At 36.5% G+C, this 1,068,368-nt stretch overlaps 2 protein-coding genes, 1 non-coding gene and 3 pseudogenes across 5 annotated transcripts; 1 reads left to right on the forward strand and 5 right to left on the reverse strand.

The window, feature by feature from the left end:
* Positions 1 to 7,344: 7,344 nt before the first annotated feature.
* Positions 7,345 to 7,956, reverse strand: LOC143665299 (protein lin-28 homolog A pseudogene; annotated as a pseudogene).
* A 661-nt stretch (positions 7,957 to 8,617) lies between these two features.
* Positions 8,618 to 9,951, reverse strand: LOC143665300 (cytochrome b-c1 complex subunit 2, mitochondrial pseudogene; annotated as a pseudogene).
* Positions 9,952 to 217,924: 207,973 nt separating this feature from the next.
* Positions 217,925 to 289,772, forward strand: PJA2 (praja ring finger ubiquitin ligase 2). Of its 3 annotated transcripts, none has more exons than XM_077139010.1 (11): positions 217,925 to 218,057; positions 220,188 to 220,250; positions 247,819 to 247,936; positions 249,167 to 249,367; positions 253,562 to 254,612; positions 263,390 to 263,575; positions 274,311 to 274,496; positions 278,008 to 278,119; positions 280,691 to 280,805; positions 282,063 to 282,184; positions 286,699 to 289,772. In XM_077139010.1, the coding sequence occupies exons 3-11, from the start codon at positions 247,906 to 247,908 to the stop codon at positions 286,822 to 286,824; spliced, it is 2,130 nt and encodes a 709-aa protein (XP_076995125.1). In that variant the 5' UTR covers positions 217,925 to 218,057; positions 220,188 to 220,250; positions 247,819 to 247,905; the 3' UTR covers positions 286,825 to 289,772. The 3 variants fall into 3 exon arrangements, with proteins under 3 accessions (XP_076995125.1, XP_076995126.1, XP_076995124.1); XM_077139011.1 differs by lacking the exon at positions 220,188 to 220,250 and adding an exon at positions 229,039 to 229,269; XM_077139009.1 differs by lacking the exon at positions 220,188 to 220,250.
* On the reverse strand, positions 269,763 to 269,868 carry LOC143665880 (U6 spliceosomal RNA). Its single transcript, XR_013167275.1, has one exon. It is a non-coding gene; the product is annotated as a U6 spliceosomal RNA (small nuclear RNA).
* On the reverse strand, positions 270,723 to 271,966 carry LOC143665516 (pre-mRNA-splicing factor RBM22 pseudogene; annotated as a pseudogene).
* A 144,315-nt stretch (positions 289,773 to 434,087) lies between the features above and the next one.
* Positions 434,088 to 965,777, reverse strand: FER (FER tyrosine kinase). Its single transcript, XM_077138656.1, has 20 exons — positions 965,649 to 965,777; positions 933,778 to 934,046; positions 881,565 to 881,738; positions 878,129 to 878,206; positions 870,869 to 870,938; positions 860,397 to 860,580; positions 850,661 to 850,798; positions 849,964 to 850,083; positions 839,180 to 839,302; positions 822,252 to 822,441; positions 743,254 to 743,346; positions 728,358 to 728,561; positions 713,227 to 713,349; positions 634,660 to 634,716; positions 627,044 to 627,159; positions 621,065 to 621,159; positions 554,914 to 555,037; positions 452,405 to 452,559; positions 444,045 to 444,167; positions 434,088 to 443,236 (listed from the first exon to the last, which is right to left on the reverse strand). Exons 2-20 carry the CDS (start codon positions 933,982 to 933,984, stop codon positions 443,094 to 443,096), a joined length of 2,517 nt encoding a protein of 838 aa, XP_076994771.1. The 5' UTR covers positions 933,985 to 934,046; positions 965,649 to 965,777; the 3' UTR covers positions 434,088 to 443,093.
* Between the last annotated feature and the right edge of the window lie 102,591 nt (positions 965,778 to 1,068,368).

The following is a 1,068,368-nucleotide window of genomic DNA, read 5'->3' on the forward strand; positions in this document are numbered from 1 at the left end:
TGTGAGTATCCCATTATTGCAGCACTGTTTGCTGATTTTTTTTTTAAGTGCATGGGCCAGGAATTGAATCTGAGTCTCCCTCATGGCAAGTAAGAATTCTACTATTGAACTACCCTTGAATCCCTGAGACTTGTTTTATGTTGGAGTATACACTTTACATATTCTGTGTGCATTTGCAAAGGTTTACTCTGCTACTGTTGGGTAGAGTATTCTATAACAATCAGTTATGTCAAGTTGGTTGATACAGTCTTTCAAATTTTGTGTCTACTTAATGAATCTTGTTATTTTGTTCTAACAATTATTGAGAGAAGGGTACTTAACTTGCCAAATATAAATGTGGATTTTTCTATTTTGGCTAAAGTTCTACCAGTTTTTGCATCATTTATTTTGAACTTGTGTTACTAAGGGCATTAATGTTTAGGATTGGTATGTCATCTCAGTAAACTGATAACTCTGTCATTTTGAAATGATGTTCTCTGTCCTTGGTAATACATATGTATATATCTTGCTATGAAATCTGTTTCACTTAATAGTTGTATTATCACTCCATTTTTCTTTAAATTGTTTTATCTTGCTATGTCTTTTACCATTCTTTTAAATTTAGTCCATGTGTATCTTTGTATTTAAAATGAGTTTTATTTAGATGGCATTTATTTGAAGCTGATAATTTCTTTTAATTGATAGCTTATATTATTTGCTTTTAATGTGATTATTGGTATGGTTAGGTTTACATCAATCATTTTGCTTTTTGTTTTCTATTTTCTCAACTCTTATTTGTTCACTTTTTTCTTCTTCTTACCTTATTGTAGATTGATTAAGCTTTTTTATGTCTTGAGTTTATCACCTTAGTTAGAATATTAGCTCGCTCTCTCTCTTTTTATTTTAGTGGCTGCTTTAGGGATAATAGCCTGCAACTTTAACTTATCACAGACTACCTTCCGTTGGCATTATACCACTTCACATATAGTATGAGAACCTTACAGCAGCATATTCCCATTTCTCCCCTTGTTGCCTTTGTTTTATAGTTATCACACATTTTACTTCTCATACTATGAGCTACACACTACAGTGTTACTATTTTTGTTTAAACAGTTGATTATCTTTTAACAGTTTTTAAATAATAACGGAAATTTTTCTCTATTTATCCATGCAATTACCATTTCTGGTGTTCTTCATTCTTTTTTGTACATTTTTATTTCCATCTGGTATCATTTTCTTCCTGTCTTAAGACTTCTTCAATGTTTCATGTAGTGCAGATCTACTGATTAATTCTTTTAGCTCTCGTACGGCTGAAAATAATTTTATTATTCTTTTGTTTTTGTTTTCTTTAGTTTTTTCCCCCTCCATTAGAGAAGTTGTGAGTTTACAGAACAATCAAGCACAAAATATAGGATTCCCATATACCACCCCAACATCAACACCTTGCATTGGTATGGAACATTTGGTACAACTGATGAGAGTACATTTTTATAATTGTACTATTAAAATCCATGTTTTAACTTAGGTTTCACTGTATAGTGTAGTCCCATGGTTTATTACTATTATTATTATTATTATTTGCATGGGCAGGATCCAGGAATTGAACCCGGGTCTCTGGCATGGCAGGTAAGAATTCTGCCACTGAGCCACCATTGCACTGCCCCCATGGATTCTTTAAAAATATTTTTTCTGTTACCATATATACAATTTAACAATTTCCCTTTTGATCACATTCAGATACATATTTCAGTGTTGTTAACTGCGTTCACAATTTTGTACTACCATCACCATCACCCATTACAAAAACATTTCCATCATTCTAAATATGAACCATGTACATTTTAAGCCTTAGGTCACCACTCCCTATCTACTGACCCTCTTATCCCCAGTAACCTATATTCTAGATTCTAACTCTGCAAGTTTACTTATTATAATTGTTCCAAATCAGTGCGAGTATATAATATTTGTCTTTTTGTGTCTATCTTATTTCACTCAGTATGATGTCTACAAGGTTCATCCATGGTTCCTCATGTATCCGGACTTCATTCTCCCTTACAGCTAAATAATATTCCATCCTGTATATATACTACATTTTATTTATCCATTTATCAGTTAATGGACACCTGTGTTGCTTCCATCTTTTGGCAATTGTGAATAATGCTGCTAGGAACATTGGTGTGTAAATATCTGTTAGAGTCCCTGCTTTCAACTTTTTGGGGTATAAATATACTAGTGCAATTGCTGAGTCATATGGTAGTTCTATACTTAGATTTCTGAGGAACTGCCAAGCACTCTTTCACAGTGACTGTACCATTTTACATTCCTATTGGCAATAAATGATAGTTCCTATTTCTTCAGATCCTCTCCAACATTTTTAACTTTCTATTTTCTTAGTAGTGCCCATTTTAATGGGTGTGAAATAGTATCTCATTGTGGTTTTGTTTCCATTTCCCTGATGATTAATGATGTTGAGCAACTTTTCATGTGTTCTCTGTCATTTGTATGTCTTCTTTGGTGAGATGTCTGTTCAAGTCTTGAAGTCTTGGGCCCATTTTTTAATTGGATTTTCTTTTTGTTGTTAAGTTGAAATATTTCTTTATAAATACTAGATATTAATCCTTTATTGGATATGCTGTTTCCAAATATTTTCCCCCATTGTGTAGATTGTCTTTTTATTTTCATGATAAAGTCCTTTGAGAACCAAAATCTTTTAATTCTGATAAGGTCCCATTCATCTATTTTTGTTGTTGTTGCTTGTAAGAAACCATTGCCTAATACAAAGTCCTGAAAATGCTTCCTTAGATTTTCTTCTAGGAGTTTGATAGTTTTGATGGTTCTAACTCTTATATTTAGGCCTTTGATCCTTTTTTTTTTTTTTTTTTTTTTTAACATGGGCAAGCAATGGGAATCGAACCCAGGTCCTCTGGCATGGCAGGCAAGCATTTTGCCTGCTGAGGTGCTGTGACCCACCCCTTTGATCCATTTCAAGTTTATTTTTGAATATGTTTTGTGACAGGGGTATTCTTTTTTTTTTTTTTCTTTTGCAAATGGAAATCCAGTTTTCCCAGTACTATTTGCTGAAGAGACTATTCTTTTCCTTGTCAAAATCATTTGGCCATAAATGTGAAGGTTCATTTCTGAGCTCTCGATTTGATTCCACTATGTATGTCTGTCCTTGTGCCAATACCATGTTGTTTCAATTACTGTGGTTATATGATACTTTTTTAGATTGGGAAGTAGGAGTCCTTCAACTTCATTCTTCTTTTTCAAGGTGAATTTAAGTATCAGGGGTCCCTTACCCTTCCATATAAATTTGATGATTGGTTTTTCCATTTCTGCAGAGGTTGTTGAAATTTTGAGTGGAATTGCATTGAACCTATAACAACTTTGGGTATGGTTGATATCTTAATTATGTTTAGTCTTCCAATTCATGAACATGGAATATCTTTCCATTTATTTAGTTCTTTCATTCCTTTTAGCAGTGTTTTGTAAATTTCTGTGTACAGGTACTTTATATCCATGGTTAGATTTATCCTAGATTCTTTAAGTTGCTCTTGTGAATGGATTTTTTTCTGATTTTTCATTGCTTTTGTATGGAAACACTACTGAGTTTTTGGGTGTTGATCTTGTATCTTGCCTTTGTTTTTAAAAGATATTTCAACTGAGTATAAAGTTGAGAGTATTTTTTGTTTTGTTACTTTAAAAATGCTTTTCTACTGCCTTCTCATTTGCACTGCATCCAGTGAAAACTCTGCCATCCTTACCTCCTGTTCCACTTTATATAACTTTTTTGTCTGGTTGTTTTTTTTAACATTTTCCTTTTTACCACTGGTTTTAAGGAATTCAATCATGGTGTGTCTTGACGTAGTTTTCTTCATATTTCTTGAGGTTGAAATTTATTTAGCCTCTTAGACCATATGTTTATAGTTTTCATCAAATTTAGGAAAATTTCAGCTGTATTTCACCACTTTTTTCCCTATGCCTACCTTCAGAGACTCCAATTAGATGTATTTGTTGCCTTCAAATTGTTCCACTGACAATCCACTGATGAGTTAGGTTCACTGATGCTTTAGTTTCTTAAGATTATCTTTTCTTACTGTATTTCATTTTGGTAGATACTATTTTTATGTCTTCAGTTTCACTTATCTTTTCTTCTGCAATGCTAATCTTCCAATAACCCTATCCAGTGCATTTGTCATCTCATACATTGTGGTTTTAATCTTTAGAAATTGGATTTGGGTCTTTTTTTATATATTCTATCTCTACTTAACTCTTTGAACATATGGAATACTATTATACCTGTTTTAATGTCCTTGTCTGCTAATTCTAACATTTGTGTCAGTTCAGGTTGATTGCTTTTCCTCCTCATTGTAGGTCATGTTTTCCTATTTCTTTTATGCCTGATAATTTTTAATTAGATGCCAGACATTATAAATGTAACTTTGGGGGCACTGGATATTTTTGTATGTATATACATAATATGTTTTTTCTGTTTTGTTCTGGAATGCAGTTAAGTTAGTTGAATTGGTTTGGTTCCTTTAGATCTCACATTTCAGATTTGGTTAGGTAGAACCAGAGCAGTGCTCTGTCTAGGGCTATTCTTGTTATTCTGCTATTCTCCACTATGAGAACTCTTCTGTTCATTCTATTCTGTTACCTATGAATCTTGAGGTTTTCCATTCTGGCTGATAAGAAAAGCCACTAGTCCCAGCCCTGTGTGAGTGCCAGGTACCGCAACCTCTAATCCCTTTAGATATTTCTTTCCCTTGTCTCAGATAGTTTTCTTATACTGTTTTTTTTTCAGTTACAATAAGTCTTTTTTTATTCATTGGATTATCCCAGGGAAAAGTGGGGAAGGGGAAAGGGTCAGCATGTTACAAAATGATAGCAGAAGGAAAAGTATCCAGTACAAAATCAACCGTCAAAAAACACATGCCAGTGATGGGGTCACCAAAGCCCAAGGGGGCTCAGTTTCTTGCAGTTCAGGAATGAAGGGGAGGAATTTAGGGAAAGGACAGGTATATGCTTTCCTACCCTCTATTCCTCCCCATAAATTCAAGATTCCACACAAAGCTTTGGTTTCTAGCAGTAAACATGGAATTACATTCTTCCGTCTCCTATTAAACAATCTAGTGGCCATGTTGACCTAAGTTTCTTGAACTTGCATTAAAGTTCTTGAGTGATTTGGATATACATTCATCTTCTCTTTCTTGATTTCTCACCTCAACTTTCTATGTTGGAAACACCCCTGCCCCATTTTTTCTCTCTATCCTAGGATTGATGATTAAGTAGCTTGGGTCAATCCAAGTACAGCAGTGTAAATCTTTTGGCATGCATCACATAGAGGAATGGTCTTAACTCAAAAGGTTGAGAATAAGGAAAGGAGTGTTCTTAGGTTCTTCAGGTTTTTTGCAAAAGTCATTGAAGAGTTATGGAGGTACCCTACAAGTTAAATGTGTACAGGGGTTTGGGGATGGGGACCTGGAGAGGGGCAATGGAGTAAGTTTTTAGGACAGAACATCTAGTCCAAAACAGGAAATAGGGGAACATGAAAGGAAGGATGGTTCAAGATCCCCACTTCAAAGAGAGGCCCCCAAGCATGTTTCAGATCCTTTTGCCTGGTGCAGAATGTCTGTCAAAGATAATTTGGCTCTTATTCTTCCAACACAATAAAAGAAGTTTATAAACAATAAAACCCCAAAAGAACATGGAGAAAGACCAACGCATTTTGTTGACACAAACTAGGCCACCTAACAGTCACCAAATCAATGACTCTTGAAGTTCTACAAAGCATAGACAAATACATTAACTTAAGGGGGGCAGCACTTGGGGGAGACAAGAACCCAAAATCAGTATACATCACTCAATGCTTTCTATCACATTTGCCCCCTTTCAACACAATGAGATAGGTTTGCAGTGATCCTGTGGCATGTAAATGAAACCCCCTTTCTCTTTTAACTACTATGACACTACAACCACAACCGCAGCAGGCTAGGACATTGGCTCTGGCTGCCACGAAGAGCCCTTCACTTATGATTCCTCTAGAAGCCAAGCAGGAAAAATCTGGAATTTTGAAAGGTTAAGGATTTTAGTCTTTGCTTCATACATCCATCCTTGGACACACACATGCACATTGACAAATACACACCCATTATTCATGGCAGACCTAGCCCAATCCAGTGAAGGTGAATTTGATGTACCAAGCAAGTCCTGTACCCTAGGATTAAGAGGCTGGGAACAGGAATCCCTTATTACATATATAGATAACTCTCACCTAACCTGGCTTCTTCTCTTGACCTGTAAACTGGCCCAGCCTCTCCTTACTTCTCTGCACCATCTTCCCATTTAAACTAATTTCTAATTTTCCAGCAGGAGATCAAGTCATTGGGCAACTCAATTAAAACCTAGTCCCCCATGAAAGGGAGAGATTTCAAGCAGACACTATAACAGAAAAGCCAGCTGTAATTGACAAAAATGAGGTAATTCAAATTGTTGTTCTTTGCAATGATCAAGCAACAACAATAAAAAAGTATTCCTGCTGTGCAGACCTGGAGCTGCTGCTGGACTTATCCCTGAGATTGCTCATGTACCTGAGAACACAGTGCAGGAATGAGGGCTTAGATTAAAATATACAAAATTACAAAACCAGCATATTTATATTAAGAAAAAACATGCACAAGAGATGTCATTCATACCCAGCTAGTGCAGTTGGCATCCTGGAGAAAGTAGGACCCAAGGTACAGTGATTCAAGATGGCAAATAAATAAACTCATACTGGCACAGAATGGGGTGGAAGTGAGCTTAGGAACAGTAGGTCTGCAGCTGTCCCATCAACCACCCCTTTTGTTTATCATCACAATCCAGTGTTTGGAACAGTCCCCAGCACTCTGTCCCAAGCATGGGTTATGAGAAGAAAAGACATGGAAAAACCCTGCTCTACCCCTGAAAGATTCCCTCCTACAGAATGTAGTGGCTCATGGGTTAAGTTCATCAATCTGTTCTCATAGTTAATCTTTTCACTCTGGCATAAGAAATTTTTATAAATCCTGTTTCAAAGAAAAACAACTTCCGTATCCAGGCCAATGTAAAAAAACTGGAAATTCTAGGGGTGTTTCATGGATGCTCTAGGGATGTTTCTCTTGAAAGCTCTCACTTATGCTTGGATAGAACATGGTTCGAGTTCCTTTGCCTCACTCCATTCTTCCACCAAGATGGAAGAGGGGGTGATGCTGTGGACACCAGCCTAAGATACATGGCAGTGCCAGCAGCTCCCTACCACCCTATCCCACTGTTACCACTCTGTGGATTGATGTCTGTTCCTTGGACCTTCCTGGTTGTAAAAGGATTGCCCCCACTCACTGTGGCTCAATTCTGGGCCTCTGGGAGCTGGGCAGGTCTGTGGAGCTCTTCTTCCTCCCAAAGGTGGGAGGGCTTTCCCTGTGAGCTGGGGCCTGCTGAGCTTTCAGTGGACATAAGGCCACCATATTGCTGGTGCTCTGGGAACAGTGACATATCTTGGGCTGGGGTGCAGCTTGCATTCCTGAGTATGATGGTCTAGACCTTCACAGTTGTAGCACCTGTCTCCTTTTGATCTGTGCTTCTGCATATTCTTCCCCTTTGGCTGCTTTTCACTCCCAATACAGAACATCCCAGCAGGTCCAGTGACACGGATAGATTCCAGGCCCTTGGAAGACTTCTTAAAGGTGAATTCCACTGCCTCACCCTCCTTCAGACTCCGGAAGGCCCCCATGTGCAGTTTACTCTGATGCACTAAGATGTCCACTGGGGTTCGCTCCCCATCCTGGCATGGTCAGTCATAGACAGGAAACAGAACCCCGTCCGCACATTGAACCACTTACAGATGCCAGCACCGTGCAGCAGCTGCGGCTCCTCTGCCTCCCTGGCTGCGTTCTCCAGCGCCTCCTCTGCCGCCTTGGTGCAGCCACCTGCAAACTATTGGTTGGATACAAAACCCATGGTCATCCCCTGAGCCCGCAGCCCTGGGCTCCTGATCTGGCAGCTGCTGGCCCCAGAGCAGTCTGGAGGCCTCTGCTCAGTTCTCAACTGGGGCAAACCCTCTATGGATGTCTGATGTTTTCATTCTGGGCAGTTCTCCCCTCTCTGGTACTCTATCCTGTAAACATTAACACCTGGATGTCCCTGGACTCCTATTTCTGTCTCTTCAACTCTGGAAAATGACTGGGCTCTAACTGTGTTCCCTCTTCCTACAAGACACTTTGAAAATACATATAAGGGAGTAAGCTGGGGCAATAAGCCTAACCTCATTTGTTTCCTCTAAAAGAAAGATCACTGTCCTTCAGCACCCTATGTCCAGTGTCTTACAAACTGTTACTTCATATATTTTGTTCTTTTCGTTGTTTCATGTGAGAGCATAAACCTGGTTCCTCATTCTCCAGCTTGGGTAAAAGTGGAAGTCCCCACCATTTCTTTTTTTTTTTTTTTAAACAGAAGATTTTATTAACTTTAGGTCAGCTTGGAGTAATTACCTGTATTTATATCTTTTATCTCACCTCATTGAGAAAAAAGATAAACGTTTTATTAGAGATTTTTGACTTTCAAGTGTTTGCAGCTCTGGATTGAGAAGGTATTTGCTCCCCTGTAATAATGTACTTCAGTATTATAACTCATCAACAAAAGGTGCATGCCCCAAATTTCCACTTGCTGCCATTGACATCTTGCCAGGAACAAACTTCTTTGCAGTATTTATGATATCGGCGGCAGCCACTGAGTCAGTCTACTGAAGACTGTGGTTACTGCCGCATATGAACTGGCAACTAGAGCCTGGGACCCAATTTTATACAGGAAACCTTCAGAAGACTCTACTGACATTAGATATCCAGCTTTCAGCTAGTTCTTGGCAACTTGGACGTCTGTATTGGAAAGGTCTCCCTGGGCCATTGTTTTACCTGGTTATAGGCAGTCTTGATAACATCTTTAACAGCTGCAGCCTGTGAGATAGTGCAATCCTGAAGAGTCCAGAATCCAAGTGACTGGCATTGAAAGCAGAAATGTCGAATGGCTTTGGCAATAGTCTGGTATAGAGAGCTGGTGGAGTTGCTGCTCCTCTTGACATGTGGTCCAGGACTGAGGACATACTGGAGAACACTAAATGCCTTGACTTCTGCACTTCCTGTGACAGAACTTTCTGCTACAAGAACAGTATGAACAGAACTGTCTCCATTCTGTTCTCGAATTTCACCTCCATGGTATCTGGCCTTTGCACCAATTAAACCAAGCCCACCCCTCATGTTGAGAAACTGTTCAGCAACTTGCTTTGGAACTGGGTGACTCAATCCAAGTCCAATCAAAGCCATTCTTGCACTTGTAAAAGAGTACGGAACATAGTAATTCAACTCTTCTGATCCTATAATTAGGACAATATGAGGAATTAGCCAAGGCATTCTGGTAAGCTGCAGGATGTAAATTTTCAATGATATAAGCTTGTGGATTCTGAAAAGCTACAGATTTGTTAGTCTTCAGCTAAAGCTGAAGGGTCAAAGACTTCCCAACAACAAAATTCTGCTGCTGTGGTGGCATTGAGCAGAAGCTCCATAAGAATCTCCATGTCATTCTGCTGGCATTCTATAGGGTAAGCCAGGTTTTCCCTTGTTGCAGTCATACTTAATTTACCACCAACTGCTTCAATTCCACAGGTTAGCTTGAAAGATGAAGTTCCTTTTGTAGTCAAATTGGATGCAAGACGCAGCAAATGAGATGTTCCCAAATTGTTGGTATCCTCATATCTACTGCCTGCTTATATAAACAAACCAGTTTTTGTTGTAGGAGTATAATTTTCCAGAGAAGCAATCACTAAGCTATTTGGTAATTTGGTGAACTCAAGATCTTGAGAAAGTGCAGGAGCTGCTGGAGGGGGAGCTGTGGCTTAACTGTGGGAGCAACTTTGATGGAATAAAACCTTGAAAAAGAGCCAGCTCTGGTTAGCAGCTTCATGGTTCAAGATTGCTCTAACCTACGATCACTGCCAGCATAAAGAAAAGCAAGATGGCGGCAGAGGATGGGCGTTTCCCAGCTCTCCCCCACCACTTCTTTTTAAATGTGCTCTAAACACTTCCGCTTAGTTAACAAATTATCTAACCTCTTGCCATTGGCTCTAGTGTGTTGAATGCCTGGGATATGGTCATTTGCATTTAGCTTTTATAAGACTAGGAGTGACTTTAGAAATTAATTGGATTGGGATTGTGTTTTATTTCTCTAAGATTTTTATTTCCTTCCTTCACGACTTAGATGATATTCTCCTCTAATGAGTTCTTCACTTAATAAGTGTTACATATGTGCAAACTAGGCTAGTTGTTCAAGCACTGGAGCTTTTAAGTTGTTAAAATCTTAAGTTTTAAGTTCATCATTTAAATCAGAAATATGTGTATGAAACCATTTATTTGATTATGTATATAATAACTGATCACTTTATCTGTTGAACAAAGACATCTGATGGGTTTAGGAGGCAAAATTTCTGAATCATGTTAACATGACAATAAACATGATAAAAATAACTGTTCTAGTTTGCTAGCTGCTGGAATGCAATATACCAGAAACAGAATGACTTTTAAAAAGAAGAACTTAATAAGTTACTAGTTTACAGTTCTAAGGCAGAGAAAATGTCCCATTTAAAACAAGTCTATTGAAATGTCCAATCAAACGCATCTAGGGAAAGATACCTTGGTTTGAGAAGGCCAGTGAAGTTCAGGGTTTCTCTCTGAAGTAGAAGGGCACATGGCAAACACAGTCAGAGTTTCTCTCTCATCTGGAATGGCACACAGTAAACACAGTGTCATCTGCTAGCTTCCTCTCCTGGCTTCCTGTTTCATGAAGCTCCCCAGGAGACATCTTCCTTCTTCATCTCCAAAGGTTGATGGCTGGTGGACTCTGCTTCTCATGGCTATGTCGTTCTGCTCTGCTCTCTCTGAATCTCTCTCCAAAATGTTTCCTCTTTCATAAGATTCTAGTAAACTAATCAAAACCCACCCAAATGGATGGAGACACTCCTCCACCTAATCCAGTTTAACAACCACTCTTGATTAAATCACATCTCTAGGGAGATGAGCTAATTACAGTTTTAAACATACAATACTGAATAGGGATTAGAAGAAACAGCTGCCTTTACAAAATAGGATTAGGATTAAAACATGGCTTTTCTAGGGTACATATATAATTTCAGACCAGCACAATAGCCAAAATTAATATTTACTGAGGACCTCTTTTTCCCCACATTACCTTAATTAATTGTCACCTTATAAGATGGATATTTTCTCTCATTGTTTCTAGTTAAGGAAACTGGTTTAGGAAGTTTAAGTAATTGTTAAAATTCATTCCTATGACTCGGCAATACCAGTACTCAGGATATACCTAGAAGAGCTGCAAGCAGTGACACAAACAGACGTTTGCACACCGATGTCATTGCAACGTTATTCACAATCACTACAAGATGCAAACAATCCAAGTGCCCATCAACATATGAGTGGATTAACAAAATGTAGTGTATACATATGAAATATTATACAGCAGTAAGACAAAATGACTTCCTGGACCACATGACAAGATGGATGAGCCTTGAGGACATAATGCTGAGTGAAATAAGCCAAACACAAAAGGACAGATAGTGTATGACTATACTTTTTTGACTACGGTAAAGGTAAAATCAGAGGCTCATAATACAGAATATAGGGGACCTGGAGATACACAGAAGCTTGACATGGGTGAACAGTTTGCTAATGAAGTTGAATGTAACTGTAAGGGAATAACAAAAGTGAAGGTGGTTCGCTAGTGGGTCTATAAGTAATATTACTATATTGAAGGTGAACATGATTGAAAGGGGTTGTATAAACCCATGTGTCCCACCAAATAATGCTAAAAATATAAATAAGTTCTTGCATGAACTACTGCAAAGGTATAAATCTTATACAAAGAATGTATAATTTCAGGTTATAGGGGGAAACTGCTATTGCATGCTATGGACTATGTTTAACAGGAAAACAGTGTTGATGGACTGTTGACTTTGGACATTTTACATGAGGCCCAGTAGATAGAGGTGGCTGAGAGATGCACTGACTAAGAAGTAGATTGGTGAATGATGGTGTAAACATGTTATTGAACAGTGTGCCACTACAAAAAGGAACAAAGCTATGAGGCATGCAACAATGTGAATGAACCTGTGGGACATTTGATGAGGCAAGACAAGCCAGAAACAAGAAAGCAAATATTGTATGATCACATCTAGAAAATACTTATAAGAAAATTGGGGCCTAGACTGTAGGCTCTTATACCAGTCACATTTAGTCTGGAGTGGTAATAGTTATTTCTGGATTTTGAGGGGCTTGTTTCACATGTGTATAACCTGGTATTTAGAAATAAGAATGAAGCCAGTTGGGTTGAGATTAAGGTAATTCAGAATACAGTGGTAAGGAAGACATTAACTGTATTTTAGAACTTCATCTACTCTTTTAAGACCAAAGGAAGAAAGTTTTATTATGTCCAGAACTTAAATTTTCTGTAACACATAATCTAACGCAACCTTTTTAGATAGATCATTTAAATAATCCAAACACAGGGAGCCCAGAATAAGAATGAGAGCTTTTAATCCTGTATATCTTAACGTAATGTCTGAATACATCAGAGTATATTAAGAGATAATCAAAAGTATTGGCAAAGTCCCTTGAGGGATAGGAGAAAGAATATGTAACTATTAAACTTTACCACCAGGGAAACCCTTGATACTGTGCCAAACATTAGGGACACCCAAAACAATAGGCCAAGCCCTTGATCTTGAGGCTTGCTCTTGTGAAGCTTTTGTGTGTAGCAGAGAAACTTAGCCTAGCTATAGGTTTGCCTAAGGATCAACTCCAGAGGACCTCTTTTGTTGCTCAGGTGTGGCCTCGCTCTCTAACCCCAACTCTGCAAGTGAAACCATTGCCCTCCCCACTGCATGGGACATGACGTCCAGGGATGAAAGTCTCCCTGGTGATGTGGGAGTTGACCATCAGATATGAGCCTGGCCCTGGCACTGTGAGATCAACAATGCCATCCTGACAAAAAGGGGGAAAAGAAGTGTAACAAATAAGGTATCAGTGGCTGTGGGAGTTCAAATAGAGTCAAGAGGCTACACGGAACGGCACTCTTATGCATGCTTCAGTTAGACATTTCTACCTATCATAACTTGCCAACCCCCAACCAAAATCATTCCTGCCAATCTTAAAGAACACCTTGGGCATTATATAAGGTTCTCCAAAGGTTCCATGCACTAGGGTAACTTCCCAAAACCTACAACCTCCAAAAGGGTTATTGGACCAGATAAGTCCTGAAATTTAGAACAGCCAACTTCTCCAGAATATCACCTAGTTCCATCTCCCTATCCCCTATAATCAACAACCCCTTTTAACATGAAAAAGTTAGAATGGGCATAGCCCCCAAACCCCTAAAGAATGGGAGAAAGATCAAAGGTGATGGAGTTACACAGAGAAGGTCAGGTTTAACAAATGAGTATAAGTGCTGAATCATTACTGATATTTCTTTTGGCCTCCAATACCTTAGGGCAGCTAGAAATAAAAACCTAAAATTGTGGCATTGTAACCCATGCCAAACTCTGAAATCTGTTTTTCAACTAATTGTTGCAATGTACTTTGAAAATAATTGCTTTTGTGTATATACATTATTTAAAGAGAAGGAGGAGTATGACAGAGAAGATAGGATTTAACAAATGAGCATGACTGCTGAATCATTATATTGATATTTCTGTTGGTCTCCAGTGTCTTGGAGCAGCTAGAGGAAAAAACAAAAAATCATGGAACTGTAACTGATACCATCCTTTAAAATTTTTTCTAAAATTTTACATTTAACTATTTGTTAAACTGTACTTGGAAATTTATTGCTTGTTTTTATATATATGTGTTTTATTTCACAATTAAAAAAGTTAAAAAAATAAAAAGTAATTCAACAGGTAAGTAGTAGAGCCAGGATTTCAACTCAGGTTGTTTGATTCAAAACTCTAAATCTTTGTCTTCTAATGTATTGACCCAAGAAGAAATCAACCTGTTACTGATGGTAAGTTCTTTCTACATGTGTTCACCATGTGTCCAAATGTAAAAGATATGTAAATATTTTTCAAAAGCGATTGGAACATCAAAATCTTTTGAAATAGACTTTGTATCAATGCCTTAACTTTCCGCATTGCTCTCTCAACATGAAATCCTTTAAGTAGCAAAGAACCTAATAATTATAAGTAATAAAGGCAATGAAATGAGATAGATCTGGTTTCTACTTTGAAAAGGGATTGTTTGGCTTATCTAAAGTTAGTTAACCCAAAAATTAATGTAGTATTTATTAAATATTGAAATTTTCAAAATAAAGTAAATAAGTATTGCATTGAAATATTATGTAATATCTTTGTAGCCTGGTCCTGGAGGTTGCCTTTCTAAGCAAGAAACAAACGTCAGAAGATGTGTTTGACAGATATAATGATGTTTTTAAACATCTCTACCTAAAAAAAAAAAATTAAAATTTCAACTTCAGAATTGGAAGGAAATGTTTGTGGCACTTGTAACAAAGGTTTAGCATCCTTAATTGAGTATACTTAGTATCACTTTCTTCTGGATTTCAAAATTTATTTCAAACTAAACCACTTCTAGTTAAGCTTCTGGGTCCATCCTTACCTTGAGTACCTAGTTTTACTCAAAAAAGAGTAAGTTCTGGCCCTGTTGTTTACAAGCTGTATGTCATTGGACAAGTTACTTAGCCTCTCTGAATCTTATTTTGCTTAACTTTGCAGTGAAGATAGCAGTAGTACTTCTCGCACATGGTTTTTGTGAGACTCACTTAGCTTTGTCCTTGGTTCATAGTAAATGCTCAATAAATGGTAGCCCTTGCTCACTGTTACATCTTCAGTGCAAGAGCAACATCTGGTACATATAAATACTCAGTAAATATTTGTTGAATAAATAAAAATATTCTATAATCAATGAGAAAAAGACAGCTAGTAGAAAAAATAAGCAAAGAACATGGTGGGAAATACACAGAAAAAATGCAAACATTTATGAACACTTTTAAAGAGGCCCAATAATAGAAATGCAAATTAAACAACAGCGATTGTCTTCTTTTTTAATCTTTCCAGATTAGAAAAAGTTTAAATAGCTGTGATTACATCCTGTGCAGGCAAGTTTGTGGGGAGAATCTTCCTATACATGATTGATGGAGTATAAATTAATAGTTCTAGAAAAATATTCAGCAATAGTTTTGCAAATTATATATACATATTTAACAATGTCACTTTAGGAACTCTGTTTATAAAAATACGTAAGTATGACAAAATACATCTTCAAGGCTGTTCATTGCATTTTGTTTAAAAATGGCAAAAAATTACAAATAAACTCAATGCTAAACAATGGGGGCTACTTAGAAAAGAGAGTGATTCATCCATATAACCAAATAGAATAGATTTATATATCATAATCTAGAAAAATGCCTATGATATATAATTCAAGGATCTATATTTAAAGAGAGCAAATTTCAGAGCAATGTAATAGTAATGGCTAATATTTATTGAACACGTTAGGCAGTGGAATAAGCGATTTGTATGAATTAGGCTACTTAATCTTATATATGTAGGATGATGCAAATTTATGTAAAAAAAGAATTTATATGTAGTCATATCTTCATATGTATATACACATAAATACATATAAAGAATATACTTACATGTTTTTAATATGTATTATATATATTTTAATACATACATATCCACAAATGGAAAAAATACATTTATATTTAAGATTGGGAAATAAAACTACCAAATTATATCAGTGGTTGTCCTAGTGAGTAGGACTGGAGAAACAGAGAACAGGGGAAACTTTCACATTTTACTTTATATAATAATAAAAGTTATATGACTAGATTATTGGCCTTATAATATTCTGTGACTTAAAAATGTTAACCTAAGAAATATGAACCGTTTTGAAGACATTTCACAAGGGATTGAGAACTGAATCCAGGGAATGCCCCAAACAATTTTATCAGACACCTCTCATGCATTACTCTGTTCCATTCAGACTCCTCTGTCTCATCCTTTGACCATTTCTTAGTGTCCAGTTCTACCTGGACCCTGGCCAACTTTAAACAGGAGCAACCTGTGCTATGTATTTCTTGCCTCCTACTTTTTGTCTCTCACTTCAGGACCTTCTTTGATAACACCATGGCCTGGGAAACCTAGAGGAACCCATGAAGGTAAAACTCTGATGAATGGGGTATGGTCCCAAGATATATCTCATGTGGTTTTTCAACTGAAAATGGAGCAACCAATTGCTTGCATCGTAGCCAACCTCCTATTATATCCTTGCATTGACAACTCCTCCTTCATTATTTTTCTCTCCTGTCCCTCACTTCTGGTCTCAAATAAAGCAAGCCTTTGTCAGGGTCTGCTCTGTAGGTAAATCAGGCTAAGGCACAGTTCTCTCCAGGAACTCTAATGTTTCTATATATTAGTGCAAGGGTTGATCAGTTTCTGCACATAAGACTCACTATTTGCATGTGCCAGATAGGAAGACAAGATACCTTGGCTTTGAGCTAATTATCAATATAATCTTGAACTGGTGAATTTTTCTCTATGGACTTTAGTTTCTTCATCTGCGAAAAAAGAGGATAAGACTATATGGGCTCTAAAATCCCTCTAACCTTATTTCTAAAATGCTGCTGTATACTAAGCTACTTTTTAGAAAGTCATTAGCCCTGGAAAGAGCTTAAAATGATAGAAATAGAAGTTGGATAATCAAATCGATGCCCATTCATTTGGTTTCTGACATGAAAACTTTGTGGTGCATGTCTCTGCCTCCTGGAAAACATTACAAACTTATTCTCAAATGTTAAATTAAATGAGACCATGGTTAATTGTAAAGAGTTATTTTCTTTTCATTTTTTTGTAACATTTTTTATTATGAAATATATATACACAATGATAAATTTCAAACAACATTTTAACAAGTAGTTTTAAAACAAATTTCGAAGTATGGTATGGGTTACAGTTCTACCATTTCAGGTATTTCCTTCTAGCTGCTCTAAGATGCTGGAGACTAAAAAGAAGTATCAATATAATGATTCAGTAGTCATATTCATTTGTTAAACCCTATCTTCTCTGATACAACTCCTCCTTCTCCTTTGATCCTTCTCCCAATCTTTAGAAATATTTGGGAAATGGCCATTCTAATGTCTTCATGTTGAAAAGGGGTGTCAACATTATGGGGTAGGGGATTGGAACTGGTTGATTCTCTTGGAGAGACTGGTAGCTCTGGGTTTCAGTACTTATCTGGCCTAAGAACCATCTGGAGGTTGAAGGTTTCTGAAAAATGAACTTAGTGAGTGGAACTTTCATAGACTCTCAGAGAGAGCTGTGGGTATTCTTTAGGGTTTACAGGAATACTGTTGGTTGGGGCTTCACATGCATGACAATTAGCAGTATCTAGCTGAAGCTTACATAAGAGTAACCTCCAGAATAGCTTCTCAGTTTTATTTGAAATCGCTTAGCCACTGACCTGATTTTGTAATATTTCTTTTTCTTCTTTTGTTCAGGTAGGAGATGATACTCCCATGGTGCCAGAGCAGGCTCATCCCTGGAAATCATGCCCCACATTGCCAGGGAGACTCACACCCCTGGACATCATATCCCACATGGGGGGAAAGGGTAATGATTCTCCTTGCAGAGTTAAACTTAGAGAGAGAGGCCTCATCTCAGCAACAAAAGAGGTTTCCTGGAAACAACTCGTAGGCTTAATTATCAGTAGGCTTAGCTTCTCTGTTACAGATAGAAGTTTCATAAGAACAAGTCTCAAAATCAAGGGCTTGGCCTATTAGCTTGGGAGTCCCTGATGTTTAAGAGAATATTAGGGATTTCCCAGGTGGGAAAGTTTAATAGTTTCATATTTTTTCTCCATTCCCTCAAAGGACGTGGCCAAGACTTTTTAATTATCTGCCCAAAATACTCTGGAATGTACCTGGGTGTTACATTAAGCTATACAGGATTGCAAGACCTCATTCCCAATTTTAGGCTCCATGTGTTCAGGTTGTTTAACTTAGCAGACAGGTTAAGTTGGATTATGTGCCACAGAGAATTTAGGTTTTGGAAAAAATAAATCTCTCATCCTTTGGTCTCATATAGTAGGTGAAGTTCTAAAATACAGACAATACCATCCTTTATCCTGTATTCCGATTTACCTTAGTCCCAACCATATCGGCTTCATTCTTATCACTAATTGAAGCCTGATCTCTTTTCTGGCTTCTTTAATAATTATTGCATGTAGCAGTGCTAACTTTCAGAGCTGCAGACCTCCAACTCTGATTCTTAGGTGTCTCATAGGTACCCAAAGTTCCAGGAAAAATCTAGGTTATACACATATAGTACAGCATCTAAAATTTAGAAATAACACTTAAAGCTCAGGAATAAATGTGACTGTTATAATAGTTTATTAATCTAGGCCCCAATTTTCTTGTAAGTGTTTTCTTAAAGAGACCATACAATATTTGTCCTTTTGTTTCTGTTTTATTTTGCTCAACATAATGTCCTTATGGTTGATAAACCTCATTGCATGCCTCATGACTTCACTCCTTTCTGTAGCCACACAATATTCCGTCTTATGTATACACCACAGTTCACCCTTCTGTTCCTCACTCAATGTACCCTCTGGCCACCTCCATCTATTGGGTATCAAAGCAGTGTTACCATAAACATCAGTGTACAAATGTCTATTCGAATCCCTGCTTTCAGTTCTTTCAAGTCTTTTCTCAGTAACACAGGATTGCCTAATTGTATGGTGACCCTGTATTTAGCCTCCTGTGATTCACACATTATCCTCCAGAGGGGCTGTCCCATTTTGCTACCGTGCAAACAGTGAATAGTTATACCTCTCTTGCCACATTTTCTCTAGCACTTGACTCTCTCTGTTTTTTAATTTATTTTAAATCTGCAGATTTTATTGAGATATATTAATATAACATATATTCTATCCAAAATAAACTATCAACGTTTCACAGTATCCTCACTTAGTTGTACAATAATCACTCTCAATTTTAGACAATTTTCATTGCTCCAAAAAGAAAAAGAACAGGCAGACACACCCACACCAAAGATAAATTCAAAACTCCCCTTAGCTGTTATCCTCCCCATTGTTTACCCATAATGCTGTGATATAATGATATACTCCTGCTAAATATAGACCATAGAATGCAATAGGTAGTTTTTAACGTATACCCTTCTATTATTAACTCCTTGTACAAGTGTCATATTTTTGAAGTAGTTCATGCAAGAACTTATTTATATTTGTAGTGCTAATTGGTAAAGCACATGGCTCTAGATAAGCCCTTTCATTCGTGTTCACCTTCAATATGGCATATTACTCATAAATCCCCAATGAACTACCACCACCTCTATCCATTCCCATATGTTTAAGTTCAATCTCGTTGACTAGTTGTATATATTTATTAGCCATTCCCCTTTCTCTAGCTCCTGTCTATCTCTAGGTTCCCTATTTTCCACATTTTAAGTATGAGTTCACATTTTAGAGGGGATTCATATTAGTAAAATCATATAGTATCTATCCTTTTGTGTCTGGCTTGTTTTGCTTAGCATTATATCCTTAAGTTTCATCCATGTTGTCATATGCTTCAGGATCTCAGTTCTTCTTACAGCTGCAAAATATTCCACCGTATGTATATATCACATTTCATTTATCCACTCATCTGTTGATGGACGCTTGGGTTGTTTCCATCTTTTGACAATTGTGAATAATGCTGCTATGGATATTGGTGTGCAAATGTCTGTTCATGAAACTGCTTTCAGCTCTTCTGAGTATATACCAAGCAGTAATATTGCTGGGTTGTAGGGCAACTTGATAGTTAATTTTCTAAGGAACTGCCAAACTGTTTTCCACAGTGGCTGTACCATCATACATTCCTATCAGCATGCATAAGTGTTTCAGTTTCTCCACATCCTCTCCAACATTTGTGGTTTCCTGTTTGTTTAATGGTAGCTGTTCTTATAGCTGTGACATCATCTCATCTATATGAGATAATGTTACATTGTGATTTTTTGATTTGCATTTCCCTTATAGTTAAAGAAGATGAACTTCTTTTTCATGTGCTTTTTTAGGTATTTGCATTTCCTCTTCAGAAAAATGTCTATTCATATCTTTTGCCCTTTTTTCTAATTGATTTGGTTGTTCTTTTGTTTTTAAGTTGTATCATTTCTTTATATATACTGGATATCAAACCCTTGTCGGGTATATGATCTCCAAATATTTTCTCATATTCAGTTGGCTGCTTGTTCACCTTTTTGACAAAGTCCTTTGATGCACAGAAGCATTTGATTTTGAGGCATTCTCTTTTATCTATTTTTTCTTTCATTGCTTGTACTTTGGGTATAAGGTCTAAGAAACTACCTCTTATTATTAGGTCTTGAAGATGTTTCCCTATATTTTGTTCTAGAAGTTTGTAGTACTAGCTGTTATATTTAGGTCTTTGATCCACTTTGAGTTAATTTTTTATGGAGTATGAAGTAGAGGTCATCTTTCATTCCTTTTGTTATGTGCTGCAAATTCTCCCAGCCCCATTTATTGAAAAGACTGTTCTGTTCCAGTTCAGTGAACTTGAGGACCTAGTCAAGGATCAAATGACCATAGAACTAGAGGTTTATTTCCAAGCTTTCAATGCAATTCCATTGATCAATGTTTCTATCTTTGTGCCAATACCATGCTGTTTTGATCAACATGGGTTTTTAATAAACTTTAAAATCAGAAAGTGTAAGTCCTCCCACTTCATTCTTCTTTTTTAGTATGTTTTTTACTGTATCCCTTCCAAATAAATTTGATAACTAGCTTTTTCATGTCTTCAAGGTAGGTTTTTGGAATTTTGATTGGTATTGCATCGAATCTGTGGATCAATTCGGGTAGAATTGACATCTTTTAATATTTAGCCTTCCTATCCATGAACATGAATGTCTTTCCACCTATTTAGATCTTCTTTGCTTTCTATGTACAGATCCTTTACATCCCTGGTTAAGTTTATTCCTAGAGTCTTGATTCTTTTAGTTACTATTGTAAATGGATTTTTTTTTCTTAATTTTCTCTTTAGGCCATTTCTTGTGTATAGAAATATTACTGATTTTTGCACATGAATCTTGTATCCTACCACTTTGCTGAATTTACTTGCTCAAGAAGCTTTCTCATAGATTTCTCAGGATTTTCCAAGTATAGGATCATGCTATCTGTGAATAATGAAAGTTTTTCTACTTTCTAATTTGGATGCCTTTTATTTCTTTTTCTTATCTGATTGCCTTAGCTAGAACTTCTAGCACAATGTTGAATAATAGTGGTGACAGTGGACATCCTTGTCTTTTTTCTGATCTCAAGGGAAAGGCTTTCAGTCTTTCACTGTTGAGTTTGATGTGGCTGTGGATTTTTCATATATGCCCGTTATCATATTGAGAAAATTTCCTTTGATTCTTATGTTTTGAAGTATTTTTTTTATCAGAAAAGGAGGCTGAATTTTCTCAAATGCTTTTTCAGCATTAATTGAGATAATCATTTGATTTTTCCCTTTTTTGATTTGTTAATATGTTGCATCATGTTGATTGATTTTCTTGTGTCAAACTGCCCTTGCATGCCTGGAATAAACCCCACTTGGTCATGGCGTATAATTCGTTTAATGTGCCATTGGATTCAATTTGCAAGAATTTTTGCATCTGTACTTATTAGGGAGATTAACCTGTAGTTTTTCTCTCTTGTGTTATCTTTATCCAGCTTTGGTATAAGAGTTATGTTAGCGTCATAAATGGTGTTAGGTAGTGTTCTTTTTTCTTCAGTTTTTTGGGGGAACATTTGAGAAGGAATAGTATTGGTCTTTTCTGGAAGACCAATGGTCTTCACAGATGGCTTTTCTGTGAAGCCATCTGGCCCTTGGTTTTTCTTTGTAAGAAGATTTCTGATGACTGATTGAATTTCTTTACTTGTAATATTTTGTGAGGTCTTCTCTTTCTTCTTGAATAAGTGTAGGTTATTCATGTGTTTCTAGGAATTTGTCCATTTCATCTAAGTTGTCTAGTTTGCTGGCATATAGTTGTTCTTAGTATCCTCTTATGACTTTTAAAATTTATTCAGGGTCCAAGGTAATGACCCCCCTCTCATTTCTGATTTTATTTGTATTCCTTCTCTGTTTTTCTTTGGCAGTCTAGCTAACAGTCCATTGATTTTGTTGATTTTCTCAAAAAACTAACTTTTGGTTTTATTGATTCTTTCCATTGTTTTTTGTTCTTTAATTATTTCTGCTTTAATCTTTGTTTTTTTTCTTCTTTGGTTCTCTTTGGGGTTAGTTAGCTGTTCCTTCTCTAGTTCCTCCAGGTGAACAGTTTAGTCCTCAACTTTTCAACTTTCTTTACTTTTAATATAGTCATTTAGGACAAAAAATTTCCCTCTCAGCACTTTGCTACATCCCATAAGTTCTGATATGTTGCAGTCTCATTTTTATTCATCTCTACATATTTACCAATTTCTCTTTCAATTTTTTCTTTGACCCACTGATTACTTAAGAATGTGTTATTTAATTTCCATGTATTTGTGATAGTTCTAATTCTTCGGTGGTTATTGATTTCCAACTTCATTCCATTATGGTCAGAGAAAGTCCTTTGAATAATTTCAATCTTTTTAAATTTGTTAAGACCTGTTTTATGCCTCAGCATATGATCTATCCTGGAGAATGTTCCATAAACACTAGTGAAGAATGTGTATCCTGGTATTTTGGGGGTATAACTATAATCAAGAAATCAGGATTTAAGGGATGATTTTGATTACTGAATCATATGAAGGTATTCCTGTTAGCTTTCTGGTATGTTGGAGTAGACAGAGGGAAATTCCTGAAGTCTCTAAATTGTCATCTAGCTGCTTTGATCTCTAATAATGATTGCATATTCCATATCTTCTGCCCCTGTGATTGTAAAAACCTTGTAACTAACCATTATTTTTCAACTTCAGTGTCTTGTAATCACTAAAGACAACTCTTAATGTTTATTAATGAAAGGTCTTGGGTCAGTGCAGAACTAACCCACTCCACATCCAAAGTTATCTTGGTAACTGAGACTGGCTCTAACCAAAGCAGACTTTCATGACATGCACATTGGCTTGGGCAAGTCACTTATACTTCATTCCAACAGTTTCCTACATATGTTCTGTGACTAAGCATGTAATCAATTTGCGGCTGCTAATAATTAGATCCCATCTAATTATATCCTCTGGAGCCACTGTGCTTATTATCCCATACCCTGTCCATCTTTTTCACTAATAAAAGTATCAGAATTCCTGCAGGTCTGGAAACAAATTTTGGGCCACTGGGCCATCTACTCTCCTACTATGCACCTAGTAATAAACCCTTTTTCCCTTTGAAACCTTGATGTCTCAGGAACTGGTTATTGAGGGCATCCAGCAAGGGAATCCATGGCCTTTGCCTGGTAGCACACCAATCCATATGTGTCTATTAGGTCTCATTCATTTATCACATAAGTTCTCTATTTCCTATTGATCCTCTGTCTAGTTGTTCTATCTATAGATGAGAGTGATGTATTGAAGTTCCCCAGTTCTAATGAAACATATGCTGTTCCCTTCAGTTTTGGCAACGTTTGCCTCATATATTTTGGAACTCCTTGATTGGATTCAAGAACATTTATTATTGTTATTTCTTCTTGGTGAATTATCCCTTTTAGTAATATGTAGTGTCCTTCCTTGTCTCTTATGATATCTTCGTATTTAAAGTCTATTTTGTCTGATATTAGTATAGCTTCTCCGGCTTTCTTTTGGTTACAGATTGAATAGAATATAGTTTTCCATCCTTTCACTTTCAATCTATTTATATCCTTGGGTATAAGATGAGTCTCTTGTAAACAGACTATAGAGGGGTAATTTTTATTTATTTTTATTTTATTTTATTTATTAAACATACCAACATACAAACACAAGCATTCTTACCATATGATCATTCCATTCTTGTTATATAATCAACAGTTCACAATATCATCACATAGTTGTATATTCATCATCATGATCATTTCTTAGAACATTTGCATCAATTCAGAAAAAGAAATAAAAGAAAACAGAAAAAAATTCGTGCCCCTTACCCCTCCCTTTCATTGATCACTAGCATTTCAATTTACTAAATTTAACATTTGTTCCCCCTATTGTTTATGTATTTTTAATCCATATGTTTTACTCATCTGTTGATAAGGTAGATAAAAGGAGCATCAGACACAAGGTTTTCACATTCACACAGTCACACTGTGAAAGCTATATCATTATACAGTCATCTTCAAGAAACATGGCTACTGGAACACAGCTCTACATTTTCAGGCAGTTCTCTCCAGCCTCTTTTTTGTACCTTAACTAAAAAGGTGATATCTATATTATGCATAAGAATAACCTCTAGGATAATCTCTCAACTCAGTTTGGAGTCTCTCAGTTATTGACACTTTATTTTGTCTGATTTTGCTCTTCCCGCTTTTGGTCAAGAAGGGTTTCTCAATTCCTTGATGCTCATTCTAGGATTTCTGTCCCACATCGACAGGAAGGTCCACACCCCTGGGAGTCATGTCCCATGTAGAGAGGGGGAGGGCAGTGAGTTTGCTTGTTGTGTTGGCTGGAGAGAGAGGCCACATCTGAGCAACAAAAGAGGTTCTCTTGGAAGTGATCCTTAGGCCTAATTTGAGTAGGCTTAGCTTATCCTTTGTGGGGTTAAGTTTCATATGAACTAATTCCAAGATTGAGGGCTCAGCCTATTGCCTTGGTTGTCCCCACTGCTTGTGAGAATATCGGAATTCTCCACATGGGGAAGTTGAATTTTTCCCCTTTCTCACCATTCCCTCAAGGGGACTTTGCAAATACTTTTTTATTTACTGCTCAAATCACTCTGGGATTTATCAGGGCATCACTCTGGACAAAGCTACAAAATCTCATGCCCTACTCAAGATTCCATGTACTATGGTGTTCAATTAAGCTGTCCACGTAAATTGTATTAGGAAATGCACTAGTCAAAATATAAATTTTGTACCAAATAAACATTTTTTGATTTAGCCTCACACATAAGTTAAAATTTTAAAATATTAATTACTACCTATTTTCAACACCCTGCAGTATTGACATTCCTTTGTTTTCCCTCATGCAAAAATATTTTTAAATTTGTAGAGAGTCATTTTTAAAATCCATTCTGCCAATTTGTATCTTTTAATTGGTGAGTTTAGCCCATTAACATTCAAGGTTATTACTGTAAAGGCAGTTCCTGAACCTTATCCTTTGGTTTTTATTTGTTGAGATTTATGTTTTTTTGTTCTCCTTCTTTCATCTTTTAAGTCACTCTTACTAATATTGTTCAATTCTGTGCTCTCCTCCAGACCTCTCTCTCCTTTTTTATTTACTGCTCAAATCACTGATTTGAGTGATTTGAGCAGTAAATAAAAATTTGAGTGATTTACTACTCAAATCAAATCTCCAGCCTTTTTTTTTTGAAAGCCACCAGAACTTTTTAAAGTATTTCTTGCAGGGATGGTCTCTTAACAAATTCTCTCATCATTTGTTTGTCTGTGAAAATTTTAATCTCTCCCTCACTTTTGTAGAACAACTTTGTTGCATAAAGAATTATTAGCTAGAAATTTTTATCTTCCAGAATCTTAAATATATCATATCACTACCTCTCACCTTCATGGTGCCTGTTGAGTAGTATTTAATCATTTTTTATATATATCTTTATTGAAGAATCTTCAGACACATGTGTCCAACCAAATTATATAATCAGTGGCTCACAATATCATCACATAATTGTCTATTCATCACCATGATCATTTTTAGAACATTTGCATCACTCCAGAAAAAGAAATAAAAAGAAAAAAACTCATGCATTCCATATCTCTAACCCCTCCTTCTCATTGACCACTAGTATTTTAATGTTTCTAATTTTTTTACACTTTATTTCACACCCCCATTATTTATAAAGTTTTTTATCCTTATTTTTTTTTACTTATCTGTCCACACCCTGGATAAAAGGAGCACCAGACACAAGGTTTTCATAATCATGCAGTCACATTATAAAAGCTATATGGTTATACAACGCTTCTTCAAGAATCAAGGCTACTGGAACACAGCTCAACAGTTTTAGTTATTTCCCTCCAACCACTCCAGTACACCAAAACTAAAAAGGGATATATCTTTATAATACATAAGAATAACCTCCAGGGTAACCTCTCAACTGTTTGAAATCTCTCAGCTACTGACACTTCATTTTGTCTCATTTCTCTCTTCCCCCTTTTGGTCAAGAATGCTTTCAATTCCATGATACCAAGTGCTGCCTCATCCCTGGGAGTCAGGTCCCACATTGCCAGGGAAATTTACACCCCGGGGAGTCATGTCCTACGTAGGGGGTAGGGCATTGAGTTCACCTGCCAAGTTGGCTTAGAAAGACAGGCCACATCTGAGCAACATAAGAGGTTCTCTGGGGTTGCTCTTAGGCATAATTATAAGTGGACTTAGCTTCTCCTCTGCAAGAATAAGTTTCACAGGGGTGAGCCCCAAGATTGAATTGGTTGTTCCCACTGCTTGCAAGAATATCAGGAATTTCCCAGATGTCGAAGTTTAATACTTCCTCCTTTCTCCCCAGTCCCCCAAGGGAACTTTGCAAATACTTATATATTCTCTGCCCAAATTACTCTGGGATGTATTTAGGAATCACACTAACCTGTACAAACCAACAAGATTCCATGTAATTATGTTATTCAAGTAAACTGACCATACAAATTAAATTAGATGACATGGTACCCAAAATATTAATTTTGCACCAAATAAACCTCTTTCCATTTGGTCTTGCACAGAAGTTGAAGTTTGAAAATATGGACCATATCATCCTCTACCTAGTAAATCAGTAAAATACTTTGCCCAAATTCTGATTTCCTTAGTCCTATCCAGATTAGCTTCATTCATATCTCTAGTGAAAGCTGATCACATCTTCAGCTTTTTTAACAGTTGCTGAATGGGGTAATGCTGACTTCCATAGCTTCAGTGTTCTAATTCTGAGTCTGAAGTGTCACATCAATACTCGAAGTTTCAGGGAATGACAAGGTTATACACAAATAGCTCAATATCTCAGAATTTAGAAATAACAGTTACAATTCCTAAATACATGTGACTCCTGCAAGAGCTTACAATCTAGGAACCTTTACAATAGGCCCCAACCTGATAACCCATGCTCTCAACTTCAGTTATCCAAGTTTTTATATTATAGTTAGTCTGTATGAGTGAGGCATGATATTTGTCTTTTTGTTTCTGACATTTCATTCAACATACTGTCCTCAAGGTAAACTTAATTTTAAGTGGCTTCCCTTTGTATGTGGAAAGAGAGCTTTTCTCTTGATGCTTTCACAGCTTTCTGCTTCTCTTCAGCATTTGACATTCTGATGAGTGTGTGACTAGAAGTATGTCTCTTTGGATTTATTCTGTTTGGAATTTGTTGGGCTTCTTTGATTTGAATATTTATGTCTTTTATAAGGGTTGGGAAATTTTCCCCAACTATGTCCTTAAATAATCTTCCTAGCCCTTTACCCTGCTCTTCTCCCTCTGGTACACTAATGATTCTTGTATGTTCACACTTCGTTTTGTCCATCATTTCCTTGAGGTCCGATTTGAATTTTTCCATCTTTTTCACCATTTGTTCTTTTGCACATTTAAATTCAGTTGCTCCATCCTTTAGTTCATTTATTATTTCTTACCTCCTCAAATCTGCTGTTGTGTGTCTCTGGTATATTTTTAATTTGATCTACAATATTTTTCATTTCTGTAAGATCTTCTATTTATTTTTTTCAAATTCTTCTTTTTGGTCTTCTAGTGTCTTCTCGATATACTTTATGTCTTTTGCCAACCTATTAAACTTTTATTTAGGAGATTTGCTATGAACATCTTTCATTAGTCATTCCAAAGTCTGTGTCTCCCCTAGTGTTTTAATTTGGTTATTGGCTGGGTCATATTTTCTTGCATCTTCATGTGCTTTGTGAATTTCTGTTGCCTTCAAGGCATTTGATTATCTTGGTAAGGTTATTTTGAAAGATGATTTCGTTTGATTGTCTAAGATTTTGTAGGTGCTTGGGTTTGCTTTGAAGTTCTCCTTTTGCCCTTGATTTGTCAGTAATTCCCCACCATACCAAGGCTGGAAAGTATGACTCTAATTGGAGATTCATTAAAAGTTAGACAGATAGGGAGTTTCCACGTCTTCCCAACAGATGCGCTCTTAGACCACCTCTTCCCCTCAGGACCACCCCTCTCCAGTAAAGTTAGCCATCTGGGCTGGGACCCAACAAGGTGCAAAGCCAGACAAAGCTGCAGGTCTTAGTGCATGCTGAAAGCTACAACCTTGGACCTGGGGTTTAGGCAGTTGCTCCTCAGCAGGGAATCTACTTATGGGTACGATAGGTCTGGTGGTTCCTAGGCTCCCGTATGGAATAATCTTAGGCTATGGGACTGAGTTTTTCAACTACCAACTTTGCCCACAGCCTGCCTGGGAGGGCCTGGCAGTGTGGCATTGTTCACTCCTGAATCCCTGCCTCTTTGCCTGTGCACACCATGAGTGCTCCAGGCCTCCATGGTGAAAGGATAGAAGAAGTGGGAACCAGGGAGTCTCTTTTCCTGGACAGTTGTAGGCTCAGCTCAGTTCTAAGTCTCTTTCTCCTCCTAAGGGGAGGACACCTAGCCTCAACCAAAACTAGTCACCCATGGCAGCCTGCCTCAGGGATGGGGAGTAGGTAAGTGCTCTGCAAGGTCCCTGTGCAAAGGTAAACCTAGTCTGCTGGCTTCCAGGCTCCCCATGGGATCTCCTGGCTGCGGAGCTGAGAGGGAAGGTCTCTAGTTGATATGGCTGTGGGAGTATGGGAACATGGCACTCCCTCGGCTCTTGTGCATCGCAGCCTGCCCCAGGTACAGGAAAACTCACCCCATCCTCTCAATTACGATTTCTCCACTTTTCCACCCAGGTCGTCCCTACATAATGTAGAAGTCCCTCTCTGGTCACTCATACCCTGGATCCACTGTGTTGGTGGTTTTTTGATCACTTCTCTAGTTGTTCCACTGAAGACAGATGAACTCAGCCTGTCCTATTCCCCCATCTTCCTAGAAGTCCAAAGAGTGATTTTCATACATTAGGTTGAACTAGCTCCTTCTAAAACAAAGTGAGCTCAGGTCTCCCAAATGTGCAGAAGATACCAACTGCATGCTCTCCTAAATGTCTAACTAACAGGAAATAAGTCTCTTTCTCTGCATGCACAGAGGCTCTCCTTCTAGATCTCTTAGTACTGCTATGTTGGAAGGTGTCAGAATTCCCTGGTATTTTGGCAGTGGAGGATGAAAGAGAAGCATGGCCAGTTGAGAGGCAATTGCATGTCCCTAGCAGATCTTTACTTTTAGTACACTCACTAAAGATTATTGAAGAGCCAAAGTTCTGCCCTGCAGAGAAAGGGGAAATTTGAGTTGTGAAAATGTATGGGATAGGGTGGTAATGTAGGAAAGTAAGCAGTGAGCTGAAAGATTTTGACTACTCAAATTTCTAGAAAAATTTTGTAATTATTTTTTGTGCAAATACAGCAAAAAACAATATACTCCTATGACTTCCTTAATTTTGAGCTTTTTTGGGGGGTGGTGTAGGGTGTAGGGTGGGCAGGAGCACAACAGAGATGAATGTATTTCTTGAATCAATATCTGACAATAACAATGGATTTGTCAGTAGGTACAAACTCAAAGTACCAAATAGGCTTTGATTTTCAACTAGTTTGATAAACACTCCTTGTCAAATAAAAACATTTATTGAATCATCACATCCCAGACACTGTCTCTCCTGTTGTACAATCTGCTGTCATTTGTTTTGATTATGTAAGTGGTACTAAAATAGGGATGCAGGACAATAGAGCACAAGTCTGTTTTACTCCACTGGAAAATTGTAACTCTTTTATATACAGTTCATTTCTACCAACTCCAATACTCACAGTAATGTTATATGATTATTAATAATCAGGTGTCTCCATTATGCTTAAAAGTGGGACACGCAGGTGGTTCAGTGGTAGAATGCTCGCCTTCCATGTGGGAGACCCAGGTTCAATTCCTGGACCATGCATCCAAAAAATAAATAAATAAATAAAAGTGATTTCTGTCCTCTGAGCAAAAGGCCGAATTAAGGCTCATTAGACAGTATTCCTAGGAGGTTTCTTCCCAGGGTAATAGCATATAACAGAAATCTATAAGGACTAGCCATGCCTGGAGCCCACCTATTCCTCATGTAAGATATTGGTTTGAGAATTGCAATGTGCTGATTAAAATGTCCAATTTGCTACATCTCAGCTGCCAATAGACTGAAAATCTGGTAATGTAAGTAAACATGTAATCTAAAATGAGACAGAGGCTCTGTGGGCCTCCTCTACCTATGACACTGGTCCCGTGGCTCTTTTGGCCATTACAAAAATGTAGATTACTGCCACTTGAATGCAAAGCTTTCCTCTGTTTCATATTGCATCATCCTTCAAATATCTGCTTCACCGAAGGAGATCAAATACCTTGTGCACAGTATTTGTGTGCCTCTGTTTCATAGGCCAGAGTCAGGGCTGCCTTGTGCTCTCTGGGACTTTCTTTTCCTGGAGTTTAGGCACAAATCCCAAGGATGGAAAGGGATGAGGACAGGGATTGGAAAGGCCAGGGGACAAACTAGCTGGCACACATGCACTGTTGTAAGTGAAGGTTCTCTTTAGAGCAAATGTGTATGCCTCAACTCTGACTCCCATCGTATGAATTACTTCTCCCGGAGCTTCTCTATTCTTTCTGGAAAGCCTTCCCATCTCCTGGACGTTTCTTAATGCCCAACATATACCTGTCATATGCTTTGTTAATAGGATCTTGGACATACAGTAAATAAGAAAGAACCATTCCCTGTGTTTGAATTTCAAAGAGGAGAATAATTGAGGGAGATTTTGGCTACTCATTTCTTTTCAAAAAGACTTGAAAAATTACAGTCCCTATTAGCCAACTTGACTAATTGTGCTAGATCTACTAAAGAACAATTGCACTTTCTCTTATTTCTCCAGATGGAAGAATACAGATCAGTTCCTATTTTTTCTCTTCCATTTCAAACATAGTCTATCTTCCAAGGGTACCCAGTAAGCCTGACCAGTTAAATTCCTCCACACCATCAGCTGTGGCTCCATTTTAATATGAAGAGGAAGACACAGTCATTATTATGTGCCAGAAAGAGACTCGGGGGAAATAAGAAAATAACCTCCAATGTCTGTTTTCTGAACATAAGCTTTTATTTATTTCTGTCATATCACCAAATGATTTCAGTTTGGGATAGTATGTTAATACAGAAAAAAATTTAAACTCTAGCATACTTGACATTTGAAATTTTGCTGATTGGCTGGCACATTTTAGAACATCAAATAAGACAGGCATCAAGCAAAGACAGTCAAAATCTGACAAATTTTTACAGAAAATATATGGTAGGAAACAAGCGAAAGAAAAAAAGGTCGACAATTTCTTTATAAAATTTAAGACAAATGTACAGAGTTGCAGCAGGTGTATTAACTCCATGTCGAATTTTAAATGACTTTTGTGGTTTGTAATCCTTTTAAGATTCAATCTGGAAAATTGCTTTGTAACAATGAAAACATGAAATCAAATCATAAAGCAGACTAACAGATAAAGGCTGTAATACAAATGGACATATTTTATCCTGGCTGTTCAAAGAGAGAGCACATTTCCATTCCTTTTATAAGAACAAAGAAGGGTCTACATTAATTTGCCTTACAATAGTCACCATTTCTTTTGCAAAATTTTAAGTTATTATTTAGACGCTATTTGATTGTGGGTTTTTTTTTTTTTTTCAGTATTGCTTACTGATTCAATTCTTATACACATACCATAAAAAGAATCAAAATCACACTGGTACTGATGGGCATAAAGTCATGGATGTGATAAATAGCTGTTGCAAGGAATGGCATGAAGGGTTTTTAGGGCTGGACTTTATGCCAGTCCTGGCAACAGCTATTTATAACACCCCTGACTTTGAAATTACCTTCTTTGGGTTTGTCTTCTGCTTAAAATCAGTATCTACTGATTAGTGCAAGATCAGAAGCCATATCTCAGTGGGTTTTGTTCCTATACCATTTCTATAAAACTTTCAGAGCACATTGAAATTCTCTACTGTAGTCTTCATGTGACTAGGTTTTAATGTATGGCAGCATGTCCCAAGGGCAGAGAAAATTATGCTACCTGAACCCTTTATCTGTAAGCAGCAATACAACAGAGCGATGTAAAATAGAAGACAGATTTATTTAGACATAAACAATGTAAAAAATATTATTCGATACAAGAAGCATAAAATCCAATATCCCAATAAATCTAGCTGGCAAGCCTTACCTTATTGCTAAATGATTGCACAAAAGAACAAACTTTCTTTAATGTTTCCAGGTTGACAAATGCAATATGTTCTGTCTACAGCCTCCTAACTTTGTCAGGGGCTATAAAGTCCTTCTCTCTTGGGTGCCAGTGTTTCCGAAGAGGCTTATAGGATTTGAGAATCTGTCCTATTGCAGCTTACTGAGGCTCTGCCCTTGTTTTACATCCAGTCATATTTATGAAAACAGCTGGCACCACTGGAGTGAAATATTACATAGCTGCTTATATTTTGCCTTAAAATTATTAATCAGTTATAAAAATGAAGATGCTCTGGTCCAGTGTATCTCAGAAACATTCACATGCATACAAATCACCTGAGAATCTTGTTAAAAAGCAGATTCGGACAGTTATTTTGGATGAGGACTGAGTTTCTTCATTTTGAGCAAGTTTCCAGATACAGGCAACACTATGGGTCTGTGGGCTACACTACACTCTGTATGGCAAGCATCTATACAACTTCATTTTCAGAAGAGAAAAATCTGACCCAAACTGAATTTAGGTACTCAAAGCTCCACAGACGTTTATAGCCTGGGACAGGAAATAAGAATACACAGATGAGAATGTCATAGCCCCATCAGCATGGAGCTTAGAGGGTAGAGAGAGCTGGGGCAGGCACTTATGCAGGGCTCATAGTCAGCTTCAATATTTACATTTGCTGAATCCCAGCCCACAGTCCTGTGTAGGCTTTCAGCCTCCTGCCTTCTTTATAGCTGTTTCACTTCTACCTTCTCCCACTATCCCAGTCCTCCCATTTTCAGAACCTCCTCTAAGCTATATGATAAACTCCTCCACTGAAGAAGCCCAGTCAAGAATGATGAATCTTTCCCTGATAAGAGCTGTGAATATTATCCTATAAGTAATGGGAGTCCTTGAAGGGTTTTTGCAGGAAAATGGTAGTTCCACGAGGAACTAGAGTTTTCCCTGGTTTGTGAGCTTTGATATCAGCAGCACCTAGGACACTGTCTGACCCTAAGAACTAGTAAGTATTTGTTGGATGGCTCGATGAGTGAATGGTTTACATTTTGGATAGGCTATTCCTCAAAGTGAGGCAATTGATTGGGTGAGAACAATTCTCCTCTGTGGGAGCTGGGGAGAATGGACTGACCACCTGTTCTATGCCTACACCATATGTCAAGTCCAAGTCGTTTAATCTCATGAAATCCTTCCAATCCTGCCAATAATCCAAGAGAGCAGTAACTACAAACTGAAACTGCCTGGGCTTGAACTCAAGGTTCCCTAACCCCTCAACCTTTGTTTTTCGCCAGTTTACTACTCCAAATGCATGTTACAATAATACTTACACAGTGCAAAACAAATGCATGTAGGGTGAAAATATAAAATTGCACCACAAAGTATGGCAAAATGATTGAGCATTTAGTTTAGAAATCAAACAGATCAAGACTAGAACTTGGGGCATGAGGCACAGAAAGAAACTTTATTTTTAATTTTATTAATCATGTGGCCCGTTCAGCACCAACTTCTGCCACCTAATAGTGAGCTTGGGCAGTTACTTTACCCTTCATAACTGTTATGAGTAGAAAAAGTGCTATAATGTATGAAATGAGTTTAGCAGAGTACTTAGCATATACCTAATATTCAATACATGGAAATTTAATTTATTGTTATTATTATCAGTAAGTGTACTTAAATTTTACTTGGAAAGATAGAGACTGGACAATAAAGGAAATTTCCCCATTCAATTAGGAAGTTGAAAATAAAATTATTCATGATGGCTTAATTATGATTGTGTTTGAAACATTCTCTGAAAATGCTTTCTAGCCCCATAATCCTTTGTTTTCTCAGCTAAATAAAGAGGGCAATATAATACTGACCTTCATAAATTTAGGAAGCATGCCAAACTCAAGAGCCTAAATAGTTTGAAAGATGCAAACTATTATGTTCTAACTGATAATTATCTTTTCCTCTGCTGTCCAATCCAGTACTTCTCTGGAAAACCACCAAATGAACACAGCCTGTCCCCTCAGCCACTGTATCAGTCGCTCCCCCAAAAGTGTCAAAATGCATTATGGGGAATTACCATGGCAACCTATAGACCAGGTGAGGATGCTTTAAGCCTGCCGTACTCAATTTTGTTACAGTCAGGATTATCAATTACAGTATTAGACCAGTTTGAAGTGTAATTCAAAGCAATTTCCATTTTTATTGACTAGATCATTCTTTAATAACTTTTCCTCATAGTAGATCTTTTACCTTTATGTGAAAACACAAATAACATGTTCTGTCTGGCAACTATTATTCCACCATTTATATCTAACCATATCTCATAGATAAATACTTACCTTTTGAGCATCTCTTTTCCTTGAAAATATTTCCTTGAAGATACCTATCAGACTAAAATCTTGGAATACTTAAATTTCTCTGTGTATTTTTATGCAAGACAAAATGAAAACCTTACTTACCATTACAAGTTTTGCAGGACATGATGGCTGAGCATTTGAGGAGAGCTGTATAATATTATATTTGAACTTGATTTTCAGTAACCTGCTTGATAACTTCTATTCCGACATCTGGTTGTATATAGAGAAAACCAGGGCAATAAAATGTTTAACATATTAACAAAGCACTTTCCTAGCTAAGAAAAAGATACAATTAAGTTATTCAGATTTATCACACAATGAAAAGGAAGACCATATAGCAGAATGAATGCCATCAGTCTTAGTCTTAACAAATAAAAAGGAACAATTAGTTTAAAGCTGCTAACTTCCAGAAAAATCTTTCCATCATTCAGTGAATTACACCTTTAGAATCCATTTCAGCTCACGTGGACAAATAATAAAACTTTGCAGGCAGCTTTAACTATATTTGCCTTACAGTTTGTGTACCAACTTTAGATTCTGTCCCCTCTGCCCCCTGGAAAGCCCATTAATGATAATTGATGGAACTTTTCTCCTCCTTTCACCTTTCTTACAAAAAGATCTACTAGATTTGAGAACTGTGTGCATTTTCCTAATAGTTATATAACAATGTGAAAAAATTTTCATTTGACATAATTCTAGAGCAATTATTTGTTCCAAGGCAGTTGAAGCTAGAAAGTAGACAACGTTTCTATATCATTCATGGTCCTTTGGTTGCACCTCTAACTGATTTAGTAGAAAAGGAATGTATTGTAAGGAAATGGTGTGGCTTAGAGAACTGAAGGAAAGTCTTTAGAGAGGAATGGAACAAGGGCACCTAAGAGTTACTTAAGGTGCAAGTGTCTGAACAAATCACCTCCAACTCATTGAAGTGTTGGGGGAAAATATCTGAGTGGTCCAGTGTAGGTCATAAGTCCTTCTGCCAGGACCTCCAGGGCATCTTGATTGACAGTTTTCTTAAAATGGCATGCAATGGGTGTGAGAAGATAAATTAGGACACTGCTAACAAAAAGAAGGGGTGTGAATGCCAAGATGGCAAAACAGGCCAGAAGGATCCACAACTTTCCAGGATCCTGATGTAGAGGCAGGGAGTACCACAAAGCAGGAACTTGGCCTCAGGGAAGGCCGCAGATGATGACTGGAGGAGAAGCTGAGAAAGAACAGGCAAACACAGGGGCCAGTAGGATGACACCAAGATGCTGTGAGGTATACTATATGCCTTTCTTTTGATCCCACACATTTTTGGGAAATTTCCAAAAATCATGATATGATTACTATAATTGAATTTCTTATGGAAATCATAAATATGCAGTTCAAGGAATTTTTGTTGCCAGGAGCACAGTGTATATATCCAATGAGTGTAAACATCAGAAGGGAAACCCAAAGGATGCCTGGAGAAATACAGTTGGTACTGTTCTGAGACTGTGATTAAAATGGCAGATGACAGGATTTGAATGGATGTTATGTGCACAAACTCTGATCTCCATGAGTTTTTAAGTTGACAGGGACCCCTCTACCTGCCCCTGTCCAACCATCACCATCATAAACCCTCACCCTTAATTATAAGGATGTGGCAATTCTATGAAAATGAGCCATAAAGATGAGTCATTCTACCCAAAACAATATTCATATAGAATATGCTGACTTTCCCACATATAGTACCTGGGAACTGAAATAAAAGGTCTACAACAGGGATTCTTTTTCCACCCAGTATGCATGGAAAAAAACACAGGAGTGGATTGCTGAAAGAAATTCATGGCTTTCCATTGCTGGAAAATATAAGCAGACAACTTTCTGTTCTGCCTGATATCAGACACTAAGACCCAACATTTTAGACTTTAGATACCTTCCCTATTTATTTTACTATATTCCAACTATCCCTCTAAGAGTATGTTAAGGCACATCATTTTAAAGTTAATTAATTTTGAGTATTTCAAAAGCCACCTTGTGATTCCCTGAATTAAATGTAGGATGTTAATAAAATAAATGAAAATTCCTTTTCTATGGGGCATTCAGCTAATAGAAAACAGTGGCTGGTCTAAACAAATTATTCAAGACTTTATGACTTCTATCATTCCATGAAATCTGAACTTCAGTATTCATCTTCTATTTGATCAGAGGTGTGTTCGTCATGGAATTTTGAAGACAAAGGTTGAATATTTATATTGGTTATGTGGAATGAAGAGAAAAAACTTTATGACTGGACATTAAGATAATGACAAATTCTTTTGAAACTCTGAAACATTATTATAAATACCCTGATGCTTTTGTTCTTATCCAGGCATGAATCATCTACATGTACGTTTTCCCAGTGCTTAAGAGCCATTGAATGGGATTGATGATAAAAAATCGTTCTCTCTGTTTAACAACTTTATCTCCTGAAAGCATGCTAATTATATCTTCATATAATACACACACACATATAAATATACATGTATATTCATTCTTTCTTTCTCAAAAATGCTTAAATTTTTGGATACCCTGTCCAACATTTAACACCTGAACCACCTCCATATTGGAACTGTGATCTATCCAGGAATCTATTCAACTTAGAGTTACCTACAACTTGATTTTCAGTCTGGCTAGGAAGAAAAGAATCTTGGTTATTTATCTTATAATAAAAACCTCTATAAAAACAAACAGGGGACACGGGTGGTTTAGTGGTAGAATGCTCACCTTTCATGTGGGAGACTCAGGTTTGATTGCCAGACCATGCACCCCCCCCCCCCAAAAAAAAACCAGACCAAGAAAAATTTCTACTGTAAGTGTCAAAAGGGCTAGATTAAATCATATATGGCAGCAAACATTATTAATTTGGCACCAATACAAGTTCATATTTTTTAAATATCTCTAATATTTATTTATATGCGGGGGAGGGGAAAAGTTGGAAAGGAGGAGCTGGGGACAACCTCAGCCTCCTTAATTTCCCTAAGCAGTTCAACTCTAGCCCAAACTTGCAAATACCCCTAAGCAAAAGAAAACCACCTTGCCTAAAAGTCAATTTCTTACATCTTTGTTTTTCAGGCATATTCTTTATGATAGTCTTGATGTTAAAAAAGTGGAACCCAATAAGATACAGTGACAAAACATGTTATTCTTTTTCTCACTGTCTCTTAAATGCTTTCTGTGGGCACATTTCTTCCCTGCCAATGGATGAAATCTCTGCTTTACTGGTTACTCATAGATAATGTTTTTTTTTTTAATATTGTGTGTGTGTGTTTGTGTGCGAGTGTGTGTGTGTGTGTGTGTGTGTTTTGTATGCTGTTTGGCAGGGTCACATTTCATAATTTTTCCATGTGAGTATCCCGTTATTGCAGCACCATTTGTTGCATTTTTGTTTGTTTGTTTGTTTGTTTTTTGAGGAAGTGCATGGACCAGGAATCAAACCCAGCTCTCCCTCATGGCAAACAGGAAATAGGTAATGTTTTAAAAGTCAAAACACAATATCAGTAATTACAATATCCATTCCAAAATAATAGTCAAAACTCAAACTTCAATGATTTTTAAAACTTATCTCTTCCTCCACATTGGGTTACTTCCAGATGAAGCCCATACACAGTGGCCTCTTTTTTCCCTTGACTTGCACTTGTTTTACAGCATTCCATTTCCCTTAGTCAGTCTCTGATTTCTCCTGCTTGGGGCAGTGGTTAAACAAAAGAACTAGGCATCAGGAGAACCCTCCAGGCTGTCTTTTCAGGCAAAATCTAAAGTTTCCCCTTACCAATGCAGCTTCTCTTGTCTGCCTTATTAAGGAACAGATATTTGGGGACAACTCCCCCCATAGCGCCCGATGACCTTGTACATCTCTACACAAGTCATATAGGTAAGACTTGACCATCAAGTATAATGCCTTATACTGTTGTGATAAGGCATTAGAGCTCTCTTTGCATGGCTCAAGTTCAGCGTGGACTTTTTCCCTGTTGGGTGCTTCTGAAGGTTTTTCTGAGATTTTCCAACCAGAAATCTCCAGCTGCACTTTCTATAATTTGGGAATATATCTCCTTTCTCTTGTAACTCATGATTCTTCCCCTAGCACTTGGACACTTGGAAGTAATTGGTCCCCTCAACCCTCCAGGCTGTCTTTTCAGGCAAAATCTAAAGTTTCCCCTTACCAATGCAGCTTCTCTTGTCTGCCTTATCAAGGAACAGATATTTGGGGACAACTCCCCCCATAGCGCCCGATGACCTTGTACATCTCTACACAAGTCATATAGGTAAAACTTGACCATCATCTAACTGAGTCTTGGCCAAATGCTCTGATTTTTCCCAGTACAAAGGGGAGATAAGCACCCTTGTGAGGCGGCGCACAAAGCACTTTCTCATCCATCTCCCTATCTTGTGGGACTCTGCCACAAGACCACTTCTCATTCATCTCCCTAATTCCAATGGAGCATAGAGCTTTCTGTCCTCTCCTCCCTCTCTTATGTTATAGCTGCAAACTTCTGTGCAAGTCCATAAAACCTGGCTATAGTGCAGAGCTGGCTCCTCAGCAGCAGAGTAGCCCATCATATACACCACCCTTATTGGTGTTTGTGATCTTCTTGTTCACTGTTATCCAACGGGACAAGGGAAAGTGATGCCATAATGATCGTGTTTTTGCTGTGTAGTAAGAACCTTTCTAAATTCATTTGGCTCATTGTCTCCATAGAAGCTGAACCTAGGCTAGTGTGCCAAGCCAACCGAGCAGCTGCAGTAGTGATCCTTATGGCATCTTCCCACCATACCACTGCCCAGAGAACGCTTAACCTCTTGAGTGAAACAAGTCAGCCACAGTTTCTCATCTTTATATATATATATTTTTAATTTTATAGTTGTTTCATACCCCCCCGCCCCCCCCAGTCCATAATCATCTTTATATTTTTATTGTCAGTGTACTCTACAAGTCTAGAAATGGAAGTCAAGCTTTCCAAGTAGTTTTCCTTGACTTGAGAGGAGCACACCCTACCACTCCAACATGGTCAAAAATGGGATAACCAAAGTATTCCAACAATTTTTGCCAAAAACATTTTCTCCCCTCCCAACAGCATAAACCTAAACCCTTTTATACCCTTGGAGTGGGTGTTGACCTAAGCCTGCAAAATTGGTCACCCTTCTTTGTTTGATGTTTTAGCACTTGCTTTTGATATGTAAGCATATCTTGATATCTACTGTATTTAATCTCACTTGTTTGAAGTCTCATTTTATACTAAGAAAGTTTCAGCCAGTCTTTCTGGCTGGTTCATCACTATCCTATATAATGTGTTCAAATTCTTACTTCTAATCACATATAAACATCTCTCTGAAAGAAATTCTGATGCTTTATCATCATTGTTATATTATTAGGGATGCTTTATCATCCTTTATAGAGTGCAACTCCTGGCAATGTCCTAACTCTCCACCACTTAATCCAGTGCTGGTGCCAACCACAGAAAGGTTAAATTCCAGGAGTAGTGTCTTGTTCTAAATCACCAAGCAGACAGATTTAATTTAGAGAACTTTCAATGTTTAATTTTCACTCCTCAGTTGCCTGTGAAGACAAGAGTTAACCTCTAAGCACATTAATCTCAATCACAAAGTTGTTGAATTTATAAACCTTTTGCTTGCCTTGATTAAATAGCTGTAAACCCCAGAAATTGCACTAAGCTTTTTAAAAGCTTGAAGCCTTGGGATTTTTCATATATTTTGTTTTAAGCTAAATGTGGCTGCACTCTAAGTGTGGCTAGCCTTGGGAAAAAAAAAAAACAACTGTGAAATAGCTGCTTTGATATTAGCACCTCTAGTTCTCTCTTTTGCGGCCTGTCTCCTCTCAGGAGTACTTAGTGCTGTAATGTTTTCATGAATATCTATACTGTCAGGGCTGAGCCCTGGGTTTGAAACACCCTCTCTACCTTGCCCACTAAACCGCACCTATTATGCCTCTCACTTGTTCCTGCTCTGAGCTTGTAAGGAGAAGTCTCTTTTCCTTGCTTAATATCTTCTCCTACCCATCTGGGAGATTCTTGCCTCTCCAGATAGATTCTTTTGGATTTCTGCAATGAGAATACAGTGTCAGAAGGAGGCATGGGGCAGGAGATATACTAATAAATTTACCCTAGGATAGTAATAGTCCGTAATAACAATTTGCTATTCACTTGTAGGTTATGCACCGAATCTAAATCCTAATGGTAAAATTTCAGACATTGCAGCAGAGTGGAAGCAGTGAAACCTGAGGTTATGAATCTTTGTATTAAACCTAAAAGTATGGAGTTGCTGCAAAGCACTCAGAAGGTTTTTCTTGTATATCTTTTAACTTATTTTACAAAACATACCCTGGTTTATTATATTATAAACTAGATATTTAACACATTAGTTATAGCAGACAAAGTTGACGTCACAATATATTCCACACCTTTTTAAATAATAATGAATTTTTGGTCAAGCACATGGCTTTCTACCCTAACTACCCTATCTTACAATTTGTTGGCCATGTGATTAGGTTATTTCAAAAAGAAAGTGGACAGAAGTGATGTGCAACTTCTGTATGTCCTGAATACATAAAAATTAGGATGCAGATGTGCTGGTGAAATAGCTTGGCCATGCATGTAGAACAACTCAGGGAATGGAAAAGCAATGCAATGAAAAATACTGGGTCCCATAATTGTCTTTGTGGAGCAGAAATATCTTGTCACTCTGAGCCAACCGGACCCTTCTGAGAAAGAGAAATGAATGATCTTATTTGAATTACTGTTATTTTTGGTCTCATTTTTATAGCAACTTAGCCTATATTCTAACTAATATATTTTCTAAAGATATTCTCCTTCCAAATCCTGTGAGCTATTATAGGAGATAATATCGTAAAATATTATCTTAATTTTACGATAAGGAAATGAAAATAAATAGAGAGTAAATAAAAGTATATTTAAATATAAGTATAAAAGTAAAATATAACATAGGCAGTGACTGAGCTAGGATTCAAATTCATATTTGGTGCCAAAGTTCAGATGCTTTCCCACACTGTGACACTGTTTATATATGTCTACGTTAATTTGCATGTATAACATGAGACAGTCTTTTTTTTAAAGAAAAAATAAACTTTAATATATCCTAGATTTTTATACCAGAAGATGTGTGCAACACACATTACTATAAGGAAAGAACTCATACACAAATTTATCTCAATATTTTATGTAACACATAGAATGTTGTCATCCACATGCCCCAGTCCTGGAGTGGTGTTGCTGTGAACCAATAATTATCAAAATGTTTAGTCTCAGGACTCCTTTACACTAAAAACTTATTAAGGATTCCAAAAGTTTTTAATTTATGTAGGTTGTATCTACTATTATTTATTGTGTTAGAAAAGAAAAGTGAGACATTTAAAAATAATTATTTATTTATTTTAAATACCAACAAAACCACAACTTCCTACCATTAATAACATATTTTAATGAAAAGAAACTTAATTTCCCAAAATAAAGCTAAACTTAGTGAGGGTAATGGCATTGTTTTACATTTTAGTAAATCTCTTAAATGTCTGGTTAAATGGAAGACATCTAGAGTCTCATATCTGCATCTGCATCTCCTCTATTGCTTTGGGTAAGGTATATGAAGAAAATCTCACCTTATACAGATAACTGGTTGAAAAAGAAAGCAATACTTTAATAGGTTTTCAGATGCTTGTGGATATTCTTCTTTGATACCACACCATAGCTCAACAGAGAGGAGTTGCAATGTAGATTCTGAAACAATATCAATGAATTTCTGGACCTCTGTTACAATAAAATCCATTGGCCTGTCTTTCACTTTTGTGGGATATTTAACCTATGCACGATTTTGTAACATCATGCAATGATACGTTGGAAAATGCTGGTTCACTGAATTAAAACATCTTCCAAATGTTAACCCATTTCATTATACAAGATAAAAACATCACATATTCTAATATCACCACTAATCTTATCAGAAACTTCTTTAGGTATTGGGAATCTGTCAAACTCATGGCTTTAAAGAAAAGTTTTCCAAAGTGTTAATTTTCACTTGAAAGTGTGAATTTTATCATTGGCAGTGCGTACTGTAAATTATTTTCCTTTAAGTTACAAGCTCATTTAGTTCATTTTGGAGAACAAGTCTGCCAAATATCAAGACTGAATAGTGATAGTTAATCTGTCGTTCTTTCAAGTAAAAATGGTGTTCTGTGAAAAACTCAATACAGTCATGCTTTTCTTTGAGACAGCCATCATTTTTTAGTATGCAACAGAAGTGCATTTTTTGTACTTCCCATTTTGTTACAGAGAATATTAAAATATTTTGCATTCAAGGATAATTTTATTATTTAATAAAATAATAATTTTTACTACTTCATCAAGAACAGTATTAGGTGAAACTGGCATTTTAATTTTATTTTTATAATACAGATGCGTGATGGGGAAGAACTGTCTTAGACTACAGCTTGATGCCTGTACTTTGATTCTTGCTAAATTGCCAGCAGTTTTATCCATCACTGCTTTTGCACATCAGTAGAAATTTCAACATGGTGAAAAAGGCAACCAATGTCTTAGTATTATTACAAAAATAATTTTGACCTCATAGAACCTATGAGAGGGTATCTAGGCCTCCCAGGGATCTGTGGACCACACTTGAAGAACTTCTGCTATGAACATACAATCAAAATGTAGTAACAAAAGGGAATTTCAAAATGACTGAAATCCTTTATTTGTGTTTCCCAAACTCCATGAAATAAACATAATTCACAAGAATGCTTTTCAAAATCATATTTTTCCCTTTTAAGAGGGATAGATTTCATATTGCAGTTCTTCTTTGCCTTTCTCCTCAATCCCCCTAAAAATTCCTTCTTAGTCACTGCCCAATCCTTCAATCCTTCTTTATCTACCTCTTACCCAGTTTAGTCTCATCTTAAAATAACTGGTTTCAGTCATGGGAGGATAAAGAAGAAACAGATCATGGGAAAATTGGAACTCCCTATTTTATTGGAAAGTCAATTGGAAAAAGTTGAGTGTTGATACATTAATTTGTTGCCACATTTTAAATGGTTTTGAGAAGCTGATGGTTATTTTCAGTCAGACATCTGCCTGTTGCTACTCAACACCATCACCACCCTTCCAAAGTCTTCCATCTATTGTAGGATGTGGAAGCTTGGAAAATGCATTGCTTAAACTTTATCGTGCCTGGTTTAGATTCTACCATAAAACATATCTTGCAGTGTATTTGTAAGGCGGAAGAGAAGAGAGCCATTATTCTTCCCTAGCTGTGCTAGGAGATGCCTGGGTTGAAAGCAAACAGGGCGTTTGCAGCTGCTTCTGGGAAAGCTCTTGTGAATCACCCACTTGAGTGCCTCAAGCAGCTTAATCACCAGTTGCCTACTGTGATTCCTGGATTTCCAAATTTCCTCAAAGCTAGCAGTAGGTCTCCCTGAACCTCAGTTCCCCAAGTCTCCTTACAGTTTTACAAGTTTGTAATTCTTTGCGTTTTAATCCCATCCTGATATAAAATGTAGAGAGATAAGTGCTCTCCTGGCAAAAACTCTGACAGATAACAATATTTGGTTCCAGAAGTGGTTCCATGATATAAAAACCCAAAGACAGGAGTCTGCAGTTACTTATCTGACCTTGTAAGATTGGAAAGCAGTTAACACCTCATTGGCCATGAAAAATGGGATATCAGTAGTCCATGGAAAGCAATGGCAAATTAATTTCCTATAGTTTTATGGAATGAAATGCTTATTATAAGCAAGCTTTTGATAGACTCCCAGCTATTATAATAGGATTTTGAGAGGGAATAAGGACTATAGTATAGATTCAGTGCTTCTGGCTGCAACGGAATGTTCATAGGGAGAAAATGAAAAGGTTAGGACTTCAAATTCTCAGCTCACAGCACAGAGAACCAGAAAGGTTCCAGGGCTGCCCTAAAAAACAGCCATTTGGCTAATTTCAAAAAGCCACACAAAAATTTTGTACTATAGGTTGCATAGTTATAACCAATTCACACTCTTGCCAGTTTACTTATATAAAAATTAAAGCATTGATTGAAAAAAAGAAAGAACAGGAATGAGGACATATGGGTGCATTCCAAAGACTCTAAGAACCATGAACTTTCAAATCCCACTTCTTTCTTGCTGACAAAAACTGCTGCTTTTCCCTGTTAGAAGAGATTATCCACACTTTGTTTAAAGGTTGTGAAACAGTTACCTTGCACAGGTATACGCATTTTCTTTATGATCCATCCTTACCACTTTTCATTGTCTCCAACCTCATAACTAGAGTGAGAGTCTAATAGACCCCAGGGGGATAAGTACAAGGTCTGACCATAGAATATAATGCACACACTTAAGAATTGCAAGATTTTGTATTATTGGACATTTAAAAAACACATGGGAATGGAATATAATGGTTTTAGACCAAGAGGAAGAAACAATTTTTGGTAGGGCTGGCTTTATCAATAGGGGTGCACTTACCAAAAATTCTAGATTCAATATTTAGTTTGAGTGGCTGCACTGAGGATAACTCTACAAAGAGTTATCTTCATTACTTGATTAAGACTAGGACCCAGTCATGTTCCTCATTAAATGAAATTGTTATAAGAAGGAATTCAAAGGATTAGGAAGATAAAAGCATTGGGGTGAATTATTCATGTATGATCTGCTCAAGGAGAGAGTGATGGGGCACTCCCAACACTAAAGCATTGAAAAATATATTGGTGATGGAAGTACCAACATCCTTGAATATCCCATGATATCTGTCCCTTTGTAGGTTAGGGATAATGATGTAAGATAACCCTGTTCATACGGGTTACCAGAAATTGCTGGGGTCATTTACCATCACGCAGGGCCATAATAAAGAGTCATGGACCCTCACCCACGTCTCAGACCTGAGCCCATTAACGAAGCCCCTTGAGAGAAGGTGAGGGTACGACCTCTTGAAGAAGGATCTAATCAGGTTGCAGTAAGAAGTTACTATTGAATTTTCTCCTTTTCCCCCCAAAGAAAATGAAACCATTTATCCAGGTAAATATGTTCTGCGGAAAGAAAATATGCTTTCCTCTCAATACCAATTCATAAGCACCACTTCTTGCAAATGGAAGATGTTGTGTGAAGCCTCTGACAAACCTAGGTAACAATCACAGTGATTCTTGGGTCATAGAGCAAAATCATGCTCTCTTTCACAGAGAACTATTTCTTCCTTAAAGAAATAACTCCTGGAGTATTACTGAACATGGATAAAAACTGAATGAATGATGATGGTCCATCAAGCAACTATATAGCCTGAGCTGCTCCTCATGAACTGGAAGTTATCTAATTAATTAAGCCACAGACTTGGGCATGTGCAGCAGCACTTCATAATAAATTAAAAATAATATAAATGAGATCATGCCAAAGCAGGGCTTGAAAACATAGACAAGCAGCATGAACAGTTGCTCAGGTTTGCAGGAAATCTGCTCCTGCTACTGTGTCACCGCTTCTTTGACCTACACCTACAGTCTTGGAGACATTCTCTATGATCAGTTGGCTAAAAAGGAAACATGTTGGACTGGACTTAGAGATTATTCTGCATGATATACTGAAAAGACTTCAAAATGCACTGGTGCTACATTTCAGCCTTCTTTAAGGTGGTTCTTCTCTATGATGACCAAAGGAAGGAACTACCAACAGGATGGGAAAGAGAAAGGACTGGTCTCCTGGATGCCTGTATACAACATCATATTTTATGTCTCAGGAGCTTAAGATTCCAGTATTATCCTTATTCATCCCTGACTATGGCATTCCACTCCAGCTACCACTCTTTCATTAGTTTTCACTGAATGCTTTTCCACCTTCAAAATCTGGGTCAAGAAGTTGCTTCTCTCTGAGTGCCCCTTCTCATCTTATCTATAAAGCCACCAGATGCTTGTAGCCTTTCTGGATTTCCCAATGATTTCGCTCTCTTCCTTTCCTGTTTCTCTTCCCCCTATCTTAAGCACTTAAAACCTATATCTCCTAAACCAGGGGTCCCAAAGACCTAGTTTCCTTGAAGATAAGGAATGAGTCTTATCCACTTGTATATAACCAGAGCTTAGGATGACTGGCACATAATACTTTCTCATTAAGTATTGTTACATTTACTTCAGTTAAAAAGAATCAAGTAAAATTGCATATTGTCTAATTCTATAACTGTAGACCCTTGAAGAGAGGAACTTTGTCTTAATTATTTTGTATATACCAAAGAGTCCAGGATATCAGTTGCACACAGTAGATGCTCAAAAACATTTTGGATTGTTGAAGGGAAATACATCACTGCTCATTAACAGCTTATTTGGTTTTGTGTGTTAGATGAATAATAGGACATCTCTTGAGGTTTAAAGTTGTAGAACACAAGACAGACGATTTTGATAAGGTGAGTTAGGTCATGAAAAATGCAGCATATCAAATGCTGCCCTCAGCAGGTATAATGGAGCATCTCAGTGATTTCTGAGCAAGAACAAGGAAGTGTGAGAACACTGGCCCCTTTGGAGATTTGGTGACACAATAAGCCCTGCGTCCTTGGCATCTGTGGCCCTGGGTCACAGTAAGGCACGTGGCTCTGCCTCTGTAATACCAAGCAGTTCCTTGCGGTCACTGTTGGAAATAACTTATCAGGAAGGCTGCTGATTTATGATGGTCACTTTAAACATAGCTTTAAATATGCACGCTGAGCAGAATCATGATATATGAAAAAAGTCTTGAAGAAGAAAGCTGGAAAAATGGACTAGCTTTTTGAATTGTGCAAGCTGAAAGATTTGTCCAGAGTCCCAAATGTTTTCAAAGACTAGTAACTCAAAAATGCTTGTGTTTAAGACAAAATTAGCAAGCCATGCATTTACAAGAGAAACCAAATAAATAATAACTTCATATCTATTCATGTACACTACAGCTATAATGCAACTTTAAAAAATGAAGACAAGAGCTATTTTTATTAAAATGGACTGATCCTCTGCTGAGTAAATATTGTGTTGCATTCAATTTATTAAAAAAAGATCAATTACAAATACTTCCTGTTAAATTATCATGCATCAAGTGATGTATTTGTCTTGTCTAATAAATAATGAAAATGTTTTTGGCAAATGTTTGCCATATGTTAAATAATGCATTTTAAACTCACAATAATGACAATATTTTATTATGTATAAATAAAACTCATGAATTTATCAAAGTTGAAGAGCACTTAAAATATGGAAATTTAGCAAGCAAAACTTTAGTTCCAAAATGCCATATTACGTAGGATTTTAGATTTCATTTCTTTAAGACGTACCACTCCAAAAACTCCCTAATTCTCACCCTTAATTTTGTACTGGATAAAAAAGAACATATTCAAGTGTGTCCAGAAATAAGTGATAAGTGATAGTTCCTAGTGTATGAACCTAGGTCAAAACATTTAACATTCCACAATTGTAATTTTATCTTACAAGGCTGACCACAAATGTTATTCACTCAATAAAATTTACAACATGTTAGACATTATATCAGCGAACAAGACAGACAAATAAAAGTCAGCCCATATGGGACTTAAACTCTAAACCATTACCATGCTAATATCCACATCTTGCCCTTTTCTGCATGTTAGGTATTCTGAAATAGTCACAGTTTTTAACATTTGTAAAAATAGAGTCTAACTTTCAAAGAACTTTACATATGTTCTCAGTTAATTTTCAGGCCTCTCTGGCCTTGAAGCATGTAAATACTCGTGTTTGGTTCTTCTCCTTCCTGACACATGTACAATTGCACTCCCCCAGCTCTTTGACCTCAGGTTTGGCTACCTGAATTTCTTTAGCCAGTAAAAGATGGACAGAAACCTTTAAAGGCCAATGCACTGTTCACCATGTCCTCTTGTGCCTGTTGCAGTAACTGTGGAATTCATGCTTAAGTGGAGCCTCTATCACCCTGGGCTCTGAATGACTAAGATGAGGAGAGCTCCCTTCAACCCATTCTGGACTTGCAGCATTAGCCAGAAAATTGTGTTGCACTGCACTGCATTGCATTGTAATGCACTGTAATGCAATACAGTACAATGCATTGTAATATATTGTAGTACATTGTATTTATTATCACTTATATTTATCATATTTGTTTATATTTACATATAATAAATATTTTATTTATTACATGTACCTGTATTGTGTATCTATATTATAACTTGTATAATTTATTATAATGAATTGACTTATAAGAAAGAAACTTGTATTGTGTCAAGCCTTTAATATTTGGGATTTGTTTTGTTTTCTTTCATTTTGCTTCATTAACTTTGTTACTGTATATAACCTAGTCTACTCTGTTGAGAGAAATCATGGATTTATACTGATACTAGTTTGTCTGGTGGTGTGATTTCTTTTTCTGCAACTGTGCTCGGTTGCTCCAGTATGGGCCCGAGAGTAGACAGTGGATTCATCTGAGGTTGGGATTTTGTCAGGTGGTTGCAACAAAAAGATGCTGAGGACTTTGGCAAGGGGGTGATTGAAAATATGGAGCCTGGAATCTAAGCTTGATTGGGAGGCAGGTGAAGCAGAATACCAATGAAAAAAGAGAAAGTAGGTTGGTCAAGAACTGGTTATTTTGATAAAGCAGCAATCAATTATTGAGAAAGCAAATGAGTTAGCCAAGCTTAAAAAAATAAAGAATTGTGATTGAAGAGTGGGATGGTTTAATTAGAGATTTCTGAGGTGGCAAAATTTCAGGTCATGACGTGGTACTAGCTGTGAAAATGGCCCATCGCAACTCAGCTGAAGAGACGTTTGAGAAACGGAAGGGATGGAACCAAGAGGCCATGTACTAGGCAGGCCAAAAATTTGCTCATCTGAATTCCCTAGAATAATGGCAGGAATTGACATAAAGATGTAGACAATGAGTTTAATTGTCAAAGTCATCAGTTGGGTGAGGAGAAGGTGTAGACGGGACCTGTTGTCAGGAGCTTCACAGTGACAGGAGATCTCCTTTACAAGAGGCTGCTACAGATGGTTGTACGTGGACTGCAGCCTCTACCTCCCGATCTTGAGCTGCACACGGTGTGGGAGAGAAAAAACAACCTCGTCTAAAGAAGGCAGCAGGACAAAGGATATTATATGAAGATAGATTTCTGGGGAATTGAAAAGATTGAAAGAGCATTGCCTGAAGGAGTTGACATTTCAGCGTATGATTTGGGGCCATGGAAGAGCAGTTCTCAGAGCTCAAAGAAAGTTTGTCGAGGGAGGGAAGGAACAGGAGGTTGGGCCAGGAAGAAGTAAAAAGCATTATTAGAATGTAAGCATCAGTAGAAGGGTGCACTTGGGTTGTGACTGCGGGAAATAGGGAAGTAGGTGACTCTCAGGGCCATGAGAAGTTGGAGTGATTAGGACAGTGTATTCTCAATGCCTCCCAACTCAACTATCAGCTGGTAGGAAGGTCTAGCATCTCTGCTCTGGAGCTCCACATTCCTTTCTGCAGGCATGGACCACACATAAGTTTGAAGTCTGTGGCCGCCAAGACTGCTCCCAGGAAACTGGTCTTTGCTTCATTCAATCCCTGGGAAAATACCCAGAAAAGTGTTGAGAATATTTTGCACTGGTTGCCAGTAGCCAGAGTTTCCAGAAGAATCAGGTGGGAGATGATTATATCCAAACCCCTCATCTTTTAGATGAGAAAACTGAGGTCCTAAAATCAGCCCAGCTTAGAGAGGTCAAGTAACTTTAACCAAGATCACATAGCTGCAAAGTGGCAGATCTGGGATTTGAACTTGGATCCTCCTACTCCAGAGGCTTTCCTCTTAGCAATGTAAGATGCTTCATCATGCACCATCACATGTGTTATGGCTTGCAACATTTTCCTTTTCTTCTTTAACAGAATCAGGTAGAAAAGTGGTGCTTCCCCTACCCCACCCCACCCTCCACTAAATATAAGTCTATATGTCAGCACCTGCTCTGCCCAGACATCTACCTGCCTTGCCTGTGCAAACCCGTTTTTGGCCTTTTGCATTTATTTATCTGAGGGACTGGCCTTTCCTGACCATGCTTGGCTCTCATTTTCTGGAGCTATCCACCTCTGGGGAATGAGACAAGAAAGGAGAAGAGTAAAGATACAAGTGTGAAGCATAGAGTTTGTTTGCTTTTTTAAAATAGTTTTATTAAACAAATCTTTACACACATATATTCCATACATGGTATTCAATCAATGGCTCATGATATCATCATGTAGTTGTGTCTTCCTCACCATAATCATTTTTTAGAACATTTGCATCACTCCATGTACTGAAATTCTTTACATTGAAAGAATGTATGTCCCCTAGAAAAGCCATGCTGTAATCTAAATCCCATTTCATTAAGGCAGAATAATCCCTATTCAATACTGTATGTTTGAAACTGTGATCAGATCATCCCCCTGGAGATCAGGAGTGGTTGTTAGACTGGATTAGGTGATGACATGTCTCCACTCATTTGGGCGGATCTTGATAAGTTTCTGGAGTTCTATAAAAGAGGAAACATTTTGGAGAATGAAAGAGATTCGGAGAGAGCAGAGAAAGCTGCAGCACCATGAAGCAGAGAGCCTATGAGCCAGAGACCTTTGGAGATGAAGAAGGAAAACACCTCCCGGGGAGCTTCATAAAACTGGAAGCCAGGAGAGAAAGCTAGCAGATGATGCCATATTCACCATGTGCCCTTCCAGATGAGAGAAGAGCCCTGACCATATTCATCATGTACTTTTCCAGATGAGTGAGAAACACTGACTGTGCTCGCCATGTGCCCTTCCACTTGAGAGAGAAACCCTGAACTTCATCAGCCTTCTTGAACCAAGGTATCTTTCCCTGGATGCCTTAGATTGGACATTTCTATAGATTTGTTTTAATTGGGACATTTTCTCGGCCTTAGAACTGCAAACTAGCATCTAATTAAATTCCCCTTTTTAAAAGCCATTCCATTTCTGGTATATTGCATTCTGGCAGTTTGCAAACTAGAACACTCCAGAGAAAGAAATAAACAGAAAAAAGAAAAATATCCTCTGCCCCTTAACCCTCCCTCTCTTTGACCACTAGTATTTATATCTACCCAATTTATTTTACCTCTATCCCCCTAATATTTATTTATTTTTTATCCATATTTTTTTACTCATCTGTCTATACCCTAGACAAAAGGAGCATCAGACACAAAGTTTTCACAATCACGCAGTCACATTGTAAAAGCTCCATTTTTACACAATCATCTTCAAGAATCAAGGCTACTGAAACATAGATCAACAGTTTCAGGTACTTCCTTCCAGCCACTCCAGTACATCATAAACTAAAAGGCTCTATCTATATAATGCGAAAGGATAACCCCCAGGATAACTTCTCGGCTGTTTGAAATCTCTCAGCCACTGAAATGTTATTTTGTCTCATTTCTCTCTTCCCCCATTTGGTCAAGAAGGCTTTCTCAATCCCTGATGCCAGATACCGGCTCAACCTGGGAGCTCTGTCCCACATTGCCAGGGAGATTTACACCTCTGGGAGTCATGTCCCATGTAGGGGGAAGGGGAGTGAGTTCACCTGATGAGTTAGAGGCACAAGGTTTTAAAAATTCATTTTGATTTCTAAAATTGCTGATATTATGAGAGGATGATATCTACATCCTTATGTATTTGAAGAAGGCAGCAGAGTAGCTTTAGAGCTGCTTGCATTTGTGGAATTCTTAGGTAGCGACCCCAATTTGCTATAGTTTAGGGGGAACAGTACCTAAAGTTTGTATCAAAGTCAACTTTGGAATGAAACTTGGAGATAGTGGGACAGACGGGTATACATACAATATGACTTTTTTTCAAAGGTCTCATCAGAGATGAAGAACTTCTGATTAGCAGGAAAGGAATCCTCTCAGTTGCAGATTTGGCCTGCTCCTTGGAACAAGGTGGCATTCACTCCACGAACATTTAGTGAAATCCTCCTCTGTTCCAGACATGAGCTAGATGCCCTGACACAAACTGGCTATCCTGTGTAGTAATTGCTACCCATGAGCACATGCAGGGTGCTGTGGAAACCCAGCGGAGGGCTTGGGCACCTCCAAAAGCCTTCTTCCAAGACATGTCATTGAAATATAATGAAACTGAAACGACCATTTTCCATGAGAGAAGCAGAATAACTGTACCGTTGAAGGATTTGTTGGATTTTATTCTTTAGAATAGGCAGGGTCACATTTTGATTTCAAATAGATGTTGTTATGCAGTGCGGGGTACCTATAGAGCACATTAAAAGAAAATTGGCAAGACATGGTTCTAAATCCATTGTCCCGACCTTGTCACAATTAATAAAGTTAGCCATTTTTGTCTCCCTGCCATTCTAAAGCAGTACGGAATTGCCTATCAATTGTTTTAATGATGTGCTATTTTGTTTCTTTGAATACTCCATACTTTAGGTGCCAATTTATTCTTTCCTCTCATAGAGAAGAGTCAGGAAAAAGAACAAGAGGTATGGCTGAACAATTGAAAAGCCAGCATATTGAAAAGGTCATGGTATCACAGTGTACCATTTTAATCTCTAAAAGTTTTAGGCATTGTAAGTCCTTTTTGACATTCCGTTCTACTGACAAGTACTAAAAAGGGGGTGGGAAAGTGCACAAATTATTTCATCCACTTGTAAAACATGATGATAAGAGCAGAAAATGGTTCCCAATTGATCCATCCTTTTTGTAGCATTTTCATTTGGAAGTCTGTTTTGGACAAGCCTTTAATGTGAAAAAAGGGTAACAGTTATGACCTACTGATGTTTACCACAATGGTGCAGGAGAAATTAGGCATCCCTAGTTTTAACTGTTCCCCTCTTCCCCCTCTTCCTCCTCCTATATTTTACTACAACTCATCCAGCATGTGTTCAGTGACTGGTTTGCTTTCAGGAAATTTTCAGCTAGAAGACTAGTAATTAACATTTACCCAGAGTTGTCACAGAACTGCTCGCGGCAGACACTGTTGATTAACTTACCCAGCCTCCCTTTCTCCCTTGCTGAAAAGCCACGCATTGATCCAAGCACCCTTGCAGATGGCATAGCCATAGCAGTCAGTCTCTGACTATAAAATGAAAGTGAAAGTTTGTTGGGAGAGTTCTGAGAAGAGAGGAACAGAGAAAGCTGGTGCATACATTTCCTTTCTTCCTGCCTGGAACTTGGGGTTGATCTCTGGAGTTATCATGTGGCCCTGCAGCAATTAGCCAACTGGCTAATGAAACTGGACTGGGAAGATACAAGGATCCTGAGACATTGACAATGTGCAGGGCTGCTACACTTGCCTCCTGACTTGCAGATGTCTTGTTATGTGAGGAAAAAAAAGACTTCTTATTTAAGGTTGGATTTTGATTTTCTGTTGCTTACAGCTGAAGGCATTCCTACCTGATAAAGTGCTTTTTTGAAAATGGTATCTAATTTGAGCCTCATGACAGATCTGTGTGATAGATTTTTGTTATTCCTATTTACTAATGGATAAAGGAAAATTAAAGGAGTTGCAGGTAAGAGCACACACGTAGAAATAGGTAAACCAGTGCTTATTGTCCTGGGAAGCCCAAATGCTCTATGATTTTTCCACGTTTCTCCTGTCCCTGTCTGGAATAAGAATTTGAACTTACATGGAAAAGGAAGACAAATCATTCATTAAGGATTTATTTAGTTTATATATTGAGCAACTACAGGCTCTCCTTGCCCTCTTAAATTACTAATGTATTTATCAGTACACCAAGCCTGTGTTTCATCTATTTAGGTGTCATATTTGCATAAGAATTTTCCTGCAAAGTTGAAGAATCTGGGCTTAAATAAAAATTTGAAATGTCAAAAATGTCTCTCAATGCTGGAAACACCCATGAACCTTTCTCATGTCCAAGAAATGGACAACATTGTGAATACACTTTTTGGAATTGAAGGTGGTTTCTTTGTTTTGTTTTGCTTGTACCATTTTTAGCTAAAAGGGTAACAGTCACAAAAATGGAAAGTTTATCCTCCTATAATGGATACTTTTTTGTAGACCACTCAAGATCTTCCCCCTTTCCCTTGCTGCCAGGGCCCTGATTTTGTTAAAGTGTCCATCCTACTTCCACCTGACTGAAGAGAGGGATTCTACCCAGAGTTCCAGGAGTAAGTCATGATCTGTCAAAGCCAATCATTACGGTTCCATTCCCCTTTCCAGTGATGAGCCTAGCAGTGAGCATGCAACCTAGCTTTGACTAATAAGACCTATGAGGTCTTACAGAAAAGATGGCTTCCTAGTCCTATGGATATTTTCATGTTAGGGCTGTAATTCCTATCTTGGGACCAACGGAAGCTGTTCTCCAAAACCTTATAGACGGCAGAGTGAAACAAATGGAAAGAACCTAGGTCCTTGATAATGCTGTGTCACTGAACTTATTCACGAGGCTCCCTACCTTTGAACTTCTTGGCCCGATAATAGGTTCCTTATTGCTTAAGCAAAATTGAGACAGCTGAAGGCATTATAACTGACCAGACAGTTTCTGATCTCAGTAGCGATTTGGCTCATTTTGGAAGCACAGCAGGAGGATCACCCTAAACTACAACCTATTTGGATGCCTCGTACAACTGGGGAGGCACTTTCCAGGCAAGGCCTGAAAGTTCCCTGATATTGGTTCTTCCAGTTGGTCTGAACGTTCATTATTGATCTACATCCAGTAACCATGGCAAAACTCCAGGCTAGAGAAATCCAGCAAAGACAAATGGAAAAACCATATCAATTAATGTGAATTAAAATTTCTTAGAATTGTTAATGCTGTTAAATGAATTGAGTGAGTTAATGGGACATGCTTCATGTTGTGCACCAGCATTTAAATGATTTATCTTTTTAAGAATTACTGGTGCTTTGGTATTCTACTTTTCAGATAACAATATAGTGTGGAACTAGGTTCTGCGTTCTGAGTGCAGGTTGCTGAGATACAAATCCCATCACTGTTATTAGCCAGATGCATATCATTGAGCAAGTTACAGTACATCTCTGCGCCTCAGTTTCCCCATCTGTTAAACAGGAATAAATAAGGGTTGTCTTGAAAACATAATCATTTTTGTCATGATTCTATTTCCTATAACCTATGCTACTAATAAGAAAATTAACAACAGCAATAATTTAGTCACATATTAACTTATTTAGAGTTCAAGAGGATGGCATAGATAATGTTATTTAAATAAAATGCAAATGTTTGAATTAAATCACTAGCTTCTACAAGAAGCACTTTTTTCCAAAGCATTAAAAGAAAAAAAAAAAAAGCTATGCTCTGTTATATTTAAGGGTTCCAAAGAAAAAGCAGGGACAAATTTAAGAATGATTCCAAAAGAAATCCAAATTGGGAAGATCCAGTGTATTTTTAACATTTACAAAGTGGAAATTCCATTCATGATAAAATAAAATTAAGAAGATGCAATAACATGAAAATCATGCAAGAGACATATTTTTAAGACAGGGGAAACAGTGTCATGAATGTTGCAAACACATATATACATATATGCATATGTATTAATTGGAGAGAGAAAAAAATGGCAATTTGTTCCATATAACAGAGGGGAAAAGGATGAGAGGGCTAGGAAGCTTCAGTAGATAACAAATAACAGGAGATTGTCATTGAGAGATTTGGAACATTAGTTAAAAGTCATCATCCTGACATCAGGACAAACTGGCTATAGGCACAGCTTTAACCCTAGAGTTCTGAAAGGAGGGCAGCCCCAAGGCATCAGATCCTAAAGAAAGGGAGAGAGAATAGGATGCCAGTAATGCTGAATAATAGCTAGCTCACAGGGCACCTGTTATATGGCAGATACTGTGCTCAGTGCTTACCTGTCATTCCATTTAATCCTCTGAATGATCCAAGGAGACCATTATTACTAATATTTTACCATTGAAAAAGCCAAGGGAAAGAGAGGGGTTGAGACTTTGCAAGGTTACTAATGAATCACAACCTGTGATTTGGAGCCTATCTCACTTGGGATACCCCCTGTTCTAGTTTGCTAGCTGCTGGAATGCAAAATACCAGAAACAGAATGGCTTTTAAAAGGGAGAATTTATTGAGTTGCAATTTTACAGTTGTAAGGCTGAGAAAATGACCCAAATTAAAGCAAGCCTATAAAAATGTTCAAATTAAGCCACCAACAAGAGGTTACCTTCACTCAAGAAAGGCCGATGAAGTTCAGGGTTTCTCTCTCAACTGGAAAGGCACATGGAGAATATGGCAACATCTGCTAGCTTCCTCTCCAGGCTTCCCATTCCATGAAGCTCTTCTGGGGGCATTTTCCTTCTTTATTTCCAAAGGTCTCTGACTGCTTGTGCCCTCTGCTTTGTGGTGATCTTGTCATTCTAAAAAGGGACTCTCTCCAAAATGCTTCTTCTTTTAAAGGATTCCAGTAAACTAATCAAGACCCATATGGAATGGGTGGAGTCTCATCTCCCTCCATTCAAAAGTTAATACCCCAGCTAGAAGTAAAAACCTAAAATTGTGAAATTGTAACCCATATCAAAGTCTGAAACATGTTCTACAGCTAATTGTGGTGCTTTGCTTTGAAATTCACAGCTTTTTAAAATATATGTTATTGTTCACAAAAAAAAGAAGGAAAAAAAGTTGATTGTGATGATAGAAAAGTATTTAGTCCTCTGGCCTCCTATATTCTGGAGCAGCTAGAAGGAAAAATATGAGAGGATTGTATGGTAGCCCATGATAAACTCTGAGATCTGTCCTGTAACCACTTTTTGAAGAGTGCTTTGAAAACTATTGCTCTTTTATTTCTTTGCTTTGAATATATGTTATACTATACGATAAAAAAAGTTAAAAGAAAAAAGTTAATACCCACAATTGGGCGAGGTGTATCTCCATGGAGATAATCTAATCAAGTTTCCAACATCCAGTACTGAATAGGGATTTAAATAAACAGTTGCTCTCACAAGCATGATTAGGATTAAAACATGGCTTTTCTAGGGTAGTTAAATCCTTTCAAACCAGCATTCCCCTTTCAATGTCTCCCTTAGAGCTTTTCCATTCCTTCTTTTCACTTCACTTATAAAGCTGGAACCTGAGGGATGCCAGCCCATCAACATAGCTAGATTCATTAAGGGAGCATGTAGGGCATACCACAGAACTCTCTGACTGTAGAAGTTAATCTCTGAGTGTACAATAAGCAGATAGATCTTTCTGGCTGTAGAAGTTTATCTCTGCCTGTACAATAAGCAAACAGACTCTGAACTCCTCTTGAAGTAATATTCATGCAAAATAACTGCACCTTCCAGAGAGAACCTGTATTATTCAGAAGCTGAACACACAATTTGTGGATTGAGTGTTGATGATAAAAACTTGTCAACAATATTACATTGAATTCACAGAGAATTTTTCATCTGAATACTTTATTTGCAAAGTACTTACAATAAGTCTAACTTTCCATCCTGTGTCTCTCAACTATAAAAAAGGTTAAAACCTTTAAAGTGCTATAAGTCATTCTTCTAGTTGATAGTTTGGCAATATGGTTTTGCACGGTTTAAGTTTCTTTAAATAGATAAAAATAATAGCTACCATGATTGTATAGCACTTTTTATTTAACAGTTCTTCTTCCCACCCATATAAGCATATTATTTTATTTTTCAGATGAAGAACTTAGGGTGAAAGTGTTAAGAGACAGACCCAGGTTCACCCAGCTGATAATAGTCAAACCTGGTTCTTTCAATCAATTGCATAGCATAAGGTCTTCTCTTGCCCCATACTGCCCTCAGTTCCAAAGTGTATGATATATTCCTTAGATTGTCAGTTGGAATATATCATACACTTTGGAACTGAGAGCACTATGAGAACTTGAGTATTTGGAACTCAAGTCAGGGATGTTACCTGGTGTTCTAGTTTGCTACCTATTGGAATGCAATATACCAAAAAAAGAATGGTTTTTAAAAAGGGGAATTTATTAAGTTGAAAGTTTACAGCTCTAAAGCCATGAAAATGTCCAAATTAAAGTAAGGCTATAGAATGTCCAATCTAAGGCATCTAAGGAAAGACACCTTGGTTCAAGAAGGCTGATGATGTTCAGGGTTTCTCTCTCATCTGGACAGGTACATGGTGAACATGTGCCCTCTGCTAGCTTTCTCTCCAGGCATCTTATTTCCTGAAGCTCCCCCGGGGACAAATTCCTCCTTTATCTCCAAAGGTCTCTGGCTCTGTGGGCTCTGTGGTTCTCGTGGCTCTGTAGCTTTTTCCAAAATGTTTCCTGTTTTAAAAGATTCCAGTAAACTAATCAAGACCCAGCTGGCATGGGTAGTCACATCTCCCTCTAATCAAAGGTTAACACCCACAATTGGGCATGTCACATCTCCATGGAGATAATCTAATCAAGTTTCCAATTTATAGTGCTGAATAGAGATTAAAAGAAACAGCTGTCTTCACAAAAGGGGTTGGGATTAAAACATGGCTTTCCTAGGGTACATAATCTTTTCAAACTGGCACATCTGGTAATAGGTACTCAAAAATGTTTGCTGAATGGCTAAAGTGAATGAATAGGAAAATATTTTTATTTAAACTGTTTCCATTAAGCTCTTTTCCATATTTCATAGCGAAAGCACCTTCCTGTCATAAGTAGCGGCCTACCTGATAGAAAATGAGGTCCAGAGAGGTTAATTAAGTGCCTAGAGTCCTGTGTGTGATTTAGTAGCAGAAAGAGAAATGCTGAGCTCCACTTCTATCTCATCTGCGTAGATCTTTGCCTTTCTCTGTGTAAAATGTCATTCTGCTTCCTGCCTGCCTGCTCTGTCTTTTAGTGAATGTATTCTCCTGGTCATAGGTAGCCAGGAGATGTTTTCTTTCTAGTGTGCCTATCACATTTAATGAAGCAGCATGACACATGATATATAAAAAGCATAGTGCTTATTGTTGAGTGTTTCCCATTTGGATCTCAACAGTGTTCTCTTTTCTGAATCTTACAGGATGTCAATAATAAAGGACTGTTAATGATCAAGTTTCATGAAAACAATTTATTGTCTACCATTTTAAACATTGTTCACATGCAGAAAAATTAAATGTAGGAAAAAAGAATCAAGTAGAGATTTTAAAAATAGAGCTAAATTATTTCACATGCTTGTATATAGATAGTGGCAACATCTGTTTAAATGTTAAACATGTTCTAGCAAAATAAGGGGAAAGGTAACAGATATCCCTGATTTTAAAAATATCTCTAGCTCTAAGAGATATCGAATCACACCTCAGTAATATAGGGCAAAAATTAATCTTTTTCACAATTTAGACACAAAAATTTCATTTTAACAGAAAAAAACAGCAACTGAGATAACCTAGATTATTTTCTAGAAAAAGAGAGGTTGGAAATTATCCTATAACTTTTGTTAAAAATAACGCTTTGCTGAAATAATGACAAAATATAATAAATTTAGTGTTCCTCCATTTTTCCTTTTATTAATGAGTTAGAATTTACAAACAGAATAAACATAAGTGCTCATTCATGGCTCATTCATGGCTTTTGTGCCAGTCAGGCACTTTCATTTTCATTTAAATAATACCTTTGTTACAAATGATATTCTGTAAAAATGGAATTTTGCTTCTTAATCAAAGGAAGGCCATCTCATTTTCCACCTCAGAGAGGGTCCATTGCAAAATAGAGCCAGCATAATTACATACGTACTTTTATAACTTCAATACAACGGTATTTTGATTTTGCTTTACATCACACACTTTCCCAGCTGGTGGACAGCTTCTGCTTTAGCTTTGTGGATTCTATTAGTAACAGGGGAAAGAGATATCCTACACATGGTGAAACTAATGAGACACACATTCCCGTGTCATCTGAGGATACAATAATACATCTGTTTGATAGTCTTTGACCAGTTTTGTTATATCTCCTTGTGCTCCAGGCACAGTGGCACTTATAATTATTTATAGCATTCTGGGGTTTAGGCAGCAGCAGCAGAATATAAGTGCAAGGTGGGTAGCTAGGAGAGGAGAAAGACTTTGGAAGGACTGATGACAAAGGTGGAGAGCAAGAGATAAATCAAACCAGATGAAATGGGCAGGGCCCACACGATTGGGACGAGTTAGGGGAGGAAATGATAGAAAACTGGGATGGGAACAACTGAGACACTAGAACCAGAGCCCTAGCTTCAGGGTCAAAAAGGTTTAAATGGTAAAGCAGTTTCCTACTGCAGGGAGAGGAACCCTCTGATGAATTACAAACCAGCTCCCCAACCCTGTGCTTCTGAAACAATGTGCATACAAATCCCTGGGAGCTTGTCAAACTGCAGATTCAGATATGGAGCCTAAGACTCTATGCTTCTGACACATCCTTAGGTGACATGCATGCTGCTGGTATAGGCACCCTATATCCTACAGCAAAACCTTAGACTAGCCCAGAATTGGGCAAAGCAGGTAAGTAGAAAGATCGGATTAGAGTGAAGAGCTTGGGGTTGGGGAGCAGGTGTGGTTTCTAACCAAAGCAGAATCTGCAAATTTAATGTATTTTCAGATGACACAGCAAACTGGTTGAGGGCTGTTGGATAATAAAAATATTACCCTACCACATTTTTAAACAGATAACAAAGAAGAAAACTCAGACGTAGAAGTACTTGGCTAATTGTCCAAGGTATACAACTACTTAAAAGAAAGAAGGCATGGAAACCAGCTCTGCTAGTTGGCAGTCAGGGCCTTTTCACTTCATTTCACTGCCATGCTTCCCAAGAACACAGAGAAATGGACTGGGCAATAAAACAGCACTTCCAAACCACTTCTGCTGAATCTTATTCAGGAGTTTGTTCATAGGTGTGGCAAAGGGTTCAAGATGAATGGATACCCATTAGCCTAATAAAAGATTGAGGAAAGCCTAAAAGTACCAAACCATTGAAAAAAAATTACAAAATTTATTAAATGTGTTAGCTAGCAGTTTCCTAATTTTTACAGCATAGAACTTTTTTTTCCCCCACTATACTCCTTTTTGCACCCTGCAGAAAATTTCTTTGGGAAACACTGGATGAGAGGGTAAAATTCATTGCAGTTGACAAAATCCATACCAACAAAGCAGCTATTTTTAAAAGTTGTATTTAATTGTATTTTACGTTAAATTATCCAGAGACTATCTAGATTGTTCTTGCTGTTGTTTCATCAAGGCAAGAAAGATGGTGCCCACTAGAATGAAAATGTGAATTTAAAGGTCTATCATAAAAGTGAAGCAAGAGATCAGTCAGAGTGACAGGGGTAAAATGCAATGGTATTGAAACAAACAAACAAACACGGTTTGAGGGAAAAAAGTGAGAAAAGCAAATCAAATATTTAAGGCCTATCTGGTTATTGTCTGTCTTCAGAAAAATCCCAATGAGCATATAGAGAGATTTTTGGCATTTACTGTACTTTCTATCACAGGTGAAGGAAGGCCACTGCATGCATTTTTCCAGTGTCCATCTGGTATACCTCACAGGGCTGCCAATTGCAATAGGTGCAATTCACATAGTAGATGCTATAGATTTGTGTAATGATTAGGAAAAACTTGGTAATAAAATCCCAACAAAATCAGTAGTATGTTACCACAATTAGCAAACAGGTGGAAGTAGGGCATCTTGAGGAGGTAGTGCCCTTTTTTTTTAAGCCACCAATGGCACTGTGTGAGTTAGCAGTAGCCCCGGGATCCTTTTTCAGAATGCATTAAAGTGCAGCACCCCATTTCACCTAGGAAAATGTCTGATAACACCATCTGACACTAGGATGACAAAAGAATACCATAAGAAAATTAATTTTGTTCCATCCAAAGCTTTTGTTTTTTGTGGATGCCTGTATGGTAAGCTTTCCTCTCCTACTACGGGGAGGAAAGAAGAATCCAACAAACATGAAGAGTAAGTCTCCCATAATGGGACATTCATGAAGTCCTTAAAAAAAAAGTTTATTCTCATCTATTAATGGGAAATGCTATGCTAGGATATATAAATAGTTCATACATGGCTTGACTTTTAAATGCCATTTTCATATACACTGCATTTTAAAATGTCAAAGGGAAGATTATAAACATATAAACCATATTATTTATTCTAAAAGGAAATGCTAAAATTAAATCAGTACATACCAGACAAGTTGTTATAGCTTCTGGAGCTATAGCAGGAAGAAAATATGCACAACCATGCCTCCATGCAGCTTACAATCTAGTGGGAAAGATAGACTTTATTAAATAAATTGTCACAAAGATAATGACATTACAATTGTAAAAACTTTAAAAAATAAAATTACAAAGTCTTCTAAGAGTTCATGAAAGAGGGTCTAAATCTGGGGTGGGGGTGGGGAGAACATGGAAACCTTTCCTGAAGAAGGCAAGTGAAGCCTGAGATGTGAAGAATGAATGGAGAAGTTATGAAAGTCAAGGGGAATGAGAGTCTCAGACCCTGGAGGCACAGGTGTAAATGCCCCGAGGCAGGAATGAGTTTGGGCAGTTCCTAAAACAGAACAAGCCAGAGTAGCCACAATATCACAAGGGAAAAGAAAGGGTTTAAAGGGAAGCATGTGCGAATCAGATTATGCAGGTCCTTCTAGATTATGGTTAAAGATTTTGAATTCATGAGAGCAAAAAGGAGCCATTGAAGCTTTTCAGAGAGGGGAAAGATATTAGATTTTCTAGGGCCAACTAAGACTGCTGTGTGAGGAAAGATTGAAAGGAGCAAGAATATAAACAGAGAGACCAGTTAGAGGACTATTTTGTCCAGGTGGGAGATGATAATTTAGTCTCGAATGGCATCAGTAGAGATGGAAAAATGGACAGGTTAGAGAAATATATTGGCCATAGAATCCATAAGAAATATATATGACATAAATTAGTTGTGCTAGTAAAAGGGCATGAGTGAAAACAGAGGATAATATATAAGAACGTGTGTATTTACACAATATTATGACGATACTTCGTGTTTCTATAGGTACATGTAATTCACTAAGTATTTTCTCCAAGATTAAAAGTATTTGAGCACCCACTAGTATTTATTGACACCTAGTAGGAGCCAGACACTGTTCTAGATGCAGAAAATACAAATGCACACAACATTGAAGTCCATAACCTCATAAAGCTTGACTTCTAATGGTAGAAACAATCAGGAGAAATAAACAAATGTATGCTATCATGGGGCAACAGGAGTACTGCTAAAGTAAAGCAGGGTAAGGAAATGGGGAGGGCAGCTCTCTTCTGGCTATTTTATACATCAGGGAAGACCTCTTTAAGGAGGAACTTTTGGACAGAGATATGACTACAGTGAGGGAATGTAGGCAGGCAAAGATGGAAAAGAACGATAGTAAATGAGGTTGGAGAGCAAAGTTGGACCAAATCCTGAAGGACTGTATTAGCCAGGTAGGAATAAATGTCAAATGTTGATGACCTATTGAGTAAGATGAATACTGAGAAATTATTCTCGAATTTAATGAGGTTCAAGGCAATATTTGAAATATTTAACGTCCAGTGTGACATGAACACTAACCAATTAGAGTGAACACCTGCTGATGCTCCATAATGATGTGTACCAGTGAAAAATTGTCCTGAAAAAATGCAGTATTACTATGACCTTTACAAGAGCTGTTGTGTGGAATGGTGACAAAGAAAACCTGATCCTCCTAAGCAAACAGTTCAATGAATTGGGTCAGTTGACAAGTAGAAAGCACAATTTCCTTTGAGTGAAATTGAAATTAATTTCCCAGACTTTCAGTGTACCACAACTGGAGTCCAAATAAGCTCCTCTGGTTCAGGAACAAAGGTTCAAACTTCTTTCCTATTGACCACAAGACCAAAGACAGTGCTGATAATGTGGCAGGTGATTGTTCTGGGTATCATCCATTTGTCTTCTTATCAGATCCTCTCTCCATCTCCTCTTTGCCCTGGAAGGGTGAACAACATGGATTACACTAACAAGTTCCTATGTTCTCTGGTTTCCATTTGGGTTTGCCCATGAGGAGCCTCAGCAGGGTTCGAAAAGGGGGACAAGAGTAAGATCAGGGATTGTTCCCTATGTCCCTTCCTGTCAAGTCTTTATGGAGTGGCTGAGTGTCCCTCCACCAAAGGTCATTTCTTTCAAGGGGTCTGTTTCCAGGTCTAAGGATGGAGGCAGCAGGGCCCATGGCAGCTCTGGGGTCCCCTGCGATCCCTAGTGGTTCTCTTATACTCCACCCACATCTTTGTAGTTAATCTTTTGTAAATAAACCCTCCTCAAATTGTCTTCATATGTGTGCATTCTCCTTTCCTGTTGGAACTCCAGCTAATACAGTGATAAATAAATGTTTAAGTAGGAAATGGTACAGCATCGTGGTCCAAATAGGCATTTGGAATTTTTTTTATGGGTAAAATCCACAAAGTGCATTTCAGAGATTGATTCGAAGTGTTTAATTTTTTTCTATCAATTTTAAAGTAAACTTATTTATGGTAACTCTAGACTTTGCAATAGGAACTCTACAAATTTTGCTTCAGTTCCCAATTTGGAACATTGAATACCAAGTCGTTTTCATTTCTACTCTTATATTTTAGGCTCATCATCGAGTCATATTCCAAAGATGAGCAATTTATCTGATATAAGGTGGTAATTCACTAATGAAAAATTGTTCAACCAAACCAGCAATCAAAGAAATGCATACATCCACATAAAATTGGCCAAAATGATTAAAAATGATAGTATTTGCTATTATTTTGTGATGGTGCAGGGAAAACAAGGAAATCTCACATTATGCTGATGCTAATATACTTAAACAAAACATTTCTGAAAGATAATTTTGGCAATCAAAAACCTTCAGTGAAATTGAATCAGCAATTTTACTTCTAGGAATTTAATCACAGGAAATAATCAGAGATGGATCTATACGATGGATATTTGTCACAGGGTTTTTTATAACAATCTACTCTCCCAAAAGGAAACCACACAAATTCCCTGTAACAGTAGGAACAAGTTAAATAATTTATGACATATGCATATGATAGAATTGTAGGCATTAATCAAAAAACATTAAATTGCTGTCAGAAAAGCAGTCTCAAGTTTGGGTGTGCATTGAGATTAGAAGTGAAACTTTGTAAAAATACCTGATGTCTTCAAAGAGAGTCAAATCAGTAGGTCTCAAGTAAGATCTGGGCTCCTGTATTTTTAAAAATGCACACATGATTCTATGAAGAATTGAAAACCATTAAATACAGAACAATATATAAAGACATGAAAACATGTTTAGGGCATAATAATAAGGGTGGAAAACAGGCCTAGAAAATAAACTCTAAGAATAGGCCCAAAGTGGTAAGTTTTTATCTCTGGGTGATTTTTATTGTCTTGTATTATGTATAATAAAAGTGTGTTCTAAAATTTTCAAAAAAAATGATAAAAAGGGAAAGCATCTCTTCTTAGTTAATTTTGTCTTTTATGCTTCCTCCAGACCTTTCACTATCTTTATGCCTACATGTAACCAGTTCTGGTTATCTATTTTTAACTAGTTACCCCAGCACTCCTACCAATTTTAGGGGCATTTAGAGCCTATTTCCAAAATTTGACAATGCAACGTTCTGTTTTGTAGCAAAGCAAACACCTTTTTCTAATGGGACAGATAACTGTTTACCTGTTCCTCTTCAGTAACAGCACAAATGTGACTGAATCAGAAATACTTGGGCTTTTTTTTTCTCATTTAATTTTTAGAACATCGTGTTCAGCAAGGAAGTAGCTATTTCCTTTAATACGCATTTATTAGACACGTTAGAGAACAAAGGAAATGCAATCACTGGAAATGTTATAAAGTATTTTCCTATGGCGTGATACTAACTCACAACCTACCTTTCCTGTGAGAGAAATAAAAGATTGTCTCTTTGCATGATTGTCTCTTTGCAATTAATTTTGTCTAGGCAAAATTAATTGTCTAGACAATTGTAAAATGGATATAGTCAAGCTCTGCTATCCTTCTAATCGAAAGTACTCCTACTTATGTCTCTCCATTAGTTTCATTATAAATATATTTTACATAAGTTATGTTATATGATTTTATATAAATTATAAAGCAATATTTATTGAAGTAAAATACATATGTAAACATATACAAATTACATTACAAATGTACAGATTGATGAATTCTTATAATATGAACACACTGTTGTTATTACCATACAGATCAAGAAACAGAATCTTAACAGTACAATAGAAAAGAATCCTTATGCTCCTTACCAGATACCACCCCTTTCATTTCCCCAAAGATAAGCACCATTCAGTGCCAATGCAATATATTACTTCTGTTTCTGAATGTATATAGATGTAATTATACAGTAGGCACTCTTTTTGTCTGTTTTTTTTTACCCTGAATATTATGTTTGTAAGATTAATCAATGTTCCATATGGAAATCATTTGTTCTTTTTCACTGCCACATAGTATTTCATTATATAAATATACTACAATATATTTATCCATTCTACTGTTGTTGAGATTTCTGTTATCACCATGTTTAGGCTATTGTGAATAATGTTGCTGTTAACATTTTTTAATGTTTTTTTAATTGTGAAATATATATACAAAACCCACAAATTTCCAAGTACATTTTAACAAGCAGTTACAGAACAGACTTTAAAGTTTGGTATGGGTTACAGTTCCACGACTTTTTGTTTTTTCTTCTAGCTGCTCTCAGACATTGGAGACCAATAGAAATGTCAATATAATATTCAGCAGTCATACCCATTTGTTAAATCTTATCTTCTCTGTTATGCTCCTACTTCTCTCTAAATAACATATATACATAAAAGCAATAAATTTCAAAGTACATCACAACAATTAGTTGTAGAAAAGATTTCAGAGTTTGGTATGGGTTACAATTCCACAATTATAGGTTTTTATTTCTACCTGCTCTAAGGTACTGGTAGCTAAAAGAAATATCAGTATAATGATTCAGCACTTATTTGTTCAACCCAAACTTCTCTGTATAACTCCACCATCATCTTTGATCTTTCTCCCACCCTTTAGGGGTATTTGGCTATGCACATTATAACTTTTTTATGTTGGAAGGGGCTGTCAGTAGGACAGGATAGGGGGATGGAACTAGTTGACGTTCTGGAATGGCTGGCCGCTCTGCATTTCAGGACTTATCTGGTCCAGGGACCCATCTGGAGGTTATAGGTTTTGGAGAGTCACCCTAGTGCATGGAACCTCTGTAGACGCTTATATATTGCCCTAGGTGTTCTTTGAGATTGGCAGGAAAGGTTTTGGTCGGGGGTTGGTAAGTTATGATAGGTAACAAGGTCTAACTGAAGCTTTCATAAGCACAACCTCCAGAATAACCTCTCGACTCTATTTGAACTCTCTCTACCACTGATACTTTATTAGTTACACTTCTTTTCCCGCTTTTGGTCAGGATGGAATTGTTGATCCCATGGTGCCAGTGTCTAAATTCATCCCTGGGAGTCATCTCCCACACCCCCAGGGAGACTTTCCTCCCTGGATGTCATGTCCCAGGTAGGGGAGAGGGCAATGGTTTCACTTGCAGAGTTGACCTTAGAGAGAGAAAGGCCACATCTAACTTTTTATGTCCATGTTTGTAGTATACATAATTACGTGTTTCCATTAGGCAAATACCTAGAAGTTGAATTTCTGGGTCACAGGATAGGGAATAGCACAGTTTTAGTGTAGGTTGCAAAACAGTTTTCTAAAGAGGTCACCAGAAGGATATGAAAGTTCCAGTTGTTTCATATCCCTGCCAACTTATCATACTGCCAGTCATTAAAATGAGCAAATTTGATGGCTATGTAGTGCTATTTCATTGTTGTTTCAATTTGCATTTCTTAATGATGTTGATTACTTTCACACATTTGGATTCTGTTTAGATATCCTCTTTTATTAATTCCCTAATCTAGATTTTGTCCATTTTTCTATTAATTTCTCATATTTTTTTATTTATAAGACTCCTTTATATATCTTCTTACAAATTCTTTTTTGGCTATATGTATTGTAAATATATTTTCTCACCAGATGAGCTCATGTCATTCTCTTAATGGTCTATTTTTTATTGTATGCTGTACTGTGGGGTCACATTTCACTCTTTTTCTAAGTGGATGTCTTATTATTGCAGTACCATTTGTTGAATTTTTTTTTGGTGGGGGGGGCGGGCGAAGTTCACAGGTCAGGAATCGAACCCAGGTCTCCCACATAGCAGGCAAGAATTCTACCACTGAATTACCCTTGCATCCCCTATTAATGATCTATTTTGATGAACAGAAATTCATAATATTGTAACATGGTTTAATTTATCAATCTCTTACCTTAAGACTAGTCCTTTTTCTGTACTGTTTTTAAGTTCTTTCCTCCTGCTGAATCACAAAGACAGTCTTCTGTATTATCATACTGAAACTTCCATATTTATTTTTCTCATTTAGACATGCAATTCATCTTGAATTTGTTATTTGTAAGGTGCAAGGTAAGGACAAAGTCTTGTTTTTTTCCCCAAAAGTTACTCAATCGACCCACCACAGTTTATTGAAAACTATATTTCCTATACTGTTCTGCAATGACAATTTTGCAATAAATCAGGTAGCTATTTATATAGGGTAATTTCTGAACTTTATTCTGTTCCATTTACCTATTTGTCAATCCCTGAACTGATATCACACTGTCCTCATTACTGTCTTGACATCTGCTCATCTAAGTCTTCCAATTTTGTCCTTTTTCAAAATTGTCTTATTAATTTAGGGTCTTTATATTTCCACCTACATCTCAGAATCTGCTTATCAATTTTCACGAAAATGATTGGTAAAAAATTAGCGCTTGGTTGGATTTGCATTAAATCTGTAGATTAAGTGGGAAAAAATGTACATCTTTACCATATTGTATCTCCCATAACCTAAATGTGATACATATTTCATTTATTTGTCTTATTTATTTATTTATTTATTTTTGTATACTGTATGGCAGGGTCACATTTCATCATTTTTCCATGGGCGTGTCCCATTATTGCTGCACCATTTGTTGAATTTTTTTGATTGTTTGCTTTTTGTTTGCTTTCACTTGTTTATTTGGGTTTTGGGAAGTGCATGGACCGGTAATTGAACCTGGGTCTCCTATATGGCAGGTGAGAATTCTACCACTGAACTACCCTTGCACCCCCTGTCATATTTATTTTATTTAAATAATGTTTTATAGTGTGTGTGCTAGAGGTGTGGAGAGACAATTGAGGACTTGGACACCTTTCATTAGATTTATTCTGGAGTATTTGAATTTTATGTGTCTGTAAATGATATTATTTAATTTTTTATTTTCTAATTGTTTACTGCCTATATATGGAAGCCGAATTGTTTTTAAACTGCTTTAGTATTCAGATACTGATATAGACATTGTTGTTCATTCTGATAGTGTATCTGCAGATTCTTTTGGATTTTCATTGTATACAATCATATTGTCTATGAATAATGACAGTTGCTTTCCAAATCCTGACAACTTTTACTTATTTTTCTTGGCATGCCGCATAAGCTAGGACCTAAGACAATATTGAATAAAAGCATTAGTAGCAGATCTCCCTGTCTACTTCCTAATCTCAGGGGGAATGCTTTCATTCTTTCACTACTTAGTGTGATTGTACCTGTAGGCTTGCTTTGCTATTTATACATTGTTATCTTAAGGAAGTTCTCTTCTACTCCTATTTTGCTAATTTTGTATTATGAATGGGTATTCAATTTTATCAAACACTTTTAATGCATCTATTGATATATCATATGATTTCTATCCTTTGTTAATGCAGGGAATAAAATGAGTAATTATGGTATAACTAAACGAAACCTTCATTCTTAGCCATAGTGTATGGCTCCTTTATAATATCACTGTATTTAGTTTGCTAACATTTTGTTTAGGATTTTTTATATCTATGTTCACTAAAGAGATTGTAATTTTTCTTTCATGTAATATTCTTGTAGAATTTTGCTCTACTAGCCTCAAAAAATAAGCTCTCGGTTGCATGGGTGGTTCAGGGGTAGAATGCTTGGCTTTCATGCAGGAGATCTGGGTTTGATTCCCAGACCATGCACCCAAAAATAAATAAATAAATAAACTGTTAATTTCTGTTCTTTGGAAGAGTTATGTAAGATTAATATTATTTTGTATTGAATGTTTAGAATTCACTGGTGAAGCCATCTGGACCTAGTCTTTTCTTGTGGGATGATTTTTTAAATAGAAATCTCATTACTTAAGTTATATGTAAGATCATTCAGATATTCTATTTCTTCTTACATCGGTTTTTGAGGCGTGTCTTTCTATCAATTTGCCTATTTAATTTAACCTTTCCAATTTATTGGCAAAAACTTATACCGTTTGTGTTGGTAACAAATGCAGAATCTGTAATGATATCTCTCTTTCTACAACTAATATTAGAATTTTTCCCTTCCTGGCTCCCTCCTTCCCTCTTTTTCAGCTAGGGAAATCTGTCTTGCTGAAATCTGTCAAGCTAATCTGTCTTGCTAGGGGTGTATCAATCTTATTAACCTCATTTAAAGAATTAACTTTTACATTTGTTCATTTTCACCATTTTTCATTGGATACTATTTCATCTTTTTTTTTTTTTTTGCACTTTCATGTATCATTTCCTTCCTTTGGTTTTCTATAGGAAAACCTATATCATTTAGTTATACCATAACTAAATATTCCAAGTTCTGTTTCTTTACTTTTTGAGGTAGATTCTTACATAATTGATTTCCAACCTTTCTATCTTTTAAATATGGGAATTAAAAGCTACGTAGTTTCCTTTAAACATGGCTTTAGTTGCATCCACAAGTTTTATTTTCTATTTTCATTATATTTTAGTTCAACACATTTTCTAATTTTTATTGTGATCTCCTCTTTCACCAGTGGATTATATATGGGTGAACTCTTAAAATTCTAGACATTCAGTGATTTTTCTATTTTCAGACAGATTTTTTTAGCTCAATATCACTGTGGTTAGAGACAACGCTTATTATTTCAGTCCTTTAAATTTGTAGAGGCATTTGTATGGTCCAATGTAGTTAAATTTGTAAATAATTTGAAGCATTTAAAAATAATGTGTGTTCTGTGATTTGATGGTAAAGTTTTCTAGTGTGGTAGTTTGAAGCTGTTATGTACCCCAGAAAAAGGCCATGTTCTTTTAATCTATACCTGTGAGTGCAGACATATCATAGGTGGAAAACTTTTGATTAGATTATTAAATGGAGATGTGACCTGCCTCATTCAGAGTGGGTCTTGATCCTCTTACTGGAGTCCTTTATAAGAGAAGAAACACCCAGAAAAGTTTTGAGAGAAAGTCCCAGATGGAGAAGCCAGAAACTGAAGCAATGAAAGTAGGGACAGGAGGATAAACAAGTGTTACTATGTGCTTTGCTATCTGCAAGAGGAACCCAAGCCTGCCAGTAACTGGTTTTCTGCGAAGGTATCATCCTGTTGATGCCTTAATTGGGACATCTTCACAGCCTTGGAACTTTAAATTTGTAAGGTAATAAATCCCCATTGTAAAAGCCAACTCTTTTCTGGTAACTGCATTTCAGCAGCTTTAGCAAACCCAAACACGTAGCTATACCAATTAGCTTGATTTTGTAAACCATGTGCTCACATGTCTTTATCCTTGCTAATTTTTATTTGCTTCTTTCATCTGTAACTGGGAGAGGTATTATAAAATCTCCCTCTATGATTTTTAGGTTTGTTGATTTCTCCTTTTATTCTTTTTTAGTTTTGCTTTATAAATTTTAAAGCTATGATAATGAATTCTTATAAATTAATCATTGTAGTATGAGAGATGTGGAAATCATCAACTATAATTGTTGACTTTTCTCCTTTTTCATTCATTCTGTCAGGTTTTGCTTCATATTCCAGACCTCTATTGTTAAGTGCATAAACATTTATAATTGTCATATCTCCCTAAAATATTAATATTTTATCATTATGAAATGTCATTCTTTGTCTCTATAGTAGTTCTTGTCTTAAGGACTTTTTGCCTAAGAATATAGTTACTTTGGCTTTTTTATCTTTTTTTTTTTTTGCATGGATCTGTTAGGTCTATCTTTTGATGATGTCATTCCATTGGTGTGTTGTGTTTTTGTTTCCATTTGATTCAAGATATTTCCTAATTTTCCTTGGTATTTCTTCTTTAACCCTGTGCTGGTTTGAAGCTATTATGTACCCCAGAAAAGTCATGTCCTTCAACCCTTATTCAGTGTTGCTGAGTGTGATCATTTTTTATTGTTTCTATGGAGATGTGACCCACCCAATTGTGGGTGGTAACTTTTGATTAGATGGTTTCCATGGAGATGTGTCTCCACCCATTCAAGGTGGGTTTGCTTACTGGGGCTCTTTAAGAGGAAATCATTTTGAAAAAACTCAGAAGCAACAGAGCCAACAGAACCAAGAGAATCCACAGAGCAAACAGAGCCCTCAGAGAACTCACATAGTCAGAGGCCTTTGGAGATGCATAAAGAAAATACCCCCCAGGAAGCTATTGACAAAGCCTGGAGAGAAAGCTAGCAGATGTCACCATGTGCCTTTCCAGCTGAGAGAGAAACCCTGAAAATCATTGGCTTTCTTGAGCCAAGTATCTTTTCCTGGATGCCATATTCTGGGCATTTTTATAGACTTGCCTTAATGTGGATATTTTCACAGCCTTAGAACGGTAAACTTGCAATAAATTAATAAATTCCCTTTTGTAAAAGCCATTCCATTTCTGGTATGTTGCATTCTGGCAGCTTTTACAAACTAAAATAAACCCATTGGCTGTTTGAGTGGTTTTAAAATTTCTACATATGTGTGAATTTTCCAGTTCTCCCCCGTTATTAATTTCTAACTTCATTCCATTGTGGTCAGAGAAGCTACAATGTATGATCTCAACATTTTTTAATTTACTGAGATTTTTTGACCTAAGACATGGTCTCTCCTGGAGAATGACCCATGCACACTGGAGAAGATTATATTCTGGTGCTGTTAGGTGAAATGTTCTATATATGTCTGTTAGTATAATTGGTTTATAGAATTTTTCAAGTCTTCTATTTCTGCATTGATCTCCTATCTAGACATTCTATCCATTATTGAAATTGATATATTGAAGTGTCCTATTATGAATTAGAACTGTCTACTTCTTCTTTCAAATATGTCAATATCTACCTAATTTATTTTGGGACTCCACTGTTAGGTGCATATAAATTTATAATCATTATATCTTCATGGATAATTGAATGTTTTGTCCATATGTAATGTCTTTCCATTTCCTTTGTTACAGTTTTTGGCTTGAAGTCTGTTTTATCTGATATTAATGTCACTATTCAGCTCTCTTTTGGTTACTAAATGCATGGAATATTTTTTCTATCCTTTCTACCTGTGCCTTTGGATTTAAAGTGAGTCTCCTGTACAAAACATATCTTGCTGTAAGCAGCATTTTCCAGCCTTTTGACTGGAGAGTTTAATCTGTTATATTTAAAGTAACTACTAATAATGCAGGGATTTCTTCTGCCATATTTTACTATTTGGTCTTTGTAAGTCTTGTACCTATTATGTCTCTCAGCTCTTCTGTTAATGCCTACTTTCACTATTACTTTATTTTATTCAGGTACTATTTTAAGTCCCATTTCATGTTCTGTGTACATTTTTCAGTTATTTTCTTTGTAGTTATGATGGGGTTAAAATTTAACATCTGAAATCTATGGCAATCATGTTTGATTTGATATCAACTTAATTTTGATAGCATACACCTACACTGTTCCCCTATCCTTTCATCCCACCCCCCATCTTTTTTGTACTTGCTACAAATTATATCTTTATATATAGTGGATCCAAAACAGTAGATTTATCATTATTTTTCATACATTTGCATTTTAGTACCTGTACGAAATAAAAAAGTGGAGTTGAATGCAAGAAATACAATACAATAGTACAGGCATTTATATTTACTCATATGCTTAGCTTCACTGGAAATCTTTATTTCTTTATGCCCTTTCAATTCACTGTCTACTGTTCTTTCCATTCAGTCTGGAGGACTCCATTTAGCATTTCTTGTAGGGTAGGTCAAGGAGTGATAAACTCCCTCAGCCTTGTTTATTTGGGAATATTTTAATCGTTCCCTAAAAGTTGAAAGACGGTCTCACTGTACCTAAAATTGTTACCTGGCAATTGGTTTCTGAAAGCACTTAAATATTTCAGCCCACAGTCTTCTTGCCTCCATGATTTCTGATGAGAAATTTTCACTTACTCTTATTGAGGCTTTCTTGTACATAGCATGTTGCTTTTTTCTTGCAGCTCTCAGAACTCTCTCCTTGCCCTTGGTATTGACAGTTTGACCACTATGTGTCTAAGTATATATATTTGCATATAGTTCTCTTTGAATTTGTCCAGCTTGTGCTTTTTGGGCTCCTTGAATGTTTATATTCATGTCTTTCATTTAATTTGGGAAATTTTCTGCCATTTTTTTTTGGATATTTCTTCTGCCCCTTTCTCCCTTCTCCTTAGGGATTCCCATAATGCATATGTTGGTATACTTGATGGTGTCCCACAGGTCTCTTAGGCTCTGTTCACTTTTGCTCATTATTTTTTCTTTCTGCTCCTCAGCCTGAGTCATTTCAATTGTTTTATCTCTGAGTTCACTGATTCTTTGATTTAATTGTTTTCTTGCACTGTTTTAGCTGTCCTCCATCAGCTTCTGCCTGCAGAGCAAGTTCTGAGACGGCGAACCATAAATGAGTGTCCTGGTTCAATCTTTGAGTTTGCCACCTGATAGATGGGCACTAACAAGGAGACACCCCAGTATGCACATGAAGGTTACTCTGCCCTCTCTGGAACAGGGCCAGGGACCCTCAATGGGAGTGCAGGGTGGAGCTGTCTCCACACTGTTCTGGGGAGAAGGTGGAGGAGGGGCCAGTAAGGGCCCCACAAGCTTTTATTGTTTTTGTTTTGTTGTTGTTGTGTTTTATTGATTTGGCACTTACCCAGTTACTGCAACTCTTTTACTATTTCCTGGAGTTTGCTAGTCTTGCTAGTTGTTCAAAGATTCTGTGAAGGATATAATCCTGGAACATCTTACACTACCATCTTGGCTGACTCTTGTGGTCATTCTCTTTTCAATTATTCCTTTTGCTTCATTCTCTCTATCTTCCCCTTCAGGAACTTCAAATACATGTATATTAGAACATTTCATCATGCCTCTATATCAATTATAATCTTTTTCATTCCTTTTTCCTTGTCACGCCTCAGTTTGGAATTCTCTACTCTCCTTCAGTTCTCTAATCCTATCTTCAGATCTAATTGGTTCTTAAATGCAACTGAATTCTTAATATCTATTATGTGTTGCATTAATTAAGTTGTATAATCTCTATTTTACTTTTTAAGATACATTCCAATTATATGATGAAATTCTCCATTTGTCATCTGAGTATATTAATCACAGTTATTTTACAATTATTTTCTGACAACTCCAACATTGGGATTTCCTGTGGATCTGCTTTTCCTCCCAATTTCCAATGATTATGATGTCTGATATTCCTGATTTTCTTTTCTTTTTATTAGGATATTATTATTTAGAGTTAAATTCACCCTTTTAGTGTAAAATTCTGAGAATTCTCTTAAATTAATATTGTTATTTTGGGATAACTGTAGATTCACATACAGTTTTAAGGAATGATACAGAGATCCTTTGTTCGCCATACCTGGTTTCCCCCAATGGTACCAATTTGCAATATTATAATACAACTTCCCAACAAGAATGCTGATATTGATACAATCTTTACAGAAGAATCTAATACCACAAGGATCTGTCCTGTTGCCCTTCTATAGAAACACCCACTTCCCTCCCACCTTCATTCCTTCCTTAACCCCTGGCAACCACTATTCTCCATTTCTATAATTTTGCATTTCAAGAATGTTGTATAAATGGAATCATATAGTATGCAGCCTTTTAGAATTGGCTTTTTTTTTTGCTCAGCATAATTTCTGTGAGGTTCACCCATGGTTTTGAATGCATCAATAGTTTGTTCCTTATTGTTGAGTAGTATTCCATGGTATGGATGTGCCATGCAATTTATTTAACCATGCATACCCCAAAGGACATCTAGATATTTCCAGTTTTTGGTTATTATGCATAAAGTTGTATTTATTATGCATAAATATTCCATGCAGGTTTTGTGTGAGCATAGATTTTTCAATTCCCTGAGATAAATACCCAGAAATGCAGTTGTTAAGTTGTGTGGTAGTTACATGATTAGTTTTTAGGAAACTACCAAACTATTTTCCAGATTGACAGAATCATTTTACATTCCAACAAGCAAAGTATGAGTTGTCCAGTTTCTCTGCCTCTTCACACACATTTATATGTTGCCACTATTTTTTTTTTTTGCTTTAGCCATCCTAATAGTATGTATCCGTATCTCACTGTGGTTTTAATTTGCAACTCCCTGAAGGCTAATGATGTCGAACATCTCTTTATGTGTTATGTTCCATCTGTATATTCTCCTCAGTGAATGTCTCTTCATGCTTTTGCTCATATTCTAATCGGATTATTTGAATTTTACTGTTGAGTTTGAGAGCTCTTTATGTATGCTCAATACTAGTCCTTTGTTAGATATACTTGGTTTACAAATATTTTCTTCCAGTCTGTAGCTTGTCTGTACATCTTCTTAACTTAAGAGGCTCTTTTTTGAGCAAAAGTTTTAAATTTTAATGTACTTCATTTCATCAGATTTTCTTTTTATGGATTGTGCTTATGGTGTCAAGTCTAAGAACTCTTTGTCAAGCCCAACATCTTGAAGATTTTCTCCTTTGTTTTTCTAAAAGTTTATCAACCAGTGATGGATAAAGTGTGGTATATATGTACAACAGGATATTATTCAGCTGTGAAAAGGAATGAAGTCCTGATATATGTGACAACATGGATGAACCTTGAAGACATCTTGTTACACTGTTAACTATAGTCCATAGTTTACAATAGGTTTTCCTGTTTGGGTTGTACAATTCTACAGTTTTTTAAAAAGTTTATTCTATTTAAAACCAAAAATTCCCTTTTTAACGACTTTTAAATATACAATTAAGAGTTGCTACTTACATTCTCAGTATTGTGGTACCTTTACCACCATCCATCTTACCAAACTTTTCCCCCATTATCCCAAAAAGAACCTGTACAATTTAAACATTACTCCTCATTCCCTACAGCCACCCCAGCCCCTGGTAACCTTTAACCTAGTTTCTGACTGTGAATTTTAATTATTTCATATCCATGAGATCACACACTATTTTTCCTTTTGTGTCTTCCCTGTTTGGGTTGTACAAATTCTGCAACCCAACATTAAGTTGACTCACTCAACATAAAGTCTTCAAGAGTCATTATGTGGTTGCATGTATCCAGGACGTCATTTCTTTATATGGCTGAGAAATATTCCATTGAATGTATATACCACATTTGTTCATCAATTCACCCCACTTCTAGGAACATATCCAGAAGAATTGAAAGGAGGGATGTGAACAGATATCTGTACACAAATATTCATAGTGGTATTACTCACAGTTGCCAAAAGATGGAAGCAACCCTAGTGTCCATATAAATTTTAAATAGTCTTGTCTATATGTACAAAAAAATCATGCAGGGCTTTTTATAGGCATTAGGTTAAATGTGTCTATCAATTTGGAGAGAATTGACATCTTTATTATATTGAACCTTCCAGTCGATAAACATGGGATGTCTTTCTGTTTATTGAGTTCTTTGATTTCTTCAGATGGCGTTTTGTATTTTTGCACATAAAAGTCCAGTACATGTTTTGTTAGACTTACATCCAAGGTTGTCATTTTTTGAGCAATTGTAAGTAGTATTGCATTTTTTATTTTGATGCTTGTTTTATTTTTCTAGGCTGCTTAAGCAATAAAATCATTCCACTAAAACAATAAGAATTTGTTCACTCACACTCTTGAGGCTAAGAAAATGTCCAATCAAATCAACAAGGTGATGTTTTCTCCCCAAGATTGGACATTGTAGGGATGGTTGCCAGCAATCCTTGGTCCTTAGCTTGTCTCATGGCAAGGCACATGGTGGTGTCTCCTGAACTCTTCCTTCTCTTCTGGGTTTCATTTCAGCTTCCTGCTTCCTATGGCTTTTCTTTCACATCTGAATTCATTCTGTTTATAAAGGATTCCAATAATAGGATTAGGACTCATTCTGATTGAGGTGGGACATACCTTGTGTGAAGCAACCTCATTTTAGAGTGGTTTACAACTCAGAGGAATGGATTAGGTTTAACAGCATGTTTTATCTGGAATACATACAGCTTCAAACCACCACAATACCCATCTATTCATTGCTAGATTATGGAAATACAAGTATTGTTTATGTTTATTTTATATCCTATGGCCTCACTGAAATCAACTGTTAATTCTAGGAGTTTTTTTTCTTTTCAGATTCCTTGGAATTTTCTACATAATCATGTCATCTGCAAAGAGGGACTTTTAATTTTTTCCTTTCTGATCTGTATGCCTTTTATTTTATTTTCTTGCCTTATTTAATAGCTAGTATTTTCAGCACTATGTTAAATAAAAGTGGTGGAAGCAGACATCCTACCCTTGTTCCTGATCTTAGGGGAGGAAATTCAATCCTTTACCATAAGGTTTAATGTTAGCTGTAGGTTTTTTTAGATGCTCATCTAGTTAAGAAATTTCCCTATATTCCTATTTTCCTGAGTATTTTTCTCATAAATGAGCATTGACTTCTGCCAAATGCTTTGCCTGCATTGATTGTTATGATTATGTGGTTTTTCTTCTTCAGTATGTTAACATGGTCAATTATATTGGCTATTTTCAAATATTGAAATGGCTTGCATCCCTGAAATGCTGATTAATCAACCCCATTTTTTAATTTCATTTTCATGGTGTATAATTATTTTTTAACATTACCAAATTCCACTTGGTAATATTTTGTTAAAGATTCTTACATCTATTTTCATGAGGGATATTGGTCTGCATTTTCTTTTTTTGTACTATCTTTGTATGGTTTTGCCTGGGGTAATATTAACTTCATGTAATGAATTTGGAAGTATTTACTCCCCTATTTTCTAGAAGAGACTGTGTGGAACTTTTGTTAATTCTTCTTTAAACATTTATTAGAATTCTCCACTGAAACCATCTGGGCATGGAGATTTCTTTTGTGGGAGTTTTTAATTACAAATTCAATTTCCGTAATAGATACAGGGCTATTGAAATTATCTATTTCACATTGGGTGAGTTGTAGAAGTTTGAGTCTCTCAAAGAATTGGCTCATTTCATCTGATTTGTCAAATTTTATGCAAGTAATGTTGTTCCAATATTCCCTTATTTGGGACTCTGATGACACTAATGGGAGATCATTTGTTATAGCCCCCACATGTCATTGAGACTCGGATTTTTTTTCATTCCATTGTCTCTTTGTAGTTCAGACTGAGTAATTTCTATTGTTCTCTTTAAATTCAGGGATTTTTTTTCCTTCGTTTCCTCAATTGTGTTGTTGAGCCCATCCATTGAGTTTTATTTTGATTATTGCATTTCTCAGTTTTAAAATAGCCATTTTATTCTTCTTTATATCTTTTGCTTCTTTGCAACATTCTTTCATTCATTTAGGTATATTTGTAATTGCTGTTTGAAGCATTTTTATGATGGCTGCTTTAAAATCTTTGTCAGATAATTCTAACATCTGTCATCTTAGTGTTGCATCAATTAATTTTTTAAAATTCGTCTTAAGATGTTACTGACTCATGTATGATGAGTAATTTTCAATTGAAACCTGGAAATCTGAGTTATTATGCTGTGAGAGTCTGGGCCTTATTTAAACTGTGTTATCAGGCTTTCGCTGACACTGCTCTAGCAGGGAAAGGTAATGTGCTGTCTCATTATTGCAGTTGAGATAGAAATCAGATTGCCCACTCAGGCTCCATCAACAGCTGCTCCACATTACTGCTGGGCAGAGATGTGAATTCTGAGTGCTCACTGGGCCTCCACTGCTACCTCCCTGGTTGGGAGAGGTATGAGTGCCTTGTTACTTCCAGGTGATTGTGGAAGCCGAGGCTTTCCATGTGTTTTCCAATGACACCATTTGTCTGTGGGTGATGGGCTTCTCATTACCACCCAGTGGAAACCAAAATCCCAGTTCCGTGCTCAGCCTTTCTGACACCATCCCCACAGAGGAGTTAAGGTGCCCCATGAAAGCCTGACAAGAGTGGAAGTCTAGCCTCCTGTGGTAGATTCAGTTGTCAACTTGGCCCGGTGAAGGCACCTAGTTCTGTTGCTGTGGACATGAGCCAATGGTGCGTGAACCTCATCTGTTGCTGATTTACATCTGCAGTGGGCTAGGAGGCATGCCTGCTGCAATGAATGACATTTGATTTAATTGGCTGGTGCTTAAATGAGAGAGCACAACGTAGCACAGCCCAAGCAGCTCAGCATACCTCATCTTAGTACTCACAGCTCAGCCCAGGCCTTTGGAGATACAGAAAGGAATCACTCTGGGGAAAGTTGTTGGAACCCAGAGGCCTGGAGAGAAGGCCAGCAGAGACCATCCTGTGCCTTCCCACGTAAGAAAGAACCTCAGTTGAAAGTTAGCTGCCTTTCCTCAGAAGAACTAACGAAATAAATCCCTTTTTATTAAAAGCCAATCCGTCTCTGGTGTGTTGCGTTCTGGCAGCTAGCAAACTAGAACATCTCCCCACTTAGTCTTTGCCGGTGGGGTTGGACATATTTTTTTTTCTGTTGTGTTTGGCTGGAGTAGAACTGTTTATGTCTAAAAGTTTTCTGTCTTGCTAGGTTTCTCCTTTCCTTTTCCCTTGGCTTGAGAGAGGAAACTTCTGTTGGGACTAGTTTTACCTGCACTGATTACTGTTTCCATATTGTTGGTTTCTTCAGCTCCATATCTGGGATATATGAGGCAAAAAGAAAATTCAGGAAATTCATAAGTCTTTCATTTCTTGGGTCCCAAGTTCACTTGCTGGTCTGTCATCTTTTCTCTACCATTCACAGTCCTCTTTTGTTTGTTTTAGTTATAATCTCCGAAGTTTTATCATTGTACTTTGTGAAAAGTATGTCTGTTCCATTTCCCCAATAATCTAATTTCAGTTCAAGAGTTTTCACAAACACATGCAGTCATGTAACCGGCCACATAAAGGTCTAGCGCAATTCTATCATTCCTTTCTTCGTCGGCTCCTCCTTTACCCCCACTGATCTGTCTTCTGTCATTATAGTTTTGCCTTTTCCAGAATATCATGGCAATATCACACAATATGTACCTTTGGAAATTGACTTCTTTCAGTTAGCTCAGAACATTTGAGAGTCATCCATGTTATTGTGTATATCAGCATTGCTTTTCCTAATGCTGAATATATTATATTCCATTAAAAGGATGAACTGCAGTTTATTTATCCATTCCCCAGTTGAAGGGCATTTGGGTGTGTTTTAGTTTGCTAAGGCTGCCAGAACGCAATACACCAGAAATGGATGCCTTTTATAGAGGGGATTTATTTGAATACAAATGTACAGTTCCTCCAAGGAAAGGCAGCTAATTTTTAACTTTCATCTGGGTTTCTCTGTCACATGGGAAGGCACACACAAACATCTGCTGGGCTTCTCTCTCACTTCTGTGTTCAAATGGCTCTCCCCAGGGCAGTTCCTTTCTGCATCCCCAAATATCTAGGTCTAGGGTCCGAGTGCTCAGCTGAGGTGTGCTGAGCTGTTGAACTGTTCTCTCTCTTCTGACTTCTCCTTTTAATCCTCACTCGTTGAAGTAGGCAAGCCGCTTAGCCAGCTGCAGATGTAACCAGCCATAGATGAAGTCCACATGCGATTATTTTAGTCCACAGCAACAGAACAACTGGGCACCATCACCTGGCCAAGTCGACACCCAAACCTAATTACTACAGGGTGTGCCCAGTTTGGGGTGATTATAAATAAAGCCCGTATAAACATTTGAAACCAGGTTTTTGTGGATGCATATGTTTTTGATTTTGGAAAATACATGAGTATGATTGCTAGGTCATATTATAAGCATATGTACAACTTTATAAGAAATGGCAAGCCTATTTTCTTCAAAGTGGCTATAACATTTTGCATTCTCACCAGCTATATATGAGAGTTCCAGCTGGTCTATATTCTTGCAAACAGTTGGTTTGGGCTTTTTTTTTTTTTGCCATGCTAACTAGTATTATAGTGGTATCTCATGATTTTAATTTGCATTTCCTTGATGACAAATGGTGCTGACCATCTTTTCATGTACTTGTCATTGTATAATGTCTTTGTTAAAGTGTTCTTCCAAATCTTTTGCCCCTTTGTTTATTGGATTGTTGTCTTTTTATTGAGTTTTGAGGGTTCCTTATATATTCTGTATAACAGTCCTTTGTTAGAGATGTGATTTGCAAATATTTTCTCTCAGTCTGTAGCTTTTACTTTCATTCTCTTAATGGTGTCTTCCAAAGAGCAAAAAGTCTCAGTTTTGATCAAGCCCAACATATCAATTTGTTCTTTGATGGACTGTGCTTTTGTATCATAGCTAAGAAATCTTTGCCTATTGCAAGCTCACGAAGATTTTTCTCCTATGTTTTTCCCCCTGATAATTTTTTATTAAAGGCCAGACATGGTTTTTGAGAGCTCATAGAGATAATTTGCGGCTTCACCTTCCTCCTAGAGAGAAAATACTTCAGCTTCTGTCAAACAATTAGGTTAGAGGCAGATTCCCCTTTACTCTAATTGGGAATTGAGAAGATTCAAATCTTGGTTTGAGTCTTTGTGAGGGCTGGTCTATTTCTTGTTTGGCCTAAGGGTTAAACCTTCACATTCCCATGGTGGGGTGGGAGGTAGGGAGAGGGAGACGGGGAGTACATTGGAAGCCTGAAGTTTTACCAGCCTTTCTTGTTGGTAGTCCTTAGACTCCAGTTTTTGTCTCATGGGCCCTCTGAGCCTGCCAGAAGCTCTGCTTAGCTTCCCTTCTTTTCAGTCACTGCTTATAAATTGGCAAATAGCTCTGGAGAAATGTTGAGTTGCAGTCAGGCGCCACACATTGTGCTTCTCTTCTGTTCATAGCTTCTCAAGGACAAAGAGGAAGCTCTTGGGTGTCTTCAAACAATTTTTAATCCAGCTTTTGTAGTTTTATTCAGTGGGAGGGTTGATCTGATACCAGCTAATCCAACATAGCCAGTAGCAGAGCTCCTCCCCATCAATTTTCACACTGACTATTCTGGAGGTGTATTATTACCTCGGAGTCACAGAGATTAATTTTTCTTTAGAGCAATTAGCCTATATCAGGAGCTGAGACATTATAAGCACATAGGTTCACAGAGATGTGGGAAATGACTTTGCTTCCCTGTGGAGGCTGAGGTGAAAAGTAATGTATTTCTGTCTTTCCTATATATCTGGGAGAATGTGTTTTAACAGCTCAGAATGAGAGAATCTGATCCCTAGCCACCTGTACCAGCTTAATGTGACAACTTTCTTTACCTAAGTAGCCCCCCAAATTTAATTACTTTCTCGTTCAGTCATTTTATCTCCTATCCCCTCAAAAGGGTTACTGCAAGCAAACAAATCTGTCAGGTAATTTCTAGCATTGCATCTAGGGCTTAATAGTGATTCCCTAGGACCATCTAGGATGAAGGAATTTGTCTTCAAAGTGTCAGACGAGAGAGATAAAGTTTCCACAGTAAATATTAAATCTCTGATAACAGCTCAAAAATAATTGAAATAAGGAATACCAGATATGAATGCACATGCACCAGCTTTCAAAGCTGTGAAAGCAAAATCCTTCTATGAGAGGCCTGAATGGAGATGCTGTAGAACTTGTCAGGGCGGCACTGCAAGTTGGGCCAAGTCCAGTGAAAGTAGAAAATAAAAGTAAAGTGGGTGAAGGTGAGTTTTATACAAGATGCAGAAGCAGAAAAAAATGAGAAGGTAGAAGGGGTGGCTATTAGTGGTAAAAAAAAATGTTTATATTATAAGGAGAAATGAAAGAGTTAAAGAAGTAGCAGCTTGACTTATGAGACAGCTTAAAGCAAGGACTTATCAAGCATTGGACAGTATGAGCTTTCTAAACTGAATATCTTTAAAAGATGAGTAGCAGATATAATCAGGGTCCACTTATTCTGTGCACAGAGTGCAAAGTCTTTGGGAGACAGCATGGGATCCATTGTCCAAAGGAGAAGGCTAGAATTCTGGCTTTTGCTGTTAATTCATAGAGTGACCTTGGGAAGGTCACTCATTTTCTATGGGCCTCTTCAAAAAGGCGGATTTGTAATGAATGATCTCTTGGGACTCTTAAAAGTCTGAGTGAGTATAACACAATTTTAAATATTTATATAAGGAAGTTTTGGGACCTACAATATATTTTCATTGACATTTTCAATAAAATTTACTGTGGTGGGATTTAGGATGTTTTTAAGTTGTATCTTATTTTATCATAGGAACATGGCTCATATGACCTATTCTTTTCTCTCAGTCTTTCCATATACACAAATTGAACTGTAAATACAAATATGTACAATTTGCTTCTTAGGGAATAAGCCTAATTGCCCATGAAAATCATTGCTTCATATTCATACTGAGCTAAGTTTTGTGGATAATTTCATCCCCTGTGTAGTCATTTTTGGTTGAGAGGTGTATTTACCTCTCTCAGGAAGAGAAGAGATTTTGCTACCAAATATATATGGAGAAACTAAAATTGCATATCAGCAGTTTTAAAAACTCTATGTTGACTCCAGGCTTTTACTGATGCTGTCTTAACTCCTTTTTTTTTTCATTATTATATTCTAGCTTTGAAATAAACATCTAAACACTGAGATCATAATAAATCTAAAGCACTTTACAACAATGGATTCCGGAAATTCCACGTTTCTATCAGCAATGGCATGATGGTTTACCTTATTTGTAAAGCCCTAATCCCTCACTTAAAAGCCAGCTGACCCATATATACCTGCCTGCAATTATCTTAAAATTTCACAAACATTACTTAGTGATACTTAGAGGAGGGAGAGATCTTCGAAGACAACATGCAGTGACCCTAACATCAAACAGGCAAGGAATCTGAAACACAATAAAGTCACTTATACAAGGTACAGAGACCTGTTACCAACAGAATCCTACTCTCCTCTCACCCTGTTAACTGCTCTGTGGGTTTAGCAAAAATATCACATTTCTAGTTAAGTATAAATCATTTTGTCAGGTGCTTAAAGACAGTTTCAAAGCAAACATTTCCTATTCTTAAAATTGAAAACTCCTCATAGCAACTCATGCCTATTGTGATAGTTTGAAGCTACACATACCCCAGAAAAGATCATGTTCTTTAAGTTAATCCTTTCCTGTAGACCTCCTGTGAGTGGGAATTTGAGATTAGGTTGTTTCAGTTGAGGCATGCCAAAGGTGGGTCCTAATTCTCTTACTGGAGTCCTATATAATGGAATGAATATGGAGAACAGTACAGAGAAGCTGAGAGAAAAGCCAGAGAAAGAAGGTCATACAGAAGCAGAGGGAAACCACAGAAACTGAGAGGGAGCCACTTAAGCTGGAAGCTGGAGGCAAGGAAAGCTGGGAGAGAAAGGAGAGACTGGCAGATATTGCCATGTGCCTGAATACCTGGTAGCTGGTCTTCAGGGAGAAAGCATTGCCTGTTGATGCCTTAATTTGGACATTTTCATAGTCTCAGAACTGTTCTCAAAGCCAATCCATTTCTGGTATTTTGTATTTCATCAGCTTTAGCAAACGAAAATCTTATTTGTCTGTCTAGTCAGCACCTGGCTTAGTGCCTAGCACATGGTAAATGCACCATCAGTATATTAAGTGACATCATTAAAGGTACTTAGAAAGGGAAGGTAAACTAAAAGGAGTAGACCTTCCTGTTGCAAAGATCAGAGAAAGCAGAATGGCAGAAGAAATCTGAGTGGAGGGCATTGAGGAATTGTTATGATTGACAGAACATGTCCTTCAAGGGAGAAGGGAGAAGCCATCACAAGACTAAGCATTTATAACCTTTATAATTAAAATCCATCCAAATTGCCCACGAGTATATAGTATTTTTAACTGTGTTTTCTTTTTGAGAACACTTACACAGCATTTACTATGTCCCAGTTATGTTTCTAAGAAACTCATAAACTTAACTCAGTGATTCCTCATAACCACCCTACGAGGTAGACACCACTCCCATGTTATAGAAGAGGAAACTGAGAAATAGGGACATTAAATAACTGCAAGTCACCAGCTAGTAAGTAGCAGAATAAGGACTTGAACCTACGTGGTCCAGCCCCAGAATTCCCAGTGACCTTCAATACAGTGTTTTGCTTGCTCCCTGTTCTGAGAAATAGTTTGGGGGTCTGTGAGAAATAAAGCTGACCTTTTTCACCGCAAAACACCCTCAATGGGTTCACCATATATAGCCAAATGCTGTAAGTGCAACTAAGTCAGGCATCCCATTCATTTGTTGAACAATAATAAAATGCAAACTCTGAGTATCAGGTCTCTCTTAAAAATGGAAAGAACTCATGGACCAGACTGACTGATGTTACACAGCCCCAACTTGATTTGTTACCAATTGTTTCTCATTGTGTTTTGCAGTTCCTTACGTGGCTTGTGGCATTGTACAAGGGCACACCTTTATGGTAAGCTGAGCCCTTCTCCGGATTTCACAAATCTAAACTGAATTTGTGAGGTTCTGAGGCTTATATAAGGATTTATTTCATTGCCTATTTAATAAGCCAGAGACGTTGATTTGATTTTTTTTTTTTTTTTTTTTGCACGGGCAGGCACCGGGAATTGAACCCGGTCTCCAGCATGGCAGGTGAGAATTCTGCCTGCTGAGCCACCCTCCCACTGCTCGAGACATTGATTTTTAAAAAGAGTTCTCAAAAAAACAATTGCCCAAGGCCAAGTTATTTAAGACAAGCTACTACATTGGAGACTGCTTCCTTCATACTATGAAGTCCTTTAAAGGTGCAATTCTTCAGGGAATGATAGCAAACACAACTCCAGCAGCTCTTACACCGTCTTCATAACTTCACAAGAAAATCCATCAACCAGTTGCATCACTTCCCACCCTGAATACAACTGGGTTTTGACTTGCTCCTAAAAGAGTATTAGAAATTGAGCCACACTAACAAATATATGCCATTCATTCTGGAAGATTAATGCTTGACTGAATACTGTTTGGAGCCACATTCTCTTTAATTTTAGTCTTAAATAGTTTAGTTCTCAGATTCTCTTACTAGACATGGAACATGATAAATATAATCGGGAAGGGGATTATGCTCCTAGAGGTTGTAGCAACTATTACATTAATAAATACATTTTGTTTCCATTAATATCTTATAAAAACGTATTCAAGAACATCTCCTAGCAAGTTATTGGAAAACTAAATATTATAAAAATTTGTGAGGCTTTTTAGACCTAATGCAAATCCATGATGTGGTGATTCATTAAACCTTTACAAATATAACCTGTGGTCAGTATTGCCAAAGGTTGTTCTAAATTTTTCAACAAATTAAAAACAGAAAAATGAGACACACACAGGCAATATGTTTTTCTCAATTTGACAGTATAAGAAAATAACTATTATAAGAGCACTTATAAAATTCCCCCAAGATTTCATGGTTTGTTATTAAACCCTGGGCCAGCAATTTCAGTTATTTTCTCTTTTATATGAATTTCTATGAAAAGAAATAAATTCAAGGCATATGCTTACATGCACTGCTAATCCAGGATGCAAGAAAGTCTGCCAGACTAAAATAAAAAAGAAAGGATTATTGCAAACAAATAAATGTAGCTTTTTCTTGGGACAACTTAATAAATGGGATTAGCGATATCAGAGATCCAAAAACGGACATGAAATTTGTTGCCTACCAAACAAGTTGTTATTGGGGGAAATCCCTAGGAGTGATTAACCTAAGACAATTAGGCATTTTTCATCCCTAAAGTTGAAGCTATGCCTATCTTTAAGTTGCTTTTTCATTTATCAGCATACATGTATCTCAACCCTAGGCCAAGCACGAGTAACCCCGTGGTAAACAAGCTAGTTTAGCCCTTACCTCAGGGACCTCACGGGTTAGGGACCCACTAACTCAAAATCAACTTTTCCAGCCCCATACCAGTAGAACTGCCAGTTCACTGCTTGGACCTGAATCCCACAACAGCTCTGGGTAGACTCAACAGGAATAGTTACAACCATTTTTATAGACAAGAGAAGCAGACACTTTTCCAAATTTTTTTGGCCTAGATGGGACCATGTCTCCATCTCCTCACTTCCGGACTGTCAAGTTACTCCCATGAGATCCAACACAATGGAAGGAAGACTGGAAACAACTCCGTGGTTTTGAGTCTGGGGATCTAGACTCAAGAATGGAGGCCCCCTCCCCCTTACCTGGCATCATGGGAGTGAAAAAGGCTTCTTGACCAAAGGGAAGAAAAATGAGACTAAATAAACTTTCAGTGACTGAGAGATTTCAAACACAGCAGAGAGTTTATCCTGGGGGTTATCATTTCGCATTAAATAGATATCCCCTTTTAGTTTGTGGTGTACTGGAGTGGCTGGAGGTAAGTACCTGAAGGTGTTGAACTGTGTTCTTAGTAGCCTTTATTCTTTTTTAACTTTTTTTATTGTGTAGTATAACATATATACAAAGCAAAGAAATAAAAATGCAATGGTGTTCAAAGCACTCTTCAACAAGTGGCTACAGGACAGATCCAAGAGTTTTTCATGGGCTACCATACGATCCTCTCATATTTTTCCTTCTAGAAATATAGGAGGCTAGAGGGCTTAAATATTTTCTTACCATCACAAGCGACATGTTTTTGTAAAAAATAACATATATACAAAAAAGCTATACAGGGCGGGCCGCGGTGGCTCAGCGGGCAAGAGTGCTTGCCTGCCATGCCGGAGGACCCCGGTTCGATTCCCGGCCCCAGCCCATGTAAAAAAAAACAAACAAACAAAAAATAATAAAAAAAAAAAAAAAGCTATACATTTCAAAGCACAGCACCACAATTAGTTGTAGAACATATTTCAGAGCTTGACATGGGTTACAATTTCACAATTTTAGGTTTTTATTTCTAGCTGCTCTAAAATACTGGAAACTTAAAAAGAGATATCAGTTTAATGATTCAGCATTCACATTCATTTGTTAAATCCTGTCTTCTAGTATAACTCCACCATCATCTTTGATCTTTCCATTCCTCTCTTTAGGGGTGTTTGGGCTCTGGCAATTCTAAATTTTTGATATTGGAAGGGTCTGTCACAAATATGGGGTAGGGAGATGGAACTATCTGATGTTCTGGAGAGACTGGGCTAGGTTTCAGGACTTATCTGGACCAGGAACACATCTAGAGGTTGTAGGTTTCTGGAAAGGTACTCTAGTGCATGGAACCCTTGTGGAATCTTATATATTGCCCTAGGTGTTCTTTAGGATTGGCTGGAATGGTCTTGGTTAGGGTTGGCAGGTTATGATAGGTAGCAAGGTTTAACTGAAGCTTGCGTAAGAGCAACCTCCACAGTAGCCTCTCGACTCTATTTGAACTCTCTCTGCCACTATTATTAATCACACTACTTTCCCCCCATTTGACTGGGATGGAACTGTTGATTCCATGGTGCCAGGGCTGGATTCATCCCTGGGAGTCATATCCCACATCACCAGGGAGACTTTCACCCCTGGATGTCTTATCCCACATAGAGGGGGAGGGCAATAATTTCACTTGCAGAGTTGGGCTTAGAGAAATTGAGGCCACATATGAGCAACAAAAAAGATCCTCTAGAAGTAACTCTTAGGCATGCCTATAGGTGCTCTAAGCTTCTCTGCTACCTACATAAGCTTCACAAGTGTAAGCCTCATGATTGAGGGCATGGCCTATTGATTTGGGTGTCCCTGAAGTTTGCCACAGTATCAGGGGATTCCCTGATGATAAGGTTTAATAGTTCCATATTCTTTCTCCTTTCCCTCAGGGGACTTTGCCAATACTTTTTGATTATCTGCTAAATATACTCTAGGATGTTTCCAGGCATTATAATAATCTCTGTAGGATTAAAGGAACTCTTTCTTATTCTGTGCTTCCCGTGCTTCAATTGTTCAAATGAACATACAGATAGGTTGAATTTGATTATGCACTACAGAAAATCTCAGTTCCAGATCAAATGAATCTTTCTTCCATTGGTCTCAAAAAGTATGTGTGGTTCTAAAATACAGTCACTGTCTTCTTTAACCATATGTTCTGAATTACTTTAACCCCAACCTGTTCGGCTTCATTCTTATCTCTAAATATCAGGTTATATATAAAAAACAACCTCTCAAAATCCAGAAATAATAATCACCACTCTGGACTTAATGTTTCTGCTCTAAAAGCTTACTGTCTAGGCCCCTGTTTTCTTACAAGCATTTTCTAAAGGTGATCATACCATTGTTGTTCTTTTGTTTCTGGCTTATTTTGTCCCATCAAATGTCCCACATGTTCATTCACATCATTGCATGCCTCACAACTTTTTTCCTTTTTGTAGCAGCACAACCTTCAGTTCATAAGCACACACCATCGTTCACCCATCTACTTCTCCATCAGTGTATTCTTCAGCCACCTGACTTCATCAGGCATCATGTCCAGGGCCCAAAGTCCACAATCCATCATTTGCAATTTTAGATAATTTCATTGTTCCCAAGAGAAACAAAACCAATAAACACACCCTTGCCAAATAGGAAATCTGAAACTCCTTTTAACTCTTGTCCCTCCCCTCATTATTTATCTCTGCTGTTGCTGTGGTGGTGCTGATGGTTTCTTTTTTTTTTTTTTTTAGTTACATGGTCCAGGCTCGGGTCTCCCACATGGAAGGCAAGTACTCTGCCACTGAACCACCTATGCACCCAGATGGTTTCCTTTTGAACATAGCTCATAGAATGCAATAGCAGTTTTCCCCCTGTACCCTGGACTTAAACAGTCTTTGTACATGAATCATATCTTTGAAGTAATTCTTGCAAGAACTAATTCATATTTCTAGTGTGAATCAGTGGCGTATGCAGATCTATGCAACCCCATTCAATCTTGTTCATCTTCAATATGGTAATATTACTTATAGACCCACTAGAGAATCTCTTTCCCTCCTATCTATTCCCTTACATTAGAATTCAACCTCATTTGCTAATGGTTCCCCATCTCTAGCTTCTATGCGTTTTAGTTTGCTAGCTGCCTGAATGCAATATACCAGAAACGGAATGACTTTTTAAAAGGGGAATTTAATAAGTTGCAAGTTTAAAGTTCTAAGTCCAAGAAAATGTCCCAATTAAAGCAAATCCATAGAAATGTCCAATCTAAGGCATCCAGGGAGAGATATCTCAGTTCAAGAAGGCTGATGACATTCAGAGTTTCTCTCTCAAGTGAGAAGACACATGGCGAACATGGTCAGAGCTTCTCTCGCAACTGGAAGGGCACATGGCGAGCACAGCATCATCTGCTTGCTTTCTTTCCTAGCTTCCTGTTTCATGAAGCTCCCCAGGAGGCATTTTCCTTCTTCATCTCTAAAGCGCTGACAGGTGAACTCTCTGCTTCATGGTGCTGCAGCATTCTCTGCTGTCTCTGAATTTCTCAGACTCTCCAAAATGTTTCCTCTTTAATAAGATTCCAGTAAACTAATTAAGACCCACCCAAATGGGTGGAGACATGTCATCACCTAATCCAGCTTAACAACCACTCTTGATTGAGTCACTTCTCCAGGGAGATGATCTAATTACAGTTTCAAATATACAGTACTGAATAGGGATTATAAGAAACAGCTGCCTTTTCAAAATGGGATTAGGATTAAAACATGACTTTTCTAGGGTACATACATTCTTTCAAACCAGCACATTCCACCCTCTGAATTCTAAAAAAGGCATGTTTTTCCCATATACAAAATACACTCATTCCATCACAATATCAGAAATCTTTAAACCATTTCAGTAGAAATACAAATGAAATACAAAGTTAGAAACAGTACAAACTCCTATCAAAATTAGTTACAGGCATGGTCTGTTCTAAGGTAAAGTTTTTCTCTGGCTCTGGACCAATAAAAACTCAAAACAAGTTATTTGCTGCCAACATACAAAGGAGGAACATTCACAGGATACATATGCCCATTTCCATAGGGAGGAAGGAGCACAAGGGTCACTGGACCCATACAGTTTCAAAAATCCACAGGGCAAAGTCCATAAGATTTCAAAGTCTGAGAGTCATTTATCTTTGGGGCTTCTGAAAGCTGCAGTCCCACCCTTTCCAAAGGCCTACACAGAGGCCTGCCTCTCCCCAAACACAAACTTGGGGGACATTGGGGAGACCATCATTTTCTTGGCTCCACCCTCTCCAAGCATTGGGGCCATACCCAAGTTCTCTGCCTTCTCTGGGGCACACGTTCAACCCCTCCATGTGGTGGCAGCCAGGCTCTCCCTAATCTCCAAGGAATAATGTAGGTTATAAAATAGGGGTCCTCTTTCATTCTCTGGGCTATTGATAGTTCTTCCATGCCCAATTATTGAAAAGACTATTTTATCCCAGTTCAGAGGATTTGGGGTGTTATCAAAAATCAGTTGACCATAGATTTGGTGGTCTATTTCTGCACTCTTGATTTAAATTCCATTGACCAATGCTTCTATCTTTGTGACAGTACCATGCTGTTTTGACCACTGTGGCTTTATAATAGGTTTTAAAGTCAGGGAGAGTGCTAACCCTCCCACTTTGTTCTCCTTTTTTAGGATGCCTTTAGCTATTCAGGGTCTCTTTCCCTACCAGATGAATTTGGTAGTTCATTTTTCCAAATCTTCAAAGTGGGTTGTTGGAAATTTGATTGGTACTGCATTGAATATGTAGATCAATTTGGGGTGAATTGGCATCTTAACTATATTTTGCCTTCCTATCCATGAGTAAGGAATGTCTTTCCACCTATTTAGATCTCCTTTGATTTCTTTTAGCAATGTTATGTAGTTTTCTGGGTACAGGTCCTTTACATCCCTAGTTAAGTTCATTCCCAAGTATTTGATTCTTTTAGTTGCTATTTTGAATGGAATTTTTTCCTTAACTGACTCGTCAACTAACTCATTGCTTGTATATAGAAATATTATTGATTTCTGCACATTAAGTTCATATCCTGCTAACTTGCTGAATTTGTTTATTAGCTCAAGTAACTTTGCTGTAGATTTCTCAGGATCTTCCAAGTATAGTATCATATCATCTGCAAATAATGAAAATTTTACTTCTTCCTTTCCAATTTGAATGCCTTTTATTTCTTTGTCCTGCCTGATTGCTCTAGCTAGAATGTATAGTACAATGTTGAATAATAGTGGTGACAGTGGGCATCTTTGCCTTGTACCTGATCTTAAAGGGAAAGCTTTCAGTCCCTCTCCATTGAATACGATGCTGGCTATCGGTTTTTCATATATTCCCTTTATCATATTGAGGTAGTTACCTTTGATTCCTATCTTTTGGAGTGTTTTTATCAGAAAAGGATGCTGAATTTTGTCAAATCCTTTTTCAGCATCAATCGAGATGATCATGTGATTTTTTTCCTTTTGATTTGTTAATGAGTTGTATTACATTAATTGATTTTCTTGTGTTGAACCTTCCTTGTATTCCTGGTATAAACCCCACTTGGTCATGTTGTATAATTCTTTTAATGTGTTGTTGGATTCAATTTGCTAATATTTTATTGAGAATTTATGCATCTATATTCATTAGAAAGATTGGCCTGTAGGTTTCCTTTCTTATAGCACCTTTACCCAGTTTTGGTATTAAAATGATATTAGCTTCATAAAATGAGTTAGGTAGACTTCCTTTTTCCTCAATTATTTTGGAAAATTTTTAACAGGATTGGTGTTAGTTCTTTATGGAATGTTTGATAAAATTACCCTGTGAAGCCATCTGGCCCTGGGCTTTTCTTTTTAAGAAGATTTTTGGTGACTGATTGAATTTCTTTACTTGTAATTGGTTTGTTGAGATCTTCTATTTCTTCCTGAGTCAGTGTAGCTTGTTTGTGTGTTTCTAGGAATTTGTCCATTTCATCTAAGTTGTCTAGTTTATTGGTATATAGTGGTTCATAGTATCCTCTTATGATTTCTTCTATTTCTTCAGGGTCTGTGATAAGCACCTCTCCTCATTTCTGATTTTGTTTATTTACATCCTTTCTCTTTTTTTCTTTGCCAGTCTTGCTAGTGGCCCATGTATTTTATTGATTTTTCTCAAAGAACCAACTTTTACTTTTAGTGATTCTTTCTATTGTTCATTTGTTCTCCCATTCATTTATCTCTGCTTTAATCTTTGCTATTTCTCTTCTCCTATCTGCTTTGGGGTTAGTTTGCTGTTCTTTCTTAAGTTCCTCTATGTGTGCTGTTAAGTCCTTGATTTTTGCTCTTTCTTGTTTAACATAGGCATTTAGGGCACTAAATGCCTCTCAGCACAGCCATTGTCACATCCTATAAGTTCTAATAAGTTGTATTCTCATTTTCATTCATCTCCAGATAGCTACTGATTTCTCTAACTATTTCGTCTTTGACCCACTGGTTGTTTAAGAGTATGTTATTTAATCTCCATATATTTGTGAATGTTCTCATTCTTTGGTTGTTATTGAGATTCTGCTTCATCCCATTGTGATCAGAGAAGGTGCTTTGAATAATTTCAGTGTTTTTAAATTTATAAAGACCTGTTTTGTGCCCCAGCATATGATCTATCCTGGAGAATGTTCCATGAGCACTAGAAAGAATCTATAACCTTTCTCTTTGGGGTGCAATGACCTATATATATATCTGTTAGGTCTAATTCATTTATCAAGTTATTTAACTTCTCATTTCCTTGTTGATCTTCTATCTGGTTGTTCTATCTATAGAGGAGAGTGATGTAAATGAAGTCTCCTGCTATTATTGTTGAATCATCTATTGCTCCCTTCAGTTTTGCCAATGTCTGTCTCATGTACTTTGGAGCTCCTTGATTCAGAGCATAAACATTTATGATTATTATATCTTTTTGGTGAATTGACCCTTTAATTAGCATGTAGTATCTTTCTTTGTCTCCTATGTCTTTACATTTAAAGTCTACTTTGTCCAATATTAGTATAGCTACTTCTGCTTTCTTTTGGTTACAACTTGCATGGAAAATCTTTCTCCATCCTTTCAATCTTTCTGTATCCTTGTGTCTAAGATGAGTCTCTTGTAAGCAGCATATAGCTGAATTATGTTTCTTAATCCATTCTGCCATCTGTATCTTTTAATTTGTAAGTTTAGTCTGTTAACATTCAAAGTTATTACTAAAAGGGCATTTCTTGATTCCACCATCTTATCTTTTTTTTATTTGTCAGATCTATATATTTTTTTCCCTCTTTCTCTTTGTATTCATTAAATTACCCTCAGTGGTACTCTTCAATTCTGTGCTCTCCTCCAGACCTCCCTCTCCTGTCTTTTTTTTTTTTTCAGCTGGCAGAATTCCTTTTAATATTTCCTGCAGGGCTGGTCTCTTATTGACAAATTCTTTCAGCAATTCTTTGTCTGTGAAAACTTTAATCTCTCCCTCAAATTTGAAGGACAGTTTGGCTGGGTGTATAATTCTTGTCTGGAAATCTTCCTCTTTCAGGATCTTGAATGCATCATACCACTGCCTTCTCACCTCCAGGGTACTAGTTGAGTAGTCTGAAGTCAGTCTTATTTGATTTCCTTTGAATGTGGTAGATTGTTTTTCTCTTGCCACTTTCAAGATTTTCTGCTTCTCTTCAACATTTGACAGACTGCCATATGTCAACATTTGACAGACTGCTAATATGTACCTTGGGGAAGGCCTGTTTGGATTTATTCTGTTTGGAGTATGTTCAGCTTCTTTGACTTGTATATTTATGTCCTTTATAAGGTTGGGAAGTTTTCCCCCATTATATCCTCGACTACTCTTCCTAGCCCTTTACACCTCTCTTCTCCTTTTGGGACACCAATGATTCTTACATCTGTATGCTTTGTTTTGTCTATCATTTCCCTGAGTTCCTATTCAATTTTTTCCATCTTTTTTTGCCACTTGCTGTTCTGAGTCTTAGAAGTCAGTTATCCTGTCCTCTATATCACTTATTCTTTCTTCTGTCTCTTCAAATCTGGTGTTGTGTGCTTCTAGTATGGTTTTTATTTGGTCTACAGAGTCTTTAATCTTGTGATATCTGCTATTTTTCTACTCATTCTTTCAAGTTCCTCTTTATGCTCTTCTCCTATCTTCTTGATCTCCTTTATGTCATTTGCTATCCCACTTATTTTATTAAGTAGAGTTGTATGAACATCTTTGATTAGTTGTTCCAACTTCTGTGTCTCCTCTGGTGTTTTAATTTGTCATTAGGCAGGGCTATATCTGTCTGCATTGTGATATGCTTAGTGATCATCTGCTGTCTTCATGGCATGTAAATATCTTGATTGACTTACTCTGGGAGTTGACTTATTTCAATAGTCTAAGACCTTCTTTTGTGAGATGGTTGTACAGCAGGAAGCAGGGCACAGGGTGGGGCACTTAATGTGGTGATTCGCTTCAGGGCAGGTATAGACACAGGTTGAGGATATTACAGTGATGCCCGAGAATGTGAGCACTGAGCAGCCAGGGAGGATGTAGCTGTGTGGGTGCACCAGTCTGGGGGGTATAACCCTGGTATGCACTGGTCTAAGGCACAGGGCCTTTTGTGCACATGCGTAGAGCTTTACAGCAGGTCGGCATTATGCCTTCATCGATTGTGGACAGATGCAACCCAGTTGTGCAGGTCAGCACTTTCTCAGAGTTGGAAAGTGTGGCTGAGGGCTGTGCATATGCACGGGACTGGAAGTGCTGTAAACAGATGCACAGAGCTCAGGCGGGGTGGAGTGAAGCTGTGTGACACAATGGGTGGGGAGGTGGGGAGGGGTAGCCTAAATATGAAGGTCAGTGCCTGCAACCTTCATGTGCTGGCAGTAGCCTGCAGGGAACAGGGAGGGGGAGGTAGTGCTCAGGAGGGTTGCAGGAGAGGTGGGTTGGGCTGCACTTGGGGTGGGAGTGTGGCACAGGTATGTGCAATAGGGACAGATCAGGTGGAGGTGCCTGGAATATGGGGAATAGGAATGGGTGACAGGGTTTAGGTGCGTGAGGTGTGGGGTAAGTTGCATGTCACGAGGCTGCTCTGGTGAGAGTAGCGTGCCCAATGAATGTGGCCTGGCTTACTTCCTGGTCCCAGGCTCCCGTCCATGCACTCCCATGACCTCTGTGGCTCTGAGCCTCTGAGCCAGGCTCCAGCTTTCTGCCTCTCAGTTCCTTGGCCTCTGCAACCAGGGCTGCCCCATGTAGTGCAGAAAGCTCTCCCAGGTCAGCTGCACTCCAATTGCCACCTCAGTCACCCTCCTATCCCTTCTCTAACTTTTCCATGGAGCAGGGCTAATCTTTAGCCACTCTATTTGGCCATCTTCCTGGAAACTAGCCTTGATTTTTTTTTTAAATTTATTTATTAATTAAAAAAAATTTTAAAAACAAATAAAACATTAACATATGTAATCACATATATAAGTCATATATATAAAAAGACAATAGAAAAAGAAATAAAATGAAAACAGAAGAGAAAAAAAAAGATTATACCTACCATACCCCTTACCCCTTGCTTTCATTGATCACTAGCATTTCAAACTAAATTTATTTTAGCATTTGTTCCCCCTATTATTTATTTTTATTCCATATGTTCTCCTCATTTGTTACCAAGGTAGATAAAAGGAGCATCAGACACAAGGTTCTAGCCTTGATTCTTGAAGATGATTGTATAACTATAACTTTTACAATGTGACTGTATGATTGTGAAAACCTTATGCCCGATGCTCCTTTTATCATCCAGGGTATGGACAGGTGGGTGAAAAAATAAGGGTGAAAATAAATAAATAATTGAGGGGATGAAGGGTTAAAAATTGGGTAGATTGAAATATTGATGGTCAGTGAGAGGGAAGGGTAAGGGGTATAGGATATAACAGTTTTTTTTTTCTTTTTTCTTTGTATTTTTTTCTTTTTTTTTTTCTGGAGTGATGAAAATGTTCTAAAAGTGATCGTCATGATGAATACACAACTGTGTGATGGCATTGTGAGTCGCTGATTGTACACGATGTATAGACTGTATGTGTGTGACGATTTCTCAATAAAAATATTAAAAAAAAAAATACCTACCAGGATAAATAAACAAATGAAAGAATGGAGGCACCACTGTCAGAAACACAGTATTTAGGAAAAGACACTGGAAATCAGGTTAGATGGAGATGCAGATCTAAGAGCTGAGAAATGGTCTTGAAAGATTTGCGTATAAAGAGCAGATGCTAACAGGATGACCCAATGCTACCTGACAAGAAGAGAAATGGCATTTCCAAATGCCTAGCACCATTGTAAGCGTTTTGAAGACATTAATTCCTTAAGCACACACATACGCACAACCTATGATATCACTTTAATTCCTACCCCTACCTTATAGATGAGGAAAGCAAGGTACAGAAAAGTTTAGTATGTTGCCCAGGATCACACCACTTATAAATAACTATGGTGGGATTTGGAACCTTGCAGTTTGACCCGCCAAGACAATGACCTTCACCGTCATGCTGTACTACTTCTGCTAAGAAAAAGTCAAAAGCCCTAGAAAGATATTTGTTCAATGTTCTTTTTCTCTTCCAGAGAGAATACTGTACTACATGACAATAAATGTCACTTTTTCTTTATTTCACAGTACTGCTGTGGGTCTTAGCGGGTGAATACCATTTTTTCCTTCCTTCTCTAGGGAAGGTTCATTGCTCTTTCCTGGGGGAAAAAGGTTGTTCCTACATTCCATTCACCAAGTACTACCTCTTCTGTACCTGCATATGTCTTGGTATTCCTTTCCAAGCATTAGCCTTTGTGACCTTCAAAATCAATAGTGCTTTATCCTAAGGGGAGTTTAGAAAATCAAACACGTATACAACATGGGACTGTCATTGTCTACGAAAAATGCCATGACCCTACAAAAATGGAATTTGCCAGTGTAGAAAGTAAAGGACTTTAAAAAGACAGCTAGAATTCTTTTGGTTATTTGAAATTGAAATTAATAAAATCATATAACCAATAAGTCCAAGGGTAGAATAGCTTCAAGTAAAGCTATATTATGAGGTGTAAATTAGGTCATCAGAATCATTATATTTAAATTTGTTAATTAGCCAGGGGTGGGTCCTAAGCGCCATGCACCTAAATCTCACGGCTGAGAGTAATGGAAGAGTGGTTCCCCACAGGAAAATCAAAGTACTGTTTTTTAAAAATCTGATCAAATAAGAATGGGTGTGGGACAAATACAAACCAACAGCAAGCATTCAATGTGGGAGCCCAGTCTCCACCTAACACAAACTTTCCTAAGATTATGCAAGGTTGTAGATACAGGCAAATGATTTTACCTGAGTAAACTAGATAATGCCCAGGAGGAAATAGAAATAATATTTTTAAAGACACTAGTGCTATGAGCACAGTGCTGAGTGGGGGATCATTCACTTACTCAGAAATGCTTCGGATTGATTTTACCACAATTTTCTTTGAAAGTTATTGCATGAGACTGCTTTGTCATTCAACCTGAATTACCGTATTGACATTTAGAGTGCCTTAATTGTGTTCAGGAAAAGTCAACAACTAATTGGATTTAAAAGTGAATATTTTATCAATTTAACAATGAATGTGGAAATGGGAAAGTAATTATATTTTGAATTTCATAATTCTCCTGCTGACAAGACACAGCGATTATATCTGGTTGGAAATTAAGTCAATGTCATGAGATTTTATGACTCATAATTCCCATTTTAAAAAAATGTCCTCACAAGACTATGTAAACAACTGTGGTTTTGCCATTTCAGCTGTTCTGAGCCTAACATTTTTAGTATCAAAATCCAAATGATAGCATTGGTAAGGGTCTTGAAGATTTACAGGTGAAGAGACTAGAGGCTCTACAAACTAGATCTAGAATTCAGATCAATTCCTATCAGAGGGAAAAATTAGTGTAAACAAACTAATCTGAGCATATAACTGTTGTCTAGGATTAAGTCTACCACAATAGTCACCTGTAAGACAGTCTTTCTCTTACTTAGTTTTTTAACCCCTTTCCTTTGGAAAGGTAGGTTCCTCATTGTGCCAGTTTGAAAGGATTATGTGTCCTAGAAAAGCCATGTTTGAATCCTGATCCATCCTGTGGAGGTAACTGTTTCTTTAATCCTTATTCAGCACTGTAGGTTGCAAACTTGATTAGATTATCTCCACAGAGATGTGACATACCCAATTATGGGTATTAACCTTTGATTAGAGGGAGATATGATGCCACCCATTCCAGGTGGTCTTGATTAGTTTACTGGAATCCTTTAAAAAGAGAGACATTTTTGGAAAAAAAGCTTGAGAGCAGCAGAGTCACAGGAGAGCCACGAGAAGCGTGGGAACCCGTGCTGCCAGAGACCTTTGGAGATGAATCAGGAAAGTGCCCCCAGGGGAGCTTCATGAAATAAGAAGCCTGGAGAGAAAGCTAGCAGACATCTCCACGTTTGCCATGTACCATTCCAGTTGCGAGAGAAACCCTGAACTTCATCAGCCTTTCTTGAGTGACAGTAACCTCTTGCTGGTGCCTTTATTTGGTCATTTTTATAGACTTGCTTTAATTGGGACATTTTCATGGCCTTAGAACTTATTAAATTTCATGGCAACTTAATAAATTCCCCCCTTTAAAAGCCGTTCTGTTTCTGGTAGCTAGCAAACTAGAGCACTCAGCAAACTGTAAGCTTTTGTTGACTCAGACCTTATACTCAGTGGTGAAATGATGTACCCTGCCCACCCCATCTACACATACAGAGCAATAAGAGTCCCTGGGTGAAGAATAATAAGAGTCCCTGGCCGAAGAACGTACTCCCAAGCCTATGGCCCATCCTAATGACCTCTGCAGACTGTCCTCTCTGCAGAAGGCCTGAGTGTGGTGCATATTCCTCCCGTTTGAATCTACTTGCCTGCTGGGCCAACCCACACAGGCTAACCTTACACAGATGGACCATTCTTGCAAAGCTTTCAGTATAATTTTAACACAGTAACAAATGTTTGTGGCATCTGGGAAGTCAGTGCTGTGCATGCCCAAAGTCACTTTTGAGTTATACCCAGCTCTTACTGAAGAGTGTGATAGAGCAATCATGCAACTCTGCTTCTTCACTCTGTTATATTCCTTTTGCTGACATTATTCTTTATCTTGCCATTGGTCTTGAAATAAGAAGAGAAACAAGGACTTCTATAGAGGAAAGAACCTTCAAAGCCACATTCCCACATTTTTGCTGTTTTGACTGATGACATAGCTGCTAATAAGATTAGTGCCTTTCCTTCTGCTCATTTTCAAGCAGAATTAGTTGCTGCTTTTATACCCTGTGCTGCTAATTTTGCCTGCAGATCTCCGGAGAATTCTAGCCTAATTTTCTGCTACTAGAAGCAGAACTGCTATTCTAGTAGGTCACCTAACATTATTTAATTCCTTCAAGCGATTTTGAAGAATAAGACCGATAGTGATTCATACAAAAACACCAAATACAAATTGAGGACCAATTTTTCAGACAAGGGAATCTATTGCTTCAAATCAGATAATCCCTATTCCCCATAATCCTTATGCCATAAGGTTGTAAGAATTAAATAATGTATTTTGCATATTAATAATGATATTGTATATAATTTATTTTATTATATATTCAATATAACCTAATACTGTGCCTGACACATTGAAACCCAATAAATGTTAAAGTGTTTCAAAGCATACAGGAACAACTTAGGCTCATAAATATGCATCTAAATGTTCCTTTGTTTAGTAGGGGCTTGAAACATTTAGCTTAAGGATTATTCAAGCAACTTTCAGTTTCTTCTCTCCTGTTGATTCCCTTTTCTTCATTTCTTATGCTTTGGAAACACTGTCAAAAGGAAGACGGGAAAATATAGAGGTGATGCATTTCAAATTCCTCCAGACCAGCACTATTAATGGAATGAGAGATGTCTTAGCATGCATCTCTCTTGCCAGATATAATGAAAACTGGGCGTGGGGAGGGTCCAGGCACAGCATAGATTGGTAGTGGGGATTCTCCACTTGGCATCCATTTCTTCCACCACCCAGTGCAGTGATGTGGGTAGTAGGAGGACTGATAAGAGGGCTCAGAATGAGGTACCAATGGCCATTCCAGGGAAAAGGATAAATTTAAACATTAGCAGAGAAAATCAGTCAGAAGTGAGAGGAAACTGACCCAGATTGAAGAGAGGTGCACTCATGGGACTGCTACACTAAATTTAGACAAATATCTTTGTCTGGAGATGAGGTCCAATGGCACAGACAGTAGATTTTGCTGCAGGGACCAATCAGTCTCTGATAATTCCCTGGACTAGATCACGGCGTAAGAAATTTTTGGGATATTAACAAAGCAATAATTTTTTCCTGAAAAGAAACACATATACATACCACATACAACACACATGCACACACACACACACACATCTTACTCCATTGGTAAAGCATGGAGTCACAGGGAGTTTGTATTGAATGATTAGGGATTATAGTAGCAGGGTCATTAACAGAATAAAAGTTTCAATAAGGTGATAGCACAACTAGCGAATCAGCACTACCGGATGCCACAGAATGATTTTTAATTGACATAATAGTTTAGAATTGAAAGCACTGTATATTAACTAGCTCATGGTCTTCATCATTTGGAAAACATTGTAATTGTGGAGAGCAGCAATGAATGTTAGCTATTACAAATTTGTTTTTAAATTTATAATTGTTTAGAATTGATTGCAGATTATATAGAAAGGTACTGGAAACTTAAGTGGACACGACAGCTAAATACTGTTAGTAATAGCATAGCCTGCTTAATAGAGGTAAGAAAGGAAGGGAGATACAGCAAAACAGCAGGGTGATAGCAGCTATTAATGTTGTTTTTAAAGCAACCTCCTAATCTGTACATTTTGCACAGGATACGTTTCTGTTACTGTTTGACCTAAATCCACATGGTTCATGTATCTGCTCATGACTCATGGTATATCAAAACCAACTGCAGTCTAAGATATTTGTTATTAGTAATAAATACATATCAAACATTACTAATGATTTATCTTTTCCATTAATAAATTGGAGAGGATTCAAGATTATCCTTAGACTATGCCATTACCTCACAGGAATATTACACATAATTTTTGAAGGGAGAGAAGAAAGAGGAGTTGCCTGATGAATGAGAAGTTTTAAGTAAAGTGCAGGGGAAAAAAATAGGGAGGGGAGTGTATTGGTCAGGGTTGTCTAGAGAAACAGAAACAACAGGAGCTATCTACAAATATGAAATTTATAAAGGTGTCTCATACAACTGTGGGAATGGAAGAGTCCACAATCCACGGGGCAGGCCATGAAGGTGGCAGGTCTGATGCAGTCTCTGGATGAACTCCACAGGACAGGCTCACTGGCAGAAGCAGCAGTGAAAGAGTCTCTCTTCTTCTTAAAGGGCCTGCAACTGATTGGATTATCTCATTGGTAAGAGGCACGCCTTATTGATTGCAAATGTAATCAGCAACAGATGCAATCAACTGATGATTTAATACATCAGCTCTTGAATCATTCTATTGATATTTCTTTTAATCTCCAGTGCCTTAGAGCAGTTAGAAGTAAGAACCTAAAATTGTGGAATTGTAACCCATACCAAACTCTGAAATCTGTTCCACAACTAATTGTTGTGGTGTTCTTCAGAATATATTGTTTTCTTGTTTATATGTTTATTTTTCACAAAAAAGAAAAAATAAGTCAATTGCCAATACACCAGCCTTCTGGTTTATCAACCAGCCATAAATATCCTTGCAGCAATGGTCAGGCCAGTTCTTGCCTGGCCAGACAACTGGGCATCATAACTTGGCCAAGATGATACCAGAACCTCACCATCACAGGGGGTTGGGGATCAGAGGAAGAAAGAAGGGAAAGAATATTTCCCCAATGTACCTGATCACAGAACATAATCTCCTTTTCTGATGCAATGTTTACTAATAACTCATGAAACTCTGTAATGGGCATTTGTCATTTTTCACAACTGACCAGAGTTGACACTTTTCCTATATTTGGGAACCCCCACCTCATAAAGCAGGGTTCAACTCCTCCTAGAGAAGCTGAGAACAACTCAGAGACATAATTTCCAGCCTCCCTTGTAGCTGGAGCAATAGACACAAGATATAGCTTGGGCCATCTGATGAGTCTGTTCCAGACGTTGGTTGAGAAGCTGGTGACATGAAGAACCAGGGACTGCCAAGGGCCCAGTTGTGGTGAGAATGCCATTGGCCATATCCGTAGACCATAGGCTCAGTGATCCGGCAGCAGCATCCTGGCTCCACCATCAGAGGAGCCAGTAAGTTGTCCTAGTTGTTGCGTGTGCCTCCTGCAACCACAGAGATGTGACTCCAGATAAGAAAATTTGGGGTCTTCGTTTAGACCATATTTTTATTATTATGTGGCCCCCAAGCTTGGTTCTTAAGCTTTCCTGGAGATTTGGTGATCAACCCAATATCTGTGAATTAAATAATTTTCTGCTTGAATAATCCAAATTTAGATTCTTTTGCTTGACAATCACAAATTCCGACTGAAACAAACTCACTTTTGGAAGTAAGTTTCTGTGTGTTATTTTTTTATTAGTATAGAAGAGTTCTTGTTGACTATAGAAGGAAGATTAAATAAAAAGAAGTTGTGGAAGACAGAAGTTTACTAAACGATACTAGATAACTGGCACTATGACTTTATTACATATGATCAATGTGATATACAGGTAATATTATTTTATAATAATAACAATAATTATAAAATATTATTATTATTATTATGCCATTACTTTATAAACAGTAAAACCAGGACTCAGAGGGGTTGTGCCTGAGGTCAGTAAGCTCAAGAGTCAGAATTCAAATTCATATCTAGTTCTTTTGCCTATGCCAAAGAAGGAAGGCTAAGTAGCATTTGCAATTTAAATTGAAATGTACAAATTTAAATGAAAGAGTTATTCCTGGATAATCAGGACATCTGGCCTATAGCAATCACATGCCCTTACATCAAATACGGCAAAATTCAAGCCATGGCAGGTGGAAAGAGAAAACTCCCAAACAGGTTCAGTGACTGCTTCAGTAACTATGCCTGCCCATGCAAGAAATGAACCAAAGGGCATGGGAGTTTCCGTCTTCCCCTTATATGTCTGTGATCTCACAAACTGAAGGTAATTAAGGGCAATTGATTCTCAGAGAGACAAAGAAATTTGTTAAGGAGGTAATTAATCCCTATTCAAAGCTGACTAGCTGAGAATTAACTAGTTGGATTGTCCAGAGCTGTGAAAAGTGCCTGGGGCACCCGTGGGTGACAAAAGGGACTGGTTATTAGCTTGTAATTGATAGATAAGAAATAAAATTTCTCATTTGGTATTTAAAAATTGATTTTGATGTTACTTCTTGCTCTAAACGGGGTTTTAGACTTGTAAGTTAGAAAGATCCAGACAAAGAACTATGTGCTGTTTTTATAACTGAGGAAATATGGTTTGTATAAAAAGCACAAAAGTAAAACAATGAGTATCATATGCCAGATGGCCTCCTATGTCCAAACCTGAAAAAAACCTGACTACTGGCCTCATGTTATAGTAAACCAGACATTGCAAGTGGCAGTTCATGAGTTCTAAGAGTCAGAGCTAAACATTTAGTTATACTCAGGAGTGTTGCTCCTTTCTCATCCTTACCACGTCCTTTCCACTTCTCCATTCTTTCTATCCCTTTTCTACCCTCTTCCCCACTGGTATCAAATACCATCAATTTTAGGATTATCCTTCTTTCTTTCTCTTTTGCACAAGTTAACACATGCATATATATCCTCTATATGTCCTTTTCCTTACATGAAGGATAGCATACAATATATATTTTTTTCATTTAGTTCTTTTCACTTAAACACTCTATTTCAGTTCATATCGATCTTTCTCTTTCTGTTTTACAGTTGCATAGCTCTCCATTTAGAGAGCTATCCAAACACTCTTTTATGCATGGGCATTTGGGTTGTTTCCAATGTTTTGTAATTACAAACAATGCCTGTGCCAGTTTGAATCTGTTGTGTACCACCAGAAAAGCCACGTCCTTTAATCCTCATTCAGTACTGCTGGGAGGGATCTTTTTTATTATTTCCATGGAGATGTGTCTCCACCCATTCAAGATGGGGTTGCTTACTGGAGCCTTTGAAGAGGGAACCATTTTGGAAAAAGCTTAAGAGCCACCAGGAGAGAAAGCTAGTAATGTCATCATGTGCCTTTCCAGCTAAGAGAGAAACCCTGTAATATCATCAGCCATCTTGAATGAAGATTTCTTTTCTTGGATGCCTTAATTTGGGCATTTTTATAGGCTTGCCTTAATTTGAATATTTTCAGGGCCTTAGAACTGTAAACTTAATAAATTCCCCTTTTTAAAACCATTGCATTTCTGGTATATTGCATTCCAGCAGCTTACAAACTAGAACAGTGCCAATGAATAATCCTGAGTGATATGTTTCATAATTTTGAAGGTATATCTTTAGGGTAGAATCCTAGAAGTGGGATTACTGGGTCAAAAGGTATGTGCATATGTATTTTTGTCAGGCTATTGACAAACACTTCTCAAAAGAATTGTACCAGTTTGCATTTCCACCAGTAATAAGAGAATGCCTTTTCCCATAGCTTTCCCAATAGAAGTTCATCATACAGTCTCTTATTTTTCAGTCTAACAGGTGACAAATGGTATCCCATTTGTGTTTTAATTTTCAATCTTCTGCTTTTTAGCAAGTTCGGATTTTTTTCCTGTTTGAGGGACATTTTTAGTTCTTTCTGGTTTCATGAATTGTCTGTTTTAGTATTTTCCTAATTTTTCTATTGGGTTTCTGATCCTTTGTTCCTCAATTTTGTTAAATGCAATTTTATTGGGCAGGCTGTGGTGGCTCAGCAGACAAAGTTCTTTCCCTGCCATGCTGAAGACCCAGCTTTGATTCCTGGTGCCTGCCCATGCAAAAAAGAAAAAAAAGGCAATTTTATTGAGATATATTATATATTCACGTACTACGTAATCATCCAAATTATATAACCAGTGGTTCACTAGTATTATATATAGCTGTACATCATCATAACAATAGTTTTTTTAACATTTTCATTACTCCAAAAAAATAAACATTAGAATAAAAGTAAAAACAAAGATGAAAAAGAACACCCAAAACATCTCATACCCCTCCCCTCTATTATTTACTTATTTTTTGTCTTTTTTTTTCCTTACTCATTTGTCCATGCATTGGATAAAGGTAATGTCAGTCACAAGGTTTTCACAATCACATGATAACATCTTAAAATTTCTATAGTTATTCAGTTTTAAAATACAGTCACATCATTCTTTACCTTTTAGTGTGATTTCCCTTAGTCCTATCAAGATCAGCTTCATGCATATCTGTAATTGAAGTCTGATCACTTTTTAAGTGTTTTAAATAGTTGCTGTATGGGATAGTGCTGACTTTCATAGCTGCAGAACTCTAGCTCTGGGTCTCAGGTGTCACAATATACATGAAGTTTCATGGAATGACCAGGTTATACACAAAGAGGTCAGCATCTCAGAATTTAGAAATAACAGTTACAACTCTGGAATAGATAATGACTGCTATAAGAGCTTACAATCTAGAAAACTTTACAACAGGCCTTCCTCTGAAAATCTGTGCTCTCAAATTCAGTTCTCAGAGTTTGCATATTATAGTTTGTCCATATTAGTGAGACACTGTGATGGTTAGGTTATGGTGTCCACTTGGCCAAATGCTTATGCCCAGTTGTCTGGTCAGACAAAGCACTGGCCTGACCATTGCTGCAAGCATATTTGATGGCTGGTTGATTAAATCATCAGTCAGTTGATGGCACCTGTGGCTAATTACATCTGTGATTAACTAAGCCACATCTTCTACAATGAGATAATGCAATAGTTGAAGGCTTTAAGGAAGAAGAAAGGTTCTTTCTGTGCTTCTTCAGCCAGCCAGCCTCTTCCGTATCCTTTGTCCAGAAACTTCATCAGAGCCGCCAGCTTCACAGCCTGCCCTACAGATTTTGGACTCGTCCCATGATTGTGTGATGACTCCTTTATAAATCTCATATTTACAGATCTCTCCTGTTGGTTCTGTTTCTCTAGAGAACCCTGACTAACACAGACACTAACATTAGTCTTTTAGTTTCTGGCCTATTTCTCTCAATATACTGTCCGCAGATTTCATTCACGTAGTTGCCTGCCTTACAACTTCATTCCTTCTTGTAGCTGCTCAATAGTCCATTGAATGCATACACCAGAGTTCCCACTTCCATTCTTCACTTGCTGTACCCTTAGCTCACCACTATCCATTGCAAATCATGAACACTGCTGCCATAAACACCAATGTGCAAATGTCCATTCCCATCCCACTCTCAGTTCCTCTAAGTATACACCTAACTACGGGGTTGCAGGATCACATGGCAACTCCACCCCTAGACTCCTGTGAAGTTACCACACTGCCCTCCAGAGGAGCTGCACCACTGCACTTCCCTGCCAACAGTGAAAAGGTGTATCTCTCTACATTTTCTCCAGCACTTGTATCTCTCTGTTCATTTTTTTTTTTGCATGGACAGGCACTGGGAATTGAACCCAGGTTTCCAGCATTGCAGGCAAGAACTCTGACACTGAGCCAATGTTGCCTGCCCGCTGTTCATTTTTAAACAATTTTATTCACATATCATACACTCCAACTTAAGTAAAAAATCAATGGTTCCCAGTATAATCACATAGCCATGCCTTTACCACCACAGTCTATATGAGGACATTTCCATTTTCTTCCATGAAGAATCTCCAAACCCTTCCCTCATATTCCCCCTTATTAACATTTAGCTTTGGAATACTGCTTTTGTTACAGTCAGTGGAAACATTTACGATGTTACAGTTAGTTATAAACCCTAGTATGGGTGGGTTATATATTTTCCCATACACCATTCTGTTTTCAACATCTTGCAATGTTGACATTCATTTGTTCTTCCTCATGCGAAAACATTCTTATATTTGTACATTTAATCAGCACCATTGTCTACTCTAGGCATTCCTGAGTTAGACCATCTAAGTCTTTATCCTCTTTTCCTTCTGATGTCATACATGCCTCCAACTTTCCTCCCTCAACCATACTCACACTCAGCTTCATTCAGTGTACTTACAATATTGTGCTACCATCAGATAGTATTGTGCTATCCATTTCTGGATTTATGCACTCAGTCCTGTTGAACATTCTATATTCCTTCAGTATCAAATACCTAATTTCTATATGCTTTCTATCTCCTGATAACCAGTGTTCTCAACTTTAATTCTCAAAGTTCACTCGTATTAGTTCAATTAGTAAACCCATAGAGCATTTGTCTTTTTGTTTCTGGCTAATTTCACTCAGCATAATGTCTTCAAGTTTCATCCATGTTGTTACATGCTTCATGACTTTATTCTGTCTTACACCTATATAATAATTCATCCACTCTCATCATTTTGATTTGTGTTTCCCTAACAACCACTGACATAAATGTTTTTGAGCCATTTGTATTTACTATTCAGAAAAATGTCTCTCCATGTCTTTTCCCCATTTTTAATTGGGTTGTTCGCCTTTTTTTTTTTTTTTGAGTCGTAAGATCTTTTTATATATTTTGTATATTAAACCCTTATCTGATACATGGTTTCCAAATATCGATTCTCATTGTGAAAGCTGCCTTTTTACTCTCCTGACAAAGTTCTTTGAGGCATAAAAGTGTTCAATTTTGAAAGATCACATTTATCTAGTTTTTCTTTCATGGTTTGAGCTTAGAGTGTGTAGTCTAGGAAACCATCGCCTATCACAAGATCCTTAAGATATTTTCCTACAGTTTCTTCTAAATATTTTATGGTTTTAGCTCTAATGTTTAGGACTTTGATCCATTTTTAGTTAGTTTTTGTGTAAATGTGAGATAGGGGTCCTCTTTCATTCTTTTGGACATGATATCTAGTTCTCCTGTGCCTATTTATTGAAAAGACTATTTTGTCCTAGTTCAGTAGATTTGGTGGTCTATTTCTGTGCTCTTGATTTAACTCCATTGGTCAATACTTCTATCTTTGTGTCAGTACCATGTTGTTTTGACCATTGTGGTGTTATAATAACTTTTTAAATCAAAGTGTAAATCCTGTGTTCTAGTTTGCTAGCTGCCAGAATGTAATATACCAGAAATGGAATGGCTTTTAAAAGGGGGAATTTAATGAGTTGCTAGTTTATAGTTCTAAGGCCGAGAAAATGTCCCAATTAAAACAAAGCTATAGAAATGTCCAATCTAAGGCATCCATCCACGGAAAGATACCTTGGTTCAAGAAGACTGATGAATTTCAGGGTTTTTCTCTCAAGTGAGAATGTACATGATGAACACAGTCAGGGCTTCTCTCTCAGCTGGAAGGGCACATGGCGAACACGGTGTCATCTGCTAGTTTTCTCTCCTGGCTTCCAGTTTCATGAAGCTCCCTGGGAGGTGTTTTCCTTCTTCATCTCCAAAGGTCGCTGGCTGGTGGACTCTCTGCTTCGTGGTGCTGCAGCATTCTCTGTTCTCGATGAATCATTCTCCAAAATGTTTCCTCTTTTATAGAACTCCAATAAACCAATCAAGACCCACCCTAATGGGTGGAGACATGTCATCACCTAATCCAGTTTAACAACCACTCTTGACTAAATCACATCATCCAGGGAGATGATCTGATTACAGTTTCAAACATACAGTATTGAATACGGATTATTCTACCTTTATGAAATGGGATTTTGATTAAAACATGGCCTTTCTAGGGGGTATACATCCTTTTAAACCAGCACATCCTCCCACTTTTTTCTTCTTTTCTAGGATGCTTTTAGCTATTTGGGGTCTCTTTTCCTTCCAGATGAATTTGGTAACTAGATTTTCCAAGTCTTCAAAATAAGTTGTTGAAATTTTGATTGGCATTGCATTGAATCTATAGATCAATTTGCGTAGAGTTGACATCTTAACTACATTTAACCTTCCTATCCATAAGCAGGTATTGTCTTTCCACCTATTTATATCCTCTTTGATATCTCTTAGCAAAGTTATACAGTTTTCTGTGTCCAGGTCCTTTAAGTCCCTAGTTAAGTTCATTCCTAGACACTTGATTCTTTTAGCTGCTATTTTGAATGGATTTTTTTTTTCCTTAATTGACTCCTCAGTTAGCTCATTGCTTGTGTATACAAACATTACTGATTTTTGAACATTAATTTTATACCCTGCCACCTTGCTAAATTTATTAGCTCAAGTAACTTTGTTGTAGATTTCTCAGGATTTTCCAAGATAATATCATATCATCTACAAACAATGAAAGTTTTACTTCTTCCTTTCCAATTTGGATGGTTTTTATGACTTTTTCCTGCCTGATTGCTGGAGCAAGAACCTCTAGTACAATGTTGAATAATAGTGGTAACAGAGGACATCCTTGTCTCATTCCCAATCTTAGGGTAAAATATTTCAGTTTCTCACCATTGAGTTCGATGCTTGCTATGGGTTTTTCATATATGCCCTTTATCATATTGAGGAAATTAGCTTTGATTGTTACCTTTTGAAGTGTTTTTATCAGAAAAAGATGTTGAATTTTGTCGAATGCTTTTTCAGCATCAGTAGAGATGATCATGTGAGTTTTCATTCTTTTGGATATGGATATCCAGTTCTCCATGTACCATTTGTTGAAGAGTCTGCTCTGTCCCAGTTGAGCTGCCTTAACTGCCTTATCAAAGATCAATTGGCCTTAAATATGAGGGTCCACCTCTGAACACTCAATTCTATTCCACTGGTCAATATATCCATCTTTATGCCAATACCATGCTGCTTTGACCACTGTGGCTCTGCAATATGCCTTAAAGGCAACTACTGCAAGACATCCCACTTCATTTTTCTTTCTTAAGATATTCTTAGCTATTGATAGCATCCTAGTCTTCCAAATTAATCTGATTATTTGTTTTTCTATTTCGGTAAAGGAGGTTTAATTGATATTGCATCAAATCTATAAATCAATTTGGACAGAATTGACATGTTAACTATATTTAGTCTTCCAATCCTTGAACACCGTATGTTCTTCCATTTATTTAGGTCTTTCTTGATTTCTTATAGAAAAGTTTTCTAGTTTTCTGTGAATAAGTCTTTTATGTCTTTAGTTAAACTTATTCCTATATATTTGATTATTTGACTGCTATTATTTGGCTTGTAAATGGAAGGTTTTTCTTGATTTCTTCCTCAGATTGCTCATTGCTGGTATATAGAAACACAACTGATTTTTGTGTGTTGATCTTGTAGCCTGCCACTTTGCTGTACTAATTTATTAGCTCTGGTAGCTTTATTGTAAATTTTTCTGGATTTTCTGCATACAGGATCATGTCATTTGCAAACAGTGAAAGTTTTACTTCTACCTTTCCAATTTGGATGCCTTTTATTTCTTTTGCTTGCCTAATTGCACTGTCTAGAACTTCCAGCACAGTGTTGAATAAGAATGGTGACAATGGGCATCCTTGTCTTGTTCCTTATCTCAGAAGGTAAGCTTTCAGTCTTTCTTCATTGAATATGGTGTTAGCTGGAGGTTTTTCATATGTTCCCTTTATCATGCTAAGGAAGTTGTCTTCTATTCCTATCCTTTGAAGTGTTTTCATCAAGAAATAAGACTGAATTTTGTCAAATGCCTTCTCTGTATCAATTGAGATGATCACGTGGCTTTTCCTCTTTAATTTATTGATGTAGTGTATTACATTAATTAATTTTCTTCTATTGAACCACCCTTGCATACCTGGGATAATACTCATTTGGTCATGGTATATAATTCTTTTAATGTGCTGCTGGATTCAATCTGTAAGTATTTTGTTGAGGATTTTTGCATCTGCATTCCTAAGAGAATAAGGTCAGTAATTTTCTTTTCTTGTAGTAACTTTATCTGGCTTTGGTATCAGGGTGATGTTGGCAACACAGAATGAGTTAGATAGTGTTCTCATCTCTTCAATTTTTAAGAACAGTTTGAGCAAGATTGGTATCAATTCTTCTTGGAATGATTGGTAGAATTCACTGGTGAAGCCATCTGGGTTTTTCTTTTGGGGGGAGATTTTTGATGACTGATTCAATCTCTTTACTTATAATTGGTGTCTTGAAGTATTCTATTTCTTCTAGAGTCTGTGTAGGTTGTTTTTGTGTCTCTATGCATTTGTTCATTTCATCAAGATAGTCTAATTTGTTGGCAAACTGTTGTTCATAGCATTGTCTTATGATCATTTTTATCTCTGTAAGATCTGTAGTAATGCCCCCCACCATTTCTGATTCTATTTATTTGCATCTTTTCTCCTTTTTTCTTTATCAGTCTAGCTAAGGAGTTTGTCAGTTTCATTGATTTTCACAAAGAGGAAACCTCTGGTTTTATTAATTCTATTTTTTTAATTCTCAATTTCCCTTATTTCTCCTCTGATCTTTGTTATTTCTCTTCTCCTACTTGATTTCAAGTTAGTTTTCTGTTCTTTTTATAGTTCTTCCAAGGATGCATTTAGGTCTTTGATTTTAGCCCTTTGTTTTTTTATAATATAAGAATTTATGGCTATAAATTTTCCTCTCAGCACAGCCTTTGCTGCATCCCATAAGTTCTGATATGTTGTGTTCTTGTTTTTGTTCATCTCAAGATATTTACTGATTTTCCTTGCAATTTCTTCTTTGACTTAGCAATTGTTTCAGAATGTGTTATTTAACTTTCATGTACTTGTGGATTTTCCAGTTCCCTGCCTGTTATTGAGTACCAGTTTCACTCCATTATGATCAGAGAAGACTATTCGTATAATTTCAATATTTTTAAATTTATTGATTCCTGTTTTGTGACTCAATATGTGATCTTGCCTGGAGAATGATCAATGTGCACTCAAGAAGGATGTCTGCCCTGCTGTTTGACAGTGCAACATTTTGTATATATTGTTATGTCTCATGTATTTCTCATATTATTCAAGTTTTCTGTTTCTTTATTGATCTTCTGTCTAGATGTTTTATCTACTGATGAGAGTGGTATATTAAAGTCTCCGAATATTATTGTAGCGGTGTCTATTTCTCCCTACATTTTTGCCAATGTTTGGCTCATGGATTTTTGGACAAAATGGTTAGGTGCATAAATATTTATGACTGTTATTTCTTCTTGATGGATTGCCCCTTTTATTAATATGCAGTGTCTGTCTTTGTCTCTTATAACCGAACTTTTGACTTAAAGTCTATTTTGTCTGATATTAGGATAGCTACCTCAGCTCTTTTTTATTACAATTTGCATAGAATATCTTTTTCTACCCCCCCTTTTTTTTCTAATTTTGTCTTTGAGTCTAAGGTAAGTTTCTTGTAAAAACATATAGTTGCTCATGCCCACTCAGGGATGAAAAATAAAAAAATAAAAAACATATAGTTGGGTTGTGCTTTTTCCATCCTTTCTATCAACCTGTGTCTTTTGACTGGGGAGTTTAATCCATGACTATTCAGTGTCATTACTGTAAAGATAGCATTTACTTCAGCCATTTTGTCCTTTGCTTTTTATATGTCACATTTTTCTTTTTTTTTTTTTTTTTTGTTTCTCTTTTCCCTTTTTGCAACTTCCTTTTCTGTATAGTTAGTTTATCTTTTGTGATGTTTTTTTACTGGCACCTCTCACATTTCTGTTTCCATATATACTTTAAATACTGTCTTTATGGTTAGCCTGGGGTTTCTATTACGCAACCAACGTTTATAACCTACTAATTTGAAATTAGCTTCGATAGCACATATATTCTCTGACTCTTACTTTCTTCACACTGCTCCAAGCCACTTCCCTCTCTCTTTTCCTTTCCAACTACAGAACTCTCTTCAGTAATTCTTGTAAGGCAGGCCTTTTGTTGATGAACTCTCTCAGTTTCTCTTTATCTGAAAGTGTTTTAAACTATTCCTCATTTTTGAAGAACAGTTTTGCCAGATAAATAATTTTTGGTTAGCAATTTGTCTCTTTCACCACCCAAAATATATTATACCACGGTCTTCTTGCGTCCATGTTTTCTGATGAGAAATTGGTACTTAGTCTTATTGAGTATCCCTTGTATGTGATGAATCACTTTTCTCTTGCTGCTATCAAAACTTTCTTTTTCTTTGGCATTTAACATTCTGATTAGTATGTGTCTCAGAGCAGTTCTATTTGGATCTATTCAGTTTGAAATACATTGCACTCCTTGGACAAGTGCAAAAACTGTTATATCTTTCATAAGAATTGGGAGATTTTTAGCCAATGTCTCTTCAAATATTCTTTATGTCCCTTTTCCCTTCTCTTCTCCTTCTGGATACCCATGTTGTGTATATGTGTGTGCTTCAAGCTATCACTCAAGTCCCTGATACACTGCTCAATTTTTTTGTTCTTTCCTCTATCTGTTCCTCTGACCATATAATTTCTATTGACCTGTTTTCTAGTTCACTAATTATTTCTTCTGATTGTTCAGAAGAAAATTCTACTTTGGTGGACAAGATTTAATTTTATTTATGCCTCTAGTGTATTTTTAATCTCTACTATTGTGCCTTTCATCCCCAAATTTCTGTTTTGTTTCTTTTTATACTTTCACATTTTTCTTTATGCTCAGATATTGTCTCCTTAATGTCCATTAGTTTTATTCCATATTTTCCTTTATCTCCTTGAATTGATTTAGATTTGTTTGAACATCTTTGATTAGTTGTTTCAAATTCTGTGTCTTCTCTGAACTTTTAATTTGTTCTCTTGACTGAGCCATATCTTCCTGTTTCTTATTGGGTTTTGTTTTTTTTTTGTTTTTGTTTTTTTCTGATGTCTAGGCATTGGATTGCCTTGATGAATTAATGTTGAAGGTCCGTTTTCCCCCTGACCTAAGGTTTTATTGTTGATTGGTTTTGTATTAAGGCTCTTTGATGCTTGGTCCAACTTTTTCTGGACCTTTAGAATAGCCCAAGTTTAACTGATTACATTTTCTCAGCTCTTCTTCATCTGATTCCTGCCCTGGGTATGCAACATAATTTTTAAAATTGTACTTTTTCTGTAATTGTTTCACCTCAGGGAGAATGCTTCCTTTTCTCTGTTCCTTTTTCAGAAATCTTGTCTGTACTAGTTTTTTCATGTGTGTATAGAATTTCTTCCTCAGTTTCTATGATTTATTTAAATTCTCTCCCTCATTCAGCGCCCCAGTTTCTTTCCACTTTTCAGTTCCGTGTCCCTCCGGTCTTACAGCAGTTCAGTTTAACTACCCACCTTGCTTTTTCTCTGTGAAGCTTTTCTGCATTTGGTTTATATTTTGCTAGGGTACCCCACCTCAGGGAGCCAGATAGGGTCAATGCAGTAAGGTGGGTCACTACAGAAAAGTCTGTCTTGCATTTAGGTAGTTAAGCCAAATAACTGGAAAGATTGAGTGTGCCACTTGTCAGCCACCATTCTACTCAGCTTTTTATCTCTCTCTCTTTTAACCCTGGGTTTCCTTTGATATGAAGTACACCTTAGAGGCTTGTGTTCCACCCTGAGTCTCTGTGGACTTGGTTCCCTGTACTTGAATATGAATCAGTTTCTAACTAGCTGTTGTGAGTTCCTCCATAGTCTGTGTCCCTGCTGGGTAAGGACCCAGGCTGCTGCCTCTGGAGAACTCCCAAATGATGCATGACTGAATGAGACAGAGAGAAAAGGACTTGTCAGTCTGGGATGGAAATTTCCTACCTGGTATTTTTCTCTTTCTAAAATTCTACATTTGTGGAGTCCTTCTCCAGTCTCTATCATCCTCCAGAGTTCTGGGCAAGTGGGATTTTCCCTTTTATTCACTGAATCTCTTGGGAGATTTTTTCAGGCCATGTCTGACATTGCTGTGTTGATGACATAACCCCAAAATTTTAAATTTTGTTCAAGTGCAACTTATCTCTTTTTCTTTTTTATTTGTGTTTTGATGTTATATCTAAGAACAGTTTTTCCAGGATGTGGATATCCAGTTTCCCAACACCATTTGTTGAGGAGACTATTCTTTTCCCTTTCAATCATCTTGGCACCTTTGTTGAAATAAATTGGTCAGAGAAGTATGGTCAGCATCAGATCACCTCAGAATGTTTTTTCCTGTCTGGAATTTTACTCAGTCTTCATTGCTTTCAAATCACACTGATGCTTTTGAAAATATGGTTTTTGCAATATTTTGTTTGTTCAAGTGAGGGTTTTGGTCTCTATATCTTGCTGAGAAGAAAAAGTCTTCTAGAAAAAGTCTAGTCTTTATGGCTCTGGCCTTCCAAAAGGATCTAACAGAACTAGGTATGTGTGTTGGAATTAACAAATAAATAGAAAAGGGATGTCACATTTGCTTGCTACATGATCTTAACTGGGCCACCTCTGCCACTCTATTGAGTAAGGCAAAGTAGAGAGTGTTATTTTGGTCATGCCACAAAAGTGCCATGGCCAAGATTCAAGGATATGTGGCATAGGGATATCTTTGAAGCATGAACCAATCAGATGTAGGTAATATAAATTTCTGGACTTCTAGCCTTTATGTATACCTGGTTTTCCTCCTCAGCTTCCTCTCTGCCACCCCAAGATGGGAAGCAATGGATGAAACCTTTCTTTACTGGCTTATGATCTGTTTTTCCAACTTGACTCCACCAGGGCAGTGACTGTGTCTGTCTTGCATTCCATTTTATCCTCTCACAAAGTGCTTGACCCATGGTCGATTCTCAAATAATTTACATGAATAAATGAGTGAATGAATATCACTAACACACAATCAGACTTCTCAAAACTTGAAAGAAGCACTTTAGTAATAACTTTGATCAAAGAGAAACAAAAGTTCAAGGATTCCTTCTATTTTACCATTCAATATAGTTACCTAAGAGATTAAAGTGTCCTAAAATCACTTAAATAAAATTAAATATTGTCCACCAAAGTAAAAATTTTGCAGAAAATAAACTGTAAGCAAAACTTCAAAATATAGATAATATTGGAGATATTTTCAACTTCCAGTGCTAGCCATGGTTATTGGCCACTTGGAACTTGAAATAGGAACTCCATCAGTAGTTGTAACTACACACACTGAGGCTAATTAGATCATACAAACTGAACCAAGAGCAAAAGTTATTTTCAAAAAACTAGAATTAGCCTTGTATATTGTTTATTACTTGATTTTTTTCTCCCACTGGAAACAAAATATTCTTCCGCAAGATCTTTATGTAAAAGCAGCATAATTTTCTTAAAAATTGCAAGGCTATATGAAATGATTGATTCTTACTAAAAATCTGGAGAGAACACAAATCAATGTTAGAAACGCTATAGGTGAAATAATAATGAAAAATATTATAATGTGTGAACATATACATTTTATTTATACGTTGTAGAAAATGTTCAACAGCAGGATAATTGGCCATAGGGGATGATTAATGCTAAATAATTAAAAAGTCTATTCCTGTATAATGTAGTTTTCTAAATCAATCATAAATGAAGCAACCATGAGAGGAGCCATAGAACCTGGAGTAAAGGATATGCACTTTGGCATAAAACAGCTCTGAATTCAAATCTCTGTCCTCAGTTACTAGTAATGTAACTTATCTCTGAACTGGATTTTCCATATCTGTTAAAATAGAAATAATTGAGAAAGATCAGAGAAGTTTTCTATGGATAAGGAGAGAGGATAACTAGGGTTAACTGTTAGAAAGAGCAGGAATTGATCTAGGTAAGGAGGGGAACTATGTTCCTTAGTCAGAACACAGAGAAAGGAAAAGAAAGTAAGGATTGAAAGCAGGCAGAACTGTGGTATGATTTTCCTTCTTTTAAGCATAAAGTGGGAGAACTCCTAGGAGAAAAGTAGGACTCCAGCCAAGTAGAAATCAAAGTCAGGGTCAAAATTGTCCTGTTATACTCTGTATCAATTTGCTCTGACAACAGGTTCCTTTTTTTAATATAATAATATTACATTGGAAAAATTCCTTGTAACCGAATTAGTGTTGCCTTAGGAATTGTCTGCGAGGGATTTTGGAAGGGGGTTAGGTTATAGATAACAGATTATGTCATAGAGACTATGATTTATTCAGGAAAGGGTTATCCTTTGTTTGAGCCTTGGGAAAGCATCTGAGTACTGCTGACTTGCTGTTTCTTGAGGCAGCCTTTGGTGGAAGTCAGAGTAAAATAATAAGTTAAGCCATTGCACATCTATATTTTGCCACCTAGTCTACCAGACCGCTGCCTGTAAGGCAAGCTCCAGAACTCAGAAACCCCAGACTAAGGGGGAAAAGCAGGTGCTCATCCTCCTGGCACATTGTTGTAGAGGTTAGGAAATCCAGAACTCCTGAGAGAGCTCTCCCTGCTCTCATAAGCATCTTGGAGTTCAGAACCTACTGGAGTGAAAGAGCAGAATGGGTCAACTAGGATAATAATGCCAACTCCACATTAATTAATTAATTAATTAATTGAGATTATATATAAAAGAATTTACATTAGTGCATAGCCAGTGTTGGTTTCCTTACCACCTCTTTTATAGCATTTACCAGGGATTACAGGTTTATTTCCCCTTAAAGTAGTAATGGTACTTTATGTTTTATTTTAAACCTTAGCCTACACATCAAGACAATAATAGATAGATGTGATTATGTGTTACCAAAATTATACGAATGAACACATTTGCCTTACAAACTAGTTCCAAGTTTAAACTCCTTGCCCAAAACTCAGTGTGCTGGTTTGAAAGGATTATGTGCCCTAGAGAAACCACATTTTAATCCTGATCCATCTTGGCATTTCCTTTAATCCCTATCCAGCATTGTAGGTTGGAAACTTGATTAGATTATCTCCATGGAGATGTGACTCCTCCAGCTGTGGAATTAACCTTTGAGTAGAGGGAGATGTGACTCCACCCGTTACAGGTGGGTCTTGATTACTTTACTAGAATCCTTTAAAAAGAGAAACATTTTTGGAAAAAAGCTTGAGAGCAGCAGAGCCATGAGAAACCTGAGAGCCCACGCTGCAAGAGACCTTTAGAGATGAAGAAGGAAAACGCCCCTGGGGAGCTTCGTGACACAAGAAGTCTGGAGAGAAAGCTAGAAGATGTCACCACATTCACCATGTGCCTTTCCAATTGAAAGAGAAACCCTGAGTTTCATGAGCCTTTCTTGAGTGAAGGTTACCTCTTGTTGGTGCCTTAATTTGGACATTTTTATAGACTTGCTTTAATTTGGATGTTTCCATGGCCTTAGAACTGTAAACTTGCAACTTAATAAATTCCCCCCTTTTTAAATTTTTTTTATTTTTTATTTTTTTTATTAATTAACGGAAAAAAGAAATTAACCCAACATTTAGAAATCATACCATTCTACATATGCATTCAGTAATTCTTAACATCATCACACAGATGCATGATCATCGTTTCTTAGTACATTTGCATCGGTTTAGAAGACTAGCAACACAACAGAAAAAGATATACAATGTTAATATAGAGAAAAAAAATAAAAGTAATAATAATAGTAAAACAAAACAAAACAAAACAAAAACCTATAGCTCAGATTCAGCTTCATTCAGTGTTTTAACATGATTACTTTACAATTAGGTATTATTGTGCTGTCCATTTTTGAGTTTTTGTATCTAAACTTGCAACTTAATAAATTCCCCTTAATAAAATTAAAATTATTTAATTTTAATAAATTAAAAGTCGTTCTGTTTCTGGTGTATCGCATTCTGGCAGCTAACAAACTAGAACACTCAGTCTTTTAGTTAGGTGTGTGTGAGAATTTTCAAATGAAAAATGTCATTGAGTTTTTAGAGTAAAGAATAGGAAACACTCTAATACTCGATTTTCTTGCTTCTTTCTGCCACTAGGCAGTCTGAATGTATCTTGCTAAGCTATGGATTCCAACTCTGTGATTCCTCAAAAGTTTTGTCATTGTTGCATGAATGAAGAGAAAAATAAAAGCCAACTGATAAACTATTTCTAGTTCATAGATTTCAGATGTTGGTCCCTAGAGATCTTTACTTTCTGAACCATTCCACCCTTTACAGTTCTAAAAAATTATGCAAACCATATAAAACAAGTTACTCGTGGAAATTGACTGAAACCTAAGGGTTTTTTTCAAGAGAAACTAGCAGAATTAAATAGATTATGAAGAAGAGAGTAGAATGTTGTGATTAAATCAGTGTACCATATTTATTGGATGCTTTTAAATGTGTGTGATCTTTAAAATGAAAAATTATATTTTATGACAACTGAAAATGCCATTGACTTTGCAAGTATTTAATTGCTTCTGGTCTCAGGATTTCATAATAGATTTTGCTTTACATTAAGGTATAAAATGTTCATTTATTTCAGCATATGTTTTCCAAAAAACATCAAGAAAAGGAGTAAGGCTAAATCTTGTGGATAGTGCAGCTAAGGATTTATGGGGCTAAACAATCACTATCCCTAATCATTTGTAATTTTTGGACAGATATAAAAAAAATCACTGGAAAGAAGGGCTGGTTGCTGCTTTCCTGAACCACAATCCTTAGTGGCAAGTAACAGAAGTGCACATCAAACTGGTTTAAGGATCTAAACTGAGAGAACCAAACATAGAGTTTATTTGATGCAGATATCCTAGTAGTACAGGTGAAGCCCTCATCTCAAGCATGTCCAAGTTTAGGGATTCAAATGATGATTTTAGGACTCAGTTCTCCTCCATTTCTTGATTTATTATTTTCTTTGAATTGGCTTAACTCTCAGCCAAGCTCTTTGTCTGTTGCAGCCCTGATAAGCTCCAGGCTTGCATCCTCTGGTTTCAAATCAGGCATAAGGTAGATTTACGGTTCCAATTAAAATCCCCAGATTGAGTCCCATTGCTATAGTTGGGGACGTTTGTTCAGTGGCATCCAGGGTTTCTTTTTGGCCAGTTCTAAGTCACATCATACATCACCCAAGAGGCCAGAGGTTTGTGGGAGGGAGATGCCCTTCACAAACTTGATGTCATTTGGTACAATTATTGTAACCATTTGTATGTTTCTTCCAATCCAGCCCTGGCCTCTCCACCATTCTTGTTTAAATTCTGCTTTAGGTAAATCTTTCCTAAGTCATCAGTCAGCTTGCATTGTTAAGTTGTGATACATACCTAGGTTTATCTCTTTCTCCAGCTTATCATAACTTGGCTTGCTGTATATTAAAATGTGGCTCTGCATGGGATGCCGTGATCATTTGGGTCGTTGCAGGAAAGAAAAATATATGTAGAGATAATATCAATGGGAACTTGTGGGTTAGTTTGCTTTGAGGCATGAGTCTGATTCAACCATGCATGGGCTTAATTGGATTTTAAAATTTACCGCTGTTAAAGCACAGCTATGGAAAACTTTGGGGCACAGTATAGGCTCGTCTTTCTGTTACTGACAGATAAAGGGAATAAAATGATATTTTTCTATTTACTAAATTTGTCTGTTTTATGAACACGCTTCATGGCTTATGACACAGATGTCAAGGGTGAGGAAAGCTGTCAGATCAGCAACACTGTCTCCAGAAGGTTCTCAAGGAAAAACATTGGTACCATGTAGCAGGGCAATGAGAAAAATACTGGCATGGAATTTTAAGACTAGAGTTGTGTCCATTTGCTAATATTTGTTACTACTTGCAAGACTCTGGACAATTTACTTAACTATCATGTCAGCCTCCAGTTCTTCACCTACAGAGTAAAAACAACAGTATCTGTCCTACCTAACTTACAGAGCCAGTAGGAAGTTCAAGCAGAATGAATTACTCATATTGTCTTTATTCTTCCCCCATCTCTTGTGTAAGTGAAATGCCTGACAGGCTCTGTTTTGTTCATCTTTGTGAATTTCAGTGCCTAACCCTGTTTCTTGGCAGTCAAAGTCCTTCCAACAAATGTTTGTTGGGTGAACAGATAAATGCAGTCATCCTTCATTTTATTGTGCTTCAAAGATACTGCATGTTTACAAATTGAAGATTTGTGACAACCGTGTTTGAGCAAGTCTATTGGTGTCATTTTCCCAACAGCATGTGCTCACTTCGTGTCTCTGTGTCACATTTAAATTAAGGTATGCACATTGTTTTTTTTTTTTTTTTTTTTAAAGGAAAGACAGAGAGAGAAGGAAGGAAGGATAGAAGGAAGGAAAGGAGGAAGAAAGGGAAACATCTTTTAAACATTTTCTTGTTTTATTGTATTTTGTTTCTCCGTTTTTGTTACATGGGCTGGGGCCGGGAATCGAACCGAGGTCCTCCGGCATAGCAGGCAAGCACTTTTGCCCGCTGAGCCACCGCGGCCCGCCCCACATTGTTTTTTTAGACATAATGCTATTGCACACTTACCAGACTGTACTAGAGGGTAAACATAGCTTTTATATGCACTGGGACACCAAAAAATTTGTGGGACCTTTTTTATTGCAATATGCCCTTTATTGCAATGGTGTAGAATCGAAACCTGCGATATCTCTGAGGTATGCCTATAAATGAATAAATAATCAAACAGGTGAAAATGAATGAATGAATGATAGGGCATAGTGGGAAATAATGAATATTGTTCATCACAGGTTCAAGGAAGTACTAAGGCTCTTGAACAATATTTCAGAATTTATATTTGACTCTGCACACTTTCTCCTGGGTGTCTCTTAGTAGAAAATAAGCTAAAGTTGACAATATGGAAAGAATAGCAAATCTGTTAGCAAAGAAGCAGCCAAGAAAATTACTGATCTCTTGTTCAAAGTGAAGCATTAATTAAAGGTAAGGCATGGGAAAGAATTAAAATGGAGAACTTGTAAGTGAATTGTATTATAATTAACACTTAATAATTCCTCTATATTTTAGAACATGAATGTCTTGTGGCAGAGGTCCTTGAATTATTTAAAGTACATCTGAAGGAAGCCCTTGAAATCCCTGGAGATGACTTTTTACCTTTTTTATAAAGGTTTTTTTCTACCCCCATCCAGATACTCTGTAGTAGTTCATATGACAGCGCATAGATGATCTGTAGTCTAGGAAATTGGGAATGGAGTTACGTACCCTGCTTATTAAAATTCAGCAGTCTCCACCATGGAAAAATACTCCAATGTATGACTCTGTGATGCCCAGAATTATGTGCTCGGAGCTTGTTTCTACATGAAGCTTTCCCAGTGAGGGAAATGTCTCTCCTGATTATTGTTTTCCTATCATGGAAAATACAGATTCCAAAATCATGTGTGTGTGATTATATAGGAGAGAAATTATTGGGGGCAGTGAGGCAGAGGGATTTTGATACAAGTACTATAATAAAATATACTAATTCTTGGTTCTAATTAAACATATTTGTGTTCTATTGCTTATGGCTATGACTACAGGCAATGCATAATAGAAACATTCTCATATGTTCCTTCAGCCATAAGTAGAAGCATGAAACAAATTCCCATCAAGAACCTCTACGGTTTGTGTCAAGGGAGAGCGATACATGGAACTAGGAAGAGGTCTCCAAAACAATCATGTTTAGATTACTCCTGAATGCCTTGTAGGAGGCTATTTCAAAATTTGGAATCCCTGTATTTGACTCTGCACACTTGCATACCCACTGTGAAAGCAGAGCTGTTTCCTCACATCAAAAATCAAGGAATGTTCTGAGCCATTTCCCAGCCCCAGGCCCATCTTCCATGCTCTACTCCGTGCTTCCGGGCTGGGAATCCCCACACTCATCTCCCATAACCCCTTGCTACTGGCTTCCTATGACCAATGGGAGTTGTTCAGAAAAATACTGGAAATCAGAAGTAGGGGAAAAGGGGCTTTTAAATTTTGTCTAATTCCTATCGGGAAGCTCCGGTAGCAGCCCACGGTTGTCTGCAGCTTTCACCTTCTTTCAGCGCTCTCAAGCTTCATTCCGACCAAACTGCCTAGAAGCAGCCAGGCTGAGTCCCTTGACTGCCCTGGTATCGACCACACTTCATCTCATTACCCACTGGGCTATTCCCTCTAAGTTGGTGGAGAGCCCTGTGGGCCACACCTCTGCTCAGAGTTTCAAGAACCAGCTGTAAGGATCTTCCACCACAGACTCAAGCATTAGCTCCATAGGGCCCTTCCTCCTAGTTAATAGCTCTGGTTGGTTACAAGGCTTCTTTCTTAATATTCTCCAGATTTGGGGGCGGCACTTGCTTTCTGCTGTCATTAATCTCTGGGTTACCTCAGCATCCCCCTTTTGGCTCTTTTAACCTTCCAACACCTTTATAACCAATTTCTTATGATGATAACTAGTATAGCTTCTATTTCCCTTTCTAATGCAGGACTTGCTCTGAGACCTTTTTTCCTCTTGGTTTACATTCTTTCCCTGGGTGAACTACATGTAGTCCTATTTATATACGCAGGTCTTCTATTCAACTTCCTATTTCCTATTTATATCTTAAAGTCTATTAGACACCTCAGGTTATTCTTGTCAGTAAATGAACTCCTGATGCATCAATTTATTCCTCCTCCAGAAGTTCTCATCTCAGGAAATAGCACCTCTATCCATTCATTTTTTTCCATCCAAAATCCTAGAAGTCATCCTTGCTTTCCTATCCTTCCCTGATGATTCATAGCCATTGCATCAGAATGTCATGTTGGTTCCATCTTCAAAACTGCATGTCCTTCTATTTCTCTCCATCTCTTCTCTCATCACTCTAGTCCAGGTCATCACTATCTATCACTTTGACTATACAGCCACCTTCTGTCGTCTCTGTCTAGCAACTCTTGCCCTCCTAGAGTTGTTGTTGTTTTACATAATAGCCATAGTAATACTTAAAAATGTAAATCAGAATGAAAATTAAACCAGTCTCTGTACATTGGTCCCACAGGACCTGGTCCCTGCCTACACTTCCAACCTCAGCTGCTACTACAGCACCAACTGTGCACGAGACACAAAGTCTTCTTTTCTGCCCCATAACACATTAAGCTCTTTGCAGGCTCAGGTTTTTTAAATTCCTTGCCTCTTCTGCCTGGAATCTTTTTCTATGGGCTGTTCACATGGTCTCAGAACTTCAGGGAGGCTTTTCTGAACACACAGTCTAAAATAGCATTCCTCCTCTAACTCCTCTCTGCTGCAGAGTCTGATTTAGAGCCTTCTTTCCCCTATCTTGTTTACTTTTCTTTTCCTTTGTTTGTTGTCCAATTCTATCGGGTAGGGACCCTGCTGTTTGCTATTGTATCCCTAGCATTTTCAGTACCTGGAAGTCTTTTTCCCTAAAAAGTGTTCAGTAAATATTTGTTGAATGAATTAATACAGTAATGCTTTTAGTGTCCTCTTGTTTGGGTTTAAAGTATCCCAGCACTCAAGCCCTGATAGTGTGCAAGATTTTCCTCTACATCAGAATGGATAGCTACAGAATTAGATGTCTCCTATCTACTACTCTGATTTCCTGTCACTTCCTAGGACATTTCTCGAGAAAAAGGAGCTCGCAGGATCAAGACATGATGACATGGCTGATATTTTCTTTAGATAATACATGAATATAAATCAAAGACGAAGACATCAGAATCTACAGCATTTTCTCAACAGCAAAATTCATGGCCTTTAAAAATATGTAGAACGAGATGAAACAAATGTTTTTAGTAGATGTTCAGGTGCTCTTTTCTAAAAATAACATACGTAACCACAAATCAATGTTTAAAGCCAGATGGTTAATGAAGACCAGCCAGGAAGCTCCTATAATTCACAGTAATGAGTATGGTAATGAGCTCCCATTATAAACCAAACAGCAGCATGACACATACTGTACCTATTTCAAATAGCAGTCATTTGATTGTTTCATATTTTTCAAAGCTCTAGAGTTTAATTTACAGGGAAAAATGTTCGAAAGTCTGATTGATGGAGTTAATCATGCCCAGTTAATCAATGGAAAATGACCTAAATTTTATTAACAAGACTCGTTTCCAACATCAGATGATATTGGAAAGAAAATAATACTCAGACCCAAATAGAGGCTAAGATCTTTTCAAAACATGAAAGGAGTCTCACTGCTATGATTGAAAAGAAGTATTTTTCCCTCAATTGTTTGATATGTTTACTTTCCAAATAGGACCCTAGGAAAGGTTATTATGTTCTATTGAATAGAATGCTTTAGGGACTCTGCCACCATAGAAAAATGCCAGGGGTTGAATTTTATTTTTAGTATCACCAACAAATATTTATTTTTACACTTAAAGTTCAGCTGATCTCAGAGAGATAGTCTGAAAGGCATTCCCAGTTACCTAAAATGAGACAGGCAGGAGCACATTATGGGTGCAGGCCTTTGAGTTTGGTCACATCCAGCCACTCTGCTCTTGGAAGACATGTCAAATTGGACTACCTTCTTGAAAAGGGATAGGATGCTCGACTCAGGGGCTGAGTGTGAGAAAACAAGAGCTTCAGTACCCATCACCTTTTCCATCTAGCATTAATTAGGCTGCTCCTACATTGTAGGCTTGGAATACTAGTCATTACAGTTGATTTGCATTTGTGATGTTCCATATTTCTATGTTATTTTTTATCAAACAATTACTTGACCTAGGAATTTCCCCCAGATGTGACAGGATTACATACAGCATGCTTCTGAGCTTCTACAAGATTTCTGATTAGGCCTCAGTTATAGTCAGTGAGGACTGGAGGTTGACCTCCTGAAGTAAGACAGAAGAGCTCTAGGCTGGGAGGAAAAAGACAGCATTGATGTTATAGGGACTTTACTGAAAACTGGAAGTTTAGATGAATTTAGTCAACTTCCCCCACTCAGATCCTTATACTTTGCTATCCGGGCCTTCGTTGTCCAGGCCAGAGATTAAAGGTCTCTGGAGAATATTATCAACCCAAGAGTAAAGTTCTAAAGATGCTGATAGCAAAATGTTCCCAAGTAAATATACCAACCTTATCCCTCCACAATGAAATTCACAATCTGTAAGGACCATTCATGTACTAAAAGCATTCAATGAACTTTTATTACATACTTTAAAATATGAGAAGACAAACAAGTTTATCAGATATTGATAGCAAGCATATAATTTAAATGACAGAGACCAAAACTAATAGATTTAAAGCGACTTGGAGAAAATAGAAGACTACACAGGAAAATGAAAACCTAAACATAAAAGCAAAATATCAACATCTATGAAAATATAAAAGAAGATCATGCAACCAAAAACAAGAACAGGATACTATAATAAAGAAACATTTAGTTAATAAAGAGCTTTTACAAATCAAAAATACTACAGATGAAATTAAAACTCAGTAGTCTTCAGGAAGACTCTGGAGAGAAGATTTAGATAGTTGTCGAAGGTAACATATCAAATAGTGATTAAACACATAAAAAATGAATCAAATGAAAAAAAATTGTATCCAAGGAAAACAAAATGTTGTCAAAAAAGGAACAGTGCTAATAGTTTACTACATGCCCCAGCTATAACTAGAACTAATACAGCCATAATAGTGAATTAATATATTAATTTAACCAAGAATATAACTCTTTTGAGAGGAAATAGAGTGGGAAAACTATGCATAGGTGGAAAGGGCAGGGGGAAGGAGAGAAAAGAACAATATAGTTTCATCTTCCAGAGTGAGAAATCAGTTGACAATGCCCGACACTGAAATATTAGGAAGCAGCCATGAAGAATGCTACTTACAGTCATGAAGTAAAATGACAAAATAATCAGGGAAAAGGTATTGCTTCTGAGGAGGGCAAAAAGTTAGGGTGGGGTAGGGCAATGCTGCATTTTATAGCAAACCTCATAAAAACACTGGAGTATTTTGATGTTGCATATTGTTAACCTGGATAAAATTAAAAGCTCAAAGAAAAAAGAAGAGAAGGAAGTGGCAAGGATGGATGCAGCGACAGACCTCACTGAACATGGCATAGAGTGGGGAAAGGGATGTGGGTTGGTCAATATAGCTACACATGTTTCCAGGACTGGCATGACACATGGAAATCAAGAAGGTTGATTTCCAAGTAAGGAGAGGCACAAGGCATAGTACAGGAGACATAGAAGAGATTTAAGGATATTTCGACTCCAGACCTGGCTTATTCATTAATTCCTGAGTCTGCCACTAAATAGATGGGTAACTTTGGATGAGTCACCTACTCTCTGCACACCTGATAGACTGCTTCTTATTCATCCTGTATTCTTCCTAGCTTTTCGCAGAGAGATTTGTAGAGATGAAGCACCCATGTGCTTACTTTATAGATCATTTGACTAGCTGTTGTGGATGAGAAAATGTTTCTTAAATTTAAATGAATATGTAAAATACATGTTTGTCAAATAACTTGTTTGGAGACAGAGAAGACATGTGGATAGCCTCAAGTAATCATCATGTGAAGCTTTTGACATGATGATCCCAAACTAGCTGAAACACTTTCCGAAATTCCTCTGTAATAGTCAACTTCAAAAGCCAAATCACTTAAACAAATATCTGTGTCTCTTTTTATACATGCTTATTGCTGAAAACTTTGGAAAATACAGAAACACATACTGAATTAATGTTAATCCCACCCCCCCCAAAAATAATCCTGAAATAGTTTGGTGTATGTACTCCAATAATGTTTTTGTTTGCCTATGTATGCACATGTACTTTTTACAAACTGGAGATAGACTGCACATGTTTTGCAACCTTATTTTTCACTTAATACATTGTGAATATTTCCCTTTATTATTAAGCAGTCTTCCCTCCACTACGTCATGGCTTCCTAGTGTTCAACAGATGTGCAATAATTCATTGTAGGGTGATCTAATGTTTTCCGTGGTTTACTTTTGTAAATTACACTGTGATGAAAAACCTTGAACATGAATTTTTGCATACATCTGTTTATTTCCGTGGAGGAAAATTCTACAGGTAGAAATTATGGGGAAAAAAGAGGAAATATATATTTTTAAGTTCCTGATACCACCAAACTCCAATTGACATTCCCACAGCAGCACATATTTCAGTACACATTTCATACTTTTGAATACCCTCAAAAAGTCGACAAATCTCGACTTTTGGAAACAGTTAAATCTTTTGCTAGATACTCTACTTCTACCCCTAGATTATACACTCTTTACAATCAGGAGCCACTTCTTAAAAAGTTATCAGTTGTATATTCCGAAAACATCAAGAACATGTACTTTTGTATTAGCACCTGGTGAGTGAGGCCAGTAACCAAACTAGGCGATGCTGTTTGAGTCAAAATAGTATGACTATAATGTTATAATACTGATTGTGGGCATTGTAAATCATCTTTGAGGCATGGATATATCCTCACTTGTAAGCATGAAAAACAACTATGATGGAAGATATGCAAGGTCTTCTTGTTTCTTCTGGTGACATCTTCAAATCGGTGGTTACAATTTCATATTAATCAGAGGTGACACTCACTAAAAGGAATCTGAAAGATAGGATGCAGGTGATATGGTAATGGGCACGGTTGAAGCTGTATGTACCTCAGAAAAACACATTCTTAAATCTATTCCATTCCTGTGAGTGTGAAGCCATTTGAAGTAGGCTCTTTTGATGAGGCCACTTCAGTTTAGATGTGGGTATCCCAGCCCAACCAGATGGGTCTTAATCCTGTTACTGGAGTCCTTTATAAGTTGAATGAATTCAGAGAGAGAGAGAAAACCACAGGAAGCAAGAAGCTAAAATGGAACCCCCAAGAGAAGGAAAAGATCAGGAGATGCCACCATGTGCCTTGCCATGTGACAAGCTAAGGACTCCAAGCTCACCAGCAGCCAGCCCCAGAATGCCAGTGTGCTGAGAGAAAGCATCACTTTGATGATGCCTTGATTTGGACATTTTCCTGGCCTCAAAACCATGAACAATATATTCCCATTGTTTAACCTGGCCCATTTCATGGTATTTGCTTAAGTAGCCTAGGAAACTAAACTAGATGATACCAGAAATGTTTCCAGTTAGCAACATTTTATATAAGACAAAATTGAAGTTACTGTGAAACATAGATGAATAAAGAATACTTCAATGAAAAAGTGTCAGGATAAAATAAGAATTGCTTTTTTTTTCTTTTAATTGTCCGTTAACCGAAGGAGTGAACAATTGGATTCTAAAAGTAGCTTGCAAGAAAACCTCTCTTCATTTGCTGTCTTAAGAGTACAACTTAGAGCTTCTTCTCAGCACTGACATGGGTATTCCTGGTATTCCAACGAGGAAGCAGGACAAACAGGAGCCTGAGCTACACCTTTCCAAGTCCGGGAAAGATAGTTAGAAGTCAGGCATAGCTGTTACAGATGAGCAAAATCAGGTCCATGACTCACCCTGGCTCTCTCTGTAAAAGGTGAATTATCTTCCTTGGACATGCTGGAAATAGGACTCTGCTTCCTATAAATCTGTTCCACATCTGTAAAGCCCTAGAGTTTCACCTAACAGAACCTGCCTGGGTTCTCCTACTGGTGTCATCTTTAGTGATTCACCTAGAGCTCATCCCTCAGAGCCATGTGGCAATGCCACTTTTTTCTAACATCTTTTATCCAACTGGTCTACCTCCTAGGTCAAGACAGCCTAGGGTGCTATTGGAAGAAACTGCTCTCATGCCTTGGTGAAAAGGAGAGAACAGTTGGGGTTTTGCTTGTTTGTTTGCCTTCTGCACTTGCAGAACAATAGCTGGCTTCACAACAAGAGTTTAGTCTCCAACGTGTGAACTTGTAAAGAGGTTGGGTTGAAGGATCTCTCCCATGGTGCATTTAAACATCTGCACATAGTGCTGAGGTCTCTAAATTTGGTCCTATTGGTAAAGTTGTGAAGGAGAAAAAATTTGCTTTCAGTTAAAAAATAATTTAGGGATCCTGCAACTCTCACTCCAGTTCAGGTACCACACTAAATGTTTTCACATATCTCAGCTCCTTTAAATCTGACAGTATTATACAGAGATGAGATAACTATTCCAACTTTAATAAATGATAAAAGTGAGTTTAAGGAGGCGAAGTGGTGTATCAAGCAGTGAATAAATGGAAAAGCACAATTTTAACCATGGGTCTTATTAATTCTAAAGTCCTTTTTAATGTGCCCCTTTTCCACTTGCTTCTAGGTGCCCCTGTTTTCTGAGCCTTTCCAACTCAGACCGACTTTCAGCAAGTCATTGTGTTAAAAGAGATTAAATCATATAATTTACAATATATTATCTTGTTGTTTTGGTTGCGTTGATTAGGAAGTAACCTTGAAGTGCAATTCTGATGGTTAAATTTCACAGATATTGATGTGAGTTTAGGACAGTATTTTAAGATATAGGCTCCAAAGAGGAGACTAAGGTTTCTAGTGGGACACCTACCAGTCTCGATCCTAGAAGATTCTAAAGACAGAGGCTACGTGTCATCGTTTGTCTCTGTCAGTTATAGTTACATGGATAGGCAATGCTTGAAAAATACCTTCTGAGGAAAATGATAAAAAATTGTGTCAGTTTCAAGGGAAAAATATGTCAGATTGAGGAGATGGTGGCACAATGAGAATTCCTTTGTACAGACATCAATATAATTTACATCTTTTTTTCCAGGCGCTCAGAAAGATCACAATAAACATCAAACTTCACCTATTTCTTTCAAACCTTAATTCATTAACATCAACACTCGATATAATTGAGTGTGGGGGGAGAAACATTTTTCTTATCACTAGATAAAGAAAATGTGTTATGCAGTCTACTCTAAGAGTATGTTCTAATAATGCTGAAGGAAATTGTGCATTAGAAGTAAAGGAGAAATCATTTTTCTCCTGAATTTACACAGAAAAATTTCAGCTCAGGTATTATATATATATATATTTTTAAGACATTATATTAAAAAGGCAATTTAAAAAATATATAGAACAGATTTTCAGCACCCAGAGGAAAAATGCATAAGATCTAAACCCATCAGAGAGCACTTGGTTGCCATTCTAAATAAGCAAACCTAACTTTCATTGAGTGTCTATAATGTGCAAAACTCTGAGCTAGAGAGTGGGAAAATAAAATATAGAGGTTATTAAAATGTAGTTTGAGAGATTGACTACATCTACCTGCCCATCTACACCATAAAAGAGAACAAAACAAAGTTGTTGCCATTTTGTTGAATTTCTTCTGAAAGTGACCTCATTTTATCCCATGTTTCCATCATGTTATATAATTATTCTTGCTTATAAAAAGTTATGAGCATGCACAAAATCTGGGCTCGATTCCCAGCCCATGCACTTCCCCAACCAACCAACCAAAGAAAGAAAGAAAAAACAAACAAAAATTCAACAAATGGTGCTGCAATAACTCACATGGAAAAAGAATGAAGTGTGACCCCAGGCATACAGCATACAAAAAAAAAAGTTATCTGTTGTATTCTTTTAGTTTTTCACTTTATTTCCTAGCATGGAAAATAAAACCAGAGTTTTATCACAATGATTAATAAATAACTCACTTTTCTCCTTAACTTTCTATTTTGAGATAATTTTAGGCTTGTTGAAGAATTGAAAAATAGTAAGAGAGTTTTCATATGCCCTTGTTCCACTTCTTCTGATTTAAACATCTGACATAACCACAGTACATTATCAAAAGAAATAACAAAAAAAATAACGTTGTACAATGGCATTAAACAATAGACTTTACTCAAATTACACCAGTTTTCCCATTAATTTCCTTCTTATGTTCCAGGGTCTAATCCAGGGATCCACCTTACAGCTGGTTTGTCATGTATTCTTGGTATCTGCCAAGCTATTAGCAGTCCCTCAGTTTTTACTTGTCTGTCAGTTATTGGGCAATTATTTTGTAGAATGATCCTCAGTTTGGGTTTCTCTGATGTTTTCTCATTCTTAGACTAGATTATGCATTATTGGAAAGAATACCACAGAAGTGATGTGTCCATCATCACCATATCATATTAGGAGTGTATGATGCGAATAATGTCTTATTACTGGTGACATTAATCTTAGCTAAGGTTATATCTGCAAGTATAAAATATTCTCCAGTATAAATCTACTATCTTTCCCTTTGCAGTTAGTAAGTATTTATTTGGAAGGAGGAGCAATACTTTGAGATTATACAAATATCCTGTTTCCTTTCAACTTCCACCCACTAAACAACTGACTTCTGAAGAAAATGCAAATATTATCTATACACAGGAGAACTGTACCAGTGCCACCAGAAGCTAGAATTGATTGGTGGCTCTTATGATAATTTCACAGCAAAGAATCTTAGATTACTGAGAGTATGTGGAACCAGAGGAAGCCTCAAGAGGGCATAAAGTGTCATAGAGTTTGCCATTAGTACCAAAAGCCTTACCCTTTACAGTAATTCAAGGGCAGAGCTAAAATAAAGGGATAAGATACAAAGAGAAACAGAAGGAATTCCAGATGGATTTCATAGTTATCAGAGCTACATTATCATTTGTATTTCTTAACTCATTTTCCATCAGTAATGGTTCACAGATGGCTTAAAAATCATATTTTCAGTGTTCCTCAGATCAAGTGCATAAAGAACCATAGACTTTAGGGTTTCTGAGTCATTAAATTTTGGCAGACAATTGCATGTCACTTGTTGTATGACTAGTTTATTAATTTTTCCCTCAACACTGAATTATAATATTGCAAAATCTATAAATTATGTCTCCATAGTTATTTCTAAACCAACTGTCTTGGCCATAAGTGGAAAAAAAAATCATGAACCCATCTTTGCAGGGCTGGCTTCTGCTTCCAAAAGTTCCCACTGAACTAATTGGAGTATATACCAGAGAATGTCACTTTTAGTTTGTTCATCACAGGAAGAAACAACAACAATTTAAACTTATTTCCAAAACGTATATTAGTGAACCAATTATGTATTGGTTCTATCTCAGACAGTAATAACATCAATAGCCAACTACATATTTAGTACTTTCTAATGTCAGCCACTAAGTTCTTTACATAGATTATCTCATTTAATTTTCATAACTATATATATCAGGGATTGTAAAACAGAGTCTGAGATTTTACTCAACAATTTAGCCTACTACAGTTTCAGGATGCTGGCAGAGGACATGACACTCTTGGGTCAGACACAAAGACTTTATTACCCACAGAAATAACAGAAACCAGAGTCTCAGCATTTTCTTGCACTGTTCCCTGAGCCATAGTCCCACAGGGCAAAGCAAAGAGGGTCAGGGGACACCTGCCCACGCAGTGGGTTGCATTACAAGAGAGGAACCCTGAGCTCAGAGAGTCTGCAGCTTTTAAAATCGTCAGTAAGCATGCAGTTCTTTGATCGAGAAGGAGATAATATTACTTTCTACCACAGCTCCTCACTCAAAAGACGTCCTTGGACAGACGTCCAGAACAAAGGCAGCCAAATGTGAGAAATTCATAGAGAACTATCTTCCAACATGAAATACATACTATAATTATTCCTCTTACAAATGAGGACATGTAAACTTTGAAAGACTAGCATGGATTTAAGGAAACGTTGAGTAAAGACATAGTGTATTTTCTTTTCATCAGAGTGTTTTAATATTTAAAAGTTCAATTAATTTGTTAGATAAAACATTCTTCCCCAAAAGAGTTGAGAATTGTACTTAGGTATGTTTATGGCTGTGAAGTGGTAGAGTTGGGAATAAAGATATATCAAAGAAAAGCTTTGGGTTAGATGTTTTGAAAAATGAATTGTATTTTCCTCTCTGTGACATGACTTTTAAAATGTAATTATTAATTTCCATACATAATTTCATGCCTACTATGTTTGAGGAGGAAGTATGCTTCAGTGGGAAAAACATGAACCCTGAAATCAGACAGGGTCAAGATGGTACTCCAGCTCTCCACTTACTAACAGCTCTAAGGCTCATATTGCTTATCTGTGAAACAGGAACCCTTTGTAGGGTTATGGTAGAAATTAAATGAGATCATGAACATGAAGATTGCAACACAGTATTCTGGCACATAGTAAGCACTCAACAATGGATGTGTTCATCAATTATGAGGATTTGTAAGATGATTGTTTGCAGTCTCTAGTTTTCGTTGCTCTCAAAATTTGAAAAACTCAAGAATGAAATCAGAAAAGTCTTAAGCCCCATTTTTCCATTATAAGGCTTTTTTTCAGGCATTGAGAATGTGCATATTGAAATAACATTTTTCATTGGGAAATTAATTTTAAACATGGAGTGAAAACTATACAAGTTATTGAAATATATGTTTTTAGTGATGGAAAGGATGTTGCTCTTTTAAAAGATCTCAATATTATTTTTAATGACTTGGAACAGTAAAGCTTGCCATTTTTCCTATCACAATGTGAATAAAAAATACATGTTCAGTGGGGGTTGGGGGTTGGGAGGAGCTCTCTAATCTACATTTGCCATAATACATGTTCTCATGATCAATACAAAAGGTCCCATAACTTTAGGTAGGGAATTGTGTTGATTAGACAGCTCTTGATTTTTTGTCTTTTCACATGGGGAGATGTTGGAAGATTGCTTACGTTCACTTAAAAGTTACACCATGGCTAGTAATAAAAGCAAGAATAATTGCCTACTCATTGGGCAGGCTGTTACAAAGAAAGAAACACACTCATCAAACAGTTGTGTTTTTCAGCTTTGGCAGATGGAACATCACATTCTTTGGTGAGTTCCTCTGCCATGTAAAATTTAATGATTTGCCCTCCCCACAGACTGCTGAACAAATTATTGTCCACGATAGCTTAATGTTAATTTGTTTTTGAAAACCTCTCAACTTTAACTAATAGTTGCAATCCAAATTAACAATAACTAAGGAAGTATGGAAATTATGGGTGCATTCTGGTAATTCACTCCAAACTAAGCTTGTTATCTGCATGAAATACAACCATGGTTCCATGAATAATTCTCAAAAATGTTGAATTTAAAATGAGCATTGGGTAGGATAAACAGTAGTTGAAAAATACTTAAACTCCACCATCTGGTATTCTAGTATTTTAATGTGAACTCAATTTCTTTTATTAGTTGTTTATTTGAGATTCTTTTAGTATGGATTCTTTCCTTATGCAGAGTGAACTCCATAAATTGGAGAGGAATAAAAGTTATGGTTCAAGTCAGTTTTTCTTTCACAGTAATTCTCTTAAAGGAAAGCACAAGTGTCAAAATAAACCATTTTCCCAAAGGGACAACTGAAGAATTCTGAGAGAGTTTCCCTTAATTCAAAGCACTCATTTTGTAAGACTCCATAAAAATCGGTGAGTGTAGATGTAGGAAAGAGCCACTCAGGCAGAAGGAAAAAAAGTATATGGTAAAGATTAATGAAAGAAAACCAAAAAAATGATTAATAGTAGGAGGCATGGCAGGTCCAAAAAATAACAACAAATTTGGGGAGAAAAATAAGGGAATAAGATTAAAAAAATTTTTTGAAAAAGTGAAATAGGTATTATGAAAGGAAGATTTAATGGACTCATCATGCTTGGAAAAAAATAGCAATCACATGTATTTCTCAAAAAATTGTATACCAAGCTTTTCCTGTGACTTAACGTGAAATTCTCACGAGAATTTTTTTTCTTCTTCCTGATCTTACCCAGTCTACATATCAGGAACTAGCTCAGCTGACGAGTCTCAGTACCTTGAGGTCAATTTTATTTTTCCGAACTCTCAATATCCAAAATGGCAAGGATATTCTGGATACATTCCAAGCGCAACTATGATTGCTTGAAATATACCTTCCTGATAATACCAAATTCAATTCTCATTTAATTACATCACACCTCCAGAAGAAATATGGCTTCTAGAATCATCTCTGCCACCAACTGTAAAATATACCCTGAAGGCATCCCTTAACTTCTCTGGGCATCAGTTTCCTGGACTAACATTGATGGCGCAGTTAAAATTTTGCAAAGTGCTTTTGTATATAACATCTTAGTTAATGTTCACAACAACTGTGTAAGATAAATATATCTATTTTTTAATAGTGTAAACATAAACTTAGAGTTGTTCAATGGCTTGCCAAAGATCAAGTTGACAATAAATGTTAGATTCCGATCTCTGTTCAATCTCTATTACTAACTTACTGTGAAATCTGAGATTTGGTTAGATGCTTTTTAGTATCTCTTCCAGTTCTATCTCCCATGATTTCAAAGACTGACTGGGAAAAGCTATTATTATTTAAATACCAGTAGTACTTTACTAGTAAATTATATCATGCTTGGAACAAAAAGTAAAATAAAATATTTTACCATTTATTCATTAAAGTACTTCCTGACCTTTCCTTTTCACAAATATAGTAGAAAGAACAGAAGATGAACCAAAGCCTATTTCTACCCTCAAGGAATGCATGCCCTAGGTTGGGGGCATAATACCTAATATCCATTGCTAGAAAAGCACCATAAAATGTCCTGGGAGTCCAAGTAGGGAGGTGCCCTTAATCCCGAAACCGTAGGATGAGTCTAGACATTCAGAGAATGAAACCAGGGAGCAGAAGAATGCTAATCCAGAAAAATCTGTGTGCTGTCTAACTCTCCCCAAAAGACATTAGGATGTGTTTTCTTATACATGACAAAAACAATAAAAATACCAACATTATTGCCATCTCTGTCAACTATCAATGTGTCCCCCATAGCTAAGTAAAAAGTTAGGCAACTTTAATTAAGTGCTGGAATGTTGTTGCATGCATATTCAAATCCAGAGAGAATCCCAAATCTTATTTTATTTTTATCAAGACCTGCCCCAAAGTCATTCAATTGACCAGTTCAAAATTTTCTTCCTCCATGCCTATTTCTAAAAGATCAGAATGGCTAAAAGGCAGATAGAGAGAATGGGAAAAGAACAGAAACAAAAGACCAAGACTGTTAGTAGTCTTTGAATAGTTGAGCGCTAACTTTTCCACTTCCGATAATAACTGTGCCTATATATTAAGTTGAGCCCTGTGACCAGAATAACTTGCCCACTTGTATTTAACTTGTAGCAGTGTATGTAGTAAAGATTTTCTCCATGAACAAGTAAGACAGATGTCAGAGCAGGTCTTAGAATATATTGGAAACTGGGAACTTGGTGGATCACTCTGGCAGCAGATTAAATAAGTAATACATGAGCATCAATTCTGAACATACTTTCCATTTAAATTTCAGCACTGCATCAAACATCAGGCAGCTGTGTAAGATGAAGTAGGACCAAAGCAAGAAGGAAATTATAATAATGTAGCTTGCAATACAACTTTATTTCAAATAACATTTTTCATATAAACTGGTGTCCAAAGGGCTTTTTTGAAAAAAAGCATAAGAAAATGGACAGCAGGTGGTATAAATTACAGAGAACAGTGGAGCAAGGATATTATATGTGGAACAAATTAAAGCACTCCATCATAAAGCCAAGATCAAGGGAGAGAATGTGAAGCAAAGTGCACGCTTTTAGATGAGCTGTAAGAACCCTGTACATGGATAAGAACGTTGTTTTTCTCCCCACTTATTTTTTTTAGTAAGTTTTGCCATGATCCTTTAATAGAGAGCTTTATGCTGTAGATTTGTTAAAGCTGAATTTTTAGGTGTTTTAGTTTGTGTATTGCAATTAACAAGAAGGACAAAGGTTTCTATATGAAGAATAAAACAGAAAAAAGGGGGGGAGGGGCTAATTGTCTAGAAGCGTCAAATCTGCAGGTGGCAAAAACTCTCTGACAGGCATTTCTAGCAAAGTGTTCAGCGCATGAGCTTTGGAATCAGACCCCTTGGATCCACGCCTTAACTCTCACATGAACTGTATGATCTTAGACACTGAATAACCTCTCTTTGCCTCAGTTTCCTCATCTCTAAAATGAAGAATATCCATCTAATAAGATTGTTGTAAAGATTAAATGACAGAATTCATACACAATATTTGGCATAGGGTCAGTGGCCCAGCCATTTAAAAGGTCATTTACCATCTGAGTATTAGGTGTGAAGAGGAGGTCCCAGACCCCAGGGGGACCCCAAACCACCAGTTCCTCCTTGAAGACCTCCACATTTGTCAAAGGGATTCTCAGGTAAAGTAGTCAGGATTTGATTCAAGCCACTCACACACAAGGGTGAGCCACTTGCACACCTACCTACCTACCCATGACAGCAAGGTCCAGGCAGTCAATGGTGCAAATCATTGATGTCACAAGACATGGTTTTGTAAGCAAGAATCTGAAGCAATAGGGAACTGACACTCCATAAATTCTAATAGAAGACCTAGAGTGGGTAGAGTAGGTCTTTCAGTAAGAGGAGTGTGGTAGTTAGGTTCAGGTGTCAACTTGGCCAGGTGAAGGTGCCTAGTTGTGCCACACCTAGTTCTATTGCTGTGGACGTGAGCCAATGGCATGTGAACCTCGTCTGTTGCTAATTATATCTTAGTCGGCTAGGAGGCGTGCCTGCTGCAATGAATGATGTTTGACTTAATTGGCTGGTTCTTAAATGAGAGCGCTCAATGTAGCACAGCCCAAACAGCTCAACATACTCCATCTCAGCACTTGCAGCTCAGCTCAGGCCTTTGGAGATGCAGAAAGGAATCACCCAGGGGAAAGTTGTTGGAACCCGGAGGCCTGGAGAGAAGGCCAGCAGAGATCACCCTGTGCCTTCCCATGTAAGAAAGAACCTCAGTTGAAAGTTAGCCGCCTTTCGTCTGAAGAACTATACGTTTTTAACTAAATAAATCCCCTTTTATTAAAAGCCAGTCCATCTCTGGCGTGTTGCATTCTGGCAGCTTTGGTAGATTAGAACAAGGATAGAGAAGGGAAGTTAGAATGTGTGTACGCATCCATTTAACAAATGATATCGAGCTTATAAAATTAGAATTTACCAGCCTCGTTGCTTAGGTCATGCTCTCACTGACTCCCTAGAGTATGATTCCACTATGTGGCTTTACTTCTCCTCTCTGTCTTAGATGACTTCCACGAGTGTATTCCATGCGGAGACCCACGGTGTCCACCATTCCCCCCTGCATTAGTTGCATATTGCAGCGCAACATATTTATATGGCTTTGTTTCACAACAGTGATAAAAGGGTTCATCCCTAGGATCCTAGGATAAAGTGCTTCCTTTCCTGGAACAAATGGGTGTTTGCTTTCCTGCAGGATCTTGACTGTCAGAGAGACAGGTGACCTTTTAAAGCTGTTTGTTCAGTGACCTTACGGACTTTCAATTCAAACTTGGCTTTGGCTGCCTCCAGGTGGGAGCACCGGGGGAAGAACCAAGCTGAGCATTTGCCCTGAGGTCATGGGGGTGAGACCTACCCATTTCCTCAACCTTCAATGCCTTCTCAGGGGCTGAAATCCCCCAGCCTTTATGCTTCTGGTATGGGTTATTCTTATTGCTGTCTTTATTAAAAACAAAACCAAAAACATTGCAACAGCTTTCAGGAACATTTGCAAAAAATATACTGGAAAAAACAAAAACACCTGTCATCACACTACCCAAATGTATAGGGAACAGAGTCTGTGAGTTCTGATCTGGTGTGTTCTACAAAAGGGTTTAGTAAATGAGTTCAAGTTCCCTAGCTTCTTTTGCTTGCCCCATTTAAAAGTTGCCTGCACACACGCATGTGTACACACCAACACAGACACACACTTGCCACACTCACCACACTCACACTACCTTTTTTTTTTTTTTTTTTTTGCTTATAAGGACTGCCCATTTTCTGATTCTCTCAGCTTCTTGGACATAAAAGCAGTTGGCACATGACATGCGCTCCCTTATAAGCATTTTCCCATGTACATATAAAGTTTTCACGTAGTTGAATCATAAGGAGAATACAGTTTTCTACTCTGTTTTGTCACTTAACATAAAATCACAGCACTGTTTCCGTACAGCTTTGGTAATTCATTATAGGGCATTCGGGTGTCTAACAGGCCCGGGGTCAGGTCCCCCTTCTGTCATTTAGTAGCTGTATTCCCTTGGACAGTCAATTAACCTCCCTGGGAATCACTTTGTCTACAAAAGAGGGTTAATAATATCTGCCTCATGCTATCAGGAGTAATAAATGAGTTATGGGATGTAAAGTTTTAATGCTGGTATATACTAAATGTCCAGTAAATTTTAGCTAAAAACAATAATTGTCATTAAATATAAATGCTTATGGTAGCACAGTTTTCCATCAGTGTTAAACATAAGTTATTTTTGGGGTATAACCTCTCTGGCATATTATGAAATGCTTATTATGCACACACAATCTCTTCGGATTCCAATTTCTGTCTGACGCGTAGCTGTCATCACTGACTGCAATGGCCTCTGTGTCTAATTACAGTCCTTTCATGTGGAAATGCTTTTCAGTTGATTCCCCCACCCCCCCCGTGTCTTTTCCTTCCTTCATCCTGGCACACTGCACCCCAGCAGAGCTAATAAAATTATCAGTCTGTTGGCCTTTATGTTTACACTGAGGATATTCACGGGTTGATCTCTGGGTCTTTCACGTGATAGTCAACATTGCATTGAGCATGAAGTGAATTTCAGGATGTTTACGTATCAGGGAAGTGGTTAAACACCCAGTACTTGAATGTCAGGCTTTGCAGAGGTCAAACATGTTAATGAGGAAGTGTTTAACTCCCAAGGTTTTGTTTAAATCTCAGATGATTTGTGAAACCAAGGAAACAGGAAGAATAAAATCTGTTGATCACTACAGAGGGAGAAATGGGGCTATAGACAAAACATTCTCTTTTTTTCATTATGAAAGTTCTGTAAATAAACATATAGTGCTGATTGACATTTTGAATCTTTCTGTGAGTATGTAAAAATATGGTTGGTCTGGTGGTAATTAAACAATGAACAGTGAAATTTTACTAGGGTTGATTTGTGGATTTATTTACCATTCTAGGAGGGAGGGAGTGATGCGATTGGAACGATGTATTGGACACAGTTCTTAATTGCAATCTACAGAATCCACTTATGCAAATTTTAGCAGAAAATGAATTCATGAGAGGGTATTAGGTAGTTCACTGATTCTCTGGTAGGGCCAGAGAATCAGACAATAAGTTTGAGCATCCATGAGTATTGGCCAAGCACTGGCAGCTTGGCACTTAAGGGTGCTCAGGACTGGATTCCAAAAGGATTGCCTTTCTCAGCCCCTTAAAAACTGAATCCCTCCACCTGGCTTGTCAAAAGACCAATATTCCTGGATGCACCTGCCTTCTTATATGGTCCCTCTGAATCTGAACCCCCAAGGATGTCCTGGTTAGAGGAAGCAAGGTCATATGTCTGCACCCTAATGTAGGGACTCCGGGAATGCAAGTTTCTGGCTTCCACTTTAGAAAGTTGAGATACATACTATGGGACAATTACCAAAACGTAGGGAAAGGGTTCAGAGATGTTGGGTAGCTCAAATGGTGAAAGCAATTTTACACTGACTCAGAGTCTGTCATTTTGAATGTTACGTATATGCCAATTGTGGATTTTTGTCCCTGAGAAATTCTCTGCTGCCAAGTACTCCTCGGCTTGCTGGAGAGGAACCCCACATTCTTAGGTCCTAAGATCATTCAAATCCTTTGCTGTCATAAAGAAACCTTCCATTTACAAAATACGTAGCCCTGCTTCTCCCACTACCTAGGCTTAGCATGGGAATATTGAGATGAAATTAAAACTGATAAATGTGTGCAGGTGTGTGTGTGTAGATGTATTAGACACATCTAGACATCAGTTATTGCCATGACTGGCATTAATGATCCTTTCTGACTTATCATTAGATGAAAGTATAATTTTAAAACAGTTAATTGTTTCTTGGAAATTTGATGGCATAGGAAGGGTCTAGGAAGGATGGGTAAGATAATTATAAAGTGTCTCATAACACAAGAAAATAATATATAATTTTGTCAATGTTTTACTTTCCATGGCTTCTCTAGTAGATACCATGAAATGGACCAGGTTAAACAATGAAAAAAATTCCAAATCAAGGCATCATCAAGATGATGCATTCTCCCAGAAGACTCTGGTATTCTGACGCTAGCTGCTGGCAGTCCTTGATCCTTAGCTTGTCACATGGCAAGGCGTATGGCGGTGTTTCTTTTTAATGCTTTCAAATTCCATTGGATTTCAATTTCTGGCTCCTCACTGTGGCTTTCTCTCTATATCTATCTGAGTTTCATTTTGCTTATAAAGGACTCCAGTAATGGAATTAAGACCCATCCTTATTGAGTTAGGTCTTACCTTAACTGAAGTCACCTCATCAAAAGGTTCTACCTACAATGGGTTCACCCCACAGAAATGATTCAGTTTAAGAACATGTTTTTCTGGGGTACATTGCTTCCAGCCACCACAGCCAACCATTATTAAGCATGACATCCTAAAGTAGAATGCTAATTACTCACTCAAATTGGAATATAATGATTTAAATGGTCAATGTTTCCAAATGATAAACTGCAGAGTAGTTAGATGGGATGATATTAAATCCAATCTTCGGTGGTATATATATATATATATATATATATATATATATATATAAACCTTATCAAGCTTTGATATCCATAGCTAAATAAGATTCAGTTTGTTTTGTTACATCTAACTGAAGACCAAATAATGGGTTATGGAGAGAAGCCATGAATATATGTCAAGGTAATCACAAATCAGGTTTGAATAACTGACTTTACTAATGACAAGTTTCTCACTGAATTTTCCGTATACACTGGAGATTTGCTTTAACAGTATTTAGTGTATTTTGAAATATCTCTAAAAATTACAAATGCAACATAATTATTAGAGATTTACAAATAGAGCTAAGCCAAAAAGAAAAAATATGTAAGACCAGAAACCACTCATTACTTCATAATTCAGAATATAGCATTTGTTGAATCAATAATAATAAAAACAAATTTTGTAAAAAAATGAAAATACAGTATTTTGTAACTCACTTTCTGCTTTTCATTTTTAGAATATCTTTTCACTTAATTGCATAATTAAATATTTAGAAAGTATTTTATATGTCTTCAAATATTATTCTGTAACACTAGGGTAACATAGCAGCATAGTATTTTCCTGCTGTAATTAGTCTCCCAATTTGCTTGGGAATGATGGACATTTACCTTTTTCTGATTTTTAAAATATTTTAAATAGTCCTACAAAGAACATTCTTATAACCATTTCTTTGAACATGTCTGTAATTATTCTGAGAGGTGGAATTTCTAGGACAAAGGCTATGCAGATTTTAAGGCTTTTAACAGCATCACCAAATTTCCCATAAGAAAGTTTATCCCAAATAAATTCTCTTCTAGCAATACAAGAATGCCTGTACTTGATATCTTCGCCCTTAACCTACATTAGTATAGGGCATTATCATTTTTAAAATTTTACCAAAGGTATGGCACTGTTATTCTAATTTAATTTTTTTCTTTTCTTTAAAGGTTTTTAATCAACATTTACTCTCAGGAGTTCTATCATTAGAAAGAATTTTCCCACTCAAAAATTAAATAAGCTTTCACATGTATTTTAATATTATTCTTTTAAAGCCTCTTTTGCATGTATTTACATTTCTAATCCATCTTGAGTTTACTTTAGAGTACAACTTATCTTTTTTAAGTGATTAGCAAATTGTCCCAATATTTTTTATATTGAGTAGAATTATGCATATGATTTTGTTATTCCCCAAACAAATAACTCTAATTACTAAAATATAAAATTAGGCCTCATTTTCAATTGGCTCTAACTATAAAGTAACCCACCATGATGTAGATTTGACAATCATGTTATCTTACTAAAAAGGTCATGTGGGTTGACTTTGGCCAGATGTTGGTAAACTTTTTTTTTAATTTTGTAAACACGACCTATGATAACTCCCTGAATAGCAATCTTGAAAATTAAATCCTCACATATGGTTTCAGCCAAGGAAGGTTACACATGGTTTTCTCCATAAATGCATCTTATTGTAATCTTGGAAACGACACTCAAGACTTTGAGCATAATTAATTTCAATGTGTCAAATTAATTCTCATTGCTCCCTAACATTTCCAATGAGGATGTTGCTATCATGATTACCGAAACATAAATAGTTACCCAATAAAGTCTGGAAATGCATTCTTCAGTTCACTTAGAACTTCGGACCACTGCCAGGTGGGGTCATGAAGTCTTTGCCAAACTGGGTCCAATATAATGTAATCTTACCTTAGAGCAAAAGATCTATAACTTTTTAGTCAGCATTCTTATGTAGTTAATTATTTGTTCATTTCGATTCAACCATAAATTTAGCTTAATGAATGAATGTCAGATTTATTTATTTAACAATAACGTATGCTACTAAATGTTGTAAGTTGGCCCTAAAATCTCTATTCACAAGATGAGCATGCAAAATTCAACAGCATACAATATATACTCATAATAATATGATATATAGGATTATCTCATTCACAATAAGTACAAAAAAAATAAAGTACCAAAAAATAACTCTAACAACCACAACAAAAAAAACCAAGGCCTCTATACACAAAATTGAAAAGCATTGTTGAGCAGCATAAAATATACCTAAAATAGGGTGCACGGGTGGTTCAGTGGTAGAATGCTCACCTTGCATGCAGGAGACGCTGGTTCCATTCCTGGACCATGCACCTTAAAAAAAAAAAAAAGACCTAAAACAACGAAGAGCTAAACAATGTTAATGGATGAAAAGACTAAATAATTTAAAGATGTCAGTCTCCAGATTAGCCTAAAAATTAGATATAATTCCAATCAAAATACCAATAAACTTCTTCATGAAAATTAGCAAGCTGATAGTAAATCCACATATAATAAATTCCTTAAAACAGGCAGTGTTACCTGAAAAAGTCAAAGTGAACTTTTGAAAATGTTCAAGTTCAAACTTGCCTTATTTGGCCTGTAAAACAGAAGAGAAATCCAAGAAGCAAATCCATGGTTGCATCCCAAAAAAATCATAGAAAAGGCAGAGAATTCATTATTCATGTGGAAAATATAAATCTTAGTAGAATTCAATGTTGATGTGGCATGATCCAAATATAAATTTTAGATCAATAAGAAACCTAACTATTTTAAACCATAGCTTTAAAACTTTAAGAGGAAAATATAGAAGTTTACTGTATTCATCTCAGGATAAGGAAGAGTTTCTTAAGACACTAAAAGCACAAGACCAAAAAGAAAGAAAAGTGATACAACTTCTCATATTAAAATTTAACGCACTCTGAATCAAAATACACCACAAATAAGGAGCAAAGAAAACCCTGTACTGATATATTTACGACACATCTTCAAATACATATGAACTTCTTACAGATAGAATTTTAATAATAAGCATCCCAGTGTAAAAATGAACAGTTAATTCATAGGAAACTTAAGTGGTCATTGAACATAGGAAAAGATGTTTAAGCGCACTATTATCAAAGAAATGCAATAAAATTATAAAAAGTCATTTAATCTACCTGTGAAATTTAAACATCTGGTAATCTAAATTTCATGGTAATGTATAGAAATACATTGTTGATAGAATGCAAATTGTTCATCGTTCACCAGGACAATTTGATAATATCTAATAAGGTTCAAGATGCTTATGCTTTACGGTCCAGCAATTTAAGGTATATATTATAGAGCAGTATTGTTTGTAACAGAAAAACCAGAAACAACTTAAATATTCTATAGATAGTTGAATGGATAAATGTGACATGTTTATAATGCTTCATTATTTTACAATTTATTGTAAGCTTAAAAACATGACAATATTATAAGTTGTTTATGGATATTTATTTATCAAAATTTAAAGAAATGATTGGGAAGATAGTGGTTATTTCTGGAAGGGTGGATGGGATGCACAGGAAACAACTGTTTCATTTATTTTACAAAAAAAGAATTTTGCAACAAATAGGCAAAATATTGAGATTTAATAAAGCTGAGTAACAAGTAGAGGGGTATAATTCAGAATATGTTTAAAATATGTCCTACCTTTAAAAACTTTTTAGTCCAACATTCAAGTTTCATTTTTAAAGAAATGTGAGCAGCATTCTGACAAGTTAGCTCAACTGTACCTAATAGCCTCACAGTTTGCTTTTTATACACTGACTTTTACAATGCTATTTTATTTTATTTATTTGTTTGTTTATTTTTGCATGGGCAGGCACCGGGAATTGAACCCGAGTGTCTGGCATGGCAGGCGAGAACTCTGTCACTGTGCCAACATCGCCCACCCTATTTTATTTTTCTATCTAGAGATCCCTAGTTGTAGAGAATGCAAAGTGTATTCTGTTCTCTTGGGTTTCTTATAAATTACATCTAGCATTCCCTCAAATAAACTGCTATTGCCATTTCAATTTTTTTCCTTATAAGAAACAGTGGTATTTCTTTCTATCTCTAGCCCTATAAGATCTTTAAAAAAAAATTTCAAAGCTTTAAAAAAACTTTTTTTCTGTTATGCGTTTGCCCATCAGAGTCACTCATTTTATAGCTACCTTAGGTCAGGGGAGAAACAGGAATTTTATTCCATACTTTGTGTGGCAAAGCTACAGCTTTCATGACCAGATTTCCCCGTATCAGGTTTGCATCCACTACCTGCCATATTTATATGATGAACAGGGCCCCAATATACAAGTAGTCATATTAAATTATAGAAAGAACAAGTTAAAAAATATATATATCCTAGCCATTGCTGTTCAGGATCTTAGACCAAATGTCAGAGCTGTTTCTCTCATGCTGTTATCAGATTATACCAATCAAAATTAATTTGCAAGAGCCTTTTTTGCTTTCAGCTTTCCATAAATTATACCCCAGTTACCTGCAGTAATGGGAGGAAAGCTTTAGTGATTCATTTTTATTTCATGAGAAACAAGAATGACATTTGATTACCTCTCTATATACCCTCTCTCTAAATCATTGTCCTCTGTGTTTATACTTCTCAAAATCATGAAATAAAAACTTTTGGTCTGATCCATGAAAAATTTCAATGTATAAATTTCATCTTTGTTCCCCATCTTAGAAATTTTCAAGCAAAGGAGAAATAGAGTCATTACGAGAAAAGGTGCGTGTATGAAAAAAGAAGTATTTTCCTTTCCTTCTAAAAATTGCTTTTAGGGAATATTAACTTGCTGAACAAGTGTATGATGTCAGTTGTTCAATTGCAGCTGAGGTTTATAGGAAATGAGAATGATCCATTTCCAGCTTCTGTTTTGTCTGGTGTACTTAGAGCTAATGATGTGTCAAATTTGCCATTTATATATAATCTAAGTGTTGCTCATGGAATTTTTTTTTTTTAAATCTTTTTCTGATGGAGAAAATATAGAAAATACAGTTTAGTTATGTTTTCAGTTAGCATTGCATTAGAAACACAGCATATTAAATAAAAGTAAATGTTAGGGATTCTTTAAGTTTTCAGATTTGAAAATTGGCCCAAATGGAAATAAAATATTAAACAAAACTCATAAGCATGCTCCAGATAGGTTTTATTGGAGTAGCTGGATATGACAGCCAGTCTAGGAAGTTATTCATTCAATTCAGGCTTGAAAATACTTCTCAGAAACAATTTGCTGAATAAGATTCTATCAAGTTTAAAAGTATTTAATTGGTCTTAATGCAGTCCATCAACCATTTGCTGAGAGCTCACTAGAAGCCAAAGTGTTCTTCCTGTCCCTTCCTATCCTTCTTTTCCCAGGGTTGGGGAAAACAATTAGCCCCCTATAAAATCATAAACAAAGAAAAGTCAGGTAACAACATATCAAATTCAAGTAGTGCCCTTCCTCACGTTCCATTTTAACCGTTATTTGTCTTGGGCCCTGGGAGACTTGGCTTCAGGGTGCATTTCACTGTGTTCACTCAAACGCTGGTTTGTGTTGTTTCCACTTCTTGGAACAGTACAGAGAGTCCTTGTTTGTGTCCACAATGCATTCCTGGAAACCACACCACACAGAGAGCTGTGGTGACACAGGTCACATTCCCTCCTTCCCCTAAGACCAGTGTACCGCTGAGGGTCACGATCCTAAATAAGGGACGAAAAAACCTACAAGAAATTAACTGCAGCTATTTCTAGTCATTAAAAAAAAAAGAGCTTCAACAATGATATACATCCTTAGTAATTTAAAACAGGAAAAATCATACTTTACGTCTTATAAAACGAGCATGAGACTTCTGTCTACATGGATTATACAATGGACAAATATACGTGTAACACGCAAAACGTCAAATTCAGCTCCCATGCATGGACCAAAAATTAGTTTATTAATTCAATCAGCATTAGTCTACCATTCCTTTTTAGAATTTTAAAGTGGCAGATAATTTTGCTTTTTGGCCCACATGTTTTTAAAAAAATGCCCAAGGGATTCAGAATTGTGACTCCTCTTTTTTTTTCTTTATAAATTTCCATATAGAATCATTCAAAATCACTACAGAGTAGAAGGAAGGTTTAATGAATTATTTTATTGATGATTATATGAAAAGAAATGACAATGGCAGAGATTCTTCCATGAAAAGCACCTTTTCCCTTTAACTTCTCCCACTGACTCAATTTATTCAAAGCTGCTTTTGTGGCTGTTCTGAATCAGACCAACCCATGCTGCAAGGATCTTATAACATTTTCATCCCTGATCCTTTGGCACTACCAATGCTGTTTTCTTTGTTTGCTCTGTACAAGATTTGGGTGGATGAACGTATAAGGAAGGGGTTTAAGAAATGTTTTCATGGTAGATTCAGCAAAACTCGAATAAAGACAGGACATGTTGTCTTCCCCTCATCTTGAATCTCTGCTTCCATAGTGACTAGCTTGATCAATGAGGGAAAGGAAGCATTCTCAGACTCTTGAGTTAGATCTTAAGAAGTCTTACAGTGTCCTCCTGGGCCTCTTGGGATATTCCTCTTGTAACTCAGCTTCCATGCTGTGAAGAAGCCCAAGAAACCCTATGAAGGTCCACATGGAGAGGAACAGAGAACCCCAACTGTTGGCCCATCTAATCTCCCAGTCAACAGCCAGAATCATCTCACTAGGTATGATCGAACCATCTTGAGCCACACCAGCTGACACCATGTAGAGCAAAGCAAAGCTGTCCTTGCTGGGGCCTACCCAAATAGCAAATTTGTGAGTAATTAATAAATGATGTTGCTCAAAGCTAGCAAATTTTAGGTTAACTTGTTATGCAGCAGCAGGCAGAGCTGAAAAATAAATGTAATGTTTCAAGCCTGAATAAACAAAGGGATGATACTTTTGCCAGTAGCGAAGGCACAAGAAAGGAGAAGAGAAAACATTTGACTGGGGTAGTCTGAAAAAGCTTGAGTATGTATTGGGTGTAGTGGGTTGAACAGTATCTCTCAAAAATTCATCTCCACCCAGAACCTCAGAATGTAACTTATTTGAAAATACGATTTTTGTAGATTGTAATTAGTTAAAGATCTTCAGATGAAATCATCTCTTATAAAGAGCTCTTGTACGCCTTTGGAAGAGGAAAGAGAGCGAAATATGGACAAACAGAAGGCTATGGGAAGAAGATGGAGGTTGGGGTTATTTTGCCAAAGCCAGGGAATGCCTGGAGCCGTGAGAAGCTGGAAGAGATAAGGAAGGACGCTTCTCTAAGGTATTCAGGGGGAGAAAAACCTTGCCAACACTTTGATTTTGGACTTCTAGCCTCCAGAACTGTGAGAAAATAAATTTCTGTAGCTTTAATCTACCAAGCTTGTAGTACTTTGTTATGACAGCTTTAGAAAAATACAAAGGATATTGCTGGAGACCAGTGAAAATTATCATTTAGATTTAGTCTTTTTATTGTATTAGCCATGTTATCATATCTGCCTTTATAAAAATCTGAAATCCAATTAAATCTAAGGTGTACTTCAAGGTTATTTGAGGGAGTGAAAACTTTTAAAGTGAGAAAATATTAGATCCATTATTAAAGAATTTGGTTGGATAGTATAGTATAATATTATGATTGCCTTCTGTAGGATATGAATTGTATACATAATGAACCAGACCACTATGGGCTTCACTTCTTCCCAGGAAGCAAATTGTCTTACAGTTCATGTAACAGCGGTCTTGACCTTCTCTTTGTCTCTGACAAAGTTTGAGGAGGCTTCCAGAATTTGTACATCTGATTGATGTCCTGCAGAGGTCATCTTTAGAGAATGTGTGACCTCAAAAATGTGCCTTAAGAGAGAATTCTTATATTTCAGGGAAATTGATGTATTCGTCTACAAATGAGTGAAGTGTCTATATAAAAGATATTGGCTGAAATTATGCCTATGTGGAGATTTCTTTTAAAAGTGCCACTTGGTCATACATTTTGAGAATTGCAACCCCCCCCTTTTCTCCAAAATTTGGCAAAATTCCCAAGAAATACTTCACTTTAATCAATAACTTTGGAGAAGACTTACTGCTGGAATAAGACGAGAACGAATAGTTGGTGTTTTCGTTGCCTGGGCTGCTCAAGCAAACACCATGAATGATTTGGCTTAAACAGCGGGACTTCATTTGCTCATGCCTTGGAGGCTAAGACAAAGTCCAAATCAAGACATCATCAAGATAATGTCTTCTTCCCAAAGGCTGGCATTTTGGGGTTGGATGCCGGTGATCCCTGGTCCTGGGCTCCTCTGTCACATGCAATGCATATGGTAGCTTGTCCTGGCCTCTCCCTTTTCTTCTGGGTTCCCTTGAGGTTCAGCTTCTGGCTGTTCCCTCTGTACTTTCTCTCTCTGTATGTGAATTCCACTCTGCTTATAAAGGCCCATCCTGATGGCCCTACTTTAACTGAAGGAATCTCATCAGAAGTGTCCTTCTTTCAATGGGTCCACACCCACAGCAATGGGTTAAGTTTAATAACATGTTTTTCTGGGATACATTCAGCTCCAAACCACTATAGCTGGGTACAACTCAAACTTTAGCACTTACTTATAACTCATACTGCCAAATAATTGCTAATAAATGACTTTTCTCAAGCTATTCAGTATAGAAGGCTTGCATTTTGCTCTCCATTCTCTTTGTTAAGGAGGATTATGACAACTTTTTAAAGTTTTCACTAAATAGGATCTAAAGGTGAAATTGAAATTATTTAACTTCTTTTCAGGTGTCAAAAAGTTTTAAGGACATAACTCACACCATCTCTCTGGTGAGCCAAAAGTCAAATGTATTTTTATAGTACTTAACTTTTCATAGAATGATTTTCACCTTTTCCAGAACAGGTCAGAATAGAAAAAATATTGGAATCCCTTTCATCGTCTACCTCAACAACTGTAAATATTCTTTGTATGCACAGGGCCTGGCCCGTCTGATGAAAGGAGAAATGGAGGGAGGGAAGCAGCAAGGAAAAGAAGGGAGGAGAAGGGACATCTTTAGAAACCCGTATTACATAAGAATCACCTGAGACTTCTCTGCTCAGTGTTGAGCATGCTTTATAGTTCCTTTCCAAATGCCTTGCAAATATACATTTTTACCTGTAGGAATAATATTTCACAGATTGGGAAGCTATAATTCCAACAATATTAAGCATATCTCTTCTCTCAACACCATTAGTGTGTTTGGATGTGTCACACAGGCTTGTAGCATCACCTCTTTTAGCCTCCCTCCCCCAATAACCATGCAGAAAATCTAGATGTTAAGTCCTGCTGCTAAAGATAAGACATGGAAGAACATCCTTTACCATTCTGCTATGGAGCCTAACACTGTGTTAGGTAGAATTTGTGCTTAATTTATACAAATGTAAAGGATTTGTAACTGAGTCTGTTCTTTGTACAATATATCAGAATAGCTGATATCAGGAATGGTTATAATAAGAATCATCATAACTACCACTTAGCAGGTGACCCCAAGTACCAGCTATTTTTCTAAGCTTTTCATATACATTATTATTTCAATGAATTCATTACGGTTGGCTTTCATGGCAGATATTGTTATTCCTATTTTGCAGATAAAGAAATTGAGGTTGGTGGGAGTTAACTGGATTTCAACTCCAGATCTTCAGTCTCCAAAGTTCATTCTCTTCCCACACACCCCCTCCCACTCTCTTCACTGAACGGTTATTGAGTAGCCATCACCATAAAAGGTATTTGATGTAGAGTACGTGTAAGTTCCCAAAATTATTTGAGAGAACTGCCATAAAGGTTTTCCTATGGAAGTTCATACCCTATAACTCATTTTTTCTTTCATTATCATAAAGTCAGTTTGATGGTTTTTTATAACTTATGTAAGGCTGTTCAGGATGCCTGAATTTGTGGTCTCCAAAGATATCAGGATCTGGTGACAGGATTGACTCATTCATTCCACCCTGACCGTGTGTCAAGCGTTAGGTTTGATGTTCAAGATATAATGATAACAACATACTTTCTGACCTTGACAGCTGCACAGATATGCTTTCCTTTCAGCCCAATGATACAAAATGTAATAATGTTATTGGGGTGGGGAGAATATATTAAAGGGAAGATGACACCAATCATTTGGAAGCCCCCAATTGCTAGGCCTGAGCATTTTTGAACTGCTGAATATTTATTAAGCACTAGATTATCTCAGAGCAGGTAGAAAAGAAATTGATCTCTCCCAGGACCAACATTTAGGCTTCTTCCTTCACAAATAAATGTCAAAAAAAAAAAATTTGTTATGAATTGCCATACAGAAATTGATGCTAGCCGACACACCTTGAATTCCATTAAAGAATTAAAAGGGGGAAGAACATAAAAGAAGCTTTGGATGTGGTCAGAATCCTACCCTTAGATGTGGTTAATACATTTTAATTCTGCTTTCAAACACTCTTGATATTATTGAATAACAAGGAGAAATTAAGACGTGCTGTAGTGAAGCATTCATTGCCAGGAAAAGCTGTTCAATCTGTGATCCATAACGTTGATTTCCTTACCTAATATTTCTTTTGGAAACCTTTCTCTGCTGAACCTCAACATAACTGTAAGCATATCATCTTATTTATTCCTCCTGCTCTATGCTTCCGTTCATGTGTCTCCTGCAAGTTAGCGAATAGGCTACCCCTAGAGTACAAATATTTCTGACAACTCCAAAATGAAGACAGTTCTAATGGGAAATACTTTGGCACTATCCCTGGGGCTGCCGACGCGGCTGTTTCTTGCTATCTGTTAGGAACCAGCAGATGTTAAATTGACATATGTTAGGAAATAGCTTTCAGAGACTCATGTTTCAAAACGTATAAAAGAAAAACAGATGATACCACTTGTTTGCGTGTGTGGCTTAAACTGGATAACTAGAAAATCACACCAGATGTGTTAAGATGCTTCTCTCTAAAAATATTTTCTGTTTCCTGAGAAAGGACTAGCAAAAGCAGAAGTGAGAGATGTGGTCCTCAAAGTATACTTTGGGCTTCTTTACATAAATTTAAAATTTCTATTTTGATCAATATATTTGATGAAAATCTATGGGGCAAGAAGCAATGAATCAACCCTTTTTTAATAATAGTTGTAGATATATAACCTAATGAATTTTATAGGCTAATAACCTAAGTAATTCACTGGGTTGTAAAACTCTTCATTACTTTAGAGTTAGTGGAAGCTCTAAATACAATTTTGAGGGAAAGCACAGTCATGCTGAAGTCTAATAAATGTACAACTGAATAAGGTAACTCAAGAATTGAAATATCTGTGTCACCTGCCTGTCTAAACATTTGCGTTTTAAATGATTCATTCTAACATGAGAAGGAATTAACACAAGAAAACATACTTAGGAAGTTGGCATTTTCACTGTACAGATTACAAGTTGACAGGGACATTTGTTGATTTTACATCCCCCTCCTTATTTACTTGAGGCACCGTCTTGCTTCCATATTCCATGTAGCTGCTGTCTGGGGGTGAGCAGATCTGAGATTGGCCAACCAGTGGGTTCTATCTTCATGGCTATAATGATTCAGTATTGAGCATGAGGCCCAAGTTAGGTTAGCAAGAGACTCATTCTTGGAACTTTGGATAGGAAAATTAAAAAAAAAAAAAAGAAGAAGCCTTCTATTCATGCTAAAATTGAAACTTATTGAATATATCATTGAGCTTCCAGAAGACATTTTGCCACCATGAAGGAAAGGCATATTTAATAATTAAACCAACATAGAGATAGAGAGAGAGACTGATGGTATCTTTGTATGCGTGAATTCAGCTTATCTTGAGGTTATCAATTATTTGAACCAATTCCTGTCTTTCTTTAAGCCCAAGTTTGACCTGAGCTTCATTCAGTTGCAATTAAGAGAGCATGACGACTACATGAGAAATCACTTTAGACTGAAGGAAGTAGGGAGGAAGTCTTCATGGAGAAGTAACACTGGGCAAGACCTTGAAGGAAACTTGATTGCAGTAAGCAGTGGGATGGAGAGAGAGGGCATTGCTGATGGTGCAGCTGCATGCTCCAAGATATTGAGTCAGTTTGAGAATGGAACTTGTGAGAGAGTCATCAAAGCTTAGGATGCATGGAGAATCCCCATTTGGGATTCTGGTCCTAGCCACCCCACCTAGGCTTCAGTGAGCCCTATAACTATACAGCATTCCACGGGATGGGATATACTCCAAAGGAGAAAGGATATGAAGAGACACAGCCTGGAGCATGCATATATTCAGACTCTGCATATGCAGTAGTAATGGAAGTAGAAGCAAAAAGAACCAGGCTCCAAAGGATGGAACCCGTAGTACAGTCTGAAAATCCTGGCCCAATCAGGATGGGAACTTCCCTATTAATATCTCGGTTGCTCGGGGAGAACTGTGGAAGTCTGGATTGGCTGAGAAAGGGCACCTCTGTGAATGGTGGCATTGTAATATTTTTTAACACAGTTAGAAAGACATGTCACCTCTTTCTACAGTAGAAACTCATTTTGCATGAACTCAACATGTGAATTCAGGTATATGTGATTTGCGATTGTGAAAATAAAGGCAGAGAGAGAATTAAGATCGTATAAAATTATTTACATGATTAAATTTGTTTACTTATTGTTACTAGAGTGTTTATTTGCTTTATTTATAAAAAAGAATGGGTGATGAGTATGGTTATGTAAAAAATACTTGTTAAATAATGGGGTCCCCTTTTTGTGTGCCCTGTATAGAGCGGGAAGCCTGGTGGTGGCACTGAGTGGAGCAATGTCACCCCCAGCTGGCCCAGGCCAGGTGTCTTCCCAGGCTCCCGCTGGCAATTTATTTCCTTTGGGCAGGGAGCAGAGAGACCATGGGGCGGTATAGGCACCAGCAAGAGAGAGAGAGTTAATTTTTTAAAAATTATTTTTATGATTAATTTTGTTTACTAATTGTTCTAGAGTATTTATTTACCTTATTTCTAAAAAATGTGTGACAGGTATGTTCGCCTAAGAAATTCTTATTAAATAATAGGGTTTGCTGTTATGCTCAGGGTCTTAGAACATATTATTTTGCATAAATGAGGTCTTAACCCCCCAGAGATGAGTCTGGCCCTGGCACCCGGGGATCAACAATTCCATTCTGACCAAAAGGGGGAAAAGAAGTGTAACAAAGGAGGCATCAGTGGCTGAGAGAGTTCAAATAGAGTCAGGGGGCTACTCTGAAGGTCACTCTTACCCAAGCTTCAGTTAAATATTGCTACGTATCATAACTTGCCAAACCGCAACCAAAACCATTTCTGCAATCCTAAAGAACACCTAGGGAAATATTTAAGATTCTATAAAAGTTCCATGCACTAAGGTAACTTTCCAGAAACCTACAACTTCCACATGAGTCCCTGGACCAGAGAAGTCCTGAAATGCAGAGGGGCCAGCCTTTCCAGAACATCAACTAGTTCCATCCCCCTATCCCATATTATTGACAGCCCCTTTCAACATGAAAAAGTTAGAATGGGCATAGCCCCAATACCCCTAAACAGTGAAGGAAAGATCAAAGGTGATGGTGGAATTATACAGAGAAGGTTGGGTTTAACAAATGAGTATGAGTGCTGAATCATTATACTGATATTTCTTTTAATCTCCAGTATCTTAGAGCTAATAAAAGAGCTAATAACAAATAAAAGCCTAAAATTGTGGAATTGTGACCCAAAAAATAAAAAATAAGGTCCTTCTCTACATATAAAAAAATAAAAAATTCACAAAACATACTTATCCTTACTAATTGTTATTCTGAATTTTTTATTCTATTCCATGCTATTTTGTTTTTGAATGCCAGTCACATCTACTAAATTGATTTCATAACCCACTTTCAAATTAGCAACCTGAAAAAGCCTGACCCAAAAGCTGTTTGGAAGCTCCAGCAGATGTCACTGTAAGTGACCGCACCTGTGTAACAGCTGCAGCAGGTGACCATGGCAACGGTGGCTTCCTGCCACGAACCACAACACTGGCCTTAGTGTGGGTTTATATTTATTATTTATATAGGCCTGTAGTTATCAGGTTATACATTTAAAAACTGTAAGGAGACACAGTGAGAACTCTCTTTCCCATTCCTGTCACTTGGTAGTTCGATTCACCTCCTCATAGGCAAATCTAAGTTACTAGTTTCTCTATGTTCTTCCAAAGATATCTCATGCATGCACAAGCTCGCCCTCTCTCTCTCTCTCTCTCTCTTTCCCTTCACATCTTCCTCCTTCTTTCCGTTCTCAGCACCCTTTTTTTACACAAAAAATAGCAGAATTATAACATCCCGTGCCTTTCTTTTCTTCCCTTAACATATCTTAGTGATTGCTTCCTCAATAACATAAAAAGAAAGCTCCTTCCTCCTTTTGTACAGCCATATAGTATTTCATTGCATGCAGAGCTTTTATTTATATAAACAGACACCAGCTTATTAGGCTTTTGGCTTGTTTCTAGTCTTCTGCTCTTACAAACACTACTGCTCTAAATAACCTTTTGCTGGTTTATCAGTTTGCATGTATGAGAATGTTGATCCTAACATCCTTAGAAATAGAATTCCTGAGTCAAAGAGTAGGTACCTTTATCATCTTCATAGATATTACCAAATTGCCTTCCAGAAACTACTGCTTTATTTTGTACCAATATTACAGTTCCATGTTCTTGAAAATAGTGATATTAAGCTTTTGATCTTTGCTAATTGATAGGAGGAAATGATATTTCGGTATGGGTTTCGTTTACATTTCTTTTATTATGAATGAATTTGAGCACTTTTTCATATGTCTAAGGGCCAATGATATATTTCTTTCCTGCTTAAAATCTTTTCACATCCTTTACAACATCCATCTTTGAAAGCCATCATCATTTGTCAACTAAAACAAGCACTCGAACTTGGCTTACTTGTCTAAATATCAAATATTTATGTATTTGTAGAGCAAATTCCTATCCTTGCAGAGCTTTGTGAAAAGTACTAGGGCATAGACAAAGAATGTATCCTTGGAAAAATTAATCTGTGTGCTGCCAACCTCATTATTCCAGCTACTTTCTCAGCCAGAAGAGCCCCAAAGTCCCAATAACCACTGTAATCCAGAATTATTCACGAGGTAAAGAAAGCAGTCTGTTGTGAAAACATTTATAAGTAAGAGGCACCACCCTAGGTGCTGTTGATGCAAAGATGAATATGAATTCTGAGAAATAAATACATGAGCAAAAGCAATAGAACTCAAGGTATTTGTACTGAAAACAGTTTAGGGTATGACAGGGAGTATAGTTAGGAATGGTCAGTTCCCCTGCAGTGGAAATGTTCCGTACAGTTATCACGGTAGATAAGCCCTCTAGGCTATTTATGAGAGGGATTTTTTTTGGCAATGCCACCCCCTTTCCCACTACAACTTGCTTGAATTCTTAAACAGAGTTCGGTTTCCTCAACCACTGAATCTTTTAACTTTGCTCACTTCTTCAAAATATTGGCCACATTTTGCTTTCTAATCGTTTGTTTATTTTCCTTCTAGAGTGTAACCATCCAAAAGCCAAGGACTTGGTCTTTCTCATGCAAATGCATGTATGAGATTCGCATTCCATGAATATTCTTGGATGGATAAGGGGATGGGTGGATGGATGAAGACATACTATACAGCGCCCTCTCTTGTGGCAGTCATCCTACTCAACCAAAGCCATCCTTGCCAGGGCAACACTGTGCTGGTCTGCTCTACGCCTGACGCAGCTTCTGCTCTGTAGCCACTGGGAGACCCATCCCCTAAATGTGAATTATGGACCAGTGTCTGACTATGGCATGTTGTCAGCGCCCTAGAGTATCAAATGGGCACGTGTGGGTTCAGGCAGGTGTTTTTGTTTTTATAATGGAATTTTCTCAAAGGGTTTGGAAAACAGATAGGTAAATCAAAAAAAATTTTTTTTACTGAACTGCCAACTTAGATTTATGGAGATATATCCCTAAACAGACATATATAGAGAGATACTACCTGGATTGTTCATGAAAATAACAAACATGTCCATTGTGGGTATGTCCATTGTGGGTATGATTACCTATTTAGAAGGGTTGCTAAGATTGGGCCCAGGAGAGTACCTTGTCATTGCCAAATCAGGAGTATCCTTGTGTTCCCCTTACATTTGTATGACATAGTACTCTGGACTGGACTTACCTTCTCACATGGTCCTTTCCTATCCAGTGTTTCCTGTTTTCAAGAAAATACTGTTTGATCACTCTTTTTGAGGTGTTTCTCTTTTTTTGCAATAACTGAGAAGTTATATAACTGAATATTTGATTCAGAACTCTTAAGAACAGATAGTTAACTAAGGAGGAAAAAGACAAAAATATAAGTAAATGGTATTCATTATCATTAAACCTTTAGTTTAAGCGATATATGCCCAATTCCCAAGACAAGTGTGTGTGTCTGTATCACACATGCATATATATATATATATATATATATACATACATACACACATAAATACACACACATATATATGTAAACAAGTGACATGTCTTCTACAGGTGGTAGATCTTCAAATGCACTTCAACTTTAGACCACCAGCCAGGAGGTCCATGCCCTCAGCAATTACATTACTTGTTCTTTAAGGCTTAAGTTCTTTGTTTCTGTTTTTTGTTTTTTTGTTTTTCTACATGGGCAGACAGGCACCAGGAAGCAAACCCAGGTTTCCAGCATGGCAGGCAAGAACTCTGCCTTCTGAGCCAGGGAAGCCCGCCCAAGTTATTTGTTTTTGTTTTTGTTTTTTTTTTACAATTAATTCTTAAAATTATTTTTTTGTGAAAAATAGCATACATACAAAAAAGCAATAAATTTCAAAGTACAGTATAACAAGTAGCTGTAGAGCAGATTTCAGAGTTTGGTATGGGCTACAATTCCACAATTTTAGGTTTTTACTTCTAGCTACTCTAAGGTACTGGAAACTAAAGGAAATACCAATATAAAACGATTCAGCATTTATACTCATTTGTTAAACCCGACCTTCTCTGTATAACTCCACCATCACTTTTGTTCTTTCTCCCACTCTTTAGGGGTATTTGGGCTATGCCCATCCTAAATTTTTCATGTCAGAAGGGACTGTCAATAATATGGGGTAAGGGGATGGAACTAGTTGATAAAGAGGCTGGGCCCTCTAGGTTTCAGGACTTATCTGGTCCAGAGACCAATTGGAGGTTGTAGGTTTCTGAAATGTTGCCCTAGCACATGAAACCATTGTAGGATCTTATATAATGCCCTAGGTGTTCTTCAGGATTGGCAGGAATGGTTTTGTTTGGGGTTTGGCAAGTTATAATAGGTTGCAATGTCTAACTGATGCTTGCATAAGAGTGACCTCCAGAGCAGCCTCTTGACTCTATTTGAACTCAGCCACTGATACCTTATTTGTTCCATTTCTTTTTCCCCTTTTGGTCAGGATGGCACTTTTGTCTAAGGCTTAAGTTTAAGGACAATTCCAGACTTCTCCCACATCCTTTTTATCACCCGCCTACCTTGATTCCAATGGCTATGCTGGCCACTGACAGCCTTGGCCCTATCTGGTCCTATGACTGGTATTGAGCACACAACGTCCCATGTCTGGCTGTCCTTTGGCTCCTCTGACCACTTGGTTTAACAATTCCTATAGTTTATGTTTCAGAACACTGGAAAGAGCTGTGTCTTCTGTCCCGTGTTCTGGGACCAGGAAAAACAGTTTATAGAAGAGAGCCACTTTATTTGTGTTGTCTTCTTCTTTCATTCAGTAACTTCCCTAGAGCCTTAGCTCCCTAGCCTAAGCTATGATTTTGCTACTAAAGACTGTTGCAGTAATTAACAACCAAAAATCTTTAACTTTTTGGCTCACCATTTTTGAGTCAATGGGCACTAAGGGCACAAAATGTGTTTTATTCCATTTTTCATATTCACTCTTAAGTAGCTTTTGCCTTATATGTTGTCGCTAGCAGTGTGGGATAAGAAATTTCCACTTTGAACAGTAGAGTTGTTTTTCCACATTTCACCTGTTATTTATTGGAAGTCATAAAGAATCCAGGAGCAGAGTTGGAATTCATAAATATTGTACCAATGTATCACAGATGTCAAATGACAGCCAATGGTCCCTTCCAAATACCCTATGGACCAAGGAAAAGTCTAGCTATGTTAGATATATAGCCAATGATTCTCTTGTGTACCCACAATGTCTTCACAATAATAACACAAACCAACATCAAACATTTCAACCTTCTTTGATTACACTTTAAGATTTGGAAGGGAAACTTTTGTTTAAAAAAATAGTCATTCTGGGGGAGTTCAAAATAGCCTAAAACTATAAAATTGGGGGAAGTTGTTTATTCTTATTTTGAGTTAAAAAATGCTCCCAGAAGAGAAACAATTTTAAATTATGAAAATGTCTCATTTAGCTTTGTGACATTTATAGGGTATTTTCATTAGATAGAATTTAATTTTTGTTAATGTAAGTTCCAGTTCCATCAAACGCTTAGTGCAATAAAGGTTTTATTATCAAAGGCTTGCAAACATTTCTGATGATAATATTTTTAAGCACTAAACTAAAATCACACTGGGATAAATGAACTATTCATCCTAAAATCTTTCTGCCTGGTAATGCTATCAACTGATACACTTTTACTCTCTAGTCCCTCCTCATTTGCAATGTCCAGTCAAAATAAAACAAATCAATGTTAAAACCAAAGGTAATAATAAGCCAGGTATGTTCACAAATTTCATGATTGGGTGGTCAGTTTTATGTGAGTACATGCCTTGTTGAAACCATTTTTCATCATGAACAGAAAGAATTAGACTTCAGTTACAAGTCAAATTTGGTTTCAGTCATAACTGGTTCTCCTTTTCCAAGGATCATTGGTACTAGAAAAAGCATTTCCATAGGGGCTACATTTAAAACTGTGGCAAAGGCAATGCTTATATTCATCTAGTCTTGTTTCATTTTTCCTTCCTATATTTAAGAAGAAAATAGCATTTCACAATTTTCCCTTAAGCTAGGTTGGAGCCATGTGTTAAGTAGAAGTGAAAGGTGCCTTTGCTATAGCAATCAAAGCCATGTTGAGATGGCAGAGCCTTAAGAGGGAAGCTGCCTGGATACCTGACTCGCTGCAGAGCAGACAGAGTCATTCTTGCATCAAAATTTTTATAAAGAGGAAATAAACCTTTGATATGTTAAGTTGCAGGATTTCAAGATTAGTTTTGTTTGCTATAGCATAGCCTCATCTGTCCTTGTACAATCTGGAAACAAATTCTCAAAATAAATAGTGGAAAATATGATTCAAATGGACCTTTATTTTAGAAAGAAAAACAAAATTATAAAAATAAGTTTATCTTATATTTAATAAAATATAGATTATAATTGCAATTGAAATTATGCTTAAAGTAGAGGATGAATCAAATGTTGGGCTTTTGGCATGTTTTCTTTCTAAAGGATTTTTATATGTCTAACAGGCTTTACAAGGCTGCTCTAAAAATGGAGTATGTCTCCTTCTTGCCCTTTGGAACTACTAAATTGAACTATAACACATATCTCTTTAGGATTTCTCTTGAGTAAAAGTACAAAACTTAACCTTTGAATATTCAATAGAAAGTTTAATTTTTTTTAAAAAAAAATTAGAAACAGTTCAAGCACTTAGAAAATCCTTTAGGAAGTTTTGGAAAATTCAGTATATAAGAAAATAGTGATCATTTCTATATTTCTTGAAAAGAATAGCTACTATTGTTTTTTTTAACTAAAATTGAGAGGCTTTCCTAACTTTGGATTTTTATTTAAAAAATAAAAATAAATTGGAAGTTATTTCAGGCTACTCAGTGAAAATCAGTGAAAAATAACTACTTCTTTAGCAAAAATCAGTGAAGAATAATTACTTCTTTAGTTACAAATAAGCCCAGAAAAAGGATCTGACAGTTTGGGTGATACCCTGAGACTATTGTTGACTAAATCAAAGGTAGTCTAATGCAAAAAGAGACAGAGACTGCAACAAATAGGGTAGAAACATTTGGAAAGTTTTATCACAGAGAAATTACTGTTTTTAACCAGTACCTTTAAAAAATATTTCAATAAACAGCACTAAATTCCATATGGATAGAATACATCACATACAAAAGAAGAAAAAAGTCTTAGTCTACCTGAGGAGATATTTTGGAAACTAACACTTTGACAAATATTCCTTGGAAACCAGAATCATTCTATCATTTTTATTACTCCCTTTCCCAAAATGGAAAGTTGTGTTTTTAGCATTCTTAAATTTTCAAATAAACGCCATGATGAACATAAAGAATTGATCCTTCATTAGGTATACGTGAATCTTGTATTTCCTGCATACTTTGGCTTGAAAAAAATAAAAGCACACCATAAGCTCTGTGGCATCAAGAAATTGCTTGATAGGATTTCAGAATATTTGGATGGTTTGACTGGGAGCTGGAAACGATTAACCACTGGAATACAAATAAAATATTTACCAATCTAAATGAATTGAAAAACATACTCTGCTTTATAATACAGTACAATTGCCTAGCACAAAGATAATTTTTACCAAGAATTTACTGCCTGAAATCCTGCAAGTGTTGATTAGATCATTTGAACCATTAAACCCAATTTTCATTTTATATAAAAATTTTGGAAATTGGTGTGTTTTACTGATTTGATCTGAACAGTAATAAGAATGTCATCATTAGTCTAATTTTTAAATTGTTGAATATAGAGTACATTCAAATCGTTCAAAAACAGAAACTATAAAGGGTATGAAAACATAAAGGTCTTCCTTCTATACCCATCACAAATCTGCCCAGGGCCCACTCACCTCTACAAAGAACCACTGTTCTTTGATTCTTATGTATCTTTCCAGAGTTACTCTGTCTACATAAGAGCAGATAGACCAATAAAGATCAATGATGGTTTTCACTTCTTAGTTGACTTGTCTTCTCTGTAGCAGTAAATAGGGCTTGCTACACACTGCATCTGGAAACGCTCATCCCTTGGCTTCTCTCCTGTTTTTCCTCCTACCTCTATAGCCACTCCACCTTGATATTCCTTGCTGACATTGCTTCCTTTGCATGCTCATTACAAATTGAAGTTATCCCCGTTCCATCACCACTGTTTCCGTTTTCACATAACATGTTCTCCCTGAGTGACCTCATCTATTTCTGTTGAGACATAAATGAAGTTATTAACTTCAAAGCAGTTTGTGGGTTAAGAAAATATTTTCAGAAGAGATGAGTTTGTAGGAAAAGGAGTAGTTCATATAAATGAGAGACAGCAGGGGATTTCTAGACAGAGGAAATAGCAGATAGCACAAATATATAACAAGAAGAGCAGGGCTTTGAAAACTGAGTGACCAGCTCAGTGTCTAACATATTTATTGTGAATGTTGAATATTGAATATACTTTACCAGAGTAAAATAATTTTTTGCTAAATCAGTCATGCAAATTATAGAAACTGAATGAAATAAGACTAAACCTAAAACAACTGAATCTGTGAGCAATTCAAAGTGTGAATGCAAGTGAAAAACTACCCCTTGCTCTATTCAAACTGCTGGTCATTGTCAGCAAACTATTCTGCTTCAGGTCACCTCTCTATGTAGGAAGGACATCCAGACAGCTTTGCCGATTGCAATCCATGAACCTGTCTCCAGAATGTAATAAAACATTTTGCAGCAGGACTTTAAAGCACACTTCACCACGGGGGTGTAAGACCTTAATTTTCAGTTTTACTGCTTTTTAAATCTATCAAACATAATAAGGGCATGTCAAACCCCCATCACTTTCTAATGTAACACTCCAATGACACATTAAGTGGATGAAAAGCATTAGTTCGCCTTTTGTATACAATTAAAAAAGCAAACATTTTCATTTTCTTAGACCTCTCATACTCTCACTTGAGAGAATAGTCTCTCAAAGTTACAAGTTCTTGTCCAAAAGCCGGAGTGAAAAGGGGCACTTTCAGCATACTTCAGCAGAAAAGCATCGTTTTCCCTATAAGGGAAGTTTTATGACTATTTAAGCCATGGGATTTTAGCCCCTGATAGAATACTTTCCATTCTCTCGTCTTTATATTGTTTTAAATTGATTGTTTCTGTGACCGCAGTGTTCTAGCCATGTCAACAATGGACTGAAAATCCGAGTTGCTGAGTCCACCTTCAGAACCAGAATTGCGATCTTAGTTTTATCAGTTCATTTCTTCAAACCCAGTATACTCGTCTGTGAACAGAGATGGTTACATCTCTCCTACTAACATCATAGAATAAGTAAGAGAAACATATAGGAAAAATTCATTTTTAAATCCTAGTATGCTATTGTGTATTTATTGTGGGATCCCCGAAACTTCAACTTACCTCCTATTTGGGGCTCATACCGTACTTACACTTGTTTTTATGGCCAATTAGAGGGAAATATTAGGATACTAACAGATAGGGCATTTCACACTTCCTTCATTCCCTATGTAAGCAATGATAAACAACATCTGGATTGCCTCCAATTCACAGCTAAGGTCAGAATCTTAAAACATCTAAACTTTCTTTTTTTAAATTTTTTTTTATTTTTAAATTAAAAAATATATATGACAAGAAAGAAACACATTCTTAACATATGACCATTCTGTTCTCCATATATAATCGGTAATTCACAATATCATCACATAGTTGCATATTCATCATCATGATCATTTCTTAGAACATTTGCATCAATTCAGAAAAAGAAATAAAAAGACAACAGAAAAAGAAATAAAACGAAAACAGAAAAAAAATTATACGTACCATACCCCTTACCCCTCCCTTTCATTGATCACTAGCATTTCAAACTAAATTTATTTTAACATTTGTTCCCCCTATTATTTATTTTATTCCATGTGTTCTACTCATCTGTTGACAAGGTAGATAAAAGGAGCATCAGACACAAGGTTTTCACAATCACACAGTCACATTGTGACAGCTGTATCATTACACAATCATCATCAAGAAACATGGCTACTGGAGCTCAGCTCTACATTTTCAGGCAGTTCCCTGCAGTCTCTCCATTACATCTTGGATAACAAGGTGATATCTACTTAATGCGCAAGAATAACCTCCAGGATAACCTCTTGACTCTGTTTGGAATCTCTCAGTCATCGACACTTTGTCTCATCTCACTCTTTCCCCTTTGGTCAAGAAGTTTTTCTCAATCCCTTGATGCTGAGTCTCAGCTCATTCTAGGATTTCTGTCTCACGTTGCCAGGAAGATCCACACCCTTGGGAGTCATGTCCCACATAGACTGGGGGAGGGTGGTGAGTTTCAAACATCTAAACTTTCTTGAGGCCCCGGACTAAGGTGGCTTGGTTGGCAATTAGAGAGTAAAGGACAGAGAAGTTTTCTCCATCATTTTAAATCCAAGTGTCCTTGGGGGGGCCTGGAAAAAGAAGGGTGTATTCTAATTTCTTTATATTCTTTTCCCCTGTATAGACTGAATTATGTAACCCCTCACAAATCATGCTCTTATTCTTAATCCACATTCTGTAGGTGCAAACCCATTTACAAATAGGGCCTTTCGAAGATATTGTTTTTAGTTAATGTGTGGCCTGAAGAATCAGGTTGGATCTTATTTCATGTGACTGGAGACCATATAAAGAGAAGAAAATGGAAGTAGTCGGAAGTCAGTGGAAACAAGGAGAGCAGACACAGGAGGGAACCTACTGGAGGCAGAGAGACAAGCCAGGCATAGAAGTTTGAAGCTGTTATGTACCCCAGGAAAGGTCATGTTCTTTTAATACATTTCTGTGGGTGTAGATGTGTTGTAGGTGGGACCTTTTGATTAGGTTATTTCAGTTGAAGAGTGCCCCAGAGGGAGTCTTAATCCTCTTACTGGAGTCCTTTATAAGGGGATAAAGCCACAGAGAAGATAAGAGATAAAATCCAGAGAAGTGCTCAGAAAAAGACCTGCAGAAGCTGAGAAACAAGGACATACAGAAACTAAGAAAGGAAGCCACTGAGGCCAGAAACTGGAAGCAATGAAACCCAGGAGGGAAGAACGAGCAGATGTCACCATGTGCCTTGCTGTATGACAGAAGAGTCCAAGCTTGTTGGTAGCCTGCCTTCCAAGGCCAGGTATCATCCTATTTTTTGCCTTTATTTGAACATTTTCATAGCCTAAGAACTGTAAACTTGTAAGTTAATAAATCCCTGTTGTAAAAGCCAACCCATTTCTGGTATATTACATTCTGGTAGCTTTAGAAAACCAAAACACCAAGGAATTCCAAGGTTGCCAATAGCTAATACTAGAATGCTAATCACCCTAGGAGAAGCAAGTCCTGCTGGTATCTTGATTTGGGATGTCTTCTAGCCTCAAAACTGTGAGCCAATAAACTCTTATTGAAGCCAACCGATTGTGTGGTATTTGTCATAGCAACCTGACAAAATCGTGACCTCATTGAGAAACCCAATTACACCACTTCCTTGCAGGAGATTTTCAAATATTATTCAAGTGCCCTTACTGCAGACATACAGCCGCTGTTTCAGGAAAGGGCAAAGTCACCTTGAGATACTTTGCTTGAGAACAATGGCCACGATCTAATAATTCTACATTCCTGTGAGAAGAATCATTACATGGAAATGCCAGAGGTCTCAAGCCGATTTGGAAATTTTCAGGAACATCTTTCATAACAAGAATAGTGTAGTGTGATTGGGAAAGAACTAACAGAAGTGAAGAGACTAGGATTTTAGTCACGTTATCTTATTCGGTACTGTGTGACCTTCACAAGCCATCACCTCTCCCGTGTCTTTCTTACTTTCTTACTTCCTTGAAGTGTATATAATCTTCAAGGTCACTTACAGCTCCAAACCTCTTGATTTTTTACAGTTGTAACTGTCCTTAAATCTATGAATCCTGATATTTATTGGAGAGGACGGGAAAAAATGGAGTTTCAGTGCCATGTTCTGTTTCAGTAACTTAAAAAACTAACATTTTCAATCAGAGGCAAATCTTCAGTGGTGCTAATAAAGGCCCGAAAGTGCTTTTCTCTTTTTCATGCAAATGTGGAAGGATGCTATCTGCATATAGGCTAATTTTGTCCACCACTGAACCAGAACAGATCCAATGAACTACTCTTGAAAGTCTATCTCCGTGACACTGCAAAGGGCATTGATGAGGTTTAAGATAAGTGGAGATGAGGTCTCTGTATCGCATAAATGATCTGTTTGCATCTAAAAACCACTGTGTCCATCCAAATGCCATGTTTTTGAAAGGGGCAAATATTCCTTGACTAGTTTAAATGCTATGAAGCAATTTGAAGTTTCTAGTCAATAGAACAAAAGGATTTAAATACCCCTGAGGATCAGCATGCTGCTAAATACATGCTAAATGCATAACTTTCCAGACATCACTGACTACGTCTTTCAATTTACTCTAACTTTGAAAATTTAATTTAATACTGTGTCAGTCAAAGTTTTGTCAACATATTATTTCAAGGTAGTGAGATAAGGGTTTAAGTATACGAAAAATAATCTCATAGAAAGGTTAAATTTAACAAAAAAAAAAAGCCTTGTTTTTTTTCTCTATAAAAGGCGATTGTAAAATAAGAAATTAAGATCACCTGCAATCCCAGTAATCTGTTAATATTTTGATACATTTTCTTGCATTGTCACACATATAGATGGGTAGCTTTTTTAACCAAAATGGGACAGCAGTGCATGTGGGTTTTCAACCTGATTTTCTTACCAACACTATTTAGTAAGTATCTTCATACATACCTGAATTTTCACCTCTAAGTTGTCAGTTTCAAACCTCACTCTAGGAAGACTTAGGATTTCCATTGCTGCCTGAGGGTTTTTCAGTGTTTGGGGTGACTGGGTAAACAGAAATCCATTCCTTCATCTCCTCTCCACAAACCCCCTTCATCTGTGGGAGCGTTCTGAAAAATATGTTTTACATATCTTTTTTATTAATATTTTTTGTTAGAGAAGTTGCAAGTTTACAGAAATATCATGCATAAAATATATGAAAAAATGGCGTTCCCATAGACTGCCATATTATTGATACCTTGCATTGGTTGGTATATTTGTTATAATTTATGAAAGAATATTTTTATAATTGTACTATTAATCTAGTCCATCGATTACAGTGGGATTCACTGTATTGTACAGTTTAATGATTTTTCTTTTAACTTTTATTTTAGTGACATATATATACATAAAATTTCTCCCTTTTAACCACATTCACATATAAAATTCAGTGTAGTACTGAATGTTGTAGTACTCTTACCACCATCCATTGCCAAAGCTTTTCCATCATCTCAAACAGAAACTCTATACCAATTAAGCATTAACTCCCCATTCCCTCCCCTCCCTTCAGCCCTTGGTAACCTGTATTCCAGTTTCTGATTTTATGAATTTGCTTATTCTAATAGTTCCTATCAGTGAGGCCATAAAATCTTTGTCCTTTTGTGTCTGGTTTATTTCACTCAGCATGACGTCTTCAAGGTTTATCCATGTTGTCGCATGAATCAGAACTTCATTCCTTTTGATGGCTGAATATTTCATTGTAGGTATATAGCCACATTTTGCTTATCCATTAATCAGTTGATGGACACTTGAGTTGCTCCCAACTTTTGGCAATTGTGAATAATGCTGCTATGGATATCAGTGGGCAAATATCTGTTCAAGTCCATGCTTTCAATATTTTGTATATATACGTAGAAGTGGGATTGATGGGTCAGATGTTAAATCTATATATAACTTTCTGAGGATCTGTTAAACTATCTTCCACAAGGTGGGGCTGCACAATTTTACATTCCCACCAACAATGAATGAGGGTTCCTATTTCTCCACGTCCTCTCCAACACTTGTAGTTTTGCTAATTTAATAGTAACCACTCCAATAGGTGTGAAGTAGTAGCTCATTGTGGTTTTGACTTGCATTTCTCAAACCACTACTGAAGTTGAGGTTCTTTTCGTGTGCTTTTTTTTTTACAGCAAGTTTTTATTTTGTTTTTTTAAAAATATTTTTATTGTAAATAAGAAACAAACATATAAACACGCTTGACATACAAACATTCTTGACATGGTTACAATCAGTGGCTCACAATATCATCCCATAGTTGTGCATTCATCACCATGTTCATTGTTTTGAATATTTGCATCTCTCCAGCAAAAGAAAGAAAAAAGAAAAAACTCTTACATGCCATACCTCTTACCCCTCCCTCTCATTGACCACTAGCATTTCAATCTACTCAACTTATTTTAACCTTTGTTCCCCCTATTGTTTGTTTATTTCTTATCCATATTTTTTACTCATCTGTCCATACCATAGATAAAGGAGCATCAGATACAAGGTTTTCACAATCACACAGTCACATTGCAAAAGCTATATCATTATACAATCAACTTCAAGAAACATGGCTACTGGAACACAGCTCTAACAGTTTCAGGTACTTCCCTCCAGCCATTCTAATACACCACAAACAAAAAATGGATATCTATATAATATGCAAGAATAACCTCTAGGATAACCTCCACTCTGTTTGAAATCTCTCAGCCAATGATCCTTTATTTTGTCTCATTTCTCTCTTTCCCCTTTTGGTCAAGAAGGTTTTTCTCAATCCCTTGATGCAAGTCCAAGCTCATCCTAACATTTCTGTCCCACATTGCCAGAAAGGTTTACACCCCAGGAGTCATGTCCCAAATAGAGGGGGAATGGCAATGAGTTTGCTTGTCATGTCGGCTTAGAGAGAGAGAGGCCACATTTGAGCAACAAAAGAGGTTCTCTAGGAATTTTAAGTAGGTTTTCACATGCTTGTTAACCATTTGTATATCACTTTGGAAAAAGATCTATTCAAGTCTTTTACCCATTTTTTAGTTGGGCTGTTTTTCTTTTTACTGTTGAGTTGTAGGACTTCTTTATATATTCTGGGTATTAAGTCTTTATTGGATATTTGGTTTCCAAACATTTTTCTCCTATTGAGAAAGTTTTCTTTTCACTTTTATGGTAAAGTCCCTTGATGTGCAAACATTTTTAATTTTGATGAGGTCCCATTTATCTATTTTTCCTTTTATTGCATGTGCTTTGGGTGTAAAGACTAAAAAACCATCGCCAAATACAAGAACCTGAAGACACTTCCCTATGCTTTCATCTAGGAGTTTTCTAGTGCTGGTTCTTGTACTTAAATCTTTGACCCATTTTGAGTTAATTTTTCTTTATGGTATAAGATAGTGGTCCTCCTTCATTCTTTTGCATATGGAGATCCAGTTCGCCCCTCATATTTGTTGAAGAGGCTATTGTTTCCCAATTGAGTGGACTTGGAAGCCTCATCAAAAAAAAATTGGCCATAGATATGAGGATCTATTTCTGAACTCTAAATTTGATTCCATTGGTCCATATATCTATCCTTGTGCCAGTACCATGCTGTTTGACTACTGTAGCTTTGTAATAAATTTTAAAGTCAGGAAGTATGAGTCCTCCAACTTCATTCTTGTTCAAGATGGCTTTAGCTATTCAGGGGCAATTATCCTTCCAAATAAATGTTATGATTGGCTTTTCCATTTCTGGAAAGTAGTCTATTGGAATTTTGACTGAGATTGCATGGAATCTATAAATCATTAGGGGTAGAATTGACGTCTTAACTATCCATGAGCATTGAGTGTCTTCATTTATTTAGTTCTTCTTTGATTTCTTTAAGTGAAGTTTTATAGTTTTCCATATATGAGTCCTTTACATCCTTGGTTATGTTTATTCCTAGATATTTGATTCTGTTAGTTGCTATTATAAATGGAATGTTTTTCTTGATTTCCTCCTCAGCTTGCTCATTGCTAGGGTGTAGAAACACTATCGATTTCTGCATGTTGATCTTGTAACCCCACTACTTTGCTGAATTTATTTATTAGCTCTAATTGCTTTTTTGTAGATTTTTCAGGACTTTCTAAATACAGGGTCATATCATCTGCGAACAAGGAAAGTTTTACTTCTTCCTTTCCAATTTGAATGGCTCTTTTATATCTTTTTCTTGCCTAACTGTTCTAGAACTTCCAGTACAAGGTTGAAAAACAGTGGTGACAGTAGGCCTCCTTGTCTTATTTCCGATCTTAGAGGAAAATAAGACAAGGCCTTCAGTCTTTCATAATTGAGCATGATGCTAGCAGTGGGTTTTTCATACATACCTTTTATCATGTTGACGAACTTTCCTTCTATTCCTATTTTTCTAAGTGTTTTTATCAAAAAAATATGCTGCATTTTGTCAAATACCTTTTCTGCATCAATTGAGATGATCATGTTTTCTCTATTCATTTTGTTAATGTGGTGTATTACATTAATTGATTTTCTTATGTTGAACTACCCTTGCATACAAGGGATAAATATGCATAATTCTTTTCATATGTTGTTGGATTGTGTGTTTCTAGGTATTTGTCCTTTTCATCTTTGAGTTGTCTAATTTGTAGGCATAGAGTTGTTCATCGTATTCTCTTATGATCCTTTTTAAACCCGTGGAGTCGGTAGTAATATCCCTGTCTCATTTCTGGTTTTATGTGTATCTTCTATCTTTTTATCTATCTGTCTAGATAAGGGTTTGCAGTATTATTGATCTTTTCAAAGAACTAACTTTTTGTTTGGTTGATTCTTTCTATTGCCTTTTTGTTTTCTTCCAATTTATCTCATGTTAATCTTTGTTATTTCCTTCCTTCCGCCTGCTTTAGATTTTGTTTGCTATTCTTTTTTTAGTTCTTCCAGTTTTAAGGTCAGGTCTTTGATTTGAAGTTTTTCTTATTTATTTATTTATTTTTTAACATGGGCAGACACCAGGAATCGAACCCGGATCCTCTGACATCGCAGGCAAGCATTCCTGCCTGCTGAGCCACCGTGGCCCGCCCTTATTTATTTTTTTTTTAAACTTTTTTTCAGACAAATCAGATTTAATCCTAAAATAATTCTAACGTTGTTTTTTAATATAAGCATTTGGAGCTACAAATTTCTCTCTCACCACTGCTTTTGCTACATCCTATAAGTTTTGACATGGTCTATTTTCATTTTCATTTACCTAAAGAATATCCTAATTTTGCTTCTCATTGCTTTTTTAGCCCATTGGCTGTTTAAGAATAATTTGCTTAATTTCTATATATTTGTGAATTTTCCCTTACTCCCTCTGTAATTGATTTCTATCTTCATTCCTTTGTGTTCAGAGAATATACATTTTATGATTTCAATACTTTTTCATTTATTGAGACTTTGTTTTGTGATCCAACATGTGGTCTTTCCATGTCGCTTGAGAAGAAAATGTTATTTTGTTTTTTAATACAATTTTATTGAGATATATTCACATGCCATATAATCATCCAGAGTGTACAGTCAATGGTTCACAGTATCATCATATAGTTGTGCATTCACCACCACAATCAATTTTTAAACATTTTCATTACTCAAAAAAATACATATAAAAATAAAAACAAAAATGAAAAGGAACACCCAAAACATCCCATTCCCTTTTCTCCCCATTATTATTATTATTTTTTTCATTATTTTTACTCCTCTGTCCATACACTAGATAAAGTGCCTGTCACCAACAAGGTTTTCACAATCACACAGTCACACTGTAAAAGCTATACAATTGTCTTCAAGATTTCAGACTACTGGAACACAGTTCAACAGTTTCAGATATTTCCTTTTAGCTGTTCTAATGTATTCTGTTTTGTTGGGTGAAGTGTTCTATATATGTCTGCTAGGTCTAGTTAGCTTAGAGTATCATTCAATTTTTCTATTTCCTGTTGATCTTCTGACTATAGATGTTCTATCCATTATTGAGAGTGTTCTATTAAAATCTTCCACTAATAATATAGAACAGTCAAATTTCCCTTCTCGTTTGTCAGTATTTACCTAATATATTTTGGGACTCTGCTGTTACGTAAATATATATATTTATAATTTTTACATCTTCCCATTGAATTATCCCCTTCATCTGTATATAATAACCATCTTTGTCCCTCATAATAATTTTCGACTAAAATTTATTGTATGTGATATTAGCATAGCCACCTCAGCTCTTTTTTTGTTAATTCTTGCATGGTATATTTGTTTCCATCTTTTCATTCTTTATCTATTTGTATCTTTGAATTTAAGGTGAATCTTTTACAGACAGCATATAATTGGGTCATGCTTTTTTATCCATTTTACTAGTCTCTCCCTTTTCACTGAAGAGTTTAATCCATTTACATTTAAAGTCACTACTGATGATATGGGACTTCCTTCTGCATTTTGATATCTAGCCTTTCTTAGTCTTATACCTTTTTTGTCCCTGGTTTTTGGTAAAGCCTGCATTTCTATTTATTTGCTTTCTTGTGTTGTACCATATATAGTGCCTTCTCATTTCTATCTGGATATGTATTTTTTTCATCTATTTTCCATGGGGTTAAAATTTAATGTCCTAAATATATAACAATCATATTTAGTTATGACACCAAGTTAACTTCACTAAAATGCACATATACTTTTCCTATACCCCTCTGTCCTTCCAGAATTTTTGTACTTATTACCACTTATATCTTGGTACACTTTATGATCAAAAATATAGATTTAGTGTTACTTTTCATGCATTTGCATTTTAGCACCTGTAGGACGAAGTGAAGTTACATACCTAAGAATAAATTACAATAATACTAGCATTTATAATTACCCAAATGGTAACTTTATATAACTATTTATTTCTTTATGCCATTTTGAGGCCACAGGCTAGTGTTCTTTCCTTTTCTTTTTCATGGAGGGGTAGTGCATGGTCCGGGAATCAAACAAGGGACTTGTGCATGAAAGGTGCACATTCTACCACTGAACCACCCATACATCCTATTCTTTCCTTTTAATCTGCAGAAGGCCCTTTGACATTGCTTGTAGGGCAGGCCTGGTGGTGATGAACTCTCTCAGCTTTTGTTTGTCTGGGAATGTCAATCTCTTTCAAATTTTTGAAAGGGAGTCTTGCCATATATATAATTATTGACTGGCAGTTTCTTTCATCATTTTATGTATTTCAACCCACTCTTTTCTCACCTCCGTGGGTTCTGATTTGAAATCAGAAATCTATCTAATTGGGACTCCCTTGTATATAATACATTGCTTTTCTTTCGCAGCTTTCACAACTTTTTCCTTGTCCTTTGCTTTTGATAATCTGATCAATATATGATTGTTCTCTAGGCATCTTGATTGTGCATATTCATGTCTTTTGCTAAGTTTGGAAGGTTCTTTACTGTTATTATTTTAACTATTCTTTAACTCTTTCTTCTCTTTTCTCTCTTTTTCTTCTGACACTCCAGTAATGTGTGTGATGGTTATATTCTGGTGCTGACTTGGCCAAGTGATGATGCCCAATTGCTGCAAGGTTATTCATGGCTAGCTGATAAATCAGAAGGCTGGTATATTAAATCATCAGTTGATTGCATTTGTTGCTGATTATACCTGTGATCAACTAAGGCATGCCTTCCACCAATGAGATAATTCAATCAGTTGAAGGCTTTTGAGGAAGAAGAGAGACTTTTTCTCTGCAGAGTGTGTCCAGACCCTTCATCAGAGTTGCCAGTTTCAAAACCTGCCCTGCAGATTTTGAACTCTTCCATTTCCATGGTTGCATGACCTTTTATAAATCTCATATTTACAGATACCTCCTGTTGGTTCTGTTTCTCTAGAGAACCCTGACTAATACAATGTGTATATTTGTGTGCTTGATGGTGTCCAAGAGGTATCTTTGGCTCTTTTCACATTTAATAATTTTTTTTTTCCTTCTGCTCCTCAGCCTGACTCATTTCAAGTATCTTGTCTTCAAGTTACTGATTCTTCTGTCAGCTCCAATCTGCCCGTGAAACCTTCCAGGGTGTTTTTTCATCTCAATTATTATGGTTTCTAACTCCAGTAGTTCTGTATTTTTTTTTAACATGGGCAGGCACTGGTAATTGAACCCAGGTCTCTCACATGGCAGGCAAGAACTCTGCCAGTGAGCCACCATGGCCCACCCTCTGGCTCCTTTTTAAAATTTCTCTCTTTTCTGTGACACTCATATTGTTCATTCATTGTTTCCTGATGTTCTTTTGCTCTTTCTCTGTACTTTTCTTCATCTCCTAGAGCATTTTAAGATAATTTCTTTAAAAGCTTTGTTCAGTATCTGCACATTCTTGTCTTCTTCCTTGGTGTTTTCTGAATTTTTATCCTCCTCCTTTGGATGCACCATCACTTCCTGTTTCTTTGTTTGTCTTGCTCTCTTTTTGCCCACTGTACATTTTAATATTCTGAATGTTAATGTTGGAATTTACTCCTTGGGATATCTGTTTCTTTGTTTTAAAACTATCTGGTGGTAAGACAGATTTTCTTGAGCTTCAGCTCCCCATCAAGAAGGACTGCCCAAGGTGAATGCAGTGTGCAGAGTTTTCCATCTTTCTGGGCCTCTGTCTTGCCTTGGGCTTTTGCTTATTAGTTGTTTTGGAGTTCCCCTGTTTAAAGGACTTTGGATGTCCACTTTGTTTCCCAAGAGACAGACTACCCTCTACTGTATCAGGGACAGTGCCCCAGACTGTCCACCTCAAAATTTCTTATACTCCTTTCATTGTCTCAAGCTGCTTTTGCCTGAATGGCAAAGTCTGGGAGGAGAGACATGTCAAAGAGGACGTTCCTAAGTCAATCTTTTCCAGCCAAGAAAGTGCCAGCGACCCACAAAGGGGGTGCAGACAAGTTCCAAAGTGCCCTGGGAAGGGGACCAAGAAGCATACCAAGAGTTTCTCCTATGGCTTCCCAAAGCTGAGTTTACCTGGCCTGCCCAGCAAATGGAGCCTATCAATTAATTGTCCCTTGCCTCCCTGAGGAAGTACAGCATCCTTAAGTCTCCACTGTTGCCACCCTGTCCAGGGCAGGTTGAAATAATGGCTGCTGTCACCTTTGTCCAGTACCAATAGAAAAAAATGGCAACCCTCACACCTGGATCCCCAGTGATCTGAAGTTGCTAATCAAAAGCCATTATCCATGATCAACTGTGCCCACACCACCAGTCTTGGAAAGAAGATTTTTATGTTCCTTTCTGTCACCAGCGAGCTAGCCGGAGGCTGGACTCAACAGTGTCCTGCCACAAGAGTGGGGCATGGGCCATAGTAGCCACTGCATGAAAAGAACAGTTTACTGTTCTCTGCCATAACTTGTCTACTTCTACCTCCCTCTCTTCCCTGGATGCTGTACAGTGTTCTTCCTGTCTCTGAAGTTGCAAAATGGTTGCTTCAGACACTTCCTGCCTATTTAATAGCTGTTTTGCTGGAAAGATGGAGTTCTGGAATTCTCTACTACACCATCTTCCCTCAAACCTTTTAAAATGTATTGAGACTTGATTTGTGATCCAACATGTTGTCTAACAGCTTCCCTGGGTCTCTGTACATTCTGTTGGCTCTGTTGGTTCTGGTGGCTCTCCTGGCTCTGTAGCTTCTTCCAAAATGGTTCTCTCTTAAAGAGCTCCACTAAGCAACCCCAACTTGAATGGAAATCATCTAATCAAAAGTTACCACCCACAAATGGGTGGATCACATTTCCATGGACACAATGAAAAAGCTCCCATACAGCAATATTGAATGAGGATTAAAGAACTTGACTTTTCTGGGGTACCCAATAGATTCAAACTGGCTCACTGGTAAAGAATTTTTGGTGAGCAGTTTTTCTCTTTCACTCCTTAAATATATCATACCATACCTTCTCATTTCCATGGTTTCTGAAGTGAAATTTGCACTTTAGTCTTATTGAAGATCCTTTGTCTATGATGAATCGATTTTCTCTTGCTACTTTCAGAATTCTCTTTTTATCTTTGGAATTTGATGTTCTGATTAGTTCATGTCTCAGAGTAGGTCAATTCGTGTTTATTCTGCTTAGAGAATGTTGCACTTGTAGAACATGTATATTTACATCTTTCATAAGAGTTGGGAAACGTTCAACCGTTATTTCCTCAAATATTCTTTCTGTCCCTTTTCCCTACTCTTTTCTTTCTGGAACACCCATGATGCATTTGTTTTGTATGCCTCATACTGTCACTCATGTCCCTGAGATGCTACTCATTTTTTCTCTGTTCTTTTCTCTATCTGCTGCTGCTTTCTTCTGCCTGTTCAAATCTACTGGTGTATGCATCAAGTGTATTGTTTTCTTTATAAAAATATCTTTATTGATTTTTATTGATAAAACTAATACTATGCATATATTCAAATAAACAGAAATAAGGAAATTAAAGGTAAAAACCTTCCTGAGGCTAAATAAAGTTAAGATGTCAATTCCCCCCAAATTGACCTGCAGATTCAATACAGTACCAAACAAAATTCCAACAACCTACTTTGAAGACTTGGTAAAGCTAATTACCAAATTCATCTGGAAGGGAAAGAGACCCCAAACAGTTAAAAGCATCCTAAAACAGAAGAACAAAGTGGGACGATTAACACTCCCTGGCTTTAAAACCTATTATAAAGCCACAGTGGTCAAAACAGCATGGTACTGGCAAAAAGATAGAAGCATCGAACAGTGGAGTCAACTCAAGAGCACAGAAATAGACCACCAAATCTATGGTCAACTGATTTTTGACAAGGCTTCCAAACCCTCTGAACTCAGACAAAATAGTCTTCAGTAATTGGGCATGGAAAAAATGGATATCAATAGCCAAAAGAATGAAAGAGGACCCCTATCTTATACCCTACACAAAAATTAACTCAAAGTGGATCAAACACCTAAATACAAGAACTAGCACCATAAAGCTTCAAGAAGAATATGTAGGGAAACATTTTCAAGACCTAGTAATAAGAGGTAGCATTCTAAACTTTATACCCAAAGCACAAGCAACAAAAGAAAAAAATAGATAAATGGGAACTCCTCAAAATCAAATGCTTCTGCACCTCAAAAGACTTTGTCAAAAAGGTGAAGAGGCAGCCAACTCAATGGGAGAAAATATTTGGAAATCACATATCAGCAAAGGTTTGATTTCCTGCATATACAAAGAAATCATACAACTCAACAGCAAAAGAACAAACAACCCAATTATAAAATGGGCTAAAGATATGAATAGGCATTTTTCTGAAGAGCAAATACAGATGGCTCAAAAGCACATGAAGAGATGCTCATTTTCCCTGGCTATAAGGGGAATGCAGATCAATACTACAATGAGATTCACCTCACACCTATAAGAATGGCTGCTATTAAGCAAAGAGGAAACTATAAATGTTGGAGAGGATCTGAAGAAACTGAGACACTTAGGCACTGCTGGTGGGAATGCATAATGGTGCAGCCACTATGGAAGACACTTTGGTGGTTCCTTAGGAAACTAAATATTGAGCTGCCCTATGACCTAGCAATAGCACTACTTGGTATATACCCAGAAGAGCTGAAAACAATGACACAAACAGAGATTTGCACACCGATGTTCATAGCAGCATTATTCACAATCACCAAAAGATGGAAACAAACCAAATGTCCATCAACAGACGAGTGAATCAGCAAAATGTGCTATATACATATGATAGAATATTATGCAGGAGTAAGACATAATGATGTCCTGAAGCACATGACAAGATGAATGAACCTTGAAGACAATGCTGAGCGAAATAAGCCAGACACAAAAGGATAGACACTGCATGATTCCACTTTTATGATCGGCATAAAGGCATAGTCAGAGGCTTATATTACAGAATATAGGAAACTTAGAGATACATAGGAGATGTGTGAATGGTTAGCTAATGAGGTTGAACTCCAATGAAAGGGAATAGGTAGAAGTGAAGGTGATTCTCAAGTGGGTCTATAAGTAATATTACCATATTGAAGATGAACAAGATTGAAAGGGGTTGTATGAAAAATAAAAATTAAATTTCAAACACTTTGCAGCAATTAGTTGTAGAAAATATTTCAGAGTTTGGTATGGGTTACAATCCCCAAATTTTAGGTTTTTACTTCTGACTGCCCTAAGACACTGGAGACCAAAAGAAATATCAATATAATGATTCAGCAATCATACTTGTTTGTTAAACCCTTCCTTCTCTGTATAAATCCACTATCACCTTTGATCTTTCTCCCACTCTTTAAGGATATTTGGGCTATTCCCATTCTAACTTTTTCATGTTGAATGGGGCTATCAGTAATATGGGATAGGGGGATGGAACTAGTTGATGTTCTGGAGAGGCTGGCCCCTTTGCATTTCAGGACTTATCTGGTCCAGAGACTCATCTGGAGGTTGTAGGTTTTGAAGTTACTCTAGTGCATGGAACCTTTGTAGAATGCCATATAACACCCTAAGAGTTCTTTAGGATGGGCAGGAATGGTTTTGATTGGATTCGGCAACTTATGGTAGGTAGCAAGGTCCAACTGAAGCTTGCAAAAAAGTGGCCTCCAGTGTAGTCTCTCAACTCTATTTGAACTCTCTCAGCCACTGATACCTTATTTGTTACACTTCTTTTCCCCCTTTTGGTCAGGATGGCATTGTTGATCCCATGGTGCCAGGGCCAAGTTTCATCCCTGGAAATCATCACCCATGCTGCCAGGTAGATTTTTACCCCTGGATGTCATGTCCCACATAGTGGGGAGGGCAATGATTTCACTTTCAGAGTTGGGCTTAGAGAGAGGGTGATCACATATAGGCAACAAAAGAGGCCCTCCAGAAGTAACTCTTAGGCAAACCTATAGATAGGCTAAACTTCTCCACTACATATATAAGCTTCACAAGAGCACGCCTCAAGATCAAGGACTTGACCTATTGATTTCAGTGTCCCTAATGTTTGATACAGTTTCAAGGTTTAGCTGGTGGTAGTTTAAAAGTTCCAACATTTTTTTCTCCCATCCCCCTAGGGACTTTGCCAATATTTTTTTATTATTTGCTTAATAGATTCTGGGATTTATCCAGGCATTTCATTAAGCTATACAGGATTAAAGGCCCTCATTCTTATTCTGGGCTCCCTGTGTTTGGATTGTTTAAGTGATCTATGCAGACAGGTTGTTTAGATTATGTGCTACATAAAATTTAGGTTCTGGACAAAATAAACCTGTCTTCATTTGGTCTCAAAAAGTAGATGAGGCTCTAAAATACAGACAATGTCTTCCTTATCCCTGTATTCTGAATTACCTTAATCCTGACCTGATCAGCTTCATTCTTATCTCTAAATACGAGATAATACATATATAAAACAGCCTCTCAAACTCCAGAAACAACAATTACCACGCTGGACTAAATGTGACTGCTATCAAAACTTAAAGTCTAGGCCACTGTTTTCTTATAAATATTTTCTAAATGAGACCATGCAATATTTGCTCTTTTGTTTCTGGCGAATTTTGCCTCACCAGATGTCCCACAGGTTAATTCACGATGTTGCATGCTTCACAACTTCGTTTCTTTTTGTAGCAGCACAGTATTCAATTATATGTATACACCATCATTCACCAATCTACTTTTCAATCAGTGCATCCTTCAGCCACCTGCATTCACTGGGCATATGTATAATGCTCAAAGTTAACAGTCCATCAACACTTTCAATTTTAGATAATTTCATTGTTCCCAAGAGAATGATGACCAGTAATGCACACCCTCACCAAACAGAAAATCCAAAATTTTCCTTAACTCTTGTTCCTCCCCCCATTATTTACCCTTAGTGTTACTGTGGTACTGTTGATGTTTCCCTGTTAAACATAGTCCAGAGAATGCAATAGCAATTTTCCCCCATACCTCGAATTTATACTCTCTTTGTACAAGATTCATACTTTAGCAGAAATTCATTCAAGAACTTATTTATATTTGTAGTGTTAATCAGTGGGATACATGGGTCTATACAACCCCTTTCAATCATATCCACCTTCAATATGGTAGTATTACTTTAGACCCATGAGTGAACAACCTTCACATCTATCTATTCCCTTACATTTAAGTTTAACTTCATTAGCTAACTGTAAACCCATCTCTAGCTTCTATGTATTCCCTATATTCCATAGTATAAGCCTCTCATTTTACCTTTACCATGGTCATGAAAGTGTAATCACTTTTATCTATCCTTTTGTGCCTGGCTTATTTCACTCAGCATTATGTCCACAAGGCTCATCTATCTTGTCATGTGCTTCAGGATGTCCTTTCATCTTACTGCTGCATAATATTCCATATGTGTATACAACCACATTTTGTTAATCCACTCGCCTTTTAATGGGCACTTGGATTGTTTCCAACTTCTGGCAATTGTGAATAATGCTGCTATGAACATCGGTGTGCAAATCTCTGTGTCATTGTGTCATTGCTTTCAGCTCTTCTGGGTATACACCAAGTAGTTCTATTGCGGGGTCATAGGGCAGCTCGATATTTAGTTTCCTAAGGAATTGCCAGAGTGTTCCATAGTGGCTGCACCATTATGCATTTCCACCAGCCGTGCATAAGTGTCCCAATTTTTCCACATCTTCAGCATTTGTATCTCCTATTTGTTTAATAACTATTCTTATATAATCTCATTGTATAATTACACCTAATGAAAATGAGCATCTCTTCATGTGCTTTTTAGCCATCTGTATTTGTTCTTCAGAAAAACATCATTTCATATATTTAGCCCATTTTATAATTGGGTTGTTTGTTCTTTTGTTGGTGAATTGTATGATTTCTTTATGTGCACAGGATATCAAACCTTTATATAACCATTACAGGATGAGTGGTTTCCAAATATTTTCTCCCATTGAGCTGGCTACCTCGTCACCTTTTTGACAGTCTTTTGAGGTACAAAAGCATCTGATTTTATGGTATTATCATTTAGCTATTTTTCCCTTTGTTGCTTTTGCTTTGGATGTAAAGTTTAGAAAGTTACCTCCTATTACTAGGTCTTGAAGATGTTTCCCTACACTTCCTTCTAGGAACTTTATATACTGGTTCTTATATTTAGGTGTTTAATCCACTTTGAGTTAATTTTTGTATAGAGTGTAAGGTAAGGGTCCTCTTTCATCCTTTTGGCTATTGATATCCAGTTCTCCCATGCCTATTTATTGAAAAGACTATTTTGTCCCAGTTCAGTGGATTTGGAGGCCTTGTCAAAAAGCAGTTGACCATAGATCTGGTGGTCTATTTCTACACTCTTGATTCAATTCCATTGGTCAATACTTCTATCTTTGTACCAGTACCTTGCTGTTTTGACTACTGTGGCTTTATAATAACTTCTAAAATCAGAAAGTGTTACTTCCCCCACTTCGTTATTCTTTTTTTAGGTTGCGTTTAGGTATTCAGGGTCTCTTTCCCTTCCAGATGAATTCGGTAACTAGCTTTTCCAAGTCTTCAGAGTAGGATGTTGGAATCTTGATTGGTTCTCCATTGAATTTGCAGATTAATTTGGGTCAAATTGGCATCTTAACTACATTTAACCTTTCTATCAATGAGCAGGGAATGTCTTTCAACCTATTCAGATCTTCTTTGATTTATTTAGCGAAGTTATATACTTTTCTGTTTATAAGTCCTTTACATCCTTAGTTAAGTTCATTTCTAGATACTAGATACTTATTTCTTTTAGTTGCTATTTTGAACGGAATTTTTTACTTAATTGACTCTCCAGTTAGGTCATTGTTTGTGTATGGAAATATTACAGATTTGTACACATTAATATTACATCCTGCTATCTTGCTGAATTTGTTTATTAGCTCAAGGAACTTTGTTGTAGATTTCTTAGGATTTTCCAACTATGGTATCATATCATTCTGCAAATAATCAAAGTTTTACTTCTGCCTTTCCAATTTTAATGACTTTTATTTCTTTGACCTGCCTGATTGCTCTAGGTAGAACTTCTAGTACAGTGTTGAATAATAGTGGTGACAGAAGGCATCATCATCTCATTCCCAATCTTAGGGGAAAGCTTTCAGTTTCTCACCATAGAGTACAATGCTACCCAAGGGTTTCTCATATATGCCTTTTATCATATTGAAGTAGTTAACTTTGATTCCTATGCTTTGAAGGTTTTTATCAGAAAAGGATGCTGAATTTTATCAAATGCTTTTTTCATTTTCAATCAAGATTATTCTGTAATTTTTCCTTTTGATTTGTTAATGTGCTATATTACATTAATTGATTTCTTGTATTGAACCATCCTTGCATTCCTAACATAAGCCCCACTTGGTTGTGGTGTATAATTATTTTACTGTGTCCTTGGATTCATTTTGCTAGCATTTTGTTGAGAATTTTTGCATCTATGTTCATTAGGGAGACTGGCCTGTAGTTTTCCTTTTTTATAGCATCTTTACCTGGTTTTGTATTAAAGCAATGTTAGCTTCATAAAATGAGTTAGGTAGTATTTCTTTTTCTTCAATTTTTTGGAAATGTTTGAACAGAATTGGTATTAGTTCTTTTTGACATGTTTGATAAAATTCCCCTCTGAGGCCATCTAGTCCTGGGCTTTTCTTTGCAGGGGGAATTTTGATGACTGATTGAATCTCTTTACTTGTGATTGGTTTGTTGAGATCTTCTATTTCGTCTTGAATCAGTGTAGCTTGTTCATGTGCCTCCAGGAATTTTTCCATTTAATATAAGTTGTAAGTTCTCATGTTTGTGGTTATTGATTTCCAACTTCATTCCATTGTTATAAAAGTGCTTTGAATAATTTTAATGTTTTTAAATTTATAAATTGCTGTTCTGTGCCCCAGCATATGATCTATCCTGGAGAATGTTCCATGACCACTATAGAAGAATGCGTATCCTGGTGTTTTGGGGTATAACGACCTATATATATATATCTTAAGTTTAATTCATTAATCAAATTGTTTAAGTTCTCTATTTCCTTGTTGCTTCTCAGTCTGATTGTTCTATCTATAGAGGAGACTGGGGTATTGAAATCTCCTACTATTATTGTTGAGACGTCTATTGCTCCCTTCAATTTTGCCAATGTTTGTCTTAGGTACTTTGGTGTTCCTTGATTGGGAGCTTAGATATTTATGATTGTTATTTCTCCTTGGTGAATTGTCCTTTTATTAATATATATTGTCCTTCTTTGTCTCCTATGATGTCTTTAAATTTAAAGTCTATTTTGTCTGATATTAGTATAGCTACTCCTACTTTCTTCTGGTTACAGCTTGCATGGAACATCTTTTTTCCATCCTTTCACTTTCAATCTATTTGTATCCTTTGTGTCTAAGATGGATCTCTTGTAAGAAGCATATATCTGGATTATATTTCTTAATCCATTCTGCCAATGTGTATTTCCATCTTTTTTGCCATTTACTCTTTTGTGTCTTTGAAATCGGTTGTCCTGTCCTCTAGTTTGCTTATTCTTTCTTCTGCCTCTTCAAATCTGCTGTCATATGTCTCCAGTATATTTTTTGTTTGGTCTACAACGTCTTTAATCTCTGTGATATCTTCTATTTTTCTCTTTAGAGGGCAGAGCACAGGTGTGTTCTTGTGCGGGGGAGGGTTCTGGAGGGGCTGGGATGTGGATGCGTGAGTGTGTAGGGGAGAGGCACAGGTCACAGGGGTTCCAGATTGGGTCAGGGGCAGGTGATGTCAGGTGGGCAGGACCCTGGCAAGGGTGTGCAGGTGTAGATGTCTTGGGGCAGAGGTGCATACCTGTGCAGGGCAGGAGCTATATAGCACATATACAAATGTGAGCACCTGCCAGGTGCAGGGCGCTTGTGCTGGGAGGTGGGGCACGTGTGTGTGGCAGAGGGTTGGGGGTGCAGGGGTCAAAAGGTCAGTGTGCGGGTGCCTGGGCACCAGGCATGGAGGATATGGCTGTGTGGGTACAAGAGTCTGGGGTTTGGGGCCCTGGTGTGCATGTGTACACAGCTTGGGGCAGTGGGGCGAGCTGTACCTGCATGGTCTAGGGGTATGTGTGGCCCAGAAGCACAGGTCAGTGCTTGTTCAGAGTTGGGAGCGCATGGCGGGGGGGATGCGTGTGAGTGTGGATCTGGGGGTGGCAGACGCTGATGTGGGCATGTGCAGAGCTCAGGGTGAACGGGGCAGAGCTGTACAACTGCATGGTCTGGGGGGCGGCTATGGCCCAGGTATGAAGGTAAGCCACCGCAGCCCAGATGCACAGGTAACCACCTGCAGGGGGCAGGGAGGGGGAGTGGGGGTCAAGGGGCTGGGCACGAGTGCACAGTTCTCGGGAGGGGCGGGAGGAGACTGTGTGCTTGCACCTGACAGGCTGGGGCAGTTGCACCCATGGGACACGCAAAGTGGGGGACCAGGTCGGGGGCACTTGGAGTGCAGGTGGGGGGTGGCAGGTGATGGGGTTCAGGCGCGTGAGGTATGAGGGAAGTCATGGGGCAGGGGCAGTGCACGTGAGGGTAGCATGTTCAGGAAACACGCTTGACTTACTTCCTGGTCCCGGTCTCCCTGTAGAGCCCTCCTGAGGGCTCTGGGCCTTTGTTTGGAAAGGGGTGTGTTACGCTGTTTGCAGTAGCTGGACTGTCTTGGGTTCTCTGCTTCTCAATTCTTCAGCTCTTGCAACAGGGCCTCCTATATGGTGTAGAAGACCCTCCCAGGTCATTATACCCTGGAATGGCTGAGCTGGGCATTTTTTCTGTCACTTCTCTAGTTTTTTCTTAGAACAGGGGTAAACTCAACCTATCCTATTTCACCATCTTCTCAGAACTACTCTAGGGTATTTTTATTCTTTTCTTTCTCTCTCTCTCTCTCTCTCCTAGTGTATTTTTAATCTCCATTATTGTGCCTTTCATCTCCATAATTTCTTTTGTTTCTTTTTAAACTTTTGAATTCTTCTTTATGCTCACACATTGTTTTCTTAATATCCTTTAGCTCTATATCCACCATTTGTGTATTTCTATCCTCATTTTTCTATATCTCTTTGAATATATTTAGGAGATTTGTTTGAACTTCTTTGATTATTTGTTCCAAATTCTGAATCTCCTCTGAAGTTTTAATTTGTTCCCTTGACTGAGCCATATCTTCCTGTTCCTTAGTATGGCTTTAATTTTTTTGCTGCTGTCTGGGCATCCGATTATACTGTGTTAAATCTGGAGGTCAGTTTCCTGCTCTTGCCTAGGGTTTTATTTTTGATTGGCTTTTTTGTTAAGGCTCTTCTTTGACACTTGATCCAACGTATACAGGACCTTTAAAATAGGCCGTGTTTAACTGTTTAGATTTTTTCAGATCTTCTGCACCTGTTTTTTGCCCAGGACATTCAGTACAATTTTTAAGGTTGTCTTTTTGTGTGCAGTTGTTTCACCATTAGAAAAAAGATCCCCTTCCTCTGTTCTTTTTCCAAGAATCTTGTACTTTCTGTTTGTTTTTATGCGGAATTTTCTCTCCCACTCCTATGTTTTGTTTTAATTCTTTCCCTTACTCAGTGTCCCCTTTTTTTTACACTTTTCAGTTCTGGCACCCATTCTGTCTTACAGCAGTTCAGTTTCTCTCCTCCTTTTTTTCTCCCCCTCTGTGAGGTGTTTTTGCCTCTGGTCTTCCCCATTAGTGTATCCTGCTCTAGGGAGCCAGAAAGGCCCATTTGGCATTCAGGTGGTCCAGAAAACAGAGACTAGATTGAGTGTGTACACCACTTGCCAACAGTTATGTTGCAGTCTCCTTTTTCCCTGGGGGCACTTTTATTCATGGCACTCTTCAGCAGTTTGTGTTCTACCCTGTCTCTGCAGACTTGGGTCCCTGTGCTTGGATATGCACAGGGTTCTAACTCACTGCTCTTAGTGGCTCTATGATCTCCATCCGTGCTAGGAGGGACTCAAGCTGGGCTGCCTCTGTTTGACTCTTAAACTGCATGCGACCAAGTAAGGGAGGGGTATGGACTGGAGGTTCCTACCTGCACTTGTAAATTACTATTCTTTTTCTTTGATTTAGCACTTGTGGAGTCCTTCTCCAGTCTCAATTGTACTCCAGGGTTCCAAGCAAGTGGTGTTTGTCCTTTTATTAGTTAATTCTGAGGGGAGACCTTTCCAGGGAGTATCTTACTCTAGTATGTTGATGATATCACCCCTCTTACATTTATTTTGTTGTTGTTGTTTAAAGGGTTTTCTGTTAAAAAGAAAAATTGAAAATCCCTGCTCTATATAATTTTTAATACATATAGTTTCTGGCAAATTTCTGCATATATATATATATATATATAATAATCTGATTAATGGATCCCCTTTGATGTAGAGGTTAAGATGCATGCTTCCTGTGTTTGAATCCCAAATCTGTTTTGACCAGCTGTGTGACCAGGGTGGTTTTAAAGCACATCCACTTCTCCCATCAAACAGTGAAATACAGTTCCCTTCCCCTTGAATATCAGCCAGCCTTATTAACTCACTGCTTCTGAAGAGAAAGTGGCAAAAGTGATTTGGCATGGCCTTGAAGCCTAGGTCAGAGCAGATTTCATAGCTGAGCAGGATCTTGAGCAAAGCACTTACCTCTGTTTGCTTCACTTTCCCTATCCATAAAATTAGATGAATAACAGTATCAATAGCACAGGATTGTTCTAATGATTTCTGAGTTAATATATGTAAAAACTGAAGAACAGGTAGATGGTAAGACCCTATGTAAATATGACCCACTCTTATTACTAAGTTGCTTTCTGTGTTACAGAAATTTACATATAGTAAACAGTCACATACAGTTAAATTTATGCTGGCAGCCAGGAGTACTTCTTTAGAAATTCATAAACAAAGAATTGCTGGATCAGGGTGTGTGCATTCACTTAAGAAACGTTAATTGTTGAGCTCAGTTCTCAGTGTGTAGTGAGAAATCCTGTTCTATTTAATCATGAAAGGCATTTGGCATCAGTGAGTCCTGACTGCGTGGGTGGACATTTATGTCACTTCTAAATCAACTTTCATATTTTTATGACAAAATAAAAAAGAAATTAAAATAAAAACAAAACATCCTTGAGTTAGCAAGAAATCTTACAAATCTCTATGTCTTTTGGCACTAAGTCTAACAAAACAGAGTTATCTGTTAGTCTGCATAAAGTAGCTAATTACGGGCTGGGAATGGATGGATCTGAGTATGACATGCAAGGAGATTCAGAGGCTATGTTGAGAGAAATATCTTCAACTGTGATGACAGATAATGCAAAGTGACTTTTTTGCAAGGAAAAAAAATAAGAATTTATTGGCTCACATATCTAGTCACATTAGTTTCAGGCAAAGCTGGATCTAGGCGCTTTTCAAATCTCTTTCTCTGGCTCTTGATATCTCAGCCAGGATTTCTGCTGTTCTGACTTCATTTTTAAACAAGCTGTCTTCATATCAGGACCCTTAAGCTTCCCAGATTTGTGACTACCAGCTTTACTACATCGTAGTCAGAGTTCTTAGTGGTAAGCACAGGCTCTGACCTTTAGGATCAAACAGAAAAAGAGCTTATTACAAGATTATTTAGTAGGCTTCCAAATTGTTTGGAAGGTTCGGTATTCATGCCTGAGGCCAAGCTTCCAACAAGAATATCCAAAACCATAGCACAAATCTGTTCTAAAGAAACTACCACCTATATTCTGCTGCCACTGCCAAATATTGAATGCTTTGTTTGCACTGGTGCCAAGAGACTCAAATGCTGTTGGTACCAAGGCCACTCCAGAACCAGCATCTCAACCATTTAACCACTGCCACCTCCAAAAGCCATATAAATCTGTTGCTATCCCTGCCAGCAAAACTGTGTCCCCAGAGCCTCCTTCCTCACAGTCTGACTTCCCAAAGTTTCATGTGACCACATCTGATTAGTGGAAGCATCAAGTTTACATGCCTATTTCCTCACTGCTAAAGAGCTGAAATAGTAAGTTTTCTGGGTTCTACATTGGTGGGGCAGGCTGCATAAATTAGAAATTCCCTGAAATATGTGAATGTCATTCAAAGGTGTTGGGCCAGAAAACATGACAAATGTTCAAAAGACCAGCTCTAGGGGAGACTGAGCCTTTTCATGAGTTCTATAAAAATAGAATTGCGGATCTAATTTTCATGGTCCTGGCTAAGTTCATGTACTCCCCTTACTGCCTTCACTCTTCTGGCTTGTTAACTCACTGATTCGTCACATGCCTGTTTCTAGAGCTTGAAATTGAAGTCAATTTCAATCACATTTAAGCCATGTAAACTGAGAGTGGGGCTGACAATTGAGGAAGATTGGCCATTGAGCAGCCAAATCAACCACTCCCAACCAAAGAGCCCTGTCCCTGTTCTTTACAAGGCTCCACCGAACCCCTGAACGAGTTATCACCACCACACCTCCCTGATGTTTACTGTACCGAGAGTCATGATTAATTCAGGCTCTGAACTCTTGTCCAGATTGTACCCAAGTCCACCCACTCCTGATTCAAGAACAGCATTATGTAAAATCATGCCTGTTATTCCTTCTTGTTTTTGGGAACAAGAAGGCATGGAGGTAGGAAGAGGGAAGAGGAGGATTCCTCTGGAGGAACTGTGTTGGGGGCAAAATGAGAATGGAAGGACAAAGGAAAGGAAGAAAGAAGCATCCAATCAATGGGTTCTGTTTGTTAAAGGCAGAGCAGCTTTTGTATTCTTTCCATAAACAGTAAAAGTTTATGCTATTTGACTTCTTGTTCTACTCTAAATTTTACTAACCTATTTAAGGATCTCAGCAAGAGAGAAAGAAATAAAAGCAGAGAGATGAATTGAGTAGGTAAAAGCATAGAATTTTGATGGCTCTATTCAAAGCCATTTCTAAGAAGAATGTGGTACTAACTCACACTGCCTCTCACATATGTAAAGGAAATCAGGTTAAGACATGCTTTGAAGGGTAAACCTGGAGGGGACCAAGGTCACAAAAAGACTTTAGGAGTGTGCCAAAGGAGGTGGGATGCCTCACTCCTTCTTTGCTTTGTAATGGACCAGAAGTTGAGAAAGCTAGTTTGGGGCTGAATTTAAAATCTTTAGATTTTTGTTGCCTCAATGAACTGGGTCACTCTTTCCCCACAAGGGCCTCCTCCAGAATGACTGCCTAGGACTTGCAGGCTTAACTATGGAGACAATTACCAATTTCGAGAGAATGGCATTTATGCCAGCCTTAGTTCCTTTTCAGAGATAGAAAATTAGTCATTGTGAACAGAAAACAAGCTAGAAGGATGTCTTCCTTTCTAGAATTCTCTCTGTAGACAAGCTATTTCATACAAGAAGCACATTTTAAGCTTTTAAAAAATGCTGTAGAATAATGGCCAGGTGAGAAATAGTTAAGGTGACAAATATTGAAAATATAAAATTGCAAATGAGTTGATAACCATTTCATATTCTTTAAAGTTGGCCTAAATGAAAAATAATTGAGATCTATTAATATCTATTACATGAAAAGTTCGAGAATACAAAAATAATATCTAGAAACCAGTATCTGAACAGTTTTTGGTTGATAATATAATTCTTTTGTTATCGTTAATATTATCTTTAGGCCTTTCATTCAAGTAGATATGATATATCAAATATATCTGATATATATCATATATGAGGTTTTAGAACTTCAGTCACTCATTCTATAGTCAAATGTATCCTCACCTAATATTAATCACTATTATACAGTTAATAACATAAATATGTGACCCAGAAGGATTGCATGGCATCTAGATTAAGAACAAAGTTCTGCTCTGATTATATTATGGACATATCTGTTCTAGTTAATTTAACTTGGGCAACTCAACATTTTTGCACCTATGTATTGCATTTCAAAATATAATAGCAAATTTCAGAAGCTTTCACTCATCAGTTTCTTACAAGTTTTTGTCCATATGGCAACAAATTGAAAAAGCTGTGACTGTCAGAAGCTAGCTATGGTATAGTATATACTTGAGAGCTTTTGATAGAGGTGGCCCTCAAGAGCTTGGAAACGAAGGAAGATTGCTTTATGAGACTTAAACAAAATGAGCACGATTGCTGGGCCTTTGAAGGGCAAATTCTCCTGAAAAAGAGGCAACTTCTTAGGTCTTCAGAACTATAATATAGACATGATATTTACATATTCCTGTCAGAAGGTCAGCCGGGGAAACCCTGCAAAGGAGAATCATAGAAGAGAGTTTGGGATCCATCCCGGGGTAGGGGTAGGGTAGGGGAGCAGCTGTGGAGAAATAATACTAGCAGTATCCATCTCAACAGGTTCTTCTTTTTTTTTTTGGATGGGTAGGCACCAGGAATCAAACCCAGGTCTCCGCCATGGCAGGCGAGAACTCTGCCTGCTGAGCCACCGTGGCCCGCCCTCAACAAGTTCTTGTCAAGCAGGAGTCTCAGACATCATATTGGAATATCCAGGTACCTATGGAAAGACCACGTTCATGAAGATGTGACACATCAGCCATGATAGTGCCAAACATTGATTTGTCTAATGCCTGTTCACCAGATAACTTTCTAATCACATGTGTCTTGATTATAGAAAGAGAATAAGCACTTCACTGTGATTGTAGATCTTCTACTTCCTGAGAAAATTATTTCTCATTTTAAGTTAATAAATTTGTGTTCTGATGTCTCCTGGGCAGTGATTACATCAGTCCTAGACTATAGGACTCCTAGAAATTTTCTATCATTAGTGGACCCTCCCTAAGCCCACTTGTGAATGCTGGTCTGATTGGGGATTTTTATAAGTGGATCTTGAACTAAGTGATCATGGCTACAATACTGAAAACCAGAGAATGAGAAGCCACGGCTTACTAAGAATAAAATAATCAAACCAAGCTGGTTTTCAACATCTGCCACTATGTAGGGGGCCCAGTCATCTGAATTCTTCTGCAGGTACACATGTTTTCAGAACCTGGGACAGAGGCGAGTATGACTCAAGCGGTCGTTGAAGTGATGTATTCTTTCCTGCATTCCCCTTAATTTTTTGGTTAAGGAATAATATGTATGAGGGAGAATCTCTTAATAGGTTTCCTTGCAGGCTGCCCTAGAAATCAAACTAATACCAGCCCAATCATGTCACTGTGGTGGGCAAAATGTTAAATACTGACATGCAAATAAGAAAGAGGAAGCAGTCAGCTGGCTTCCTCATCCAGCTTCATAGCACACGTGCTGAGTCTGACACAGTAGAACGTCCATATGTCCTGATACATGTCATCAATTCCCCCACTGGTATTGCTGCCACCATTATGCCCACTTTCCAATCCCATAGACCAAGAAAAGGACTGTGCTTCAATAGCAGGCATGAATACAAGTTTTCTCAAGTTTTGTGAGTTTTGCCATAAACCAGAAAAGAGTTTAACAGCTCCCAATGGCTGAGTGCTGATTATGTGTCAAGAGGTTATGATTGACCATTTCCACTCGAACCACAGGAATGGAGTTGAGTGGAAGAGTACTTTCTTAACAAAAGGGGATCCTGCCTCCAAATGAAGAAAGATGTTCTGGACAGAGAACATATGAAATATTTTGATTTGCATTTCTCTAAATATGAATGAAATAGAACATCTTTTCATATATTTATGGGCCATTTAAATTTTTTGTGAATTGTCTATTTCTAGATTTTCCCCAATTTCTAATTTAAAGAAATCATTTTCCCTCTATTATTTCATTTTGCCCTTTAAAATAGACTTTATGAGGGAAAAAAATAGACTTTATGTTTTTTAACAGCTTTAGATTTACAAAAAAATTGAGGCGATTGTAGAGAGTCCCCATATACCCTGCAGCCAGTTCCCCCTATATTAATGTCTTACATGAACATGGTATATTTGTCACAATTAGTGAATCAATACTGATATAGAATTATTAACCAAAGTCCATAGTACATTCAGAATTCTTTAGTTTTTGTCTAATGTAGTATTTTATTCTAGGCTACTATGCAAGATACCATACTATAGTTAGTTGTCATTTCTCCTTAGGCTTCTCTCGGCTGGGGCAATTTCTCCAACTTTTCTTGTTTTTGATGATGTAGTTTCAAGGACTAGTAGTCAGGTACTTTGTAAAATAACCTACTATTGGAATTTTCTGATATTTTTCTGATGATAAGACTGGGATTATACCCTGGAACTTTCCCTATGCCCCAGTGAATGGAGAATGCTCTGATGACCTAGAATTGAGCGAAGCTACAACACAGAAATTGACTGGGTGGCTAAATATCTACATGGAGCAAAGCACCACACACAAGGACCTTAATTAGATTTTGATGTAAGCAAGAAATGAAATGTTATTGTCTTAAGTCACTGAAATATCAAAGTTGTTTGTTATAGCAGTAGCCTACATTAGCTAATATATTCATTATTGAGTACATTCAAATGGAGAAATTAAGTTGGACCAAAAGGAGTCTTGTTCGGGCCATGGACAATTGAAAAAAAACTGGAGTTATGAGGTTTTTGAGAAGAAGACTACAGGTGTAAAGTACCATTTTCATCACAGCACATTAAGGGTACAGACTATCAACATGATATCACTATTGATGTTGATGATGATCGCCTGGCTAAGGCAGTGTTTTCAAGTTTCTTCACAGTAAAATTATCCTTTTCCACCCCCTTCCCATACTGTACTCTTTGGAAGTCATTATACACAGCCCACACTTATGGAGTGGGGAGTTATGCTCCCCATCCTCGAGGGCAGAGTATCTCTAGCAATTATTTATAATTCTTCTGAATTGAAGATGTGTCTCTTCTCCCGTATTTATCATTTTATTCAGTTATTTATTTATCATATGTCCTCATGGATATTTATTTTATAGCTTGGGTTCTAATCCAATGCATCTTTGTTTATTTTATTGCTCACCGTTTTCCAGCTTTCACTATTAGAAACTCGTTCAGTTGGTTGCATCGTTCCTCTCATGGAGCCCCATCAGTGTGGTCTTTGGTATGTTTTCCTTTTTTCTCCTAACACTTCCTTACTTTATGGCTCTTCAAAATGCTCCAGGCTCATCTATATTTCTTTCTTTCTTTTTTTTTTGGCTTTTTTTTTTATTAATTAACGGAAAAAAAGAAATTAACCCAACATTTAGAAATCATACCATCTACATATGTAATCAGTAATTCTTAACATCATCACATAGATGCATGATCATCGTTTCTTAGTACATTTGCATCGGCTTAGAAGAACTAGCAACACAAGAGAAAAAGATATAGAATGTTAATATGGAGAAAAAAATAAAAAAAATAATAATAATAGTAAAAAAAAAAAGACAAACAAACAACCAGACAGACAAAAAAAAAACAACAACAAAAAAAACAAAAACCTATAGCTGAGACGCAGCTTCATTCAGTGTTTTAACATGATTACTTTACAATTAGGTATTATTGTGCTGTCCATTTTTGAGTTTTTGTATCTAGTCCTGTTGCAGTCTGTATCCCTTCAGCTCCAATTACCCATTATCTTACCCTGTTTCAAACTCCTGCTGGACTCTGTTACCAATGACATATTCCAAGTTTATTCTCGAATGTCGGTTCACATCAGTGGGATCATACATTCTTTGTCCTTTAGTTTTTGGCTAGACTCACTCGGCATAATGTTCTCTAGGTCCATCCATGTTATTACATGCTTCATAAGTTTATCCTGTCTTAAAGCTGCATAATATTCCATCGTATGTATATACCACAGTTTGTTTAGCCACTCGTCTGTTGATGGACATTTTGGCTGTTTCCATCTCTTTGCAATTGTAAATAACGCTGCTATAAACATTGGTGTGCAAATGTCTGTTTGTGTCTTTGCCCTTAAGTCTTTTGAGTAGATACCCAGCAATGGTATTGCTGGGTCGTATGGCAATTCTATATTCAGCTTTTTGAGGAACCGCCAAACTGCCTTCCACAGTGGTTGCACCATTTGACATTCCCACCAACAGTGGATAAGTGTGCCTCTTTCTCCGCATCCTCTCCAGCACTTGTCACTTTCTGTTTTGTTGATAATGGCCATTCTGGTGGGTGTGAGATGATATCTCATTGTGGTTTTGATTTGCATTGCTCTAATGGCCAGGGACATTGAGCATCTCTTCATGTGCCTTTTGGCCATTTGTATTTCCTCTTCTGATAGGTGTCTGTTCAAGTCTTTTTCCCATTTTGTAATTGGGTTGGCTGTCTTTTTGTTGTTGAGATGAACAATCTCTTTATAAATTCTGGATACTAGACCTTTATCTGATATGTCATTTCCAAATATTGTCTCCCATTGTGTAGGCTGTCTTTCTACTTTCTTGATGAAGTTCTTTGATGCACAAAAGTGTTTAATTTTGAGGAGTTCCCATTTATTTATTTCCTTCTTCAGTGCTCTTGCTTTAGGTTTAAGGTCCATAAAACCGCCTCCAGTTGTAAGTTTCATAAGATATCTCCCAACATTTTCCTCTAACTGTTTTATGGTCTTAGACCTAATGTTTAGATCTTTGATCCATTTTGAGTTAACTTTTGTATAAGGTGTGAGATATGGGTCTTCTTTCATTCTTTTGCATATGGATATCCAGTTCTCTAGGCACCATTTATTGAAGAGACTTTTCTGTCCCAGGTGAGTTGGCTTGACTGCCTTATCAAAGATCAAATGCCCATAGATGAGAGGGTCTATATCTGAGCACTCTATTCGATTCCATTGGTCGATATCTCTATCTTTATGCCAATACCATGCTGTTTTGACCACTGTGGCTTCATAATATGCCTTAAAGACAGGCAGCATGAGACCTCCAGCTTCGTTTTTTTTCCTCAAGATGTTTTTAGCAATTCGGGGCACCCTGCCCTTCCAGATAAATTTGCTTATTGGTTTTTCTATTTCTGAAAAATAAGTTGTTGGGATTTGATTGGTATTGCATTGAATCTGTAAATCAGTTTAGGTAGGATTGACATCTTAACTATATTTAGTCTTCCTATCCATGAACACAGTATGCCCTTCCATTTATTTAGGTCTTCTGTGATTTCTTTTAACAGTTTTTTGTAGTTTTCTTTATATAGTTTTTTTGTCTCTTTAGTTAAATTTATTCCTAGGTATTTTATTCTTTTAGTTGCAATTGTAAATGGGATTCGTTTCTTGATTTTCCCCTCAGCTTGTTCATTGCTAGTGTATAGAAATGCTACAGATTTTTGAATGTTGATCTTGTAACCTGCTACTTTGCTGTACTCATTTATTAGCTCTACTAGTTTTGTTGTGGATTTTTCAAGGTTTTTGATGTATAGTATCATATCGTCTGCAAACAGTGATAGTTTTACTTCTTCCTTTCCAATTTTGATGCCTTGTATTTCTTTTTCTTGTCTAATTGCTCTGGCTAGAACCTCCAACACAATGTTAAATAATAGTGGTGATAGTGGACATCCTTGTCTTGTTCCTGATCTTAGGGGGAAAGTTTTCAATTTTTCCCCATTGAGGAAAATATTAGCTGTGGGTTTTTCATATATTCCCTCTATCATTTTAAGGAGGTTCCCTTGTATTCCTATCCTTTGAAGTGTTTTCAACAGGAAAGGATGTTGAATCTTGTCAAATGCCTTCTCTGCATCAATTGAGATGATCATGTGATTTTTCTGCTTTGATTTGTTGATATGGTGTATTACATTAACTGATTTTCTTATGTTGAACCATCCTTGCATACCTGGGATGAATCCTACTTGGTCATGATGTATAATTCTTTTAATGTGTTGTTGGATACAATTTGCTAGAATTTTATTGAGGAGTTTTGCATCTATATTCATTAGAGAGATTGGTCTGTAGTTTTCTTTTTTTGTAATATCTTTGCCTGGTTTTGGTATGAGGGTGATGTTGGCTTCATAGAATGAATTAGGTAGTTTTCCCTCCACTTTGATTTTTTTGAAGAGTTTGAGGAGAGTTGGTACTAATTCTTTCTGGAATGTTTGATAGAATTCACATGTGAAGCCGTCTAGTCCTGGACTTTTCTTTTTAGGAAGCTTTTGAATGACTAATTCAATTTCTTTACTTGTGATTGGTTTGTTGAGGTCATCTATTTCTTCTTGAGTCAAAGTTGGTTGTTCATGTCTTTCCAGGAACCCGTCCATTTCATCTAAATTGTTGTATTTATTAGCGTAAAGTTGTTCATAGTATCCTGTTATTACCTCCTTTATTTCTGTGAGGTCAGTAGTTATGTCTCCTCGTCCATTTCTGATCTTATTTATTTGCATCCTCTCTCTTCTTCTTTTTGTCAATCTTGCTAAGGGCCCATCAATCTTATTGATTTTCTCATAGAACCAACTTCTGGTCTTATTGATTTTCTCTATTGTTTTCATGTTTTCAATTTCATTTATTTCTGCTCTGATCTTTGTTATTTCTTTCCTTTTGCTTGCTTTGGGATTAGTTTGCTGTTCTTTCTCCAGTTCTTCCAAGTGGACATTTAATTCCTGCATTTTTGCCTTTTCTTCTTTTCTGATATAGGCATTTAGGGCAATAAATTTCCCTCTTAGCACTGCCTTTGCTGCGTCCCATAGGTTTTGATATGTTGTGTTTTCGTTTTCATTCGCCTCGAGATATTTACTAATTTCTCTTGCAATTTCTTCTTTGACCCACTCGTTGTTTAAGAGTGTGTTGTTGAGCCTCCACGTATTTGTGAATTTTCTGGCATTCCGCCTATTATTGATTTCCAACTTCATTCCTTTATGATCTGAGAAAGTGTTGTGTATGATTTCAATCTTTTTAAATTTGTTAAGACTTGCTTTGTGACCCAGCATATGGTCTATCTTTGAGAATGATCCATGAGCACTTGAGATAAAGGTGTATCCTGCTGTTGTGGGATGTAATGTTCCATAAATGTCTGTTAAGTCTAGCTCATTTATAGTAATATTCAGATTCTCTATTTCTTTATTGATCCTCTGTCTAGATGTTCTGTCCATTGATGAGAGTGGTGAATTGAAGTCTCCAACTATTATGGTATTTGTGTCTATTTCCCTTTTTAGTGTTTGTAGTGTATTCCTCACATATTTTGGAGCATTCTGGTTCAGTGCATAAATATTTATGATTGTTATGTCTTCTTGTTTAATTGTTCCTTTTATTAGTAAATGGTGTCCTTCTTTGTCTCTTTTAACTCTTTTACATTTGAAGTTTAATTTGTTGGATATTAGTATAGCCACTCCTGCTCTTTTCTTATTGCTATTTGCATGAAATATCTTTTCCCAACCTTTCACTTTCAACCTATGTTTATCTTTGGGTCTAAGATGTATTTCCTGTAGACAGCATGTAGAAGGATCCTGTTTTTTAATCCATTCTGCCAGTCTATGTCTTTTGATTGGGGAATTCAGTCCATTAACATTTAGTGTTATTACTGTTTGGATAATATTTTCCTCTACCATTTTGCCTTTTGTATTATATATATCATATCTGACTTTCCTTCTTTCTACACTCTTATCCATACCTCTCTCTTCTGTCTTTTCGGTTCTGACTCTAGTGCTCCCTTTAGTATTTCTTGCAGAGCTGGTCTTTTGGTCACAAATTCTCTCAGTGACTTTTTGTCTGAGAATGTTTTAATTTCTCCCTCATTTTTGAAGGACAATTTTGCTGGATATAGGAGTCTTGGTTGGCAGTTTTTCTCTTTTAGTAATTTAAATATATCATCCCACTGTCTTCTAGCCTCCATGGTTTCTGCTGAGAAATCTACACATAGTCTTATTGGGTTTCCCTTGTATGTGATGGATTGTTTTTCTCTTGCTGCTTTCAAGATCCTCTCTTTCTCTTTGACCTCTGACATTCTAACTAGTAAGTGTCTTGGAGAACGCCTATTTGGGTCTATTCTCTTTGGGGTGCGCTGCACTTCTTGGATCTGTAATTTTAGGTCTTTCATAAGAGTTGGGAAATTTTCAGTGATAATTTCTTCCATTAGTTTTTATCCTCCTTTTCCCTTCTCTTCTCCTTCTGGGACACCCACAGCACGTATATTTTTGCGGTTCAAATTGTCCTTCAGTTCCCTGATCCCCTGTTCAAATTTTCCCATTCTTTTCCCTATAGTTTCTGTTTCTTTTTGGAATTCAGATGTTCCATCCTCCAAATCACTAATTCTATCTTCTGTCTCTTTAAATCTATCATTGTAGGTATCCATTGTTTTTTCCATCTTTTCTACTTTATCCTTCACTTCCATAAGTTCTGTGATTTGTTTTTTCAGTTTTTCTATTTCTTCTTTTTGTTCAGCCCATGTCTCCTTCATGTCCTCCCTCAATTTATCGATTTTGTTTTTGAAGAGGTTTCCTTTTCTGTTCGTATATTCAGCATTAGTTGTCTCAGTTCCTGTATCTCATTTGAACTATTGGTTTGTTCTTTTGACTGGGCCATATTTTCAATTTTCTGAGCGTGATCCGTTATCTTCTGCTGGCGTCTGGGCATTTAGTCAGATTTCCCTGGGTGTTGGACCCAACAGGTTGAAAGATTTTGCTGTGAAATCTCTGGGTTCTGTTTTTCTTATCCTGCCCAGTAGATGGCGCTCATGACACACGTTTGTTTGCGGGTCCCACCAGTAAAAGGTGCTGTGGGTCCTTTAACTTTGGAAAACTCTCGCCCTGGGGCAGGTTCGCCAGCCGAAGTGGCTTGGAAGATTGCCAGCTGGCCTGGGGATCCAAACGCGGGGAGGGTTGCCGGCCGCCGCAGCCCGGGAAAGCGCCCGTCCGAATTTCCTAGTCGGCCCGGGGCGCCAAGCGTGTCGGGAGGGCGCCAACTGCCGCGGCCCAGGAGAGTGCACCGTTCCCAGCCGGACCGGGAAGTCATGTGTTTGGAAGGAACCCTGGTCACTGTTCTCCACGGCCTGGGGATCTCCGATCCAATTCTCCTAGTTGGTCCGGGGGGTCACGCGTGGGGTGGGCGCCAGCCGCCACGGCTTGAGGGGACCGCCTGTCTAATTGTCCCAGCTGGCCCAGGAAGGAGGAAGGGAGGAACTCTGGCCGCTTGCCGCCCTGGCCCGGGGAAGCCCGCGCCCCTCGGCAATCTCACCGGAGCGGGTTCTCTCAGCCAGTCAGCTGTTCCAGGATGGGGTATGCTGTCTCTTTGATCTTTGTCGTGGCTCTGGGAGCTGTTCTCTAACGTTTCTACTCCCCTAGTAGCTGTTCTGGAAGAGGAACTAAGATCCGTGCGTCTTACTAAGCCGCCATCTTCTCCGGAAGTCCCAGGTGAAAGCTTTTGCCAAATGTCAAAGAGCATGGGCATGTATCACATGTTGTAGGATAGAGGAATGACACGATGGAACCTGTAGTTTAGAAAGCTTAGTTTAATGGCTTTTGGAAGAAATGGGACAGGAGGTTTATTCAGCAGTACAGTTATGTTACCCAGTTATTTCTACCTTCTCTAGACTTAGAAACCTAAGTTTTCATTGGTGACAGGCTAGTCATCAATGATTTCTTTGGATGGGGAAGAAAGCAAGGTTCAAGATGTTCTATGACTGCATATCTATAACCCCCTACACACTAAGTCAGCATAACCTCACATTTTCACCCTAGCCATATTCTCAACAAGAATATGCCCCACATAAAATTGGTACGTGATTTTCGAGGAGAGTAAATAAAAGTCACACATTTGAAGGCTCATTCTTAGGTTTCACCCAAAGAAATTACTAATGTAAGTTATTTTAAGGTAAAAAATGTTTTCAATTTACATACACAACTAAGATAAAAACAATTCCTCGTCAGGACGACTACTCAGGAGTCTTGTAAGCAATGCAAAACTCAAGCTGTGAATTTGAAAAGGAATGTAAAGTCTTAACAAGTACTATCAATGTACCATCATCACTGCCTAGAAATATTTTCCTGTTGCTTCTGAAACATTATCCATTTCTATCTGGATTATAACAGCTCCTCTTCTGTCTCTCTTGTTTTGCTGGCCAGTGGAAGAGATGAGTCATTTCACCATCTGGACTAGAGGAAAGGGAGATGTATGGCTGAATAAAGCTGAATATTATCTGCATAATGATGGCTCTGCAGTCCAAAATATCTTTTTTTTTTTTTCTGAGTGTCCTCATCTACACTATTCTCTCTCCAAAACAAAATTAGGGGTATTCTACAAAAGCAATTTCTGTCTACTTATTCCCACATCTAAGTCAACATTTCCAAACTTGTGGCAATAGAAAGGCCAGGCAACACTGACTTTTTAAAGATTTGGTAATGGCTTTAAAGGTTGGATTCAATTAATTCAGCAAAATATAGAGTACTATTTTTTTGTGGAGTGCCATTCAAAATTATAAATAACACCACTCTAAAATAGCAAAGTCAACACTTCAGGAGGTAAAGCCAGTGTTTGCTTACAGCAACAATTACAGTTGGTTCATCGAGTCTATTATTTAATTTTTCTTCAGAAAATACTGCAAGTTTTCATTTCATAGTGTTTGTGCATATGTATTCTGTTAAACATCGGGATACAGTGATGGATCTAACAGATTTAGATCTTACCTTTATAAGGTTCATAGACTATTGATATAAAAAATATAGGCTATATGCACAACAACAGTATAGTCTATCAGGGCCAGGAAGGGGATAGGTAATGGGAGTTAAGGCTTAAATTTGGGATGATTTAAAAGTTTTGGCAATGGATGGTTGTGGTGGTAGCACAACATTGTGACTGTAATTAACAGCACTGAGTTCGATATTTGAATGCAGCAAAAAAGGACACATTTGAGGTTATAAATATGTTACTAGAATAAAAATTTTTAAAAATCATAGAACTGTATGACACAAACAATGAACCCTAATGTAAACCATGGACTATGGTTAATAGTATAATTATAAAACTGTTCTTTCATCAAATATAACAAATGTACCACACTTAGAGAAGGTGCTAATAATAGGGGGGTGGTAGGTGGGAACTCCTTATTCTGTACATGATTTTTCTGTAAACCTACAGCTTCTCTAGTAAAAATGTAGACTATATGAAGAATATGAAAATACAAAATTCTAGAAATATCTTATGTATTATGTATATTTATTGGAATATGAGAACTGCATTTAAATGATGTAATACAGATAATCACATCTTGCTTGTCTGAGTTTAGAGGACTTTCTTTTCATAAAGAGCTCATGCAAGTCATGTGGGTCATAATTTTTTATTGTATTTTGCATATATGCAGCTCTATGTCTTATTTAAAAGGTGAAAAAAATGGACAAGCATTTTAGGTATTGGAAGAAACGAGCCTACTATTACAATAATAGCATATTACATCCTAAGAGTGACATGACAAGCATTGCTGAGGAAAGGGGTCAGAGGCTATGATGAGTGTGGTGATCAAGTTATATAAGCTATAGTTGAGAGCTGGTAATGTTCAGTATGAAAAACAGATGACTTAAATATATGTACAGTCTCAGAATTTGAGAAATGAAAGGGATCTTCTGAAGATAATCCATTTAGCAAAAAGTAATAACATTCAAGAAGTTTGGCAGCTACTTTGAGATTATGGAGTTTGTCAGTGGAAATATATGACTACAGCTGAAATCTGATGATAATTTGGTATTGTTTCTTCAGTATCATTGTACATTTCTGTGGCAATTGCCTTTCAATTTTAGAGATGATGTTATCATCAGTATCAATACTATTTATTGAAGTTCACTATGTGCTTGTTATCGATCTAAACAGCACATTATCTTATTATTCCTCACAAGAACTCTTTGGGTAGATGCTTTGTAATCCTCATTTCCCAGATATACAAAACAAGATTTAGGGAAGTCCCCCAGCTTGAAAGAAACAATGCCAGGAATCAAATATAGACTCCAGACAAAATTTTTAACTACTATGCTCTATTCTGAGAAATTAGAGCCACCAGATTCAGCAGCCATGGGTGGATGATATAAAAAAGTAGACTTCGTATTAGATAGGGAGGAACTTTCTAACATTCCACTTCTAAGCACTCAGTTGGAATGAAATCTTATCTCAATGAACTCCCACAATACTGTAAATTTTGAAATGGATCTTGGGGCAGGATTTCTTCATGTTCTAAGAAGTCAGACCAGGTTGGACTTCCTTCTAATTCTTTATATTCTTTATTGTTTCACTAATTATCTGATACAGTGTTATAGATGTTACTGCTTGTTTATCTCTGCATTTTACAATTGCTGTAACTAGAAGAACATATTATTAAAGGTACAGAAACATTCACACTTTTAAAAAGTTATGATGAATAGTGGTTCTAAATATTGGCTATGTGTCCTGTGGTAGACATTTGCCATTTATTTTAGCTTCCTGGAACCTGAGCCCCTCTCTTGCTTGAAGAATTTCCTACCATATGAATCTTAAGGGAAAGCAAAGCTTCCCGTCATAGTAGCTTCAAATGACAGATACCTGCATTCCTACTGGCACATGTCTTAGGCTCTGGTCATCAGAAGCCCCTTCTAGGGACTTGAATTCAGGACTTAGTGACGTAAAGAAGCAGGATCAGTGAAAAATTCGTTTTGACAGCTACATCCAGCTTTGAGCGGGAGAGTGACTAGCAGTACATCCTCGTGTCCGTGTCAACTGTGTTGTCCAGTGCTCAGTGGGGTGGCTGCAGAGTCCTCAACAGCCTAGTTCTGTGGCTGCTGTGCATGATTTTTCTGTAAACCTACAGCTTCTCTAATAAGAATAGAGACTATAGGAAGAATATGATTCTACATGCCAAGGATCCCTTTGTTTCTGCCAGTTTCCCAATCCTGCTTCTCCAGTCTTCTCAACTCTTCTGGGAGCTACCCAATAGGTTTTCAGTAATTTCTTCTTCTTTTTTAATTAACCACAGTTTTGTTTTATTGCAAACCTAACTGATAGAGTTCCCATCATAAAGAAGTACAGTTCATCCCTTTCAGTTTGACCATATAGTCTTTTTCTCTATAAAGGTGTTCAATGAATCCCCACTGTTGGTGGTGCACTGTGCTTCCCAATGCTGAAGACATACATGGGATCCAGAGGGTATCCTCTAGACTTGAGTAATCTATTTTGTCAAAGAGTATGTTCAGGACAGCATGTTATCACCTTTTCCTCTTCATCTTGAATTTAAATTAAAATAATATTAAAGAATAAACCTTAAAGGACAAAGATAATGGGAAAGAACATCAACATAAAAGTAATTTCAGCAAAATTTAGGAAAGATAAATCAAATGGAGGAGTGTAAGTGCTGGCTCTGGGTAAATAAAGCTAAAACCTTAAGGATACACAAAAGGAGTTATAGTTGAGATGGAAAACTTAAAGAGTCCCAGAGATACTCAGGGTTGTGGAATTCTAGGTATTAATGCTATGAAAGGGAGAATTAAAAGACATAAAACTGAAAACAAGGTGGTATTTGAAAACTCTGTCTCAGCACTGAGCAATAGAAATATACTGTGAACCAAATATATAATTTAAAATGTTCCTAACAGCCAAGTTTAAAATGTAAAAAGAAACAGGTGAAATTATTTTTTATTATTATTTTTTTTTTTGCGTGGGCAGGCACCAGGTTTCCAGCATGGCAGGCAAGAATTCTGCCACTGATCCACGGTCGCACTGCCCTTGAAATTAACTTTAATTAACGTATTTTATTTTAACATGCTGATACATTAATATTGACACTTCAGTATGTAATCAATATAAAATTGTGAGATATTTTATATTCTTTTGTTTTTGTACCAAGCCTTTGAAGTCTCATGTGAATGTTTTACATTTTCATGCATCTTTTTTTTTTTTGCTTCACACTAATTTTTTTTAATTGCAATTTTATTGAGATGTATTCACATGCCATATAATCATCCAAAGTATACAATTAATGGTTCAGGGTATATTTATGCATTCATCATATATTTATGCATTCATTACTGCAATCAATTTTTGAACATTTTCATTACTCAAAAAAACAAAAATAAAAACCAACACCCAACACATCCCCTACTCCAAAACTCCCGTATTGTTTATTCATTTTTTGTCTTTATTTCCTGACTCAGTGTCCATACCCTGGAAAAAGGGATGTCAGACACAAATTTTTCACCACCACATGGTCCCACTGTAAAAGCTGTATAGTTATCCAGTCATCTTCAAGAATCAAGGCTACTCAAGAGTTACTTACAGTTTCCAGCGCCTGGGGTTTGAATTCTCTGAATGAGGGTTGCCACTCCCCCTGCCTTTTCTTGGGGAAGATACATCCTTTAGGGAATTATCTCCTTCACTTGATTAGTTACTTTGTCTCTCAGACCTATCTTTTCTTTTTTGATTTTGACAACCTTATTGATCTAATTCACATACAGTACAATTTGCCAATCTAAAATGTTCAGTTCAATGTCTATTAGTATAGTTACAGAGTTGTGCATCCACAACCACCATCAATTTTAGAAAACTTTCATTAACCCAAGAAGAAATCTTGCAGTCCTTTGCCATTACCCCTGTGCTGGTTTGAAATTGTTATTGCTCTAGTTTGCAAGCCGCAGGATGTGATATACCTGAAATGGAATGGCTTTTAAAAAGGGGAATTTTTAAGTTGCAAATTTACAGTTCCAAGGCCATGAAAATGTTCAAATTAAGGCACCAATAAGAGGTTACCTTCACTCAAGAATGGCCGATGAAATTCGAGGTTTCTCTCTCAGCTGGGAGGGCACAAGGTGATGTCAGCTAGATTGTTCTCCAGGCTTCTTCAACGGCTCCTCCAGGGCTCTGTCCAATCCATTGGCTCTGTCAGTTCTGGTGACTCTCATGGCTCTAAAGAGTTTTCTAAAATTGTTCCCTCTTAATGGGCTCCAGTATGCAACCCACCTTGAATCGGTAGAGACGCATATCCATGGAAACCATCTAATCAAAAGTTACCACCCACAATTTGGTGGTCACATTTCCACGGAAATAATTAGAAAGGTTCCACCCAGCAATATTAAATAAGGATTAAAAGACATGGTTTTAATGGGGTACATAACAGCTTCAAACTGACTCAGTTATGTACCCCAGAAAAACCATGTGCTGTCTTTCTTTATTTATTTTAAATATTTTTACTGATAAATCTTCACACACATACTTTCCATACATGGTGTACAATCAATGGCTCACAATATCATCACATATTTGTGTATTCATCACCATGATCATTTTTTAGAGCATGTGAATCACTCCAGAAAAAGAAATGAAAAGAAAAAAGAAAAACTCAAACATATCATACATACCCCTTACCCCTCCCTCTTATGACCACTAGTATTCCATCTACCCAATTTATTTACCCCTTATCCCCTTACAATTTATTTATTTTTATACATTTTTTATTCACATGTCCATACCCTGTATAAAAGGGGTATCAGACAAAACGTTTCCACAATCACACATTTTAAAAGTTATGTCTTTATACAATTGTCTTCAAGAATCAAGGCTACTGGAACAGAGCTCATCAGTTTCAGGTTCTTCCCTCCAACCACTCCAATACACCATCAACTAAAACGGAATATCTGTATAATGCATAGGAATAACCTCCAGGATAACCTCTTGACTCTGTTTGAAATCTCTGAGTCACTAAAACCTTATTTTGTCTCATTTCTTGCTTCCCCCTTTTGGTCAAGAAGACTTTATCAATCCCTTAATGCCACATCCTGGCTCATTCTAGGAATTCTGGGAGTCATGTGCCACATAGTGAGAAGGGCAGTAAGTTCACCTGCTGAGTTGGCTTAGAGAGAGAGGACACATTCTCAGACCTATCTTAACTCAGCACTTTCCTGGGTCAGTGCTGATGACTGAAAATGCCTGAGGCTTTCTCCAATGAGCTAGAGTAGTTTTTAAAAACAAGACATTCCTTTTTAGAACCAATTCCTACCCCACAAGTTTCACCAGTCAAGAGCTGGACTTGCTACTCTGCTCTAAGTGCCCCCTTTCTTGGAGCACATAGGAAAAAAAAAGCCTCCTTTTTTTTCAACCAGCCCTGCCTCTTCTATGCCAGGAGAGTCCTTAGCATTCCTCTCCTGGCTGCTCTGGGTTCAGCTGTGCCCAAAGCTTGTATTCAGCAGTCAAAATTTGTTAATTAAAACTTCAATTGGAGCTTGGTTGAATTCGTATTCCTTGCTCCCAGTAGAGAATGCTTCCTTTTCCCATGTGGAATTGTCTCCAATACAGCCTTCCATGCCAGTGGGGGAAGGGTACCAGCCTCCACAGTTTGGGGACTTTACCTACAGTTCTTCACTGTGATATCGGCCCTTCCACCCATTCCAGATTGCTGTAAAATATGTGTCCAGTCACGAATCTCTCCCAAACTGTTGTTCCAGATAGTTCCTGGGTATTTATTGGCTGCTCTAGAAGACTGACTAAATTCCACACCCCTTGCACCGCCATCTTGCCCACTCCTCCTTGCATGCAATTTAAAAAAGCCTCATATCAAGCACTCAAGAGCTACATGTGGCTAGTACTATATTGGACAACCTAACCCTTCATTAAATTCTCTCATGTAGAAAAATAAAACAACCAAGTGTCTATTTCCCAGATGATGAAGTTAAAGTCCTCCCTGCCCAAGAAACTGAATGGCCATGGAACGAATTTTAACTTTCTAGTATTTATGGTTCTCCCACCCTTATAGCTAGTTCCATTTAAAGTGAAACATCCCAGTCAACAAGCACCATCCATATTCATAGAACTTTCTAATTATTTATTTTCAAATCAGAAAATAATTAAAAGACTCTCACATATGTGAAGAAAGCTTACAATAAGAAAAAGGAATAACAGGTTTTTTTTAACGTGGTATATATGCTTGTTTGAAAATGTCATGCACCCCAGCAAAAGCCATGTCTTTAAATCCTAATTCAATATTGTTGGGAGGGATCTTTTTTATTAAGTTGTTTCCATGGAGATGTGACCCACCCAACTATGGGTGGGACCTGTGATTAGGTGGTTTCCATGGAGATGTGTCTCCACCCATTCAAGATAGGTCACTTACTTAAGAGTCCTTTAAGAGGGAACCATTTTGGAAAAAGCTTCAGAGTCACACAAACAGAAACTTTTGGAGATGCAGAAAGAAAATCCCCTGGGGAAGCTGTTTGAAGGGAAAAACTGGGAGAGAAAGCTAGCAGATGTCACCATGTACATTCCAAGATGACAGAGAAACCCTGAATACCATTGGCTCTTTCTTGAGTCAGGGTATTTTTCTCTGGATGCCTTAGTTTGGATATTTTTATGGCCTTTGAATTGTAAACTTATAACTTAATAAATTCCCTTTATAATAGCCAACCCATTTTTGGCATATTGCATTGGCAGCAGTATTAGCACACCAACACACTGTAAGTAACACTTAAGGGACAGAGATACTTCAAGGAACAGAGGGAAACTTTTTAAAAAGAAAAGAATAGAAATCTCTAATTATAATCCTTGAAGACATTCAGGAAAAGATTATATCCATAAATAACAGCAATATAGCATGAAAAAGAAGAAATCTTAGAAATTAAAACTAGGATGGCTAATAAAGTAATTCAATAGAAGGAATTAAATATATTGCTTAAAAACTCTCCCAGAAAGTTGGGTGAAAAAAGAGATGAAAAAGGCAAGAGAAAAGAATCAATAGATATGTAGCAAGCAAAGGAAAGAGAAAAGAAGGGATTATCAATATTATAATACAGGCCATAGCCTAAATACCCTTAAAAAGAGGGATAGAAAGATCAAAGGTGATGGTGGAGTTATACAGAGACGATAGGATTTAACAAATGAATATGATTATGGAATCATTAAATTGGTATCTCTTTTAGTCTCCAGTATCTTACAGCAGCTAGAATTAAAAACCAAAAATTGTGTAATTATAACCCACGTCAAACTCTGAAATATGTTCTACAACTAATTGTGGTGCTGTGCTTTGAAATTTATTGCTTTTTGGTATATATTTTATTTTTCACAAAAGAAAGAAAGAAAAAAAAGTCGATTGTGGTGACAAAAAAAAACATTTAAGCCTTCTAGCCACCTGTATTCTGGAGCAGCTAGAAAGAAAAATTTGAGAGGATCATATGGTAACCCATAACATACCCTGGGGTCTGTCCTGCAACTACTTGTTGAAGAGTGCTTTGAAAACTGTTGCCTTTGTATTTCTTTGCTTTGTATACATGTCATACTACACAATAAAACAATTTTTTTTTCAATTAAAGGAGGCATGGAGATAGTAAAGCAAAAAATTAATTCAGACTTAAGAATTAAATCTGAAAAAAAAAAACCTTGAATAAGGCTACTGACTCCAAGAACTTCCTTGAAGAATTAAAAATCAGAACTTTAAGTTTTGGAGGGAATTCTAGTGCTAAAGAACTTTGAGTCGGGATTAAAAGTTCATATCCTGGTTCAAACTTTAAAACACACCTCTCATGGACTTCTGGTTGCAAGCATGAGCGATTAACTTCTGTCAGACTAACCTACCCACTAAAAACAACTATACAAACTAGGAAAATACGAGAAACAGATGTTTGAAGGCATTGAAGAGTTATAAATGCAGGTTGATCTTGAGGGCCTACGACCTTTGAGAGAAGGGATGTACATGAAATGAGTTCCATATTCATACCGGCTTTTCCTTATGTTTTGGTTTGCTAAAGCTCACCTGACCCAAGGTGCTTGGCTTCCACCATTCTGCCTTTGAAGTAATTTTTCCTTCAATCTGGCCCTCTTCTGTCCCTTTTAATTTAGGCTGGCAATGGTTCCATTCAAACAGGTCTCACAAAAAGCTCATTAGTTTCACATGCAGCACACAGGGGTCCCAACCATCAGACCAGAGGACTTTCTACAAATCCTTTCTAGATAACTCCATCTCTAAACTGACTCACACTGAAATGGCTGGCAGTTTCCATATTCAGTTAAATCCTTACATGGGACACTATTCTCCAGTGACTCTCTTTCTGGAATCATAGAATTTTCCAAACCATCAATTTCTGTTTTTTTTGTACACAAGAGTTACATTTTCAGCTTATCCCTTTCTTCTCATATTTTACTATAAGCATCAAAGAGAAACCAGGCCGCACTTTACACATGTAATTTGGAAGTCTCTTCAGCTAAATATCCAAGTTCATCACTTTCAAATTTTGTCTTCAATCTGACATCAGGACTGAATTTTGCCATTCTCTGCCACTTTAAAACAAGAGACATCTTTCTTCCAGTTTCCAATGACATGTTCATCATTTCTGTCTGAAGCCTCATTGGAAGTTCCTTTAGCATCCCTATTTCTACCAACAGTCTCTTCAATGCAATCTAGGCCTTTTCCTTTAAGTACTTCAGAAATCTTCCAGAGTATTCCCCTGTTCCATTTATAAAACTGGTCCAGCATTTTTGGGTATTTGCAAATCACAGCATCTCACTCTTCTGGTACCAAAATCTGTTTCGGTTTGCTAAAGTTGCTAGAATGCAATATGCCAGAAATGGGTTAGCTTTTACAATGGGGATTTATTAACTTACAATTTATAGTTCTTAGGCCCTGAAACTGTCCAACTCAGTGCATCAACAGGATGGACTCTGAAGTCAGGCTGTTGGCAACCAGGACACCTCTGTCACATGGGAAGACATATGTGGGTGTCTGCTGGCCCTTCGCTCCCAGGTTTTATTGCTTTCACCTTTGGTTCCAGTGTCTTTCTCTGTGGGTCCTTTATTACCCTCTCTGGGGGCTTTTCTCTAAGCTTTCTGGGCCTTTTCTCTCTTTTATCTTCTCATAAAGGACTCCAGTAAAAGGATTAAGATCCACCTTGAATGGGGTGGGTCACATCTCAATTGAAATAATATAATCAAAAGGTTGCACCCACAGGAATGAATTTAAAAAACACAACAAAAAAAGAAAAAGAAAAAGAAAGAACATGGCCTTTTCTAGGTATATAAAGCCTCAAATCACCACATCTTAACAGAATTTTTTTCAAATTGTGGTGCCAGGGAATAGCATTCAAGCAGAAATTAGCAGTCTTAGTACAGAGAGGAGACAGAGATCAGAGTACAAAGTTGCCAAAATGGTTAAACTCAAGAGTAAAAAAAAAAAAATCCCTGAAAGGAGAACATTGAGAAGGAACCTCAATATCTTCCTACAAGTTCCCCTGAAATTGTTGCCTGACTCACTAATGATGCTCCATGAAATCCCGCAGAAAACAGCAACAGAGAGGCTGAGAACTAAGCGTACCAGCATTCATATGGCCTGAAGAGAAAAAAGTAGATTAAATGTAAGTTCTTCCAAGACAGCATGTCCTTGGTAAATATCCCAAGCTGTCAGTGAGGTTCCAGAAGGTCAATACTCTGAGAATCAGGACCCCACCTTAGGAGTATGGGCATCCTGGTAAAAGGGCAAAAATGAAATAGACTGGACCTAACAAAGCCTGAAACCTAGCCTCTACAGGTTCCAGGTGATCTGCTGGCACAGGCCAAAGGAACATAATCATTAATGACTAGTCCATTTCCTGATTAGCCAATAAAAAACCTCACATATCCTTCATACGCTTTTTCTCCAGGCTCCCTCTATTCTAGGTGGCTAGATGTTGATGCTCAGACTGATACTGAAAGCCGTGTACTGAAGAGGAGAGAATTCAAATCTTTGAATGGGAAGCAGAGCCTCTTACCCATCCTGCTGAATGGACTTTATGTTAATAATAAATAATCTTGCGTTAAGCTTCTGAGATTTGAAGGTTTTATTTATGACAGTGGCTACAGTTCCCTTAGCTAATACAACCTTTCTGCAGTTATCACTCAATTTAAATGCTATGACATAAGTATTCATTTATATCTTGTTTGCAAGATCAGGGAATTAAGGTTCAAGAAAATTAAATGACCGATCCAATGTCATACAGTCCATAAATGACAAGGCTAAGATTGGATTTTCTATTTCTTCTTGAGTCAATGTGGTAGTTTCTGTCTTTTTAGGAATTTGTCCATTTTAGCTAGGTTATCTAACTTGGCATACAAATGTTCATTGTATTCCCTGTAATCATTTATATTTCAGTTCTATAATATGTCCTTTCCTTCATTCATAATTTTTTTAATTTTGAGTCTTCTCCCTTTTTGCTTGTTCCGTCTAGCTAATGATTTGTCAATTTTGTCAATCTTTTTGAAGAATTAACTTTTGGTTTCATTGACAAATGGACATTTTAACTAATATAATCTGGCAAGTCAGAGTTTTCCCCTTCCCAGGATTTTTGATTGTTGCTTTTGTTGTTTGACTCTTCTGCGCTAATTCTCTAAAGTCTGTATTCTTTGTCATGTGTAGCCATTGACATCGATGCTTACTTAGCTTAGTGGTCAACTAATGATGAGACAGAGATTTTCTTAAACGCCTGGAAACAATGTTTCCCAGTCTTTGTTGAGGGTCTCTGTGTGGCATATTAAGGGACGCCTTCAACACCAAGCCAGGCAGTTGACAACTCTCCCTTCACCTTCACTTTCTGATATGCAGAGTTGCAAGGTCAGTCTGAGGTGAGAGCTTAGGGCCTTCTCAAGTCTTTCCTGATCATGCACTGAGCTCTACATGGCTCTGGACATGTGCATGGCTTCTAGACTTCCAAAATTATGTTGGAGCTTTTCAAAGCCTGTATGAATACCTCGTTCTCCAGCTTTTCCTTTTAAGCTTTTTGGTTAATGTATTGTTTTCCCCAACTGTTATTCACCAACTCAGGCAGCTACCAAGTTACTCAATTGCCTCAAATTATTTTTAACAAATGTCTTTGGGGAAATGCTTTTTGCATTGAGTGAGGGCCAAGTCAGGTCAAATAAAGACAGCCTTGCAAGAGGGGTCTCCCAGAAGATCACCAGACAGGTTAAATGACAATTCTATGTGAATTAGGCTTCTAAAGAGCTCTCACTCATTCTGCCCCCTCTGGTAGCTACCAAGGCTGTTCATTTTGTCTGGATTATGGGCTGCTGGTTTTCACTGCTAGGGAAGAGCTGTAGGAGAGGAAATGAGTATAGGTAGGTCAAAATGCTACAAAGCATACACTGTTCTTACCAAGATTCAGTGTTGGTGTTTTTCTTGAATAAACGCTCCCTGGATTGTTGAAAGACTTTCGTTAATTTCCAGAGATCTGAAAATGTAGATTCTTACAATTTTGCCAACGTTCTCATTGCTTTTATGAAGAGAGACTTTTCAGAGGTCCTTACTCCACCATTTTTGCTGATACAACTTTAGGGCACTAGTATAGCTCAGGTCCTCTGACTCCTTGATCAGTCCTCCTTCCAATATATTCATGGTTCCCGAGTTTTGCCATGAATTAGAATCAACTGAAAAGCTTGCTAAAATAAAGATTGCTGGACCCCAACCCTAGAGTTTCTGACTCTGATCTGAGGTTGGATTAGAGGATGCTGCTGCTGCTGGTCTGAGGATTGCACATCAAGAGACACTGCATGGTATGTGAACCCTCTGCCTTAGGAAGAATCCAGGGCTTCCCACATCTGCACTCAACAATATTAAGAGCTAATGTGTATGTAATACTTACTATATGCTAGGCATTTCTTGGATTAAGCTATTTAATTTATACAACCCCATTAGTAGCCATTATTATTTTCCCCATATTTAGATGGAAAATTGATCCACAGATGTTAAGTAGATTGCCCAAAGGAACAGAGCTATAAACGCAGGAGATTGTGTGTGAAAAAGGTCCCTATGATCTTAGAGTACCTGCTTTAAGCATCCAAAGCAGCCTTTCCCAAAGGGTAATGTAGAACACCTATGATGCTTCTGATTGCTTTAGTTGGGATACAGGATTAAAAATGACTCATATGGCGAAAAAGTGATTCCCATTTTGCCTTTATTTTCCTATCCTTCTGATTACATCATGATGAAAATGTCATTTGAATGCTGTGAATTTAATATGTGTCTGATGCTTGGTAAGCTTCCCTTTTAACAGAAAGAGTGGGCCTTAGGCTCAGAGCCTGTAGCAGGCAATAGTTTCCAGCCAGAATTTAAAAACATTGTTTTATATACAACTTTCTTACCTTTACTTTCAACTTAGGATAGGTGGTTCTAGTTTTCCATTTACAGTACTTTTATAAAATTGCCCTCTTAAAGACATTTAAGAAAAATATATTTATTTAAAGAAAATAATAATTATATAATAATGAGGGTAATATTCACAGATATAGTCCACAAAAGGTTGAAATGTAGAAAATCCTGCCTCAACAAACAGTTTAGTGTATCCAATTGGCTCATGACACAACATCCTAATGGAAAATTAGGGAAATGTGAGTGAAGAATGAATATGCCTTTAAAGAGGGAGGGACTTGGATAGGAAAAGAAAGAATTTCTAAAGGAACATGTAAGGGTGTAAGTTTCAAGAGGGAAAGGATCACTTGGTTAGAAATGTACTATAGGGATGGGCTGAGAATTAGACTTACTTTCACAAAATGTCTAGCAAATACTCATAACCTTGCTTTCTATACTAACACTTGGATAATTTCTTTCCAGCAATAGCAAAAAAAAAAAAAGAGAGAGAGAGAGAGACAGAGATTAGTCTCAGTTACTGGCAGGAGATTTTGCAGTTGTCAGGGGACATCTCAAGAAGTGGGGCTCTTAATTCGTATGGGAGAGGACGCGATAAATATATCGCGGGCAGTGGACTTGGGAGGGCGGGGTTGGGGAATGGGAAGGGAGGAGAGCTGGACTGAAATCAGAGAGGCAGACACGTTCAGGATGAAAAAAGAGAACATGTGCAGAACGAAGAAACAATTTCGCATCATTGACATAATTAACTAAACTGTTACTAGGGTTTAAATTAAGCGAGGTGTCCAGGGACTACAGCTGTTATATTTATTTTGGTTGCATGTGATGAAAGCTATCACTTCCCGGCTTGCCAACCGATCAGCTTCAAGATGCAAACTGGGAGGCTCTGGTCAGACCATGGCTGTACAGATGAAAGGCAGGCCTTCCTTATACCCAGTCTGCGCCCTTGTTGAATCAGAAATGACAGAGATCTAACTGCGTAGTGGGAGGGAGGAGGCACAGTGCAGTGTGCAGCCAGGGTGGGCAAGCGTCCCCTTCCTCTGACGACTCTCTTCTCCCACCCACATCGGAGCTGCAACGGATTGAACTTTCCTCAAGCCCGCACAACTTAACCTTGCTAGGTTTCAGTAGAATTAGGATGGATTTTCAGCCTCCATTTTAGTTGTCGCCGCTGTAATTTCTGGCAAATGTGTCTACGCCAGTCTTTCCCTTAGTACTCCACACCCCCTTCTCTTTGCCTGAGGCCCCGCCCTTTTCCCCAGCCCAAACCACAAAAGGCCGAGCAGTTCCAGCCCCAACCCGGTGCCCCGCCCCCTCCCCAAAAGTCGCAGTGCTGCAGGGAAAGGAGGCGGGGCCTCCACGCGAGCGTAGAGTCAGGCTTCGTTCTTTCGCTCTTGGGCCAATCGGTGAAGCCCCCCCAAGGGAGGCGGGGAAGCAGGGCACAGACACAGTCCAATATTTTTCCCTTTTTCTGCCACGTCCCAACCATTGACGTGAGCCCACTCCTCGGGCTCCGATTGGGTATTTGGATAGTTCCCGCAGAGACCCTTTAAGCCTATTGGCCCGCACTGTTTGAGGGCGGGGCTTACTTGCTCTCCGCCTACGCCTCTGCCGCGGCGCAAGGGGCGGGACGCGCCGCCAGCGCCTCTGCTTCCGCCGCCGTCGCCGCCGCGGCTGCCTGCCCCTGCGCGTTCGGCGGGGGAGGAGTCGGAGGCGGAGAAGAAGGCGGTGGTGGCGGGTGTAGGATCGAGCGCTGTTCTCGTTCCGGAGTCGCTTCACATTTCGGTGAGGGCTTTTTTTTTTTTTTCTAAATCCGGCCTGTTCTGATGTAGGGAGTGTGGGGGGTCGGGGAGAGGAAATTGCTGCCTTCAGCTCCTCGATTTCTTGGTTTTTCTCTTCAAGAAGGAGCGGGGCCTGTCGCTGGCCCGCAGCGCCGGCCATGGTGGGTGGGGTTGATGGCTGTAAGAGGCCCTCTTCGCTTCCCGGGCCCTGCCTAGCCCGACCCTGGAGCTGTGCTGGTATCCGAGGCCGCCGAGCCCGCTGCCCCCCGGGCTGAGGGCTTCGATTGGTGTGGGGGAGGGGCTTGTCGGCCGCTCTTTCCTGCTGCCTCTTCTGCTGTCCTTGGTGCCTTGACCGAGGACCCTCACTCGCGACTGTACAGGAGTGGGTCTCCCAGTGACACCCCGTGCCCGCCTCCTGCCCATCTCGTCACCCGGCATAGAACTGATCCGTCCTACGCCACAGGCCTGCAGCCTCCCTCCCCTGAAAAACCTTCCGTTGCTGTCGCTCTAGTGGGTGTATTTGTATTTTTCCCGATTGTCTGCGGGCCTCGGGTACGCAGACTCCCAGTACAAACAGCAGCAATCATTTTTCTCCCAGTATTAGCACCCTACCGTCGATGCTTCTCCCGGTTCTCGATGTCAGGTGAAAGCACGCCTGTGGCGCATACACCTTCAATTTTCGCCTTCCTAAGATTACTGCTTAGTAATCATTTTGCGCACATACAAAATGGTGAGTTTAAACTCGCTCAGACCAAGTTGAAGTAAAGCGGAGGAGGTATATAGTCTTTTTGCAGGGAAGAATAATAATCTGGTTAGGAGACATCCCTCTCCAGGCGTTTAAAAAAATATGTATCCATTAGACTGCTTTGAGTCTGCTGCTACTGTGAAGTTGGCATCTTTTTAAGGTGTCATAATATCTATTATTTTTACGATGATGTTCATTTAAATTTCTTTAAAATGTCAGTCACCTTTGCTGAAGACCACAAGATCATTTGAAGATAACGAAAATAAAGGATTTTTTTCAATTTTCTAATTGTTTTCTGAAACTCATGTCATTTTATATGAAATAACTTTCATTACAGACTTGCAAGCTTGATGTCAAATCCAAACAGTGTAATAAAAGGACTATTAGGTAAAATGTGAAAATCTCTGTTCATACTCCAGTCTCACTCCAGTGTCTAGCGTTAGCAATTTAATGTGCATCTTTCTAAATCCTTTTGCTTATGAATCTTTAAACACATACATATTTGTGGAATATTTTGGGGGAGAAGGTAAGAGTAGGAGGGCTTATACCAAGTACATTGTTCTATCACTTGTTTTTTCACTTAATTACCTATGTTGTACGTCTTGCCTTTACATCTTGTCTTGTTGCATTAGAAGTCACCTAATACTTCTTGAACACTAAGTGGTATTTCATTAGTTTGAATGGGCTATATTTATTTAACCATTCCCTTGGTGATAAACATTTAAATATAGTTTTCACTGTCACAAGTAATGCTTTATATATAAAGTTAACTTTTAAATTTGATTGGTTTTGAACCACAAACTTTATATCATCCTTTATTTTTAAAAATGCAAGCAATATGGAAGACTATAAGGTAAAAAGTGCAAATCCCACTTTCCGTTCTATTCTTACTTTGATTCAAGTGTCAGCCACTGTGCACAATTCAGTAAACTTCCTCTGTTTATGTGTAATTGTTTCTGGAGCATGGTTTCCTAGAAATGGTATTGCTGGGTTAAAGGGTATGCATATTTGAGATTTGCATAATCATTTCCCCATCCTTATTACTCTTTTTTGGAAATACTCTTTACTATTTCTAATGCATTTCTTCTTCCCAAGGAAATTTAGACTCACCTTGTAAAATAAGTTAAAAACCCTTCTTGCTTTTGAATGGGAGTGTATTAAAAATTTTAGTTTTATTTGGAGAGAACTGACATATATGTCAATGAGTTTCTCCCTTCAGGAATGTGGTATGTCTATTTCATTCAGGTCTTCTTTGGAAATTTTTTTTAAAATTTCATATGTATGGCATTCCTTCTCTTAGTATTCCTAGCTATTTCATGGTTTTATTGTTGTGGTGAATGGAAACTTTTCAGTAATATTTTCTATGTCTGGTGTTTTTTCTGGTTATAGGAAAGCTTTTGAGTTTTCTCTATCATGTATCTACTCTGCTGAATTGATGATTATCTGAAAATAGTAAGTTTTGTGGATTCTTTTCAGTTTTTATAACTTATGTGTTGAATGTTAAATAATAGTAGTATTAGCTGGAAACTTGGTGCCATGTCTGATTTTAAGAAGAATGCTTCTGATGTTTCAATATAAATTATGAAGTTTGCTGATAAATAGCCAGCATTAACCTAAAATAACTCCTTTTATTCTTGGCTTTCCAAGAGGATGTTATCTTTTCATTTCTGTTGATGTTTTTTAAAACCATAAATGTATTTTCTTAAGAGAGCACCTTTTTGAAGAAATCAGCTTCATTGAGGGTTGTTTATATACAAAACATACATGCAATAAAATGTACTAGCTATAAATTTTATGTTTTGATCAACATGTATACATCAGTGTATCACCATAACCAAATCAAGGATATAATAGTCTTATTACCACAAACAAATTATAAAATATTTGTCACTCCCTAAAGTTCCCTTCTACCCTTTTACACTCAATCCTACCATTACCCTCTCCCCCAAGAGAACACATCTTTTTCTCACTATAAATTAGCTTCATTTGTTCTAGAAGGAAATGCAGTTGGAATTGTATAATATATACTCTTTTTCACCTGGCTTTTTTTCTCAGAATATTTTTGAGATCGCACATGTTTTTATGTATTTAACTGGTCCATTTCTCTGTTGCTGAGTAGTAGTAGTTTTTGTTCCATTTCTCTGTGGCTGAGTAGTAGTAGTCCATGATGTTAATTTACCATAATCAATTACCAAAATTTGTCAACCATTTATTTTTGGGTGTTTTGATTATTTCTGATTTGGGACTGCTATAACAAAGCATTGGTTTACGAATTTATGTGTGAACATAGGCTTTCATTTCTTGGGGAACTACCTAGAAAGGGAATTGTTGGATTCTATGGAAAGTGTATGTTAATGTTATAAGAAAGTGCCAAACTTTTCCAAGGTGGTTGAACCATTTTTTTTTACATGTACACTAGCAATGCATAACATTTCCAATTGTACATCCTCATCAGCAGTCGGTATTGTCAGACTTTTAAATTTTTGTCCCAATGGGCGGGTAGTGGTATCATGCTGTGATTTTAATCTACATTTACCTGATAATTAATGAAGCTGAGAATTTGTTCATGTGATTTTAGGCCATTTGTATGTTTTCCTTTGTATCATGTCTGTTCAAATCTTTTGCTCAATTTTAAAAATTGAGTTGTTTGTATTGAAATATAAGATTTTTTTTTTTACATGGGCAGGCACTGGGAATCGAACCCAGGTCCTCTGGCATGGAAGGCAAACATTCTTGCCTGCTGAGCCACCGTGGCCTGCCCTATAAGAATTTTTTTAATTTTCTTTATAAACATGTAAACACACAAATATTGCATTATGAAGCTTGACTGTCCATTTTCCTAACTTTAGAGCAGATTTCAATTCTGGTATCATTCATTTTATCAGTTTTTTTAAGGTTTGTGCTTCTGTGTTCTAAGAATTCTTTTTCCAATACAAAGTTGTGCAGATTCCTTCCTGTATTCTTACAGAAGTTTTATATTTTGGCTGTTATGTCAAGATGTATCATTCATTTAAAGTTAGTTTTTATATATGTTGTGGGTGAAGGTCAAGATCCTTTTTCTTTTTTCTCCAAATGGATATGCAGTTGTTATAACACCAGTTGTCTGGGACACTTTCCTTACCCCATTGAATTATCTTGGTCAAAAATCAGTTGACTATTCATGCCAGTCTATTTCTGAACTATTCCCTTCTTCACTGTGTCTGTCCTTTTGCCAATGCCATATTGTGATGATTATTGTTGCTTTATAATAAGTCTTGAAATCAGGTAACATGGGTCCTCCAACTTTATTCTTTTTCAACCTTGTTTTGGCTGTTTGAGTTTGTTTGCTTTTCCAAAAGGTCAGTTTGGGGAAAATTGGCATTTTAATATTGAGTCTTCCATTTCATGCACATGGGATATCGTCTTATTTAGGTCATCTTTCATCAGCAGTTTGCAGTTTAGCATAGAAAGATACATTGTTACCCATATCTTGTTAGATTTATATCTAAATGTTATATTTTGGACCAGTTGTAAATGATGATTTTCTTAAATTTCAATTTTCAGTTTATTTCTAGTATTTAGAAATGCAGTTAGTTTTTGTATATTGACCTTGTATCCTACTACATTACTAAATTCAAGTAGGTTTTTGTTGAAGATTCTTTGGGCTTTTTCCAAATAGATGATTAGTCATTTGCAAATACAGAGCAGTTTTCTTTCTTTTTTTTTTTTCAATTTGCATATACGTTTTTCCCCATGCCTTATTGCACTGACTGTAATTTCCAATATGGTTTTGAATAGGAGTAGTGAGAACGGATACCTTTGCCTTATTTTTGTTCTTAAAAGGAAAGCTTTCAGTCTTTTCGCTAATAATTATGATAGACTTTTTTAAAAAAAATCAAGTTGGGGAACCTCTGTTCTATTCTTAGATGAGAGTATGTTGATGTTTTGATCAAATGTTTTTACTCTTTTTATTGAGATGATCATATGTTTTTTTCTTTTGTAAATATGATGAATTACATTGATTTATTTTCAAATTTTGACTCAACCTTGCTTTTTCTAGATAAATCTCACTTATTCGTGATGTATTATCATTTTTATAAATTGGTATTTTGTTGAGGGATTGTTTGCATCTATGTCTGTGAAGCATACTGGTCTGGTTTATGTAATTTCTTAGTATCAGGTAAGTGTCAGCCTCATTGCATTGGCAAGTGTTTCTTCTGGTATTTTCTGAAAAATTTTGTATAAAATTGGTATTATTTGTTTCATAGATGTTTGTTAGAGTTTGCAAATTAACCCATCTGGGCCTAGCATTTTTTTTTGTTAGAAGGTTTTAAAGGATAAATTCACTTATTTTAATAGATATAAGACCATTAAGATTATCTTCTCGTTCTTGAAAACTTTTAATCTTTAAATGAGTCACTTTTACTCGCTGTTCTAGTTTGCTAGCTGCCAGAATGCAATATACCAGAAATGGAATGGCTTTTTAAAAGGGGAATTTAATAAGTTGCTAGTTTACAATTCTAAGGCCGAGAAAATGTCCCAATTAAAACAAGTCTATAGAAATATCCAATCAAAGGTATCCAGGGAAAGATACCTTGGTTCAAGAAGGCCGATGAAGTTCTGGGTCTTTCTCTCAAGTGAGACAGTCAGGGCTTCTCTCTCGGCTGGAAGGGCATATGGCGAATACGGTGTCATCTGCTAGCTTTGTCTCCTGGCTTCCTGTTTCATGAAGCTCCCTGGGAGGCATTTTCCTTCTTCATCTCCAAAGGTCGCTGGCTGGTGGACTCTCTATTTCGTGGTGCTGCAGCATTCTCTGCTCTCTCTGAATCTCTCTCTGCAAAATGTTTCCTCTTTTATAGAGCTTCAGAAACTAATCAAGACCCACTCAAATGGGTGGAGACTTGTCATCCCCTAATCCAGTTTAACGATTCTTGACTAAATCACATCAACCGGGGAGATGATCTCATTACAGTTTCAAACATACAGTATTGAATAGAGATTATTCTACCTTTATGAAATGGGATTTATATTAAAACATGGCTTTTCTTAGGGGGCATGCTTCCTTTCAAACCAGCACACTCACTTTATGAGCTTTAGTAGTTTGTGTCTTTCAGAAAATTTGTTTCATCTACTTGTTGACATAAAGTTGTTCCTTTATTGTCCTAATGTCTGTGGGTTTTGTAGTTGTATTTTCTTCTTTCATTTCAGATATTGGCAATATGTGTTTTCTCTTTTGTCTTCGTTGTTTTTGTCCTGGGTTTATCAATTTAATCTTTTTAAAGAACCGGTTTTTTTACTTTATTACTTTTCCATTTTTTATGTTTTCAGTATCATTAATTTTGTCTCCTGTCTTTACTCATTCTTTCCTTCTGCTTACGTTGGGTTTAATTTGCTCTATTCTAATATCATAAGGTGTAACTTAACATCACTGATTTCATACCCCTCTTTGTTGCTACTCTTAACACTGCTTTTGACACATCTCACACATTTTGATACATTGTTATTTTCTGAGTTCTCATGTGACTTCTTCTTTGACCTTTGGCTATTTAGAAGTATGTTGTTTAATTTCCAAACATTTGATGAATTTTACCTCTCTTTCTGTTAAGGATTTCCATGTTTCTTTAGATGTATAGCATATTTTGTGTAATTCCTTTTAAATTTTTGAAGTTTGTTTTATGGCCCAAAATGTTGTTAACATAGTGACTATTCTATGTGCACATAAAAAGAATGTGTATTCTGCTATTTTGGGGTGGAAAAGTCTTATGTATGTCAAGGTCAAAGTAATACTTTTTTGTGTTCTGTCTACATGTTCTGTTGATCACTGAGAAAATTGCCAAAGTCTTTTAAGTATAATTGTGGATTTGTCTATTTCTTCTTTTGTTCTGTCAGTTTTTACTTCATGTATATTGGCTTGTATTGTTAGGTGCATACACATTTAGGTTTGCCATGTCTTCTTAGTGAATTGACTTTTTATTGTTATGTGATGCCCCTTGTTTTGTGTGGTCCTATGCCTTGTTCTGAAGTCTACTTTGATATTAATACAGCCACTTTGACTTTCTTTTGATTCATTTTTACATAATATAGTTTTTTCCATCCTTTTGCTTTCAACGCTTGTCTTTATATTTAAAGTGGATTTGCTGTGAACAACATATATTTGAAGCTTGCTTTTTATATCCAGTCTGACAGTTTGCCTTTTAATTGGGGTGTTTAAATCATTTATATTTAATGTAATTATTGATATGATTGAATTCAATTCTACCATTCAGCTAGTTGTTTTCTATTTATCCTCTTGCTCTTTGTCCCTTATTTTGATAAGTCCATTTATCTTCACCTTTGGCACATTACTTTTACTTCTTTTGCCTCTTTTAAATAAAATGCTCCATTGGTTCTAAGATTTTTATGTTGTACATCCTTAGCCACAGTCAGTAGTCAAGCAATATATTTTTATATACTGTCAGAGCTCTGCACTACAAAAGTTATGAATCTGTAATACCTTGCTACTATGTTTGGTTTAGACCTGCACTGTCCAGTATGGTAATCTCTAGCTGTTTTAGTTTTCTAGGCTGCTTAAGCATATAACATGAAATAAAAAATCAAATATATTTGGGCGGGCCATGGTGGCTCAGCAGGCAGAGTTCTTGCCTGCCATGCCGGAGACCCAGGTTCGATCCCTGGTGCCTGCCCAAGAGAATAAAAAAAATATATTTGCTTATGGTTTTGAGGCTAAAAGAAAGTCCAAATAAAGGCATATTCAAAGCTATGCTTTCTCACTGAAAACTGTGGCCATCTGGGGTTGGATGCTGGTGACTTTTGGTTCTTAGTTTGTCACATGGCAGTGCACATGGTGGCCTCTTCCCCCTCTCTGTTCTCTTTCAGGGTTTTGTTGATTTAGCTTCCTACTTCCTATGGCTTTCTCTTTGTGTGAATTTAACTTGGGACTCCAGTAATAGGATTAAGACCCATCCTGGTTGAGGTGGGCCACACCTTCTTCACTGAACTAACTTCATCAAAAGGTCATATTTACAATGAATACAGACCCACAGGAATGAATTTAAATTTAAGAACATGCTTTTCTGGAATGCATACAGCTTCAAACCACCACACTAGCCATAGTGCCTATTTATACTTAAATTTAAACTAGTTAATATTAAATAAAATTAAAAGTCATTTCCTCTATTGTACTAGCCAGTTTTTATATCCTTAGTAGCCAGATGTGGCTTTTAGCTTTCATCAGATTGTGCAAGATAAAGAATATTTCCATCATTGCAGAAAGTTCTGTCAGACAGTCCTGCTTTGGACAGCTGCTTCTCTTTTGAAGTGATTAAAAAAGAGAAAAAGTACCTTATTTTACCTTCGTTTTAACTGTTTTCCAATATATTCATTTCTTTGATTGACTGAATTGTCTGTCATGTCTTGTATCCCTTTTTACAGAAGAACTTCCCTTCACATTTCTTCATGTTAAAGTTGAAACAAAAGTGTTTCACATTGTCTCAGATGGGCTTTATTTCATCTTATCTTTTGAGAGCTATTTTTCTGGGTATAGAATTTTTTGTTGACAGGGTTTTTCTTGCAACACTTCTCTGTTGTCTTCTGGATTGCTTTATTTCTGACAAGTCTGCTGTAGCGTTTTTCATTCCTTTTTCTCTTCTTCAAAGATGTTTTCTTTATCATTGGGCCTTTAGAAGGTTGAATATAACTTGCCTTGATGTGTTTGCTATGTGTTTGTATTTGTATATGTTTTGTATTTATCCTGCTTAGTGGAGAGGCTCCCTGAATTTCTTGGATTTATGATTTGATCTCTCATTTTGTTTCTTTTAATATCTTTTCTTCCCCTTTTACTCGCTTTTCTCCTAGTGGGTTAACATTTACACAAATGATTGTTTATTTGGTATTGTCTCATAACTCTTGGATGCTTTGAGTCACACACACACTTTTTTAAAAACACTTTGTGTCTAGGTTTGGCTGATGTCTAATCACCTGTCTTGAATCTCTTGAATCTCACACTTTCTTTGACTGGTCTATTGATGAATAGGAAGCATTCTTCTTTTCTTTTCCTGTGTGTTTTATTTCTAGCATTTGCATTTCTCTCTTGAAATTTTTCATCTGTTCATTGTTATTTTTAACCTTTTGTGGTAGAAGAGTAATCATAGCTATTTTTCAGTTCCTCACTGATAGTACCAAAGTATGATTCTGTTGCTCGATTTGTCTCTTAAAAATGGGGCTTTTTCCTTTTTTTGGGGGGGGGGAGCTGGAGGTGGGGAATGTGGCTGCAGTTTTTGATTGATTGGTGGACATTGTGTGTAGAACAGTAGAGATTGTAAATCATATTTCTTCCTGGACCTGAGTCCATATTTCTTCTCTTAGGCTTTTAGTATATTGGGGGTGGAGGTTAATTTAATCGAATCAGTAATTCTTCTGGGTTTTGGTTTTATCGTTGCTGTGGTTATTTTCAGTATATTACTGGTTTCAAATTCCTTTAGCATTACCTGGTACTTAGTATGGCAGCAGTAGTGGCTAGTTTTCCACTTCCACACCTAGCTTTCAATTTTCTCTCAGAGGGGGAGTATGTCTCCAAATGCTAGCATTTCCACCAGCAGTAGAGCATTGCTGCTTATTACTTGGTGCTTGTTAGCTTGGTGAAGAGGAAACAGAGGGTTCTCTGTCTTCCTGAACTTTACTTAATCTTACACATGCCCTTTGCCTCTTGATGTTGGTGATATGGCATTCAGTCTACTCTTTTTCTCCATGGCTCTGAAACTCTGCATATTATCTTTGGTGAGTTTTGTGCTGGAGAGATTTTTTTTGCCACTACCCCAGTGTTAGATACTCTGGGGTATCTACTCTAATGGTATTGGTGTAAGAGTCTAGACCATGATTCCTGCCCCTGCTGTAGGCATACAGATCTTTTTTCTTATGTCCATTCCTAGAGAACAGTGTTCACTGCCTTTTTTCCCAATGGTTTAAGGCTCTTTTTTAATAGGGGAAACGATTCAGGTAGGGCTTTGTACTTCCCCTTCATTGGTGGTCAGTCCTTTCTTCCATACCTGTACCACCAAGGGATATTCTCTGAGGGAGAGCACCAGTTAGCACAAAGACAGTTTTCAAAGATTGCGAACGGAGAGTTTTGCATTTTAAAATTTTTGTTAGCTCCTGGCACTCAGTGAAATCAGTTGTCATAATCACTAGCTAGACATAAATTTAAGAACCAACAGATAAGGGCCTAAATCCCAAAGTTAACCCTTTAAGATATTAAAATGTACAGCATGTGATGAAAGATGACAAACAGAAAATGATGGACCATTGAAAGGAGTATGGTGAAAATCCAGAAACTATCAACAAAGAAAACCAAATTTTCTGTGTTTAAATAGGCATTGCCTTTTATGCTTGAAGAGATAAAGGAGGACACAGAGAAAAAACTAAAGCATATTAAAAAAAAACAATTATGAATTAATGATAATGGAATTTCAGTAAGGAGGTAGAAATTTTAAAGAGGAACCAAACAGAAATACTGGTGTTGAAGACCAAAGTAACTAAAATGAAAAATTCCCTAAAGGATTACAACAACATTTTGAAGCTTATAGAAAGAAGAATCACTGAACTTGAAGACAAGACGATTAAAGTGATTCAGGCTGAGTAGGAAAATGAAAAAAGTGAACAGAGTTTGAGACCTGTGGGATTCCATCAGCCATACCAATATGTTCCTTATGAAAGTCCTCAAAGGAGAAGAGAGAAAAGGTTAGAACAATTATTTTTCTTTAAAATGGCAGAAAACTTAACAAATTTAATAAAAGACATGAATGCATACATTCACAAAATCCAGTGAACTCGATGCAGAATATACTTGAAGAGAACCACACCTAGGCACTTAGCATTCAAACCGTTGAAAGCCAAAGAAGGGGAAAGAATTCTGGAAGTTGCAAGAGAAAAACAATGTGTTATATATGAGGGAATATTAACTGCCAAATTCTTATCAGAAACAGTGAGACAAGAAGATAGTGGGCCAAAATAAGTGTTGAAATAAAACAGTTGATACATATCTAGTGAGACTGTCTTTCAAAAATGAAGGATGTAGATTTAACAGATTTTGAAGGATGTAAAAAGACTGATGTTGCTGAGTGTGACCCTGATGGAATTTGAAGCTAACTGGCCTTTCATTATATATAATATACATATTTTTTTCATTCTTGGAAATGTTTTTCAGAGGATATTAAATATTTGCAAATTGTGTTTTTTAATTAAACTTTGGAACAATTAATTTTAGTATTCCAGAGATTGGACTTCTATTAAATAATAAAGCTGAACTTGAGACTCTGAAGAAAAAGATAATGTTCCTCAAAAAAAAAAAAAAAATGAGGGGAGATTGAAAACATCCATAAACAAGAGCTGAGGAATTTATCACCATTTGATCCATCCTACAAGTAGTGCTAAAGGAAGATCTTCAGAGTGAAAGGAAAAGTCATGACAGTGAAGTGGCATAAGACCTGTGGTAAAGGTAAGCATTTGGGTAATTAAAAATACCACTACTATTGTGTTTTTTGGTTTATAACTCCATTTTTTCCTTCTTACGTGTTCTAAAATACAAGTGTATAAAAAGTAATGTCCAATCTATGGTTTTGGACATGCAATGTACACAGATATTATATGCTGTCAACAAGAGGTTCACCTTGAATTCAAAGAAACAAGTAGGCTAAAAGGGAAAGGGTGGGAAAGCATCTACCATACAAGTAGTAACCAAAAGAGAGAAAGAGAGCTGTTTCACTATCAGATAAAATAGACTTTAAGTCAAAAACTGTTATAGTGGACAAAGAAGGTCACATATACTGGTGTAACAATTAAAAGTATATATTCACTTATTAGCAGAGCCCCAAAATATATGAAGCAAATATTGTCCCACTTAAGGAAGAAATAGACAGTTCTATATTAGTAGTAGGAGACTTCAGCAGACCACCTTCAATAACGGGTAGAATATCTTTGGAAGACAGCTTGATAGTTCAAAGATTGGACTTCTATCCAATATGTTAAGTAGAGAATTAACATATTACCCATCAATCCCACTTCTAGGTATATACCCCAAAGAATTGAAAGCAGTGACTTGACCAGATATCTGCACATAAATATTAATAGCGGCATTATTCACAATTACCAAAAGATGGGAGCAACTCAGTGGCCATCCACAGATGAACAGACAGAATGTAGTAAATACATACAGTGGAACATTAATGTAAGAGGAATGAAGTTCTGAAATGTGCAACAACATGGGTAATTTTGAAGAAATAATGTTGAGTGAAATAAGCCAGACACAAAAGGAGAAATATTGTATTATCTCACTGATAGGCAATAATAGGAATAAGCAAACTCAAATTAGAACCTAGGATATAGATTACCAGGGGTTGGGTTGTGGGTAGGGAATGGAAGTTAATGCATAATTGTTACAGAGTTTCTTGGTAGGATATTGAAAATTTTGCTGATGAATCTTGGTCATACTAACAGAACATTGTGGATGTAATTAACACCAATGAAATATTTATTTGTATGCAGCTAAAAGTGTTACTTTTAGGGTGTATATATGTTACTAGAAAAAAAAAATAAAACCACAGAACTGTACAGTACAGTGAACCCTGATATAAACTATGGAGTATATTTTTGGTATAATTGCAATAATTTTGTGGGTACCTAACTTATGCAAAGTTAATAATAGGGAAAACTTTATGTGAATGGAGAGTAGATGGGAAGTCTGTATTTTCTGTAAACCTTCAACTTATTTATTTATTTTTTCAACATCTTTTTTAAAAAAGTAATATATGAGAAAATTGCAAAGCATAAATATATATATAAATATATATATAATTCTTATTATTATAAAAGTAGTGCAAGTGTGTGAAAGAAAATTTGGAAAGCAAAGAATGGAAGGAATAAGAAACACTCATTGACCCCTAACCAAAATACAAATTTAAGACTTGGATATATATATTCTGTGAAGTTTAAAAATTTTTTTTATTGAGCTGTACATATGGAAATATGTATAATTTATAAGTTGCAACTTCAGTAAATTATCACAGGGTAAAAGCAGTGTAGACACCAAATCAATAAATAGAACACTAGCAGTATATCCTCTTATGACCGTCCTTATTGTCTCCTTCGATATTTTCTCCCCTTCCACTCAAAAAATAATTACTCTCTTAATGGCTAACAGCATAAAAGTCTTGCCTGGTCTTTTTCCCTCACTTTTTTTGTTGTTGTTGTTAGAGAAGTTGTGACTTTACTGAATAATACAGGATTCTCATATGCCACCTCACCACCAACACCTTACATTAGTATGGAATATTTGTTACAGTTGGTGACAGCACATTTTTATAATTGTACTATTAATTAAAGTCCATGATTTAACTTAGGATTCACTATGCATTGTAGTTACATGGATTTATTTTTTAAACCTTTTTCCCTGTCCCCTGCCATGTTCCCTGGTATCCTATATTCTAGATTCTGACTCTTCAAGTCTTCTTAATCTAGTTGTTTCAAAACTATGAGATCATGGAATATTTGTCCTTTTATGTCTGACTTATTTTATTATACCTGAGGTCTTCAAGGTTCATTCATGTTGTCACATGCATCAGAACTTCATTTCTTTTTATGGCTGAATAAATGGTATGTGTATACTGTATTTTGTTTATCCATTCCTTGGTTGATGGACAATTGTAAATTTGCTGTATGTTTATCTATTCCTTGGTTTTTGGCAATTCTAAATATGCTTTTTGAAACATCTGTGTGCAAATATCTGTACTGGTCCCTGCTTTAAATTCTTTTGGATATGTACTGAGTAGTGGGATTGCCAGGCCATGTGGTAGTTCTATACTTAGCTTTATGAGGAACTGCCAAACTGTCCTCCACAGTGGCTGTACCATTTTATATTGCCACCAGCAATAATGTTCCTGTTTCTTTACATCCTCTACAACATTTGTCATTTTCTTTTCTTTCTTTTTTTTTTTTTAATAGTAGCCATTCAAGTGGATATGAACTGGTAGCTCGTGTTTTTGATTTGCTGTTCCCAGATTACTAATAAAGTTAAGGCTCTTTTCAAGTGTCTTTTTGCCATTTGTATATCCTCTTTGGATAAATGTTTATTAAAGTCTTTTGACCATTTTTTATTGGGTTTGTCTTTTTTATTGTTGATTTGTAGGATTTCTTTATATATTTTAGATATTAATCCTTTATCAGATATGTGGTTTCCAAATATTTTTCTACTATTATGTAGGAATTTTGGGGTGTTAAATCCCACCACTTTGCTAGATTCGTATATTAGCTCTAGGAACTTTGTTGTGAATTTTTCTGGATTTTCTGTGCATAGGATCATATCATGTACAAATAGGGCAATTTTACTTCTTCCTTTCCAGTTTGGATGTCTTTTATTCTTTTTCTTGCCTAATTGCTCTGGCAAGGACTTTCAGTACCATGTAGAATTACATTGGTGACAGTGGGCATCCATGTCTTATTCCTTATCTCAGAGAGAAATCTTTTAGTCTTTCACCGTTATGTAGGATATGGGCTGTGGGATTTTCATATATGCCCTTTATCATGTTAAGGAAGTTTCCTTTTATTTCTTGTCTTTTAAGTATTATACAGAAAGTTTGTTGTATTTCAGTCAGATGTCTTTTCTGCATTGAGGTGATCGATCGTGTGACTTTTTCCCTTCGTTTTTAAAGTGTGGTATATTACATTATTTGATTTTCTTATGTTTAATCAACTTTGTGTCCCTGTAGATAAATCCCCCTTGATCTTGGTGATCATTTTTTCTTGCTGGTTGTAAAAAATCTTAGCTGACAGTTGTTTTCCATCAGCACTACATATTTTCAATCCACTGCCTTCTTGCTTCTGTGGTTTCTGTTGAGAAATAAGCACTCAGTCTAACTGGGATTTCCTTGTATGTAACATATTGCTTTTCTTTTGGACCTTTCAACATTCTCTCCTTGTCCTTTGCATTTGATAGTGTAATCAGTATTTGACTGTGTGTACTTTTTTTCATATTTATCCAATTTGGTGTTTTCTTAGTGTCTTGGATGTACATATTCATGTCTTTTGCTATGTTTGGGAAGTTCTCTGTCATTATTTCTACGACTATTCCCTCTGCCTCCATTCTCCCTTTTAAAATATTACTTCTGGGAATTACTCCCTGGCCTATCTGTTTCTTAGTTTTGTAATTAGCTTGTGATAAGATAGAGGTTTTCTTGAGTTTCAGCCCTCTTATCAGAAAGGTCTGTCCAAGGCTAATGCAGTGTGCACGTTTTTCCCTTTCTTTCTGGGCCTCTCTGTCTTACCCTAGGCTTTGCTTGTTAGTTTGTTTTTTTTTTTAACAGTATTTTGGTTATCCCCTCTGTTTCCCAGGAGATAGACTTCTCAGATGCCCGTAGGCCTCTATCCCAGACAGCCCATCTTTATGGTTCCTTTATATTCCTTTTGTTGTCTCAGGCTGCTTTTGGCCGAAGGGCAAATTCTGGGAGCAGAGTCACCCTGGAGAGGTCTTTCTCAAGGCAGTCTTTTCCAGCCAAGGAAGTGTCAGGGACCCATTAAGGAGGAGCAGACCAGTTCTGAAGTTCCCTGGCAAGGCGATCAGAAAGGACACCAGAAGTTCCTCTGATGGTTCCACCAAACTGAGTTTTCCTGGCCTGCCCAGCCATTGCCTCCCTTCAGCTGTCTCTCCCCTGCAGCCTTGAAGTGCTGTGTCTTGAAATCTCCACCTTCTCTTCCCTTGTCTGAGGGCTGTTGAAAGGATGGCTCCTAACCCCCTTGGTTATGGGGGGATTTTAACATTGGCTTTTGCCGGCGGGGGGGGGGGGGGGGGGTGGGGGGGGTGGGGGGGGGTGAGGGCAGTTGAAACAATGGCTGCCACTGCCTTTTTCCAGGGTGGGGTTAAAACAATAGCTTCTTCAGAGCTGGGACTGAGTGTTTCAGATTCGTTAGTAAAATGTCATGATCAGTGGTCGGCTGTGCCTGCTGCCCCTGTTCTTGGGTGAGAAGATTTTTGCATCCTTTTCCATCTCCTGCAGCTAGCCAAGGACTGAACTCTGTGGTGTCCTGCTGTGAGAGTAGGGGAAGAGTGCTGGTACCTGCTGCACAGAGAGAATAGTTCATAGTTCTTTACCGAAATGTATCTGTCTCTTTTTCCCATTTTACCCTGGATGCTGTACAATGTTCTCCTCACTTCTGGAGTTTCACAATAGCTGTTTCAGATGTTCCTGCCTCTTTAATAGTTATTTTGGTGGAAGACTGAGTCCTGGAGCTTCCTACTCTGCCATCTTTCCCTGGAAGACTTTATCTTTGGCCTTGTTTTGAAAATTTTAAATAAGGAACTTCCATTCTGAATTTTTTTGCATTTGGCCTTTTTTCATTTCCTTCATGTTTGTGAGATTCATTCATGTTTTTCAAATTCATTTCATATTTGGATTATTGTAGTTCATATTTGGTTTGTGTAGTATTCCATGTATAAAGCTACCATATTATATTCATCCTACTGTTGATTGGCATTTAGGATATTTCCGGTTTGGAGCTATTACAGGCAGTGCTTTACAGAACAATTTTGTTTATCTTAGATATGCCTTTCTAGGGTGGAATTGCTCTAGCAATTCCAGAGCGTTCATTTAGCCTTTGGAGATACTTGCAAAAAGTTCTCTAAGGGGGATGCACTAACTTACATTCTTGCCAGTAGTGTAAAAGTGCTCCAGTTTCTCAGTATCCACACCTATATTTGGTATGGTCATTCTTTTTAATTTTGGAGTTTGGTATGTAGTGGTAAACTGTGATTTTAATTTACATTTTCTGCCATCTCATGACATTAGTCACTTTTCATATATATCTAAGCCATTTTTTGTGTCATGCCTCTTTAAGTTATCCCATTTCTTATGGGTTAGCTTATTCTTCTTGATCTTTATGCTTTACATATAGTGGATGTGACAACTTTGTTTTATATATATGTATATATTATATACAGTGCCAATTTCTTCTCATTTATGGCTTGCTTTTTTAGTCTTTGAATGGCATCATTTTATAAATAGAAGTTCTAGATGAAATTGTGGTATTAATCCTTAACATTTTAGTCATTGCTTTTTGTGCCGTTTTAAAAAAAAATCTGTTTTGGTTTGTTAATGCTGCTGGAATGCAGTATACCAGAAATGGAACGGCTTTTAGAAAGAGAATTTTTTAAGTTACAGGTATACAGTTTTAAGAAAGATATTTGACTCAAAGAAAGCATTGTCTGTCACATGGGAAGCCATGTGGCTAGCATCTATTGGTCCTTATTTCTGGTTCTGTTGCTTCCAGCTTCTGATGCCAGTTTCCTCTCTAAGCATCTGTAGACCTCTCTTAGCTTCTCTGGGACACAACTCTAGGTTTTGACTGCTTAGCATCTTATGGGAAGGCACATGACTACATCTACTGGGCTCTTCATCTCAAATGTCTTTGTCTAGGCATCTGCTCTTTCAGCACTCCAGACGTCTCCAAGTGTCTGCATCTCTGTCAGCTCTGAAGTAACTGTTTTCTTGAAAATGTCTTCCCCTGTAAAGGACCCAGTAAACTAATTAAGACCCACCCTGAATGGGCGGAGTCACATCTCCATCTAATCAAAAGGCCATGCCCACTATTGAATGGGACAATCTCCATGGAAACAATCTAATCAAAGGTTTCTGCCGTACAATATTGAATCAGGATTAAAGGATATGGCTTTTCTGGGGGTACACAACAATTTCAAACTAGCACACTTTCCCTACCTTAGGGAAAGATTATTTCTTCTTATCTTTTACAGGTTTGATTATTTACATAATTGGCATTTGTGATTTGTGGAAAATATAGGTCAATATTTTTTTCTGTATAAATGTCTAGCTGACCCAGTATATTTACTGAAAACTCTAGGGTTTCCCCAGAGCTCTTTAAATTTTAAATAGCCATGTGTGACCAACCAGTGACTATCAAATGGGATGACATAGGTATAGAGTCCAAAAACAGATGCACCCCAAAATGTGAAGTAATTGTAGATTTTCATCCTCATAGGGAATTTTATTGTATGGGGCTGCTTTAGTCTAGTCCATGGTCTGCGCTAGTCTAGTCCATGGTCTATCTGCCTATTCAGTAATGGACCTCAGTATTAATTATTGTGCTGGCAGAGTTAAATTCTTCCTTTTTGTTTATTTTAAGATGTCCTTGCCGGTTTTGAGCCATTTGCTATCTCATTTAAATTTTAGAGTCATCATGTCAGTTTCCACATGCAAAAGAAATGCCTGTTGGACTTATATTAGAATTATGCTGAGTCTGTGTATTACTTTGGAAGAATTGACATTCATAAAAATGAATCTTAGAATCCATGAATGTAACATTTCCCTTCATTTAGTTATGTCTTCTTTAATTTCTCTCAGTAATGCTCTGTATCTTTTATTAGGTTGATTTCTAGGGATTTATTTTTGATTATTTTAAATTGTAACTTTAAAATTTTTTCATATTCTATGTGTTGGAATATAGTAATATGTTTGATTTTTGTGTTGATTTTGTATTCAACTTCCATAAAACTTATTTATTATTCTAATATTTTGTAGGTAGATGGTTTCTTGGAACACACAGCAATGTTTTTTGTATTATGAGTTTTCTTCCTTTGCAATCCTTAAACTTTTTACTCTTTGTTCTAGTTTTATTGCACTGGTCAGCACACTCAGTTGTTAGGTGTTTGGTATATGAATTCAGCTCATATGACAGATGCTTTTTTTTACATCAATATAGAGCCTAGAAATAAGATTATTTTGTAAAAACACATTCTTTTTTGAAGTGAGTTTTCAGCTCCTACTAATACTTCATGAATAAAGCAGTGACTTAAAATTTAATGGTATTTGTTTTAGATTCATGTAGTTATTAAGGTTGTCCTTAATAAAAAGTCCATGACACTTTTAATGAAAGCATTTGGATTCTTAGAGCACAGCTTCCACATGGCAAGTGGAAGTGTAGTGAAGTGTTTGTTATGCTAGGAATTTTAAATCTAAGGAAAATTTAGAAATTCTTTGTAAAGTAGATATGACAATAGATACAGTTCCCATTTTATATATGAAATTATCCTCAGCTCTTAACATAATTTTCCCATTCTTTAAATAATGTCGACAATTATTATTCTGAAGTTATCTGTCTTTTTATCATTTTATATAATGTCCTTTCAGGTGCTTATTCCTAGCAATACTTAGCTGAAAATGTTTATGTCAGAGCCTTACCCAGATTTCATCCCCTGTGGTTAGTGTAAATCTTTAGTGATAGAGGAAGAAGAGATTCTGAAGCTAAACTTGAATTTAGGCTAAACTTAGGCAGCTGCCTGATCCTAAAGGGTAGTATTCATTGGACTCCAGTTCTTCAAGATTCCTTTAATTTTTTTCTTCCACTTAGTCTTTTTAGCTTCTTTAGTCCTGATCTATATAATTAAGTGACTTTTCTAATTATTTTGATTTTCTGCTTTTGTCATTTACCCACTAATTTTTTTCTTACTTTTATTTATGCCCTTTTAGCCATTACATTTTTCACACTCAGTTATTAGGTGTTGTAGCTGATCTGCTGACATTGGTCCTTATATTACAAATTAACATCTGTAAATGCTTATTTTATCTGGAAGATTCACTATCAGCAACAAAAGGGAATCTCCAGTTTACTTATGTGTGGAGAAGGAGTAATTTTTAAATTTCTTTTTCCTACTTTTAATCTATCCTTTGAGTTTACTTTTATCAGCTTTTAAATAGTCATAATTAAGCTTCCCGTCAGCCTTCAAAGAAATGACTTGTAATCATTATCTTTCAGAATGAAGTTGTCATATTTATTGAGTTACTACTAATAATTTTAGAGATCTAAATCCCTGGTTTTGAATATATTTCAAAGGTGTTTTGATAATTGAATGTTTGTTTTACTAAATCAAATTTTATCAGGAAAAACTGTTTTCAGTCCAGAATATATTGGACTGAATCCTGAGGCATTGTAGTCTATTCAGAATAATATCCTGAAAGGAACATTTGCAGTGGACCTTTTACATTGAGTTTTAGATTGTACATGTTTTAAGTGTTGATTAAAAGCCTTCCATTTGTATTTTCTTTTCTTTTCAGTTTTTAAACAGATTTTATTCTATGTATTGGTTTTCCAGGAAGTGACAACCATTTTATGAAATACATTCTTAAAGAAAATGAAGTTTTTTGTTTTCCATTATTGCTCAGGAACCAGTTTTAAGTTACATGATAGGAGTTGGTTGTACATTGTAACATTAAAAGGTAGGAAAAGACCTAAGTTCTTTTCCTGTAGACATTGACTTCCTAGAATGTAAGCTGTTATGAATTAATTTTTATCATGTGTGTGACTAACTGATAAGAATTTTCCTTTATGAAAGGTGTGGAGCCAGGAGCAATGAGGTGATACGAAGGTGAATCTAACGTCTCTTGATACTTTCTACTGTAGCAGTTGAAGATCGTGTTTGTCTTCTGATAACAAATGACTGTCTGATCTTAACTTTAAGAAATAGGAAATTACACTTATATTTTAAAGATTCCAGAGGCAGACAGGCCAGAATGGGACAGCTGCTCAATAATACCATCGAGGATCCAGGTTTCTTCTGTCTCTCTTTACGATCGTCTCTAGCAGATGGCTTTTGTCTTCATGCTGCCAATATTCCCCCTGTACTTCCAGTTGTTGTCTTAGGTTCCGGGCCACAAGAAGAAGGAAGAAGGAAAAGCAAAGGGACAAAGAATTATTTTGATTTTCTGCTCTTTTGTCATTTACCCACTAATTTTTTTCTTACTTTTATTTATGCCCTTTTAGCCATTACATTTTTTAGGTTCCTTTTTAGCAAGCTTTTCTAGAAGCCCCAGTTAGCAATTGCGGCTTACATCTCTATGGCCAGAAGTAGGTCACATGGCTACCACTAGCAGCAAAGAAGACAAGAAAAGTGAACATTTTAATTTTAGACTCAGAATTATAGAGGGGAAAAGCAAGAAAAAAGGAAGCTTTTGAAGATACATGCTAAGTGTTCCCAAGATATTTTTAAAAACATTGGCAGTCAGGATTTATTATGAAATTATTTGCAGCCATTTTGTTTCATATAAGTGCTAGATAGCGTTATATTTGGGACTCAGTAATTTATAATTGCCATACTTTTCCTAGCAAACAAGCCCACATTGCTTCTCATACAAGTACCTTGAGTTTTATCATTATCTTGCTTTAATAAACTATGCCATCTTCACTTCAGCTTTTATCAGTACTTTATCTGGGCAGTGAGGATATATTTAATCAAATTATGTGACAGATGAAAACCCTGATGTTGTTATATTGAAAAACACTTCAGAAAGTGTTATAACAGTTCCTAAGATTCAGGGTCCCTGTGGTTCCAACTGCTTGATGATGCATTCATTCAATAAGTGTTTATTGAAAGCCTTTATTATAGGTATCCTTTTAGGTACTCTCTTAGCTTGCCAAAACTGCAACGACAAATACCTGAACCCTATTTTGGCTTAAACAACAAGGATTTATTTACTCACAGTTTTGGAGGCTAGCAGCCCAAATTAAGATGTCAGCAAGGCCACACTTTTTTCAAATCCCATAGCATTCTGATGATGCCAGTCCTCCATTATGTGTGATCTCCTCTTGGCTTCTCCAACATCTGGCTTCTACTTCCATGTCCAGTTTCCTTTGTTTGTAAGGACTTCAGCCATACTGGATTAAGACCTACCCTTACTCAGTTTAGCCATGCCTTAACTAGTAATAACATTTTCAAAGGTACTGTTTATAAATGGGTTCAAACCCATAGGAACTCAGATTAAGACTAGGGCATGTCTTTTTGAGGGATATGATTCAATCTGCCACAGGTGCTGTGGATATAACTGAATAAAATATATAAAAGAGTCTCATTTGTTAACAGAGCTTTAATTGTAAAGGGGGAGACAATTGACAGAGAAACATGTATAATGTAATGTCAGGTAGTAGTGAATGTTATAAAGAAAAAATAAAGCAGGGCAAGAGTATAGAGAGTGATGTGGGAGGGGTATTTGTTATTATAGATAAGGCCCTTTGAGTTTAAAGCATGCTGCTAGTGGCAGTGGGGAAGATAAGTTGGAGAGAGGAGGATATAGAGGGAATTTTAGATAGAAGGGATTTATCAGATATTTGCTGGTTTGCCTGTATCTATTATTAATGACTCCTTATGTCATCCAGTCATGAGCCCACCACTGTGATTATGTTACTACACCTGGCCTGCCTTGTTGTGGCTCTTTTTCTAACCCTTTGGTATCTGGCAGTGTGGGAGAAAAGGAAATACATGAAATGGAATTCTTAATGTTTGGCCTTCTGCTGATCACATTGCATCCCAACTTGTCGTATCTAGGATTTCTCACAGTTTTCTTATTTCCAGAGTTGCATTCCAGTGAGGCAGCCCACCTATGTTCATTGTTTACTTTAAAAATCAGAAACCTTTCTTTATCTGAGGTGTTTTCAAGAAAAGAAGAAAGTACTTTACCATTGTAAAACCAGTAGGCCCAGAAATACTCATAGGTGAACCTGATGAAAAGTGATATGGAGTGCCTTTAACATGCATAAGATTTTCTTCGGACTAGTCAACAGGCACCAGGGAAGCAAGAAGGCAGTGATATGATATATTTAAGATCCTAAACGAGAAAGGCTTTCAGCCGGGAATTCGTAATCCAGCCAAGTTATCCTTCAAAATTGAGGGAGAGATTAAAATCTTCAAAGATAAAAGAAAAATTGAGAGAACTAGTCAACAAAAGACCAGCCCTACAAGAAATGCTACAGGGAGCCCTTTCAGCTGATAAAAAAACAGGTAGAAGAGGGAGGTCTGGAGGAGGGCACAGAATTGAAGAATATTAGTAAAGGTAATTTAAAGGAAAATAGAGTGAGAAAGAAATAATATACAGATCTGATAATAAAAACTAAAGGACAAGATGATAGAACCAAGAACTACTCTTGAAGTAATTACTTTGAATGCTAATGGACTAAACTCATCGATTAAAAGGTACAGACTGTCAGAATGAATCAAAAAACAATTCATCTATGTGGTGTTTGCAGGAAACACATCTTAAACTCAAGGACACAGTTAGATTGAAAGTGAAAGAATGCAAAAAAGATCGTCTATGTAAGTGGTAACCAAAAGAAGGCAGGAGTAGCTATACTATCAGACAAAATAGACTTTAAATGTAAAGATGTTCTAGTTTGCTAGCTGCTGGAATGCAATATACGAGGAACAGAAAGGCTTTTAAGAAGGGGAATTTAATAAGTTGCTAGTTTATCAGTTCCAAGGCTGAGAAAATGTCCCAATTAAAAAGCATATCTATAGAAATGTCCAATCTAAAGCAACCAGGGAAAGATACCTTGATTCAAGAAGGCCGAAGAAGTTCAGGGTTTCTCTCTCAAGTGGAAAGGCACGTGGTGAACATGGTCAGGGTTTCTCTCTTGGCTAGAAGGGCACATGGCGAACACGCATTATCTGCTAGATTGCTCTCCAGCTCCCTGGGAGGTGTTTTCCTTCTTCATCTCCAAAAGTCACTGGCTGGTGGTCTCTCTGGTGCTGTGGCATTCTCTGCTGTCTTTGAATCTCCTGGCTTTCTCTCTTGTCGTTCTCTAGATTTTTCCAAAGTGCTGTTTCTTTTAAAGGATTTTGGTAAAACCAATCAAGACCCGCCTCGTGCGGGGGGTGGATACATGCCTCTGCCTAATCAGGTTTATTACCCACACTAATTGAGTCGTATCTCCATGGAGATAAGCTAATTAAAGTTTCCAACATAACAGCACTGAATAGAGATTAGAAGAAGCAGCTGCCTTTATAAAATGGGATTAGGATTAAAACATGACTTTTCTAGGGTACATAAATCATTTCAAACCAGCACAAAAGACGTCATAGGAGACAAAGAAGGATACTACATATTAATAAAAGGGATAATTCACCAGGAAGAAGTAACAATCATAAATGTATATACCCCCAATCAAGGAGCGCTAAAGTACACGAGGCACATATTGGAAAAACTGAAGGGAGCTATAGACATATCAACGGTAAGAGTGGAAGACTTCAGTATACCACTCTCTGCTATAGATAAATCACACGGAGGATCAACAAGGAAATAGAAACCTAAACAATAAGATAAATGAATTAGTTCTAATAGACATATGTAGATCTTTACTTCCCAAGACACCAGGATACCCGTTCTTCTCTAGTGCACATGGAGTGTTCTCCAGGATAGATCATATATTGGGACATAAACTGAGTCTCCATAAATTTAGTAAGATTGAAATTATCCAAAGCCCTTTCGTTGATCACACTGGAATAAAGTTGGCAATTAATCATTACCAAAGATCCAGAGCTTGCACAAATATATGGAGATTAAACAACACACTCTTAAATAATCAGTGGGTTAAGGAAGAAATTGCTAGATAAATCAGTAAATATCTGGAGACAAATGATAATGAGAATACAATATATGAAAGCTTATGGGATATGGCAAAGGCAGAGAGGGAAATTAGTGCTCTAAATGCCTATATTAAAAAACAAGAATGAGCAAAACTTGAGGATTTAACTGCTCACCTGGAGAATCTAGAGAACAGCAAACTAACCCCAAAGCAATTAAAAGAAGAGAAATAATAAAGGCTAAAGCAGGAATAAACAAACTGGAGAACAATTGAAAGAATCAACAAAACTGAAAGTTGGTTCTTTGAGAAAATTCATAAAATTGATGGTCCCCTAGCTAGACTAACAAAGAAGAAAAAGCGAGAGGACACAAATAAATAAAATCAGAAGTGAAAGGGTGGTTGTTACCACAAATCATGAAGAAATTTTAAAAATTATAAGAATATTAGAAACAGCTATATGCCAACAAGCTAGATAACTTAGATGAATTGGTCAGATTCATAGAAACACATGAATTACCTGTGCTGACTTGAGAAGAAATAGTAGAGTTCAGCAAACCAATTATAAGTAAAGAGATGCAGTCATCAAAAATCTCCCCCCCCCCAAAAAAGCCTAGGTCCTGGTGGCTTCACAGGAGAATTTTATCAAACTTTTCAAGAAGAGCTAACACCAAACCTGCTCAAACTTCTCCAAAAAAATTGAAGAAAAAGGAACACTACCTAACTCATTTTATGAAGCTAACATTACTCTAATACCAAAATCGGGTAAAGATGATACAGGAAAAGAAAACTACAGACCAATCTTCCTAATGAACATAGATGCGAGATTTCTTAACAAAATACTAGCAAATCGTATCCAGCACCATATACATCATGATCAAGTGGGATTCATACCAGTAATGCAAGGGTGGTTCAACATAAGAAAATCAGGCAGTGTAATACAGTGTATTAAGAAATCAAAAGGGGAGAAATCACATGATCATATTTTGATGCTGAAAAAGCATTTGACAAAATATAGCATCCTTTCCTGATAAAAACATTCCAAAATTTAGGCATCAAAGGAAATCCTTCTCAATATCATAAAGAGTATATATGAAAACCCCATAGCCACCATCATACTTAATGGTGAGAATTTGAAAGCATTCCCTTTGAGATCAGGACAAGACAAGGATGCCCAATGTCACCAGTGTTATTCAACATTGTATTAGAAGTACTAGCTGGAGCAATTAGGAAAATGAAATAAAAGGCACCCAGATAGGAAGGGAACAACTAAAACTTTTAGTTGCAGGTGGCATGGTCCTATATTTAGAAAACCCTGAGTAAACCACAGTGAAACTACTTGAGCTAGTAAACAAATTCAGTAGAGTGGCAGTGTGCTGGTTTGAAAGGATGTATGAACCCTAGAAAAGCCGTGTTTTAATCAAAGTCTCATTTTGTAATGGCAGAATATTCCCTATTCAATACTGTATGTTTGAATCTGTAATTAGATCATCTCCCTGGAGATGTATCCCAATCAAGAGTGATTGTTAAGATGGATTAGGGAAGCTGTGTCTCCACCCATTTGGGTGGGTCTTGATTAGTTTCTGAAGTCCTATAAAAGAGGAAACATTTTGGAGAATGAAAGATGGAGAGAGAGCAGAGAAGAACGACATAGCCACGAGAAGCAGAGTTCACCAGCCAGCAACCTTTGGAGATGAAGAAGGAAAATGCCTCCCGGGGAGCTTCATCAAACAGGAAGCCAGGAGAAGAAGTTAGCAGATGACGCCATGTCTGCCATGTACCCTTCCAGCTGAGAGAGAAGCCCTGAACTGCATCGGCCTTCTTGAACCAAGGTATCTTTCCCAGGATGGATGCCTTAGATTGGACATTTCTATAGACTTGTTTTGATTGGGACATTTTCTCGGCCTTAGAACCGTGAACTAGCAACTCATTAAATTCCCCTTTTTAAAAGCCATTCTGTTTCTGGTATATTGCATTCCTGCAGCTAGCAAACTAGAACAGGCAGGATACAAGATTAATGTACAAAAATCAGTAATGTTTATATACACAAGCAATGACCTATCTGAGGTGACAACTATGGAAAAAATTCCATTCAGAATAGTGACCAGAAGAATTAGGTATCTAGGTATGAGCTTAACCAGGGATGTCAAGGACTTATACACAGAAGATTACAAAAAGTTGCTAAAAGAAATTAAAAAATGGCCTAAGTAAATGGAAAGATACTCCATGTTCATGGATAGGAAGGTTGAATATCGTCGATATCAATTCTACCCAAACTGATCTACAGATTCAATGTAATACCAATGAAAATCCCAACAACTTACTTTGAAGACTTGGAAAAATTGGTTATCAAATGTATCTGGAAGGGAAAGAGACCTCAAATAGTTAAAGATATCCTAATAAAGAAGAGCGAACTGGGAGGTCTGTCACTTCCTGACTTTAAAGCTTACCATAAAGCCACAATGGTCAAAACAGCATGGTACTGGTGCAAAAACAGAAGGACTGACCAGTGGAATAGAATCAAGAGTACACAGATTGACCACCAAATTTATGTACATTTGATCTTTGATAAGACCTCCAAATGTACTGAATTGGGACAGCATAGCCTTTTCAATAAATGGGCATGGAAGAACTAGATTTTAATAGCCAAAAGGATGAAAGATGACCTCTCTACCTTACACCCTATACAAAAATTAATTCAAAATGGATCAAAGACCTAAATATGCGAGCCTATACCATAAAACTTCTTGAAAAGTAGGGAAATATCTTCAAGATCTAGTAACAGGAGGTAGCTTCTTAAGTTTTACACCTAAAGCACAAGCTGTGAAGGAAAAAAATAGACAAATAGGAGCTACTTAAGATCAAGAGCTTCTGTTCCTCAAAGGACTTTGTTAAAAAAGTGAACAGACAGCCAGCTTAATGGTAAAAAATATTTGGAAACCATATATCAGATAAAGGCTTGATATTCTGTGTACGTAAAGAAATTATACAGCTCACCAACAAAAGAATGAACAACCCAATTATAAAATGGGCAGAGGAAATGAATAGGCACTTTTCTGAAGAGCAAATACAGATGGCTAAAAAGCACATGAAAAACTGCTTATTTTCACTGGCTATAAGGGAAATGCAAATTAAGACAATGATCTCACCTCACACCTTTAGGAATGGCTGCTATTAAACAAATAGGAAACTATAAAAATGTTGGACAGGATGGTGGAAGTATGAAATGGTTTAGCCTCTATGGGAATCAGTTTGGTGATTCCTCAGAAAACTAAATATTGTGTTGTCCTATCACCCGACAATACCAGTACTTGGTGTATGCCCAGAAGAGTTGAGGGCAGTGACATGAACAGACATTTGCACACTGATGTTCATAGCAACACTATTCACAATTGCCAAGAAATGGAAACAATCCAGGTGCCCATCAACAGATGAAAGGATAAACAAAATATGGTATACAGATACGATGGAATATTATACAGCATTTAGACAAAACCTTGAGGACATAATGCTGACTGAAATTAGAAACAAAAGGACAAATACTGTATGATTCCATTATTATGACTGATAAAGCTGCAAGTGTTTTGGAACAGCTTGAAGGAAAAATCTGAGTTGAGGGTATGGTAACCCATAACAAACTCTGGGAACTGTTGTGTAGCTGCTTGTAGAAGTGTACTTTGAAAATTATTGCTTTTTTTCCTTCTTTTCTTTGTATTTTCTTTGTGCACACACATATATGCATATATATGCTATATTTTACAACTAAAAAAACAGTTAAAAATAAACTATAGGCAGTTATAGTAATATTAGATAAAATCCTGAAATCAAAATTTTGAAAATATTTAATAACACAGCTCACCACTATAGCAAAGTTGATATTTGTAATAACTTTTACTTGATATGTTGAGAATGCACACAGTTTTGATAGTTAATCAAATGGTATTTAAGATACTGTTTAGTATTTAGAATTCAGGTAGCTCTGATACCTGTATTTATAGATTTTTTCTTTCTTTAATTTTAAATTGTTTATGAAACAATTGTACAAACAGGCTTTACAATGATTACTTAGATTTTTTAAAAATATGCCTATGGATAAGCTGAGTAATCCATTTTAGGTGGTTAGGATTTCCATATGTTAATTGTAAAAATATTTGTATCTTCATATTTTCCTGAAGTCAGGAAAATATTTAGTAACATGGGTCATTTACTGTAGCAATACAGATGTTTGTTAAGAACTTTCTACTTGATACAGTTTTGACAGCTGATCAGATGGTATCTTAAGTTAGTGTTCAATACTTGGAATTCAAGAATTTTGCTATCTGAATATAGATTTTTCCTTGTTGCCTTAAATTAGTTTATGACACATACTGTGCAAACACAGACCTTACAATGATTATATGAATACTTTATTTAAATATGCCTATGGTTAAGCTAACTAAGATACCCATTTTTGGTGGTTCTAAGTGTATTCTTTGTTTTCTTAAATAAAAGAATATGTAAAAAACAAATATGTGAAGAGGTAAACCTGTTCTTCACAAAAGAGGATATCTGAAATTCAATAAGCATAAGAAAAGATGTTTTCCAGAATTATTCATCAGGAAATTGTCACAATGAGGCACCACTGTATCCTTGCCAGAATGATTGAAATTAGAGACTGTCACTATCAGGTGTTGACAAGCATGTGAAACAACTCTTTTACTTGTATATTGCTGGAATGAAAGTAAATTGGTTCATCGCTTTGGAAAACTACCCTTATCTGTTATAGCTAAATATAGCCCTACTCTATGACTGAGCAATTCCAGGTTATATCTACACAAGAGAAATGGGAAAACTGTGCAGGGTTGTTTTTTACTTATAATAGTTAAAAACTGGATAACAGTGAAAAATGGGAGAATGTATAAACAAATTTTGGCATGTTTATATAATGTAACATTATTCAACAACAGTATGAATGAATCTCAGAAACATTGTGTTGAGCAAAAGTAGTCAGGTACAAAAGATTTCATGCTGTATGATTCTACTTGCATGAGATTTAAAACAGAATAGACCAGTGTAAAGTTTATCACATCGAACTCAGGAATATGGTTTCTTCTGGATTGCGAGGAAGGATAGGGAAGGGGCAGAGAGAATCTACTGAAGTGACGGTAATACTCTGTATCTTGATCTTGGTGGTAGTTATTTGTAAGTATACATATGTAAAATTTATTGAAATGTATACTTAAGAGTTCTGTAGTTTATTTTATGTGTAAATAATCTTCAACACAATACCAGGGGTAACTAAGCTATAATGCTTCATGGAGAAGTAAAGATAGCATAATTTAATGGACTCCCAAACAGTTTGGTCATACACCACCAATCAGCTCCTCTCCTATTGTATTTTCTTATTTACTTATAAATTATATGTGTGTTTTTACTATTGGCAGTTTTAGGAATGATATGTATTTAGGGCAAGGTTCATCACTAACAGATGTAGGTCTGAACTCAAATATTCATCTTGATAATTTTGATTGACTTACCAGATCAGATTGTATTTTTCTAAGTTATTATAGAGTCAGCAGTTTGCACTAGGAAAACATTTTGGCATTTTGTTTTGTTTTTATATTGTTAATACTTTGTTCAATTCATGGTTTCTTTGCAGATATCTACTGCCGCTTATCCATTGAGTGAGTAAAAACTAAATCACATCCATAAATCCACTGAACTGGGCACAAGAAAACTGTCATATATGTCACAGTACGCTGAAAAAGAGCCAGCAGGTAAAGATGTCCCTGTCAGTTCCTTACATTGAGAAATTCTTGTTTTTCCTTCCTGATATCTTGAGACCATACATGGCATATGTATACAACATGTGGTCCATTTCTGAAGGCCAGTTTCAATCCATATATTGAATACTCATAAAGCTTTATTACTAATTTTTGGTATGAAAATATAGATACAAGTTCTAGTATTTTTTTTCCACACTCCTGTTGGCTATTGTATCATGTGCTCTGAAGACTATTCCTTTGCACAAGCTGCTAAGAATATTGGCTTTGAGTCGTAGTATGGATTTATTGGCCTTAATTTTTTGATCTTTAAAATAGGATATAATACCCACCTCATAAGGTTGTTGAGGAGATTAAGTAAAATAGTGTAATACTTGATATTGCATAAGTACATGTTTGTTTCTCCTTTATGCTTAGAAGTGTTTATGATTCTTCCTTAATCTATATAATAAACAAAAATATGTACCTGTTGCATTTGTGTTTGTACCATATACTCTGAGAAAATAAATTCTTTAGTTTCTGCATGGTATATATAATGTTGAATTGACTGAGCACACTTATGCTTCATATATAATAATGTCCTACTTAATAAAAGATACTATTTACTACTTTATATCTCTTCATTATCAAAACTTAATATTCATTTTGTTAAAATGTTGATAACTTTTCTTACCATTATATATACCATTGATAGTTTAAAAAGGTAGAGTAGCATTGGTTTGACTTGGCCTATCACTGTTTTCTTTATGGAGATTTATCTGACCCTAATCTTCAGGGCATAGTTTATTGTGTTCTAGTTGGTTCTTTAATGAAAGTACAGATAACCATTTAAAAAGATTATCTGTTATCTTTAACAGGAACTTATTCACTCGTAAAGTAATTGAAACCATCAAATCATGTGCTAGTAATTCAATGAACAAATATTTATTGAATGCTTATGCATAAGGTACTTTACTTACATAGCTTGGAAGATCCTTTTGTAATCTTTATTGTAAAGATTATAAAGAGAGGAGGCCACGTAACTCATTACATAGTATCTCATGTCTACCTTTTAAGTGTTTGAATAAAAATAATGTTTTGTAGTACAAGTAAGGTATACTTGGCATTCACTAGCATATGATTTGGTAAATAATTGCATATGTGTGGAAGCAAATTTTCCCCCACTGGTTACCAGAATAGAGATCATTACTGTACCTCTTTTATTTTTTAACTTTTTTTTTCCAGCAATGGATCAAGAATCCAGCAAGGCTGCCTGGCCCAAACCAGCAGGAGGGTATCAGACAATTACAGGCAGGAGATATGGACGAAGACATGCATATGTCAGTTTTAAACCATGTATGACTAGGCATGAAAGAAGCTTAGGTCGAGCTGGTGATGACTATGAAGTGTTGGAGCTAGATGATGTTCCAAAAGAAAGTTCCTCAGGTATGTAAACATGTAATTATTTAATGGTTTTTAATTATGTAGGAATTGAACTTGTAATATTTGAAATTGTGAGTGGATCTTATGTTGTCTTATGAGTATAGATGCTATGTATTCTTACCAAGAAATTATATTTTGAAATTTTTATTGAATTTAATTACATTTAAACATAGAAGAAGATAGAATATGGCCAGTCATTAAAATACAACAATATTGGCATGGCAGTGATTACATTGTGACAGCCTTCAGCCAGAGGAAATCTTCACCTATCAAATGAAATGATTTTTGTTTTTAAGAGTGAACTGAGAGTATTTTGTCCTGCCTGTTACATTTAAATAGTTTTTTTTTAACTTTATCTCTAAATAAATAGCTAGTTTGATATATTGTTTTATTTTATAACATACAGTTGTCAAATAGTGTTCACTCAGTTAAAAGTTTTTAATTATTTATTGTTTTGTAGAAGTATTTTACAGATACCCAGGTATTGTAATCGTATGTTTTGAATGGTAATGTTGTCTTCCTCTTGTCCTGAACAAACTAAATAATTCTAGATTTTTATTGCCCTTTATATACACGAATCTGAATTTCTAGCTAAGGTCATTCTGCTAAAGAAGAAGCCTTTTTGTAGTATCTTCAACTAATATTTGATAACTTAGTTTTTTTATCAACACATCTCAATATCTTCACTTCTTTTACTTAATAAATTACTGGTGATGAAAGATAGTCATGTGTAAAGTAGTTCATATAACCGGTATGATTTACTTGTCTCAGACTTCTGATAAGCTATGGCAAAGAGAACCAACATATTGACTTTTTTTTAAGGAAAAGTTACAGGTTTAAAGAAAAATTATATAGAAAATATAGAATTCCTATATACCTTACCCATCACCCATACAATTTTATATTAATTATTATTAATATAACCCATTATTAATACTTTGCATTAGAGTGGTACTTTTGTTACAACTGATGAAACAATATTATAATTATGCTATTAACTATAGCCCATAGTTTAAATTAATGGATTTACTTTGTATTGCCCAGTCCTATATGGATTTTAACAATTTTTATTCTAGTAATATATATACAACCTAGAATTTCCCCTTTTAACCACATTCAGATATATATTTCATTGGTATTAATTACGTTCACAGTATTGTGCTACTGTTAACACCATCCATTATGAAAACTTTTCCATAAATCTCAAACAGAAACTCTATACCAATTAAGCATTAATTCCCCATTTCATACTTTCACCTCAGCCCCTGGTAGCCTATATTCTAGTTTCTAATCCTCTGAATTTCCTTATTCTAATTAGCTCCTATCAATGAGGTCATACAACATTTATCCTTTTGTGTCTAGCCTGTTTCACTCAACATGACGTCTGCAAGATTCACCCATGTTTTCATGTCTCTGAACTTCAGTCCTTTCTGCAGCTGAGTAATATTCCATTGTATGTATGTGCCATGTTTTGTTTATCCATTCATTGGTTGATGGACACTTTGATTGCTTCCATCTTTTACAAATGTGAATAATGCTGCTATGAACATTGATGTGCACATATTGGTTTGAGTCCCTGCTTTCAGTTATTTTGGGTATATACCTAGAGGTGGTCATATAGTAACTCTTTATTAAACTTTCTGAAGTATAGCCAAACTGTGGGTACAGCATTTTGCGTTTTCACCAACAATGAATGAGTGTTCAAATTTCTCCGCATCCTTTTCAACACTTTTTATTTTAATAGTAGCCATTCTTTATATAAATGGTATCTCATTGTGGTATTGTTAATTATCCTGAGCATCTTTTCATATGGTTTTTTGCCATTGGTATATTTTCTTTTGCCATTGGAGAAATTTCTTTTCAGGTCTTTTACATTTTTAATTGAGTTATCTTTGTGTTGTGACATGTAACATGAGTTGTAACATGTCTTTGTATATTCTGGATATTAAACCACTGACTATGTGGTATCTGAATATTTTCCTCCATTCTGTAGGTTGTGTTTCTAGTTTCATGATGTATAGTCCTTTGCACAAAAGTTTTCAACTTCTATGACATTCCATTTATCTGATTTTTTTCTTTTATTGCTACTGCTTTTGGTGTAAAGTCTAAGAAACCATGTCTGGCACAAGGTCCAAGGACGCTTCTCTGTATTTTCTTCTAGAAATTTTGTACTTTGGGTTCTTACATTTAGGTCTTTGATCCATTTTGAGTTTATTTTTATATATAATATGATACAGAAACCCACCTTCGTTCTTTTGCATATTTTCCTACTTGGAAAAAGTGCCATATTTGGCACTTTTGTTAAAAATCAGTTGGCCTTAGATGTGTGTGTGGGTTTTTTAACTCTCCATTTGATTCTCTTTCTCTGTGTCTGTACTTGTGCCAGTACCATGCTGTTTTGATTACTGTAATTTTGTAATAACATTTAAAACTGGGAAGCCTGATTTCTCCAACTTGACTCTTCTTTTTGAAAATGGTTTGGTTGTTCAGAGTGCCTTATACTTCCTTATAAATTTGATGATTGGCATTTCCATTTCTGCAGAGTAGTCCATTGGAATTTTGATTGAGATTTCATTGAATCTTTAAATCACTTTGGTAGAATTGACATCTCAACAATATTTGTCTTTCAGACAGTGAACACAAAATGTCCTTCCATTTATTTAGGTCTTCTTTGATTTATTTTAACAATAATTTGTAGTTTCCTATGTAAAGTCCTTTACAACCTTGGTTAATTTTTTCCTAGCTATTTGATTCTTTTGGTTGTTTTTGTAAATGGAGTTTTTTTCTTCACTTTGTTTTTATTCTTTGTTGCTAGTGTATATGTAGATTACTGATTTTTGCATGTTTATCTCACATCCCACCACTTTGTACTGAATTCATTTATTAGTTTTAGAAGCTTTGTTGTGAATATTTCAGAATTTTCTTCATATAGGATTGTATCATTTGCAAAATAGGGAAAGTTTTACTTCTCTCTTTCCAGTTTGTGTCCCTTTTATTTATTTTTCCTCCCTAATTGCTCTCGCTAGATCTTCCAATACAATGTTGAGTAACAAACATTGTAAACAATTACTGATATTTCAGGGAAAGCTTTCAGTCTCTCAGTGTTAATGTGTGATGTTATGTGTGGGTTTTTCATAATGCCCTTTATCATTTTGAGGAAGTTTCCTTTCATTCCTAATTTATAAGTATTTTTGTCAGGAAAGGTGCTGGATTTCATCAAATGCCTTTTCTGCATCAATTGAAATGTGTGTTTTTCCCTTTGTTCTGTTAATATGATATATTACTTTAACTGATTTTCTTATGTTGAACCACCCTTGCATACCTGGGTTAAATCCCATTTGATTAAGCTATATAATTCTTTTAATGTGCTGTTGAATTCAGTTTGCTAGTATTCTTTTGAGGATTTTTGTATCATATTTGTTAGGGATGTTGAACTGTAGTGTTCTTTTTTTCTGTATTTATCTGGCATATTATATTTGTATATTTATTTGGTTTTATGATGATGTTAACCTCATAGACTGCTCTAGGAAGTATTCCCTCCTCTTCAGTTTTTTGGAAGCATTTGCGCTGGATTAGTTGTTTGGAAATATTGGCGTTTTTGTTTTTCTTTTTAGTTACAGCTCTAACATGTAAAATTAATTCATTATTTTAGAAGTATTAATATCCATTTTTGGAAAGAAATCTAATGTTATACATCTAGAGACTCAAATGTAATCTTCTGAGTAGATATTAAAACATAGTAAAGTCTCATTTCTCTTAGATCTGTAACCTGTTGTTATTTCTGAATAGATAATTTTGAAGATTTTGTACTTGTGTGTGATTAGAGTGGTTTGAAGATCATTGAAACACAAATTGGTTACCTTAATGACTCCAATCACGCCTCTTGTTTTTTAGTCTCTCAATAGCTTCTCCTTTACATTTGCAGAGAGTTTTAGGTATTATAATTTACAACAAAAACCTGCAAAAGACATGGGAGAGAAAGGATATTGAGAGGCTACACAGTGACATAAAGGAAGTGATAGGGTAACCAGTCTGCCATACCAGTTAAGTTAGGGAGCTCAGAAGCAATTGCTGGAGAAACTGACTCATTTTCAAGTAGATAATAATTGGTATGATTTCTACTTAAGTGGTTCCTATTAAATAAAATGTTATCTAAATTAAACCCTCCAATTATGTTTTATTTTGTTCTCTGTGAAGGTTCCTGTCCACTGGATCAAGTTCATTCTTCTTTACCCAATGAACCTTTATTTGAACAGAGTGAAACGCTAATTCCCACTTCTGGTACAACATTGAATCAAACCACTGAAAGCAGTCCATCTTTTGCTGCAGAACATCAGAGCAAGGAAGGCAGGGAGACCTTAGGAAGCAGTATGGATCTTCATAATCATTCTGAAGAAGAATATACTCCAGAAGCTTGCAATGCTTTAGGTGTCCAGAATGGTATTGAATTGGCTCATACTGACTCTGATGATCCAGATGGCAAACCTGAAGAGGATAATGACTGTCTTCAGCTTTCTGTAGAAGTTGTAGAAGGTAGTAGGTATCAGGAAACGTTGGGCAATACAGTGCTTGAGTTGGAAAATGGAGAGGTAGAGGCATATGCAGGTCTTTCACCATCAGTTGCTCCACTAAATGGTGAAATAAGAGAAGAGTTTGAAAAGTTAGAATCAGCACCTTTAGTGAAAAGTTCTGATGGCAGTTCTGAGTTTATCCACCCAAACAACCACGAAATTCACAGGTCCTCTTCTGAAGAGGAAGATGTTAGAAAGAAACAACAAAATAATTCTTTCCAGGAAAATCTGAGAGGAAATTTAACCGAAGATACAGCCTGTGCTACAGGGCATATTTGTAGTGAACAAAATACCAGTAAAAGAGACAATAGCCAGGGTCGTTCTCCTGAACAGGTAGTGAGGCCAAAAGTTAGAAAATTGGTAAGTTCAAGCCAGGTGGACCAAGAATCAGGTTTTAATAGACATGAAGCTAAACAAAGAAATGTTCAGAGGTGGAAAGAAGCTTTGGAAGTTGAGGAAAATGGTCCAGATGACCTGTTAATAAAATGTGAGGACTATGACGGAGACCATGACTGCATGTTCTTGGATCCACCTTACTCCAGAGTTACACAAAGGGAAACAGAAAACAACCAAGTGACACCAGAAAGTGGAGCCACAGGAGGAAGGGAAGAAGTTGTGGAGACCACCTTTTGGAATGGCGGTGGAGATTATTACCAACTCTACAACAGAGAAGATAGGTAAGGTTTAATACACTATTTTGTCAGATTGTATAGAGGACAAATGGTTTTTCTTTAATACCTTGATGTTTGATGGATGGCCCATCTGATCTTGTGAGGAAATTAGGTATTATCAAATATTGTTATTTACTGAGTACTAACCATACATGCAAAGTAATGGTTAGAATTTTTCACAGAAACTTTCTTTGAGTCTTGAGGAGTTTATAAAGCACAGTAATTATTATTAATTATTACAGAAGTTTAGAAGTATATAGAAGTATACCAATTCATGGTATTTCAATTAATAAAATGCAAAATAAGCATTTATTTTAGTTTAAAAATTCTTTGTTAAGCCAGTCTGGGTTTAAAAGTGATACAAGGTCACAGAAACTTTTAATTGGTAGTATTACATTAACTTTGCCAATATTTATTAAAATTATCTGTTTTTCTTTTTAATATATTTTTTTCTCTTACTCTTCCTTTTGCTAAATTTATTTCTGTTTAGCATTTAATTCTCATTAACATCTGTATACTAGGTACTATTATTTTTCCCATTTGTGGATGAGGAAAATGAGGCATTCAGAGTTAAATTACTTCCTAGGGTCACAAAGCTGGTAAGTGGTGGAGATGGAATTTGAATATCTGCATGTTGCCTAATTCCAAAGTCTGTTTTCTTTTTCATTATAATTTGCTGTTTTTCAAGAGAACATAAGATTTTTTACAATAAACATTCTGATTCTTTTTTTCCCCCAACCGTAAGACAACAGAAAGAAGAGAGAAATGGAAGATTTCTTTGTCCATCTGCTGAATTTTCGTTGTCCCTTGGTCCAAACTTTCACATATTCTTTTAAGCTGTTGCATTCTTGACAGTGCTTAATTACAGTGCAGTTACAATTGCAAGATTTTATTAACTAGTGGAGATACAATTTGTTCCTTTAATAAAGAAAGAAATTCACCATTTTGAATATGAATGCATTTACATTTTTTGTTTCATATCATAATTTAATAAAAGTATTTTGATTTTCTTGCCATGCGGGAGACCCAGGTTCGATTCCTGGCCCATGGCACTTCCCAAAACAAACAAAAAAACACCAAACACAAAATTCAACAAATGTTGCTGCAATAATGGAATACTCACGTGAAAAAAAGAATGAAATGTTATTCCACCATACAGCATACCAAAAAAAAAGTATTTGATTTTCTTTATACATGAATTGAACAATTATAGTATATGTAATTTATTGTAGAAAATAATTTAAATATAATTTCTGCTATCTTGAAGCTTGTAAGTTCAAGACCTAGCAGGCAATATTTTAAAGTATTTAAATGACATAGTGTTTTTTTTTTTTTTTTTTTTTTTTGGGAGGAAGGGAAGGAAAGACAGAGAGAAGGATAGAAGGAAGGAAGAAAGGGAAACATCTTTAAACATTTTCTTGTTTTATTGTATTTTGTTTGTTTGTTTGTTTTTTACATGGGCTGGGGCCGGGAATCGAACCGAGGTCCTCCGGCATAGCAGGCAAGCACTTTGCCCGCTGAGCCACCGCGGCCCGCCGACATAGTGTTTTTTAAGCTAAGAGTAAAGTTAGCTAAAAACTTTTGCCTGATTTATTTCTATATTTTCAGTCTAGGTCCATAATCTAATTCAAAATCCATAAAGTTCTGAAAATGGAAATTGGCAGTAAAAACTTGCCTGATGTTAACCTACTTGATGGCAAACCTGGATATGAAAAAAGACCATTTTAAGATTTCATGTTTTGCTGCAGAAATATAAATATGTTTGATTAATAGGTGCTTGCCTGGACCCCATTGGGGGTTGTTAAGTATTATTTCTAAATCTAGGGGGGGGGGAATCTAAATTTTAAAATCCATCTAGCCCTAAGATTTTTGGATTGGATTATGAATCTGTATTGCTTACCTCTAAGTTACTATTAAAAGAAAAAACTTAAGAGAGTTTTAGATGACTTATCTTTTTGAAAGAATAATGTTGTAGAATGTTTTTCCCACTTACATTTTTCCTTTTTAAAGAAGATCATTTAATTTGTCTGTGCCTTCTCTAATGTGGACACACTAACCCAAAGTAAAAACTCTTACTTTGTTTTTTTATAATCAGATCTAATATCATGTAATGAAATTGATGAAATCTTTATGTTGTTTGCTAACTAAGAGAAAAGGTAGTTTTGCTTCTGATTCTTCAATTGATATTTAATCAGTGATAGAAGTGTTTTCTTTATTTTAGAATGACTCTGGACTTCTAAAGTGTATTTTCTTACATTTATTTGTATTTTTTTTAAGTGATCTTTCAATATTTTGAACAATGATAGACATACATAGACAAACAGAACACACAGATGGGAAAAACATTTACAGTTAATAGAAACTTCTTTTTCTTCCAACTTGTTAGTAATTGTTGATTTATAGAACCTTTATTTGGGGTGTGCCTAAATGATAGACCCTAATTTTGAAGCATTCCTAAGACACGTTGAAATGCCAGAAACACCTGGGTTTTCTTTTGTTTTTGTTTTTTTTATTTAAAGAATCTCATCACAGAAAAAGTTCTTAATGATAATGATTCTACCTAGGATTCTGCTTTTATCTGGAGGTATAAACCTTGAGATGTATTTTAGGTTCTCATTTCAATAGTCTGTCTAGTTTCAAGGATTAATTCTATTTCTATACTACTGTTTCCCATTCTTCTACTCTAACTGCCTGCAAAGTTTTACAGTTGCCACAGTGCCTTTTAATATAGTCAGATGAAAGTTGAAATGTAAGAGCTGTCATTTTACCACTTGTTCATCTTCCTGATATTTTACTGTAACCTTGCTCAGTTCTGATATTAGCAGAGTGGAAAAATAGTGAATCTACTGTAAGTTACCTTGAGAAGGAAAGTATAAATAGCTTCTGCTTAATTTGAATATATGAGATTTTCTTTTGAGTTGTCTTCTAGGCTTTATAAAATGTAAAGGTGATAAAACTTGAAAAGTTTTCTTGCCAGGTTTGTATTATAATAGCTATAAATGAAAACCTTATCAGGAATATAGCTAAAACTCACCTTGACACTTTTAGATTTAGAAATTTTGACCACTTTAAAAAATATATGTATAGATCTTATATTCTTTGTAAGTAGAGGATGTGTTTTAATTAATGCACAACCCCCTTCTTCCCTGAAAAATTCAAAATGCTCACTTACTCTGAAACATTACACTCAAAGGGAGAAGTATTACAGCTGGTAGCATTGCTGTGAGTTATTTGACAGGAACTGTGTGCCACCTTATTAAGTTAGAACTGTAAGGGGAATTTTAATAGACAGCATATAATTACCACACTTGGAACTAGACCAAAGAGCTAGCGTTAACACTCTGTTCTTTTGAAATATATCCTGAGAACTTTAATAACTATTTGAGGACACGATCTTGAGTTTTGAAGAACCTTCCAGCAATGCCAGCAGATTTGAATCTTTGGCCTAACTGTTCTGAGGAGAGTCATGCCATCTACTGACCATTTCTTACATAACTTACTATTTCTTTAAGAGTTTTTCTTTGCCTAGGACTTAATTTTGCTTAAAAAGTAAACCAAAACACAACCAAAAACCTTACTTAAGATCTTTAGGGACAACTTTTTGTTGTTGTTTATATTGAGACACTAAAAGGAATGTTAGCCATTTAGTTGATTTCAATTTGATACATTCAAAAATAATTTATTTAAGTTCTTTATGTACTAGATTTTGTTCTGGGTACTCAGAAAATGCAAATAATAAGTGTCCCTTTTCCCATAATACTCTTCAGCCTTATGGGGAAGATAAAATATATAGGTGTATTTATTGTGAAGCTGAATCACAGCTTCTTTCCTCTTCACTATAACTTAGCTTATAGTTCATGAAGAACTCCCCTGACCTTCCCTCTACACCCAATATGTAAAACATGTGTAAGCAGCGAAAACAAGTATCTTGAAGAATGTGCTCTCAGATTTTAGCACAGCTTTTTGTTTTGTTGCCAGGTTCATAAAAGTTTAGAGAAGTAAATTAGGGATAAGTAGATTTGTTTCTCAGACATGCTAGGAAGAGTGATTACAATTGCCTTATATTAAGGTAAAAGACCAGAAAGTTGTAAAAGGCAGACACAATTCAAGAAGCACACAGTATGGACCTTAACTAAATACTTTTAAACATCTAAGCAACTTCCTTTGATATCACTGTGTTGTAAGAGTTCAATGTTTATAATGGTAAAATGTCCCAGAAAGCTTAGATCATGTTCAGTAAATGAAAATGCAGTGAATTATATAATATGTTTTAACGTAATATCCATCTGTAGTATTTTCAGTAAAACTCAAAAGTGTTATTCATTCTGGTCAGATAATAAAATTAAAATTTCACTTTCCATCAGGCACCTATAAAGTTGAAGTTTTTATTTGATAAGTGATGAGTGTGAGAAAAGACAAACAAATCCTCTAGGATTTAGAGAATGGGTGATTACTTTTAGTTAATTTTACTTCTGTATCTTACTTACACATAAGATTGTACTTATTTTATTTGTGCATAAATTGCATATAATTTTATTCCATATGTGAAAAAAATGTTTTGTTCACAATTTAATGTGTAGTGGAACATTTGAGTGAGTTATAGTTGTCTGTCTTTGAGTATAGCTCTGAACTCGAACAAGGACACCCTACCATGAGAGGTTATATGAAAACCAACGTGGTAGTCAGTTTAGTTTTTACTTTGAGAAATTAAAAATCTTTAACTCACTTACAAATCAAAAGCAAATGGGTCCACTCCCTATTCTATAATCGTTTATTTCCGTCTTATCTGTTCTGTCACTTACTCTCTTAGAAGAGTTACTTTTAAAAATCTTTTCTTGTTTAGCTTTGAGTTCTTTATACACCCTTTACTCTTAGTACATAACTGTCTCTTGTTTTCCTGAAGATACGAAATAGTTAAATGTGAGCTTTCTTCTTTCTTCTCTATATTAGAATGTTAGTATCTAAGCTTATTTTAAGGTTTTTCTTTAATGAAGAGAATTAGCTTTTCTCATTCTGTGCCTGTAATCAATTTGACATCTTCCTTTATCTAGTATCCATACCTTTAGGTTGCTTTTCCATCTACTTTTCAACCTTTAATTTTTCTAAAGCCTAGGGAGAGCTTTCATTTGATCTTGTTCCCTCTATTAGCTGCTTAGTTGTGTTTTTTCTTCCACTGTTGAATCTTCATAATAAATGTTCCATACTCATTGAATCTATTCCATCCCTATATACTCTTTTTTTTTTCTGCCTCAAAATCCCACTCCCAGTGTTACTTCAGTGTTCTCTAATGTCAGTGACCTCTTCATTTCCACATCCATTTGACTTTTTTCAGTAAACATTTTCCTTGACGTCTGTGCTACTATTGAGGCTGTTTACTTACCCTTCCTTTTCTACTGTTTCTCTTTCATTGATCCATGTTGGTTTCTTCTTGTTCACTCTTCTCTAGAACACGGTCTGCAAATGTAAGAGCCATATATTAGGCTCTGTGAGCCAACAGGCAAAATCAGGGATATTATATAGATACTTATATAACCATTTAAAATGTGCCCTAACATTTAAGAAGAAGCAAAAAAGCATTATATCCCAAGGGCAGTAAAAAAACCAGGTAGATAAACAGTTTTGGCTCTAAGGCCTGGGCTATAATTTCCCAGTTTCTGGCATAAAGGAAGACTATAGTTAATTGGGTAACAAGGAGCTGATAGTGTCATTAAATAAAGAAAAACAGAGGACATAGAGTAGATTTTCTTTGGTAAAGGAAAGGATTAAATAGTGAGGTGATAGTAGGAAATCCATTTGAGAGTATAAACAGGTAGTTTATATTACAAAAGAAGCAACTACTGCCATTATTAAATGCTTACCATTTACCAAAAATTGTGGAAGTATTTTTCTTGTAATATTCACTTAAATGTCAGTGTAGATTTGCATAGTAAACATTAGTACTCTCATAATTGCAGGTGAGGAAAACTGAACTTAGAGAATTGTTTCTGCTTACATAACTAGTAAGTAACTGAGCCAGCCAGAATCCTAACTCAAATCTGTTTTCAGATTGTGCTGTTACCAATTTGGTATGCTTTTTTTTATGGGTGATAAAGAAGGCAGTTGTGGATAGAACTTTCACCTAATGTTAAAATAGTACCTTACTTTTTTCAGTAAAGAAATTGCCTGTTGTAGATTTTTTATTTTGTTTGTTTTTTAATCATTGAAGATCCTAACCGTATTTGCATAGTCCCTTCTGAGTTTGCATAGCCCCTTGACTAGCCTCTGAGCTGTTTGGTGTAAATTGAAGTGATAGTGATTTTCAAACTACATTTTTGAAATGAGTTGAGGGAATAGAATTTAATTTAGCAACATCAGTTAATAATAATTGGCTGAATACTTGAGACAGAAAAGTACTCAAACCGGGTTTCCTTTTTTTTCCTTTTCTTCTTTATTTTTTTGTAAGGAGAAATGGAGAGAAAGGAGAATGTAAGAGCCATTGTACAGAAAAAAAATGGGAAGTAAGAAAGGACTTGAACTGAGGAGTTTGTGAAGAGTCAGAGAAATGGGGTTTCCAGCCTGAGAGCAGTGTAATATCATTAACAGATAAAAATAAAATCCGGAAAGAGACTCATCTCTTCATGATGATGAATTTTCTTATAAAAATTTAAATTTTGGAAAAGAGGGTAAAAAGACACAGAAAGCAGTTTTGTGGGCAGTTAATGATCACAGAAGCTTAGCATGTTGGTCAGGGCTGGGATGTAGATTTGAAAGTTGTCTTAGAATGAGAATTATATAGAATGAGTAATCACAGACCATGAGTCTGCACCTTTTTTTTTTTGCATGGGCAGGCATCGGAAATCGAACCCGGGTCTTCCGCTTGGCAAATGAGAACTCTGCCTGCTGAGTCACCCCGCCCCGCCCTGAAACTTTTTTAAAAGGGCTAAATAGCAAATATTTTAGGCTTTATTGACCACGAGGCAAATAAAAGATATTATTTAGATACTTAAATATTTAAAATGTAACCACTTAAAAAAGGATCCCTTAGTTCACAAGCAATAATTAAACAGTTGGCCAGGCCAGGTTTGACCTTAAGGCTATTTGTCAACACCTAGCAGACACTTCTTAAAATGTATGTTTGATTATAGACATTCCTTTTGGCAAGGCCAGATTTGGTCTAAAGGCCATTTGCCAACACCTAACAGACACTTCTTAAAATGTATGATTATAGACATTCCTTTTGCATTGAAATTTTGAATTATTCCATAAATTATTTAATTAATCCTGAAAAGTGCAAAAGTTTAATCTGTTATCTTTCTAGACAGGATTGTATTCTGAGTGAACTGTTTAAAAAATGAGGTTTTCTTTTAAATGAGTATATTAAAATTGCCACTAATTGAAGAAATCTTATCCTAAATATTAGACTTAAAATTAGTGTTGGTGATTTAGCTTTAATAAGAGAGAAATTTTGTAGACAAGGAAACTTAGCTAAATAGGCTCCTTTAGAACCATCTTCTTCCACGTTGGATTTTGACGCTGATACCTAAAAATTGTTTACTTGGCCTTTGAGTCCTAAAGATTAGTCTTTGGGTCCCAGAAAATTTTGCAGAATACAGGCAACTTTGGCTCATGCCCCAGTAAAATAAACACCTTTTATTAGCTAAGCCCAGGGTTATGTTGCGTTACTTCTCCAGGGTGTTTGTGCCTTGCAGCCTGTTGTTTACTGAAAATGGGAAGTTAATTTTATTTTTTTACTTCATACTTCTCAGAACTCAGATTATGCTGCTATTTATTAATAGCATCTTCATTTCTTGGATTTGTCTGCCAATACAAGGATAAACTCACTAAGAAATCTAGATAATACCATTTTAAAGAGGGTAGAGAATGTAATTGCATACCAGTTATTACTTCTTTTCAGAAACATAAGGTAAAATTTCCTCTCGTTTATTTTCACAAAAGTAATGTGGGTAAAGGGAAATCTTTAAGGGGATTCTTGACCAGAATGCTTGATATAGTTGGAAGGAGCATTTAAGAATAATTTTTAATATTTTAGCTTTTGGAAGGATAAGATGATTAGTTCTTAGAATAGCTACTTGAATGTAACCAAAAATAATTTTCCAGGGTTCTTTATTAACCATATTTATTGTACCTTTTGGTTCCTTATCTAAATATCCTTCTGAACTGAACTTTATTTTGCATTCAGGGGCCTACATAATGACTTCCTTAAAGGTTTGTCAGTGCTGGTATTTCTGAATTAGAATCTCCCTCCTTTTGTAAACATAGACTAATACTTTTATATATGTATTTTTTTCTTCTGTAAAAGGAAGGAAGACAATCAGTTAAGCTTTGTAAAACATGACAGTACTGGAAATTTTTTCAAAGAGAATATATCATCAGTGGTCAGTATGTAATTAAAAGAGATATTGTACTCAGGTCAGATGAATAATAAATCTATTATTTATTCCAATAAAAATTTATGATTACTAAATTGAATTTAAAATTTTATCTAGAAACATATCTAAAATATGAACAGTCTCTATCTAGGCACCATGGAATTACATACTTCTGTGAAAGAAAAAAAAGTGGTATACTCCATAACTTGCCATATGCTCTATTCGTTTGGGAAAGTTACATTAGCTGAATCTATTTGTTGAAGTATTTATTTTAAAAATGTTTTTAAAATTATATTGGCACCTGATGAAGCATGTGTGGCCTCAGCAGTTGACTGCCCTATACCATGGTGCCTGGCGGACGTTCCTAATAATGAAAATAACTCAGCCTGTAATGATTCTTTTCTAAATTTGCAGTTCAGAATGCAGTGATGGGGAATGGTCTGCGTCTTTGCCTCATCGATTTTCTGGTACAGAAAGAGATCAGTCCTCAAGTGATGAAAGCTGGGAGACTCTGCCAGGAAGAGATGAGAATGAACCCGAACTGCAGAGTGATAGCAGTGGTCCTGAAGAAGAAAACCAAGAATTATCTCTTCAGGAAGGGTATGTTTAACATTGAGCTTTATTATATTTATATGTATTTTAGAAAAATAGTATACATATACATCGCATTCAAATGTAACAGAAATAATAATAACAGTGCTATTAATTGGATTTATAAATCCTATCTTGTAGCAAGTCTGTTAATAATACTGGTGATTTTTTTCATTAAGCTTTTGATATTTAAAAAGTAACAGTTAAATTGAAAATTTCATTGAAAGGTATCTTTTATTGAGATACAAGTACATGCTTCCGCTTTGCTTTAGTAAAGAAAACTTGGACATTTAAAGTATTATTTTGACTCAGTTAGATATGAATGAATTAGAACTGCCATTGTGATCCAGTGAAGTTAATGGTTAGGTAGAAGGGCCATCCTCAAGAGGGAATTCAGTGATTGTTTTACAGAAATGGAGGCAGTTTTAAAAGTTGAAGTCTTAATGTTCTTGCCTGATTGCATTAGACAGTATCTCCAAAACAAAGTTTAATGTCAGTGATTGGTGGTAGATATCTTTGTCTTTTCCTCACTTTAATGGGAATGCTCTATTAAGGGTTATTGAATTTGTCTCTGTTGCAGCTACTCAACTCTAGTGTTCTAGAGTAAATACCATATACAGTGTGTAAATGAATGGATGTAAATGTCTCCAATAGAATTTTATTTATAAAAACAGGTGGTGGTGGGTGGGCCACAGTGGCTCAGTAGGCAAGAATGCTCACCTGCCATGCCAGAGGACCTGTGATTCCCGGTGCCTGCCCATGTAAAAAACAAAAAAAAACAAACAAAAAAAACAGGTGGTGAGCTTTAAATATCCTGAGCACCATAGTTTATTGCCCCTTGCTCTAGTATTAAGGAAGTATCCACCTTTTTATTTTTTATGGGTTTCACTTTGTTGATCATAAACTGCATTTGGAAGGAAAAAGGAATATAAAAATTAAAGGCTCAAGAAAAGAATTCTGTTTACAATAGCAGCTAGAAGAACTGAATATATAGGAGTGAATCTAGCCAAGAATGTAAAGGACTTATACACAGAAAACTACAAAACATTGCCAAAAGAAATGAAAGAAAACTTTCACAAATAGAAGGACAGTCTGTGTTTGTTCATTGGACAACTAAATATCATTAAGATGTCAGTTCTACCGGAAGTCAGATTCAATGAAGTAACAACCAGAGTTCCAACTACCTTCTTTGCGGAAATGGAAAAGCCAATCATCAAATTTATATGGAAGGCATAAAGGGCTCTTACTATCCAAATCACTTTGTCGAAGAACAGAGTTGGAAGATTCACATTTCCCAGTCTTAAAACTTGTTGCAATTGGTAATCAAAACAGCATGGTACTGGCAGAAGGACAGACATAGACTAATGGAATTGAATTGAGATTTCAGAAATCAAGCCTTATACCACTCAATGGGGAATGAATAGTCTTTTCAGCAATGGTTTTGGGAAAACTGTATCTCCATCAGCAAAAGAATGAGGGTGGGCCCCTACCTGACATCATTTACTAAAATCAATGAAAATGGATCAAAGACCTAAATATAAGAACCCAAACTATAAAACTTGTAGAAGAAAACATAGGGAAACATCTTTAAGATCTTGTGCTAGGTAATGGCTTCTTAGACTCATACCCAAAGCACAAGCAACAAAAGGAAAAAATAGATAACTGGGACCTTATGAACATTAAAAACTTCTGTTCCTCAAAGGACTTTCTCATGAAAGTAAAGCGCCTTACACAATGAGAGAAAGTATTTGGAAGCTGCATGTCTAAGAAAAGTCTAATATCTAAACTGTATAAAGAAACCCTTTAACTCAACAACAAGAAAGACAAACAGCCCAATTTAAAAATGGGTAAAAGACTTGGGTAGATATTTCTCCAAAGAAGATATAAAGATTGACAAAAAGCACTTGAAAAGATGCTTAACATCATTAGCTAGTAGGGAAATACAAATCACACTCACAGTGAGATGCCATTTCACAACCACTAGACTGGCTTCTGTTTAAATAAGCAGCAGATTACAAGTGTTGAAGAGGATGTGGAGAAATGAACACAGATTCTCTATTTGTGAAAATGTGAAATGGTGCAGCCTCTGTGGAAAACAGTTTGGCATTTTCAAGAAAGTTATGTGTAGAATTACCGTATGATCCAGCAATCCCACTCCTAGTTATATATACCCAAAAGAATTGAAAGCAGGAACTCAAACAGATATTTGCACACCAGTGTTCATAGAGACACTATTCTCAGTTACCAAAGATGGAAGTATCCCAAGTGTCCATCATCTGATGAATGGATAAACAAAATATGGTCTGTGTACACAGTGGAATTATATTTTTCAAACTTAAAAGGGAATGACGTTCTAATGCATGCAACAACATGGATGAAACTCAAACGTCTTGTTGAGTGAAATAAGCCAGACACAAAAGGAAGATACTATATGATCTCACCTGTATGAAATAATTAGAACACGCAGACTCATTGAGTTAAAATCTAGAAAATAGGCAACCAGGGGACAGGGTAGAGGTAGGGGAAAAAAGCATAAAGAGAATGGCTGGTGAAGAAGTTGAGGCAGCCACTGTAATCCAATTCTTTAAAACAGCAAATAGAACACAGATGGATGTAGAGCCTAGGAAAGTATTGTCCTCACCCCCCATAACTCGAAACATGATTATTTGCTTGTAGAATGCCCCAGAAGAGAATAACTGTTATATAGTTATAAGGAAAAGAAAGTGAAATTTTTGAGGAGATGAGAGAATGCTTAATAACTGTTGAATAATTATAGAAAAGGTAAAGTGAAGTTTTTGAGAAGGTAAAAGAAGGATTAGGATCTAATCATTATAGGGGGGCCTTTAGGGACAGAGACTAGAGAAACAAGTGGAAAGGCAGTAGGAGGTAGACAAGTGTAAGTGAGTCTGTAGATTTAGTGGTAGGAGACAGGGATGAGTCTCCTCTGGAGACGTCATAATCTTAATGTTATTAGGTGTTGAGAGTTGGGGGGGAAAGGAAGGTTGTAAAATTTAATGGAAAGAAGAAAGGGTAGGTAATAGGTTTTCAGACAGCTGGGCAACAAACTAGGTAAACACGGAGTAACTGTGTGTAATCACTAAACTGTATTGAAATGTCCATTTGAGATTTGTGGTTGTGAATTTAAAGTTGTCATTCTCATCACATATGTGTTCAACTTTAGATTCCTTCAGTTGTTCTAGTGACTTTATAAACTTTTTAATGTAACAGTTCCTAAAATTATTTTTAATAAAAATGTAATAAATATTCTGCCTTTCCAGTTAACCCTAAATTTAATAGAGTAGAAAAAACAATTCAAATTTAAATGCTGGGATTCCTTCTTTAAGACTACATGACATGGAGCAGGTTTCCTTTGATATTGTAAGCTATAATTCCCTTTTATGCCTTTTTTGGCTCTAACTCAGATTTCAGATTTACTTTCATTTGCACTTTACTGCCGAGTCAAAATAGGATTTGAAAATCTTAAAAATTTGCTGTACAATTAGAATTACTTAAATATGATCTTATACGTAAAGGTAATGCATCAAGTTATGGTCGTTGCATTTATATCCACCAAGCTATGTTGGAAATGCTCAAAAGGACATGTTGGCACATTCTTCTCCCAGTTGAAATATCCCTGAATTTGGTGGTGATGGTTGTGGTAACACAGGCTTTCACATGTCACATCTACTGAATTGTTTTCTTAGGATTACCCATTGGAGACATAATTAGGTAATGTATCTTTCAAAATCTCGTATTATTAGGCATTATGGCATTTTGTTGAGTTCTGAATTACCAAAATGAAGAAAGGTAGTTGAAGGTCTGAATTTGTTAAGAATGAGTTACATATTGTATGTGTGTGTTGTGTGTATGTAAAGAGAGCAAGATTGTTCTATACGTTTTCAAGGTTTTTGAAGCATTTAAATTATTATATTCCTCTGGGGATATTTTTGTTTCACTATAAATGTTTGACCCTATTGTTTACAATCATTTTTTTTTTTTAAGAGCAGAATTCCTTATGCTGTACCCAACTCTGGCTCAGCGTAGTGCCATGCTTGTAGCCTGGTAGATTTTGTGTTAAACAGTAGAAATTTATGTGAACTTTATGTAACGTTGAAAGTATATGCCTTATCCCACTTACTTTCTCTTTCTATACCTGTGTTGGAATCATTAAAGAGAGAATCCAATGTTTAAGCAAAATATGTAGCCAAGAATTACTGTGTAATAAAAAAGTAATATTAGCAATGTCTTATAAATTTTTTAGATTCTGATTTTTTTTAGTTTTGTTCTTTGGAGTTAAAAGAAAATCATAAGTTAATATTTGCGCCTTACCCGTTTTCACCAAAAACGTTTTATGTTAATCTGAAGCACTGAGTAACTGAGTCATTGTGATATCTATATAATAGAAAAAAGAAATAGAAAGTTTCTTTTTCTGTAGGAGGACATTAGAAATAACAAAACTTTCCACGAACTTTTCCAGTTTTCATCTCTAAATTATTTCAGTTTTTCCAGACTTAAGTTTCAAGGATTTGTTATTTTATCTGCAACAAATAGAGACTACCTAATGTGTGCCAAGCACTCTTACAGAGGCTGAGGCTACAAAGATGAGAGACAATACTGTATATTCTTGAGAACTCCCTGTCTAGTGGGGAAACAAGTGGATTACCAGATGAGTCACAGTACAGTGTGGCGAGTGCTCTCATAAAGGTATCAACTACAATTTGTGGCTTAAGAATTTTTAGTTTGATTTTGTATTTTTATGCCATTTTGGGTTTAATTTTTTCATTAGACCTAAATATTACATACAAAATGCAGAAATCTACTGTATTTATGTATTAGACATTAAATAAGCCCATTTTATTATGCTAATTGCTTTGATTTTATTAAACTGGCCATACTAGATATTAAGTCTTATAAGCCTGTTATTCTGTGGTATAGTTTAGGACCTAAAATAATTAGTTAAGGAAAGATTTATGGGTGTGTGCGTGAGTGTGTGTGTGTGTGTGTGTGTGTGTGTGTGTGTGTATATATATATATACATTTAAAGATAAACTACTTATATTTGTTTAAAATGTGTTGATTCTCACGTATGGACATTATCTACACCTCTTTCATAAAAATGTTTGTGCCCCTCAAAATTGAATTTTCACCAGCTGTAAATAAAATTCTAGAGTTTCTTCTTAAAAGTTGAAATATATAAATTGTTCTATACATTATCTCTTAAAGCCTAAACTAAAATTCAACTTTGCTAAAGCTATGCTTTTGATACATTGATAGGCATGTTCTTTTAAATAAAATGAAAAAGAAAACCCAGTGCAATTTTCTTATTTATATACTCATAAGGTACCTTTTATTCAGTTTATTGCAGACTAGAAAGTTGGTAATTGAAGAAGCCCAGTTGGTCTTTTGCAGTATCATTATGCCAAATATATGATTTTACTCATATTTTTCCTCCCTAGATTACTCATAGAACTAACAGTTTTGTTTTTACTGAATGTATGATTACATAAATATTTTCTCTAACCTAGTTTTTATTTTTTAACAATAACTCAGATACTAATAAGGTAGTTTTCTTATTAACAAGATATAGTAGCTCTGCAAGTGTCCTTCCAATTTACTTATTTTGCCAAATTGATTCATTACAATAGATATGCTGAATGTCAAATGCTTAACTCTGAGAATGCTGGTTAAATCTGGCAAGAAAAAATTAATATGTGTATCTGGAATGGAGCTCAGAGAAGAGAAAAAGACAAAAAGAAATAAGCACATTTTTGAAATTCTGAGCTGTCCAAATAATACCATCAGCGCTTTAACCAAATAAATGGAAACAAGAATCTTCACTTAAGTTGAAATTAAAACTCATTTCACTCTTACATTTTGCACTAATTAAAGGGATATTTCTGAAATATTAAGGCTGAATATAGATTACTTTTATTTGTTTGTTTATTTATTTAGGAAAATTGACCCGTTTTTAATCATTTAAAAACAAAACACAACACAACATCACATTTCCTTTACCATCTATAATTCAGTTATATCCAAACATTCTGAGACCAACAGATAACCCCCTACCCATGAGCAAGGAATTAAAATGAGGTACAGAAGACACACTAAAGTGAATGCTGGAGATCAAAGTTCTGGCTATAAGTCACAAGTTCTCCACCCAAACACTCTCTTAACGCTTTTTTTTTCTAATTTTTTTAGTATGGAACACTTCATGAATTTGCATGTCATCCTTGTAGCAGGGGCCATGCTAATCTTCTCTGTATCATTCCAATTTTAGTATATGTGCTGCCAAGGAGCACTCTTAACACTTTGTTTTATTTTGTTAAAATGTTTCACAGGAAGTTCTTTGAAATAATTTCATTCCGAACACCAGGCTTCTATGATGCTATACAGCTCCATGGAATTTGTGTTTCCATCTGATTGACGAAGTTAAAAAGTACTTTTAGTCTTTTTGTTGGCATAGAGAAGCAAAGCTGGCAACCAGATTCCTTTAGTAAGAAATGAGGAAAAGTGAGGGAAAAAAAGATTTGGGCTTTGCTGGGTGGTGGTTTCTGTTTGTCTTTCCAAGGGTGTAACTTCAGAAGAGTTCAATCACACTCATGCCACTACAATGATTAGAATTAGTAATCTTTTTTGGGGGGCATGGGTAGGCTCCGGAAATCGAACCCGGGTCTCCAGCATGGCAGACAAGAATTGTGCCACTGAGCTAATCTTTTTTTTTTTTTTTTAAGATGATAAAAAGGAAAATACCCAATGGCCATAAAAATGGTCAAAAATTTTTTTTAAGCACAGGTCAATTTTTTTTTCCAAAATAAACATACAAAATGAACATATAATTAGGATGGTAACTCTATTGGACATTCCAATTCATTCATTCATTTGTCCCCCATATAGAAAAGGGGAGTAGGCATTAGGTTTTATTAGTAATGTTAAAGTAGTAACCAGATGTGCTAATGGCAGCTTATCTGAGGTCCATCAATCCTTTGAATACATGTAGGAAAACATGGCTACAGTTCTCTGACTGCCCACATCAGAACACATTCAGCTACAATGGAAACTAAAAAGAATGAAAAAATATATTTATTCCAGCATTCATTCACTGAGAAATGCAAGTACCCTTTCTTCCGTAGAGTCCAAGTGTGGTGATAATGTGCTAGGGGCTGCTGTGTTTCCCAGCATGAGCTCCCATGCTCTGAAGGTCCTGAGGAGGATAATGGGTTGGTTCTGGAGCCCTCCTGAAAGGAGATGGTGGTCACATTGGGTGGAAGATGTATGGCCCAAAACCTGAGAATGGGGCGGGGCAATACCAAGAGGTGGTGGCAGGGCAATTTTCACTACTGCTTGAGGACCATTTGGGGGAAGGTTGAAGTAGTTGTCAGCGGCTTCTGATGCTTCTGCAGGAGGAGGAAGACCTACACCTGGCATCCCTGGAACAGGCTCTAGCTTGGTTCCAGGGTCTGTGGTTCTGTCCTTCTCTTTTTCTTTTCTTCTGTCTGCTTGGGATCTTTCCCATTTCTTGTTACGCTTACAGCCATTGATCAACAATTTATTAAGAAATTATTCGGCAGCCAAGTTGCCTTGTGGCAAACTGGATGAAAGCACACTGCTGCCTAAGCACAAAAGCTAATTTTTCGAATCTCTCCAAACTGGTAGAAATGATTTCTTAAATCTGTCTCAGTAATGGTATCTCTAAGACTACCGACATATAGTTTGGCAATGGTCTTATCCTTTGGTGGGTCCAGACAAGGCATTGTTGAATCCACTTTTAAAGCTTATCTGTCACAGGATCATTGATTCCATAATATTGGTCTTTGATATTCTGATCAGCAAGGGAGTTATCTGGAACTGTAGGCTTCTCATGTCTTATGGGTACTCCTCTCTTACGTTCTCTTTTCACCCAGAAGGAGCAAATATGGGGTCGATTCCATTTATAGAAGAGTGTTGTCCAGGCCAGTTTGAGTAGCATTGGTGGATGTAGCTTTCCCTGGCAAACCAATTGGCCATGTTCCATCAGAGTTAGAAACCTCTCTTTCCATATTCTGTGTGTATTTACTCTTTGTTGACATCTGACTTTGGTGTAATATCCTTAAAAGACAATTCCCGTATCACGAACCTGGATAACCAGGCCATATTCTAGGTCCAAGAGGAGATCTGGCAGATATTCTTCAATTTGCTACAGGTTTGGCAGACTTCGGTCTTCTTGAAATGCATTCGAATCCTGGGGCACCAGTGAAACACTGTGAGCGGCCTGGCACAGATTTTACAGTCCTTCCCATACTTTCTTTGGTCATTTGACTATATGGGTTTTCTCCAAGACATATCTGGCAAAGTGTGGGGAATATCTGCATTCTCCCAGTTCTGCATGTTATAGGTGTTGGATCCCAGAGAGGGCTCCATCTTGAAAGCTTTTGGAGGCTGTAATAGCTTTCTAGTTAGGAGAGAGGACCACCACAGTCCCATCAGGCCCCACAGATTACTTTTTAATGATGCAGGTTTTAGTGCTTTGGAAATACTTTATTGAACTCATCGCTAATGATTTATTTCCAAAAGGTGGGTGTAACCAGTTGAGCTTCTCTTACAATAAGATAAAATTATAAACATTTAAAAAATAGAAGTTCATACAAATGGTAAATAATTCAAAAAGTTTGAAACGACCAATTAAAGACCATTATATCCAATTTCCTGTGAGCTTGCAGAGGGAGCGTTCCTCTCCCACTTTTTTATACAATTTTGATAGTACATTATATGTACATACTACTTAGCACCTTGCTTTTTTGTTTGTTTTGTTTTGTTTTTGGGTGTATGCTCCAGAAATACAACCTAGGTCTCCCACATGGAAGGTGAGCATTCTACTATGGAACCACCCATGTACCCGGCTTCTGTTTTTTTGTTTTATTTATACATATGTTTTTTAGATTGTCCCATTTCCATGCATATAGATGTGTCATTCTTTAAAAAAAATTCTATCATATTGTTTACATGGGCATCCTCACAATTTATTTAACCAATTTCCTCTGACAGATATTTAAGTTGTTTCACAATTTATGCATTATAAGCAATGCTGCAAAGAAAACCTTATTATGTATTTTTTTAGGAGAATTATCTAGAAATAGAACCACTAAGTCAGTGAGTAAGCACATAATCTAGTTATTGCCAAGTTTTCTACAAAGAGTGTTTAGAGAAAGATCACTTATCAACACTAAGTGAATTACTTCTTGAAAGATGGACCAACTCCCAGTGTATTATCAGAAATTTTTATCTTTGCCGAAAGTTAAAAAAGAATATTTCATAGTTTTAATTACATTTCTCTTGTTAATGGACGAGGTAGACCCTCTCAAAACCACTGAAATTTTCTATTCTGCTAACTATTCATATCCTTTGCTCCTTTCTATTAATATGTTTTGATCTTTTTTCTGCTGGTTGGCTTTTACATATCAAGCTGTTATTTAATAAGGTAATTAGCCTTTTATCTCATGTGTTATAATTAATTTATTTCGGTTTTACTCTGTACAAATTTTTCTGTTTTGACTTTTCCGTGTATTTTTCTTTAATGCTTATTTTGTGAAATTTATCAATCATATTTGTCTGTGGATTCAAAGTTTTGCATAGTGCTTTTAAGGGCTTGAGATTTTTAAAAAACATTTCTTTCACTATTCTAGTACTTTTTAGTGTTCTCTGTGTTAAAAACATACATTTTTAAAAAAGTGAATCTGGAATTTATTTAGGAGTAAATAATGACATGGAGATTTAACCTTCTTCCTCTAGGAGGATATCTGCTTGTCCTAGTACTGTCTGTTTAATGGTGCTTTTCCTCATTGTTTTGAGAAGATTTCTTTATCTTTTACTCATTTTCTTTATATCACTGATTTATCCCTATTCCTCTGAGCTTATATTCTAGTAGGGGAAAATTGACAATAAACAAATAAGAAATTATTCAGTAAGGGTAAGTATTGTAATGGCAATAAAGCAGAGCAGTGTGATAGCCAGTGCCTGGAAATTTCCTTAAACTGAGTGGTCAGAACAGGTCTTTCTGAGGAAGTGACATTTAATCTGACCTGAATGTCAAGAAGGGAGTAGCTGTACAGAAATCTTGTGGAAGGTATTTCAGGTAGAGAAAGCAGTCCCAGGGTGGAAATGACCTTGAGAAAGAAAAGTACAAGCATAATAGGCAGGGGAAAGTGGTGAGAGAAGAGGTTAGAGAAGTGGGTAGAGGAGAGAGGATTTATTATGTGGGATTCTTTAGACCAGGTTGAGGAATATGGATTTTATTTTAATTATGAAAGGAAACTACTTGGGAAAAGTTTAAAAAATTCAGATTGTTTAGGGTGAATTTTTCTTATTTTTCTCTTGCAAAAAGGATATAGAAGCATAGATAATTCATACATTAGTTAGATTCCTATGTAATTAAGGAACTATTTCTGTTATTATACATATATATGGTACTATGACAAATTTACTTTCCTTTTAAATAATTTTGCAACTAAGGAAAGTGCTTTTTTTTAGAATTGTGAATGTTCCAAGAGATTAGAACTTGAAAAAATACTCAATACTTACACACTAAATAGAATTCTTTGAAGAACAATTATATGATGTGTTTAAAAAAAATTCTTTTCCTGGGCGGGCAATGGTGGCTCAGTGGCAGAGTTCTCTCCTGCCATGCCAGAGACCCGGGTTCAGTTCCTAGTGCCTGCCCATGCAAAAAAAAAAAAAAAATTTTTTTCCTTCGAAATGTTTGTATTAGGGAACAGACATCTTTGGAAGAGGGAGAAATTCCTTGGTTGCAGTACAATGAAGTCAATGAAAGTAGCAGTGATGAAGGAAATGAGCCTGCCAACGAATTTGCACAACCAGAAGCTTTCATGTTGGATGGTAACAATAACCTTGAGGATGACTCCAGTGTGAGTGAAGACTTAGATGTGGACTGGAGGTGAGTCAAGCAGTGTTATTAGCATGCTTACTTGCTGACTGAGTAGAATTTTTTCATGATTCTAAATTATGAAAATTGAATCTCTGACAGCTAAGAATTTCCTATTTCAGAATTTTCTTCAGAGCTTATTTCAGATGTCATTATTACCTGGTCTCTTTTTTACTTCTTCCAGTCAGTGACCTCTTCCTTTTTTGACCATTAGCGCTCTTGAAACTAGGCTTATATCCTCTTTATATACTCATGATTTTGGATTTCTGACTTTTTAATTTAGCTTTATATACCCTGTAACATGTAACATAGTGCTTTTTACAAAAAAAAGGTGGTTTTATGAAAAAGTTCCTTAATGACTACTTCTTGAAGAACTTCAAAATCTGTGAATGAATCAGACAAATCAGAAGAGTATAATTTTCCTTCATTGTCTTTTCTTTTCCTTCTTTTTCTTTAAAATATTGAAGGTATAATTATGTCTTTCCAGAGATGTTAGAAGTATTACATTTATTTTATACTGACAAACAGTAGTGAGCTTCAAATTTAAAAATAGCGTGTAAATGAAGTGGATTATAAAATTGTTACTTATCACAATGTGATGCTCAGAATTTAACTGTTTGGTTTATAAAGGACTTATCTTTCAAGGGAACAGTAGCCCATTAGCAACAGCAAATGTTTGAGATAGAGAAAGGATGTTTGTTCCAACTGATCCTTTTTTTAGTAACTTTCTGGGGAATAAAAAGTGGCTTGTTACTGCCCTTGCTTCCTTCTCTGCACAAATTTATTTTTAAGAATTTCTCTTGACTTTCCAGTTAAAAAGGTGATACTGTTTCTTTATAGAAATTTAGAAAAGTAAAGATAAATACAATTCATATCTTAGATATTTCTGAAGGTTTCTATGATTTATGTTTTCAAGGCTTTCTTTATATTTTTGGTTTTTGTTTCTGTGTGTGGTAGCTACTTTTTTGAGTTTATCATGTTTTTCCGGATATGAGTCTCAGTCTCTCCTTAAGATCCTCCTTACCTCACTCTCCCATCCTCTTCCCAGGGAAAAAAATCATTGAACACAATGGATTTTTATCATTCATTTTGTGGAAGTAGAATTGGGGTTTTGTCATAGCCTCACAACAACTTATAATTTCACTTTAAACATTCCTATTCTCTAAACCAGCTTTCTGGCTCCCTGAGCATTATGGAAAATCAGTGACTTCACTTTGTACGGGCCTTGCTGATCATGATACTTCCTTCTTTTCCTTTCTCCCCTTACCCTTTCACTGCACTCCTTGTTAATTCTGAAGTCTTCTCCATTATGCAAAGTAATTCATCAAAGTGCACAACAGATGAATGAATAATTTATTTAGCATTGTCTGTACATTTTGGGAGGCAATTATGGTTACATATGAGGCAGCTTTACATTGTTTTCAACTTTCCATGTTTTCAAAACTCTGAAAATAATTTTTACAGCTCCATCATATAAATACACCATCCTGTAGATGCATTAAAATTTAACTGATCATTTATCCATTGAAATAATGAAGTGAGCTATTTATACTCCCTCAAAACATGTTCTGTACTTGCGGTTACATCTTTAGGGCAGATTACTAGGTGTGAAATTACTGAACTATGTAGTATTTTTAAGAATCATGATACATATTTCCAATTAATTTTCAAAACACATTCTACATAAAAATGAAGAAATAATGGGAGTCTGTAACAAATATAATTTTAACTTAAATTTGAAAACTTTTACCTTAAGTTCTGTTTTTACCAGTCATCTTCCTGGATATGGCTGTTGGGTTAAGGTTTTAGCAACATTACTGTTTTCCCCATAATTTGGGGTGTTTCAAAATAGTTTTGTTTTATTTTTTTTTTAATGTGGAAAGCATTTTAGCGCTGACTTTTTAACAAAAAAAAATTTTGCAAGTTTGATATGTTAATACCTCATTATTGTTTATGTGGTACTATAGTTGGGTAGCAGTAGCTAGCTAAAAGTTGGTAAGTTAAAAAATATTGTTTGATTTTCATATTAAAATGACATGTTATTTTGACAACTAAAATGAAAAGCCATGACAAATAGTGTCAAATCTTGTCTCTAAAGCCAATGTTTGACATGCCCTTTTTTTTTTGCTACATAGAAAAAAATTAAGGCATTGAATTTGTTTTAAAGATGAAGAGCAGAGTAACAGTGAATTAATTTTTTTCAAGTTGTTTAACTCAGATGTGGAGTTAAATTAAATCCCTATATGACTGACTCTAGGGCTCATCCTCTTTATGTCATATCTCACTGCTAGATGGAGTTCCAGTGGTTGGATTCACCAATTCCTAATATTAATTCCAAATCGAAAATCTGTGATGGTATGAGAAAGTCTGTTCTTTTATAGCATGGTTTTTGTGATGTTTACTCATTTCCTGATACTAAGCTATAATGTATTTTTCATAAGAATCATTCTGTATTTCTTGCCAGTAGGTTTGTAATTTTCATAATAGCTCAGAAGTTGAAATTGAAAGTACTTTTGAGCTAGCTTGTGTAACTGTGGGTATTTCTGCCAATGATAGTCAAACTGATAGGAATATGGAAGTCAGCAAAAGTTTGTCCTTAGAGAAGATAGGCTCAGTTTTGGAGCTCTTAAATTTGAGTTAGTGTTAGTATATCCACGTAAGATGCCCATACACTATTGGAAATGTAGGTCAAGATCTCAAGAGAGAGTTTGGAATTAGGTAGAGATTTTAGAATGATCTGCAAAAAGGATAATTGAAGATAAGAGCTTGAATGTGATTTCCAAGGGAGCAAGATTAAAGAGAAGAGGACTGAGGATATATTTAAAGTTTCCAAATTTGAAATACTTAGTATTTCTAAGACTAGAGGAAAAGGAGGAATCTGTGTATGTCTAGCCATGGAAGAAAAAATTAGGACCCTAGATTAGGCATAATATTTTCCCTTTAGGGGCAAAAATTAAAATGAGCAGTTAGGGCCTAAATGTTTTTCAAGCTGAGCAATTATGGATGGAGGTGGCCTGGTTCAAGGCATTGAGAAAATAAAATATTTTCAAGCCCAAAGCAATTAAGCAATATAAGGTGAGAGAAGGAAAAGGAGTTTGACTATTGATAGAATTAAAATAAATATGGTAACTCTATCATATTGTCATCTATACTGTGACTGAAACCTAAAATAAACAGAAGGAGAAATGTATGGGAAAAAAATTAAGAGGAAGAAAGTACTCCTTTTTTTTCCTATGTTTAATTAATGGTGTTGTCCCTACAGCTAGAATTAGAAATATAAAAAAGAATTTTCCTACAAACTTTGCATATTGAATGTGGCAGCCTGTTGGAAGAGATGATAATATCTTAACTCCTTAAGCTTAGAACTTCAACTTTCCTATTGGATTCCTCCTGCTCCTTTCCCCATGAGGCTTATATTAAAGTAATTGAGGCTTTTGCTTGAAATATGTTTATTGACTTTTTATGCTAATGCAATTATGTGTTGACCATGAAGATTTCCAAAATCATGGATTTTTTTTTTCAGCCTATTTGATGGATTTGCAGATGGACTAGGAGTTGCTGAAGCTATTTCTTATGTGGATCCTCAGTTCCTCACCTACATGGCACTAGAAGAACGCTTAGCCCAGGCTATGGAGGTATTTTAGTAACTCTGGTGCTCATTTGTAAATTGACGGAATGCAAGATGATAAAAAATTTTTAAGGATTTCCTGAAACTATTTTTAAGAAATGGTGAATAGTTCTATGATCAGTTTAGTAGCACTAACTAAATAGTGCCACCAGTGTGTTTATATAAATTACCTGATTAAATTTGAAGTTTGATTTTCAGAAATAAGAGCATTTTGTGGGGGCTGTTATGGACGCTCTTTGGTTTTCATACCAACCTGAGAATTAAGTGAACCTGAGTTTGTCCTTTTCTCTTTATACCTGTACAAGGGCGCTCACAAGACTCCATCTCACTCCACAATTTTTATAGTCATCAGTGCCATAAGATCAAGTGCAACAGCCAACTGGGCTCCCAAGACTTATGCTTTAGTTAGCACTTCAGCACAGTAAGCTGCAGGTGATAGCTTGATTAATTTTGATATTACTGCTTACCATGCATTACTGGCATTTCATTTCTCATTTGTGAGGAGCTTAGCACTGAGCTCAAATACAGAAGCCCAACGAAACCATTCTAGTAGGTCTATGTCCTGGGACCACTTCTGATACCAGTTCTTTATCAGTTTAGGCTTATCGGAGAGAGAAACCACATAATCATTTGAACAGGCAACATTTAATATGAAAAAGTTTGAAGTGCAATAGAAGATTAGAATATTGAGGGATTGGCTAGTAGGATAAAAGGATAACTATAAAATATAGAAATAGCAGAGACAAGGAACAACCTTAGGGTTAAGATACAGTACCCAATCTTCCTACTCCCTAAGGTTGTGATCCAGACCTCACTGGAAAGGACATATCCATGGTAGAGAAATGGTTGGGGTTGGCATACTATACTGGCAGAACTTGCTAGAAATGTATGCTCTGGGGTGTTAGGAAATAATGCTCACAGAGGGGTAACTAACTGGAAGCCCTCTGCTATGAAACTACCCAATGTGGGTGCCAGGGTAAGCTGCTGGCCACCCTATACTAAGTGAAACCAGGTGCTAGAGAAGCCCCCTCCCACCCCCCATCCCCCCTTTGCACAAAAGCCATCTGTATGGCCAGAGCCACACCATGGAGAAGCTTTACACTGCAGGGGCTTGTTGAACAAGCCATCAAAACCAGGAAGTAAAGTCCTGTCTCCTATTGTGTCACCCCAATCCCCTCTACTGAAAGCTTAAAATCGTGCTAGCTTTTCATATTTAAAGGAAAAATATTTAAAAGGCCAAGATCTATTTTCACAGAGCAAGCAAGGGTGATTAAGGCTGAGAAGCAATAAATCAGTTACTAGCATACAGAGCCACATTTAGTGTTCAGTATTACCTGTATTTAACTCTTATGATGAGCCTTTTTGCTTTCTCTTTTTCTAGTCTTGATTTAACTTTGGCCTCTATTATAACTCATCTCAGATTCTTTTTTGGAAAGATATAGTTTGTTCCTGTAATTTAGTGCCAGATCCTGAGGGTTATACAAAAGATTTTATCATCCATGAGAACACAATTTGAACCATCAGAATTCTGCTACTTGGGAGGCCCAGTTTTGATACTTTTAAAATCTATTTCAACTTTTCATCTGAACAAAGTATTAGATTAGGTTATGGTTCTGTGGTCCTATAATGATATAGATAGGGTATAATACTAAGTAATTCTAAGTTGTATAATGCAAATTCTTTTAGCATAATAGCAATTCACAAGGACTATACCAGTATGTTCTGGGACCATTGACATAGGCTTTTATTAAAGAGAGAGGATTTACCCAGGCCCTTAGGAATTGATAGGATTTAGATGGACAGGAAGGACCAGCAGATTAAGCAGCATGTGCATTTAAGAGCATATAATTATACAAGTGGTGATAGGCTAAAAGGTAGATGTGTACTATCTGTAATTCTAATTTAATGAGGCCAAACAGGCTAATCACTCAAGAAAGGATGAGGGTGACACCATAGTAGATGTTCACATGATATAATGGTCTTTCCATCCTTATTAGAACAGTAACTTCGTACAAACATTTGATCCCCTAAATGAAGTTCACAACCCACATAACCTGGTAATAACTGTGATCTGATAATGCCGTGTACTTATATAAACCATTCAGGAATGCATTATGTGCCTCTATCCCTTGAACACCTGGTAACCCTGGCCACATTATGTTGTTGTTCATGAGGTTTACCTGTTCAAAGTGTTTCTATTTTCCTTACTTTCTTTCCTGCTATAGCGTCTACGACACTCATATGTTGGAAGCAGTATATTTTCCTCTGAAAATATAAATAGGATAGTCAAGTAGATGGTTATTGAGACAAGATACAGTTTTGTTGTACTTCTGAAGAGTAGGATTTTAGTTGTTTTTTTTTGTTTGTTTTTCATATGTATATTTTTGATGTCTTGGTATGATCAAGGTGGTGGTGGTTTCTTTGGAAAGAGGCAAGGGACTGAAGCAAAGGAAACCAATAGGAAGAGGGTAGTGCTGGGTATACCTTGGCAAATAACTGAAATTAAAAGAAAATAGTTTTCTGTCATTGTTTTAAGGTGTTGTTTAACCAAGAACTGTAACTTTTTTTTCTTTTTTAGACTGCCCTGGCACATTTAGAGTCTCTTGCTGTGGATGTTGAAGTGGCCAATCCACCAGCCAGTAAGGAAAGCATTGATGGTCTTCCAGAGACCCTTGTTCTTGAAGATCACACTGGTAAGGGCAAAGTTGATCTTAAATGTTCAATGATACATTGTGTGCTTTAATAATGCTATATTATCAGTTGCCCTAGAATATGAAATTACAGAATATTAAAAATGTTCATTAAATTTTTTTATAATGACCAAATTCTGACAAAAGTCTCACCTGGTAGAATATTTTTAATTTATCAAGTGATACACTGGGACAAATGTTGCCCAACCAACTTTTCTACAAAAGCAGTGTGTTCTTATCCACTGTTGGTGGGATTGTCAAATGGTGCAACCACTGTGGAAGGCAGTTTGGCGGTTCCTCAAAAAGCTGAATATAGAATTGCCATACGACCCAGAAATACCATTGCTGGGAATCTACTCAAAGGACTTAAGGGCAAAGACACAAACGGACACTTGCACACCAATGTTTATAGCAGCGTTATTTACAATTGCAAAGAGGTGGAAACAGCCATTAGCAGACGAGTGGTATATACATATGATGGAATATTATGCAGCTTTAAGACAGAATAAACTTATGAAGCATGTAATAACATGGATGGACCTAGAGAACATTATGCTGAGTGAGTCTAGCCAAAAACTAAAGGACAGATACTGTATGGTCCCACTGATGTGAACGGACATTCGAGAATAAACTTGGAATATGTCATTGGTAACAGAGTCCAGCAGGAGTTAGAAACAGGGTAAGATAATGGGTGATTGGAGCTGAAGGGATACAGACTGTGCAACAGGACTAGATACAAAAACTCAAAAATGGACAGCACAATAATACCTAATTGTAAACTAATCATGTTAAAACACTGAATAAAGCTGCATCTGAGCTATAGGTTTTTTTTTTTTTTTGTCTGTCTGTTTGTCTTTTTTTTTGTACTATTATTATTATTTTTATTTTTTTTTCTATATTAACATTCTATATCTTTTTCTGTTGTTTTGCTAGTTCTTCTAAATGGATGCAAATGTACTAAGAAATGATGATCATGCATCTATGTGATGATATTAAGAATTACTGATTGCATATGTAGAATGGAATGATTTCTAAATGTTGGGTTAATTTCTTTTTTTTTCTTTAATTAATAAAAAAAGCAGTGTGTTAATTAAATTGCAGATTGTGATATATTAGACAGAAGCATGCTTGTCAATTAGTTAATCAAAGTAAAATTCTGTTGTCTTTCATAGATAGCATCTTTGAGTTAATATATTGTTTCAATTTTATTAAAATTGAATTTTTTGTGATTGATAGATCTAAATTATTTGTCATTTTCAGCTATTGGTCAGGAACAGTGCTGTCCAATCTGTTGCAGTGAGTATATTAAGGATGATATAGCAACAGAGTTACCCTGTCATCATTTCTTTCACAAACCTTGTGTATCAATTTGGCTACAGAAGGTGAGTTGTAAGATTACTTTTTAAAAGTAAATTTTAATAGTTTCTCTTACAAGTTGATAGCATCGTCTTTTAAGCCTGTTTTATTTAGCTACATATTTTAGTATTATTAAAATTCAGTATTAAACATTTGTTGCCTTTTAATGCTTACAGATATATGATAATATGGAATTGTTTTACTTTACTAACATTGTCTATAAAACAATATAGACAACAAGTTTTTAACATATTCTGGAAAATCATTCTAGAACAAAGACATTCAGATCTTTAATTATAACCATGAAGTTTGATGTTTTCAAAAGCTTCTCAAACATAGTGGCTTTTGGCACTACTGAAAATCTGTAACAGTGAACAAATACCCCACTGATATAGGTCAGTGTCTCTGAAAATGTATATGAAAGTAAGAACATCAGCATTACAAAGGATGTTCTCCATAAAATAATTCTCCATAAATATTTGCTTGGCTTCATTTTGTATTTGCTATCATGATTCCATTAGCTAGGTTAAATTTCTATCCACTGTTTATTTTACATCATTGTTTTAATAATCTATCATGTACCTCCTATTCTAATTTTTATATACTGTCCTTAAATATTTACCCAATAATTTTTAAGTATATTTGAAGTAAGAAATAAAAAGAATGAGTTTGACTTAAATCTTCTCTGTGTACTCTGTTTTTGCATAACGGATATTTACATCCAATTCAGTAGAAATTACCAAATCACTTTTCCAGCTTATTTAGTTATGGAGACAGCTCTCTCTCTTCCCTGCAACCATTCCCTGTTCTTCCTGCACCTTCTCTCCCTCCCCTCTCCCTCTTCTTCTTTTCTATTCCTCTTTGCTGTTCCTCCCTTTCTGCTGCTACTTTATCCTTCTTAAAACTATTCAAAAACTCTGAAGTGCCAATGCAGAAATATTCAGAGTTCCTTTATGAAACTAAATACATTTTAGTTGCTCTGTTAGCCTCTATTTCATGTCTATAGACATATTCAATTTCAGTAATAGTTTTATATTCTATTTATACAAAACATTACTTACATATTTTTCCATTTGCTACTATCTTTTGTTGCCTTACTTCTCAGTTCTCCTTACTTTTCCATCACTACCTCTACCTCCATTCTTATAACCAATATTTATATCCAAGAGTATAAACAGCTACACTTTTTCCCTGTTGATTTAACCCTTTGCTAACAGTTGTGGAATGGGTTTTTAAATTATTTTTGATAGGACTATACTATATTTTTGTATACTAATTATTTCTCTTATTTGCTTCACCCCCCCCAATTTTTTTTTTTGTAATTACATTAAATTTACACATTATTTTTAGAGGATTGCTCTGTTCAGTTGGTGGAATGGAAAAAAAAATGCTCATTTAGCAGCAGCAAAACATGATATTATCCATTATTGCTGATAAGTTCATCAAAATTTCAGTTATGATTTCTTGTTTTTTTAACTTTATTATCATTCATGAATATGATAATATCTAAATCATATAATGTTGTAAGGGCTAAGTGAGATAACTCAATATATGTGGCAGGTAGTAAGCACTCAGTGAATGTTAAACATTTTATCAGATCAAAACTGTTATTAAAAATTAGAGACATTTTTATAATATGTATTAAAAACAAAATCACGACACCTACTTCAGTTATGATACAAGTTACAAAAGACTAGCCAACATGTGCCAACATGATGGCTATTTGGTGAGTATTGCCTGTAATGGCATTCATGTGTGTTTTAAGTCTGATGAGACTTCTGGCATTCTGGATTGAGACATTATCCTTGATTCTGAATTATTTTTTAAATATGACTTTAAACTGTCTATTTGATATTATGTTTATACAGCCTAGAGGCTGTTCCATTCAGTGTTCCATACTGCATAAATGCTGGAATAGATAATTCATACAATGGATTTATCATAGTATAGGATTAGTATCAGTAAATTAGTATTAATTAAAATTAGAATTAAATGGAAAAGAACTTTCAGTACCTGTATGTGGTAGTGATCGTGGTGTGATGGTAATAGTAAAGGTGATAAATGTTGTTAAAATTAATGGGAACTTCTCAACCATCTGACTGGGTGGTGTGACCCGAGAGACCACTCACACCTTTGATGTTCCTGGGCACACCTGATCATCAGGATAGCAAACCAAATGAGTCAGATGAGTTCAAGAAGCAGGAGGTGGGGGGAGTGTGATTAGTGGGAAGGCGCAAAATGCAAAACCATCAAGTTTTATGAATTTTATGTGCACCTATGTCTGTCAGGTATATTTCCTCTTTTCATTTCTACTCCTGTATATCAGGTCTTCAACAGTTTGGTGCTTTAACTAAAGAAGTAATTACCTACCCCATTTTCCTAACCTCTAGTTAGAGATGTTTTCCTCAAAAACTTTCCGGTAGAGAGAAGTAGGGAGAGAGCCAGAGCCAGAGCCAGAGATACTTCTAATTACTATGGAATAGTCTAAAGTTTCTTACTTGGCTTTCAAGGCCTTCTAGGCCCCAACCCATCTCTCTAGATTTTTCCTTCTGTAAATTTGCTCGAGTTTTCTTAGCCTGACATGATCTTCCACCTACATATTATTTGTAATAATAGATTATTTAGGTGGGTCCAGCTTAAATTCTGCCTTTTAATATCTCCTTTTTTAAAAATTGCCACAGCAGTATTAGAGACTTAATATGGAGCCAGCTTTTTGCATACCTTCCTGTATGTCAGGAACTATGCTTGATGCTTCATGCGTATTTTCCCATTTTAATCCTCAAAACAGCTATAGACATATTGATATCATTACATTTTGCAATGATTGTTTCTTTAGGGTAAATAATATATATCTAACATGTATTGATCAAGATTGTGCTTATCTCTCTAGCTCTAAAATATTGCTGTTAGGGCTTGATCGTGCACAGTAAATGTTTACCAAATAAAATTCTTGAATTGTATTATATTTGTAGTTGTATGGCCTTGAATTATAAATAACTTTGGCATAACCCTGGTTAATCTCTTCACAGGAAAGAACTTTGTTAAAGCCCTTCTTTGTTTCCTGTAGGGAAAAGTTCCCCAAAGTATAATTCTTTATCACCTTCAACAACATGATTTGAACTTCCCTTCAGTCAGAGAGAGCTCTTTGGGGATGAAAGACCAGATTTACGAGGGGATACTCTAACTACCATATGACATCATCCATATGATCTTTCATTGGTCCTAAAATATACTTTCAGTACAACTCTTCCTGTCTTCTTGCCTTCCCTTGCAGGTCTATGGTTGATTCGTTTTGCTGTTTAGAAGACATCTAATTCCCCATATCTATTTGAAAGAAATGATGTGGCTTGTAAAGAATGTCTGAGGTCCATCTCCTTTGACATTTCTGTGCTTAACTAAAGTGAGGCTTTAGTATATATAAGTAAGCTTCTAGGGGGAATGATTTGATGAGATAAATATGTGAATTGATTAGGTCTGTGGTTTCTCTAACATATACATGATAGGTTAAATAATAATGATAATTCAATTCAGGTAATTGTTGAGCTGAACTGTGACCTCATTGGAGACATGCACTGTAACTCCTTGCTTCACACTCTGCAGCAGCACCTGGACAGATCGTAGATCATAGGAGGCTCTTAATTAAGAGTCAGCAAGTGATAGATGAGTGACCTAAAGATGCAAACATGAGTAAGAGACACTCTTTACTCTCAAAATTCTTAGAGTCTGATTGAAGTGAAGGGGAAATAATATATAATTTTTCTCTGTTTTATGGGTTTTGTTCTAGTTTGCTAGCTGCTGGAATGCGATATACCAGGAACCAGAATAGCTTTAAAAAGGCAAATTTATTAAGTTGCAAGTTTCAGTTCTAAGGCTTTGAAACTGTCCCAATTAAAGCAAGTCTATAAAAATGTCCAAATGAAGACACCAACAAGAGATTATGTTCACTCAAGAAAGGCCGATGAAGTTCAGTGTTTCACTCTGAAAGAGAGTTGGAAAGGCAAATGGTGAACATGGTGATGTCTGCTAGCTTTCTCTCCAGGTTTCTTGTTTCAGGAAGCTCCCCTGGGGGCATTTTTTTCCATCTCCAAAGGTCTCTGGCTGCATGGGCTTTCTTTTGCCTTTGAAGCTTTTTCCAAAATGCTTCCTCTTTTAAAGGATTCCAGTAAGCTAATCAAGACCCACCTGGAATGGGTGGATTCGCATCTCCCTCTAATCAAAGGTTAATACCTGTAGTTGGCGACTCACATCACCATGGAGATAATCTAATCAAGTTTCCAACCTACAGTGCTGAATTAGGGATTAAAAGAAACAGCTGCCTCCACAAAATGGATCGGGATTAAAACATGACTTTTCTAGGGTACATAATCCTTCCGAACTGGCACAGGTTTGATGTTTGTTTTTAAGTTATTAAAAGGATAAACGACCATTTTTCTTTACTAAGAGGCTTGTCTCTTAAATGATCATTTTTTCTTTATTAAGATGCTTGTCTCTGGCAGTTAAAATTTTCCATTGGCTATTAACTTATTTTTTTTTCCTCCAGTCGGGAACCTGCCCTGTTTGCCGTCGTCATTTCCCACCTGCAGTTATGGAAGCATCTGCAGCTGCTTCTTCTGAACCTGATCATGATTCCCCACCTTCAAATGACAGTACTGCAGAAGCCTCCTAAATCCTAACAGTTGAAATGAGATCAGTCTATCAAAAGTAAATCTGCAAATTCCTTCTAAATCTGATGTGCAAATAATTATATATAATTATATTAAAAATGCTATATATAGTATATACCATAGTTTAGAAAGCGATTATTAACCTTTCTAAACTAAATTTAGGTTTGCAGGCGGTACTAAACATTTTCATGCTTAGTGTTGAAGCAGTGCATCCATTTTCTTTGGTTGAATATGTTAATATTAATTGTAAAGTCAAGCTTATCATTTAACTCTCTCCAGAAGAAATAGTCATCTAAGTGGCATACATTATTGGTTTTGTCTAAACCACTGCTACTAGATGATTATAATTAAGCTTTCCTATTTGCATCAAATGTGAAGACTTTGTGATCACAACAGTAGTACAATTTGTTTTCCTTGGAAATAAAAAGAATTCTAAAGCCTTCTATTCATTTGTCCCTTTGCTTTTGCTACATTAAAACCTCTTGGTTCATGATGTTGACTGTTTTTTTTAAGAAAGTTGTCTACTTTTCCATCTTTGTTTAAAATTAGGACTTTTCAGAATGCCAAACAAAGACTAAAATTCTGGCCAAAACATCACAAAATTTTAAAATCTTAGATCTGCTTCCCCTGAAATGGTTAGGTAAATTATTTAATAAAATGGTGGCTATACCCGAGTTGAGTGGCTGGTACTTTAAGTAAGGTTAGTAAAGCACATGAAGAATATAATATGCTCAGTGCTTGATACAAAGAAGTAGATTGCCTTATGAAATCTTTTCTAAATGCTTATCCAATCTATTTCTACTTGGTTAGAATTATACTTGAAGATCTGGAACACTCATGGCACATTTATTTGATAAGTAGTAGATACAGTTAGTTTAAGGTAATTTTGAGTCCAAATATTTTGGCAGGTCTGAAAAACTTGCATAAAGTATTCAAAAGTCATTCTGTTGTATCCCAAAGGAAAATCTGAAGCTTAAAAAACTAGGAGTTTAATTGCACTAACTTGTATGAAGCATAAAATTGATAGGATAAAGGACAGATTTGGCCACATCTTTTTATAATTTATCTAAATTTTGCTTTGTTATGTAACCCTTAGAGTATTTCTGAACAAGGATTACTCATATAATTGCCTAGTGACTATGTGAACAGAACTGTAACAGTTCCTTTCTTCATTTTCTTTTTTGAAAGAAAAAAAGATTCTGACATCAGATTTATCCTCTAAAAGAGTTCTGTTTACAGACTTGTACAAAAGTGAGGAAATCATCTTTTCTTATTCTTTTTATAGGAAGTTTGACACACAGAATCATCTTTGTGATTATATAACCCCAAACTAAGATTTTTACAGCTTTGTCTTTACGTGATCACACTCGGAAGGCGAGGATGTACAAATATGGGCATAATGCTTAACTTACAGATATGATTTGATTTCAACACTAAAGAATTAGGGGTGTCAGAGAATCACATTTGAGCAGTAAAATAGTAAAGCATTTAGCGAACATCCATTCATCCAAGTGTTACATCAATAATTTAGTTTGGACACATAAAAGGAATATATATATATGACTTCTTAAATGCAGAATTACATTTTATTTGTGTAATTTCTCTGAATATTTATAGGCCATCTCTTTTCCCTATTCTTAAAAATAAATGAATTTTCACTGTTGGCACATTTGAGGCTTAAATGTGAGGAACTTAACACTTGCATTCTAATTTTTGCATATATTGTAAATGTGTCTGCTATTTACAGCAAAATACTGTGTATCCTTCTATGGATAAAACAAAACTGAACATTGCATGCAGGTAATGTGGTGAATTTGTTATTTAGGGATTCTTTGGAGCTTCAGTGATTTTGGAGATGCTTACATTCAGGCCTTAATGTTGCATTAGCTAGCATGTTTTCCTTCTTATGTATATAGCCACTGTTGTATAAACTAATCTTTGCTTGTTTTCTACTCTGTGACCTTTCCATACCATATTTCATTGATGACCAGTTAGTGTCAAAGAGTCAAATCAGATTAAAATTAATTCTCATGTGTAAATTGTGGAAATTCATGGCTGGTGTGATTTTTTGTTTGTTTTCTGTTTTGTTTTTTGGTTTTCTTTTACGTAATATTGTTCAGTTGTGACACTTTAATGGTTAAACTGACATTGCTACAGATTCCTCTGTTTGTAATAAGCCACACATTATATTTAGGCAGTATTAAGGGACCTTGATTTTCTTCTCTGAGATAGCAGCTGTTCCAAAGAAAATATTTCTTCTTTACTTGTTAAGATTTAGTTATTATCTACCAGTTGTTAAAGGTTTTGGTTCCAAACTCAACTGGCAGTGTTGAGAGTTGAACGTAAGATGGCTTTGGTACTTTTTACTTTCCATCTGTTACTGTCCTTCATTCTTGACCCCCTGTTGTCTATAAATAGCTGCTATGAAGGAGGTTGGCTAAAAAATTTAGAAAAAAAAAATTGAGGTTTTAGGATGTTTGTAGTAACAAACGTATAAGCTGAAGCTGACAAGTTAAGACACTAAAATATCATTTGATCACATCTGGGATCCTTTTGAAGAAGTTAAGGATATATGAAGGTAAATTAGAAATAAGTATAGATATTAATAAAAATATTGTTTCATTTCTCTATAATATGTTATGTGACTTGGCCTAATAATTTTATTTTTTTAAGCGTATTCTTATTTCTTGTAATATGAATGTTGATATTTAAAGTTAGATCCATGTGGACTTTCTTTTGTGTTTCTTAATTGTTTATCTGTAAGCTAACTAACTTCTCAAGATTATTTGTGATCTGGATTTATATATAAGCTGTTAAATATGTATGAACTGTTAAAATGGAATGCAAGTTTTCAAGAGCCCAGGTCTAAATGTAATGATTGGTTTATTGTCCTACAACCCCAGCCCATCATTTTCTGTGTAAATTATAAACAATAAACAAGATATACTCAGTGGTCATTTCTAATAATTAATTGGGCAATCACGGCACTTGTATAATGTAACCCCATGAAGGGTTGTGGCAAAGACTGCAGCTGTTAAGAAAGTCTGGAATGAGTTCCTAAACATGTGAATTTATAGCCCTTGAACTTTTAGAGATACACATAGAGCCCAGTCATACAAAAATGGTTGATGGACTTCTTCTGCTGAAGGGAAGGAATAGGGCCTCACCCATGCCTGAGGGATTCACTAGAGCCAGGTTTCCTAGGTGGCTTCAGACTGCAGAAACCCTCAGTGTTTCAGAAAGGGGCACACCTCTCTTCAATACCTTCCATCAGACATGGGGATTTTATCAAATCCATGTGGTGAGAAAAGATTCCTTGTGGTTCCCAAAGGGTTGAAAGACCACGCATTTCAGAAGAGTCCACTGTGTGCTCTGATAGATTATGCCCAGGTTAAATTAGACAGAAAATTAATTACTTTGTTTAGAAGCTTTAGAATGTTTAGGATTTTGATTCTCCCTTAATAGAATAAATGTGTTCTAGAAAAATACAGCAGAGCCAGAAGTAGGAGTGCTGCACTTCATTGTGTTGAGATCCTTTTATAATTGTGTCTTATAATTTTCATCCAGCTGGTGCTTCTCGAGTTGGAGCCATTCAGCATGCCTACAAGGGATGGAATTAATTGTTAGAACTGAGTGTCACACAGATTTCCCTGTCAATAACAGATATTAAACTAGACAAAAAGGTCCTATCTCTTCTGTGTGGTCATCTCTTCATGTCCTTTTTCAGGCTTCACACTTATTTGAACCCTTATATAATAAAAATATTTCAAACCATCTTGTGGTTGACTTTAGTTTGCCTCTTATAATATGTTGCTAAGAAGTAAGTACAATTCTCACTCTGATCTGACAAGAGCAGGGTTCAAGGACATGCCAAGTTCAGAGTGATTCTCATGGTGATTATGGCTGGTATGCTCTGCTATTATTATGAATATTAACTTTATTAGGCAAGCATGTCACTTTGTTGTCTCTTACTGAACTTCATGGACATTGCCAATAAGCCAGCTCCATTCCTAATCTTTACTTACACCAATTATTCTTAACCTAATTGAAGGACTATATTCATCGTTATGTGTAATGTTTAACCCTTGTAAAGGTCAGTGAATTCTGATTCTTCCTCTCAGCTTTGTGTCCATTCCAGTTTTGATGAAGCATTCCTTTAACATTTTATGGCTTTGTCCAAGTTGTTGGTAATTGAATAGAATAGTATAAAATACAGAGCCTCTTCAGCATGCCACTATATACACTAAAGACCAGAAAACTTAGATCCGTTAATCAGAACTTCAGGTACAGTTGTTTAAGTAATTACCAATTCGTTTCATTGTGCTCATGATTCTTTATCTTTCCTAAAAGAACATCAAAACTGTTGATTTGTTTTGCAATTAGATGCATAGTCTATGGAAAGCCTAATCTACTAATATATTAAATCGAGAAAGGAAATGAAGTTAACTGGAAATGACTCATTCTTAGTGAAACCACACTACCACCTTTTCTTACTATTTATACATCATCTACTTAATCTCCCCTAGAATTTGATAAGTGATCAATGCTGTGCTCGTTTTTATTATTTTTGTAATCTTGCTTTTTCCCTCAAAAAATTGAAATAATATGACCTTGACAAAATCATAATCCCTCTGCTTCTGTTTCTCTAGGCTAGCCTATATTAGCTAAATTATAGGTTCGATACTACTGTCTTTGTATGGATAAAGCTTTGGAAAAAATGTTCTTCGTTGATATACGTTTCATAGGGAAATGATTTCAGTCATTGTTTTTGGCCCTACCTTTTAGGGATTGATGTACATTTCAGATAAAAATTTTAAAACATCTTAATCACCTCTAAGGTGTTGAGAGAAAACTTGACAAGGTGACTTTATCTAAATCAAAATAAATAAAATTTAATTTTCTTAATTTTACTAAAAGGCTATACATGCCTGGGAAACACTAATAAAGGTAAGAAATGTGGCAATGTGGCCATTTATTTCACCTCCTATTTTTAGTTTATAATACATAGACAGTGTCTAGTGAAAATTGGACAGGGGGTCTTATCTTTTTACAAACACACCCTCTTAGCCATTCACTCTCTGCAAGAGAAGTTCTGCCAGCCAGTATGATTTCTTTTTGTTATACACAGCATTTCTGTTTTAATAAGATGTACTTAAAGATGCATTTTTACATGTTAAGAACAATATTTATGAACGATTTACTATGTAATAGGCACTTAGATAATCTTCACAGTGAGCCTGTAGGGTAAAGTTCTTCCAACTTTACAAATTGAAAAAAAAAAAAAAAAAAAGAAGAAAGGAATCCCACAGATGCAGAAATCCCACCGATATTGACCTTTGGCTTCAACAAATAATTCCTCTTGACACTGAACAAGGTCCCTGAAGTCTGGTATTGGCAGTATCCTAAATTTGGTATCATCCCATAATGTTTGTTATTTTACTTTATATTCAGATTTAAGGCAGACGGTAGTGATGAGGAGCTTTACAATATGTGGAAAGCAAGCTCTAAGCTAAACGGAATAACAATGAATCTCCTTGGTTACAAGCCACATCTGAATGAGTAAATAGTATCCAAAAGAAAATGCTTGGAATTTTTAAAGTAAAAAGCATCTAGTGAGCTTATGAAAATGATACATTAAGACATGCCAGCCTGGCAATCTCCTTGAATCTGCTAGAAAAAAATGCCTTCACCAAATCCTATGCATTAACTATTTGTGTATCCCAAGCTGCTATCCATTAAATATGTTTGCCAAGTGCCTGCTATGATACAACTGTGAATGAGTTAAAAAAAAAAAAAAAAAAAAAAAATCCCAGCCCTCCTGCAGTATTCATTATAGTGAGGAGGCTGTACAACATGTTTACCCCCAAAGGAGCGGGATTCACTTTATACAGAGGCTTTCATCTTGGCCTAAGGAGTCCTGTGAGTGTGTGTTCACCCCGGCTAGAAACAACCAGAGAGAAAGAATAGCAAGTGCTGAGCTCCCCGAAGTGACATCAGCCACCAGCTATCCTCTAGCCCAAAGTATTTATAGCCATGTTGATAGAATTATAGATTAAAGATCTCCTACCAAGGTAACGTGCTCTTTGGCCCCCAACAGGTCATGATGTTTCATGTCTCAAAAGAATTTATTTTGTAGAGATGGACCAAATAGAATGCAGAGAAGCAAAACTTAAGTGTTTCACCTTATCTGTGTGATATTTTTATTACCTTTCCTTTCTAATCCTTTTGCTTAAAGCATTCACATATAAACTTCCGGATTAATTAGAGCACTACCCAGAAAATGGAACACAGAGCAGCATTATGTGGCCTCTGGTGCAAAATATTATATAATTTTTGGTAGGTGGGCCAGTGGACCAGGACTAGCATAATGTACCCTAAAAAAACTCTTTTACAAAGGGCTTCAGGAGGCATAAGTACTGCTGTCAAATTATTAAATTTGTCACATAGCGACTCTCACAGCAGCTGAATGAATAGATCTTACAGTTAAAGCACATGGGGCATCAAGGGCACTAAATTCTTGGTAAATGCACAATGATATTAGAACACAGCCCTTTCTGACTTGCCAGCACCATGCCAAATCTGGGCATGCCAAGGTCCAATTCTATAGTTCTACAGTTCTTTGGATTCTTCTCCCCTCCCTCTCCCATTGCTCGCTCTATAATGCACTTTCCCACAAAAAATAAGATTCTGGCTAACTTCCAAAGCTTATTTAATTCATAATGTAGGTGAAAGTTTATAGAAGAAGAGCAGAAGGCTGTATTAGATGGGTTCATCACAGTGTCTATCAAGACCATTCTACTGAAATCCCTTCTTGTCAACTGTAAAGGATCTGAGATTTTAACCTGCTTTTAAACAATTTTCATACAGTCTGACAGAATAAAACTCGAGTTATAGACAAAGTACTTTATTTCTCATGCATAGCAAGCAGCATGAACTTCATAATTCCATGAGCTTCATAATTCCATCAGCTCCCTCTGTCCCCTAAGTCCTTCAGAGATGATGCAGAGTTTGGCCCAGTTGGATGCTGCACATACAATGAGTTTGTGTCACAGTTGAGGACATGTGAACTTAGGAAACACCCATCTTGGAAGTGGGCTGCCCAACCTTTGCCCCAGAGCAGAACATTATCTTTATTATCTTGATCAGGAAATATTTTCTATAAAACGTCTTTGAAAAAATAGTCCAGAACAGAGCTGTCAGTCAGTGCCTCTTGTTCAGAAGATGTGCAGAAATGCATGAAATCTATGAAGAATTGTCTCCCAACGACCATAGTCCCCTTTGAAGAGATGGAAGAATGCAGCTTATAAAACGCCTTTTTCCTAGCTGTAGCAACAGCACTGTTGACGGGCATCTGACTCAAGGCCCATCTATTCATAGGTTGGCCAATGACCTGGTTCTAAAGATCAGGCAAGCCAATTAGGTTCTCTTACTAATTAATGTTAGTAAATAGGGAATTCCCAAAAGGAAATGAGGGGAGGGAGGGCTAAAGCAAAAGGGCGCTTGAGGAGGAATATTAAGATTATGAACCATCATGACATGCTGAAGTGATGAATCAGAAACTAAGAGCAGCTAGAAATTTATGAATTGGAGAGAATATTTAAGAGTGAATTGAAGAGGAAGCCAGCTGTGATGGGAGAGGAGGCTGAGACTTGTTTATGGTGGGACACTAGAATAAAGAAGCCCTTCTTCCCTTCCTGAGGCATTTTCTTAGTTTTTGTACCCCATCCGCCACCTACCCCAAACATGGACATCCTTTTGCATATGCCTAGTGTAATGCGCTGATGAATTGGAGCAGCAGCTGAGGTTAGATCAGAAACACTAGCAACAAAGACCTTCACTGATCTTATGTACAAACTTGCTTTGCCCGTAGGTACTCAGTTACTTGCAACTAAGGTGGGAAAATAAGGCCCCAAATAACCAGGCATTTGCTTGTGAGTTCCTGTTTCTCAGCTTCCATTTGGAGCCATTGTTAAGTTAAGAAATGACTGGGAAACAGGGAAAGAGAGACAGAGAAACAGAAGAAAAGAGAGAACAGAGTGGGAGAGCTATAAAGAGATAGAAAATGAAATCAAATACCAGTAGGGTCAAGCTTTCAGCAAGTGAGGATTTCTTGACAGACATTGGGCACACTTGCAGGCCGCCAATGTTAAACTTTTAGAGATTGAAAAACAGAAATATGAGAATTTTAAAAAACATTTTAGTAACATTTCAACCTCATGAAAAAATAAAAGAATAAATAACTATAATACATAACAACCCCATATATACCCATCATCTAGATTTCAAAATTAATATTTTGTCTTATTAAAATATGCATGTAAGTATACATGTGTATGTGTGTGTGTGGTTGTTTCTGTTGTTGATACTGCTATATTGCCCAGTGTTAGAGAGGGAAACAGGAATTCTTATATACAGATGTTAGAATATCTTGGTAATAATACATTTCTGGTAGGTAATTTGGAAATATATACCAAATCCTTTAAAATATGCACACGAGAGAGGGTCAGACAGTGACTTGGGCATATGCTTCTACCTCCTCTCTCACGTCAAATCCCATGAAATGACAAAAAGTTTATTTTAAATAATAAATCCATATCAGAGCTATAAAATAAGATAAAATACTATCAGTGAGAAATCCTGAGGACTCCATCCATGAACGATAGAAGACTGAGGGAATGGAGTTTATGAAGCATGTGAGGGTCTCCATGAAGGTGGAAGTGATTCTGGGGCTATTCCATGCTCAAAGTTAATGGACACAAGATTTGGAAAGACCCTAAGGCCTTCCTCAGGGACTCATTGGCGAACTGCTGCAGACCCACAAGTTGATCCCCACTTGTCTTGAGCAGCAGACAGCAGTTATATTAACCCCAGACTAACGAAAGGCATGCACACCAGGGCAGTCCTCAAACTGGGGAGAGCTCCTGGGAGTCCCTACTTCAGAAGACAACCTCCAGCCAAGCCCCTCCATCTTGCTGCAAAACTGCCCTTTGTTCACTTGATGGAAACTCTGATAATGAGAACTTGCATCCAAAACAAATGAAGAATTACCAAACATGAAGAGAATCAGACAGCCAAGAATCTCCAGCTGTGGGAATACAACACTATGAACAAAGAGCCCACGTTCAACCAAAACCCAACACACACAGCAATTCAGTTAATATACCCAGAGGAATTTCAAATTATTTAAGATTGGAACTCTCCCCACCCCCAGTTTTCATCCCCATTCTTTATTTTTGTCTTCATATAATTTATTACCAAATGACATATTTATGTACATTTTTCATTGTCTATCTCCACCAGGAGAATGTAAGCCCTGTTGAAAGCAAGAATTTTCATTTGCTCATTATTTCATCCCCTATGCCTAGAATAGTGTCTGAAACAATACATGATTGGTGAATGAATGGATGGGAAGTAGTTTTACATCTGTAGACTGATTTGAGAGTATATCAGTAGAAGTTGCTAGAAAAATTCGAAACTTTGGAAATACAGAAAATATCATTGCATGCTAAAAGAAATTTAATCAATGAGTTGGAAGATTAAGTCAAATCTTTAGGAACAGAAAGAAAGATGATAAGTCAAAGAGAAAAGTTCAGAACTTGAAAAATAGATGTTCCAAAATTCATCTATTAGACATTCAGAATGGGAAAACATCAAAAATGTCAGGGCGGTAGTAATAATCAAAGAAATTTTAAAAGACGAATTTCTGGAGGTGAAGAAAAGTACAGGCATATGGGTTGAAAAGGACTGTTGAATGCCAAGCAGGATTAATGAAAAAGACACCCACTCTCGCAGTCACGGTAAAGATTAAGTATATCAAAGACATAGAAGAAAAAGTTGTCTATAGATAGTCATGTTTGCGGTGTATAAAATCAACATTTGGAAATCAGTAGTATTCATTCATACTAAAAATAATGAATTAGAAAAAATAATAGAAAATAAAATATATTTAAACAAACTATAAACTAGGAAATAATCTATCAAACATCTTAATGGAGGAATTTTTTAAATGCTATACAAGGATTTGAAAGAACACCTGGATAAATACAGAGTTACACTAATTCATAAATGAGATATTAAGTTGCCAATTCTCCCCCAGACTATTCTGGGGATTAATCGATTTCAATAAGAATTTCAGCAAGATTTTTTTAAGAATTTGTTATGGTAAGACAACTTATTAATATCATCAAGGGAACTCACTTTGTAGGTAATGACTGCTTCAAGCTAAGTGGTTTATAGGTAAAGTATATATAACTCCAGTGGAAAATTTTTTTTAATGAGAGTTAAAATTACTGTTGATGAATGTTAATAAGGGAGGTGGCAGAATGAGGGGAAGGAAACAAAGTGGAAGCATGCCAGGGCAGAAAACAAGACTATTGAGACAAACAATTTCTCAATCAGGTTATCCTGCCATAAGAGCAAAATGTTTCATGGCCAACAAGGAGGGATGGGGGAGAAAAGCGGTCAGTGTGCAGCCCCTGGAGTAGAGAAACTGCCACACTGTTGGATGGACTGTCCCCTTCAGAGGCAACCGAGATGGGATTGCTGGCTCTGGATAACACTGGTGATGCTTCACCCCCTTACGCATTACCCAAGGTATGCTACCTTCTCCCAGTAAACGAAATTATTGCTCCAACTGCTGTTTGAGTGCCTATGGCATTGTCCCCTACCTCCCTTTCCTTGGGAAATTCAGAATAAGTTTGTAAGAACAAGGACCATACCTGTCTTGAAAACTACTTTATTTCAGGAGCCCTCTATAGTGCCTGGCACTAACAAACATTCAAACATATTTATTGAATGTTGTTAAATGAAAGCATCTGAATATTTTGCACATTACAGCAAATCTGAACACTGGGACCATTTCCCGGTCACTTATAACTGCTTGCACTTCCTCCGTGATAACCTCAGGTCCAAGAACAACTTTTAAGGGCATTCAGAGTTCATAATAATGTTCCCCTTATGAAATAGAAACATTATTTTTGCCACTCTACCTTATCCTCCCCATTCCTTTTCCTCAAAAAAAGGGGCAGTGTCTCCCAGGGAAGTTTTTTTTTAATTGTGAAGAATAACATATATACAAAGAAGCAATAAGTTTCAAAGAGGAAAGTTGCTTTGATTTTGCACTCCCCTCCCCAACAAATTCCCAGAGGTCATCATTGAAACCACATGGGGCCTTCCATAGTTAAGGATGGTAAATAGGTTTTGCCTAATTTGTCAACTCTGATCAGCTGGTAGTGGGATGAATCCAGGCTGAGAAAGAGAATACCACGACTGGTTTATGCCTACCTTAGGTCGGGAGGTGGGGAGAAGTAGGACCTCCACTAGTGCTCTCCATTGCTTATTCCCGCCAGCACCCCTCCATCCACTTCCTTCTCTGCAGTCTTCAAGAGACTGCATTGTGGTAATGCCCTGCTCCAAAATCACTATAAAAGTAAGTAGCACTGCATCCGCAGAAATGCTTATATCTCATGTCTTAAAAGAAGTAATATGTCTTCTCTGGTTGGGCTCTGCTGCAAATTTTACCGTGTAACCTCTGGAAAGTCTATGGAAGTCATGGATGCAATGTTTATTCAGGTCAGGCTTTTGTGATTAGACAAATTTCATCTATTTTACACTGAAGGCTAGCCTTCCTTTGCATTTCTGTGAACTTGCTTTGCAGCAGACCCTTTATTGAAGCAAAAGTAAAGTACAGGAAACTTTGAGCTTTTTAAGGATCACACACTGATTAAAAATCCCTAGGAGCAGGTGATTACCCCATGATCCTGAAGTAGGAGAACTGCTGGGTAAAAAAACAAACAAACAAACAAAAAACAATGAAAGGAACATTTTGTCTTGCAAATTGAGTAACAGTGTGCTTTGATGACCTGTTCATGTCAGAATGATCACTACAAAAGCGAAGATAAGCTTCATTGCACCTATGGAGAATATTTTTTCCTTTTCAAACAAATACAGATTTAGAGTAGCACTGTGTGATTTCTTGAGCCTTGGAAGAAGGAAGCTGAGACTGTATTTACACACCACAAATAAAGGAAGATAACTTAATCTTGCTGTAAATTACTCCAGAGGTAACAGGTGCTAACTAGCCTTTGCTTACTCTGTTCTTTCCCTCCCTCCCCTTCCTCTTTCCTTCGCTCTTTCCTGCCCAGGTTTAAACCCTAGTTCTACTGCCTACTAGCTATGAAATCTCAGACCTTTTACTTAACCTCCACGTGCCTATACCCTCATCTACAAAACAAGGACAGATGGCACCTATCACGTAGAGTGATTATGAGGATTGAATGAGTTAATGCATGTAAAGTGCTTAGAATTGTGGCTGGCAGTAAGTTTTATGTGGAAACTCTTCTCCGCATCCCTGATGTTTTCTCCTCTGTGGAGGCGCTCCATTGCTGAGATAACCCCTAACCTTCTGGAGTGGTTTAATCTGGTTAGCAAATTGGGGAAGACTTAACTGGTAAACTCATCTCAGCTTCTTTTCCTCTGTTAGGAAGGAGTTCTCAGGGAGGCAGATAACCTCTGCTTTGCTCTGGGTCAGCCTGTTCAACTCTGGTGTTCGGAATCTGGAAGAGCAGCACTGCCCTTATACCCGGGGGGCCTGCATTTGGAGCTTCTTCCCCCAAATCTTCTAAATCCCTTTCCTGGCCTGGGACTGGCTAGACTGCCAGTGCTGTCAGGGCAGGGGGCTCCAGGGCCCAGACAAGATGCTGTGTGGGCCCTAGACCCATTTCTGCCTTCAGGGCACTCTCATCCTCTATCCTGCAAATTGGGGGGGAAGGGAGGGAGGGGTTGTCAAGGAAATGCCCCAAGGGATCCAGGATTTCACACCCTTAGGTTATCCTGGAGACTCACGGCCATGCTCAGCCTGTGAGCAAATTTCCTCTGCTGACTGGCCAGGTGTTTCCTTTAAAAGATTTTGCAAGATCTTGCAAGGTGAGGCCACCAGAATGGTGCTGATTTGGAGTGATTCTCATTCATGTAAGACACAAACCAAGTTCAGGGCATGGCTTTAGTTTGTATGCAGGCTGTATGGACCACTATGTCAACTCAAGGGCCATGGAGGTGGCTGCAGGTTTCATTTACCCTGTGGGCGCCCCCATTGCAGGCACCTGGGGCATCATCCCACCCCCAGCAGACTGTCCTCCAGGGAGGTTCTGCCTGTTTCCTTTCAGGGCTCTTGATACCGTCACTCCACAACACTGGCAGGCCTCTGTCCTGCCTCCAATCATCGTGGTGGATTTTTGTTCTCTGCTTCAAGCTGCGCAGATGAGAGCTCAGCATTTGTAGTGCAAAAGGGACTGCTCTTGCTAGTATCATTTGCTTATCCTTCCTGCTGACTGTGGTGTGTAGAAGGCAGAGATACATCCTCCCATAAAAGAGATCATGTACTAGGAATGCAGCGGTTATAGCTTCAAAGAGTTGAAGAGGAAATATGGTTGGGAGATAAGTTCTATGTTTATTCTGTAAAAATCTGAACAGTACATTTAACACAGCTGATAGAGGAATCATCATTCATTTTTCCCTGCATTCTTTGGTTAACACTTACATCTATGATCATCATCAATGCCACCCTTTGAGAAAGTCAGTAGAAGTCAGGATTCATGAGAGGCACTTTGAGTGACATAGCATCAGGAATAATTGTGTAACCAGCATTAAATAAATGGGATTAAAGAACTGCAAATGCAAGAAGACATAGATTGTTTCAATACAAATAGGCTCTGAAAAGTCACAGCATCATGACTAAAATTTGAACCTTTTTCTCATGGTAGGAGATATGAAATTAGTCAGGAATCACACATATAACAATAAAGATGGTGAGTAGATGTCCCTGGACCTGGGCAGGAAGAAATGTTGCCTGGACCATATGAAAAACTTCACATGCACCGATTGGACCAAAAACAAACATGTAAGTACCCTTTCCTTACTCGTTATTTTTTCTAAATCTTTACTGATAAATCACGACACCTCACATGGGCCCATGAGTTTCGTAATATACTTTTTATTTCTGGGTATATATTTTCTTTAATTTTTATTTTTTATTAGAGAAGTTGTAGGTTTACAGAAAAATCATTCATGAAATACTGAGTTCCTAAATACTACCTTACGAACATCTTGTATCATTACGGTACATTTGTGACAATTGATGAAAGCGAATTTTTATAATTGTGCTATTGACTAGAGTTTATGGTTTACTCTAGAGTTTGCTGTGTTGTACAGTCCTATGTATATACTTTTTTTAAATTTGTTTTCTAGTAACATATATACAGCCTAAAATTTCCCCCTCTAGCCACAATCAAATATATATTTTAGTGCTGTCAATTACATTCACAATGTTTGCTACCATCACCACCATCTATTACCAAAATTTTTCCATCATTCTATATACGAACTCGCTACAATTTAAACATTAACTCCCCATTCCCTACCCCAGCCTGGCCCCTGGTAACCTGTATTCTAGTGTCTGATTCTATGAATTTACTTATTATGTCAATGAGATCATACAATATTCTTTTGTATCTGACTTATTTCACACAACATGTAGTTTTCAGGGTTCATCTGTGTTGTCACATGTATCAGAACATCATTCCTTTTTATGGCTAAAAAAGATTTTATTATGTGTATGTGCTACATTTTTTAATTCATCTATCAGTTGATGGACGTTTGGGTTCCTTCCATCTTTTGGCAAGTGTGAATAACGCAACTATGAACATTGGTGTACAAATATCTGTTTGAGTCCCTGCTTTCAGTTCTTTTGAGTATATACTAAGAAGTGGGATTGCAGGCTATATGGTCAGTCAATGTTTAACTTTTTAAGGAACCACCAAACTATCTTTCAGAGCATCTGTACTATTTTACATTGCCACAGCAATGAATGAGTATTCCTATTTTTCCACATCCTCTCCAACAATTGTAATTTCCTATTTTTAAAAGAGTAGACATCCTTAGTTGGTGTGAAGTGGTATCTCACTGTGGTTTTTAATTTGCATTTCTCTAATAGCTAGTGATGCTGAGCATCTTTTCAAGTTTTATGGTCATTTTATGTCTTCTTTACAGAAATGTCTATTCAAGTCTTTTACCCATTTTTAGTTGGGTTGTGTTCTAGTTTGCTAGCTGCCAGAATGCAAAACACCAGAGAGGGATTGGCTTTTAATTAAAGGGGATTTATTTTGTTAGTTCTTCAGAGGAAAGGCAGCTAACTTTCATCTGAGATTCTTTCTTACGTGGGAAGGCACAGGATGGTCTCTGCTGGCCTTCTCTCCAGGCCTCTGAGTTCCAACAACTTTCCCCAAGGCGATTCCTTTCTGCATCTGCAAAGGCCTGGGCCGAGCTGAGCTGCAAGTGCTGAGATGAGGTATGCGGAGCTGCTTTGACTGTGCTACATTGCGCTCTCTCATTTAAGCACCAGCCAATTAAGTCAAACGTCATTCATTGCAGCAGGCATGCCTCCTAGCCGACTAAGATAAAATTAGCAACAGATGAGGTTCATTGTACCATTGGCTCATGTCCGCAGCAACAAAACTAGGTGCCTTCACCTGGCCAAGTTGACAACTGAATCTAACTACCACAGGTTGTTTACTTTTCTGCTGTTGAGTTGAAGGATTTCCTTATATATTCAGGATATTAAAACCTTATTGGATACTTGGGTTCTAAATATTTTCTCCTATTTTGTAGGCTATCATTTTGCTTTCATGATGGAGTCCTTTGATGTTCAAAAGGTTTTAATTTTGATGACAGTCCCATTATCTATTTTTTGCTGCTGTTGCTTGTGCTTTGGATGTGAAGTCTAAGAAATGATTCCCTAACACAAGGTTTTCAGTTTCCAAGAACTTTTATAGTTCTGGTTCTTATATTAGTTAGGTCTTTGATCCATTTGGGGTTGATTTTTGTATATGGTTTGAGAAAAGGGTCCACCTTCATTCTTTTGCATGTGTATATCCAGTTTTCCCAGCACTGATTGTTGAAGAGAGTATTCATTCCCAATTGAGTGAGAAATTGAGTGGACTTGGCAGCCTTGTCAAAAATCAGTTGGCCATAAACATGAGGGTTGATTGCTGAACGCTCAGTTTGATTCCAATGGTCTACATATGTTCGTCCTTATGCCAGTACCATGCTCATTTGATTACCATGGCTTTGTGATAAGTTTTACATCAGGAAGTGTGAATCCTCCTACTTCATTCTTCTTTATTCATGGTGGCTTTTGCTATTCATGGGCCCCTTACCCTTCTATATAAATCTGATGATTGGCCTTTCCACTTCTGCAAAGATGGCTATTTTGACCAAGATTGCACTGAACCTGTAAATCACTGTGACGATTAAGTTCATGTGTCAGCTTGGCCAGGTTATGGTATCCAGTTTTTGGTCTAGCAAGCACTGGCCTGATTGTTACTGTGAGGATATTTTGTGGGCTTAGATCATTAGTAGGTTGATTGCATCTATGGCTAATTACATCTACAATCAATTTAGGAGATTGCCCAATGAGAGCAGTATCATCCAATTAATTGAAGGCATTAAAAGGAAAAGTGTTGATTTCAGCAGTCAGAAGGGAGAAATTCCATCTTTACTGCAGCCAGTCAGCTTCTCCTGGGGAATTCATCAAAAACCTTCATCAGAGTTTCCAGCTTGCACCTTGCCCTCGGAATTTGGACTTGCCAGTCCCCATAGTCATGTGAGCCATTTTCTATTAATATATATACATATATATGCATATTAATATATGTATATATATGTATATAATGGAATATAATTATATATATATATCCTATTTGTACTGTTTCCCTATGGAATCCTGACCATTACAATTACTTTGTGTAGATTGACAGCTTAACAATATTCAGTCTTCCAATCCATGAGCAAGAATGTCCTTCAACTTATCTGATCTTTGATTTCTTTCAGCAATGTTTTATTGTTTTCCTTGTACAAGTTCCTTTACATCCATGGTTAAATTTATTCCTAGAAATTTGATTCTTTTAGTTGCCATTGTAATTGGACATTTTCCTTGATTTCTTCTTTAGACTGTTCATTACTGGTGTAGAACAACACTACTGATTTTCGCGTGTTGATCTTGTAGTCTACCACTTTGCTGAATTCATTTATTCATTCTAGCAGCTTCATTGTGGATTTTTCAGTATTTTCTGTATATAAGATCATATTATCCACAAACAGGGAAAGTTTTACTTCTTCCTTTCCAATTTGGATGCCTTTTATTTCTTTTCTTTTTTCCAGCTGCTCTGGCTAGAACTTCCAGTGTAATGTTGGATAACAGTGATGACACTGCACATCCCTGTCTTGTTCCTAATCAGAGAGGGAAAACTTTCCAATCTCTCACCATGAAGTATTGTGTTAGCTGTAGGTTTTTCGTATATGTCCTTTATCATGTTGAACATGTTTCCTTTTATCCTTAGTTTTCTAAGTGATTTTATCAAGAAGAGATGCCAGATTCTGTCAAGGCCTTTTCTCCATCAGTTGAGATAACAATGTTCATTTTTTCCTTTGTTCTGTTAATATGATATATAACATTAATTGATTTTCTTATGTTACATACTTAGGATAAATCCCACTTGATTATGGTGTAAAATTCTTTTCATGTATTATCGGATTTTGTTTGTGAGTATTCTCTTGAGGATTTTTTTTTACTTCTATATTCATAAGAGATATTAGTCTGTAATTTTCTTTTCTTGCGGTATCTTTATCTGGCTTTGATATATGGGTGATGTTGTCTCCATAAAATGATTAAGGAAGTGTTCCCTCCTCTTCAATTTATTGGAAGAGTTTGTTCATGATTTTTGGTAATTTTTCTCGGAATGTTTGGAAGAATACCGCAGTGGCTATAAGCCGTCTGTTCCTGGGCTTTTGTTTGTTGGGAGGATTTTGATGACTGATTCAAACTCTTAGTTAGCTATTGGTTTATTGATATCTTCTGTTTCTTCTTGAGTCAGGGGAGGTAGTTTGTGTGTTTTAGGAGTTTGAAAATTGCATCCAGATTATCTAATTTGTTGGCATACATTGTTCATAGTATCCTCTTACAGTCCCTTTTTATTTCTGTAAGTTCAGTAATAATATTCCCTCTTTTCATTTCAGATTTTAGTTATTTGTGTCCTCTCTTTTCTTAGTCTAGCTAAAGTTTTGTCAATTTTATTGACTGTTTCAAAGAACCAAATTTTGGTTTTGTTGATTCTTTCTGTTGCTTTTTTAGTCTCTATTTCAGTTAACTCCTTTCTAATCATTTTTTCCTTCCTTCTGCTTGCTTTGGGTTTAGTTGTTCTTGTTTTTATAGATCCTCCAGTTTTGAGGTTTGTGCTCTGATTTGAGATCTTTCTTCTTTTTAAGAAAGAAAGATCTTTCTTAAAGATCTTAGAATTAAGCTCTTAGAATTTAGAGCTATAAATTTCCTTTAAGCACTTCTTTTACTGTGTCCCATAAGTTTTGACATCTTGTATTTTCATTTTCATTTGCCTTAAGATAGTTTCCAATTTCCCTTGTGACTTCTTTGACTTTTATTATTTAATAATACATTGTTTAATTGCCACATATTTGTGAATTTTCCATTTTCCCTCCTGTCATTGACTTTTATTTTCATTCAGTTGTGGTAGGAGAAGGTACATTGTATGATTTCATTATTTCTGAATGTTTAGACTGTGTTTGTGACTTAAGATATGTTCTATCCTGGAGAGTAATCCATGTACATTAGAGAAATATGTGTATTCTGCTGCTATTGAGTGAAGTATTTGATATATGTCTGTATGTCTTGCTGCTTTAGAGCATCACTCAAGTCTTCTATTTCCTTACTGATCTTCTGTCTGTGTTCTACCTATCATTGGGAGTTGTGTGTCAAACTTTTCTATTAATAAAGAACCATCATTTTCTCCCTTCAAATTTGGCTGTATTTGTTTCATATATTTTATGGCTCTGCTGTTAGGTACATATATGTTTATAATTTTTATGCCTTCTTGTTGATTTGACCACTTCATCAGTATATAATGACCTTCTTTGTCCCTCATTTCAGTTTTTGGCATAGAGTTTATTTAACATATTATTAGTATAAATACCCCTAATCTCTTTTGGTTAATACCTGCATGGTATATATTTTCCCATCCCATCATTTTCAACCTGCTTATGTCTTTGATTTTAAGGTGAATCTCTTGTAATCAGCATATAGTTGGTTCATGCTTTTTAAATCATTCTGTCAATTTCTGCCTTTTGGCTGGGGAGTTTAATCCATTTATATTTAAAATAACTACTGACAATGCATGACTCCGTTCTGACATTTTACTGTTTAGATTTTGTGTTATACTTTTTTGTCCCTTGAGTGTGTCATTTCTGCCTACTTTCTACTTATTGATCTTTTGTTGTGAACCATTTTGAGTCCCTTTTCATTTCCTTCTGTGTATATTTTTCAGGTAATTTCTTTATGGTTACCATGGGGCTTAAATTTAACATCCTATACATATGACAATCTTGTTTGGCATAATAGCAACTTGACTTCAATAACATACGCAAACTAGATTTCTCTATGCCTCTAACTCCCACCTTTATGGGTTTTTTTGGTCACAAATTACATCTTTATACACTGAGTTCTCAAAACCATAGAATTATCATTGCTTTTTATGCAACTGCATTATAAATCCTATAACGAGCAAAAAATGGAGTTATAAACCATTGATAATAGTATTGGTGTTTAAAATTACCCATGCAGGTGCCTTTCCCAGAGATCTTTATTTCTTTATGCTGCTTTACTCTACTATCTAGTGTTTTTTCCTTGCAATTTGAGGAGCTCCCTTTAGCATTTCTTGCAGGGTAGGTCTAGTATTGAGGCATTTCCTTAATTTTTGTTTATCTGGAAATATCTAATCAAAGGCATCCAGGGAAAGATACCTTGCTTCAAGAAGGCCGATGAAGTTCAGGGTTTCTCTTTCAAATGGAAGGGGACATGACAAACACAGTCAGAATTTCTCTCTCATCTGGAAAGGCACAATAAACACGGTCAGTGTTCCTCCCTCATCTGAAAAGGCACATGGCGAACACAGCATCATCTGCTAGCTTCTTCTCCTGGCTTCCTGTTCATGAAGCTCCTTGGGAGGCATTTTCTTTCTTCATCTCCAAAGGTCGCTGGCTGGTAGACTCTGCTTCTCATGGCTATGTCGTTCTGCTCTGATCTCTCTGAATCTCTCTCATTCTCCAAAATGTTTCCTCTTTTCTAGGACTCCAGAAACTAATCAAGACCCAACCAAATGGGTGGAGACATGCCTCCACCTAATCAAGCTTAACAACCACTCTTGATTAAATCACATCTCCAGGGAGAAGATCTAATTACAGTTTCAAATGTGCAATCCTGAATAGGGATTGGAAGAAATGGTTGCCTTTACAAAATGGGATTAGGATTAAAACATGGCTTTTCTAGGGTGCATACATCATCTCAAACCAGCACATTCCACCCTCTGGACCCTAAAAAAGGCCTGTTTTTCCCATACATAAAATACATTAATTCCATCACAATATCAGAAAACTTTAAAGCATTTCAGTAAAAATCAAATGCAATACAAGATTAAAACCAGTACAAAGTCTCATCAAAGTTAGGTACAAGTGTGATCTGTGCTCAGGCAAATTCTCCTCTGTCTCTGGACCTTTGAAAAGACATAACAAGTTATTTGCTCCCAATGTACAAAGGAGGAACAGTCATAGGATACATATATGCATTTCCATAGGGAGGAAAGAATGCAGGAGTCCCTGGACACACACAGTTTTGAAAACCCGCAGGGCAAATTCCATTACATTTCAAACTCTGAGAATCGTTTCTCTTCGGGGCTTCTGAAATCAATAGTCCTACCCTTTCCAAGGGCCTACACAGAGGTCTGCCTCTCTCCGAACTCAACCTTGGTGGACATTGGGGAGACCAATTTTTTCTCAGCTCCACCCTCTCCAAGGATTGAGGCTGCACCGGGCTCTCTGCCATCTCTGAGGTACATGCTTGTGCTGGCTGGAAATGATGTATGTACCCTAAAAAAGTCATGTTTTAATCATAATCCCATTTTGTAAAGGCAGCCATTTCTTTTAATCCCTATTCAGTATTGTATGTTTGAAACTGTAATTAGATCATCTCCCTGAAGATGTAACTTAATCAAGCATGGTTGTTAAACTGGATTAAGTAGAGGTGTGTCTCTACCCATTTGAGTGGGTCTTGACTAGTTTCTGAAGTCCTATAAAAGAGGAAACAATTTGGAGAATGAGAGATTCAGAGAGAGCAGAACAGAAAGACATAGCCATGAGAAGCAGAGTCTACCAGCCAGTGACCTTTGGAGATGAAGAAGGAAAATGCCTCCCAGGGAGCTTCATGAAACAAGAAGCCAGGAGAAGAAGCTAGCAGATGATGCCATGTTCAGAATGTGCCCTTCCAGATGAGAGAGGAACCCTGACCGTGTTTATTGTGCCTTTCCAGATAAGAGAGAAACTCTGACTGTGTTTGTCATGTCCCCTTCCATCTGAGAGAGAAACCCTGAACCTCACTAGCCTTCTTGAAGCAAGGTATCTGTCCCTGGATGTCTTTGATTAGACATTTCTATAGACTTGCTTTAACAGGGACATTTTCTCAGCCTTAGAACTAAACTAGCAACTTATTAAGTTCCCCTTTTTAAAAGCCATTCCATTTCTGGTATATTGCATTCTGGCAGCTTTGAGTTAATTTTCATGTGGGGTGTAACATAGGGATCCTCTTTCATTCTTTTGGCTATTGATATCCCGTTCTTCCATGCCTAATTATTGAAAAGCACTATGTTGTCCCAGTTCAGGGATTTGGGGGCCCTGTCAAAAATCAGTTGATCTTAGATTTGGTGGTCTATTTCTGCACTCTTAATTCGATTCCATTAGTCAATGCTTCTATCTTTGTGCCAGTACCATGCTGTTTCATCACTGTGGCTTTATAATAGGTTTTAAAGTCAGGGAGTGTTAATCCTCCCACTTGTTCTTCTTTTTAAGGATGCTTTTAGGTATTTGGGGTCTCTTTCTCTTCCAGATGAATTTGATAATTAGCTTTTCCAAATCTTTAAAGCAGGTGTTGGAATTTTGATTGGTACTGTGTTGAATCTGTAGATCAATTTGGGGAGAATTGACATTTTAACTATATTTTGCCTTCCCATCCATGAGCAGGGAATGTCTTTCCACCTATTTAGATCTCCTTTGATTTCTTTTGGCAGTTATGTAGTTTTCTGTGACAAATCCTTTATGTCCCTAGTTAAATTCATTCCTAAGTACTTAATTCTTTTAGTTGCTATTTTGAATGGAGATTTTCCTTAGTTGACTCCTCAGCTAGGTCATTGCTTGTGTATAGAAATGTTGCTGGTTTTTGCACATTAATTTTATATCCTGCCACCTTGCTGAATTTATTAGCTCAAGTAGCTTTGCTTTAGGTTTCTCAGGATCTTCTAAATATAATATCTTATCATCCACAAATAATGAGAGTTTTACATCTTCCTTTCCAATTTGGATGCCTTTTATTTTCTATCCTGCCTGATTGCTCTGGCTAGAACTTCTAGCACAGTGTTGAATAACAGTGGTGACAGTGGGCATCCTTGTCTTGTTCCTGATCTTAGGAGGAAAGCTTTCAGTCTCTCTCCATTGAATATGATGCTCAGTTTTTCATATATTCCTTTTATTATATTGAAGTAATCATTTTTTATTCTGATCTTTTGGAGTGTTTTTTTCAGAAAAGGATGCTGAATTTTGTCAAATGCTTTTTCAGCATCAATTGAGATGATCATGTAAGTTTTCCTTTTTGATTTGTTAATGTGCTGTATTACATTAATTGATTTTTTTGTGTGAACCATCCTTGCATTCTGGTATAAACCCCACTTGGTCATGGTGAATAATTCTTTTAATGTGCTGCTGGATTCAATTTGCTAATACTTTATTGAGAATTTTTGCATCTATGTTCATCAGAGAGATTGGCCTGTAGTTTTCCTTTCTTAGAGCAACTTTACCCAGTTTGGGTATTGGAATGACATTATCTTCATAAAATGAGTTAGGTAGAGTTCCTTTTTCCTTAAGTTTTTGGAAAAGTTTGAGAAAGATTGGTATTAGTTCTTTTTTGGAATGTTTGATAAAATTCCCCTGTGAAGCCATCTGGCCCTGGGCTTTTCTTTGTAGGAAAGTTTTTGGTGACTGATTGAATCTCTTTACTTGTGATTGGTTTGTTGAGATCTTCTATTTCTTCCTGAGTCAGTGTAGCTTATTTGTGTGTCTCCAGGAATTTGTTCATTTCACCTAAGTTGTCTAGTTTGTTGGCACATAGTTGTTCATAGTATCCTCTTATGATTTCTTCTATTTCTTCAGGGTCTGTGGTACTGCACTCCTTCTCATTTCTGATTTTGCTTATTTGCATCCTCGCTCTTTTTTTCTTTGTCAGTCCTCTTAGTGGCCCATCAATTGTATTGATTTTCTTAAAGAACCAACTTTTAGTTTTATTGATTATTTCTATTGTTCTTTTGTTCTCCATTCATTTATGTCTGCTTTAATCTTTGTTATTTCTCTTCTTCTATTTGGTTTGGGGTTAGTTTGCTGTTCTTTCTCAAGTTCCTCCAGGTATGCTGTTAAGTCTTTGATTTTTGCTCTTTCTTGTTTTTTATTATAGGCATTTAGGGCAATAAATTTCCCTCTCAGCGCAGCCTTTGCTGCATCCTATAGGTTCTGATAAGTTGCATTCTCATTTTCATTCATTTCCAGATAGCTACTGATTTTTCTAGCAGTTTCTTCTTTGACTCACTAGTTGTTTAACAATGTGTTATTTAATCTCCACATATTTGCAAATGTTCTCGTTCTTTGGTGGTTATTGAGATCCAGCTTCATTCCATTGTGATCAAAGAAAGTGCTTTGAATAATTTGAATGTTTTTAAATTTATAAAGATCTGTTTTATGCCCTAGCATATGATCTATCCTGGAGAATATTCTTCGAGTACTAGCAAAGAAAGCATATCCTTGTGCTTTGGGGTGCAGTGACCTATATATGTCTGTTAGGTCTAATTCATTTATCAAATTATGTTACTTCTCTATTTCCTTGTTGATCTTTTGTCTGATTGCTCTATCTATAGAGGAGAATGGTGTATTGAAATCTTCTACTATTATTGTTGAAAAATCTATTGCTCCCTTCAGTTTTGCCAATGTCTGTCTCATGTACTGTAGACCTCCTTGATTGGGAGCATAAATATTTATAGTTATTATACCTTCTTCATGAATTGATCCTTTAATTAGTATATAGTGTCCTTCTTTGTCTCTTATGGTGTCTTTACATTTAAAGTTTATTTTGTCCAATATTAGTATAGCTACTCCTGCTTTCTTCTGGTTACAACTTGCATGAAAAATCTTTTTTTTATCCTTTCACTTTCAATCTATTTGTATCCTTATTTCTAAGATCAGTCTTTTGTAAGCAACATATAGCTGGATTATGTTTCTTAATCTGTTCTGCCAATCTGTATCTTTTAATTGGTAAGTTTAGTCTGTTAAGATTCAAAGTTATTACTGAAAAGACATTTCTTGTATACACCATCTTATCTTTTTTATTTTATTTGTCAGATCTGTACATTATTTTCCCTCTTTCTCTTTGTATTTTTAAATTACCCTTAGTGGTACTTTTCAATTCTGCGACCTCCTCCAGACTTCCCTCTCCTGTTCTTTTTTTCCAGCCAGCAGAACTCCTTTTAGTATATTTTGTAGGGCCAATCTCTTGTTGACATATTCTTTAAGGACTTCTTTGTCTGTGAAAACTTTAATCTCTCCCTCAGTTTTGAAGGACAATTTGGCTCAGTACAGAATTCTTGGCTGGAAGTGTTTCTCTTTCAGGATCTTGAACATAATCATACCACTGCCTTCTCACCTCCTGGGTGCTAGTTGAGTAGTCTGAACTCAATCTTATTTGGTTTCCCTTGTATGTGATAGATTTTTTTTTCTCTTGCTGCTTTCAGGATCTTCTACTTCTCTTCAGCATTTCACAGACTGATTGGTGTGTATCTTGGGGAAGGCCTATTTGGATTTATTCTGTTTGAAGTTCTTTGGGTTTCTTTGACTTGTATATTTATGTCCTTTATGAGGGTTTGGAAGTTTTCCCCCATTATATCCTCAGCTGCTCTTCTTAGCCCTTTATTACTCTCTTCTTCTGGGACACCAGTGATTCTTTTATCTGTGGGTTTTGTTTTATTTATAATTTCTCTGAGATCCAATGCAATTTTTTTTTCATCTTTATTGCCATTTGCCATTTTAAGTCTTCAAAGTCAGTTATTCTGTTCTCTATATCACTTATTCTTTCTTCTGTCTCTTCAAATCTGGTGTTGTGTGCTTCTAGTATGTTTTTATTTGGCCAACAGAGTCTTTAATCTATGTGATATCTGCTATTTTTTTAATTTATTCTTTCAAATTCCTCTTTATTCTCTTCTACTGTCTTCTTGATCTCCTTTATGTCATTTGCTGTCCCACTTACTTTATTAAGTAAAGTATATGAACATCTTTGGTTAGTTGTTCCAATGTCTGTGTCTCCTCAGGTGTCTTAATTTGGTCATTAGGCAGGGCTATATCTGTCTGCATTGTGATATGCTTAGTGATCTTCTGCTGTCTTCATGGCATGTAAATATCTTGATTGGTTTACTTTGGAAGTTGATTTCTTTCAGTAATCTAAGGTCTTGTGTTTGCAGGATGGTCATACATCTGGGAGCAGGGTACGGGGTGCAGCACTCAGTGCAGTGATTTGTTTCAGGGCAGGTATAGGCACAGGTTGGGGATGTTTCACTGATGCTTGTGAACATGGGCGCCCAGTGGCCAGGGAGGATGTAGCTGTGCATGTGCACCACTCAGGGAGGTTTAACCCTGGTGTGTGCTGGTCTAAGCCATGGGGCCCTTTGTGCACATGCGTAGAGCTGTGGCAGCAGGTCAGCATTATGCCTTTGTGGATTTGGGGCAGATGTGACCCGGCTGTGCAAGTCAGCACTTTTTGAGCGCTGGGAAGCGTAGCTGATGGTTGTTTGCGTGTGTGGTTCTAGGGCTGCTATAAACTGAGGTTCCCAGAGCTGAATGATGTGATTGGGGGCCTGTGCACACACATGGTTCCAGGAGTGCCGTAAACTGATGTGCAGAGCTCAGGGTAGGGGTGGGTGGACAGCACGAGGCTGTGTGACACGATGGGCAAGGGGTCAGTCATAGCCTAGGTATGGAGGTTAGTGCCCACAGCCTTTAGGCACTGGCAGCAGCCTGCAGGGAACAGGGGTCGGGGGGAGTTAGTGCTCGGGAGGGGCGCAGGAGAGGTGGATTGGGCTGTACTTGGGGTGGAGGGTGGGGCAGGTACGTGCAATGGGGGCTGGTGGGGTGGGGGCTTCTGGAGCTCTGGGAATGGGAGTGAGTGATGGTGTTTGGGTGCGTGGGGTGTGGGGTGAGTCGCCGGTCAAAGGGTTGCCCTGGTGAGGATAGCGTGCCCAAGGAATGCAGCCTGGCTTACTTCCTAGTACGCTGCTCCTGTCCGTGTACTCCCACAGGCTCTGTGCCTCTATGCCAGGCTCCAGCTTTCTGCCTCTCAGTTCCTCAGCCTCTGCAACCAGGACTACCCCATATGGTGCAGAAGGCTCTCCCAGGTCAGCTGCATTCCTGAATTGCCACCTCAGTCACCCTTCTATCCCTTCTCTAACTTTTCCGTGCAGCAGGGCTAATCTTGAGCCACTTTATTTGACCATCTTCCTGGAAACTAGTCTTGATTCTTAAGATGATTGTATAACTATATAGTTTTACAATGTGACTATGTGATTGTGAAAACCTTATGTCTGATGTTCCTTTTATCATCCAGGGTATGAACAGGTGGGTGATAAAATAAGGGTAAAAATAAATAAATAATTGGGGGGATAAAGGGTTAAAAATTGGGTATATTGAAATACTGGTGGTCAGTGAGAGGGAGGGATAAGGGGTATATATCAATTTTTTCTTTTTCTTTGTTTTTCTTTTTCTGAAGTGATGAAAGTATTCTAAAAATGATCGTTGTGATGAATACACAACTGTGTGATGACATTGTGAGTTGTTGATTGTACACTATATATGGACTGTATGTGCAGGGCTAATCTTGAGCTATTCTATATGGCTATCTTCCCAGAAGTCTCTCAGGTTTGATTTTATTGCCTTTTTTTCCCTTTTCCTTTCATTCCCCAATGCCTAATTTCATTAGCCTTTATAAACTCTTCCTTGAGCCCTGGGAGATTCCTGTTTTGTTTTTTTTTATAATCACTCCAGAGACCTGGACAATCTGCAGGACAGAAAAATCCCCTTCCTTAGCATCCTCCAGTACTTTGAATTAAATGAAAATTCCACTGCTTCTCTACTCAATACTACTTTTGCAGCCAAAAAAGTATCACCTGAGCCTTGACTTTGAAAGAAAGATGGCAAGAGAACAGCTTTCATGCCAAGTCTGAAGGGAAATCTACCTAAATTTATAATCCAGAACGCCAAAAGGTTATAGGAATGAGGGTATTCAACTTAGCAAAATGGTAAGCAAATTAAATGATTAATAATAGGACAATGGTAAATTAAGTAGTTTTGAAACCAACCAATAAAACAATATGCAGCTTCTACAGTTATGTTTAGGAAGAGCAGGTAGAGACACAAAATAAGGTTTATGTGAAATAAAATAAGGAGGATAGGAGGAGACACAGTGTTATACATATATATTCTATGATTACAAGCATATAAAAATATGCACCCATTAAAAGATGTGAATAAAATAATAGTCATCAGTTATCATGTTAGGGTAATTGGATTATAATATTTTTTATAATTGAATCATATAGTATGTTTCTGTTATAACTGTAATATAGTTATATTATGTTTTTAATTTTTTTATTGTGAAAAATAACATGTACAAAAAAGCAATAAATTTCAAAGTACACCACAATAAGTTATAGAACAGATTTCAAAGTACATTAGTTTTAAAATTGTAAAAATTCTTTCTTTTCAAGGGAAAGTTGTCTTTCTACCAGAAAGTTACAGCTCAGAGCTAGGGATCTGGACTCTTCATTACCGTATCACACTAAATAGTGTGGCCTCTTAAGATACCTTTCCTCTTTTCTCCCTAATTTGTTGTTTCTCAAAATATGCTCTTTGTACCATTTGAAGCAGAGCCTCTGGGTATAGGCCTGAGGAATGTGCATGGAAAACAAGATCACTGGGTGATTCTTATAAACACTTACATTCTTATACTTAATTTTCCCACCAAATTACAAGAAAACCACACAGGGATTTCCATGGTCTATATTATTTCTTGAAGCAAAATTAATCCATTGAAATTATGCCACTTATGTGTTTGTGTGTTTTAAGGATGTGGCAAACAGTTTTATTTATGCTCAAAGATTTTTATTTAGAAAATGATCTTATAAGCAGGTCCCCTTTTGCAGGATTCCATTTTCTTTCCTACAGTTTTGAAGGCTGCTGTAATTAGAGCTGCTTCATCTTGCAGCATGGACTTTACTTGGGTTCTCTGATCACAGTGATGCTGAAACCGCAGGAACTTGGGAACCTGAGGTTGGCTAAAGGTTTTCACTTTTCTTTGATCATCCAAGAAATCCTTAGTCATGACCACACTGCTTCCAGCCTGAAACTGAAGCTGAGATCCTTCAGTTGTCCAAGTAGTCCTGGGTCCCAGAACTCGCTAGCTAGCAAAGGGGCTAAAACAGAGAGGGGCGCCTGCTGTGGGAGCACAGCTGAAGGGTGGAATTCTGACTGCTGTTGAATTCACTCAGGACAGAAATGAAGAGCCCAGTGTTTCACCCAGTCACGTTACTTTGCCCTTTTAAGAACTCTAATGGGCAAGCATTTCCCTAATATCTTCTAGAAACATAAAAGCAAGCAAACGTGTTTTCTAAAAATAATTGAGTCTTTTTCTGAGGATTTGCAAGACATGGCCCAAACTCCTTTCTCCTTGCTATTTCTCAGGAGGGGTCCATGGTTCTGGGTGCTCTGCTTAAGAAGCGGAGAGGTGCACTACCTGGAAATCTGTCATTGTCACAGGATCTTGTCAGGAGATCGCAGTGCTCATCTTGCCAAGGTGTCCTAAAATACAACTCTCAATATGCTAATACAAATTTCCATCACCTCCTATGTGTGTAAACAAGACGATGAGTTATATATTAGAAAAAAAAAAAAAAAAGGCCTCATGTTTTCCTTTACAATCATTTGAATTTCCAGTCCAGGACACAAAAGCGATCCAGATTTTCACAGAATTCATGAATAATATTTAGACTCCTCTAATAAATCACTCTTCTAAACAGCAGGGGGTCCCATTTATGTAGTGCATTAAGCACGAGGCCCAAATTTATTTTCAAAGCTTTGAAGATAAATTATGAAGCCTCCCAGGAGATCATCTCTCATGCAGCAAAGGAAAGGTATATTAAGGATATTTGAGAGTCAGATTATTTGGGCAGCAAAGGAGGCCAGGACCAAGGGCCAGAGGTTCTGGCATGCCTCTGAAGTATGGGTGCAACCATCCACCATGGGGGGCAGTTGGTGTTGAGGAATCAAGCTGATGCACCCTCTCTGTTGTGCCTTTTGTCCCCTTTATCCTTAAGGAGATATGTACATTTACCATGCTGGAATCTGCTGCTTTAAAGTTATATGTGACCCCTTAATTCATCTCCCTCAGCAAAGGAAGGTAAGAGAAGACAGGATCACGAAACTGAAAACCCTCAACATTTCCTTCCCTCTTTTTCTTTCATTCTAATCAAAGAACATAATTCATTTTCAGGACCCAAACTACTAACAAAATGCACAAAAAATGTACTCAAAAATCTGAAAGCCTAGCTCTTCCTCTTTCTCTCCTGGACATGCAATACTAAATTCATTAAGTGTGGCAAATAGAGAGGGTAGGCATGAGATGTGGGGGGAACCAGTTAACCAGACTGGGTGTTGGCATGTGAGGAGGCGAGGAGGCACTCTGCAGAGGGACGGCTCAGCCTGGTGTGGAGTGCACCAACACAGAGGAGCAGCCCAGAGAAGGTATTGGATGGAGCCCAGGCAGGTGTGCGGAGTGTCCCTGCAGAGAATGGCCCAGCCTGAGGAGTCCAAGCCCACGTGGGGTGAGGAGGATGTCCGCACAGTGGTAGGAAGGGGCAGGGGAGCCTACAACAGGGTGCCAGAGCCAAGCTAGGTGAGGATGGCAGTTGTGCAGGGGGCAGCCCAGGGTAGAGAGCCCGAGTGTAGGAGAGTACATGGTGGTGGTAGTGATGGGAGCTTGATTATTTCCAGGGGGGCTGATAAAATAAGTGATTATATTAATGATAATGGATAATTCTCACTGTCAGTGAAGAAAGTTATACAAAATTGGAGAGGGAGAAAACTAGAATCAAACCTGTTGTTTTGAATCGAAGTTAGGTATATTGGTGTGAATTCATGGCTTTCAGCAAACATACTGATATAGAAATATAGATGTAAGAGTATATGAGTGGAGGAGGGGCCAAGATGGCGACTTAGTAATGTGCGCATTTTAGTTCATCCTCCAGAACAACTACTAATAACCAGAAACAGTACAGAACAGCTCCCTGAGCCACGATAGTGACCGGACACACAGCGTACCCCAGTCTGGACCAGCTGGACTGGCTGCGAGTCTCCGGAACTGTGAGTTCCCCAAGCTGCGGCGCCCGGCACCCCTGCCCCACAGGCAGCTTCCCGGAGGGAAAGGAAAGAGTCTCTAACAGTAGCAGGGACTGAGTCCAACCAAACACCAATTGTGGCATTAATAAACAAATTCTGACTACTAAAAATAGGCCCCCAGCTCAGGCGAAACTGGTCAAGGTGGAGGTCACTTATTGGGCTAACTGAAAAAGAGGAAAGGGGATGAAACAGGTTTTTGTGGCTGTTTCTACAGAGGCTTGGTTGCCTCTGGATTCAGCGGCGGGGTTACACAGGCTGCAACTGCCCCAGGCATACGCAGAAACAGGCTGCTTTCAGGGCTGTCTCCCGCCTGAGCATTCCCAAGGGGAGGGGTTAAACGCAACTCAGGTGGAATCCCTCTCTCAAGGAATTCAGACCCCAGGGCTTGGCAATTTGAAGCCATTAAAACCAGCCTACAACCTCTCCTCTGTCTCCACCAAGCCCCCAGCAGGAAGAGTCTTCCAAAGTTAAAGGACCCACAACATCTTTTGCTGGTGGGACCCACAGACAGACAAGCACCACATACTGGGCAGGATAAGAAAAGCAGAGCCCAGAGACTTCACAGGAAAGTCTTTCAACCTGCTGGGTCTCACCCTCAGGGAAAACTGATCCAGGTGACTCCTTCCCCCCGAAAGGAGGCCAGTTTAGTCCGGGAAAACCCGGCTGGAGTCTGTAATACCTATGTAGACCCTCCTAAGGGTGGGGAGGGAAAAGGCACCTTACAAGCAGGACAAGAAACAAGAAAACAAAAACTGAAAAATTACCCTCTGTTAAACAAAACTTAAGCTAGAGGCCCAGAAAAAGCTGAACTGAAGGTCAAAGAACAGATAGACAACAAACTCATCTAGCAAGAAAACCCTAGGTAAGATAAGTGAAAGCAATCTCCAGAATAAACTAGTTAAGGTAATTAAATGTCCACACACCAGCAAAAAATAACAAATTACACCAGGATAATTGAAGATATGGCCCAGTCAAAGGAACAAACCAATAGTTCAAATGAGATACAGGAGCTGAAACAACTAATTCTGAATATACAAACAGAAATGGAAAACCTCATCAAAAACCAAATCAATGAATTGAGGGAGGACATGAAGAAGGCAAGGAATGAACAAAAAGAAGAAATGGAAAGTCTGAAAAAACAAATCACAGAACTTATGGGAATGAAAGATACAGTAGAAGAGATTAAAAAAACAAAGGAAACCTACAATGGTAGATTTCAAGAGACAGAGGTTAGAATTAGTGAACTGCAGGGTGGAACATCTGAAATCCAAAAAGAAACAGAAACTATAGGGAAAAGAATGGAAAAATATGAGCAGGGGCTCAGGGAATTGAATGATAATATGAAGCGCACAAATATACGTGTTGTGGGTGTCCCAGAAGGAGAAGAGAAGGGAAAAGGAGGAGAAAAACTAATGGAAGAAATTATCACTGAAAATTTCCCAACTCTTATGAAAGACCTAAAATTACAGATCCAAGAAGTGCAGTGCACCCCAAAGAGAATAGACCCAAATAGGCGTTCTCCAAGACACTTACTAGTTAGAATGTCAGAGGTCAAAGAGAAAGAGAGGATCTTGAAAGCAGCAAGAGAAAAACAATCCATCACATACAAGGGAAACCCAATAAGACTATGTGTAGATTTCTCAGCAGAAACCATGGAAGCTAGAAGACAGTGGGATGATATATTTAAATTACTACAAGAGAAAAACTGCCAACCAAGAATTCTATATCCAGCAAAATTGCCCTTCAAAAATGAGGGTGAAATTAAAACATTTTCAGACAAAAAGTCACTCAGAGAATTTGTGACCAAGAGACCAGCTCTGCAAGATATACTAAAGGGAGCACTAGAGACAGATACGAAAAGACAGAAGAGAGAGGTATGGAGAAGAGTGTAGAAAGAAGGAAAATTAGATATGATATATAAAATACAAAAGGCAAAATGGTTGAGGAAAGTACTACCCAAACAGTAATAACACTAAATGTTAATGGACTGAACTCCCCAATCAAAAGACATAGACTGGCAGAATGGATTAAAAAACAGGATCCTTCTATATGCTGTCTACAGGAAACACATCATAGATCCAAAGATAAACATAGGTTGAAAGTGAAAGGTTGGGAAAAGATGTTTCATGCAAATAACAACCAGAAAAGAGCAGGAGCAGCTATACTAATATCCAACAAATTAGACTTCAAATGTAAAACAGTTAAAAGAGACAAAGAAGGATACTATCTTCTAATAAAAGGAAGAATTCAACAAGACATAACAATCATAAATATTTACGCACCGAACCAGAATGCCCCAAAATACGTGAGGCATACACTGCAAATACTGAAAAGGGAAATAGACACATCTACCATAATAGTTGGAGACTTCAATTCCCCACTCTCATCAATGGACAGAACATCTAGACAGAGGATCAATAAAGAAACAGAGAATTTGAATATTACAATAAATGAGCTAGACGTAACAGACATTGATAGGACATAACACCCCACAACAGCAGGATACACCTTTTTCTCAAGTGCTCATGGATCATTCTCAAAGATAGACCATATGCTAGGTCACAAAGCAAGTCTCAACAAATTTGAAAAGACTGAAATCATACACAACACTTTCTCAGATCATAAAGGAATGAAGTTGGAAATCAATAACAGGCAGAGCACCAGAAAATTCACAAATACGTGGAGGCTCAACAACACACTCTTAAACAACCAGTGGGTGAAAGAAGAAATTACAAGAGAAATTAGTAAATATCTCGAGGCGAATGAAAATGAAAACACAACATAACAAAACTTATGGAACACAGCAAAGGCAGTGCTAAGAGGGAAATTTATTGCCCTAAATGCCTATATCAAAAAAGAAGAAAGGGCAAAAATTTGGGAATTAACTGTCCACTTGGAAGAACTGGAGAAAGAACAGCAAGCTAACCCCAAAGCAAGCAAAAGGAAAGAAATAACAAAGATTAGAGCAGAAATAAATGAAATTGAGAACATGAAAACAATAGAGAAAATCAATAAGACCAGAAGTTGGTTCTATGAGAAAATCAATAAGATTGATGGGCCCTTAGCAAGATTGACAAAAAGAAGAAGAGAGAGAACGCAAATAAATAAGATCAGAAATGGAAGAGGAGACATAATCACTGACCTCACAGAAATAAAGGAGGTAATAACAGGATACTATGAACAACTTTATGCTAATAAATACAACAATGTAGATGAAATGGACAAGTTCCTAGAAAGGCATGAACAACCAACTTTGACTCAAGAAGAAATAGATGACCTCAACAAACCAATCACAAGTAAAGAAATTGAATCAGTCATTCAAAAGCTTCCCAAAAAGAAAAGTCCAGGACCAGACGGCTTCACATGTGAATTCTTCCAAACATTCCAGAAAGAATTAGTACCAAGTCTCCTCAAACTCTTCAAAAAAATTGAAGTGGAGGGAAAGCTACCTAATTCATTCTATGAAGCCAACATCACCCTCATACCAAAACCAGGCAAAGATAGTACAAAAAAAGAAAACTACAGACCAATCTCTCTAATGAATATAGATGCAAAAATCCTCAACAAAATTCTAGCAAATCGAATGCAGCAACACATTAAAAGAATTATACATCATGACCAAGTAGGATTCATCCCAGGTATGCAAGGATGGTTCAACATAAGAAAATCAATTAATGTAATACACCATATCAACAAATCAAAGCAGAAAAATCACATGATCATCTCAATTGATGCAGAGAAAGCATTTGACAAGATTCAACATCCTTTCCTGTTGAAAACACTTCAAAGGATAGGAAAACAAGGGAACCTCCTTAAAATGATAGAGGGAATATATGAAAAACCCACAGTTAATATCATCCTCAATGGGGAAAAATTGAAAACTTTCCCCCTAAGATCAGGAACAAGATAAGGATGTCCATTATCACCACTGTTATTCAACATCGTGTTGGAGGTTCTAGCCAGAGCAATTAGACAAGAAAAAGAAATACAAGGCATCAAAATTGGAAAGGAAGAAGTAAACTATCACTGTTTGCAGATGATATGATACTATATGTCGAAAACCCTGAAAAATCCACAGCAAAACTACTAGAGCTAATAAATGAGTACAGCAAAGTGGCAGGTTACAAGATCAACATTCAAAAATCTGTAGTGTTTCTAACACTAGTAATGAACAAGCTGAGGGGAAATCAAGAAACGAATTCCATTTACAATTGCAACTAAAAGAATAAAATATTTAGGAATAAATTTAACTAAAGAGACAAAAGACCTATACAAAGAAAACTACAAAGAACTGTTAAAACAAATCGCAGAGACCTAAACAGATGGAAGAGCATACCGTGTTATTGGATTGGAAGACTAAATATAGTTAAGATGTCGATTCTACCTAAACTGATTTACAGATTCAATGCAATACCAATCAAAATCCCAACAACTTATTTTTCAGAAATAGAAAAACCAATAAGCAAATTTATCTGGAAGGGCAGGGTGCCCTGAATTGCTAAAAGTATCTTGAGGAAAAAAACGAAGCTGGAGGTCTCATGCTGCCTGACTTTAAGGCATATTATGAAGCCACAGTGGTCAAAACAGCATGGTACTGGTATAAAGATAGATATATTGACCAATGGAATTGAATAGAATGCTCACATATAGACCCTCTCATCTATGGACATTTGATCTTTGATAAGGCAGTCAAGCCAACTCATTTGGGACAGAACAGTCTTTTCAATAAATGGTGCCTAGAGAACTGGATATCTATATGCAAAAGAATGAAAGAGGACCCATATCTCACCCCCTGTACAAAAGTTAACTCAAAATGGATCAAAGATCTAAACATTAGGTCTAAGACCATAAAACAGTTAGAGGAAAATGTAGGGAGATATCTTATGAATCTTATAATTGGAGGCAGTTTTATGGACCTTACACCTAAAGCAAGAGCACTGAAGAAGGAAATAAATAAATGGGAGCTCCTCAAAATTGAACACTTTTGTGCATCAAAGAACTTCATCAAGAAAGTAAAAAGACAGCCTACACAATGGGAGACAATATTTGGAAACGACATATCAGATAAAGGTCTAGTATCCAGAATTTACAAAGAGATTGTTCAACTCAACAAGAAAAATACAGCCAATCCAATCACAAAATGGGAAAAAGACTTGAACAGACACTTCTCAGAAGAGGAAATACTAATGGCCAAAAGGCACACGAAGAGATGCTCAATGTCCCTGGCCATTAGAGAAATGCAAATCAAAACCACAATGAGATATCATCTCACACCCACCAGAATGGCCATTATCAACAAAACAGAAAATGACAAGTGCTGAAGAGGATGTGGAGAAAGAGGCACACTTATTCACTGTTGGTGGGAATGTCAAATGGTGCAGCCACCATGGAAGGCAGTTTGGTGGTTCCTCAAAAAACTGAATATAGAATTGCCATATGACCCAGCAATACCATTGCTAGGTATCTACTCAGCGGACTTAAGGGCAAAGACACAAACGGACATTTGCACACCAATATTTATAGCAGCATTATTTACAATTGCAAGGAGATGGAAACAGCCAAAATGTCCATCAACAGACAAATGGCTAAACAAACTGTGGTATATACATACAATGGAATATTATGCAGCTCTAAGACAGAATAAACTTTTGAAGTATGTAGCATCATGGATGGACCTAGAGAACATTATGCTGAGTGAGACTAGCCAAAAACTAAAGGAAAAATACTGTGTGGTCTCACTGATATGAACCGACATTAGTGAATAAACTTGGAATATGTTGTTGGTAACAGAGACCATCAGGAGATAGAAATAGGGTAAGATAGTGGGTAATTGGAGCTGAAGGGATACAGACTGTGCAACAGAACTGGATACAAAAACTCAGAAATGGACAGCACAATACTACCTAACTGTAATGTAATTATGTTAAAACACTGAATGAAACTGCATGTGAGAATGACAGAGGGAGGAGGGCTGGGGACATAAATGAAATCAGAAAGAAAGATAGATGTTAAAGATTGAGATGGGAGAGATCCAAGATGGCGTCTTAGTAAGGTACATGCGTCTTAGTTCCTCCGACTCCAAATCAACTAATAGGTGAACAGAAACAGTACAGAACAGCTCCCGGGGCTACAGCAGGGAATGGACACACAGCATAACACAATCTGGGCTGGTTAGTCTGACTGCGAAACTCAGCTGCGGTGAGTGAGATCCCTGAGCGGCGGGCGATTTCCCGAGCAGCCGCAGCTGCGGCGGTCCGAGCTAATCCCTCCCTCCTTCCCGGGCTGGCTGAGAGACATGGAGAGACAAGCTTCCCAGCCAAGGCGGCCGGCGCCACACTTTTGCGGGCGGCTTCGAGTCTCGGCTTCGAGTCCGCGACTACGAGTCTCGGATCAGAGGGCTATCCAAAGTCTGGGCTGGCAAGTCTGACTGCGAGACTTGGCTGCGGCGAGACCCCCAAGCAGCTGCAGCTGCGGCGGTCTGAGCTAATCCCTCCCTCCTTCCCGGGCTGGCTGAGAGACTCGGAGAGACAAGCTTCCCAGCCAAGGCGGCTGGCGCCACACTTTCGCGGGCGGCTTCGAGTCTCGGCTTCGAGTCCGCAGCTACGAGTCTCGGATCAGAGGGCTATCCAAAGTCTGGGCTGGCAAGTCTGACTGCGACTCTTGGCTGCGGCGAGACCCCCGAGCAGCGCGCGATTTGCCGAGCAGCCGCAGCTGCGGCTGTCCGAGCTAATCCCTCCCTCCTTCCCGGGCCGGCTGAGAGTATCGGAGAAGCAAGTTTCCCAAGCCGAGGCAGGCAGCGCCCTTCTTTTGCGGGTGGCTTCGAGTCTCGGCTTTGAGTCCGCGGCTACGAATCTCAGATCAGAGGGCTATCCAAAGTCTGGGCTGGCTAGACTGACTGCGAGACTCGGCTGCGGTGAGACCCCCGAGCGGCGCGTGATTTCCCGATCAGCGGCAGCTGCGGTGGTCCGAGCTACTCCCTCCCTCCTTTCCGGGCCGGCTGAGAGTATTGGAGAAGCAAGTTTCCCAAGCCGAGGCAGGCGGCACCCCTCTTTTGCGGGCGGCTTCGAGTCTCTGCTTCGAGTCCGCGGATACGAGTCTCGGATAGGAGGGCTATCCAAGCCGCAGTAGCCCCCCCCAACAGGAGGCTTCCTGGTCTGGTGGGGAATCCCCCAGGCCCGCTGCGGCCCGCAACCAGCCACAGGGTCCCCTCAAGCTGCGGCAGCTGACGCCCCCACCACGCGCGGCCCCTGAACCAATGGAGAGAATTGGATCCGAAATCCCCAGGCCACGGAGATCGGTGACTGGGGGAGACCCATTCCAAACACTTGAGACAAACGTGTGCCACGTGCGCCACCTACTGGGCAAGATAAGAAAAACAGATCCCAGAGATCTCACAGAAAAATCTTACAACCTTGCTGGGTCCAACACCAAGAGAAATCTGAATAAATGCCCAGACGCCAGCAGCAGAAGATAACTGTCGACGCTCAAAAGATTGAGAATATGGCTCAGTCAAAGGAACAAACCAATAGCTCAAATGAGACAGAAGACCTGAGACAACTAAAGCTGAATATACGAACAGAAATGGAAAACCTCTTCAAAAATGAAATCGATAAATTGAGGGAGGACATGAAGAGGACATGGGCTGAATATAAAGAAGAAATAGAAAAACTGAAAAAAACAAATCGCAGAACTTATGGAAGTGAAGGATAAAGTAGCAAACATAGAAAAAATAATGGATAGCTACAATGATAGATTTAAAGAGACAGAAGATAGAATTAGTGATTTGGAGGATGGAACATCTGAATTCCAAAAAGAAACAGAAACTATAGGGAAAAGAATGGAAAAATTTGAACAGGGTATCAGGGAACTCAAGGACAATATGAACCGCACAAATATACGTGTTGTGGGTGTCCCAGAAGGAGAAGAGAAGGGAAAAGGAGGAGAAAAACTAATGGAAGAAATTATCACTGAAAATTTCCCAACTCTTATGAAAGACCTAAAGTTACAGATCCAGGAAGTGCAGCGCACCCCAAAGAGATTAGACCCAAATAGGCGTTCTCCAAGACACTTACTAGTTAGAATGTCAGAGGTCAAAGAGAAAGAGAGGATCTTGAAAGCAGCAAGAGAAAAACAATCCATTACATACAAGGGAAACCCAATAAGACTATGTGTAGATTTCTCAGCAGAAACCATGGAAGCTAGAAGACAGTGGGATGATATATTTAAAATACTACAAGAGAAAAACTGCCAACCAAGAATTCTATATTCAGCAAAATTATCCTTCAAAAATGAGGGAGAAATTAAAACATTCTCAGACAAAAAGTCACTGAAAGAATTTGTGACCAAGAGACCAGCTCTGCAAGAAATACTAAAGGGAGCACTAGAGTCAGATACAAAAAGACAGAAGAGAGAGATATGGAAAAGAGTGTAGAAAGAAGGAAAATCAGATATGATATATATAATACAAAAGGCAAAATGTTAGAGGAAAATATTATCCAAACAGTAATAACACTAAATGTCAATGGACTGAATTCCCCAATCAAAAGACATAGACTGGCAGAGTGGATTAAAAAACAGGATCCTTCTATATGCTGTCTACAGGAAACACATCTTAGACCCAAAGATAAACATAGGTTGAAAGTGAAAGGTTGGGAAAAGATATTTCATGCAAATAACAACCAGAAAAGAGCAGGAGTGGCTATACTAATATCCAACAAATTAGACTTCAAATGTAAAACAGTTAAAAGAGACAAAGAAGGACACTATATACTAATAAAAGGAACAATTAAACAAGAAGACATAACAATCATAAATATTTACGCACCGAACCAGAATGCCCCAAAATACGTGAGGAATACACTGCAAACACTGAAAAGGGAAATAGACTCATATACCATAATATTTGGAGACTTCAACGCACCACTCTCATCAATGGACAGAACATCTAGACAGAGGATCAACAAAGAAATAGAGAATCTGAATATTACTATAAATGAACTAGACTTAATAGACATTTATAGGACATTACTTCCCACAACAGCAGGATACACCTTTTTCTCAAGTGCTCATGGATCATTCTCAAAGATAGACCATATGCTGGGTCACAAAGCAAGTCTTAACAAATTTAAAAAGATTGAAATCTTACACAACACTTTCTCGGACCATAAAGGAATGATGTTGGAAATCAATAATAGGCAGAGTGCCAGAAAATTCACAAATACGTGGAGGCTCAACAACACACTCCTAAACAACGAGTGGGTCAAAGAAGAAATTGCTAGAGAAATTAGCAAATACCTCGAGGTGAATGAAAATGAAAACACAACATATCAAAGCTTATGGGATGCAGCAAAGGCAGTGCTAAGAGGGAAATTTATTGCTCTAAATGCCTATATCAGAAAAGAAGAAAAGGCAAAAATTCAGGAATTAACTATCCATTTGGAAGAACTGGAGAAAGAACAGCAAGCTAACCCCAAAGCAAGCAAAAGGAAAGAAATAACAAAGATTAGAGCACAAATAAATGAAATTGAAAACATGAAAACAATAGAGAAAATCAATAAGACCAGAAGTTGGTTCTATGAGAAAATCAATAAGATTGATGGGCCCTTATCAAGATTGACAAAAAGAAGAAGAGAGAGGATGCAAATAAATAAGATCAGAAATGGAAGAGGAGACATAACTACTGACCTCACAGAAATAAAGGAGGTAATAACAGGATACTATGAACAACTTTACGCTAATAAATACAACAATTTAGAGGAAATGGACGGGTTCCTGGAAAGACATGAACAACCAACTTTGACTCAAGAAGAAATAGATGACCTCAACAAACCAATCACAAGTAAAGAAATTGAAGCAGTCATTCAAAAGCTTCCTAAAAAGAAAAGTCCAGGACCAGATGGCTTCACATGTGAATTCTATCAAACATTCCAGAAAGAATTAGTACCAAGTCTCCTCAAACTCTTCAAAAAAATCGAAGTGGAGGGAAAACTACCTAATTCATTCTATGACGCCAACATTACCCTCATACCAAAACCAGGCAAAGATATTACAAGAAAAGAAAACTACAGGCCGATCTCTCTAATGAATATAGATGCAAAAATCCTCAATAAAATTCTAGCAAATCGTATCCAACAACACATTAAAAGAATTATTCATCATGACCAAGTAGGATTCATCCCAGGTATGCAAGGATGGTTCAACATAAGAAAATCAATTAATGTAATACACCATATCAACAAATCAAAGCAGAAAAATCACATGATCATCTCAATTGATGCAGAGAAGGCATTTGACAAGATTCAACATCCTTTCCTGTTGAAAACACTTCAAAGGATAGGAATACAAGGGAACTTCCTTAAAATGATAGAGGGAATATATGAAAAACCCACAGCTAATATCATCCTTAATGGGGAAAAATTGAAAACGTTCCCCCTAAGATCAGGAACAAGACAAGGATGTCCACTATCACCACTATTATTCAACATTGTGTTGGAGGTTCTAGCCAGAGCAATTAGACAAGAAAAAGAAATACAAGGCATCAAAATTGGAAAGGAAGAAGTAAAACTATCACTGTTTGCAGACGATATGATAATATACGTCGAAAACCCGGAAAAATCCACAACAAAACTACTAGAGCTAATAAATGAGTACAGCAAAGTAGCAGGTTACAAGATCAACATTCAAAAATCTGTAGCATTTCTATACACTAGCAATGAACAAGCAGAGGGGGAAATCAAGAAACGAATCCCATTTACAATTGCAACTAAAAGAATAAAATACCTAGGAATAAATTTAACTAAAGAGACAAAAAACCTATATAAAGAAAACTACAAAAACTGCTAAAAGAAATCACAGAAGACCTAAACAGATGGAAGGGCATACCGTGTTCATGGATTGGAAGACTAAATATAGTTAAGATGTCAATCCTACCTAAATTGATTTACAGATTCAATGCAATACCAATCAAAATCCCAACAACTTATTTTTCAGAAATAGAAAAACCAATAAGCAAATTTATCTGGAAGTGCAGGGTGCGCCAAATTGCTAAAAACATCTTGAGGAAAAAAAACGAAGCTGGAGGTCTTGTGCTGCCTGACTTTAAGGCATATTATGAAGCCACAGTGGTCAAAACAGCATGGTATTGGCATAAAGATAGATATATCGACAAATGGAATCGAATAGAGTGCTCAGATATAGACCCTCTCATCTATGGACATTTGATCTTTGATAAGGCAGTCAAGCCAACTCACCTGGGACAGAACAGTCTCTTCAATAAATGGTGCCTAGAGAACTGGATATCCATATGCAAAAGAATGAAGGAAGACCCATATCTCACCCCCTGTACAAAAGTTAACTCAAAATGGATCAAAGATCTAAACATTAGGTCTAAGACCATAGAACAGTTAGAGGAAAATATAGGGAGATATCTTATGAATCTTACAATTGGAGGCGGTTTTATGGACCTTACACCTAAAGCAAGAGCACTGAAGAAGGAAATAAATAAATGGGAACTCCTCAAAATTAAACACTTTTGTGCATCAAAGAACTTCATCAAGAAAGTAGAAAGACAGCCTACACAATGGGAATCAATATTTGGAAACGACATATCAGATAAAGGTCTAGTATCCAGAATTTATAATGAGATTGTTCAACTCAACAACAAAAAGATAGCCAACCCAATTACAAAATGGGAAAAAGACTTGAATAGACACCTCTCAGAGGAGGAAATACAAATGGCCAAAAGACACATGAAGAGATGCTCAATGTCCCTGGCCATTAGAGAAATGCAAATCAAAACCACAATGAGATATCATCTCACACCCACCAGAATGGCCATTATCAACAAAACAGAAAATGACAAGTGCTGGAGAGGATGCGGTGAAAGAGGCACACTTATCCACTGTTGGTGGAAATGTCAAATGGTGCAACCACTGTGGAAAGCAGTTTGGCGGTTCCTCAAAAAGCTGAATATAGAATTGCCATACGACCCAGCAATACCATTGCTGGGAATCTACTCAAAGGAATTAAGGGCAAAAACTCAAACAGACATTTGCATACCAATGTTTATAGCAGCGTTATTTACAATTGCAAAGAGATGGAAACAGCCAAAATGTCCATCAACAGACGAGTGGCTAAACAAACTGTGGTATATACATACGATGGAATATTATGCAGCTTTAAGGCAGGATAAACTTATGAAGCATGTAATAACATGGATGGACCTAGAGAACATTATGCTGAGTGAGTCTAGCCAAAAACTAAAAGACAAATACTGTATGGTCCCAATGATGTGAATTGACACTCGAGAATAAACTTGGAATATGTATTGGTAACAGAGTTCAGCAGGAGTTAGAAGCAGGGTAAGATAATGGGTAATTGGAGCTGATGGAATACAGACTGTGCAATAGGACTAGATACAAAAACTCAAAAATGGACAGCACAATAATACCTAATTGTAAAGTAATCATGTTAAAATACTGAACGAAGCTGCATCCGAGCTATAGGTTCTTGTTTTGTTTTGTTTTGTTTGTTTTGTTCTTATTATTATTACTTTTATTTTTTTTCTCTATATTAACATTATATATTTTTTTCTGTTATACTGCTAGTTCTTCTAAACCGATGCAAATGTACTAAGAAACGATGATCATGCATCTATGTGATGATGTTAAGAATTACTGATTGCATATGTAGAATGGTATGATGTCTAAAAAAAAAAAAAAAATGGTCAGCACAATACTGCCTAATTGTAATGTAATTATGTTGGAACGCTGAATGAAGCTGCATCTGATCTATAGTTTTTTTTTGTTTTTTTTTTCTTTCTCTTATATGTTTTTGTACTTTTTATTTTTATTTGTGTTTTCTCTGTGTTATCACTTTATTTCTTTTTCTGGTGTCGTGCTATTTCTTTCTCTAAATCGATGTATATGTACTGAGAAATGATGACCATACACCTATGTGATGATATTAAGAATTACTGATTGCATATGTAGAATGGATTGATTTCTAATGTTGTGTTAGTTAATTTTTTTTAATTAATAAAAAAAAAAAGATTGAGATGGTATAATCTAGGAATGCCTAGAGTGTATAATAATAGTGAAATGTACAAATTTTAAAAATGTTTAGGCATGAGGAAGATCAAAGGAATGTCATTATTGCAGGGTGCTGAAAATAGATGATAATTAATACTTGAAAATGTCACCTTATGTGTGAGACTAAAGCAAAAAATGTTTATTTGTTACAAAATTTAGATTTTGACTAGAGCATTTGACTAATATAACTCATGTAGATAGTTTGAGTGAATGTCATAAGTACTTGGAATCTCAGATAGCACGTGATATTTTGTTGGTTTGTCCAGAGTGATCCCCCAATGAATCCCAGAATGATTTGATCAGTGACTGGAAAAGTATTTGCAAGCCCCCTTCAGGGAATGGTGAGAGTGGGGAGAAATTCAACTTCCCCAAGTTGAATTCTTGATATTCTCACAAGTAGTGTGGACAACCAAAGCTATAGGCTGAGCCCCCAGTCTTGGGGTTTGTTCACATGAAACTTAACCCCACAAAGGATAGGTCAAGTCTACTTAAAATTTAGGCCTAAGAGTCACCCCCAAGAGAACCTCTTTTGTTTCTCAGATGTGGCCTCTTTCTCCAGCCAATATGATGAGCATTATCACCACCTTCCCCCTCTCTGTGTGGGACATGACTCCCAGGGGTGTGGACCTTCCTGGCAATGTGGGACAGAGATCCTGGAATGAGCTGAGACTCAGCATCAAAAGACTGAGAAAAACCCTAGAATGAGCTGAGAATTAACATCAAGGGATTGAGAGAACCTTCTCAACCAAAAGGGGGAAGAGTAAAATGAGACAAGGTGTCAATGACTGAGAGATTCCAAACAAAGTCGAGAGGTTATCCTGGAGGTTATTCTTACGCATTAAGTAGATATCACCTTGTTGTTCAAGATGTAGTGGAGAGGCTGGAGGGAATTGCCTGAAAATGTAGTGCTGTGTTCCAGTAGCCATGTTTCTTGATGATGATTGAACAATGATATAGCTTTCACAATGAGACTCTGTGAATGTGAAAACCTTATGTCCAATGCTCCTTTTAGCTACTATATCAACAGAAGAGTAGAACGTATGGAATAAAAATAAATAATAGGGGAAACAAATGTTAAAATAAATTCAGTTTGAAATAGTGGTAGTTGAAAGCGAGGGGTAAGGGGTATGGTACATATAGTTTTTTTTCTCTATTATCATTTTATTTCTTTTTCTAAATCAATGCAAACGTCCTAAGAAATGATGAATATGCAACTATGTGATGATATTAAGAATTACTGATTGTATATGTAGAATGGAATATCTAAATGTTTTGTTTGTTAATTTTTTTAATTAATAAAAAAAAGTTTAAAAAAAAAAGAGTGTATGAGTGTGTGCATAATACATATACTACTTATCTCTGTTCACTGAGATGCCAAGGGTAGTGACAATTCTACTACCCAGATCTTAGTCTCTAAAAATGATCTTCCATTGAAAATAAACAAGACTAATTGAAGAAATGACTGATTCCAGGGCTTGGGCAAGAAAAATATAAGGTAATCCTAAAATATCTTGATCCAGAAAAGGAACTGATTAAGAATCATAGAGACCTGTCACAACAATGGAGAAGCTACCTTGAAGAGGCTCCCACTGGCCAAATGGAGACAATTTGAGCATCAAAATAAATAACTATAATAAAAGATTATAACCCATTGAACCAAATAGTAACACATGAACCTATAAAGATACACATGATTCACTCATTCATTCATTCATACATACATAAATATATAAATGAAATTTTGATAAAAAAACTGGATATTTACATAATTTCAAAGTACTTCCCCACAAAAGTTATTAAATACAAAGGGAAAAAGATTAAGTTTATTTAGTAGAGAAGTCTGGCAAAATCACTTTATTCATGTGAACAAACATCATCAGTAATAAGGCAAATCGAATTCCTATACCACTCATAGGATGCATTTAAAACTTCTGTGATTCTCTTTCTGAGGATGTGTAACCTGAATCTAAGTATAAAGGACCATCAGAAAAATGCAAATTGAGGTACACTCTACAAGGAAACTAGGCCGTAATCTTTGAAAGATTCAAGTTCAGGAAAGTAAAAAGAAAAACTGAGAAACTAGTCTAGACTAAACTGGAACAAAGAGATGTGACGATTAAATGTCCAATCTAAGGCATTCAGGAAAAGATACCTTGGTTCAAGAAGGCTGATGGCATTCAGGGTTTTTCTCTCAAATGGAAAGGCACATGGTAAACATGGTGGCATCTGCTAGCTTTCTCTCCCAGCTACTTGTTTCATGAAGCTCCGCCAGAGGTGTTTTCATTCTTCATCTCCAAAGGTCTGTGGCTGCTGGGGCTCTGTAGCTCTTTCCAAAATGGTCCCCTCTTAAAGGGCCCCAGTAAGCAATCCCACCTTAAATGGGTGGAGACATACCACCATCTAATCAAAAGTTACAAGCCACAATTGGTGGGTCACATCTCCATGGATAATTAAAAAACTCCCACCCAGCAATACTGAATGAGGATTAAAGGACATGGCCCTTCTGGGGTCTACAGATTCAAACCAGCACAGAAGATATGCTTCATCCTCGTATCCCATTCCCACTTTCTCCAATCCCATGTTGAATTAAGTAATCTGGCTAAATTAACTGTACTCAGATATGGCTGACTAATAAATTGATGGTGCTTGCCAAATCCAAGGGAAGTCCAGGTGGTATAATTGTAGGGAATATGGGGTTATATTTTGTGGTAGGGATTGGAAGAAATCAGAAATCCACCAAAAGTTTTGGGAGTCTGCCAGTCAATCCAGTTGAGCTTCCAGGCTCCTTAGAAATTGACATCACAGTGGGGGTGGGAGGAGGTATTGTCACCTTGCTTCCTAGCCATTCTTGAAGAAACCTGAACTTCCAGTGAGTTTTCCCAGTTTAACATTTGTTGGGAATTGAATCATGCCTTCCACAAAAGATACATTTAAGATCTAACCCCCAGTCCTGTGGGAATGAACCCCTTTCTAAATAGGGTCTTTGAATGTGTTATTAAGGTGTGGACAAGCTGAATAAGGATGGACCTTATTCCAATATGGCCAAAGTCCTTATAAGCCAGGAAAATTGGACACAGAAATAGGAGCCAGAGAAGGAGAGAGAGAACACCATATGACAAAAGCAGGGAATCTATAAGCTAAGGGACCCCGATGACTGGTGGCAAGTCAGCACAGAATGCTCCAGACTCCAGGAGAAAGCATTGCCAAATGATACCTTGATGTTGGACTTCTTGATGATGGACTTCTCCCAAATTGTGAGATTATAAATTCATGTTTTTAAGCCAAGCCTTTGTGAGGTATTTGTCATAGCAGCCCTGATAAACAAAGATACCAACTATATGAACTCTCACAAATATGATCCTAGGAAATTATATATTTCTTGTGCTAATATCTGTCCTCACTATCTTTAGTATTTGAAAGACAAAATTATCCATGCTTTTAAAGCAGTGAGTGAATGGTCTAAAATCCATATTTGTACTGTGTACAATAAAACAGTTCTCACAATTTTATAAAACTACACAGTTCTAGGTTACATGCTGGTCATTAGTTAGCTTTGATTAAATAAATGAAAATGGTGATATTTAATTTATTAAAATACTGTTGAGAACTTTGAGATATTTTTCAGGCAGGATATAACTTGATTGTAATTCCAAATCTAGCTCACTGATGGCGGATCTCACATTTACATCAGTGGTTTTAGAAGAAACTTTCTCAGAGCCTTATTTCCCAGAATTATATCCCAGAGAACTGGGGGTTCATACCCCTTTCCCTCAAATCCCAAGTATATTGCATCTTTTTGATGGATAATCTTCTTGAATGGCACCCCTGGAGTTGTACAGCACACAGCACTGGGTAGGATAGTGTTCTAGTTTGCTAGCTGCTGGAATGCAATATACCAGAAACGGAATGGCTTTTAAAAAGGGGGATTTAATAAGTGACTAGATTACAGTTCTAAGGCTGAGAAAATGTCCCAATTAAAACAAGTCTATAGAAATGTCCAATCTAAGGCATCAAGGAAAAGATACCTTGGTTCAAGAAGGCTGATGAAGTTCAGGGTTTCTCTCTCAAGTGAGAAGGCACATGGTAAACAGAGTCAGTGTTTCTCTCTCAGCTGGAAGGGCACATGGTGAACATGGCATCACCTGTTAGCTTTCTTTCCTGTCTTCCTTTCATGAAGCTCCCCGGGAGGTGTTTTCCTTCTTCATTTCCAAAGGTTGCTGGCTGGTGAACTCTGCGTCTCATGGCTGTATCGTTCTGCTCTCTCAGAATCTCCAGCTTTCTCCAAAATGTTTCCTTTTTTATAGGATTCCACTAAACTAATCAAGACCCACCCAAATGGGTGGAGACATGTCTCCACCTAATCCAGCTTAACAACCACTCTTGATTGATTTGCATCTCCAGGGAGATGATCTAATTACAGATTCAAACATACAATACTGAGTAGGGATTAGAATAAATGACTGCCTTTACAAAATGGGATTAGCATTAAAACATGGCTTTTCTAGGGTACATACATCCTTTCAAACCAGCACAGATAGTTATTCTCACATCAGTCAGTCTTTCTTGAAATTAGGCAGACGAAGAGCTCTGTGATACTAAAAGTAACCTAAGATATACTATTCAAAGGCAAGAGTAGAAACATAAAAGCAAAGTATGTTGAAGCAGGATATTTTGTACAAAATAGGTCAACTCAAGTTGGTAATAAACAGGAAATTTAGGGATCATGTAGTTGAAAAATCTGGAATCAGCTAGCATCGGTCATGGCTGTATTCAAGGTTTAAACAGTATCTCCAGGGCTCAGTTTCTCTATAACTTCTGGCTGTCTTCATCCTCAGGCTGCTCAAGACAGTGCCTGGCAACTCCTCATGTTCCTCTCAAGGTAACAAAGTCACTACAGCAGTTATATCCTTACACCTCCCAGGTTTGAGTCTAGGACAGAGTTATTTTGAGTAGCCACCCCAAAAGTCCTGAGGGGTACTATTATTGAATCCACTTTGGTTACACCCATAAGTCCTCCGAGTACTGTGAGCAAAAGGAGGTGATGCTGTGATTGGTCAGGCCAGAGCTGCGTGTTCCACTCCTGGAGCCCTGGGTGGAATCCCACAATGGACTGATGGTGGGGAAGGGGTGGGTCCAATGAAAAAGAGGGGCTACTACAAAAATAAGGTGAAGCAGATTCTTACTGGGGGTGGGGGTGGCAAATAACAAAATGTTCCCCATTACAGAGTCATATAAAGCTATAAGTTTGTTCTGTAACTGTTAATTCACTTTCACCATGGTACAATTTTTTTTTAAATCTGTGATTTTATTAAGCTCATGGCAGTTAAGCAATAGAAAATAATTTTTACTATTGTCAGTTCATATTTATGCCTAATTTGATCCTAATTTCTGGCATATACTTGAATGGGTAAGTTATGCATTTTGTTTTTCCACATAGGTGTCATCATTTTGTACATGTCTTTTCATATCTGTAAGGAACTATGGCTTGATTAAGAGTCCAACAAATTTGGCCTCTCAGAGCCTTTAAAAATTCCAAAAATTTATCTGGCTGAGGAAGCAACTCTGTAAATCATTTTAACAAGTTCCCATGTCCTAGCCTCTGATTACATTTGAATTCATTCATCACCTGCTTCAAGTTTTTCAATCAACTTCTCAAACTCTATAGTGATGGATAGGCTCTATTTGGTTATGAATGCTAAATTAAAAAGTACAAAGTATTTTCCTAAAATCCTGGGCTTTAGTCCATCCACTTTTGTACATTGTCATTTAAGATTTCACAAGTTCAGGTATGTACTAATGCAATAGTATTAAAACTGATTGATCTATCTTGAGTCCTTCCTATTTCTGATGAATAAATGAATAAGTGAGGTACAGATCTTTTTACTCCATCAGAAGGGATTCTGAAGATACTTGAAAGTGGAGCTGATGCCATCAAAGCTACTTTGTTTATATATATACATATACATATACATATTGCTTTTACAAGAATATTCTAATGATGGCTTGTTGGAAATTTCTCAATTTAGCATATAGTATTTAATGTAGCTTTGAAAATGAAAAGTATAGATTAATTGGTAAAGAGGCCAAGTTACTACTGCTTTCAGAAAGCCTTTATGCTCTGCCTAGATCAAATATTAAATGTCATTTTCTGTCTACCTAGCTCCAATTGTTGAAATTACTTTTGTCATAATTAATTACTTATATGTAATAATAGTTACTAGTGATGTTTCAAATCCTTAGGAATAGATTCAGCTCAGTGCCCAGTATTTCTTCAACAATTCACAATTGTAAGTGTATCATTAAATTTGTTATATATATCCTTCTGCCATTTCTGAAACAACAAACTTGAAAAATCTTCAGTTTATCAAAATAGGGTTCAAGGGGTTGTTTGGAGGTAGTTGGCAGTAAGAACAGATGTGTGACTTACCTATAGTTCAACACTGATTAATAAGAGCTTACGGGTTTTTTTTTTCCCTTGCCCAATCCAATCCCTTCCTTTCATTCCCTACAGAGAATTTGACCTATCTAAAACTCAGAAATCAGGAAATTTCCAGCTGGAAGTGACTTTAAAGACCATATTAGGTAATTTGCATATGAGGGTTTGGACTCTTGAGAATTTGAGGAAACATCTGAGTACACTCCCTGAGAACATGCACACTAAAACATACACTGAGAACCCTTTAGAACCCAAAAAACAGTCTGAATTTCTTGGGTTTTGAGGATCATTGAGATAAAGTGACTTGCACAAGACCACAGAACAAGTTGATGGAGTTCAATCGGGTCTTAAGTCTGTTGTTCAAGTTGCCCTCACTTCCCCAGTGCTCATAATCTAAAGCCCTGCTGCTGTGGTATTGACATTGGGGGCTTAATAGGAAACTATTATATAGTGGGCCAGCCATAAAATTATTTCCCATTCAAATATTCTCCTTCATTTAGTATCTTCCCACCAATTGCAGCAACCTCTTTGTTGTTCAGACTCTACTTAAGAATATTGTTTAGAATATCCAACTGTTATACAGTGCAAATTGATTGTAAAGAGAAAATGGAAATCTTATGGAAGCCGTAGGATCTCATGAGGTAAATGGAAGTGATGTTACAGAATTGATCAAAATCACATATGCTAAGACTTTGATACATGGCTTCTGGCAGAGTTAGACTAAGACACAGCTAAGAGGAGAAAAGGACATGGGGGTTGACAAGTTAAGTACCTCAGAAGAGAATATTTGGATATGAAAATGTCTGAGAGAATATCTTGGGGACACTGATGAAGCCCTCACATTCTTGTTTAATAGTCGTCTCTATGGTCATGTTGTAAAAAAAGAAAGCATCAAATGAAATTTATTATATGCGGAGGTACAATTCTTTTTTTGGAAAGTTATACCAAAATCCCTAGAGTTTTTAATTTCACTAAATCCTATCAAACTTTTTTGATTTGTTTTCATCATTCACTATGAAGCTTTGGTCCCTGCTTTAAGTGGATTCACTTTAAATGGCATTTTTTTTCTTTTACCAATTATGCTTAGATAATAAATTCATCCTATATTTCATTCTAACTTCAAGAAGCAGAAATTTCTTTTAAGTGTTGATCTTTAATTAAATCTTTCTGATTCTAAATCGCCAAGTTCCTTGAGGATGTCGTTTTACAAATCTCCCTCCAGGATGCTTTCAGTTAGATGCATAGATATGATGGCAGTGATGACCCCCCCACCCCTAAGGGAATGAAATTGTTGTGCTACAAATTGAGTAAATTTTGATTAACTGGGAAGAACTTTTCTGAAACTCCATGGGCAGTGTAACTCAATATAGTTTTGAAAAATGAGAATGTCATTGAAATCAGAGGGCATGGACATGAAATAGATGAATTCTGGGTTATTTATTGAATGCCTCTCCTAGGAAGAATGTTATAAAGTCTTATGTGGGTTGAGTAATTTGTAACTACGCGTACTTCTGTTCCTAGACATTTTAATCATTAATGATTCTGCAGCATAAAATACTGGGCAAGGCATTTTTAACTCTGGTTGAAATCTAAGGAAAAAATTATAAAATTAACCTTTATAATGAGATTGTTTTAGGCTTATCCAGTAGATTGGAGTTATTGTTAATTTGAACTGTTGATTAATTTCTCATTGGGACTTTACAATGGCAATCAAATTCAGGCTCTCACATTTATCAAATTCAGGGACTTATATTTAGGCACCTCTCATGCTTAGCCATTCAACCTCTCCATAGATTTTGTTCTAACAGCAAAATTTAGTCTAATACCAATGATAATATGGGCCTATTAGTAGGATGACTATATAATTTATTATCCAAACTTAGGCACTTGTGAGAGAGACTTTTTTTTCCTTGCTAATTATTTCTTTTTAATGAGATGAGGATCAAGGCTGAATGGCATTCCAGGGATGAAAATGGAATAAATTCCATCTAAGTGTGGAAGACTGAGAGCTGTATGTGTGTGCGTGTGCGAGAGAGAGAGAATGATGATGATGATGATGATGATGATGATGATGATGATGATGATGAAGATGAAGAAATGAGAAAGTAAAGTGAAATATTGTTCTGCCCTTTCAGTTACCTCTTGTGAACCTTAACTCACCTCTTAGTTTAACCTCTTTGAGTCCTAGTTTCTCCATACATAAAATGCTGGTGATGATAACCTCTACCTAGTGGCATTGTTAGAAGGCCTGAGACTGCTTGTTGTTCCTCATCTAGTCTACCGTCTCCTTTCAGTATTAGGATTTCCCAAGTTTTAATTGGGCACATATTCCCCAAACTAGCCATTACATTAGCCAGCTTCAGTCATAGCTTTGGTGGAGGTGATATGTGTAACTTCCCAATCATGTCCTCAGAAGGAAGCCACAGGTCCTTTCCTCCCCCTCTTTCTGTTTTTACTGGCTAACAAATGAGGCACAAAGCCTGGACCCAGAAGTGAAAGCTACACACTCAAGTCCCTCACATCAGTACTAATAAATCAGAGAAAAATCAGAGTTTATATTATTTATTTAAGACACTGTACTTGGGGGCCTCAAAATCAAGTGCCACCTGAACCATAACTCTTACAACCAGCAGTAGAAGATTTGAAAACCCAAAAGACTTGGAGTCAAAGGTGCAGACTGAAGCGCTGCTCTGCTGCTTGCATGTCTTTGAGCGTCTCCAAACCTCAGTTTTCTAATCTTGAAATAGAAGTAGAAGTAATCCCTGAAAGGTAAGGAACTATGAAATAATAATTATGTCATACTCTTAGGAGGTTTTCCTCCTATACCAGGATTCATCTCCATTCATTCATTCGGCAAACATTTGAACATGCACATTCCTGCACTCTTGCATAGGATTTTCAAAGTTTCCAACCCTCATGTGGACAAAGAGCAAACAAATCAACAAGAAATATCATGTAGTAATGAATGTTATGGTGAATATAAGGCAAGGTGATGTTTTAGAGATTGAGTGGGAAGTCATTTAGGGTGGTGAGAAAAGGGCTTTCTAACATTTCTGTTGAGACTGAAATAACAAATACAGTCAGTCTGTGAAGATCTTTGGGGAGAGGGTCCTAGACAGAGGGAACACCTAGGGCAGAGTCAGCGGTGCCAACAGCTTAGCATGCTCAAAGAACGGAAAAAAAGCCAATGGGGCTGGAGCAGAGAAAGAAAATGACAAGTGGCCAGAGATAAAATCAGAAGTAGGAGGGGGCCAAATCATGTAGTCTGTATAGTTCAAGAAATTTTAGCTCCAAATATGAGAAGTCATTAGAAGGTTTTTGACAGGGAAGAATCAAAGATAGCATCCCTAAAGAGATTCCCCCAGATGCAAATGCTATACCTAAGTGCAGGCAGCTCAGCTGAAAAACAACCTGCTTTATAAGTGAGGCAGTTTCCTAAAATAGGGGGAAAGGTCTGTCTACCAGTCCTCTGAGAACACATTGGGGTGTTACCCAAGAGAATGTTGAAAACCAAGGCAGGCACCACTGGTAAATCCTTTATTGTCCTTATTGCCTAAGGTGTTTAATCGCTTGGGTTTTTTTTATAAACTTTTCTTATTGTATAATATAACATATATACAAAGCAAGGAAAGAAGCAAGTTTTCAAAGCACTCTTTTTTTTCACTGATGCATACAATTTATATATTCAGATTCATATATACAGCACATAGACATGTTTACATGTACAGATAAATTGAAACAGTCTGCATTCACATGTGTGAATGTTGTCACACCACATGCACATTCCCACAGATGTAATAATGACACAATTAGACATGTATAGTCATACATGCAAACATATACATACAGAGTAGTCTTGAAAACCCATCAGAGACCCTAAGGAAACCAGACTGGGGACAGATGGAGTAATACCTAGCTGTCAACTGTCTCTCTCCTTTCTCTACTTCCCACCAAGAACCCAGGCCCACAAAAGCATCCGTGTGAAGTGCAAAACTTGCTGAAGGTATTTTAGTGATGGGGAGGAGAAAGTTGACACCACAGACCCCACAGCAAACAATTTGAAAGCCTACTTAAGCAGTCCTTTTCTTCCAAGCCCCTCTCTCTCCTATGTCACTTCCATGGATCACTTTTTAATCTTATCTCTCCCTTATACACCACCCAGTCAAACAGCTCACATCTCCCTCTTCTGCATTCTACTTCTTCAGTCAATGTATCCTTCAGACATCTCCTTCCATTGGGTATCATGTATAATGTCCACAATCAAGTACATGTCTCACATTATCCTCTCTTAGTTATTCAATCCTCAGCACTCTCAATTTTAGACAATCTTCATTGCCCCAAAGAGAAAAATAACCATTAAGCACACCCTCACCAAACAGAAAATCCAAACCTCCCCTAACTCTTCTCCTTCTCATCCAATTATTTACCCCTGGTATTGCTGCAGTACTGTTGATGTCTTCCTGGTAAATATATACCATAACATGCAATAGTAGTTCCCCCCATACCCCGCTATTATTTATTCCTTGTACAATATTCCTACCTTTGAAGTAGTTCATGTAAGAACTTAGTTATATTTGTAGTGTTGATCAGTGGGTTACAACCCCTTTCAATCATGTTCACCTTCAATATGGCATTCCTTATAGACCTACTAATGAACTGCCTTCACTTCTGTCCATTATCCCACATTTAAGTTCAATCTCATTATCTAACCATTCACCCATCTCTAGCTTCTGTGTATCTCTGGGTTCCCTCTATTCCATATTATAAGCCTCAGAGTTTATCTTTACTAAGGTCATAACAGTGAAATCATACAGTAAGTATCCTTTTGTGTCTGGCTTATTTCACTCAGCCATTATGTCCTCAAGGTTTATATATGTAGTCATAAGCTTCAGGACCTTATTTGATCTTACTGGTGCAATACATTCCATCATGTGTGTATACCGTATTTTGTTTATCCACTTGTCTGTTGATGGACACTTGGATTATTTCCATCTTTTGCAATTGTGAATAATGCTGCTACAAACATTAGTGTACAAATGTCTGTTTGTGTCACTGCTTTCAGCTCTTCTGGGTATATATCAAGTAATGGTATTGCTGGGTCATAAGGCAACTTGATATTTAGTTTTCTGAGGAACCATCAAACTGGCTTACTCAAAGCACTCTTTAACAAGTGGTTACAGGATAGATCCCAGAGTTTGTCATGGGCTACCATAATTAGCTTGGATTTTGACGTCAGAAACACCTGGCTTTGAGTCCAAGCCCTTCTACCACTAGAGGTATGGCCTTAGACAAGACCCTCTACCTCCTGGAGCTTCATTTATCCTCACCCATAATATGTGGAAAATGATACCCATTTCAACAATATTGTCAGAAGGCTTCTGTGAGATGTAACTGCTCAAAAAAGAAAAATGGGAAATAAAAATAAGGTTTTGTACAGTTTTAGAATTCACTGAAAGATGGCAAGGGCAGTCCATCTTTCCACAGGTGTGCAGAGGTGGGCACTCTCACCCATTGACCCTTCCCTAGAAGCCTGTCCAAATCTCACCCCCCCCATTCTTGCCTCTGAGCCCTGCCCTGCTCTAAAAGCCCACTTTCCCTCCACCCTCAAAGCCCACACTGACTGCTACCTCCTCTTAATCCTGTCACACAACACTTTTCAACATGCCCCTGGCTCTCAGCTTAATTTTTTTTTTTTTTTTACATTCCATGTGTTTGCATTGTTTCCCCAGTTCCATTAAGAGCTCCTCAAGATAAGTGACCACTCATTCTTCACCTGTGTTTTCCCAGGTGCTTTCAATTATAGATGGCACTAAACAAATACATGTTTGATGAATAAAAGAATGAACAATAAGATGAATGGGCCTCCAGTCAATCACCCCTATTTCTCTCCCTCCCTCATTTGCTGTATATCTTCTATTTCCCCTGGGATCCATTGTCCATTCTTGTCCACCCTGCTCTGTTCCCCATGAGGCTAAATCAACAGACTCCCTTGCCATATGACTTCTGTCTGGGTTCAGCCTCTGGGGTGCACTGGCAGGAGATTGGATGGTAGTTGGTTAGTGAAGTCTGGACTAAAAAGGTCTCTTTACACAGCTACTCTTTTTTTGGTTCCTATAATTACCCCATCCTCTCTAATGCTAGGATTGGTGATTCCTTGCTGATGGTTAGCCCTGGGAGTTCCCACGCTAGTTCTCCACACTGAACAAATCATGGCAAGCACTCCATTTATTAAATCCTGCCAAATTACTCAAATTTAGATCTGCCATCTTTTCCCCATGGACAGATACATCCCTTATATACCATGTTCAGCCAAATATACTGTGTCAGGTAGCTAAAAATATATCCTTTTCTAGAACAGGACTTGGACTCTTGTTTTGCTGCAGCAGAGTAGATTGTACTACTCTTGGTGAACTCCCACTGTTTCACAACTAAATCAGGTCGCTATAAACTTGCCATGATTTAGGGTGACGCTGTCCATTGTCCTGAATAGCTTAAGCATGTTTTTCACAGGAACTGGAGGACTTAGTAGATATGAACCTTTGCTGACAGCTAAATACTTTTAAGAAGAGTAAAATAAACTGGTGCTTCTTACAAGAAACTAAAAATACCTTTAAACTACATAATGTGCATGCATTTTCTCCTACTCTGGGTTTCCAGGCTGTGGGTGTTGAAAACTCTACAGAAGATTTGGTCTGTCATGTTTAGATGGTAGGTGGCAAAAGAAATTCTAGGTAAAAAAAAATTCAAAACATTCACCCCGTTGTCTATTGTTTAAGTGTGAATTTGAAGAATGTTAGATCCAGAAAAGAATTTGGGCTGGCACACTGTGGAATGGTATGGTAAATTGAATTATGTACCCCAACATAGATACACTTTATCTTAATCTGCATTTTCCTGTGAATGTAAACTCATTGTAAATAGGACCTCTGGAAGATGTTATTTTTATTTAATATGTGGCCTAACTGAATGAGGGTAGGCTTAATCCATATTACTGGAGGCCTTATAAAGAGAAGAAACCAGAAACCAGGAGTAGAGAAGGCCACAGAGGAAGAAGCCAAAAGTCAGGAGAAACCAGAAGAGCTAACATGAAGAGAGAAATATCACTATGTCATGGGAGGCAGAGATGTAAGCTAAGGAGCCTCAAGGATGTGGCAAGCCAGCACCGGAACACCACATATATGGGGAAGAACGCGTTGTCTTGCTGGTGCCTTGGTTTTCGACTTCTAACCTTCCAAACCATGAGCTAATAAATTCTTGTTGTTAAGCCAACCCATTATCTGGTGCTTATCATAGCAGCCTGCTAACTAAGATGGTTTGGTATTCCCCAAACCATCCCCTTCTAGTTAGTACTCAGGCCACCATCCGGAACATTCCTGCAGCTGATTTCCATGAAGTTTGGGGATTAACTGTCAAATTCAGATGGTCAAGTTCTGTCCAACAAATTGTGATTACTATAGGAAAAAGCAGTAAAATAGTTTGCATTTGTAGCACTGACCTGCACAAAGAAGAGGATGTTACCAATAAAGATCAGCAAGAACGGCTTTTGATTGGTTGGCCTGGGAAATTACTTTTCACCTATTCCAGCTCAGTAAATGTCCATCTTCATTTCCCTGATTTCATAACCATGGACCCCCTGGGATGCCCCAGTGGAGCACCTCGTTATTTTGTTTAGTGAGTAGCCCTTTCCCACTTTGTGCTAGCTGTATCACCATTCTCCCCTATCCCCATCCCAGCTTCCTGGCAGGACAGGGCTCACTGGCTTGTGACTCAGTTTGTTGAGGCTGAACCAGATGACTCCTCCACTCACAGATCACAAACTTCCTTTGGTGCTTGTCACTCTGGCAGTGCCCTGGGTAGTGTTTCTATCCCCAGAGGGGAAGGGACCCAGCATTGGACACTTTGATCTGTTGCTGGACTTATTCCATGTGCAGTGTCTCTTCAGAGAATTTACTAAGTACCAATAAGATGCTCCCTGGTCTCCCTTCTGTGCTCAGCCTTCAAACCCAATTGTTTTCCCTGTTTATCCAGTCAACAGAAGTTCTAGGCATTGGGAATAGATCCTTGAACCAATTAATCAATAGTTCTCTCATTCTGGCAAGGGGAGTTGGAAAATAAACAAATGAACAAGCAACAATGGCAGAAAAATCCAATCATCTTCCAGTTACCTGGTTTCAAAGAAAAATGATGAAAAGAAAGTTTCTTTGTGAAGATTAAAGCCAGATCCTAGACCACCACCACTACCACAACCCCAGCCACCAGCACAGATATGCCCTATCCCAGAGACACACCAAAGCCAGGCCTGAGAAAGTGACTTAAATTGAAGGTGCATTTGAGGGCTGAAAGTTAATAAAGAATTTAGGACAGCTCACCTGATCTTTCCACTGACCTGGAGGCAGAATTTTGTCCTCTTGCACACATAGGAACTCAAGTAGTTTTCAGAGATTTCTGGAAGGGAATGTTTTTACCTGCCCTCAGTAACATATTTGAAGTGTATGACCTTTGGTGATAAAGTACTGTCTTTGTTTCTAAATCAAATTAATTTCACCTTATATTATTCTCAAAAGGAATTGAGACCAGCTGTTCACCTTCTGCAGGAAAAATAAACTTTCCGTTAACTGTGGGTTAACAGCTTACACTTCCTTAAAAACATCCTTCATGTTTGTTTCACCTTTCTATACAAACTATGGGAAGTATAAGGTTTTGGTAAATCAGTATTATTTGGAAAGAAGGGCCTGGAGCTGCTAGCTGCCAGTTTATCACCCCTTAGAGAGATCCTGGACCAAAGTAAAGCCAATGACACAGAAAGCAAATCTTAGGCACAGAAACAGACATCTGATGACAGAGGTATTGCTGTTATGGTTATTGGGTGTATCTGGGGTAGCAGTTAGCTTTGGAATGGAATCTTAGAGTTACATGTTACAGGAGGTCCCCATGTTGGTTGCATCTCTGGATCACCTGAAGAATTTATAAAAGAACATATATTTAGGGGCCCACTCTTGGATATTCTGATTAATAAGCCTTACGTGGTAGCCAGGAATCTTCAGTTTAAAGAAATTCTTTAAATGATTCTAAACCATACCCAGCTATAAAGAACTACTGATCTGGGCCAACTTCATCCTCCAATACAGAAGAAAATCTGTCGTTCCCCTTGAGGACATCTATGCCAGGAGTTCACAAGGCCATCCATCCTACTAGTGAGTAACTGTAGGTACAGTTACATCCTATTATTAGAATACTAAAATTGGAGCCTTTGTACTTCTCCATTTTGATCCTAACTCTGTCCCCAGGAAAAACACAGGACCAGTTTTCTTTCTTTCTTTCTTTTAGGAATTTCTTTTTGTAGCTAGACAGTGGGAAGAGAGGGAAGCAAGATTCTTAGATCTTTCCTCTTTCTTTATATGGCAGTTTCTGGACTCTTTTGGACATTATCCAGAATGGTATAGAATGTTTGAAATATGATCTCCTAGAAGCCATATTTGTTGGGTTAGAACTGTAAGTTTCTTTTTTTTTTTTTTTTTTTTTTAATATTTTTAATGACAAATCTTCACACATATCCAGTCTATACTGGTGTACAATCAATGGCTCACAATGTCATCACATGCTTCTGTATTCATCACCATGATCATTTTTAGGACATTTCCATCACTCCAGAAAAAGAAACCAAAAGAAAAAACTAATACATACCATATCCCTTACCCCTCCTTCTCATTGACCATTAGTATTTCCATTTACCAAATTTATTTTACCCCTTATTCTCAATATTATTTATTTATTCTTTATCCATGTATTTTTTGATTCATCTGTCCGTACCCTGGATGAAAGGAGCATCAGACACAAGGTTTTCACAATCACACAGTCACATTGTAGAAGTTGTGTATTTATAAAATCATCTTCAAGAATCAAGGCTACTGAACACAGCTCAACAGTTCAGGTACTTCCCTCCAGCCACTCCAAATACATCATAAACTAAAACAGAATATCTATCTATATAAAGTATTCTAGTTTGCTAGCTGCTGGAATGGAATATACCAGAAATGGAATGGCTTTTAAAAAGGGGAATGTAAGAAGTTGCTAGTTTACAGTTCTAAGTCCAAAAAAATGTCCCAATTAAAGCAAATCTATGGAAATGTTCAATCAAAGGCATCCAGGGAAAGATACCTTGGTTCAAGAAGGCCGATGAAATTCAGGGTTTCTCTCTCAAGTGAGAAGGCACAAAGTGAACATGGTCAGATTTCCTCTCTCATCTGGAAGGACACATGGCAAACATGGTGTCATCTGCTAGCTGCTGCTTCTGGCTTCCTGTTTCACGAAGCTCCCTGGGAGGCATTTTTCTTCTTCATCTCCAAAGGTCACTGACTGGTGAACTCTCTGCTTTTCATGGTTATGTCATACTGCTTTGCTCTCTCTGAATCTCTTATTTTCCAAAATGTTTCCTCTTTTATAGGACTTCAGAAACTAATCAAGACCCATCCAAATGGGTGGAGATATGCCTCTACCTAATTGAGCTTAACAACCACTCTTGATTAAATCACACCTCCAGGGAGATGATCTAATTACAGTTTCAAACTTACGATACTGAATAGGGATTATCAGAAATGACTGCCTTTACAAAATGGGATCAGAATTAAAACATGGCTTTTCTAGGATACATACATCATTTCAAACCAGCATATAATGCGTAAGAATAACCTCCAGAATAACCTCTCAACTCTGTTTGAAATCTCTCAGCTACTGAAACTTTATTTTGTCTCATTTCTCTCTTCCTCCTTTTGGTCAAGAAAGCTTTCTCAATTCATTGTGCTGGGTCTTGGCTCATCCTGGGAGTTCTGTCCCATGGTGCCAGGGAGATTTACACCCCTGGGAGTCATGTCCCGCATAGAGGGGAGGACAATGACTTCACCTACTGAGTTGGCTTAGAGAAAGGGATCATTTCTGAGCAACAAAAGAGATTCTCTGGAGGTAACTTTTAGGCCTAATTTTAAGTAGGCTTAACCTATCCTTTGCAGGAATAAGTTTCATAGGAGCAATCCAAGATCAAGGGCTTGGCCCATTGGTCTGGTTGTCCCCACTGCTTGCAAGAATATCAGAAATTCTCCAAATGGAGAAGTTGAATATTTCCTCTTTTCTCCTCAGTCCCCCAAAGGGACCTTGCAAATATTTCTTTATTCACCACCCAGATTACTCTGGGGTATATTTGGGCATCACACTAACCTGGACAAACCCAAAAAATCTCACACTCTATTGAAGAGTCCATGTACTTAATAACATTGCTTTTTTTTTTTTTTTTTTTTTTTTGCATGGGCAGGCACTGGTAACATTGCATTTTAACTAAATGGAAACTCCCCAAAGATATCTGTGAATGGGATTGAGTGGAGTTACTGAAGTAAACTCATTCCCTGAGACTGGCCTCAGGGTCCTCCCAGTTTGAACACGACTTTCCTATCTGTCTTGATTGAGGTCAAACTCAGGACAGTTTTGCCTCAAGTACTAGCATGGCTCTGTGTAATTTAGTTAAACATCTTGAAGGAAGAATGCAATCACACATCCCAATGTGTGTGTGTTTGTACATGCATGCACTTATGTGCACCCATTTATGCACATTTTATTTTTAACTAAGAATATAGTATTTCTGGATACATGGAAGTTAATCAAAGTAGATAGAAAAAAAAATGTCAACTAAGGCCATTGTCTGATGCTTAGTATAAAAGAGAGAAAAAGTAGTCTGAAGAGGCCAGGTCGGGCGGCTATATCTGTGTTTTAAAAACTCCAAAACCAGGCCCCTCAAGTAACATAAAATGACATGAACTGCTCTTTAGCTTTGGCTATTTACAGACACAATAGTCTTCAGTGATTGTTCAATAGGAGACAATATATTCATGGGATAGCTAAATACAACCTGTTACATTTTTCTAAAAGCAGCAGAAATGCAAGCATCTTGTCACATCGTCTGTTATTAAAATATGATGTACATTGAAGCATGTAGGTACATATGAAGGAACAGGAAAATGTCAGTGCTAAGGCAGGGGAAACAGATGGCATGTTCGTGTAAACATGTTTTCTTGTCAACTTTGGTGGAACAAATGCTCTTGCTATACTTTAATTTGAAAAGTATATAGATGTATTTTTTAAAGTGAGAATGTCTACCACGTAAAGAAAGAAGATCTAATTGCAGTTCAATGTCTCCTAAAAATGATTTCTGTCTCATACAATACTTCCTGAGCCAAATAACCAATTTTATTTGGAAACTGAAAAGTGATAGAGGATTATTTTTAAAGCAATTTCTTCTACTTCGGCCCTGTAACCTCTGAAGAAGTCAGGCCAATGATGACATACCCAAAAAGCAACAAAGATGTCAACATGTATATTTATTTTTTGAAGAGAACTATCTAATCAGACACAAAATAACAGCTTTGTAATCATGATTCTCAAATGGATGTGATTATTCCATCCTACCACTTTTTAGAAATATGATTTACAGCTCCCTTCTGCTTATTTTTTACTCAGATGCCTATTATGTTTCCTTTTAAAGGTTGCATTAAAAGAAAAAAACATTTCACTTAATGTAACACCAGAAAAAGAAATTGGCAAGCTGGTAAGAAGAATTTGAAGTAGAAAATCTATGCAGGGAACGTGAATCTCAGACACACGATCACTTTTTCTCCTGGGCCTGGGTAGACTTTCTTCCCTTCTATGGCCTGTAGTCTCACCTGTTTTCAAGAAGTCCAAAGAGAGGCCTGGGAGCCTCTGGAATTTGGTGTCACTGCCTGGGCTTCTTTTATATTCAGGTTTGCCTTCTGATGTCCAAGGTTTACCATGTTAGCTGGGCCTGAGACTAATTCAGGATTCCTCCTTTCAAATGGTTGCCCTGTAGCCTTTACTTCTCAAGATCGAAGGGAAATCTGCACACTGGAATGTTTACATACCAGCTCAAAACATCCAATGACTTGCCCTCAAAATAAAGCCCATTCCCTGAGACTGGCTGAAGAATCCTCCCAGTCTGAACCACAACTTTTCTTTCTTTTCTCTCCCTCTGTTGCTCTTGAAGTATGTTTTCCCTTGGTCTATCACATATTCCATTCCCAACATCTCTATGTTTTTGCCCATGTGGCTCCCTTTGCCAGGTGTAAACTTCCCATTTCCTACGAAATCCTAACCATTATTTTATTTAAAGTCCACCCTTCTCTGAAAACTTCCCTGATTCTTCCAAATAGAAACAATTTCTCAACTCTCAGATGGATGGCTTTTCATTCCCATCTTTAATGGCAATTGAATTGGTTATCTGCAAGCACACCTATATCCTCCCTAAACTAGAAGCTCCTCGGGGGACATTACCACATCTATTGTTCTCTGATATCTCACATCGCCTAAGAGGGGCCTGGCACAGAGAAGTTATCCCAGAAAGATTGGCTCCATCTGCTGCTCTTTCAAACTCCCATTCCCAGTTTTGGGAGGTTGAGAATGAGAAGTTCTAGCCCAGAGAGTAGAAAGGGAGGGTTCACGTTGAGTGCTGTACTGTGTGCTCACCTCCCAGAGGCGCTACTGTGCCATCAGCCCGCCTGCCTTGATATAATCACAAGCATGTTACTATTAATTTCCTTAAGAAGCTCCATCTTCTGTATTGTCAGCTGTTCCCTGGAACTAGACAACTTACAAGGTCACCTATCCTTTCTCTGGCTCTGTTAGCATGACAAAAGTTCTTCACAACTCAAATTAAATGCAGTAGCAGCAGCAACAACAAACATCCCTGCCTGCAGTCCTTTTAAGCAAGAAACTTCGAGTTCATTTTGAATTGGTCACTCTCCTTTGTTAAGCTATTTAGTAGATCTATCTGCAGCCCTGCTGCTTCCCCCTTCACCATTATCTCCTGCATCTGGGCCCCTCCAACTTATTTTCTCATCTGAAGTACCACCAATTCCTTTTCAAATCCACCCCACCACATGATCCTCTGCCAAAATTATGGTTTCTGGCAATTGAACTTCTTTGATCCCCTCTCTCAGGGGCCAGTTTTCCACTGAGCTGTGAAAAAAGCATGAAGATAATAAGTAGGTCTGGAGACATTTTGTCAAGAAAAGAAATGGCATTGAGTTGACATTTACTTCCAACTAATGCATTTTTGCTTTGTTACATGCTCTTTCCATTCATTCACTCATTCGTGCAATAATGAATAAATTGAGTACGTACCATGTGCCTGGCATTTTCTCAGCACTTGGGATATAACAGTGAAGAGAGAGATCCTGCTCCTGTGGTGAAGAGTTGGGACAACAGATGTGTGCTGATTTGAAAGGATGTATGTCCCCTAGAAAAGCCATGTTTTAATCAAAATCCCATTTTGTAAAGGCAGAATAATCCCTATTCAATACTGTATGTTTGAAACTGTAATCAGATTATCTCCCTGGAGATGTGATTTAATCAAGAGTAGTTTAGGTGACAACATGTCTTCACCCATTTGGGTGGGTCTTGAGAAGTTTCTGGAGTCCTATATAAAAGAGGAAACATTTTGGAGAATGAAGGAGATTCAGAGAGAGCAGAGAATGTTGTAGCACCACGAAGCAGAGTCTACCAGCCAGCAGCCTTGGAGATGAAGAAGGAAAATGTCTCTCGGGGAGCTTCATGAAACAGGAAGCCTGGAGAAGAAGCTAGTAGATGATGCCATGTTCGCCATGTGCCCTTCCAGATGAGAGAGAAACTCTGAACTTCATTGGTCTTCTTGAATCAAGGTATCTTTCCCTGGATGCCTTAGATTGGGACATTTCTATAGACTTGTTTTAATTGGGACATCTTCTCTCAGTCTTAGAACTGTAAACTAGCAATTCATTAAATTCCCCTTTTCCAAAAGTCATTCTGTTTCTGGTATATTGTGTTCCAGCAGCTAGCAAACTGGAACAAGATGATAAGCAGTAAACTTAAAAAGTAAATTATATGATTTGCTATGGACTGAAGAATAAAGAAGAATTAGAAGCATCAGATGATTCTGGGACAGAACAGGCAGATTTGGGGAGCTGAGGTGATTCTTGAGCAGGTTTGATGGAGGGTCTAGTGGGTATCAGGGAAGAAGAGAGGTTCAGGCCAGGGAACAAAAAGAAAAGGTGGAGGTGCACCCAGCATGTGTAAGAAGCAGCACGGAGACCAGCAAGGATGGACAGGAAGGACAGAGGGGAAGAGTGGAAGGTGGTTTGCTTAGAGTGATAAGGGGAATTCTAAGCCATGGTTATGACTTTGGGATTTTTCTTGGAGTTAAAATAAAGTCCCCTTAAAGAGGGAATTCTTTGAGTTGTCTCACCCTAAATGGAGACATAAAATCTGTCTTCGGTCACTGTAAAGAGTGGCATGAAGAACAATCAATGCTGGAGACACACGGTGCCTCCTCAGCATGCGCAGGTGCTGCCCAGAAGGCAGACCTGGGAAGGACAATGAAAATCACCCGTGGCGAGGGCAGGTTTGGGATTGGACCAGCACATTTACTAAGCATTAGGATGTGAGAGAAGCTCTTGTAAGAAAGAGCTGCTGACCGATAGAGGTCTGGACACTGGAAGGACAGTAGTTATCAGGACTGAAAAAGGCCCGATTGTGAAATGGCTACCCAAGTGTTTAGGAGAAAAGGAGAACGCCATTTATGGCCTCATATATCTCAATGCCAAAAGCCCATGTCTGGGAAATAAAACAAAAGCCAAGTGTAAGGAAAGCAAATTCACGAGTGCGATTCTATAGGTACCACAGAAAGCTGGTTGGCTAGAAGCCATGGTTACAGTATCACAGTGGAATCAAATACATTGACAAGGTGAAGGGGTGGTCTATAAATCAAGAAGTAGAAATTCACGAGAGGGGTGATGTGGAAGAAGGACATTAGTGATAAAGGGGGGGGGGGGAAATGCAAATGACAGCTAACCCTGCCTAGTGCCATCAGTTAAATACATGTTTGCTCACAATTTAGCATATTATGTTTGATAAACTTACCAGAAACTCAGAGAGAAGGATAATGCCCTTATTTTTCATGTTGCCTAGAAACTGTTGTATTGTCTTTACTCGATTGGATGAATTTTAAGGAGGAAGAGAAAGAAAGAAAACATGTGCTGCAAAGCCAGTCTCGGTTCTTCTCTCTGCAGCAGGCAGGCAGCACAGGCCCCCCTGACTGTATTTCCAGCATCAACGTGGGCAGAATTGTGAAGGGAGTGATTTGTGTTCTGTGACTCTGAATCCATATATCCTCCTTGTTCCCACATCCTTTGCACAACCGTCCCCACCTCTGGGGACCTCAGCGTGGCAGGGAGCTGCCGTGCTCTAGTTGTCACCTTCTGCCCCACCCTAATGGAATCCCTCCAGGTGGAGAGGGGGAGGCGGTCAACAGGATTCAACATTGCTGGGAGGTGAAGGGAGATTTCAAGTAAAATGTCCATTGGATTCAATGACAAGGAAGTCGCTTGTGATCTGGGTAAGAGCAGTTTTCACTGAGAAGCCAGGCTGTGTTTGCGTTGAGGAATGAAGGAGAGGTAAGGGGTGGAAGCTGGCACGTGTGAGAAATTCCACTGTGAATAGAAGGGGCATATGGGGAGGCCTCTACATTTTAGGATGGGAGAAGCTCCAGCATGTTTAAATGTTAAATGTTAGTAGAAAGGAACCAGTTACAAGGACCAGGTTGATGAAACTGGAGAGAGGGGGAACAATCCATAGCACCAGGTCCTGAACTGCGCTGGGATTTTAATACCAAATGATTAATGTTTGGGGACTGATCCTTTGACCTGTTGCAGAGATCCAGCAATTGAATATAGGGAAATGTCTCAGGCTGCCCTGTCACATACAAGAAGCTTCAGCATCCCCCATAAAGGAGGATCCTGAAAGCTGGAGCCATTAAACAAATCTGCGCGAAATGACAGATCATCTATATTTTTTAAAGTTATATGGTAGGGAAAAGGGTCCCTGCACTCTACTATGTGTGTAACATTTTCTTAATGTCTTCTGAGATCTGTGACTAATATCACGATAAACCACTCTGACCATTTCTACATTAACATTATCCAATTGATTTTCATTATCCTGGGGACTTCATTCTCCTTCTATTACATCTCTTCTGCCTTTAATCGTTTTAAAAACCAGACTCCTCTCAAAGCCAGACATTTGCAGAGGCAAATTCAGGGGTCTGTTTGATTTCAAGGAAGCTCAGCTATGACCAGCAAAGTTCTGTGCCAAAGGGATCCGCTGCTCAGCCTTGCTGTTCAGTTATCGCAATGCAAGTGTTCTAATTTTCAAAAAGAATTCCATAAAAAATACAGTTTGGAAAGAGTCACTTCTGCACAATCCAGAACTGGAACTCCAGTAAGGCCTGGGGTTTCTATTCTGGTGCTGTTTTATGACTTTATGAGCTTTGCATGCTACTCACTCTCTGTTATACTAATGAGGACACCAGTATTCGGTCAGTATTCTATGATTGAGGAACATATTCTCTCAATGAATCCGTTTCCCTGGATTCAATTGCTGGATCTCAGCAATAGATCAAAAGATCAGTCCCCAAACATTTATCATGACTCCCCAATATCCATTTTGAATGCTTTGACCAGGGCCAAGACTAGGATGAGGCAAGGAAGGCACCATAGGGCACAAAATGCAAGCAGGTGCTCCCTCTTGGGTTTGTGCAGATGCCAACTTTGTACCTGCATGGACCTGAACATGGACACTTCCTTCAATTTTGCATCCATGGTGTCTCTCTTGTCTCATGTCAGTCCCAGTGCTGGTTTTGACATTGTCATGTGCTAAAAACGTCATACGTTTGGACTCTAGTTGCAAGCAACTGAAACCCAATTCAAATTGCCGTAGACAAAACAAGTGCTCAAACTAAGCTCTGCTCACCTTCGTTCTGGTGGAGTTCCAGCAAGCACTGCTAACCCATCAGTAAGAAAACCCTGAAGATCCTCTATGTTCTACCAATTTAGTATCGTCAGTGGTGAGAGCACACTCAATAGCAATTGCAAACATTCTCAGATTCACTCTGATTTTCCCATCCTTGGCCATATGCCCTTTGCTCATCCACTCACTGTAACCAGAGGGATGAACTGTGCAGCCAGGACAAGACTGTGCCCCACATCTACCTATAAAACCAGGAGCTGGAGTGAAATCCCATGCCTGACAGCCAGAGAAAGATGGTTTCCCAAAGGAAAATTGGAGCCCTGCTGAGTAGATGATTAAGGAATGGATGCCACTCAGGAAAGAAAGCATATGCTTTGATGTCCCTGCTATCCACATCATGTTGGCCAGGCAGTGAGCACATCACCAGACCCAGAATGCAGCAGCCAGCAGGAATGTTGACCAGCATTTGAAGTCCTCTAGAGCTCAGGCTTCGGTTCCAGGGGAATATACTTATCTGTCAGTCTGGAAGTTAGCTCCTATTAAAAAGTGAGCGTGGATAATAAAAGGAGCCTCCCATGTTGGCAGCATGGGTAGCCGCCAGGGGACACACAGACCCAGAGCCAATCTGCCACACAGTGTGGTCAGATTGTTGTTCCTGGTTGCGAATAACCAAGGGCCAGCAAGCTGTGGGACACAGGAGAGAAAAGCAGAATGCTTTTAGCAAGCAAGTAAAGATTCTCTGATAAAGTGAACTTTGAACAACTGCATAATCAGAAGCTGAAAATGTTCTGCAAATGAGTACAAATTTTGGTAATGAGAAAGTTTACATCAAATGTGACAAGCAGACGAATGCCAGCAGAACTCGAGAAAAAAGGAGAATCTCAGACCAGACCAGAAGAGATGTAAGTGCCTAGTCACAGAGGATCAAGCATGCCCACTAATTCCTTAGTGATAATGTATTAGACTTTAATATTAGGTCCTTGCTGGGTAATGAGTACAGGTGTTGATGTTGACTCTAGAAGGTGTCATATTTGGTTCTCATTGGAGTATGGATCCAGAATTCTCGATGCTTTCTTCTGTTAAGAAAAAGCACAGGCTCTTGTTAGTGATAAAAACAATAGCTGGATTGAACGCATCCAAGATTATTGTTTTAGGCAAGATTCTGTCAATTGTGTAGAATTTTCCTTATTTCTAAGAGTGTTACATGTTGCACTAGTCATTGATTTCCATTTTTCAAGAGAAGACTTTCCTACTAAAGCTCAGTGAGGCATTTATAATTCTTTCCAGAGCACCATGTTTTCATACCTATGAATAATGTCAAAGCTGGGTCATATTGCTTTATAGATTCATACATAATATAGGCCAGTAAAGAAAGAAATTTTACTGTATTATAAGTAGACTGGGGCTCATAAAGTGAATACTTCAGAACCTGTTTCATCTGCTACCAGACTGACCCTTATTGCAGGAATCTTTTCTAATTTTTTTTAAAGCATTCTGCCAGTCTTTTTGATGCAGAGTAAACTTGATCATTTCAATGAACTATTCCTGACTCTTTAGGAAAGTCCTTGAACAAATCTCATGCATGTAAACAATTGCTTTGGTTTGCACCTTGGTGAAGGTCACTGATTATTTTATCCAAATGCAATCTAATATTCCACTGGTGTCAGAGAACTGGAAGCTGACTGGCTTTGTGTGAAGCACATTATACCAGACCCAGTTGATTTTCTTGGGTGCTACCACACTCAGCTCTGAGTTTTAGAAACGAACAGTCCTGGAACTACTGGGAAGTGCATTGAGTGAGAGGCAGCCCAAAGCACTCTGAGTAGGCTACTCATGTGACTCTAGCCAGCCTGACTTTGGCCTCTGGGTCCTGTGCTTCTGCCTCTGTTGGCACTGATGACAGCTCTCTCAGGAAAAGTGCTCAGATTTGGCCTTGTGTTTTAGAGATCTGGGGAGAGATTTCCAAAGGGATGCCAAGCAAGTGGTCTTGATTTGGGCTCCTCCAGAAGAAGACCCTGAGGAAAGGATTTAAATCCAAATCATTAGAGTTTCCTGGGAGTTGACCCCAAGAAACATGGGCTGGGCAGAGAAGTGGGAGAGTGAGATAGGAAGTTCAAGAAGGAAACCAATAAAGGCTGTGTCTCAAGCCTGTTCCCACTGTGGGGAATCAGGGCTCAATCCCTCTTGAGAGCTCTGGAAGACAGTATAGAACACATCCTAGAGTTTTCTTCCTTGGAGGGCATGAAGAGGAAGCAAGAGTATGGATCCACTTCCCATTGGTCATTGGTTGAGGGCTGCTTCCATGAGTATTAATTCTTTGGGACTTCTGACTTGCTCAGAAGAAAATGCTCAAGCAGAATCACAAGATGTTGGCAGTCAGCCTTTTGTGAGCAGAGACAGATGGTATCTGCTTTATGGGTCATCAGATGGATGGTAACAAGGTTTCCAAGTGGGAAGAAAAGACCCTGAGGAGACTGCCTCAATTGGAAAAGGCTAAGGAGATGGTAGATCTGAGGATCGCCTTCCAGAACATGAAGGGCTTGCTTGTGTGCACCCTCTCTCTCTCTCTCTCTCTCAGGTACACACAGCGACAGGTCTGCTTTTCTTCATGGCCACAGCACAAAGGGGAAAAGAACCTTTAAAACAGATAGAGATTTTAATAAAGCAGAAGAAATGCAAACAACTATTGAGCACCTCAATATATATAAGGGGCAGTGGCCTCGCTGAGTTATAAAAATGAACAAGACAGCATTGTCTTCCTTCCCCACTGAAGGAGTTTGCCATTAAACAGTGAGATATGACATAAACTTCTCAAGGTGTCCAAGAAGTAAAAAAAATATCAAAATTTCTCTAAATGTTGGATGTAGTAGTGAATGTTAGAAATAATTTCTACTAACTGAAGGTATCAGAAGGGGAGGTTGGCACATGCCTTTCAGAATGGGGCAGAAGAGACGAGGGAGGACAGGGCGGACCTTACAGAGAAAATGATGATGGAATCTGGGTGAGGGAGAGGGCCATCACTGGAGGAGAATAGTTCAGATGGATGTAAGTAGCATGTTGAGCCTTTCAGAAGATTAAACATTGAAAGGAGACATGCAATGGAAAAATGAAATAGTGGAATCTCTGCTTCCAGACAACTTCCAATGTTATACTGACATCCTTTGCTCTTGTTGATGGGTGTGTGTGGTCCAGTTCAGAACACAGGTCATGGCTGGATAGGATAGGATGAGATGCAAGGATACAGAATCAGAAACAAAAGTTAAAACCCCAAACTAAACTCACTAGCCTATACTTGGTAGGAGGGTAATGGAGGGGCCACCTAAACCTGCCAAGGCCACCAAGGCAGGCTACCCCCAAGATCCAGTGGACAGTAGGATTGCAATTGGAGAAGCATGGCAGCAGGTACAAGAGACCCTGCTCTGAGAACGAGGACTTGAAGAGAACACTCAGTCCTGGGGCTGGGGCCCCAAAGACCAGCAAATGTCAGGATCATCACTGATTTCTTGCTGAGCTGTGACACTGTACTATTGTCTGGCAGGAACCAATGGTTTTGAACTTGGCCTCTTGTCTCCATGGACTTGGAGTCCCTGTTCAAGGTCTGAGCCCCAGGGTTATTCAAAAGAAAACTGTAACAACTCAATGACAAAACAAATAACCCAATAAAAATGTGTATAAGATTTAAATAAACACTTCATTAAAGAAATTATGTGGATACTCACCTTCATTATCAACAGAGATGTAAATCAAAGCCAATAATGACAACTACACACCACAAATATGACTAAAATTTTTAAAAATGAACATACCACATGCTGGAGAGGATTTGAGGCAACCAGAACTCTCATTCATTGCTTAGTGGGAATGCAAAACTGGACAGCCACTTTGGAAACAAATTAACAAGTTCTTATAAAATTATCATACACCTAGCATATACCTTAGCAATCCCAAGAGAAATTAATAGATAGATGTCCAAAAACAGATGCATACATGAACGCTTACAGCATCTTTATTCATAATCTCTGCAAACGGGAAACAACTGAAATGCCCATCATCTGCAAATGGATGAAAACTTTGTGCTACATCTACACAATGGAATACCACTCAGTAATAAAAGGAAAGAGCTGCCAATGCATACAACAACCTGGGCCAATGCATGCAACAACATGGATGGATCTTGAAAGCTATGCTAAGGGAAGAATCCAGTCACAAGAGGCTACTACACACCATATGATTCCATTTACACGACATTCTGGAAAAGGCACAATCATAGAAACAGAAAACAGATCAGTGTTTGCCAGGGACTGGGAGTGGTGTTGAGGTTGATTGAAAAGAGGCAGGAGGGAACATTAAGGGATAATGGAAATACTTTATGTCTTGATAATTGTGGGGATTATGAGACTGTAGACATTTGTCAAAATTTATCAAACTTTTCATCAAAAAGGAGTGGATTTTACTGTATGTAAATTATACCTCGATGAACTTGCCTTAAAAGCTGTGAGAATAGGCGGGGGTGGGCAGGAAGAGAAAAGGTGGACAGCCACAGGCCTTCCTAACTGTGAGGAAAGTTGTCCAGTTCCTTTTCCTCTGGGAACCCAAGAGAGAAGACAGAAGGAAGGCTTCTATTTCCAGAGGTTCTGGAGAACCTGACTGGAATCCTCAAAGACTTTCTGCCTCTCAGGTTTGCAGCCACGTTTCCACCTTACACAGCTTTGCCGAATGTGCCTATTGCTCATGAGATTTCTAAGGCCCTCCATTAGTACATTCACAAAGCCTCTGATGATTAAATTGAACCAGCCCATTAGGGAGTCCCAGAAGCCTATTCCCTGGGTTCTAGCCCAGCTCTGCCTTTACCCCAAGATTGTTTCCTCACTGCAATGTGTTCATCTCTTGCACTAGGTTAAGTTTCCTCAAGTGTGACTCCAAATTAACCAGGGACAAAGTGATGATTCACCTGTTTAAGTTTCTTTGGAGCGATTTCCACATACTCGTGGCCATTCGTGTCACACACTGAAGATGCCAGGATCCTGGGAAAAAATTAAAAATGAATGGTAATGGGGGTCATGAGTCAAGAGTCCAGGAGGGGCACTTTTTTAGTGTCCTGGGGATTCTCAGGTTGCCCTCAGCCTGAAAACTCAAGCTGAAATCTTTGTCTGGAATGGAGGTGTCACCAATTTCCTTCCTGCCTCTATCCTGGACTTGAATTAAGGGAGGAAAAACATAAACTTCTGTGATAGCAATTGTCAATGGGGAAATGCCAAGAGGAGAAAAAAGTCTATGTAAGCAGCAACACAATTTTTTCCTCAGAGAGAAGGTAATTTGGGAGAACTTAATGGAATTCTGAAGGGATGATTGGGTGTAAACGTGCATATGGCTCTGGGCATTGCATCTTATCCACACCTGTGTGCTAGCTCCCAATTACAAGCAAGAATGTGGCTGTAATCTCCAATGAATACACGGTTTTCACATATTATAACCTTCCAGTTAGGTGCTGCATCATATGCCTTCAGCTTAATTCAATTTTGCTGCTTATATTTGTAGGTGGCACACTATTGAAACGCAAAGAGCTTTTCCAAATATATAACCCTAAACAATTGATTCACAGCTTGAGTTAATGTAAACCTGTTTTGCTTTCTATGGGATTTGGGGTTTGCTTTGCTTTCTCTTTTTCTTTCTTTCATGAAAGTGAGGAAGCCAAGAAACTGGAAATGGAGCACACTGAAGATCCAAGATCACCAGTCTAGCAGTAGCTCTGCTCAGTTCACTGTGTTTACACAGTTGATAATTATTTCCTTTTATGTATTAGAAAGTGCATCCTTCTCAGTGAGTGATTATGTGAAGCTTCCATTAGTGAGAGAGGCATGTGGTTGCAGGAGACTGCGTAAGTGTTCTTGCTACAGAGGAAATAGAAAGACGTGAAACTTCTCATATTATAACAAAATATTGCTTTAAAACATGAAGGAGGGAAGAAAAGAGGAAAGGAAAAGAGGGAAAGATAAAATTTTGAGGGAAATGAGACCCAAACACATAATGTATGTCCACAAATAAATAGAGTACAGCTTTTGGTAGCAGCATTCTACCTTTAGGATTTTTCTATGTGTGAGGAGAAATCCATCAAAATCTTCCTCTCTATAGGTACATGTGTGCATGTGTTGATTAAAAAAAACAAAACAAAACACTTTCTTACCTCCTCATGGAAATAGAAAAACAATACATATTAAGATACAGTATTGTGCTAGTCCCCACACAGAGGCACTGACTTCAGAGTTGAAGACCACAAAATCATTTTTGGTTTTAAGAGGTTTAACATTAGTAATAGTTGAGAAACATGGCAGCTGAAGAATTTGTGAAGATGGATGACTTGTCAGAAGTGAAAGGGATAAATAAGAACAAGAAGACACTGTTTGCATTTTTCCCTTTTCATATTGACAATAGAGTGAGTCACACAATGATGACCATCTTCTAAAAAAAAAAAGATATCTCTTCAGTTTGCAACTCGAAATATCTGAGACTGAAAAGAACCCCCACAGAAGATAAAAGAGCTATGCTTCTCCAGAGAAGCCTTCCAATTTCTAAAGCATTGAGGTTGCTAAACTTTATGCAAGCATTACATCTAATGCAAGCACTACATCTTATGTAACTAGGGTATAGAACAGGCATGTATGTCTCTTGAGATGTATTAATTTAAAGAAAAAAACTTAATTTTTATTCCTACTGTCCCTTTCAATTTATTCAATTTTCTAGGGAAGGAATCAGTACTTTATTCTGATTCCTTCCCTAGAAAAAAGTTGAGCAGTCCTGGTCATTCTTATGTAATTAAAATTCTTCATCACTCTAAATTTCAGAACAGATTTCATTCAGAAACTACCAGTCCAGTCTCATGCAATAATCAAAACTCTGAAATGGAGGTATCTCCAGCATGAACTTGGATCTGTTCCAAGTAGAAAGTTACAGAGGAGTGTCATAGTTAGTTCTTTTTTCCTCAAAGTACTCTTCCATTCATCTCTCCACAGCTAATTTCCATTCATACCTTCTCCTGTGTTGGAAATTGTGCCAGTTTGAGAGTATTATGTACCCCAAAAAAGCAAGGTTTTAATCCTGCTCCAATCTTGTCGGAGCAGCTGGTTTCTTTTTAATCCTGATTCAATACTGTAGTTGGAAACTTTTGATTAGATTATCACCATGGAGATGTGACATGCCTAATTATGGGTGTGACCTTAGATGGGGATGCGGATTAGATGGAGATGTGACTTTGCCCATTCAAAGTGGGTCTTAATTAGTTTATTGGAGTCCTTTAAAAGAAGAAACATTTTGAAGACAGCAGAGCTGATAGAGAGTGGACATAGATGCTGACACTTGGAGAACAGAGATATGAATGTTAGGAGATTCTTGGAGCCCAGCACACATCACCATAAGATGTTAAGCAAGCCAGAACCTGGAGAGAGCCAAGGGACGCCAAGAGTGAAAGCCAGCCCTGGAAAAGCAAAGTGAGGAACCCCCACAGGAACAGAGGCTGAAAACAATGGAGCCCAGGAGCAAGAAACCAGCAGGTGCCAGAATGTGACTTCTCAGCTAACGGAGGTGTTCCTGACCCATCAACCTTCCTTGGATTAAGCTATCTTTAACTAGATGCCTTAGTTTGGACATTTTTATAGGCTTAGAGCTGCAAATTTGTAACTTATTAAAGTCCCCTTTTAAAAAGCCATTCCAGTTCTGGTGTATCACATTCCGACAGCTTGCAAACTAAAACAGAGATAAGGAGGAAAAGAGGAGAGAGGCACAAGAAAATTCTTACATGGTGCTGTCACAAGTGTTACCCTCTCTGCCCAGCAGGCATTAGAGCTGACTCTCATGGGGAGTTAGAGACCCTCCCTTGAATGTGGGCAGTGCTGTTTCATGACCTATCTTGAAATTTAGCAGTTTCGCTGTAATTTCTTCATATCTAGGGACCTCAGCATGTCTAGGCAGCCCTTATGAACAGGATTTAAGTCACCTCATGCCAGCTCACTGCCCCAAGACTCACAGCTGCTCTGTAAGAAGCATGGCCCCTTTGTCCTGATCGATGCTGGGAGTTTAGACCATGTTCTTTGTAGCTGCCTACTCTCTTTCCTACCAGTAGAGCAACCTATCAGCCCATCCCTTACTGTGTAAATTTTATAGACCACAGTCAGACACCACATCACTGTGATTCTCCCAAACTGTAGGGGCAAAGCATTAAACTCTCTGATTAAAGTCCACTTCTTTGCCTCCAGGTAGAGGAAGATGCACTCACCATTCCTGCCCCTTTGGGAATGAATTGGTCTCAAAAGTTTTCTTCAACTGAATGTCCTTTCAAAATGCTTCAAATCTTCACCTTTTTATGCCCTCAAAGGAAGAAAGGATTTTAAGAATCATCTAAACTCTTAATGTTCCTATATTTTGAAAAAATATGTTGTAATATCTATGAGGATGAAACAATGGGCAGGCCTCAGAAAATGACAGCCACCTAAATTCACACCATTATTTTCACTTCTTTAGTGCAGGCTAAATTTTTTTTGCTTTTTAAACTTTATTCCTTGAATGTATTGGCTGGTCTTGACTCCTTATTTTCAACTAAAATTGTAAAATTTTAATACCTGTATAAGAAGTGAAATGTTGTTATCTATGTTCATATATGTCTCAATTTAACAAAGGTTTGACACTAGCAAAAATATATAAGAAGCCTAAATTCATGATTGTGTTCCTTCCTGATACAGATAATAGTTCTGTCACTGACATTTAAATATGATGTGAATATTTGGTCAAACTATCAAATTTGTAATAATTATAAGCTTTATGACTAGCAGAGCTGTTCTTTTTTCAAAATAAATTGAAGAAAAGACAACCAGTAGTATTCCTGCTAGTGTTCATTGATTATAGTCTATTATAAATAAAAAATATGAACTCATCAGTGAGTAAAGACAAGCAACTAATGTTTATATCAGGAAAAAAATGAACAAAACAGCTCAAAGTTATTAGTCATTTATTGTTGCTAATATCTAAACAAAGTAAATTTGGGGGGGAAAAATCACTGGGCAAGGAGCAAGAAAATGTATTTATGTGAGTTTGTGACCTGGAGTGGCAGCAGTGGGTAAGACCCAGGATTTGGGATCAGGAGGTTTAGGTTTGAATGCTGACTCTACCACTTAGCTGTGTGACCTTGGACAAATTAATTGCTCTCTCCTCTTTCTCATTTTCTCCATCTGTATAATGGGCATAATAATAAAAGTAACTGCATTAATTTCCTAGGGCTGCCATAAGAACAGACCACCAACTGGGTGGCTGAAAACAATAGAAATTTGTTCTCAGAGTCCTAGAGGCTAGAGATCTGAAATCAAGGTGTTGGCAGGACTGTGCTCCCTCTGAAGGCTCTAGGAAGGTCCTTCCTTGCCTTTTCCAACTTCTTGTGGTTGTAGCAATCATTGGCATTCCTTGGGTTATAGAAGTGCAGTTCTAATCTCTGCTCCCATCTTCACATGACCTTCTTCTTTGTGGGTCTCCTCTTCATAAGAGGACACCAGTTTTTGGATGAGGATCCAGTCATCTTAATTTGATTACATCTGCAAAGATTTTGTTTCCAAGTGCTTCATTTTTTTAAAGCTGCCAGAAATGCAATATACCAGAAATGGAATGTCTATTATAAAGGGAATTTATTAAATTACAAGTTTATAGTTGTATGGCTATAAAAATGTCCAAACTAAAGCATCCATAAAACGATACCCTGACTCAAGAAAGGTCAATGGGTCCAAAACACCTCTGTCAGCTGAGAAGACACATGGCTGGCATCTGCTGATCCTTTGCCTTCTGGTTTCAAGCACCTTCCCTGGGAGCATTTTCTTTTTGTTTCTCCAAACATCTGGGGTTTGTGTTGCCTTGATGGGCTCTGTGGGCTCTGAAGTCTCTCCAAAATGTTTCCCCTTTTAAAGGGCCCCAGAAACAAATCAAGACCCACCCTGAATGGGTGGAGTCACAGCTCCACCTAATCAAACAGCCACACCCACAACTGAGTAGATTATATCTCCATGGAAACAATCTGATCAAAGGGTCCCACTCTACAATACTGTATCAGGATTAGAAGAACAAGGCTTTTCTGGGGTCCATAATAATTTCAAGTAAGGTCACATTCACAGGTTCTAAGCGGACATGAATTTTAATGGACACTATTGAACCCAACACATATTATATCAGGCAGGGTTTAACCAGAAATGTAGAACCAGTAGGATATATAAATATAAGAGATTTATTACATGTAATTGGCTTATGTGATTGTGGGAGCTAGCTAAACAAGTCCCAGATCCACAGAGTACAGACCAAACTGCTGTCCATCGGCCAAGTTTCTTCCTTCCCTCTCTTTCTCTCTGAAGCCTCAGTCTTGCCTTTAAGGACCATTCGGATTTGCAGGATAATCTCCTTTACTTGAAGTCAACTGATTATGAATTTTAATTACATTGATAAAATACCTTTGCAGAAATGCCTAGATGAGTATTTGTTTAAATAACTGACAAGTAGCCTTGCCAAATTAATACATCACAGGTACCTACTTCATAGGTCTTTGTAAGGATTAAGTGATATTTTTAAATCACCTTAACAGTATCTGGCATGTAATAAATATAAGTGTAAATCATCATAAATATTACTTAACAGCTATGTGACTGCCTTAAATACCACACAGTGGATCGGCTTAAACATTGGGGCTTTATTGTCTCTCATTTTCAGAGGCTAGAAGGCTTGCTTCATCCTGGAATTCGTAGCATCGTGGTGCTGGCATGCAGCCTTCCTTGAGGTTTATCTTGGCACATGGCAATGTTCCCTCCTTTTTCTTCTTGCTTCTGCTGATTTCCAGCTTCTCCCTGTGACCTTCTCCAACTCTGACCTCTGGTTTCTTCTCTATAGAAAGGCCTCCATTAAGCCAGATTAAGACCCACCCTTATTCAGCTGGGCCACTAGAAATACCATCTTCAAGATATTATATTTGTAATGGGGTCATCCACAGGAATGCAGACTAAGATTAAGAATATGTCTAATTTTGGATACACATTTAATCTACCGCAGTTACCTTGAGGGAATGTTCAATGTCTTCATCTGTAGAATGAGGGCATTGGTTTAGAAAATTGGTAATATTTCCTACTTCTCTTAAAGCCTACAATTTGGGGCTACATTAAGGTGAAGAGGACAAATAATCCAAAACTGAAAAGAGAGGTAAAATGGAGTCAAGAAGGCATAGAGAAAAGGAAGCAACCCTGGCAAAGGGGGAAGAAGTCAGCAACAATAAAATTCCTAAATCCCAGTGGATGCCTTATAGGTAAAGAGACTCTTCCAGATGTTACTGTGTAGACTACCCTGAGTCTCCAGCCACGCCTGACTCCTAGGCCCCCTGGTCTAGCACTGGGGAATTCTTGTCAAAATTGGCAAGTTCAACTCACATGCAACCTAGCACATTAGACTTATTCAGGCACACTCAGCAAGCACCGACTATCTGCAAGACCTAGGCTGATCCTGCCATGACAATCCCAGGAGAAGTTGGTTCCAATTCCACGTTAGTAGGAAACTCTTCCCTTAGATAAATTCCTTCTTATTCTTTCTCAATATCATCTCCACAAAGTGTTTTTTCCCTGAAAGGATTCCCAGGGTATATGCCAACTTGGGGAGTTGAGAATAATAAAATGGTCTCAACTTGGGGGGTTGAGAATAATTAAATTTGAGAACAGTTCCCAATTCAAACTTGAAGATTTTATCAACCTTGAAAGAAGGTGCTGTTGACAATTTCACAACAAAGACAAATTCTTACATTTCCTCAGTTATGAAAAAAGAAAGGATGCAAGCTATTCTCCCTCAGAAAGCAATAGCTAAAAGAAATTTTAAAAAGGAGATAACCTGTCAATTTGTCCCCTGAGAAAAGCTGAAGCACTGGGCTGCAGTGATCTAAAAATCCTCAGGAAGTCCCCTTGCGGCAGGGAAAGATAGAAGGTGGGAGAAAGCAACCATGGGCAACCTGGAGAAGAGTAGAAAAGGAAGGTCTCTTGGGAACTAATGAGGAGTTAACTGACTGAAAAAACTTTACTCATAAATAGAATGAGAGGAACCAGTCTGTTTTAATTTCTTTAACAAGGAGAATATATTTCTGTATTACATATAGAAGAAAAATGGATCAAAAAATATAATATAAACCACTCTGCATTAGCTAAGTTTCGAACAGAAACTTTTATATAAGACTAATACTTATGACTCTAGGACATGACTCTAAATAGGTTTCCCAGCCCACAGCATCTGAAACATCATATTAACAACAATAAACCACATTCCATAGCTCTTCTTTTTCACATGTGCAGAAGAGTACTGTTTTGGTTTGCTGAAGTCTCCAGAAGACAATATATTAGAAATGGAACAGTTCTTCTAAAGGGAATTCATTGTTACAAGTTTACAGTTCGAAGGCCATAAAAATGTCCAGACTAAGGCATCCAGACAAAGATACCTTGACTCAAGAAAGAACAATGGGTCCAGAGCACCTCTTTCAGCTCAGAAGGTACATGGCCAGCATCTACTGGTCCTTTGGCTTCTGGTTTCAAACACCTTCCCTGGGGGCATTTTCTTTTTGCATCTCCAAATGTCTGCATCTTGTATTGGCTCTGTCACTTCTGAGGTTTCTCCAAAATGTTTCTTTTTCTAAAGGACTCTAGTAAATTAATCAAGACCCACCTTGAATGGGTGGAGTCACATCTCCATCTAATCAAAAGGTCACACCCACAGTTGAGTGTGTCACATCTCCATGGAAACAAGCCAATCAAAGTTTCTACCCCACAATATTGAATCAAAATTAAAAGAAACATGGTTGCCCCACAAGATTGGATCAAGAAAAATGACATGGCTTTTCTGGGGTATATAACTTCAAACTGGCACAAGCATAATCCCCTTTCTCAGTTGTGCTTACATCAAAACCACCAAATGCCTCCTCTGGTTTGCCTTGCTTGTGAATCTTTGTGCTTCTGTCAGGATATCAGGGACCTCCTGCTATCACTGAGTCACTCCCACAGCTCCTCCCAGGGACCCTTTCCGTCCTGAGGTCCAAATAAATGCTTCCTCCCTTTGTACCTCTGGTCTGGGAGTGGCAATAGCTTCCACTCTTGTTCACCCCAGGGCAAAGGTACTCTACCTGTGTGTTTTCTGTGCTCAGTCCACACATTTGTAAATAGCCCCTTATTTAAACACTTCTCCAGTTGTCCCATATAAGTGTGCCATCCTTTTCTGCTGGGACACCATCTAATATCTAGACCGAGTCTAAATCTCACTTTAAGCCTCAGGCTACAGTTTCTATTACATGATGATGTCACTGAAAGTCTTATTATTTGGTGAAATGATTTTTGGTGAAATCATTTGGGGAAAATGATTTAGGAGACTAACAGATGATGCTTAGGACATTTTAAAAGTTGAAACCAAAAGTGGTCTTGTTTGCCTCATGATCTCTAACACTTAATCCAACTGTTTAGTAAGTTGTTAGTGGCACAGTGAGCCAATGATCACATCCCCAAATAAAGTCGGGTGTTCACCAAGAGACACAGGACCCACTATGTCTGAGCATCTTGAGACAGTAGGACTGACAACTGCTACTGAAAGTGTTTTCAAAACCGCAATGACCAGCCTGCCTGGTTCTAGCAGAACCAGTACCAGCAGGTCTCAGTTAACACCATGTCAGGCCACACCACCACCTGCTTCTTCTCAATTCCTGCAAATTCAGAACCATGGCTTCCTCACCCTTCAAATGCACTGAAGAACAGATTGCCTGCATTGAAATTCTGGTCTTACTCTAAGTCTGGAAATAGTATGTGTTTTAAAATCAACTGGATATAGAATTCCAGGTTTCTATATTTTTTTGTTTGTTCTTTCAGCATCTATAGATGTTTTTCCATTTTCCTCTGGCCTGTATGTTTTCTGATAAGAAGTCAGCCATTAATTGGATCATTGTTCCCCTATATATAGCTGATTTTCTCTTTCTTAAGATCTTCTTCTTATCTTTCACTTTGAACAGTTTGACAGTGATGTGCCTCAGTGTAGGCTTCTTGTTTTTTTATTAGAGAATTTGTGGGTTTACGTAACAGTGATGCTTAAAATACAGGATTCCCATATACCACCTTATTATTCACATCTTGCACTGGGGTGGTACATTTGTGACAATTGATGAAAACACATCTTTATTATTATACTATTAATTACAGTTCCTGGTTTAACTTAGTGGTCGGTCTTTGTGTTGTGCAGTTCTATGGATTTAAAAATATACATACTCTAATAACATATATACAACCTAAAACCCCCCCTTTAACTACATTGAAATATATACTTCCATGCTGTTAATTGTGTTCACAATGTTGCACTACCATCACCAACACCATCAACATCCATTACCAAAATTTTTCCATTGTTTCAAAAAGAAATTCTATATGTTTTAAGCCTTAATGGGTTTCTTTGTATTTATTCTACTCGGTGTGATATTAAATCCCAAACTGCTTCTGCTTCCAAGTATGACAGAACAATACTTGACAGACAAAATTCCCTATAGAAAAAGCCTTTTAAACCTGAACATAGATACTAAGAGCAAATACCTGAAGGTAGTTCAGGGTGAACAGAAGCAGACAAATTCTGTTGGAGACAAAGAGTCGGATATCCAGACTATACAAAGAACTCTTAAAATGCAATTATAAGAAGACAACTCAATTTTTTAAAAAGGCCAAAGATTTGAACAAGCACTTAACTAAATAAAATGTAAAATGTCCCATAAGTGCAGGAAAAAGTGCATCACATTTCTAGTCAAAATTAGTAAAGACTTCATAAAAAATATCACTATTAAACAGAAATTAAAAACAAAATAAGGTGGGTTAGCACAACTATCAGAATGGCTAAAGTCAAAAAGACTGACAGTATGAAGTGTTGGTGAGGACATGGAACAATTAGAATTTTCATACCCTGCTGACATGGAAACACAATGACAAGCCATTTGGGAAAACAATATGGCAGTATTTTGTAAAGTTAAGCATACCCTGAACATATAACCTAGCAATTCCACTCCAAGGATCATCTACATGAAATGAAAACGTATATCCACAAAAAGACATGTAAAGGAATGTTCATAAAAGCATTATTCACAACAGTCAAAGGCTGAAAGGATTCCAAATAGCCATCAAATGACAAAGGGACACTTTACGGGACATCTATACTACGGAACGCCACCCAGCACTAAAAAGGTACAAAATATGAACGCAATACATGTAACAATACAATGTCTCTCCAAAACATTATGCTAAGTGAAAGAAGTCAAACATAATAGACTACAAATTTTATGATTTCATTTCTATGGAATTCTAATTAAGGCAAAACTGTAGAGCCTAAAGGAGATTAGTGTTTGCCTGGGGCTGGGCAGGGGAAGGATATCAATTGAAAAGAGCCAGAAGGCAACTTTGAGGGTAAGGGAATGTTCTACATCTTGCTTAAGGTCATAGTTACATGACTGTATACAATGACCAAAATTAATCAAACTGTACACTTGAATGAATAAAAATACCTTTCAAAAATTGTCCATTAAAAAATATATATGGGGCCACGGTGGCTCAGCAGGGAAGAACGCTTGCCTGCCATGCCAGAGGACCCGGGTTCGATTCCTGGTGCCTGCCCATGTAAAAAAATTAATTAATTAATTAATTAATTAAATTAAAAAATATATATATATGTACCAAAAAAAGAAGAGGAAGAAGAAAAAGATCTTGCCAGATTTCCCATGAGAGGCAAAAGAACATCAGCTTGACTCTGGACTCCCTGGGGCTGATTCCCAGCTCAAGCAGTTACTAAATGTGAGGCTAGTTTCCAGGCTTCACTGTGCCTCCATTTTCTCATTTCTCAGATAGAGAAAATAATATTACCAACCTCACTGTGTGGCTGAGAGGATTAAATGAGGTAATAAACATGCATACTGTTTGTCTTAGTTATCACTCCAAATCATTTTCTTAAGGTAAATACATTTGTAGAGCTCCCTTAGGGACACTAGAGTGATATCCAAGGCTTTGGGCAGACTATTCCAACCAGAAATGAACTTCACGCTGTATCCTGTGAAATGATCCTCTGGATCCAGCTTAACCCAGCCAGATGGAGTAGGTTTCTGATATATGGGAATCACCCAGGAAAATGTGGCCCCCAGCAATCTGAAGACTTCCTATTTCTGTTCTTATTCTATGAAACAACAGATATCAATCTTTTGTATTATAACTATTTTGTAAATAACCCTTTAATGGTGTGTCCATATTATCATCATTATTTTTATGTTTCTGTTTTTAGATGGGGAAGCTAAAGGCTCTCATCTTAATCCAAGTCATTATCTTTGAAACAAGCCTATAAAGCATTACTTTGTAGCAACAGGCTTTATTCTCTCCTCTCAGGTACACACACCTCAGAGTGATCGTGGGTTTGGTTCCAGACCACTGCAATAAAGCAAGTCACACAATTTTTTTTTTTTTTGGTTTCTCAGTGCATATAAAAGTTATGTTTACACTATAGTAAAGTCTATTTACATCTAAAAAAGCATTGAACATACCTTACTTAAAAAAATACTTTATTGCTAAAAAATGCTAACCATCACTGAGCCTTCAATGAGTTGTACACATTTTTACTGGTGGAGAGTCTTGCCTCAGTGTTGATGGCTCCCAACTGATCAGAGCAGTGGCTGCTGAAGGTTAGGGTGGCTGAGGCAGTTTCTTAAAAATAAGACAACAATGAAGTTTACCACATGGATAGGCTCTTCTTTTCACAAAAGATTTCTCTGTAGCATGCCATGCTGTTTGATAACAATTTATCCACAGGAGACTGTCTTTCAAAATAGAAGTCAATTCTCTCAAATCCTGTAGCTGCTTTAATAACTAAGTTGGTGAAATATTCTAAATCTTTGTTGTCATTTCAACAATGTTCACAGCATCTTCATCAGGAGTAGACACCACCTCAAGAGACCACTTTCTTTGCTTGTCCATAAGAAGCAACTCCTCCTCTACTCAAGTTTTATCATGAGATTGTAGCAATTCAGTCATATCTTTAGGCTCCACTTTCAATTGTAGCTCTCTTGCCCATTTCCAACATATCTACAGTTACTTCCTCCACTGAAGTATTGAACCCCTCAAAGTCATCTATGAGGTTTGGAATAAACTTCTTCCAAACTCCCGTGAATGATGATATTTTGACCTCCTCCCATGCATCATGAATGTTCTTAATGGCATCATGAATGGTGAATCCATTCCAGAAGGTTTTCAAATTATCTTCTCAGATCCATGAGAGGAATGGATATATCCTAGGGCAGCTATAATCGCCTTATGAAACTTCTTTCTTTCTTTCTTTTTTGTATGTTCTATGGTTGGGACACATTTCATTTTTTTCCCATGTGACTATCCTGTTATTGCAGCACATTTTGTTGATTTTTTTTGGGGGGGGGGTAGGTAGGGGGAGTGCATGTGCCAGGAATTGAACCCAGGTCTCCCATGTGGCAGGTGAGAATTCTACCAGTGAACTACCCTTGCAACCTCTGAAATTTATTTCTTAAATAATAAGGCTTAAAAGTTGAAATGACTCCTTGATCCATGGGCTGCAGAGTGGATGTTGTGTTAGCAGGTCATGAAAACAATATTAATCTTGTTGTCCATCTCCATCAGAACTCTTGGCTGATTGGTTGCATTGTCAATGAACAGTCATATTTGAAAGGGTTTTTTTTCTGAGAAGAAGTTCTCAACAAGGGGCTTAAAATATACAGTCAACCATGATTAAACAGCTGGGCTGTCATCCAGGCTTTGATATTCCATTTAAAGAGCACAGGCAGAGTATATTTAGTATAATTCCTAAGTGCCTCAGGATTTTCAGAATGGTAAAGGAGCATTGGCTTCACCTTAAAGTCACCAGCTGCATTTGCTCCTAACAAGAGAATCAACCTGTCTTTTGAAGCTTTGAATCCAGTCATTGACTTCTTTCTACCTATGAAAGTCCTAAATGACATCTTTTTCCAATATAAATCTTTTTGGTCTACATTGGAAATCTGTTGTAGTGTAGCCTTCATCAATGATTCTAGGTAGATCTTCTCAGATATTGCTGCAACTTCTATATCAGCACTTGCTGCTTCAATTTGCACTTTTAGGTTATAGAGACAGCTTCTTTCCTTAAATTTCATGAACCAAATCCTCTGCTAGTTTCAAACTTTTCTTCTGCAATTTCCTCAGTTCTCAGCCTTCATAGAATTGAATAGAGTTAGGGATTATGTTTAAGGGAATGTGCAATTTGTCTTCTATCCTGACCACCAAAACTTTCTACATATCAGCAATAAGTCTCTTTTGCTTTCTTATCACTCATGGATTCCCTGGAAAAACTCTTTTAATTTCCTTCAGGAGCTTTTCCTTTGCTTTCACAGCTTGGCTGGTGCAAAATGCTTAGCTTTCAGCCTACTTGTCTTTTGACATGCCTTCCTCACTCAGTTTAATGATTTCTAGCTTTTGATTTAAAGGACAAATGTGTGATTCTTCCTTTCACTTGAACATTTAGAAATCATTGTAGGGTTATTAATTGACCTACTTTTAATATTGTTGTTTCTCAGGGAACAGGGAGGCCTGAGGAAAGTTAGAGAAATGGGGAATAGCTGGTCGATAGAACAATCAAAACACACACAACATTTATCTGTTAAATTTGCCATCTTATATGGGCACAGTTTGTGGTGCCTGAAAACAATTACAATAGTAACATTAAAGATCACCGATCACCATAACAGATATAATAATGAAAATAATAATGAAAAAAGTCTGAAGTATAGCAAGAATTGCCAAAATGGGACAGAGACATGAAATGAGCACATGCTATTGGAAAAAACTGACAGAGTTGCTTGACTCAGGGTTGCCACAAACCTTCAATATATAAAAATTGCAATATCTGTAAAGTACAATAAAATGAAGTGCAATAAAACAAGGTATGCCTGTATTTTTTGAGCACAGATTTTGGGTCTGGGCTCCCTCTTGTTTCTTAGGGCTGTGGAAACAGTCTCATAAACTGGGTGGCCTTAAACAATGGGAATTTATTGTCTCGTAGTTCTGGAGGCTAGAAGTCCAAATCAAGGTGCCATCTGAAGTCTGTAGGGTTCTGGTGTTGACTTGCTGACAATCCCTGTTATTCCTTGGCTTGTGCATAACTTAATCTCTGCCTCTATCACATGACTGTCTGCTCTCTCTGACTGTGTACAAATCTCTCCTTATAAGAGTGCAGTCATGCTGGATTAGAGCCCATCCTAGTCCAGTTTGGCCTCATTTTAACTAATAACATCGTCAAAGATCCTATTTCCAAATAAGATCACACTCCCAAGGCCAGGATTTAGGACTTGAACAAATCTTTTGGGGGGATACAATTCAATCCATAACCATCTGTCCTGACTTACACTATATCTCCACAGCAATATCCAGGCTAGTGTTTGACCAAACAACTGGACACCATAACTTAATCGTGACACATTAAAATTAACCAACATATTTTGTACAGCTGCTTGGATGTTCAATCAAGGCACAAATCCCGACAGTAACTTTTACCCCTGGCAGCGTTACTTTGCTCTTTGTTTGCATTACACTTGTCAAGGAGTTTATTGTTCTTCTCTTGATATTATAATGAATTTTTATAAATAACTTATATTTACATCACCCATCACTTAACCAATATAAAATACTGGCTATGTTTTTATTTTCTCTTATAATTTTAGAATTGTTATTGCAAATGAATTAATTGCATTTTCTCCTTTTACAAGGCTAAGTTAAAAACTAATGACATAGATAACAGATTTTTTTTTCTTTGGTAATTAGAAAGCTTTTAGTTTCATTATTTAATCCCAAAGGACAGGGTAAGTGATTACTCTGTATGAATGAGTTGCAGTCTACAGTTCTATTTTAATTAAATTTTTTTCACAATGTGAGAAATTCATTAAATAAATATTAACAACATAAGTGTGATGAGGACATAGGGATTTCTTTAAAGGTTTCTCTAAGATTATTACACTGTCATTCTCAGAAAACTTATCGTTTATTAAATTGATTCACAACATGAACAATATATTTTCCCATAGTTATATTTTGCTGATACATATATATTCTCATCTTTTTTATTCTGTAACAAAAAGAATCATCTGATATGTTAAGGAATGGCCCTTTAAATTCAGGAATTCCACTTCCAGGAAATTATCTCAAAGAGATGAGAACCAGGAATTAAATGTTCATAGGACAAATTTATCCCATTTGAAGTTTCCAAGGTCTGGAGAACAGACATATAACTTAAATTTCCCCTGTACCAGGTTGTGCCACATGTTTTGCTCTGATAACTCCCGAGGGCACAGTGAAAAGTGATAAAATTACATCCAGCATTGGTTTTGGTGAGGCATTTTAATCAAATGCAGCCCAGATTAAATCTATTCTTCAAAAGACTGGGTGTCAATTCAGATGTTACCTGATCAATGAAACAAGCTGAATTTTCAAAGGATGTGGAGGCTGCGATTAAAGAGCAGTTAAACCGGGTAACTGTCTATTAGCAAGACAAGCTAGAAATGTATTGATCAAGAAGGAAAAAAGTCTGACTTGATTAATGAACCTTCTCACTAGCAATAAACTAATGGTTTTAAAATGTAATTTTGCTACGATCTTCAGTAAGGGACAAAAAAAATTAGCCCAGGCAGGGGCAGCGGAGAAAGCAAGAAGGGTTTCTAAATCAGGAGATTTCTGTTGTTGTTTGGGGGAAATCTGGTAAGGAGAAAGCTGCAGAATCTCTCTCAGGCAGAAAGCACCTTGAACATCGTAGAGTAGAATTCAACACGGAGCTCTACACTGAAGGCTGTGTTTTTAGACCTGGGGCTCTGAAATGATTTCTGTTTGAATATATGTGTCAGGAAAGGGAAGTGACCACTGACATGGTCCTGTCTGCCTCCAGGGGCGCTCAGAATGGTCCTCCCATGGGGGCCTGAACCCCCTGACACCTTTTCTCCTATAGGAAGCCTATGGAATTAACATGCTGTCAATTCTCTCCATCAACCTATGGCAAAAGACACCCAGGCCTGTACATCCTCTTCCCGGAAGAGGGGAAGAGAGCAGGTAACATCTGCAAAATCTTTTTAGTGCCTCTTTTAGAAATCACAAGTACCTACTTTTTATACTTCCATTAAAGACAGAGAAAAACCTGCCCCTAGTTTTCCCAAATAAGGTTAGAGAGTTGAGTGGATACCAACCCTGGCCCACAATTTGGGACCTGAGGAAACTAATGAAAGGGGTCTGAGTCCCTCTGTCTCCCCCAAGGCTGGCAGCCCAGGGCAGCCTGCAGGGAGCAGGTGTGGGTAAACCTCTGTGTCTGTCTGTCCCTGTCCACTGCTGAAGAAGCAACACCAGTCCTGGGGTCCAGAACTGTTTAGTGAGTGAAGACTCTCACCCCGGAGCAGGCAATAGACTTTCTGGAAGCAATATACTTTCTTGGTCATTAATTGCATTTGACAGGGAATAAGAGCTTGGAAGCCTCTTTGAGTGTATGTGTTTCTCAGTGTCTTATGCCTTCTATCTGGACACAAATAAAAGCAGAATCAGTTTGACCTGCCCTAGGGAGCAGAGATAGCCCAAGTGTGATAAGAGCAAAAACAGTAACATTTCATTCTAACAGAAGATTTGGAATGAAGGAGAAGATGATTAAGAAAAACAAACAAAAAAATAAATATGATGAAACTTTTATCTGTTTTCTTCATGGGCTTTAATACCAGCCACCACAAAACCTATTGCTAACACTGTATAACACTTGGTTCCACAAAGGACCTCATCTGAACGCAATTAGGATAGAGGCCAGGAGAGAAGGGACCCTACAAAATTTCTAGAACAAAAAGTTGTGGGGTATTAAAGAATGTTGAGTTAGCAGTTAACATTTCCCTTTCCCACACCACTGTTGGTCTAAGTGCTTTTTTGAGCCGGGCTCAGGGAGATTTCCTTGGGCATTTGCCTGTCCACATTTCCGGCCCTGTCCCGAGTGCATGGTTGCACAGCTGTGCTCCTGGGCAGATTTCTCTCTGTACACAAGTGGCATCAGCTGGGGCCCTGCCTCTGCTTACCACAGCCATCACCAAATCCACATCCCAAAAAATCCCGGAGGGGAATTAGAAAAGCTAAGTAGGCACACCACAAGCGGAGTTATCTTCACAACACACTCAAGGCTCCTTTGTCTTCAATAAGTAAAATCCTCATGAGGGTCACATCCCCCACCCACCCCCACTCCTTAACCTTGAGAAACTTGCTTATTAGCCCCCGAGACATGGCTAAGTGTTTATTCGTGTCTCAGAAAGGAACCTCTGCTCTCTGAGGACTTCGGCTTCACAGTACAAGATGACAAGAATATTTAAGGTGCACGTCTCAGAAATGAGTGGAGGTTGCAAAGCAAATGATTTCTTCTCATTTTGGTTGTTGCTGTTTTGCTTTAGACATACTAAGAATTCTAGCAGCAGGGGACATAAAATTTCTTAGGAAGAAGCGGCGCAGAGGCAGGAAGATGCAAATTATGAGTACACATAAGTGTTTTCATTGCTAACTTCCAATTCCGACTTCCATTCCACCCCTAGGTTAAAAATTCAGGGCTTCTCGGTTTAAATAAACATTCCCCACCCATGATAAGAGGGTCGTGTATTTCCTCTGGCTGTTGTCAGGAGGCAATCAGCTGAATTCAGGCCTCTGAGGTGGCCTGGTAGAGACTGATTAACTCCACCATGCAGAAGATATGGCCTGGAGGGAAGTGGATGGCTGATAGTAGCAGAGGGAAGCCACAGGCAGAAACCAGCTCCATCCGCTATGTTTAATGCAGTTAGGGAGGAACCCAACTGAAGAAAGGGGGCTTGCCCTTCAAAGGGAAGAGAAGAAACCCACTGGGCCCATGGGAAGGGTAGGGAAGGGGAGCTCCGGCCTCTTGTCCTCAGCTGGCCATTAGGTCAGGGCTCAGAACCCAAAGTGCTGCATGGAAAGAACTCTCAGGAAGCTGGGTCTAGCCATTAGGAGAGTGGAAACATGTCAGAGAGAATCTAGAGAGGAAGGGAGGCAGCAGTTAGGATCCAGAGAGAGGGGCACTGAAGGGCAGAGGTAGGCTTTGGAGACCATGAAAAAGTTCAGGAGAAGAGGAGCTGGGGAACAAATCACCAGCAAGGAGGTGGCCTGGGGCCTCCGGTATCTGGTGCATACCTGTGCCTCGTGTCTGCATGAACCTGATTCAACGGTCACCCCTTCTCAAATGTTCCACCTGGCTCCCCATTGCTCCCTGCTCCCCTTTCCCAGCAGAACAGAAAGCCAAGTCGAGGCCATTTTTCCCGTGGCTGTGGGCATTCTGCCTCATGGGAATCAGTTCTGGACAATGCTAGAGGCCAGCACTGGCCTAAATTGCAAGAAGACAAGGACTGACAATGACAATGCAGCTTTTCCCAAAAACCTGGGAAAAATTTGTAATTTGCTCTATGAGTCTATATTCCCACTACCTCTTAGCAGGTGGCCTAGGAGAGCCTACAGGCATAGCCAGGTGGTGGGCCTTAGGGCGGGGTCCCTCCTCTGTCCTCTTTGTTCCCTTGGTGAGTGATGGCAGCATTTAACAGCAGTGTCCTTGGAACCCCCCCCCCCCCCATGGGGTTTTATTGGGGTAGGGAATAATTATTTATCCTACCTATAAGAAGGAGATAGTCCATTGAACCGGCCAGTCAAATCATTTGGGGGTGGCAAACTTTGGGTGCTTTCAGATAATTTAAATAAAGCGAGTGAAAGAGCCTCCGCAACCCTATAGAAATAAGTGACTGAGTCTAAGAGCGTTAGACTTGGAGTCAGGACACCTGTGTCTGAGCTCTGGCTGTTACTTGCTGACTTAAGGTCTGTGAATGAGTCACTTAACATCTTTAAGTCTTTGTGCCTCAATTCCTTGCTCTGTAAAGTGGGTACAATCTTTCTCTCAGACAGATTTAATCAAACAATGATGATGATTATGATGATAACAACAACAATAAGCAATTATATAACACTGACCATGTTCTAGACACTTAAGCACCAGGCCTACATTGCACCTATGAATTCATTTAATCTCCATATCAAGCCCAGGAGGTAGGCACCCATACAATTATTATCTTATGGAGGTAAGAATTGAGGTACTGAGAGGTCAAGTGACTTCCTTGCCCAAGGCTGAACAGCTAGCCAGCAAGGACAGAGCTGGAATTCTATCCTGGGGGCTGCTCTCCCCACCTTTCCATGATAATATACATGAAACTGTCCTGGGCATATCCTGCCCCCAGAGAGCAGATGTTCAAGACATGTTTCACAGGGGGAAGATGAAAGATGATATGAGGTACTAAACATGTATGAGGAGGTGCTGTCCTTGTTAGGACTAGAAATCCAGCCATTCTGAGCCCTACAATAAAGGGGCCCCAATTCTGATTTGTGCCCAGTCCACCATCACGGATGCTTGGCCCCTGCCCAGTGTAGGTAGCGATCGGTCTGCAGTCAGGGCTGAAGGGTTGACAGCCCAGTGCTAGGGATGGGCCCGAGTGTCAGGCCTGGAACCCTTCTCCTTAACTGGCCAGGAAGGGGAATCTTTCATTCTATTAGGCCCCAGGTTCTGATTGATGAAGAGAGTAGCTTCCTTTAGGGGAAGCTGACAAAGGCAATTTACAAGGGGGAGAGAAGGAGGAATTGAGCCGTGTGCTGCAGCAAGTCCTTCCACTGACAAAGCAGCCAGGAGCCCGGCACGGTCCCCTGGGCCTGGTGCTGCATTGCAGATACGTGTCTGCACGATGTAAATGCAGCAGCAACTGTTGTTTTACTCCTTGGAGAGGATGGGAATCAATGGCAAGCTGTGCTGAGGCCATCCGTCATGCCCAGGAGCAGGCTCTGAGTGATGAGGCAGAAATCCCGGCAGGCATTCTGCCAACAGCCTTCCTTGCAGAGTCGGTGATGGATGTGTAGACAGGTCATTGCTCCAGACCAGTGGTGCCCCTGGGCAGCGGGAGAGAAATCAGGGTCAAAGCCCAGTCTCCAGACCTTGTTCAAAGTCTAAGACCAGCTGGTGCCTTCTCCAAATGGCAGGAAATGTTGCTAAGGAACCACATTCCCACCTATTAGGAAACCTCTCGAGGGATCATAATGTGTCCCAGCGACCTCCCATCCCCACACCAATATTAAATCTATATGATGCCACCCAAAATTGAGGAGAGATGTCACTAACCCACCTTCTCATCTGGTGGTGGCCCTATCTCAGTCACTGCTGCTGTGTAGCTATGCAGCCGGAATCGGAAGGTTATTCCTGATTCCCCCTTCTCCCTCAGCCAGTACACCTCATAAGTCATCAAATTCAGTAGTTCCAGCTCCTACCTCAGGGGTTTCCAAACTCTTCTTGTGATCCACAGTAAGAAGCACATCTTGTGTTGTGACGCAGGATGTACATAAAACACACACTCGTGAAACATGTTTCCTGAATACTTACTCTTACTACATGCAATACCCTCAGGCAGTTTCTATTTCATTCTATTTCATTAAAAACATCTGGTCCAAGTAATAAAAGAAAGACATGCATAAAAAAATAGGTCAGGAATATGGGGAAAAAAAGACCTCTACGTAAACTATGGGTGATAGTTGTAATACCTCTTTAATAATCTTTCCTCCTTTGTAACAAAGATAACTACTGTTAAAAAGATAGTAGAATTACAGGAAAAGTGTTATTGACAATTGTAACAAATTTTCCAGACCAATGCAAGTGTTGGTGGTGGGGTGGTATATGGAAATCCTGTATTTTATATGTGATTGTTCTGTAAACCTACAAGTCCTCTAATTAAAAAAAAATTTTTTTAAACACATCTGGCCATGACTCACTAAATTAATTTTATGCCCACTAATGAGTTACAACGCAGAGTATGATAAACATCTTCCTAACCATCTCTCGGGTGTATTCCCTTCTCTCCATTTCCACTGCCCTTTCCCCAGTCCAAACCCCCATCGTCCTTGGGCTAGATGACTACCATAGCTTCCAAATTGTTCCCTCATTCTCCTTGCTCTCCTTTAACCCACTCCCATTCTCTGCATACAACCAGAGAGAAATTTTCCGAAGAGAATGTGCTGCTCCCCTGGTGAGAGCCCTTGAATGGCTCTCCATTACTTCTGTATAAGTCCAAATCCTTTTCCATGTCTCAGACCCCACATGGTCTGGCCTCTGCTGACTTCTCCAGCTTCATCTCTGGCCACTCTTCCCTCCCCCCCTCCTCAAGCTGGTCAGACTGAGCCCCATAAAAGTTGCCATGCTCTATGTTAGGTCTGAATCTTCGTACAATCAATGCTTCTTCCTTTTGGGAGACTCTCTCCCTTCCCCTCCATTTAGTGTAGAGGTTTACAGTAAGCAAAGGTGAGATGTCGTAAATCCTTTGCTGTAATTTAGAAGAAGGACTACAAAGACCTAGGGATATAAGAAGGAATGTGTTACTGCCTCTCTTGCCTCTATATTCCACCAAGGGTCCCAGAAGTCGTCTCCTTCATCACAACATTAAGCAGCACATTGGTAAGGGAACATTCACATGGTGGACACATACACTGTTGCTGTCATTCCCATATCTCCTCCATGTGGCTGGACCACCTATTGCCCAGCTGCTCTGAGCACTGGACTCCACCTTCTCCGCTGAATTGCCTTCTACCAGAGAAGAGCCACCTCACCCAGGTTACCCTCCTCAGGCATCCAGAGACCAAAGACAGACTGGCATAGGACATCCACGTCCAGTCCCCTAGCCTCAAGGTGGTACCAGCTCTGTGGGGCAATTCTTGCTTCATGGCTCCCCTGGGGTCCATGCTGAAGCTAGTGTCCAACCACTGAAGGCTACCTCCTCATTTAGCTTTCTTCCCTTGCTCTAACCTGCTTCCCTCATTCCCTTTCTCTCCAAAGCACTCCCCAGTAAATTATTTCACAAATAAACCCTGGTTTGTTTAGGTTTATTATAAATCAATCTTTCTTATAAGTAGAGATTATTTTCACATCTTTGAGAAGTAGAGGTGGCTGTGCTGAAGGTGGGAGATACTGTCATTGAAAGAGCCTCCTTGGTTTCAATATGATATTTAGATCCCTCTGTGGTTGAGGCCAAGAAGCAGTACTTAAATACCAGAGGGTAGGTTGGCATGGTTTCTGTCATGGGCATACGGCCAGGTGATAATAGAAGGGCTTGACCTTCAGGGGTCTTTGTTGGTGGCAGATTTACCACAGTGCCCTATGACTGAGGTGGATGGCAGCTCATAAAGGCACGGCTTGTACTGTGTAGCAGAAAAACTCTACACCTGAAAAAAAGAAGCCTGACTTAAATAATCATGATAGAGGGTCGAGGCCCCTCACCTAATTCCCAGGGATGGTAAAATTCAAAGATTCAGGGTTCCTTGAATAAAGGGATGTGGCATACGTGAGGAAGGCCCTGATGATAAAATCATAAGAATGTCATGTGAATTTCCCTCTTAGATATCTGGCAACGGGTCCACAGCTATTTGCCAGGGTAACAGTGCCCTGGAAAAAGGGAAATGCCCAATCTATAGTATATTATTGGTTTAGGGTTCTTAGAATGGCATTATGGTCTACCAGTCAAAATAGGGGCTTGTGGAGGCCAGCTGAGAAATTTGGTGCTTGTTTACATTTTGGTTCATCTTGCAGAGTGCCTGGTGGATCTAAATTCTTTTTCTTCTTTCCAAAGCTGTTTAAAATGACTCTAAACTTGGGTTTTGGTTCACAAAAAATACAAGTGATGAAAGAACTGATTTAATGATACCATTATGAAATTATCTGACATATGTGCCATTTTCCAGATTCTTAAATGTGTGGTTGGTTAGAAAGATAAAATTAGCATCAAGCAGACTCTCTATATTGGCTCCCCAACCTGGGGAGAAAGGTTTACTTTCCTTAAGTAAACCTTAAGGTTTACTACCTTACCAAAGTAGAAAACAGGAAGGTCCACATTTGTGGGGGATCTCCAAGGCCATCTACCTTTTGTTGAGTGCCTACTTTGTGCCAAGTATTTATATGTTTCATTTTATTTTATGCTTATGACCCTAACACCTGTATATTTAACCCCATTTTATAGACAAGAAACCTGAGGAATAGAGAGGTTAAGCAACATATGTCAGAAAATCTTCCAGCCCTCAATCCAGGCCTCTGCTAGCATGCAATTGCTGTCTGGCCCACTGTGGCCCCATTTTCCCCTTCCCTTAAAAATGTCCAAGGCTCTGAACCTGGGTATGGGGCAGAAACTTTAGAGGGAATGATGGCCACTTCTGCCATATCCTTCCCTGAGACTGGGCAAGGAGCTCCCCGGAACGCTTGCAATAGGACGGAAAGGCATTCAACATCATATTAGTTATAGACTCTCTAGGTACCACTCCAGCTCAAGTAATATCCGAAATTCAAGACATGAGGTTGGCCAAGTGAAAATGACTTGCATTACAAAGGGGTCCTACAGCCCAGCTTGGAGTTGGCCCCCACATGTGCATAGGGTTTGGATGCAGAGACCTGCTGTTTGTCAGCTGTTGGCAGACAATTTATCAGATGCCTTGCTCCTGATTAGATTTCTAACAACAGCATGCTGCTGAAGACTCTTTTTCTCTAATATATATTATTATTATCATGAAGAATTATACTCCACACTTGCCTACTACTTGAAGATTGATTGTGGGGACTGCAAGGTATTGTGAAATAATCTTCACTAATGCATAATTAATGCACACTGATTCAATTAGTCACAGCCCCACCTTTTTTTTTTTGCTAAAAAATTTACATTTATATTAGAATGGCAGAGAATATGAGAAAGGGAATAAAAATCCCTCAGTGCTTTTGAGGCCCTCTTTGCTTCTCTTTGTTCCATCAGACATGTTTTCTTTCTGCTCCTGATGTTTTTGTGGCTGTAAAGCAGGGGAAAGTCCTGTCTGCACTGGCAGCAAGGAGACAGCTTCACCAAATCAGATATCAGACTGTCAACCTAGATACCCTCTGTTCTCACCCCTCCACTCAAGCTGTCCTCATGTCCTGCTTACTCTCCTTCCTAAACATCTCCTAGGTGTGACATTTCTCCTTTGTCCTCCTAGCCATTGTCTTAGTGCAGGACCTCACAGCTTGTATCTGGATTTTACAGGACTTTTTCAACACTCCTTTCTAACTTGCTGTCCCTTTCTCCCATCCACTCTCTACAAAGGATTGTCAGAAGCCATCTTTCTAAAGACCCTTCAGTTCCCCACAGAGGAAATATGTTTTTTGCCTCTCAGCTTCTCTTTGAATAACCAGCCCTTTCCCCAGTTCAAGGGGAACACCTATCATAGGAGACCCCAAAGTTTCAGATGTTGCTTCTCCAAGAACTGAGGACAAAGACCAGCCAAGTTTTTCATTATATTGCAGAAGAGAAGGCTTTGGGAGCAGAACTGGGCCGTGAAACAACTCCAACTCACAATGGCAGCAGGGAGGCATATGTGTGGAGCCCATGTAATCCCATTCTATTCCCTGCCTCCATAGTGAGCATTGCCTATCAGAGGTCCAGGTTGGGCCAACATGGCCAGGACTTTTTGCCCCTGCCTCATTTAGTAACTGGTTGAGAATGGCTCTGGGAGGGTTTAGCCTTGGGAATGTGGATCTCTATAGCTGAGGTAGACCTGAAAATGCTGAGAACCAGAGCTGTCTGCCTATTGCACTCCCCACTGCTGGGCGGCAAGTCCTTCCCTGAAGGGGGATCCGTGTGGCACATCTCTGTGTCAGCCCTACTGATATTTCATTGGTACTCTTTCTGGGTCCCCTAGAAAGAGTGTGCCCATTGGGGGCCAGAATACATAGCCTTGTAGAACCCAAAGTTCCAGAAACAGGAAGCAAAATTGCCTCAGTTGGTCACTGGAAGTGATGGAAAGTGGGACCACTTCCATCTCTTCCCTTTGGTTCCAGGATGTATAATATATTTTTCCTACTGGGGACATTGCACATATGAAATCTTTCACATAATGCACATATCCCATGCTGGAGGACAGTACCTGATCCTTGTACAATATTGCCTTTAAAGTAGCACTTCAGCTGGGCCTTAGCTATTCCAATGCTCTACCAGGCTAGCAGACTCTGAGTGGTACAGTTTGTGGTACAAACAGTAGATTCTGTGGTCATGGGCCTTGTTTTAGTTTTCTATTGCTTTTGTAGTAAATTAACACAAATTTAAAAGAACACAAATTTACTATCTTACAGTTCTGATTGTCAGATGTCTAATATGGGTCTTCATGACTTCATTCCTTCTAGAGGCTCCAGGGTAGAATCCATTTCCTTGTGCTTCCCAGCTTCCAGAGACTGCCTACATCCTTGGGTTCATAGCTTCTCCCTCCATCTTCAAAGCCAAAAGTGTAGCTTCTTCAAGACTATCTTTCTGTCATTCTGCTTCCCTCATCACACCACCTTCAAGGATCCTTGGGACAATATTGGGCCAATCTAGACAATCTAAAACAATCTCCCTATGTGCCAAGATCCTTAAACGCATTGAAAAGTCCTTTTTTGACATATAAGATGGGCATATTCACAGGTTCCAGGGATAAGGACTTGGAGACTCCAGGGGCCCTTATCCAGCCTTTGACAAACCCACTTCTGCCCTTCTTTGCTGTTAAGCAGTGATTCTCATCTGAGGACAATTTTGACTTCCAAGGGTCATCTGATAATATCTAGGGATGTTTTGAATTGTCACAGTGGGGTAAGGGCGTTACTGGCATCCAGTGGGTAGAGGGCAGAGATGCTACTAAACATTGTACAATGTACAGGACAGACCCCCCACAACAAAGAATCATTGGACCCCAAATATCACTACTGCAAGGTTGAGAAACACCGCTATAAAGTGTCTCCTGGACTGCAGCAGTGTTACGTGGGATCTTTCTACCAGGTCAAACCATTCATGAGCTCTCAGATAGTGGTGCTAGCTAAGGTGCTGCAGCCAGGAAAAGCAAACACATACCTCCACTGGGAGTCTGTTTCTGCGAGAATAAACTTCGGGCCTTCCCACAATGGAAGCATCTCAATGTGTCCAACTTGCCACCAAATTACACTCTACAGAACACTTAACAATTTTTAAATTTTATCCACTTACATTTCATATACCATAAAAGTCACCTTTTCATAGTATACAATTTAGTAGTTTTTAGTGTTCATACAGTTGTACAACCATCACGATGATCTAATTCCAGAATATTTTCATCACCTCAAAAAGAAACTTTACTTATTTGCAGTCACTCCTCATTTCCCCCTTCCTCCAGGCCCTGATGACAACTAATTTACCTTCTGCCTTTTCAATTGTGCTTATTTTAAATATTTCATATAAATGAAATCATGCAATAGGTGGTCTTTTGTGACTAGCTTCTTTCACTTAGCATGTTTCAAGCTTCATCCATGTTATAGCATGTATTAGTCCTTCATTCTTTTTATGGCCTAATAATATCCCATTGTTTGGATATACTACATATTGTTTATCTATTCACTGGTTGATGGAGATTTGAGCTGTTTCCACTGTTTGGCTATTACACCGTTAAGAAAACTTATGTACAATTTCAGAATATTTTAAAAGAAAAATAAAGAATAATTGAAGAGATATGGCTATAGGGGAATGAGATCATACATCTATAGAGGGAGTCCATCAAAACCACACATGGTTTGGAGCTATGTACCTCAGAAAAACATGACCCATTCTTGTGGGTGTGAACTCTTATAAATAGGACCTTTTACTTCCATTAAAGTGTGGTCCAACTCAATCAGGATGGGTCTTAATTTTATTACTGGCATCTTTATAAACAAAATGAAATCAAGACAGATAGAACGTCATAGGAATCAAGAACTCAAAAGTCAATGGGACCTGGATGAGAAAGGAGCAGACACCCCCATGTGCATTGCCGCATGTCAGAAAAGTCAAGGACCAAGGATCACTGGAAGCCAGGCCCAAAATGTCAATATTCAGGAAGAAGTATCACCTTACTGATACAACAGTTTTGGACTTCATCTAGCCTCAAACTATGATCCAGTAAATTCCTATGGCTTAGACCAACCCATTGCATGGTATTTGCCTTAGTAATGAGGAAACTAAAACACTATTCATAACTATTTACAGAAATAAAGGACCAGAAAATATTTGAGGAAGGTAAGCATCAGAAAAAAATAAGACTAAGATATGATGGTTCATGGAACAGAGAAAAACTTAAAACAATCCCAATTAATATACTTAAATATATTTTAAAGGATATATTTCATTTATTTTAAAAACCGCTATTAAAATGAGAAATCAAAGAGAAAGAAATAGTGCTTGGAAATTGAAATGTGATTATAAAACAAATCAGTGTTCAAGTTGAACATATAATTAAACTACTAAGGAAAGTCAGGGGAAATCTACCAGTGCAGCAGAAAAGTAAAGAGAAGGAACATGAGAGAGCAAAGTTAAGAAATAAGGAAAAGAGATGGCTCTTATTACCCTTTTTACCTCCTCCAATTTGATGGATACCCAAAAAAGAGAAAAGGGTAACTGTCAGGAGAACATAGATAAAGATAAAACAAATAGAACATAGTCCTGTACGGAAGAAAGACATGAATCTTTAGATTAATACATCTCTCAGAGAGCCAGTCAGGATTACATACATGGGTATGTCAGAACCACTATTAAAGAAAGAAAGAGAGAGAGAGAGAAAGAGAGACTGAATTCTGTACTTCAATATAGGTATTGCATTAGTCTTGATCCACAAGACTGTGGTGTGAACCCATTGTAAATAGGACCTCTGGAAGATGTTATTTTTAGTTAAGGTGTGGCCCAACTGAATGAGGGAGTTCTTAATCCATGTTACTTGAGGACTTAAAAAGAAAAGAAACCCAACCCAGGTATTGGAGAAGGTCGCACAAGAGAAGCCAGAAATTGGTGGAAATCAGAAAAGTAGCAGAAAGGACAAGGCATCACCATGTGAGAGGAGACAGAGATACAAACTAAGGAACGCCAAGGATTGCCAGCAGCCAGCACCAGAACACTAGAGACTTCAGGGGAAACAAGGCTTGCCAATATTTTGATTTTTTACTTTGCTAGTGTCAACACTGTGAACCACTAAATCCTTGTTTAAGCCAACCCATTGCGTAGTATTGGTCATAGCAGCCTGGCAAACTAAAACGAGGTTTTTTAAAAAATCATGGGAGAACAAGACATGCTATCAACAAAGAAAAGAGAGTAAGACTAATGTCACATCAGAGTTTACAGAACCAATACTAGTTGTATCTTTCTAAGACTGTCTTTGGAGTCCTGAGGAAAAATCAATTTGATCCCAGAGATATACACCCAACCAAACCATCAGTAAAGCATGGGGGCCAGGGGTCATTTTTGAACCTTCAAGTATTTATAACATTTACCCCACAACATTCATTTAAACAATTATTTGAAGTGGCATTTCAGAAAAACACAAATAAGGAATCCAGAAGATCAATGGCATTGGAAGCAAGAGACAGGGAGGGTTAGTTATGAGCCAGTGGACGTGAAGAAAGTAAATAAAAATGAATCCAAGAACTTGATGCCTACAGAATCCTCACTCAAGAGCACAATATAAATTCAGGTGTCATCAGCTCATAGAAGTGAATATTTAAAGCCACAGAAATATGGTTTGAAGTTATGATGGAAGGTTACTAGAGGAATAAAATAGAAACAAAGTGGTGGGGGTCTCTGGGCAGTGGGATGGGGAACTAGCTTCCCACTCTAGGAAAGATCGTTTTATGCCCTACTCTATGGTTAACTTTTTCTTTTTTAAAACATGTGAGCATATCACTTACACAATAAAAGCAAACCAGTTTTAAAGTATTTATTTAAAAATAAGATTCTGATTCTGAATATGCAGTGAATCTTTATGAGTTCCCATTGTTAATATTATCTCAGGAAAAGGAAGAGAATCAAGCAGAACCTACAAGTCAACAGTAGAGAACTATTACATGAATTATGATTTATCTACTCCATTATGTAATTATTTAAAATAATAGACTTATTGAAGACTAATATAAGGATATAAAGAATGTTAGGAAGATAATGTCAAATAAAGATGGATGTATATTGTGTAAAATCATGCCCATTTGAAAAAAGGGAGGAAGGAAATTGCCCCAATTATAGCAGTGCTTGTGTTAGAGTAATGGGACTGTAGATAATACCTAATTTTTTCTTTTAACCATTTCTTCCTTTTGTAACATGAGATCTATAATGTTATTTTTATGACTAGAAAGTAGCATCCCTTATTGTGAGCAAAAAGACACACACTGCTTTTATATAGCCCAAACATGTCCTGGCACACAGCGCTTGCAATTCTTGTTGGGAGATTTTTTTCTTTGTTTGCCCTGCCTCTTCTTAAACAGGAGATTGGAAAATTACTACCTTCTGGTTGAAAGAGAAAGCCACAGGGCTTCTATCAACAAACAACATCTATGGTTATAATTTTGTTCTTTCTTTCTAGATGAATGGGAATGTAAGAAATTTGGGAGTCCGTGTGTGTGTTTGTGTGTGTTTAAGAGAGAGAGAGAGAGAGAGAGAGATTAAGAGAGAGAAATTGGAAAATTGTGAGTTATTTGCTGTGTGAGTCAAGGAGTTAAGAATCACGATACTTGAGTTTTCAGTAGAATGGGTTTGAGCACAGAATAAAAATAATTTAATATGATAATGTGAAAATATGTGTTGTGGGAAATGAATAGAAGTTGTATGGCAGACACCACTGGTTCCTCTCATTCCTCCTTCCTTTTATAGCAATGGAATCGCCCATCTTTTAGCTGGGCGTAGTATTCTCCAGAAAAGGATGGCATTCCCCATCCTCTTGCGGCTGGTGGGATTACGTGACAGTGTCTAGCCAATGAGAGGCAAGCACCTTTATAGGAGGTGGGACTGCCCTTCTCCCCGCTGGCCTTCTTTGGTTCTGACTGAGCTGTCAATCAGCTGCCAGAGCCTAGGCAGCGGAGACCGTGAGGGGTCGCGACCCGGAAGTGAAAATGTGAGCGTGGTCTCTACCTTGCGAATGCGGCGAAGAAGCTCTGATCCGCCTCATGCCAGACTGCTGAGTGATAGAGAAGTCAGCTTCTCTCTCGTTTAAGCCTTTGCGTTTGGGGTTTCTGTCACGAGAGGCTGAATCTCATCCTAGTCATGCATTGGAGATGGTGGCAGGCGGCTGTTTAATGGTACTGCCTCAGGGTGGCCATGACCTAGTCTGTGTGAGAAACCCTTTTAGCTCAACTCCTGATCATGAAGGTTACTTTTTAATAACTAACTAGAAAGCAGTGTTCAATCCCTTCCGTGGCCACGGAGGAAACAGAAAGCTGAGACCGGCCGGTAGGGCTTAGTGTCAGCCCCTGGTAGCACTTGGAAGAATCCCCGGCAGTGCTTGGAAGGCTTCAGAGCCTCCCTCGCAGTTCACTTAAAGTGCGTGTTGAGGCACTGCAGTCATGAATATGGGACCAAATGGGAAAATGCATCATCTCAAGGCATTCTGGGTTGGGAAAGAAGCAGCCCAGGACTCATAGAAATCAACCAGCAGAGCCTGGATAGCGAAAAGAAAACAGAAGCCCAGACTGAGCCCTAAAAGAGACTCTGCTCTACTTTTGACTAAGATTCCTACTTTTTCTTTTCTGTATGGAACTTGGTGTTTACATCAGCATATCGCAGGGTGTCATTCGCAAGTTGTGTATATGTGTGTGTAAATGAACCATATGGTAGAACATGTACAGCTCTTATTCCTGAGTGTGGGTTTATGCAATCTCAACCGATACTTTTCCACTTTTCACAAAGTCTCAGGTTTCTCTGTCTGACTATTCCAAGTGCTCAGACTGAGCCAAAATAGGCAAACAACTTTCCTTACAAAATGCTGCCTTAACAAGGAATGCTGCTCATTATAAATGCTCCATAAAGGATCCTACTAAATCAAAGTGATCAGATCTTATTCAGTCCTAAGGGGAAAAATAGTGTCAGAATTAATAATGATTCTAACAGTCATTAGTTAAAAAGCATCAAGTTGTGTATTTGTTTTTTGAAATCTTGAATTATCCAGAGATCGTAGTCACATGGGGGTTACCCCTCAAGCCTGGAATCAGTGGCGAGAAACATTTGAAAGAGCAAATTCAAGTGATGCTTGGAAAAGGCTAATTGGACCTATTAGAAATGCAAATGTTTATGGAAATTGAAGTAAATTGAGTTGAGTAAAATTAAACAGCACTGCACCCCAAGCCCCCTTATTTTCCTTGGAAAGTCAGCATGGACTAACGTGCCTGAGCCTGCAAAGCTGATGAGCAAAACAGTCTGCTAGAGAAGAGGGAGAGGCGTGGACAATATTCTGGACCCATCTTTGGACTTCTAGGTGAATCGTGGTGTGTCAGAGTAACCCAGGAGGTTCAGGACAAGATGGCAAATTGTATTAAGTGGTTAGCAATTTATTACTTAGTACTTATTATTTATTTTAGTAATTTTTGTTTTAGTTGGGTGGGGGAAAGCAACCATTCTATCTCAAAATGACCCTTGTCTCTACTTGACACTCAGAGGCGATCCCAGAGACATCAAACCCACATGTGAGAGAGAAAACCGGAGGTGGGAGGAAACAAATCTCCAGACAGCTGAGCTTACAAATGAACCCTACCAACTAAGAACCACCATATCAACAGCAACACTGCAAGGGGAAGGGAAAAGGGGGAGGAAAAAGCGAAACAAAGGGAATCCAAGCTATGGTGGGACCAACCAAAAGCAAGCCTAGCTGACTGCCTCGCTTTCAAAGTACTGCTTACCCACAGAATCTTCTTGTCATCCTTGGGGGCAAATCTCATTTGATCAGGCTGTACATAAAGACTTTGGGCCAGAATGGAATCAGCGGCCTGCCCTGAGGTCCAGAATTAGGAAGTGTTCAGAGAACACCCAAGGTTTCCTATCCCTCACTTCCTCAAGGTATTCACACACAATTTCACTACCCAACTGGATGGAGCTATTATTTCCAAACATTTTGAGACCCAATCCCTGACTCCTACTCCCCCAGATTAATTTCCAAGACCTAGCATTTGTAGTGTTCTTGCTTTTCATGGCCTCAGTCCTCTCTCTCTTTGTGCATTTCCTGAACTATGTTGTAGCGCTTCCCATGCGGTTTCTTTCTTCTGTGGTAATGAGTTCACTGTCTCAGACCAGATGCCCAAGCACTATGAGAAGCGCATCTCTTGTGACGGATGAGACAGCCCTGGGTCCTTGCAGAACCATTTTTGCCTCCATCCATGTTCTCTGGCAGAGACTGGTGTATCCACCTCCCAGCCTTGGCTCTAACTCTTGTTTCCAGCTCTGCCCACCATCTCCCTTCCCCACTCTTGCTGGTCTCATGATTTTCACACCCCTGTGTAGAAATGCAATTGAGTCTCCCTTTCCTGGCAAAGTAACCTGGTTTTGGAAAAGAAAGGCTATAAATCTTTGACTGCTTGGGTGATGTGGCATTTTGCAGTCACACAAGTACCTTGAAGCCTTTCTGAGCTGAGATTATACTACCATTTCCCAGAGGATTAAGAGAACAATCTTCCATGAATATTGTTGAGATCACCTTGGATAAGAAAACTGGTTTAAGGCAGCTCAACAATTTCAAAAGACTACTCAGCAGCAGCTATCTGCCCAAAACAGTGGGTGAATGCAGGACTGTGTTGAGGGCAGAATCTGACACTGACCTGAGTAAATTGAGGGTGTTCCAAATCCTGCTGACAGAGGAGAAATCTTTTCCTGGAAAGAAATTTAGAACATCTTAAAATAATCTAATTAGCGAGGAGAAATCAAACAATAGTCAAGAAAAATGTTAGTGCCTAATTGGGAGGCAACAGCATCAAACTTAAAGCCAATAAACTGAGAAGGAGAAATAAAAAAAAGCTGGAGTCAGCACTTGATTTTCTGCACCCCTGGAAGCATCTGAAAGGAAGCTGAAAGGTTTTAAAAAGTAAGAGACAAAATGGCCAGATTGAGCTAAGCTGTTTCTTTCCTCTGAGTTAGGAAGACTCCTCTTTAGTTTTTGTTTGAAACTGAATGACCCAGAGTTCCTCCTGAGCACTGCAATTTTGGTGATCTGGGATTACAAAGAGGGCAGTGCTGCTTATTTTCTCCACTATGCCAGGCCTAAAGGAATGGGGCTACCCGGTTATTGACACAACCATGCCTCTGAGCTGCTGGGAGTTTTCAAGTTGTTTTCCCAAATATTCATTTGTAGGTTGGAATAGATAGGGAGTGATTTGGCCCCCCAAAACTGGTAGAGTCAGGGTCAATTTTGTTGGGGACCCAGGCTTGTTTTGGGACTCAGGCTCCAGCCACCATTCTAAAATGTTGCACTGAAAGAGGTGGCCTTGAGGAGATTCTTGTGATAGTTCATGTTTGCTCAGGTATGTTGCTAGGAGACAGAGGAATTTTACAAGAGTGTTCCTGCCTGCCAGCCATGTCTCCCTCTATGGCCTCCGGAGTTTTTGAGCATTTATATTTCAGGTATCCTTATACTCCTGGTACATATTCAGTCAGCTGACAGGTTGGGCATTTTCCAAAACCAGAGCATGAGGATCAGACTGGAATGCACTGATATTGAGTGAGGCTTCCTACAGCTGTTGGAAAGAATCCTGACTCCTTACCCTACTTTTCCACTGCTTACTTACAGTACAGAGCCAATTTGAACTATATTGTGCAACCCAGGAAAAACTCTCCAATGGTTTCCTGAGGGCAGGCAGGTAGGGGAATTCACTCTGGTCTGACCCTCATCCTCATGTTTGGCTGGAAAGGCCTACCTGTCAACGGACTGGCTTCATCTGGAGAACACAGAGGGAAATCAATATTCTCAAAAGATTCCGAGGCCATGAAGGGGTCATTACCCAGCAACCACCAACTTCTCCCCTATGTGGCTTGACTGACAAGGGACAGGTTCATCATTCTTGGCTGATCAAGGTTGGGATCAGAACCCAGGGCTCTCAGCTGCTGCCAGGAACTTGTCAGCGGCAGAGCTAAGAGCAAAACCCAGGCCTCTGACTCTGCTCAGTACTATTTTTAGAATACTGAAAACTTTGTTCTAATGTCAGAGCAAACTGACGAAACAAATGACATGGGCATGTGAAAAAGCCTATTATAAACTGTAAAGTTCTTTATAAACCTCAGGCTTTCATTTCTAACTTATCACAGTGTCTCATGGGGCATCATATCCTTTCATATATGGAGGTAAATGTTGAGGCCTCCTACTTTCACTGCTACTTATTCCCGAGTCTTCCTGGCTAAATGCTGCCTCTTGGGCACTTGCTATTTCATCAACTAGGAAGTCATTTTGAGCTTTAAGGTCAAATTGGAAGAGCTGATAAATATAGAACAATCCTTGAAAAATAATCTTTGAAGAAATTAGTTTGGTCTTTCAACTTGTAAACCCGTGTTATGTATAAGACTCAAGTCTCAGAAGTTCAGTACTGATGGGGGATTCTGAAGACGAAAGATTGAATTCACAGATGGACTGTTTGAGAAGTGGTATTTTAGCCAGAGCAGCCCATGGTTTCCCACTGGGCCAAACTGCAGGGAATGCACAGGATTTTGTTCTCCAGTGAACAACTGGAGTATGACTTGGATCATTTATTCTGAAGGAAACCAAATGACATTACCACGCTGACACACTCAGCAAAGCAATAGGGTTTGGTTCATCTTGAGATTGGCATTTTTTCCTCAGGATTGTGTTCAGATTACTTCAGGGGACTCGCATAAGAATTTCAGCCCAGAATTTAGTAGTAATTGCTCAAAATGTTTGGTTGAGTCAAAGAAAATGATGGCAGCACTGGGGTCCAGTGGAGAGAAGAATTTCCCCACAGATGTGTATTCTTCTGCAAGCCCTGTGCAAAGCCCAGATCTGAGCTCCCAGGCAGGGCAGGAAGGAAGAAGAGGGGAGGGAGGATAACTAGCTGGAAGAGAAGCCTGAGGAATAGTAAACACATAGTCATAGAGAACTAGATGTTCTTACATCTAGAAGGAAACTCAGATGGGAAGGGAACTGGGGAGAAGAAGGAACTCAGAGTCACCATACACCTATTTATGCCAGGCATTGGTCCATGGGGTTAGATACTGTGATGGTTCAAATATCTTTGAAATATTGCTAGATGCTTTTCTCCCTGTATTTCCTATTACTCCTACCTCATCCCAATTACACAGCAGCTGGACCTGTTTGGAGTCTTTTGCCTCAAAGAAGAGTTATTACAACAGAAAATCAGAGAAGAAACCTCTGAACTTCAAACACCTGGGCCCATAAATTAATCAGGAAATAAAAAATTGTGTGGAGAGCAAGGGCAAAGCTTTCACACCTGAACTTGAGTGGGTCTAGTACAGTCACTTGGTAGACAGTCGGACAGTTCCTTACTAAGCCTAAGAGAAGCTTATCATATGATCCAGCAATCACACTCAGAATTTACCTCGTAAGTTGAAAATTGATGTACATGCAAAAAGCCTACACGTAAGTGTTTATAGCAGTTTTATTCATTATTGCCAAAAATTAGAAGATACCAAGATGTCCTTCAGTAGGTGAAAGGGTAAACAAACTGGTATATCCATACAATGGAATATTATTCAGTGATAAAAAGAAATGAGCCATCAAGACACAAAAAAATCCATGGGGGAAGCATAAATACATATTACTAAATGAAAGAGGCCAGTCTGAAAAGACTACATACTGTATGATTCCAATTGTATAACATGCTGGAAAAGAACTAGTAAAAACAGTGGTTCTCAGGGGCTTGGGGAGAGGGAAAGAGGGGTGAATAGTTGGAGCACAGGGTATTTTTAGGGCAATGCAACTATTCTATATAATTCTTTATGGTGGATATGTGACATTATTCATTTAAGAAAATTCACAGGACTGTACAATGTGAAGAGTAAACCCTAATGTAAACTATGGACTTTAGTTAATAATAATGTATCAGTATGGGTTCTCCAGTTGTAACAAGGATACTACAAATGCAAGACATTTTTAACAAGATAAACTCTGTTGCGGGGGTGGAGTAGGGTTTACTCTCAGTAAACCTAAAACTGATCTAAAAGCATAATGTCTATTTCAAAAAAAATGTGTAGATGCTAGTAGGAACCCCACCACTGTATCCCCACTTCTGTAAGATCAATGATGACAGGACCCACAAAACCTAGAGAAATCTGAGAATGTAGGGCCCACCATCCCCACCCCTTGTGGGAGCCCAAGAAGGTGGCAAGAACCCAAGCAGCCAAGTGGCCTTGTGTAGCCCAACAAATGAGCCAGGGTTCCTAGGGGGAGCAGACTGTGAGGGTACAGAAGCTTCTCAGGGTCCAGGTGTTGAGGTCAGGGCTGTAAATGGCTCACATGAGCCAGAGGCTCCAAAAGGAATAAGGAACATTGTATCATATTCCCATGTGGACTGATGAGCAAACACAGCCAGATGATGTATGTTCCAGTTGACACAAGCATGAGCAACTGAGGACCAGATCCTCCCTCTCTACCCACAGTGCTTTTGCACTACTCCATGAATACCCAGCTTCCTAAAATTGGCTGAAATTAAGTTTCTGCCAGTCAGCAAAATGGGGGCTTTAAATAAAAAGTAAGTTGTATGTAAACTAAATTTTGAACTTGCTCCAATATGTTCTCATTTCATCCTAACGCTGTCACTCAGAAGAAGGAATTGTTGTTCCTATGTATAGATAAAGCAAATGAGGCACAGAAAGCATTAGAAATCTTTCAAAAATCCCTGCAGTCATCCAACAAATACCTCTATCTCCAAAATGTAACTCAGATTCAGCTACTCCTGTTTGCTGCTACCATCCGAATCCAAGCCACCACTGGGTTTACCAACAGAAGCTTTCTCAATGAACCACTTGCTTCTTTTCACCACCAGACAATACCTTCTCCACATGTTAGCCTGGAAATATATAAAATAAGTATCCTGTCCCTGTTTAAAGCCCTTCCCTGACTTCCTTCCATACTTAAAATACAACCTGCACTTATTAGATCAATTTGGAATACATTGGCATCTTAACAATATTGAGTTTTTCAAATCATGTGTATTGCATTTCTGCATTTATTTGGGTGGTATTTAGTTTCTTCAGCAATGTTTTCCTTTTATGTTAAGTATATTGAAGTATGATTTACATACAGGAAAATTCTCCCATTTTCGGTTACAGTTTAATGAGGTTTGACGAATATATACAGCTATATAACCACTACCACAATCATGATATAGAGTATTTCTATTTCTTCAGAAAGTTCCTTCATATTCCTTTGGAGTCAGTTCCTTCACCCCCACCTGAAACCCCTGACAATCACAGATTTGATTTCTGTCTCTATAGTTTTGCCTTTTCCAGAATGTCAAACAAATGGAATAATATTGTTCATAGCCTTACTTGGTATTTCACTGAAAAGTTAAGTTGAGGCCATCAGATAATAAGGTAATCAGCTATTCTCCATCATATACAAAGTTCATCAGTGTTAGCATATATGTTGGAAAGCAATCCCTTATAACTTCCTAAAGTTTCTGTACATCTAGGTATTTACAGCCAATTTGCCTTAGACTATTTTTTTTCAAGAATGTTTGTATAAGCAAACATCCTTAGAAAGATAGATAATGACTTTGACATTACAGAGAATTAGAGACTTCTCTCTCCCTAGACCATATTTATTTACATATTTGCATTCTGGGCTAGTAAACAGAGAAATCTCTCTCCCCTCTACAGAGCAGATTTGCTTGCATTCCAGGTTAACAAAGATAATGTCTCTCTCTGGAAAGAAGATGGGCAGATTTTCCAAAAACCCCTGTATAAGATCAGGGATTCCTAATTTATTATTCCTTTCCTGTAATGCACCCCACTGAATGTGCAAGAAGACCCAGCCCTCACTATATCAGCCTGTGGGAGTTATAGCTTGGGGAACTGGCATAAAATGTTACTCTGGTTACTGATATTCCTGTGACTAATACAATGTCTCGTGTCTCTGACTCAAAAGCCTTGTGTTTTCTGACAGTATTTATGAAACTATAACAGCCTAGCTTATTAGCTTGTGGGTAGGGTGAAATCTCAGACACTTCAGGGTTCCTGACTTGACATACACTCCCGTACATTTCTTTCAATCTCGGGAGAACTTCAGTCTCTCCTCCTATATAAAGCTAATCCTTCCCTGGGCCTTTGATGCCATCACTTCCCACCTCTTCAGGAACCAACTCCAACGATCACTCCCTTTCTACTGACTTTTCCCCATCATCATACCAATGTTATCAAATCTGTCCTATTAAAAACAAAAACTCTCTTCCTACCCCATTTCCTCCCTCCAGTTATTGCTCGTCCTCTTTTCTTCCCTGCAGCAGCAAGCTTCTGGAAAGACCAGCTGCTCCTCTAATTGCTCTGTTAGCTCTTCTAAAGGACGTCACCACTTCTGCTAGGCTCTAAACAGGAAACCTTAACATCATCTATCATGCACCCATTTTACTTTTCCACACCTAGTCCTGCAGATTCTACCCTCTTAAAATGTCTTGAATTTGTCTCCTCCTCTTCATTCACATCATCATACTTTAAGAGTTGGTTCCCAAGGTGTAGCGGTGGTTTTGTATAAGTTTTCTTCCAAGGAAACCTTGTCTTGCCCTTCCTGGCTTCACGTTCTTCAAATTTGGGTAAATTTCCCAACCACACATTTTCTATTAGCTTGCAAATTCCCTTGAGGTCTCTCCAGCACTTATCATCCAGCCTCACTGCCTTCCCTTCACAAATGCTTTCGTTCCAGATTGATGGAATCTCTTCACCTACCCAATATCAGGCCTCAGTGCTATTAGACATGATTTTCTATCGATTGTGACAGTTTTTCCATTCTTCCCTCACTACTTCTCACAGAGACTTCAAATCCCAGGTCAGGAGGCCTAGTGTAGGAAGCCTTCCTGGCCCATCTTTCTTGTTTAGTAGGCCCTTGGCTGGAGTCCTGAGTTCTCTGTCTTTTTCCATTCTAATGGTTAGCATACCCAAATCAAATAATCATTGATTTGCCTTCATTGAACTTTCCATATGATGGGGATTAGGCCTCATTTTTTTTCTCTTCAGCACCTGGAACAGTTCTTGGCTTATGTCACGTGATAATCTTTCTTGGTTTAATGAAAAAATAAGTGATGAGTTAAAATAAGTGATGCTATACCCAGAGCCCAGAACCAACCTGATGCACAGCAAGGAAGGTAGGAGGAGGTGGTTCCCTCCTCTGTTAAATCCATCTTCTGTACTGCAGTGGGGTTGGCATTCTCAAATGGACTTGGTCATCTACATCGGCCTCTCTGGGTGAACTGTATTAGTTGGGGTTCCTTTGACTGATAGGCTGAGTGCATCTGAAATCTCTCCATCCTCCGTGAATCCTTTATCGTTTATCTAACTAGAGCCCCCTAGAGTCTAAAGCAGGTTGATCTAAAGCTGATGCCTGAATCATTCAGCTTAGGCTCAAGCTGTACCACTGTCACACACAGATAAGGTAACTGAAGCTTGGAGGGTGCTGTCACTTGCTCCCTGTCTCATAGTTGGGGAAGCTCTTTTTATCATGTCCTTAGCCACGCTCTTCACCTCCTTTGCCCTCCTTCTAACCTCAGTCACCTTCACTGAGTCCTATGAGCAGATACTTCCTTTATAATCAAATGTGCAAAGAGCCCAAGATGGCTGCCCTTGGGCTGACTAGATATTGAAAGGGAAGCAGTTTATATTGAAATATTCCTATATTTCAGCAGCATCACATTTCTGGCTCAGAATTACAATGCCAATATCTTCCCATATAGGAAATATGTTTATTACAATTCCAATGAGCAATAATTTTTTTCTTTCCACCTGGATGCCATTTTGGATGGATTTTCTGGAAATCTATGTCTCTGCATCACCAGTGCATTGTATGCATTCAAAATCAATCCCAAGTCCAACACCATAAAGCTGTAAGTTAATCTAACAAAGAAAAAGTTGCTGAATGAGACACACAGGGAGGCACAGTACAGCAGAGTCCCTGTGTCTTAGAATTGGTGACAATACCATCCGGTTTGTCTAGGACAGTCCTGTTGTCCCAGCATAATCATTTATAGCATCCCATTTCACTGTCAAGAAGGTCCCACCAGCTTTGGTGGTCACCCTCCCTATGGCTCTCCAAATCTCCCCGTAGAATCTGTGAGTCAGTGATCTGAAAGCATTGCTTCACTTTTTGGACAACAAGGTAGGGTGAGTCTTGTAGATCCTGTCAGTTGACACCATATCTCCTAGTATATTCTCAAACAAGGCAGGTTCTTAAGTGTATTCCATGCTAGAATTGTTTCGGGGATAAATGAGGCCAATAAAGAGACAGGTCCTTGAAATTTAATTGCAGCTACACTGACATAATATATTCCAGTGACTGTTATTGTTATGCCTGGCATAAAAGAGCCAGTTGAATAGGCTCAAAAAAGTTTCAACAGTGAAATGACTTAAAGGACAGGCTCCCAAGAAAAAACATTGTCAAGCACTTCTTCCAATTATTCTCCCTCCCCCCTAAACTGTAAACTGTGGAGATGCCTCTTCTCAGCTACTGATCACCCCAGGAAATGTGAAGAACATAGGGGTAGAAGGAACCATTAGCCCAAGAACTGACTCATTTCAGAAGCAAACAGATAATGGAAGCCAGAGCTGCAGGAAACATGGGGTCTGGGGACACTCCAAGAAGATCCTAGAAAAGCAGAGGTAAAGGGACCTTACCCCTGGAGAACAGGGGGAATTTGCAGTATGACATTCACCACTGGATGAGCTAAAGTTGTTCAAAATCTTCCAGAGAACCATGCTAGATGGTTGTCCTGCTATCCATTCCATTTTCATCAAAGGAGGAGCATATTTTGCTCTGGAATAAATAAACAGATGCCACTTGCCACCATTCTATATGTCATTATCAATGCCTCTGCTTTTGTACAAGCTCACCTACAACCACTGCCTTATTTTCCATACTGAGTTTAAGTCTGAGATGACCAGCCTTGAGCATCCCCTTTTCTCCACCCCTTCCCGCCTCATGGAGGCGTGGATAAGCTGAAGTTTTAGCATGGTCCTTCTGGACATGTGAAATTGTATTGTAGTTCCCCTGGCCTTGCTATGAGGTCTTCATTCATTCCTACTCAATCAGAGACCTCCAAGGCCAAAAGAGAGATTTATTCTTTGCCGCATCATCTGGGTTTTTAAAAAGGATTTCCAAACTATTCTAGGTAAGGAGAAAGTATCCCATCCATAAGATATATAAAAATAGCCATTTTCCCCCTTTAAAAAATATGCTCAGAGGAATATAGTGAGTGCAAATAAATCAAGAACTCATGGCATGATTCTCTGTTCAGAGCCTGAGTGCTGTGCCGAGCTGTCGAGATGGGACCCAAGGATGCACACGAACAGACAGACCTCATTTTTCTCCCAGTAATCTCCACTGTCAAGACACCAGGCTTATTTTTCCCTTTTCCATTGTCATCTTCTTGCCAGGAGAAATTCTGGGGAATAATAAGAAAAATACTTTTAAAGCGGGCATTGTACCATGTCACCAGAGGAGGCTCGGGCGTGGTACCAACGTAACACCTGGGCTCGGTTCTCAGTGTGCTTCTGGAGGAAACAGCCCAGTCTCCCATCATCAGTGCAAATGATATCACTATTGTTTCTTTTCAAACCTGAGACAAAATATCCCTGGCCATTGTCTGGTTTTGATGTGCAGTCTGGTACTTGGCAATAAATTATAAGGATAAGAAAGCTAGGGTTCCTGCAAAATAGCTGATCAGCAATTGAAAAAATAGAAATTAGAGGAACCACAACTGGCTAATTACTTTGGCCACTATTAGCCCCATTCTCCTGGTGTGTCTGAGGGCTCTCATCACCAAGGAGATAAAGAGAAAATGATGGGGTGGGCGTGGGGCTGGTATGTGGAATGGCACTTGGCCTGAGAAATGAAGTGCCTTCATACACATCTCAGAATATAGGGATGGAGAGTCCTTTGGGGTTACAAGTGCCAATCATTGGCCCATGACAGCTGATTTGGATAGACACAATATTCCAAAATGTGTAGGGTGATAAAAATGGGTTTTTAGTGGTGGAAGATTTAGTGTTCACTAGTTCAGACCACTCTTCCTTAGTACAGATGTGGAAACTGAGCTCTAGAGAACTCCAAGAAAACACAAAGGGAGAGAGGACTGAAACTCTTGTGCCCGTATTCTTTCTCCAACCACCTACCTTGTCACTTCCTGCTCTTTCTTTCTAGGGCCAGTTGCTCTTGGCCACATCTGTATTAATATGGTTGACCACAGCTCTTCCCAGGGAGCCAGAAATTCCCTGACTTCGCAGAAGGCACAAGGCTTGGAAGTGAGCTATGTTTCCTACTTGAATGGATATAAATGATGTTGGACTCTGTGCCTAGTGTAGGTGAATGGGGAGTTGTGTGTAGGGGCCGTGTGGATTTTCCTTATTTCTTGTCCCCATTCAAGGTAAAATCAGTGTCTGGATCTTAGAAACTGTTCCTTAAAATGCATTAACTGAATAAGTGAAAGGGTGAATCAATTAGTAAATGGAAGTGGAAACTGCCTTCAGTGTGTCAGCTCTAACTCTTCAGGGGACCCATATCCCCTGCACACCAAAGCCAGTGGCCCCCATCGTACTTCTTCCCAAAGCAAATGTTTTTGGCTCCAGAACCATTTGAGTCAGGGATTTTAAACTGACACACAGGCTACAGTTGAATCGCCTGGGTATGTTTAGCCTGGAGAAGAAACTCTTGGGGGGGACATAAGACTTTTTTCAAGGCTGGGGCAGATACAACATAAGGTAACCTCCATTGAGTCACGTTCTTTTCTAATCCTCACCGCCTCGCGTGTGGGTAGAACCTTCTTGCTTCTAATCAACAGAATATGGCAAAGGTGATAGGATGTCATTCCCTTGATTAGCTTATTATATGAGACAAATATCACTCACATGATTATGTTTCATTATGAGACTCTTGCTTTTGCAGACTGGAGAGAGAAACTCTCCTGCTGGCCTTGAAGAAGCGAGCTGCTGGCATGTGAATTGCCATGTGGTAGGGAACTGTGGGTGGCCTCCAGGGAGCTGAGAGTAGCTGCCAGCTGTCAGCCAGCAATAATATGGGGACCTCAGTCCTCCAGTTGCAAGGAAATGAATTCCATCAATAATGTGGGGGAGCTTGGAAACACTTCTTCCTCATTTGAACCTCTGCTGATACTGCAACCCACACTGGCACCTGGATTACAGCCTGGTAAGATCCTGGAGCAAGAGCCCAGGGGGGCTGCATCTCCTGATGAATACTTTGAGATAACAAATGTGTGTTGTTTAAAGTACAAAGCTTGTGAATTAATTTTGCGGCAGAAGAAGACTAATGCAATGCACTTATCTTTGCCTTGCCCTGAGCTAGACACTTAGAAATGGGTACTTTCATTTAATTTTCACTGGTCTGACCTATGAAGTAGACCCCATAATTTTACCAATTTTACAGATGTGGAAAATGATGTGCAGATCGGTTTAATACCTTGCCCAGCTGAAACAAGATGTGAACCCAGACAGATTTCTACTATCTAAATATTGGTGACTAGGCCTGTGGTTCCCAAATTGTGTACTGAGGCACCCCAGGGTGCCACAGAGAACTCACAGGTGCACCCCAGGATATTTTTCAATTTCGAGGGAATTACTGGCTTGTGTCAGTTTCTAGCCTGATGCAGTTGATAGTTTCAATATTAGATCACACTATGTTACACAACATTATATGTTTGTGAAGCTACATTTTCAGTGGTTGCTGCAATAAAAAGCACATACCAAACCGAAATCAATTATGGAACAGGAAATAAGCATTGATAAATCAAATCTGATTCCAAGGTTTGAGAAGCTATGTGAAATCCAATAGGTGCATACATCCCATTAGTTAGCAATTATGGCTATTTAAGAATGAAATAAAAATATTTTTTTTCAGTGTATTTTCTATTACTTCAAATGACCTCTAAGTGGTTAGAGCCTGAACGCTTATTAAGTTGGCTGGGAGTAACTACCTAGTAAATAGAACTAGTAGGCATTTATTTTGGCCTAGAGCTGCAATGAGGAAAGTTACAGAGATCTATGGGCACTGAAAATGGAGAACATTTGGGTCCCTCTCCATTAGGTGATCCAGTACCCCAGTGTGTGAAAGGATGACTAAATAGAGGCCAGGATCAGAAGCAGAGGCTGATCTCAGATCACGACGGGATGGACTATCTGATACTGATTCCGGAAAAGCCGACCACCTGGGGTGGTGAGACTGGGTTGAAGTTGATGTTCAAATAGAAGCTGGACCAGCATTTGTGGGCCACACAGCTGAGTAGATTTCTGTACCTGCCTTGGATGGGAAGTATGAAACCACAGGGCCACTATAGTCTCTCTAAGGGCTCTAGGACCCTGGCCTTCCAACCACATGGTCTCTGAGAATCTTCCACTTCGAGCACAGCACTGGTGCTTCACGGCTCTTCCACACAGCCAGACGTTTCTGGGGCATTTGGGAACCAGAGACGATCTGAGCATGGAGAAGAGAATGGCCATCTTAGCCCGGGGCAGGTTAAGCTGCCATAAAGAAGAGGCCCCTCGAAATACAGTGGCTTAGATAGAAACTTACTTTTCTCTTATTTAACTCGTTGAGTACAGAGGTGGGTGGTGAAGGGTTGGTGGACAGCTCAGCTGTTTTCAACACTTGGTTTCCATGTCTTTGCCAAGGAAGCTGCTCCACTTGTGACCATCTCCCAGTCAGCAAGAAGGGGAAAAGGGAAATGGAGTGCAATGAACTTTCATTTTAAAGGCCTGAACTGGAAATTACCACATGACTTCCCCTCTCATCCACTGACCCAACCTAGGGAAGGAAGGCTAGGAAATGTACTTTCTAGCTGGGCAGTCATATGGTTAGCCCAAACTAAAAGGACTCTTAATAAAACAGAGAAAGGGCACAGTGGTGATTGAAGGACAATTCTCAGCCTTTCACAGAGGCCGAGTCACAAATATAGAGCCTATAGGAGTCACAGAGCAAAAATTCGGGTGAGGAACTGAGAAAGGAAGTGGCCTAAGTTACCTGTGTCTTATGCCTTCAGGTAATTAGAGCAAACAGGTAAAGAACTTAAGAAAAGGAAGAGAGAGCACACCTGAAGTTGTTCATACTCAGAACATTAAGAAATCTAGGTGGAGTACATTCAACTGTGGGTAAGATTCGATCTGAAAGCTACTTTTCATGAACTCTAATTCTGCTAGTATGGGACCCCAGAAAGGATCTGGTGGGGAGTGAATTATAAACACCACAAAAGACATACTGCTCATCTGAATCTGTGTTCCTGTGAGTATGAACCATTTCTAAATAGGAGGTTTTGTAGCTATTATTATTGGCTAAATTGAATCAGGGTGGGCCTTAATTTATATTAATGAAGGCCTTATAAAGAGAGGAAACTCTGCCACAGAGAAGTCAGAAAAGGTAGAAACCAGAAAACAGGGAGAGCCCCAGGAGGAGAGCAGAGACATTGCAGAGTGACGGGAGACTGACCTGGCCAGGGTACTACCTACCCCAGGAGAAAGCATAGCCTTGCCAACACCTTGACATGGGACTTCTGGCCTCCAAAACTGCAAGGTACAAATTCTTGTTATTTAAGCCATACCACCATTGTGTAGTATTCATCATAGTAGCCAGGGAACAAAGACAGGGGCTCGCTGTCCTCATCTAGTGTGATAGCATTTTGAAGGGCTAAAGGGAACTCCTCTGTTATCGAGGCTCTGGCACAACTAACAGTTGAATGCACTGCATTTAAATGAGAATTAAAGTGGAAAGTTCAGGAGAAAGGAACCATTGATAAAGTACTTCTGAGTACTAAGTGCCACAGGTACCTTTGCAAATGTTTCTCCTAATTAACATGCACATTAACAGAGTGGGTCTTATTTTGCAGAATCATAAATGAGGGACTCAAAACTCGGAGGTCATGCCATTTGTGAAATGCTTCATAATGTGTGGTGGATCTAGGATTTGAACCCAAATGAGTTTGCTTCTGAAGCTCATGCACTTTTTACTATACCCCACTGTTTCAATCTCACTGACATGAAAATAACAGAAAACAGAACTTTCCCTGGCGGAACATATCATCCAGGTTGAGAAAGAATCAGAGTGCCAGGCTTCTAAAACTTCAGAGGGTCCAGGGGAGTGACAGGTCGGTAGAGCACAATTTTGCCTGGAGCTGGCCTGCTTGGGAGGTGGAATGGAAGGCTCTGCAGAGCAAGGCTGCTGGGGCTTTTCCAGACTCTCTTTCTTTGGGTGATTTGCTGGTTGTGTCATGAAGGTCCCTGAAGCCACCTCCAAGGACACACAGCTGCCCGTGGCCGCGCTCATCTCCAGGAGTGGATTTTAACCACTCTGGGGTCTAGGAGATTGCTAAACCTCACTGCAGAACTATGTTTACTGCCAAAGGCAAGAACAGGTGTTTCTTCTGTTCAGGTGGAGATGAGAACATTCCTAGCCACCAATATCTCTTGGTGGGAAAGATACTGAGACTTGGCTGTGCCCTTTGAATTTGCTTGAGAACCAAGACCTTTCCTCGGACAGGCAACCTGCCAGGCTGACGGCCAAAGAGGACCCAAATGTGGGGTGCCTCTGGGGTTGGGTGGGGGCCTCTGTGTGTAGTCGTCACCGGGGTGAACAGCTTTGTCCCATACCAGCCCTTCACCTAAGGCAGCTGTGTGCAAAATGATCTCCAGAGCAGCCTTTGTTATTTTTGCTTGCATTTTTAAATTTCCTTCCCCCCGGTGCTTTCTGTTCCCCAAACCCACCTCACATGGGCTCCGACTCTCCCACAGCCAGGGCTCAGCTCCAGGTGAGTGGGAAGCAAATCAGGGATAGCTCCAAAGGGGCTCTTTGATTAATTGTAAACATCTTTGCCTCTCCCAGGCCACTCATCTCTAAATCCAGCCTGCACTTAACATTCTATTTCTGTATTTCCTCCCTGCTTTTCACGGAGATTCAGATTTCATTAGTGATGTGAGCTGATAAAGATGGACAACCCATCCATGACTTTAAATTTATGGCACTAATTTAATATCTCCTTTAATGTTTCTCCTTTAGAGGCAGCATAACCAGTTGAGACTTTTTGGCTGCTGTTCATAGCTCTAATTTTTAGTTATGGGGTCAGTGTTTTTGCCCTGCCCTGGTCTTTCCCTAGATAATCAGTCTTAAGAGCATTCCATTTACCTGGGGGAAAAAAAGATGTTTTTTTCCCTCTTCAAATCATCTCATACATTCCTTAAACCTCTCGTTCATTGATATGCCTCGGGCCTCTGGTAGGGGACCATGAGCCCTGAGTGGAAAGCTACAAGAGCTGTTGCCCTGGTGCTCAGGATTCTCTGGGTGTTGAGTACTCTCTGTGAATTTGGGGACGCTGCTGGGCTAGGCACTTGCTTTTGAAGGGATGGGAAAATAAGTTGCAGGATTCAGGTGAACACAGCAAGTTGCTGTGTTGTAGGAACACTCAAATCCAAGCTGGTGATGCCTTCCCCTTCCCAACATCAGGTTATCACTTCAGCTGAGCTCGTTTCTGAATGCAGCTCCTCTCAGGGAGAATACTTACCTGAGATACTGGATAAGGACTGTAAGGGGTCATTTACCTGAAGATATACACACAGCACAATTGCCATCCTGTGTTCCTGATTGAAAAACCTTGTCAGGAGGAGAGGCGGGGAGGGGACTAGGGGTAAGGAGAAAAGTGGAGGAGGCCAGGAAAACTCTGGAGATGGCTCTTTGGGGTTATTTTTGCACAATCCTAGGTGGGTGGGGAGTGGTGAGTGAGGGTGAATGAGGGACAGGAAGGGAAATAGAGGTATGGATAAGATAGAAATCTCACTAGAAGGCCATTTGAACTAATTAGATTGGAGATACCAAGGGAGCTTTATAATTTTATTGTCAGGTTTCAGACTTTGGAGGCAAACTTCCAGAAGCGCAGCCCTCTGCCTTTTCTTTTTTTCTCCCAAAGACCCTAAAAGGAATGGATTTCTAATGTGGGAGGGCAGAAAAGGGTCAGCAAGATCCCTTGAACCTTTATCCTTTCTTTGGGAAAACTGTCTTTAAAAAATGTAATTGTTTAAAAACTTACATATTAACATGATTCAAAGTGCAAGACAATATCAAGAGATATATACGGAGATGCCCTATCTGTCCCCACTGATTATTTTCCATTGTTTCTCTAGGCAAATGTATACAAATGATGAATATATATTCTCATTCTTTCCTATTTCTTAAATAAAAGATGGCCATACTATATACACAGCTATGCATCTTGCTTTTAAAAAACATTTTATTAATAAAAAATTGTAAGCATATAGAAGGAGTGAGAAGATTTCAGCAGGGAACAAGCACATGCCATGCTTACTGCTGTGAGTATAATGCTTTCGAGGTTCTTCCAAGCTGCAACATATCTAAGCTTCAGTCTTTCCTAAGGCCAAATAATATTCCATTGTGTTCAAGGTTCATCCATGCTGCTGCAAGTATTAGGACTCCATTCCTTTTTAAGGCTGCATAATATCCCATTGCATGTATATTCCACAAATATGCCTGTACCATATGTTGCTTATCCATTCCCTTGCTGATGGACACAAGTAGTTTCCCTGTTTTGGTGACTGAGATTGATGAGGCTTTAAACACTCATGTAAAAGTATCTGTGACTTGGTTTGTACTTTCTTTCCATATATAACTAGAAGTGGGATTTCCAGGTCATATGGAAATTCTATGTTTAACTTTTTGAGGAACTGTCATATTGTTTTCCACTGTGGCTGCACCACTTTACGTTCCTACCAAAAACTAAATGAATGTTCCAATTTCTCCACATCCTCTCCAACATTGGTACTTTTCTCTTTCAGTAGCCATTTCTAGTGGGTGTAAAATGGTATCAATTGTGATTTTTTTTTAATTAGACAAATTGTTGGGGTTTTACAGAACAGCCAAGCATAAAATGCAGGATTCCCATATACCGCCTCACCAGCAACATCTAGCATTGGTGTGGAACACTTTTCACAAATGTGATAGCAGATTTTTATAATTGCACTATTAATTAAAATTCCATATTTTAACATAGGTTTAATTTTTTGTATAGTCTAGTTCCATAGATTTTTCTTTTAATTTTTATTGCTGCCATATATACAACCTAACATTTCCCTTTGTAATCATATTCACATATATATTTCAGTGCTGTTAACTGCATACTCAGTGTTGTCCTGCCATCACCACCATCCATTACCAAAATATTTTCTTCATTCCAAGTAGGAACTCGGTAAGTTTTAAACCTTAACTTCCCATCCCTCACCCCCATCCTACCCCCAGCCCCTGATAGTCTATATCCTAGATTCTGACTCTGAGTTTGCTTCTTCCAGCTGTTTCAGATGAGTGAGATCATACAATAATCATCCTTTTGTTTGCTTCTTCCAGCTGTTTCAGATGAGTGAGATCATACAATAATCATCCTTTTGTGTCTGGCTTATTTCACTTTACATTTCTTTTCAAGGTTCATCCATATTGTTGTATGTATTAGGACTTAATTTCCTTTTTTTTTTTTTTTTTTTTTGCATGGACAGACACCGGGAATCGAACCTGGGTCTCTGGCATGGCAGGCAAGAATTCTGCCACTGAGCCACCCTCGCACTGCCCTTCATTTCTTTTTAAGGCTGAATGATATCCCATTACATGTATATACCACATTTTGTTTATCTATTCATTGGCTCATAGACATTTGGGTTGCTTCCCTCTTTTGGCAGTTGTGAATAATGCCTCTGTGGTGTGCAAATATCTGTTCAAGTCCGTGCTTTCAATTCTTTTGGATATATACCTCATAGCGGGGTTGCAGGGTAACATGGTAGTTCCAGACGGAGCTTTCTGAAGAACCACCAAACTGTCTTCTGCAGCAGCTGCCCCATTTTACATTGCCGCCAGCAATGACAGTGTTCTTGTTTCTCCGTATTCTATCCAACAGCCATTCTAAAGGGTATGAAACGCTGTTATATCGTGGCTTTGATTTGCACTAACCTGAAGGCCTGTGACGTCAAGCATCGTTTCATGTGCTTTCTAGCTTGTGTATTTCTTCTCTAGAGAGATGTCTGTTCAAGTCTTTTGCCTGTTTTTTAAATTGGGTTGTTTGTCTTTTAAGTTGAAGGATTTGTGTATATATTCTGGATATTAAACCTTTATAAGATATGTGGTTTCCAAATATTTTCTCCCATTGCATAGGTTGTTTTACTTTCATGATAAAACCCTTTGAGGAACAAAAGTTTTTAATTTTTATGAGATTCCAATTATCTATTTTTTCCCCCCTTTTCTTGTGCTTTAAATGTAAGGTCTAAGAAACCATTGTCTAATGCGAGGTTGAAGCTAAAGCTGCTTCCCTATGTTTTCTTCCAGAAATTTGATAGTTCTAGCTTTTATATTAAGGTCTTTGATCAATTTTCAGTTGATTTTTATATATGGTATGAAGTAGGGGGTTTGCCTTTTTTTTTTTTTTGCAAATGAAGATTCAGTTTTCCAAGCACCATTTGTTGAAGAGACTGTTCTTTCCCAATTGAGGGGTCTTTGCCCTCTTGTCAAAAATCAGTTGGCCAAACCCCTCATGCATGTATCCATCCCATACCCCCCTCCCCGAAAGTGTGCAGAAACCTGCTCCAGCCCAATCCACCTCTCCTGAAAAAGTGCAGTCTTGCCCCATACCTCCTGAGCCCTACCTGCCAGTCCCTGGACCCTGCAGGCAATTGACAGCACATAAAGGCTGCAGACACTTACCTCCATACCCGGGCTATACCCGCCCCCAGCCCATACAGTCTTAGGTATTCACACACCTTCCCCAGCCCAACCCAATAATAGTAGGAGACATCAATACACTATTCTCCATAGATAGAACAACCAGACAGAAGATCAACAAGGAAATAGAGAAGTTAAACAACTTGATAAATGAATGAGACTGAACAGACCTATACAGGTATAATATACATTATACCCAAAATACTAGAATATGCATTCTTCTCTGGTGCTCATGGACCACTCTCCAGGATAGATCATATGCTGGGGCCAAAAGGGATCTTTATATTTATTTATATATATTTAAAAACATTGAAATTATTCAAGGGCTTTCTCTGATCACAATGGAAGGAAACTATATCAACAACCACCAAAGAGTGAGAACTTTCACAAATATATTGAGATTGACCAACTGGTTGTTTAAGAATGTGTTAAAGAAGAAATTGCTAGAGTAATCAGTAACTATCTGGAGAGGAATGAAAATGAGAGTACAGTATATCAGAACTTAAGGGATGCAGCAAGGGCTGTGCTGACGGGGAAATTTATTGCCCTAATTCAGTTTTGAAGAGATTGCATTTATCTAATATTCTTTTTACTGTTTGCCCTTTGGGTAAGGTCTAGGAAACCGTTGCCTGTCACAAGATCCTTAAGATATTTCCTTTTAAACATTTTATGCTCTTAGCTCTAAAGTTTAGGTCTTTGATCCATTCTGAATTAATTTTCATAAAAGGTATGAGATAAAGCTCTTCTTTCATTCTTTTCAAAAATGAATATCCAGTTCTCCAACCACCATTTGTTGAAGAGGCTGCTCTGTCCAATTGAGTTGAGTTGACAGCCTTATAAAAGATAGATTGGTTATAAATGTGAGGGTCCACCTCTGAGCATTCCACTGGTGAGTACACATACTTTATGCCATTATCATGCAGTTTTGACTAAGGTAGCTTTGTAATTTGCTTTAAAGTTAGGGAGTGTGAGACTTCCCACTTCATTTTTCCTTCTTAAGATATTTTTTAGTTATTCAGGGCGCACTACTTGTCCAAATAAATTTGATTATTGGTTTTTCTATTCTGTAAAGTAAGTTGTTGAGATTTTAATTGGTATTGCATTGCATCTGTAAATCAATTTGGGCAGAATTGACACCTTAATTATATTTTGTCTTCCAATCCATAAGCACAGTTTGACTTTTTATTTGTTTAGGTCTTCCTTAATTGCTTTTAACAAAGTTTTGTAGTTTTCACATATAGGCCTTTTATGTCCTTGGCTAAATTTATTCCTAAATATTTCATTCTTTTCGTTGCTATTGTAAATACAATGCAAAGGATTGTAAAGGAATGTAAAGGAATTTATTTCTTGATCTCCTCCTCAGATTGCTGATTGCTGGTGTATAGAAACACAACTGATTTTGCATGTTGATCTTGTGTCCTGCCACTTTGCTGTAGTTATTTATTGGCTTTAGTAGCTTTACTGTAGATTTTTCATGATTTTCTACATATGAGATCATGCTATCTTCAAACAGTGAAAGTTTTACTTTTCTTTCCAATTTGCATGTCTTTTCTTTTTCTTGCCTAATCGAACATTTCAATTATGCCTTTTGTTTTATTTGCTATTACCAACAAAACTATTTTGAAATAATTGTAAATGTCTCCAGGTATGCCTTGTAATAGTTTCTCTCAGATGTATACCTAAGAAAGGAATTTTTGAGTCATAGAGGACGTCTACCATCGCTGTGTCGGTGTTGCACTTTATTCCGTATCATCATATATGCTTGATCTTATCCAAGTTTTGAAATGTGCCAGCCTTATATGTATAGAATTATATCTTACTGTGGTTTCAGTTTGCATTTCTCTGGTAACTAATGAGATTGAATTTTTCCATGTGTCTGTTGGTTTTTCATACTCTTGTGTGAAATGGATTCCATTTATTATCATTCATCACTTCTTATCTTTAAGTCTTACATGTTACTGACACTAGTTATTTGTAGTAATCAATTTGGATAGAATAGACATCTTAATAATATTTAGTCTTCCAATCTAGGAACATGGGTACTCTTCCATTTGTTTAGGTCTTGTAGTTTTCTGTGTACAAACTCTTTACAACTTTGGTTGGCTAGAGATATTTTTTCTTATTTGATTCTTTTAGTTGCTACTATAAATGTCCCCTTGATATTTTTGTTTCTTCTGATTGTTCATTACTAGTATATAGAAACAAAACTGATTTTGGGGTGTTGATCTTGTACCCCACCAATTTGTTGAATCTATTTATTAGTTCTAGGAGGTTTGTTGATTTTTCAGATTTTATGTATTTAGGATCATGTCATCTGAAAACAGGGAAACTTCTTTCTTTCCAATTTGGATGCCTTTCTTTTTCCTGCCTATTTCTCTGGCAGGATCTTTCAGTACAATATTGAACCACAGAGGTGACAGTTCCTGATCTTAGAGGGAAAGCTTTCAGTCTTTCACTGTTAAATAGGACATTACCAGTAGGCTTTTTATATACGCCCTTTATCATTTTGAGGAAGTTTCCTTTTATTCCTATTTTTCTAAATATTTTTATTAAAATAATTTATGCTGCATTTTGTAAAAGGCCTTTTCTGTATGAATTGAGATCAAGGGATTTTTCTTTCCTTCATTCTGTTCATGTGGTTTAAGGCAATAAATGAGTTTTCTTATTCAAACCACATTTGCAAACATGGGAAAAGTCCTAGTTGATTACGGTATTTGATTCTTTCTGTGTGATGTTGGATTCGGCTCGGTAGCACTTTGTTGAGGATTTCTACATCTATATTCACAAGGGACATTGGTCTGTAGTTTTTTATTCTTGCTGTATCTTTATCTGGCTTTGGTACCAGGGTGATGTTGGCCTTATAGAATGAATTAGGGCTTATCCCTCCTCTTTAATATCTAGAAGAATTTGAACAGGATTGATGTTAATCCTAGGAACGGTTGGGAAAATTCCCCTATGAAGCCATCTAGTCCTGTGTTTTACTTTGTGGGAAGTTTTTGATTACTGAAACAGTGTCTTTAATAGTTATTCATTTGTTCATATCTCGCATATCTTCTTGAGTAACTGTAGGTAGTTTGTGTGTTTTTAGAGACTTTTCCATTTATTCTACAATAATTTGTTGTCATAGTGTTGTTTACAGTATATATTTTTAAATATTCCTTTTATGTCAGTAGGGTTGGAGTAATGTCTTTCTTCCATTTCTGATTTTAGTTATTTGTGTCTCTCCCTATTTTGGTCTGGCTTAAAGGTTTGTCAATTTTATTGATCTTTACTAGGAACCAATTTTAATTGTAATAATTCTCTATAGTGTTTGCTCTAATTCATTTAACCCACTTTGATCTTCATTTCTTTCTTTCTGCTCACTTTGGGTTTAGTTTGCTCTTCTTTTCCTTGTTTCTCTAGTTTTGAGTTTAGTTTTCAGATTTGAAATAGTTGTTCATTTTTTAATGTAAGCATATAGAGCTATAAATTTTCCTCTCAGCACTGCCTTTGCTGCATCACATAAATTCTGGTATGTTGTATTTTCATTTGCCTCAAGATACTTCTAGTTTCCCTTTTGATTTCCTTTTTTATTAAGAATATGCTATTTAATTTCAACATATTTGTGAATTTTTCTTTTCTCCTGTTATTGTCTTCTAGGTTCATTCCACTGTGGTCAGAGAAGATAAATTATATAATTTCAATATTTTTGTTTATTTAGACTTGTTTTGTGACTTATGACATAGTCTATCCTGGAGAGTGATCCATGTGCACGCAAGAAGAATGTGTATTTTGTTTTTGTTGGGGTTAAGTGTTCTGTATATGACTGTTAAGTCTAGTAGATTTAGGATATCACTCAAGTCTTCTTTTTCCTTCTTGATCTTTTAACTAGTTCTATCCATTATGGGAAGAGATTTATTAAAGTCTCCTCCTGTTAATGTAGAACTGTCAATTTCTCTCTTCAAATCTGTCACTATTAACTTTGTGTATTTTGGAGCTCTGCTGTTGGGGAATATATATTTATGATTTGTTATGTGTGCTTGTTGAATTGACCCCTTTATCAGTATATAATCATCTTTGTCCCTTTTAACAATTTTTAACTTAAAGTTTATTTTATTCTGCTGCCCCAATTCTCTTTGGTTACTACTTCCATGGTAAAATTTTATATTCTTTCACTTTAAACCTATTTGTGTCTTTTGAATTACGATGAGTCTCTTGTACACAGCCTATAGTTAGGTTATGCTTTTTATCCATTCTGCCAATCTCCACCTTTTGACTGGGGAGTTTAATCCATTTACATTTAAAGTAACTACTAATGATGTGGGACTTTCTTCTGCCATTTTGCTATTTATTTTTTGTAAGTCTTAAACTTTTTTTGGCCATCAATTTTTCTTTTCCTTCTGCTTTTGTATATATTTGAGTTCTTTGGTATATGTTATACCATATTGAATGCCTTCTCATTTCTTTCTGCCTATTTTTCATCTGTTTTTCTTGTGGTAATCAGGGGGTTAAAATTTAACATCCTAAGTCTATAACAATCATATCTTATTTGATACCAATTTGACTTTAAACAATTATATTTTACTTGATAGCAGCTTGACTAGCATACACATACACTTTTCCTATACCCCTGTCTCCAACTTTTTTGTACTTATTACAAATTATCTTTGTACATTGTATTTCAAAACCATAGATTTATCGTTTTCTGTGCATTTGCATTTTAGTGCCTGTAGAAAGTATGAAGCGGTGTTATATACCAAAAAATACATTATATCAATACTGGCATTTATAATTACCCAAATAGTTAACTTTATGAGCGGTTTGTATTTCTTAATGCTTCTTTGAGTTGTCCTTTCTTTCAGGCTGAAGAACTCTCTTCAGCTTTGCTTATAGGGGAGGTCCAATGTTTATGAACTATCTCAGCTTTTGTTTATCTTGGAATGTCTTCATTGCTCCCTCATTTTTGAAAGAGTCTCTTCAGGTATAAAATTCTTGGTTAGCAATTCTTCTCTCTTAGCACTTTAGTATTTCAGTCTACTGCCTTCTTGACGCCATGGTTTCTGATGAGAAATTGAGTCTAATTGAGTCTACTTTGTACATAATGCATTGCTTTTCTCTTGCAGCTTTCAGAACTTCACTACTCCTTTGTCCCTGACAGTTTGAGCGATATGTGGCAGGGTGTATTTTTCTTCATATTTATTCTGTTTGATGTTCTCTAGGCTTCTTGGATGCGCATAGTCATGTCTTCTGCTAAGTTTGGAAGTCTTCCATCATTATTTCTTTGAATATTCCTTCTGCCCCTTTCTCTCTTTCTTCTCCTTCTGGTATTTCCATAATGTACATAATCGTGTGCTTGATGATGTCCCAGAAGTCTCTTACGCTATTTTCGATTTTTATTACTTTTTTCCTTCTGTCTCTCAACTTGATGTGTCTCAGCTGTTTTTCTTTGAATTCTCTGTTTCTTTCTTCTGCTAGCTCCAATATGCTGTCAAACCCTCTGGGTAATTTTTATTTTACTTTTTGCTGTCTTCAACTCCAGAGCTTTTTTCTTTAAAAAATTTCTCTTTATTGAGATTGTTATGTTGTTCATTCATTGATTTCCTGATACACTTTACTTCTTTCTCTGTATTTTCCTTCATCTCCTTGAGTGTTTTTCGGTTCATTTTTGAAAAGTCTTTCTCTGGTATGTACCCAGTCTATCTTCTCTGTTGGTGTTTTTTGAATTTTTATCATCTCCCTTTGGATGTGCCATTATTTCCTGTTTTTCTTGATCTTGTAATCTTTTGTTGCACAGTGTACACCTTAAATTTTTGTAATGTAAACTTGGGTATGTATTCCCTGAGATGTCTCTTGAATTTTTAACTGGTTGATGATATGACCGAATTGAGCATCAGCCTTCCTATTAGTAAGGTCTGTCCAAGGTGAACACATAGTGCAGGGTCCTCCCTGTTTTAGCTGCGTACTGTGTCTTTTCTTGTGCTTGTGCTTGCTAGTAGCCTTAGGAGTTCCTGTGTTTAACTGGAGTTTGAATGTCTTGTCAATTTCCCAGTTGACAGCTTCCTCTCCTGGGTGCTGTACTACTAGATTTAAAGCAAATAAGCCTTTGCCCCAGGCCATCCACCTCAATTGTTACACTGCTTTCATTGTCTCAGTGGCTTTTGTCTGGTTGGCAAATTCTGGGAGGGGGCATGATGGAGAAGAGTTTCCCAAGTCATTCTTTTCCAGCTGGCCAAGACCAGGGACCTATAAAGGGAGTGTGGGTTGCCAGAAACTGCTCTGGGCAGGAGATAACAGAAGGAGCAGGAAGGGTACCAGAAGTGTCTTCATAGCTTCTCAAGTCTGTGCTTTCTTGCCCCACAAATGCAGCCCTTCAACTATCCTCTTCAGCTCTGAGGTATCCTAGCATCTTTTTGTCTCCTCTGCTGCCTTTTTCCAGGGCAGGTTGGAACAATAGCCATCCTCGGATCTGGGCCATCAGTATTCTGAAATAGCTAATCAAAAGCCATAATCAGTGATCAGCTTGTTCCTACCATGGATTCTGGAGAAGTGGATTTTTATATCCCCTTGTTGCTCTAGCAAGCCATGTCAGTGGCCAGGCCCAATAGCAGCCTGGTGTGAGGGTGAGGGATGGGTTCTGGTAACTGCTATGCAGAGAGAGCAATTTACTGGTAATTACTGTATTTTACTAGCCTCTTCCTGCTCTTTCCTGGGTGCTCTGCAATGTTCTACTGGAGACTAGAGTTCTGAAACAGTTGACTCAGACAGTTCCTGCACGTTTATTAGCTGTTCTGGGGGACAGACCGATTCCTGGAGCTTCCTACTGTGCTGTCTTCCCATAGCCCCATGGTTTTGAGTTGCATTTCTTTAATGATTAACGATGTTCAGCATCTTTTAATATGTATACTGGCCACTTGTCTGTCTTTGGAGAAATATATGTTAAAGTCCTTTGCCCATTTCTTATTGGATTGTTTCTTTTTGTTGTTGCATTGTAACAGTTCTTTATAACATTTTGGATATTAATTCCTTAGCAGATATATGGTTTATAAGCGTTTTCTTCCATTCTGTAGGTTATCTTTTTTATTTTTGATAATTAAAAACTTTTGTGCAAATTTTGATGAGATCAAAATTTATCTGTTCTTTCTTTTATTATTTGTGCCTTTGGTATCATCTCTAAAAATCCATGGTCATGAAGATTTGACCCTTATTGGATCTCCTAAGTCCTAAGTATTTTATAGTTCTAGTGCCTATATTCAGGCTCTTGATCCATTTTGAGTTAGTTTTTGTATGTGGTGTAAGGCAGAGGTCTAACGCGTTCTTCCACATGTGGATACCTAATTTTCCCAAAATCGTTTGTTGAAGAGGTTATTCTTTCTTGTTTGCATGTACTTAGTACCCTTGTCAAATCAATTGGCCACAGATGTGTGGGTCTGGTTCTGGCATTTCATTTCTTTTCCACTGGTCTATTTGCCTGTCTTCATGCCACTACCACATAGTTTTGAATATGGTATCTGTGTAGTACAACTTGGTAGTGGAAAGTGTGAGTTCTCGAACTTTATTCTCCTTTCTGAAAAATTTTTTGACTCTCTGTGGCCCCTTGTAGTTCCATATAAATATGAGATTGTTTTCTCCATTTCTGAAAAAAATTGCTGAAAAATTTTGGTAGGAATTGCACTGAATCTATAGTCAATGTTAATATTGATATCTTTCAATCCATGAACATTTATTTTGGTCTTCTTTAATTTCTTTCAGCAGTGCTTTGTAGTTTTCAGTGTTCAAGTCTTAACTCCTTTGATTAAATTATCACTAGATGTTTTATTTTTTTAGATGCTATTATAAATGAAATTTAATTTCTTAGTTTCTTCTCTGGATTGGTCACTGCTTGTGTATAGGGACACATTTGATTTTTTTGTGCGTTGATCTTGTACCCTATCACTTCATACTCATTTATAAGCTCTAATAATTTTCTGATAATTCCCTTGGATTTCTCTACAGCAACTTTTTGCTGTGTTCTCAATTTTTTTTCTGTTCTCTTTCATTTATTTCTATTCTATTCTTATTTCCTTTCTTCTACTAATTTTTGGTTTATGTTGCCCTTCTTCCATTTCAAGATGTGAAGTTAGGTTATAACTTGATATCTTTCTTTACTACAAACATTCACAGCTATAAATTTTTCTCTAAGCACCGCCTTCACTGCAGCCTGTAAATTTTAATATAGTTTTTGTTTTCATTAGTTTCTAAGTATCTTATTTCCTTTGTAATTATTTCTTTTACCCATCGGTCATTTAGGAGTGTGCTGTCTAATATCTATAAGCTTGCAAACTTTCCAGTTTTCTAGTATATGCTCTTCTTTTTTGTTTTTACATGGGCAGGCAGCAGGAATTGAACCCAGGTCTCTGGCATGGCAGACAAGAACTTTGCCTGCTGAACCACCATTGTACCATCCACTATGGTTATTTTGTAAGTTGGCTTCCTTCACTTATCTGAAGTTTTGTATTTAGTTGGCTTTCTTTGAAGGTTTCCTTTTGCACTTGTTTTGTCAGTTATTCCCTGCCAAATCAAGGTCTGGATGCCCAGTATATCCTCTTTTATATAAGCTTCCTTTGCTTCGTAGAATGTTTTTGCCATTCATGTTATTGTGTTTATTAGTAATTCATTCCTTTTTATGACTGAGTAGTATACCACTGTATGAATATACCACAGTTTATCTATTTTCCTCTTGGTAGATATCAAGTCTCTTTGTAGTTTTTAGGTATAATGTATAATGCTCTATGAACTGTCTGCCTTTTTTGTTGACATATGACATATGTTTTCATTTCTCTTGGATAGATCCCTAGGAATAGAATTGCTGGGTTGTAGGATAGGTACAGATTTACTTTTATTCAAAACTGCTAGTTCTTCTTTAAAGTGATTGCATCATTTTACATTCTTACCAGTCATGCATGAGAGTTGTACTTGTTCCACATCTCCATTAACATTTGGTATGGTCAGCCTATAATTTTAGCCATTCTGGGGAATGTGTTGTGGTATTTAGCTTTAATTTGCATTTCCCTAATGACTAACAATATTGGAAGCCTTTTCAGTGTTGATTCAACATTCACAAATCCTCTTTTCTGAGGTGTTCACAGCTTGTGCCCATTAAAAAAATCAGGTTGTCTTTATTTATTGAGTTGTAGTTTTCTGTTTTTAAATTCTTTACATATTCTGTTTTTCATTAGAGATATTTTGTGAATATTTTCCCTCAGTATTTGCTTTGCCTATTCACAATCATTTGAGGAGCAGAAGTTTTTGTTTTGATGAAATCAATTTGTGAACTTTTTAAAAGTTGCCCTTTTTTTGGACCGAAAAACTTATAACTACCTCCTGAGATATGGAGATCTATTTCTAAATTTTCCTCTAAAACATTTTATGGCTTTAGCTATTACTTTAGTACTCTGAATCATCTCATCTTAATTTTTGAGTAGGTTGTAAAGTAGGGGTCAAGATTCATATTTTCTCCCCATATCCCAGTTATTTTGGCCCCATTTATTAAAAATACTTTCCTTTCCCCATAGTTAATTGGGTTCTTGTGTTAAATTGATTGACGCTAAGTATGGCTCAATTTTAGGACTCCTCTTGTTCTATTTTTCTATTTGTTACTTCTCATGTCAGAACCACATCACCTTTAAGAGTTCTTTTGCTTTCCTTCTTTTGAAGGGTTGCTTTGGATATCCCAGGTCCCTTATAAGTCATGTGTATACTTTAGAATCTGTCTGTGCCTTCCCCCTCTGCCCCAAATTTTGTATTTTACCAATCCAATAGGTAAGAAAGGAGATTTTAATGTAGGCCTTATTTTCCTTTCTCATTATTAAGTGTGAGTTTGAACACTGAACAAACTTTCTAACAGTGGTGGCCTAATACTTCAGGAAAGGGCAAAGGGCAGTGAGCTGGAGCAGACAAACTATGAGAAAGAGGTATTTATGAGAGAACCAGCAATTACCTGGCTTTCCACTCTGTAGACTGCCTGGCTCTGCAGTCATTGCACCATGTCCATCAGTTTCTTTCCTGCCTGTGACCTGACCTAGTCCTTATCTGTGAAGCATTTGTTCTCTTCTAGGAAGTGGAAGGTACTATATAGCAGCTTAGCATAAGGTGGTTGAAGATGGAATATGTCCATACTTTAGGGCAAGGGAGTTGGAAGTGAGGAGGAAGGCCACATGCAAAACACTCCTTGTGAGCTGCCCAAAATTCAGAACTGCATAACTCTCCCCAAGCATCTGTACACCTTCTCCATTGGCTCTTTTAGCTACTTGAATTTGCCTGAACTAAGACAACTTAGTGTTGGAAAAAAGGCCAACAAACTGTTGTGTTCAACACTTTGAACCTAGCTGTTTAAGCAAAATTCCAGCATTGTTGAGAGAAAACTAGGAGATGGAATTATTTTTAAAAACAGGACAGCCTTTCTGAGTGTCGTCTCTGTCTACCATGCCTGCCAGGTAAAGATAATGCTGTTTAATATACACGGAAGAATTTAGATTGTTTCCCAAGAAACACTTTGGAAATAGTCCATGTCCTTTCATAGCCCAACTGTTCCATTTCAATGGAAATTTCTGCAGTCTGCAGATAAAAAACACTTAGAGAAACAACATTTTGCAGGCAGTGGCTCCCTATAGAATATTATTATTAATTTATTTTTATTAATATTTAATATTTATTTTGTATAAGGAACATTGGTAAAATATCTTTGCTTGATTCAGTACAGGAAAATTTGTTCCAATGCCAATTTATAACCCAATTTGTTTCCCTCTTTGATTTCTATTTTTTAATTTTAAATTTCATTTTACTATAAAAAATATTTTACACATACAAAAGTACTACATAAAAAATATAGAATAATAATATGGGCACCAAAGTAGAGACTACCCATCTTAAGAAGTAGAGGATAAGACCATCAGTGATTCTGCGTATCTCTTCCACTCATTTTTCTCACCTCTTCAACTGTGGGAAAACTACTGGAATTTTACATTTATTTCTTTGACTTATGTCATAGTTTTACTGCATACTTATGGACCCCCAAATAATGTGAACTTTATATAAAGCTTTGATATTTATGTAAATTGAATCATTTCTATATTCTCCTATTTCTTTTTACAAATTTTTAAAAGTTGGACTTATTAGGATATAATTTACAAACATAAAATTCACCATATTGAGTATACAAATGAGTTTGACAAAGGGAAACAGCTATATAACTATCCCCTCAATCAAGATGAATAGCATTTCCTTCGTCTCAGTTTTCTCATGCCCTTTGTGGTCAATCCCTTCTCACCTGGCCACTACTGATTGTTTTTGGTTGTTTCTCTCTCTATTTTTTTTTGTCTTTTTAGAGTGCCATGTAAATGGAATCTTACAGTATAAAGGGTTTTTTTTTTATGCCTGTTTTTTGTTTATCACTTACTGTAAGACTTTTACAAACGGGGCTTTGTGTAGTCTTATCATTTCTATTGGATAAATACCTAGAAGTGGATTTGGGGGGTTATATGGTAACTTCATCAGAAACTGTCAAAGTGTCTTTCTAGCTGGCTTTCATTGTGCTTCCCGGTAATGTGTGAAAGTTCAACATCCTTGCCAGGGGTGGAAATGGCATTCTTTCTAAGTTTTACTATTCTGTTGGCTATGAAGTAGGATCCCTTTGAGATTTTAACCTTCATTTCCTTGATGACTATTAACATTGAACATCTTTTCATGTACTTATCTGTTATTTATCATTTATTTTGTTAAAATGTTGATTCAACTTTTTGCTCATTTTAAACACTGTGTTGTCTTATTAGTGAGTTATAAAAATTCTTTGTATACTCTGGATATAAGACCTTTATCACTTGTCTTTTCATTTTATTAAGAGTATCTTTCAAGGAGCAAAAGTTCTTAATTTTGAGGTCAATTTATCATTTTTTGTTTGTGCTTTCTTTAACCTACCTAAGAATTATTTGTCTAACTCAAATCACAAAGATTTTCTCCTATGTCTTCTTTTAGAAGTTTAATTTTACATTTTAAAATGTTGGTGTATTTTCCTTTTAGAGTTAATTTTTTTTTTTTTTTATGGTGAGAGGTAATGGAAAAATGTCATTTCTTGCTTGGAAATATCCAATGGTAGCACCATTTGTCAAAAATCAATTGGTAAGGGTCTGTTTCTGCTCTCTCAATTGGTCTCACTGGTCTATCTGTCTATCTTTATACAAATACCACACAGTTTTGATTACTGTAGCTTTATAGTAAGTCTTGAAATCAACATAATGTATTTTTTGTTATCTTTTAAGTCTATTGCTTTTATATTTAAATTATAAAATCAGCTTGACAATAGCTAAAACAGATCTGCTGAATTTTGATTGGGACTACATTGAATCTAAAAATTACTGGGGAGAACTGATATCTTAAACATTGAGTCTTTTTGTCCAAGAGCACATATCCCTTTCCATTAATTTGTTTCAGCAAGGACTTGTATTTTTAGTGTCGATTTCTTGCATATTTTAAATTTATCCCTAAATAGCCAATGATTTTGATACTATTGTTGCTAGTATGAAAGATAAAATTGATTTTTGTATGTTGGTACTCTATCCTGTGACCTTGCTAAGCTCATTTATTCTAGTAGCTTTTTTGTAATTCCTTAGGATGTCTAACATTGGTGATTTTTACCTCTAGTGCAATGATAAATAGAAATGATGAGAGTGAACATTCTTGCCTCATTCCAATACTTGGGAGAAAACATTTCACTCTATTTTCAACTTTAGGTATGATATTAGCTGTAGGCTGTTCACTGATACTTTATAAAATTAAGGATATTCCCTCATTCATACATAATTTGCTGATAGTTTTGATCATCAGTGAATATTAAACTGTCAAATGTTTTCTCTGCAGCTATTAAGATCATAAAGATTTTCTTTAGTTTGTTATGGTGAAATACATTTTTGACATTTTTATTGTATAATATAACATATATACAAAACAAAGAAAGAAAAAAACAATAATTTTCAAGATACGCTTCAGCAAGTAGTTACTGAAATTATGCCAGAATTTGTCATGGGCTATCACTCTATCATCTCAGATTTCTCCTTCTGGCTGTTCCAAAACACTGGTGCTAGAAGGAATATTAATATAGTGATTCAGCAGCCATACTCATTTGTTAAATTCCAATTTCTCTATTATACCACCCCCTTCTCCTTTAATCCTTCTCCCATTCCATAAGGATCTTTGGGGAATGCCTGTTCTGACTTTTATGTTGAGAAATGGTGTCCACACTGAAGGATAAGGGGATGTATCTAATTGATAATCCAGGAGAGGCTGGTCCCTCTGAGTTTCAGGATTTATCTGACCTAGGAACACTCTGGGAATTATATGTTCCAGGAACCACAATCCTAGTGCATGAAGCCTTTGCAGATGCTTAATTGAAGCCCCAGGTGTTCTTAAGAGTCACCAAGAATATGATGTCGGTTGGGCAAACCATGGCAATAAGCACTATCTTACTGAAGCTTCCATAAGAACAGCCTCTTGACTCCATTTGGTCTCTCTTGGCCACTGATACCTTGTTTTATTACACTTGTTTTCTCCCCTTATGGTAAGGAGGGCATTGTCAATCCTACAGTGCCAGGGCCAGACTCATCCCCAGAATCATACCCTACGTTGTCAGGGAGACTTTCACCTCTGAATGCCTTGTACCATGTAGAGGGGAGGGCAACAATTTTCCTTGCAGAATTGGTTTTAGAGAGAGTGAGCCTACATCTGAGCAACAAAGAGGCTTCCTGGAAGCAACTCTTATGCCTTGCTATGAGTAGTCTTAACTTCTTGCCTATAGAAGTAAGTTTTGTAAGAACAAGCCACAAAATCCAAGGGTTGAAAAAAAAATCCAAGGTTTGGCCTATTTTCTTGGGAGTCTACAATGTTGGGAGGGTACTCGGGGTTTCCCAGATGGGAGACTTCATCCACACTGATGCATGCCTACATGATGTTATTCTGTCTTACAGCTGCATAATGTTCCGACATATGGTGTACCACAATTTGTTTTTCCACTAGCAGTTGTTGGGCATTTGGGCTGTTCCTATTGGCAATCTTGAGTGATGTTGCTATAAACATAAACAGGTATTAGAATAACTGCTATAAACATAAGCGTGCAAATATCTATTCATGTCCGTGATTTCAGTTCTTCTGAGTATATACCTAGTAATGGGATTGTCAGATCATAGGACAGTTTACACTTCTTGAGGAACCACCAACATGCCTTCCAGAGTGGCTGCACCATTCTTCATTCCCATCAACAGTGAATAGGTGTAACTATTTCTCTGCATCCTCTCTAGCACTTGTAGTTTTCTGTTTTGTTGATAATGGCCATTCTAGTAGGTATGAGATGGTATCTCATTGTGGTTTTGATGTGCATTTCCATAATAACTAGTGAAGATGAGCATCATTATGTATGCTTTTTAGCATTGTATTAAAGTGTCTATCCAAGTATTTTGCCCACTTTTTAAACTGGGTTTGTCTTTTGGTTGTTGAGCTATAGGATTTCTTTATATATTCTGGATATTAAACCTTTATTCAAAATGTGGTGTCCAAATATTTTCTCCCACTGAATAGGCTGCTTTTTTACTTTCTTGACAAAGTTCTTTCGAGGCACAGAAGTATTCAATTTTGAGAAGATCCCATTTATCTATTTCCTCTTTCACTGCTGTGCTTTGGGTTTAAAGTTTAAGAAACCACCTCCTACTACAAGATCTTTAAGATATTTCCCTACATTTTCTTCTAGGAGTCTTATGGTCTTGGCTCTATTGCTTGGGTCTTTGATCCATTTTGAGTTAATTTTTGTGTAATGTGTGAGATGGGGGTCCTCTTTCATCCTTTTGGATAAGGATATCCTGGTCCTGTGGCACCATTTGTTGAATAGGCTGTTCTGTCCTAGTTGAGTGGACTTGGCCACCTTGTTAAAAATCAGTTGTCTTTTGATGACGGGTCTATAGATGAAAGCATCTATTTCTGAACTCTCAGTTCAATTCCATTGTTTAGTAAATCTATCTTGATGCCAGTACCATGTTGTTCAGCCACTGTGGCTTCGTAATATGCTTTAAAGTCAGGAGGTGTGAGCCCTCCAACTTCATTATTTTTTTCTCTTGACATTTGTAGCTAATTAAGGTACCCTGCCCTTCTAAATGAATTTGATTATTGGCTTTTCTATTTCTACAAAGTGTGCTGTTGGGATTTTGAATGGTATTGCAGTAAATGTATGTATCAGTTTGGGTAGAAGTGACATCTTAACTAGATTTAGTCTTCCAATTCATGAACGTATTGTATCTTTATATTTATTTAGTTCTTTCTTGGTTTCTTTTAGCAATGTTTTATAGTTTTCTGAGTATAGGTCCTTTATATCTTTGGTTAAATTTATTCCTAGATATTTGATTCTTTTGGTTATTATTGTAAATGGATTTTTTTCCTTGATTTCCTCCTCAGATTGCTCATTACTAGTGTACAGAAAGTCTGATTTTGGCATGTTGAGCTTTTATGCTGCCACTATGCTGAACTCATTTGCTAGCTCTAGTAGCATTGTTGTAGATTTTGGGGGGAATTTCTATATACAGATCATGTCATCTGCAAACAGAGAAATTTTTACTTCTTCCTTTCTAATTTGGATGCCTTTTATTTCTTTTTCTTGCCTAATTAACATTTCAGTTATACCTCTTGCTTTATTTGTTATTACAAGCAAAGCTATTTTGAAATTGCTATAAAATTATCCACATGTACCTTGCAAGAGTTTCTCTCAAACATGTAACCTAGGAAAGGAATTGCTGAGTCACAGAATGCATGCCTAACATCGCTGTGTTGGTGTTATTCTTTATTCCACATCTTCACCTATGCTCGGTCTCATCCAAATTTAAAAATTTTCCAGTCATGTATACATAAAATCATATTTTATTGCGGTTTTGGTTTGCATTTCCCTGATTACTAAAGAAATTGAATTTTTCCATATGTTTATTGGTCATTCATATTTCTTCTAGGAAATGGATATTACTGATACTAATTATCATATGTACTGTCAGTATTGTCTTGGTTTATGATTTATCTTTTCATTTTGTTATGATGTCCTTTGAAGTGTTTTATTTTAATGTAATTGAATTTAGCAATCTTTTCCTTTTGTATCTTGTTTGAGAAGCAATTACCTGCTCCAAGTTTGTAAAGACATCCCTTATACTGTCTTCAAAAGTCTTAATGTTTTGCTTTTAACAATTAAGATTTTAATCCACTTGGTGTTTATTTTTGTTCATGTGAACATATGGTGTGAGATTGGGGTTTAATCTCACTTTTTTTCTCTGTATTGATAATCAAATCTCCCTGCATTATGTACTAAGTGCTCATATATGTTTGGATCTATTTCTGGGCTATTTTGGTCTGCTTTTCTATTTATTATCTCTGTCCAATTCTCCTGTATAGCTTTATAAGTCTTGTCTAGTAGGATAAATCTCTATCTACCATACTCATTGATTTTTCTTTAAGGGTATCTTCCATATAAATTGTGGAATCATCTTGTCAATTTCTGCAAGGATTTCTATTGGACATCAAATAAGAATTGTATTTTATTTGTAGTCAATTTAGAAATTGATAGTTCTACAATATTGAATATTCCTGGCCATAAAAAGATAACGCTGTCCATTTATTTAACGGTATTTAATGTTTTTTGTAAACTTCCTCCATATAAGGCTTACACGTCTCTCATTCATCTATTCCTGGGTATTTTATAGTTTTTGTTATTGCATTGCATTTAAAAATATTATATATTCTTATTCTTTGGTAAATATACAGTTCAATTATTAAAAATGTTCTTATCTAGAAAATTTTAACTCTTATTCACGCTAATAATTTGTTAGAAAATTTATTTGGGTTTGACATGCAAAAATCATCCTTTGCTTTGAATAATTTTATTTCTTTACAATTATTACAACATGTCTTTTCCTTTCCTCTCTGTACTGGCTAGGGATTCCACTACAAGGCTGAATAAAAACCTTGACCTTGAGAGAGGTGTCCTTGTCTCGCTCCTGATCTCAATGCAGATTATTCTGCTTCACCAGGATGTCCAGTATTTCCTGTAGGTTTTAATTGTGGATTCCTGTATTTTAAAGAAGTTAACTTTCCCCTTAGTTTACTGAAAGTGTTTTACTGCCTGGAGAATTTTATCAACTCCTTTTTACTGCATCTATTGGGTTGATTGTTTTTTTCCCCCTCTTGGTTCTGTTAATGTGATAATTTGCATTGAAATATTTCACAAAATTAAACCAGCCTCTCATTCTTGGAATAAATCAAATTCAAAATTGATATTTTATGTTTTATTCATTGTTGGATTAAATCTATTTTGGAGGAGATTCATCTCTTCGTGAGTAAAGTTGGTTATAATTTTCTTTTACTTTCATAGATCTTTTTTTCCCCCCAAGGTTATATTATTTCATCAAATGTATCAGAGACTTTTCTTTTTTCTTTTCTCTAGAAGAATTAATAAGACAAAAATTAGCTTTTTCTTTAAAGCTTGATGGATCACATTTAAACCCTAAACCTCTAGGCTGGTATTTTCTTTTGGGGAAGATTTTAATTTTCTAATGTTTAAAATAAAGTTTTTATAGTGAAATAAACATAGATTATAGGCATTTTCAAGAAATGTACAGGGAAATATTGTGCACCCTTCCTAATAGTTAACATCTTGTACAAGTATAGTATAAAACCAAAACCAAGAAATTGACATTGGTATAATCCATTGAGGTTATTCAGATTTCATCAGTTATGCATGCACTCATTTGTGAGTTTGTATGTAGAGCTATGTGTAACTTGATCATATATGTAGCCTTTGGTAACCATCATTACAATCAAGATACTCAACTATGCCACCACTACAAGACTCCCTTGCATTACTCCCTTCCAGCTATGCCTACTTCCCTTGCCTTCCTCCCTAACTTCTGACAGTCACTAATCTGTTCTCTATAATTATATTATTTCATGAATGTTACAAAAATGAAATCTTTCATATGTACACTTTTGGGAATGACTTTTTCATTCAGCATAATTTTCATCCAGATTGTTGTGTGCATTGTTAATTTGCTCCTTTTTATTGCTGAGTAGCATTCCATGGTATGTATGCACTACAATTTGCTTAACTTAATGTCATTCATTGAAGGACAGTTAGTAGTTTCCAGTTTTTGGCTATTTTGAATAAAGCTACTGTGACTGTGAATAAAGAAGTCTTCATTTCTCTGGAATAAATGCTGTGGGAAAACTTTGAACTGCTGATTCCAATTCTTTAATGGCAGTTGAACTATTTTGGATGTCTGTTTTTTTCCCTTAGTTTTGGTAAGTGATAACTTTTTTCTAAGAATGTGTCTGCTTTGCTTAAGTTTTCAAATTTATTAGCATAAAGTTCATAGCATCCATTTATTACCCTTCAAAACACTGCTGTTTTGACATTTATATATGCTTTTCTATTCCTAATTCTTTTTTCTTGATAAATCTCATCAGAAGGTTATTTTCAAAAACCAACTCTTGGCTGTGTGTTTCTGCATAAACAGTATGTTGAACGTGCCAACTTATGGGATGTAAATAAAAAAAGCATTTTAGTTTTTTTCCTTCTCCTGTTCCTTTAAAATGTTCCTAGTTAATGAAAGTCTTGCAGAACTCCTAGAGGGAAATTCAGACAGGCCCCAGAACTCAAGGCTTCTCAGTCACAGCGCTATTGATGCTTTTGGCCAGATAATTCTTTCTTGGGGAGTTGTCCTGTACATGGTAGAATATTTGGTAGTATCTCTGGCCTCTATGTTCTAGATGTCAGCAACATCTACCAGTTGTGACAACCAAAAATGTCTCCAGACTTTGCCAGATATCCCCTGGGAGACAAAACTGCTCACAGTTGAGAGCCACTGCCATGGCCTTTATGTCCAGCTTAGAAAACAGAAGGTCCTATCATCACTTTCTGTTGCAAATACACTCCAAATTTAGTATTTTGAATAATACAATCTCTGAACCTGAATTAAAATTATTATATTTTCTCCCCTCCTTCACTGACTTGATACAGGTTTCCTGGCCCAAAGGGAAGGAAACATCATCTTTAGTTACCCCATGGAGGGCAGAACCAACCCTCTCCCAAAGAAATAGTTTGGATGTTAAAATTGCCTCCCAACAGCAAGAGGTTATGAAAATATTTATTATACACAATAAGGAATTTCTGGGGACAGCAGTGCAGGAGCAAGCATGTTTTGCTGGCTGTGGCTTTTATTGTGACTCACAGGTAGGGTCAGGCAAGGTTTCCTAGGCAGGTTTGCGTGGCTTGAACATCCTCTAGCAAGGAGGGAGGAAATGTGAGTTTTCATATAGTCTTACCCAGATGGGGGGCAAAAGGGGAAGAAATAGAGATAGGACTTGAAGTGTGCCAATGGTCAAACATTAAAATGGAGTCTTCCTTCTTATAATAGGTGTGGTTGGTTGGTCTCTTCTTTTTCCCTCTCGTCCGTGGTAACTACTATTTCTGACCTCTCCTGGTTGGAGTGGGAAAAGAGGTCAACAGAAAGATAAGGGAAGCAGGACATTTTTCTCTCATGGCACTTTTCACTAGCTGGCCCTCGCAGATGTTTAATGCTGACTCCTTCCTTTCTGGCATACTTTCCTAAGTTCTCTGGAGACCCACGAACACTGTAACTATTTCCCTTATAGATCCCTTTTCTTGGCGGAATACATCTCTGTTACAGAGAGTCCTTCTGCATTCCCTGGAATCTGAGAACACCTTTGGCATCTCTCTTCTGAAGCCTGGAACTGGGGTTACCTTTTAGAATTGTCTTGAATTGAGACAAGGAGGCTGGACCTTTGTACTGTGTCAAGCATTCAGCTGATGTGGCTTCCCAGGTTTGGAGTGATGGTGGGTGAGGAAGTTCCCTTCCATGGAGGAAAATTCCTGGGGAGGGACTTGACTCTAAACTGTCAGCAGAAAACACTGCCAGTAATTAGGGGAATGGATATTTCAGTTCTGAAAAGGGATCTGAGTAGTACATTGCAAAATCCACAGGAGTTTCTGAACTCTGTGATCCTAGAATCTTGGCCAAATCTTCAGTTTTAGATTCTATTATATTTTCCATTTCATTAATATATGATTTTATTTCTACTGCCTCTGTTTTAGTCTCTGTTTTTAAATTTCTCTCTATTTTTGTCTTGTGTTTTTTTTCTAATCTTACCAGTTGAATGTTTTGCTTATTAATTTTCAATCTTTTCCCTTTTTTCTATTTTGGTCAGGAAATTCAGTATAACATTGCAAAATTGTAGTAATTAATGAATTTCAGATGTTTGCTTACTCTTTCTCTGCTCTTTATGATTGGATTTGGTTTTTACTTCCAATTTCTGTGTTTTACCTTATTCTTAATCTTCAAAATGAAGATTCCCAATAGCAGCTGAGGAATATACATATAAAATACACTAATAACTATATTCGTGGAGCATCTGTTTTGGGGGAGGGAACCGTGGGGTGTACTGTCATAGGACTCTTAATTCAGACCATGAGAAAGGGGCACATGAGAAAGGAAATAAGGAAGAAGAGAGCATTCTAAATTTCTTTATGCAGCAGAGCTATGTTGGGGGAGCAGCTGGACTCAATTTGATGCAAAAAGAAATTTAGATGTTAACTTGGTTGGGTCGGACCAGCCCTTACTTGACTGGAATTTAAAGTAATAGACCAGTCATAACAGATAAGATGCTCCCATCTGATTGGTATTCCCTGGAAGACAGAAAGTGTGCTTTTCTGGAGGTGAGAAAAGCCTGGTTTCTGGGTTTTTGATTGGCTATGACAGGGGCCTCACTGTTGCAAGCCCATGAGACTGTGAGACAACGGGACACGTATGAGCAAATCCATCTCCCCACCCCTGTTCATCAAGGCGAGTGCCTCCTAAGTATATCCCCCAGGGCTTTGCTGAGCTGCATAACTGTGTCATCATCATTCTTGGTCATTTGGCAGGGGAACAGGAGGATGTGAGGCAGAGGGAAGGTTTCCAAGGGTTGCTAGGAAAATTAGCTGGGATTAAAACCCAACAGGCTTCAATTATTTCTTGGCTTTCACCCAAGATCAAATGGAAGTGTATATGTGAGTGGGTGGGTGGAGGGGATGGGTGGATGTATGTGGATTTGCAAGAAATGGAAGGACTTCCTGAATATGGGACAAGAACACCCTATTGAATTCTGAGAGGACAATGCCAGGAGAGAGGAGCTTCTAGCACTGTCAATACTTCAGCTACCCATGACATTTATTTTTCTATTAATTTTTGGCATTTACATTGCTGTGATAGATCAATTAGCCTCTCAGAATGCTCTAGTCCATTGACCTTATCATTTAACTATCCAATGGTGCCACTGTCACCACAGGGAGACTGCAAAAGAAACATTTATAATTTTGAATCACCTAGATAGAGAACTGGGGAAACATTAAGGGCTTAGTTTGGATAATCAACAGTCATTTGGATGACTGAACTTTCGGGGAGCTTTCCTTTCTCTCATCACTCTTGAATTTTGACAGCCACACTGTAATAAGCAAAAGAACAGAATCAACTCTGCCTAGTGCTGGTCGTCAGGGGCTACACAATGACCCTGAGAAGACTTGGGAGACACAAAACCTGAAGGCTGGAAAGGGTCCCAGTCACAATCCTGGGTTGAGGACAAGAAAGATGGGCAATGGATAACTTAAGAGAGAATTATCTAGAAGGCTTTGAGGGGAGGCTGGAGAATTCTGTTCACAAGTAGAAAGCAACCAAGAATTTTCTGATAAGCCAGGAGGCCAGAATGACAGCAACATTTTCTGGAGTCTATAAGAGGAATAGACTTTGCTCTAAGTGTCCTCTAGCTGTTGCTTTTGTCCTTCTCTTCCAAGATTCAGTCATGGGAGAAAAGATACAATTGGGTTAATAAAGAAGTTTCCTTTGGCTTCTGTAGTAAAAGGTAAGCACTTGGAATTACCTTTCCATCAGGACCACACTAAATGATGTGTAAGAATTCCTTCCAGAGGAAATCAGGATGCTTTCAGGATGGGGAAATAGGTGATAGGAAGCCCCGCCCCCCCCAAAGTCCATTAGGTAACTAATTCAGTCTCATTTGATAGGTAAGGAAACTGTGGTATAAATAGTGATAGGGCTTGTTCTAGTTTAGGCGTCAGTATCCAACCGGGGCAAGAACCTGGGATTCCTGACTCCCAGCTCAGGGCTTCTTTCAACTCAAGATACTTTGAGATCCAGTGCCTTCCGCCTTACTCTGCTCTAATCAGAAGAACCTGACCTAAGTCAAATGCGGCACCAGTCCACACGTGCCAGATTTGGGGGATTTGAGAAAGCACTGCATTTAGACTCAGTTTAATGGAAGAGGCAAGCTTTACTTTTAAAATAAACTAGTTCTTAGATCCATGTGGGCCCTTTTTTTTTTTTTTCAAGTAATGTCACTACCACCTCCACGAAGAAAGTACCAGCTCTAGGGGCAATATACTATGAAGTTTAGGACCCTACAACCACCAGAACCCCAGAGGATTTGTGGGATGCTGTTCATCCATACTTGGGGATGGAATTTCGGTCAGATGAGCAGTGCTTCCTTGATGAGGGATGCCCCTGGTTCTAATTCATCACACTCAGTAAAAGCAGTTTGTCTAGGAGGCCATGAGCTATAGTGAAAGGAATTCACCAAGAAACACACAGCTCCAGTTAAAGTGGTGCCGAAGTTAAGAAGGTCCGAGAGAGTCTGTGGGTTTGTTTCGCCTTTCAGAAGAAGCTGTGGGCTGTCCCACGCACAGTGATCCGTGTCTTTGAGCACAGTGGATGAGGAGAGGGCTTGACTTAATGCAGGTCAACCATGTGAACAGACAATACCTGGAATGTTGCCCAAAGCCTGAGTAAATACCAGCACACGGTTTAAGAAAGATCACTGATTGGCTGACCAGAGGGGAAATCGAAGTCAAGCATATTGGCTGTGACCAGCTCAGCCCAGTATGGGGTACAGACAGGGATGTGACCCAGAACTGCTCTGGAGCAGCGAGTTTCAGCTTCTTCTGAAAGTCCCTTTCTGCCACCTTTCTCCACTAAATCCTTTCGTGATGTCTAAGCCAATACTGTTATAGAACAAAAACCTGGGCCAACAACCATTATATGTGGAGAAATGGGGCTTGAATTACATTTCAGCTTTGATATCTAAACAGAGGAAGCACTGATTGGGCTGTAAGCAGCCTACCCCCATTATCATCGGAACTCATGAGCTTAATTACAGGGAAACTGAAAGCTAATAATTTTTATACACTGTACCATCCCTAGGAGACCGGTTACCATGGAAATCTCTCCATCCTTTTCTTCTACTTAGAGCATATTTATATGGAGAAGAGAGAGAAATATAAACACGATTGGAAGATTAAGCAAGATAAGGCACTGTTTGCTACAAATATTTTACATTTATTGAAAGAATACAGTAAAAAAAGTTCTGCAGACCCTTGAGTGGCAATTCGTCCTTTGAAAAGAAAAGGCGGCTAGTCAAAAATGGTCTACGTGTACAAAAGGGATGAAATCAGGTTTTTTTTTTAAAAGGAAACAATGAAAACATCCTACAATGTTAGCCAAAGTTCAAAGTGTAGTTCTTCCGAATGTAAAAACTAACAAATAAATAAGTGTTAAATACAGATGAGTTAAAAATGATATAAGACATACATCTGCTTTATATATTTAGCTCTCATTCATTTTCAGCCTTGTTTACAAAGCCAGATAAACCCACCAGAGGCCCTGTCTGTATGTTTTACACTTGTACGTTTCAGAAGAAGCACCCTATTTCCAGTGTTTCTTTTAGCCACTTCACAAATACATTATTTTAAAACAACAAAAAGATCAAAGGTGCTTTAACCTGACATTAAACTGACTATACATTGGCATGAAAAGAAAAATCAGTAAACCACAGGAGTGCTTTGCTCAAGTGATGCCTGCAGATGCAACGGCTGTATCACAGGGCTGAAGGTCCCTCTTCCTCACCCTGCAGCATCCCAAACTCGGCTCTTCTCAAAGAGAAGTTACCCAGATAATTACATGTCCACAGTCACTCCCTGTGACTGTTGGATGGCAGGGTACCGTTTGTACTTTTTTGACTGCTTGGGTTCCTGAAGATGTCAGGGCTGTTCTTCAGACTTTGACAACTTGATTTTATTCCCATCTTTTCGTGGCTTTTCTCAATCCTAAATGGTTATATGGCTATGACTTCAGAGATTGCCATCTTTTAGGATACTCACCAGAAGAAGCCAAATCAAATATATAACATGCCCACAAACAAACCCTGTTATAAGCCAAATTCCCACCGCCAACTTTCACTAGACTCGTTTTGCTTAATTAGGCTATCTAATTTCATATATCTAAGCATAAATCAAACATATAACCTATAGGTGTCTGATTAGGGGAGCTGGTTCAATTAGTAAACCTTGATGCTTGATGACAGAGAATGATGAACAGAAATGACCAGGAAAAAGTCCACTTGAGAATCTGATTCTCTTAGGATGGAATCAGGTAAATAAAGTTTCTTATAAGTCAAGTGAAACGTGTCTTTGGCCACTTTGGTTAGGACTCAAATAACTGAGACCTCCCCCATTAAGTTCCCTTTAGTTTTGCTTTTGATTTGATACTTAGAATTGCTATCTGGTATTAGACTTAGAGTCAGTGGGTCATAAAATACATTTGTTATGAGAAATTGGGTAAACTTTGTGGAACCAGTCTCTCTCTGAGAGTAAAACTCCAAACAGTGAATTCCATAAAAAGATGTATATAGTCTGTGTATGTTACAGGTGTGACTGCAAATAAATCCACTTATGTTGGAATTGGTCTTCTGACTGTTTCTCAAGCAAAGCAATTCAAACTGGCAGGACCTTCTAGCACGGTCTAGTGTAAATTACAGGAACCACTGTACTTGGGGGTTAGGAGAGATTCACAATCATGATAAGCATAGCTCAAGCACTTTGCCCTGTACATGTGGCATTTATTTCCGGTGTTCTGGCATTTCTTAACAGCTGGGCAGGTAAGTTTATTTCTACCAAGTCAAATTATTTATATAAAAACATTCCTACATAAGGTTTTCCATCTCTTACCACTCTCCCTTCTGGGTTTGAAAATAAAAGCATGGACTGGTGAGCTGGTCAAGACATGGCTAGGATGGTCTTTTTTTACCTAGGACCTTAGTAGTAACAGATTTGAAACTCCTTCTCAACTCTAAGGTTTTTTATCCAGGGGCACTTAAATTTGTGTCACTGCTGGGGAAAATCTAGTGTCTTGCTTTATAAAGATTATTTTGGCAACTCAAAAGATCCCAAGGCTGTACTATTTGACAAGAGCTATATCAAGAACATATTAATGAGTGTTTGCACTCATACTCAACTTCATTTTCTCATGCAGATTTTTGCTGTTATAACACAGGAATTGGGATTTCTTTTTATGAATATATTACATGTACACTGTATTGCCTGGCACATTGATATTCACACTGATATTTGTCCTATGCTTTCCAAATTAGGTAAGATAACCTGTTACAGATGAATTGCCTGTTTGTATTTTGTGTAAGGGTGTTAACTGACAACACAGAGGTAAAGTGGTGTTTTTATTGTCTGCTTTGATTACAGTTTATAATCAGGCTTCTTTGCATGTCATTTTGGAATCTTCTTTGCATAGTATTTAGATTGTGCTCATTTTTACACTGAACAAGTTTTTAGAAAATAGAAGAAAGATGTGCCTTTTTAGAAGGAGCACTGCTTTGGAGAACTACAGGTTAGAGCTGATGTTTTCATTGAGTGACAGTTCAAAATGGAGCATTGGGGTCTGTATATCTGGGCAGACTGGCTTATTTTGAACTTAAAGCTTCAAATTTGCTACCATCTTCTCTGACGCTATTGGGAAAACCCTTTAACCCAGTACAACTGAAATACTTTTAGACACAATGAGAGTATGAAAGACATAAGAAAAGATAAATGACACAGAAGAAATGGAGTGGAAGAATTAAACATGTCATTTTAGCATGTCCAGTGGTTAAAGGCAAAGTAATTATTGTTGATTTTATTTTATTTTTTTTTTAGTGGGGGAGCTCATCCAATCAGCTTACTTGACTAAGTCAACATGCTGCTTTCTTGGACGTATCTATTCATGGTGACCTTTCTGCTTTAGGAATATCTCCCAAGAGCCTCTATTGGCTCATCTAACATATCTGCCAGCAAATCTTCAAACAGAGGACTAGCATTAGATCTTCTCTGTATTCTAAGTTGTATCTACCATAGGATCCTCACACGGGGCCTTCAGATGTCTTTGTTATATCAATGCATGCCTGGGAAGTCACAATACGGCAAAGCTTCCTGAATACCTGCGGAGAAACTTTTTTGGTTGAGGTTGATTTTTAACCTCGCCAGGAAAAGCTGATATTAAAGGCTCTTCTATTTTGGTAAAGCAAAAGCCCAAGAAACTCAATATTATAAAAGGAAATACCAACCTGAAATTAAAAACAAATGCCAGAAAAGCTAACACCCAGCATGGGTCCCTGTATATGACATGGCAGACGTTCAATAAATGCTTTCTGAACGAATAAAGCTGAGAGAAAACATCGTAAACTGGGGTCATTACTGTTACCCAGAACATTCCTTTTTTTTTTTTTTTTTTTTTTAAGAACATCTGCATCTGGCTGGCCTCTATAGTAATGTTTGGGGAAAACAGCTTAGGAATTCAAGACTTCAATCACTTCATAGTTAGTCCCAAATACTGCTGTTTGGGGGCTCTTACAAGTTTGCTATCAAGGAGGGAAGCTAAGTCTGTCTTGAAGTAGCAAGTATAGATACAAAACTTTTTCTGTAATAAGATATAAAACCAGGAACTTTCACAGCAATTTTTCTGCAATGTTGGCTACCACAGATAAATACGTGCCATTACACAGCTTCCCGCTGCTTGGAGTGGGCTGCACTACCATCTAGTCTGAAGCCATACGGAAAAACAGAGCAAGGGGAGATTCTTATTCAGCAGTGGCTGCCTCCTGAGATTATAGGGAGCATAAGGAAAATCAAATTGGTATCCAATTTAATGTTCTTTAAAAAATGCTATATAGACTAGAGAGGCATGTAATATTTAATAATATACAGCAGAAAGCTCCTTCACCTACCTCCCTTTTGAGGATCAGCTTTTTCTTATACTGTATTTATTTGTTGCGAAGGTTAGCTTTTGAGTCACTGTGCATTGTTGCCTGTTATTATTCTTCATCCATTCTCAACCTTCCTTTTTACATGTCTTTCCCTGCCTCTGTGTCTAACATTAGCCATGTTGCACGCTGACTGTCCTTAGGATAGTTTCAAGATTCTTCCCCCTCAAATGTTACTATATGAAAACAAACATTGCCACTAAATTGTATTTTTCTGGTTCCCTGCTGAGTCCTGTTTTTCTAGAGTAGAGCTCATCAGGGTATGGTCACTCTGAGGGTGACTCCAGGTAGCCAATTATTCACATTAGTCAAAAGGTGAAATTGGGTTGATCTAAGTGTAGCATATCAGAGGCATAAAAGTATGCAGAATTAGGGATCTTAGTTTAAGAAACATTACTAATGGAAGTGCAATGTATTTCCTCTAAAATGTCTGAACGTGACAAAACCCATTAGTTGGCAGAATATTGAGAATGAATTCTTCCCAGTGTGGCATCATCTGTGAGCTTTGGACATAAAACCACTGCTAATGCAAGGAGGTCATGGTGGTGGTATTTGGTTTACTAAGCCTTTGCTTCTTTGGGCTCCAGTGATCTGTCTCTTTGTTATTATTTTTTCTATAAGGAAGGATCTGGCCTGGTGGCACTGTTCTCAGGCTTTTTAGTGACATTGCCCAAGTCTTGGATGCACTTTTCATTTTCCCACCCTCTCTTTGGGGCTGCATCATCCTGCTTTGAAATAACTGATTCTTCCCTCCTTTGTTTTTGTATCTGCTTGTGTCAGTGCATTATTAACGGATATCCTGAAGCCTGTGCTCATTACTTCTGTGCCGTTCAGTGACTGAGAAAAATCCTGCTGTAGTAAATTCTATTACCCAAGAATCTCAGTCCACATTATATAGCTAAATGATTCTTAACGCCTGTATTTGACAATTCAAAATTTAATCTTTGAGTCAGTATAAAGCAGTAGGATTGTTTACAAGGGGTATTAAATATTTCCTTAAATTTAATTATGGCTAAGATATATAGCTTGTAAACCTTCTGGATTACAGCATTAATTTTTTAAATGAGAATTTTGTGGGACTCCAAGACTGTATCAATGTCTCCTGCAAGAAGGTAATCTTGGCACCTGCAATCCTGACTTGTAATCAGTGTTTTCTTTTGTAGAAATGGTTATGTAGTTCTGGAGGCTCCCAGATGATACAGTATTCAGACTTGGCTCTACAACTTATCAAACAGAGTAAAGCAGATAAAATTAAGATGTTTAATAAAACAATTCTGGCACATATAATCACTTGGCCTTAATAACAAAAGGGGTAACACCTTTGTTTTGATCAACTTTCATGGTAACTCAATAGTATACTGGAACTATAAACTGATTTGTATATATAAAATTTAACTCCATTTAATTAATACGTGAAGATAAATTTTCTCATCTTTCTGCCCCTTTGTTGCTCTTTTTATTTTCTATTATGCTCTATTCTATGTGAGGCCTCTGACCTCCTAAATACAAGTCAGTCTTTCCATGACTAAGAATACTGCCTTAGGGACAATCAATTCTGTTGTTAAAAAGACATCTACAGGGTGGTGCAACAGTGGCTCAGTGGCAGAATTCGTCTCTGTTATGCCAGAGAACTGGGTTCGATTCCTGGTGCCTGCCCATGGAAAAAAAAAAAGATATCTACAACATTAATGGTGTGATAAAGAGAAAATGTGTAAAAAGAAGGCTGAGGCAAACAAGTCCTTGACGGAAATATTACTTAATCTTACTTTAAAGGGCATGTGGCCATAAAACAGTGTACACTCTGAGAGCATTTGAGGACTCACAGAACTAATTTTAAAGGGGTGTGACTGAGAACTCTGAATAATAGGGACAAATGATCCAGACATGTATTGTTGCATTCTAATTTTTATGCTTATTTCACGATGAGGTCTTTTAGGATGAGGCATATAATTTAAATATTTTCTTCTTGACACAGTATAACAACAGTGTTGTGAAACATTATTTTAGTGATATAGCCAAACATTACAGAAAGCTATACGGCAAAACTGAGACATAGACAGGAAAGCCATAATTATGGTTTAAAGGAAACTAAGACTCTTTCAGTGACTAAAGATTTTCTTTTCAAAGTGAATAAAAATAACCCTAAAATGAAAAACAAGTGTGAAATGTATATTGTACAATACCTAACACAATTGGGCTCTTGGTTATACTGGTTTGCCAGTAAGGTATTTCAATAATTTTGTATGTTGAAAAAATGGTGAATTATGGATGGAACTTTATCAGTCATGTTAAATTTGGGAGATAAAAGAGAAACAATTACATGAGACCTTTTATTGGGGACCTAGTGACAGGATGGGCTGAAATAAAACCTTTGTTTTTAAAAATTTAAACAACCTATGAATCCTTTATTTCTCTGGAAGAAGAACTTCTGGCTTTGGGAAGTAACCTTAGATTACACGGAATACAAAATTTTAGGCTTCACATGTTGGCAGTACATGCTAGCTGGTCATTAAAACATTTCTTTTTTTGAAAAATGAACTACAAAATATTTCTCAGTCTTGCTGGTGATTGAGGGTAGATAAATGCAGGTCAGAATCAGGCTGCCTGTGCTGAAACCCCAGTACTCATAAATTTAAAGAATTATTAAAGGAACCATACAGGAGTGATATATGTAACTCTTGGATAATTCATTAAGAATGCAAAGACTTGTGACTTGACTTAATTATATCCAGGCCAATTGAAATTTCAGTTACAATTGTAAGAGTATTTTATGCATCTCTGAAGCTTCCTTTCCCTATATCAACTAGTTAATTAGCAACAGTATTCTTATGTGCACTTTCTGGGTACCAACTACCTTCCTAAAATACATAATTCCAATAATTATCAGTGGCAGAAGGAATGGATAAATTATGCCTCAAACAACAGAATTAACTAAAAAAAAATGGTTTGCATAAGTTTTTTTTATGCATGTGCCTATCTTAAATTCAACATTATAAGCAACTGATATGACACTGAACGACTCCCAATGTTATTAATCCCTGAACTATACCACTTCCTGCTTTGAGACAAAAAGTAACGTAGAATTTAAATGCTGCAGATATTAGGATGTTTTAAAAAGCTTTTTAAACTTAAGCACAGGTTATGATGTAAATTGCAAATTCTAACAGTCTGGATGATAAGATATCAAAGTCAGGTTCATGAATGCAAGGATTAAGCTTCAGGTCTTGTTCACAAAATTAAAGCCCAAATTACCATTCTCTCTCTTTGCTGAGAGTTTAGTAGTATGTTTGCTAAATGATGAGAAGTTGCTTTCCTTAGACAGACAAAGAATATTATAAACAGAGAGAGATGATTGGAAATATTGAGAAAGTGGTAGAATTTGCCCATTTTATTCTTCTTTGAAGGCCAGCAAGTGCTCGAAGGCTGCAGCACTTAACTTTAATTCTGTGCTTTGATTTACCATGGAATGTGCCATGAAAAGAAAGTTCCCTTTATTTACTACATTTGGTAGAATAGAAAACTATGCTGATTAAAACATAGTTTGTACACTATAACATATTTTGGAAGGTAAGCTTATTCTTTCATTTTAGTCTGAATGTAGTAGCCATTAAATGTGTACAAAACTTGCAAGGAGATTGAAATGATGATTCTCCTCAGCGTCATCCTTTAAACTTTTTGAAAGTGATAGTGTGAGTTCTGTGTACTGATATTCATAGGCAGCGAATAGCTAGAGGGGGCAGGAAGAATTTTCTATCCTATAAGCTCCTCCAACGAACGTAAACCAGTATCCCAGAAGGTGCTCTCTACGGGGACATGGGCCTGAGCACTTGTAAAAGTCTCCCATGCCACATTGACCCTTGAGTGTGTCCATCTCACACACATGTTATCCTGGGTGGCAGCTATATAGCCAACGTGGGGTAAGTTTCTTAGATGCACTTTAAGATCCAGCTCAACAGCATCCTAGTTTTCTCTGGAGCTAGGCATACACATCTGGCAGTGAATGACAAGGCTTTCTCGGTAATGGAATAAGGGTAAACAAAGGCGTAAAATGGACAGAAGATGGCTGTCCCCAGGTCTTTCTCCCAATTTCATTTCCCCCCATTACTATTCACTTCTTAACCATCTTCATTCACACCTGGCTCACTCCTTGGCAGTGGGGATGGGGGTGTATGCACATGAGTGTGAGTGAACTAGAATAAATCCTGACAGCTTCAGAATCTTGTACAAGTGAAGGGGACTAAATTTGGGGATGGCTCCTTTGAGGTGAAGATACTTAGTTTACTTCTGCTTGTCCTGTCTGTGGACTTGTGCTTTACACTTTCTCTAAACAAAAATAAAAAACAAACAAAAAAAGGTTGCTACTAGGAGGGCTCCATCCATGAACTCCTGAAACATTTCTTAGAAACTTTTTGGTGAATTTAAAGCATAAGTTTAAAAAGGTTTGTGTGTGTGTGTGTGTATGTGTTTATAAAGGCGTAACTATGGAAAGAACGTTGATTTTTGCTTTTCTACTTTGATCACCACTCTTTTCTCCAGACCACCTTTCTGTTAAAATTTCCTGCTGTCACATCTCTCTATAATATCCTTTAGAAGCCTCAACTCTAAGAGTACACTCTTTGAGGATATTTCACACATCATTTTCTGATGTCTGGACAAAGGAGGAGGGAAAAACAACCTTACTACTAAAGCAGGAAGGCGATGATTCCTAAACAGAGCTTATATCTAGCAAAAAGAGAGAAAAGAAAATCCTAGGGATCCCAAATAATTACCAAAATGTTTACAAATATCTTGTGTCAGCAGAATAGAAGCCAACTTGGACTGGAACGTATATTGCAAGCATGGTGTTAACCAATGCAGTTTTAGCACCAAAACAGTAGGTGTCTGTGGTGTAGGACAGCAGCCCATGAACTGTGCCTCAGGTAGAAAACCTTTGAGGAACATCAAAAGGCTCATGTGTGAAAAAAAGACCTCACATTTAGAGCCTGTGTTTTTCTATTTACAATGGCCTGAAATGGCAGGATGGCTGTGATTGATTAATAAAGCCCTTGGTAGAACTATTTCTTGAATGCATTTGTTTTTGCCCTTTTTTAAACTGGCACATATTTAAAAAAATAAAATAAAAAAATAACCTTAGAAGACTGTTGCAGGTAATGTGGTATAAACTCATTGCTAACGAAAACAATATTATTTGGCTAAAAGACAGAGTCCTGAAGGCTGGGCTTGGCACGGTTTCATTACTATGTGACTTTCCTCTTGATGGCAGCAAGCTCTTTCTGAAGTTCACCAAACTTGGGGCGGTTTTCAGGTTTATAATCCCAACACGTCTGCATTATTTTAAAAATATCCTCTGGGCAGTGCTGAGGGGCTGACATTCGGTATCCTGAAGACCCAAGAGAAGAGGAACAGAGAATTTACAATGGAGATGAGATATAAATGTTCACACAGGGCATTATGCAGTTTTTAAACTTATAAAGCAAGTATAAGTTATATTCTTTTAAGTCTGAGAACAATCTTATTTTCAACTCAAGGCTGTCTGGTGGGGCCACAGCAGCGTGTTGATAGGGGGTATGTCTGGGTGCCTGTTTGCCTCCGGAAGCGCAGTGTCTGTGAGTGGTGGGAGGAAGGAAGCTAGAAAGGCATCCTTCTATACCCAATTTTACAACCCTGCCCTTGGGGGCCTTCCATTTGGCTGGAAGCTAAACACAAGTGCATGCTAGTGTGCTATCTCGTCATTCTCTCTGGTCTGGGAACATCACGGGGTTTCTTCAGAAGTGTTAATGAATTCTCAGACTTCTTCCTGAAGACTAGCTGTATTTCAATTTTCATAGCTACATTTCAATTAGCAACGATACTATGTGTGCTAACTCATATACTGTTATATATTCTAATATTAATGGTGTATATTGGGCTGAACCATTGTCCTTGAAGACACAGAATGGCACAAACTTGCAGAGGTCATCCCCAGCAGGGGAGGGTGGAAGAAAAGCCTGTAGCTGCCTATTTTGAAAGTGCTGGACTCCTCTAAAGTTGGATAAGAGTCACATCAGTTACGGGGCCCATAGGCAGCTTTATCTCACACCTCTGCCTCCACCTGCAGGCCCCCTGGGACAGCTGGCCAGGAGACCCAGCATCAACACGGTGCCTGGAGGGCTGGATGTGAGTACAACGAACCCAAGTCTTTGGCTCACCTCTTTCCACTTGCTCTCGTGCCTGTTGATTTGTCATTCCGGGGTATGGACAGACCCCTAAGCTGAAGGTCTCCCAGAGGAGGATACCAAAGCTCCACACATCACTCTCAGAACTGTATCTTCCTAGGAGGGAAAACAACAACCGTATCCAGGTAAGGCACTGTGGACAAGTGGGTGACCACTTGCTTCTGGTTATGCGTGTCTAAATCCATCACAGTAGCATATTTTAAATGCATCAAAGGAACTCAACTAGTGACCTGTTTCTATTCTCTAAACAATTGTCAACTGCTAGTTTAAACAAGCCAGCTTCCAAATCATTTTTCCTTCCAGTAGGAATAAATATTCAACTGATGTACAACCTTAATTTTTCCACAGTATCTGAATAGTATATGTGGTTTGGATAAAAAGCTATACATTTGCATACTTCAGTGACTAGGAGATAAGTAGATTCCTGCCATTTTGTCTTCTACTTACATCATTTTTCTTTCTACTAAAATTATAAACAAATATAGCAATAAGGAAAGTTTCTGAACTTCATTTTTTTAAACTATCATTGCTTGTAGATATTCTTACATGTTTAAAGGTCTCATTTTCTTATTTTTATTTATAGAAAATACATTTTTCTATCTGTCTTGAAGAGAGTAGAAATTAACATGGCTGGTAAAAACAACTTTAAATTACATGGTGACTTGTTTTGTTGAAATATCTTAGTGCACCTGTTTTACTGAGCCACATGAGCTAAACTCGTAGTTTTTTTTTTTTTTTTTTGATAGTCTTTTAAGAGGATTAAAGAGATAAATCCAACACAAGATGTTTTTGGAATGGATATAAAACCAAGGAGGAAAGGCAAGGAAATTGTTTCCAATTTCCATGGAGCTAAGATTTACAAGATTTCCTCAACATTTGTGTTTTTATTTTAATTTTGCATAGAAAGTATATATTATTATAACACTAAATTCCATTTGCAGGGTGTTAATGGTTTCTTAGATGATTTCAGTTTCTATTCCTCTTGTAGCTTCTTGCCTTTACTTTGCCATCCTAGTATATATAAATCCCCTCCTCCCAAAGTGGCTGTTAGTTTCAAGTAGGATGTTCCTTTCTTTTTCTTGAAAAACAAGTAAAATGAAAATGACAGTATGGCTGTGCTATAGTAACTGTTCTGACGTCAGAGTTTGGAGTGCTTAGTGATTATCATCTCCAGCTGTGTGAATTAGCATCCTTCCTAGAAGACAGTAATTATTGACGATGCTGACACATAGGAAGATTAGGTTCCTTGTCTGCAAATCAACTCTTCAAGTTTGCACCAAAAATTGTAATACTTTTTCATTCAATAACTACAAGTTAAAACTAAAAGCTCTTTAGGAAAGCACAAGTTATACAGTCAAACATCTTTATATATTATGGTAGGATCTTGGCAGAGATCAAGAAAGGCACGCTATATAAAAGCCAAAAATCGCACTCCAGAAGTAAAAAAGCTTATAACCTAACTCTATAACCTTGACCTCTGAAACTGGTTTTGCTGGATTATTTTTTAATACAAGTTTATTGAGATATAGTCACATACCATATAATCATCCACAGTATACAATAATGGCTCACAGTATAATATAGTTAGTTGTGCACTCATCACTATAATCAATTTTAGAACATTTTCAATACTCAAAAAAAAAAATAAATAACACCCAAAACATCTCAACCCCCCCATTATTTATTTTATTTTTGTCTTTAACATCTTACTCATTTGCCCATACACTAGCTAAAGGGAGTATCAGTCACAAGGTTTTCACAATCACATGGTTACACTGTAAAAGCTATATATATATATATATATATACACATATATAGTATACAATGATCATCAGAATCAAGGCTATTGGATTACAGTTCAACAGGTTCAGGTATTTCCTTCTACTTATTCTAATAACTAGAAACTAAAAAGGTATATATATATATAATGCATAAGAATAATTTCTAGAATGACCTCTAGACTCTATTTGAAATCTCTTAGCCACTGAAACCTTATTTTATTTCTTTTCTCTCTTTTGATTAAGTGATTAAGAAGGCTCTCTTAATCCCATGATGCCAGGGCCAGGCTCATCCCTGGAAGTCATGTCCCAGATAGGTGGGAGGGTAATGAGTTTATTTGCAGAGTTGGCTTAGAGAGGCCACATCTGAGCAACAAAAGAGGCTCTCTGGCAGTGACTCTTAGGCATAATTATAAATAGATTTAGCTCCTCATTTGCAGGAGTAAGTTTTATAAGGGCAAGCCCCAAGAACAAGGTCTTGGCTTATTAAATTGGGAGTCCTTAATGCTTGCTAGGAATTTCCCAGGTAGGAAGTTTAATAATTCTACCTTTACCTAGACCCCTTAGGGGATACTGTAAATACTTTTTTATTTTCTGCACAAGTTACTCTGGGATGTATTGGGGTATTACATTAACCAAACATCTCTTCCTCCTGGTCTCACACACAAGTTGAAGTTTTAAAATACAATCAATACCATCATTTACCATGTATTCTGATTTACCTGGGTCCTAAGCAGATCAGCTTCCTTCATATCTCTAATTGAAGTCTGATCTCTTTTTCTTCTTCTTTAGCAGTTGCTGTAGGGGGTAATGCTGATGATTTTCAGAGCTGCAGAACTCTAGATCTGAGTCTTAGGTGTGAGACAGATACCCAACTTTCAGGGAACTACTAGGGTATACACAAGAGCTCAGCATCTCAGAATTCAGAAATAACAGTTACAACTCAGGAACAGATATGACTGCTCTAACAGCTTACATTCTAGGAACTTTATAATAAGCCTTACTGAACATTCTGTACTCCTTAATTTTTGATTGGCCAATCTCTGTCCATGTTCTATCCTCTGAAAACCTATGCTCTTGAACTCAATTTCAGGGTTTGCTCCTATAGTTAGTTCATAGTGGTGAAGTCTTACAATATCTGTTTTTTCATTTATGACTTATTTTCACTCAGCATAATGTCTTTGGGGTTCATTCACTAGTTGCATGCCTCACAGCTTCATTCCTCCTTGCAGGTGCTCAACATTCCATTATATGTATACACCACAGTTGACCCATCTGTTCCTCAGTCGATGTACCCTTAAGGCCTCCTCCACCCATTGCAAATCATGATTTCTGCTGCCATAAACACCAGTATGCAAATGTTCATTTGTGTCCCTGTTTTCAGTTCTTCCAAGTATAAACTTAATAATGGGGTTGCAGGATCATATGGCAGGGCTATGCATGGCCTCCTGTGGAACCACCACACTGCCCTCCAGAGGGGCTGCATGCTCTACTTCCGTGCTGGTGGCGATTAGGTATCTCTCTCTCTCCACGTCTTTTCCAGCACTTGTATATTCTGTTTATTTTTTAAATAGTTTTGTTCATACTCCACACATTCCATTCTAAGTGACCACTGGCTCCTGGTATAATCACATAGTCATGCCTTCACCACCAGAATCTATATGAGAACATTTCCATTTCTTCCACAAAGAAGAAGAAAAATTAAAATTAAAATAAAAAAATATAAAAAATAAAGAAAGAGAAAATAAAAAGAGAAACAGCAACATCAAGAATCCTTTATACCCCCTCTTATTGACATTTAGCTTTGGTATATGTCTTTGTTACAGTTAATGGAAGCATATTATAGAGTTACTGATAACTGTAGACTAGTTTGCATTGACTGTTTGTGGGGATAAATACAATATCATTTTCAAACCTTGCAATGGTGATGTTCATTTGTTCTTACTCAGATAAAAACTTTCTTGTATTTCTACATTTAATCACCATCATTGTCCACTCTAGGTTTTGCCAAGTTATACAGTCCCAGTTTGTATCCTCTATCTTTCCTTTTGGTGTTATATATACTCTTAGCCTTCCTCTTTCAACCGTATTCATACTTAGCTTTGTTCATTATACTTACAGTATTGCGCTACCATCAGGTAGTATCATGCTATCCATTTCTGCATCTTTACAATCAATCCTGTTGAACATTCTATTCTGTAACCCTCTGCATCAAATGCCCTATCTCGACCCTCTTTCTAACCTGTGTTCTTCACTTTAATTCTCAGTTTGCTCGTTATAGTTAATTCCTATCAGTGAGACCATACAGTATTTGTCCTTTTGTTTCTGACTAATTTCACTCAGCATACTGTCCTCAAGGTCTATCCATGTTGTTACATGCATCATGACTTTATTCTGTATTACAGCTGTGTAATATTCTATCATACATATATACCAGAGTTAATCTACCCATCCATTGATGGATATTTGGGCTGTTTCCATTTCTTGGCAATTGTGAATACTGCTGTTACAAATATTGGGGCACAAATGTCCATTGGAGTCCCTGCCTTCAGTTCCTCTGACTATATGCCTAGCAATGGTATTACTGGATCATATGGCAATTCTATACTTAGCTTTCTGAGGAACTGCCAAACTGCCTTACAGAGTGGCTGCCTCATTCTATGTTCCAACCAAAAATGGATAAGTGTGCCTCTTCTCCACATCCTCTCCAGCAATTGTTTTTTTTTTTTTTTTATGATGGCCATTCTAGTAGGTGTGAGGTGGTTTTGATTTGCATTTCCCTGGTAGCTAGTGAAGTTGAGCATCACATCTTTTCATACTTTTTGAGCCACCTGTATTTTCTTTTCTGAAAAGTATCTGTCCATGTCTGTTGTCCATTTTTGCATTGGGTTGTTTGTCTTTTTATTACTGAGTTGTAGGATCTCTTTATATATTCTGGATGTTAACCCCTTATTTGATATGTGGTTTCCAAATAGTTTCCCATTGCGTAGGTCACCTTTTTACTTTCCTGACAAAGTCATTTGATGTACAAAAGTATTCAGTTTTGAGGAGTTCCCATTTATCTATTTCTTCTTTCACTGCTCATGTTTTAGGTGTAAGGTGTAGGAAACTACCTCCTATCACAAGATATATAAGATATTTCCCTACATTTTATTCTAAAAGTTGCATGGTCTTAGCTCTAATGTTTAGGTCTTTGATACATTTTGAGTTAATTTTTGTATAAGGTGTGAGAGAGGGATCATCTTTCATTCATTTGGATATGTATATCCAATTTTCCAAGCACCATTTGTTGAAGAGGCTTCTTTGTCCCAGCTGAATCAACGTGACCACCTTATCAAAAAAAAGAAAGTTGTCTGTAGATGAGAGGGTCTATTTCTTTCTGAACATTCAGCCTGATTCCATTGGTCAGTATACCTCTTTTATGCCAGTACCATGGTTTTGACCACTGTAGCTTTGTAATATTCTTTAAAGTCAGGTAGTGTGAGCCTTCCCACTTCATTCTTCTTTTTCAAGATATTTTCAGCTACTCAGGGCACTTTCTTCTTCCAAATAATTATTGGTTTCTTTATTTCTCCAAAGTAAGTTATTGGGATTTTAATTAGTATTGCAATGAATCTATAAAGCAACTTGGGTAGAACTGAAATTTTAACTATATTAGTCTTCTAATCCATGAATATATGTCCTTCCATTTTGCTGGATTATTTTATAGCCTAAAAGTAATTTACAATTGTATAGTAATTGGCTACTTTTCCATCTCTCATTTGATCTTCACAATACTTTCAGAGTAAAATAAGGCACAGAGAAGTAGATGGCTTACCAAAGTCACAGTAACTGGTTGTGAAACATGGTCCCTGAGGGGTGGTCTAGGACACTTGTTACTACACATCCTGCCTTCCTCCCAGGTCAGAACACTTAGTTACACCACATTAATTAGAGGGTAATCTACCTAAATTCGCTAGTGACAAATGAAAAAAATATATTTTCAATAATTTAACAGATTATTTCTTAGGTGATGCAAAATATTCTGTTTGTTCTTTTTAAGCATAGTACCTTTGGTGGCAGCTGTAAGTGAGAAACGTGGTAATATATGCTGAACTTCATAAAGGATATTACCATTTTGTAAATAAAAATGGGGGCAAATATCTCTGAGAGGAATATATATAAATATTTTTAAAAGAGTATTGCCTCTATGAATGGGAACTGGTTGGCTAGGGACCGGGGTGGGAGAGTGGCTTACATTTAATTACAGGTCCTTTAATATTACTTGAATTTTTTTTAAAAAAAACATCATGTATTAGCTTTTTTTTTTTTTTTACATGAGCAGGCACTGGGAATCAAACCCAGGTCCTGTGGCATGGCAGGCAAGGATTCTTGCCTGCTGAGCCACTGTGGCCCACCCATGTATTAGCTTTTGAAAGTTAAATAACAATGAAATAATGGTGAAAATGTGCCTTAATCTATATCCCTAAGCCACAGTTTCAGAGTTGTTCCTAAGACTGAAGGTTTTTTTCATCCAGTCTAATTCCATATTTTATGGGAGACTTGGGCAATGAAGAAAAGAATCTGGGGGAAAGGAAAAGTACTTGGAATGAGGCAAAATCTTACTACCGATCACAAAACTATATTTGCACACAACTAGAAAAGAAGTATAACAATAAACAGGAATTTTCATTCGTGGTTTAATTATTTATATTTTTTCTGGTTAAAAGTAAAACTAGGATTTAGAGCCATTCTTTAGTAATTTTTGGGTGTGAAAACTAAAACAATTTTCAGGGTATAATTTTGCCATAAGACTTATAGACTGTAAGGAATTCCTTCATTGGACTGAGTAATAAGTACTCCATGCCATAATCTTTTCCTCATAGACTTCTAAATCTTACTCTTTGTTATCCAGCTTCTTCTATATTTTATAAAGCTAATATTAGAGACCGGTAAAAAAAAAAAAAAATCCCACACTGCCAATCAAAGATCTTCATACTGGTCTTTATTACTTAATGCTTAGGTCCAACTGTTGGAAGCATCTACAGCTAGAAATTAGACTTGTAAATACTTTAGTAGACTTGAAATTCACCTAAAACACACTGTGAGTATAGAAAGGCAGATTTTTACTTGGCATAAGGGCTTAACTGTAAGAGGACTTTTAAAAAGTAATATAATGTGAGGATATGGCAGACAGGGTTAAGAATAGAGTCTAGAGAGCTGGATTTTACTGGTGTGCCTTTAAGGCTTCCCAAGCCCAGTCAGGGCTCTCTCATAGGGATACCATAAGAATCAACAAAAAGGTGCTTAAAAACATTTGGGGTCATGAAGAAAGCCTTTTAGGATCATAACACTTAACATTTACTGTATTTTTTCCTGTGATTGTTCCTCTTAATAATACAGGCCTGGAATAATAATGGCAAGTCCAGAGAAGGATTACAGTACTATGGAAAATAGCAGGACTTTGTTTTGCCTTAGATTCTGAAGAACAGTGGAATTGGTTTAAAATCACTAGAAAGCTCACAAAAGCCTCTCTTACTGCCACATGGAAAGGCAAAATAAGGGTGAAGTGTATGTAGAGCGTAAGGTTCAAAAACTTCATTGTTGGAAACTAGAACAGCTTAGTCAATTTCTAATGAGGACAGTGACCTATACTTACATATTCTGTAGTATCATTGGAATACAGAATCCTTACAAAACAGATTCTGTGGTCTGGACTGACATCAAGTAACTTTCAAGACAATTACATTCAAAAGCTTTATCTGTATTTAATTTTGGAAAAGGCTTAAATTCTTTCATTATGAAATTTTAGTTTTAAACCAACAAATAATTTAAATATATTCACACCCATTCACCAACCCATGGCTCATATGATGCCTCCCTTAATGAAAATGTAATTTCTAAATTTCACTTAAAACACAATCTGGTCATCATCATTTTTTTTTGAAATTCTTGAGCTGTTACCCATCTTGATAGGGCCCATTTCATCCCACCCACAGACAATGTGAGCTGTATTTATTTCCAATTATAATAACACATAAAAATTCAAGTGTAAAAAAACCCCTGCTGTTTTAACTCCTATAGCCCTCTTCACAAAGATTTATACAAGTTCCAGAGGCTGATATGCTAAAAAAACCATGCTGATTTTCATAGTGAGAAACTAAAGGATTGATTGACTTAATATTTTAGGAATCTGACATCAGATGAGAGTATTGGACCAATTATAAGACATTCAAAAGAAACGGTCTAGAACCACAGCAATACTTCTATAATAAAACACACTTTTTTAGATAAAAAGTAAACCTCTCAGGTATAGTCATATTTAAAGTGCTTACAAGTATAATCATCTTCTTAATCTAGCACTCTCACATGCAGAAATGTAATCAATAATTACAATGAATTCAGTTTGTAATCTTGCTTAGGTGCCAAGCTATGACAATCTATACCTTGTTTGTGTTGATCCATAAGTTATTCTAAATTGGGTTCTTCTACTCTACCCCTATAATTTTCTTTGGAATGTTTCATGCTGATACAGTCCATTTTTTACCACCTAAAGGAAAAACAGTCTTTCTTTACCATAATTGAGAGCTTCTGGTGCTGTCCATTTAATAGGAATCTGCTTTAAGCCAGAAGATGAATACACTCCACCATCCTCTTGACGAGACATTCCAAAGTCACTGATTTTCAGAACATTATTTTCAGCTACCAGGCAGTTTCTTGCAGCAAGGTCCCTGTGTTAAAATAAGACATAGAAAACGCCTATTAAAACAAATTGAAAGCTGCTTTCACATTTATGACTTCCACACTTGGCATTTTTACATTTGCAATGTATTTACAATGAGTTTATGAATGCTTGTGATTTACAAGTCTTTCCCATCTTTTCTGTCATAGGTAAAAAATCATCCATGAGAACACTTGTGCATGGCAGACATCACATACTAGTTTTCTAGGCATCACATATATTTCCATTTAAATAGTAAGACACTGACTGTAGGATTAAAAGGGAACCACAGAGGAAAGGCCACCCAAATTTGGGATTATTTCCCCTTTCACTGGCTTCCCTGGAGCAGGATTGTCCAATAAACTTTCAGTGATGACAGAATTTTCTCTATCTGCACTGTCCAATGAGGTAGCCATTAGCCACATGTGCCTACTGAACACTTGCAATATTGTTTGACTGAGAAACTTAATTTTTAATTTTATTTGCTTTTAATTTAAACTGCCACATGTGGCTAGTAGTTACTGTTTTCAACAGTGTAGCCTGAGTGCTTCTCAAAGATGGAAAATGGTTGAGGCACCAGATAGGTTGATAACTTTTTTCCCCACTGCATTCGGGACAGGCAAAACCCATGATGATCTACCCTCAGTACCTGTCTCCTATCTGATCATTTTATACTCCCCACATTTATTATAATATACTGGACTCTGCTGCACCCCTCTTCCCCCCTCCCCTGCCACCAAAGGCAACAGCATGCTTCCATTTTAGCACCTTTGCACTAAGTGCTCCCTCTGCCTGGAATGTTCTTCTCGGCTCTTGCCTGGCTGGCTCATCTGCATTCATTCTTAGCTCAAAGGTCCCTTCCTCCGAGTTCTTCACAATGACAGAGAACACAGCAAACAAAAGACCAAGTCTCTACTCTAACTCTAGTGGAGAGGACACTGAATAAGCAAAGTCATGTACATATTTATATGTACACATTCATAGTTTGTCAGGTGGTACTGAGTATTAAGATAAAAGGCAGTATTAGGGGAAAGAGACTTTCAAGACAGAATTCAATTTTTGATAGGGCGATTAGGAAATGCCACTTTGACAATGTGGTATTTGATCAAAGACCTGAAGGAAGTCACGGAGAAAAAATATGGGGATAAATGGGAGAAGAGTATTCCAGGTAGAGGGAACAGCAGATACCTCCAGGACCAAACGCTATAGGCAGGGCCTTTTAGGCCACAGTAAGCTCGTTAGAGTTTGTTTAGCGTGATCTGGGAGGTAACTAGAGAGTTCTGCACACAGAAGCAACTTGATCTGGTTTACATTTTTGAAGGGCCTTTTTCCTACTATGTAGAGAACAGACTGGTGAACCAGAGAAATCAGTTAGGAGACTATTTCAGGAGTCTAGGAAAGGAGATGACACCCTAAACTGAGATGAAAGTGATCCAGTTAGAAGTAGTCAGATTCAGGACATATTGTGAAGGCAGAATCGATAGGATTTGCTGGTAGGTTGTTTGTGGAATGGGAAAGAAAGAAAGTTGAGGATAACACGAAGACTTCTGGTTCAAGCAGCTGAAACAATAGAGTTGAAGTTGATTGAAATGAGAAAACCAAGGGCCAGATTCAGGGAATGAGGCAGAGACAGTTCTTTCACCTAATAATCATTTCTTCCTCTTTAGTAAAAACCATTATTTTTACCTGGGTAGAATGTCATGCAGCAAAAAAAAGCCACAGAGGAGACTGGGAGGTGTAGTTAAGTGTGGCCATAATCAAAGTTCTGGCCACTTAGTGGTAAGCAGATGAGTTGTTTAGAATTTCTAGGGAGTTTCTTTAAAAGAAAGAGGACGTATCATTATACTTCTCTGTCCTGCTAACTGGACTATGGACATGAGGGAGAATGAAAGCAGACATCTTGGAAAACAAGGACACATACTAAAGTTGGAAGAGCAGAAAGAAATAAGGGGCCTGGGTCGCTGATGACTGTGGAGCTGCTATATATGTTCTGAACTGCCTCCCTATGCTTAAACCGTTTTTCTTGTTTTGTTATGTATTTTGTTATGAAGTAAAAACTAATCCATTAAGGGGAGGTTCAAAAATCTAGCTTTGAACATAGTAAGTTTGAAATGCCTGTTAGATAGCCAGGTGGAGATGCTGAATAGGCAGTTGTAAGTATTAGTCTGGAGGTCTGAATTCTCAGCTTTTGGATGGAATTAAAAAGCTCTAGGACTAGAGAATGCTTCATCTAGAGAGTGAGCAGAGAGACACAAAGGATGTTGTCCAAGGACTAAGCCCTAGAGCATTCTGCTATTTAGAGTTTGAGAAGATGAAGAAGATCCAAGAAAGGAGATCGACAAGGAGCAGGAAGTGAGGCAGGAAGGAAACCTGGAGATCTGGTGTCCTGGAAGCCAAGGGAGGAACGCAAGCAATCTTGCCAAATATAACTGAGAAGGCAATGATGATAAGTACTGTGAATTGGCTGTTGGATTTACCAACATGGAATTTAACGATAGCACTGAGAAGAACAATTTCAGTAGGTGCAAAAGCGTGGTGGGTACAAAAGTGTGATTAGAGAGAGTTCACAGAGGATGAAAAAAAGAAGTGGAAGATAGTGAGTTGACATTTCTTTTGAGGAAGCTTTCTGTAAAGAGGTTCAGAGAAATGGGAAAGTAACTAGAGGGAGATTTCAGGTCAAAGAAGTTTTCCCCTCTTAATTTGGAGGCTATTACATGTTATATGTGTGCAGATGGGAATGAAATGGTGGAAAGGATAAAACTAATGCAGGAGAGAAATGTGACAATTTCAGATGTGAATTCCTTGCAAGGCAAGAGGTGATGGTATCCATGTGTTGCTCTTCAGCACTGTATTACCAATGCCTAGAATACAACTTTGTATAGAGGAGGTACTCAATAAATACTTAAATAAGTGAATACTATCTTATCCTAGGGATGGTCCCTGCTGGAGGCAGGTTGTCTATCTATGCTTCTTTTTTTCCATTTTAATTTTTTTCTCCTAACTGAAGAACAGTAAAGATTTGATTTCACTCACAAATGAGATGGTCTTATATACTTATCTTTTAAACACATCTCAAAACATCAAATGTGATGTAGGACTTTCAAAAAATTAAAATATAATTTACTCGATTGTAAGTACTTCTTGCTTTACAATTCCAAACACTAGAAGTGATGGTATTTCCCATGAGCTATTAATGAACCTTGAACTTGCTGAACATAGCTGATGATCAGAGAGGTGACATTTTTATCTACTTGTAGGGAAATTGGGTGGTAGTATCTAAAGATCCTCAGATAGGCAAGTGAAATTTTCTGCCTTACTAATTTATTAAGATTGCCTTTAATTCACTAGATCAAAGCTCACAATGGAGAAACTTAACAGCCCAAAGTTACTATTAAATCTGACTTCCTCTCCAGTCTTGAGATACAGCAGCTCTCCATGAGATTATCATTGAAAGAGGGAGACTCTGGTTTGGGCCTGGACAAAGTAACTAATAGTGAAGGGCTGGTTTGTTTATTTGTTCTAATCAGTAGGAAGGAACTATTATTTGGTCTTAGGGATCCCAAGTCCTATTTATGGTACAGTTGTCTAGAATAAACCCTAGCTCTGACACATCATCTACGTGACCTTGGCATATTAAGCTTTCTTTTATTCATCTAGAAAATATAACCTAGCAGAGTTAAATAAAATGTTTATGAAGTGTTTAGCATAAACCATGTGGCTTAACATAAGTTTCAATTTAACACAATTTTTCAATGAAGTATCATTATTATTCCTTCTGTTTATATTACTATTACTACAAAAGGCCCTGGACCAGCAGGTATAAATCCGTTTTCAAAATAAGTTTCTAAGACTGTGTCATAATCACAAAGGGAAGGGGCTGGAACCTGGAGACCTGTAACAATAATGAGGCAGGTAAACATGATTCCAAAGATGGAGCTAATATTATTTAAATGTGGAGAATTTCATAACTAAAGTTATAAAGAATTAAATGAATGTTGACAGTTTCCATATTATTCTCTTATACTACCAGTAGAATGAAAATCTTAAGGTGTTCTACCCTGTTGAGACTGGGGTCATTTGACTTTGGAGACAATGAATTTCTCTACATGTCAAGCATGTGGCTTTCCAAGTAGATTATATACTTACAACTACTTTGTTTTATTTCATCATTGTGCCCAAAACATAGTGTTTGTGCTTGTTGACTGGCAAATTTCATATTAGGTATGTTATTTCTTTGAGGTAGACTTAGGGATTTCTCTCCCACCACTCTCTAACTGCCTCTCCTATGTTAGGGTTGGGAAAAAAAAAACTCTTTAATATTTTGCCAGAAGAGTTAAACATTAAATCTATTGTTAATGAATTTTTTTTGGGGGGGGCATGGTCTAGGAATCAAACCCAGATCCCCCCTCATGTTAGGTGAGCATTCTACCACTGAACCACCTATATAACCTTTGTTAGTGAATTTTAAAAAGTGATATGTTGGGGGAAATTTTGAGAGATTTTGGATCTAGGGGATCTATCTCAATTTAATTTAATGTTACATAAATTAAAACAATGTTTTTTGAGGAGGACAAGCAATATAGTATGATGGTAAGATTATGGATCCAGGCTCCTAGAGTTCCCATTCTGGTATAGTAGTGTGAGCCCAGTATAATCCATGCCTCCTGATTATTACAAGTAAATGTGAAGAAAAAATACAAAAAATTTGCTATCTATAGATACCCCAAAATAAAGAAAAGCAGGTGAATTCCATAGGGCAGTAAACACTTAATGGTAATTACACAGAAGTATTTCCTCTGTTTTTCTTCACATTTATCTCATCGATTCCCCCTGAATGTCGGCTCCAAGCACCAAAAGAAAGCATGTCTTTCTTCCCACAGGAACCAGGAAACTGGTCTCTGTGAGCCAGGGAAAATCTCAGAGGGAAAAGAGCCAGAGAAGAGAATCATCTGGTTCTGTGTGTGAACCTGTACAAGTCTCAGTCCAACCCTGAGTGAACATATACTGGGTAGACCCAAATCCAGTGAATAAATGCTTAAAGAACTAAGGCAATATTTAAACTACTGCCCAAGTCTCAAATTAACCAACGAATAGCACAAAACATGGGTTTTGAGAACAGAACTGAGATTTATATCTCTTTTCACAATAGGCAAGACAGAACTTGTGGTTTGACCCTAACAGATTGATTACCTGCTAAAACATCAATCCTCTCCAGAGGAATCTAATAGTGACTTGGAGCCTAATCAGCGTAACAGTCATAATATCAAGGGCACAATTAAAAATTGCTTGACATACAAGAATGAGAAAAAATGTCACCAATACTAAAGGGGAAAGCAATCAACAAATGTCAACCCCCTGATAAACAGATATTAGAATGATCAGTAAAAGACTTAACAGCTGTTAAAACTATGCTCTATAAAGTAAAGGAAAACATACTTGAAATGAATGGGAAGAGAAATTAAAACCATAAGAACATTTTAGAATGTAAATGCAATACTTATAGTTCATAGATCTAAATGGAAATGGAAAAACTATAAAATATCTGGAAGACAACACGGGTTTGGTAATGAGTTTTCAGATACAACACCAAAAGCATGATCATTGGAAAAAAAATTAAACCTCTCTGTGAAGGACACTGTCGAGAATGAAAAAAGCCACAGACTGTAAGAAAATGTTTGAAAACCATATCCGATAAAGCACTTGTACCAAAAATTTACAAAGAATGTTCAAAACTTACCAATTAATAACCAAATTAAAAAATAGGGAAAAGATTTGAACAGGCACCTCACCAAAGGTACACTGATGAAAACAAGCATATGGAAAGATGTACAACATTGTATGCCACTAGGGAATTACAAATTAAAACAATAATAAGATACTACTATGCTTTTATTAGAATGGCTAACATCCCAAATGCTGGTAAGGAGGTATGGTAAGAGAAACACTCCTTCAATGCCATTGGAAATGCAAAGTGGCACACCTTCTTTGGAAAACACTTTGACAGTTTCTTACAAAACTAAACATAGTCTTATCCTATGCAACAGTAGTTGCATTCTTCGGTATTTATCCAAATGAGTTGAAAGCTTATGTTCACACAAAAATGTGTATATGATTGTTTATAGCAGCTATGTTCATAATTGACCAAAGAGTAGAGGCAACCAAGATATTCTTCAACAGGTGAAAGGATCAACTACTACATCCATACAATGGAATATCACTCAGCAATAAACGAATGAACTCTAAAACTATGAAAAAAAAAAAAAAGTAAAACCTTAAATGCATGTTACTAAGTGAAAGAAGCCAGTCTGAAGAGACTACACATTATTCCAACTAAATGGCACTGTGCAAAAAGGCAAACTACAGAGACAGTAAAAAGATCACTGGTTGTTGGTATGCCTCTTGTTCTTGCATGTTCTCAGAAACAATACTTGGGGGGAGGGCAAGATGGCAGTGTAGTGAGGTGTGGAATTTAGCTCACACATGTATGGAACAACTGTATGAGGATTAACAGTGACAGGACACACACTGTACATGAGTCTGGAACTGGTGGAATGGCTGAGATCTCACACAGAACTGTAAGTCCCTCAAGTTACAGAGGCTGATGTTCCCCCCCCCCCCCCATAGGCATGGTGGGCTAGTTCCCGGAGGGGAAAGAAAAGAGACTTTACTAGCAGCAGGGAAGTTAGTTCAACCAAACTCCAATTGTGGAATTAATGAACAAATTTGGACTACTGAAAACTAGCTCCAAGCACAGATAACCTGGAATAAGCACCAAAGGAATTGGGAGTTTTCACCAAGGCAGAGACAGGGCAGGGCTGATGGAAAAACCAACAGATGCTTTTTGAGTTGGACAGTACAAAATACTAGAAAGAGGCTAGACCTCAAGAAAGGGTCACATAGAGCTGGAGACACACAGAGCCGTGTGCCAACTCCAGTTCTTGATTGGTCAACCCAGGAAGCTGGGGTCCAGCTTGCAAAAGGTGTTTTTCCTACCCCCTCCTCTTTTTATCATTTCTTAACAACTAATTAGAAGTGCAAGCATTCTCAGGCTTCAGAAATGCCCCAGGCAAGGGCAGAATGAAAGCCTAACAGGCAAAGTAAATAGTCAGGAGAATTGGGACAATTCCCTAAAGGGTGTATCTTCCTTAAGAAAAGCAGGGTGGGGCCTAGCACAAGTTAAGTTCCTCCTTCAGGAATTCAGGCCCCACAGGCTGGAAAACAGAAGCAACCTAAGCCCACCCTCTACCTCAGCCTCTGGCAGGGAGAGGCTGCTGGGAATTAAAGGTACCATATCACCTTACACTGGCCGGGAAGGCATGGGCTGACAGGTACCACATACTCGGCAGTATAGGAAAAGCACAGAGTCTAGAGTCTTTATAGGATAGTCTTGACAACTTGCTGGGTCTCACCCTTAGGGAAACTTGATAGTGGCTACTTTCTCCTCCTGACATGTGAGCCTGTCTGATCTGGGAAAATCTGACTGGGGTTGTTATATCTGAGGAGCCCCTCCTCAAAAAAATTCTATACAGGCAGAGCAAGAAACACAAAACAGAGATGAAACATGCTGATCAGTTAAACAGACGCTGTGCTAGAGGTCTAGAATAAGTTGAACTGAATGCCAAAGAACAGATAAGAACAAAGTTAACCGACAAGAAACCCCTATGTAAAAGAGCGAAAAGGATCTCCAGAATAAACTAATTAAGGAAATCAAATGCCTTGATGCCAGCAAAAAATGAGTCATACTAGGAAAATCAAACATATAGCCCAGTCAGAAGAACACACCAACATTTCAAATGAGATACAGAAGTTGAAACAATTAAAGATGTCTGAACAGACATGCAAAATCCTATAAAAAATCAAATTAATGAATTGAGGGAAGATATGGCAAAAGAGATGCAGGATATAAAGAAGACACTGGGCAAACATAAAGAAGAATTTGAAAGTGAAAAAATGAATTGCAGAACTTATGGGATTGAAAGGTACAACAGAAGAGTTGAAAAAAAGACCACAACAATGGCAACACACAGCAGCTGATTTGAAGAGGCAGAAGAAAGGATTAGTGACCTAGAGGACAGGACAACTGAAATCCAATACACAAGAGAAAAGATAGGGAAAAGAATGGAAAAATATGAGCAGAGTCTCAGGGAACTGAATGACAACATTAAGTGCATGAAATATGCATGTTGTGGGTGTTCCAGAAGGAGAGGAGAAAGGAAAGGACCAGAAAGACTAATGGAAGAAATAATCACTGAAAATTTCCCATCTCTTATGACAGACATAAAATTACAGATCCAAGAACTACAACATATGCCAAACAGAATAGATCCAGATAGACCTATTCCTCCAACACACTTTCTGATCAGACTGTCAAATGTCAAAGAGCATTTTGAAAGCAGCAAGAGAAAAGCAATCCATCACATACAAGGGAGGCTTGATAATACTATGCATGGATTTCTCATCAGAAACCATGGAGATGAGAAGGCAGTGGTATGATATATCTAAGATTGTGAAAGAGAAAAACTGCCAACGAAGAACTCTATACCCAGCAAACCTTCCTTCAAAAATGAGGGGGAATTTAAAATATTTTCAGACAAACAGTCACTGAGAGAGTTTGTGACTGAGAGATTAGCTCTATAAGAAATATTAATGGGAGTACTACAGGCAGATAGGAAAAGGCAGGCAAGAGAGGTCTGGAGAAGAGTGTAGAAATGAAGACTATCAGTAAAGGTAAAAAGAAAAAAAAATAGATATGACATAAAATCCAAAAGACAGATGGTAGAATAAAGTAATACCTTTACAGTAATAACATTAGATGTTAATGGATTAAATTTCCCGATCAAAAGACATAAACTGGCAGAATGGATTAAAAAACAGTATCCATCTGTATGCTGTCCTAGACTTTGGGACAAAAATCTATTGAAAGGTTGGAGAAAGATATTTCATGCAAAAAACCACCAGAAAAGAGCAGGGATAGTTATTCTAATCTGATCAGAAAGGAACAATTCAACAAGAAGACATAATAATCATAAGTATGTAATAAGCCATAATGCTCCAAAATACATGTGGCAAACACTGACAACACTGAAGGGAGAAGTAGACACCTCTACCATGAGAGAGAAACTTCAATTCACCATTCTCATCAATGGATAGAACATCTAGACAGAAGATCAATAAGGGAACAAAGATTTTGAATAATATGATAAATGAACTATACTTACAGAAACATTACACCCCACATCAGTAGGATACGGATTTTCTGCAAGTGCTTATGGATCATTCTCAAGGATAGACCATATGCTTGGTTACAAAGCAAATTTCAATAAATTTAAAAGATTGGAATCATACAAAAAACACTTTTTCAGATCATAATGGAATGAAATTGGAAATCAATAATAGGCAAATGACTGGAAAATTCACAAATATATGGAGACTAAATACACTCTTAATTAACCAGTGGATAAAGGAAGAAATTACAAGAAAAATCAGTAAATATCTCAAGCTAATGGAAATGAAAACACAACATATTAAAATTTATGAGATGCAGCAAAGGCAGTGCTGAAAGGGAAATTTGTTGCCCTAAATGCCTATATTAAAAAAGAGCAAAAATCAAAGAATTAACTGTTCACTTGGAAGAACTAGAGAAAGAACAGCAAATTAACCCCAAAGCAAACAAAATGAAAGAAATAATGTAGATTAGAGCAGAAATAAATGAAATTGAGAATATGAAAGCAAGAGAGAAAAATCCACAAAAACAGACATTGGTTCTCTGAGAAAATCAATAAAATTGATGGACCCTTACCAAGGCTGACAAAAAGAAAAAGCGGGAGGATGCAAATAAATAAAATCATAAGTGCAAGAGGAGACGTAACCACTGACGCTGTAGAAATAAAGGAGGTAGTGAGAGGATACTATGAGCAATTATATGCTGATAAACTGGGCAGTGTAGATGAAATGGACAACTTCCTAAAAAAAGCCTGAACAACCAACATTGACTTGAGGAGAAACAGAAAACCTCAACAAACCAATCACGAAAAAGAGACAGAATCAGTCATCAAGAAGCTCCACAAAAAGAAAAGTTCAGGAGCAGATGGCTTCACATGTGAATTCTACTAAGCATTCAAGAAAGAATTAGTACCAAGCCTGCTCAAACTGTTAAAAAAAAATTGAAGAGGAGGGTAAGCTACCTCATTCAATAAAGCCAATATCACCCTAATACCAAAGCCAGTCAAAGATACTACAAAAAAAAAAAGAGAGAGAAAATCACAGAGCAATCTCTTTAATGAATATAGATACAAAATCCTCAACAAAATATCTGCATATCAAATCCAGCAGCACATTGAAAGAATTATACACCATGACCAAGTGAGGTTGATTCTAGGTATGCAAGGTTGGTATAACACAGAAAATCAATTAATGTAATACACCATATCAATAAGTCAAAGCAGTAAAACCACATGATCAACTCAATTCATGCAGAAAAGGCATGTGACAGAATTCAACATCCTATCTTAATGTAAACACTTCAAAGGATAAGAATAGAAAGTCCTCAATATGATAAAGGGAATGTATGAAAAACCCACAGCTAATATCATACTCAATGGGGAAAAGACTGAAAGCTTTCCCCTTAAGATCAGGAACATGACAAGGATGTCCACTGTCACCACTGTCATTCAACACTGTGCTGGAAGTTCTAGCCAGAGCAATTAGACAAAAAATAAAAAAATAAACAGCATCCAAATTGGAAAGTAAAAAGTAAAACTCTCAGTGTTTGAAGATGACATGATACTGTATGTCTAAAATCCTGGAAAATCTACAGCAAAGCTACTAGAGCTAATAAATGAGTACAGCAAAGTGGCAGGTTACAAGATCAACACCCAAAGATCAGTAGTGTTCTATACACCACTGATGAGCAATCTGAGGACAAAAATCAAGAAAAAAATTCCATTTACAAAAGCAACCAAATGAATAAAATATTTAGGAATAAACTTAACTAAGGACACAAAAGACCCATACACAAAAAACTACAAGAAACTGCTAAAAGAAATCATGGAAGCCCTAAATAAATGGAAGGACATACCAAGTTCATGGACTGGAAGACTAAATATAGTAAAGATGTCAATTCTACCCAAATTAATTTATATATTTAATGCAATACCAATTAAAATCCAACAACTTAATCTGCAGAAATAGAAAAACCAAGAACGAACTTTATTTGCAAGGTCAGCGTGCCCCAAATAACTAAAATTATCTTGAGAAAGAAAAATGAAGTGGGAAGATTCACAGTACCTGACTTTAAGGCATATTACAAAGCTACAGTGGTCAAAACAGGATGGTACTGGCATAAAAATGGATATACCAATGGAATCATATTTAGTGTTCAGAAATACAACCTCTCATCTCTGGAAAACTGATCTTTGATAAGATGGTCAAGCCAACCCAACTGGGAAAGAGCAGCCTCTTTAATAAGTGGTGTTTGGAGAACTGGATACACACATCCAAAAGAATGAAAGGGAAATCCATATCTCACACCCTATACAAATAGTAACTCAAAATGGACTGAAGACCTAGACATTAGCATTAAGACCATAAAACTTTTAAAAGAAAATGTAGAGAAATATAAATCTTGTGATAGATTTTATTCCTAGACCTCACAGCCAAAGCACAAACAGTGAAAAAAGAAATAGATAAATGGAATTTCCTTAAAATTAAACACTTTTGTGCATCAAATAACTTTGTCAGGAAAGTAAAAAAGCAGACTACACTGTGGGAGACAATATTTGGAACCCACATATCATATAAGGGGTCAATATCCAGGATATATGAAGAGATCCTACAATTCAACAACAAAAAGACAAACAATCCAATGAAAAAATGGGCAAAAGACATGGACAGACACTCTCAGAAGAGGAAATACAAATGGCTAAAAGGCATATGAAAAGATGCTCAACTTCACTGGCTATTAGGGAAGTACAAATCAAATTCACAATGAGATATCATCTCCTTCCCACTAGAATGGCCATTATAAAAAAAAAACAACAACAGAAAACAACAAGTGCTAGAAAGGATGTGGAGAAAGACGCACACTTATCCACTGTTGGTGGGAATGTAAAATGGTACAAAAACCCTGGCAGTTTGGTGGTTCCTCAGGAAGCTAAATATAGAATTGCTGTATGATCCAACAATCCCATTACTAGATATATATTCAGAGGAACTGAAGGCAGGGACACAAATGGACTTTGGCACAGTGATGTTTATAGCAGCATTATTTACAACTGCCAAAAGAGAGAAATAGACCGATTTCCATCAACAGACGAGTGGCTAAATAAGCTGTGGTATATACATATGATAGTAGAATATTACACAGTTGTAAGACAGAATAAAGTCACAAAGTTTAACAACATGGATGAAACTTGAGGACTGATTGTAAAAATTCAGAAATGGATAGCATAACACTACCTGATTGTAGCACAATAATGTAAGTACACTGAATGCAGCTGAATGTGAGAATGATACAGGGAGAAGGAAAGCTAGATGATAAAAGACTGAGATGATATAACATAGGAATACCTAGAGTAGACAATGATAGTGATTAAATGCTCAAATAAAATAATGCTTTTGCATGAGGGAGAACAAATGAATGTCAATATTGCAAGGTGTTGTAAATCGGGTGGTATAAGGAAAAAACATAATAATGCAAGCTCAGGTCTACAGTCAACAATAACACTATAATATGCTTCCGCTGAATGTAACGAAGGCAATATGCCAAAACTAAATGTCAATAAACAGGGTATATGGAGGAGGAGCATAGGATTATTTGCAGAAGAAAGGAAATGTCTTCATATAGATTATGGTGGTGAAGGCAATGGTTATGTGATTATACTGGGAACCATTGATTTTTCACTTAGGTTGGATTGTATGATATGCTAGTTTGAAAGGATGTATGTCCCCTAGAAAAGCCATGTTTTAATCAAAATCCCATTTCATAATGGCAGAATAATCCTTATTCAATACTGTATGTTTGAAACTGTAATCAGATCATCTCCCTGGAGATGTGATTTTATCAAAAGTGGTTGTTAAACTGGATTAGGTGGAGGCATGTCTCCACCCATTTGGGTGGGTCTTGATAAATTTCTGGTGTCCTATAAAAGAGGAAACATTTTAGAGAATGAGAGATTTGGAGAGAGCAGAGAATACTGCAGCACCACGAAGCAGAGAGGCCATGAGCCAGTGACCTTTGGAGATGAAGAAGGAAAATGCCTTCTGGGGAGCTTCCTGAGACTGGAAGCCAGGAGAGAAAGCTAGCAGATGATGCTGTGTTTGCCATGTGCCCTTCCAGTTGAGAGAGAAAACTTGAACTTCATCGGCCTTCTTGAACCAAAGTATCTTTCCCTGGATGGATGCCTTTGATTGGACATTTCTATAGACTTGTTTTAATTGGGACATTTTCTTGGTCTTAGAACTGTAAACTAGCAACTCATTAAATTCCCCTTTTTAAAAGCCATTCTGTTTCTAGTATATTGCATTCTGGCAGCTAGCAAACTAGAACATATGATGTGCGAATAAAATGGTTTAAAAATGAACAGAGTGATACAAATGCTGGAGAAAATGTGGAGAAAGAATATACCTAATCACAGTTGGTAGGGAAGTTGAGAGGTGCAGCCCCTCTGGAGGGCAGTGTGATGATTCCACAGGAGACTAGGGGTGGGGCTGCCATATGATCCTGCAACCCTTTTGCTAGCTATACAGCTGGAGGAACTGAAAATGGGACATGAATGGACATTTTCACACTAGTGTTTATAGTGGCAGTGTTTGTAATTCACAATAGATCAAGGTGGCCTAAGAGTACAACTGAGGAGTGGAAGGGGGGACTGTGGTGTAGACATACAATGAGGCTACTGAAATTGCTGCAAGAAGGAATGAAGTTGTGAGGCATGCAACTAGGTGAATGACCCTTGAGGTTTAATTACGTTTAACGAAACATCAGAAGCAAAAAGACAAATATTATCATGCCTCACTCATATGGAATAATTATAATATACAACCTAGGACAATTGAAGTTGAAAGCATGGATTATCAGGTTATGGCCTTTTGTAAAGGTTCCTAGGCCTATAGAAATCACATCTATTCTGGAGTTGTAACTTATTTCTAAATTCTGAGATATAAAGCTATTTGTGTATAACCTGGTCATTCTCTGAAGCTTCAAGTTTTTACGTGACACCTGAGAAAAGGAGTTCTGAAGCTATGAAAGTAGCATTACCCTATACAGTAACTGTTAAAAAGTTGAAAAAGTGATCAGACTTCAATTAATGATATGAATGAAGCTGAGTTGGATAGGACTAAGGTAAATCAGAATACAGGGAAAAGCTTGATAGAGTCTCTATTTTAAAACTTCAAATTTTGTGTGACACAAAAGGAAGACATATTTATTTGGTGCAAAATTATACTTTGGGTAGTGCATTATCTAATTTAACTTGCATGGTCAGTTTATTTGAACAGAATTACATGGAATCTTGAATAGGGCATATGATCTTGTTGGTTTGTACAGGTTAGTGTGGTTGCCAAAATTACTCTGTGCTGTATCAGGCCAAGAATAAAAAAAGTATTTTCAAAGTCCCCTTGGGAGAGTGGGGAGAGAGGAGGAAATATTCAGCTTCCCCATCTGGGGAATTCCTGATATTCTCACAAGCAGCGGGGACAACCAATTCAATAGGCTGAGCCCTTGATCTTGGGGCTTGTGCCTATGAAACTTATTCCTGCAAAGAAGAAGCTAAGCCTACTTATAATTATGCCTAAGAGTCATCCCTGGAAAATGTCTTTGTTGCTCAGATGTGACCTCTCTCTCTAAGCCAGCTCCGCAGGTGAACTCATTGCCCTCTCCCCTATGTGGGACATGACTCCCAGGGGTATAACTCTCCCTGGCATTGTGGGGCAGAACTTCCAGGATTTGCTGAGACCCAGCATCATAAAATTGAGAAAGCCTTCTTGACCAAAAGGGGAAGAGAGAAAGGAGACAAGACAAAGTTTCAGTGGCTGAGAAATTTCAGAGTTGAGAGGTTATCCTGGGAGGTTATTCTTAGGCATTATATAGATATCCTTTTTTAGTTTATGATGTATTAGAGTGGCTGGAAAGAAGTACCTGAAACTGTTGAGCTGTGTTCCTGTAGCACTAACTTTTGAAGATGATTATATAACTATATACACTTTTACAATGTGGCTGTGTGATTGTGAAAACCTTGTGGGTGACGATGCTCCCTTTATTCAGGATATGGACAGAGGAGTGTGGGGAAAAAAAGGACAAAAATAAATAAATAATGGGGGGTAATAAGGGGTAAAAATATTGGGTAGATTGCAATGCTGATGGTCAATGAGAGGGAGGGGTAAGGGGTAGAGCACGTATGGGCTTTTTCTTTTTTTTTGTTATACCTTTCTCTGGAGTGTTACAAATGTTCTAAAAGTGATCATGGTGATGAATACAATAATTGTATACTTTAGATGGATTGTGTGTGAAAATATTTCAAAAATATTAAAAATAGAGGGGGGTACAAGGGGAGACTGTTTTTTGCCTGGTTTTTCTGTAAACATACAGCTTCTCTAGAAAAATTCATTATGTTTGAACAAAACAATCACTGGCTGTGAGGTAGTTGTGGGGTGTGGGGTTGTTTGTAGGAGGAAGGGCTGATTAGATAGAACACATGGGAATTTTAGGGCAATGAAACTATTCCGTATAGTACTGTAATGATATATATATGACATTATGCTTTTGCCAACATCCTTAAAACTGTATGACATAAACAGTGAACTCTAATGGAAACTATGGATTTTAGATAACAATGTATGGATATGTGTTCAACAATTAACAAGTGTACCATCTGAATGCAAACAAACAAACAAACCATTTTTGGCTGAATTTTTCTATAAATTTAAAACTAGACAACGAAATAAAGTTTTCTGAACATAAAAGATAGGATATCTGGAATATAAATTTCACTGAATAAGCTCGAGAAGACTGTAAATGACAGAGTAAAAAGTCACCAAATTTGAAGATAAACTAATAGAAATGATCTAACCTGAAGAACATGGAGAAAAGAAAATAGAAAACATGAGTGGAACGTCACGGATCTGTAGGACAATATCAAAAGTTTTAAATAGTTGTCATTGAAGACTCAGAAGCAGAAGAAAGAGAGACTGGGGCAGAAAAATACTTGAATAAATAATGACCAAGAGTTTCTCAAATTTAGTGAAAGATATAAATTTACACATTCAAGAATCTTAGTGAATTCCAAGTGGGATAAGATGAAAGAAAAAAAAATCACCCAGACACATCATGATCAAAAGCAGGTAGAGAAAATGGACACATTACACATGGAGAACAATGATTTGAAAGAAGGCTGGGTGTGGGTTAAGGAACCTATTACAGTTGCAAGTTGCCTACATTTTAGATGAAGTACATAAGTATTGAAACCTCCAGAGCAACCACTAAAAATAAGTTGCAAAGAAATAGTTTCCAAAAGCAAAAAAGAAACAAGCTGGGACTCGACCAACAGGAGTTTTTATCTTGGAGATCTTTTCATGTTATAAAATCTGCCTTTAAAGAACGATCCCAGTGGAACTTCTGGGGAAGATGGCAGGGTAAGGAGCCCCAGGACTCGCTTCTCCTCCAAAACAGTAGAGTATAGGCAGAAACTGTCTGAATCACTGTTCAGAGGCTCCAGAGGCATGAAGACAGACATACTGACCAATGGAATTGATTTGAGAGTTCAGAAATAGACTCACATGTCTATGGTTAACTGATTTTTGACAAGGCTTTCAAGTCCACTGGGATAGAAGAGTCTCTTCAAATGGTGATGGGAGAACTGGATTTTCATATCCAAAAGAATAGAAGAGGACTCCTTATCTCACACCTCATATAAAAATTAACTCTAAATGGATCAAAGACCTAATTATAAGAGCTGGACCACAAAACTCTAAGAAGAAGATGTAGGGAAATGATGGTTTCTTTGACTTTCCACCCAAAGTACAAGAAAGGAAAGAAAAAAAAAAGATACCTCCTCAAAATTAAAAACTTTTGTGCTTCAAAGGACTTTAAGAAAGTGAAAAGACAAACTACCTGATAAGGATTTAATATCCAGAATATATGAAGAAACCCCACAACTCAACAGTAAAAAGACAACCCAATTAAAAAATGGGCAAAATACCTGAATAGATATTTTTCCAAAGAGGAAATACAAACGGCTAAAAAGCCCATGAGAAGAGGTTCAACATCACTAGCTATTAGGGAAATACAAATCAAATCCACAATGAGAAATTACTTCACACCCACTAGAATGGCCACTATTTTTTTTTTTAAAAAAACAGAGAACTACATATGTTGTTGTTTTGTAAATGTTTGGAAATTGATAGTGGTGATGGTAGTACATTATTGTGAGTGTAACTAACAGCGCTGAATTATGTTGGTGAATGTCACTGAAAAGGAAGTTTAGTGATGTATGTTAGTAGAAGGAGAGTTAGAAGATAAAACTTGGGAGTATATAACACAGTGAACTCTTTGTGGACAATGGACCGTGGTTGATAGTACAAATATAAGAATGTTCTTTCATGAGCTATAACAAATGTATGACAATATTACAAGGTATTAATATGGGAAAAACACAATTATTGCATTAAGAGTAATATTTTAATAACCTTTCATCAATTGTAACAAAGGTACCACACTAATGCAAATTGTGAACAAATAGGGGGTATATGGGGACATAGTATTTTTCACAAGACTTTTCTATATATCTACTAATTAAAAAAAAGAATTATGCTAAGTGAAAGAAATTAGGCATACAGTACTACATATTACTGATTCCACTTATATAAAATGTAAATATAAATACATTTATAGAGGCAGAATTAGATTATTGGTTTTGAAGGGCTGGGGAAGGATGAAGAGGTTGAGAGGTGACTGTTAAGGGGTATGGGATTTTTCTTTTTGGAGTAATGAAAATGGTTTAAAATTGGTTATAGTGATGAATGTACAACTCTGACTATACTAAAAGCCAATGATTGTACACCTGGGATGGATTAGATAGTATGTGAATATATTCCTATAAAATTACTTTTAAAATCCCTAATTTCTCCATTTTTTTCTACCTCATCACTTTTCTTGTTTATGACACCTGGACTATTCTAACAGTCTTTAATAATCCATTTCCATATAGCAGCCAGAGTGACATAAGTGAAACTATATCAGCCCTTGCTGAAAAAAGTGAAATGTTTCCTTTTATGTAATGTCTAGACTCTTGCCTTTAGAATTCGTGTTTTCTGAGGGTGTGAATGTTTACCTGTTTTGTGTACTGATTTTCCCAAGTGCCTAAAATAGTATCTTATACATACTGGATGCTCTATAAATCTTTGTTGAATATAAGAAAATAAAAAAAAGGGAAAAAGATAAAATACAATGGAATGCAAAAATATGTAAATATACTAATAATATCAGATATTTAAAACAGTGATATTGAGAATGATGAGGGTGGTCATTACCACTTATTCTCCAGCTATCAAAAGAATAGCTTTTGATATTCTTGAAGAAAGATGTTATAAAAAACTCTATGCCAAATTCCACAGCGTAGAAGGAATGGACACATTTATTTCAAACACCACTTACCAAAATTGACACAGGTAGGAAAAGAAAATTTGAATAATCCTATATCTATTTACAAAATTGATTTGGTATCAAAACCTTCCCTCAAAACTCCAACCCCAAATGGTTTCATTAGTGAATTCTTTCAAGAAATATTATTGTTCAAAGTTTTTTAAAAATTAGAGGCAAATAACTGCCTAGCTCATTTTATGAAGCCAGTAGAATTCTAATACCAAAACCCGACAAATACATTATTTAAAAATTACAGGTAAATATCCCTCATAAAAGGTAAATGTTAAAGCAGAGTTGCTTTAACATTTCAAAGTTAATCAATGTAATTCAGCAGATTATGCTGGGCAGAGTATAAGGATAAACCCATATGGTTACTTCAATTGATTTGGGAAAGCATTTGACAAAATTCAGTACCCATTCATGATAAAACTCTCACCAAACTGGAAGTATTAAGGAACTTCCTAAACCTGACAAAGAGCATCTATAAGAAATTCAACCACTTACATCATACTTAACGGTTAAAGGCTAAATTATCTTCCCCTGAAATGCAAGCAAAGCTGCCTCCTTTTACCACTTCAGATCAAAACAGTCTAGGGGGTCTTAGATTTTGAAATATGAGAAAAAGAGGAAAAAAAAAAGATAAAGGGCACAACTATCAGAAAGGAAGAAATAAAACCATCCCTGTGACACAAAAAACAAAGCACGGAAGAAAAAAATTGATAAAATGGACTTCATCAAATTTCATAACTCTGCTCTTCAAAGGACATCATTAAAGAAACAAAATCGGAAGCAACAGGGAAAAATATTTGCAACACATATATGAGACAAAGGGTTTTTATCCAGAATATACAAAGAACATTTGCAACTTAATAAGAATGACCCAACAAGGAAATATAACAGTACCAGGTATATGGGAATCCTGTGTGCTATGCATGATTGTTCTCTAAACTCACAAGTTCTCTAATAAAGAAAAACAAATTTAAACAGAAACTTCACCAAGAGAAGATGTATAAATAGACCATAGTATACGAAAAGATGCTCAAGATATTTAGTTATAAGGGAAATTCAAATTGAAACACAATGAGGTAACACGATACTCATTAGAGTGACTAAAATAATCATCATCATCTTTCTCAAAACTGACCAGATACCAAGAGTTGATAAGGATGTGTATCAACTAGAACTCCTGGTTGGAGCTGTAAAATACATTCCTGGTGGAGACATAAAAGCGTACAATCACTTTGGAAAATCGTTGGTCAGTTACTTTAAAAGTTAAATAAACACCTATCATACAATCCAGTCATTCTACTTGTAAGTAGTTTTCTAAGAGAAACAAATATGTATGCCTTTATATGAAAATATTACCGGAAGCTCTATGTTTAGTAACTGAAAACTGGAAACAACCCAAATGTTCATCAACTTGTGAACAGATAAAGCATATTCATACAGTGAAATACCACTTGGGAACAAAATGCAGCAAACTACCATATATGCAATAAGATGGATAAATTTTCACATCATTATGATGAGCTGAAGAATCAGCCCCCTCTCCCCCCCCAAATAATAAATATAAAAATTCTAGAAAATGCAAATTAATCTATGGTGACAGAAATCATATTATGGGTTGCCTGAGGATGAAGATGCAAAAAAGGAAGGATTATAAAAGGACATAAAAAACTTTTGAGGGTACTGGAAATATGTGTTATTTGTAGGGGTGATTTCAGGTTGACCAAACATTTTAAATATGTATGGTTCACAGTATTTTGATTATACTCAAAGCTGTGAAAACAAAATCCAGTTCTGCACATGAGCTATATTACCTTCAGTACATTATTTAACTTAGCATGTCCATTTTACGGACAAAGTAACTGATGCATGGCTATCAGAACCTGCTCATAGACTGACTATAAGGATCGGAAGAGCAAATATATATATATAAGGGCTTAGAACAGTATCGAGCATTAGTAAGAACTGAATAATTGTTATCTTTGTTGTCATTTAAAAAGCATTTGTACACAAATCTTGATTTATACTGAGAAAATAAGGGCACCTTGATTTTGTTTAAAATGGTATTTTTGCAAAGTTAAAAAAAAATGCTATCCTCAATATGTAAACTCAAAGTCAAAAAATTTAAAATATAGCTTACCAAGAGACAGAATGAGGCTAGAGAATGGGTGAGGCTGCCTAATATGTACAGAAGTTTTAACAAGACTGAACTTAAAATTTTTGGAAGTGGATAGAGGTAATGGTAGGCTCGTTATTGGGATTATAAGTAATAGTGCTGAATTATATGCGAACATGGTTGAAAGGTGTTGTTTAGAGTCATAAATGTCACCAGAAGGAAAGCCAGAGGTTAAAATAAGGTTCACTGTGTTAAACATTCCCATGTGGTGGACTGTGTTTATGATTAACACTACAAATATAAATAAGTTCTTTCGCGAACTAGAACAAAGGTACAACACTTGTACAGAGAGTTAATAATAGTGGTATATGGACAAAAAGTACCTATCACAAACTACAGACTATAGTTAACAGTAATATCTTAATATTCTTGCATCAATAGTGACAAATGTACCATACCAATATCAGGGGTCAACAATAGGGAGCTATAAGGGCCATGGGCTGTTTGGGTTTTCTTTTTTATGTCTATTTGTAATTTTTCTTTTTGGAGTAATGAAATGTTCTAAAATTGATTGTGATATGGATTGCACAACTAGGTGATGATACTGTGAGACACTGCTTGTATTTGGATGGATTATATGGTGTGTGAATATATCTCAATAAAATTTGCAGTTAAACAAAGGATATCCTTTCCTTGCATATTTAAATATCTACCTCACAAGGTAAAGTACAACTAAAACTGGGAGGTCCCTGTGTGAATGCTACCCAAGTACTTTTCCTTTAAAAGAGATGGCCAAGGAACTGAGAAGCATACTTTCTACTGGCCAAGATGGCCAAGGAACTAGAAGCATGCTTTCAAGTGAATGAAACAAAATCAGCTGTCTTTTTCTTACCTCCCCAAATCCTGGGCAGAGGAAAAGCTGAGAAATCTCCAGTATATCAAAGATAAGTTTCTGATGCTGCCTTTAGAAAGGAAGAGGGGACTAATAGCTGTGGATTCCTGCTCTGCATGACATAGTTTGCAACAGTACTTAGGTCACTTCTTAACTTTGGAAAGCAAGTACAGTCATCCCCATATTATACATTAGTAAATCAAAGCATAGAGAGGTTTGTTATATACCTCACAAAACTAGTAAGAAGTAGGGGACTCAGGTGCAAAGGGAGGTAGGTGAGTTCTGGTGCTATCCAAGGCTATAAAGAAAGCCTTTCTTGGTGACCTCAGCTCATTTATTTTGCAGATTCTCCATGACTCAATCCGGAGGAGGCTTCATAGTATGTACCTCTCAACCCAACTCGGTAGCCACTGATTCTTTCTTGGGGCCAAATGCTATTACTCTTGGTCATAATGAGCTTTTATTGCCTGCAGCATTTTAGTCATTTACAGGGTTCCACTTTCAGTACTTTCCTCAAAATAATACTTAGGCTTTATAACTAGATACACTTCTGTTGTTATAACTGTCTTCACCAGCCTAGAGGTCTGTCCTCTGAAATGAGGATTACAGTTCTATGAGAGAAGCAATTGAAACTAATTTAGAGATATCATCAATTCAATGTAAATAAAATTTCAACAATATAGAAATCTCCACTGCCTTGGGGTTGCATTAAGTGAACAGAGATGGGATCATATGAATTAAAATAAAACCTCAGACCTTCAGCAATAAGCATTCATTGCATACTCACTGTTTGCCTAATAATCTAATAAGTATTAAAGGAGATAGGAAAGAAGATATGGTGTCTGGGTTGAGAAGCTGACAATCTAATTTGAGAGAGAAAGTTCTTCCTTATTTTCTCCCCATTCCCTTCTTTATAAAGCTTACTATTGCCTAGTGTTGAGTCAGACACTCTAGGAGACACAATGGTGCTCCCTGCCTCTTCAAACATGAAACTGCTAGAGAAGTCAGTGTGAGCCTGTGTGTTATGGACTGCAAATCCTGTAGGAATTCAGAGATGAGAAATCATGTAATAGGCTGGAGTTGTCATTCACAGAAGGCATCAGAGATAGCTATGGCTCATCACATGCAGAGGAATATAACAGCAAATATTGCTGACTGCCAAAAGGACATGGAAATGGTCCAGTTAAGTCTGCCGAGTAATCTTATTTGAAGATTGAATGTCACGCTGCTGACTGTGTACAAGAGGTGTCTGACAAGGCACACCTATGTGAAATAGGCTAATTACGGATAAAATAAGAACAGAGAGCAGTTATAGGAGGTCCAATGTCAGCACGCAACGTGGATGAGCAAATTTTCTTTGCTATCTGGAAAGCACAACAGTGGGCATCTTGCTCTGTGGTGATGTTGACTCTCACAACAAATGTTACAGTGAACCAGGAATATCCACACAGCCCAGCCAATGTTCTCCTTTGCCATCCTGTTTTGCTCTTATCATCATTTACTACTAGGTGCTATGATTCTACAGTTAGGATTTATCCCTCATATAGAAAAAGAGTTAAGGAAATATTTGCCTTTTTTGGGTACAAACCTGTTTTCACTAAGTCTGGTTAACACTTAATCAAAATAATTATCAGCACCTTGGGCGAAAAAACCTCTTTAAGGTCCTGGGGCTTCCTTGTTTGAACTAAAACATGCCATAACACTAACCATCCAGGGGCTGGAAAATGAATGGAGCAGACTACCTTTGCCTTATAAGTTCTGATAAAAAGAGGAGAATCATATTATATTACTGCACAAAACATCTATAGTTTGATATTTCCAAGCATTATTTTTGGACATTATAGAGTAGTGGTTAAAAGCACTTACTAGTATTTATTATGAGCTCTTCAGCCCTTAGAAATTTACTTAATCTTAGCCTATAAAATGGGGATAATAGTACCTACCGCATATAGTGTTGTAAAAATTAAATAATATATGCATAATATTTGGAAAATAAGCACTTGATAAATGTTAGCCACACAGATATAAAACTGTACATTTATCACAGCAGTGAACTTTAGCCTCAGAAACCTGTGCTTGAAAATCACTTTTTCTCCTAACAGTAAAAACTATTTGGCTATTTCTCTTTCTATGAATATAAAAGCCATTCAACTTAGTATTAACAATAACAATTTATGTATTTGCTATGTATCGGGCACTATTCTAAGCACTTTTCATATATTAAGTGAGTTAATTTTCCTAATTACTGTAATTATGAACCCTATTTTTTCAGATGATGAAACTGAGGCCCAGAGAATTACTTGACTTGCCCAAGGTGGTAACACAGCCAGCAAGTGTTTGGAAAGTAGGAATTGAAACCAGCAGCCCAACCCCAGAGTCTGCAGTTTTAGCCACTTGCTTTAATGCCTCTCAATACTTCCTGTAATTTTCTTTCAGAAGATAATCAAACTACGTGCTACTTAATCCATGGCCAAGGGCTGCAATTTAAAAATTTTAAACAACAGAAGAGACAAAAGTGGTTGTCTTTAACCAGAAAAGACAGGATGCTTCCACCTTTCAACAATGCCACCAACAAAAATAGCCCATATAATTATAGCACATGAAAAATGTGTTTTCTGAACAAGTCAAACGTCACCAACTGCTTTAAGACCATATTCCTGAATGTTCTGACACAAGGGGAGTAGGATTACCTGGTTTTCTTTAGAAAGTTTAAGCACAATAGTAGAAATGGAACCATAAACTCTCTCACAGGGCACACTGAGAAACTGAGATTGGGTAAGGTTAGGTTTGGCAATACAGCTGGCACTTTGGCAAGAGAGCTGGCACCTTGGGGATGGCTGTATACCGGCTAACAACAAAGCTACTATTTAGCTACAGGTAATAGGATCAGAGATTGGCCAAAAAGATGACCAGTGAGATTCTCCTGCAAGTCAGACGTTGCTCATTTCCACTTCAGAATCTACCTTAGCTCTCCTTTGGTTAAATATATGTAAATACTAAAATCTCCTTAACATTTCTCATTTTCAATGTGCCCCTGATTTCACACTCAGTTTTCCATTCACCATAATGTTCCTCATCTCTCTTCCTTTGCCAACTTCCTTCACCACATACCTCTCCCTTGGTGAGTTCTGTGCCCATTATTAATAGGGCACATATTTCTAAAAGAACAGGCCCCAAAAGAAGCTCCCACTGCAAAACCATGAAAACTAGTCCTATTATTAAGCTGTGCCTTTCTCTTTCTCTGAAAAGTCGCTCCAGTACCATAGATTTCTGGAAGGAGGGAAACAAAAGTGCTGCCTCAATGAACACAGCAGTAGACTGGATGCAGAGTGAGGTCTGAGAGCATAATTTATGCTTTTTTTTTTCCTCAGGGCTGGTTCATTGCCCAGTGGGTATCAATGGTGAGAGCCAAAGGACTCACTGTTCATGAAAGATCTCTCTTGCTGGCTTCCAGGGCACTTAGAATCCTTATTATTTGAGTCTGTTTATTAAAAACATAAAAAATATGCTTCCTTGAAGGGAAAGGGGCATATATTACCACTTATTCACATTTTGGTATAAATTATTTTAACAGATATTTGAATATTCACTATCTAAAGTCCTAAGGGAATGGTATGGCAGGGCACATTTGTTCAACAGTGGGGAAAAGGAAAATTAGAAAGGACAGGGGTCTGGCTGGGGAGAGCAGACCTGGGTTAGGGTATGAAGTGGGCTCCTGTGGGAAAAGTCAATTTGGGCACTGGGTGAATATTTTAAGGGTGTGATAGGACACTGGGTGGAGACAACAGTGCAGATATAAGTTCAAAATTTTGTCCAGGGTTAGTCCTACTGTATTACTTCTAAATCAGGTCACCACCACCAGAGGCTTGGATACCTCAACCCTGCAGTCTATTCATTATCCTAGATTAATGTTCCATTGGGCTGTATCCTCTGGTGAAATAAAGGCCTTCGGTGACTTCCCTCAATGAGACCGCTGCCTAGTAGCTAGGACATGAAATACCCAAGCCCTTGCCTGACATAGCTGCTTGAATGAGAATCATTTATGCAAGAAACAGCAAGTTGCCCTCCTTAAACTAGACATGTTTAGCACATACAGAAGTCCTTGCTTACTTCTTTTGGCTCTTTTGTCCCTTTTTCCTTAGGTGATTGCTCTACAGGAGAATTCCAGTTGGACATGTACAAGTGAAAATGCCATATTTTTTTATTTAGTTTAGAAATCAAGTTCCTAGGTAGTTAACTAAAGAACGGGAACTCATAATAAACATGGATATTGAAAAAAATCAGAATCAAACACATAGTGATAATACTTGTTTCAGTTCTAAATTTACCTAAAATTACCTGAAAACCAAAGGAGCATTAAATTCTTTTGCATTTAACTAATTTGATAAATCTAGATAGTTTACAATTTTATGATATGGGTACTCTATTTGCACAATCAGATATAAGTCTCTCTCAGTCAGCATTTTATGGTTTCTATTATCTAAGGGCCACAGTGTGAAATGAAACACCTATCTCTACAGACTGTCTTCAGGCACACATTTTAAACAAATATTGATCTAACGTTAACCTCTTAATAAATTAACAGTCCAGTCACAGGAACACAGAGAGACAATTTATAAAACAATGATGGAAAATAAATGTTTAGATCTATTTAGTTCACAGAAATATATCAAATTGCAAAAGGTAATTAAAAAAATAGGTAATTAAACAATTAAAAAAACATGCACAATAAAGGTCAAATTTACCACAGCTACAATAAAACACACTGCAAGGACTTTGCTCCAAAGCTGGACTCAGATGGCAAGAGTTTCAACTCCTACAAGTCTTCTGGAAGAAGGGTTTAAAAAATATCCACTCCCTCCCATTCTGAGTATGAGAAGTGAAAATGGAAGCCACTTGCCTTAGTGACAAATGATATAACTTAAAATGTTACACTTGGATGTAATACGTTACTCTGAGCCAAAAAGCAAAATAAAATGAGAAAACTACCACTTATTAATATGCATCATGATAATAGCTATCACTTACTGAGTGCTTTATATGTACCAGGTACTGTTTTAAATGTTTTTTATATACTATATTTTTCTGTCAATGCTCAGCTTCATGCACACTCATCTACATTAAATACATTTCATAAATTTGTCCAGAAGCAATGATCCAAACATCTCCATTGTACGGAGTGCTGGACTGGGGATGAGGAGACATGAATTCTAGGTCCTGCAGTCTCCATTAACCTCAGAAATAAGAGCATCAGTTCTTGGCTTTTCTGAGCACTCCTATAAAATAAAAACAATTTTATGATTCCTCTGTACACATCCACCCAGATGTGACAGTCACATGCTTTATAATAGCTGATACACCATGATGAAATGCTCCTAAGAATTCAGCAATGTTGTAAAATAAATTCGTATTTTCTTAATTGCAACAGTAAACTAGTACTGCATACAAACATATATACAGGATATTATTCTGTCTCAGATGATGCTTGATGTACATTTGGAACACTGGTGATGACTTGGAGGAACGCATGACCCACTGATTGGTAGTGTATGGTCCTTTCAATTCTGTATGATCTACCTTAAAAGGACTGTCTTCCTGTAACAGGCCAGATGCATCAATTAGGTGCCACATAGTGGTGCTAGATTGTCCTGATAAAGAATTTTCCACATTTCCAGTGCAACAGTGCATGTCAGATGCTAGTGAACACAGGTCAAACCGGAAGGGTGAGTTATAAGAATGCCACTCCATGTGGCCAACTGTCCCACCTGCAGCAGGGTCACGCTATCACAATGCAGGCACCCTTAGGCTTGCTTCTGCTGAATGACTGCAGGCTTCTACCAAACAAACATGCTTCCCACCCACCCCGTAAGAATTAAATCAACCATTCAACTGAGTTCCTATTATGTGGGAAGCATGATAACAAGAACTTTACTTAATCCTAATAATCTCTCTGCAGGGTAGATATCCCTAATACATAGATTAAGAAACAGAGGATCAGATAAATAATTTGCCCACAGTCACATAGCCTGTAAGTGGCTAAGTATAGAAACTGTCTTATCCACGTATGGAATCTATTTTAATCTAAAGCCTAGGTTCTTTCAGTATTCCCCAGTGCTGAGTGCTAATTTTTGTTTCTTTGAAATGCTATTCATTTTATCTTGACAAAAGTTAAGATAACTTTTGCTTCAAAAGCTTCAATGCCTGAACAGATAGATTTCTGCCATTTTGTTCTCGGGACCTGTTCTGGTTCCCATATAAGTTTAATCATATAGAATCTCTGTCTCAGCGCCTTGGCCCGTGGAATATAGAATACATTGAGAGGATTAAAATAGGCACTATTTTTCTATTCTGTAGAAATATTCTAAAGACACATACAAATTCCACCATAACCGTTTATTATGGTTTATGCTTTTATGATGCAATTTATATACTCTCATTGTGACCTAAATTAATACATAAAAGGCAAATAAGGCTCAGAGCAACTGTATAATTTGTGATGTATAAGGTGCTATAATAAGCCTCAGGAACATTTACTTATTCACAGCCTGAAAAATGTCCAGCTACTAATGAACAAACACACTGTAATTAAGGTGGAATGCACCTAGATTTAGATATTGACTTATCGACAGATGATGCAGTGGTTAACTCTCTGCAGGATTACCTTTTCTGTGCCAGGGATGTCACTGACTGCATTTGGAGGAAAGAGTCAATGTTGGGCTTTGGGTCCCAAATGCCCCATCCAGAGCTATGTGACCAACTTGCATTTTTGCCTCTGATTTGATGATGCTTAATAGATTCTTAGGCTATACTCCTGAGTGCCAGGTGGGAAGATGCCTCATACTATCTCAGAAAATGTCCTTCGAACACTGTGGGCCTCTGTGTACACAATAAATATCACATTTATTGTGGCACCAGTATCAGGCTAATGGAAACCATTTTTCAATATTTATAGGAATTCAAGAGGAGCAATGATCTATCTTCATGTATCAACAGTTCTTTCCTTGTTTCCTATTTATATATTTTTTAAATGAAAATTTCATTATCCCCATTTCAATTTTTAGTGTTTTCTATGTTTATGAAGTCATATCCCAGGTGCCTTTATAATAAATTTCCTTTCAGTCCTATGATTACTTTCAGCGCATGAAATCTAAATAGGAAGAACTGAGCTATGAATACAGGGCTATTTTACAATAATTCATTTTTATCTTAAAACAAAGATCTGAAATTCAATTTCTTTTCATTTCTCTATATTTTCTTTCCAAAGTCAGGAAACCTTGCTATACCTTTAGTGAATTTTAATAAATCTGTATTATGTTTGATGAAACTTTATTTTTATGGTTATTACATTAAGATGATTTCATCTTTGTAACAATTTTTCTCTTCCAGTTCTACAAGATGAAGATTTTAAAAAGTGTTTATCTAAAATATTTCCCAAAAGTCCTCCTATGATTAATTAATATTCATTCTGCAATTCTTTGATACAATCTACAAATCTATATTTTGTACTCATGAAAGATTACTTATTTGGGCAAATATTAACACATATACTTTCGGTCTCAATGAAATTTGCTTTTACCAACTTGTAAACCACAGTTACATAAAACAAAACTATCCGAAAGATTCAAAGTGCATTAAAGTAATTTATATTAATGTAAAGCTTAAAGAATTCCAAAGTATTTTGACAAATTTAAAGTGATCTCCAAAAACACCAGGGAAAAAACATGATGGATGTATTCAGCAACAGTGCACAGTAGTGGAAGCAAATGAAGGTGAATATCACAGCATTGGTGAGATTACATGTGGAATAATTCCCATGTGGGAACTTAACTAAGACACAGGATTTAAAAACGTTATGACATATTAAACAGACATTTTAGTGTCATCAACTGAATCTTAGCTGATATGCAGTAATAGCGCCTCTTAGATTATTCTAAGTATTTTTAAACAAAATAATTTTGAGGCGCTACATGTGCAAACAAACTTTTGGCAGAAATGGTCATTAATCTGACATTAAATACATCAAGCAAGACAACATATAACTTAGACTATGAGGCCTAGCACTTTTGATGATGATGATGATAGAGAAAAGAGATGAAATCATTTCTGCTTATTTGATCTGGTAACTGATTAAGGAAATGCTGTTAAGTCTCCATTACTCACATTAGTTTCTATTTTCTAAGAACACTGCTTTCTATGGTTACTGCTTGACATATATAAAAATCCATACTATTTTAAACTGAAAACACATATTTCTGATTATAGAAAGAACTTTGTATTCTGTGCCAGGTATATCTCATTAATCTTACAATTAGAATCTAGCCACTAAAAGTACACAAAACAGGGCATACATACATATGTTATTATATACCAACTAATTAGTCCACCATTGGTTCCACATCCTTTTATGGGGGCCCTGTTAGTGACAGGTCCTCTATATACCATGTGCAGCAGATAAAGATAGCCTAGTCCCTTCCCTCAAGGAGTCCAATTCTACAAGAAGAGATAGCTCCATAAGCACATAAGTTACAATATTAAAAATGACAAGTTAGGAGAAAGTAAGGGGTAAGCTCTCAGAGGTAGGTCGGTACATTGAAACATATGGTCATGATATTTTGTACTTCTCTACCCCTTTTTTCTAAGCTAACCTTTGTGACTTTGACAAGCAAATGATTTGACACAGTGATATTATAAAGTCTTGGAACTTTGGCCTTAAGGCCTGGCGGTTTTCACTTTTGTCCATTTGGGATATTCCTGACACCATGTGAAGAAGCCCAGCCTATAGAGAGCACTAAGTCCCCAGACATGTGAGTGAGCCATATTAGACACTCCAGCTCCAGTCAAGCTACCAGATGACTGAAGCCACACCAATGACCTCAGGGAAGAACAGCAGAAAACCTTCAGCTTTGCCCAGTCCAAACTGCTGATCCCAACAAGTGTTCCCCCCAAACTAATACAGTATATATATATATATCCCCTATTCCAGAGTATATATTAAGCATTGATATATTACAAAACATTACTTTGCAAACTACTATAGGTGAATTCTGCCTCCAATGCCAGGTGGTTAAGGCTGTCATGAGAGGTCATGTTAAGTGTTCACCAGTGAAGGTATCCTCTCCTAGATGCACAGTGGCAGGATGCCAATACAAACTATCCAGAGGCCATCAGGAAATCACTGTCACTATTAAAGAGCTAGAAAAAGTAGGCATTATTATTCCAACTCATTGTCCTTTCAATAGTCCTGTTTGGCCAGTAAAGAAACCTGATGGAACTTGGCAGATGACAATAGACTATAGAGAGCTAAATAAAGTAACTCCTCCTTTGTTTGCAGCTGTGCCAAGTATTGCTGCTCTGTTACAACTGGCAAGTACTCCCTTAGGCCAATTTCATTTTGTATTAAACCTTGCTAATGCCTTCTTCAGTATTTCTTTAGATCCCTCCAGCCAGCCTGCATTTGCATTCAAGTGGGGAGGACAACAATGGACATTTACTGTGCTACCCTAGGGGTATTTCAACAATCCCACTATTTGCCATGGGCTGGTGGCACAAGACCTCAAGGTGTGGAAACTCCATGGAAACCTGTTTCATTACATTGATAATGTAGTGCTAACCAGTAATTCTTTTCCAGAACTAGAAACTGCTTCTAACACAGTGGTAACCCACCTTGAAAGCTGAGGATGGGCAGTAAACTGAGACAAATTATAAGGGGCTGGATACTCTGTCAAATTTTGGGGTGTTGCCTGGCCAAGTAAGATTAAAACTATTCTCTCTGCTGTTGTTGACAAAGTACAAAATTATCCTACCCCCCATACTCCCAAACAACTAATAGCATTCCTGGGTTTGTTAGGATATTGGAGACTGCTCATACCACATTAGCATAAATCCTAAAACCTCTGCATGTATTAGTTCAAGAGGGGAAAGCTTGGGAATGGGATATCTCTCAGCAGGCTGCTTTTGAAAAGTCCAAATGGGCTATAGCACAAGCACAAGCCCTAAGGGGGGTGAATCCAGACCATGCCTTGTGATTTGGACTTGGCCAGTACTGATACTGGCTTTGAATGGTACTTGTGGCAACAGCAACAGGCAAAACACATATGTGTTGGATTCTGTTCTCAACTGTGGAAAGGAGCAGAGCTGATATATAGTCCTTTAGAAAAACAGCTGTGTACAGCCTATAACGTCTTGGTGCAGGTGGAAGGACTAACTCAAAAGTGCCCAAATGACTCTGTGAACCACCATCCCCATACAGGGGTGTGTGCGTGACAGCACCAATAACCAGTTCCGGGAGTGCTCAGCTTAGCACACTGACAAAGTGGAAGGTCTATCTCTTGTAGTGAAGTTTTTTTACAACAGCCCCTTAAGCGCAGAGAAGTGCTACATCTTAGTACTAGTCTCTCATATGGAAGAACAATGCCACCCTCTTCCAGCTGACCCTCCTGAAGTGGCTGTACCCTTGCCCTTGACTGATGGAGTGGGAGCATACCTGGCTCAGCCAACAGGTCAGCACATGGGCAACATGCTACGTGGACAGCTATGGCTGTTTAGTCTGCATAGACAGCATTTGGTGGGAAACTTGAACTATGCAAAGCAGCCAGTGGACTGAACTGAGTGATGTGTAGATGGTCACCATCCATGAACCTGGGGATGCAATGATCATCTGCACAGACAACTGGGCTGTGTAATGAGGCTTAGTGGTGTGGATGGCCACATGGAAACAGGAACAATGGACAGTTATTGGTGATCCCCTATGGGGGAAAGAGATGTGGGAAGACATCTAGACTGCATGCCATTAACAAGGTAACAGTTTTCCATGTTTCCACCCATAATGCTAATTATTATTTTTTTTATTTTATTATTTTTTGTTTGTTTGTTTGTTTGTTTTTTACATGGGCTGGGGCCGGGGATCGAACCGGGGTCCTCCGGCACGGCAGGCAAGCATTCTTGCCCGCTGAGCCACCGCGGCCCGCCCCCATAATGCTAATTAATTACCAGGGAACACTGAGGCAGACACTTCGGCAAAAATCTGCAGCTTAGAGTCTGCAGCACATGAAGCTGCTCAGTGGCTGCACTGGAAAACAGAACATCGCAGGTATCAGACCTCATGGTGAATGGCACAGCAATTTCAGGTGCCTATAACATGAAAGCAGATAAAAGAGGTAGTAGGTGCCTGCCATTTGTGCTTACTAGGACAGTTTAGGATGCTTCTGTATCAACTTGGCCACATTGGCCAGAAGCAGCTCCCAGTCACCTGGTGGCAACTCAACTACACAGGACCTCTTCCTCTGTCTGAAGGGGCAAAGTATGCCTTCATAGCCTAGATACTGCTCAGGGCTGCTGCTGGCCTTCACAGTTGGAAAGCCTGACCAAAAGGCTATGAATCCTAGAGAAAATAAGTGCCTTCTCTGAAGTCCAACCTATGTGGACAATGATAGAGGGACCTGCTTCACTGGACAGTTGACTCAGGCTTGGGCAACAGAACATTATGTTTATGGACTTTCCACTTACCTTACAATCCAACTACAGCAGGATTAGTTGAAAGGATGAATGGCCTCTAAAAGGAATAACTAAAAGATAACAAAATGTCTCTCTCTAGTAGTGGATTTGAAGGCTGTACCCTGCCAAAACAGCAACTCTAGGCCCAAGGCAGCTGCCCTGCTACCCACTGAGATGGTGACAGCTGGACCCATGTAGGCCTTGGGGATACAGGTAAAGGGGCCAGTGGCACTGCAGCCACAGAGAGGTATTGATAACAACTTGCTCTTGCCTGTGCCAGAAGCATTAGAAAATGGGGAAAATAAGGTCAGTTGGCCCTGGTCCTGGCCTATGCAGACATGCTAGTTGGGATTCCTAAGTCCATGGGGTATTGGAATTGTTCAGAATTTAAGCATCAGGCCACAATTCCTTCACAAAATGCCTAAAAGTGTTTATGTTTTTAACCCTGAACACCTCAATACCACAAAGCACCATATGTATGACACCATGGACTCTTATTATGCCCAAGCCTAACTGCGGACACCACTCCTAGGGACCATGCGTCATCTCAGGGTAGAAAATACAGTGTCGAAGCCCACTGCCCCCAATAACACACCTTTTCCAGGAACCCTTTTATCCACTACTGGGAATGTAGCACGTATATTACTAGACCACCAAGACCTGCTCTTATTGTTTCCCACAAACATCTTTCTTTTTGCTGACAGTATTGTGGGAAATACATTTCTGCAGTGGGGTCTACTGTAACCTATGCACACAATGTGTCTCAGTGCTGGGTATGCACAGTTGCTGTGGTCTAGCGCCACCAGCCTCCTGTGGACCATCACTCCTGCCTACCGAACGATGTGGGATGCAGTGCTGACGTGGCAGAATACCAGAGGCAAGTTTGGGAAAACGTCTTTCTCTTTGTCACCAGAAACTCTGCCTTCTAGGGCTGATTCCTATTCTTACATATATTCCTTGGTCTGAGAAAAAGTAAAAAAATCCCAGCCTATACTTGGATATTCAGTGTTTGATGGGTTGAGTGGCTCACTGCTGAGACTGTTACTATGGACAAAGTGGCATCTGGCTGCATGGAGCATACTGAAGGGTAAGAGGACATGGGGTGGCTGCCTACTGAACTTTGTAACTATCCATTTGCAAAATGGCAGCCTCTTCCAACGGCAAGATGTAAGTTATAAGCATGGGGCCTACCCCATGGGGTGGCTCTGGACCTGCAGGTGAGACTGTGGCTCTACTTGCCTTTTAACTGGACTAGATGATGTATGTGGGGCCACACTATGTACCTGTTACATTTTATGAAGCCTTGCCACACACCCAGTAGTTGGGATATGGTAAAACTGATATAGAATCAAGTGACTTGCCTGGTGGCCCTATCCCCTAGCCATATTCATCCCAGGTGGTGCTGTTATAGCAACTGGAAAACATGTAACTGCTCTAGCTAATCACACTGCACACATACTAATGAATCAAAATTAGCTATGTCCTTACTTAATGAAGAAACCCAACAACCTACAAAGGTAGTTTTGCAAGACAGAATGGCACTAGATAGTCTCACCCCAGCACAAGGTAGCACCTGTGCTTTAATAAATATCCAATGTTGTGTATATATATACCTGATACCTCACAAAATATTACATAAGCTTTAAATCATATGCAAAGTCACATACAAACCATCAAATGATCCCCTGTCAAGATGGTTTAATTCTCTAACTTGGTGTTCTAGTTTGCTAGCTGTGGAATGCAATATACCAGAAACAGAATGGCGTTTAAATAGGGGAATTTAATCAGATGCTAATTTACAGTTCCAAGGCCGAGAAATGTCCCAATTAAAATAAGCCTATAGAAATATCCAATCAAAGGCATCCAGGGAAAGATATCTTGGTTCAAGAAGGCTGATGAAGCTCAGGATTTCTCTCTCAAGTGAGAAGACACATGGCAAACAGAGTTTCTCTCTCATCTGGAAGGGCACATGGTGAACACGGCCTCATCTGCTACCTTCTTCTCCTGGCTTCCTGTTTCATGAAGCTCTCCGGGAGGCATTTTCCTTGTTCATCTCCAAAGGTTGCTGGCTGGTGGACTTCTGCTTCTCATAGCTATGTTGTTCTGCTCTGCTCTCTGTGAATGTGTCTCATTTTACAGAACGTTTCCTCTTTTATAAGACTTCAAAAACTAATCAAGACCCACCCAAATGGGTAGAGACATGTCATCACCTAACCCAGCTTAACCACTCTTGATTGGGTTACATCTCCAGGGAGATGATCTAATTAGAGATTCAAACATACAGCATTGAATAGGGATTCCTTTACAAAATGGGATTTTGATTAAAACATGGCTTTTCTAGGGGACATACCTCCTTTCAAGCCAGCACACTTGGTTATGGTGCCACTTGCTAGTAGGACTACTTTCTGAGTGTGCTAGTTTTTTTCTTTGTTGCTTATAATATTGTTGTTATGGATTATAGATGCAATGTCTGTCCTATGGTCAACACAAACTGCTGCATGGGGGTGGATTGTGGGGACCTAGGGGGCAAGCCATTCCCTAAGTCTTTGGAAAACTTGAAAGCATGCAGCTGTCTGCATGATATGGCTCAGTTAGTGTTTAAGCTGACTTCCCCTACAGAAGGAAGAGTATGCAGAGAGTCAATATATGTCAGAGAGCAGACCTTTCTCTGCCTAAGATGTTAATCTATACCCTATCTCCTTCCCGAAGTCCTTGTGATGAAGTCATGTTTACTATTATCTACAAAGCAACCTATAATTCTTCCCCTGTGCACACAAACTATAATCAATCCTACTCTTGTGTCACAAGATGCCCTCTACCACTGTACCCATGTTCTCATACTCAATGGAATGATTTTGCTTCAGGCCCTAGAACAGGCCCTAGAACTGGCCCTATTGATTCCCATCTAAGTGTAGAGTGCTTTCCACCTGAGCTCTGAATCAATGACCTTTGAAGCAGCATGATTCCCTGATTAGCTTCCTCCTTTACTCCTGTAAGTAAATTTCTATAACAAAGTTCATATGTCAGTCCGTATCTAATGCTTTCTTTTGTATTTCGGCTGGAAAGGCCCTTGTGGGCCAGGACACTGTTTTATGCCATGGCATTTTGGGTGGTATTTTATGTGGCAGTGGAAAACTGGCATAGCAGATTCATGAGCAATAACAGGAAAGATAACTGAACAGCAAGGATGGGTAGGATGGGCGGAGGCAGGGGTAAGAGATAAAAGAACAATTATCATTGTTCATGTAGGGGCTGGAGCTATTTTAACTCATACCTGATAGAAAGCTGCAGCAGACCCCCTCTCATTGGTGCAATAATTTCTCCTGGCTTGGCTTCTTACCCTCAGCTTTGAACTTATTTTCTCATCTGACCTCTTATGGTCTACAAATCGGAATTTTCCCTTTCTTTCAAGTTTTTTTCCCCACATTAATGAATGCCAAGTGTGCTGGTTTGAAACTGTTATGTATTCCAGAAATGCCATGTATTATTCCTGATCCAGTCTTGTGGGGAACACTGTTTCTTTTAATCCTGATTCAATACTGCAGGATGAGAACTTTTGATCAGATTATCTCCATGGAAATGTGGTGCACCCAACTCTGTGTGTGAACTTTTGATTAAATGGAAATGTGACTCCACCCATCCAAGGTAGGTCCTGATTAGTTTACCAGAATTCTTTAAAGGGAAAAATTTTGGAGAAATCTCAGATGCAGACACTTGGAGAACAGTTGCTTCAGAGCTGACAGAGACATGGATGTTTGGAGATGCTTGGAATGCTGACAATGAGAGCAGATGCCTAGACAAGGGCAGAGCCCTGCAGATCTTGACATGTAGCTTCCCATGAGATACTAAGCAAGTCAGAACCTGGAGAGAGCCAAGGGAAGTCAAGAGATGAAAGCCAGCCTTGGAGAAGCAAAGTGAGGAACCCCCACAGGAACAAAGGCTGAAAGCAATGTAGCCCAGGAGCAAGGGACCTGCAGAAGGCAGCCACATGAGTACCTACCTGACAGAGATGTCCCAGATGGCATCAGTTTTTCTTAAGTGAAGGTAACCTCTTCTTGCTAGTGCCTTAATTTGGACATTTTCATGGCCTTAGAACTGTGAACTTGCAACTTATTAAATTCCCTTTATAAAAGCTGTTCCATTTCTGGTATATTGTATTCTGGCAGTGTAACAAACTAATACACTAGATTATTTGATTGGTATCTCTTCAAGACATTGCTTCATAGGATACCTTTGCCCCCAGGAAATGATGTCCCCACAGGGCTCTACCAGTCTGAAGCTTCTGCATTACACTTCTTGCCTGATATTAAGAGAAGAAAAATAATCTTTAAATGTCTGAATGTTAAAGCTAGTTGATTTGAGGAAATTCTGATATCAGATTAGAACAAATTAAGTGACATGAAGAATGAGGACTCTGTGTCATCAGTTAAAGGTTAACTAATATAGGGTATAGGGTACACTTGGCTTCAGAATGCAGGAAAATGTGATAGTTGTAATTATTTCCACAAAAAGGTTTAAACTTGGTGGGGAGAAGGACAAGAGATAAAATTAAAGGATTTAGGTCCTTTAATAAATATGTGTGCAGCATTTAACTATTTGCCAGGCCCTGTCCTAGGCAGAGTGATGAACAAAACAGACAAGAATCTGAGTTCTAAAGACGCTGACATTCCTCTGGCAGGAGCTAGTTAAATGGCGCATTACTAAATATTACACACCTAGAAGAATTAATCAAGGATATACTCTATATACTGTAAAAAGGGAATCCATAAAAGGGAAAGAATATGAATAAAGAAATGTCACACAATTATATTTAAATAATCATTGGTACATTCTGCTTTTAAAAAATGGAGGCAAAATCCAAGATGACTTCAACATGCTAATTAGAAGGGAGGAGTGGGGGGGGCGAGTAGGGTAAAGTGAACACATGCTAAAGTTGTCATCCTGTTCACCTTGGAAGAGATTAGAATTAGGATGTAAAGAGAAAAGATGGGAGAAGCAAATGATAAACCAAAGAAGGTGTGGCAACTGCCAACAGAGAGAGTAATTTGAAGAAAAAGCATAAAATAAGAATAAATTTTTTTTATAGTTCTAAAAAGTAGAATTCAACAAGAAGATATATCTGCTAATGACATTAAGTGGTAAATGCAGCAAATATCAGTGAAAATAATAGGGTATCTAGCAAGAACAAAAACACATTTCATACAGATATATAACATTCAGAGGAGGGCAATGTATAAAACATGTCATAGATGGAATGTCAGTATTATCAGCAACAAATATCAGGCAGGGACCAGAGGACTTGCTGTCTAAGCAAACAGCAGCTTAACTGACACTAATAAAGGAAAATGGAGGCCACCTTTGAGTATTTTAATAATGCTATCACTAATGGGAAAGAAGGTCATTCAGATGTGATCCATGTGGAAACTATAATTACAGAATCACACTATACAGTGTGTGATTTGATTATTATATAGCCAATGATGTCATCTTGAGTGGAATCTGTGCCTTATTCACTGCTTGGCTATTTGAAACAAGGGCTGATCAGGGCTTCTTGGAACACCTTATTGGTAGGAAATGCACCTCTGAGAAAGAATGTGCAATTTTCCATTAGAACTTTTCCAGCTGTAATCTCAGAACCAGTTATTTTTAAGTTAACTAGTTTAGGTTTTATGTAGTTTAAGTATTTTGGTGACTAGATCTGTTCTTGCAACAACAGACAAAACAAACAATATTACGCATGTAGGGAACTGGTTTTATTTTTTGAATGTTTCTATAAGCCATTATATTAGTTATAGAATAGAAATGTAAAGCTCAGCAAATTGCCATATGCAAAGCAATGGTGTTATTACCTATAATCATACCAGGCATTCAGTATATTCTATGAAGGCTCTCTTTACATTCTGAATCATACATAGGTCAGATCATCAAAGAATATGCTAAGCAGCAATAATATTTTAAAATTAATGTTCAATATTTTATTTAAAATAAAATTGAATTGCATGCACTAAATACAATTTTTCTAGAGGATGACATGGAAAAGATGCACATGTGACACCTAAGGAAAGATTCTTAGAAATGCTATTAAAAATAAGAGGAAAAGGGAAAATACAGACTATTAGAAAAGAGATTTTTGATCTATTTTGACCTTCGGAAGGAGATGGAATAGGACTAAAACTGGAAATCCCCAGAAAAGACAAAGGAAGATGTTCTGTTCAGAGGGTATGTAAAGCGAAAAACCAGGCAGGTAAATAAGTAAAGAACCAGATGGCAGGAAGAGTTAGAGGCAGGTACTACATAGATCAGAGACCTAAAGGCAAGAACTAAAACTATAAAACTACCAGAAAACAAAACAAGAGAAAGTCTTTATGAACTTGATTACAAAGTGGTCTCTGGGAATGCTGTCAAAATCACAATCCATAAAAGAAAAAATTGATAAATTAGACTTCTTCAAAATTAGAAATCTCTCTCCCTCAAAAGATAGAGTGAAGAAATGAAAAGATAAGCCATAGACTGGGAGAAAATATTTGGAGAATAGCTATCTGATAAAGGATTTCTATTAAAAAAAATAATACATGCTGTGCTGGTTTGAATCTGTTATATACCCCAGTAAAGTCAAGTTCTTTAATCCTCATTCAATATTGCTGGGTAGGATCTTTTTGATTGTTTTCCTGGAGATGTGACCCACCCAATTATGGGTGGTAACTTTTGATTTGATGGTTTTGATGGAGATGTGTCTCCACCCATTCAAGGTGTGGTTGCTTACTGGAACCCTTTAAGAGGAAGCCATTTTGGAAAAAGCTTTAGAGCCACCAGAACTGACAGAGCCAACAGAATGGACAGAGCCCTGGGGAAGCCATCGAAGAAGCTAGCAAATGTCACCACATGCCTTTTCAACTAAGAGAGAAACCCCAAACGTCATCAGCCTTTTTGAACAAAGGTATGTTTTTCTGGATGCCTTAGTTTGGACATTTTTATAGCCTTGCCTTAATTTGGATATTTTTACAGCCTTGCCTTAATTTGGACATTTTCATGACCTTAGAATAGTAAACTTGCAACTTAATAAACTCCCCCTTTGAAAAGCAATTCCATTTTAGGTATATAGCATTCTGGCAGCTTTTACAACTAAAACACATGGATTAGAAAAAATAGTCCAAAGATTTGAACACACTTCATGAAAGAAGACATATGATTGGCAAATAAGTACATGAAGAGATACCTAACATCATCAGTCATTAGGGAAATATTAAAATCACAATGATGTACTACTACACAACCACTAGAATAACCAAAATTCAAAAGACTGACATTTACAAGTGTCGACAAGGATGTGGAGAAACTGGAACTCTTGTACATTGTTGATGGGCATGCAAAATGGAATAGGCACTTTGGAAAACAGTTTGGCAATTTTTCAAAAAGTTAAATATCCATATTCCCATTCAACTCAGTCATTCCACTACTAGATATTTACCCAGTAAAAATAAAAATATATATTCACACAAAGACTTACATATGGATATTCATAGCAGCTTTATTCATAATGGCCCTAAACTGGAAATAATCCAAATACCCATCAACTTGCAAGTGGAAAATAAATGACAATATACCCATAGAACAGAATACTAATCAAAAATAAAAAGGCACAAACTATTACTATACACAACAACATGGATGGATTAGTAAGTACTGCTAAGTGAAAAAAGCAAGAACAAAAGACCACATATGGTATGGTATTAATTGAATGAAATTTTAGGAAAGGTTTAACTATAGTGTCAGAAAGCACATTGGTGGTTCCCCAGGGTTAGAGGCAGTAGAAGGGGATTGACTACAAAGCAGCATAATGACATTTTTTGGGGGTAATGGGAATGTGGTAATGGTTACATGACTGCACACATTTGGTAAAACTCATAGAATTGTATCCTTAAAATCAATGCATTATATTGTATTTAAATGATAAACCACAATAAAACTCATTACGAATATTAAGGTACATTCATATTCTTAGAAATAGATGTACTCATTATAAAGTTAATGGTGTTATTATGTTAAAGTTAATGGGATAGCATGTTAGTATGGAATTTCTTTACATGGAACTGCAGAATAATTTAGGGGCCACATAGTCAAGTGCTTTATTTCTAAATTTAAATTAGATCAAGCCAATAAATACGTCAAAATATTGTCTTTCCTTCGTATATGAAAATGTTTCTAAGATAAATTTTCTTCTTTTAACATTTTCTTGATGAGCTTTTTGTTCTTTTCCATAAGACTACTTCATCTTGTGACCAGTATCTGTGAGACAGAAGGAGAAATGTTTGATGGGAGTATGTGGCTCTAAACTAGCCTTTTCTAAAGCTAAACAGGTAACTGGTTTACATGGCACTTACACTTTCAAATTTGGCCTTTTATATAAAAGTGAAGCTAAAATTCAATAAACTATCTTTGTTATTACTTCATTTTCAGGATTCGAAACCATGAAAAATGGCACTGTTTTTATTAACATCTAAATAAAATAACTACCAGTATTTTCCTTTAAGGGGTTATGAAGACAAATTCTAACAAAATAAACTAAAAACTAGAACACTTATCACTAAAGTAGAGATCGAATCATGCTATTGTGTTAAGTCAACATTTAAATTTTCACTATTATTTCATATTTTTAAAAATACTAATGGTACAAAAATGCCTTGAAAGTAATGTGGTTCTGAAAAAGTACATACCTTTTCAGACTGTGAAAAGCATTTAATAAATGATTTCAAGTTTTTCATGGCTTCAAAATTTAAAAAATTGAAAAACATTAATTACAAAGATATCCCACAGAACATATTAGAAAAGGATAATTAAACAAATAATGAACATTTTATAAGAAAGCAGCTGTGGAATACATTAATGGCACTTTGCCACAACTTTGCATTGAACTGGTCCTATTTTTCCTGTTTTTAATCTTACACATTTACTTTGCTCTAGACCTTTGTGTCTGGTGTTGATATATGACAAATCCCCAAAAGCACCTTGTAGAGTCAGAATTTGAAAAAGGTCATTATGGTCTGATGGAAAAGAATAAAATAACACATCAGTGTGTGGTTTCCCCCAAAACTCCTGTGTGCCTCATCCATCAGTGTAATCAGATTCACAAGAGAAAGCTCAGGTACTACAGGTCTATTTTTAGCTTACATTCAGAATTTAGATAGGAAAATTCTCAGCTTTTATAGAGTCACACAATTGGCCTGATCTCAAGCGTTTGTCTCTTCCGTTCCCTGTGACCCTGACAGTTGGCATTATGCTCGCAAAAAAGAGACCCAGAAAAGTACCTGTGATACTATTCAAGGGCTGCCAAATTGTGCTACTTTGCCATTTTAAAATTAAGCAAAATAAAATTAAAGGTAACACGAATGAAAAAAAAAAATCAAGATGCCGAGGAGAAGGTGGGTTAGAAGATTTTGATGAACTTATTCAGTAAAGAAACTCAAACTGTAACACATCTACCCATGAATACCTAAAGTGGGGGAGAAATTTTACATAATGGGCTAGCAGTTTGCCCAAAAAAATCATGATTGGAAGCTTCCAAATTAAGAGTTTTCTTCTCATGTAACGTTTACAAGAAAAAAAGTAATTGCAATGATATATATGATATTTCTTCAAGGAAATGTATTAAGATACCCATTTACAAAGAACATGAGGGAAATCTGACTGAACCAGTTCCGCATTTAGCAGGCAGCAGGGCTTCCTGTTGGACAGGATGCCTCATGAATCTGTTCTCATGCCTGTCATTTGATTCATCACTGTTTCTCCCTATGTGGTCTGAAGACAATACAGTCAGTATCCTGAGTCTGGAATCTGACTGAATCCTTAAGAGATAACTGTGTATGTAATGTATGTCTACCAAACTAGCTTTAAATTTTAGAAAGAGAAATTTATATGGAATGTCTTATTTCTAGAGTATTATATCTAATAGTAGTAAGCATGAATGACATTCCAATTTATCACAAAATATTTATTTTAGACAGATGTCTTGGGCTCATTTTCTTTCCTTCCAGCAGATGTTCTTGCAAGGATCAAGCTGAGACCAAAAAAAAAAGGTCTTTTCTGTCACTTTAAAAACTCTCACTAGGAAAATGCTGTGCTTTCAACAAGAATTTCAAAAGGCAGGTAGGTAAATTAAAATTAGTCAATACACTGTTATCAGGGAAGATTATTTGCTTTGTAGATTACTGCCACCAAATTCTATTTTTGAGCAGAGCCAGTGTGAGAGGCATGGGGAGAGTGGCTAGAACTATTCACAGACTACTCCGTGACTCTGCATTCATAATTTTGACCTTCATATGTCACCAAAGTATGTTTCCAAGTAAAAGTGCTTTCTTTTGGCACCTATCTCTGCCATAATCCCTGAATCTCATTTTGGGAAACAGGATTCTATTAACACTGTTTATAGAATCCCTCTAGCAGTGATTATACTACATACACATATTTATACACTTCTTGACAATTATTGTCCTACTGGCTTTTAAGTTAACTTACTTTTGTAGTACAATATTTTTATTAACCAACTGCTTGATATACCTCTATAACATTGTTTCTACATTTTTTTGCTTTTGATTGAGACTCTGATTAACTCGTATAATGATTTATGATTTTATAGTATCATTTTTACAGAGAAAATATAAAGAGAATACCTTTGTTGGGGATATTGAAATTTGTTTTTTTCCTTTCTTTAAGGCAATTTTATCGAGATGTATTCACATACCACACAATCCATCCAATGTGTACAATCAATGGCTCACAGTATCACCACATAGTTTTTTATATTTTTATTTTATATTTTTCCTATTTACATGTATTACATGTATAAGCTCCCTCATAAGATTTTAAAGTCTTTAAAGAAAAGAACTATCCTACACTGAATTTCCGTAAGTATTCATTCATTCCACAGACAGAAAGCTCTATGGTCATAGCAGCATTTGGTCACTGTGGGTGTTATAGGGATAATTTTTAATATTAGAACTAAAATATAACATAGAATGTGATAAGGTATTATAAGAGAAGCACAAAAATATATGATGGGAGCAGACAGAAGGTAAAGATTATTCTGGAATTAGAAGACAGTAGGAGAACGTGTGAAGGAAATAACAATGGGCTGGAGTCCCTGGAAGGAAGAGTGGGGTTTTAAAAACATTTAAAAAGTTGAAAATAAAACCTATTATTTTATTTTCCTACCGAAAAATCATCATAGACTTACCATTAGGAAAATAGAAAATATGGAATAGACCAAAAAAGGAAAAAACAGCAGTCCTTATCCAATTAGCCAGAGATAATGACTGTTAATACCATTCTGAATATGGCTAAAGTTGTTTGCCCTGTATGTTCATACACATATATTTTTTAAAAATATGATCAAACTAAACAAACTGTACTGCATCCTGGGTTTTACCTAGCAATATCTTAACATCATCTTTTCATAATATTAATGATTTATACCCCAAAATTAATTTTAATGATTTAAAAAGTACTTCATTGCATGGATATACCAATATTTATTCTAAATATTTTAGCTTTTAATGATGAAGTAGGATTTTAATAGGGTAAGATTTGGTAAGGAAGGGAGACAGAAGGAAAGGAAGAACATTTAAGCAAAAAGTATAATCCTCTGAGCAATGGTTTCGAGATGGTGAGGTGCTAGGAGGGCTTGGGTTGGTTTTTAAGGAGTATAAGCAGGGCAAGACTCAAGCCAGACTCTAGAGAGTCTTGAATGCAAGTTTTACACTCTGGGTGTCATCAGACGGCAACATGGAGGACCTGAAGGCTTCTTAAGAGAGGTAAGAGAGCTGAGATTTAGAAGATTATTGAAGTAAAAGTTGACGGTGGATTGAAGGAGAGAGTAGAGGCCAGGATTTTAGAAAGAGATTGGGAAGCATTCTCTCTATCATCATTTTTTTCAACTTATTTGCTTCATAAACTCCCCAGTTCCTTTATACAAAATATAGCTATTTAGGGCAATGGTGGCTCAGTGGCAGAGTTCTCACCTGCCATGCTGGAGACCTGGGTTCAGTTTCCAGAGCTGGCCCATGTCCAAAAAAAAAAATACAGCTATTTAAAACAACATTTTTGTTCTTTTCTCCCTTCTTCATCTAGTGAAATCCTCCGCATTCTTCAAAGCCTAGTCTTCTTTAGGAAGGATTTCTCGATTGTGTTACCATAGTACAATTCAGCACATATCTCACTGAAGAGTAATTACTGATCAACTTGTTTTACTCTCTCTCAAAAGTTAGCTCTGTGCAGACCCTCTTATTAGATTTTGGAACCATAATGCCTAGGTACATGCCACCATAGAACACACTAAGTACTTTCTGAATAAATGCAAAGTTCCCACTTAAATTGGGAAACTAAATTTACATTAGAGAAGTTCTGGACAGGCAAACCAAAATTCGCAACTTTAAAAATAATGAAATTCTGTAAAAATGAAGAGTCACCAAGGAAAATAAGTCAATTATTTTTGGAAGCTTATTCTTGCAATAGGAAATCTATCAAAGTTAACAGCTCCGGTGTGCAGAGGCAGACTCATTAGGGAACTCCTTGAAATGCTCAATATCAGAAAAATAGTATCAGAACTCATTGTAAGTGATCAAATAAAACCACTAGCAATGTACATTCTAGCGGAAAATTCCAACAAAAAGATAAATGTTTTACAAAAATTACATTCCAGGCACGACAGCAAAGGGAATAGAATTTAGAACAGTGAAAATTTTACAGCTTTCCCTTATTGCTGATCACAGCAGTAAATTGCATTTCAAAGTGTTTTCATAGAAATAATCACGAAGATCTGTGTAACACTGAACTGCTAGCAGATTTTAAATGCAACAATTTCTCTCAGATGGTAATAAAGACTTGATTCAATCTAATTGAATATATTTTTGGTTCATTGAAAAATGGTAAGTCCACAGGTTTGATTGGTTTCTGAAGACTTTAAGAGACTATACCAAGCTTCATCATAATGTAACTAATATGAAACTGGTGTTGCTTATCAGTTTTGAAGAAATACTATATTTCTAGGCTAAGTGGTCTATGAGAAATAAGTGACTGGGTATCAGTTTAGTATAGTTTACTTAGTTATGAAGTGTGTCCTACCTCCTCCTCTCTATATTAGCATCTGAACATAAACACCTTACCTCATATCCCCCTCCAGATAAAACCTGTTTCTATCTCTACTACTTTACCTCCTTCTTCTACCCATAACAATCCAGTTTTATAATGTTACTTCATTGAAACTACTTTTGCCTCCTGTGCTGGTTTGAAAGGATGTATGTACCCTAGAAAAGCCATGGTTTAATCCTAATTTTATTTTGTAAAGGCAACTGTTTCTTCTAATTCCCATTCAGTACTGTTTGTTTGAAACTCTATTTAGATCATCTCCCTGGAGATGTGACTTAGGGAGTTACATCTTGATGTGATCTTGAGTAATCAAGACTGGTTGTTAAAATGGATTAGGTGGAGACATGCTTCCACCCATTTGGGTGGGTCTCGATCAGTTTACTGGAATCCTATAAAAGAGGAAACATTTTAGAAAATGTGAGAGATTCTGAGAGCAGAACAACATAGTCACAAGAAGCAGAGAGCCCACTAGCCAGCGACCTTTGGAAATGAAGAAGGAAAATGCCTCCCGGGGAGCTTCATGAAAGAAGTCAGGAGAGAAAGCTAGCAGATGACACCATGTTCGCCACATGCCTTTCCAGATGAGAGAGAAACCCTGACTGTGTTCACCATGTGACTTCTCATGTGAAAGAGAGACCCTGAACTTCAGTGGCCTTCCTGAATCAAGGTATCTTCCCCTGGACACCTTTGATTGGACATTTCTGTAGACTTGCTTTAATTGGGACATTATCTTGACCTTAGAACTGTAAACTAGCAACCTATTAAATTCCCCTTTTTAAAAGCCATTCTGTTTCTGATATATTACATTCTGGCAGCTGGTAAACTAGAACACCTCCTTTCGGCTATACTCCTTGCACACTCTAAGCCTTATTTTTGTTGACCTCCAAGTAGCACTTGACACTACTGACCATTGCCTCTTTGAAATTCTTCATTTAGTTTCAAAGACACAAGACTACCTTTGACTACCTTCTTAAGATCTCTTCTGTCCATGAATTCCTTAAATATTGATCTTTCTGCAAGGTTTGGTCCTAGGTGCTTTTCTCTGCTCAGTCTATCAGTTCCCTCTGGATGATCTCATTTACTTCGAGGGCTCTAATTCCACTTATATTCTGATGACTTATAAATCTGTATTTCTACCTTACATTCCTCCTTTACTTCAAAGTTTACCTAAATGCCTCTGTATATCCCTACTATCCTACACAACTTAAAGTTTAACATGACTCAAACTGAACTCGTCTTTCCATCCAAACCTGCTCCTTCTCCTATGCTCCCTTATCAGAGGATGGTCCCACCATCACTCAATTGCTCAAGTCATACTCCTAGAGTTTGTTCTTTGATGTTTTACTCCATATTTCTACTGACACATCCTATCAATGACAAAATCCTTACCAATTCAATATCTTTCAAATCCATCTATGACTGTCTATGCACACTGCAAATCCCTCAGTTCAGCCCTTTATCTCTTTGCTTTAGCTTATCTTTGGAATTGACTGACTTCAGTCTGTTCTCTACACTGTAGAAAGGGGGATATTTCTATAATATCAATCTGATAATTTCACAACCTTATTTAATGAATCTCAATTATCCTCAAGAAAAAGTCCAAGTTCTGTAAAATAACCTATAAGGCTTTTTGAAATTTGGCTGTAGTTTATTTTTCCATTCTTACTTTAAAAGACAAACACAAAAGCAAAAACACCCTTTTCTCTTCCCCATTCATTACAAATTCACTTAATTTGTATTATCAATTAAAACTCTTTTCCTTATCTGGTCCACAAGAATGTCAAGAGAAATTCTGTCAAATGCCTTGGTAAAATCCAGATAGATATAGCCACAGTTGTTTTTTTGGTTTTTTAGCCGATAGAATGTGAATGTGTCACACATCTTACTGTTGGGTTAAGGCAGTGAATGCACAACCATTCAAGCACTCCTCTTGCCATGGCAATTACAGAGTATATGTTGAGGTAGTAGATAGAGTCAGAAGGTGAAACCACCCCAGACCTCGAGTCATAGCTTGGAAGAGGTTTGCTCTGCAGAGTTATAGAATCTACAGCAAGTTTTTTATCAGCGAGAAATACTGTTGTATATGTTAAGTCATTGAGATACAGTATTTATATACTGCAGCATTGCTTAATCTCTCCTAGCTAATACAAGATCTTTTCAACATTGTTTCAACATTTTAGTTGTGAAGGGCGCTGTTTCAATCTAATTTTTTTCCCTTCTAGGGTTTTAAGATGCTGTAGTAGGTTGAAAATGCTCCCCCACAAAAAACAAACAACAAAACACAACATAAGTCCACATCTTAATCCCTGGAATCTATGAATATGTTACTTTACAATAGGGACTTAGTGGGTGTGATTAAGTTAAGGATTTTCATATAAGGAGAAAATCTGGAAAGACCAATGTAATCACAAGGGTCATTATAAAATGGAGACAGGAGAGTAAGAATAAGAAAAAGATGTTGATGACAGAAGAACAGACTGGAGGGATGTTCTTTCAAGATGGAGGAAAGGGTCATGAGCTAAGGAATGTAGGTAGTCTCTAGAAACTGGAAAATGCAAGGAAAGATTCTCCCCTGAAACTTCCAGAAGTAATACAGCCCCACTGACACCTGAGTTCTGCCAGATTCATTTTGGACCTCTGACCTCCAAACTGTAAGATAAATAAATTTGTGTGCATGACTTATAGCAACAGGAGAATGATACAGATGCCAAAGGGTACTTTTTCTGAACATTCTGAAAGTAACTTTCTAAAGTTTAAGGTACATATCTAAACTACATCTAACCTGGCAGTCCTTGACTAATGCACAAAAGACTATATAGCTTTCTCCTAAGGGTCACATCAATATTAAGCAGTTTCTCATTTTCAAAAGAATTATTTCCACAATAGAAGATATGCAAATAGATGGAGTCCTTTTCACCACCAGCCCCCCAGCCCATTTGCTACTATATTTTACATCTGGGCCAAGATTGCGACTGATGACCTTCAGTAGAAATACACTAATTAATTTTTTCCATCCAGCTTAGAGTTCTAACAACAATACAACTATCTTCTCTTTCCTTCCATTTTGTCTAAATGCTAATAGTTAAAGGCTATTAGGTAAGACTCTTCCATCCCACCATTCTTCCATTTTCATATTACAGAAATGTAAGGTTTCCTATAAAAAGGTTTCTGGCCCACTCCCATTTCTGAATCATTCATTCTATCTTCCCCAATAGACTGGAACACAGAATTCAATTCATCAAGGCTCTCACCTTCTATACTGTGAAGATCAGCTGACATTTAACATTCCCAGAACTGGTTATTCCCTCCATCAGGGACATAAACACGGCAAAATCTCTGAAGGTTTTTCCAGTTCCTTCAGCTTTCATATCTTCTGGAATTAGGGTTGAAAAATGTTACAGCTATCCCTGGCATGTGCCAATGAGTTTAGCTGTATATACATGTAAAGCTATGGTATCTTCCGTCTGCATTTTTGTTGCTCTTTATTTTTAATCTATATTGTGTTAAACCATAAGTAATCTGCTTTTTAAATATAACATACATGGTCTTTAAAACTTCATGCTAAGAAAAAAAAATTGTGAAACCTCCAAAATTGCACATTCCTAGTGGTGTATTTTACAATGCAGAAATTCATTAAAATGGTGGTTATAACAGAGGAGTACAGAAATCTACAGATTGCATACATACTTTGACACAGTACTAGAAGTCCACCGAAAAGGGCTTTTCTGAACATGATAATTAAATAGAAAATGTAATTATAAGTACTATGTAAGCATACATATGCAAATAATTTCACAATGAAATTATTCTAGAAATGCGGGAATTCAATATGTATACGAATTATATTTGTTATATATATTTTATATATATACAGATATAAATCAGAGACATATGTTGACCTTTTTCTGATAGCAATTCTAATTCAGTCTTTTTCTAGAGGGCTGCATGAGTCCCAAACCTGACATTGACATTTTTTAATGATTTATACCCTGCTTACTTCTATTGGGCTTGTGATACTGGCAGTACTCTAGCCTTATGGTACTTTTGTGAAAATTAAAAAAATGTGCCTACTCTGGATGATCAAGAAGCATGCAGGATGCATTTAGTTCCCAAGAGCCCCTAATACAGGGCATGAACTATGCTAATAACCCTGTCCATCAGGTTAAAGCACTGCAATAAAAAGTAAAAAAACAAAACAAAACAAACAAGTAAAAACAAATTTAGAATAAAAAGGAACCTAGACTATCTTAAATCGAAACAGAAGGGATTGATGACATAGCAGATTTATTACATTCTGGCACTGATTTGATTCTACATTTTTTTGTCAGCTAAGGCAGAAAGAGAAATATGTGGTATTACTAGCCTTGTTTCTGCATGTGAGATGACATGCAAAGTATTTCCTGGAAGTAAATTCATGTAGAAATACCATTTATCTCCTAGAAGATCTTCACTGTCTTCAGCTATGGTTGTACAAAGTCTCAGAAATGCTGTACAAACTGGCAATTTTTACATTGATCCTCCCTAAAAGCAGGAGGTAATATAGTAAATCATAACTCCATGAAGGCATATCTTTAAAGGGCTAGAAATACTGTGACCATTTGCTTTCTGATTTTACAAGTTAATAGTGGGACAAGACTTGGAAAATAATTTTGAATGGCTAGAAACATGTCCACCTGACTGTCTCTAAAACACTGGGAAGAGGAAACATGTTTTGAGCAGGTGTTGGGCTGCAATCAGATTATGTTTTGACCACAACTTGTGGCTTACCTTACAGATGACTGCAATTGTCAATGCAATCACAACAACACATTTCTAAACTTTATTTTGCAGGAATAATTTCTTCTGGAGTCAAGTTCTCCAGTAATTCTCGCTAAAGCAAACAGTGTAATTTATCAATGAAAGAAAATGCATTGCATTAGCAAAAGCAAAACAGAAATTAAACACCCTGACATATTATCCAACTTTGCATATTTTACTGATCTTTTAATCTGGGTGAGTGTTTATAGCATTTTCTCCAATTAGTTTTATGGTCTTTGGAATGGTATTCAGTATATTGCAGATAAAGCAGAACACCTAATTTCTAATTTGAATTTAGTAGTTGCCACCAATTCAATTTGACTGAATGTAATGTTATGACTTCAGTTCTGGTGTCTCAAAGTGGGCATGAAAAAACATTATCCCTAACACTCAAAAATAGAGAAAGTATAGGAACAAAATGTTTTTTTAAATCTAAAAATGCCACCAAAAAAAATAAAGCATGGTAGGAAAACATCTTTCAGTGGATTATAACATTTTCTGTTCAACAAGGCCATTTTAGACTATTTCTCCACTTTCAAAGGGAAAACTAGTTGAAGACACAAAAGTCTTCAAAATGCTCATCTATAATTCATCATTTTAGAGCCTATTACTTCCAACGCAACAGCAATTTTACAAAACACCCTTTTCATCACCTTAAATTCATTTGGTCATAATTAAATCATAGTGTATTGTGTTAGGATGACATGGAGTTAAGGATGAGAAACATGCAATCGGCTCTCATTCAAGGTTGAATATTTAAAATGTCACAAATAAGTTACAGGTTGTTCCAACAGTAATAATACAGAAAAAGTTATGTGAAACTACATTTTCAGTAACTTCTTAGTCAATTTATAAGCTAGGTAAATACATATGGAGAATACTAATAACAGAGGGTAAGAAAAAAAACCAAACACAACTGTCATGTAATGATTTGTTGGCTTCTGGGATCTGAAAAGGGAATTGATTTTCTATTCTATTTCCTCTCTTGAGAGTCAACTAGCAGATCCCCATCTAGTCTATGGATTCATTTATTGGAATTCTACTTCCTACTGAACCAAAGCTACTATTTTATATTCTAGAGAAATGGCATAAAAGTCTACTGGTAGAGATGGAGAATTAAGTAAACAATCATTATTTAGTGTAGTAAGTATTGTGACGGATAAATAGGAGGGGTAACTAATCAAGATTTGGTAGAGAAATATCAAATTTGGTAAGGGAAATGAGGTCTAACCAAGAAAAAAGAGTTGGTAGTAATAAGGAACTAATAAGTAATAATGGACATAGGGTGCTCCAAGGGAAGTAAACCTATGTTCAAAAGCCATGGGGCAAGAGGTATATTGGAAGAGGTGGGCATTCTGAGGAAGGCACAGGTGAGAAATAGGAAATAAGGCTACAGAGGTAAGTAGGTGCCAGCTGATCAGGTCCCCAGACTGAGGGGCCTTAAGCCTTCAGTTCAGTCTAAAGGGATAAGAAAAGTGGGCAGTCAAAAGAGTTTGAGATGTCTTATACCCCAGATTTTTCTTTCTTTTCTTCCTCCTATTCCCAGTATACATAATCTGTGAGTCTTGTTCAAAGGGAAAGGGCAGAAGAGCCATTTGGCTAAATCTTTACATTTAGGAAAGTCCTCAGATTTAGAATTTTTCATAATCCCTAAATGAGGTCACACATACAGTCAGAGACATTCTGGTAAGATTGGGTAGTAAAAAGATGTCATGCAGGCCACAGTGGCTCAGCAGGCAGAGTTCTTGCCTGCCATGCCAGAGACCCGGGTTCGATTCCTGATGCCTGCCCATGGGGAAAAAAAAAAAGATGTCATAAGTTTTATAACCTGCTTTTGCATTTCTTTTTTTTTTTTTTTTCTAAACAAACCAGGAAAAATGAAAGTGACTTGATGTTTTAGAGACCTCACTGAACCCAGTTTGGTGACAACTGATAGCAATGGATTAAGCAGATCTGCTTGGTAATACTTTGCTCTCTCCTAAATAATATTGTAATAATAATAATATTGTAACTAGTTAAAACACAAGTTCCTATAAGACCTTATTAGAGAAACTTCTTAATCTTCAGCATCTTCAAGTCTAATATTTTACATGCTCACTGCATACTTGGTACTTAAGAACTTAATTATCAAAGCATGTCACAGGTGACTGTCTTGCTCTGTGAGAACATATACACACAGCAAAGCCTCATTTTGATTGGCCTGGTCAAGGAATTATCCAAGTGAATGAGGGTTAACCCTTTGAGGAAAAAAAAGATTTTAAACACTTTCAACTACTTTTAATGAAAACCTTTCTAAAATATAGTATACATTTTCTTATATCCTTAGACTGAAAATAAATCTCCCTCTGTCCCCATGACTCATGATAATCATTATGTAAAAGAATAATGCCTAAGAGACTTTAAAAGTAGATCCTTCTTACACTAATGGCCTTGCTGCTATGCATAACTTTTAGAATTTTGCCTCTTTCTTTGACTGAGCTGTCTGTATGACTGTTTGTGGGAGGTGTTTTGGTTTCTTCTCTCCCTGGTTTGCACCCTCCTCCAAGCCCTTTTCTAATTCACTGATTCATATTTGTGAGAACCTGACAACCACACTTATGTGACATGCTTTAAGTAAAAATAAAGATGCCCCTTTTCTAAAACACCACAGTTTCAATGGAGGGAATTTTGTGGCATTTATTTGCCATGCAAAAAGGTTTGAAAGCACTTTCCTGGATTATTTCCCATTCAAAACTATTCTCTGGATATCTTGAGTTGTTGGATAATTGAAACCCATGTAAGTGAGCTATTATAGATAGATTCCCAAACCTAAGTGCACCCAGCTAAGACATTACGTTATTGTTAAACATATATATGTACAACAAAGAAAAACTGTCAAATACCCAATTTAAAAAGAAATACTTGATGTTATGTGTAATTCAAAAGTGAAAACATTTTGAGTGTGGGCTGAGAAATTATATTTTATTCTAATTACAGAAGTGATTGCTTGATGGAAAAATCACACAAAGCTAGTAGAGGTAAAAAGAAAAAAGTCATGTGAAAGCTAACCATAGATACATCACTTTCAATATATTTGGTGTATTTTATTAGTTTTTTCTCTCTCCTTATATATCCATGTATGTTATTTTTGCATAGAGTATGTTTGTGTGTAAATACACTTCAACAAAAAGGTTTTATCAGATTATGTATTCTGAAATTTGGCTTGCATTTTTCATCTAGGAAAATAGTATGAACATTTTGTCCTGCTAAATAGTCTTCTATCACAGAGGATTTCTAATGGCAGTGTTTATATTCTCTTAATGGGCATACTATAGTTTATATGATTTGATTAATGCCTGATGGATATTTTAGTTTATTTTTCCAGGGTTCTGTTTTCTTTTTTTTTTGGCTATCATGAATAATACACATGGTTATACATAAAACACATGCAATTAACACATGGCTATGCAAATCTTTTTGCATGTCTGTGGCTAGTTTCAAAGGCTGTATTTCCAGAAGTGAAATAACTGGGACAAAGTAGAGGCAAACTTGCATAGTTTTAGAGATATATTCTTAAATGACTTCCCAGAGAAGTTGTGCAATTTACTTTCCCACCAACAGCATATACAATTCTGCTTTCTCACATCTTCATCCACACTGATTCATAGTATTCTTTTTATTCCTTGCTAATCAGGTAGGAGCAAAAAAAAATCTCTATTTTTAATTTCTACTTCTATTATGACTACTGAAGTTTAATATTTTTTTTACAAATACTTTGGGGGCTTTGTGTAATCATTTTTCTGTGAAGTGCTTTTCAAATCTACCAGTTTTTCCCACTGAGTTGTTTATTTTTTTAACCTATTAATTTATTGAATAACTTTATTAATTAGAGCTGCCACCTGTCATAATACAATGAAAATTTCATTTATGTATTTAATTATCTGATGTTTAAAAATATCTCTAGTCTCTTAATTATTTCTTTATCATATCAATGAATCTTTGAATAGATTTTCTAAGACTTTTATCTGTTGTTTTCTTCTTTTCTAAAAAAACACACACACACTCACAAAAAAACTCCTTTGGACTTCTTCCTAATCCATTAGTTTTGAGGTAATGATGCATACACCATACTAAGTCTTAATGCCATACTGCCATATGGAGCAGTATTTTCAACACTGTGGTTCATTCTGTCAGTATTTCACTTATGGCATGTGGATTTTAAAATCATTAATGTGCCAACTTTGGGAAGGACTTGGCGTCTTTTGTGTGGGACACATAATTATATGATGTATATGATGCCTTATAAATAACACATACTTCATACATGTTGAATATATGGATAAATGTCACAAAATCATATTTTAGAAATTTATAAGTACAAGGAAATGTTACTGAATGCAGAAACAAAACACGAAGAAATAAAATTTTGATAATGAAAGAGAAGATAATATTGTGGATAAATATGACTATACCCATGTAAAAGGTTAGTAGTCAATATTATTCATTAGTAAGCTTGAAATATATATATATATATATATAACAAACTAAATCCCAAGATGTAAATCATTACGTTATCTGTGTTATTTATACAAAGTTTTGCAAGATTTTTTTTTAAACATAATAAAATATAATTTATAAAGTGTGATGTCTGCTCTCTAGACTACCAATAGCTTCAATATTCAGCCCATCCACTCAAGGCCTTAAAAAAAAGCAAGTAGCAACACATTAGCATATATTTCCTGAGAAATGCAACCTAAGTATAGCAATAATAAAGTTCCAGTAATAACATTCTATATAGATACAGCCTCCCTTCAACAAATCTCAACCATGAATAATCTCAGAAAATGTTTTTACCATCCTCGAATAAAGAACCCCTAAAAAACATTTATTCGCTTTAGATATTGCTAGCAATCAGGAGCCTTCTGGTCTGCCTCTATCGAAAGACACTGGTTGATGATGATAATGGAAAGCACAGGTGAGTGATTTAAACAGGCGGAAAAAGTGAATTCTTAACAACTCAGACAAGAAAAAGTTTGTGATGCAAATACAAAGCACTGAAGCACATAATCTGAAGGTAAATTTAACTTCATAAAATGATATGAAAAAGTTTTCTTTGAACATCCTGTTTCCATCTCCATGTCATTGTTAAACTCTGCAAGGGGATGTTTTGCTATTTTTAAGCTTAGAGATTTCAAAGACAGCATTTTCTTTGGGGAGACTTCCCTCTGTTTTGGCTGTGCAAGCTCTGGTGAGGGTCACCTTGTTCTTTGGGACACACTAGGTAAAGTCAGTGGTTTTATGCATGGGCAACACAGCTGCTATAAAGTTAAATGACTGAAGGGGGAGTAGAATTTTGTTAAGGCAAAGCTGCTTAGTGCTGAGTTTGCCACACATTATTTGCACACACTTATATGCATGTATTCTTGCCTTAAAGAAATACAATGATAAAAGCTTGATTATGTTTTTTTTTTTATTAATCAAAAAAAAGAAAAGAAATTAACACAACATTTAGAAATCATTCCATTCTACACATGCACTCAGTAATTCTTAGTATCATCACATAGATGTATGATCATCATTTCTTAGTACATTTGCATCGATTTAGGAAAAGAACTAGCAAAACAGCAGAAAAAGATATAGAATGTTAATATAGAGAAGAGAATTAAAATAATAATACTAATAAAATATATATATATATAAAAAGGAAAAAGAAAAAAACAAAAACAAAAGATACAAACACACAAACAAACAAACAAAAAACCATATTTCAGGTGCAGCTTCATTCAGTGTTCCAACCTAGTTACATTACACTTAGGTATTATTGTGCTGTCCATTTTTGAGTTTTTGTATCTAGTCCTGTTGCACAGTCTGTATCCCTTCAGCTCCAATTACCCATTATCTTACCCTGTTTCTAACTCCTGCTGGTCTCTGTTACCAATGATATATTCCAAGCTGATTCTCGAATGTCGGTTCACATCAGTGGGACCATACAGTATTTGTCCTTTAGTTTTAGGCTAGACTCACTCAGCATAATGTTCTCTAGGTCCATCCATGTTATTACATGCTTCATAAGTTTAGTCTGTCTTAAAGCTGCATAATATTCCATTGTAGGTATACGCCACAGTTTGTCTAGCCACTCGTCTGTTGATGGACATTTTGGCTGTTTCCATCTCTTTGCAATTGTAGATAATGCTGCTATAAACACTGGTGTGCAAATGTCCGTCTGTGTCTTTGCCCTTAAGTCCTTTGAGTAGATACCTAGCAGTGGTATTGCTGGGTCGTAATCCATTCTGCCATTCTATGTCTTTTGATTGGGAAATTCAGTCCATTAACTTTTAGTGTTATTACTGTTTGGATAATATTTTCCTCTACCATTTTGGCTTTTGTATTATATATATCATACCTGATTTTCCTTCTTTCTACACTTTACTCCATACCTCTCTCTTCTGTCTTTTCGTTTCTGACTCTAGTGCTCCCTTTAGTATTTCTTGCAGAGCTGGTCTCTTGGTCACAAATTCTCTCAGTGACTTTTTGTCTATAAATGTTTTAATTTCTCCCTCATTTTTGAAGGACAATTTTGCTGGATATAGGAGTCTTGGTTGGCAGTTTTTCTCTTTTAGTGATTTAAATATATCATCCCACTGTCTTCTAGCTTCCATGGTTTCTGCTGAGAAATCTACACATAGTCTTATTGGGTTTCCCTTGTATGTGACAGATTGTTTTTCTCTTGCTGCTTTCAAGATCCTCTCTTTCTCTTTGACCTCTGACATTCTAACTAGTAAATGTCTTGGAGAACGCCTATTTGGGTCTATTCTCTTTGGGGTGCGCTGCACTTCTTGGATCTGTATATTTAGGTCTTTCATAAGAGTTGGGAAATTTTCAGTGATAATTTCTTCCATTAGTTTTTCTCCTCCTTTTCCCTTCTCTTCTCCTTCTGGGACACCCACAACACGTATATTTGTGCGCTTCATATTGTCATTCAGTTCCCTGATTCCCTGCACAAGTTTTTCCATTCTTTTCCCTATAGTTTCTGTTTCTTTTTGGAATTCAGTTGTTCCATCCTCCAGTTCACTAATTGTAGCTTCTGTCTCTTTAGATCTACCATTGTAGGTATCCATTGTTTTTTCCATTTTTTCTTCTTTGTCCTTCACTCCCACAAGTTCTGTGATTTGTTTTTTCAGATTTTCTATTTCTTCTTTTTGTTCAGCCCATGTCTTCTTCATGTCCTCCCTCAATTTATTGATTTGGTTTTTGAAGAGTTTTTCCATTTCTGTTCGTATATTCAGCATTAGTTGTCTCAGCTCCTGTATCTCATTTGAACTATTGGTTTGTTCCTTTGATTGGGCCATATCTTCAATTTTCCGAGCGTCATCCATTATTTTCTGCTGGTGTCTGGGCATTTGATCAGATTTCCCTGGGTGTGGGACCCAGCTGGTTGAAAGGTTTTTCTGTGGAATCTCTGGGCTCTGTTTTTCTGTTCCTGCCCAGTAGGTGGTGCTTGTGGCGGTCGTTTGTCTGCGGGGCAGTCGGCCCGGGAAACCGCGCGTGGAGGCGGGGGTCGCTGGCCGCAGCTTGGGGGAGTGCCGGTCCAAATTGCCCAGCTGGCCCGAGACGCCAAGCGTGACGGGAGGGCCCCACTATCCAATGTTCCCAGTCAGACCGGGGAGCCACGTGCGTGGAGGGGACCCCAGTCGCCAGCCGCCCCAGCCGGGAAAACGTGCGCCCCTCGGGTATCTCACCGCAGTGGATTCTCCCTACCCGTTCAGCCGTTCCAGAATGGGGTACGCTGTCTTTTTGGTCTCTGTCGTGACTCCGGGAGCTGTTTCGTATTGTTTCTGTTTCTTTAGTTGCTTTTCTGGAGGAGGAACTAAGACCCGCACGTCTTACTAAGCCGCCATCTTCTCCGGAAGTCCTTGATTATGTTTTTAATCAAGAAAATAAAATGAAGAATTGAAACAATCCTGGTTAGATTTTTTGAGCACCCTGAAGAAACAGGGAAAGGAGGTTGGAAGGAGAGGAGGAGCAGCACTTGTCTTTTCACAACTTGATTACTCATAAAGCAGAAAATTAAAAAGAAACTAACAAATTAAATACCCTCTCAAGTCTCATATTCTTAAATTCTCTTGATTTGGAATTAGAGCCAATAGAAAGGATAATCATATTTATTTTCATATTGGTTATATCTCCTTTCTTGCTCAATGGATGCAGTAAGCTCTTGAAAAAATGATTCTGTGTGCTAAGTATGACCAAGCGACATTTATTAGCTACCCTCTGTCCCTAGGCTACGCTGAGACTGAAGGAAAACTGTCAAATCCTCTCATGATCTGGTTAGCTCAGAAGGAGGGAGACAAAACCAAACCAAACAAAATCCTAAAACAAGCGAACAAATTTCATATCTCGGGTGTTCTCACTTTTAGCGTTATGAATGGGGGCTAGAGAAGACCGAGCAGGTGAAGCTAAACAGAATCAGTATGCTTCATGCAAAAAATGCCCAAAGCATCTATTCTAATCTCAATTTACATAGGAAGCCTGGGATTGCCAAGGAAGCCGGACAGCCCGGCTGGCCAGAGGCACCACGAGGTGCAGAAGGCATGCTTACAGACTTCCAGTGGGTACTAGGTACAGGACCTACACAGTCTCTGAACACAAAGAGGTAATTTGATGTTCAATTTATAAAATAATCTATATTTTAATACTGTTTACTGCTCTAAAACCACTTACCTAACCAGTAAAAATGTTAGGTAGAAGAATACTGGGAAAAAGGACCAGGGAAGAAGGGATTCAGAGTCCAGTGTGCTCTCCACCTTCAGTCATAAGAACAGGCTTCCCTGGGAGAAATGTCCTTTACCAAATCATGTCTTGATGGTGGGTAATGGCTTTGACAAATAATTTTACAAATATTTATTGAGATGCGGCAATAAACAATAAATTTTTTTCCTCATGGAGTTTATAAATTAGTGGAATATATATATAAATAAATAAGTAATACAATTTCTGGTAGTTATATAGGTTGTTAGAAAAAATGGAGTGGAGTATAGAGCTAGAGGGAGGTGGGTGGAGACTATTTTAGATGGAGTTGCAGAGAGGCTTCTGAGGAGGTAATGTTTATGCAGAGGAGGACACATTTGAATTCTGAAGTGTGAACTGCAGAGAGGCTAGGAGAAAGCTCTGAGATAAAAAAAAACTGGTCAAATAAAGAAAAATTTATTCACACCTGGTTAGGACTCTGTTTTCCCTCCAATGTTTTTGCTTGTCTTTTCTTTAACTGAATGCTCACAAGATTGATTGTACAATCTCTCTCTCATGTCTGGCAAGAAGACAACTAAATTTATGTGTCTACAGTCAAGCACTTTATTGAATACAACAAGCTCTTTTCTTTGTGCTGGTAAGTGGATTTGGCTGGAGCAGCCTCAGTATCTTGTTCCCTGATATAACTCTTCCTGAAGCTCTCAAGATTGCTGCAAATGCTGACTCTGACTGTCTGAGTTACTTAATGGGATGACAGAGTTGCTAGCATTTTTCACTGAACCTGAACTCCTTTCTTAATGATATAAGAACAGATCACTCAGGATAGATGGGATCATGCCTAAATTAGAGTAGCCAGAACTGATGCAAGGTTATTGCTTTTGTCATTAAAAACTTATATCCTACCTTCAGTGATATAAACAACAACAAAGGCTGATTTGTCATTGGCAAGTCAACAATCTCCCTAATACTGAAGAGGTAAAAATTTTAGGCTCTGTGGTGGTTTGAAGCTGTATATACCCCAGGAAAATATGTTCTTATATCTAATCCTTTCCTGTGTATATAAACACATTGTTAAGTGGGATCTTTTGAAGAGGGACAGAGAGGGGAAGGGGGAGGGAGAGGAAGAATGTGCCATAGGAGCAAGAAGTTGAAATCAATGGAACCGGAAGAGAAGGGAGAGACCAGCAGACAGTCACATGCTTTGCCATGTGGCAGAGGAGGTAAGGACCAGGAAAAAAGCATCATTTTGATGATGCCTTGATATGGAAATTCTTATAGGCTCAAACTGTAGCTAATAAATTCCCGTTATTTAAAGTCATCCTATTTCATGGTATCTACTTTGAGCAGTCCAGCAAACTAAAATCGGCTCCCTCACTATCTGCAACTGGAATACTATCTACAATTCTAATAATCCATATATCTCATATTTTTACACAAAAGACTAGATTTCATAGACAAGACCAAATCTGAAGAATAAAAGGAGGTCTCTTCAGATGTGTCTGTAGACTTTTAAGCTGGTGGTTTTAAAGCCACAATACACCAAGGAATCTGCCCTGGAACCCATACTCCATTGGTGTAGCAAATAGAACGAGAAGTGTGGTAGCTATATCAATGGGTCACAAATATATGGTGCCTTTTGCTGTCGGATGATTATATATCTCTACTCAGGCATGGCTATGTGACTTCTTTAGCCAGTGACACTTGAGAAGTGAAGTAGCTTTAAGAGCCAATGCATGGCTTACCCAGTTCCCTGCCTCTGTGCTTGTGGAAACAATGGCCTCCCCATCTCTTCCTAGGTCCCTGAATAACTATTGTTAGCAGAGCTCCTTTGCTGACCCATGGTGGACTGCAGTGAGAAATACATTTGGCTGTTTGAAACATTGTTTGTTACTGCAGCATAATCTAGCTTATCCTGATATATAAGGTAAAATTTTCAATCTACAGTTAACAACCTATGGTTTTTCAGTATAGGGAAACTTCAGTCAAATCCAATGCAAAGAAAAAAAAAACTGCTGCTTTTATCTTCAAGTAATTTATCATAGCTTGAAACTTCTTGTGAGTTTTTCTCATTTTTATTCCATTCCTCAGATATTCATGATGAAATAAGATATCATTAGCATAATTTGTGGGAAAATGGGGAAAGTGGAATTTATATTTCCAAACTATGAAATCTTTGTTTACTCATACAAAGGTCTCCCTGGTGCCATGTAGAAGTCACTGTGTTAGATACACACGGTAAAAGGAGTCATCTTTGCTCTCTGGAGAGGCTGACCTGGCTAGGCCTCCATTAAGTTTTATACCTGAATATAGCCCCTTAGAGGTACTCACATGTAGCTACTAGTTCCTTCAACTTTCCAATCCTCTGAACATGAATTGGTTAAGAGATGAGGAAGAAGAGGAGCTTTAAAGGAGAATGAGTAAAAGGATTTTACCTTGGAAAACTTCTTAGTGGACTTTGACTCTGCTTGTGAGTTGGGGGGCAATACTAAGTTATGAGGAGACAAGTCTACTCTTAAATTCTCTACTTAGATAAATGATAAAGAATTCTATGTCCACCAAAGGACAATCTCTTTCCTTTAAATGCATTTTACCCTATTATCAGATGACACAAGATTATGAAAGAAACTTTCTGTGTATTTTTTGAAGTCTCCATTTATAAGGAAGAAGGCTTTAACATTTTTCTAATATTAGCAGCACTGTTAAAAGAAAAAGTATATGAAATTCAAGACTTTCTTAAGGGGCATCATCAAGCATAGAAATCATTTCAACAGACTTTCACTGTATTTAAAATACTTTCTTGCTTGCTTTCTCAAAAATTGAGACTTCTTAATTTAAATTGATGACAATTTAAAATGTATATTTTATATCTATATAAAAATCTCATAATACTGTCTTTCTATTTTCTGGTCTTCTAGAAAATATAGTATCACTGATGATGCTCTTACAAATGACAGCCAAATTCTTTCCCATGGGATTTGGATGAAAAATTGGCCAATATGAACATGAGATGAACTGACCTAATGATTAATAGTGTGGTTAGTTGCTTGGTTCAAGGTGCCATTAATGCTGCTTCAGAAAGGATACATTTTGTACTATTTCTTTATTTTACTCATGCTATTATCCAACATAATTGAAGAGTGAAATGTAATTTTAGTTTATTATAGGTGAAACTGTGTTCTACTTGAACCCATTCTTTTTTATTGTAAAGCTTTATTTGAATCATAAATAAGAGCCACCAAAGTAATCCACTGGCTTTTAAAATATAATATGTATATAGTTTTTGTAAGCATAAAGTAAAAAGTAGGCTTAGTCTGCCAATGACAAAAAACTAAACACTTCTATTGTCTAACATTTCACATTATTTAAGGAAGCACTGTTGTGCCTCCTAAGCACTAAAGGTATTCGGGATTTGAGCTTTTTTGGAGGGTCAGAGAAAAGAGTTTAGGCCTTTATTTTGGAATATGACTCAATAACATACTTGCCATCCAGCTGGTAATTGATAGCCATGTTTTCTCTTTATTCAGTTTTGTAATTGGAATCCATCTAGCACTGTATAGATCCTGTCGGCTAATTAGTTGCCCATCTTCTTCACCAGTCCTTACTTCATCCATTGTCAAAATGAGAGATTTTCAATCAATTCTTGTTCCCAGGTCAATTCATCAAAATATTAAACTTTAGAGCATCAGCAGAAAATGTGTTCCAATGCCAACCATCCTATCCAGAAAAAAACTGGGGGTTGGTTTTCACAATAGGGCATACAGTTACTACAATTTGTATGTGGAATTACCAGAAAACTTCTATAAATCTTAATCTGAGAAAATGAAATAAAAACTAGTCTGACATCTAAAAATGAAGGGATAGTCAAATTGTATTTCCTTAAAAATGTTCCCTGGCTAATGTTCAATAGGAACAGTTTTCCTTTCTTTTAGTAAGTCCCTGAAGTTATAAAGAATGAGAACAAAGGGCTGAGGTGTTATCCCTTAGATGTACATGTGCAGTGTGAGGTGGAAATCTGCCACTTAAGCAGAGATTCAGAAAGGGGTTTATGGGAGAAAAGAAAGAGACTTGACAGGCAATATTAAAGGACAGGTTAGATTAAAAATGACCTATAAACCATTTACCTGACCTATAACTCCGTGATAACCTTTGGCCCCTGTGTTCCTTTTCAGTCTCTTCAATGGCTCTTCTTCACTGTATTCCTTAAAGGTTGCTCTGGCCAGGCTTACTTCCCTTCACTCTCCTTAGGCTTTAATTTTCATATAGGCATCAATGGTTCCCAGTTTTACATCTTCCATCCCAATATTCTGACTGGACTTTTCTAGATTCTCTTCCAGGCACCTCAAATTTTACTGGCTTAAAAAAAAAAAAGTTCAAATCTTCTCCCCCAAATCTGCATCTCATCCTTGTTCTTCCCTATCTTGATTAACTTGCCTATCCCAGCCACATGAGAAATCAATTCTCAGCATCTTCTCTAACTCTTCCTTCTCCCTCATCCTGTCAATGCAATAATTTATTTTTATTCTATCTCAGAAATAAGCTCTTGAATTCAACCTCTCCTTGGTACTCACATTGTACCTGGGACAACTATACTAGTCTTCTAATCAGTCACAAGAGGGTTAAGTGATTTCAAAGCCCTCATCTGTGAAATAGGATGGAAACTAGGGACAGCTGACTGCATGATAAAGGAGAGTGGGAGGACTAGGAAAAATGACAAATTTTTGAGGCAGCAATATTGTTTCAAATAAAGAAGACAGAAGTCCTGGGAGAGAATAAGTCTAAGGCTTTTAGCTGACATAAAGGTCTCACTGAATTTCTCTGCTAACATCATTTAACTGTCTTTAATAACATTCACTAGAAGAAATATTAAGATAGTTAATAATAATTAAGATAGTTAATAATATGAATTATGAAACATTCTGAAGATCTGTAAATCACAGAGCCATAGGAGTAATTTAAAGAGGTTAAGTATTCTCCTCTTTTACTGAACAGAGACGTAGAGCTGTTGCCCCTCCTCTTTCCCCCACTTTCTTTGACCTATACATCATTATTCCAGCCCTACTCTGACACTTTGTTGTACTCTCTGAAGTATGAGTCCCTCTAGTGTCAGTGTGACAGAACGTTTTCTGGCTTGAGTCTAAATGTGGGGAACTTGGAAGACTCAACCAATGCACTAGTTAGGGGGCAGGGCTGGAGGCTGGGCCCCATGTATCTTGAGGGGATACGTAGGGTGGGATATCCTTTCTAAGTTAAGTCAAGCTGCAAGCTAGTGGGTTGGAGCCGAGTCCATAAGGAAAAGATTAGAATCAAGCCTAGGAGAAATATTAGGCCTCAAACACTGGACAGGGAGCAGTTAAGGACACTGTACACATACCATAAAAAGGTTCCCATGCTCTTTGGATCTCTCACCAGGCTCAGTCTCTTAACTACCACCCTGTCACCCATAACCAATTCATTTCATCTCTCTACCCCTGGTTGGTAACTCCTTTCCAGCAGTCACAAGTTCTTTCTTTTTCTGGTGCTTCTGAATGGGAGACTCATTAGATCAGTTTGTGATTCATGAGCTGGATTTTTACCTTGGACAGTAGGGTTTCCTCAGGGCTCAATTCATTATAGTTAGAAGTCAGTCATGCCCTCCCTACCTCTTGTACTTCCCCAAGCTACTAAAAATCAGACCAAGGCCAGAGCCTTAGCCCAAGCTCGAAAGACATGTGAATGGAGAAAAAGAGACCTGGCATGAAAGCCAGCCAGTCAGAAATAAATACAGCAGAAATAGACAAGTTCAATAACCTATAAGGGAGAATTGATGGCTGCATGGTACATGGGTACACATGAACTGGTGTAGAGGTGAAGAAGACAAAGAGAAGCCTCTGGCACATAAACTTTTGTTCTGGAAATTATGGCCAAGGCCAGAAAGAATAGGATCTGAGAGATTTTGCTGGGGAGAAAAAAGCCCTTCAGAACTTGCTCAAGGTTTGAGACCACATTCTCTATCTCTCCCTTCCTTCACAGACCTTAGTTAAATCCCAGCCAAAGAGACCAGGTAATCAGTTTATAAAAGCCATTATTATAATTAAGACACAATTAAAAAATATACCCTCTCAAAGAAACTAAGAGACTTCGGGAAATGCTAATTTAAGTTACAGCATTAGAATACAGATATGAGTTGTACAGCCAGTATCACTGGAATGTTACCTTAGGATGAGGATCTTTTATTTTATAGAGAGAATATCATAATTTTTATATAACCATAAAAAGACTATAGATTAACTCAGCAGTTAACACAGATACAAGGGGTTTTTTTGGTTTATAGAAATGCCACAGCTTGGACTAGGAACTCATATGTTTCTAATAATATACAGGAGTAGCAAAAATACTATTTTACTTGTTAAATTTATAAACATGGACAGGCATTTCACTGTAGTGAAAAAGGCTCAATTGGAAGGTAAGAAACTAAGTTCAAGCTCTGTACATACATGCATTATTGCTAAATCTCTGTTCATTTGCCTATAAAATGGTGATAATTGCCTCCCTTGAGTACCGTGAGGATCAAATGAGATACTGGATGTGAAAGTAACTTGTGAGCCATAACTAGCTAAATAAATGCAGTTACTATCATCCTTCTCGAAGGTGTCTCTCTAATGTATGTGTCTTGAAGAATAACTGTGAGAAACACTGCAAATTACTTTGGATATGGTATTCATGTGCCACTCATTCTTGGAGACATTTTCACCATTAAAACACTCTTTTTATAGGTGTTTTAACTTAAAAAAAAATAAATCTCTTATGCTTGAAGTTATCTTCTATCTGATCTAAAATCAATATGCTTCACAGATACTTTGGCCCAGGTAAAGTAGAATGAAACAAAGTTGTAGGAAAGAGCTTTACAGAGATTCTTTGCTTTCTTTTCCATTTTCTGAGCACTGGTTGTTAGAACCCCACTGCAGTACCAGAGGTTGCTAAAAACGGCAAGCTGAATGTCAGTGAAAGTCCACGGGGCAGCCAAAGGTCAAAGGAACCAGACCAATATACAAAGAAATGGGACTAAGTCAGGCTTGGAGTGGGGCACTTCTTAAAAAATAATAGAAACATTATTTGTTTATTACAAATAACATATGAGGAAAGAAGAATGATTCCTGATGTTTTAAACAAAACCTTTAGCAATCATTACTAATTAAGGGCTTGATTATTAATCAGAGGTAAAAACAGCATCTATGATTAAAGTACCAGTCTAAAATATTAGAATTAAATTTTTTTTAAAAATGACTCTATAAGCTATATTTGATATAATCTTTTACACCAAATTTTGTTTATAGGACTCACAAGAGTGCTAGATACAGCAATCACTAAAAAGAATCTAGCTGATTGATGAGAAAAATATCAAATATAGTTTTGGTACATAAATCTGGATCTAGGGAACAATCATATGACAAATGGAAAAGACAGAGATGGCATCAATTATCTTGACAGGGTCTTCAATTTTTCAAATAGTCAAATGAAGATAACATGCCTTGTTTTTATCATAGAAAGATATTAAAAATTGTTTTTCAAATCTCAATAATTACGCAGAATCAAATAAAATTGCTCCCATTTAAAACCATGACTAAATAAATAATTCTTTTAAAATGTGGTCGTTATTATTCTCTATGAAATTTTATAGTATACCAGCCAAATTTACCACATCATTATCAATTATAAATATTTAGAAAAATTATGACTTGAAATAGCTAATGGAATAATTGACTGTCATTTCATACGTTTTTGCTGCTGCTGCAGGATTCATTGCAGTTGTTAATACAAAACTTTCCTCTTTTCCCTGAATAACATTATCAAAATTTCTAGCATTGTTTAAATGGTAATGCTTTTTTTTTTTTCTTCCTAAGAGGAATACTCTCTGAATTGAAAGTCAGAAAATTACTGCTTCTCATCTATGGCCATTTATGATAGGCACTCTACAAAGCTAGAGAACTTCTTCCCCCAAAACACATTTTATTTTCCCCCCAATTTATTATTTTTCCCTCAAATTTTATTTTCCAATAAAACTGAAAACTGCTGTATGAAGAATTTTCAGATTAAAATACTACAAATATCTTATACAATGACTCATAAATGTTAGGTAAATATCATTTTGGAACTTATTTGTACACATGCTTTGGCTATTCAGAAATAGGCTTCCCTCCACACAACACCTGTCCTTCCTGCTGGCCCCAATTCTTCTCTAAATTATTGTACATTCTCTATTCTTGATTTGTTATTTTTTCAGTTCCCCACTAAAAGCAGCCTGGAGTCTATACTCAATTCCGATCAGTACGGCTATGGTTCATATGCCCTGATAGCTTCCCATTATCAGGTGCTGCTATTAAAGTTGTATCCCAAGGTGCCATGTTGTTCAATAAGGATAACCCTTCCCTTAGTCCCCAAACTGCCACAGTTTTCTAGAGACTTTTTTTTTTTTTTTTTTTTTTTTTTGGTCATTCCTCATGAACCAACTGAAGCTGCTAGGATATCAACATCAACCTGAATTGGACTTAAGGCTACCTGCCTCCTCAGATACTGGACACTATATTTGGCCTGGTGGTCTTTTATACTGGGATCAAAGTAAAGCTGGCCTTCGGTCCATGGTTCCACTTGTTTCTAGCTCATTCTTCCATCCTAACCTCAGAGGAGGAGTATGCTAGGATTAAAACTGGAAGTATAAATTTTGCTGGAAAGACTGTAAACTTCATGAGGGCAAGAATTTTTGTTTTGTTCATTGATGTATCCCAAGCTCTAGAACAGTGCCTGGTACATAGTAGGCACTCAGTAAACCAAATAAATGAATAAATGAATGCCTTCCTGAGGTAGCAGCTCATCTACACATATATTTTAGTTGTTTCCATTCTCAAGAATTTCCTCACCATGTTTTATTTTTCTTATGGGGAAAGACTGAGAAATCACAACCCAAATTCCAAATGTGCTTGCATCATGATTTTGTACTAGTTGTTTTCTTTTTTTTTTTTTTTTTTTTAAAGAGAGAGGGAGGAAAGGAAGGAAAGACAGAGAAGGAAGGAAGGGAGGAAGAAAGGGAAACATTTTTTAAACATTTTCTTGTTTTATTATATTTTGTTTGTTTGTTTGTTTTTTACATGGGCTGGGGCCGGGAATCGAACCGGGGTCCTCCGGCACGGCAGGCAAGCACTCTTGCCCGCTGAGCCACCGCGGCCCGCCCCTAGTTGTTTTCTTTAGCTTTACTTTTGGGTCTTTGGTAATTTTTAAGTTTCTGAAGATGCCCAGCATTTGGTCCCCAAAGTTGACAGTAGCATGACTGGTTGATTCTTCAGAGAACACTTAATAATAATGGTAATGATAACTATAATACCATTGATCATTGCATATTTACTATGGTTACATATTTTAGGCACATGTATCTTATATAATTATTGCAACACAGTATGAAGTAGGTAATATATAGATAGTAAAGCTTGGATTTGAACTGGGTTTGTCTGAGAGCAAAACTGTTTTAATTTACACGTCTGGCTACACTCATAAGCAGTGAGCCTGATGCTAATATGACTCAACAATGACACCTAGGCCTCTGATTTAAATTAAACCATTAGCTGAGAACACATCAGACAACAAACACAGGTTACTTTCCATTTAGCACAAAAACCATACTGACATATGATGGCTGCTCAGTTATTATCAGTGACAGGCTAAAGGTAAACACCATGGTTATTTATAACACCAGTTACATGGAGAAAGATGTCGTACAACCCCCAATTTAAAAAAAAAATCACTACTCTCATCTTTTCTATCAGGAAAAAAAACCACTTCATGAAGTAAATTTTTAAAAAATAGTACACTACACCAATGTTTATAGCAGCATTATTTGCAGTTGCCAAGAGATGGAAACAGCCCAAATGTCCATCAAAGGATGAATGGCTAAAAGCTGTGGTATATACATATGATGGAATATTACACAGCCATAGACAGAATAAAGTCATGACACATGTACATCTCAGCATTATCTGGGCAGTGAATAAGGAAGTATTTGCAAAGTCCTCTTGGGGGACTGGGGAGAAAGGAGGAAATATTCAACTTCTCTATCTGGAGAATTTCTGATATTCTCGCAAGCAGTGGGGACAACCAAATCAATAAGCTGAGCCCTTCTCGGGTTCACCCCTATGAAACTTATTCCTGCAAAGGAGAGGCTAAGCCTACTCAAAATTAGGCCTTTGAACCACCCCCAGATAATCTTTATTGTTGCTCAGATGTGCCTCTCACTCTAAGCCAACTTGGCAGGTGAACTCACTGCCTTCCCTCCTATGTGGGATATGACTCCCAGGGGTATAAATCTCCCTAGCAATGTGGGACAGAACTTCCGGGATGAGCTGGGAACTGCCATCAAGGGATTGAGAAAGCCTTCTTGAGCAAAAGGAAGGAAGAGAGAAATGAGACAAAATAAAGCTTCAGTGGCTGAGAGATTTCAAACATAGTTGAGAGGTTATCTTATGCATTATATAAATACCCCTTTTAAGTTTATGGCATATTGGAGTGGCTGGAAGGAAGTACCTGAAACTGTTGAGCTGTGTTCCAGTAGCCTTGATTCTTGAATACTATTGTATGACTATATAGCTTTTACAATGCGACTGTGTGATTGTGGAAAACCTTGTGTCTGATGCTCCTTTTATCCAGGGTATGGATAGATGAATAAAAAATATGGATAACAAAATAAACAAATAGTTGGGGGATAAGGGATAAAATTAACTGGGTAGGTGGAAATACTAGTGGCCAAAGAGAGGGAGGGATAAGGGGTATGGTATGGATGAGTTTTTCCTTTTTTCTTTTTATTTCTTTTCCTGGAGTGATGAAAGTGTTCTAAAAAATTATCATGGTGATGACTACACAACTATGGGATGAACCTGTGAGCCAGTGATTGCACACCATGTATGGACTGTATGCATGTGAAGAATTGTCAATAAAAATATTTTAAAAATAGTGCACTACAGTTTGGAAAAAGAAAGTTTTAGGAAAAATATAAGAAACAACTTTACGGATGTGAAAGCTCACTATGAGCTAATCTAATCTAATCATATGATTAATGCTGACCAACTGCTCTGTCTATTGAGGATTATAGGGGAAAAAATCTTATGTTACATTAAGGGATTATTAGGATTGACAGAAGAATTCTGAAGCCATAAAATTTATTCAACACTGGACAAGTTTACATTAAGTAAGGCTGCTGAATCCCTAACCCTTTGAAATCTTTAAAAATAAAATCAACAATCAGCCATTTTGGATTCTAAACCTGAATAAATCCCAATCTAAAACCCAAATAAATTAAGAGTTGAGGTGTTTCAATTTCTTCCGCTAAATGCTATATAATTCTAGAAATTTGACTTTGTGAGATTTAACATATAATATTTCAAGGGACAGATTTATCAGAATCTTTTTTACTAATTTTACTAATACTGTAAGTTTTCTTTTTTCCCCCCATTCCTTTCAAACATTTATTGAACATCTACTATATCAGGGATACAAAGCTACAGAAAACATGGTTGCTGTCTCAAGGAGCATGACAGGTACAACAAAGGAGATGATACCATGGGGTTAGGAATAACAAATACACTGTTTGGAGGAGTGGATTTAATATCAAAAAGTGCTTGTTAAAAGCTGGCAATGTGTATCCTCAATATAGATCCTCAGTATATAAGAGGGAAAAAAACATCTTCCAGTCCTCTGAGAGTTGACGGTCTAGTGCTGCATTGTTCAGCACAGCAGCCACTAGCCATGTGTAGCTGCTGAGCACTTGCATCGTGGCTTGTTCAAATTGAGATACACTGTAGGTGCAAAATGCGTACTGTATTTTGAAAATTTAGAACAATGAATGCTCAAAAACAACTTTCATATTAATTGCATGTTAAAATGAAAAAAATTGGCATACATTAAGTTAGTAAAAATATTAAAATTAAATGCACTTTTTTCTACACTTTCAATGTGGCTATGTGGCTACTAGAAAATTTTTAATTACATATGTGGTACATATACATATCTAGTGGTTATGTCTAATGGAATATTTGGACAAAATCACAGAGAACTATAGTATACCATCTTTGACAAGTCCTCTAGTACAGAGTAGGAAGGAATATAGAAAAGACTTCTCAGAAAAACACTGCTCTCCATTAAGCATCAAAACATGAAAAAGAAAAACAATTGAAAGTCAATAAAGGTTACAGAATTCTCATTAAATATGGTGGGAATTTTACTAAGCAGATATATTTAACTGTGATATTAATTATAATGTAAAGTCCTTAATTATCTTCCAGAATTAATTTTAAAATATGGGAACGGATTTATTATTTTATTATTATTACTTCAAATCATTTCAAACAGAGATAAGTATAAATGTAAAAGAAGTCTTTCCACAGTTAACACATTGCTATATTTCCAAAAATATTCATGCATACGTATGGAAACATAAATTTATTTGAATGAAAATGAGATATACCTGCTATTTGGTATTGTGATTATTTCTCTCATTGATACAAATGGGATCTTATATGACTTGAGATTTAGAATATTTCCAAAATTTTACTATTACAATCAATGATATGATGGGCAACAAATAAATATATTTGACATCTTCTTTGATTATTATCTTGAGGTTAATTTTTAATAGTCAAATTGCTATGTCAAAAGGTATGCATTTTTAAAGATATTTGAGACATAGCAATAATTTCAACCCCCCAAAACATGCACCAATTTATATTTCTGCCAAGAACCACAAGAATATGTGTTTTTCTATACTCTTACTAATGGTGGGAATTAAATATTCTAAAAATCTTTACCAATCTGATAAATGGAAATGGTATATTGTTTCTTTCAATTTACATTTCTTTATTTTCAAATGCTTACTGGTAATGTACATCCTTCTAAATTAACTGCCTGTTCATGCCCTTTGTTCATTTTGTATTGAGGTATGTGCTTTTATGTTGACTTGTAAGAACTCTGTATTTATTATGGAACATTACAATTCAGCTCATCACATATGTTTCTAACTTCCAGGTTTCCAGGTTGTCTTCCAACAGTAACTGAATGATTATTATGTGGAAGTATACAAAGGTCAATTAAGGCAAAGAATCTTGGAAATTTAAGGATGTCTTGATAAAATTACAATACTATATATGGGAGACTTATAATACTTTTAAGGTTGAACTGAACAAGTAAATATAAAAATCAAGTATATGAAGATTTCAGAAGTATTAATAAGAATATTGAGGTACATATTTGTGGTATAAATTTAAATCTGAAACTTTTCTATATTTTCAAGCTTATTATTCAACCTGAACAGATAAATAAACTTTGAAAAATGGAACCATTTATTAAAGTCTTCCATCTGGTATTACTTTTGTTGTAAAATGAGATATGAATGTCTAACTTTATTCCTCTGCCCTCACCCTACGTCTACCACCAATAGTTGGCAAATTATTCCAACACCATTTATTAAAGTACTTCATTGTCTTCCCACTGATTTAAAATCCTATTTTCACTGCATTCTAAACCTTTGTCTATACCTTAGTATATTTCTTGGCATTATACTCCATTTCTACCAATATTCTGGCTACATCTATACCCATAAATTATTGTTTTAATCACTATGGCTTTATTAAATGTTTACTATATAGGTGGAAAAGTTACTCTTCCCTCTTTGTTTTAAAATGTTTCTTTCATTATTATGGGACATTATTTTCCAGACATACTTTAGAATAATTTTATAAAGTTTCTAAAGCAAAACTTCATTGGGATTTTGATAGAAAGTACATTAAATGAATGCTCCAGATATTAAAACTAAAAATCACAACCTATTTCATTTGCATAGAAATGTGACTTTATCATTATAAATACATTGGCACCTACATACTCTAAAATCCTACGCTTGATTAACTTATGGGTACTGCTGAATGTTAGTGTGGGCATTATAATACATACGATCCCCACTCTGCATTGCTACATTAGAGATTAACCATAGGAGGAAATGCATGCTGTAGAACACCACACTCCAGAATAATGATGAAACACCTTAACTGCATCTTCCCTTATTTTCATTAAATAGTTCCCCAATATGAATGTGAAATATTATCACCTAATCAATGAGGCTAAAGGCAACAGTCTAAAGTCATATATTGAAATTAAAATTAAAATAGTTTATTTGACTGCCTTATTTAGATGAAGACTGATTGTTACTTTATGTCCCCAAAACTGACAGTTGAAAGCTATTATAGATAATCTATAATATGCTCAAACTTATCATTAAATGCAAATATCTAGGCACTTAAAGAATATATTTTCCTAATTAAAAAATCATTATCTGTATTTCTTTCATGAAAAATAAGACCTTAGCTACCTCACAAAGGTGTGATAAATATTTGTGTGATCAAAGATTGGATGGGGAAGGAGAAGCTGAAATACATGTTCCCTGACTATACTAGAATATACTTAACCTTCAACACTGGTGCCTTGTAGTTGACTAGGCCACTTTTATAATTCATACATCAATTTAAATGCTAAATCAGAGGCTTATAAAATTTCTGATTTATGGTTGTCGATAAAATTGGGAAAAGGTGAAACCAAACATGGATAGAGGCAGCACCAAAAAAGAAAAGATAAAATGGTTGGGCTACATAAACAGTGTTATGTTCTCCTGCTGGCAATGACTGTTTGTAACATACTAACATACAAGTTATACAATGATTAATAGTTTATAGCAACAACAAACATATAAACAATCTGTCCCTTCTATAGTCACTTAATAGTAGCATCTATTCAGTACACTCAAATACAAATAGGTTGGCATCATGGAACCAACCTATACATACAGAGTCTGTACCTTCTGCATGTAGCACAGTTCTTTGTACATAGTAGGGACTTATTTATTCAGTGATTTATGCATGAATCTAGCATGATATTTATTAGTTCATGTTTGCTACAGATTAAGTTTAAATATTGAAAACGAAAGGAGAAAAAATTATCAAGGACATAAATTAGAATTCATTACTATTATGAAAAATGACAAATCTTAATTAGACAACATATGCATCAATTTCAGAGACCTCCTCCTGAAATCATGGGATTCCTAATTTAAAAATAAGTTTGAACAGACAGAAGTGAAAGATATCTTCAAAATTTTATGATTTTTAATGTAATTTCTTAGGAATATCTCTCTTAAGACATAATAAACTTCTAAAATGTAAACATATTTGTGGCATGCTTTGTTGACATTAAAATTAATGATTTAATCTTATTTTAGGTATGACAAACATATATACTACAAACACAAACATGTCCCCGACTCTTTATTATGCGTTCACTAACTCCTGCAGCTCCATAATTCTCTTAATGTATATTCCTCAGAAGGCATTTTCTGACTCTCTATGTAGGTTTCCCCACTGCCCATTTATACAATTTATTCCCTATCACTGTATTAGTTTTGCTTCTGTCAAAGCAGAAGGGAATATCTACTTGTTTCTTTACTTACTTTTTATTTAACTCTTCCACTTGATTGTAAGCTACATAATTATGAGGAACCATTCAGCTGAACCTAGTGCAATACTTACACAAAAGAAACAATCTAATAAGGATTTACCAAATGAATGACAGAAGGTAGGGATTAGATTTGAGCAGTTTTGTATCTATTGACTCTAGCTGTGAGAAAAAGTACAGTGACTTCTTACTCATTAATCCATTCTTTATTGAATATGTAAAATTACCCAATTAATTTGATTTATAAAATATTCCTGTTATCATTGCTTAGGTTTTGATGGGCACAGCCCTCAAATCAAGTCCTCAAACTCCTCTTCTTTTAAACAATTTCTGTGCATTGGCTCCATATATAATGGATAAGATGAATAAGTAAACAGGATGAAAGCAAGAGAGGACTGTGCTCCTCTTGCAAGAGGAAATGAGACTAGCTTGCTTACAGATATAACAAGCACAGAAACTGCAGGGTTCTCGCCTCTATGCACACGTAACACAGATTTCACAGGACTAGATGAACCGAATGAACAGGTGCAGGAGAGGGCAAAGGGAGGTGGTTCTTTGGACTTAAGCAGCTAACCCAGACCACACTAAATGTTTTCTGGTATTTTGTGTGTTTTGTAAAGGAATAACTGCCATTATTTCCAAGCACATAACTATAGTTATCCAAAGAAAATCCAATAAAGGGCAAGACATCTCTCAGATTGAAAGTATAGTTCCTGGAACTGAGTCAATTACTGGTTGCAGCAGGGGGTAAAATAGCTGTGGATATGAGGTTCTGAGTACTAAGAAATGAATGAACCATCCTTGGATGTTATAGTCTCAGCCCTCACTGTTCCAACCTTTCTGACAAGTTAGAACAAGGAGTCCTGGAGGAGTCAGGGGATACCTAAAATGAATTTCCAATTTAAGAACAAGGATGTCAAAGACAAGATGTGGATGGTGTTATTCTAAAACTCCCGCCTCTCAAGTAACAAAATCTCCTAGGAGACAATTTGGAATATACAACACTTGGGAAGATCAGGTTTTAGAAAAAGTATATGGAATCCAGTTCTTCTTGTCTGCTTATTTTAAATTCCAGAGATACTGCCACTACAACTACTAATAATACAGCATATTTACAGAGTGATTAAAATATTCTAAGTACTGTGATAAACATTTTTTTTTTTTTTTTTTTTTTTTTTTTTAAAGGAAAGACAGAGAGAAGGAAGGAAGGGAGGAAGAAAGGGAAACATCTTTTAAACATTTTCTTGTTTTATTGTATTTTGTTTCTCCGTTTTTGTTACATGGGCTGGGGCCGGGAATCGAACCGAGGTCCTCCGGCATAGCAGGCAAGCACTTTGCCCGCTGAGCCACCGCGGCCCACCCCTGTGATAAACATTTTACATTAACCTTTACCATAATTCTATTAGATAAGTGCTATTATTCTCCTCATTTTACAGACTGTGCTATAGATGAATTTTGGAGGGAAAATGGTCTGAAATTATGTCATTTAAAAAATCTGCAGTAGGAGGAGACTGAACTTAATCACGGATGCTTTTAGTCTTTGAACATAATGTCCCTCTAAGAAAAGCTTAGCAAACTTACAGCTGAATCATTTACATAAACTCATAAAAATTTTAAATCACAGTTAATTTCACAGTGACTCTATGCTGCATAATTATCCAAACAATGATTCACAAAACATTTGAATCTACTACATTACATGAAGGGTTCTAAAGGATAGAACAGGAAAGTGCTATTAATTCTTAATTATCTCTGGGATATTAGGATCTTGAGAATGTAAATTTAGTTAAAATAAAAAAATTATTTGCTTTAAGACTTTCCCTATTGCTTAGAAGTCAACTTCTGACTTAAAAGGAAAAAGCTCATCTTTCTAATCTTATATTTTCTTCCTAGTTATGTTTTTTTTTTCACAAAAGGTTAAGTAACTGGATCAGATTGAGTCTTGATTTAAGGAAAGTAGAAAAGAAAAGCATTAACAAAAAATATTTTTTTCTGAGAAATTGCAAAGCAAAATCTTATAGCTGACAAGTGTTAAGTTTCTAAGAAAAACTGTTGCCTTTCTGAATACAGAGAAGGGAGAAAGCAGCTCAAGGTACTCTTTAGAATTTACACAGGGGTCTCATGAAAAACTTCTTCCATCTAATCATTGTGCAAAATGTTCATACTTATTATGGACCAATGGTCTAAGCAAAAGCCACTGAATGGAAAAATATTGCTAATTTGCCACTGTGTTTTATTCTTGAAGCCTTGCAATGGTTATTATAACAAAGGTAAAGGAAATCTCCAAGCACTTAATCTTCTGCTCCTTTGTAATGTTTCTTGCTAGTATTCCTGCTAATGTAATCCACACAGATGTCACCAGATACAGACTATAAGTTCAGGAAACAGGTTAAAATGTTCGCTAGCCAAAAGGAGCAGTAATGAAAATGTGAATTCACCTTCTCTTGCCTAGCAGTCACTTATCATAGAATTAAACATCAGTCTTTACATAGGCCTCAACATGAGTATATTACTTTTTAATGTGAAAAGAAAAAGTGGATGAAATACTATTAAGTAAAGAAAATAAGGAAAGAAATATTCAAAAGATATTTTACATGGGTATAAGTACTCATGTCAGCTGTTTTTGGCCATATTAAGATAAAAATACTAGCACTCCAATAAGTACATAATATCTCAATTTTATACGTTTAATTTCAACCAAATAGCTTCTAAGTTTGATCCTGTACAACTAAAACAAAATTATCTATTTTATTTTAGTTCACTGTTTATAAATTATTTTTATTTATATTATCACATCATCATTCATTCAAAACACTTTGGATATATTACTATTTTATGCAGAGTCCCTTACTAAGTAGCCAGGAGGCAGAGCTATCATTAAGTTTTACTATCTAGGGAGGATATCAAAATCATATGTAGATAATTATAACAAGAATTCAGGCATCTGAAAATCTTACTCCCAGGCACCACATTTTGCATAAGGATGACACAAGTTTACCACCAGTGACATTTAAAATTCATAAATGGTAGATGTATATTTATTTCCATTTTAGTAATCTGCATGTGATATATAAGAGCTCGAAATTTCCATTTGGCATGAAGTTGTGGAACTGTAGGATGTACAGGATTAAACACACATACAGATCATTGTTTTAGGGTAATGGCACTTCTGACCCATGCAATGTCAAACACTGACCTTATCCAATGGGTTCAATGTTAAAGGATGACCTTTTACATTCTAGTATTATCCTGGAGGGAAGAGAACCTTTCGGAATTGTAACATTATGAGTATAATGGAGTTAACACACTACAATTGAGAATGAGTCAGTATTGCCAACCAATTCCTTTAAAATAAAGGTAAAGTCCCATATGACCCATGAAATGGAAACCTAAAAGCTTGGAAAAATTGTCTCACAATAGGTCGCCTTCAAGAGCTCTGACATTTATAATGACAGAAAATAGACAAATCTTTTAAAGTAAACCTAGAAATTCCATTCATCTTCTGTTCTCTGACCTTTTTTAAAAGCATAATCACATAGATTTTTTTTTATTATTGACTTCACTTTAGTTCTTACTCTTAGCTGCTGAATAATTTTCGTTGATAGAAAGTAAGAAGTGGAAAATAATATTCTGCTTAAAAATGCCATTTGTCTTCATTCAAACTATATGTGTTTGTCTTTACTTAGAGAGAGTGAAATCCCAAAGGCAAAACACAATGCAAATGTTTTATGCATATGAAGACAGACTGCATCAGTAACAAATTGTCTTGCAATATAGAGGCAGCCTACAATCAAGGCCATCAGCACAAGCAGATAGTAAATATCTACTTGTTTCTTAGAAAATAAGATGAAATCACAAGACTTTAAACAAATGATAATACAGATTTGCTTTAATTTATCAGGTATGCTTTAGAACTGATGGCTTGATTCATTTCGTAACATTTTAAATGACAAATACATTGTCAGATTATACCTGGAAACAAAAACAAAGCAACCCACTGATGCTTATTTTGACTTTGATCATCTGATAGAACATTTGTCTTAAAAAAGGAAAGGAGAAAACCCATGAAGAAACAAGAACAGACAAAGCTTTTAACCAAGGGGGCTATAGATAAAATGATTCCATCATAACTGATATTTAGAATCAGTAATATTACATTGCTTGTCACCTATCAATAAAGAAAACTGGTAAAAAAAAAATCATATTTCATAGGTTTCCACCTCCTCAGTGTAGGTAAACCATTTTTGGAAGTGTGAACACCACTTCAGAATATCACTGTCATTAGACTGAGGTTAGCCTAGGAACACAAATATTTTAACTCTTTCATCTGGCCTATTGAAAGTAATGTCTCCTCAATTCAAACCATTTTATCTTATGCTTTTGTAGCTCATTATTTTCAATGTTATATTCTGGTTGCATGTGTTTGCCTTATATCTTCTTTTAGATGATGAAACCCTTGATGGGAGAGATGGTTCCTAACTCATGGTAGTGTTCTCTAACAGAACAAACAGAGTATGCCTGGCACAGAGTAGACTAAGAGAGCTTGAAGAAAGGAGGGGAAATAGGAAGAAATGAAAGGAGTTTTCTATAATATTTTTATAGGATATATTTTTATAACTGAATTAAAAAGAGAAAGCATATCTAGCTACAAAATGTAAGAATAAAAATATCATGAACCAGAAAAAAGTCATTGGAAGCTGAAAAATGCTAATCTTTCCAAAATAACAAAGGAATTTTTCCTGGTAAGCCACTGCAAAATCTGGCAGAGAATTAACATTAAGTTTACTTACAGAAAAGTCTATTATAAATAACTTGAACTGTCTACAAAAGCTTAGATTGAATAACCTGAGGATAAAAACCATTACTATAAATGATTCTCACAAAACTCCTAGATACACAGATAATTTATTACTATATCATTTACCTTGCTATGCCTATGGAAGCCCTTTTTTCTATTTAGGCTGGCAGCCTTAACTTGAAAAATACCTAGATTCGATTTGGATCTGAGATACCTAGGAGTCATCTTCACCCTCCATCAATAAATCATGTTGATTCTACCTACTAAATGCCCTTTAATTTTATATCTCTTTCTATGCCTGCTATAGTTCAATATTCACTAATATTTTGTCTCACTGGTTTCCTTGGTCTTATGTTTAAAAATATTGACAATAAAATGCTAGAAAATTAAAAAAAAATCTTCATCAGCATAAATAAGCATTTAGTGGCTATTATGTTAGAAACTGTGAAGTTAAAAACAAAATACTGACTTCCGGAGAAGATGGCGGCTTAGTAAGACGCGTGGGTCTTAGTTCCTCCTCCAGAAAAGCAACTAAAGAAACAGAAACAATACGAAACAGCTCCCGGAGTCACGACAGAGACCAAAAAGACAGCGTACCCCACTCTGGAACAGCTGAACAGGCAGGGAGAATCCGCTGCAGTGAGATACTCGAGGGGTGCGCGTTTTCCCGGCCGGGGCGGCTGGCGACAGGGGTCCCCTCCACGCACGTGGCTCCCCGGTCTGACTGGGAACGTTGGATAGCGGGGCCCTCCCGTCACGCTTGGTGTTTCGGGCCAGCTGGGCAATTAGGACCGGCACTCTCCCAAGCCCTGGCGGCCAGCGACCCCCGCCTTCACGCGCGGTTTCCCGGGCCGACTGCCGTGCAGACAGACGAGTGCCACGAGCGCCACCTACTGGGCAGGAAAAGAAAAACAGAGCCCAGAGATTTCACAGAAAAACCTTTCAACCAGCTGGGTCCCACACCCAGGGAAATCTGATCAAATGCCCAGACACCAGCAGAAAATAATGGATGACGCTCGGAAAATTGAAGATATGGCCCAGTCAAAGGAACAAACCAATAGTTCAAATGAGATACAGGAGCTGAGACAACTAATGCTGAATATACGAACAGAAATGGAAGAAGTCTTCAAAAACCAAATCAATAAATTGAGGGAGGACATGAAGAAGACATGGGCTGAACAAAAAGAAGGAATAGAAAATCTGAAAAAACAAATCACAGAACTTATGGGAGTGAAGGACAAAGAAGAAAAAATGGAAAAAACAATGGATACCTACAATGGTAGATCTAAAGAGACAGAAGCTACAATTAGTGAACTGGAGGATGGAACATCTGAATTCCAAAAAGAAACAAACTATAGGGAAAAGAATGGAAAAACTTGAGCAGGGGATCAGGGAACTGAATGACAATATGAAGCGCACAAATATACGTGTTGTGGGTGTCCCAGAAGGAGAAGAGAAGGGAAAAGGAGGAGAAAAACTAATGGAAGAAATTATCACTGAAAATTTCCCAACTCTTATGAAAGACCTAAATTTGCAGATCCAAGAAGTGCAGCGCACCCCAAAGAGAATAGACCCAAATAGGCGTTCTCCAAGACACTTACTAGTTAGAATGTCAGAGGTCAAAGAGAAAGAGAGGATCTTGAAAGCAGCAAGAGAAAAACAATCTGTCACATACAAGGGAAACCCAATAAGACTATGTGTAGATTTCTCAGCAGAAACCATGGAAGCTAGAAGACAGTGGGATGATATATTTAAATTACTAAAAGAGAAAAACTGCCAACCAAGACTCCTATATCCAGCAAAATTGTCCTTCAAAAATGAAGGAGAAATTAAAACATTTATAGACAAAAAGTCACTGAGAGAATTTGTGACCAAGAGACCAGCTCTGCAAGAAATACTAAAGGGAGCACTAAAGTCAGATATGAAAAGACAGAAAAGAGAGGTGTGGAGTAAAGTGTAGAAAGAAGGAAAATCAGATATGATATATATAATACAAAAGCCAAAATGGTAGAGGAAAATATTATCCAATCAGTAATAATACTAAAAGTTAATGGACTGAATTTCCCAATCAAAAGACATAGAATGGCAGAATGGATTACGACCCAGCAATACCACTGCTAGGTATCTACTCAAAGGACTTAAGGGCAAAGACACAGACGGACATTTGCACACCAGTGTTTATAGCAGCATTATCTACAATTGCAAAGAGATGGAAACAGCCAAAATGTTCATCAACAGACGAGTGGCTAAACAAGCGGTGGCGTATACCTATGATGGAATATTATGCAGCTTTAAGACAGACTAAACTTATGAAGCATGTAGTAACATGGATGGACCTAGAGAACATTATGCTGAGTGAGTCTAGCCCAAAACTAAAGGACAAATACTGTAAGGTCCCACTGATGTGAACAGACATTCGAGAATCAGCTTGGAATATATCATTGGTAACAGAGACCAGCAGGAGTTAGAAACAGGGTAAGATAATGGGTAACTGGAGCTGAAGGGATACAGACTGTGCAACAGGACTAGATACAAAAACTCAAAAATGGACAGCACAATAATACCTAGGTGTAATGTAACTAGGTTGGAACACTGAATGAAGCTGCACCTGAAATATGGTTTTTTGTTTGTTTGTGTGTTGGTATCTTTTGTTTTTGTTTTTTTCTTTTTCCTTTTTATATATATATATGTATTTTATTAGTATTATTATTTTAATTCTCTTCTCTATATTAACATTCTATATCTTTTTCTGCTGTTTTGCTAGTTCTTTTCCTAAAGCGATGCAAATATACTAAGAAATGATGATCATACATCTATGTGATGATATTAAGAATTACTGAGTGCATTTGTAGAATGGAATGATTTCTAAATGTTGCGTTAATTTCTTTTCTTTTTTTTGATTAATAAAAAAATTAAAAAAAAAAACAAAAAAAACCAAAATACTTTTCTAATGACAGCTAAGAGTTAAAACAAACTCATTATTAGCATCACAATGAAGACTCATGATGGGGAGGAGGAGGGTGGAAAGGAGGGAATAAAGAAAAGAAACAACTCATACACCCTAAGAGCTAACAATATAGGTTGGGAAAAAAAGATATTCATTTTAGAAGATAAGACACAGAAGAGATAACAGAGATACAAAAGAAGATGGGGAAACTGGTGTGGTGTGTAGGATTTGAATATGGGTTCAGAGGAGAACGGGAGATAGAAAGGCTTAGAAGAGGAATGTCAACTAAATGTTTCCAGTTCTCATACTAGAGTATAGAAAACCGTGGTGCATGGACCAAATTCAGTCTGTCGTCTATTTTAGTAGAAAAGTTTCACTGGAACATTGTCACATTCCTTTGTTTATGTATTACCCATCCATACTTTCACACAACAATGGCAGAGTTGAGTAGCTGTGATAGAGACTTTAGGGCCTACAAAACCTAAACTATTATCTTGCCCGTCAAGAAAAAGTTCTAGTGCATGAGTTCAACAAACTTTGCCTCAATAGTTTCAAGTCAAAACTTTTACTCATTATTATAGCTCTATGCATATGCAATGAGGTTTTGATATTAGTACAAAATTATTTGATACTAGTATGAAAAATGAGGGAGGATATCACTTTAATAAAGTTTCCTTCTGACTCCTCAAACATTTATAGTACACAATTTGAGAGATAAATGAGAAATTATTAACTGATAGTTCTTGGAAACCTTATAATAACTTAGTGATATGAAACTTAGTTCTGGCTATGCCAAGTTCACCATTCATGTACATGGTAATACATGGTAAGTCTAAAAAAAAAAAGGGGGTGGTGGTGGTGCGACGATGGCTCAGTGGTAGAGTTCTCGCCTGCCAGGCCAGAGACCGGTGTTCGATTCCTGGTGCCTGACAGTTCAAAAAAAGAAAAAAAAAGAGATGCCCCCCTATGTAAACAAAGACTTTCATTCCTAAGGAAATCAGCACTATCCATCATTACCAGATTCACTTAGAAAGCATAAGGGCACTGCTATGCTAGAAAGCATTCTTATGCCTCTGACTATACATTTTTTTTCCATTTTGATGTCTTGCTTCATCTATTATTTTCTAACCATAGTTTTTTTCTTGCATTTTAAATGATTTAACATTAAGTAACATTTTGAGTATATTATGCTTTTTGGAATAAATTAGAGAAATTTACTTTATTAGCCAAATGCTGTTATCAACAAGGAAGAACTTATAAAGATCAAGTATACTTAAAGATTTTTGTGCTGTTAAAAATTAAGATCCTGGGTGCATGGGTGGTTCAGTGGTAGAATGCTTGCCTTCCATGTGGGAGACCTGGGTTTGATTCCTGGACCATGTACACCCTTAACCCCCCCCCCCCCCCCATTAAGATCCTTAACAAGTATTCTACATTTCATTCATTTATTCATGAGTTATCAGCAGCACTATGTGTTAGATACCATGGATATGGCCTACACAGGAAATAGGGTCCTGCCCCTCAAAAGGTTTCCAGTATGTTCTGTGTATGTACACGCAGACATAAAACAACATACAAACCACTTCGGGGGAATAACAGAATCACAAAGAAAAGAATATCAAATGAAAAATGTAAGTAAATTTCTGTTGTCCTAAGAGGTGAAAATAAAATCAAAATAGAATTTCCCTCAACCAATACTGTTGGGAAGTCTGGTTCTCACCCCTGTTCATCCTGTAATATATAAAGTTTCCTGAAATAGCCCATGTTTCCCTGGATTCTAAATATTAAAAAAATAGAAAAAGAGGTATAGCTATATAGATAAATATAAGCCATATGCCTCTGCTTCTGCTTAACTGAGGACTTTTGATATTCCCAACTCAATTTAAGAGCATGGGTATGCAGGAAGAGAATCCTGGGGCAGATCAAGATGAGGAAAGAGAAGCACCTTTCATTCCACCCAACAAGCTCACTTCACATTATTAACTCACTGTTAACTGAGTGATTATTGAAGATTAGCAAGGTATTTCAGACACCACCAAGATGGGAGCATGTTTGCATTTTCTTCTTTAAAATCTGGTGGATTCTAGACCATGTTTCCTTGCACTGAGAAAGACAGTTGGGCAGACAGATGGATTAGCAAAGGCAGGCAGATGAATCAAGTAGAAACGGACATTTAGGAAAACGTGAAACCTTCCACGCTCCTGAGAAGAGGCAGCATATCTGATATGTCAGATCAGAAAACTGGCCATCTCCTCTTCTCAGCAGGGAACAAACAAACAGTATCATGATTAATAGGAGACAGGAACATGCATTGCTGAAAACTACAGTAGCATTTTTGCCATTAGACATTCCATTTTAACCAACATTCAAATAGCTCCGAAGTTGGCTTCAGTTCAGTTCTAAAACAGGAGTTTAATAAAGATGATGGGGATAAAGCTAACTTCTCTTCCTTCTCATTAAAAAGAAAAAATAGCAGACATAAATACATCAGGTGAAACATGTTTAATGTTGTAGTCTTTTTCCTTCTAAATAAATAATGCCTCGAAAATATGAAAATAAGAGAATATATATATATGCAGTCAAATGGCTCTGAGCAGGGTGGTCTCCCCAAGACCACTTTGGGGCAGCCAGGAAAGGTCCATGTGGTTCAGCTAGCACTAGCTTCCCATAGTAAATATTACCTCAGTTCCCTGTGGCTTACACAGCGGTCCTTTCAGTACAGAAACAGAAAGACCCCATTCTAGATAGAGATTAATGGTCACTATCTGCTTTAACCTACATAAACCTTTCTTTTTTAACATAAACTTCCTTTTATCCATTTGATCCCTGATCAGTCTGTTTCATTTATTTAATTTTCCTTTATTAGAGAAGTTGTGGGTTCACAGAACAATCATGGATAAAATACAGGATTCCCATATACTACCCTATTAACAGCACCTTGCATTGTTGTGGAACATTTGTTACAACTGATGATAGCACATTTTTATAATTGGACTGTTCTAGTTTGCTAGCTGCCGGAATGCAATATACCAGAAACAGAATGGCTTTTAAAAGGGGGAATTTAATGAGTTGCTGGATTATAGTTCTAAGGCTGAGGAGATGTTCCAGTTAGACAAGTCTATAGAAATGTTCAATCAAAGGCATACAGGGAAAGATACCTTGGTTCTAGAAGGCCGATGAAGTTCAGGGTTTCTCTCTCAGCTGAGAAGACACATGGCGAACACAGTCAGGGCTTCTCCCTCAGCTGGAAGGGCCTATGGCGAACACGGTGTCATCTGCTAGCTTTCTCTCCTGCCTTCAGGTTTCATGAAGCTCCCCGGGAGGCGTTTTCCTTCTTCATCTCCAAAGGTCACTGGTTCGTGGACTCTCAGCTTCATGGTGCTGCTCTCTCTGAATCTCATTCTCCAAAATGTTTCCTCTTTTATAGGACTCCAATAAACCAATCAAGACCCACCCAAATGGGTGGAGACATGTCGTCACCTAATCCAGTTTAACAGCCACTCTTGACTAAATCATATCATCCAGGGAGATGATCTGATTACAGTTTCAAACATACGGTATTGAATAGGGACTATTCCACCTTTATGAAATGGGATTTTGATCAAAACATGGCTTTTCTAGGGGGCATACTTCCTTTCAAACCAGCACATGAACTATTAACTATAATCCATATTTTAACTTAGGGTTCACAGTGTAGTATAGTTTTATGGATTTTTAGTTTTTATTCTGTTACCATACATACCAACTAATATTTCCCCTTTTAATCTTTAGGTATATATTCAGTGATATTAATTACTTTCACAGTGTTGTGCTACCCTCACCACCTACACCATTTCAAATAGGAACCCTGTATATTTTAAGCCTTAATTCCCATCCTCTATTCCTACCCCATTCCCTGGCAACCTACATTCTAGATTCTGCCTCTAGGAGTTTGCTTATTCAAGTTATTTCATATCAGTGAAATAATACAATATCTGTCCTTTTGTACATGGCTTCTTTCACTCAATGTAATGTCTTCAAGGTTTACCCATGTTGTTGCATGTATCAGAAATTCAGGCCTTTTAATGGCTGCATAATATTCTGTTGTATGTATATATCATGTTTTGTTTATTCATTCATGGGTTCATGGATACCAGGGTTGCTTCCGTTTTTTGGAAATTGTGAATAATGCTACTATGAACAATTATCTGTTTCAGTCCATGCTTTCAATTCTTTTGGGTATATACCTATAGTGGGATTTGCTAGGTCATATGGTAGTTCTGTACCCTGGTTTTCTGAGGAAATGCCAAACTGTTTCTATAGTAGCTGCACCATTGTACAATGTCACCAGCAATGAGTGATTCTATTTCTCCATATCTTCTCCAACATTTATATTTTCCAATTTTCTAATAGCAGCCTTTATATTGGGTGTGAAATAGTATCTCATTGTAGTTTTGATTTCCATTTCCCGGATGGCTAATGATGTTGAGCATTTTTTAAATGTGCTTTCTGGCCATTTATATATTCTCTCTGGAGATGTCTATTCAAGTCTTTTGCCCATTTTTAAATTGAGTTGTCTTTTTTCTAAATTGAAGGGTTTATTTATATATTATGAATATTAAATCTTTATTGGATATGTGGTTTTAAAATATTTTCTCCTATTGTGTAGGCTGTCATTTTAATTTCATGATAAATTCCTTTGAGGAACAAAGGTTTTTAATTTTGAGGTCTTATTTATCTATTTTTTCTTTTGTTGCTTGTGTTTTGGGTGTAAAGTCTAAGAAACCATTGCTAACACAAGATCCTAAAGTTGCTTCCCCATGTTTTCTTCTACAAACTGGATAGTTCTAGCTCTTACTTGTAGGTCTTTGATCCATTCTGAGTTGATTTTTGTGTAAGATATGTAAAAAAGGTAACAGCCTTCCTTTTTTTTTTTCTTTTTTTGCAAATGGGGATCCAGATTTCCCAGTATGACTTGTTGAAGAGACTATTCCTTCCCAATTGAGTGGTCTTTGTCCCCCTGTGGCCAACTGATTTTGGCCACAAATGTGAGGCTTGATTTCTGCCCTTGTGCCAGTACATGCTGTTTAGATTGCTATGGCTTTGAAATAAGTTTTAAGATCACAAAATGTGAGTCCTACAACACCATTCTTTTTCAAAATGTCCAGCTATTTGGACCCCTTACCCTTCCATATAACTTTGATGATTGGTTTTTCCATTTCTGGAAAGAAGGTTGTTCAAATCATTGTTTTCTTTTGATCTTCTAATATACCTTAGTATCCAGCTCCCTCTTCCTCTGTACCGGTTTGAATCTGTTGTGTACCCCAGAAAAGCCAAGTTCTTTTTAAATCTTCATTCAATATTGCTGGGAGCTTTTTTATTGTCTCCATGGAGATGTGACCTACCCAAGTGTGGATGGTAGTAATTTTTGATTAGATGATTTCCATGGAGATGTGTCTCTACCCATTCAAGGCAGGGTTGCTTACTGAAGCTCTTTAAGAGGGAACCATTTTGGAAAAAGTTTAGACGCACAAGAACTGACAGAGCAACTAGAACCAACAGAGTCCACACAGCCAGAGACCTTAGGAGATGAAGAAAGAAAATACCCCCGGCAGAGCATCATGAAACAAGAAGCTGGGAGAGAGAGAGAGCAGACGTTCCCATGTACCCTCTCAGATGAGAGAGAAACCTTGAACTTCATCGGCTTTTCTTGAGTGAATGTGACCTCTTCTTGGAGCCTAAATTTGAACATTTTCACAGCCTTAGAATTGCAAACTTGCAACTTAATAAATTCCCCCTTTGAAAAGCCATTCCATTTCTGGTATATCACATTCCAGCAGCTTACAAACTAAAACACTCTTCAACTACATGATAGTTTAACACTAGGTCTAATTCGAATTGTCATTTAATTTTACAAAGTCTCTAACATCTTGCTTTAATTTAACTTTACAGCCACAAAAAGTGAAGAAGTATTGCTATCCATTTTTTACACATGAGAGGGGAAAAGCCTTTGGATCTTAGGAAATAATTTTTTTTTTTCAACAAGATAATTCTTTTTGTCTCTTTTTTTTAATCATAGAAAAACTAGTAAAATATCTCTATTTTAGGTAAACCAATACATAGGGTTTCAGATGTGAAAGAAGCAGTGAGAGTGACTTTCATTGTTGCTATTGTTAAATCCTAGTCACTGAAGAATAATATGAAGCTCTATTTATTTTTCACATATTTCATTGTTATCTCATTACAAATGTTACAGTGAGTTCTACTGGCCAGACAAAAACACTCCAAAAAAGTCAAAATTAGTTACTCTACTGGTTTTCTTCCCTAAGAAAAATTTCTAAAGACATATGTTTCTTCTGTTAATGGAGATTTTACAATTTCTTTTTCCTAGTGGCAGTTTATTTGAACAGAATAAGTTACAATTTCTGAATACAATGAATTAAATGAATGAATACAATTTTTAATTTTTCATTTTCCAATTACCATTATTATTTGTGGAACCATAAACTCATGTAGGATGATACAATTTATTTAAGATTCTAAAGGAAAAACTCAAGCATTAGAGTGGTTATTTAAGTAAGTAAATAAGTTACATACTTAATAAACACTTACAGGGTTATTTTTTTCCATCAAACTGGATTATTGGTACTAGAAATGACAAATATTGAGCACTAGCATCACAAATTAAAATTAAGTTTTGAAATTGCTTCCTTAATTAAAAATGTACAGGCAAAATGATCTGTAAGTTTCCAAATATATATGTAGAGTTCATAAAATCACAGATCTATTCTCCTATATTCTTTTCTTATCCTCAAATATTTATTTCATTGGTTCACAGATTAATTCAAGGTTTCACTGACTCACTCATCCATTTGTTCATTTTCCTTCTATCCTTTCAACATTGTTATGTGCAGGTCAGACCTCTCCCTTGAGTTCTAGGTCTACTCATGTGCCTCCTCAAGAACTTCACAAATATTTTACAGGCACTTCAGATTCAATAGGCCTCGAATTAACATTTTCATTTTCACCCACTCCTCTCCAAACCTGCTCTTCCCTTCCGCTGTTTCCCGAGTGAACAGAGGTCTCATCACCCAACTGTAAAAGCCAGAGGTGGATAAGAAGTTTTTATACCTCCTTCCCCTGAAGGCTTCTCTTCCCTATACTCACTTTTGTTTCCTCCCATCCAGTCTTCACACTGGGGTCAGAGTGATTTGCATGGAACACAAATCTGACCTCTTCTTAACACCCTACAGTAGCTTACCATTGCTCTGAAAGTGACAAACACAGGGTCTGGTTTCTGCTACCAGCTTGGTCTCATCTCAAGTCAGTACTTTTTTTTTTTTTTTTGAAAAAGTCATAATTCATTTTTCTTTCAGTGCCTGGAAAAGTCATTTTCTTTCTCACTTCCATGCTGCTCCCTTTCCAATTTGGTTTTTCCACTTTTCTTTTCTACCCTCCTTTAAGTAATGCTTAACTTTCAGCTCAGATGGTGCTTTTTTAAAGGATGCCTTCCCTGGCCTTGTTAGGATGTCACATACATGTTTTAAATGTTCACTTATATGAATGTTTCTTAATGTATGTATTGTCCACTAGACTTTAAGTTCCAGGTGAACAGAGAACTCGCCTGATTTGCTCAGCATTTTATTCCCTTCTCCTACCAAGTGCCTGAAACACAAAAAGACCCCAGTACATATTTAATTACTTAAGTTGCACTAACATTTATGGAACACCTACCATGTGGCTGGTTTTCAATATCCAGATGAAGTATTCTTTAATGAAATTGGGTAAGGGAGAGAGTGAAACCATTTTGAATTCTACTAAAATAAGGTAAAAGCTTGATTATAAAATCCTTTAGGATTTAAATTTATTTTTAATTAAATTGTTCATAAGAAATTCAATATATTATCCCACTATTTCTTGGGCAACTCTTATAACTTAGACTGTTGTTTGGCATGTTTTCCTTCTCACTATCAAAGTCCTTCAGAAAGCTTATCCTTGTTTTTTATTCATTCCCTTCCCCAATCCACTGTTTATCAAGTTATCCAGACAGTTATATCTCTTTAACTTATTTCTCTTGTTTACGCTGAGAGTAAGGAGCATGTCTGAACAGTGCCTTTTAAAAAGAAGGCAATCAATACATGTTTTTGATTGGCTTAATCTGTGGGGCAAAGAGAGGCTTTGAAGAAAGTGGGAAATTTCACCAGATAAGTTCATATGGAATCACAAATCTAGAAATAAATGGAAATTCAAATAGTTTGCTTCTACTAAGATATGTACTTATGTATATATTTGATTTGAAGATTACATTTTCATTTTTTATACAATATATTTAAAAAAATTAATTTTTAAAAATTTGTAACATGGCACAATGTTATTAAAAAAGGGTAGAACCTTAAATTATATACTATATATGTTTTAATTTGGCTATAAAAGAGGATTATAGACTATTGTATAATGTACCATATTGTCATGTCCTGCCTAGGAAAACAGCAACTATAATTTTAAAATTTTATTCCTTAATTTGTTTATGTAAGTAAGCAAAGGCCTTATTTTAAAGATGTATAATGGGAATCTTAAGAATGAAGGCAGAAATATTACTCAATAGAAGTAGAGTTACTTGTTAATGACTATGCCCCATACAACTCGCTTTCTATCTTAAATGGTAAGGAACTAAGTATTGTGAAACTATTTTAGACAGGTAAAGGAGAAAATGGTTAAATTAAATGTGTGTATAGAGCATTCTAATACATAATAATACATCTGTTGTTCACTGCCAATTATTTCAAAGCACATATTAAACATTAATACATTCTGGTGTGCTTCCTTAAGCCTGATTTTGTCTGAGATAGGAAAGAGTTAATATAACGAATTACTGTTAGATGAAAAATGTAGTGAGACAGTACAGCATTCACCTCTTGTGTGACCTTGGAAGACAACGGTATTCTGTAAAGAGCACTGTCAGGCCTAATAGTGGGTGAAAACTCTAGAATGATCACAAAAATTAAAATGGGGAGCTGAAAATTAAAATGGGGAGTTACTATTTATGGGTAAAACAATTTATGATTATTTGTCTAGAAAGTCCTTCATTATTGTCTTAGTTTGCTAAAGCTGCTGGATTGCAATATACCAGAAATGGAATGACTTTTATAAAGGGGATTTATTAAGTTACACATTTACAGTTCTAAGGCCATAAAAATGTCCAAACTAAGATATCCACAGAAAGACAGCTTGACTCCAAAGAAAGGTTGATGTCTATAACATGGGAAGGTACTTGGCTGGTGTCTGCTAGTTTTTGTTCCTGGTTCCATTGCCTTTAATTTCTTATTCCAGTAGCCGCTGGTGTTGGTGGGTCCTGATTTAGCTGCTCCAGGGCAAAACTCTGGGTTTCATCTTTTAGCTTAGCATCTCATGGAAAGGCACATGGCAACGTCTGCTGGGATCTGGTTCCTGTCTAGCTTCTGTTGGCTTTCGTAGCTACTGGCATCTCCTGGGGCTCCTGCATCTCCAAACATTTGCGTCCAAGCCTTCTCCAATCACCTGCAAATGTCTGCTTCTGAGCTTCCTCTGAGCTTTCCCAAAATGTCTCCCCTTTTAGAGAACTCCAGTAAATTAATCAAGACCTACTTTGAATGGACAGAGTCAAATCTTCATCTAATCAAAAGGTCACATGCATAATTGGGTATAGCATATCTCCATTGAAACAACCTAGTCAAAAGGTTCCACCCTAAGCAATACATCTGCCCACACAAGATTAGATAAGGATTGAAAGAACATGACTTTTCTAGGGGACATAACAATTTCAAAACAGTATAGTCATTAATGACAATCAACCAGTGCTTTGAACAGCAGATAAAAGAATGATTTTTTTTTTTTTTTTTAACGTGGGCAGGCACCGGGAATTGAACCTGGGTCTCCGGCATGGCAGGCGAGAACTCTGCCACTGAGCCACTGTTGCCTGCCCAAGAATGATTTTATTTATTGATTTTCTATTCACTCATTTAAAAAAATCAAGTTTTTACTATATGAAAAGCTCCCACTGAAAAATGTCCAAGAAAATTCTGCACCACTTCCTTCTCCACACACACACACACAAACCCAAATCAAACTATGCAACAGAAGAAATTTAGCACTAAAAGGTAAATTTAAGAACATAAAATAGGATCTTTTTACAATAAAAATATCTTTTCATAAGACGCAAAGAATAAAAACAGACCACAAACAACTATTCTCTCTGAACTACATTTATAAAATAAAATATTATATAAAATGATAATATTTATTATTGTAGAGGTCATTTCATCCTACAATATATAACCTTATTTTAGAAAGGAATAACTTTTTGTATACTAAACATAGTAGCAAGTGAATGCCATGTTCCCATTCATGTGACTTTAGTTACAAAGATGAAATTAATTCTCCAAAGCAAACCCTTGCTTATTCAGGCATGATCTACTGGAATTAATAACTAGAAGAACTACACGTTATACACTTCAGCAAATAATATATTTTGTTTGTATGTATAATGAAACCACAGAACAAAGGTGGAGTGGAGGTAGATGACCCTCCAGAAATTATACATGCATTTAATTTTACTTATCTCTGTATATAAGCAGTAAGTCCATGAACAGGATATTATTTGCAAGGTAAACTTTTTAAAGATTTATACCTTATTTGGAAAACATTTGCAGATTAGGCTGAAGATGCTACCTGGCTCTGCAAACACTAAGTCTCATCAAGTCTCTACCAATGTAGAGGGAGAAAATCTGAACTGGCACAAAAATACCCAGGAAACTAAAAAAGATTCTCCTATCGCTACAATGAGGATTTTTATATACCAGCATTTAAATTTTGCTTTATATGTGAGATTTCCATATGGTTCATCACATTCACAAAAGGGAACCAACTTGGAAATGCATCTAACTCATTCAAACCTTTTGTCTTGGTTTCACAGGCTTTGCCATCTGGGAAAACTAGGCTTGTATTTGTCTGTAACTCGCTGCATAGTACTGGACAAGTTATTTATTTTTTTTTGTGCTTCAATTTATACTATTGTAAAATGGGGATAGATAGTATTTCCTGATAGAATTATGAAGATTAAATGAGATAGGAAATGTACTTGGCAAACAGTAAACATGCAATAAACATGATAGCTACCCATGGGAAGCCCTCTTAGTACATATCTCATCTCTGAGAACTATACTCTCACACACGGAACCTGACCCTTCCAGCTTTATATAAAATTGACCCTGTATATATTTTTCTATCTAGCTACATTATTGATTAAAACAGAGGTAGACACTTACTACAAGCTGGGCCAAATGACTCTTTCTTCCAAGAATTTGTAATTAGGACTCAAAGACGAATTATAATTGCTGTAGGTGCTGTGCCTGGAAGTTTATATGGACTCAAATATCATTTGGGGCCCTTTGACCATGGAACAGAGGAAAATAGTCCTAAGAGTTAGAGGGAAATGAAGCAACAATACAGCAAGACAAAATGATGAAACACGAAGGAGACAGAGGGAAAGAGAGAAAGAGATGCTGCCTTGGTCCTTGACAGCGTTCCAGGTCAGGGTGCCAAAGCCTTCTGGGGCTGGCCAAACTTGCTGCCCTTCAGTTCTGTTAGATATCCCTATTTTCTAACAATAAAACTCTTTTTAGTTAATTTAGTTTTGTAGTTCCTGTTCCTTGTAATCAAATATACCCTAAGAGAAAAATGATAACTCTAACCATTTGTAATTGCTTAATGTAAAGGATCACTTTGTGACATTCTAACCTGTAATATATTTATACATAATTGACTGAATGGAAGTAAGAATGAAGAGTAAAAGGCATAGGCCAATTTTCCTTTACACCATTTTTCTCCAATGTATGACAAGGAAAGCCTTAACCAAACTAGAAAGTTAGTTTAGAGTATTCCTATCCCTTTCTTACCCTCTAGTTTCACTCTTAAGGACTTTCAACCATTCATTGGATTGTTCTGAATTCCTAAACAGTATTTTACAGATGTTGCATCTTTTCTATACTAACCCTAAATGATAACCTATCGGTCCTATGGCCCATTACCCCAAATCCTTTACCTTTGTCTTCTAAGAAGGCAGCTTGCTATCCTGGTACATTAACCAAGCCAAAATGTTAATTGATATGAAAATAAGAGAAGGCCTCTTTTCATTCCTGGAAACATACATGTGACTTTTAGGCAGCAAATCCCTTAATTAAGATGAGTGAAACTAATGTTGGGAAATTCTGACACTGAATAAGGTGGCAGGATGGAATAATTGTTAGACAGGTGTGCTTGTGGTATCTTTTGATAATTACAATGCATACGCTAATATCAAATTGCACCAGAAAAAGGATCAACTAGAGAAGGGTCATATATTTCCGTCACACTTAAAATTATTGAGCAGCCCTCTCTGTACTGTAGCAAGATTGGTTTGAAAGCTAAAAATAAAAGCACAACTTAACATATTAAAAAATGTAATCAAATTTTGGAACAAGAAAATCAGTCATAAATGCTTAGTCAACTGACTGATCACATCTCTATGCTGATCCTCTGTTTTTAATTAACAGATAAAGCAGAACGGGGTATCTAAACAATAGCGTAGAAAAAAAACCTTTAATTTTTCAAGCTCTAAACAGAAAAGCAATAACAACCATATTGCTGCATTTCAGCAACTGTTTGTTAAAAAAAACAACAAAAGACACCTTGGCATGTTTTTCTAAAATTATGTTTCATGCGCTTTAGCATCTTCTTCTGTTTTTACCCATGATCATAAAAGCATCCAGATGTTGAATATAAGTTGCACCATCATCCAAGTACCATCTGGCCTTTTGCCTTGAATCCTCTAATTGTTCAGAAGACGTGTTTAGTACGGAAAGCAGCAGAGTTCAGTGCAGTTATTCAGTGTGTAGGCTGCAGAATCATAGTGCCTGGATTCACATTCAAGATCTGCCATTTCCTTTTAATGTGAACCTGGGGAAGATATTCAACCTCCTGAAGCCTGAGTTTCCTTGTGTGTAAAATGGACCTAACAACAGTAACTATTTCTATTGTAAGGACTCACCCATTTAGCTTTAAATGCTAGGCAATGTTCCAGGGCTTTTGGAATCCAGCAGTGAACAAAACAGGTAAAAATCAATAACCTGAGGAAGCTTACATTCTCAGATACTGCTTTTAAAGCACTTATCCCAGTGCCTGGCACTCAGCTAGTTTTGAACAAATTTTAGGTATTAGAATTACCAATACTTGAATGAGTCAGAATTAAACACTGGCACTGCAATGACTGGGACTGTGACAGGATGGAGTTAGCACATCTAAGACCTAGCAGTGGTCCTGCCATGAACTGTCTAGGTGGCCTTCAGAACCTCTCTGGGCCTGTTACTTAATCTTGTAAAGTAAACTTAAGGTCCCTTCTATTGAGGATATGGCAGATCATGAGAGAACTGATGAAGGTTTAAAAACATCAAAGAAAATATTTTATTTTGCTTAGTTTGTCTTTATCTTACCATTTAAGTGATTAAAAAAAAAGAATCCCTGAGCATAAGAATACTTTTCAGCTATTGCTGGCTTAGAAAGAGCTCAGATACTAGGTACTCAATTACAGTTTAAAAAACTATAGAAAAATCCTCAAAAACTACCGAGAAAAAGGTAAATGACCAATATCAAACCAAATCTTTAGCTTTCTAATGTATGAAGCCACAAAATATAAAAATAAAATAGAAGCAGCATATTCCATTTATCTTAAAAAGTATATATGCCTAGTTTGATTCCCAGTGCCTGCCCACGGGAAAAAGAAAAGAAAGTATATATGCTTGGACTATATTAGAAATCATTTCATAATAAATCTTCTTTTAGTATATACTTAAGTAAAATAATATTGTTCCTTTCTGGGCAAACTTAGCTTTCCTAAATTAGCTTTTCTTAACAAAACTTAAAAATAAAATTGGTCTTATACTTATACATTTTCATAAGATTATATATTTCAGGGTTTATAACTATTGTTCAAATTACTTTTCTTGTCCATTTCAACTTTCTTAGCTAGATATTCCCCCAGTTTAGCCAAATTAAGTGGTAAACAGGACCCTTGATGAGACTAACCCGTTTTCTTTGGATTACTCATTATAACAATACTAAACTCTTTGTAGTTCCATGATTAAGTTATGATCTCTTAAGCAAAGCACTGCAACTTTACTTTCAACTTTCCTTCAGCTGTAATATTCTTTCCCCTTCTATTAATAAGACACACCCATCCACCAAGTCTCTCAAATGCTACTTCCTCTGCATATCTTTGTTGGTGGCCCCCAGTGTCCCCAAACTGACAGGTCTTATCAGACATTCTTAATATTACTCCCATGGAATTTTGTACCAAAGTAATTATCTCTTTGCCTCATTATGAGTTTTTCTATGTCCATCCGAAGGCAGGGACTTATGGATTTTCATTCTCCTGGCACAGATTAGGCTCTTAATGTCTGTTGAATAAGTAAATGAAAATGGTGCCTTCCAAATAAAATATTTTTGATTCTTTATATATATAGCAACATGAAAGCACACTAGGGACGTCTTAGTTTGCCAGAGCTGCTATGACAAGTTCCACACACTAGTTGATTGGCTTTAAAAAAATGGGTTTATAGGCCAAAAGATTGGAGGCTAGAAGTCCAACATTAAGCACTGACGGGCCATGCTTTCTCCCAGAATCTGTAACATTCTGGGGTTGGCTTGCCAGTAATTCTTGGGGTTCCTTGGCTTGTAGTATATATTTCTGTCCCCATCCCATGGCGATCTCTCTATTCTTCTCTGGAGAATCTGAACTGCACCCAAATTTCTTCTGCTTACAAGGACTCCAGACACATGGACTGAGGCCCACCCTGAGTAAGTTTGGCTTCGTTCAAATAGGATCCTTCCAAATAAGATCACACCTGCAGGACTGGTTTTCTGACTTGAATTATCTTTGTATGGCACATGATTCCATCTACCAGAATAGATAGTATAATTCTGAAAGTACTCTATAATGATAACAGAAAGCTAGCTGTGAGCAGAAGCTGCTGTATTCCTTTCAATGTTCACCACTTCCATAGTGGCTAAATATTTAAATTTGCATACATTTAACACTCATGGCATTACATTTATCATTACCTGACTGTTATCAGTAAGGTAAGCATTTATTCTTGGAATTAGGTTGTGGAAAAAGTAGATTTCTGTGAGTTTATTTTATTAGCTCTTCTAATATAATTACTACTACAGTTCATTCTTCAAGACTCAGCCTATAAACCAGTACTAAATTAAGAACATACTAACTCCATTTGGAAAACCTTTCTCTACTTATCCTTCTGGCATTCATTCTTTAAGGCCCAGATCTTTTGCAAACATTCCCTGAATTTCCCAGGCAGAATGAATTGTTCTCCTTTTTGCAGATCCATAGAACTTTTAATATATGCCTATATGGCACATCATATTAGATTTTAATTATTTATATTCTTTTACATCCCTTTTAATATACGGTGCCTCAAAAGGTTAACAATAGCTTTTTTATCTTAATATGAGTCAGTACTTGTAACATATAGTACTTGGCACATCCTTGCCACTTAAGACATGTTTGTTGAATGTATGAATGAATGAATGAATGCATGTATACACAAATAGTATGTGCTTAGAACTGTAAATCATACTTTCAATTCTGGCAGAGCTATGCAGAAGCTAAGTAGGACTCTAATTCAAATGATATTCATAATTAATGAGTTGATGTCTGTAAAATATAGATAAAACATCCTTTTAAATTAAACTCTAACTCTTGAAAGATTCAACTGTCTACATTTGTGAAGTACTGGAAATACCAATGTTCTCAAAGGATAGGTAAAACCTTACTAAAGAGTAAAATAAATGTGGTCTGATACACTTTAATTTGCAGAGTTGTTAACCTGCTTCCATAACAGAAACATTTTTGTGGAAAAAACAATAAAAAATGAAGATTCAATTCAAGATTTTAAAATAAATCACATTCCATTCACTCCTCTGAGAATAAGTTCCCTGGTACTAAAAATGATAGAGAATATGATGAAATTAAGAAAAGTTTTTAAAAACTTCCTATAGATTATGGTCAGTAAGTGAAATACACGGCAATAAAGCGTTTATCTTCTCTTTACTCTCTCCACGGATACCAAAGATTATGACACTAAACCAGATTTTTAGAAATAAATCCACCAAAAAAAAAAATCTTGCAGAAGGATTCGTCAGCAATAAAACCATAAAGGTCATTACCATTAAAATCTAGTTTAATGCAACTTTTAATTCTCTTAACTTTAAAATCAATCAGATTTGATACTCTGTAGAGTCTATATACAGTAACACCCAATAGTGTGGTAACAGACCTTATAAGTTAACACACATACATACACTTGAAGTTTATCAGTGTACTCCAGAATCACAGAAAAGTACAATTAGGAGAAACATTTCACACTGGCCTATAACAATTATGAAAACAATGCACTTGATTAAAACCAAACTTAAAAGCAAAATCTCTAGCAAATGTCAAACTATAAACAGAAAACGTTTCAGTTAAGAGAACACTCCTGGAAGTTCAATAGAAATTATACCAGGAATATTTTCCAAAAGCTGGCCATTTCTTTATGCAATTATTTGTTTCTATTTCATAGCTGTCAATTTTGTTTTTCAATAATGAGCAGACTGCTCTTCTCTTCTCATAGTTATCAAAATAACAAAACAAAGCTAAAGAAAGAAAATTGTCCCCCAGAGTTAAGATACTATTTTGGGTACAGCCAATTAGAAGTATTTTCACATATTGATTTCCAGTGGTCCATAATCAGTCATGATAAAATTTATGAGCTCATAAAATTTAAAGCATATTTAAAAATTTTATTTGATTTGTAGAACATAGACTTTGCACTATAAATCAACTAAAGTTTCATGGCAATTACTACTGCTACCAGAAACATAATTCCACAGGGTAGCCTGGAGGAACAAGGTTCTATAGCACAATTTACTGCTGTAGGAAATTCAGTACAAAGAATGATTTATTTTCTCAAAACAATGTCATATATTAGTGAGGGGCTAAATGAAAAGGGAAAAAAAATGAATTAAAAAAAATTGTCTATAAGTTTGAAGAGGAACAGAAGACCACTGGCTAGTTATGTCATAAAATTCATCTAGGAATTGTGAATAACAAGGGAAATAAGAAAAGCAATAGTTTAAAAGATATCAGTGGAAGTGATTATACCAAAAGATTATATTATTTCTATATAATGGTTAGTAAGGAAAATCATCAGAAAGATAAAAAGGTGAGATAAGGTTTTGAAAATACCAAAAAAAAAAAGATATTTTATGCCAAGAATGACACATTTGGGGGTAAGTGTTAACACTTGTCAGCTCTGGGCAGACGTGACTCATCTATCACCGTACTGTTTGTAGCTGAGCCTAGAATCCTTCTCAACAGTCACCATGGAGAGCCACTGGCAATTACTGGGAGGTGGCATTAAAGCTGAAACCTAATTGTCACATCTGCTTTCGATGGTGCTGTTCAAGATGCCCAATCAGGAAATCTACCCAGCAGGATAGTGGGACAGATTTAGGCACAACCTACTAAGATATGTGGTCAAGCAGGGGATGTCTTAAAAGTTTGTGAATGAATAAAAAGTCCGCAAAAGCAAAATGGGGAAACAAATTTAAAGCAAATAATATTTGATGTGGTGAATGGGATAAATTTTTAAAAGCCACCATCTATAATCTAGAAAAGTTCCCATGCTGAGGATATAGGCATTTTAAAAAAAGTCATCCACTCGCGAGGAACGCAATCACTACAAAAGCAGCAAGAATTGTAACAACAGTTCCTTCAGTTACAATAAACCAGAAATTAAAGAATGCTACCGGTAACTGCCAAGTTACTGAAATAGTTTCAATGATGTGCATTTATTATGGTTTACAACCAGAGGTGGTCCAATGATACAAAACAAAACAAAACAAAACACAACACAACTACAGGAAATAATGAATTACTACAGTAGAGAAGTTAATACAGAATTTGAAACCCAAAGTAGGCTCAAGACCTGAGTAAGAAAAATTAGAGACTTTTCTTTAAAAAGGGCAAAACCCTTTATGGTTGCTTATAATAAAAAGTGTTTCCCACTAACAAAATTAATGGTAATGCAACTCTCATCTGAAATCAAATATTTCATAAAATACTTAAAAAAGTATAAAATGAAAAAAAAGGATATAATGTCATTTGCCCTCTATTCATAGAAAGCAAAACAGAAATATGACAATGGTTTAGCTTTAGTTATCTTAATTTTCAGAGAAATAATATCCCTATTGAAACATATTTTAAAATAAATGCAACTGTTAAATCATATTTAAAACAGAGTACATAATTTTAGTTTCAAAATGAAATTGAACACTCAGCAAAAGTTTTTGGGAAAATGAGTCAGAACCATCCAATGAGATCAAGTAGCTTCAGGTGAAGCAAACTTTTTTATGACGTAATTATCCAATCTTGCTAGCATGTTAAGTCAAGGCTGTGTAATGAGACACTTTAGCGTAAAGTATACTTCAATGACTAAATCAGCTTGGATAAAGTCCACAGCATTTCAATATGACAATAAACCCTGCTCAGCATTAAACAGTATTATATGCTATTTCCAGTGTATAAAACTGCATTGCTTCTCCATTTCCTTTTGCTTATATATTCTTAGTTATATTCAGAATCGGACACAATTCTACAATACATCTTAAGTTGCACTGACACTTGGCATTAAGGAACAATTTCAGATACAAGTAAGTAAAGCCATTAACTATAGGCATTATGACAAAGTCAACAAGCATAATAAGAGAAAGTGGGTAAAAATCTCTTTTGAAGTAACTCGAATTCTAAAATCTTTTACCCTTGGTCATACTGTCATGAGTTGTTGTTTTATGATCATCCTTTTCCATCTCTTTGGAAAATGAGAATAGGCAGCACATTAAACAATTGTATTTGGCTATAATGTTAGGGTAACTAGCTGGTTATATTATCAAACTGGTTCATCCCACATCACTATATTATTCATGATTACAATAGAACAATTCTAATTAGTGGGCAAGTCACTGCCTAATTAGGAGTATTTATCTCAAGTAAGAAAAGAGAGAAAGTGTTTTTGTGAACTATACAAATATTTAGCAAATAATGCTTTTACCCAAAATATAAAAACCAATAAGATTATATATGCATACACATATATGGAGAGAAGTTTACTGTTGATTGTGGCAAATGTACCAATTATCTAGTATTCTATTAATAAAAATGAAAAATGCTTAAAAAATGTGCTCCTTACCTGTGTATACAATTTTTACTCTCGAGATATGCCATACCAGAAGCAGCATCTAATGAAAATTTCACTAACTGTTTGAGTTTTAGTTCATCCTTCTTCTTTCTCAGAAAGGAGAGGAAATCACCTCCTAGAAGAATTGACACATGAACAATTAGACAAAATGATGATGAAAGTCACATTTATTGACTACTAGAAATACCTGACATAAAACATTACAGACATTTGGACATGCTTTTCCCTCAATCTGTTTGAAATGAGGATGAAGAAAATAGGAAAAGAACACACATTTTTAGAAAGCAGACATTATAAACCCTCCTAGATATGGTTTATTTGTGTTTCACAATGTATATTACTTATGCATAATAATATTCCATCCAAGTCATACCTTTTCCTCTGTCATAATTTCTCATCAATTTGCCTGGCTAATATTTTCTAAGGGATTTGATTTTCTCTAATACCAAAACAAGACAAAACAAAACAAAAAAGTAAATGATACTGGATTAGTAATTAGATTCATTGATTGCTTAAAAAATATTCTTACCAACAATATATTCACTGATGACAGAATCAGACAGAGGAAAAAAAATGCTATGATTTTAATGAGAGTTAGCTGCTGGCCCAGATTGCATTTTTGTGTGTGTGTGTGTGTGTGTGTGTGTGTATATATATATATATATATATATAGATATAGATATATATGTATCATATATATCTATACATATATATGATATTGAAAGAGAAAAACTGTCAACCAAGAACTCTTATGTGGCAAAAATTTTCAAAAATGAGGAAAATATTTTTCAGACAAACAGACACTGTGAGAGTTTGTGAACAAGAGACATACTGATAAAGAAATACTAAAGGGAGCACCACAGGCAGATAGGAAAAGACAGGAGAGAGAGATCTGGAGAAGAGTATAAAAATGAGGACTATTGGTAAGAGCAAAAATAGAAAAAAAAAACAAGATATGAAACATCAGAATAAAGTCATGACATATATAACAACGTAGATGAATCTTAAGGATATTATGTTCCATGCAGTTAGCCAAAAACAAAAGGACAAATACTGCATGGTCTCACTAATATGAACTAACATTAACAAGTGAACTTTGAAAGTTAAAGTTGAGAACACAGGTTATCAGGATGTAGAAAGAGGGTAGATATTGTGTATTTTATGCTGAAGGAGTACAGAACGTTCAACAGGATTAATTATAAAGATGTAGAAATGGATAGCACAATACTCTCTGATGGTAGCACAACAGTGTAAGTACATGGAAAAAAGCTGAGCGGTAGTATGGTTGAAAGAGGAAGGCTAGGGGCATTTATGACACTAGAAGGAAGACAGAAGGTAAAAGACTGGGACTGTATAACTTAGTAAAACCTAGAGTAGACAATGATCATTAAATGTACAAATATAAGAATGTTTTACATGAGGAAGAATAAATGAATGTCAACAGCGTAAGACATTGAAAATGGGATAGTGTATGGAAAAAATATAATTAATGCAACTAGGGTCTATAGTTAACAGTAATATTATAATGTTTCCATTAAGTGAAACAAAGGCATTATACAAGAGTTAAATGGCAATAAGAGGGAGATATAAAAAGGGGGATGGGATTCTTGGAGGTGGTGGTGTTTCTCCTTTTTGATTGTTTACTTAGGATGGATTGTATAGTGAATAATTAAAGCTAGGATGGATTGTATAGTGAATAACTAAAGCTGTTTAAAAATAAACAGAAAGATATAAATGTTGGGGAAAATGCAGAAAGAGAAATGTACCTATTCACTGTTGGTAGGAAAGTAGAATGGTGAAGCCCTTCTGTTCAGCAGTGTGATGGTTCCACTGGAGGTTAAATATAGGGTTGCCATATGATTCTTTAACACCATTATTAGGTATCTACATAGAAGAATTGATGGCAGGAATGTGAATAGATATTTGCACACTGGTGGCAGTATTCATGATTTACAATGGATGGAGATGGCCTAAGGTACATCAACTGATGAACAGAAGGGTGAACAGGGGTATATGCATACAATGGAATATTGAGTGGCTGCAAGAAGGAATGAAGCTGTGAGGCATGCAACTAGGTGAATGAACTTTGTGGACGATATGTTGAATGAAATAAGCCAGAACAAAAAGACAGATACTCTAATGCCTCCTTCATATGGAACAACTACAATGTACAAATTCTGAGAACTGAATTCAAGATCACAGGTTATCGGGGAGGGCTTATTGTAAAGGTTTGAAGATTGTAAGTTCTTATAGCAGTCATATCTATTCTGGAGTTGTAACTGATATTTCTAAAGTCTTAGATACTGAGCTCTTTGTGTATAACCTGTTCATTCCTTGGTAATTTCAGGTATGTGTGTGACACCTGAGACTCAGAGCTAGAGTTCTGCAGCTATGAAAGTCAGCATTAACCCATAAAGCATTTTAAAAGCTGAAAAAGATATCAGACTTCAATTAGAGCTATGAATGAAGCTGATTTGGTTAAGACAAAGATAAATCAGAATAAAGGGTAAATGATGATACTGACTGTATTTTAAACTTCAACTTCTGTTTATTAGGAGCAAAATTAATATTTTCTATAGCACACTATCTAATTTAACTTGTATGGTAAGTTTAATCAAATACCATAATACATGGAACCTTGAATAGGGAGTGAGATCTTGTTGGTTTGTACAGATTAGTGTGATGCCCCGATATGTGTAAGAGTAATCTAAGCAGATGATAAAAAAATGATTTGCAAAGTCTTCTTGAAGGACTTGGGAAAAATTTGGAAATATTAAATTTCCCCAAGTGGGGAAGACCTGATAGTGTCACGAGCATTGGGGGACTACCAATTTAATAGGTCAAGCCCTTGGTCTCGGGGCTTGCTGGTATGAAACTTACTCCTGCAAAGAAAAAGCTAAGTCTACTTAGAATTATGCCTTAGAGTCACTCCCAGAGAACCTCTTTTGTTGCTCAGATGTGGCCTCTCTCTAAGACAACTCCACAGGCGAACTCATTGCCCATCCTGCTATGTGGGACATGACTCCCAGAGGTGTAAGTCTCCCTGGCAATGCAACACATGACTCCTGGAGATGAGCCTGGCCCTGGCAACATGGGAATGAGAAAGCCTTCTTGACAAAAAGGGGGAAGAGAAATGAAACAAAAAAGTTTCACTGGATGATAGATTTCAAATAGAGACAAGAGGTCATTCTGGAGGTTATTCTTATGCATTATATAGATAACACTTCTCAGTTTTTTGGTGTAGTGGAGTAGTTAGAGGGAAATGCTTGAAACCTTTGAGTTGTAATCTAGTAGCCTTGTTTCTTGAAGATGATTATGTAACTATGTAGCTTTTATAGTGTGACCATGTGATTGTAAAATCTTGTGATGGACACTCCCTTTAATCAGTGTATGGACAGATAAATAAGAAAATAAAGACAAAAAAGTAAAAAAATAATAGGGAGTATGGAGATATGGGATGTTTGGGGATTTCTTTGTCACTTTTACTTTAATTCTTATTTTTATGGAATAATGAAAATATAAGAAAATTGATTGTGATAATGTATTCACAACTATATGACACTGTGAGCTATTGATTGTGTATTTTTGATAATTATATGGTATGTGAATATATATCAAAATTGCATTAAAAAACAAGATATATTAGAATAAATGCCCTCTAAAAATAATCATTCTTACTTCTCTTTTTATTAGGCCCCCAGATATTAAGCCAGAATTTTGGAACAGGGATTAGCATTTTAATTGCTATTTCCTAAACTATTTTTTTTATCTTCTTCACGGGGAATCCAGGCTTCCTTAAATAGAAAAGCTCTAGAAGTGAGGATTTAATAGCTTTTTCTTTAATGAGACTAGCTAGAAAATAAACACCTGCCTAACTCTTTTTGTAGTGTTCTCTTTTTCTAACCTTCTCTTATGCACAAATCAAGTGTCACACAAATCTTCGCAGGTCAGTTACAAAACCAATAAGCTATATGTTTTTTTAAAAAAAAAAAAAACCACACATTTTTTTTTTCGCTGTTCTTTTTAAAGAGAATACCAAAATTACAAAATTACTAGGATAATTTAAATAATTTCCACAAGCGTAATTTAAAAATCTGAACTTGTAAATGCAACGATAAATAGCAAAGCTACCATTAGCTTTTTGACTTTATCAGGGATCAACACTGCTTATTAAAATAGACTTGAAATCAATATTTAGTTCAAGTTATTACTTGGACAAGTATTCATATATATTAATTCTTTTGTTAGATACATATTGGTCTATTTTAGAAAATGTATAGTTCTGAAACTACATAAGCATCTGTTTAAACTGTGAAATAACTTTCAAATGAAAAGAGCTTTTCTGGACTGATTCAAAAACAGCATAGGACACAACACCAAGTTTCTTTCTGTGGCATCCTGATATAATCTCTTTCCAAAGTTAGCTCATATTCAGCATTTTTCCATTTGTTTCCTGTCCTTTTCAAATTTACTCCTTCATAATAATCATACTGTACCCTCTCCCTGAGCCAGATTTTACACCTTATTAACAGAATTGTGCCTCTATTGTTCAACATAATTCCAATGGCTATCACATAGTTTCTGGCTTGTAACAACGCCTCAATCAACTTTCTTCAATGAATGAGTGAACACGTGTACCTAGCTCCTTACTCTTGCAGCTTATATTTAAACTACAGATGAAGGGAGGGACTATTCCCAATTAATTTAAACTTAGTAGTTAGAACTGCACTTTTCAAGTACTGGTTAAAAGCTAAAACATTTAGAAAAGGATCACATTCCACTTTTTTTTAACAGCACCTGATGGATACCATAAATTTTTATAAACTGCAACAATAAAATTTAGAGCATTTCAGACTCTGAGCTTATCTTGACACTTGTATAATAATACTGCTTTACAAATTACATATTAAGAAATGATTTGCAAAGACACAATCCTAGGTTGGTAAGAATGTGAAGCAACAAATGCACAATATATTAATAAACAAAGAAAAGAAAACAAAAATTCTTGGCTGGAAAGTGATGCCAAGTCAATATAGGTAAAGTGCCAGGAAGGTAGAACTATATACAGTTATTTCCAAATACTGTAACACAGCCAAAGAAACAGAGGTAGGAATGCCTGATTATCTTATAAGTATTCCACCAATATTTCTGGCTTAGAGTAATTTGCTTAAAATCGTAAAATCTAGGAAAGTTAATTTTAAATTATTTCCAATTTATAGTTAAGCAAAGTACAGCCACAGTGGCCTTAGGTAAAGAGGAGCTACACATGTCTGCAGTCCTAGTCAGCTTCCTGTAGAGCCTAGGAGGGGAGTACGGACTTGGGTAAGAGTGAAATAACTATGATTCAGTAGGGAAGACCTAACAGTGAAAGCCTGAGCCTTTCAGTACTGAAAGTGCCAGTCTTGGATAAGTGCAAGTTTTAAGAAATAAAAAGTAAACTTCCCAGGGGGATAACGAATGTAAATAAAGGTAGGCTACTCAGGAAAAATAATTCTGACTGGGCTAGAAATATTTCCTTAGGCACATTAATTAAGGATTATCACCATTAAGTGAAGAATTAGAGACTCATATCAGACAATATATTCCTTAATATTCATTATGAGGTTAGTTTAGAGGGTTGGGTCTGTCTCTCTCACCTCTTATTTGTCATTTACATTAAGTGCCAAGTTAAAGAACTTGGCTTAGAATTTGTGATATATACAATAATATATGCAATATGTGTATATATGTGTATATATATGTGTGTGTGTGTATGTGTATGCACACACAGAACACAGAGTACTTATTTGACCATGGCAGTAAGGATTCTGGTGCTCAAAGCAGCAAAAACAAATAATTTTCCTTTTGGAACTCCTGTCTTAATAAGGCTTATTTCTGTATGGGTATACTATCTATTAAGTCAAGATAAGTTGGATTGTTTCCTAGAATTCTACAACGACAAGTTTCTAAGACAATACTCAGTATGGTTTATAGCCAACTTTCGGTGTACTAGGAAAACAGCATGATATGGTGTATTAGGGTTCTCCAGAGAAACAGAACTGACAGGACATGTATATTTATATGTATGTGTACACATATGTAAATATCAGGACATGTATTACAGGAATTGGCTCATGTGATCCTGGGGACTGGCACGTCCAAATTCTTTAGGGCAAGTTGCAAGTTAAGAACTCCTAGGAATTCTCAATGAATTCTCAAGGAGAAGGTGGCTGGTTGAAGTGGAGACAGAAATTCTTTTTTCTGACTGCTGAAATATCAATTCTCCCTTTAAGTCCTTTAATTCATTGTTTGGGATTGCTGAAGGCGATCTCCTTTGTTAACTGTGGATGTAATGCACCATAGATGCAATCAACTGACCAATTTAAATCCACAAAATATTCTCAAAGTAACAATCAGTTCAGTGTTTCTTTGACCAAACAACCGAACACCATAACCTAGCTAAGTTGACACATGAACATGATGAAAAGAGTGTGAGTATTGGAATCAGACTGACTCAGGTCTGACTATGTGCCATCGAACAAGTTGTTCAATCTTTCTAAATTTCTGTACAAGAGGGATTAATACCATGTATTTCTCAAGATGGTTTTTGAAGTCAAAATGTATTTGAAGCACTAGCATATAGTACACATGATACTACTATTAATTGCTTTTGCTGCTGAAGTTAAATGAGGAAAAGAGTTGTAGTAAGGGCTGGTTGTTTGTAGCACAGCATCTGTTTTCCTGTCACTCACTCCAAATTTACTCGGGGAACTGTCCCTTTTCAATTTTGGAAGGCATTAACCTCACCTTCAACAATACTTTGATTAGCATAAGTCAGTTAAGTGAAGACCATTCTCTTGCTTAAGTATTGGTTCAGGGACAGGGACATGGCTTAATTCAGGCCACTGAAATGCAAAGAGACACTGAAGGGTAAAAGAAACTATTCTTTTGAGAGAAATAAACAAAACTGCATTTAGCACCTACTCTTTGAGAACAAAGGAAGAAAAGTTTATTTTGTCCAGAACCTAAATTTTCTATAGCAAATAATCTAACTCAACCTGTATGGATAGATCATTTAAACAATCGAAACACAGGGAGCTCAGAATAAGAATGAGGGTCTTTGATTCTGTATAGCTTAATTTTATACCTGGATACATCCTAGAAAATCATAAGCAGATGATCAAAAAGTATTGGCAAAGTCCCTTGAGGGATAGGAGAAAAAATATGGAACTATTAAACTTTACCACCAGGGAAACCCTTGATACTATGTCAAACATTAGGGACAACCAAATCAATAGACCAATACGTTGGTCTTGAGGCTTGCTCTTGTGAAGCTTATGTATGTAGTGGAGAAACTTACCCTACCTGTAGGTATGCCTAAGAGTTACTTCTAGAGGACCTCTTTTGTTGCTCAGGTGTGGCCTCTCTCTCTCTCTAAGCCCACCTCTGCAAGTGAAACCACTGTCCTTCCCCTATGTGGGACATAACATGCACAGGTGAAAGTCTCCCTGGTGGTATGGGAGATGACTCCCAGGAATGAGCCCGGCCTTGGCACTTTGAGATGAACAATGCTATTTAACCAAAAGGGGGAAAAGAAGCATAACTAATAAGGTATCAGTGGCTGAGAGAGTGCAAATAGTCGTGAGGCTACTCTGGAGGTCACTCTTATGCAAGCCTCAGTTACAGATATTGTTACCTATCATAACTTGCCAACCCCCAACTAAAACCATTCCTGCCAATCCTAAAGAACGCTTAGTGCATTCTATGAGATTCTACAAAGATTCCACGCACTAGGATAACTTTCCAGACACCTGCAACCTCCAGATGGGTCCCTGCACCAGATAAATCCTAAAATGCAGAGAGGCCAACCTCTCTAGAACATCAACTAGTCCCATTCCCTTATCCCATATTATTGACAGCCCCTTCCAACCTAAAAAAAGTTAGAATGGGCATAACCAAATACCCCGAAAGAGTAGAACAAAGATCAAAGGTGATGGTGGAGTTAAACAAAGAAGGTAGAGTTTAACAAATGAGTATGAGTGCTGAGTCATTATATTGATATTTCTTTTTATCTTAGAGCAGCTGGAGGTAAAAACCCAAAATTGTGGAATTGCAGCCCACACCAAATTCTGAAATCTGTTGTACAACTAATTGTTGCATTGTACTTTGAAATTTATTGCTTTTTTGTATATATGTTATTCTTAACAAAAAAGAAAAAGTTGATTGGGATTATAAATGCACAACTATATGACGATATTGTGAACCACTGACTGTACACTTTGGATGATTACATGGTATGTGAATATATATCAACTAAAAAATCATAATTTAAAAAGTACTTTATTTAGCACCACATGGAGTATCAAACTTAGGATGAAGCCAGTATCATGGAAAGCAGAGAACAGTATAGGAAAGGGACTGGTCTTTGGGGACATGTTTGAGCCATTGGATCAAACACTGCCTGAAGTCTGACCTCCCTCTAGAATTTTCAATTAAGTGAACTATTAAATTCTCTCTAATTTTTTTTATATATCTTCTGTACCAGCAACTCAACGATTCCTAATGGATATAATAATATCAATATCAGAAGGTTATTTTGAGAATTAAAGAAGATAATGTATATTAAATATCTGGAACAAGTAGCAAACGCAATAAATAGAGGTGCTAATTACTGTCTGTAGCCAGCTTGTAACAAGAGGATAAAATGTTATTCAACAACAGCTGTTTTTCAAAAGATTGCTGTGAATCCATGCTATGGATATTTGATCTTAACTGTTCTTTCGGTGTTAATGGGGCTCTAAGGAACTGATCATGTTAAACTCAAATTATTATGTAAACAAGAATACTAATTTATCAAATTGCAATTGGAGTAAAGGGATCATCAAGGCTCTACCTCTAATGACTTCTTGCCATTGTATCATGGAGAAATCTTAATTTATGTTCAAACAACTTCAAATTTTATTAATTAAGAGATATCAGTCCCCAGTGATCTATAGAATGTATAATTCATTAAGCTTGATTTTTAGGATATCAGTTTGTTTCTTGAGAGTTTCTTTAATTTAGTTGTGTTATATATTAAATATAGGCTAGAAATCAAAGCAACTATTAAATTATAGAGTGCTATTTGGGGGGGTTCCATTGTTCAGAGTTCTTATAAAAAATATTTTGCTCTTTAGCAAGCAGTGATGGGAAGTATTTTCCCGTCAAAAATAAGGAAGAAAAAAATCTGTATTATGTGTATAAACAATGAATGCTGACTCAACTTGTATACCTTGAAACAAAATATACTGATACAATAGAATGGAAGCCAAATCATTTCTTGAAGAGAAAAGGACCAATACAAGCACTGAAGCAGACAACATAGCTGCTGCATGCAGAATATATTTATGACAGCTGAACTGCCAAGACAGTGCACTAAGTCCTGAGTGAGGTGATGAGGGTTTATACTAAGAACTATCCATTGGTGGATACTCAAAGGATAGATCTGAAAAGACTCAGTAATAAGGAGAAACAGGTCAGTTTGTGGGGAAAGATGAGGAAGAGGAAAGACCGAAAAACCGAAAATGATTCCAAGAATATACTGGCTTTCCGGATACCATTTTCTTGTTAAAGAAGCATTTACTGCACAGCTTGCTACCTAAGTAACATAATTTGGTTAGGCCAAATGCAGAGCTGAGCATGTGGTTTTTCCAATTTGTGTTAACACATGACCATCAGTCTTTTCAGATGAGGTTTCTTAATGGCTATGCGCTGCTAACACTACAGAATAGCAGGGAACCTTTTGCATTTCTCTTTTGCACAATGATCTCTGTAAATCAGTAGCAGTTATAATAATAGTTCTATGAAATAAAAGAGTACACCTTATAGCATTTTTAACTTGCTGGTTCAAGGTACAGCAGTTATAATCTTGCCAGACATGATGTAAACTGCCAATGTCACCTTTCACAGATTCTCAAAATGTCAGCACTGGAAGGACCTTGGAGGTAATCTAATCCATCCTACACATTAAATAGGAAGGAACAGGATTGACCTTACTTTTATCTTTAAAATAAGGTGATGATTATTGAAATTTAAAGGCAGGGATATGCAAATATACATATGGGGGTCAAATCCAGCCCTTAGTCTGTTTTTGTAAATAAAGTTTTATGAAAACCAGCCGGACACACTCCTCTGCACATTGCCCATGGCTACTTTCATGTGACACTGGCAGAGTTTAACAGTTGTGAGTGATTCTGTGGACTGCAAAGCCTAAAAATTCTATCAGGCCAATACAGAAAAAAAGTGTGCCTACTGCTATTTTTCTCGTATTTCCCAGGACTGATACATCACATTTCATACATAAATAAACACATACAAAGAAATCACAAATCTCCTCCCCACCACAACCCACTGTCTGACACCAAGGCAAAGAAGCTTGATTGCCTCTGTTCATCATGCCATATACTAACTGCCACCTTCACTTATCAGAGGTGCAAGGCCACACAATTTTTATCACATACAGAAATCTAAAGTAGTTTACTGCAGAATCTCTTCAAACTTTGTGACTGATGATTTTTCGAACACCTGTTATTTCAAGTGATCCACATGTCTCAGTCCAGGTATCTTTTTATAGTGTTTTTTTTCTATCAGAGGTTGACCTTATTTTGAAGGAGCTCTTGAAGCTTCATCAACCTGGGACTATCTTAATTGTCTATCATTCATCTTGAATGATAATATTGGTTGAATCAAGAAAGAGGTACTACCTAGTAGGCAATTGAGAAATTAGCCTTCTATATACTTACACTTATATTTGTAAATTTGTTGTAAATGCATTTATCTCAATCATTTATCCATATCTAAACTTTTAAAAGTACTAATAAGCTTAGAACAATAAACGCTTTTATGCACTCAATAACTATGGAAGAAGACTAAAACTTTCATCTTTGTACCTTTCCAAGTTCCACATAATTCCTTTCTGTTTCTCGCCCCTAACCCCATATTCAGCCACACTGTTTATAAAATAAAAATTTCACCTAAAAATTGATGCTACTTAGATGATTCATATCTAAGAGGGAGAAGGCCTTCTGAAATATTTTCCATTCTTGATCATCACAAATGCCATTCCATCTTGCTTTTTAATGATTCAAGAATTTGATACCTTGAAAACTCAGATAGAAACCAATATGGATTCGAAAAACCGGATTAGCAACTTACTGCCTGGTTTAAATGACAAACCTAAGAGATTGAATTATCCACTTCAGAAGTTAAAAACTAAAGAAGGAACACTTCAAATGGAAACTGGGTCAATTGAGGATTAAATGCATTCTCTAGACCTGTGGCCAGAAGGGACAGTTAAGTTATACATTTCAAATTGTGACCCCAAAATGCATATATTCGTATGAATATAAAACTGAAAAAATATACCCTCATGTTTCCTATCTTAATTTTTAATACTGTTAGTTAAAACTCACTAAAATGATTTCATAACCTACTAATGTGTCATGATTCAAGTACTGAAAAACACTGCTATAACACTTAGTAAAATCATGTTTTGAAATATTCAGGGATGGTTCAAGACCAAAAACTCATGAGGCAATAGTTCTTATATTCTGTAAAATCATGGATTTCTTAAGACTCTGATGGAAGTTAAGGATCTCATCCACCTCAAATGCTTACATGAACATACACACAATGTGTTGCATGTAATTTTGTAGGCTGACAGATATCCAAGGTCCATATTTATCAAGGATTGGTAAATGCAAAGTTTTTTTTTCTGATGAGGATGAAAATGATCATTAAGGCCATTATATATCCAAGACATGTTCAAATGATAGAAGATCCATAACCATTAGTCAATGTGAAATGACAGCATGATTTTTTAAAAAATTCATGAAGCAAAAATTGACAAAACTAAAAAGAGAACTGTATAAATACATAATCATTATCAATTTTTTCAATACTCATTTTCTTAAGAGAATAGACAAAAATATTAAGTATTAAAATTTTAATAAACATTATTAACCACCTAAACCTGACAGACATTTATAGAAATCAACACTCAATGACTACAGAACACACAGTCACTTTAAGTGTACACAGAATATTCATCAAGACTATGTGTTTGTAAATTAAACAAATCTCAATAAATTTCAAAAGTATCTGATCACAAATAATATATAACTAGAATGTATCTTGAAAATGCCCAAATATTTGGAATTTAGGTAACATACTTTTAAATAACCCATTATCAAATAAAAAAGACACAAGGAAAATCATAAAATTATCCATACTGAGTCAGAATCACCATTTCTGATATATAGCCAAAGCAGTACCTAGAGGGAAGCTTATAGCTTTGTATGCTCATATTAAAAAAGGGTAAGGATGAAAATCAGTGATTTATATTTCCAAAATAAGAAGCTAAGGGGGGAAAAAGCAAAGAATAGATACATAAAAACAATAAAAAACAAACAATAAAGAAAATTAACACAGCTAAAAGTTATTTCTCTTAATAGATTATTAAAATTTATAAACTCTGAGGAAGGTTGAACAATTAAAAAAAGGGGGAAAAACAATGTACAGCTACCAGAATAGAAAGAAGCAGATATCACCACATACCCTACAGATTTAAAAGGTGTAATGAGGAATATGATTAAGAACGTTATTGGGAATACATTTGACAAATGAGAAGTAATGAACAAATTCCTTCAAAATAAACGAAATAAAATGGATATAAAAGAAAATGAAAAATTTAAAATTTCTATATTGGCAATGAAATGGAATTTGGAATTAAAACTCTTTTTACAAAGAAAACTTCAGGCCCACATGGCTTCACCACTAAATTGTACAAATATTTAAGGAAATACAGTCTTATATAAATCCTCTTAGAAAAGAGAGAAGAGGAAATGCTCCCAACTCTTTCCTTTCTTTCTTTTTTTTTTAACATGGGCAGACACTGGGAATCAAACCCAGGTCTCTGGCATGGCAAGTGAGAACTCTGCCTGCTGGGCCACCGTGGCCTGGCCTCCCAACTCTTTTTAAAAGAAATTCTTTCTCTAAGAGAAGAGGAAGAAATATTTCCAATTCTTCACAGGACCTGATACCAAGACCTGACAAAGATATTATAAGAAAATGAAATTAGAGAACAATGACCCTTCCACAAATTTTCCTAATCTATATCACCTATAGCATCCGGCAATATTTTGAAAAAATAATAATACACTATGATGCAGTTGATTTAATCACAGTAATGCAGAGATTTGGTTTAACATTAGAAAAATCTACAGCAACTCCCACATCAACAAAAAAAAAAAAAGGAGAAAAATCATGTGATCACTAGAAACAGGAAAAACATTAACAAAATTCAATATCCATTAATGATTCTAAAAAAGCAAACACTCAGCAAACCAAGTAGAGAAAAGAATTTCCTAGATCTTAAAAAGATCTTATGAAAAAACTTATAGATAATATCACACTCAATGACTAAATATTGAACAGTTTTCCCTTAATAACCACAGTAAGGATGCCTGCATTTATTATGTCTACTCAACATTTTATTGAATCTCTTAGCTGGCTGAATAAGGCAGAAAAAGGGGGGAAAAAGTGGGAATAAAGATTAAAAAGAAAGAAGTAAGCTCTTATATAGATGACTATGACTGAATACATGGAAAATCCAAATCTACAAAATAATTACTAGAACTAACAATGTATTTATCAAAGTCATAGGATACAAAGTCAATATCAAAATATCAATTATACATTTCCATGTACTAGAAAAAACAACTGAAAATGAAATCACAAAAATATCCTTTATAACAGCATCAAAAATACTTAGGAATAAATTAAAAGGCTGTATAAAAGGTTCAACTCCAAAACACTGCTGAGAGGAATTAAAGAAAATAAATGGAACAATATACAAAGTCCAGGTTTCTACAATAGTCTACTGTGAAACACTTATCAACTTCTTGTTCTCATCACTTGGATATGTGAAAGGAAGGGTTAGTACACAGACCCAATCAAAGGCACATTCCTCTTTCCTGAAGGAAGCCCCAGTGAAAAGGATGTTAGTAGCATGGTCTAGCTCAGTTCTCCAGACCTATCAAGGTTGACGGAGAATAAGGAAGAAACTGGAAGTCAATGTCTACTCATTTTAAGACCGATGGAGAGAAATTACCCACAGATGGGAAAATATAAGAAATGCAACACTGAATCACTCTTGCCAGTGAGGAGTGAAAAAAATAGTTAGTAATGAAGTAGCAATAAGTTTATTAAGAACACAATTATTTGTTATATAATATGTTGATTTAATAATATAATTAGTAAATATAATTTACGAGTTTACCAACAATCATTTCATTATTAATAATTGTGTGAATAATTTACAGCAAGTGTAATTTTCAAGATCACCACTGTTGCAATAGTTTGGGGATTGATTCTATGTACATATCCTTGAGCTCTTATTTGCTGTATAACAGGCTATAAAGAGATGTCACTATCAGTATATGGCTTCAATTTTGCTCCTTTTGTATTACACTTTTGGTGCTCTTCACACAGCTGTTGCTGTGTCACTCTGAAGCATTCCCAAATTGGACTTTTACAACGCTTGGAGATGTAACTGATACTGGTGCTGGCTAGTTTATTTCAGAAAATTTTGATCTGTATACTTATACTAAAGAACATTTTGAGTCAAAATTCCCTCCTCTTAAAAATGGAAATTATAGTACTACTGAAGTACTATACTTTATCAGATGATTGTGAAAAACAAATCAGTTTAAAAGTGCTTTAAAAAAATAAAGTCTTACTTGTCAAATGTGGAAAACTTAAAAAGCACATAAAGTAGTTTATGAGGTATGTGATACTCATTCCTTTGCCAATGTTCCTTAATTTCTATTTGACTATCATTGGTGAACCAAGTGACAGGCACAGTGGTAACTGGCCATGGGAGAAGAAAAGTCAAATAAGTGAGTTAAAGATATTAAGTGAAACTAATGGAAGGGGAAGGAGTGTAAGTGAATGACAATGGAACCTCAACTGTTCAGAAAAGGTGAGGAAACCAGAAGCACTGCCTTGAAGGGTGGCTATACATAAGTGCTTTGCTTCTATTAGTAATAAGGGCAGTTTCTGAAAGGCACTGCAATATAAATGGGTCATAACAAACTGATACTATCATTTTAAAGGTGTGAAAAGAATCATTTTTGACAAATTAAACTCCATAGTCTGTTTTCTGCAAGTTATTTCCATTAGCAAAAAATGTATATCATTTTAAAATATTATTCTAAATGCAGCAATTGTTGACGCTACAAAATGTGCTTTGTTATTTCACTTTATTTAAGTTAAGGTTTTTTTTAAGTTTTTTTTTTTTGGTTGAATGGCCAGGTTAGATTGGATTTAGGAGTTAATTTATACAGTAGGGAGAAATCAAGATGGCCTAAAAATCTAAGCAAACTTTATTACAATTAATGTGCTCTAAATATAATTTTTCTTGGAATAGCTCTCTGTAACACCTCCCTCTCTGATCAATTCACAAAAATTTTTGCCCCACAATTCCTCAACATCTTTCATTTTAGCACTACGTAAAATCAGGTGCTATGCAGTTTCATTCTTGCTTTTACTATTCTAGCTGATAGTAAAGGGTGTATTTATGCAAGGCAGACACACTAGCTGATATTAAAGAAAGAGAATAAAGAATAGACAAATACAAGAGATACGAAGAAGCCGGGCTCATCCCATTCAGAGGCTCACTGTGATACAGAAGTTGGACTGATGATCTGGGGTTGCATAATGTCTTTGGCCATGTGACCTTAGACAAAACACTAACATTTCTGGCCTTATATAATAATAACCACCTCACAATGAAGTTTCAGAGTTTATCAAAGAATTGTGTATATAGAAAATAACTCATAGAATATTTGCTATTATTATTGCCATTGTTACTAAAATTGTTGTTATTACTATTACGGTTGAAATTCCCCCAAACCTTCAGTTTGAGAAAAACAACCCAACAGAAAGCTATAAAAAGTGCTAGGGCTAGCCATGTAGCCACTAACTTTCAGGAGACAGAATGCAGCCATTCAGAATAACCACACAAAGCTAAAGCTATAAGTCCAAGAGAAAATAAGCAGGTACAATTTACTACTATTAGAGTACACTAATAAATTATGCCTTTTAGATTAAAATAGAGATATTGTTAGTGTTACAATTATCATGTAATAGATTCTGTCACTAATCTGTTACATGATAGAAGGTAACTTTAAATGTTAGTTTCTGAAATTTAATTGATTTCTCATTGCCTGGTCTGATCTCAGCCCCTTTCCTTGGCTAATTTCCTTCAATCTGGCTTATTTGAAGCTAGAAATTCTTAGAAAAAAATAGCCATAAAGAAAAATAACTCTATACATAATGGAAAAACTCAAATAGGTGCTGAAAGTTTCCAATTGGAAAAAAATATACTCGTAAAAACTAAGAACTCATGTGTAAAAGGCTGCCTCCTGAGGATTGTGGGAAGAAGGCGGAGTAGGAAGCACCAAGATTAAGTCTCTCTACCAGAACAGATATCAAACAGGCAGAAGCTGTGTGAAACAGTATCTCGAAACTCCAGAGACCAGCAGAATACTGTATAGCATCCAAGGAAGAGTAGGAGGAAGAGGCTGGAAGATTACAGTAAAGACTAGGAGGGAAATTGCTCTCTCCATACGGAGGGTACCAGTGCCCATTCCCCATTCTTGCAGCAGGCTGCTGTGGGATTTGGCCTGACTAGCTCCCTGGTGAAAAAAAGGGATGAAAATTCACTTCCCTGTGCTCAAAGGTGGGCATGGCTGATTGCTGATCACAGCTTTTGATTACTGAACATGGATCTCTAGGAGCCTGAAAAAAGTGGTTATTGTTCTAATGTGCCCTGAGAAATGCAACTGAGGAGTTTAAAGATGCTAAGCCTCCACAGAGCTTTGGGATAGTTTAAAGATTGTATCTCCTAGATATGTCAAAAAAGTGCAACTTTGGGGAGCTTTGAAAGAAGTTCCTGGTGTCCTTCCAGATCCCTTCCCAGGGACAGTTTGAAGCTGGTTTGTACCCATTTCCTGGGTCCCTGGCCTTGTTCTGGCTAGGCAAGACTGAGTTGGGAAATTCCTCTGTCCCATGCTCACCCCACCCCCATCCAGAATTTGCCCTCCAGGTAAAAGAAGCTTCAGAGACAGAAGAAAGCATTGTAAGACACTATTCAGGTGGGTGGTTTAGGTCAAAGGATTACCTAATTTAAAAGCCAGGAAGAGGGGAAAGGTCTATCTCCAGGGAAATAGAGGAGGTATTCAAAATCCTATAAACAGGGGGACTCTAAAGAAACTAACAATTACAAGCCGAGGACAAACAAAGACCCAGAAAAGATGGGAGAAGACTGTACTTTGCATTCACCTTGGACAGATTCTCCTTATAGGATGGCTGATACTAACAAAATCTCTGTCTTATCAAAACCTAGTTAAAAAAAATCAAGAAGCATATCTCAGGGAATAAATCCCAAAATCAATATTTTAAAACATCAAAATGTACAGTGGACTGCAAGAATACAAGGTTAAGAAATAGGAAATGATGGCCCATCCAAAGGTAAAGGACAACAATCCAGAAAAACACCAGTGAAGGAGGCCAGATTGTAGACAAACTGAAAAAAAGACTTTAAAAAAGATGTTCTTAAAAATACTCAAGGAAACCACAACAACAAAAATACTCAAGGAGATGAAGGAAAATACAGAGAAAGAACTAAGGGATGTTACGAAAATAACAAATGAGCAGTATAAGAACAGAAATTTTAAAAAAGGAACCAAACAGAGTTCCTGGAGTTGAAAACCATAATAACTGAAATGGAGAGATTCCCAGGAGGATTTCAACAGCATATTGGAGCTGTCAGAAGAATCAGCAAACAAAAGACAAGATAATTGAAATGAGTCAGACTGAAGAGCAGAAGGAAAAAAGAATTATGAAAAGCAAAAATTGCATAAGAGACCTCTGGGACATTAATTGTACCATTAATGTATATAATACATATTAATTATATGGGAGTCCCCAAAAGAGAGGAAAGAGAGAAAAAGGCAGAAGGAATATTCAAAGAAATAATGACAGAGAACTTCCCAAACACAGCAAAAGATGTGAATAATCTACATCCAAGAATATGTACATCTGAGAAGCCAAGAAAACACTAAACAGGATAAACATGAAAAGAAACTTATCATTATATATTGGTCAAACTGTTGAAACTGAAAGACAAGGAAAGAGTTCTGAATGATGCAAGAGAAAAATAATGTGTTATATATAAGGGAGTCTTGATTGGACTGAATGCTGATTCTCATCAAAAGCCAAGGAGACAAGAAGGAACTGGGTTGAAAAACTTGAAGTGCTGAAAGAAAACAACTATCAACCAAGAATTTTAAATCTGATGAAACTTTCTTTCAGTCCAGGCAGGACTACAAATGGCTCTGAAACTTCAGGAAAGAAGGTTTGGGTCACCCCACCAGGCAAAGAACAACAGCCAGCTGAAGTGCTTGCTGAGGGTAAAGGGAACATGGAATGGGTAGTGGAAGAAGGTAGTGATAAATATGGACTTCGACCACGTGATCAGTTACAGAAACGAGGACTGTAATGCTGTTTTGTTCATGTTATACTATTTAAGTTGTAAGATATCAAGTTTAAGAATGAATGTTGCCCAAGGATTTGCACCCTATTCTGGAGAGATTTAATGTGTTTCCAGTTATATGCAGGACAGTTGAGTATTGTCGGGTAAAAGAAAAAAATGTGTGCTTATTTGTTTTCATTTGGAAATTAAGTATGGTTTAAGGTGATATATATATAGGTGCCAAGTTGACAAGGGGTGGACTGTCATGGTTAGGGACACGTGTCAACTTGGCCAAGTTGTGGTACCTGTTTATCTGATTGGGCAAGCGCTGGCCTGTCTGTTGCAATGAGGACATTTCATAGGATTAGGTCATGATCACGTCAGCTGCATCCACAGCTGATTCCATTTGTAATCAGCCAAAGGGGAGTGTCTTCTGCAATTAGTGATGCTAAATCTAATCACAGGAAGCCTTTTAAGGAGGACTCAGAGGAGACAGGTTGCATTCCTGCTTTGGCTGGTGAGCCTCTCCTGTGGAGTTCATCCAGGCCATCCATCGGAGTTGTTGGCTTCGCAGCCTGCCCTGTGGATTTTGGACTCTGTGTTCCTGCGGTCACGTGAGACACTTTTATAAATTTTATATTTGCAAAAAAAAAAAAAAAAAAAAAAAGAAATCAAAGACCTATATAAATGGAAGGATAGTCTCTGTTCATAGATTGGAAGACTAAATATCATTAAGATGTCAATTCTACCCAAAATGATTTACAGATATCATGCAATCACAATAAAAATCCCAACAACCTTCTCTGTAATAACGAAAATGTCTATCATCAAATTTATATGGAAATGGTAAGGAAACACAAATAGTCAAACTCATTTTGATAAAGAAGAATAAAATTGAAGGACTCATATTTCCTGATCTTAATACTTATTACAAAGCCACAGTAATAAAAACAGCATGCTACTGGCACAAGGACAGAAAACACAGACCAATGGAATCAAACTGAGAACTCAGAAGTCAACCCTCATATTTAACGCCAACTGATTTTGGCAAAGACTACTCAAATGGTAAAAAAATAATTTCTTCAAATACTCTCTTTCAAACAACAAAGAATAGTCTCTGTGAAAACCGGCTCTCCATTTGGAAAAGAATAAAGAAGGGCTCCTACCTCACACCACATATGTAAATCAACTCAAAAGGAATCAAAGATCTGAATATAAGAGCTAGAACTATCAAACACATAGAATAAACCATAGGGGAGCATCTTTAGGATCTTATGTTAGGCAGTGGTTTCATAGATTTCACATCCAAAGGACAAGCAAAAACAAAACCAAAAATAGATAAATGGGGATCTCATCAAAATTAAAAACTTTTGCACCTCAAAGGACTTTATCAACCATCCATCTAACCAAAAGGCCAGACCCACAATTGGGCATGACACATCTTCATGGAGATAATCTCATCAAAAGGTCAAGCCGACAGCTGGGAGCACTACATCTCTGTAGAGATAATCTAATCGAAAGGGTTTCCACCCTACAAAATTAAACCAGAATTAAAGGACATGGCTTCTGTGGGGTACACAACACTTTCAAACTGGCACACCAATTAAATTTGTTATATTTTGTGGAAGTCACTATTTCATACTGAGGAAAAGATAATATTCTTCTTTATTACAGAATATGTTTATAACAAGCTAACTTTGATTAGTTTTCTACCTTAATTTGTTTGCTTTTAGGTGGCAGATGGATAAAAGTAAAATGCTAAGCAAATGCCAATTCTAAGATATTTCTAGCCAATGAAATATCCAGAAAAGATGTGCCTTCATACTTCTGGTATTGATTTATGGATCAGTTTCACAGCAAGCTGTAATGTAATATACTGTGCTTGCATAAAAACAGAAAAGTGGCAAGTAATGGTGTTAATAGAATAGTTCAATTTTTTATATTAATTTTAAGTCTTAATTTATCAGAATCTTTTAAATTACCTTTTGCTCTAAGAAAGACTAACGAGAGTTGAGAGTAAGGATAGGTTGAAGGATCTGGAATGGGGGTGGGGTGGATGGTTACAGAGAAGACACAGGAAAAGTTAGAAAACTAATTATATATCCAACATTTGAAACTTAAAACTGATTTTAGTTAAGTTAGCAAAACTTGATTGAGATATAAGTTTAAATTCATATATAAGACATATCATTACATGTACAGAATACTATGGAGTTACTAATTCACTAATTTTGTTTGTTTAAACTTATAATCATCCTTTGTTAAATGAAGTACTTGCTAATATTAGTGAATACCTACCCCTGTAAATTAAAATGTACTCATATTTCACATCACTTAACCTAAACACAGTACACCTGAAAAATAGTTCATGCCAAGCAATGTGATTCCAAAGTCAAGTTCCCAACTATCGGCAAAATATTGGTTTCAAAGGATTACCTAAAGCTGTACAACCTTTCCATTCCTATAGAAATTTTAATGATACTTTGAGTGATGATTTTATAGAATCAGAAGGCTTAAAGACCTCCCACCTTATATTAAGGTGTGCTCCATAAAATACAGCTGTAAAACTCATTACAGTATTACCTATGCTATACAGTGGAACTCCACATATATGGTGCTGCAGGTTTTAGGTTACACAAGATTACACGTCCTAGGCAATGGGTATGTTTTAAATTTTGTGATTGTTGTGAATCTGGTAGTTGATTGGATTCTATCTTTGCTTTGGCTTCTAGAAATTTCAAAAATTAATCTGTAGCCCAGTTCTAGCTACTGTGCAGGATATTACAGCGTGCCTTTCTATGTACCAACTCTACTACTGGTTTTCGTATAGCATTGTAATTAAGGGCTATTGGCTCTGGATTATGCACAGATTTAATTTCATTTGTATGAACACTTTGTTCTAATAACAACAACAAAAAAGAGACAATACCACACAATTAGAGGGTTCCAAGTCCTGAGAACAATACAGAGGGATTAGTTATTACAAAAACTACTTTAAAATATCTTCTAAAATATATGCCAACTTACATATTACTTTAAATTTTTTTTATCTAGTGTAGAATACAAAGCTTTTTTTCTTTTATATTTTTTATTATATTTAGGTAGCAGAAGAAAAATCAATCTTGCCTGTAGGCAGACATGGTCATAGGGTAAAAAAATCCCCTAAAACACATATAGTCACATCTAAATTGTTTAAATCAACATTAAAAATATTTTTATATAATACTGGTCTTAATTACATGAGATAAGTATGAACCTCAAATATTTTTCTCATTTATATACTGTATCAGGAATTAAGTTCATACACTAACATAATCACTCAAATATTGGTTTAGACAATGAAAGTTCAAAAGGACGAAAACCCTAGCATATATTCAGAAAGGAAAATTTACTCACAGGAACAGAACCTTCTAAAGTAAAGATTTCCTATATATAACTTCCCATAGTAAATGGCAAATTTTTTTTTGTTTTTTTTCCTGCTGATAATTTTCTGTTTAATGGATATGGCAGTTTAAAAATTTCTTGACATGGATATCCAGATAATCAATTACATATGACTTCTTTAATTATAGTCTAGGTATATTACTAATGCAGCATAAAAAAGTTCCCCGAGTCCTTTTGAAAAATGTATTTCCTTTTTCATCAACTGGAAGGACAAAAGGCACAAATTTTTCATTAGCTTAAAGATAAGACTATAAATTGTCATAGACTGATTTGAGGTTATAACATGTTTAGAGAAGAATTATCTTATTATCTTATTCTTGGATCTTTGTATTTTCTTAATCATATGAGGAACAAGATAGGAAAAATCTGATAGGTATATAGATTAAATTTCCAGAGGTAGCTAGTATAAAAAAATGGTATATCCAAGTGATCAAGGTTCACAACCCCAGTGACGTCAAGTGGAGATCACATACCCCCTGGTATGACGTAACAAGAAGGGCACTTCACCTCTGTATTCCAAAAACCCATAAGTCCAGTGTAATCATGATGAAAAACTTCAAACCCATGCTAGAAAACATTTTAACAGATAGTTGGCCAATAGCACTCGATACAGTCAAGGTTATGAGAAACAAGGAAAGACTGGAACAGAAAGAGGGCATTAATAAAAACTTGATGAATTTCAAATAAAGTCTGAAGTTTGTTTAAAAATTGGTTTTACAGATAGCTTCATTAATAGGATATACACATATACCAGATTGGAATATTAGCATTTATATAAAATACGATTTAGAATTCATGGTAAATAGTAATCAAACAAAGCTACCATGCAAAATATGCCTGGTATGTATTCACTGGCTGATGGGTGAAAGAATGATAAACATTACTCTAAAAACAGCAATGTCCATTTTGAACTACATTAAAGATAAAGAAACTAATTTCATTACAAAGGAGTGCCATTTGTTATAACCAAAATATCTGTCACTGCAAATAATCCTGATATTTTCTTAAGTCTTTTCTTCCCCACAATTCTTTGACTTATTCTTTTTGCTTCTTCATATTTCTTAATCTATCATTTTCTCTAATTAATACAGAAAACTCTTATCCATATTTTTATTTTCTTATACCTAATTTAACTTTTTTCCCCCTCTACTTTCTTCTTTTTCCCACATACTGAGTCTAAGTGATGGTGACTAAGAGCTTAGAGTCAAATTCTGGTTTCACAACTTACCAATAGGATGACTTTGTAATTCACATGACCTCCCTGTGTCAGTACAATGCCTGGCATGCAACAGTACTATATTATCAGATAGTTCTTGTTTTATCATGATCATCCTTGGAAGACCCTACATTTCAATTTTTCTCTTTAGTAAGTATTTCCAAAGTTAAATATCTTCTAGGGGGACGTAGGCACATTCTCTACCAAACAGTTGTTGATGCAACTCTCCAAATTATACTGAAATACACAGATCTTAAGTCTGAAAAAGTGTGGCATTTCTTATGTTCTTACATTTGTATGATCAACTAAATGCATTTTTATATTCTTTTCTCTCTTATTTTTCCGTAACATTTTCCCATTTTTACTTAAAAATGGTTTCTGCTTCTTAAGGAGACATACATGTGGGGAGGTGAAAACACTATTTCGAAAAGTCATGACAGATCAAATTACAAACAAAAGCATCTAGATTACTGCCAATGAGTCTAATTTATACTCAAACAGGGAGAACACACAAATTCCAAGGTTTAATTAAGATGAAAAGTTGTCTTTCAGTAGTTTAAGTTTGTGCCTGCCTTGGATTATTCAAACAACTTTAATGTCCTTTTTATACTGAAAATTATATTGACTAAGAAGTAAAGTAAAACAGACCAAATATTTTACCAATCACCTATCACAATTTAAAAAATTTTATTTCCTTAATTACTTGGATAATATCTAATAGAAAAACCCATATGGCCCATCTTCCTGAATTAGATGACATACAAATCAGCATTGCCTTGGAAATGCAAGGACAGTCTGAAAGATCCTTGACATGATTCTTTTCTCCTTCTGGCAACAACCTTGCCGGACTGCTGCATGAACTCATCCTAATTTGGACTCAAAAACTACTTTTCAGAGTTTAATCATTTCCCATCTCAACTATTAAAATTAAACTTTTCCTTAATTCCTCTTTAATATGCTCGGGGACAGAGACCATTCAGCCAGATTATTTTACCATCTCACTCATTTTACATAGTCTGGTTTCCTAAACATCCCACTACATGTCAGAAATTGTTGTTCGATTCATTTTTATGTATTCCTGACACCTTTTGAACTCTCCAAAGATCATTTCTCCTCCAAACCACCTACTTATTGTCCAATAGTTTTACAACCTTGATTTTCCTAACTCTTTCTATGAATTTCATACCCTGTGAACTGTGATTTTGCTTGGACTAACTGCCTCCCAAATTTTCGTATTACAAATAACTATTTTTTATAGCTCATCTCAAAATTATAATTCCTTCTGTATGTATGGCCAACTTTTGATCAAGTATTTGGTAGCTATGTATGAATTATTCTGTGTCTGTGTAATTTACTTATTTTCTTAGAATCTAAAAATCTTATATTTAAAAATATAAGAATAATGATTACAGATCTATACATTAATAGTATACCCTTCTATTAAAAAGTAATTCTTGCGGTGGGCCATGGTGGCTCAGCAGGCAGAGTTCTTGCTGCCATGCCGTACACCTGGGTTCGATTTCTGGTGCCTGCTCATGGAAAAAAAAAAAAAAAAGTAAATGCTTGGTAATACTCTAAAAGAAAAACATATGAAGGCCTTGGATTAATTTTTAATTAGATAATTGACATTTATACAAAATCTGGGCCAAAATGGGTGACTATTGATGTTCTGAAAATAGACAACTTTCAAAAAGTTGAATATCATTTACTCTGAAATATTTGAATACTATACGAACAGATAGCTAATCAAACTGAAAATGTAACCTATATTAAATGTTACTCCTCAGCTACAATTAATTTAGCAGCTAATATTAAGAATTTCTATTGTTAAGAAATATGTCATGTCCTTTTCATGTATTATCTCATTTAGTCCACTGAACATTATTATTACTCTTCCACCATTTTATAGATAAAGATGTTGAGGCTTGGAGTGATTAACTTATGTAAAGTCACACAGCTAGAAGTAGCAGAATGGGAATTTACTCCATATATGGCTCCAAAGCCAGAATGGTCATGTTTACACTGGCAGAAGTCATTCAAAAGTGTATCAGCTTCCAAATGATAGGTACAGCGCATTCTGAATTCTGTTGAACATTTCATTTTCTAAACGTTAAAGAGAAAGAACAGAGAACCAGAACTAATGTTGAAAAGACTGAAATACTACGGAAGGGGTTATTTTTTACATTTACTTTCTCAAACAGTTCTCTGAAAAAAATTCTAATGCTATAATCCAGGACATTGGGAAACAAATACGGTAAATGGGATATTTTACGGAGGTAAGAAAAATTATTTTCTGATACTCTTATTCATGGAATAAAATCTCTATTACACTCGTAACTAGGGTATAGAGTGTGCTTGGTCATTTATTAACTTATCTCTTATATGTGCCTGCTTTATGAAAAATACTGTGAGGGTTTCAGAGAAGAACAGGCTCTACAAGGAGACACTATCTTTTCTAGAAATCTGGAGTTCAGATCTAATGTTGCCTGAACCACTGATCCAGAGGTTTGAAGTTGGGGAATATTCATGAATCTTTCTATAACATATCTATTTGGATGCTCAAGACAGTGGAATTTAACTGAAAATATATCTCCATGAGAGGAAGGAGATAAAATTTTTTAATAAACCACTCTTTTATGGTAGCAGATGACAAGTAAAACATAACCAGAGTACAAATAGATACGCAATTCATAAAAGAATAAACGAAATCTATATATACACTGACATAAAAAAATCTATTTTGGCAATTAAAAATTTTAATTTTTTTTTAAATTTAAAATTCAAAAAAATTAAAAAAAATAAAAATACAAAAACCAGAATAGTATGTGTGGTAAGTGATCATTCACATTAAAATATAAAGATGCATATGCATACATGTTCTTATTTGCACAGAAATTCTCTGGAAGGACACAAAGAAACAATAACAACAATAAAAGACTAGTAAAAGCAGTTGCCTCCAGAGAAAAAAAAACAAGACAGAATGGGGTCAGGGTGGGAAGAAAGCTCACATTATATTCTATTTGTAATCTTTGAAAGTAATGCTTAAAAAAAAAAGTCACTCCGCTGCCTAAAACACTTCAATAACGTCTCATTGCATCAGAATGAAGTCCAAAGTACTTACTCTGACTTAAGAGACCCAGCATTATTCTGTTTCTTCTACTTCCCAGTTCCCCCACTCCCTCCCATCCCCTCCCCACCCCACCCCTTTCCCCTTCCCATATAACTCAGCCATTCTACCATTCTTCCTGTTACTCAAACACAAAGCCTTTTCCCACCTCAGGACTTTTGCACTTTCTGTTTCCTGTGCCTTTCCTCACCTCTGCAAGGTTGTCTTATTTTTATCCTTCAGGTATTAATGCACTGTCACTATCTCCTAGAGATGTTTCTTTAAGCCCCTTAAAACAAATTAGATGCCATCTGTTACCATCTCCCAGAACATTTCTTTCTATAGCAAAATTTCAAAAATAAATTTCTTTGGATTATAATTAAATATGTCTCTCCCGCTACACTGTGGATTCCCTGAAGGAGGAGATCACAAATGTATTCTTTTCAGCAATGTACGTGGTGTATGAAACATAGCTGGTGCTCAGTAAGTGTTTATTAAAAAATTAATCCAGAGGGCGGGGCCAAGATGGCGGCTTAGTAAGGTACGTGCGTCTTAGTTCCTCCTCCAGAGCAACTACTAGGTGAACAGAAACAGTGCAGAACAGCTCCCAGGGCCATGGCAGGGAATGGACACACAGCGTACCTCAGTCTGGACTGGCTAGTCTGACTGCGAGACTCTGCTGCGGTAAGATCCCGAGTGGTGCGCGATTCCCCAAGCAGTGGCAGCTGTGGCGGCCGGAGCACCCCCTCCCTCCTTCCTGGGCCAGCTGAGAGGCACGTTTCCCAAGCCGCGGCGGCTGGCGCCCCTCTTTTGCGGGCGGCTTCCTGGTCCGGCTACGAGTCTTGGATCAGAGGGCTAACCAAGCCGCGGAGGCCCCCCTCTGCGGGCGGCTTCCTGGTCTGGTGACGAATACCCCAGGCTGCGGAGGCCGGCGACCAACACCCCTCCAGGGAGAGGAGGGAATTTCCGACAGTGGTAGGGACTGGGTCCAACCAAACACCAATAGGGGAATTAATAAAGGAGCCACAGGGTCCCCTCAAGCTGCGGCGGCTGACGCCCCCACCACGTGTGACCCCCGGACCAACTGAGAGAACTGGATCGGAAATCCCCAGGCCACGGAGAACGGTGACTGGGGGGATCCCTTCCAAACACGTGAGACAAACGTGTGCCACGAGCGCCACCTACTGGCAGGATAAGAAAAACAGAACCCAGAGATTTCACAGAAAAATCTTACAACCTTGTTGGGTCCGACACCCAGGGAAATCTGACTAAATGCCCAGACGCCAGCAGAAGATAATGGTCCACACGCAAAAGATTGAGAATATGGCCCAGTCAAAGCAACAAACCAATAGTTCAAATGAGATACAGGAGCTGAGACAACTAATGCTGAATATACGAACAGAAATGGAAAACCTCTTCAAAAATGAAATCGATAAATTGAGGGAGGACATGAAGAAGACATGGGCTGAACAAAAAGAAGAAATAGAAAAACTGAAAAAACAAATCACAGAACTTATGGAAGTGAAGGATAAAGTAGAAAAGATGGAAAAAACAATGGATACCTACAATGATACATTTAAAGAGACAGAAGATAGAATTAGTGATTTGGAAGATGGAACATCTGAATTCCAAAAAGAAACAGAAACTACCCGGAAAAGAATGGAAAAATTTGAACTGGGTATCAGGGAACTCAAGGACAATATGAACCGCACAAATATACGTGTTGTGGGTGTCCCAGAAGGAGAAGAGAAGGGAAAAGGAGGAGAAAAACTAATGGAAGAAATTATCACTGAAAATTTCCCAACTCTTATGAAAGACCTAAAATTACAGATCCAAGAAGTGCAGCGCACCCCAAAGAGATTAGACCCAAATAGGCGTTCTCCAAGACACTTACTAGTTAGAATGTCAGAGGTCAAAGAGAAAGAGAGGATCTTGAAAGCAGCAAGAGAAAAACAATCCATCACATACAAGGGAAACCCAATAAGACTATGTGTAGATTTCTCAGCAGAAACCATGGAAGCTAGAAGACAGTGGGATGATATATTTAAACTACTAAAAGAGAAAAACTGCCAACCAAGACTCCTATATCCAGCAAAATTGTCCTTCAAAAATGAGGGAGAAAGTAAAACATTCTCAGACAAAAAGTCACTGAAAGAATTTGTGACCAAGAAACCAGCTCTGCAAGAAAGACTAAAGGGAGCACTAGAGTCAGATGCAAAAAGACAGAAGAGAGAGGTATGGAGAAGAGTGTAGAAAGAAGGAAAATCAGATATGATATATATAATACAAAAGGCAAAATGTTAGAGAAAAATATTATCCAAACAGTAATAACACTAAATGTTAATGGACTGAATGCCCCAATCAAAAGACATAGATTGGCAGATGGATTAAAAAACAGGATCCTTCTATATGCTGTCTACAGGAAACACATCTTAGACCCAAAGATAAACATAGGTTGAAAGTGAAAGGTTGGGAAAAGATATTTCATGCAAATAACAACCAGAAAAGAGCAGGAGTGGCTATACTAATATCCAACAAATTAGACTTCAAATGTAAAACAGTTAAAAGAGACAAAGAAGGACACTATCTACTAATAAAAGGAACAATTAAACAAGAAGACATAGCAATCATAAATATTTACGCACCGAACCAGAATGCCCCAAAATACGTGAGGAATACACTGCAAACACTGAAAAGGGAAATAGACACATACACCATAATAGTTGGAGACTTCAATTCACCACTCTCATCAATGGACAGAACATCTAGACAGAGGATCAATAAAGAAATAGAGAATCTGAATATTACTATAAATAAGCTAGACTTAACAGACATTTATAGGACATTACATCCCACAACAGCAGGATACACCTTTTTCTCAAGTGCTCATGGATCATTCTCAAAGATAGACCATATGCTGGGTCACAAAGCAAGTCTTAACAAATTTAAAAAGATTGAAATCATACACAACACTTTCTTGGATCATAAAGGAATGAAGTTGGAAATCAATAATAGGCGGAGTGCCAGAAAATTCACAAATACGTGGAGGCTCAACAACACACTCTTAAACAACAAGTGGGTCAAAGAAGAAATTGCAAGAGAAATTAGCAAATACCTCGAGGCGAATGAAAATGAAAACACAACATATCAAAACTTATGGGACGCAGCAAAGGCAGTGCTAAGAGGGAAATTTATTGCCCTAAATGCCTATATCAGAAAAGAAGAAAAGGCAAAAATGCAGGAATTAACTGTCCACTTGGAAGAACTGGAGAAAGAACAGCAAACTAATCCCAAAGCAAGCAAAAGGAAAGAAATAACAAAGATTAGAGCAGAAATAAATGAAATTGAAAACATGAAAACAATAGAGAAAATCAATAAGACCAGAAGTTGGTTCTATGAGAAAATCAATAAGATTGATGGGCCCTTAGCAAGATTGACAAAAAGAAGAAGAGAGAGGATGCAAATAAATAAGATCAGAAATGGAAGAGGAGACATAACCACTGACCTCACAGAAATAAAGGAGGTAATAACAGGATACTATGAACAACTTTACGCTAATAAATACAACAATTTAGATGAAATGGACAGGTTCTGGGAAAGACATGAACAACCAACTTTGACTCAAGAAGACATAGATGACCTCAACAAACCAATCACAAGTAAAGAAATTGAATTAGTCATTCAAAAGCTTCCTAAAAAGAAAAGTCCAGGACCAGACGGCTTCACATGTGAATTCTATCAAACATTCCAGAAAGAATTAGTACAAACTCTCCTCAAACTCTTCAAAAAAATCGAAGCGGAGGGAAAACTACCTAATTCATTCTATGAAGCCAATATCACCCTCATACCAAAACCAGGCAAAGATATTACAAAAAAAGAAAACTACAGGCCAATCTCTCTAATGAATATAGATGCAAAACTCCTCAATAAAATTCTAGCAAATCGTATCCAACAACACATTAAAAGAATTATACATCATGACCAAGTAGGATTCATCCCAGGTATGCAAGGATGGTTCAACATAAGAAAATCAATTAATGTAATACACCATATCAACAAATCAAAGCAGAAAAATCACATGATCTTCTCAATTGATGCAGAGAAGGCATTTGACAAGATTCAACATCCTTTCCTGTTGAAAACACTTCAAAAGATAGGAATACAAGGGAACTTCCTTAAAATGACAGAGGGAATATATGAAAAACCCACAGCTAATATCATCCTCAATGGGGAAAAATTGAAAACTTTCCCCCTAAGATCAGGAACAAGACAAGGATGTCCACTATCACCACTATTATTCAACATTGTGTTGGAGGTTCTAACCAGAGCAATTAGACAAGAAAAAGAAATACAAGGCATCAAAATTGGAAAGGAAGAAGTAAAACTATCACTGTTTGCAGACGATATGATACTATACGTCGAAAACCCAGAAAAACCCACAACAAAACTACTAGAGCTAATAAATGAGCACAGCAAAGTAGCAGGTTACAAGATCAACATTCAAAAATCTGTAGCATTTCTATACACTAGTAATGAACAAGCTGAGGGGGAAATCAAGAAACGAATCCCATTTACAACTGCAACTAAAAGAATAAAATACCTAGGAATAAATTTAACTAAAGAGACAAAAAGCCTATATAAAGAAAACTACAAAAATCTGTTAAAAGAAATCGCAGAAGACCTAAATAGATGGAAGGGCATACCGTGTTCATGGATTGGAAGACTAAATATAGTTAAGATGTCAATCCTACCTAAATTGATTTACAGATTCAATGCAATACCAATCAAAATCCCAACAACTTATTTTTCAGAAATAGAAAAACCAATAAGCAAATTTATCTGGAAGGGCAGGGTGCCCCGAATTGCTAAAAACATCTTGAGGGAAAAAAACGAAGCTGGAGGTCTCATGCTGCCTGACTTTAAGGCATATTATGAAGCCACAGTGGTTAAAACAGCATGGTATTGGCATAAAGATAGATATATCGACCAATGGAATCGAATAGAGTGCTCAGATATAGACCCTCTCATCTATGGACATTTGATCTTTGATAAGGCAGTCAAGCCAACTCACCTGGGACAGAACAGTCTCTTCAATAAATGGTGCCTAGAGAACTGGATATCCATATGCAAAAGAATGAAAGAGGACCCGTATCTCACACCCTATACAAAAGTTAACTCAAAATGGATCAAAGATCTAAACATTAGGTCTAAGACCATAAAACAGTTAGAGGAAAATGTTTGGAGATATCTTATGAATCTTACAATTGGAGGCGGTTTTATGGACCTTAAACCTAAAGCAAGAGCACTGAAGAAGGAAATAAATAAATGGGAACTCCTCAAAATTAAACACTTTTGTGCATCAAAGAACTTCATCAAGAAAGTAAAAAGACAGCCTACACAATGGGAGACAATATTTGGAAATGACATATCAGATAAAGGTCTAGTATCCAGAATTTATAAAGAGATTGTTCAACTCAACAACAAAAAGACAGCCAAGCCAATTACAAAATGGGAAAAAGACTTGAACAGACACCTCTCAGAAGAGGAAATACAAATGGCCAAAAGGCACATGAAGAGATGCTCAATGTCCCTGGCCATTAGAGAAATGCAAATCAAAACCACAATGAGATATCATCTCACACCCACCAGAATGGCCATTATCAACAAAACAGAAAATGACAAGTGCTGGAGAGGATGCGGTGAAAGAGGCACACTTATCCACTGTTGGTGGGAATGTCAAATGGTGCAACCACTGTGGAAGGCAGTTTGGCGGTTCCTCAAAAACCTGAATATAGAATTGCCATACGACCCAGCAATACCATTGCTGGGAATCTACTCAAAGGAATTAAGGGCAAAAACTCAAACGGACATTTGCACACCAATGTTTATAGCAGCGTTATTTACAATTGCAAAGAGATGGAAACAGCCAAAATGTCCATCAACAGACGAGTGGCTAAACAAACTGTGGTATATACATACGATGTAATATTATGCAGCTTTAAGACAGGATAAACTTATGAAGCATGTAATAACATGGATGGACCTAGAGAACATTATGCTGAGTGAGTCTAGCCAAAAACTAAAAGACAAATACTGTATAGTCCCAATGATGTGTATCGACATTCGAGAATAAACTTGGAATATGTCATTGGTAACAGAGTCCAGCAGGAGTTAGAAACAGGGTAAGATAATGGGTAATTGGAGCTGATGGGATACAGACTGTGCAACAGGACTAGATACAAAAACTCAAAAATGGACAGCACAATAATACCTAATTGTAAAGTAATCATGTTAAAACACTGAATGAAGCTGCATACGAGCTATAGGTTTTTGTTTTGTTTTGTTTTGTTTTTACTATTATTACTTTTATTTTTTTCTCTATATTAACATTCTATATCTTTTTTGGTTGTGTTGCTAGTTCTTCTAAACCAATGCAAATGTACTAAGAAACGATGATCATGCATCTATGTGATGATGTTAAGAATTACTGATTGCATATGTAGAATGGTATGATTTCTAAATGTTGGGTTAATTTCTTTTTTTCCGTTAATTAATAAAAAAAAAAAGGCAAAAAAAAAAATTAATCCAAACTTCACAATAAGTCTACAAAGAATGGGAAGGCTTAAAGAAAAACAGAGGTATTTTAAGCTTCAAAGTCACTTAAACACAGGGTCATACATGTGTTTTCATTTAAAACATAATTAACAGTCATTGAATTACACACCTGGGTTTATTTTCATCAAAATTGACTGGTTTAGAATCTTTTGAAAGAATAATGAAGTTCCTCCAAATTATAGCACCAATAGCTTAGAAATTCCATTTTAAAAATAATTGAAGAATATAAACTCCACTTTTGAAACAAACTTATTTTAATTAAAGGATGTTTATAATATAATTTTTCATATATCACAAAGTCTTCTACTTTTGGGGGGTGGGGGTGGGGGTGCATGGTCCGGGAACCGAACCCAGGTCTCCCACATGAAAGGGGAGCATTTTACCACTTAAAGTCTTTTATTTTTTTAAAGCATTTTTAAAGATGTAAAACAACTGCAAAAGACAGGTATTTTTAGCCTACTCAACAGGGCATGAGATTATCATAGATGTTAACTACAGAAAGGGCTTCTTCCCTCATTTATAGCAGCCATAATAGTAAATGTAGACATTATAGCACTTGCTGGTAGAAAAATATCTTATAAGATAAATTTGTGTGGAAGTCTTTATCAAGGGAAATGAAAAAAAGGTGACATTGCTCTCAACACTAACACAGACTGACATGTTAGGAAAAAAGAATGTCTTTAAAAATAGGTAATAACCTGAAAATATTTAACATATGTAATCTCCTAAATGCAAAATTATTAAAGATGTTTATAGAGTTATTTTTGTTGTATAAAGCCTTTCTCTTTGCAGATATTGCCAAATGTGATACTGTTTCCTTATGTTTGACACAGAGGAAGTAGGCAAATTTATTCCTTCAAGCAGAGGTTACATTTTCTAGGTATATTTATTAAGCTCTCAATCTCAGGCACAGCTGTGTCAGGTACTGAATCAAATTCCTCCTGGAATTAAAATGCATGCCTATAAATAGATATCACTGACCATCTACTTCAGTTTTACAGAGAAGGGCAACTAAAGAACAAGAAAGTTCCACATATACAAACATCTTGTAATAATGACAGTTCCTAATATTATTTTAACATTTTCAATGACAAGAAACTACACAATGCTTCATATAGTGCAACTCCTCAAAATTTAATTCTCTGTAGAACTTTCTGCCAGACAACATCTGAAGCCTTACAATGGGGGAGAATGGGGCACCTAAATGAGACAAGAGATATTTTAGATACGACCAGAAAACTGAGGAAGAAATGAGAAAAGAAAATAATGCACAGTGAATTTTCACAAGTAATTAATTTGGCTGATAATAAAATAAGCATTTAGCAAGTAAAACATTGATTTCATTCTCAAAAGCTTATTCAAATTTTTGTAGAAAGGAAAAGAAGACAAAGAAATACAGATTCCTGCCTACCTGATGCAACAAAATCTTAGGCATGGAGGGCCCCCAAAATATCAAAGGTCTGGAAACTAGGGCTATATTTCTAAACTTCTTGTGAGGGTTCTTTTCTGGTCTGTTTTAATTACGGCCATATCCCCCTGGAGTACACAGCAAGCAATCAACAGTTCTTCTGGAAAAATAAATGAGTAACGCCCGTGACGTCATCAACAAGGTGCTGTCAGACCTCCCCTCTGAAAGCCTTCGCTCAGAACCAGCTAGCAAAAGGGCACATCCTCTTGCTTAGATCTCAGGAGGATGATGGAGACTGGGGGAAGTACTTCACAAACAATCAAAGAAAAAGAAAAAGAATCTACAAATAATCTACAAAAGCAGGTAGGGGGCGCAGTGCGGCTCTGGCCAAGGTGTGCCCTCCTCAGCCTTCCCCAACGCTACCTTAATAGCTCCCTCCGCCATGCTTCTCCCCCGTCTCATGTTTCTCCCTAACATTTATCACTAGTGACACTGTATATTTGAGTAGTGTTGGTCTGGCATTGCTCCACTGTAAGCTCCCTGAGGGCACACTTTGCTTTCATCACTCTACCCCCAGCACCTAGAACTGTGCCTGGCACATGCTCAGTAAACAGTTGTTGAATGAATGAAGGTAAAACATTCCAAACACTGCCATCCAAAGGAAGCACAAGTGATATTTTAATCTTCTTAAGTTCTATATCTGGGAATCCATTTCTAATATAAATCTGGAATCATTCAAGTAATGTTTTGTTGACCCAATTGTCTCTCAGGGATATCTTTCATTTATAAATAATAAAAGGAATCAGTTTTGCAACTGCATAGTATTCAAGGTGTGCTGGTTTAAAAGGATGTATGCCCCCTAGAAAAGTCATGTTTTAATCAAAATCCCATTTCATAAAGGTAGAATAATCCCTATTCAATACTGTATGTTTGAAACTGTAATCAGATCATCTCCCTAGGTGGGTCTTGATTGGTTTATTGGAGTCCTATAAAAGAGGAAACATTTTGGAGAATGGGAGATTCAGAAACAGCAGCACCACAAAGCAGAGAGTCCATAAGCCAGCGGCCTTTGGAGATGAAAAAGGAAAATGCCTCCTGGGGAGCTTCATGAAACCAGAAGCCAGGAGAGAAAGCTAGCAGAGGATGCCGTGTTCACTATGTGCCCTTCCAGCTGAGAGAGAAACTCTGTGTTCGCCATGTGCCCTTCAATTTGAGAAAGAAACCATGAACTTTATTGGCTTTCTAGAACCAAGGTATCTTTCCCTGGGTGCCTTTGATTGGACATTTCTATAGACTTGTTTTCATTGGAACATTTTTTTGGCCTTAAAACTGTTAACTAGCGACTTATCAAATTTCCCTTTTTAAAAAGCCATCCTGCCTCTGGTACATTGCATTCTGGCAGCTAGCAAGCTAGAACACAAGGTATAGAAGTTCCATGTTTTAAAGAGTCTCTGACCCATGAACATTTAGATTGTTTACGTTTTTCATCATTTGCAGATAGACCTTCTACATATACCTTGTGCATTTGCTTGAAATTGCTTTGAGACAAACTAGAAATGGGATTGCTAAATCAACTTTGAATACCTATTTCAAAACTGTCTTCCAGAAAAAGTATAACACTTTAAATTCCATTTGAGAACCTAATGTTTACCTTCCTCTCTTTGCAAGAATAGGAAATTTTCAACATCCCAGTCAACCCAGTTCAGATGGGAAACTGCTCAACCTATCTTCCCCTATGTACGTGCTCCATACACAGTAACAGACATTATCAAACTTTTAAATAATGGTAGATACCATTTATAGCACACTTATATACCAGGCGGTGTGCTAAGTGCTTTATACCTCACTCAGTCCATATAAAAGCCCAGTGGGGAGGTTTCTGTGATTACTACTAAACATTAATGCCTTTGATTTCTAGTAAAGCTGAATGTATTTTCATTTTTTTATTGGCTAATACTATGCATTCTTTTGAGAATGGCTTGCTGTTATTGCCTCATTTTTCTATTAGGGTATTCTTAATGTATTAACTTTTTATATATTAAGGTTATGTTGACTCAGACTGACATGGACTAAGCGTTCAGTAAGTATTTGCTGAATAAATTGATTCCTTTTCTATGAAAAAAGAAAAAAAGCAGGTAGGACATTTCTGTCCTGGACCTGACGCTCCCTACTCCTCCATCTCACTCATCCCCCACAGCTTGGAAGTCTCACAGAAGAGGTGCAGCCCAGGTCCCTCCTGTGATGGACATAGACATAGAGCCACTCACAGCAGCAAAATAGAATCCCATACATATCCAAACACAGAGACCCAAGTCTGCAGAGACCTGAGAAAGAACACCAACCCATGAGATGCACTGCATAGTATAGGGCCTTAAGAGGAATAGCCAACCAAAAAAGAGATACCAAGGTAGAATGGTTGACAAGAGCTGTGCTTACTAAAACCAGTTTCTTTTGGTTGGACCACTGACTTCTCTGGAGTGAGCCACCTTTTCTGGATTGACCCTTTTTGGCTCACAGGATACCACAGCAGGAAGAAATAAGAGGCAGAAAACCTCAAGAGAAAAAAAGGTGGTGGTGGTGGTAAGGCTGAAGGGTCTCAGAATTGAAAAGTGTAAAGAAAAGTGGTCACTAAGGAAGGGTAAGAATTTAAACGAATCATAGAAGCTGGGGAAAAAATTATAAACAAAAAACAAACATAATAGATCAAAATTCCCAGAGAAGGAAAAGAGGAAATGAAGCTTTCTCCTTGAGGTGATACAACTGAACAAAAACTGCAATTTTAAAAATTGTACTACATACCCAGGGCAAGTATTAGATGAAAAAGAGCCAGAAAAATCTGAACAGTTAAACATATGCTATTGTAAATAAAGGTCTAAAAAAAGTTGGACCAAGTGCAAAGAGAAGTCTTAAAACAAAGTCAGTCAAACAATAAAGCCCAAAACAAGAGGTAGAAACTGACCCTCAGAGTAAACTCATAAATATAATCAGATATCCAGACATCAGCAAAAAAAATGACATGTCATATGAAGAAACAAGAAGATATGGCTCAGTCACGGGAATAAAACTTCAGAAGAGACATAGAATTGGGAACAACTAATAAAAGAAGTTTAAACAAATCTTCTAATTCAACTCGAGATGAAGTAAAGCATGGTAAAGGATATTAAAAAGACAATGTGTGAGCAAAAGGAAGAATGTGAAAATAGTAAAAGAAATATAAATAATGGGGGTGAAAAACACAATAAAAGATTAAAACTACACTAGGTGAATACAACAGATGATTTTAACAGGTAAAGGAAAGATTCAGTGAATTAGAAGACAGGATAATCAAAATCATATGGGCAGAACAGATAGAAAAGAATAGAAAAAGTTTATCTGAACGACAGTACAAAGTGCAGGGATTTCAGTGACAGCATGAAGTGCACAGACATACACATTATAAGTGCCCCAAGAAGAAAAGAGAAAGGAAAAGGGCTGGAAAGAATATTTGAGGAAATAATGGCCAAAAATTTCCCATCTCTTAGGAAAGACATAAATATAGATGTCCAAGAAGAACAACATACTCCACACAAGATAAATCCTAATAGACACATACCAATCAGAATGTCAAATGCCAAAGATAAAGAGAATCCTGAAAGCAGCAAAAGAAAAGCGATTTGTCATTAAAAGGGATCCACAGTAAGATTAAGTTCCAATTTCTCACAAAAGAACAAAACAACATGGAGTGAGTAGCAGTGGTATGATATGTTTAATGTACTGAAAAGAGGAAAACTACCATCGCCGAATTCTTTATTTGGCAAAAAATGTCCTTCAAAAATGAGAGAAAGTTTAAAATGTTCACAGATAAACAGAAACTGAGAAAGTTTGTAGAAAATAAAACAAAATAAAACACAAAAACCAGACATGTCCTCCAAGAATCCTTCCTAAAGAGAGTTCTGCAAGATGAAAGGAAAAGACAGGAGAGAGTGGCTTAGAGTAGTGTGAGGAAATGAAGATCTTCAGTAAGGTTAACTGGAAGGGTAAATGCAAAACCCAAGAGTAATGCATCATCAATATACAGCTCTACTCTTTAGTTCCTATAAGAGTAAGAATACAATGAAACTAGAAAAGGCATATTTTCTGATAACAGACATGCAAACTATAAAGTGGCAAAGCGGGACAAAAACAAAAGAAAGAGTGAGAGCTAAGGATGCAGAGAACGTGTATGCTATTGAAAATAAGCTGGTATCTTTTCAAGTCAATAGGTTATAAATATAAATTATAATATTAACTCAAGTGTAACCACAGAGAAAGTATTAAAAAATACACAGAAACAGAAGTGAGAAAGGGACCAGTCAGATATATCACAAAAGATCAACTATAAAGTAAGGAGGTTTCAATAAAGAAAGAGACAAAAAAAAGATATGACATATAAGAACCAAAGGACAAAAATGGCTGAACCAATGGACAAAAAAGTAAGTACTGTCTTTATAGTAATAACACTTGTGCTGGTTTGAAATGATGTATGTCCCCTAGAAAAGCCATGTTTTAATCAAAATCCCATTTCATAAAGGTAGAATAATTCCTATTCAATACTGTATTTTGAAACTGTAATCAGATCATCTCCCTGGAGATGTGATTTAATCAAGAATGGTTAAATTGGATTAGGTGACGACATGTCTCCACCCATTTGGGTGGGTCTTGATAAGTTTCTGGAGTCCTATAAAAGAGGAAACAATTTTGGAGAATGAAGGAGATTCAGAGAGAGCAGAGAATGCTGCAGCACCACCAAGCAGGGAGTCCATGAGCCAGTGGGCTTTGGACATGAAGAAGGAAAATGCCTCCTGGGGAGCTTCAAGAAACTGGAAGCAAGGAGAGAAACCTAGCAGATGATACTGTGTTCGCCATAGGCCCGTCCAGCTGAAAGAGAAGCCCTGACTGTAATTGCCATGTGCCCTTCCACTTGAAAGAGAAACCCTGAACTTCATCAGCTTTCTTGAATCAAGGTATCTTTCTCTGGATGCCTTAGATTGGACATTTAACTGGGACATTATCTCAGCCTTAGAACTGTAAACTAGCAACCTATTAAATTCCCCTTTTTAAAAGCCACTCTGTTTCTGGTATATTGCATTCTGGCAGCTAGCAAACTAGAACAACACTGAATGTTAACGGGTTAAACTCCCCAGTCAAAAGTACAGACTGACAGAATGGATTTTTTTTTTAAAGGATAGTCCAATTATATACTGTTTACAAGAGAAATGCCTCAGACACAAAGACTTCTGTTAAAACTGAAAGGATGGAAAATGATATTTCATGCAAAGAGCAAACCAAAAAACTGAGATAGCTATATTACTCTCAGGGAAATAGATTTAAGACAAAAGCTGTTATAAGAGACAAAGAGGGACAGTAAATATTAATAAAAGGGGCAATCCACCAAGAAGAAATAACAATCATAAATATTTTTGTACCTACCCTAAAACACATGAGGCTAAACTGGCAAAACTGAAAGGAGAAATAGATACCTCTACAATAAGAGTTGGAGATGTCAATATACCTTGATCATCAATAGATAGAATATCTATACGGATGATCAACAAGGAAACAGAGAACATAAATAATATGATCAATAAACCAAGACTAACAGACATATGCAGAACATTGCATCCCAAAACAGCAGGATAGAACAACCAGACAGAGGATCAACAAGGAAATAGAGAATTTAATCTGATAAGTGAATTAGACCTAACAGACATATATAGATTTATATATTCCCAAACACCAGGATCTACACTCTTCTCTAATGCTTGTGGAACATTCTTCAGGACAGATCATATGCTGGGGCACAAAACAGGTCTTTGTAAATGTAAAAGCAGTGAAATTACTGAAAGCACTTTCTCTGATCCCAATGGAATGAAGCTGGAGATCAATAACCACAAAAGTACCCGAACTTTCATAAATATATGGAGATTAAATAATGCATTCTTAATCAGTGGGTCAAAGAAGAAATTGCTAGAGAAACTGATTAATATTTGAAGATCAAAGTAAATGAGAATACAACATATTAGAACTTATGGGATGTGGCAAAGGCTGTGCTGAGAGGGAAATTTATTGCCCTACATGCCTATATTAAAAAAAGAAGAAAGCAAAAATTGAGGACCTGACTACTCACCTGGTAGAGTTACAGAAAGCAGCAAACTAACTCCAAGGCAAATAGAAGAAGAGAAATAACAAAAACTAAAATAGAAATAAATGAATTGGAGAAAAAAAACACAACAGAAAGAATCAATGACACCATAAGTTGGTTCTGTGAGAAAATCGGTAATGTCAATGGACTCCTACTTAGGCTGACAAAGAAAAAAAGCGAGAGAGAATGCAAATAAGCAAAACCAGAAAGGAGAGGGAGGTTGTTACCATGTACACTGAAGAAGAAAAAAATAATAATAAGAGGATGCAATGAACAACTGTACACCAAAAAACAAGACAACTTTGATGAAATGGACAAATTCCTAGAAACACATGAACAACTTACACTGATTTGAGAAGAAACAGATTTCAACAAACCAATTACAAATAAAGAGACTGAATAAGTTATCAACTATCTTCCTACAAAGAAAAGCCGAGGGCCAGATGGCTTCAAAGGGGAATTTTATCAAACATTCCAAAAAGAGCTAACACCAATCCTGTTAAAATTCTTCTAAAAAAAAAAAAAAAACTGAGGAAAAAAGGAACACTATCAATGTCAATTTATGATGCTAATATCACCCTAATACCAAAACTGGATGAAGATGCTACAAGAAAGAAAATTAGAGGCCAATCTCCCTAATGAATATAGAAGCAAAAATTCTCAACAAAACACTAGTAAATTGAATCCAATGATACATTAAAAGAATTATATACCATGACCAACTGGGGTTTACACCAGGAGTGCAAGGGTGATTCAACACAAGAAAATCAATCATGTAATACAGCATGCTAAAAAATCAAAAGGGAAAAATCACATGATCATCTCACTTGATGCTGAAAAAGCATTTCACAAAATTCAGCATCTTCTTACAATAAAAACACTTTAAAAGGCAGGAGTAGAAGGAAATTTCCTTTTCCTACCCGATTGCTATAGTTAGGCATAAATGAAAAACTATCGTGTTCAATGGTGAGAGACTGAATGACTTTCCCCTAAGATTGAGAATGAGACAAGGATGCCCTCTGTTACCACTGCTATTCAACATTGTACTAGAAGTTCTATTAGCAATCAGGTAGGAAAACGAAATAAAAGGCATCCAAATTAGGAAGAAGGAAAACTTTCATTATTTGTAGGTGACACGATACTATACTTGGGAAATCCTGAGAAATCTATGACAAAGCTTCTTCAACTAATAAACAAATTCAGCAAAGCGGCGGGATATAAGATTAATGTGCAAAAATCAGTAATATTTCTATACACAAGCAAAAATATCCTTAAGAACAAAGTGGGAAGACTAAGACTTCTTGATTTTAAAGCTTATTATAAAGCCACAGTGGTCAAAACAGCTTGGTTCTGGCACAAAGACAAATTTGACCAAAAGAATTGAGAGTGTAGAGCTGGACCTCCAAATCTCTGGTCATTTGATCATCCACAAAGTCCACTGAACTGGGACAGAATAGGCTTTCCAGTAAATGGCCATAGGAGAATTGGATATCAACAGCTGAAAGAAGAAGAGCCTTACCTTACACTCGATACAAAAATTAACTCAAATCAAACACCTAAATATAAGAGCCAGTAACATAAAACTCCTAGAAAAAATATAGGGAACCCTCTTCAAGACCTAATAATAGGAGGTAGCTTCTTAAACTATACACACAAAGTACAAGCAATGAAGGAAAAAATAGATAAACGGGAACTCCTCAAAATCAAATGCTTCTATGCCTCAAAGAACTTTGTCAAAAAAGGTGAAGCAACAGCCAACTCAATCGGAGAAAATATTTGGAAATCACATATCAGATATGCTTTGATATCTTGTATACATAAAGAAATCATACAGCTCAACAAAAAAACAAACACCACAACTCAATTACAAAATAGGCAAAATACATGAATAGACCTTTTTTTGAAGAGCAAATACAGATGGCTAAGAAGCACATGAAGAAATGCCTTTTTTTCTTTAGCAATAAGGGAAATGCAGATCAAGACTATAATAAGTTATCACCTCACACCTATAAGAATGGCTGCTATTACACAAACAGGAAACTACAAATGTTGGAGAGCATTTGGAGCACTTATTCACTGCTGGTGGGAATGTATAATGGTGTAGATGCTATGGAAGACAGTTTTGTGAAGGACAATCCATGTTTTGGATTGGAGAATTAGGAACATTCATTCATTGTCGCTGGGAATCTAAAATGATTCAGCCACGGTAGAAAACAGTTTGGCAGTTCCTCAGAAAGCTAAGTACAGAAGTATCATATGACCTGGCAATCCCAATACTAGGTATGTTCCCCAAAGAATTGAAAGCAGGGACTCAAACATATTTGCACACTGATATTTAAGGTGGTATGATTCACAACTTCCAAAAGATAGGTGTTTATTCATCAATCAAAGAATGGAATGGAATATATTCAGCCATACAAAGGAATGAACTCTTGATACATGTGACAACAAAGATGAACCTAGAAAACATTATGCTGTGTGAAAAAAGCAGACACAAAAAGACAAATACTGGATGATTTAAATGATATGAAATAATTTGAATAAGCAAAGTCATGGAGTTAGAATCTAGAATATTGATTATCAGGGGCTGGGTTGGGCATAGAGCATGGGGAATAAATGCTTAATTTGTTGAGAATTTCTCTTTAGGTTGACTGTAAAGTTTTGGGTATGAATAATGGTTATGGTAGCACATTACTGTGAGTGTAGCTAGTAGCACTGAATTATATATGTGAAAGAGTTTAAAAGAGGAAATTTTAGATCATATATATGTTACTAAAATATAAATTAATGTTACTAAAATATAAATTAAAAGATAAAACATAAGACTGTATGACACCGTGAACCCTATTGTAATGAAGGACATGCTTTGTACAAGTATAAAAAGTGCTCTTATTATAACACTTACTATTAAAAGTAACACCTACTATTAAAGGTGTATTAATTATAACAAATGTACCACACTAAATAAAATCAATAAATAAGTAATCTAACAGTACTCTTACCTTTAAATAGTTTTTATTTAAAATTTTATTGAAAGAATGTTAGTTAGTATCTATGTTTGTCATGATTTATCTTCTCAAACATTAATGCATAAGGTTCATTTTTTCAAAAAGTTTTAAAAAGTATGAAAAATTTTTTGGCCATCATTTCTGAATACCTAAGTTAACATAACTAAAAAGGGATTACATTTAGAAATAAAAAGAAGATAGCCTTACAATATCTTTGGCTAATGCTAATAAATGGCTTTTTGTTTATTTGTTTGGTTTCTACATATCATCTGAATAGTAATGTTACTTCAATGCAATTATGAAAAAAACAATATATTTACTTTCAACTTTCCTTGTTAATTTGGTAAATATTATTAAGAATTTTGTTTCACATGATTTTCAGTTGTCTTTTAATTTTGGAAAACTAGTATGTGCTCCCTGCTGTTTAATGAAATAACTGTATTCCTTAAAAATCTGATAACATGAAAGTATCTTATATTGATAGGTTCCTTCATATTCATATACATTAAATAGGCTAATCTTGCTAACTAACATTTGCATCAAATAAAAGTGGACTCTCAACAATAAACCATGTTTTCTTTTCATTTAAAATATTATTTTAAACTTTTATAACCTCTGGGAATTTTAACACCTTTCCAAGTATAGGAACAAAGCATAAAAATGATAATCTAACAAAGCAACAGTAATACTCATCAGTACTTTTCAAGAACCATTTATCCACATGAAAGGATACATATGTGTTCATAACTCCTACACTTTCAATTGTAATGGAGCTTCAAATACCAAAAATTCATTTTAAAAACAAGATTCTAAAAGCAAGAATATGATTCACAGCATGTTTTGTCCTGCTGACCATGCCTTTTGGCAGGAGTACTTATTCATACAGAGTAAATGCATCAGAAACTCAGACCATAAAAAGCATATGAGTCACATTGCTCAGTTATATACAATATACCTATGTCTCAAGTGTATGACAAAAGTTTAATGTTAATTATAATATATCAACCTTTGTTCACTGACAGGGGAAAAAATCCCTACCTACTTCTTTAAAATCACTCAGGTCAAAGAGATATGATAATAGTTATATATTTTTTGCTTCATTTCTCATATCCTTCTTATGGAGTAAATAAAAAAAAGCCTTTAGATTTTAGCTCAATCTCTGGGGAAGAATTATTAGAAGGGAATAGTCTATGTGAAAAACAATAGGAAAAATGCCAGTATCATATGTGTGGAATACCGCTCGGTTATCAGTTAAGGTCATGGGTAAATGAAAGAGAGTAACTCAATTTCAAAGGACATTAGGGCTTTTAGTGTCTGGAGAAATGGCCAGTTTAAACTATTCCATCATATTTGCTTTGGGATATTAGGCAACAATGAAACCTTAGGGCAACCCAATGTATCATTTGGCTCAAAAAGAGTATCAATTCAAAGATACTCTTTCTAAATGTACTTTTAGAAATTTTTTAGATTATATCAGAAGTGTTATCTGTGGTATCATAGCAACCAGGGGACTCATTTTGATGTCTATTAATTTATTTTTGATGTAATATGCTTGGATTATATAATAAAGTCCAATGCCTAAATTTAGACTTAATAAGGAAGAAAAATATATTCATTCTCCAAGTAATTTAATTGAAATTTATAGTGTACTAATTTATAATCATACTCAAACCAAATCAAAATTGTTTTAAAACTACTCTATCATCATTTCCAAAAACATAAAATAATCAATAAGTACAGAATTAGGCTTTTCATTAGTAATGCATTTCAATTTTGCTGACTCAGCAGCCATCTCCCAGCTCTGGCCTACCCCACTTTTCCCCCTCTTGCTTGTTTGCATGCAGGTGTTCAGTATGTTTCTATTTTTTTTTTTGCTTGTTTAGGTGTGAATATGTTCAGTGTGTTTCCATTTCACAAGAGACCATAGTTAATCTGCACCAGCCCCTGCTACTTGCTGGGGCATAAAGGTGGCTGGTTGAATGCTCTTTGCTAATGGTAGAGCCCCCTTTCCCTGGGGTGTATACAAACCTCACATTTGGGCAGCATAAGTGTCCGTCATCTCCAATGCAAAGTGAAATGACCTGAGCAGCTGGCCTTCCAGTGAATCAGGCCATGATGGGACCTTTCCCCCTGCTCTTTTGGACCCTTTGAGCTATGTAAATAATAAAGCAGTTATCTGCTGAAAGTGTCTGCTGTGCCTGAGCCTGTCTCCCACAACAAACTGTAAAGCAACTCACATTACAAATATGTATCACATATATATATATATATCAGCCACGGTTGACATATCTTAAAATTTTTTCTAAGTCTGAAATGTGTGATAACATGCTAATTTAATGATTAATATGTTGTCCTTATCCTTTACATCAAAATTTACTGCTGTCAAGTGATGATATTCTTATCCACCTAGTAGTGGGTTAAATCTAAGTAATGCAAGGTATCAGGATTTTGAAGGCTCTCTTTTAGTACATGCCAGAAGCCACAGTCCATTATCCTTTGTTAGTACAATTTATTCTTTTTACACTTATGAGGAGTGAAAGAAGCAAATTCTAGATAAGTATTCAGAGTCAAAACACTGAGATTCTACATTCAAAGGGGCCTAGAACTGTCATTTCCAATGAGTATCATAATACCCTTGTATAACTGTGATGTCACATAACTGAAACTGATTTTGTTAAAATCAAATGAAAATATAAAATTTTCATTATGAATTAGTGCATAAAATACTTATTTTTAAGAATATTTATCTTGGGAAGATTAGTGAAATGGCCTATAGAAATTACAAAGGGAAATGAATAATTAAAAGAAAAAAAATTGACAAAAGAAAATGCAAAGAAAAAAATGACTAAAATGTAGGAAAAGATTTCTACTGAAAATTTGAAAATATTTATGAGAAAAACATTAATAACCATGTCCCAGGTAGCTAAGCTAAAATGTCTAGCGAACATAAATGGTATGGGCTCAAATAAATAAATAAATAAAACTCTTCAATAATTATAAAAGTTCCAAACTATAAGTCATTTTAAAAGTAAGACGTGTTTGAGGATTGCCAAAGGGCATTAATCTGGGTGGAGAATGACATTTATTTTGGCTTGCTACAACTAATCAGATCTAGTCAGGGTCCTGCCAGGGATTGTTGTCCTTGGAGGTTTAGGTGGTCAATCGCCTATCCATTGGGAACCTTGGGATAGCCCTATTTTAATCACTTTATTAAATACATGTAAACATGCCTAGAACATAATATTTAAGTCATAGCTTGTCACTTTTTAAAAATACAAAAATCCTCTCATCATTTTCTTTATTTGAATTTCTAAGTAATAAACAGCTTGTCTATAAAATAAAATCGGGGTCATATTTCAGGATATCAGAGTTTTTTCTGTTTTTTTTGTTTTTTTTTTTAGTATTTTCCATTACTAGTTAGAAATGCCTTCTGTTTGATTTTATTTTTCCAACAACTCAAAAATAAATAAACCGGTGGGGCCACAGTGGCTCAGCAGGCAGAGTTTTCACCTGCCATGCTAGAGACCCGAGTTTGATTCCCGGTGCCTGCCCATGCAAAATAATAAATAAATAAATAAATAAATAAATAAATAAATAAATAAATAAATAAATAAATAAAAATAAGCAAGCAAAAAAAGAAATCATAATTCAAGAGATGGTACAAATGATGACAGGATAATCTTGTAGTATTCACTCTAAATTTGAATTCACAAATGTTTATAATCTCTGCAAATAATCTGGTTAAAATAAACTTCAGAGTTATGATTCCAAAGGGATTAGTTATCTGACGGAAACAGGAGCATATAAAACCTTTGCATAATACATTTTAGAAATGGTTCCCATATTAAATACTCAGTTATTAAATCCTGCTTTTAAAGTACCAGTTTACTAAATCTTCCCTGTACAGCTTGATTCCCAGTAGACAGAAAAGTTAACATCAAAAATTTTCCTGTTTACTGAAATAAACTCTTTATCTGTGCCCAAGGTTGAGGGATTATGGAATAGGGATTCATGTAGGGTGTTTTACATAGACATGCTCAATTCATAAAAGGATTATGTATCTTTTTCCCACTCGTAAATTTAATGACAATAGGAAATAGAAAGTATACAACCTTCCCATTTTCTATTTGTTGACAAGTCACCTTAAATTCTCTGAACTTCACTTAGCTCATTTGTATATGGGGATAGCATTTCAGTAATACAACAGATGACAGTGTTGATTAAAGTTCTCTGAAAATTGTAAAATAATATGCAAACACTTATAATATGCTGTTTTTATAAGAATGGACACTAGCTGGTTATTTCCACATCATACCTTTTATAAAAAGAGAAAAGAATGGAAAAATACTATTTTGAAATAATCTGAGTGTTATTAACTTTTAGAGATTTCAAATTCTGAAAAAATTTTTTCATAATTATAAATTAGAGTTAAAACTTGGAGACCATTTAAACCAGCCACCTTACTTTTATTTATGAGAAAAGTGAGATGCTATGTTGTAAGGATCTTTATTTGGGTAGTCAGGTGCAGCGAGGACAAGTGACACCAACTGTGCTGGTTTGAAATGATGTATGCACCCTAGAAAAGCCATGTTTTAATCCTAATCCCATTTTGTAAAGGCAGCTGTTTCTTCTAATCCCTATTCAGTATTGTATGTTTGAAACTGTAATTAGATCATCTCCCTGGAGATGTGATTTATTCAAGAGTGTTTGTTTAGGCTGGATTAGGCAGAGGCGTGTTTCTACCCATTTGGGTGGATCTTGATTAGTTTACTGGAATCCTATAAAAGAAGAAACATTTTGGAGAAAATGAGAGATTCAGAAAGAGGAGAGAACAACACAGCCATGAGACACAGACAGAACCAGCCAGTGACCTCTGAAGATGAAGGATAACGCTTCCCAGGGAGCTTCACGCAACAGGAAGCCAGGAGAGAAAGCTAGCAGATGACGCCATGTTCACCACGTGCCCTTCCAGCCGAGAGAAGCCCTGACTGTATTGGCCATGTGCCTTCTCACTTAAGAGAAACCCTAAATTTCATTGGCCTACTTGAACCAAGGTATCTTTCCCTGGATGGATGCCTTTGACTGGACATTTCTATAGACTTGTTTTAATTGGGACATTTTCTCGGCCTTAGAACTGTAAACTAACAACTTATTAAATTCCCCTTTATAAAAGCCATTCTGTTTCTGGTATACTGCATTTCAGCAGCTAGCAAACTAGAACAGCAAGGATGTATGAAAGGGGGTTTATTAGTACTCATAAGTCTTAGAGGAGCACATAAATTCAGAGCCACATGGGGAAACATCTCAGGAGCACAGGCTCCACCAAGCATGCAGAGAGAAAAGGTGACAGTGGCCCTGGGGAGTACACTTATACAGAATGTTCTATGGCTGGATCGGTATTGATAGATCAATGGGGAGTTCGGAGTTTGTATTTCACTTTCACAGGGTTGCAAACCCACGTAAAACCTGAGGAGTGGGAGACCTAACATCAGGGTCCACGATGTTGAAGCATCATTACAGTATAAAGTCCTTATTTTATTTTAATTCACTACAGACCCATGAAGGTTAAAAATTAAAACAAACAAATGGTAGTGGAAAGAAATGAAGACACACATTATGTTTCCCAGTGAGCTCTCAGGTCAGCCTTGGCTAGAGAAGGCTAGTGTTGGAGTTAGCGCTAGGGAGACAAGCACATTCAGAACTAGGATTAAAGTTATGGCAGGGTTATAGCAGTCATTTTATTTATTTAATTTTTATTTTTAAATTTTTTTAGCAGTCATTTTAAATAGTCATTTTTCTATCAATTACAAAATAATGACAATAATTATGATGACAGTAAATACATGAAGTGCTTATATATGTACATGCATATATATGTGTATGTGGTATAGACATGCAAATACATATACACACATAGTCCATCAATCCTTATAAGAAGTCCTTATTATTTCTACTTTGCAAGTGAGGAAACAAAAACATTGAGACTTTAAATAAACTGAGAAAGGTCACATAACCTACAAGTGGCTGAGAAGCTTTCAGCCAAGACTGCCTGGCTCATGAGCTAATAATATATGGGTTTTGTTTTTTCTTAAGAGCAATACTGAAATTTAATTTAAATGCATAAAGTTTACTTGTTAAATGTACAATTCAATGAGGTTTAACAAATTTATAAAGTTGTTCAATTGTCACCATATTCTAGTTTAGAACATTTTCATCACTCCAAAGAGATCCTCACACCTGTCTGTGGTCAATTCCCATTTATACCCCATGGCCAGGACACCACTAATCTGCTTTCTTTTTCTCTAGATTTGGTTTTTTAGACATTTAAAATAAACAGAATTATGGAATATATAGTCTTTTGCGTCTGACTTCCTTCACTTAGCATAGAGTAATTACCATAAAGTATCTCAGCATAAAGTAGCATAACAATCTATATTGTTGCATGTATCAGTAGCTCATTTCCCTTCATTATTTAAAAGTATCCATTGTATGGATAAACAATTTTGTTTATCTATTCATCAGTTGATTGGCATTTCAGTTATTTCCATTTTTGTATGTTATAAATAATGCTGCTATGAACATTTGCATACAAGTCTTTGTATAGTCAAACGTCTTCATTTCTCTTGAGTAGATACCATGAGCCATGGAAATGTTATATTTAACATTTTTTTTCTCTTTTTTAAATTTATTAATTAAAAAAATAAAACAAAATAAAACATACATAATCAGTAATTCACAATATCATCACTTAGCTGCATATTCATCATTTCTTAGAACATATTTAACTTTTTAAGAAACTTTGAAGCACTTTTTCAAAGTAACTGTACCACTTTATATTCCCAAAAGCAATATGAGGGTTCCAGTTTCTCCACATCCTTTACAACACGTATTAGAGCTCATGCTACAACCACTATCTTTCTTGCCTTTCAAGAACCATGCACATTTTTCACTGGAATGGGATAGAATAATATAATTGAAAGGGAGGGAGGGAGGAAATCAGAGGAGGAGGAATGAAGGGAGATAAGATACTATACTTTTTTCAAAGCCAACTGAGTCTATTTCATTTTTCCTATGCTTTACAGATGTTTATAGTTTTCAGCTTTTAATCTTGTAGTGGAATATTTTCTACTAAGGGACTTTATGCTTTTTTCTGCTTTATTTTCACATGTGCTTTGATGTATTATTTCTATTTTTGATGAGAGGGAAAAGGTATAAAAGTAAAACACTAATTTGAAAATGTCAAACTTTTTGGTCCATTGTTTTCAATATTGTCATTTTTGCCCAATTTTCATGACACATTAGAAAGTCAGACATGACTAATTTAAGACTAGAGGATCAAGGCAGAGTCTGACGATTAAATCACTAATGACAAAGAAATCATTTGTCATCAACCTTAAGTATAAAAGAGCTCAAGACAGAAAAAAATTTAAGTTTGTAGAGTTTATACTACATGCTCTTATAATGTTTTATATAAGTATAGTAATTACTACTTTAATTTAAAACACTGACAAAGAAGTAATATGGCAAAAAAGTATGTCAGACATTAAAATACACATTTATTTTATCTCACATCAACAAGAACGTGGTACAATAATGAAGAGAAGTGGTAAGTGCAGGCATCTTTGCCTTATTTCTGATATAAAGAGGGAAAGCATTCAGTCATTTGCCATTAAGCATGATGGTAGCTATAGGTTTTTCTTAAGAGAATTCTTACCAGGAATGGATGTTGGATTTTGCTAAACTTTGCTTCTAACTCTATTGAGATGCTCATAAAATTTTTCTTTTATTAATATGAATTATTATTAATTGATTTTAAAATGCTGAACCAGCTTTCATACACAGGCCATACCACACTTGATCATAATGCATTTTTAAATATTGCCACATTCACTTTGTTAATAGTCCATAGAATTTTCTTAGTTTTCTTTCCTGAAATACCTTTATCTGGTTTTAGAATCAAGGTAATATTGGTTTAAAAGAATGAGTTAGAAGTAGTCCCTCCTTTCCAATTTTCTGAAAAGGTTTGTATAGAATTGGTCTTATTTTCTTAAAAGTTTGGTAATGGAATGTCTGGTTTCTAGCACTTAAGGAATTTTGGAAGACTTCTCGCTGGTACCCAAACAAGAGAAAGGTAAAGTGAAAAAACCAAAAAAATAAGTCTTCTTAGACCTATCAGAGAATTGAGGTCACAGGGCAAATCACTGCCCACAAAACAGGAAAAAGATGAATAAAGAAAACCACAACAAAACCAAGCCCCAAAACAGAAACTAGCTGGGGCCAATCAGTATCAGTAGGAATGCTTGAACTGTAACTGACAGACTGCTGAAGGCTCAGTGTGGACTAGCTACACAACCATCAGCCCCTCAATACAATGGAATACTGTCAATGAAAAAAAGAAATGAGCTGAAAGTAGCATACAATTGTGAGAATAATTAACAGTACTGAATTGCATGTGAATGTCCGGTGAAGGGGACATTTAGAGTCATGTGTATCACTAGAAGGAAAGATGGAGGTTAAAACATGGGAATGTATAACACAGTGAATCTTGTGGTAGACAATGACTGTGATTAACTGTATAAACATAAAAAACTTCTTTCATGAACTAGAACAAATATATGACACCACCATAAGGAATTAATAGAGGGGTATAAAAGAAAAATGTACCCAGTGCAAATATGAACTATATTTATCGGTGATATCTTAATACTCTTTCATCAACAGTAACAAATGTACCTCGATGGGTCAATAATGGGGATAAGGAATATGGGAGGACATGGTTTTCTTTTTATTTCTTTTCTGGAGTAATGAAAATGTTCTAAAATTTATCACGGTGATGTATACACAACTGTGTGATGACAACGTGAGCCATTTGGATGGTTTACATGGTGTGTGAATATGTTTCATTGGATTGAATTGGATTAAAGAAAAAAATGTGCTATCACACTATGAAAAAATATATAGGGGAACTTCAAATACATATTGCTCAGTGAAAGAGTCCAGTTTGAAAAGGTTACATATTGTATGATTCCAACTCTATGATACCATGGAAAAGGCAAAATTATAGAGGCAACAAAAATCTCAGTGGCTGCCATGGGTTGGGAGGGTGGGGTGGAGGGAAGGATGAATAGGTATAGCAGAAAGCGTTTTTAGGGCACTGACACTATTCTGTATGATACTCCAATGATATATACATGATATTACACATTTGTCAAAACCCATAGAACTGTATACACAAAGAATGAACCCTAATGTAAACTATGGATTTTAGTTACTAATAATGAATAAATATTGGTTCAACAATTATAACACATGCACCACATGAATGCAAGATATTAGAATAACTCTTTGTGTGTGTATGTATGTTAAGGAGATACCTGGGAACTCTGTACTTTCTGTGCAGTTTTTCCATAAGCCTAAAAATGTTCTAAAAATAAAGTCTATAAACAAAACAAAAGTAACAATAACAACAAGGGTTTGGCAGAATTCACCAGTGAATCCATCTGGGGACTAGTTTTCTTTCAGGGTAGGTTTTTAAATAAATTAAATTTTAAAATACACATGGGGCTATGCTAGTTACTCTATTATGCTACTTCTTCCTGAGTGAGCTTTAGTAGTTTGTGTTTTTCAAGAATTTGTCCATTTAATTTAATTTATTGGCATAAAGTTTTTCATAATATTCCATTTTAATATCTGTAGATTCTCTTAATGTCACCTCTCTCATTCCTGATAATAGTAAATTGAGTCATCTCTCAATTTTTCTGATCAGTCTGTGTGAGGTTTATCAATTTTACTGATCTTTTCAAATGACTATCTTTCAGTTTTATTGGTTTTCTGTATTGTTTTCCCAATTTCCATTCCATTGATTTCTGTTATGATCTATATTTTTCCTTCCTTCTACATACTTAGGTTTAATTTGCCCTTATTCTTCTAATTTCTTAAGGTGGAAGCCAAGGTCATTGATTTGAGCCTTTTCTAATACAGGCATTTAGATTTTTCCCTAAGTACTGTGTTAGCGGGATCTCACAAGTTCTGAAATGCTGTGTTTTCGTTTTCATTTGTTCAAAATACTTTCTAATTTTACTTTTACCCATAGGTTATTCAGATATGCTTTATTTAGTTTCCAAATATTTGGGGAGTTTTCCTAACAGCGTTCTGTTATTGGTTTCTACATTATTTCCATTGTGTCCAAAGAACACTAATTATTGTAAATTTATTAACACTTGTTTTATGACCCTGAGTGTGGCTGTCTCAGTAAATATTCTTAGTGTCCTTGAGAAGAATGTGTATTCTGGTGATGCTGCACTGAAATGTCCATTAGGTCAAGTTGATTTTGATAGTGCTACTCAAATTTTAAAACGTCCATAGCAGATATTAAAATCTAAGAAAAATCACTTACTATAGCATCGCAAAATAGAAAATACTCAACAATAAATCTGACAAAAGATGTACAAGACTCTGTATACTAAATACTACAGAACTCTGCTCAGAGAAATTAAAGAAGACCTAAATAGAGAAATTATGTTTTGTTCATGGATCTGAAGAGTCGATATTGTCGAGATGTCAAGTCAGTCCAAACTGATCTATAGATTCAAAAGTATTATCAATCTAAATTCCAGCAAGACTTATTGTAGAGACTTAAAAACTAATTCTAAAATTCATATGGAGATGCAAAGGGCCTCTAATATACAAACAATTTTGAAATAAAAGAGCAAAGTTAAACAACTAACACTACCCAATTTCTAGACTTATTATAAAGCCACAGTTATCAAGACAGGGTAGAACTGGCATAAAAACCAACAAACAGATCAATGGACAAGAAGAAAGCCCAGAAATAGAACTACAGAAATATCTGAAAAATGAATTTCATCCTAAAGAACAAGAATAAACTAAGAAAGCAAGAATAGTAATCTAAACAAATGGTGCCAGAACAATAAGATACCCACATGCCAAACATATGAATGTCAAATCATCCCTTATAATGTAGACAAAAATGGATTGAAAATGGATTTCAGACTCAAATGTAATTCCTAAAATTATAAAAGTTCTATAAGTAAACATAGGAGAAAACTTTGACGAAGAGTCCTCAAATATACCATCAAAAGCCTGAACCATAAAAGGAAAAAAATGATAAATTCGACTTCATCAAAATTAAAAATCTTTGTTCTTCAAAACAGAATTAAGAGAATAAAAAGATAAACCAAAGAGTGGGAGAAAATATTTGCAAATCTCTTATCTGGTAAAGATCTATATCCAGAATTTACAAAATACTTTCAAACTCAAGTGCAACAAAACAAACAACCCAATTTAAAACCAGCCAAATGTTCGGATGATTTGAGCAGACACTTCACCAAAGATGGTATATGAATGGTAAATAAGCCAATGAAAAGATATTCTCCATCATTAGTCAGCAGGGAAAAGCAAATTAATACCACAAAGTACTCCTACTTAGGATGGCTCAAGACTAACCAGACCAAGTGTTTAAAGAGGATGTGCGGGAATTGGAACTCTCATAGACAGATGGTGGGAATGCAATCTAGTATAACCACTTTAGAAAGCTGTTTACCAAATTTCTTAAAAGTGAAGCATAATATAACCATATAATCCATTGTTTTTCACCGAGGTATTTTCCCAAAAGAAACAAATGCAAATGCTCACACAAAGATCTGCACATTAATGTTCAAAGCAGTTTTATTTGTAATGGCCAAATGTCCATCAACAGGCGAACACATAAATGTGAACAATTTATGTCCATCAACAGGTGAATACATAAAATGTGGTATATTCATACAATGGAATTGTACTCAGCAATAAAAAGGATGAACTATTGACATATACTACAATGTGAGTAATTCTCAAACTAATTATGTTAAGTGAAGGAACCAGTCAAAAAGAAGACATACTATATGAGGCCATTTATATAAAGTTCTAGGTAATGCAGTGACAGAAAGCAGACTAGTGGTTTCCCGGGGCCTAAGGAAGGGGACAAAAAGGATGGGAGGAAGCGAATGCCAAGGGGCATGAGGAAAACTGAGGTGATGGATGTGTCATTACCCTACCTGTGATGCCTTCACAAGTGCATAATATGCCAATAATAATCAAATTGTACATTTTATATATGTACAGTTTATTTATGTCAATTACACCTCCATAATGCTATTTGAAAATTAAATATCTGATAAACATTTTCTCAAAACTGAATGACAATGGAAAATTTTTGCTGCCTGGGATAAAATCCAAGGTTTCAAATGACAATTAAAACTTTGGAAAACATGTTATCTGCCACCATGACCTTCATAGCTTCTCAATACTTTTCCGATGACATCAACGAATGTAATCTTTTGATTCTGTATAAAGAATTGTGTCAGCATTTGGAAATCTACATAACCTAGTAACCTAAAATCTTCCAAGCAACTGAAACATGTTGCTCAAATTTCATACATGGGTAAAGGATGCATTCAAAGTATAAACAGACAATATAACAAGATGAAGCATTTATTAACGTGGTTTCAAATTCCACTTTTGCAAGTAATCTTTAAGAAAATTTAGAAATATCTACTGTGGCAGACAGAATTTGAAGACAGCTTCCCAAGATATCTTGCCCTAATCCCTAGAAGTTGTAAAAGTGATTAGATATCATTCCTGTAACTATGTTCTGTCACATGGTACTAACTTGAACATAAGATCAAGAAATCATCGAGGTGTGCTTGACCTAAACTGATGAGACCTCTTAAAAGCAGAAATTCTTTAGAAGGTAACAGAAGAGGGTACTCTGAAACTGACTTCCTGGAAGATGGCAGCTTAGTAAGACGCGCGGATCTTAGTTTCTTCTCCAGGACACCTACTAGGGGAGTAGAAACGATACAGAAAGCGCCCAAAGCCACAGCAGAGATAAAAAAGACAGCGTACCCCATCCTGGAATGGCTGGCTGGCTGAGAGAAGCAGCTCGGGTGAGATCGCCGAGGCGCGCGGGCCTTACCGGGCGGGGTGGCAAGCGGCCGGAGTTACTCCCTTCCCCCTTCCCAGGCCGGCTGGGAGAATTGGAGAGGTGGTCCCCTGAAACCAAGGCGACTGGCGCCCACACCACGCGCAGCCCCTGGACCAACTGAGAGAATTGAATCGGAAACCCCCAGGCCGCGGAGAACGGTGACCCCGTGACTCCCGGGGAACGTGCACTCTCTCGGGCGGGCTGCTGCCGCTGGCGCCCTCCCGCCAAGCTTGTTGCCCAGGGCCGACTAGGAAATTCGGACGGGCTCTTTCCCTGGCTGCGGCGACCAGCAACCCTCCCTGCGTTCGGACACCCTCCCTGCGTTCGGACCCCGGGCCGGCTCAAGCCGCTTCGGCTAGCGAACCCCCAGGACGGCGAGAGTTTTCCAAAGTTTAAGGTGCCACAGCACCTTTTACTGGTGGGACCCGCAGACAAACGTGTGCCACGAGCGCCACCTACTGGGCAGGATAAGAAAAACAGAACCCAGAGATTTCACAGAAAAATATTACAACCTTGCTGGGTCCAACACCAAGAGAAATCTGAATAAATGCCCAGACGCCAGCAGCAGAAGATAACTGTCCACGCTCAAAAGATTGAGAATATGGCTCAGTCAAAGGAACAAACCAATAGCTCAAATGAGACACAAGAGCTGAGACAACTAATGCTGAATATACGAACAGAAATGGAAAACCTCTTCAAAAATGAAATCGATAAATTGAGGGAGGACATGAAGAGGACATGGGCTGAACATAAAGAAGAAATAGAAAAACTGAAAAAACAAATCGCAGAACTTATGGAAGTGAAGGATAAAGTAGCAAACATAGAAAAAATAATGGATAGCTACAATGATAGATTTAAAGAGACAGAAGATAGAATTAGTGATTTGGAGGATGGAACATCTGAATTCCAAAAAGAAACAGAAACTACCCGGAAAAGAATGGAAAAATTTGAACTGGGTATCAGGGAACTCAAGGACAATATGAACCGCACAAATATACGTGTTGTGGGTGTCCCAGAAGGAGAAGAGAAGGGAAAAGGAGGAGAAAAACTAATGGAAGAAATTATCACTGAAAATTTCCCAACTCTTATGAAAGACCTAAAATTACAGATCCAAGAAGTGCAGCGCACCCCAAAGAGATTAGACCCAAATAGGCGTTCTCCAAGACACTTACTAGTTAGAATGTCAGAGGTCAAAGAGAAAGAGAAGATCTTGAAAGCAGCAAGAGAAAAACAATCCATTACATACAAGGGAAACCCAATAAGACTTTGTGTAGATTTCTCAGCAGAAACCATGGAAGCTAGAAGACAGTGGGATGATATATTTAAAATACTAAAAGAGAAAAACTGCCAACCAAGAATTCTATATCCAGCAAAATTATCCTTCAAAAATGAGGGAGAAATTAAAACATTCTCAGACAAAAAGTCACTGAAAGAATTTGTGACCAAGAGACCAGCTCTGCAAGAAATACTAAAGGGAGCACTAGAGTCAGATACAAAAAGACAGAAGAGAGAGATATGGAAAAGAGTGTAGAAAGAAGGAAAATCAGATATGATATATATAATACAAAAGGCAAAATGTTAGAGGAAAATATTATCCAAACAGTAATAACACTAAATGTCAATGGACTGAATTCCCCAATCAAAAGACATAGATTGGCAGAATGGATTAAAAAACAGGATCCTTCGATATGCTGTCTACAGGAAACACATCTTAGACCCAAAGATAAACATAGGTTGAAAGTGAAAGGTTAGGAAAAGATATTTCATGCAAATAACAACCAGAAAAGAGCAGGAGTGGCTATACTAATATCCAACAAATTAGACTTCAAATGTAAAACAGTTAAAAGAGACAAAGAAGGACACTATATACTAATAAAAGGAACAATTAAACAAGAAGACATAACAATCATAAATATTTACGCACCGAATCAGAATGCCCCAAAATACGTGAGGAATATACTGCAAACACTGAAAAGGGAAATAGACTCATATACCATAATAGTTGGAGACTTCAACTGACCACTCTCATCAAGGGACAGAACATCTAGACAGAGGATCAATAAAGAAATAGAGAATCTGAATATTACTATAAATGAACTAGACTTAATAGACATTTATAGGACATTACATCCCACAACAGCAGGATACACCTTTTTCTCAAGTGCTCATGGATCATTCTCAAAGATAGACCATATGCTGGGTCACAAAGCAAGTCTCAACAAATTTAAAAAGATTGAAATCTTACACAACACTTCCTCGGACCATAAAGGAATGATGTTGGAAATCAATAATAGGCAGAGTGCCAGAAAATTCACAAATACGTGGAGGCTCAACAACACACTCCTAAACAACGACTGGGTCAAAGAAGAAATTGCAAGAGAAATTAGCAAATACCTCGAGGCGAATGAAAATGAAAACACAACATATCAAAACTTATGGGACGCAGCAAAGGCAGTGCTAAGAGGGAAATTTATTGCTCTAAATGCCTATATCAGAAAAGAAGAAAAGGCAAAAATTCAGGAATTAACTATCCATTTGGAAGAACTGGAGAAAGAACAGCAAGCTAACCCCAAAGCAAGCAAAAGGAAAGAAATAACAAAGATTAGAGCACAAATAAATGAAATTGAAAACATGAAAACAATAGAGAAAATCAATAAGGCCAGAAGTTGGTTCTATGAGAAAATCAATAAGATTGATGGGCCCTTAGCAAGATTGACAAAAAGAAGAAGAGAGAGGATGCAAATAAATAAGATCAGAAATGGAAGAGGAGACATAACTACTGACCTCACAGAAATAAAGGAGGTAATAACAGGATACTATGAACAACTTTACGCTAATAAATACAACAATTTAGAGGAAATGGACGGGTTCCTGGAAAGACATGAACAACCAACTTTGACTCAAGAAGACATAGATGACCTCAACAAACCAATCACAAGTAAAGAAATTGAATTAGTCATTCAAAAGATTCCTAAAAAGAAAAGTCCAGGACCAGATGGCTTCACATGTGAATTCTACCAAACGTTCCAGAAAGAATTAGTACCAATTCTCTTCAAACTCTTCAAAAAAATCGAAGTGGAGGGAAAACTACCTAATTCATTCTATGAAGCCAACATCACCCTCATACCAAAACCAGGCAAAGATATTACAAAAAAAGAAAACTACAGACCAATCTCTCTAATGAATACAGATGCAAAAATCCTCAATAAAATTCTAGCAAATCGTATCCAACAACACATTAAAAGAATTATACATCATGACCAAGTAGGATTCATCCCAGGTATGCAAGGATGGTTCAACATAAGAAAATCAATTAATGTAATACACCATATCAACAAATCAAAGCAGAAAAATCACATGATCATCTCAATTGATGCAGAGAAGGCATTCGACAAGATTCAACATCCTTTCCTGTTGAAAACACTTCAAAAGATAGGAATACAAGGGAACTTCCTTAAAATGATAGAGGGAATATATGAAAAACCCACAGCTAATATCATCCTCAATGGGGAAAAATTGAAAACTTTCCCCCTAAGATCAGGAACAAGACAAGGATGTCCACTATCACCACTATTATTCAACATTGTGTTGGAGGTTCTAGCCAGAGCAATTAGACAAGAAAAAGAAATACAAGGCATCAAAATTGGAAAGGAAGAAGTAAAACTATCACTGTTTGCAGACGATATGATACTATACGTCGAAAACCCGGAAAAATCCACAACAAAACTACTAGAGCTAATAAATGAGTACAGCAAAGTAGCAGGTTACAAGATCAACATTCAAAAATCTGTAGCATTTCTATACACTAGTAATGAACAAGCTGAGGGGGAAATCAAGAAACGAATCCCATTTACAATCGCAACTAAAAGAATAAAATACCTAGGAATAAATTTAACTAAAGAGACAAAAAACCTATATAAAGAAAACTACAAAAAACTGCTAAAAGAAATCACAGAAGACCTAAATAGATGGAAGGGCATACCGTGTTCATGGATTGGAAGACTAAATATAGTTAAGATGTCAGTCCTACCTAAATTGATTTACAGATTCAATGCAATACCAATCAAAATCCCAACAACTTATTTTTCAGAAATAGAAAAACCAATAAGCAAATTTATCTGGAAGGGCAGGGTGCCCCGAATTGCTAAAAACATCTTGAGGAAAAAAAACGAAGCTGGAGGTCTCGCGCTGCCTGACTTTAAGGCATATTATGAAGCCATAGTGGTCAAAACAGCATGGTATTGGCATAAAGATAGATATATCGACCAATGGAATCGAATAGAGTGCTCAGATATAGACCCTCTCATCTATGGACATTTGATCTTTGATAAGGCAGTCAAGCCAACTCACCTGGGACAGAGCAGTCTCTTCAATAAATGGTGCCTAGAGAACTGGATATCCATATGCAAAAGAATGAAAGAAGACCCATCTCTCACACCCTATACAAAAGTTAACTCAAAATGGATCAAAGATCTAAACATTAGGTCTAAGACCATAAAACAGTTAGAGGAAAATGTTGGGAGATATCTTATGGATCTTACAACTGGAGGCGGTTTTATGGACCTTAAACCTAAAGCAAGAGCACTGAAGAAGGAAATAAATAAATGGGAACTCCTCAAAATTAAACACTTTTGTGCATCAAAGAACTTCATCAAGAAAGTAGAAAGACAGCCTTCACAGTGGGAGACAATATTTGGAAATGATATATCAGATAAAGGTCTAGTATCCAGAATTTATAAAGAGATTGTTCATCTCAACAACAAAAAGACAGCCAACCCAATTACAAAATGGGAAAAAGACTTGAACAGACACCTCTCAGAAGAGGAAATACGGATGGCCAAGAGGCACATGAAGAGATGCTCAATGTCCCTGGCCATTAGAGAAATGCAAATCAAAACCACAATGAGATATCATCTCACACTCACCAGAACGGCCATTATCAACAAAACAGAAAATGACAAGTGCTGGAGAGGATGCGGAGAAAGAGGCACACTTATCCACTGTTGGTGGGAATGTCAAATGGTGCAACCATTGTGGAAGGCAGTTTGGCGGTTCCTCAAAAAGCTGAATATAGAATTGCCATACGACCCAGCAATACCATTGCTAGGTATCTACTCAAAGGACTTAAGGGCAAAGACACAAACGGACATTTGCACACCAATGTTTATAGCAGCATTATTTACAATTGCAAAGAGATGGAAACAGCCAAAATCTCCATCAACAGAAGAGTGGCTAAACAAACTGTGGTATATACATACGATGGAATATTATGCAGCTTTAAGACAAGATAAACTTATGAACCATGTAATAACATGGATGGACCTAGAGAATATTATGCTGAGTGAATCCAGCCAAAAACTAAAGGACAAATACTGTATGGTCCCACTGATGTGAACGGACATTCGAGAATAAACTTGAAATATGTCATTGGTAACAGAGTTCAGCAGGAGTTAGAAACAGGGTAAGACAATGGGTAATTGAAGCTGAAGGGATACAGACTGTGCAACAGGACTAGATACAAAAACTCAAAAATGGACAGCACAATAATACCTAATTGTAAAGTAATCATGTTAAAACACTGAATGAAGCTGCATCTGAGCTATAGGTTTTTGTTTTGTTTTGTTTTGTTTTGATTTTACTATTATTACTTTTATTTTTTTCTCTATATTAACATTCTATATCTTTTTCCGTTATGTTGCTAGTTCTTCTAAACCAATGCAAATGTACTAAGAAATGATGATCATGCATCTATGTGATGATGTTAAGAATTAATGATTGCATGTGTAGAATGGTATGATCTCTAAATGTTGGGTTAATTTCTTTTTTTCCGTTAATTAAAAAAAAAAAAAAGAGAAGGGATAATTGGAGCTGAAGGGATACAGACTGTACAACGGGACTGGATATAAAAACTCAGAAATGGACAGCACAATACTACCCAATTGTAATGCAATTATGTTAAAACACTGAATGAAGCTGCATGTGAGGTATAGGTTTTTTGTTTTTGTTTTTTTTGTTTTTTTTTCTTTCTATTATTGTTTTAATTCTTATTCTGTTGTCTTTTTATTTCTTTTTCTAAATCGATGCAAATGTACTAAGAAATGATGAATATGCAACTATGTGATGTTATTAAGAATTACTGATTGTACATGTAGATTGGAATGATTTCTAATTGTTTTGTTAATTCTTTTTTTAATTAATAAAAAAAAAACTGAAAAAGTGAAAAAAAAAAAAAAAAGAAGGTAACAGAAGAGGAAGTCAGAGAAATTGGAAACACTTAAAGGAGGTGGCACAACACTGCTGGCTTTGAAGATGTAGGTGATATTCAGGAATTAAAAGATGTCCCCAGCTGATAATCAGCAACAAAACAGACACCTTAGCTCTATTACCCTCAAGGATGGGATTCTGCTTAGAAACTTAATGAGTTTGGTAGCGAATTCTTTGCCAAAGCATCCAGAATAAAAGCCAGTCCAACTAACACCTTGATTTTCATTTTGTGAGACTTTGAGCAGGGAACCCAGTCCAGCCTGCCTGGACTTCTAACGTACACAACTGTGAGCTAATAAACTGCTCTTGCTCTAAACCATCAGGTTGTGACAATTTTTCATTCAATAACAGAAAGCTAATCTGTTTGCAATAACTCAAAATTCATATAAACTATTACAAAATTCAGTTGGAAATCCAAAACTGCTGGAAATTTACCCAGAAGATACCTACAATGTAAATCCAAGGATCTTCATTAAGCACTATTTGTAAAAACCAAAAGATTAAAAACAGAAACAATGAAATTATCTATAAATAAAAGGTCCAATAAAAGATTTGCTGAACAAATTATGTAAATCTATAAAATGGAATGTTCTGCAACCATTACAAAGAAAAGGTAGATCCATATGGTTGAATATGAAACAATGAAACCATCAAAGTAAATTATATTTATAAGAAATGAAAGCAAGATCTGAAACCGTTTCATAGCATGATGTTTTTCATAATTAAATGAAAAATAAAGGATTTGCATAAAATTATTTCCACTAAACATTTTCTTGGGGAAAAAAACACAGAAAGTTACTACTAATTTCAAATTAACTTTGAAATATGATTAGACTGATAGAAGGGAGGGTTTCCTTTTTCATTTCCTACTTGTCGTTACATTTCAAATTTTCTAATAAACTTTTAAAAAATATATCATTGAAGTTACTAGTCAGTTTATCAATAAGAACTTGCCTTGCTCTTATATAAAGCCATCTTCTTTTGTTTTATTCAACTTGGACCTACCATCTGGAGCCAATCATCATGCTTCTTTCCATGATAAGACAAAAATTATCTTTCCTTTACAAGGCTGCCCCACACCAAAAATCTAAGTTTCTTAGTGAAATTCCTTATCAACCAGAGGAATGATATATATGTACCCATGTGAATGTTAATATGTGAATATGATATTTATTTATATATCCAATTTTAACTATGATATGGACAATTCAATTGTTTTTCTTGTTGTTTTTTTTGGGGGGGTGCATGGCTCAGGAACTGAACCTGGGTTTCCCGCATGGAAGGCACGCATTCTACCACTGAACCACCAGGGCACTCCGACAATTCAGTTGTTTTAAATAATTTTTGAACTGTATCCTTTCATCTTTTAATAACTATACTGAAAGCTACTTTAAGATATAGATCATAATTAGCATAAACAATGCAAACATACCATATAACTAATACAGACTATGCTATCTTGATGATGATGAAGTTGATGGTGATATAGGAATCCTGCAGTTATATGGTAATATCAAAAAATACTCTAATAGCAACCAAACCAGTTTTATAAAATGGAACCAATAATCCTTAAATAGTGGAAAAATTACATGGGCAACAACTCTGCAAGTGGAATCATTACCCTCCCCCCTTCTGGGACATGACATCCAGGGGTGAAAGTCTCCCTGCCAGTGAGGGAGATGACTCCCAGGGATGAATCTGGCCCTGGAACTGTGGGGTCAACAATGCCATCCTGACAAAAAGGGGGAAAAGAAATGTAACTAATAAGGTATCAGTGGCTAGAGAGTTCAAATAGAGCTGAGAGGTTACTCTGGAGTCACTCTTATGCAAGCTTTAGTTAGACATTGCTACCTATCCTAACTTGCCAAACCCCAACCAAATCCATCCTACCAATCCTAAAGCATACCAAGGGTGATATAAAAGGTTCTACAAAGGTTCCATGCATTAGGGCAACTTTCCAAAACCTACAACCTCCAGATGGGTCACTGGACTAGATAAATCTGAAATGCAGAGGCGCCAGTCTCTCCAGAACATCAACTAGTTCTACCTCCCTATCCCATATTCTTGACACCCCCCCTTTCAACATAAAGAAAAGTTAGAATGGGCATATCCCAAATACCCCTAAAGGGTGGGAGAAAAATCAAAGGTGATGGTGGAGTTATACAGAGAAGGTAGGGATTAACAAATGAGTATGATTGCTGAATCATTTTATTAATATTTCTTTTAGTCTCTAGTATCTTAGAGCACCTAGAAGTAAAAACTTAAAATTATGGAATTGTAACCCATACCAAACTCTGAAATCTGTTCTACAACTAAGTGTTGTGATGTGTTTGAAATTTATTGCTTATTTGTAAATATGTTATTTTTCTCAAAAAAAGAAGAAAAATATTTCTCCTAGCTTCCAGTGTTTTGGAACAGCTAGAAGGAGAAATCTGAAATAGTGGAATAGTAACCCATAACAAACTCTGAAATCTGTTCTGTAATTCTTGTTGAAGTGTACTTTGAAAATCATTGCTTTTTCTTTCTTTTCTTTGTATATATGTAATATTTAACAACAAAAAACATTTCAAAAATTATGTGGGCAATATTTAATGGGAAGCCTACAATAATATATTTACTTAATTTATTTTAATTAAAGTCAGAAATATTTTTCATATTCCTTTTAAATTTATTCTTTTAAAATGAGGAAACAATTGTGGGGGAAAAATCCCTTTCAGTTAAATATTGTATTCATTAAACCTTATCTCAAATTTTACCTTTATGATTATATTTTATACAACATGCAGACATAGAATAAAGACCTTGAAAACATACTACATCAGTCTGAGGATATGTTTGTCTGTTGGCAAAAATTAAGCAAAAGCATTGGAAATCACTTAAAAGAAAAACCAGGATGTATTCCTGGACAAATTGTTTTTGTAGTTGTTGTTCACATATGGAAGAAGTTCATGACATAAGTGACTCAAAGCACCATGGGATTATTACATAAAACTAACAAACAAGAAGATGTGTGGAGATGTACTTTGAACTACAATATTACTATCATTGTTATAAATTCAAACTAAGAAGACCACTTTTTTAAACATCTTTTCTCATATAAATATGATACATAACTAAATTTCATATGTAACAACACTGTAAATTTGTCTCCTTAAAGTAAACCCAATATTGAATAACATTTTCTAGAAGGTTTAGCAAAGTATTACATAAAAAGGTAATATTATAAAATATATATAAATATGTGTACAAGGTCTGTGTCATCAGGAAAACTTTTTACAAAATACTTAGAAACTTTAAAAGGAGATATTAAAGAGATTGAACAAATAAGAGTAATAAAATATGATATTAAAATGTCCTTGAGCAAATTTCTCAAATCACATTACCTGGAATCAGTTCCATAATGATGTAGATAGGCTGTCTTTGTGTGCAGACTCCTATAAGTTTGACAATATTGGGATGATCATATTGCTTGAGAATTCTAAATGACAGAGGGGGAAAAGAATTGGGACAGTTATTATTTGAATAATAAATAAAGTATTAATTTCTAATCATATGAATGAATGCATTTTAGTCCATAATATAATTTTTTAAAATTTAGTGTGATCTCAAATTACGGTAAAAAACAAAATTTGATAAATACGGCAGTATAATACAGAGACCAATAAGTCAATTTTCTTAATTCAGTTGAATACTTTAAAATCATTATCCATTCTGAATGTCTAACAACCAACCCTACTAAATAGGAATAATCTAGTTAGTCTAAACATATAAAATGCCCTTCAACCTAGCTGATTTTAGCCATCATTACAAAAGTACAGCTAAGAAATATGAGTGGAACAAAATTGTAAGATGCTAGGGTGGCATTTTTTTTAAATGCACACACTTGATTTTAGAACACATAAAAATAACTTAGACTGATAAAATGCTATAGGGTAATCCCTTCATTAGATTTTTTTTTTTTTTTTTTTTTTTAGAGAGGGAGGAAGGGAAGGAAAGACAGAGAGAAGGAAGGAAGGATAGAAGGAAGGAAAGGAGGAAGAAAGGGAAACATCTTTAAACATTTTCTTGTATTTTGTTTGTTTGTTTGTTTTTTACATGGGCTGGGGCCGGGAATCGAACCGAGGTCCTCCGGCATGGCAGGCAAGCACTTTGCCCGCTGAGCCACCGCGGCCCGCCCTAGATTTTTTTTTTATCAGGTGCATGGTCGGGGAATTGAACACGTGTCACCCGCATGGAAGGTGAGCATTATACTACTGAACCACCCACGCACCCCCTTCATTAGACTTTGTAATAACTAGATGCTTTCTTAATGATCAAAATAAATTCCAAAACAGTAAAAACTCAACAGTTCTGAGAAAGCTGGCAAAAAGGCTAAAAAACAGGGTGATGCATTGGTGGCTCAGTGACAGAATTCTTGCTTTCCACACTGGAGACCTGGTTTCAATTCCCAGTGCCTGTCTATGCGGAAAAAAAAAATAATAATAATAATGATAATAATAATAATTGAGCAACAGAGTTTTAAAATAGGATGAAACTGAAGAAGATAAGGAAAAATTCAACCAACAGGATATTTAGAGGGTTAAAAGTAGGACAGATACTCATTCACCGGAGTCTAAAACTGAGTTAAAAGAAAGATTAGGGCGGGCCATGGTGTCTTAGCAGGCAGAATTCTCGCCTGCCATGCAAGAGACCCAGGTTGGATTCCCAGTGCCTGCCCATGCAAAAAAAAAAAGTTAGATTAGACTCTTTCAGAGGCCTGTCTACCCTGGTAATTACTACCACCAAATTTTATACTTTGTTATCCTATTGACATGTTTATAAATTCACTTGTATTTGAAAATTGCAGTTTTCTTTCCTAATAGAAAGTAATTTTATTTGTAGAAATGAAATTAATATATTTTTAAATATGTTCAACTAAAGCAAAGACAGCTCTAAGAAAACCATTTTAGATTTAAAGTATATAACGACAAATGAAAAGATAGATAGGGAAGAAGTCTGGCAATAAGGGAAATATTCTGTCAACAACTTTGACTTGTAACTCCTAATAGAAATTGAAAGGGAAGTTTTAAAATGTTCATACAAATGTCATCTCTTAGGTTGCAATCTGCTAAGTATAGAAATGCCACAAAATAGCCAGCACAAACTCAGAAAATTTAAAATATCTAAGTATATAGCTCTATCGTCTATTAAAGGACTTGGAAGTTTGCATGGATATAATTCCATGGATATTTTTAACTTGAAAATTTATAATCTCATTAAAAAAAGGAATTGTGCATTTTACACTAAAACAATAATAAATTAGAAAGAAAATTATTTAAGCTATTAAAAAGTAATACTACTATATATTGCCATATACCTTTGGATGATACCCAATAGATGGAGGTAACCAAAGGGTACATTGACTGAGAAGAATATATACATATGATATATATGTATATATGATGAAATATTGTGCAGCTACAGAAAGGAACAAAGTCAAAAGGTATGCTACAAGGTGAATGAACCATGAGGACATCATGTTATGTAAAATAAGCCAGAAACAAAGGGACAAATATTATATGGCTTCTTTTAGAAAATACTCACAAGAAAATTGGGGCCTGGATCATAAACTCTTATAGTAGCCACATTTATTCCTGAGCTTTAAGGGTTATTTCTAAATTCTGAGATGTTATGCTATATGTGTATAACCAGGTCTTTTTCCTGGAATTTTGGGTACCTGTGTGACACCTAAGCCTCAGAGATGGAGTTCTACAGCCCTAAAAGTCAGCATTGCTGCATACAGCAACTATTACAGAAGCAGAAAAAAGAGATCAGGCTTCAATTAGAGATAAGAACAAAGCTCATCTGGTCCATACTAAGGTAAATCAGAATACAGAGTAAAGGATGATATTGTCTGTATTTCAGAACTTAACCTATTGTATGAGATCAAAGGAAGAGAGGTTTATTTTGCCCAAAGCCTAAATTTTCTATTGCACACAATCTAATTTAACCTTTCTGGCCAGTTCAGCTAAACAACCTAAACACATGGAGCCTAGAATTGGGAATGCGGTCTTACAATTCTGTATAGCTTAATGTAATACAAATACATTCCAGAATATGTTGGGCAGATAATTTAAAAGTATGACAAAGTTCCTTGAGGGGCTGAAGGAAAAAACCTGGAACTATAAACTTTCCCACTTGGGAAAACCCTGATATTCTTGCTAACATTAGGATCTCCCAAGTTAATAGAACATGCCCTAGATCTTGAGGCTTGCACTTATGAAACTTATTTCTGTAATGAAGAAACTAAGCCTATGTATAACTAGGCCTAAGAATTGCTTCCAGAGACCCTCTTTTGTTGCTCAGATGTGACTTCTTTTTTTCTCTCTCCCTCTAAGCTCAACTGTGCAAGGAAAACCATTATTCTCCCCCATCCATGGGGCATGATGTCCAGGGATATAATTCTCCCTGGCAACATGGGACATGACTCCCAGGGATGAGTTTGACTCGGACACTGTGGGATCAACAATACTGATCAAAAAGGGGAAAAGAAAAATAACAAAATAATTTACCCATGGTCAAGAGATTTCAAATAGAGTTGAGAGACTATTCTTATGTAAGCTTCAGCTAGATATTGCTAATTGCCATGGTACGCAAAGCCTCAAGCAACAATATTCCTATAAACCCTAAAGGATACTCAGGGTTCTAAGATCCTATAAAAGTTTAACTCACTAAGTTTCTTTTACAGAAATCTAAAACCTCCAGATGGCTTCTAGTCCAGATAAGCCCTGAAACTAAGATTTATCAGTGTCTTTAAGAGCATCAATCAATCACATCTCTCTACTCCATAATGGTGACACCCATTTTCAACATAAAAAAGTCAGAATGGCCATTGCCCAAATATCCCTAAAGAGTGGGAGAAGAATCAAAGGAGGAGGAGTTGTAATTGAGAAGATTTAACAAATGGCTACTGAATCATTATATTGATATTTCTTCTTAGTCTCCAGTATCTCAGAGCACCTAGAAGGAAATATCCGAAATTGTGGAACTGTAACCCATATCATACACTGAAATTTGTTCTAAAATCACTTTCCTAAAGCTGTTTTGAAATTTACCGCCTTTTTTGTATAAATGCTATATCTCACAATTAAAAAAAAAAATCCATGGAACACAACACAAACAGGGAACCCTAAATTAAATCATGGACTATAGTTTAAAAATGTGCTTTCATCAACTCTAACAAATGTACTACACCAATGAAAGTTTTCAATAATGGTGATATGGGAAAATATGGGAACCTTGTATTTCAAGCATGATTCTTCTGTAAACCCACAGCTTCTCTAATAACGAAAAAGAACACCTGTGAATAACTGTAAAATAATGAAGCTATGACTATTTAAATTGTGTACGCGTACCTTTTCCTCAACAAAATTTTTTTCTGAATTGTCAGTAATATACATGAAAAAAGGATTCACCTTTATTCCATAGTTAGTATAAAATAACTGCATTCAACCAGTTTAATTAATTGTTATCAATATTCAATTTTAGTTATGCATGGAGAAATGTAGGTCAAAACAGTTTGTGCTGAGAGACGTAGTTCTTTCATTGTCATTTCCTCTGTTCTCCTACTACACTTTACAGAAACTTCAATTTTATAAACTAAGGTATGATGCAAACCACACACATACGGACAGATACACACAAACATATACACATGTGAACAAACTTCTTTCCTTCCCTCCATTAAACTACCTATTTGTAGGTATCAAGTATCCTCCCTCTTGTCCATCCTTCGGCCCATCCATCTGTATATCCATTCGCCCAATCATATCCCCATCCTGCTTACTTTGCCCAAGTATCTTTCCATTATTTTTGTGTTCTGTTGCATGCAATTAATTTTACCACTAGCAGAATATTTTAACTCTTTACAATTCAGGAGTAAGCAAGGTGTAACATTAAATCTTATCTAATAATAGAGAAAAGAGAAGACAACCTAGAAAATTGTTAGGGCATTTGGAGAGATTGGGCCCAACCAGGCATTTGGAGGGGGTGTGGCATCTACCCCAAAGTTTGGGGAGAGTGTGGCTGACATGCTAATGTTGGAAAGGATGGGGACTCCACCCTGGTGGTCAGGGAGCATGTGGCCACCATGCCAGTGCTTGGTGAGGGTGGGGCTGCTGCTCTAGCAGGCCCACAGGACAAAAGCCACTGGTAACTCTCAGGCACGTAAATCAGATGGCATTTCCTCTGCTGGGTTTCAGATTTGCTTGGGATGTGTAACCCCTTTTATCCTTCCATCTTCTCCTTCTGGGATGGGAATGTCCTGCCTTTGTGGTTTGGAAGCAGATAACTTGTTATCTGGATTTCATAGGTGGACAGAAATTTTTTTCCCAGGATGGATCAAAATCATAACTGATTTAGATGATATTTTGGATTTAGAGTTGTTAGTGAAGTAGATTAAGGCTTCTGGGATTCAGAGGGCATGTTTCCAAGAAAGGCACATTCAAATTCTAACTCTTGGTCCTGTGAATGAGAACCCATTTGCAAAAAGGATATCTGATAATGTTATTAGTTAAGGTGAGACCAAATTGAATCAGCATGGGCCTTAAGCCAATATGACTGATATCCTTAAAAACTCCTACTCAAGACACAGTAGGAGACAAAGGTGGGGAGAGATGGCCATGTGATGGACGCAGAGACTGAGTTTTGAATGGCCAGCAACCCACCACTGGGAAGTGACAGACTTAAGAGAAACCTTTGGGGTTCTAGCCTCCAAACCTGTGAGACAATAAATTCCTGTTGTTTAAGCCAACTAAACTATGCTATTTGGTATAGCAGCCCTGGTAAACTAATACAAAGAATAATTAAAAAAGAAATGATAAGCAAATGGTGGAACAAATGCTAGAGCAGGGAATTGAAAAAAAGACTTTGAGGTTCTCAAAAACGATAGGAAACAGCCAAGAAAAGAGAAGCCATAATATCTAAGGAGGGTGGGTTAAATGAAATTATATATCTAAATGTATATACAAATTATATATTTTACATATATTAATCTCTTTGACAAAGACAAAATTATAGTATACATATATATTTATGTATATAAGACAAAAGCAAACAAAATATTTTAAGGGCTTGAAGAATCATTATTTACTGCTTTTTTAGCATCTGTTTTTTTTAAATTGTGATTACTTAATTGATCTAGAGTTGCCTTTAAAAACATAGACGTTTTGGTTCCACACTCTGAAAATGTTTACTTATGAAGGATCTGAAAGTGCTTGTTTACTTACTACTTTAGCATACTGCAATTTAAAATATCTTCAAATTACATTTTAATGAATAACATGTTATAAGCATACTTTTTTTTATTACTTTAGACAACTCACTTGGCTTCTTGTAAAAATTTTATTTTCAGTTCCTGAGGAAGATCTTCTTTACATGTTTTAACAGCAACAGCAGCTTTATCCTTTAATGTGCCCTTATATACTTCACCAAAATTTCCCTGGAAATACAAATACATTCATCATTTAGGGGTGTACGCAGACATAAATCTTTGCCAAATACAATAAAAGCCTGTAATGCAGCATTTTGAGTTAATCAAGTTACACTCTCAGCTCTATTCAGAGCTTGAGCTGGAAATAAAGATTAGGAATGTTGCTCTCAATGATCCTCCCAGCCTAAATATACTACCCAACACACCAACTATTTGGTTGCTTGAGGCTAAAGAAGAAATGCAAAGGAAAAAAAATGGGGGGAAAAAACCAAAAAGAGAAAACTAGATTAAAGAAATACAAATGGAAACTGCCAGAAGTAAACAAGCTTCATTTCCCCTACTTCCGTTTGCTCCCCAAGCGCTACATTTTATTGGATTAAAAAAATATTATCCATTAATGTTTAAAGAGGAATCAAAGATTCTGTGAAGCAACTTCCAATACTGACCCACACAACCATGCAGGTGGAAAAGAGAGTGTGGGTAAAAGAAAATTGGGGAGAGGCAAAGAACCAAGACAGATGAAGTCAACAGTCACTGTGGTAGGTTAGTGGCCAATCTCTAAAAGCAATCGAGGAGGAGGAGCTGACTCAAATGCCAATGCTGCCTGTGATAAATTGATTTTATCAAAAGTATGAGCTCAACTTTATTCTATGGCTAGGACACATTTTGAATTAAAGTGCCTTATGTCTAGAGTTATCTACTGAAGAGGAGAAGATAGGAAATTTGAAGTCAATTTATTTTTATTATAAACAGAAAAATATTATAGAGTACTTTAGAAATTAGAGAAGATTAATAAGGTTAACACACTATCACAATAACTATTTCTGAGTATTCCCTTCAGATTTTTCCACATATACATATATATTTTTTATATAACTATAATGATAATATGGAAACATTATATAATAATACTTTTCATTATTGCTGAGCAAGAGATAACTGAACTAGGCAGTTATTTCTAGTTGGGTTTTGAAAGTTCTAATAATGTAACTCAGATGTGTAAAATTCACATACCTTTAATAATTGGCTATTAATAATTTAAAATTGTTATTAAAATACTATAAATCATTTAAATAAAACAAGCCCTGTATTTATTTTTAACTATTAAATCTAATATTCAACTCTTACATATTTACAAAAAAAAGAATAATCCATTAGAGAAAAGTAAATATACTATAAATTCTTTTAACATAATGAAAATTTATCATAAATTTCAAAAAAGAAAAGCTGTTTACATTTTTAACTGTTAGTTATTCTCAAGTTTCAATTATCAGATCACTTCTTATTATACTAAAATTACAGCCATGAGAATTCATGTGCACGATTATTTCTGGGCCGCTACTTAAACCTGAATGATTCTGAAGCATCTATAATTCAACTTGCCTAAAACTTATCATTTTACTATCTAAAGACTTTTTCTGACTAACTTATCTTTTCAATTACCATCTTACTATCAAAAGACTCTCTCCGCAAAGTTACCTTTTCAATTCCCAGGACCATCATTCTCCTATAAATACTCAGATTCTACTTTCACAATACCTTCTGTCTATCTTCCCTCTTTCAACCTCAGAAAGACTACCCTGATTCAGGACCTCAATTTTCTCATCTTAGCGGATCTCATCATCAATTCTTCATCCCTCCAAACCATCCACCACTGCCAGATTAATCTCTCCAAAGGACAACTTTATACTCCTCCCTTGCTCAATACCCTTTAATTGTTATCAATTACCACATTACAGCTCTCAACTGTTAATGTGCTCTAAATTTAAATGCCCAGTGATTCCAAAATACCTGCGTGCCTTTTATACGTTTTTTTTCTCCAGGGGAAACAATACCACCAATTAGAGAAAATGCCACTTAATCTGTTAAGTCCATTTCTCATGCTCCTTCCTGCATACAGAAGTGCATGATGTCCCCACAATGATGTATCCCATTTCTGAACACTAATCACTGCTTTGTACCTTTTTAGTGGTTCCCCCTTATAGTATAGGTTGTGGCACTTGAAAATTTTAATCATTCATTTAACACTACTCAGGGTATTCCTACTCTGTTAGTGGTGTTCAAGGGGATCACCTACAAACCCTTGAAAAAAGACTATGCTTCCCCAGACCAACCCTTCTCTAGGTCCAGAGAGGTTAGGAGGAGGTCTAGGACCCCCATGCCTGCTTAACATTCAACAGTTACACCACAGTCTTTAAGTCCATGAGGACAAATCTCATTTTGCCCCTTGTCCATGTTTATGTCAGTCATCATTAGAAGCTCATGGTCCTATGTTAACCTTTATCTCTCCTCTAATTCCCATTCAATTCAGCACATTCCTATCTCTTCCTTCTTTCCCCCTTATCCTCAATTTCTACAGTATCTTCTGAAATTCACGGTCCATCAACATCAAAATTATATCTTCAAACTATCCCTTGCAATACTCCTTCACCTTGAGAACTCAATGGTGGCTGAGCTTTCTTTTGTCTTCTAAATTTAAGTGATGACTTTTTTTTTCTCTCACAATCCTCATACCACTCCTCTGGAAGTGGATTAAATTTCTACTAGTTCCTTGTTGCTGGTTTCAAAACATTCTCCCCTACATAACCGCTTTTGCATGCCTAAAAAAAAAAACCTTGCTTTGAAACTCTGTCATCTGATTATATCTATCCCTCACCGTGGGTGTCAGGTACTGAATTTTTAAAAAGACAAAACAAAACATTCTCCCTTGTTTCGTGACAATTTGAGCTCCTGGATCATTGTCACCCTATCCAGTGATATTCCAGTTCTTATTCTTGGCAATTTCAATATATACTCAATGGTCTTTCTAACACGGGGCACTCCGAGATCTCAGAACATCTCTCCTCCAATGAATCTTCTTGCTCCACTCTATTTTCAAATGTAACTCCTCTAATATCACTTTCATTTATCCCATCTTCTGGCTGGCTTCCATCTTTCCAGTTTATTTTCTCTAATACCTATTTTCTAAAATACTTTGACCTTATAAGAACCTCCAATCTTTAGATCCTATCACTCTTTATTGTCCATCACTCCCCCTTATCCAGCTTAAATTCCATGGTCAATAATTAAAACTACTGCTTTACTATATACTTAACTTTTTTTGCTTCTCTCTTAAGTTGTAGAACTCTTTGGCAAATTTATACTCCTAATTAAACATAACACTCTTCCTACTCTGCACCTGTTCACAAGCAGTAAGATGTGGCTGTAGAAAAATTACAACCATGTTGACTGGTTTAACTTTAATTTCATGAAAACAAACCTCGATGGGTCCTTAATGCTTTCCAATAATCATATTGCATTTCTTTAGTACATCTCCACTCCCACATAACTCTTTATGTGCGATAAGTGTTTCCCACGTTCTTCTCTTTTCTCAAATCTCCCACACGTCCTCCCCCAGCCTTGTCCTTAGCTGATGATCTTGCTTCCTAATTCACTGAGAAAATAGAAGCAATATAAAGAGAATTTCCAGACCCTCAGCCCAATATTTCCCACCTACTAACCTTCCTTTCTGTTATAAAAATGAATGATGTGTGTTTCTATTCAAGTCAGTCCTCCACTTGTGTGCTAAATCCCATCCCTTCTCACCTACTCAACGATATTGCTCTAGCAATTCGCATCTCACTCTCTTAAATCGTGACTTTTTCCACAAAATTATTCCTAGCTACAAACCAGCATGCTATTATTTCCCTCAAGTTAAATGCCACCACAAATCATTCTCTTCAAATTACCACCCCATGTCTCTGATTTCTTTTGCAGAGAAACTAGCAACAGTTAGATATCCTTGTTATCTCTAATCCCTCTCCCCCTTCTCTCTTCAATCCATTCCAATCAGACTTCCACTTGAAGCACTCCAAGGAAACTCTTCAAAGTCATCAGTGACACCCCCATCGCTAAATCAATACTAATCTTAATCATCATTTCATTTGATCTCTCAGTAGCATTTGACACCACTGATCACTTTTTTCTCCTTGGCATATTTTTTCCCCTTCAACTTCCAAGAGATCTTAGTTTCAGGTGTTCCTCCTCTCCCTTATTGGTTGCTCATTCTTGACCTTCTTTGACAATTGCTCCTGTGGTGGTTTGGAGCTGTATGTACCCCAGAAAACCATGTTCTTAAACTTAATCCACTCCTGCTGGTACAAACCCATTGCAAATAGGACCTGTGGATGAGGTTACTTCAATTAGGGTGTGGCCCAACTCAATCAGGATGGGTTTTAATCTTATTACTGGAATCCTTTATAAACAAAACATAATTCAGACAAATAGAGAGACAGCCATGGGAAGCAAGAAGCTGAAGGTCAAGGGCATCCAGAAGAGAAAGGAAAGGCCAGGAGAGATGGCCATGGAAACTGCCATGTGACAATGGAGCCCAAGACCAAAGATCAGCCCCAGAATGCCAGTCTTCAGGAAGAACCCGTCACCATGATGATGCCTTGACTTGGACTTTTTTTTAGTCCCCAAACTGTAAGCTAATTCCCATTATTTAAGCCAACTTACTGAATGGTATTTGCTTGAGAAGTCAAGGAAACTAAAACACTCCCCTCATCTCTAACCTCTTAATGTTGAAGTGGTGAGAGCTCGGTCTCTCATTCTCTTCTCTTCTCTATCTGAAATTGCTCTTTTGTTAAACTCATTCCCATCCTACAGTATTAATTACTGTTTATATACCAGCAACTACCAACTTTGTACCTCTTAGACTTCTCTTCTAAAATCCAGACTTGATAATCTACTGCCTTCCCTACATCTCCACATGAAGTCCAATAGACAAACTCAATACATTCAAATTGAGCTCCTAATCTTCCTCCCTGAAATGTGCTGCACTTACAATTGACTCCTCTCTTTGTCTAATGCCCTATACAGAATCCATGAGGTTGATTCAACCTTAAAATCATATACAGAGCGTCCCACTTCTCACCACCTCTACTGCCACATCCTGATCTAGCAAGTATCATCTTTTAGTTGGATAAGTACAATAGCCTCCTGATCTTCCATTTTTTTCTCAGCCTATTCTCAACATGAGAGCTAACGCAATCTTTTTAAAAAGGAAAATTCTTCTAATCAAAATTATCCAGCAGCTGACCAATTCATGCACAGCTGAAGCCAAAGTCATTACAAAGACCTACAAGGCCCTAAATGATCTACACTCTCACCACCTCACTGACTTTCTCTCCTACCATATACCCCTTAGTTTATTCAGGCACAGCCAAACTGTCACCCATGCTCTACACAAATTTTGCATTGGTTACTCCCTCTATCTAGAACCTACTTCCTCATATATCCACATGGCTAAATCACTTCCTCCTTTGAGGTCTTTATTCAAAAGTAACTATTGTAATAAGTTTCGCCCGATTTCCCTGTTTAAAATTGCAACTCCAACCAATAGCATTCCCAATCCTTCTATATTGTTGAAAAGACTTAGCACCCTTTAACATACCATTGAAAAAATAATTACTTTTTCAAATATTCCTGCTAAGAAGCTAAATATTAAAATTCCTTCTGATATATCATAGTTTACATAGTAACAAACATAAAAATAATCTAAATATTTGTTTAACTGAACATGGTTTTACCTTAGTACTGAACAATTTCTCCTTATTTCAGTAAATCATTTAGTTTTAAAATTTATTATTTAATTTTGTGCTTATGGAAATTTACTTAATTAATTTGTAATAATTTTTGGTCCAATCAGTGCTACTGAATTTCTGATCCATAGCAATGGAAAGAATGGAAATTTACTTAAGAATGACTAGAGCATCACACAGTAAATAAACACATCATTTAACCGCTTTCAGCATGAGGTTTTTTGAATTCATTTACTAAATAAGTACTATTAGCTAATAAAAAATCTGTTTTCCAGTTTTAATACATCCATCTGGGAAAGATATTTTTAAAATATTAATAAATAATAAAAATCATGGAAAGTAGACTATTTCATCAGGAATTTACTTTCTCAACATACATCAGAGTTATAAACAATGGAAGAATTAATAAATCCATCATGTTTACATTTGAATTAAAAAGTAATGAATAAAAAATGAATTAAAAAAAGAGCAATGAATAATCATTCATTTCTTTACCTAAAATGATGAGCCATAATTAAGTCTGGCACTGATTATTAATATGGCTTTTCCTAAAATCTGAATTTTATATTATTTTCACATCACATTACAAAATCAAATTCAATGCTAACTTTCATATGGAACTATCCCTAATTAAGTTGTTGGGAAAAGAGCTAATATTTATCTACTGGAAATCAATTATAAATAAAACAATCATTAATAAACTTGAAAATAGTCTAAATAGTCCACTAGACTAATTATAAAATGTCTGCCATTATTGCTAGACATAATATAAAATATTTTAATAGGGCTATGAGTTAGAAGAAACTTCCAACTTATTGGAAGAAAAGGATTTTCATTGCATGTAGTAGCCCTCTTTGATCACAAAGAGAGCCAGTTACAAAATGAATATTATATTGAAACATATGTCTTGTTCACATAAGTTTTAGGTTGAAATAATATGTCCAATTTTGTTACATACTATAACTGTATATACAATTCCAAAATACCAAGGAGTAGTTCACAAATGGAACAAGACTATTAGGTCTTTATGTAAATTTGTGTTATGTTCCTTGTTTCATTGAAAACCCTAGTTCACCAATTTTGGCTTCACTACACTGTAATAAAATCACTTATAGCTTGTATTCCTTTGTGCTGGTTTGAAGCTACTATGTATCCCCAGAAAAGACATGCCCTTTAATCCTCATTCAATATTACTGGGTGGGATCTTTCTGATTGTTACCATGGAGATATGTCCCACCCAGCTGTGGATGGTAACTTTTCATTAGATGGTTGCCATGGAGATGTGTCTCCATCCATTCAAGGTGGGATGGCTTACTGGAGCCCTTTAAGAGGGAACCATTTCGGAAAAAGCTTTAGAACAGAGCCCATACAGCCAGAGACCATTGGAGGTACAGAAAGAAAACACCCCTGGGGAAGTGACTGAAGAAGCCTGGAGAGAAAGTTGGCAGACATCACCATGTGCCTATCCAATTGAAAGAGAAACCCCGAATGTCATCGGCCTTCTTGAGCCAAGGTATCTTTCTCTGGATGTCTTCTTCAGACATTTTTATAGTCTTGTCTTAATTTGGACATTTTCATGGCCTCAGAACTATAAACTCACAACTTAATAAATTCTCCTTTTTAAAAGCTGTTCTGTTTCTGGTATATTATATTCTGGTAGCTTTTAAAAACCACAACATCCTTGCAGAGAAAAAAAAATACACATACTATTTTTAAAAGCTCTGAATGATCCTTAAACTTTTTAAAGATTTTCACACATCTATTTTAGTGGACATCATAGTATTTAGAACAGATGTCATACTGTGTTCTTGTAGGTTAATGTGCAAAGTGCCTTCCTATATGATGGAATATAAGAACACCTTTGAAGTAAATGAAGAAATCTACAATCAATATACAGACTTGGTTATTTACTCAGTTGATTACATACCTTGCCCAATAATTCTCCCAACGTGACATCTTCATGATTGAGAACCCATTTCTTATCCTACAGGAAATATAAAGAACAGGTGTTTAGCCCAAGCTAGAGTATATTTCCTATAAGATGCATTTGAGGTAGTAGGCAATAGACGTAAAGGGATATTTCATTCAGACTATTCCATCAACAGCACAATAAGAAGTCATAACCTCACAAGGTTGTCAAACAGTTTAAGAAATGTTATTGCACAATAGGATTTAAAATCTTCATTAAGACAAGCTTCTATCAGCAATTTCAACCTTCAGAAGGAGAATATCCTTCTAACTACAACACAGCATGTATCTTTTTCTCACTATAAAGCTTAGGCTATGCTACTATTTGACATTTTTTTAAAAAGTTCATCATTTAAGTGTGTAAGGAAATTTCATTCACAATGCAAAACTTTTCAATTCTCACTTCATTTTAGAAAATTAGTTTTTCTACCCAAACCACATTCCTAAGAGCTATTCTACATATCCCGCATACAAACTGGCCATGAATTATAACTGTCTATGGCATAGTATGTACTCCCATCCTTCTAATGTAATTTCCTGTAATAGGCTATAACTGCATTATCACTCGGGTACTCAAGAACAGTGATACAAACATAACACTTTAAAAGTGCATCTCGTTATGTGATCTCAAGAACTGATTACTACATAGGGAATATTTTTTCATCTAAAAACCTTGGCTATTAATTCCTATAATACCTTCATGTTAGAATGAGATATTGATTTAAAAGAAAGGAAAAAGGAGTGAATCAAGGAAGAGATGTAGAGGGAAGGAATAAAGGATATAAGGGTGGAAAGAGTCAAGGGGAAAAAAGGATATATTGGAATGACATGTTTATAATATTGAGGCTTTTTATTAATGCTAGAGTATTTTTTTCTCCATTACAAACACAGACCGAAATACACTGTGAGTTATAGTTTGAGTTATAACAAATATTCAAACATCTTGAAGTAAAAATTAACCCTATGGTTAAAACATGTCCCAGACAACAATCTTAAATACAGTCTCTTCTTAAACACCACGTGACAGCCATGCAAACACCACAATCTGACAGGTCAACAAAGACAGCACTGACTTAAAAGGCAGTATTCTACACATGTAGCCTTTCAACCTAAATGTAAAAGTTAAAGCTATCAAGGATCTAGAAAAAAACAGAGAAGAATATATTCACAGTCAAGAGAGTAAGAAAAGTTTTTTGGATGGAAACAAAAAGGATTAACCATGAAAGAAACAAACAAAAGTTAGACTTTATAAAAAATGAAAACACTTGTTCTTCAAAAGGCATTTAAAAAATAAAAAGTTGGAGAACATTTTTGCAATATATGATCTTACAAAAAATTGGTAAGCAGAACAGAGGGAGTACACTTATCAATAACAAGACAAAAACCCAGTTTTAAGTAATTGGGTAAAAGACTTAACGAAAGAAGAGGATGAACAGCCAATTATCACATCAAAAGATATTTAACATTATTAGTTATAAGTGAAAAACAAATAAAAACTACAATAAGATATTGCTTCACAGCAATTAGAACTCAAAATTTAAAAGACTAACAATAACATGAGATTGTGAGGATGCTGAACAGCTGGAGTCCTCATATATTGAAGATGCAAAATAGTACAGCCATTCTGGAAAACAATTTGGCAGTTTCTTGTAAAGTTAAACATACATCTACTTTATGGTCCAGAAATTACACTCCTGAGTATTAAATCAGAGAAATGAAGACATATGTACACAAAAAGACTTATTTACGAAAGCTTGAAGCAGCTCTGTTCATCATGGCCAAAACTAGAAAACAGAACTAATAATCAAATTTTGAAATGTTCAGAAAACTGAATACTGCTCAGCAATAAAAAGGAATTTACTTCAGATATATACAACAGAATGTTCTAAAAACACTTTGATAAGTTAATAAAGCTGGATGCACTTTACATGCATACATAATGATTCTATTCATATAAAGTTCTAGAGAAGGACAACTAATCCATAATGTTAGAAATCACAGTAGTTGTTGCCTGGGGAAGGGTTGGAGTGGACTGATTGCAAAGGGGAAAGGAGAAAATTTTAGGAGTGATGTAAATGTTCAATTTCCTTATATTTCAATGTATGTTTATGTTACAGAATATATTTTAAAAAATGTGTGCATTTTATTGTGTGTAACTTAAATAGCCCTAATATTGACTTTTTTTTTTTTTTTTTTTTTTTTGCATGGGCAGGCACTGGGAAGCCAACCTGGGTCTCCAACATGGCAGGCAAGAACTCTGCCTACTGAATCACTGTGGCCCGTCCTACTGACTTTTATAAATGTAAAGAGTCTTCATTTCAGTAGCACTTTCTAGTTTAAATTCCCCTCCCACATATATCATTGTGTTAGATTTAGTTGTCAACTTGGCCAGGTGAGCATACCTATTCTTGTTGCTGTGGACATAAGCCAATAATGGTACATGAACCTCATCTGTAGCTAATTACATCTGCAGGTGGCTAGGAGGCGTGTCTGCTGCAATGAGTGACGTTTGACTTAATTGGCTGGTGCTTAAATGAGAGAGCGCAATGTTGCACAGCCTAGCAGCTCGGCATTCCTCATCTCAGCACTAGCAGCTCAGCCCAGGCCTTTGGAGATGCAGAAAGAAGTCACCCCGGGGCCTGGAGAGAAGACCAGCAGAGACCATCTTGTGCCTTCCACATAAGACAGAACCTCAGTGGAAAGTTAACTGCCTTTCCTCTGAAGAACCAACAAAATAAATCCCCTTTTATTAAAAGCCAATCCGTCTCTTGTGTGTTGCATTCTGGCAGCTAGCAAACTAGAACAATTATCAAATGTTATTCTTACAATAATACAGTCTATCGAGCAGTAGAGTTACTATTTTCAAGTGGCAAAACTGTTTGTTAGAAACACGTCTACTTTAGGCAATTGTAAACTAGGTGGTTCCCATGAATTCTCCACTGTAAACCACTGAAAATGATGGGTGAAATGTAAAAGGATAATAACAATAAAGCAAATATCTGTTTGAAAGTACTGGAGACCTACTAAAACAGTGGAGAACTAAGGAGTCAATGTAGGTTAAGGAAAGAAGCCAATTCCAGACTTTCTGGGTTCCTTTCCCTGAAGTGCATATGCTGAATGTGGAAGCAACTTAGGAAAAAAAAAAAATCAAGTTTCAGCATATGCCAAGGAAGAGAGCCCCTGATAAAATCCCCCTGGCTTTTAATCATGATTCCAAAGATAACACACTGTGGTAGAAAAAAGTAGCGTGGAGCTAAATCAGCCCTTAAAGGAACTGAAGGCAATTCCCATAACCGGAAAATCAGGGCTAAAACAGAAGAACAATCAAGGCAACTTATTCTTGGCTGACTTCCTATCAGTTTGAATCTATTTTGTTCTATATTTGGCAATTGTCTGTGGCCTTATATTTGCTAATGCCAGGTCCCTCTTAAATGGTTTGGTGCCCTTCAGTGGAAAGAGTATTTTTGTGACCTCACACCAGGGATGGCCACCAGATAGCAGTCACCCTTAGTAACAATAATGGTTTTACCCCACCTTTCTTTCAAACATGTCTTAGCCATCATTGTTTAAATTACAGTCAGGAATCCTTTGAGATATCCCATGCCAATCACCAACTACAAATATTTCCTGTTTGAATAGTTAAAAGAACTCACTAGAGTCAACAGAGAATGCAGGGTACAATGCAGCAAGAGAAAGAGATTTACAGACAAGCATAGAGGGACTGAGAGAGATCCCTTGAGCAAGCTCTCCTGGGCTCATTTGCACACACCCAGCCCTAGAGTCTGAGTTTGTTACACCTAGCTCTGTAAGAATAATCTTGGCTTTGGGAGAGTTTAAAGTAGAAACTCTCAGCAAGCCTCTTATGTCTTCTTACCCATATAATCATCCAAGCCTGTCAAATCAGCAAGAACAACTTCAAACTATCAGTATAGAAACTTTTATTGATATCTATAGAGGAGTTACAGATATTAATCAGTACATCATAAATCCTAAGTCCTTTACTTGGGCAAGAGCCAAAAAAAAACAGACACCCAGAAATACCCCGAGATAGTTTTTCTAAACCAGTTGTAAATCGACTCTGTCTTCTATGATTATCTCTATTATTTCTGAATTTTCAATGTAACTGAGTTCTGCTGTTATGATTGCTTTCTTGTTTGGGGTTTATTTTGCTCTTCTTTTTCTAGATTTTTGTGGTGGAAGTTAAAATTATTGATTTGAGGCCTTTCTTTTTCTCTGATATAAGCATTAAATGCTTTAAGCTTACCTCTAAACTCTGCATTAGCCATATCCCACAAATTTTGAAAAGTTGCAGTTTCATTTTTGTTTAGTTAAAAATATATATAATTTTCTTTGAAAATTTCTTTTTGGCCAATGGGATATTTAAATGTGTGTTGTTTAATTTCTAACCATTTGGAGATTTTTCTATTAACTTTGTCACTGATTTCTAGTTTAATTGTGTAATGTGAAGAACATACTTTGTATAATTTCAGTTCTTTTACATCTGCTAAGCTTTGTTATATAACCCAGGATATGGTTTAGCTTAGTGAATTTTCCTTATGCACTTGAAATGAATGCATGTTCTATTGTTGGGTAAAGTGTTCTTTAAATATTGCTCTGATCTAGTTATTCTATTTAACTGCTGAGTTCTTTCTACTACTTCTATCAATTACTGAGAGAACAATATTGAAAACTCCAACTATAATTGGGAAATTGTCTACTCCTTTTGTTTTCTGTCCATGTTTGCCTCGTTTTGAAGTATCTGCATTAGAAGTGTATTCCATCAGGATTGCAATGTCTTAATGAATTGACTTTTATCATTATACAATTTTTTTCTTTATCCCTGATATTTTTCTTTGTCCTGTAGTCTACTACTAAGTCTTTTATTCTGATATAATTATAGATATTTCCACTTAAAAAAAATTTGGTTTGCATTTTATGTCTATTTCTATCTGTCTTAGTTTCCTAGGGTTGCCATAAATTTATTGTCTCAAAGTTTTGGCAGCTAGAAGTGTGAAATCAAGGTGTTGTCAGGTCCGCATGTCTTTTAAAGCATGTAGGAAAGAATCTGTTCCATACTCCTCTCCTGCTTTCTGGGGGCTTGTTTACTAATTCTATATTTCTGACCCAGGTAGTGATTGATGCTGCAATAAAGGAGCCCCAACTCTGTGGGTTACTTATGTGACTTTATCACTGGGAGAACAACAACAAAAACAAGTAGAGACTATATCAGGAGAAATTTCAAAAGTAAATTTGACTTTTGGGGACATGGACATTAAGTAATAGTCTGGAGAATGGAGAGTTGCTGAAGGAGTCTGGATCCTTGACTTTCCCATCAACTTCACTGACCCTTTTTTTATCTTTTCTCCAAAGGAAAGAAAAGTGACATTCAAAGTATATGGCCAGAGAGAACTACAGCTCACTCCTTGCACACTGTCACAGGGCAGATACCTCCTAAAGTGATTATATCACATGCTTCTGGTCTGCTATCTTTGACTCTATTTTCTTTAAAGAGCAAGGAGTACTTTACAACCTGTTCAAATGTGGAGAAGGAACAGAGGATTGGAGACAAGCTGCCTTTTACCTCTTCAAAGAAACAGAAATAGTAGCTTCTCCTCTAGCTTAACATATTTATTACTACTGAATTAAAATAGATGTTGTAATAAAGTATAAATCATCAATAGAAATCAAGCAAGGGCATAAAAATACAAGGTGCATTAAAATAGGATGAATAGAGTTGACAGTTAAACATTCCATCAGCTTGCTAGAGATTTGTGACCATACAGGAATATCCACAGAACTATGTTCAACATTCTAATGGTTAAATTTAACCGAGCTTGACAACTACAACAGAGTTGACCCAGATTCTTGACATGTTCTTGATATTGGGATTCCATTTTTATTTTAATTCATAAGTATTAATGCATCATTCTTAAGGTTAAAAACCAATTCTCTCTCAACACCAAACAGACATTTTGAAACATCAAGTTATTTGGTCTAAATTTTTAAAAATACATCTCTCTTTCCTTCTCAGAATACTTTTAATTTTGCTTCATAACCAATTTAAAGTTAGCCTACAATATAGACAAAAGCAAGTATTTTCACTTGTCTGAAATTCAAACTTTTATAAAGTAGAGGTGTGTACACACTTTCAGTATGTTCCCATATACACTTACTTGTTGAATCTCAAAAGATCCCTTGTTAAATTGGTAAGAAAAAGCATTATCATCTCCATTTTGTAGATGAGAAAACACAGGCCTTGAAGAGGGCCCATGGTCACAGAGGTCCTAAGTGCCAGGGTTGGGTTAAGAAACTTCATCTTTTTTGGCATTTGGCTCAGTATTACAACATATTCTGCTTTATTTCTTTTGTACAAAAGAGACCAATCAAGGAACAATATATTCAAAATAAAACTGAATAAAATAATTTCCTGAGTCTAAATTGCATACGTAAGTGTATTATCAGATAACTAAAGAGAATGATCAAATGATAGAGTATATGTCACTACTTGAATAAATGCCATGATGTTTTTGCCCTAGATATTCATCTATAGTATATGATAAACGAGTGCTATGCTTTCAGAGAGCCAATCCATATCAAATTGTTGAACTACCTAGAGGTAAAAAACTTCACAGCCCTAAAGTCTCATTTAGATCTGGGACTGTTTTATCCAATATAAAATGGATTAAAAATGGCTTCTCACTGAATTATAGAAGTGGAAGGTGAACTAAGAAGCTCTGATATTGAATCATTTTGGGCAAAAAACATATGGGGGCTTGAGGCAACTCAGGCTCAGAGATATGGGAATTCTTCCTAAGCACAATGTGCACAATCTTTAGTAGCATACTTCCCAACCATCTCTAGGGCAGTAAGATTGATTTCAGCTTGTTTGCCTCCCACAGCTTCAACCTATTCTCTAACCACATTATAGGAAGTTGTCAAAGTTCAAATTTAGGAGCCTCTATTGCGAGTTCAGATCATAATTTCTTTCCATGAGCAGTTTTAAGTACAGTGTTTTAAAATGGTTGTCATGGCAACATTTCTCAGTCAAGCCTTTAGGATATATCAAGTTAATTTGTATTCTGCTCCTGAAAATCTTAGAGCCTCCATAATTGGATCAGAGAATACCGCAAAGTCCAAAATGCACTGAATGAATGGAGAAACTGGTTTAAATCTCAAAGTTATACCTACTTTAATAAAGAACACAATCATTAACTCTAATTGTAAACTAAGCTAAACAATGAGAAATATTTAACGTAAATAACAGATCCCAGTAGCTATAGCATTCCTGCTATGATTTCTCATGGTAAGGAATTTCCAAACACTTCTGAAATATATGTAGTAGGAATTAAATATAGCTGTATGAATATATATGATTAAATTATAATAAATAACCATATATTATGAACTATATAGTTTTCTGAAATGTATGTAGCTCCCAACTTTCTGCCTTCTATATTGTGTTCAGCAATTTTTAAAAATGAGTCATTACAATCTTCCAACCTTATTTCATTACTTACTAAGTTAAATATATCATGAATTCAGTATATTTATTGATTCACTATGTACAGGAATAGATTTTTTTCCTTTTACTTCTAAAATGTAACAATTCACTTGACCAACGATTATAATTATTAATAGGGAAACAAATTTTTTTAAAGAAAAATATGACAGGGCATAGACATTCCCAACCATTTCAAAATATGTTAGAAAAAAAATTTTTTTTAACTATGCTGAGTTTTTCTTGAATTTCTGAATAAGACATCCCAGTTTTCTGAGGGAGTTTTCCATAATTAAGGGATTTAAAATTTTTATTTTATTATATGCAATTTTGATGAAGGTGGCTTTTTTCATATTAAATACTTTTCATTATGATAGAATAAATAAGTGAAGCAATTACGGTAGGATCAATGTTAATATGTGATATTTTAAAATTTTTTGAAAGTACATAACTAACCTTATATAATGAAGGTTATTTGTCTAAATTGCAGGCCTAAACACAAAATTCACATGATACAAAAACCATAAAAACGTAGGATATAATCAATAAGGAGTCCTCATTTTTCAAACATTGATCCATTATAAAATGCAAACCATGGGTAATCTTCAGATTGTGGCTTAATATTATAATGACTGTTAGAGACTACTGACTGATAATAAGCAGGAATTGCATTGATAATAATTATTACATTAAAGATGTGTAAGGGCTTTAACATTGCATTAAAAAAAAACAATCACTGGAATACAAGTGGATATAAGAGAGAATACAATAAATAGAAATGTAAAAGTAATTTTTTGTATAGGTTACTTCTTATCTTTTATTATGGAACTAATTGCCTGTATTTTCATGGCATTACATATTTGTATCGAAAATTCCTTTTTCTGATGTCAGAGAATATAAATGTTTCTGACCTGTGTAGGTAAATGATCATATCTATCCCTGGATATTTAATGTTTCATGAACTACTCAGTTTTCACACCATTAAACAGAAGATAAATCAAAGAATCCTCTGACTAAAACAGCATGGTAATTGATTATGTCATGATCTAGATGACATTAATAAAGATATTAAGGAGTAGGTATATTTGGGAGGAATTTCAGAGATGGAAAATGTGAGCTGGAGATACAGATTTTGGTGGCCATATGAACCCAAGAAATCACAAATTCCTTCCAATAGCTCCTCAAAGTACTAAACAATATTTAGTACTATTAGTGAATTAATGAGATTGAAAAGTGGAAGGAATTTATGAGATGGCCCCACTCCCCTTCTGGGGAGCTGGGTGAGGCCAAATCTGATCCAAACCAATCCTGGATGTGAAACAGCTTTTACTCCTGACTTAATATGCGTTTCCTAAGAAGCAGACCCTAAAACAATGATTCAAAAGCAAGCAATTAATAATTTGGGAAGTGTAAGGAACACTAATAAATAAGTAGGGAAGTGATAAAGGGATGTGGAGGCAGCCAATAAAGGGTAACTTATTAAGTCAGACACCAAAGTGGGGCAAACTCTGGACAATGACAGGACACACTGCCTCAGAATTAGCCACCCAGGGGTATTTATATATCATTTCCTGCGAGTCAGTGGTCTTAGGCTTCAAGAGAAGGTGTATTAATTCTCTGATAGTTCTTCATGCTGGCAAGGGTAGAGGAGCCTTCTGTGTCACTAGTAAAAAAGTCAGAGAAGAAGATACTGCAACTAGAAGTTGACCAAATAATGCCGAAAGGTCTGAGGGCTATGAGCTGTGCACTTATAGCATCTGCTACAATCCCCCATCATCAATGTATCCTGACCCTGCCAGACTTAGAATCCTAAGGAATTCCTCCCTCTGAACCTTCTTGCCTTTCTTGTCCTTACCAAATCCTCTTTACCAGAGTACAAATTTGTCTCTGACACTGTATCTTTCTACCTTTACCCCAAGCTTCTCATACATATTTTTATGTTAATTTAGTTAATGCTTAATATGGTATTTTTTTTTTTTTTTTACTGACTTGTCCTAAAACTGTTATGTAATGTTTTGGAATGTATAATGTTGTTTTCACTACCCTTACTTATAAGATTTGTGATGTAAAATTATGCATGTGGTACGGGCATACTCTGCAGGTATTGCAGGTTTCTCCCAAACCACTGCAATAAAGCGAATATCGCATTAATGCTAATCAATCGAAAAGTTATGTTTACAACACACTGTATAAGACAACAATGAATATACCTTAATTTAAAAACAGTGTATTGCTAAAAAAAAAAATGCTAACCAGCACCTGAGCCTCCAGTGAGGAATAATCTTTCTGCTGGTGGAGGGTCTCAATATTGATGGCTGCTGACTGACCAGGGTGGTCATTGCTGAAGGCGCTGTGGCAATTTCTTATAAGATAATGAAGCTTGCTGCATCAATTCACTCTTCCTTTGACAAAAAATTTCTCTGTAGCACGTGGTGTTGTTTGATAGCATTTTACCCACAAGTAGAACTTCTTTCAAAATTGGAATTGATCCTCCAAAACCCCATGCCACTGCTTTTTCAACTAAGTTCAGGTAATATTCCAAATCCTCTGTTGTAATTTCAACAATGTTCACAGCATCTTCACCAGGTATAGTTTCCATCTCAAGAAACCACTTTATTTGCTCATCCATAAGAAGCAACTCCTCATCAATTTACATTTTATCATGAGTTTGCAGCAATTCAGTCACAATTAGTGGTCTGTATCAAAGCAGCCACATTCCCTTAAGCCAAAGCCTAGAGAAAAGTTCAAAGCTAGCAGAGGTCAGTTCATGAGATTTAAGGACAAAAGCTGTCTCCATAACATAAAAGTGCAAGTTGAAGTAGCAAGTGCTGATTTAGAAGCTGCAGCAACTTATCCAGGAGATTTAGCTAAGATAATTTATGAATGTGTTTACACTAAACAACAGGTTTTCAATGTAGGCACAACAGCCTTCTATTGGAAGAAGATGCCATCTAGGACTGTCATAGTTTAAGAGAAGTCAATGCCTGGTTTGAAAGCTGTGGCAATTTCTTATAAGATAGTGAAGCTTGCTGCATCAATTCACTCTTCCTTTGACAAAAAATTTCTCTGTAGCATGTGGTGTTGTTTGATAGCATTTTACCCACAAGTAGAACTTCAAGCTACACTTCTAATTCTAGTTCTCTTGCTATTTTAACCATATCTGCAGTTACTTACTCCACTGATGTCTTAAACCCTTCAAAGTCTTTCATGAAGGTTAGAAACAACTACTAAACTCATGTTAATGTTATAGTTTGACCTCCTCTCCTGAATCATTAATGTTCTTAATGATATTTAGAAAGATCAATCCTTTCCAGAAGGTTTTCAATTTACTTTGCACAGATCTATTAAAGGACTCACTATTTATGACAGCTATAGCCTTACAGAATGTATTTCTTCAATAGTAACACTTGAAAGTTGAAATGACTCCTTGATCCATGGGCTGCAGAATGGATGTTGTGTTAGTAGGCATAAAAACATTAATCTCCACTGTACATCTCCATCAGAGTTCATGGATGACCAGGTGCATTGTCAATGAACAGCAATATTTTGAAAGGAAACTTTTTATTGAGCATTAACTCTCAACAGTGGGCTTAAGATATTCAGTAAACCATGTTGCAAACAGATGTGCAAAAACAGAGTAGATTTAGCATAATTATTAAGGTCCTAGGATTTTCAAAATAGTATACAAACATTGGCTTCAACTTAAAGTCATCACCTGCATTAGCCCCTAAAAAGAGAGTCAGCCTATTCTCTGAAGCTTTCAAACCAGGCATTGACTTCTTCTCTTAAACTATGACAGTCCTAGATGGCATCTTCTTCCAAAAGAAGGCTGTTTTGCCTACATTGAAAATCTGTTGTTTAGTGTAGACACATTCATAAATTATCTTAGCTAAATCTCCTGGATAAGTTGCTGCAGCTTCTAAATCAGCACATGCTACTTCAACTTGCACTTTTATGTTATGGAGACAGCTTTTGTCCCTAAATCTCATGAACTGACCTGCTAGTGTCAAACTTTTCTCTAGGCTTTGGCTTAAGGGAATGTGGTTGCTTTGATACAGACCACTAAAAATTTTTCCCTATGAGACATAAGGCTGTTTACCTTTATATTCCATGTGTTCACTGGAGTAGCACTTTTAATTTCCTTTAAGAACCTTTCCTTTGCATTCACAACTTGGTTAACTGTTTGATATAAGCATAGCTTTTGCAGCTTTCGACATGCTTTCTTCACCAAGAGTAATCATTTCTATCTTTTGATTTAAAGTGAGATGCCCAGGACACTTTCTTTCATTTGAACACTTAATAGAGGTCATTAATTGGCTTAATCTCAATATTGTTCTGAATCAGGCAATAGGGAGGCCCAAGGACAAGGAGAGAGATGGAGAACATTTGGACGATGGAGCAGTCAGAACATACACAACATTCGCCAATTAAATTTCCAGTGTTACATGAGGTGGTTTGTGGTGACCCAAACAATCACAATAATAACAAAGATCACAGGTCACCATAATAGATATGAAAATAATGAAAAAGTTTGAAATATTATGAGCATTATCAAAATGTGACACAGAGATATGAAGTGAGAACATGTATTGGGAAGATGGCACTGACAGACTTGTTTGATGCAGGATTGCCACAAACCTTTAATTTGTTAAAAAAAAAAAAAACTATCTGTGAAGCACAATAAAGCAAAGCACAATAAAATGAGGTATGACTATATTCACTGTGATTATTAACAGACCTGATATTCCACTTGGAAGGAGCAAGTGCATCAGTAATCTCTACTAATATTATTTTCATTGTATCCATGTTCCTTAATCAAATTAATGCTATCAGCAAAAAATGCTTTCAATTTTTTTCAAAAATCCATGAGATTGCATCATATAGCTTTTTAATGAAATTTTTCTGTATTGTAAACAAAAATTACAATGATAATATTCTAAAATAGTTTCAGTATTCCATAAAAAAATCTCACAAGGATAATTTTTTTAAAACACCAGATTGTTTAAATACTCAGTACACTTAAGGTTGCCTTATATAAATCGAACTTTGTCAAATGAATTCAATATTTTCATTATTTCCATTTTATTAGGAATGACATGAAATTTGGCCCCAAGATATTATAAGATTACATTTATGAATGTGATAAATCTTTATAAATCACAGTTTCAATAAGTGATAATAACATAAGAAAATATGAATATTTATTCAAAATAAATTACAAAAAATTAATTCAACTAGCCAAGGTTAGTATTTTATGTTTTACTAAGAATTCCAAAGCAAAAAGAATGAAAGTTTAAATAAAGCAACGCAGAGGATTAAAAGGTTACTTGGCATTAATCCATTCTTAGCATAATACTCTGTAACAGAATACCATGCACATTTCTATTTAATAACTCAAACCTTGTTTCTTATTCCTCAGAAAAACCTTCTACATTCAGAAATTAACTAGTGAATTTGAGGAAAAGGTAAAAGAAGATGATATCACATAAAGAAACAGTACTGAACAAAATGCTTCCTGAAAATAATGTCATCAAGATGGTGGTATAAGACATCACTGGGAATGTCTCTCCTTAGAGACAGCTCAATAAAAGGACAGATTCAATTCACTTGGAACTCTGCAGGACAACAGAGACTGGAGAAAGATACCACAAATGCTGAATTGAAGAGCAAAAAAAAACAATCCGAGGTTAAAAAAAAAAAAAAAAAAAACCCAAGGAAAAAGTCTGAGAGCGGTGCAGGCTTGGAAGTTCTGACCCCTCCTCATGCTCAGTGCCACATGGTTTAAGAGACACAGAGCAGCAGCCCTCCAGCCTGGGCACCTCCTAACATGATTGCTATAGAGTGATGCCCAGCAGTGGCTTAAGAGTCCCACAGACATTCAGGAACAGGGAGCCAAGGAAATAAAGTCCCCAGGTGAGGCCCTGACATACAAAGAGATTCTCCAGAAATCTGAGTATTGTGTGGCAGAACTATTGGCAAGCTGTGCACACTACTAGCCTCCCTAATTGTTAGGGCATGCAAATGAAAAAAAAAAAAAAAACCAGGCATTTTTGAATAATGACCCTCATCTGGTTCTGTGGGTTGGGATCCCTTAAATGATAAGTTTCTAGAGGCAAGAAAGCCATAGGAAAAGAGGAAAATGAACCACCGTAAGTCAGGGCAGACTTAGGGCTGAAAGATGGAGTGAAAAGGCAGCCTAGAGTATGGAAGAGGAATTGAGTAAATCACAGTTTCTGGGAAAGAAAAGTTGTTTAAAAACAAACAGAAGGGCCCAGGACTTCCAGAGGAGGGACAAGGAAAAGAAATCTTCTCCTGCAGGGAAAACATGTACGTGTAACAGAGTAATCTTAACCATTACTGCACAGGTCCAGGGCAACAGGCATATGCAAAAGGACCTGACAAAATCTGAATAGTTTAACAAGGGCTGCTCTAAAGCTTCAGTATAAACTAGACCAAGCACTGAAGAACTTTAACACTCAGCCAGTCTACAATAAAACCCTGCACAAGGGGAAGAACTGACTCCTAGACATCAACAAGTCATACAAAGCATGAAGAGATGACTCAGTGAGGGGAAAAAATTAAAACTTCAGAGGAAACAGGGACAACAGGAAAACTAATCAAAGACGTTGTCAACTCTCCTAAATAAATTCAGGGAGTTTAAGGAAAATAAGGATAGAAATAAAATATATTTCGACACAGAAATAAAGGATGTAAGGAAGATTATGGGTGAATAAAAAGAATTATAAAGTTTAAAAAAGGAACATAACAGAACTTATGGTGATGAAAAATACAAGAGGTGAAAAAATATATATATAAAGGCATTAGCAGAAGATTTGAATAGGCAGATGAAAAAATCAGCAAAATGGAAGACAGGACAATCAAAATCATACTGTCAGTATATATTTATATATATATACTTATATATATACTTATATATACTTATATATACTTATATATATACTTATATATATACTTACATATATACTTATATATATATTTATATGTAGAGACAAGAGTGAAGTTGATCAGGTTGGGATTAAGGGAATTCAGAACACAGGGGTAAGGAAGACATTGCCTGTGTTTTAGAACTTCACCTATTCTTTGAGACCATTGAAAGAAAGTTTTATTATATCCAGAACCTAAATTTTCTGTAGCACATAATCTAGCTCAATCTGCCTGGATAGATAATTTAAACAATTCAAATACGGGGAGCACAGAAAAAGAATGAGGGCCTTTAAATCTGTATAGCTTAATGTAATGGCTGGATACATCCCAGAGTATATTAAGCAGATAATCAAAAGTATTGGCAAAGTCCCTTGAGGGATGGGAGAAAAATTATGGAACTATTAAACTTTACCACAGGGAAACCCTGGATAATGTGGCAAACATTAAGGACACCCAAATCAATAGGGCAAGCCCTTGATCTTGAGGCTTGCTCTTGTGAAACTTTTGTATATAGTGGAGAAGCTCAGCCTACCTAGAGGAATGCCTAAGAGTCATCATAGGAGGACCTCTTTTGTTGTTTAGTTGTGGCTTCTCTCTCTCTACGCCCAATTCTGCAAGTGAAACCATTGCCCTCCCTCCCCCTATGTGGGACACAACATCCAGGGGTAAAAGTCTCCCTCGCGGTGTGGGAGATGACTATCAGGGATGAGCCTGGCCCTGGCACCATAGGATCAACAATGCCCCATCCTGGCAAAAAGGGGAAAAGAAATAGAACAAATAAGGTATCAGTGGCTGAGAGAGTTCAAATAGAGTCAACAGGCTACACTAGAGGTCACGCTTTCACATGCTTAGTTAGACATGCTACCTAGCATAACTTGACAAACCCCAATCAAAACCATTCCTGCCAATCCTAAAGAACATCTAGGGTATTATATAAGATTCTACAGAGGTTTCATGCACTAGAGTAACCTTCCAAAACCTACAACCTCCAGATGGGTCCCTGGACCAAACAACTCCTGAAATGCAGAGGGGCCAGCCTTTCCAGAATATCAACCAGTTCCATCCCCCATCCATATTATCAACAGCCCTTTCCAACATGAAAAAGTTAGAATGGGCATAGCCCAAATTTCCCTAAACAATGGGAGAAAGATCAAAGGTGATGGTGGAGTTACACAGAAAAGGTCAGGTTTAACAAATGAGTATGATTGCTGAATCATTATACCGATACTTCTTTTAGCCTCCAGTACCTTAGAGCAGCTAGAAATAAAAACCTGAAATTGTAGAATTATAACCCATACCAAACTCTGAAATCTGTTCTATGGCTAACTGTTACAACGTACTTTGAAATGTATTGCTTTTATGTATATATGTTATTTAAAGAGAAGGAAGAATGTAACAGTGAAGATAGAATTTATCAAATTAGTATGACTGCTGAATCATTATATTGATATTTCTGTTGGTCTCCTGTGTCTTGGAGCAGCTAGAAGAAAAAAAGAAAAATCATGGAACTGTAACCCATACCCAACTTTAAAATCTGTTCTATAACTAATTGTTAGAATGTACTTGGAAATTAAAAAAAAAAAAAATCAATCAGAACAGCAGATAGAGAAACTAATGAAAAAATGTGATCAGAGTCTAAGAGATCTGAATAACAATAGGAAGCATACCAACATACACATTATGAAGTCCCAAAAGGAGAAGGAAAAGGGGTTAGAAAGAATATTTGTGGATAATTGCCAAAAGTTTCCCAAATCTTTCAAAAGACAAATATTTATGCTCAAGAAGTACAAGTCACTCCAAAAAACTCTAATTAACTTACTCCAAGACATATACTAAACAAAATGATAAATGCTAAAGGTAAAGAGAATTCTGAAAGCAGGAAGAAAAAAGCAATCTGCCTCATGTGCAAAGGATCTTCAGTAAGACTAAGTGCTGATATTTTATCAGAAACCAGGCAGCAGGCCCTTACCTCACACTATGTATAAAAATTAACTCAAAATAGACCAAAGATCATATAAGAATGAAAACTATAGAAGAAAACATAGGGAAACATCTTAGGGACCTTGCATTTAGCAATGGTGTCTTAAATTTTACACTCAAAGTTCAAGCAACAAAAGATAAAAATGGATGATGGTGATAGAGGTACACATAAGATACTGTTCAAATCCAGCCTGCTACTACTACAGCAATAAGACAATGAAATGTAGTTGTATTCTTTGGGGAAGCAACAGGACTACTGCAGAGAGCAGTCAAAAGGTCTGGTGTAGCCTATAACATACTATGGACAAAGAAACCATCAGGAGGAATTTTCTGGGACTCACTTTAGGTACAATATAATGTATAAGAAGATACAATGAAGTTTGGAATATATTAGGCTATGTCAACTTACTAAAAGAAAGCCAAAACAGTGAAGTAGCATATGGGCACAGAATGGAAGTCCAGAGACAGCTCAAAAACTAGCTGCAAGTGCATGTACTGAAACCGCACATGAAACTTAAAATATACATAAATTCACAAATAAGTAAAACACAGTCCCTATCCTCAAGTCCTCAAGGGTGTTATATATAAGCACAGAAGAGTAAATTTACAGAGGCTAAGAGAGAAGTAGGTACAGAATAGAGCTGGAACACTGAGGTACAAGTGGTCAATATTATAAAAATAGTTAAAAAAAAAAAAACGCTTCACAGTATATACAGGAAAGTTTCTAAAATTTCTCAGAACTTTCCCTTTACTTACTAAAACATACTACACTAAGAAAACCATTAACTTATTGTTTCAGGTGGTCAGAAATAATATCTAGTGTATGTGGAAAGAAACCAGGATGCCACTACCTAGGGTCTGTCGATGGATAGAGAGGGTTAACGTAGAAGCTGTTTGAGGGTAGAAAAATAAGCATAGGTGGTATATATGACAACTGCAGGGTGGAGGACAGGGGTTGGTTGGCAATACCCATGTTTCTCTCATCAATAGCTGGTGACTGTCATCATTCCATTAATAGCAGCTCTAGTCTCCCTAATATCTCCTTAAACTGAAGGATCTGTTTTAACATTTCTGTTTCATCAAACTATCCCCCAGTCTACCGTGCAGAAGCCTCTGCTATAGGCCACAGGAGCCACTTACTCCTGCGGAATCAGTGTGCTGACTATACTACAGGAGAAGAGGTGGGAGGCTGGGGAGAAATACAGGGTTTGGTGTTTTTTTCTTCCCATACGTTGGGTGCATTACAGATAAATTTAAGAACACAAGCATCATTGCTAGAATTGCTTCTTTAAGAAAATACAACTATAAACAAATTAATTAAAGATGAACTTTTAGAGCACACACTGTCCAAAATGTATTTAAGGTGTCATATGAGTAATGCTACAGATGATAAAGGGTTCAGAGGAAAAACAGCCACATTGTGCTTGAGTAGTCAGAAAATGTGTCAATGCAAAGGCGGAATTTCAGATAAGCTTTGAATGTGGATACAATTCTGACATACTAGAGAAAGTAACTTCAACAAAAGCACAGAATGAAGTGGAAAAACCCAAGAGTTGTCTTAGGCAGAGTAGATATGAATATGCCAATATGCTAGAAGTCAAGTGTTCTTAAAGGGGAGCACTGTGGGGTGAAACACTAGAAATGTACTTTCTGACCAGACCACTGAGCACTTTAATGTCAAGCAATCTAGTATTCACTTAGTCTTACAGACTGGGGGTCTCCAAACACTTTTGATATGTGTTACCCATTAATTTAAAAAATCTGAACATTTATCCTACTATAGAAATACATATGTATATTATACAACATTCTCAAAGACAAATCAAAATGAAGTGGTTGCTGGACAAATGCTGTATAAGACCAGTTCTCCCTCTTCCTTCCCACTAAGTACAACTATAAACCAAATAATGCAAGAAGTAACCAAAGGAAAATTGAAAGGTCGTAAGAAGGCCGTAAGCTAGTCTGACCCCACAGAAAGTGGAACAACAGAGGGACATTTCCCTGTCCAATAGAAGAAGGCAACCCAGACCTAGTATCTTCTGACCCCTAACCTAGTGAAAGAAGGTAGCCCGGGTGGGCCTATTTCTCCCCTGGATGGAAAGGGAGTCCCTCCTACACCCCCTAGGGAGCTCAGCACCAGCTGCAAGGGATTGAATGGAAGCACTGCTAACAATAAGTGGGGCGTGCTCTTTTTCCCTGCTGAGAAACAGAGGGGGCACCCTAGAAGCACCAGCAAGAGGGACACCACCATAAGCTGCCCAGACTGAGAAGTCTCCTTGACCTAGTGAACCACAGACTCCCATCCCTGCTCAGAGGCAACAGAACAGCTGGAGGTATGGGAAAACGGGAGGAGAGGATCCAGCCACAAGTGCCTGGCTTAGGAAGTGCTATCTGTCCCCCTACATGCAGGGGAATCATGCCAAACAAGTTCCTGGCAAAGGACACCTCTTCATTCTGGGCTGAGACTCCCCACCCCGACAGTAAGACACCTGGTATCACAGCCTGGGGAAATGCCTTTGACTTCCCCAGGCAGCAAGTGAGAGTCCTAGCAGCAGTAGATAAGCCAAACAAGCCAAAATAAGACCACAAAGGTTCAAATATTATACTGCTATTGAACCACAAACCACAAAAAGGACCCACATGATAAACAAAAGGGTAGCTACATGCAAAAATAAAAGATTGAGATAGGATGCAGAGTGTTCTAGTTTGCTAGCTTCTGGAATGCAATATACCAAAAACAGAATGGCTTTTAAAAATGGGAATTGAATAAGTTGCTAGTTTACAGTTCTAAGGCTGAGAAAATGTCCCAATTAAAACAAGTCTATAGAAATGTCCAATCTAAGGCATCCAGAGAAAGATACCTTGGTTCAAGAAGGCAGATGAAATTTAGGGTTACTCGTAAGTGAGAAGGCACATGGCCAATACAGTCAGGGCTTCTCTCTCAGCTGGAAGGGTACAAGGCATCAACTGCTAGCTTTTGCTCTTGGCTTCCTGTTTCATGAAGCTCCCCGGGAAGCGTTTTCCTTGTTCATCTCCAAAGATCGCTGGCTTGTGGGCTCTGTTTCTTGTGGCTATGAAATTCTGCTCTGCTTTCTCTGAATTTCCCATTCTCCAAAAGGTTTGCTCTTTTATAGGACTCCAGAAATTTATCAAGACCCACCCAAATGGCTAGAAGACATGTCGTTACCTAATCCAGTTTAACAACCACTCTTGACTAAATCACATCATCCAGAGAGAGGATCTGATTACAGTTTTAAACATACAGTATTAAATAGGGATTATTCTACCTTTATGAAATGGGATTAGCATTAAAACATGGTTTTTCTAGGGGACATACATCCTTTCAAACTAGCACACAGAGTCTGCTACCAAAATTTCCAGGATCTTGTAAAAAAAAAACTCATCTGTCATACAATAACAACAACAAACAATCACAACTTGGATGAGAAAAGACAATCAACTGATACTAACACTGAGACGAACATCAGATGTTGGAATTATCTGACAACAATTGTAAAGTAGCCACAAAATCCTTTAACAATCAATGATACATTTTCTTGACACAAATAAAAAACATAAACATTCTTGGCAATAGAAATAGATGATATAACCAGAACCATATGCAAATTATAGAACTAAAAATAAAATAGAATTTCAAAACTCACTTGTTGGATTCAATAACAAAGTGAAGATGACAGAGGATTCAATCACCAAACTTAATTAAGGACAGAGCAAAACAATTTGATGACTACGAGAAAATAGATTTTTTAAAAATGAACACAGCTGGGCGGGCCACGGTGGCTCAGCAGGTAAGAACACTTGCCTGCCACGCCCGAGGACCCGGGTTCAATTCCCGGTGCCTGCCCAAGTAAAAAAAAAAAAAGAACAGAGCTTAGGAACCTATGGGAAAATAATGAAAGATCCAATATTTGTGTCATCAGAATCAGAGAGAGTAGAGCTGAAAGACTATTCAAAGAAATAATGGTTGTAAAATCCCAGATTTGGCATGACACAAACCTATAGATACAAGTAGATGAACTAACTCCTCATAGGATAAATCCAAAGAAGCCAACACATATCATAATTAAAGTTCTGAAAACCTGAAATAAAAAGTCTTGAAAGCAGCTAGAGAGAAACAACATTATCCCACAGGGGAATGACATTGAGAATGACAGATTTCAAATTGATATTATGGAGTTCGGGAGGAAGCGGCACAAAATTTTTCAAGTGCTGAAAGGAAAGAACTGTCAATCATAAATTCTGCATCTGGCAAAATTAAGGGAAATAAAGATATTCTCAGACGAAAGAAAACTGAAGAACTGGTTAAAAACAAAACTAAATGTAAATTCTAATATTTTCTTCCTCTGGCCCAATGAATTGTTTTGTACAACCCAGAAACTCCAATGGTTCAGACACTGGAGAAGGTCATGATTTTCAGGATATTCTACCTTGCTTAATCTTCACAATAACTAAGTGAGAAAAGAATTAGCACAACAGGTCTGTTTCAGTCAGTATGCCTGCAGTGGTGGGTCATGATAAACTAAGTTGTCAGTGTGTTTAAAGTAAACGTGAAGATTCATGATTAGTGCCTGATTTGGGAAGTACCTGCTAGACATGCGACATGTGCGTTACATGCCTTTGAGAAATTTAGACTTTCTCAGCAAGGACATCTCACACAAGTCTCTGTGGTTTGTAGATGGAAAGAAAGATACATCTGGGCAATCCCTGGATAGAAAGGGCTTTTGACCTGTCTAGTCTTCGCTAATCCTGCTTGTTCCTGCACTGTTAACGCAAACTGTAATAAATCTTAGCCGTGAATATAACTTTATATTAAGTTATGTGAGCCCATCCAGTGAATCTCAGAACATATGAACGGTTGTGGAACCATCAAGACATTTTGTGAGGGCTTTGAGGTTCTGAAAGATAAGTTACTCTGACAGCAAATGACAGAAATAGTTTTTGAACCCACATTTATCCATTTATCTGACTCTGAAGTCCATATCCTTTCTAACAATTACACTGCCTCCCAAAAGAGAAATTTGCTGAAAGCAATGTGTTTGCCTCCTTTAAATTCAGAGATTGACTAGCATGAAATCATCAGTTTTGATTAATTGAAACTGAAATATCCCATTTCAAGTTGTAAATGATAAGGTCTGAGACTAAAAGAAGGCTTCTAACTTTGCATAGTTTATATTCTTTGTTTCCAGCAAATAACTGCTATATAAATCAGTTATGGATTGTTTTTTATTCACTAGATTTACTAGATCATAATCTAATGTAAAGCTTTACATTTTGCATATTCAAAGTTTTTGGTTAAAAAATGAAGTTACAATAAAACTTTCAAGATGTAAGCAAAATAAAATGGCTTTATATAGCTGGCAAAACTAGAATCAACTTTGCTTGGCATTTATATAATCTATATCCTAAAAGATTCATATTTCAGTTTCCATAGCATTTATCATTCCCATGTAGATAATATATGAATAATCTCCCAGTTTTGAATAGTAACTCCCTACTAATTTTTCTGTCAAGTTTAAAGAAATATGTTTTTATAAAGCGAGGAATCAGCAAAATTAAACCATCATTATGGTATTTTCTGCTTTCATGAAGGTACTATAAAAATAACTGGGAATCAAACCTAATTACAGCTTAAAAACGTTAAGACCTGTATCTCAGAATTAATTTGGTCTTAGAAAAGTAGCCATTTTAAATGTAGTGAACAAAGTAGCAAATAAGCAGCTCCGCTTTTGTTCACCTGAAGACAACTAGCCACAGTGTGCTGGGCTGCAGGGGACTAATCACACTTTTTGGTGGACTGCCACAGGGTTGCAGATGGTCATTATTTATTATGCCACTCAATCTCTGCCAAACCTCTCTGTAATGGTTGCACATTTCTTTTTAATGTTACCCTTTAAAAGGGTTTTACGAAGGTACACAACATATTTGAAAACTCTTACATCTCAAGTGGATAAGTCAGAGAGAACAGCAGTGACATAAATTAACACTGCACTTTGATTCATATTTATTTCTCCAAGGAAGTCTACCTAAAGAAAGTGCTTCTAACAATACTATTAAACAGTTTACCCCTATATTTCCCCCGCCCCTATTAAAATTTAAATGAAATTAGTTCTTTCTTCCGTGTGGGCAAGGAAGATGAATTATGCTTTTATTCCAACATTTTCACTTTTAAATCTTTGTTTTGATAATCACTTCTGGCTTAAACAAATACAGGATTATTTCACTAATGCATTAATGCAACCTAATACATTTCCATGCAAGAGTCAATGTCACGTAGGTTCACTTTGAGAATTTAACTATAAATGCCAGAACTATAAGCTTTACCCATGGTCACACGGATGGGAGAGACCATACAATGTAATAGTTAAAAAAAAAAAAAAAGAAATGCAAAAGGCAAAAATTCAGATGCAGACTTTAAAGAAATGTATCTTACTATAAATATTTAATACCTAAAGCAGATGAATTTCAGAACATACCATTAACATAAAATTCCATTGTGTTTATTTTGAAATCACAAACATGATGTATAATCCTTTGGAGGAATTTAAACAAAACGCCACAATACATAATATAAAATGATTGTCAGAACCTATCATTTTTCTACTAGTCATATTGAGAAATAACTGCTATCCCTACTTTTATACATAGGTTTTCAGTCAGCCTGCTTTATTACCTGCTCAGCATTTTTGTTCCACTCAAAATCTCAGCCATAGCATACTTATAGAGTCCAAAGATTATTCAGAGTTTGACGAACTTTGTTATTAAAGTTATCAGGGTTGCTTTAGAGCAAAAAAATCCTTATTGACAAGTATGCAAAAAATAGTCTGCCTTTCTGGGACCCATCTGTGAAGCTTTTAGTAATTGTATACTTGTAAAAATATTCTATAAATTAATTCCAAATAATCCCAAAGTTTTTTTTTTGTTGTTTTTTTTTTATGAACAAAGCCCAAGATTGGGGGCTCAACCTATAGCTCTGGTTATCCACACTGCTTGTGAGAATATCAAGAACTCAAGTTGGGGAAGTTGAATTTCCCCCCTTTCTCACCATTCTCCAAAGGGGACTTTGCAAATACTTTTTTATTCACTGTTCAAACCACTCTGGGATTTATCAGGGCATCACTCTGAACAAACTAACAAAATCTCATGCCCTACTCAAGGTTCCATGTACTTATGGTGTTCAGTTAAGCTGTCTACATAAGTCGTATTAGGAAATGCACTAGTTAAAATATAAATTTTGTACCAAATAAACACTTTTTGGTTTAGTCTCGCACATAAATTAAAATTTTTAAACATTAATTACTATCCATTTTCAACACCCTGCAGTAATGACATTCCTTTGTTCTTCCTCATGCAAAAAACATTTTTTAAATTTGTACATTTAGTCACTATCATTATACACTCTAGGCATTCCTAGATTACACCATCTCAGTCTTTATCATATTAACCTTAGAAAGTTCTTAACCTTAGAAAATATTGTATTATGCTTACAGCTGCATAAAAGTGTGTGTGTATATGTGTGTGCTTTATTTTTATTCTGTCCTTCTAGAGAATTTTAATTGCTTGTATTTTTAATTCACTTCTACTCAATTTCCCCACATACATAATAAGCCTTTTCTATTAGCATACCATTAATTGAACTGAAAACCATGTAAGAAAAATTTTCTGTACATATACTACTATTTTCCAAGTCATTTTCATTCATCTCAACTTTGGAATGTGTCATTGTAGTTGATTAAAACCATCAGAACCAACAGTTATGCCCTCTAAAAGGGGAAGTACAGCTGGTATAAGAAAAAATGCTGACACAGAACCTTTCCAGGTTTTGACAATTGAGAGACTAAAAATAACCAGGTAGAAAAATAGGTAAGTTCAACTTGTTCTGTCAAATTCCTACAAGAAACTCATTGTTCATCCATAAACAGTATGTTATAGTCTTATCCCTTTTGCTGATGGACTTCAGTTTGACAACTACAATATAAAAGGAACAAGTGCTCATTAAATGACAGCAAAGTAGTTTTTGCTCTCAGAAGTTTATTATCTAAGAATAGGAGAAAGAAAGGGGGATTAGACAGTACCTTCATCCCTAGAGAACAAAGATGAGATCCCTAGCTTTTTCATTTAATCTTAGCATCACCCCCTCCTCTCCTCCCACATACATTAGCCATTAAGAAGAAGAGAGGCTCTCTATCAGGTGGTTAAGACAAGTCTTAACACATCCAAGATTCATCTATCTACCTGTCCGCTGCCCTTTGGGTGGTCCACTCTTGGCCTTGAGTCAGAGGCTTGGGTAGACCATGGATGTGGTCTCAGAATAGCTGAGGCAGGGAATGTGAGGACCTAGGGAGCCTGAAGGGGAACGCATGGCTGTAGGTGGCACATTTTTCTCCTCAACTGCAGGGAGGGCGTAACTTATGGAGTGCTAAAGTGGGGCCAGAGAAAAAGCCCCTCGTTCTGGACCTAGGAACGTCATTGCTCTGTTTTTTCCCTTTGTACCACTAAATGCCTATAATCTGTAAAACTTATCTTCCTCTGTCTCCTCCCTCTGAAAGGTAAGGAGCATACTTAAAAGGGTATTGTCTGTCATAAATGCCTGACATACAGTAGGTATTTTTTTTAAAGGCACGTATTTCATAAGATCATGTTTCACAAATAAATATCTAACAAATCTAAATACCATCTGCATTTCAGTTAAATCTTATTTGCATGAGACTTGCAAAGTTTAGTAAAATTTATCTACTTTATAATGTAAGTTGGGATATGTTGTTTACGTTAAAGCTTTAGCAATTATATAAAGTACTACAATAAATACTGAGACTAGTTCATTATAAACTAAAACCAGTATGCAGGAGGAAACTGACCAATAAGAAAGCTTACTTTTAGAAGGAAGTATTCTAATATATTCTGATGTTCAGAACATTCAAAATATTCAAGACCTACTTCTAGCAAATGCGAAATTAAAAAATGTCATTAGAATACTGAAAATTAAAACAGATTTTGATTTATTCTGAGTTTAAAAATTAATTAAATGACTTGATAATTGTGTTAAATATACCACTACAATGTGCATTTTATTATGTAGAATCTCCTTGGTTTCAAGGATTAAAAGACTCAGGAGAATTTCACAGCAGGACGTCCAATATTACGTTTCTTATTCAGGTCAAAGAGAACTTAAAAGGCCTATAGTTAGTCAAAATTCAAATTTTACACTGTTCCTACACACCTGCTGAAAGCTAAGTTTGTTAATTAAAATGGTAATAGAACAACACTGAGTACAGCAGAAAGTGATTTGTCTCTGAGTCTGATGGGGATGGGTGTGAAGTATTCTGGCACTTGTGAGAACAGATGAATAAGTAATGACACCAAAATTATTCTAATTAATATGTGAAGCAAAATACTTAAAATAACTTGAATTTAAAGGAGAAGAAAGGTAAAGTGATTCCTTATCTTCTAGTTATGGACTTATCAGTAACATGACAATCTTTATGATGTCGAGGTAATAAAACACTCATTTCATTCGGATTAGTCCTAAATCAAACAGGGCAAATTTAATATATTCTAGTACATATAGTTTGCTCAAAAAAGAAGGAAAAGGTCAAAACTCTTGAGACAATTAGTTAACCACAGTTCTTCAACAATTAAAACAAACAAAAAGTAGTTCAACAGTAAGAAGGATTTTGATTGGCAAATGGCTAAAAACCAATTTTGAGATTTCTTTATTTGTCTTTATTATGAAAGTCAGAACACAATTTCTACTTTTGAACTTCTGGCTGCATAAAGTCATAAAGCAGAACTAGGGAATAAAGTCTGAGCCAAAAACTCATAAGGGGATATATAACAGCTGTATAAAACATAATTAATCTTTCTCATACGTCAAGTTCTCCACCCAGAAAAGATTTCCAGCAAGCCAACATTAGTAACCCAAAAACTCCATCAACTATTTTACATTTTTATTTCTCACTGGGGCTTCTCCAAGTCATAAAAAAGAAAAATGTAATCTAAATGTAGTTATAAAAATACTCATTTTTTTCTCTCTGATACAAGAAATTAATGATTTGATGGAATATCTCTCTTTTTATTATATAACAAAAAATGAAAGGGGGTTGGTATTTCCTTGTTTTTCTTTTAATTGGGCATTGGAAGATTTATATTCATTCTGGTCTTATTTCTAGAACTATGGTAGAGATTAGAGACATGGGCCAAATGTATGCTACATTGTATATTATGTAAAGTAATATAAGTGAACTTTTAAAATACAATTTCAAAGTAAACTTATTCCACAAATGTGGAACTTTCTCAAAACAATTTTGGGAATCTATTTTTAAAACTGCCTTCAGAACTTAACAATATTTTCAGTGTCAACTGATTTATTAACTTGTGTATGTGGACTTAATTTTCAGAAAGCCAATCATTGAGTCAAATCTGGTGAATGTGATAAGTGACCAACCTTGGTGAAAAATAGCTCACACAGAGATGAGATCCAATTCACGTTTACCCAGAAATCAATTATAAAAAGAAATAAATGTTAAAATATTGTAGGAAAAGGCAGCATTGTTAGACGTTATTTTCACCAAGATGATTAGATGATAATATGTTTGTATCATTTTCACCAGTGTTTTTAAAATCAGTCATAAAACTTTATATAACTAGTTTAGGTATATCATAGGTCAAGTGTGGGAAGTAAAGGTTATCAACAGGCCTGTGACAGGAACAAAAGACCTCAACAAGACTTCCCTGTAAAGTTATAGATGTTGTGGTTTTCAAACCTTAATCTGTATCAGAATCATCAAAAGGTATGCAAAACAAGACTGGTTAGTTCCACCCTCCAGAATTTCTTATTCTGTAACTCTGGGGTGGGGCCCATGAATTTGCATTTATAAATTCCTAGGTAATGCCGTTTGTTACTGGTCTGAAGCTCACACTTGAATAACAAATGTATTGATTGTATTTATTAACAGGAAGTTACCAGAGAGTTCCTAACTATAAAGTATCTTTAGCTGGATATATGGTCTTCAATATTACTTACTATTAATCTGCAATTTAAAGAATTTTATGGGCCATGACTGTTTGAAGAATGGAAGGTAGTCACATAAGCAGTTTTCATTCTATGGAAATAATGGAGTATCAGACTCTTCTGAAGAGTTTCAAAACCAAATGGCATATATTGTTTAGATATTGTCTGATAATCTAAACTAAAAAATATCTAAATGTGGAGAGAAAGACATTTTTTTGAAGATGTATCTTACAGATTCAAGTTCCTCTGGAAAGTAATACTCCATTTGTGCCTGGTTTCTGCTTATAATTAGATAATTCGGTGTTAGATAATATATATGATTCATGTGAATCAGCTTTAACAATTCAACCTTTTGTGTTAAGACAGGTGGATTGTCAAAATCACATGGTTTATCATGGTGTTACCCAAACTAGCAATCAAGGTTTCATATTCTGATCTACACTTTCCTCCCACTATTTGTCCAAAGAAGAACCAGGGAAAGATACTTATCCAGTAAACGTTGAGGAGGAAATGCAATTCTACAACTTGAGTCCTTTCTAAAAATTCGTATTTTGCTTACAGAACATGTGAATTCTTAGCAATGTGTAAGAAATAACTATTATTACAGCTATGACATTAAAGATTATTATAAGGTGATGTCATAACATGGCAAGTTAAGACAGCTACTGGAAACCTCTCCCCAGAGATTCAGGGGGAAACAAAAAAGACAAAGACAATTCTCACTTGTTCAAAACTCTGGAGGATGGTAAAGACTGGAGAAGGAGTCTACAAATGTTGAATTTAAAAGAGAAAAATGTCAGGTAGGAAACTTTTCTCCCAGACCAGGCAGTCATCTGTCCCACACAGCTTGGGAAGTACACAGAGGCAGCAGCCTGGATCCCTGCCACCTCCCACCAGGGACACAGACTATAAAATCTCTCTCATCATAGAGACAGATCCCCACCTATATTCAATCACAGAAGCTCAAGCCACAGGGATGCACAGGAGAACTTCAGCTGCTAGGGAGGGCAGAATATAAAAGGGTAACAAGGAGGAGTTTCCAAAACAGAGAATTAAGGAGGGAATGGCAGAATCTTTCTCCAAAGCAGTAAGCAGCCAGGCAGAGCTCCCAAATCAACTGCTTTTTGGCTCCCAGGGAACAGGGGAGGATATCTCAAGGTCTAGGTCAGTAAGCGACGGAGAGCCTGAGAAAACACGGACAGAGCCTGTAATTCCAGCGATGGGTCCTCGTGCACAACGCCTACCCTTGAGGGAAAGAGCAGTGCAAATATGTGCCTGGGGGACAGCTGCAGAATGGGGTGGCTGTAGAAGTCCTCCAGCCCAAGTACAGCAGGGGACAGGGCCCCACACCAAGCTAGATTTTGGCCAGCAAAGTGATAGCACAGGAACCCTGAAGTTTCAGACCAGCCTGGTCAAATGCTGCAGAGTTCCAGAAGGTCAACAGCCTCTGAGGACAATTAAGTCACCAAATTAGTGCCATCAGCTGGGCAAGCTGGAAAGTGCAGGGGAAAAATGCAGACTTTTGGGCCTTGCAAGACTCTCTTCCAGGACCATCGGAGCTGGTCTACACCCTCTCATGGGTACCCAGTGCTATTCTGGCTGAGAAATACAGACAACCCAACTGGTAAAGTAGTGTTCTAATAAAAACACAAGCAACAATTAAATCCTAGACAAGAAGGAGAAATAAACCTTCAGAATAGACTCATAAAGATAATAAGATGACCAGATATCAGCAAAAAATCACCAGGCATACTAAAACTCATGAAAAAATGGCCCAAAGGAACAGATCAAAAAGTCAGAGGAGACACTGAATTTGGAACAACTAATCAAGGATGTGCAAACAAATTTCCTGAACCAATTCGAAGAAATGGAGAAAATGTACATAAAGAAGAATTTGAAAGACTATATAGAAAAAGACATTATGGAGATAAAAGACACTGTAGATGAAATTAAAAATACATGGGAGACATACAAAAGCAGATTTGAAGAGGCAAAAGAAAGATCATCCAAATTCAAACAGAGAAAAGAACAAATGGAGGGAAAAAATGGAAAAGTTTGAGCAGGGTCTCAGGGAAATGACTGACAACCCAAAGCATCAAATATATGCATTATGGGTGACCCACAAGGAAAAGAGAAAGAAAAGGGCCATGAAGAATGTTCAAAGAAATAACGGTTGAAAATTTCCCAACCTTCATACAAGACATAAATATGCAAATCCAAAGAAGCCCAACATGCACCAAACCAAATAAATCTGAATAGACCCACTCCAAGATACACGTAATCAGATTGACAAATGCCAAAGAGAAAAGAGAACTCTGAAAGCAGCAAGAGAAAAGCTATTCACCCAATATAAGGGTACATCAAATAAGACTAAGTGCAGATTTCTCATCAAACAGCAGGGAGGCAAAAAGGCAATGGTACAATATATTGAAGATACTGAAAGAGAAAAATTGACAGTCAAGAATTCCTACCCTGTAAAGTCATCCTTAAAAATTGAGGGAGAGTTTAAAATATTCACAGATATACAGAAGATGAGAGTTTGTTAATAAGAGTAGGGCCCTAAAAGAACTACTAATGGGAGTTTGTAAATAAGAGACTAGCTCTGTGAGAACTACTAAAAGGATTTCTGTTGGCTGAAAAGAAAAGACAGTGAGAGAGATGCTGGAGGGGGATACAGAATTGAAGAGTAACGGTAAGGGAAACTTAAAAGGATAAAAAGAGAGAGAGAAAAAAGTAGATCTGACAAATAAAAACCAAAGCATAAGAAGGGTGAATTAAGAACTGCCTTTACAGTAATAACTTTGAATGTTAATGGGTTAAACTCACCCAAAGACACAGATTGGCAAAATGCATTAAAAAATATAATCCAGGTGGGCCACTGTGGCCCAGCAGGAAAAGTTCTCGCCTGCCATGCCAGAGAGCCGGGTTCACTGGCATGTGAACTGGCATGTGCCCGTCCTGCACCCCCCCCAAAATAAATAAATAATATAATCCACATATAAGCTGTTCATAAGAGACACATCTTAAGCCCAAAGATACAAATAGGTTGAAAGTGAAAGGATGGAAGAAGACGTTCCAAACATGTAGTTTCAAGGGAAAAAAAAAAACAAAAAACCCTGAGGTAGCTATAACTAATATCAGACAAAACAGACTTTAAATGTAAAATGCTATAAGATATAAAGAAGGACACTGAAGATTAATAAAAGGGGCAATTCACCACGAAGAAAATAACAGTCATAAATATCTATGCTCCTAATCAAGGTACCCCAAAGTACACGAGGAAAACATAGCAAAACTGAAGGGAGTAATAGATAACTCTACCAAAATGGTGAAACATTTCAACATACCACACTCTTCAATAGACAGAATATCTAAACAGAGGATCAATAAAGGAAAAGAGAACCTAAATAATATGTATAAATGCAGCAGACCTAACAGACATATACAGAACACTGTACCCCAAAACAGCAGGAATACATTCTTCTCAAGTGCTTATAAAACACTCCAGGATAGACCATATGCCAGGCCATGAAACAGGGCTTAAATTGAAAAACACTGAAATTATACAAAGCACTTCCTCTGATTATAATGGAATGAAGCTGGAAATCAATAATCACTGAAGAATCAGAATGTTCACAAATACATGGAGGTTAAACAATACACTCTTAAACAGTGTGTCAAAGAAAAAAATTGCAAGAAATCAGTAAATATCATCTCAAGATGAATGAAAATGAGAACACAATGTATCAAAACTTATGGGATGCAGCAAAAGCAGAGCTGAGAGGGAGATTTATATTCCTGAATGCCTACATTAAAAGGAAGAAGGAGCTAAAACAAATGATCTAACAGAAAAATTGAAGAAACAGGAGAAAGAACAGTAGGCTCTTCCTAAAGCAAGCAGAAGGAAAGAAATAATAAAGATTAGAGCAGAAATTAATGAAATGGAGAATTAAAAAAAATAATAGGGAGAATCAATAAAAACAAAAGTTGGTTCTATGAGAAGATCAATAAAATCGATAATCCTTAGCTAGACTGACAAGAAAAAAAGAGAGAAGCTTTGAATAAATAAAATCAGAAACAAGGGGGGAGGGATTGCCATGGACCCCAAAGAAATAAATCATAAGTGGTTCTACGAACAACTGCATGCTAACAAAGTAGACAACCTAAAATGAAATGGACAACTTCTTAGAAACAAATGAAAAATGTGCACTGACTTAAAAAGAAATAGAAGACCTCAACAAATCAATTTCAAGTAAAGAGATCAAATCAGTCCTCAAACACCTATCAACAAAGAAACGCCAAGACTGGACAGATTGACAGGCGAACTAATTCCTTTTCTGTTCAAACCCTTCCAAAAAAAATGAAGAACTTCTTTTGGTAAAAGGTGATGCTGGCTAAAGCATTATTCTTTACCAAAGACAGATAAAGATACTACAAGAAAAGAAAACTTCAGACCAATCTCTCTAATGAATATAGATGCAAAACTCCTCAACAAAATACTTAACAAAAAGAATCCAACCTCATGTTAAAAGAATTATACACCTGGACCAAGTGGATTTTATTCCAGGTATGCAAGGATGGTTCAATACAAGAAAAGCAATTAATGTACTATATGACATTAACAAATTAAAAGGGAAAAATCACATGATCATCTTGACTGTACAGAAAAGGCATTGGCAATATTCAGCATTCTTTCATGATAAAACACTTCAAAAGGTAGGAATCAAAGGAAACTTCCTCAACATGATAAAGGGCATACATGAAAACCCACAGGTAACATCCTAACTCAATGACAGAGTGAATGCTTTTCCTCTAAGATCAGGAACAAGACAAAGATGCCCACTGTTACCACTGATGTTCAACATTGTGCTAGAAGTTCTAACCAGAGCAGTTAAAAGCAAGAAAAAGAAATAAAAATCATCTACATTGGGAAGAAAGAAGTAAAACCTATCACTATTTACAGATGACATGATCCTATATTTAGAAAATCCAAAACAAAACAATGGAAAAGCTATTTGAGCTAATAAACAAGTTCAGCAAAGGGAGAGCATATAAGGTCAGCACACAAAAATCAATGGTGCTTCTATACAGTGGTAATAGCACCTAAAATAATCAAATGTCTAGGAATAAACCTAACTAAAGGTGTGAAGGACTTTTACACAGAAAACTACAAAACACTGCTAGAAGAAATCAAAGAAGACCTGAAAAAATGGAAAGATGTTCTGGGTTCATGTATTGGAAGGCTAAATGTTGTTAAGATGTCAATTCTACCCAAATTGATCTACAGATTCAATGAAGTACCAACCAAAATTTCAACAGCCTACTTTATAGAAATGGAAAAAGTAATTATCAATTTTATTTGGAGGGGTAAGGGTCCTCAAATACTCAAAAACATCTTTAAAAAAAGAATGAAGTGGGAAGTATCACATTTCCTGACTTTAAAGCATGTTATAAAGCCACAGAAGTCAAAACAACATAGTACCGGCATAAAGATAAATATATTGATCAATGGAATTGAATTGATAGTTCAGAAATATACCCTCAGATCTATAGTCAATTGATTTTTTTTTTTTTTTTTTTTTTTTTAGGGAGGAAGGGAAGGAAAGACAGAGAAAGAAGGAAGGATGGAAGGAAGGAAGTGAGGAAGAAAGGGAAACATTTTTAAACATTTTCTTGTTTTATTATATTTTGTTTGTTTGTTTGTTTTTTTTACATGGGCTGGGGCCGGGAATCGAACCGGGGTCCTCCGGCACGGCAGGCAAGCACTCTTGCCCGCTGAGCCACCGCGGCCCGCCCTCAATTGATTTTTGATAAAGATCCCAAGTCCACTGAATTGGGACAGAACAATCTCTTCAATGAATGGTCTTGAGAGAACTGGGCATCCACAAGCAAAAGAATGAAAAGAGGACCCATATCTCATACTCTATTCAAAAATTAACTCAAAGACCTAAATAGATTCAATGCGATAAAGTTCCTAGAAGAAAATGTAGGGAAACATTTTCAAACCTAGTGATAGGTGGTAGCTTCTTAGACTTTCTGTGCAAAGCACAAGCAACAAAAGAAAAAAGTAGATAAATGAGAACTTCTCAAAATCAAATACTTCAGTGTTGAAAACGACTTTGTCAAAAGGAAACTGACTCGATGGGAGAAAATACTTGAAAACCACATATCTGATAAGGGTTTGATATTCAAAATATATAAAGAAATCCTACAACTCAACAATAAAAACAACCCAATTATAAAATAGACAAAAGACATGAAGAGACATTTTTCCAAAGAAGAATTATAGATAGTTATGAGGCAAATGAAAGAAGCTCATTTCCCTAGCTATCAGGGAAATGCAAATCAAACCACAATGAATTATCTCACACCTACTAGAATGGCCACTATTAACCCTACAAGAAACTACAAGCCTTGGAGAGGATGTAGAGAAGTTGGAACACTTATTCACTGCTTGTGGAAATTTAAAACTGTACAGTTGCTGTGGAGGATGGTATGGCAGTTCTAGCTAAGTGCAGAACTGTCTTATGACCCAGCAATCCTGCTAATTGGGATATCCCCAGAAGATCTGAAAGCAGGGACACAAACAGACATTTGTACACCAATGTTCTTAGCAGAATTAATCACAATTGAAAAAAGGTGGAAATAACCCAAGTGCTTTCAACAGATGAATGCATAAACAAAATGTATAAACAAAATATACATATGATGGAATATTATTCAGCAGTAAGAACGGATAAAGCCCTAAAGCACACAGCAACATGGATGAGCCTTGAGGACATTATGTTAAATGAAATAAATCAATCATAAAACAACAAATATTGTATGATCTTACTGATATTAACCCATCATAGTATGTAAACTTACAGACATAAAATACAGAATATAGGTTACCAGGATATAGAATGAGACTAAAAAAAATAGGGAGCAGGTACTTAACATGTACAGAATGTTTAACTGGTTAACTTAAGTGTTTGGAAATGGACAGAGGTGATAGAAGCATATTATTGTGAGAAAATTAACAGTGCTGAATGGTGTGTGAATGTGATGGAAGGGGGAAGATTAGAGTCATATATGCCACCAGAAGGAAAGTTGCAATTAAAGCATGGAAACATATAACACAGTGAATCTTGTGGTGGGCAATGTCTGTGATTAACTGTACAAATATTTAAAAAGTTATTTTATGAACTAGAACAAATGTATGAAACCATTATAAGGAGTTAATAATAGAGGACTATATGGGAAAAATGTACCTATTGCAAACTATGGTCCATAGTTAACAGTAATATTTTAATGTTCTTTTATCAACAGTAGCAAATGTACCACACCAAAAATCAGTCAATAATGGGAGGGGGGAGAATAAGAAGTAAGGGAGGATTGTGGTTTTCTTTTTTTTTATTTATTTTCTGGAGTAATGAAGATATCCTACGTTTGATCATAGGGATGTATGCACAGCTATGCAATGATACTGTTAGCCAGTAACTGTATACTTTGGAAGATTTGTATGGTGTGTGAATATGTTTCAATAAAATTGCATTAAAAATAGATAGTTATATGCCAGACACTAATGTTTATACATATGTATGTATGTATATTATTCCATTAAATCTGCACAAACCTACCAGATAATCATAATTCCATTTTATAGATAAGGAGATTAAGACTTAGACTGATAAAGCCATTTATCCAATCTTTACATCTGCAGTATTGTGGATCAAGTCTTTCTGATACTAAAGCCTTCTGTGTTCTTCCCTACCACACTAGACTGAAAAGTAAGAATAGATAAATGAAAAAAACAAGGTGAAAATACCTTAGTTATCTGAAATTCTCCACATGTATAATACCAATGAGAAGCCATCAGTTATTGCACTGAATTCAGTGAATTATTGAGTGGTTATCAGCCCCAAATCTTTATATGACAAATTATCAAAAGAAAAAATCTATTTCTAAATGGGCACAAGAAAAGCTATTGAAGTGTTATTGCTTGCTTTCTAATTAGCATAAGTGATTTCTGAAGATAATCTGTGGACATAATTTTTTAATTATTTCAGCCTGCTGCAGTATGTCTCAATCTCAATTTTTCTCCTATATGTCTCCTATTAACTTAAACTTTCAGAAGCAATTAAATATTAAAAATCCAAAACATGACAAAGGCATTCTACTAGTCATTTAATCCATCACTGGTAAGTGGGAGATAGATTAAACATATGTGTATGATGCCCTCTTTCACTACTGTTATAACAAAATAATCTCTTTAAAAGGCAAAAAGAAACCTTTTTTATTAGTACTTTTATAATACTATTAAAACTTGGAATATAAATAAAGTAGAATTTTAGAGCTGGAAAGAGAAATATGGCAAAGATCAAGCACAAGCAAAATGCTATTATTTTAATAACTCTGAGAGTTAAGAAACAATGAGCATAACAAATATACCAAATCTCTACTACCAATTTGCTAATATTATTGCTCTCTTTCTATGTTCCAGGCTCTTCTTAGAAGTGCTTAGGTCAATTAAGTCATAGTTCCAGTACTTACATATTTCTGTTATCTCTAATACAGTGATAAAGAAACTGGGGCACAAAGAGATCAAATTACTCTAAAGTCACAGAGCTAGTAGGTATGTGGTGGACTCTGTGATGCGTAGTCCAGATACCCCTTCAGGAATAAAGAATTTGTTCTCCAAGCTGCTGGAAGCTGGCCCTCACTGTCAACATCCTTTAAGGACTGCCTTACCTGAGAAAACTGCCTCTTCTAGTCCATGCCTCCTCAAAGACACAGCTTGTCTTCAATGACTGACAAAACATAGAGGTATCAAGGCCTGGCCCATTGTGCCAAATTGAAACAGCTCTGAGGCAATGCAACCCCAGAGACCCATGTTGGGACACCTGAGAATTTCACTGAAATACGCCTCACAGCTCAACCTCTCACTTTGCTCAATCCCACTTCCTTTTCCTCCTTTTCACAAATACTGAGACTGAAAATGCTGCTTAGTAAATTTCATGCATACTAATCTCTGTCTCATCATCTTCACAGATAATCTGTAAATCAGATTCTCTAACCAAGGGCTAGTATCTCAGCCACCTCACTCTGCCTCCTGGCAGGAATCCCCAAGAAGGCAAGATTGTATTTCTAAATTTTTGCAAGATTTTTATCATCCTGAATCTCATTCTGTCTTGAGAAAGAAAGGACTCAGAGGTTATCTAATCTACTCCCCTCATTTTATAGAAGGGCCAAGAGAAATAAAGTGACTAACCCCATAATATCAGAATGTCATGTGAATCCTGCTCATCTTTTATTTCCCCAAGTCTAACAGATGCAGACTAAAGAGGCTTCAACTGCAATTTTAACCTATTCTTTGACTGGAGGCTACATTCCTTACGCCAGCCTGAAACTCAGAAGCAGCTGCCTTTGTCCTTGCTTTGTTGTACTGTATGCTTATCTGTAGCATACTGTATGACCTTCAATAAATGGCAGATAACTGAAGTTTATGCACTAATATTCATAAATGACAATGAACAGGGTAATTTGCTTTTTAAGCAAAGTCTTAGAAAAATATTCATCAAATGGGATATACACATATATTAATAATAAATGCAATCTTTTTAAATACATTTAGGTGGGATGGAATCTCTGCTAAAAGAATTTTTAATGGACAACATGCAAAATTACAAAAAGAAACTATGCTACAATAGGAGAATTCAGAATAGCTCAAATTACAGTGTCCACAGGAAGATTAACTAAAAAAAAAGCTACTCTTTGATTTTGAGTATTTAGAACAATGCAGCTGATTTTGCATAAATGTAAAAATCACTTTATTGTCCATTTTCTAGTAAAAATGTTTAAGTACAATTTATCAAAACTTGCTACAATATAGATAAATATAAGGATGAGTAATGAGGGTCCAGTTGTTATAGAGGCCCTATGAAAGAACTACTTATGGTAGCAGAGCTAATATGGATATTAATTCTTAAGTTCTTCAGAGAATGTCAGAAACAAAAGGAACTTGAGTAAAAGATTCTCCATGCAAACTTACCTGCACAAGAATCTTTGCTCAAAGCAAAATTCATTTATGCTAATAAGTGGAACTAGTCAACATAGCAAAAGAGGGCACACTAGATATAGCAAAATACAGTGAAATCCTCAAGAAGAGGTAAAAGAAAAAATAAAAATGGGCGATTACTGGTAGGGATTGACATCAGGAGGTAGAATAAGTATTCTAGAAAAAGATTCTAAGAGTCTGATAAAGATGTCAGAAAATAGGATTTTTTAAAGGATATTTATAGAGAAAATCAAAAGAAAAGATTCATTACAGTGGCTATGAAGATCCCAGTCATGATGTATGCTTTCATCACTTCTAAGCTGTCAGGAAAGAAAAGGGGGAGTGACTATCAACAATGCCTTGGTTCTCATATTCAAGGGAAAACAAGGTTTTGTTGATTTCCTAAAAGACGTACATTCAAGTATTCAAATTTCTATGTGGGACTGTTGGATTTGGTCTCTAAGACTTATATTCTATATTCAAACAAATAAATGAATAAAATAACTATAATGAGGCCAATGCCATAATACATATCCTGTAAAATTTACATTGGCTAACATAATAAAAGCTAAGGGAATTTTATTTATATTTGGACCCAACCTGAAAGAATTAAAATTTATCATTTGCAAATAAGTTTTATCATTTCATGTGCAACCAGGATATGTGTGAATGTACCATTGAAGCAAAAACAGTTTATAATTTTCTACTTGGTGTGGCCCCTCAGCAATCACGAATAGAGGACATATTCAACATTTGTGTCAAAACAAAATAATCTAAAATTCTTGAACAATATGCTCTGCATTTGGAATTTCATTAAAACTAAGAAATCTTCATTTCTAGAATAGCTATATTTTCTTCTCTAACAATTTTTAATTTGAAAATGCATACAGCAAATGCTTTTAACAAATTCAATTGTTTAGTATGGAAAATTCACCAATTTAGGAAAATTTTTCTCTTTATGACCCCTATAACCTATGTGATCTTCCCAACCTCATACCTTGAAGGGCGACATAAAATAAGTCTCATTTCACTAAAAGGCACAAAATGCAAACATTCCTAAAACAAATATGTAAGAGAAATAAGAAATACAAAACAAATAGCATGCTTATTACATGATGAAATATATCCACAATAATTTTGAGGAAGATCAATACATTTCTCAAATAAGGAATAGGCATAGTTAGGCCCTAAACAGTGTGTCACACAAATAGACATTTCAACTTTGTTTGTTTTACAACAGCTTTTTTGGTCGAAAAAAAAAATTGACCACCTACAATTAGGCCATTTGGTTTATATTCGTGATCATTATTTTATCAGTGATAAAAAAATTGGTCTTATATAATCATAGACACTAAAAAAGGATAAGGGTGTATGGATTAAAGTTGTCCTTGCTTCAAGTAAAATAAGTTTTGCACAAATTTTTATTGTAACTTCACTATGCTTTACAGCATCTGCTCAATTAATTTTTCTATTATTCATTCGTAGCACATGTCCAAACCAGAAAGGTTGATATGCAATGAATTTCGAATCAGCAAAGAAGATCTTGGGAAACAAGATATTTCTATAGCAGATTGTCACCTGACCTTATAATCTTCAAGCTTAATACTAATCTATAAAATTGTGATAGATTGACAAAGTGGTCCAAAATTAACAATATATTGTATACTTCCCTACAGGCTGTCCTTGCATATGCAAACATCTCATGAAGCCAATAAGGACAGGGATGTAACAGAAACATGTAATTGCATTGTCCAGCCATTGAAAAGTTGAACAACTTAGGATGGATATAGAAAAATAAGTTAGCTAGGAAAGGATCTTCTCAGGTCCTTGTACCATTGCTCTCCTTTTTATCCATTAACAGTGAATCATAAATCGAATGTAGCCAAGTCTTCCAAAAGGAGGGAAGGAAATGCAAATACTCAACCCTACTCCATACCACTCCAAGCCACAGAGGGTAAAGTACAGATGCAAGATGACATACTGATTCAAAGAGTAAAGATACTGAGGGGTGGGGGTCAGGGAGAGGAAAGAGGGATGGGAAAAGGCACATAAAATTGACAATGGACGAAAAAGCTAACATCTGAATGACAACAACACATTCAAAACTAAAATTTATGCAGAAGGCTTGTTTTACAGTTAGAAAAACACATTTCTGCTTAAAAACATGGTTTTGTTCATGACACCATTTTATTTTGAATCATATTATGATGACATTTCCTGCTTACCCCAGGCAGTATGGAATAATGCTGCCCTAGTGCTTCCACAGTTCTGTTCATGATCCTACAATGTCACTTGACACCCTGTACAACCCATTTGCCTGCCAGGCCCCTCTGCCAGACTGGGAGTTCACTGAGGAGAGAGACCAGGTCTTAGTCATACTGTATTTACAAAGTCTGTCAAAAAGTTGTCACTTAGCTATCACGAACTATAACAAATGTTCCCCATCAATGCAGGGTTTTGTGGTAGGGTGGTATATGGGAATCCTGTATTTTATGCATGATTGTTCTGTATACCTACAACTTCTTTAATAAAGAAAAAAGCTCTCAAATAATGGGCTTTCAGTTAATATTGTACAAAAGAAGGAATGAATATATGTTTCCTCTAACTATTGTTACAGAAAAGCCAAGCATTTGCCTTGCCATGGACATCTTAGCCTTCAATTTTTCTAAAAACCTATTTTAAAAGAATAAGTTATTTGATGTCAAGGAATGACGTTTCAAGTTTCACTACAAAGGAACTGTACTACAGCACAGTTTTAAAAATCCTTGAATAGCAAATGGAAATGAGGATACCTAATGTGATGGTTAGGTTACAAAAGGGCTAGCGGATATTGCTTTGATAAAAATGCTGTATCGCTATATGTTAGAACCAACGAGCTTATGAAATTCTACATACATAAGATTGAAAATTCATGTAACTGTAAATGACAACAGCAACTTTCCCCTATAACTTGAGTTAGTTTGACATTATATCCTAAGACACAAATATACTTTCACATTAACATCTATAGAGGCATTTAGAATGAAATGTTCTTGAAAAACTCAACATTTAAAAAGATAACATTAAAACTCAGGATTTAACACTGAAGCCATAAAATGCATTTAAGATTCCATGATTTCTACTCTAATGACAGGTAATTCCACTCAACATGCTCAGTAAAATAAGTGAGTTACGTATGCAATGAGAGTCTCTAATTCTATGTCCCTTATTACCATTTTTCTTTATTTCATTATTTATCATGTTCTCAGAATTTTCCAGCATTTCCTCTTTTTTTCTATTCCTTTTTCCCAAAATCAGAAGAAAAGGTAAAAATGAAGCAGCTCATAATTTACAGGAAATTATAATTAGAAATTATTTTCACCTATATCTCTACATTCACTTAATGCCCTATCAAAACAAGTGTATGTCTTTGAGCAAATCTCTTCAATATCAGGTTCTGATCATACTGCTGATGTAGTATTATTACAATAACACCATTTGGGGCTCAAAGAGGATAATCTTGGGATACTGTTTCTAGAAATCACATTACCTGAATAAAAGTTGTTGATTTTAAAATTAAAGAATTCACTTTTAAACAAACAGATGAAAAAGGATGAGGATGTAATATGTACTCCTGAAGTAGTAGGGTTTCAGATTTAGACTCAAAATAAGTACACAAAACTTTAATTGGCACATATAAAACTTGTCAGACAAATGAATACAACATTGCTACCTTTACCACTGTTAATAAAAGCAAACTAAATGAACATCTTACCAATTTTTCATAATCAGCCTTTCTACATTTAACCATTAAGCCAACATTCTCAGTAATAGGAATTATTTTTATATACCAGGACATTATCTTTAGTGTAATCATTATTTTGTGAATTTCGTAAGTGTTTTCAGCAAATTAATAACATGGCTAGCATATAATAATGCATGTGTCTCTACCTTCAAGAAACTTGGACATCTTCACAATGACTATAAAACAAATAACAAATGTTTATATTAACATTGTGAATGGAGTTGCAATGAGAACTCAAGAGAGTGAGTGATATGATCAAGAGCAGGAAGTAGAGAAGCTGGTTTTGTTGGGCAAAAAAGGAAAGGATAAGAGGGCAACAGTCCAGGTAAAGAAAACAGCATGAGTACAATAACTGAAGCATGGATGTTCACAGAGGCTATGTGGAAGAGAGGCTGAAAAAGTGAATGATTGGAATTACAGACACTGGTTGCACTAGATATCCAAAATCAAATAAAACTGTATCAGTTCTCCATTTTTTTGAGGTAGACAAGTCATTTGTACAAAGGAGGTAAAAACAATCCTGAATCATTGGAGGCAAGTACATATATTGGGTTTCATTTAATTTGAGATGAGGGAAGGATGAACTTGCCCTGAATGCATGTAGACATAATTATATTGAAAGAAGTAAAAGCAAGAGAAAGCCCTGCTAAGAATATGAGGGGCTAGAGTGATAACATCAATACAGCAACATAAAATATCCCCTAGAAAAGGCTCCTCTCAGAAACAATTAATAAGAGGACAAATCCTAGCTACTTATAATACTGGAGGATTCAAAACCTGAATGGAAGAAAAAAAAAAATACTGTCCAAGATCAGGTAGGAAATTTCTATCCCAGACACACTAGTCTATGTCCCTCCCCATCACTTGTGTTGTATAGCTGGAGAATCACACAGACATAGCATGACCCATGTCCCTCCTGCCATGGGTGCAAATTATAGAGGTACACAGAGCAGTGAGTAAGAACCCAACACAAATGCAGGTATGGGGAAAGAGTCCACAGAGACCCAAGGTGGAACCCAAGTAACTGAGGAGTGTCACATACAGAAAGACCCCCAGGGGAAAAAAAGAGAGAAAGAGAAAGAGAGAGAGTGTGCAAACAAGCACAAGCCAAAGATCACATAACAATTGTTGGTAAGAGGGGCATATACTCAATACATTCCCTGTTGGCTAGACCACCTAAAGGCAAAACAGACCTTTCTGGATTGACCAACTTTTATGGATTGACCTCATCTGGGTTCCCAGTTGACCAACTTTTATGGATTGACCTCATCTGGGTTCCCAGAACAAGATTCCCTAATGGGAAGAAACCAGAGGCAAAAAAGTCTCACAGGAAGAAAAATGGAGGGGAGGAGAAGAAACTGAATGGCTGTATGACAGGACAGATCTCAAAAATGAATAGTGAAAGGAAAAGGAGTCACTGAGAGAAGAGAATTTAAACAAACCATAAGAGTTCGGGAGAAAATTCCACACAAAAACAAGCAGAACAGATCAAGAGTCCCAGAAAAGGAACAGAGAAAAAGAAGCATAACCCCAGGAGTGAAACAATGCACAGAAAGTACCATATTAACAACTGTATTTAATATCAAGGGGAAAAAAAACAGATGAAGAAGAGCTGAGAAAATCTGAATAAACACGGGCTACTCTAAAGGTCCAGAATGAGTTGGACCAAGTGTCAAAAAAGAACCTTAACAAAAGTTAATCAACAATAAAATCTTAAACAAGAGGGATCAACTGGCCTTCAGAGTTAAAACCTCAAAACAATCAGATGGCCAGGCATCAGCAAAAATTTAGAAGCCATACTTAGAAACAGGAAGAAATCACTCAGGCAAAGGAACAAACTAAAACTTCAGAGGAGACAAAATTTGGAACTAATCAAAGACGTTCAAACAAATACCCTAAAACAATTCAAGGAGATGAGGAAAATATGGATACAGCACTAAAATATATTAGGAAGATATTGTATGAGCATAAAGAAGAATTTGAAAGTCTAAAAAGAAAAAAAATCATAGGGATGAAAGGCACAAAAACAGAGATTAAAAGTATACTAGAGACATACAGCAGCAGATCTGAACAGGCAGGAGAAAGAATCAGTGAACTAAAAGCCAAGATGAACAAAATTATACAGTCAGAAAAACAGAGTGAAAAAAACAGAAAAAAATAAGTGGTCTCTCAACAGCCTGAAGCATACAAACATACACATCATGAGTGTCCAGGAGGGAAGGAGAAGTATAAAGAGGCCTAAAAATATTTGCAGAAATAATGGCTGAAAATTCCCATCTCTTTTGAAAGACAGAACTATACATGTCTAAGAAGAGTAAATCCTAATGGACCAACTGAGGCACATACTAATGAGAAGGTCAAATACAAAGTTAAAGAGAATCCTGATAGCTCCCTTTAGTAATTCCTGTACCCCAAGACAGAAGGGTATATATTCTTCTCAAATGCTCACAGATCATTTTCCAGGCTAGACAATCATTGAATTGATTTGGAAGGATAAGGGGCTCTGGTTAGGCAAAAACATCTTGAAAAAAGAAGAAAGAAATTGGCGAACTTACACTTCCTGACTTTAAAGCTTCTACAAAGCTGCAATGGTCAAAATAGTATGGTACTGGCATAAAGATAGATATAAAGACTGTTGGAATCAAATATACAGTTCAGAAATAGACCCTTACAGCCAGGTGATTTGTGACAAGCATGCCAAGTCTACTCAATTGGCAAAGAATATTTTTTCAACAAATTGTGCTAGAAGAACTGGATATCCATAGGTTAAAAAAATGAAGGAGGACTCTTATCCCACACCATAAACAAAAGTTAGCTCAAAATGGATCAAAGACCTAAATATAATAACCAGGATCACAAAACTCTTAGAAGAATATGTCAGGAATCATCTTCGGGATCTTGTGTTAGGCAATGTTTCCTTAGATTTTATACCCAAAGCACAAGCAACAAAAGAAAATATAGATAAATAAGATCTCATCAAAATTAAAAAGTTTTGTGCAAAGGACTTTATCATGAAAGTGAAAAAGACAACCTACACAATGGGAGAAAATAATTGGAATTCACATATTCAATAAAGGAAACAATATAACCAGAATATACAATGAAATGATACAACTCAACAACAAGAAAAAAAAAACCCTATTTAAAAAATGGGCAAAAGACTTGAATAGACTTTCCTCCAAAGAGGATACATGCGTGGTTAAAACACCGGTGAAAAGATGCTCAACATCACTTTCTATTATGGAAATGCAAATCAACCCCACAATGATATCCCATCACTAACCCAATAAAATGACTGCTATTAAAAAAACAGAAAGTTATAAGTGTTAGAGAGGATGGAGAGAAACAGGAACACATGTTCATTGCTGGTGAGAATGTTAAATGGTTTGCAGCTGCTGTGGAAGACTGTTTGGTAGTTCCTCAGAAATCTAAGTAGAGAATTGCTGAATGATCCAGTAATACCTCTACTAGGGATATACCCAAAAGAACGGGAAGCAGGGATTCAAAAAAATATTTTCATACTGATGTTCATAGTGACATTATTCACAATTGGCAAAAGATGGGAGCGACCCAGGTGACCACAACTGTTGAACAAAAAAGTGGTATATACATACAATGGATTATTCACCCATAAAAAGAAATGAAGTCCTGATAACATGCAACAACATGGATTTGCCATGAAGACATTATAATTGAGTGAAATAAACCAGACACAAAAGGACAAACAGTGTATGATCTCACTGATATGAAATAATTAGAATAAGCAAACTCAAAGAGTTAGAATCCAGACAATAGGGCTGGGTTGGATATAGGGAATGGGGAGTTTATGCTTAATTTATACAGAATTCCTATTTAAATTAATAAAGTTCTAGAAATGGACGGTGGTGATGGTAGTATAAAATTGTGAGTGTAATGAACAATTAGATATGAGAATGTGGTTAGAAGGGGAAATTTTACATATATATGTTATTAGAATAAAAATTTTTTAAAAAATGTAGGATAGTATAACCAGTGAACCCTACTGTAAATAATGGATTATAGTTAATAGTACAATTATAATTCTCTATCATCATTTTTAACAAAGGTGCCCCACGGATGTAAAGTGTTAACAACAGGGTGGGGGAGAGGCCAATGGGAATGCTGCATTTTTTTTACATGACTTTTCTATTAAAAAGTTTCCCAATTAAAAAAAATTAAAATAGAATGTGAAGGGAAAAAACAAAGCAAAACGCAAAACAGAATGGAAATAGAGGAGGAAGAACAACTTTGAGAGAGCAGAATTACAAAGGAAGCTGGAGGAAAATTTAGAGATGGGCTGGCTCAGTAATTCCAAGAAGTTAGAAGAAACATCAAAAATGGCACGTCAATAACAAAAGGATAATAAAAGAAAGAAATGAGGTAGAAAGGTATCTGAGAGATAGAAGAAAAAAATAAATTTAATATACTGACAACAAAGACAATACCTGAAACGACCTTATTCCATTAATTCCTTCTATCTTGAATTTTTCTCACTGATAAAAACATTGAATGTCCTGCTTTCATTTGCATTTTGCTGTATCCACCCTAACTTTTAACCTGCTGATATTTACATCTCAATATCACTCTGGATTTTGTCCCACTTTACAAGATTAAAGAAATTGGTAATATCTGCATCTAAAGAAGCTAATCACACATTATAATTTCAAAAAGGATTTTAAAACATTACCTATATTGAAAAATCATGTTTAATATAGTTTTAAAATATATTTACACATTATAAATGCATTTAAAAAATGTAAAAGAATATATATAAGCTTAAAAATAATGTTCACTTCTATGAATTGGGTCCAGGTATAATTTTAAATTTCTTTTCATTTTTTTCTATCTATATTTTCTCATTTTTCCTGAAATAAAATCATTGCATTTGTGTAAATAAATAAATGTTCAAAACTGAAGGACACTGTGAAAATAACAAAAACCGGAATAATGGTCAGGAGGTAGAAAATGGAAGGAATGGCAAAGGTGCAAGATTTATAATCAGCAGGGCTTTAAAAGCGACTCAATTTGAGAGATAAGATTTTTTCTTAATGAATCCAAATGTCAACTTTACATAACATCACATATGATAAAGTCATGGCTCAAGATGGAAATCAGGAAGAGAAGTGAAGGTTTGGCATCAAGAATTCAAATAAGTAATTCTTTTTAGGTCCATTTTAATTTGGGAAGCCTCCAGAAAGTCCAGGTGTAGATTCTTGGAGACAATTAAAAACACTGGCCTAAGGTTTATAGGACTGAAAAGAATCTGGGAACACAAAACAGTTAGAGGATAAAATGGAGAGTCAATGAGAGAAAGAGTAATTTTTTAAAGACTCAGGAAAGAATTGTAGTAGATAGTTTCATGGACAGTTATTTCTCTAATCCAAGTATAAATACACCTTTGAAATGTGGCTTTTTTGCTCCCCCCAAGGCTTTCTCACAGTGAATCTGGGCTACCCTTATTACTTACTCTGATCAACAGAATGTGGCAGGAAGTGTTACTGTGCGAATTATGAAGTCTACCCTTCAAGAGACTTTGATATTTCCATCTTCACGCAGTTGGAACACTGATCATCACACCGCGAAAGAACAGCCATTGCAGCTGTCTCAGCTGAGCCCACCTTTAATCAACCTGTCAGCTAAATGCAACCACATGAGTGACTCAGGCTAAATGAGCAAAAGAACAGCCTAGTCAACCCACAGAATCATGAGCAATAATATGTATATATTATATATATACTGTTTAAAGACACTGCATTTTTGCATGATATGTTACACAGAAATAAATAGCTAAAACAAGAAACAAGTATCCTGGAAAAAGCAAAGGGAGAAGATAGTTTCTATAAAAGAGAAGCTAGAATTAAAAAAAAAAAAATCAGAGGCTTCCTATAGGCTGAGGGTTGAGAAGAAGTCATTGAAGCTAGTAATGAGTAGAATTCATCTCAGACACATGAGTTCAATTTCAGTAAGATGATGAGTGTGGAAGACATATTTAAAATGTTGAAAGCAAAAAAAAAAAATTGCCAACTGAGAATTCTATACACAGCAAAAATGTCTTCCAAAAATAAAGGAGGGATTAAGACATTACTTGATAAACAAAACCTTGAGGGACTTCATCACCATAGACGGTCCCCACAAAAAAAAACAATGAAGGGATTGAAAACAGATTGAAAGGAAAGGCTACTAGACAACTGACTGACGCCACATGAAGAAATAAGATCTTTGATAAAGATAATGAAATGGGCAAATATAAATGCCAATACTATTGTAATTTTGATTTGTAGCTCCACTTTTACTTCCTATAGGAACTAAAAGGCAAATGCATAAAATGTAATGATAAATCAATGGTTTTTGGACTGATAATGTACAAATATGTAACTTGTGATAAGAACTACATATAGGTGGATGGAGGGTGAGGAACATAGTTTATACATGCTATTGAAGTTAAGTTGGTATCAAAGCAGATGAGACTGTTATAAATTTAGGATGTTAAATTCAAGCTCCATGGTAACCACAGAGAAAAAATACCAGAGAACATGCAAACTCACAGAGAAAGAAAGTAGATACAGGACATCAGGGAAGGGGGACAGGGACAATGGGGAGTCAATGCAAAATAATTGTAGAGTTTCTATGTGGGGTGAAGGGAAAGTTCTAGTAATGGATAGTGATGGGAGTACTTGAACATTGTGAACGGCATAAATCCAACCGAATCATATGCTTAAGAAGGGTTGGGATGGGAAGGTTTATATTTTATATATGTTTCTACAATTAAAAGAGTGAAAAATGAAATAGATAATGACAATTAAATGCAATACACGATACTAAAGGAGATCCATGAATGGAGGCAAGAAGGTGCAAAAGTACATTATTGAGATATAAGAAAATTGGAATGGAGAATGAATACTTTATGTCAATGTCACATGTTGAACTTAATAAATGCACTTACTATGATTACACAAGCCAATATTCTTGTTCATAAAAAATGTTCAAGGAAGAATGTGTTCAACAATTATGATTTGGGTAACATACTCTTTTTTTTTTTTTTTTTTTTTTTTTTTAACATGGGCAGGCACCGGGAATTGAACCCGGGTCCTCTGGCACAGGTAACATACTCTTAAATGTTCAGAAGATAGCCAAATAACTAAAAAAGAATGATATTGCAAGGGAAGAAATATATTAATATTGGTAGATCTGGGGGTTGAGAGCAGGTTGGAATTCTCTGTTTGATATTACCTCAAACTTAAATGTTAAAAAAAAAAATGAAGAAAGGCTAACAATGAAAGCTTTTGGCCACTGCTATTTAAGGAGGGAGAGGTTGAGTAAAAGGACTATTATGGGGGATAAGAAAATATTTCTTAAAAAGTAGAGAAAACTGATGTATCAAAAACCCAGACTAAGTGAGAAGTAACAGGGAAAGATACATCAGTTTACTAGAGAAAAATAAAAAATCAGACCCAAGGTAAGTTGAAGGAGCTGGGATAAGAGAGAAACACAAAGGTAATGATAGATGAACATACATTTTTGTAGACCATGCAGTTTTTTACTTCTCCAGGTTCTTGGCAAAAGAAGGAAGCAAGGTCATCCACTAAGAATAGAGGAATAGGAGATAGTTTAAGAACTTGAGAAAAAATTTTAAATTTTTAAATAACTATGAGGAATGAGTTAAGAAATCAATTATATATGAGAGGTATTATTTCAAGCAACATGGTGAACATCTAGAATGATAAGAGTTTTCAGGCAAAAGAATTACCATTTTGTCATTTAAATAAATAATAAGGCATAGTATTTGTGGTAGATTGAATTATGTACCCCCATTTAGATATGCTCATTTTAATCTTCATTCCCATGGGCGTGAACTCATTGTAAATAGGATACTTGAAGATGTTATATACAGTTAAGGTGTGGTGACCCTCAGTCTGGATTACTAGAGGCCTTAAAAAGAGTAGCTAGGAGAGAGAGGAGTGGTTAGCACCATGTGATACAAGACAAGGATTCAAACCAAGGGACCCAAGGATTGTGGCAAGCCAGAACCAGAAGACTGCTACAGTCTTTAGGGAGACAGCAAGCTTTACCTTTTAAACCATGAGACAATAAATTCCTGTTATTTAAGCCAACCCATTGTGTGGTATTTTTGGTAGCAGCATAGGCAAGATAAAACAGTAGTTTTCAATGTCACGTATTAATCAATCCAATAATGAGATGTTAAAGAAGGACACACTTGTGGGGTATAAGGGCAGTTGAGTGGTAGAATTCTCGTCTACCACGTGGGAGACCTAGGTTTGATTCCTGGCCCATGCACTTCACAAAAAAACCAACAAGCAAAACAAACAAAAAAATTCAACAAATGGTGCTGCAATAATGAGCATTTCCATATGCTCACATGGAAAAATAATGAAATGTGACCCCACCATACAACATACAAAACAAAACCAAACAAAACAAAAAACACACTTGGTTTCCTTCATGAGTCAGGATTATAATTTTAATCCATTGGTTTCTTTCTGTGGGTGTCAAATGTAAAGTACCCATGGATCACAAATAAGGATATGAAAAGATGCTCAACATCATTAATCACAGGAAAATGCAAATTAAAACCATGATGAGATACCATTACACACCTGTGAGAATGTGTGAAAACTGACAAAACCAACTGCTAATGAGGATGTGGAGTGACTAGAAGTCTCATGCATGGCTAGTAGGAATGCAAAATGACACAGCAACTTTGGAAAATAGCTTGGCAGTTTCTTATAAAAGTAAACATATAATTAAACATATATACCATATAAACCACTTACCCCATTCCTAGATATATAATTCAAGAGAAATTAAAACTTTATGTTCACGCAACATTTTGTGCACAAATGTTTTAATCGTCAAACCTAGAAATGCCCTTCAGCAGGGGAACGAACAAATTGTGGGACATCCATATAAAGGACTCTATTCAGCAATAAAAAAGAAGCAAATTACTGATACATGCACAATATGGATGAATCTCAACTGCATTAAACTAAAAATAAATCAAACTCAAAAGGATGCACACCATATGATTCCTTTTATATGACATTTTTGATCACTGGTCTTATAGGGGTGGGTAAAGGAAAAGGGTTTACTATAAAGTAGCCCAGGAAAATTTTGAGGTGATGAAATTATTCTATAATTTAATTGTAACTGAATATATTTGTCATAACTCATAATACCTGCACTCTAAAAAAGGACTAATTTCAATTTAATCATGTAAACTACCCCCCAGTAAATCTAACTATAAAAAAATGCCTTTTAAAAACGAAATGACACTGCAAAAACTGATTTCTCCTCCTACTGTTTGTCAAAAAACAGCAGGCCCACTACATATTTACAGTGCTAGTACCACATGTATTTCTGAATTTGAACTATTACTTCAAATGCCATTGGACATATATCAATAAACCATGTAATTAAAACTTTTCAAAATCCTAAGTGAAATAAAGATTCTAAATAACCAAATAACTCATCTATAGAAAGCTACGATCTAGATCTGTTCGAGTAATAACGAAATATGCTTTTGTACATCAGAGTCTGCAAAGAAGCTCTAGATAAAATTTAATCCCCAGAACAACAAAATATCTGAAACTAAAGAGAATATTTTTTATTCCAAAAAAGAATAGCTTTAAAAGAGAATTTTTATGAAGACTCCTATATCTTAAAATAGGGCAAGCAACTTTGGGGATGAGATTAATGAGATTTTTAAATAGTAACTGAATATAACAACCCAAATTATAGCTACAGTTTTTCAACTGTGAATACTTAATAAATATACCCCTTTTTCTGGTTCAAAGCTTAGTGCCATGGTTGTTCCCTAAAAACTTTCTTCACTTTCCTAATTACTGTCATCCACTTCTTCATTTGTTAACTTGGAACATCTCTTCCTTTGTTCCCAAGCCCTGAGGCTCTCTCAACACTAAGGAATGTCCCATTAAATAGAACAAAATTTCAACTCTATTCTAAATGTATAACAAAAAAATAGCTTAAAAATAAAAATTTAGCAAATGGGGTTTGGGTTGTGATTTTCTGAGCTATGCCACCTTCTGAACTAAACTCGGTTAAGAGCATGGCCTCTGGGTTTGAATTCCTTCTCTAATCACTTTCTAGTCACAGCTTCTGAGTCAAGGCTTCCACAACTGAACTTGATAGTTTACTAGTACCTACCTCACAAGAATTGTTGTTGAAAGGTTTAGAAGATAATTCATGTAAAGCACACTACTACTAAGTACAAGCTCAAAAATATTTATGGTGATGATATGGTGGTGGTAACGATGTGGACATGTACGCAAGTTTTCTGGACATATATGAGATGTATAGGTTGAAAATGCACACATGTAAGGTACATGCACTAGAAGGATCTGTACACATTTAAGATATACACACTGAAAATGTGTTCACAAGTCAGTCGACAGGCTTAGAGTAGTCTAATTTCGCCAAGATGTTTTAAATTTTTTGGGGGGGAAGGGGGTGGTGCATGGTCCAGGAATCGAACCCAGGTCTCCCTCATGGAAGGCAAACATTTTATCATAGATGCTTTAATTTTAATTTAATATTATAATATATTAGCATAGACATTTTGACTGTTATACAATATAAGTACTCCTAAAAATTTTCACATTCATAAAATCACACACTAAAAAATTATAGGGCATATGAGGAAAATAGGGTTGAGACAGACCTGCAAAATTCTCACAACTCTCTAGACTAGAATTATTTTCCAACTAGTTTAGCTATTTGTATAATTTTTGAAACTTAAACATCTTGTATATGTGCATATGTTTATATGTCTTTGTGAGGGTATACAAATGTTGGGATTTTCTACACCTAGATGATATATGCTTACACATACATGTACCATACCTCCTGGATATGTAATCCTTCCCATTAATATGCTACTTATATGTATTATGTAAGCATGCATGAATAAATGTACACACACATACATCCATACATCCCTACAGACATACGCTGGTGATTCTCCATATGCCAACCTGCCTCCCCTTCCAATCCATTCTATTCTCTGTCCTGCACTGTGTCCCAGTAAACTGACTCCTTAGATTTCAATTCAGGGACTCACTGATGATTTGAGGCTGTATGTACTCCAGAAGAATCAGGTTCTTTTAATCCACTCCTGCGCATATGGACCTATTGTAGGTGGAACCTTCTGATTAGGTTATTTCAATTGAATTGTGACTCACCTCATTCAAGATGGGTCTTAATCCTCTTTTTGGAGTCCTTTATTAGAGAATAAAAAACAGAAAAAAGCCCCAGGGAACTTTGAGATAAGGACACACAGAAACTCAGAGAGGAAGTCATTAACATCAGGAGCTGGAAATAACAAAGCCCGAGAGAGAAGGGAGAGACCAGCAGATGCACCATGTACCTTCCCATGTGAGGAAGTGTCCCGATGCCAGCAGCCTGTTGCCAGACTCTGGGTATCATTCTGTTAAATGTCCTGTGTGGGCATTTTCACAGCTTAAGAAGTATAAGCTTGCAATTTTATTATAATTTATTAAATAATAAATCCCATTGCAAAAGCCAACCCATTTTTGATATATTGCATTTCATCAGCTTCAGCAAGCTAAAACAGACTCTCTTACTGAAGGACTTCCAGTTAGATTTCAATAAGAGATTAATGAGTAAAGAAAGGTTTGGGTGTTTCTTTCCCACTCCAACTGTGCTGCAATTTTTGACAATAGCTTTGTCCCTTCACAATCAAACCTTCTGCTGGGTGGCCTCATATTCAAAGTTCTAGTACACATTGGACTTTGGTAACCCTATTCCCTCCCCTATCCCTTTGGTCCTAGTGATAGCAATAATTCCCATTATGGCTAGTCTCTGAGGAACTGGGAAACTAACCATTCCTGGTATGCTTCCTTAATCCTACCCATGTTTCTATTAGTAGTTATTTCACTTAAAAAAAAAAATCTTCATTTGAGTCACCTGATTTAAATTTTATTTCCTACCTGGACTTCACAATCACAAAGAAGCACATGTATGCACACACACACACATATGTACACATGCACAAAGATGCATGACCCATACATAAGCAATATATATATATATATATATATGATACTTAAATGTACAGACATGAAAACTGTCATTAAATTGCAAAATTAACCTCCTATAAATGTATACAATTACTAATTGCTACATTAGGTACAAAATCCTATGGATCCCAAACCAATGTTCCTTGCAATTTTCAATTTTTATGACTTTAAAAATAGTATATGTTCTATTTGTTCATGCAAAAAAATATATGTCCCTGCAAAAGAAAAAAATGTATATGTGTGTGTACGTGATAAAAAATATTGCAAAGAAAAACTCACCAACACTAACTTTATAATATCTTTTGAATATCTTAAAGCAAACCTGTAATCATGGTCTTTACTACTAAGAAGATATAACAATCATAAATATTTATGCTCCCAATTAAGGAGCTCCAATGTACATGAGACAGACATTGGCAAAACTGGAGGGAACGATAGATGTTTCAACAATAATAGTAGGAGACTTCCATACACCACTGTCCCTGTATAGACAGAACAACTCGATAGAAGATAAACAAACAAACAGAGAACTTAAATAACTTGATAAATGAATTAGACCTAACAGATATATATATATATAGATCATTGCACCCCAAAGCACAAGGTCATACATTCTTCTCTAGTGCTCCATGCTGGGGCACAAAACAGGTATTTATAAATTTTAAAACACTGAAATTATTCAAAGCACTTTTCTTTATCATAATGGGATGAGCTGGATCTCAATAACCACCAAAGAATGAGAACATTAACAAATATATAGAGATTAAATAACACACTCTTAAACAGCCAGTGGGTCGAAGAAGACATTGCTAGAGAAATCAGCAGCTATCAGGAGATGAATGACAATGAGAATACAACTTATTAGAACTTATCGGATACAGCAAAGGCTGTGTGGAGAGGGAAATTTATAGCTCTAAATGCCTATATTAAAAAACAAGAAAGAGCAAAATTCGAGGACTTCACAGCAAACCTGGAGGAACTTGAGAAAGAACAGAAAGCGAACCCCAAAGAAAATAGAAGAGAAACAACAAAGATTAAAGAAGAGATAAATGAAAGGGAAAACAAAAGAACAATAAAAAGAATCGATAAAACCAAAAGTTGGTTCTTTGAGAATATCAATAAAATTGATGGGCCACTAGCAAGACTGACAAAGAAAAAAGAGAGACATGCAAATTAAAAAAAATCAGAAATGAGAAGTGGTGCGTTACCACAAACACTGAAGAAATAAAAGAAATCATGAGGATATTATGAACCACTATATGCCAACAAACTAGACAACTTAGATGAAATGGACAAATTCCTGAATACACACAAACAAACTACACTGACTCAGGAAGAAACTGAAGATCTCAACAAGCCAATCACAAGTAAACAGATTCAATGAGTTATCAAAAATATTACTACAAAGAAAACCCCAGGGCCAGGTGGCTTCAGAGGGGAATTTTATCAAACATTCTAGAAATAACTAACACCAATCCTGCTCAAACTTTTACAAAAAACTGAAGAAAAAGGAATTCTACCTAACTCATTTTATGAAGCTAATATCATTTTATCGTTACCCAAAACTGGGTAAAGATGCTATAAGAAAGGAAAACTACAGGCCAATTTCCCTAATGAGCATACACGCAAGACTTCTCAATCAAACATTAGCAAGTAGAATCCAACAACACATTAAAAGAATTATGTACCATGACCAAGTGGAGTTTATGCCAGGAATGCAAGGATGGTTCAATGCAAAAACATCAATTGCTGTAATACAGCACATTAACAAATCCAAACGGAAAAACCACATGAGCATCTCGATTGATGCTGAAAAAGTATTCAATAAAATTCAGCATCCTTTTCTGATGAAAACATTCCAAAAGATAGGAATCAAAGGTAACTACCTCAATATGATAAAGGGAATATATGAAAAACCAAAAGCCAGCATTGTACTCAATGGAGAGAGACTGAAAGCTTTCCCCCTAATTTCAGGTCCCAAGACAATGATGCCCACTGTCACCACTGTTACTCAACATTGTGATAGAAGTTCTAGCTAGAGTAATCAGGCAGGGCAAAGAAATAAAAGCCATCCAAATTGGAAGGAAGAAGAAAAAATCTCATTATTTGCAGATGATACGATACTATACTTGGAAGATCCTGAGAAATCTACAGCAAAGTTATGTGAACTAATAAACAAATTCAGCAAGGTGGAGGGATATAAAATTAATGTGCAAAAATCACTAACATTTCTATATACAAGCAATTCCTTAGCTGAGGAGTCAGTTAAGGAAAAAATTCCTTTCAAAAGAGTCAAATACTTAGGAATGAACTTAACTAGGGATGTAAAGGATTTTTACACAGAAAACTACATAATATTGCTAAAAGAAATCAAAGGAGATCTAAATAGGTGGAAAGATACCCCAGCTAATGGATAGAAAGGCTAAATATAGTTAAGATGTCAATTCTCCCCAAATTGATCTTCAGATTCAACACAGTACCAATCAAAATTGCAACAACCTACTTTGAAGATACGGAAAAGCTAATAACCAAGTTTATCTGGAAACAAAAGAGACCCCAAATAGCTAAAAAACATCCTGAAAAAGAAAAACAAAGAGGGAATATTAGCACTCTCTAATATTAAAACCTATTATAAAGCTACAGTGGTCAAAACAGCATGGTACTAGCACAAAGACAGAAGTAGTGATCAATGGAATCGAATTGAGAGTGTAGAAATAGACCACCAAATCTATGGTCAACTGATTTTTGACAAGGCCCCCACAAATCCTCTGAACTGGGACAAAATAGTCTTTTCAATAATTGGGCATGGAAGAACTGGGTATCAATAGCCAAGAGAAGGAAACAGGACCCCTATCTTATATCCTACACAAAAATTAACCCAAAGTGGATCAAACACCTAAATATAAGAACTAGTACCATAAAGCTTCTAGAAGAAAATGTAGGGAAACACCTTCAAGACCTAGTAATAAGAGGTAGCTTCCTAAACTTTACACCCAAAGTATAAGGAACAAAAGAAAAAATAGAGAAATGGGTACTCCCCAAAATCAAATGCTTCTGCACTTCAAAAGACTGTGTCAAAAAAGTGAAGAGGCAGCCAACTCAAGGAAAAATATTTGGAAATCACATATAAGATAAAGGTTTGGTTTCCTGTATATACAAAGAAATCACACAACTCAACAACAAAAGAACAATCCAATTATAAAATAGGCTAAAGATATGAATAGGCATTTTTCTGAAGAGCAAATATAGATGGCTCAAAAGCACATGAAGAGATGCTCATTTTCACTGGATATAAGGGAAATGCAGATCAAGACCACAATGAGACACCACTTCAAGCCTATAAGAATGGCTACTATTAAACATTAGGAAACTAAATTTGGAGAGGATGTGGAGAAACTGGTACACTTATGCACTGCTAGTGGGAATGTACAATGGTGCAGCCAGTATGGAAGACTGCTTAGCAGTTCCCTAGGAAACAAAATATCGAGTTACCTTATGACTCAACAATAGCACTACTTGTGACATACCCAGAAGAGATGAAAGCAACGACACAAACAGACATTTGCACACTGATGCTCATAGCAGCATTATTCACAGTTATCAGATGATGGAAACACACCAAATGCCCATTAACTGATGAGTGGATCAACAAAATGTGGTATATACATACGATGGAATATTATGCAGCAGTAAGACAAAACGACATCATGAAACACATGACAAGACGGATGAGTCTTGAGGACATAATGCTGAGCGAAATTAGCCAGACAAAAAAGGACAGATATTGTATGATTCCAATTTTATGACTAGTATAAACATATAATCAGAGATTTATAATACAGGGGACTTAGAGATACATAGAAGCTAGATATGGGTGAACCGTTAGTTAATGAGGTTGAACTGCAATGTAAGGGAATAGATAGGAGTGATGGTGATTCTCTAATAGGTATACAAGTAATATTACCATATTGAAGATGAAAAAGATTGAAAGGGGTTGTATAGACCTACGTGTCCCACTGACACACTGGAAATATGAATGAGTTCTTGTAAGAATTATTTCAAAGATATGATTCTTGTATAAACAGTGTTTGAGTCCAGGGTACAGGGGGAAAACTGCTATTGCATGCTATGAGCTACGTTCAAAAGGAAACCATCATCACTACCACAGCAACAGCAGAGGTAAATAATGGTGTGAGGGACAAGAGTTAAGAGGAGGTTTAGATCTCCTATCTGTTAAGTGTATGTTTATTAGTTTCTGTCTGTTGGGAGCAATGAAATTATCTAAAATTGAGAATGTCAATGGACTGTGGACTTTGGGCCCTCTACATGATGCCCAGTGAATGCAGGTGGCTGAAGGATGCACTGATGGAGAAGTAAAATGGTGAATGGTGTTGTATACTTATGAACAAAGGTTGTGCTGCTACAAAAAGGAACAATATTATGAGGCATGCAACAATGTGAATGAATATGTGGGACATGTGGTGAGACAAAATAAACCAGAAACAAACAAACAAAAACAATGGTATGGCCACCTTTAGAAAATGCTTATAAGAAAACAGGGGCCTAGATTGTAAGTTTTTAGAGCAGATACATTAAATTTGTAGTGTTGTTCCTTATTTCTGGATTTTTAGAGGCTGTTTTTATATATACAACCTGATATTTAGAGATAAGAATGAAGCAGAACAGGTTGGGATTAAAGTAATTCAACGTAGGGTAAGGAAGACAGTGTCTGTATTTTAGAACCACACATACTCTTTGAGACCAATGGAAGAAAGGTTTATTTGATCTGGAACTGAAGTTTTCTGTAGCGCATAATCTAATTCAACCTATCTGTAAGCTCATTTGAACAACCAAAACACAGAGAGCACAGAATGAGAAAGAAGTCCTTTAATCCTGTATAGATTATTGTAATGCCTGGAAACATCCTAGAGTATATTAACCAGATAATCAAAAAGTATTGGCAAAGTCCCCTGAGGGCGGGGAGAATGACTATGGAACTATTAAACCTTACCATCAGGGCATCCCGATGCTGTACAGCTTTAGGGGCACCCAAATCAATAGGCCATCCCCTTGATCATGAGGCTTACTCTGGTGAAGCTTATGTAGGTAGCACAGAACTTAGACTACCAATAGGCATGCTTAAGAGTTACTTCTGGAGGACCTCAGTTGTTGCTGAGATGTGGCCTCAGTCTCTCTAAACCCAACTCTGCAAGTGAAATCATTGCCCTCCCCCCTACTTGGGACATGACATCCAGGGATGAAAGTCTCCCTGGCGACATGGGAGATGACTCCCAGGGACGAATCCAGACCTGGCACCATGGGATCAACAATTACATCCTGACCAAATGGGGGTAAAGAAGTATAATAAAGTATCAGTGGCAGAGAAAGTTCAAACAGAGTCGAGAGGCTACTCTGGAGGTTGCTCTTATGCAAGCTTCAGGTAGACCTTGCTACCAATCATAACCTGCCAACCCCCAACCAGGACCATTCCAGTCACTCCTAAAGAACACCTAGGGCAATATATAAGATTCTACAAGGGTTCCGGGCACTAGAGTAACTTTCCAGAAACCTACAACCTCCAGATGGGTCCCTGCCCCAGATAAGTCCTGAAACCTAGCCCAGCCTCCCCAGAACATCAGATAGTTTCATTTCCCTACCCCGTAGTAGTGTCAGATCCTTCCAATATCAAAAATTTAGAATTGCCATAGCCCAAACAACCCCAATGAGAGGTATGGAAAGATCAAAGGTGATGGTGGAATTATACATAGAAGATACGACTTAACAAATGAATATGAATGCTGCATCATTAAATTGATATCTCTTTCAGTCTCCAGTATTTTAGAGGAGCTAGAAGGAAAAATTAAAATTGTGAATTGTATCCCATGTCGAAGTCTGAAATATGTTCGACAACTAAATTGTGGTGCTGTGCTTGAAAATTTATAGCTTTACTGTATATATGCTATTGTTCACAAAAAAAGAAGGAAAAAAAAGTCAATTGTGATGATAAAAGTATTTAAGCCCTCTAGCCTCCTATATTCTGGAGCAGCTAAAAGGAAAAATAAGAGAGGATCATATGGTAGCCCATGACAAACTCTGGGATCTATTCTGTAACCAGTTTTTGAAGAGTACTTTGAAAACTTGCTTTTTTATTTTGTTGCTTTGTATAATGTTAATCTATACAATAAAAAAAAGTTAAAAAAAAAAAGAACTGAAGAACACTTTCAATAAACATTATCTAACTGACATTTATAGAACAATCCACTCAATAACATTAGAATACACATTCGTTGCAGGTGCTCATGGAACATTAATTCAAGATAGATCATATTCTGGAGCATAAAACAAACCTAAAGAAATTAAAAAGAACAAGAAGTCATACATAGTATGTTCTCTGTATAAGAAAGAATTAAGTTAGAAATTAATAACGGAAAAGTATCAGGAAAATCTCCAGATATTTACATCAAACAACACACATGTAAAATAGTGAAAAAAAGGAAAGTCTCAAGTGAAGTTAGAAAATATTATGAAGCATAAAAATTTCAAAATCTGTGGAATGTAGCTAAATAGTGCTTAGAGAAAAAATTATAGCACCAAGTGCTTATATTAGAAAAAGAAAGTTCTCCAAGCTTCCATCATACGAAACTAGAAAAGAAAAAGGAGAAGAAATTAAACCCAAATCAAGAGAAGGAAGGAAATAATAACAGCAAAAATCAATGTACTTGAAAACAGAATAAGTACCTGAGTAAATCAATTAAAACTTATATGAAAAGACATGAAATTGATAAACCTCTAGCCCATTTCAGAAACATAATGGGGACAACATTACAGACACTAGAGCATTAACAGAAAACAAAAAGGAAAAATTATAATCAACTCTTTTCACATAAAATTGAACTTAATTGAAATGGCCGATTACTTGAATGATGCAAACTATCAAAACTCGTTCAAGAAGGTAAAATAACCTGAATATAGTTTGTGTGTGTGTGTATGTGTGTATAATATACATAAAGAAATTTAATTTGGAGATAAAACTTAACAAGAAACTCCAAGCCCAAGAGATTTCATGGGTGAGTTCTATGAAATATTTAACAATGAAATAATACCAATTTCATTCTCTTCTAGAAAACAAATTAGGGAAAAACATTTCTGAACTCATTTTATGAAGGCAGCAATATCCTGATACAAAAAAACAGAAAAAGACAATACAGAAACACAGATCCAAACTCCTCAATAAAAAGCTAGCAAATTAAACTATGCGTAGGAAAAGAATCTCAATCTGTCTCACACTTTATATATACTCAAAACAAAAAAGAAAACTATGAACTTTTAAAAGAAATCAGAAGAAAATCTTATGAACTTATGTGAAAAAGTTCTTAAGATATAATACCAAAAGAATGCTGCATAAAGAAAATAATGAAAAATTGAACTTCATAAAAAATTTTTTTCACTGCAAAAGACATCACACGGAAATAAAAACACAAACCATAGACTGGGAGAAAAATACTAGCAAATGGCATACTCAACAAAGGACTTGTATCCAACATATACAAATAACTCTTTTAACAATAAGAAAATTAAAAATCCAATTTAAAAATGGGCAAAACATTTGAATAGACATTTAACCAAAGTGGATATAAAAATGATAAATAAGAACATAAAAAGATATTCATTATTACTAGCCATTAGAAAATGTAAATTAAAACCACAATAATATGACATTACATATCAATCAGAATAGCTAAATTTAAAAATATATTCATAATACCAAGTTCTGATAAGAATGTGAGAAACTATAATTATCATATATTGTTTATGGGAATATAAAATGTTATAGCCACCATAGAAAAAAGTTTGATAATTTTTTTTCATGTATAAAAAGTTGAGCATATGATACCATATGACAGAAACCCCTAGGTATTTACCAAGGGAAATAAACACTTGCATTTACACAAAAACCCGCAAGTGTTTATAGTCATTTTATTCATAATCATCAAAAACAGGAAACAACCCAAATGTCCTTCAACTGGCAAATGAATAAACCAAATAGTACATTTATGCCATGCAATAATATTCAGCAATAAAAAGGAACAACAGATACATGCAACAACATATATGAATATATATATTTAAAAACACACATACATCATGCTGGAGAAAAGAAGCCAAACTCAAAGGACTATATGATTCTATTTATATGACCTTCTGGAAAATGCAAATTGATAGGGACAAAACAGATCTGAAGTTGCCAGAGGCTGGGGAATTTATTGGGTTGAAGAAGCAATCCTAGATCTTGACTGTTTGGGTGGTTATATGCCTCAGAGTACTTATGAAGACTGATAGAACTGTACACAAACAAGATAAAATTTTACTATAGATAACTTTAAAAGTAAATAAATAAAAATATTAATTTGAGATTCAACTTTTAAACTCAATAAAGAAATTAAAACAATCACATTTATCTAAAATTCTAAAATATTCACTTAAGATATGTACTTCATCAATCAATTCATATAGAAATAATGTAAAATATTTAAAAATTAATATTCATATTTATAGAATAGAAGGACTTTCACAGATTTGTAATATTCTTGCTGTTTAGCATTCTTGCTTTCAGACTAGAAGCTAATAGCATTTTTTTATTTTGTTTTCTTTTTCAGGTATTAAATGCAGAAAAACAATATCATAGTTACCCATTATGTTTCTTATCTAAGGTGCACCTATTTTTCTACCTTGGCCTTTGTGATCTTAACCTTTCATCTATTATTTGTTACTTTCTATTTTAGTCTAGATTAGATTTTGCTTTTTAAGGACTGATATGTATTGTAGCTCAGTAATACTATTTTTGGTTGTCTCTTTACCTCAAATCATATTAACCATTTTATTTATTATCACTATTACCTAATCATCATCAAGCTGCCCCACATTAACAGGGTACAAAATGTCATTTAAATGTCAAATATTAAGTCCAAGCTTCCTGGCCTTCTGTTCACCTTCAAAACAGTCTCAAGTTTGACATTCAGCTTTCAATATAAAGACAGAGAGGGTTGGATTTGGGGGCAATTTATTTCCCCCAAGTGGTTAATATCAGAAGAACATCCTTCCTCTTGAATTCCAAATATTTGAAGGGGAAAAAGAATTAGAATTATTCAGCCAAAGGAAGAGAAAGCATTTAGATAATTTAATTTATTTCTGTGGTTCAGCTATTGCTGAGGGTTTTAAATTGCTTAAGAGAGAAATTTTCCTTTAGCAAGTGCTAAAAAAATTCACCACTTGTATATATATATTTTTATTTTATTTATTTATTGTTTTTGCATGGGCAAGCACTGGAAATTGAACCCAGGTCTCTGGCATGGCAGGCAAGAACTCTGCCTGCTGAGCCACAGTGGCCTGCCCTTTTTTTTTTTTTTCCCCCACTTACACATTTTTGAATGAATGAAAAGTTGAATAAATGAAGGAGATCTTGAAGTACAGAATAAATGTTCATCTTTTTGGGATCATGAATTTTGCAAAAAATTGTTATGAATGGCAATTCAGAAAAAAAAGCGTTCAACCGTTAAAAAATAACAGGTCAATACTGCTTCATCTGTTTGAAAAAACCTTATTTCTCTTCAGCACAATATATTTCATTAAATTTAAAGTCTCACAAATAAACAACAAAATCAATGTTATGACGAATTTGAGTTTTACTGTTTGTTTTCAAGGGGCTGTTATAGCTCATTGTAATCAGTCTGGATCAGTAAATACGACTACATATTTTTCCTTCTTAATGACTTGCATTAATTAACCATATAAAAATCCAATCAAATGCTTTAGTGCTTAGCCTGAAACCACCTTAATTTTAAATATATAATATGAAATACAGATAATATGTACATACACAAACACACATATATTTATAATCAGGTGTTTTTTGGTTATCACTAAAGCAGGTGATTATGTGTCATATATGCATGTGAGTATGTAAGTATATATAAATATATATATATAAATACATATACATATATAAAAATAAGACAGGCATGTTATATTGACTTTGGTATTTAGTCTTAAAATTGATCTTTTTCTTCAATATTCTGTATTAGTAATAATTGTCAGTCTCATTACAAATCAGAAAAGCACTGTATCAGATATATGTGTATGTATAAACAAAATGTTTATGCATTGTCATAGGCATAATGTGTGAATATACACTCATTTCAATTCTCATCAAAACATTATTTCATTGCACCTAATTTATTTACATATTTTAATGCTAAATGTAGGGAACTGAGACTATTTTAGCAATATCAGGGTGAAAAAGCACAGATGCTGGTCTATAAACACTCCATTTCTCCAGTATACTTGGGTAGGGATTCACTGTATTGTTTGATTTTACTTAAGATTCATTTTAAAGGGACTAATGAAGATGATTCAGCTCACTCTTTCACTATATAATTACTGTGTTCATTTTTCCTATTATTTCTGGCCTTAAAAAGATACACTGTCCTTGTCTCTCTAGAGACTATTACCCATTTCATGTTCACCTTTAAATTTTTTTCAAATCTCCATACCTTTATATTAGTGTTTCTTCGAATTGTATTAAGTGGTCAGTTAGGATGGGATGTAAATAGACATACTCACAATGCATACACCAATACTATGACATATATGATAATTCTCTAAGCTGGAATATTGCTATATATATATATCAAGATGTCAATCACAATACATTTTACAGAATCCTATGTCTGGTATTTTGAAACTTATAATATTAATTATCAACCATTCTTTTTTACCTATCTGTACAAGCAGAATACAAATGAGAATCACCAAGTTGAAATAAAAATAATAGGTTCTTATTCTTATTGTACATGAGTTGAATGGCTTCTAAAGGAATAATATTTACCCTGCTTTCAGTTTCATCAATATTTTATTTTAGTACCTGAGCTAAAACGTTAAAAAAAATTTTGTTTTGGCTATTATTTATGCAAGCTAGTGTTAAGAAACTGTTTACTTTTGTGTATCTGGGATAGAACATTTAAATGAATTGCATCTGTGGCATGGCCCAAATCACCTAGCCAATTCTTTAAACATTTATTGAGTTCCTAGTAGGTACAAGGCACAGAAGGGGTACAAAACTATGACACACTCCTTGATCTTAGGCTGATTACAAGGACAAAGTGAATACTTAAAAACAAACAAGACAAATATTGGTGAATGGAGTACAAATGATATTATTCAAATCAACATAAATGTATTAAATGCCTAGCTATATCATATTAAACTCCTCTGTATTATTAGTGATGTATTCTCATTCTTACTCTTCAATGTGGCTTTTATAATGGAAATATTACTAAAATAATAGCTATATTTACATAATTGCTTTTTTGGACATTTTTTCAAAGCCTTCTTATATTAATCATGGGATGCAATGCAATAAAAACAGTCATATAAAAGAAATACAAAAGTGGAAAAAATTCTAATCTGGTTAATAAAAAAAGTATACACATATAACTTTAGTTTAATTCATCATTTCTTAAAAAATGGAAGACATAATATTTCACAGTCAGAAAGAAAAGAAAGTGCTAAATGACTGAGGATTTATAAATGCCAATATTTCACTGTATTCACTGATATAATATATGCTTAGAACATGATTTATTTTATTTATTTGTAATTTAAACCAACTGAACATAAATATTATCATAGAATGAGTTCTGATGTTGCTCTGTAATAAGAAATCCACAGAGAACTACAGATTAGCATTACCCACCTTTTTTCATAACCTCTAATTCTGTTTTTTTCCCATAATAAATAACATCATGATCTGTAACTTTTGGCATTCGGTTTTTCGTCCATTTGAGGATTATTTCCTTAGGACTGACTCTTGATAATAAGATTATTAGGTCAAAGAGTAAACGATTTACATTATCATTTACTGATAAGATAGAGGCTATCCTTTTGTTTTACAAAAAAAATTTGGTAAAATGAAAAAATAAAAAAAAGAAACCCAATTATGCCCTTATTGGAAAATATAATTATATTGAACATATCTTCTACAATTATTGGCTTAAAATATACAGGGTTCCTATCTGGAATGATGGAAATGTTTTGGTAATGGATGTTGATAATGGTAGCACGACATTGTGAACACAATTAAACAGCACTGAAATATATAACTGCATGTGATTAAAGGTTGAAACATCAGATTGTACAAATGATAACATAATTTTTAAAATCCATGGAACTACACTACTGAAACAGTGATATCTAAGTTAAACCATGGACTTCAATTATTGGCAAAATTATAAAAATGTGCAATCACCAATGATTTAACAAATGTTCCTCATCAATGCAAGGGGTTAAGTATTAATAACAGGCTGGCGTATAATCCTGTATATTATGCATGATTATTCTGTTAATCCACAACTTCTCTAACAACAACAACAAAAAAAACTGTAGTCCTTCACTTGTGAATTATCAGCTCATGTGCTTTGCCAATTTAAATCTTAGATTTTTCATATTTTTCTCCTTCTTTGTCTATGACCTCTTTCTATGATAAACACTACTCCTAATCTGTGGGTTGACTTTTGATTTTGCTCTTTGTTTCTTTTACCATTTAAGAATAGTATATTCTCAGATTCTCAAAATTCTTAACATTATCCTTTTTTCTGTATGTTTCCAATCTTTGAAATTCAGTCCCAGAAGTTTATAAATATTAAATTTTATTTTCTTGCTTTGTGATTTTATTTTTATATGTAATCCTAATCAAATGTGAACACATGAAATTGTGAGAAGTGGTGTCCAAATTGTCATAACCAAACTACTTCCCAATTTATCTCACCATCATTTATTGAGAGAAAATTCCCTTCCCAATTGATTTTGATATGTCCTTTATCATATTTTCCCCACAAATGTTCACATTTGTATGTTTTTAAGTTTAACAAAAAGACATGAGCATAATACTCAATGAAGTCTATGTAGAATGAACAGAAATAACTATTGCACGATATTTTTTCATTTTCCAACATCATGACTTGGCTTAAGAACAATTTCAGCTCCCAGACATTCCCTCTATATTTTCAAAAATTCTTAACTAATTTTCCACTTAGTTTTTATATTTTTCAGTTTTAGTACCTAATGGTACTTACGCATATAATTATTTACTTTTGGTAAATATTTTATCCAAGTTTCCCTTATTATTTTAAATTCTATTTCTATCTTCTAAATTATTATCAACTTAACTAATAAAGTCATTTTTGTAAACCCACTGAGAATATTCTCAATTTTGTTTTCCATTTTCTTCTAGATCTGTCCCTCCACTAACTTAAGGATCATAAAAGAAATTCAAGATATAAGAAGGGTAAGGGGTCCAGACAGCCTCTTAGGAATCTTACACTTCTGGGAAAGTATTCAGCAATCAAGTCAAGCACAGGAGAGGACAGTACAGTAGTAGTAAGATTAGTTACCCTAAGGTCATCTTTTGAAAATTCATGTAAGAGATAGTCACTAGAGTACATACTACAAGAAAAATTAAGTACCATACCTACTTTGCTTTTCATTTTATCCCCAGTATGTGCTCAATAAGTATTTGCTGAGTGAATGAAAAAAAAAAAACAAGAGGAAAGAGAGAGAGAAGAAGAGAGGAAGAAAGAGAAAAGGGAGAAGGGAAAGAGAGAGAGGGAGAGGGAGAGCAAGTGAGAAAGCAGAGGGGGAGAGGATGTATGAGTGCAAGTGAAATGTGTGTTAGCTTGCCTAAAGTACCTTCTTTTGGAAGAAAAATTAGAGCAACATACCTTTTCCTGACCTAGAAGGTCTTGAAAGTAGCACTTTTAAAATCACATTTGCTTTTTGCTCCTCGGTAACCTTAAATTCTGCTGATTCCAATACATAACTATGAAAATGCTAAAGTGACTAAAACCAAATTTTACTGATGGACTCCTGATGAGTAATCCGTGTTTTTTCACCCTCATCTTTGGAGTTCCACACAGTTTAGAAGTGCAATTCATCTGCTCCATATGTTGATGAAATTGCTAAAAATGACTGTCATGTAAAAGATTTCTCTGTCATAAGATGACAAAAGTTAAGTTACTACTTTGCATATATTTCAGACCTAGAAGAATACTATGAATCAGCTCTCCAGATTTCTGCCAAAAGTCAACTCAATGTTAAAATATAATTAGAGTGCAACTTGGTATAGACCAAGACATTTTGAGGAAGCAGACAGTAAAGTAAGAGAATAAGGGTTTTGAAGAAGCAGGAAGGAGGTAAGACAAAGAAAGTGTTCTGCCATGGTCTACGTATGATCTTGGTCAAAGATGGTATCTTGTAAATTCTTATTAGTAACTCCTCCAGAAATATTGAATGTGCTTCTTAATTACCTTAAGAATTGTTCCTGGGTCCAGTATATAATTCCACATTGCCACATCATCTTATCAAGATGAGAATCATTCAATTTCATCAACCCATACATTTAAACAGATGTTTATCGAATACTTACTAAATGCTAGGAAACACACAGTGGCACCAAGCAGGTACCATCCTTGATTCATGGGGCTTATGTGGGAAAGGTAGGGAGTAATCAAATAACTACAGAAACAATGAAGAAATGTTCCAGGCATTCATAATCTCAACTGAGGGTATAGAATCAGGAAGGTAATATTATGATCATTTTATGGATGAGGAAAATGAGGCTTGGACAGGCTAACACTAGTAAATGTATAAATACAAACAATGACAAGCGCTGTGAAGGAAAGTTACAGTTTGGTACATGGGGATTTGATACTGCCTTGGGATCAGGATGTTTCTCTGAAGTAATAATAGTCTCTCGTTCAATCTAAAATATGATTGTCTCTCTTGATAAATCTAAAATATGAGACCAAACAGGTATAAAATATGTAATTCTTAAATAGATTAATTTTATCGTTTTCTGTTTTAGAATCACTTTGATCACAGTGACGCAGCACATAAGGGGAAATGCCAAAAAACTGAGTTCACACAGAATATCATTTTAGATATATTTCTTTTGAATTTTGATGAGCCTGTGAAAATCAATTTTGGAACATCAGCTTCTCATAAAGCCATAAAATAGGCATTTCTGCTTTGCTGATTCTTGATTATCAGGATACTTTGAGACGATTAATGTTTAAAGAGGTCATTCCTTATATCTCAAATAACTACCAATCTATACCCTGATAAATGTGATTTCTCTCTTATTTCCAAGGGTAGAATAGATCTACTTTTACTCCCAATTCCTATTTTATTCTCCCTATCTAAATGACAGAGATAAGGTAATGAAGAGTTTTCATAGGTTCAGGATACTCTTGTCTATCCATGTAAATTAGTCTAGATTAGTGGCTCTCAAACTTAGGGAACAACAGAACCACCTAGAAGGTTTGTTAAAACACTGAGGGCTGGGCCCCAATCCCAGTTTCTGATTCTGCAGTCTGGGAAGGGGCCAGTAAATTTGCATTTCTGACAAGTTCCCAGGTGATCTTGATGCTACTGGTTCAGGGACAGCGCCTTCTGAATCACTGGGTCTAAGAGGTGAACCATAGAGAGATCACCAACTAAACGTGGGAAGTACTTAGATTCCCTAAATAATCTCAATTTCAGTGGTCCTTAATTAGTATCATTGATGGTTGCAATGAGAAACAGCCCACAAAACACAGTATATTTACCATGAAGATTTAATTACAGACACTGTCCTCTTTAAACCCACTTGGAGAGACAACATAGCATAGTGTTTAAGAGCAAGGACTGTGAAGGCAAACAGTCTGGGTTGGAATCCCAGCTCTGTCGCTTAATAGCTATGTGGTGTTGAGCAAGTTATTTAATTTCTTTGTGCTTTAACTTATTTATAAAAACGGGAAAAGAATATTATGCATCTTACGGGTTTTTATGAGAATTAAATGAGTAAAGCACTTAGAACAATGGCTGGCCCATAGTATATACAATGATTATTAAATAAAAACCTGTTCTCCGCAAGACTTTCTAGATGCCTTCTCTCAGATCTCCGATCCATAGTCATTGTTCTTCTACAGAGCAGCATCCACTTTTTTTCCTTTCCACTTTTGCTGTTTACTCAGAACTCAAATGTAGCCTATATCTACTTTAGAGAATCTTCTGAAAACATTTCAATCTAGTAATTTTACCCTGGTTAAATGCATAACTATGCTTTTTTCTCTTTACTTGTTTCATCATCCCTTCATTTTTAGCCTGTTTTATTTAAACATATCTTTGGCAAGCATCTCTAAATCCTCTCTGTTGAAGTGAAGCGATATATATATAAATATATCAGCCAATAAACATTATATCTCTGACTTTTCCTATGTTTGATACTACAAGGATTAAACAATGGAAGCAAACAAATGAAAAATAATTTCAGCTTTTTTTTTTACTGCCTTTGACACAACCATGAATTATTATTCTATCCCACGCTTTTACTTCAAAGTATGACTCAAATCCCTTTTAAGAAACCTTCTTTAATAAATTCAACCAACAAGAGTCATTCTTTTCCCCCTTTTGAAAATTATGTATGCAGTTTTGAACTAGTTTAATCTATAACCCACACATTGATATAGTGTCTCCCTTGTCTTTTGTCCCAGATTGCCAGTATATCTGTTTAACTTATCTGGGTCAAACATACTTCTACAAAGGAATTTAGTGGATACTAAGGAATTTTGTGCTGTGATGAAAAACAATGACCTATTAACCAGATATCTTGATTTTTTAAGCTCCAGAGAACTTAATGGATAATACGCTTTCCAAAGTGTATGTATGTCAATCTTTCCAACCCAGCTGACATCCACTTAGAAGGGTCACATAGTCTTCAAATTTAACATGTCCAAAGTTTCCTCCTACTCCTGTTTCCTACCAGATCTATGACACCATCATCTACCTAGTTACTTAAAATATAAACCTGAAAGTAATCCTTAAAACCACTCTCTCAACTATCACATTATTTAGCAAGTCTTGGAATCCCTCCCTGAAGTGTTAAGGTAACATGTCCTTCTAATATCCTCCAATATACCATAAAATTTCTCTAGCATAGGGCTTATCACCTCAATCCTAATTCTTACTTACTTGTCTGTCTCCCCAGCCAGACTCTAATTTCATCTGGGACAAAAAAAAAAAAAAAAAAAAAAAAAAATTGAGATAGTCATCACTGTGCCTTAAGTACCTTGGTATAGTTTCTATTATATAACAGGCACCCAATACATACTGTGAAGAGACAGTCAGAATCATGCTTAGGAACTGAGGATTCCCATTGGGGGAAAATTTGACCTATTTATAAATAGTGATAACTTTCTAGAAACTCTATATTCAAGACTGCAATAGTAGAAGAGTCTTTTGAAAGCTATTTCTAGGAAAGACACAAATAACTATACTGAAGATCTCACAGTTCAGTATTACGGACTTTAAGGGATGATTCTGATGATCTCTTACTGAAGCAATTCCAAGGGCAAAAACAAAAAACAACAATAACAAAACCAGTATAGATTCATTTTTTGAAAGAGCATAGCATTACTAGAAAGTTCTGGAAAAATAATACATCTAGAGACCATCATTAGAAAGTATCTCTAATTTTAAGACCATAAAACAGTGAGATCCATGGTTTGAAGAGCAAGGTTCCTTTGTTACTAAGACACACTCACAAATTAAACTGATCTTTGCTGATCTTGATTCTATTTTCCCATTGATTTATATTATCACTAATCAAGGTTCACGTATGTCCACATAATTATAGTTTCTCTCTATGCATATTCCTGTGATTAGACCTCATTGTTTTTGTTGTTGTTGTTTAGTTTTAATATATAACAGCTGTTACATAAATAACAGGAGAAGCAAAAAAGTTCCCTTTTCTCTGAAGCTTATACATACATATGAATGAGGATTTCCATTTTAAAAAATCACTTGCAGATATCTATTTAATATCTTTGAACTTTCTAATTTAAATCTTATTATTTCAATGTCATTAAATTCTTAGCATGCACATTTAATCTAAGTGTGGGACACATCTTTTGTGGTGCAATTAAACTGTTCCCTCCAAGGACAATATAACAGAAGATAGATACTAGTTAATATGATAAAGAAGGATAAATGGTTCTCTTAAAAAATGAAAACAAATCATGTTTGTCCTTGCATTTCATTTTCACTTTTTAATAAGTTAATACAGAACAATAATTTGCATTTAAGGAATACTAAATATTACATAAATGTCAGGGATTGCTTTATTGCTTTAAAGTTAATATCAGGGAGAAATCTTGTCAAGATGTCAAATGAATTTTATGGAACTAATCAAACACAGTTTGCAGTGGTATAAAATACAGATAAATTGACAAAAGTGGATCAAAAATACTTTGAACCTAGAAACGTAAAATTTGCTAAGAGCAACATAGCTATAGGAAAAAGTAACTTCTAATATAAAACAATTAAAGAAGGAAATGAATACATGGAAAATTATATAATGGAATGGAAACTGAATACATATTTCTAAAGGGATCTTATTTATAGATTTAAACCATGCTTTACTTCAGAAACATTAAAAGTTAAATTTCTCCTTTATTCTGAAAATAGAATATTATCACATTTTATTGTAATTTTTTTCAAACGGTATATAAAGCATTTATTAAATGTCTAGATCTGCTTTAAAATAACATTCAATATTTACTGAATATCAATTATATCCTCAACATTCTGAGAAACAAAAATGAGAAAAATATGTTCTCTATGCCTAAGTCTAATATTGCTCTGAAGGAGTTTATTATCTAATGGGGATATTACACAGACAAAACTGCTAATAATAAAAGACTAAATAAAATGAGTGCTAAAACTACAGTAAAATTCAGTTTGAGCCCAGAGGAGGAGACATTTTTTATGGAATATTTTATTAATGTGTATTACAAATACTCTTTCCTAATAATGAAAATAGAAACCATCTATCATCATCATCAGTGGTTTCACACCCCAGGAGTTTATGTGAGCTGGGCTGGGGATGGGAAAGGGGCATCAGACAGTAGAAAGTTATGTGACTGAAGAGACTAATCCAGCCTGGCAGCAGAGCAGGTACCCTCTGCTCTCTCTGTCATACTTCCATAGGTCTTATCAACTCACTTCCCCTGCTTGCTATCACCTCTCATCTTCCCTACCCATTCTATTGTCCACTTCTGCTTAAACAAATGAAAGTAAAAACATTAATTCTATCTCAGAATTTGTTTCTTGCCTTCTCTCTCTCACTATCTTAGTACACGAATAACTGAGGTGTTTGGAACACCAAATATGTTCTCAATGCATAAATCCAAGATCTGAAAAGACCTTAAAGAAATGGTGTATTGGTTAAATTAAATAGTTAAGAACTGATAATTTGCGAAGTAATAACAATAATAATAAAGCATTAGCTACATATTGTGGACTTTGTTCATAAGGACAGACTATGAATGGAAATAATATTTCAACAATAACCCATTCCATCACAATTTTCTTTTTCACTCAGCATATGGAATCCATTACTGATTTAACTAAATGTTAAACTGTTTAGGTATATAATTAAAATGAGATATTTGTAAATGTCATAAGTATAATCCACTGGTATTTTGGTAGTTTCTAATGTATTCAATGCTAATTTTATCAAAAATCTGGAATTCTAAAATTACACTCCTCCATTCAGAAAAATTTGAAAAATGCTGATGCAGATTGTTTTTTACTAAGTTATATTTCAATATTAAGTCTATGGCTATTATTAAAGGACCTTAAAAGCAACAACTTATGAAATCTGTCACTAGATTTTTGCAGAAATGTTGGTGAGGATATTGGTATCTAAAACCCCAAAAGAGAAATCTCCTTTAGGATTTAGTGTTAGTAAAACTGTGCTTTAAGTGAATTAATATCATTCCTCCTTTCTAATCATGAAAATCAGTCAGCTTTTCTATAACAGCTTCCAGGAAGCTTAGAGCTAAAGTTCAAGTTCAATGCAGAAATTATATATAGGCCTTTAGGAGCCTGTATTTTGTGTTTTATTTACTGTTTTTTCACCATAACTTATTTTTCCCTGCTATTCATAATTGGTTTCTACTTCTATTTTAGCACCACTTTACTGTAATATAATTTGGTTAGAGTTACACAGTTCTATGTGAAACATGATGAAATGAAAATTAAAATAATTTGAAAAACATTAATGCTTAGAGTTTTTACCACAGATTTATGACAGTTTGACTACTATGACATTCATTTCTATCTTTTTTTTTTTTATGTGCCCATTAATTCCTTAACTTCTTCAAGCAATTAAAAGTCTGGAAAGCCTTCAGTATTTTAGTGAGATGTGTGGTATCACCAACCTCATTTTAGATACAGTTAGTTCACATCTACCACTTGCTTACAGGGCATTTTCCATAGGGAAATCTTAAACCTGGTATTCAAGGATCTCAAAAATCTAACTTGGACCTAAACTTTTCAGATTACTCATAAATCACAAATCAGATTAAACTATGTTTTAGGCTTTCCCATCTTTTAGATTATCCCTTCATCCCAACCCCAAACAATTTCCTCACCACCTCTGCCTATCCTCAAGATCTACTTCAAGCCCATTACCTCTCTGAACTATAACTAGGCCATCTTTTTCTACTTTTGCATTCCAACAGCATATATCACTGTTCTGAAAATTAGTTTTTTTTTTTTTTTTTTACATGGGCAGGCACTGGGAATCAAACCCGGGTCCTCGGGCATGGCAGGCAAAGCATTCTTACCTGCTGAGCCACCATGGCCTGCCCTAAAAAATTAGTTTTCATTGAATTTTTTAAATCTTTTATAGAAGGATTTTAAAAATAAACTTATTGTATGTAGGCATATTTTAATGTAATTGAATGCATCCTATGTAGGAATTAAAACTTTTTTGAAAGTTCTATCTCAGTTATACACACAAGCATACATACTAACACTCAATTTCGTGTATTTCGTGTGTGCTGCACTCAATATGAAATGCATTTTCTTCCTATGTATTGTGAGAAAAAAGTTTTAAAAACATTGCTTTATACTATTCTCCTGAACATGATTTATTGTATTATATACAGTTTTAGAAAATTTTGTCACATTACAATTCAATGAAAAAAAATTCAGAAATTACACTTAAGAAAAAAAAAAATCACCCATAAATCCTCCACCCAAAATTGTTGTTGAGCTGGAAGAATTTTGAGGCACTTAATAGAAAAGGCCCAGAGTGCTTTGAAGAAGCTGATGATAAAAATAAAGATGTTAAAGACGATTCTGGTGAGGCCTTAGAAGGAAATGATGAATGTCTTATCGGAAATTGGAGGAAGCCTGGCAGGCAAGAGATTTGTTTAAGGTCAAGATGATGGCTCTCTGGCTAACTCATTAATCATGAACTCTTTTTTTTTTTACTTTAATTTCCACTCTAATTTCTTTCTTGAAACAGCTAAATCTGAAGAAACATTAAACATAATAAGGCAAATAAACTTTCACAGCACCATTTAAATGTTAAAGTTGAAATAGATTTTTTTAATGTATATTTTTACCCACCCTAAACAGTTTATTATAGAGTCTATGATCTAAACAGTAGTTAAGAACAAATTCTAGCTCTGCCTCTTATCAGCTGTGTTATCTTGGGCAAGTCATTTACCACTTTACATAAATGAATCAACTCCTTATTTAAAATACTGTATGGAGTTAATAACAATACTTTCCTCAAAGGAATAAGTGCAGGTTAAATAAGATAATGCATTAAAAAAAATCCCAGCAAAAAACAGGCCCCTAGAGACTGATCTATAAATTTGACCCCTCAACAGGTACTTATTGAATACCATACTGACAAGCACTGTTCTAGGCTCTGGGGATACAGCTTTACTAATTGTTAAATATAAAATTCTGGCCCCTATGGAACTTATATTTCACCTGGAGGAGACAGTTAATTAAAAATACATTATATAATGCAATTCCAGGTAACTATAACTAAGACAAAGAGAAATTAAGAAAGGGAACAGGGACAAAAAGGGGATAAGGGGCTATTTCACACATGGTAGTCAGGGAAGTCTTCACTAAAAAGTGACACTTGAACAGAAAACTAAACAAAGAACAGGCCATGTGCATGTCCAATGTGTTGGCTAATATAAGAACGATGATATTAATGGGGACCAATGACCCCTGTTTACAATAATGCCTTTTATCTCCTATATATTTATGCAGGCTTTGGGAAGCAGTATAAAAGAAATTAGCCAGTAGAAGGTGAGACGTGGGTCATTTGGGCACCTAACAGCTGTATAATCACAGGAAAGTTAAATAATTTCTCTGATTGCCTAGTTTCCTGGACCTCTCAATGAATATGGACAAAGATATAAAAGATAAGAAAGAAATAACTTTGGCCATTCTGTCCTCCAGTTAGGCAATATGATGATATACTTTTAATTTCATGAATAAGAGCATTAATAAATGGGAAGAGAGAGGAAAGCCACTATAAACAGAAATTATATTGAGACCAAAATAGCACACTTTAAGTAGGCTAAAAATGAGGTCTGGCTGAGTAAAAAAAATAAGGACAATAAATAAATTAATAATAGGGGGGATTAAAAAAATTTGGTAGATTACAATACTAGTAATAAGAGGGGTAATAAGGGGTATGGGATGTATAAAGTTTTTCTTTGGCCTTTTTTATTTCTTTTTCTGGTATGATGCAAATGTTCTAAAAATGGTCATGATGAATATACAACTATGTGATAAAAAAGGATATCATATATACAAAAACATTATTTTTGTAACTCACAAAATTCAAAAAAAGGGGAAAAAATGAAATTTGGCAAGATGGAAACTAGATATTTTAAAAAGTACATTTTATTATCAAAGACATCAACTTCTTGCACAAATTAAATCAAGAAACAGATTCAAGTTGTAAGAGTACAAACAACTTTTCAAAGGAAGATATATGGCAGATAACACCAGCACTACAAAATCCATATCAATTTGCTCTCCACAAATTATTGGAAATTATTTAACTTTAACTATCTCTTCTTTGTAATTTTCTTCTAAAATACTAGTATGATTCTTTAAATAATGTGTATAAAATATTTACATGAAAATTAGAACATGATTTACATACTTCAAGCACATGTACTTTAGATCAGATTAATAGAAAGCTGGATAAACTTGAAATTTTTACCTCAAAAAACATTTTAGAGAACCCCTAATCTTATACAGCTTTCAGTTTACAGTTATTTTTATAGGTTGCGCTATAAAATGAGAGAAAAGCAATTCTACAGTCACATTAGAGGTTAGGGAGATAGATAATAATTGACCATTTAACAATACAGAAAATCTACTCCAACTACCCAGGTTCACTTAATGGAAAATTTCATACAGTGTAAGCTATAGCTTTATTTGAAATTATATAACCCTGTTCAAGGCCAGATCTGCATTGTATGCCCCATTTTAATAGTTCTGGTCTCTCAGTTGAGACCTGGCTAAGGCTACAAAAATTGCAAATATTTGGTCTGTTTGTGAAATGAGGTGTCAATATCTCTGAAAACTCAGTTGTATAACCTATTAACAATGGGTAAAAAGTATTTTCATTGCACTGAATATTATTTTATACCGGAATAAACTAGAATTGAAGTTCATACTTTCAAATGTGCAAGTAATTATAAAAAAAAAACCTCCTGTCTCTTAAAGTACTGGAAGAGAGGACAGTGGAGAAGAAAGAGATGTAAAGATGATCCCTAGGTTTATGGTTTGAGTGACTGGGTGTTTGGTGGTACCATTCACTTAAAAATAAGAACAACAACTTTTGGAGTTAAACGTGATCAAATCAGTTTGAGGTGAAAAGTAGGCAGTAGGAAATCTGAGTTTTTGGAAAAGATAAATTTCCATGTCACTGACAGATAAATAGCAAATAAAGTCATGGTAATAGGTCATCTTGACCACAGAGAAATGATCTTAAAATTCTGCAAAACAATAGTATTGGTAGGAACAACTGGTAGATGTTTTGTCATTGTTGTTTGCCAGAGAAAAAAATATGAAAACTTATTACAGACTATAGGCAAATTTTTATGGGGTTTCCAGTAATTAAAGTGGAAAAAATCTAATAGAAACATACTATTAAAGAATGAGCCAATCCCATAATATTACAGTATTTCCTTAACTACATAATTAGAACGTCTAACAACACACTGTCAAAAATTTCTATAAGAAGAATGTGAAAGCTTAGCCCTTCAATCTGAAGACTTAGTGATATAATAAAAGTACAAATATAGACATAATTTTTTCTAGGCTAACAAAGGAAAATATGACTGTTTTTTAATTTCTAATTAGCTGAATTAGGATTATACACCAACATTCTGAAGAAATAGCACTTGCTTTAAATTGAGACATTCATAGAAAAATAAAATTCAAATCATTAAATATTAACCTCTACCTAATTTTTTGGCTTTCCTATTACTATACTATCCTTCAAATTAAATACCTTCCAAAGGAAAGGACTCTTGCAGATGCCAAACCCAAGACCATATTCCTAAAACTAGTAAAACAATAAAGAGCTCACAAGCTAAGCCAGCTCCATGTACTGTTCCACTTTGGTCCAAACTCCACAGGTTTACAGCTTAAAAAATACAAACCTTCCTCATACTATTCCTTACCTTACAAATATCCTAAATCATATGAATGCAATAGGTTCAATGATAGATCTTAGGGGTAAAAATCATGTAAAACAAATCTGTCACACAACAACCTGGCTCTACATAGGGAAGTTATGATTTACTGCCTTTGAGAAGAGTAGAGTAGTCTTAAAAAGCTGCGAAGTCTTATAATACATTGTAAACCTAACACACAATAAAAATTCTAATTTACTCATAACTGCTGGACATTTTCTTTAACTTCTATGCCTTAGAATCTTTTACAACAGTGCCTTTCATAAAGTCTCAAACTTATTAAAGAAAAACCTCAAGTCTTTCAAGAAAAGCTGGAAAGGAAAAAATAAAGCAGGCTATCTGCATCCTAGCAAATACTCAATAAAAAGGTGACACATCTAAATAAAATCATGGAAATTGTTTCATCTGTACTGGCACTAGTAATCACAAAACCTTTTCATTTCTGAATGTAAGGCAAGTAATCTACGAACCGTATTTGCTGTGGGAAATCTTAATTCACAAGGTGCTTTTTAAAAAGTATAATGCAAACCTACCTTAGCAATAGGATTCAGCAGAACCACACCTGATTTCTTTGTGATGACCTGTTTGGTTGTATAGTGATGATCTATAAGTTGAGGAATGTTTGAAAATCCAGTGCCTTCGAATCGATACAGATTCTAAAAAGAGAACAATAAAGTTGAATGAATGTGAAGACTGCATCAGAAAGATTACATTCATCAGCGAGTTAAGTTTCATTTAACAAATTCTAAAACAGATTTGAAATGCATTTTGCTAAAACAATAACAAAAGGAAACAAAGCATGGGTACATTTAAGTTAAGAAACATATTATGCTTACATAAATATGCACATATAAGCCATTTGATGAAACTTTCAAGATCAAAAATGTCAAAAGTTTGAGAAAATATATGCCATATAACAATAAATATTTTACTAATACCTCCAGTGATCATTTTGTTTTCTTAGTTATCAATATAGCATTAACTGGTTTTTATCTATGGGGGGTTATTCATGCATTATTCATTCATCAAAAACATTCAAGAATTCACACACTTTGTCAAGGAAATAAAATGCATCAGTAACCACACTGCAGATTTCTACACGCTCAAACCTTAGCACTTGTTTATTTCATATCATCAAATAAGTATAGCCTTTTCCCAAACTGAGCATGACTCTTTTTTTCTGTATTCAGATTTCAAATAAGCATGCAAGTAATGCAACTAGGTATCAGATGAGCGAACTGACAGCCATAAATTCAGCCAAGAAAAAATACATTAGCCATAACTTTTCAATCAAAGAAGTACATCAGTACAATGTCATAAAAACTGCCCTTTGATTGTTCACAAGGTTTCACCTGTACAAATACAACAGATAGGGTGTGCTCCTTTCAAAACTGTCAATTTGAGTACCATATTATTTGAAGATTATTTTCCTAGTTAAAAGCTATAAAAAAGAAAGCTACTTTTCCATAGTATAAAATAAGATTCAATTTACCAGAATTTTATTTATATCCAACCTTTAATATAAATGTATTTTTTCAAGTTTCGATACAAACATCCATTAGCTTTACTGTAGCGTATTCAACCCAAGACAGTTAGTGTTCAAGTCAGTACAGGGCATTTGTTAATAAATTATCTAAAGAACTTCTGTACACAGCTGTGTTATACCTGCTATGATACATGAGCATGGATGCTTAAGAATATTGCACAGTGCTGATGCTGTTTATTACTAGATATACGCTGAGAAAGCTACTAATCTCCCACTGTCTCAGCTTATTCACTGGTGAAACTGAGATAAATTTGAACCTCTTCACAGAATGGTTGTGAGGCCTAAGTACTAACATGCAAAGCACTTCACCCAGTGTATAGCTCTCAGTACACCCTCAGTTATTATCACAAATAGCAAACCTTAAATTACAAAATTAATTCAGAATCTGGATATAAGAAAAGAAACATTTTCAGAGAACACTTATTAAGTATAAATTATATTATCTCAGGGGATAAAGATTATCTCTAAATAACCCAATTACCCCAAAAGGCATTCTTTTTTTTTTTTTTTTTTTTTTTTTAAAGGAAAGACAGAGAGAAGGAAGGAAGGATAGAAGGAAGGAAGGAAGGAAGAAAGGGAAACATTTTTAAACATTTTCTTGTTTTATTGTATTCTGTTTCTCCGTTTTTGTTACATGGGCTGGGGCCGGGAATCGAACCGAGGTCCTCCGGCATAGCAGGCAAGCACTTTGCCCGCTGAGCCACCGCGGCCCGCCCCCAAAAAGGCATTCTTATATGAAATTAAGAAATGAAGAAATTTAAAAGGTTACAGGCATGTAACATGTAATAACAACAATAATAACAGTACTTCAGCCAAACATACTATTTCTTCCTTTATCCTCCTTCTGTGTACTCTTCACACAGTAGCTGGGGGATCATGTGAAAAAAGAAAAAAGATCGAGCCATTACTCTGCTTCTCAGATAAAAACCAAAGTCCTCGATGTGGTTTATAAGATCCTACACCATCTGTCCCCAGCATTCCACTTCATCTCTTACCACTCTCCACCCTGGTTTGCTCCCCTACAGCTGCCCTCACCTCTTTCTTATTCCACAAACTGCTATATACAGTCCTTCCTCAGGGACTCTGCATTTGTTTCTTGAAATATATCTTTTGACAGCCATATGGGTAATAATACCCCTACTTCCTTCCAATCTTTCACCAAATGTTACTTTTTTTTCAGGTCTGCCCTGGCCACCCTACACCATTTTCAGTATCTATTTCCTCCCCCCCCCCATGAAATTTATCTCCCTTTCCTTATTGAATTTTTCTTCTTAGAACATCAAACAATCTAACATCATACATGCTTTACTTATTTATCTTATTTAGTGCCTATATCTCCTTCTACAACGTAAGCCCATGAGATGATAGATTTTATATCTGTTTTGTTCATCCCAGTATCCCCATGGCCTAGACCAGTACATGCCATGTACTGCCTGAATCAATAAACAAGTGTGAATGAATGAAATACAACACATATAAAATGCCAGTGAAGAAGCTAAAGAGACAGGTAAGACAATTTAACTTAGAATTGGAGGATCTCATTCACAGAAACTGAAGAAGTTATGTTTAATCAAAAGCAATGACATGAAGTTCACAGAGAATGAAATTTCAAATGTCTTCAACACCACTGACTAAAGTGAAATCTAATATACTTCTATAACCCGAGAAATGATGAATAATGAGAATTTTAAGTTTGTTGTGTTAATCTAAAAATGTTCCATGTTTATATTTTAAAGCTAGTTTTCTGCTATTGTCAGAGTAATTGTGATGGACTAATGCAGTGCTTTCAGCAGCAGTGCTTTCAGTAGCAGTGCTTCCATGGTTAGCCTAAATAAGAAAGCAATGACAAGCAATTATTTTTTTAAAAGCAATCACTCTGACAGCAGTGAATTTCACTGAATTCTAACAATTAACTCATTTCCTTGCAAATGAAGATAAAGCAATGGATCCAAAAATGATCCTATGAACATATGCTGCTAAAGCTCATCTGAAGAGCCTAAAAGGTCAAGAACAGTACATTTACTAAAGCTGTTAAGGACCTTTATCTTGATACACTCAAAATACTCACTATTACCACTGACCTCATATAGATCTCTATAACTTTTTTTGTAGCTCAGATGACTTGAGGTTGGCCTCAGCTACAATTAGATCTTTTAAATATCTCCAAATAGTTTTAACATTAATATGATGAAGAGAACCAAGACTAACTCTTAAAGAAGAGACCTCTTATGAGCTAAGGTTACTACTGATAGTTTCATGTGAATTCCAAAATAAAAATGATAGAGTAGAATAAATTTCTAAAACATGACTTTGTTCATTGTCATTTGTATTACTTTTAAAATACTGCATGATACATGATTTAATAAAGCTGCATGAAAAGAAAATATGGTATGACTCAATTGTTATAAAATAAAAATTATATAGATATATATGATTAGAACACATTAAAATAGAAGAATATACATTGAATTGATAAAGGGGTATAATCATGGTATATATATCTCATGATATATATTTCTGAATTTTTACAAAAAAACATGTATTATTTTTGTTTTAAAAACATTTGCTATATCTAAAATTTATTTCTGAGTTAATCACTGTACTATTTAGGAACAGTCATGCAGGCAGATGGAAAACATATGAAAACAGATTTAGATTCTGTTGCTATACAAATATCTAGAGAAGTGGTATTATACAAAGAAGTCAGACAAAGAAGAATAAGCACATAAAATGAGAATGGGATTCAATGAATGTATAATTTCAAATAACGTGCCTGAGTAAATCTCCTGAAAAAAAATCTAAATTCATAGTTCAGGATAAACTACGCTTAAGGAAAAAAAAGAAGAAAAATGGGAAAAGAAAAATCAAATTTCTTAAAGGGGATGAGTTGAATCGGCTGAACCAAACAAGAGGGTAAAATATTTATTTTCTGGAAAAAAAAACCTAAAAATGAAATTTAAAGGCATAAGCTGCAGCTATCTCAAAAATGACACACTGACAATTTTAAATAACTAATTAAACCAGTACATAGGAAGGATTCTAGGAGAGAGTGGAGAATAATATTAATAAAGTTTTGGAACAGCGTTTATTAATTAACTTTGGAAATCATTCTTCAAATGTTAGCTCAAACTTAACTTCTACAGGTTTCCTTGTTAGTAGCTCTCATAGTACTATGCATTTCCCTTTCATTTCCTTTCCTTTACTCCAGTTCACAAGTATATATTGTACATGGGATTTGTGAATAACTGACTGACCTTAGACTACAAGCTCCAACATTATACTTCTGGGCCTTACAAAGTACACACTCAATTAGAATTTCTTGGAAAGAAGTCTCCTAAGTCTCAAGTTCTGTGTAAGGAGTATGGAAATTAATATATTACAACAGTTTCATTTTTAATACACAGAGCTCCCCAATTTCTCACTATAATTACACTCAATCTCCAACTTTGTTTTATTCACGATAAAGAACTCTCTTAAGTCCCTAATTGTGTGTGAGGAAGGATAGAACATGGTTTGCTCACTATTATATCCCTGAGGTTTACACAGTATTGACTCATTGATTATTTCCTTAATAACTGAATAAGTAAAAGATGGTATTATGGAATGACATCAAATGTTTTTCCCAAAAGTTCATTTTAAAACATTTTATGCTGTTATTTTTAATCCATCACCATATTGTTATCTGCATTTTGTAACTCAACTACCCTTGATCCTGTATCTTTAATATTTCTCTCTTCACAAATTCTATCAATATCTCACTTACTAGAATTTAAACTCATTGAGAAGTACCATGCATTCTTTGGTTTTATCTCCTCATGTTGCACAACAAGGTAATTTCCAAAAAAAGCTACAGGTTTTTAGGAAAGGAGTATTTGATAAATAAATTAGAGAAATATGAATTAGTATTTTCCTATTAAAAATAGCATAAAAGTTCTTTCTACAGTATTCTTGTATATATTCTGTATATACAAATATGAGTACTCATATATTTTGTCATATTGATAAGAAAGGATTTGATTAAATATTTATCAAATAGAATGAAGCTATTTGAATCTCTATGAAAATCTGTCAAACTTTATGACGCAAGATCAACAGCTTTAGGCACATACACTGAATATGGTTTTATATCAGACACCATCAACAGGCTACTCACTAGAGTCAGTAAACAACACTAGAAAGACACAGAAGTTCTGAAACTCTTAGATATGCTTAACATATTTGGTTTTAAGAAATTAACATATTTAATGCCCAATAACAAGTAGAGTTCTTGCTTGAAATAGTTAAAATAGCAAATAGATATTCTCTGCAGGAGTGGTAAAAAATATAAAAATGGAAATTATCTACATCATTCTTAGTCATCACATACACAAAGTGCAAAGACTTTCACATCATGTTAAAAAGTAAACTTGACAAGGAACTTCCAGAAGGAGGAAGTTCCATGACTCAGTACTTCCACCAAAACAACTATTAAACAGGAAGGAACTATCTGAAACAACTCTTTGAAACTCCTGAGGCCAGAACTCTGAATAGGATCCAAGAAGAGTGGGATGAAGAGGCTGATAAACTATGGTAAAAAACTGTAAATTGCTCTCTGCAAGGTGGCTAGAGGCACTCGTGCCCCACTTTCAAAGCAATATGAAACAGAGTCCTGAGCCTGGCTACTGGATGCTAGCAGAAAAGGACATAAAAATGCTCTTCTCCAAGAGCAGAGGTGTACATGGCCTATCACTGATCGTGGCTTTTGCGTAACAAATTCAGATTGCTTAATCTGGGTGCTGCGGGCAGCTATTACTTCAACTAAGTGCTAGACAAAGGCGGCAGCAGCCATTGTTTCAACTCACCCCATAGAGGGGTGGAGGCTGTGGAGATTTAAAGATGCAAGGCTTCCTTAGGGCTGGAGGGAACAGTTAACTAAAGGGCATTTGGTGGGCAGGCCAGAAAAGCTCAGCTTTGAGGAGCAGTTGTGGAAGCTCTTGGTGCCATTCCTGACCCCTCCACAGGGTGCTTTGGAGCCAGTGTGCACCCCCTTCATGGGTCCTTAACCCTGTTTTGGCTGGGAAAGACTGAATTGAGAAAGTCCTCCTGGAGTGACACTCCTCCCAGAATGGGCGCAGCAAGCAAATGCAGTATGAGACAATGAAATAAGTGTAAAAAACTATAAAGGCAGACAGTCTGACACAAAGGCCTGACAACGTCAGATACCAGGGAGAGCGAGGTTTGTGGCCTGGGAAACAGATGGGACAATCAAACACCTACAAACAGGGGAACTCCAAAAAACTAAGAAGCAAAGGCCCAGGACATGACAAAGGGCCAGGAAGACACTGAAAAGCCTACATACTGCATTCACCTTGGACAGAACTTCCTGAAAGGAGGGCTCAAGCTCAAACTCAAGCAAATCTCTGTCTTATCACCAGTGAATTACAAAACCAGCTGTCAGACTGTCACACATCCGAAAGAGTAAATCCAGAGTTAATATTTTTAAATATAAAAATGTACAGTGTACAAGAGTACAAGACAAAGAAACAGGAAATGATGGCCCATTCAAAGGAAGAGGATAAAAATACAGAAATAAGGACATGAAGGGAAGTACAGAGAAAGAAATACAGGGTATCAGGAAAACAATGAATGAATAGGACAGTCTCAGTAAAGAGACAGAAATTTTTAAAAGGAATCAAACAGAACTACTGGAATTGCAGACCACAATAACTAAAATGAAAAATGTCCAGGAGAGATTCAACAGCAAAATGGTGCTGGCAGAAGAATCAGTTAACTTGAAGACAATACATTTAAAATGAGTTAGACTGAGGAGTAGAAATAAAAAAGAAAGATTAAAAGCAAAAATACTCTAAGCTATGGGACACCATCAAGTGCACCAATATATGTGTTGTGGAAGTCCCAGAGGAGAAGAAAGAGAGAAAGGAACAGAAGGAATAGTAAAAAATATGAAAGAGAACTTCCCAAACTTAGCAAAGACATGAATATCCACATCCAAGAAGCTCAGAGAACATCACACAGGATAAACATGAAGAAAAATCTACCCCGACATCATATACTGATATCATCATATATTGTAGCATAAATCATATATTGATTACACTATCAAATGCAAAAGACAAGGAGAAAAGTGACATGTTATATACAAGAGAATCCCAATTGGATTGAGTACCAATTTCTTATCAGAAACCATGCAGGCTGGAAGACAGTTGGTTGAAATATTTACAGTGCTGAAGGAAACAATTGCCAGCCAAGAAATTTATGTCTGGTGAAACTCTCTTACAAAATGAGGGAGAGATCAGCACACTTGAATATAAACAAAAGCTGAGGGTGCCCATCACCATTAGACCTGCCCTACAAGCAATGCTAAAGAGAGTTCTGCAGACTGAAAGGAAAGAACCCTAGAGTGGTTCATAGCAGCATAAAAAAATAAAGATCTGAGGTAAAGTTAACCATTTGGGGAATTATAAATGCCAGTGTTATTGTATTGTTACTGTACTTCTCAGTATATAACTCCACTTCTTAATTAACAGGTGCTAAAATGAAAATGCATAAAAATTAATGCTAAATCTAAGTTTTTGAACATACAATATACAAAGATGTAAGTGGTAACAAATACAAAAATATTGGTGGCAAACAGAGGGGTATAGGAAAAGTGTACATACATGCTATCAAAGTTAAGTTGCAATCAAACAAAATATGATTCTTGTATATTCTGGACATTAAATTTTAACTCCATGGTAATCACAGAAAAACAGATCCAGTTAGAAATCAAAAGGCAATCAAAAAGTTAGAAAAAAATTTCCAATAAATATGGAAACAGATTTTAATAAAAGTAAGAGACATAAAATATACAAGGCTTACAAAGGCTAAATAGCAAAATGGCAGAAGAAAATCTTTTATTATATGTCGTGACTTTAAATGTAAATGGATTAAACTCTCCAGTCAAAAGTCAGAGTTGGTAGAATGGACCTATATATATGCTGTCTGCAAGAGACTCACATAAAAGTCAAAGATATGTGTAGGTTGAGAGTGAAAGGATGGGAAAAAATTTACCATGCAAGTAGTAATCAAAAAACAGCTGGGATGGCTATAGTAATATTGGTTAAATAGACTTTATGTCAAAAACACCTACAAGGGACAAAGATGATCATTATATACTGATAAAGGGGACAATTCAACAGGGAGAAGTAACAATTATGTATAACAGCAGAGCTCTAAAACACATGAAGTAAATAATAACAGAGTTGAAGGGGGAAACTGGTAGTTCTATACTAATACTAGGAAACTTTAACACACCATTCTCAATAATGGATAGAACATCAAGTCAGAAGATCAATAATAAAGTGCAGTACTTGAATGATATACTAAACCAACTAAACCTAACAGACATACATAGACATATATAGAACACTGATCCAGCGAAAACAGAATACACATTCTTTTCAGTGTACCTGGATTATTCTTCAGTATAGTCACAAAACAAGTTTCAATAAATTAAAGATACTGAATCATATAATGCATATTCTGTGACCAAAATGGAATGAAGCTAGAAATCAACAATAGAGTAAGAAAGGAAAAATTCACAAATATGTGGCAAGTAAACAACATAATCTTAAACAACATAATCTTAAACAACCAATGGGTTAAAAAGACAATAAGAAGCAAAATAAAGAAATATCTTGAAGCAGACAAAAATGAAAATACAACATACCAAAACTTACAAGATGTAGGGAAGGTAGTGCTGAGAAGGATGTCATCACTCTGAATGCTTATATTAAAAAAAAAAAAAGACTTCAAAGAAGAGACCCAATCTCAAAAACTGAAAGAACTAGAAAAAGAAGAGCAAACTAAACCCAAAGCAAGCAGGAGAAAGGAAGTAACAAAGATTAAAGTGGAAATAAATGAAATAGAAAACCAAAATACAATAGAGAATCCACAAAACCAAAAGTTGGTTCCATGAAAATATTCACAAAATAAACAAGCCTTTTGCTAGAAAGGCAAAGGAAAAAAGAGAAGATACAAATGAAGAAAATCAGAAATGAAGAGGGGGATATAACTACTAACCTCATTGAAATAAAGATGACTATAAGCAGTTACATGGAACAACCGTAGGCCAATAAATTAGATCAAAGATGAAATGGACAAATTTCTAGAACACACAAACTACCTACACTGACTTAAGAAGTAACAGAACAGCCATGTTTCTTGAAATGACTGTATAATGATAATAATAGCTTTTGCAATATGACTGTGTGATTGTGGAAACCTTATGTCTGATGCTCCTTTTGTCTACAGTATGGACAAATGAGTAAAATATATGGACAAAAAATAAACAAATAATGGGGGAACAAAGTTGTATTTCAACAACTAGATTGAAATACTAGTGGTTAATGAGAGAGAGGAGTAAAGGATATAGCCTGTATGAGTTTTTTCTTGCTTTTGCTGGAGAAATGCAAATGTTCAAAAAAATGATCATGGTGATGAATACACAACTATGTTATGATATTATGAGCCACTGATTGAATAACAAAAAAAAAAGAAGTAACAGAAAAAACATCTCAACAAATCAATAACCAGAAAAGAGATTGAATCCGTAATCAAAATTTTCCTAACATGAAAAGCCCAGGACAAGATGGTTTCATACGGGAATAAAACAAACATTCCAAGAAGATTTAACTTCAATTCTGCTCAAATCATCTAAAACACTGAAGAGTAGTGAACACTCCCTAACTCATTTTTTAAGGCCAATATCATCCTAATACCAAAGACAGATAAAGATACTGCAAGAAAGGAAAACTACAGACCAATATCTCTTATGAATTTAGATGCAAAATCCTCAACAAAATACTAGTAAAATGACTCCAACTGCATATTAAAAGAATTATATACCATCCATCAAGTGGAATTTATCCCTGGTATTAAAGTTTAGTTCAACATAAGAAGTTCAATTAATATATAGCATCACATTAACAGAGTAATATTTACAAACCACATGCTAAGTCAATTGACACAGAAAAGGCATTTAACAAAATACAGCATCCTTTTTTGATCAAAAACACTTAAAACATTAGAAATGAAGGAAAACTTCCTTAACATGATAAAGGGGACACATGAAAATCCCACAGCTAACATCCACTTAATAGTGAAAGACTGAAAGATTTCCCTCTAAGATCAAGAACAAGGCAAAGAGGTCTACTATCCCTATTGTTATTCAATACTGCATTCAAAGTTCTTACCAGAACAATCAAACAAGAAAAAGAAATAAAAAGCCTCTAAAAACTTGGAAAAAAAATAAAACTTTTACTGTTTGCAGATGATGTGGCCCCCAAAACAGAAAAGCCCAAAAAAACCACAACAAAGTTCCTACTGCTAATAAATGAATACAGCAAAATGGTGGGGTACAAGATCAAAACCCAAATATTAGTAGTGTTTCTATACACAAGCAATGAACAATTGGAAGAAGAAACCAGGGAAAAAAATCCATTCCCAATAGCACACTTAAAGAACCACATATCTAGGAATAAATCTACAAATGATGTAAAGGACCTGTACACAGAAAACTACAAAGCATTGCTAAAAGAAGTTAAAGACCTAAATAAATGGAAAGATATTCCATGCTCATGGCTTGAAAGCTAAGTATCATTAAGATTTCAAGACTGTGATGACTAAATATCATTAAGATGTCATTACGAGAGCAGTGCAACAGTGGCTCAGTGGCAAGAATTCTCACCTGCCAAGATAGAGACCCAGGTTCAATTCCTGGAGTCTGCCCAAGCCAAAAACAAACAAACAAACAAAAGATGTCCATACTACAGCAATTTACAAATTCAATGCAATCCCAATCAAAATTCCAACAACCTTCTCTGCAGAACTGGAAAGCCAATCATCAAATTCATATGGAAGGGTAAGGGGCCCTGTATGCCTAAAGTCATCTTTAAAAGAAGAATGAAGTAGAAGAACTCACACTTCCCACTCTTACAATTTATTACAATGCAACAGTTATCAAAACAGCATGGTACTGGCATAAAGATAGCTATATAGATCAAAGGAATAGAATTGATAGCTAGGAAATCAACCCAAAAAACTTATTTTTTGACACGGTGGCAAAGACTACTCAATTGGGAAAGAACAGTCTCTTCCACAAATGGTACTATGAAAACAGGATCTCCATTTCCAAAAAAAGGAGGACTTCTGCCTCACACTGTATAATAAAAATCAACTGAAAATGGATCAAAGATATAAGAGCTAGAATTATAAAACTGCTAGAAGAAAACAAAGGAAGCATCTTCAGGACCTTTTAGTAGGCAATGATTTCTTAGACTTTACACCCAAAGTACACGCAACAAAAGAAAAAAATAGATGAACTTCATTAAAATACAAAGTTTTTGATCTTATCGTGAAAGTAAACAAAAACCTACACAGTGGTAGAACATATTTGGAAACTATATATCCAACAAAGGATTAATATCCAGCATATAGAGAGAAGTCCTTCAACTTAATAACAAAAAGACAAACAACCCAATTAAAAAATGGGCAAAAGACTTTAACTGACATCTCTCCATTAATGATATACAAATGGCCAGAAAGCACATCAAAGGATGCTCAACATTATTAGCCATCAGGGAAATGCAAATCAAAATCACAATGAGATATTATTTCTTAACCAGTTAGAATGGCTGCTATTAAAAAATAAAATAGAACATAAGAAGTGTTGGAGAGGGATGTGGAAAAATAGAAATACGTTCATTTCTGATGTCATGTAAAATGGTGCATCTGCTGTGGTTCCTCAGGAAGCTATGCACAGAACTATCATATGATCTGGCAATCCCACTACTAGGTATATACCCAAAAGAATTGAAAACAGTGACTCAAATAGATATTTGTACACCAATGTTCATAACAGCATTATTCACATTTGCCTAAAGACGGTAGCAACCTAAGTGTCCACTAACGGATTAATACATAAATAAGATGCAGCATATACATGCAATGGAATACTATTTAGCCATAAAGAGGAATGAAGTTCTGTTACATGCAACATGTTAAGTGAAATAAGCAAGACACAAAAGGACAAATATTTTATGATATGAAACAATTTGAAGAAGCAAACTTAGAATCAGAATCTACAGTACCAGTTAGTAGGGGACAGAGTGGGGGAAGGGAATGGGAAGTTTAGCTTAAAATGTATAATTTCTATTTGGAATGATGGAAATCTTTGATAATGGATGATGATGATGGTAGCACAATATAATGAATGCAATTAACTGCACGGAAATATGTATCTAAATGTGATTAAAAGGGGAAATACTAGATTCTACAAATGATAACAGAATAAAAAAAAATCCACAGAATTACACTACGCAGTGAACCCTAAGATAAACCATGAACTTTAATTAATAGGACAATTATTAAAATGTGCTATCAATTGTAACAGATATTCTACACCTATGCATGATGGTGGTGGTGGGTGATATATGGGGATTCTGTGTTTTATGCATGATTGTTCAGTGAACTCACAACTTCTCTAGCAAAGGGGGAAAATGTAACTGTGACATGCATTCAGAAACAAAGCTTCAAAAGAACTTTCATCCTATACACTAGGTGCAGCAGAGATGTTTCTAAAATTAACATTATTTGTGACTCAAAGAATGTCAAACCTATATACATAAATTCCAAAACAATCCCTTCATCACTATTTAAATTTCATAAATAAATCTCACAGAAACCAAAAATAAATTTTTTAAATTAACTCTTCCTATTACATTGATAGTTCTTATAACATACTTTTATAAATAAAGCCATCAAATGATGTAAAATTATCTAATATTCATATGGCACTTCAAATCTTCAAAAGTATTTTTGTATTTATTTGCTGATTTACTTTCCATGGTAATGCCAGGATAATACCTCCATTTTACAGATGAGTAACCAAAGGCTCAAATCAATTCAATGACTACTGAAACTACAGAGCCTGTAAGGTGCAAAGCTGAGACTGAAACCTCATTGCCCTGACTCCAATTCAAAGTTCTTTCACTACCCACTATCTGATATTTTTCCTCTTCCTAAAATCCCATATTAATTTATTTCTTCTTCTCTTAGGATACCTGTCACTATATTTATGCACATTTTTTAAATCTACTCCTTGACTGAAATATAATAAACAATAATTAAATATCTGTTAATGAATTGCCTTGCCTAGTATCCTTTCCAGGCAATGGGTGTATGAAGAAGAAAATAGGATAATTGTAGCTCACAAAAGATTTACCTACATAAAATGAAAAAGAAATACAAATTCTCCAACAAGTCTATATCACCTTAAACTCCTGTTTTCAACTGCCAAAGAGCTCAACATTCTATGTTGAAAGTTCATTAGAATAAAAATTGGGCAGTGCAAAACCCGAGGCATTTACTGACATAGACACACTCGCATCTTACAGAGATCTTTGCAAAATTTCAAGAACAGAAGAAAAAGGAATAAAATCTTCAAATGTGAACTTGAATGAAGGTCTTATCTTTATTTCATATATATCATGCTGCTGTTTATTTTAGCCTCTTAAAATGAAATGGCAATATTGAAGACAAATGATAATTTGCAAGTTGACTCTTTTTATTGGTTCTAAGAACACCAATTTAAATTCCCATACTTACCTTTTAAACCAGAAGTAGTAATAAGTGAAATATTTCTGTTATTTAATGCATGACATATTTTTTAAAATAATATTTTTGAGAGTTTAGAAAATAGAAGCAAACAATGACCTATATTGTAGTTAGTTTACAATTTACCTAAGATATTTCCTTCTACATTTCTCATACAATTTTATAAATATTGCTATCATGGTCACAAATTATTATGGAATCGGGTTATCTACATCTGTAACTTAAAGGCAAATGCAAATTACAAAAGAGTTTGGCAAAGAAATAAAGAATGACATGCTGGAAACAACAGTTTAGATACATGAAAGTGGGGAAATGTGATTTTCAAGTTGACATCTGAATACCACGCAAAGTTAATTAGTTTGAAAATTATAATACATATTTTAATGGTCTTAGTCTTAACACGTTTAAATGATGTATATTTTCATTTAAATAGAAGTTATAAGATACAAATGTACTAAATACCACCAAATTGGACACTTTTAAATGGTTAACTTTTTGTTATGTGAATTTCACCTCAAAAAACATACACATACGTTCTAAAATTATTTAAGCCCTTCTGAGGTTACTTACTTCATCTAATGATCATGTAATTCATTCTTTGCATAAGGCAATTAGTTGGCATTACTCTAGTCCCTGAGCATAAACTGAAATCCCGTGCAGAGACATCTTGAATGTCATTTGGAACAGTAGAGAGAAAACTAAGAGACATATCAATTACTTTATGCCAAAAATACTAAGAATTTCTCAGTAAGTAAAAGATAAAATTTTCTAGATTACACTTCATGTATTTAATGTTCAATAAAGAAAAGGTAACTAACAAAGAGGCAGTTCAGCAATATTTAAATTCCTATAAATAAATTAGCACCAGAAAAAGCAATGTTAAGGGATACTTTTCTAATTTTTCCTCAATTTCTATTTATTGTTTATGAATATCAACAAGCAAAAGCTTATCTATAAAGGAGAAAAACCTTAAGCTTTAATGAATCATAAAACCAACCTAACTATTATTACTGTCATGGTCGTTAAGAATTACATTATCACTATTCGACAATATATTTCTTAAAAATGGCACCATTCCTGAAGGCAATTTCAAGGGACAGTTCAAAAGCATAACCTTCACAAACAAATTTTTTTAGGAAAATTCATGGTAATCCTACATTATTTCTTTTTATTTTAAATTTAAAATGCCCCTATATTAAAATTTAACTTTAAATACTTTAAATACTTATACACTCAAATTCAATTTTTAAAACTGTTTTAATTTCAAGTATCTAAATACATATTTCCTTAATTAGATACAACATGTCAGTGACATCTGTTAGCACTGTATTCAAGGGATTAAAAAAATTAAATGTTAAACTTTAAGTGTTACAGGTAATTATCACTAAATATTCATGACTCTATTACAATCATAACACAGTGAACAACATTAAAATATACATATAAAACTAAACTGGAACGTACATCAGCAAACTGTATGATAAAGTGTCTCCTTTGTCCATCAGAATATACAGAAAGGACATATTCACCAGGTTTCCCATGACTTTCTCGCACCAAGAAGTCTCCTTGTTGTTTTAACAGATCTTGTGCTTCTATTCTAGGAATCGCACCATGGTACCAGTCCTGCTCAGCCAGGGGTTTCTCACTTAGGGAGATCACATCACAGAACTTGAACAAATATTGAAAAAAAAAAAAAGGCAAATTAAAGAAAATACCAATAATTTTCTGGTAAAATTCATAACAATTATAAACATTCTTACATATATTCTTCCCTTGCATTGACCAATTAAAAGTTATAAGATGAATCTAAAATTTTCATAATTTTTTTAAAAGAAATGGTTTGTAGAGCACTAGTGTCGAAGTTTAGCATAAATCATATCTTCAGTAATTTGAGTTAATTTTTTCTGTACATAATACATAGGTACAATTAGTATTTAAAGTTATCATTTATAGTTTTATTCACTATGTCATAACATAAATCTGTATGTTAAAACTTATCAATTAGAGAAATTTATCACAAAACAACTTCTAATTTTAAAAAAACATTTCTTTTTATGTAATTAACTGTCAATCGCATGGGCTGTGGATTGTCCACTTCCTGTAGTCCAGGGCTCTAAGTCTTCATGTGCTGCTGCTTTGCTACTGTGCCTTCCATCCTTATCCTCACTCTCCTTACTTCCTTGACCATTACCTCTGCCACATGGCTGGCCTTGCTGATGTACAGCAATAACAATAAGGGAGAAATATCATCACTGAAAATCAGCATTGTGCAATTACAAACACATGGCAAAAGCAAGGCAGAACTATAAGCCATAACACAGCAGGAAAAGCAACTATTTTAGGAGGTCAAATGATAACACTGATTAGAAATAAATTAAGAATTAACTGCATTTCCTTGAAATGCTTTTAATTGGCAGTAAGATGGTGGGCTGGTTTGAAACTGTTACATACCCTAGGAAAGCTATGCTCTTTTCATCCAACCTTGTGGGTACAGACCTACTGTGATGTGGACCTTCTGGGTAGTTTTTTTCCATGGGGATGTGACCCACCCAATTCAAGGTGGGTCTTAATCTTTTCCTGGAACCCTTTATGGGAGAGAAACAAAGAAAGAAAACACCCCAGGGAGAAGTAAGAAAGACCCACAGGAGTTGAGAGAGCCCTTTGAAACCAGAAGCCGGGAGAGAAGGATAGCAGACGCTACTACGTGCCTTCCCATGTAACAGAGGAACCCTAGATGCCAGTGCCTTTCCTCTGAGAATGTATCCTCTTGTTAGTGCCTTAATTTGAACATTTTCACAACCTTAGAATTGTAACTGTAACTTAACAAATCCCCTTTGAAAAAGCAATCCATTTCTGGTATATTGCATTGCAGCAGCTTTAGCAAATTGAAACAGATTTAATCATAAATTTTCTGATAACCAATGAAAATGGTTTTTTTTCATTCATCTGCATCTTACCCTCAAATGGTAAGAGTAAAGTACAATAATTTGCCACTAACTCTTAAGGTTTTCAAAATACGATAACAATTGTATGCCTTATAAGAAATCAATTTCTAAACTGGAAAAATCTGGATTACTAATAAATGAAAGACTAAATATTCAACATATGAGGTCTGTGAACCCTTAAGAACTCTATACAGAGTCAAAGTATAATATCTCTATAGTAAATAAAAACTTATTTTGAACACAGCCTTCATTATTTTGTACCACTGAAGAAGCCCTAAACTTACTGGTGAAAGTTCCATTTCATAGTATCTAAAACCCATTCTACAGTTTCAAAAAAGATTCTTAAAAAGTACCAAAGAGACCCCTGAATAGAATCCACATTTTGGGTTTTACTTGAAATTCAATGTAACTTCTTTGCAAAGAACTGGCTTGTATCACTGTCTCTCAAAAAGGTCCACATAACATGACAAACAGCGATATCATGTGAATGATTTCTTGTCCTAGCTAATTTATCCTCCCAAATTTGTGTTAAGCTAGAGCTTGGAGATTCATTAAGTCAAAAGTGCATTTGAAGTACAAAAGCTCAGCTAACAAATCAATAATTTCAATGAAGGAGTTGACTGTGATGATTATGTTTTGGTAAAAAAAATCATCCTGAGAAGACATCTGGGTTTTCTTTTTCCTTATTAAAAAAAAGGTGAATAGGGAGGAACTTATGCTGCAGACTTATAAGGATTATCTCTATTTCTTTAGGTGTATTAGTTTCCTTTGGGGAGGAAGGAATACTTACAGATCTCTTATCTACCATCCCCTAGACAATGCTTTTGAAATGAAGGCTAAAATTACTGTAAGTACATGTGTGTGTACATGGATATGCAAACAAACCACAGGGAAAGGTCATACATATCCTCTGCTTAAGCCTATCAGGTCTTCCAGGCCTGCTTTGGGAGAAGTGAAAGGCATAGTTTTTAAAAATATTTTTACTGATAAATCTTAACAAACAAACATTTCATACATGGTGTACAATCAATGGCTCACAATATCATCACATAGTGTGTATTCATCATCATCATCATTTTTTAGAACTTTTGCATAACTCCAGAAAAAGAAATAAAAAGAAAAAAGAAACTCATACATACCATACACCTTACCTCTCCCTTTCATTGACCACTAGTGTTTCTATCTACCCAATTAATTTTACCCTTTCTCCCTCCTATAATTTATTCATTTATTTTTATCCATATTTTTTATACATCTGTCTATACCCTGGATATAAGGAGCATCAGACACAAGGTTTTCATACACAGTTACACTGTAAATGTTATAACCTTAAACAATCATCTTCAAAAATCAAGGTTACTGGAACACAGCCCAACAATCTCAGGTACTTTCCTCTAGCCACTCCAATACACCCTAAACTATAAAGGGGTATCTATATAATGAACGAGAATAACCTCCAGAATAACCTCTCAACTCTGTTTGAAATCTCTCAGCCACAGAAACTTTATTTTGTCTCAATTCCCTCTTCTCCCTTTTGGTCAAGAAAGCTTTCTCAATCCCTTGATGCCAGTTCCAGGCTCATCCCAGGATTTCTGTCCCAAGGTGCCAGGGAGATTTATACCCCTGGAAGTCATGTCCTATGTGGGGGCGGAGGGAGGGGGGAAGGCAGTGAGTTCATTTGCTGCATAGGCTTAGAGAAAGAGAACACATCTGAGCAACAAAAGAGGTTCTCTGGGGGTGTCTCTTTGGCCTAATTTTAAGTAGCCATAGCTTCTCTTTTGCAGTAATAAGTATTATAGAGGCGACCCCCAAGATCAAGGGTTCAGCCTATCGATTTGGCTTTCTCCACTAAGGCATGTTGTTTTTAATATGATTTAAATGAAATTCGAATATAATTTATCAAACTGATAGTAATAGGATGTAGGATGTATCAGCAACAAAATTCAACATCCCAAGAGATATTATGAAATACTTTTAAAATGTAAGGAAAGCTTTTTTTTTTTTTTTTTTTTTTACATGGGCAGGCACCGGGAATCGAACCCAGGTCCTCTGGCACAGCAGGCAAGATTGCTTGCCTGCTGAGCCACCGTGGCCCGCCCTGTAAGGAAAGTTTTTAGCTCAAATATATCTTTCTAAACCTCAGTGGGGAAAGATTTTTCTTTGTTGGGAAGTTATCTGATATTTTTCCCAACGATATAGGAGAGTGACATATTTATTTCTATAGCTATAATTAATAATAGTTAATACGTTATAGTTATTAAGGTAGTCGCTCCTGACCAACTGGGCTAGTTGTTCAGTCATTTTCCCCAGACCTTATTCTTAAAGAAAAACCCCAGCAAAAACATACTGGGTTTAGTAAAATAAAAAGACTGGCTTAAATAAAAATGCAATGAGGAGGAAATACTAGAAAACGAAAATATTTCTTTCTTGGAAAAAGAAAAGTAAGTCACTTTTTCTCCTTACCCTACCTAGTTTGGACAAATTTTCAAGTATGTAATGAAGATTTGTATGCCTTTATGTCAAATATTTAAGAAATAAGATGAGTTCCTTTTTGAGAAATAATACAAAATTGTTATTAAAAAGTCAAAATCTCTATTCTCTTAAAATTAAGCATGCACAGTTTTTTAAAAAAAACTAGATAACATGCAAAATACATAAGTATATCTCACATTGAGCTTGAACAAACTGCAAAGTTCAAAACAAACATTAAAAACCTCTTGTATGGTTTCTTAGTAACCATAAAACTATCTTGTATTCTATTATCTAATCATATCAATTTACTAATTAATTTAATATCAATCTAAGTAATAATTTATTCCATATCTAGATTGGTAATATACTGGGTTATTACAAGTAATTCATGTGATTTTAAACATTTTAGAAAAATTCCATGTCTCCTTAATTTTAAAGCTATATGTCACTGAGGAATTTTACGAGGAGATGAGGAATCAAATGCCCAGAAGTAAAAAAATAACCAAACTCTTGCAAAAAACTGAGTAACAGAGGTCTCTTCATTGGAAAGTACCTCATGATAGAAAAAAACTGTTTTCAGGGAAAGGGAAACATAACCACAGAAGGGAAAATATATTTTATGCCATTTAACTTGACAGCTGAACACAAAATGTTTAAGATAAAATGGAAACATTAACAATAATATTCTCCCTGACAGCTTTTTTTTAAACTTTCTAAATAGTTAAGGTTTGAATTTATTGAACAGGTTAACTGTTTTGTTTTGTTTTGTTTTTTGATAAACAGGTTAACTCTTTAAACAATGAAAAATAAAAAAGTATTCTGCATATTTGGTCTTCAGACTAAACAGGATATAAACTAATTAGAATTAAGCAGTGGTTGTCTTTAGTTAGCCCTAATATGCATCTGTACTTTTACAATTCTTAGGGGGTTTTTTTTGTAGGGAAATAGGAGAATTGATCTTTTTTCATGTACTGAAATCTTTAGCCAAAACAAAATAAAATTTACTTAGTGTTTGTTTTTCACAGTGAAACTAGAAATAAAACTTTCATTTATAAATTTCTTAACAATTCTAGAGGTTGTACTTCTTGACAATTTGAGTTGGTTTGGCTTTTAGCTAATAATATTACTGTTGTCTAACATGATAAGGCAAATTTACATGCTAGTGAAAAATTAACATTCATTCATTATTCTTCCTGAAATTTTTTCAGAAAAGATAGACAACTAATCCAAACACCAAAACTTCCCATTTCCTGTATTGCTTTTTTGTGTGCCTTTTTGGAATCACTGATAAAAGACACTATAACTCTCTAGTAAAATATATTTTCTTTACATTTCATTTTCGGTGTACCATTTCTGCTTCCTTCAATATCTTCTGGTTTCCTCCTACTTTACAATTTTTTTCTTGGCTTGGCTTCTTTAGTTCCTTTATTCATCTTCTCTTTATTATTAATCACTTCCTTTTTTCCCTTTATTATTTTTATCCATTCAGTTGTTCGGCTAGTGCTTCTGACTCTTACCATCCTATCTTTTAACCGCAATGTATTATTTCCATACTTTTCCCTTTTCATAATCAAATAGGCTTTTCTTAAATTCATACAATATAAATATACATATATAATGTAGTACAATGTCAACAGCATATTGTAGTCAATCAACTGTATTCAATGATAAATTACACATTTAATTACACATCTCAACTAAATCTATTACCAGAAATTTCTAATAGGTTAGTACATCCTCCTATCTTAGCAAATTTAAACATTTATCATCATTGGGATTGTCTGCAGAGATCACAGCATCAGCCTGACATGATTTCTATCATTTGTAGTAAGCATTTGGATGAACATAGAAAAGAATAGATAAGCTCCTTATAAAGTGAAAATTATAGAATATAATAAGGCCTTCTTAAAAATTACATGGAATAATGCTAGTGTCAAAAATTTTCAATTTAAAGAATAGTATTTAACTTTCCTAAACATGACTCAGCTATATAGAAGAGTTCATGTATGGCTGTGATACGATAAAAAAAATTCTCACTTTTTATTTTTCCTTCTTTAATTCTTTGCATCTTTAGTCTTGGGCAAAAAGATGTAAATAAAGATCTTGAGAATAATAAAAGCCAACTAAAATTTAAAATGTCTAAGATTTAACCTGAACTTCATGACGTGATGTTAGAGAAAGTACAAGGCTTCTCTGCTAGACTCAAAGGAAAACACTAAAACATACAAAAAGTTAATTATGTTCTACATGATAATAATTATATATAATAAAATATATTTCCCTATGCTAATGGAGAAAGTAAAGCATTACAGTACTGACATTATAACCCACATACAATTTAAACATAGTTGAATTATAATTCAAAAAGAAACAAGCAAACAAAATTTTATTTATAAGATTATTCTATATAGATGGAGGAGCAGCTTTATTTTCCATAATTTTCATTTTCTAAATTCGAATGCAAAGCAATCCTAAAATTAAAATAACATCTGTGTCAACAGAGTAAAGGAAAAATGCTAATTTAAGGACCCATAAGGTAAATGATTTAATAATTCTCCTGAGGTCTAAAGAACAAATCATTTGAATCAACGTATACTTTACCTGATTTTAAAGAACGCTTTTTCAAAGAGTGCAACTATTCTAGAGGTATAATAACACTCCACAAATGAGTGATACAACCGATATTTGCAAGGGGCTACAAGATGGAATGAATGTTTCACTGAACAACTTATTATAGAGACTATGCAGTAAAAAGATGGCCCTGGAAAATGGGTATTTTTCATGAAATGACTAGATAAGAATTTACTGAATATAATGCGGTTTGAAAATATCCAAGTTAAAATGGAGCTTCATCTTTGTCAGTACACTGTCGGATTATGTAATTAATTAATTTTGTAATTAAACCTCTGGCCGTGGCTTCTGAAGTAGTCTCTGAAAATGTAGTTTTCAATTCAAATTATTATCTCCTTAAGCATAAGAACATACTGGACGTGAACTGATCTCAGTATCCTGCGATACTAATGATAGGTTACTTCATTATTTTAGCATTTAGAAAGGAACAAGTCACATCTGGAGCTGATGTTACATATTAAAAGACAACCCTGATGTTACATATTAAAACATTCGCCATCACATGGCTTCCATAAATTAAAGAGTGAATTTTGACTTCTACCTCACATAATATATAAAAATTATCTCAAATGGATCAAAGATCTAAATAATATAAAAGCTAAAACTACAAAACACTTATTAGAAATATGGATGAAAATATGCATGAAATTGGATTTGATGGCAGTATTTTAGGTATACCAAAAGCATAATCAATCAAAGAAAATATAGACTTCACCAAAATTACAAGCTTTTTTGTGTTATAGGACACTATCAAGAAGGTAAAAAGCCAACCCAAAGAACAGAAGAAAATACGTGCAAATCATACATCTAATAAGGGTACAGCACCCAGAATATACAAAGAAATATTATAAATAAAAAATAAAAAGACAAATGTCCCATTAAAACATGAGCCAAGGATTTCATCTGACATTTCTACAAAGAACATATACAAATGGCCAATAAGCCCATGAAAAACATGATCAACATCATCAGTTATTATTAAAATGTAAATAAAAACTACAATAAGATATCACTTCACACAAACTAGTATACCTACAATTTTGAAAAATAGAGAAATAGTGTTAGCAAGTTTATGAAGAAACTTGCTGGTGAGAAAAAGAATGGTGTAGTCACTGGGAAGTATTTTGGCAGCTCTTCAAAAGTTTAACATAGGATTATCATGTAAACTAGGTATTTACACGAGAGAATTGAAATCACATGTTGATGCAAAATTTTGTACCTGAATGTGCACTATTCATAATAGACAAAAGGTGGAAACAAACCAAATATCCCTCATTCAATTAATGGATAAATAAAATGTGATATATCCATCCCATGAAATATTATTAAGCCATAAAAAGGAAGAAATGAATGACTGTCCCATGTTACAACTGGAGGAACCTTGAAAACATTATGCTTAGTGAAAGAAACTAGACACAAAAGGCCATATATTCTATTATTTCAGTTACGGGAAATATCAATATATATACTTCCTTAGAGACATAAAGTAAGTCAATATTTGACAAGAGTATGGGGGGGGATTGAAACTAATAGCAAGTAGTCATAAGGTTTCCTTTTTTTTTTTTTAACATGGGCAAGCACCGGGAACCAAACCCAAGGTTGCCTTTTGATGATGTAAACATTTTATAATTTATAGTGAGGATGGTTGTATAGCACACTGAAAAATATAAAAACCACTAAGTGGTCATTTTTAAATGATGAATTTCATGTTTTGTGACATATATCTAAATAAAAAATATATAAATATGCATAACAAGGCAAGGTTTCTAAGCACTTTTAAAAGAAAAAATAACAGTAATTAAAAAAATTCTAACTGTAGTTTATTTATTGTAAAGAAAAAACTGTTCTTGGTCAGTTGTATAAAATAAACCCCAAGGATACCACAAAGAAAGTATTTTAAAACTATACAGAAACAAAAAACAAGAGAGGGATCAGTCACAAACATCACAGAAGATCAATTCTACAGAAAAAGAGGTTGCAAACAATGGAAAATAAAGACAAAATGATATGACATACAAAAATCAAAATACGGAATGGCTGCAGTAAGTACTGCCTTTATAATGATAACACTGAATGTTAATGGCTTAACCACCCAAGCCAAAAGACACAGCTTGTCAGAATGGATTTTTTAAAAAGCACAATTCAACCACATGTTCTTTACAAGAAACTCACCTTACAAACAAAAATACAAACAGGTTGAAAGTGAAAGGAAGAAAAAAGATAATCTATGTAAACTGTAACCTTTTTTCGGTTACAGAAAAAGCTGTTTACCTATATTAATACAACGCAAAATAGACTTTCAGTCAAAAGCTGTTACAAGAGAAAAGAAAGACACTATATATTAATAAAAGAGTCGATACACCAAAAAAAATAAACCATAAATATTTATGCAAGTAACCATCGTGGCCAAAATACATGACGGAAACACTGGCAAAACTGAACAGAGAAATAGATACCTCTACAATAATAGCTGGATACTCCAATACACTATTCTCATCAATAGACAGAACACAAACACAGAAGATCAATAAGGAAACAGAATTTGAATAATATTATGAATGAACCAGACTTAATATATATAAACCATTGTATCCCTAAACAGCAGGATACACATTCTTCTCAAGATAGACGGATCGTTCTCAGGATAGACCAAAGGTTGGGTCGCAAAATAGGTCTCAATAAATTTCAAAAGATTAAAATTATACAAAGTATCTTCGTTGACCACAATGGAGTAAGGCTGGAAAAAAATAACAGGCAGAAAACTGGAAAATCCACAAATATATGGAAGTTAAATAACACACTCTTAAACAATCCATGAGTCAAAGGAAAAATTACAAGGGAATTTAGTAAATATCTTAAGATGAATGAAAATGAGAATATATACAAAACTGATAAGATGCCATGAAGGAGGTGCTAGAAGGGAAATTTATGACCCTAAGTGTTTACATTAAAAAAAGAAAAGACCTAAACGCACATCTAGAGGAACTGGAAAAAGGACAGTAAAGTAAACCCAGGGCCAGAAGAAAGGAAGGAAATAATAAAGATTGGACTAGAAATAAATTAAATAGGAAAAAAAAAAAAAAACAGCAGTGAGGAGTTCCGGGAAGATGGCAGAATAGGGTAGATGAAGTTCAGCCTGCTCCAAGGAAAAGTCAGAGAAGGGAGGGGAAGGTGACCCAAGAATGCAACTGACCTGGGAGAGCCTTCTGCACCACACAAGGCAGCCCTGGTTGCAAAAGCTGAGGAACTGAGAGGCAGAAAACTGGAGCCTAGCACACATGCATGGAGCCCACAGGAGTGCAAGGACAGGAAGACAGGACTAGGAAGTAAGCCAAGTCATGTTCCTTAAACATGCTACCCTCACCAGTGCAGCCCCATGACCCGCGACTCACCCCACACCCCACACACGAAACCCGTCACCCGCCCCCACTCCGGTGCTGCAAGCACCCCTGCCCCACCAACCCCCTGTGCGCATACCCGCCCCACACCAGCACCCCAAGTGCAGCCCAACCCACCTCTCCTGCACCCCTCCCAAGAACTACATCCCCCTTTCTACTCCCTGCAGGTTGTCGCCAATGCATAAAGGCTGCAGGCACATACCCCATACTCAGGCTGTACCCTCCCCCCACCCATAGTGTCACACAGCCTCATCCCACCCACCCTGAGCTCCTATAATCTTGAGCAGCTCCTATATTCTGAAGCAGCTAGAAGAAAAAATCTGAGAGGATGGAATGGTAGTCCATGACAAACCCTGGGACTGTCCTGTAACCACCTGTTGAAGAGTGCTTTGAAAACTATTTCCTTTTTTTCCTTTGCCTTGTATATATATTAGACTATACAATAAAAAAGTTAAAAAAAATGTAGTGAGAATCAGCAAAAATGATAGTTGGTTTTTGAGAAGAATAAAATTAAGAAGCCTTTAGCTAGACTGATAAAGAAAACGAAAGAGAAGATGCAAATAAAGAAAGTAAAAACTGATGGGCAGAACATTTCCACTGACCCCAAAGAAAAAAGATCATCAGTTGATACTATGAACAACTATATACAACAAATTAGGCAATCTAGATGAAATGGACAGATTCATAGAAACATACCAATGACCTACACTGACTACAAAAAATAGAAGATATCAACAGACCAAGTACAACTAGAGATTGAATCGGTCATCAAAAACCTCACAACAAAGATAACCCCAATTAGCAGATGGCCTCACAGGTGAATTCTACAAACATACCAAAAAGAATTAATACCAACTTCAAACTCTTCCTAAGAACTGAACAGGAGGGAACACTCTCTAACTCATTTTATGAGGCCAACATCACCCTGATACCAGAGCCAACTAATGACACTATAAGAAAAGAAAATTACAAACCAATTTCTTTTATGAATATATGTGCAAAACTCCTCAACAAAATACTAGCAAATAGAACCCAACAGCACATTAAAAGAATTGTACACCTTAATTAAGTGAGATTTATCCCTGGGTTGCAAGGGTGTTTCAACACAAGATAATCAATTGATGTAATATACTACATTAATAAAGTAAAGGGGGAAAAAAAAACATGATCATCTCAATTACACAGAAAAAGCACATGGCAAAATCCAGCATCCTTTCTTGATAAAAACATCTCAAAAGATAGGAGAGAAGGAAACTTCTTCAGCATGATAAATGGTATATATGAAAAACTCACAGTTAATATCACCTTCAATAATGAAAGACTGAAAGTTTTCCCTATCAGATCTGGAACAAAGCAATTATCCCATTATAAACACTTTTATTCAGCATTGTACTTAGGCAGTTCTAGCCAGAACAGTTAGGGAACAAAAAAAAAAAAAGAGAGAAGAAAGAGGAGGGAGGGAAGGAAGGAAGGAAGGAAGGGCATCTAATTGGAAAGGGAGAAGTAAAATATTCACTATTTGTAGATGACATGATCTTATATACAGAAAATCCTGTAACATCCACAAAAAAATCCACTAGAATGAATAAATCAATTCAGCAAATCGGTGAGATACAAGATGAACATGCTAAAATGATCAACACGCAAAGTAGTGTTTCTATACACTAGTAATAAGCAATCTGAGGAGGAAATCAATAAAAAAAATTCCATGTGCAATGATAACTAAAATAATAAAATATCTGGGAATAAATTTAGCCAAGAATATAAAGGACTTACATACATGGACAACTACAAAACTTTGCTAAAAGAAATCAAAGAAAATTTAAATAAATGGAAGGAGATTCCATGCTCGTGTACTAGAAAACAAAATATTATTAAGATGTCAATTCTACCCAAAATGATTTATAGATCCAAGAAAATCCAAATCAAAATTCCAACAGCCTACTTTGAAAAAAAGGGAAATGTCAGTCATCAAATTTATTTGGAAGGTTAAGCCAAACCATCCTCAAAAAGAAGAACAAAGTGGGGAATCACTATTCCTGAATTTAAAACTTATTAAAAAGCTATAGTGTTCAAAGCAACATGGTACTGGTAAAAGGATAGATATATAGACCAATAGAATCTAATTTAGGGTTCAGAAATAGACCCTTACATCTATGGTCAACTGATTTTTAACAAGAATGCCCCAGTACTGAATTGGGAAAAATAGTCTTTTCAACCAATGGTACTACAAAAACTAGATCTCTATTTGCAAAAAAAAAAAAAAAAAAAAGGAGCACACTAGCTCTCACTTAACTCAAAATAGATCTAATACCTAAATATAAAAATCAGGACCATCAAACTCCTAGAAGAAAACATAGGAAGCATCTTCAGGATCTTGTAGTAGGCAAGGTTTCTTAAACTTTGTACTCAAAGCACAGCAAAAAAAATAGTAGGTAAATGGGACCTCATCAAAATTAAAAACTTTCATGTATGAAAGGACTTTATCAAGAAAAACTAAAAAGATAACCTACTCAGTGGGAGAAAATATTTGGAAACCACATATTCAATAAGGGTTTAATGTCCAGGATATATATATAAAAAAAAAAAAAGTCCTACAACTGAATAATAATAAGAGAAACAACCAGTTAAAAACTGGGCAAAAGTTGTGAATAGACTTTTTCTCTAAGCAAGACTTACAAATGACTCAAAAGCACAAAAAAAATATGCTCAACATCACTAGCTTTTAGGAAAACGCAAATTAAAAAACCATGAGATATTTCATATCATATCCATTTCATATCCACTAGAATGGCTACTATGAAAAAAATTACAAGTGTTGGAAAGGATGTAGACAAATAGGAACACTCATTCATTGTTGGTGGGAATGTAAAATGTGCAGCCTCTGTGTAAAATAGTTTGGCAGTTCTTCAGAAAACTAGGAAGAGAATTATCATATAACTCAGCAGTCCCACAATTAGGAATATACCCATAAAAATTTAAAACAGGGACTCAGATATTTTTACACTGATTTTCATAGTGGCACTATTCACAATTGCCAAAAGATGGAAGCAATCCAAGTGTCCACCAACTGGAGAATGGATAAACAAAATGTGGTATATACATTCAACGGAATATCATTAAGCACTAAAAAAGGAATGAAAATCTGATGTATGCAGACAATATGGATAAACCTTGAAGACATCATGTTGAGAGAAAAAAGTAAGATGTAAAAGGACAAATATTATATGGTCTCAGTGACATGAAATATTTAGAATTAGCAAACTCAGAGTTAGAATCTAGAATATAGCTTACCAGGGCATAGGGTTAGGGTTGGGGTAGGGGAATGGGGAGTTAATGCCTTTTGAATTGTATAGAATATCCATTGAGGTTGACTGTAAAGTTTTGATAATGGATGATGGTGATGTAATTAACAGCATAGAATTATATGTGAATGGGGTTAAAAGGGGAAATTTTAGGTCATATATATGTTACCACAATTAAAAACAAACAAACAAACAAGAAAGAGACTAAAGAGACAATGACAATTACATGCCACATATGATCCTGGAGTGGATCATGGAGAATTAAATGCACAATGGATATTATAGGGACAGTTGAAAAAAGTGAAATATAACTGCATGCTTTATATCAATGTTAAATTTTGTGAACTTGACAACTGTATTTAATGTGGTTATATAAGTGAATATCCTCCTTCGGAAATATACATAGAAGTATTATGTGTTAAAGGAGCATTATTATTGCCATGAACTCTCACATGTTTAGAAAATGGATAGGTAGGTAGGTAGATCGGTAGATGACTGATAGATAGATAAATATAGATAAAACTGGGCAAAATATCAAAAGTTGGTAAATCTAGGTATCTGGGTAGGAAATATAATGGAGCTCTCTCTATTCTTTTTGAATTATTTTTGCAACCTGCCTGTATGATCGAAATTACTTAAATTAGAAAGAACAATAAATAATACCTTATTATTACATAGAAACTTAGAATGAGAACATTCACACAATTAATTTGTACTACATATTGTTATTTTGACTATCATTCAAAAAGTATCATTGTAAAGCTCTGTCACCAATGAAGCACCATTAGAATAAAAAGTTTGATAATTTAATTTTAAAGTTAATGGGAAGGGCCACGGTGGCTCAGCAGGCAAAGTTCTCGCCTGCCATGCCAGAGACCCGGGTTTGATTCCCGGTGCCTGCCCATGCAACAACAACAACAACAAAAATTAAAGTTAATGAAGTCAGAAAATTTAATTTAATTTTACTATATAAGTGGGATAAGACTATTTTACATCTTGCTTGGCCATTACTACTGTTAATAGGGGAAACTAAAATTCTATGCATCATTATAATATGCTAAATCTAAATTTCAATGGTTGATCTATGAAAAAGACCTCAATATTATAATTTAAATGTTCCCCAAAAAATGTGAGTGTATATATATAAACCAACACATTTTAAAAATATATATATAATAATTCCTATTATAAAATATTTAACTAGGTTGGGCCACAGTGGCTCAGCAGGCAGAGTTCTTGCCTGCCATGCTGGAGACCTGGGTTCGATTCCCAGTGCCTGCCCATGTTAAAAAAAAAAAAAAAAAAAAATTAACTAGAAAAGAAATTTGCTTATATTAGTCTTCTATTAAGGCCCCCAAATGCATAAAATGTTCCCAATAATTATGTGTATATTATATAGGATGTCTGTAATAGCAGTTTATTTCTATCCTCCTTACATCAATGTTACATGGAAGCTTTACTATATACAAACACGCACATATACAAAAATTAAAATCAAGTTCTTACTCTCTAATTGTGAGTACAAATTTACAGATAATAGTCAAGGTTGTATCAGAAAGAAGATAGAAAATGAATGATTTGAATAGCACTTAAAGATAATCCTACTTACTGCTGATGAGCCCAGCGCGGATTTTGGAGACCTAATTATTCCAGCAATCGAATGACGAAGAGACTCAAATTTGGATAACTTCTCCTTCCTTTCCTGGAGGGATTAAGAAAGAAGCCTTGAGCAATAATAAACTACCCAATATAAGTATGTTATGCTACATACTTATTTATCTATAGCCTATCCATCATGTTTTCCAACTAGGCAAAAAGTAAATGTCTTGACTTTAGGATGACAAATAACCAACTGAATATAATTCTACCACATTTTAGTTTCTTGGACTCTCAATAAATGTTTGATTTGGGGAAAATTTTTAGAGAAATAGAAATGCATCATATGGGAAAAAGCAAGAAATAAAAGGAAATTACTTGTAAATCAAATATTAAAGAACACGGGGAAAAAATTTTAAAAACTCAAGTGAGAAGGAACCAGTCTAACATAGATTTCATATAGCACTTCAATCGTGAGGGATTTTAAAACAGATAAAAATAACAGGGAAAATATAAGAGGAAAATTACATGGAGTACATTTTAAAAAAGCAAATTCTACTTAAATATCTAAGAAGTATCCCAAAGATGCACATGATGATGACGATGATGATGATGAGAATGAGTAGGTAGTCAAAATAAGAAGGAAGTGACAGAACTACCACAAGGAAAGGTCAATCCAGATTGTTATTTGTTATAGAATGGATATCTATAAATATCAGATACCACAACTGAGGGAGGCTTTTCCTTAAAATTTCAAATCTTTAGAACCATTTTACAACCATAAGTGAAAGGGGGAAGGTCTAGAAAAGAAGGGAAATAGGAGAACAAAACTGAGGAAAACTAAGAGGAAAGCAGAACAATTTCAAAGCAAGTGTGAAATCTGTAATAGAAGCATGGTCAGTTTTCCATTAACTATATCACAACAGTTAACTAGCAGTAGACAAAAGAACAAGCACCCCTATTTGTCAGGTACAATATTTCCATATGTCTTCCATCAGTTAGTGATTTTCAGATTTTCCTATCAAAGGAAAATACCTAAATCAGGCCAAAAATAACATCCCTTGTTTCCAATATCTAAGGTATGTATCTGTAACCCAGTAAACACATAATATTCTTGGCCATATGCTGTCTAATAAATATTGTATTTTTTTTCAGTGCTAATATTTCTGATTATTCTAAAAGCATACAAGATTTAGAAACTAAATCTTTACCATAAAGCAAATGATCAATGCCTTAGGAATATGAATATGCATGCTATAGTCTTAATCCCAACTGTAACTCCTGATTTAAATTTCAGTACAAATCACTTTAACTGGGCCACAAGAAGTGCTGAAGAAAGTACAGCCTTTAAGCACTGAAGGAATGTAAACTTTCTTTAAAGCATGCCCATTCTCAACTCAAGTACTTTTCTTTTTCTTTCTTCCTTTCCTTTTTTTTTTTTTTTTAACTGTTCTTGGTGCTTGAGAAGTCTTCAGAAATAAAAATTTTGAGACAGTAAAAACACATAAAAAGTACAGCCAGGACACAGAGAATGGAATCATACGGAGCAAGGCATATGCAGCAGTTGTTTTGTAATTAGGTTTATAAGGAACTGTATTATGATGGCATAAAGCATATAAGACGGAGAGCACTGCAGTAGCTATAATTTTTACTCCTCAGCCCACTAACCCTTTTTCTTATTTATCTGGGGATCTCTAGCCCCCTCTGGGTGGCTGTGGGGGTGAGGGGCACTGCTGTTGGTAGCAGCAGCAATCCCACTGTTGATCTAGCTGCTATTTCTGATGGGAGGGAGATGATGAAAGTGCTCACCACACTTGATTTGCAATGAAAGTCTCACAAGAAAGCAACAGCTATCTATATTATGAATTTAGGCTTCTCCTCTGAGTCACTGCTCTTAAACTACTAGAGGGAGTCTGGTCCCAACGTAGGAATACTAAGAAAACAAAACTGAAGACTATACAGGAGGTAAAGCAGAAAAGCAGAAAACACACGGGAGAGTTTTAAGTATCAGAAAGCATTTCATTTGTGTATGATACAATATTACTCGGTGAGAGGGTAAAATCACTCTCCTCGAGTTGTATCTTCAGCATCAAATCCTAGAAAGGAAAAGAGAACTATTTCTCTCAAAACCCATTTGTCATGCCAATAAGGCTAATGTATAGGGCCAGGTATATCTTTACCAGGTGAGGTAAAGACTCAAAAACTGCTTCTCTTATATAACAGTTATAAAACATAATAATATATTATGTGTTCAAAGGCATAAAATTAGTGAAAGCACTCTTTCATTTAAAGGTACTCTTTAGATAGGTTGATCTAAAAAAATGCATTATCAGAAATGATAAGTAGAGCTTATGCTTCATACAGGAATAATCAAAATGCAAATAGGACTTATAAAACATTTTAACCAGCATCAGCTCACTTGGTGAAGAGATTTCCACAAATAAAACATGAAATTAATTTGCCAAAGCTCCTGTCTATGTAGTACTACATATCAGCTTTAAATTATAGTCTATCTAATAATACATCAGATTGCACTGAATTCACTGACAGGTTGATTTTGCAGCAATGAATTAAATGGCTACTTAAAAAATTAAAAATTTAAAAAAGGATTCCTTTCATTACCATGGATACAGTGCCTAATCTTGCCTGCAGTCCTGCCAAGGCTGACGCTGATACACTCGTTTTACAAACCTTAAGTAATGACAAGATAAAGAGTTTTCTCCAAATAAAGGAGACATAGGATTAGTTCTGGCAAAAGGACAATCCCTTGCAGTAGAAGTAGTCAGGGACTGATGAAGTAGGTAAAGGAGAAGATAGGAAATAATATCTGCATTCTGAAGAGATGCCCAGAAAAAAAAAGGTGTACATACAGCTATAAACCTATCTTGCAAGAAAAATCCTGGATGCATTATCAGTTCCATATCTAAGAATAGTCTTTCATTAATTTAAAATTAAATGAAGCAGGCCCCATTTCCCCCCTCCCCATGTGTGTGTGTGTATGTGTGTGTATATATCTGGATTTTTCTTCTAGAGTGTATATTGTGTATATGTATATTCTTCCCTGGTACTTGCAAAGTGCAGTAAGAGGCTCTCAGATCACTTCCATCCACTGCCCACTAAACCACAGGCAAAGAGATAAAGGAGCAAAAACTGAGTTTCTGCTGGTTGGAGTAACTCTGGCAAAATTCTCTTGCAGATGACAGCCTACCTAGATACATTATTAAATTACAAATAAACCACTTTAACCAAAAAGCATATAACAGTTATCAAAGCGAGGCATGCAAATGAGACACTGAAGTAGAAAGAATAAGGTTCTCAAAAAGAAGATAAAATCTTTATCTAAAAAATTGTATGCCTATTATATAACTCCCTAATCATCTTCTTACACTGACCACTGATAAAAACCCCACTGAGAAGTCCCACCCTATCAAGCTATAAATCAGAGATTTCTCTTAGAGCCTTATTCACATTTGGTCTGAGAGCCTGACAAAATGGGAAGGGTGAACAATAGTGAAAAGTGCCACTGGAACACTTTTTGTTAACAATGGGTCATTAAAATAAGCAATATTATTTCTCTAGACTTCTGTAAAAAAAAAAAACAACTCAATCTGATAATATCCTTGAAAGGAGCAATGAAAGTGATTATTTTGTCCATAGAAACAATCAGATTCTCATTCATATTAAGAGACAAAAACAATTCAGAAAAACATAACAGTATTCATGCCAAATATCTTTAGGACTTGAAAGGCAAAGCAACTATGAAATTTAGACGGATTTGGGGGGGAATAACTATAAGGAAATTATAACCCCAGAGAACACTGTCTCTTGAAAAAACTGCTATGGATGGCTCCATATGTCAATTAAACACTGTAAACATCAACACGTCCCTCATAATAAGAAAACATTTATGGATAAACAAGTAACTTAATCTCTTGCAGATGTTGATTTGCCAGGGAGAACGAAGGATACCTACTTTTTATCCCCTGCAGGGTATAGAATATAAGAACTAAAACAGTTTCTAAATTATTTTATTTTAGCCATTGGATTTTGACTGAAAGCAAATTATTTTAGAAGTATTCACTGCCTAGTAACCTGGCTTGTCACGCTGTAATTTTTCCTTGCTAATTGCATATTAAAAGCATTTTTTTAAAAGAAAGACACCCCCTTGCTAGTCAAGGATTTTCATATCTGAAATAATGAAATTGGAAACCAAACATGCAAAGGGACCATTTTTCATTAAGACCTTGTTTCAAATTAACAATGCTAAAGAAATCTACAATGCTAAAGAAAGAATAGAATAGAGTTCAGTGAGTTCTGGATTGTAAAATGTCCTATCACTCTTCTTGCTTCCTTTACTCTTCACTCTCTATACTCTATGTCCTATACGAGATGGTTCTCTGAGGAAATAAGACCAAGGCAGAAGACTACAGTCAGTTCTCTACCCGTTCAATACCTCAATGCATTTCATGATCCACACATATGAATGTCGCATTTCTCAACTGTGTGAGCAAAATGGCTAAAGACATTTTTTGTATAAATTATTCAGTAGTGCAAGATGCACACCAATTTCCTGATGAGCACTTCACTGACGTAATGATTTAAATACTGATAGACTGCTCCATAGCCAATGGGGAATTTCAGTTTTGTGGAAAATGACTACATGAATTAAATTTTCAAAGCTCATCTTAACTGAGATTCTGATTTTCACACAATTAAGGAACATAATAATATGGTGGTTAATTTTATCTTTTTTTGCATAAAGTAATAAATTATAGACAAGGAACACATTATAATGATAATGAAGGTATTAGTTCATTAGTGGCCCCTATGTGTAGTAACCAAGGAACTTTACCAACTTCAGCCACACCCTCACAGACTCCAAAGCTCATTACTCTACTCAACAAATTATTTTGAGCAGGTCAATAAGCTCTCTCTGCCGTTTCCTGAATAAGCTGTGTATGTTTCCTCACAGCAGCTTCTAGTTCTCTCCTCTCATTGTTCTGTCTCTCATTTTTCTTTCTTTTCTCTTTCCCTCCCTTACCATATGAATGCTCATAATTATTAGCTGTTTTAATTTTGGTTTTATTAACTTTGATGCATTACATATTAAAGAAGTCCAATGACATACATAATTCAGGTTTTATTATCACCATTTTACAGATTAAGAATCTAAGTCTCAAAGAAATTAATTAACTGCTCTAGGAAAACACAGTTAATAAATTGTAGACAAGGTTCCTTAATTTTCAGTCCAATATTCTCCCTGTCATACCACTTTCCACCAAAAATTCAATTTATTATTATTTTTTAATGTGAAAAGTTTTAGAGATCCCACTCTGGAGGCCAGGGAAAACCTAAAAGGCCCCATCCATGAGGGCATATACCAAAATGTTGAGGATCAAGTTTGGAAGATAAGGGGTATTTAAGCAAGACAGTCAAAGATATCACAATCAAAAGAAAGGCCAGAATTTGGGTGGAAAAGAAAGTCAAAAGGTCAAACTGAAAGAACAAGAGGGGGTAAGCAAAAATTCAGAAGCTTGGAAATAAGTAAATATTGGCAGTCATAGTTTTAGTTAGTTTGTGGTAAGAAATTTAGGAGAGAGGATAAGAAAATGTGTGAGGATATGAGATTTCAAAAGTCCATTTAAATATCGCAGAGCTGCCTGCTGATGGTACCCAAAGGAAGAAGTCATAAAGTCACAAAAAAAATAAAAACACAGAGCAAACACCAGCTTAAAATGAAAGTCCTAACTTCAAGTCCCGGATCTTCATCAGCTTTGAGTCTGTGGCCAACTCACACAGATGCTCTATACTGTATTTCCTAATCTGAAAAATGGAAATGATATCTATATAGCTCATTCATTCAGGAACATTAATTAAATTCCTGTCACTAGGTGAAGAATGAAGATACAAATATAAATAAAACATGGTCCTTAAATTCAAGAGATTCTTGTACATGAAAAAGAACGTGCAGCAAATAAATGAAATTCAGCCTTATAGTACAATAAGAGTGTGCACAGGATAAAGGGAAAAATGAAGAAAGAGTGGCCAGGTCTACCTGGATTGGAGAGTGGGGAGGAGTGATTCCAAAAAGGCCTGAATGGCAGATGTAATGTTTGAAATGCATTAAAGGTAAGTTAACTGGAATGGGAGATGATTATATAGAGAGGAAGAAGAATGGGCAAAGGTTTCTGAAAGAGATCTTTTCAGGGAACAGCAGAAACTTTTGAATAATAGGATCTAAAAGGTATGTGATATTTTGACACAGTTAGTTAATATGGAGGCAGGCCAATTTGACATTATATGCTCTGATAATCTAACTCAATCTAAAATATTCAATTTTTATTATGAAGCCATGTGTATATGGCTTTATTATGAAGCCAGTGGTATGATATATGTAAGATTTTGAAAGAGAAAAACTGCAAACCAAGAATTCTATATCCAGTAAAACTACACTTCAAAACCATGGGGAAGTTTAAAATATTTTCAGACAAAGAGACACTGGAGAGTTTGTGACTAATAGACTGGCTCTACAAGAAATAATAAATGGATCACTACACACAGATAGGAAAAGACAGGAGAGAACCTTATCCAATCTCTAAGCCTCACTCAATTGCATGACTCAGGCTGAACATTTATTAAGACACCAGCAAAATTACAAGTCACACTAGGAAAAATGAAGATATGGTCCAGTCAAAGAGCAAACAAACACTTCAAATGAGATACAGCAGTTGAAACAACTAATTCAGGATGCTCAAAAAGACATGTAAAATCTCACAGAAAATCACATTAACAAGTTGAGAGAGGATATAAAGAAAATATTGGGAGAACATAAAGAAGAACTCAAAAGTTTGAAAAACCAAATCTCAGAACTTATATCAATGAAAGGCAGAATAGAAAAGATGAAAAAAAAAAAAAAAACGATGGAAACCTACAATAATGGATGTGAAGAGGCAGAAGAAAGGATTAGTGAACTAGAGGACTGGCCATCTGAATTCCAACACATAAAAGAAAATATGAATGGGAAAATATGAACAGGGTATCAGAGAATAGAATGACAACATGAAGCATATGAATATATGTGCTATGGGTGTCCCAGAAAGAGAAGAGAAGGAAAAAGGAGCAGAAAGGCTGAAGGAGGAAATAATCACTAAAAATTCTCCCATCTGTTATGAAAAACATAAAATTACAGATTCAAGAAGTGCAACATATTCCAAACAGAATAGATCAAAACAGACATATTCCAAGACGTTTGCTAATCAGATTGTCAAATGTCAAAGAAAAAAGAAAGAATTCAAAAGCAATCCATCATATACAAGGGAAGCTTGTTAAGACTATGTGTGGATTTCTCAACAGAAATCACTGAAGTGAGAAGCCAGGGGTATGATATATATTTAAGATTTTGAAAGAGAAAAACTGAAAACCAAGAATTCTATATCCAGCAAAACTATACTTCAAAACCATGAGGGAGTTTAAAATATTTTCAGAGAAGCAGACACTGAGAGAATTTGTGACTAAGAGACAGGCTCTACAAGAAATAATAAACATATCATCACAGGCAGATAGGAATAATAGGAGAAAAAAGTCTGGAGAAGAGTATAGAAATGAAGACTATCAGTAAAGGTAAAAAGAGAAGAAAAATTAGATATGATATATAAAATCCAAAAGACAAAATGGCAGAAGAAAGTACACCCTGACAGTAATACCATTAAATGTTAATGGATTAAACTCACCAAGCAAAAGACAAAGACTGGCAGGATATATTTAAAAACAGGATCCATTTGTGCCAGTTTGAATCTGTGGTGGACCCCAGAAGAGCCATGCCCTTTAGTCCTCATTCAACATTGCTGTTTAGGAACTTTTTGATTGTTCCCATGGAGATGTGACACATCTGATTGTAGGTGTTAATTTTTGATTAGAGGGAGATATAACTCCACCCAATCCAAGTGGGCCTCCACTGGAATCCTTTAAAAGAGGAAACATTTTGGAGAGAGTCCCATTTTTAGAGCCAAAAAAGTGACGAGAGCCAGAGTCCAAGCTGCCAGAGACCTTGGAGATGAAGAAGGAATATATCCCCGAGGGAGCTTCATGAAACAATAAGCCTGGATAGAAAGCTAGCAGATACCATGTTAACCATGTGCATTTCCAACTGAGAAACTCTGAACTTCATTGGCCTTTCTTGATTGAAGGTAACCTCTTTTTGGTGCCTTAATTTGGACATTTTTATAGACTTGCTGTAATTGGGACATTTTCATGGCCTTGGAACTGTAAACCTGCAACCTAATAAATTTCCCTTTTTAAAAGCTGTTCCATTTCTGGTATATCACATTCTGGCAGCTAGCAAACTAGAACACCATCTATATGATGTCTACAGGAGACTCAATTGAGATCTAAGGACAAAAATAGGTTGAAAGGGAAGGGTTGGGAAAAGATACTTCATGCAAACAACAAACTGAAAAAAATCAGGGGTAGTGTACTAATATCTGACAAATTAGGCTTCAAATGTAAATAAATAAAAGTAATAATTCAACAAGAAGACATAACAATCATACATATTATTTGCCACAGCCAGAGTATTCCAAAATACATGAGGCAAACACTGAAAACATGAAGGGAGAAGTAGTCATCTCTACCATAATAGTGGGAGGCTTAAATTTCTCACTCAACAATAGATAGAACATCAAAACTGAGGATCAATAAGAAAACAGAGATTTTTTTGAACAATATGATAAATGAACCAGACTCAACAGATTATTTACAGAACATTACAACCCAAAACAGCAGGATACATATTTTTCTCAAGTGCTCATGGATCATTCTCAAGGATAGATCACATGCTGGGTCATGAAGCAAGTCTCCACAAATTGTCAAAGATTGAAATTATACAAAACACTGACTCAGATCATAATGTAATGAAGGTAGACACAAAAAAGTACAATCAATGCAAGTTAGGGTCTATAGTCAACAGCAACACGGCAATATGATTCCACTGACTGTAACAGGTATTATGCAAAAACTAAATGTCAACAAGCTGGAGGCATGAGGGAAGGGTATGGATTATTTGTGAAAGAAAGAAAATGTCTTCATATAGATTGTGCTGGCAAAGGCATGTCTGTTTACTTAGCTCAAATTGTATGATATAGGAATAAAACCATTTAAAAGTGAACAGAGAGTAATAAGTGCTAGAGAAAATGTGGAGAAAGAGATGCACCTCTTCAATGATGGTAGGGAAGTTGAGAAGTACAACACCTCTGGAGGGCAGCTTGGTGATTCCATAGGAGGATAGGAGTGGGGTTGACATATGATCCTGCAACCCCATTGCTAGGTATATACCTGGAGAAACTGAAAGTAGGGACATGAATGGACATTTGGACACTGGTTTTCATGGCAGCAGTATTCATGACTCATAATGGATGGAGGTGTCCTAAGGGTACAAGGACTTAGGGAAGGAAGGGGGAACTGTGGTGTATACATACAATGGACTACTGAATGGCTGCAAGAAGTTGTGAGGCATGCAACTATGTGAATGAACCTTAAGGACTGCAATGTCTGCTGGACTCCTCTCCCAGATTCTGGTTTTAAACAGCTCTCACAGATTCTGTGAGTCCTTCTGGTGTTTCCCTCTGCATCTCCAAATGTCTGTGTCTGAGCTCTGTGCTGACTCTTTTAAGGACTCTGGTAAACTAATTAAGATCCATCTTGAAAGAGTAGAGTCACATCTGCATTTAATCAAAAGTCACACCCACAATTGGCTATGTCACATCTCTATGGAGACAACCTGATGAAGAGGTCCCACCCGACAATACTAGATCAAGATTAAAAAAACATGGCTCTCCCCACAAGATTGGATTTAGATTAAAAGAACATGGCTCTTCTGAGGTATATAACAGTTTCAAACCAGCACACATAAATGATGGAATAGTAGCAGCACTAAGAAAGAATGAGGTCCTGAAGAATATGACAACATGGATGAAACTTAAAGACATAATGCTGAATGGAATAAGCCAGACACAAAAGGACAGATATTGTATGATTTGACTAATATGAACTAACTAGAACATGTGAACTCAGAGTCTTAAAATGTAGAATTCAGGGTAGCTAATGATAGACAGAAGCTAGAGAAGGGGGAGCGATTACCTAATTTGTACAGAATTATTAATAAGCTTGAACATAAATGATTGGGAATGGATAGAACTGATGGTAGCTCGTTACTGGAATTATAAATAATAGTGCTGTATTGTAGGTCAATTTGATTGAAAGTGGTTGTTTAAAGTCATGTATGGCCCCTACTAACACTAAAAACACAAATAAGTTCTTGTGTGAACTACTAGAAATGTAAAAAAAAATAAAAGAAGTATATGGGGAAAAATAGCTATTAAAACTATGAACTTTAGTTAACAGTAATATTTTACTATTCTTTCATCAACAGTAATATTTACTACACCAATACTACAGGTCAACAATGGGGGGGGGGTGTGCGGTAAGGGGTATGAGAAGATTTGAGTTTTATTTTTAATTCTTATTTCTGTTTTGGAGTAATGAAAATGTTCTAAAATTGATCATGGTGATATATACACAATACACAACTATCTGATGATATTGTGAGTCAGTGATTGTATACTTTGGATAGTCTCTTTGGTATGTGAATACAACTCAATAAAATCGAAAAAAAAATATTTAATATCAAGTATGGCACAATAATAACCAATCAGAATGGTTCCAGCCATAATACTGTCATCTAGCCCTGACCTGGAACCTTATGTACAGTGAAAAGGCAACAAGCCACAGACAAATTCACAGAGGCACTTGCATGCCACACTAAAGATATCTTCAGCTTAACCAACACACAACTCTGTGAGGTATATACAAACACACTAGAAGAGGCAGATTATTATGGTGGGTTAGAGCAGAGATCTGAAGGATTCTGGATAGTTGACAATGACAGCCACATCAATTTTTAATCTTGAAAACCCTCCACCACCCATAAAATCAAAACAACTGGGAAATTAAAGCAAAAACTTAAGGATAAAAAAATTTGCACAGTGCAATGGTGGCTCAGTAGCAGAATTCTTGCCTGCCATGCTGGAGTCCCAGATTCAATTCCCAGAGCCTGCCCATGTAAAACAAAACAACAAAACAACAACAAAAAACAAATCTAGTTAATTCCACATAACTCAAAATACAAGTGAGCACACATAAGCCACTGATAGCTTCAAGACCAATGTGGTATCCATATCTGTGTGGAAGGAAACAGTATCAAGACAGCAAGGCATCTGATAACCCTAAAAATCAGAAATACCTCAAATCATCAACAGGAAGTCAACAGACAGCATGAATGCCAATCTGAGAGTAGAAGCTCAACCTGGGAGGCAGTTATTCAGCAATATAAAAATCTCCTTCGGCATAAATTTAACTAGCAATGCCCATAACTTATTCAAAGAGTAAAACATAAAAATAGACTTGGAATAGAAAGACCATATTCTGCTACATAAATATTCAACATCAGAAAGTCTCTTTTCCCTAAATTAATTTATAAATTCAGAGTAACCCCAATTAAACACACAAATACACATAATATTTTTTCTGGAGTTAGATAGTTGATTATAAAGTTTTATAAAGTTGTTGTTTTCTCATAGAAAAACAAAAACACAAGAATATCCAGGAAAATCCTCAAAAAGAACAATGCTACAAAGAGAGGCAGGGATTAGCTACACCAGATATAACCATACTATAAATATTCTGTTAATTAAAGAAAATAGGTTTTGGTACATTAATAGACAGACCAATAGAAAAGAACACAAAATCCAGACAAATAATCAATTGCATATGAATAGTGTGACACAATAAAGTTAGAGACTCAAATCAATAAGGAAAAGTTGTACTTGGAATAACTTGAGAGCCATATGGAAAAAGATATTACTGGATACATTTCTCACACCATGTACCAAGATAAATTCCAACTGGATAAGATACAAACAGGAAAAAACGAAATTGTACAAATAACTAGAAGAAAAAAAAAAAGGGTGAACTTCTCAGCCACCAGGGAGTAGGGAAAATTTTCCTATGATTCAAAATTCAGAAACAATATGGAAAAATATTGCTAAATCTGACTACATACACACTTTTAAAACTGCATGGCAATAAACAAAAACATAAGGGAAGTAAAAAGTTAAATGGAAAACTGGGGAAAAATATTGCTAATTTATATCACAGAAAATGGTTAATGTTTCTAATATTTAAGAGTGTCTAAAAAATGGAGACAAAAAGAGACAACAACTCCATAAAATTAGGAGCTATAGAAATGAAAACAATAGTCCACAGAAAAAATTCAAATAGCTCTTAAACATAAGAGGTGATGTATAACTTCAGTCATAACATCAAACTATTCAAACTATACAAAGCAAATGTTCAAAGCAAAATATAAAAGTAAAAATATTCAGAGCAAAAAAAAGAAACTAAACAGACTGGCAAAAACCCAAAATTGAACAGCATATTGTATTGGTAAAATTATAGGGTAAGAAGTACTCTCATTTAATGCAGGTGTAAGGGCAAAATTTTGCCACCATTATGGAGAGGACTTTGGAAATGTGGAAAACACACTGGACTAGACTTTTTTTCAGTAACCCCACTTTCGGGTCTCTACCCCAAGGTCCTGCATTAACAAAAGTCAAAATTATGTATGCATGGGACCGTCATCAAAGCATTAGGTGGAAGAGCAAAATAACAGAATCGAAACAATATCCAACAATATGAGACTAATACATTCATGTAATAGAGAATTGTGTAGCTTTAAGAAATAAGGAACTTCTCTCTAGATTACTATGGAATATCTCCAAAATACATTTTTGTTTGTTTTTTCATAGGCAAGCACCAGGAATTGAACCCAGGTCTCCGGCATGGCAGGTAAGAACTCCACCTGCTGAGCCACCATGGCCCGCCCAAAAATACATGTTTTTAAAGAGGAGAAAAGTGGTATAGAGTATGTTACCATTAATCTAAAAATAAGAATGCAAATATATATGCACATATTTTCTAAATTTTTTAAACAATGGAAAGGAAAGCCATTTTTTCTATTTTTGTTTTAAGTTTCATTAGGTGAGGGGAGGAAAAGACAGGGATAAGTGCTAAACTTACTTGAATATAACTTATTTTGTAGATTTGACTTTAGAAGCACAAATAGTTTACACAGTTTTAAAATAAAACAAATTTTACAAAAGTTTAAACTTAATGTAAATCCAGTTGCAGACACAACTATATAAAGAGAAACTGCCCCAAGTGATTTGACAACTTAGCAATCCTTATTACACGTATCAAATGAGATTCCATACAACCCAAAAAACAACTTCAACCCTTTCCAAAAATCATATTCTTATTATTCTGAGACTATTAAATGTATAGTATAGGATAAACCAAATTAGTAAGTATCCGAGTATAACTGAGAATTCAGATTTACAACATGAGAGAAAGAAGATACAAGATGAAGTCAATAAAGAATAAATAAAAAACACACGTAGTCTTGAATATAAAGTATTATTATAAATACATGATGTGTTTCATATTACCTTTTCTTAAAAAAATGAATTTCGTAGCTTAACCACAGAAAAGATTTAGAAAGACAGATTAACACAGTAGGAAAGGGCAACTAGATCTAGAAAAAAAAAAAGATACAGAAACAAAGGCCAGCCTAGTAGCAATAACTACAGTATGCAATCTCAGACTACTATTTTCAACTAAAATGAGCCAGGCAAGGTTCCTTGGAAAAACGACAGATTCAAGGTCTCAGGCATCTTGTCATACCAGAAAATCAGAAAGCTATCAAAGAACACTAGGGCCATGTTAAAGAGAATCAGCAGCCAACCTGATTAGGCTTCCACTGGCCAAAGACCAAAAAAATTTGAGTATCAATAAGGATAGCACAGACTTTCAGAAAGATGGCCGACTAGAGTAACTTGAGATCAGTCCTGCTCCACATATAAGTTCAAGAAGGGACAGGACGGGGGCTAAGGCGGCGATTCAGGAATGTGGCTGACCTGGGAGAGCCTTCTGCACCACATAGGGCAGCCCTGGTTGCCAAGGATGAGGAATTGAGAGGCAGAAAGCTGGAGCCTGGCATAGAAGTGCAGAGTTCACAGGAGTTCACAGACAGGAGCCTGGGACTAAGGAAGTAAGCCAGGCCACGTTCCTTGGGCATGCTAACCTCACCAGTGGAGCCCCATGACTGGTACATACATTGCATCCAGAGCACCCAAACCTTATCACCTGCTTCCATTCCCTGAGCTCCAGGTGCTCTCACCCTACCAGCCCCCAGTGCACATACATGCCCCACACCCCACCCCAAGTACAGCCCAACCTGAGCACTACCTCCTCCTTTCTGTTCCCTGTAGGCTGTTGCCAGTGCATAAAGGCTGTGGGCACTAACCTCCATACACAGGCTACCCCTACCCACCCACCCATAGTGTACACAAACTTGACCTGTTCCCCCTAACCTCGGCACATCAGTTTACAGCACTCCTGGACCCACGCAATAGCACGGGCCCCTAATCATGTCATTCAGCTCTGGGAACCCCAATTTACAGCAGTCCTAGAACCACGCATGCACATGGCCCTCAGAGACACTTCCCAATTCTGAGAAAGTGCTGACCTGGGCAGCTGGGTAACATATGCCCCCAATCCACGAAGGCATAACACCAACCTGCTACTACAGATCTACACATGTGCACAAAGGGCCCCATGTCTTAAACCAGCACACACCAGGGTTACACCCCCAAGACCAGTGCACCCGCACAGCTACATCTTCCCTAGACACTGGGCATTCACAAGCATTAGCGTAACATCCCTAACCTGTGCCTACACCTGTCCTGAAACAAATCACCACACTAAGTGACCCACACTGTACTGTACTCCCTGTTGTACAACCATCATGCAAACACAAGACCTTAGACTACTGAAAGAAATCAACATCCAACAGAAAACTAATCAAGGGATTTACATGCCACAAAAACAGCAGAAGATCATTAAGCATATCACAATGCAGACAGATATAGCCCTGCATAATGACCAAATTAAAACATCAGAGGAGATGCTGATGTTGGACCAACTAATCAAACATGTTCATGCAACTCTACTTAATGAAATAAGTGGGAGGGCAAACGACATAAAGAAGATCAAGAAGACAGTAGAAGAGCATAAAGAGGAATTAGAAAGAATAAATAGAAAAACAGCATATATCACAGAGATTAAAGACTCTGTTGACCAAATAAAAAACATACTAGAGGCACACAACACCAGATTTGAAGACACAGAAAAAAGAGTAAGTGATATAGAGGACAGGATAACTGACTTTGAAGATCAAAACAGTAAATGGCAAAAAAGATGGAAAAACTTGAATTGGATCTCAGGGGAAATGACAGACAAAACAAAGTGCACAAATAGAAGAATTACTGGTGTCCCAGAAGGAGAAGATAAGAGTAAAAGGCTAGGAAGAGGAGTTGAGGATATAACGGGAAAATTTCCCAACCCTTATAAAGGACATAAATATGCAAGTCAAAGAATCCCAACAAACTCCAAACAGAATAAATCCAATAGGCCTTCCCCATGACACATACTAATTAGTCTGTCAAATGTTGAAGAGAAGCAGAAAATCCTGAAAGCAGCAAGAGAAAACAATCTACTACATACAAGGGAAACCAAGTAAGACTGATTTCAGACTAGTCAACTAGCACCCTGGAAGTGAGAAGGCAGTGATATATTCAAGATCCTGAAAGAGAAAAACTTCAAGCCAAGAATTCTGTACCCAGCCAAACTGCCCTTCAAAACTGACAGCGAGATTAAAGTTTTCACAGACAAAGAAGTCCTGAAAGAATTTGTCAAAAAAAGAGACTAGAAGAAATACTAAAAGGAGTTCTGCTGGCCTTAAAAAAAAAAAAAACAGGAGAGGAAGGTCTAGAGGAGGGCACAGAATTGAGGAGTACCACTAAGGGTAATTTAAAGAACACAAAGAGAAAGAGGGAAAAGAATATACAGATCTGACAAAAAAAAAATAAAGAAGATAGGATGCTGTATTGAAGAAACAACTTTACAGTAATGACTTTGAATGTTAATAGACGAAACTTAAAAAATAAAAGATACAGACTGGCAGAATGGATTAAGAAACATAATCCAGCAATATGCTGGTTACAAGAGACTCATCTTAGACACAATGATACATATACATTGAAAGTGAAAGGATGGAATGAGATTTTCCATGCAGGTTGTAACCAAAAGAAAGTAGGAGGAGCTATATTAATACAGGACAAAATAGAGTTTATATGTAAAGACATCATAAGGGCAAAGAAGGACACTATATACCAATTAAAGGGTCAATTCATCAAGAAGATATAACAATCATAAATGTTAACAGTCCCCATCAAGGAGCTCCAAAGTACATAAGTCAGACATTGGCAAAACTGAAGGGAGTGATAGATGTTTCAATAATAATAGGAGGAGACTTCAATACACCACCCTTCTCTATAGATAGACCAACCAGACAGATGATCAACAAGGAAACAGAAAAGTTAAATAACTTGATAAATGAATTTGACCTAATACACATATATAGGTCATTGCACTGTAAAGCACAAGGATATACATTCTTCTCTATGCTCATGGAAGACTCTCCAGGATAGATCATCTGCTGGGGCACAAAACAGGTATTTATATGTTTAAAAACACTGAAATTATTCAAAGCACTTCCTCTGATCACAAAGGGATGGAGGTGTTTCTCAATAATCACCAAAGAACGAGAACATTCATAAGTATATGGAGATTAAATAACACACTCTTAAATAATCAGTGGGTCAAAGAAGAAATTGCTAGAGAAATCAGCAGCTATCTGGAGATGAATGAAAATGAGAATACAACTTATTACAACTTATTGGATACAGGAAAGGCTGTGCAGAGAGGGAAATTTATTGCCCTAAATGCCTATATTAAAAAACAAGAAAGAACAAAAATCAAGGATTTCACAGCAAACCTGGAGGAACTTAAGAAAGAACAACAAGCTAACCCCAAAGGAAATAGAAGAGAAATAACAAAGATGAAAGCAGAGATAAATGAATGCGAGAACAAAACAACAACAGAAAGAATCAATAAAACCAAAAGTTGGTTCTTTGAGAAAATCAATAAAATTGATGGGCCACTAGCAGGACTGACAAAGAAAAAAAGAGACAGGATGCAAATAAACAAAATCAGAAATGAGAAGTGATGCATTAACATAGACACTGAAGAACTAAAACAAATCATAAGAAGATACTGTGAACAACCATACGCCAACAAACTAGGCAACTTAGATAAAATGGACAAATTCCTGGAGACACACAAACAAGCTACACTGACTCAGGAAGAAACAGAAGATCTCAGCAAACCAATCACAAGCAAAGAGATTCAATCAGTCATGAAAAAATCTTTCTCCAAAGAAAAGCCCAGGGTCAGATGTCATCATAAGGGAATTTCATCAAACATTGTAAAAAGAACACCAATCCTGCTCAGACTTATCAAAAAACTGAGGAAAGAGTAACTTCAACCTAAATAGTTTATGATGCTAATATCATTTTAATACCAAAACTGGGTAAAGATGCTGTAAGAAAGGAAAAGTACAGGCCAATATCCCTAAGGAACATAGATGCAAAAATTCTCAATAAAATATTAGCAAATCAAATCCAACAAAACATTAAAAGAATTATACACCATGACCAAGTGGGGTTTATACCAGGAATGCAAGGATGGTTTAACACAAGAAAATCAATTAATGTATAACAGCACATTAACAAATTGAAATGGAAAAATCACATGATCATCTCAATTGATGCTGAAAAAGCATTCAACAAAATTCAGCATCCTTTTCTGATAAAAACAACCAAAAGATAGGAATCAAAGGTAACTATCTCAAAATGATAAATGGAATATATGAAAAACTGATAGCCAGCATCATACTCAATAGAGAGAGACTGAAAGCTTTCCCTCTAAGATCAGGAACAAGACAAGGATGACCACTGTCACCACTATTATTCAACATTGTGCCTGAAGTTCTAGCTAGAGCAATCAGGCAGGGGAAAGAAATAAACAGCATCCAAATTGGAAAAGAAGTAAAACTCTCATTATTTGCAGATGATATGATACTATACTTGGAAGATACTGAGAAATCTCTAGCAAAGTTACTTGAGCTAATCAACAAATTCAGCAAGGTGAGGGATATAAAATTAATGTGCAGAAATCAGTAACATTTCTATACACAAGCAATTACTTAGCTGAGGAGTGTGTTAAAATTCCATTCAAAATAGCAACTAAAAGAAACAAAGGAATGAACTTAACGAGGATGTACAGGATTTCTACACCAAAAACTAAATAACACTGCTAAAAGAAATCAACGGAGCTATAAATAGGTGGAAAAAATTCCCTGCTCATGTACAGGAAGGCTAAATATAGTAGATCTCCAAATTGATCTATGGATTCCACATAATACCAATACCAACAATGTACTTTGAAGATTTGGAAAAACTAATGACCAAATTCATCTGGAAGGGAAAGAGATCCCAAATAGCTAAAAGTATCCTAAAAAAGAAGAACAAAGTGGGAGGATTAACACTTCCTGACTTTAAAACCTATTATAAAGGCAAAGTGGAAACACACAGTACTGGCACAAAGATAGAAGCACTGACTAAAGGAACCAAATCGAGAGTACAGAAACATACAAAGCTATGGTCAACTGATTTTTGACAAGGCCTCCAAATCCTCTAAACTGGGACAAAACAGTCTTTTCAATAATTGGGCATGGAAGAACTGGATATCAATAGCCAAGAGAATGAAAGAGGACCCCTATCTTATATTCTACAGAAAAATTAACTCAAAGTGGATCAAACACCTAAATATAAGAACTAGCACCATAAAGCCTCTAGAAGAAAATACAGGAAAATATCTTCAAGACCTAGTAATAGGAGGGAGCTTCCTAAACTTTACACCCAAAGCACAAGTAACAAAAGTAAAAATAGATAAATGGGAACTCCGCAAAATCAAATGCTTCTGCACCTCAAAAGATTTTGTCAAAAGGTGAAGAGGAAGTCAACTCAATGGGAGAAAATATTTGGAAATCATATATGGAACAAAGGTTTGATTTCTTGTATATACAAAGAAATCATACAATCCAACAACAAAAGAACAACCTACCTAATTATAAAATGTGCTAAAGATATGAATAGGCATTTTTCTGAAGAGCAAATACAGATGGCACAAAAGCACATGAAGAGATGCTCATTTTCACTGGCTATAAGGGTAATGCAGATCAAGACAACAATGAGATACCACCTCACACCTATAAGAATGACTGCTATTAAACAAACAGGAAATTATAAGTATTGGAGAGGATGCGGAAGAACTGGGACACATTTGCACTGCTGGTGGGAATCCATAATGAGGCAGCCACTATGTAAGACTGTTTGGTGGTGCCTTAGTAAACTAAATATCGATCTGCCCTACGACCCAGCAATAGCACTACTTAGTATATACCCAGAAGAGCTGAAAGCAACAACACAAACAGACATTTGCACACCAATGTTCATAGTAGCATTATTCACAATTGCCAAAAGATGGAAACAAACCAAATGCCCATCAACAGACAAATGGATCAACAAAATATGGCATATATATATGCAATGGAATGTTATGCAGCAGTAAGAAAAAATGACATCCTAAAGCGCATGACAAGATGGATGAGCCTTGAGGACATAATGCTGAGTGAAGTTAGCCAAACACAAAAGGATAGATACTGTATGATTCTACTTTTAAGACTAGCATAAAGGTATAATCAGAGGCTTGTAATATAGAATATAGGGGACTTAGAGATACATAGAAGCTAGAGATGGGTGAACTGTTAACTAATGAGGTTGAACTCCAATGTAAGGGAATAGACAGGAATGAAGGTGGTTCTCTAGTGGGTCTAGAAATAATATTACCATATTGAAGATAAAGGGGTTGTATAGACCCATATGTTCCACTAACTCACACTAGAAATATGATTTAGTTCTGGCAAGAATTACTTCAAAGATATGATTCTTGTACAAAGAGTGTTTAAGTCCAGGGTACAGGGGGAGAAGTACTACTACATGATATGAGCTATGTTCAAAAGGAAACCATCAGCACTATCACAGCAACAGCTGAGATAAATAATGGGGTGAGGGACAAGAGTTAAGAGGAGGTTTAGACTTCCTATCTGGTGAGGGTGTGTTATTGGTTTTCTTTCTCCTGGGAACAATTAAATTATCTAAAATTGAGAATGTTGATGGACTGTGGACTTTGGATCCTCTATATGATGCCCAATGAATGCAGGTGGATGAAGGATGCACTGACTGAGAAGTAGATTGGAGAACAATGGTGTACACTTATGAACAAAAGTTGTGCTGCCACAAAAAGAAACAAAGTCATGAGGCACGCAACGATATGAATGAACAGGTGGGACTTTTGGTGAGACAAAATAAGCCAGAAACAAAAGAACAAGAATGGCATGGTCATCTTTAGAAAATGCTTATAAGAAAACAGGGGACTACACTGTAAGCTTTTAGAGCAGACACATTATGTCCGGAGTGGTGATTATTATTTCTGGATTTTGAGAGACCGTTTTATGTATATAATCTGATATTTAGAGATAAGAATGAAACCAAACAGATTGGGGCTAAAGTAATTCAGAACATAGGGGTAAGGAAGACAATGTGTATATTTTAGAATATACCACACATACTCTGATACCAATGGAAGAGAGGTTTATTTGGTCTGGAAGTGAAATTTTTTGTAGGGCATAATCTAACTCAATTTATTTGTACAGCTCATTTGAGCAATTAAAACATAGGGAGCTCAGAATAAGAAGGAGGTTCTTTAATCCTGCATGGAATATTGTAATGCCTAGATACATCTGTTCTAGTTTGCTAGCTGCCGGAATGCAACACACCAGAGACGGATTGGCTTTTAATAAAAGGGGATTTATTTTGTTGGTTCTTCAGAGGAAAGGCAGCTAACTTTCCACTGAGGCTCTTTTCTTACGTGGAAGGCACAGGATGGTCTCTGCTGGTCTTCTCTCCAGGCCCCTGGGTTCCAACAACTTTCCCCGGGGTGATTTCTTTCTCCACCTCCAAGGGCCCGGGCTGAGCTGCAAGTGCTGAGATGAGGAATGCCAAGCTGCTAGACTGTGCTACATTGCGTTCTCTCATTTAAGCACAAGCCAATTAAGTTAAACGTCACTCATTGCAGCAGACACGCCTCCTAGCTGACTGCGGATGTAATTAGCAACAGATGAGATTCACCTACCATTGGCTCATGTCCACAGCAACAGAACTAGGTGCTTTCACCTGGCCAAGTTGACAACTGAATCTAACTACCACAACATCCTAGAGTATATTACACAGATAATCAAAAAGTATTGGCAAAGTCCCCTGAGGAGTGGGAGAAAGAATATGGAACTATTAAACCTTCCCATCAGGGAACTCCCTGATACTGTGTCAAACTTTAGGGACACCCAAATCAATAGGCCATGCCCTCGATCAGGAGGATTACCCTTGTGAAGCTCATGTAGGTAGCGGAGAAGCTTAGACTACCTATAGGTATGCCTAACAGTTACTCCTGGAGGACTTTTTGTTGCTCAGATGTGGCCTCAGCCTTTCTAAGCCCAATTATGCAAGTGAAGTCATTGCCCTCCTCGCTACGTAGGACATGACATCCGGGGTGAAAGTCTCCCTGGTAACGTGGGAGATGACTCCCAGGGATGAATTCAGACCTGGCACTATGGGATCAACAATTACATCCTGACCAAAAGGGGGAAAAGAAGTGCAACAAATAAAGTATCAGTGGCAGAGAGAGTTCAAATAGAGTCAAGAGGCTACTCTGGAGGTTTCTCCTATGCAAGTTTCAGTTAGACCTTGCTACCTATCATAACCTGTCAACCCCCAATCAGGACCATTCCAGCCAATCCTAAAGAACACCTAGGGCAATATATAAGCGTCCACAAGGGTTCCAGACACTAGAGTAACTTTCCAGAATCCTGCAACCTCCAGAGGGGTCCCTGGTCCAGATAAGTCCTGAAACTTAGCCCAGCCTCTCCAGAACATCAGATAGTTCCATCTCTCTACCCCATATTAGTGACAGACCCTTCAAATAAGAATGATTTAGAATGGCCATAGCCCAAACACTCCTAAAGAGAGGGCTGGAAAGATCAAAGATAATGGTGGAGTTATACAGAGAAGACAGGATTTAACAAATGAATATGAATGCTGAATCATTAAGTTGATATCTCTTTTTGTCACTAGTATTTTAGAGCAGCTAGATGTAAAAACCTAAAATTGTGGAATTGTAACCCATGTCAAACTCTGAAATATGTTCTACAACTAACTGTGGTGCTGTGCTTTGAAATTTATAGCTTTTTTGTAAATATGTTATTTTCCATCAAAAAAAGAAGGAAAAAAAGTCGATTGTGACGATAAAAAAATATTTAAGCCTTCTAGTCTCCTATATTCTGGAGCAGCTAGAAGGAAAACTCTGAGAGAATTGTATGGTAGCCCATGACAAACTCTGGGATCTGTTCTGTAACTACTTGTTGAAGAGTGCTTTGAAAACCACTGAGTTTTTATTGCTATGCTTTGTATATATACATCTATAAGATTCTGGTATTTTTAAAATACCAACCAACAATAAAAGTACATAAGATGGAGGAATATTTGCCTCTTTATTTTGAACTTCATTACTTTCCAGAGAAAGAAAGAAAGGGAATACACTTTGAATTACTGCATTCTTGATTTGGGACCCAGAGCCAACAGTAAATACAGAGTTCAAATTCCAATAATCCCTGGGAAGAACTTTGAAAACTAGAACCCTATAGCAGCTTAGCACTGCTGAGTTACAGGTCAAGAACAGATAGTAAAATACCACAGCAGGTTTCCAAACCTGCTAAACTCTGCCTAACATGTAGAGATGTCCATGTTTCCAACTGTACCCAGATATTAAACAGCATTTCCCTCTAAATCAACACTTTCAATTATGTTCTATTGAATCTCCCTGTCATGGTCAGGTTCATGTGTCAACTTGACCAAGTGGTGGTACCTGTGTGTCTGGTTGGCAAGTGCTAGCCTGTCTGCTGCGATGAGGACATTTCATAGAATTAAATCATGATCACATCAGCTGCATCCACAGCTGATTCCATTTGTAATCAGCCAAGGGGCGTGTGTTCTGCAACAAGTGATGCTTAATTTAATCGCTGGAAGCCTTTTAGGGAGGATTCATAAGAGACAGGCTCTCTTCCTGCTTCAGCCAGCAAGCCTCTCCTGTGGAGTTCTTCCATACCCTCCATTGGAATCATCGGCTTCACAGCGTGCCCTACGGATTCTGGACTCTGTGTACCCATGGTCATGTGAGACACTTTTATAAATTTTATATTTGTGAATGTTCCCTGTTGATTCTGTTTCTCTAGAGAACCCTAATACACTCACTTTTCTATTACTGAAGGATATATTACCCAAATTGCATAACATTCTTTCTCATTACATTTAGGTATAAAAAAGAAAAGGTCAACATAGTTTAAGCTTCAGTTTTATATCTAATGTAATATTTATCTCCTTCCTGCCACCTTCCAATGCTGCACAAAAAACTATAGTGAAAAACAGTCACAATCTACTCTTCTACTCATCCTTTTCTCCCTCATCTGGTTCCTGATCCTCCATTCTGAGGACAATGAAAAGGACGACGGAAAGAGTTAAATTTCTCTTATTTACCTGACCACTAGTGTAGTCTTTTCTTAGCTAATGCTGATGAGCCAGCTATCCCAACTTCATGGAACACATCCATGAGTGTGCTCTCCCTTGGAGAGCATGTAGGTGTTCTTTAGGGAGCCATGACTGGCTCCAAATCACAGTTCCTTGACATAAGGGCTCTTTGGCCCAAAATTGTCTAAGCCCTCTTTTTAGCTCCTTCCCTGACAGATGGTATGTAACAGTGCCCCATCACTCTTGAGTGGAGTACCCACAGGATAGCTCACATCCTTTAGAAGAGTCTGCTTGACCTACAGGAAACTCACTTATGCCTGACCAAGGAATACAGACTCCTCCACTACTGCCCCCCTTTCCACCCTACCATCTTTCTATAATTCTCTACTCTACCTGAGCAGGCACAGGGGCAGAACAGTAAATCTACTACATAAGCAAACATGCAGCTAAGTAATGAAATGTCAGTAATCCCCTCTAGCAGACACCACAAATTCTCCCATCAGTACTTTGCAAGCTTACCGATCTCCAGATTTAAGCAAGAGGTAGGAGGGAAAAACTGCATACTTCCAAATCTACAGTGACATGCTGACTTGGGGAGAAAAGGAGAAATGGAGAATTATTAGAGGACCTGGGGTATTGGGTGGAGGCTACTGGAGTGTGATTCTGAGAAGAATGACTGGAGGGGATCTCTCATAAAACCCCTGGGAAAAAAATATCTGGCTCCCAAAATGTCTGTAGATTGCTTTATAATTACTAGGCACTTGACACCTCTATTTCATCAGCTTTGGCCAACAACAACAAAAAAATACCACTCGACATTGGTTAAATATTATCAATAATAAATTCTCTTATATCATTGTATTTTTACTAAATACAATAAAATGCAGAGAACTTAAGCATTCAGTCCAGTGATTTTTGACAATACCTAAAACTTTATAATTGATTCCCCTCTCTGTCTACCAAAAATTTTCTGATTTGTCACCATAGATTAGTTTGACTTACTCTTGAACTTTATAAGTAGAAAATTTTTAATTTTAGCTTTTACATTTAACTATGATAGTTTTAAGGGTCCCCTATAAATGATGTTTTCTATTAATCCTATTTGTTCGATATTCCTCTGTTATCCCTTTCTTGTCATCTTTGTATGAATTATTTTTAATGTTCCATTTTATCTCCTATATTAAATTTTTAGTTTTACCTTTTGGTATTATCTTACTAGTGGTTGCTAGAGGGAGTGCAATATTCATTATGACATTATCAGAGACCACCTTTGTATGATATGTTACTTCATGACCCTACAAAAGTTTAATGCCACTTGACTTCTCCACACACTTTGTTCTCTTGTTGTCTTACATGTTACTTCTATATATGCTATCTACAATACAATATTATTATGCTTGCTTTAAATTAAAGAGTCAAGTCTTTTGAAGAAATAGATATAAATACACACACTCTGGTATTTACTATTTCTGGTTCTCTTCATTACTTTTTGTACTTGTGAGTTTTTCATCTGGCATCATTTCCCTTCAGCATAAAAAACTTCTTTTAGCATTTCTTGTAGTGTTGGTGTGCTGGATAGAAATCTCTCAACTTTTATTTGCTTGAGAATGATCTCAGCTTGCCTTCATTTTCGACAGATATTTTCTGTGGACATCATATCTAAGGTTGACAGAACTTTTTGTCTTTCAGTACTTTGTCTTATCGCTTTCATTTCTGGTAAAAAATCATCTGTAGTACATATCCTTATCTCCCTAAATGCAATGTGTTATTTTTTTCTGGTTACTTTTATAATCGACTAAATATGAATAGTTGAAGGTTTTTTGTTTTGTTTCTTTTTTTTACTTTATCCTGCTTAGATTTTGCTAAATTTCATGGATATGTGGGTTGAAAGTACTGAAAAGTGTTTGGACATTATTTCTTCAAATAAGTTTTCTATCCCTGTCTATTTCTCCTCTCCCTTATGGAATCTAATTACATGCAATTAAATCGCTTGATATCTCAACATTTCAAACTATTTTTTTTCACCCTTTTTCCTCATTTTGTTTAGATACTTTGTATAAATCTGTCTTTATATCTCACAAATTCTTTCCTCTCTGTGTCTGGTCTACCAAGACCATCTGAATTCTGATAAAATATTTTTCATTTCTAGCATTTCCAGTCTTCTATAGCACCCACATCTCTGTTGAAATTTCTTTACATACTTTTTGACATCTGGTCCACTATAATCCCTTAGCATTACTGAGTGCTACATTAAAGGCACTCAGATCAACATCTGGATTATTTCTTGGTCTGCTTTACACTCTTGGCTCTGGGTCAAATTTCTTTCTTTTCTGTGTGTTATATAATCTTTGATTGTATGCCAGAGGGTTTGTATAAAATAATAGTAAAGTCTGAATTAATAATATTTACCTGGAGAAAGGGGAACACATACCCCTTTTACCGTCAAACCACTGGAGTGGAAGACATAGTAATTTGGTCTGGACTTTGCTGTAGTTTGGTTTAATTTAGTTCACCACTAGCTTCAAGTATTTTGAGGTTTTTTGAAAACTATTATTATGCAGCTTGTCTGCCTGATATTGGTTGCTAGGTAGGAAGGTCTTTTGTTACTATTCATATTCAAACTGGATGCAGAATTCATATAATTGTTATTAAGACAAGTAATCAACCAGTAATTATTTTATTTACTTTTATTCAAAAATGAAGAAAATACAAAGACACAAGTTTAAGGTTTTCAGTAGGACAACTAAAAAGTCTATTAATTTATCAAAAGTCACAAACTTGATTTTGACTGTGGGGATCATTTACTGTGGGGATCAATTACTAAAAAAGGCCTAAAGTTAAAGCCTATATTCCTCAGGAGTTACAGTCCAGATATCTCAAAAGTTTTGATTCTTGTGATTTTAGTATTTTTGTTTTATTTTCTTGATTGCTTTGTTGGGGGACGGGATGGTAGAGAGTTGGATTTATTGGTTTTATATTGTTGCAGACAACCTTACAGGGACACTGTCAAGATTATTAAATACATATCTATGCTTGTAAATATTTTACGTTTCCAATTTTACCTAAAAAGTTTCTTGAATAGTTTTACTGTTTAGTAATCTCACACTGTACTCACATCAATAACACCTTTATCTTTTCAGAGCTCCTTTTATTACTGGAACTAGTAATTGGACAGGCTTAGAGTTTCAAGGTTCCTTTCAAGATTTCATTTATTATTATGGAATCAGAAACTGCCGGACATAAAAGAAAATCCTAAGTCTTAATAAAAGAATAGGAAGTAATAAATCTTAAAGAAAGGTATGTGGCACTTATAATACTGTACTTCTTTTACTTATCAGCAAATAGAATTCCTCACCAGGAGATTGTGTTTTAACAAGAAGTCAGTTAGATTCTATGTGCTTGTACCATCCTCAGCCCGTCTGAGAGAAACTGCCACACTGGGGGATCTTGGTTCAGCCTGACTGAGAATGAAGTCATCACAATAGATGGTAGAGCTGAGAAATGAAGACAAACAAATCTTCGTTGATTTAGTGTGGACTTATCGATACTTCCAGTTATATGAGTAGATAAACACTCAATTTGCTCTAATTAATATAACCTAGGTGTCTTACATAGAACTATTTGTGTTGGTTTGAATCTTCTATCTACCCCAGAAAAGGTTATTTTCTTTAAATCCATTGCTGTGGGCACAGACCTGTTGTAGGTGAGTCTATGTGGATGGGTTATTTCATTTCAGATGTGACCCACTCCATTCAAGGCATATCTTACTCCTTTTACTGGAGTCCTTTATAAGAGAATCAAAGACAGAAAAAGCCCAGAGAAGCTAAGAGAACACCCACAGAAGTTCAGAGAAGAGTCCACTGGAACCAGAAGCTGAAAGCAATGAAATACAGGACAAAAGGACCAGCAGACACTGGCCATGTGTCTTTCCCATGTGACAGAGCCCCCCAGATGCCAGAGACCTTTCTTCAGCGAACGCATCCTCCTATCGATGCCCTATTTTTTACAATTTCATGGCCCTAGAATTGTAACTTATAAGCTAATCAATCCCCATTGTTAAAAGCCAGCCCATTTCTGATGTACTGCATTTTGGTAGCTTTAGCAAACTGAAATACTAATACATTAGGCATTCCTGGAATATCCACAAATAGGTAAAGATTTCAAATTAGCAATCTGAAATGTCACAATATTCACTAACAAAATAATATACCAACTTATATTTTTATGTTTGGGACACATACTTTTAGTAGGAAAAAAATCTTTTAACATTGAAATGTATCAACAGACAAAAAAATTCTTTATGAAATAAATACATTATGTTATGATAATTATTGTTACTAATTCCCATTAATTTAATAGTTTCAGCAGATGTAATATAAAGCAAAAGTTCAACACACTTGGAAAAACACTATTTTTGATGATTGTTAATAGTTGATACTCTAAAAAGGATTTAGTAATTTCACAGGTTTTAGAAATTCCCAGTTAAACAAAGTTAAACAGATTTCAAAAATGCAAGTTGTCTCCAAGTCTTAATGAGACTTAGTTTTGGAAATTCCTCAAAAAGTTAAACACAAAATGATCATAAAATGATCCAGCATTTCTACCTCTAGGTATAAAGAACTGAAAACAGGGACTCAAATAGAAACTTGTACACCAATGTTCATAGCATCGTTTCTTTCAGTGTTTTCACAATAGATAGAAACAACCCAAGTGACCATCAACAAATGGAGAGAGAAACGAAATGTGGTACATACATTCAGTGGGATATTATTCAGTCATAAAAAGGAATGAAGTTCTGAAATATGCCGTTTCTTGAACAAATTTTGAAAACATTTTGTTGAGTAAACAAGCCAGACACACAAAGGACAAATATTATATGATTCCCCTTCTATGAAATATCTAGATGAAGTTAATTCATAGAGAAGGAAGTATATTAGAGGTATCCAGGGGTCAAGGAGGAGGAAGAATGGGGAGTTATTGCTTAATGGGTAAAAAACTCTATTTAGGATGATGCAATAACTTTGGAAATGGATGGTGGTAATGGTTTACAACCACTGTGAATATAATTAATGTCACTGAATTGTACATTTAAAATGGCTAAAATGGGAAATTTTATGATATATATATATATCTTTACCACAATAATTTTTTTTTAAGTGCATTAATGCCTGCACCGTTTTGGTGCAAATATTATTTGGGAAACATTGTCACAAAGCTTTGGCTCTGAAGAAGTGGGAGGGGAAATGTCCTGTTACACTGTACATCAATCATGCCTCTATCCTGGACCTTGTTATCTCAGGTAATCGTACCATCTCCAAAATAAATCATTTAAGCTTCCCATTTTCTGGCGACAGTCTCCTATCCCACCTGTTTGTTTTCAACCAGTTCACTATAATCACTTTTTCAACTACAGTGGAATCTCAAATTTGAGCCTCCTAGTTTCTCTCAATCAATCCACTTCTCTTTTTCCTCCTTCCCCTTTATTTAACTTGGATTTCATGATACAGCATTTCAAAGACACTCTTACCAATATTCTAAAGTCCCTTGTTATCCTGTCTCTTAGTTGCACTTCTTCAGGCCAAACTCCTCCCTTCCTCTCCCTTCTTAAATGAACACATTTATCTCATCACTTCAGTTATCAGCTACATTATGAAGATTCCCAAAGCTACATCTCCAGCCCAGACCTCCAACTAGAAACTCATCATCCTTCTCCAATCTCAATATACTTATCTTTTTGTGATCCCTATTTTTGTGAATAGCCCCAACTACTACATAATTACCAAGGCAAATATCTGGAGGTCAGTCATGATACTTCCTCTCCCTCACACTTATATCTAACCAGTCACCAACATCAAAGGTTGTCTGAAAATCTCTCTAAAATTGGTTTCCTTCTTTCAGTATTCCCTGGCATGACCTTAGCTCAGGCACCATCATTATTCTCCTGGATTGCTTTTTTCCACTGTTCTCTACATAACAAGGCAAACCTGATCATTTCACTCTACTTCTTAACATATTTGAATACTCCCTCAGGATAAAGTCCCAACTCACAGACCAAGGTTTTTTTCTGTAATATACCTACTACATACTTATCCAATCTCATGTCTCACCACTCCACCTTTCATGCCAATAATAGGGCTATATTCCACTATGGAAGACATAAAATGCACTATACTTTATCATACCTCTGAGAAATATATGGTGCTTCTTTTTTCAGAAATGTCAATCCATTTTTTTTCTATCTACCCACCTCTTATTCATTCTTCAGACCTAAAACAGACATCTCCTCTTCCAAAAATCTGTCCTGATATCTTGCACCCCAAATATGGCATAGCCTTCTGAGGCATTCAGATAGCTACCAGAATTTACTTTCACAGAATTTATAACACAGTGTTATAATTATCTCTTAACTTGTCTTCACTAAGCTTTGAGCTCCTTAAGAACACAGACTATGTAATGTTTAGCATTGAAAACAAAGTTAGGGCAGTACCTGTAACTATTCTACTTTCCCAATTGGCCACAGCAATGTCTACATCACACGTGATCTTCTTGCAATAAGACTTTGACACTCTTTCCATTGAGAAGTGAGGTCTATGTTTCCTCCACCACGGTTACAAGTGATGCTACAAGACTTCCGAGGTTATATCATTAAATCTGTTTCTTCTGGTTCTCTTGGGACACTCACTCTTAAACTCAGCTACTCAAGCTATAAGAAAACTCAAGCAACTTAGGTAGAGCCCCACGAGGAAAAGAACAGAGGCCTAAGACCTCATCCCTAGCTAAACTCCTTGATGACAGCACCCACACAGCCAGCCTTATGAGTGAACCATCTTGGAAATGAATCATGCAGTTCCTAATCTAGGAGCTCCATGCGACACCATATGGAGCAGAGACAAGCTTCTGAACTGGACCCTTTCCAACTGCAGATTTATGAGCAAAATACATGATTGCTGTTTTAAGTCTCTAAGTTTTGGAGCACGCTGTTCTGTAACAATAGATAACCAGAACAGTGACTGTCATATAGTACACATTATACACACATAAACAAGCACAACAAACACACATATACACAAAATTTTAGGAATCGATTCTGTAAATCAAATTTACTCACAAGTTAGATTTTGGTGACAGAGTAGAGGACAATTTCCAAATATTCCAATTGGATATTGGATAAACATTTTCATCATAAAATAAAACAAACATATAGAAAATCAAACAAGAAATCTACACCTTAAAGCAAATGCCCTTGCAACCATCACCCAAGGTAAGAAAGAGATCTTTCTCAAATACTGCAGAAGGCTTTCATATGACCTGTTCCAATCACACCCACATTCTCGCTCCCTCCAAAGGAATCACTATCCTAAGATATATAGTACTCACTTACTTTCATTATTTTTAGACTTATCACACAAGTGTATATACCTTGACAATATAATTTAATCTCACCCATTTTTAACATTTTATTTAATGCATCCTCAAGCCTTTTATAATCCATAAATCATCCCTCTATCCCTATATTTTCCTTATAATTTTGTTTCTTAAGATCCCAGTCTTTGTGACCCATAGAGTTTCCCAGGGCCTGGAGTCTGATGACTTCACATTTAGGAGGCCTTCCAACATTCCTCTGTTCTCTTTAGGCTTAGAATTGGAAGTTGGATCCAGAGTCCATGTGCCAATATGCACCCCAGGAAAGCCATGTTTTAATCCTGATACAATCTTGTGGGGAAGCCACTCCTTTTAGCCCTGGTTCAACACTGTAGTTCAGAAACTTCTGATTAGATTATCTTCCGGGAACTATGGTGTGCTCACTTGTAGGTAAGACCTTTTGTTTAAATGGAGATGTGACTCCACCAGTTTAAGGTGAGTCTTGATTAGTTTACAGAGTTCTTTAAAAGGGGAAAACATTTTGAAGAAACCTCAGAGGAAATGCAGATACAAGAAGAACAGTTCCTTCAGAGCTGACAGAGTCAACATGAGACCCAGACATTTGGAGATGCAGGGAGCAGTAGATGTCACCATGTGCTTTCCTATGAGATGCTAGCAAACCAGAACCCAGAGTTGTGTCCTGGAGGAGCTAAGTGAAGGCCCACAGATGCCATGTGAGGAGTCCTCTACAGGAAACAGAGGCTGAAAGCAATAGACCTCAGGAGAAAGGGACCCATAGATGCTAGCTACGTGCCTTTGCAGCTGACAGAGGTGTTCCAGATAGCAGGCTTTCTTGAGTGAAGGTAACCTCTTGTTGGGGCCTTAATTTGGACATTTTCACAGCCTTAGAACTGTAAACTTGTAATAAATTCCCTTTATAAATTCACTTCATTTCTGGTATAGAGCATCCCTACAGCTTAACAAACTAATACAGTCCAGGACAGACTCAGATTCAATACCTTGGGTGAGATCATAGTGGCCTATAACAGTAGACAAATAATGTCTGATTGTCTCTTTGTTGTATGATGTTAAAGCCTTTAATGCTCAATGGCTAGATCCACTTAATCACTGGGTAATGCAAAATGGTGTATTCTTTCAAACTCTATAATTTACTTTCCATTCATTAGTTGGAATATTTCTGTAAAGAGATGCTTACCCTCATTAATATTTGGTTAACCAATAATTCAGTTGAAATAGGTAAGTAAGAATAAATTATTGCTGTATATGGACACATTTTAAAAATTCACATCTTCAAAACAAGAATTAAAAAAAAAAGATTCAGCCATATCAGATATATGCATTAATAGAATGAAGATGATGATGATTAAAAAAAAATAGCTAGTATATAGCACTATGCAAAAAACTGTTTTCTAGGAGATTTATGCATGTTATCTCTTGTAATACACACAAAACCCTATAAGGTAGGTATTACTACTATCTCTCTTTTACAGATGAAAAAACTGAAGCACACCTAATGGTTGAGGAAACATAGTGGCATGGGCAATGCATTCTAAAGCATTTAAAGGTGATTCACAATCAAACATACAGATATTCTCAAGTTCATTAATTTACATCTATAGAATCTTACAGGATAACCTCCATTTAGCACCATGACAATGATCAATGTGAGAAAGGGAGATGATTTCCTAAAACTTAAGAAGTTGATCATCATCTGCTGAATCTACATTGAATCTAGCTCTAGTTATCTCTAACTTTTTAAAATTCTTTTTCTTGGTTAGCTTACATTTCCTTTTTCTCTTTGACTTTCCCCCCAACTTTGGCTGAGAAGTTTCAATTCAAGTAGTTGTTTTATCCTATTTTCCTCACAGTTTGTCCAAACTTCAAAATGAAATACAACATACCTAAATTATTTTAATTAATGACTTAAGAAAAACCATACTTATGAGATTTCTGGGAAGATGGCTGACTAGAGGAGCTAAAGATTAGCCCTGCTCCATGGAAAAGTTACAGAAGGAAGGTGATTTGGGAGTGCAGCTGACCTGGGACAGCCTTCTGCTCTACATGCAGCAGACTGGTTGCAGAGGCCAAGGAACTGAGAGACAGAAAGCTGGAGCCAGGCACGGAGGCGTGGAGCTGCGGAGCCTACGGGAGTGCACAGACAGGAGTGCGGGACTAGGAAGCAAGCCAGGCTGCATTCCTTGGGCGCGCTACCCTCATCAGGGCAGCCCTATGACCAGCAACTCACCCCAAATGCCACATACCTGAACCCCCACACCTGCTCCCATTTGCCACACTCCAGACACCCCCATCTCACAAGCCCCACTGAACATACCTGACCCACACCCACACCCCAACCCACCTCTCCTGCACCCCTCCTGAGCAGTACTTTCCCTCCCTGTTCCCTACAGGCTGTTGCCAGCACATAAAGGTTATAGGCACTAACCTAAATACCTAGGCTATGTCCATTCCACACCCATATGTCGCTAGCCTACCCCACCTTCGCTGACCTCAGCACATCCATTCTACGGCACTCCCAGCCACACTCATGCACACAGGCCGCCAATCACATCATTTAGTTCTGGGAACAGCACTTTACAGCAGCCCTAGAAATGCGCATGCACACAGGACTCATCCTCATTTCCCAGCTCTGAGAAAGTGCTGACCTATGCAGCTGGGTCATATCTGTCCCCAATCCATGCCACCAACCTGCTGCCAAAGCTCTACGATTGTGCACAAAGGGCCCTATGCCTTAGACCAGTGCACAACAGGGTTTTGCCCCATAGACTGGTGTACCCGCACAGCTACATCCTCCCTGGCTGCTGGATGCCCACGTTCACAAGCATTAGCGTAACATCCCCTACCGGTGCCTATACCTGCCCTGAAACAAAATACCATTCTGAGTACTCCACCCCATGCCCTGCTCTCCGCTGTACAACCATCCTGTAAACACAAGGCCTTACATTATTGAAAGAAATCAACTCACAAAGTAAATCAATCAAGATAATTGCATACCACAAAGAGAGCAGAATATCACTAAGCATATCACAATGCAGGCAGAATAGCCCTCCTAATGACCAAATTAAAACACCAGAGGAGACACTGATGTTGGACCAACTAATCAAAGATGTTTATATAACTCTACTTAATAAAATAAGTGGGATAGTAAATGACATAAAGGAGATGAAGACAATAGAAGAGCATAAAGAGGAATTTGAAAGAAAAATGGAAAAACAGTGGATATCACTGAGATTAAAGGCTCTGTTGATCAAATAAAAAACATACTAGAGGCACACAACACTGGATTTGAAGAGGCAGAAGAAAGAATAAGTGATACAGAAGACAAGATAATTGACTTTGAAGACTCAAAACAGCAAATGCTAAAAAAGATGGAAACAATTCAATGGGAATTCAGGAAAATGACAGACAAAACAAAGTACACAAAAAGAAGAATCACTGGTGTCTCAGAAGGAGAAGACAGGAGTAAAGGGCTAGGAAGAGTACTTGAAGATATAATGGGGGAAAAGTTCCCAACTCTCATAAAGGACATAAATATACAAGTCAAAGAAACCCAGCGAACTCCAAACAGAATAAAACCAAATAGGATTTCCCCAAGGCACATACTAATCAGTCTGTCAAATGTTGAAGAGAAGCAGAAAATCCGGAAAGCAGCAAGAGAAAAACAATCTACTATATACAAGGGAAACCAAATAACAATGACTATAGATGAGTCAACTAGCATGCTAGAGGCAAGAAGGCAGAAGTACGATATATTCAATATCCTGAAGGAAAAAGGCTTCCAGCCAAGAATTCTGTACCCAGACAAACTGTCCTTCAAAGTTGAGGAAGATCAAAGTTTTCACAGACAAAGAAGTCCTGAAAGAATTTGTCAACAAGAGACTGGCCCTACAGGAAGTACTAAAAGGAGTTCTGCTGGCTGAACAACAACAACAACAAAAAAGATACGGGAGGAAGGTCTGGAGGAAGGCACAGAATTGAAGAGTACCACAAAGGAAAATTTAAAGAATACAAAGAGAAAGAAGGAAAAGAATATACAGATCTGACAAATAAAATAAAAAAGATAAGATGATAGAATCAAGAAATGTCTTCTGAATAATAACTGAATGAATGTTAATAGACTAAGTTTACCAATTAAAAGATACAGATTGGCAGAATGGATTAAGAAACAATCCAGCTCTATAGTGCTAACAAGAGACTCATCTTAGACACAAGGATACAAATAGATTGAGACTGAAAGGACAGAAAAAGATTTTTCACGCAAGTTGTAATCAAAAGAAAGCAGGAGTAGCTATACTAAAATCAGACAAAATAGACTTTAAATGTAAAGACATCATAACGGACAAAGAAGGACACTATATACTAATTAAAGGGTCAATTCACCAAGAAGATATAACAATCATGAATGTTTATGCTCTTAATCAATGAGTACCAAAGTACATGAGACAGACAATGGCAAAACTGAAAGGAGCAATAGAGGTTTCAACAATAATAGGAGACTTGAATACACCACTCTCCTGTATACACAGAACAACCAGACAAAAGATCAACAAGCAAACAGAGAACTTAAATAACATGATAAATGAATTAGAACTAACATACATATATAGATCATTGCACCCCAAAACAGAAGGATATATATTCTTCTCTAGTGCTCATGGAACATTCTCCAGGATAGATCATATGCTGGGGCACAAAATAGATCTTTATAAGTTTAAAAACATGGAAATTATTCAAATTACTTTCTTTGATCACAGTGGGATAAAGCTGAATCTGCATAACCACCAAAGAATGAGAACATTCACAAATATATGGAGATTAAATAACACACTCTTAAACAACCAGTGGATCAAAGAAGAAATTGCTAGAGAAATCACCAGCTATCTGGAGATGAATGAAAATGATAATACTTCTCAGAACTTATGGGATTCAGCAGAGGCTGTGCTGAGAGGGAAATTTATTGCCCTAAATGCCTGTATCAAAAAACAAGAAAGAGCAAAAATTGAGAACTTCACAGCACACCTGGAGGAGTTTGAGAAAGAACAGAAAACTAATGCCAAAGCAAACAGAAGAAGACAAATAACAAAGACTAAAGCAGAGATAAATGAATGGGAGAACAAAAGGAAAATAAAAAGAATCAATAAAACCAAAAGTTGGTTCTTTAAGAAAATCAATAAAATTGATGGGCCACTATCAAGATTGACAAAGAAAAAAAGAGAGAGGATGCAAATAAACAAGAACAGAAATGAAAAGGGGTGCATTACCACAGACCCAGAAGAAACTGAAGAGGATACTATGAACAACTATATGCCAACAAACTAGACAACTAGGATGAAATGGACATATTCCTGGACACACACGAACAAGCTACACTGACTCAGGAAGAAATAGAAGATCTCAACAAATCAATCACAAGCAAACAGATTCAATCAGTCATCAAAAATCTTCCTACAAAGAAAAGCCCAGGGCCAGAAAGCTTCAGGGGGAATTTCATCAAACATTCCAGGAAGAACTAACACCGATTCTGTTCAAAATTTTCCAAAAATTTGAGGAAAAAGGAACTCTGCCTAACTAACTTTATGAAGATATTATAATTTCAATACCAAAACCAGGTAAAGATGCTATAAGAAAGGAAAACTGCAGACCAATCTCCCTAATGAATATAGATGAAAAATTCTCAATAAAATATTAGCAAATCAAATCCAACAACACATTAAAAGAATTATATACCATGACCAAGTGGGGTTTATACCAGGAATGCAAAGATGGTTCAACACAAGAAAATCAGTTAATGTAATACAGCACATTAACAAATCAAAAGGGAAAAAAATCACATGATCATCTCGATTGATGCTGAAAAAGCATTCAACAAAACTCAGCATCTTTTTCTGATAAAAAAATTCCAAAACAAGGAATGAAAGGTAACTACCTCAATATGATAAATGCAATATACGAAACACCAATAGCCACCATTACACTCAATGGACAGACTGACAACTTCCCCTGTAAGATCAGGTACAAGACAAGGATGACCACTGTCACCACTATTATTCAACATTGTCTAGAAGTTCAAGCTGGAGCAACCAGGAAGGACAAAGAAATAAGACATCCAAACTGAAAAGGAAGAAGTAGATCTCTCATTATTTCCAGATGATATAATACCATACTTGGAAGATTCTGAGAAATCTACAGCAAAGTTACTTGAGCAAAGAAACAAATTCAGCAAGGTGGCAGGATATAAAATAAATGTGCAAAAATTAGTAACATTTCTATACACAAGCAATGAACTAGCTGAGGAGTTAGTTAAGGAAAAAAGTCCATTCAAAATACAAACTAAAAAATCAAGTACTTAGGAATGAATCGAACTAGGGATATATATGACTTGTACAAAGAAAACTACACAACATTGCCAAAAGAAATCAAAGGAGATCTAAATAGGCAGAAAGACATTCCTTGCTCATGGACAGGAAAGCTAAATATAGTTAAGATATCAATTCTCCCCGAATTGATCTACAAATTCAACACAGCACCAATCAAAATTCTAACAACCTACTTTGAAGATTTGGAAAAGCTAATTACCAAATTCATCTGGAGGGGAGAAACCCCAAATACCTAAAAACATCCTGAAAAACAAGAATGAATTGGGAGGATTAACACTCGTTGACTTTATAACCTATTAAAGCCACAGTGGTCAAAACAGCATGGCACTGGCACATAGACAAAAATACTGACCAACGGAATAGAATTGAGAGTGCAGAAAGAGACCACCAATCTATGGCCAACTGATTTTTGACAAGGCCCTCAAATCCTCTGAACTGGGACAAAATAGTCTTTTCAATAATTGGGTATGGAAGACCTGGATATCAATAGGCAAAAGGATATTACACCCTATGTAAAAATTAACTCAAAATGGATCAAACAACTAATATAAGAACTAGCACCATGAAGTTTATAGAAGAAAATGTAGGGAAACATCTTCAAGACCTAGTAATAGGCAGTCGCTTCCTAAACTTTACACCCAAAGCACAAGCAACAAAGGAAAAACTAGATAAATGAGAACTCCTCAAAATCAAATGCTTCTGTACTTCAAAAGACTTTTCAAAAAGGTCAAGAGGCAGCCAACTTAATGGGTAAAAATATTTGGAAATCACATTTTGGACAAAGGTTTGATTTCCCCGTATATATAAGGAAATCATACAACTCAACAACAAAAGAACAAACAACCCAATTATAATAAAATGGGCTTAAGATTTGAACAGGCATTCTCCTGAAGAGCAAATACAGATGGCACAGAAGCACATGAAGAGATGCTCATTTTCATTGGCTATAAGGGAAATGCAGATCAAGACTACAATGACATACCATCTCACACCTGTAAGAAAGGCTGCTATTAAACAAACAGGAAACTATAAATATTGGAGAGGATGTGGAGGAACTGGGACATATATGCACTGCTGGTGGGAATGCATAATGAGGCAGCCACTATGTAAGACTGTATGGCAGTTCCTTAGGAAACTAAATATCGAGTTGCCCTATGCCCCAGCAATAGCATTACTTAGTATATACCCAGAAGAGCTGAAAGCAATGACACAAACAGACATTTGCACACAGATGTTCACAGCAGCATTATTCACAATTGCCAAAAGATGGAAACAAACCAAATGCCCATCAACAGACAAGTGGGTGAACAAAATGTGGCATATACATACAATGGAATATTCTGCAGCAGTAAGATAAAATAACATCCTGAAGCACATGATAAGACGGATGAGCCTTGTGGACATAATGCTGAGTGAAGTTAGCCAGACACAAAAGAATAGATACTGTATGATTCTACTTTTAAGACTAGCATAAAGGTATAATCAGAGGCTTATAATACAGAATATAGGGGACTTAGAGATACAAAAAAAACTAGATATGGGTGAACCATTAGCTAATGAGGTTGAACTCCAATGTAAGGGAACAGATAGGAGTAAAGGTGGTTCTCTAGTGGGTCTATAAGTAATATTACCATATTGAAGATGAACAAGATTGAAAGGGGTTGTACAGTCCTACGTGTCCCACTGACTAACACTAGAAATATGAATTCTCGCAAGAATTACTTCAAAGATATGGTTCTTGTTAGTCCAGAGCACAGGGATTCTCTAAGTCCAGAGCACAGGGGGGAACTACTATTGCATGCTATGAGCTATGTTCAAAAGGGAACCATCAGCACTACAACAGCAGAGGTAATAATGTGGGGAGGGACAAGGCTTAAGAGGAGGTTTAGATTTTCTATTTTGGCAAGGGTATGTTTATTGATTTTTTTTCTTAGAAACAATGAAATTATCTAAAATTGAGAACACTGAGAGACTGCGGACTTTCAGTCCTCTGTGTGTTGTCCTATGAATGCAGGTGGCTAAAGGATGCACTGACAGAAATAGATTGGTGAATAACGGTGTATACTTAGGAATGAAGGTTGTGCTGCTACAAAAAGGAACAATGTTGTGAGGCATGCAATGATGTGAATGAACATGTGGGACATTTGTTGAGAAAAAATAAGCCAGAAACAAAAAAACAAGAATGGTATGGTCACCTTTAGAAAATGCTTATTAGAAACAGGGGACTACACGGTAAGCTTTTAGAGCAGACACATTGAGTTCAGAGTGGCGATTATTATTTCTAGATTTTGAGGGGCTGTTTTACATATATAACCTGATATTTAGAGATAAGAATGAAGTAGAACAGGTTGGGGCTGAAGTAATTCAGAACACAGGGGTAAAGAAGACAGTGCCTATCATTTAGAACCACACATACTCTTTGAGACCAATGGAAGAAAGGTTTATTTGATCTGGAAGTGAAATTTTCTATACTGCATAATCTAATTCAACCTATCTGTACAGTTCATTTGAACAACTGAAACACAGGGAGCACAGAATAAGAAAGAGGTCCTTTGATCCTGTGTAGATTATTATAATGTTTGGGTATATTCTAGAGTATATTAAACACATAATCAAAAAGTACTGGCAAAGTCTCCTGAGGGATGGGAGAAAAATATGGAACTATTAAACCTTACTATCAGGGAATCCCCTGATACTACGTCAAACTTCAGGGACACACAAATCAACAGGCCATGCCCTCGATCAGAGGATTACTCTTGTGAAGCTTATGTAGGTAGTGGAGAAGCTTAGACTACCTATAGACATGCCTAAGAGTTACTTCTGGAGGACCTCTTTTGTTGCTCAAATGTGGCCTCAATCTGTCTAAGCCCAACTCTGAAAGTGAAATCATTGCCTTCCTCGCTATGTAGGACATGACATCTGGGGTGAAAGTCTCCCTGATGATGTGGGAGATGACTCCCAAGGATGAATCCAGACCTGGCACCGTGGGATCAACAATTCCATCCTGACCAAAACGGGGGAAAGAAATGTAACGAATAAAGTATCAGTGGCAGAGAGAGTTCAAATAGAGTCAAGAGGCTACTCTGGAGGTTTCTCCTATGCAAGTTTCAGTCAGACCTTGCTACCTATCATAACCTGCCAACCCCCAAGCAGGACCATTCCAGCCAATCCTAAAGAACACCTAGGGCAATATATAAGAGTCCACAAGGGTTCTGTGCACTAGAGTAACTTTCCAGAATCCTACAACCTCCAGATGGGTCCCTGGTCCAGATAAGTCCTGAAACCTAGCCCATCCTCTCCAGAACATCAGATAACTCCAACTCCCAACCCCACATTAGTGATAAATCTTTCCAATATGAGAAATTTAGAATTGCTATAACCTAAACACCCCAAAGAGAGGTATGGAAAGATCAAAGGTGGTGGTGGAGTTATACAGAGAAGATAGGATTTAACAAATAAATTTGAATGCTGAATCATTAAATTGATATCTTTTTTAGTCTCCAGTGTTTTAGAGCAGCTAGAAGTAAAAATCTAAAATTGTGAAATTGTAACCCATGTCAAACTCTGAAATATGTTCTACAACTAATCATGGTGCTATGCTTTGAAATTTATAGCTTTTTTGTATATAAATTATCTTTCACAAAAAAAAGTTGATTGTGATGATAAAAAATATTTGAACTCTCTAGCATCTTATATTCTGGAGCAGCTAGAAGGAAAAATGAGAGGCTCATATGGTAGCCCATGACAAACTCTGGGATCTGTTCTGTAATGACATGTTGAAGAGTACTTTGAAAACTATTGCTTTTTATTTCTTTCCTTTGTATATATGTTATACTATACAATAAAAAAGTTTTAAAAAAAGCATTTATTTTGGAGTTCAGAAAGTTACAATAGAATAGGAATGTGTTATGTAAAAAAGCAATAATATTTAATGCTGAATTTTTATAAGAAACCATGCAGGCAAGAAAGCAGGGGGATATCATATTAAAGTGCTGAAAGAAAATTATCGTAAGCCAAGAATTTTATATATGGCAAAGGACTGTCCTTCAAAACAAGAGAGAAATTAAGACATTCCCAGTTTAAAAAAAAAAAAAAAAGGTAGTCCAACATCATTAGACCTGCCCTACAAGCACGCTAAAGGGAATTCTTCATGCTGAGAGAAAGGAACACAAGACAGTGAATAGAAGCAGCATAAAGAAATAAAGACCTCCAAAAAAGGTAAACATTTGGGTAATTATAAATGCCAGTACTATGGTATTGCATTTTTTGGTATCGAAATTCACTTTTTAATCTTAAGTTTTCTAAAATTCAAATGTATAAGAAGAAATACTGAGATTTGGGAATAAAATGAATACAGATATAATTTAAAACAAGTACAACAAAAAAGGCGGTGGGATGTAGGGTACAAAAACAGTTTAAGTGTATTCTGTTGAAGGTAAATTGGTATTAAATGAAATGAGATTTTTATAGATTTGGGACATCAAATTTAAGCCCCATGGTAACCAAAGATCAAACATATTAAAAATATATATACAGAAAAAAATTGACAGGGAACTCAAAATCGTATGATTGAAAAATGAAATAAATATGAAGGTAGGCATTATTTGAAGAACTGAGAGACAAAAAGGATATAAGACTTCAAAGATCAAATAAAATGGCAGAAGTAGGACCTAAACTCTCCAATCAAAAGGAAGAGACTGGAAGAATGAATTAAAAAGAATGGGTCAGTTATATGCTGCATATGAGAAACACATCTTAAATCCAAAGACACAATAGGCTGAAAGTGAAAGGATGGGTAAAGATATACTTTGCAAGTAGTACCCAAAAGAGACCTGGGATAGCTATGGCAATGTCAGATCAAAACAGACTTTAAGTAAAAAACTATTACAAGGAGAAAAAAAAAAAAAGGTCAATTCAACAGGAAGACAAAACAATTGCAAACATAATCACACCTAATTACAGAGTCCCAAAATATCTGAGCAAATACAGGCAGATCTGAAGTGAGAAAAAGATGATTCTAAATTAATACTAAAAGACTTTCAATAATGGATAGTATAACTGGACAGAGATCAATAAGGAAACAGAAGACTTGAATGATACTATAAGCAAACTAGACCTAACAAAGTAGAACATTCTACCCAACAAAAGCAGAATAAACACTAATGGGTTATAGTGCATATGGAGCATTCTCTATGACAGATCATATGTTAGGTCAGGAAACAAGTCTCACAAAATTCTAAAATACTGAAATCATAAAATGTTTATTATCCACCAACAATGAGATGAAGCTAGAAATCAATAACAGAGGGAGAACTGAAAAATTAACAAAGAAGGGAATATTAAATAATATACTATTAAAGGACATAAAAGACAAAATCACAGGGGAACCCAGGATATAACTCGACAGAAATTAAAAAAACACAACATACCAAAACTTATAGTATGCACAAAGGCAGCTCAGAACAGGAAATTTATAGAGCTAAAGGTTACATTGAAAAGGAAAGAGTATCTCAAATCAGAAACCAAGCCTCAACAACTGGATAATCTAGAAAAAGAACAAAATAAATCCAAAGTCAGGAGAAGAAAGAACATAACAAAGATTTGAGTGAAAGTAAGTGAAATGGAGAATTAAAAAGCAATAGAGAGCAACACTAAACAAACACTTGTTCTTAGAAAAGGAACAATAAAATTGACAAACCATTAGCGAGACTGATAATGAAAAAAAGAGAATGGATGAAAATGATAAACATCAGAATTGAAAGTTGGGGGGAGGGGCACTACTACATTTAAAAGGATACCATAAAAAACTATATCAACAAATTAGATATCCTAGATAAACTGGACAAATACTATGAAACACACAAAGTACTTAGACTGATTCAAGAAAAAAATAGAAGTAATCAAAAGACCAGTAACAAGTAAAAAGATTCAATCAGTTATCAAAAATTTATCAGCAAAGAAAAGCCTAGTACCAGCTTCACTGTTGAATTTTATCAAACATTCCAAGAAGAATTAACACAATCCTGCTCAAACCCTACCAAAAAACTAAAGAGAAAAGATTCTCTAAATCATTCTATGGAGCCAATACCACATTAATACCAAAGCATGATAAAAATACCATAAGAAAAAAAATTATAAACTATATCCCTTATAGAATATAGATGCAAAATTTCTCAACAAAATACTAGCAAACATGTCGAAGAGTATATTAAAAGAATTATACTCCATGATCCAGTGGGATTTATTCAGGGTATTGAAAGGTGGTTCAGCATAAGGAAAGCAATTAAGGTAATACACCATCTTAATAAACCAAAGGAACACCACATGATCATCTCAATTTTCACATTTAATGCATTTGACAAAATCCAGGATGTCTTCTTGGCAAAACACTTAGAAAATTAGGACTAGAAGGAAATTTCTTTAACATGAAAAAGGGCAAATATAAACAACCCACAGCTAACATCATACAAAATGGTAAAAGACTAAAAGCTTTCCCCCTAAGATCAGGAAAAAGAAAACGATACCTGCTTTCATCACTGCTATTCAATATCGTATCAGATGGTCTAGCAAGAACAATTACATATGAAAAATAAAGAGATATCCAAATTTGAAAGGAAAGAAGTGAAACGTTTTCTATTTGGCATGATCTTATATACAGAAAACTCTAAAACAATGCTGCTAGAAATAATAAATGAAGTAGCAATGTGGCACAGTACAAGATGAACATAAAATCAGTAGTGTTGCTATACAATGGTGATAACAACAATTTGAAGTGGAAATTTTAAAAATTAATTTAAAATAACATCTAAAAGAATCAAATATCTAGTAACAAATTTAACTAAGTACATAAAGACTCAAAGATGGAAAACTACAATATAATGCTAAAAGAAATCAAAGAAGTCCTAAAAATGGAAGGACATGCTATGTCCATGGACTGGAAGATTAAAATATGGCTAAGATATGACCTGCTGAATCAATGCAATTCCAATCAAAATTTCAAGAGCCTTCTTTGCAGAAACAGAAAAGCCAATTACTAAATTTCTATGGAAGGATAAGCCGCTATGAATAGCAAAAACCAGCTTGAAAAAGAAGAACGAAGTTGGAGGACTCATACTTCTTAATTTTTAAATTTATTACAAAGCTACAGTAAACAAAACAACATGGTACTGATATTAGGACAGTCTTATGGACTAATGAAATTGAATTCAGATTCCAGAAATAAACCCTCACAACTATAACTAACTGATTTAATTGTGAAAAATAACATATATGCAAAAAAGTAATAAATTTCAAAGCACACCACAAAAATTAGCTAGAGAACAGATTTCAGAGTTTGGTATGGGTTACAGTTCAACAATTTTACCTCTTCCCTTCTAGCAGCTCCAAGACACTGGAGACTAAAAGAAATAGCAATATAATGATTCAGCAGTCACACTCATTTGTTAAATCCTATCTTCTCAATATAATTCCACCTTCTCCTTTGATCTTTCTCCCAATCTCTAAGTGAGAAATGGGTTATACTCATTCTAACTTACTCATGTTGGAAAGGGTTGTTGATAATATGGACTAGGGGGATGGAACGAGCTTATTCTTTGGAGAGGCTGACGCCTTTACCTTTCAGTACTTACCTTGTCCAGGGACCCATCTAGAGCTTGTAGGCTTCTGGCAAAAATCATAGTGCATGGAATCTTTGTAGAATCTCAGATAGTGCCCTGGGTATTCTTTAGGGTTGGCAGGAGTGGTTTTGATTGGGGTTTGGAACACCATGATAAATAGAATATCTAACTGAGGCTCGTGTAAGAGCAGCCTCCAGAGTAGCCTCCCAACTCTATTTGAATTCTCTCAGCCACTGATATCTTTTTGTTACAATTCTTTTCCCCCTTTTGGTAGGAAAAAATTGTCAATCCCATGGTGACAGGGCCAGGCTCATTTCTGGCAGTCATTTCCCACATTGCAAGGGAGATTTGCAACCCTGGATGTTATGGCCCACATATCAGCAAAGGTAATGATTTTAGTTGCAGAGTTGGGCTTAGAGAAACAGGAGCCACATTTGAGCAACAAAAGAGCTCCTCTAGAAGTAACTCTTAGGTAGGCTTAGCTTCTCTGCTCTAATTGATTTTTGACAAGGGTGTGAAGTCTACTCAATTTCAAAAGAATGACAGCTTGAATAAATGCTGGTGGGAAAACTGGATATCCTTAAGGAAAGAATGAAGGTACACCCCTACCTCACACCATATACAAAATTAACTCCTAATGTTTTAAATACTTATAAATCTAAGTACAAAAGCTATAAAACTCATAGGAGGAAATATAGGGAGGTATCTTTAGGACCTTGCATTAGGCAATAATCTCTCAGACTTTCCATGAAAGCACAAGCAATAAAGAATAGATAAATGGGACTTCATTTACATTTAAAAAAATGTTTGCATATCAAGGGATTTCATCATGAAAGTAAACAGACAACCTACGAAATCAGAGAAAATATTTGGAAGCCACATATCCAATAAGGTTTTAATACCCAAAATATATAAAGAAATAATACAAGTCGACAACAAAACAACCCAATTTAAAAATACACAAAAGACTATAATAGACAAATCTCCAAAGAAGATATATAAATGGCCAAAAAGCACATGAAAAGATACTCAGTATCATTAGCTCTTAAGGAAACGCAAATAAATCCCCAATGAGTAGCCATTTCACATATACTGGAATGGCTGCTGTTTTTTTTTTTTAATAGAAAATTACAAGTGGTGGAGAGGATATGGAGAAGCAGGAACATTTGTTTTTGTTCATGGGAATGCAAAACGGTGCAGTCACTGTGGAAACAATTTGTTGGTTTCTCAGAAAGTTAAGTATAAAATTACCACATGACCCAGCAACCTCACTTTTAGGTACATACTCAAAAGAATTAGAAGCAGGGATTCAATTAGATACTTGTACACTGATGTTTCTAGTGACACTGTACAATACTGCCAAAGAACAGGATACCCCAGGTGTCCATCATCAGATAAATGGGCGGGAGAGTATAGTATATAGAAACACTGTAATATTATTCAGACATAAAAAGGATTGAAATTCTGATATGCACAACATAGATGAACCTTGAAGACATTAAATTGAGTGAAATAAGCCAGACACAAAAGGACTATTATTGTAAGATCCTACTGTGGTGGTTTGAAGCTGTATGTACCGCAGAAAAAATATGTTCTTAAATTTATCCATTCCTGTGTGTGTGAACCCATTGTAAATAGGACCTTTTGATGAGGTTACTTCAGTTTAAAGGTGTGTACCCAATTCAATTAGGCTGGATTTTAATCAGATTATGGAATCCTTTCTTCATAAACAGAATGAAATCAGACATGAGACAGAAAGCCACTGGAACCAAGAAGCTGAACAGAATCTGGAAGGGATGGAAGAGATCAGGAGATGCCATCATGTGCCTTGTCATGTGGCAAAGGAACCAAGGATCACTGGCCCAGAACACCACAGTTTTCAGGGAGAAAGTAAAGGTCTTGATGTGGACATTTTTCCTAGCCTCAAAACTGTGCACAAATAAATTCTCAGTGTTTAAACTGGCACCTTTCATGATACTTGCTCAAGCAACCTAGGAAACTAAAAAACCTACTGATATGAAGTAATAAGAATATGAAAACGTATAAGTCAGAAACCATAATACAGGTTACAAGGGGCCAGGGTGGGGACAAAGAATGGGGAGTTAGTGCTTAATACAGAGTTTCTATTTGGGATGATGGAAAAGTTTTGGTAATGATTGGTGGTGATCATATCACATCAAGAATGCAAAGCTTGTCAAATATGGGTTATACAATATGAATCCTCAAAAGAGACAAGGAATATTCTACTATATAGAATTAGTTCACACATGCAGATAATAACATCTTTGGACATTGCTTGAGTGACTGACAATGTTTATTTTGGAATAGAATATAATAAAGAAATTTGAAAAAATCTAAAATTTCATTTAAAACATGCTCTTGGAGATTGAATCATGTCTCCCACAAAAGGTATAGTTAAGTCCCAACCCCTGATCTTATGTGTGTTAACCATTTATACACAGAATGTTTGATGATGCTATTAATGACTGGGGGCCAAAACAGAATGAAGGCAGGTCTAAATACAGTATGGCTGAAGTACTTATATGCAGAAGAAACTGGATACTGAAAGAGAAACCACAGGGAGCAGCCATAAGCTGGACATCAATGGAATCCAGAGGAGAAAAGAAAACACCAGATATATTGCCATGTGATGGAAAAGACAACAACCCTCAAAGATTACTGGCCAGCCAGAAATACTGGCTCTGGGAGGGAGTAAACCTTGTAGCCTCTAAAACCATGAGTCAATAAATTTCTGTTGTTAAGCCAACCCATTGTATGGTATTTGTTTTAGCAGCTAGGAAAAAAAAGCAAAGGTTTCCTTAGTGTCTTTGTTATAAGAGTAATACAAAAATTAAAATAATGGATTACCAACAATATTATGTTGGCAAACTTTTATGTAAAGGGCCAACTAGAAAATATTTTAGGCTGGTGGGCTTAGTGTCTTTGTAGCATCCACTTAACTCTACTGTTGTAGCACTGTCATGTGAAAGCAACCATAGTCAAGATGTAAACAAATGACCGTGGCTTTATTCCAGTATTATTTTATTTATTGACACTGAAATTAGAATTTCATATAAATTTCATATCACAATATTATTTTTCTTTTGATTTTTCCGTATCATTTAAAAATGTAAAGGAATTCTTAACTTACAAGTCATGAAAAAAAAAATCATAGTTTTCCAATCCCTGTAATATTTCATCATTTAAATTATGCAAACTATACAACAGATGCAGTATAAATAGTGGTTAAGAAGGCAGATTCTAGTAGCAGACTAATGGGGTTCAAATGCTGGTATCACCACTTCTACTAATTTGTATTACCTTGGGGTAAGTTGCCCAACCAATCTGTGTCCCAGAGAGTCCTCCATTAATTATATTTTTATAGCCAGTAAGTAGGCATTTATTGACTAAGTTTAAATATCATTTCATTTTGAGGGTTTTAGGAAACAGTACTTGGGAATATGAGGTCAGAGACTGGCTAAAACTATTTGAGGCAAGCAAAATTGCACAGTGATAAAGAGCACAAATCTGAAATAAAAGTTTAATTTAAATTTTAGCTGCTTGAGCACATGACCTTGGGCAAATTACTGATTATATCAGAGGCTCATCGACTCAAAAAAAATATCATTTCAATGAAAGGCCAAAAGAACCAGCTTCTCTTAAAGTTAAGAATCTTACCTAAAATCAAAATTTCAACTTTTGGAAACTTTTTTTTGAGGGGGGGGGGGCATGACAGACTCTGGGAATCCAGGTCTCTGGTATGGCAGGTGAGAATTCTGCCACTGAGCCACCACTACAACAACGCCCTTGGAAACTTTTTGATAACTAAAGATAAGAGGGATACAAGGTGTAATGGGTTGAAAGCTGCAAACCTCACCATCTCCCCACCTACCCCCCAAAGACAGGTCCACCTGGACCCTATTTGGAATAAGAGATATACAGATATTAAAGGTCTTGAGATGAGATCATCCTGGATTTTCCGGGTGAGCCCTAAATTCACTGACAAGTATACTTACAAGAATACAAGGACACAAAGGCAGGAAATACAGGGCAGAAGGAGATGTGAAGACAGAGGCAGGGATTAGACTGCTGTATCTACAAATCAAGGAATGTCCAGGATTACCATCCACCAGGAGATAGAAGAAGGGCCTCGAACAGACTCTCTCTGAGAGCCTCTGGAAGAAAGCAATTATGACACCATGATTTCAGACCCCCAGCCTCCAAAACTTCTCTCTCCATAAAAAGAATAACTTTCTGTTGTTTTAAACTATCCAGCTTGTGGTAATTTGTTATGGTAGCACTATGTAACTTATACACAAGCTGACAAAGAATCACTGCACATGTACCTTGGAAAGTAATCATCAGCTACCTTAAAATTCTAAAAAAATTTAACCACTTAAGAGTCTATTAATCAGGACAACTGGTCAAAATGGCAGTATTCTAATGAATTCTATATAGTGAGATTAAAATGTGCATAGATGTACTTTTTATCATCATTTTCCACTCCAGTTTTTAAAACCTTATCTCTGATTGTAAGAACACCTTGCCCCAAATCCATAATCAGAGGCATAGCTGCAGACCCAAAGACGGTTTTTCTCAGCAGGAGCCTTGATAATTCCAAGAAACGGTATAGCAATATTCGCAGCTCAGCAGTAGCAAGGTCACTGGATTTTCTCCCTCTGGCTTTTCACTCACCTACAGAGCAGCAGCTGGAACACCAGCTAACTTTTTTGTTTGCTTTGCTAGCATCTATTTTCACACTAATTAGCACATGTGGTTTGAGGTTTCATTTCACATTCTGGAGTCTAATATTGTTTTCACTAATAAACTGTCAATAAAGAAAGAAGGAATTGAAAAGGCAAGTAACTCCTAAGGCAAAATTAAGCCAGTCAATATATTTTTATGCAGATAGAGTATACAGTAAAAAAATGAACACTGAAAATAAGTATAAAAATTATTGGGCCACAATTTTATTCCATCACTTTTTTTCACAAAGCAGTCATATAATAAAACAATTTTATATGGAATCCATGGGAGAGAAAACCTTCAAAGTTAGACATTTTCTACTTCAATCTTTTCATTTCACAATAGATGAGAAAATGGAGGTCAGGGAAGGTGAAATGACTTGCCCAACAACACATATGTGATTACAGAGCTAATTCCTCAAGTACTCCCTTTTCCAATACACTACACTGCTCAGATTATAAGCAAAATGATCAACAAAATACAGGCTTCAATCATTCATTTGAAAAATATTTTGAGAAGAAGGAGGTGTTGGTAGCTCTAATCCTTATATTTGAAACAATTATTACATACAAACTTATTATGTATAAAATCATGTTTCATTTACATCTAAAAAATGATGCACTATTTTGAATAAAGCATCTCAAGAATAAATAAAAACAGAAATGGACCCGTGAAACAATTTTAAATGACAATAAGACAGGGGATGCTAATATGAAGACAGACAGAGAGATACACATACATATATAGCCATATTTGGCCTGGAATAGTAAAGGAGAAGCTAAACTTGATTGGAAACTATAAAATATTAATGACAGATAAAATGATAGTTTTTTTTTTTTATTAATGACAGACAGGAACTCCTACATCCTGTCTTAGAAGGGAGGGTTTTGAATATAGAGACAGGAAAAACTGGACCCAGAATTAAGAAATTCTTCACTGGGTGGCTAATAATTTCATTAAATCTCAAAGCAGAGAAGGGGTCAAGATAGAGGATTAGCGAGGTGTGGGATTTAGTTTGTCCGCCAGAACAGCTAGTAAATAGTCAGGAACAGTACAGAACATGGGGCCATGTCAGAGACTGGACACACAGTGTACCCCAGTCTGGACAGCTGGACCAGCTGTGAGCACCCCTAGAACCGTGAGTCTCCCAAGCCGCAGTGGCCGAAGCCCCTCTTCACAGACTGCTTCCTAGAGGGGAAAGGAAAGGGACTTTACCAGCAGCAGGAGCTGAGCACAACCAAACTCTAGTTGTGGAATTAATTCACAAATTCTGACTACTAAAAATAGGCCCCCAGCTCAGCTGAACATCAAATAAAAGCACAGGTTGCTGTTTTTAGCCCCAGTGCAGAGGGGTCAGGACTGAGGGAAAAAGGGGGGGAAAAAAAACAGAGGTTTTTTTGGATTTGAAAAGGTCCTGGCCCTGAAGGAAAGGAGGGGGCACATAGGACCTGGAGATACACAGAGCAACATACCAACTTAAGCTCTTGATTGGCAAACGCAAGGAACGGGGGTTCTACTCTGAAAGGATTTTTCTCTTTTGTTTTGGTAGCTGTGTTTCTAGGGCTTCACTGCTCTTTGAATACAGCTGCAAAGTTTCTTGGGCTCCACTGCCCCAGGCATAGGCAGAATTAAGCTTGTTTGTGTGTTTGTCTGGAGCCTGTGCCTTCCCCAGGAGAAGGGTGGGGCCCAGCTCAGGTGGAATCCTCCCTCCAGGAGTTCAGACCCCAGGGTCTGGAAAAGGGAAGCAATTAAACCCAGTCTATAACCTCTCCTCTGTCTCCATCAAGCCCCCAGTAGGGAGAGTCTGCTGAAGTTAAAGATATCACATTACCTTATGCTGGTGGGACCTGCAGGCAGACAAGTGCCACATACTGGGCAGGACAGGAAAAACGGAGAGCCCAAAGATTCATAGGAAAGCCTTTCAATCTGCTAGGTCTCACCCTCAGGGAAAACTGATGCAGGTGACTCTTTCCTCCTGACAGGAGGCCAGTTTGGTCTGGGAAAATCTGGCTGGGGTCTATAATACCTAAGTAGACCCTCCTAAGTGGTGGTGCGGTGGGGAGGCTCCATACAGGCAGGGCAAGAAACAAGAAAATAAGAATTGAAAAATTCTCCTCTGTTAAACAAACCCTAAGCTAGAGGTCCAGAATAAGCTGAACTGAATGCCAAAGAACAGATAGAGGGCAGGCCACGGTGGCTCAGCAGGCAAGAATGCTTGCCTGCCATGCCAGAGAACCTGGGTTCAGTTCCCAGTGCCTGACCATGTTAAAAAAAAAAAAAGAACAGATAGACAACAAAGTCATCCAGCAAGAAAATCCTAGGTAAAAAAAAGTGAAAACAATCTCCAGAATAAACTAATTAAGGTAATTAAATGCCTAGATGCCAGCAAAAAATAAGAATCATAATTGGAAAATTGAAGATATGGCCCAGTCAAAGAAACTAGTAATTCAAATGAGATACAGGAATTGAAACAATTAATACAGGATGTTCAAACAGACATGGAAAATCTCATCAAAAATCAAAACAATGAACTGAGGGGGGATATATAGAAGGCAAAGAAGGAGCAAAAAGAAGAAATCAAGTTTGAAAAAAAACAAATCACAGAACTTATGGGAATAAAAGGCACAGTAGAAGAGATGAAAAAACAATGGAAACCTAAAATGTCAGATTTCAAGAGGCAGAAGATAGAATTAGTGAACTGGAGAATGGAACATCTGAAATCCAACAAGCAAAAGAAAATACAGGGAAAGGAATGGAAAAACATGAGCAGGGACCCAGGGATTTGAATTACAACATGAAGCACACGAACATACATATTGTGGGTGTTCCAGAAGGAGAAGAGAAGGCAAAAGGAGGAGAAAACTAATGGAGGAAATTATCACTGAAAATTTCCCAACTCTTAAGAAAGACTTAAAATTACAGATCCAAGAAGTACAGCATACCCCAAAGAGAACTGATCCAAACAGATATACTACAAGACACTTATTAATCAGAATGTCAGATGTCAAAGAGAAAGCAAGAATCACGAAAGCAGCAAGAGAAAAGCAATCCATCACATACAAGGAAGCCCAATAAGATTACATGTAGATTTCTCAGCAGAAACCATGGAAGTGAGAAGACAGTGGGATGATATATTTAAATTACTAAAAGAGTAATTTTAACTCTTTTAATTTAAACTGCCAATCAAGAATTCTATATCCAGCAAAACTGTCCTTCAAAAATGAGGGAGAAATTAAAACATTTTCAGACAAAAAATCACTGAGAAAATTTGTGAGAAAGAGACTGGCTCTGCAAGAAATACTAAGGGGAGCATTAGAGACAGATATGAAAAGACAGGAGAGAGAGAGAGGTGTGAAGAGTGTAGAAATGAAGACTCTCAGTAACGGTAAAAAAAAAAAAAAAAAAAAAAGGAAAATTAGATACGACATATAAAACCCATAAGGCAAAATGGTAGAAGAAAGTATTGCCTGTACAGTAATAACACTAAATGTTAATGGACTAAACTCCCCAATCAAAAGGCAGAGACTGGCGTAATGGATTAAAAAACAGGACCCATCTATATGCTGTCTACAGGAAATGCATCTTAGACTCAAGGATAAACATACACTAAAAGTGAAAGGTTGGGAAAAGATATTTCATGTAAATAACATTCAGAAAAGAGCAGGAGTAACTATACTAATATCCAACAAATTAGACTTCAAATGTAAAACAGTTAAAAGAGACAAAGAAGGACACTATGTATTAATAAAAGGAACAATTCAACAAGAAAACATAACAGTTATAAATATTTATGCACCAAGCCAGAATGCTCCAAAATACATGAGGCAAATGCTGAAAAGAGAAATAGACATATCTACCATAATAGCTGGAGACTTCAATTCCCCACTCTCATCAATGGACAGAACATCTAGACAGAAGATCAATAAAGAAACAGAGAATTTGAATAATACAATAAATGAGCTAGGCTTAACAGACATTTATAGAACATTACACCCCACAACAGCAGGATATACCTTTTTCTCAAGTGCTCATGGATCATTCTCAAGGATAGACCATATGCTGGGTCACAAAGCAAGTCTCAATAAATTTAAAAAGATTGAAATAATACAAAACACTTTCTCAGATCATAAAGGAATGAAGTCGGAAATCAATAGGGAGAGTGCCAGAAAATTCACAAAATCTCAAAGCAGTTCAGTGAGAAGCCAAATGATGTTTTTTTAAAATATTGACAAATCCATGAATAAAACTAAGAGTAGTATCACTATGCTAAAATTTTACTATGTCAAAGAGGACAGTCATCATATACTACTTTAATCTCTGTTGATAAAAGAATATTGACCTGCAAAAAAATGTGTCAAGCACCACACATCCTGAACATGCACTGTTTGGTGTTCTAGTTTGCTAGCTGCCGGAATGCAATATATACCAGAAACAGTATGGCTTTTAAAAAGGGAAATTTAATAAGTTGCAAGTTTAAAGTTCTAAGGCCGAAAAGATGTCCCAATGAAAACAAGTCCAGAGAAATGCCCAATCTAAGGCATCCAGGGGGATACCTTGGTTAAAGAAGGCTGATGAAGTCCAGGATTTCTCTCTCAAATGAGAAGGCACATGGCAAACACAGTCACAGTTTCTCTCTCGGCTCAAAGGGCACATAGCGAGCACAGCATCATCTGCTAGCTTTCTCTTCTGGCTCCCTGTTTCATGAAGCTCTCCAGGAGGCATTTTCCTTCTTCATCTCCAATGGTCTCTGGCTGTGGGCTCTCTGCTTTTTGTGGCTATGTCATTCTTCTCTGCTCTCTCTCTCTGAATCGCTTATTCTCCAACCTGCTTCCTCTTTTATAGGACTCCAGAAACTAATCAAGACCCCAGAAACTATTCAAGACCCACGCAAATGGGTAGAGACATGTCTCCACCTAATCCAGTTTAACAACCACTCTTGATTAAATCACATCTCCAGGGAGATGATCTAATTATAGTTTCAAGCATACAATACTGAATAGGGATTAGAAGAAACAGCTGCCTTTACAAAATGGGATTAGGATTAAAACATGGCTTTTCTAGGGTACATATATCCTTTCAAACCAGCACATTTAGTATTTTAATCTTCTACAACCCTACATAGAAGGTCCTGTCGTTATCCTCATTTTATATATTAGAAAGCCAAAGATTAGAGTAGGGAAAAACTTTTTCAAGGACAATAATAATAATAAATACTAACTCTTACATTCAAACCTATAAGACAAAAAAATCCAATCATTCCTTCTCTTCCCTACAACTGGGCAGTAACAAGATGACTTAGAGAACTGAAGGGTTAATATCTGTATTCTTTTTCATATCATTTTCTCTGCTCTAAGAACTATACATAGAACAAAAACAATTATCCATAAATTCTCTTGAGGCTCTACAGTTACAAAAAATCAAATAGATAATTATTATTTTAAACTTGATTTTGAGATTCAGATCCTTTAAAAGAATATATTATTTTGGAACTAAATGACACTAATGAGATGCCTCATTCAGCTATATCTTCAAAAGAGTTATCTTCATGAAACAAATTATGCATTTCTGTCTCCTTAAAAAGTTTAATAATGAACATAATTTCACCTCCTCTTGAGGAATCAAGGCTACTAGAGTCTGCTTTGTAGTTTCTTCAACCTATATTTTATAGTTTCTTCTTTTTTTCAGATTCTTCCCTTGGTTTCAAATTATGAGATATCACTTCCTGCTACTCACAATGCCTGATTCTACTCCCCTCTCTTCTGTACCCCCAACTTGCTCACTATTCACCATATGCTGTTTCTAATCTGTAGTATACCGAGAAATATGAAAATACATTTTTTTAGAATTGTTTCTAAATAAGAGTTAAAAGTTTGGTTTTTTTTTTTTTTTTGCATGGGCAGGCACCAGGAATCGAACCTGGGTCTCTAGCATGGTAGGCGAGAATTCTGCCTCCTTGGCCACCGTGGCTCACCCAAGCAGGTAATTTTCCTTTTTTCTGGGATGGGCAGGCACCAAGAATCAAATCCGTCTCCAGCACAGCAGGCAAGAACTCCCAAGCATGTGATTTTTATTGTATGAATTTAGGAACATCTATTTGTGAGACAATGCCTTTGGATGAAATGCAAATTGCAATGGATGGAACAATGCAATAGAGAAATCATGTAAGCAAGGATTTCTGAAATCCTAGTAAGTAGTACATTGGATGGTGTCTAAAATCCAAATGGCAACATCTGGTAATGATAGGAACTGACTTCTAACATATAGCTTTACCCAATAAAATATTTGTCCTTGTTTCTGTGACCACTTACAGTGTATTAGCAATAATACATCCTGGAACAAAGAAGTCTATTTTGGGGCCCTTTTTTTAATTCAAAATTTTTTGTTTTTTTGGCAAAGAGATGCTTTTAGGCAGTCAATGCTTTCTTGCTATCCCAAACAAACCAAATAGTCTGTTTTTGCTAATTATTGCAGGATATATACCATTATGGCATTATGAATACAGAAATAATTTACCTACTATGATTGAATAAAAGGACTAAAAAACACTTCATGCTCTTCCTCTTTTCCAGCTCCCTCAGGGACAGGAAAGTCTATATTTAAGGATGAATTTTCATCATTTATTAAATGTCTTCACATGTCTGCAGATATATTTCTTAATCAGAATAAAATTTATGTAAAATATTCAATACATAGAAAATCACAATAAAAAATAAGTTATAAAGACCTCCATGATTATTTAGTTAAAAGATGAGCTGTAGAGACTAATGTATTCACCTACTGCCTTCACTTCCTCTCACCTTCTTCTTTAAGAAAAGAGCAAAAACACTTGCAAGAAAAATGCTATATTTTAGCTAGCATTCAAAGCTAAAACAAATCTTGTCAGAAATCAATTAAAAATTGAAAATCTAAAGTAAACCTAAAATTATACAATTAACAAGAACAATCCGAAATAGGTACAATTATCTTCTCTCTCAACATATCTATTCTAGTTTGCTAGCTGCTGGAAAGCAATATACCAGAAACAAAATGGCTTTTAAAAAGGGGAATTTGATAAGTTTCTAATTTACAGTTCTAAGGCCGAGAAAATGTCCCAATTAAAACAAGTTTATAGATATGTCCAATCAAAGGCATCCAGGGAAAGATACCTTCATTTGAGAAGGCCGATGAAGTTCAGGGTTTCTCTCTCAAGTGAGAAGGCACATGGTGAACACAGTCACAGTTTCTCTCTCATCTGGAAGGGCACATGGTGAGCACAGCGTCATCTGCTAGCTTCTCCTGGCTTCCTGTTTCTTGAAGCACCCCGGGAGGTGTTTTCCTTCTTCATCTCCAAAGCGCTGGTTGATGGACTTTCTGCTTCGTGGTGCTGCAGCATTCTCTGCTCTCTCGGAATCTCCTTTCTCCAAAATATTTCCTCTTTTACAGGACTCCAGAAACTTATCAAGACCCACCCAAATGGGTGGAGACATGTTGTCCCCTAATCCACTTTAACAACCACTCTTGATTTAATCACATCTCCAGGGAGATGATCTGATTACAGTTTCAAACATACAGTATTGAATAGGGATTATTCTGCCTTTACAAAATGGGATTTAGATGGCTTTTCTAGGGGACATACATCCTTTCAAACCAGCACAATATCTGATGGCTCTAACCCTAATAGTCCATAAAAGCAATTCCCTACAGTCTTTGCCTGCATTCTTATGAAAAGATCAAATCCGACTATAAATCTCAGAAACTTATCAATTTTATCTTTTCCACAAATGTTATCACATTGCCAAATACTGAAATACATACATAACTTAAAAATATTTGTTAACGTGGCTGCTAATCAGCAGGGACGATTAAGTCTCTGTAAGAATAAGAATTCAAACAGAAAGGGGATGGCAGTAGGGGTGGCAGTAGGGGCAGTATCTTTTTTTCAAAGTGCAGGTATTTACAAAGACAAGATGTAGCAGCTGAATTTTAAATTTTTCTAATCCACCATAATGCCTACTGACAAAATAAAATTTTTCTGCATAAACTTAGCGTGATAACAACTCCTGTGATTTGGGAGAAAGCACCTTCTAAAACAAACAACAACCCCCCCAAAATAGCAATACTTAAAAAAGGATTGGCCTAGATTTGTTACCATTTACTATCCCTCAGTCCTTACTATCTTAAAATCAATGAACCAAGAAACTAAGGTCTTCCCACATAAAAGCTAAAGGCATCCTAGATATCTTAGGGTCGAAGAAAAAAGACGATGAATCAGAAGATCACATTCTTTGACAAATGAAACAGAGTTTAATGAACAAATGAAATCTTCAATGTGGAGGAGTAGAAGGTAGTATATCCAGGCTCCCAAAGCCTTGAAAACACAGAGGCTTTCTCATAAGGGCAAAGGAACGATGGCCTTGAGGCAGTACTAAGGACCGCTTCTCAATGCTGAATTACCTGGGATACACGTTAAAGAGCTGACTTTTCTTGAGAGGGAAGGTTGCTTACCAGAATGAGATTTCAGAGAGCACAGGAAAACTTCTGAGAGGATGAAGGGCTTTATGAGGTTGTGTTAGAGAAGTGAAAACACAGTAAAGACTATATCTGCCATCTACAATACAGTATTAACATGACATACTGCGTGGGGCAGACAGCAGATGGCAAGCGGCAGCAGCGGGGCGGGTGTGCGGGTACAGCTCACCAGAAGAAAACAGACTAGGCCTGTACTGGTCCTATTTCCAAGAAAATCCAAGATTTTGGTAAAAGGGAAAAACTCCTGCCTAAAACTGACCTTCGTGGGTCAGTACGCATCCTATGGTGATGAGGATTCACTGAAAACATCATAATAACATCAGACACTAAAAACCAAAGAATTCGGATCGTCCCATGAAAGGACGAGGCAAAATAACGATGCCATAAGAGTACTAAGCATTTTTATGATCAACTCATACATAGAGTCACCACATAAACCAGTAGCTATGAAAATTAATAAATGTGGACTGAGTGAGAATGGTAACATCTGACTGAGCAGACTGACCATAATAAATGTCTAAATATTTAAAATTATATTTATCATATTTTGGTCAGCATTAGCTTATAACCAAAGAGAAATCATCATAGTTACAGGTGGAAACTCACAGGGGTGAGAATTGAATACATATTTACTTATTGAATTATCTTCAAATTTCAAAATAATTTATAGAGTACATCCCTATATTTAACACCTTTCTGAGGACAGTACTTGATAGCCATCAGTACAAAAACTGTTATCCTATACATTCCAAATGGAATTTACATAAAACAGTAATTTTTTTAAATTATCTTTTTCACTTTACTTTGAAAAACATGCAGCAGAGTTGATAAAAAAGAAAAGGAAAAATAAGAAAATAAGAAGATTAAGAATAATTTCAAAAAAGAAGAAATAAACATTGCATTATTTTGAAAAACAACAGCTGGCTATCCAAGAGCATAAAAATACAAATATGGAAAAAGATCAAATAAAAAGCATCTTAAAAGAACATCCATCAGAAGAATGAAAATGCAGCAATCTATGTTTTTAAAGATAAAGAAAACATGAGTTGATGCAACTCGCTAGCTAGCTGTGTGCGCCATTAATTACTCTGAACTTGAGAGACAGTATTATATATAAAACGATAGTTTGGACAAGATGACCCCGATGGATTCTTCATCCTTTAATATTTTTATGAACCTACAAATCAAGATAAGATGAAACCTATACACATATGCCATAATCCTTATACTTGTGAATACCATTTAGCCCATGACTGCAGAACACTAATATTTAGAATTCCATAAACCAAATTCTGAGTTTAATAGCAATAAATGGGTATTGTATACCTATTACGATTCTCTTCAAATAAAAGGAAAAATGCATATGAAGCTATACAACCATTGAAGCATTCTTTTTTTTTTGCATGGGTAGACACTGAGAACCAAAAACATTCTTTTTTGACACTGACAATTCTTATTTGAAGGCCAGAGTGGTTTTTTCCCCCTAATATAGTAATCTGGAAGAAACATAGTTTAAAAGAGGCATTAATTAAGGGTCTTGGAGAATACAAGGTATTGGGTTTAAACTGCAAAAACCACATGTAAATGTAATTCTTGATTAACACAACAGATTTAAGATCAGATTCCATTCCTATTATTCATAGACATTATATTCTATATTAAAATATTAAGGAACTAGCATGTTTCAGTTTACTAAATTAAACCACAAGAATTTACTATAAAATTAGAACTGAGCTGTTTCAGTTATGCATCATAACTAAAAATTTTATCAGATATTGTCCCCACTTTTTTAATACCTATGTTCAGGAAAAATATTATCATTTAGTTTGCTGACAGAAACTGAAAAACGAGGTTAAATTGAACTCACCAGCCAGTGGAAAAACTGGACACTGGAAAACAGAAAATTAATGCGATTGCAGATTTAAAGCTCAGCAATCGATCTCCTCAAATAATCCAACAAAACTGTACTGCCTTCCTTTCCCATGTATTGAAATAGTGGAAAGCAGGTATTTCCCTCACCTCTGAGAGTTTTTAAAGGAAATAAATGAAACGAAATGGGAGAGTAAGTCGCTTTCACTTCTCTAATGGCCTTGGCTTAGCATCTCAATGATAGCACTCCTTCAAAAGAGTTTTGTCTACCACAGATTCAGAAGTCAGAAGTAGCATTCCTTCCGTTTGAAGAAGCAGGATAAAGGAGAGGATCTGCCGGACACTTGGAGGCTCTCTGGGTTCTGGCTAAAGCGGACTTGAGGCGAGGCAGCCTTGCCCCTTACCTGTTCCTTCCTGACATCTGACGTGGAACAAGCAGCAGCCTCAGGGCTGAGCTGCAAAGCGCACGTTTTACAGCCCTGGGAGTCGGAACCGAGCTCCAGCTGAGCCCCACAATGGAGACAGGTGCTGTTCTGTTCCATCTCAAACCTCTCAGCTAGGAGCTGGTTATGGTGGGCCCACAGAAGTCAGTTTCCCCACAGACTCTCTTTCCTGACTGAGCCAAAAGCAAGACAGGCCAGGCACAGATCTGGACCTCCTATTTGATACTATCGCCCCCTGTTGGCATGGAAGTGTGCTAGCTGGTTCTGGATAAAAGGAACTGCTTATATCCATCCATCAAGTGTCGTTGGCTTATGGAACGAAAAAGAGGAATTCCCCATGAATTGCATGAAAATCCACTATTTAATAAACAAATCTATTCTCTAATTGATTTTTTAATAAAATAATTTATTTTCTCCCCATACAACACGTGGATGTTTTCCCATTTTAGATACTGGATCTCAAGATCTCTGAAAAGAGATCTAACTGTTAAATACCTCTTGAAACAAAACTTGGCAAACAGCTGTGCCACAAAGCTTTTCTTAATCCAGTGTTTTTTAAACTGTATTTTATTATTGAAGTATAACTTCCAATGCATTGTAATTTTTCTGATTTAAAGAAAAAGAAAACCTAAATCACATGCAAATGATTTTTAGGGACTCAGTAAAAATAAAAATTAAAAATTCCCTTGCTCAAGAATGTATTGGGCTTAAAATGATTAAAGACAGGAGCAACAGAAGCACATAATGAGAGAAAATGGGGAGGCTGGAGAAGCAGTATAATGTTTGGGATACCATAAAAAATGTTTAATCTAAATCAGCTTTTATTTTGTTCATCTGTTCTGTAATAACCTGTTAATTGCTATGTAAATCCTGTTTTAGTCATTAATTTTTTTTAAAAAGGAAGTGATATGAAACTACTAGATGACATATATTCAGGAACTATCAGAGCATTTTAAAAAGTGAATCTAAGCTCAAGAACTTTATGAAAACACATAAATAATATAGAAAAAGAACGAGAGAAGTACTAATAAACGTCTCACTTGGAAAAAATTTTCCTGTGTCACAATTCTAACATAAATATTTGCCCACCTAAACCCTCTGACACCCTTTCCAATTAGATATACTTTTAAAAGTATTTAAAACTTGCCTCATTCTATAATTTCCTTTTTTTTTTTTTGCATGTATCCACCTTTTGATTTTGCTATCCTTTGGAAACCATTCATCTTTATATAATTCCCATTATGAAAAAGTCCCATTTAATGATCTGGCAACCATTTTACAGAATTTGGCATTTAATACATAATAAACACAGGGAAGGCAGTTTTTTATGTGCCAGGCAATGTTTAAAACATTGTAAGTGGACTATCTCATTTTATCTCCACAACTCTATGAGACAGGATCTAATATAATCCCCAATTTATAGGTGAGAATACTGAGGCACAGAAGTGTTCAGTAACTTGCCCAAGGTTACACAGTTGATAAGTGGTTGAGCAAGGTTTCAAATCCAAGCAATTCTACTTCACAATCTATGGAACTAACTGCTATACCATGTTCCACTTCACCAAAAGAATTCACTCATCAAAAAGGATCTCAAAAGATGCATTAGGGTGGGCCACGGTGGCTCAGCAGGCAAGAATGCTTGCCTGCCATGCCAGAGGACCCGGATTTGATTCCCGGTGCCTGCCCATGTAAAAAAAAAAAAAAAAAAAAAAAGATGCATTAACAATTCATTAATTTTTTTTCTGCTCTAGGTTGATACATTCAGGTAACAATGCTATTGATTTTTGATATCCTTTCCTTGGGCTCATTTTTTCTCTAGCTCATTTTAAACACATAATATGGATTTTTACACCTAAATGCATTTACTTATATTTTTATTATTTCCTGTTTATTCTTTCAATATTCACTGAGCATTTACTGTGTGACAAGCACTTATTCAGGCTCATAAAATCACAAAATTTTAAATCTGGAAGCAATCTTAGAGATAAATTAAAATTAATGTTTACATCAAGGAATATAAAATCAAGAGAAGCTATATTCCTTGCTTCTTTGACTAATCCAGACAAAAGTTAATTTTGGTGCTTCTTTTGTGATCATCCTTACCTATTCATGTTGCTCTTCAAAACTAGAAGTCAGTGTCATCTGGATGCCTGGAAACTTCACTAGCCAGCCCCTCTTTGAGATGACTAACAAAGATAATGGATGCAATAACTAATTGCTGAAGCACCTTGTTCTTTACATTTTACTGGTTAAATAAATACCTATTTATTTCTATCCTTTGATTTTGACTTTAAGTCTGTCTTGGGCCAGGCTAAAAGTAGATTTCCCTTTCCATTCATGATTTAACGTTAGTGACCTTTAGTAAGGAATGCTGTCAAATACTTTTTAAAAACTAAGTAGTTTTATTTTAATATAAAATATTATATTTTAATATACAATTATCTTCCTATTCAAAGAACTCTATAAATTAATGATTCTATCTGTTGTTATGAATTCTGAGAGATTTCCCAATTTTCAGAAATGATCTACTGAGCTTCCTCTACATGCCAAGCATTGTTCATGTACTGAGGAAGTAGTAGCAGCAGTAGTAGTAATAAACAAAATGAGAACGACTGCTGTCTTGGAGCAACAGTCTTGGAGGTAAGCAGGGATTATAAGGAGAGGAAATAGATAATAAAAGTATCAAATTGTACATACACACCCACACACATACATGCACACATAAACAAATACCATATTAAATGACTGAATACATACAAATTTATGTTTTAAAGTATTTAATGCATGAGAATAGTTAAAACAAGTCTACCACATAGTAAATGTTAGCCAACAAAATAGTAGCAGTAATAGTAGAGGTAATAGTAATAATAAAGATACTAGAAGTGTTATGTAAAAAATGAAAAATGGCAGTAAAATAAATAATGGCAGGGAGTGGGTGATAATAAGAAAGTCTGTCCTAGCTGAAGTAGTCAGAGAAGATCTCTCCAAGGAGTGACATTTGAGCTGAAATAATGAAAAGATGTCAGTCATATAAGGAACTGGGGAAAGAGTAGTCCCAAGGATAGGTAACAGAAAGGCCCTGAGATGAGAAGCCTGGCTTGCCCAAAGGACAGTAAGATCAGGATGCCTAGAGTGGGGTGGATAAAGAGTGGTAGAGATAACGGGAGGTGGGAAAAGAAGAGATCATGTAACACCTTTTATGCCGTCCGTGGTAAGGAATTTGAATTGTATTTGGGTTACACAGGGATACCACTGGGGGTTCACAAGCAAGGGAAATAAAAAATCTCATTTACACACTGAGATCACTCAAACTACTGTATAGAGAAACATAGGAAAGGTAAAGGGTCAAGCAGGGAGACCGGGTGAGGTAGTCCAGGCCAACTTATGTGGGTTTTTCTAGAATGATCATAGTGGACATGCTGGAAAGAAGTGAGATATGGGCTTTACTTTGGAGGTAGCACCAACAAAACTTGCTAATGGAATGAAAGTGAGATCTGAGGAAAACAATAAACACAAGAGTGATTCCCAAGACTGCGGTTTGAACAGCTGACTGAAAGTGAATGACTAAGAACTATGTCACAGGCATGGTAAAAACAGAAAACATTCAGATATAAATTTCAAAACTGTATGTGTTTATTTTTTTTTAAATAAGGTTATATAATATGTCAATTCAGAAATTTGGTTTTTCTGACACTGAGCTCCACCTGCTGGCAAATTCTTACCACCTTTAAATATTAGACTACTAAAAGAAATAAAATATGTTAAAGGGGAGTACAACCTCTACATCAAAATACTGGAATACCACATTTAAGGAAACACAATGGTAAAGTTTTCTTTCTTTTCGGCTACCACTTATTGACTAAATTATGTATCAGGCAGTACTAAACATTTGTACAAACATTATCTCATTTAATTTTCAAAATGATTTTATGAGGTTTCCATGACTTGCCATATATTACCAATAAGGAAATCTATCTCAGAGAAATTATGTATTGCCTATGGTCATATAGCTAATGGCACAGAGAGGATGTGAACTGATATGTCTCTGACTACAAGTCTATAAGCTGAGAAACCAAGCAACACTGCTTGGATAAAATATAGACTCTAGTGTCTGTTAAACTTTAGTTCAAATCTGCTACTGTGAGCCTGGTCAAGTTTCTTAATCTCTCCGAGTTTCAATGTTCTCATCTAAGAGACAGGAATAATTCTTTTGCAGGATGGCTATTAGTAATAGATAAAGTGATGTTACATATATCTAACACAGTGTCTTGGCACACAGTAAATAGTACTTAATAGGTGGTTTCCTCCTTTTCATAATCTTCCTTAAATATAAATTAGCACAATCTAATAATTTATATGGCTTTATACTGCCAACTGTAAATGAATCAAATTGTCTCTCAAAAAATGATGTCTTGAATTGTATTAGATATTAAATAAATTTATTTACAACTCTGTCTCCAAAATGGAATATATTTCACACAATAGCTAAATTTTCAGCTCTCCTTAAATAATTATCTTTAAAATCTATAGAAAGGTTGATTACACATAAAGCCAATGAAAAACACATGCAAAGCAAAATTAGGAGTAACCAACTAGAAAATAGTGAGACATCAATAAGTAAAATGTCATGAAAATTGTATGCAAAATAACACTGCCAATTTCCCTTCAATCATTAGTAATATTTTTTTAATCCTAACAAGGGACAAGCTTTGAATAGCTTCACTGGGAATATGTTTTCACAGACACGTAAAAATTCATTTTAATATATAAAATATCAATAATTTTCAAAGAAAATATGTCTCCAGAATTTTTAAAATTCAGCCAGTTTTGACAGTATTTAAAAAATACTTAAAAATTGCCAGTTTTGTATTTAAAAAATCAGCCAATGAATTTGTTAGTAAATGCTTCTAATCTTACAGATGCACCCTCAAAAAGTATAGAATACCTATAATTGAGAATGTAACCAAGAAATCAGGATTTAAGGGAATGATTCTGATGGCTGAATCATTATACAGATATTACTTTTTGCTTTCTGGTATATGGAAGTAGATAGAAGGAAATACCTGAACTCTCTAACTTGTAATCCAGCTGCCTTGATCTCTAATAATGATTGTATAGCCCTTATCTTCTACCCCTGCGATGGTAAAAATCTTGTGACTAACCTTCATTTGTATCCAGTTACCCAGTTTTTCAATTTAAGTGTTCTTGTAATCACTAAAGACAGTCCCTAATGTTTATTAATGAAGGGTCCTGGGTTAGCCCAGAACTAACCCACCCCAAGTCCAAGGTTATCTTGATAACTGAGATTGAATCTATCCAAACTGGGACTGCCTGACACGCACAGTAGTTTAGACTTTAATCTACAAGTCACATATACCTCATTCTGCAGTTTTCTTACATACTTTCTCTAAGCATGCAATCTGCACAAGCTCAGTAATCAGATCACCTCTAATTATATCATCTGGGGTCACTGTGCTCATTATCCTAAACCCTGCCCATCTCCTTCTCTAATAAAACTAACAGAACTACTGCAGTTCCAGGAGACAGATTTTGGGCCAATAGGCCATCTGATCTCCTGCTATGCACCTAGTAGTAACTCTTTCTTTCTTTGAAACCCCAGGGTCCCAAAAGTTGGTTATTGAGCCTGTCAGGCAAAGAATTCACAGCCTTTGTCCATTAACACGAACATTTCCCAGAAAATGCAATTATTCATCACATTCCTGAACTGCAGCTGAGAGACATAGTACTAACAGAGAATTGTTAAAAACATCACCAGTCTGGCCATTATTCTAAAAGTTTAGATTTTGTTCTTAGATAAAATCAATTCATCAGACATCTGCATTCTTAGGCCCCCACAAAGATGACTGTAGTGTTATGATCCCCAATTACAATGAGGGATTCTAGATTTTGCAACAGATGGCCTTGTGAGTCTCCTTCCTGCTTTAGCTGTAGTGATCTGTCACAGGCATCGTCTCTGCAAAAGACAGTGTTAAAGCCTCCAGTAACAAATTCCATTAGAGCTAAATACAATGAAAAGCTTTGCTTCTTCTGCAATGTGACTTGCTTTCTTTTATTTATGGGTAAGAGTTACACGTATTTATCTCCCTTTGCATTTTGGCTTTTGGGAAGCTCAGAGCTGAAAAAATAGCTCTATCATAGTAACTATACATCCTATAGGCTGGATAGGTTTTCATCAGTCTTTGTACCCTGTTTCAGCCTATATTTTTCTTGATTTTATTTTCTATTTATATTTTACAGAATGTTGTTGTCATTAGCTACTTCAAATACTCTGGGGAAAAGACAGGAAATGAATGAATGAGTGAATGCATACAAGCATGTAAAGTAGCAAATATTAAGTCTGTTCAAAAAGCTATACAATAGGAAGCAGATATATCCCCAGAGTTGTAACGGTCTTTATTCCTAACAATTTTAAACAAAAACCTGATTACCTAGAGTTGGTGACATCATGCTCCCTATCTCTAGACCTCTAGAAATAAGTCATTCTACTGGGCTACTTTTTTTAGAAGTGATAAAAGCTGGAAGCTTAAAGCATCAGCTCTTTCTCATTTCCTGGCAATCAGTGGATGGACTCCAGGTAAAACTGGAAGGACCTAGGAATGTTCTCTTGCATTCTTTGATTTTTAGTGTGCCTCATCACAAACCATACTACTCAGCAAGCAGTCAAAGCTGTCTCTGACTTTGCGATATAGGAAAGAGACAATATCTCTCAAAAAAATCACCCAAGAGCTCCATAAGGAATGGCAGACATAAAAAATTAAATGACCTGAGTGGCAGAATTCTCACCTGCCAAGCCGGAGACCCAGGTTCGATTCCCGAGCCTACCCATGGGGAAAAAAAAATTAAATGAGGTTCTCAAATTCCTACGGAGAAAAAAGGCCAGTGTTTTTTCACAGGATAGCTTTTCCATGCTTGTTTTACTCCCAAAATACCAAACATCTTAAGTATCTACACAAATGACTCAATCACCTTAAATGCATGGTATAGCTTTCAAAACACAAACTATTATGCTTTAATTCCCAACACTATTCTCAAAATTATAATGAGCAACTGCTAAGTTAAAATAAGACCTCTAAATTGTATGCTGTCATCAAATTCTAGAAAGTATATAGGCATCAATTTCTGTTGGTGTGTTAAAGAGCTAGTAAAAAGACAAAATCAACATGTTTCCATAGCATGAAATTTCAAGAGAAATTTCATGGATTTTCATTACTGTCAAAACTGGCAAACAATCTCTCTAATTAAATACATTTTAATTCACCAAGACAATTCTACAAATGAAAAATGATATAAAATATTCACTGTGTCATTCTGGAAAATGCTACCTGTAGAATCCCTGTTCAATTAATTTTTATTAGGTTTAAATTCAGGATTAAGTCCTTGAATACATGATCAAATATGATATGAAATATGATTATAGTTACAGAAAAAGTCTTTACATAATTCCATTATACACAAAAGGAGGGCAAAAATGGATTTCAATAAAAGTTTTCATGATGATTTGAATTTCATCTTGTCATTCAACCGTGAGTGAACATGATAGAGTTATCTAGCTATTTTCTTTTCTAATAATACATCTGCACTGGGGAATAATAAATGACAAAGACTGTGAATATTTTATAAGGAATAAAATTGAAAAAGGCTCACCATATCAAAAAGCATAGATATCTACAATAAACACAGCTAAAATAAGCTGCATCTAAATAACCACAACATAATTAATAAAAAAACTGAAATAATGATGTTTATAACACAAGTTATATACATCCATGGTTCCCTTTATCCTATAAGCAATACAATAAATTATAATGTTTCATATTTCTTTGGTGGGTGTGGCTAACTTATTAGGGTAAATGCCTAAATTTTCTATTCCATTTTTCTTATATTTAATATCTCACAATAAAACTTCTGAGTATCAACATCTTAATGTAGAGTTAATCAAGTAATTACATTGGAACCAATTTTTTTCAAATATTTAATTAGGCTCCTGATCTAAAATTTGAATAAAATGTGGGCATGAATTTTACTAAGTAACTACCAATAATATCCATATATTCAATTTCACTAAGCAACAGTTTTAACACTTTTAAGCTCGCTTGGTTCAATAAATATTTTTATTTTAAATGCAAAATGCTTCGTAAGTAATTGAAAGGTACCGATATAACCAATCTTCAGCTTTATTTGTACAGTTTCAGTTTGAAAAAAAAAAAAGGAAGAAGAAGAAGGAAAGTTTTCCAGTCATTGTCAATAAAAATGGAAACCTGGACAGCAGAGAAGGAAGAGGGGAATGGGTCATACCACAGTGCCTTGAGTCAGGCAGGGGTATGAGGGGGAAAAGCAGTGAGAGAAGAGGGAACAAAAAGCTTTTTCTTGACTCATGCATTCTTCTCCAGCATCTCCTTTTTCTTAATGCTTTTTTTTTAATTTGTACTTTTACCTACCTCTTATTTTTGCATTTTCTGTTTTCTTTCCTGTTCTTTACCTTTCCTTTTTCTCACCCTTCTTTTCTTCTTTCCTTTACCTACTTCTCTTGCTACCTTTCTTCTCTCCTCCTCCCCTGATAAACTCATTTTCTCTCTTTCTGGATTCTTCCTTAAGGGTCTTAGAAACAAAGAATTGCAGGGAGAGAGAATCCCCTCCAAAACCTATCTATATATTCCAATATATATCCCTTGAGCAAGAAAGAACAAAAGTCCTTGATGAGATAAGAACAATGTTCTGTCTCTAAAAAACATTATGCCAAATTTTTTAAAAAGGCAACAAGAACCATTTAACTACAAAAATTCCAGAAAGTGGCCATTTGGAATGTCTAAGATTCTGGAGAGTCTTAGATTAACTAAACTTCTCCAGTGAGCTCAAGGACAGCTAAAGTTTTTTCTTACCCAGTGGCTCTCCTTTGACTGCAGACAACCTTCTGTCACTACCAATCCAGTTTGTAGTCCTTTAGTCACTGGCTTTTTCTGAAATCATCCACCTACTGAAATCCATAGACTATTTCATTTCAACTACCTTCCAAGTTACCTGTCTTTCCCACATCCTCCTTGCCCCTGTTAGGCCCATTTGTTTCTACTTGTATCCTCCGCCATTGCTGGCTCTTCTACAGAAAAGTTAGTTCTTTCCAACATTTCAAGCCTTCTCTATTCTGGTTATTTTTTCTCCCAAATACTTCTCTTAACCTAAACTATTTTTGAAAACAGAAGAGCTAGGTTTAGACAAAATTGTGAAATAAGCTAAACTGATCTTCAGCAACCTCTCCCTTTTCCTTCCATTACCATCGCCACTCACACGCCTGCCAGTCAGAATCAGGGCTGCCATTTAGAGTTATCATTTCATATGCTCACACTGTCTCAGTGATCCCCACACTCTTCAGCTCCTTAAGCCCCTAATTTGAGGTACATATTAACATCTAGTGAAACTAATTATGCCATTTTCCTAAGAGACCTACAGGTTTTAATAGGGCTGCTGAAGCAAAATCACTGTGAATCGCATCAGAGAACTATATAGCTCACTATTTTCTAATCCCATTCTTTAATCATGACTTTCATGACTCCTGGGGTTAATTTTTTTTCATACTTTCATTAAATATATATTTCTTCTACTATCAATTTCTTATTCATGTTATTTGTCCACTTTTAATTGGTATATTGCTTTTTTTGTAAATAGTTTGTATGATCTCTATATATTTATAAATATTAATCTTTCATCATATTTACAGCAAATATTTTGCCCAGGTTTAACTCTGCATTTTAATTCAGTTTGTTTTCTGATCTAGAGAAATGCCTGCCTACATTTTCTTCTAATACTTTCATGGTTTTATTTTGCTTTGTATTTGGATATTTAATACATTTGGAGTTTATTTTGTATATGGCATGAGCTTCAGCTCTAAACTGCTACATAGTCAATATACTGAATAATATTTTGTTTTCCTAATTCTTAAAATATTCTTATATTAAGATCTTATACATATCAAGCTTCTTTGGGCTAAGTAGTCTTCTCTATTAATCTGTCTGATTATTCTCCTTTCTTAACTATGCCATTTAAAACAATGTAACCTTCTAGTGGTTCAAATATAATTTTTCTAGCATCATAAGTATCAAAGCATTATTTCAAATTTTAAAAGGAAGGCAGATAAAAGGATCTGAATTTGCTCAATTAGAGAATTGCACATCTAATTTACATAAAGTAAGATATATATCTGTAAATATATTTTAGGTATCAAATCAATATAATAATTTGATTAAATTAATGGTCTGGTAAGCCACTCACAGTTCAGCACAGTAAAATTCATGCCACATGAAAGAGGAAAGCTTCATAAAAACTGAAGCCTATTAATTTACAAAATTGAAATATTAATATAAAAATTGACATCTATAATTGACATTGTTCTCAAGTCCAGACAATTAAAACTACTTTGAGAATTTAATCTGAACTGATATAAACTGATTAGCAAAAATCTTTTTAAAATGCCTTACCATATAATAGCATAAATGTACAAAAATTTGTAGAAGTGCATCCTACACATAAACCATAAACACAAAAGCACTATAATAGTCACTGAAGCTGTCATTACAATTACAAAAGATAAAAAAATCATGTAAATATTCATTATAAATAAACTCAGTTTATTTATACTGAAATACTATACAATGGTTTGAAACCAATCAAAGTATCCTATCTCTCTCTCACCACACCCCTGCACTCTCTCTTATCCAATCAATCCTATCCATCAGTAAATGTTATGAGTTATATATTTTAAAAGATTCATGTCCGCTGACCCCACTTTGGTCCAATGCACCATCTCATTTCACCTAAATTATTATAATAATCACCAACTAGTCTTTCAGCTTCAACATTTTCCATCCCTTTATATTCCCAAGAAGGCATAGATAGATTCACCTTTTTATAATGTAAGTAAGTCAAATATGTCACTCCTTTGCTCAGAATACTCAATGGCTTCTAATGTCCCTCAGACTTAGCATCAAAGTCCTTGTAAAGGGTCTACATGACTGCAGGATCTAAACATTCACTACCTCTCTGAATCTCCTACTACCCTTTCTTATTCTACTCCAGTCAAACTGGCTTTATTGTTGTTCCTACAATACAAGAAACACACTCCTCCCTTGGGGCCTTTGCAATCTGGTCTTCTAGCTGCCTGGATATCCTTCCCATGTCCTCAGACAGTCCCACCATTTGCTTTCGTAGTCTTTCGTATCTCTGCACAAATGTCACTTCGTCAGTGAAGTCTTCCTTGACCGTTCTATATATAAAAACACCCCTTAACATTCCTTTTCCCCAAATTTTGGTTTCATTTTTCTCCATAGAGCTTAGCACCACCTAACATACTAAATGCTTAATTATTTGTTTGTCTGTCTCCTCCAATTCGAGTAAACAGCCCATGAGGGAAGAGAGTATGTCTACTTTGTTCACAGCTGCAGCCGCAGAGTCTAAAATGGTACTTAACACCTAAATGACATTCAAATATTTCTTTGAGCAATGACTAAGTGAAAAAAAAAATGTTGCTGTACATGCACATTATAAAATGATACCTCACATACATTAAGAAGTAAGATACAAAACATGATCATTGCATGCTACCATTTGTGTAAAAAGAACAGGAGGTATATAAATATAAGTTTATGACTTTTTTACATACAATGCTTTTGGAAGGTTATCTCTGAGGAAGGAAATTAGGGGATTGGGAAGGGACACAGACCACACGCATGTATTTATTCAAAGAAACACTCTAGGTTGCCTTTAAAAGTAAGAAGTACATAAGATAATCCTGCAGAAAAATCCATAAATTCATACCTAACACCTCAATGAGTATCTGCTAATTAATTTACATGTAAAACAAGGTACATTAGAAAAATTTAACCTAATCTGATATTTTTATATTATTCCATGATACACAAAATCAGTTTACATGTATTATCTCATATAAGTATCACAGAAACCCTATAAGACAACTCAGAAAGGTTCTCTTTTCAATTTATTACAATTGGGTAAGTAAGGTTTAGGATTAACATTTATCTCACATAAAGAAGGAAAATACACCTATTGATGAAAACAGTAATAGTTGACTTCAATGATGTTGTTAATAGATGCCTCAATTGATATCAGTCCATTCTGGTGTTCTAACTATAATACTGAAAATATGTCAGGCACTATTGTAAAATGGATTACTATTTAGCCATAATGACAGAAAAGTTTTAACCAACAAATCAGATATTTTTTGGTTGAAAATTGTACCGAATAGGATTTTATTGGTACTGCTGTTCAACTATGCAAAACTAATTCAATAAGATATGCAGAGAAGATAAATATAGTTGCGTGTTAATCTAGCAAAAGAGCTTAAACAAAATGTGCAATATCAGAAACATCAAGATAAGGCAATTATCCTATGAACATCTATAAAAAGTAGGATTCATTATACAGTGCTATCAATTCTAAATTTGTTTGACATATAAGGGAGATTCTTTCCACAAAAGTTATATTTGGTACAAAACACATGCTGTAATAAAGTAAAATGATGAGATTACTTTGAAATAAAAAAGAATTCCAATTTCTCATTGGAGCTACTTGATTGGTAATTTAAGTTCTTACAACAAACTAAAAAGACAAACATAAAGGAAAGTATTTTTTTAATAAATAAATGAATGTAATAGGAAAGTCTGTCAATGTTTACCCAGAGTTTAGAAAACTCTGATATTTTTGTCATTATACCACTATCCAAGGACAGCCAACAAAGAATTCACACTCTTACACTGCCCCAAAAGGCAGATTCTGCTGCCTTACAGAGCTAGAATTGGAGAATTAGATAAAATAATCCTTGGGTTTATGGAGCACTTAAGAAATTCAAAATTCCTTCAGAATTATCAGCACATTTATTCTGTCAATATCCAATTAAATGAGAAACAATTTATCTTCTAATTCAGCACTTCCCAAAGTTTGTTGCACTGTGGTCCCTTTGAAAGGGAGTGAGGCCAAATCTTCAGAGATACTGCATTTCCCCTCTTTTACATTTGATATTAAAGGGTCATAAAACTCCTGCAAACAATACAATGATTTCTTCTGGCTTAACCCAGCATGTCCGAAATTCTGGACACTGCTTAACATTCCATAAACTGGTGTTCTATGGAATATATATAGAGAGAGACAAAATAAAGAACTTATCTACTCTAACTGAGCAAATCAATAAAACAAAACTGTCAGACCATTACTCCTACCAGCCCAGCAGAACAAATATTACTAGGGAACAAATAAAAATTCCTTCTATAAATAAGCATCAGCATATTTCACTTTTTAAAGTAATAATGGCCTCAAAGATATTTTCTGTAAATATACTAAAAGACATATATTCCTGTAATTTATTTCTTCCTCTTTAATAGAGTATTTCCAAGTACTACCATAGATGAATTGGTTTGAAAAGATGAATCTTCTCATTGTTATCATAAGCATTAGTGATACTCTCAAGTCAGGGAAAGTTTAGTGAATGTTTGCAAATCAGGTTACACTATGATTAATAGTTCAATGGTTAGCCTACTAGAAGAACAAAAAGCTACTTTGTTGAAAAAATATGGTTTACAAAATGTCAGGTTTCTACGGTTGCTGCAGTCATGAAGCAATTAGTTTCTATTACGTTTCCTTTAGGTGTGTCATTAAAGATATTTCACTCTTACTGATTATTCTGACAGTATCATTGCCAAGAGGAAATAATGATGACTCACAGAAAGTTTAAGAATCACTTACTTATTCTAGCATGGAAGCATCAATTGACTTAAAACCTATTTCCCAAAAAGCACTTTTCTTAAATTCTAAGCTGACATCTGGAAGATAAACATCATCTTGCAACATTTTAGATTTAAATGCTTATAATTTGTCTTCTGACCACTCCAGAACCACGTATCTACTTATCCTACCACTTATTATTATTATTTTTTAACTTTCAGTCCCCTCCTGGTGTCTTCTCTCCTCCTTAGGAAGCTTAAATTCTTTAGTCAATCATTGTAATCACTTCCTTTCACTCACCTTCCCTCTTTTGCCCCTCTCTTCATCATATATACCTGGCAACACTCTTAGACGAACTGAACTCTGCATGCTTTGGATTGTGCCGCAGTGCCCAAACACAGCTGGTGAAGATACAACCATGCTGCCCTCCTTAACCACAGTAATGCACAGATTGCTTTGTATTCTATGCTGTCTTCTGCAGAACCAAACTTCAAGTAGTCCCTTTATGCTACTCAACAAACATACTGTTTTGCCCAAGTTCATTCACTCTCTCATTCTCCTAGAAGATGATTTCATATCTTCCACAGTTGTTCAAACCTCCAACACTTCCTCCCACATCTTCCCTCATCACCTTGACTTCATTGAGAACACTGAAGCAGTAAGAAGAGAGCATCCACAGAACCCCTGTCACTGACCCTATCCATCCATCAGCAACTACCATCTTGCTTGTCAATTATTGTGCCAATATTAAAGCCAGTCCACTCAGGCCTTAGATTCTACCTCCTCTCACCTACTCAAGGAATTTATTCTGATGATTCCCTCTTTTGTCTCAGATTATGAATTTTTCCCCTTCTACTATACTTTAGCATTTAAACATGACAATTTCTTCCTTCTTAAGTAAGTACATAAATACCTCAATTATTCTCAAAATTTCTGCCCTCTTTGTACTTCTTTTCAGTGGAAGTCCTTGGAAAAGCTGTTTATATCACTATATATAAATTCTTATCTTTTCTTTCTCTTTTAGATCCAGCCTAATCAGGAATTATCCCCACCATTCTATTAAAATTGCTTACCAATTACCTCCATGCTTCTAACTCCAATGCTCAATTATCAGTTCTTACTTTACTGTATCCATCAAAGGCATTTGACAGTCTGTGACTCCCTGTGCCTTGAAATATTTTCTTCACTTGCTTCAAGGACACCAGATTCTCTTGGTTTTCCTACTACTCATTGGTTACTCTTTCTCAGTCTCATCTACTAATTCTTCCTCTTCTCCTAGAACTCCTAAGTTTGAAGTGCCCAGAGTTCAGTTCTTGTGACTCTTTTTTCCTCTATCTAACTCACTCACTCAATGACCTCACAAGGTCAAATGGCTTTAAATACCAACAGATACCTACACCTCTCAAATTTATATCCCCAGCCCAAATCATGCTCTGAAACTCAAGCAAGACTCAAATGCCCAAATACCTGATATCTTGTCATTTTGGAAAGGCAAACTGAAATCTTGATCTTCCTAATCAAAGCTGCTCTACGTGTAGTCTCTCCCACACATTTTGCTTAAATGGTACCTTCTCAATGAACCTTATTCCGACTTGCATTTAAATCTGGGTCCCAAGTCCTGACCCTCTGAACTCCCAATCTCTTACCCTGCTCTGTTTGTCCTCCTCAGCACTTATCATTTTCCAACATTATATAGTTTACATATTTAAAAACTGCCATTTACCACAGAATGTAAGCTCTAAGAGTTTTATGCACTGATGCATCCCAAGCATCTAAAACTGTGAATGACACATACTAGGTGCTCAAAAACCAATGGTTGAATGAATAAATGAAAAATACGTTTCCTCAGAGAACAGATAATTATGGTACTATGTTTAATATTTATCATTTTCTCCTCCATATTTTGGCCAAAATTAGACCTAGATGAACAAAAGACATTATAAGGATGATCTATTTTGACAGAGGTGATTATATATTATTTGCATCCCACGATTTTTTTAGTTTTGTAAATAATAGATGGGCTTTAACTCCCATTGAACTACAGAGCCAAATGTAACATAAATACATCTAATAATCCTACTACACAATCCCATTCTGACTGTACACCTAAATAATCTTAGAATTTTCAAAAGAATATACAGCCCATGGCCCACCTCAATGGTACAGTTTTTTAAGCCATTCTTCCACAGAAACAGTCATGACTGAAGAGTCAGCCTTTTGTAAACATTGCCATTAACTAGAATCATGAAGAATAGCTCATTATCTCTCTTACACTTAAATAATGGTCAGGCCAAGTTTTCATGATTTTTCATATCATAATTTAATTTTTAGTTCTTCTAATTCTTCCAATATTTAACAAAATTCCTCTTGCTGTAACTTTGTACCTTTCCCACTCTTCTACCTTTTATAAAGAGGGAATACCAATAGAATTATTTATTTTAGTTTTATGTTTTTCTTGCAGTGTTATTCATAAAACAGTTCTTAAACAGTCATTTGAAAAAATCTTTTAAAGATGTAATATTCTTACTGTTTTTTAATAAATTGAAAAGGTAATATTTTTATTAATTGAAAAAATATTGAATTATGCAAATATTTCAGTGATATAAGTTGAAGTGTAATTGTTTTAAGATATATGATTGCAAAATTCCTACTTGTTTTGTAAAATCTACTGTAAACTCTCATTAATTAGAATTAATATGGATGACGTCTGATTTCTAAAATATCTCTTTATTAACTTAAGCTACGTTTCCTCATAAAATTCCTTAAAGACTCCCAAAAGTGATTGTTTCAAAAAAACAGATATATTTATGATTTGAATTTCAACTTTTTACAATAAGTTGGATCAAATGAAATATGGTATAGTGATTTATAAAATTTTACAAGATGTTATTATAACCATTTAATAAATAAGTACAAGAGAATAACTTCAAGGTGCCAGAAAGTAGTTTGTTCTCTTAAACTTCATTATACATTCTGTCTACAACACTGTTTATTCATTGAAAAAAGTTTTTCTTCATAGATTATGAAAGATCAAACTCCAAGTTACTACAAATTCTTAATAAAATAAGAATTTGTTAACTATTAAATATTTAAATTCCAAAGTCTAATTTTTAATAATAGTTATAAATGGGAATATGCTACCATCTAATGACTTGAAAAATTACCTTTCATTCTGTTATAACAATAAAGTAAACATGGGTAATATGCACAAAAAATTACATAAAATAAATTAAATAGCCAATTTTAACCAATGTACACCTAAGCCAAAATAATATAACCCACACTCACAGACCAAAACATTTCCTTAGCTAAGGTTTTCAAAAAACAAGTAAAAGAGAAGAATTTTAGGAATTCCTTTGAAAGACTGTATCTTTCAGATAGTTATCAAGAATTACAAAGCAAGTAGCATCTATGGTATATATAGTAAGCTCCTTATTATCTAATAGGATAGTAAAAGAGAATAGGGAATTGTTAATTGCAATGTACTGTGCAGATTAGTATGACTCAAAAATAGCAACAACCATGATAGTTTAAACATGTCACATACTCTAATACAGTCATATTTTTCTATGGAGACCTTTAAATCCATTTAACAATCAAATTGTATTACTTAGGATCACATAAATTAAAAATCACTTAAATATCAGCTAAAGCATCATTAGTTCTTCCAATGGACTGCATTCAGTTACCTAGAAAAAAAGCCAAGGCCAAGCTCATAGTTTCTTAACCTTTGGTAAAACCTAAAATGTTAAGTTTTACCACTGATATTTTAGGCTGGGTAATTTTTTGTTGAGAGTGTGAAAAATGGGCTGACCTGTACATTGTAGACATTTAACAGCATTAACTAGCTTCTACCCACTAGAAGCCAATAACACCCACCAGTTGTGAAAACTAAAAGTATCCCTGTGGGCCAAATTATCTGGGAAGAACCACTAACACAGATTGGAAAAAAAAAGGTATGTGTGAGGCAGGGTGACGTGAAAACATTTATCACATTTTTAAACAGCTAAGGAAACTAAGTAAAATAAACTTGCATTTCAAGTTGGTGAGTTTAAATGTGCTTATTATAGCTTAGAGATCATATTTATAATAAAGATTACCTTTTTAAAATAAACTCAACATTCTGTTTTGTGAAAACAATAAACACACCACCAATCTCAAGCAAATAAAATATTAGTGTTCTTAGAAGAAAAAAGTTAACAAATAGCTTCCCCTTTTATTCTTCTCTCTTAAGAAAGACACCCTACCTTCCTTTTGTGTCCCAGGAATAAAAATAATTGCAGTCTTTGTTTTCAGTTTTGAAGCGTAAGAGAAGGAGCCTTTTCCACTGACTCTACAGGTGATTTCTGAAAGTGCTCTCCAGGTGACCTGAGGTGACTGACAAGTCTATTTTTCATTTACAAATAAGTACAATAGGACCTGCATATTAATAACAGCAATAATGTGTTATAGAAAACTGGAATTAATTGTGGTAGTCACTTATAGCCTAGACACCACACTTCAAAATTTCTCATTAGAGAACTCTTTCCCTTACCATAGATGTAACTGATCGTGCATCTTCTTCATAGTTGACTACTGGAGGCGGCTCTTTGCCATCATTTTCTTGTACTTTTTGCTCTAGCAGTCCTTTCTGGGCGGCAAACTTTGCCTCAGTGCATCTCAGCTGCTGAACTGACTGTTTCAGCTCTTCAAGTGCCTGTTTTTGGCTCAGCAGAAGAACAATACTAAAAAAGAATAAATACAAATAATTTCATCTTTAAGAAATAAACCCAAGCCAAAGGAAATAATATAAATGTAGACTTATCTTTATGTGAAGCTCTTTAACAGTACAAAAAATTGAAACTGTGAAATAGATTTCAAGTCATCCAATAGTTAAATGTCAGCATTAACAAAATGTAAAGAAATGTTTGGAAACAAAAGTCAAATGCAAGACGCTTTCAAATACATCATGATCTATGGCACTAACTTCATTTTACAGATAAATCATCTAATTCATAGAGCAGAGGTACTTAGGTACAGAAATCTAGGACCTAAAATGAATTAATGTGATTGAAGAATATTAATTTATTTAAAAATCTCAAAACGAATATTCCCAGAGTCAGATCTGTGCCTGGAATGAAACAAATCAAATTTAAGTGACATCCTGGGCACCAAACTGTGTGCATATTGTAGTGGGTGCTTATTTGGGGTCTGGGAATGCTACCCTGACAAAGACCGAAGGGCTAAACTGTGATTGAGGAAATGAGCATAAAATAAGTACCCAAGTCCTTCTACAGACAACTATTCATAATGCAAGTTGCCTAATAAGACTTTTTACTCCTTGGAAGCTGCTTTCAAATTAACTCACCCACATGAAAGACACAGAAAAACATGTAGTGGAAGTGGGAGACATCCCTAGATATGTAGTGTATAAACATCTTTAAAGAACTGGTACATGCATTGCTGTCAGGTAAGTTATTAGTATATGAGACAACTGATTATAAATTAATGCTTAGTTTTTTGCATGGGCAGGAACCGGGAAACAACCCGGGTCTCAGGCATGGCAGATGAGAACTCTGCCTGCTGAGCCACCTTGCCCGCCCTAAAGCCATCATTTTTTATGAACTTAAATTTATAAAGGCCAGATCCTAGAGAACATAACCCCATTTCACACCTAAAGCTTCCTGAAGGTTCCTTCTTTGCATTTCCTAGCTACCAAAATAAAGTGAATGACCATAGTGAAAACAGCATAAGAAAAAAATTTTAATTACACGTTAAGATGATAAAAATACATTTTAATATACACCTGCAAGATCAGTCAAAAAAAGTGAATGATTTCACAGCAGCATGAAATCAACAGTGTTCTGAAAAGACAACACTCTAAAGTCAGTACTGGTATCAGTAGTCTTTTGCAAACAAATAACATGATCATTAGTAGAAAAAAATACTTTTAAAAGAATGAAAAAAGCTTTAAAATAGGGAATAACTGATCAGGCACAATAATTGCAAAAAGTAAATATGACCTGGACATATAAACATGATTAAAAAATATTCATCCATGGAAGTAAGAACATACATTTCCTGTCTTAAGCCCTGTGGTAGGCTGAATAATGGCTCACCAAAGATGATCAAGTCCTTATCCTGGAAACCTGTGATGATGTTATCTTACATGACCATAATGGTTAGGTTTATGTGTCAACTTGGCCACGTAGTGGTGACCAGCTGTCTGGTAAAGCAACACTAATCATCACTATGAGAACATTTCATGGACTCAAATCATCAGTGAGCTGACTGCATCTGTGACTGATTATATCTACAATCAACTTAGGACAATGTCTTCAGCAATGAGAGATATTTCATGCTATCAGGTGAAGGGTTTTTGAAGAGAAAAGAGAAGAAAGAATCTCTCTCTCCACCTCAGCCAATCGGCCTCTCCTGGGGAATTCACTGAAGACCTTCATCAGAGTTGTGAGCTTACAGCCTGCCCTAGGGAATTTAGACTCATGCATCCCGACAGCTGTGTGAAATACTTTTATAAATCTCATATTTACAGGTATCTCCTGTTATTACTATTTCCCTAGAGAATCCTGACTAATACAGCTTTGGTGCCAGGAATGGGCTGGTTCTTAAGAAACAGAATCTTAAAAATGGGTTTTTGCAATTGGTTTTCTACTCTGATTAGAGTCAAAGGCACTAATGACTGTGTTTCCAATAATCAAGATGGCACTGACAATCATGGTGTGAGTTTGCATTAGACATACCCAAAATATCACCATTTGATTCTACTAATCATGTGTTTATACGAGGCAAGACTCTGGGTGGCGGTGTTTTTGACACCTTAACTGAGTTTTGTGGAGTTAAGAGGTAAAATGATGTTGGCTGGTTGGTCCTACTTATGCTGGAATGAAAATGTTATAAAAGTTATAAAAGACAGGAATAAATGAAGGCTTCAAATTTGCAACTTATACATCTTATGAAATGTAAAAGTTTCTTTGTGTGCCCTGAAAGAAAATCCTATTTCATGTGATTGCAGATTTGTGATCTCTGAAAACCAGACCCAGAGACTCATTGTACAAGGAGCAGAATTACAACATAAATTCTCAACTTTGCAGAGTGTCTACTGTTAAAGTGAGGGCATTGATTGGAAAAGAATGGGATCCTGAAAATTGGGATGGGGGAATAGGGGTTGATAAAGATGGCAGTGGGGACACTGAAACCCTGAATTCTGCTGAGTCTCTGCTAGATAAACCTCTAATGGTCTGCCCTGAGAAAATAGCCACCCCACCTCCAGCCCGTCCCACCTCCAGCCTGTCCTGAGGAGACAGCTATGGACCAGCCTGCCTTGAGGGAAGCGTCCAGAACTAATCTCTTCAGGTGGAGTCCACAAACTCCACCTGAAGAGATTAACCCTTCAGTGCCTGCTAAACCTGTAACCACCCCCCCCTGAGGAAACATCCCTCACTCATCTGTCTAGAGAAATTAATCCTATTTCACCAGATGAAACTGCAATAGAATGCTCTAAGGTAACTGGCTTAAAAGACACTTCTAATTCTTTTCATGACTCACCACAGTACCCTTCTTTTTTTCCAGACTATAACTAGACTAAAGTTCCAATCGGCCTCAAAAGGTCAGGTACAAAGTATGACCCACGAGGAGGTATGCCACACTAAAAGAGCTGCATGAATTTTCCAATTTATATAGACATCAGGGGGATATGTGTGGAAAGGGATATTAAAGGTGTAGGATATTGGTGGAAGGAATATAAAGTTGATCAGGCTGAATTTACTGACATGAGCTTACTAAGCAAAGTTTCTAGATTCAATGTTGTAGCTCAAGGGGTGTTTGAAAAGGCATTAACAGTTTGTTTGGGTGGTTGACTGAAACGTGGATCAAAAGGTATCAGACATTACCTGAGGTCAAAATGCCAGAACTAGTATCATATAGATGAGAGGATCCACAGGCTTAGAGAGATTGGAATGTCAAGAGAGTAGATTTATCATGGAAAACCTGCTCACATGCCCTAGAATGTCCAGAGGACACACCCTTCACCAGGACTGTTAGAATAAATTTGTGAAACTACCTCCACCATCCCTGAAGAGGTCAGTAATCACTCTTCTATGTAGGTCAGCTATACTTCTGTCACTGAGTTGGAATCCTTAAACAGAATGGGGATGATCAGATCCCAAGTTGTCAGAATCCACATGGCAACCCTTAATAGCCAAAAACAAGGTCGGGGTGGCTACCATAATGGACAGCGGACACAAAGCAGCAGTCAAAATAATCTGACTCACAGGATGTATGGCATTGGCTAGTAGATCACGGGGTACCTAGAACTAAAATAGATGGGCAGTCTATTAAATTACTGGTTGAATTGTATAAGCAGACAAATTCTAGGTCAACTGAACAAAAGTCTAATCTGAATTACAAAAACAGAGAGTCATATTCCATTAATCAATTCCCAGACTTGAGACAGTTTACAGGCCTAGAGCCCCTTGGAAGGCCAGGTCCACTGGTGAAGGACCCTGTCACAAAGCCAAAAATTTACACTGTTAATCTTCCTCCCTGCATCCCCAAGGAGACCTACAACCTTTTACCAGGGTAACTGTGCATTGGGAAAAAGAACATGATCAGATATTTCAGGGATTATTTGACACTGGCTCAAAAACAACATTGATTCCAGGAGACCAAAAAGATCATCCTGGTCTAGCAGTCAGAGCAAGGGCTAATGAAGGGCAGGTGATTGATGCAATTTTAACTCAGGTCCATTTCACAGTGGACCCAATGGGTCCCTGTGCTGGTTTGAAAGGAAGTATGCCCCCTAAGTAAAGCCATGTTTTAATATAAATCCCATTTCTTAAAGGTAGAATAATCCCTATTCAATATTGTATATTTGAAACTGTAATGAGATCATCTCCCTAGTTGATGTGATTTAGTTAAGAATGGTTGTTAAACTGGATTAGGGGATGACATATCTCTACCCATTTGAGTGGGCCTTGATTAGTTTCTGAAGTCCTATAAAAGAGGAAACATTTTGGAGAATGAGAGATTCAGAGAGATTCAGAGAGAGCAACACTACAAAGCAAAGAGTCCACCAGCCAGCGACCTTTGGAGATGAAGAAGGAAGACACCTCCCAGGAGCTTCATGAAATAGGAAGCCAGGAGAGAAAGCTAGCAGATGATGCCATGTTCGCCATGTGCCCTTCCAGCTGAGAGAGAAGCCCTGACTGTGTTCGCCATGTGCCTTGTCACTTGAGAGAGAAACCCTGAACTTCATCGGCCTTCTTGAACCAAGGTATCTTTCCCTAGATGCCTTTGATTGGACATTTCTTTAGACTTGTTTTAATTGGGACATTTTCTCAGCCTTAGAACTGTAAACTAGCAACTCATTAAATTCCCCTTTGTAAAAGCCATTCTGTTTCTGGTATATTGCATTCCAGCAGCTAGCAAACTAGAACAGTCCCCACACCCATTCTGTTTCCAGAACTATTTTCCCAGTTCTGAAATGCATAAATGGAATAGATGTACCAGGAACTAGCAGAATCCCCACATTGGTTCTCTGACTGATGGAGTGAGGGCTATTTTGGTAGGAAAGGCCAAGTGGAAGCCACTAGAACTGCCCATACCTAGCAAAATAGTAAATCAGAAGCAATACCAGATTCCTGGAGGAATTTCAGAAGTTAGTACCACCATCAAGGACTTGAGGGATGCAGGGGCACTTAGTCCCACCCCAATCCTGTTCACCTCTATTTGGCCTGCGTATAAAATAGACAGATCTTGGAAGATGACAGTGGATTGTCATAAACAACCAGGTGGTGACTCCAATAGCAGCATCTGTTCCAGATGTGGTATCACTGTTTGAGCAATCAGTACATCTGCTGGCACCTGGTATGCAGCTATTGATCTGGGAAATGCTTTTTTTTTTTTCAATTGCTGTTAGTAAGGACCAACAGGAAAAGTTTGCTTTCTGCTGGCAAGTCCAACAGTATATTCACTATCCTACCTCAGGGGTTTATCAACTCTCCAGCCCTATGTCATAATCTTGTCTGTAGGAACTATGATCATTTCTCCCTCCCACAAGATATCACACTGGTCCATTTCATTAATAACATCATGTTGATTGAATCTAGTGAGCAAGAAGTAGCAACCACTCTAGTCGTAATGGTAAAGTATCTGTATGTCAGGGAATGGGAGACAAATCCAGCAAAAATACAGGGGCTTTCCACCTCAGTGAAATTTCTGCTGCTTTATAGTCCAGTGGTGTGGGGCATGTCAGGATAGCCTTTCTAAGGTGAAGGATAAGTTGTTGCATTTGGCCCATTCTACAACCAAAGAAGAGGCACAATGCCTACCACCCTTTGGATCTTGGAGACAACACATTCCACATTTGTGTATACTACTCCAACCCTTTACCAAGTGACCAGAAAATCTACTAGCTTTGAGTGAGGGACAGAACAAGAGGAGGCATTGTGACAGGTCCAGGCTGCTACACAAGCTGCTCTGTTACTTGGATCTAATGATCTAGCAGATCCAATGTGCTAGAAGTGTCAGTGGCAAATAGAGATACTGTCTGAAGCCTTTGGCAGGCCTCTATAGGTGAATCACAATGCAGGCCTTTGGGATTTTAGAGTAAAGGCTTGCCATCCTCTGCAGATAACTATTCTCCTTTTGAGAAATAGCATTTGGCCTGCTACTGAGCCTTAGTAGAGACTGAACACTTAACCATGGGCCACCAAGTTACCATGAGACCTGAGTTGCCTATCATGAGCTGGCTGTTGTCTGACCCACCAAGCCATCAAGTTGGGGGTGCACAGCAGCACTCCATCATAAAATACAAAGGGTATATACGAGACAGGTCTCAAGCGGATCCTGAAGGCACAAGTTACACAGGAGTGGCCCAAATGTCCATGACCCGAGCATCTGCCATATTACCCTCTCTTTCTCAGCCCAGAGCCATGGCCACTTGGAGATTTCCTTACAATCAGCTGACTGAGGAAGGGAAAACTCGGGCCTGCTTTACAGATGATTCTGCATGATATGCAGATACAACCCAAAAGTGGAGAGCTGCACTGCAGACCCTTTCTGGGATATCCCTGAAGGACAGTGGTGAGTGGAAATCTTCTCAGTAGGCAGAACTTCCAGCAGTGTGCCTGGTTATTCATTTTGCTTGGAAGGGGAACTGGCCAGAGACGTATTCATATACTGACCCAAGGGCTACAATTGTTAACGGTTTGGTTAGATGGTCAGGGACTTGGAAGGAGGATGATGGGGAAAGTGGTGACAAATAGGTTTGGGGAAAAGGAATATGGAACTTTCTGATTGGGAAAAAAACATGAAGGTACTTGTATCCCATGTGAATGGGATGATTTCAGAGGATGATTTCAGCTGAGGAAAGTTTTAATAATCAAGTGGATAAGATGACCCATTCTGTGGATCCCTGTCAGCCTCTTTCTCCAGCTACTCTGGTCACTGCCCAGTGAGCTCATTCACAAAGGGTTCATGGTGGTAGAAATGGAGTTATGCATGGACTCGGCAACACGGACTTCCACTCACCAAGGCCGACCTGGCTATGGCCACTGCTAAGTGCCCAAACTGTCAGCAGCTTACATGCACACTCAGTCCACAATATGGCACCATTCCCAGAGATGATCAGCCTGCTACCTGGTGGCAGGTTGATTACATTGGACCACTTCCATCATGGAAGGGGCAACAATTTCTTCTAAATGGAATAGACACATACTCCAGATATGGGTTTGCCTTCCCTGCACACAATGCTTCCGGCAAACACTATCATCTGTGTGAACTTACAGAATGCCTTATCCACCATCATGGTATTCCACACAGCATTGCTCATGATCAAGGAACTCACTTCACAGCAAATTAAGTGTGGGAATGGGTAGAGTTTCATGGAATTTCCTAGTCTTACCATGTTGCGCAATATCCTGACACAGCTGGATTCATAGAATGGTGGAACGGCCTTTTGAAGATTCAATTATGGTACTACCTAGGTGGCAATATCTTGTAGGGCTTGGGCAGTGTTCTCCAGGAGGGTGTGTATGCCCTGCATCCGCATCCACTCTATGGTCCTGTTTCTCCCAGAGCCAAGATTCATGGGTTCAGTAATCAATGGGTGGAAATGGGAGTGGTATCACTCACTATCATCTCTAAAGATTCACTAGAAAAATTTTTGCTTCCTGTCCCCGAAACCTTAGGCTCTGCTGGTTTGCAGGTCTTGATTCCAAATGGAAGAATGCTTCCACCAGGAGACACAACAATGATTCCACTGAACTGGAACTTGAGACAGCCACCTGGCAACTCCACACTTATAAGGCCTCTGAATCAACAGGTAAAGAAAGAGATTACTGCATTGGCTGGGGTAATTGATCCTGACTATCTAAGGGAAATAGGACTGCAACTATGCAATGCAGGTAAAGAAAAGTTTTTCTGGGATACAGGAGATCCCCTAGGGCATCTCTTAGTACTACTATGTCCTATGATTAATGTCAATGGAAAACTGCAACAACCCAATACAGGCAGGACTACCAATGGCCCAGAAACTTCAGGATGAAGGTTTGGGTCATCCCACCAGGAAAAGAACTATGGCCAGCTGAGGTACTTGCTGAGGGTAAAGAGAACATGGAATGGGCAGTGGAAGAAGGGAGTGATAAATATGAGCTATGGCCACATGACCAGTTTCAGAAATGAGGACTATAATAGTATGAATATTTTTCCTTGTTTTGATATCAGTATGTCTATGCTTGTACATAAAGAAAATATTTTTGATTTCTTCTCTTATCCCCTTATCACATGACATAAATTGTATTGTTCATATCATAGTATTTAAATTATAGAACCTCATGTTTAAGAGTGACTATCATGCAAGGACTCGCACCCTATTCTGGAGAGACCTAGCATGTTTCTGGTTGTACTCAGGACAGTTCAGTATTGTTAAATGAAAAACATGCCTGCAACTGTTTTGTTATTTAGAGATTAAGTACAGTTCAAGGTCATATGTATCGCTGTGAAGTTGATAAGGCATGGACTGTGATGTTTAGATTTATGTGCCAACTTGGTCAAGTGATGATGTCCAGCTGTATGGTCAAGCAAGCACTGGCCTAATCATTACTGCAAGAACATTTCCTGGACTTAAATCATCAGTAAGTTAACTGCATCTGTGAATGATTACATCTACAATTAACTAAGGAGAGTATCTTAAGCAATGACAGACATTTAATCCAATCAAGCGAAGGCTTTAAAAGGAGAAAGAAAGAATCTCTCTCTCTCTACTTCATTCAGCCAGCCTCTCCTGGGGAATTCATCAAAGGTCTTCACCAGAGCTCCCAGCTTGCAACCTGGCCTGCCCTTATGAATCTCAACTCCTGTGTCCCCACAGCTGTGTGAGACACTTCTATAAAATCTCATATTTACAGATATCTCTTGTTTCTGCTTCCCTAGAGAACTCTGACTAATACAATGATAAAAGAAACCTTGCAGATCTGATTATTGTAATTACAAGCGTACTTATAAGAGGGAAAGGCAGAGGGACAATGTCAGAGAAGGCATTGTGAAATAGAAATGAAAAAAAACAAGGTAATTTGATGTCAGGCCAAGGAATAAGGACAGCCTCTAGAAGCTGGAAATGTAGGGTAAAAGAGTCTCCTCTAGAGCCTCCAGAAGTAAGCAACTCTAAGGACACCTTGGTTCTAAGCCCATAACAATCATTTCAGACATCTGACCTGCCAGAACTGTAACACAATATATTTGAGTTGTTTTAAGCCACTAAATTTATGGTAATTTGTTACAGCAGCAATGGGAAATGAATAAAAACCTAATAGAGATCAAATTCATTGTAGGCTCTGTGCTGGTTTGAAGCTATTATGTAACCCAGAAAAGCCATGTTTGAATCCTGATCCAATCTTGTGGGGGCAGCCATTTATTTTAATCTTGTTTCAATATTGTAGGGTGAAACTTTTGATTAGATTATCTCCATGGAGCTGTGATGTGTGTAGTTGTGGGTGTGACCTTTTGATTAGATGGAGATGTGACTCCATCCATTCCAGGTGGATCTTAATTAGTTTTATTGGAGTCCTTTAAAAGAGGAACTATTTTGGCGAGAGCTCAGAGCTGACAGGCAGAAAAGATGCAAATGCTTGGAGAACAGTTGCTTCAGAGCTGAGACAGATGCCAGGTAAGGAACCCTCACAGGAAACAGAGGCTGAAAGCAATGGAGCCCAGGAGCAAGAGACCAGCAGATGCCAGCCATGTGCCTTCCCAGCTAACAGAAGCTGCCCAAATGGCATTAGCCTTTCTTGAGTGAACGTAACCTCTTGTTGGTGCCTTAATTTGGATACTTTCACAGCCTTAGAACTGTAAACTTGCAACTTATTAAATTCCCTTTTTAAAAGCCATTACATTTCTGGTATAAAGGTTTCTGACAGAAGAGTAAACTAATACAGATGCATTTAAAAAGGATAAAACAGAAGAGTTGTTACTGTTGGGCAATAGCCAGTAATCAGTAAAACTACAGATTTAGCAAAGAAGGATAAAAGAGTTAGAAGTACAATTCAGGCAGAAAAAAATAACAGTTAAATCAAGGATGTGAATGAATTATTTTTAGCGTCATTAAAAACAAAACAAATAAGGGTTAAACCATTGTAAAAAACATTGTATTTAAAAAGACACAGGTCATATATAATAAACAGCTCAGTAAATAGTTTAGAGAAAGGGCTATTATTGTTTACAGTCCCTATGTATTACTATTATTTTACCTTTAGTTCACCTTGGAAAATGAATGGGTTTTCCAAAATGACCCTAAAATATTTCTATAACTAGAAGACTCACTAAATACCATGCTCAAAAGAGAACACAGAGTCCCACACAGATTTTGATTGTTCGTTTAAAATCTGCTTTTAAAATCAGGAGTCTTCTACTCCAAGTGGGCATTTTTCCTTTTAGAGATGAATATTCACTGGTATTTCTGTTCTTTTAACCATGAGAAATCACTGGACAACATTTAAGAGGAAACGTTTCTAGTAAAATAGCAACAATAAAATTCTAAAACTAAGCATTATATTAAAAGATTCAGGAAAACTTTTACAATAATTTTGACTGCAGTAACTTTATTTTATTTGGATTCATTTTTTTTAGGAAAAACATTGGATACCATCTACATAGTACCAAACTGTATGTAGCCATCCATATAATTTATAAATATAGTATCTTCTGACTTTATGTTGAAATTCCCTAAGTAGATGTACTCTTCATAGAATGTAACAAATGCACATAAGTATTATGGACAAAAATTTTTAATAATAAGGCTTTGATAGAGTTTTTCTACTATTAAAAAGTTTCTATTGCTTAAGGAGCCAATAACTCTATCAGCCTTATCAGTTTTAATGATTTATAAACAAAATAAATTTAAACACATTTCTAAATAAATATTAACAAAGAACATCCCTTTTGTAGAAGAGAAAGACAAACTGATTATTCTTTAAATTATAAGAACTCTCAGATGATGCTATAATAATGAAAATATAGGTAACTTGAAGAATGATTTCCTAGTATGTATAGAGTCAAGATGGGATTTTTGTATATTATATAATTTTAAGGCTGGGACAGTCATTATAACTAACATTTATTGAATGTTTAATATAGCAGGCACTATATTTGTCACTTTATATGTGTTATTTCCTTTACACCTCATAGTGATCCCACAAAATAGGCATAATTGCCCCACATTGCAGATAAGAAAACCAAGATTCATAAAAAGTTAACTGACTTGCTCAGAGTTCCACAGCTTGAAGAACAGTTCTCAGTGACTCCAAAGTTGGTTCTCTTAACTGTCATACTACAATGTTTACAGACAAAACTATACAGAGTTATATAGAACACAGTAAATGACAAATACAAAGGCCAGGGACATAAATGTTGGCAACCCAACACATCTTCAGTGCTTTCCACATCTTCATTAAAACCTCTTCACTGCTACACCTAAGGGAACCCAAGGTCCCTTACATGGTCTTTCTCATATCCATGTAAATTGATTCCTTTGCGTAGAACACTGTGCTAGCTAAAATAAGAAACCATAACTCTTTCCCCTTTCTCCAAAATCCCCAAGATTTAGAAGACTCAGACCTCAGCAAAACTTAGGAGTATGAATTTCAGCTCAGGGCTCAGCAGGGTAAGAGATTTAGAAGATTTAGCACTTGTAATTCAAGTCTGAAACTCAGAGCTCAAATGTTTGACGATTCAGGAAATGTCTGGATACTCTTAGTCCTAGTTCAACTACATTCTACTATTTTGTGAACTGGCCTTAAAACTCATATGCCTTTCATGGAATAAATCTGTAAAAGGAATTTGTTCTAAATAGCTCTATACAGCCAATTAATAAAGTATACTTGAAAAACAGTTTATAAACAATTAGTAGACTATCTTTATATAAAAGATGGATAAAAACTACTTATGATGCTTAAATAGTATTTTAGTATGGTAGCATATGTGGCATCTTTCTGATATTGAATATATGATGTACAGTAACCTACCACATCACGTGAACAGAGCATAACTTAATTGGACAGGGAGGATGAGATTTTGAGAAATGACTACCTACCTCATGCTGCTCCTCAAAGTTTTGATATTTAAGATATTAATAAAAATTTGGTTTTGCTTACTGAAAGAGTAAATCAAGTCTGGAAGGAAAACTAGAAACTATACATATACAAATGCATGTTAATCAGCCCAAAAACATAAAAATTGAGTGTCTTGACCCCACTGGATGAAGGGAGTGTCTATGTGGCCAAAAGACACACAGCTTCAGCCCTAGTAAATAGTTTTTTGTGGGCTTTTTTGGCATGGGCAGGCACCGGGAATTGAACCTGGGTCGCCAGCACGGCAGGTGAGAACTCTGGTGCTGATCCACCATGGCCCACCCGTTAATAGGTTTTAAAATTCGACAAAATTAATGTATGCTACTATGTGTAAGCCAAAGCAATATAGTAACATTTAAACAATACTTCCGACCATTTACCACAAAGCGTAAAATGTTGAAAATATACTTGACATATTTCAACATGACTGCAAATCCACACTATTCTCTGGGGAAATCCCCATTCACAGCTCCCACTCCATTAAATATACATCTTCTATATAATATGGTCTCAGGCTTTCCTCTCAAATATCTGAAGTCTCTAGCCCAACAGAAAGAAGCTGGTTGTGTTAGATTTCCTCTCTCATTAATTTCCTCTCTCAATAAGAGAGAGAAGACTAAGGTTGGTGAAGGAAGGGGAATTTGAAAGTCTGATAGTAACAGGGTTCAGGACCATCATGGTCCTTTACACACCAAATACATGGTGAGGTGGAAAGTTTAAGAGAGCACAGGGAGCCAGCTAGCAGAGAGAAGACTGAAGAAAAAAAATTGTCATAAGTTCCATATAGCCAATTTATAAAGCCCCGTCGAGAGAAAAAGTCCACTAACAATTGTACACTATCTTCATTTAAAAACAGGAACAAAACAAATACTTCTGATGCTAAAATAGCACTTTTTAATGTATGTGTATGCAACACATTTCTGATGCTCAGGAGATGATGTAGCAGAAACTACATCAGGTGAGCAGAGCAGAATTCAAGCTATACAGGGAGAACAGAGTCTTAAATAATGATGACCTTCCTCCTGTTGCTTCTCACAGAGAGGATTTTAGAAGAAATAGGAGAGGAAGGAACTGATCCCGAGGATAAGGTGTCTGAATGTAGAGTTTCCTAGATCCAGCTCCCACTCTGTGGAAGGCTCAACTCTGCTGAGTTTTTTTTTTTTTTTTATCATTCTAAAAAGAATCTTTTTAGGATCATATAATTAAACACTCTCAATTTATTAGACTAACAAGAATAAATCACGATTCCTAGCAGCCAAAAGGACCTCAAGGGAGCAAATAGGCAAAAATTAAATCTTAAATTAGACCCAATTCTAAGATAGACAGATGATTTTCCAGTTGTTTTCTTTGCTTGGTTGGCCTATTACTATATTAGATGCAGTGTTGAGTAAACCAAAGGCATGGTCCCACTCTCATACAACTTAGAGCCTCAAACAAAGACAGACATTATCCAAAAAGTAAGTGAAAAACTTACAATTGTGATTTGTAATAGACAGGAGAAGTAGTTGGAACTATAATAAAATATAATGGGAATAGAAAAATGGGGAAGGAGTCAACCTAGTCTTGGAAGTAAGAGAAGGTTTCCCCGAGGAAGTGATGATTAAGCTAAGATCTGAAAGAAAAACAAGCATCAACCAAGTTTGACGGGAAGGCCCTGAAAGGTAAGATATTTCAGACAGAGGCACAGAGTGAATAGGTGGAAGGCAGTAGCAGGTAAAAAACCAGACTGAAAGAGAACAATAACCAGAAGAAAATGAGGGTAAACATAGTAAGAGAAAAGGCTGGAGAAGGAGGCCAAACACATGGAGAAGCCATTTTGAGATTTCTGATCTCTTTCACAGAATAATAAGCTGTGCAGGATAGAATTAGCATAGCAGACCTGCTGATTGCTATCCTTTGCAAGGTTACTGTGCTTAAACTGTGTGTACAAACAATGTAGTTTATGCTGAACACCTGCTTATTTCTGAGAGTTTGGAATGTTGGTACATGCCAGGCAGAGACTTCTTATATGGCCAACCCCCAATAAAAATCCTGGGCACTTAGCCTCTATTGAGCTTCCATGGTAGACAACTTTTCACATATGTTGTCTTAATTCTTTTCCAGAGGGAGAAAGGACTGGGAGAGGACTCTAGAGGCATGCACCAGGTCTCCTTCTGATTACCCCATGCTGATTTTTATATGTATCCTTTAGCTACAAGAAATTAATCATGAGTATGACTACACGCTAAAGGCTATGAGTCCTCCTAGAAAATTACTGAACCCAAAGGTGGTCTTGAGGGCTCCCCACACAGAAGTGAATGATGTATTTTAAGGTGGAGGGAAATAGGACCAGATCTGTATTTCAAAAAGACCCCTCTGGCTGAATTTGAAGAAGAGTTCAAAGAAGAACAATGCAAGGTAGAAGCAGAATGAAAAAGTGAGATAAGTTAAGCTAATGGTAGCCTATACGAGGAGTGGTAAAAAATACAGAGAAAGTATATGAATTGAAGAGAGATTAGAAGGTAAAATCTATATACTAGGAGACAGATTTGATATAAGAGACTGGGGGTAAAAAACAATTCCTAATATTATATATTATATTATAATAATAGGATAGATCATGTTGCTGCTCCTTGAAACAAGGATACTAAAAGTCAACTAGGTGGTGTTGTGAAGAATTTTAATTCAGACTTAGACATGGGGGAATTTACAGTATTGCTGAGAAATCCAAGGAGGCACATCAAGTACTGTGATAGCTTGAAGCTGTATGTACTCCAGAAAAAATCATGTTCTTAATGCTAATCCATTTCCGTCGATGTAAACCCACTATAAGTAGGATCTCAAATTGAGATATGACATGACACACCTCATTGAAGGTGGATCTTAATCTTGCTGGAGTCCTTTATAAGAGGATAAAAGACAGAGAGAAAAACCCCAGAGAAGCTCAGAGAGAAAAGACAGAGAAGCTGAGACAGGACACACAGTAAACAGTGATGAAACCACTGAAGCCAGAAGCTGGAACAATGAAACCCAGGAAAGAAGGGAAAGACCAGCAGACATTGCCATGTGCCTGGATGTGTGACAAAGGAACTGAAGATCACCAGTGGCTGGTCTTTGGGGAGAAAGTATCACCTGTTAAAGCCCTGGTTTGGGCAATTTCATGGCCTAAGAACTGTAAGCTTTTAACTTAATAAATTCCCATTGTAAAAACTAATCTATTTCTGGTATATATCAAATTTCATCAGGTTTAGCAAATTAAAACAAGCAGGTAATTGATTATATGGGAATAGAGTCTAGAGGGGAAGTCTAAGTGAAGGGAATGAAATGTAAGAGGAGACAACCTAGGGTAAGAATACAGGGAGGAAAGGGGACACATACCTAGGGCCAAGCCAAGTAACTCCAAATCATATAGGCTGGGAGAAGGAAAATGATTTTGCAAAGGAGTGGCCAGAAAGAGCGGAGAAGACCAAGGGAAAAGAAAGAACATAGAGTTAGCAACATTAGATAATAAGAGGCCAAGAAAGATATTTGCTAAATTTAGTAATGTGGAGGTCATTGTTCACCTTAGAGATACCTACTTCAATAGGCTGATGGGGACAGAAGCCAAATACATATGGCTTGAGAACGGAGTGGTAGCTGATGAAATGGTGTGCATAATCACTCTTAGAACACATTTGCCTAAGAAAACAAATGGTAAAGCTAGAGGTAATTACAGAGAATAAAGAAGGGTTACTTGGGTAGTTGAAGGTGGAGATTATTTTTAGGAGTCAAAACTTACACATTAGCACAAGGACCCAGTTGAGATGAAAATGTGAATATAATGTATAAATCAATATGCAGTTTCTGGGAAGATAAGAGATGATAAGATACAAAAAACAGGTACAAGAAATGGACTTAGGGTAAGGAACAGTTCCTCTATTGAAATAAGGAAAAAGAATGGGTCCAAATGTGAGTTAGTTTGGATGTCTAGTCTCAGAGAATATGGGAGTAGCTACCTAAAGCTTCTACTTTTTTCAGTGATGTAGGCAAGACCCATCTGTTGACTATCACAGGCGAGTTAAGGGAGTCAGATATATGAAGGAAGTGGAGATCATCTGAAAAGCTGTGTAGAAGGTAAGAGCAAGTATAGATCAGAGAAATTCTACTTTACAAATTCCTTAAGGATCTTGATAAATCAAGCCATTATTAACGTGAGCATATGACAGCAAGAACGTATAATGTTTAGTCAGTATTCCACAAAGCATACCAGTAACCACTGTTGGAGATACAAACAATTGCCAAGGACAGATTAGAAATTTTAAATTATAGATCTGTCAAAAAAGGAAAAAAACACAATGAAATCAGTAAAAGAGGATACCAAGAAAACAGTAAAGTCAAAGGATCCAGAGAGACATTTACAGACACAGATATCGGCAAGACAAATAACAGTAAGCAAAAAAACGCACAATAATTCTCAGGGGGATTTTATAGGTAAATTGACCACTATTTTCTAATTAGCTTGTTTTCTTCATTCTAATACAGAAGTCAATTTCTAGATAATATTTGTCTGTCATTTCTTTAACAAAGGAAGTCACAGTGGGTCTAGCGGATATAGAGGAGGGAAAGTAAAGGCTGCTTTTAACAAAGGATTTTTCTGTAAATAGTTCTAAACTATAATAAATTTGAGACACACAGAAAAAATCACACTATGATAAATATACTAATCATAAACAATCACCTTTTTTAAAGTCCTAGAAAGTAACTCAACCACACAAACTTTTGCTCTTAAAATAGAAATTTCAGTTTCTAGAAATTTCACATTCATCAATACCATATAACTGAGATAATTAAACTTTCCTTTAGCTTATTTTCTTTTACTCACTCAGACTTTTTTTCATAGGCTGTAGAAGAGTCTTCAATTCTCTTCTCTAGCTCCAGTACAGCCTCCTCTTTGTTTAAAAGCATCTGCTGTGTCTGCATAAGTTCTTCTGCTAAAGTTTTCAACCTAGAATGAATAGTTTCCTCATTATCAATCAACAAGTTAATTATGCTCATTTTACACATACAAAAAAAATCATACATTTTAATTTAACTGAAAGTAAATACAAGTAAAACTTCAGTTTCCTGGTCCTATTAGCCACGTTTCAAGTGCAATGAACAAACACATGCGCCTAATGGCTAACCGATAGAACAGTATAAAAGAGAGCATTTCAATATTCACAGAAAGTACTCATGGGCTGTGCTGATCTAGAGAGGTTCATTTCATTGAAATAAATAGAAAGTAAGGAAAGAAAAAAGAAGACGAACTAAATAAACGAATACCTGTCATGTTCCAGGAACAGTGTGTCCCAGGAAAAGACGACGGTTTTGCTTTCAGACAAATGTGTTCATGTTCTGGCTTTGCCCCTTTTTATCTATAGGCAACTTACTTCCCACTGAACTTATTTTCTCATATGTAATTTGGGTACAGTAATGCCTGTCCCACTGCATTGTTTTAGGAACAAATGAACTAATATATATATATATATAATGAATAGGACTAGCAGGCATTGTGTGAATGGTAACTAGGATTATTTGCATGTTATCTCATTTAATCCTCAGAACAATCCTATGAGCCAAGTACTATAATCTTTTTCTTAAGAATGTAAACTGAGATTCAGTAGTGGGGTGATTTAAATTCATGGTAAAACATATTTCCATATATTTTAATAATTATTTTTGGACTGTTTCTATATAGATTTGAAGAGAGTTAAATACACAAAATTAATATGTACTCATGGACCCACAATAATTTATGGCTGCATAAGATGCATTTGGTCCGGAACAGAAACATTTCTACCACAAAAGCATACAACAACTATCATATCATGTTAAAATTTTTGTCTTCAACCTTTCAAAGCAAGACATGAAACACAAAAGATTCAAAAGAAAATATTAAATCTGAATATAAAAAATGTAAAAACTTTTTAAGTTAAACAGATCATAAATAAAAATCAAAAGAAACACTTGCAGTACAAATTACAAGCAAAACCCTCTTCTCAAAGCAGAAAAATCTCCTACTATGAAAATGGACAAAGAAAATAATTGGGAAATACATAAAGAAAAAAATTCAAATGATCAATAAGAATATGAAAAAATGTACAACCTGACACATAATTAAATAGTCATTAAGTAATTTTTCCCTACTAAAACTTACAAATAATAAAAAGATTGATAATATCTAGTATATTTAATATTGTTTAAAAAAGGAAGCAAATAGAAAATAGGAACACTTATATATTCCTAATATGATAAAATTGGGACAAATTTTTCAGAGGTCAACTTGGAATTTTCTCTAAAATTTTAAGTTAGCATATCAACTGACCAGCTAAAAATCTGTCTCATCAAAATATTTGTTCAAGATACTCAAAATTTGTTCATTTCAAGATATTTGTTGCAACACTGTTTATAAAGCAAAAAAACAGAAACATTTAAATATCTGCCACCAGGGAAATGATTGAATAAATTTTAATAATTCATAATATAGAACAGTATACAACAACTAAAAAGAAGGAGTTATAGACATATTTTTTAATTAAAAGGCAAGATTCAGAAGTACATATAGAGCATGTTTCATTTATATTAAAATACATTTTAATAGAATGTATTCTCTTAAGGGACTTCCCACAGATTCTGGTCAGAGTTCCTCTCCCTGAAGACCCAAGGCCGCGGGAGAGAGAAAGAGCTTGCAGCAGTAGGAGGAGCCTTGTGCAGCCACATCTCTCAAATCAAAAGCCTCCTTCTTCTTCCCTCAGCCCTGCCCTGGCCCAGCCACTCCTCTCCTGCCCAGGTCCCCACCCAGCTCCAAACTGGGCTCCAAGCTCCAATCCCACCCATGCCCCAAAAGGTGGCAGCCAGAGGTATGAACCTACCAAGTCCCTCCCTTACTCAAAATCTTTCTATGACTCCCCAGTGCCCTCAGAAGAAAGGCCACACAATCTGGCCCCAACCCCCTCCCTGGTCTCACCTCCCACCACTTCTCGCACACAAAAAAAGAAAAATAAATAAAAATACAAATAAAATACATGTATTTATTTATGTGAATGCGTTTATGTGTAAAGGAATAGGAGAAGAATCAAAGGACTAAAAATCAAATTTCTATCAATGTTTAATGGTCAAAGGGGTATAGCACTGGGGTAGGGGATAATTTAAGGCCGAAAAAAAAAAAACTTTTGTATTTTACTCTACATACATCTGTACCACTTGAATCTCTTATAGCAAGAATGGACTTAATTTTTTAATTTCCAAATAAATAATCAATAACAGAGATAAACTAAGAGATAGAATCAGAAGAATTCTATATATTCTAGAAGATGGCTTTCTAGATTATATCACTTTTATTTAGAGACAAGCAACACAATAAATTTCACTAGGTTTCTGAGGACATTACTATATCATAGCAAAACACAATCAGTGATGTTTATAGTGACATTCCAGAATTAAGAGGAGGTCAAATTAAGATCAGTATTTTTTTTAAGAATAAACATATATATATATAAAAGACTTGCAAGAAACTTAATAAAATAATTTTTTTTAATTTGATAGAGAAAAGAGCTTCCGTCACCCAGAAAATTCACTTGGGCACAATAGTTCAGTTCTTGACAACCAAATAAAGAAGGTGTAACTATTTTAAAATCAGAGATCATTCTCAAGAAAACTACATTTCAACCCCCAGCTTCAGGCTGCTCATTAAACAATTATAAAAAAAATTAATAAACATCAAAAAATGTTTTCCTGTTTATATAATTCTGGTTATATATGATCTTATTTAATCCTCATTAAAGTCTCAAACACAAAACCCTACCTCAGAACCTGCTCCTACAACCTCTGTCACTCGTGTCTGGAGGTTACAGAGCAAAGAATCAGCTTCTCATAACTGCCTTGTCCATGGTACCTCAAAGACAACTAAAATAAAGAAAGCTCTTTCCCTCTGGTTATTATTTCCTTTTCTACCATTTCGCCTTTGTCTCCTATACATTTCCCTTATTCTCTTCTTCCCTCGCTGCTTGTCATTCCAATTAACCTGTCTTCTCACCCTTTCTTTCATTTAAACAAGCATTTACTAAGCACATTTCTTGTGTCAGACACTGCTAGACCCTAGGGATATAACAATTAACATATCTGGCTTCAGAAACTCTAGTACAGGAGATACCAACCACTTTTCCCCCATTCTCTCTTTTCATCTTCTTCTTTCATCGCTCCAGCAATTGACTACATCCTTTCCCTAGTTTCTTCTCAATTCTGCTCACTGTTCCAAATTCTCCACTCCATCCTGGAATAAATATATCGTCCCTCCCACCCACCTCTAGCCCCACTGTAAGATGCAGGCACCAAGGCTTCCTCTTCATAGCACATCCTTTACAATGTCTTGCACATAGTAGGTGCTCAACTTGGGCCCTATGCCCTGTTTTTCTCATGGGAAACCCATGCATTAAGCTTTTTCTGAAATCTTCTAATAATTCCTCACTCTCCTGTTTCCTACATTCTGAATTATCTAGAAAGTGGAACTCCAAAGAGCCAGAACATGGGAACAGCATGATTTATGACTTTCACCCATCAATTAATTCTGCGGCTAACCTGACAAAAGCCACAACGAAAGTAGCTAAGTGATAGAAGTCTTAGCTCTCTATACAAGAGCCATTAAAACAAGGTTCATTCCTTTCATGTAAAAAATATATCATCAAGCTAATCACTTTGCCTTGCCACATTAGAGTAAGTTATAGAGAATATTTGTGTTATCAACGCTGTATTTTTATTACATTTTGTAAAGCACCTTAGTCTAGTATAACAGGAACCAGAAATCAATAGGTTCAATATCTATTTGGTTTTTCAAAACTTTCATTTCCTTCTCTAATAAAATGGAAAAATACATTAACACCTAACAAACAGGGTTTCTATCACTATGATGCATATTTTGAAAATTACTAGTATGGAACTTGTACATGTTCCTATAATTATTATATACCTTATAGTTATATATTTATATACCTTATAAATATAACTATTACTCTATTAACTAATTGCATTGCTCCATGTGGAATAAGAACACCTTTCTGAAAAGTAAGTTTAGACTTTGTTTTCTACTTTTAAAAATATTTTTTGACCATTGGGTGCAAAAAAAAAGTAACATTGCTCCCAAGGCAGGTGAAGGATTGAATATATTTTCGAATAAAAAACCAAGAACAGCTTATATTTGTATTATTCATACATTATTTCCTATTAAAAACAAAGAAAATTAAGCAATTTTGCAAGCATGCCTCATTAAAGATAGAAGTGCTACTCATAATTAAAATTTGTTTTTCCTTTCACAACTATGTGATTCCAAAGAACATTTTGGAAACGTGACAAAATTTAATTCCATGAGAAATGACTATCAGCTTGTATTTCTTTTACCCTTAGTGGAAAGTAATAGAAAAGGAGTCAGTCTGTTTATAGACATACACATGCACACATATTTGATGTGACACAGCAGGAGTCTTATTACCACAAATCTAAAAAGTAAGCAAAAAAATCAGAAATGTATTAATTTACAATGCAAGCATTTCTTCATATTTATCGTTCAGAAAAATTCAAGGGGAGTCCTTCGGTCATGGGGAGAGCATCATGCTTACCAGAGCTAGCTGTCTAACTGCCCTCCCACAGGGTAAAGAGGGAGGAATGAGGTAAAATGCCTATGTCTTGATTCACTACTGCAGTGAACAAGTATAAGTCATCTTGAACTGTCCAACCCTGTTTATCAGAGATCACACAGCAATTCTAGCAAAGAACATTAAAATATAAATCTGTTAACTTCCTTAGTAGTCATTCAGCCCCCTGAAAGTATCACCTAAGGCTTTCAATGAGGAATTAAATTTGAGTTTTTAAAATGTTAAATATCATGAGTACATGTTAGCTCATAAGTGAAAAGCTTATGATTTCTTTCCCTTTCAAATTTGTTTTGTGCTAAAACAATTTAACCCAGAAGACAAAGAAACCTACCACAATCTTACCAGTATAGATTCCCTAAAAAGGTGGAAAGACAGTACGAATTCAAATAAAGGCTTAGAAGAACTAGCAATACATCTGTTCTCTTGCAGGCCTGTTCTGTTAACATGCTAGAATTTACTATTTTGCTAAATTTAGCAATGATGACCTGAGGAAAAAGGAAAGGATACAAGAATAAGAAAAGAGATCACAGGGGAAGGAACAGTAATACCTATTCTATTTTTCCAGCCACTATCATATAAAAAACATAGAACCATTTTTTTGAGGCTTTAACTGCTGACAGCCTTAGCACAGAGAAAGCATAATTGAGCTTTACACAAAATGTCTTAGGTGAAAAAATTGAGTGAAAACTTTTTAATATTCCTAAATCTTTGATCTAAATACAGATCCACCATTGCAAATTCAAACCAGAAAAGACAAATGAATTAAAAGAATGTGATTTGCAATTCTACACGGAAAATATTTTCCCTTTCTTACCACAAGTACCCCAAAAACCTGGAGCAGGGTGAATGAAGTGAAGAGAAAAACATGCTAGTAATTATACTATACATATGAATGATATAATGTAAGAACAGTTTGTAAATTTTAAAGCACCATTTACCATCATATCATTATGCATGTTTGTATACAAATAAATAGTAACAGTTCAAATGGCTTCTTCCTTACATTTTCAATTAAATATTATAATATACTTAAACAATAATGATGCAAAACAGTTAACTGTCATAAAATGATACTGCACAAAAACGGAAAACACTGATATAATTAAAATCTACTGAGAGTCAAACACTAGTTTTATACAAGTTCATAAATTCATGTAATTCTTACAACACTATTACGACCTGCATTCTACATATGAGGAACTAAGGCACAGGGAGTTAATTACCCTACCCAAGATCATAAAGCTTGTAAGAGGAAGAACCGATATTACAGCCAGACCAATCAGATTCTACCCTTAACAACTTCATATGCTCTGTCTTAGTAATTTCATCTCAAAGAATTTGTCTTCCATATATGCTTCCACAAGTGCACCAGGATGTAAATGCAAAGAAGTTTTTTTACAACAACGCTTTTAATCACAATAACCAAAGGCAAACTTACCAGGAAGCTAATGAAGCTCAGCCTTCAGGCCCCTCACTTGTATGATCCCTTCCAAAACTCTGTACTTAATTTCATATTTTAATTTTGTATACATTTTCTTAAAGATGTCCCTCTTCCCCCAAATTCATAAGCTCCAGGGCCAACAAATCCTGGATCTAACCTTGGCAATAGGGACAATCCTGAAATTAACCTAAATGCACATCAATAACCAGTTGAACAAACTGTTATGTACAAGCAGCAAAACACTGCTACTCCATTCTTAATTACCATTAAGAAGATTTCATATATGTTGAGAATGATGCAGAAGAGTATGCATGGAATAATTCTAATTGTATAAATAAAACAATTTATAAACATGTATATGCTTATATACACATTCTGAAAAGATTCATTAACTTTTTTCACAGGTTAATCCTAGAAAGTCTACAAAAAGAAGAGGAAGAATTTCGATTTTCATTGTATACCCTTTTCTGAGATATTGCAGATTTATCATCTGCACCCACTAGTTGATAATTTAAAGGATTAACTTAAAAATACAAAGCTTAAAACAATTATTGTAGATAACAAGCTCTCAATTTATACAACACTTTTTACATCTGCAATCTATTAGTTGTCATTGGTTATCATTATCTAAATCTCACATCACTCTTATAGAATGATGAAAGACTTGTGAAATAAGTCACCTTAACAACTTTTGTAAGTTACATGAAATTTCCAATATTGCCACCATAATTGTGGTACTTGGGTTAATGAAAAACAAATGGAACAAGTTTATAGTTGCCTGGAGTAACTTTCCTGATATTTTTTCTACCTATTACTGCAACTTAAACTGAAGAAATAAACTACTACTTGCAATCTTTTCCTTAAAATATAATTGCAGCAGTATAGCCTTTGGTAGATGGCTCAATAAACCATGAGATAAATCATTATTAACTTTTCTCTAGACTTAAAAGGTGATGGCTCCTAATCAAACAAGCAAAGATTGAGTTTTCTGTTAAATATTTCCATCTCCTAATATACTCCCTAATCCACCTCCAATCTAACAAATCTACCTTCCTTCTTCCATGTAACTGTTTCCTTTATTCAAACTGTGTTCCTAACATGTCTTCTGCCTTTTAATATTCTTTCAAATTCACTCCTAAAAATCTTCATCTAACATATTCTGGCTTAATTTTAGTATATGTTCAACCAGACACCAAACTTGAGCTAAGATTATAATGAGAACACACAAAATCAGACTTGGTAAAATGAGGTTCTGTTAGGGTAAAATGTTTGTAGTATTTAACACTCTATAGATTGCGAAGGTTGATCCAAACAGTCTGATTGGTTAACTGGAGGCATTTCCTACAACAGAGGTCAGCAAACATCTTTTGTAAAGAGCAAGAGAGGAGCTATTTTAGGCTTTGCCAGACAAGAAGCAAAATCAAGGATAAAATGTAAATACCAATATTCCAAGAGAGAAAACAAATATCCACAAGTAGTTTATTGACAAAATAAAAATACAATAATAGAGTAGAATTTTTTGCAATAGCAATCTACTAATGAGAAGGATGGAAATCGTTGCAAATGTGATAACATTTCACTTCATTGGGGTACAAAGTTAGGCCTTATTATCAAAAGTGACTGTAAATGTTTCTCTGTTAATGATGAGAAGTAATAACAGTCTATATATGCCATCTTTGAAAATGTCTCTTCACACAGACAGGTACTTCCCAATACAGACATCAATCTATGAACATATGATTTTAATTGTGCATATTCATCACTTAATAAGCATTTACAGAACTATATTAAACTATTCTTTTGATATTTGCCCTTTAGCATGTCATTGTACTGAAAATTTATCACTTCCAATTGAAGATTAGCTGGAAGCTCCTCAATTACACAGTTTAATGCATTTTGAAATGTCAAAATACCCTTTGAATATACATCATGTTTCAAAAATCACTGTTTTTTAACTGTACTTTGAGGCCAATGTATCAGCTACAAATATGGTATGAATGGCTGTCCTGCTCTTTTGCCTTAATGTTCAGCAGCACAGGAAGTATATTGATTTGCTTGACATTAATTGTGATTCAAACAACTTTAGTTGTCATCTAAATGACTTTACAGCAGTGTACGTTTCACATTAAGGACTGGATTGTCTTGTAATTTTAGGCTATGTTTATAAGAAAATTGTCAAGACTGTAGCAAAAGACAATTTCCAAAGCTTTTGGAATACAGTGTTCAATAACAATGTTTATGGAAAGTCCTTTCAGTTAAAAAAACAGTGCCTTTACCCAGAGCTCCAAACCATCAAACTCCCGTGTGGTAAGACAACTCAAGCTATTCAGTTTCAATTTCTGACAAAAATTTATGGAACTGATGATGGTTAAAACTATGAGAGAGAATGAAGATCAGTCTAATATACGATTAGACTCAAATATTTTCTGCAAATTCCTGCTGATAAATAATCATAGACTTGAAGCACCTTACAAGCACTGACAATTTGTTCAAATTCACAAGCTTTGTAAATTTATCCAGCTAAGCACTTTTTTCCTCCACACTGATTTTTAACACCCTTGGTTGTAACATGTCTTAATAGATTCTACTTCAGTTTATTCTGAATTAGTGTTTTCTCAAGTTCTTTGAAAAATATCCTTGTCTGCAGATGTTGAACACAGGCTAATCTTTGAGAGTAATTCTTCAGTGACTTCATACTCAGCATTGATCCCTCAAATAAATAACAATTGAGAAGTTTTGGTAAGATCTGCTGACTCATCAAGAGCCAAGGAAAACCACTCAAAATAATTTGCCTCATTTTTTTAATTTACTTATGATGTTGCTCCCAATATATACAACTCTTCATGGAAAAAGGTTAATATAATAGTCTTAAACAAGTATATCTTCTCTGGCCATATTTCTTTAATCACTGCAATGAAACAGTATTTAATTAATTCACCACTGGTAAATAGCTTTCCTTTCTTGATTGACAAATGAGCCACTTATTTTGGTTGCAGTTTTATTTTCATTTTTTATTTTGTGAACAAAGTCTGCTATGATGAGATATTCTACCTTAAATTTTCTAATTTTTCTGACTAGTGTCATATATTGGTAATATTGAGATGAGTGCATAATCTGGTGATGCCAATAAACATATTTTTTTACACAGCTATAATGTCACTGCATAATAAACACAATGAGTTACCATTGAAAGCCTAACAAAATAATCCACACTCCAACAAGCCTTAAAAGAGCAACACATTCAAAGTTCATTATTCCTTCTTTTCTTGTTTTCACATGATGGGCATGAACTGATAATAAAAAATAAAATGCCACACTACACTGATGTGTGGCAGTCCAAACACTGCTGAATTATAAGCATAACACTGCAATCTGTATTGTGATGAGAGAGCTATATATAGTCTCTTTCACAACTACTCAAATCTGTTGCTGAAACAAGAAATCATACATACTCCACAGATAAAAGAATGAGTATGGCTATGCTCCAATAAAATGGTTTTTTATAGACTCTGAAATTTTAATTTTATATATAATTTTCATGTGTCACAAAGCATTATTCTTCTTTTGCTTTTTTCCACCATTTCAAAGTGTAAACAGCATTCTTAGCTCATGAGTTACACAAAAACAGCCAGTGAGAATATAAGTCATTTGACATGAAATTCTGACAGCTGAGATGAAAGAACATGTGAACTACTGAAGAGAAAATTAGAGCCTAATCATTTTCAGTTGTGGTTCTGATACATAGCTCTAAGCACATACAATGTTTATTAATAAATAAAAGTTATTTGTTTTGCTCCTGAACAAAATCAGGAGTCAGGTTAAATAATTAAAAGTAGAAAGGCTTATGTTTTCTAACTCCAAAAAGGTAGTATTAATTGCCTTTAATGTTCGAAAAGTAGCAAAAAGAACACATTAAGATTTCTCAAAACTCCTTTAAAAAGTTTATGCAACATAACAACAAAGTAAAAAAGTAACGATTTAATAGCCTTTAATATAAGGTATACCTGTTTAAAGAGAAAAGAACTCAAAGTCAGTATTTTTTTTTTTGCGTGGGCAGGCACTGGGAAATGAACTCAGGTCTCTGGCATGGCCGGCGAGAACTCTGCCTGTTGAGCCACCGTGGCCCACCCAAAGTCAATTCTTTTAATACTAAATATTTCTGACATCGATTAGTCCCTTATTTCTAACATTTAGTGTCCTCATTTTCAAAATAGTTCTGCTAAATAGTTTTGAAGATCAAATGGAACAGGGAACATAACTAAGTTTTGAAAAGAATAAAGCATCATTCCAATGTAAGATATTAGCAATAATTGGGCAAATGAATGTACCATCACATAAATGCCGATTTTCAGGATTACTAAAATTAGAGGTAGTAAAATATTTCTCAAAACATTCCACTTTAGCCAAACAAAAGATCAGTTCATTTTTTATTTATTTTCATCACTTGCAAAAAAAGAATTGGAATTTAAAATCTGATAAGTACAACTATAAAGCAATAATAACTGATATTTAAACTATTCAAATTTTCAAAATACTTACATTACTTGCAAACTTTCTGCTGTTAAATTATTCCACATTATCTCATTTGCTTGAAGGTTTTCATTTTCTTCTAGTAAGGAAGTATCAAATTCAATATCTTGTTCTTTAGCAGCAGTTGTTCTGGTAAAGCATGCCAAATATTTTTGGTCAATATGCTTATACTGCCATAACATATCGTAGCATTCATCATAGACAGAACATTTGTTTTATCAAAAATTACATTAACAGAGTAGAGTAAGCATAAATAGCATAAAACAAATGAAGCTCTAGGTTCAATGATCCAGTCAGGTAACTTGAACCTTAATTTGCACAAAGGAGGTATTAACCTGCTTTATTCATGTCACAACTACAGCGAGTATAAAGTAAGATGAAGTATACATGGATACTGGTGCATCATAAAGTTTAATACACATATAAAGTATCATTATTGCTATATAAATGTTAAATAGAAATACAATTTCATGGATTACATACAGATTTAAGCAATGGTTTAGTAACAACTGACACTTTTTTAAAGGTTATTATATAAAGTAAAGAGTTATCATCATTGAGAAAGGACTGAAAATAATTAAAAGCAAGCTAATCCAAAATATCCCAAAAAGCCCTTAAATTTTCTTACTTTAATTTTGTTAAATATTATATGTTAGAAAAATACAACACTGTTGTCAATACTGAAAGAGGATGGAAAGTATCATACCTGTGAACGTCTATGAAATTATTGTATTCTGTGCTAGGATCTATCTGTTCAACCGACAATTGAATCTGTTTATGGACATTCACTATTTCCTCTGTAACAAGACTGGTTATCTGGCTGTATTCATCAAATATACCTTTTCTGAAAACAAACATAAAATTTTACAAAGTTTTAAAGTTTTGTCAGGGAAACAAAGGCTTAAAAATGAATCGCATGGGGTTTGATTCCCGGTGCCTGCCCATGGTAAAAAAACAAACAAACAAACAAAAAAGAGTCAGAACAAAAGACAAAAAGTATATTATCAGCATTTATAGATGGTGGTTTCAAGCACCACCTTATTATTTCATGCACCTGCAGGGTAAGGTGAAGGGCTGATATAAAAGCATAGATTAGCATCTATCGGTTGATATAATATAATAATTTAAAGTGATCTAGAATAAGGCATTACATTTTCCGACATGCATTTGACATTTTAAAAATGTAAGTTTGGTGTTGCTCACCTCCTTCACTTCCTCTAAACATTCTCAAAGAAATTTTGGATTTCATAACATGGGACTCGGTATCAACAGCTGTCTCAATGCTCCTTTCCCGTGCCTGCCCCTTAGTTACACAACCTATCTCATTTCTTCCCTTGCCCCTGGGTTTGCACTCTTTCCTGTATATTTTTACAAAGAGTTCATCGGGTTCCATGCCTTAAATGGCATTAAAATCTACATGCTTGACCTCCAGCCAATAGCAAAAATGACTTTTTTTTTTTTTTTTTTTTACATGGGCAGGCACCGGGAATCGAACCCGGTTCCTCGGGCATGGCAGGCAAGCATTCTTTCCTGCTGAGCCACCGTGGCCCACCCGACGTTACATTTATTAGCCTGATCTAGTAAGTGTAAAAAAGAAAACCTATTTTGTTTTAAAACCAAATCACCAACTTAGAATTGCTAACTTAAAGAAGTATCATTGGTCATTAGTATTAACAGGCAAACTTACACTGTATAAGATATACAAGGTAAGATTTGTTTTCCTTTTCTAAAATCATTACTTATAAACAAGTAATCCTTACAGAATCTACCATAAAATGAAGTAGTCTCTCAGTTACTTTATTTAATATAGCAAAACACTGATTGGCTAAAAATTTTATGTTTTAACTGATTTAAGATATATTAGAGTAATGATAGAAATCATTTGACAGGTGCAATTTAAAGAAAAGGGGGAGGCAGAGAAATTTAATTTGATTTAGAAAATCTCTCTGACATTATGACCTAATAATCAAAAGTACTAAATGCTGTTATATAAATGAGCTTTTTATGGATAACTATTATAAAGTAATATAGTAAGTAGGTATAAAGTGGAGAACATTAATATTCCTCTAATACAAAAAGGAATGGAGGAATCTCCTAATATCATGCATCAGGGTACTGATCCACCAAAAGAATCTTTGAAACACTAGCACAAATTAACACAGCTATTTCCTCAAAATTACAGAAAATAATTAAAGGGTTACAGTAACTAAGCGAGTTTCAAACAATGAAAATGCAGCTTTTAAAATGTTAGGAAAAGTTCATGGTGTCCTTACCCCTCCTCCATTCCTTTCTCAGCAAGGTGTAATGCCAGTTTACACTCTCATTATAGGTCTCCAGTACTGTTATGCAGGGAGCACAGCAACCTCTATATGCCCCTTAACAGGTGGCAGCTTGCAAGACTGTATCTATCATATCACTAGCTAGATATGAACTTAACAAACTGACAGCTCAGGGAATAAATCTCACAGTTAACATTTTCAAATATTAAAATGTATGATGTGCAACAAAAAACCGAAAGATGGAAAAGGAAATAGGAAATGATGGCCCATTTACAAGACAAGATAAAAATTCAAAAACCAACAATAAAGACCAGACTTAGGGCATACTGCAAAAACTTTTTTAAAATGATCTTCTAACAACCCAATGCAGTGTGTGGATAGCTTGGAATATGTGTACATACCCTTCCCCCCATATTTTAGAATATCTAGGCAATTTGAATATGGACCAGATATTAATAATATTAAGAAACTGTATTAATTTTTTTAGGTTTGGTTATATTTTTTTAGGTTTGGTCATATGTAGCACATATGAAAGAGAACATCCCTAATTATTTAAGAAAAAGGTGATTTCTACAAGCTGTAGGGTGAAATAGATACAGTGCTTATGATCTGCTTTACATACTTAAGGGAGATAATAATAGATGAAAGCAAATGTGTAAAATCTTGATAATTGTTAAATGTAGGTGATGGGTATATGGAAAATTATAATACCATTTTCTTAATTTTTGTTTATAAGTGAAAATTTTTATAATAAGAATTTCCTGTTTTGCCATTTATCAAAGAAAAATGATCCTCAATATGCTCAAGGAGATAATGAAAAATTCAGAAAAAGAGCTAAAGGATATCAGGAAAAAGATGCATGAACAGTATGAAAATCACAATGAAGAGACAAAAATCTTAAAAGGAACCAAACAAAATACTGGAAGACCACAAAAAAAATGAAATAAAAAATTACTGAAGGGGATTTCTAGAGAAAAATTCTCTAGACAACAGATAGGGGACACCGAAAAAAAAAAAAAGATCCATGTACTCCAAGTCAGGACAACTGAAATGACGATGATTAAGCACACAAAGAAACAAGAATGAAAAAGAAAAATGAACAGAGCCTAAGAGATCTGTGGAATGCCATGAAGCACACTTATATTTGCATTATGGGATTCCCAGAAAGAAATAAAAGAAAGGGGCAGAAGCAATAGTCAAAGAAATAATGAGAGAAAAATTCTAAAATTTAACAGTAAGACATGGATATACATATTCAAGAAACCCAAAGAATCTAAAACAGGATAAAATCAGAGGAAATCATGCCTGAATACATGGTACTAAAACTATCAAATGCCAAGCACAAGGGAAGATATCTGAAAGCTGGAAGAGAAAAGTAAGGTGTCATGTACAAGGGGATCTCAATAAGATTAACCGCAAACTTCTCATCAAAAACAATTAAGCCTAGAAATCACTGGGGTGAAATATTTGCAGTGCTGTCAGAAAAAAATCACTACCCAAGAATTTTATAATCAGTGTCACAATCTTTCAAAATTGAAGGAGAGATTAAGACATTCCTAGATAAACAAAGTCTGAGGGAGTTCCTCACCGCTGGAAATGCCCTATAAAGAATACTAAAGCAAGTTCATCAGGCTGAAAGGAAAGGGCACTAGAAGGTAGACAGAACTGACATGAAAAAATATATCTTTGGTAAAGGTAACCATATGGATAATTATAAATGCCAGTACTATTGTGTTATATCTTTTGCTAAGAAAAACCCCCCTTTTTACTTCTAACAGGTTATAAAATGCAAATTCATAAAAAGTAATGATATTATCTATGGTTTTAGATATACAAAGTACAAAAATATAATTTGTAACAATTACAACAAAAAGGTGGGGGGATGGAGGGGTATAGGTATGCTATTGAATTTAAGTTGGTATCAAATCAAACATGACTTTTATAGATTTAGTATGTTAAATTTGAGCCCATGATAAAGAAAATACCTGAAAAATTAAGGGGTCTCAAAAAGGAACACACACATGCACAAAAAAAATCTAATAAAAATGAAAGCATTGAGAGACATAAAATATATATCACTTATGGAGACTGAATAAAAAAATGGTGAGAGAAAGCCTTGCAGTATTAGTAGTTACTTAAAATGTGAATGGATTAAACTGTCTAATCAAAAGGCAAAGACTGTCAGAATAGATTAAAAAAAAAAAAAAAGGATGACCCAACAATATATACTATATGCAAGAGACTCACCTTAAATTAAAAGACGTAATTTTGTTGGGTTGTAAGAGACAAGATGGAAAATATATATACTATGCAAGTAGTACCTAAAAGACAGCTGGGGTAGCTACACTAAGGTCAGATAAAAAAGACTTTAAGTCAAAAAACTGTTATGAGGCACAAAGAAAATTCTCATAAATAGTTAAATTAAACAAGAAGACATGAATATTGTAAATCTATATGCACTAACAACAGAACCCCAAAACACATGAAGTAGATATTGTCAGGTATGAAGGGAGCAGTAGATAGTTCTACATTACTAGTAGGGGAATTCAATTCACCATTTACAATAACAGAACACATAGACAGAAAATCAATAAGGAAATGGAAGACTTAACTGGCACTACAAACTATCTAGACCTAACAGATATATATAGAACACTACACTCAGTAGCAACAGAATACACTTTCTTTTCAAGCGCACATGGATTATTCTAAAATATAGACAATACATTGGATAAAAACAAGTCAAAATAAACTCAAAAATATCCCAATCATACAATGTATCTTCTCCAAATACAACGTGATGAAATCAATTACAGTGGGAGAACTAGAAAATTCACAAACATGTAGAAATTAAACAACACACTCTTAAATAACCACTGGGTCAAAGAAGAAATCAAAAAAAAAAAAAATAGGAAACTTATTTAGGTGAATAAAAACAAAAATCAAATACCAAAACTCATGGGATGCAGCAAAAGCAGTGCTCAGAGGGAAATTTATAAGTTCTAAACGCGTTCCTTCAAAAAGAAGAGCAAATTAAAACCAAAGTGAGAAAAAGAAAAAAAATAATAACAAAGATGAGAGCAGAGACAAAATGAAATAGAGTATTTTAAAAATATAGAAAATTAATTAAAACAAAAGGTAGTTCTGAAAAGATCAATAAAATAAAAATTAAAAACATACAGATAAACTAACACAGAAGAAAAGGATGCAGATAACTAAATTGAGAAATGAAATGGGGGGCCGTTACTATAAACCCACTCCCTATGAAGCTTATTCTTGCAAAGGAGAAGCTAAGCCTACTGATAATTATGCCTAAGAGTCACCGCCAGAGAATCTCTTTTGTTGCTCCGATGTGGACTCGCTCTCTAAGCAAACCTGGCAGATGAACTCACTGCCCTCCCCCTACATGGGGCATGACTCCAAGGGTATAAATCTCTGGCGCAGTGTGGGACCTGAGTCCTGGGGATGAGCTGGGACCTGGCATTGTGGGAATAACAAAGCCTTCTTGACCGAAAGCGGGAAAAGAGAAATGAGACTAAATAAAGTTTCTGTGGCTGAGAGAATTCAAATAGAGTTGGGAGGTTATCCTAGAGGTTATTCTTATACAGTATATAGGAATTCCTTTTTAATTAATGGTGTACTGGACTGGCTGGAGGGAAGTACCTGAAATTGCTGAACTGTGTTCCAATAGCTTTGATTCTTGAAGAAGACTGTATAACTATATAGCTTCTACAATGTGACTGGGTGATTGTGAAAACCCCGAGTCTGATGCTCCTTTTATCCAGGGTATAGACAGATAAGTAAAAAATAATAATAACAGTAATAAGGATAAAATAAATAATAAGGGGAGATAAAGGATTAAAATTGGGTAGATTGAAATACTGTGTTTCAGTAAGAGGGAGGGGCAAGAGGTATGGGATGTATGAGTTCTTTTTTATTTTTATTTCTTTTTCTGGAGTGATGCAAACGTTCTAAAAATGATGATGGTGAAGAATACATAACTATGTGATAATATTGTGAGCCACTGATTGTATAATATGGTTGGACTGTACATGTATGGATATTTCTCAATAAAAATATTTTTTAAAAACCCATTTCAAATAAAATCAGATACAGTAATAAATTTAACTTAGGGTACAAAGGACTTGTACACAGAAATTTATAAAACACTGCTAAAAGAAATAAAAGAAGACATAAATAAATAGAAGGAAATCTGGTATTTATTTATTGATAGAAGACTAAATATCATTAAGATATTAATTCTATCCAAAGAGATTTACAGATACAAATGCAATTCCAAGGAAAATTTCAATAGTTTTCTTCATAGAAATGAAAAAGACAATCATCAAATTTATGTAGAAGCCAAAACCATCTTCAAAAAGTAAAACAAAGTTGGAAGCCTTATATTTCTCAATTTTAGAAGTTATTACAAAGCTACAATAGTCAAAGCATCACAGTACTGGCAAAAGTACAAGCATGTAAATGAACAGAATCAAAATGAGAGTTTAGAAATAAACCCTCCCATCTTTACACCAAAAGCACAAAGAATAAAGAAAAAATAGATAAGTAGTACTTCTTCACAATTAATGATGTATTTGTATCATTACAAATACATACAGTTAGCAATGTATCTGTATTATCTCATGTATCTCAGATACAGATACTATTTTAAGAATAAAAGTAGTGCCATAAATCATAGTTTCCAGGCAAAACAAATTTGCAATCTGAAAAAAGATACATTGGAGAATGGTCTGTCTTATTAAGAAAGTGAAAAAAACTACAGAATAGGAAAAAATATCTGAAAACCACAAATCTGATAAGGGTTTAATCTCCAGAATTTATAAAGAAACCTACAACTCAACAACAAAAACAAAGGACCCAATTACGTGCACAAAAGACTTGAAAAGACTTTTCTCCAAGGAAGATATTTAAACGGTAAAAAAAAAAAATCATATGAAAGGATGCTCGAAATCATTAGCCTTTAGGGAAATCAAAACAACATACCATTTCATATCCATTAAAATAGCTACTATTAAAAAAAAAAAAAGAAGCAAGTAACAAGTGATGGAAAGGACGTAGAAAAATAAGAACACCTGTTCATTAATGGTGGGAATGTAAAATGGTGCAGCCACTGCAGTGGCTCAGTGGTTCCTCAGAATGCTAAGTATAGAATTACCATATGACTCAGCAATCCCACTTCCCAATAGAATTGAAAGAAGGGACTTGAACAAATATTTTGCACACTGATGTTCATAGTAGCACTATTCACAATTGCCAAAATGCAGAATCAACTCAAAGGTCCATCAATAGAAACAGAAAAATGGAAAACAAAATGTGTTATATACAGGATGGGCCACAGTGGCTCAGCAGGCAGAGTTCTCATTTGTCATGCTGGAGAACTGGGTTCAATTCCCAGTGCCTGCCCATGCGAAAAACAACAAAAAAAAAGGTGATACATACATACAATGGAATATTATTATTCTCCTATAAAAAGGAATGAAGGATTGATACATGCTGCAACAAGAATGAATCCTGAAGACATCAGCTTGAGTGAAATAAGTCAGACAGAAAAGCTCAAATACTGTAGGATTTCATTTATACAATAATGATTAGAATGTGCAAATTCCTAGACAGAAACTAGATTAAAGGTCACCATGAGGGTAGAAAATGGGGAATAAATGCTAACTGGTACAGAATTTCTGTTCAGGATGATAGAAAAATTTTGGTAATAGATAGTGGTGATGGTGGTACAACATTGTGAATTAATGTCACTGAATTAAATATTTAAATGTGGCTAAAACGGGAAAGTTTAGGTTGTGTGTATATATACATTATTAGAATAAAAAGTTTTTAAAGCTATAGGACTCTACAACAAAAATGTTGAATGCTAATGCAAACTATGACCATAATTGCAATTACAGTTAATAGTGTAACTATAATAATATTGTTTCTACAATTATAACAAATATATGACACAAATGTAAAGTATTGTTAACAGGGAAAACTGAATGCGTGAGGGAGATACATGGGAACTCTGAATTTTCTGAATGATTTTTCTATAAATCTAAAACTTCTCTGAAAAAATTTTTAAAAAAGGAAGGATGCCTATTTTGAAAATCTCAGTTAACGATCATCCAAGTATTTATTATCTCTTAGTGAATCTGCCTAATAGGTTACTCAGAAATACAAACTAGAGATAGGTGTGTATTCTGCTTGAATTTGTTTTTTCTTTTCCCTATTTCTAGATCTGTGCTGTTCAATACAGCAACACTAGCTACATATGACTAGTCTGAATTGAGGTGCTCTTTAAATGTAAATTAAACAATGAATTTCAAAACACACACAAAAAATAATGCAAATATACCCATTAATAATGTTTATATTGATTACACGATTAGACAATAATATTTGGGCCATACTAACTAAAATAAAATTCATTATTAAAATGTTTTCCACATTTCTTTTTCCTTTTCAATATATTAGAAAATTTATAATTACATATGATTTATTATTTCTGTTGAGATGTTCTACATAATCTGCAATGTTGTTATATTTCTTTTACAATTTTAAATCCTATTTTAAGAGTAAAAGTTGTCATAAATCTTGAAGGTTCCAGGCAAAACAAATTTGCAGTCTGAAAAAAAGACTGGAGAATGGTCTGTCTTATGTATTTTTTTCTTCATGTCTGAAGTTGTTTCTTTAACAGAGATAATTATCTAAATAGCAAAGAATAGTTTCATAAAAATGGATTTTAAAAATCTATTTTAAAGTCAAGGACCTAATTGTGGTGAGTATTTAAAGAACTATTCTCAATAAAATTACCATGTTAATAGGAATATTTCTATTGGATTACTCCTTCTCATGGAAAGAGTGCTGGATTGGTCAGAAGACCTGGCTTCAAATCCCAGTTCTGCAACCTCTTAGCTTTGTGATCTTGGGCTAGTCCTTACTTGTCTGTCACAGATTTAACCTGGAAAACAATCTGCTCTTCCTAACTCTTCAAGTGAGCAAACACCAAATGAATGTGAAATTGGTTTGGAAACTACCAAGTGTTTTATAAATAGAAGGTTTTGTTTGTTTCTTATGTTAACTGTTTAAGAAACTGTCATTTTATCTTTAATAGTTAATTTGACTCCTATTTATTTATTTGGTATTCAGACTGTTTCTTATATTGCAACCTGAGAAATACAATTTTCTTTCACACTAACTTACTGTTATATTTTAAAATACACTAAACTTTGGAGCTCATTTGTTAATTCATTTATGAACAGATAAATTAACTAAGCTACAAGAACCTGTACTTGAAAGGCCCAAGTTCCTTGACACTTATCTCTGAACTTCATCTCCAGCTGAAAGATAACCAACTATTTCTTTCTTCTTCCCTAAATCTCCTTTCCTTCTACCCATTTCTTTTCCCTTTTCCCCAAACTTATTCCTAGTTTGCATCAACTCTAACACTGAAGAATTCCCCAAAAATATTTTTTCAATGAAAAAAAAAATTGAGTCTAATCTTTTGGAAAGCATTAAATCAGCTAATAAATGAGATGAAGTTCACCAAAGGATGGCTTATCTTTTTCTGTTGTTGTTCATAAACACTTACGGTAAATACATGTGCATTTGACTTAGTGAGAAAAGTAGACTTGTTAGCTCTCGAAGGCAAGAATTGTGGCCTACTCATCTATAGATTCCAAAGCATAAGGCTGTGGGCTTTGCATACAAAACTTCAATAAACATATGTTGATTTTAACTTCACACTGAAAAGGTGAATAAAAGGCTAGCAAATAAACCTTCCCCAAAATTATTTCCTTGCATTGATCCAGTATTTAATATTAAAATGTCCAAGCCTCTGGAAGCAGATGATCAGTTCTTAACACTTGTCAGTTAACGATTTTTTTTTTCATTCAAATTTTTTTTCAGCTAACTGGAGCAAAGTAATAGAAGGGCTCTTTGGGCAGCTAGCTAGAACATTGAAGAGATGAGCACAAACATCAGAAGTGAAAATCAAGGACCAAGGTGAAACAGATCTAGAGAGCCCACTGAACTGGGTCAATAGCAAAGCTTACAAAATACAGACAATTTTTATACAAAAGCCGAAATGTGAGAGAAAATAATGTTGAGATCATTTTATGAAGGGATTTTGTGATAAAGAGGAAATCATCTTACAGTGCTTTTATCATTTCTTCTTGCATCTTTTGTAAAGAGTCCAGGAGCAGAGGAAGTGTGGTATCATAATACTGATTCTGATGAAGCTGTGCCCCCTTCAATGCCAATACATACTGATTATGCAACATATGAAGCTTCATAGTAGCTTTGTCATAGCGTTCCTTGGCCTTTTCAGTTTCTTTCCCTGAAGAAAAGAAAGAAGAAAGTTAGCAAAGAAATTTAAAAATGTTTTATTTTAACTATGTACAAATTACAACTTTTATGTCATTTTTACATGTTTTATGAATAATCAGCAAAAAGATTTTTGCACATATATCATGTGCTTGGCTCTATGCAAAGTGCTATTTGCCAGTGCAGAGCACAGAGGCTGCTAGGAAGGAGGCATACAGCAAATATTTGGTGAATGAAGACTAATGTACAATACAAAAAAATGCATACATATAACCCTTCTCATCTTCAGGCAGAACAACTACATCAAAGCAAAACAATAGTGCACATGAAACTGTACAACCAAGAATGCAAGCAGTTTGTAAATAATGTTAAATGTTAACCCCTGTGTTTGAGATATCAATGAAGACAAGCACAGTCAGAGAAGATTTCATGAAGAAAACAAACCTTAAAGGATGAGGTATGTATGAATAGGTATAAAAAGAGCGAACAGACAGTAGTTCCTTTCTCCCTCCCTCTCTCCCTTACTTCAGTTAATGAATAGTAACTGATCACATTCCGGGCACAGTGATAAATACTGGGAATTCTGTATTTGCAAAACAGAGTCCTCAACATAAAGCCCATGGTCTGGTGAACTGGAATACTGAGTGAAAACATGGAGAAAATAGTAATATTTCATACAATGACATGCAAAGAAATGAACTTGCCTAAAAAAGATAGCAAGTTTTGAGGGAATGGGGGAAATGCTTTGCTATAGGTAGGGCAATTCTAGGTTATGACTGTCTTGAATATCAAGCAGAGAAATTTAGATTGAGGTGTGATAATCTGGACATATGATGTTTGTACTGAGGGATAAAAAATTATCTAGACGCCTTTTGAATTAAAATCATTCAGTAAACACCTTACAATGAGAATTTTTAACATCAGACGCTCTCCTTTGATGCCACTGTGTTTAAGCTCAGCACCCATTTGAGTATTCTTAAAGATAAAAGCCTACCTTATTTCAGAATTTATCTAACCCAGGGTGAAATGCAGAGGAAAAAAAATCAAGTGAGCACCAGAAAACTCTCCTCGCCCCTCTTCTCGCCCCTCTTCTCGCCCCTCTCATTATGAAGCACAGCATCCAGGTGATGGAAAAGGAAACAAACCCTTCCAGCAGATGGGTAAGCTTCTAATACTACCAATTCTAGTGTTTCCCAGCACTACAACTACCATGATTATTTTACAAAGTATAATTCTTTAGCCATAGTCCATTAGCTGCTTCCCGTATATGGAATTATTTATAATCGTCCAAGTTAGTAAAAAATGTGGTACTCTAAATGATCAATTACAACTCATAATATAAAAACTTCTCAATGAAAAAATAATTGAACCACCAGAAGATCTCTTTTGTAGATCTTAGCACTGCTGAGGTTCTAACACTAAAGTGGGAAGACAGGAGGAAATATATTAAATTCAGTTGACCAGAAGAGATCAGGGGGGGAAAAAGAGCAAAATTATCTACTAAAGAAGAGGTTTTTCACACCGTTTGACTACAATCCACAGGATGATAGATTTTTATGTCATGAAGCAGTAAATAATCATACCAATACTTAAACAGATAACTGAAATAAGAAATTTGTGAAACAATTCTTACTCTTACTATGAGGGATTCAATATGATTTTTTGACACTCTATATGAATTTGTTTAAATATTGGTCAGAAACTCAATGAATTTTTTGCCACAGTTAATACAAGTCCCTAGAGAATAAAAATATTCTAATTAACTCACTATGTATGACACTAGGATGATTACATTAACATAATTAATTAAAAACTTTGATAATACTAATCATGATTGATTTTTAAAATTCACAGGAAAATATCCTCTTACATGTTCAGTTACTATAATAGTTTATTCACAGAATACTATATATAACATTTTTATCCAATAATATCGCTCCTTAGCACTTGTGGTATCTTGGAGCCTGCACCCCAAAAACATGATCTTAAACTTAATTCATTCCTGTGGGTGTGAATCCATTGTAAACAGGACCTTTTGATAAGGTTACTTCAGTTAAGGTGTGGGCCAGCTGAATCACAATGAGTCTTTATCCTGTTACCTGAGCATCTGACAGGCACAATGAAATTCAGACCTCTAGAGGGAATAACCACAAGGTGGAAGTCAACGGAACCAAGATGTCAAGAGAGACTGCCATGAAACAGAAAAGCCAAGGACCCAGAAACACTGGCAGAGACCATATTTTTCTGAGAGAAAGCATCTTCTCGATGATACTTTGATTGTGGACTTCTAGCCTCAAAACCGTGGGCAAATAAATTCCCACTGTTTAAGCCAACCCACTGAATGGTATTTGCTTTAGCAGCCAGGAAACTAAAACAGCATCCTTCTTACAGAAATGCATTTCATGATACATCCCCAAGAGTCAATTCCATTAACAAACACATGGGCATCTCCACACCCTTCCTCTGAAAATGACTGCCTCTCTTCCTCCCCACCCACACCACTCAGGTGGATTCCTATATGAAGCTGATACCCAATATCCAAGTTGCATGCCTGACCAAATAGGAACCAGCATTTTGGCTGCAACCTACATCAAATTAATGACAGTCCATAAACTCCTACTGCATAAACCAAGAGAACAGCCCTGGTTCTTGCCTTTTTTCTGCGGCCTAATATTTCACTTTTTGTTTGTTTAATTTGCTATTTTTTAAGCTAGTTTGAATTTCTGTATCTTACATTCAAACTAAAATCTGATTACAAGAGAGTTTAAAAGCTCCCCTATTTGATGACATAAAATGCTCTGGTCCACCAACATGGTGATGCATTTTACTCCAGAGTGCCATTCCCTATGAAACTGTGAGCAACCAGTAAAAGCTGGCAAAGACATCTTCCTAAAACTCCAGAAAATAGCTGAAGGGTTGTAGACGCTAGGCGAGTACCAACTCAAAACTCAGTATTATAAACAGTACGAGAAGATCACATCACACCAGCTGGCCCATCCCACACAGCCTCCCAGGAGCAGTGTGGAAACAACTTGTGCTCCCACTGTATACAGGTCCCTAGCTCTGTTCTGGAGGAAGCAGAGAAAGACCTAAGAGCATAGTGAGATGCCTATAAATAAGGGCCAATTAATCAGGTGCCCCTCTGAAACTCTGAACCAGGAAACTCTTCTCTGGCTCCCCCTCCGAGAACTTGCCCCGAAGGCAGAACCAGCTTGTGGAAAACGAAAGCCATGTAAGAAACAATTAACTCAAGGCAGACTGGAGCCAAGGATTACCTGCTCTAAGAAACACAAACGAATACCCTCAAGATGGGGAAGGTCTAATTCATAGGAAATAGAGGGGACATAGAGTTTCCGGTAAAGACCACAAGCAAACACAAGCCACGGACAATACAGGCCCAGGAAAAGACCGAGAGGGCCCTGCACTTTACTTAAACCTTCAGCTGACCGACTGAAGAAGAGTACTAAACTCTAAAGGCGATCCCAAGCCAAAAGCTAACCAATCTGAAAAGACTGTACAGGATGGTTTTTTTGGTTTAATTTGTTTTCATTAGCTCTTGACATTCAAAGAAATATCTGTTATATCAATAACTGAAAACAAATTCAAGAAACAGGTAGCCAAGGGACTAAATCCCAGAGCTAACACCTAAAAATATTAAAATGTACAGTGTGCAATAAAACATAAAGAAAAAAAACAGGAAATGATGGCTCCATCAAAAAGAATATGACAAAAATCCAAAAAACATTAACCAAAAAAAAAAAAAAAAAAAACGGGCTTTGGGCAAACAGTTTTTCTTCTATAAAAAGAAAACAATGAATGAATAAACAACATTAGAATCTCAACAAAGAGAAATTTTAAAAGGTATCTAAACAGAAATACTGGAGGTGAAGACCACAAAACCTGAAATGAAAATTTCCCTGGAGGGTTTCGGCTGCTGATCAGAGATAGCAGAAATAATCATTGAACTCAAAGACAAAACAACTGAAATGATTCAGGCTGAAGAGAAGAAAGAACAAGAATGAACAAAAGTGAAGAGAGCCTAAGAAGATCTGCAGAACACAATGAAGAGCACAGCAATACATGAATTATAGGAGTCCCAGGAGGAAATGAAAGAGAAAAGGGGATAGAAGAAATCATCATAGAAATAATGCAGAAAACTTACCAAACTTGATCAAAGACATGCATATACACATTCAAGAAGCCCAATGAACCCAAAACAAAATTAAACATAAACAGAACAATGTCCAGACACAGTAATAAAATTGTTGAATACCAAGGATAAGAAGAGAGTTCTGAAAGCTCCAAAGAAAAACAACATGTTTTGTGCAAGGACATCTCAAAAAGATTAAGTTCCGATTTCTCCTCAGAAAACAAGATACTTAAAATATTTAAATGCTGAAAGACAACTACCAACAAAGAATTTTACATCTGGTGAGAATGTCTTTCAAAAATGTGGGCGAGATTTAGACATACCCAGATAAGCAAAAATTGAGGGAGCGCCTCACCACTAGACTTAACCTACAAGCAATGCTAAATGTTATTGTTTACACAAAAAGGTAAGGATGTAGCAACATCAAGAAATAAAGACTTCCAGTAAAGACAACCCTATACGTAATTATAAATGCCAGTGCTACTACACTGTATTTTTTTGTATGTAACTCCACTTTTTTCTTTTACAAATTCTAAAATGCAAATGAATAAGAACTCATTTTAAAAACATGGTATTCAACACACTTGCATACCACATAATTTGTAACAAGCATAACAAAAAGGTAGAGGGATGAAGGGGTATACAAACAGGGTCTGTGTAGGCTATTAAAGTTAAGTGCACGTATGTTGTGGTCTACTGTTAGGCAAAATGGATTTAAAAAGGATGACCCAAATATATTCGGTACACAAGAGACTCACCTTAAATTCAAGGACACAAGTAGGTTGAAAGTGAAAATGATAGAAAACCATACCATGAAAATTATAACCAAAAGAGAACTGGGGTAGCTATACTAATATCAGATATATCACTGGAGTCCTTTACAAGGAGAATGAGATCCAGGCAAAGAGGGAGAAAGCCACAGTCACCAAGAAGCTAAAAGTCAACAAAACCCAGAAGTGAAGGAAGAGGCCAGGAGAGGCCACCTTGTGCATTGCCACCCTGTGCATTGTATGTGACAGAGGAGCCAGGACCAAGGATCACCGGTAACCAGCCCCAGACCACCAGTCATCAGTATCCGTCCTCTTGTGTCTGACTTAGTTCACTCAGCATTATGTCTTCTAATGTATACACCACGTTTATCCATCATTTGTTGATGGGCACTTGATTGTCCCGACAGGTTTACAAGATTGAACTTAAAAGTAAGGGGATAGATAGAGGTGATAGCAGTTCCCTAGAGGGTTTATAAGTAATTGTGCCATATTGAAGGTGAATATGGTTGAAAGGAGTCGTTTAGAGCCATGTACTTCACCGATTACCACTACAAATATAAATAACTTCTTGCATGAACTATCAAAGGTATAACACTTGTACGAAGAGTTAAGAATACAGAGGTATATGAGAAAAACTACTGACTGCAAGCCATGGCCTATATTTAACAGGAATACATCACTAGTACCACAACAATACTAGGGGTAAATAATTGGGAAAGGGACAAGAGTTAAGGGGAGTTTTGGTTTTTCTCTTCGGTATGGGTTTGTCTGTTATTTTCTCTTGGAGCAATGAAAATTGTCTAAAACTGAGAGTGAGATGAATGTAGAACTAAGTGGAGATACTGTGAAATATAGTTTATTTTAGATACAATATATCCTATTTGCATATATTAAAAAAAATCTGTACATTTGAAATAAATAAACAGAAAGATTCAAGTACTAGAGAAAACGTGGCAAGAGAGGTATACATATTCAATGCTGATAGAGGAGTAGAATGGGACAGCCCCCCCCCCCCCCCGGGGGATAACGTAGTAGATCCACAGGCGGTAAATATAGGGTCGCCATATGATTAGGCAATCCCTGGTAACATATTCAAAGGAACTGAAGCAGGGACGCAAATAGACATTTGCACTGATGCTTATGGCAACATTATTCACGATACCCATGGATGGAGGTGGCTGAAAGGTGCATTGACTGAGAAGCAGAAGGGTGAACTGTGGTGTATACATGTCATGGAATATTGTGCAGCTACAGAAACGAATGAAGTCATGAGGCATGCAACAAGATGCATCAACCACGAGGGCATTATGTTGAGCAAAATAAGCCAGAAACAAAAGGACAAATATTGTATGATCTCTTATGGAAAATACCTATAAGAAAATTGGGGCTAGATTATAAAACTCTTACAGCAATCATATTTATTCCTGAGCTTTAAGCGTAATTTCTAAATTCTGAGATGCTGTGCTGTATGCATGTAACCTGGCATTTTCCTGGAAGTTTAGGTAACTATGTGACACCTAAGACCCAGTGTTGCAGTTCTGCAGCTCTGAAAGTCAGTATTCCTATGTATAGCAAATGGTGAAGAAGCCAAAAAAGAGATCAGGCTTTAATTAGAAATAAGAATAATGCTGATCTGGTTGAGACTAAGGTAAATCAGAATATGGAGTAAAAGATGGTGATGTCTGTATTTTAAAACTCCACCTACTATATGAGACCAAAGGAAGAGAGATTTATTTTGTCCAAAACCTACATACATTTTCTGTTGCACACAATCTAACTCAACCTATCTGGCCAGTTCAGCTAAACAACCTAAACACATGGAGCCTAGAATTGGGACAAGGTCTTAGAATTCTGTTTAGTTTAATGTGCTACCCAGATGCATTCCAGAATTCTGTTTAGCTTAATGTGCTACCCAGATGCATTCCAGAGTACGTTAGGCAGATAATTTAAAAGTATTGGCAAAGTCCCTTGAAGGACTGAAGATAAAATACGGAACTATTAAACTCTTCCACCTGAGAAATCCCTAATACTCTCTCCAACATTAGGGACTCCCAAGTTAATAGGCCAAACCCTTGATCCTGAGCCTTGCTCTTATGAAACTGAATTCTGTAGCAGAGAAGCTAAGTCTACCTATAACTATGTCTAAAAGTTACTTCCAGGGAACATCTTTTGTGGCTCAGATGTGGCCCCTCTCTCTAAACCCAACTCTACGAGTAAATCATTACCTTGCCCTCATATGTGGGGCATGACAGGTATAAGTCTCCCTGGCAACATGGGACAAGACTCCCAGGGATGAACCTGGCCCTAGCACTGTGGGATCTACAATGCCTAACTGTCCAAAAGGGGGAAAAGAAAAGTAACAAAATAAAGTATCAGTGGCTAAGTGATTTCAAATAGAGTCAAGAGGCTAGTCTGCGATTACTCTTATGCAAGCTTTAGCTAGATATTGCTAATTGCCATAGTATACCAAGCCCCAAACAACAGTATTCCTATAAACCTGAAAAACTACCAAGAGTCTATTTGAAACTTTACAAAAGTTTCATCCCTTTTTCAAAAACCTAAAAACTCCAGATGGTTCCTAGGCCAGATAAGCCCTAAAACCCAGAGCTACCATTCTCTCCAAGAACATCAACCAGTTGCATCCTCCTACCCCATAATGTCAACACCGCTTTTCAACATGAAGAAATTAGAACGGTCATTGCACAAATATCTCTAGAGACTAGGAGAAGGATGAAAGGAGAAGGAGGAGTTGTTACAAATATAGGATTTAACAAATGAATATGTCCACAGAATCATTTTATTGATATTTCTTTTTAGTCTCCAGTGTCTTAAGGCAGCTTGAAAGAAGCACCTGAAATTGTGGAACTGCAACTCATACCATCTTTGAAATTTGTTCTAAAACTACTTGTTAAATGTACCTTGAAATTTACTTCTTTTTTGCATGTACATTATACTTTACAATAAAAAAAAAACCAGCATGGTACTGGCACAAGGACTGACATATAGACGAATGAAATAAAATTGAGAGTTCAAAAATAAACCATTACATCTATGGCCAATTGATTTTGACAAGGGTGCCAAGACCACTCAATGGGGAAATACAGTTTCTTCAACTGGTGCTGGGAAAACTGGATATCCATGTGGAAAGATGGAAGTGAATCCCTATCTCACAACATATACAAAAAATCATTCAAAAAAGATGAAAGTATTATTGTGGTGGTGAATATATAACTATGTGATTATACCAAAAGTCATCAATTGAAGCCATCATTGGAAGAATGAAGTTCTGATACATGCAACAACATGGATGAACCTTGAAGACTTTGTGTTGAGTGAAATAAGCCAAACACAAAAGGACAAATTATTGCATGATCTCACTGATCCGAAATAATTAGAATATGCAAATTCATTGGGTCAGCAACTAGAATATGGGTTACCAGGGGCTAGAGTAGGGTAGGCAGTAGGAGTTAATGCTCAATTTGTACAAAGTTTCTGTTTTGGATTATGGAAAAGTTTTGGTAATGGATGGTGGTAATGGTAGCACAGTATTGTGAATGTAATTAACACCACTTGAATGTAGTCAAAAATTGAACTTTTAGGTTGTATATATGTTACTAAAATAAAAGTTAAACAAATAAATCATAGGACTATATATATATTTAGCTGTTTTTTAGTTGTAAAATATAACACACACACACACACACACACACACACACACACACACATATATATACACACAAAGAAAGGGGAAAAAAAAACACAATAATTTTCAAAGCACACTTTAACCAGCAGCTACAAAACAGTTCCCAGAGTTTGTCATGGGCTACCATGCCCTCAACTCATTGGTTCAGTGGTAGAATTCTCGCCTGCCATGTTTCTTTTTCCTGAATAGATGTACAGTATAGAGAAGCATTTGCACTAACTTCTATGAATATAAAAGAAGCCACTTCAAATGCAATCATGGTAATTTTGAGGGTTGGTAAATATAAAACACTAGCATAATTTTAGTTCTACAGAATGAATTAGGATAGGCTACATAGGAATAAATAATCCAGAGGAAGTTAATATGAACAATTTTTCTGATACTTCAGGATGTCTTCAAGTAAACAGCAAAACTTCAAAGCAAAATCAAATGTGAATTTTTTTTTATTCAATACTATATGGTTCAACGTGGTACTGCTTAAATTTTTAAAAATTAGCATGTATTACATTTACAGTTGAATTTTTTTTATTTTCAAAAAAAGTACTACATGGCACATGAATAGGGCTCTGCATGTAGCTATATAGGAGAAGACAATGTACATTTTCTACAAAATAAAAATAATCAGTAAAAATAGAAAGCCAAAGATCTGGAAATCAATACACTCACACAACTAACTGGACAAATAGGAAGAAATAAAGGCCAATAAGATGCCAAAAACTTGGTAGAATTTTTCTGCCTTTATCACTGATAAAGTTTCCTTTAATTTATGGTCTTCATAGGAAAAAGTAAAACAAACAAAGCCATGAAATTTGAACTCAGGCAGACTTAGTTTCAGCTAGCTTCATTTTTTATTCATCACATCATGAACTTTAAAAATTCTGTATTTATAAAAAAGTTCCAGCCAAATTATCTCACATCATTATGTCATCACTATTAAATTTTTGAATACTTATAAATAACAATGAGTCCCAAACAAACAAGAATTAACTGAAATAATCATAACACATGGATATTCCTTATAGCAGTTTTTTGAGAAATCGCTTAACAAGAAAATAATAAGAAATCTTAAATCTTGGGAACAAGATGCTAAGTGACAGACTTCACAGTCCTGTAGCCCACAGAATCTTTGAGCAACTAGCAAAAACTGGCAGAGGCATCTTTCTCAGAGCTCTGGTCAACAGCTAAGGGTTGCAATAACTGAGAAATTGCCGATTCAAGAAAAATGTAACTTGAAGATGGTGGGGAAAGCTTTTGGCAACCTGGCTGGCTCCTCCCTCACCCTCTCCCCTGGCGATTCAGTGTGTAGCCAGTCTACGTTCTCAGTGCAGGTAACTGATCCCAACTACAGAGGGAGCAGCATGAACTCTGTGTACATATTGGATGCACACATATCTATGCCAGCTGACCTTGCAGCAGCCTCAAGGACTGAATCAGAATATTCCTCCCTGGCTCATCATCCCAGGACTTAACCCTGCAGGTAGAAATGGCTTACTGACAGCTAAATCTGTGTAATAAGTAATAAAATCATGGCACCCTAGGGCAAAAAATTCCCTGCTTTCAGACGTACAACAGAGCAACCAGAACAGAAGAAAGACTCAAGGGAGAACAGGAAGCATTTGGATCCTTGAAACAGGGGAATTCCTAAGACCAGGCATGCAGGTCAAGACCAAGATCCTACTCAGAAGAGGAGAGAGGACCCTGTGCTCTCCTAAAAGCTGTTCTTCAATTTCGTTGATAGGAGAGAGAAGCTGTGAAAGGGAGCACAATCCAATACACAGCCACAATGCAAATACTGCAAAAGAAGATCTTACATCTGATTATTAGTTTTTGTTCGCTCTTGACGCTCAAAGAAATCTCTATCATATCACTAAATGGACATACACATTCGGGGACTAAAGTCAAGAGTTAACCCATTAAAATATAAAAATGCATAGTGTAAAAAAAGGATTATAAGGCATCCAAAGAAACAGGAAACAAAAACAACAGGAAAAACACCAGACTTTGGATATACTAGACAAAGATTTTTTTAAATGGACTTAAATATACTCAAAAGCTAAAGGAAACTTTCCAAATTTTGAATTGAACAAAAAAGAAATACTGGAGTTGAAAATGCAAGACCTATTGTACTTTTGGTTTGTAATTTCACTTTTTACTTCCTAAGGGATCTAAATGGCAAAGGCATAAAATGTAACAATAAATCTCACCACCAAATTAAATATTCAGAAAGGTAGGCGGACTACAGTGGCTCAGTAGGCAGAGTTCTCAGCTGCCATGCCAGTGACCGGGGCTCAATTCCCGGTGCCTGCCCATGCAAAAAAAAAAAAAAAAAAGTATAAAAAGGGAAATTTTAGGTTGCATTTAAGTTATTACACACACATACACACATAAATGCTTTATATTATTTTTTTAAAAGAGACCAGCCCATAAAGGAGAACAATTGGTGACAAATTAAATCAATTATGCCAAAAAAAGTAATGATATAAATCAAAGTTTTGGACACATAATATACAAATACGTAATTTGTGACAAGAACTACATAATACTGACTGGACGGGACCATGGACCACAGTTTGTGTATGCTATGTCAAGTTGCTATCACACCAAGACAGATTGTTATAGTTTAGGATGTTAACTATAAGTTAAATATATGGATTTACAAACTGGTTTTACAGGTAAATGTCACCATATGTTTACATGGCCATGGCTGAACACATGGTGAAGTTTACCTGTTAAACCCAGTTTGTAAATCCATATATTTAATATTCAGAACTTAATTTTCAATAAAAAAGTAAAACCTGTGTATTATGCATTTAATTATTAGTTATTCTAAGCTGCCATCAAGAAACACCTCTAAATTATTAATTTCAGCTCAACAGACTAAAATTCTCGGCTTGTTTTCAGTATAAATGTTATAACCAAGAAATTAATGTCCAAACTAATCCAGGTCATTTTAAGACAAAACACATATACACAAACACACACACACGCACAAAATTTGCCCCCCTAACAGAGCACAAAACAAAACAAGTTTAACTTTTAAGGTCTCTATATTAATTAAAATGATGCCACCTTTATATTACAGATGAGTGTTTCTCTCTTATGTTTCTATTATACTGAATATAAACTAGTGTTCCTTTTAATATAAATTCTAATATTCAAAATTTAAAGTATTTAGTGTAATCCATACAATGGGAGTCAGGATTTTGGAATTTCAGCATCAGCCCAGGAGTTTTGCTGATCTAATACCAATGCTGAACCTCCAGTTATAGTAACTAAGCACTTGACTCTGAAACCATTTCTGAATCAAATCTAGAATTTGACCCTTACTATACGAATTATTTCCAGGCCTTTCTTTCCCTCAAGACCTTGTCTTCTCCATCTAAATGCTTATAGCAGGCTCCAGGAATCGAACCCAGGTCTCCAGCATGGCAGGCAAGAATTCTGCCACTGAGCCACCATTGCCCATCCATGTCAGAGAGTTTTAAATACCTTTTCTAAAACCTCCTGATGTTGCAAATAATGCCTCTGGATGCCAGATCCATGGTTGGATATCCACTGCCTGCCCCCTAGCACTTTATAGGGCCCATGCCAGAAGTGCCCTGATCTGGTCCATTTTGCTGAGCTCAAGTCCTGGCACATATCTATAAATGTTGGAAAAAATTTCCCTAACAGTTCATCATCCTTATAAAGAGTCAATAAACTCACAATATGACTCTTATTTCTAATGCTGGACATAGAAGCTGTTTGAAAACAGAAACAAAATTTTTCAAAACTAAAATTTTATAATTTCATTTAAATATAAGTATGAACACAGTTTTCATTATAAAAGAAAATTTACATGTATCTTGTACATAAACACAATTATATAAGCACTTATTTTTTTTAAATATATATATTCTATAGGCTATAAATTAATTTAATGGAAGAAATCAAATTCTTGAAAATAAATATTACCTTTAGAAAAACAAATGTAAATAATAGGCTAGCACACTTTAAATCCACTTCTTAAACTCAATTAAAAGTACTCTTCAGTCCTGAACCACATGACAAGATGGTGAGCCTTGAGGACATAATGCTGAGTGAAATAAGCCAAACACAAAAGATAGATACTGTATGATTCCACTCTTGCAACCATGGTAAAGGTAAAATTAAAGGCTTAGAATACAGAATATAGGGGAGCTAGAGAAACACAGAAGCTTGAGATGGGTGAATAGTCTGTTAATGAGATTGAACTTGACTGTAAGGGAACAGAAAGAAGTGAAGGCAATTCACCAGTCTGTAAGTAATATTATCATATTGAAGGTGAACAAAATTGAAAGGGGTTGAATAGACTCATGTGTCCCACCAATTAATACTACAAATATAAATAAGTTCCTGCATGAACTACTGCAATGCTATGAATCCTGTACACAGAGTACAGGATATGGGGGAAAATGGCATTCTATGTTCTGGGCTATGTTTAATAAGAAAACATCAACAGTACCAAGGGTACATAATGGGGAGAGGGGCAAGAGTTAGGGGGAGTGTGCCAGTTTGAAAAGATGCAGAAAAACTATGTTTTAATCCTATTCCCATTTTGTAAAGGCAGCTGTTTCTTCTAATCCCTATTCAGAACTATATATTGGAAGCTTTAATTATCTTATCTCCATGGACATGTGATTCAATCAGTGTGGCTATTAAACCTGATTAGGTGGAGATGTGTCTCCACCTGTTCCAAGTGGGTCTTGATTACTTTACGGGATTCCTATAAAAGAGGAAACATTTGGAGAAAGCAAGAGATTTGAGAGAGCAGAGAAGGATGACAGAACATTGCAGAACAACATAGCCAAGAGAAGCAGAGAGTCTACCAGCCAACAACCTTTGGAGATGAAGAAGGAAAATGCCTCCCAGGGAGCTTCATGAAACAGGAAGCCAGGAGTGAAAGCTAGCAGATGATGCTGTGTTCACCACATACCTTTCCAGATGATAGAGAAACCCTGACCATGTTTGCCAAGTGCCTTCTCACTTGAGAGAGAAGCCGTGAACATCATCAGCCTTCTTGAACGAAGGTATCTTTCCCTGGATGCCTTAGATTGGACATTTCTATGGACTTGTTTTAATTGGGACATTTTGTTGGCCTTAGAACTATAAACTAGCAACTTATTAAATTCCCCTTCTAAAAAGCATTCCATTTCTGGTTTATTGCATTCCAGCCGCTACCAACTAGAACAGGGAGGTTTGGATTTTCTATTTGGTGAAGGTGTATTTATTGGCTATCATTCTCTTGGGAACAATGAAATTATCTAAAATTGAGAGTGCTGATGGACTGTTCACATCAGACATTATACATGAGGCCCATCAGGTAGAGGTGGTTGAAAGATGCACTGATTGAGAAGTAGAATGGCGAACAATGGTGTAAACGTATGATCAAACATGGAGCTGCTACAGAAAGGAACGAAGTTGTGAAGCATGCAGTGATGTGAATGAACCTGTGGGAAATTTGGTGAGGCAAAATAAACTAGAAACAAAAGAGCAAATATAGTATGATCTCATTTAGAAAATATTCACTAGAAAATTGGGGCAAGACTGTAAGCTCTTATAGCAGTCACATTTAGTATGGAGTAGCAATTGCTATTTCTGGATTTTGAGGGGCTGTTTTATATATGTATAACCTGGTATTTAGAGATAAGAATGAAGATCTGGTTGGGATTAAGGTAACTCAGAATACAGGGGTAAGGAAGACATTGCCTGCATTTTACAACTTCACCTGCTCTTTATTATGTCCAGAACCTAAATTTTCGGTAGCAGGTAGTCTCAGTGTAGGTAACGGATCCCAACTACAGAGGGAACAGCGTGAACTCTGTGTACATTTGGATCCAACTCAACCTGTCTGGATAGATCATTTAAACAATCCAAACACAGGGAGCCCAGAATAAGAATGAGTGCCTTTAATCCTGTATAGCTTAATGTAATAACCAGATACATCCTAGAATATATTAAGCAGATAATCAAAAAGCATTGGCAAAGTCCCTTGAGAGATGGGAGAAAAATTAAGGCACTATTAAACTTTATCACCAGGGAAACCCCAGATACTGTGCCAAACATTAGGGACACTCAAATCAATAAGCCAAGCCCTTGATCTTGAGGCTTGCTCTTGTGAAGCTTATGCATGTAGCAGAAAAGCTTAGCCTACCTATAGGTATGCCTAAGAGTCACTTTCAGAGGATCACTTTCATTACTCAGATGCTCTAAGCCCAACCCTGCAAGTGAAACCATTGCCCTCCCCGCTATGTGGGTCATGACATCCAAGGTTGAAAGTCTCCCAAGCAGCGTGGGAGATGACTCCTAGGTATGACTGGCCTAGGCACCATGGGATCAACACTGCCATCTTGACCAAAAGGGGGAAAAGAAGTGTAACAAATAAGGAATCAGTGGCTGAGAGGTCAACGAGAGTTGAGAGGCTACACTGGAGGTCACTCTCATGCATGCTTCAGTTAGACATTACTCCTATCATAACTTGCCAAACCTCAACCAAAACCATTCCTGCCAATCCTAAAGAATACCTAGGGCATTGTATAAGAGTATACAAATGTTCCATGCACTAGGATAACTCTCTAAAACCCACAACCTCCAGATGGGTCCCTGTACCAGATAAGTCCTGAAATGCAGAAGGGACAGCCTTTCTAGAATATCAACCAGTTCTATCCCCCATCCCATATTATTGACAGCCCCTTCCAACATAAAAAATTTAGAATGGGCATAGTCCAAATATCCCTAAAGAGTGGGAGAAAGATCAAAGGGAATTGTGGAATTATACAGAGAAGATCAGGTTTAACAAATGAGTGTGAGTACTGAATCATTATACTTATATTTCTTTTAGCTTCCAGTACCTTAGAGCAGCTAAAAATAAAAAATTAAAAATGTGGTATTGTCATCTATACCAAACTTTGAAATCTGTTTTATAACTAACTGTTGTGATATATTTGAAATGTATTCTTTTATGTGTATTTGTTACTTAGAGAGAAGGAGGAGTATAACAGGGAAGATAGGATTTAACAAATGAGTATGACTGCTGAATCATTATATTGATAGTTCTGTTGGTCTCCGGTGTCTAGGAGCAGCTAGAGAAAAAACAAAAAGTCGCAGAACTATAACCCATACCAAACTTTAAAATCTGTTGTAAAAGTCCCAGCTAAAATGTACTTTGAAATTTCTTGCTTTTTGTATATATATTTCACAATAAAAAAAAAGTTTTTAAAGTACAGTCTTCAGATTCTCTATCTGCCTTCTGATTATTAATATAGGTTTAAACAGTATTCATTTACATTGAAAATAATAGCCAGTATCTATGAATATTCCCTGATAAGAAGCTTCATGAATATGAACTATAAAAAAATTTCTATCATGACATCACGTTAGATTTTCTTTTAAAAACAATAAACTTTATCCTTAAAAATAAGTATCAGAGACTTGAGAGTTAAGTGTGTATTTCTTTCATTTTTTTCACTAATCATTCTCTAACAAATACATACCTAATATGAAATAAATAACATAGCTGGATTACATCAGTTAGATTAAGTCATCATATGCCCTGGCTGAATTTAGAAATAAATACTATAATGCAGGGCACTAATTTGATAATGTTAGTTAGCCTTAAAATAATGAACTTTATAAAGTTAATTATTTTGACAGATTAGGAAGTAATGCTTTAGCAAAGGATCCCTATAAAAGGCTTAATTTGGAAAAAGGTTGAGACTTGGAGTTCACAGGTTAGGGTACCAACTAGGCTATAAATTCCTTGAATCTCTGGGAAATATTATTTTTGAATCCTTAACAACTTATATATAACAAGCACTCAGTAAACATTTCTCAATAATCTAAAGCATTCTTAAAAATAACAAAAAAATAATTAGGTATATGATGTCTAGAAATGTAAAAATAATCATATAATGATGGAACTTGAATCCAAAATGATCTGAATCCAGTCTATATCTTTCCACTATGCCATTTTTTCTTTTCTTTAAATAACTGGGTAATTGAATAAATCAAAAGCATTTTAAAAGATGTGTTTACATTAATAAAGACACTATAACTTCAAAATATTTGTTGAGGTACATGAAAAATAAATAAGCAGAATAAGAAAACTGTGAGTATGGATTCATCTTTAAAAAAAAAATCAATAGAAACACTAAAAGAAGTAAAACCATGTAGTAAATGTTGCAAGTAGAGTGAGGGAGAAAAGTAGAGCAAGTAGAAAATATCACCCAATTGTATTAATGGCCAAAGAAGCTTCAGTTCATATTCTATGTTTAATCTCTACTAAAACCAGACATTTAAAAATATTTAGTCACACAAATATATAAGAATGCAATAAGAAACTATAACCATAAAACTCTGTTTAAAACTTGAATAATACACTTATCTTTCTCTTTACTTCTAAGACTTCTAATGAAAATTTAGAACAATATAGATGCATAAAATTAAGCTATGAAGACACTATGAAGACAACATAAGGCTATAAAATAATCTCGTGGTTGTATGGTTTTTAAATTCCTGACGTAAAAGAGAAATTAAAAAAAGGCTTCTAAACAAATGCATCCTTATTTTTCTTTTCTGTACAATTTATTAATTGTACTCTACAATTAATAAATCTGATGCTAGAAAGAAAAGTTTAACATTCTTTGCATTCTATTACAAGTGTTACATAAATCCAATTAGTATGAACTATTCACAAAAACTTTGAACCACTTAAAACAACAAAAACTAGCAAGGCTTACTACATAGTTATAGTTTGAAAATTAATATGTTTTAGCTTATTTTGAGGTTATTTTATATGTGAATTACTATAAGTAGGATCATTGCACTCACTACTTATAAAGTCAAATTTCAAATTGCAACAATAAAAATCACCAAAACATTTTTCACAATTTTCCATACCTTAGTTAAAGCTTCTTTATACTTCTTCTTTGGCAGAATTCATTTCTTTTATTAACTGTCTATAGTTGGATTTTAATTTCTCCAATTCTGTCCTCGTAACCTATTAAAGAAGAAAAATTTAGAAAAATTTTTAAGTGGTTAAATTTAACTTGGTCAAAAAATTCAATTTCAAAAGATTAACTAATATATATTTTACAGCTTATAGGTCAGAGTGCTCTTTAATATACAATTATAGATGATAAACCAAAAATCAATTTAAAAATCAGTGATAAATTCAACAGCATATGGAAACAGAAACTTCTCTTAAACATAATGCAAATTGAGAAACAGTGCTATCATCATCTGAAAAATAAAGACCAATGTTAATTTGCTAGTTCAGAAATATTTTCTGTAATTAAAAAACAATTAAAAATTTTAACTACACAAGTAATTTTGAGTTGCCAATCATTCACCAATTATAAAATGCTTTTTTTTTTTTATCTTTTTAACATTTCTGAAAAGAAAAGAGATGCATCGCACAACCACATTGCCCAGGTAGCAGTCATGACAATGGCTACTACAAGTATGTATGAACTTGGCTATTATTTCTACAGATGACTGAAAAAATGCAATCCCTTGACTGGAGTCAACAAGCCATTTAAATGCCATGTGTAGGAGAAAAGAAATGAGTACTAGATGTTGTCTGAAAATCCTTCCAGTATACCTTCCGAGAAGACAAAGAAAGCAAAAGCATCAAAAATTTGCAAAAAAGAAAAACAAACAAACAGAAAACAAATAAAATCAAATTTTTTAAAAAATTGCAAAAGGTACATCTGCAATTCGGAATAAAACCCCATAGACAAAAGCGGAGCCCTCTTTTAAGAACTACTGCATCACCAATTTTCCTTTTTCTTTTTTTCTTTAAGGTGTACACTTTTATTGAACTGGTCTCAAGTCAGTGTACAGGTAAGCTCTGGTTGTCTCCATAACATGACCAATTCCCAGGGAGAACAAAAGCCTTTATACATCTAAAGTTAGGGGTAAAAAGGGGGGGAGGGGGGCATGATGGTTGACCATTCAAAATGAAAAAAGAACAAGTATTAAGGCATAAGTTGTTTTGTTTTTTTTTTTAAATTTGGATGAAACATAATCCACATGAAAGCAATGCTGTCACCCTCCATGGTGTGAATTTGGACGACTGGGCCATTCTCCTAGGGTGAAATCAGCAGCTTCTGGGAGTCCAAGGAACTTACTGTGGCAATTCATCTCATGGTATTTGAAATAACTATTAAATAAAAACAATAATATATAGTCAAAGTCCTCAGCCACATTTGTAGAACTTTGGGTTTGCTCATTCCAACCAACTGTTGTCACCGTCACCATTTCATAGTTTTTAAATCCTGAGTCAAGCACCAAAAGACAAATTTTTTTTTAAAAAAAGCCTAAATAAATAAATAATCAAATAAAGCCATGCCAATCTCATCTCGTTTTCTGCACAAGTTAGGTTTTGTCAAGAAAGGGTGTAACACAACTAACAGCCCAACTAATCACCAATTTTCTTGATGACAGAAAGAATGACATCGTGAAAACACAAAATTACCAATCATGTTATAAATATGAGTTCAATTTACATTCCTTGAAAAAAAAAGCTACCTTTAAAGTTATTAAGTATCAATTCATTATTTTGAAAGCTGACAAATTAATTGCAAAAAGCAAGCACTTATCCTATCTTTCCTATATTTTCATATATCTGAGTAATCAAATGGTTGACATAGGAAAAATCTTCCTAATGGAAATACTCCAGCTAAAAATTGCATTAGGAATGACAGAAGTAAAATATTGTCATTTTGCAAGACTAATGATCTAAGCAATGAACATCAATAGTTTCTTGAACTCTTTGGTAAAAAACCAATAGGAAATTTTTTGTGTGTATTGATCAAGCTGACAACACTCAAAACTAGTGATCAATTTTAGCATTGCAAAAAGATGAACAAGCCAATATTATATACCTCTGATAAAAAGTTACAGTAGTCTAGACTACCCCCTATAATGTCTTCTTGCCCAAAAAAAATCCAACCCAAATTTTATCAAGCCTCTATATTTAACTTCCAGTATGCTGGAAAAACTGGAGACAGAGAAATACATTAAATGACAACACAAGATGCTAGCAGCAAAATCCAAAATGAGGGAAATTCAATTTTATAGAACAAAATATCCAGTTTATTTTCCATAGAGAAGGGGAACCTATAAAATAAAGATAATTATTCTTCAAATGCAACATGTGGACCTTTAGATTCTAACCCAAATGAACTAAGAAAATGTAAAAAACAATCATTTGAACATAGGTTATTTAATAAAATTCAGGAAATATTTATTTTTAGTTGAAATGATAATGTTTCTTAAATGTCTTTATTGTATAAGATATACTAAATACTTAGGTTTGGGATTATATCAGGATTTTTCTTTTAAATGTTCCATAACAGAAGAAAAAGTGGGAGAGAGCACAGATGGGGAAAAAAATGACTCACAAAGGTGTTCATTTTACTACTTTCCTACTTTTGTGTACTTGCAAATTTCCATAATTAAAAAAAGTTTTAAAAAGTTATCCAGAAGAGAGACTATGGATACGAAGAATATTTAGGACTATCACAACTAATTTACTTGCTATCTTTCAATGTATGCATAGACTGTTACATGTTACAAAATATTTTAAAAGCCTCAAAGAGAAATTTCAGTAAGTATAAAATAAAAATTTTAAGTGATAAGAAAGTACTGTGTGACAGTTAAATTAGCACCATTTTTTTCCCTTTCTTAGGGACTGTTATAGTTTGCTAGCTGCTGGAATGCAACACACCAGAGATGGATTGGCTTTTAATAAAAGGGGATTTATTTTGTTGGTTCTTCAGAGGAAAGGCAGCTAACTTTCCGCTGAGGTTCTTTCTTACGTGGAAGGCACAAGATGGTTTCTGCTGGACTTCTCTCCAGGCCCCTGAGTTCCAACAACTTTCCCCAGGGTGACTTCTTTCTGCATCTCCAAAGGCCTGGGCTGAGCTGCGAGTGCTGAGATGAGGAATGCTGAGCTGCTTAGCAGTACTACGTTGCAATCTCTCATTTAAGCACAAGCCAATTAAGTCAAACATCACTCATTGCAGCAGACATGCCTCCTAGCTGACTGCAGATATAATTGGCGACAGATGAGGTTCACGTACCATTGGCTTGTGTCCGCAGCAACAGAACTAGGTATGCTCACCTGGCCAAGTTGACAACTGAATCTAACTAACACAGGGACACAGAGTAACAGTATATCTTATAAGAAGTCATGTTTTATATTCATTAAAACAATACTTATTAGAGATACCAAAACCTTTTACAGGTCAGTAAATGATCAGTAAAAAATTTCAAAAAGTCAAATAGATGAAAACATTTCAGTAAATTTAGGGAACAAATGAAGGAAAGAATTCCAAAAAGGAAAGACGAACCTTGATCATCTCTGCCTCTATCTGCTGGTGAATACCTATATAACTTTTTTTCACCTGCTGCTTATCCTTGATCATCATGGTAAGCCTGTGTAAGGGTCCAGAGTTTAGGTCCTCTGCATGTGTCTTCATTATCCTACTAAGTTGTTCTGTCTGCTGAATCATAAGCAGCCAAGACTTGGAAAAAAAAAAAACAAACATAAAGTTAGAACTTGTTTTAGAAGTTTCCACTCAGCGGTACTTACAGTGTTCAAGAACTCTAAATATTTCGTTTTACATAACTGATTACCTTAATATAAAATTGGAGGTTTCTGGCTACTATACAACAAATTACAAATATTAATATTTAACATCTTCAAGTAAAAATGCTTCAAAATTCAGTAATCGGAAATTATGAAGAATACTAGAAAAGGGAGTAAAAGAAGCAGGACTCTTGGGAGTCCATGCTTGCGTTCTTTGTTGTATTACTTCTTATTCATTTTTCAACGCTGAAATATTGCTTCTGCCCACACCTTTCTAAAACCCCAGTAAAGCGATCAAGTGCGTAACAGTCAAATGAAATGGGCATTTTCCTATCATTTTAACATTCATCTTAACATTCACCTGTGCCTGCTGACTCATTTCTTCCTGATCTGAGCTGAAGTGGCTTCCTATCTTATCTTTTAACAGTACTGCCTTGTTGGTTAGCCTTCCTCTCTAAAATTTCCTTTTCTCTCTTTGATGCTGGCTCTTCTTTTGTTGTCCCTATGTCTTAAATACAAAATATTCTCTGGATTTTTATTTATAGCCCTCCTCTTTTTCTTAATGAATGCCATTAATTCTCAATAGCTGTTTCCAGCACAACATACCTATAGAGCATATAACATTGTCTCAATAGCAGAGACACACAACGGAAAGAGACATAATGGGACAAGTGGCCATATAGAGATTGCTGGAAGAATAAATTATTTGTTATTAGCTAGACTTCCTAACTTAAAAATACTGATAAAAATAAGAAAGGAATGTTCTTCATTATAGGTTTTCAAGACTCTATTCAGAAATAATTAAGAGAAACCTACCATGGTCAGGGAGGGCAGATTAAAGAACAACAACAACAAAAAAAATGAACAGGGGAAAGCTTCATGTTTATATAAAAATTATTTTTCTCATCTACTACTTTTGATCTGTACATGGACAGAATTACTCTCTTCCTGCATATTCCAATATAATCCTAAATCAATATTTAGTAAGCATGTATACCAAAATTATACTCAAAAGAAAGCAAATTCTTAGTCATAGTCAGTACTTGCCAGAGTCTAACTTGGTAATCTTGCTTTTTATATACTGAAATAATTATTTTTCAAAAACAAAACTTTAAAGATATTTTGGGGGGAAAGGGAGACACTCCTAGTTCTGAAATGCTATGGTGAACATGAAATAAGATATGTGGCCTGTAAACTCATCATATTTACATTCAAATTTTAAAATATAGATGCTAATATGCTCTTAACACTACAAAGCAATTTAAAAATAATGTAGCACTTCCTTTATAATCTAAAATTTAGCAAAGATGAAAACAAAAAGTATATAAAAATGGATTTAAAACCAATTCCTCCTACGAATATAGATAGCAAAAGTCCTGAACAAAACACTAGTAAACTAAATCCAACAACATACTAAAAGAATATATTGTCTTATGAAGTGGGGTTTATCCCTGGTATGCAAGGATGATTCAACATAAGAAAATGAATTCATGAAAAACACCACAATAACAAAATGAAGAGGAAAAAAAACAAATGATAATGTCAATTGAAGCAGAAAAGGCTTTGACAAAATGGAGCACTGCTTCCTGATGAAAACACTTAGAATACTAGGAATAGAAGGACACTTCCTCAATATGATCATGGGATATATGAAAAACCCACAGCTAATATCATACTCAGTGGTAAAAAACTGAAATTTTTCCATCTAAGATCAGGAAGAAGACAAGGATGCCCACTGTTACCATGTTATTCAACATTGTTAGGGAAGTTTTTGCCAGAGCAATTAGGTAAGAAAAAGAAACAAATGTATCCAGATTGGAAAAGAAGAAATAAAACTTTCCTTACTTGCAGATGACATGATCACATATAGAGAAAAACCTGAAAAATATGCAACAAAGCTCTAAAGGTAATAAATGAATTCAGCAAAGTGGCAAGGTACAAAATCAACACCCAAAACTCAGTACTGTTTCTGTATGCAAGAAGGGAACAATAATAAGAAGAAATACACTTGAAAATTCCATTTTACAATAGCAACTAGAGAATCAAAAATCTAGGGATAAATCTACCCAATGATATAAAGCACTTGAACAAAGAAAACTACAAAACATTACTAAAAGAAAACCTAAATTAATGGAAGGACATTGTATGTTCATGGACTGGAAGACTAAATATTGTTAAGATGTCAATCCTACCCACAGGGGTTTATAGGTTCAACACAATCCCAATTAAAAGTCAACAACTTTCTTTGCAGAAATGGAAAATCCAATCATTAAATTTATAGGGAAGGGTGAGGGACTCCGGACAGCTAAAAACATCCTGAAAAACAAGAAGGAAGTTGGAGAACTCACACTTTGGGAACTTAAATCTCATCACAAAGCAACAGTAATCAAAACAGCAGGGGACTGGCACAAGAACAGACATATAGACCAATGGAATTGAATTGAGAGCTCCAAAAATCAACCTCACATTTATGACCAAATGATTTTTGACAAGGTAGCAAACACCACTCAATTGAGAAAGAATAGTCTCTTCTACAAATGGTGCCGGGAAAACTGGATCTCCATTTGTAAAAAAAAAAAAAAAAAAAAGAGAGGGAGGACCCCTTCCTCATACTTTTTATACAAATATCAATTTAAAATGAATCAAAAACCTATATATATAAGTCAGAACTATCAAACTCTGAGAAGAAAATGTAGGGAAGTACTTTTAGGATCTTGTGTCAGACAATGGTTTCTTTTTACACACAAAACACAAGCAACAAAAAGAAAAAACAGATGAGGGACCTCAACAAAACTAAAAACTTCTGAGCCTCCAAGGACTTTATCATAAAAGTAAAATGGCAACCTATACAAGGGGAGAAAATATTTGAAAACTACCTATCTGATAAAAGTTTAATATACAGAATATATAAATAGAAATCCTTCAACTTAACAACAAAAAGACTAATAACCCAATTAAAATATGGGCAAAAGACCTGAAAATGCATCTCTGCAAAGAAGATATACAAATGGCCAAAAAGTATATGAAGAGATGCTCAACATCATTACCTCAGGGAAATGAAAATCAAAATCATTATGAGATAGCCACTGCACACCCAATTAGAATAGCTGTTATTAAAAAAAAATGGAAAATAACAAGTGTTGGAGAGGATGTGGAGAAATAAGAACACTCATTACTGTTGTACTGTAAAATGGTGCAGCTGCTGTAAAAGATAGTTTGGCAGTTCCTCAGAAAGCTTAGTATTGCATTTCCACATGACCCAACAATCCCACTACTAGGAATATACTCAAAAGAACTGAAAACAGAGACTTAAACAAATATTTTTTGCATACTCATGTTCACAGCAGCACCATTCACAATTGTCAAAAGATATAAGTAAATCTAGTGTCCATCAATTGATGAGCAGATAAACAAAATGTGGTCTATACATACAAGGGAATATTTTTCAACCTTAAAAAGAAGTGAAGGTTCTGATACACGCAACAGCATGGAAGAACCTTTTGTATATTATGTTGAGAAAAATAAGCCAGACACAAAAGAACAAATATTGTATGATCTCACTGACGTGAAATAATTAGAATAAGCAAACTCATGGGCTCAGAATTTAGAATGCAGATTACCAGGGGATGAGGTGGGGATAGGGAACGGGAAGTCACAGTTTAAAATGTACAGGGTTTCTATTTAAAACAATAGAAATGTTTTGGTAATGGATGGTGGTGATGGTAAGACAACACTGTAAACATAATTAATAGCACTGAAATATATACATTTGAATGTGGCTAAAAGGGAAAATCTTAGATTGTACATATGGTAACAGAGTAAAAATAAACAAAACAATCCATGAAATTGTACTACGCAGTTTACCCTAAGATAAACATGGATTATAGTTAATAGTACAATTATAAAAATGCGCTTTCATCAGTCATAACAAATGTTCCAAAACAATGCAAGATGTTGTATGAGAATCCTGTATTTTATGCACGCTTTTAAACTCAAGCCACAAATTCTCTAATAAAGAAAAAAATTTTTTTTTTAAGAATTAGTGACCGGAAGCATGTGTTTTCTTAGATAAATGGGTGTCTTACACTAAAGATAGTTTGGCATTACACTGACCACAGTGGAGAATGTTTAGTTTAGACAAGGTTATTCATTTGAAAGATGCCCTAGAAAAGAGGATGCCAAGAATCCCAAAAGCAATGGAACACATTTTTTAATTGGCATAAGGGGACATAAAAAATAATTAGTAATTCCAAAATAGCCTCATTAAAAAGACCCCTTACAAAACACCAATGAAGTCTTAACAAACAAGAAGTCAAAACAATCAATGAGGACTGTAGACAAAACAACTTAACTCTAAGTCTAGTGCTTTCAGCCCCACTTCTTTATCCTCCTTTGCGTAATGACTCTGAATCTACTAACTCTCTTTCTCATTTACTCTTTTACTTAAAGATGGGGAAGAAAAGGTAGCTACATAATTTAGACAGATGCCCTTTAAGATTATACCCTTTACAACCTGGGGTTCCAACCATCAACATCTTTAATTTGTGGTCAAAGACAGAAATTAGATGCATAATTTAAAATTTTCCTAAACCCAGGGAAGAGCCACAAAAATTTACCAAGGAAATTAAAATACTAATTAGGGCATATGAATCTGGGCTCCCTGATTTTTATCAGTTCATATGCACGCGCTTGGGACCAGTAGAAGCCTGTGGATGGATGGCTGAAGCAAGATGGGATCTTAAAGATCCAACGAGGCAGCTTTCAAAGGATGGATTAAAAAGAACTCCTAGGAACAGAAGGGGGAACTAGGGTGTATACATGCAATGGACTATTGCCTGTCCACAAGAAGGAATGAAGTTATGATGGATGCAACTAGGTAAATGAAACTTAAGGACTGTATGTTGAATGACATGTCAGAAACTAAAAGACAAATATTGTCATGCCTCAGTCATGTGGACTAACTATAATATAAAGACATGGTGAACTGAAATCGAGAGCATGGGTTACAGGTTGGGGCCTATTGCAAAGGATCCTGGATTGTAAGTTCTTACCGCAGTCACATATATTCACGAGTTGTAACTGTTATTTCTAAATTCTGAGATACTGAGCTGTTTGTTTATAACCTGGCCATTCCAAGAAACTTATCACTAAAATGAAATAATTAGAATAAATAAATTCATAATGTGAGAAACTAGAATACAGTTTACCAAGGGCCAGGGTAAGTATGAGGAAGGAGAGTTAATGCTTAAATCGTACCGCATTTGTATTTGGGGGTGATGGAAAAGTTGGTAAGAGAGGACAGTGATGACAGCACAACACTGTCAACATAATTAGCACTGAATTATATATTTGAACATGGCTAAAAGGGAAAATTTTAGGTTATAAATAAGTCACCAGAATAAACATTTTAAAAAACACACCACAAAGTACAAACAGTAAAACCTAAGTTAATAGTACAGCTATAATATTCTAATAGATGTACACACTAATGCAAGGTGTTAATAATAGGGGTTGAATATGGGAACTCTACATATTCTGTATGATTTTTCTGTAAACCAACAACTTCTCTTAAAAAAAAAAAGGACCCACAAGTTGATGAACTTTTGTCCACTATTCCATAACCATTACAAATTGCTATCATAAAAATGAGGTCCATTTATCAAGGAAACGAAATTAACTGATTTTCAAATAAAATCAGCTACTCAGCAAGTTGCTGAGCCAGCCAGGTGTACAACTTGAATGAATTCCATAAAACTGATCCAGTACAAACAACTTACGACAATTTGTTTTACAGACAATGCTATGTACCTGATTTGGAATTACAAAAATGGGAACTAAATGGATGTCAATTCAATATAACAAGAGGCCTTGTGGAGGATCCAGATGGCCAACTGGTCCTTCCTGAGTCCTTAAAATTACCTCTGCTAAAAGCTCTACATTCCATGACTTGCCCCAACATGGCACTTACGATGATTCAAATAATGGAAAAAAAATATTGGCGGGGAGATTGCTCTAAAGTGGAAAGAATGGTTTATAATCCATATTTGGTCTGACAATACAGGAAAAAAACATTAAGGTCTTAGATGGTGCATTTCTGCCACCTGCTGTTTCACTTAAACATTTACAGATGGATTTCATTCAACTGCCCCCTTCTATAGATTACCCATATGTACTGGTATTGTATGCCTGTTTTCAGGATGGATTGAAGCTCTTCTTGCAAGAAGACAGATGCAGACACAGTGGCAAAGAAACTTAGAAAATGTGTTCCCTTGTGGGGTACCTCTTATGAAATACTGAGCAATTGAAAGACCCACTCTATGGGCCAAATAATTAAGCAACTTAATAAAGTCCGCCAGATACTTTGGCACTACAATCGTTCTTAACATCATCGATCACCTAGAAAGTAACAATGAACAAATTGTATATTAAAACCCAAATTAAAGAAATTGATATAACTCATAGGATTGCCCTGACCAAAAACTCTTCCTTTAACTTTAATGTTACTCAGTGACTCCTGCTGGGAAATATAAGCTCACCCCTTATGAAATAGTAACTGGAAACCAATATCCTTGATGTTAGAGCCTCACATATCACCTGCTTTGGCAAACTCTGGTATGACTAAATACTGTAAAGCCCATAAAGCAAAAGCTACAGCAGGAAATATAACTGAATGTTGGATCTGTCATAACAAACTGAAGTTCATTCCACCTCAGGGACCCTTTGGTCCACTAATTACTAACTTCTCTCTTGTTCCAAATGCTTTAGTTTTCTTTTCTTTTTTTTTTTTTTTAGTCAAACAGCACCAAAAATCTAATATTGAATACAAATATTAGACTAAAGGATCCATTTACCCTATTTTGACCTCTCCTGGACCCATAACCTTACTTTAGATATAACTGCTCCTGAAAATAACACAGATATCTTAACAGGACTAAGAAATCTTTCTCTAATAGTCCACATGCCTCAATGAACTACAAATTTTCTTAAGAATGAATGTCCACTTACAGACTCAAAACCCTAATTGTGCAAAAAAATTAAAAGGTGACTTACACTGGGCAATTCTGTTTGTATCCCCAATCCCACAGACTACTAAGGATAAATAATACTATTCTCAGCTATGAATTTATAAATAACACTACCTTGGCTGGAAATATCTATCAGGCTATGGTTTTACTTGCAGAGGCTCTGAAAGAACAAATACCCCATTTGCCTAAGCTGTGAATTGTCTTGATAGTTGTTAAATTACTGGACAGTGTCCTTTTGGTTGTCTCATTGCCCCTTTATCCACAGATAATAAATCAGAAATTGAATACTGGACTCCTACTTTAAATTTTTATAACTGAGTAAGATAAAATTTGCCTGGGGGCATTTATAATTCTTTTGGTAAATCTCTCCCCACTGGCTAGAAATTCATGTTAATAGCACTATGATTAGAAATTTATCTGCAACCTGAACTGCACATGCTGATGAAACTACTAAAGCCATAGCTGCCCAACCACAGAGTCTTGATCCCCTTACTGAAGTAGTGTTAGACAAGAGGATGGCCTTAGGCTATTTTGGGGGTGAATAAGAGGAGATCAGTGCCATGACTAACACTATTTGTTGTATCTAGAAGAACACATATGGTACTGTAGAAAATCAATTGCACGAAAGGCCCCTACTACTCCTGCTTTGATCTCGTCAGCAAAAATTGGTCTGGAAGTTGGGGACCTTGGTTGAGGCATCCCCTTCAGTCTCTTTGTACTGTTGTCCTTGTAGTCATCATAATAATCTCCCTAGGATGCTGTATTCTCTCAAGAGTCTTAAATGCGTTTTCATAGCCACCAACTCGTTAGATGATCATGATCCAAGTTGGGTGACAAAAACAAGAAGACAAGGGATGTATATCACTAATGAACCTAACCTCATTGCTTGTGACATCTGCAGTAAGACCAGATATGAATAAGACAGTGGTGATAGAGAACAGTGCTAAAGCCAAATTTGGTCAATTTCACAGAGATTACATTAGGGTAACTTACCTTGGCTAATCGTTGACCAATAAACCCAAGTAACAAAAACGAAGCATGGGAGAGGTAACCTTTCCATAAATGCCTGCTATGTGAGGATGTGGGGCTTTAATGCCATTCAATCAGAATTAGACACCATACTAAGGAAATGCTACCAGAAATAAATGAAATGAGACCATACAGCATAGATATCTAATTAGATTCCACCAGAAACAGTTCAAATAAGTTAAAGCAATTAGCTATTCAAACAGAACAATTTTTCTCACTTGCTTCCACATTTGCCCTATATAAACTGTCCCTTTCCACTTCCACAGCAAAGCACCTCATCACTTGCAGTTTGGCACATCCTGATTCACAGATTGTTTGCTGTCCGAATACTTCAACAAAGTGCTTAAACTACCTCAATTTATCTTTTTGTTTACTTGTTTGTTTGGGTTTTTTTTTCATTTGACTTTTTCTGCATTAGAGAAGTTGTAGGTTTACTGAAGAATCATGCAAAAAATGAAAAATTCCCACATACTACCCTATTATTAATACCTTGCATCCTCAGTTTACCTTTTATATATTGAATATTGTTTCAGAAGTGCTTCTAGACAATATAATGAAATAAAGCTAAAAATATTTTCAAAGAAAAGGCTTACTGTTTCTAATAATCAAAACATGCAAAGAAAACAATTTAAAATGATTATTTTTCATCTACCACGTTGACAAAGGTTAAATAAAATGACAAAACATGCTGTAAGTAAGAGTATGTAGAAACAAGTTCTCTATTTCATTGCTAGTCAGAATGAAAATTACCGAAAAACAAATTTAGAAGCAGCTATCAAAATTTTAAATGGGCAAAACATACTTGGAATTTATCTCACAAAAATACTTTTGCAAGTATAAAACATTTACAAGGACATTTATTACACAATTTGCAACAGAAAAAGGAGTCAAGCAATAATGAATAATGGATGATATGCAGCCATTAAAAAAATAAAGCAACTCATTATGAAATGATATGAAGAAAACCTACGATATATTAATTACTAAGACACTTGAACTGCAAAATGGTTTGTATAATACACTATTATTTCTATAAGATAAATGTCTTATACAGGTATATCCATAAAAAATGCAATGAATAAAAATATGGATAAATATATATGAAACATGGAAGGAATACCAAACAGTATTCTTTTTGTCCTCAAACATGAATTGTCTTATAAAAATGTAAGCAACTAGTCAAAAAAAAAGAAAGACGCTTAAATTCAGAAATCAGCATAATCTTCCACTTGAATCTGTGGCTGAATACTAATTAGTGCATATATAAGATAAGATTTCACAAGGCCAGACAAAGAATAACTACTAAGGAAAAAACAACTATGCAAAAGCTGTGAGCTGAACAATTTCAAGAGCTCTTATAGGGAAGGGAGATACGTGAGTTCCAAGAACCAAGAGACAAAAGTCCTTGCTGAACACTTGGGGCACACAGTAGAAATCCTGAAGGTGTCAAGCCTTAGTAATACAGCAAAATACCAAACGCTATCTCCAGGCCAACCCTAACAAAAGCTAAGAATTAGCTGATCCACAAATAAATAAACTACCTGCCAAAACCAAACTCAAGAGTCTTTAATGAAAGGCAAAAAAATCCAGATACTTGACCATGTAACTTTCCCATATGCAAATGAACATGGTATGCAGAAAAACATAACCTGAGAACAGGAGAAAAATCATCTAATAAAAACAATCAAAAATTGAAGAGATGATAGAAAAAACATTTAAAAAGCAATTATAAATACACATAAGAATTTAAAAGATCAACAAAATAAACACAAATATGGAAGATTAAAAAAAGACATCTACATGGAACCTGTAGAGATGAAAAATACAATAATTGAAAATATTATTAAATGAGTTCACCCATCGTAATAGACATTAGAACTTGAACATTTGGCAATAGAAACTATCCAAACTGAAGCAAAAATTTTAAAAAGGCTAGGAAAAAAAATTAAGAACCCAAGAATTACTTATAGGACATCCATAAGACAATAAAATATCCATAGGACAATACCAAGCTGTCTAAATTATGTGTAACTGGAGTCTCAAAGGAAAAAAAAAAGAAGAAAAAGAAAAGATGGTGGTGGGGGGTGGGGAGAGGGCCAGAAGGAAGAAAATATATCTGAAGATATAATGGACAAAAATATTTCAAATTTGCTCCAAGACTTCCAAGCAGGATAAACACAAAGAAAACCACATTTAAACATATCATAATACACTGCTTAAAAACAGCCAGGGTGGGGAAAACCACAATTAATACAGAGGAGAAAAGATAAGAAATTTCCTTGCCTTCTCATCAGAAAAAATGTAAGCCAGAAGGCAATGAAATATATGTACGCATGGATGGAGGAGGGAGGGTAACTTCAAATTCTATATGCAACAAAATATTCTTTAGAAAATGAAGGCAAAGTACTATATACAATATAGTGGAATATTATTCCACCACTAAAAGGAAGAAAACACTGATACATGTTACAACATGGAAGATTCTTCAAAACATGCTAAGTGAAATATGCCAAGACAAAAGGGCTAACAGTGTACAATTTTAACCATATGACATATCTAGAATAGGAAAATTCATACAGACAGAAGGCAGATGAGAGGTTATTAGGGACTAGGTGAAGTAAGAAATTGGGACTTACTGATAAATGGGTACAGAGTTTCTGTCTAAGGCAATGTTCCAGCTCACTTGGCTGCCAAAGCGAATACCATGTGACGGGTTGGTATGAACCATGGGAATTTATTGGCTCACAGTTCTGAGGCTATGAGAAGTCCAAAATCAAGACATCATCAAGGAGATATTTTTCCCAAAAGACTGTGGCACTCTGGGAACGGCTGGTCTCATGGCAATGCACATGGTGGCCTCTCCTAGCTTCTAGGTTCCATTGATTTTCAGATTCTGGCTGCTCCTGTCTCTCTCTCTCTCTCTGTAGCCTTCCCAACAAGATCTTCAGTAACAGGATTAAGATCCATTCTGATTCAGTTGAGCCACACCTTGACCAAAATAACCTTATCAAAAGGTCCTATTTACAAGAGTTCACACCCGCAGGAATGGACAAAGTCGAAGAACATGTTTTTCTGGGGTACACAACTTAAAACCATCTAGGTGATGAAAGAGTTTTGGAAATACATTGTGGTAACGATTCCATAGTACTGTGAGAGTGATTAATTCCACTCAGTTGTACACTTAAAAATGGTTAAAATGGTGAATTTTATATATTTACTTTACTATACTAAAAAACATATAAAGGTGAAATAAAGATATCCAGACAAAACCTAACATGACTCATCACCAGCAGACCTGTAGTTTAAGAAATGATAAGGAAGTAAATGAAGGAAAATAATACCAAAAGGAAATTTAGATCTACAAAAAGGAATGAAGGCTAGTTTAGTGGTAGAATGCTTGCCTTCTATGTAGGAGACCCAGGTTCAATTTCTGGGCCATGCACCCAGAAAAAAATAAAAGGAATGAAGAACACAAGGGGGCAAGTCCACTTAATAATCTCTTTAACAAATGGTGCTGGGAGAACTGGATATCCAAATTCATAAGAATAAAAGGGGACCCCTATCTCATATCATATACAATAATTAACTCAAAATAGATGAAAGACCTAAATACAAGGACCAGGATTTCTAAAATCATAGAAGAAAAGGTAGGAAAGCATCTACAGGATCTTGAGTTGCATAATGGTTATGAAGACTTTACACCCAAAGTACAAAAAAATAAAGAAAAATAGATAAATGAGACCTCGTGAAAATTAAAAACTTTGGTGCCTGAAAGAATTTGATCATGAAAGTAAAGTGACAACCTACGCAATTCCAAAAATATTTGGAAACTGCAACAGCATACCTGATAAGGGTTTAATATACAGAATATAGAAAGAAATCCTACACTCAATAACAAAAAGACAAACAATCCAATTAAAAAATGGCAAATGACTTTAATAGACATTTATACAAAGAGGATATAAAATGGATATAAAGGGGCGGGCCGCGGTGGCTCAGCGGGCAAGAGTGCTTGCCTGCCGTGCCGGAGGACCTCGGTTCGATTCCCGGCCCCAGCCCATGTAAAAAAACAAACAAAATATAATAAAACAAGAAAATGTTTAAAGATGTTTCCCTTTCTTCCTTCCATCCTTCCTTCCTTCTCTGTCTTTCCTTCCCTTCCTCCCTCTCTCTTAAAAAAAAAAAAAAAAAATGGATATAAAGCACATGAAAAGATACAACTCATAAGGTATTAGGGAAATACAAACAATGAAATATCATTTCATACTCACTAGAATGGCTACTATTTAAAAAATGGAAAATTACAAGTGTTGAGGTAGATTAGAGAAATAGGAAAATTCATTGCTACAGAGAAAAAAAAATGGTGCAGCTCTTGTGGAAAACTGTTTGGCAGCTTCTCAGAAAACTAAGAATTGAATTACTATGTGACCCAGCAAACCCACCTCTAGGTATGTACTCCAAAAGTATTGAAAGCAGGGACTTGAGCAGATATTTGTACACCGATGTTCATAGCAGCATGATTCACAATTACCAAAAAATGGATGCAACCCAAGTAACCAACAACAATGAAGAAATAAAATATGCTATATATCTACATACACAATGTAGTATTATCCAGCCATAAATAGGAATAAAGTTCTGATATATTCAAAAGATGGATGAACCTCAAAGACATCATTTTAAGTGAAATAAACCAGACACAAAGGACAAATTGTATATGATCTCACTGAAATGAATTAATAAGAATAAGCAAATTCCTAGGGTCAGAACCAGAAGACAGGGTGGGCACAGGGCACAGGGGTGGTAGGGAACGGGGACTTAAGGCTTAATTGGTACAGAGTTTCTGTTAGTGGTGATGGAAAGGTTTTGGTAATAGATGGTGGTGGTAGTAGCACAACATTGTTAATGAAATTAACACCACTGAATTAAATATTTGAATGTCGTTAAAAGGGAAATTTTAGGTTGTATATACATTATTAGAATAAAAATGAGAAAAAAAACAACAAAGGATTGGACAACCCAGTGAACCCTATTGTAATGATGGACCATAATTAATAGTACAATTATAAAAATGTTCTTTCATGAATCGTAACATGTATACCACACTAATGCAATGTGTTAATAATAGGGTAGTATATGGGAACTCTGTATTTTATGCATGCCTTTCCTGTAAACCTACAACTTCTCTAATTAAGAAAAAAGACAGAATTTTATTCTTTTTTTAAAAAAAAGATAATATCAATATAAAACAAAAAAAGCAATACTGTATTTGGGAATTTATATATATAACAAGTAAAAATATATGGTACAACAGCACAAAAGATGGGAAAGAATTTTAAGTATATTTTTCTAAGTTTTAATATTATCCATAAAGCAGTATAGTATTATTAAAATTAGACTGTGATGAGTTAAAGACATATATTTTAAACCTCAAGGATACCACTAATAAGCCATAAAATGGAATACTAAAGTACTTAATCCAAAAGAAGATAGGAAAAGAGAAAAGATACCACCAAAAGAAGGACATTTTAGAGCAATAAAGGAATCGATTTATCAAGGAGACATAACAATCCTAAATGTATACAAATCTAACAGAGCTACAAAATACATAAAGCAAAAACTGATGAATTGAAAAGCAAAAAAGATGAATCCAAAATTATAGAAATTCAACACTGATGGCTCCATAATTCACCAAACATTTTGAAAAAAATCAGTTAGAGAGTAGAGTTGAACCACACCATCAACCAACTTTATTCTGACATCCATAGAATAAAACACTCAGAGCAAAACACACACCTCCTCTTCAAGTACACATGGAACATACATGAGGACAAAGCATATCTTGGGCAATAAAACAATCTCAATAAATTCAAAAGGTTAAAATCATTTAGAGCTGTCCGAACATAAAGGAATTAAATTAGAATTCAACAATATGAAAACACCTGAAAAATCTCCAAATAATGAAAAACAAAGTAGACAATCCTAATAAGTCATGTGTCAAAAAAAAAAAAAAGAATACAAGGACAATCAGAAAATATTCTGAACTGAAGGATAATGAAGACTCAACATTTGAAACTCAGTGGGATGCAGCTAAAGATATCTTTTAAAGCTTTAAACATAATGCTTTTTACGGCTGTATTAAAAAAGAAGAAACTTTTTAAGATCTGAATGTCAACCTTAAAATATCAGTAAAGGAAGAGCAAATTGAACCCAAAGTATGTAGAAGGAAGAAAATCATTAAAAAAATAAAAAGCAAAATAGACAAAAATGGAAAAAGTGGTTCTTTGAAAAATAAAAAATACATTTCTAGCTAGATTGATTTTTTTAAAAAATTACCAATATCAGCAGGTAGAACATATAATTCCTATATCAAGATTGAAAGAAGGAACTTCATTAAAGTCCCTACAGACATTAAACACTAATAAGGAATTATTATGAATAGCTGTAGGCCAAAGATAATTTGACTACTAAGACGAAATGGAAAAAATCTTGAAAAATGCAAAGTTACCAGTACTGACGCAAGAAGAAACAGGAATCATGAATAGCACTATATTTTAAAATAAATTAACATTCATAATTTAAAAATTCTCCCTACAAAAAAATTCTAAGTCCAAATGGCTTCACTGACGAATTCTGTTAAATATTAAAGGAAGAAATAAAGCCAGTCCCAAACTCTTAAAGAAAACAGAAGAGAAGGAAATACCTCCAAATTCATTATATAAAGCCAGTATAATCCCAAAACCTGACAATGTTCTCAAGAAAAAGAATCAAACACCAATGTCCCTTATAAACATAGACATAAAAATACATAACATTTTTATAAATCAACCCTAAGGATATACAAAAAGGACCATATATCATCACCAAGCAAACTTTATCCCAAGAATTCAAGATTTGTTTAACACATGAAAAATCAATAATATAATTCACCATATTAAAAGAATAAAGGTGAAAAACATATGATCACTTCAAAAGCTGAACAAAAATCATTTGGCAAAATTCAACAGCTATTTATGACTTAAAAAAAAAAAAAACCTCAACGAACCTGGAGGAGAACTTTTTCAAACCAATAAAGGATATTTATGAAAAGCATACAGCTTACATCTTTCTTGATGGTAAAAATCTGAATATTTGCCCACTAAGAACAGGAACAAGGCAAAGATGTCCCCTCTCATCCTTCTATTTGACATTGTAATGGAGGTATTAATCAATGCCACAAAAAACAAGTAAAAGAAAAAGGCATCAAAATTGGAAGAGAAAAATAAAACTGTCTTCATTTAAAGACGACATGCCTGTGTATGTAGTAGATCCAATGGAATCTACAAAGCAGCCATTAGAATAAATGACTTTAGGTGACAGGATAAAAGGTCAACATACAAAAATAATTTGTTATTTCTATATATTCACAAACATCTGAAACCAAAAAATTTTAAATAATACCATTTCAAATAGCCTCAAAAACCTTAAACCATTTGAGAATTAAGCTTATTAAAATATGCATAAAACCTGTTAAACTGCAAAACAATCCTGATCAAAATTTAAACACTAAATGAAATGAAGGATGTACAATGCTTGTGGCTTATATTTTTTAAAAAGAAGAACAAAAGGTAGAGGACCTACATAACCAGATTTTAAGAGATACTATAAATCTACAGTAATCACAAGGGTGATATATGTGCAAGGACTGAAATCTAAGTCAATGCAACAGAATAGAGAATCCAGAAATAGATTCATGTTAAAAAAATTAAATTAATTTTCAACAAAGGTGCCAAGATATTTAAATCAAAGGACTACCTTTCTAATAATTGGTACTGGAGCCAACTGGGTATCTCTATTGAAACAAGAAAAGAAAAGGAAAGAGAAGACCCTTACCTTGCAGCAAAAATGAACTCAAAATGGGTCATAGAGCCAACAAAGTCACAACTACTTAATTTCTAAAAAACAACATTAGGTAAAAAAAAAAACTTTAGAACTTTGAAGCAGTAGATTTCTTATACAGGACACTAAAACCATGAATCATAAAAGAAAAAATAAATAAACTACTTCATCAAAATTAAAATTTCAGCTCTTCAAAAGATACTGTTAAGAAAATGAAAAGGTAATTCATAGAATGGGAGGAAATATTTACGATTTGTTAATGGAGTTTTATCCAGAATATATATAAAGAACTCATACAATAATGAGGAGACAGTCACAATCTTTAAATGGACAGACATTACAACAGAGATTTCAAAAAAATGTGATAAAGGAATAGCCAACAACTACATGAAAGAACATCCAATATCATTAGTTATTCAGGAAATGCAAATTAAAATCACAATGATATGTTACTAAATATTCACTAGAATGAATAAAATTTTAAAAATTGACAATACTGACAACTGGGAATAACGCAGTGAAACTAGGACTCTCATCCCTTGCTGGGAGAAGTATAAAAGGAACACTTAGAAAAATACACTAGCAGTTCTCTATAACAATTTATACTTAGCATATATCCAAAAAATTCCAATCTAAGGTCTTTACTAAAGAGAAATGAAAATATAAACCTACAAAATGATTTGTATTTGCATGTTCATGATAGCTTTATACACATAACAGCCAAAACTGAAAACAATTCAAATGTCCATCAACAGGTGAATGGATAAACAATTACATTATGTTCATATAATGGAATACTCTTCACCAATAAAAAAACTGATACATATAATAACATGGATAAATATAAACAGCATTATGCTGAGCAAAGAAAGCCATAACCAAAAGGTTACACACTGCAAAGACTCCACTGATATGTGATTCCAGAATAGCCAAACTAACCTCTAGTGACAGCTGGTTGCTTGAACCACTGGGGGGTAGGAAGATTAACTGCAAAGGGAATACTTTGGAATGGTGAAAATGTTCTAAAGTTTCATTGGCGTGATAATTACAAAGTTGTATACTTCTGTCAAAAATCATTGAACGGTTCCTCTTTCTCCGCCGGGTGCTCCGCTGCCATCTAGCCTCCTCTTCCTCTTTCTCCGCCGCCGGCACACCCGCCGCCATCTAGCCCTCCTCTTCCTCTTTCTGCGGCGGTACTCCATCCGCCATATTATCCTTCCCTTTCTCCTCCTACTTCAGCGGCTCTCCAACCACCACCGTGCCCTCTTCCGCCTTCACCAGCTCCTCCGCCACCGTCCTTGACAGCCTTGCCACCCTCACCTTTCCTCCTCCAGAACAGCTACTAGGGGAGTAGAAACGATACAGAACAGCTCCCAGAGCCACGACAGAGATCAAAAAAACAGCGTACCCCATCCTGGAACGGCTGACTGTCTGGGAGAACCAGTTCCGGTGAGATCGACGAGGGGCGGGCTTTCCCAGGTGGCAAGCGGCCGGAGTCCCTCCCTTCCTCCTTCCCAGGCCAGTTGGCAGAATTGGGCAGGCGGTCCCCTCAAGCCGCGGCAGCTGGCGCCCCCACGACGGGAGGCCCCCCGGACCAATTGAGAGAATTGGATTGGAAATCCCCAGACCACGGAGAACAGTGACTGGGGGGGTCCCTTCCAAACACATGACTCCCCAGTCCGGCTGGGAATGGTGCACTCTCCTGGGCTGCGGTGGCTGGCGCCCTCTCGCCATGCTCGGCACCCCGGGCCAACTAGGAAATTCGGATGGGCACTCTCCAGGGCTGTGGCGGCCAGCGATCCTCCCCACGTTCGGACCCCGGGCCGGCTGGCATTCTTCCAAGCCGCTTCAGCTGGCGAACCTCCCCCACGGAGAGAGTTTTCCAAAGTTAAAGGACCCACAGCACCTTTTACTGGTGGGACCCGATGACAAACCTGTGCCACGAGCGCCACCTACTGGGCAGGATAAGAAAAACAGAACCCAGAGATTTCACAGAAAAATCTTTCAACCTGTTGGGTCCAACACCCAGTGAAATCTGACTAAATGCCCAGACGCCAGCAGAAGATAACGGATCACGCTCAGAAAATTGAAAATATGGCCCAGTCAAAGGAACAAACCAATAGTTCAAATGAGATGCAGGAGCGGAGACAACTAATGCTGAATATACAAACAGAAATGGAAAACCTCTTCAAAAACGAAATCGATAAATTGAGGGAGGACATGAAGAAGACATGGGCTGAACAAAAACAAGAAATAGAAAAACTGAAAAAAACAAATCACAGAGCTTATGGAAGTGAAGGATAAAGTAGAAAAGATGGAAAAAACAATGGATACCTACAATGATAGATTTAAAGAGACAGAAGATAGAATTAGTGATTTGGAGGATGGAACATCTGAATTCCAAAAAGAAACAGAAATTATCAGGAAAAGAATGGAAAAATTTGAACAGGGTATCAGGGAACTCAAGGACAATATGAACTGCACAAAATATACGTGTTGTGGGTGTCCCAGAAGGAGAAGAGAAGGGAAAAGGAGGAGAAAAACTAATGGAAGAAATTATCACTGAAAATTTCCCAACTCTTATGAAAGACCTAAAATTACAGATCCAAGAAGTGCAGCGCACCCCAAAGATTAGACCCAAATAGGCGTTCTCCAAGACATTTACTAGATAGAATGTCAGAGGTCAGAGAGAAGAGAGGATCTTGAAAGCAGCAAGAGAAACACAATCCATCACATACAAGGAAAACCCAATAAGACTATGAGTAGATTTCTCAGCAGAAACCATGGAGGCTAGAAGACAGTGGGATGATATATTTAAATTACTAAAAGAGAAAAACTGCCAACCAAGACTCCTATATCCAACAAAATTGTCCTTCAAAAATGAGGGAGAAATTAAAGCATTCTCAGACAAAAAGTCACTGAGAGAATTTGTGACCAAGAGACCAGCTCTGCAAGAAATACTAAAGGGAGCACTAGAGTCAGATATGAAAAGACAGAAGAGAGAGATATGGAGAAGAGTGTAGAAAGAAGGAAGTCAGATATGATATATATAATACAAAATGCAAAATGGTAGAGGAAAATATTATCCAAACAGTAATAACACTAAATGTTAATAGACTGAATTCCCCAATCAAAAGACATAGATTGGCAGAATGGATTAAAAACAGGATCCTTCTATATGCCTACAGGAAACACATCTTAGACCCAAAGATAAACATAGGTTGAAAGTGAAAGGTTGCAAAAGATATTTCATGCAAATAACAACCAGAAAAAGGCAGGAGTGGCTATACTAATATCCAACAAATTAGACTTCAAATGTAAAGCAGTTAAAAGAGACAAAGAAGGACACTATACTAATAAAAGGAACAATTAAACAAGAAGACATAACAATCATAAATATTTACGCACCGAACCAGAATGCCCCAAAATACGTGAGGAATACACTGCAAACACTGAAAAGGGAAATAGACACATATACCATAATAGTTGGAGACTTCAATTCACCACTCTCATCAATGGAAAGAACATCTAGACAGAGGATCAATAAAGAAATAGAGAATCTGAATATTACTATAAATGAGCTAGACTTAACAGACATTTATAGGACATTACATCCCACAACAGCAGGATACACCTTTTTCTCAAGTGCTCATGGATCATTCTCAAAGACAGACCATATGCTGGGTCACAAAGCAAGTCTTAACAAATTTAAAAAGATTCAAATCATACACAACACTTTCTCGGATCATGAAGGAATGAAGTTGGAAATCAATAATAGGCAGAGTGCCAGAAAATTCACAAATACGTGGAGACTCAACAACACACTCTTAAACAACAAGTGGGTCAAAGAAGAAATTGCAAGAGAAATTAGTAAATACCTCAAGGCGAATGAAAATGAAAACACAACATATCAAAACTTATGGGATGCAGCAAAGGCAGTACTAAGAGGGAAATTTATTGCCCTAAATGCCTATATCAGAAAAGAAGAAAAGGCAGAAATGCAGGAATTAACTGTCCACTTGGAAGAACTGGAGAAAGAACAGCAAACTAATCCCAAAGCAAGCAAAAGGAAAGAAATAACAAAGATTAGAGCACAAATAAATGAAATTGAAAACATGAAAACAATAGAGAAAATCAATAAGACCACAAGTTGGTTCTATGAAAAATCAATAAGATTGATGGGCCCTTAGCAAGATTGACAAAAAGAAGAAGAGAGAGGATGCAAATAAATAAGATCAGAAATGGAAGAGGAGACATAATCACTGACCTCACAGAAATAAAGGAGGTAATAACAGGATACTATGAACAACTTTATGCTAATAAATACAACAATTTAGATGAAATGGACAGGTTCCTGGAAAGACATGAACAACCAACTTTGACTCAAGAAGACATAGATGACCTCAACAAACCAATCACAAGTAAAGAAATTGAATTAGTCATTCAAAAGCTTCCTAAAAAGAAAGTCCAGGACCAGATGGCTTCACATGTGAATTCTATCAAACATTCCAGAAAGAATTAGTACCAACTCTCCTCAAACTCTTCAAAAAAATCGAACTGGAGGGAAAACTACCTAATTCATTCTATGAAGCCAGCATCACCCTCATACCAAAACCAAGCAAAGATATTATAAAAAAAAGAAAACTACAGACCAATCTCTCTAATGAATATAGATGCAAAAATCCTCAATAAAATTCTAGCAAATCGTATCCAACAACACAGTAAAAGAATTATACATCATGACCAAGTAGGATTCATCCCAGGTATGCAAGGATGGTTCAACATAAGAAAATCAGTTAATGTAATACACCATATCAACAAATCAAAGCAGAAAAATCACATGATCATCTCAATTGATGCAGAGAAGGCATTTGACAAGATTCAACATCCTTTCCTGTTGAAAACACTTCAAAGGATAGGAATACAAGGGAACTTCCTTAAAATGATAGAGGGAATATATGAAAAACCCATAGCTAATATCATCCTCAATGGGGAAAAATTGAAAACTTTCCCCCTAAGATCAGGAACAAGACAAGGATGTCCACTGTCACCACTATTATTCAACATCGTGTTGGAGGTTCTAGCCAGAGCAATTAGACAAGAAAAAGAAATACAAGGCATCAAAATTGGAAAGGAAGAAGTAAAACTATCACTGTTTGCAGACGATATGATACTATACATTGAAAACCCGGAAAAATCCACAACAAAACTACCAGAGCTAATAAATGAGTACAACAAAGTAGCAGGTTACAAGATCAACATTCAAAAATCTGTAGCTTTCTATACACTAGTAATGAACAAGCTGAGGGGGAAATCAAGAAACGAATCCCATTTACAATTGCAACTAAAAGAATAAAATACCTAGGAATAAATTTAACTAAAGAGACAAAAAACCTATATAAAGAAAACTACAAAAAACTGTTAAAAGAAATCACAGAAGACCTAAATAGATGGAAGGGCATACCGTGTTCATGGATTAGAAGACTAAATATAGTTAAAATGTCAATCCTACCTAAATTGATTTACAGATTCAATGCAATACCAATCAAAATCCCAAAAACTTATTTTTCAGAAATAGAAAAACCAATAAGCAAATTTATCTGGAAGGGCAGGGTGCCCCGAATTGCTAAAAACATCTTGAGGAAAAAAAACGAAACTGGAGGTCTCGCGCTGCCTGACTTTAAAGCATATTATGAAGCCACAGTGGTCAAAACAGCATGGTATTGGCATAAAGATAGATATATCGACCAATGGAATCTAATAGAGTGCTCAGAAATAGACCCTCTCATCTATGGACATTTGATCTTTGATAAGGCAGTCAAGCCAACTCACCTGGGACAGAACAGTCTCTTCAATAAATGGTGCCTAGAAAACTGGATATCCATATGCAAAAGAATGAAATAGGACCCGTATCTCACACCCTATACAAAAGTTAACTCAAAATGGATCAAAGATCTAAACATTAGGTCTAAGACCATAGAACAGTTAGAGGAAAATGTAGGGAGATATCTTATGAATCTTACAATTGGAGGTGGTTTTATGGACCTTAAACCTAAAGCAAGAGCACTGAAGAAGGAAATAAATAAATGGGAGCTCCTCAAAATTAAACACTTTTGTGCATCAAAGACCTTCATCAAGAAAGTAGAAAGACAGCCTACACAATGGGAGACAATATTTGGAAATGACATATCAGATAAAGGTCTAGCATCCAGAATTTATAAAGAGATTGTTCAACTCAACAACAAAAAGACAGCCAACCCAATTACAAAATGGGAAAAAGACTTGAACAGACACCTATCAGAAGAGGAAATACAAATGGCCAAAAGGCACATGAAGAGATGCTCAATGTCCCTGGCCATTAGAGAAATGCAAATCAAAACCACAATGAGATATCATCTCACACCCACCAGAATGGCCATTATCAACAAAACAGAAAATGACAAGTGCTGGAGAGGATGCGGAGAAAGAGGCACACTTATCCACTGTTGGTGGGAATGTCAAATGGTGCAACCACTGTGGAAGGCAGTTTGGCGGTTCCTCAAAAAGCTGAATATAGAATTGCCATACGACCCAGCAATACCATTGCTGGGAATCTACTCAAAGGACTTAAGGACAAAGACACAAACGGACATTTGCACACCAATGTTTATAGCAGCGTTATTTACAATTGCAAAGAGATGGAAATAGCCAAAATGTCCATCAACAGAAGAGTGGCTAAACAAACTGTGGTATTACATACGATGGAATATTATGCAGCTTTAAGACAGAATAAACTTATGAAGCATGTAATAACATGGATGGACCTAGAGAACATTATGCTGAGTGAGTCTAGCCAAAAACTAAAGGACAAATACTGTATGGTCCCACTGATGTGAACGGACATTCGAGAATAAACTTGGAATATGTCATTGGTAACAGAGTCCAGCAGGAGTTAGAAACAGGGTAAGATAGTGGGTAATTGGAGCTGAAGGGATACAGACTGTGCAATAGGACTAGATACAAAAACTCAAAAACGGACAGCACAATAATACCTAATTGTAAAGTAATCATGTTAAAACACTGAATGAAGCTGCCTCTGAGCTATAGGTTTTTTTTTTTTTTACTATTATTATTACTTTTATTTCTTTTCTCTATATTAACATTCTATATCTTTTTCTGTTGTGTTGCTAGTTCTTCTAAACCGATTCAAATGTACTAAGAAACGATGATCATGCATCTATGTGATGATGTTAAGAATTACTGATTGCATATGTAGAATGGTATGATTTCTAAATGTTGGGTTAATTTCTTTTTTTCCATTATTTAATAATAATAAAAAAAATCATTGAACGTTCCCTTAACATGTGTGTTTTATTACATATAAAATGACACTTCAATAAAGTTGACTTAAAGAAAGTATGTGATATACGCTATAAAGGAAACAAACTAGAAAGTAAAATAGGTGTTGGGTGCTGATTTATACAGAGTGAAGTTTCTCTAAGGAGACGTTATTTAAAATGAGACCCAAAACCTTCCTGGCAACATAGGACAGAAATCCTAGAATAAGCTGGGACTCAGCATCAAGGGACTGAGAAAAGCTTATAAACCAAAAGGGGGAAGAGTGAAACGAGACAAAATAAGGCATCAATGGCTGAGAGATTCCAAACAGAGTCGATAGGTTATCCTGGAGGTTATTCTTACGCATTAAATAGATACCACCTTTTTAGTTAAAGTATCATGGAGAGGCTGGAGGGAACTGCTGAAAATATAGAGCTGTGCTCCAGTAGTCATGTTTCTTAAAGATGAAGCTATAATAATATAACTTTCACAGTGTGATTGTGTGATTGTGAAAACCTTATGTCTGATGCTCCTTTTATATACCTTATCGACAGATGAGTAAAACATATGGATTAAAAATAAATAAATAATGGGGGAACAAATGTTAAAATAAATTTAGTAGGTTGAAATGCTGATGATGGGTGAGGGGGTATGGTAGGGGGTATAGTATGTAGGAATGTTTTTCTTTTTTCTGTTTATTTCTTTTCCTGGATTGATGCAAATGTTCTGAAAGGTGATGGTGGTGATGACCTATGTGATGATATTGTGAGTTATTGTTAATATACCAAGAATGGAATGATCATATGGTACAAATGTTTGTATTTGTATGTTGTTATGTTAAAAAATAATAATAAAAACAAAAATAAATGAGACCCAAAAGATTAGTAAGTTGTGGGGAGGAGAAACACCCAGGATTGTCTAAAGCAGAGGGAAGTTCAAGCACAAAAATCTTGAGGCAGATAAATTTAAAGAACATAAAGAAGCCAGTGTGTCTAGGGCATGGTGTCAAGGGAGAGAATGACAAGTGATAAAGTTTCAAGTCCAGAACAAGCATAGGCTTAAAGTGTCCAATTAGAGATAGGAGAGTGACATGGCAATTACTTGAGTTAAATTAGAAGGTCAAGGAGAAAAATCTCAGGGCCTCACACCCCTACTGTTTGTCTGTTAACATTTTTTAATAATACAAAACCTCACCCGATGTGAATTATCTTGGATTCTAAATAAATAGTCTGATTTCATAAATCAATTATATCTTACCAGAAAAAAATAAAATACTGTAAGGGAAATCTTTAAAATAAAACTCAGCCAAGTTAGAATAATAGGGAGTAGATTTCCCTCCTACCTGAAACAACAACAACAAAAAAAATAGGCAAACTATAATGAAACAACAATTTTCAGGATACTGGATATCAAGCAATGGAGGACAATGATAGCTGAGAAAAGGACAAACAAGGTAAGCCCTATAGTTGCCCTGACTTACTGGCCTGCAAGGCTGTGTCACAGGGAAGAGAAACTACATGGAGCCCTAGTTTGAGTCAAGGACACAAAGATGAGATTCCGGGGAGACCAAAGTAACTACAGTTCATAGCACAGACTACTAGAAAGCAAACAGGTGTTCGGAGAGAGAAGACAAGAGATTTGCAGCAGGCCACCCTCTAGTATTCAGCAGTGTACTGATAATTAATGCATGTGAGGAAATTACCAGTGACCAGGTAGGATTAAAGGGAACAGTACCTGGTGCACACACAGGGCTAGGAATAGTGCCTACCACCAGCCACACTGGAAAACTCAAAATTCAAAATGCATTGGCTAGAGTACTCAGAAATGTCCAGCCTTGGCAGTGGGGGATACTAATCTAGAGTTAGTTAACAGTGCAGTGGTACTGCCCAACATTGTTAAAGCAACACACAGAGGATCAAAATGTTTCTAAGTAACTTACTTGCACCCCAGAACAAAACTCAGGAACACACAGCATTATAAATTATCCAAAGGAAAAAGAGAAAAATGAAAGGATCATTGAGCAATAAGACACCTTCTAGAAATCCAGTGTGTGTGTGTGTGTGTGTGTGTGTGTGTGTGTGTGTGTGTGTAATTGAAAATCTTGAGGGAGAAGGTTTTAAAATAAGTCTAGTATTTTAATACTCCATCTTCTGTATGAGACCAAAGGAAAAGATGGTTATTTGTTGCAAAAATTATATTTTCTATAGTACACTATCTAATTTAATTTGTATGGTCCGTTTATTCAAACACCATAATTACATGGAAGCTTGAATAGGGAATGAGATCTTGTGGGTTTTATACAGGTTGGTGTGATGTCCTGATACATCCCAGAGGAATCTGGGTAGAAAATAAAAAATATTTGCAAAATCCCCTTGAGTGACTGGGGAAAAATGCGGAAATATTAAACCTCCCCACCTAGGGAAGACCTGCTGTTTTCACAAGAATTGGGAACTACCAATTTATTTTGATTTTGGGGGGAGTAATGAACATGTTCAAAAATCTGTCATGATGATGAATGTACAACTATATGATGATACTGTAAACCACTGATTATACACTTTGGATGATTATATGGTATTTAAATATCTCAATAAAATTGTGTTATAAAAAAGTACATGCAGAAGGAAAAAAAGTTGAGTTCTTTCCAAAATATAAAGGTGAACAACAGAAATTTTATACTTCCCTGTTTCCTACAAAAAAGAGATCAGTGTATATTACAAATAGCACCCATTTCTAAAATGATTAACTTAAATTCCTAAGATACTTATTTACTCTTAAGAAACAAAAAGAGGTTAAGTATTTCCAATTATACTAGGATGAATGCAAGATATAAAGAAAGTCAATAGTGTCCTCAATTTTTGAAAAAGAGAAAACTCCATATAGAAAAAAAAGAGATATATATATATATATATATATATATATATATATATACCCTTAAGAAAAGCACATTATGTCTTTCCTGCCATTTCACCTTCAAACTAACAAGATGTGTAGTGAGGTAAATCAGTATTCCATGAACAGTTGGTAATTTAAGTGTTCTGAGTTCATTATACCAACATGTATTTATTCTGGGACACTAAACAAAAGAGCAAACCATTACTGGAACTACAATTATAGTAAAGGATTGAAAATAATCAACAAGATGACTCAAGCTTGATAAATAAATAGTAGCTGTCATGATTGCAAATCCCTGTAGACTACATCTTCCACCTAATTTTTTCCTTTCTTCTTGAATTTTTAAAAACGTAACATAAAAATTCCATGAAAAACACAGTTTCTACACTGCATGATAGCTCAAAATACATGGTTTTCTTTGTATTCAGAGTTTGTCTACTGCATAAGAAAAATACTTTTGGAATCTCTGAGTCCTTATGGGATATAGATACAGAAAACAGCTCATTAAATCTTGAAACTGAAGTTTTCAAAGACTCAAATGCAAGTGCAAAGGACAACTGAAGTCCTTCCCATTCCTAACAGTAGTTTCTGCATTTTCTTCAGAGGTTCCTGATTTCTCTAGGCCACTGGTTTACAACCCTGGATAAAATAAGAATCACCTGCAGAGCCTTTTAAACATACCAATTCTTGAGCCCCCTGCCCAGAGTTTGAATTAATAGGTTTTGGATGGGGCCCAGGCATCAGTACTTTTAAAGTTCCCTGGGGCAATTCTAATGTACAGTAGTTCTGCTGTAACATAACATTTGTGTCCCTGGTAATTACCAGTTTGTACAAAATCACACAATAAAAACCACAGGGCTTATGGATAAATAGAGTTGGAGACACAATGCTCAAAAAATTCATCAGGGAAACACAAAAATAAAAAGATAATAACCTAATAACTTAGCACATGTAAAACTTAGTTTTTGCTTGTGAAAGTAGGTGTCAGAAGGATTACAGCTTATGAGTTATAAAGTGGTACAAAGTTATCTAAAATTGGACAGGAAGTTGCAATACCACTTGTGAATGTATGGCTCTTAATACAAGGGGTAAAACAAAATTTGGTAAATGTGTGAAGTGTGTGTCTGTGTGTTCCTACACAGTTCAGCTAACAGCTCGGTTTGGCCTGAAACAGTTTTCTATATACACATAGTGTTTTTCATGCTCATGCAAAGGCAAATGCAAAATTCACATTATGGTCAAAATGTTCCTTAATAAGTCATCTGCAATGGAATAAATTCATATTTTCAAATAAAGAGTTAGAGCAGAACTGACTCTACAGCCAAGTTTAGGAATTAGTACCTTAAAATACACACACAGTTGAAATCCTAGTTATACAGGAACAAGGTACATTATATGTATATTACATGACTATTAATTAAGATTGATTCATCAAAAAGCATTTTCACTAACTTTTATTCCCTAGTGTTAAAATTCTGGAGCATTGCCAGTATTTCAACCCACTTCAGGTTTAAAAGGCAAGCCAGTCTTCTCTCATCAAGTAGGTTATGTGATAACAGAGAATTATATGGATCACTAGGAGATAGATGACTGTATTCCAAAAGGTGTAATATTTAGAAGAATTTTATAAGTGTTTTCCATGTGCTTCCAAGTTAAAATTCATCTTTGCCATAAAATAAAACAAATCCTCCAAATATAATTACTAATTGTAAATGTTAAACCACCTTCAAACATATGAAAAAGATGCTCAATTTCACTTGTAATTGGACAGACACAAAGTAAAACCCCACAGAGAAACCATATCCTACCTATCACATTAAAAAACTCAGCTGTCCAAATTAAACAGAAATGGGTATCCTCATATATTCCTGGTAGATATACATAATGGTACAAGATCTACAGAGCAAAATACGGCAATATATAACAAACCTACTGTTCTAGTTTACTAACTGCTGGAATGCAACACACCAGAAATGGATTTGCTTTCAACTAAAGGGGATTTATTTAGTTAAGATACAGTTCTTCAGAGGTTTCAACTGAGGTTCTTTCTTACAGGGGAAGGAACAGGGCAATCTCTGCTGGCCTTCTCTCCAGACCTCCGGGTTCCAACAACTTTCCCCAGGGTGATTACTTTCTGCATCTCCAAAAGCCTGGGCTGAGCAGCAAGTGCTGAGAGTATGCTGAGCTGCTTTGGCTGTACTACATTGAGCTCTCTCATTTAAGCACCAGCCAATGAAATCAAACATCATTCGTTGCAGCAGGTACACCTCCTAGCCGACTGTAGATGTAATCAGCGACAGATGAGCTTCACGTGCCATTGGCTCATGTCCACAGCAATAGAACTAGGCTGCTTCACCTGGCCAAAGTGACCCCTGAACCTAACTACCGTCCCTACATATGCATTTATACTTTGACCCAGAAACTCCATTTCCCGGAATTTGCCCTGAAATATCGATAACAATACAAAAATATAACTGCACTAGGTTATTCAGTGCAACATTATTTGTAATTGCAAAATACTGTGAAGCAAATTTAGTAGATTGAAATGTTGGTGATCGGTAAAGGGGAGGGGTAAGGGGTATGGTATGTATCAATATTTTTCTGTTCTCTTTTTATTGCTTTTTCTTAATTGATGCAGATGTTCTAAGAAATGATCATGATGATGAATATAGAACTATGTGATGATAGTGTGAGTTATTGATTATATAACAAGAATGGAATGATCATATGATAAGATTGTGCTTGTATGTGGTTATGTATCATAAATAAAAAATAAATTAATTAAAAAAAGGATAAATACTTATAAAAAATACTGTGAAGCTAAGTTTTTATACATAGTAAACTGGTTGAATGCTTAAATATTCTATGTATAGATCTCTACTGAAAGGAACCAAGATTTCTAAGGAAAAGGGTTTATTCGAGGAATTAGAGTACCTTGTTATGATCAGAAGTTCAGAAGTGTTCAAAAAATGGGAAAACAGAATCTAAGTAGTTGAAGACAAAGACAGCTGCCTAGGTATCCACCTCACAATATTTCTTATAAAAACAAAACGAAACAACACTATGGGAAAAATAAAGTCACACAATGTTGACATTATCAACATGGCAATGGAAGAATACCCTGAAAGGCCTCATCACAGATTCAGTGAACATAAGGACAAATCCCACTTGCTTAGAACTTGAGAGGACAGTAGAGACTTGAAAAGGAGTCCACAGATACTGAATCGAAGAAAATGAAAAATATCACGTAGAAAATTTCCATTCAGTGCCCACCAGCCCATTTCCCTGCCCCTCACGTGGTCCTGCACAGCCCGGGAGTCATGCAGAAGCAGTGGCCTGGGTCCCTTGCACTGTGGATGCAGACTGTGGAGCCACTGACAACAACGAGTTAGAACCCCACATATTCAGCACAGTGACACAAGTCCACAGAGAACCTGGGCAGAACACAAGCTACTGAGGAGTGCAGCATATAAAAGGGCTCCGGGGGGGGGGGGGGGGGGAGGGGGGAGAGATTGCTATAGAAATATTAGTAAAAGGTGTGCTCACTCAATCCAGTTTCTGTTGGGTGGACTACCTAAATACAAAACAGACTTTTCAGGAGTGACCCATCTTTCTGCATTGACCCTATCTGGCTCCTGGGTTGGGAGTACCATAACAATGAAGAAATAAGAGGCAAAAAAGCCTCACAGAAAAAAATACGGGCTGGGGGAAGCTTTGACAAAACTAAACTACTATCAGATAGGATGGGTTCAAGAACTGAAAAGTATAAAAAAAAAAAATAGGGGGGGGGACACTGAGAAATGGAGAGAATTTTTAAAAATCATAGGAGCTGGGGAGAAAACGATGCACACAAACAAAACATATCAAGAATGCCAGAGAAGAAAGAGAGAAAACGAAGTTATCTCCTGGATTTGAAACAATTCCACAGAAAGTACAATCTAAAATGTGTACACATATCCAAGGCAAGAATCAGGTGAAGTGCAGAGAAAATCTGGACAGTTGATTTTCTAGACCTGGGCTATTGTAAAGGTCAATGAAAAAGTGTGGGCAGGCATCAAAGAAGAGGCTGAACCCAAAGCCAATTGACAGTGAAATGCTAGACAGGAGGGAAAAAATGACCTTCAGAGTTAACTCACCAAGATAGCTAGATCCTACACAACCATAAAAAAGTACAACCCAATATAAGAAATAGGGAAACTATGGCTCACCGAAGAGAACAAGTTAAGCTTCAGAGGAGACATAGAATTTAGAACAACTAATCAGCGAAGTTCAAACAAAGCTCATAAATCAGGTCAAGGAGATGAAGGAAAATAGGGATAAGGATCTGAAGAATATTAAGAAGATAGTATATGATAAAACATCTTTATAGAAGATTTGAAAGTATAAAAAGAAACATAACAAATTATGGGGATGAGAGGCACAATAGTAGAGACTGAAAAATATTCTATAGACATACAACAGCAGATATGAACACGCAAAGGGAAGAATCAGTGAACTAGAAGACAGAACTGAGACCATACAGTGAGATGAACAGACAGAGAGAAGAACAGAAAAAATTTTCCAACATCTCAGAGATCTGAGTGACAGCACAAAAATCGCATCATAGGTGTCCCAGAAGGAAAAGAGAACAGAAAAGGTACAGAAGGAATATTTATGAAAATAATGGCCAAAATTTTTCCAACTCTTATGAAAGACATAAATATATATGTCCAAGAAAGAACAATGAACTCAAAACAGAATAAACGCTAATAGACCTACTCCGAGACACCTATTAATCAGACTGTCAAATGCCAAAGAAATTCTGAAACTTCTGAGAGCAGCAAGAAAAAAGCAATAGTCACATACAAGGGATCCTCAATGACACTAAATGCTGAGGTCATTAGAAAACATGAAGGCAAGACAGCAGTGTTATGCTATTATTAAGGTATTGAAAGAAAAAAATGCAACGCCCCTAAATTCTTTATGTGGCAAAATTGTCCTTCAAAACTGAGGCAGGCTTTTAAGCATTCACAGATAAACAGAAACTGAGAAGGCTGATCAACAAGAAACCCGTCCTAATAAGAATTACTAAAGGGAAATCTGCAGGTTGAAAGGGAAAGACAGGAGAGAGTGGCTTCAGGTAGTGTGAAACAATGAAGATAATCAGTAAGAGTAAATAAAAGGTGGATGCAAAACCAGTAGTACTGTATCCTCAATATACAGGTCTACACTTTAATTCCTGTAAGAGTCAGAATACAATTAAACAAGAAAAAGGCTTATTTCCTGATAATGAACATGCAAAATATAAAGTGAAAAAGAGAAAAAAACAACATATCCCACAGAGGGATATGGGAGCAGAGAATGGGTATGCTACTGAAGTTAATTTGGTAATTTCAAACTAATAGGTTATAGATGTAAATTATGTAATATAAACCCCAAGGTAACCACAAAGAAAGTATTTTTAAAATATATCAAAACACAAATGAGAAAGGGATCAGTCAAATACATCACAAAAGATCAACTATAGAGAAAAGGAGTTTGACAAAAAGGAAAAGAGAGACGAGAAAATAAAAAAAGATGTGACATAGAAAAACCAAAGGATAAAACAGGTACTGCCTTTACAGTAATAACTTTGACTATTTATAGATTAAACCGTCCAATCAAAAGACACAGAATGAATTTTTAAGAAAGCACAATCCAACTATGTGCTATTTACAAGACACTCACCTTAGACCCAAAGAAACGAATGGGTTGAAAGTAAAAGGAGGAAAAAGACATTCTATGCAAATAGTAACCAAAAAAGGAACTGGGCTAGCTATGATAAAATTTGGACAAAAAGACTTTAAATGAAAAAAATGTTATAAGACACAAAGAAGGACACCATATATCCATGAAAGGAGTAATCCACCAAGAAGAAATAATCATAAATATTTATGTACCTAACCAAAGTGCCAGAAAATACATGTGGTAACCAATGGCAAAACTGAATGGAAAAGTAGACACCTCTACAATAATAGTTGGGAGTTCAATATACCCCTTTCAACAAGTGAAAGAACACCTAGACAGAGGATCAATAAGGAAACAAAGAATTTGAATAATATATAAATGAACTAGATTTAGCTAACATATACAGAACATTACACACCAAAACAGCAAAATATAAGTTCTTCTCAAGAGGACATGGATCATTCCCCAGATGAACCACATGTTGGTTCACGAAACAAATCTCAATAAATTTAAAGAAACTGAAATTATAGAAAATATATCCTCTGATCATAATAGAATGAAGCCAGCAATCAGTAATAGCCAAAGAACTAGAAAATTCACAAATATCTGGAGGTTAAACAATATGCTCTTAAACAATGAGTGAGTCAAAGAGGAAATTACAAGAGAAATCAGTAAATATCTCAAGATGAATGAATATGAGAACACAACACAACTTGTGGGATGCAGTAAAGGCAGCGTTGAGAGGGAATTTGCATCCCTAAATGCATAAATTAAAAAAAGAAAGAGCTGAAATCAAAGGCTTAAATGCACACCTGGGAGAACTAGAAAAAAAAACATTACACAAAAGCCAACGGAAGCAAAAGGAAAGAAAGAAGGATGAGAGCACAAATAAATTAAATTGAGATTTGAAAAAAAAAAAAACAATAGTGAGAACTAACAAAACCAAAAATTGATTCTTTGAGAAGGGCAATAAGATTGACAAACCCTTACTAGACTAACAAAAGAAAAGAAAGAAAGAAGACTCAAATAAGTAAAATCTGAAATGAGTGGAGGAGCATTACTACTGAACATAGAAAAATAAAATGGATCACAAGACGATATTATGAACTACATGCAAACAAATTAGATTACCTAGATGAAATGAACATATTCCTAAAACACACAGACAATCTACACAGATGCTAGGAAAAGCTGAAGACCTCAACAGACAAATTAGAAGTCAAGTCATTGAATCAGTCATCATAAATCTCCCAACAAAGAAAAGTCCAGGATGAGATGCGTCACAGGTGAATTCTACCAACCATTCCAAGAAGAATGAATACTAATCCTGGTCATACTCTTCCAAAAATTTAACAGGATGGGACTCCACATAACTCATTCTATGAGGGCAACATCACCCTAATACCAAAGCGTAGTAATTATACTACAAGGAGGGCAGGCCACGGTGGCTCGGTGGCAGAGTTCTCGCCTGCCATGCTGGAGACCCAGGTTCATTTCCCGGTGCCTGCCCATTTAAAAAAAAAAAAAAAAAAAAAGGAGAGAATATTGCACACCAATTCTCTTATGACTATAGATGGAATATTCCCCAACAAACTATAAGCAAATCAAATTCAAAAGCACATTAAACAATAGCCCAATATGGTCAAGTGGAATTTATCCAAAATATACAAGAGTGGTTCAACAGGAAAAAATCAATTAATGTAACACATCACATCGACAAATCAAAGAGGTTCAAATGAACCTCTCAATTGATGAAAAAAAGGTACTTGACAAAATCCAGAATTCTTTCTTGATAATAAGCCCTTAAAAAAATAGGCATAGAGAGAAACTTTCTCAACATGATAAAGGGCATATATAAGAAACCCACTGCTACAATTATACTCAATGGTGAAAGACTGAAAGACTTTCCCCTAAGATCTGGAATAAGACCAGGATGTCCACCGGCACCACTGTTACTAAAAATTTTATTGGAAGTTCTAGCCAGAGAAATTAGGAAAGAAAAAGAAATAAAAGCATACAAACGGAAAGGAAGAAGTAAAACTTTCACTATTAGCAGATGACATGATCGTATATACATAAAGTCTTGAAAAATCTACAACAAAGCCACTAGAGCCAATAAACAAGTTAAGCAAAGTGGAAGAAGGCAACAGCAATACCCAAAAATCAGTAGTAGTCCTAGACACTAGTAATGAGCAGCTTGAGTAAGAAATCAAGAGAAAATTTCCATTTACAATACAGCCAAGTATATCAAATACATAGTAAAAAATGTAACCAAGGATGTAAAGGACTTGTACACATAAAACTACAAATTATTGCTAAAAGAAATCAAAGAAGACATTCCATGTTCACGGATTGGAAGAATAAATACTGTGAAGATGTCAATTCTACTAAAACTCATTTACAGATTCAAAACAATCCCAATCAAAACTTGAACAGCTTTTTTTGCAAAAATGTAGAAGCCAATCACCAAATTTCTTTGGAAGAATAAGGGGTGGTGAATAGCCTAAAACAATTGGAAAAAGAGACTAAAATAATTGGAAGATAAACACTTCTTGAAGTTAAATTATATTACAAAGCTACAGTGGTCAAAACAGTAGTTTGGCACAAGGATAGATATACTGTCCAATGAAATCAAATGGAGAGCGCAGAAATAGACCCTCACATCTATCGCCAATTGATTTTTGACATGGCTGCAAGTCCACTCCACTGGGAAAAATCATCTCTTCAATAAATAGTGCTAGGTGAAGAGGATGTCCACATGCAAGAGAAAAAAGGGTATCCTTATCTCACACCATAAAAATTAACTCAAACTGGAAGAAAGATCTAAAGATAAGACACAGGACTCTAAAAATCCTAGAAGAAAACATAGGAAAGCATGTAAAGGATCTTGAATTAGGCAATGGTTTCTTAGTCTTTAAACCCAAAGCACAAGCAACAAGAGAAAGAGATAAATGGGAGCTCCTCAAAATTAAAAGCTTTTGTGTATCCAAGGACACAAAATCCATGAAAATGAAAAGACACATTACTCAATGGAAGAAAATATTTGAAAACCACAGATTCAATGAGGGTTTAATATCCAGAACATATAAAGAAATACTACAATTCAACAACAAAAACAATCCAATTATAAAATGGACAAAACACTTGGTATTTCTCCAAAGAGGATATACAAATGGCTAAAAAGCACATGAAAAGATACTCAACATCACTAGATATTATGGAAATGCAAGTCAAAAGTACAATGAGGTATCCACCAGGAAGGCTACGATTAAAAAAAACAAAAAAATAGAAAATTACAACTGTTGGAGAGGATGTAGAGAAATGGGAACACTCATTCATTGCTGATGGGAATTAAAATGGAGTGGCTGCCGTAGAAGATGGTTTGGTAGTTCCTCAGAAAACTAAATATAGAATTACCATATGACCTAGCAATCCTACTACTAGGTTTATACTCAGAAGAACTGAATTTGCACACTGATGTTCGTAGCAGCATGATTCACAGTTGCCAAGAGATGGACGCAACCCAAGTGTCCATGTATTGATGAATGGAAAAACAAAATGTGATATACAGACTCAATGAAATATTATTCAGCTGTAAAAAATAATGAAGCCCTGATGAATGCAACAACATGGATACCTTAGGCCATTATGCTGAGTGAATTAAACCAGACACAAAAGTTCAAATATTGTATGCTCTCATTGATATAAACTAATTATAAAAAGGAAACTCACACAGTTAGAAACTAGTATATAGATTACCAGGAGAAAGACTGGGGATAGAGATTGGAGAGATGATTTCTATTTAGGTTTTTGTCAAGTTTTGGAAATGAATTTTGTGGTGATAGCACACTATTGGGAAGGTAATTAACAGCACTGAATTCTATAAATGAACATGGTTAAAAGGGGAAATTTTAGGTTATTGATGTTACTAGTATAAAAGTTAAGAGATAAAACATGAATATAAAATAAGTTACTAATGTTTGCTTAAAACTTTTTGTTTGAGTAACTAAGTACTTATGCTATGGAAACACCCAATTTTTTTCTTTTTTTCAGCTTTATTAAAATACAATTGGCATACAATAATCTGCATATATTTAAAGTGTAAAAATATTGTTTTACATATATATGTAGATATACATATATATAATCATATATATATATATAAACATAAATGCATTCCTAGGAAACAGTATCACAGTCAGGAAAATGTATATATCACCCCAGGGAGTTTCCTAGTGCCCCTCTGTGATGTCACATTCCTGCCCTCATCCCTGGAGAACCAACCACTGATGTGCATTCTGTCCCTATATATCACTTTACATGTTCTTGAATTTTATGCAAATGAAATTATACCATAAGTCCTTTTTTGGGTCTGGCTCCTTTTACTCCACACTATGATTTTGAGATTCATTCATATGTTGTGTGACTCAATATTTCAGTCTTTTTTTTTTCTCTGAATAGTATTCCAATGTATACATACATGACATTTTGTTTATATATTCACCCATTGATGAACATTTGGATTGTATCCAGTTTTTGGTTATAACAAATAAAGCTGCTATGAACACTCATGTCCAAGTCTCTGTGTGAATATATGCTTTCATTCCCCTTGGGTAAATACCTAGGATTGAAATGTTGTGTGCTAAGCATATGTTTAACATTTTAAGAAAGTGTCAAACTCTCATCCAAAATGGTTTTATCATTTTGTGTTCCCATCAGCAGTGTATGAATTGCTCTATCCTTACCAATGCTGGTCAGACTAGAGGTGTGAAGTTGTATTTAATTTTGGTTTTAGTTTGCATTTCACTAATTACTATTGATATGGAGCATTTTTCATCCATTTATTTATCATCTGTGTATCTTTTCTAATGAAGTGTCTGCTAAAATTACTGCTCGTTTTTATTGGTTTGTATCCTTGTGTAGTATTGAAAGTTCTTCATATGTTTTAGATACAGGTCCTTTGTCAGATATGAGATTCGCAATATGCTCTCCCTTTCTCTTCCTTAGAAGCAACTTTTGAAGAGCAGTCTTCTTAATTCTGATGAAGTCCAATATAGATGATGACAATGTAAAACCATGCTTTCTCTCTGCAATGGGGTGTAATACCTATTTAGAGTATTCGTTTGTTAAGAATACAAACATTCATTTGTCTGGAATGCAATATACCAGAAATAGAACAGCTTTTAAAAAGGGGATTTAATAAGTTACAGGTTTACAGTTCTAAGGAAGTGAAAGTGTCCAAATTCAGGCACCAACAAAAGGTTACCTTCACTCAAGAAAGGCTGATGTCATCCAGAAGACTTCTGTCAGTTGGGAAGGTACGTGGCTGGCATCTGCTGGTCCTCGTTCCAGGTTCATTGCTTTCAGTTTCTGATGCCAATAATTTCTTCTCTAAATGTCTATGGGCATTCATTTAGCTGCTCTAAGACAAAATGCTGAGTTTCACTGCTTAGCTTAGCATGGAGCTGGAGATTTCTTCTCTTCAAGTTCTGGCTATTTCTGTGAGTCCTTGCTTAGCACCCAGGCTATTTCTGTCTTGATTCCCAAATGTCTACATGGCTCTGCCATTTCTCCAAAATGTTTCCCTTTTTAAAGGACTCTAGTAAACTCATAAAGACCCACCTTGAATGGGTGGAGTCACATCTCCAGCTCCTCAAAAGGTCAAACGCACAATTGGGTGTCACGTCTCCATGGAGATAATCTAGTCAAAAGTTTCACCCTAAAGTATTAAATCAGGATTAAAAGAAACAGCTGCCCCCACAAGACTGGATCAGAATTAAAACACGGCTTTTCTGGGGTACATAATAGATTCAAACTGGTACAGTCAGTTGTTAATTAATCAAAATAATATGATTAATATCTTTTTTATGAAACATCATTTCTTTATTTTTCTTGGGGAAACATTATTACTAATTAGAAAATGAAGTGAATTAATTCAAAGACTAATTTTCCTTTGTCAATAGAGTTCCTTCAGCAACCAGTATGCTGAGAAAGATATAAAAAGTATACATGTAATTGTTATTTCACCTGAGAAATATGGAAATTAGAAAGACTTGGTCTCTCTAATAGTATATTGTGGTCCATAGCACAGACCAGCCATGGTCTCTTCATGTGTTCTATTTATCTTTGTAACTAACACACTAACTAGCACAGATTACTTAACATTTTTTAAATGGGCTGTCTGGGTTTGAAACAGTTGTGTATCCCAGAAAACCATGTTCTTTAATCCTGATTCAACATTGTAGAATGGGATCTTTTTGATTAAGTTATTTCCATGGAGTTGTGTCTCCAAGTATTCAAGGTGGCTCCCTTAATAGAAGCTTTAAGAGGGAGCCATTTTGGAAAAAGCTTTAAAGTCCATGCAGAGGGATACATTTGGTGATGCAGAAAGAAAACTGTCCCTGGGGAAGCCATTTTAAAATGAGAAACCAAAGACCCCAGAAGATGCCAGCCATGTGCTCTACCAGCAGAGAAGCTCCAAATGTCATCAGCCCTTTCTTGAGTCAGGTAATTTTTTCTGGGTACCTCAGTTTGGACATTTTGATAGCCTTAAACTATAAACTTGCAACATAATAAATACACCTTTTAAAAGCCATTCCATTTCTGGTATATTGTATTCTGGCAGCTTTAGCAAACTAAAACAAGGAAATAAGTACATGATAGATGAAGAAAAACAATTTCTAATCATGTCAACTAGTAGAACCACATGAAATCACAGATTCCTGTTAAAATTGAGATTAAGATTCAGTTATTGTGAGTTGAGAATTGCTAAAATCTCTAAGAAAATTTATGACAGACATATTGTATATGTATAAGCCAGCCCTGATCTGGGGAACCTGGAACAATGATTTCCAGGCAATAAAGATTCTGAGTTTAATCGCATATCAAAATTTGTATTAGCATGGAAATAAACACCTCTGTCACATACATCAGAACATTATGTATATGAATTCTAGAAATGAGTTGACATCCTGTGTTGCAGATTCTCCTTCCTATCTGTCTCTAATCTGTAGCAGAATTGCCTCAAAGTGGGAAAGTTAGGACTGTCATATGAAAGGGAAAAAAAAAGCAACTAATTTATGCAACATTTCATTCAGAACTATTTCTAGTGCTGATTTTTTTTTTGAAGATTAAATGAATAAAAAGAGCTGGTTACATTCCAGTCACCAATATTCGATTCCAAAAAAAGAAAAAAGATTAAAATAAAAGGAGAAAATCTTGGCACTTCAGGACTATTCTGTGCAATCCAGAGAAATCACCTAATCCACACTTTTTCATAAGATGTTTTTTAGCATTTTATTGAGATATATTCAAACACCATATACTTCATCCAAAGTATTCAAACTATGACACAGTATTATCATATAGTTGTGCACTTAACACCACAGTCAATTTTAGAATATTTTCATTACTCTATTAAAAAAAAAAAAAAACTCCCCGGGCGGGCCGCGGTGGCTCAGCGGGCAAAGTGCTTGCCTGCTATGCCGGAGGACCTCGGTTCGATTCCCGGCCCTAGCCCATGTAACAAAAACCGGAAAAACAAAATACAATAAAACAAGAAAATGTTTAAAGATGTTTCCCTTTCTTCCTTCCTTCTATCCTTCCTTCCTTCTCTCTGTCTTTCCTTAAAAAAAAAAAAAAAAAAAAAAAAAAAACTCCCCAAACTTCCTTACCTATTACTCACCCCTACATTTGGTGTGGCACATTTCTTACTGTTGATGAAAGAGTATTAAAATCCTACTGCTAACAATAGTCTGTAGTTTACAACAGGTACATTTTTTACATATACCACTACATCATTAACTCCTTGTAATAGTGATATACATTTGTTCTCATTCATGAAAGAACATTTTTATATTTGTACTATTAATCACAGTCATCATTCACCAGAGGATTCACCACGTTATAAAGTCCCATGTTTTATCCTCTAGTGTTCCTTCTAGTGACATACATAATTCTAAACTTCCCTTTTCAACCACAATCACACACACACATAATACCATGTTGCTAATAACACTCACCATATTGTGCTATAATCACCTCAGCCCATATCCAAACATTGAAGGTCAACCTAGTTAAAATTTCTGTACACATTAAGCATCTGCTCTCCATTCTCTACCTTTATTCTATCTCCTGGTAACCCATATTCTGGACCATAAATCTCTGAATTTACTTTTTGTAATCAGGTGATACTAGTGAGATCATACAATATTTGTCCTTTTGTTTCTGGCTTATTTCACTGAACAAAATGTCCTCAAGGTTCATCCATGTTATGACGTGCTTCAGGACTTCATTCCCTCTTACTGCTGAATAATATCCCATCCTATGCATATAACACATTTTGTTTATCCATTCATTGTTCATGGACTCTCCAGCTATTTCTGTCCTTTGCAACTGTGAATAATGCTGCTACACATATTGGCGTTCAAATGTCTGCTAGAGTCCTTGCTTCAGTACTTCTAGATAAATGACTTGTAAGAGGATTGCTGGATCATATGGCAACTCTATACTTAGCTTCCTATGCAGCTGCCAAACTATCTTCTACAGTTGCTGTACCATTTTACATTCCCACCAACAATGAATAAATGTTCTGATTTCTCCACATCCTCTCCAACATTTGTAATTTCCTCTTTCTTTAATAGTGGCCATTCTAAGAGGTGTGAAATGATATCTCATTGTGATTTGATTTCCATTTCCCTAATAGCCAGTGCAGTTGAGCATCTTTTCATGGGCGTTTTAGCCATTTGTATTTCCTCTTTGGAAAAATGTCTATTCATGTCTTTTGACCATTTTTAATTGGGTTGTTTGTCTTTTTATTGCTGAGTTGTGGATTTCTTTATGTATTCTGGATATCAAAACCTTGTCAGAGGTGTACGGGTGGTTCCATGGTAGAATGCTCACCTGTCACGTGGGAGACTTGGGTTCAATTCCTGGCCCATGCACCCAAAAAAGGAAAATAAAAGCCTCATCAGGTATGTGAATCCAAACATTTTCTCCCATTGAGTAGACTGCCTTTTCAACTATTTGACAAAGTCCTTTGAAGCACAAAAATGTTCCATTTGAAGAGGGCCCATTTATCTATTTCTTTTTCTTTTATTACTTGTGTTTTGGGTATAAAGTCTAAGAAATCAAGACCTATCAATAGATCTTGATAATGCTGACCTGCATTTTTTTTCTATCAGCTTCTTGGTACTGGCTCTTATATTTAGGTTTTTAAATCATTTTGAGTTAAAATTTTTGTCCCAATTGAGTGGACTTGGAAACCCTGTCAAAATTAAGTAACCAAAGATCTGAGGGGATATATCTGAAATCTCAATTCAATTCCATTGATCAATGTCTGTCTTTATGACAGTATCATGCTGTTTTGACCACTGTAGCTTTGTAATATTCTTTAAAGCCAAGACTCATGTGACCTCCAATTTTGTTCTTTTTCAAGATGTTTTTAGCCATTCAAGTACCCTTACTGTTCAAAATAAATTTGATAATTGGCTTTTCCATTTCTCCAAAGTAGGCTGTTGGAATTTTGATTTGCATTGCATTGAATGTGTGGATCAGTTTGGGTAGAACTGACATCTTCACAATATTTAGCTTTCCGATCCAAGAATGCAGAATGACCTTCCATTTATTTAGGTCCTCTTTCATTTCTTTTAGCAAAGTTTTGTAGTTTTCCATGTATAAGGTGCTTTACATCCTTGCTCAAATTTATTCCTAGTTATTTGCTTCCTTTAGCTACTATTTTAAATGGAAGTTTTTTCTGGACTTTCTCCTCAGATAGCCCATTACTAGTGCATAGAAAGATTACTGATTTTTGCATGTTGATCATGTATCCTGCCAATGTGCTGAACTCATTTATTAGGTCTAGTAGAACTGTCATGGAGTCTTCAGACTTTCTAAATATAGGATCTTGTCATCTGCAAACAGCAGAAGTTTCATTCCTTTCTGACCCTGATGTCTTTTATTTCTTTTTCTTGCCTAATTGTTCTAGTGAGAATTTCTAGCACAATGTTGAATAATAGGTGACAGTGGACATCCTTGTCTTGTTGACCATCTTAGAGAGAAAGCTTAAAGTCTTTCACCACTAAGTACAAAGTTAGCTGTGATTTTTCACATATGCTCTTAATATATTGATGAAGTTTCCTTCTATTCCTATTTTTTAAGTGCTTTATGAAGAAAGGATGCTAGATTTTGTCAAATACCTGTTCTGCATCAATCAAGATGATCATGCATTTTTTCCCTTCCTATGTGTTAATGTGCTGTATTATATCAACTGATTGTCTTGGGTTGAACCACACTTTCACACCTGGAATCAAACCCACTTGCTCATGGTGCATGATTCTTTTAACATACTGCTGTATTCGATTGGCAAGCATTTTGTTAAGGATGTTTACATCTATATTCATTAGAGACATTGGTCTGTAATTTTCTTTTCTTAGAGTATCTTTATCGCCTTTGGTGTTAGGGTAATCTTGGCCTTATAGAATGAGTTGGGGAGCGTTCCCTTCTCTTCAACTTTTTGGAAGAGTTAAAGCAGGACTGTTTTTCATTCATCGTGGAATGTTTGACAGAATTCACCTTTGATGCCATGTGGTCCTGGACTTTTCTTTGTTGGAAGGTTTTTGATGTCCATCCAATCTTGTTACATGTAATTGGTTTGCAGAGATCTTCACTTTCTTCTAGTCAGTGTAGGTTATTTGTATGTTTCTATGAATTTGTCCATTTCATCTAGGTTCTCTAATTTACTGGCATACAGTCGTTCATAGCATCCTCTTATGTGTTTTTTATTTCCATAGGGTCAGAGGTAATGAACCGAACTTGTTTCTGATTTTATCACTTTGCATTTCTCTCTTTTTATCTTTGTCAGTCTAGCTAAGAGTTTGTCAATTTTTCTGATCGTCTCAAAACACCAACTTTCAGTTCTATTGATTCTATTGTTTTTCTGTTCTCAACTTCATTGATTTCTGTTGCAATATTTGTTATTTCTTCCCTTCTGCTTGCTTTGGGATTAGTTTACTGTTCTTTCTCTAGTTTCTCAAGGTATTCAGTCAGGTTTTCTATTTTAGCTCCTTCCTCTTTTTCAATATAGGCATTTTAGGGCTATAAATATCCCTCCCAGCATTGCTCTTGCTGTATCCCATAAGTTTTGATTTGGCGTATTTTCTCATATTCATTTATCCCAAGATATTTATGGATTTCTTTTGCAATTTCCTCTTTGACCCACTCATTGTTTAAAAGCATGTTGTTTTAACCTCCACATATGTGAATTTTCCAATTCCCCAGCTGTTAGTGATTTCCAGCTTCATTCCGTTATGATCAGAGAAAGTGCTTTGATTAATTTCAATCTCTTTAAATTTATTGAGATCTGTTTTGTGCCCCAGCAGGTAGTCTATCCTGGAGAATGTTCCATAAGCACTTGAGAAAAATGTATATCTTGCTGTTTGGGGATGCAATTTTCTGCATATGTCCGTTAAATTTCGTTCATTTATCATATTATTTAATTTGTTTTCTCATTGATCCTCTGTGTAGATGTTCTATCTCTATGATGATAGGGTATGTTGAAGTCTCCCACTATTATTGTAGAGAAGTCAATTACTCCCTTCAGTTTTGCCAGTGTTTGCCTCATGTACTCTTGGGCACCTTGGTTAGATGAACGGATATTTATTATTGTTATTTCTTCTTGGTGATTTGCCCATTTTATTAATACATAATTTCCTTCTTTGTCTCTTGCAACATTTTTGCATTTAATGTCTATTTTGATATTAGTATAGCTACCCCAGCTTTATTTTGCTTACTGCTTCTCTGAATACCTCCTTCCATCCTTTAGCTTTCAAACTATTTGTATCTTTGGATGTAAAGCATGTATGTTCCTTGTAAACAGCACACAGATGGATCATATTTTTTTATCAGGATGGAATATAAAACCTTATAGCATTGGAGGCATACATTTCAGTACTGAGAATGATTTTACCTCAGTACTGAAATTAACTCTAAACTACACATAGCTTTGGTCCAACCTAGCAAATATAAAAACAAGACCCAAAAGGATCAAACTGTCTCCAAGTAATTTAACCACATCCCAATCAAAACTTAGGAATATTTAAAGGAATTTTACTAATAAAAATATATTAGTACATAACTAATAAAATTCATAATGTCTGGAATCAAATAAACGGTTTCCAGGCACAAAGCTGGAAGAAAAGTTAATCAATCAAAACTGATTCAGGGGCAGGCCACGGTGTTTCAGCAGGCAGAGTTCTCACCTGCCATCCCGGAGACCCAGGATTGATTGCCAGTGCCTGCCCAGGCAAAAAAAAAAAAAAAAAAAAACTGACTCAGAAGTAACACAGATGATATAAGATAGGGACAATAAAAGTTACTACAGCTATAGTCCATATATTCAAAAACAAGAAGAAAGAACAAACATATTAAGTAGAGACATGGAAGATAAAAAAAGATACAAATCAAGTTACTAGTGATGATTCATTTATTTATGACTTATTAATTATAATGTGAAAATGCACCCAACTATTCAGTTTCTGTTTAAGTCTTTCCAATTCTTCCACTCCAACCTAAAGTTCAGGAATGGTGTAAATGGGAGGAGTTGGGTTTTGGCAAGTACAGGAAGATGAAGAAATAGCATACATACATAATTTCAATTTAAATTTTTACAGAACAGGAAATGAAAAGAAGAGGCATCAGGGAGAGAATTAAGTAACCTCATCAATAGGGTTATTAAAGGGCACTGGAAGTGAAAAATGTCTGAGATGAAAAATATACTGAATGAGATTAATATCAGATTAGAGACTGCATAAAAAACAGAGCAAACTGAAAGACTTAGCATTAGACACTAACCACATTTAAATATGAGAGAAGAAAAACAGAAAAATAAACAGAGCACCATTACACTGTGGACCATTTCAAGCAGGCAAATATGCATGCGCTCAGACCAAAAATAAACAGTACCAGAAATAAATAAGAGGGGAGGGGAGGGGAGGAGTTGAAGAAATAATTGCTGAAAGTTTTCCAGATCTGATGAAAATATAAGCCCACAAATTTACGAAGGTCAATAAACACCTAGTAAAAGCAACATAAATAAAAGCACACCAAGGCATACAATAAGCAGACAGGATCTATAAGAAATGTTAAAGGAAGTTCTTCAAGCAAAAGAAAAATTATGTGATGGAAACCTGGAAAAAAAAGAGTACCATAAATTGTAATTCAATGGGGTAAATATAAAGAATTAAGTCCTGTTACTTAAATTCTTCAAAAGATAATTGATTATTTAAAGCACTAATATCAACAATATATTTTGGGGATTACAACATATATAAACTTAAAATGCATAACAAAAATAGTGCAAAGACCAGTTAGGGATAAACAGAAGTTTTCTGTTGCAAGGAAATTACTATAGATACAGCTCTGCATATCACTAAAATATAGATTTGCAATGAATTAGAGACATATACTATAAATCTTAAAGCAACCTCTAAAATAACACACTAAACACTTAGAGGTAATAACCTAACAAAGGAAGTAAAACTGGAGTCATAAAAAAAAAAATTAATCCAAAAGAAAGGAAAATGAGGCAAAAAAAAGAGCAATAGGACAATAAGAAAACAAATAATAAGATAACAGATTTAAAGCTAGCCATAGCAATAATTACATTCAATGAAAAGAGTCCAAATAAACCAATTAAAGGCAGAGATTGTAACTTTAATGTTGACAATAAAATACAAGATCCAACTGTATACTACCTACTTTAAGTATTCCAACAAAATAAATTGAAAGACCATATCATGCTAACATTAACCAAAATAAATCTGGAGTGACTAGATTAATATTAGACAGAGTATATTTCATAGCAAAGAATATTACGAAGGATAAAGAAGGTAATTTCATAATGATAAAAAGGTCAATTCATAAGCAGAACGTAAAACTTCTAGACATCATTCACCTAATAAATGAGTTAATACATCAAGAAGACATAAAGATTCTAAACATTTATGAACTTTATAATAGAGATTCAAAATACATGAAATAACAGCTGTCAAAAATGCAAGGACAAATAGACAAATCAGAATTATAATCAGTGATCTCATACCTTTCTCTCAATAACTGATAGAATAGGTAGGCAGAAACAAGATATAAAAAACTTGAACACTACTATCAACCATCTTGACCTAAGTGTCCTTTACAGATCACTCCAATCAATATCAGCAAAATACAAATTCTTATTAAGTGCACATGAAATGCTTACCAAGACAGACCATATTTGGGGCCATAAAACAAGTATCCATAAATTTGAAGAGCATGAAGTCTTAATATAGCATATGTTCTTGGAAAACAGTAGAACTAAATTAGATAGCAATAACAAAAATATCTCTGGGAAAACCCCAAATATTTAGAAATTGAATGATACACTCTGAAAGAACACATGGCTCAAAGAGGAAATTACTATGTGTTTTAAACTGAATGAAAATGAAAATAAATGTCCAAATTTCTAAAACAGTACTCAAAAAAAATTTAGAATGCAATATATTTGCACTACAAACAACAAAGGGCCTCAAATCAATTACCTCAGCTTCCACCCTAACAAACTACAGAAAAAAGGAGAAAATGAAACCCAAGTTCAGTGAAAAAAAAGAATCAATAGATTTCTGATAAGAAATCAATATAATAGAAAACAAAACACAATAGCGTCTATGAGGCCAGCAATTCCCTGATACCAAAAACAGATAACTTCATAAGGAAAGAAAACCACAGACCACTAGCACTCAGAAACATGTATGGAAAAATACTTAAAAAAAAAATGTAGCATATCAAATTCAGCAATAGCAAAGAATAAGAATAAATCAAGATCAAGAGGAATTTACCCCAGGAATGCAAATCAATTCATAAAAATTAACATTATCAAGCTGCAAATAAATAATACAATCATCTCAGCAGAAAGAACAATTACTTAACAAAACACAACATCAATTCATAAAATTTCTCTAAGTAGCACACAAAGGAATTTCTACAAGTTCAGATAAAGCATCTACAAAAACCTACACCTAATATCTTACTTAATGCTAAGTCACAGAATGCTAAGTACAGCAGTCATCTCCCAATACTCGTCTACCCCTCCACCCATCCCACCCTATGCCACCTTTCCTCTCTTGCTTACTTGTGTGCAGGTGTTCAGTTTATTTCCATTTCACAAGAAACCTCAAGCAGCCAGTGATGACTTTAGATCTCAACCCTAAGAAAACAAGCTACCCAAAATGGAACAGCCTAGCCACAGCTTGAACCCAAAACTGAGAACAAGCAGCCTTGCTGCTTGCCAGGGTGGGAACTCTGCACAAGGTTGCTTGATGAATGCTTTTTACTCAGTGATAAGTCCCTTTGTCTGGGGGTCTATAAAAACCGACACAGGGGCAACACTGAGTCCCTCATCTCCAATATGAAATGGGTATGCAGTGCCATCATCCACCAACCCTGATGCAAGCAGTTCACCTCCACAGGGGATCAAACAGAATGAACCTCTTCTGATGCTTTTTTTGGAAATTTTGTGTTGTATAAATAATAATTTTTACTTACTGAAAATTTCTGTTGTGCCTGAGTATAGATTCCCCCAATGCACCATGTTAATAACTCTGTCCAAACTAAATAGTGAAAGACCAAATTATTTTCCCCCAGAGATCAGGAACAAGACAGTGATATCTGCTGTCAATACTTTTATTCACTTCAGGCTGGAGGTTCTAGCAAGCGTAAAAAGGCAAAAAATAAGTAAATAAAAGGTATCCATATTTGAAAAGAAGAAGTAAAATTTTCTTTATTTGAAGATTGTCTGTATAGAAAATTTGATGGAATCTATAAAAACAAAAGCTACTCACAAGTGAGTTTAGGCAAATTTTAGGTTACAAAATCAATATTAAAAAATCAATTGCATTTCTACATAATAGCAATGAAAATCTTAAACTGAAAATTAAGAAAAATGCTATTAATAAAACCATCAAAAACTATGAAATTGAGTGAAAGTCCCCCTAACAACATGGGATTTGATTTCCAGGGATGAGCCTGGTCTTGGCACCGTGGGATCAACAATGCCTTCCTAACCAAAAAGGGGGAAAAGAATGGTAAGAAAAGGTATCAGTGACTGAGAGAGTTCAAATAGAGTTGAGAGGCTATTCTGGAGGTTACTCTTAAGCAAGCTTCAGCTAGATACTGCTATTCACCATGTATGCTAGTTTGAATATATCATGTACCCCAGAAAAGCCATGTTTTAATCCTTATCCAGTTTTGTGGTAGCAACCATTTCTTTTAATCCCGATTCAATACTATAGGTTGGACTCTTTTGATTAGATTTTCTCCAAGGAACTGTGACACACCCAATTGTGAGTATTAACTTTGATTAGATGGAGATATGACTCCATGCATTCCAGGTGGGTCTTGATTATTCTTTAAAAGAGGAAATATTTTGAAGAAAGATACTACAGAACCTAGAGAAATGAGAGAAATGACAAATGCCTCAGAGCTGACAGAAACTTCACAGCAGAGGTGACACAGATATGGACATGTGGAGATCAGAGACATGGATATCTGGAGATGCTTGGAGCCCAGCAGACATTGCCATGAGATGTTAAGCAAGCCAGAACCTGGAGAGGTGGATACCAGCCACATGACTACCCAGCTAGCAAAGGTATTCCTAATCCACGGACCTTGTAACCTCTTGTTGGTACCTTAATTTGAGCATTTTCATTGTCTTAGAACTGTAAACTTGTAATTTATTAAATTTCCCATTTATAAAAGCTTGTTCCAGTTCTGGTATATCACATTCTAGAAGCTAACAAACTAATACACCATGATTTCCCAAACACCAACCAAAGCCATTCCTGCTAACCCTAAAGAACACCTAGGGCTCTATCTGAGATTCTACTAAGGTTACATGCACTATGATTACTTTCCAGAAACCTATAACCTCCAGATGGGTTTCTGGTTTCTAGGACAGATAAGTCCTGAAACTCAGAAGGGTCAGCCTCTCCAGAATGTAATAATTAGCTCCATCCCCCTATCCCATATTAATTACAGCTCTTTCCAACATGAAAAATTTAGAATGGGCATATACCCCTAAAGATTGGGAGAAAAATCAAAGGAGAATGTGGAGTTATAACAGAGAAGATAGTATTTAACAAATGAGTATGACTGCTGAATCATTATATCCATATTTCCTTTAGCCTTCAGTGTCTTGGAGCAGCTAGAAGGAAACACCTAAAATTGTGGGAATGTAACCCATACCAAACTCTGAAATCTATCCTATAACTAATTGTTGTGGCATACTGTTCTAGTTTGCTAGCTGCCAGAATGCAATATACCAGAAATGGAATGGCTTTTAAAAAGGGGAATTTAATAAGTTGCTAGTTTACAGTTCTAAGGCAGAGATAATGTCCCAATTAAAGTAAGTCTAGAGAAATGCCCAATCAAAGGCATCCAAAGAAAGATATCTTGGTTCAAGAAGACTGATGAAGTTCAGGGTTTCTCTCTCAAATGAGAAGGCACGTGGCAAACAGGATCAGGGTTTCTCTCTCAGCTGGAAGGGTAAATGGTGAACATGGCATCATCTGCTAGCTTTCTCTCCTGGCTTCCTGTTTCATGAAGCTCCCCAGGAGGCATTTTCCTTCTTCATCTCCAAAGGTCTCTGGCTGGTGGACACTGCTTCTTGTGGCTGTGTCATTCTGCTCTCTCAGAATCTCTTTCTCCAGAATGTTTCCTCTTTTATAGGATTCCAGTAAACTAATCAAGACCCACCCAAATGGGTGGAGACATGTCTTCACCTAATCCATTTTAACAACCACTCTTGATCACTAAAGATCACATCTCCAGAGCGATGATCTAATTACAGTTTCAAATATACAGTACTGAATAGGGATTAGAAGAAACAGTTGCCTTTACAAAATGGGATTAGGATTAAAACATGGCTTTTCTAGGGTATATACATCCTTTCAAACCAGCATATATACTTTTAAATTTATTACTTTTTTATATATATGCTATTTTTCACAATAAAAAAATTTTTTTTTAAATTATGAAATACTCACAGGTAAATCTAAAGGACCTGTAGAGTAAAAACTACAAACATCGCTCAGAAAAATTAAAGAAGGTATAATTTATCTATGGATTGGAAGATTCAATACTGCTAAGATGCACATTTTTCCCAAATTGAAACCCAGCAGTCTGTTTTTTTAGAAATTGACAAGCTGATTGTAAAATTCATATGGAAATACATAGGACTTAAAGTAGCCAAAGCAATTTGGGGAAAAAAGTTGGAGAAATTATACTACCTGATTTTGAGATTATTACAATGCAACAATGTGCCATGATATATATGTGAATGGAACAGAATAAAGAGTCCAAAAATTATGGTCAATTGATTTTCAACAAAGATGCAAAAGCAACTCAGTGAAGAAAGCATGTTCTTTTCAACAAATGGTGTTGCAATAAATGGACATCCATATGCAAAAATAAATAAATAAATTTCAATGCATACCTTGCCCAATATACAAAAACTAACTAAAAATGGATTATAGATCTAAATGTAAAATTTTAAATTCTTTGTGACTCTGGGTCAGGGAAAGATTTTTGATATAACACGAAAAGCATAATTCTTTAAAGAAAACTTGATAATTTCATAACTATAGGTAAAGTATGTAACCTAACACATTCCTTGTTTTCCTTTGGATTACCAACCACTGTTCAACTGTTATCTCTTAACATCTCCTTTTGAAGGCAACACTAACCGCTTAAGCCACTCCCTCCCAATCCTAATCATTTTTTCCTATCTCCTAAATGCATTCCAAATACTCTCATGTTTCTCTTCATTATTTCAGCACTTTGAATTTAGGAACACCACGTAGCTCATAAAAAACAAGATGACTGATATGACCACTTAAACACCCAGTCTACTTTCCCTATCTATCCCCATTACATACCAGCAGGCTTATTACACAGTGATAGAGATGCCAGATAAAATACAGAATGCCCAGTTAAATTTGAATCTCACATAAACAACAAATAATTTTTAACATAATTATATCCCGAATATTGTAAAGAACATGCTTGTATTAAAAACATTTGTTGTCTATCTGAAATTCAAATTTAACTGAATATCATATTTTATGTACTTAATTTGGCAACACCACCCACAGACCAGACTACAAAATTCATCTTTGGGAAACCTGAGTGGCCCAAGAAAAGGAAGTTAAATGTAAAGACGTTGACATTAAGAGGTTCTCAACAAAATATTACAGAGCCTTACCTGATCAAACATACATACCATATACTCACATTCTCCATGGAAAAAAATGTCCCTCTACAATTCACTCAAGTATTAAGAACCATAAGTAAAAGAAAAATTCTAATACTTTAAAATTTTCAAAGTGAAAACAGGTAAATCTTTTCAAACTTTGAATAAATATAGTGAATTGGAATATATAAAAAGGCAATGGAAATAGAGCAAAACCCAACTACTGTTAAGGTGTTTTAGTATTTCATCTTTAATGCCTTAAAAGAACAATTTAACAGTGCAGTTTTGGCCCTCTATGTTTATATGACAGAATAATCTTGCAGTTAAAAAAACCATAATGCTTATCCAATTGATTTTTGAATGTGACTAATTCAATACACTAGTATTTTAGTAATGAAATGATAGCAAAGAAAAGCAACATGTTAAAATATTCCAAATGATTCACTACATTAATGATTCACAGAAGGATTCCAGGAAGTGAGTTGAAATGAAGGTTTGGGTCAAACAAAGAGACCAGAGGACTCAAGGGACCAAACCAGGTTGAGTAATATAAGCAAACAAAATCTGTAACAATGGTTCCCAAACATGGCCATCATTAGAATAATCTGGACAGCCTTTAAAAGAGTTCAAAATCCCTCAACAGACATAATGATTCAGAATCTCAGGAGGCAGGGACCTAAACTGTGTAATTTTTTAAAGTATCACCATGAGATTCTAATTATGACAAAGACTTTGGAACTACTGCCTTAGAATGCTTACTTGAGTACATTCATTCAATAGTGTGATTTATTTGCTTTGAGCACAATTATGACACTATATTCAACAAATGAAATTATTCTCCTTACCTTGGATACATTGCTGACATAATTCATTTGAATAGTACTTTCCTTATCAACTTGATTACAAAGGTTCTGTAAAGTAGATGCATATTCTTTATCACTTTTTATTCTCAGGGCCATAAATTTCTTCACTGTTTCCAGTAACCGTAATTCCCAGTCTTGCAATTTTAACACAGCTTCATGTGAATTCTTCAGGTCACTCCCAAACCCCATTTTTGTAAGGCACTTGTCTTATCCTCCACAATGCACAAATGAGCCTTCTAATCAGCACATATCTGTATATGTAAAGAGAAGAAAAATATCTTAAATCAAAAAGAAATTGGTCTTCAAGGCAGAGTTATGGCCAATTCTTTTTCTGGGAAAAAAAAAATCACTCCAACTGCCTTCCCCCTAAGATCAGGAACAAGAGGAGGAGGTCTGTTCTTACTACTTGTATTCAGATTAAACTGAAGGCACTAGCTAGTATAATGGAATAAATGATATAAAAGGCATACAGTTGTTAAGGAAGAAGTAAAACTAGTTCTATTTGCAGATGACACAATCTTCTATACAGAAAACCCTAAGGAATGCAACAAAATGTATTAGAATTAATAAATGAGTTTAACAAGATTGAAAGGTAGAAGAACAATATACAAAAATCAATGATAAGGTGCATGGGTGGTTCAGTGGTAGAATGCTCACCTTCCATGCAGGAGACCCGGGTTTGATTCCCAGACCATGTACCCAAAAAACAATGGTGTTTCTATAAACTAGCAATGATCAATGTGGAAATGTAATTTAAATAATTCAATTTAGGACAGCATCAAAAATAATAAAATATCACAAAAGAAACTTAACAAAATGTATGCAAAACCTATATTCTGAAAACTATAAAACGTTGTTGAAAGAGACTTAAATAAATGGAAAGTCACCTCATGTTCATAGATTGAGAGACTTAACATCATTAAGAAAGCAATACTCTCCAATTTGATCTACAGATTTTACACAATCCCTATTAACATCTCAGCTGACTATTTTTTTTTTTTTGCAGAAATTGATAAACTGATCCTAAAATTTATTGGGAAATGAAAGGGACCCAGATTGTCAAAACAATCTTGAAAAGAATTACAAAGTTGAAAAACTCACACTTCCCAATTTTAAAACTTACTACAAAAGTAATCAAGATAATGTGGTGCAGGTATAAGAATAGACATATAGTTCAATGGGATAGAATAAAGGTCCAAGAAATAAATCCTCATATTTTTGATCAAATGATTTTTTACAAAAGCGCCAAATCTATCCATTGGGAATAGAATAGTCTTTTCAAGAGTGGTGTTTGGGCGGGCCGCGGTGGCTCAGCGGGCAAGAGTGCTTGCCTGCTATGCCGGAGGACCCCGGTTCGATTCCCGGCCCCAGCCCATGTAAAAAACAAACAAACAAACAAAATATAATAAAACAAGAAAATGTTTAAAGATGTTTCCCTTTCTTCCTCCCTTCCTTCCTTCCATCCTTCCTTCCTTCTCTCTGTCTTTCCTTCCCTTCCTCCCTTAATAAAAAAAAAAAAAAAAAAAAAAGAGTGGTGTTTGTACAACTGGATTTCCACATGCAAAAGAATGAAGCTAGATCCCTTCCTTAGACCATATGCAAAAATTAACTCAAATTGGATCACAGAACTAAAACTATAAAACTCTCAGAGAGAGTTTTCTTGATGACCTTGGCTTAGGCAATGGCTTCTTAAATATAACACCAAAAGCACAAGGGACAAAATAAAAAACACATAAATTGAACTTCATCAAAATTAAAACTTCTGTGTTTCAAGGCATACCATCAAGAAAGTAAAAATACAACCCACATAAGGTACTACAACCAATATCTGATAAGAAACTTCTATCTGGAATATTTAATGATATATAACTCAATAATAAAAAGACAAGTCAATTTAAAAATGAGCAAGGGTCTAAACAGACAGCTCTTCAAAGAATATTTACAAATAGCCAATAAACACATGAAAAGATGCTCAATGTCATTGACCATAAGGAAGATGTAAATCAAACCACAATGAGATACTACTTCACACTGAGCAGGATGCCTACAATCAAAAAGACAGTTACCAACAAATGTTGAATGAGACATAGGGAAACTGAAACCTTCATATATTGCTGGTGGGAAAGTAAAATAGTACACCACTTTGGAAAACAGCTTGATAGGATTTCAAAAGGTTGAACATAAAGTCACAGTAAGACCCAGAGATTCCACTCATAGTATATATCCAAGAGAAATGAAAACATATGTCTACACAAAACATGCATATGAAAGTTTGTGGCAGCATTACTCATGATAGACATGATGTAGACATAACGTATAAACCTATCATTTGATGAATAGATGAATAAAATGTGATTCTTCCATACAATGGAACATTATTCAACAATATGAAGAAGTAAAATAATGATACAAGCCACAAATGGATGATCCTGGAAAACACTAAGTTAAGTGAAAGAAGTCAATCACAAAGGCCACCTATCACATAATTCTCTTTATACACAACATCCACAATAGGCAAAACCATAGAAACAGAAAGTAGTTTGGTGGTTGCCTGGGGTTGGAGGAGTTGTGGGAAAATGGGGAGTAACCGCTAACAGGTATGGGATTCCTTTTTGGGGTGATGAAAATGTTCTAAAATTGACTGTGGTAATAGTTGAGTAGCTTTATGAATGTATTAAAAACCACTGAATCGTACACTTTAAAGGGGTGAATTCTTGGTATGGGAATTATAGCTCAATAAAGCTGCTTTAAAAATCACTAGTGCATAATTTATGATCATGTGAAAGTCAGTTATCAGAAATTTCTCCCAAAATATCCTGCTTGTTTGCTATATATACTGAAAACTACAGTAGAATTTATTTTGTTCTCCAGTGTCCTAATATTTTGGTTGATAAATCTTTCAGGTCCACTGAGAAAAAAGAAAGACATAAACTTTTTGTTTCTAGTTACATTTTTTTAAAAATCCTTTGACATGCTGTATCTTTGCAGGAAACAGAAGTTTATAATGAACATTTTCTTTTATTTTGTCTGCAGCTCAACTAAATCTTCATGGAGATATGCTATATCTCATATCAAATGGAAGAATAAGGAATATTTTCGGAGGCCAAAAACGGGAGCTATTTTAATTTTTAAAATTATTTTATTATATCTTAGAATGGTTCATTTTATTGTGAAATTTTAGATAAATATTGCTTCTGCTTCTAAATACACCTAGCTCCAACCATCAATATTTTTTTCTCACACTATCAGAAATCTCAAAAGGATTATGAAAGCTAAGAAGAATTAACAGAGAAACAGAATACGAGCATTATCAGTGCAAAACACTACCAGTATTCTAAATCAGAACAGAAGTAAAATAATACAGTACCTCTCTTTATGGAATGACAAAGAGTAAAATGAAGCCATAATAAATTCAGGCTATATCTAATTCTTGAACTGGTAGAAATTATAAATATTTAAAGAATTAAGAAAAAGATATCCTACAGATATTATTCTAGAATGATCTATGTACAAACTTCATTGTAGTAGTGTTTGAAATAATAACAACAAAATACAACTGGAATATCCAAAATATCCATCAGTAGGAACTGATTAAATAAGTGACAATCACAGCTGCTGCATATGGTTGTTACTGAGTAGTTTTAGAGGTGTCATTTAAATCCCAGTCTAAGTGAATTTGTGCAGTTCCCAAACCTAACAACCATATGTGGTGGACCTGATCACGTTATACTGATGCAGTGAAATATTATTCTGCCCTAATAAAAAAATAAGGAAACTTCTTGTTTATTAATATGGAACTATCAAGAAGTAGTATTTAATATGCTAACATTTTATGTAAAAAGACAGAGGAATAATAGATATTCATTTCCTTGTTAGTGAATAAAATATTTCCAGGAGAATTGACAGTGGCTGTGCATAGGGGTGGGAGGGGACGTTTCATTGTACATAGTTGTATATTATGTGAATTTTGTTCCAAGTGGTTGTACTAATATCAACTCTTCAAAAAATAAATTAAAGAAAGAATTTTTAAGAGAGAAGGACAACTTTTTTTTAACTTTTTTTATCATATATTATAACATATATACAGAGCAAAGAAATAAAAAAGCAATAGCTTTCAAAGCACTCTTCAATGAGTGCTTTGATAGATCCCAGAGTTTGTCATGGGCTACCATACAATCCTCTCAGAATTTTCCTTCTAGCTGCCAGGATACAGGAGGCTAGCAGGCTTAAATACTTTTTTATCACCACAATCAACTTTTTTTTTCCTTCTTTTTTGTGAACAATAACATATATACAAAAAAGCTATAAATTTCCAACCACAGCACCACAATTAGTTGTAGAACATATTTCAGACTTCAACATGGGTTATAATTTCACAATTTTAGGTTTTTACTTCTAGCTACTCTAAAATACTGGAGACTAAAAGAGATATCAATTTAATGATTCAGCATTCATATTCATTTGTTAAGTTCTATCTTTTATGTATAATTCCACCATTACCTTTGATCTTTCCATTCCTCTCTTTGGGGTTGTTTGAGCTATGGCAATTCTAAATTTTTGATATTGGAAGGGTCTGTCACTAATAGGGGGTAGGGAGATAGAACCATCTGATGCTCTGGAGAGGCTGGGCTAGGTTTCAGGACTTATCTGGACCAGGAACCCATCTGGAGGTTGTAGGTTTCTGGAAAGTTACTCTAGTGCCTGGAACCCTTGTGGAATCTTATAAATTGCCCTAGGTATTTTTTAGGATTGGCTGGAATGGTCCTGGTTGGGGGTTGGCAAGTTATGATAGGTAGCAAGGTCTACCTGAAGGCTTGCATAAGAGCAACCTTCAGAGTAGCCTCTCGAATCTATTTGAACTCTCTCTGCCACTAATACTTGATTAATTACACTTCTTTTCCCCCATTTGGTCAGGATGTAATTGTTGATCCCACAGTGTCAGGTCTGGATTCATCCCTGGGAGTCATCTCCCATATCACCAGGGAGACTTTCAGCCCTGGATGAAGGACAATTTCAATAAGTGCTAGAACACTGTAGGAAATTTTCCTGGAAATGGCAAGATCGGAACTAGGACTTAAATAATGACTATGTATTTCAGAAAGCAGAAGCCGCATAGTGTAAAAAAGTGAATAAGGTATAGTAAACAAAGAAATCTTTCTAAAATCAAGCTTTATGTGGCAAGTGTTGAGAGATGGCATGAGAATTTATCTCCAAATATGCCTTGGCTGAGGAAATTAGTAAGGCTCAAACTCCTTGCATTAATTGGTCCTTAAGGCAAGAGACCTAAATGAGGAAGGTGATATTTTTAAAAGATCAATCTTTTGGGTGCTAGTTACACAAGTCTATTCTGTTTATAAAATTCATCAAGCTGTGCACTGTGAATTGTGTAGACTTTTCTACATGTAAATTAAGGTTTAATAGAGAAAGAGAGAGACATACAGACAGATTCTGTGCTGATATAGAATATCCTGAAGAGAGAAAAAAGAGAAAATGAGACAGAAAAAGGCAAGTTTAAGAAGTCAATATAGCAAAATAGCTAGAGAAATAAGGATGTAGAATTAACAACGCCAGTAAGAATTAGAATGGAAGAGCCTGGACCTAATAAATGGATTTGGGAAACAAAAGAGAAAAGATCCAATGACAATTTTAACAATTTAGTAAGAAAGAATTATGACAACAAAAAAAATTGAAGTATGAGAATATGGAGCTACATTAATGAAAATGCATTCATTTCAACTGGATATAAATCCTTAGTTAAAATATTAAGGGTGAAGATCCAAATTTGAGGGTTAATTGCTTAAAGATGATTGAGGAAATCAACAGATTGAAGGTTGACTGAGAAACAGAGTCAAGGACAAAAGTTATGAGAACTTGTCAATCAAAGAATGAGAGGAGGAAAGGCCAACCAAAGATTAAGTAAGCAAAGAGATGAAGAGACTATTACAGAGTTAAAAATGTCAAGAGGAAAAAGAAGATTTTCGCAAGGTCAAATGTCAAAGGGAGATGTGAACAATTGGGAAAAAAAAGCCATAAAATTGGAACTTTTCATGAATTTGATATCACAAAAGAGAATGTTAGAAGTTCCAAACATAAAAAACTAACGAAAAGAGCAAACAAAGCAATTTTAAGATAAGCAAAGACTTAAGCATGGACAGGTGTCCAACATCACCCCAACAATCCCAGAAGATAGTCTGAAGAAGAAGAGTCAACAACACCCTAAAAACTCAAACTAAATCCCAAAACTGGAAAAGAAGCAGACAGAGAGTGAGTAGCCAAACTTAGGGAATAGCATGAAAAATCTAAGAGGCCCCTCTATGTGAGGACAAGATCTTAGAAAATGTAAAAACAAAAAAGGGGGACAGCCTCAGCTTCAAGAAATGGTGGCTGAAACTTGACTCAGGAATACAAGAAATTTAATGGAATCTCATATGAGGGAGAAAAATCTCAGAAACCCCAAAGGCCAGCCAGTCCCACCCAATCCCCCTGTCTTTCCATGTCCATGTTCATAAGCCCTAGAAAATAGAATTAAGAAATAACATACAGCTGTCAATTCAGAGAAGAGGACATGGACCAGTCTACCCTCCTCATACCCAATAAGCACAACTAGAAACACCGGATAGGGACAACTCTATAAGATGGGGAAAAAAAAAAAAACGAATTGTGGGACCTAAGGACTGAACATGAAGGTAGGATGTATACTGTGACCCTGGGCAATAGAAAAAGTCATCTGGACCCAGCTTTTCCAAACCTGCAACTTAGCAACAAAAGAAAAGGAAAATAATTTCTCCCTGGATCAAATGGGAATTCCTCTGATATCAGGCAAGTGAGACACCAGTGGCAAGGGATACTGGTAGCACTACCAAAAACAAGCAGCCAAGAGAAGCATTCTTTTCCCCTCCAGGTCTGAGACAACCTTTTCCACCAAGGGAAACTAAGGTGGGTAGGAGGAACCTACAACAGAGACATAGCTACAATAAATAGCATGGTCAGGAAGCCATTTGTCATTGTAGACCTGTGCTGGTTTGAAAGGAAGTATGCCCCCTAAGAAAAGCCATGTTTTAATATAAATCCCATTTCTTAAAGGTAGAATAATCCCTATTCAATACTGTATATTTGAAACTGTAATGAGATCATCTCCCTGGTTGATGTGATTTAGTTAAGAATGGTTGTTAAACTGGATTAGGGGATGACATGTCTCCACCCATTTGGGTGGGTCTTGATTGGTTTACTGGAGTCCTATAAGAGGAAATATTTTAGAGAATGAGAGATTCAGAGAGAGCAGAACGATGTAGCCATGAGATGCAGAGAGTCCACGAGCCAGCAACCTTTGGAGATGAAGAAGGGAAACGCCTCCCGGGGAGCTTCATGAAACCAGAAGCCAGGAGAGTAAGCTAGCAGATGACGCCGTGTCTGCCATGTGCCCTTCCAGCTCAGAGAGAGGCCCTGACTGCATTCACCATGTGCCTTTCCAGATGAGAGAGAAACCCTGAACTTCATCGGCCCTCTTGAGCCAAGGTATCTTTCCCCAGATGCCTTTGATTGGACATTTCTATAGACTTGTTTTAATTGGGACATTTTCTCGGCCTTAGATCTGTAAACTAGCAACTCATTAAATTCCCCTTGTTAAAAGCCATTCCTTTTCTGGTATATTGCATTCTAGCAGCTAGCAAACTAGAACAAGACCTTAGGAACTCCACTCAATGGGAAAAGAATTGTCTCATCAACAAATGGTACCACGGAAAAAGAAAAGCCACGTGGAAAAGAATAAAAGTAGACACTTACTGCTCACTATATATAAAACTTAATTCAAAATGTGTAAACAATGTAAATATATAAGAGGAAGTCCTAATAAACTCTTAAAAGAAAACATACGCAGTTCTAGGAAGATGGTGGAATAGGAGAGGTTGATTTCACCACTGCTCTAAGGAACAGCTAGAGAAGGGATGGGAAGGCAACTGGGATGGCAATTCCAGGGTGTAAGTGACCTGGGAGGGTCTTCTCCAGCACACAAGGAAGTTCTGGTTGCAAAAGCTGAAGAACTGTGACACAGAGAATAAGAGACCATGCAGCTAGTAAAAACAGCCTAACGCAATCATTTCCAAACAGAAGTCCCGAGCCCTCAGGAGTGCATGGACTAGACTGGGACAAGGAAGTAAGCCAAGCCACATTCCTTGAATGCACTACTCTCACGGGTGCCTCTCCACCCTGCAACCAACCCACACCCCACAGATCTAACCCCATCCCCCGTATCCCCCACAGCACTACAAGTGCCCCACCCCAACCCACACACCCCCAGAGTATCTCCACCCCACACTTCCGTCCACTATGAACATGCTTGCCTGCCCCAGTCTAACCCACCTCTTCCACCCAAGCACACAGCCTCGGCCAGCCCCTCCTGAGACCCATGCATCTGCGCCCAGCCCTTCGACCCCCACCACACCCTCCCTGCTCCCTGCAGGTGGTCATCTGCACAGCCAGGTTATGGCTGCACAACTTCATACCCAAGCTAAACCCAGTCCCAATCCAAACAGTCGCTCAAATCCACCCCGCCCTCCTGAGCTCTGCACATGTGTACATGACAACATTCCCAGATCCACACACGCACATGTGAGCAACCCCGCCACATCTCTCAGCTCTGGACAAGCACTGACCTGAGAATCCCGGCCACACCCACCCCCAGCCCACACAGGTGCAACCCTGGCCTATTGCCCCTGAGCTCTACACATGCGCACACCAGAGCCCTACCCCTTAGACACCCCCCACGGCACACCAGGGCCCCAGATGCCCAGACCCAAGCTCATACACAACAACATCCTCTGCACTGGGCTCCCAGGCATCCATATACCAACCTCTTGACCCGGGCACCCCAACCTCCTGCCCCACACATGTGCATACTCTTGCCCCATCCCCTGACACATGCGCCCTGCTCCCTCCCACACCTGGCAGGTACGCACATGTGCATCTGTGCTACATAGCCCCAGCATTGTACCTGCATGTACCCCTGCCCCAACTTGCACACCCATGCCTGGGCCCCACACACCCGACATCACCCACCTCTGACCCAAGTCCTGCAACCCCCGTGACACATGCCCCACCTCTACACACACACAACTGCATTCCGAGCCCCCTGCACCCTGACCCCTGCACAAGGACACAACACCCATCCATGCCCTACCCTCCCTGTGCCCAGACCTCTGTGCCAACTACTCCACACCCTGATAGCTCCATGCACTCACCCACATCCTGCCTGAAAAATAGCCCCTGTGCATTTGCACTGCCCCCCATCCACCTCCCACCAAAGACCTCTGTCTCTCCCACACCACACTCTGCTCTTGTGGTCCCAGGCCTGTGTGAGCTGGACCACATCCCTACAACACCCACACCATCCTTTCGCAAACCCACACCCCACACCTCATGCTAACAGGCACCAGCGTAATGTCCCTGCAAGCCATAACCACACAGTTGTGCCTGGTCCCATGCCCCACATACTGCACCACATCCATCTGGCAAATACAAAGCAATGAACTACTGAAGGAAATCAACTTCCAAAGTAACCCTATCAAGATATTTACATGCCTCGAAGGCAACAGTAGATCACTAAGCATAACAAGATGTAGAGGGATATAGCCCAGCCTAATAAACAAATTAAAACAAGAGGAGATACAGACTTTGGAACAACTAATCAAAGATGTTCATATAACTCATATAACTCTGCTAAATAAAATCAATGGATGGCTAATGACAAAGGAGATCAAGAAGACACTAGAAGAGCATAAAGAGGAATTTGAAAGAATAAAGAGAAAAACAGCAGTTATCACAGAAATCAAAAATCCTATAGAACAAATCAAAAATATACTAGAGACACACAATAGCAGATTTGAGGCAGGAGAAAGAAGCAAACTAGAGGATAGGACAACTGATTTCTAACACAAAAAAGAGCAAATGACAACAAAAATGGAAAAACTTGAATTAGATTTCAGGGAAATGATGGACAAAACAAAGCTTACAAATAAAAGAATAATCAGTGTCCCAGAAGGAGAAGAAAAGAGTAAAGGGCTAGGAAAATTAGTCAAAGATATAATGGGAGAAAACTTCCAAACCCTTACAAAAGATATACATATGTAAGAAAAAAACGATCTACTACATAACAAGGGAAACCACAATAAAAGTGAGTTCAGACTACTCAGCCGGCACCACGGAGGCAAGAAGGCAGTAGTATGATATATTTAAGATCCTAAAGAGAAAGATTTACAACCAAGAATTCTGTACCCAGCAAAACTGTGTGTCAAAACTGAGGGACATATTAAAATTTTCACAGGAAACACAAATGCTGAGAGACTCTGTCAATGAGAAACAAGCCCTACAAGAAATGATAAAGGGAATTCTGCCAGCTGAAGACAAAAGACAGAGATCTGACAAAATCCAAAAGATAAGATGGTGGATTCAAGAAACTCCTTTTCAGTAATAATTTTGAATGTTAACAGACTAAACTTACCAATTAAAAAATATAGATTGGCAGAAGGGATAAAGAAATATAATTCATCTTCGCTTAGGGCTTGGCCAAATGGCGGCTTAGTGTGGGATGGAATTTAGTTCGGATATTTAACAGAGCAGCTAGTAAATAGCCGGGAACACTACAGAACAACTGCTGGGGTCATATCATACACAGCAGACACCGGTCTGGACAAACTGGACCAGCTGCAAGCCCACCCAGGACCGTGAGTCCCAAAGCAGTGGAGGCTGGCGCCCCTCCTCCACAGGCTGGTTCCCACAGGGGAAAGAGAAGACACTTTTCTAACATCAAGGGGCTGAGCTCAACCAAGCTCCAACTACGGAATTAATTAACAAATTCTGACTACTAAAAATAGACGCCCAGCTCAGCTGAACCTCGAGTAAAAGTTGAGGTTGTTGGTTTTGCCCTGGCACAGAGGGAGCAGGGCTGATGGAAAAAGAAAAAGAAAAAACAAAAAAACAGATTTTTTTCAGATCGGACAGCACAAAATACTTGAAAAGTTCTGGGTCCTGAAGGAAAGGAGATACATAGAGCAACATAACAACTTAATCTCTTTGAATGGCAAACCGAGGAATGGATTCCTGCTCTTAAAAGGATTTTTTTTCTTTTCTTTTTTCTGGCTGTGTTTCAATGGCTTGACTGCTCTTTGCATACGATTGCAAGGTTTCTCAGGCTCCAACTGCCCCAGGAAAGGGCAGAATTAAGCTTCTCTGAGAGCTTGTCTAGAGGCTGTGCCATCCCCAGGAGAGGGGTGGGGCCCAACTCAGGTGGAATCCCTCCCTTAAGGAATTCAGAGCCCAGGGTCTGGAAAACTGAAGTGGTTAAAGCCAGCCTAAAGCCTCTCCTCTGTCTTAAACATGCCCTCAGCAGGGAGAGTCTGCTGAAGTTAGAGGTATGACATCACTTAATGCTGGTGGGACCTGCAGGCAGACGAGCGCTACATACTGGGTAGGATAGGAAAAACACAGAGTCTAGAGGCTTTATAGGAAAGTCTTTCAACCTGCTGGGCCCCATCCTCAGGGAAAACTGATATAGGTGACACTTCCCTTCTGAGAGGAGGCCAGTCTGATCTGGAAAAATATGACTGGGGTCTATAATATCTAAGCAGACCCTCCTAAGTGGGGAAAAAAGGCAACATACAGGCAGGGCAAGAAACAAGAAAACAAGAACTGAAAAATTCTGATCTGTTGAACAAAACCTAAGCTAGAGGTCTAGAATAAGCTGAACTGAATGTTAAAGAACAGACAGACAACAAAGCAATTCAGCAAGAAAATCTGAGGGAAAAAATTGAGAACAATCTCCAGAATAAACTAATTAAGGAAATTAAATGTCAAGACATCAGCAAAATAATGAATCATAGTAGGAAAACTGAAGATATGGCCCAGTAAAAGAAACAAACCAACAATTCAAATGGGATACAGGAGTTGAAACAATTAATTCAGGGTGTTCGAAAAGACATGAAAAATCTCATTAAAAATCAAAGCAATGAATTGAGGGAGGATATAAAGATGGCAAGGGGTGAACAAAAAGAAGAAATCGAAAATCTGTAAAACAAATCACAGAACTTATGGGAATGAAAAGCATAGTAGAAGAGATGAACAAAACAATGGAAACCTACGATGGCAGATGTATTAGTTAGGGTTCTCTAGAGAAACAGAATCAACAGGGAACACTTGCAAATATAAAATTTATGAAAGTGTCTCACGTGACCGTAGGAACGCAGAGTCCAAAATCCACAGGGCAAGCTGCGAAGTCAATGACTCCGATGGATGGCCTGGATGAACTCCACAGGAGAGGCTCACCAGCCAAAGTAGGAATGGGGCCTGTCTCCTCTGAGTCCTCCTTAAAAGGCTTCTCATGATTCCGTTTAGCATCACTAATTGCAGAAAACACTCCCCTTTGGCTGATTACAAATGGAATCAGCTGTGGATATAGCTGACGTGATCATGACCTAATCCTATGAAATGTCCTCATTGCAACAGACAGGCCAGTGCTTGCCCAATCAGATGAACAGATACCACAACTTGGCCAAGTTGACACCTGTCCCTAACCATGACAGTCCACCCCTTGTCAACTTGGCACCTATATATATATATATATATATATATATATATATATATATATATATATCACATTAGACCATACTTAATTTCCAAATGAAAACAAATAAGCACACATTTTTTCTTTCATCTGACAATACTCAACTATCCTGCATATAACTGGAAACACATTAAATCTCTCCAGAATAGGGTGCAAATCCTTGGGCAACATTCATTCTTAAACTTGATATCTTACAACTTAAATAGTATAACACAAACAAAACACCATTACAGTCCTCATTTCTGTAACTGATCACATGGTCGAAGTTCATATTTATCACTACCTTCTTCCACTACCCATTCCATGTTCCCTTTCCCCTCAGCAAGCACTTCAGCTGGCCGTGGTTCTTTGCCTGGTGGGGTGACCCAAACCTTCATTCCTGAAGTCTCAGAGCCATTAGTGGTCCTGCCTGGATTGTGTTGTTGCAGTTTTCCATTGATTTTAATCACAGGGCATGGTAGTACTAATAGACACCCCAGGGGATCTCCCATATTCCAAGAAAACTCTTCTTTACCTCCATTATGTAGTTGCAGTCCTACTTCCTTCTGATAGTCAGGGTCAATTACCCCAGACAATAATGTAATCCCCTTCTTGGTGTGTTGATCCAGAGGCATAAGTAGCCCAAAGTGACCAGGTGGCAATCTTAACTTCCAGTTCAGTGGTATCACTGTTGTTTCTCCTGGAGAAAGCACACCCCGTTTTGGAACTAAAACATGTAGACCAGCAGAACTCAGGGTAGCAGGGACAGGAAGCAAACCCATATCCAGAGTATGTGTCTATTCCAGTTGGAACAAATCGCTGCCCCTTCCATGAACGGAGTGGCCCAATGTAATCAACCTGCCACCATGTAGCTGGCTGGTCACCTCGGGGAATGGTGCCATATCGGGGGCTGAGTGTGGGTCTCTGCTGCTGGCAGATTGGGCACTCAGCAGTGGCTGTAGCCAGGTCAGCCTTGGTGAGTGGAAGTCCATGTTGCTGAGCCCATGCATAACCTCCATCCCTACCACCATGACCACTTTGTTCACGAGCCCATTGGGCAATAACAGGAGTTGCTGGGGAAAGAGGCTGACTGGTATCCATAGAACGGGTCATCTTATCCACTTGATTATTAAAATCTTCCTCTGCTGAAGTCACCCTCTGGTGTGCATTCACATGGGACACAAATATCTTCATGTTTTTAGCCCACTCAGAAAGGTCTATCCACATACTTCTTCCCCAGACCTCTTTGTCACCAATTTTCCAATTATGGTCTTTCCAAGTCCCTGACCATCCAGCCAAACCATTAGCAATAGCCCATGAGCCAGTATACAAACGCACCTCTGGCCAGTTTTCCTTCCAAGCAAAATGAACAACCAGGTGCACTGCTTGAAGTTCTGCCCACTGGGAGGATTTCTCCTCACCACTGTCCTTCAAGGACACCCCAGAAAGGGGTTGCAATGCTGCAGCTGTCCACTTTTGGGTGGTACCCGCATATCGTGCTGAACCATCTGTAAACCAGGCCCGAGTTTTTTCTTCCTCAGTCAATTCACTGTAAGGAACTCCCCAAGAGGCCATAGCTCTGGTCTGGGAAAGAGAAGGTAATGTGGCAGCAGGAGTGGAAACCATGGGCATTTGTGCCACTTCTTCATGTAACTTACTTGTGCCTTCAGGACCTGCTCTGGCGCTATCTCATATATACCATTTCCACTTTACAATAGAGTGCTGCTGTGCACGCCCAACTTTATGGCTTGGTGGGTCAGACAACACCCAACTCATGATAGGCAACTCAGGTCTCATGGTAACTTGGTGGCCCATGGTTAAGCGTTCAGTCTCTACTAAGGCCCAGTAGCAGGCCAAAAGCTGTTTCTCAAAAGGAGAGTAGTTATCTGCAGCAGATGGTAAGGCTTTGCTCCAAAATCCTAAGGGTCTGCGTTGTGATTCTCCTATAGGGGCCTGCCAAAGTCTCCAGACAGCATCTCTATTTGCCACTGATACTTCCAGCACCATTGGATCTGCTGGATCAAACGGCCCAAGTGGCAGAGCAGATTGCACAGCAGCCTGGACCTGTCGCAGAGCCTCCTCTTGTTCAGGTCCCCACTCAAAATTAGCAGCTTTTCTGGTCACTCGATAAATGGGGCGGAGTAGCACACCCAAATGAGGAATATGTTGTCGCCAAAATCCAAAAAGACCAACTAGGCGTTGTGCCTCTTTTTTGGTTGTGGGAGGGGCCAGATGCAGCAATTTATCCTTCACCTTAGAAGGGATATCTCGACATGCCCCACACCACTGGACAACTAGAAATTCTACTGAGGTGGAAGGCCCCTGTATTTTTGTTGGATTTATCTCCCATCCTCTGACATGCAAATGCCTTACCAGTAAATCTAGAGTAGTTGCTACTTCTTGCTCACTAGGTCCAATCAACATGATATCATCAATATAATGGACCAGTGTGATGTCTTATGGGAGGGAGAAACGATCAAGGTCTCTGCGAACAAGATTATGACATAGGGCTGGAGAGTTGATATACCCCTGAAGTAGGACAGTGAAAGTATATTGCTGACCTTGCCAGCTGAAAGCAAACAGTTTCCGGTGGTCCTTACTAATAGCTTTGGAGAAAAAAGCATTTGCCAGATCAATAGCTGCATACCAGGTACCAGGGGGTGTACTGATCTGCTCAAGCAATGATACTACATCTGGAACAGCAGCTGCAATTGGAGTTACCACCTGGTTGAGTTTATGATAATCCACTGTCATTCTCCAAGACCCATCTGTTTTCTGCACAGGCGAAATAGGAGAGTTGAATGGCGATGTGGTGGGAATCACCACCCCTGCATCTTTCAAGTCCTTAAGAGTGGCAGTAATCTCTGCAATCCCTTCAGGAATATGGTATTGCTTTTGATTTACTATTTTGCTTGGTAGGGGCAGTTCTAGTGGCTTCCACTTGGCCTTTCCCACCATAATAGCCCTCACTGCACGAGTCAGAGAACCAACGTGGGGATTCTGCCAGTTGCTCAGTATGTCTATGCCAATTATACATTCCAGAACTGGGGAAATAACTACAGGATGGGTCCGGGGGCCCACTGGACCCACTGTGAGATGGACCTGAGCTAAAACTCCATTGATCACCTGGCCTCCATAAGCCCCCACTCTGACTGGTGGTTCAGAGTGACGTTTTGGGTCCCCTGGAATTAATGTCACTTCTGAACCAGTGTCTAATAATCCCCGAAATATCTGATCACTTCCTTTTCCCCAATGCACAGTTACCCTGGTAAAAGGCCATCAGTCTCCTTGGGGAATACTTAGAGGAAGGTTAACAGTATAAATTTGTGGCAGTGTAACAGGTCTCCCCCATAGGGACCTGGCCTCCCCTTCATTCAAGGGGCTCAGGGTCTGTAAACTGTTTCAAGTCTGGAAATTGATTAAGAGGCCATGACTTTGTGTTTTTGTAATTCAGGTTAGACTTCTGTTCCCTTGACCTAGAACTCTTTTGTTTATACAGCTCCAACAAGAATTTAGTAGACTGCCCTTCTATTGTATTTCTAGGCACCCCATGATTTACTAGCCAATGCCACAAATCTCTGTGTGTCATATAATTTTGATGCCTCCTTTGAGTTTGCTGTGTATTATAATAGCTGCGTCTACCCTGTCTTTGGTGATTAAGTGCTGCCACCTGGCTTCTACCAACTCGGGATCCTGTCATCCCCATTGTGTTTAAGGATTCCAGCTCAGTGACAGCAGTTCCTGCAGTAATATCTGACCTACAGAGAAGTGCAACCACAGAGCTCTTGAGGGATGATGGTGCTAGTCTCACAAACTTATTTCTCACTGTTCTGGTAAAAGGTACATCCTCTGGACATTCCTGAGGTGTAAGAGCAGGCTTTGCATGATAAATCCACTCTAACATTCCAATCTCTCTAAGCCTCTGGATCCCCTCATCTACATTATACCAGGGCAGTTCTGGCATTTCAACCTCAGGTAATGTTGGCCACCTTTTGATCCACGTTTCAACCAACCACCCAAACAAGCTGTTAACACCTTTTCTAACTGCTCGAGCTATAACATTGAATGCAGAATCTCTGCTTAGTGGGCCCATATCAATAAATTCAGCCTGATCCAGCCTTATATTCTTCCCACCATTCTCCCACACCCTTAAAATCGATTGCCACACATATTCCCCTGATTTCTGTCTATATAAATTGTAAAACTCACACAGTTCTTTTGGAGTATAACATACCTCCTCATGTGTGATACTTTGTACCTCACCTTTAGGGGCCTGTTGGGACTTTAGTCTAGTTATCGGTCTAGAAGAAATGAGGGGTGGTGGGGGTGGGTCATGAAAAGAATTATAAATATCTTCCAAGCCATTTGCTTCAGGGCTTTCATTTGCAGTTTCATCTGGTGAAACAGGATTAATAACTCTAGGGCTAATCCCTTCAGGAGGAGGTTGGGTGGCCAATTCCTCAAGGCAGGCTGGAGGTGGGGTGGCTATGTCCTCAGGGCAGACTATTACAGGGTTATCTAAAGAAGGCTCAGCATGGTCTAGGGTTTCAACCTCACCCCCAACATCATTAGCAATCCATATGTCACCATCCCATTTTTCAGGGTTCCATTCCTTTCCAATCAATGCCCTCACTTTAACGGCAGACACCATGCAAGACTGAGATTTCAGTTTATGTTGTAAAGTTGCTACTCTAACAATAAGATTCTGAGTCTGATTTTCAGAGATCTCAAGTCTACAGCTACAGGAAATAAGATTTTCCTTCAGGATACTCATAGAAACCTCTACATCTTTCAGAAGGCGCTTAAGCTTCTCATTTGAAGCCTTAAGCCCATCCCTTTCACCCTTTAATGTAGACAGTGTATCTAACAACAACCAACCAACATCTCTATAACTCTTATTTCTACAAAACTCTGTAAAGGTGTCAAAAACATTATCCCCCAGAATCTGGCTACGTACAAGTGAAGCATTAGGAGAATCGAATGATGATATTTTGACTATTTCCTTTGCCAACTCAGTCCATGGATTGGGAGTGTCATTCTGATTATGGGAATCAGAGTCCTTAGTGTCTCTGAGTCCAGTCAGAGTATAAAATCATTCATAAAAACCCATTTTTAAGATTCTGTTCCTTAAGAACCACTCCTGGTACCAAGATGTATTAGTTAGGGTTCTCTAGAGAAACAGAATCAACAGGGAACACTTGCAAATATAAAATTTATGAAAGTGTCTCACGTGACCGTAGGAACGCAGAGTCCAAAATCCACAGGGCAGGCTGCGAAGCCGATGACTCCGATGGATGGCCTGGATGAACTCCACGGGAGAGGCTCACCAGCCAAAGCAGGAATGGGGCCTGTCTCCTCTGCGTCCTCCTTAAAAGGCTTCCCATGATTGCATTTAGCATCACTAATTGCAGAAGACACTCCCCTTTGGCTGATTACAAATGGAATCAGCTGTGGATGTAGCTGACGTGATCATGACCTAATCCTATGAAATGTCCTCATTGCAACAGACAGGCCAGCGCTTGCCCAATCAGATGAACAGGTACCACAACTTGGCCAAGTTGACACCTATCCCTAACCATGACAGCAGATTTCAAAAGGCAGAAGATAGGATTAGTGAACTGGAGAACGGGATATCTACAATCCAGCAAGCAAAAGAAAATATAGGAAAAAGAATGGAAAAATATGAGCAGGGACTCAGGGAATTGAATGACAACATGAAGCACATGAATATACGTGTTGTGGGTGTCCTAGAAGGGAAGGAGAAGGGAAAAGGAAGAGAAAAACTAATGGAGGAAACTATCACTGAAAATTTCCCAACTCTTATGGAAGACTTAAAATTACAGATCCAAGAAGTGCAGCATACCCCAAATAGAATATATCCAAACAGACGTACTCCAAGACATTTACTAATCAGAATGCCAGATGTCAAAAAGAAAGAGAGAATTTTGAAAGTAGCAACAGAAAAGCAATCCATAACATACAAGGGAAGTCCAAAAAGACTACATGTAGAATTCTCAGCAGAAACCATGGAGGTGAGAAGCAGGGGTATGATGTATTTAAGATACTAAAAGAGAAAAACTGACAACCAAGAATTGAATATCCAGCAAAACTGTCCTTCAAAAATGAGGGGGAAATTGAATTTCAGACAAAAAATCACTGAGACTTTGTGACCAAAGATTGGCTTTGCAAGAAACACTAAAGGGAGCACAAGAGACAGATAGGAGAAAGCAGCAGAGAGAGGTGTGGAGAAGAGTGTAAAAATGAAGACTATCAGTAAAGGTAAAAAGAAGAAAAATTAGATGTGACATATAAAATCCATAAGGCAAAATGGTAGAAGAAAGACCTGCCCTTAGAGTAATAACTCTAAATGTTAATGGATTAAACTCCCCAATCAAAAGACACAGACTGGCAGAATGAATTAATAAAAGGACCCATATATATGCTGTCTACAGGAGATGCATTTTAGACCCAAGGATAAACATAGGTTGAAAGTGAAAGGTTGGGAAAAGATATTTCATGCAAAGAATAATCGGAAAAGAGCAAAAGTAACTATACTAATATCTGACAAATTAGACTTCAAATGTAAAACAATTAAAAGAGACAAAGAAGGACACTATGTATTAATAAAAGAAACAATTCAACAAGAAGACATAATAATCATAAATATTTATGCACCCAAACAGAGTGCTCCAAAATACATGAGGCAAACACTGAAAAGAGGCAAACACATCCATATAACAGTAGGAGACTTCAATTCCCCGCAGTCATCAATGGACAGAATATCTAGACACAGGATCAATAAAGAAACAGAGAATTTGAATAATACAATAAATGAGCTAGAGTTAACAGACATTTATACAACATTACACCCTACAACAGCAGGATAGACCTTTTTCTCAAGTGCTCATGGATCATTCTCAATATAGACCATATGCTGCATCACACACCAAGTCTCAATAAACTTAAAAAGATTGAAACCATACAAAACACTTTCTGAGATCATAAAGGAATGAAGTTGGAAATCAATGATAGGCAGAGGGCCAGAAAATTCACAAATATATAGAGGCTCAACAACACACTCTTAAACAACCAGTGGGTTAAGGAAGAAATTACAAGAGAAATCAATAAATATCTTGAGGCAAATGAAAATGAAAATGCAACATATCAAAATTTATGGAATGCAGTAAAGGCAGTGCTAAGGGGGAAATATACTACCCTAAATGCCTATTAAAAAAAAGAAGAAAGAGCAAAAATTGAGGAATTAACTGTTCACTTGGAAGAACAGCAAAGAAGAAGAAAGAACAGCAAACTAGCCTCAAAGCAGGCAAAAGGAAAGAAATAACAAAGATTAGAGTAGAAATCAATGAAATTGATAACATGAAAACAATCAAGAAAATCAACAAAACCAGAAGCTGGTTCTATGAGAAAATCAATAAGATTGATGGACCTTTAACAAGGCTGACAAAAAGAAGAAGAGAGAGGATGCAAGTAAATAATATCAGAAATGGAAGAGGAGACATACCATTGACCCTGTAAAAATAAAGGAGGTAATAAGAAGATACTATGAATAGCTTTTTGCTAATAAACTAGATAATGTAGATGAAATGGACAACTTCCAAGAAAGTCATGAACAACCAACATTGATTCGAGAAGAAACAGAGCACCTCAGCAAACCAATCACAAGTAAATAAATTGAATTAGTCACTAAGAAGCTCCAAAGAAGAAAAGTCCAGGACCAGATGGCTTCACATGTGAATTCTACCAAACATTCAAGAAAGAATTAGTACCAATCCTGCTCAAACTCTTCAAAAATATTGAAGAGGAGGGAAGGTTACTTAATTCATTCTATGAAGCCAAAATCACCCTCATACCAAAGCCAAGAAAAGGAACTACAGACCAATCTCTCTAATGAATACAGATGCAAAAATCCTCAACAATATTCTTGCAAATTGAATCCAGCAGCATATTAAAAGAATTATACACCATGACCAAGTAGGATTCCTCCCAGGTATGTAAGGATGGTTCAACATAAGAAAATCAATTAATGTAATACACCGTATCAACAAATCAAAGCAGAAAAACCACATGATCATCTCGATTGATGCAGAAAAGGCATTTCACAAAATTCAACATCCTTTCTTGTTGAAAACACTTCAAAGGATAGGAACAGAAGGGAACTTCCTCAACATGTAAAGGGAATATATGAAAAACTCACAGCTAACATCATCCTCAATAGGGAAAACTGAAAACTTTTCCCCTAAGGTCAGGAACAAGACAAGATGTCCACTGTCACCATTGTTATTCAAGATTGTATTGGAAGTTCTAGCCAGAGCAATTAGACAAGAAAAAGAAATACAAGGCATCAAAATTGGAAAGGAAGAGGTAAAACTCTCACTGTTCACAGATAATATGATACACTATGTTGGAAAGCCCAAAAAATCCACAGCAAAACTACTAGAGCTAATATGAGTACAGCAAATTGGCAGGTTACAAGATCAACACTCAAAGATCTTTACTGTTTCTCTATACACTAGTAATGAGCAATCTGAGGGGGAAAATAATTCCATTTACAATTGCAACCAAAAGAATAAAATATTGAGGAATAAATTTAACTAATGATACAAAAGACCTATACAAAGAAAACTACAAGAAAATGCTAAAATAAATCACAGAAGACCTAAATAAATGGAAGAGCATACCGTGTTCATGAATTGGAAGACTAAATATAGTTATATGTCAATTCTACCTAAATTGATTTATAGATTCAATGCAATACCAATTAAAATCCAAAAGCTTACTTTTCAGATATAGAAAAACCAATAACCAAATTTATATGGAGGGGCAGGGTATAGCTAAAAATATCCTGAGAAAGAAAAATGAAGTCGGAGGTCTCACACTACCAGACTTTAAGGCACATTACAACACTACATTGGTCAAAACACCATGGTACTGGCATAAAGATATATATACTGACCAATGGAATCGAATAGAGTATATAGATATAGACCCCTCATCTATGGACAATTGATTTTTGATAAGGCAGTCAAGCAAACTCATCTGGGATAGAATAATCTCTTCAATAAATGGTGCCTGGAGAAATGGATATCCGCATATAAGAAAATGAAAGAGGATGCATATCTCACACCCTATAAAAAAATTAACTCAAAATAGATCAAAGGCCTAAATATTAGATCCAAGACCATAAGCCTTTTAGGAGAAATGTAGGGAAATATCTTACAAATCTTATAATAGGAAGCGATTTCCTAGATCTTATACCCAAAGCACGAGCATTGAAGAAAGAAATAGATAAATGGGAGCTCCTCGAAATCAAACACTTTTGTGTATCAAAGAACTTTGTCAAGAAAGTAAAAAGACAATGCACACAATGGGAGACAATATTTGGAAATAACATTTCAGATAAGGGTCTAGTGTATATAAAAAGACTGTTCAACTCAACAACAAAAAGACAAACAACTTAATTACAAAATGGGCAAAAGACATGAACAGACACTTCTCAGAAGAGGAAATACAAATGGTCAAAAGACACATGAAATGATGTGAGCTTCCCTGGCTCTTAGGAAAACGCAAATCAAAACCACAATAAGATATCATCTCACACCCACCAGACTGACCATTATCAATAAAACAGAAAACAACAAGTGCTGGAGAGGATGTGGAGAAAGAGGAACACTAACTCACTGTTGGTAGGAATGTCAAATGGCACAACCGCTCTGGAAGGCAGTTTGGCGGTTCCTCAGGAAGCTAAGTATAGAATTGCCATATGATCTGGCAATATCATTTCTAGGTTCCTACTCAGAGGACATGAGGGCAAGGACATAACGGACATTTGCACACCCATGTTTATAGCAGCATTATTTACAATCGCCAAGAGGTGGAAACAGACAAAATGTCCATCAACAGATGAGTGGCTAAACAAGCTGTGGTACATACATACAATGGAATATTATGTAGCCATAAGTCAGAATAAAGTTATGAAGTATGTAACAACATGGATGGACCTTGAGAACATTATGCTCAGTGAGATTAGTCAGAAACAAAAGGACAAATACCATATGGTCTCACTGATATGAACTAACATTAGGAATGAACTTGGAGAATTTCAGTTAAGAACAGAGACCATGTTGATATTGGGTAATTGAAGCTGAAGGGATACACATCCTACAACAGGACTGATTGTAAAAATTCAGAAATGGATAGCACAATACTACTTAACTGTAATATAATAATGGTAGTACACCGACTGAAGTTGAATGTGAGAATGATAGAGGGAGCAGGACAGGGGGCACAAATGAAATCAAAAGGAAAGATAGACGATAAAGACTAAGATGGTATAATCTAGGAATGCCTAGAGTGTACAATGATAGTGACTAAATATACAAATTAAAAAATATTTTTGCATGAGGAAGAACAAAGGAATGTCAATATTGCAGAGCGCTGAAAATACATGGTGATCATATTTTAAAATTTTAACTTATATGTGAGACTAAAGTTAAAAATGCTTATTTGGTACAAAATTTATATTTTGACTAGTTCATTTCCTAATATAACTTACATGGACAGTTTAGTTGAACACCATAAGTACGTGGAACCTTGAGTAGGGCATGAGATTTTGTAGGTTTGTCCAGAATGATGCCCCAATAAATCCCCGAGTGATTTGAACTGTGAATTAAAAAGTATTTGCAAAGTCCCCTTGGGGAAACGGCGAGAAGGGCTCAGAATTCAACTTCCCCATGTGGAGAATTCCTGATATTCTCACCAGCAGTGGGGACAACCAAAGCCATAAGCCCAGCCCTCAATCTTGGAGTTTGTTTATCTGAAACTTATCCCCACAAAGGATAAGCTAAACCTACTTAAAATTAGGCCTAAGTGTCATCCCCAGATAACCTCTTTTGTTGCTCAGATGTGGCCTCTCTCTCTCAGCCAACATGACAAGCAAACTCACCACCCTACTGCTCTCTACATAGGACATGATTCCTAGGGGTGTAAACCTTCCTGGCAATGTGGGGCAAAAATCTTAGAATGAGCTGGGACTCAGCATCAAGGGTTTGAGAAAACCTTCTCATCCAAAAGGGGGAAGAGAGAAATGAGACAAAATAAAGTGTCAATGGCTGAAGAGATTTCAGAGTCAAGTGGTTATCCTGGAGGTTATTCTTATGCATTATATAGATATCACCTTTTTAGTTAAGGTATATTGGAGAGGCTAGAGGGAAGTGCCTGAAAATGTAGAATTGTGTTCCAGTAGCCATGTTTCCTGAAGATGATTGTATAAAGATATAGCTTTTGCAATGTGACTGTGTGATTGAGGAAACCTTGTATCTGATGCTCCTTTTATCTACAGGATGGACAGATGAGTAAAACACATGGATTAAAAATAATAAATAATAGGAGGAACAAATGTTAAAAGAAATTTAGTAGATTGAATGCTAGTGATCAATGAAAGGGAGTGGTAAGAGGTAAAGAAAAAAATAGGGGAAACAAAGGCTAAAATATATTGGGTAGATGGAAATATGAACAGTCAATTAGAAGGAGGGATAAGGGGTATGGTATATACGAGTTTTTTTTCTTTTTATTTCTTTTTTTTTTTTTTGAATTGATGCAAATGTTCTAAGAATGATCATGGTGATAAATACACAACTATATGATGCAATTGTGGGTTATTGATTATATACCAAGAGTGTAATGATCATATGGTTCAAAAAAAATCTTTCTTTTGTCCATTTTTCAAACGTAAAGTGTATTTATTTATAAAAATACAAAATAAAGTACAAAAACAAATAAATTTTAAAGAGTATTGGCAAAATACCCTGAGGGAGGGGAGAAACAATATGGAACCATTAAACCTTACCATCAAGGAATCCTCTGATACTGTGTCAAACCTTAGGGACACCCAAATCAATAGGGCATGCCACGAAATCATGAGGCTTACTCTTGTGACGCTTACGTAGGTAGCAGAGAAGCTTAGAGTACCTATAGGCATGGCCTAAGAGTACTTTTGGAGGACTTCTGCTGTTGCCCAGATGTGGCCTCAGTCTCTCTAAGCCCTACTGTGCAAGTGAAATCATTGCCCTTCCCTCTACCTGGGACATGATGTCCAGGGGTGAAAGTCTCCCTGGCAATGTGGGAGATGACTCCCAGGGATGAATCCAGACTTAGCACCATGGGATCAACAATTACATCCTGACTAAATGAGGGAAAAGAAGTGTAATTAATAAAGCATCAGTGGCAGAGTAAGTTCAAATAGAGTTGAGAAGCTACTCTGGAGGTTGCTCTTATGCAAGGTTCAGGCAGACTTTGCTACCTATCATAGCCTGCCAACCGCCAACCAGGACCATTCCAGCCAATCTTAAAGAATACCTAGGGCAATATATAAGATTCCACAAAGGTTCTAGGCACTAGAATAACTTTCCAGAAACCTACAACCTCCTGGTCCAAATAAATCCTGAAACCTAGCCCAGCCTCCCCAGAACATCAGATAGTTACATCTCCCCACCCCCTATTAGTGACAGATCCTTCCAATATCAAAAATTTAGAATTGCCATAGCCCAAACAACCCTAAAGAGAGGTATGGAAAGATCAAAGGTGATGGTGGAACTATACATAGAAGAAAGGACTTAACAAATGAATATAAATGCTGAATCATTAAATTGATATCGCTTTTTGTCTCCAGTATTTTAGAGCAGCTAGAAGTAAAAACCTAAAATTGTGAAATTATAACCCATATCAAAGTCTGAAATATGTTCTACAACTAATTGGGGTGCAGTGCTTTGAAATTTATAGATTTTTTGTAAATATGTAATTTTTCACAAAAAAAGGGGGGGAAGTTTATTTTGATGATAAAAAAATATTTAAGCCCTCTAGCCTCTCATATTCTGGAGCAGCTAGAAAGAAAAATATGAGATGATCATATGGTAACCCACGACAAACTCTGGGATCTGTCCTGTAACCACTTGTTGAAGAGTGCTTTGAAAACTGCTGCTTTTTTTATTTCTTTGTTTTGTATATATGTTATACTATACAATAAAAAAAGTTTAAAAAAAAAAGACATTTGACTTAATAAAAACATTGAGAATGTATGTGAATTTATCTCAATAAAACTGCTTTAGAAAAAAGTCACAATTCTTTTCCTGGATAATGCACTCCCCCCACCCCCAAAAAAAAGAAAATACAGAAAACTAGAAAAAGAAGGAAACTTCCCCAACATAATACAGGGCATATAAGAAAAATCCTCTGCTAAATATAACACTCGAAAGTGCAAACTGAAAGCTTTCCCTCTAAGATGAGGAACAAGACAAGGATGCCTGCTGTCATCACTGTTATTCAACTTTCTACTGGCAGTTCTAGCTAGAGCAATCAGGCAAGAGAAAGAAATATAAGGCATGGAAATCTGAAAGGAAGACATGAAACTTTTCCTATTTATAAATGACCCACAACAAAGCCACTACTAATAATTTCAGCAAAGTGGTGGGACACAAGATCAACACCAGTATATCAGCAGTGTTTCTATATATTAGTAATGAACAATCTGAAAAAGAAATCAAGAAAAAATTCCATTTACAATAGCAATAAAAGAATCAAATACTTACAAAAAGACCTAAACAAGGATGCAAAGGAATTGTACACAGGAAACTATGCACCATTACTAAAAGAAATCAAAGAGAACTTTAATAAATGGAAGGGTATGCCATGTTTATAGATTGGAAGACTAAATATTGTTAAGATGTCAATTTTACCCAAAGCAATTTAAGAGATTCCACACAATCCCAAGCAAAATTCCAATAGCCTTCTTTGCACAAATGGAAAATCGAATCCTCAAATTTATATGAAAGGTGGTGGGCAATGGTGGCTCAGTGGCAGAGTTCTCGCCTGCTGTGCCAGAGACCCAGCTGCAATTCCACAAGCCTGCAGTAGTATGAACAATCTGAAGGATGACTAAAGCCATCTAGATAAAGAACATAGTTGGAGGGCTCATACTTCTTCACTTGAAAGCTTATAACAAAGCTATAATAATCATAGTAGCTTGGTCCGTCACAAGGGCAGGCATATACAGCAATGGAATTGAACTGAGAGTTCAGAAATCAAGCCTTACATTTATATTGATATTTGACATGGTACCGAGTCCATTCAGTGAGGAAAGAATAGTCTCTTCAACAACAGGTTCTAGGAAAATTAGATGACCATATGCAAAAGGATGATAAAGGTAGACAGAATCTCACACCCTATAAAATATCAACTCAAATTGGATCAAAGACCTAAGTATAAGAACTAGAAACAGGGAGAATTATCCTCAGCACCTTAGGCAACGGTTTCTTACCCAAAGTACAAGCAATGAAAGAAAAAATAAATAAAGGAGATTTCCTCAAAATTAAAAACTTTTGTGCCACAAAGGGCTTTATAATGAATGTAATAAAACAACCTAACAATGGGAGAAAACATTTAAAGACCATATACCCAATAACAGTTTAATACCCAGAACATATAAAGAAATTCTACAACTCAACAACAAAAAGATGACCAACCCAATTTAAAAATGGGCAAAAAATTTAAAAATAAAATAAAAATGGGCAAAAAACTTAGAGAGACATTTCTTCAAAGAAGGTATACAAATGGCCAAAACACGAAAGATGCTCAACATCAAGCCATTAGAGAAATGCAAATCAACCATTTTATACTCACTAGAATTACTACTCCAAAAAAAAAAAAAAAAAAAATTACAAGTGTTGGAGAGGATGTGGAGAAATACTAGCCCTCTCATTCATTGTTGGTGGAAATGTAAAATAGCAAAAAAAAAAAAACCTCTGTGGAAGACAGTTTGGCAGTTCCTCCACCTTTTCGACAAACAGTAGCTGGACGACTGGACATCAGTAAGCAAAAAAAAAAGAAAAAAAGAACCCTTATCTAAACTTTGCAACTTATAGAAAAAGTGACTCAAAGGGATTATAGACTCAAATGTAACGAATAAAGCAACAAAATTTTGATAAAAATAGGGAAAAACCTTCAGGATCTAAGGCTAGGTAGAGCCTCAAAAGCACAATCCATAAAATGAAAAACTGGTCAATATGGACCTCATCAAAATTCAAAACTTTTGCTCTGTGAAAGCATATGTGAAGAGGAGCAGACAAGCTACAGACTGGAAGAAAAGATCTGCAAACCACACATCTGACAACGACTAATATCTAGAATATAAAAAGATTCAGGGCAGGCAACGGTGGCTCAGTGGCAGAATTCTCACCAGCTGTGCTGGAGACCTGGGTTCAATTCCCAGGGCCTGCCCATGACAAAAAAGAAAAAAGATCTAAAAAAAAATCAATAGGTAAAAAAAATCCAACTGAGAAATTGGCAAAGGACATGAACAGATATTTCACTGAAGTGAAAATACAAATGGCAGATAAGCAAATGAAAAGATGCTCAACATTATTAGCCATCCAGGAAATACAAATTTAAACAAAATCATCATTAGTGATAATGAGCAATCACTACATACCTTTCAAAATGGCTAACATAAAATGTAAAGACAGTACCAAATGCTGATGGGTGAGGATGTGTAGCAACTGAGTCACTAATACAATGCTAACGGGAATGCAAAAAGGGTATTGACATGCAGGTTTCAAATAAAACTAAACATGCACTTACCATTTGAATCAGCAATTTATCCCAGAGAAATGGAAAATTTACATTTACATAAAATGTATACAAGTGTTCATAACAGCTTTATTTTTAAAACTGGAATCAATCAGATTGATTGACTGGTTATGGATATAATGGAATACTACTAACAATAACAAAAATAAACTATCAGGCTACGGTGATAGCAGGCAGAATTCTCGCCTGTCATGCCAGAGACCCGGGTTTGATTCCTGGTGTCTCCTAGGCAAAAGGGAGAAAAAAAAAAAAGCTAAAACACCTTTTAAAAAGGGCAGTGCAGTGGTGGCTCACTGGCAGAATTCTCACCTGCCATGCCAGAGACCTGGGTTCATTTCCCAGAGCCTGCCTATGTTAAAAAAAGAAAGAAAGAAAGAAACTATCAATACAAGCAATAACTTGGATGAATCTGCATCAAATTCTGCTGAGTACAAAAAGGCCCCCCAAAGGTTTCATATATATTTATATAACAGTCTTGAAATGACAAAATTTTAAAAATACAATAGACTAGTGGCTATCAGAGGTTACAGCCAGTGAAGCAAGGAAAAAGGAGGGAAGAGGAAGTTGAGTCTGGTTAAAAAAAGGGCAAAATGAGGGAAACTTGTAGACTTGTAGTGTTGGCACTGTTTGCTGAACACACAGATACGTGAAGCAATGGAGGTAATAAAACTGCATAGAACTTATGCATGCACAGATGTATACAATTAAAACTGGATAAGTATGAATAAGATCAGTGGATTATATCAATGTTAATAGCCTTATTTGTCATATTACAGTAGAGTTTTATAAAATGTTATCATTGGAAAAAACTGGGTATTATGTGGAATTATATCCCCTAAATAGTAATGTACCAGTCCTAATCCCTTGTTACCTGTAAATGGAAATAGGGTGTTTGCAGATACAATCAAGTTAAGATGAGGTCATACTGCATAGAATGAGCCCTAAAATTCAATACGATTTTTGTCCTCATAATTAGAGGGGAATTTGGAAATGGAAACACATAGACACAGAGAATGGAAGCCATGCTGAAAGATAGAAGCAGAGACAGATGCTGCCACAAGCCAAGGAAGACCTATGTTGGAAAAGGCAAGGAAAGATCCTCCTCTAGATGTTTCTTAGGGAGCATTACCCTAACAACACATTGATTTCGGACTTCCAGCCTGCAGAACGATAGCAGAAAAAGAGCTCTGTTGCTTTAAGTTACCTAGCACCTTGTTATGGCGGCCCTAGAAAATTAAAACATTGGGCAAAGTTTACCAAAGATTTATCTGTGTTATCTCTTATAACTGCATATGAATCTGAAATTATCTCAATAAAAATCTCAATGTAAAAAAAGTAACACCCAGACCTAAACCTGCAGCCCTGAGAAAGAAAAAGTAATGTGGACAGGGTGTCACAAATTCAAGAACATTATTCCAGAGCTAATAGGAGGTACGGTCAGAGATGCTTATGTTAACTACACACAGGAAGAAGAAAAGAAATGACAAGGAAATTATACAGTCATGCTGTTGTCAAAAAGTATATGACAGATATAGACAGATGGATAAGGATAGATATAAAATTATATTATAGATTGTTTTCTAATGTAGGTTCCTATCAGACAGGAAATTATTCTGTTGTTCCCCCGCTATATCTTCAGTGCTTAGTTAGAACAAGTAGACAATAAAAATCTGTTAAATGAATTAATTGGTTGAGGCTGCTCTATAGTGCACATACATTTGCTAGTGCCTTGCAGTCTCACTTTGCCATCTTCACCCTTTAGGATACCTGCTATTATTGGGTATTAATTGTATTATTACTTGTAATAATACTAATTATTATTACAGTTTATTATTATAACTGTAATTATTATTACAGTTACTAATTCTACAGCCCTAACTTACAGGTTAAAATTCAAACTCCTTTGCTGGGTAATCAAAGATGGCCCCAGGCAACTTGCCACCCTCCTCAACAGTCACATAACTTACTACTTAGGTTCCTTAAATATCTTTCACACATCTGTGCCTTTGCAGACACTATTCTCCTAGTCTAAATGTTTGTCCTCCCTTGAGTGGCTGGAGAATCATCAACAACTAAAGTTTAAAGGTGTACTCTCCACGAAGCTTTCTTTGATTATTCCACAGCAACTACCTCCTAGGCCAACTTAAGTGTTCCCTTTTCTTGGATTCTAAGTGTTAGGCTTATATTTCTAATTAATATAATACTTTCCATGCGATGTTTTAATTATTTGTTCAGGTGCATTTCTCCCATTAAACTACGAACTACTTGGAAACAAGAATATCATATATTGTTCAACTTTGTATCACTGGAGCTTAGATTGCCACCAAAAATGCAGTAGGTACTCAGTTTTTAATAGATTATTGCAAGAGTGAATCAATTTAAAAAGAGGCAGATAAATTGAGATTTTAAAATTAAAAAACATAATTTAGTGGACAGTAAGCATAACTCAGGCAGAAATAAAGAATATTATACAAAAGTATAGCATATTATCAGCAAAGTACCTATTTTTTAAACAGCATCCTTTTTTTTTTTTTTTTTTTTTTTTTAAAGACAGAGAGAAGGAAGGAAGGATAGAAGGAAGGAAGGAAGGAAGAAAGGGAAACATTTTTCTTGTTTTATTGTATTTTGTTTTTCCGTTTTTTGTTACATGGGCTGGGGCCGGGAATCGAACCGAGGTCCTCCGGCATAGCAGGCAAGCACTTTGCCCGCTGAGCCACCGCGGCCCGCCCAGCATCCTTTTTTAAAACAAAACTAGTAAAAATCCTCCTAACCTATGGACTAAATAAATTTATCTTATTTAATGGTATTTAGAATCAAATAAGCACTTATAGATTTAATTTATCCTCAACATAAAGAATGATAAAAAACTTTACAGAAAGAAAAAACTTTAAAGAAACCATTAAAAATTGCTCTATTTTCTAAAATTAATAGTTCAATTTCCATAAAATAAGTCTATGAACACATACTTCTTAAACAAAAATCAGTTATTAAATAGTAATATTTAATGTAAATTTTAATTTAATATAATGTAAATATTAAATGTAAAACAGGTAACTAGTTTCCTTGGCAGGATTATGAAATTCCCACAGTATTTCTTGTGGGTATAAGGATACATATAAGTATCTGTTCTAAATTTTCTTTTTTTTCAACTTCTGACTCCATAAATGTCCACCTTTACATTCTCCAAGTACAAAGATGAAAATATTACTTTTATATAGCATAAGGAAAGCTTAAACTGTGTTGAATATTCTCTTTCAAATAAGGGCAATTTATCTTAACAGATGTCTTATAGTCAAAAATATTTTTTAATTACTACCTTTAACATTGGCAAAGAGATTTGAGTTGTGCACATTAATGAAAATATACTAATTTAGAAAAATAAGCAAATTAAAAATGTGTAATAGAAATAGGAAATCCTTCATTCTTCCACCAAGCAGATATTCTCGACAGAGTTGGAACTTATAATCTTTGACTAACAAAACCTACCAAATTCAGCTTATGGTTCAAGTTACCTATCAGAATATGTTTGTTCAGTGGCAAAAACTGTAAAATCATTATGGTAGTTAAAGTACAAGAAGAATTATCTGGAGGTATTTCTTACCTTTTACATGCTTTAATGCAAACAGAAGTCAGAAACAGAGTGCTGCTACTTGAACAAAAATTAAGCTTCCTGTAGCAAGACTGAAACAAAGTCACAAAAAGCCACTGACTATGCAAGTAATAACCACAGTTACAAACCGAAAACCTGACCTCACATGAATACAAAGTAAGGTCATTTTTAGAAGCACTTAAATAGGCAGGAATGAACAGAGTTACCAAGATGTAACTATAAAGACAACATGATTCATAATCAGTTAATATATACTGGCCTTAGCCACTTTACAAATATGTTATTTAAAATTCCTTTTATGCTTGCTTTGAGTGTTGCTTTTAAGGCAATTGAAAATAAAAGTTAAATTCAAATGAAACAGCTCTGGTTAAAACCAGTCTATTGGAATACAATTTATGGATGATGGTCTTCTACTGGAAAAGAACACTGAATAAAAAAGCCTTAGAAGTTGCTATGGGTTGAAATGGTCCCCTTAAAAGATATGCTGAAGTCCTAACCGCAATACCTCAGAATGTGGCCTCATTTGAAAATAGGATCACTGCAGACGGAATTAGTTAAAATAAGGCCATACTAGAGTAGAGTGGGACTGGTGTTCTCAAAAAGGGAAAAGAGACACAGACAGACAAGAGAGGGAATGTCATGTAAAAATGGAGGCAGAGATTGGAATTATATGTCCACAAGCCAAGCAACACCAAGGATTGCCAGCAAATACCAGGAGTTATAAGAGGCAAGGAATTATTCTCTCCTACAGTTTTCAGAGGGAGTATGGTCTTGTTGACACCTTAATTTTGTACTTTAAGCCTTCAAGTATTTGAAGACTATACATTTCTGTTGTTTTAAGCCACCTACTTTTTGTTACTTTGTTACAGAAATGGGAAACTAAGAAGTCTATAAATAAATGAGCATATCTTTGCTTTTAAATTAACTATTATTTCATGAAATATGTATTTAAAGTACTGATATTTAAAATTATTTAGGGAGAGCAGAATTATCAACAAGAAAATTTTTCTTTGTGTCAAGGTACTGATATAAATCAACAGGTAATTATTGGTACCCATGTAAGAGTTACTGTTAGAGACACAAAGATGAATATATCTGGATTACCCCTGTTTTAGTTTGCTAGGCTGATCAAAGCAGATACCATGAAATGGGCTGGCTTTTAACAATGGAAATGTATTAGCTTATAGTTTTGAGGCTAAAAAAAAATGTCAAATCAAGGCATCATCAAGGCAATGCTTTCTTCCCAAAGACTGGCTGCCAGTGATTCTTGACTCTTCTGCAACATAGCAAGGCATGTAAATGGTGGTGTCTGCTGGTCTGCCTTCCCCTGGGAGTTTTGTGGCTTTCAGCTTCTTGCTTCTGTGGCTTGCTCTCTCTTTGTCTGAATTACATTCTCTTATAAAGGACTCCAATAAGCGGATTAAGACCCACCTTGGGTCATGCCTTAACTAAATTAATCTCATCAAAAGGTCCTACTTACAATAGGTAACACCCACAGGAATGGATTTGTTTTAAGAACTAATGGTTTTGGAGGTACATACAGTTCCAAAACACTACACTACCATCAAAAAATTACAATCTATTAAGTGTAATGAAACAGGTTCACAGGTAGCAATACAGTTAACTCATTCCAAGTTCACTCCTATTGAGCACCTATTTTGCCAAGTATATACTTCTCGACGGCAAAAATAAACACCAACATACATAAGGTACAGCCCTTTGCTTCAAGAAGCTCAAACCTACTAAAGGTGACAAATGTAAAAACAAATAAATGTCATATAATTATAAGTCCAGTGGGAATTCAGAAAAAGAGTGAAATGATATCCCCAAAGGCCATCAAGGAAGACGTCTATCTACAATGGTATATATAGGAAGTGGCTTTGGAAGCAGTCCTCAGTTCAAATCTTAATTCTACCATTTAATAGTTGCATAACTGTGATTTAAATTAGCCTCCCTTAAGTTTTGCTTTGCTGTTTGTTTATCTTTATTGTGGTAACAAATAAATAACATAAACTTCGGCATTTTAACCACTTTTGTGTGTGCAATTTATTAGTATTAATTACATTTACAATGTTGTGCTACCATCACCACCATCCATTACCAAAAACTTTTCATCAATCCCAACAGAAATAAAATTCAGTTTTCTGATCTTTAAAATGGGTATAATAATACTCACTTTGCAAGATTGTTGTGAAGGTTAGAGGAGATTAAGTATTTACGGTGTTTGGCATTGGAGAGACTTTTAAAAAGTAGTCATTATTAGTTTAAGGCGTATTAGAGAGGCTAGAGGGAAGTGTCTGAAACTGTAGAGCTGTGTTCTAGTAGCCATGTTTCTTGAAGATGACTGTATAATGATATAGCTTTCACAATGTGACTGTGTGATTGTGAAATCCTTGTGTCTGATGTTCCTTTTATCTATGGTATGGACAGATGAATAAAATACATGGATTAAAAATAAATAAATAATAGGGAAACAAATGTTAAAATAAATTGAGTAGATTGAAATACTAATAATCAATGAAAGGGACTGGTAAGGGGTATAGAAAAAAATAGCGGGTACAAAGGTTAAAATATATTGGGTAGATGGAAATACTAGTGGTCAATGAGAAGGAGGAGTAAGGGGTATGGTATGTATGAGTTTTGTTTTTGTTTTGTTTTGTTTTTTCTGGAGTGATGCAAATGTTCTAAGAAATGATCATGGTGATGAATATACAACTATGTGATGATATTGTGAGTTATTGATTAAATATCAAGAATGGAATGTTCATATGTTAAGAATGTTCATGTTTGTATGTTATATTTTATCAATTAAAATATTTTTTAAAAAGTAGCCAGTATTACTACAAATGAGAAAAAAGCGCATATACAATCCAGAAAACATGCAAGTGCACATAGTGAATGAGGGTTACTTTCTAAGTAGAAGTTTCAACATGAGCAAGGATACAAAAGTGGGTAACTGAGGAATATGCCTATGAAACATTGCAAATTTAAAGGAAAATGGAAAAAAAGATTTAAAAGATTAACTATGGCCCCATTGCATAGGGTCTTGTATGCCATAAGATCTACAAATAACCTGTCATCTAGATACCTTTTAACCTTTTCTTCTTATCCCATGACTAATTATTTTAAAAGTTTTCAAATTAAGGCCAAAACAAATTTTCTTCTCTCAAAGAGAGTAACAAGGTGGGAAAAAGTCAAAATAATTTTGAAATTTTTATTTATACTTTTAAATAGGTTCATAGTGTAATCGAGAGTTAAGAATTAACAAATAATTATGATTACTGAATCACTATATAGATGTTTTTCTTACTTTCTAGCCAAAACGAAATACCTGAAATTACTGAACTATAACTCAGCTGCCTTGATCATTGATAATGATTTTATAGCTATATAACCTTTACCTTGTGATTGTAAAAACCTCATGACTGGCCCTGCTTGTACTCCCTTTATCCTGTTTTACAACTTTAGAGCCTTATGAGTCCAAAGGGAGCCCCTTAATGTTTATTAATGAAGGAACATGAGTTTGACTAGAACTAACCCTCCTCAATTTCTAAACTAATCTAGCAAATCTAGTTCTAACCAAAATTGGCCTGCCTAACATGTGCAATAGCTTAAACCTTAAACTGTGACCTGTACCTCATCATAATACTAAAACCATACCCATCATCATGTTAAGGCTGCCATTTTCTTACATACACTCTGTGACTAAGCATGCAATCATCTACGCATGCTCAATAATTACATCATCTCTAACTTTGTTATCTTGAGCCATTATACTCATTATCCTAAACCTGCCCATCTTTTGATACTATAAAACTCTCAGAGTTACTGCAGTTCAGAGAGACAGAATTTTAGGCCAATAGACCACCTAATCTTCTGGCTTCCCGTTGGCAGTAAACACTTTGTCTCTTTGAAATCCCAGTGTCATAAATTGGTTGCTATGCACATCGAGTATAGAACCTGCATTTTATCATTATCATTCCTTTGCAGCAACACATGAAGATTAATACTTGAACAATCTCAAATTCACTACTTCTTTGGCTGTGCCTTTGATCCCACTGCTACATACAAAAAAGTTATTCATAGCAAACAAAAAGTCTCAAAATAGAGTTTTAAGGATGTCTAAAAGCTGTTTCAACAGCCCAATCAAATATTCCTCATTTCTGAAAATAGTATCATGAACCTTCCTTAAAGGAAAACAGCACTCAGACTTTTTAGTTGTACTATCATCTGTTTGGTAGTTTCTTGAGATCTCTGTTTAAAAGAGTAGCAAGTGGAATACATATGCCATTAATAATTCCAAATATTCAAACTTAAATATTTAATATTTTATTTTAAAACTAAATAATAACAGAGGATTTTTCTAATAACTAAATTACTACAGTTATCTCATATTTTATTCAAATAAAAGCATAATTTATAAGTATATCACAAATACAATAAATAAAATTTATATTACGCCATTCAGAAAATGGAAATGCACAGCATAAACAGAGAACCTTAACTTAAACCATAGGCTATAGTTAATAGCACAATTATAAAACTGAGCTTTTATAAATTATAACAAATGTACCACACCAATGCAAGCTGTTAAAAATAGGTTGGTATATTTTATGTATGACTGTTCTATAAACTCACAACTTCTATAATTAAAAAACCTGAAAAAAAAATGTAAATTTTTTAATATAAAAAATAATCAAAATTCTGAATTTTGACAAATTAAAATAATAAAACAAGGGAATAAAATATAAGTCCTATATAATATATAATTATACTGTGATTGTTTTAATAGGGTATCATAAATACACTGTAAAATCCCACTGCTACATGTGCAATAGCTTAAACCTTAAACTGTGACCTGTACCTCATCAGTACAGTAGGAATATAATTAAACCAGTAGGAATATAATTAAACCAATGTGGCATTAACAAAAATTTGAAGAACATCACATTTTTAACTATTAATAGCAGGAATCTAATTTTCATTTTTTAATTAATAGAAAGGAGAACATCTATATTTTGTTTTACTTTTGGCTTCACAAAATTCATTATCCAAACAGGGAATAGCAATGCGAATTAGTCAACAGTTATCCAGGGATGCTTCCAATCCAGAAAAATGGAAGGAAAGGACAAGAAAGAGGGATCACAGAAAATAATTTATTTTCCAGAGCATACAGCTTTCAAATAAAACTCAAGACTTTCTGTCTCTAAAGTAAAATAATTTCCAGGCTCTTTAAATGAAAGGTTGATTCCAGACCTTTTGCTTTAAAAATGTACAATATAAGCCTAGAACATCTTATTCTAGAAAGCAAGGAAACTATCAAAGGCTAACATGATCATTATAAAAGAAAACAGGAGCCAACATGAACCAGGCTCACTGTTCCAAATAGGAAAATTTGGGCATCATAAAGAATAGTCTCTACAATAGATTAAAATAAATCAAATATTTTTAAAGATCCATAAGTTCATATTGAAAATAATGCTTTTTCTTAAAAGTCTAATTGTTCTCAATTAGGAATTTCTGGAGCACCCTATTTATTACTCTGGAAATTGAAAAATAAAGAGAAAGAATCATTCATTTATCCCTCATTTCCTAAAAGAATTAGGTTTCAGGATAACCAAACAGATGAGAAGGGAAAGTTCTCCATGATAAAGAACTACAGCTAATAAATGCTGAAAAAATTACAGAATTAGAATATCATATCACAATTTTGCAAACCCTAAAAAGATGATAAATCTCGGCAATGATTATCAAAGGCTGCTAAAAGCATTAGGTGAAAGGCTAATGGGAAACTTTACAGTGGATGAAGGAAGCTCACAAGACTAGAACACAATATACAACACTAACATCATAAGAGAAACAATGTATGTGTGATTATTAATGCAATACAACAGAAAGTTCACAGCACCACCTATGACTATTCTCTCTAAATCAAATCTGAATTTTATCAAACCTCTAGGAATAACCACCAGTTTACAGAAAATACAAGAGATAAAGAAATAAGCTAAATAGAAGAAGAGTAATACAATCAGCCAAGTTCAGAATGTGGAAAATTCTACAGAATCAATGAACTAATTTCTTCAAAAATAAATAACTAAAAAATAAAAGATGAAAGAACTGAGTAAAAGAGACTTTAGACACATATAGTATTGATAACAATTAATTCCCTTTTGCTACAGTAACTAATCCTGCAGACAATGGAAAATATAGTTTTCAGGGAAGTATATCTATACATTAACCAAATGAAACATAAGGAACTTATTTGGATCCTGATTGTAACAAAGCAACTACAACAGAAAAAGATTAAAAGACATTTGAAGAGTGATGGGACTAAAAAATGGCAGGATAGGGAACTCAGGACACCACCCTTCCTCAAAAACAAGTAATGTATGACCACAACAATAAGAATCAACTTTTACAGAATTCTGTATAATAACAGAAATGGGTTGGCTTTTATAAAGGGAATTTATTAAGTTACAGGTTTACAGCTCTAAGGCCATAAAAATTTCCAAAGTAAGGGATCCAGAGAAAGATACCTTGACCCAAGAAAAGCCTATCTGAGAAGGCACGCGGCTTGTGTCTGCTGGTTCTTTGGCTCCTGGTTTCAAACACCTTCCCCAGGGGCATTTTCTTTCTCCACCTCCAAATGTCTCTGTCTATCTCAGCTTTGAATCTTTTTCCAAAATAGTTTTCTCTTAAAGGACTCCAGTAAGTGACTCACTTTGAATGGGTGGAGACATCTCTATGGAAACCATCTCATCAAAAGTCCCAACTGGGTAAGTCACATCTCCATGGAAACAACTTAATAAAAAAGATCCCACTCAACCATATTGAATCAGGAACAAAGAGCATGGCTCTTCTGGGCACTATCAGTGATAGTTGCAAAATAAATATTTACAGTTGGAATGCTTTAAAACATTCACTGGGGGTGGGGGGTGGGTTCTAGTCTTATAAATAAAACCAGACTGACAAAATTGCTCAAGCTGGGTGGATGATGGATGCCTAGGGACCTTTATAATGGTATTCTCTCTGCTTTTTTTGTATGATTGATAATTCCACTAAAGTAAGTTAAAAAGAATCCCTGGATGAGATTAATATCTTCTCTACTCTGAAACATAAAATTGATTTCTAATTATTATTTTCTTAACATTAAAAATTTCTCCTTCAAATAAATTTGATTTACCCTTAATCAGAAAATGACAAAGGTACTTACTATGATAGCTACTTCTTTGAAAAATCGCCCAATTCTGTTCCCGTAACAGTCCCTTGTTCCTGTCAAAGAAAACTTCTGATTTCACAACTGGAATGATTTCATCACTGTAACTTAGTTAAATCCCAGCTCCTGAACCAATGTTAGGTGTAACTTAGCACCTCAGCAATTAATCAGTCTAGCCATAGATCCAACAGCATCTGTGGTTTGCCCAGCAAAGGAATTCGTCTTTTTGCTCCGTCTTAATAAAAGTTTTCCATTCATTCTTTATTTACCCAACAGTCACTTAATAAATATTCACTTATTAATTCAAAAACTGAATAAAGACCTGTTCTAGTTTCCTTGGCTGCTCAAGCAAATACCATGCAATCAGTTGGCCTAAACAATGGAAATTTATCAGCTCATTGCTTTAAGACTAGGAAAAAGTCCAAATCAAGGCACTATCAAAGCAGTGCTTTCTTCCCAAAGACTGGTGTTCTAGGGCTGGCTGGCAGTGATCTCTGGTCTTGCACTCCTCTATCACATGTCAATATACATGGCGGTCTCTTTTGCCCTCTCCTTTTTCTTCCAGGTTCTATTGAACATTCCGCTTACAAAGCACTCCAGTAATACATTAAGACCCTATTCAGACCGATGTGGGCCACACTCTAACTAAAGTAACCTCATCAAAAATTCCTTCCTACAATGGGTTCACACAGGAATGGATTAAGTTTAAGAACATGTTTTTCTGGTATATCCAGCTCCAAATCATCATGGGTTGCGAACACAGAGATCAAAATTACTGGTCCCAGCCTTAAGGAGCTTATTAGAGAAATCTGAATATGCAACAGTAATTGCTATAAGGGATCTAGGAATAAAGAAAGCACAGAAGTAAAAACCTAAGTCTGGCTGGAACAAAGGAGAGGTAAAAGCTTCACAGACATCCCTAAACACCCTCACTGAAACTTTCTTTCTTCCTTTCTTCTCAATCAAAATATGACTCTCCCTATTTTGAAAATATTTCTTAAAAGTTACCCCCTATTCCTCGGAAAAAACCTACAATTATTCCTAAATGCGATATTATTTAAAAAAAAACACACAAAACAAAAAAAAACACCAAACCTGTGAAACTCCAATCAAACAAGAAAGGAAGAAAGAGAATGCTCAGTGAGTGCCCACTCCACACAGTACCATAGAGAGCAGATATTTAATTTTTTTTCACTATGCTTCACTCCAGTTGTCTCTATTAACTTGCTTATATATCATCTGCATTTTAATCTACTTCCCACTTGAAATTGGGCATTTATCAAAGACAGAGCCCTAGCCTGCTACCGCTTTATAATTTTGATAGCAGACCACATAAATATTCTTAGATATAATCGCTGGTTAGATGGGGAAGGCAGAGAAGGACACTCCTGCAGTCTTCTGTGTTATAATTTGAATTTCAATTGCTGACTAGTGTCAATGGATGAAATGCTTCTTTTTTGAATCTTCAATTTAATGCAACAAAATGTAAAAACTTCAGCCAATGTATTTTTTTAGACTGGAATGGTACTTGATTTTATTTCTTTTTAAAAAATAAAAAAGCTTGGAATAGAAAATTTTATCTCCAGCAACCTTGAAGAAATTGAAGGAAAAAACAAACATAAATAAGCCTTGGATGAATAATTTTCTAAGAAATTTGGCAATTTCCGAAAGAGATATTAAGTAAAACATTATTTGAACTGGTTTGAAACTGTTGTGTACCTCAGAAAAGCCATGTTCTTTAATCCTCATTCAATAATGTTGGGTGGGATCTTTTGATTAAGTTTTTTCATGGAGATGTGGCCTACCCAATTGTGGGTGGGACCTTTTGATTAGGTGGTTTCCATGGAGATGTGTCTCCACCTATCAAGGTGGGGTCGCTTACTGGAGTCCTTTAAGAGGGAACCATTTTGAAAACACTTCAGAGCTGACACAGAAAAGAAACCTTTGGAGAAGCAAAACAAAAATGCCCCTGGGGAAGCTGTTTTGAAAGAAGAAGTGAGGAAAGAAAGCTAGCAGACCTTGCAATATGCCTTCCCAGCTGACAGAGAAACCCCAAACTCCATCAGCTCTTTTCTGATTCAAGGTTTTTCCCCATGGATGCCTTAGTTTAGACATTTTTATAGCCTTAGAACTGTAAACTTGAAACTTAATAATAAATTCCCTTTTTAAAAGCCATTCCATTTCTGGTATATTGCATTCCAGCAGCCTTAGCAAACCAAAACACTATATCCCTTACAAGAAAATACAGATCATAAAAAACAAAAAGAGGCAGGGAGACTGTTTGAGGTTAAAAGAGAATAAAGACATAGAAACCAAAAGCAATGCCTAAAACCTTATTGACTCCTGCATAAAAAATAAAGATAAGCAAAAATATATTTGTAGGAAAAAATGAGATTTGAATATGGACCACTATGTTATGCATATTCTTAAATTAATATTAATTTTCTTATGTTAATTATGTGATTATGTAAGAAATTATTCCTGTTCTTAGGACATGCACGCTAAACAATATTAAGTTATCATGATCTTTGTAATATAGCTTCCAATTGTTTTAAAATATATATATATAAAGAGAGATAATGTGGCAAAATGTTAACAAAGAGTAAATCCAGAATAACGGATTTATGGGTGTTCAGTGAACTATATCATCTATTTTTCTGTAGCACTGAACATTTGCAAAATGAAATATTAAATGAGAGGAAAAATTAACATACAAGAGGAAGCCAGCTTGATAGAAACATAAGGATTAAAAACAGTGCTAGTCTCACAGCTGTGTGATCTTGGACAGGTTATAGAACCTCTCTAGGTCTCAGAAAACTTAGCTGAGAGAAGAGGAAATAATTATCTCCAAGGTCCCTTCCACCTATAAAATTCCATTATTCTATTACTGCTTCTCAACATAAAACTCAAAAGACAACCATATGTTAAGTCAAAAAACTCACAGGACTATTTTAAGAGTAAAATAAAGTATTTGAAGTAGTTAGCCAAATACTTGGCACATAGAACACAAACAAATATTAACTCCTCTCTTTTGAGAAAACATCTTAAAAACTCTTCTGAGAAAAACAGAAGATAGGTAGGACTATTAGTTAACTTAGAAGAAACAAGTAACAGAGTTGGAAAGATTTTTTTAAATAACTACTAAATTTCAGATTGTACTTAAAATATCAATCCCAAGGGGCTGAATATAAGTATGCTGTAATGAAGTCACAAAAAACCAAAAAGACAATAAATGAAACTACTAAGATTTTGGACGAGCTGGATGCTTTCAACTGAGCTTAATATAATACACATTTAATGGCAGGATACTTCAGAATCTCTAAAATAAAATAACAGAACTTAGAGTAACAGTCTGGAAGATTCAGACTAACTGGAATGTTAAAAGAATTATCTCTTTTTATCAAAAAAGAGGAAGCTTAAAACTCAGAATAAAAACATGGACCAATTAATTTTACTTCTAGAAAAGTCTGAAGCCAGATGAAATTAAATTCAGTTAATTAAAAGTCAAACAAAATTAAATTTAAAAGAAAAAAGCAAAACAAAGTATTAATTAGTAAATTATACAAATTTGTCAAATGCTTTGATATCCAACATTAATGTTATTTCTAGCCTTATAATTTCCCGTTGGTAAATTAACCAACCCTTCAGATAACAGGAAGATGATTTTCTAAAAGATTTCTGTACATGATAGCAACATTCACACAGTTGCTCTAAAATCAAAAATCTTATAGCCATCCTTAAGTTGTTCCCTCCCTGTCTTCCCATACCCAAACTATCCATAAATCCCATGATTCTAGACTCAAATATACTGCGTCTCCAATTCGTCTGTCACTCTTGTGAGAACCTTCATTCAAGTCACAACTATCTATTACCTAGACTGCTAAAATACCACATTTCACTTTCGCCCTAGCCAGTATATTCCTCACACAGCAGCTAAAATAATGATATCATTTAGAATAAAACACAAACTGCTTGCCAAATCCTTCACAGCCCTGCATACTTCTTCTACCCATCTCTGTCTCTCTCACTAAGTCAGCCATATTGGTTTATCTGTCCCTCAAATTCTGCAAGCTCTTTCCTCTCTCACAGTCTCTGTACTCACTATGCCTCCTAAAGGGAATGCTTTCTCTCCCCAGCAAAAAATCACACACAGACACCCACACACCACCCATTCTTTAAACAGCTCCCTTTCATTTAACTGTTCTCATCAACTGCTCAGCTGAGCCTCCCGTGATCACCGTATCTAAAGTCGTTCCCACTTCCTCATCTTCAAATTATCTGTTCTTTTGATTTCCTTCAAAAACTTACCAGAATTCATAATTATTTTGCCAGTTTATTTTTAATCTATCGGTCTAAAATAAGCTATGAAGATGTTTTGTATTTCCAGAAGCCAGTGTCTTAAACTTAGAAGAAGCCCAGCCCTGGCATTAAACAATGAGTGAAATAGTAGGTGAATAAATGATTACATTATGTTATATAAAATACTTATTAAACAATGGGAATAGTAATACTATTGGAAGAAATATAGAAACCAGAAGGAGGAGCAAGCATTTGAGAAAAAAAAATAAGATATACTGGGTTTGGCGCCAGGCAATTAAAAATGTAAGATGGGGTGGGGAGGGAATGAAGGGAGAAAGATGGAGAAGAGATAAAGACTGGGACACTGCTGATTACAAATTGTACTATAAAGAATTAGCTTTACCCAAAGAGAGGTCTGGTATTTGTGCTAGCTCCTGGAGGGGAACCTATAATACTCTGGAATTTCCTGAATGACCAGAGTGTACTGATTATCCATGGTGGGCTCTCCCAGGAGCTCCCACCACACCTGGCGGTTGATGTTCACGAGATGACTCAGGGTGTTGTACATCTTGGCCAGAAGGGTAACGTATCCCAACTATGGGGAGAGGATAATGGAAGCATCAAGTCAGACACTCCCAGACCTTGCATTATGTGTCTCTTCTTTTGGCTGATTCGCATTTGTATTATTTGTGCTACAATAAAACTGAAATTCTAATATTGTACTTTACAAAGCTCTGTGAGTTGTTTAAGCAAATTATTGAGCCTGAAGGGTAGTGGGGACCACCAGATTTCTAGCTAGCTGGTCACAGAATGGCATGATTAGCTCCAAACTTGCAGCTGATATCTGAAGTAAAAGGGGCAGTCTTGAGGAGGACTGTGTCACTTATCCTGTGAAATCTAGCCTAACTCCAGGTAGTTTAGTGTCAGAGCTCAATGCCCAAGTGTTAGTTGGGGGGAAAAAAACACATCACAAATGAAATAAAATTCAGTAGGATAAATGACAACCAAAACAGAAGTAACATAAATAGAAAATCACAGTAACCTGCCTAGGTAGAAGAATCTAACATAAAGAACACTATAAAATCAAGACAAGTCAAAACTGGTTCACATTTTCAGGGACAAAAAAAAATAATTTTAGTAATTTACTGAGAAGAATAAAGTAATCCTACCTTACTACTATTCATTGCTGGTCATATCTTAGCTAAAGGAGCAGGTCCATGTTGAAATATTACACATTAGGGATGAGGAAGACACTTGAGAAAATGTGAAGTGAAGTCTCACAGGAATGGTCATAGGTCTAGCCAGAAAACATGAGCTGCAAGAAGAAATTCAAGGAGTTAGACCTGTTCACTCTGGAGAAAGGGTTAAAAATGTGTACACGAAGTGTCATAGCCGATTACTGGAAATTAATGTAACGCTTTGTCATGTTCATCACATTATGAAAGAGAATGCTGCACTAACTTACTTGCTGAACCCTGCTAACTCCCTCCTCTTTCTTTATGCACTTTTCCTAATATGCAATGCATTCTCTCTCCTCTTGTCTGTTCCCTAAATTTTAAAGAGTTAACTCATGTTTTTCTCCATTTTCACAGTATAAAACTAACTTCAAGACTTAAGCAATAAGAAGCAAGTGACTACACTTGTTAAAATATTATTACAGCCTAAAGAAGTAATTAAAAAGAAAAACTTTTTCAAAGGCTGGGGAAGGTTTGAGAAGGAAGGATTCTCCTGGCAGACACATAGTGTATAACTTTCTTCTGTCTGAAATATTTCCGTATGCCAAAGTATAGCCCTTATACTGGCTATTCTCCCCTAAACTCTTGAAACTGAGAGAAGTTTTAAGATGATTCTTGGTCACTGGCTCTCCTCTTCACCACTGACATCAGCATATGCAGTTACAGCCCTGTCAGTTTCTCTTTTTTTTGCCTCATGCCAACCTGTTTCTAATTTCTACTTCCTAGTTTTTAATCAGCCTTCTTCTTCTTTCAAGCTCTTATTTTTTGTTTGCCTACTCTATTTCCTGTTATTTCCCCTATTTTTTTATTTTCACAAGTCAGAAAACATTTTGTAGATATTACTAATAAGATTACAGTATTAGCTTGTTAAGCTGCCAGAATACAATATACTAGAAATGAAATGGCTTTCATAAAGGGAATTTAATAAGTTACAAGTTTACAGTTCTAAGGCCAAAAAAATGTCCAAATTAAGGCACAAACAAGAGGTTGTTACACTCAAGAAAGGCTGATGCCATCCGGAACACATCTTCCAGCTGGGGAAGGCACATGGCTGGCATCTGCCGGTCTCTTGCTCCTGGGTTCTGTTGCCTACAGCCTCTGTTCCTGTAGGGGTTCCTCACTTTGCTTCTCTGGGGCTGGCCTCTTGGCTTCCCTTGGCTCTCTCCAGGTTCTGACTTAACATCTTTTGGGAAGGCACATGGTGATGTCTGCGGGGCTCTTTGCCAGTGTCTAGGCATCTACTCTGTCAGCACTCCAAGCATCTCCAAATATCTGTATCTCTGTTAGCTCTGAAGCAACTGTTCTTTTCCAACCGTCTTTATCTGAGGTTTCTCAAAAATGTTCCCCTTTTTAAAGGACCCTAGTATCTGAATGGGTGAAGTCACATCAGTATCTAATCAAAAGGCCACACCTACAGTTTGGGTGTGTCATATCTCCCTGCAGAAAATCTAATAAAAACTTTCCACCCTCCATTATTGAATCAGGATTAAAAGAAACAGCTGCCCCAAAGGTTGGATCAGGATTAAAACATGGCTTTTCTGGTATATATAATGGCTTCAAACCAGCACAATTACCTCTTTCCTTCTGGTCAGGAAACACCAAATGTGGTGTGCATAGTAGTTTATCCAAGTCTTCTACTTAAGCTTTCTACCAAGTGTTTTATTTCCTTCTACATTTGGCAAGGTGGGCAATGCTAGCATTTGTTGGAAATCTAATCTACATATAAAATATTATTATATCTGTCTTCTTCTGCCAAACTGTAATATGATTGATGACAGATATTTTTATCTTAATATAACCAGCATCCTACACAAAACTAGAACACAGTGGCCACCAAATAAGTGACTGTTGAATGAATGAAATTCCAAGGTGAATCATGGCTTTCTCAGATTTATACATTTTGGTACAAAGTAGGGTTTTGTCAAGAATTTTAAGTTAAATGATAAGATTCATGACTTAAAATATTCAATTTGAAAATTTTAGTCATGACCTTTCTTTTATACTGCTTTCAATATAGTACATTCACTTTAAACCTCAAGATATAGTACAGGATTATTCTTACACATTCAATAAAGAAAAGTTCAATAGCTCAACCAATCTGAACCATGCACCAGGTATTGTCCTAGAACCATAGGATGCATATATGAATAAAGTTTCTGCCTGCAACCCAGAAGTTAACAAATGATTATAGCCACTGAATTATTATGTAAAAGCCTTTCTACTTTCTAATATATTGTAGAATAACCAAAAGTAAATACCTGACTCTACTGGAACACAGTGAACTGTAACCCAGATGCCTTGATCTTTGCTAATGACTGTGTCTTTACCTTATGATTGTAAAAGCCTCATGATAGCTCACGATTGACCTCCTTGGATCCCCTTATCCTGTTTTACAACTTTAAATTCTTGTGATTACTAGACAGTCCTTTAATATTTATTAATAAAAGAACTTGAGTCAACACAGAATTAACCGTCCCCACTTCCTGAACTATCTTACTAGACAAAGCTAGATCTAACCAAAATTGACCTGCCTGACATGCTCTGTAGCTTAAGCCTTAACCTATAAGTGCCCTGTACCTTATTATAATACTAAAAATCATGCCCATCATCATATTAAGACAGCCATTTCCTTGCATACATTCTGTGACTAGGCAGGCAATTAATCTGCACCTGCTCAATAATTAGATCACCTCTAACTTCATCATCTCATCCTGTTTACTCACTACCCTAAAACCCGTCCATCTTTTGATATTATAAAACTAACAGAGTTACTGCAGTTCAGGGAAACAGATTTTAGGCATAGAGGCCACCTGTTCTCCTTGCTCTGTATGGCAATAAACTTTTCCTCCCTTTGAAACCTTTATGTCTGAGGAATTGGTCATTTCTGTACCTTGGGCTGAGAACCCCCACATTTTTTTTTTTTTAACATGGGCAGGCACCAGGAATCGAACCCGGGTCCTTGGGCATGGCAGGCAAGCACTCTTACCTGCTGAGCCACCATGGCCCGCCCGAAAACCCCCACATTTGATCAGCAACCTACTCTCAAGGAATCTATAGTCCAGTGGATGTGATGGACTGGTAAATCGATGACTACTGTGTTATTTTGGAAGAGACTAGAATGCCATATACCAGAAATGGAACAGCTTTTGTAAAGGGAATTTAATAAGTTAAGTTTACAGTTCCAAGCCTATAGAAATGTCCAAACTCAGGCACTAAAAGGAAGATATCTTAATTCAAGGAAGGCTGATGGGTGAGGACCCCTGTCAGCAGGCGGGTCACGGTTTCAGTTTCTGCTCCTTGGTGGTTCCTCACTTTGCTTCTCCAGGGCTGGCCTTTCATCTCTTGGCTTCCCTTGGCTCTCTCCAGGTTCTGGCTTGCTTAAAATCTCATGGAGCCATCTGCTGTGCTCCAAGCATCTCCGAATATCTGTTGTCTCTGTTCTCCAAGTGTTGGCATCTGTGCCAGCTCTGCTCTGACATTTCTGTTGGCTGTGTTGTCTCTGTAGTTTCTGACTCTCTCCAAAATGTTTTTGCTTTTAAAGGATTCTGGTAAACTAATCAAACCCACCTTGAATGGGTGGGGTCACATCTCAATGCAATCAAAGATCACACCCATAACTGCATGGGTCACATCTCTGTGGAAATAATCGGATCAAGCCTCCAACCTATGGCACTGAATGAGGATTAAAAGAAATGGCTGCCCCCAGAAGATTGAATCAGGATTAAAACATGACTTTTCTGGGGTACATCATATGTTTAAACCAGCACAACTACATACAGTAGATTAAGGACTATTTAGACACATGTCTAGGGCACTATGAATGTAAAGAGGAAGAGCCCTAGAAGAGCAAGGTAGCTTAGGTAATATTGTAAAATGTAAACGACAACGATCCATTTTAATCTTCAAGAAGCCATTATTCTAACTAATCTATTTCCTCTAACTACATCCATATCCAACAGATAATTTCTTCCCTCAGTCATCCTCCCCTCCTTTTGCTATGTTCAAATTGACAACTTTCAGGTCTGGAAATGATTTGGGGTAAAAATAAGGAACAACTTTCTTGGTGGCATACGTAAATGAAGGTTCCTTTGTTCAAACTGTAAACCTACAAATAAAAATAATATTCCTGTTTTACTTCAAAGGTATTATTACTCTTATCAGAATTCGGCCTGATGACACAGATCATATCTACCACCTATTACCTGATGGTACCTTTCTTTAAGACTAGGACATAGGTTAGGCAATAGAACGCCACAGAGCAAAACATAAAGAGACACTCTCAGAGTTAAGCAAGGCCACCCTACAGTTTCATAACCTTGAAAGTAAGTGCCTTCTTAAATTTTGTGTTCTAGGCTCTTCCTTGCCTTACCCTTTCCTCTGATCTTGATTCCCTTTTCTACTTCTACCCTTAGTGCTTCTCCAATAAATAATATCTTTTACTACCTCAAAATTCAATGCTGACAAAACAAGTATCTAAAAATAAGAAACTAAATACAATTTTACATCCATTTCAAATGTTTTCAAAAAAATTTTCTTGTTCATGATGTGATCTCAGGTAAATAATAGATGAGGCACAAACACCTATCTATATACAAAAATTTTCTTTATAGATTTTCAAATGAATGTGTGTTGCTTGGGCATGTAAGAAGAGAGCTTTGTTGCTTTGAAGCATCTAGCATCCCTTCTTTTGGCAACATCTCAATTTTCTTTCGTTGAACTACACTTCTCATTCTCCAATCCATTTCATTTTGGCACTAATCGCCCCCATTCCCAAGTTCCTGGAATAGGCTCATGACCCAGGTCTAGACAATCAGCATATGTCCTCCCCTAAGTGTTAGCTCAGGAATGGGTTATGTGACCCAACATGGATCACATAGACTCAATTCCAAAACTTTTGCAGGAATGAATAAGAAAACAAAGTTCCCTTTCAGTTGAGATTGCTAAATTGAAGGAACATAGTAAGTACCTACTTGACAATGCACCGTCTTCCTGAAGATAGAGGCCTCCAAAGAGTTGAAGAAAGAAAGTCCTCTCCTTCCTCTCTCGAGATATTTACTTATATTCTAGGGTAATAAATCTAAAGACACCTTCCCCTGGAGGAGATTTTGAAACTGCAACCACATAATAACAATAGCAACTGAATTACTTTAAACTAGTTTTTATTCACAGCAACTGAATTATTTTTTAAAAAAACTAGCTTTTATTCCTATTATATTCTTGATATATAGAATAGTCAAACCTCAGATGAATTGTAACCCAAATATGTGCTAATGAAGCAAAAACCTGTAATTACTGTAATGCACTGGACCATAACCCAGATGCCTGGATTCTTTGATAATGATACTTTATCTCGTGACTGTACAAGCCTTATCCAAAAATGTAACATTCCTTAAAGACACGTGACTGGCCCAGCCAATAACCCCTTATCTTGTTTTAATGTCTCTTAAACTTTGAAGTAGCAAATACTTGTAACTGTTGTAAACCACTGAACTATAACCCAGATGCCTGGATGCTTGGATAATGACATCTTACATTGTAACTCGTGACCAGTTCTGCCAGGACTGCCTATCTCAATTTATGTAACTGGATAGTAACAAGACAACTTGTGACTGGCTCCCCTTATATTCTTTAACTTATTTTATAATTCTGATGGTTGGTGCTCTTACATGTAGACCCCTTAATAATTATTAATGAAGTGGCATGAGTTAGCCCAGAATTAACAACCTTGCTTATTACCCTAAACCTGCCTGCTTTTGTTTGAATACTATAAAACTCCAAATTTCTGCAGTTCAGGGAGGCAGATCTTAGGTCTGCAAGTTTCCAGTTCATCTTGCTTCTATGCTTTACAACAAAAGCTTTCTCTCTCTCTGAAATCTCAGTGTCTCATAATCGGTTATTGAACACATTGGGTATGAAATCCATGTTTTTGTTCAATATCAGTTTGCTCAATGAGTAATAACTTTTCCTCTGGAGGGAAAGATAGGCAGCTATGGCAGCAGCCTATGCAAACTTAGAGCTTCTTAATTTCAAGATTCCTTTCCTGTGATGCAAATCCATTGCATGCATAGATGAATATCTGGTTTATCTGGTCTCATCACATCACCCTCTCACAGGGATGGGGCATAGGGAACCAGCACTAAAATATTGTTCCAGCCACTGTGTTTGTTGTAATAAGTTATCTGAGTCTTAGACCCAGAATTCTTCTAATACTCTGTGTGTGTGTGTGTAAACTGTGGCAGCCTAAATTGTTAGCTTGCATGCAGGGTATTTTCAGTCACTTAAAGTTTCAAATTAATAGTTATATGAGGCACAATTTTTTAATTATTTATGATAAAGTAAATTTAATTATTTATTAATTCTATCAACAAATATTTACCGAGAGCCTACTAATCTTTGTATCACGAATTTTCCTACACAACAACAAAAAGAAAAATTCCTACCATCATGGAGATTGTATTCTAGAGAGACGAAACAAGCAAAATATAAAATAAATAAGTAAAACACATAATATTAGGTAACAATGCTATGAAGGGAAAAAATGGAGAAAAGATAATAGGAAGTATGGGGAAGGGAGGGGATATCAAATTTATATGAGATGATCAAAGAAGACCTTAACAGACTGATTCTTGAGTAAAGATCTGAAACAGAAAAAGAAATGAACTATCTGGCTATACCTGAAGTAAGAGCCTTGCAAGCAGAGGGAACAGTAAGTGCAAAGTCCCTATTCAAGGAAGAACAAGGAGGCCAGTACGGAATGAGTTGTGGAGAGAACAGTAATATCTAAGTTCAGAGAAAGATCCTGGATGAGGAAGAGCAGGACCAGAAAACTATAGCTCGTTTTAAGGACTTGAGTTTTTACTGTAAGTTACATGGAAAGCTTAAAGATGCTGAGTAGTGACATTGTCTCTTGCATTTTAAAAGGACAGAAAGAAGGTGGGGGGGGCGGGTAAGGGTAGTTCAGTGGTAGAATTCTCACCTGCCATGCAGGAGACCTGGGTTCTATTTCTAGCCTGTGCAGGTCTCCCCGCCCCCCCCACCACCCCCACCAAAAAAAAAAAATCAACAAATGGTGCTGCAATAACGGGAGAGTCATATGGAAAAAGAATGAAATGTGACCCCCACCATATAGCATACAAAAAAAAAGGATAGCACAGGCTACTATTCTGAGACCAACAGTAGTAGCAGAAGACTTGATAGGAGTTTCTAGGAGAGAGACGATGCTGTTGAACAAAAATGACAAGAGTAGAGACGGTGAAAAGTGGTCAGATTTAATATGTAATTTAAGAGAAGAGAATATGCTGAAAGATCGAATAAGGAGAGTAAAAGAAAAAGAATAATCAAAGACAACTTCAAGGTTTTAGATCTGAGCAAATACAAGAATGAAAGTTGCCACTTACAGAGCTGGGAAGGATTGATTTTTTTAAGTTTCTGACATTGGCATCCTAAAGCCTGACAAATATAAAATTTATGCCAGAAATCAGGTGATACAAATAACAGTTCTAAAATGTGGAACTGTTTGAGTCAATAATGAAAAGTGAAGGGAATTTGGTATACCTTTAATCTAGGGTGAAAAGTCAGCACTTCTTAATAAGCAAAACAGCTGGTAAATTTCCACCTCTGGTGAACCAGACCATGTCCCTGGACAATAAAAGGCAGACACTTTAGTTTGTCATTGCCAATCCAAGGCTGATAATCTTCCAATTTACAAGTGAAAACTGAAGGCCCCGACACTAAAATCAGAGCCTCTAACCACACAAACATAACACACTATTTAAGTCTGGGATGTGGGAGAAACCTGATGCACTAGGCTTCTCCTCAAATATCCTAACAAAAAGATATTTCCCTATATTACAAAGAATTACCCACCACAAAAGTCTGGGAGTAGAAACAAATTAGTCGTGCATCCTTTCACCAAGCAGTTGCTCAAAACGGCCCAGAAGCAGAGGCCAGAATAGAGACTAATAAACTTAAGATTTTCAGGATTTCTCAACCTCAGCACTATTGATATTTTGAACTGGGTAAAAACTGTGTTGTGGGAGGCTGTCCTATACACTGTAGGAAGTTTAACAGCATCTGGTCATTACCCACAAGATGCCAGTAGCCCCAACCTCTTCATTTGTCGTGACAATTAAGTGTCCCCAGACGTTGACAAATGTCCCAGGGTGGGGGTGGGTGGTGCAAAACTGCCCCTCTGTTGGAGAACCACAGGGTTCCGGTGATGGGCAAAACATTTAGAATCATACCAGACAATGGTTTGACCTAAGGATTAGGATTTGGGTTATGGGTACTGAGCAGGAGTTGATCCAATACAAAAAAATCAAAAACCTACTGTGCCAGATTGAAGTATTATGTACCCCAGAAAAGCCATATTTTAATCCTGATCTACTCTTGTGGGGGCAGCCATTTCTTTGAATACTGATTCAATATTGTAAGGCAGAAACGTTTGATTAGATTCTCTCCACTGGGATGTGATATGCCCAATTGTGGGTGTAACCTTTTGATTAGATAGAGATGTGACTCCACCCATTTCAGGTGGGTCTTGATATGTTTACTGGAGTCCTTTAAAAGAGGAAACATTCTGGAGAGAGCAGCACAGATAGAGAGATCAGATGTACATGCTTGGAGAAGAGCTGCTTCAGAAAACAGAGGCACAGAAGTTTGGAGATGCTTGGAGCCCAGCAGACATTGCCATGTGCCTTCCCTTGAGATGTTAAGCAAGCCAGAACCTAGAGAGAGCCAAGGGAAGCCAAGAGATGAAAGCCAACCACAGAAAAGCAAAGTCAGGGACCCCCATAGGAACAGAGGCTAAAAGTAGCAGAGCCCAGGAGCAAGGGACCAGCAGATGCCAGCCACATGCCTTCCCAGTTGACAGAAGTGTTCCAGACTCACTGAACTTTCTTGAATTAAGGTATTTTTTCCCTGGATGCCTTAGTCTGAACATTTTCATATGCTTAGAACTGTAAACTTATAACTTATTAAACTCCACTTTTAAAAGCCATTCCATTTCTGGTATATTGCATTCCAGAAGCTTAACAAAGTAATACACCAATGTGCCAGTTTGAAAGAATTATGTGCCTTAGTAAAGCCATGTTTTAATCCTGGCACATCTTGTAGAGGCAGTCATTTCTTTTCATCTGTATTCAGCACTGTAGGCTGGACACTTGATTAGATAATCTCCACAGAAATCTGCCTCGCCCAATTATGGGCATTAAACTTTGATTAGAGGGAGATGTGACTCCACCATTCCAGGTGGGTCTTGATTAGTTTAATGGAATCCTTTGAAAGAGGAAATATTTTCGAGCCACAAGATCCATAAAAGCCACAAGAACCATAAGAGTTCCTAAAGCCAAAGGAACTTTGGAGATAAAGAAGGAAAACATCCCTGGGGAAGCTTCATGAAACAAGAAGCCTGGAGAGAAAGCTAACAGACATCACCATGTTCACCATCTGCCTTTTCAGTTGAGAGAGAAACCCTGAACGTCATTAGCCTTCTTGAACCAAAGTATCTCTCCCTGGATGTCTTAGATTGGACATTTCTACAGTCTTGCTTTAATTTGGACATTTTCACAGTCCTAGAACTGTAAAGTAGCAACTTAATAAATTCCCCTTTTTAAAAGTCATTCTGTTTCTTGTATATTGCATTCTAGCAGCTAGCAAAATAGAGCAATCTACAAAGCTTTAAGAAAGTTATATTTCCTAGGAAACCCCCAAAAACAGAGACTTGTTACTGCTCAACCCCTAAGACAATTCCTTGGACCCCAAACCCCTCACCAACAGAAAGTAGGCTACTAACGCAGTACAGTTTCTAGTAAGGGATTCCCACCCAGCACCCACTTCAGCTGCGACTATGAAGGAAAAAGAACAAAGGAGATCTTCCTGGGTGGCAGAACCAAAAACAACCATATTGGCTAAACAAAAATCTCATTTCACTGCCAAGGAAGAGTCCTTCCTTGCTATCCCTATTCAATGAAATACACACATGCTGTAGACTGGGCATCTCTGTGGGCTGTCTCCCCTTTTTCTCTTTTCCAATTTAGAGTTTTTGTTGTCCTTATACTACTTACCTTCTACCACTGACCACTGGCTTTACTGGTAGTTCTATTTATCATTCAACCATAAGTTGCTAGGCCCTGAGGAGCTCTACTCAAACAGAATAGAGAGAAATTATCCAGAGATTCTAAGCTTAAAGCCAGATGCAATAATTAAACAAGGCTTTAAGTTGTCTACATTCATTGGGGGATGAGAGGGTTGGAAGATATAGGTGAAACATTTACATTATTTTAGGTGAGGGCATTCTTTAAGGGATATGTAAAGGAGCACCCATTCACACACTGGAAGAATTAGAGAGAGTATCTTTGTGTTATGTTTGCCCCACATCTACTCACCCTTCCCATAGTTGCAGCACTTTCTTTTTCTTTCAGTCCATGCGGGTTGGATGTGGCTGACCACACTTCCGACTCCCAGTTCCAGAAAGCTAGCACCTGCTCATGATGCCTGCCCTATCATCATGGGCCATGCGACATGATCAGTTTAATTCAGTGAAACATAATTGCAGGAACTACGGATAAGAGAGATTCTTTTTTGTTGGGTTTGCTAAACTAAAAGAAAGGAAAACTGAAGCCATCAAAGGGTTCCGCATGGAAAAAGCCTACCTGAGAGAAAACTCACACAACAGAAAGCCACTGAGCATATACTGAGGCCGTTGTTTGAGTCCTCAACCCAGCTGTGCCTGTGGAGAGTACAAGCCTGTCCTTTCCAATGCCCTAAGCTATGAAAGAATACTGAAAATTCTGTTATTATTACCCCAGTTTGCAGATGAAAAAAACCTGAGGCTGTTTTTAATTAAGGCTTTTAATTAAGAATTAAATCATTGTCTAAATATATACAACTAAGTTACTAGTAGCATAGATTCAACCCTCGGCCAGTCTGGCTCTAACATCCACGCTCTTTCCACTACCCTCATACTTCTTTAGGCTTTATAATCATCTGTGTAGGTCCTTACATGGAGTGAGTATTCTAGTGACATTCATAATTCACCAAAAAAGGAAGACTCATGGCTTTCCTTCTCTCAGTCCTTCTCCACAATAGCTTGCCCCTTATCTGACATATTTTGGCATTATTTTTATAGCGTAGGCTACTGTGAAGGACGTGTATATCTCTTTACCATATTCATCCTCTCTCAAAAATCATATTACTGTGTATAATAGCAAATGTCTCTAAGCTAAATTACTTTAATCCTGAAATGCCAGTTCTAGTCACAAGGTAAATCAGGCCCCAAAATACAGATAAGAAATCAGGACCTTAAGAAGGAGCCATCACCAAGGTTTGATTACTGTTATGTTATAGTAAATTGTGACATAGTCCAAAAAGGACATCCACAATATCTTACAAGTGAAGACACTGTTCTCTATTTCAATATTTTAAGATATCTGTAAAAACTACATTAACTTCTAGAAAGTAGCAGCTATAAATATAGTCAAATCCCTTTTAAATATTATTTTTAAAGGTAGGAGGGAAGGGAAAGAAGACAGGATTTATGAGTAAAAGATCACCGATGTTTTTAAAAGATCTGTCTAAAGACCATGAGTAATTTTTGGCACAGCTGGAACACTCACTGAAATGCTTCACAGATCAACTCTTGTGTCCCTACAAGGTGGGGTGGATTGGTTCACATCCAGATCAAAGACTCACTGACTTTAACATTCCATTTGTAAAAGTATCCAAAAATGTCTATTTTCTGGCTAAGATCCACTGCTTTCTTAAGTCTGTTTACTTTCTCTTCACTTCTAGCAGCTGTCTTTTTCAGGATTTTTTTTTTTACAAAGAAACCATGCTTTATCACTTCACAGAAGCTATGTTATAAGACAACCTCAAACAAAGAAAAAAGCCAGGGCGAGATGTGGGCACTGGGCAGTTAGCTGTGGTCATGTATATATTACCATCTCACTTAAATGAGAGGAATTCATCTCAGCAAAACTGCAAATGTTTCAACATGGACCTTTGGAATCACCCTTGAGTAGCTGAAACTGCTGTCAAATCCAGGAATATTAAGGATTTAATATTCTCAGACTTTTATCATTTGTAGTTGTTTCCGAAAAATGGGCTTTAGATTAAGAAAGACTTGAGTTCAAATCCCAGTACCATTTTAAAACTGTGTTCCCTTGGGTAAATGACATAACCAAAGATTCATTCCTGATCACAAAAGGGAAAAGTTATCCAATTCATAGGGTTTTCGAGAAAATCAAAAGAAATGCATTTTTTTTACCAAAGAAATGATAATGTCTCCATCACCATTCCCATCCCCATAACAATATATCTATACTAATGTAATTTACTCAGAAACTTTTGCTAACAGAAACCATTTCTATTCCCTTGAAGGCTAAAATGTTGAAAGGAAGAAAAAGGACTGCGCATCAGCAAATAATTACAATACCACATGCTATATTATGATAGAAAAATATGTACCTATACATACCTACATACAAATATATTTAACAGTACAAAGAAAGCATCCTCTTGCTTTGTAAAAAATTTCTATCATATATGAATTGAGATAAAGTTTCCTATCTTTTGTCCAACATAACTACTTATTAGTGAATGGGGTAGTGATTTATCAAGTTACTTGTCATTAATATAATTATCTGAGACAACCATTTTTGATTGTTTGTTTACTTCCCATTAATTACTCTACTATTGCCAATTTATCCAATACATAAAAAGTAAAGAAGCATGAGAAAGGGGTTGATACTTAAACAGAATATACAAATCTAGAATAAATTTAGAACTGATGTGAAATGTGACATGACTAGATCTGCAGCATTACTAAATCCACCATATATCACAGACTCTATGCTGAAATAAAAAGGAGTTCTTGAAAATGTTTCCTTTACCCCATTGGGAAATCTTAATGAAAGTTGAAATGATGGTTAACCTGAGGAGCACATAAAAAAAAAAAATACATAGAAACCATGTTACTTCTGAAGAACATAAAACTCAAGAGAAAGTCAGGACAACTACCAGCATGAAGCAAGAGATGGTATAGGTGATAGGACAGCTCTTGATCCACGTACTCTCGGAACTAAATATTAGATGAGTAAAATGCATTTTTCTTCCTAGAATATGAAATTCACAAGAGAGCCTCACCAACAGAGAAGAGAAGCTTGGGAAATCCTCCCAAACTGAAGACTTTCAGAGATGAGAAAGGATACAAATAACATAACTGCTCAACTCCAAAAAGGAAACAAACATACATACAAGAAACAACAGCAAACAGCAAGTTACCAAAGACTAACTTTTCAACTTTGTGGCAAGCAACAGGCTTTGTGATTAAGCCAGGAATGCTGTTTCATTGCACAATCCCCAAGACTCACCGTCAAGAATAAGAATTTCTGCCTATATGTTAATGCTGTAATACAAAATCATCTAGCCTTCATTTTGGACGCAAAGTTCTCTTTAACGACTACAGTGATATGTCCTATTTATATACTCATTAAGGGTATGAGGGAATCAATTAAATTTTTCGATGAAATTTGACTACATTTTATGGAGGTAGTTATATCCTAGTTTCACAAAAGTTTCTGGAAATAGCAATATCAACAGTATTTTAAACTCATTTTTCCTTAGTCTTCACTTCTAACTGTAATTTATGCATGCAGCTTTACTCCCATGTAGGATCAGCGATTTAAAAACAATACCAGGGCGGACTGAGGCGGCGATTCAGGAGGGCAGCTGACCTGGGAGAGCCTTCTGCACCACATGCGGCAGCCCTGGTTGCAGAGGCCGAGGAACTGGGAGACAGAAAGCTGGAGACCCGCGCGGAGGTGCGGAGTGGCGGAGCCCTCTGGAGTGCAATGATGGGAGCCTGGGACTAGGAAATCAGCCAGGCCACGTTCCTTGGGCGCTATACCCTCACTGGTGCAGCCCCGTGACCGGCAACTCATTCCACACCCCACATATCTGAACCCCGTTACCCGCTCCCATTCCCTGAGCTCCAGGCACCCCCCCACCCCACCAGACCCCAGTGCACTACCTGCCTCACATCCCCACTCCATGTGCAGTCCAACCCATCTACTCTGCATCCCTCCTGACCATTACTTCGCCCTCCCTATTCCATGCAGGCTGTTGCCAGTGAGTAAAGGCTGTGGGCACTAACCTCCATTCCTAGGCTACCCCTGTCCGCTCCCCCACTCCCCGCACAGCCTCATTCCACCCCGCCTGAGCTGTGCATCAGTTTACAGCATTCCCAGGCCCACACGTGTGCAGGGCCCCCAATCATGTCATTCAGCTCTGGGAACTGCATTTTACATCAGTCCTAGAACCACGCATGTGCACGGCCCTCAGCCCTGCTTCCCAGCTCTGAGAAAATGCTGACCTGCGCAGCCAGATCACATCTACCCCCAGTCCATGAAGGCGTAACACCGACCTGCTGCCAAAGCTCTAGCAGGCGCACAAAGGGCCCCTGTGTCTTAGACCAGTGCACACCAGGGCTATGCCCCGCCGACCAGTGCACCCACACAGCTATATCCTCCCTGGCCACTGGGTGCCCACATTCACAAGTATCAGCATAACATCCCAAACCTGCCCCTATACCTGCCATGAAACAAATCACCGAACTTAGTGCCCCACCCTGTGCCCTGTTCCCTGTTGTACAACCATCCCGCAAACAGAAGGCCTTAGACTATTAAAAGAAATCAATTCCAAAAGTAAATCAATCGAGATATTTACATACCACGAAGACAGCAGAAGATCACAAGCATATCACAATGCAGACAGCTATAGCCCTGCCTAATGACCAAATTCAAACACCAGAGGAGACGCAGACATTGGAACAACTAATCAAAGATGTTCATATAACTCTACTTGATGAAATAAGTGGGATAGCAAATGACATTAAGGAGATCAAGAAGACAGTAGAAGAGCATAAAGAGGAATTTGAAAGAATAAATAGAAAAACAGTGGATATCACAGAGATTAAAGACTCAGTTGACCAGATAAAAAACATACTAGAGGCACACAATACCAGATTTGAAGAGACAGAAGAAAGAATAAGTGATACACAGGACAGGATAATTGAAGACTCAAAACCACAAATGGCAAAAAAGACAGAAAAAAAATCAACGGGAACTAAAGGAAATGACAGACAAAACAAAGCACGGAAATATAAGAAACCCTGGTGTTCCAGAAATAGAAGAGAGGAGTAAAAGGCTAGAAAGAATAGTTCAGGATATAATGGGGGAAATTTTCCCAATCCTCATAAAGGATATAAATATACAAGTCAAAGAAGCACAACAAACTTCAAACAAAATAAATCCAAATAGACCTTCCCCAAGGCACATATTAATAAATCTGTCAAATGTTGAAGAGAAGCAGAAAATCCTGAAAGCAGCAAGAGAAAAACAAGATACTACATACAAGGGAAATCAAACAAGACTAAGTTCAGACTACTCAACTAGCACCCTAGAGGAGAGAAGGCAGTGGTATGATATATTCAAGATCCTGAAAGACAAAGACTTTCAGCCAAGAATTCTGTACCCAGCCAAACTGTCCTTCAAAATTAAGGGAAACATTAAAGTTTCTAAAGACAAAGGAGTTCTAAAAGAATTTGTCAACAAGAGACCGGCCCTACCCCTCTGCATGGGACCTGGCTCCCAGGGGTGTGGACCTTCCTGGCAGCATGAGACAGAAATCCTAGAGTGAGCTGGAACTTAGCATCGAGGGATTGAGAAAATTTTCTCAATCAAAAGAGGGAAGAGCGAAATGAGACAAAATAAAGTGTCAATGGCTGAGAGATTCCAAACAGAGTGGAGAGGTTATTCTGGAGGTTATTGTTATATATTAAGTAGATATCACCTGTTTAGTTAGGGTGTGGTGGAGAGGCTGGAGGGAAGTGCCTGAGGATGTGGAGCTGTGCTCTGGTGGATGTTTCTTGAAGATAATTGGGTGATGATATGGCTGTGGCAGTGTGACTGTGTGGTTGTGAGAGCCGTGTGTCTGATGTTCCTTTTGTCTACCTTATCGACAGACAAGTAAAACATATGGATTAGAAATGAATGAATAATGGAGGGAACAAATGTTAGAATACATTTAGTGGATTGAAATGCTGGCAATCAGTGAGTAGGAGGGGTAAGGGGTATGATATGTATGGATTTTTTTCTGTTTTCTTTTTGTTGCTTTTTTTGAGTTGATACAGATGTTCTAAGAAATGATCATGATGATGAATATACAACTATGTGATGATAGCGTGAGTTATTGATTATATAACAAGAATGGAATGATCAATGATAAGAATGTTTGTGTTTGTATGTGGTTATGTATCATAAATTAAAAACAAAAATAAAAAAATAATAATAATAAAGAAAGAAAAAAAAAGGGACTGGACCTGCAAGACATACTAAATGGAGTTCTGATGGCAGAAAAGAAAAGACAGGAGAGGGAGGTCTGGAGGAGGACACAGAATTGAAGAGTACCACTAAGGGTAATTTAAAGAATATATAGATCTGACAAATAAAATTAAAAAGACAAGATGATGGAATCAAGAAACAGATTTCCAGTAATAACTTTGAATGTTAATGGAATAAACATACCAATTAAAAGATACAGATTGGCAGAATGGATTAACAAACATAATCCAACTATATGCTGCTGAAACAAGACTCATCTTACTCATAAGGATACAAATCGATTGAAAGTGAAAGAATAAAAAAATATTTTCCAGGCAAGTTGTTTCCAAAAGAAAGCAAGAGTAGCTATACTAATACAGGACAAAATAGACTTTAAATGTAAAGACATCATAAGAGACAAAAGGGACACTATATATTAATTAAACGGTGAATTCACCAAGAAGGTAGAATAATCATAAAGGTACATGCTTCCAATCAAGGAGCTCCAAAGTGCACTCCTTGAGACAGATATTGGCAAAACTGAAGGGGGTGATAGATGTTTTAACAATAATAGTAGGAGGCTTCAATACACCACTCTCCTGTATAGGCAGAACAACAGACAGAAAATCGACAAAGAAATAGAGAAGTTAAATAACTTGATAAATGAATTAGACCAAATAGACATACACAGGTCATTGCACCCCAAAGCACAAGGTTATACATTCTTCTCTAGGCTCATGGAACGTTCTCCAGGACAGACCATATGCTGGGGCATAAAACAGGTCTTTATAAATTTAAAAACACTGAAATTATTCAAAGCACTTTCTCTGATCACAACGGGATGAAGCTGGAACTCAATAACTACCAAAGAATGAGAACACTCACAAATAAATGGAGATTAAATAACATACTCTTAAACAACCAGTGGATCAAAGAAGAAATTGTTAGAGAAATCTGGAGATGACTGAAAATGAGAACACAACTTATTAAAACCATTGGGATGTGGCAAAGGCTGTGCTGAGAGGGAAATTTATTGTCCTAAATGCCTATATTAAAAAACAAGAGTGAAAAATCAAGGGCTTAACAGTACACATGGACAAACTTGAGAAAAAAACAGAACACTAAACCCAAAGTAAATAGTAGAAGAGAAAAAACAAAGATTAAAGCAGAGATAAATGAATGGGAGAACATAAGAACAATAGAATCAATAAAACCAAAAATTCGTTCTTTGAGAAAATCAATAAAATTCATGGGCCATTAGCAAGATTGATGAAGAAAAAATGAGAGAGGATGCAAATAAACAAAATCAGAAATGAGAAGGGGTGCATTATCACAGACCCTGAAGAAATAAAAGAAAACATAAGAGAATACTATGAACAACTAATCACCAATAAACTAGATAACTCAGATGAAATGAACAAATTCCTGGAGACACACAAACAAGTTACACTGACTCAGGAAGAAATAGAAGATCTCAACAAACCAATCACAAGTAAACAGATTCAATCAGTCATCAAAAATCTTCCTAAAAAGAAAAATCCAGAGCCAAATGGCTTCACAGGGGAATTTTATCAAACATTCCAAAAAGAACTAACACCAATTCTGCTCACTTTTCCAAAAAAAACTGAAGAAAAAGGAATTCTACCTAACTCATTTTATGAAGCTAATATAATTTTAATGCCAAAACTGGGTAAAGATGCTATAAGAAAGGAAAACTAAAGGCCAATCTCCCTAATGAATACAGATGCAAAAATTCTCAATAAAATATTAACAAATTGAATCCAATAGCACATTAAAAGAATTATACACCATGACCAAGAGGAGTTTATACCAGGAGTGCAAGGATGGTTCAACACAAGAAAATCAATAAATGTAAAACATTATTACACATTAACAAATCGAAAGAGAAAAATCATATGATCATCTTGATTGATGTTGAAAAAGCATTCAACAAAATTCAGCATCTTTTTCTGATAAAAACATTCCAAAAAATAAGAATCAAAGGTAACTACCTCAGTATGAATAATGAAAAACTAACAGCCAGCATCATACTCAATGGAGAGAAACTGAAAGCTTTCCCCCTAAGATCACATACAAGACAAGGATACCCACTGTCACCACTATTATTCAACATTGTGCTAGAAGTTCTAGCTAGAACAATTAGGCAGGACAAAGAAATAAAAAGCATTCAAATTGGAAAGGAAGAAGTAAAACTCTCCTTATCTGCAGATGATATGATACTATACTTGGAAGATCCTGAGAAATCTATAGCAAAGTTACCTGAGCTAATAAACAAATTCAGCAAGGTGGCGGGATACAAAATTAATGTGCAAAAATCAGTAACATTTCTATACACAAGCAATGACCTAACTGAGGAGTCAGTTAAGGAAAAATTTCTATTCAAAACATCAACTAAAAGAATAAGTTATCAAGAAAGAACTTAACTAGAGTTGTAAGGATTTCTACACAGAAAACTACAGAACATTGCTAAAAGAAATCACTGAAGATCTAAATAAGTGGAAGGACATTCCCTGCTCATGAATAGGAAGGTTAAATGTATTTAAGACGTCAATTTTACTCAAATTGATCTACAGATTCAACTCAGAAAAGAGTTAAAAGAGGTTTAGACTTCCTATTTGGCAAGGGTATGTTTATTGGTTTTCTTCCTCCTGGGAACAATGAAATTATCTAAAATTGAGAAGGTTAATGGACTGTGGACTTTGGGTCCTCTACATGATGCCCGATGAATGCAGGTGGCTGAAGGATGCACTCACAGAGAAATAGACTGGTGAACGATGGTGTATACTTATGAACGAAGTTTGTGCTGTTACAAAAAGGAACAAAGTCATGAGGCATGCAACAATGTGAACGAACATGTGAGACATTTGGTGAGAAAAAATAAGCCAGAAACAAAAGAACAACAATATTATGGTCACCTTTAGAAAATGCTTATAAGAAAACAGGGGTCTAGATTGTAACCTTTTAGAGCAGACACATTAAGTCCAGAGTGGTGATTATTATTTCTGGATTTTGAGAAGCTGTTTTATATATATAACCTGATATTTTGAGATAAGAATGAAGCTGAACAGGTTGGGGTTAAAGAAATTCAGAACATAGTGCCTATATTTTAGAGCCACACATACCCTTTGAGACCAGTGGAAGAAAAATTTATTTGATCTGGAACTGGAATCTTCTGCAGTACATAAACCAATTCAACCTATTTGTAGAGCTCATTTGAACATTTGAAACACAGGGAGCCCAGTATAAGAAAGAGGTCCTTTAATCCTGTATAGATTATTGTAATGCCTGGATACATCTTAGAATATATTAAGCAGATAATCAAAAAGTATGGGCAAAGTTCCCTGAGGGAGAGGAGAAAGAATATGGAACTATTAAACCTTACCATCAGGGAATCCCAACACTGTGTCAAACTTTACGGACACCCAAATCAATAGGCCATGCCCTCATTCACGAGGCTTACACTTGTGAAGGTTATGTATGTAGCAGAGAAGCTTAGACTACCTAATGGCATGCCTAAGAGCTTCTTTTGGAGGACCTCTTTTGTTGCTCAGATGTGGCCTCAGTCTCTCTAAGCCTGACTTTGCAAGTGAAACCATCGCCCTTCCCCCTACGTGGGACTTGACATCCAGGGATGAAAGTCTCCCTGGCGATGTAGGAGATGACTCCCAGGGATGAATCCAGACCTGGCACCGTGGGATCAACAATTCCATCCTGACCAAATGGGGGAAAAGAAGTGTGATTAATAAAGTCCCAGTGGCAGAGAGAGTTCAAATAGAGGCGAGAGGTACTCTGGAGGTTGGTCTTATGTAAGCTCCCATTAGACATTGCTACCTATCATAACTTGCCGACCCCCAACTGGGACCATTCCAGCCAATCCTAAAGAACACCTGGGCAATTTATAAGATTTCACAAGGGTTCCAGGCACTAGAGTAACTTTCCAGAAACCTACAATCTCCAGATGGGTCCCTGGTCCAGATAAGATCTGAAACCTAGTCCAGCCTCTCCAGAACATCAGATAGTTCCATCTCCCTACCCCCTATTAGTAACAGACCCTTCCAATATCAAAAATTTAGAATTGTCACAGCCCAAACAACTCTAAAGAGAGGTATGGAAAGATCAAAGGTGATGGTGGAGTTACACATAGAAGACAGCATTTAAAAAATGAATATGAATGCTGAATCATTAAATTGATATCTAAGTCTCCAGTATTTTAGAGCAGCTAGACGTAAAAACCTAAAAATGTGAAATTGTAACCCACATCAAACTCTGAAATATGTTCTACAATTAATTGTGGTGCTGTGCTTGGAAATTTACAGCTTCTTTGTATATATGTTATTTTTTACAAAATAAAAAAGGAAAAAAAGTCAATCGTGATGATAAAAAACATTTAAGCCCTCTAGCCTCCTATATTCTGGAGCAGCTAGAAGGAAAAATATGGAGAGGATTGTATAGTAGCCCATGACAAACTCTGGGATCTGTCCTATAACCACTTGTTGAAGACTACTTTGAAAAACATTGCTTTTTTATTTCTTTGCTTTGTATATATGTTATGCCACACAATAAAAAGTTAAAAAAAATAACAAAAATAAAAACAATCTCATTCACAGCAGATCTATTTATGACTGAATGAATGTAAAGAGAATTCTTATGTATTAAACAAGCCTAGCATATAAAAATTTATTTCAAAATGCTAAGGCTTATTATCAAAAGAATAAAAGTTTCCCTTCCTCCAAAATCTTTTAGTCCTCCTATGGAAATAGTTTCTCTGCAAGTAAAATAATTTATACTGGAAAAAAGACTTCAGTTTTTCTATATATAATTAGTATTATTTTACTTACAAGACAGTCCATGGTGCTGTTGTTATTTTTAAAATTTTTATGAGCAGTTATTCTTTTCATTGTAAGACTCTTCATTACCAATTACATAAATTAGCTTAAAAATCTTTTCTTCTATAGCATTACATGATGAGTTAGAAAAAGTGCCGAGACATTCATATCAGGAAAACTGGCAATAATATTAGATGTCAACTGTAGTAGCATAAAATGTCTCAAGTATCCATTACTCATAACAGTTATACTCATTTTTTATGACTCACTTTCTTCAATAAATCATAGTAGACTCAAGTTTTATCCCTATAATGATGTCAATCCCAAACACTTGCATTCTGATACAGTTTCTTGAGTGGAAGAGGAATACAGAATTACAGTTAACATACTAGAAAACTGCACATTGGAATACGTCACGCATGTGAATATCTTGTACTTGGATGAAAAAATATTGAAAGTCACTGATTTAGATCACAAAATCTTTGTTTTATTGTTGGATAAGACAATAAGGATTATCTAATTCAACTTCTAACTCTTTACTCAGTTCAGTGCTTGTGTCACTACACTCAATGACTAGACTAGTCTATACATTTAAACCTGTGTTCTTCACAACTTACAACATTATGCTTTAAAAAACACACATCCTGAAATAGGAATATTTGTAAGATATTACTCAAAAAAAAAAAACAAACTCATATACAACAACAGCAGGACACATTACTGAATTTGAAAATAACGTTTAAAGTTTTAAACAGATTCAGTAAAGATAATTCAAGATGGGGGAAGGAGGTAGAGATTGAGGAACATTTAGCTTTTCTATACCACTTTTAAGCAAATGTTTGTAGTTTAAATGAAAGGAATTTGGGGCAATAATCCAACAACAGATGACAATCTAAGGTGAAAGAAAAATAATTCAGGAATCCAGACAAATTGGAAATACTTAAGGGTGAACTATCATTTGAAGTGTATTTCAGATTTTCTCAACTGAGATACAGTAATTTAAAAACTACAAAAGACCTCATAATCTGAAATATTTCTAAATAATTATTTTGTTTGTAAAAATGCAAATGTCATTCCATTTAAATAAATTTGATGTATATTACTTTAATTTCCCATAACTTGAAATTCAGGTACTTTGAAGATGGTAGAATAAACATATTAGTACCAGGAAAGATAACATTAAAATTATCATGTAAGAAACTGAATTTGGAAGTTGAGCACTTCCTAAATTCAAGCACGATTCTAGGAATTTTACCTAGATGGTCTCATTATTCCTCATAACAACATTGTGAAGTAATTTTATCATCCCAATTGTACAAAAGAAAAAACTAAGATTTAGAGATTAAGTAACTTGCCCAAGATCCCACAGAAGAGGAAACCCAAATTATCCGACTTGAAAATAAAAGGATCTTCTTTCACTGCACCCTATGACTTAGCAAGAAATACCTACATTCAAATCTTAAAGTCTTTTAATTAATATCAACTAAAGGATACAATATATGCTTATAATGAGTGGTGATGACCTATTATCTGAAAATTTGCTATACTTCAATAATTATATTTCAATATTTAAGAAATTTAAGTCATACAGGACATTAAATTAAATTATATAATATCACAAAAATGGAGAAATCTGAAAACCTTTGTAGAAAGACATTAAATAAATTTCATCTTACCTAGATATTCTGAATTCCAAAGAAAAAACTTGAGAGGCCCCTTATTTCATCATCTAAGTAACCAGGATTGTATTTATACTTGTGGAGTAAGAAAGAAAAAAGTGAATAACTAATGGGGTTAGATTCCTTTGTCCTGACTCTAATTTGTCCTCTATTTAGTCTGTGGTGTGGCCCTTGGCCCCACCTCAGATCTCAAAGACTGTCTTCTAGTTTTATGTAACCAAGTCTCAAATTCAGGAACTCTTGCAACTTCAGATGCATGTACAGATACACTGAAATTAAAACCATAAAAACTCAATAATTGGTAAAATGCTAAAAGAGAAGTCAGGTTTTGGATATTTTCCAAAACATTAACTATAGGGTAATTAGTAACATTTTTCCTTCTCCACGGTTTTTTTAAATGATTTAAATGCATTTAACTTTTATAATCAAAATAAAAATTGGAAAGGGAAGAAGAAAGGAAGAGAGAGAGGTCTGTGAAAGCGGGAGGAGGGAAAAGCCGGAATTTTGATGAAAAAAATCTAAACATTTTATTCTTTGCAAATTAGCTGAATCCTCAAAGATGTGGAGCTACCACTAAAGTTCAAAAACTATGGCCTACTTGTTCCCTTTGATCTCTCAACAGTACAATAGGTAAACCAAATGTATGTATTCCAAAAACAAATGAGATATGAAACAACAATGTGGCAATCCAGAGAACTATAAATACTAATATACAGTTCTTAATCTCAATATTTAAGAAATTATGTAAAAGTATGAAAACCATTTAGAGTAAAACTGAAAAGCAAAATTCAAATGATTAATGAAGAGTGCAGGAATTTCCTAAGTATGGAACTATTACAAATATAATACAAATGCATCAATTTGTACCCATTTCTACTTCATTACAAATCAAAGTTCTATATTAAAATATTAATGATTACCATGAATGAAATAACACCCAAGATAGTTTTAAGTCCTATCAAAATACAGACTTAAATCTCTCTAGATCGAAGACAATTACTTCAGTCTCCATGAAATAGTTCTCTTAAAATGCATTCACATTTTTAAGCTTTTTTCTATTATATAAATACATTTTTATTCCAAAACAAATATATATAACATTTATCCAATTTATTTGTACCAAAACATTGCTAATTTGATACTACCTTGGACTTCTCTTCAAAAGAATATACTCATATACTAAAAATGATCATGGTGAAGAATACACAACTGATGATAATGTGAGCCATTGATTGTATATGGTTATAGTGTACATGTGTGGATATTTCTCAATAAAAAATCTTTTATAAAAAGAAAACACTCATTTAAACAATTAAGTACAAACTATAATCTATTAACACAGGAGCCCAATTTTAAAACAAAACTTTTATTTATATAACAATTAGATTTCCTTTTTTTCTATTCCTAAAATGCAACTTATTCATCTGAGCCTTGATTTACAAAGAATTTGACTTCTTGCTCACTCATAAGATTACTTTGTAATAGCTCATGGAGTTAAATTTAATTTTCATAAGCAATATTTCCATCTAGAAATGGAAATAAGTACCTTACAATATTTTAATATTAAATACACTGGTTTTTCAAAGGTGGTCATTTAAGTTTCTCTGTTTCGTAATATTTACTCTGTAATTGCTGTCCTGAAAACATTATTGCTGTCCAGGTAGTGGCTAGTCATTGCACAAATGAACTTTTCTGCATGTTTGAAATTTTTCATAATAAAATACTAGGGGAAAAGTGGCAAATCTGAAATGTTCACAGACCAGAGTTCTAGCTATGTAACAGTTGACCATGAAATGAAAATGATTCGTCTAACAAAAGTCTGAATTATATTTCTTCTAAACTGTTGACATCAAGTTTCTTTCTTTTTTTTTTTTTGCATGGACAGGCACTGGGAATCGAACTCGGGTCTGGAGAACTCTGCCTGCTGAGCCACCATGGCCTGCCCATCATTATTAACTTTTGAAGTAGTGTAGAAGTTGCATTAACTGGACACTTAAGAATTTCAGATGCTGTATATTTAATGCTGCCAACCATCAGTGCAAAAGAGAAACATCTTCACCAAAGGTCTTCTAAGGAAGAACACACCGAAAAAGTTTGCAAGTATGTCTCTGTACTCTCTTGCATACTCCCAAAACCTTTGGAAGCATATTTACCTTGGCTAAAAAATACCAGCAGAAATGATTTCCTGGATTACAAAAGATTCACTCAACCCTCCTTTGCACTCTTCACATTGACAAACGTGTGGCTCTTTCATAAATAAAATCTCCCCTAAATCCCATAGGTATATCAGGACTACAACTCCACACTACAAAAATAATTATATTTAGCAAATAGTTTGCTTTAATCCCGTCCCCATCCCAGAGGGTGAACAGTATTTCCTCGTCTGTAATCACTAAAACGGTTTTGATCTATTTTGATCTATGATTTTAGCCTTGTAATACACGGTGACTCCATTCGAGAAACTTCTTTATCTTAAAATATCTGGAGAAGGGGAAAATGGGACTTCACTTTTAGAGCAATTTACATCAAAATTATGTTGAGACTACCAGGAATATATGCAGCTTCTGAGTCAATCACGAAGATAAAAACTTGATTTTTTAAAATCATAAGGTATAAAAAACGAAAACGAAAGGCTACCAATCTTAACAAATTATTAGATCTTTGGATGGCACGGCATTGGATATCAAAAATCACAAATGCACAAAGTAAAAAGCCACACATCCCAGTAAAACTCTTTTAATAGGTGCACCAAGTACCCAGGCCCTACCAGCACCTGCCTAAATAACGTGTTTCAGAAAGATCACCCTAAAAGAGACTCCTAAGCCGAAAAGGTGGCCTGAAGGAGCCTCCAAACGGCAAACAACGACACAGGGCAAAGAGAAAACTGAGCAGAAATTGAGCCCCCAGTTCCCGCACTTGCTGCACGCGAGTCTACCTGCTGATTAGAGTGGGGAAAGGAGGTGGGTGGTGAAAGCAGGAGGTGGAGAAACTGGCACAGGGGAAAAGGACTGGGGAAGGACTGCAGGTGTCACAGAAAACTACAGGATCCCCAAAATGGGAATTGGGGAATACCACCGGGTTGCGGGTGCTGGCACCGCGGGTACATGACGCCGGGGACAGCAGCGCGCAGAGAGAAAGCGATGTGGGAGTGATGGGCGGCTGTCTGCAGTCCCTCTACACCACCCCACGGCGCCGAGACCCCCGTTTATGAGGGGGCGGGGCCAACCCACGCGCCACCGCCCGTTCGCGCCGGCACCCGCCCCCTCAGCCTCCTGGTCCGGGGTGGGTGGGACTGGCCGGCCTCGCGGGGCTGGGTGGGCAGCGCGGCCCAAGCCCCAACCAGGAATGTTCCGCTGCGGGCAGGAGGATTGGCTGGCAGCCCGCAGCCCGGGGCGTGGGGGGGTTGGGGTGGGAATGGCTGAAAGCGTAGGAAGAGCCATCGGCTCAGCGGCCGCTGCTAGGGCCAAATCGGGCGCCCCCCTGCGGGCAGCGGGTGTTGCCCCCGCTCTCGGCTTGCCCTCCCTCCCCTTCTCCCCCTCCCCCGGCGTTGCCCGGGGCAACAGCGCCTGCAACCAGCGGCGCAGAACGTACCTACCTAGAACCTGACAAGCAGGAGCCCCTCAGACACGGGAGCCAGTCGCCACCCCGCGTCACGGGGGCCACCCCAACCAATAGGCGCCGCTGTCACAAACCTCCGCAGCCAACCCCGCTGCACTCCGGTCTCCGGGCACCCTCAAGGCCACAGCCAATGGGCGCGGGATGAAGGCGGGCGCTGCCGCCTGGCCCCCAACCCCCCCCCTTCTCCACCTCCGTCACCTCCCAGGAGGCGGGGCGCGGCCGATTGTCCCGGACCCCTGAGGGGGAGGAACCTGGACCGGAGGCCGGGTGGGCACGCGCGGATCCGCGGCCGCCCCGCTCTGTGAGAGCCAGCATAGAGTCGTGGCTGCCGCCCTCTGGGCCCCATCCCGGGTTCGGGTGGGGTCCCGAAGTCCGCTAGGTCGCGTTCCTCCCCCAGCCTCTGTAACCCGCTCCTCTCTCGCCAGAGTCCGGGGCTGCCAGAGTGGGAGTAAGGGCGGGAAGGGGCTGGAGGCGGGCGGCGGCGTCACAGGAAACTTTGGGAAGCCCTGGCCGCGGCCGGGAAGTGGCCGGGCCGGGGGTGATAAACTGGGGCCGCCTGGAAGGGAGTACGGCGTGTCCGCAGCCCGAAAGGAATTCGGAGGGTGGGGGCGGAGGCGTGATTAAAATGTTCAGTGTGCCTGCGGGGTGTTGGGTGAGGCTGGGAGCTGAAATCTCTGGGAAGGAAACTGCTTTGGGGCCTCGGGCACCTCCACCCCTAAATGTGCACTTTTCACCCTCATAATCGGTCACTTTTTCCTATACGTTCCTATATGGAACTTGATTTCTTTAGATTGATTTTGTGCCTTTTCAGTGGACTCTGAAGTCTCGTAAAGGAAGGAACTGTATCTAATTCCTTATTCCCAGTGCCTGGGACCTTATTTTTAAAAAGTTAGACGCTCAGTGCTGGAATTGTGGTGGATGCTGTTAAAAAAGGGTACAGCATCCTTGTGAGTGGTCCTTGAAGAGTGTAGCATTCAGGAAGACCCCAGACTGGTTTGTATTCCTATGAAGGCTGTTTCTGAAGCATTCCTTCACCAAAGTAATTTGGGGGAAATGAGTATTAGAACTAAACAAAGATAACCAGGTGATCTGTAACAGTATGAGACATTATTAGTCACTGTTCGAGGGTGTGACCCTCCCAAGTTCCTGTAAGCAGGCTTTTTAAGGCATTGTATCTTGTACATGGGTTAAACCACATTCTTTGCCTGGAGCAAATCTCAAGTCAACCTCCCTTCACTCTCTCCATCAAAAACTTTTGAATTCTATGCAACCAAAAAGGAGTGGTGAATATTTTTTCTAAACAGGGTTATTTATTTGACCACCGTGAACAGCCCTAAACAGAAAAACATTTTAAGTTGGACTTACCTTCTGTTTCAAATTTTTTTTTAAATATTGAGGCTAAGAAGTTAAAGAAGGTAATAACTTTTTAATTAGTTCTCTGTGATTTCACATAACCTTATAGCTGAACTACAAATACATTTTAATAGAATCAGAAATTTAATAAAGTTAATGTTTGATATGTATTTTCTAATTACTGTTAACTGTGCAAGCTAAGCATGTGAGTAAACCTCTTAATGTAGAAAAGAAATTAATTTTCTGTAAATATTAAATATGGTGTACATGTCATGTCAATATGAATGAAATGAATGAATGTTTGTGGATTAAATGGTTAGGTAAAGCCAAAATACAACTTTGGGGATTGAATCACCAAAGCATACCTTTCCAAGAACCTTAGAATTTCCCCACTTGTATATATAAGGAATCTAGAAAGATGTGGTTGGTGAATTAGCTAATTAAGTATTTGCAGGTAGTAGCTTTGAATAAAGATATAGTGAAAATAGAACTGTTTGATAATACCTTGTGCATGTGTTTTGTTTTGTTTTAAGGAACCAAAATCTTTGCAAACAGAACTTTTCCAGTTCCTCAATAATTATTCTCTCAATTCAATCTTACCTTTTCATTCAAGAAATTTAAAAACTGACTACCATGTGCCAGACATTGTACTAAGAAATGCAATTTTGAATGAATGTACTTGAAGGAAGTACATGTGGCATATATCTATGCCATGTTTTTGAAACTGTAAAACTATTGTAGCAAATCCTGTTTAAAATGTTTGCATTTGTTAAAATTATCACTTTGCAATGAAATGTATTTAGCCAACACTTTTTCACTTGATTTCAAATATACTGTGTAACTTTACATCTTGTAAATGTGGGGAGAAATGGAAGAATGAAGGAAGATAGATGTCTAGATGATCCATGGGTTTCAATTAAAAATACCATTCCCCACAGGGCATAGAGGAATATGGATCTCAATGGAGATTGTTAGCATGTGATTTAAGAGATCTGTCTTCCATCATTAAGATTTAGATCTATACCAGGTACTACCTTGGCCTTTGAAATGCCACAGTTACTACCCAGCTATAAAGAAATATGTCTTTAGTATATATTCCATTTCCCCAAATACCAATTTTTGTCTGTTCTAGTAAGGTCATTACCTGGACAAATGAATATAATAATGTCAACATCAAACCTTAGGCAAGAAGTAAAAAGAAATTGAAAAAATTGCTTGTTTCTGGTAGCATCACCCATCTCTCACCCCTTGTCTCCTCAGTGTCCTATTTTCCAGTTGAAAAGTTTCTCATAGACTTCAAGGGGGATTTTTTGCTGTGTGCCATCCCTCCCTCTTTTTTTTAAATCTATGTCTCGTCCTTCTTCCTCCTTTCTCCTAGTTCCTTTGCTTTCTGGCCCCCTACTGTCTCTAATCCACAACTCATACCTAACCCCTTGCACATACCAAACCTAAAATGGAAATAGTGATGAGGCATGCATTTTGGAAGTCATACCTATATGACTAAATGATGCAGTATCTATTTCCAGAGAATACAAATGTCTTTGACTTTGAAAATTGTGCTCTTGAATGAATACAGTACTTTACTAGAGGTCACATTTGGGTGAAATGGACTTTAGGTCTTTTGTGTTAGCTTTTCAAATTTCAAATTTTCAGAATGCCTTCATGATTTCCTTTACTTTACAAATCTGTGTGAGAGAAGGAAAGAAAATGAAGTAGAGTTAGAGAAGAAAACTATTCAACTTTCAAACCAGATGTCAAATTTATTAACACCATGTCAAAGCTGTCCTCCCTAGCCAAAAGTTGGCTTTCCTCCTAGCACTCCAATATTGATTGCCTTGCTTCCCTAACCCTCCTGCTTTCCATTGAACAATACTACCAACACCCTCCATCTAGCCTTGACCTCTCCAAAATGCCCCCTGATCACTCAAGATTTGTCCAATTTTAAGCCACCCTTTCTTAGAACTTACCTATTCTTTCCCTCATTTCATTATTCCTGGTTCATTTTGCCTTCAAAAATAAATGTGTATCAATTGGAGAATGTTGCAGTAATGATTTCCAAGAGTGGGTGAATGGACTGCATTTTCAAAATGCAGACTCCCAGATACACTACCAAAAGATTCTGATTCAGAAGGTCTAAGGAAAGTTCCGAAAATCTGTATTTTTGTAGTGAGATGTGTGAATCTGGCCAACATGGTGGATTGAACACAGGTACTCATCTCTGCTCCCTCCCCAAACTGCTTGGCAAGGCCTAAACAAAGTTTCATATGGCCAGGAATTTCTGAGGGCACAAATGTGAAGAAAAGTTCAAAACTACAGGATTGATTGAAAGTCTGCATAAGGAGTAGTTATATAACTTGGATCATTTCCTTAACCAAGCAGCCAGGCAAAACACTACTCACCTCAATCAGACAGAGTAAGGTTGAACTAAAAATGCTCTTCTCTTGAAGATGTTCAGACACTTGAAAATACATGTGAGATGCCCTTACTAAAAATTGGGGTGGAGGCAGTGAATGAAAGTCTGGACACTGCATTATGAGACTTCCTCTCCCACTCAGCTCCATAATGCTGTCTTCTAGATATAAACATCCCAGGAGGATACTGGAGTGTTCCTTTCTAGGGAAAATGACTAGCCCTAGGAAGAATACTTTTATGGTTCTTGGGGTGGGGTGGAGATAGGGGGTCCTCCAACAAAATGGCCAGGTCCCCTGTGGATTCACGTTAAAAATGAAGTTTGCCGGTCTACAAGTTCCAGTCATGTAAGTACCTTCCCTCACTCTTAAATATGAATAGAAAACAATATTACCACACCTTTGAGGAAATCCAGTCATGAAAATCAGACACCAAAACAAACAGAAAAAAATGTTTTGGGGGAAACAAAAAAACCAAAGCAAAAAAACAGAAGTAAATTTAAAAAGGAATATGAGCAAACCCTTAGAGAAAGAAGAGAAGCTATTGCATCCATAAATGATTTTTTTTAATTTTTAAAAGAAATAGAAAAAAATGAGCTTTAGGATATTAAAACAAATTTTTATAATTTGATATCAGGATGGAAAATTAAGTTGCGAAAATCTCAAAAAATAGAGCATAAAAGGCAACTGGTCAACAAATAGACAAAAGACAAGAAAATTGAAGATCACTCCAGGAAATTCAATATCAAACCTGTAGGAGTTCCCATTCATGTATGGGATATAGGAGTTCTAACCTGTAAAAAAAAATAAAAAATAAAAAATAAGGAGGTTGAGGAGAGGGGTGGAATATCAAAATTCTAGCTTGCTAGCTGCCAGAATGCAATATACCAGAGACGGAATGGCTTTTAAAAAGGGGAATTTAATAAGTTGCTAGCTTACAGTTCTAAGGCCGAGAAAATGTCCCAATTACAACAAGTCTATAGAAATGTCCAATCAAAGGCATCCATCCAGGGAAAGATACCTTGGTTCAAGAAGACCGATGAAGTTCAGGGTTTCTTTCTCAAGTGAGAAGGCACATGGTGAACACGGTCAGGGTTTCTCATCTGGAAAGGCACACGGTGAACACTGCATCATCTGCTAGATTCTTCTCCTGGTTTTCTGTTTCATGAAGCCCCCCGGGAGGCATTTTTCTTCTTCATCTCCAAAGGTCGCTGGCTGGTGGACTCTGCTTCTCGTGGCTATGTTGTTCTGCTCTGCTCTCTGAAGCTTTTATCCTCCAAACTGTTTCCTCTTTTATAGGACTCCAAAAACTTATCAAGACCCCACCAAATGGGTGGAGACATGTCATCGCTTAATCCAGTTTAACCACTCTTGATTAAATCACATCTAAGGAAGATGATCTGATTACAGTTTCAAACATATGGTATTGAATAGGGATTATTGCCTTTATGAAATGGGATTTAGATTAAAACATGGCTTTTCTAGGGGATGTACATCCTTTCAAACCAGCACAATCAAAGAAAGAAATTTTCCTAGAACTGAAGGCCATGAGTTTCCAGGTTGAAAACTACCCTTTGAGTACCTTGTGAAATGAATAAAAAGGACACACACAAAGGTATTTAATCCTGAAATTTCACAACAGTAAAGATAAAGAAAACTCCCCATGTGCTTCATGTGAATAGCAGAACATGGACAAAAATGAGTGAAAATGGAAAATGGCATTGTTCTTTTCAATGATGACACTGGAAGCTAGAAAAAATGGTGGAATATGTTTAAATTACAAAGGGATATTATTTACCATTGAAAAGTCTTTTATAAAGCCAACCAACCAATCAAGTGTAAAAGTAGAATAAAGATATTTTTAGACATGTAAAATCTCAAAAAGTTTTCTCAGAAAGGCAGTTGAGGGTGTTTTCTGCCAAAAAAAAAAAAAAAAGGATTAAGAAGGATTAAGAGAGATGAAAGCATGGAATCAACATGGAGTAAGAAAAAGGGAATACCCAGGATGATGGTGAAGAAAATTTCCAGGATAACAGCTATATGGTAGGACTAAAAAGCAACAAGCACAAATTGAGGCAGGAGAATAGAAGTCTCCAGAACTGATATCTCAAAAAAAAAAAAAAAAAAAGCAATGGAATCAATAAATATCCTGATGTGTTTACTCAATTGATACTGGACAAAAGCAGTGAATTCTTTGCCCGATGGCTCAATCTTGGGACCAATTCCTAAGAAACCAGGGTTTCAAAAAGAGAAAGAGTTTATTGCCAGGTACTAAGCAGGAAAACAAATGGCCTAGTGGCCAAAAAAATCTGTCTCCCCCAGTCTAGGGAGTTCAAGGTTTTTATGGATTCGAACAAGGGAAGATGGAGTTGTTACCATTACAATAGTAAGTGATATTACAATAGTAAGTGTAAGCAAGAACAATTTACAAATGTACAGGAATGAAACTGGGGCTGGAACTAGTTAATGGCTGGCTCAATTTCGTTGATTAGCTTTAGGGCATTTGCCCTTGCAAGTTACTTTGAGGAAAAGATCAGATAAAGGGAGTAACAACTATTAAAATCACAAAGACACAAAGACACGCTCATTCTAGGATTTCTGTCCCATGTTGGGGACAGATTATAGTCTGTCCCACTATAATCTCTGAATTATAGTTCAGAAATTACAGATTTTTTTCTCTTTCTAACATACTAGAAACAAAAAAGGAATATTTATATAATGATTCAGTAGTCATAATCATACCTTAAATCCTAACTTCTCAGTTCCAATTTCTCCCTCTCATTTGATAATTCTCTCAATTTTGAGGGATATCTGGGCAACAATTCTTCTAACATGACATTATGGGGCAGAGGAATGGAACTGGTTCTTCTTCTTGGAGAAACCAGTTCTTCTGGGTTTTAGGGCTTCTTTGGCATAGAAACAATCCAGAGGCATTAAGTCTTTGAAAACCAAACAAGTAAAAATTTTTATAGAGTCCAGAGTATCTTTCAGGGTTTCCAGGAACATTATTGGCTGGGGCTTGCCATACTGTGGCAGTTTGCAATATCTGGCTGAAACTTGCATAAGAATAACCTCCAGAATAATCTTTAAACTCAATTTGAAATTACTTAACCACTGAAATTCTATTTCTTTTCCCCATTTTGGCAAACCAAGCCCATGATCCCAGGGCCAGGCTCATCTCTAGAAGTCATGTACCACATTGTCACAGCCAGACTTATCCCTGAGATCATTGCCAAGGAGACTTACACCCCTGGAAGTCATGTCCCACATAGGGGAGAGGTCAGAGTTTGGCTTAGGGAGAGAGACCACATTTGAGCAAAAAGAGGTTCTCTGGGGATGACTTGTAGGCATTAGTTATAAGTAGGCTCTGCTTTGTAATTTCAGAAATAAGCTTTATAAGGGTGTTCTAATTTGCTAGCTTCCAGAATGCAATATACCAGAAATGGAATGGCTCTTAAAAAGGGGAATTTAATAAGTTGCAAGTTTACATTTCTAAGGCTGAGAAAATGTCCCAATTAAAGCAAGGCTATAAAAATATCCAATCTATTTGTAATATTCTCACAAGCAGTAAGGGGCAACCAAAGCAATAGGCTGAGTCTCCAATCTTGGGGTTTGTTCATATGAAACAACCCCACAAAGGATGGGTCAAGCCTACTTAAACTTAGGCCTAAGAGTCACCCCCAAGAGAACCTCTTTTGTTGATCAGATGTGGCCTCTCTCTCCAGCCAACACAACAAGCAAACTCACCACCCTCACCCTGGCTATGTGGGACATGACCCTGGCTATGTGGGACATGACCTCCCAGGGTGTGGACGTTCCTGGCCACGTGGGACAGAAATCCTAGAATGAGCTGGGACTCAGCATCAAGGGATTGAGGAAACCTTCTCGACTGAAAGGGGGAAGAGAGAAATGAGACAAAATAAAGTGTCAATGGCTGAGAAATTCCAAGCACAGTTGAGAGGTTATCCTGGAGGTTATTCTTAGGTATTAAATATATATCACCTTGTTAGTCAAGATGCAATGGAGAGGCTGGAGGGAACTGCCTGAAAATATAGAACTGTGTTTCAGTACCTGTGCTTCTTGAGGATGACTGTATTATGATATAGCTTTCACAATGTGACTGTGTGATTGTGAAAACCTTGTGTTTGGTGTTCTTTTTATCTACCTTAACAACAGACGAATAAAACACATGGAATAAATATAAATAATAGCGGAACAAATGTTAAAATAAATTTTAATTGAAATGCTAGTGATCAATGAAAGGGAGGGGTAAGGGGTATGGTATGTATGAATTTTTTTCTGTTGTCTTTTAATTTCTTTTTCTGAACTGATGCAAATGTTCTAAGAAATGATCATGAAGATGAATATGCAACTATGTGATGATATTGTGAATTACTGATTATATATGTAGAACGGAATGATATGTTAAGAATGTTTGTGTTTGTTTATTGTTATATTTTTTTAATTTAAAAATTAATTTAAAAAATGTACCCAATCTAAGGCATCAGGGACAGATACCTTGATTCAAGAAGGCCAATGAAGATCAAGTTTCTCCCTCATTTGGAAAGGCACATGGCAAACATGGTGACGTCCGATAGCTTTTTCTTCAGGCCACCTGGTTCATGAAGCTCTCCCAGGGCCAGATTCCTTCATCTCTAAAGGTTTCTGGTTGCATGGTCTCTGGCTCTTGTCATTCTCAAAAAAAAGGGACTCCTCTTTGAAAGGACTAATGGGTGGAGCCACAACTCCATGGAAGCTAACTGATCAAAAGTTACCACCCACAATCAGGTGGTCATATCTCCATGGGGACAATTAAAATGCTCCCAGCCAGCAATATTGAATGAGGATTAAAGGACATGGCTTTTCTGGGGTCCACCACAGATTCAAACCAACACAAATGGTAAGTCTCATGATCAAGGGCTTGGCATATTAAATCAGGAGTCCTTGTTGCTTAAGGAATTCCCTAGTGTTGCTTTTATAGTTGTTATACTTTTACTCCAGTCCCTCAAGGCACTTTGCAAATACTTTTTCATGTTCTACCAAAAATACAGTGAAATGCATCAGTGCATAACATTAACTTGTACAGAATATTGAGATTTTATTCTTTAGTCTAGATTTCATGTCAAATTAAGATGAGTTTAAATAAATTGACCAGACAGGTTAAATTAAGTAGTATGCTACAGAAAATTTTAATTTTGATAAAATGAACATCTCTTTCTTTGGTCTTACACAGAAGTTAAAGTTTTAAAATACAGACAGTATCATTTTTTACCCTGTATTCTGATTCACTTTAGTCTTAACCAGATCAGCTTCATATACATCTTTAATTGAAGGCTGATTTCCTTTCCAGTTTCCTTAACAGTGCTATATGGAGTGATACTTGCTTTTAAAGCTAGAGAACTCTAATTTTGACTCTTAGGTGTCAAACAGATACTTAAAACTCCAGGGAACCACCAGGTTATACAAAGAGTAAAGCATCTCAGAATTTAAAAATAACAGTTAAAGCTCAAAAATAAATGTGACTTCTGTAAGAGGTTATACATTAAGCCCTAATTTTCTTATAATTGAAGCTACTTGCAAAAATAAAAACATTTGAGAGTTTTCATATACCGACAAACCACAGCACAGGTTTTGTCCTGTTTCACCTTTACACATTTACCAGAATTATGTTAATTAACAATATATTATATATTCATCTTGCCTCTCTTTTAAAGCCTCTCTTTTTTGTAGAGGTAGGTCTGATTTATAGCTGTTGCATACAATTTCAGAGAAGGATTAGAGAAAACAGTGCTGCTGACAAGTAAATTTGGCTGTTTCCATGATCTGTAGTTTTTTTATAAGAATAACTAAAATCATGACTAACAACATTATCAGGATATAACATGGACAGTGTAAACATTGTCAAGACTTGAAGAATTTTCATATGATCTCTAAATATATGAATGACAAAAGGAAAGAAAATCCCCTTTAATCACTTAATACTTCCAAAGCACTTCCTATATAATATATTAAACTATTTTAGCACTTCACTTTTACAAGGCAAAGGAACAAGTCCTTTCTAACTGTTTTTCTTTAAAAGTGAAAAGACTTGTCTTCTGAAATAAAGGAAGATAAGGCCAATATAAACTTTAACTAGGATATTGTTTTGATGTAAATTCTTTGTCTTGAAGATAGAGTACTTAGAGGGTTAAGAATAAGTTTTTTAAACTTTTCATTAAAAGCAGACTAGCAATCCACATTATTTAACAGGGAGAAAATGAAACTTTAGTTTTTTATGAATACACAGTTTGACATAAAAAGCTCTTTTTGAAAAATATATGATAAACAGGCTTATTAAATTTTTGGTCAGTATTGACTATGACAGATAGAATTCACTCTTACAAACCTACAATTCTCCATATCTACATAGGGTTTATAATCACCATACAAACAAAATTTACTTTAAGCAGACTATAATCATCTTAGTCTGGAAAATGATAAAAAAAAACAATATCCATTCCAATTATAACCTTTAGCTGCAAACACTTAGAAAAAATTTGATAACAAACTTACATACAAAGCTTTATGAACATGCATACTTCCTTCCAATAACAGTATTCACGAAAGGGAGAAGAGACAGAGATACTACAAAATAACAGAAGAAGAAAGAAATTTATTCTTGGGTTCGAAACACAGCAAGGCATTTATATACTTTATACTCACATTCCACAAATCATTTTTTGCAATATATCTAAAATCTTTCAGTCTAATCCAGCACTATCTTCAAAGGTAGGAAGAGCCTCAATTTGAAATATAAATAGTTTTATGATAATTAAGTGATACATATCCAGAAAAAGACTAGAACTTTTATCAACATTATTCCCAAGTACTAAATAATACGAGAGATGTGTTAGTTCACAAAATTAAGTTCTGGCTTTTAAAAAACTAGTTCATTACTCCTGCAAAGGAGAAGCTAAGTCTACTTATAATTATGCCTAAGAGTCACCACCGGAGAACCACTTTTGCTGCTCAGACGTGGCCTCTCTCCTTAAGCCAATTTAGCAGGTGAACTCCCTGCCCTCCCCTCTACATGACATGACTCCCTGCAGTGTGACTCTCCCTGGCAATGTGGAACAGGACTCCCAGGATGAGCTGGGACCCATCATGGGATTGAGGGAGTCTTCTTGACCAAAAGGGGGAAGAAAGAAATGAGACAAATAAAGTTTCAATGGCTGCAAGAGCTCAGAGTTGAGAGGTTATCCTGGAGATTATTCTTATGCATTATACAGATAACCCCTTTTTAACTTATGGTGTACTGGAGTGGCTACAGGGAAGTGCCTGAAACTGCTGAACTGTTTTCCAGTAGCCTTGATTCTTAACGTCAATTGTAAAACTATATAGCTTTTACAATGTGATCATGTGATTGTGAAAACCTTGTGTCTGATGCTCCTTTTATCCAGGGTATGGAAAAATGAGTAAAAAAAAAAAAAAGAGTAAAAAAGGAAGAAATAAAAGTGGGGGATAAAGGATAAAAACAAATTGGATAAGTTGCAATACTAGTGGTCAAGGAAAGATTGGGGTAAGGGGTATGGGATATATGAGTGTTTTCTTTTTTCCTTTTATTTCTTTTTCTGGAGTGATACACATGTTCTAAAAATGATCATGGTGATGAGTATATCACTATGTGATGATATGGTGAGCCATTGATTGTATACTGTGGATAGATTGTATGCGTGTGATTTCTCAATACAAATATTTTTTTAATGGTTGAGCTCTATTTATTCAAATGTTATTTTTTTAAGAGTCTTCAAAATATCATCTCTTCTGTGAGGTTTTCCTAGGTTATTCTTATTTGCTTTTTAAATTCTTCCAGCATTTTTATTCCTTTATTATTATTGTCATATACTATGCCCTGGTACAAGTATATTCTAACTAGAATATAAACTCTTTGAAGCTAAGAATTTTATCTTCCCTATTCACAACAACACTTACTAACCAAAACATGCTTATTGACAGTAACAAAGCCACTATAATTTAAAATCTTCCACATACTGAGGTAACAAATGGCAAAGTAATTAAAAAGCCAAGTACTTTGAAATCCAGGTACTTAAAATTATAAAAGATCTCATTTATATTTCTTAATTAGCTGATTTTTAAAATAGGATATGTTTGAAGTATCAGTATATTATAAATTTAGGGAGAACATTCTTAAGCAGAATAAAATTACATTTGTTTAATTTAAAATTTCATCATAAAAACAGGAATTGGAGTAGACTTTGCCACTGCAATTTTGCAGCTGTATTTGCTTTATTATTGAAGTTAAAAAAAAAATCCTTGTCTTCATGATATCCTAAAATTATAAACAAACTTAAAGTACATTGACTATCAAACTCTGGAAAATATACCGCAATAGTTTAATTTGTCCCAAGCTTAAACATAGGAAATTTTTCCATAGTTCTCAAAGGCTTTTCCTGTTACTCACTGAAATTTGGCAATTAGATCTTATTCAATTACTCCTATCCCAAGGCCTTTCATATTTTAAAAATGGTCTGGTTACTATGGTTACCGTTGCAAAGATAGTCTTAGGAAAAAAATAGATTTAACAAACATAGTCCAATCTGAAGCATTTTCTTACGCCTACCATTTATAATTTCTAGGTACAGAAAAAGAAAAAAAAAGAATTTAAAACTGCACCTCCCCCATCTTTCTCCACTTCATCCTTCCCTCATAGTTGCCTTAGATGGTTAAGTCCTGGGGCCCGAATAGGTGAAGATGGAAATATTGAGCTCTGGTCTGTTAAACTTGGATTTTAAAGTTTTTCAGGAGAGGATGGTGGAATTCGAGAGTTTCTATGCCCCTTTTTTTAACTATTTCCAATTATTAGATTTATTTCACTTAAAACGATGACATGGATAATTAGAAAGATCTTTATGCTTTCCAGAGGCAGCCCTCTGGCAGCCTTCTACTGCCTTAGGGAAATTCCAGAGACAGTTTCTTTCTAATGTCCAGGTTTGTTTACAGTAATGAGAAAACAAAGGCTTGAGCCCTGCTGTCCAAAGGTTTTTCTTTTCTTTCATTTTTTTTTTTACTTCAGAAGTACTTATTCATATACTTTATAAAAACACGTATTTATTTTTAAGCAATTTGAGTAGCGCTCTTTATGAATTTTTTGTTAAATTGCTATTCCCATCCAGAAATATGATAGACACAAATAGAAAGTTATCATGCACACACATGCATACTTTTTAAGGGATAAATAAATAATTTTGAAAAGGATAAATGAAGGATTGAATATATATTATACTATCCAATTTTTGCCCTTTTCCAGGACAATTTTAGAATCATTCTCAGACCATTTCTCCCCTGATTTATATCATATTGAGGCCAGATTGTGTTACAGAAATAAACCTCTTTCTCATAGGCTCATAACTAAAATCTTTTCAACTTTTCAGTATAGCCCAAAGGTTCCCATTTTAAAGAATTTATGTAATCAGTAACTGTGGGTTTGCAACTGTTGTGTAACCCAGAAAAGCCATGTTCTTTAATCCTAATGCAATATTTTTGGATGAGATCTTCTTAATTGTTTCCATAGAGATGTGACCCACCCAATTGTGGGTGGTCTATTTGATTAGGTGGTTTCTATGAAGCTGTGTCTCCACCCATTCAAGGTAGGTCACTTACTAGAGTCCTTTAAGAGGGAACCATTTTGTAAAAAGGTAGAGAGCCTAAACATCCAGAGACCTTTGGAGATAAAGAATGAAATGCCCCCAGGGGAGCCTTGTGAAACAAGAAGCCAGGAGAGAAAGCTAGCAGATGTTGCCATGTGCCTTTCCAGCTGACAGAGGTTTCCAGAAACCACAGACTTCAGCGGACACCAGACAGGTGACTTCCCAGCTGACAGAGGTGTATTGGACAGCATCAGCCTTTCAAGAGGGTATTCCTATTGTTTGTACCTCAATTTGGACATTTTCACAGCATTAGAACTATAAACTTGCAACTTAATAAATTCCATTCCAATTCTGGTATATTGCATTCTGGTATTTTCAGCACATTGCAATGTTGACATTCATCTCTCTCATGCAAAAACATTCTTATATTTGAACATTTAATCACCATCATTGTCCACTCTAGGCATTCCTAAGTTATACCATCTGTATTTATCCTCTGTCTTTATTTCTAATGTCATATATGTTCCCAGCCCTTCTCCCTCAACCATTCTCACATTCAGCTTCATTCAGTGCACTTACATTATTGTGCTATCAGATAGTACTGTCCTATCAGTTACTGAGACTTTACATACAGTCCTGTTGCATATTCTGTACTCCTTCAGCAACAAATGCCCAATCTTTGCCCTCTTTCTATCTTCTGATAACCTGCGTTCTTAACTTTAACTCTCAAAGTTTATTCTAAATGTTAGTTCGTATTAGTGAGACCATACAGTATTTGTCCTTTTGTTTCTGGCTAATTTCACTCAGCATAATGTCCTCCAGGTTCATCCACATTGTTACATACTTCATGATTTATTCTGTCTTACAACTGCATAATATTCAATCATATGTACAGCTTGTTTAGCCACACATCCGTTGATGGGCAATTGGGCTGTTTTCATCTCTTGGCAAATTATGAATAATACCATTATAAACATCAGTGTGCAAATGTCAGTTTGTGTCCTGGCTTTCAGTTCCTCTGAATATAAACCCAGTAATGGGCTACACCCTTCTCCAGAACTCTCTCTCCTGTCTTTTCCTGTCTGCTGTGGTACTCCATTTAGTATTTCTTGTAAAGCTGGTCTCTTGTCACAAACTCTCCCAGTGACTGTCTGAAAATATTTTAAACTTCCCCTTGGTTTTGAAGGACATTTTTTTCTGGGTATAGATTTCTTGGTTGGCAGTTTTTCTCTTTCAGTATCTTAAATACATTATACCATTGCCTTCTCACCTCCATGGTTTCTACTGAGAAATCCACACATAGTCTTATTTAACTTCCCTTGTGTGTGATAGATAGCATTTCTCTTGCCGCTTTCTGAATTCTCTCTTTGTCTTTGGCATTAGACAATGTGATTAATAAGTATATTGGAGTAGGTCCATTTGGATCTATTCTGTTTGTTATATACTGTGATTTTTTGGACCTATAATTTCATGTCTTTAATAAGAGATGGGAAAGTCTCAGTAATTATTTCCTCCATTAATTTTTCTTCCTCTTTTCCTTTCTCTTCTCTTGTCACATCTATAACTTATATATTTGTGTGCTTCATGTTGACATTCAAGTCCCTGAAATCCTGTTTATATTTTAACATTCTTTTCACCACCTGTTCTTTTGTGTGAAGGATTCCGGATGTTATATTAGTCAAGATTCTCTAGGGAAACAGAACCAACAGAAGATATCCATGAATATGAAATTTAAAAAGCTGTCTCATGCAACCATGAGAAAGGAAGAGCACAAAAGCCATAAGACAGGCTGTGAAGCTGGCAGCATCAATGAAGGATCTCGACAAACTCCACAGGAGAGGCTTGCTGACTGAAGAAGCACTAAAAAGTCTCTCTTCTGCGTTGAAAAAATATCTTTGACTGATTGGATTATCTTGTTTGCAAGAGACATGCCCTTAGTTAATGCTGATGTAGTCAGCCACAGCTGCAGTCAGTGGACACATGATTTAATAAATAAGCCTTCTGGTTTATCAACCAGCCATGAACACCCTTGCAGCTTGCCTGACTGGACAACTGGGTATCATCACCTGGCCAAGTTGACATCAGAACTTAACCATCACAGTACACTCCTTGTCAACTTGGAAGTTATATATATCACCTTGAAACATGCTTAATTTCCTAGTAAAACACAATAAATGTGTTAATTTGGAAGCTGTCAGAATGCAATATACCAGAAATGGAATGACTTTTGAAAGGAGAGATTTATTAAGTTGCAAGAATACAGATCTAAGGCCATGAAAATGTCCAAATCAAGGCAAGGCTAAAAAATAACATCCAAATTAAGGCATCCAGGAAAAGATACCTCGGTTCAAGAAGGCTGATGATATTCAGGGTTTCTTTCTCTGAAGTCTGACTGAAAATGCAGTGAAAAAGTCTCTCTTTTCCTTAAAAACTGATTGGAGTAATCAACTGATTGGATTATCTCATTGTGGGAGACAAGCCTTAGTTGATTGCAGATAATCAGCCACAGATGCAATCAACTGACTGGTGATTTAAAATACCAGCCTTCTGGTTTATTAACCAGAACCAAAATTCCTTGCAGCAATGGTCAGGCCAGTGCTTACCTGACCAGACAACTGGGCATAATCACTGGGCCAAGTTAACACCAGAATCTAACCATCACAATAACAAACATATGTTTTGCCTAATAAAACAACTATCCTGCATACAACTGGAAACACACTACATCTCTCCAGAATAGGGTGCAAGATCTTAGTACTTTTCAAGAGTAAAAAGAGATTTACTCTTAAACTTCATATCCTGTAACTTAAATACTATAACATGAACAATACAACTTATATCTTTTGATAAGAGGTAAGTTCCTCAGAGAGGGTCTATGATGGTTAGTGTGCTGGTTGGAAGCTATTATGTTCCCCAGAAAAGCCATGTCCTTTAATCTTCATTCAATATTGCTGGGTGGAAGCGTTTTGATTATCCATGGAGATATGACTCACCCAACTGTGGGTAGTAACTTTTGAAGGGATGGTTTCCATGGAGATATGTCACCACCCATTCAAGGTGAGTTTGCTTGCTAGAGCCCTTTCAGAGGGAACCATTTGGAAAGAGCTTTACATAGCCAGAGGCACTTGGAGATGAAGAAGGAAAATGCCCTTGGGGGAGCTTCATGAAACAAGGAGCCTGAAGAGAAAGCTAGCTAACATCACCATGTTCACCATGTGACTTTCCAGTTGAGAGAGAAACTCTGAACATCATTAGCCTTTTTGAACCAAGGTATCTTTCCCCGAATGCCTTAGAATGGACATTCTTATAGACTTGCTTTAACTTGGACATTTTCACAGCCTTAGAACTGTAAACTTGCAACTTACTAAATTCCCCTTTTTAGAAGTCATTCTGTTTTTGGTATATTGTATTCTGGCAGCTTGCAAACTAGAACACCTGGCTATGGGAGAAACAGCACCACAGAGTGGATGCTGATTCAGAACATACACAGCTGCCTGGAGAACACTGCCCCTGCCATGCAAGGGCAACACCCAGTTGGCATCATAATTGGGTCTTCAAAGGCAATTTCACTATTCTATTAATCCAGATGCCTGTACATGATAAGGCAGCTTACATGGTAAGACCAGAGAATTCCATGAACATGTGCCCATTCCTGCACTTCATTTGCTATGAAGTGAATTCCTTGATCAGAAGCAGTGCTGTGAGGAATAACATGATGGTGAATAAAGCATCCAATAAGTCCAAGGATGGTAGTTTTTGTAGAAGAATTTTGTTTACACAAGGCAAACCCATATCAGAAGTATGTGTCTATTCCAGTTAGATTAAGTCACTGCCCCTTCCATGATGGAAGTGGTCCAATGTAATCAAGCTGCCATCAGGTAGCAGGTTGATCACCTCAGGGAATGACATCATATTGGGGATTGAGTGTGGGTCTCTGCTGCTGGTATATTGGGCAGTCAGCAGTGGCTGTAGCCAGGTCAGCCTTGGTGAGTGAAAGTCCATATTGCTGAATCCATGCATAACCTCCATTCCTACCACCATGAACATGTTCAGGAGCCCACTGGGCAATGGGAGAAGTGTCTGGGGAAAGAGAATGACTTGTATCTGCAGAATGGGTCATCTTATCTACTTCATTAAAACCTCCCTATGGCCAAGATGGCAGCTTAGCAATGTGCGCATTTTAGTTCGTCCTTCAGAACAACTACTAAATAACCAGAAACAGTGCAGAACAGCTCCCAGAGCCACGATAGTGACCAGGGTACCCCAGTCACTATCGTGTACACAGTGTACCCCAGTCTGGACCAGCTAGACCAGCTACGAGTCTCCCCAGAACTGTGAGCTCCCCACGCTGTGGCAGCCGGTGCCCGGTGCCCCTCCCCCACAGGTGGCTTCCCAGAGGGAAAGGAAAGACACTCTAACAGTAGGAGGAACTGAGTCCAACCAAACACCAATTGTGGCATTAATTAACAAATTCTGACTGCTAAAAATAGGCCCCCAGCTTAGGCGAACCTGGTCAAGGCGGAGGTCGCTTATTGGGCTAACCGAAAAAGAGGAAAGGGGACAAAATGGAGGTTTTTGTGGCTGTTTCTGTGGAGACTTGGCTGCCTCTGGATTCAACGGCAGGACTACTCAGACTGCAACTGCCCCAGGCATAGCAGGAACGGACTGCTTTCAGGGCTGTCTCCCATCTGTGCCTTCTCCAGGGGAGGGGAGAAGCCCAACTCAGGTGGAATCCCTCTCTCAAGGAATTCAGAATCCAGGGCTTGGCAATTTGAAGCCATTAAAACCAGCCTACAACCTCTCCTCTGTCTCCACCACGTCCCCAGCAGGGAGAGCCTTCCAAAGTTAAAGGAGTCACAACATCTTCTGCTGGTGGGACCCGCAGGCAGACAAATGCCACATACTGGGCAGGATAAGAAAAACAGAGCCCAGAGACTTCACAGGAAAGTCTTTTAATCTGTTGGGTCTCACCCTCAGGGAAAACTGATACAGGTGACTCCTTCCCCCTGATAGGAGGCCAGTTTAGTCCAGGAAAAACCCTCCTAAGGGTGGGGAGGGAAAAGGTACCATACAAGAAGGGCAAGACACAAGAAAACAAGAACTGAAAAATTATCCTCTGTTAAACAAAACCTAAGCTAGAGGCCCAGAAAAAGCTGAATTGAAGGTCAAAGAACAGATAGACAACAAACTCATCTAGCAAGAAAACCCTAGGTAAGAGAAGTGAAAGCAATCTCCAGAATAAACTAATTAAGGTAATTAAATGTCTAGATGCCAGCAAAAAATAACAATTCACACCAGGAATATTGAAGATATGGCCCAGTCAAAGGAACAAACCAATAGTTCAAATGAGATACAGGAGCTCAAATGAGAAACAATTAATTCAAATATACGAACAGACATGGAAAACCTCTTCAAAAACCAAATCAATGAATTCAGGGAGGATATGAAGAAGGCAAGGAATGAACGAAACAAAGAAATGGAAAGTCTGAAAAAACAAATCACAGAACTTATGGGAATGAAAGGTACAGTAGAAGAGATGAAATAAAATGGAAACATACAAGGGTAGATTTCAGAGACAGAGGTTAGGATTAGTAAACTGGAGGATGGAACATCTGAAATTCAAGAAGAAACAGAAACTTCCTATAGGGAAAGGAATGGAAAAATATGAGCAGGGACTCGGGGAATTGAATGATAATATGAAGTGCACAAATATATGTGTTGTGGGTGTCCTGGAAGGAGAAGAGAAGGGAAAAGGAGGAGAAAAACTAATGGAAGAAATTATCACTGAAAATTTCCCAACTCTTATGAAAGACCTAAAATTACAGATCCAAGAAGTGCAGCACACCCCAAAGAAAATAGATCCAAATAGATGTTCTCCAAGACATTTACTAGTCAGAATGTCAGAGGTCAAAGAGAAAGAGAGGATCGTGAAAGCAGCAAGAGAAAAGCAATCCATCACATAGAAGGTAAATCCAATAAGACTACAGGTAGATTTCTCAGCAGAAACCATGGAAGCAAGAAGACAGTGGGATGATATATTTAAATTACTAAAAGAGAAAAACTGTCAACCAAGAATTCTATATCCAGCAAAATTGTCCTTCAAAAATGAGAGAGAAATTAAAACATTCTCAGACAAAAAGTCACTGAGAGAATTTGTGACCAAGAGACCAGCTCTGCAAGAAATACTAAAGGGAGTACTAGAGACAAATATGAAAAGACAGAAGAGAGAGGTGTGGAGAAGAGTGTAGAAAGAAGGAAAATTAGATATGACATATAAAATACAAAAGGCAAAATGGTAGAGGAAAGTACTACGTGAACAGTAATAATATTAAATGTTAATGGACTGAACTCCCCAATCAAAAGACGTAGACTGGCAGAGTGGATTAAAAAACAGGATCCTTCTATATGCTGTCTACAGGAAACACATCTTAGACCCAAAGATAAGCATAGGTTGAAAGTGAAAGGTTGGGAAAAGATATTTCATGCAAATAACAACCAGAAAAGAGCAGGAGTAGCTATACTAATATCCAACAAACTAGACTTCAAATGTAAGACACTTAAAAGAGACAAAGAAGGATACTATCTACTAATAAAAGGAACAATTCAACAAGAAGACATAACAATCATAAATATTTATGCACGGAACCAGAATGCCCCAAAATACATGAGGCAAACACTGAAAAGGGAAATAGACACATCTACCATAATAGTTAGAGACTTCAATTCCCCACTCTCATCAATGGACAGAACATCTAGACAGAGGATCAATAAAGAAACAGAGAATTTGAATATTACAATAAATGAGCTAGACTTAACAGACATTTATAGGACATTACACCCCACAACAGCAGGATACACCTTTTTCTCAAGTGCTCATAGATCATTCTCAAAGATAGACCATATGCTGGGTCACAAAGCAAGTCTCAACAAATTTAAAAAGACTGAAATCATACACAACACTTTCTCAGATCATAAAGGAATGAAGTTGGAAATTAATAATAGGCAGAGTGCCAGAAAATTCACAAATACGTGGAGGCTCAACAACACACTCTTAAACAACCAGTGGGTCAAGGAAGAAATTACAAGAGAAATCAGTAAATATCTCAAGGCGAATGAAAATGAAAACAGAACATATCAAAACTTAGGGGATGCATCAAAGGCAGTGCTAAGAGGGAAATTTATTGCCCTAAATGCCTATATGAAAAAAGAAGAAAGGGCAAAAATTCGGGAATTAACTGTTCACTTGGAAGAACTGGAGAAAAAATAGCAAACTAACCCCAAAGCAAGCAAAAGGAAAGAAATAACAAAGATTAGAGTAGAAATTAATGAAATTGAGAACATGAAAACAATTGAGAAAATCAATAAAACCAGAAGTTGGTTCTATGAGAAAATCAATAAGATTGATGGGCCCTTAGCAAGATTGACAAAAAGAAGACCAGAGAGCATGCAATAAAATAAGATCAGAAATGGAAGAGGAGACATAACCACTGACCTCACAGAAATAAAGGAGGTAATAACAGGATACTGTGCACAACTTTATGCTAACAAATACAACAATGTAGATGAAATGGACAAGTTCCTAGAAAGGCATGAACAACCAACTTTGACTCAAGAAGACATAGATGACCTCAACAAACCAATCACAAGTAAAGAAATTGAATCAGTCATTCAAAAGCTTCCCAAAAAGAAAAGTCCAGGACCAGACGGCTTCACATGTGAATTCTACCAAACATTCCAGAGAGAATTAGTACTAACCCTGCTCAAACTCTTCAAAAAAATTGAAATGGAGGGAAAACTACCTAATTCATTCTATGAAGTCAACATCACCCTCATACCAACCAGGCAAAGATATTACAAAAAAAGAAAACTACAGACCAATCTCTCTAATGAATATAGATGCAAAAATCCTCAACAAAATTCCAGCAAATCGAATCCAGCACCACATTAAAAGAATTATACATCATGACCAAGTAGGATTCATCCCAGTTATGCAAGGATGGTTCAACATAAGAAAATCAATTAATATAATACACCATATAAGTACATCAAAGCAGAAAAATCACGTGATCATCTCAATTGATGTAGAGAAGGCGTTTGACAAAATTCAACATCCTTTCCTGTTGAAAACACTTCAAAGGATAGGAATACAAGGGAACTTCCTTAAAATGATAGAGGGAATATATGAAAAACCCACAGCTAATATCATCCTCAATGGGGAAAAACTGAAAACTTTCCCCCTAAGATCAGGAACAAGACAAGGATGTCCACTATCACCATTGTTATTCAACATTGTGTTGGAAGTTCTAGCCAGAGCAATTAGACAAGAAAAAGAAATACAAGGCATCAAAATTGGAAAGGAAGAAGTAAAACTATCACTGTTTGCAGATGATATGATACTATATGTCAAAACCCAGAAAAATCCACAGCAAAACTACTAGAGCTAATAAACGAGTACGGCAAAGTGGCAGGTTACAAGATCAACTTCAAAATCTGTAGTGTTTCTATACTATACAGTATAGAACAATAGAGTAATGAACAATCTGAGGGGGAAATCAGAAACGAATTCCATTTACAATTGCAACTAAAAGAATAAAACACTTAGGAATAAATTTAACTAAAGAGACAAAAGACCTATACAAAGAAAACTACAAGAAACTTAAAAGAAATCACAGAAGATGCAAATAGATGGAAGGGCATACTGTGTTCATGGACTGGAAGACTAAATATAGTTAAGATGTCAATTCTACCTAAATTGATTTACAGATTCAATGCAATACCAATCAAAATCCCAACAACTTACTTTTCAGAAATAGAAAAACCAATAAGCAAATTTATCTGAAGGGCAGGATGCCCTGAATTGCTAAAAGTATCTTGAGGAAAAAAAATGAAGCTGGAGGTCTCATGCTGCCTGACTTTAAGGCATATTATGAAGCCACAGTTGTCAAAACAGCATGGTACTGGCATAGAGATAGATATATTGACCAATGGAATCGAATAGAGTGCTCAGATATAGACCCTCTCATCTATGGACATTTGATCTTTGATAAGGCAGTCAAGCCAACTCACCTGGGACAGGACAGTCTCTTCAATAAATGGTGCCTAGAGAACTGGATATCCATATGCAAAAGAATGAAAGAGGACCCGTATCTCACACCCTATACAAAAGTTAACTCAAAATGGATCAAAGATCTAAACATTAGGTCTAAGGCCATAAAACATTTAGAGGAAAATGTAGGGAGATATCTTATGTATCTTATAATTGGAGGTGGTTTTATGGACCTTACACCTAAAACAAGGGCACTGAAGAAAGAAAGAAATAAAAGGGATCTCCTCAAAATTAAACACTTTTGTGCATCAAAGAACATCAGCAAGAAAGTAAAAAGACAGCCTACACAATGGGAGACAATATTTGGAAACAACATATCAAATAAAGGTCTAGTATCCAGAATTTATAAAGAGATTGTTCAACTCAACAACAAAAATACAGCCAGTCCAATTACAAAATGGGAAAAAGACTTGAACAGACACTTCTCAGAAGAGGAAATACAAATGAACAAAAGGCACATGAAGAGATGCTCAACGTCCCTGGCCATTAGAGAAATGCAAATCAAAACCACAATGAGATATCATCTCACACCCACCAGAATGGCCATTATCAACAAAACAGAAAATGGCGAGTGCTGGAGAGGATGCGGAGAAAGAGGCACACTTATCCACTGTTGGTGGGAATGTCAAAGGGTGCAACCGCTGTGGAGGGCAGTTTGGTGGTTCCTCAAAAAGCTGAATATAGAATTGCTATATGACCCAGCAATACCACTGCTAGGTATCTACTCAGAGGACTTAAGGGCAAAGACACAAACGGACACTTGCACACCAATGTTTATAGCAGCATTATTTGCAATTACAAAGAGATGGAAACAGCCAAAATGTCCATCAACAGAAGAGTGGCTAAACAAACTGTGGTATATACCTACAATGGAATATTATGCAGCTTTAAGACAGAATAAACTTATGAAGTATGTTACAACATGGATGGACCTAGAGAACATTATGCTGAGTGAGACTAGCCAAAAACTAAAGGACAAATACTGTATGGTCTCACTGATATGAACTGACATTAGTGAATAAACTTGGAATATGTCGTTGGTAACAGAGACCATCAGGAGATAGAAATAGGGTAAGATATTGGGTAATTGGAGCTGAAGGGATACAGACTGTGCAACAAGACTGGATACAAAAACTCAGAAATGGACAGCACAATACTACCTAACTGTAATATAATGATGTTAAAACACTGAATGAAGCTGCATGTGAGAATGATAGAGGGAGGAGGGATGGGGACATAAATGAAATCAGAAAGAAAGATAGATGTGGTAGTTATATTCAGTTGTCCACTTGGCCAGGTGATTGTACTTAGTTTTGTAGCTGTGAACATGAGCCAATGGTACGTCAACCTCATTTGTTGCTGATTTACATCTGCAGTCAGCTAGGAGGCAGGCCTGCTGCAATGAAGGAAATTTGACTTAATTGGCTGGTGCTTAAATGAGAGACCGAAACGTAGCACAGCCTAAGCAGCTCGGCATTCCTCATCTCAGCACTTGCAGCTCAGCCCAGGCCTTTGGAGATGCAGAAAGAAGTCACCCTGGGGAAAGTTGTTGGAACCCAGGGGCCTGGAGGGAAGACCAGCATAGACCATCCTGTGCCTTCCACGTAAGAAAGAACCTCAGTGGAAAGTTAGCTGCTTTTCCTCTGAAGAACTAACAAAATAAATCCCCTTTTATTAAAAGCCAATCCATTTCTGGTGTGTTGCATTCCAGCAGCTAGCAAACTAGAACAATAGATTTGAAGATCGAGATGGTATAATCTAGGAATGCCTAGAGTGTATAATAATAGTGAAATGTACAATGTACAAATTTTGAAAATGTTTTTGCATGAGGAAGAATGAAGGAATGTCATTACTGCAGGGTGCTGTAAATAGATGGTAATTAATATTTAAAAATGTCACCTTATGTGTGAGACTAAAGCAAAAAATGTTTATTTGCTACAAAATTTATATTTTGACTAGAGCATTTCCTAATATAACTTATGTGGATAGTTTGATTGAACATCATAAGTACTTGGAACCTCAGGTAGGACATGAGATTTTGTTGGTTTGTCCAGAGTGATGCCCCGATGAATCCCAGAGTGATTTGATCAGTGAGTGGAAAAGTATTTGCAAGCCCCCTTTGGGGAATGGTGAGAGCGGGGAGAAATTCAACTTCCCCAAGTTGAATTCCTGATATTCTCACAAGCAATGTGGACAACCAAAGCTATAGGCTGGGCCCACAGTCTTGGGGTTTGTTCACATGAAACTTAACCCCACAAAGGATAGGTCAAGTCTACTTAAAATTTAGGCCTAAGAGTCACCCCCACGAGAGCCTCTTTTGTTGCTCAGATGTGGCCTCTCTCTCCAGCCAACATGACGAGCAATCTCACCACCCTCCCCCTCTCTGCATGGGACATGACTCCCAGGGATGTGGACCTTCCTGGCAATGTGGAACAGAGATCCTGTAATGAGCTGAGACTCAGCATAAAGGGACTGAAGAAAACCCTAGAATGAGCTGTGAATTAACATCAAGGGATTGAGAAAACCTTCTCGACCAAAGGGGGAAGAGTGAAATGAGACTAAGTGTCAATGACTGAGAGATTCCAAACAGAGTCAAGAGGTTATCCTGGAGGTTATTCTTATGCATTAAGTAGATATCACTTTGTTGTTCAAGATGTAGTGGAGTGGCTGGAGGGAACTGCCTGGAAATGTAGAGCTGTGTTCCAGTAGCCATGTTTCTAGATGATGATCGAACAATAATATAGCTTTCACAATGAGACTCTGTGAATGTGAAAACCTTGTGTCTGATGCTCATTTTATCTACTTTATCAACAGAAGAGTAGAACATATGGAATAAAAATGAGTAATAGGGGGAACAAATGTTAAAATAAATTTAGTTTGAAATGCTAGTGGTAAATGAAAGTGAGTTGTAAGGGGTATTATATGTATAATCTTTTTTTTCTCTGTTGTCGTTTTATTTCTTTTTCTGTTGTCATTTTATTTCTTTTCTAAATCGATGCAAATGTTCTAAGAAATGAATATGCAACTATGTGATGATATTAAGAATTACTGATTGTATATGTAGAATGGAATGATATTTTAACGTTTTGTTTGTTGTTTTTTTTTTTAATTAATAAAAAAAAAGAAAAAAAAACTCCCTCTGCTGTAGTCACCCACTGGTGAATATTCACATGGGACACAAATATCTTCATGTGTTTGCCCACTCAGGAATATCTATCCACATAGCTTTCCCCCAGACCTCTCTGCCACCAATTGTCCCATCATTCTCCTGCCAAGTCCCTGACCATCCAACCAAACCATTAGCGACAGCCCATGAGTCAATATACAAATGCACCTCTGGCCAGTTCTCCTTCCAAGCAAAATGAACAACCAGGTACAGGTTCCACGTTCTGCCCACTGGAAGGATTTTCCCTCACTACTGTCCTTTAAGGACATCCCAGAAAAGGGATTGTAGTGCTGCAGCTGTCCATTTCCAAGTGGTACCTCCATATTGTGCAGAATTCTCTGGAAACCCACCCAACTGGTGGGTTTTCAAGAGCAGGTCTTTCTTGATCAATCCACTCTAACATTCCCATTTCTCTAAGCCTCTGGGTCCCCTCAACTACATCATACCAGGCAGTTCTGGTGTTTCACCCTCAGGTCATGTCCACCACCATTTGATCCATGTTTTAGCCAACTATCCAAACAAACTGTTAATGATCTTTCTAACCCCTCGAGCTCTGCTTCGTTGGCCCATATCAATAAATTCAGCTGGACCCACCTTTATATTCCTTCCACCATTATCTCAAACCCTTAATGTCCATCCCCACACATATTTCCCTGATTTCTGTCTAAATGGATTGGAAAACTCATGTGGTTCTTTTGAAGTATAGTGTACTTCCTCATGGGTCACATTTTGTCCCTTGCCTTTTTGGAGCCTTTTGGGACTTTAGTCTGGTCTTGAAGAAAAGATGGGTGGTGGAATGGGTCATGAAAAGAAATAGAAGTGTCAATTTCCTCATGTCATTCCGTTGCAGTTTCATCTGTTGAAACAGGATTAGCTGCTCCAGACAGGAGTGAGGGCTGTTGCCCCAGGGCAGGTGGTTACCAGTTTAGCAGGTACTGAAGGGTTAAACTCTTAAGGTAGAGGTTGATTGGAAGACTCCTCTGGGCAGTCTGGAGACCAGGAAGCTGTTTTCTCAAGGAAGGAGGGACAGTGGGTGGCTGTTTCCTCAGGACAGTCCATTACTGGTCAAACTAGGAAAGGCTCTGAAAGCTCCAGGGAGTCCATGTCCACACTGCCATCATTATCAAACCATATGTCCCCATTCCAAGTTTCAGGATATCATTTTTTCCCAATCAAAGCCCTAACTTTAACACAAGACACCCTGCAAGGCTGAGATTTTCATTTATGCTGTAAATTTACTACTCTCACAATGAAGCTCTGTGTCTGGTTTTCAGAAATCTCAATTCTGGGACCACAGGAAAAAAAATTTTCTTTCAGACCACACATGGAAACTTTTACATCTTTCCTATGGTGCTTAAGTTGCAAATTTGAAGCCTTCAGCTCATGTCTTTCCCTCATAACTGTATCCAGCATATCTACCAACAACCAGCCAACATCATTATACCTCTTAATTCCACAAAACTCTGTTAAGGTGTCAAAAATACTCTCACTTAGAGCCCTGACCCATATAAGCATACAATCAGCAGAATCAAATGGTATAGCTCTCTTACCAACTCACCCCATGGACTATTAATACCATCTTGAGACAGAGTCATTAGTGCCTTTGAGTGTAATCAGCCACAGCTGCAAACAATAACTGATGATTTGGTAAATCAGGATTCTTGCTTATCAGCAAGCCATTAAATACCCTTGCAACAATGGTCAGGCCAGTGCTTGCCTAACCAGACAACTGGGTATCATCATCTGACCAAGTTGACACCAAAACATAACCACCACAGATGTCCTGTCATCTAGGTCACTAATCTTTTGTCTCTTCAAATCTGCTGTTCTCCATATCCATTATTTTTCTGCTTTTTCATCTCTTGTATTGTATTATAAGCTCTGCCATTTGTTTTTTTCAAACTTTCCACCTCTTCTTTATGGATGCCCAAAGTCTTCTTTACATCCCTCATCTCTTTTGCCCTATCTTCCCTCAACTCATTTGTTTGATTTTTGATGTGATTTTACATTTCTGTTCAAATACTTTGAATAGTTGCTTCAACTCCTGTATCTCATTTGAAATGTTGGTTTATTCCTTTGACTGGGACATATCTTCAATTTTCCTAATATGACTTGTTATTGTTTGCTGGTGTCTAGGTATTTGATTTCCTTATTTTATTCTGGAGGTTATTTTCACTGTTTTTCCTATGATTTTCCTGTTGCTTGTCTTTCTTCTCTATCTGTTCTTTGACATTCAGTTCAACTTGTTCTAGACCTCTAGCATAGCTTCTGTTCCACTGATCAACATTTTTCAGCTCTTGTTTTTTTTTAGTTCTTGCCCTACCTATATGGAACATTTCTTTGGGGAGGGTCTTGTCAGATATGATTGACCCCAGTCATATTTTTCTAGACAAGACAGGCCCACATCTCAGGAGGACAATGTAAACAGTATTGAATTTCCCTTAGGGTGAGACCCAGCAGGTTATCAGACTCTACCATCAAGCCTTTAGACTCTGTGCTTTTCCTCTCCTTCCCAGCCTGTGACGCTTGTCAGCCTGCAGTTTCCCAGCAGCATAAAGTGATATGGTGCCTCTCCCTGTCCGTGGTGTGGTTGAGATAGAGGCTGAGGTAGAAGGTGGGGTTATGTTGCTTCTGTTTTTCAACTCCTGGGGCCTGAATTCCATGAAGGAGGGCAGCCACTTAGGCTGGGCCCCACCCCTCTCCCCTTGGGGAACATATGCCCTTTATTAATTAGCAATATTCACCTGAGTAGTTACTTTGTCTCTCAGACATGCCTTAATTTCGATCTGGCCTGGACAGTCCTGAAGGCTGAGAGTGCTGGCAGTTCCAGCTAATATTCTGTTAAGAAGTAAAAGAAAAAAAGAGGGGGTAAAAAAAAAAAAGCCCTTTCAGAACCTGAAACTAGCCCCCTGGATTTGCTAATCAAGAGCTGGGGTTGGTTTACGACTCTGTGTGTTCCCAGAATCTATGTGCCTTCCTTTCTTAGGGCTCAGGGTTTTCCAGCAGTCTGTGCTGCCCAACTCCAAAAGCCTCTGTGGGTTTTTTTTTTGTTTTTCTTCTGTCAACCCCACTTCTTCTCTCCTGGGACAAAAACTTCTGATTCCTTTAGCACTTGCTCCAGATTTATCTGTGCTCTGTAACTGTTCTCAGAAGTCCAAATTTGTTCATTAATTCCACAATTGGAGCTTGGTTGAGCTACCTTCCTTGAGACCCTAGTAGGGTCTGTTTCTTTTTGTCCTGGGGAACCAGCCTGGTGTGCACTTGGGGGAGGGATGCCAGCCTCTGTGGCTTGGGAGACTTACAGTTCTGTGTGGGATCTCAGCCATTCCACCTGTTCCAGACTTAAAGGGAATTTATGAAGTTACAAGTTTACAGTCCTAAAGCCATGAAAATGTGCAAATCAAGGCACCAACCAGAGGTACTTTCACTAAAGAAAGGCTGATGCTATCCGGAAAACCTCTGTCAGCTAGAATGGCACATGGTTAGTCTCTGCTCAGCCCTTGTTCCTGGGCTCCATTGCTTTTAGCCTCTGTTTCCTGGGAATGTTCCTCACTTGGCTTCTCTGGGTCTGAGTTTCATCTCTTGGCTTCCCTCATTTGAGGTTCTTCTGTCAGCTGGAAAGGCACATGACAACATCTGCTAGCTTTTCCTCCTGGCTTCTCATTTCAAAATGGCTTCCCAAGAGCATTTTCTTCTGCATCTCCATAGGTCTCTAGCTGTGTGGGCTTGAAACCTTTTTCCAAAATGGTTCCCTCTTAAAAGACTCCGGTATGTGATCCACCTTGAATGAATGGAGATACATCTCCATTGAAACCACCTGTATCAGTTTGTAAGCTGCCAGAATGATATATAGCAGAAATGGAACATATTTCAAAAAAGGAATTAAATAAGTTGCAAGTTTACAGTTCTAAACCTACAAAAATGTCCAAGCTAATGCATCCATGTAAAGATACCTTAATTCAAGAAGGGATAATGGGTCTGTAACACCTGTCAGCTGGGTAGTCATGTGGCTGGCATCTGCTGGTCCCTTGCTCCTGGGACCCATTGTTTTAAGCCTCTGTGCCTGTGGGAGTTTGGGAGGTCCTTATTTTCCTTCTCTGGGACTGGCTTTCATCTCTTGGCTTCCCCTGGCTCTCTCTAGGTTCTGGCTTCTTAACATCTCAGGGTGATATCTTCTGGGCTCCAAGCATCTCCAAACACCCATGTCTCTGTCCTCTGAAGCAATTTCCATGCATCTACATCTGTGCTCTCTGTCAACTCTGAGACTTCAGTCATTTCTGGCCGTCTCCAAAATATTTCCTCACTTAAAGGATTCCAGTAAACTAAAAAAGACCCATATGGAATGGGTATTGTCACATCTCCTTCTAATCAAAATTCACACCCACAATTGGGTGTGCCACATCTCCATGGAGATAATCTAATCAGAAGTTTCCACTTACAATTTTGAATCTGGATTAAAAGAAATGGCTGCCCCGCAAGATAGGATCATGATTAAAACATGGCTTTTCTGGTGTACATAATAGCTTCAAACTGGCACATCGCTTAATCAAAAGGTTCCACCCACAATTGGGAGGATCCTATGTCCATGGAAACAACTTAATCAAAGGTCCTACCCAATAATATTGACTCAGAACTAAAGAACACGGCTTTTTTGGAGTACACAACAGTTTCAAACTGGCACAGGCACCAACTACAATTTAAAAATTTTTAATACTTACTATACATTTATGTAACACATCAATTAATAACTAGACCAAACACACTAACTAACAATTAAGCAAGCATTAAATACTTAACACACCAATTAGCAATTATACAAGCATTAAACACTTACACTACCTAGGTAACACACTGAAGAGCAGTTAAACAGGCCTACTTAACTTCATTGAAAACCAATTAGTTGCTAGCTAACTTTTTTTTTCCAGGAGTATACTCAACAAAAATTCAGGTCAGGGTTTTAAACACAGTACAAATAAATACACTTCAGGGTCTCAAAACTGTTACAGAATGGTACCAAGAAAACAGAAACATGTAGAGGTCAGAGCAGGGGGGATCATTCTGGATGTGAGACCCAGACCTTCTCACCTAGGTCTAGGGGACACAAACCATGGAACTGACTTCCCAATCCACTTCTATCTCAGCGACCCACACACCCAGTCAGATATCTGGGCTTGGCATGGGAAATGGTTTCTCTCTTTGAAACTTCTTAAGGTGCTGAAAGTATTTGGAGTGCTGGCAGAACGGAGAAATGACTATTACCAAGTCTCTAGCATTAAGAACAGCTAGCATCCACAAAAGGCCCAGTTACCATGCTTATCTATTACACCAGGTCCCCAGAACACTGGACAGATGACTTCCTTGCTTCTTAGGACCTTTTGGTCCACCAAAGTCATCACTTGATACTGGACAAAGGTAGTGAATTATCTCCCCAATCACTCAAATGACAAATTTGACACCAGGGTTTCAAAGAGAGAAAGAGTTTATTGCTAGGCATGTAGTAGGAGATCGGATGACCTATACTCTGGGGTGTATAGGGGCATCACACTAACCTGTACAAAGAAAAAGTTAAGTCTACTGGCTCAAAAATCTGTCTCCCTGAATCTAGGGGATTCGAGATTTTTATGGATTCAAACAAGGGGAGATGGAGTCGTTACATTACAATAATAAGTATACACAGGACGTGCAACGATGTGAATGAACCTGTGGGACATTTGGTGAGGCAGTATGGTCTCCTTTAGAAAGAGTTTATAAGAAATCAGGGGCCTAGATTGTAAGTTCTTATAGCAGACACATTTAGTCCAGAGTGGTAATTACTATTTCTAGATTTTGAGAGGCTGTTTTGTATATCTATAACCTAGTATTCAGAGATAAAAAGGAAGCCAATCAGGTCAGGATTAAGGTAATTCAGAACACAGGGTTAAGGAAGGCATTCTCTATATTTTAGATCTGCACCTACTCTTTGAGGCCAGAGGAAGAAAGGTTTATTTTGTCTGGGATGTAAATTTTCTGTAGCACATAATCTAACTCAACCTATCTGTATAGCTCATTTGAACAATTGAAACACAGTGAGTCAGAATAAGAAAGAGGTCCTTTAATCCTGTATAGCTTAGTGTAATGCCTGGATACATCCTAGAGTATATTAAGCAGATAATCAAGAAGTTTTGGCAGCACCTGCCCATGCAAAAAAAAGAAAAGAAAAAAAAGTATTGGCAAAGTCTCATGAGGGATGGGAGAGAAAATATAGAACTATTACACTTTAACTTTAGGGAATCCCCTGATATTGTGTCAAACTTTAGGGACACCCAAATCAATAGGCTAAGACCTTGATTTTGAGGCTTACTCTTGTGAAGCTTATGTAGGTAGTGGAGAAGCTTAGCCTACCCATAGTTATGCTGAAGAGTTACCTCTGGAGGACCTCTTTTGTTGCTTAGATGTGGCCTCACTCTCTCTAAGCCCAACTCTGCAAGTGAAATCATTCCCCCCACCCCTACCCCTACAGACATCCAGGGATGAAAGTTTCCCTGGTAAGATGGGAGATACCTCCCAGGGATTATTCTGGCCCTTGCACTGTGGAAACAATTTCATCCTGACAAAAAGAGGGAAAATAAGTGTAACTAGTAAAGTATCAGTGGCTGAGAGAGTTCAAATAGAGTTGAGAGACTGCTCTGAAGTCACTCTTATGCAAGCTTCAGTTAGACATTGCTACCTATCATAACTTCCCAAACCCCAGCCAAAACCATTCCAACCAATCCCAAAGAACATGTAGGACAATATATAATATTCTGCAAAGGTTCCATGCACTAGGATAACTTTGCAGAAACCTACAATCTCTAGATGGGTCTCTGGACCAGATAAGTCCTGAAACCTACAGGGCTCAGACTCTCCAGAACATCAGATAATTCCATCTCCCTATGCCATATTATTGAAAGCCTCTTCCAACAAGAAAAAATTAAAATGGCCATAGCCCAAATACCCCTAAGGAGTGGGATAGAAAGTTCAAAGGTAATCATGGAGTTATACAGAAAAGCTAGGGTTGAACAAATGAATATGATTGCTGAATCATTAAATCAATGTCTTTTTTAGTCTCCAGTACCTTAGAGCAGCTAGAAGTAAAAACCTAAAATTGTGGAATTGTAACCCATACCAAAGTCTGAAATATGTTCTACAACAGATTGTTGTGCTGTGCTTTGAAATTTATTGCTTTTTTTGTATATATGCTATTTTTCACAAAAATGAAATAAAAAGTTGTGATGATAAAAAAATATGTATTTCTTCTAGCCATCTATATTCTGTAGCAGCTAGAAGGAAATAACTGAGAGGATGATATGGTAGCCCATGACAAACTTTGGGATCTGTCCTATAACTACTTGTTGAAGAGTGCTTTGAAAACTGTTTATTTTTTCCTTCTTTGCTTTGTATGTTTGTTATGTCATACAATAAAAAAAAAGTTCAAGAAAATGAAACATTTTGGAGAAAGCTTCAGAGCCATGAGAACCAGGAGAGCCCACGCAGCCAGAGAACTTTGGAGATGAAGAAGGAAAACACCCCTGGGGGAGCTTCATGAAAGAAGAAGCCTGGAGAGAAAGCTAGTGGAAGTCACCAAGTTTGCCATTTGCCTTTCCAATTGAGAGAGAAACCCTGAACATCATCAGCCCTTCTTGCGTGAGTGTAAACTCTTGTTGGTGCCTTAACTTCGGTATCTTTGCAAACTTGCTCTCATTGGGACATTTTCATGGCCTTAGACCTGTAAACTTGCAATTTATTAAATTCCCCCTTTTCTCCCCCCTGTTCTCTTTATGGTATGTTGCTTTCCAGCAGCTAGCAAACCAGAATAGACATCATTTAAAAAAATAACTTGTTTTGCTAAATTTAAATGCAGTGTCTTTTGCTAGTCCCAGATTAGCTACAGATCCAGCGAGGAACCCTTTCTAAATGACCTAGGCAATGGTATTTCAGGGATCCAGGAAAATACATAACCCTAACATTTCTGGAGGGAGGTTTTATGATAGCAGTTATAATACATACAGAGCTTCCCAACACGTACACATTGAAGGAAAGGTGGGCCCTTTTGGCAAGATTAACACAGATATAGTGTCAGCTCCATGGGTGTGTGACTGTGTAGTCTCACAAGGCCTTGCATTTATAAGGGTTTAATGCTCTTGCTTGGTTTAATGCTCTCCTGTTGCCTGTGGGTAGAATATAGTCAAAGCATCTGTGAGCTTGCTCTGTGTTTGCATGTCCTCAAGCACTGGAAAACTACTGTGTTTGTCTGCCTGTTTGTTTGTTAAGCTGAAAACAGCTTAAGATGTTTGCCTGCTTTTTGTGTCATTTGCACATTTGTCTGCTTTGCTTACCTGTGGCATTTGCTGATCTGGAATATATCCTCCCACTCATGGGAAAATTCCTGCTTTGTTCTAAAAATTAAAGATACCTCCTCAAGCAAACAAGAACCTCCCTTGGTGTTCAACGGATGGCTTCACTCCAAATGGCCACTTTACCCAATAAAAGAAAACAAACTCAAGGCTCTGGCTCTCTCTTGGGACAATTACTTCCTTATTTTCTGATTTTGTGTTGAAGGTTTTTTCTTCTTACACCAATTCTTTGAGGGACAAAGAATAACAGCCATAGGTGAGGTCACCACAGTTGCCATCTTGAAATTCTGAATAATTTTAACTTTGAATTCGTGTTTTGTTAGTGAAGTTTGATGGAACAACAGAACAGGAATGTAAGCAGAGGAGATATGCACAATATGTCTGTCCAATTTTCTTGTCAACCCATTCTCATATAATATTCCAGATGTCTCATAAGCATAGCATTCCACAGTGCATGGGAGTTCAGTCAGACTAAACATAAGTACAAAGTAAATGTGTTATCTAGATGAGTAAACAGTGTGCTGACAAGGCCAAGATTCAAAACAGACTTGCTTCAAATGTAGAAGGAAGACAATGGTAATTTAAGAAACGTCAATAACCAAGGAACCCAATCATATTCCTTCGTATGTTACTTCTCAGTATTAGCCAACCACAAATGCTAAAATGATGACATAGGAGGTGAGCAAAACCTAGGGCAACCCGTAGTTACTTTCCCCTTCAGTCCTTTTTTGATTATAACTAAGTTCAAGGCAGAAAATGTTGGCAGAATAGGCACATATGAAGAAGTAAAATAAAACATAGTATAAAGACTGATAATATTCAGTGTAATGAGAATGCAGAGAAAGTCACTCCCAAATACTGTTAGTGTGTGTACAAGATGACACAATTTGGTGATAATTAACAAAATTTCACAGGCACCCACTGTTTGGCCAAGCAGGTTCATGTGCAGATATATTCAACAGAAATACAACATGACTGAATCAAGATCTACACATAAGGAAGGTTTGAAAAAGTGAAAAATGAAATTAACTAGTGTAGAAAAGAGGTAACCTAGCAGATCCGAGATTGCTATCGTTAGAGAGGCTTATTTGCAAGGCTGGCCCTTGGCTGGTGTCTAGGAATTTGGCTAGTAGACAATTCCCGATACTAATAGAGAGCTTTTCCTAAGTGGTAAGAGTGGCTTACTGTGCCTAAACTGAACAAAATATAGGATTTATGCTGAAAACTTGCTTTCCTTCTGGGAGTCTGGAATTGTGGTACCTGCCCCCCCCCCCCAAATCTGTGGGCAGTCTCTAATGAACTTCTCTGGTCACTTTGCACATGTTGTCATAACTCATTAAGCTCCTTCTATGTGCTACAGAGGAAGAGGACCCTTGGAACCTTGTGCTTGGTTTCTTCCAGATTTTGATTCATATGCCTTTACTTTTTGCTAATTTTGCTTTGTATCCTTTTGCTGTAATAAATCTTTTTTTTATTAATTAACGGAAAAAAGAAATTAACCCAACATTTAGAAATCATACCATTCTACATATGCAATCAGTAATTCTTAACATCATCACATAGATGCATGATCATCGTTTCTTAGTACATTTCCATTGGTTTAGAAGAACTAGCAACACAACCGAAAAAGATATAGAATGTTAATATAGAGAAAAAAATAAAAGTCATAATAGTAAAAACAAAACAAAACAAAATGAAACAAAACAAAAACCTACAGCTCGGATGCAGCTTCATTCAGTGGTTTAACATGATTACTTTACAATTAGGTATTATTGTGCTGTCCATTTTTGAGTTTTTGTATCTAGTCCTGTTGCACAGTCTGTATCCCAACAGCTCCAATTACCCATTATCTTACCCTGTTTCTAACTCCTGCTGGACTCTGTTACCAGTGACATATTCCAAGTTTATTCTCGAATGTCGAGTCACATCATTGGGACCATACAGTATTTGTCTTTTAGTTTTTGGCTAGATTCACTCAGCATAATGTTCTCTAGGTCCATCCATGTTATTACATGCTTCATAAGTTTAGTCTGTCTTAAAGCTGCATAATATTCCATCGTATGTATATACCACAGTTTGTTTAGCCACTCGTCAGTTGATGGACATTTTGGCTGTTTCCATCTCTTTGCAATTGGAAATAACACTGCTATAAACATTGGTGTGCAAATGTCCATTTGAGTTTTTGCCCTTAAGTCTTTTGAGTAGATACCCAGCAATGGTATTGCTGGGTCGTATGGCAATTCTATATTCAGCTTTTTGAGGAACCGCCAAACTGCCTTCCACAGTGGTTGCACCATTTGACATTCCCACCAACAGTGGATAAGTGTGCCTCTTTCACCTCATCCTCTCCAGCACTTGTCATTTTCTGTTTTGTTGATAATGGCCATTCTGGTGGGTGTGAGATGATATCTCATTGTGGTTTTGATTTGCATTTCTCTAATGGCCAGGGACATTGAGCATCTCTTCATGTGCCTTTTGGCCATTTGTATTTCCTCTTCTGAGAAGTGTCTATTCAAGTCTTTTTCCCATTTTGTAATTGGGTTGGCTGTCTTTTTGTTGTTGAGTTGAACAATCTCTTTATAAATTCTGGATACTAGACCTTTATCTGATATGTCATTTCCAAATATTGTCTCCCATTGTGTAGGCTGTCTTTCTACTTTCTTGATGAAGTTCTTTGATGCACAAAAGTGTTTAATTTTGAGGAGCTCCCATTTATTTATTTCTTTCTTCAGTGCTCTTGCTTTAGGTTTAAGGTCCATAAAACCACCTCCAATTGTAAGTTTCATAAGATATCTCCCTACATTTTCCTCTGTTTTATGGTCTTAGACCTAATGTTTAGATCTTTGATCCATTTTGAGTTAACTTTTTGTGTAGGATGTGAGATATGGGTCTTCTTTCATTCTTTTGCATATGGATATCCAGTTCTCTAGGCACCATTTATTGAAGAGACTGTTCTGTCCCAGTTGAGTTGGCTTGACTGCCTTATCAAAGATCAAATGTCCATAGATGAGAGGGTCTATATCTGAGCACTCTATTCGATTCCATTGGTCGATATATCTATCTTTATGCCAATACCATGCTGTTTTGACCACTGTGGCTTCATAATATGCCTTAAAGTCCGGCATCGCTAGACCTCCAGCTTCGTTTTTTTTCCTCAAGATGTTTTTAGCAATTCGGGGCAACCTGCCCTTCCAGATAAATTTGCTTATTGGTTTTTCTATTTCTGAAAAATAAGTTGTTGGGATTTTGATTGGTATTGCATTGAATCTGTAAATCAATTTAGGTAGGATTGACATCTTAACTATATTTAGTCTTCCAATCCATGAACATGTTTTGCCCTTCCATCTATTTAGGTCTTCTGTGATTTCTTTTAGCAGTTTTTTGTAGTTTTCTTTATATAGGTTTTTTGTCTCTTTAGTTAAATTTATTCCTAGGTATTTTATTCTTTTAGTTGCGATTGTAAATGGGATTCATTTCTTGATTTCCCCCTCCGCTTGTTCATTGCTAGTGTATAGAAATGCTACAGATTTTTGAATATTGATCTTGTAACCTGCTACTTTGCTGTACCCATTTATTAGCTCTAGTAGTTTTGTTGTGGATTTTTCTGGGTTTTCGACGTATAGTATCATATCATCTGCAAACAGTGATAGTTTTACTTCTTCCTTTCCAATTTTGATGCCTTGTATTTCTTTTTCTTGTCTAATTGCTCTGGCTAGAACCTCCAACACAATGTTGAATAATAGTGGTGATAGTGGACATCCTTGTCTTGTTCCTGTTCTTAGGGGGAAAGTTTTCAATTTTTCCCCATTGAGGATGATATTAGCTGTGGGTTTTTCATATATTCCCTCTATCATTTTAAGGAAGTTCCCTTGTATTCCTATCTTTTGAAGTGTTTTCAACAGGAAAGGATGTTGAATCTTGTCAAATGCCTTCTCTGTATCAATTGAGATGATCATGTGATTTTTCTGCTTTGATTTGTTGATATGGTGTATTACATTAATTGATTTTCTTATGTTGAACCATCCTTGCATACCTGGGATGAACCCTACTTGGTCATGATGTATAATTCTTTTAATGTGTTGTTGGATACGATTTGCTAGAATTTTATTGAGGATTTTTGCATCTGTATTCATTAGAGAGATTGGCCTGTAGTTTTCTTTTTTTGTAATATCTTTGCCTGGCTTTGGTATGAGGGTGATGTTGGCTTCATAGAATGAATTAGGTAGTTTTCCCTCCGCTTCGATTTTTTTGAAGAGTTTGAGGAGAGTTGGTACTGATTCTGTCTGGAATGTTTGATAGAATTCACATGTGAAGCCGTCTGGTCCTGGACTTTTCTTTTAGGAAGCTTTTGAATGACTAATTCAATTTCTTTACTTGTGATTGGTTTGTTGAGGTCATCTATGTCTTCTTGAGTCAAAGTTGGTTGTTCATGTCTTTCCAGGAATCCACCCATTTCATCTAAATTGTTGTATTTATTAGCGTAAAGTTGTTCATAGTATCCTGTTATTACCTCCTTTATTTCTGTGAGGTCAGTAGTTATGTCTCCTCTTCCATTTCTGATCTTATTTATTTGCATCCTCTCTCTTCTTCTTTTTGTCAATCTTGCTAAGGGCCCATCAACCTTATTGATTTTCTCGTAGAACCCACTTCTGGTCTTATTGATTTTCTCTATTGTTTTCATGTTTTCAATTTCATTTATTTCTGCTCTAATCTTTGTTATTTCTTTCCTTTTGCTTGCTTTGGGATTCGTTTGCTGTTCTTTCTCCAGTTCTTCCAAGTGGACAGTTAATTCCTGCATTTTTGCCTTTTCTTCTTTTCTGATATAGGCTTAGGGCAATAAATTTCCCTCTTAGCACTGCCTTTGCTGCATCCCATAAGTTTTGATATGCTGTGTTTTCATTTTCATTCGCCTCGAGGTATTTGCTAATTTCTCTAGCAATTTCATCTTTGACCCAGTCGTTGTTTAAGAGTGTGTTGTTGAGCCTCCACGTATTTGTGAATTTTCTGGCACTCCGCCTATTATTGATTTCCAACTTCATTCCTTTATGATCTGAGAAAGTGTTGTGTATGATTTCCATCTTTTTAAATTTGTTAAGACTTGCTTTGTGACCCAGCATATGGTCTATCTTTGAGAATGATCCATGAGCACTTGAGAAAAAGGTGCATCCTGCTGATGTGGGATGTAATGTCCTATAAATGTCTGTTAAGTCTAGCTCATTTATAGTAATATTCAGATTCTCTATTTCTTTATTGATCCTCTGTCTAGATGTTCTGTCCATTGATGAGAGTGGTGAATTGAAATCTCCAACTATTATGGTATATGAGTCTATTTCCCTTTTCAGTGTTTGCAGTGTATTCCTCACGTATTTTGGGGCATTCTGGTTCGGTGCATAAATATTTATGATATTATGTCTTCTTGTTTAATTGTTCCTTTTATTAGTATATAGTGTCCTTCTTTGTCTCTTTTAACTGTTTTACATTTGAAGTTTAATTTGTTGGATATTAGTGTAGCCACTCCTGCTCTTTTCTGGTTGTTATTTGCATGAAATATCTTTTCCCAACCTTTCACTTTCAACCTATGTTTATCTTTGGGTCTAAGATGTGTTTCCTGTAGACAGCATATAGAAGGATCTTGTTTTTTAATCCATTCTGTCAGTCTATATCTTTTGATTGGGGAATTCAGTTCATTAACATTTAGTGTTATTACTGTTTAGATAATATTTTCCTCTACCATTTTGCCTTTTGCATTATATATATCATATCTGATTTTCCTTCTTTCTACACTCTTCTCCATACCTCTCTCTTCTGTATTTTTGTATCTGACTCTAGTGCTCCCTTTAGTATTTCTTGCAGAGCTGGTCTCTTGGTCACAAATTCTCTCAGTGACTTTTTGTCTGAGAATGTTTTAATTTCTCCCTCATTTTTGAAGGATAATTTTGCTGGATATAGGAGTCTTGGTTGGCAGTTTTTCTCTTTTAGTAATTTAAATATATCATCCCACTGTCTTCTAGCTTCCATGGTTTCTGCTGAGAAATCTACACATAGTCTTATTGGGTTTCCCTTGTATGTGACGGATTGTTTTTCTCTTGCTGCTTTCAAGATCCTCTCTTTCTCTTTGACCTCTGACATTCTAACTAGTAAGTGTCTTGGAGAATGCCTATTTGGGTCTAATCTCTTTGGGGTGCGCTGCACTTCTTGGATCTGTAATTTTAGGTCTTTCATAAGAGTTGGGAAATTTTCAGTGATAATTTCTTCCATTAGTTTTTCTCCTCCTTTTCCCTTCTCTTCTCCTTCTGGGACACCCACAACACGTATATTTGTGCGGTTCATATTGTCCTTGAGTTCTCTGATACCCTGTTCAAATTTTTCCATTCTTTTCCTGATAGTTTCTGTTTTTTTTTGGAATTCAGATGTTCCATCCTCCAAATCACTAATTCTATCTTCTGTCTCTTTAAATCTATCTTTGTAGGTATCCATTGTTTTTTCCATCTTTTCTACTTTATCCTTCACTTCCATAAGTTCTGTGATTTGTTTTTTCAGTTTTTCTATTTGTTCTTTTTGATCAGCCCATGTCTTCTTCATGTCCTCCCTCAATTTCTCGATTTCCTTTTTGAAGAGGTTTTCCATTTCTGTTCGTATATTCAGCATTAGTTGTCTCAGCTCTTGTATCTCATTTGAACTATTGGTTTGTTCCTTTGACTGGGCCATATTCTCAATCTTCTGAGCGTGGACCGTTATCTTCTGCTGCTGGCGTCTGGGCATTTAGTCAGATTTCCCTGGGTGTCGGACCCAACAAGGTGTAAGATTTTTCTGTGAAATCTCTGGGTTCTGTTTTTCTTATCCTGCGCAGTAGGTGGCGCTCATGGCACACGTTTGTCTCACGTGTTTGGAAGGGATCCCCCTGGTCACCGTTCTCCGCGGCCTGGGGATTTCCGATCCAATTCTCTCAGTTGGTTCGGGGGGCCGCGCGTGGTGGGGGCATCAGCCGCCGTGGCTTGAGGGGACCCTGTGGCTCCTTTATTAATTTCCCTATTGGTGCCAGCCGCAGCGGGCCCGGGGAATTCGCTACCAGACCAGGAAGCCGCCCGCGGGGGAGGGGCGTCGGTCGCAGGCCGCCGCGGCCTGGGGAATTCGTCACCGGACCAGAAAGCCGCCCGCAGGGGAGGGCCACCGCGTCTTGTGTAGCCCTCTGATCCAAGACTCATAGCAGGACCAGGAAGCCACCTGCAAAAGAGGGGCACCGGCTGCCACGGCTTGGGAAACTTGCCTCTCCGAGACTCTCAGCCGGCCCGGGAAGGAGGGAGGGAGGAGCTCCGGCCGCCACAGCTGCCACTGCTCGGGGGGTCACGCGCCGCACCACTCGGGGATCTCACCACAGCCGAGTCTCGCAGTCAGACTAGCCAGTCCAGACTGGGGTATGCTGTGTGTCCATTCCCTACCGTGGCCCCAGGAGCTGTTCTGCACTGTTTCTGTTCACCTAGTAGTTTCTCTGGAGGAGGAACTAAGACGCACGTACCTTACTAAGCTGCCATCTTGGCCCTGCCTCTCTGTAATAAATCTTATCCATGAGTACTACTATATGCACAAAAAAAAAATAAGCAGAGTATATTTTCTGTAGTTTCTATCACTCTGGTAAGCATGAAAGAGATAGTCAAAGTACCAAAGTACACTTCAGTAATTATCTAAGCCCAACTCTGCAAGTGAAATCATTGCCCTCCCCCCTATTTGAGACACGCCATCCAGGGGCAAAAGTCTCCCTGGCATTGTAGGAGATAACTTCCAGGGATAAGTCTGGCCCTAGTCCCACCAGATCAACAATGCCATCCTGATCAAAAGGGGGAAAAGAAATGAAACAAATAAGGTATCAGTGGTTGAGAGAGTTCAAATAGAGTTGAGAGGCTACTTTCAAGTCACTCTTAAACAAGCTTCAGTTAGACATTGGTACCTATTATAACTTGCCAAACCAAAACCAAAACCATTCCAGCCAATCCTAAAGAACACCTAGGGGATTCATTATATAAGATTATACAAATGTTCCATGTACCAGGGTAGCATTCCAGAAACCTACAACCTCCAGATGGGTCCCTGGACCAGACAAGTTCTAAAATGCAGAGAGGTGAGCCTCTCTAGAACATCAAATAGTCCATTCCCCTATCCCATATTAGCAATAGCCCCTTCCAACATGAAGAAGTTAGAATGGGCATAGCCCCAAAGAGTGTGGGTAAAAAGATCAAAGGTGATGGTGGAGTTATACAGAGAAGGTTGGGTTTAACAAATGCGTATGAGTACTGAATCATTTATACTGATATTTCTTTTAGTCTCCAGTATCTTAGACAGCTAGAAAAAAACAAAACCTGAAATTGTAGAATTGTAACCCATACCAAACTCTGAAATCTGGTCTACAACTAATTGTTGTGATGTGCTTTGAAATTTACTGCTTTTTTGTATATATGTTACTTTTCACACACACACAAAATATTTCTTCTAGCCTCCAGTGTTTGGGAACAGCTAGAAGGAAAAATCTGAAACAGTGGAATGGTAACCTATAACACACTCTGAAATCTCTTACATATCTGCTTGTTGAAAATCATTGATTTTTTTTTCTTTTCTTTGTATATATGTTATATTTAACAATAAAACACATTTTAAATAAGAATTAGATACTCACATACTGTTAGAAAGGACACCATACCTGAAGGAGAACAAAAGCTCATCCGATTGTGGAGAAAGTAAACTATTCATGATCTTGCAAGTTCCCCCTATAAAAATTAAAATGAAAAGGGAAGGGGAGGTGGTTTGTCAAAGACAGCATCCCATCCCATTTCGGGGGGACAAAGACTTCAGCCCATCATTGAAGGTCTCCTTCAAGATGGGCTCTTAGAAACCTGTATGTTCCCCTTTCAGCACTCGCATTCTTCCAGTCCAGAAAGTAGATTGCAGATGGAGGACGGTACAGGACCTGAAAGCCATCAATCAAATTGTCCAAGTGCATCAAAAGATACACTGCAGTTTGTGGAAAGGGAAGTTAAATACTTAGGCCATCTCATAAGTGAAGAAAAAAGGAGAATAAATTCAGAGAGAATTCAGGCCATACTTGGACTGCCTCTTCCCCAAAGAGGGAACTAAGGAAGTTCTTATGATTAGTGGGCTACTGTAGATTGTGGATAGATTATTTTACCTCTCAAACTAAAGGATTATACCAAAACTGTTGGAGGAAGAGCCTGACAAATTAGGATGGAGAGAGGGGCAAGTAGGAGCCTTAGAAGGACTCAAACAGGCACTAGTGAAGGCTCCTCTTCTAATTCTCCTCTCCCTCGAGAAGCCTTTCCATCTATTTGTTACAGTTGATAAAGGAACAGCATTAGGGGTACCAATCCAAACTTGGGGAGGCCAAAAGAGACCCATAGCCTTCCTTTCTGAACTTTTGGACCCTGTCTCCAGAGGCATGGCCTGGGTGGTGTCAGGCCATTGTGGCAACTGCTCTCCTAGTAGAAGAGGTAGGAAACCAACCTTTGGAGGGGCATTAGTGGTCAGCATCCCTCATCAGGTCAGGACTATTTTATCCCAAAAGGCAGGGAGGTGGCTGACTGATTCCCAAATCCTAAAGTATGAGGCAATCTTAAGGGAGAAGGCAGACTTGGTTTTGACCATAGACAATAGCTTAAACGCAGCCTCCTTTGTTTGGAAAGGGTCTGACCAGACAAAAGTCCTTGAACATGACTATTTGGACTTAATTGAGTATCAAACCCAAGCTTAGCCTGACCTGGGGGATCCCTCCTTACATTCAGGGAAAACTGTTCATGGATGGGTCTCCTAGGGTCCTGGAGGGAAAGAGGCCCAATGGTTATGCAATCGTGGATGGACTAACTTATGAAGCAAGGGAAGCTAGCTGATTACCCGGTGGTTGGTCAGCTCAAACTTGCAAGTTGTATGCATTAAACCAAGCCCTCAAATTACTAGAGGGAAAGATAGTACAGTTTACACTGACTCTAAGTACACCTTTGGGGGTAGTCCATACCTTTGGAAAATCTGGATGGAAAGGGGGCTAATTAATTGCTAATTAATAGCAAGCGGGAGGAATTGGTCCATAGAGAATTAATAAAATGAGTATTAATTAATCTACTCTTACCAAGGGAATTATCAGTGGTGGATGTAAATGGACACCAGACAGGACATACCTTTGAGGCCAAGGGCAACAGGTAGGCAGATGAAAAGGCTAAGGAAGCTTCCCTTTGTACCCCCATTGAAGTTAATACCCTCCATTCTCAGAGAATTTGAGGTCCCTGTATTCTCTGAGAAGGAAGTAAAGAAACTGGAACAATTGGGAGCAAGTTCAGGTAGTCAGGGGAGATGGGCCCTCCTGGATGGCAGGCAGATGTTGAATAAACAGGTAATGAAGGAAATATTAGTAGTCTTACATCAGGGAAGTCACTAGGAAGTACAGGCCACGTGTGACCTCCAACCAAGCATCCTCGTCCTACCCACCCACCCAGTACATGCACACATTCCTGCCCCAGCTCTATCCACCTTTTCCAAACAAGTGCACACTCTTTCCCTGCCTCCTCTGAGGCTCACACACCTGTGCCCAGCCCTTCATCCCTAAGTTTTCCATCCTAATCCCTTGGAGGCACTCACTCATGCATCTATACCACACCTGCCCCCAGCCAATGCAGTTGTACGACCCCACCCTACCCCACCTGAACTCTGTGCAGGAATACACCAGCATCCCACCCCCCTCAGACCTATGCATGTGCACATCCAAGTCCAGCTCGCTGTGGCACCCACGCATCTGTTCCCCAATGCTTTGACCCCTGCATCCCACCACATGTACCCCATGCAAATGCACACCCCTGTAACCCCAACTCTGCACAAGAGCTCACCCGAGTATCTGGCCCACACCTGCCCCCAGCCCATGCAGGCACACAACCCCACCTTGCACCCCTGAGCTCTGTGCACATGCACTCCAGGGCCCAATTCCCCCATATCTGTACATGCACACACTTGTGTCCTGCTTGCCCCAGCTCCCACAACATGTCCCACCCCCTCAACACCTGCATCCTGTCTTTCCCCCTATGCACATGCACACTCCCACCCAATCCACCAGCTCTGCTGATGAGCATATCAGCGTCCAACACCCCTATGAGCAACACTCATAGGCAAGCATATGGGTATACTTGTGTTCTACCTGCCCTGGTACCCATGCATCTGCACACTGACCTCTGTAACCCTGCACTTAACAACTGACCATGTGCATGCACACACCCCCACCCTGGCCCCATCTGCCCTGTGCATAAACACACCCTTGTTCTGACCCTCGGCACAAGAGCCCTGTCTCCCCAACTGGCAGGTGCTCACATGTGCATCTGTGCCATACAGCCCCAGCCCTGTGCACATTTACACACCTGCCCCATGCAACATGCACCTGTACCATGTCCTGTTGCAGGTGCACACCTGTGGCAGGGCCCCATCCAACCCAAGTGACGTGCCCTGCCAATGGACTCATGCCCCACAACACTGTGATCTGGGCCTGGAACTTGCGCATCCACATCCTGGTACCCCTGGGCCCTCAAGGTGAAAACATGTGCCCACATCCTGCCCATCTTGTGCCCCCATTTCTGTGTTCTGAGCCCCACACACCGATACCCATGACCATCATGCTCCACGTGCCCACAGGCCAACTGTCTGTGCAGCTTCTCCCACACATTCAAACAGCCAACTCTGATCCACCTCCCACCCCACTCTGCTTCTGCGCTCTAAGGCATGTCTGAGCTGCACCCTGCCCCCACGGTCACAACAACACCCCCCCACAACCCCGCACTCCACAACACATGCTCTGGGGCACCTGTGTAATGCCGCCAACCTGCACCTCTCCCTGTGCCACAACTCACCATTGCACAGCTGTGTCCCATTCCACATCCTGTGTCCTGCCCCACACCAATCTCACAAATACAAAAACTTAGTCTATTGAAGGAAATCAACTTTCAATGTATCCCTATCAATATAAGTATATGCCTTGAAGGCAACAAAAAATCATAAAGCGTATGAAGACCGACTTTGGAAAATCTAATCACAAATATTAATATAAATCACTAAAAAAATCAATGGGTTGGCTAATGACATAAAGGAGATCAAGAAGACACTAGAAAAGCACAAAGAAGAAGTTGAAAGAATTAGAAAAATAGCAAATATCACAGAGATTAACCAAATAAAAATATTCTAGAGGCACATAACAACAGATTTGAAGCAACAGAAGAAAGAATAAATGAAACAGAGGACAAGAAAATTGATTTTGAAAACAAAAAGGGCACATGGCAGGAAAAAAGATGGAAAATTTTGAATCGGATCTCAGGGAAATGATGGACAAAATGAAGTACACAAATATGAGAAACATTGATGTCCCAGAAGAAGAAAACAGTACAGAACAAGGAAGATTAGTTGAGGATATAGTGGGGTAAAACGTCCTAGCCATTATAAAAGACAAAAATATGCAAATAAAAGAAGCCCAATGAACCTTAAATAGAATAGGCCTGTTCTAAGAAACATACTAATCAGTCCATCAAATAATGCAGAGAAGCAGAAAATCCTGAAAGCAGCAAGGGAAAAATGATCTATGACATAAAAAGGAAACCACATAAGACCAGGTTTGGATTACTCAGCAGGCACGATGTAGGTGAAAAGGCAGTGGTATATTTAAGATACTGAAAGAGAAAGATTTCCAGCCAGGAATTGTTTACTCAGCCAAATTGTCCTTCAAAAATGAGGGAAAGATTAAAATTTTCACAGACAAGTTCTGAGAGAATCTTTCAAAAAGAGACTGGCCCTACAGGAAATACTAAAGTGGGTTCTGTTGGCTGAAAATTAAAGACAGGAGAGGGAGGTCCATAGGGTGGCACAGACTTGAAGAGTACCACTAAGGGTAACTTAAAGGAGAAAATGAGAAAGAGGTTAAAGAATATACAGATATGACAAATAAAATCCAAAGAATAAGATGGAGAATTAAAAAAATGGCTTTACAATAATAACTATGAATGTTAACAGGCTAAATTTACCAATTAAAAGATACAAATTGGTAGGCTGGATTAAGAAATATGATCCAGCTATATGCTGCTTACAAGAGGCTCATCTTAGACACAAGGATACAAACAGATTGCAAGTGAAAGGATAGAAAAAGAGGTTGCACGCAAGCTGTAACCAAAAGAAAGTGGGAGTAGCTATACTAATATCAGACAAAATAGACTTTAAATATAAAGACATCAAAAGAGACAAAGAAGGAAATTATATATGAATAAAAGGAATAATTCACCAAGAAGAAATAGCAATCATAAATGTATATGTACCCAGTCAAAGCTGCTCCAAAGTACATGAGGCAAATATGGGCAAAACTGAAAGAAGCGATAGATGTTTCAACAATACTAGGAGGTTCAGGAAGATGGCCAAATAGGGTAAATCACATTCAGCCTGCTCCAAGGAAAAGTTAAGGTACGGGAAGGCAATTGAGATGGCAATTCAATCTGCAACTGACCTGGGAGAGGCTTCTGCACCACAAAAGGTGGCCCTGGTTGCAGAGGCTGAGGAACTGAAAGGGAGAAAAGGCAGAGGTGCTGAGCCCACGAGAGTGCACAGATGGAGAGACGGGGACTAGGAAGTAAGCCAAGCTGCATTCCTTGAATGAGATACCCTCACCAGTGCAGTCCTGTGACCCGCGACACAACCCATACACCATGCACCCGAACCCCGTCACCCGCCCCCACGCCATGCCACAGCAACCCTCAGCACTTGTACCTGCCCCACATCCCAACCCCAAGTGCAGCCCAACCTACCTCTCTACCACTCCCTCCCAAGCAATACCACCCTGCAGACTGGCGCCAGTACATAAAGGCTGTGGGCATATGCCTTTATACCCAGGCTATATCTGCTCCCTGCCCATAGTGTCACACAACCTCATCCCACCCTCCCTGAGCTCTGTGCATTAGTTTATGGCACTCTAGATTGGGGCATGTGCTCAGCCAGCAGTCATATCCTTCACCTCTGGGAACATCAGTTTATGACACTCCTATTCCCGTGCATGTGCATGGCCCTCAGTCACACTTCCCAGCTCTGAGAAAGCACTGACCTGCACAGCGAGGTCACATCCACTTTAAGCCATGGAGGCATAATGCCAACCCACTGCCATAGCTCTGTGCATGTGCACAAATGGCCCCATGCCCTAGATCAGTTCACACCAGGGTTACGCTGCCCAGACCTAAGTACCTCGACAGCTACATTCTTCCTGGCCACTGGGTGCCCACATTCACAAGCAACAGTAAAACATTCCCAACCTGTGTGTATACCTGTGCTGCAACACATCAATGCACTGTTGTGCCCTGCCTCATACACTGCACCCTACTACACATTCACCCTGCAAACACAAGGCTTTAGACGACTGGAAGAAATCAACTCCCAAAGTAAATCAATCAAGATTTACATGCAATGAAAACAATAGAAGATCACTAAGCATATCACAATGCAGACAGATATAGCCCAGCCTAATGACCAAATTAAAATACCAGAGGAGATGTTGGAACAACTAATCAAAGATGTTCATATAACTTCTACTTAATAAAATAAGTGGATGGCAAATGATGTAAAGGAGATCAAGAAGACAGTAGAAGAGCATAATGAGGAATTTGAAAGAATTAATAGAAAAATAGCAGATATAATCATAGAGATTACAGACTCTGTGACCAAATAAAAAAAAATAACTAGAGGCACACAACACCAGATTTGAAGAGACAGAAGAAAGAATAAATGATATAGAGAACAGCATAACTGATTTTAAACACTCAAAACAGTAAATGTCAAAAAAGATGGGAAAATATGAATTGGATCTCAGGGAAATGATAGACAAAACAAAGCATGCAAATATAAAAATCATTGGTGTCCCAGAAGGAGAAGAGAGGAATAAAGGGCTAAGAAGAGTAGTTGAGGATATAACGGGGGAAAACTTCCTAACACATATACAGGACATAAATATACAAGTCAAAGAAGCCCAACGAATTCCAAACAGAATAAATCCAGATAAGGCTTCCCCAAGACACATACTAATCAGTCTGTCAAATGATGAAGAGAATAAAAAATACTGAAAGTGGCAAGAGAAAAACAATCTACTACATACAAGGGAAACCACATAAGACTGAATTCAGACTACTCAACTAGCACCATGGAGGCTAGAAGACAGTGGTTTGATATATTTAAGATCCTTAAAGAGAAAGACTTCCAGCCAAGAATTCTGTACTCAGCCAAATCGTCCTTGAAAACTGAGGGAGAGATTAAAATTATCATGGACAAACAAATCCTGAAAGAATTTGTCAACGAGACTGGCCCTAAAAGAAATACTAAAGGGAGTACTGCCAGTTGAAAAAAAAAAGATAGGAGAGGGAGGTCTGGAGGAGGGCACAGAATTGAAGGGTACCAGTAAGGGTAACTTAAAGGATAAACAGAGAAAAAGGGAAAAGAATATATAGATCTGACTAATAAAATAAAAAAGATAAGATAGTGTCACCTTTTCAATAATAACTTTGAATGTTAATGAACTAAATTTACCAATTAAAGGATAGAGATTGGTAGAATGGATTAAGAAATATAATCCAGCTATATGCTGCTTAGAAGAGACTCATTTTAGACACAAGGACACAGACTGAAGGATGGAAAAAAATTTCTATGCAAGCTGTAACCAAATGAAAGCAGGAGTAGCTATCCTAATATTGGACAAAATAGACTTTAAATGTAAAGACATCATAAGAGACAAAGAGGGACACTATATTAATTAAAGGGTGAATTCACCAAGAAGGCTGAATAATCATAAAGGTACATGCTTCCAATCAAGGAACTCCAAAGTGCACTCCTTGAGACAGATATTGGCAAAACTGAAGGGAGTGATAGATGTTTCAACAATAATAGTAGGAGACTTCAAAATACCACTCTGCTCTTTATTTGGAACAACTAGACAGAAGATCAACAAGGAAAAAGAGAAGTTAAACAACTTGATAAATGAATTAGACCTAACAGGCATATATAGGTCATTGCATCCCAAAACCTAAGGATATACCTTCTTCTCTAGTGCTCATGAAATATTCTCCAGGATAGATCATATGCTGGGGCACAAAACAGGTCTTTATAAGTTTAAAAAACATTAAAATTTTTGTTTTATTTTAATCAGAGAATTAAATCTCTGATCACAATGGAATGAAGCTGTATCTCAATAACCACCAAAGAGCAAGAACATTCAGAATTATATAGAGATTATATAACACACTCTTAAACAATCAGTGGGTCAAAGAAGAAATTGCTAGAGACATCAGTAGCTATATGGAGATGAATGAAAATGAGAACACAACATATCAGAACTTATGGGATGTGGCAAAGGCTGTGCTGAGAGGGAAATTTTTTGCCCTAAAGGCTTATATTAAAAAACAAGACAATGCAAAAATCAAGGATTTAACTGCTCACCTAGAGGAACTTGAGAAAGAACAGCAAACTAACCCCAAAGCAAATAGAAGAAGAGAAATAACAAAGATTAAAAGCAGTGATAAATGAATGGGAGAACAAAAGAACAATAGAAAGAACCAATAAAACCAAAAGTTGGTTCTTTGAGAAAATCAATAAAATTGATGGGTCACCACTAGCAAGGGTGACAAAAAAGAGAGAGGATGCAAATAAACATAATCAGAAGTGAGAAGGGGTGCATTACCACAGACCCAAAGAAATATAAGAAATCATAAGAGGATACTATGAAAAACTATACATCAACAAAGTAGACAATTTAGATGAAATGGACAAATTCCTGGAAACACACTGACAAGCTATACTGACTCAGGAAGAAATAGAAGATCTCAACAAACCAATCACAAGTAAACATATTCAATCAGTCATCAAAAATCTTCTGACAAGAAAAGCCCAGGGCCAGATGGCTTCACAGAGAAATTTTATCAAACATTCCAAAAACAACTAATACCAATTCTGCTCAAACTTTTCCAAAAATGAGGTAAAAGGAATTCTAACCAACTCATTTTATGAAGTTAATGTCATTTTAATACCAATACTGGGTAAAGATGCTATAAGAAAGGAAAACTACAGGTCCATCTCCTTAATTAACATAGGTGTAAAACTTCTTGACAAGTATGAGTAAATCAAATCCAAGAACACTATTAAAAAAATTATACATCACGACCAAGTGGGGCTTATACCAGGAATGCAAGGAGGTTCAGCACAAGAAAATCAATTGATGTAATACAGCATATTAACAAACTGAAAGGAAAAAAATCACATGATCATCTCAATTGATGCTGCAAAAGCATACAATGAAATTCAACACCATTTTCAGATAAAAACACTCTAAAAGATAGGAATCAAAGGTAACTACTTCAATATGATAAAGGAAACATCAGGTATAAGACAAAAATGCCCACTATCACCACTATTATTCAACATTGGGCTAGAAGTTCTAGCTAGAGCAATCAGGCAGGAAAAAGAAATGAAAGGCATCTAAATTGGAAAAGAGGAAGTAAAACTTTCCTTATTTGCAGATGACATGATACTACACTTGGAAGATTCTGAGAAATCTACAGGAAAGTTACTTGAACTAATGAACAGATTCAGCAAGGTGGCAGAATGCAAAATTAATCTGCAAAAATCAGTAATGTTTCTATACATTAGGAATGACCTAACTGGGGAGTCAGTTAAGGAAAAAATTCCATTCAAAATAGCAACTAAAAGAATAAGGTACTTAAGAAAGAACTTAACTAGGGATGTAAAGGACTTGTACACAGGAAACTACCTTACAGTGCTAAAATAAATCAAAGAAGATCCAAATAGGTGGAAAGACATTCCCTGCTCATGGATAGGAAGGCTAAATATAGTTAAGAGGTAAATTCTACCTAAACTAATCTACAGATTCAACACAGTATCAATCAAAATTCCAATCACCTACTTTGAAGACTTGGAAAAGCTAGTTACCAAATTCATCTGGAGGGGAAAGAAAACCTGAATAGCTAAAAGCATCCTAAAATAGAAGAATGAAGTGGGGGATTAACACTCCCTGACTTTAAAACTTATTATAAAGCCACAATAGATTAAAAAAGCATGTTGGTACAAAGATAGACGCACTGGCCAATGGAATCAAATAAAGAGTGTAGAAATAGACTACCAAATCTATGATCAACTGATTTTTGACAAGGATCCCAAATCCTCTGAACTGAGACAAAATAGCCTTTTCAATAAATGGACATGAAAGAACTGGATATCAATAGCCAAAAGAATGAAAGAGGACCCCTATCTTACACCCTATACAAAAATTAACTTGAAGTGGCTCAAACACCAAAATATAATGATTAGCACCACAAAGCTTCTACAAGAAAATGTAGGGAAACATCCTCAAGACCTAGTAATAGGAAATTGCTTCTTAAACTTTATACCCAAACTAAAAGCAACAAAGGAAAAAAATAGATAAATGGGAACTCCTCAAAATCAAATGCTTCTGCATAACAAAAGGCTTTGTCAAAAAGGTGAAGAGGGAGACATTCTCCAAGACACTTACTAGTCAGAATGTCAGAGATCAAAGAGAAAGAGAGGATCTTGAAAGCAGCAAGAGAAAAGCAATCCATCACATACAAGGGAAACCCAATAAGACTATGTGTAGATTTCTCAGCAGAAACCATGGGTGCAAGAAGACAGTGGGATGATATATTTAAATTACTAAAAGAGAAAAACTGCCAACCAAGAATTCTATATCCAGCAAAATTGTCCTTCAAAAATGAGGGAGAAATTAAAACATTCTCAGACAAAAAGTCACTGAGAGAATTTGTGACCAAGAGACCAGCTCTGCAAGAAATATTAAAGGGAGCACTAGAGACAGATATGAAAAGACAGAAGAGAGAGGTGTGGAGAAGAGTGTAGAAAGAAGGAAAATTAGATATGATATATAAAATACAAAAGGCAAAATGGTAGAGGAAAGTACTACCCAAACAGTAATAACACTAAATGTTAATGAACTGAACTCCCCAATCAAAAGACATAGACTGGCAGAACGGATTAAAAAACAGGATCCTTCTATATGCTGTCTACAGGAAACACATCTTAGACCGAAAGATAAGCATAGGTTGAAAGTGAAAGGTTGGGAAAAGATATTTCACGCAAATAACAACCAGAAAAGAGCAGGAGTAGCTATACTAATATCCAACAAATTAGACTTCAAATGTAAAACAGTTAAAAGAGACAAAGAAGGATACTATCTACTAATAAAAGGAACAACTCAACAAGAAGACATAACAATCATAAATATTTACGCACAGAACCAGAATGCCCCAAAATACATGAGGCATACACTGCAAATACTGAAAAGGGAAATAGACACATATACCATAATAGTTGGAGACTTCAATTCCCCACTCTCATCAATGGACAAAACATCTAGACAGAGGGTCAATAAAGAAATAGAGAACCTGAATATTACTATAAATGAGCTAGACTTAACAGACATTTATAGGACGTTACACCCCACAACAGTAGGATACACCTTTTTCTCAAGTGCTCATGGATCATTCTCAAAGATAGACCACATGCTGGGTCACAAAGCAAGTCTCAACAAATTTAAAAAGATTGAAATCATACACAACGCTTTCTCAGATCATAAAGGAATGAAGTTGGAAATCAATAATAGGCAGAGTGCCAGAAAATTCACAAATACGTGGAGGCTCAACAACACACTCTTAAACAACCAGTGGGTCAAGGAAGAAATTACAAGAGAAATCAGTAAATATCTCAAGGCAAATGAAAATGAAAATACAACATATGAAAACTTATGGGACACAGCAAAGGCAGTGCTAAGAGGGAAATTTATTGCCCTAAATGCCTATATCAAAATAGAAGAAAGAGCAAAAATTCGGGAATTAACTGTTCACTTGGAAGAACTGGAGAAAAAACAGCAAACTAACCCCAAAGCAAGCAAAAGCAAAGAAATAACAAAGATTAGAGCAGAAATTAATGAAACTGAGAACATGAAAACAATTGAGAAAATCAATAAGACCAGAAGTTTGTTCTATGAGAAAATCAATAAGATTGATGGGCCCTTAGCAAGATTGACAAAAAGAAGAAGAGAGGATGCAAATAAATAAGATCAGAAATGGAAGAGGGGACATAACCACTGATCTCACAGGAATAAAGGAGGTAATAACAGGATACTATGAACAACTTTATGCTATAAATACAACAATGTAGATGAAATGGACAAGTTCCTAGAAAGGCATGAACAACCAACTTTGACTGAAGTAGAAATAGATAACCTCAACAAACCAATCACAAGTAAAGAAATTGAATCAGTCATTCAAAAGCTTCCCAAAAAGAAAACTCCAGGACCAGACGGCTTCACATGTGAATTCTATCAAACATTCCAGAAAGAATTAGTACCAACTCTCCTCAAACTCTTAAAAAAAATTGAAATGGAGGGAAAACTACCTAATTCATTCTATGAAGCCAACATCACCCTCATACCAAAGCCAGGCAAAGATATTACAAAAAAAGAAAACTACAGACCAATCTCTCTAAAGAATATTGATGCAAAAATCCTCAACAAAATTCCAGCAAATCAAATCCAGCACCACATTAAAAGAATTATACATCATGACCAAGTAGGATTCATCCCAGGTATGCAAGGATGGTTCAACATAAGAAAATCAGTTAATGTAATACACCATATCAACAAATCAAAGCAGAAAAATCACATGATCATGTCAATTGATGCAGAGAAGGCATTTGACAAGATTCAACATTCTTTCCTGTTGAAAACACTTCAAAAGATTGGAATACAAGGGAACTTCCTTAAAATGATAGAGGGAATATATGAAAACCCACAGCTAATATCATCCTCAATGGGGAAAAATTGAAAACTTTCCCCCTAAGATCAGGAACAAGACAAGGATGTCCATTATCACCACTATTATTCAACATCGCGTTGGAGGTTCTAGCCAGAGCAATTAGACAAGAAAAAGAAATACAAGGCATCAAAATTGGAAAGGAAGAAGTAAAACTATCACTGTTTGCAGATGATATGATACTGTACATCGAAAACCCAGAAAAATCCACAACAAAACTACTAGAGCCAATAAATGAGTACAGCAAAGTAGCAGGTTACAAGATCAACATTCAAAAATCTGTAGCATTTCTATACACTAGTAATGAACAAGCTGAGGGGGAAATCAAGAAACGAATCCCATTTACAATTGCAACTAAAAGAATAAAACACTTAGGAATAAATTTAACTAAAGAGACAAAAAACCTATACAAAGAAAACTACAAAAAACTGTTAAAAGAAATCACAGAAGACCTAAATAGATGGAAGGGCATACCATGTTCATGGATTGGAAGACTAAATATAGTTAAGATGTCAATCCTACCTAAATTGATTTACAGATTCAATGCAATACCAATCAAAATCCCAACAACTTATTTTTCAGAAATAGAAAAATCAATAAGCAAATTTATCTGGAAGGGCACGGTGCCCCGAATTGATAAAAGTATCTTGAGGAAGAAAAACGAAGCTGGAGGTCTCACGCTGCCTGACTTTAAGTCATATTATGAAGCCACAGTGGTCAAAGCAGCATGGTATTGGCATAAAGATAGAGATATCGACCAATGGAATTCTATAGAGTGCTCAGATATAGACCCTCTCATCTATGGACATTTGATCTTTGATAAGGCAGTCAAGCCAACTCACCTGGGACAGAACAGTCTCTTCAATAAATGGTGCCTAGAGAACTGGATATCCATATGCAAAAGAATGAAAGAAGACCCGTATCTCACACCCTATACAAAAGTTAACTCAAAATGGATCAAAGATCTAAACATTAGGTCTAAGACCATAAAACAGTTAGAGGAAAATGTAGGGAGATATCTTATGAAACTTACAATTGGAGGTGGTTTTATGGACCTTAAACCTAAAGAAAGAGCACTGAAGAAAGAAATAAATAAATGGGAGCTCCTCAAAATTAAACACTTTGTGCATCAAAGAACTTCATCAAGAAAGTAGAAAGACAGCCTACACAATGGGAGACAATATTTGGAAATGACATATCAGATAAAGGTCTCATATCCAGAATTTATAAAGAGATTGTCCAACTCAACAACAAAAAGACAGTCAACCCAATTACAAAATGGGAAAAAGACTTGAACAGACACTTTTCAGAAGAGGAAATACAAATGCTGAAAAGGCACATGAAGAGATGCTCAATGTCCCTGGCCATTAGAGAAATGCAAATCAAAACCAATGAGATATCATCTCACACCCACCAGAATGGCCATTATCAACAAAACAGAAAATGACAAGTGCTGGAGAGGATGCGGAGAAAGAGGCACACTTATCCACTGTTGGTGGGAATGTCAAATGGTGCAACCACTGTGGAAGGCAGTTTGGCGGTTCCTCAAAAAGCTGAATATAGAATTGCCATACGACCCAGCAATACCATTGCTGGGTATCTGCTCAAAAGACTTAAGGGCAAAGACACAAACGGACATTTGCACACCAATGTTTATAGCAGCATTACTTACAGTTGCAAAGAGATGGAAACAGCCAAAATGTCCATCAACAGACAAGTGGCTAAACAAACTGTGGTATATACATATGATGGAATATTATGCAGCTTTAAGACAGAATAAACTTATGAAGCATGTAATAACATGGATGGGCCTAGAGAACATTATGCTGAGTGAGTCTAGCCAAAAACTAAAGGACAAATACTGTATGGTCCGACTGATGTGAACCGACATTCGAGGATAAACTTGGAATATGTCATTGGTAACAGAGACCATCAGGAGTTAGAAACAGGGTAAGAGAATGGGTAATTGGAGCTGAAGGGATACAGACTGTGCAACAGGACTAGATACAAAAACTCAAAAATGGACAGCACAATAATACCTAATTGTAAAGTAATCATGTTAAAACACTGAATGAAGCTGCATCTGAGCTATAGGTTTTTGTTGTTTGTTTGTTTGTCTGTTTGTTTGTTTGTGTCTTTTTTTTCTTACTATCATTATTTTTTTCTCTATATTAACATTCTATATCTTTTTCTGTTGTTTTGCTAGTTCTTTTCCTAAATCGATGCAAATGTACTAAGAAATGATGATCATGCATCTATGTGATGATGTTAAGAATTACTGATTGCATATGTAGAATGGAATGATTTCTAAATGTTGTGTTAATTTCTTTTTTTTCTTTAATTAATAAAAATAAATAAAAAAACTGAATTGAACCATCAAAATGAAAAACAAAAAGATATAAATAGACATTTTTCTGAAGAGCAAATACAGATGGCTCAAAAGCTTATGAAGAGATGCTCATTTTCATTGGCTAGAAGGGAAATGCTGATCAAGACTACAATGAGATACCACCTCACATCTATAGGAATTGACTGCTATTAAACAACAGGAAGCTACGAATGTTGAAGAGGATGTGGAGAAATTGGGACAGCTATGCACTGTTCTTGGGAGTGTATAATGATATAACTTCTATGGAATACAGTCTGGTAGATCCTCAGAAAACTAAATATTGAGTTGCCTGGTGACCCAGTAATACCACTAGTCAGTATATCCCTTCAAGGGCTGAAAGCAGTGAAACAAACAAACATTTGCACACTAATGTTCATGGCAGCATTATTCACAATCACCAAAACATGGGAACAATCCAAGTGCCCATAAACAGGAGGGTTGTTTAACAAAATGTGTTATATACATATGATGGATTATTATGCAGCAATAAGATGAAATGACATTCTGAAGCACGTGACAAGATGGGTGAACCCTGAGGACATAACACTGAATGAAATAAACTAGACACTAGAGGATAGATACTATATGATTTTGCTTTTATGACCATGGTAAAGATTAAGTCAGAGGTGTATAATACAGAATATAGGGGACCTAGAGATACACAAGAGCTAGAGATTGGTGACCATTTAGCTAATGAGGTTGAACTTATATATAAGGGAATAGATAGAAGTGAAGATAGTCCACTAGTGGGTCCATATTGAAGGTGAACATAATTAAAAGAGGTTGTATAGACTCATGTGTCCCATTGGTTCACACTACAAATATAAATAAGTACTTACATGAACTATTTCAAAGATATGAATCTTGTACAAAGAATGCATAATATCAGGGTATAGGGCAAAAACTGTATTGCATGCTATGGAATATGTTGAATAGGAAAAAAATCAACAGTACCACAGCAATAAAAGGTGTAAATACAGGGACAAGAGATAAGGGGAGGTTTAGATTTTCTATTTGGTAAGGGTGTGTTGGTTATCTTTTCCTTGGGAACAATGAAATTATCTAAAATTGAGAGTGTTGATGGACTGTTGACTTTGGACGTTGTACATGATGCCTAATGGATGGTGTTGGCTGAAATATACACTCATGAGAAGTAGAATGGTGAACAGTGGTGTATACATATGATGGAATATTGAGTTCCTATAGAAAGCAATGAAGTGCAGCATACAACACTGTGAATGAACCTGTCGGACATTCTGTGAGGCAAAATATGCCAGAAACAAAAGAGCAAATATTGTATGGTCTTATTTAGAAAATAATTATAAGAAAATTTGTGCCTAGATTGTAACCTCTTATAGCAGTCATATTTAGCCCAGAGTAGCAACTGTCATTTCTAGATTTTGAGAGGGTATACTATATCTGTATAACCTGTTATTTAGAGATAAGGATGAAGACAATCAAGTTGGGATCAAGGTAATTCAGAATACAGGAGTAAGGAAGACACTGTGTATACTTTAGAACGTCACCTAACATTTGAGACCAAAGGAAGAAACTCATTTTTTCAAAAACCTAAATTTTCTGTAGCACATAATCTAACTCTACCTATCTGGGTAGATCATTTAAACAACCCAAACACAGGAAGCCAAGAATGGGGATGAGGGCCTGCAATTCTGTATAGTTTAATGTAATGGTTGAACATATATCAGAGTATTTTAAGCAGATAATCAAAACTATTGGCAAAGTCCCTTGGAGGATGGGAGAAAAAATATGGAACTATTAAAGTTTACCACCAGGGAAACTCCTGATACTGTCTCAAACATTAGGACTCCCAAATCAATAGGCCAAGTCCTTGATCTGAACCTTGCTCTTGTAAAGCTTATTTATGTAGCAGAGAAGGTTAGCCTACCTGTAGGTATGCCTAAGAGTTACTTCCAGGGGTCCTCTTTTGTGCTCAGATGTGGCCTCTCTATTTCTCTAAGCTCAACTTTGCAAGTGAAATCATTACCAACCCCAATATGAGGGAGATGACATTCATGGGTGAAAGTTGCCCTGATATGAGCCTCACCCTGGCACCAAGGGATCAACAATGCCATCCTGACCAGAAGGTAGAAGTGTAGCAAATAAGGTATCAGTGGCTGAGAGACTCAAGATGCTACTCTTAAGCACATTTCAGCTAGACATTGCTACCTATCACAATTTGCCAACCTCCAACCAAACCATTCCTGCCAACCCTAAAGAATACCTAGGGCTCTATCTGAGATTCTACAAAGATTCCATGCACTGGGGTTACTTTCCAGAAACTTACAACCTCAGGTTAGGTTCCCAGTCCAGATAAATCCTGAAACCCAGAGGGGCCAACCTCTCCAGAACATCAACTAGTTCCATTCCCCTATCCCATATTATCAGCAGCCCCTTTCAATATGATAAAGTTGGAATGGGCATAACTCAAATAATTAAAAAGAGTGGGAGAAAAATCAAAGAATACGGTGGAGTTACACTGAGAAATTAGGGTTTAACATAGGAGTATGATTGCTGAATCATCATATTGGTATTTCTTTCAGTCTCCAGAGTCTTGGACCAACTAGTATTAAGAACCTAAAATTGTGGAATTGTAACCCATACCAAACTCTGAAATCTGTTCTACAACTAATTGCCGCGGTGTGCTCTGAAATGCATTGATTTTTTTCGTATATGTGTTATTTTTCACACACACAAAAATTGATTGTGATGATGAATGCACAGCTATATGATGATAGTGTGAATCAGATTTATAAAGGTGTCTCATGCAACTGTGGGAATGGAAGAGTCCAAAATCCATAGTGCAGACTGAAACTGGTGGAGAAGCTCCACAAAAACTCCACTGGAGAAGCTCGTTGGTTGAAGGAACAGTGAAAGAGTCTCTCTTCTTTCTTAAAAGGCTTCAACCTGAGTGGATTATCTCATTGTGGGAGACATGCCTTAGTTGATTGCAGATGTAATTAGCCACAGATGCAATCCACTGACTGATGACATAACACACCAGCCTTCTAGTTCATCAACCAGCCATGAAATATCCTTGCAGTAATGGTCAGGCCAGTGTTTCCTGACCAGATAATTGAGCATAATCATTTGGCCAGAACCTAACCATCACAGTTCATCCCTTGTCAACCTGGCAGCTATACATATCACCTTTAAACATGCTTAATTTCCAAACAGAACACAATAAGAGACATTTGTTTCCCTTAACACCACTCAACTGTCCTGTGTACATCCAAAAAAAAAAAAAACAAACACTACATATCTCCAGAATAGGGTGCAAGTCCTTAGGTAACATTCACTCTTAAACTTCATATCCTATGACTTAAATGCTATCACATGAACAATACAACTTAAGTCATATGATAAGAGGAAAACAAGATATTTGCTTATGTACAAATGTAAACATAGCAAAACGGGAGGAAATAGTCATATAATCACTGTCCTCATTTCCATAGCTAGTCAAGTGGTCATAGTTCATATTTATCATTACCTCTTCTACTATCTGTTCCATGTTCCCTTTACCCTCAGCAAACACTTCAGATGGCCATGGTTCTTTGCCAGATAGGGTGATGCAGACCTTCATTCCTGAAGTCTCTGGGCCATTGTCCTGCTTCTTTGGGCAGTTGCAATTTTACACTGACTTTAATCACAGGACATGGTAATACTAAGAGATGCCCTAGGGGATCTCCTGTGTTCCTGGAAAACACTTCCTTACCTCCATTGTGTATTTGCAGTCCTATTTCCCCTTGATAATCAGGATCAATCATCATAGACAGAACAGCAGTCCCCTTTCATGCCTGTTGATTCAGTGGCATGAGAATCCCAAAGTTGCCAGGTGGCAGTCTTAATTTCCAGTTCAGTGGAATCACTGTTGTGTCTCTTGGAAGGAGCACTCCTCCTTTTGGAACTAAGACCTGTAAACCAGCAGCATTTAAGGTTTCAGGAACAGGAAGCAAAAATTTTCCTAGTGGTTCACTAGGGGTGATAGAGTGTGGTGCCACTTCAATTTCCACTCCTTGATTCCTGGACCCATGAATCCTGGCTGTGGGAGAAACAGCACCACAGAGTGCACACTGATTCAGAGTATACTCAGCCTCCTGGAAAACACTGCCCCAGCTCTGCAAGTTATTGCCACTTAGTTGGCACTGTAATTGGGTCTTCAAAAGGCCATTCCACCATTCTATCAATCCAACTGCCTCTGGATGATGGGGAACATTGTAAGACCAGAGAATTCCATGAGCATGTGCCCATTCTCACACTTCTTTTGCTGTGAAGTAGGTTGCTTGATCAGAAGCAATGCTGTGTGGGATACCATGATGGTAATAAGGCATTCTGAAAGTCCACATTCTGCAAAAAAAAGTTTTTGCAGAAGTACTGTATGCAGGGAATGCAAACACATATCTGGAGTATGTGTCTATTACAGCTAGAAAAAATAACTGGTCTTTCCATGATGGGTATGGTCCAAATGTAATCAACCTGCCACCAGGTAGCAGGTTGATCACCCCTGGGAATGGTGCCATATTGGGCACTAAGTGTGGGTCTCTGCTTCTGGCAGATTGGGCACTCAGCAATGGCCAAGTCCAAGTTGGTCTTAGTGAGTAGAAGTTCATGTTGCTGAGCCCATACATACCTACATCCCTACCACTATATCCACTTTGTTCATGAGCCCGTTGGGCAATGGCAGGAGTGGCTGAGGAAAGAGGATGACCTCTATCCACATAATGGGTCATCTTATTAACTTGATTAAAACCTTCCTCTGCTGAAGTCACCTCTGGTGAGCATTCACAGGGAACACAAATATCTTCATGTTCTTTGCCCACTCAGAAAGGTCTATCAATATATCTCTTCCCCAGACCTCTTTGTCACCAATTTTCCAATCATACTCTTTCCAAGTCTTTGATGATCCAGCCAAACCATTAGCAACAGCCAATGATTCAATATAGGAATACATCCCTAGCCAGCTTCCCTTTCAAGCAAAATGAACAACCAAGTGCACTGCTCAAAGTTCAGTCTACTGAGAGGATTTCTACATCACCCCTATTCTTTAAGGACATTCCAGAATGGGGTTGTAGTGCTGCAGCCATCCACTTCTGGGTGGCTCCTGCATATAATGCAGAACTATCTGTAAAATAGGCTCAAGTTTTCTCTTCCTCCATCAACTGACTGTAAGGAACTCCTCAAGAGGCCATAGCCCTGTTCTAGGAAAGAGACGGTAATGTGGCTGTAGTGGGGCCATGGACATTTGGGTCACTTCCTCATGTAACTTACTTGTGTCATCAGGACCTGCTCGAGTCCTGTGTCTAATATACCATGTCCATTTTATGATGGAGTGCTGCTGTGCACACCCAACTTTATGGCATGGTGTGTCAGACAACACCCAGCTCATGATAGGTAACTCAGGTCTCATGGTAACTTGGTGATCTATGGTTAAGCATTCAGTCTCTACTAAGGCCCAGTAGCAGGCTAAAAGTTGTTTCTCAAAATGAGATGCACAGTGGATCACAAGGCTTTGCTCCATAATCCTAAACATCCGCATTGGGATTCTCCTATAGCGGTTTGCCAAAGGCTCCAGACAGCATCCCTATTTGCCACTGACACTTCCAGCACCATTGGATCTGCTGGATCAAATGGCCCAAGTGACAAAGCAGCTTGCACAGTAGCCTGGACTGGTTGCAGAGCCTCCTTTTGTTCCAGTTCCCAGTCAAATCTAGTAGCTTTTTTGGTCACTCGGTAAATGGGCCAGAGTAGCATACCCAAATGAGGAATATGTTGTCTACAAAATCCAGAGGACAACTAGGTGTTGTGTCTCCTTTTTGGTCATAGGAGAGTCCAGTTACAACAGCTTATCCTTTACCTTAGAAGGTGTCATAGTCAAGTTCCTGTGTCAACTTGGCCAGGTGGTAGTGCCCATTTGTCTGGTTTAGCAAGTGCTGGCCTGTCTGTTACTATAAGGACATTTCATAGAATTAAATCATAATCATGTTATTTCATCCACAGCTGATTGCATTTGTAATCAGCTAAGGGAGTGTCTTCTGCAATGAGTGATATTTACTCTAATCATCAGAAGGCTTTT

This window comes from Tamandua tetradactyla, chromosome 21 (genome assembly GCF_023851605.1).
Source record: "Tamandua tetradactyla isolate mTamTet1 chromosome 21, mTamTet1.pri, whole genome shotgun sequence".
NCBI classification, from domain to species: Eukaryota; Metazoa; Chordata; class Mammalia; order Pilosa; family Myrmecophagidae; genus Tamandua; species Tamandua tetradactyla.

Coding starts and splice junctions, on each gene's coding strand:
- PJA2 (XM_077139010.1), top strand. CDS start 247,906: ATGTCACAGTACGCTGAAAAAGAGCCAGCAG. Junction 247,937..249,166: donor CGCTGAAAAAGAGCCAGCAG/GTAAAGATGTCC, acceptor TTTTTTTTCCAG/CAATGGATCAAGAATCCAGC. Junction 274,497..278,007: donor GACTTAGATGTGGACTGGAG/GTGAGTCAAGCA, acceptor TTTTTTTTTCAG/CCTATTTGATGGATTTGCAG.
- FER (XM_077138656.1), bottom strand. CDS start 933,984: ATGGGGTTTGGGAGTGACCTGAAGAATTCACATGAAGCTGTGTTAAAA. Junction 870,939..878,128: donor TGAATTCTGCCAAAGAAGAA/GTATAAAGAAGC, acceptor TCCCTTTCACAG/CTTCTCTCTCCTATCAACGA. Junction 555,038..621,064: donor CATTATGGAACTGATTCCAG/GTAATGTGATTT, acceptor CAATTCTTCTAG/GAGGTGATTTCCTCTCCTTT.